The 1,153,433-nt window shown below is 45.9% G+C and overlaps 6 protein-coding genes, 1 long non-coding RNA gene and 5 other non-coding genes across 16 annotated transcripts; 8 read left to right on the plus strand and 4 right to left on the minus strand.

Annotated features, from left to right (window-relative positions):
* Positions 1–2,904: 2,904 nt before the first annotated feature.
* On the minus strand, positions 2,905–7,552 carry LOC136165079 (uncharacterized). Its single transcript, XR_010662450.1, has 3 exons — positions 7,033–7,552; positions 6,804–6,887; positions 2,905–6,247 (listed from the first exon to the last, which is right to left on the minus strand). It is a non-coding gene; the product is annotated as an uncharacterized lncRNA (long non-coding RNA).
* Positions 7,553–7,757: 205 nt separating this feature from the next.
* Positions 7,758–20,718, plus strand: MPC1 (mitochondrial pyruvate carrier 1). 2 transcript variants are annotated; one of them, XM_065931003.1, is made up of 5 exons: positions 7,758–7,945; positions 9,400–9,403; positions 19,049–19,145; positions 19,696–19,828; positions 20,187–20,718. In XM_065931003.1, the coding sequence occupies exons 1-5, from the start codon at positions 7,875–7,877 to the stop codon at positions 20,209–20,211; spliced, it is 330 nt and encodes a 109-aa protein (XP_065787075.1). In that variant the 5' UTR covers positions 7,758–7,874; the 3' UTR covers positions 20,212–20,718. The 2 variants fall into 2 exon arrangements, with proteins under 2 accessions (XP_065787075.1, XP_065787074.1); XM_065931002.1 differs by lacking the exons at positions 7,758–7,945; positions 9,400–9,403 and adding an exon at positions 16,848–16,870.
* TRNAG-CCC (transfer RNA glycine (anticodon CCC)) lies at positions 14,644–14,716 on the minus strand. The gene has a single exon. It is a non-coding gene; the product is annotated as a tRNA-Gly (tRNA).
* A 26,664-nt stretch (positions 20,719–47,382) lies between the features above and the next one.
* SFT2D1 (SFT2 domain containing 1) lies at positions 47,383–63,141 on the plus strand. Its single transcript, XM_065931004.1, has 8 exons — positions 47,383–47,513; positions 54,283–54,369; positions 54,896–54,978; positions 57,059–57,140; positions 58,060–58,095; positions 59,570–59,628; positions 61,244–61,273; positions 62,603–63,141. Exons 1-8 carry the CDS (start codon positions 47,451–47,453, stop codon positions 62,640–62,642), a joined length of 480 nt encoding a protein of 159 aa, XP_065787076.1. The 5' UTR covers positions 47,383–47,450; the 3' UTR covers positions 62,643–63,141.
* Positions 63,142–68,558: 5,417 nt separating this feature from the next.
* PRR18 (proline rich 18) lies at positions 68,559–71,850 on the plus strand. The gene is made up of 2 exons (XM_065927727.1): positions 68,559–68,802; positions 68,898–71,850. The coding sequence occupies exon 2, from the start codon at positions 68,911–68,913 to the stop codon at positions 69,685–69,687; it is 777 nt and encodes a 258-aa protein (XP_065783799.1). The 5' UTR covers positions 68,559–68,802; positions 68,898–68,910; the 3' UTR covers positions 69,688–71,850.
* A 36,711-nt stretch (positions 71,851–108,561) lies between these two features.
* TRNAC-ACA (transfer RNA cysteine (anticodon ACA)) lies at positions 108,562–108,633 on the plus strand. Its single transcript has one exon. It is a non-coding gene; the product is annotated as a tRNA-Cys (tRNA).
* A 49,320-nt stretch (positions 108,634–157,953) lies between these two features.
* LOC136165739 (U6 spliceosomal RNA) lies at positions 157,954–158,055 on the minus strand. Its single transcript, XR_010662731.1, has one exon. It is a non-coding gene; the product is annotated as a U6 spliceosomal RNA (small nuclear RNA).
* Positions 158,056–186,353: 28,298 nt separating this feature from the next.
* On the plus strand, positions 186,354–195,566 carry TBXT (T-box transcription factor T). 3 transcript variants are annotated; one of them, XM_065927728.1, is made up of 8 exons: positions 186,354–186,559; positions 187,176–187,440; positions 188,384–188,518; positions 189,539–189,600; positions 189,717–189,778; positions 191,784–191,960; positions 192,967–193,096; positions 195,293–195,566. In XM_065927728.1, the coding sequence occupies exons 1-8, from the start codon at positions 186,354–186,356 to the stop codon at positions 195,564–195,566; spliced, it is 1,311 nt and encodes a 436-aa protein (XP_065783800.1). The 3 variants fall into 3 exon arrangements, with proteins under 3 accessions (XP_065783800.1, XP_065783801.1, XP_065783802.1); XM_065927729.1 differs by having other exon boundaries at positions 191,787–191,960; XM_065927730.1 differs by lacking the exon at positions 191,784–191,960.
* Positions 195,567–294,755: 99,189 nt separating this feature from the next.
* Positions 294,756–846,836, plus strand: PDE10A (phosphodiesterase 10A). 2 transcript variants are annotated; one of them, XM_065931006.1, is made up of 23 exons: positions 294,756–295,307; positions 543,788–543,922; positions 704,373–704,501; positions 743,412–743,440; positions 761,575–761,695; positions 762,196–762,245; positions 772,727–772,867; positions 775,074–775,229; positions 777,094–777,144; positions 778,505–778,563; positions 780,431–780,482; positions 790,496–790,638; positions 793,241–793,333; positions 796,486–796,672; positions 811,815–811,957; positions 814,191–814,274; positions 815,762–815,912; positions 817,141–817,296; positions 824,806–824,978; positions 832,931–833,042; positions 836,103–836,183; positions 837,733–837,821; positions 840,120–846,836. In XM_065931006.1, exons 2-23 carry the CDS (start codon positions 543,874–543,876, stop codon positions 840,235–840,237), a joined length of 2,367 nt encoding a protein of 788 aa, XP_065787078.1. In that variant the 5' UTR covers positions 294,756–295,307; positions 543,788–543,873; the 3' UTR covers positions 840,238–846,836. The 2 variants fall into 2 exon arrangements, with proteins under 2 accessions (XP_065787078.1, XP_065787077.1); XM_065931005.1 differs by lacking the exons at positions 294,756–295,307; positions 543,788–543,922 and adding an exon at positions 588,994–589,870.
* LOC136165753 (U6 spliceosomal RNA) lies at positions 537,600–537,703 on the plus strand. The gene has a single exon (XR_010662735.1). It is a non-coding gene; the product is annotated as a U6 spliceosomal RNA (small nuclear RNA).
* A 15,592-nt stretch (positions 846,837–862,428) lies between the features above and the next one.
* On the plus strand, positions 862,429–881,939 carry C3H6orf118 (chromosome 3 C6orf118 homolog). Its single transcript, XM_065927731.1, has 10 exons — positions 862,429–862,453; positions 867,538–868,208; positions 869,160–869,282; positions 870,581–870,640; positions 872,050–872,174; positions 873,108–873,166; positions 876,814–876,995; positions 879,465–879,518; positions 880,050–880,111; positions 881,882–881,939. Exons 1-10 carry the CDS (start codon positions 862,429–862,431, stop codon positions 881,937–881,939), a joined length of 1,419 nt encoding a protein of 472 aa, XP_065783803.1.
* A 72,846-nt stretch (positions 881,940–954,785) lies between these two features.
* Positions 954,786–954,892, minus strand: LOC136165668 (U6 spliceosomal RNA). The gene has a single exon (XR_010662672.1). It is a non-coding gene; the product is annotated as a U6 spliceosomal RNA (small nuclear RNA).
* Between the last annotated feature and the right edge of the window lie 198,541 nt (positions 954,893–1,153,433).

Raw genomic sequence — 1,153,433 nt, forward strand, 5'->3', positions numbered from 1 at the left:
TCTCCAGGCCAGAATACTGGAATGGGTAGCCTTTCCCTCCTCCAGGGGATCTTCCCAACCCAGGGATTGAACCCAGGTCTCCCGCATTGCAGGTGGATTCTTTACCAGCTGAGCCACCAGGGAAGCCCAAAAATACTGGAGTGTGTAGCATATCCCTGCTCCAGGGAATCTTCCCAACCCAGGAATCGAGCCAGGCTCTCCTGTATTACAGGCGGATTCTTTACCAACTGAGCGAACAGGGAAGCCCAGAATCAAGGACGTCGTGTCTGGCTTCTTGTACTTCATCAGTGTTTGCAAGAACCGGCCATGTAGTGGCACGTCTCGAATATTTCATATTTACCAACTCTCAGTTGATCCGACATTTGCGTTGTTCTCACTTTTTCGCTATTGTTTATAACGCTGCTATGAGCATTCCTGGCCAAGTTTTTCTGAGGACGTATGTCTTCACTTCTCTCGGGTGTGTGCTGAGGCGTGGAACTGCTGGGTCACAAGGCACCTCTGTTTAATCCTTCGAAGAATTGCTAGACTGTTTGCCAAAGCAGAGGCACCATTCCCCTTTCCCTCCAGCTGTGCACAAGGGTTCCTGTTGCTCTGTACCCTAACACCTGCTGTTTTCCATTCTGTTTGATTGTAGCTATTTTGGAGAGTGTGAAGAGGTATCTAATTATGAATCTGATTACCACTTCCCTGATGGCTAATGCTGCTGAGCATTTTGCATACGTTTATTAGCCATTTGTGCCTCTTCTTTGGAGAAACATCTACTTGATCTTTTTTTGTTTTTTTGGCCACACCTCACGGCGTGAAGGATCTCCAACTAGGAATTGAACCCAAACCCCCTGCACAGAGTCCTAACAACTGGACCACCAGGGAAGTCCTTCTTTGCTCATTATCTAACGGGGCTATGTGGGGTCGTTTGTCTTTGTATTATTGAGTTGCAGAAGTTCTTTAAATATTTTAGATACAAGTCCCTTACGGATATTTGATTTATAAAAATAGCCCATTCTGTGGACGTTCTACCTTTCTGTTTTCCCTTGAGGATCATGAATTCACAGAATTGCTCCCACATTTCCATTGTCTAGAGTCAGTACTTTCGATCCTCAGACCGTCCTGTGTTTAGCCAGAGGGAGCCCCTCCAAGCATGGTTTCCTGTTCCATCTGCATCCTCACAAAGGTAGAATTTCAGGTCAGTGTCAGCAGGAAACAAGAGAGGACTCTCCAGGCTCCAGACGACCCCCGAGCCCGCCTCCCCGACTGGGACCACTCTGCCCGCAGCACACAGGGGTCTGAGCAGGTGGGCGGCCCCCACCCCCCATTATGTCTGTGTGGGAGGAGGGAGCTACCGTTTCTGCAGGTCTGGTTTCCCCCCAGCCTGGTTTTCAGCACACACAGAGCTGAATGAGCGTGCAGGAGAGGCAGAGATGTGGACCCAGCCAGTTCCAACACCTCCGACCTCCTCCAAGGACACAGATGCACACAGACACCCTCTCTCCCTGGCGGGCTGCAGTCTGTGGGGTCGCAAAGAGTCGGAGCGACTGAGTGACTAAACAACCTCTTGACCATTGTCCTTCTGGAGAGTAGATAAAACTCAGAGGATTAAAAGGTGGTGCGAGGTACCACCTCTCTTGAAAAAGAAAAATCAAACAAGCAACCCAAGAGCAAAAGACGGGTGGGCGGGCAAGATCCCAGGCCCAAACTGTCTGAAGGGGGACGCAAGAAAGAAGTGGACCTGATGTCCTAAGGGGATGCGGGGGAGCAGAATCGACTGGAGGCAGTGTCGGTCTTCCCACAGACATCACTGCTTTTCATTCTCACAAAAACTCTGCAACATGCATGATGTGATGTTTGCTTCTACTTTATAGGTTAAAGAATTGAGGCCTGAGGGGTTCGAGGGACTTGCCACACATAGGCAGCTAAAGAGCTGGTGGGAGGTCGGCCTGAATGAAAGGCCTGAGTTCCTCCCGCGCCCTGGCTGAAGGGCTGGAGGCAGGAACCGGGTCCCTGACCCCCCCGGCCCCGCCCGAGAGGGACAGTCTGTAAGAGCGCCTTTCCAAAGGGCTCCGTGGGGAAGGAATTTGGGGACTGCTATGTAGAATAAGTGTCTTTAATGATCCCATCATTCCCAAGAATTTTGTAAAGACTCAGAAGAGCTACATTAGAGAATAACCTTGTCTGATTCAAGTTTTCGAATACATTTGACCTAGAAAACTGCCCTCACCATTTTCCCCCTGAAACTCTGGACGACACAGGGCTGGGGAGGCTGCCTGTGCTCAGGTTGTGTGAAGCCTGCTTCTCCCGTGACCAGCAGCCGCCACTCTGGGTGACGGCCAGGCACCCCGGGGGGACTCAGCCCCTCTCACCTTTCAGGGGCCAGGCTACACCCCTTGATGCTGGAGCCTGAAATGGCGCACATTTCAACCGGAAAGGCCAGACAGTGACGGTTCTCTTTTATTTCTTTGCCGTTGATTCACTAGCAAATTACTGAACTGCTAGGCAGGGTGAAGACCCCTTGCTGTGAAAGACTCCGGGAGTTCTCTGTGCTGAGTAGTACCGAGTAACCTAGGAAGAACAGCCGGAACCTGGGAAGAATCCGAAAGGCTTCCCCAAGCCCCGGGGGCAGTGCTGCAGATTCATCACAGGTGGGAGGGCAGGGGCTGGCTCGGCTAAGATATTTTGCCTTCGGATTCGAAAACATACTTTGGCTTTTGAATTTAAGTGTCAGGGCCCTCTGAACTCCAGGATTCTCTGGTTTACTCATTTACCACCTTCTTTAAATTATTATACTAAGCTAACCAAACTGACCTGTGCCTGCCTGACCGGAACCAAAGAAAGGCATATTTAACTTGGCCAAAGTGAAAAATGGGCAACAGGACAAAAACACTTTAAAAATTTTTTATTTTACTGAAGGATAGTTGATTTACAATGTCAATTTCCACCGTACAGCAAAGTGACTTAGTTATACGTATATCCACATGCTTTTTCATATTCTTTTCCATTCTGGTTTATCACAGAATATTGAAGAGCTCCCTGGGCTATATGATGGGACTCTGTTGTTTATTATTTATAACACTTTTATCATCCACTAAGTACTTCAGAAGTTGCCTCTTTCATCATAACAACCGAAGAACAGATGATAAGATTACTAACCTGCGGAGTTCAGTGTGTTAGCTTGTAATTAGATCTACTGTTTGCTTTTTTTTTCTTTCTGTTTTGATAGTTAGGTAAGAAACTGCAGCCTGTTTATCTCACATGGAAGCTCTTCTACTATATAAAGCACCTCAGAGCCACATGCCTTGAAACCCTCCAGTGGGACAGGCAGACAGGGTGACTCTGCACATGGTATGTGTAAAGAAGCGGGCACAGCGCTGGCAAGCTCGGGCTTCAGCACTCTCGGGCCTCGGCGGTGACTGCCTGTCCTGGACCCGGGGCGCGGTGGGGGAGGGGGAGTGGTGCCAGATTCCCACGAGCTGAGAGGGCTTTGCAGTCGCTTCTGCAAACCTAAGCTCCAGTGATGTTAGCATCTTCACTTCACACCTGCAGTCCATGCAGGGACCTCGGGGGTCGGCCTTTCTGAAGCTTTAGGAAATAGTGTAGCTGGGTTTCTTATCAACTGCTAGGATCTCTTATACATCAGACCAGAGTGCCAGCTCCATATTTAAAGTAGCAAAGATACTCTTAACATGAAAGAAGTCCTTCTCTTTGTCCCAACATTTGAAATAGTGGACAAAGTATGATGCTCAGAGTTAAAGAACTGGGTTCAGATCGCAGGTGAGCTACTTACCAGGACATTTATATATTCCTTTATCCAGCATGGTTTTTCCAGTGGTCATGTACGGATGTGAAAGTTGGACTATAAAGAAAGCTGAGCGCCGAAGAATTGATGCTTTTGAACTCTGGTGCTGGAGAAGACTCTTGAGAGTCCCTTGGACTGCAAGGAGATCCAACTAGTCCATCCTAAAGGAGATCAGTCCTGGGTGTTCATTGGAGGGACTAATGCTGAAGCTCCAATACTTTGGCCACCTGATGTGAAGAGCTGACTTATTTGAAAAGACCCTGATGCTGGGAAAGACTGAAGGCAGGAGGACAAGGGGCCAACAGAGGATGAGATGGTTGGATGGCATCACCGACTCGATGGACATGGGTTTGGGGGACTCCGGGCTTTGGTGATGGACAGGGAGGCCTGGCGTGCTGCGGTCCACGGGGTCGCAAAGAGTTGGACACGACTGAGTGACTGGACTCAACTGACCCAGCATGTTCCTTTGCTTGAGTACCCCAGCTCACCCACCTCCACACAACGGGAAGCCAAAGGAAGAAGCTCAAAGGCCCACCTGAGGCCCTAATGGGAAGGCGAATTGTCCGAGGCCGACCAAGGGGCACAGCGGTGACTGGGCAGCCACCCTCGGCAGCGTTTCTGCAAGCATTCTCACCGACCGACGAAGCTCTCAGGGCTGCTCTCTGGACCTCCTGAGGCTTTGAGGCTGCGGCTGCAGGTTCCTCTAGCAGCTCCGTTCAGAACCACTGCTCACGAGGGAAAGAAAAACCTTAGGGAATAGGACTGGACCACTGAGATCGGGGAGCCCAGACGCAGTTTGATTTTATTTAGAAAGGGCTTCCCAGGTGGCGTTAGTGGTAAAGAACCCCCTGCCAATAGAGGAGTTACAGAAGACACAGCTTCGATCCCTGGGTCGGGAAGATCCCCTGGAGGAAATGGCAAACCCCCTCCAGTATTCTTGCCTGGGAAATCCCACGGATGGGGAGCCTGGTGGGGTTGCAAAAGAGTCGGACACAACTGAAGTGACAGCAGCAGCAGCTGAAAGCCATTCCAATTCCTTACACTCACCTTCTGAGTTAATGAGAGGAGGAGGAGGAAATTATGTTTGAAAAGTGCTTCCTGGTCAACAAATGGTTGCCCTTAATAATGATATTATGAACAATCAAGACTCTTTTGCTTCTTTCAGGTCATAGTTCCTACTACTACCATGAAGCACCAGTGGAATCTAACAACTTTCTTGGTGTTATTATATGATTGTGATATTGTATAAAAAGGTATACTTCCACAGAAGATCAAGGTTAGTGTAACTTGTAGACACCCTTAGCTCAGTCACTCAGTCTGTCCGACTCTTTGAAACCCCATCACCTAGGCCTCCCTGTCCATCACCAACTCCCAGAGTTTACCCAAACTCATGTCCATTGAGTCAGTGATGCCATCCAACCATCTCATCTCATCTCATCCATCTTTTCCTGCCTTCAATCTTTCCCAGCGTCAGGGTCTTTTCCAATGAGTCATTTCTTTGCATCAGGTGGCCAAAGTATTGGAATTCCAGCTTCAACATCAGTCTTCCAATGAACACCCAGGACTGATCTCCCTTAGAATGGATTGGTTGGATCTCCTTGCAGTCCAAGGGACTCTCAAGAGTCTTCTCCAACACCACAGTTCAAAAGCATCAATTCTTTGGTGCCCAGCTGTCTTTATGGTCCAACTTTCATATCCATGCAGGACTACTGGAAAAACCATAGCCTTGACTAGACGGACCTTTGTGGACAAAGTAATGTCTCTGCTTTTTAATATGCTCTCTAGCTTGGTCATAACTTTTCTTCCAAGGAGCAAGTGCCTTTTAATTTCATGGCTGCAGTCATCATCTGCAGTGATTTTGGTGCCAAAAAATAAAAGTCTGTCACTGTTTCCATTGTTTCCCAATCTATTTGCCATGAAATGATGGGACTGGATGCCATGATCTTAGCTTTCTGAATGTTGAGTTCTAAGACAACTTTTTCACTCTCCTCTTTCACTTTCATCAAGAGACGCTTCAGTTCCTCTTTTCTTTCTGCCATAAGGGTGGTGTCCTTTGCATATCTGATGTTATTGATAGTTCTCCTGGCAATATTGATTCCAGCTTGTGCTTCATCCAGCCCAGCATTTCTCATGATGTACTCTGCATATAAGTTAAATAAGCAGGGTGACAATATACAGCTTTGACATACTCCTTTCCCAACTTGGAACCAGTCTGTTGTTCCATGTCCAGTTCTAACTGTTGCTTCTTGACCTGCATATGGATTTCTTAGGAGGCAGGTGGTCTAGTATTCCCATCTCTTGAAGAATTTTCCACACTTTGTTGTAATCCACACAGTCAAAGGTTTTAGCACAGTCAATAAAGCAGAAGTAGTGTTTTTGTGGAACTCTCGTGCTTTTCCGATGATCCAACGAATGTTGGCAATTTGATCTCTGGTTCCTCTGCCTTTTCTAGACACCCTAACAGAAAATAAGTCTGATTCAATGAAATGATTGCTATTTCAATTCTCAAAGGCATTTCTTTTCTTCTTTAATATTTATTTTGAATAGATAGCATATGTTCGTTGTACAAGTTTCAAAAGGAACAAAGGGTACACAGAAAATAGTTACCCCCCAACCTTCACCCCCTTAACATCCTTAGTGGCAGCCATTGCCAACATTTGTCTTGATCTATGGAAACACAAATTTATATACTTTCTTTGTCTCTATGCACAAATGACTAGCATACTACACACATGATTCTGCACCTTAATTTTTTCCCTCTATATCTTAAAGATCTTTCTGTTAGCACAAGTTCCTGTGCCCCACACACTGAGGCCAAACAAACAGAAACACTGGCGTTTGGAGGAGAGAAAGGTTTACTGCAGGGCCAGGCAAGGAGTTAGGTGGCTAATGCCTTAAAAAAATAAAAAACCCCGAACTTCCTGAAGGGTTTTGGCAAAGCACGTTGAAAAGCCAGGTGAGACAGGGGAATAGCAAGGGACAGTGACCACCTGGGTGGTATCACAGGGATTACCTTTATCAGTCCTTTGGCTGCATGCAGCCTGGGGCTATATGCTCACAGTAGTTAAATCTTCCTTGTGGTGGGGTGTTTTCATATCTATAAAGCAACCCCGGAAATGTGCATCAGATACTATTATCTGGTAAAGCAGAGAATGGGGGAGGGGGGAGGAAGGCCGATCCCCAGGAGGCCCCACAGGGTCCTGCGGGCTGTATTTTCACACCAGAAGGCACAGTTCCCTTACCTTTTAGGCATTTCGTGGAAAGGACGCAGGCAGATTTCTTTGACTCGCTCCCTTTGGTAGCTGTGGAAATCGTTTCCCATCCTCCCATATTAAAAAATAAATAAATAATAATGGTATTTACGTTCCAATTGATGTTTTTGCCAGAGATGCCCCAGGACCTCTGGCCCGCAGCCCCTCCCTGCTCTCTCCCCACCAAAGGCCTTTTAACTGACTCATTCCTCTACAGTTTGGGCCAGTGTAAAACATACACAATAAAAACAAAAAACCCAGGACAGCCGGGCCCTCCCACGTCTCCCTCTCCCCGCGGCTCGCCCCGCACGTGGCTCTCCGGTTCCAGCGTCGGTCCTGAGCTTGTGACCGGCTCCCCTGCCCGTGCAGAGGGCGGCTTCTCGGGACGCCGATTGTCCGGAGTCTGCGGCCGCTGCAAAAACCCACGAGAGGCGGGTAGAGCTCCCCTGCGGGTGGTGGGAGCAGACTCGCACGCCAGGAAGCTGTCACTTGCCGCCCGGCGCGCGCCCGCTCGGCTGCCTAGCAACCGCCAGCCAATCGCCGCCGGGCCCCAGCCGTTTTACGGCAGCGGCCCTCCCCCTTCCCCCCGCGCACCGCCTACGAGGGGCGGGGCGGAGGTGTGCAGCGAGCGCCAGCCAATCGGCGCCGCCGTCTCGCGCTCAGCGCCCTCCCGTAGGCCGAGAGCCGGGCGGCGGCCGTAAGGCGGGGCCGAGCTGTCGTGACGCGCGCGGGCGGTAGGGTGCGGTGTCCGCGCTGTCCGCTTCACCGGGTGTCATTGGGCTCCGAGGAGCTGCGGCGAGGGCACCGCGGGCGGCTAGCTGTCCGGCACGGCCATGGCAGGAGCGCTGGTGCGGAAGGCGGCGGACTATGTCCGGAGCAAGGACTTCCGGGACTACCTCATGAGGTGACGAGTCCCCCCGGGGTCGGACCCTAGACGCGCAGAGGACTCCGGGCTCCAGAGCGGATGGCGCGCGTGACGAGAGGCGCCGCGGGCAGCGGGGCGGGCGGGAGTCCGGTCGCTCCTGAGGTGACGAGTCCTCCGGGACCGGACGCTGGGCGAGTCCCCGCGGTCGGACCCTGGACCCTCAGAGGACTCCGGGCTCCGGAGCGATGCCGCGCGTGGCGAGGGGCTCGGGGCGGGCGGGATTGCAGTCACTCCTGGTGACGAGTCCCCCGGGGCCGGACCCTGGGCGCGCAGAGGACTCCGGGCTTCGGAGCCGATAGCGCGCGTGACGAGGGGCTCGGGGCGAGCGGGATTCCAGTCAGTCCTGAGATGACGAGTCCCCCCGGCCGGACCCTGGACCCTCAGAGGGCTCCGGGCTCCGGAGCCGATAGCGCGCGTGACGAGGGGCTCGGGGCGAGCGGGATTCCAGTCACTCCTGAGGTGACGAGTCCCCGCGGCCGGACCCTGGACCCTCAGAGGGCTCGGGGCTCCGGAGCCGATGCCGCGCGTGGCGAGGGGCGCGGGCAGCGGGGCGGGAGTCCAGTCAGCCGAGCAGGGTCCCGGGGTAGCGTGCCGGCGGCTGGGGCGCCGCGGCGCAGGGGCCTCCGGACAGTGGGGCGCAGGTGGAGCCCCAGTGCAGACGAGCGCTGACAGCCGGCCGGGTCCGGCGCGTGAGCCCGGGGCTCCGCCTCCCGGCACCTGCCCGGCAGGTGTGCAGCGGGCGGGCGCTGGGAGGGAGCGCCCTGGCGTCGCGCGGGGCAAGCGGAGCGGCGGGGGCCAGGGCTGCTTCTCCGCCACAAGGGCACCGAGCCCGCCGGGTCGACCCGTCCTTCGTGTTTCTCAGCTTCAGGAGGTCAGGCGTGGGTGGGAAGGAGTCACATCCAACACGATTTTACAGATGAATATTCTGCCAACCAAGCGCACGCTTTTTTACACGGTGTTTTCCATTGACTCTTGCCAGGTAGAAAGGGCATTGGCGGAATGAAAGGCCTGAAGACACTTTCTGTATTTTATTTCTATCTCTAGCCTTGAGACCCCTGCTTTGTATTTCAAAATGTTTAATAAAACTTTAAAGCCGTTTTATATAGTTTATTTGGGGGCTTCCCAGGTGGCGCTAGTGGTGAAGAACCTGCATGCAAAACGTAGTAAAGAGGTAATGACAGCTAAGAATTGTAACCATCCATAGGGTACAGTATGAAGGCAGCTTCATTTACCAGTAGAAATATATATATATAATTTTTTAAAATTCTGAATCTTATTGCAAATACTGTTTACTTCTAATTTTAAAGATCAGTAGGGTAAGAAAAATAATTTTCTGACATAAATTTGGGATCAAGAATTTCACTCTTGAGTTTTCTAAAAAAAAAAAACTTTCTGTACGTATAGGACTGTGGTTAATTAAGATAGATGTTTAGTACTGTGGAGCACAATGTTTATCAGGTTAATGTGCTGGAAAGTCTGAGCAAAGTAGTCATGTGAGGCTGTGTGCTTAGTCCTTGCAGTAAGTTTCCCTACGGCTTCAGATACTACCTTAGGTTTTACTGATTTTTTTCCTGTGTATGAGCCTTTCTAATAGTTAAGGACAGCTAAGGATAAAGCCGTATGGTATAATTAAGAATAAAATCTTATCCACATTAGAAATATGCTGATGATCACCTAGAAAGAGTTTGTAGAATATGTGTATTTTCAAGGAAGAGAGTTAGCCCCACTTTTCTAAATTTATATTTTTTCTACTAGATAGGTATCTGAGAGCCAGGCATTTCAGTTGAATGCTTTGATGTGTGGTCTAGCCTTTTTTTCAGAGGTTAAGTTCATGTAGCTTTAATGTTTATATACCTTTTCTAGCATTGCTTTAGTTGTATTAAGCTCTGACTAAATGAGGAAGAAGATTGCAGTGTCCAGGAAAGTGCTGCCAGGTTTGGCACCCACCTAGGACTCCGAAGAATGACTTCAGGCCAAGGGATCCCCAGCAGTCAATCCCAGTGGACTTTAGTTACCCCATCTATGAAATGGGCTTAATCACAACGTTCTGTCTCACTGGGTTGTTGAGAACACTAAACCATGTGAAGGGTGTGAAAACAGTTGGAAACCCCAAATCACTATCTATTTCTATTATATCTTGCTGTCTTTGTAGCAGAAACATTTTTTAAAGTTTCCTGTTATTGGAAAAGTTAAAATCATAAATGTGGATTTTACTGAACAGAGCTTGAGTCTGTGCACCCGATACACAGCAAATCCAATCTCCTGACCCCACATAGTGGGGAAGGAAAGTGCCGTGTTTATTGCAGGGTCCCGGCAAACCAAGAAGGGGCGGATCATGTTCAAAAGACCCAGATTCCCAGATGACTCTCAAGAAAGGATTCTTAAAGACATGAAAGAGCCAGAGTTGCAGGGTGTGTGATCAGCTTGTGGACTTCTGACTGGTGGGTGGTGATGTAACCAGGTGATTTGGGGAATCTTAATGACAACATCTCACACGCTAGTAAAGTAATGCTCAAAATTCTCCAGCCAGGCTTCAGCAATACGTGAACTGCGAACTTTCAGATGTTCAAGCTGGTTTTAGAAAAGGCAGAGGAACCAGAGATCAAATTACCAACATCCACTGGATCATAGAAAAAGCAAGAGCGTTCCAGAAAAACACCTATTTCTGCTTTATTGACTATGCCAAAGCTATTGACTGTGTGGATCACAATAAACTGTGGAAAATTCTGAAAGAGATGGGAATACCAGACCATCTGACCTGTCTCTTGAGAAACCTGTATGCAGGTCAGGAAGCAACAGTTAGAACTAGACTTGGAATAGCACACTGGTTCCAAATAGGAAAAGGAGTACATTAAGGCTGTATATTGTCACCCTGCTTATTTAACTTATAAGCAGAGTACATCATGAGAAACGCTGGGCTGGATGAAGCACAAGCTGGAATCAGGGTTGCCCGGAGCAATATCAGTAACCTCAGATATGCAGACGACACCACCCTTATGGCAGAAAGTGAAGAGGAACTAAAAAGTCTCTTGATGAAAGTGAAGGAAGAAATTGAAAAAGTTGGCTTAAAGGTCAACATTCAGAAAACTAAGATCATGTCATCTGGCCCCATCACTTCACGGGAAATAGATGGGGAAACAGTGTCAGACTTTATTTTTGGGGGCTCCAAAATCACTGCAGATGGTGATTGCAGCCATGAGATTAAAAGACGCTTACTCCTTGGAAGGAAAGTTATGACCAACCTAGATGGCATATTTAAAAGCAAGGACATTACTTTGCCAACAAAGGTCTGTCTAGTCAAGGCTATGGTTTTTCCCGTAGTCATGTATGGATGTGAGAGTTGGACAGTGAAGAAAGCTGAGTGCCGAAGAATTGATACTTTTGAACTGTGGTGTTGGAGAAGACCCTTGGACTGCAAGGAGATCCAGCCAGTCCATCCTAAAGGAGATCAGTCCTGGGTGTTCATTGGAAGGATTGATGTTGAAGCTGAAACTCCAGTACTTTGGCCACCTCATGCGAAGAGTTCACTCATTGGAAAAGACCCTGATGCTGGGAGGGATTGGGGGCAGGAAGAGAAGGGGATGACAGAGGATGAGATGGTTGGATGGCATCACCAACTCGATGGACATGGGTATGGGTAGGCTCTGGGAATTGGTGATGGACAGGGAGGCCTGGCGTACTGCGATTCGTGGGGTCACAAAGAGTCGGACACAACTGAGCGACTGAACTGAATGACAACTTTCTAGTTCCAACTTCTTGTGGTAGAAATGTAGTCACCACCCCCACCATTGGTGGAGTCTTTGTTCCTGCAGAACAACTCAAAGGTCTGTGTTAGCCTGGTGTGTGTATCCCTTTAGAAGGAGCTAAGACTCTATTTTGTCGATGAACTATTGTTTATGCTTTCATTACTTTTCTTGCTTACATTTCCTTCTTTCTGTGTTTCCTCACTTTCCCAATTAGTAACTTCCTGAATCTGCCATTGGGAACTTCAGGAAGGCCTTGGAGACTAAAGCCCTTTTCTGTAACAAGAAACAGGGGCATGGAGGGGCTTTTGTACCCAGGAAGGCCCTACAGGGTCCCACTCACTTTCACGAGGTGTGAAGCTGTGTATTTTGACCTAGAAATACTTTTGTGGACTGAACGGAGGAAGTGAGTGTCCTACTGGGCTTGTTTTCTCTGCTGTTCTTGGCAGCAGTGGAATCTCATGTCAGCCTGCCAGGCGGTGATTGAGGACAGGTTTGAGGACTGGTATCAAAACTCTCATCAGAAGCTCTTTTATAGCCTTTTCCCCTAGAAAGAAAGACCTCTCTCCAGAACTTATTAGAGGGATGTTTCCCCTGTTTGTTCTTCCAGTCTTCCTTACAGCCCCTGCTTTGCTTCTGCAAAGGTAAATGAAGAAATAAGAATACAATTTCATATTCTCATCCAATCAGAAATGGGGTTTTGTGCCTGCTCATCTCATCAGTTCTACATTCTTTGCAATCCTGGACTACTCAAGAGCTCCAGCCCTCTTCTTACAACCTGCCAAAGGGGTATAGAGGTTTTCCAAACTAAAAGTTTTCAAACAACTCTACAACAACGTAGAGTTTTAAAGTCATCTTATTAATGACAGAGTTGACGTCTGCAGCAAAAATTTAAATCATGTTTCACATAGATTATAAACTGCTGTCAGTTACATTTTCTGAGTAAGATTGAAATGCCTTTCTTACTGAAGTGAATATTCAAATGTATTTTAAAATGTTATTTTTTCTTTTTTTTTTTTTTTTGGTTGAGAAACCTGAGTTGAAAGAGCAGGTTCTAACCAAAGGCAGTGTGTGGATTTTGTTTGGATCTGGTATGGATGAAAACAGCTCTAAAAGCCATTACTCGGACAACTGGGACATTAAAATAGGGTCTCAGTATTAAAACATTAAGTAATTGGCATTAGTTGTGTTGTGTGTGACGGCAGTATTATTACACCTGGTATTGAATTTGAGTGACAGGTTTGCATCTGAGCCCTGCTGCTTTCCAGCTGTGCAGTCTCGGACAAAGTTCTTAGTTTTTGTGCTTCGGTAGCTGTTTGATGATACAGCCTCGTGCTGTGTATATTTACCAAAGGAAATGTTCTATTTATTTGTATTTTTATGAATGTTCTGTGCTTAGTTGCTGGGTTCCTGGTACTCTCCTTTTGGTGCCTTTCAGCTTTCCTTTCCCTGATTTCTTCTTCTTACCTTAGGAAAATCTTGAGTCAAGAACTTTCTGGATCTCTATTCTGATCTGGATCTCTTTTTAAAGAAGAATAAATTATTTCCTCACATACCTTATCAGAGGAAAGCAAAAGAAGATAGCTTTTTTTTTTTTTGGTCCTCTTCTCCTCTTATTCTCCCTCCTGAATTAAGAAAAATAAATTAGAAGGAGCAGCTAAGCTTGGAGATAGGACATGTGTTTTGTGGTCTGTCAAGGTCTGTGCATGTTTATACTAGAGATTTATTCCCCTTCCTAGAGGAGTGAATGGATGTGTATGTGCACATATGTGTAGCAGAGGTCTTCTTAAGTAAGCCTAGATCATGAGTATTAGAAAATCAGTTTATCAGTCAGCATGCTCTTATAAACCCCATGTAAGTTGGGTGTTTGCAGTGAGTATTCTCCAGTTAGTAAGGTTTTCTATTTTGTTAATTTTAACTTATAAGCTTCCAGGAGAGGTTTAAAAATTTATACTTAATACCCAAGAGAGAAGTTGCAGGGGAAAACAGAAATCTTTCCAAATAGAATAGAATGTTAGAGCTGAATGGTCCTTCAACATCAGATGGTCCAGCGCTTCACTGGCCATATGGGAAAACTAAGATCCAAACCATGCAGAAAAGTTAAGATGCTGAGATTCTCTGGACGCCAAGCTTGTGAAGCCAAAACAGGAATGTCTATTTAAGATTTGAAGGGAAATATTTATGCACAAAAATGGTTTTGAAAAGAAGGTTTCAGTACTTTCTTTGGACCTCCTTTTCTTGTGTATGTCTCCCTTCTCTGCCACAAGCTTCCATATCCTGCCCTTGGCTTTACTTCCCTGTCATGTAAATGACCTTCAAACACTTTCTGAGGCTGAGTGTTAAAGCAGAACTGGCCACAAGAGCCTCTTTTCTGCCTTCCAGTTTAGTTTTGACCAGTTGAATATCACACATTCTGATTTTTAAAAACTCCCTGATTTTAACTTGAAGTAGAAAATCAGGTAGAAGTTGGTGAGAATAAGTGAAATGGTAGTCACCATTTTTAGCCTCTAAGAGAATTGCGATCTAGAATATCTCAGAATCTTACTCTACTCTCAGGAGCGATATAGACAGACTGTGCTTGGATCCTTTTAGTACTGTATAAGCAAGTTATAAATTACTTAAATTACCCAGAGCACTTGCAGAGAAAGCTAACAATTACTGTCAATAATTTTAGGAAAAGAAGAAACAAATTGGCAGTGCCCAGGAGACTTTGTGGAAATAAAAATGGGCACGGAAGAAACCTGGAACCAAACAAACAGTATTCCAAACTAAGGAGAAAAAGAAGATAAAAGTTAATTCAGGGGGGTCCTGGTCTTCTTCCTCTATCACCTCCATCATCATTCTTCTTTTTTTTTTTAAATTACTTATTTATTTTGCTGTGCCAGATCTTTAGTTGGGGCAGGTGGAATCTTAGCTGGGGCAGATGAGGTTTCATTCCCTGACCAGGGATCAAACCTGGGACCCCTGCATTGGGAGTGCAGAGTCTTAGCCACTGGACCCCCAGGGAAGTCCCACCATCAACAGTCTTACCTGGTTTCTCCTTCATGAAAATTCAAGGTCAAGTTGAACTAAGAAAGCCTGTATCTGTTTCAAGGTTTTTTCACCTTCACCAAAGTAAAGCAGCATCCCTAGTGGAGAGAGCGCCGAGGGTGTTCTCCACACGGTTTTACGTTCCTGTCCCCAGGTGCAGTTTCTGTTGCTTTTAGGTTCATCTTGCTTTAGAGCAGGTGCTCATACATACCAGGAAACTTCTCCTTCTAGTTTGGCCCTGTGCCAATGTGCTTTTTAGATTTTTTTGACTGAAGTTGACTCACGTTTTAGACAACGCTGACACAGAATTAAGAGACGCCGAGTTGTGGATTTTTGTATTTCCCGGGGATGTTAGAACAGTTTTATTCTCAAGGTCCTTTTATAATCATTAAACCACTATTAAAGTGATATGAGCAACATTATTTTTTGATCGGTTTCACGTAGGATTTTTGTCCTGAGCAGGGAACGGTGGCAGAAATTAATTCCTCCTTCACGTTCCTCTATAATCTGCCCTAAGGTCACCTGCTGTAAATTAGGGTAGAGTTTGAACTATTGTACAATCCAAGGTTAGAGTTCTGAATTGAAAACTAAATTATCAAGTTGACATTTTGGATTTTAAGAACTATATCTTGAAATATTTTTGAAATAATTTGTAGGAAACAAACAAAACAACTACTGGTCATTGATCAGTGAATAAAAGGCCCGCGTTCAGACCCTGAACAGAGAGCAACCCCAGGAGTGCCTGCAGCCTGTAAACTGCGGGCCCCTGCCCTGAGCGGGTCAGGCGCTGCCCCCTGTAAAGCCCTGTGCACAGCTGGGCCCAGCTTCTTCCACAGTGGAAACGTCATCTGTCAGAACAGCTCACTTACCTTTGAGAGACGGGCTCTTTCCAGGCTGGTTGTGTTTCATAATGGGATCTATTTGAAGTGTATTATTAGCACCTTTAGCAAGTACTTTCATGCTGGAAATTAGAACCTCCTTGAGCCCTAACTCGAAGCAACTAGAGGAAGGACTTCCCTGGTGATTCAGTGGTTGAGACCCTGCTTCCAGTGCAGGGTGCAGGGTGCAGGTTTAATTCCTGGCTGGGGGGAATCATGCGACATGACCAAAAATAAAAGAACACGATGAGTTCTTTGGACGTGACTGTGTGTATAAAGATTTTTATCGTTTTATTCCAGTCATTCTTTCAGTAGCTGTGTTTTAATAAGTTTGCCTTAACAGAACTATTCAGCTATATCCTGAAAAGAAGAACTGCCATTTCAGCAATAAAAGTAACTCAACGTATTTCTGAATAGCATTAGTTTTAACATTCAGGAAAACAGTTCACTTAACATTAAAAGATTTTTCTCTTCATTCAGCAAACATTGTTTGAATGCCTTGTGAATGCTGGACATCACTTGGACCAGAGTTTCAGTCATGAACGAAATATAGAATTACACACCTATTTTTAGGGGCTTATGTTCTGGTGATAGTCTGTTAGTCAGTAAGAATGGAAAGTTCGTTGCGGATAAAATTCTGCAGCACTGTGCTTCTGTCCAGCTAGTTGTTTTCAAAGAAATGCTCCCTTGAAGCCCATGCTGTCCAGTCTGAGAGCCCCCAGCCCCAAATGGCCACAGAGCTCGTGGAGGGTGGCCAGTCCAGGCTGAGGTGTTCCGGGAGTGTTAGCGCCCACTGGATCTCAGAGACAGAGCCGAAAAAGAATGTAAAATGCCTCATTGTGCGGTTGTTCTTGATTACATGTCCAAATTAAAATATATTGAAACATTAGAATAAATAAATAAGGTTAACTCCTGTTTTTCATTTTTGTTAACATAGCTTCTAGAAATCTTTAACTTCCTTGTGTGGCTTCTGTGTGTGACTTGCATTGTATTCCTATTGAATAGCCTGGCTTTAAGGATTAAGTTTGTTTTTGATAAAATTAAGGTTCACTTTCATTAGGTCAAGGTTATTGTTAGAAATATCACTAAATCATCTTTTTTAAAAATGTGCTGCTTGTGTTATGATTCTGTTACTGGGATGTGGACATGTGTGGCTTTAAAGAAACTGAAATGTTTCAAAGCATCTGATCTGTTTTTTTCCTTCCCTATGTCTCTCCTGTCCGAACCTCGGCGGCTCCTCATGAAATAGTACGGTAAGAGCCTATCTTTCCTTCGCTTGAGGCTTCTGCAGACTGTGCAGTAGCAGAGTTATGCACAGGAAATAGCGCATCCTGCCTCCGTCCTGCGGGCCTCGGGTCCTCAGGGTCCCCTCTGGACGCTGACTTCCCTGGAGGACCAGCGCACTGACCAGCAGCTATCTGACAGCACAGGCCAGACGTTATTCCAGACAGGGAGGTGACAGCTGGAACCTCTCACTGGATAGAAAAGATGTATTCTGCGGTTAGATGATTTCGTAACTAGTGTTGAAATTATATTTACCCTTTATGTTCTTGTTAAGAAATGTATCTTAAGTATATCTCAGAGCTTATAACCACAAGTGTATATATAGCCCTTGACTTGCAGAACCCTGTGTCATATAACCCTACACTCAGGCCAGTGAGACTGTGAGCCCTGTCATGTGACCAGAAGTCCCCGGCCTGCCCAAGGCTTCAGATTCACGCCAAGGCCTCCGCTATCTGCCACAGCTGTGGTGTAGACGCCTGGTATGGCCAAGCCCCACAGGGAGCCGCGTGCGTGATGTGTAGATCCAGAGGCCGCTGAGCAGAGCAGAGTGATAGGAAACAGTTAAACAGCAGGTGATGGGAATAGACTGACGTGCTGAAAAAAGGCAGAGAAGAAGATGATGTGGGATAAAGTGAGGGGCCACAAGGGAAGGACAGGTCCCTTCCTGAAGTAAGCAGGTGAGGAGGGGGAGACACTGTGTCACCGGAGGTCTGGAGGGTGAGGAAGAAGGGAAACGGCCAGCCCTCATCTCAGAACCAGCAAAGTTTCAGCCGTGTGTGTCTCAGACAGAATCCAGTCTGAAAGCAGGGCTCATGAGCCACCCCAGCACCTCAGAGGTTCTGCGCACCCGCTGTGCCTAAGTTGCAGGGTCCATAACTCAGACGTGGACGCCGCGGGTCTCAGCATGCTGGCCTCAGGACAGCTGTGATGCTGGATAGCTTCTCGAGGCGCAGCCTCCTGCTTGCATTAAGCACATCGTGCAAACATTTCAAAATATTAGATCATGACAAAGGTAATTCTCATCTATTTTTTTTTTTTTTGCATTTTCCTTTCTCATTATTAGGAGGTTTTGGATTTTAATGACTCTTGGTCAGTATTAAAAATGCAGATACAGAAATGTATTCTGCAGTCTAAACTTATCTTAAAGGCTCTGATAGGCAGAAATAAAGCACTGCTTAATGTTCTGATAACCAAAAAGGATCTTTAGCCAATGATGTGTGGTTTCCTTTATATTTTACTTTGATTTTTTTTGGCTCTGCCACGTAGCTTATGGGAATCTTAGTTCCCCAGCCAGGGGTCAGACCCGGGCCTCGGCAGTGAGCGTACTGAGTCCTAACCGCTGGTGCCAGGGACTCCCGCCTTCATACTTTCAAGTATTATTTGCAAGTTGTGCATAAATAAAACAAGTTTTAATTTAATAGGAAAAGTCCCTGGACTTATTTCAGCCTCAGAAATTAAATTAAATTGGCTGTCACTGCTGTTCAACATGGACAACTAAGTTTTGGTGTCCTGTGATGGCTGTGGTTGTAGGTAAGAAACAGTTGGTCCATTTTCTAAATATAGGTGCTACTATTATTTTAAAAGTATTTTTCAATCTTTATTTCATACTATCTGAGGTTCCAAGTATAGATTTTTTGGTTCTTTGATCTGAATATGATCATATGAACTGAAAGCAGTTTCTTCTCTTTCTTCGTTATTTTCTTCACAAAAAATATCCAGTTTAGGGTCTGTATTTTAAGAGATCCTGACACATATCTTAATGAAAACTTGAAAAAAGAAGTTCTGATAGATTTAAACATTGCAGAGAATAGTTCTAACAAGGTTTAAGTTAAGTTGTGGCAAGATTGAATTATGCAAGAAGTTAATCCATTTGAAAATTCCCTAAATGAGGTAGTCAGAGATTACTTAACTGTCATCTGGACGTTAGCAGGGACCTTGGTGAAGTGCCTGCTCCCTTCGGTTTGGGGTCTCACCTGTGAGAACTGCTGATTCACAGGCCAGCACTTGCACAACCCAGCACCTGCCTGCCTGGTGACCTTCCAGTGGTGACCCGCACAGTTCACGTTACCATCTAAGGTAGTAGAAGTTGCAGCTGTTCATGGCTCCATCTTCACTTTTCCTCTTCTTTCTCCCCTCATTTTTTATAGCACTTTTGGGGCCCAGTAGCCAACTGGGGTCTTCCCATCGCCGCCATCAATGACATGAAGAAGTCCCCAGAGATTATCAGTGGGCGGATGACATTTGGTAAGGATGCAGATGTGAATAACTGGGAGGGTTTTTATGTATAATTATAGCATGATACGGCCCCTGCGTACATTTCACATTTGTCGCCCCAGAAACTGCGGTCACCGTTAGAAAGTGCCACAGAGAGCCTGCTGGCATCGAGAGACCGCACGTCGCACAGCAAGGGAGAAACTGGGCTAGTGGGTTTAAATGCTCGTTGGGGTGCTGTGTGTCTTTCAGATTTAGTGCCCCCAGCTAAGGAGCGTGTCCTCTTGGGTATTATTCAGAACAAGTATCTTTAAGTTTACTTGAAACTCTAATATTTGACCGTAAAAGATGTTGAGGGGATTAAAGGGCAGTTCTTTCAGATAATGAACTATGAACAACTCTAGGGGAAAGAAAAGGAGGTCAGAACTGATGTCTGTGCACTGACTTTCATGAATAGTAGAGTCCCCAGCAACAGGGCCCCGTTTGCAGAAGCGTGTAAAGGCTGTAGCAGGAGAGGCAGTTGGCCCAGCGGCCCTTGATCTTGGCGGCTGTCAGTCACTGTCTGTCTTGCGTGTCCTGACAGCCCTCTGCTGTTACTCCCTCACGTTCATGAGATTCGCCTACAAGGTGCAGCCTCGGAACTGGCTCCTGTTTGCCTGCCACGCCACCAACGAAGTAGCACAGCTCATCCAGGGAGGACGGCTGATCCGGCACGAGTGAGCAGACCCCTCCCACCCTTTGTGTTTGGAGGAGCTGGGCGGAGTGGAGCAGAAACCTCTAGGGTGTGGGTGTGGACAGAAGTGCTTCTGTCATGTCAGCTGGGGAGACTTGATTCAGAGCAAAAATATGCCGAGAATTTGAAACAGTGATTGGGCAGCTAATACAGCACAGTGAAAAGTCACTGATTAAAACAGGAACATTGGCATGAAGTAGGAGATCACTGTTTCTGTCAAATCCTGACTTGAAATAAGTGTTATATCAAGCTCTCCATGACCTTTCTTAAAGCCCTCCTGACCTTTGAGGCTGGTGGAGAGGTCATTTCCTCACCGGGTTTTGCCTTGTTCTTCTTCCCAGGATGTCTAAAAAGGCGTCAGCCTAACAATAGGAGATGAAGAACCGGCCTTTGAAGGGACTGCATCGCCAGCTGCCGTTGCCGTGTCATGGATTCCACCATCATGAATAGTCTTGCTGAGGAAAATACGCGGAATGCTATTTTTACTAATCAGACTATTTTTCTAGACATAGCAGAGTCCGTAAACCAACTCTCTGCTGCCTTACGAGTACTGAATATTTTCCTTCTCTTCAGAAAGAGTAGCACAAATATGCAATCAAGTTAATAATTCTCAATGAAGGTTTTATCTGCAGTAATATGTGTATTATCTATTAGAATATACTTAGTGAAAAACTGAAGAGAACAAAATTTGTAACCATTAGCATTTAAGTACTCCAAAGTCGTGTCCTTTAATGACCATGACCCAGCCGACAGCTGGCCGCATACCCAGAGCACATTGCCAGTGTTTGGAAAGCTGTTTGTACTTCCGTGCAGTGTGTATATTGAAATGCTGTAAATTAATGGCAATAAATGATTTAAATATTTGTCAAATAAGTATGATTAAATACCTTGCTGTGTTTGTTGAGAAACTGAAGAACTGTATCCCAGAAAGGACACTCACAGGTGAAAACTGGATCCCTGAAAGTGGGTGAGCCGGCCGGGGCAGCGACAGGCCGGGCCCCGTTTCTGGAGGGCGCCCCCCGTCCCCGCTGCTCGTACTGCCCTCTGCCTGTGGGCAGGCGACGGGAAGTGAGTGCCCCCGGGCCTGCCCCTGGACCCCGCCGAGGTGCCCCGGGCTCGGGTGCCCCCTCCCCAGGCCGGCCACCTCACACCTGTGCGTTTGCGGGGACGCTGCGGGGACCGCAGCCCCCGGCACGCGTGGCCAGCGTGGCCAGCGCCGTGCGGGGCACCGGGAGGGGCGGCTGACCCCGGGCAGGGCCGGCCCCGAGGAGCCTGTCCTGACTCCTCGGTCAGCAGAAGTGTTCCTGGGGCTTCTAACGCTCCCCAGGGGGCGGGAGTGGGTTCTCTGTGCTCTGGCGGGAATGGACGAGGGAGGCAGACGGTCAGAGGGGTCTGCAGGCTCTGTGTCCTCTCTCCTCAGCCCACCTGTCCCCGTTGAACCATTTCTGTGCCTTACTTCCCTTCGAAGGTGCCGAACAGTTGACAAGGCATGCTCACGTAGGTTCTCACCTGAGCAACGCCCAGCGGACAGGATGGGGCGAGGGGGCAGCGGGCCTGTGTGACTGGGGCCTCCTGCCTCAAGGCTGCATCCGCCAGAGGCGGGGGAGGACCGGGGACAAGCCCTTCCTCCTCCGTCAGGTTCCTGCCTCCACGGCTGCCTGCAGGTGAGGGTGGTTGAAAGGAACTTTCGATCAGAGCCTAGATGGAATTCATTAAAACAGTGCCTTCTGCCTGACCAGTCCCACAAGTAACAGGACTTGTAGGCAACGCAAACCACCCAGGTGCATATACAAGAGCCCACAGCCTGTCCCGTGCGGAGCCACCACTGTTAGCCTGTGGCTTTGGGTCCTCCCCTCCCCCTTGCACCTTGGAGGACCCGTCCTACCCGTCTCTAGTGCCAGCGAGGAGCCCGCGAAGCTCTAAGGTGTCAGTCGGGAGACGGACACCATCTGCCAGCCGTGGCTTCCCTGAGCCACTGTCACGCCTGGGGCGCTTGGTGAGGAAGTGCGGGCACGCCGGCAGGGCCGCTTGCGCCCTGAGGGGATGCGGACGAGCAGGGTGCGTGCACGGCGCAGGGCTGGGGAGGCGCCCACGTCAGAGCGGGTGCTGAGGGGCCCCGGAGGCCAGCTTCCCGATGGGGTCTCCCGCCGCCCTCAGCTCCCCCTTCTCTGCACAGCGTCCCGGCGAGGACACAGGCCAGGACCCCAGAGGAACCAGAAGAGGTGCGGGTACCGCGTTCCTGGCTGGAATCTGGCTCCTAAGTCCCTTCAGCGCCAGCACCAGCAGGATGGCTGTGTCCCAGGACCAGAGTTATTCTCTTAAAGGTTCTCGGTTCCTTTAAAATGACCGGTGAATCATTAGCAGAAAGGACACAGAACAAGCGGGCATTCCGACTGTAAGCGGAAGTCTCACCAAAGAGACTGGTATCAAATGGTTCCCTTCTCCCAGCGGGCTGGACAGGAACCCTCCTGGGAGCATGGACCCTCCGGCTCTGTGCTCCTCCCATGAGCCTAGGGGCGACAGGAGAAGTGAGTTACCCCAGAACGTGGTGGCTATGTGACCTGCCCTCCGGGCGCGGTGCCAGCTTCCTGCAGCTGTCCTCAGGGCACCGCACCTGGGTATTGGGCAGAGTCAGCAGAGAGCACCAAGCCAACATAAATATGTACATACGTTATCCATGTGCATATATATGGTTACATACACAGTAATAACAACGGCTGCTGCTGCTAAGTCACTTCAGTTGTGTCCGACTCTGTGCAACCCCATAGACGGCAGCCCACCAGGCTCCCCCGTCCCTGGGATTCTCCAGGCAAGAACACTGGACTGGGTTGCCATTTCCTTCTCCAATGTGTGAAAGTGAAAAGTGAACGTGAAGTTGCTCAGTTGTGTCCGACTCTTGCAACCCCATGGACTGCAGCCCACCAGGCTCCTCCATTCATGGGATTTTCCAGGCAGGAGTACTGGAGTGGGGTGCCATTGCCTTCTCCAATAACAATGGCAGTAACAACTAAAACAGGAAAACACAGGGATCGGTTTGGTGCAAATGTGATTACTCTAAAAGCCCAATCGAGCAGGACCGGATGGGCCTTTGGGGGGGACCCCTCCCCCAGGTCCTCCACTGAGCCCCCCTCTGAAGCCCCCAGATGACAAGTCTGGTGCTCATTCCTGAGCTGTCTCACGGATGCGAAACCCCCAAAAGGAAGAAGTCAACTACTTGATGACTGAGAGGACATGGTCCCCAGACATATTGGCGCCTGAGGATTGATCGTGTGAACACCTGATCCCTTCCTGTGACCCCACCGTCAACCAAGCAGAGAGCTGATCACACTCCCTGGGACCCCCTTCCTCACCTGGCCTGGAAACACGCTTTGCTGAAACCACAGGGAGCTGGGCTGTGTGGGGCACCAGCTGTCCAGACTCCTTGCTCCGGCGCCTGCAGTAAGCACCGCCCTTTCCTTCCCCACAGCCCAGGGGCAGTGCGTTGGCTTTACTGAGTGGGCAAGGAGACCCAAGTTTGGGTTGGTAGTGTCAACTACAAATTGGCACTTACCAAGAGCATCGCCAATGACTGAACACCAAAGGCATTTGCCATCTGCGTCTACGGAGGCTGAGCCCCGTGCTGCTATAGCTGTTGACCTTCACCGCCCCCTGAGGGAGTTCAGGGTGGAGTGAGGCCCTCTGTGCTCCAGGGGACCCGGTGGGACAGGTCTTTAGATAGCTGGATGTTTCTAGGAACAGGTTTTATGACCTTAATCCTTGCATCGCCTCATACCTAGAGAGGCACTAAATCCCTTCATGGTGACATCAGACCCTCATGACTAACAAAACACCTTTGGTAAAATGAGTGCTTCGTGGTACTGAACTCCCCCTTCACCAAAACCTTGTATATTGACTTTCCCCACTGCCGCTTTGGAGCAGTCTCTCAGAGCTCTCTGAGATGCTGCCTCCCAGGCTCATTTTGCCCCAAATAAAACGTAACTCACAACTCTTAAGTTGTACATCTTTTTTTAGTTGACAGTAGAACACATTTTCAATTTTTTAAACTACCACGTGTAACGGTCTATCTAAAAATAATATTGAAAGTGAAAAGTGAAGTCGTGTCCGACTCTCTGCGACCCCATGGACAGTAGTCCACCAGGCTCCTCCGTCCAAGGGGTTTTCCAGGCAAGAATACTGGAGTGGGTTGCCATTTCCTCCTCCAGGGGATCTTCCTGACCCAGGGATCAAACCCAGGTCTGCTTCATTGCAGGCAAACGCTTTATTCTCTGAGCCACCAGGGAAATACTACTCCAGGGCTCAAAATGTTTTCCATTTCAAATAATAAAATGCGGGGTTCAAAGCCGGCGCTGTGACACTTCCGTGATGAATGACGCCGACTGTCATGTGTCAGAGGGCCACGGCGGCTTCAGCCACAGGACACGTCCTTCCCCTGACAGGTCACGGGGCAGAGGTGGCTGCCGTGACGAGTGTCCTGCACTGCCCCGGGCTGGACCCGCACGTCCCTGGGCACAGACGTGGCGGCTGGGAAATGCACAGGCCCCTTCGGTGACCTTCCTCCTGCCTCGCCGGCCGCGCCCCACACCTCCTGCAAAGGCTGCTCCCACCCGCCACGGGGCCACTCGGGACCTCCAGCCGGGCTCAGGGACTGTGCCTTCCTAGGTGTTCGTCCGGGACGTCTCAGCCATCTTCTCAGATGTGTTTGTGCGGGGGGATTGGCTGAGGGTACCCAAAACACGAGCTGTCACACGATCTGAGGTCCCGACACTGGACGCTACATTGGAGCGCTTCCGCGGCGGGTCCTTGTCTCAGAAGAACTCGGTTTTCAGGCCCAGGAGAGAGCGGACGGAGCAGAGTCACACGAGGCGTCTGTTGCCGAGGCAGGGCCGTGGCCTTGGAGCTGTGGGGCGCGAGGAGGGCGGAGGCTGGCCTGGGGGCGAGGTGGCACCAGCCCCAGGGGTTGGCCAGGGGGCTCCCGGGATCGCGGTGGTCTGCTGGTGGGGGTAACAGAAACCTCAGAAAAGCCGCGTGAGCACGAGCCGTTCCCTGACAGCCCTCCTAGGGAAGATGCCCTCAAACCCAGGATCACCTCGCCAACAGGCGCCCCGCGCTGGCATTCCTTCGGTGACCTGGCTGTGTTCCTGACGGAGCTGGCCCTGAGCCCCCTCAGCTGCTCTCAAGGTCCGCCGAGGCCGACCCAGGCAGTATTTTAGCCCCGACCGGTAGCTCGTACCGAGACAGTCACAAGGGCAGCTGGACAGTGACTTTCTCTGTCTCGTTATCAGAGCTTTACTCTAAGGTAGAGCTTTATTCCATTAACCAAACTCTTCACTTACACCTGGACATGGGCCCCAATGAAGAGGCAGGATAAATTCTCAACTCTTTCCTTTTGTGCCAATTTTTCAAGTATAATTGGTTCAAGAGCTATTTCAGTTGTAACACATTATTTTGAAATATTTTTTCTGTTTTCCCTTTTGAGCAGAGCGGACTCAGGAACTGTCACAAACTGAATGTTTTTGTCAATGATGTTCACTGTTTTCGGTTCAAAGGTCATCACTTTGGCCTCTGCGAGCCCCTGTGTGGGTCTCTCTGCTTTGATCTCACTGGGCCCAGCACGAGAGCCCCCGGCTGCCCGGCCCCACCGTGAAGACCCTGCTCCTCCGGTGGGGAGTGTCAGTACCCCACACGCCAGCCCGGCTCCCTCCTGCGGCCCAAGGCGCAGGGCGTCTTGGCCAGTTCAGCCCACAGCACTCAAAAGGACTTTAAAAAAATCATGCACTCACACTGATATTTTCCTGTCAATTCTTGTAGAGTTCAGTTCAGTTCAGTTCAGTCGCTCAGTCGTGTCCGACTCTTTGCAACCCCATGGACTGCAGCACACCAGGCCTCCCTGTCCATCACCAGCTCCAGGAGTTTACTCAAGCTCAAGTCCATTGAGTTGGTGATGCCATCCGACCAGCTCATCCTCTGTTGTCCCCTTCTCCTCCTGCCTTCAGTCTTTCCCAGCACAGGGTCTTTTCCAATGAGTCAGCTCTTCACATCAAATGGCCAAAGTATTGTAGTTTCAGATTCAACATCAGTCCATCCAATGAACATTTAGGACTGATTTCCTTTAGGATGGACGAGTTGGATCTCCTTGCAGTCCAAGGGACTTTCAAGAGTCTTCTCCAACATCACAGTTCAAAAGCATCAATTCTTTGGTGCTCGGCCTTCTTTATGGTCCAACTCTCACATCCATACATGATCACTGGAAAAACCATAGCCTTGACTAGAGGGACCTTTGTTGGCAATGTTATGTCTCTGCTTTTTAATATGCTGTCTAGGTTGGTCATAACTTTTCTTCCAAGGAGTAGCATCTTTTTATTTCATGGCTGCAGTCACCATCTGCAGTGATTTTGGAGCCCCCAAAATAAAGTCTGTCACTGTTTCCACTGTTTCCCCATCTTTTTGCCATGAAGGGATGGGACTGGGTGATATGATCTTTGTTTTCTGAATGTTGAGCTTTAAGCCAACATTTTCACTCTCCTCTTTCACCTTCATCAAGAGGCTTTCTGCCATAAGGGTGGTGTCCTCTGCATAGCTGAGGTTATTGATACTTCTCCCAGCAATCTTGATTCCAGCTTGTGCTTCCTCCAGCCCAGCGTTTCTCACGATGCTCTGCATATAAGCTAAATAAGAACGGTTACAATATACAGCCTTTTCCTATTTGGAACCAGTGTGTTGTTCCATGCCCAGTTCTAACTGGTGCTTCCTGACCTGCATACAGGTTTCTCCAGAGGCAGGTCAGGTCAGTACTTGCAGAGTACTTCTACTTAATTTCTTTCATTTTTGTAATCGAATCGTTTATACTGAATTGTATTATTTCTTACACAAGCATTTCATTCCTTACTTGCTTTACCCAACAATATAAAAATAGTTTCTCAATCCTTCCATTGTTACAGCAAACAGTGAAACTACTGAATGAAAGCTTGGCAATTACCCTTGTTCTTTGTCCTTGGAACGCACGTCCTCAATATGTAGGTTCCAAGTAAGAGTTCTAAATTCACTGGAGACAGTCTTTTCTCTCCACTGCGTGAACACTTAGCCAATGTAGAGTTCAGCACAGGTGTTTGCATTCATTTTCAGTGCAAAGGCTTTTGCATTCCGGTAGCTGGTAGTTCTTAGAAGGGGAAGCTCTAGGCTCGTGTTCCCAGTACAGGAAACTGGAAATCAGGCCAAGAATCACACGACCGTCCAGGCACTTCAGTATCTATGATCTCGTCAATTCTTCAGTGTAGACGGTGAGGTCTGTCTACACTCATGGGTTCTGGCTGAACAAATCAACTCTCACTTTTGGTATTTAGCTTCTAGTAATATTACAACCTAGAGAGTTTATTTAACTTTTTTTTTTGGCAAAGAGCGGGCTTCTCATTGCCATGGTTTCTCTGGCTGCGGTGCACTTTCTTGCTCCGTGGCATATGGACTCTTTTTGGATTAAGGATCAAATCTACATCCCCCACACCGGCTGGTGGATTCTTAACCGCTGGACCACCAGAGAAGCCCAGTTTAATTTTTTAATTTTGTTCTGATAGGCAAGATTTATCTTGTACTCTTTTTGAGTTATCACCGTTCTATTTAAATAAAAATAATAGAATTGACTCATTGGAAAAGACCCTGTTGCTGGGAAAGATTGAAGGCGGGAGGAGAAGGGGATGACAGAGGATGAGATGGCTGGATGGCATCATCGACTCCATGGACAAGAGTCTGAGTAAGCTCCGGGAGTTGGTGATTGACAGGAGGCCTGGCATGCTGCAGTCCATGGGGTCGCAAAGAGTCAGACACGACTGAACGACTGAACTGAACTGAACCAAATTTTCTGCGTACTAGGCTCTGTATTTTCACACCAAGGTTTACGTTGCACACACTCACATCATTGTCAGTTAATATCCTGTAGACCTTGTGCAGCCCATTTACTTTTCTTGTAGGCAGAGTTTGAGGAGATAGATGGTCTCAAGATTCCGTAGGATAGGGACTTATCTGGTGGTCCAGGGACTAAGATTGTGCTGCCAATGCAGGGGGCCTGGGTTTGCTCCCTGGTCGGGGAACTGGATCCCACACGCCACAGCTGAGTCCGCATGCTGCAACTAAGACCTGCTGCAGCCAAGCAAATGATATATTTTTTTATTAAAAAGATTCCACAGGATAAGCAAAAACAACACATGTAAAAGAAAGTTCTCGCACACGCGCGCTCTCTCTCTCTCTCTCTCTCTCTCTCTCTCGGATCTGAAATCCTCTGTTCATTCAGAAGTCAAAGTACAAGTTTTGCTTCCTGTGTATATTTTCCGGGCTTACCTCGTGGCTCATTGGGTTAAGAATCCACCTGCAATGCAGGAGACGCAAGAGACACGGGCTCAATCCCTGGGTCAGGAAGATTCCCTGGAGTAGAAGAAAATGGCAACCCACTCCAGTATTCTTGCCTGGAAAATTCCATGGACAGAGGAGCCTGGCAGGCTATGGTCCTTGGGGTCACAAAGAGTCAGACACAACTGAAGCAACTGAGCTTGCATACACCCATATGTAATAATCAAGCATAATAATCTAGCATAATCAAATAGCCCCAAGTAGTTCACCCACCTCAAACCTTATAGTGACTGTAGTTAGGTACTTAGAAATACAAACAAAACCCCAAGAGTTCTCTGACCACATTTGCTTAATTTGTAACTGTAGCACCACTCTTGGCACAGTTTTTGCCAAGAGTCAGTATAAAGGTCAGAATGAGACGGATGGAAGGCCAACGCGTGCTGCAGTGAATTTCACTGAATTTCATTTCAGTGTCTTTGCTTCTGGCCAAGACTGAGAGCAGAGCACGGGGTGAAGCTGTTAAATCAGGCTCCCGACACCAGCCCTGGGCCTGCCAACGTCCGTCCTAGGTGTTTGGAAACCAGTGCTGGAGATGCAACACGACGGTGTAGATGAAAACAACAGTCTACAGTGCGTGGATCCAGTCTTTCCAGTTTTGCTTCATTTAAGCACAACCACATTCCCCTTTCTTCTGAAAGCCTTTCTAATTAAGAATTACATGACCTCTTAGTTGTTTATTACAGTTTTTAGAAGTTGCTACTTAGAGCAAAGAGTAAGTCTTTCGACACAATTTGGGCACCTAAGCCTCCTGAGCGGGCAGTGAATCTTAGCAGTTGCTCTTCGTAAACGGATGCTCTGAAAGCTCCCCTGATCAATGAGGCCACGTCTCCATGGAACTGGTAGGCTTACAGAGTGTTTAAAATAATCTGAAGACTTCTTGAACATGTGAGAGACAACTCTGCAAATTTAATTTAAAAGGCTTCCTTCTCCCGCAGACGGGAGAATTAGGCAAGGGCGTGCAGAAATGTGAACATGTTCCTAGTTGGTGAACATGTTCCCGGTTACACCCACGTTAGGTTGGAGGTAACATCTGGGGTCCATTCCCGTCCTCCTGGGGGCAGTTCTGGGAAGTTCGCTGGTTGGTTTCTAGGTTCCTGGGGGCTCCTGGAGAATGTCTCCTGTAACCAGAGCCGATAACAATTCAAGCAGCCTTAGTGGATTTTAGGAAGTTCCAAACTTCCCGTTTCCTCATAGGCCTCCCGGGCAGCAGGCAGGCAGGGGTGAGGCTGGGGCTCCCTCTGCCCCGCCCAGGCCTCCCATGTGTGTGCCCCGGAAGCAGGGTCCCCACAGAACATCCACTGCACAGGCAGCTTCATCGCTGAGAAGACGGGCCAGTTCTGGTAGCAGAGGCCCCGCCGCTGATCAGGGGAACCACTTTCTCACCTGCCCACGCCCATCACACCGCCCATGTGTTGGTCCTGGAAACACAGTCTTAAAACGCCCTCCCATTCTGCATGATTCTCTGACGGATCTTGTATCATTTACTAAATCCCTTTTCTGTTTAGACTGGTCCGAGGAGATTCTGCTGTTTGTGGTCAGGGGCTCTAGCCATCCTGAGACAAGGAAAGTGGAGTCTGAGATTTCATGTCCACAGTTCCTGGAGAGACAGCGGCAGCGCCACGGGCATCTGGAAATACCTTTTCCGATCATGAAGGTAAATACCTTTTAGGAAGGCCGAGGGGTGGGGCTCCTGACTCCCCAGGCCCAGAGTGCCTACAGCTGCAGAAGCACTTGAAAATTAAGATGTGCTGGAGACAGGGGAATAAAACAAAACAGCTTTTTTAAAATTTGCAATAATAAATTCATTTCACTTGGACCGAAACGGCTGGATGAGTAGCTCTACGTTTGACTACAGTAAAGAGTCCGGGAGAGAGGCTACAGCAGGAGTCACTGCGACACTGACTGAAGGAAGGAAGGGAGGCAGGGAGAGAGAGAAGGAGGTGGGGGGCAGGGAGGGATGGAGGAAGGGGGGCCACACGGAACGAATTCATGGAAGGGGGAACAACAGCCAATCCACACAAGAAGTGCTAAAACAAAACCCAAGAACATCAAATGCAAGGAGAAAATTCTAAAGGCTTCCAGAGAGAGAGAATTAAGCATCTGTAAGCAGGGTGATAAATAACCTGCCCGTAAGCGGAGCGTGTGTCTCCATCTGGGGCTTCCCTGGTGGCTGAGCTGGTAAAGAATCCGCCTGCAATGCGGGAGACCTGGGTTCGATCCCTGGGTTGGGAAGATCCCCTGGAGAAGGGTGTCTCTGTTTACGCGGGGCCCTTCTAGTTTACATCTGCAGCCCAAGTTTCATTACTAGAAGGGCCCCTTCACTCGCAGAAGTTTTGTGGTTGAATTTTATCTTCACTCTACCTGCAAAGGAGTTGGAGACAGCTTGGTAGGAAAACAGTACGAGAGGATACTGGTGTAATGTGTTTGGTTTTTTTAAATAATTGTATTTATTTCCGGCTGTGCTGGGTCTTCCCTGCTGTGCCCGGGTTTTCTAGCTGCAGAGAGAAAGGGGGGCGACTCTAGTCGCGGTGTGTGGCCCCGTCTCCTCTGGTTTGCGAGCACGGGCTCTGGGGTGCATGCGCTTCAGCAGCTGGTCTCGGGCTCTAGAACGGAGGCTCAGCAGCTGCGGCACACGGACTTGGCTGCTCCACGGCATGAGGAATTTTCCGGGACCAGGGATCAAACCCGTGTCCTTCATTGGCAGGTGGATGCTTGTCCACTGTGCCCCCAGGCAAGTCCCTTAATGGTTTTAAACTAGGAAAAGAAAAAGACTTTGAATGCTAGCTTATTAAAATCTGAATTGTCACTCAGGTGTGAGAATATAAACATTCTCACTCATACAAGCCCCCAAAACATGGCCATCCACTGCGAAAGGCTCTTGGAGGAAGGATCAGACATGAAAAGAGACAAACCCGGGGGGGCTGCTATAAGAGGCGTGGGGTTAAGGGTGATGAAACACGGAGGGAAAGTCTGCTATCGGAACCAAGTGGGGGCAGCCTGCGTCCACAGCAGCCCAGAACTGAAATATCAGCTCCATGGAGGCCGAAGGAAGAGGGAGACCAAAACCATGAGCAAAATGTCCTGAATTGTCAGATACAGTGAGATATTGCCAAGTTTACTGCAACTGGTAAATATGCATAATTATAGGTTATAAATTGAGGTTAGCCGCAGTAAGAACAAAAATATAATCTTTAACCTTTTAAACTGGCAGAAAACTCAAAAATGACCAAGAGAAAGCAGGAAAAGAGAATAAAAAGAACAACAACAACAAAAAAAAGGTCAATTAAAGCAAAGTGTAAGATCACAAAAGCAAAATCCTAACATGGTCACTATAATAATTATAAATAGATAAAACTTACCAAATATAGAAGATAAAGACACATTGTATATAGAAAAATATATGCAATAATATGATGTCTAGAAGAGGCATGATTAAAGCAGAAAGATACTGAAAGATTGAGTATAAAGGATGACAAAAATACAAACAAAATGTTAGCAAGTAGAAGTCAATACCACATTAAGAAAATAATTTGGCATGACTAAGTGTGAGTTATTCCAGGAAAGCAAAGTGGATTCAGTATCTGAAAATCCATTAATATTATACACATTTTTACAGATCCAGGAAGGCATCTTATAATTATCCCCACAGAAGCAGTAAAAGTCTTGGGCAAAATCCAGAACCTTTTCTGATAAAAATTACTTATTAGATTTGAAAGATACTTTCTTAATATAATAATAATAATAATAACATAGATCTTCCTTGGTCCTAAAGCCAGCATCTTATTTAATGAAGAAACATTAGAGGCATTTTTACTAACATAAAGAACAAGGTAAAGGTATGTTAGTTGCTCAGTTGTATCTGACTTTTTTCGACCCCACGGACTGTAGCTCGCTAGGCTCCTCTTTCCATGGGATTCTCCAGGCAAGAATACTGGAGTGGGTAGCCATGCCATCCTCCAGGGGATGTTTCCAACTCAGGGCTCAAGCCCGGGTCTCCAGCATTGCAGGGGACTCTTTACCATCTGAACCACCAGGAAGGTCAAAGTAAGTATTTTCTGTATTTTCTCAACTATTCAACACAGTGCACGCTCAGCAATGCAATTAGATAAAAAGTATTCACCTGCAGGTATAACAATTGGCAAAGAAGAAGTAAAAACTCTCTCTTTACATATGATGTGAAAGTATGCAGCATTTCAATGTTGTTTTATTTTGATTTCATTATGAATGACTGTGAGCATGTTTTTCATTGAAACACTGTTTTTTCACTGGTCAGGTTGGTAAAAATAGGAATGTCCAGTGGTACACCCCTCTGTCCAAGCTGTGGGCAAACACACTCTCACACGTGACTGTGGGGACGCAAATCTGTGTGATGCACCTGTTGGCGCGTGTATGTGTGCACACACACACTCACACTCACACTCTGACCCAGGAATTCTCTTCTGAGAACGTGCCCTGGAGATACACTCTGCGACAGGCAGGCTCTGGACGGTCCCCAGGCGTCCACGTCCTGGAACTCGTGCTCCACGCTCCTTGCTCCCTTGAGTGTTACCTGGACCTGCTGAAAGTGTCAGTCGCTCAGTCGTGTCCGACTCTTGGCGACCTCCTGGACTGCAGCCCGCCAGGCTCCTCTGGCCGTGGGATTCTCCAGGCAAGAATACTGGAGTGGGTTGCCATCCCTTCCTCCAGGGGATCTTCCCGACCCAGGGAACAAACCCGGGTCTCCCACACTGCAGGCAGATTCTTTCCCATCTGAGTTACTGGGGGTGACGCACCTCTAATTAACAGAATGCAATGAAAGGGCTAGCAGGTAACATCTGAGATTAGGTTGCAAAAAGACTGTGACTTAGGTCTTGCTCTGTCTTGCTCTCTCGCAGGGATGGAAGACATACTCGAAGCCGTGAGCCACTGCAGACAACCCAGGAACTCAGGGCAGCCTCCAGCCAGGCAGGAACTGGGGTCTCAGCCCAGCACTGCAGAGGGCTCACATCCACACACAGCCGCCTGGCGAGCCTGCACGCGGGTCCTCCTTCAGGTGAGACCACCGCCTGCTGCTACCTCGACCCCGAGCCAGGTGACCTGGCTGAGTTGTGTGTGGATTCCTGATCCCCAGATTCTGTAAAGTGATAAACATCTGCTTTTTAAGATACTATATTTGGAAGTGACTTGGCATACAGTAGTAGCTAACTCATAACTCCAGATAGACATCTGTATGCACGTGTTTATGTGTACGTGTGGCTGGGTGCTCACTTGCTCAGTTGTGTCTGACTCTTTGCGACCCCGTGGACTGCAGCCCACCAGGCTCCTCTGTCCGTGGGATTCTCCAGGCAAGAATGCTGGAGTGGGTTGCCATTTCCTTCTTCAAGGGATCTTCCCCACCCAGGGATCGAACCTGCATCTCTTAAGTCTTCTGCATTGGCAGGTGCATTCTTTATCGCTGAGACACCAGATGTATATGTGTACATATAATCAAAATGTGTATGTGTGTGTAAGTACATGTATGTATGTATGTGTGAGTATATATGTGAATGTATGTATATGTATATACATTGTTATACGCTGTAGCATTATTTGTTGTTGAAAAATGTGGGAGGAACCTAAGTAGTCATCGAGAAAACTGATGAATATAAAGCAGCATTATTCAGCTCTTAGGAAAACATGAGAAGGACCTCTAAGAACTGCTGTGGGTATTCCAGGATATACTGCTAAGTGAAAAATGCGAAATACCAGAGTATTTAGTATCCTGTCCTCCTGTAAGAGAGAAGGGAGATGGGGGGAAAGAACACATCTGCTCTTTGTGCAAGAGAAATGCAGACGCATAAACCAGACAGGAGATTAGTCACCATTGTGGGAAGGGTGGGAAGGGGTGGGGGGAGTGAGGGCGAGGGGAGCGAGACACCGCTGTGAGTCTGGACCGACTCCCCCAGATAAGCACTTAGAATCAGCCAGGATGTGGGGCACCCGGCTGGGACCGGTTGCAAATGAACCGATCACTAACCTGCTACATTTGGCAAACAGTTTATTGACCACACTGTGCAGCTCGGGACAGAGTGATCCACACTCAGATACTTGACTGTCGTTAGGAGCTGTGTTTCCCGCAGGGTAAGGGCGAGACACTCTGAAGCGCAGTGCGGTTAATCTAGGATTGAGCAACTATGTAAACACACCGCGGGGATGAAAACCAGGTTTCTCACCGTCAGGAGACGACGGTATGATTCAGGCAAAGAGGAGGAGGGAATGATGGGAGCTGAGGGAACAAATTCACGGGGTCCGCATATCGCCCCAGCTCTGTCCGCTTGGGGGGCCTAGATGGCAAGGACACCCCCGGACAGGGGGCACACCCGGAGGCCAGATACTTGTTTCTGAGTCTCCAGTAAAGAAGCAGGACTCCTTGGGAAACGGTTGACTCAGCGTGGAGTTGGGAAAACACACCATGAGCCTGGAACATGCTTTGGTGTCAGAAGTTAAGAAGGTGCTCAAAAAATGATGAGGGCATGTGAACAGAACACAGGAGCCCCAGAGGCCAAATATAGGACAATCTGAGCAACAAAATAAACAGTGACAGTAATTACTAATCCATAGCGTAAAATCAATACCCATAAGTCCATAGTCGTATCAATGGGGAATGAATGAATGATTGAATACATTACACATGCATGCATACAGTGGAGAAGGGACAGTTCTTCCTTATAACAGAATTATACAGTTGATGGAAATAGAAAATTTACCTTAGGCTGACACCACAGTGATTACGTCTGTAAGCCAGAACCACCTACAGTTGCTAAACACGGCAGGTGTCAGCATGATGAGAAATCCCAGTCGAGTCTCAGTACGTCTCCTCTAAGTGTGTGCACGTCTTAGTCACTCAGTCGTGTCAGACTCTTTGTGACCCCAGGCTCCTCTGTCCATGGAATTCTCCAGGCCAGAATACTGGAGTGGGTTGCCATTCCCTTCTGCTGGGGATCTTCCTGACCCAGGGAATCCAGAGGATCTTCCCGACCAAGGGATAGGACCCGGGTCTCCCGCATGGCAGGCAGATTCTTTCACCGTCTGAGCCCCCAGGGAAGCCTGGAGGTGTGTTTCAGTGATGAAGGTAAACAGCGGCTCTGCACTGAGGAAACACCACTGCCACCACCCGGACCACCGACATTAACAGAACAACTGCTCTGATCGGTTCTAATGGGTTCCAGGACTGTCCCTAATAAAACGTCAATGTTATGTAAACAGTTGTAAGTATGATGTAAACACTATGTAAATTGCATTGGCACTAGAAACTCAAGGTTTGCTTTTTTGCAACTTTCCAGGAAAAAAAAAAATTTTTTTTTTAATGTTTTCGTTCAACCTCCATTGGTGGAATCCACCAGATTTGAAACCCCTGGTTGCAGAGGAAGACGCTCGACACGCTGTCATTCTCACTAGGATGCAGCGATTCTGCTGGATTCTTGCCCCAAACACATCAGCTCAATATAACTGTGAGGAAATATCAGATTATCCCAAAGCAAAAGACATTCCACGGAATCGCTGGCCAGAGCTCTCCCACGTGCTCAGGTTGTGAAAGACGCGGGGAGACTGCAGGCACCCCTGCACCCCACCTCCCGGGGCTGGGGCTGCCGGTCACAGCGGGACCGGGTCCCGACCCAAAGGAGCGTGTTAGTGAGACAGTTGGAGCGACATGGAAAAAACCTCCAGCTTAGTGACTCGATTGCATCCACATGAATTTCCTGGTTTTGATCCCTGTGGTCTGGTGATGCAAGATGTTAAGAGTGGGAGAAATTAGGTGATGGGTATGAGCAGAATCTGTGTTTGCAACATTTTAAAGTTATTTTGAAAGGAGACATCCTGAAGGACAAAGATGAGCTGCTATAAAGATTGCGACATTATTGCAAGTGTGTAGCAAGGACTGAAGACGCTCCTACATGCCACTGTGCTCCCCCTTCCTTGGAGAGAGACTAGACACACAGGGGATAAATAGCTTGTCTGAGATCGACGTCAGAGCCAAGGGGCTCGGGGTTTGAACCCAGGTCTTCAGGACCAGAACCCCCCACCCAAGCACCAAGCGACTTGGTCAGTCTCCATTCCCTGGAATTGTGGAGCGCTCACCTAAGACGACAAGTTCATTTTCTTTCTTTAACTTTTCATTTATATTGGGGCATAGCCGACTGACGGTGTTATGGTAGTTGCAGGTGGAGAGCACAGAAACTCAGCCACACATACCCATGTATCCATTCTCCCCCGACCTCCTCCAGTTCAGTCGGCCATATGACATTAGGCAGAGTTCCCCGAGCTGTGCGGCAGGCTCTTGTTGGTTATCCATTTTAAAACAGTATGGTGGCTGAGATGGTAAAGAATCTGCCTGCAGTGTGGGAGACCTGGGTTCCATCCCTGGGTTGGGAAGATCCCCTCGAGAAGGGAAGGGTAACCCACTCCAGTATTCTTGCCTGGAGAAGCCCGTGGCCAGAGGAGCCTGGCGGGCCACAGTCCATGGGGCTGCAAACAGTCAGACACAATTGAGTGACCAACACTGTCTTGGAGTACCAAGAGGGCCGGCTGCCAAGAGAGACCCCACCCGTGCGCACACGTCGATCCCAAACGGTCTATCCGTGTCCCCCTCCTCCCCACCCCTGGCAGCCATAAGTTTAAGACAAGTTCTGACGTGTTAGATGCCGGTGGTCACAGCAGATAACACATGTGTCTTACCTGATCTCAGCTCACGTTCCCACAGGCAGGATGTACAGGCATCTACATCCCGCTAGAGTCTTCCTAACCGGAACTCAGATGACACACAGCAGTCAGAGAGCAGAAACTTCATTCCGTGGACGCAACACAACCAGACAAGTCCTTCCGGAAAGCCCGGGGCACACACCTGCCTTCCCAGGAGGACCCTCTGGACTTTCTCCCATTTACACTGGCATCTGTGACCTGGTCCCCAGGCAGAACTGCAAGGTCAAGGCCAAAAGAAGTAAAGGGGAGGCTCCTGAATAAAGAGGTTGGCGGGAGGGGGGTGGATGGAGGGAAGGAAGGAGGGAGGGAGGAGCAGCCAGTTCAATATTTGGGATTTTCAATGAAACACGCAAATCACTGAGCTCCCCTAGGCCATCGGCCTGTCTGCAGGGAGGACGGTGCTCCTCCTGCTCTAAGTCATGATCCCCCAGCGGCACAGCCACCAGGCTGGGCTAGAAGGACTCTGTCCCCAAGGGAGAGCCTGGAGTTCGCACACACCTGACTCTCCCAGAAGCAGGGATAGCCCAGAGCGGCTTGGCCCTCCGAGGCTCGCCCCAGACTTGAGGCTCTTTTGTGGCAAAATTACGCCATCTCGTGGCCTCACAAGATTCGAAAGCTGAGGTCGTAAATTGGGATGCATTCAGGGTTCTGAGGATAGGAGGATAAACACAGCTGAGGCTCACGATGGATGTCCAATCTGCTATCTGAAGTTCAAGTGTGCATTATTCTGGAGCAAACACAGCTTGCAGCTCAGTCCGCCTGGGTAGTGGAGTACCAAGAAAGAGTGCTGGTTGTCAAGAGAGACCCCAGCTCATGCGTCTTGGAGGTTAATATCCTTTGTAGCAGCACAAAACAGTTCTTTCCTTTTACCTTTTGACTGTGTGTGTGCTAAGTCACTTCAGTCATGTCTGATTCTGTGCGACCCTAGCCTGCCAGGCTCCTCTGCCCATTGAATTTCCTAGGCAAGAAGACTGCAGTGGGTTGCCATGCCCTCCTCCAGGGGATCTTCCTGACCCAGGGGATCAAACCTATATCTCTTCAGTCTCCTGCATTGGTCAGGGGGTGCTTTACTATTAGCGCCACCTGGGAAGCCCCATCTGAACACAAATTTTAAATTCATTTTCTTATTCAGGGAATAGAACTTCCAAAAGCTGCAACCAACCAGAAGTGCATGAAATAACATTATTTCTATGTAGAAACATGAAGAATTTAAAATAAACAGCAGAAAACCTGAACAAGTTCATAGCAACTAAGAGATCAGGCTGAGAAACAACCATTGGTTTATCTAAATAAATGATGCTAATATCCATCAGTCATGGAATAAGCACTCAACACGTAGCAGGCACAGTCCTAGATCTCTACTTGCATAATCTCATTTAACACTTCCAACATCCCCATCGTGTCGGCACTGTTATGAGTCCCGGTTTTCAGCGAAGATAAAGGAGGCAGAGGCAAACACGAAGTGAACACCTCATTTGAAACGCCAGGGTTCATACGCAGGCCCAACGTTGGTATAAGCGGTGCCCTGACCTGTCTGCAAGCTGACTTCCTCTGCTTCAGCCAAGCCAGTCAAACCGGGGGGTGTGGGTCTAACTTATCACTCTTTGACCCTACTGTGGTCAAGAAACCCTTCTGGACACAGCAGCTGCACCGCACACCCCGCCTACAGCTGGCCGTGGCCACGGCTGGCCTGGGCTTGGTCCCGACACTCATCTTGCAGGTGGCTCCACAGAGGTGCCCACCTTTCCACGGTCCCCAGGCTGACTGCCCCTTTCTGCATAACCTCGGTTAAGCCACGCTGGTGTTGACCGGGTCCCTCTGCAGGAACGGCCACCTCGCACCAGGTCACACCTGTGCCCAGGGCCAGCCCCCACCTGATGACAGGAGGATGCAGAAGAGGAGGCCTGGACCTCTCCCCTCCACATGGGCCTGGACCTCTCCCCTCCACATGATGCCCGCCCCCAGGATGGGCCTGAAGCCCCTGCCGGGACTCTATTCATGGTCTGAGTGCACATAGGCTTCTATTACCCCCGACCCGGGCTGGTCCTCTGCAGACACCTGCTGCTCCGTCTCCATGGCGACCCAGTCGGGGCAGGTGGTAAGGACCTGGTGTGTGTCAGGGAGCCCCACGCGGGTGCGGAAGCTGAGGGGCTGTCTCCTGCGTCTCTCTGGTCAGCAGGTTAAGAGTCAAAGCCAGAGCAGAGAGGCAGGAATGCCCACCACGAGGGCACAAGGTTCGGGCTGTGCAAGAGAGAGTTGAGATGGAGAACGAAGAATGGAATCAATATAGACCTGGGAACTAAAGTCTCTGGAGTTTGGCAGCAAATCCTTGTTTTTGTGCAAGTGTCCCTCCAAACCAGCCCTCTGAATAGAGCTCCCCTGGGCTCGCCCTGTCTGTCCAGTGGGGGTCAGTACATGCACACTCACCGTGTATGTCTGTCCTTCCAGGGGCCCACTATCCGGAAGGTTTCACTCCAGGGCCCGAGACTCTGTGTCCCCGACAAGCTCCCAGGTGCTGCCTTCAGGGACTTCTAACATCCAAAGTTAAAATTCACCATGCACTGTTTTGTTTTTGTTCATTTCTGATTAAATATCATTTTAAAAATTCTTCATGGGTGAGATAGTATCTTTTTCTTTTCTGAGCAAAGTACCAAGTAGAAAATAAATGCACTTTAAAAAAAAATAATAAATGCACTTTTATCCGCTAATCCGTTAAAGGGAAGATTATGTTATTTTTAATTGGACCATAAGTTAATGGCACTAATACACACTCGTTTTCTGCGGGTTGCATCCTGGTTGCCATGGGAACATATTTTAGCCATTTGTGTCATCCTGCAGCCGTGCTTCCATCAATTAATAGGGATGTAGCAAACAGAGCAGGAGAAACAGATCATCAAAATGCTGAATTTCCTTTTGCTTTAAAAAAAATTTCAAAGGGAAGATATTGCTTCACGCGGTTGTGTTGGTTTCTACCTCCTTTTGCTTTTAAGGTGGCAACATCCAAAACTCGTTTATAGCTGGTTCATTAATTCAAAGCCGTGAGAGGTCCTCTTGCTTTCAGAGGCCAGCAAAGGGGTTTCCTGCCGGTCTCAGACGGACATGAAGAGGGCGACCGGAAACCCCGTTCACAGCAGGGCTGAGGCCGCGGTGGCGGCTTGATGCTGACGACACCACCTGTCAACAGAAGGGTGGAGAAAGAGCAGAGTCCTGTCCTCACCGGCCAGGCCCTTTCTGCTCTCGGAAGACAGGATTCAGGGATGGCATTTTCGCTCATCAAGAGGTTCAAGGTGTAAAACCTCTCCTGGAAGGCCTAAAGCCCAACAGATCATCAGAAAAAGAATCACCTTTGTGTCCTTCTTTGGAAAACCACATGAGAGTAAAACGGAGAAGCAGGACAGTTTCCAACAGAGCAGACCCCTGGGGAACACAGTCCTCCCCTTCTCCCTCGGGGGCTCGCGTGGCTCAGCGCCGGGGCAGGGACCCGGGTCAGGGCACGCTGGGCACCGCTTAGCTGGCGCACAGGTTCCAGACCTTCTCCTGAGTCGTGGAGGGCGGGCCGGTGGGCACCCGGGTGGAAGAAATGCCTGGCTCGCGTCAGCCGTCTGAACACCCAGCTTACCTTTCTAGACCTCACCAGTCCTCCGAGGGGGGAGCTACACCCGGGATGGGCTCTGCACCCTTCATAGACTGACAACTAGACCAGCTTTCTCCCCACAGCTGACTTTAGGTGCCAGATGGAGGCACCTTATGTCTCAGACTCTTTAAATATGCTCTAGTTATATTACTCATGAGAGTCCCCTGGACTGCAAGGAGATCAAATCAGTCCATCCTAAAGGAGATCAGTCCTGGGTGTTCATCGGAAGGACTCATGCTGAAGCTGAAGCTCCAATACTTTGTCCACCTGATGCGAAGAACTGACTCCTTGGAAAAGACCCTGATGCTGGGAAAGATTGAAGGCAGGAGGAGAAGGGGACAACAGAGGATGAGATGGTTGGATGGCATCACCGACTCAACGCACATAAGCTTGAGCAAACTCTAGGAGATAGTGAAGGACAGGGAAGCCTGGTGTGCTGCAGTCCATGGGGTTGCAAAGAGTCAGACACAATTTAGCGACTGAAGAAAAATTGTTACTAATTCATTCATTCTGAAAATATCTTCTGAGCCTCTATCACAGGGTGGGGTCTGGACATAAGGCTGCCCTCAGCCAGGCAAACCCAGGGAGAGACTGGGGACCCTGCTTAGGGACGAAGACAGCAACATGGAAAGCTCCGGGCACGGGACGCTGGCCACGTTGTAGGAGGCCCAGGAGGGCTGCCCAGAGGAGGAGACCGAGGGGATCCAGCGGGAGCTGGCCCAGAAAGGAAGTCTGGAGGAGCGCGGGGCGGGTGGGGCACACGGGAGCAAGATTTCAGGCAATGAGAACAGAGTAGAAAGGCCTGTTGGCGGGACTGTGGCTTCTGCAGACTGAGCAGGGAGACCTGGCTGAGCTGTGGGTCTGCGTGGGTCTACAGCGTGTGTGCGTGCGTGTGTGTGTGTGTGTGTGTGTGTGTGTGTGTGTGTGCATGCGCACACGGAAAGGCAGTTGTGGTGACGTGTAAAGCCGCAGAGAAGAGCTGGGCTGGGTCATGACCAGCTCTGCAAGATACCTGGTTTATCGGGTCTCTTGTTACCTCGATAAGTCCTTCACTCTGAGGATGGAGGGGAGTTGTTGGAGGTTCTTCAGCAGAGGTGTGAGATGAACAGACTTAAAATGACCTCCATGCCATGTGTGGATGACGGCCGGAGCGGGACCAGTCTGGGCGGATCAGCCGGAGCTGACATCGGCCACTTCCACACTGTGTGCCTCCCGGGATGGTGGTGTTGCCACATGTCATTCACTGGCCCCCACATCTGCCTGCCCCGGGGGGGGTGGGCGGTCTGGCGATCATCTCAGGGTCCCCGCTGACCCAGAAGGCCGCGTGGCGATGGCGCCAGGCTCCTGTTGCAGAGGGACCCTCGGAGCAGCTGTTTGCAGGGGTGTCGTCGGGGATGGCACAAATGAATCGGGCTCTCTCTGGGGCCACAGGGAGCAGCATTAGAGCTAAGGCTGTTTTCCTAAAGGTTTACCTCTTCTCTGCCCATTTCACCCACGTCCTTCTAGGCGTGCATGCGTGCGTGTGTGCTAAGTCGGTGTAGTATACACTGTGGAAGTGTTAGTCGCTCAGTCGTGTCCAAGTCTTTGCAACCCTATGGACCGTAGCCCGCCAGGCTCCTCTGTCCACGGGATTCCCCAGGCCAGAACACTGCAGTGGTTGCCATGCCCTCCTCCAGGGGATCTTCCCAACCCAGGGATGGCACTCTCATCTAAGAGAGGCTCCTGCGCTGGCAGGCAGGCTTTTTACCACGAGCGCCACCTGGGAAGCCCATCTTTTGAGGCAAGCGGCCCCGGTCCCTTTTCTTCCACCCACACCTTGGCAGACGGTCTTGACCCTCTGCCTGGGAGCAGCCTCACAGCCTTCATGGGAAACTGGCTTTATTCATTCATCAGCCCTCAGGGAGGAAAAGCTTGGTGTTACATTTAGTCCCAAGGTTTTCTGTCATGTCCTGAGAAGCAATTAAGACGAGCTAATAAGACAGAGTAAATGGCCAGTTATGAACTGTTATCAGCTCTATCCCGAGTTCTGCACTCTTTCTAAGCCACTTCTAGCTGCACAGGGACTCAGATTTGAGTGTAATTTCCTAGCTGAATTGTCACTGGAGAGTGTCTGATACAACTTTCTGCCAAGTACTGTATGAAACCTAAAAAATGAGAATAGGAAATTTGAGATGCTTTATATTATCTTTGTTTCAAGATGCTTAAAATGCTGTCGTGGGGTTGGGTTCTTGCACACCTCTATCAGGCATCGCCTCTCCCCAGGCCCCTCTGGGAAGCCAGCCCCTGTCACTACCATCGACTGGTGGAGGGGTGGTGGTTTATGCATGGGCTTCTTGGGGGCAGGGGTCCTGAGGTGGGGTTGAGAGGCCTCCGAGGGCTGCTCTGGGCCCAGGCCTGTCTGCAGAAGGGACCACATGTTCCCCGGTGGGGACCTCCTCCTTCCTGACTGGGGGCTCTGCCCCTGGGACCCGTGTTTACCTTTGACACCCCCGCTCCCTTGTGGTCAGCTTATCTCAGGGCCCAGAAAAGACGTTCTCAAGACTCGCGTCTCCCCTCTTGGAACTTTCTTGTCCTGCTCACTTGTGTGTGAAAAGGCCATTGGCTCTGGAGAGCTAGCTCTGCGTCTGAGAGGCAGGACGAGGAAGGAAGGAGGCAGCTCCTGGCTTTTGTTCTAGGATTATGGGCGAGAGGTTGGTTTCCTTACAGACTGTTCACCAGGATGGGTCCGCCAAAACATGTCACACGGGAGCCTGCAAACAGGGAGAGTTTATTTGGGGCCTTAAGAAGGGCAATTTGGAGACATGGATTCAGGGTAACCCCAAAGGAGAAAGGATCAGGGGCTTCTAAAGACACAAAGCCAGGGGAAAAAGGAAAAGAAAGAAGAAAACGAGGCAGGAAGATACAAGAAGTTACCTGGATAGAACTGTGACTGACGGATGCTGAGTCGGAAACAATCTGTCCTTAAGGACTCCTTTGTCCTTTAGAACAAACATTTGTCCTAAAATCATGTTTTAGGGCTGGCGTCCAACAAGCAGATAGACGGCCCCAAGTCATTTTAGGGTAAGTGTCCCGGTATTTTGGGGCTTCCCAGGGGGCGCAGTAGTAAAGAACCCGCCTGCCAATGCAGGAGCCACAGGAGACGCGGGTTTGATCCCTGAGTTGGGACGATCCCCTGGAAGAGGAACTGGAAGCCCACTCCAATATTCCTGCCTGGAGAGTTCCACTGACAGAGGAGCCTGGGCAGGTTCCAGTCTGTGGGGTCGCAGAGACTCGGACGCGACGGAGCCCAGCCGCCTGCAGGCACATCTGCCTGCAGGTCTGACATCTGCCTTTCCAGCAGGTATTCTGGACGACTTCATCAGGTCAAGAGGTCAGGCCCCCCTCCAGGCAGAGGCGAGCATGTCGTCTTCCTCTGTGGCCTCCTGGCTCCGATTCACAGAGGTCGCTGAGCAATACCGACTCCGTTGAGATTTTCCTTCCACACATGGGAAGGGAGACAGGGAACCCGAGCAGGAATTACACATGATGAAACAACAGTAATGATTACAATCATGAAAGTCAACATGGATTCAGCACTTGGTGTCTACACCTACAGTCAGTTCTTGTTATCTGCATGCTATGTTTGACAAAGTTGCCGCAAACACTGGTTTACTAAGATTGAGGCACTGCTCCTAGGAGGGACATAGGCCAGGTTCCTGCGAGCTCCTGAGAGCACTTTCCTCAAATGATCAACCTACAACCCTGCGTGATGTACTTCTGATTAAAAACATCTTCGCACACATTATTGATTCATTCACGTGGAACTCACAGCCATCAGCATAGAACTCAGCCTGAATGAAGCTTCTCTAAGACACATTTTTCCTTCATAAGCTTTCTTGTGCTAAGAACTTTAGACAGCACTTCAGCATGAGGCTTGGGGTCTATTTTAAACCGTGAGATCACCAACAACAGGCACAAATGTGTGAAAAATGTGGTGGTAAGCAGACCATGAGAGTGACGCTTGCTTGCAGTGTGAGCGGAAGTGAGAAGGCACAGCACGGTCTCACTCCACCCCAGCCAGACCGTGAGTGTTGGGTGACCAACTTTTCACGGCTCTGCACACGCCCCCAGTGGCTGCGAACGGGCATGCAAGTGTTAACTTTGGGTTACAGATAAACTTTGGCCAGTGGGGGTGAATTTGCAATATAGAACCCCTGAATAAAGAGGGTCAGGTGATGTATTATTTTTATTTCATCCTCATAACAACCCTGCAAGATAGGAACCACGATCACCTTGATTTTCTCATGACAGTGAAACAGGAGTGGAGGTTGGTCTGCCCCCAACATCACAGTTACAGAACAGGGGCATCAGGACTCTAGCCCAGGCCATCGGACTCCAGAGCCTAGCCTCGACCATCGCGTCCCGTGGGTTATGCCTTCAGTGCATTTTATGCAGTAATTTTTTAGGAGACAAGAGAGGTGAGAAAGTCCAGACCACACTCTTAAATCTCCAGTGTTATATTCTAAGTAAAATTTCTTAAACCCAGGTACAGGTTGAAAGATGTGAAATTGCCCTTTTCAGGTTAAACAGAGTCAGACATTGGCAATTTCACATGGTTCAGCCTCACATATCCTTGGAAAGCTTTCTCCCCACTAGCAGAGGTAGTTAATTTCATCATTTTGCATACATAAAACTCAAGTTACTATACTTCAAAAGGAAAAATTTAAACAGCAGGATAGATGTACTCTTTTTGTTAAAAAGAAGCACAGAGGTTTACCATTTTACAGCAGATGTGTTCATCTATTTTCTGATCTTTTTAAGTTAAGGAAAAAAGGGGACAATCTCACACTTTAGTATAAATAGGCCAACTATAAGTATTTTCCACCTAAAAGATGCAGAGCATTGGACTGCTTTATCAGAGCAACTGCATCGTGTTTTTCTAGGGGTCTTATGTTTTCTATCTCACTGAGATTATATAAAATTCTACTGAAGACAGTAATGATGGACAATAAAAATTTGGGGGACTTCAGCTTTTAAATGTGAGATTTTAGGGAAGGAATAAAGTAGGTGATTTAATAAGCAAAACAGTCGGCAGGCATCTTCATCACGATCACACCAAACTGTAAGGCAAAACGCATCACTTGGTGATCCTGGAAGGAGCTCCAAGGGCTTTCCTGGCGGCTCAGCGGTAAAGAACCTGCCTGCCAGTGCAGGAGATGCGGGAGACCTGGGTTCGGTCCCTGCGTCAGGAAGATCCCCTGGAGAAGGAAATGGCAACCCACTCCAGTATTCTTGCCTGGGAAATCCCATGGGCAGAGGAGCCTGGTGGGCGACAGTCCATGGGGTCACGACTCAGAGTCAGGCACGACTGAGTACACACCCAAGATTCTGTGGAATTCACACTGCACAGGCAGCCCTAGTTTCTCCTCTCTCCTTAGCATGGTAGAAAATGAGAAAAAAAAGTCACAACCTCATTGCGAGTGTCCACCCACGCAGTGCAGGCGAGAACTGTGCTTACACTGTTCAGAGGTTTGCAGTCTTTATGCACAACTGGAAAGGTGGGTTGGATTAGCTATTCCTTAGATATAGCTAAGGAAACAGGTAGGGTTTCACTCTTACAAACTTACACACCTCTCACAAGGAAAAAGGAAGAAGGCAGCAGCCTCATGCTTTTTGAGACAGTTTGAAGTACAGTTGACCCTTAAACAAAACAGGTTTGAAATACACAGGTCCACTTAAACATGGGCTTTTTTCAAAGTACATACTACAGCATTATCGGGTCCTCGGTTGGTTGAGACCACCATGCAGAACCATGGACACAAAGGAACCGAAGACAGAGACGATTCACACATACGACAGCCCGGCAGTAAGCTATACAACAATTTTAGACTAGTTTGGGCTGGCGCACCTAACCCCCACATTGTTCAAGAAACAACAAGGCTTTAAGACTGAAACCTTGTCCCTGTTTGCACATTGTACTAAGTTGCTCAGTGGTGTCTGACTCTTTGCGACCCTATGGACAGTAGCCCACCAGGCTACTCTGTCCGTGGGATTCTCCAGGCAAGAATACTGGAGTGGGTTACCATGCCCTTCTCCAGGGGATCTTCCCGACCCAGGGATCGAACCCGCGTGTCTTACATCTCCTGCACTGGCAGGCGGGTTTTTACCACTAGCGCCACCTAGGAAGCCCATTCTGATACTAGCTCCTGGCATTCTTCCGTCAGGCCTGGACGGGGGTCTACGGCACGGGGCCTCGGGTCTGCAGCGCTGGACAGGAGTCTGCAGAATCAGACTCTGGTGCAGACACTGGACGTGCTGGACACTGGACGTCCACTGGGCGCTGGACCTCTGGCCTGCAGTACTGGACGGGGGCCTGCAGTAATGCATGTCCGGTCTGCAGAGCTAGACTTCTGGTCCGGGCACTGGACCCCCGGGTCTGCAGGCCTGGACCTGGGTCCGAGGCACCCGGCATCCAGGACACCAGTGAGGATCCACGTTCGGGGGCCTATTCATCCAACCCAGCGGCCGGGCGCTTGCCGGGTCCCGACTCCAGGGGGTGGGGGGTAGACAGCGACGGCTGAACCCGAGCGCAGCTGACTCCCACTCTTCGCGTTGCAAAGTAGCCGCCTCGTCTCCGGGCGTGATGGGGGCGGGTGGCGAACGCAGCACCGACACCCCGCCCCCCGCAACCGCAGGGACCCAGACCCACGAGCGGCCGAGCCCGGCACGCATGCGCACGCCGCTAGGTCGTCCGCCGGGGGCGGAGCCGGAGCGCCGGAAGCTGGAGGCCGGGACTTCCGGCAGGCCGGAAGAGTCTCGACTTCCGGGTTTTCTCAGTGGGCGAGAGAGGGGCGGGCAGGGCGCCGCGGCCGCGGCCATGGAGAAGCTGCGGCGGGTCCTGAGCGGCCAGGACGACGAGGAGCAGGGCCTGACCGCGCAGGTAGCGAGCCGGCGCCGGGGGCGCGCCCGTGCCGGGGCGGGCGCGCGGAGCTGGGCCATGGGCAGGCGCCCGGCGCCTCCCGGGAGAATCTGGGGAGCCATCCAGGTGGGCGTGGCGTCCCTGTGGAGTCTGCGGGTGCTCGTGTCGAGGCGCCTCTCCCCCGCTGTGGCCTTGAGACCCTCAGGAACCCGTTTCGCTGCCCGTCACCCTCCCCCAGAGAGCCCGCCCGACCCCGCGCCGCCGTCCCCCAGCCTCGCCGGGTGCTCCGCGCCCGCTGTGGACTCTGAACCCGGCTGGCGGCGCGGTAGGCGTGCGGGTGCCCGTGCTGCAGAAGCGGGAACCGTGACGCTCCGCCGCCTCTGTTAGCCCCTGTAGTTAAGGGAGGTGTGAGTGTGTCTAGTCTTGTGGAAGGAGGGAGACTGGAGGGAGAAAAAAAAAACCCAGATCATTGAGAAGTGAAATAATACGGAATCTAAAGCTGTCTGTTGAACTCCATTAAGAGATTTAACAAAAAACAAAAAAACCCTTGTCTCTGTGGCTTACCCACGAGACTCGATCAGGGTTACTTCCTCTAGTTAGAGGGTTAAAAATAGTTCAGCAGGAACTGTTCTGTAAGTATCTGTGTTACTTGACTGCAGACAAATTCATTCTTGCCTGTCACCGAAGTGGAACATTTAAAAGGATGAGGTATTACAGAAGGACCTTTTATTTGTCCCCTCTCCTGTCCTAACTTCCTTCCTTGTGGTCATAATTGTTTTGCACCTCTAGTGAACAGGATTCTGGACTATTCTGTGAGGGTTCAGAGACTAAAAGCAAAGCATCTGCTCTAAGTGAACTCTGTAACCAGTTTGGCATATCATAACCTTAACATAAGAACCGGTCAATGGTGATATGAGAAACGTCCATTAGGCAGCAGTGGCTTGCCCAGCTCATTTATTGAATTACTATTTTCTTCCCTTTTTGCTCCAGATCTTTTTGCCATACAAACAGCAGCCCTAGCAACATGCAGCTATTTCAATTATTTGATTATTCAATTTAATTTTTTTCAATTCAATTACTTAAATTAATTAGAATTAAATAAAATTTAAAATTACTTGCAGCCACACCAGCCACCTTTCAGGTGCCGGCTAAGCATGGAAGTTAGTGGCTGTTGCATAGGACGTTGCAGGTTTGGGACATGCCACTCAGAAAGTCCTGTTGAGCTGCTCTAAACCTTGGGGACAGGAGGGTGAGGGTGCCTCTCCTCTTGAGCCCGCTCTCTAGAGGGGAGAAAGATTACGTAGAGAAGTCGTTGATGGAAAATGGGAGTGACTGACTGGAAGGGACACGTGCTGTGAGTTCAGAGGAAGTGGTCGTTTATTCATTCAACAAATATTTTGGTACCTACATGTGTTTGGTTCGGCTTTCGCCACATGGAATTTATATTTTAATTGGGGAAAGCCGTTAATAAACAAGTAAATATAAAAATGTGTCAGCCAGTGGTAAGTGCCATGGAAGAAGATTAAGCAGGTTGAGGAGGTTGGGATTGCCTGATTGTGTTGGACAGTCATCCAGGGCATGTCTGTCAGGGTGACATTACAGCATCCCTCCAAAGAGTCCCCAGGGTACCTGGGCAGCTCATGCAAAGGTAGATCCTGAGAACAGTGCTCAGCTTGTGGAAGGCCAGTAAAGAGGCCGGAGTGTCTGGAAGGCAGGGAGAGCGCAGTGCGGCTCCGGATTAGGGACCCAGTGAGGGTTTTATCTTTTACTCTCAGTACGCTGAGGAGCCATGGGCAGAGCGGGGATGTGGCTGACTTGGATTTTGAAGGATCATGCTGGCAGGCCCCTGGAGAACAGACTGGAGGCTGGTCAGAGGACTCGGGGAGTGGTCCTGGGGAGAGCCCACTGGCCAGATCAGGGAGATGAGGGTGACGGTGGTTTAAAGTGAGAGTAGCCAGGCTCTGTAAATGGCTTGAGTGTAGAGCTGGTGGGATCAGTGGTTGATGGGTAGGATGTGTGAGTGCTCAAGGAGCCAAGGACGCCTCTGGTTTTGACCTGAGCAGCTGGAGAGAGGGAGTCTCCCTTAGCTGGGCCTGGAAGGTGCAGGTGATGGGGCGGGGAGTGGGGAGAGTCTGGGTGTTGAGTCTGAGATGCCAGCTGCTGAGTGGAGAGGCAGGAAGGCTGCCGGGTGTGAGATGCTGGAGGAAGTACTTGCGATAACCAAGGGATTGTGGGTAAGCAGACAAAAGATAAGGCTCGGGTTTGACCTCTGGGCCTTTCCAGTGTGAGGAGCTCAGGAGAGAGGGGGCAGCCAGGGAAGAAGGGGGAACCTGGAGAGGGCGAGGGCGGGACAGAGACCAGTTGATCAGTTCATGTGAGAGCCAAAACTGAAGGGGCTCACTCAGCCGTCAGTCACTTTGGCCTCTGGCTAAAGCCGGAGGACACGCCAGCTGCCTTGGGCTCCGTCTTCCCCTAACAGTGGGTGTTGATCAGGGATCTGGTAGGGCAGCGAAGGCCAGGGGTCAGGCAGATTTATGGCCTCCGAGGTCAGGGGAGAAGGGCAGGGACTGAGGGGTGAGTCCAGGGGGCCCCTCCCCTGCTGCCCAGCTCTCCTGAGGGCCTCGGGGCTGGGAGTGCAGGAGGGTGGAAGGACAGGCCGGCTGCCCATCCCTGACCGCAGGCAGGGGCTGTGCACCAGGCATGCACTTTCTCCCAGCTCCTTTTAACCAAGAGCCAGACACCTCGCCTGGCACTTAACACAGGTCCCCAGGAGCCCCCAGGTATTTGTTGAGTGAGTCAGGGAATGAAGGAGCAGAGGCTGGAGGGTGAAGTCATGCTTTCTGTCTGTTTAAGATGGAAGAGGCTTAAGCCTATTCTGTCCTTGATGGGAGAGGGAGGGAGCGGTGTCTCCGAGGCCACACGGCTCTCTGTTGGCCTTGGGGAGAGAAGCCGACTGGGTCAGGTTCCTGGGAGGTCAGAGGGCGTGGCATCTGAAGCCCTGGTGGCCAGGTTGACCTCTGCCCTCTGTGGTGGTGGGGACAGGAAGAGGTGAGGGTCCCAGGCAGCATGGTGGTGGGCAGGCGTCCGTTCTCTGCAGGAGATGGAGGAAGCCCAGGGAGGAAACCCTGGCGCCAGCAGAGGCGCCGGCGGAACTGGAGGTGGAAGTGGCAGTGGGGCAGAGTGGTCAGCGGTGGTGGAGTGGGAAGGCCGGGTGCCGTGGACGGCCATGTGCAGGGGAGGCCCAGCAGGCCGGGGCCAGGGCCCTTGAAGTGCAGACGCCTTGGTTTGATGCCCTGTCGTGCATGACTCTGCCCAGAGGACGAGGAAGGAAGGCTTGAGTCATGAGGGGGTGTTGCCAGGTGGATGGAGAGAAGGGGTACCTTTGCTGTCTTATTGAAGCGAGGCACCCTGCCATTTGTTCTGGAAAGGGGGGATAGCGGAGCGGTGAGGTGGGAGCCCAGGGGCACATCACGGCTGGAGAACAGTGGCCGGGGCTTGGACGTGGGCTCATTTCAGGGTGTGAGAGACCCTGGGCCCCCGAGAGGCGAGGAGCAGAAAGGCTGGGCTGTCAGAGGATGCAGCAATCAGCCCAGGCTCTGCCAGGAGGGGCAGGACCCCCACCAGGTGCGGTCCTGGTGAGAGAGGGTGACCCAAAGAACAGGAGAGGACCGACCCGGGAGAGGGATCCCGAGGGGCTCGGGGCGCGAACCCGGAGGGAGGGTGTGCATGCCTGCTTCCCCTGCCATTGTCCCGGCGGCTCTGTGTCCTCACCGTCTCTGCAGGCGCGGCTCCTGGGAGCCCAGTGCTGTTCAGTGCCCTTGACGTGGGTCGTGGCCCAGGAGGTGGGCTCCGGCTTCCGCTGTTGCCTCATGCAGGCGCCCGCCTCCTGGCTCCTCCATCCCTGTGGTCCGTTCCTTCACCTGCAGTACTGGTGCTGCCGGGAAGATGTTCTCCTCCATTGTTTCCAACTCATTTTTTTCTTTTTAATGAAGTTCTAGTTGCAGGTGTTGTTGATTTCTTGCAGCATAAAGGGGACACCAGAGAACAGGAGGGTCGCTCCCGCTTCATGAGATTTACTCTTTGCTTCCTCTCCCTTTGATAACAAGTGAGATGACTGGTGGCAATTTCAGTGTGTGTTTCTCTTCTAAGACTCAGTGTATGAGGTGGAAGCACTTGCTGCTTTTGCTGGGCCCCTTCCTGATCCAGGTTGGACCGCACGTCGCATCTCCCCGCTCATGCCCACGCCGTCTGTCTGCGGGCTCAGGACTCCCTTTGTCTCTCGTGTGGACAGGGCAGGGCCTGGTTTTTGGCACTGTGGATGGACATTGTAGCGTTTTCCCAGCGTTACAATGGGAGATAAGGACCCTGTGATATGTTTCTGTGTCCTGGACCATCTGCACGGCTTGCGACAAGTCATTTGCTTGTGGATCGAATATTCCAAATTTGCAAATGGAAAGAATTTGTCTGGCAGATGACAATAAGAGGAAAAATATTTGCTGTTATACAAAGAACAGAGCTCAAAACCAAGTCAAACAAAGACAGCAGGGTGATTGAAACTTGAAAAAGAAAGTGAGAACAGAGGCTGAGTCCGCTCACTCCCTGCTGATTCCCCACCGCCCCCCCATCACCATGTGTCTGCCCTGACCACTGAGACACCCTGCCCCGGGACACCGTTTCTAACCTTTCCCAGACCAGCAGATCGTTTCCTGTGCATGTGCCGTCTTCAGGGCTCATTCTCTCCCATGTGGTTAAAATGTGCTTGATGTGTATTCTTCCTGATCAGAAAAAAAAGAAATTTTAGATGTTGTTACAGGCAAGTCCATCCTTTGTTTACAGTGGTTAGTTTTCATATAAACAGATGACGTTGCTACAAACAAGATTGTAAAGCAGATTTTTAAAAAACATTTAAAACGTGTTTAAAAAAAAGTGATGGATGTTACGTTGGCGGAATCTTGATTTAGTTGTTTTTATCTACTTTTCATGCTACATAAGGATTCACAGACTAATATGTTGAGGTAAGGAATGTAGACAAAAGTATTTTCAGCTTTTGCATACAAAACTTTCTATTTTTGCTTCCTTATTCTTGAAAATATGTTATAAGCATGTGGTCTTTTAAGTATATGGTGATAACACGTTAGAAATTTAAATTTTGGAATATAAATCCTTATTGTATATTTCTAGTTTTTTGTGAAACAGTCAGTGTTGATACTTTTTCAGCCTTATTGGGAAATAAATTTTAATAGTGTATTTAGTAATGTAAATATGTATTTACCATTCGCAACCATGTAGATGAACCTAGAGAGTGCTGAACTTAATGAAGAGAAAGACAAATACTATGTTACAGTAGTCCTGATTCCACTTGATTCTGACATTCTTGATTCTTTCACATGATTCTGAATCATTCCACCTGATTCTGTCCTGATTCCACTTATACTTGGAATCTTAAAAAGTATGGCATATAACCATATGTTATATGCCAAACAGGTACTGACCAAACAGAAACAGACTCACAGGTATAGAAAACAAACCAGTGGTCACCCGTGGAGAGGGTACGTGAGGGCACGAGAGAGGGTCGAGGTAAGAGATGCAAACCGCTGTTTGTAAAATAGATGAGCAACCGAGACACATTGTATAGCACAGGGAAATTTGGCCACTGTCCCAGTAACTTCAGAGGGAATATAATTTATAAAAATAGTGGATCACTGTGCTCTACACCTGAAGCTAATAAAATGTTACAAACCGACTGTACTTCCTGTGAAGAAAGTGTAATCAGTACTGTATGCAGACTGTTGTATGAGATATGTGGGGTACGCGTTTCCCATATGATTTGGTTAGAATGTACATGACATCCTAGAATGTTTTTGCTCCAGAGTGAGTTATCATTTCAAAGAACGTTTTTTTTTTAATAATTTAGGTCTAGGAAATGCAGGCTTTTGTGAGTTGGTTTCAAACGATCTTTTTGTAACTGAAGTTGTCGGGGTACCCCATGGCAGAGCCTGATGGCGGCACCCCAGGTCCTGGCTGCTGGGCGGATGTACCCGCTGCCCTTCAGCTCACAGTTGTCCCCTTGGGCTCACTCTGGAGGTTCTGAGGCACCCTGGGCCCTCCTTGCAACCCGCGCACCCCCCCCACACACACACACCCTGCAGCCAGAGCAGCTGATGGGAGGTGGGTTCCAAAAGGGCAGCGGGCCTCACGGCTGGACGGACAGTGAGGTGCGGTGCGGTTTTCACCGAGCGCAGCTGAGGTCACGGCCCCGCCCAGTCCCTCCCCTTCTCTGCCCAGCCTCCCTGGGTCCTCAGGGCTTCCCCTGGGAGTGGCTCCTGCAGGACCGTCCGTCAGGCTCTGCGTGTAGGAATGTGGCCCAGACGGCCTCAGACACACAGACAGAAGGTGTGTGTCCCAACCACCTCAGCTCTTGTCAGCTGCTTGCCCGTCTTGTTTCCTCTTTCCCTGGTTTTTAACCAGCGAGCAGTTTATAATGTGTCTCATCGCGTGTGTCGTTTCGTCCGCAGCAGTGCTCCCCCGTCCCTAACAGTAAGAGTTTTCCAGACACAGTGCTGTCATCTCACATGCAGAGGTGACAGTGTCTCCAGGACGGCCCGATCCCCAGACTGTTTGCATGCCCCTTCACAGCCGCGGAGTCCTCACATTCTTAAGCCACACTACTGTGTGCAAAGTAGAACAGTTCATCATCTGTGTTAGAGTGGAGATTTGCCTTGATGTCATGTAAAGCATCAGGCTGGCCGCATGGTGATGAGAAAACATGTTCTGATTCCCCTTCCTTAAGGTCCTCGATGCCTCGACGCTTAGCTTCAACACCAGGCTGAAGTGGTTTGCCATATGCTTCGTCAGCGGCATCTTCTTCTCCATCCTTGTGAGTTAGAGCTTTATGTTGCTTGATAATTTCTGCTTCGGGTGAGACTAAGCATCCCATTTACCTGGACTGTTTCGACGGACTCAGTCACTGAAATAAAGGGGTAGAGGTCAATAAAGAGATGTAGAGACTAGATGTTTAGGGGGTTTATGGACTTAAAATAATGTCACTGAAGAAAAACCACTGTGTGTGAGGAGAGTTGCAGTCAGTGATTTAGAAGACTTTTTACACTTTGTAACTTGTCATTTATAAAAAGAATACTTAAGTAGAATGAGATTTATTTAGATATATAAAGAAGATTATGTAATAGCTCATTTACATAGACATATGCAAATAGGCATAAGGTTCAAATTAGCAAATAACATTGAAAATTAACTACTTTTTAAGGAACTATAATTAGAGACCATATGTTAACACATTTATACTTAAACTTATTATATACTATTAATATTATAGTAGCAGATTTATGTTTTAATCTGTTACAATGGTAAAATTATTTTTAAATAACTGTAACATCTTAACTCAGGGAACTGGATTGCTGTGGCTCCCTGGAGGCATAAAGCTTTTTGCCGTGTTTTATACCTTTGGAAATATTGCTGCATTAGCCAGGTATGTGTGGAAGTTTGGCTTCTCAGAATGTTTTGTTTGCTCTCATTATCAAAATTCTCTTTTCTAACAGGATATATTTCTGTCGGTGTATCCGTATCGTGGTAGCTTAGTGGACTGCCCTGGTGGCGCAGACGGTAAAGTGTCTGCTTACAATGCGGGAGACCCGGGTTCTATCCCTGGGTTGCGAAGGTCCTCTGGAGAAGGAAATGGCAACCCACTCCAGTACCCCTGGCTGGAAAATCCCATGGACGGAAGAGCCTGGTGGGCTACAGTCCATGGGATTGCAAAGAGTCGGACACGACTGAGCGACTTCACTTCACATACGTGTCATGAGTTCAGAAGTCACACTCAGTAAACACTTAGGCTCCTGCTGTGTGCCAGCTGCCATCACAGTGTCGATGGGGAAAAGAGCCAGCATCTGGAGGTGCTGCCTGTGTGCCAGGCACTGTCTGTCACCCCTCCATTATACAGCCCGGTGTAGGAACACGAGAGAGGAGGCGGGCAGTCCCTGGGGAAGTGCCTAGTGAGGTGACCAGGCTGGGGTCCCCCCCGACAGCCCTCCGGAGTCCTGGCTCACAGCTGCCTTGTGATGGGGACGGTCAGATGCCCGGCCGCCCAGCAGGTGCAGATCCGGGGTGGCAGCGGGGTCGGGTGGGGCCGTGTGGGGCAGTGACTCCGAGGACTGGGCACTGAGCATCAGGGGGTCCTCTCTGAGGGCCTCGGGCGCATCTCAGGGGTACTGATGTAGCTGTCACATCTGTCAGCTCTCAGCATTCAGAGGTGAGCCCCGTCTCCTCGGGGACGTTCCAGATCAGAGGTGGTGGCGAGGGGACAGGCGTCAAGGGGGGGACTTGAGGGGGAACTTGAGGAGGATATCGAGGGGACTGAGCTCCGTCAGTCTCGGGGCTCATCCGGCTCCTCAGACCACAGTCTGGAGGAGCCTCGGGGAGCGATGTCACACTGTTTTGCTATTAGAAGCTCTACACTGGCAGTGCTCCTGGAGTTGATTCCACTGTTCATATGTGTCATGTGCGTCGAGATAAGGAGACAGTCACTGAATTGGCCCGTGCTGAAAACACGCTGCCTTGTCCTCCTGGGCCGGCCTCAGTGGTCGTGCTGCCCCAGAGCTGAGAAGTGACGCTGTGAACGACTGTGAGAGCCATTCCTGTGTCATGGAATACACAAAAGATTAAAGTTTCCCTCTAATTCTTGTTATTCAGTCGCTCAGTCGTGCCCACCTGTTTGTGACCCCATGGACTACAGCACGCCAGGCTTCCCTGTCCCTCACAATCTCCCAGAGTCTACCCAAACTCAAGTCCATTGAGTCAGTGATGCCATCCAACCATCTCATCCTCTGTTGTCCCCTTTTCCTCCTGCCCTCAATTTTTCCCAGCATCAGGGTCTCTTCCAATGAGTCAGCGCCTCACATCAGGTGGCCAAAGTATTGGTATTTTAGCTTCAACATCACTCCTTCCAATGAATATTCAGGACTGATTTCCTTTAGGATTGACTGGTTGGATCTCCTTGCAGTCCAAGGGACTCTCAGGAGTCTTCTCCAACACCACAGCTCAAAGGCATCAGTTCTTCTACGCTCAGCTTTCTTTACAGTCCAACTCTCACATCCATACGTGACTACTGGAAAAACCATAGCTTTGACTAGACATACCTTTGCTGACAAAGTGATGTCTCTGCTTTTTAAAACCTCTGTCTAGGTTTGTCATTGCTTTTCTTCCAGTGAGCAAGCGTCTTTTAATTTTGTGGCTGCAATCACTATCTGCAGTGATTTTGGAGCCCAAGAAAATAAAAGTCTGTCAGTTTCCATTGTTTCCCCCTCTATTTGCCATGAAGTGATGGGACCCCAATGCCATGATCTTTGTTTTTTGAATGTTGAGTTTTAAGCCAGCTTTTTCACTTTCTTCTTTCACCTTCGTCAAGAGGCTCTTTAATTCATCACTTTCTGCCATAAAACAGATTTAGTGAGATTGTTTAATTAAGCTGACAGGGTTTGTTTTCTTAAAAGCACTTATTTTTACATGGACCAATTAATAGATCTGTCTCTCATTTCTTTTGTTTCAAATAGTACATGCTTTTTAATGGGACCTGTGAAACAACTGAAGAAAATGTTTGAAACAACGAGATTGCTTGCAACAATTATTATGCTTGTAAGTAAATACTGATCATTTAAAAAAAACTTTCATAGGAGGGTTTTTTTTTTTGGCATTATTTATGAGTTATCACCTACTTGTGTACAGAGGAACTCATGTTATACTTCCTTTGCTGAATGTAATAGTCGCATTCTTCAGGCTATGTGTTTGAAGAGTTTGGATTATGCCGCATTACCTGAATGATTGGCGGGGGGAGTCCTGGTTTCTTCGGCGTTCTCTAAAGCGTAGCGCCGGGTGTTTCAGGTGGGAAGCAGGGCTGCACGTGTTTCATTCTCCAGCCCTGTACGCCTTTCTTACTGGACCACTGTACGGACGTTTTGGAGGGTGGGGCTGGAAGGTCGGGTCCCCTCTGCGTCCACCTGCGTCTTCTCTGGGAGAGTCCCTGGGCTCTCGTCCCTCCCCTGTTGGACTGTGGGACAGACCCCCGTTCTCCATCTTCCGCCTGTGCCCCTGCTGTCTCCTGCTTGTGCTTTTCACTGCTTTGGGGACGGGGTGTGGCATGACAGTGCTCTCTCTGTAGGAGATAATTGCAGTAGGCTCCTTATGTAAAGCTAAGTAGACTAGGACTCACCATCCATTAACACTTGTACCAAATACGGTGTCGGTGGTTTGAGTTACTGAACGTGAACATAAGCATCACACATCCCTGGGAACAGCTATTGTCACTCACACATTCGTGAAGCAGTCTCTGTTGGCTGAGTCAGCAGATGACTCCTTACGTGTTTCCAGTTTGCCAGGGAAGACTGCAGTCACAGACTTTAAAATAACACTCAGGGAATCCATAAGGACAGTTAGAGTAAGCCGCGTCACTAATTTTGCCGTGTGGTGTGTTATGCACATGAATGCAGAATGGTGTGCGCGTTTTTGTCGGCTTTTGAAAAGACTCACACTCGGCCCTTTTCCTTCCCCTCCCTAGCTGTGTTTCGTGCTCACCCTGTGCGCTGCTCTTTGGGTAAGTGACCTCGGCCGTGTCTGTTTTCTGCTGTGTGGACCCTCACCAGGTAAAGTGTCGTCACACCGCCATCTCAGAGGAGCTCCAAGGCTGATTTCTTAGAACCCACCGAAGGCTGGTGCCCTTCAAGTCATGTGTGTGGCATCCAGTCAGTGGCCAGACTGGCAGGGGAGCCTGCCACCTGAACGGATGGAGGCGAGGTCCTGCCTGCTTCCAGGTCAGGGCGGCCCCGGCATCAGGGCGCCTGAGGGGCCCTCGCTGAGGGTCTGCCGCGCTGTGGCGCTCAGGCAGGGAGGGCATCGAGGGCTTAAGGGGCCCCAGCAATGAGAGAGGGCCAGAAGGCAGGCCAGACAGAACAGCGCCAGGGACAAAAGGACGCACTCTTGCCCACTTACAGCTCTTCAATAGCCTCTAGAGAAGCTGCTTTTTACAGCTGCTTACTTCCTGATGCTCCTGATCCTTCACTGTATGTACATATTGTTCCTGATCTACTTCCAAAGGGGACTGAGGTGGTTCTTGAGCTCCCAAGAACACAGCGCATTTCAAAGATGATGGGGTGGTATATAATACACTTCAGAAATGTTCCACCAGAAGTGTTCTGAGTTTAATTTTAATGATATAAGGATCAGGCTTTAGTTACACAAGAATTCACTAATACCTCATTTCCCAATTGTAACTTAAAAGAATTTTGTTAAGCAATTTTTGCATATCCCTGTGGGAAATTGATTTCTGATGTGGAATGGTCCAGCAGTCTGTTTATAAGCAGTAGATTAAAAATAAGTGAAGAAGTAAATGTAAAGATGGATACATTCTAAAAATGGATCATTTTAAAACAGCAATGGAAACTGTTTATATTATTCCAGAAAGATCACAATAAAGTACAGTTTTACTTCAAAAAGTAACTCAAGGAAAGAAAGAAGTGCCGATGAGTAAGATACATAAATTCCACATAGGATACAGATCTGCTAACCAAGTGGGCTTTTCAATGCCGATTTTATTACTTATTTTAAAATATTTGGCTGTGGCGGGTCTCAGTTGTGGCACAGGAGATCCTAGTTCCCTGACCAGAGGACCAGGGATTGAAACCCAGGCCCCCTGCATTGGGAGCAGGGAGTCTTAGGCACTGAACTGCCGGGGCAGTCCCTTGATTTTGACTTTAGGAAAGTTTGCCTTCACTTAAAAGGCCTAACATCAAAGAGGTTTAATACTTTAAGCCTGTGCACAGTTATTTCATTAACATTTAATGCCATATATTTAGCAGCATTTGAGTAAATGGAATCAGAATTCTAGAAAGAAAGTACAATTTGTGGATATTTAATTTTCAGATTTACTGAATCTTAAATTTGTCATACTAAAACTTAATGAAATGAATGGAGGTATCAGTTACGTCGTTTGAAAGGAAGGAATTAAACTAGGCTGTGAAAAATATTTTAAAATGCTTAACTGGTTATGTCTTTGTCTTTGCTGTTGTCAGTGGCATAAGAAGGGGCTGGCCGTATTATTCTGCATATTGCAGTTCCTGTCGATGACCTGGTAAGTCTATACTCATTGTAAAGGTGGTTTCCTTAGCAGTGTTAAGCATTTAGTTCCGAGCCTGTGAGCCTAGGGAGGTCATTGGTGAGGTTCTCCCTGCCCCGGGGGAAAGGGCCTCCTGAAGGGTCAGGCGCCTGAGGTCTGTGGTGTGTCCGGGGTTGCGGTGATGGGATGGGCGGAGGCTCAACATAGGAGAGCTGCAGAGAGGCGGGGCCGCGCTGACCTCACACGGGGAGGCGGGGCCGTGCTGACCTGCCACAAGGCACTGTGGGGCCACGTTGACGTGTTACACAGGAGACGGGTTCGCGCTGAGATCAGGGCCATGGGGCCGCTCTGACGTCACACGAGGAGTCGGGGCCGTGCTGACATGTCACACGGGGCTGTGGGGCCGCACTGGCGTCACGCAGGGAGGCGGGGCCGTGCTTACACGTCACAGGGAGGTGGGGCCATAGGGCCACTCTGACGTCACACGAGGAGGCGGGGCCATGTTGACGTCACACGCGGCTGTGGGGCCGCACTGATGTCACGCAGGGAGGCAGGGGCGTGCTGACATCAGACACTGCTGCACGCTCTTCCATGCTTTGTGAGCGAGAAAAGGCCAGCAATGCAAGGGGTGCTACCCGCATGTGTGAACGCAGGCCAGCCACAGGCTGAGCCCGGGGGAGGGCGGGGACCCCTCGCTTTGTGCGGTGTTGCCGAGCACCTGCAGAGCGAGTTCGTCCCTGTGCCGCCTCTGGCCCTGAGCACTCGCTGCGGCCCTGTCTCCCCGTCTCCCTGCGGCTTCCGCCCCTCCGCCCGAGTGCCCGGTCCCTGTTGATGGGCTGTCCCCTTCGCGCAGCCGCGGTCAGGTCTGGGCGGCACCGAGGGCCGGGTGAGTATGTGATTGATAGAACGTGTCCCCCTCGCATGCTTCCGGGTCAGACCAGAAAAGGGCTTCTCACTGACAGAAGGCCTTTCAGAGTGTTCTTCCTTTCTTTAGAGCTGGCTCGTTTGCGTCCTCTAAGAGTCAGTAAACCCCTTCCTGGCTTCGCTGTTTGACATCTTGATGTCGGCCAGTCTGGGATCAGGGTGTGTGTTGGTGCTATTCCTACGTTTCCGCTGAGACAGAATCAGCACGTGTTGAAGGCACTTCTCTGCTTGTCGCGACAGAGCTTTGAGATGCCTTCCTCTTTTTCAGTGACATGGAAAATTTTAAATCTCTGTTGCTTTCTATTAATACGTTGCTTTTTATTGCTGATATGTACTTAACGATTATTTTATCCTTGAAGGAGAGTGTAGTTTGTTATTTTATAGTTTTTTTAATAACTTAAAAGGAGTAACCTATTACAACAAGTTCAGACTTCAGCAGGCATCAGAAAACTTAAGAGTTAGTTAAAAACACAGATTGCTTATTAAAAACAACAGTTTTTCATTAAAGAGGTGTGGGGGTGGGCCCTGATAATTTACCTTTTTAGCAAGTTCCCCAGTGATGCTGTATGCTGTCTGGCTCATGCTCTGAGAATCACTGTGTAATATTCTGCTCCTTCCTTTTTTTATGCTGTTAGAATATGGCCATTTGGCATAAAGAAAAATGTCATTTAGATTAAATTTCAACATTCTTGAATTTTTCTTCCAGGTATAGTCTGTCATACATCCCATATGCAAGGTGAGCTTGTTTGAATTTCATCCTGTTTCTGCTTCTCTCATTCTTTTTACAAAGATGCGTGAATTTTAGTAATTTTCATATTAAAATATGATTTACAGGGCTGTTTTTTTTATTGACTTTGAGCCTGTTCCCAAAAGGAAATGAGTTTTTAAGTGAGCTCAATAGAAGCTTGCCACATAGAGTAAAACGCATGTGAACACGGGCCACGGGCTGGGCGCTGACTGCAGATGTGGCACCTGAACAGCTGCAGGTCGGGGGTGTTGGCGAGGGGTCCTGGATCCTTCCACGACTAAACCCCCAGTAGACAGGAAGCGAGGCTGACGCATAGATGTTTGTGTTAAGCCAGGAGAAACATGTATTCTGTATGTTGAGGTAACTGCCATTTTTTAATTTTTTTTTTTTTCCAGAAGAATGTGTTTAATGTAATTGTGGAGGGAAAAGCAAAACTAACTGCAGGCTTAAGTGTAACAGGTTCAGAAGCATATTCTGTTGAGGCACAGCTTCTTCATGAAATCTGGAAACGTAGGTTGTATGTGAAAACAGCAAAACTGTATGCCTAATAGAACAGTGAAGGAAGTTGGTAGAAATTCTGTTTTTATTCAAACGGGTGAGTCTTTCTGACGAACACTTAAAAGGAGAAAAAGCAAACCAGGGTGACCTAGAACAAGAGCCAGCCCTGGGGACCTTAGCTGGGAGGGCTCCTGCTGTCCCTCAACAAGGCGGAGAGGCGCCCTGGAAACTGTCCACTCCGCTGCAGCCGGAGCGCACAGCCAGCGCAAGGCTCACAGCCAGGGCGAGGCGTCGCTCCCCAGACGTGTCGGACCTACGCCTCCGGCTTGTGCTCGCCCTGAACAGTTTTTATAACAGTGATCGCGTTGAGACTGTCCTGCAAGGTGAATGAGGTCTAACACGTTAATTTTTTTTTTTTTTTTTGGAGTTCTTAGAATGTAGTTATAAACATTTTTGTTTTATTTAATTTTTTTTTAACATTTTTGTTTTAAAATCCTGTTCATTATTTCTTTTAAAAAATTTGTTTTTTGGGATTTTTTTTTTTCCCCACAAGAAAATTAGCAATAAGTGCTGGTTAAGATTTCTGAGTAAATAAATACCATTTCAGCAACTAATAAGTTATTTCCGTGTCTCAGTTCTTGATTTCAAGTGACACTCAAGAAAGTTTTAGTTAATCAGGAAATGCGCTGGGGGTGTTCCACTGAGTTCTGATGGAAGAAGGTGATGGTGCCTTTGTCTCTTGGCAGGAATCTTTTTGCAAGTTCACTCTGGAGGCAATATTATGTTGTTTCTCCTCTTTTCTTTTTTCTTTTTCACCAGGGATGCAGTAATTAAATGCTGTTCTTCTCTCCTGAGCTGAAAGCTGTTTGCAAAGAAGGAAACTGTTTGCAAAGACCTTTTGGAAGTTGGTGTTCTGTTTTTGGTGCAGTGTCCTTTTCCTGATACAGTGATCACTCCAGAACAACTGCACTGACCATCTAAGATCGTTTTGTATACTGATAAAACTATATACCCATTAAACTGTTAAATGCTTGTGACAGTAAATTCATTATGTGCCATTAATACATTCTGACGAGGAGATTTTAATCATTGCCAAGTGTAAATGATTTTTAGCCAGTTTTTAAATCCTTTTTCTAAACAGCATTTGAGATGTGAATATTTAAGGATAAACCTACGCTTCAAGATATATTCAGCTTTTTTGGTGGTTTTTAAGGGTCTACATTTTTAAAATATCCTTTTAAAATAAAAACTTTAAATGTGAAGCTTTTACTTTAAGCTAAACCGCTTTATTGTATGTAATAAAAAATAATATATAAATCTTCATAATTTTGAAATAAACCTACACTTGGAAAAAATAACATTTTCTTGATCAAGTTTGTGATTTTTTTTTCAAGTTTTTGTTTTAAGTGGGTGGTCCGTTGATTCAGTTGAATAAAATGTAGTTTGGACACTTGTGCAATCTTTCTGCAGTAAAACGAGTAAGATCGGATCTCTGTCCTGATAACGGCACTGAGGACAGAGTGGTGAAGGATGGGAAGACCGAGTGACAGAGAAAGCATCTGTTCAGTGTGTTGTGCAGGGCAGGCCTGACAACAGGCGGCCCGGCCAGGTCAGGCGGAGCGGAGGTGCAGGGAAAGCGGACCGCTGGGTCCGGGTGGGGGACCGCCCGGCACGGCGAGGCGCGGACGGAGGAGCCGGCCCACCGGGGACGGAGCGCTGCGAGGCGGGGCTGGATCCGAGAAGTCGAGACAGGCAGATGTTGCCAGCTCCCCTCGCCTGTCAGCTCCCCCCGTGTCCCTGGCCCGTCGCTGACCCGGTGCGTCAGCAGAGCCAGGGCCCGCTCAGGAGGGTGGCCTTCCCGGCCTTGGTGACTGAGCCGGGATCCGAGGGGCTCCCGGGAGGCGTGGGGAGGACTGCTGAGTTGAGGGATCTGCGCAGAGCCAGCACGAGGCCGGGCTGCTGAGCGCAGAGGGGACGCGTCCAGTCCTGGGTGGGTCCTGGCTTCAGCCGAGGCCACGGTCGGAGCCTCGCCTTAGGCATATCCACGAGTCTCCAGAACCGGCCAGAAGCCGGGGGCTGTGCAGAGGACCCCTGGACGGGGCCCGGGGCGGCTGCGGGGGAAGCCGTGCGCCTGGAGGCGGAGCGCGGCCGGGAGACCGACCGATCCCTGAGACAGGCCACAGCCCCGTGGAGTTCTCCGTGCGCACGGGACCCCCTGTCCAGCCAGGCGGCAGCGGTGCAGACGCTCCGGCGAGCCACGCCAGGTCCTACCGGGGAGGAGGGGCCCCACGAGGGACCTCAGAGCCTGGGGGCTGAGTGGGACTCGGGGGACGCGTGTCCCCAGCAGGGAGGGGCGGTGTGAGAGCCCTGCCCAGGCCCGCTGGGCCCTGCCCTAGTGTGAGAGTGACAGACCGTCTGTTGTTAACCACAGACTTCCTCGTCCAACCTTCCCGCATGCTTCTTCAGGGTGGGGTCCCCTTTGGGAGCCAGCGTTTCGTGGTCGGAGGTTCGAATCCTCAGCAGGATCTCCCCCAGGCAAGGTCCTACGGGTGTTCGTTCGCTCCCTAGGCCAGCGGCCTTCGAGCGGGTCCCTGCGCCACCTGGCAGGCAGTAACAGCAACGCTCAGTGTGGCCCGGGTGAGGGACCCTTCCAGCGTCCGCTGGGTAATAGCCCCGACGCTGCACTGTGTACCGCTAGAGAAGGCAATGGCAAACCACGTCAGGATTCTTGCCTTGAGAACCCCATAACAGAATGAAAAGTACCTGATGCGAAGAGCTGACTCATCTGAAAAAACCCTGATCTGGGAAAGGCTGAAGGCGGGAAGAGAAGGGGACGACAGAGGATGAGATGGTTGGATGGCATCACCAACTCAGTGGACATGAGTTTTAGTAAACTCCAGAGGTTGGTGAAGGACAGGGATGCCTGGCGTGCTGCAGTCCGTGGGGTCGCAAAGAGTCAGACACGACTGAGCGACTGAACTGAACTCCGTGTACCGCGAGCTCACAGCGGAGCCCTGGGGTTGCAGACAGGTGATCGCACAAGGATGGAGTGCAGAGCAGCCACTCACTTCTGACCTGTTTGCTGTAGAAAATATCATTCTCACTACGTTTTACTAACTGTTCTTAAAGTCTCGGTTTAAATGCTGAGTAATGACATCAGTAGACTGAGGCCACAGAACAGAAGCTATGTGGGTCCTGAGAGGGTCCAGGGCTCTCGAGACTCACCGGCGCTGAGCACAGACTGTCCAGGGCTCACGCTCCCCGGAGAGAGCCCACCCCGGTCATGTGTGGGCTGCCGGGGCAAAGCTTGGCCTCTTCAGCTGGAAAATGCAAGTATTACTGGTTCTCTGCACACTCTCAACGGGTTTCAATGACGCCATCTAGATAAAGTGGCTTACCACCTTAATGATGGGAAAAGAGAAAGTGTTAGTCGCTCAGTCAGGAAAAGAGAAAGTGTTAGTCGCTCAGTCGCGTCTGACTCTTTGCAACCCCCATCATCTGTAGCCCGCCAGGCTCCTTTGTCCATGGGATTCTCCAGGAAAGAATCCTAGAGTGGGTTAACATTCCCTTCTCCAGGGGGTCTTCCCAACGCAGGGATCAAATCCAGGTCTCCCGCATTGCAGGCGGATTCTTTACACCTGAGCCACCAGGGAAGCCCTAAATGTCTTTCTACTCTCAAAGCCTTTCATCCAATCAGATCAGTGTTAGAAGAAGGTGGTTTTTGTTGATGTTGTTGTTACTGACCAAGTTCTCTATTTCTTATTAATAAAATAGGACTTTTAAAATCCATTAAGAAAAAATCCTTTCTGTTAGGCTGTGCGGGGTCTTTGTTGCTGCCCGGGCTTTTCTCTGGCTGCAGCGAGTGGGGGCTGCTCCCTGGCTGTGTTACTCTGGCTTCTCTCGGGGAGCATGCACTCCAGGGCGAGCAGGCTTCAGGAGCTGCTGCACGTGGGCCCAGCAGTCGAGGCTCACAGGCTTAGCTGCTCCGAGACATCTGGAATCTTCCCAAATCAGGGACTGAACCCACATCTCCTGCATCGGCAGGTAGATTCTTTACCACTGAGCCACCAGAGAAGCCCTAAAATGGGATTTAAAAAAAAAAAAAAAACTAGAGTTAGCTTTCCATGTTTTAAAATTCAGATTTAGTTTTAGTTCTAGATGTTTGAGTACTTTTCACTCTATCAAGTAAAAGCTTTGAATCAAAAGTCAGAAATGAAGTTGAGCCTATGGGAAGAGGGTGTAATTGGAAAGACAGTATTGTTTCCTTTTTGAATTTTTCCTGAACACTGAAGTACATGCCTTAGTAGAACCAAGAACTTGAAAAAAAATTAATGAGGAAAATGAAAGATTTCTTGAAATTATGGCTAGTTTTCTGATACTAATGTGATCACTGGCTGTAATTTAATCCACTGGTAACTCCAAGGTGAGGACCAGCTGAGCAGTGTGTCTGTCTGATAAACAGCACTTGTCCACTGTGGACGTGTCCGTGGGGTCCAGGCGTGAAGAGGCAGCATGTCTGTGGCCCTTCTTTGTGGGGTGTGGTCATCATTCCACAGCCTCTATCATTTTCAGTTCAGTTTCAAACCCGTGGTACTGTAATTTTACTCAAGCGTGGATATACTCTTGGTACTTTATTTTAGTGATTGAAATATTTTCTGCATTTATTTTACTCATCCTGAAAATTTTTTAAAGGGTTGTTGTGATGAAAAGGGGGCTTCCCTGGTTGGCTCAGAGGTTAAAGCGTCTGCCTGCAATGCAGGAGACCTGGGTTCGATCCCTGGGTCGGGAAAATCCCCTGGAGAAGGAAATGGCACCCCACTCCAGGACTCTTGCCTGGAAAATCCCATGGATGGAGGAGCCTGGTAGGCTGCAGTCCATGGGGTCGCGAAGAGTCAGACATGACTGTAGCCACGGCTGGGCTGAGGCTCATCTCCTCCTCCCCCGGGGCCGTGTGCAGTTGGGAGGTGTTTCCACCTGGGAGCCCTGGTTTTCTAGGAGGCTGGAGACAGTCAGAGGGGCAGGGCAGCACGTGCCACACAGCGCATGCATCGCGTGTGTGGATGTACACGGCTGTCCTGACCGTGAGATCCCAACCCACGCTCACCTCCCACCCTCACCCTTCAAGGGTCACTTCCAAAGCATCCTAAGAATTAGGAAATGGGGCTTCCCTGGTGGCTCAGAGGGTAACGCATCTGCCTGCAATGCGGGAGGCCTAGGTTCAATCCCTGGGTCGGGAAGATCCCCTGGAGAAGGAAATGGTAACCCACTCCAGTATTCTGTCCATATTCTCCATAAAATACACAATCCCCGCTTCCAGACAGGGCTCCCTGCTGTCCTCTCTCCTTGACCTTCTCCCTGTCCCTGCCAGTGTCTCAAGGCATCCTGTCTCCTCCCAAGGCTCAGGGGAAACACCCTGGAGACAGTTTAGGTCGTAAAACACCTTTGGCGCTGCTGAAATCACCCACGCATTTTAATCCCAGCTCTTCAGGGTGGTTTGAGGGTGATGGTGGAGATGACAGGGCCTAACCGACCCCTCCATCCCTGGCCATCAGGAGAATGTTTCCAGCCACCCAACACGTTCCTTCTTGCCGCGCCATGAGCAGGGGAGCACATGGGAAGGGGGCCCTGATGGCAGGGAGGTGCTGGTGGGAAGCAGGAGAGCCTGGAGAGCGGGTCAGGGCCCTGGGCAGGGGGAACAGGCCACAGCTGAGGGCTCTCCGTAACCCAGGCCGTAACCCACACCATCTAGCTGTGTTCCTGGTTAGCCCAGAAAGGGCTCCCCTGGTGACTCGGATGGTAAAGAATGCACCTGCAGTGCGGAAGACCCAGGTTCGATCCTTGGGTCAGGAAGAAAGGAATTCCCTGCAGAATTCCTGGGAGTTACTGGAGAATTCCCTGGAGAATTCCTGAGAATTTCTTCCATTCCCTGGAGAAAGGAATGGCAACCCACTCTAGTATACCATATCCAGTAATATGCCTGGAGAATCCCATGGACAGAGGAGTCTGGCAGGCTACAGTCCATGGGGTTGCAAACAGTCAGACGTAATTGAGTGACTAACGCTTTCCCTGGCCCAGAAAAGCATATCCCATGCATAGGGAAAAACAATTTTTTTTTGAGCTCTCAACAATAGATGATTCCATAAGTAATTCTCCATAAGTATTCTCCATAAGTAAGGCAGGGAGTCCTCATTTGGAATTTTGACTTTGGGATGCACTGCTCTGCAATTATTCAATGAATCATTTCATTTATTTAACACACACTGGAAAACTGAAGGAGTGTTTTCAGGTCTCCACCACTAGACTCTAAGTTGCCAGTGAAGCTGTCTCGTCCCTCTGAACCTCTGTTAGAGCAGTAAATGCTTTCCGTGTGCTCACAGGAGTCTCTTGAAATGAACTGAAGGTCTGGTAGTTCCTATATCACGATTTAACCGAAACGGGCCTTTCTTTCTTTCTTTTTTTTTTTTGCCTCTTCAAGGAATACGAGGTTTTTCATTTTAAAATGACTGTCTTTCAACATGATCCAAAAACAAAACCAGAAGGATGCCCTGACAGGTCTGTGCCCGCCTCTGAGCTCCGGCCGGCTTCCTCCCGCGACTCCGGGATGCGGGGCCGCGCGCGGGGCCCGCGGTCCCCCCGCCGCCGGCGGCCTGCGCACCATCTTAGAGGCGCCGAGAGGTGGCAGACGACTTTCTGGCCCACGTGCGAGGACCCCGCCTCGGGCGGAGGACACGCCCGGTCTTCCCCGCCTCTGATGGATTAGCCCCCGAGGCGGAAGGCCGCCCGGGGAGCCTCGGCCGCCCAGTCGCGGCGCCGGGCGTGCGGGCGTAGCGGCTCCTCCTCCCGCGGGCGCGCCCGGCTCCGCGTGGACCGGCCGCCGCTGTCCCCGGAGGAGAGCCGGCAGAGCCCCTGGCCCCGGAAGGAGGGCAGGACGGAGGAAGGCAGCGGGGTGCCCGGGCGCCAGGCCCTGGGTGTGGACGCGGGGGGCGTGTGCGCGCCGGAGATGCCGCGGCCCAGCCCAGGTGGGTGCGGAGGGCGGGCGGGGGGCGGACCGCGGCCCCCCGGGGAGGGCGCCGGGCTCGGCGCGCCCTCACGGTAGCCGCCCCTCTCCTTCCAGGGTGCTGATCACCATGCCGTTCCCGCCCGCGCCGCCGCCGCCGCCCACCCCGGCCCCGGGGGTCCCCGCCGCGCGCCCGCCGCCCCGGAAGCCCGGCGCCCCGCGCAAGGCGGCAGCGCCCGCCTGCGCCCCGCCCGGACCCTCGCCGCCCGCCGCGGCCGCCGAGAAGAAGCGGCGGCCACCCGAGCGGCCCCCGGGGCCGCTGTCCAGCTCCTGGCCCTCCGCCACCCTGAAGCGGCCTCCGGCGCGCCGCGCCCCCGGCCCGGCCTCCCCGCGCGCCCCGGCCCCGTGCGCGCCCCGGCCGGCCGGCTCCGGCGACGGCCCCGCGGGGACCGCGGCCTCGGGGGCGCGGACAGCCGCCCCGGGCGCCGGGCCCGACGCCGCCCTGCGCTTCTCGCTGAGCCTCACGCCCGAGGCCGTGCTAGTCATCCAGCGGCGCCACCTGGAGAGGCAGCTGCTGGCGCGGCCCCGGCGGGCGCCCCCCGCCGACGCCGGGCGCCCGGGCGCCCCCTGCCCCCGGGCCGCGGGCCTCGGCCGCCGCCCCGCCCCGCCGCCGCCGCCGCCGCCCGCCCCCGGCCCGCGGCCCGCCGACCTGCGCTCGCTGCTCAAGGTGTCGCTGCTCAACGAGCGGCACAAGTACGACGACGTGGAGTACGAGGAGGAGGCGGCGGCCGCCGACGAGGGCCTGGTGCGCAAGTGCACCGAGTGGCTGCGTGGCGTGGAGTCGGCGGCCGCCGCGCGCGACCGGCCGGGGCCGCTGGACGCGCTGCCGCACCTGAGCTCGCTGTGACCGCGCCCGCGGCCCCCCAGGCCCCGGAGAGTCGGCCCCGCGGCCACCAGCTGCAGGGAAGAGGCCAGACGGCCGCGACCCCGCCCGCACCCTGCTCGGGCTCCCCGCGGCCACCACCTGCCGAGGAAGGGGGAGACGGCCGCGACCCCGCCCTGCCGCCGGCCCGGCCTGCACCCGGCCGGTCTGCCTCTGCCCCTGTTGGCCTCCGCACCCACGCATGTCCTCGGGGCTCGTGGGCGGGGGGTGAGCCGCGGTGCCCATGCCTCTCACCCCCACCTCTAAGGGTCCCCTGGGGCTCCCACCCTCTGCGGGGGAAGGCCCGTCGGTGGGTGTGGCTTTGCAGGTGCGGGGGGCCGGGTGACCCCCAGGTGCTAGGGGCCGGGAGGGCGGCGGTCAGGTGCGGAGCTGGGCGCGGTGCTGCGTGGACGGTTTTGCCTGTCCTGAGTGGGAAACATGCCCTGGGGCCTGGAAAACCGGCGACGCAGGTGCACCCAACTTCCCGACGGCCAGGGGGAGGGTGCTGACCACCCGCAGGTCGGCCTGGCCAGTGGGCGCTGTGATGGGCGCAGTGCTCTGTGGGCACCACGCAGGCTCCTGGGGGCCGGGAGCCCGCGTGCGCAGTCCCACACACACAGGTACGTTCCTGCACGCCGAGACATGCTTACCTTCACACACTCAGCTCTCACGCTCACATACTTGTGCTCTCCTGCACACGTATCCATACTCACACTCATGCTCGTTCATGCACACGTGCTCACACCGGTGCACATACATGTTCTTGCCCAGCGTGCTCTCTCTGCACACACACACGCACACACACGGGCAAGCACAGATGTGGGGACTTCAGCGTCGGGGGTGACGGGGCAGAGGCCCCGCTTCTGGAGAAAGCACCCTCTGTATCTGAGTGCCGCTCACAAGCGTCTTTTGTGCTACAGAAAGAAGGGGGGGGTGGCGTGCGGAGAGCTGGACCCACATGCAGGACGCGGTGTGCGGGCCAGAGACCGCTTCTGGAGGGACAGTGGGAGTGCGGGGCAGAGGGGTGTTTCCAGTGCTTTTCGTCCCTGTGTGAGAATCAGTGACGTGGTGGCTTTGTACAGGTGTATACAGTGATTTGGAAAAGGGAAGTTTCTATTTATTATTTGAATACAGGGTAAGACTCCCCTGCCTCTTAGAGGTCATACTCTGCTCCACTAACTCCAGGCTGATTTCTAGATATTCCTTCCATGCATCTGAGTATATTTAACGCCAAGGTTGAGAAGGGGGAGATGGTTATACTCAGATAAAGCTGGTTATATGAGAGTGTAATGTATTACCTCAATTTTTGACTTATTTTATAACACTTAATAACTAGTTTAATGTTTATCTCATTAGACTTTAAAGTGTCAAGTCTTGCTTGTATTGTACATTGAAGCCTTACGTTTTTAAAAACCAATTTTGTACTTTTCTTGCGGAGGTCTCTGCTCTTGTCTCTCTCCCGTGCTAGGCACACATCTAGGCAGACACGAAGCATCTAATTTTGTGGCAGCTGGATCAGCCGCCAGATGAGATGCAGGACCAAGGACCTCCACCTGCTGAATAGCTTGCCTCCTGTATGAATGCCCAGAGCTGGAATGTGTTTTATTTTAAATGTGTGTCTTAATACCAGAGTGGCAAAGGCAGCAATCGTGCGGAGGTGACTTTAAGACACGTGTCTCTGTGAATGCTGCGGCCACCCCTGTGGAGTCTGCCGGGAGGAACGCTGCTCTGGACGTCAACCCGCTGAGCGTCAACTGTGAGGTCAAGGAGGGCAGCGGCGTGCCTTGGCCTTACGCGCACTTGGCACAAACAGCCGTGATTAACAGGCCCAGGCTCCTGCCCATCGTGACAGTAAGGACAATGTAAAGACTTTCCTAAAGGAATCGATGTTTGCGGAGCGCCCTTCTGCATCTGTGCGTCCGTCCCGGCGCTGCACGCGTGATGTCTGTCTGCATCTTGTCCTCTGTCTGTCTCCCTCTCCTCGCCTCCCCGCTCCGCCAGGCCCGCAGCCCCGTCTGCCCGTAACTGGCCACGGACACCACGCACTTTTGCTCCTTTGCGACGTCGGATGGACTTGTGTGCCTTGCTCTTCATTTTAAAAGCAGATGGGTCAAATGTTCGTGTTGCTCTGGTGGATGACCCTCAATAAAAAACAACAAAAAAATGTTCTACACATGATGTGCGTTCATGTTGTAACTGATGTTTTGAGGATGTTTTCCAAGTCACTGACCTGCAGTTTCTTCATGTTTAAGTAAAAGAGAAACTTGATGCCTGTATTTCTTTTTAGGATGGTATTAAACACTGGCCAGGAAGAGAAGCGATCACCAAGGTATCCCGAGAGGATTCCTGATGGCCCAGTGGTTAGGACTGTCTGCTTTCATTGCCCAGGGCACGGACGTGTTCAGTCCCTGGTCAGGGAACTAAGATCCCACACGCCACCCCAAACAGAGTTCTTCTGAGATGGCCTCTCCCTAGTACTGCCCTGGCTGAGGCTTTGGAATTTCCGGGGGCTGGCAAAGGGTCATGCCTGCCTGCTAAGTCGTTGTGACCCCGTGAACTGTAGCCTGCCAGGCTCCTCTGTCCATGGGATTTCCCAGACAGCAATACTGGAGTGGATTGCCATTTCCTCCTTCAGGGGATCTTCCAGACCCAGAGATCAAACCAGAGTCTTAAGTGTCCTGCATTAGAAGGCATTGCTGCCAGCAATGACCGGGATTTTAAGAAATCTATTGCTAATCAAATCGTGTCATAATAAAATGACCTGGCCTTCCCTGGTGGCTCAGACCGTAAGAATCTGCCTACCATGTGGGAGACCTGTGTTCGATTCTTGGGTTGGGAAGATCCCCTGGAGAAGGGAACGACTACCCACTCCAGCTTTCTTGCCTGGAGCAGTCCCTGGACAGAGGAGCCTGGCGGGCTACAGTCCACAGGGTCACACAGAGTTGGACACGATTGAGTGACTTTGACAAGGCTGCTTGCCAGCAGTACCTAACCTCTTGTGGGGTCCCAACTCCCATGAGAGCTAATTCCAGAAATACTCCTAAGAATATGTTCCTGCTAACAACAAAATTTGCATATGTTTTAGGGAGCTCATGACCCCAGATTAAGAGTTCCATCTACATATGCTCACTATTACAATTTTTTTTTTTTGCTGAAAGTAATTTCAGTCTGGTGGGTCATTCCAATCAGAAGAGTCAGTTTGAATGATGGTGAGAACTAGAGATTACTCAGAGCATGAGGTCTGCCTTTGAAATCTTTGGGTCCGTGGAGAAAGAGTGAGAAACGATGTCCATGGAAGGAAGAAGGGGGAACCCCGCATTCTCTGGGTAACTGGTGACGTTTGGGCCTAATCCTCCCATCGCTGCTGCGCCCGTAGCTGGCCTGGGAGCACACCCTGCAGGCCGGGCCTCTGAGTATAGTGAGTGAACATGGGAGGTCTCTATTGAAGGGCAGGGCACGTGTGACTTAATTCCACATATCTAGGGGACACCCTGGCACTTTAAGAGAGGTTTTATGTCTATCTGTTCTATTCCCAGAAAAAGCAGATGCCAGAAATCAGAAACTTCAGTTTTGTGGTTTCCCAACAAATGGCACAGTTCCAGGGACGGTGGCGATCTATGGGATCTGGTCAGATTAAACTGACTCTGAAACTGTAATTTTGTACCCTGGAATCCAGATTGATAGGAGAAACATCAGAAACCTCAGATATGCAGATGATACCACTCTAGTGGTAGAAAGTGAAGAGGAATGGGAGCCTCTTGATGAGGTGAAAGAGGAGAATGAAAAAGCTGGTTTTAAATTCAGCATTAAAAAAAAAAAAAGCAAACAAAGATCATGGCATCTGGTTCCATAATTTCCTGGCAAATAGAAGGGGAAAGAGTGGAAACAGTGACAGATTTTGCTTTCCTGGGCTCCAAAATCACCATGGATGGTGATTGCAGCCATGAAATTAAAAGACCCTTCTCCTTGGAAGGAAAGCTATGTCAAACCTAGACAGCGTGCTAAAAAGCAGAGACATCAGTTTGCCGACAAAAGGTCGGTCTAGTCAAAACTATGGTTTTTCCAGTAGTCATGTATGGATGTGAGAGTTGGACTATAAAGAAAGCTGAGCACTGAAGAATTGATGCTTTTGAACTGTGGTGTTAGAGAAGACTCTTGAGAGTCCCTTGGACAGCAAGGAGATCCAACCAGTCCATCCTAAAGGAGATCAGTCCTGGGTGTTCATTGGAAGGACTGATGCTGAAGCTGAATCTCCAATACTTTGGTCAACTCATGCAAAAGACTCCCTCTGCCTGAAGTGCCCACAGTCGTTCCTACATGGAGGAAGCCCTCAGGAGTATCAGAGCCGGGGCCTGGGCATCTCCGGAAGTTGGGGGGGTGCCCCCAGGGTGTGTCCACATGTAGGGGGCCCACTCGGGATGCAGTGCTGCCTGCGAGGGCACAGCAACCTTCCCTCTATTTGCAGGTGTGGACAGTGAGTCCTAAGGGGAGAGCCCCTCATCGCCAGGCCCCCGGGATCAAGTTCTTAACCTTCACATGAAGGATCTAGTGAGCAAGGAGGCGTGCACGGGTGACCAAGTGGGGAGGACACTCGCCAGGGGCCACGTCCAGGTACCTCCCTCAGTGGGTTTTAGAACTGACTTTTCCATAGAGTATACATTTAAAACCTTTTATGGATAAAGATCACACTGAGCTAGTGAGTGAAAGTCTCTCAGTCATGTTCGACTCTGTGACCCCATGGACTGTATAGTCCATGGAATTCTCTAGGCCAGAATACTGGAGTGGGTAGCCCATCCCTTCTCCAGCAGATCTTCCCAACCCAGGGAATCAAACTGGGGTCTCCTGCACTACAGGCGGATTCTTTACCAACTGAGCTATCAGGGAAGTCCCATGCTAGAAATCAACAAAATAGGACACTAACAATACAGAAAACTCACAAAGTCTTAAGTTGCTTCTTTTTAAAGATTAGTTGGGCCTCCCAGGTCCCCCTAGAGCTAAAAAGAGCCTATCCACCAACGTAGGAGACATAAGAGATGTTGGTTCGATCCCTGGGTCTGGAAGATCCCCTGGAGAAGGAAATGGCAACCCACTCCAGTATTCGTGCCTGGAGGATCCCACGGACAGAGGAGCTTGATGGGCTAAAGTCCATGGGGTTGCAAAGAGCTGGACACGACTGAGCAACTTAGCACATGAAGATTAGTTAAAATGAGCAGTGCCTCTTGTGACTGATCATGAAAAAAGAAAGAAAGAAAAAAAATCACAAACTGCCAAGATCAGGAATAAGGGGGAATTTAACTGCAATCCTACAGATCTTGAAAGGGCAATCAGTCAAACCAGGGACAGGCAGAATCGAAGTAACAGCTTTCCCACCCACTGCCAACAGTGCTGGTCGGAACAGGCACCAAGTGAGGTTTTCTCTGTGTTATTTCAGAAACATTTCCTTCCCGAGGTCAATATCTAGTTTGCCAAACAGAACAGCTGATATTTGCATGTGTGAGGCATAAATGTTTTTTTATTTTGCATTGCGATTCATTTGGACGCAAGGAGGATTTTGCCTGTTTCCTTAAGCAAAGGATAAACAGTAAACGTCCAACACACAGTCACAAATGCGTTGGGAAAACTGGCTTCCCTTTTACTGGGAGAGCCTGGTTTGCAAGGCCACATCACCCCTCGTCCCTGGGAGTCCCAGGCTCACTCCTCCCCCACAACAGGCTGAGGTCGCTGTAGAGTCCAGGGTTTAGTCTCTGCCCTGGTCCCTGCTCTCTGCCCTTTTTACTGTGTTGATAACGAGTGTGTGTGCACATGATCAGTCAGTCCGAATCTTTGCGACCATGTAGATTGTAGGCCCCCAGGCTCCTCTGACCATGGGATTCTCCAGGCAAGAATACTGGAGTGGGTTGCCATTTCCTCCTCCAGGGGATCTTCCCGACCCAGGGATTGAACCAGCATCTCCTGTGTCTCCTGCATTGGGAGGCGGATCCTTTACCACTGTGCCACGGGGGAAGCCCCATTAATAACAAGACTAGCCTTCATTCCAGAGCACTTACATTCACCATCGATTTGGATGAAGCTCTTTGATCAGTTTTATAGACAGAAGGGAGACCCGTAATGTGTCCCAAGCACTCAGGTGTGAGTGGCAGCAACCGAACTGTGGCCAGTGCCCAGGGGATCCAGGCTCCACGGTGCTGGGGTGGTGGAGGGAGGGGAGCCCACACCCCGCCCCACCCCCCGACACTATGTCCCATATCCACGGGGCAGCATCCTGGGAAGTCTCCCCAGACACCTCCCGACAGGGACTCGTCACTGTCACTTCATGGGTGGAGGGGCCAGCGCCCTCCTAGTCACGATGCTCCTGAGGGTTACAGAGTCACCTGAGACTCGCCGATGTGTTACCCAGGGCTGGGATAGGGTGACGGGGTCTGCAGGACGGAAGCTTTATCCCAGGGACTTGCTGAGAAGGTGCTCTTAGGGAAACTAAGTTTCTGGGTAAAGGAGAAAGCAGAGAGACACTGAAGGAGACCGGGTGACCCCCAGGGGCACTAGTGGGGTCCAGCGGTCGCACGATGATGCAGGTGGGCTGGCAGTGCCGGAGCCCAGGGCCTGGCCCACCCCAGCTCCCCACGTTCACAGTGACCTCATCGGTCACTGTCTGCCCCACGTCCCGCTCTGAACCTGGGCAACGGGAGCTCAGGGTGGGGGAGCCAGCCTGGCATGTGGTGACGTGGTGTTTGTACTCACAGGGCTCAGGCCCCTGAACATGACCCCACTGATCCTGGTGCTGCACCGGCTGAGAGGACCGAGCCAGAGAGTTCTGAAACAATCTCTCAGTGGTGGGGATGGGACCTCCAACAATGGGCCCATTCACGACCAAGCACAGCCAGTACCCACTGCTGTGCCGTCCCGGGGCCTGCAGAGAAACACTGCGGGTGATGGGAGGGCCAGTGACAGACAAAGATGACTTCATGCTTGTTATAAAGCACAGCTGTCCCGCGAGACTGGCTGGTGGGCACCAGGGCCCCGCAGTCGAAGCCGAATGGCAGAGATTGTTCCGCTTTCGTTCCTCACTTTCCATCTGCTCAGAAGGCCTGTCTGAAAGTCAGGGGCACCTTCTCAAGGATGCCTGTCTGCGCTCAGAGTCTGGCAGCTCCTGGCAGAGAGTACAGGACTCTTCCTCTAACCATGGAATATTTGACCATAGTTTAGAAAAATGTCCTCAAAATGTTAGACATGCAAGCACAAAGGGAGGGGACCCCGACCAGTGGAAAACAAGATGAGCAGACATCCGGGCCAAATCAGGGCTGTGATCACATGAGTGGTGCCTTGAAGTCCAGCTGCACTGGCTTTCGTTCTAGAATCACCAGGAGATCCTCATTAGGGAAGCAAATGAGGCAAACGACCCTGGTGGTCCAGTGGCTAATACTCTAGCTTATGATGCAGGGGACGTGAGTTCCATCCCTGGTCTGGGAACTAAGATCCCACATCTCAGGGAGCAACCGAGCCCACATGCCACAACTAGAGAGTCCATGCACCGCCAGGAACGATCCCGCCTGCCGCAACAAAGACCCAATGCAGCCAAACATTCAACAAATATTTTAAAAGAAAGTAAACGAGACGGGAAGGGCTGCAGTCAGCCTGTTGCTAGACGCCCTGCTGCTGCCCATCAACAAGTCCTTTGTTCACACTACTGTCCGTGTCATGAAGACTCTAGCTCTGCCCTGAGATGCAGGTAACTCTTCACCCAGCTGTGTAACCAGAGGTGGCCAATTTGCTCCAGAACAAATGTGTTTTCTCCCGGCACAGGGAGAGTGAGAAGCATCAGGGGAGGTGGGGGTGGGGGGACTGCAGGACCTGGAGAAATGGGATAGGAGGATTGGTCAGCTGTGCCCACTGGAGATGTCGAGTCTGCCAGCCCTGGGAAGAGGCAGGAGAAAACTGGTGAGCAGAGAAGGGGATGAAGCCACTGGGGGTGAACTTTGTAACGTGCCCAAGGTCCTCTTGGCCCACCCTCCTGGGCGGTATACAGACAAGCCACTTCCAAAACCCACCTTGTCCTCGTCTTCTGAGTGTGAGCAAACTCGCTGAAGTTTCAGAGAGTTCTGGTACCTCTCTATGGAAAACACCCTCAGAGTCTGTTTTTAAGGAAACAAACCCAAATCAGTATCTCATGATGTCACTGTTAAAACATACATTTGAGGGTAAGACCACTTCCCTGGTGGTTCAGATGGTAAAGAATCCACCTGAAACGTGGGAGACCTGGGTTCCATCCCTGGGTTGGGAAGATCCCCTGGAGAAGGAAATGGCAACCCACTCCAGCATTCTCGCTTGGAGAATCCCATGGACAGAGGAGCCTGGTGGACTGCAGTCCATGAGGTCACAAAGCGTCTGGCACAACTGAGTGACTACGTGTGCACACACACGTTTGGAACCCAGTTGACAGTCTTGAGCAGCCCTGTCCATCTCCACAACAGCACAGTCAGGCCGGCTGCACCTGAGATCCCTGACTCCTTAACTGTGAAGGATCACTAACACCCCACCCTGAGCTGCAGAGAATACAGGGCTTGCTCGCTCAGCTGGGGCCGCGGCCGCCACTGCTGCAGAACTTGACTGTCGACTCCGATTGGTATTACTGGTTCCTTCACGAGATCAGGGGCCCCAGTACTCGGTGCCGGGGATGTCCACCCAGGACACATGATGTGCTGGTGCTGTGGGGGGACACGCCCGGGGGTCTTTCAGGAACCTCGCACAGGTCCACACAGAAGACTTACTGTTCGACATCATTGAGCTGTGAGGAGGGTGCTCTAGCGGGCTGCGCTGAGCTGGTCTGGAAGGACCTGGAAGCTGCCCCGTGTCCTTTCTGCAGTCCGGGATATGGTATGTGATATAGCCAGGAGTTCCCCTGCATCAACTGAACATCAGGCATCGCGCAGGAGGAAGACTCAGTCACAACGTTCCTTAATCAGATTTTTTAAAATTACTAAATTACCCAAGCTCATTGTGACCAAAGGTACCAGAGTTTTAAAGAAGTTAGGAGTCTGTGTCCCCAGGATGAACCCTAACTTTGTTCCTCCAGCCTTCTGCAGACGACCTCTGGTTTGCTCTTATCTTTCTGCTGGGGGAGTACTATAATTTTGTGAAATTAAAAAAAAAAAAACTGAAGCTAAATGAAAAAAATATTTAAAGCTTATTAAAAACATTCATCTGAAAAGAGACTCCCTCATTTACCTACTGAAAGATTTTGATGGTTACGGGTGTGACTCAAAGGGCGCCCGGCCCCAGCCACGTGGGGCAACCGTGCCGGTGGCCACTGGGAGCCATTGCCCTTTGTCTCCTGAAGGCAAAGCGCCAGAGAGCGGGCTGTTTGAGCAGCGGCCCTGGCCGTGCTTTCCTGGGGGCCTCCCCACGTCTGCTCCCCCGGGGAAGAGCCAGCATCACCATCATCCCATTCTGGGTTGGAGGGAGATGCACAGTCACAGCGTCGCCACACCCACCATCCCGCGCTTTCCAGGGACGTGCGGGTTCACTGAGCTACTTCCCCCACGTCGGCTTTACTTCCGGCTCACTGAGAGTCTTCTCCGCCCACGTTGGCTTTACTTCCGGCTCACTGAGCGTCTTCCCCCACCTTGGCTTTACTTCCAGTTCACTGAGAGTCTTCTCCCCCCACGTTGGCTTTACTTCCGGCTCACTGAGCGTCTTCCCCCACCTTGGCTTTACTTCCAGCTCACTGAGATTCTTCCCCCACCTTGGCTTTACTTCCAGCTCACTGAGATTCTTCCCCCACCTTGGCTTTACTTCCAGCTCACTGAGATTCTTCCCCCACGTTGGCTTTACTTCCGGCTCACTGAAAGTCTTCTTCCCCCACGTTGGCTTTACTTCCGACTCACTGAGAGTCTTCCCCCTCATGCTGGCTTTACTTCCGGCTCACTGAGCGTCTTCTCCCCCCACGTTGGCTTTACTTCCGGCTCACTGAGAGTCTTCCCCCACCTCGGTTTTACTTCCGGCTCACTGAGAGTCTTCCCGTCCCAAGTTGGCTTTACTGACTTTACTTCCGTCAGGAGAACTGAGGGCCATGCCCCGTTCAGGCAGCTTCCATTCTCTGCCTCCTCCCCTCAGGACTGCCGGCTGGAAGGATCTGAGAGGCTCTCTTCTAGCTCGTTTGCACCAAATAAGGGCCCCTTTGGTGCACGATAAACCCAAATCAAGGAAGTGATCACGTTCGTTCAGAATTCGCTCTGTGTCTTGGTCAAATAATGAATCTTGAAATAGCAAGGCCACAATAAAGGGCGAGTCCTGGGCAGAGTACACACCTGAGTGCGTGGATTAAAGTCACCGTGGAGACCATCCATGAGCACGGTCTTCACAAACCCCAGCTTCTCTGGAAACCTATTTTATATCTGTATCAACTAATTTGACTCCAGGATCCTATTTATTTGGCTTTTCCTTTATCAAAAAACTTAGTATCCGTCATGAAAGTTTACAGTCAAGTACAAATTTTGTAATTTGCAGTAAATAGAGATACTTGATTTCCCCTCCTAGTTTGCAATATTAAAAAAAAAAAAAAAAAGGGTCAGATAAGAGCAGAGGAGAAAAGCAGTCACCTGATGGTCACGGGATCTTGGTCAGAAAGATCCATGCTCTCTTGTCTTCCCTCTTCTTGTTTTCCTGAAGCAGACAAAGAAGAGTTAAACGAAAGTATTTCATGTACTGGGTTTCCCTGATGGCTCACACGGTAAAGAGTCCGCCTGCAATTCTGGAGACCTGGGTTCCATCCCTGGGTCAGGAAGATCCTCTGGATGACGGCATGGCAACCCACTCCAGTATTCTTGCCTGGAGAACCCCACAGAGAGAGGAAAATGACGGGCTACAGTCCATGGGATCGGAAAGAGCTGGACACGACTGAGTGACTAAGCATAGCACAGCATTTTGGAATTATGTGCTTGGAATTAAATGTCAGTGCAGGTGTGAACACTGCGGCTGCCCTGCATCAGTACCATGGTTCATCAATACCATCTTTCTAGGTTCCATATGTAGGCATTAATATCCTGTATTTTTCTGTTTCTCACTTCCTTAACTCTATATAACAGGCTCTAGGTTCATCTACTTTATCAGAACTGATTCAAGTGTGTTCCTTTTTATGACCAAGTAATATTCCATTGTATATATGTACCACAGCTTCTTTTTCCATTCATCTATTGATGGACATCTAGGTTTGGAAAGTAGATTCTTAATCACACAGACCACCAGGGAAATCCCATTTTTCAATAATCTTTTACATCCACCTTTACATAAACTATTCCTGGAGAAGAAAATGGCAGCCCACTCCAGTATTCTTGCCTGGAGAATCCCATGGACAGAGGAGCCTGGTGGGCTACAGTCCATACGGTCGCAAAGAGTCGGACACGACTAAGCCACTTCACTTCACTTACATAAACTATTAAGTAGCCTAATAAGGTTGTGACCTGATGATTTTTCAACAGGGTAGCAGGAAAGAATTTGATGTCCTCCTTGCTAACAGGACTGTGCTATGAGTGAGGCACTGGGAAGGACAGGGGAATTTGGACATGATTTCTTTGTTATCAGATCCTGCTAGAATGAACACTTGAATTTCTGTTTCACAGCTTCCACTAGGGGTGATCCGCAGCTCATCACCGGGCAGCTTCTGCACTCTGAAGTGTGGGGCTGCCGTGTGAACTTCCAGCTCTCCCACATGACTAGTCCAGGTTTCTTTGGGCGGTAACTAGATACTCAGTTCAGTTATTAAATAAAAGCAAACAACTTTTAAAGTTTGGTTTTCACAATCCATGAGGGCATCTCAATAAGGAAATAGAGAAAGCAAAATCTGTTTTTAGGGTTCTTTGGTTTCTAAAATAAAAGCTAACTCTGCCTCAACTTGAGCAAAAAGAGAGTTCTGAGAAGGTTAAGGGATCTGAAAAAAACAAAAGTAAGGGAGAATGGCATCAGTGAGGGAGACCGAGAGGCACAAACCTCCAGCTTTAAAATACATGAGTCGGTTGATGAATGTAGTCATTAACATTGGAACAACTCTGAGTGACAACAGAGGGTAACTAGACTTACCTGGTGATCATTTCCTAATGTGTAAAAATACAAAGTTACTATGTTGTACACCTTCAAGTAGTACATACAATATTGTAGGCGTGAAAGTTAGTTATGGGCTTCCTAGCTGGTGGTAAAGAATCTGCCTGCCGATGCAGGAGATATAAGAGATGCAGGTTCGATCCCTGGGTCAGGAAGATCCCCTGGAGGAGGGAATGGCAGCCCACTCCAGTATTCTTGCCTGGAGAATCCCCTGGACAGAGGAGCCTGACTGGCTACAGTTTGTGGGGTCGCAAAGACTCGGACAGGCCTGAAGCAACTTAGCATGCATGCAAGTGAATTAGACTTCAAATTTTAAAACATGGAAAGAATGGGAGGAAAAGCTGAGGAAGTGGGCTTTGGTGAGGGGGGACCCAGGCTGCAGGCGGTAATGGCGGGGGTTCGCCTTGGATGAGCCTGTGTCAGTCCCTTCAGGGTGCAGATTTGGGGGTTTGCTCTCATGTCGTGGGGGTGGGGAAGTGAGGATGTTTGCCCAAAGAGGGATGGGCTGGATGCCACTGGCCACTGCAGGTCAGGGATGTGGAGCGCCGCCCGGCACCGGGCTCCTATGAGCTTGTCCCGCGTGGTGACCATGGGCATCCACCTATCGAATCCAAATACGCCGCCCCTGGTCTGAGAGCTTGGGGTGCATCACGTCCTTGTGAGGCTTATATGCTGGTGGTGGGAGACGCTAAATACTGGGGGCGAGCCCTCAGGTAGGAGGATCAGTGGGACTGAGCCCCAGGGGAGTCCGAGTGGTGAGTGGGCAGTGGTCCTGCAGGGAGGCGAGGGGATTGGGCTGGGACCGCGTGAGTAGGCGGTAGGTAAGGGAGGTGCTTGCCCCGGTCTCCACAGCAGCTCAGCGGCCGATGGGCGCTTCCGCTAAGGAGTTCCATGCTTCTGTGGGTGGCCTTTGCTTCCCATCTCCAGGGAGGACCTGGCGTTCTGTGAGCATCAGCCCACCTCCGGGATCACCTCCATCTCTGCAAAGCACTCTGGGGAAGGATGAAACATGGTTCACTTGTCAGCTAAGTTGATACTTTTTCAGTAGTACATTATGGAAATTTGAAACGTGCTTTAAAGGGTAATTAAATACCAAAAATAGCAGAAGTTCACTTTTTGCAAGGAGAAATTCTATGGCTTGATCTCACATCGGTCACATTTTATCATTCTCGTGCAGAGAAGTAATTAAAGATGCTAAGCGTAGCTGAGCAAAGCCAGGCTGTGACTAGGCTGGCCCTGTCCTCAGTGCCACACCAGGTATCTAAACAGAATGGGAACTCTTCCTGTTAATCCTGAGGGTGTCCTATGTTTTGGTTACTGAGCAACAGTATCCAAAGCATTTTCATATGTTTTGTCTCATTGTTCTATTAACAAAAATATCAGATTAGATAGAGGGAATGCTTATTTCTTTCTTAGGAGATGAGGTATTTGACAACGGTAACATACAAACACAGGAAACAACATGATTTTGAGAAATTTTCTGAGGTTTTTGGTAACCATGAAGGAATTAGTAATTTAAAGTGATTGTTTCTTCTAAACATCAAAGTCAAATAATGAGCTTTTGTTCTTTTTTAATAACTAGGTTTTTCTTGCTTATAAAAACCTGGGGGAATACTGAGAGATAAAAATTAGAAAATAAAAACCACTCATAATTCTGCTATCCACATGTCATCTCTTTGATCATCTTTGTGCTTCTCCCTTTTAGCATCTATGCAAATGTGAAGAGCACTACTGAAAATTAACATGAGAATTCTCTCACATTATTAAATATTTTTCTACCACACGATATTATTGACTGTGTAGTTTTCCCCTATTACCATGATTTTTAAAACAAATTCCCTAGACAAGTATTCAGTTTGCCCTCCATTTGGGGGAGGTGTTTTGAGACACCACTACAGTGAGTAGCTGTGTCCGCTAGTACTTATGCATTTATGTAAGTCACTTATTTATGTAAGTCATTATTTTGGGGGGGCTCCAAAATCACTGCAGATGGTGACTACAGCCATGAAATTAAAAGATGTTTGCTCCTTGGAAGAAGAGCTATGACCAACCTAGACAGCATATTAAAAAGCAGAGACATTACTTTGTCAACACAGGTCCGTTAGTCAAAGCTTTGGTTTTTCATGTATGGATGTCAGAGTTGGACTATAAAGAAAGCTGAGCACCGAAGAACTGATGCTTTTGAACTGTGGTATTGGAGAAGACTCTTGAGGGTCCCTTGGACTGTAAGGAGATCCAACCAGTCCATCCTAAAGGAAATCAGTCCTGAATGTTCATTGGAAGGACTGATGCTGAAGCTGAAGCTCCAACCCTTTGGCCACCTGATGCGAAGAACTGACTCATTTGAAAAGACCCTGATGCTGGGGAAGATTGAAGGTGGGAGGAAAAGGTGACGACAGAGGATGAGATGGTTGGATGGCATCACCGACTTGATGGACATGAGTTTGAACAAGCTCCAGGAGTTGGTGATGGATAGGGAGGTCTGGCGTGCTGCAGTCCATGGGGTTGCAAAGTGTTGGACATGACTGAGTGACTGAATTGAACTGAACTGATGTAAGTCACACTTTAGTGAACAGGGATATTTATGCATCTTTATATGCATCTCTGATTTTTCTTGGAATAAACTTCTGGAACCAAGAGTCTGAACATATTGAGTCTTTTAAAAATAGCTTTTCTCACTTTAAAACTGGATGATTATTTATTTATTTGGCTGCTCTGGATCTTAGTTGTCTCAAGCAGGATTTTTTTTTCAGCCGCAGTAAGCAGGATCTTTAGTTGTACCATGCAAACTCTTAGTTGTGCCGTGTGGGATCTAGTTCCCTGACCAGGGATTCAACTTGGGCCCACTGCTTTGGGAGCAGTAAGTCTTAGCCACTGGACCACCAGGGAAGTCCTTACAGCTTTTCTTTGAGAAAGTCCGTGATAATAGACCCTTCAAAGTGGTATCTGTGAATGTCCTTTCCGTTGACCCCTGCAAACACGTGGTAGGATCACTTAAAGAAATGTTAATTTGATAGGAAAAAAAGGACAGCTTGCGGGATTTCTTTGATTAATAGTGAAGCTGAACTTTTTATTTTCATGTTATAACTATTGTCTTTCTTCTTGGATAAATTGTTTACCTTGGCTGTTTTTTGAAAGTATTCTATTTAGCATATGAAAGGTGACAGTAATTACTCATATTTGCAAAACTTTTAGTGTCTCCTAGACATCTCCAATTGCAAACTCTGCTTGGCCAAACAGAAGAGGGGTTCCTGGAGCCCTTTCCCCTGGACCTCCTCCTTGAGGCCTGTCCTGGGCCTGCCTCGTCCACGCGTAGGATGGGGGGCAGCAGGGATCCTGCTAAGTAGGAGCAGAGATTCCGCTCCTCGATTGGTCACCCTGGCCTGCCCTCAGCAAGAACCCTCACCCTTGATGTGAACCAACAATTTCACTGGAAAAAGTGATCATATTTGGACTTCCGTGAAATACTATAAACACAACCATTATTTGCCAGCACTCTGCTCCCCTTAGAGCCGAGCGTATGAAGTCTGTGTCGGGGAGCAGGATGTTTCTGTCCGCCGCGAGAGTAGCTGCCGACTTCCCAGGGGAGTAAAAGTAAGTGCCGAAGGGCGGACCTTCAGCTGTCTCTCTGCGCCTCCATGAGCAGGGTCCACTTGCAGACGCCCAGATCCCAAATCTGCCCTGGCCACACGTCTCACCCTCCTGCTGCCAGGACGCAGGAAAGCACCTGGAAGGATGAAATGATGGGATTGACTGAAGAACAAACAGATAATGACGTCTACTTCCATGGTTACTTAGTCTCATGAGGTATCATCAGGCTGTGACTCGAACGTTTGTGCTCAGTCGTGTCCAACTCTGCTCGACCCCCTGGACTGTAGCCCACCAGGCTTCTCTGTCCATGGGATTTTCCAGGCAAGAGCACTGGAATGGATTGGTTTAGTTTAATTCTCCATGTCATGAGTGCCTGCAGCTTTTAAAAATGCAAACACACGTGGTGTTCCCAAGCACTTACTGATTTCCAGGCAAGAGCAAAGATCCTAATGTTCAAGGAACTTTCTTGGGGGAAAGAATCTAAAAAGAGCAAGAAAGTTATGGGGTGAGGGCAAACGAGCAATAAATTCCGACGTGAAGGGCAGCTGTTGTTAGGATGGTAAAACAGAACTGGCGATGCTGGCGAGGGGCCTGTGAGCACCCGTTGGTCTCCAGGCACTGCTGGGATGTTGTGACAACCAGCTATGGAGACTCAGGCCCGAATGAGTCCCCGGCCTGAACTGGGGGTGCACACAGCAGAGCCGAGGGCCAGCTGGAGCTGCTCCCGAGCACACACCCAGAGAACAGCAGGATGGGGGGGTCCGCTAGATCAGGGTTGGGGTGTGCAAGGCAGCAGAGGAGAGGAGAGGGTAGGAGAAGGGGATGGGCGCGCTGACCTCTCTGGCACCTTCCTCCCCAGGAGGCCACCTGGGCACCCTCCATCTTGGCCCAGGAAAGACCGTCGGCCTGGTTGTTTCTCTAGGGAATTAAGAGGCAATTAAAACCACGCCTGAAAATGCTGCAGCGGGCCTGTTTAAAGCCTCTTTATTTAAAAACAAACGTCCCATTGTTTGGTAGCTTTGGGGTTTGTTTCGCAAAATTAAACCTGGCAGTGGAGATCAAATTTTTGTATCACTTCACTTTCATGAAAAAGACTCAAGGCAAAAAAGAAATGTATTATATTCTTAAATGGGCTTCCTTGGTAGTTCAGACAGTAAAGGATCTGCCTGCAATGCGGGAGACCTGGGTTCTATTCCTGGTCTGGAAATTCCCTTGGAGAAGGGAATGGCAACCCACTCCAGTATTCTTGCCTGTAGAATTCCATGGACAGAGGAGCCTGGCCGGCTACAGTTCATGGGGTCGCAAAGAATCGGACACAACTGAGCGACTAACACACACATATTCTTAAATACTCTAGGAAATCATGTGGAGGGTTGTTTTTTTTTTTGAGTCATCAAAATGAATTTTAAGTGGCAGCACCATTAAACGATCTTTTTCCCTCCAGCTGAGTTAACAGCTATTCTGTGTCATGGCTGAGTGACCTATGTTCAACTCCGGCGGCCCCTGGATAGTTAGAAACAAAACATGAGACGCTGCTGCCTAGTGATTCAGAACCGCGGGTGGCCTGGGAGCTAGACTGAAACTTCCCGGTGATCGTAAGGTGTGGCCAGAGTTGGGAAGCTCTGTCTAAAACGTAACTACCCACACTCTGCATGCCCAGCTCCCCGAGGAGTTATTTAAGCACATCGCACACACCAGCAACTTAAAACCCACGAGTGTTTCGTTTCCCTCTCACCAGCATTTGTAGAGGAGAAACCTTGGGAGCGCAGGCCGCAGAGGAGCACCACCTTCACGGTGTAACGGAGCGAATAGAAGGAGCTGCCGAGGGTTTCAGTTCCCAGCATGGAAACCGGAGGAAGCGGTATTCCGGCTTTCAGCAATGCAGCGATGTTGAAACGTGTCCAAGACAATAAACCCGCATTGCCCTAAACCAGAGCCCTGTCGCCTCCAGCTGGTTTGGGCTATGGACAGGGTGAGCCCTCAGAGTTTGTAGCCACAGGATCCCAAGATATTAAGAGGATGTCCCGGCATCAGGCAGGTGAGGTCCTTCCAGTCCCATTTACAAATTAGGTCACAGAATTTAGAGGGAGGCCCAGCAGTCCCTAACAGGCCAGAGGGTTAGACACGTCGGGGTCGGGGTCAGACGCACATGGGCGGTTTCCTCTCCTTCCACAACTCAGCCACGTGAGCTTGGAGTTATGGGCCCAAGTCAGACCTACCGGCAGACTCTGGACACCAACCCCACGGCTCCAACTTGTAGGGCCCTTTCACCCTTTCAGGGGCCCCTCGCCCCGAGGTGGCTCACTGCCTCTGAGTGGTCTCACTGTCTCTGAGACCCCCCCACCCCGGTCCCCGACCCCACCATAGTTCTCATTCCATCCAGTTCTACCACCATCAACTCAGAACAGGCACACTTGCGTTCTCCTTTCTGGGTGCTGACGCTGGGTCTGGGCCGTGTGCTGTGACGTCCCGGGCTGTGCTTCACTGATATCCACTGCTGAGTCCCCGAAGGTGACGCCCTGCAGACCCGCCCTCACACAGTGTGACCACAGGCATGGCCACCCCCCTGCCTCCCCCTGCGGAGAGAAGCCTCGGTCCTCCGCGCAGCACAGAGCAGCTCAGATGATCACAACATCGCTGCCTTTTTGCACGCCACCCCGGATTCACCCCAGTTCAGCATGAGCACATTTGCAAAAAAGGTTTCCTCCTGTGGTCAGTGTCTGCTGGGAGGGGTCGTGCTGGGGGACCGCCCGCAGCTTGCTGGTATCCGGGTCAAGTCAGCTGCAGGCCAGGCTGCCCCCTCCTCAGGGTCTCCCCGCCAGGGGCCTGTAGCTGGCAGAGAACAGGGCAGAGGAAACAACGGAGGTGCAACTTGGCGACGGCCCTGCAGGGCACACCGGCTGCATCCCAGTGCCCCCGACATGGGGCTGGCTGGGAGCAGGCCCCCAGGGCAGGCCCGGGAGGGACAGATGTGAAATGTGTGAACAAAGGAGCCCGTCTGTGGGTCTCTTCCCTCCTGGCCTCTCCTCCATAAGCAGAATACATGCCTGCCTCCCCACCTCCAGGCTCGTTGGCCAGGACTGAGGATTGGAGATAGCAGGGGCCAGTGCTGGCGGGCGGTGGGCTGGGGGTGTTCCTTGAGTAGCTCCTGCCGCCTCTCCCATGGAAGGCGGTCCCAGGCTGTGGTGTTCTGGCTTGTGTCTCAGCCTTCTGGAAGGATCTCCGTTTCCCTGGTAGGGAAGCTCCCCAGGGGCCGGGGGTGGGGGGAGCTCCAAACAGCGTGTTGATGCCAACATCCAGAGCTTTGCCCCATCTCAGCTCCTTCCCTGAAGACTGTGCTGTTAGAAGTGAAATACTCGCCTGACTGATTTGCACAGACTTACTTCCATAGATCAACACATTGTGCGTGCTAAGTTGCTTCATCGTGTCCGACTCTTTGTGACTCCCGGACAGTAGCCCACCAGGCTCCTCTGTCCATGGGATCCTCCAGGCAAGGATACTGGAGTGGGTAGCCATTCCTTTCTTCAGGGGATCTCCCCGGCCCAGGGATTGAACCCAGGTCTCCTGCACTGACGGGTGGGTTCTTCACCTTTAGTACCACCTGCAAAGCCCCAGATCAACCCATTAGTTTAGACATTTTCTTTGCTTCTCAAGTTATCTGCAGTGAAGAATCAAGTTTTTTTCCTATCTTCCATTTCAATGACATTTTAAAAAGACCCGCAAAGTACACGGCACATTTTCCTATTATCAGTGTAACAGATGTGAGGTCCTCTGACCTGCGTTGTAGCCCAGGTGGCACCTGTGGTGAAGAGCCTGCCCACCAGTGCCGGAGACGCAGGAGACTCAGGAGACGCGGGCTCCATTCCCGGGTCAGGAAGATCCCCTGGATGAGGAAATGGCAACCCACCTCAGTATTCTTGCCTGGAGAATCCCATGCACAGAGGAGCCTGGCGGGCTAGGCTATGGGGTCACGAAGAGTCAGACACGACCGAGTGACTGAGCACCCACAAAGATTTCTACTTTCCGTTTTCTAAGCAGTTTTTGATTCCTTCCTACCGGTTTCTGTACTCATCTCCCAACGACCACCTTTGAACATCTCGGTTCTGAAAGACCTTTGCCTCCTTGTGTGTCTGCGCAGTGCGTCGCGTTTAGAACCTTCTAGATGTGACTTTGTCTGTGATTCAGGGCCTGAACTCAGCTCCTGACAAGCTGACGGAGAGAATTTATCCAGACTAGGAAGCTAGCACGGCACACGTTTTATTGGACCTTTGCTTTCGGCGTCCCTGTGTCTCTACCCTTAAGCTGCAGTCCATTTAATCTTCTCGATTGTTTTCGGGGAAATGGTTAGCTGGACCCGTGCCCAGTCATCCTTCCTGCTGTGTTATGTTTCAGGTGGACAAGTGTGGGCTTGTCGGATGCAACCCCAGTCACCCTCCCTTCGCAGGGCTCTCTTCCTTTTCTCTGACTCTGCTCTGGAGAGTGCTTTCTCAGCTTCGGGAAGAGGCTGTAATCTGACTCATCGTCTGTTCGCTCGGAAAGCTAGCGTGGACGTGCAGAGGCCGACAGTGTCGCCATCAGGAACCGTCCTGCCGGCCCGCGAAGCCAGCCCTGCCTCTGAAGGGGTGAGTGCCGCCCGGCTGGTGGACGCAGGTCGGCCTTCCCTGGCTTTCCGTCAGCGTGCGTCCTCCCTCCTCTCCTCTCCGCGGTGACAGGCGTCGAGCATGTGTATCGAGCACCTTCTGGTTCCAGACACACTGCATGACACAGATGTGTCAGTGAGACACTGGGTCGCAAACGCAGGAACGACTTCGGAATAACTCTGCAAAAGAGAAAGGGAACGGACTGGAGGGATGGTCAGCAGCTCACAGAGCTGACCAAGGGTCTAGAGAGCGGCGGAGGGAAAGCGGGCAGGATGGAGGAGACCAGGGGGCAAGCCACAGGCGGGACGGTCTCCAGGGCCCGCATGCCCCTGCTCCGCAGGCCGCGGTGTCCCATTGCGTCCACCCTCAGGATCCGAACACGAGCTCTCCTGTGGGCAAACGCAGGTCCCATGCTTGGCTGACGCTGCCAGGGCCTGGCATTTGGGTAGAAGGTGGCGGGGCTCCCACGAGCAGGTGAGTGTGGACAGTGACCAACTGTGGGTCTTGGCGAGCGTCTCCCCGGGACTGCACTCTGGCGAGTCAGGGGAGCTGTGTGTCCTGCAAAGAGAAAGGGCGGCCTGATCTCCAGGCCAGGGCGGCCTGATCTCCACGACGCTGATGGTTTAGGGTGGGCTGTTCTCGGTGGGGCCGGGTGGGCGGGCTGCCTGTGCATGGGGGACGAGGAGCACCGCCGGCCTCTATTCCCTGAGCGCACGAGCCGCCCCCTCCTCAGGAATGACGACCCGCAGGCAACGGTATCCGCCCCTGCTGACCGCGGCCCCCAATCCCATCAGAGGTTTTGTTAAAGTTCTGCAGCCCACGTCAGAGCCCCTGGAGCAGAAACCCGGGAACTTGAGGTCCCAGCCTGCTTTTTAAAGTCTTCCCAGATGGTTTTATGCACGTTAGAGCTTGAGTGCCCTGGAAATGGGCGTTTGGTAAGTGGGGGCAGAGGAGGATGGTTGCATTTCCCTTCTAGAAAGGTCCCTGTGCAGGCGGAGGAGTTTAGAAAGGCCAGGATACAGAGGATGAAACCTGAGATGAAGGCGGAGGTGGATGCGGAGCAGAGAGACCGGATGTGAACTCTCGGCGGTGGGCCTCACAGGACGCACGGTGGGTGCGGGGACACGTGTCGGAGCACCGCTGGATTCCTGATTTGGAGGACGGTGTGATGGTGCCCGAGACTGGGAAAGTCAGGGTGACTCCCAGGAGAAGAGGAGCTCAGAGTAGGACCCGTGGGGCTCCCGGGGCTGACGGGGCCCCCGATGGAGGCCAGCGTGGAGTCGGGGTGTGGCGCCGTCAGCAGCCCGGGGGTCACCGCAGAAGGACCGAGAAGGCAGAACAGAGCCCTGACAAGCCAGCGGCGCGTGGGCAAGGGGAGGGCCTGGGCGAGACGGAGCGGAGAGGCCAGGGAGACGGCAGGAGGAGCCAGGGGAGGATCTTGGAGAGACGGAGGGGCGTGGCCAGGGAGACGGGAGGAGGAGCCAGGGGAGGACCCGAGAGAGACAGAGGGGCGTGGCTAGGGAGACGGGAGGAGGAGCCAGGGGAGGATCTGGGCGAGACGGAGGAGGCGGCTAGGGAGACAGGAGGAGGAGCAAGGGCCCTGCACCTGAGGGAGACCACAGGAGTGGACCCCCGGCCGGGTGCCAGGACGACGTGATGGAGAAGGGACAGGGCTCTCACACTCTGCGGATACGAAGTGGCCTTTGCAGGAGTGATTTCAGTAGAGTCGTGAGAGTAGAAATCAGATCACAGGAGTGATGAGTAAGCGGTGAGATGGTGAAGGGAGTGAATGCCATATTTAGAGGGAACAAGACGGCTGACAGCAGTCTCCGGGGGCTGAGAGGCAAAGGAGGGCTTCTGTTTGTTCTTAAAGCTTTTTGTCATGTCACGGACACACAGTGTACCGCACGTACATAAACCCATATACTTTGGGTGGTCTTGATATATGTCTGCACCTGTGAAACCATCGCCACAATCAAAACAGTAGATGTGACCTCAGCCTCAAATCTCTGGTTTCTCCTAGGAAGTCCTCCCCCTAGTCTTCCCCCACCCTCCCCTCATCATCGCAAAGCAACCACTGATGGGCTTTGCATCATGATCGATTAGTTTGCATTTTCCAGAATTCTATCCGAGGGGAATCCAAGCTGTTGGCTGTGACGTATAAGGTTCCTATAAACACACACATGCACAGACGTTCCTACACTTTCTTCTGAGTAAATACCTAGGCTTGGAAAGGGATTCAAGTGGTAAACGTATGTTTAACTTTTTAAGAATCCAACGTGGTGGCAGATTTTACATTGTCCCCAGTCAAAGCCCGAGTTCCGCGCCCCCGCCCACACTTGGTGTGGCCCCTTTTTCAAGTTTAGCTGTTCTCTTGGGCCTTTGGTAACATCTCATCCTGATTTTGACTTGAGCAACATCTTTGTTTAGCAACTCTGGATCTTCTCTGCTGGGGTGTCTATTCACATCTTTTGCCCATTTAAAAATGTTGCTTCTGGTGATTTTCCTCATTCTAATCTTAAAGGGTCCCTGCACTCACTCTGCGTGTGTGTGTGTGCATGTGTGTTTGCAACCTCTCCAGGCAAGAATACTGGCAATATTCTCCAGGCAATACTCCAGGCAAAATTCTCCAGGCAAGAATACTGGAGTGGATTACCATGCCCTCCTCCAGGGCATCTTCCCGAGGGCTCAAACCCCTGTCTCCTGGGTATCCTGCATTGTCAGGCGGGTTCTTTACCATTAGCACCACCTGGGAAGGCCGCCTCACTCAGTGGAAAGGGATCAAATATTGAATGAGAAGTTATAAAAGGTTTAGAAACGCTAGGCTTACACAGACACGGTCATGAATGTGGTTTTCTTAAACAATTTCCTTTGTCTTTGGTGTTTTTGCCCTTGTGGATGTGTCTTTCTCTTCAATGACTGAAAGATCAAAATGCAGATACCACATCGAGAAGAAGAAGCAGGATCCGAATAGAAATCCTGCATCCACGTCTGGAGGAAGCCGCGTTACAGCGCCGGGTCCCCTGGGTGCCTTTGTGGCCTTTCTCTGCTTTCATCTTGTTTCATAACCAGCGAGGGGGCAGCCCAGCCCCCAGTCCGCGGTCCAATCCCGAGCCAGAGGTTCAGGCTGTCTCCAAGGGAACCGGGACCGTCTTTCTGTTGCTTCCACCGCCCCCTCCGAGTCCTGTAAGCGCATCTCTCATGTAACAGGAAAAAACGCAAGAGGGGAGCTTTGCCTGCTGATGAGAAGGAATCACTCGGCCCGGGAGGTCTGCGGCATCGGCGTGAGCCTGGGGGCTTCCCATCGGGCTCCCTCCTCCCCCCGCTGCTGGGGGCGTCAGGGGCCCGCGGTGCACGGAGCGCCCCCAGACAGCAGGTTCACAGGCGCAGCAGTTGAGAGTGACAGGACGCTGCAACGTGGAGGTGGTGGGCGCTGGTTGCCATGACAACACAGGTGAAGGTCGGCACAGGGCCAGCCTGGTTTCTGCCTGCTTGTGGGTGGAGCGTCCTCTTCTGGTTGGAGGGTCGTGGGAGCCTCTCCCAACTCCCCACCCTCACCGTGACCTGCAGAGGAAAGGAGCTTCACACTGGGGTTGTGTGTGTCCGAAACAGAAACGTGTGATGACACGGTGCTCGCCTTTAGTATGTGAAATGCAGTCTCTTCTCGTCTATCACATTTGTAGTATACAGGCTATGTTGCATTATTTTCTCTTCTGTTACATAAAAAATGATGGCTGGATCCACTAAAATGAATGCATGACCCTAGCGGTTGCAGACTTGAGGTTTGGGGAACTGCCAAGATTAATGGATAAACTTTCAGGTGCATTCCTAAATGTGGTCAGAAGCTCACTTGCTTTCTTTCCTCTTTGAGGCAGAAAGAAACTGAGGCACAGATTCACAGACATTCCTCCTGGGGTCCCAGCCAAGGGGCAGGGTCTGGGCAGCCAGGCCAGGGTCCTCCCCGATGTCCACTGCCTCCCAGTGCAGGAGGGAAGGGGTGTCTCTAGTTGCAAAGGAGAAGTTTGTTTTTTAGCCAGTTTTAGCTGAGAAAGACTGAGGACAGGAGGAGAACAGGGCGACAGAGGATGAGATGGTTGGATGGCATCACCGATTCAATGGACATGAGTTTGAGCAAGCTCCGCGAGTTGGTGATGGACAGGAAGGTCTGGTGGGCTGCAGTCCATGGGGTCGCAGAGTCAGACATGACTGAGCGACTGAACAGCAAACAGCCCTGAAATACAGTGGCCATTACTCGAGGTCTCTAACTGGTATACAAAGGAACTAGAATACCACTTCTCCCTTTTCTTTAAAAAATTATTTTCAGGGATAAAAGTCCATATTCTTGGTATTTCCAAATCTCCCAAAGCAACTCATCTCAAGTTTAGAATATTTTCTGAAAAGGTGTCCTCTGATTTGTAAAGTCCACATACACTGTCAACACATTTTCCTCTAGAAATCCATTTCAATTTGTCTTTCTTTTAGTTTTCAACACTGAGTTCATTCAATTTAAATTTCTCTTTTTAGAATTTATTCTACATGCTTCTAAGTTGTAGTTATTTGATGCCATAGTAAATCAGGAGGGCCCCAGAGTCATTAATATAATTACTGAAAAAATAAGACTGTTGCGAAGCACAAAAGTAGGAGAATTCTCAGAGGAGTGTAATATTTATTTCAAATCGCACAAAGCTGGTTCTGTGCTTTCCTCTATTTTTTCTAGCGTGCCGTTCTTTTCTTTCCTTCCGTCTTTCCTTGCCTCACTTAATCTCTCTTTCCCTCATTTATCCTTGAGGCTGTGTGTGAGTTTTGAAATGTCAGCAATCTTTCTCTTTAGTCCCTTACACTCTGGGCAAGTTAAATATCCAAGCCATTCACTTTTCTGTCTGTTCCATCCTCACCCTCGTCACCTTCACAGCGACGAGGTCTAAGCTGCCCAGAGAACGTGGGCTGACTCGGCACAGGCAGGAATTCTGATGAAATATGAGGAGACAGACAGCATCATTTACAAAGCTTCCCTGCAAAGTGAAAACATAACAGTTCCTGGGGACTAGCAAGGGCATGCTGGGTTTGGATGTGACAAATGATGGATAATAATGCCATCTTTCTTCAGGAAAACAAGGCTTCCTGACCGTGTGGGGAGCAGCTGCAGTGGGTGATGATCTCACTTCTGGGGGAGGCGGGTTGAACAGGGACAAGAGAGACGACCAGCTCCCGGGCAACCCACCAGCCTAGCTTCCCAGCTACCGAGCCGCACTGAGCACCATCGGGAAGGTGCGATAGCACCGGCTTAAAACAGAGAAATCCCACCACGAGTCATCACTTTTAACGCAGAATCTACAGACCTGCCGTGAAAGTGAAAGTTGCTCAGTCGTGTCTGACTCTGTGACCCCCAAGGACTGTACAGTCCATGGAATTCTCCAGGCCAGAATACTGGAGTGTGGAGCCTTTCCCTTCTCTAGGGGATCATCCTAACCCAGGTCTCCCACATTGCAGGAGGATTACCAGCTGAGCCACAAGGGAAGCCCAAGAATACTGGAGTGGGTAGCCTTTCCCTTCTCCAGGGGATCATCCCAACAAAGGAGTTGAACTGGGGTCTCCAGCGTTGCAGGTGGATTCTTTGCCAGCGGAGCCATCCCATGGTGTAATGGTGAGCACTCTGGACCCTGAATCCAGCCTTGAAAGGCCAGCTCATAATAGTCCTTCAGAAGCAGAGACCGAGGTACCCAAGTTCAGATTGCTTGGGTGCAAGAGCCTAGGAGCCGTTCGGAGCCCCTCTCCACACGGGACTCAAAGTCCCCCCGCCCTGTCCTCTTTCACAAACAGCTGCTCCCTCCCTCCCCTAGTTTCAAGAGCAGGTTGTGGGGAGAAGCTGGACCTGCGCTCTGGGGTGACACCCTGACCTTCACGGCACGAAGTTACCTTGGCCGCACGGTCCCCTCGGGGGGAGCACCACGTCCCCATGGTGTCCCCATGGTGGAAACTGGCTTTGCAAATGTTTTGGAAACTGGAATACTGGCATTTAAAGTTGCATAAACTCTCTTTCAAAGGCATAGTTCAACCTGTCAAACTCTCGTCAGACACGAAACTGGATCTTGGAGCTCTGAACTTGTGCTACCATGGAAACCTCCAGAAATTTCAAGCTGGTGGCATCTCATTGTCTCAGAATCAGTATCTGATGCTGAAGAGAAGAAAAGCAATATGAGAGCTGAAATACCCGTGGGTTGCGACTTTCAAGAGTCACCAATGTATTTGTGCATGTTATGTAATCACTATTGTTAAAGAAAACCGTATTATTCCAGGAAATTAGCTCCAGCTCCTTAAAATTTACAAATTACACACTCAAATTTTTTCAAAATAGTTAATTACAGAAGAAAAGTATTTAATACTCTGTCATACAGGAATCGGCATAATACATTATAGTGCTTTTAATAGCCAAGACTTCAGCAAAGAATATTTTCTGTTGTGAAATACAGTTGGGATGAAAACCTGAACGTTAGTTGGTAGGGGACGAAGCAGAAATGTTGAAAAGTTGAAACCTGGTTTGCTAGCAGTGAAGTGAAGTTGCTGAAATCCGAGGGACCCGGACCCTGAGGGCCGTGTGAGAGGCGCCAGCTGGGGGCACGGTCTGCTGTCTGCATTGGTCCTTGCTGTGTAGTCTGCGCTGCGGTGACATCCGTGGGTCAGGACGGGAGCCTCGCCTGCAGGGAAGGGACGGGCTGGGGCCTGGTGGAAACACACCTCCAGCACCACGGACGGGGGACACGCTCTTCCCTGGACATGAAGCTGACCGGGGCCAGGGGGCAGGTCAGGAGCTGGGGTGGGGTGGAGGGTGTGGATGGCGATAAAGGGTTAAAGAGGAGGGCGAGGCCGAAGCCAGGGGCCAACCACTCCTTTCCTCAGGCTTCTGCAGGGCATCGGGTTGTCATCATGGGATGAAAGCAAGACCAGGGAAGGGTCTGACCACACGGTGGCCAGGGCACATGTGCGCGTGCACGCACACACATACACACACACACACACACACGCGCGCGCACACACACACACACACACAGACACACACACACACCATCATCATCCTCAAGGACGGAAACTCGGCAGTATAAGCCAGGCTGTGAGGTCCAGAAGGAGACCTTCCTCCGGCATGAGACAGCGGGTCAGGTTGTTCAGAACTGCCTGAGAGCGGCACTGGGGCCGGAGCTGGTCCCCTCTAGGCTGGGCCCTTGTTGACCTTTTGAACTGTGGTGTTGGAGAAGACTCCTGAGAGTCCCTTGAACTGCAAGGAGATTCAACCAGTCCATCCTAAAGGAGATCAGTCCTGGGTGTTCATTGGAAGGACTGATGCTGAAGCTGAAACTCCAATACTTTGGCCACCTGATGTGAAGAACTTGCTCATTGGAAAAGACCCTGACGCTGGGAAGGATTGAGGGCAGGAGAATGGAATGACAGAGGATGAGATGGTTGGATGGCATCACCGACTTGATGGACAAAAGTTTGGGTAAACTCCGGGAGTTGGTGATGGACAGGGAGGCCTGGCGTGCTGCGGTCCATGGGGTTGCAAAGAGTTGGACACGACTGAGTGACTGGATGGAACTGAACTTGGTGACCTTTCAGGAAATCCTTGGGTTGGTCAGCCTCACACGAGAAGCGTATCTACCGCTGTGAGGGCATCTGCAACATAGAAGGGGGCCAAGGCCACAAGGCCGCACACAGCTGGACGAGGTTGCTGGGGGGGGCGGGTGTAAAATGAGGGACGCGCAGCTCCTCCGTCACTGCCTGAAGTGGCTGGAAGACGTGCTTCCGAAAGGTGCTGGCCGCCGGGCGTGGAGACCGCAGCGCAGCCGCGAGCCCGGGCCGCTCCGGCACCTCCAGCACCCCACTCCCTGGACGGTCACTCCCGAGTGGAGGCTGCTCTGCCAATTTGCACAGTTGTGCAAACGCACCAGGGGGGTGCCCAGAGCTGGATGACAAGCACAGCTCCGGTGCTGTTAACCGGGCCGGCAGGTACCGGGCACTCCTGGCGAGGCTGGGCTGCGGGCCGTGGCCGGTCCCGAATGCTGGAGCTGGGGGCCTTTCCCGCGGTGGCCGCCACGCCTGTCTGGCCTTCCAGGTGTCTGGGCTCCAAGGGGACAGAGGGGCCACACTGATGGGACTGCACTTTCCTTCATTTGTGACCTTAGTGTTATTATTAGTTTTTTCCTCAGAATTTAGCAGTTTGAGTTTCTCCTTTCTTCAACTAACTGCATTCATAGCACCAACTCTCAGGTCAAAAGTTGACACAGAATATTTTATGCTTTTAAAAATAGTTTTTCCCCCAGTGAAATAGGTAACATACCTGAATGTCAGATGTGGGTAATGTATTAGTCTGCTGTAACAAAGCGGCATAGAGTGGGTGTCTTAAACACCAGAACTTCATTGTCTTGTACTTCTGGAGGTCAGAGATCTGTGGTTAAGGCTTGAGTAGGGCTGGTTCCTGCCTTGGCCCTGCCCCCGGCCCCCAGCGATGGGCGTGATTCTTGGGGCTCCTGGGCTGTAGGTACGTCTCCCCGCGTCTGCCTTCACCTTCACAGCGTTCTCTGTGTGTGCGTCTGTGGCTGAGATTCTGCTGTTTATGCAGACACTAATCATGTGTGATCTGGGGCCCTCCCTGCTCCAGTACGACCTTGTCTCAACTATTTATGTCTCTAACCACCCTCTTTCCAAGTGAAGTGACATTCCAGGCGCTGGGGCTTAAGACATCAACCCGGAAATTTTTAGTGAAGGCGACTCAACCCACCAGAGTTGCAGTCAAATTATAGTTGCCATTTTCCCTTCTTAAACTTGAGCCTGTTTTTAACATAGTGTATACCCAGAACTCAGATTTTCAAAGGTTGATTCTGTTGTCAGCAGCGGGCTCTGCGAAAGTTGTGAAGATAAAGAAGTAAATTTCACAACACCATGCTCATGCGGCCTTTAGTTCTCTTTTGGCCAGATCACCATGTTCTGATGCAATACCAGGAAGTAACATTTGGGGTCAACGTGGTGGTGGTTTCTTTCTGTCAGCCCCTATGAGCTCATTCGGAGCTTTGGTGCTTGTGAAATAGAGGGTCTGAGTCTATCTCTGCTTTAATCTCGTGTGACACTTCCTGAAAGAAGTGGGAGTCACTCAGTCGTGTCCGACTCTTTGTGATCCCACAGACGGTACCCCGCCAGACTCCTCTGTCCACGGGATTTCCCAGGTAAGAACACTGCAGTAGACACTGCCACTTCCTTGTCCAGGGGATCTTCCCGACCCAGGGATCAAAACTGTGTCTCCTATATCTCCTGAATTGCAGGTGGACTCTTTACTACTGAACCACCAGGGCAATCACTTGTTAATATAAATCAGGTAAAATCACGCACAAGTAAATTACATACATAAGAAGTTTGCCATGATGTGATGAGCAGAGTGGAGGAAAATGAATCAGGGACGCGGATGCGCAGCAGGGGTAAGGGAGCCCAGCAAGACGTGCGCTGGGAGGCCGGGGGGAGGGGCCGTGGTGCAGACGTGGGCGCAGACCTGCCTGGACGGAGCTCCCAGGGCAGCGGGTGCCAGGCTCCCGGGCCTGGGCGTGAGCTGCGGCCCTGAGGCAGAGGTCACGCAGACGGAGAAACTTCCATGGCAACAAGCCTCGGGGAGAGGAGAGGTGTCAGAGCCGCGTTCTTGAAGGGCAACCAGGGGGAAGCCTGGGGGCCTGCACGGTGGGAGCGGGCTCTCAAAGCCCCTCTGGAGCGACCAGCCCAGAAGCTACCTGCTATTTGCAGCCTTGTGTAGGCAATGTGGGCAAGGGGACAACAAAGTCACTGTGACCAGGAGAGGGTCTTGTCCCATGGGAGGAGGATACACACATGTGTGCACAATCCCCCTCATGCACACACATGCACACATGTACACACGTGCACACACCACACGCACATATATACACATCACATGCATGTGTACACACATGCACACACATCACATGTATGCACATACACATATACACACATCACATGCACATGTGTGCACACATCACACGCACACACATACACACATCACACACATGCACACACATCACATGCACACATATATACACATCACATGCACACATGCACATGTGTGCACACACACACATCACACACACACCCATGCACACACATCACATGCACGCACATGCACACACATACACACATCACACGCACACATGCACACGTGTACACCCATTACATGCACACGTGTACACAAGGCACATGTACACGGTCAACATTGCCAACTTGGATGAGCTACAGAGCCATTATGTGAGATCTGATAATGGGTCACTCAACCGGCAATTACATTTCTCATGTTTGTGAAAAGTACACACAGCGGAGGGTGAGGCACAGAGAAAGAAACCACGTTACGTTTTCCATTCTTGACATAACATCCCAACCCCAACAAGCTGTCGCTCCACAGTCACTCGAGCGGCTGTAATTAAAAAAGACAGACCGTAACGAGGATGTGGAGAAACCCAAGCCCTATACGTACGGTGACAATGGAAAATGGTGCAGCCACTTTGGAAAGTAGTTTACGGTTTCTTAAAAAGTTCAACCTCGAATCACTACATGACCCAGAAATTCCACTTCTACACATGTATCTTAGACAATAGAAAATTTATATTCACACAAAAACTTGTACTTGATTTTCGTAACAGCATTATTCATAAGAGTTAAGCAGTGAGAACAACCCTAGTGTCCATCAAGTGATAAATGGACATCAAAATGTGGTCTGTCCATACCATGAAATACCAGTTAGCCATAAAAGGTAATTACATTCTTATACATCTGGTGCAGCACGGATGAAACTTGAAAATATTACACTTAGTGAAATGATCCAGACGTAAAAGACTACATGTTGCATGGTACTATTGTTTGAAATGATTCTATTTGTGTGAAATATCCAGACCAGAGGTCTGCTGGGGTCCGAATCAGTCCGCTGGGGCTGCCCTAACAGAAGACCACAGATGGGGTGGGCGCTGAGACGTTCATTCCCACACAGCTCTGGAGGCTGGCTCTGCGAGGTCAGGGTGCCTGCAGGCGTGGTTCCTCCTGAGGCCTCTCTCCTGGGCTTGCAGACAGGCGCCCCTGAGTGTCCTCACGGGACTTTCTCTGTGTACCTGCCCTCCTGGGTCTCTCTGAATCCCCTCTCCTTATACGGGCAGCCATCAGGTTGGACCGTCTCACTTTAATGATGACCTCATAAAGCCTCCATCTCCACATACAGTCACACTCTGAGGGGTGAGGTCAGGATTCCAACACAAGGCACCTCTGTCCCCGGGATTCTCCAGGCGAGAACACTGGAGTGGGTTGCCGTGCCCTCCGCCAGGGGATCTTCCCGACCCAGGGATCAAACCTCCGTCTATTATGTCTCCTGCATTGGCAAGCAGGTTCCTTGCCTCCAGAGCCACTTGGGAAGCTAATGGGCAGAGTCTTCCTTTGGGGCAATGAAAACGGTCTGGCACGGATTCTGGTGACGGGCGCATAGCCTTGCCAGTACATTAAGACACTGAATTGAATTCTTTAAAGGTGTGAGTTTCATGACCTGTGAATTATATGCCTCAGTTAAAAAACAATTTTCTGCTAACCTCCGAAAGAGGTTAATGCAAGTGCCCAGTGGAAGAAAGACATGAGAAATGAGGACAACACGTGAAGGAAGTGTTTCCTGCAGCTTGCAGGACCGTGCGGGCTGGTTTCCCAGTGCCTTTGAGCAGCCACCTGCTAAAGACGCCTCGCTGTTGCCAGGCTCTGAATTCCAGGAAGGAGAAAAAGCCGAGACGTAAAACAAAGGCTCGTGGTGGCTGAATTCCCTGGGCTGAGCCCTGGTGACACACGGCATCTGTGGGTGGAGCAGGTCTGGAGCTGGCGCGGTTGTGCTGAGAAGACAGTCCCTCTGCAGTGTCCCCCCGCCTGGCCCTCCGCGCCTCCGGCGTCCACAGCTGCCTTGTGCAGAAGCCATCATCCCTACTCCACACCCCCGCCCGCCGGGAGCCTGGGCGGGGCCTTTGGGGAGCCCCTTTCTGCTTGCTGGAGCCCCGAGCCTCGGGGACGCAGGGCCACCCACGGCAGCTGCCGGCTGTCTCTGCCATCTGCCTGCTCATCCTTCCGGCTGTGCATTTGTACAAACGGAATACCACAGCCTTCTCGCAGCATCGTAGGGAACCACGTCCTGTGAAGTGTAAGAAAAAACACAGGGTGAAAGCTGCCTTAGGATAAAAGTGATCTTCATCCACAGTTTGATACGATTCTTCTCACGTGCGCCTTAATAGCTCATGAATCTTGAAAGATCATGAGAAACGGCAAATGGAAAGAGCCTCAGCAACAGACATTTTCATCCCGCTGAAGACAAAGGAAACATTACGTCCTGCCGGAGGAGGCAGTAACCATTTACATCACAAGCTGAATTTGTGGCCTTTACCATCTCTCTACGTAACGCCCTCAGTTCCTATGCGATAACACGGCCCGGCCACTCTTAGTGGCAGAAAACATCCCTATTGTGTGGATGCTAAAAGCCTATATTCTGGCAAAAGTAAAACTTTTAAGTGTGTGAATTTGCAATTTCTAACAAGCCTTTCAGAAAAAGGTCACTTTACCTGAGCGCGTGTGAAAAATTCACACAGCTCGTGGTCACCCACAGTCACAAAAGAGAAAACATGAATTGAAATCAGCCAATAATGTGGAAAATCCAAGGACCTCGCGTATTCTGAATTCTTTCCGTGCCAAGACTGGCTCCAGCTCCTTGGCCCCTGACGCCCTCTGCAGGAGGAAAGGGGAAGTGACGCGGATCGGCAGGACGTCTGGATGGAGCGCGTGAGCAGGTGTGCGGACGGAACCAGCTGGGAGCGCACCTGCGGCCTGGGTAGCATCCGCGCGCCTGATTTAAGGCTTGAGGAACTTCAGGTTGAGAGGCCTTCGACCAGAGAAGACACACAACATTCTTTATAGGAAGACTTACCGACATAAAGAGGCCAGCTCTCCCTGATTTTCAAAATAGTTGTTTGGTTGCTAAGTCATGCCCGTCTCTGCGATCGCATGGCCTGCAGCACGCCAGGCTCCTCTGTCCTCCACTATCTCCCCGAGCTTGCTCAAATTGATGTCCATTGAATCAGTTGTGCCATCCCACCATCTCATCCTCTGTCGTCCCCTTCTCCTCCTGCCTTCAATCTTTCCCAGCATCAGGCTCTTTTCCAGTGAGTCAGTTCTTCGCATCAGGCGGCCAAAGTGTTGGAGCTTCAGCTTCAGCATCAGTCCTTCCAGTGAATATTCAGGATTTATTTCCTGTAGGATGGATTGGTTTGATCTCCTTGCTATCCAAGGGACTCTTAAAGAGTCCTGTCCAGCACTGCAATTCAAAAGCATCGATTCTTTAGCATTCAGCCTTCTTTATGGTCCAATTCTCACATCCATACATGACTACTGGAAAAACCATAGCTCTGACTATATGGATCTTTGTCAGCAAAGAGATGTCTCTGCTTTTTAATATGCTGTCTAGGTTTGTCATAACTTTCCTTCCAAGGCACAAGTGTCTTTTAATTTCATGACTGCAGTCACCATCTGCAGTGATGTTGGAGCCCAGGAAAATAAAATTTTTCACTGCTTCCACTTTTTCCTTGTCTATTTGCAAGGAGAAGATTGGACTGGATGCTATGATCTTAGTTTTTTGAATGTCAGGTTTTAAGCCAGCTTTTTCCCTCTCCTCTTTCACTTTCATCAAGAGGCTCTTCAGTTCCTCTTCACTTTCTGCCGTAAGTGTGGTGTCATCTGCAAATTTTAGGTTGCTATTTCTCCCAGAATCTTGGTTCTGGCTGTGATTCATCCAGTCCAGTATTTCTCATGATGTACTCTATGTACAACTTAAATAAGCAGGGTGAAAATATACAGCCTTGACATACTCCTTTCCCAATTTGGAAACAGTCTTTTGTTCCGTGTCCAGTTCTAATTCTCGCTTCCTGACCTGCATGCAGATTTCTCAAAAGGCAGATCAGGTGGTCTGGTATTCCTATCTCTTTAAGAATTTTCTACAGTTTGTTGTGATTCACATAGCCAAAGGCTTTGCGTAGTCAGCGAAGCAGTTCAGTTCAGTTCAATCGCTCAGTCGTGTCCGACTCTGCGACTATATTGAGTGAAACAGAAGTAGATGCTTTTCTGGAACTCTCTTGCTTTTTCTATGAGTGAACACATGTTGGCAATTTGATCTGTTTCTTCTGCCTTTTCTAAATCCAGCTTGAACCTCTGGAAGTTCATGGTTCATGTACTGTTGAAGCCTAGCTTGAAGGATTTTGAGCATTACCTTGCTAGCATGTGAAATGAGTGCAACTGTACAGTAGTTTGAACATTTTTGGCTTTCTTTGGGGTTGGAGTAAAATCTGACCTTTTCCAGTCCTGTGGCCACTGCTGTGTTTTCCAAATTTGCTGGCATATTGAATGCAGCACTTTAACAGCATCATCTTTTAGGGTTTGAAATAGCTCAACTGAAACTCCATCACCTCCACTAGCTTCGTTTGTAGTGATGCTTTCTAAGGCCCACTTGACTTCTCATTTCAGGATGTCTGGCTCTAGGTGAGTGATCACACCATCATGGTTTCTGGATCATGAAGATCTTTTTGTATAGTTCTTCTGTATATTCTTGCTATTTCTTCTGAATATCTTCTGCTCTTGTTAGGTCCATACCATTTCTGTCCTTTATCGAGCCCATCTTTGCATGAAATATTCCCTTGGTATCTCTAATTTTCTTGACAAGATCTCTAGTCTTTCCCAATCTATTGTTCCCAAATAAAAGTTATCAACTTTCCCCCTGGAGGTAGATAAATTGATTATAAAGCTTATATGAAAAATAAATAAGTAAGAATCAATAAGAAAATCTTGACAAAGAGGAATTTAGGTTGGGGGAAGGGGCTAGCCCTTCTAGGCATGAAAACACGTGATAAAGTGTCTATAATTACAGCAAGGTAGTATTAGCACATCACTGGAACAGAACAGAAAATCAAGGAGTCAGCCCAAGAGCATGTGGAAATTTAGGGTGATATGTGCATCCTCTTAGACCTTACTGGGAGAAACGATGGGCTTTTTACTGAATGATGTGGAGACACATGGACTGCCTCTGGGAAAATGTAAACTAGATCCATACCCTGGGCTGTGCCCGGGTTCCTCCCAGTGCTTCAGAGATCTGTGAGTGAAAAGTGAAGCCACCGGTGTCTGAAGAGGTGGTTGGTGGTGGAAGCCACGTTATCCTGGACCTCCACGTGTGAGGTGCTGGGTTCTGGGGCTGTTCCTACCAGGAACCCACGTGCTGTTCCCACCACCAAGAGCTATGGGTCTGATCGTCGGACGCAGGCGTCACCTGCGTGGACTCAGCACATTTCCGTTTCCTGGTGCCCAGGCTGTGAGGGTTCGCATGGTGGGTCACGGCGCTGGGCATCCGGCATGCTAACTCTTCAGAGAGGAGGAGCCTTCACTGAGGTGAACTTCCTCAAACGTGAAAGGATTAAACAGGACATATATGCTGAAAACTACAGTTCTAAAAGACACCTGCACCCCGGTGTTCATCACAGCCCTATTTACAATAGCCAGAACATGGAAGCAACCTAGATGTCCATCAACAGATGAATGGATAAAGCTGTGGTACATATATGCAACGGAATACTACTCAACCATAAAGAAGAACAAATTTGAGTTAGTTCTAATGAGGTGGATGAATCTGGAGCCTATTATACAGAGTGAAGTAAGTCAGAAAGAGACAGAGTATATGAATGCGTATGCATGGAATTAAAAGACGTTTGCTCCTTGGAAGAAAAGCTATGACCAACCTAGACAGCATATTAAAAAGCAGAGACATTACTTTGCCAACAAAGGTCCATCTAGTCAAAGCTATGGTTTTTCCAGTCATCATGTATGGACGTGAGAGTTGGACTATAAAGAAAGCTGAGCACTGAAGAATTGATGCTTTTGAGCTGTGATGTTGTAGAAGACTCTTGAGAGTCCCTTGGACTGCAAGGAGACCCAACCAGTCCATCCTAAAGGAGATCAGTCCTGGGTGTTCATTGGAAGGATTGAGGTTGAAGCTGAAACTCCAGTACTTTGGCCACCTGATGCGGAGAGCTGACTCATTGGAAAAGACCCTGATGCTGGGAAACACTGAAGGTGGGAGAAGAAGGGGACGACAGAAGATGAGATGGTTGGATGGCATCACTGACTCGATGCACATGAGTTTGAGTAATCTCTGGGAGCTGGTGACGGACAAGAAGCCTGGCGAGCTGCAGTCCATGGGGTCGCAGAGAGTCTGACACGACTTAGAGACTGAACTGTAACTGTATGGGATTTAGGAAAATGGTTCGGATGAGCCTATTTAGGGAAGGAGCGGAGACGCAGATGTAGAGAACGCCCTGGGGACACAGCGGGGGAGGGAGAGAGTGGGGTGAGTGGAGACAGCAGCGTCCGCACACACGCACCGCGCTGCGTCAGATAGGTCGCTGATGACCAGCTGCTGCATGTTAATAAGGCCAGGAGCCAAGCCTGGCACTCTGTGATGACCGAGAGGGATGGGGAGGGGAGGGAGGCTCACGATTGAGGGGACGTGTGTGTAATGACGGCTGAGTCACGTTGCCGTATGGAAGGAACCAACACAACACTGGAAAAATTAAAGACCCAAAGAGGTGAAAGCAGCAAGAATTTAAAGCACAGTTACACCCAGACTTAGATAACAGTGATGCTCAAGACAGGCGAAGTCTCGTGTGAGGCAGCCCTACCCTTCCGGCAGGAGCGCTCCGGAGCGCGGTGGACGACAGTCCCCGACCACAGGGAGACCTGTCTCCACGTTGGAAAGGGGGCGTCTCCTCCGGTCCTGCCGCCTATTTGCCCTGAGTGAGAGCAGTGGGTGATGGAGCCGCCTGTCCGCCTGCTGCTTTCCTCCCGTCTGCTCCCGGGTCCCACACGTGTCCTTTTTCAAGGTTAGGTCGGGGGAATACATGTGCTTCTCAAAGAGGACCCTAAATTACTCATGGCAGTAGGTTATGTCCAGTATTATATGCTTCTTTTTTGGACTATTTGATTATAAAATAGTAAGACTGATGTTTATGCCCGCTTATGGGTATCAGCCCTATTTCTTTGTACTTAAAGCTTGTCATGTAGAACTTTTATGGACAAGAATCATCTATGGTGTAAACTAAAAGGATAAGGATGTACTTTATTTTTTAAAAAAAATCATAAAGTAACCAACTTTACTGATGTGTAATTTGCACACAACAAAAGTCCACCCATCTCAGATGTGCCCGTGGATGACTGTTGATGAACATGTGACTCTGTGAGCCTTCATCCCAACAGGATATAGAATACTCTGTCCCCAGTGAGTCCCCGGTGCTGTGGGCCTTGTTTGAATGATCAGGTCCTCATTCTGTATCGGGATGTTTCTTTCAGCACGACCTTGAGCTCCACAAGGACAAGTGCAGACCAAGGGATGCTCTCTGGGTGAAGATGCTCCAAGAGAAAATGAAGACACAGCAGAGGCAGAGAAAGACCCCCGGCCTCGGCTCTCAGCGGGACCCGGAGGGTCAGCAGACAGAGGTATCTGTGATCTGTCGTCGTGTTTTCAGGACGAATCCGCATGCTGTGGCTATCGCGCTTGCGGAAGCGCCCGTCAGGCTTCAGGTTCTTAGCAGGTGCCTGGTCCGCCTTTACCTCCTCTCGCAAGCCCTTCCCATCGGGTCTTATCCGGACTGTTTCCCAGGGGAGAGGTTGGCTGGGAAAGGTCAGAGAGCTGCCCCCAGGCGCAGCCAGGCAGCGGCAGAGCTGGGGTGTCTCCCAGGCCGCTGGCTACTCCTCACTGCCGTCGGCAAGACGCGCTCTCACCAGCTGCCTCCACCCACGACCCCTGCCGCCCCTGTTGCCTCCTCCCCTGCAGTCCAGGCCCAGAGTCCAGGCCCAGAGTCCAGGCCCAGAAACCGGGCACAGAGACCAGTCCCAGAGCCCGGGCCCAGAGAACAGGCCTAGAGTCCAGTCCCAGAGCCCGGGCCCAGAGTCCAGTCCCAGAGGCCGGGCCCACAGTCTAGGTCCAGAGCCCAGGCCCACAGTCTAGGCCCAGAGTCCAGTCCAAGAGGCCGGGCCCACAGTCTAGGTCCAGAGCCCAGGCCCGTTCTGAGCGGAGCTTTCCCAGGACTGGCTCCTCCCTGTCTCCGTCTCTGAATTCCTCCTCTGCCTGAGTTGCCGTCTCAGGCCTCCCCAAAGAGGCTGCGTGAACACCTCAGACCTGTTCATATTCCTTCCCAACTCCAGTGTGCCTGCCCCCCGGGTTCTCTTCTTTTGCCCGAAGCCCCGGCCACCCCTCACGCGCCAGGTCACTTGGCGTGTCTCCCCGCTGGTTCCATGGAAGGGAAGCATTTGTCTACGTGCTCCCTCTTGTTCCCCAGGAAAAAAAAGCCGCAAACAGTGTCTGCCGCGGAGGGGGCATTTAAACCATGTCTTTGGAGGAACTGAGCATCTGCACGCAAAGAAAGCGCTTAGTGTTTCTCTGAGGGCTTCCCTGGTGGCTCAGACGGTAAAGCGTCTGCCTACAATGCGGGAGACCCAGGTTCGATCCCTGGGTTGGGAAGATCCTCTGGATAGGGAAATGGCAACCCACTCCAGTATTCTTGCCTAGAAAATCCCATGGATGGAGGAGCCTGGTGGGCTACAGTCCATGGGGTCATAAAGAGTCAGACACGACTGAGCGACACATTGGCTGAAGTTGAACCGCTTCTCTGTATCTACCAGTAAGCAGTCTGCGTAAAGACAAGGGCTCGACCTGGAAATCGTGGGTCTCCTCCACCTCTGGCCCCTACCCCACCCCCACCTCATCCCAGAGGCTTCACCCTGTGGAGCTTTCTAGGCGTCCCTCTGGCCCCTGCAAGGAGATTCAACGAATCCATCGTAAAGGAAATCAGTCCTGGATATTCACTGGAAGGACTGATGCTGGAGCTGAAGCTCCAATACTTTGGCCACCTGATGCAAAGAGCTGACTCATTGGAAAAGATCCTGATGCTGGCAAGGATTGGGGGCAGGAGGAGAAGGGGACGACAGAGGATGAGATAGCTGGATGGCATCACAGACTCAATGGACATGAGTTTGGATAAGCTCTGGGAGTTGGTGATGGACAGGGAGGCCTGGCGTGCTGCAGTCCATGGGGTCGCAAAGACTCGGACACGACTGAGCGACTGAACTGGACTGAACTGGCCCTGAACGAGCATAAGAAGGTTCTAGTCCCACTGCAGAGGAGACTCCAGGTTGCGTCCCCCTTTTCACCTGAGAATCAAATGGATGCTGAGAGCAGTGAGTCTCCGAGCGTGGGCCCCAGGGGAAGCACCCTGGGGAAGCAGAGCCCAAGTCGCCCCCAGCCCTTCAGAGTCATAGCCTGGAGGCCGGGGTGCTGGGGGCCGAAGCTCCAGGTGACTCTGGGGGGCCCTCACTGCCTGTGAGCAGAGCTGAGTAAACAGTGGCACCTGAGGACTTTGAAGAGAATGCTCACAGCTCCGGAGAGGGCCTTGAAGTGGAGACAGAAAAAGCGCTTTGCTCTCCGCCCAACTGGAGGTCAGACCCGGATCCATTCCCAAGCACCGGGGTCCCCCACCTTCCCCAGCACCGCCCCCCGACTGCGACAGGGCACCTTGATGGGACTAAAAAAACACACCCAAGCCCTTTCTGTTGACAATACTTCGTGTCAAATACCACTGTCCTCGCGGGGGGCTCATTTGCATTCTATTAATATGTGCATAAAATGTTGTCTGGTCTGAGCCCAAATACACAGACTGGGGAATCAAAGGGAACCTCTTCCCACCTTTTGCCGGCTTCCTCCCGAACAGTTATTTGTTCTAAAACAACTTCCTCAGTGAATTTCCTTTCTAAAGGAAACTCCTCTCCATTTTAAAGGAAAATTACCCCTTATTCCCCGCTCCTTAGCCGATTTCTGACAGGGGGCCCTAATGAGGGTGGGAGATTGCAGCTGGCATTTTTTCTGCCCTCCTTTTTAAAGCTGTGGGTGAGGCGCTGGAGAAAATATTCCGAGGAAATTTAGTGACTACAAAGGACTTGCCTTCTGTGTGGAATTTATACGAACACCTAACTAATGCTTTTATTTTGGGGCGGGGCAAACAATTACTGAGGTGCCGTAGACTTTGAACCAGGTCCTGTGAGGGAATTATAAAAAGAGCTCTAGTTTATAGACATTAAAGAATAGGTTTCCTGCTCAAAATAGCATGCCATCGCTAAAGTAGATTAAAAATGGTACGGAGAGTAAAAATAGGAAAAAAAAAAACAGTTTTTAATGAAAAGTTTAAAAGTATTCAATAATGTTCAGCAAACATTCTTGGTAAAATTTGCATGTTTCCAAGTAGTTAAAATAGGCTTTTTTGGGGGGGTGGCAAAAACTTTCTGTCTCTGAGACTAATTCATTGAAGATCTTAAAGGCTTTAGTGCACTTATTTAGTTATCTCATTTTTCTCATAACCAAGGATGTGAAACTCTTGAAGTTGGTACAGTTGCAGAGTTAAAGGGAGCTTGGAAATCCTCTGGTCCAGTGCTTCACTCTCCTGGTGGGAGAGGCCCGGCGGGCCAGGGCAGCCTCCCGCCCCAGACTCTGTCCTCTCGGCTGTCTGACCCAGGTGCTTCAGAAGTCCTTCTGTTTTTGTTACTATATTTAACCAATTTTAGTCAGCTCTTCTGGTTTCCCTTGTAACTCAGCTGGTAAAGAATCTGCCTGCAATGTGGGAGACCTGGGTTTGATCCCAGGGTTGGGAAGATCCCCTGGAGAAGGGAACATCTCCCCACTCCAGTATTCTGGCCTGGAGAATTGCATGGAGTGTATAGTCCATGGGGTCGGAGTCAGACACGACTGAGCGACTTTCACTTCCACTTTTCTGGTTAGAAGAGAACGTGGTGCACATTTGTTGTACCTGCAGATCCCAGCTTGAGAGACATGGGACTGCCCAGCTTGGCATCAGTTGCAGGAAGGCTCTGCCCCATGAGAGTGCCTGCATTTACTCAGGAAACTGTCCCTTGGACTCTAGAAGTCTGTGTTAGCTGGACTCTGGAGAGCGGATCTGAACGGCAGTATCCCGAGTTCCAGGCTTTTGGTCCTGACTCCTGCTTTGTAAGTGGGACGTGCAGGGACAGGCCTGGAGGGGGGGGCCGGATGGTGGCTGGGCTCACTCTCCCCGCTTTCAGACACTCTCTTCTCGTGGGTTGTGACCTGTTAGCACGATTTTCCTTAGGCCACATCATGCTCCCCAGGTTTTCATGGACTTTCCTCAGGCCCAGGAGCTAAGAACTTCAGTCTGTGAAGGGCAAAGAGTCTGCTCTAAGACACATTTTTATAACTGACTTTTGAGAGATTGGACAGATTTCACACAGTTCTGTTTACAAGAAACATGGAGTGAGCTTCCAACTTAAAAAACGACTCCCCGTGGCCTTGTGTGTGCATTTAAGATACGATTTCCATCTTATCTCAAATGTCCATCCTGTAGATCCTTGGTACAAGGACTCACATCTGCAACACAAAGCTATTTGAGAGGAATGCATGTCATCTGGCCTTCCCAGGCGGCTCAGCCGGTAAAGAACTTGCCTGCAACGCAGGAGGTGGAAGAGTCGTGGGTTCGATTCCTGACCAAGGATTGAACCTGCTCCCCGTGCACTGGAAGACAAGGTCTTAACCACGGGACCACCAGGGAAGTCCCCTAAATGGCTAAATCTGAATTTACTTTTCCATGGTTTCCATTTTTCCCTTCATTGGAAGGATCTAGACTTCCACATTCAACTGAATTAACAGATGCTAACCTCAGGCAGACTGCTGAAGTAGAATCAGCAGAAACCAGGCTGCAGCTAACCGTCACGACCTCCCCACCCTCCCCCTGCACCCTGACGTGCAGGTTCTCTTTCCACGTTTCAGCAGGAGTCTGCAGAGGGGTTTCCTGGGCGCCACCATCTTTGCTGGGGAAATTCAGTGCCCACTTTTTTCTTTTATGTAGCTGTGAGCACGGGTGCCGCTGGTTTGTCGTAAGCACAGCGAACAGCGGTGGCATTTGTTGTGGAGTACGGCCTGGAGCAAAGAGCTGGACAAATGCAGGGCAAGATACCTTAGGGAGAGCTGGCCATAGGCACCAGTCCACCGGTCACTCCACACCCAGTGTGGTGTGGCCAGGGCTTTGAAGCCCCATTTACCCCACATGGGGTAGAAAATCCTATCTAATTGTTCAAATGAAAGTACTCATGATTTGGGGGCTTCCCTGATGGCTTAGTAAAGTATCTGCCTGCAGTGCAGGAGATGTGGGTTCTATCCCTAGGTTAGGAAGATCCTCTGGAGAGAGAAATGGCAACCCACTCCAGTATTCTTGCCTGGGAAATCCCATGGACAGAGGAGCCTGGAGGGCGACAGTTCATGGGGTCACAAAGGGTCAGACACGACTGAGCCAGCAAGCATACACACGTGCATTCATGATTTGGACTGACAGATTTGTCATTCACATGTAATAGACGAAACTCAAAGAATGGCTGACCCGAAAAACGGACACTTGGTATTTATGAAAATGAAATATTTTAAAACCAGTGCATATACTGGCTATTTATTTATAAATTAATAGATACTTGTGTAATATCTTTTAAAACATTGAACTTTAATTTTAATTTCCCTCCTTAAAAAAAAAGATACCGGGTTTCCCCGGTGCCTCAGCAGTAAAGAATCTGCAGAGCAGAGCGAGGCAGGAGGCGCAGGAGACCTGGGTTCGATCCCTGGGTCAGGAAGATCCCCTGGAGGAGGGCATGGCAACCCACTCCAGTATTCTTGCCTGGACAATCCCATGGACAGAGGAGCCTGGTGGGCTGCAGTCCACGGGGTCACAAAGAGTCGGACATGACCGAAGTGACTGGGATATGCATACATGCCCCAGCCCAGCCCACAGAAGAGGAAGTTTCCCGGCCCCAACTCCCAGAAAAGAACGTGCTCTAAACTTGCCCTCCCAGAGGATCAGTGCTTCCCAAGATAAAATTGTTCACTTAAATAATTTTAATATAATAAACGTGAATAATTTAGTAGGAACTGAGATTTATGGGAAAGTGCTAGCATTTGGCAGATTCTGATGGGTTAGAAAGATTGCATTCAGTATTTTCAGCAGTGTTCAGGTGGGCATTGTTCTATTAATTGTACCTGAAGACATTAATAGAAAAAGAAAATCAATAAAAATATACATATCAGTAATGGAAAAAAAAGTATTATATTATTTATGGTAGCGAAATAATTGAATGGTTTTCAAAATAGCAGAAAATTCTGTTTCTTTTGCTACTTTGCATACAGTAGGTGCATACAATTGTTGGTTTTACACAACACTGAAATAATTGATTTTTAAATTCATAATGATGCTTTTGTGTCAGGGAATCTAGCACACAATTTCTTGTGACCTTGAACTCAGCGAAAACCATACCATGACAAACTACATTATACCCCAGAAAGAGAGTAATCAGAATTAAATTTAGACAATTCATTTCAATACATTAACATTATTATTTTCACTGCTCTCAGCAGAATGTTTTCTGTTAGTCTTAATGACATTCAATCTGCCTTTATTATTTAGCACAAATGAATGCCTGAGATGTGTACGGTGTATGTATGTGTGTGAATACATGTGTGTGTCTTTTAAAATCAATCTGTTGACACAAAGACAGGTCAGGATCAACCCTCTCTACATCATCACTAATGCATTCTTGCGACTCTGTGATCTCTTTCCCACACAGGATTAACTATTCAGCACCCTGAGCCTTTCTGAACCTTACTGATTACAGGAAATAAGCTACATGACCTTAAAAAATCAAAATCCATGCCACAGACTCCGTGCACTATGTAAATTGATCTTGACAAAATTGGTAAACATACAGTAGCAGCAAGCAGTTCCAGAGGCCAGCCTACCTTAAGTGCTTTGAATGTATCAACTAACTTGATCCTTACAAAAACCATGTCAGCTGGACACTGTTTATTTTCAAATCCATTTTGCAGATGAGGAAAACTGAGGTACAATGAAATGAAGTCATTTGTTAAAGTGCCATAGTTTTTCAGTGGCAGAACAGGGATTTGAACCCAAGTAGGGTGCTCTAGTGGAGAAGGCAATGGCACCCCACTCCAGTACTCTTGCCTGGAAAATCCCATGGACAGAGGAGCCTGGTAGGCTGCAGTTCATAGGGTTGCAAGAGTCGGACACGACTGAGCAACTTCAGTTTCACTTTTCACTTTCATGCATTGGAGAAGGAAATGGCAACCCAGTCCAGTGTTCTTGCCTGGAGAATCCCAGGGATGGGGGAGCCTGGTGGGCTGCCGTCTATGGGGTCGCACAGAGTCGGACACGACTGAAGTGACTTAGCAGCAGCAGCAGGGTGCTCTAGATTTTAAGCACTGTTTTAGTTGACCACCCAGCCTCTCAAACAGCCTTTTGTACAAAGGCATTCATGGAAGCTCATGCGTTTTCTTGGTAGTTGTTCAGTTTCTAAGTTGTGTCTGACTCTTTGTGGCCCCATGGACGGCAGCACGCCAGGCTTCCCTGATTTCACCATCTCCCCAAGCTTGCTCAAACTCATGTCCATCGAGTCGGTGATGCCATCCAACCATTTCATCCTCTGCCGCCCCCTTCTCCCCCTGCCCTCAGTCTCTGCCAGCATCAGGGTCTTTTCCAAGGAGTCAGCTGTTTGCATCAGGTGGCCAAAGTATTGGAGCTTCAGCTTCAGTAAAAAATCAAAACACCAAACTGCACATACCAGTTCCTCTCTGTAAACTCCAGGTTTCCTTGGTTATCACAGGAGACGCGGGGCACAGCCCAGAAGGACCAGCTGGGGCTGGGGTCACCAAGAGACCTGCTTCTAGGTCAGTCTTCCCACTTGTGAAGAAATGACCACTTTGCAAGGTTGCCGTGGGTTCAAGTGTGTTAAGTGGACCCAGAGCACAGATCAGAGCCTGACTTTTTAGAGTAGATGGGTTCAAAACACAGCTGTGAAATTAGGTAGCAAAAGCGGAAGCCACCAAATTGCCTGGGGCTTGGAAGGTACTCAGGACGAGAAGTCACTTTGATTATTCTTAGAAACCCAAGAGACGCAGAACATGTGAAGAGCTTCTGATTTCATCGTATGTGTTTATTTTTGTAAAATTAACTATAATAATGCACAGTGGGGGAAAAAAACCCAGGAAAGTAGCTGATGCTTTTTTTTTTTTTTAATGAACATAACATTTTAAACTTTATTTTAAAATCCTATTACCTATGCAATCTGACAGTCCAGCTTGTCTCAATTCCCTAAGTTTCTGGATGGCTGAAGTTTTACTACTTTGATTTCTGGAGTAGCAAAGGGGCTGATCAATGGTTGTTTTTAATTTATACCTATTGACTGAAGGCAATGTGGGTTATACCCACACAGCCATCCCCGGGAGAGGCCCTGTTGTAAGCACGGATCAGCTCAATTGTCTTCACGACGGTGTGGGTGTGGGCTTCCCCTGTCTCTCCCCATCTTTAGATGAGAAGAGGGGGCGCACATATGTGTCCCAGAAACCCAGCTAGAAAGCGCAGAGCCAGGAGTTGGGCTCTGGCAGTCCGGGGAGAGAGCCCACGGTCCAGATCTCAGTAACTTCCCAGGAATTCAGCCCAGGAGGCCCAGAGGTCCATGAGCAGGCGGGGCCCTCAACCAAAGACGTGCAAACGAGCTTTGGGCGGACTGAAGACCCCACAAGACCAGCCGTTGATGGAGCTCCAGGCACATTGCTCTCCGACTGATGCAGAACAGCATTTAAGAACCGTTCGGGAGGAGGCATCTGCACGGGTTCTTTGGTTCAGCAAATTAGCTCCCTGGGGCCATGGAAGGAGAGACCACAAAGCGGGTGGTGGACACAGGAGTTCGGTCCCTTGCAGTTCTGGGGTGCGGAAGTCTGAACGCACGGCGTCAGCCTCTCCTGAGGACTGACGTGCTAAAGTTAAGACGTGATGATTGGGAGAAAAAGCCGAGGATGTGGCTACAGTGTTTGGAGGGGGCCTCAGAAAGACACTGAAGTCAGGGACTCCAGTCACACTAGGACCTTTTCAAGGGGCTCAGGGCGAACCTCAGAGCCAATCAGCCAATCTGGGGCCTCTGAGGAGCTTCAGGGCCTCGACCCGGGGTCATCTCAGCAGAATCCAGACAGAAGTCATCTCAGAAACATCTACGAGCGAGGTCTTCTTTTCATGGAGTGAGTCTCACTGAAGTCCATGGGAGACACACAGCATTTCTGAGCAAACTACTCTGCAAAACACTGCCCACTTGGGCAGAAAGGAATGGAGAGAGTACCACCCCCAAATTCCACTCTCAGGAGGCAGGCGGAGCAGACCACGCAGCTGCAAACAAGCGCTATACCTCTCAGTTCAGAGCAAAGACTCAGAAGGTGGCGCCAACAGCTGATGGTGAAGCCGTGAGGATTATGCCCAGCGAGCTGCGCGTCAGCTCAGTCGCTCAGCCGTGTCTGACTCTGTGCGACCCTGTAGACTGTGGCCCACAGGCTCCTCCGTCCAAGGGACCCAGGCAAGAACACTGGAGTGGGCTGCCATGCCCGCCTCCAGGGGATCTTCCCGACCCAGGGCTCGGACCCGAGCCTCTCACATTTCCTGCACTGGCAGGCAGCTTCTTTACCACTAGCACCGCCTGGGAAGGCCCAGTTTTCCCCAGACCTGAAGCCTGACTGAGGAACTTCCAAGCTCAGCGAGTGGCTTCAGGATTCCTACAGCACAGAGGCTCCTCTCCACCTGCCTTTCCCTCCTCTTGGGAAATGAGCGGTCCGTAGCCCTTACCTGCTGCCTGACCGCCGTGGTTTGTTGGCTGGGCTGGGGACAGGTGACCTTTCTCTCTGGCTCCTCAGGCCCCTCATAGCTCAGCTGGTAAAGAATCCACCTGCAATGCGGGAGACCTGGGTTCTATCCCTGCGTTGGGAAGATCCCCTGGAGAAGGGAAAGGCTACCCACTCCAGTATCCTGGCCTGGAGAATTCCACAGACTGTATAGTCTGTGGGGTCGCAAAGAGTCAAACACGACTGAGCAACCTTCACTTGGATGGGCAGAAACTGAACTTGACTATACCCAGGAGCCTCCTCTGACCTTTTACTAATTCCAGTGAGGAGCTGATGAACGTTGAGTTTGCACCATGAGAGATAAGAATCTTGGGAGCCCCCAGGAGCGGCTGAATGTGTTTGAATAATAAAAGCCAGAGGGTGGATGGTGGCAGACAGACCCACGGAGGCCCGGGGCCTGGTGCTGGCGCCTTTGTGGAATCCCCTCCCTGCCTCCCAGAGCAGGACCGGTGACGTGCTTCTAACCCACAGCTGACGGCAATGGTGACAAACACCACTCTCCTGACCTTGGTACAGTCTGCAAGACTCCATCTTGCTAGTAAACTCACTTTCTCTCCTTTTGCTGATGCTGAAGATGCTAGTGACCATGAGTCCTGTGACCGAAGGAAACAGTACTGTGTCCTTGTGAGCAGGGCACACACGCTTCAGCAATCAGACCTCCAGGTGAGAAGAAGCCTGGCCAACAGCTTGTGAGGCCCTGGGCAGAAGACCATGCCGCCCCATCCCCGGTCTCAGACTCAGGGAAGCTGGGAGATCACAACTCTGCACTGTTTTAAGTTGTTACAGCCGTGGTAATTTGTTACACAGTCACAGAGAATTAACACATGCAATTTATTCCTTTAACATGAGTAAAGGGTGTGATGCCAATATATAGTAAAAATTTTAATGGATATATGATTATGGGTTTGCTTCACTATTGTCATTAACCTGAGTCCTTAGAATATTTATAGCCCAGTTAATTTATGAAATAAGCATTAGCATTTTAAGACAATTTTGCACAGAGTAGTAATTTCTCTATGTTTTTTAGCCCTCAAATTTTAATTGATACAGTTTACTAGATCCAACTTGGATTTATGGGGTGCAAAAGGATTGTTAATTGTGCTTTGATCTCCCCCTGTTTATCAGATAGTTCTAGGCACTTACCAGACATGATCATATTCTCAAAAAAAAAAAAAAAAAAAGGGAGGATGGTGGAGGGGTGGAAAGGAGGTCCAGGCTCTGTACATGCATACACAGAGCTGATTCAGTTCCTTGTATGCAGAAGCTAACACAATTGTAAGGCAGCTATACCCCAACTAAAAAAAAATATTTTAGATGGTTATAGTCGTAAAACAGACAAACAAAAATCCTGAGAGAAAGATATTAGCACTGAGTCTAGTTTGCAACTGGAAAAACTGAGGGTTGAAGATGTTAAATGACTTGCCTGTAAGGCCAGAGCTTGGATTTGAGCCCAAGTTAGATGTACCCCCAAACTCACATTCTCTATGTACATTATGCTGGTTACTTTTAACTTTTTAAAAGTTACAGAGGTAGAAGAGTCTTTTCCCTCAGTGCTATTCATCTGTTTACTTTATTTATTTATTCATTTTTTTAGGTTTTGTTTTGTTTTGCATCTGTTTACTTTAACCAACACATTTTTTTAGAGTGATAATCTTTAAGTATTTTAAAATTTTCATCATTATGTTGAACACATGAGTAGTGGAAATGCAAACACTTTCCTTTATTATTTCAGCAACTCTTCCAAATTCACTTTATGAAGCCAGCATTATTTTGATAATAATAAACCAAATAATAAACCAGCATTATTGCAATAATAATAAACCAAAGCCAGACAAGGATGCCACAGGAAAGAAAATTACAGGTCAACATACATGCAAAAGTCCTCAACAAAATACTAGCATGGAGGGAGTTCCTTGGTGGCCTAGTGGTTAGGATTCTGGGCTTTCACCAACGTGGCCTGTGTTCATTCTCCAGTTGGGAAGCTGAGATCCAGCAAGCCACACGATACGGCCAAAACATAAAAACAGTGGACTTCACTGGTGGTTCAGTGCTTAAGACTCTGCCTTTTGATGCAAGGGGTGTGGGTTCGATTCCAGGTCAGGGAACCAAGGTCCCACATGCCACCAACTGTGGCCAAATTAAAAAAAAAATCCTAGCAAGGGAGAACATGTTTGCAAATCATGTATTTGATAAAGGACAAATATCCAAAATCTATAAAGGATTCATACAATTCCACAACAGGAATCCCAAACAATCCAGTTTCAAAATAGGCAGAAGATCTGAATAAACATTTTCCCAAAGAAGACATACAGATGGCCAGTGGGTACAGGAATGGATGCTCAGCATTATTAACCACCATGGAAACGTACATCGCAGCCACAACAAGATATCACCTCACACCTATTAGGATGATTAATATAAAGAAGACAAGAAATAACAAGTGTTGGTAAAGATGTGGAGGAAAGGGGTCCCTTGTGCACTATTGGTGGGAATGTGTTTCTGTATATAATCACGCACTCACGCATGTGTGAGCGCAAGCTTCGTCGTATCTGACTCTTTGCGACCCCCCGGACTGTAGCCCACCAGGCTCCTCTGTCCATGGGATTCTCCAGGCAAAGATACTGGAGTGGGCTGCCGTTTTCTCCTCCAGAGGATCTTCCTGACTCAGAGATCAACCTGTGTCTCCTGGGTCCCCAGCACTGGCAGGTGGGTTCTTTACCCCTGAGCCGCCTGGGACGCCCCCGTCTGTCAGTGCAGTCACTGAAAAACAGTATAAAGATTCCTCAAAAAAATTGAAAATAAAACTACCATATGATCCAGCATTTCCACTTCTGGGTATTTATTCAAAGAAAACAGAAATTCTAACTTGACAAGATATATGCACCCACATGTTCATTTAGCATTATTTAAAGTAGCCAAGGTATGGAAACAACCTGTTTTCACTGATGGATGAATGCATAAAGGAGATGTGCTCTAGATGTGCAAAGGAATGTTATTTAACCGTCCAAAGAATGAACAGTTGCCATTTGCAACCTGAATGGACCTTGAGGCGGGCATCATACTAAGTGAAATAAGTGAGACACAGAGGGATACTGTACAACCTCTCCTGTATGTGGGATCTGCAAACAGATTAGAATAGAATCTAAAAAGTAAAACAAACCTCCCAAACCAAAGCTCACAGACAGAACAGATGGGAGGGGAGTTGGAAGGTGGGAGAAATGGGTGAACAAAAAAAGGCACATGTATCAAAGATTTGATTCAACTAATTACTTAATAAGGTGATGAGATGCTATGATTGATTCAAAAGAGAATCTCAGGGATGAAGATTTATGTAGTGGCTGGTAAACCGTGTTTTTCACTGAAAAAAACTGACTGCAATGTAAATGCGCGCGCGCACACACAGAAGACAGTAGAATCGCCTTAGTGGGAAGATAACCCTGCTATATATACTGGAATTCCTTTTAGGGTTATTTCGTTAAAGTGATTTGTGGTTATCTCTCCTCACATTTTATCAGTTTTTGTATCTTCATAGGTATGTATAGATTTCTGATTTTATAATTCTTTCCCCCCTGTGATGTATGATTAAATATATTCTTTCTTCCTTGTGATAAATGGAATGTATCACGTATAAATAAACCACAAAGAAGTAATTCTCAAGTCCTAGGCGACGCGGAGTGACTCCTTGGCTGCCCAAGCTCTAACGCAGACCAAACCACGTTACCAGTTTCTTTAAAAATGCCTAAGATAAACAGGCTTAAGAGGCAGGTTCTGTGGGCAGCGCCTTTGCATAGCGCTCTAAGTTCCTAAGCCTGTCTCCGTGTGTGGTCTGCGGGCTGAACCCGGGGAGGTGGACCCTGTGGGTTCCCAGGACCCGCCCTGGGGCCGCGGTGGACGCCGCGGGGGTGTCACCGGGACGCGCCGGGCTGACCGCGGGGTGTCGCTGCAGCAGAGGCCAGGCCTGGACCCCGCGGAGTCCCCGCGGGCCGCGCCCACCTGCCCCGGCGCATCTCCCCGAGTCCCGGGAAGCGACCGTCGCTCCCTAGATCAAAGCGAGCTGTAAGGCGTCTTAAATAAGAGCTCAGACAGAAGCGTTCAACGGAGACCCTCAGTCCCTACTGGACAAGCCACTACCCCCTGAGACGAAGTCTTAAAGAACGGCTGAAGGGCAAACAAAGGAACATTAGGCTATTCAAAAGGGTTGACTTTTTTTACGAGAAACTTCCAAAAGACTCCCCGGAAAGGGGGTTGGCGCTGACATCTCCCTGTCCCTGCACCTGGGGGGGCACCCCCCCACCCCCCGCCCCTGGGCTGAGCCCTCCACTGGCGCCCGGGAAGACGGGTTAACGTGCGAGATCCAGGCATCCCGGTCTCCTTCCCTCTGGTCCCCCCGGGGCCTCTTTTGGGGGCGACAGGAACTGAGGCTTCGAACGGCTCGCCTCGAAAGGCCAGGGGAGCGCGGCAGGTGGACGGCGGCCGGTGGGGCTTCGGGAGGCGTGGGGGCCGCGGCCGCCCCCTCGGCGGGAGGCGGGTCCCCGCTGCGCGCTCATTAGCGCGCACTCTGCCTAATGGCTTCCTGGGGCTGGCTGTTTATTTGTCATTTGTTTTCGCCTCTGTTGCCCAGCTACCGCGCCGCACGCTGACCGCCACTTTTCTTGGCTTCTCTGCAGCGCGCGGCGGGAGATGCTGGACATGCGCCCCCGCGCACGGCCTCGGCGCGCCCAGCCCCGCGCAGGCGGGCCCCCCGCGCCCCGGCGGGCCCCCGGCTGGGCGCGCGGCCGAGCACCGGGACCCGCGTTCCCGGTCCGGCCTCGAGTGCGCTCCGTCGTCAGAATGGCTCGGGAATGGCGGGGGTGGAGCGGGGTCCCTGCCTCCCCCCGCAAGCCTCCCTGGGCGAGCCGCTGCTCTTGGAGTCGCTCTGCCCAGAGCTACGCTGGCCCCGTCGGCCTCTCGGGGACGCGTGAAATGCCGGGGGCTCACAGTAGGGGAGCCCCGAGACCCGGGGCCTTCACACCCTTTAGCTCCCGGGGTCTGCCTCTGGCCAGAGCAGGGAATATCGGTGAATCTCATTCCAGACCGCACTGCATTTTGAGCTGGGGCCTGAGAACAGGCCCCGGGGAACGAAAGCCCTTCCCTCTGGAGGGGGAAGGGACCTACCTATCTGGGGGTGGGGGACACCGCCCTGGGTATCTGAGGGAGTCCGGGTGCCGCGGGAAACGACCTCCTAAATGAGGAATCGCTGTAGAGGAATCCGACTGAAAAGACGGGTCAGTTCAGTGCCGGTCCGGGTTGCACTGGCAGCGTCCCTAAAACCTCTCCCCATCGTCCTCGGGCCCTGGGCTTCCTCCTGGTCGCCTTGAACTGAATGGAAGATTCCACCCCAAGCTATTGATATAAATCCGGGGAGATTAGAGGGGTCTTCTGGGGAGCTACTGTTTTAAAGACGCTATTTCATGTATCTGGTTGTACCTCCTAAAACAGGCCTTATCGGTTAGGTGTGTCTCCAGTTTCTAAGGGATGAAATGATATTTAAAAGCGCTGAGACTGCTGGTGCCTGTTTTCTGTGAACCTGGGAGATGCCTCACTTATCACAAGCAGCATATTCCTCTGTGACAACTGCTTTACAGTGTAGGGTAATCCTGGAGTCACCATGTCAAGGCGATAAAACTAGAAATTGAATTTAGGAGAAAGTTACCTTTATCTGCTTCCTCTCATTGTCCTCAAACTTACCCACCTCTTTCTCCCTTCCTTTCCCTAAGCCCTCCTCTCTCCACCACCTCTGGGAAGAATTCTCCTTTTATTAACTCCTACTTACCACCATCTAGGATGAAAAAGAAAAAGAAGAAAGAAAGGAAAACAGTTTACTTCCCTTGGAATTGTTTCCTTTAGTTTTTAAATATAAATAACCCCTAGAATTAAGGGACAGAGACTTTTAAAGGTGTTATATTTCTGGTTGAAAATAATCCTTTCCTAACTGGATAGCTGCAAGATATCCAGGTGTTTTCCTTTGATGCTTAGAAATGGGATTTTAAATTTCTGATTACCCACGACTTATTGTTTGCCATTAAAATGTCACTTGGCGATGTATGCATGTGTATGTGTATATATATATATTATATGCCCACACACATATATACTGTTCTTTTTGAACATAAGATTGTAGGGCTGCAAAATGAACTGACCAAATGTGGAATCTTGAAGAACAGGAGTGGCAATGAGGATTTTTGGAAGCTGATCCAGGAGGAAGCTTGTGGAACAGAAATCAAACAAAAACTCCAGAATATAAAATTTAAAAGTTTGTACTTATCCTTTTTTTATCTTCTGAAATTAATCTTTTCCCACTTTTTAGCAATTAATTCTGGGAAGTAGTGATGTAATCTGCCTTCCAATTAAGTTGACATTACATAACATTTTTAAGTATTTTAAAACTATATTGATTGTAATATAATTTCTTCAGTTAAAGAAAAGCACTGTAAAATAGTGCTTCTGTGTTTGGTATTTTCCTTTAGTGCTCGGACGTCAGTGATAGCAATAATCATCGAAAGCTACAGTTGAGAGGCGGAACAGAAGTACATGTTTTTTCCCCCCTCTGGGCAACACTTGAGCTTCTCAGAAGAGAAGAAACCCATTTCAATAAAGTGGAGCACTTACTTTCTACTTCGAACTGTGCACAAATACAGATGCAAGTAGCCTAAGGGTTGAGAAACCAGTGTTCCCAAAACTTGTTTGAAACTTTCAAGTAGGGCTGCAGGAAATTCTGTAAGCTAGCTTTTCTTTATTGAGTCACGTAACACTAATAACATAGCAGAGTGGTGTCATCCCGAAAGCATCACTTATGGTAACAGAAGCATGATTTTTCAGCAGGTAGGAGATAGCAGCAATCTGAAAGTGAATTAGCCAACAGCTCTGAGTGGCTTGTGGTGCATTTGGGTAAATTTTGGTTGGTGCACGTGATCTTCATGAGAATCTCATAGAATTTGGTGGGTGACTGCCACCTTCCCTGAAATCTGATGTGTTCTTGATAATGAAACCCTCTGGAATTCTTGCCTAAATATTTATTAAATGCTCACCATGCCAGAACTGGTCCAAGTTGGTACAGGGGGAACATTACTGGCCAATAATCGCAGATAGTTTTCCTATAGACACATTGCTGAGGCAAAGCATTTTTAGGTGTTCAGTTCAGTTCAGTGGCTCAGTCGTGTCCGACTCTGCGACCCCATGAACTGCAGCACGCCAGGCCTCCCTGTCCATCACCAACTCCCAGAGTTCAGGTGAGCATCACCTTTTATTAATGCATTCATATTAATGGGGCTTCCCTGGTGGCTCAGAAGGTGAAGAATCTGCCTGCAATGTGGGAGACCTGGGCCTGCTGTCTGGGTCAGGAAGATCCCCTGGAGAAGGGAATGGCTACCCACTCCAGTATTCTTGCCTAGAGAATTCCATGGATAGAGGAGCCTGGCAGGCTAGAATCCATGGGGTCAAAAAAGAGCTGGGCATGACTGAGCAACTGATGCAAATACTTCACATTAATGTCCTGCATGAAGATTCCAGTCTCTCTTCTCTAATGTGTACTCCGGATTTTATAGGCAATGTTATCTTTCACATTACTCTATATATTGTTGTGTACTATTTCCATAAAATGTCTAAAGAAATTTTGCTCAAACTAGCAAATTTCTTAAGCAATTTGTGCATTTAATGCACTTAACGTGGCATTTCCAGAGAAAATTAAAAGCGTTGTTAGTAGAGTGACTTGTTTTTTTTAGAATGGAGGAGTCAAGGGCAGGTTGTGGAGTGGTGTGTGGAGCTATGCAGCCCTGGTGAAGGCAGGTGATAACGCGCCAGGTTCTGGGAAGCTCCTCTGAGTGGGGCTGTGGAGAGGAGCCAGTGGGCTGGTCCAGACTGGAAGGAGGGATACGGGACCCTGCTGGAGCTGGTCTGTGTTAAACGCAGGCTTAAGCGTGTTCGCCCTGAACTGCCCATTTCTCTGTCTGCAGGACTTAATTCTGGTGACTCAGGTGGACCTTTTAGAGTGGACACAGAACGCTGACTACTTGAACAAGGGTTTTAAATTAGAGCTAGAAGGTCGAGCAGAAACACCTTCCTCACTACTGAGACCCTGTGTGTGTGAAGGTGAAAGCTGTTGTCCCATATAACAGGCTGGTGTGAAGGGTCCTCATCACCGCTGGGAATCTCAGTTGTCATGGCGATCAAGGATGTCTCAGCTGTGAGATGAGGCTCAGTGTCTGACACAAGGGAGTCTGGACACCAGGCTGGCAGCGGGCTCGTAGATCCCCTCGAAAGAAAAGTAGTACTGTTTTCTGGAAAGTACAGGACTCTGATCTAAATAAGTGTCTAACGATGTTGCTTGTGATAGTTTCGGAATTTCAGAAAAAGTTTTCATTGACGTCTAGTTGATTTATAATGTCCTGTTAGTTTCAGATGTTTAGCAAAGTGATTCGGTTACACACACACACACACACACACACACGTGTGTGTGTGTGCATATATATATATATATTCTTTTTCAGATTCTTTTCCCTTGTAGGTTAATACAAAATGCTGAGTAAAGTTCCTTAGGCTATATACAATAGATCCTTAATGTTGGAACATTTAAATGGGATATATAAAATGCATTTCTTGTCTCTACCAAGATAAGTTAAGTTTCTCTGAGAATTTTAAGAATTAAAACATTGATAATTTTTTACTTGTATACAATGATAAATTAAAAAAAGTTTACCAGTAGTTATGTTTATAAATAATAGTATCAAATACTGAAATACCAGAGTAAATCTGGCAGAGTTGAAAGAACTGTAGATTTCCAGTTTTAAACTAAAAGGAAGAATTTATTGTTCAAATGTTAAACTTGGCCTTAAATATATACATATTTAAGGATGTTTAGATATATTTATGTATTTGTTGTTTTTTTAAACTTTCTATTTTGTATTGTAGTATAATCAGTTAACAAGCAATGTTGTGATTGTTTCAGGTGAATGGTGAAGGGACTCAGCCGTACATTTACATGTATCCATTCTCCCGCAAACCCCACTCCCATCCAGGCTTTGGCCTTAAATATTAAGCAGTATATATCAATGTGAGTTCATATTCTTTTCTATTTATAAGGTAATGAAAGTGTGTAACATCAAATACTGCAATACACTACTCCATGAGCAAACAGGGCCTTCTAATTAAATATTCTTTTCAGTGTCTCCTCCTAGGAGAATAGCAGCCAGGCTACTCATCAACACTGAACAGAGGAAAGAGGTGAGATTTCTCACATTGATGAAAAATGTGTTTTCTAATACTATATTCATTTCCATTGGGGATATTTTTGCATGTCTACTGTGTTCCATGGTTTTTAATTACTTAGAATTCAAATTTTCATTTCAGTGAAGTGGTTAGTGTAATGAACATTTGAAAATCTTATTGTATGTAAAATAACGTTTCACATCATCCAAATAGTTTCATTTAGATGACATCAAAGAAGGAAGTCATGATCTCTGCCTGCAAAGAGAATATAATGTGTCTGGGAGGAAAAGCATTCAGTAAATGTGATTCAAGGAGAATAAGGAACTCACCAGATAGAAACAGGGTTGGAGAGGAAGAAAATAAATTATCCCGGGGAATTCCCTGGTGGTCCTCTGATGAGAACTCCATGCTTCCAATTCTGGGGGCCCTGGTTCCATCCCTGGTGAGGGAACGAAGATAAGAACCCACAAGCTGCATGGTACCAGAAAAATAAATAAATAAATTTTCTTAAAAAAAATAAAATAAATTATCCTTATCCTTTGTTATATAAAATCAAGGTGAAAATGAACAGGAGGTTTCCTGTAGATGACAGGTTTTGGTGTAGTCTTAAAGGTTTTGCTTTTCCAGGAAGGAGAGGGCTTGCCCCCCGTGTGTCTCCCGTGAGTTTTAGCTGGGTTTGTCTCCTAAGCTCCCGGCTCCACTACTATGGGGCCTGGGAATGCTTTTCTCCTGATAGGATGTGTGTTTTCCATCTTTCTTCCTTTGCTGTCCCATGCATTGCCCTTCCCTCCTGAGGGAGCTCTGCTATTCCAGAGCCCACGAAACATCTTTGGCAAGCTCGCAAGGCACGATTTGGAAATAAAAAGGCAAGAGGATCTGGGATAGAACGTGAAATATGATGAACTGTATTTTAATACCTGCATGTCATCAGTTGGATTTAACAACGATGAGAACTTTTTTGCCTTTGTTCCTAGTGGTGGGTTTTTGTTTGTGTACTCAGACTTAGCAGCAGGATAAAGGTAAGACGACCTGGATCTGACTCCTTGTTTGGCTCCTCCCGGGCCTTCTGAGCAGGTCCTCAGACTCCTGAGTGCCTCTAGGAAATGGGGAAGGTCATGCTTATTTCATGAGGCTATCATGAGAAGACCTTATGTGCAAGTGTGTGGCACAAATTCATTTGAAGACAAAAGTGAAGAGTGTGTGCTGTTTAAAATAGGTTTTATTTTGTTATGTATTATTTTAATCAAATTATTTTGCCGGACAACTTGGTAGGCTGTGTGCTGAACGGTCTCATCATTAGAAACTGGTGTGAGTGCAGGTGGGACCCAAAGCCCCTGGCAGAGGGCAGGTGCTTCCGTCTGTCTCTCGTCCCTGAGGTGCCCGGCCCTTCCGGCTGAGCTGGGAGGCCCGGGCCTTCGCACCTGGGTGTCAGGACCACAGCCGTTCTCCGCTGTCAGACGGGGCAGCGTTGCTGGGGATGGAGATGGCTGGAAGCTTAATTCGTAGCAAACTTTTGACTTCTGTTCTGCATTCTCTGGAGAGAAGACAAAATGCCCTCATGACAGTAGACTATCTGCTTAACACTTTTAAAGCAGGATAAATCTTACATATTAATCTCAGGTGTTTTTCTCAAATAATATTAGAAATGTGGAGCTTTTGAAAACAGTCATGATCCACTTGAAATAAGGCCTTATAGTCTGCAGAAATGGAAGAAATTAAAAGTATTTTTAATGTTAATTGTTTCTAATGACCCCTCTGAATTCAAAGAGGAACTGAAAGCAGTTTCCTCTTCCACACGTACATGCAGGTATATAGAAGCATTTACGCTGGCAAGAGTGAGAAAGGCTTTGTAAGATTTCATGGACGTTTCGAGACAAGGATAAAAATGTTGTCTTTTTTTCTAAAACTGTATATTAGTCTGCCAACTTCAATACTAACATTAATTAATAAAATGATGTAAAGATATTACAAGAAAAGACCGCTACAGATCAATATCTTTCATGACACAGATGTAAAAATTCTCAACAACAGTCAGCCATCAAATTCAAGAAAGCAGAAAAAGAATGAGAAGTCAAGTCATGAGACTAGGAGAACATACTTGCAAAAGCCAACACCTAATAAAGGAGTATTATACAAAAAATACAAAGAACTCCTAAAGCTCAACAATAAGAAACAGCTGCATTAAAAAAAAAAAAAAAATGGGCTAGAGACTTCCCTGTGATCCAGGGGTTAAGAATCCACCTTTCATGCAGGGGGTGTGGGTCTGATCCCTGGTCAGGGAACTGAAGTCCCCCATGCCAAAGGACAGCTAAGCCCACACGCCACAACTAGAGAGAAGCCCGCATGCATGTACGAAGAGCCTGTGCACCGCAGTGAAGATCCAGCCCCCAAATTTCTTAGAAACAAATAAAGAATGGGCTAAAGGTCATGATAGACTCCGCACCAAAGAAGATATACAGGTGGCAAATAAGCATGCGAAAAAATGCTCCATTTCATATGCCATCAAGGAATTGCAAATGAAGACCATGATGAGGTATCACTACACGCCTATTAGAACAGCAATAAAAAAGAGAAACAGCTGAAGTCTGGAACGCCGACAACACCGAATGGTGGTGAGCCTTTGGAGCAACAGGAATTCTTTTCATTGCTGGTGGGAGTGCAAACTGGTACAGCCACTTTGGAAGATGGTTTGGCGGGTTCTTATAAAGCTCTGCATACTCTTTCCTTACAACCCAGTGATCACACTCCTTTCTATTTACCCAAAGGACTTGAAAACTATGTCCACACAAAAATCTGCACGTGGATGTTTGTAGCAGCTTTATTCATAATTGCCAAAATGGGGAAGCATGTCCTTTGGTAGGTGATGAATAAATAAGCTGTGGTACATCCAGACAATGGAATATTAATCACCACCCCCAAAGGAGCTGTCACGTCATGAAAAGACCTAGAGGAAACTTAGAGGCATATTACTGAGTGAAGAAGCCAGTCTGTAAGTACACATACAGTATGATTCCAGCTACGTGGCATTTTGGAAAAGGCAAAGCTACAGAGACGGTGCAGAGATCAGTGGTTGCCGCGGGTTAGGGGTGGGGAGGGGTGAATAGGCTGAGCACAGAGATGTTTAAGGCAGTGCAGGCGCTGTGTGTGATGTTATAATGTTGCATGTATGCTGTCATTCCTTTATTCAAACCCATAAACCGCCAAGAGTGAACCCTAACGTAAGCTTCAGAGTCTGTGTCAAAGTAGGTTCATCCCTGGTCACAAATGCACATCCTGGAGAGTGAAGTTGATAAACAGGGAGGTTGTGCCAAGCCTGTACCTTCCTCTCAATTATGCTGTGGAGCTAAAACTGCTCTGAAAGTAAAGCCTTTATCAGACAAGAGAGTGAGTGCTCAGTCATGTCCACTTCTTTGCGACCCCGTGGAGCCAGGCTCCTCTGTCCATGGGATTCTCCAGGCCAGAATACTGGAATGGGGAGCTGTTCCCTCCTCCAGGAGATCTTCCCAACCCAGGGATGGAACCTGGGTCTCCTGCAGGGCAGGCAGATTCTTTACTCTCTGAGCCACCAGCTTCTTTCTAAATATCCCAGTTTTAAAAGATGACATAACGTGACTCTCAAGCCTGAAAGTCCCTTTCTGATCATGGCTTTTGACTCCAGGTAGGTATTTCTGAAGCCTTTCTATGCGAGGACCCTGCAGGTGAGCTTGGAGCGTGGTGGGTGCAGCTCACACCCAGCTGTGAGAAAGCTTTCGGCCTTTCATCTGGCCCGTGGGTTTCTGCCGGCCCCGGGGCGCCTGTTTGGTTTACCTGCACTGAGGCCAGCGTATCTCTGACTCAATATTGTTACTCCAGAGCTGACCTAGGAGGAGATTGTTCACAGAAGGGCGAGAAAAAAAAAAAAAACTGCAAGACCCTTTCCAACATGAAAAGGAGAAGTGCCACTTGAAATTAAATCCAAAATGAGTTTACTTTACGGAGGCCGCTGTAAAGGTGTGTCAACAGAGGGGATCAGTGAGAGTGGACAAGCCGGCCTTCAGGAGAGCGACAGGCAGGAAATTAAAGGAACAGGAGAGAGGAACGTGGCCGGCCCGCCCTGGCCTCACGCGCGAATCTGGCCTTCCGTGTGAGCAGCTGTACCGTCTCCCCTGTGTCGTTTCTTGGTTTCCTCCTGAGACCGCGTGATGCTGGGGTGCGGTTTCTATGGGCGACGTGGTCCAGGTGGACACGTGATCACGATTGCTGGTGTGAGGAGCTGGGTAGGGTTTAACCAGGAAGCCTCGCAGAAATCCCAGAAAGGACGCCCTTGAGACACGAAACCAGGTCATGGGGGTGGTGAGCAGCTCGGCCTGTGTGGTTGTAGGTCCCCTTTGAGAGGCTGTGGTCACCCTTGGGAGACCCAGACCCCGGACAGTCCCAGTGGCCTTCTCAGCAGAGAACGGGGGCTCCCTTGCCCGCAGCGAGGAGTGTCTGTCCCGGGTGGGAACGGCCTTCCTCTGCCACTTTCAAAGTCAGACTTTGGGCAGTTGGCTGGGTCACAGCGGGTGGGCACTTTAGTGAAAGCAGTGTTAGTCGCTTAGTCGTGCCCGACTCTTTGTGACCTCATGGACTGTAACCTACCAGGCTCCTCCTTCCATGGGATTCTCCAGGCAAGAAGACAGGAGTGGGTGGCCATTTCCTTCTCCAGGGGACCTTTCCAACCCAGGGATCGAACCCAGGTCTCCCCCACGGCAGGCAGACTCTCCATCTTCTGAGCCACCAGGGAAGTGCCAGCAGTGGGCCCTGTGGGTGGATCCTAAGTGCTTTATGTGACCACGTGACTGTGTATGTCACATTAACCGCACACACGGGCCTTGCTCTTCACAGACAGACGGTCGTACCTCTGCTGTCTGGGGGCCTCTGAGGGCCGAGCGTGAGGTCGCCTGTCATTTTGCTGTAAATCGGGCCCTTCGGTCAGCTGCGTGCCGCCTGCATCCTGAACCCGGCCCTTGACCACAGGGTGGACTGGCTTGGCGGGGCTTGATGCAGGTGTGCACAGATGCGGGCGTGTTAGCAAACTGGCCTTTCTTGTATGTGCCGGGATGGATTCTTCACCATCACCAGACAACAGCACGCCCGGCCCCGTACCCACACGGCATCAGTGGTTCCTGGCAGTGGCCCTGACCGGAACCTCCCCAGGAGACTCCTTAGAAACGCCCGTTCTCGGGACCTCCCTGGTGACCCAGCGCCCACTGAGCCCCCAATGCGGGGGACCTGGGTTTGGTCCCTCGTCGGAGAACTAGATCCCACATGCTGCAAAGAAGACCCGGAGCAGCCAAATACATAAAACTAAATTACAAATAAAGCAAGAAATGCACACTCAGGCTGCCAGCACACCTCCTGACTCAGGAAGCCGGGCCTGGCCCAGCATTCTGGTTTAGCAGCCCACCCTGGTGATCCTCATCCTTGAGGCTAGAGTGTGAGAACCAGGCTCCCGCCTTCACCCCGCTCGGGGACTGGACTGTCCCACCTGATGGCAGGGCCGTCGAGTCTGCATCTGGATCTGCAGCGGGCGGCCGCCTGCCTTTAAGCAGTGAGCGCCAGGGCCTGTCTCTGAAGGGCGTGCTGTAGCCCCGGGGGTGGGGGATGCTCCGGGCCTCTCCCCGCCGCCCCTGCCCCGAGCTGCACCCCAGTCAGTCAGGGGACCGGGCTCTGAGTGCTTCCTCACGGGGCAGGTGTGGGCTTGCCCGTCCAGGCACCTGGCCCGCACTGGGGCATACCTGTCAGAGATCCACCGGGGGTTAGGCTGTGGCCCCCGTGCTGACGCTGAGCCTGATACACTCGCCTGGGGGCCGCAGTGGGGGGCCTGTGGGGTGTCTGCTGCTGTGGTCGGGGGCAAGAGGAGGAGGAGGCATCTGTCTGCGTTGTGAACACGTGTGTGCATGAACCCCATGCGGCATTTCCTAGAATATAGACCCCGGGCCCTCCGAGCACAGGGCAACGACCGAAACTGGTTCCCAGAGGCGTTTCAGCGTGCTCCCGGGCTCGGGGACTGCACACGCCCTGAGCCCTCGCGGGCCTTCGGCTTCAGCCTCAGATCCTGCTGTCACTCGTGGCAGCCGCCGAGGTCTGCGGAGCCCTCACGCAGTCTGCAGGAGCCCACGAGCTGTGAGGACGCGTGGTCGGCTTCCCGCCGCTCCTCTGTCCAGCGGGCTGAAGTCCGTGGTTTGACCTCCGCAGCTCAAGCCGTAGAACTGGTGACGCTCAGGCTCTGACTAAACACTGTCCCGGGAGGTGGGGCAAGACCTGGGAGGGGAGAGCAGGGGAGGGGAGGGGAGGGAAGAGGATGACGTGGGAAACGAAGAACGTTTTCATCTTCTCGTAAACCACTTAGAGAAGAGATTTCTTAGAAGGGAGCTTGAGGGGCTGTGGGATGGACATAACCTGTCAGTGATTTCACAAACTGTTAGCCTTCCAGGAGCCAGGTCTGAACTTTGCTTTTTCCAACTCTTGGGGCTTCCCTGATAGCTCAGCTGGTAATTCTGGAGACCCTGGTTCGATCCCTGGGTCGGGAAGATCCCCTGGAGAAGGAAAGGCTACCCACTCCAGTATTGTTGGGCTTCCCTGATGGCTCAGCTGGTAAAGAATCCGCCTGCAATATGGGAGACCTGGGTTTGATCCCTGGATTGGGAAGATCCCCTGCCCACTCCAGTATTCTGGCCTGGAGAATTCCATGGTCTGTATAGTCTGCAGGAGGAGGGTCTGCACCACAGCCAGGACCCCGGGGGCCGAGTCGCCCCTTCCTTCTGACCACCCTCGGCAGACAGCAGCAGACGGGCTGAGGTGCCCGTCGCGGGAGAAGTGAACTTGGGCTTTGACGGCCCTCCACAGGCCACGTCCCGTTGAGGCAGTTCTAATGAGGTGGTGGATGAACCTGGAGCCTGTTGTACAGAGTGAAGTCAGGCAGAAAGAAAAACAGGTATCGTACATTAACACGTACAGACAGAATTCTGTACTGATGATTCTGCATGCAGGGCAGCAAAGGAGACACAGACGTAAAGAACAGACTTTTGGACTCAGGAGAAGGACGGGTGGGATGATTTGAGAGGATAGCATCGCACCATTTATATCACATGTTAAATAGATGGCCAGTGTGAGTCTGATGTGTGACGCGGGGGACCCAAAGCCAGTGCTCTGTGACCACCTGGAAGGATGGGGTGGGGACAGAGGGGGGCTCAGGATGGGGGGGACACGTGTCTGTCTACAGCCGATTCATACTGATACAGGGCAAAACCCATCACAATACTGTAAAGTAGCTATCCTTCTGTTAAAATTAATTAATTTTTAAAACAAGATTGGGTCCCAGAGGACACTGTCCTCCTGGGTTCTCCCTGACAGCGCCTCACCTTTCAGTACTGTGTCCCCTCTGTGAGCAAATAAAGAGAACTTGCTTCTTGAGAAGGAAACCGCGATCGGGTTCATCCCCAAGAAGCCGCTGGGTGACTCCGGTGGGGTCTTAAGCAGTCCGCCTTCCCGGCTGCCCTCCGTGGGGCTCGGCGCCTGTGCCTGGGCCTGGGAGGAATTCCTGGTTCCCCGGTGCTCCCAGTGGCAGGCGCCTCCCGCCGGCTCCGCTCACCCCAATCCTGCAGCTCTGCAGCCAGGGACCTCCCCCAGGCGCCCTGGGGAACAGCCGGCCTGCAGCTGCGGCTGAGCGCCTGCTAATGGAGCGTTTGGATCGAGTCTGCGCTGCTGCCCCGTCGGCTGGTGAAGCCGCACGGCCCACACCGCGTGTCAGCAGTCGTGGTGGCCCCTTTGACGTCCAGAGGAGGCCACAGGCTCGTTCTGCCTGCCCTCCAACCCTCTATCAACAGAGCCCTACCGCAAGGCCTCTCTCTCCAGAACCTGAGCACGGGTCACCGTGCCTATGAATTGACGGCGACCCACGTCCAGGCCGGCCAGCCTCTTGTCCCGTTCGCCGCCTTTGCTCCCCTGGACGCCACCACACCCCGTAGTCTTAACAAAGGGCTGGGGCAATGCTTGTCTGCATGTCAGTGATCTCTGCCCCGTGACAAAAGGCCCCCGAGCCCAGCGGCTTCAAACAGACTGGATTGCTTCTAAGCGTTGTTTGGAGGATTCCTTTATTGGTTTCCATCACCTGGCTGCATTTAGCTGGGAGCTAACTGGCTTTTGACACCTTTCTCTCTCTGTCTCTTCTGTCTCTCTTTTTGTGTCTTTCTCTCTCCCTCTGTTTCTGCCTGTCTCCCTCTGCCTTTCTCCTTGTGTTTCTCTGCCCACCCCTCTTTCTCTCTGCTGGGGCATCTGTGCTTCCTAAAGGGAGCCTGTCTTCTAAGAAAGAGGCACCAGGAGCTGCCTGTGCTCTTCAGACCTGGCTTTGGAAGTCGCAGGATTCCACTCTGTCACACTCTGTGAGTCAGGAGGTCACAGGGATGGCCCGGGGAACCTGTCCCACCTCTGGACGGAAGCGGTCACTTGTCCCTGCGGAGACGGAGGCGCCGGGGTGCCTTCTGAGGCCGACCCTGTGAAAAGCCTCCGGCGGCGCCCCGTGTCGTAAAGGCCGAGGTAAAGGCTGAGCTGCCTGAGAGCTGACTTGTTTATTCATTCCTCGTCGGCGCGAGGCTATCCTCACCTGGACACAAGCTCCCCGCGAGCCAGCATTTCCGTCCTGTGGTCCTCCAAGCCGAGAGGGGTGCAGACCACGTAGGAGGAGCTCAACAAACATTTGTGGAATGAGTAGAGGGAAAATTGTGCACGTTCTGGTAAAGCAGACATAGGTTTCTGTCTGATTATAAGCATACCCTGAAGGATGCTGGGTAAGGCAGCGCCTGTGACTGCAAGTTCTTGTGACGCATGTGAACATACCCTCCTGGGTCTGAGTTGAGGTTTTGAAGCAAAAGTGTAATGGAGCTGAGAACCCAGCATGACTGGAGGGGGTCCACTCACCCCAGCAGCCAGTCTGCTCCGATCAGCGGGGTCGCATCTGTGCCGTTGGCCGCAGCAAACAAGAGGACAGCGTGCAGGCCCGTGGGTGCCAGAAGACAGGACCACATGGGACCAGGCTGGGCTGATCCGTCCTGAGACTTAGCAGAGAAGCTCCTCTTCCTGTTAAACCTTATTTAGCCTTAGAGGGATGACCACCACCTTCCCTGCTGGCCTGTTAATGTGTGAATTTTTATCAAGTGAGTCTTTTTTTTTTCCTTTTTCTGATTAGTTAAAAAAAAAGTACCAGTTTTAGGATTAAAATACATTAAAATGATATGTTGTTATTCAGTCGATAAGTCACGTCCAGTTCTTTGTGACCCCATGGACTGCAGCCCGACAGGCTCCTCTGTCCATGGGATTCTCCAGGCAAGAACACTGGAGGGGGTTGCCACTTTCCTCCTCCAGGGGATCTTCCCGACTCAGGGATCAAACCTGCGTCTCTTGTGTCTCCTGCATTGCAGGCAGATAGTCACACAAGGAATTTAAACAATCAGAGATAATGTTCCTCTAAAAATGATACCGAATAAATAATAATAAAAATGATGGAAAATAATAGTACATTTGGGGCATCTTATTATGTGCAACAAAACTTTTGTTGTATGTGGAGAATCTAAGCAGATATAAAGGCTGTATTTATTTGAGGTGACGAGAAATTATCTCCATTACCAAATTCCAAGTAGACGTGCCAGAATATGTTTATAATCACAGAAGTGTTGAAAAACACATCTCCAAATAAGAAGCGCTTTATTTCCGTGAAATGCTTTTGTGCAATGAGGCGTCCGTTCATCAGAGCTGAGCTGTCTTTGGAACTGAGCACTTATTGTTCTTTACAGACCCGGATGTCTTCCCCAGCATCCACCCAGGAGGTACCTCAGAAGCCCCCTCCCCGAGTAAGTGACAGAGGACTCTTCAGCGTGGCCTTGAAATCTTAAGATTATTGATCAGCTTGATGACCAAACCAGGACTGAGTGTGGTGAAGGTCGTCTTCGCTCCCAAGACGTTCACTACAGAATCTCTAAGTCTGGGGCTGTGACGTTATACTGCCCATGCGGCAGCCTGTTCTCCGTGAAGATGAAGCTGGTGGTGCGTTCCTTCTGTCCCTCCTATCGGAAGGGGATATTGTTCTAAATGTGAGGGTGTGTGTCTAAAACTCACGTTTACTTCTGAACATAATCAAAATCACTCACCCATTTATTTAAAAAAATACTCTATTGCAAAAAAACCTTGAATGTGCTCCAAAATAGATTCTGTGATTGACAAAGAGATGAACCAACTCCTAGAATGACCAGCATTTTGCTAAATTTTTGGTATCAATTCTTGTACTGTAACGTGATTTGGGTTTTAGAATAAGTGGTAGAGTCAATTTTAACTGTGATGACGTATGTACAATTTGACTTGGCTGTTTTTTTTTTTAATACTTCCAGCATGAGAAAGGTTCTAAAGGGACCAGAAATAGCAAGCAATGAGAAAATAGCCATGAAAGTACACGCTTTCTCCCTTACTTTCTACCTGATCGACTACGAGCAACTCAGGGTTTCAATCCGTCCTTCATTTTATCAGCATCCTTCAACCTGTACTTAATATTCATGTAAACAGTCGTCATCAAATGCGGGCAGAATGCTTTAGAATGATTTTTGCAGATGTTCCTAAGAGATACAACTACAGAGCCCTTCTGCAGCTCCTGTAATTGGACTTGTAAAGAATCGCAGGCCCAGGGCCCCTCAGGGTGTAATACCCACTAGAATAGACAGCGGAGGGTGTGATGGTTTGTTTGAGATTTCCCCCTGTTGTTCTTGCAATTTCAGCAGGTGAATCATCCTGCTGACGCCAAGCGTCTCCTCCCTCTTCTCCTTGTCAGATAGCAGGTGGAGCGACTCTGGCTTTTATCAGACAGGCTGTGTCCGCAGGAAAACGAAAGTTCCCTAAGCAGAGGCGGCCAGGTGTCCCTTCCAGGCCACGGTGTGGGCGCTGAGGGGCTTGCCGGGGCTGGAGGGACAGAGCCTTGGGCCCTTGGGCCATAAACAGCCTTCAGGGCACTTAAAAAAAATCCGCATTTTGTGGGTGTCGGCTGAACGCACTGGCTTTCTCTCCGCCATCTGTCCTTTGTGTCTGAGCCTCCCTTTGAACATTCGCCTTGGCTTGTAAACACCGCCATTTACTTCACTTCTGGTTTCAAGGCGATACCATTTTGTCAAATGCACTTGTGGTCTGTTCTTAAAAAGTCTTCGCTGTTTTGGTTAACCAGATGCAGCCTTTCTTGCTGGTTTTAGGGAGTGTCGTTCCCCCTCCTCTCTGGCCCCCTTGCCTGGGGCCTGATACTTCTCCTGGGGAGGAGGGCGAGGCTGGGGGCCCTTGAGATCCGTGAAGGTGTGTTTAGCAGTGGACGTGGTCCAAACTAGTGTTCAAGGCCGACTGTCATCTGCTCTCAGCTCCCTGGGGAGGGGCCCCTAGTCTCCAGGCTTCCCTGTTTTGGCCTGGTGCCCCCTTCCACCCTTCCAGACTTCATCCTGGCCAAGCTCATGCCTCGCCTCCCCGCCCACCCTTCCGGGCGGATCCCACTCGTGACCCCCACTCTCCTCTCCAGTTTAGTCCGCAGAGCAGATTGTCGGTGCCGGGATGGGGTGGCGAGTCCTGCTCCAGCCCCTCTGCAGGGCTGGCCCTGTGCAGCACTGGGGCCCACTCGGCCTGGCAGCCGGGACCCCCCTGCCAGGGAGCACCCAGGGGAGGTTCCCCGGGCACCCACACCTCGTCCGGTCAGGCCACACTGCTTTATCCTCTGCCTCCTCCGTCCAGCCGCAAGTGTGCACGTCACATCAACAGCCTCAACATTTAAACCTCTTAAATTTAAACATTTTAGCCCCCAGGTTTAAACCTCTCAGGGACAGAGGGTCCTTCACCCGGGGTCCCCCTCCCACGGCGTGTCACCCTCTCACCGGGTTTGAGATGGGGTGGTTGAGGCTGTCACCTCTGGCTCCATCCTGCATGGTCGATCCGCCCCACGAGGGAGAACGCTTCCTCCCGGCCCAGCCCGCTCCTCTCGGTCACCTGGCAGAGGGTCCTGAGCTGGACTCGGACAGACTGAGACTGGGCGGCCCCCGCAGCCCCAGAAAGAGTCAGGCCCAGCCTCTAATCCCCGGGAAACACTTGGCACCGCGGACAAGGGTGTTGGTGAGGAGGCTCACAGCTCCAGGACAGTTTGTGAAACCACCTTCCTTTTCTGAAAACTCTTTCTTTTGGTGCAAAATTCCATTTCAGGAGATCTCTTCTCCCTTTGGTATAAAGAACACATTTGAGGCAAATGATGCGCCTTTATGCTCTTTCATAAGCAAGAGCAGATCCTCTATGAGACCGAAGGGCAGGCTTTTAAAATGGAAGGAACACGGCTCCCCTGGTGGGCAGTGGCTGGGACTTCGCACTTCCAGGGCAGCGGGCTCAGGTGTTTTCGGGTTTTTATTTTGGTCGTGCTGGGTCTTAGTTACTGAGATGGGCTCTAGAGCCCTGGCTTCAGTATTTGCGGCACAAGAGTTTAGTCCCTCCAAGGCCAGGTCAGGGATGGAATCCATGCTCCCTGCCTTGACAGGGGGATTCTTTACCACCAGACAAACCAGGGAAGTCCCAGGGGGCTCAGGTTTGATCCCTGGTCAGAGAACTAGGATCCCACATAGTGCACAGCTTGCCATTAAAAAAAAAAAAGGAAAGAATAAGGAATATATACAATGAAGAGAAAAATAGCGATATCATGTCCCATCACTGCTGACCTGTTTTTAAAGTGCTTTATTTTTCTTTGAGGCTTCCCTGATGGCTCAGCAGTAAAGAATCCGCTTCCCAATGCAGGAGACGCAGGAGATTCTGGTTCAATCCCTGGGTCAGAAAGATCCCCTGGAGAAGGAAGTGGCAACCCACTCCAGTATCCTTGCCTGGAGAATCTCCATGGACAGAGGAGCCTGGGGGGCTACAGTCCAGGGGGTCGCAAAGAGTCAGACACGACTGCGCACACTTGCATGCGTGTTTTCCTTTGAAAATACTAATTATTATTAGTTTGTGTGGATTCAGTTTGGAGTGTTTTCACTCATCTTATTTCCTCTTTCAATCTGTCTGTGACTGTGAGTGTTTTGGGCCAAACTAGATCTTTTTTTTTAAATTGCTATGTATCTAAGTTCTAATACAGTTGCAGGCACAGAATGAGTGGGACATAATAAATATTAAAAGACGATGAATGAATGAATGTATGAGCGAATGAATGAGTCCTAACCCGACATACTGGGTTATGAGGATGACCTGTGATAGAATGTGTGGGACTGTCTTACACGTTGTCAGCAGTTTTGATGACATCGTGGGGTCCTACCGTGGGACCTGCAGATTCGTGGCTTCATTTCAGGGTGAGGCTAGACTGAAAGTGAAAGTGAAAGTCGCTCGGCCATGTCCGACTCTTTGCGAATTCTCCAGGAGAGAATACTGGAGTGGGTAGCCTTTCCTGCTCCAGGGGATCTTCCCAACCCAGGGATTGAACCCAGGTCTCCCGTGTTGCAGGCGGATCCTTTACCAGCTCAGCCACAAGGGAAGCCTCTAGGGACACAATTCCCACTCTTGGGAACCATCAAATCACTGATTCTATTCAATCAGAAAAATATCTTCTTTAAAAGCTTCTTTACTACCTACACCGGAGAAGGCAATGGCAACCCACTCCAGTACTCTTGCCTGGAAGATCCCAGGGACGGAGGAGGCTGGTAGGCTTCAGTCCACGGGGTCTCGAAGAGTCAGACACGACTGAGCGACTTCACTTTCATTTTTCACTTTCATGCATTGGAGAAGGAAATGGCAACCCACTCCAGTGTTTTTGCCTGGAGAATCCCAGGGATGGGAGCCTGGTGGGCTGCCGTCTATGGGGTCGCACAGAGTCGGACACGACTGAGCGACTTCACTTTCATTTTTTACTTTCATGCATTGGAGAAGGAAATGGCAACCCACTCCAGTGTTTTTGCCTGGAGAATCCCAGGGACAGGGGAGCCTGGTGGGCTGCCGTCTATGGGGTCGCACAGAGTCGGACACGACTGAAGCGACTTAGCAGCAGCAGCAGTACTACCTACACATAAGATTTCCTCTGTAATGCCTCAGAGCACTTTAGTTTTTTAGCTTTGTTGGAAACTTTGTAAGCTGTGACACGCACTATTGTTAAGTTGTTATGAGTCAGCCAGACGTGGGTTTTGAGCCCGGTTCTTCCAACTGCCTGTTGCAGGCGCTCAACCTTCTCTTTGCCCTGGCTCAGCGTTCCTCTTTAAAATAGGAACAGGAATTCCTACCCCCTTCGGTAATTAAAGAGTTCAATCAAGCAAATTAAATCATCCAAAGTTCCTCTCACAAACTTACTACTCAGGGAATGTATGTTCTTCTTTTCATTTCTCCAACTGAGTTCAATTTAAAAAATAACCCTGATTGAAATGGGAAGTAAAGAATTGAAAATCGTGGAGAGGGAACATTACACTCTGCAAAGAAAGTCAAAGTGTTAGTTGCCCAGTCATGTCCGACTTTGCAGCCCCCTGGACTGTAGCCCACCAGGCTTCTCCGTCCGTGGGATTCTCCAGGCAAGAACACTGGAGTGGGTTGCCATTTCTTCTACAGGGGATCTTCCCAACCCAGGGATCAAAAACAGGTCTCCTGCATTGCAGGTAGATTCTTTACCATCTGAACCACCAAGGAAGTTTCTCTGCTTAGTTCGTCATTATTCAGAATAAATTCAGTTTTCAGGTCATGCCACAGCCACTTTCTGTAATTGTTTCATAGATTTAAGAAATGGTTCTATATCACATGGACCCAATACACAGTTTTACTCTTTTCCATGGAGATCTGGAATGAAAAGGTTTGGTTGATGAGCTGTAGATGGGTGCTGTCAGTCAAACGTGATGCCGGATTTCAGGGTCCCCACGCTGTTCTCCTTCCATGGAGGGGTGTCTTGTTCCCTGCTGAGGGGAGTTAGCCGCTTGCTAATCAGATATACACAGCATCTGCTCACTTATGTGGTTTTGCTCAATAAGAGTTATTGATACATTCATGCTTCTCTATATTTCTTTTCCCCAGTTTTCTGGAACATTTAAAGGAGTCTGTCACCCTCTTCTGTCCTCAAATCGACTCCAATAATCTTTGGTAAATAATTATTTGTGTCTACTGTGTAGCATTTCTCCCCCAAACTTCCAAATTGGTAGAATTCTCTGGACCACAGAAAAATGTGTCTGATTGCATTCTGTTCAAAGAGACTGAGCAATAAAATCTAGGAAGGTGGATAGCTGTACCTGGTGGGATGCCTTGCCTTAATGCAAATTTCAAAACAACTTCTTGTGGTCCTTAGTTTATGGCTTCAGCTGGGAATTTTACACGCAGTTGCCTGATTGTGGCAGGCAACGCGAACTTAATCAGGCCCCCGTGTCCCCAGGTAGGTTGTCATCTATAACTCGGGGCTTGTCCCTGTTGGGTTCGGCCAGCTGTGAAATGTGGCTGCAGCTCTGGGTGGTACAAATGGCATTAATGATCTCAAATGGGCATCAGCCAAATGGAGCCATTGGGTTTAGGAATGAACCACATCCTCCACTTAGATCAAGGATCAAACTTTATTCTGCCTACTTCCAGGAAAACATGTTTTGCTGTTTGTATTGAGCAAATGTGTCTTCCATAAAATGAGGCAAATCCCAAATAGATGTTCTTTTCATTTGGTGTGCTTTTCTTCTGTAGATACTCTACATATGCATAAATAAATACAGGCTGATGTGTTTTGCCTTAATTTCTCGAAATGTATAAATTCCCATTCACTCCCAAGTATACGTGAAGGTAATATAAAATTCTAACATAAAAATTCTAAACATCCCGACTTCATCATATGAGTGGTTTACCAACTCAAATAAAGGGACAAGGGCAGCACAGAAATGTGTCCGTGAAAATCTAAACGGCCTCATTGTTTACTCCTTGGGGAAACCGGCATAGTCTGAAATTTTGCTTAAACCATGTATTTTAATTGAGAGCAGGGACATAACTTGGTGATTAAACGAAGATTTGTCTTCAATTATATGTAAAAAGTAGTTTGTCCCCAGATGAAACAATCTTTGTGGCTTAAGTGCAATGAGATAGAAATTATGGTTCTTAAAAATGCAGATTACCCAATATATGTGTTTATTTTAAGCAGGTAAAATGCCTGGGTTATAAGAGGTGCTGTGGTGAAGTGGCCAGAAAGACCATTCAGGGATCAACAGTGTTTGAATATTGCAAAAATGTTTAGCATAGTGAGAGAGGCTCAAGAGGGAGGAGACAGAAGTATGCCTGTGGCTGAGTCGTGTTGGTTTATGGCGGAAACTAACACGATATTTTAAGGCGATTATCCTCCAAAGAAAAAAAAATTAACATGCTGATACCGTCAATAAGTAAAATGCGACATAGTCAGTGCTAAACCAGAAATTCAGATAAATTTAGAATTAATCTAAATTAGTTCTCAAGTATCTGAGGCCCTGAGAACTCTAAGAACAGGAAGATGAAAAGCTGGAGAAGCAAGGCCATCCTCTTTATGTTCTCATGAGTGAAGATACCATCTTCTAGAAAGGGGGAGATGGCAGTCATCTTAGACTTCGCAGGCCACCTTCGTCTCTGTGGCATATTCTTTCTTTCCTTCTTTTCTTTCTCATTTTCTTTCTTTCAAAAACCCTTTAAAGACCTGGAAACCACAAACTTGGCCCACAGGCTGTAGTTGGCAGATGTCTCATCTAGGACGTTAACTTACTATTCTCCTTTCTGAGCTTAAATTATAGAAAAATGAACTGAAATATGTCCTGCATCTTTTGGAATCTGTAAGTACCAAAGTTGCCTTCTTTATAATCTTACGTTCCTCTCTTTAAACCACAAACTCTATTATGTTTGTGGTTTATCTTATCTTCTATGCTAAGATCCTAACCCAATGCCTGATATACAGTAGGTTTTTAGGAAATACTTACCATACAATAACATTCTTATTTTCATCAAAACCTATAGTATTGAAAAGATGACTTCAATTCTGAGAGATGAATTTTTTACCATCAGCCTTAATTGGAATATTTCCTTATGTCACCCCATCCCAACCCTCCCAGTTTTCTGTAGAATTTACAGCATGGAAACCAACAGAAACAATTTATCAGAACTATTACCTCTATGAGCAATGTTTACGTATAGTGCAAGCATACTACTGGAGAATGAAAATAATTTAAAGGTATAAGATAAATTCTCGACCGCTGTTTTTAATATGTGTCTAAGTTTATTTTGCGTTTATTTGTTGGGTCTCCTTGATTATAAAGCAGTGTCCTTGAGGGCAAAACCAGGACTCTTTCTCTCTCATATTTCTTTCATGCTTCTTTCCCTTTCATCCCTCCCCTGGCCCCCTCCCCTCAAGGTGATGAAGTGCTCACTACTCAACACCCAGTGGGAGCTCAATAAATGCTAAGGCTCCTGTGCTTGCCTCCAAGATGGTCCTTCCCCTTTCCATTTTTTTTTTCTCTTCTTGCAAAAATGCTGCAACCACGTTTCCATTTGTTTAGAAAAGCATGCATTTCTCAATCTGCCAGATAAAGACAATATGAATAATTTAAAGTGGCTTTAAATAAATTGATTTTCTGTTCCTCCCCCTTTTCCCCCCAAAATATTGGCACTAAGCTATAAGACATATAAGCTAGTGGTTTGCAAAGTTAGATTACAATTGACTAATATGTCGTCTGCAATGATTCATTTCCCATCACTAAAAGAAGGGAAAGAGGGCAGCTACTACAGCCTTACTATTGAAGTCCTGACACCTCCAAAAACACGTGCGGTGTTGATTCATCTCTCCCAGTTTGAAGAAGAAGCGGAGCCTGGTTTTGTGGATTTCAGAAGCATTTGTGATGGTACCTGATGCTGTTTAAGACATTTTTTAACGTGGGTTATGAACGTTGGCGTTGATCCGACTTCTGTCTGCTCCCGCCCATCAGCGGCCTGTTGTCGCTGAGTCGTGTCCGACTCCAGCCCCATGGACTGCGGCCGGCCAGGCCTCCCCGTCCTTCACCAGCTCCCCGAGTGGCCTGGGCTTTGGTGAATGTGAGCTGCACTAGACCTTTCTGCTGGGCAGGCGTAGGGACACGCGGATCTAGAAAAGGAGGATCTGAGACCAGTTTCCCGCACACCCCCCGCACACGGAGCACGGAAATCTGGGGGTTCATTCCGAGGAGCTGCAAGCCTGGCTGGGGTGAGCTGAGAGGCGGGTCTCCGCGCACAGCAGGCGGCGCGAGGGGAATCGCGAGGGCGTCCTGGCCCCTGCCTCCCACACCTGCGGCCAGGTCCCCTGCTGCAGTTTTATGGGCGTGAGGAGGCAGGTTTGACGCCAGGGGACACAGTCCCTGCCAACAGCTGCAGACAGTCAGCTCACCAGACAGTAAAATGTAAAGAGGGGGGAGGGAGAGAGAACCTTTGAAGTTTACAAAAAAGCCTGACTTTGACCACTTCCTTTTTCCTTTTTGAATTGGTGTCCCAGGTATGCTGAGAGCCACCATCGGCTGACTTTACAAGGGCAGATCCGCTTCCTCCCCACACTGCAGGGCCGTGCGGTTCTCGGCCTCTTCATTCCAGAGCCCAGGGGCCTTCGTTTCAGAGACAGCATCTGTAGGGAGCAGATGAGAAGTGTGGATTTTGGCTGAAGGTGTGTAGTAAGGGGTGATGCCCTGCCAACACACACCCACAAGTGTGCAGAGCGCTCTCTGGATTCAAGTTGAAGGGTAAAGGGTACAAGCCATCACCCCACTCCTCATTTTGTCCCCTGGGCTTACTCAGGCTGTTGTCCTTGGAGGAAAAACGTAAAGAAACTGAACAGGAATTTTGGCACTGGGTTTTCCTCTTATTTTCACGTCTCACTTTTAACTTCCATTAAATGCTTTTCCTTTCCACTTTGTTTTCAGGATTTCTCTCTTTGTTTAAGAAAAGGATTTCAGGATTTTAGGTGTTCTGTCACTTTTATACAATTTTGCATGAGATGTCCTGGAGAGTGTGTGTGCTTCTGTGTGTGTGTGTGTGTGTGTGTGTGTGTGTGAATCCCATAAAGCGGATCTTCAGGAGACCTTGCTGGATTGTGGGCTTTGAGTCTGAAGTTTGAACCATGCACATCAGAAAAGTATAAAGGATTCTTTTCAAATTACATAACAGACCTCATATTTGGCAGTTCCGTGATTTCCAGATGTGACTTCGTTCGTTGCGTCATTTAACAACGTGAAATGATGTTAACATCATTTGTTAACACCTTTTAACAATTTGACAATGATCTTAACTCTCTGTTTAAAGAAAGGTAGGCAAAATGGATCAGATTTAAACTCTTTGATGTTCAATTCTAAAATAAGAATTAGGGCCATTTTTATAATGACTGTTTCCAGGCCAGCATTATATTTAAAGAAAACAAAGAATCTCACAGTTCTGTTACTTTTTCCTCAAAACTATTAAAAGGAACATAAATACTTACACCCTTTTTGTAGGGTGGAAGTTAACCTAGAAACCAACCCACGGATCCTTCCATTTCCATCACTGAAGGGCTCGGGGTCTGCCTCAGTGGTCGTAAGACTTTCAGTCCAATCCCTGAATTCCCTGGGACTCCATTTCCACTTCTGGGAAAAATAAGTCTCAGCCTTTTCTGTCCAATACTGTAGCCACTAGTCACCTGTGACTGTTTAAATTTAAATTAAATACAATTGTTGATGTCTAGTCAGCAGTCGCTAAGTCATGTCTGATTCTTTTGTGACCCATGGACTGCAGCACGTCAGGCTTCCCTGTCCCTCACCATCTCCCGGAGCTTGCTCAAATTCATATCTGTTGGATTGGTGATGCCATCCAACCATCTCATCCTCTGTCACCCCTTCTCCTGCCTTCAGTCTTTCCCAGCATCAGGGTGTTCTCCAATGAGTCGGTTCTTCTCATTAGGTGGCTCAAGGATTGGAGCTCCAGCAACAGTAAAAATTTAACCCCGCCGTTGAGCAGCCACATCTCAAGTGCTCACCAGTCCCAGGTGGCTGGTGGCTACTATACTGTTTGCTCCTCTGATCCAAACCTCTGTCTGTAAGACACTTTGGGCAGTTTGTTACTCGCTTTCCTTCATTAATTTTCTTGGTTTGTCCACCTTCCTCTTTGTCTTTTTTGTGTCCTATTATAAGGCTTCCCTGAGAGCTCAGTTGGTAAAGAATCCACACACAATGCAGGAGACCCTGGTTTGATTCCTGGGTCGGGAAGATCCCCTGGAGAAGGGATAGGCTACCCACTCCAGGATTCTTGGGTTTCCCTGGTGGCTCAGCTGGTAAAGAATCCGCCCACAATGCAGGAGACCTGGGTTCAATCCCTGGGTTGGGAAGATCCCCTGGAGAAGGGAAAGGCTACCCACTCCAGTATTCTGGCCTGGAGAATTCCATGGACTATACAGTCCATGGCAAAGAGACGGACATGACTGAGCGACTTTCATTTTTGCTTCACTTTTTATTAAGCAGTTTTATTTTTGGTCTCCTTAATCTTTATTTTGACAGCAGTTAATTAATGTTAATCTCTTGGAAGCTTGTATTTTCTGTATAAATACACTTATAATTAACATTAAAAAAGCTAAGATCATGGCATCTAATCCCATCACTTCATGGCAAACAGATGGTGAAACAATGGAAACAGGGACAGACTTCATTTTCTTGGGCTCCAAAATCACTGCAGATGGTGACTGCAGCCATTTAAAAGATACTTGCTTTTTGGAAGAAAAGCTGACAAACCTAGACAGCATACTAAAAAGCAGAGACATTACTTTGCTGACAAAGATCCGCATAGTCAAACTATGGTTTTTCCAGTGGTCATGTGTGGATGAGAGAGTTGGACCATAAAGAAGGCTGAGCACCAAAGAATTGATGCTTTTGAACTGTGGTGTTGGAGAAGACTCTTGAGAGTCCCTTGGACTGCAAGGAGTTCCAACCAGTCCATCCGAAAGGAAATCAGTCCTGGGTGTTCATTGGAAGGACTGATGTTGAAGCTGAAACTCCACTACTTTGAAGCTGAAACTCCACCTGATGCGAAGAGTCGACTCATTGGAAAAGACCCTGATGGTGGGAAAGATTGAAGGCAGGAGGAGAAGGGGATGACAGAGGATGAGATGACTGACTCAATGGACATGAGTTTGAACAAGCTTCAGGAGAAGGTGAATGACAAGGAAGCCTGGTGTGTTGCCGTCCGTGGGATCACAAAGAGTCGGACAAGACTGAGCAACTGAACAACAACATACTTGTAATTATTTTCATTTTGCAATCATAGAGTCAAGCTTCCTTTTTATTTACCATAAATCGTTAAAGCTATTTGTGCTTCCAAGCAAAGGACAGGGGACAGGGAAGGCTCTGCGGGTCAGCACTGGACCGTACGTCTGTGTCACCCTGTGGGACCGCAGAAGCAGCACCCAGGACGCCGAAGGCAGCTGGGCTCTGCTCACAGCCTTCCCACTCACCCCTTCCGTGGACAGCTGGTTGGATCACGATTATATTATTTATCACGACAGTCCTGCAGTCTTTGATTCATTAGATATGTGATGAGCACTTGCTGAAAGCCAGGAATCGTGCCCGAGGCTGGAGACATAAAGACAAAATCCATCGTGGCTATGTGCTAGATGCCTACTGTCTCCAGGAGGACACCAGGAAACAGAGTCCCAAATGCAGAAGCGACGGGGACAGTGTGCAGAGGCGTCTGGGCATCCTGCCAGGGGTGCCCCCGAAAGGGGCGCTGAGCCTCGGAAGCCAACACGGAAGCATTTCAGTTAAAAAATGCATTTGATCAATATTTCAAATAACAAAGGTTAGTTTTGCATTTCTTTTATTCCTGGTGAAATAGAACCCACTTCCATTTCTTTGTTGACATATTCTGTTTATCGCTTTCATCATCAGCCATTTCTGTGTTGGAGGAGATGTGTATACACACATGTGTGTTGATGATTTGATTTCTTTTTGAGTTCTACGACCTCTTCATTGGAATATTCATCTTGTGCCAGTCATACAGCTGCAAAAAATTCAAGTTTGTCAATTCCCTTTTTTAAAAAATTATCTTTTTTTCCTCATCTAGCATCTAACAGAGGCTGGCATGCAGTAAGCACTTGATACAGGTTTTGAGGGAATGAGTGATGGCAAGCACTTAAGAGGGTGACTAATGTCCAATTTACTTTAACATGTTTTCCTTTTTCTATCCAGACAAATGTTCAATACACATTATACATCAGTTCAGTTCAGTTCCGCTACTCAGTCGTGTCCGACTATTTGCGACCCCATGGACTGCAGCACGCCAGGCCTCCCTGTCCATCACCAACTCCTGGAGTTCAGTCAAACTCATGTCCATTGGTTTGGTGATGCCATTCCACCATCTCACCCTCTGTTGTCCCCTTCTCCTCCTGCCTTCAATCTTTCCCAGCATGAGGGTCTTTTCAAATGAGTTAGTTCTTTGCATCAGTATTATACATGCAGTGTGACAATTCCCTTTTAATGTGTATATATTTTTAAAAAATCAGTTACTTTAGATATTTGACTGCTCCAGGTCATAGTCGCGGCATGCAGCATCTTTAGTTACGGCGTGTGGAAACTAGTTCTCTGGATCAAACCCGGCCCCTGCACTGAAGGTGCGGAGCCTTAGCCACTGAACCCCCAGAGAAGTCCCAGATGCTTATATATTTTAAAATCTGTGGAAGCAAAGACAGTTTTCATTATTAAGTAATTTAAAAATTCCAGTCTTTTCCTTTGTTGTGGTACGTCTTCCCAAAGCAAATCTTATGTAAATACTGACCTGTGTTGTGGTTCTGTACATTGGCGGAAGGGTGGAGACCTCTGGGGAGCTTGGAGACAAACAGGTGCCGGGGGCCACCTTCCTCCCCACGGAGTGCTGCCGTGTGCACCCTGGAAAGCCACGATACGCCGTGATTCAGCGTGTGTGGTGCCTTTATGAGTCCATGCTCTGTGTTTATCTGATTGAAGCAGAGACCTGACATCATATTTACAAAATATTTAGCCATTTGCCTTTTCACACTGTTCACTTCATGGTAAATAGATGGGGAAACAGTGGCTGACTTTATTTTTTGGGGCTCCAAAATCACTGCAGATGGTGATTACAGCGATGAAATTAAAAGATGCTTACTCCTTGGAAGGAAAATTATGACTAACCTAGAGGGCATATTAAAAAGCAGAGATGTTACTTTGCCAACAAAGGTCCATCTAGTCAAAGCTATGGTTTTCCAGTAGTCATGTATGGATATGAGAGTTGGACTATAAAGAAAGCTGAGCGCCAAAGAATTGGTGCTTCTGAACTGTGGTGTTGGAGAAGACTCTTGAGAGTCCCTTGGACTGCAAGGAGATCCAACCAGTCCATCCTAAAGGAGATCAGTCCTGGGTGTTCATTGGAAGGACTGATGTTGAATCTGAAACTCCAATCCTTTTGCCACCTGATTCGAAGAGCTGACTCATTTGAAAAGACTCTGATGCTGGAAAAGATTATAGGCAGGAGGAGAAGGGGACAACAGAGGAGGAGATGGTTGGATGGCATCACCGACTCGATGGACATGAGTTTGGGTAAACTCCGGGACTTGGTGATGGACAGGGATGCCTGGCGTGCTGCAGTCCATGGGTCGCAAAGAGTCGGACACGACCGAGCGACTGAACTGAACTGAACTAGCCATTTGCCTTAAATCCATCTGTTATAATCCATTGGTTATTTAATCCATTCTCTCCCAACTTGTTTGGAACGCCATCTTTTTCACAGGCTCCACTTTCTAGGACATTTGGACTTTGCACTTTCTATTTTGTCTGATCGGTTCCTATGATGGCACTGTACAGAAGCCCGTAGATTGAATTATCCCTGGTTACTTCTTCTAGACGTGGAGCTCACATTTTAAAAGGCACTCATCAATTTTAGGTTTCCCTCATAGCTCAGCCAGTAAAAATCTGCCTGCAATGCAGGAGACCCAGCTTTGATTCCAGGCTCAAGAAGATCCCCTGGAGAAGGAAATGGCTACCCCCTCCAGTATTTTTGCCTGGGAAATCCCAGAGACAGAGGAACCTGACAGGATATAGACCATGGGGTCACAAGAGTCGGACACGACTTAGCGGCTAAAGCACCACCAACTTTGGCTGATTAAGTAGAGGGGCACTAGAGAGTCATGGTGTGAATATAATAACTGATAGAACCATCTGGATTGGTTGGTAGTGAGTTAAGATTGAAAGCTGGTTTATTCTTGACTCATTTAATGTAAATACATTTAAAGTGAAAGATACAATCATAGATTCATTCAACAACTTTTTGATGGGGTCAAGACTTTTCCATTGAAGTTGGGTTTGCCAATTATTTTCCTGTAGCTTTCCTTGCATCACCAGCAACTTGAATGTACTATTCACGTTTTAGATTTCTGGTTACATGATTAGTTAAACACCCCTGGCACCAGACCTAAATGCAGAATCCTTTTCAGACCCTTTTCGTTTTCTCGCTTGACACAATCCGTTGGTGGTCTTTTAGGTGACTTACCTGTATCGTGTCTTCCCAAAGCAGCCAGCATGGTGGTTCCACTCCTTCCAGTTATACTTTTCCAGAGTATGTAAATAGTTCATTAAATTATGTAACTCTAATTATAACTGTACTTGGCGTTGGAAGGGAACTAACACTGCTGACGCGCGATGCCCGTCACTTTGGTGATGGATGGAGCCACGCGGTCACACAAGAAGGTCCTGCCCTCCGGCTTAACCGGCGTTGGTGCCTGTGGGCGTATTTCAAGGAGCGTCCAGGGCTAGTCTGGTGGGTGGGTCAGGGGGTCTCAGGGAGGTTCTGGGTTGGGGAAGTGCCGCACCTCTTGGGAGCAGCAGAAGCTACATTCTCGGTCACTCACGTGACCACAGGATGAATCACAAGGGCCCCTGAGGGTTCAGTGTGGCAATACCCAGGGACGGTTTAGTGGCCAGAACCCTGGGGACTGTCCCCCCAACACTCTCGTTCTTCCCCCACCAGATCCCCAACCCCTGTGACTAATGCCCCAGGCTCCAGGTGGCCGAGGTCCAGGCCTTCTACCCATCCCTGCATCCTCCCACGCTGGGCCTGGCCACCGTCGTCTGCACCTGGACCGACAACCTCTCTGTGTCCACTATGCTTTTTGTTACATCCATGCTCATTAGCATAGTGACTTCAAAGGGACCCCTAGGATCCTGTTAGCCTTCTCTTCAAAATACTTCAGTGTTGACCCAGTGCTCTTAAGATAAAGATGAAAGCCCCAGTCTTGAGGGACACTGTGTCCTCAACTCCCATCTCACTGGCCTTTGGGTCCCGAAGCGGAGGAAGGGGGTCTTCACCCGGGCCTCCTACACGCTTTTCCCTCCTTCCCTTCTGCTCCCTCCTCCCTGGCCCTCCTCCCTTCCCTGGTACCCCATCCTCCTTCTCTCGAGGTTCTCAGCTTTGGGGTCCGCATCCTCAGGAGCCCTCACCCACCTGCAGTTTCGGGTGTGTTTCTGTGGCTCTTTGATTAATGACATCTGTGTCCCCTGAGGAACTCAGACCTCTTGCGGACAGGAATCCCATCCGTGACGCCCTCCAATGGGCCCACCATAGCTGGCACAGGTCTCAGCAAACACTCCATACATCGTTTATGGAATATTCATTGGAGCAGATGATAATTACAATAATGCCTCTAACAGAGTCTGACATGTAAGATGTCCTTGTACACACATATATGTTTCCTTTTCCCTGTCCTTTTAGTTAATCAATAGGACCACGTTACCTATTCAGTGAGATATTTCATATTGGGCTGCATGTGATGTGGGAGAGAAATGAAATGGCATTTACCTTCAAAATGATTTCTAGACCATTTGAAACAAGCAGGTCTGAGACCACATCTTGACAGATGCAAAGACTGGAAATTTTCCATAGAAAAGTTGCAGCAATATCCTCAATTGGCTTGTAGTAAACTGAAGATCCCTTGGAGGAAGAAATGGCTATCTGCTCCAGAGTCCTGCCTGGAGAGTCTCATGGACGGAGGAGCCTCGCCGGCTGCAGCCCGTGGGGTCCCAAAGCCTGGACATGACTGAGCACAGCGCGTACAAACTGGTCTCCACAAACCTTCACCTCCGAAACCAACTGTCACAGCTGCCGCCGATACCAAATTGCAGCTTATTTTTAATGATATTAGACTCTTCCCTCCCCCGCGGAGAGCGCGGGGATGGGCAGGCAGCCTTTGATCGCGCCTAGGTGTGTTAACACCGGAACAGCAGGAAGCCCCGGGCGATCGCCTCCCAGCGCAGCCCACCCCCACCGCTCACCCCCGGCTCTCTGCTCGGCCTGATGCGGGAAACTTGAAAGGGCCCAGGCCCGGGCTCCTAGCCGCGCCAGCCGCGTCTACTGGGGAAAAAACGGTTTAAGGAAGAAAGTGTGAGAGTCACCGGTTAATCTGAGTCAACAATGCGCATGAGGCTTGGGACTTCTAGTTCACATTTGGTGGCTTCTGCAAACCTGCCTGCGAAGCGCCGGGGGTGGGCAGGCAGGGCGCGTCTCACTCTGCTTTTCCCGGGCTCTGAGCCCCGCCGGCCGTCCTCGCTGGGGGCGCTGCGGACCCCAGCTCACCCCTCGTCCCCCCACCCCGGGTCCCTTCCACAGCCAGCACTCCCACCTCCCCAGCAAGTGGTTCCAGGGGCCGCGCTCCTGCTCCGGGTCCGCCCCCTGCCTGCTGGACAGGGGGGCCCCTGGAGGGCATCCTGGACCACCCTGTCCTCTCGGGAGTCAGCTGACCTCCATCCGCGGAGGGCTCCCGCCGCCCGCTAACTCCCGCGTTTGTGTCAGGACCGGAGGGTTTTCGCGATCTCCAGGGGCCTCGGCCGGCAGGTCTGGAGCGGGGCTTGGCTCCCCAGCCAGAGACGGAAGCCGGGGTCTCCGCAGTCAGAGCCCCAGATGCGAGCGCTAGACCAGAGGTCGGTGACAAGGCCCTGGCCCTTCGGCTTTGCAGAAAAGACAGAAAACAGTGAAACAAGAATTCATTAAAAGGAAAAAAGTACAGTAGGCGTGGATAGACACACGGGCAGACTCAGGGAAAAGACAGAGTTGCTGAGTCGTGCCCTCGTGTCAGTTTGAATTACTTTCATGGAGTATTTCTCCCAGGTTTCTTTGGCCAGTTGTTTTAACTTCGCTGGTTTGCAGTCCATATTTGGTTTATCTCAGGATCCTCCCAATGGGCGCACGCATCTCTTAGCTAAGATAGATTTTACTGAGCAGGGTCTGAACCCACATCTCCTGCATTGGCAGGTGAATTCTTCACTGAACCATCAGGGAAGTCTGTCTGCGCAATACCACGTTTAAAACATTTTTTAATATCATCCATGGTATATGCAATAAAGGCATATTCTTAAAGAGTCAATAACTTTAAAAGTATGGAAGATCAGTGGAAATGCAATTGCTGTTGTAGTGACCGCTTTGGCAGGAATTAAGGAGGATGAACCTGGGGCAAAGTTATAGACCCAGAATCGTGTGTGTGTGTGTGTGTGTGTGTGTGTACTCAGTCGTGTCCAACTTTTTGCTGCCCCTTGGACTGTAGACTGACAGGCTCCTCTGTCCATGGGATTTCCCAGGCAAGAATATTGGAGTGGGTTGCCATTTCTTTCTACAGGGGATCTTCCCAACCCGGGGATCAAACTCGAATCTCCTGCATCGCAGGCAATTTCTTTACCACTGAGCTACCTGGGAAACCCAGATACAGTATCATATGTGAAATTAATTCTTTGAATCATCCTAGGTGAACTCAGGCAAAATGAGTGGAATCCAGAAGTGGGCAAAAATATGAAGGACATTGTTAATCTGATTAATTTAATAAAAAATAAAATGTAAACTGTGTGAGGATTGTTATAATGACAGGTGTCATGACATGGGCCGTGGCCACGCACTCTTGTACCACACAGAAGTTACTGGTCCATTCTGAATGAGACACTTGGAAGGTTTTAGTGTGCGATGAATGCAAAGAAAAAGTTCCAAATTTGCTGACCTTGTCAGAGATAACAAACAATTACTAGATCGCTACCTGGCAAAGTTGAAAAGTCCAGCCAAGACCCTTCAAGGTAAAGAAAAAATTACCACATTTTATTACCTCTAGTCCACAGTTTGCATTGGGGTTTCCTCTTAGTGGTGTACATTCTATAAATTTTGACAAAGGTGTAATGCCATGTATCTACCACTTTAGTATCTTACACGGTAGTTTTACTGCCCTAAAAATCCTATGCTCAGCCTATTCATTTCCCCTACTCCTCAGCCCCTGGCAACGATGACCATTTTATTGTCTTCTTGGTTTTTACTTTTTCCAAATGTTGTATAGTTGCAATCATACAGTATGTAGCCTTTTCAGAACGACTTCATTCACTTAGGAATATGCATGTAAGACTCCTCCATGTCTTTTCAGGTTTGACATCTCATTTCTTTTTCGTGCTGAACCATATTCCATGATCTATTTATCCATCACCTACTGCAGAGCATCTTGCTTGCTTCCAAATTTTGGTGATTATGAATAAAGCCGCTATAAACATCTGCTTTGTGTGGACATAAATATTCCCCTCTTTTGAATAAATACTAAGGAGCACGATGGCTGAATCTTGTGGTCAGTGTATGTTCAGTGCTATTAGAAGATGCCAAACTATCTTCCAAAGTGCCTGTACCGTTCTGCGTTCCTGTCAGCAGTGAGTGGATCCTGATCAGCATTTGGAATTGTCAGTGTTCCAGACCAGGCAATGGCCATTCTTTTCTTCTTTTAAAACTTTTTATTTTGTATTGGAGTGTAGCCAATTAACAGTCAATCCTAAAGGAAACCAGTCCTGAATATTCGTTGGAAAGACTGATGCTGAAGCTGAAGCTCCAATACCTTGGCCACTTGATGCAAAGAACTGACTCATTGGAAAAGACACCGAATGCTGGGAAAGATTGAAGGCAGGAGGAGAAGGGGACGACAGATTGTGAGATGGTTGGATGGCATCACTGACTCGATAGTCATGAGTTTGAGCAAGCTCTGGGAGTTGGTGATGGACAGGGAAGCCTGGCGTGCTGCAGTCCACGGGGTCGCAGAGAGTCGGAGATGACTGAGCGACTGGACAGATAGCTGCTTAACAGTGTTGTGAAAGTTTCAGGCGGACTCAGCCATCCGCGTTCAGGTGTCCGTCCTCCCCAAACCCCCTCCCACCCGCCACATAGCATTGAGTCCAGTAGGTCCCCGTGGGTTAGACACCGGCCGTTCTAGCAGATGCGTGGTGGTGTCTGGCTTTAACTTGCATTTCCCTGATGTCACATGATGTGGAACATCTTCAGACACTTCTTTTTATGTCTTCCTCGGTCAGTAGTCTTTTAAGATCTTTGGCCCATGTTTTCATTGTACAGTTTTCTGATTGTTGAGTTTCAAGTATCTTTTGTATATTTTCAAAACAAACCCTCAGATATTCTTTAATGATTTGATTTGCATTTTGCTTATTATTATGATTGGCTGCAGCTTGTGGGATCTTAGTTCCCTGACCAGGGATCAAACCCAGGGCCTCCTGCAGTGGACACTCAGAGCCTTGAACCCTGGACCGCCGGGAAGTCCCCCTTCAGATATGTTTTTGCAGATGTTTCCTCCCAGCCTCTGACTTGTCTCTTCAGGGTTTTAACAGTGTCTCCCTCAGAGCCCACGTTTTTCATTTTAATGAAGTCCAGCGCATCAGTTTTTCTTTTCATGGACTGCTTTTAGTGTGGTAGCTAAAAAACTCCTTGCCAAAGTGAGGCCACCTAGCTTTCCTCCTGTGTTCCCTTTTAGAAGTTCTATAGGCTTGCCTTTCACTTTGGGAGGCTGCCAAGGTGGTGGAGTGGTGAAGAATCTGGAGACACTGTTAAAAGACTGAGGAGACAAATCAGAAACAGGGAGGAAGTATTTGCAAAAACAAATCTGAGGGGGGGCTTCCCAAGAACCCCCGCAGGCCTCGAATCAGATGATTACACTGTGGCTCTTGGATATGAGTTTAATATACGATGATCGACGTTCCAATATACCAACACTGAATGACTGGAATTTAAAGTTAAAACACAGGCATCCTTGCATCACTTCCGGTCCTAAAGGAGAAGAAGTCAGTCTTCAACCTGTAATTGTGATATTGGCTCTGGGGTTTTGCAAATGCTCTTCATGAGGAAGAGGAAGTGCCTCTCCATTCCCAGTTTGCTGAGAGATTTTATGTCACTGGTACAGAACTTGTTCAAATCATTTGTCTGTGCCAGCGGATTTCTTAGCCTGTTAATACGGTGGTTTACACTTACTGACTTTTGACTATTGATTTAGCTTTGCATATTTGGAAATTCTACTTGGTCATGGTGTTTTATTTCTTTTTATACATGGCTGGATTGGGTTTGCTAATATTTTGTTGAGAATTTTTGAGTATATGTTCATGAGAGAGATTATCCTGTACATTTTTTTTTTTTTTTTTAAGGGAGAACATATTTTGGTCTTTGCTGTCAGGGTGATACTGCTAGCCTCATAAAATGAGTTGGCAAATATTTCTTCCTCATCTATTTTCTTGGAGAGATTGTATAAAATTTTGTGCTAATTCTTACTTCGAAAGAAAAGAAAGAAAGTGAAGTCACTCAGTCGTGTCCGACTTTTTGCAACCCCATGAACTGTAGCCCGCCAGATTCCCCCGACCATGGAATTTTCCAGGCAAGAATACTGGAGTGGGTTGACATTTCCTTCTCCAGGGGATCTTCCCGACCCAGGGATTGAACCTGGGTCTCCTACATTGTAGACAGATGCTTTACCATCTGAGCCACCAGGGAAATCCAATTCTTACTTAAATGTTAGATAAAATTACCTTGTGAAATCATCTGGGACTGGGTATTTCTAAATTCAATTTCTTTCCTGGTTTTAAGACTTCTGAGGTTAAGAAGGTTATCTTTCTCACCTTAGCTGAGTCTTGGTACTTTGTGGGTTTGAGAAATGACTCCATTGTGATTAGAGAACAAATTCTGTATAATTTCAGTTTTAAACAATTTGCTTACATTTCAATTTTTGTTTTGCTTTTTCTGTTTCTCATTCCTCTATTTTTCTTTTCTTGACTTCCTTTTGATTATCTCAGCATATTTTAAAATACCATTTTTATTTATTTATAACATTTTTGATCATCTCATTCTATGTAGTTTTCTTAGTGGCTGTTCTAGATATTAAGATATATTTAAGTTACTTAGTGTGGCCTCCTTAACATCTTAGCACTTTGAGTGAAATATTGAATGTTTACTCCCATTTAGGTCCTTTAATTCCTACTGCTTTTAAAATAAAATTGTCTTACGTATTTCCTCTGCACACATGGAACACTACATCAGATAGTGTTATAATGTTTGCTTCAGCCATCGAATCTAATTTAAGAATCTCATGAGAAGGATAGTCTACTATTTTTACCCAATGAATTACTCTGCTACAGCTGCCATAACAAAACCCCACAGGTCGGGCAGCTTAAAGAACAGAAGTTCATTTCTCACGGTTCCGGAGGCTGGAGGCCAAGATCAAAGCCCCAGCAGCCTGGGGTCCTGGTGAGAGATCTCTTCCTGGAGTGCAGAGAGCTGTCCTCACGTGGCCCTTCCTTGGTGTGAGAGCAGCCTGGTGTCCCTTCCACTTCCCAAGGAACACTAGTCTTCTTGGACTAGGGCCCCATCCTTAGGTAACCTTACTTACTTTTTAAAAGGCTCTGTCTCCAGACATGTCACATAGACAGTTAAGGCTTCAACACAAGGATCTGGGGGGAACATAACTCAGTCCATGACACTTAACCGCTTTATTTCCTTTCTGGAAAGAATACTGAACACCTCGTGAATTTATGCATCATCTTGTGCAGGAGCCATGCTGACCTTCTCTGCATTGTTCCAGTTTTAATACCTGTGTTGCCAGAGCGATTCTTCCAGTGCTTTCTTGAATCCTTAGACAATTCTTGTTGATTGAGTCTGTCTCTCACCATAGAATCTGTTTCTCACGTAGATTTTTTCCCCTTTATGATACAGATCACTTTTGAAAGCAAGTTATTAGTACTAATAACATCTCTTTGTCTTAGCTGACTGAATCTCAACATGTCCTTAAAACATTACAACTATACCACTCTAGAGAAACCAGCTGGTAATATGTAGGCTGAAAATCAGATAACAGCATGACAGCAATATTCAGTTCCTAAATCTGGTCATTTTACTGAGGCTGTATAAGAGAATGACCTTTTTACTGGGAAATATATGATAAAATATTTACGAATAAAGGGCCATTATGTCTGTAACTTTCTCTCAAATGGTGAATAATAATATTAGCATAATTATATGTATACATATAAAAACGTGTAAAAAGAGAGAAAGGGAGACATAAAACATGCATTTAATGTGACACAATGTGAAATATGTTTGCAATCGCTACAAGTAGCTAAAGGACTTACGGGAGTTCATTGTATAATTCCTGTAAGTTTGTATAAATTTGACATTCTTTCAAATTAAGTAGTTAGAAAAACCTTAGGGAACTTCCCTGGTGGTGCAGTGGATAAAAATTCACCTGGCAATGGAGGGGACATGGGTTCAAACTCTGGTTCAGGAAGATTCCACAGGCCACAGAGCAACTAAGTCCATGCACCACAGCTACTGAAGCCTGCATGTTCCAGCCCCCGAGAGCTGCAACTCCTGAAGCTGCAACTCCTAGAGCCTGTGCTCCGAAGCAGCTACTGCAATGAAGACTGGTCCCCTCTCGTTGCAACCAGAGAAAGCCCACACAGAATGAAGACCCAGCGCAGCCAAAAAAAGAAAAAATGAGAAATCTTAGAGTTAAAAAGAAAATTTTCTCCCAACTTTACCTCCTGGGAGTATCATAGATTTCAAGATAGCGTTACTTTTATTTTTCTTTCAGTATATTAGCCTGGCTAGTAAAGATAGAACGAAAGCAAAATTACAGTGCTAACTTCAACTATAATCAATTATCAGTGTGCGTTTCCAAGTACAGAAAATAGATAAACAGAAATTGGCATTTTATTGATTCTCAAGGATGATCCAGTGATACTGTGTAAGATGTGTAGAACCCATGGGAAGTGTCCCTTCATCAGCTGGTTGACAGCTGGTTATGAATTAGAAAAGTCTGAGACACAAACTGCAGACAGACCAATCTTCTGCAGTTGAAGATCGGAAGAAATCCAACAGGTTCTCATGCAGATATGGCGGTTGAATGGTGCTCTGATTAAAGTGGATAATGGCATGAAACACTTGTAAACAAGGACAACTGTTCAGAAATGCAGGCGATCGATTTGATCACTTCAGTTCATTTCAGTTCAGTACAGTCACTCAGTTGTGTCCGACCCTCTGCAACCCCATGGACTGCAACACGCCAGACCTCCCTGTCCATCACCAACTCCCAGAGTTTACTCAAACTCATGACCATTGAGTCAGTGATGCCATCCAACCATCCCATCCTCTGTCGTCCCCTTCTCCTCCTGCCTTCTATCTTTCCCAGCGTCAGAGTCTTTTCAAATGAGTCCGTTCTTGGCATCAGGTGGCCAAAGTATTGGAGCTTCAACTTCGTCAGTCCTTCCAATGAACATTCAGGACTGATTTCCTTTAGGATGGACTGGTTGGATCTCCTTGCTGTCGAAGGGACTCTCAAGAGTCTTCTCCAGCACCACAGTTCAAAAGCATCAATTCTTCGGTGCTCAGCTTTCTTTATAGTCCAACTCTCATATCAATACATGACTACTGGAAAATCAATAGCCTTGACTAGATGGACCTTTGTTGGCAAAGTAATGTCTCTGCTTTTTAATATGCTGTCCAGGTTGGTCATAGCTCTTCTTCCAAGGAGCAAACGTCTTTTAATTTCATGGCTGCAATCACCATCTGCAGTGATTTTGGAGCCCAAGAAAATAAACTCTGTCACTGTTTCCACTGTCTACCCATCTATTTGCCATGAAGTGATGGGACCAGATGCCATGATCTTAGTTTTCTGAATATTGAATCTTAAACCAATTTTTTCACTCTCCTCTTTCATTTTCATCAAGAGGTTCTTTAATTCTTCTTTGCTTTCTGCCCTAAGACTGGTGTCATCTGTGTATCTGAGGTTATTGATATTTCTCCTGACAATCTTGATTCTAGGCTGTGCTTCCTCCACATCCAGCTTGACCACTTCAGGGCAGCATAACTTCCAAAATGAACAGAGAAAATGAATACAGGTTATAAAGGGATGGTGTGTCAGTGACCTCAGATCTAGACTGCAATATCTAGACGTATTTGAGAATGCTTATAAACTCTGAGATGCAAAAAAAATCTGACAAAAACAAGGACATAAAATATTTGAAAACCTTTGAATCTGTTTTGCCTGGAGAACTGGAAGGGTAGGCCTGCTGGAGTGGGAGAGACCAGACGCTTTCTGGCAAAGACCCTTGTCTCGAAAAGACAGGGCACCCGTCTGGCTCCAGCACTTCGGGCCAGCGTGAGAGGAGCCGGACCGACAGGCCGGGGCGGGCTGACCTGGTCCCGCGTCCTGGGAACCTTGATTGGTACCCGAGCATCCAAGCTCACCCAGGTCCCCCTGGGCATCCTGAGTGCCACGAAGCCTCCTTCACCCGCGTGCCTTGGGCCCCAGTGCAAAGCTGGGGCCCTGTGAGTAAGGAGGAAAATGGACCACCAGTGGGCCCCGCCCCCGGGAGAGTCCCCGCCCCCCGGCTGGCGCGGCAGCGACGTCACACAGACGTCACACTGACGTCACGAGACGTCACACTGGCGCCGGGCAGACGGCCGTGGAGGCCCCGCCCCTGGTGCTCGGAAAGCTTACAGAACCAGCAGTGGGAGGAACCGAAGTCAGTATGGAGGAGTCGTTCAGTACTGTCCTGTGTCTGACGCATCCCATTCCTCCCGAACCGGAGAATAGGAGACCCAGCGCCATCGCCGGCGCTCTGCGTGAGACAGAGCCGTCCTCACACGGAACCACGGACCCAGAGGCGCTGTGCACGCACGTCTCACACCGGGCGAAGCATCGCCGAGACGGGCCTCTGCCTCACTGCGCTGCGCTCGTGCGTTTGGGACCCTAGCCTTAAATACCAGGGCACCCTGCCCCACCCCCACCCCTCCCGGGTAGAAAATGCTGAGGCGAAATCCCCACTTTGCGAGCTGTGGTGGAAATCGGAGGGCCACGCGCGGCTGCCAGGGGCGGTGAGCTGTGACATGGGGGATATTCATTAAAAGATATCTCTCATCCCTCCTCAGGGCCTTCTCTCTCGGCTTGCGGAATGGAGGGAACAGCGTGAACAACGAGAAACTGCAGCCCGGCGACCCCGAGGCCTGGAGCAGGTGAGCTGGGGGTGTGTGCGTCCTTCCTCCCTGCTGGACCGCCCACCTCCATCCCTGCGCCTCCCCGCCACCCCCTACCCTACCTCCTCCCACCCTGGGCGCCTTGTGTATTCCACCCGATCAGCCTGAGAGAAGGCCCGAGGTGTCAGGGGTTCAAAGTGAAATTCAGAGGAACCAGTGGTGTCGAAGAAGAAAAGAAAAGCCACAGACAAATGCTTTTCTTTACCATGAGAATAGCCACAAACCCCGGCTGAGGTCTGAGCAAACGTTCCCTTCCGTAAGACAAAGGGGTTATCTTTACTATCTGAAGCGCCAGCCTCAAAGCCAGATGCACTGGCCCAGTCTCCCAAAAGCTTGTCAAGGCAGCATCAGGATAACCTGAGCCATGTGTGAGCTTCTTAGGGTGAGAGTGAATTCTTGAAACTCCCGGAATTTTGCTGCACAAACTTTCCCCTAAAGGTTTACTGTCGTTGGTTATGAAAGCTAGCATCGGACTCTGTTTAATTCATTTACAGGCTAAAGTTTAAGGGAGTGAGCCCCAGAATTCTCTTAGGCTCAGAAAAGGGTCAAAGACCCACACCTGCAGTGCGGTCCTTCTGTGCTCACAAAAGTGGAAACGTGCACGCACACAGGGGCTTCTCCTGTTAGTCAAGTCAGGGACTTTGAGAAGATGATCTTCTTAGCAACGCGTTCAGACGGTAAAATTCCATGAATATGCACGTGTAGAAATCTAGGGACCAGATTACAGCTACCACCCCAACAAGACAAACTGGACACACACACTAATGCCTTTCACTTGTAAAACAAACCTCGTCCTGTAACTAATATGGAAGTGAAAGTGTCAGTCACCCAGCCGTGTCCGACCCTTGGCGACTCCATGGACTGTAGCCTCACCAGTCTCCTCGGTCCGTGGGATTCTCCAGGCAAGAACACTGGAGTGGGTAGCCATTCCTTTCTCCAGGGGATCTTCCCAGCCCAGGGATCCAACCTGGGTCTCCTGTATTGCAGGCAGATGCTTCACTGTCTGAGCCCGCAGGGAAACCCATAACTAATGTAGTCTATCTTGAAATCTGATTCTTTAAGCAAAGGGGTAAGTGGTATGCGATAGGACTGTCTGAAAGATTGGCCCTTCTGTTATTTCCGGCTTCTCTTCCTGGGTCATCCTCAGCTGTGTGACCCTCCCCAGACGTGTTGGGTCACAGCGGTCACCTGGGGCACCTGTGAAACGTGCAGACTCGGATTGAGTGGGTCTTCACAGGGACCCAGGAACCTGTGCTGTTATCACACTCCTCAGCGAATCCTGGTGATCCTGAGGATTAGACAAACACTGGATATTATCAGAGCACCTGCCCGTGACCACTGGTGCCGGCTCGGTCTGGTTGACGTGAAGTTAAGGGATGGCTCATGGGCTCAGCTCCTTCCTTGGCACCCTGAATGAGAATGGGCTCCAAGTGAGCCGTGCATGTCCACACCAAGGCCTAGGGGTCTGAAAACTCAACCCCGCAGCGCTGATTTCTCAGTCCTTCCCTTCCTCCACCTTTCTGGTCCTACTTGTTCCTTGGTTTCATCTTTTTGGAATTTTCTCTAACCTAATATTCTATCTCTTGGCATTCAGTTGGTTTTATTGGTTGGTCAAAAAGTTCATTTGGGTTTTTCTATAACATCTTAGAGACAAACCTAAATAAACTTTTTGGCCAACCCAGGACTTTAGCTTTCTGGCTATTTCTATATATATATATATTTTAAATTTCTCCTCTTCTACACTTAGGGTGATATAATTTACATCACTATTTTTGGATTTTTAAAATGTTGTCTCAAATGCTGTACTTAATACTACCCTTAATTACCCTGTGCTAAATAACGTGCTTTGGTCTGTACAAGTTTTAGCCTGGGAGTCCACTGTCTGTGAGATGTTTCTGCAGTCCAGTGGCATTAATGTTATCTTGTCAACTAGTTTACACCGGAAGGCCAAGGCAGGGAAGTCTAAGTATTAATATTTATAGCATACCCAGAATATTTTGACATGGATCCAAAAGCATTATAAATATAAAATTCGGAGAGTAACTGCTAGGTTTACGCAACATAGTGAACGATACTGAGTCCACGCTCGTACAGGACGGGCCAGTAAATTGGGAGATGAGTTGTAGGGGCAAGGAAAGGCGCCAAACCGAGAAGATGGTAGACTCGGGTCCCCAAGAACCATCCTGCTTGAGTTAGAAGTCAGGCTTCTTTTACACTAAAACGGGAGGGAGGAAAGTCAAACGTTTGGTGGTTCCAGGCAGCCTCCTGAGGGGATGTGTTATTTCTTCCTGCAGCCATTCACATATGGGCTTGGTCATCATGCTTCTCGTGAAGACATTTTAGCTTAACGCTCCTAACCTTCAAGACAAGGTTCCCAAAGATGGGCCGCGATGTATAATCTAAACTTACATTCAACGCCTCTTTGGAGATTAACTTGTAATAGATTGCAAAGGTTCTTCCTTATTTCAGCAGCACAGTGCACACTGACTGTGTGTAATACATGCATCCCTGTGTTAGAAATATAAAGGGGAATAAAGACCCATCTTTAACAGCCTTAAATTCTAGCTTCAGAGGTAAGACATAAAAAATAAAAATAAAACATTTCTTTCAGGACAAGATTATCTGTCAATCAGATAAGAAGGATTCTCAAAGTAAAAGATACCTTAGTCGCTTACATCAGATGCATTCCACTTCCCTCGCTAACATGGAGTTCTCCAGGAGGTAAGTCTCTCTCTAACATATACATGGATGCTTATTTTAGATACCTTTTGCACAATCACATCCATGGTGTTTTCACAGAGGTGTGAAAAAACTGTCACTGCACAATATGGTACCACCACTATGTCCCATCATAAAATATAATCAATGAGAATTTGTGGTTGTTGTTTAGTCATTAAGTTATGTCTGATTCTTGCAGCCCCATGGACAGTAGCCCTCCAGGCTTCTCTGTCCATGGGATTTCCCAGGCAAGAATACTGGAGTGGAGTAACTAGCATAATGTAAGTCTAGAAAGTAAACAAAAGTAACTCCTGTCCTTTGGGGTCGTCCGGACTGTAAGAGGTGGAGGTAGAGAGGAGAGAAAGGGATGGTTATATCAGAAGATTACATAACCGCTCCCTCGAGACTTTAACAATTTAAAGTTAAAGCCTCTTACTCATAGAGATTTAGATTCAGCATTGCTCCTACCAAACAGGCCGATTCAGGCACAATGGAGCCGAGTCCAGTCACGCACCAGGAGTGAGAGAGTGCGGCGCTTGAAGAGCCAGGCGCCCCAGCTGGGCGCCGGGTGGGTGCAGGGCCCACACGTGCACAAGCGTGGGATTGGTGGATGTGTGTGCTCAGTCGCTTAGCCGTGTCCAGCTCTTTGTGACCCTAAGGACTGAGGCCTGCCACACTCCTCTGTCAGCAGTCTTCTCCAGGCAAGAATACTGGAGCCGGTAGCCATGCCCTCCTTCAGGGGATCTTCCTAATCCAGGGATCAAACCCAAGCCTCCTGAGTCTCCTACATTGGCACTTTACCAATGTGCCCCCTGGAAAGCCCGATGGGTGGATAAGGGCTACACAAAAGCAAATATTAAAAAGATACATAGTTTTTTTTTTTTTCAATCAGCTCTTCAATCACTCATTTTAGTCACATAGAAAATACGGTCCATGCTGTGTTGACAGTTTGATGCTAATATGTTTAAACATCAAAGTAGGAGGTTAAAAATGACAAGTTATGCGGTGAAGTATGTGAAAAGGTGTTTGTTTACACTGACATATAATATCTAGGTTGATTTATGGCTAAACAATAGCTGTTATAAATCTAAGAGCAGGCCACGAGGCCGTGGGCCCGGCAGCTCAGTGCGTCCGAGGGGCCCTGGTCCCACGTGTAGGAAGATGCTGCCGCTGATCAGACGCTGGTCAGGCGTGCACGGGGGCTGCTTCTGCGCCCCTTCTCTAGGGGCGGGCTGCCTGCGCTCATACCTCTCAGCCCTACCTCAAACTTTAGTTTTCCAGATTTTTGTATTCGTATAAGTGTCTGATGCCCAGTCAACCATTTTGTTTTCAAACATGGGACGTCCCTGGAAATCCTGTGGTTAAGACTCCAAGCTTCCAACGCAGAGGACATGGGTTGGATCCCTGGTGGGGGAACTTGGATCCCACAGGCCACAGGGCAATTAAGCCCACACGCTGTAGACAGAGAGGCCCGCACACTGCAGCGAAGAGCAGCACAACCCAAACTCACTTTTAAAAAGTAAATAAATAAAACACGTTTTCCTGATTTAAGCCCTCCCAACCCTGCAAAAACAGACCCATACTGTGATCACGGCAGAGAGAGGCTGAGAAGGTTTCAAAGCCTCTCCATGAGGCGAGACTTTGGAATTCTTTGTTGGAAAAGGCTGCAGGTCGAGAGTTGGCTGCTGTCGTCCTAATTCATCCTGATTCTGAGGTGGCCTTCCTTCCACTGTGCTCCCCACAGCCTCTTCCCCCGTCCCAGTCCTCCCACCAGCATCCTGCACCCCCGCACTCTGCTTGCGGGGAAGGGGGTCAGCTGGAGACGGGCAGCCTTGGGGCCAGAGGATCCCAGTTCAAGCCCTGCCGCTCAGGGCGTGGCCTGGGGCCCGGTGCTGTGCTGTGTGTTCCTTGCACCCTGAGTCCTTGGGGGGACGGTCTCGGGGAGAGAAGACCCGGGTCTGCCTCCTCAGGCGGGAGCAGATGTGTGCCCTGTGGGGCCCGCCGGCACCCCGCACCAGCCTCGCCCTGACCGCTCAGCTGGCATCCGGGGGCGCCCTTCCGTGAACGGCCCCTCCTGTGACGCCCAACGATGCGCCCGGAGGTGTGGACACCAGCGCCGTGCCCGGAGTCACACCAGATCTTGTCACTTCTTCCCGGATGTGTAACGGAGAGAAGATGAGCTTTGTTCAAACTGGAGGCCCTCTTCTCTTCTCCAGGGACGGGCTCCTGGAGCTGGCCGCGCCGGACACCGTTTCCCATGAAGCGACTTCACAGATTTCACAGCCGTCTGACTGGGCGGGTCCCGCAGGTTCTTGGGGCAAAGGAGTGGCCTTGTGGTCATTTGCAGGGAAAAGCGTCTCCCTCGCTTAGTGGCCAATTCAGGCCCTGTGATTAGCATTTGAATCAGGCCGCCCTGCTGTTTTGATTGAAAAGAGAAACCCAGCCTTTGTTGTTGCAATTTAGGGGCGTAAGTGATTTTCTCCCCTCCTTTAATCAGGTCAGAGAGTTGGGGGAAATGGCGATATATACGGGAAAGGTGTGGTCTGGCCTCGGAAATGCAAACGCAGCTCCTGTCCCAAAGCTCTGGTGCAGCAAGTAACACTCAGCTTGGGAGACATCCGCTCCCATTAGCCGGCTATCTGTCCTGTCCATCAGAGGCTGGCTGGATATCTTCAAAATATTATTCTCTTTGTTTGTGTTAAACCAGTCCCAATAATTACGGTTTCCCAGGCGGCACTAGTGGTAAAGAAGCCGCCTGCCAATCAGGAGACATGGGTTTGATCCTTGGGTCGAGAAGATCCCATGGAGGAGGAGATGGCAACCCGCTCCAGTGTCCTTGCCTGAGAATCCCGTGGACAGAGGAGCCTGGTGGGCTGCAGTCCACGGGGTCACAGAGTCGGACACGACTGAGCAACTTAGCATGCACAGCAGCACGCACGAGGCTGAGGTGGGCGTCCGAGGTCTCCTCACTGTTGGCGGATCCGCGACCAGCGCAGGAGCCGGGAAGCGGCAGCTCCGTGGCAGGTCCACAGGCGACACCAGCACCGCCCGGAAGCCAAGGTCTGGTTCCAGGGAGCAGCTCGCTTTTAATTTGTGTGCATAGGAGACACTGTTCACCTTCCTAGCGAAGAAAAGCTGCAAAGTTTTAAATTGAAGAAGATGCCAGACTAAGTTCTCAGAACCCCTCACTTGCCTCGTTGCTTTATCTTGCTCACATTTTCTCATATTATGCAGACGCAGACCTAACAACTTTGGATTCTTAGAAACACAGATGACTAAGGACCACCCATCTGGTGGGAAAAAGGTCTTTGCTAAGTTGACGAGTTTGTGGCCAAGCTCAGAGCCGAGGTCAGCAGGATGGCTCACTTCTGCGCCCTGACACCCAGGCCGGAGCCGACACCCTCCGGAAGCTCTTGGCTGCTCTTCAGGGCCTCCCGCTCCTGGGCTGCGAGGGTGACAGGCTTGGCGACATCCCCACGGAGGGTCTGGAAAGCGAGACTGTAAAACCCTAGGAGTTGCGTGAGCCTGCGTGCCCGGCCCAGGGGAGGGGTCCTGGACCCCTGGTCTCAACTCCAGCTGGGGGGAGCCGAGGCTGCCCTGCTCTGCCCCAGGACCAGGCTCAGCGCACGAAGTTGCTCCCCCCTCACGCTGGATCCGCAGAGGGTATCCGAGCACCCCAAGCAGCGTTTGCCGTGCGTCCGGCTAAAACACTGGCCAGCTTCCTTTCCCACCTACTGCGGACATCAGGAGAATTCCCCTCTCTGAGACGGGGTCGACCCGTCCCCTTCACCTCCCCTTCTTGTCCACAAATCACCACTTCCAGGAAGCCCTCCAGGGTGCCTCGCCTCCACTCCCGGGTCCCTGCCTAAGCCAGGGCTGAAACCACCCTTCCGCCAGTTGCATTCTTCAGCTCTGTGAGCTCTGTAAGGGCCTCAAAGGCAGGCACCGTGTCTTCTAATTATCCTGTGTCCTCCCACAGGCCTGAGCACTTTCTCGAGGAAAGCAATTTGTCAAGCAGCTGCTCCCCAGGAGGGAGAAAGGCTGTGTTTGTTTCTTCCTGGGTGTTTGCGGTGTTGTGTGTACAGAAGACAAACGGCAGGCCGGGCTTTCAGACACCTGTCCCGTCCCAGCATGCGGGCACCGGTGCCAGGGAGCCCCTCTTGCACCCCGCCGCTGGCGCCCACCCCCTGGAGCTCGCCCTTGGGGCAGGGGGTCGCCTGTACTTTGCTTCAGCTGTTCTGACCTCTCCTGGGAAGGGAGGATGCTAAGCCCTGGGGGTCTAGGACTGCTGTTGGGAGCGGTGACCCTGGGCAGTTCTCCCACAGGCTAGAGTCTCTTTCCTCAGAAATCCAGTGACGACCCCCATCACTCCATGTCCTGGAGGAGCTGTTGTGAGAACAGGGGAGAGGGCATGGCGGGGCTGTCGACAGCCACTGAGATGGGACACGTCCTTGTCACCATCCCCGTGGAGTCCAAAACGGGCCTCAAGCATAACCCTCTGGTCCCAGCACCCTGAAGCGAATTCCCCACGAGACCACGGTCTCCTGGCCTCTGGCCCCATCTTCCCAGGCCCTCCAGGATGCAGATGAGAGGCAGACGGGACACGGCCTGGTGACAAAGGCTGCTCCTGTCAGCATCGGCAGAGAGGCAGCAGCTGGTGGGGCCAGCGGGGGTCTGGACACTGGCCACGTGGGTCCCTTGTCCCTCGCAGGCCTCTGAGTCATCAGGTTTGCAGGTCAGAGAGCAGGCTCGGGGGGCACAGCAGCGGGCCTTCCACCCGGGCTGGGGGGACAGGTCGGGGAACCACATCCTCACCCGCATCAGGGAGGCCGCCTCCAGCCACACGCTCTCCTACAGCCCCTAACTTTCTGCATTCAGGCGCAGTTTGTGCCAGGTTTTATTACTGACGCTCTGGAGGAGGAGGAGGAAAATGGGCTGTAATGATGGCGGATTCAATATGCTTCACACAGAATCCGTGTGGACGGTTGACACGTGGACGCACGCTGCACGGGGTCGGGGACGCCGTCTCCCCCCTGGTTTACTGTTGCTTTTTCCACGAGGAGCGCGCGCTCGGCTTCCAGCCAGGAAAGGCCTCGAGGCGTCCTGACAACGGGCGCTGTGTGCTCAAGGCGAGGAGGCTGACAGCTCCTTCTGTGTTTGCTTTTCCCTGTTTGGTGTGACCCCGAGCAGCCTGCTGGAGGCCAGCCGCCGGTGTGCAGACATGGGCGTGGACGGCAGAGCCGGCGGTCTGGTCAGTGTCGGCTCGGTCTGGGAGGCGGGCAGGGAGGCTCTGTCCCCGATCTGGGTGGGGTGGGTGGGCAGTACACCCCCGCCCCACCCACTGCTGCAGGTCGGCAGACTGTGCGGTGCAAGTCCTGACGCATCCGGGGGGCTGCCTGGAAGCAGCGGCCACCGTTTACACCCTAGGATGAAGGCACGTCCATCTGCATTCTGGGTCTTGATGTGACCAGAGGACAGAGGCGTTAGTTCTGGTTTTAGAGACACAGCTCTAACCTTGACTCTAATTTAGAACCGATGCAGAGCCAGAACTCCACCTGCCTTTCTGTGCTCTTGAGTTTTCTGCCTCTCTTCTCCATCCACTCTCATGACCCAGCAAAGCTCCCCACCCCTCGGCAGGCGATCACAGACAAGATGAACTCGGGGACTTCAGTGGTATTTATAACCATTATTTATTAATAACAATAAGGTATTATCTTCCAAAATATCAAATAGCGTATAATGAAGATCTGAATACACATTTTATTGCTAGTCCAACTGTACCAAGATCTATTTTAAAAGTTATTTGTCACATTTTGAATGAAATGAAAACCATAACCACAAAAATGACACTTGCTTCCCGAAGTGGGACCCCACGTTCCCCAGTGGACACGGGCAGCTCCGGGTGCGGTCCCTGGAGAGGCGGCCGGAGGGTGCCCGCCAGGTCGCTGGTCGTCAGCACGAAGCCCGGCCTTCTCTCGTCTTCCTGGGACGCGACAGCCTGGCCAGCAGGAAGGAAGATTCCAGTGAGAAGGCAAGAAGACACGCGGCAGTGCTGGGTGGCTTGTGAGTAGTCTAGAAAAACGCCAGAAATGAGAAATACTCAAAACAAAGGAAAAAAAATAAACAGAAAAACCCCTGCTATTTTAAAAAAAACAAACCTTTTATTTTGCGTTGGAGTATAGCTGATTAACCATGTCATCATAGTTTCAGGTCAATAGCAAAAGGATCCATCCATACATCTATTATACATGTATCCGTTCTCCCCTAACCCCCCCTGCCATCAAGGCCGCCAGTAACATTGAACAGAGTTCCCTGTGCTGGACAGGAGATCCTTGTTGGTTATCCGTTATAAACATAGCAGTGTGTACATGTCCATCCCAAACTCACTGCCTCTTCCCCCATCCTTCCCCCTGGCAACTCTTCTTCATTCTCTTAAGTCTGTGAGCCTGCTTCTGTTTTGTAAATGAGTTCATTTATGTCATTTCCTTTTAGGTTCAGCGTATAAGGGATGTCACACGATATTCCTCCTCTGTCTGACTAACTTCACTCAGTGTGACAGTTTCCAAACCCATCCGTGTTGTTGCGAATGGCATTATTTCATTCTTTTTAGTGGTTGAGTAATATTCCATTCTCTGTATGTGCCACATCTTTATCCATTCTTCAAAATCTCTGCTGTTTTTGAGAAGAATTTGGCAGGGGGAGAGGAAAGAGACTTGAAAGATTGCAGACTGTGGCTCCACTTTAGATCCCAACCCAAACATCACCTCCTCCAGGAAGCCTTCTAGGATGCCGGTAGTGGGGAGCAGGGCCGGCACTGGGCCCCTTCCTCCCCCATCCTTCCCATCTGGTGTTTTCCTCCTTTCATCACCGTGGAGGGAGGGATGATGGCATATGATCTACGCCCTCCTCTCTCCCCCCACCCTCCCCCCATGTGGGCAAGAGCTGTCGTGGTCACGGCAGAGTCTCCCACTCCAGGGACAGTGACTGGCCCGCAGAGGGGATCTGTGACTTGTCATGAATGAATGAATAGGTGAGCTCCTCCCCTGTCAGCTTTCCACCTCTAAAGTCAGTGCAATGCCCGGGCCCCCACTTCTCACTCGGAGGCGGGGCATGCCCGGCTCCGGTCCTGCCTGACCCCGTCTCCCCACGTGGCCTCCGGGAGGCCCGCCCGTGATGTCCTCGTTCTGTGCTGCAGGTACAAGGGGACCTGCTCCAGGGTTGCTGTGAGATGGACTCGGCAGTGCAGGGAAGGTGCGTGCGTAGCGCCTGCTCGTGGTGCAAGCTCCTGACTGTCCAGGACTTTGTACCCGTGGGTTGCGTCCATTGAGATGGTGATGCATGTCTAGTGGACGATGGAGTGTGTCCCTCTGTGCCAGGTATGACCTTTCCCAAAGTGAAAGTGAACGTCGCTCAGTCGTGTCCCCCTCTGGGACCCCATGGACTATACAGTCCATGGAACTCTCCAGGCCAGAATACTGGAGGGGGTAGCCTTTCCCTTCTCCAGGGGATCTTCCCAACCCGGGGATTGAACCCAGGTCTCCTGCCCTGCAGGTGGATTCTTTACCCGCTGAGTGATGAGGACAGCCTCATAAATAGTGAAGGGGAAGTCTGGGTTTCCAGCTGGAGCCGCATTGGTGAGGTGGCCTCTGATGAGGAGAAGCTCAGCTGCAGCCTGTCTGCTGGTCTTGTCTGATTGTGTCTGCGAGAAAAATGCTTTTGGCATGAGCCCAGCTTCACGCAGCAGACACGGGAAAGCCAAGACAAGACACTGGGCTTCTCACTACTTTGCTAGCAGGTCAACTCCTCTTGTCTTTTTGGAGAGAAATGGACAGAGTTCTTGTTTTTGTTAAGGCCCCTTGCTCTGAAAGAAGCCACCATAATTCGGAGCTGGGCCTTATGGAGAGATTGGGAAAGTCAGGATTCTGGGAGCAGGGCCTGGGAATTCCTGAGATAAGGCTTGCATTGAATCTAGATGACTTTTGGTAACATTGACATTTTAATAATATTCTTTCAGTCCATGGACATGGGATAGCTTTGCATTTATTTGTATTTTCTTAGCTTTCTTTCATCAAAGTCTTACATTTTCAGAGTAGATAGCTTTCATCTTTTTGGTCAAAGTTGTTCCCAAGTATTTAATTGTCTTTGATGTTATTGTAAATGGGATTGATTTCTTTTTCAGAAGATTCACTGTTGGTAAACACAATCTCTTTCCTCCAGGAGTAACCTTCCAGAACAAGCGAGGCATAAGCCTGCCTCTCCAGGCATGACCACAGCACCGCTGACCCTGGAACAAGCAAGTCAGATGTCCCGTGTTCTGGTTGGCTCCTGTCTTCTCTCTGCCCGGAAAGCTAGCGGGTGTAGTTTCCAGGAGACAGAAGAAAAAGTTAAAGTGGGAGTGAAAGCAGGAGATGCCCGAGGTGGGAGGTGGGGGTCAGAGCAGGATGCTGGGCTGAAGATTAGACTCAGAGCGGCTCCGGGCGGTGCCTGAAGGCAGGAGCATGAGCCCACCCTCGTGGAGTGGGGGTGAAGGTCACTGTGGTGTCAGGGAGTGAGACGGGTGAGCAGCCGGAGGATATGGAGTGGGGGTGAAGGTCACTGCGGTGTCAGGAGTGAGACGGGTGAAGTCCCGGACGATATGGAGTGGGGTGAAGGTCACTGCGGTCTTAGGGAGTTAGACGGGTGAGCAGCCAGAAGATATGGAGTGGGGGTGAGGGTCACTGCGGTGTCAGGAGTGAGATGGGTGAGCAGCCAGAAGATATGGACGTTCCCACGAAGACGGCAGGAGGAGGGTGAAGGAGCATGAACTTCCCCCCAGTTCCTTGGTGAAGAAGAGCAAATAGCCAAGAACTGCAGTTATGGTAGAGGCGAGGGCACAGCCCCACGGCTCTTTGCCTTCGGAGTTTATATGTAGTTTTTTCCTTTTTTGATTCTAGGAGGCCAAGACAGCCAGTCGATACTGGACTAACTTTGTGGATTGAGAATGCGAATGTAGTGTCCTACCTGCAAGAAAAGAATGAAGAAATGTTGGGACTCCCAAAGAAATAATTAAATGGCAGATTTCTTTTTCTTCAAAGTTATAACAAGAAATTATGGCATTATCTAGTAAATAATAATATAAACCCAGAAACATGAGTAAGAATCAGTAGAAATAAGAATCAGCTGAAATAGATTTTTTTCACCAAAAAATCAAGATAATGGAAATTATTACGTGTGGAAAATACAATGAATGTGATTGATATAGTTAAATAAAATTTTACAAACAAATTTTAAATCATGAGTATAAAGTATGGCACTATGAAAATGAATCAAACTTGTTTGAAAAAGAAATTTTTAGAGTGGAAAATATAACAAGTAAAAATAACAAGTGGATTAAAGAGTATATTATGCAAATGTGAAGATAGAATTGGTGAACTATATAGATCAACAGAGGGCTTCCCTGGTATCTCAGCTGGTAAAGAATCCACCTGCAATGCGGGAGACCCCGGTTCAATTCCTGGGTCAGGAAGATCTGCTGAAGGGATAGGCTACCCACTCCAGTATTCTTGGGCTTCCATTGTGGCTCAGATGGTAAAGAATCCGCCTGCAATGTTGGAGACCTGGGTTTGATCCCGGGGTTGGGAAGATCCCTTGGAGGAGGGCAAACCCACTCCAGTATTCTTGCCTGGAGAATCCCCATGGACAGAGGAGCCTGGCGGGCCACAGTCCACAGGTCTGCAAAGAGTTGGACGCAACTGAGCACAGAAGACGGATCACCAGAAATGACCCACGATAGAGCGCAGAGTAGCAAAGGGCAGGATACGCAGCAGAGAGGCTACGGACATGCAGGCCAGAGTAAGAGAGTCCAACAGCTTCCATCACATTTCTAGTAGAAATCCTCAGGATGAGGAAGAAGCAATGTCTGAACATTTTTTTTTCAATTTCAGAATTGATAAAAGACACAAATCCTCAGATTTAACAATTTCAAAGAACCACAAGAGCAATAGATTAAAAAAAAAAAACAAAAAACACCAAATGTAAAGTGAAGTTCTTAAAAGAAGCCAGAGAGAAAAGACAGATCACTCACAAAGAAATAACAATTAGAAATGCAGATGACATCTCAATAGCAACAGTGGACAAGTTACTTTAGTAAGGAGAAATAGATAATCCAAGTAGTCCTATAATTACTAAATAAATTGAATCCATAATTTAAAAACCTTACCACAAAAAAAAAACTGTAGGCTCATGTGATTTCATGGGTGAATTTCATCCAACTATTTAAGGGAAATTAATGTGATCTTTTTTAGGTAAACTCTTTCAGAAAATGGAAAAAGAACGCAAGTCCTCCACCTCTTTTTGTGGTACCTGCATAACCTAGAAGGGAAAAAAAAATGGTTAATTTCACTCAAGAATGCAGCTGCAAAAATTTTAAACAAAACATTAATAAATTGAGCCCGGTAACTATTGTTTATTTCAGTAATTTCTGCTCATAGTGAAAATGATAGCAAAGTATAAATAAGAGGGAAACTTCTTAATTGGTTATTATAGTTTTAAAAATATTTGTAAATAAACAATGTGAAATAAATTAATGGTGAAATACTGAAACCTTTCCTTTTGAATTTTGGAATGATAGAAGGAAGTCTATTTTTTCCTTTTTCTATTCAAGCTTGCATTGGAAGTTTGACCAGTATAAAGAGGAATAAAGAAATAAAAAACATAAGGTTCATAAAAGATATAAAATATCTTTTTTTAATAGAAAAATTCCAGCACATAAAAACAAAAGAATAATAATTATAATTTTCTGGAAAATGTTTAAAGGGGAGGTAAGGGCTTGTGATTAGGAAGGGAACCTATGGTTGCTGAGAATGGAGTGGGGATTACTAATGCTTATTTCATAATGAGTCATTATATGACATCTTGTAACGAGATAAAAGTGCTTACAAATATTATTAAGGGCTTCCCTGGTGGCTCAGTGGTCAAGAATGCACCTGCAATGCAGGAGATGTGGGTTTGATCCCTGGGTCAGGAAGATCCTCTGGAGAAGGAAATGACAACCCACTCCATTATCCTTGCCTGGAGAATCTCATGGACAGAGGAGCCTGGCGGGTTACAGTCTATGGGGTCACAAAGAGTCGGACACGACTTAGCAACTAAAGAACAAAACAAAATATTATTTTTGTTCAGTTGCTCAGTCACCCTGTCATGGTTATCTGGGTCGTGATGATCTTTTTTGTACAGTTCTTCTGTGTATTCTTGCCACCTCTTCTTAATATCTTCTGCTTCTGTTAGGTCCACACAATTTCTGTCCTTTATTGTGCCCATCTTTGCATGAAATGTTCCCTTGGTATCTCTAATCTTCTTGAAGAGATCTCTAGATTTTCCATTCTATTGTTTTCCTCTATTTCTTTGCACTGATCACTAAGGAAGGCTTTCTTGTCTCTCCTTGCTATTCTTTGGAACTCTGCATTCAAATGGTACATCCTTCCTTTTCTCCTTTGCCTTTCGATTCTCTTCTTTTCACAGCTATTTGTAAGGCCTCCTCAGATAACCATTTTGCCTTTTTGCAATTCTTTTTCTTGGGGATGGTCTTGATCCCTGCCTCCTGTACGACATCATGAACCTCCGTCCATAGTTCTTCAGGCACTCACTCAGTCTACCAGATCTAATCTCTTGAATCTACTTGTCACTTCCACTGTATAATCATAAAGGATTTGATTTAGACCATACCTGAGTGGTCTAGTGGTTTTCCCCTACTTTCTTCAATTTAAGTCTGAATCTGGCAATAAGAGTTTATGATCTGAGCCACAGTCAGCTCCCTGTCTTGTTTTTGCTGACTGTATAGAGTTTCTCCATGTTCAGCTGCAAGAATATAATCAATCTGATTTCAGTATTGACCCTTTTATATAGGTCTTTTTAAATATCTCTCAATAATGTTTTAAAATTTTGCTCAATTTCAGAAATGAAATTCTGTTTCTCCACTGTTTCATCCCTTAGACCTTTCTGCATGTGTTGTGTAGCCTGTGAGATGTCTTTCCCACACCACTCTGTCAGTTTAATTTTATTTTATTTCAGTTTGTCAGTATGCTGTCACAGTGCTGCGCTCAATATGCCAGCAAATGTGGAAAACTCAGCAGTGGCCACAGGACTGGAAAAGGTCAGTTTTCATTCCAGTCCCAAAGAAAGGCAATGCCAAAGAATGTTCAAACTGCCACACAATTGCATTCCTCTCACACGCTAGCAAAGTAATGCCTAAAGTTTGCTAAGCCAGGCTTCAACAGTACGTGAACCGTGAACTTCCAGATGTTCAAGCTGTATTTAGAAAGGGCGGAGGAACAAGAGATCCAGTTGCCAACATCCGTTGGATCATCAAAAAAGCAAGAGAGTTCCAGAAAAACATCTACTTCTGCTTTATTGACTGTGCCAAAGCCTTTGACTGTGTGGATCACAAGAAACTGCAGGAAATTGTTCAAGTGATGGGAATACCAGACCACCTAACCTGCCCCCTGAGAAACCTGTATGCAGGTCAAGAAGCAAGAGTTAGAACTGGACATGGAACAACAGACTGGTTCCAAACTGGGAAAGGAGTATGTCAAGGCTGTATATTGTCACCCTGCTTATTTAACTTATATGCAGAGTACATTATGCAAAATGCCAGGCTGGATGAAGCACAGGCTGGAATCAAGATTACCAGGAGAAAGATCGATAACCTCAGATACGCAGATGACACCACTTTTATGGCAGAAAGCGAAGAAGAACTAAAAAGCTTCTTGATGAAAGTGAAAGGGGAGAGTGAAAAAGTTGGCTTAACACTCAGTATTTAGAAAACCAAGATCATAGCACGCAGTCCCATCACTTCATGGCAAATAGATGGGGAAACAGTGGAAATTGTGAGACTTTATTTTGGGGGGCTCCAAAATCACTGCAGTTGGTGACTGCAGCCATGAAATCAAAAGATGTGAAAAGCTAAGACAGACCTAGATAGCATATTAAAAAGCAGAGACATTACTTTGCCGACAAAGGTCCATCTAGTGAAGGCTATGGTTTTTCCAGTAGTCATGTATGGATGTGAGAGTTGGACCATAAAGAAAGCTGAGCGCTGAAGAATTGATGCTTTAGAACTGTGGTATTGGAGAAGACTCTTGAGAGTCCCTTGGACTGCAAGGAGATCCAACCAGTCCATCCTAAAGGAAATCAACCTTGAATATTCATTGGAAGGACTGATGCTGAAGCTGACACTCTAATACTCTGGACACCTAACGGGAAGAGTCAGCTCATTAGAAAAGACCCTGATGTTGGGAAAGACTGAAGGCAGGAGGAGAAGGAGAGGATGAGATTGTTGGATGGCATGACCGACTCAATGTACATGAGTTTGAATAGGCTCCAGCAGTTGGTGATGGACAGGGAGGCCCAGCATGCTGCAGTCCATGGGACTCCAAAGAGTTGTACACGACTAAGCGACTAAACTGAACTGATGGAAGAGGGATGTCATCCTCATGGAGAGAAATACTGTACATTTCCAAGATGTCAGTTCTCCCCAGTCTGATCTTTAGTTTTAAGCAGTTTCAGTAATTTTTCATGGAAGATGACAAGCTTATGTCTATATAGAATAACAACCAGCTGTAACAGACAAGACCTACCGGAAACAGAAAATAGTAAGGCGTAGGGCTTGTCCTATTGTCAGGCCCTGATTTAAAGCCTTAGAACAATTAAAATAGTGCTTCACTGGCACGAGCACAGATAAAACCATCCGTCGGTGAATTAGAATAGAGAGCCCAGGCTCGGAGCCCAAACTCAGGTGCAGAATGAAGACTGCTGATGGCAGATTTATTGCTGATTTTTAGTGAAATAATGGATGAGTTAATAAACAGTGCTTGACAATCGGTTTTCCACTCTGAAAGTGGACCTCTTTCTCATCTTATGTGCAGAAGTCAATTCTGCACGGTTTAAAGTCCTAAATGTAAAAAGGCAGAGCTATACAACTTTAAAAATCCGAGTGACTATCTCGGGAGACAGCTCTCTTAAACTAAGACACAAAAAGCATAAAGTGGAAAGGAAAAATGTGAGACCTTTGACCTTATTGAAATTGAGAATTTCTGTTTTGGCAAAAAGACATCATCGAGGGCATGAAAGACTAGTCATGAAGAGGGAAGATAAAATCAACAAATGCTTAGTATCAGCATTAAAGAAAACGCCTGTAATTGAATTTTTAAAAAAGATTCAATGGACAAATTCCATATATTTCTCATATGCTATCTAAAATATGACACAGCTGAACTTATTTACAAAACAAAAAGAGACTCATAGAAGCCCAACTTATGGTGACTGACCACGGCGGACAGGGATGTGGAGAAGGATTGGAGGTTAACAGATGCACACTACTACAAGGAGAATAAACAGAAGGTCCTCCTGGGTAGCACAGGGAACTACGTGCAACGTCCTGCAATAAACCACAGTGTGAAAGACACGAAAAAGTTATATAAATACAATAAATGGAATCTTTCCTGTGAAGCGGAAACTAACGCAACGTTGTGGATCAGCTGCACTTCAACTAAAAGAAAAGAAAAAGACTCAAAATCCTCAGTGCTCCAGGAAACGCCATCTAAAACCAGGACATTCTTTTTTGTCCCATTCAGATTGGAAAAATTGTAAAATCTGACAGTGTCAGGCGCTGGCTGGGATGCAAAGAGAGAGGAGGGTACGTCACCCCAGGGGGCATATAAACCTGCTACAACCTCTTCTGGAGAACAATTCAGCAAATACTATAAATACCGAAGGTGGACGTTACCCAGAAATTCCCTTTCTAGTCTTATAACTCACACATGAACACTCTCACACATGGACGTCACAAGATTCATAACCTGTATTCAGACCTCAGCAGATAACTGTCCAAGTTCCCACACTGTTTCACACCTTCAGTCTCACCAACCCCTCTAGCACCCAAAGGAGTAGCTACAATAGCAGATTTTTTTTTTCAAACCAAGAAGGTAGCTACAATAGATTTTTTTGTTTTGTTTTTAAAAACCAAGGAGGTAGCTACAATAGCAGTTGTTGTTTTTTTTTAAAGCCAGCCTCTGAGGTTTCTGATGTTGTTTGAAAGTTATACAAGTTGACAGAAATGAATTAAACAAAGACCAAGGAACACAATTTGAGCCTTCCTACTTCTGTTCCGGAATGACACTAGCTCCCTAGCGTAACTTGGAGTTCCACACGAACTGTGTGACCTTGGGAGACTTCTTACCTCTCGGATCCACATTTTATTATGAAGATTTTTAAAAGAAAGGGGATAACTATACTGACCTGCATAGGTTGCTTCAGAAACACAGGGATGATGTATTCAGGCCAAAGCATTATTTGGCTTTTGCTTTTCTCTCGAATCACTAGCATCTCTGTTGGATTGTAAATTGTACAAGGGAGTGGTTGTCCAGCTCCTATTACATTGTTATCCTTTGCATAATGAAACATTTTTCAGATTTTGAAAGTATATAAACCAGCCAGTTTCCCCTCCGCAAACACACACACACACCAGATTCCATTTATAAGTACTTTTATGAGTGTGGTGGGTGGGAAAGAGAAAAATACCTGTTTCCACTTGCTGTATATATTTAACCTAGTTTAAGTTAGTGAAAACGAGATGGGTTTTAAAGTAAGACAAATCAGAAGTCCAGCTGGTCCCCATTTTCCCCTCTCTCTGGAGTCCTAGTTGTGGTTTCGTGACCCCCTGGACTGTAGCCCGCCAGGCTCCTCTGTCCGTGGGTTTCCCAGGCAGAGTGCTGGAGTGGGCTGCCACTTCTTTCTCCAGGGGCTCTTCCCTATCTGGTGTCTCCTGGGTCCCCCGCATTGGCCGGCGGGTTCTTTACCCTTGAGACATCAGGGAAGCCCCTGAGGAGCCATCAGGAGCCTTCGTTACCTGAATATAAAAGAGTTTCAGGGCCTTGCAGAGCAGACGCCTGCTGATAGCACATGCAGGACTCCTTGCATATAATAGACCGCGGTGAATGCTACTTCCTCTTCCTTGGGTTCTGGGCTGGGGCGGCTGGGACTCTGGAAGCTGTGTGGGTTTAGGTGGCAGAATGTGCTAATTCTCATTTCCAAATGGGTTTCCCTCCTCTGAGGCTTCTTTTCAGCTGGCCAAGTCCCTGCGGTGGGAACCGCTGACTGGGGCTCCTTTCTCACAGACATGCTAACCCTCCCCTTTGTCCCGTCTTGCTTTTACTGTCAGTCTGGTACTTGATATGGAAGGAGGATGCATCTTAACCCCGCCCCCAGCGCTCCCCCGGGCGCTCCCCAGGGCGTCCCTCCCGCTTCCTGCGCCCACCTCCCGGCCAGTCCTTCCGCAGGTATCTGCTCAGGGCTGCCCGTCTCCCTCCTCTCCCAGCCCAGCTGAGCCCTCCTCAAATGTCCCAACACTTGGGCCACTCTTCAGTCTTCTCCCTTGTGTTCATCTCTGTCTACAGGATTTATGGGAATTTCTACAGGAAGCCTCTGAACGTGCCCCAGAGTGTCTACAAGAGGATACGGTGCAGACCTTTCTAGAGTTCCTTCTATTAGTCCCTGAAGATCCCAGAAACCCACCCAGCATCCCAGCCCCAAGCCTGGGGGCTCATCTCTGACCTCCCGTCTCCTCTTCCCTAACCACCTCGCACACCTGCCTCACCACGAACTCTCCTCGACTCAGCCCTCCTGTCCCACTGGTTCTTACTAACTCGGTGACTGTGTCCTTGGAGCCTCCACGGTCATGAAAAGTCCACTCTTAGTTGTCCTCATTTTTTTAATGTTAATTTTTAAAACTTTTGTATTAGCTATCTATTTTATACATGTTGTTGTCTAGTCGCTCAGTCGTGTCTGACTCTTGCTGCCCCATGGACTGCAGCCCACCAGGCTCCTCTGTCCATGGGATTCTCCAGGCAAGAACACTGGAGTGCGCTGCCATGCCCTCCTCCACTGGGCCACATGTTGCCAGAATTCTCCGCTGTGGCCCACCTGGGGGGCCCTGCGCGGCATGGCTCATAGCTTCATTGAGTTAGGCAGGCCCTTTGCCATAAGGCGGCTGCGATTCATGAAGGGGAAGCCCCGCGCGCTGCAGTCCGAGGGGTGACAGAGTCGGACACGATTTAGTGACTCAGCAGTAACAGCAACAGCCGGTTACATCTACCTGCATTTATTTCCAGCATTCTTTGCTGGAAGGGCATTGGTTTGGGACTTCAGCTATAATTTGTGCCAAAACAGGATCCTCCAAGCTAAGGTACATAGAGAGGAGCGTGGTGTGAGCAGTATTATATACAGTCACAGAATAGATGACGGGGTAGAGTCCCCAGGCGTGACTTCTTCAGCACTTTTAAGCCTAAAATCCTACCTCTTCTCCCTGATCCCGTCTCTTGAAAGAGTTCGTTTCTTTTCATTCTTAGGTCTCCTTTTATACACAACGCCCACAAGGGGTCCATCCTTTACGGTCTTCCCAACAACAGGCGATTTGGGTCCATGGTTAATGGCTGAAGAAAGGCCACTGGATTCTGTGGCTCCCGTTGTGGTGACAGTTAAGGGTTAATGTTTCGTCTACACTGCTGTTAAAATGCTCCCTGGCAGGTCGGGGTGGGGGTGGGGGGTTGGAGCTCCAGCATCTCCCTAGATGCCCTTGTGGGCTGCTTCCCGATTTTGCCAACCCAGTCACTCCACAGGGACCCCTTGGGTCCCCACGGGGGTCAAGTGCTGGTTTGAGTGAGTAAACAGACCCTGCAGGGCGGCCAGGAGGGGTCCTCAGGGCGGAGGGCAGGTTGGGGAGACCGACTGAGGGATGAGGAGAATGGGGGCGGGAGAAAGTAGCAGGGAGCGAGGTGTTCAGGGCTGGGAGCATCGGGGTGAGTCCTGGAACCCAGAGGTGAAACAGCCGCTGGAAATAATCAGTGAGGGGAAGCAGAAGAGAAAATCAGAAAACGGATTGCCTTCGTTTCCTGTCAGACACAAAAACCAGGGCCTCTAGAAAAAGCAGCCGCCGGGAGGGAATCCAGGGTGGTCAGAAAACTTGCCCCGGAGGCGATAAAAACCAAACGTGACAGAGAAAAGCAAACTGTCAGAGGGGAGTGGGGAAACATCTCAGGCTGCACGGCTCACGCAGAAAGGCCTAAGGGATGACACGGCGGAGAAACGGGACAGGCAGGAGACACGACGTGGAAGCGCAGATACGCCTCGAGGTAGCAACAGGACTGAAGTGGGGACCCCACGCAGGGCAGAGCTGAGACTCCCAGCCTTCCGAGCAAAACCAGGAAACAGACTCTTCCCTCAGACAGCTGCGAACTCCGAGGGGCGAGGGGCGAAGACTCAAGAGCCCAGGACGGGCGACCCGCCGCGGAAGGGGCCACAGGGCGGCCTCCTCGGCTGAGTCCGGAGGGGCTGGATGTGTACAGAGCAGGCTCGCCGGCCGAGCGTCAGCCTCCCCAGGCCTGTTTGTTTTCAGCGTGTGAACTCCCGTCAGGGAACCGCGCACTGTCACCCACGGCAAGCTCTGCGTGTATAGCCAGGGTGGGTTTGGTCTTGAAGCACTTCCTCGGGCTAATAAGGCTGCTCCTCGCGGCAAAGGCCACCCCCTCCTGTGCAGTTTCTGGGAGAGACCTCCCCAAGCTCAAAAAAAGTAGCCCCGCAGCCTGTTCCTGGGGCTGCAGGGCTGGGTCAGCCAGGTCCAGGGCTGAGACTCTGTGCTGAGAAAAGACTGGAAATCAAGTCTGGCTCTTTCCCACAAACCAGAGATGTCCCTGACCAACCCAGTGGGCTTGGAAAACTTTCCATGTGGGGGAGTCTAAAGAATTGAATGGTACGACTTTAAAAGCCATAACAAAATTCATCAGGCTTCTTTCAGTGGGATAGACATACACCGTTGGTGACGGATAAGATAGACTATCCAGTGCCTCTAATATTCGGTCTGAAATTTAGGATGCAGATGCTATTGTTACGTCTGCTTAACCAGATGTAACAGAGGTAACCAGACATAAGGAGAATGGAAGAAGAGCTCAGCAGAAGAACAAAATGGGGGAAAAAAAGGTGAAGAAAACACATAGGCACAGTGGTTACTGGTTGAGGTTTGTGTCTTCGCATAAACACACACACGAGGGCACATGTGATGTATATGCAGACAGGTACATACATAGATGTGTACCGCATATTCTGCAATGAGCACATGTTATATAATCAAAAGTAAATTTATTTTCTCTCTGAAGAAGGAAGCTGGAGGGCATGCTGGGGGTCCCACCAGGGCAGTCCCTGCTCCATCTGACCATCCTCCAGCCTATTAGGGCACCATTGATACCCGCTTCCACAAGACAAATGGTTTTGTGGCTTGAGAGGGGGTAGGTCTGGGGGAAACCTGCCTCTCTGGGAACTGAGGAGGGTGTGTGTGTGTGTGATTTCTTGTAAAATGCTTCCTAAGTTATTTGTTTGTGAGGGTGACGTCCAGTTGCATCCTGGGGCCCAGCAGTAAGGCCTTTACTTATTTTTCTGGAAAGAAGAGAAAGACCTTTGGAAAGACGCGCCCGGGGAGCCTTGGCCCCCCTCCCCCCAAGGAAGCACCTTGTTATTAACTTGGAACTCTTTATAGCTGGCCCGGAGGAAGTTTTTGGCTGTAAACTGTCATGCACGGCAGCCTTCGTTGAAAGGACCCAGAGAGCGGAGACGCTTGTCCTGAGAACCAAGGAACGAAGATCCAGAAACCCACGCCCAGAAACGAAAGGGAAAAACCTAGGCGCTGACCGGCGGGGGGACCTCCGCAGTTAAGCGCAGCCCTGCACCCCAGCCTCTCGGCCAGCCGCGCGCGGAGCCTTGGGCGGGGATCCCGAAAACCGGCCGTGTCTGCTGGAGGGAAGAAACGTCCCCGCGCACGTTAGAGAGCTAACATTCCCTTCTGCCGGGCTTTTTCCTCTTATTCGGCCGTGCCACGTTTGTACAGCCGAACTGAAATCGGAACTACAGTTGGCGGGAGGGACCCGGGAAACCCGGGGGTCCTCACCAGCGCTTCCAGACTTTGGGAAAATCGACCCCCAAGCGTCAGCGCCAAGAGAGACCCCGCCTTGGGGGGTCAGGGAGCGACCTAAGCTTTGCTCTCGAGCGGAGGTTTTGGAGAGGCCCCCTGAGTGCTGGCATTCACGCTTCTTCCCCGCACCACCTCACACCCACCCCCGTGTTCTGAGTGCTCAGGTTCCAGCCGTCCCAGGCAGCAGAGATAACCTTCTTAATTTCTCCAGAAAGACACGCAAAGCCCCCCAAAGCCCGTGGCCCGAGAAGCCCGATGACGGTGACTCAGCAGGGTCCGGGGCCGCGAGCACACGAGGTCGTTTCAGTGTCTCCTTCCAGAAGGAAACTGTCCCCCTCGGGTAGCCCCTGGGCACTTCCTTGTTCCTAGACAACAAAGAAACAGAAACGCGACGGAGTCGGGGCGCGCGGGCCTGCCCGGCTCCCGGCCCGAGCTGGAGGCGCGCGGGTCGCCGGGGTCTTTCCGGCGGTGGCCCCCGCGGTTCTCCACGGCGGAGCGAGTCTGGCCCCGCGCCGGGCGAGGAAGGGTTTGCGCGGGGCTTAGATCCCACGGCCTTCCCGCAGAGCCCCCTTGGCAAGGCGCGGGGTTGTTCTGAATGGGGCGCCCCACCGACGCGTGGCTCCTTCCAGAAAGCCTGAAGGTGGGGTGCGCGCGGAGCAGACGCGGGGGACCGAGGCTGCGGCCACGTTGGCTTCTTTCGAGCCGCGGGCGAGTGAGTCCGAGGCGCGCAGTCCGCGTCCCCACGAGGAGCGTCTGCTTCCTTCTTTGCTGGGTTCCCGCTTTAGGAGGAATGTTATTGTCTGAAGAGGCCCCACTGAACTATTTCCTGCCCATTGTCACCTTTCCTGCGCTCTCCTCCCGGTCCTCGCGGAAGGTAATAAACCGCCGGGACCCCGCCACCCCACCCCGCCAGGCGCTCAGGCGCGGCCGCGCGAGGAGATGCGCCCCGAAGCCCGCTCGCCGGGAAACCCTGGCCCGTCCCCTCCAGCTCCCACCTTCCGCGAAAGCAAAGACCAAAACCCACAGAGGTCGTGCGAACTCTCGGGCTACACCCAGTGCACGCACAGACCTCGCCATCAAAGTCCTACTTTTATAGCGGGGAAGCGAGAAAACATCCAGAAGGCGGGAGGGGGGGTGTTTTATTGATTTCAGTCTATTTCCCTCTCCGGGCGCGAGGTGGACTGTGGGCAGAGGCCCGGAGCGCGCGATTTCCCTTTCCAGACCCTTGAGGGCTGCGGAGAACAGGGGGCGCCCGGTGGGCTGGTCCGTGGTCGAGGGTGTCGGCGGGATCACCTGAAGCGCCGCGGGCCGAGGAACAGGACCGGACCGGGCTCGGTGGCAGCTGAGCCTTCGGAGAAGCGCGGAGACCAGCCCGACTCGGGCCAGGCCCTGGGCGCGACCTGAGGCCGGGCCGCGCGCGGTGGTCGCGGGCTCCGGCGCACGCGGGAGCCGCGGCGGGACTGGCATACCTGCGGGGTCCGGGATGCGCTTGGAGAGAGAGGAGGGGACCGCGCGTGCGCGGGAATGGGGCAGCCTCGCGGGCCGCCGAGCAGCCCCTCGGCGAGGTGCGGGCCGGGGCGAGCTCGCGCGCCGGCCCGTCGGTCCCCAGCGCGTCCCCCACCTCCTCCCGGCCTTCGGGGGCCCGCCCAGCCGCTTTGATAGAGGTGCAAACATTTGGGGGAGGGCGGAGGTGTAGGGGCTGGGCCGGGGCTTGCAGGGTCCGGCTCCGGATTCACAAAAAGCCGGCGCGGGAGCCCATTGATGGCCCCCCGCCTCCGCGGCCCGCCCGGCGGGGTCTGATATGGCCGCGCGTGGCCAATCGGCGGCGGCCCCGGCGCTTCAAAGGGCTCGCGGCCCAATCCGCCGCGCCCCCCTGCGCCATGCTGCGGGCTCTATTTATGCCGAGGGGCGATTTTCCTTCCCAGGAGACCTACTCTAGTCCCTCCTTGCGGGAGTTCAAGTGGAATAACCTCCCCCCCCTCCTCCGCCCCCTCCTCTCCAGACAGTCGCCCTCCACGCAGGTCGGCGCTGGGTCTGTGCCATCGCGGGTCTGGGCACTTCTTGGGTCTTCTTGGAAGAGCGGCCGTCTGCGGCGGCGAAGGTGGCGCTCGCGTAGCCAGTCGGGACTTGGGGGGGCGTCGGGGCGCGGATCGGCGGGAGGATGACCTCCCCGGGCACCGACAGCCCGGGGAAGAACCTGCAGTACCGCGTGGACCATCTGCTGAGCGCCGTGGAGAGCGAGTTGCAGGCGGGCAGCGAGAAGGGCGACCCCACGGAGCGCGAGCTGCGCGTGGGCCTGGAGGAGAGCGAGCTGTGGCTGCGCTTCAAGGAGCTCACCAACGAGATGATCGTCACCAAGAACGGCAGGTGGGCGCGCCGGCTCCCCGCTCATTTCCGCTCGGACTGGGAACAGACTCGTGTGGCTTCTCCCTCTCCCTCTGGGCCTTCTTCGCAGAATTGTCACTTTCCTGGGGAGGACCGGGTGGCTTCCCTGGGGGCTCAGATAGTAGAGAAGCTGCCTGCTATGCCGGAGACCCCGGTTCCCATTCCCGGTTCGGGAAGATTCCCTGGAGAAGGAAATGGCAACCCACTCCAGTATCCTTGCCTGGAGAGTTCCGTGGACAGAGGAACCTGGTGGGCTACAGTCCATGGTGTCACAGAGTCGGACCGGCTGAGCAACGAACAGCCCTGGGGAGGGGGGACTCCCCGGGGACTCGGAGGATGGGGCCTGCTGGCTTTTGCCCGTAGGGCCTGACCCGTGTGCTGCAGCCTCGGCCAGGCCCTGTCTCACCTGCCTCCAGAGGCGGAGGGATGAGGGATGGTGGGGTGGGCGCCTGCAGATCTAGGAGAGTCCTGGGCAGGAGGACTGTGCGTGTCCCCTTTTAAGTTCCCAGGGGGAGCTTTCAGCCCCAAGCGACAGCAGCCCCTGGCTTTGGCCTCACCATCCCATCCGGGGTCCTCCAGCTGCGCCCTTTCTTTTCAGGAGGATGTTCCCCGTGCTGAAGGTGAACGTGTCCGGCCTGGACCCCAACGCCATGTACTCCTTCTTGCTGGACTTCGTGGCGGCCGACAACCACCGCTGGAAGTACGTGAACGGGGAGTGGGTGCCGGGGGGCAAGCCGGAGCCGCAGGCGCCCAGCTGCGTCTACATCCACCCCGACTCGCCCAACTTCGGGGCGCACTGGATGAAGGCGCCCGTCTCCTTCAGCAAAGTCAAGCTCACCAACAAGCTCAATGGAGGGGGCCAGGTAGGTGTGATGGGTGGGGGGCGGGGGGCAGCTCCAGGAGGGGCCTGTGACTCGGCACCTTCTTGTGGCAGAGAGCTGGAAGGGCGCTGCTGGCCTAGAGGTGAAGTCTGCCCTCAATTAAGCCCTCAGTGTTGTTTATAGTAAGCTGACGACAGTAACACCCGGGCTGGAGAGCCAGGGGGAGAAGGCGCGAACAGGCAGGCGGGCCTCAAGCTTTGGGGAACTTCTGCATGCTAGCCTTCAACTTCCCTGGGGTAGAGAAAATAGCCGTGTTGAGGGTAAGCGCTCACTTCAGAGCTGAATGTGCCTGCGTACTTACTGCGTGGAGTCTGAGCAGACTTGCAAAGCTGTCCTTTCCTACAGATAGTCTTTCCTTGGGGAGTGTTACTGGGAGACCCGGTGTTCCCGAAAGCAGCAGCGGTGCTCAGGCATTTCAAGCTGTCTGCAGCTGCCCTGGAAGCTATAGAAGTCCGTTCTACCAGGCCAAGCACATCCTGAAGGGCAGGCATCGCCTCTGATCGTCTGCAGCGTCTCTCATTCCTTTTCCGACCTAGTCGTGGGAGCGGCACCTGATGGGCAACCTGCCACCTTCAACTTGCTCAGTTGCTCAGTCGTGTCCAACTCTTTGTGACCCCATGGTCTGTAGCCCGCCAGGCTCCTCTGTCCATGGGATTTCCCAGGCAGGGATACAGGAGTGGGCTGCCATTTCCTCCTCTAGGGTGTCTTCCCAACCCAGGTATCCCTCCTGTGTCTCCTGCATCTCCTGCATTGCAGGCGATTCTTTATGCCCCAAATCACCAGGGAAGCCCCCAGCATCAGCAGTAAAGACATTTTCCTGTGAGCTGCAGCAGTTTCTGCGTTTATGTCAGGACAAATGGAAGTTGTGTTGTCTTTAACGGTGGGACCTTGAGGATCGCAGTTCCTGTGTTCATGTCTCTCCCAGATCATGTTGAACTCCTTACATAAGTATGAGCCTCGAATCCACATCGTCAGAGTTGGGGGTCCACAGCGTATGATCACCAGCCACTGCTTCCCGGAGACCCAGTTCATCGCGGTGACCGCTTACCAAAACGAGGAGGTGAGGGGCGCGGGGACTGAGCGGTCTCGTGTGTGATGAGTGTCCTTTAGAGTCTGAAGTTTAGACGGATAATTAATGCCTTTTCAAATAATTTCCCATAATGGTAAATACCAAACGGGACAGAAGGAGAAAAGTTTTAAAATAAGTACTTATTCAAGCACTTTCTCCTTTAGTTTTCCCTAAAAGTGTCTAAATCTAGAAGCATCCACTAAATGCGCAAAATGAAAAGATAAAACATTCAGGTTCAGGACTGTAAGATTTCTTGAGAACAAGACTTCAGAGAGAGAGAGAGAGAGAGGTGTCTCCTTACTCTGAAAACCTTCCGGAAAGGTCAGGAGCACCCCTCCAAGTCTGTGCTGTGTGAAGGGTCCACTAGATACAGCATGCAGTTTAGTGCCTATGAATCCATGTCTACGCCTGACCCCAAAGGACAGACAGTAGGTGATTAGCTGGTCAGGCTGTGAGTGTTGACCGCCAGCCAGAATTAGAAGTCACTCTCCATAAGCGGATCTGGGTTATGTTTTGAGCCGTGTTTGCTTGACTGATGCACACAGAATATTGTCAGCAGTGAAGACGTGAAGGGAAAATCACTCAGTCGTGTCTGACTCTTTGGGACCCCATGGACTACACCGTCCAGGCCCGAATACTGGAGGGGGTGGCCTTACCCTTCTCCAGGGGAATCTTCCCAACTCAGGGATCAAATCCAGGTCCCCTCGCATGGCGGGCAGATTCTTTACCAGCTGAGCCACACGGGAAGCCCTTGTGAGCAGTAGGTTAAATTTATTGTGAATTCCACTGAGGAAATCAGCATTTAAAAACTTTTCATAAATGTGCTGTTCTTTATGAAATATTGTAATTACTCAGCTACTTTGGATTCAAATAGGAAAATATACCTGGAATGAAGTCTGATTATATTTGAGTATTTAAAGGGGATATTGGTGGTGCCTGATTTCTTGGTGCCTAATTAAGTCCTCTGACTAATGAGCCATATACTAATAAATGCACCTTCTTGCTTTTCAGATCACAGCTCTTAAAATTAAATACAATCCATTTGCAAAAGCTTTCCTCGATGCAAAAGAAAGGTGAGAGAATTCTAACGGTACCCCTGGGGCGAAGAAGTGTGCAGAGTGGTGAGCTATTGCTGCAGATACTGTTTCCTGAATGCTCTCCTTGACATTTCAATACACTTTTTTGACAGAAGCGATCACAAAGATATGATGGAAGAAACAGGAGACAGCCAGCAGTCTGGGTACAACCAATGTACGGTTTGTTGCACTCGGCCCAGATGTACCTTGTCTCAGGGAGCAGCCTGCCTGGGGCCGGGGGCTGGGGATGGGGCAGACAGAATTTCTGGGTGCCCTTGGGCAGCACACTGCTCTTCGCTGTGCAAGGCGGTGGCCTTGCATGTTGACGCTGTTCCTACTGGTCATCGAACTGCTGGCTCTCAGCCTCCACTCCATCGGGGCTTGCAGATGCCGCCCCCCCCAAAGCCCACAGGATTCCTGACAGAGGAGCCTGGGTTCTTTTGCTTTCAGGCCACTCCAGGGGCTTCCTAGGTGGCATGATGGTAAAGACTGCCTGCAATGCAGGAGACAAAGGAGACACGAGTTCCATCCTTGGGTGGGGAAGATCCCCTGGCGGAGGAAATGGCAACCCACTCCAGTGTTCTTGCCTGGGGAATCCCATGAACAGAGAAGCCTAGTGGGCTAGAGTCCATGGGGTCACAGAGTCCATGGACACGACTGAGGCGCTGAGCACACACGAAGCGGCTCCAGCCACGACTAGGATGGATCGCTGAGGCCCTGACGGGTGTTCAGACTCTGCTGTTTGGGCAGGAGGAGAGCTTGGCTCTCATGCACTCTGAGATGGTCTGTCTTTTTGTTAATGGCTGAGAACGGAAGGACCATCTTTGGGACGGTGCTTCTGATCACGTGTAGCTCTCCCCCGGCTTGCTTCGGGGCTGGGAATGGCCTGCGGGTCGTGCTGGAGACAGCGGCTCGCAGGATGGGCAAGTCCACTTTCAGCCCAGCCTCCTTTGGGAGTTAGTGGAGTGGTCAGCGGGGTGATGCGGGTCTACAGCAGAGTCTATCGGGGGGAAAAGCCTGCGTCTACCCATCCAGGCAGGTGGGGACTCAGATGAGAAACTGGCAACCCTTGGGAGAGAAAAGTTATTGCTGGCTGCTCACGTCTAGGTTCGGGCGGAACCAGAGCAGCGGCTTCCTCAACCACCGATTCCCTTTCTTTCTCTGTCTTTCTTTTCTCTCTTTCTCCTTCCCTCCCTCCTTTGTCCTTCACGAACTGCTTTAACAAACAGCTCCCCTCAGTGGCTCACGGCTGCCGCGTCTCAGCAGTGTATGAACCGCTGCTCTGGCCAGCGATGGGCCCGAGCTTTGTGGCCACGTCTGGACCCTCCTCTCGTTGTAATGCTGTCTGCAGTTTGAGTTCAGGAATTGGAGCATGAGTAGTTGTCCTAGTGGTTGCTTTTCTGAATTTAAAAAAAAAAAGGAAAATAAAGGGAATAGAGAAGAAACGGGAACTTTAAAGGAGGGCTGGGCAGTGTTGGAAAGATTCTCTGATGAAAGGTGGGAAAGGGTGAGCCGAACGCAAGAACAGCGAGGAGAACGTGGGTGCCCCTCCGGCCCCTCCAGCCCCTTCAGCCCCTCCAGCCCCTCCGGGCAGGACGAGGCTCCTCAGCGTGACGGCGTGGTCTGCAGCGGGGAGGGGAGAGGGGAGAGGGGCTAAGCGAGGGCTCTCCCTGTGTGTCCTGAGTCTGGATTTTGTCTGTTTTTACCTTTATTCATGCTCGGCAGTTTGACCTTGACAGCTGACCTGCCTGGAGGGACAGAACATCCCTGGGGATATTCTGGGAGGATTCTGGGAGGGGGGGGATCTTTTGAGGAAGCCGCAGGGCTGGCCGAGGTTGGGGTGAGTCTCCCAGGTTCTCGGGTGCCCTGCAGGTCTGGGCACCCTGGCCCTTCTCTGGCCGCACGGGTGACACCCACGACCCCTGAAGCCTGGGCCAGGCCCTCGGTGTCCACGGGCCCTGAGGAGGAGGCCCACCGCTCCCTGGCCTCTGCCCCGCTGTCCTTTAACTTTGTTTCTGGCCACGGGGCTCCTGGGGTTTGAGTTCCCCGACCAGGGCCTGGACAGGGCCTCCGCCGTGAGAGCGCGGAGTCCTGAGCCCTGGACCGCAGGGAAGCCCCGTCCTGCCCGTTTGGTGACGGAAGGGAGGCAAAGCGGGGTCCGCAGCGTGCTTCTCTCACAGCAGGGGGCTGGCTGATCCCCGGAACCAGCACCCTGTGTCCACCCGCCACCCCCCACCCGCAGTTCGGAGGCCCCCTCTCGCTCCCCTCCACGCACGGCTGCGAAAGGTACCCGGCCCTGAGGAGCCACCGGCCAGGCCCCTATCCCAGTCCGTACGCGCATCGGAACAGCTCTCCAAGTGAGTCCCCAGCGGGAGGCGGCGGGGCTGGGGGTGCCGGGAAGACCTCCGGGAAGGGAGAGGCAGTCAGTGAGCATCCAGGGGCCAGGCTCTTGACTTGCTCAAGAGAGACCTTCTTTCGAGTCCACGTCGCTGCTGGCTGGACCCCAGAGACCTCCAGGCCAGGGGCTTCAGGGCTGAGTGTGACTGATACCGCTTCAGCTCCTTTACTTTGGGACTCTGGGCCCAGGTTTGCATATTTTGTGAACCCTGTAAGGTGGTGATGCCGGGCCAGCCAGGCACGAGGATTACTAGCTTGATGAGACGCAAGTGTGTTTCTCCAAGTATGAGGCAGGGTCAATGGCTCCAGCATCATCTGGAAACTCCCAGACCCACAGAATCAGAAGCTCTGGTGGTCCAGCTCTTTGTGGTTTCACACGCCCCTAGGGGACCCTGGTGCAGGCTTGACTGGTATGAACACTGGGCCAGACCATGAAGATCCCAGGACCTAATTCCCTCTAACACCACGGATGCCCAGACTTCATTTTGTCTGGCTCTGAAAGGAGGAGAAAAGCAAATGAACGCCATAAAACAATTAAGCAGTTAAAGCTGATTTGAAACGAAAGAAACTTATTTGGGAAGGAAATAGCAGTCCAGCTAGAGGCTAGATCATATTTTAAATTTTGCCTTGAGTAAATGCTTCTCAAAGCCCTTTTAATTCTTAAGTGATAATCCTTTACAGAAGAGACAGGTAAAAATTGCATTGATTTTTCAGTATAATTAGTTCTTAATCATGTGACTGTAGGGGTCCATTTCTACAGGATAGCTATTAATCTAATGATAAAAAAAGCCTGGGTGCTGGAATGTATTCCAGTATGTATATTGGACAATGAGCATGGGCCTTTGATGACCGGTTAAGAGGGTGGTGATCTCAGTGTTGGGTAGCTCCAGCTGCTGGTAGCATTTCAGGGTGTTTTGTGACCCTTGGAAGCCCCCATCAGTAATGACACTTTTCTTACACCTGTAGCCTATTCCGACAGTTCATCCGCGTGTCTGTCCATGCTCCAGCCCCATGACAACTGGTCCAGCCTTGGAATGCCTGCCCACACCAGCATGCTGCCCATGGGTCCGAACGCCGGCCCTCCTGCGGGCTCCAGGTAACGTCTGTCTGGGGAGTGATGCAAGTGTCCTGGGAACGTGAGTGCCTGTGATGTCATCCCATTCCATCCATTAGCTTGTATGCTGCTCTTCACTTACGGGTGATGGGTTTTTATTGATAACTTGACCGCTAGCCAGCTATGTCCGGGACCCCGGGTTACACGACTGCTGTGAGTTCCTGCTTCCGCCTGTCCTCTGGGAATTCAATGGTGTCTTCAGGGTAGATGGAGCCGGGCTGTCGAGGAAGGGAGCAGGCACCTCTCCTGGCTCTGCTGTTGACTGGTTCATGTGATGGACAAGCCTCCTGAACCGCGCGTCTTCAAGAAAAGGCCACCAAATAACCCCAGCTTCAACCCATCTTTACAGGATTGTGGGTGAACAGGATTGTGGGGTCAGTAGGTGAATCTTGAAGGCAAGTTTCCAGAACCTCCTTTGACAGGCGCTATCAAATTAAAGAAATACATTTGTTGGATTTCTGTGGATATAGGATCAGTGTTTCTTCACATATATGCTAGGTAACTTGAAAAGAATGATGACTTTTATTATTAGCTTGAAAATTATATAAAGGAAGGTTGGCTTCAAAAAGTCAAGCCGGTCGGTCCATGTGTTACATTTCTTCATAGGATTATTATAATAAAAACTAAAATGACAAAGCTAGAGCCCAGTCCATGTTTTCTAAGGAGGAAGTGAGTCAACAGTATTAATGATTGAACAAGTTGGCTCACAGCAGACAAGGCACCTTGACCTCAGAAGCAGTGCCGTTCCTGTGTGGATGCTCGCTCAGTTGTGTCCGACTCTGCAACCCCGCGGACTGTGCAGAACATCAGAATTTGCCTAAGATCTTAATTCTTTATGTTTAGGAAGCAATTCCTTTAAAGTTGGAATCTAATATCTACTCTTAAAAACAGAGCAACCAATACATAACCAGGAAGCCTTTCCAGGGCTCCAAGGTCACCGAGAAGACGTCTGTGAGTCGGATGACCTGCAGGTTACAGTGGGGTCCCCCCTGAGGACTTGAGTGCATCTCAGAGCCTGTGTCTTTTCATCTGTAAAACGGGGAGGGTCCCCTGCCTCACTCCATCAGGCCTGTTTGCAAGTCCAAGTGCATCTGAAGGGCAGGACAGGGCCTGGTCCACCGCATAGCCCACCACAGCCTGAGGCCTCCCTGTTCATTTATGGAAGGATTGATTCTGCTAGAGGAGAGGGACGTTTTCCAGAAGCAAAACTTCGCCTGGTGTAGGGTTGGTCAGGCCTGTGTTTTCAGACAGGGGAGGGCTAACGTCCGTTTCCAGTTGCTTCCTGCAGGGACTGGGAAGCAGAACCCGGAAGGCGGGCTCGGGGCAAGGCTCTCCCGACGAAGTGGGTTAACGGGTGTTCACTTCTGGGTCTGAGTCCTGGGGCTCTTCCCTCTCCGGGGCGTCACGCTGACACCTGCTGACACGCGGTGCCCGCAGGGATCACCGGGGGATGCCCTGACCATCCGTGTTTGTCTCCCTCATGGGAATGGCTAGCTTGTCGTTGTTTTTTTTTAAGATTTGTTTGTTTCCTAGCTTTTTGGGCCGTGGTGAGTCTTTGTCGCTACACGGACTTTCTCTAGTTGTGGCGAGTGGGGGCGACTCTCCATCGCGATGCCCCGGCTTCTCATTGCAGTGCCTGCTTTTGCGGCCGAGCGCGGGCTCTAGGGTGTGTGGGCTTCGGTAGCCGCGGCTCACGGGCTCTCGGGAGCAGAGGCTCAGTAGTTGCGGCTTGTGGGCTGATTGCTCCGGGGCACGTGGGGTCTTCCCAGACCAGAGGTTAAACCCGTGTCCCCTGCACTGGCGCGTGGATTCTTAACCAGGGCCACCAGAGAAAGCCAGGAATTACTAGTTAACACAGGTGCTTACGCACATCCTCTGAAACATCGGACTCAGTGCATCTGAGAATTTGGATTCTCAGCTCGAGCACAAAGCCGGAGTCTTTGGAGCGGAAGCTAACAGCGCAGGTCGAGGCCTTTTTAGGCGGCTCCTAATGATTTTGTTTCTTGTGGGCACATGAGACGTGACCTCTCTCCTTGTCCGAGTGTGATTTAATCACACAGAGGCAATGAGTCATTTATACCCCGGCCGTCTGGGGTGGGGTTGGCGGGGGTCTCCTTCCCCCTCCTGGAGCGCCTCCCAGGTCTCTGACCCGCCTGTCTCCCCACCTTTTCGTTTCAGCCAGTACCCCAGCCTGTGGTCCGTGAGCAGCGGCAGCGTCGCCCCAGGCGCCCAGGCGGCGGGCGTGCCCGGCGGGCTGGGAGCCCAGTTCTTTCGAGGCTCCTCCGCCCACTCTGCCCCCCTCTCCCACCCGGCCTCGGCGTCCTCCTCGTCGGGGTCCCCGCTGTACGAGGGGGCCGCCACGGCCACAGACGTTGCCGACAGCCAGTACGACGCCTCGGCCCAGGCCCGCCTCCTGGCCTCGTGGACGGCCGTGCCGCCCCCGTCCATGTGAGCCGGAGCCCGTGCCGAAGGGAGGCCGGGGCTGCGAGTGTCCGAGCGGCAGTCTCGCGGGGCGCGGGAATGGGGCCAGGCCTGCCGACCGCCCTTCAAAGGAAAGAGGAGGAAGGTTCATGTTCTGTTACGGATCAGGGGTCCCACCGCCACCGCCGGGCTCTGTCCTCCGTGGTGGCGGTGCGTCCTGGGTCCGATCTGTGCTGCGGGTGAATGCAGGCGTGGAAGCGAGGCAGGGGGCCGCCCTCGCCAGCATCCGCAGTGACGATGACCGGGTAGCATTCAGAAGCCATGTTTCTCTTAACAGCCTGGAGATGTCTCCGGCACATCAGGCTTTGTAACTTCTCCGGTCATCCTCTGGGAAGATAAAAAGCGCGCTTCCAGGTCTCCTCCCTGCTGCTTTCCAGTAGCTTCCAGGTCCTTTTTGGGACCCCTGTGGCCGGGGTCCTAGTCAGAGCCCAGCTGAGACAGAACTGAACCCCTCTTGGGGGACAGCAGATGGTCGTTGAAACAACAGTGTCCAGCCTTGCCTGCTAGAATGTTTACCTTTGAGCATACGTAGCTGATCTCGTGTACTGTTAAACCTACAACTGTTTATGTTTTCCTTTTGACAAACTAGCCAAAGACAATCAGCAGAAAGTATTTTCTGCAAAATAAAGGCAATGTGCAAAATTCGGTTGGTCTGGTTATTATTTAAACCCCTCTTCTTTTGGAATGAGACTTCGCTTGTGCTCACGACTGTCCTGGAGGAGCTTTCCAATCTGTGGTGGACTTTAACATTTTATCCAATCAGTGGCAGGACTGGAGGTGAAATGTTCATGTATTTATTTACTCAGTAGATAGACTACATTGCCACAAAAATGCAAATGATGTTATTTGATTTTCAAGAGACTCAGCACTGAGGGGTGAATGTGGATAGTGACAGAATGTAGAACATAATGATGCCGTGAAGATTAAGTGGGATGTTTGGCTCAGAGGTTAAAGCGTCTGCCTGCAATGCAGGAGACCCGGGTTCGGTCCCTGGGTCAGGAAGATCCCCTGGAGAAGGAAATGGCAACCCACTCCAGTATTCTTGCCTGGAGAATCCTGTGGACGGAGCAGCATGGTAGTCTACACGGGGTCACAAAGAGTCGGACCCGACTGAGTGACTTCACTTTCACTTTTCTTTACTCAATTCAAGCAAAAATACGTAGGGTGAACTGGCGAAAGGTCACAGTTTGCAGGGGTCAGGTGTAGCCACCACAGTCATTTGAACAGTACGGCATTTGTTAACATCTTCCCTGCCGGTGAGGTTTCCCCGGAGTGAGTCGGAACCACACCTGCGCTAGATCGGGGCAGTTTCTCCACCTAGTGGCCGAACCCTTCCTTTAATCCTAGTTGTTCAAGCTCGATACTCTGAACCTCTGGCATCTGTAGGAGTGTAAGCCTAGAACTGAAGTGTAAAGGGCTGCACCCTTGATGTATCTGTGCCTGCTTTCCAGTCGGGCCAGGCTTCTTGCAAACTATTTGCCACTTGAAAGTTTTTCTTGGTTTTATTCCTGTGTGTGTGTGTTAGTTGCTTGGTTATGTCCAACTCTTTGTAACCCCACGGACAGCCTGCCGGGCTCCTCTATTCATGGGATTCTCCAGGCAAGAATACTGGCGTGGGTTGCCACTCCCTTCTTCAGGGGATCTTTCTGACCCAGGGTTTGAACCCAGGTCTCCCGCATTGCAGGCAGATTCTTTACCATCTGAGCCAGCAGGGAAGCCCAGGTTTTAATGCAACTCCTGTAGAAATATCCCAGATGAGAAGCTTTGATATTATATAAAGATATAAACGGGTTCCCCCGGTAGATCAGCTGGTAAAGAATCTGCCTGCAGCAGAGGAGACCTGGGGTCAATTCTTGGGTCGGGAAGATCCCCTGGAGAAAGAAATAGCAACCTACTCAGCATATTCCTGCCTGGAAAATCTCATGGACAGAGGAGTCTGGCGGGCTACAGTCCATGGCATCACAAGAGCCGGACACGACCTAGTGACTAAACCACCAAAGATATAGAAGTACTGGAAGGATATTTTAAAATAAACCACTGCCCAGGTAGGACTGGGAAGTCAACTGGCCCTAGGCGTGAGGTCTGCAGGAGAAGGGTGAGGCGGGGAAGGAGGTGGGTGGGGTTTGTGATGGGGTTTCCCAGAACCCATCATCTGACTGCTGTCCGAAGGCTGGGGCAGTCCCCAGCACCTGCCCCTTCCCAGGCCTTCAGGAGCGTTGGTGAGCGATGACCGACCTGCAGGCCAAGAGGAGCACGGGTCCAGTGAGACTCAGATGCCCCGGGTCGCTGGGGAGCACCTCCAGGAACGGGGCCCTGCCCCCGCTGAGGGCTGCAGGGAGACGGGGCTTCCACTCTGGGCTTTGACATGCTGGAGTTTCTGAAGGTGGCCCAGAGAACAAATTCAAGGAGTTAGTATTGTAATAAATCCAGCGTCATTTTGGCTGCGGGGCAGCGGCAGCCGAAAAGAGCAAGGAGCGGGCAGTTTTGGTACAAAGACCTGAATAGGAGTGTTCTTTCTCGTCCCTTGCTGTGGGAACCTCAGGAAAGTTAGCTACAGCTCTAGAAGCTGAAGTTCCTTATCTGTCCAGATGGAGAAAGGCAAGACCTGGGCGCTGTCAAAAGGGATCTGTGGATCTCCCTGCCCGTTCCAGTGGCTAAGTGCTTTCACTGCAGGGGACGTGGGTTCAATCCCTGGTCCAGGAACTAACATCCCAAAGGCACAAGAACGTAGAAATAAAGCCAAATGGATCTGTTTTACCCAGAACACACACTTTTTGGGAACACAGTCTGTCCCATCGGCCAATTGAAAAATGCTATGGACTCTATCAGGAGGAAGACATCTAACCTAAAAGACATCAGGAAATTTCATCAATAGATAACAAGAGAAAGCCCTGCGTCACACAGGAGGAAGGAAGAGGCCCCCAGGAAAGGAGACGGAAGAGCCTGTGAAGAGGGCTTGGCTCTGCTGGGAGGGGAGCTGCTTCTGAGCCGGGCTGGGCTGAGACAGCAGAAGGCGGTCACAGACGGGCAGAGGACAGCTCACCCCGCTTTCATCCTGCCCTGCTTTGGAACCTGTAATTACTGTCCGCCTCTGATGGACAGAGGACCTCTGTTAGCAAACACTCCTCTTCTTAAAAGTTGGCTCTAAAACCAAGAGGGAGAAAGCAGTGCAACCACAAAGATATTAATGTGAATAGAAAAGTGAAGTCGCTCAGTCGTGTCTGACTCTTTGCGACCCCCATAAGCCCACCAGACTCTCCCGTCCATGGGATTTTCCAGGCACGAGTACTGGAGTGGGTTGTCATTTCCTCCCTGAGAACACCGTAAATACTGCTAAAGCCAAACAAAACCTGCAGCAGGACCTGTCCCCGTGGGAAGACGAGCTGTCCCGCGGTGAGTGGGTGCAGGGGGCGGGACACGGGGGGCCCCCGGGCAGAGGGACTGCAGAGGCCTGTGTGTGGCCGTGTTCACGGCAGAGCCTCCTGCCCGGGGGAAAGCCGGAGTGGACCGCTGTTTCCTGATCCTGACTCCCGTCTTTCCTCGCTCCTAAAGCCGGTCTGCTTGAGAAGGGTCTTGCGCGGAGTCCCCTTCCCAACCCCATCACTGCTGCCCTTTTTCCACTTGAAAGAAAGGTTTACTGCTGACTCTCCCGGCTCTTCATTGACTCAGGTGTAAAAACCTCCGGACATCAAACGGAAAGACAATTGTTCCACCCTAAGGCCTCATAAAGGCCCCCAGACTCTCCTCCCCAACGGACCCCGTTAAGAATCCGCATGGTAGAGGTGCTGGCTTCCCACACCCAGACGCACATCACCTAGTTCCAGCCAGCCTGGGGGAAGCTCGCCCATCTGACTCGCAGTTTTATAAACTAAAAAATTTACTATTACTTTTTATTCTGGCTGGGCCTTGTGGCATGCCGATCTTAGTTCCCCAACAGGGATCAAGCCTGCGCCCGCTGCAGTGGAAAGGATGGCCGTAACCACCAGGGAAGCCTCCTGACTCCCAGTTTTAAATTCTCCGGAGACGATAACTGTACAGTTTGGGGTGCTTAGTATGTGCCTCTCACTGTTCTCAGAGGCTTTCCTCATAGTTCAGTTGGTAAAAGAATCTGCCTGCAATGCAGGAGACCCAGATTTGATTCCTGAATCAGGAAGATCCTCTGGAGAAGTCATTTAATCATGTCAGACTCTTTGCGACCCCATGGACTGTAGCCCACCAGATTCCTGTCTCCATGGAATTCTCCAGGCAGGAATACTGGAGGGGGTTGTCATTTCCTTCTCCAAGAGTCAGACACGATTTATCGACGAAGCCTCCACCACCACTGTTCTAAGTACGTTGTACGTGACTCTGACCTCCTAGGAAACCTCTCCTCATTTCATAGAAAAGCAGGTGGAGAACAGACCTGGAATGCCTTGTCCCGGGTCACACAGCCGGTGGGCGGAGGGGTGGAAGATGCAGCCAGGGGATCTGAGTGCAGAGCCTTGCTTGCAAGCCGTGTGCTTGGCCGATGAAACAAGTCAGGCAGCTCTGCTGGTGCCGCCACGGGGGAGGTGGCAGGAGGCACAGGGCGCCCGCGGTGGTTCCAGGAGGAGCTCTGTTGGGCTGGCTGGATGCTGGGGGCGAGGGGGGGGCTTGAGGAAGGGGTGGGAAGTGGTGAGCAGGGCGTCGTGAACAAGATGCTGAGGTGTGAACACACCACCAAAGAGTGGGAGCCGCAGGTGGGCCCTGCAGAGTCCGTGGGTCACCCTGGGGCCCTGCAGAGTCCGTGGGTCACCCTGGGGCCCTGCAGAGCGTCCAGTGAGAGTCTATAGGTCACCCCGGACCCAGGCCCTGCAGGGCACCCACTGGGAGTCTGCGGGTCACCCTGGGGCCCTGCAGAGCTTCCACTGGGAGTCCGCGGGTCACCCCAGACCTCCATCCGCTACTATCCGCACGCCTCCCTCCTGCCTCCCTCCCTCTTACAAGTGAGCACTGAATACACACCATGGCCAGGCCTGGGGAAGGGTACTGGGCATGGTGAGGGGTTAGTTACTTAACCCCTAATTGTGAGGATGTTCTCTGTTTCTAGAATCTGTGCGCTTTTGTTTTATGTTTAGCTTTGTGTTGTGCCATGTATATATATATAGGTTTTTTTATTTTTCCTGACTGTGGAGTCGAGTGGGAGGTTTCTTTTCTTTTCTTTTTTCCCCATGGAGACATCTAGTTGTTCCACCCACAGTTGTCAAGAATATGTTGCTTTCTACATTGGTTTCAAACTAACTGGCCGTACAAGTATGGGTCTATTCCTGACTATTCTGCGCCATTGAGCTGTCTTCCTATCTTTATTTCAGTCTTGCTTTATAATACTGCTTGGATTTAAGGAATGAAAGCTCTCCAACTTTATTCTTCTTGATCGCTTTAAGTATACGTTGCTGCTGTTGTTTATAACCAAGTTGTGTCTGACTCTTTGCGACCCCCTGGACCGTGGCCCACTAGGATTTCCTGCCCATGGGATTTGCAGGCAAGAATACTGGAGTGGGCTGCCGTTTCCTCCTCCGAGGGATCTCCCCGACCCAGGGATCGAACCCAAGTCTCCTGTGTCTCCTGAGTTGCAGGCAGATTCTTTACCCTGGGCCACCTGCGAAGCCCTCACCGTAAATACACAGTGAGAGCTAACACCTTGTCCCTGGGTCAGGCCCATCACCTCTGGCTCTTCAGCCATCGTAGAAATCAGCCTCTAAGGCTCTTTGGTTACATGGGTGCAGGTATGTGTGCATGCAAGCCAGGTGCAGCTTAGCATCTCAGCCCCGAGCCCTGCAGCACCATTGCTCTGAGATCTGTGCAAGCAGTCTGCAGGTAGGGAGAATGTCGATATGCCCGTCACTCTAGATTCTTCCAGGCAGCCCATCAACACTCTCAGTCCACGTGGCTTAGGGGATATTTCTACTTGATTTAATATATAAGGGATCTGAAGCTCTGATTTGAATTTATTTGTATTCAAAAGTGGTATGAGTTTTGCAAAAACCGCATAGCTCTAATAGACCTGGGTAAAGCTGGATCTTCTCAGCATCACATAATGAGAAGTTGGAGAGGAAATCCAGGATTTACAGTGAGGCTTCATGTTGCTCACAGGAACCCAGATTCTTTTCTCTGTTCTACGATCTCTGCCACCTTGAACTTGACCCTCTGTTTATACCTATCTGGGGGGCTGCTACATTTCCAGGCCTCCAGCATGTTTCAAGCAGGAAGAAAGAGAGAAGGAAAAGCATCCGTTACCCACTATCTGGGTTTCATTCCCAGAACCATGTCCTGAGGCTGCTGCTTCTCAGGAGGCTGAGGAAAGCTCCACAGATCGCTTCTATAACCTCTGTAGTCGTGGCAGACAAGGTAAGGAGGGCTGAGTTGTGAGCAAATGTGCAGAAAACTCAAGTTTCTCCAGGAAATGGAGCTTCTAATGAGGCGTGAGTGACGGTGGTGGCCGAGGGGGTATTTCTCAGGGTCCTCGTGAGCAACACCGTCATCAGTGTGATGTTTGTCCGTGCGCCTGCTCAGATGGAACCATGTATTATAGCTTCATTCTCATCCTTTCTCGTGGCTTTGAACTTATCCCTAATTTTCTGGAAGCAAGAATCCTGACTTATTTTCTACTTAGTAATGTTGCGTAGTAACATGTTAGAAGACAGACAAAAAAATGGTTTGAAAAATTACATGAGGTGCAGAACAGATTTCTTTTATGACCTTGCTCTTCAGAAAATTTCCTCCAGCCCAGAAAGGGCTTCCAGGGTATTTCTGACCAAGTCATGGTCTTTTAGCAACTTCCCATAATCCATGGGGTCGCAGAGTTGGACACGACTTAGTGACTGAACTCAGAATGTGGATGTACCGTTTCTGTGGCGATATTTGGACATGCCACTTTCTTGTCAAAGGTCAAGATTTTGTTAAAATCATTTCTGTGGATCTACTAGACAGAGATGAGCGAGCGCTCCGCGGACCCAGCGCCCTGAGCTCTCTCTGGTGGAGTCGGGCTGCCTGAGGCCGCACACTCAGGATCCCGGCCCTGTGGTCTTGCTCTCAGCTGCCGGCAGCATCTCCACCCAGGCATTTTGTGTGAGCTCTGTTCTTAGCAGCCCAGTGTGGAAACGAGCGCCATTCCTCACCTATGTAGGAGAATTTTCTCATCAGGAAAAACACACAGTTCAGACGGCGTTGAGGAAAATTCCTCTGTTCCCAGTGACTGATGGGCGGTGGGCTGGAAACCAGCAGGCAGTGTGTGTTCCGACTCAGCGGTACGCGTTTTGGAAGAAAGTGTTTCAGAGGTTATAAAACCTCATTTTTGGACACAGATAATTAGCTGTAGTTGAACCATGACTGACGTTTGACTTTTATAAAGTGTCCCTTATAAAAACAATTGGCATTCATGAAACTTGTTTTAACACTTACTTTCATTTTAGGGAAAATATTTTGAGGAAATTGCATACCCTTCAAAACATCTCCAAAGAACAATGTTTTGTGAACTAAAGATGTTTCTGAGATGTTTTTTATAAATAATTGCTAGTCAATATATTGAAGGGAAATTAAAGAAAGAGCACATTTAAATTATTTTAGAATTAGAAATAACCTAGTTTTGTCATTTTCAAAAGAATGTCATCTTGAGAGTATTTAAAAGCATAAATTAATTGCATTTTAAAAATCTTGTGTTAGAAACATTGCAGGCACTCACGAAATAGGAGTTTTTTGTTGCAGTTTTTAGTTTACCGCACTATCAGAAATAAACTATTTTGGTCCATTACTTAATTCTGTGCTTCGATTTTGGGTTTAGGAAATGTGTCCACTGTGTCTGTGTAAATTTTGCAAAGAAATATATTAGCATAATGGCCTTAGCTAGTGTTAGTTGCTCAGTCCTGTCTGACTCTTTGTGACCCCATGGAGTGTAACCCACCAGGCTCCTCTGCCCATGGGATTCTCCAGGCAAGGACACTGGAGTGGGTTGCCATGCCCTCTGCGGAATCTCCCCAACCCAGGGATAGAACCCAGGTCTCCTGCATTGCAGGCAGATTCTTTACTGTCTGAGCCACCGGGGAAGCCCCGTAATGGTCTTAGCTGTAACTAACAGTCTCCGGTAGAATAACACCAAATATAGGAGGATAAACTCTATTTTTTAGTAGTTACGCCCCTGATGTCTTCCATCTTGATCAGAGTTTGTTTCCTTCCATCATGTGGATAGTCGTCCCTTCTGTGCTTCCATTTCTACGTTTTCACTTCCTGTTACTTTCATAGCATCTCTTCCACACCTTCATTTTCTGTTTCTTTCGTAGATAACGACCCTTCAGAAAATCGGATGGGACCTTGAGAGAACGTGGTCCTCATAGCTCACGTCCACAGACTCGCTTACTCTGAGCAGGGATTATACCCAACAGCATGTGCTCCGTTTGCCTCCACGCCAGCCTGCTGGGGGAGCCCCGTTCCTACATGCAGTCTAACCGCAGAAGCATGGGACCTCTACAATGCAGCCCGATCTCCAGTTCCAGATGTGAACTTCAGAAAATCAGAGGAGGCAGAGGAAATCCACAGGCCAGTTCTAGACTGGACAGAGAAGAGCCCTCCCGTCACGATCTGTCACCGTGACACTGATGAGGCAGGGGTACATAGCCCTGCGTTTCTAATCTGAGCACATCTTGGAGTTTTCAGACACTTGTCCAAGGTGCCGTAACTGATGGAATGCTGGGAGTGACACCCAGGTCTGTGTCGGTCTCCAAAGCCTGTGATCCTTCCATGACTTCGTGCCTGGGATGTTTGCAGGGACAAGATAGCTCCCATGTGATGTGGTCCCTCTTACCTAGGGTGACTAAATTAAAACTAGGTTATTAGATTAGTCATTTTAAAAGTCCTCCTACTGGGCAGCACAGGGAACTCTGCTCAATGTTATGTGGCAGCCTGGGTGGGAGGGGAGCTTGGGGCAGAGTGGATACGTGTGCGTATGGCTGAGTCCCCTTGCTGCCCACCTGAAACTATTACAACACTGCTAATTTGGCTTACTCCAGCATAAAATAAAAAGATTTTTTAAAAGTCATTCTGCCTTATTTTTAAATAGCATAACCCTTTAAAGTATGGCAGTGTATGCTTCAGACAGGATGACACAGCTCAACTGCTCAAAAAATATCTTATGTGTCTAAGTTTAAAGTATTATTCTGGAAATTGTTTGGCTTATTTCTTCATCATGCTGACTTAAGGCCATGGATAATGCATCTGAAGACAGTTTCCAATGGACAACATCGAACTTCATGGAAAAGAGTTTAAATCTCCTGAAGATGTGGTGGAGCCATATGCACTGAGATGGGTTTCCAGCTTCCTGGAGGTGGGACCACAGGGATTATACACACACGTGATTATACCCATCCTGGCGGGGTGATCAGCACAGCACCCCAAGTTATCCTCTGTGGATGGCCGGGTGGCCGGGCACCTAATGGTTGCTTTCTCATCGAAACTTGGGTGGGTCTGGAATTCTCCCAGGACCAATCTGGCACCGGTGTGCATATCTTGCTTCATGTCCTGGTGACAACTCATGAAAAGTTTCTGATGGAATTTTTAGGAAAAAAATGTGTTGAGTTAGAATTCTTCAGAATGAGTTTTTCGTTTGTTTCCAAAACACCTCCTGGGTCCTGGAACTTGTAATTAGATGTGACTGGCAGTGTGGAGTCTTCTTTTTGGGTGTGCGTGGGTGGCCGCGGATCAAAAGTGTCAAAGGGAGCAGGGTGATATATGACTCGGCTTATTGCGGTCCTGGCTGTGAGAACATTCCCTCCAGAGGAGACAAACAGAACCTGTGTGTGCTCTTGAACGCTTGGTCTTCACGAGGGTAAACAGATCTGGCAGCAGGGCTCCTAAGACAAATAGCTGATTTAGCAACTGGCAAAGGCAACTGTGCCCAGGCGCGCGGGGCCCTCGTTCACGATGCTTTATCTGGTTAAAGGCAAGTCTTGCAGCTGGAAATCTACAAAAAGTGAAGACGGAGACACAGAGGGAGGGGCATGAGCTGGGCCCCTGGGAGGGAGAATGCCGGACAGCCTCCCCAGGGCTGAGGCTTGCACTTCGCCCGACGTTTGGTCCTAAGGATAAACGTCGCATTCTGTGACACCACTCTCAATATTTCATAGATTTTAATGTATTTGGGAGAAGCCAGAAAGCATAGCTGTTGTGGACGTGGGTGGCTGTAACTGGTCGGGATTGAGTCCATGCTCATCTGACTCCAAAGCTGATGATTTTCTCTGACTCCAGGCAGTCTCTCTTTTGAGTATAGAGCACAGTGGCGGATAAAGAAGTAACAGTATGAAGCTCTCCGTGTAATGGGATGGGTACCGGGTGACCTTCAGTGACTACAATGCTAAGATGCGCAGCCCACTGCCCTCCGCACAGCCCACCCCTGCTGACCTTCCTGGTCCTGTCGGATCTCCCACAACCACTCCCCGCCCCCACCCCAGACTGTCTCCTTCAGAACTTTCTCCCACCCAACCCATCACCGCAACCGGAATTTGACTTCCTCACTTTACCTCCTATGTTAACACTTCCTTTTCCTTTAAGTAAAAATACTAGAATCAGAAACTCTTGACCTATGTATCCACTTGCAGAAATATTTCATTTGGTCACCCAGTTTTAAAAATAATTTGAATTTAAATTCCTTTTCCAGATAGGTCCCATCAATACCTGTTGTTCAGTTCTTGTTTAACTAACTGATGGTTCTTGAAAACACTAAATCAAGACCCTTTTATATAGAGTGTCATCCATGGAAAAGAAAATCATTGTCTCACAGCAGACAGTGGTCCTATTTCTCAGGCAAAGTCGTTACCAGCTTCTCACTCAGGTGATCTTTGTTTTAGGTGGTCTTATTTTTTAGTCTTTTCTATATTTCATGTTAGGCTTCCCTTTTGATCTCATTTGAGAGCCTGTGTTTTTAAAATGAGATTAGCTCAATTGCATTGATTGTTATGGAGGATGAAAGTATTTTGTCATGATTTTAATGTTCCAAGCTGGATGAAGCACAAGCTAGAATCAAGGTTGTCTGGAGAAATATCAATGACTTTAGATATGCAGATGATACTACCCTAACGGCATAAATGGAAGAGGAACTGAAGAGCCTCTTGATGAAGGTGAAAGAGGAGAGTGAAAAAGCTAGCTTAAAACTCAACATTCAGAAAACTAAGATCATGGTGTCCATCTATGGCAAATAGACAGGGAAAAAATGGAAACAGTGTCGGATTTTATTTTCTTGGGCTCCAAAATCACTGTGACTGCAGTGTGACAGTGACTGCAGCCATGAAATTAAAAGATACTCGCTCTTTGGAAGAAAAGTTATGACCAACTTAGACAGTATATTAAAAAGCAGAGACATTACTTTGCCAACAAAGGTCTGTTGAGTCAAAGCTATGGTTTTTCTAGTAGTTGTGTACATGGTGAGAATTGGACCATAAGGAAGGTTGAGTGCCAAAAATTTAATGATTTCCCATTGTGGTGTTAGAGAAGACTCCCGAGAGTCCCTTGAACTGCAAGGAGATCAAACCAGTCCATCCTAAAGGAAATCAACCCTGAATATTCATCGGAAGGACTGCTGCTGAAGTTGAAGCTCCAATACTTCAACCACCTGATGAGAAGAGGCAACTCACTGGAAAAGGCCCTGATGCTGGGAAAGGTTGAGGGCAGGAGGAGAGGGGGCGACAGAGGATGAGATGGCTGGATGGCATCAGCCACTCAATGGACATGAGCTTGAGCAAACTGCAGACAGTGAACAGGGAAGCCTGGTGTGCTGCAGTCCATGCAGGCACAAAGGATCAGACAGGACTTAGTGATTGAACAACAACAAATGAGAGCATTTTTATTGCTTATTTAAAACATGTTTTCCACTAAACTGATCTGTGTTTGGTTTTGTGGTTCTTTTGTCTCATGTGTATCCTTCTAGTAAGCTGGATGTTTGTATCAATCTTTTGTTCTAGCAGTTATTTTATACTTCCCATTGTATCTTTTTATATTTAAATGATACTTTGGCTTGGGTGGAGAAGGAAAGGACAACCCACTCCAGTATTCTTGCCTGGAGAATCCCATGGACAGAGGAACCTGGTGGGCTACAGTCCATGGGGGTCACAAAGAGTCAGCCACGACTGAATGACTAACACTCCTGATTGGTAGAAAATTCATCAGTCACATTCTTTCCTTGAAAATCTGTAGATATTTCTCCATGAATGGATGGAATGTTTCTCGGAGTTATTTTGGAATCAGTCCGATACTTCGATTTTATAGCCTTAAGTCTTTTTTGTCTGGATGTTTAAAAGTTTCGTCTTTACTTCGCTTTTCAGTAACTTGTGTCTTGTTCTTTTCAGTAAATTGTGAATTGCTCTTCAATGGCTGTTGTGAGCTTTTCAATCTACAGAGCATATTTCAAAAATTTCTTATAACTTCTTGCATATTTCTGCATAACGTGTAATTTGACATTAGTTCTGTTGCTTTTGTTCCCCATTTGGGGATATGTTATACATTTATTAGGCATTACATGCATGTCATTTGAATTCATCACTTCCACTTTTGTTTGCATTATTATCCACGTCCACTCTATTTCTCTTGCTTCTGATTTTCTCCTAAACTTCTCTACTGTGTCTTAGCAGGTTTGCTCCCAGCACCATCCTCATCTGAGTGTCTGTGTGTGTTACAGACACACGGGCAGTGGTTCCGGCTGTCTCTTCAATCCCAGATGGAAGCCTTGTGATCAGACAGACAAGGAAGAAATACAGAAGGACCTGGAGATAAGATTGATGGAGAAGAAATACAGAAGGACCTGGAGATAAGATTGACAGGGAAGAAATATAGAAGGACCTGGGTCTCTAGGACATCATGGTCCTTCCATACAAACCTTGAAATAACTCCTTCAAGATTTATACATTAGAGAAAATTAAACTCCATTCTTTAGAAAGATGGTAACACCGACCTTATACTTAAAACAGCAAAAGAGACACAGATGTAAAGAGCAGACTTCTGGACTCTAGGAGAAGGCATGGGTGGGATGATTTGAGAGAATAGCTTTGAAACATGTATATTACCATATGTGAACTAGATCGCCAGTCCAGGTTCGATGCATGAGACAGGATGCTCAGGGCTGGTGCACTGGGATGACCCTGAGGGATGGGCTGGGGAGGGAGGTGGGAGGGGGGTTCAGGATGGGGAACACATGTACACCCATGGTGGATTCAAGTCAATGTATGGCAAAACGACCATAATATTTTAAAGTAATTAGCTTCCAATTAGAATAAATTAATTTAAAAAATCCCCATTCTTTATAATCTACTGTAATTTGAGTTTTCTATCTTGTCTAGTAATACTTGTCTCTTACTGATATAACAAGGATGCATCACAAAATTACCTAATTATGGACCTTTATCTTATCTGTAATATCTTGCTGCAAAGCATTGCTGAGAAAACAAAGATCTAGATAAATGGAGAGATATACTATGTTCACAGATTGATGACAATGTTGTAAAGATGCTGGTTCTCATTATATTGATCTATAGATTCAAGGCAATTTCAGTTAAGTCCCAGCAGGCCTTTTTGTTAGATGTTGAAAAGCTAACTGTAAATTTTAAATGGAAATGACCTAATATGGTCAAAGTGACATTGAAAAAAGACAAAATCCTAAATAATTTCAAGACATATTATCAATTCAGTTCAGTCACTTTTCTGGGACAATTGGTAGCTACTTAAAAGCAAAAATATAAACCCCTTGTGCATATAAGGCTTTGTTTGGGCCCTCCGAGCATCTCTGGTGGGTATGGGGTTTGAGTCTAAATGCAATTTGCCCCTCCTACTGTATTGCTGGAGCTTCTCCTTTGCCCTTGGATGCGGGGTATCTTTTTTTGGTGGGATCCAACTTTCTGCTGTCGATGGTTATTCAACAGCGAGTTGTAATTTTGGAGTTCTCTCAGGAGAAGATGAGCATACTACACCATCTTGGGTGATCTCGGGACATGCTATAAAACTACATTAATCAAAGCTGTGTGGTATTGGCATAAAGATAGAAAAAGATAATTAAATAGAAACCGTAAAAATAGATCCATGTAGCTATAGTCAGTTGACAAAAGTGCAATGGGAATTCAAAGCTATCTCCTCAACAAACGGTTCAGGGACAATTGGTAGCCACATAAAAACAAAAGCAAAAATATAAACTCCTTCCTCACACCATTTGAAGCATCAATTTGAAACAAGTCCTAGACCCAAGTGTAACAGATAAAACTATGTAACTTCTAGAAGCAAACAGAGGAAACAGCCTTAGTAACCTTGAGTCCAGAGAAGGCAATGGCACCCCACTCCAGTACTCTTGCCTGGAAAATCCCGTGGACGGAGGAGCCTGGTGGGCTGCAGTCCATGGGGTCGTAAAGAGTCAGACACGACTGAGCGACTTGACTTTCACTTTTCACTTTCATGCATTGGAGAAGGAAATGGCAACCCACTCCAGTGTTCTTGTCTGGAGAATCCCAGGGACGGGGGAGCCTGGTGGGCTGCCGTCTATGGGGTTGCACAGAGTCGGACACGACTGAAGCGCCTTAGCAGCAGCAGCAGCAACCTTGAATTTGGCAAAAATTTCTTTAAAAAGACTCAAACACCATGTAATATAAAAGACAAGAAAAAGTAGCATTTTTCTTTTAGCTTCACCCTTGCCAAAATAAAGCTTTTTGGTTGGGTAAAGATATATATGTGTGTGAATGTATTTCCCAATCAAAAGTTTAATTTCGGCAAGAGTGAAGTTAAAAGGGAAATAAAGATCAGGGTCCTTTCTTTAACCTCGAGTAGGGAACACAAGTGCCCAAAGGGTAAAATGTTTCCTGTCATTTAGAAAGTTCATGCATTAGGAAAACCCAGTTAGGAGAAGCTTAATCGTTGCATTTTTAGTCTTTATTCCAATTTATGAAGTGGTTCTTATCCTCATTCTGCCAGTGAAGAAAACGCGTTTCACAGGTAGTAGGTAATTCGTGCAATAAAACCGATAATTAATATTAATTAGTTAATAATTAATGCACACAGTCCAGACCACTCCCTTCCCCAAGTCCCGGACTCTCCTTGGGAAACTTTCGCCCCCAGTGATCCCGCAAGCCTGGCCGCAGGCACTTGGTTCTGATCCTAGCCCACCGGCCTGGCTCGGCCTGTGAGGCCACGGGGGCTCCCGCCCAGGAGGACCCTTCCTGGGGGCCTAGCCCCCATCCTGCTCCCTGACACCTGTGCCTCAGTCAGCCCGGCGCCCCCGCTGCAGACTTTGCATCAGTCACCCAGGCCTTGCTCCGACCTCTGACTCAGCTTCTGTACGTGCCTCAGGGCGCCCCCGGGAATCTGGGGGTGCCACCTTGCCAGCTGGGCAGCTGCTCAGACGGATGGGACGCGGAGCCCGTGTGTCTGAGGAGCGGTGGTGGAGACCGAACACAAACAAACCTTCTGGCACCTGCCGGCCCTGCGGTGATGGGTGGTGAGGTCACTGTGGCAGGAAGGTGCTGGTTTTCACACCGCCGTTACTTCAGCAACTGGAAAATCGAGGCGTCGCTTTCTCGGTATTTCCCAGGCGTGGCCTCGAGGCGGCAGGGATCCAGGCGTGCCCAGGGACAGCTCCCACCTGCTGCAGGGATCTGGGGTCCTCCCGGACCCCCTGCCACGTCCTCAGCCCCAGCACGTCCCCCACCCCAGCCCCAGGCGGTCATCACCCATCACTCCCAGCCGGGACTGAGTTGCTGTCGCCATGGTGATAGCATCCCGCCCTCCTCCAGAAAGTGATGCTGGTGGAAATGTACCCGCCGCCCCTGAATTCTATGTCCTGTCAGGAGGAATGCTGCCTTCCTGGGCCCCAAGGCGCCTGCACTCCAGCTGAGAGGGAGGTTTCTAGGGAAGGGTGAACCAGATTTGATGGAGCGGAGGGGCCAGGCACGGGGCGGTGGGGCTGAGTGTCCTGGAACCAGGTCCGTTTGCCCAGTGTACGCGGAGATGCTGAGGCTGCTGCAGAAAAAGGGGTTTAAATTCAAGGCAGCCCCACGGGAGATCGGAGAACAAATCTCACATCACCTTTCTCCAGGCTCCGCACACCTAAGACCACCCTTTTTTTTCCTGTAAATACCCTGAGCCTTTCGCTTTTTTTTTTTCCTGTAAATATCTTAAGCCTTTCAAACTCAGGAGGTGGATCTAAGAGCTACACAGAGGTCACTGAGCCACAGGCTTCTTCACTGGAAGCCTCCTCAGAAAATGGCAAGTGAGCCTGCTGTGAGAGTGGAGTTCTTGGCTCTCTGACCTCAAAGGGTCTCTAACCTGATGCTTGCACATGCCCAGTGGAGGGCCAGGGGTCCCAGTCAGTCTTAACCAGCTTGACCTGGAATTGGACATGGCTGACTCCACGTGCCAGAAGAACTCAGGCAAACATCTTATTGTTTAGGCCACGGGATACTTGGAGGAAGTGCAAATTTTTATAAAAACAATTAAATTGAGCTCATCAGTGAAGGCGGGTTCCGGTTGATTATTTATTAAGCAAGCTGCAGTTTAACGGTGACTCAGTGGTAAAGAACCCACCTGCCAATGCTGGAGATGCAAGAGATGTGGGTTTAATCTCTGGGTGGGGAAGATCCCCTGGAGAAGGAAATGGCAACGAACTCCAGTATTCATGCCTGGAGAATCCTGTGGACAGAGGAGCCTGGAGGGCTACAGTCTTTGGGGTAAAAAGAGTTGGACACGAATGAGGACTCATGCACGTGCACAGTTTAATGGGTCTAACTGATGACTGCCCTCAGTTTCAAGAGTGACACGCAGGTCTGTTATGATCAAGAGGGGAGACGGTGGCAGGATTCTTAGAGCTGGTGAACGTGGGGGAGACACGTCAGGTGGGGAACAGACGAGTGCAGGCACGTTGTTGGATGTCACTGTGAGATTCACACGTGGATTTTGTCCAACAGCTGTTTAAAGAAGCCTGAACTGGGTATGTAAGGCTAGGAGTTGGCTCTGGGTGGGTCATGAAGTCAAAGAATGGATGAGATTGCTCACTGGACTTTGAGGGGAGACCCAGGAGAGGGTGTAGGAATCAGAGGGACTGTCGTTGCATGTTTGGGCTGCACCCTGAGTTTTGTGGGCTCTTAGTTCTCTGACCAGGTATTGAACCTGGGTCATAGCAGTGAAAGCGCTGAGTCCTAACCACTGGACCACCAAGGAAGACCCCCGAGGACTGTCATTCATCGATCAGAAAGGCAAGAAGCTGGCACAGCCACAGGGTGACCGCACCAGTGGACTGACAGTGAGGACGGAGAATTTCGGCGTGACTAAGTCCTGCCCGGGATGATGAGGTCAGAAACCTGGAAGCAGCTCCACCAGGTGACCAGGCTTAGAAGAAAAATTGTTAGAAAAACAGCACAATTTTCCTCCTTTTTTTTTTTTGAAGATTCTTTTTTATGTGGATCATTTGTAAAGTCTTTATTGAGTTTATTACAGTGTTGCTTCTGTTTTATGTCTTTTGGGCCTCGAGACATCTTAGATCCCCGACGAGGGATCAGACCAGGACCCCCTGTTGGACATCTTAGGTCCCTGATGAGGGATCAAACCAGGACCCCCTGCTGGACATCTTAGACCCCCGACCAGGGATCAAACCAGGACCCCCTGCAGTGGAAGGCAACGTCACAACCACTGGGCCACCAGGGAAGTCCCTTCTTCTGTTTTTTCTTATCTGCCTGCACATCAGCCTTTCCTGTTCACCTTGCTCCTGCGGTATTTTCCTGGATGTTTGATGCCAGCATCTGGAATCAGGAGGCCTCTGAACTTGGTGTGACTGGTCTGAGGTCCATCCCAACCCTGGAGACAAAGAAGCATTTAGTAACACCAAGAGGAAGCTGAGACGACTCCTGCTGGTTGTCTTTTAGGGCCGAAGGAAACCTGAAAGCCGTCTGACGGTTTGAGGAACTGGGGTCTAGAACTGTTTCTTTCCTCTTGTGGCTCAGTCCACATCCACTCCCGCCTATAAGACGGCAGAAAAGCTGTGAAGATTTTGCTGCATCTCACACAAAGATTAAAGCAAGAAGACAGTAACATCTCCACAGGGATCTAGAGAACCAGGAAAGGTCGGGAAATGATGCCTGATTGCTCGGGACTGGCTACTGTTCTCTGTTGGCGCTGTAAGTCATCAATACGGAAAAAACAGTTCATTCCAGCTGGGGAGCCGGCCGGGGCATCTTCTGCCTGAATGGGCAGGTGGTATCCCTGTGAGTCAGCTCGAGTCAGCTCGAGGTTTGGACACAACAGCTGTTGAAGGGCCATCCCTCCTTCTCCATTCAAATCCCTGCGAGGAGATCCAATCAGTCCATCCTAAAGGAAATCAGTCCTTAATATTCATTGAAAGGACTGATGTTGAAGCTGAAACTCCAATCCTTTGGCCATATAATGTGAAGAGCTGACTCATTTGAAAAGACCCTGATGCTGGGAAAGATTGAGGGCAGGAGGAGAAGGGAACGACAGAGGATGGGATGGTTGGATGGCATCACCGACTCGATGGACAAGAGTTTGAGAAAGCTCCGGGAGTTGGTGATGGACAGGGAGGCTTGGCGTGCTGCAGGCCCTGTGGTCGCAAAGAGTCACACACCACTGAACGACTGAACTGAGCTGATTTATCTATTTGGCTGCCCTGGATCTTTGCTGTAGGATCTTTTAGCTGCCGCATGTGGGATCTAGTTCCCTGATCAAGGATCAAACCTGGGCCCCCTACATTGGGAATGCTGACTTTAGTCACTGGACGACCAGGGAAGTCCCCTGTTCGTGTTTTTAGATCTGAGGCGAGTCTCTATTAGGCAGCATATAGATGGGTTTTATTTTTTAATCCATTCAGCCACTCTGTGTCTTTCGATTGGAGTATTTAGTCCATTTACATTGAAAGTAACTACTGATAGGCATGTATCGATGGCCATTCTGTTAACTGCTCTCTGGTTGTTTTGCGGCTCTTTCACGTTCCGTTCTTTTTTTGCTCCCTTCCTGTATTATTTGATGACTGTCTTTAGTGCTGTGTCTGGATACCTTCCTCTTTTTAGTGTGTGTCTATTACAGGTTTTTGATTTGTGGTTACCATGAAGGACACATACAGTAACTTGAATATACTCATCATTATTTTAAGCTAAACGATCTCTTAATTTCAACTTCATTTTAACAACCCTGCATCTTTATCCTTTCCACTACATCTGAGGCTTTTGATGTCATATTTTATCTATTTTTGTTCTGTGTATCCTTTACCTACTTACTGCACTTCCCTGGTGCCTCAGATGGTAAAGAATCTGCCAGCATTGCGGGAGACCCAGGTTCGATGCTTGGGTAGGAAGATCCCCTGGAGAAGGGAATGGCCAACTAGTCCAGTATTCTTGCCTGAAGAATTTCATGGACAGGGAAGTCCGGCAGGTCACAGTCCGTGGGGTCTCGAAGAGTCGGCCACAGCTGAGCGACTCACACTTTCACGACCTGCTTACTGAGATTGTAGATGGTTTTGCTCCTCTTGTCATTTAACCTTCCTGCCAGTTTTCTGAGTGGTTAACCTACTCTCTGTGCTGTGTTCACTCTTACCAATGAGATTTTTCTTTTTGTAGCTTTCACAATCTGTATGTGGCTTGTCTTATCTACTTAGAGAAGTCCCTTTAACATTTCCTTTAAAGCCAGTTTAGTGGTGCTGGAGTCTCAGCTTTTACTCATCTGTAACTCTTTATGTCTCCTTCAGATCTGAATGATAGCTTTGCAGGGGTTATTAGAGGGTCCAACAGGTATGCCATTCTTCTACATGTCACTTGAAGGGCAACAATACAGCTCTATGTCAAGTGTGAAAAATTAGGTATATATTTTAATCCATATAACAGCCACTATAAATGCACAAAAGACACAGATGAAAAACCCATAGATAGATTAAAATAAAATACAAAAAATTCAGATTCTCCAAAAGAAGGGAGGCTCAGAGGAACAAAACCAGAAAATAATAATAAAATGTAAGACCAGGTTCCCACTATGTCAACACCTGCATTAAATGTTGATAATCTAAATATGGTAAGGGATTGTAAGACCAAGATATATGCTGGCTACAGGAGACATACTTTAAATATAAAGACAAAGATAGGTTTAAAGAATTGAAACAAAAAGCATATGTTGTGAGCAAGAAAAAGGATACCAAAAAATTGAGTGGTTATTGTCATATGAGAATATAGCCAGAGGCATTTCATCATCATAATCATGAAAAGTAACAATTCATCAGGAACACTTAGCAATTAAATATGCAAGTATGCTTAATATCAGAGCCTCAGACACATAAAGCAAAGATGGACAGACCTGGGAAGTACAGGCAATGCTGCAGTTATGGCTGAGAGTTACTGTGCCTCTTTCTGCAGCTGGGAGAACGAATGGGCACAGAAGCAGTGAAGGGAGAGGACGGAACAATGTTACCTACTACCTTTATCCAGCGATGCCTATGTGCTTAGTCACCCAGTCATGCCCAGCTCTTTGTTACCCCATGAACTGCCAGGCTCCTCTGTCCTTGGGATTCTCAGGCAAGAATACTGGAGTGGGTTGCCAAGCCCTCCTTCAGGGGACCTTCCCGACCCAGGGATCAAAGCCAGATCTCCCACACTGCAGGCAGATTCGTTACCCACTGAGCCCCCAGGGAAGCTGTCAGGAATTGATGCTTATAGAATACTGCATTGAACAAATGCAGAACACAAAGTATTTTCCAGTGCACGTAGTATATTCGCCAAGACAGGTGATGTGTTGGCACATAAGTCAAGTCTCAACAAATTTAAAAGGATTAAAATCTTGGGTTTCCCCAGTAGCTCAGTGGTGATGCATCTGCCTGCCAGCGTGGGAGACAAGGGTTCGATCCCTGGTCTGGGAAGTTTCCACATGACGCAGAGCAGCTAAGTGGGTGCCCCACAACTGCTGAGTCTGCGCCCTGGAGCCCGGGAGCCACAGCCAAGTCTGTGAGAGGCAGCTGGCACCGTATTCACCTGTGAAGCTTGAACGAGTCTGGGCTGGGGAGTCTGAGGTCTCTGGGTGGGAGGAGGAATTAGGGGTCGTTAGCACGCAGGTGTCATGGGCCGACACAAACTTCCCAGGGAGGAGGGCAGAGGCCACACAGGACCCCAGGGAACACCAACTCCGAGGCACGTGGACACAGACCGAGCTGGGAGGGAAGCCGGGAGCCTGCGAGGCCTGACTGTGTGTGTCTGAGTCACGCAGTCGTGCCCGACTCTTTGTGATCCCACGGACTGCAGCCCTCCAGGGGCCTCTGTCCACGGGATTCTCCAGGTCAGAACACTGGACGGGATTGCCATCCCTCCTCCAGGGAGCTCTGATCAGCCTCTATCCCTCCTCCAGGGAGCTCTGATCAGCCTCTGCCTTCGTTCCAGCTGCCGGTGGGGCCAACGCAGGAATCCTCATCCGGAAAAGAGCTGAGAAAACGCAATGCCCTGACCGGCCACACGATGGCGCAGCAGCCTCGGCCTTGCGTCCCCGGCCGATGTCCGAGGGCCGCGTGGTGAGCGCCCCTCTTCTGCCTACACTCGTCCCATTACCAAGTCACTTACTGTTCCGGCAACTATTTATGGAGTTGTTGCCGTGTCAGGCACAGGCCCTACTGCTGCGAACAAGACAGTCTGCTCCCCACGTATGGGACTGGGGTGCAGAAAAAAAAAAAGAAAGTAAATAAGTCAAAGTGGGCTTCCCTGCTGGCTCAGATGGCAAAGAATCCGCCTGCCGATGCAGGACGCTCAGGTTCGACCCTGGGCCGGGAAGATGCCCTGGAGGAGAGCCTGGCAGCCCGCCCCAGTGTTCTCGCCTGGAGAATCCCGTGGACAGAGGGGCCTGACAGGCTATAGTTCATGGAGTCACAAAGAGTCAGACATGACTGAGCGACCAAACAGCAACAAAGTCAGGAAGGATAACTCCCGGGAGCAGCGAAGGTCCGAGGGCGATGGAGCCGAGTCTCTGGTGAGCAAGCAGAGCGCAGCTGAGCCGCGGCTCTCCCCGTGGTCAGGACCACACGCAGTTCAGGCACTGACTCACAGCTGTCCAGGCTCAAGCATCATGCACGCATCCGACCTGCTAGGCCCTAGTTGTGGTTTGACTTTCCTCTGACGCACAAATCCAGTTTACCTACCTACATATCTGTCCATTTATTTATTTATGTCTGTCTTCTATCCATCTGTCCAGCCCTGTCTGACCATCCACCCATCCATCCACCCACCCATCCACTCATCCATCCACCCACCCATCCACCCATTCAACCACCCACCCATCCACCTATTCAACCACCCACCCATCCACCTATTCAACCACCCATCCACCCATCCATCCATCCAGCCACCCATCCATCCACCCACCCTTCCACCCATCCATCCACCCATCCATCCACCCATCCATCCACCCACCCATCCACCCACCCATCCACCTATCCATCCATCCACCCACCCATCCATCCACCCACCCACCCACCCACCCACTCATCCACCTATTCAACCACCCATCCATCCATCCATCCATCCACCCACCCATCCATCCACCCACCCATCCACCCATCCATCCACCCATCCATCCACCCACCCATCCACCTATCCATCCATCCACCCACCCATCCATCCACCCACCCATCCACCCATCTACCCATCCATTCACCCATCCACCTATTCAACCACCCATCCACCCATCCATCCACCCACCCACCCATCCACCCACTCACCCATCCATCCTTCCACCCATCCACCTATTCAACCACCCATCCATCCACCCACACATCCACCCACCCATCCACCCACCCATCCACCAACCCATCCATCCACCACCCACCCATCTTTCTACACACCCACGCATCCACCTATTCATCCATCCACCCATCCACCTACCCTTCCACCCATCCACCCACCCATCCACCCATCCATATACCCATCCACCCACCCATCCACCCATCTACCCACCCATCCATCCACCACCCATCCACCCATCCACCCATCCACCCATCCACTCATCCATCCACCACCCACCCACCCATCCATCCACCCACCCACCCACCCATCCATGTAGGGCCTCATTCCAGCCGGGAACTGACCCTCCCACTTGCATCTTCATGGAGAGCACCACTCTGCCTGCTGGACGGATCCTCTCAGACAAGCAGAATCCACAGTTCAAGCCCATGTAAACTGGGACTTGCCCAGCGGCAGGAGAGTGGAGAGTAAGAAGTCATATCTCAGGCTGTTATCTGGAGAGAAGAAACCTCAGAGCTCTGGGGTGAAGTCAGGGCAGGTGGGAGGCTTCCGTGCCTGGAGCGCTGGTGTGAAGGTCAGGGAGGAGGTCTACTGTGCTGACCTCAAGGGGGGAAGTGAACGTGGCTGTCAGAGCCAATCTCAACGTGATAAATGACAGGTCTTTCCACGGGGTTTGCTAGGCGGAGGGGCAATGCCCTTCACATGGGCATTTAAAGAGGGACATGGAGAGGGGAGAGGTCAGACAGTAGATGGCGGTTGATCCAGGTAACTTTTGAGATGATTTGTACTCCTGAAATTATCTGATTTTTAAGAGAAATTGAAGAAGTCAGGAGTAAGCAGAGAGCAGAGTCCAGAGAAGAAGCCAGACACATTGGCAAAGTTGGAGTAAAGCAAGAAAGTACAAACGGGGTCAGGAAGCCCAGGGGAGGGGCTCCTGCGTTTCTGCCCCAGTCGTGAGAGTGCAGGGGTCAAAGAGGGGAGGCGAGCAGCAGGCGGCTTGTAAACGTGTGTGTGCCCCGCGGGGCAGGGGGGCCTGGAGCTGAAGGGGAGGCGGGGGGAGAAAGGGACTGTCGTCTCTTGGTATTATCGTTTGTTTGTTTGAGGGTTTTGTCAGCCGAGAGGTTTACCAGCAGAGAAGTTTGACAGGGAGCCACTGAAGGTGTGAGCGATCACGGAAATAGTGGGCTTGTCACAGGAGAGACCGCCACTGTCATGGGGTTCTCTGTCCACACCCCTTCTTGGCGAATGCCAGTGGTGTCTGTGATGTCGCTGCAGCAAGATGGTGCCAGAGAGGCGGCCGCGAAGCCCGTGGAGAGAGAGGGCTGGTGACTGAAGACATCCAAGCCTGGACCTAGTGAAGGACCAGGAAGCCCGGCGTGCTGCAGTCCCTGGGGCTGCAAACACTCAGGCTCGACTCAGCGAATGAACAGCAACAGAAGCCTGGGTTTGAATCCTAGCTCAGCCTCTTAAAATTGTCAGCATCTTGGGCAAGTCATGTACGCAGAGGACTCTTGGGTTCCCATCAAGTAATAGTCAAACGATTGCTACAATTTGTTGTTTACTGAGACCCAGTGCTTCCCAGGTGGCCCTAGTGGGAAAGAACCCGCCTGCCAAGCAGGAGACATGAGAGATGATGGTTCAATCCCTGGGTCAGGAAGAGGCCCTGGAGGAGGGCATGGCAAGCCACTCCAGTACTCTTGCCTGGAGAATCCCATGGACAGAGGAGCCTGGCGGGCTATAGTCCGCGGGGTAACACAGAACTGGACATGACTGAAGCGACTTAGCACATACGCAAGACCCAGCACTATGCCAAGTGAGGCTCCCGGGGTCAGATCATGGAATTCTGAACCCTGCGTGCATCAGGTTAAATGGCCTCCCAAGGTCGCGAAGCTGATCCCTGCCTTTTCCTCTAGATATAGAGCCCCGCCCCCAGCTGTCCGCCTCACACAGTTCTAAATGCTAAAAAATCAGGAATATTCAAAGCAGTTGTGAATTATCATGGTGGGATAAATGTGCTTTATTAAGAGTGCCCAGGGTTGCTAGTAACTGAGTGAGCAAATGAGTAATTAAGCTCTGGGGGAATCTGCGTGATTTGGAAAATCAGCAAGCAGGTTTACGGTAATGCATTGAAGGAGAGAGAAAGAAATTCCTCGTTTTCAGCATGTGTGATGCTGGCTCACAGGTGAAGGAAGCCGCCGGGCAAACTGCCCTCAGTTGAAGAAGCGTCACTGCTGGCCCTGCGCTCACCTCCCACTCCTTTAACACTAAGGAATTTCCGTCCTGTTTTCTTGTAGTCTGGGGGCAGGGTAGCCTCCTCCCTGCAAGGCCCCTCCCTGAGTCGTGACCACTGGCCAGAGAGCCAACAGCACTTCAGCCCTGAGCCGTCTCCTCCCCGGCACGCAGGGCAGGGATTACATGTCTCGTTGACTTGTTTCTGGAAGCCTCTGTGCTTCTGAGCAGCGCACCGATTCTCTCAGATCCCGGAGCCCGGATATGGGGCCGTTTCTGGGTCTCTAACTCCCTCTTGTGGCTTTTCTGTCGCATCTCTTTGGACGACCTTGAGAAGACACTGATGCTTGTGGCAGTTTACCAGCTTGAGCCGCGCTGACTTGGTCTGCGCGCAAGCATTGTGCACCAGGCCTGGGAAAAACGGGGTCTCCGGCTTCTAGATCTAGGGGCTGGGAGGTTTTGTTTTTTTCTCACAGTGAGGCATTCTCTACAGTTCTGGTGTTTCCTCCAGTCTTTGTAGTTAATCTTAGAGGGATGGCAGTAACTAGTGTTAGTGTTAATAGCTCAGCCAGGTCCGACTCTCCGTGACCCACCAGGCTGCTCTGTCCATGGGATTCTCCAGGCAAGAACACTGGAGTGGATTGCCATTCCTTTCTACGGGGTACCTTCCCATCCCAGGGATCGAACCTGCGGGGCCTCCCACATTGCAGGCAGATCCTTTACCATCTGAGCCATAGACACGGTGATTGTCAAGAAAAACAGTGAGTCGTTTATTGCTTTAAAATATGCAACCACGCAAAGAGTGCAAAATGCAACGTTAAGGTGGAGAGGAAATGTGCGTTTCACAACCTGGCAAGAGCTACAGTGATTTAAAAGTTATGCTACAGCGTTTTCATTCTCTTTTTCAAACATGCTAAGTTGGCCAAAAATATCTTTCCCCTTTCATAACCAACGTTTGTTTTCTAAGTCTGTGAGTGTGTTTCTGTTCTGTAAATAAGTTCATCTGTATTTTGTTTTAGATCCCACACGTAAGTGATGTCATATGAAACTCATCTTTCTCTGTCTGCCTCACTTCACTTGGATGTTTGGTTTCTGACTTATAGACAACATTCCATCTGGGGAGGGAAAATGTGCTTTCTGTTTATCATCTTAACATCTCCTGAGGAGGTGAGCTCAGACTTCGAGGTCCCCCTAACTCACTGTCTGTGGCGTTTTTTGAAGTTAGTTGATAATAGGAGTCACACAAAACTTCCCAGGTCCCTAGAGGAGGAAATGGTTAACCCCCTCAGGTACTCTTACTCGGGAAATCCCATGGACAGAGGAACCTGGCGGGTTATAGTCCACGGAGTCACTAAAGATGGTACACGCCTTATCAACTAAACAACAACAGTAGGATGCCATAAGAATCTACATTTATCTTTTAAGGAAGAGTAAACACACTCTTTTAAAATAGGAGCAAGGCTGGTATATCTGTAGAAAACATAATAAAGATGTGTTTTACTTTGAATAAAGCAATTCTAAGTTTAAAAATAAAGGCCTCCCAGGTTTGGGACTCTTTAGGTTTTTTTTTAAACATGTATTTAAAACCTTGCATATAGTAAAAATCACTTTTTTTGGTGTACCGTCCTGTGGGCTTTCACACGTACCGATTTTTCTAACCACTGCACAAACAGGACACAAAGCAGTTCTCACACCTGTGGACCCCGCGCCGTGGTCCCTGATTGCAGCGATGTCTGACTTGCTCTCTGACCTTAGAGTCCTGCCTTCTCCCAAGTGTTGTGCACACGCTATGGTGAAGGGGTGTGTGTGTGTGTGACACGGCCCCTTGCGTCTCAGCAGAACGCACCTGGGGCTGACCCAAGGTGTCTCTTGTACCAACAGCTCGTCATTTCTGCCAGGGAGTGGTGTCCTTGGTGTGGACAGGCCAGTTTGTTCACCCATTTACCTGCTGAAAGCCGTCCATCTCTGTTGCTTCCAGATTTTGGTGATTATGAATATTGTTGCTCTAATTATTCACGTGTAAGTGTTTGTGTAAAGAGGAGGTCTTCTTTTCTCCAGGAGGGACGCATAGGGCTGGGCCACGTGCAAGCTGGCCCTGGGGTCACCATGGGCCCCGGTCCATGGGTGATGGGCCGTTCTGGATGCTGTCCCTTCGGCATCTGTGCCTTTCTCGGCGACTCACTCATGCTGTCTCCACACGAGCAGGCGCAGGTCACGTCTCCATCATCTGAAAAGCTGCTCTGACTATTCCATTGTCTTATTAATGTCTCTTCTTGGCCACTCAAACGTGGCCCATCTGCAGTGGAACTCGCCCATCCTCTCCCACACTGTGTTCTTCCCCCCTGAGTAAACGGCCCTGCCCTCCACCCAGCTCCCCAAGCCAGGAGGTCACCCCGGACGCCCCGTCCACTCTGCTTCGTCCTCCTCACCCGCTGGTCCTGCTGGGTGGACCTTCACGGTATCTCTCAGAACCACCCACGTGTCCCCAGCATCCTGCGCACACCACCGTCGTCAGGAGCTGCATTTCCCAATGGCTTCCTGATAATGGCTTCCATTCTTGCTTTGCTCGCCAACCCAGGCTCCAAAGAATGGCCAGAGTGAGATTTTAAAGGTATAAATGAACCCCACGATGAGATGCCCTGGCTCAAAGCCCCGGACGGCCTCCAGTGCAACCCTGGGTCCCGCCTGCCTGTCCGGCTGCAGCTCTCATGCATCTCCACCCCCACCCTGAACCCCGGGGTCCCGGTCCTGGCAGGTTCTAGAACCTCTGTGCTCCCACAACAGGAGGTGGGGTGGCGTGGGGCACCCCCTTCTCATTGCACGGGTTGCCTTACTGGCCCTTCAGGAGTCACCCTGATTCCACTCCCAGCAACGATCCCCCTGCCTTGCCCTGTCCGAACCTGTATGTTTACTTCTTAGGATGAAACGCAATCTGTCATCACTCATTTCTGTTCGTTTCTCTTTGTTCGAATCACCAGGCTTTGTGTTCTTGTGTGTGCATTTACTTCTGAGGGTATGCAGTCCTACTATAAAAGAAGGAAATGCTTGTGAACTATAGGTGAAAACTTTTAAGAGAGTTTAAGAGGAAGAGGAGCTAGTTAAGTTTGTAAAAATGGGCAGAGTTCATAGGTTGTGCTAAGTGGAGATTGGTGGTTAGTAGCGTGTGTTATTTAACACAAATGTGTGCACATGTGTGCTCAGACATGTCCGATTCTTTGTGACTCCATGGACAATAGTCCACCAGGCTCCTCTCTCCATGGGATTTTCCAGGCAAGAATATTGGAGTGGGTTGCCATTTCCTACTCCAGGAGATCTTCACAACTCAGGGACTGAAACTGTGTCTCCAGCATCTCCTGCATTGGCAGGCAAATTCTTTATCATTAGTGCCACCTATTTCAAATCCTAAAAGATGATGCTGTTAAAGTGCTGCACTCAATATGCCAGCAAATTTGGAAAATTCAGCAGAGGTCACAGGACTGGAAAAGGTGTTTTCATTCCAATCCCAAAGAAAGGCTATGCCAAAGAATGTTCAAACTACCACACAATTGCACTCATTTCACACGCTAACAAAGTAATGCTTAAAATTCCCCAAGCCAGGCTTCAATAGTATGTGAACTGTGAACTTCCAGATGTTCAAGCTGGATTTAGAAAGGGCAGAGGAACCAGAGATCAAATCGCCAACATCCACTGGGTCATCAAAAAACCAAGAGAGTTCCAGAAAAACATCTACTTCTGCTTTATTGACTATGCCAAAGCCTTTGACTGTGTGGATCACAATAAACTATGGAAAATTCTTAAAGAGGTGGGAATACCAGGCCACCTGACCTGCCTCCTGAGAACTCTGTATGCAGGTTAAGAAACAACAGTTAGAACTGTACATGGAACAACAGACTGGTTCCAAATTGGGAAAGGAGTACATCAAGGCTGTATATTGTCACCCTGCTTATTTAACTTATATGCAGATTATATCATGCGAAATGCCGGGTTGGATGAAGCACAAGCTGGAATCACGATTGCCAGGAAAAATATCAATAACCTCAGGTATGCAGATGACACCACCCTTATAGCAGAAAGTGAAGAAGAACTAAAGAGCCTCTTGATGAAAGTGAAAGAAGAGAGTGAAAAAGTTGGCTTAAAACTCAACATTGAGAAAACTAAGATCATGGCATCCGGTCCCATCACTTCTTGGCAGATAGATGGAGAAACAATGGAAACAGTGAGAGATTTTATTATTTGGGGCTGCAAAATCACTATAGATGGTGACTGCAGCCATGATATTAAAAGACACTTGCTTCTTGGAAGAAAAGCTATGACCAACTTAGACAGCATATTAAAAAGCAGAGACATTACTTTACCAACAAAGGTCTGTTTAGTCAAAGCTATGATTTTTCAGTAGTTATGTATGGATGTGAGAGTTGGGCCATAAAGAAAGCTGAGTGCTGAAGAATTGATGCTTTTGAACTGTGGTGTTGGAAAAGACTCTTGAGAGTCCCTTGGACTGCAAGGAGATCCAACCAGTCCATCCTAAAGGAGATCAGTCCTGGGTATTCATTGGAAGGACTGATGCTGAAGCTGAAATGCCAATACTTTGGCCACCTCATGCGAACACCTGACTCACTGGAAAAGACCCTGATGCTGGGAAAGATTGAGGGCAGGAGGAGAAGGGGACGACAGAGGATGACATGGTTGGATGGCATCACTGATGCGATGGACATGAGTTTAAGCAAACTCAGGGAGATAGTGGAGGACAGGGAAGCCTGGTGTGCTGCAGTCTGTGGGGTTGCAAAGAGTCAGACACGAATGAGCGACTGAACAACAGCAGGTAATTTGGACTCATATTCAATTTAATGTTTTTTCGCTTTGTCCCACCACATTCCACAACGTGGTGGCATCTGGTCACCCATTTTATGAACTAAGAAACTGAAGCACTGAGAAAATGTGCTTCTTCCCAAGAGCAAGACCTCATTCCTGGAATCAAAGGGGTTTTTTCAAGAATCTCTTGTTAAGAAAACACAGCTGCTGCTTTATTAGATTGTAAGGTAGACATAGATTTAAACCACCCCTCACCTTGTATTCAAATGTCAGAGTGATGGACAGACTATGTAAGACTGACATTCAAGCCCAAGCGAACTGCAGGTGCCAAAGGCCTTTGGTTTTTATTCTGAACCTCACTTTGCTGCCTTTTCCCTGACTGTCTGTGGCTCCCACCCACCGGGAGCCTGGAACAAGCTGAGCCCTGCTTCTTGGCACAAGAGCACTCGAGAGCCTGGAAACTGCAAAGCTGGCTGTTGACAACCTGAAAGGTGGCCCCCGTCACCGCCCCCGCCTGCCACGCTGCCTGTTCAGTGGCCGCAGGTGCCCACGCTTCCCAGGAGCTGGACCGGGAGCAGGCTACCACTGACCACCTGTGCTGGGGACGGAAATGTCTTTTCCCTGCCTCAACACCCCTGGAAAGAGAAGGTGATCAAGTGATTCAAACCATATGGGCTATCCTCCTCTGCCACGGCCCTGAAAAGGGATTTGGAGGCTGTGCAATGACCAGTCCTGTGCCAGGACTGGCGTGGGGGAAGTTGGGTTGTTTAGTTTTCCAAGTGGAGGTTCTACCCACGTTTATGGAAAAACCCAAAGCCGTGTCTCTTAAAACATACGGCCTTCTTGCTTTCACAAATAAGGTGTGAGTCAGCACTTTACCAGCCGTCACAGTTGCAAGCACGTTTTCAAAGTTTCAGAGAGGCAGTCGATTTTGTAACATTGATTCCAAAACTCTGATTTTTTTCCCCTAAGCTCTTTCAATAGTCAATAAAATTGGTCAGAGGAGCCTGCTAGCAGTAATAAAAGATATTTAAGGGTTTTATCTTCTGTTAAGAAAAACAGATGCAGAAGAGAAATAAAAAGGGGAAAGAGCGAGACTTGGAGAAGGTATATCATTTGAGGTTCTCGTATTTAGGAGCGCCTCTAAGAGAAGACCTTGGGTAATAGAAGCTCCGTAACAAACATGACATCACATGTACTGTTACTTCTTTCCAGAACTAGCATTTATAATAATATGCATGTGCGTATATCTTCTAAAAACGCAGAAATTGTCCTCACAGTTTACTGTACTCCTGCAAGTTTGCCTGTCTAATCCATAAGCAATAAAGCCTGGGGAAGAATTTATGTTAAAAGTGTGTGGTTTGAAAGATCTCTCACTGTCCCCAATATGTCTAAAAATGTAAGGGCAGAATACCTTGTATGTTTATTTGCATTTAAATTTTTAAATACTTGATATAGATAAAAGCTCTACTCCAGGGGTTCTTGCCAACCCAGGGATCAAACCGGGGTCTTCTGCATCTCAGGCAGATTCTCCACCATCTGAGCCACCAAGGAAGACCCCTCTCCCTTTTTTTAAATAGATAAAAACTCAAAGGTCCGTCTAGTCAAGACTATGCTTTTTCCAGTGGTCATGTATGGATGTGAGAGTTGGACTATAAAGAAAGTTGAGCACCAAAGAATTGATGCTTTTGAACTGTGGGGTTGAAGAATACTCTTGAGAGTCCCTTGGACTGCAAGGAGATCCAGCCAGTTTATCCTAGAGGAAATCAGTCCTGAATATTCATTGTAAGGACTGATGCTGAAGCTGAAACTCCTATACTTTGGCCACCTGATGTGAAAAGCTGACTCATTTGAAAAGACCGTGATCCTGGGAAAGATTGAGGGCAGGAGGAGAAGGGGTTGACAGAGGCTGAGATGGTTGGGGGTATCACCGACTCAATGGACATGGGTTTGGGTGGACTCCGGGAGTTGGTGATGGACAGGGAGGCCTGGCGTGCTGCGGTTCATGGAGTCACAAAGAGTCAGACACGACTGAGCGACTGAACTGAACTGAACAGCACCCCTTACTTAAAAAAGAAGAAGAATCAGATGGGTGTGTTACTCTATTGATACTCAGCAGTATTAATTCAAATTTTCCCTTTTGTTAAAGAGAATATGGTTCTATTCAAAATAAAATTCTCTTTTTTTTCCTGTTGAAAGTCTGAGGGTAAATCTTTAGGATATGAAACAGCAAGTCAAGAATTTTTGTGTGGATGTAGACAGAAGGGATCTCTGCCCTGTGAAAGCTACCAAAATCTAAAATCTTTGGGTTCATCTTTATTATTTTGGAGATTAATTTATTCACAATTTAAAATGTGATTTTCAGCAGGAGATATAGTGACTTGGTAAAGAATTCCAAACATAAGAAACCTGTCTGGCATATTTGCCAAGGCTTCATCTTTCAGATGTCATCAGGGACACTGTTCAGTACATCACAGAAAATCGTCACATGTCAGGGCTCAGTTAAATTAACTTGCACATCTCTAGAACAACTAATTTTTAAAAATTTTGTTTGTGCTGTCAATTAGGCAGATGATTGTATTTTCCTCTTTTCATTGACTGGCTGGCAAAACAGAACCAAATTTCTAGGTGTTTAGCAACTAATGGTACAGTTTTTGTGTACTGACCCAGCTTCACATTTATTTTGTGTCTCCTCTCCTGTTGTCCGGAGAAGGCAATGGCACCCCACTCCAGTACTCTTGCCTGGAAAATCCCATGAACGGAGGAGCCTGGTAGGCTGCAGTCCAAGGGGTCACGAAGAGTCCGACATGTCTGAGCGAGTTCACTTTCACTTTTCACTTTCACGCATTGGAGAAGGAAATGGCAGCCCACTCCAGTGTTCTTGCCCGGAGAATCCCAGGGATGGGGGAGCCTGGTGGGCTGCCGTCTATGGGGTCGCGCAGAGTCGGACACGACTGAAGCGACTCAGCAACTCCTTTTGTCTCATGCCCCCCAATTCCTATTAGTTATTTCTGGTTATATGTATACTATTCTTTATCTTTTTATTCTTGATGATGCATGCACTGTTCTTTATCTTTTTATTCTCAATTATACATATACTGTTCTTTATCTTTTTATTCTCATGACTTCTGGTATGGTTTCTTGGGCGTGGGAACTGCCTTATGATACATGTTCATCACCTCTTTTCTGTTGTCCTCTTAGCTGCCTAAAAAATTTCTACTTTCCAAGTTTCAGTTCAATGATGGTAGATAATCTTTGTGAAGTTTTCACAACTCTCTTGGGAAGCATTAGGTACTCCTTTTCTTTTGCACCATGTATTTCATCCCTTACTTTCCAGGCTGAAGGTCTGACCAGTTTGTTACTGCATCACAAATACTGTCGAGTGGCTGATGGCATGATGATAGATTTTGTTGGATATAGTTCATGCATGATCTGCTTCTCACATATCTGAGGAGCATAAGGGTTCTTTTTTTCAGGGACGGCAGCTGTGGACCCTCCTTCCTCCCATTGGCCACACCAAGATGGTATCGGAAAAATTCCAGACTATGTCCACATCTAGATTAACACACTTTGCCAACAAAGGTCCGTGTAGTCAAAGCTATGGTTTTTCTAGTAGTCATATATGGATGTGAGAGTCAGACTATAAAGAAGCCTGAGCATGGAAGAATTGATGCTCTCCAACTGGTGGTGCTGGAGAAGACTCTTGAGAGTTCTCTGGACAGCAAGGAGATCAAACCAGCCCATCCTAAAGGAAATCAACCCTGAGTATTCATTGAAAAGACTGAAGCTTAAGCTGAAGCTCCAATACTTTGGCAACCTGATTCGGAGAGCCGATTCATTGGAAAAGACCCTGATGCTGGGAAAGACTGATGACAGGAGCTGAAGGGGACAACAGAGGATGAGATGGTTGGATGGCATCACTGACTCGATGGACATGAGTCTTAGCAAGCTCCAGGAGTTGGTGATGGAAAGGGAAGCCTGGCGTGCTGCAGTCCATGGGGTCGCAAAGAGTCGGACACGACAGAGTGACTGAACAACAATATCAGTACATGACAGAACAATAATATCAGTACATGACAAGCAGGACCCAGAGTGCCTTTAAGAAGCCAGTTACAGTCTGTGCTGCTTGCCCCTAAAACTTTGAGCCAAATTCAAAGTGTATCCATTGTAACAGGAAGTAATTTTACTTCCTAAATGCTTTACTAAAGCGCTTTTAATAAAATGTGCGTAGATTTCTGGTTCAACAAGTTGCTCTGGGCTGCGTGGAGGCTTTCAGTGCAGTAACAATTTGATAGCCTTGAGTTCCTGAGAGCGTCAACAGTTGGTTCTTTATCCCTCCACATGTGGAATGCCGAAACTGTAGAATGTGTGATATTTTTAAGCTTGCTATTTCTACGTGCTACTGAAATATATTGGAGCTGGGCTACAGGCTGTGAGCTGAGACCATTCACACCTCCCACATTTAGCATTTTCTTGTGTTCTCGTAAAGAACTGGTTTTCAAATACAGGAGGAAGAGAAATCCATGAAATTGGAAATATTTACAAAATTCAGAGGTACATGTGATTCTGGTTATTTTAACTACAGAAGTTTTGTTCAGAAAAAATCTGTGGAAAAAAATTTGGGTGGTTGAAATCTTTAGCTTGCACAAGTTTATGCATTCATGATTTTAAGAAATAACCTCAGTTTCACAATACTTCATAGAGTCATATGGATACTTATTAGAAATTGCTTTAGTGTATGTTTTCTGAGATAATTTTCTAGAAAAAAAGGGAAAAACCCAAAGAAATGACTTTTTAAAATATTTATTTTTATTTATTTGGCTGCATGGGGTCTTAGTTGCAGCTTGTGGGATCTTAGTTCCCTGACCAGCTTTTGAACCTTGGTCCCTTGCTTTAGGAGCTTGAAGTCCCAGCTACGGAACCACCAGGGAAGTCCCTTATTTTTTGAATAGTAGCAATTGTCAAAATGTTGAGTTTGTGTCAAAATGTTGAAAGTTTTGCGCTTTTTTTTAATCAGCTCTAGAAGAATTCAAAACAACTGTGCAGGTAGCCACCGTTTTATCATGAATAAAGTGGGGAGATTGCAGAGGAGTTTTATTATTTGGTAGGAAGAGGACTGGGTGGGCAGTTGGAGACATGAGTGTGGCCACTGCCCTCTGAGATGAGATAGAATGGGCTCCAGACCCGCCCTTCTGTGACGATCGTCGATTCCATCCGCAGAGGCGACTCCGTGTGTTCCCTTTTATTTTTTAAATTTAATTTTTTTTTCATGTGTTCCCTTTTAATTTAGAGAACTGACTGGACATTTCCTCAGCTTTGCGTGCTGGTGCCTATGGCTCTTGCTTAACACAGGACGGTGCAGATAGAGGAGAGACAGCCACTGGGTCTGTGGGCATCTCCACCTGCGGCTCCCGCCACTCCGACCCTTCGGGTCAAGGGGTCATGGAGACATGCTCCCAGAATGACCTTCCAGGACCGGTGACCTTGCGTCTGCTAGAGCCAGGCATCAGATACCAGTTTGATAAGTCAACCCCCACCTGAATGCAAGAAAACCACACCAGTGTGTGTTGAAATGTGTTCTGGGATTAAACTGTCACCCGTAGATAATTTTCAATTTCTAGACCAAGACAAGGAAAAAGAAGAAAATTCAAAAAGCCTCTGACTGGAAGATATTTGGTCAAATTCTTTTCCAGGAACTTACTTAGAAGCCTTGTAATTGATGGTTTTGTTCCCCTTCGTATTGGGAATAAAATGGAAATTTAAAACTATGTCCATTAAGGCTGTTTGGCCAAGATCTGAGTGTTCTCCCTGAGAAATAACTCACACACAACTCAACAAGGGAAGAAAATGCGTTACTGGCCAAATTCTAGGGAGAAGCCTGCCTTTGTCCAGAAGGTGGGTTTGCTTGCTGACCGTGTTTCAGCCGGACGGGGTGGGGGGCTCCCCCCGGCTCAGTGTCTGACCATCACCCCAGCCCACCGCGTCCACCTCGGGGGCCAGAGCCCAGCCCTCTGCAGAGCCCTGTGGCCTCTCGAGGGGCTGACTGTGTCCAGGAGCCACTGTCTCCCTGGAGAGAGCCTGTGGGTGCAGCTGCGTGTGGGGGGGTTGCTTCGGTAAAGTTGCACATGGAGGGAGTCCCCAGTCGGGGAGGGGCAGACTCCAACCCCAAGGAGGGCAGGATCGGGAGAGCAGTGGTGGGGCGGACCCCAGGGTGGCGGGCGAGATGGCCAGGCGGTGGGGTTGACTACGGAGAGCCACGTGCAGGAAGCCAGCCAGCCTGGAGCAGAGGGCGCGCGTCAGAGCAAATCCCACCTGGATCAGAGCCGCCACGCGAGGAAGAGCCGCCACGCGAGGAAAAGCCGCGGATGCAGGCAGGATCACCGTGTCTCACGCCAGGCAGTGATAGCCAGCAGGCACGCTAGCTAACGAGGTGCCCCAAAGCCCAGGCAAACAGACGGCTCGTTATTTTATCCAGAGCCGGGCAAGTGTGGACCATGATACATGCCCTTTGGGGACTCCACGAGCGGGCTGTATCCTATTCTACAACAGTGGTTTTCTTAGGCCTTGATTACCGCTGACACCCGCCCCACAGTTCCATTCTACATAAAATAATTGGTGTGTATGCACTCAAGCACGAAGCTCTTTTCATCCCTTAAACTGACAGCCTTCTGTTTTGATCAATGGCAACTATGAATGAGGTGAGGGGGAAAACCGATGCTCAGAAAATATACCCTTTTTTTCAGGACTGACACACTTATTCAGATTTTTTATGTTTTTAAGTCACTAAATTGTTTTGATCTCAAGGTTTAATGATACACAAATAAACACAAATTAAAATCTTTTATATATTCCTTAATTAGATTTTGCTTTTAATTTTTTTTTTCCTGTCTTCCTGTCAATTATAGGGCATTCTGTGTCTTTCAATAGGGCTAAGTTATTCTAACAAAATTGATACTGAGTAAATTCTCCTTCAACCCAAGCATCTTGTTAAAAAAAAAGTCTCTTGAAAATTTGTACAGGCCATACATTCTTTAAAAAAAAAATCAAGGTCATGAAAGACGAAGAAAGACTAGAGCAATGTTCCAGATTACAGGAGGCTCAACAGAGCACCGAGAAACCGATGCTTCTGAACTGTGGTGTTGGAGAAGGCTCCTGAGAGTCCCTTGGGCTGCAAGGAGATCCAACCAGTCCATCTTAAAGGAGATCAGTCCTGGGTGTTCATTGGAAGGACGGATGCTGAAGCTGAAACTCCGGTACTTTGGCCACCTGATGTGAAGAGCCAGTTCATTTGAAAAGACCCTGATGCTGGAAAAGATTGAGGGCAGGAGGAGAAGGGGACGATAGAGGATGAGATGGTTGGATGGCATCAACCCCTCAATGGGCATGAATTTGAGCAAACTCCGGGAGATGGTGCAGGAGCGGGAAGCCTGGAATGCTGCAGTCCATGGGTTTGCAAAGAGTCAGAGACGGCTTAGCAACTGAAAAACAGCGAGAGTACTAGCGTGTCTTTATCCACGTTCAAATATCATGTTTATGCCTTTGTTGTATCACACACTGCCTTTTATTATGAAAAGTTCTGTAGGAAGCTGTCTGTTCTACTGGATTTTGAGCCCTTTGCAGAAGTGGATGGGGTTGGGGTGGGGTCAGGGGGAAGGTGTGCACCATTTTTATCACCCAAAATACCTTTGGGACAGGGGCAGCCCTTACAGGTTTGCAGAGCTTCTTGTCAAGTTCTCCCATCTCTCCTCCCCTCTAAACTTTAGCATTTAAAACTGTCTCCTCCGGCCTTCCTGGTGGTCCAGTGGCTAAGACTCCACACTCCCGATGCAAGAAGCCTGGGTTCCGTCCTTGGTCAGGGAACTAGATGCCACGTGCAGCAGCGGAGAGTCCACGTGCTTCAACTAAAGATCCCGTGTACCCCACATCGAAAAATAAAAAAGGATCTCATAGGCCTCAGCAAAGATCAAAGACCCTGCGTGACTCAAGTAAGACCGGCACAGACAAATAAATAAACATTGAAAACAAAACAACTCTCCCCTCTGCTTGCCTCGTATTTTACCCAGATGAAGCAGAGCTGTGAGGGTCCTGAGCAGAGTTCTAATTAGGCCAGGCTCTGCCTCAACACAGAAATAGCTTCTTGAAAGGAGTGTTGATGTATTTGAAGACTGAGACAGGTCTGCTGGGACCGTTTCATTGGGCCACAAGCAGATCAGTGTCGTTCTTACTTCCAAGTGAGTGTCTGTAGGTTTTTTAATTTTTATTTTTTTAACATTGGAAACATTTTGTTTTGGGGTATGGCTGATTAACAGTGTTCTGGTAGTTTCTGGTGAGCAGCAAAGCGACTCAGCCACATATATACATGTTAGTGTCTGCAGGTTTAAAACGTATCCTAACAACAGGTTTCTTCATGCTTTTGGCCTCTGGACCAGCAGTGGTCCACGTGCCCCTACCCCCAGCCGCAGCTCTGGGGAGCCAGGCCGCCCCTCCGGTGCCTGGGTCATGACTGAGCCTCGCCTCTGCTGGCCGCCTCCCCGCCGTCCCCCAACGCTCTCCACCTCTGGGCGCCGTCTCACGGTCCCCGCTGACCGCTCTCTCCCTGCCCTGCGTCTCTGCTTCTGCCCACTGATGCTCTACGTCTCAGGTTTATTTTCCCCGAGGAAAGACCTCCCTTCAGTTCAGACACCAGTCCCTGGTCTGCGGGATTGCGTGATATTAACACAAAGCAGGTTTAGCAAACAGCTTCCACATTTTTTAGGAGTTCTGCTAATCGCTGGACGGGCCGCCTTCTCTGCAACCTGACACTGGGTGGGCTGTTGTAACTCGAGAAGTTAGGATCAGTTCTGCCTCGCACGCCTTTATTAACAGACAGACCTCAAAGCAAATGCACAGCTGGATTCCTAGTGGAATCCCTTCTACAAGGCCTCAGGCTCAGGTGGTGAGCCCAGCAGTACCCAAGTCAGAGCCAGTCTCCGTGGGGCGGGGGTGGACAGCTATCGTCCTTAGACCTTGTTAGAGGTAGCAGTAGTGTTAATCACTCAGTCGTGTCCGACTCTTTGGGACCCCGTGGACTGTAGCCCACCAGGCTCCTCCGTCAATGGAATTCTCCAGGCAAGGATACTGGAGCAGGCAGTCATTCCCTTCTTCAGGGGATCTTCCTGACCCAGGGATCAAACCCAGATCTCCCGCATTGCAGGCGGATTCTTTACCATCTGAACCACCAGGGAAGCCCTATCCCTTGTTCAGTTCAGTTCAGTCGCTCAATCATGTCTGACTCTTTGCGACCCCATAAACTGCAGCACGCCAGGCCTCCCTGTCCATCACCAACTCCCAGAGTCCACCCAAACCCATGTCCATTGTGTTAGTGAGGCCATCCAACCATCTCATCCTCTGTTGTCCCCTTCTCCCTCCTTCAATCTTTCCCAGCATCAGGGTCTTTTCAAATGAGTCCGCATCAGATGGCCAAAGTATTGGAGTTTCAGCTTCAGCATCAGTTCTTCCAATGAACACCCAGGACTAATCTTTAGGATGGACAGGCTAGATCTCCCTGCAGTCCAAGGGACTCTCAAGAGTCTTCTCCAACATCACAGTTCAAAAGCATCCATTCTTCAGTGCTTAGATTTCTTTATAGTCCAACTCTCACATCCATACATGACCACTGGAAAAACCATAGCCTTGACTAGACAGACCTTTGTTGGCAAAGTAATGTCTCTGCTTTTTAATATGCTGTCTAGGTTGGTCATAACTTTCCTTCCAAGGAGCAAGCGTCTTTTAATTTCATGGCTGCAGTCACCATCTGCAGTGATTTTGGAGCCCAGAAAAATAAAGTCTGACACTGTTTCCACTGTTTCCCCAAGTTAGATGGAGAATTTCAGACCTAGAGCACTACTCCACAAGTACTGGGTGACTAGGTTTACAGATTTTTATAACTTGTTCATTCAAGGGCAGTGGAATCTGTAAAACTTTCCTATTCAATTACATTTTAAAATTTCATTTAGTTTACCAAGGAAAAATGGCTAACTAAAGAGATTTGTATGGAAGATTTATGTAACAATGCCTCAAAAACTCACTATCAGCTACCTCTGAAGTGTAGATTTCTGATTAGTTAACTACTTCCTAAGTACCACTAGGCATTAGGTAAAAATTAACTTTTATGCACATCCATTGACCACTTTCTTTATTCTGAAGTAGTTGAAGATTTGTTATGAATGGTGATCTGATATTGGCTGAATGGTCTTTAGCTGCTTCCAACATCCTTAAGAAAATTGGGGTCAGTAGGCACTTTAAGAATTTCCATTATATACAGTCCCATCCAAAAAGGAAATGAAATTAGCAAGATGTGGTTTCTCACTGACCTCAAAGTGGTGCAATATTAATGACACAGCAGGGAATGGCCTCGGTCAAGTCATTCATAATCCTAGCTTCTACTTTGTCCATTTTCAAAATGAAAATCCGATTTACACATCCCTCCCACCCCCCACCAGTTTCAAAGTTTCTAAGGCATGACAGTTTTCCATCCACCTCACTTATAAGTTTGTATTCTCTGAGTCCTTTTCCCATCCTGATTTTGCCTCATTTTACCTCTCCTTTCTTTTTTTTAACCCAAAGATAATGGGCGTCACTGGTGGCTCAGACAGTAAAGAATCTGCCTGCAATGCAGAAGACCCAGGTTTAGTCCCTGAATTGGGAAGATCGCCTGGAGAAGGGACTGGCAATCCATTCCAGTATTCTTGCCTGGAGAATTCTTTGGACAGAGGAACCTGGCGGGCTACAGTCCATGGAGTCACAGAGTCCAACACAACCGAGCAACTAACACTTTTACTTTTCAAAGATAATTCTGGTAGAGATTTTTTCCCCCACTTCATCCATTTATTCATCAGACATTTACTGAGTATCTAGGTAGAGCAGTTTTGTTGCCCATTGATTTAGCAGTCTGTGACCCCAGGAGAGAAGAAGGCGAGAGAAGAAGGCACACGGGCTTGGGTGGTGGGCACAGCTCTGGGCTTAGCCCCAGGGTTTTGCTGTTGCTTCGTCACTAAGTTGTATCTGGCTCTTTGTGACCCCATGAACCGTATTCCACCAGGCTCATCTGTCCATGCCATTCTCCAGGCAAGAATACTGGAGCGGGCTGCCGTTACCTTCTCCGGGGGATCTTGCCAACCCAGGGATTGAACTTGCGTCTCCTGCGTTGTAGGTGGGTTCTTCACCACTGGGCCACTGAAGACACCCAAGGTTTAGCCTCTGGGTTTTCTGTCTCCCTCGTCCTGCTTCCTGTTTGGCTGGTACCTGATGAGCACACCCAGCTCACAACCAGCAGAAACAGGAACCTCTGACCAAATGTCAGACGTAGAGACCGAGAGGCAGGATCACAGAGCCAGATGCTCTGCTTGAAAGATTGTCTTGTTTCGGCTGCTACAGCAAAACGCCACAGACTGGGTGGCTGATAAACCACAGAAATTTATTTCTCAGTCTGGAGGCTGGAAGTTCGAGATCAGGGTCCCCACCCGGTTGAGTTCTGGTGAGCATCCGCTCTGGGAGTCACAGGCTGCAAAGTTCTCATCGTTCTCGCACAACTGGAAGGGGCGAGGGAGCTCTTTGGGGTCCCTTTTATAAGGTCACTGACCCCACTCACAAGGGGACCACTCGTGCTCATCACTGCCAAGGCGCCATCTCCTAATACCATCATCGTGGAGGTCAGGGTTTCAATGGCTGGATTTGGAGAGACACAAACACTCAGGCCACAACAAAGATTAAATGATTCTGGTGTGAGAGTGGACAATACAGAGGGCTGAGAAATGACCCACAGGGAGACAAATACTTGAGAGGAGCCGGGTTCTCCCCTTAAGGGATGCTCTCTTCCCAACGACAAGGAAGTGGTCCAGCTTCCCTGGAGTGACCGCTGCCCAGTCACACGTCGCCTGGGGCCTCTGTGCCCTCCCATACGTCAGGACACATGTAGGCGAGGCCCTGAACAGAGCCTGGGTGCTTGTCCATCTAATGGTGATCCTGGAGCCGGAAGGTAAATTCCGTCCCCTGGCCAGGGTGGAACCGAGCGAATCCCACTGGGAACGTTCGTACAGACCAGGCCAATGGTGGATCCACTTCTATTGTTTCAGTTGGTTATTTCTAACACATGGAGTTTAGGGTGCTGTAATGCAGTTTGTTTTAGATCGGAAGAAAGGTAACTATTTAGAGTAAGAGAAGGCAGATAGATTTCACTGGGACTTTTGTCCAGAAAAGAGGCAACCGCTGATGAGAGGCACCTAAGTTTGATGAGTTCAGTTCAAGCTCTGGACCAGGCAGTGCGACTCACATGGAAATATAAGGAGGGTGGATTGGAAGGGGAAGGCTGGAGCCTACAGACAGATTGTACCTGGGGTAAGAGCACCAGGGTCTACCTTAACCAGGGCCTTTGAAACTGTTTTAATCATGCTTCCATTCAGCACACAATTCACACATTTAAATATAATATTAAAAAAATCTTTCTCCTCATCAAACTCTAAGGCCCAGATGGTTTTATTGATATTAAATAAGTCTATTACACCTTCAATGAACCCTTAATTCTTACCTCATAATAAGTTATTTTCCCCCAAATATAAAAAGACAAAAAAATTGTGCTTTTCATTCTATAGCTAGCTAGGGGCAATTCAAGAGAAGCAAATTATAAGCATAGTTTATTTTGAACACAGTTGTAAATATCTTAAATAAGATATAGCTAAGAAAATCCAACAATATGTTTTTAGAAAGGAACAATAATTAAACGACTTTTTCATGAATGGAGGATGGTTCACCATTGGGGAACGTGTCAGTGGAACTCATCACATTAGCTGTTAGCTAACATTCACGTGTAAAACACATGGTTATCCGAGGTGACGCAGAAAATGCTCTTGATAAGTTTGACACACATTTGTTAGCAAACTAGAAATAGAAGCTTCTTCAGTTGTTAAAGTTACATACCTTGAAAGTCACAACATACTTTATCCTTCTGAAGGTCATTTTAATATTTCCTCTAAACTTGTGAGCAAGGCAAAGATGTCCATCACTACTCCTACTATTTAACATTTGTACTTAAGTTCCTGACCAATGCTCTAAGGGAAGAAAAAAAGAAATAAGGACTGGAAAGAACAGATAAAATTGTTATTAGAAGATGATGTGATCATTTATCCCCCCCAAATCCAACTATTAGAACTAATGAAAGAATCCGCCAGCGCTTTCAGATACAAGACTTGTGAGGGGACTTTGTTGGTGATTCAGCGGCTAAGAATCTGCCTGCCAATGCAGGGGACGCAGGTTCAATCTCGGGTCTGGGAAGATCCCCCATGCCGTCAGGCAGCTAAGCTTGCGTGCCACGGCCACTAAAGCCCATGCTCTAGCCTGCACGCCACAGCAAGAGAAACCACTGCAGTGAGGCGTCCACAGACCACAGCTGCAGAAAGCCTGCGTGCAGCAAGGAGACCCAGAGCAGCCAAAAATAACACAAATAAAAGAAAAAATTTCAGAAGGACTTGTGAAATCTTACCATACCTCTACAATGACAATACTAGCTGGAAAATACAATAAAAACATTATTCCAAGTAGCAGTCAAAACTCCAGAGCACACAGGAATTAATCATTAATGCATAGAAACTTCATAGAAAACATTTTAAATTTAGTGAATGTCAATGGAGAAATGGAGACACAATCCATCCTCTTGGACAAGACATATCGTAAAGAATGCTAGTTTTCTCCAAGCTGAGGAATCACAAGCTGGAATCAAGATTTCCAGGAGAAATATCAGTAACCTCAGATATGTAGATGATACCACTCTAATGGCAGAAAGTGAAGAGGAACTAAAGAGTCTCTTGATGAGGGTGAAAAAGGAGAGTGAAAAAGCTGGTTTAAAACTCAGCATTCAAAAAACTAAGATCGTGGCATCTGGTCCCATCACTTCACGGCAAATAGATGGGAAAACAGTGGAAACAATGGCATCTTTTATTTTCTTGGGCTCCAAAATCACTGCAGATGGTGACTGCAGCCATGAAATTAAAAGACACTTGCTCCTAGGAAGAAAAGTTATGATAAACCTAGACAGCATATTAAAAAACAGAGACATCATTTTGCTGACAATTTTCCATATAGTCAAAGATATGGTTTTACCAGTAGTCATGGACAGATGTGAGTTGGACCATAAAGAAAGCTGAGCATTGAAGAACTGATGTTTTTAAACTGTGATGCTGAAAAGACTCTTGAGAGTCCCTTGGACTGCAAGGAGATCCAACCAGTCAGTCCTAAAGGAAATCAACCCTGTATATTCATTGGAAGGACTGATACTGAAGTTGAAACTTCAATACTTTGGCCACCTGATGTGAAGAACCCATTCATTGTAAAAGACCCTGATGCTGGGAAAGATTGAGGGTAGGAGGAGAAGGGGATGATAGAGGATGGGTGGTTGGATGGCATCACCAACTCAATGCACATGAGTCTGAGCAAACTGCAGGAGACAATGAAGGACAGGAGAGCCTGGGGTGCTACAGTCCATGGGGTTGCAGAGAGTCAGACTCTCTTTAGTGACTGAACAGCAATACCCCACATTATCCATAATGATCTCCTTTATTTCAAGTCAACTGACTGTAAATGTTAGGCACATCAACTACATACCTTCACAACAACACTGTGATCAGTGCTTGACCCAATAACTGGGTATTAAAGCCTAGCCAAGTTGACCTATAAAACTGACTGTCACACTGAGTAACCCACATTTATGCTATTGAATAATTGTACTGCCTTACTGACTATGGAATTTACCAACCAATATGGAAATACCTCAGAAAGTTCCTATCAGTTCTGGCTAGACATCAAACACATGTCAAATTGCTGAGCAGGGAAGTGGTATGAGGAATGGAGATGAAAGGGAATAAATCAATAAATTCATAAATAAGTAAATAAATGAAAGAAGAAAAGGGCTTTGCATGAGTAGTGATGACACTGTGTCAAGAACTTAGGAATGTAACCCTACCCTTTATGCTTGATGCTAAAAACTGAATTTTTTTTTTAATTGCTGGCCATGATTCCTAGATACTTAACTAAGAGAAATGCCAACCTACCTTTACACACAGAGACTTTACAGAAATGCTTATGAGACCTTTACCTAAAATAGCCCAAACCTAGGAAAACATCCCAAACATTTATCAATAAGTGAAAGGATAAAAATTTGTGGTTTCTGTACAACAGAAATCTACTTTACTGATACATGCAACGGCATGGATGAATTTCATAAAAAAACTTAACCTAATCAAAAGCTAGACCTGAGACTAAAGTGGATGAGTCCGTTTAGATGCAGATCTGGAGAGGGCGGTCTCACCCAGGATGGCCGAAAGCACAGCCATGGCTGCAGGTGATGACGACCACATGGTGACGCCACTGCTGTCACATTTGGGAGACGAAGATGTTCATCGCAGTGGCACCTTCACGAGTGTATACACCAAATTCCATCGAAGGCAGATTAGAAATAGTCCTCGGTCACCTGCCATAATCCAGCAGGCAGATCCTGGGACAGTGGGAAATGAGAAGGTGTGGAAAGGAATGCAGCCTGTCAGTCTCCCAGGTTGATCTCTGAATTAGTAATATTTTAAAGTGTTAATTGAGTTGAATAATGCAGGTATGAGGCGGGAAAAACTCCTCGGGTCTTGGACGTCTCCAGTGGGGAAACGTGTTTGCTTGTTGGTGGTGGATGTGCCAACGGGGCAGCATCTTCCAGGACACTGATCACCAGAGGGTGTTTGTCGGACGGCACTGACGTTGGTGACAAAAGAAAACTTTTTTTTTTTCATTTTTCATTTATTTATTTGGCTAGCTGTGGCATGTGGGATTTAGTTCCTCAACTAGGGATGGAACCGTGCACCCTGCATTGGAAGCCTGGAATCTTAACCACTGGACCACGGGGAAGTCCCAAAGTCTACTTTTTAATGCATTGAAATCTTTACATATATGAGGATGGCTGTGATTTCTTTTTAAGCCAAACATCACCCATGACTTACCCATTACTTGAGCCTTGCCCAAGAAACAATGATTTTGGTATTCCCTGTGGCACAATGGTAAAGAATCTGCCTGCCAAGCAGAAGATGGGGTTCAGTCCCTGGGCTGGGAAGATCCCCTGGAGGAGGAAATGGCAACCCACGCAGTGTTCTTGCCTGGAGAATCCCATGGACAGAGGGGCCTGGCGGGCCACAGTTCATGGGGTCCCGCAGTGTCGGATGTGACCGAGCAACTAACACTTTCACTTTTCAAAGACAATTCTGGTAGAGATTTTTTTTTTTCACTTCATCCATTTATTCATCAAACAGGCTACCCTCACCCCAGGACTCAGGCTGCTTATAGCGGGGTTTGTACAACTTTGCTGACGTCCCTTGAGAAGGTGCCTGCAGACCCCACTGCAGCCCTGGGTGGAATACCACAGCAGAGTTAACATCTCCTCTCTCCTCAACAAGGCTTTTAATGTAGCCCAAGAGCATAGCCGAAGTGGGTTTCTGGTCAGTGGATTATGCCAAAGCTGCCCATGGAATCTTAGAGTTTCTAACTCCCCAAATCTCTTAATTATAAACTGCTGTTAGCTTGTACTATCTCGGGGCAGAATTCAAATGCAAGACTTGATGCGATACGTATCACATTTCATCGTTTGGGATTTAGACCAACATGTCAGACTGCGAAGGCTTTTACTTTTTGTTTTACTTGGTTTTGAATCCAACCTTCACATTCACTATCCATGGGAGCATTCCATAAATGCTACGCACAGGTCGTTTTCTTCCCAGACTGGTTTCTAAGGCTGTAGACCGTATTAAAAGCTTTGTGGCATTCCACCGGAAACCTCTTTCCATGTGGCTGTGGGTGCTCAGTCGTGTCTGACTCTTTGCAACCCCGTGGACTGTAGCCCACCAGGCTCCTCTGTCCGTGGGATTCTCCAGGCAAGAATACTAGAGTGGGTTGCCATTTCCTACTCCAGGGGATCTTTCTGACACAGGGATCAAACCCAAGTCTCTTGCATCTTTGCATAGGCAGGCAGATTCTTTACCACCAAGCCACCTGGAAGTCAATTTCCATAAGGCACTGTACCGTTAACCATGTACCAAACTTGCTATGGATCTACTAATTTTTACTGTTAGTCAACCTGTACAGGGGTGGTTTTCCTTAATAAATAAGGACAATGAATTTAAAAATATCAAATGCACCGAGAGGGGAATTTCATGATTGTTAATGTGATTTTTATCATACTTGAAAGTAATTTTCTTTCTATAGGAGAGTATGTCTGAAATCATAGTGAAAATTAATGAGAAAATGTGACTCTGCGTGTCTTTCACAGACAGACACTTTCTGGAAAAGTCACATGAAGATGGATGGACAAGATGTAGATGGGTAGGAGCTGATGGGCACCGAATCGTTGTTTCTGCAGGAAGATTTAAAGGAAAGTCAGACTCACGGAGCCCAAGAGTGAGCTCGAGGGACTAGAAACAGGAGGGACGTTCGGGCAGGTTTGAAATGAGTATAGGGAAGCTGGTTTACCACTATGAACCTGTTCATCCTGAGAAACACTGTTCCAATTAATGTTCTAGGTGGGGATGAAGAACTTTGAGAGAAATGATGTTGGTACCTTACTTAAAGCAAAGAACAAGGAGGAACAAGAAGGGCTGGTTAATGTCAGAGATTTTAAAGAAGTGAAGACTTGGGATGAGTGTCCTCAGAAGTTGAGGACAAAATGGGCTGAAACCTTGAGAGGTGAGACCGAGGATGGGCTTACAAATGCACAGAGAAGAGAAGGCGATGGAGGAAATCAGAGGGCGTGTGCTAAGTCCCTTCCGCCGTGTCTGACTCTTTGCAACCCCATGGACTGACTATAGCCCTCCAGGCTCCTGGATTCCTGCCCATGGGAATCCTGTCCATGGGATTCTCCAGGTAAGAATACTGGAGTGGGTTGCCATTTCCTCCTCCAGGGTATCTTCCTGACCCAGGAATCAGACACGGGTCTCATGTCTCCTGCATTGGCAGGCAGGTTCTTTACCACTAGCGTCATCTGGAAAGCCAGAGAAGATTGCAGTTGTACTTCCAGGACACAGGTGGAAGCTTCCCAGAAGAGGGTGAGTGAGAGGACTGAGGAAAATGGAGGGAGAATCGCATGCTGTCGAGTTGCCACTGAAAACTCGGGGGGGAGGTCCCCAGGGAGGAGTACCCGGCTCCTGCTGTGAGCAGGGACACTGAGCATCCAGGGCCCTGGGCCTGCCAGCCCGCAGTGCGGCTTTCCACGGGACCCCTTCACCCTTCTTGTTTCCGTCTCTGGTTTTGGACACTTGGGCCCTCAAGTCCTGTAGTTAAACTAAATAATTAAAGCAAATGCTAGATAAATTAGATTTTTTTAAGAAACCGTTTCCTTTTCATGTTATGAATTGTGCTGGTTTGGGATGTCTTTCCCCACCCACTGAAACACCAAACTACCGCAGGTTTCACTATGTGATTTTTCTACTTGGTTTATTTGCACATTTCAGTGACAAAGAGGTGTTACTGTTTTTTTTTTTTGTTTTGTTTTTAGAAGTCACTGGTGTTCAAAGTTTAATTACCCAGACATCAGAAGTACAAGATTACATGCTTTTTTTTTTTTTTTTTCCCCATCCCGATCCCCCCTCCCACCTCCCTCTCCACCCGACTCCTCTGGGTCCTCCCAGTGCACCAGGCCCGAGCACTCGTCTCATGCATCCCACCTGGGCTAGTGATCTGATTCACCATAGATAATATACATGCTGTTCTTCCGAAACATCCCACCCTCACCTTCTCCCACGGAGTTCAAAAGTCTGTTCTGTACTTAGGTGTTACTGTTTAATAAACCTGACCAGGGACACTCTTGGTCTTCACACACAAAGTGAGAAAAGATAAATTCACAGACCTTAGCAAGCGAGTAGAACCGACACATCAGTGGTCATCATCTTCTGCTTCACGCTGTTTCATAGCTCCTCTCTGCAAAACTTTTCATCCTCCTTTCAGATAGAAAATGTAAAACCATAAAAGAGTGGATTCAGATATTTAAGAAAAAAATTAATATTAATACCTTGAGAAATAAATAAGTAAAAGTGTCATGAAGTGTTAACCCTTCACACTCAATGTTAGACAATCAGTCATGTCCGACTCTTTGCAGCCTCTATGCACTAGAGCCCGCCAGGCCCCTCTGCCCATGGGGTTCTCCAGGCGAGAATGCTGGAGTGCGTTGCCATGCCCTCCTCCAGGGGAATCTTCCCGACCCAGGGATAGAACCCAGGTCTCCTGCACTGCAGGCAGATTCCGTACGGTGAGAGTCATCAGGGAAACCCATTCACACTTAATTCCTATGTTCCTTTTTTTTTACTGCCCTATTCACAGGTTAAGAATAAGACTGAAGATTCTAGAAAGGTCATGAGTTTCCAGGTTGAGAAGACGGTGGAAGATGCATCTGAGTACAGAGGCGCAGAAGTGAGCTCACAGGACTGGGCGGAAAGAGGAGGCTGTGGGAGGCGGGCTGAGCTCTGCCAATTGACGTCAGCCGCTGCCAGCCGCCCCCAGACTCTCCGGGACCAGCTGGGGCGCCCACCTGTGCAGGCCGTGGGCTTGGCGTGAAGACAGTGGGATGCGGCCGCGCGGAGAGAACAGACTCTTAGAATCCCAGGCTGCTTTGAGCAGAAGCCCCGCAGAGACGATTTCTTGGGAAAAGGATATTCTCTCGAATGCCTTTTCAGTTACATCAACCAAACAGTTCTTCATTTCCAACCAGATTTGAACGGAGGAATACAATCTAGGAGTGGAAACCTTTTGAAAACAAAATCATTTTGTTAAGTTCACATTTTAGGGCTCAATTACGGTGACCTTCCATTATGTGCATGAGAATGTTTTAAAAACCTGGGTCACGTTTGGACAGATGACTAGTCAAGGGGTCCCCAGGTCAGCCGCTGCCGGAGCGAAGCATGATTATGGACAGGAACTGTGGAGCAGGCGCCCAGGGCGCACCCGGGAGCAAAACGGCCAGACCTGCCCTCCTGGGGTGCGAAGTCTAGTGGAGCAGACAGAAAAAAACGTGGCATCCTAAGGGAACCGCTTCCTACGCTCTGAGACAGAAACGCGGTGGAGACTCGGAGCGGAGTCAGGGCTTCGGAAGAAGCGTGGGGGAGCCGCGGTTCCTAACAGAAGGGCGGCGCGTGGGCCTCGCGGGCGGACGGCTGGTTATCTGGGCCCCTGAAGAGGGTGTCCCGGGGAAGGCGTGCCAGGTGCAGGCGCCGAGGTCGGACCGCGTGCGGTCGCGGCTGGAGCTGTGTCCACAGCGGGGTCGAGGGCCCTAAGGGACTGGCGGTTGTCAAGGCTCAGCCTTGGACTCGGACTGGAGTGGAGAGCGCCACGGTGGGTTCTGAGCAAAGGAGAGCGAGTGATAGCATCTCCTCTACATCTTCAAAGCGCCCCTTTGGTGGAAGTCTGGGCGTCTGCCAGGGCGGCAGCCGCGGAAGGGGAGGAGGTGTGCGGATTCTGGATGCTCTGCCTTTGGGAGCCGGAGCCAACCGGATGAGGTGGAGGGGCGGGGGTGGGAAGCGAGAAGAAAGGATGACTCAAGCGAATGCGCCGCCAGTTTGGGGCCGCAGCTCCTGGAGAGAAGGCGTTTCCGTCGGCCCAGCTGGAATTCAGGGTGATCGGTCAAGCGCGAGGCGTCATCCGCGGTGCTAGGTGCCAGCTGAAGCAGGAGCTGGGTCAGTATTTTTCCATCCCAGGGAGGATGACCAGGGAGGTCGTTGTGACTGGGTGATTTTCAACTAGCATTTAAATATTCAGAACGAATGCTGTTGTACGTGCCCTGGGGCCCCACAGCATACTTGGGGAGCTGAGAACTTCAGCTGCAGTGGCTCAGAGCCCGCTCCCCCAGAGGATGACGCCTGTGACCTCAGGGACCAGCAAGTCCAAGGAGAGGCCTGTGGTTGGGGTCTGACTGATGGGCGCGGAGTGCGAGCTCTTGACTTGAGTGGGTGAGCAGGAGGGCTCTGCCGAGGCCCTGGGGTAGAAGAGCTCCGTTTTCTCTTCTGGAAACCAGACAGACATCTTGGTCAAATCCCACTGAAGTCCAGTTGAGGGTACGTGGGCTCCCAGGAGGACAGAGGGAGTGTGGTTGGATGGGGGGTGGGGGAAGGCGTAGGATCCAGATCTCTGCTGACGGTCCGGAGTTGCCTGCAGAGCCCCGAGGGGTCTGGAACCTCTGGGGCTGTCACTTCCACAGGACACAGAGGATGCTGACCTGGGCAGTAGTCTTGAGGTCCCCAAGCAAAGTGCCAGTCACCCCATGCAGCAGGGCGGGCTGGAGGCTGTGAAATGTCTTCATTTTACGCCCAGAGAGTTGCATGGCCGATGTAACATCTTCCAGGGAACAGTGTGCGGTAAACCCTCAGAGTTTAGCTTTGTTGACTGTAGGTTTACACACCGGTGGGAGGGGAAGGGGAGGGTGGGGTGAATTGGGCGGTTGGGATTGACGTGTATTCGCCACCCCAGGCGCAACAGGAAGCTGGTCTGTAGCGCAGGCAGTTCAGTTCAGTGCCCCGTGATGACCTGGAGCAGTGGGACGGGTGGGGGTGGAAGGGAAGCCCAGGAGGGCAGAGACACGTGTATACAGATGGCCGGGTGACTTCTACATTTAGTAGAAACCAGTACAACTGGGTCAAGCAGTTATACTCCAATAAGATGTTTAAACATTCAATAGTCAAGGACTCTTCTAGAAAATGCCACTTGTCATGAGGTCTACCTACCAGCATGTTCAAAAAGCGATCAGACAAGGCCACTTACCTTTTTCCTTTTCTTCAAATGTCTCCCCGCTACCTGCCTACTCTCCCTGAAGTGCTTTCCAGGGACATAACTTCCTAGCAAGATGGTGCAAACATACAACTAGGCCGACCTGGAATTTTGGAAAAGTGGTGGATTTTTCCATTAAGGGAAGCAGGAATGCCAGAACTGCCATGGTAGGTGGTGGCGGGAGGGATCTTAGATAAATGGTCATGAGTGGCTTCACAAGTGAAGTCCAGACATCCACAAGCAGAACATGTTTTGTGCGATGTCCAGACGATACCCGTTCACTGCGTGAATACAGGACATGTGGGGAGCTTCCAGTTCGGATGCAGTAATAGGAACTGGATTTACCCTCTTAACTAAAACAACTGTAAAACCAGATAAACCATAAAACAAGGTTTACAGACATCCCACTAGGCTCTGCTGCTGCTGCTGCTGCTGCTGCTAAGTCGCTTCAGTCGTGTCCGACTCTGTGCGACCCCATAGACGGCAGCCCACCAGGCTCCCCCGTCCCTGGGATTCTCCAGGCAAGAACACTGGAGTGGGTTGCCGTTTCCTTCTCCAATGCATACATGCATGCTAAGTCGCTCAGTCATGTCCGACTCTGTGCGACCCCATGGACTGTAGCCAACCAGGCTCCTCCATCCATGGGATTTTCCAGGCAAGAGTACTGGGGTGGGGTGCCATTGCCTTCTCCCCAGGCAGTGCAGGAGGAAACAAACAAGGTTGCTGAGGGAGCTGATCTCCCGGCCTTTCCCATCTTCTAAAGCTAGATCATCTGCGTTGCTTGACTCATGGCACCCTCCTACATCTTTAAGACCAGCACTGTCGCTTCTTCAAATCAACCTCTGCCTCCCGCTCACAAGGGTTCTTGTGATTACATCTAAGTCCCAGGCAGATAACCCAGGCTGATTACTTCATCTCAAGACCCTTAACTCAATCCCATATGCAAAGTCCCCATTACCATATATTGCAACGTGCACAGGTTGCGGGGCTTGGACTTACTCGGGGGCCCTTATCTAGCTTATGGTCTTCCCAGGTGGAGCTAGTGGTAAAGAATCTGCCTGCCAGTGCAGGAGATGTACGAGAGTTCTGTCTCTGGGTTTAGAAGGTCCCCTGGAGGAGGAAACGGCACCTCACGCCAGTGTTCTTGGACAGAGGAGCCTGGCGGGCTACGGTCCGTGGGGTCACAGAGTCAGACATGACTGAGTGCCTGAGCGCTCATGCATTCAGCTTACAACTACCATCCAACTTGATATCTTGACTTTTGTATCAGACTCCATCCATCAGCAACAGAATACACATTTTTTTTCTAGGACAAATAGCATTTATCAAGACAGACTATATTCTGAGCCATAAAGCAAGTCTAAGTAGATTTAAGGGAACTGAGAGCATAAAAGCATATTCTCCTTTCATGACTACAAAATATCAGAAATTAACAACAGAAATTACATTGAAAATATCCAAATATTTGAAATCAGAGCAAAACATTCTAAGTAACCAGGGGTAAAAGAAGAAATCATAAAGAAAATTTGAAAACATGCTAAATAGTATAAAAATGAAAGCCCAATATGCCAACATTTGTGGCAATCAGATAAAGCTGTGCCTAGAGAGTAATTTTTTAGCATTAAATGCTTATATTATCAAAGAAAAAAGGTCTTGGATCAATCTTAAGCTTCAACTCTAAGAAATTAGGAAAAAAGACAAGTTAATCCTAAGCAAGAAGAATGAAAAAAATGTTAAAGAGAATAGATCAGTGAAATAGAAAACAGAAAACCAGTAAAGAAAACCAGTGAAATCAGAACTATGTTATTTGAAAAAGTCAGTAAAATTGCTAAACTATAAGCAGAAATATTAGAATGAAACAAAGAAGACAAAGTCTGCCAACTACCAAAGTCACTTAAGAAGAAATCAGTAGCCTGAATAGCTCTATATCTATAAAGGAGCTAAATTCTACTTTAAAATATTTCCAACAAAATACCCAAACAAGCAAAACCCTCCAGGCCAGGTAGCTTCACTGGCAATTCTGTTAATATCATATACGAAAGGAGAGAGCAGTACCAGTGTTACACAAATCCTTCACGGACATGGTAAGGAGTTGAAACGCTTCCTAACTCCATTTAGGAGGCCAATATGATCCTGACTCCAAAAGCAGATCAATATATCTTATGATCAGAGATGGAAATAACCTCAGTAAATATTAACAAAATGAATGCTGCCTAGTGTTAAGAAATATATACATCAAAAATGGGTGAGTATCATTTCATGAAAGTAAAGTTGATTTAATGTTTGAAAACTTATTAGTATAATTCAGCATATCAGTGGGTTAAAAAATCATATGATCATCTTAGTAAATTCAAAAAAGATGTTTATAAAACTTAATATTCATTTTTAGTAAATAAAATTCATCAACATAATAAAGCACAGCAATAAAGAAAACCTACAGTAGCCAACCTTGTATGTGAAAGTGGAAGACTGAATGCTTTGCCCCTAGGGCCTGAAATAAGGCAAGAAGACTCACTCTCATCACTTGGTTTGGGAGGTCCCACTCAACGCCATAAGGTAAGGGAAGGAAAATGAGTATGTAGCTTGGAAAGGAGAAATTAAAGGTGACTTTCTTCACAGACTGCATGATTGTCCACACAGAAAAATCCCCAAGAAACTGTTGAAAAGCTACTAAAAAAAAACTATTTTAGCAAGGTTGCAGATTATATGAGCAATACACATAAATTAACTATATTTCTGTATATCAGCAGTAATTGACTAAAAACTGCAATTTGAGTATGATCACTTAAAAGAGCATCAAAAAGTGAAATACACAGGGATAGATTTAACAAAATATGCTAAATAACAGCACAGAGAGTTTGGCATTCTATACTGTAAACTCAAACAAAAAAAATATAGAAAACTGTTGAAAAAAATTAAGGACCAAATAAGTGTAGAGAGATTCCACTTTCATATCACCGAGGAATCAATATTATTGGGATGTTTTCTTTCCCCTAACTGACCTGTTTTCAATGCAATCCCAGTCAAAACCCAACAGGCATTTTGGTAGAAGCCCATGAGCTGATGCTAAACTTTATTTGCAAATGCAAAGGTCCTGAAAAATCCAAGATAGTTTTTAAAAATGATGACCAAGTTGGAGGACTTACACTACTGACTTTGGGATTCTAATAAACAAATTGTGGTGTATGTGTGTAGTAGGATTCCATTAGTCAGAACAAAGGCACACTCACTCAAACAGCCCATCACGGCTGAATCCCAAAAGCATGACATCAAGCCAAGGAAAGCAAACACAGAAGACCACAGACCGTTTGAATCATTTCTATGAAATGCTAGCAAAAGCTAGATGGTGGTGACAGAGACCACATTGGTGGTGTGGGAGAGTGAGTACAAAGCAAAGGAGTACGGGGAAATATTTGAGGTAATAGAAATTCTAATCCCAAGAAAAACACATGAATTCTATACCTGAAACTCTTGCATTTCACGGGATGTCAATTCACCTCAACGGAGTTGATTTAAAGAATAAGGAATGCCCTGGAAAGAGGCGCCCCAGAGCTACTAAGAAAGTCTGCACCCCGAGCAGTGACCTTTCTGGGGGGCTGTGTCCCCAGCAGCCCTGCCCTGGGGGGCTGGGGACAGGGCGGGGGGGGGGGGTCCGGCCACCCTCCTTCTTGACCCTCTGAGACAGCCTGCTCTCCCAGTAGGAGGAGTCTGCAACGTCCTAGCGGTCCTGGCTCCCAGAGGCAGACACCTCCATCCGGGCACACATGAGAGTCCTGTTAAAATCCTAGTGGTGGCTGCCACCCAGCGTCTCAGGGCCCCGGTGCCCACGGAGCAGCGGGCAAGGCTGGCCTGGGAACCGGCGGGTCTTCCTGGAGAGCGAGGCTGTGGCTTCATGTGGGGAGGGCAGGAGTGTATTTGTTGTTCAGCGGAGCTGCTCACGCTCCCAAGCTCAGCTCCTTTTTGAAGATATAACTGACTTATTTATTGTGTCTTCAAGTCTCTCTTGTTGCACAGGCTTCGTCCTAGCCGCGGTGGTCTCTCTTGTCGCGGGGCTCGGGCTGTAGGTCGTTCCGGCTTCAGAAGTTTCAGCACCCTGGGTCAGGAGTGCTGGCTCATGGGCTTATTTGCTCTGCAGCTGGTGGGACCTCCCTGGATCGGAGATCGAACCTGTGTCTCCAGCCCTGGCAGGCCGATTCTTTACCACTCAGACACCAGGGAAGCCCGTCAGCTTTTAAATGTAAAAAAAATTAAGTGATCTCAAATTTGTAAATATTTGCAATCCAGAAAGTACGCAGCCTGCATTTTTTTTCACCTGCATTTTTGAAAGTGATTGGCCAAATCGATGCTCTGTCACCCACTAATATCTTACTGTGTGTTTCCTACATACAGTAATAAAGATATTTTCCTACATACCCACAATAAAGATATTTTCCTACATACCCACAATCAGTTCAGTTCAGTCGCTCAGTCGTGTCTGACTCTTTGCGATCCCGTGAATTGCAGCACTCCAGGCCTCCCTGTCCATCACAAACTCCTGGAGTTTATTCAAACTCATGCCCATCGAGTCGGTGATGCCATCCAGCCATCTCATCTTCTGTCATCCCCTTCTCCTCCTGCCCCCAATCCCTCCCAGCATCAGGGTCTTTTCCAGTGAGTCAACTCTTCGCATGAGGTGGCCAAAGTACTGGAGTTTCAGCTTCAGCATCAGTCCTTCCAATGAACACCCAGGACTGATCTCCTTTAGGATGGACTGGTTGGATCTCCTTGCAGTCCAAGGGACTCTCAAGAGTCTTCTCCAACACCACAGTTCAAAAGCATCAATTCTTCGGTGCTCAGCTTTCTTCACAGTCCAACTCTCACATCCATACATGACTACTGGAAAAACCATAGCCTTGACTAGATGGACCTTTGTTGACAAAGTAATGTCTCTGCTTTTTAATATGCTGTCTAAGTTGGTCATAACTTTCCTTCCAAAGAGTATGCGTCTTTTAATTTCATGGCTAGGGTATGGCAAACCACTCCAGTATTCTTGCATGGAGAATCCCATGGATGGGGGGAGCCTAGCCGGCTGTAGTCCCTGGGGTTGCAGGGAGCTGGACACAACTGAATAACTAAACAACAACAAAATACAGCCATTTTTTTTAAATTGAAGTACACAGCTGATGTGGGCTTCGCTGGTGGCTCAGCTGGTAAAGAATCCGCCTGCAATGTGAGAGACCTGGGTTCCATCCCTGGGTTGGGAAGATCCCCTGGAGAAGGGAAAGGCTACCCACTCCAGTATTCTGGTCTGGAGAATTCCATGGACTGTATAGTCCATGGGGTCGAAAAAAGTCGGACACGACTGAGGGACTTTCACTTTCACATGACTGATTTACAATGCTGTGTTAATTTCTGCTGAACAGCAAAGTCATTCCGTGATGTGTGCACGTATGTTCTTTTTCATAGTCTTTCCCATTTTATTGAGCAAGTTCCCTGTGCTATACAATAGGTTCTTGGGGCTTACCTGTTTTATATATTGCAGTGTGTACCTGCTGATCCCAAACTCTTAACTGCTTCCTCTCCTCTTTCCCTCTGGTCACTATAAGCTTGTTTTCTATGTCTGTGGGTCTGTTTCTGATTTGTAAATAAAAACAATGACGTGACCTCAGCCAAGTTCCACCGAGGCAGCGGTGCAGCTGTGTGCGTACCGTTGGTGACAGTTACAGCCCCCGGGAGGGGGCATCTTAGCGGCAGACGCAGAGCCAAGTGGGGACCCCAGCCCAGGGCCGCTAGCACCCTCGAGATCAATCTGGTCGTTGTTGATCCTCCTCCCTCCCCTCCCTGTCCCTCTCTCAGCGTTTCCAACGCTGTAGAACTAAATTCCTCCAGGCTTGAAATACTTGCAGTAGTTTCTGCTTTCTTGCATGGATCCTGGCTGATACCCAGATTTAAAGGAGCGAAGAGTAAAGGTTTGGCTGCAAAACTTGGTGGTGCTCCTGAGACCCTACGAAGCCCAGGGCTACGCTTGCCCCGTGGTTTTCTCTAGGTTTCCCTGTGAAGATCTCAGTTCTCTGCCCTCATCCAGGCACTTTCCCACGCACTCTGAAGTTGGCGGTGACCCCGTCACTTGCTCTGATGAGAGCCACGTGTCACTTGAAGGACGAAGCCTGAAGAGTCGGTGCGTATCCGCCACCACGGCCCTTCTCCTCGCATGTGCCAAGGTCCATCCCTGCTGAGCTCGTTCCTAAGTGACCGCAGGGAGTGAAGACCGGCCACCTACACACAGTGAGCGTGCGCGTGAGCAGGAAGCACATACTGCTGTCCCCACCACTTAGAAACGGAGGCCGTTTGTTCCCGAAGCTTAACCAAGCCCAGCGGGACGCGGACAGTAGACGGTTCCTGCCTGGAGCACCAGCACGCTTGGACGGAGCTGCGGGAAGCGGCAGAGGGTCTGGTGATGTTTCCTTGATTGAAGGGTGGGCTTCCCACCTCCCAGAACGCTGTCTCCTTCTCTGCATCTCTGGTTTCCACCCAGACTTCAGGACCACTGAGGACCACCCCTGGGGGGGACGGAGCTCCCTGAGGCCGGAGCGACCTTCCTCAGCTCTTTGCAGGCTTGTAGCCTTTTGGAAACCATTGAAGAACTTTCGTCACTTATTTTGAGTTTAAATTTTAAATAAAGAGTTCAAAATTCAAGAATGCATCATGACATGAAATGATCAATAACCAGTCACTCAGATCTTCTCGTGCATTTAATGGTTACACATGTTTACTCTGGCCTTGGGGAAACGAGAGTTTGGCAGACTCTGGTTTAGACTGTCTTTGAAGAGACACAGGAGCTTGTGATATTGTCGGCAAGTCAAGCTCTTTGCAACCCCAGGGGTTCCTGGATCCTGAAACACCTGCGACATCGTGTCCCCCATTCCTCCTGCCACTGACCCCCCACTCAGATAAAAGCTCCTGTCGCAGACAACTTTAACAAACCCGCATTCAACTTTAAATTCCCCTATGGTATTTTTTCTTCTTAATCGCAACGAAGCGGCCCTTGTTTATTTCATCTCAAGCTTACCTGTTTAATGTCTATACCCCCACTAGGTCATAAACACCAAGAAGACAGGGACCACCATAGTAGAAAGTAACTGGCTCACCGCAGTATTTGTATCACCTGGAACTCTTCCTGGCTCAGAGTAATTGCTCAACCTGTATTCTGTTTTATAAGCTCACAGATTAGCGAAAAGGCAGGACAGACTCCCTTGGGCCTGTGTTCATCACTCAGTATTCCAATACAACTTAGTAGTGTGTGGCTTTCGATGGACTACATAACTTCCCTGACCTGGGTTTCCTCCTCTGTAAGACGGTATAATAGTGATGTGATAAGTCACTTCAGTCATGTCCGACTCTTTGTGACCCCGTGGACTGGAGCACGCCAGGCTCCGATGTCCATAGGATTTCCCAGGCAAGCGTGTTGGAGTGGGCTGCCATGCCCTCCTCCAGGGGATGCTCCTGACTCAAGGATCAAACCCACATCTCCTCCGGCTCCTGCATTGCAGGGAGATTCTTTACCACTGAGCTGTTGGGGAAGCCTGGGAATAATACAACCTACCGCTAGTTGGATATTTTTTTTACTTCCCAAGATATGAGCACACATTCTTTTGGATACTAATGGTTTGTATTATGAGTCTTGGTGGAGGTGACCCACCTCTCCCCCGGAAAAGCCCACAACCCTGGCAGCTAAGATGTGAACATGTGACTTTAGCCAACCAATCAGATGCTCTCAGCCAAGCTGCTGCACCCCGAGGGAGGCTCACAGCACGGAGGGCGGGAGGAGAGGAGGGCAGTGGCGTCTTCAGCGGACTGTCTCTTGGACGTGACCTTTGCCCGCATCCCTTAACCTCACTTGGTTTCTGCTCTCTGAGCCTCTTTCCCAATCTTCTTAAAGGCTTCATAGGATACATCATATGTACCTAAAATACTCCTTTTCTATAGATGGTGCTCAGTGGCTGTCGTGTCCGACTCTTTGTGACCCCGTGGACTGTAGCCCTCCAGGCTCCTCTGTCCGTGGGATTCTCCAGGCAAGAATAACTGGAGTGGGTTGCCATTTCCTCCTCCAGGGGATCTTCCTGACTCGGGAATCGAACCCACATCTCTTATGTCTCCTGCATCGGCAGATAGATTCTTTACCACTAGCACCGCCTGGGAAGCTCTTTCTGTACATTAGGCACTTAATTTTTGTGAGTAGCTGTCAGGAACCCTGACCATACAAGAGACATGTGAGGATTAAACTCCAGGATCATGTCAGGAGTACTGTGACTTGGTGTCTGACATATACTCAGCACTTGTGTCTGTGTTACTCTCAGGCTGTTCTGCTTAGAGATCCCCCCCCGGATACCAAGCCAGCAAAGAGGATAGCATTGCATGAATCTTCTCACTTGTAATCACATCAGTGGGGCAAAATGGCATGGCTGAGACCGTTTGCCTTCAGAGCCACTGTAGACATTCCATGTTCCGTGTGTCCATTTAGTAAGAACAGTTACTTAGGAAATATTTACAGACGCCTTCTATGCAGGACACCCCACACTAGTCCTGAGCAGACAAACAGTCAATGGGAAGCAGAGCCAAGAAGAGAGGACACAAGAAGAGAGGGAAAGAAAGACAAAGACACGAGACATGTCTGGGTGAGGTCTGTACCACCCGAGTGGAAGCTGGGGACGTCCACCTGGGCAGCGGTCTCATCAGCTGATGCCGTCTGGTCTGGGAGACAAAGCCCTGGCCCGGCATCACCTCTGGAGGAACACCGTGCCCCCCACCCCCGGCCGGCTTGTCCACATGGCGAGGGGTACTACTCCCTGGCTTCGCACAGCTGCGGAAAGCAGGAATCCAGCCCATTTCCTCCTGGAGGCTCAGTGAGGAGGAGTAAGATCATAAATAGATAGTTGCTTAAAAGGTCTCAAGTGGAAGTTTTTCTAGGTTGGATGTGATTCTCGTTGTTACTAATATGAAAAATAAGGATATACATGGATGATGTAAAGTTTGGCATTTTGTTCTAACCTCAAATTACTCTTTCCTAACTCTCAGCTGACGGTGAAGGACACATTCCTTTCCTCTCTAAACAAAATTCAATGGACACAAAAAAGTGCCTTGCGGCAGATCTTTCAAAGACAGTTTTATTTAAAGCCCTTTTCTTTGGGGAAATTGAGGATGAAGTATGTTATAGGCTATTTTCTCTCTTCAGAAAAAGATCTTCAAAGGTAGCTTCCTGTTTGCATGTCACCATTTAATTCAATTCCAGTGGGAATTATTCCAGCAGGAATTATGGGGCTTCCCAGGTGGTGCTGGTGGTTAAGAACCTGCCTACCAATGAAGGAGACGTAAGAGACTCAGGTTCAATCCCTGGGTCAGGAAGATCCCCTGGAGAAGACCTTGGCAACCCACTCCAGTATTCTTGACTGGAGAATCCCATAGACAGAGGAGCCTGGAAGGCTACAGTTCACGGGGTCACCAAGAATCGGACATGACTGAAGTGACTTAGCAGGCATGCACGCCAGTGGAAATATACCTAATATCACTCTGGGTGTCACCAGCCAGGACTTGGCCCAGCATCTGAGACCTGATTCCCAGAATGAAACAATGTGGGCTTGTTTTCACTTAATCTAAAACAAGGAAGAAATGCAATCTTAAAAGAGGGAAGCATATTAAATATGATGTGGTTCAGCTGCTTGACTTTGCAGATCTTTGTGTTAAGTCACCTTAGTCATGTCCAACTCTTTTCGGCCCTGTGGACTGTAGCCCGCCAGGCTCCTCTGTCCATGGGATTCTCCAGCAAGAATACTGCAGTGGGCCACCATTTCCTCCTCCAGGTCTTTACAGATGGTGAAAACAAAGCCCAAGGGGAGCAAGCCTCCCCGCCCTCCTCTCCCGAGTGGCGGCGGAGGCCTCCTCCTCCGCTCCTGCCTCCACAGCCCTGCCAGACCCCTTCTCCTCCGTTCGCATCTCCTCCTCCTCGGGCAGGGCCAACTGCACCAGAGGAAACATCCTACGGAAGACATGCGTGGGTCTGGGGTGTCCCAGGGGGTGTCCCAGGGAGTGTCCTGGGGGGTACCCCAGGGGGTGTCCAGGGTGCCCCTTTCCCAGCCGCTGGCCTTGGTCTTGCTGTAACGCTGCGTCCTAAACCAGTCTCCTCATTTATCAGACTCGCTTGCCTGGCCCCTCTCTCTGAATGCACCGAGGCAAGGGCTGGAGCAGAGAGTCGCTGGCTGGTCCCCGGGTGGCCTCTCCATAACACGCTGACCTGGGCCGGCGGAAGGCCGCTGGCCCCTGGTCCATCACGCGTTAGACAAAAACCGTGACGGCTGGAGCCCATTGCTTGGTTTCCACCCACTCCTTCCTTTTTGATAACTTTTATTTACTTACTTACGGCTGCCTTGGGTCTGCACTGCTGTGTGGGGTCTTCTCTAGCTGCGGCCAGCGAGGGCTACTCTCTAGGTGCGGTGCGCCAGCCTCTCACTGCGGGGGGTTCTCTTCTTGCTCAAAGGCACCTGTGCGCCCCCAGCAGCTCGGGGCAGGGCCCCCCTTTCTGATGCTGACAGGCAGGAGGGGTGAGCAGCAGGGGCAGACGGGGAGACGCACAGCTCTGGGGACTCCCCGGATCCTCTTCTCTTAAAGGCTCAAGTCCCAGGAAGAGAATCAACAAACTCTGTCACCTCAAGGACAATCTGGGAAAAAACAGTATCAGATCCATACCTCATACCATGAGCAAAAATCCAGTCCAGATGCATGAAGAACTTAAACGTCAACAGTAAAACTTTAAAACTGTCCTGTCTTTTGCCTGCTTTTTTTCAGATCAGTTCCCTCCTCCTTCCATGTTCTTTTTTGTTCTTCAACACAAACTGACACAAGCTCGAAAAGAAAAAAACGAGACAATCTTTATTCCATGATGTTGCACTTATGGACTTTTACTTACCCAACTGAGGTCTTAAAAAAAGTGAAAGTGAGCTAAAAACTGGGAGAATATGTTTGTAAAGTGTAACCAATTGAGAATTGATATAAAGAGTGCTTAATACCTCATATTAATCAATAAGAAAAATGCAAAAATTCAGCAGGGTAATGGGCAAAAGTCCATGAACAGACTTTTCCAGAAGCAGAAACACAGGGCTAATAGTTATGTGAAGAGCGAAATGCAAATCGAAGTCACAGTGAGAGACCCTCTGTATCCACTTGAATCAGCCAGGTGACCCGTCCAGGAGGCTCTCTTATATCTTGCTCATGAGAAACCGCCTTTGGAAGACAATTTGCCTACCCCAGCAATTTCACATGTGTTTTCTAATTGCCAGGAATTTCTTATTTCATTTTCCCCTGGGGATAAATCTGGCATATGCACTGAAAATTCCCTAAAATTTACGTCTCTACTCATTTAGTATAATTCAGAAAATATACACCTTCTGAGCCTGCAGTGGTCTGATTTCCCGTGGAAAATTCAAAATAATGATAATAACAAACTTGAAGTAAGATTCAACATTGTGTGACACTTTACTTGGGGAAAGCAAGTTCCTATTGCAAGGTATAACTGTTGTTAGTTTAGTTATTATCATTGTTATTTTCTAAAGTGTTGTGAGATTTCATCCTTTGGGAATCCTGCAAGATTTCAAAGCTTTTGGAACAATCTTAAAGGTCAGAGTTTGACAAAATTGCTTTGGTTGCTTGAAGAGAAGGAAGACAGATATTTTAGACACTGATAGAGAATTCTGAGAAGTCTTACATGTCACGAATGGGCGCTTGTCACCAGACAAGGAGGCTGGTGGCTGGGGGTGGCCCACACACCCTGTAGCCTGGTTAGAAGGTAAACTTAAGCCCAGGTCCATGCACTTGAACCAGGGACTGGCAGGTCACAGCAGCCGATGGGCTTCCCCGAATAAGGCAATGACGTGATTAGTTGTTAGTTCAGTTGCTCAGTCGTGTCCAAACTCTTTGCGATCCCATGCACTGCAGCACGCCAGGCCTCCTTGTCCATCACCAACTCCTGGAGTTTACTCAAATTCATGCCCATTGAGTCGGCGATGCCATTCAACCATCTCATCCTTTGTCATCCCCTTCTCCTCCTGCCTTCAATCTTTCCCACCATCAGGGTCTTTTCCAGTGAGTCAGTTTTCCATATCAGCTGGCCAAAGTACTGGAGTTTCAACCTCAGCATCAGTCCTTCCAATGAATATCCAGGACTGATTTCCTTTAGGATGGACTGGTTGGGTCTCCTTGCAGTCCAATGGGCTCTCAAGAGTCTTCTCCAATACCACTGTTCAAAAGCAACAATTCTTTGGCACTCAGCTTTCTTTATACTCCAACTCTCACATCCATATCTAACTATTGGAAAAATATAGCTTTGACTAGATGAACCTATGTCAACAAAGTAATGTTTCTACTTTTCAATATGCTGTCTAAGTTTACCATAGCTTTTCTTCCAAGGAGCAAGCCTCTTTTAATTTCCTGGCTGCAGTCACCATCTGCAGTGATTTTGCAGCCCAAGAAAATAAAATCTGCCACTGTTTCCCCATTCTGTTGTCCACTGTTTCCCCATCTATCTGCCATGAAGTGATGGGACTGGATGCCATGATCTTAGTTTTCTGAATGTTGAGTTTTAAGCCAGTTTTTTCATTCTCCTCTTTTACTTTCATCAAGAGCCTCTTTAGTTCTTCACTTTCTGCCATAAAGGTGGTGTCATCTGCATATTTGAGATTATTGATATTTCTCCAGGCAATCTTGATTCCAGCTTGTGCTTCATTCAGCCTGGCATTTCGAATGATGTACTCTGCATGTAAGTTAAATAAGCAGGGTGATAGTATACAGCTTTGACATACTCCTTTCCCAATTTGGAAACAGGCTATTTTTCCATGTCTGGTTCTAACTGTTGCTTCTTGACCTGCATACAGATTTCTCAGGAGGCAGTCAGGTGGTCTGGTATTCCCATCACTTAAGAATTTTCCAGTTTGTTGTGATCCACACAGTCAAAGGCTTTGGCATAGTCAATAAAGCAGAAATAGATGTTTTTCTGGAACTCTCTTGGTTTTTCGATGATCCAGCAGATGTTGGCAATTTGATCTCTGGTTCCCCTGCCTTTTCTAAATCCAGCTTGAACATCTGGAAGTTCACGGTTCATGTACTATTGAAACCTGACTTGGAGAATTTTGAACATTACTTTGCTAGCATGTGAGATGAGTGCAATTGTGTGGTAGTTTGAACATGCTTTGGCATTGCCTTTCTTTGGGGTTGGGATGAAAACTGACCTTTTCTAGTCTTGTGGCCACTGCTGAGTTTTCCAAATCTGTTGGCATATTGAGTGCAACACTTTCATAGCATCACCTTTCAGCATTTGTAATAGCTCAACTGGACTTCCATCACCTCCACTAGCTTTGTTCGTAGTGATGCTTCCTAAGGCCCACTTCTTTTGGTTGGTGTTTTAATAAAACATGTTTTTCCAATATTTTACTATTAGCATTATCAGGATCATATAAATACACATCTCCATATTGTTGCCTTTTGATTGAAGTATTTAGACAAGATGACAGTGAACTATGGACCCTGCACCAAACCCCATCATCTAGTTTTGTAAATAAAGTTTATTGGATCACAATCACCCCCATTCATTTGTGGAAAGCTGATGACTGATTTCTTGCTACAGCAGCAGAGTTAATGTATTTGCAGCAGAGATTGTATTGCATGCAAAACTATAAAATGTTTACTATCTGGCCCTTGGCAGAAATCCCTGGTTTAGACCATTTACATGTACTATGATTATCAGTATGTTTGGGTTTAAGTCTATTATTTTGCTTTTGATTTATTCCACCTATTATTTGTTTATTTGCCTCTTCTCCTGTTTTCTTCTGCATTGACAGTTTTTTTCAATATATGCATGTTTTATTTCTCAAACAAGGCTACCACATGGCATAATGTATTTAATTTCTTAACAATTCAATTTTATCATCATAATTGGATTATTAGTTGTACTTCCTTTGTGTGTATATGGTTGCCCTAGAGTCTACTCTGCATCTTAAAAATTTCAAATATACCTCTGATAACATTTGCACTACTCTTCATAAAATATTGTGTGTATAGAAAAGAACTCATGACTGTTTACTTCCTTTTCCCAGTCCTCATCTTCCTTGCTACTGTTCTGACATATTTTACTTCTTCATGAATTCTTCACCCAAGAATATATTTTTATTATTTTTACTTTAAACAATTAATATTTTTAGAATTCAGTTAAGAACTGAGAATTATGTTTCATTTAAGTTTTTAAATTTCTGGGTTGAAGGGTAATCTCATCTTTTCTCCCTATTGTGCTCTTTGACAAATCTTGATGACATGTCAAATTCAAAATCCACAGATGAAAACTGAGGATCTGTAACATTTGGCACTGTCTGGGTATTTCCACATGTGATGTCTCATTCAATCCTCCTGTGAGGATCACACCATTATTCATATTTTATAAGTGAGGAGATGAAGGATCGAAGATTTAAGCAACTTATAACATCATTCTCAGAAGGGCGCTGATATTTGAAAACTTACCAGGAAGAAGGAACCTATTAATCATCATGACTGCCAGTTTTAGTGATCCCTAGAGGAACGCTGTGCAAATTCAACCTTCAGTTAAGAAATGCGAGGGGTCTGAGCCTTTCCCTGCCTATGAGCTAACATGTCACCCTGCACAGACCATGTGTGTTCATGGGGATGAAGATGGTTTATCTCTTTCAACTTCAACTGCCACCAGTAGCTCTGACCACCCCCAAACCCCAACTCCCATAGGCAACTCAAAAGGGACTTTCACTTTGCAATTGTCGGTAGTCCAGGAGAACTCTGACTTAGGGAACGTAAAGGGTGTATCACGGGCAAGTGTGCCCTTCACCAGGAGGAGGACGTTATCTTTTTCCCACTGGATGCTGAGCATGCCTGAGTGTTGCTGAGGAGGAAGATTCCAGCTCTGTCTCACAAGGCTGGTCACATACAAACGTCCTTGAAAAGCTGCCCAGAACAAACACGGTCGGTGCCTCTGGTGCAAGTCATTCAGAACCACAAAAGACCCACAGAGAAGTGTCTCCCAACATCTAGCTCTTTAAAAATTTCAGGTATCTCTGGCATTACAATCTGTCTCATTATTCTAGCTTCACGGCCATTTTCTATGTGTAAATGCTGAATTGTTTACATATCATAGGCATCCATCTTACAGTCCAAATGGCTAAGAAAAGCAACCAGATGGGTTGGGCAGTATGTTGAATTTCTAGATGTGTTACAGTTACTTTCTTCTATAACACTCTGTCTTTTTCAGTTGAGATTTATTTTGAACTGGCCTTCAGTAAACCACATTCTCAAGACAAGAATGCCACGGGACTTCAGGACGTGGACTTACAGTTTGCCTGGATTTAAACTTCAACAATGATGTGGTGATGTCTCAGACGGTAAAGAATCTACCTGAAATGCAGGAGACCTGGGTTTGACCCCTGGATCAGGAAGATCCCCTGGAGAAGGAGATGGCAACCCACTCCAGTATTCTTGCCTGAAGAATTCCAGGGACACAGGAACCTGCCGGGCTATAGTCCATGGGGTCCCAAAGAGTTGGACATGACTGAGCGACTAACACCTTCTGTTTTTCAAACTTCAACAATGATGTGATTACAAGGATACACACAGTTGTGAGTGACAGAGGTGAGAAGGAATCCCAGACCCGCAAGTCACCCAACTCTCTTTTCCTTGCATTCCCCCACCTCCCAGACGTGCCAACGGAAGATACTTTGTGTAGTCTGACAGTAGCAGTCACTGGACTCTTTATCTCAACCACAGTGTTAGTGGTCATCATATATCAGATTAGTCAAGACAGTTATGCCAAAAAAATGTCGAGATTTCTCTAACTTGAAACACACAATTTGATGCCCACATTGATGAGATTAATATGATACGAGGTGAATCTTCACATTTTATCCTCTTATTCAGACATGCTTATGTTATCTGTAAAAAACAGACCTGCGTTTTGAGCTACTATATATGAAATAATTGGGGTTTCCTAGGTGGCACTAGTGGTAAAGCACCCCCCTGCCAATGCAGGAGACTAAGAAATGAAGCTCGATCCCTGGGTTGAGAAGATCCTCTGGAGGGGGGCATGGCAACCCACTCCTGTATTCTTGCCTGGATAAATTTCATGGACAGAGGAGCCTGGTGGGCTACAATCCACAGGGTCACAAAAAGTCAGACATGACTGAAGCAACTTAGCACGCATACTTGCATATGAAATAGTTATTTCATATGCATTTTATCATGATTTGGAAAATGCATGAAACCAACACCCTCTTTGCTTTTCTTGGTCTTTCTCTGAGCGTGTCTGGAAAAACCACATAAAGCCTACAGATATTTGGCAGTTTGACGGACAAATGGTTTCTGTTCCACAAAACTATTCATTTTAGGTGATAATTGTCAACTAGAATATTCTAACAGCTCATTAGAAGTTCTGAGGTTTTCATATACTATGACTTTTGTCACTAATGGAGCAGGCTAACTATAGAAGAAAATGTTTAAGAGATCTCCTATTATATTTTCCTTCACATGCAGGGAAATTTAGGATGAGGTCATTCATGAAACTTGACTCATATACACCTGGATACAGACATAAAAAAATGCTGAACACCCACCTTTTTTCAACTTAGCCTTTGTGATTAGAAGCTAAGCCTGTCATGTGCTCAGGGTCTGCATGGTAGGCAGTCTGATGGGTGCAGAGGAGTGTACAGTGAAAAGGCCACAGGCATGTAACACACACACACAGTCTTCTTACCCTAAAGCGCTCAGGATCTACCCTGGATGTGTTAAATGAATTAACTGTTCTTTCTGGCGAAAAGCATGACAGGGAGAAAGAGGCAAGGACTTAGACCAGAGACAGTGATAGAACCAGAGACAATGATAGAATCAGATAGGCTGTCCCATTGCTGGCTTGAGCAGTTCCTCTGGCAGCAGAACTGGTCTAAAGGCTGCCAGGGGTTTCCCTGCAGGAAAGCCCAAGGAGTCTCTTCAGAAAGATGGCCCCGGTCTTCAGTCCTTACCAGCCACAGGAGGTATGGGACCAGCGGAGATCCTGACAACATTATCGCCGGGATAAATACAGTCCACTTCCCCCACCACCAGGATGTCATCCGCCCGTAGGCTGGGGATGATGGAAAAACCAAAAAAAGATGTTTCACTGAAAACTCTGTGCGACATAGTATCAGCCAGAGCTCTGCTTTGCGAAGTGTGAATCAGAAGGGAGAGAGGGTCTCCGGTCCACCGAGGCCCCAGGCTCAGCTCTGGGGCTGTGGTTTCCAGTGCTGGTGGCTCTGAACAAGGGCTTGGAGGAGGCAGGGGGCACCTGAGATGCCCTTGAAAAGAGGGTGCTATAAACAGGCCACAGATGCCTGTCACCAGGGAGAGTTAAAGCCAGAGACGTTCCAGTTAAAATTCAGTGCAACCCAAATTTGTCTGCAGTTGGGATCCCTGGGACGTTTCTGCAATGATCTCTGTCTTGGGGGTGGATCCTGGAGCTCCACGGTGGTGGGAAGACCCCCATTGCTGACGCATTGGGCACCAGAGTTCTGTGCCCGGCATGCCCCCTAGACCTGCAGCCCCTCTCCAGGGCCCTGCCACTGTGAACGTCCCCTGAGAGTGGCCACAAGTATCCCCTCCTGAGGGCTGTCCTGGGAGGTTGGGGAGCTCTCTGCCTGCCTGTGAGGGCAGTGAGATGCTCGCTCCTTAAATGAAACGGAAACTTTAAAGAAAAAATAGCCCAACCAGGGAGTCAGAAACAGCTTTGTGAAGGGAAAAACTTTAACATGTTAGGCTTCGTGGGCACAGAGGCCTGCTCTACTAGAGATTTTGAACTTTTTAAGAATGACGGTGGGGGGCAGGAATTGGCTGCCATTGGTGGGTGGGGAAAACACGGAAAATCTGAAATAATGAATGTGTAACTAAATGTCCAAAAAAAGTATACCAACTAGTTTCCTGCAGTTTAGCTAAACCCATACATATTTAGTATGGGCTGCGGTGAATTTTTCACGTGTTTGCTCTGCAGTGGCTTGGGGCCCCTACACTGAAGAATGCCCGAAGCTATGAAAAATGAAAATGGCTCTGAAAAGAGGGGCCGCGCACAGCTCCCCTTTTGGGGCAGTGGGCTGACCCCACTCTTCCCCCAGCCCGAGGATCGCCCACCTCCCGCTGCCCCAGGCTCGTGTTCCAGGACGTGGGGGCTGGGCTGAGGGAGGGGCTGAAAGGGGCCCCAGAGGAGGTGGGCACTGGGGGGGTCCCTGCCTCGCCCTTGTCTTCTGACCTCCGCGGAGCCCACGTACGGTGGAAAACTGGGAGAAGGACGGGATAGGGAGCAGGGTTCTCTGTGCCTGGAGCCTGGCTTTGGCTGGTGCTTTCAGCGCACCACGCACTGAACAGTGTCTCCTTTCCGTTAAATGGGAATTCTCACCTAATAAGAGTTAGGGATGGTTTCTACAGAGCTCCCCATCCTCCTCCCCAGCTCACCCTGGTGGGCGGAAGGACCCTTATGGCCACTGGGGGGCCACTTGACATGGTTTTTAGAGCTGGGTTTGGTGTCTTGAGCTTTGGAGTTTCACATTTCTTCTCTCTTAGGACTCAGTTCATTAAGTCAACTTTAACTTTGTTAAAGAATGATTTTCACACACTGAAACACACCCCATTTAAGTGTGCAGTTTGATTAGTTTTGGCAAATGTGTACAAAAGTACAGTTGTATATATACCAACTGGATTATGGTATATATAAATACAGTCCACTTCTCCTACCACCAGGATGTTATCCACCCATAGGCTGGGGATGATGGAAAACCTCCCCAAAAAAGATGTTTCACTGAAAACTCTGTGCAACATAGTATCACCAAAAGCTCTACTTTGCGAAGTGTGAGTCAGAAGGGAGAGAGGTTCTCCTGTCCACCGAGGTCCCAGGCTCAGCTCTGGGGCTGTAGTTTCCGGTACTGGCGGCTCTGAGCAAGGGCTTGGAGGAGGGAGGGGGCACCTGAGATGCCCACGAGAAGAGGGCATATAAATACATACAAATACCATATATACCATAATCTAGTTCAAGAATGTTTCCATCACACCCAAGAGTTCTCTCTGCTGTCAACCAACCCTCCATGTCCAGGCAAGCCCTGATCCGCTTGCAGTAGTTAAACCTCTCTAAAATTTCAGACAAATGAACAAAAGTCCCCGCTTAGTGGATAAACAGGTATGGGGATGCAATACATAATATGATAACTCACGGTAACATCGCTGCGTGATATATAAGAGAGTTGTTAAGAGAGTAAATCCTGAGTTCTTATCACAACCAAAAAAGCAGTTTTCCTCCTGCTTTTGTAATTATAAGACACAGTGGATATTATCAAAAATCAATTCACAATATACGTTAAGTCGGGTCACTATGCCGCACACCTTAAACTTTTACAGTGATATGTGTCAACATAACTGGAAAAAAACAAATGGACAAAAACCAATTCCAGGACATGCTGAAAAGCAGCGGTGAGAGGGGACTTCTCTGGCTTATTTCTAACCTTCTAGGAGAGCTTTGAGTTTCTCACCAGTAAACATGAGTTTAGTCATACATTTTGTGTTATTTAAATTTGTTTATTACTACTACTAGTGCCCTAGTAATAGTAAATCCAGTGAGCATGATGAAAGTTTTTGTAAAGAAATTAAGGCTGAAAGTCTCACTGGTTTTCCTCAGAAGTGTGATCCTGGGTCTGCTGTTGGTTGGATCTGCAGTCACAGACAGTGAGGATGTGCTAAAACCAGAGAAGAGTATTTGCAGAGGTGAATTGGCTAATAAGGATGGCATCACCGACTCAATGGACATGAGTTTGAGTAAACTCCAGGAGTTGGTGATGGACAGGGGGGCCTGGTGTGCTGCAGTCCATGGGGTCGCAAAGAGTCGGACACAACTGAGCGACTAAACTGAGCTGAACTGGCTAATAAAGCAATGAAGCTATTAAAATTCTAGTGGCATTTACAAGCAAAAGCATAAGGAAATAAGTTTTTAATACACCAATAGAACTCCCTGAAGGACAGACTACTGAAATAAAAAAAGAGAGAGAGAGACATAGAAGTTCAGTATTTCACAAGTGGACTTGGGACACTGGGGAAAGGGAAAGGGAAAGTGAAGTCGCTCAGTCGTGTCTAACTATTTATGACCCCATGGACTATATAGCCTACTACGTTTCTCCATCCATGGGATTTTCCAGGCAAGAATACCGGAGTGGGTTGCCATTTCCTTCTCCAGGGATCTTCCCGACCCAGGGGAGAACCTGGGTCTCCCTCATTGCAGGCAGACGCTTTACTCTCTGAGCCACCAGAAAGCCCTGGTACACTGGGGAACTCCTTATAAAGAAGGACTTCAGACTGATAAGACTAAAACACCACATACGGTGACTGAGACTCCGGTTTAAGACAATGTCACAGATTAAAGTGAAAATCAAAGTGTTAGTCACTCAGCTGTGTCCGATTCTTTAGAACCCCAGGCACTGCAGCCCACCAGGCTCCTCTGTCCATGGGATTCTCCAGGTGAGAATACTGGAGTGGGTACCAATGCCTCTCTCCAGGGGATCTTCCTAACCCAGAGATTGAACTCTCGTCTCCCACATTGCAAGCTGGTCCGTTACCATCTGAGCCACTAGGGAAGACCTAATATTACAGATGTTTGCCTGCAAATAGTGGGTGTATTTGTGCCAAACAAGGTAACTTATGTCCCATCCATCCAGGAGCTGATAGTGATGCAGAAATCCAACTGCAGAAAAAATAAGTCTAGACAAAGTGATTTTTTCTTACAACTGGATGACTGCTTTTGCAATACCAACGTGATGAATTTTCAGTTCATTGAGATTTTGAACATGATGCAATGTGAATGAATTCACCTCTTGGTTTTCTATCCAGCAGACATGACCAGCCCTGAAATGTATGTCATGAGGAAGGATAAAGCCAGCAACACTGCGAATTGCAGTTTTAATGCTGTGTAGCTTGGCACAGCCACAAAGACAACACACAATGGGTGAGTAGTTAAGAGATTAGGAATACATCTCTCCTAAAGTCAGCCGGCTCTTCTCTGTGGTTCCAGCCAGCTTTACCTGGGGGGTGGTTGCCACAACCTCACCTCCCTAAGGGCTCTTGTCAGTACTGTGGCCAGAGACCTTTATTTATTTAATTGGAGGAAAATTACTTTTCAATGTTGCAATGGCCTTGGCCATGCCTCAGCATCAATCAGCTGTAGGCTTACACATGAACCCCCTCCCGCCTCCTCCCTACCCCACCCCTCCAGGCTGTCTCAGAGCACCAGCTTTGGGTTCCCTGTGTCATATATCAAACACCCACCAGCTATCCATTCTACATATGGTAAACAATGGTGTACATTTCAAGGCTCTTCTCTCAAATCATCCCACCCTCTCTCTCTTTCTCCCACAATGTCCAAAAGTCTTTATGCAGAGAGAATTTTTTAAAAATGGAAATCAGATCACTCCTCTGACCCACACACTCCTTGAGCTGGCTCTTCTCTGAAGACACGGAGGCAGAAACCAAAGCCCTGATGAAGGCTGGCAGGCTCTCCGTGGTTCTCATAGAGTTCTCTGCTCTCCCATCTCCGCGTCTCTCTTTCTCCATGTGTTCATACGCACTTCCACCCTATCATGCTTTGGTGGGAAACCCACATCCTCAGCCTCATTTCCCTCCAATGTTCTGTCCAGCTGAAGGGAGTACTTGGTTCTTTTTCCAATCTGGGGTACTACTCTTATATTCACCTTCAACTCCAACTGTTCAAGCTGAGGTTTTATTTCTTTAGAGTCACCCTTGATGCCTCTCTGACATCCCACAGGAAATTCTGTCAGCTCCATCTTCAAAATGTATTCAGAACATGAGAGCATCTTCCTATCTCACCACGACTGCTTCACTCTGAATGGCATCACTTCTTGCTTGATTTCTGCAGTGTCTCCTCTCCCCATTCCAGTCTCAGCCCTGAGCCGAGAGGTTCTTCTGTGATGCTTGTAGGACCCTGTCATTCATCTGAACAACAGAGCAATGCCTGACCCTCCTTACTTGGTAAAACCTGAAGTCCTTGCAGGGTTTCCGAATTGCTCCATGTCTTTGTCTTCAGTTCTTCCTTCTAATCAGAACTGTTGCACGGATCCCAGGTTACTAACTACTTCACCAGCCCAGCTCTGGTCCAATGCCATCCTCTTGGCGAATTCTACTCTTAACTACCCTACTATTCCCCTGTACTGCTGTGTTTCCCACCCCCCCCCCCCAAGGCATAGATTGCATGTTTTGTCACTCAGTCGTGTCCAACTCTTTGTGACCCCAAGGACTGTGACCTGCCAATTCATGATCCACAATCCGTGGTCCATGGCCTAGATTACCTTCTATCATAACATCTGCATTTCTTATGTCTTATCCTTCATTATCCCTCATCCAATAGGATGATGATTCCACAAGTGCAGGGGATATAACTTATTTTGCTCATGGGTGTATCTTATGCACCTAGAATAATGCTTGAAACACAGGTGCCCTACACATTTGTCCTACCAATAAAGGCATTAACTAGTTAGTTAACCTGTTCAGCTCTTTGAGCTTCACAAACTGCATGTATACTGTGGGTGCCAGAGAACTCATGACAGTGAAGTGGCTGTTTTGAACCCTTAGCTGGGAGACCCAGGCCCCTCCCCTTCATGCCTGGAGTGTTCCTTGGGGTACCTCTTGCCAACACTAGGATTCAGTGGAAGACAGATGGAAATCACTGACTTGGCTGACCCTCACATGTGAGTTATTTTCATAGACTAACACGCATCGTAGTCACCCGTGAGTTTCTACACAAAGAGGCAAACATCAGGATAAAATAGAAGCTCCAGCCAATCACCTGGTCCACTTGTGCTCAGAGTATGCAGGGTCATCCCTGCCTCCCCAGACCTCACCAACCAGAGAAGGGGAGAAAGAGAGGGCAGGGCCAGGGGCAGCCGTGGGTGCTAAGCCTGCATCCGGAGCCCCCTCTATTCCTCCCTTGCCCTGGCGTGGGCTCTGCCATCCCCTCGTTCTCCCAGGTGCCTGAGGAGCCAGCCTCCCTGCCGGCAGGTCTGCCCCCGCATCACGTCATCAGTACCCCCCACCCCTCCAATCAGGGTATCCCTGTAGCCGCTGCTGCTGACCTGGGTCTTGTCCAGGCCGTTAACACCATCAGGCTTTAAAACCTGTAACGACAGACAGGGCGAAAGCTCCAGACTTGACTCCCTCTGTTGCTCTTAGTTGCCTGTTGGGAGCAACTCAGGACAAGTTCCTCATGGGGTGAGTTAGAGGCCATCCAAATGGTGCAACCCCCAAAATGCCAGCTGTGGGTTGAATCGTGTCGTCTGAAGAGTTAGGCTGAAGTTCTCAGTGCGTACTTGTGACTGTGACCTCGTGGGGAAATAAGGTCTTGGCGCGCTTAAGATGAAGTCATCTGGGCAAGTCCCAACCAGGAGGACTGGGGTCCTTAGAAGAACAGCAGAGGACAGGCGGAAGCAGGCCGTGGGACCCCCGAGGCAGGGCTAAGAGTCACGTGGTGTGGTCAGGGCACCCCTAGCATCAACAGCACCTCCAGAAGCTGACAGAGGCCAGCCAGGGTCTAGCAGGCTCGGAGGGGACACCTCCATCTCACACGTCCAGCCTCCAGCACTCTGAGATGCTGCCCTTGCTTCTTCCTAGTTGGCGCCCTTTCTCAGGGCAGCCCCGGGCAGCTGATCAGTGCTCATTCACGGCCACCTTTCTCAAGACAGACCCCGAGCGCCTGGACCGTCTCTCTGCAGAGTGACTTCCTCTCCTTCCGGTTTCCACCTCCGGAAACCTTGAGGATCCAGGAAACATCTGCTACCTGTACTTACTTGAGAGCGTTAATCCTGTTGTACCCAGGCCCAGAGACGGGTTCTCAGAGCAGGAGGCGTGATTCTTCCAGATCCCCTGTGTCCCCGCGCTGAGATGCCTAGCAGTTTGCCTAACAGCACCCCCACCGCTGTTACCCTACAACCTACAGGAACTTTGCAAGTATTAACTATGCTTCATCTGTGACCATTTGTGCTTAAGCCATAAGCTTAATTCAATTAAAAATATGCCTAATTCATCTCTCACATTTCCTTTACACAATGAGATAAATACATTGAAAGCTAACGTAATCACACAAACTTACGTGGTGAAACTGGTAAAATTAATTGAGAAGCATAACATATAAGGTGGAGAAGGAAATGGCAACCCACTCCACTGTTCCTGCCTGGAGAATCCCAGGGACGGGGGAGCCTGGTTGGCTGCCGTCTATGGGGTCGCACAGAGCCGGACGTGACTGAAGCGACTTAGCAGCAGCAGCAGCAGCAACATATAAGGATTGGGAACGCATGAAAAACATTTCCCGTATAGTTTTAAACATGGATACACAAAGAGAAGAGAAACAGCCACAACTAGAGGTTCATTTCTTCTAGGGAGGAGAGACTGACATAACTATCGAATTCAGTGTCACTCCCCATCTAGTAAGAACATTTTTAGCAATGAAATGTGCCTCTAATCTCACCATGCCAACCTTTCACACGGGAACAAGCATTTTTTTAAAACACAATCCTACAGTCCTTTAATATTTCTTTTGCTTTTTTCTCCTCCTTTTAATTAATAAAATCAAAACGGCAGGAGTACACGGCAAACTAAGCCAGTACATGGCAAGAGTACACGGCCAACTAAGTCAGTAAGATAACTAAGCTTATTAAAAAGCAGAGACATTACTTTGCCAACAAAGGTCCATCTAGTCAAGGTTATGGTTTTTCCAGTGGTCATATATGGATATGAGAGTTGGACTATAAAGTAAGCTGAGCGCCGGAACAATTGATGCCTTTGAACTGTGGTGCTGGAGAAAATTCTCAAGAGTCCCTTGGACTGCAAGGAGATCAAACCGGTTCATCCTAAAGGAAATCAGTCCTGAATATTTATTGGAAGGACTGATGCTGAAGCTGAAACTCCAATACTTTGACCACCCGAGGCGAAGAACTGACTCCTTGGAAAAGACCCTGATGCTGGGAAAGATTGAAGGCAGGAGGAGAAGGGGACGACAGAGGATGAGATGGCTGGATGGCATCACCGACTCAACGGGCATGAGTTTGAGTAGGCTCCGGGAGTTGGTGATGGACAGGGAGGCCTGGCGTGCTGCAGCCCATGGGGTCGCAGAGCCGGACACGACTGAGCGACTGAAGGAGCGACTCACGGGGAGGTGGGCTTAGCCAGCGGCGCATGCGTCTTAACCGCAGTGGGCGGGACGCCGCAGTCAGGTTGATTGATGGCCGCGGAACAAAGCGCGGGGCCCGACGTCAGCGGAGTTCAGCTGACTCCCTCAAACACAAATTACATCTTGGTGCGCACACGGAGGAGTATGATAAAAATGAGGATGTGGAGGGTGCACTGAAGTATCTGTAGGATTCATATGCGTTTAAGGCGGTTAAGTTGCAGGCGGTACGTGTTTTCCTGACTCTATCCTCACGCGGGACTACTGTATGCTTTTGTGAGTGTGCGCGCAAAGGACGTGCTTACAGGCTCCTGCGCGCGCTCGGGCTCACCCGCACACACTGTGAGGTCCTCCAGGAGGGACAGGATAGGCGATGGCGTGTTCCCCTTCTCGCCGTAGAACGCAGAGAGCACAGTCCTTGTTCTGGCTGTCCCTCCCCCGGGGATGGTGCTGCAAAGGATGCTGTTTACTGCGCGCCCCCGATGCCGCCGGCGCGCCCCCAGTTTCTCAGTCTTAGCTACAGCGTGAGGCGGCCGTGCAAGTGGCACCGACGTGGTGGGTCTCTCTATCGGGTGGACGCATCTCCCGGCTGCTCAGCGCAGCGTGTGTCCGCGTCTCCCTGGCCGAGATCCAAGGTGCCCGTCCTCTCCGGAGTCACAGGGGCGGAGCCAGCGGCTAGCGGGTGCCCACCCCATCACCGCGTCCTTGGTGAATGTCAGCGGCAGGACCCACTCCTCTGCCTGCCCTTCCAGACTTGTTTACTCCCCTTAGAACAGATCCTATTCCCCTCCGCCTCACACACCCCCCCCCCCCGCACTGACGTCTACTGACATCTGTATCTTTACATATTTGCAGAATGTGTCATTTCTCACCTTTGATGCACAAAGTAAGCGAATAACTAGTGGCATTTGTTACATCTGCTGCTGAAACTGTGTATCGAATCGTTTTGCAACAGAACCAGATTTAACTTATTTTGTGCAGAATGCAAACTGCCTATTAGGATCTTCCACTGAAGTCCTTCAGTCCAGATGTTAAGATGTGAAAGTCGCTCAGTCGTGTCCGACTCTTTGCGACCCCATGGATTATACAGTACATGGAATTCTCCAGGCCAGAATACTGGAGTGGGTAGTCTTGCCCTTCTCCAGGGGATCTTCCCAAACTCGGAATCGAACCGGGGTCTCCTGCATTGCAGGCGGATTCTTTACCAACTGAGCTATCAGGGCAGCCCATTAAGATAGGTTTTATATTTCTTGCACCAACCCACTTTTGCAGGGTATAACGATCACTCATAGCAGAACCTGTGCTTAGACACTGAAACGACAGAGCTTATATTTGAAACAGTGTCCCGAAGACTATAATTGTCCTCCTGCCAACTTATTTTGCTGTTGGTGTTCATCCCAAATTGCTGTGTACCACAGTCAAGATAAAAGATGTCGTCCTGGACGTCTGTGGGCTACATCCAAACAGCCAAACGAAGTTGCAAGTATTCGTTTTTCTTTTCCACGTGTCCCTCCTTCAGCTGCTCACGAGTCCTCTCCAGATGGCTCTCCTCCGTGTTTCCTTCTCTTTCTCTCTCTCTTGCTGGAGAGAAAGAATGTGGGGAATTGGGCTGTGGGTATGATCACTCTAAAAACCCACCTCCCCTAGCTGGCGATGGTTGACTTATTAACTCCTGAAGGAAGTTCACACACATGCAGAGAGCCTGTCCTGCTCTCTGAAGGAGAAGGCCTGACTGAAGCTGCCCCGGACGCCTGGACACAGCAGTGACCGGAGGCAAGCAGACAAGCGTCTGCCTTGTGGCCATGTGCAGGCTGGGTCTCCAGCCTGGGACCTCTGCAGTTTTAAGACCAGGAGAGTCTGGAGCTGGAAAGAGCAGAGACAACCACTCTGCTCCTGGTTTTATTTATGGCCATTGAAAGAACTGGAAGAAGGGAGGCCACAGGTTGGGGGAAAAAAGAGTTAAAATTATTATGTGCGCTTAGTTGCTTGGTCGTGTCCAACTCTGTGTGACCCCATGGATGGCAGCCCACCAGGCTCCTCTGTCCATGGAGATTCTCCAGGCGAGAATACTGGAGTGGGTTGCCATGCCCTCCTCCAGGGGATCTTCCCAGCCCAGGAACTGAACTCTGGTCTCCCAGATTGCGAGCCAATTCTTTACCACCTGAGCCTCCAGGGAAGTCCAAAATTATTATGAATTTGGAACAAATCAGGCCACAGTCTTTACAGTTACTTTATTCCAAGGCTGTGTGCTCTGGATGCTCACTTTTAGCTGAAAGTTCTGAGCAGGTTCTGAGGGTTCTGCTCTTGGTTCTGAGCCAATAGAAGATCTGGGAGACAGAGCGGTTCTCTCAGGGAAGCTCTGGGAGACCTGGTTTCTTAGGGCCCAGATGACCCGTTTGCAGAACTTGTGGGTTCCGTGTGGATAAGAGGCCTGAACATACGGAGTGCTTCTAAGGGTAGGTTCCAGAGCCGGAGCTCCGTTCTGCATCCGGGCCAGGTCTGTAAGCAGGAACACCCCCTCCCCACAGGTCCCTGCCACAGTCGCTGGGCCTCCCTGTGACGCCACCAGGCTGCGGCCTGTGCTGGAACCAACGATGGAAATGACGAGGGGTTCGTGGGGCTCCCCTGGTGGTTCAGACGGTAAAGAAACTGCCTGCAATACAGGAGATCCAAGTCTGATCCCTGGGTCTGGAAGATCCCCTGGAGGAGGGCATGGCTACCCACTCCAGTGTTCTTGCCTGGAGAATCCCACGGACAGAGGAGCCTGGTGGGCTGCCATCCCTGGGGTCGCAAAGAGTTGGACACATCTGAATGACTAACACTTCCTGGGACTACCCCTTGAGGATTAACCTGGGCGGTCACCTCCCAGCTCTTGCAGGGGCTCCCCCGCTGCCTTGTTCAAGGCCTCGCGGAGACACAGGAGGACCTGTTTGTCTTGCTGGCCATCTGCGAGCGTCGGGCATTAGCATGCAGAAGCATGCCGGGTTCCTGCCTGCCGCGGCTGCTGACGTCTTTGCTGCCCGATCTGCATTCAAGGCTGGTGTTCTATTTCGTGTCAATAACACCCCCACACAGAAGCAGCTGCCTGCTCCGCACCAACAGCGCCCACCCATGGGACGTTAGCCGGGCCGGGGGGCCTGTGCACCCTGCTCGCGGGCAGATCGCTCGTCCCCCCTGTTTCTGGGTGCGCGCGCGCGCGGGGTGCACAGTGGCCAGGGTCTGCTCCGCCGACGTCCCGGCCCCCGGCGCAGAGCTGCGCTCCTCACCGCGCAGAGGGGAACTATTTCAAGTTTTTCCTCTAAAGGAGGCCAGGCGGCTCAGCCCGGCTTAGTGCGGGGGCGAGGGAGGGAGAGCTGGACGCGTGCCAGGTCTGATGGCTCCAGCCGCTTGATTTATGAGTCTGATAATAAAAATCCCATTAGGCTCCTCTCATTGAGAAAAAGGAGGAAAAAAAAACCAGGCTGTGTGTGTCACCAAGCGGCATTGACGCAGGCAGCTCTGACGACAGCAGCCGCGGGCAGGGGACGCGGGGATGGGGGCGCAGGGCGCCCGCGAGGGGCGCGCGAGGGCCGGCTGCCAGGGTGCTGCAGCCCGGCTGCCTTGGGTCCTCTGCCGAACCCCCCTGCCGCGCCCCCCAGCAGACCTGCCTCTCTTCCCCGACCCCCTCCCTCCGCGCCCCCGCAGGCCTCTGCTACACCAGCCCCCGCAGATACAGCTCCTCAACCGCCCCATCCCTGCACCTGCTCCGCAGTCCCCCAAACCTCCCACCCCTGGGCCCCCCTGCCTGGGAGGTGGGAGGAGAGGCCGGTGCTGGACCCAGAGAGAGGGGGGCACAGACTTGGAGGTCGCGGGTGGCAGCCCCCAGGGGAAGGGGGCTCAGGCTGGAGGCAGGGAGGCACCGCGTTTCCCACGGATCACTTCGTGATGGCCAGGCCCCGGAGGGAGTTGCCATCGCCAGAAACCCTGCAGACTCCTCTCCAGCAAGTCCATTGTGCACGGTCTGAAACCTACTAGAGTCAGAGTTATTTTTAAGTTAAAAAAAAAAAAAAAGCTTTCAGGTTAACAAACAAGATGAGCGAGGCTGTGCTCTGAGGGTGCGTGTTGGATCTGGGCCTGGCCAGCATCCCTCCGTGTTGCTCAGGCAAAGCTCTGGGATCAGCTGGGCTCTGCTGGAGAAGCCGGGGAGGGAGGTACAGTCCAGTGCCAAAGCCCCCTGGGGTCAGCCCCAGGAAGGGGGCAGATGCGGCTGTGCTGGCCTAAAGCTAAACCCTGCTTCTCTATCAGAACAAGCAAAGGTCTGACTACATGTAAACATCTAAGTTTCCCAGTCACTCTCCATGATAGCTGGAGGTTTTCAGACACTCTCCACATCAGAAGAGCTGGTCAGATTCACTCTTTTCTCAACGTGCTGGAAAATCCCTTATATAATATTGACCTCCACAACTAGTTTAGTCTCAGCCTTCCATTCTGACATCCCTCCTTTGAATGCCCTTGGTGCAGTGGATACATCACTCCTGGTGTCCCGGCGACATAGACCCTTCCAGCTCAACTGTAGTAGGCAGCAGCCTCACCCATGGAGAGAGGTTTTTGAGAAGACCTCTTGATACAACTTCCTTCTCATTTCCGGCAAATCCTAATTTTATCTTTGAATCGAACACACATGTCTGATACTCGTACGCTGATATTCAAAGCTGCGTGACTCACCACAGAAAAGAGGCAGAAATCACTCACACATTGGTCTGGTGTTGAATGGAAAGACAGTGTGGCCTGCCTGTGCAACGGAATATCATTCAGCTGTAAAAAGGAACAGACTTTCAACACATGCTACAGCGTGGATGAAACTGGAGGACCACGATAAGTGACACAAACCAGTCATAAACAGAGAAACACTGTATGTGTTCTCTTCTATGAGGTCCCTAGAGGAACCATATTCATGGAGGCAGAAAAATACATTGAAGAGTGGTTGCCAGGCCTGGGAAGAGGTGGGGATGGGGACTTAGTGTTTAGTGGGTGCAGAGTTCCTGTTTAGCACGATGAAAGAGTTGGAAGATAAAGGTGATGGTTCTGCAACATCGTGACTGGACCAGTGTCCCTGAATTGTGCAGTTAGAGGCAGCTCTGTTATGTTTCATGTTAGTCGTTAAGTCGTGTCTGACTCTTTTCCACCCCATGGACTGTAGCCCGACAGACTCCTCTGTCCATGGAATTTTCCAGGCAAGAATACTGGAGTGGGTTGCCATTCCCTTCTCCAGGAGATCTTCCTGACCCAGGGATTGAACCTGGGTCTTCTACACTGAACGCAGATTCTTCACCATCTGAGCCACCGGGAAGTCCTGTGTAATGTCTGCATTTCACCAGAAGAAACGCACATGAATGTATTCAGGTCTCCTCTTCAAGCCGCCCATTCTGAGGACCGCATCCCTCAGGTGGGGCCCCTGAGTTGTGGACACCCAACTTTAAATGTACCTTCTGCTGTCTTAGAACACAAATGGGTGCATATGTGATAAGTCGCTTAAGTTGTGTCTGACTCTTTGCAACCCCATGGACTGTAGCCTGTCAGACTCCTGTGTCCATGGGACTCTCTAGGCAAGAATACTAGAGTGGGTTGCCGTGCCCTCCTCCAGGGCATCTTTCCGACCCAGGGATGGAACTCCTGTCTCTTATGTCTCCTGCACTGGCACGTGGGTTTTTTACCATTATCACCACCTGGGAAGTGCAGAACCCAAATGGGATGAGATACTAAAAGTCACTAAGGGCTTTCTTATCCCTTTATACCAATTTGAGAGTATTCCAGAGTGGACTGAATCCTCATCCTCTCTGCATCTTTCCTTTGCTAATGTCCCACCCCTACAACAGACACACATTCATAGAATGGATTTCAGTTCAGTTCACTTCAGTCGCTTAGTCGTGTCCGACTCTTTGTGACCCCATGGACTGCAGCACGCCAGGCCTCCCTGTCCATCACCAACTCCTGGAGTTTACCCAAACTCATGTCCGTTGAATCAGTGATGCCATCCAATCATCTCATCCTCTGTCATCCCCTTCTCCTCCCACCTTCAATCTTTCCCAGCATCAGGGTCTTTTCAAATAAGTCAGCTCTTCGCATGAGGTGGCCAAAGTACTGGAGCTTCAGCTTCAACATCAGTCCATCCAATGAACACCCAGGACTGATCTCCTTTAGGATGGACTGGTTGGATCTCCTTGCAGTCCAAGGGACTCTCAAGAGTTTTCTCCAACATCACAGTTCAAAAGCATCAATTCTTCAGCTCTCAGCTTTCTTTATCGTCCAACTCTCACATCCATACATGACTACTGGAAAAACCATAGCCTTGACTAGATGGACCTTTGTTGGCAAAGTAATGTCTCTGCTTTTTAATATGCTGTCTAGGTTGGCCATAACTTTCCTTCCAAGGAGTAAGAATGGATTTGGGGAGAGAAAATCATTTCAATGTGTTCACTTACTGCCAACCTAAGTGTATTAGTTTCATATGGTTACTGTAAAGATGACCTCCAATTTAGTGGCTTAAAACAACACAAATGCCTCATCTTCTGGTTCAGGAGGTCAGAAATTCAAGATGGTCTCACTGAGCTGAAGTCAAGGTGTGGGCAGGGCTGTGTTTCTCCCGGGAAACACAGATTAAGCGGAGCTGGGCCTGCTGGACGCTCCCTTATCCTCCCATCTCGAGGTCCACGCTTCAGTCTCACGGCAGCGTCCCCCTTGCCATGCCAGGCGCCACCGTCACAGTTCTGGGGGCTGCGGGAGGCGTGGGCATCTTCAGGGCGGTGATTTTGCCCACCGCCCCGCTGCCCCGGTTAGGGTTCCTGCTTCTGTGATCGGGAGCACTGCTCTTGGTGAGCTCGGCAGCACCAAGCAGCTTGCTCACATCTCGGTCAACACTCAGGTGAGAAGTCAGCTGAGGTTGTCTGTGTGGCTGCTGTTCCCCTGACTTCGTGCCTGTTTAAAAGCCCTGCAAGTCGTCCTGGCCCAGGGGTCCTGCTCCTGGAATGAGTGGTGGGTATTGACGGGGAGCTCGTCTTTGCAACTGAGACCCCAGGGAACAGTCACCCGCCCCATGTGCAGCCTGCTGGGGGGTGGGGCAGACACAGTACCTTCCCCTCCTCCACCAGGCATGGACCCCATGGGGACAGAGGATGGAGGCCAGACGCCTGTGCCGGCAGCCCCGGGGGTCCTGCGTCGGTGAGGCTCCGGCTTGGTTATTACAGGTGCGTCACCTTCTGAAGATGCTTAATAATTTTGAACAAGTTCTCGAATTTTCATTTTGCACTGAGCCCAGCAAATTGCATGGCCGGTGGTGGGTGGACGGGACATGCTGCCCGGCTGGGAGTCACATAGCTGGTCCTTCTCCCCGAGCCCGGCTTACCACCCCGAGCCCTGCCCTGTGCTTTCTGCCCTGGGCACAGTTGTGGAGGTGGACGTGGCTGCATGTTCAAGTTTCCTGCCACAGGCGTGGCGTGGGGGCCAGGAGGACACACGACTGATGCCCTTCAGCCTTTATTAGTCAGACAGAGACCCTCTGCTGCAGTCACATGGGACCCGGCCGTGAAGCTGCTCGAGGCTGGGACGGGGGACGGGGCTGAGGCTGGCAGCTCGTGGCCTCCAAGGCCGTGCCCACACTCGAGCCGCAAGGAAAGGAGAGCGCAGAGCAGATGCTCCCGCCTGGTCTCTCCGGGGCCTCGGCCTGGGGGGGCAGACCTCAGCTCCTGCGCCAGCCACTCGGGGGAAGTCACCCACGGGGGCCACGTCCACGGGTAGATGCAGTCTGCGGAGCACGTTGCCCATGCTGGGCTGTGTCGTTCTCTTCCTGGGGCAGAAGGGGATGCTGGAATGGTGGGTGGTCCTAGCCTTGCCCTCTGCTTCCCTGTTGGTCCCGCCTCCTGCTCTGGGCCTGCCCTTCTGGACTGCCCCCCATGGGCACGGTCTGTCCTGCCCCTGTCTCCATCTCACCTGATGGCTGTGCCTCTGTCTCTAAGTACGGGAGTGCGTGCCAAGTCCCTCAGTCGTGTCCGACTCTTTGCGACCCCATGGACTGTAGTCTGCCGGGCCCCTCTGTCCATGGGATTCTCCAGACAAGAATACTGCGGTGGGTTGCCATGCCCTCCTCCAGGGGATCTTCTTGGCCCAGGAATCGAACCCACATCTCATGTCTCCTGCATTGGCAGGCGGGTTCTTTACCACAAAGAACACCTGGGAAGCCCACTTCTGATCATTAGACTATCTTTCAAAAACATTCATTTTTTAGGATTTGTTGCAAGTCAGGCAGACTCACTGCTTTCTAAAAACTTGCAGACATCACCGTGGGCTGGGTCCATGGCTAAGAGGGAGGGAAACGGCCGAACCTCAGAGAAAAGGAAGACCATGAGTCTGTCACCGTCCTGAAGACTCTTAGCTGCCCGCATGTTGCTCTGGGGTAAGCTGATCTTGAGTGCCGATTCCCAGGCCCCCACGGGCAGGGAATCTTTCCCTGTCCTCACTCCTAGCACGCTTCTCCCTGGCCGGCCCACCACTCCCCTGTGTCTAGAAGGCTCCTTCTGTCCTGAGCAGCTCACAGGCCCCCCTCCCCCGCCTTCTCTCCTCCTCCTCTTCTGGTGAAGGCCTGCTCTGTTTTGAGATCCTGTGAGAAATATCACTTCAAAGACATCTTCTACTGCTTTCCATCCCGATCCCAAACGCATAGCATCAAGGGGACCTCTGCTTGCTCGGGGTCATTTTCCCTCATAGCGTGAATTATAACTCATGGCTACACATTGACTCATATGTTCCCATCTCATCATCTGTCTCACTAGCGCTGAGACGGTCAGCTCCACCAGACACGGAGCCCAGAGCCCGCCAGACACAGAGCCCACCGTTCATGTATAGCCTGTGCCGTGGCGTGTCTGCTCCACACACATCTTCTGGGACCAAATAAATGAAAGGACAAGATCATAAGCAACTGGGGTGAGCTGAAATCCAGGTCATAGAGTGCTTGCTTGTGCAGCTGACGTTTAAGTTCAAACTCTTTGTTAACAGCAACGGTTGCTTCGAACTTGGGGATCATGAGAAGGATGGATCTTACGTCCCTGTTTCTGTGAGCAAATAGAAAAGTCTCCAGTCATAGTTCTGATTTTATTTTTCTTTATTTTTCTTCCTACTTGCAGTATGTTTCCCAATTTCTGCCATCTATGACCTCTGATGATTGTATTGTTTCCTTTTGTAATTATTTGCAGGTGAAATATTTTATTAGCTGTTTTTAGCATGCATTTAACATAAATGTGTCTCAAGATATAAAAGCCAATTGGCATAGGAAAATTTTTGAGGAGACCTGAAGATATTTTAAATAAAGATATTTATTACAATCTGTACTCAACATGCATAGAATTTTCATAGATAATGTGGTTGTGTTAAATTTTCCATTTTGATCTTTGTTTGAGTTGAACTTGTGCGTGCACATACCACAATAATCCTTTTACCACACTTACTGTATACATTTATGTCTCAGCATTGCCATGGTTACCAAAATAATTAATTGAAAAAAAAAACTTTTCCCCAAAGATCCAATTTTAAATGGGTTACATGCTGTGACAGTGCGTCCTTTGATTTGTACATTAGTGAAATTCTTAGCATTTCTCAGTGGAACATTCCAGATTTGCAAGAGAATCTCCAATGGTTCAGACCTTGGTGAGTATGTTGAGAACTATCTCAAGCCTGAGAGAGGCATTGTCACAAGTGTCAGTGATATATTTATTTATTCTTTGTCAGTCGCTCAGTTGTGTCCGACTCTTGGTGACCCCATAGACTGTATGTAGCCCCACCAGGCTGCTCTGTCCGTGGGATTCTCCGGGCAAGAATACTGGAGTGGATTGCCATCCTCTTCTCCAGGGGATCTTCCGGACCCAGGGATTGAACCCCAGTCTCCTGCATTGGCAGGTGGGTTCTTTACCGTTGAGCTGCCAGGGAAGCCGATGGCTTCTGGAGAAGGTTTCATTTTTTCCTGAAAAGAGCAGGTGCCAGCCACTGTCGTTTTTCTGCTCTCATCTTCATCCCTTCAACAGGAAATGGCGCCTGGCTCCAAGCAGCCATTCTTGCCATGAAGGTACCAGCAGGGAGAAAAGTCCAAGAGGTTCCTGGGGGCATTGGGCATCCTTGAACCACTGGCCAGCTAAGGAGGGAGCATCCAGACTCGCTGTTCTGGGAGGGCAGGATGGTGGCGTTTCTGCAGCTCCTGAAGCCTGACGGTGCCGGAGCCCTGGGATGAAGGGGTCTCTGACGGGTCCCTCTGGGTGCCGTCCAAGGATGGAGCGGCGTGTCCTCCAGGGAGGAGGGGAGAGAGTGGGAGAGCTTCCCGGGGCAGGTGGCCGTGAGCGGAGCGCTGACAGTGGTCCCAGGCAGGGTGTCCTGGCCGAGGGAATGGCCTCGGTCTTGCAAGGCGGCCTGTGCAGCCTCTGGTCCTCAGTGCAGCCAGTGAGTGAGGAGCCGGAGCCGGAGGAGGTGAGGCTGCAGACGCGGCGGGCCCGTGCGGGCGCTGTCCTTTGGGGAGGGTTGCACAAGGCTGAGCCAGAATGCATCCTGTGTGCATCTTTTCCGGAAACTCCCCTGGGTGTGGGAAGGGGACTGTCCACGACGCCAGTAGCTTCCAGGCCGGGGAGAGGGTTGAGAAGAACAGAGGGATTTTTCTAAGAGCCGCTGGGAGAAGGAAACAGGATCCAGCAGGGACACCCAGCGGGTCCACTCAGGCCTGTCTGGGTTGGGGTTATGAACCAGACCTGACCCACGGGGCCGTGAGCACCATCCACGCATGAAGTGGCTCCTTCTGGAATCCTGGTCTGACAGAGGTGGAATCAGCGCATGAGGATGTTTGATGCAGGTGGATTAAGAAATCAGTCAGGGCTCAGGAATACCACCCCTCCACTTCGCGGCTTCTCTCTCTTCTCTTCCCACCGGGTGAAGAAATGCTTTTATTTCTTGGTCCCCTGATTCGAGCCCTGAGTGACGATGGCAGGATTTTTTTTTTAATCTTCTTTTGTGAGCCACCTAAGCTCAAAATAATTATCCTAGGTCTTTGGGGAAAAAACCTAAGTGCTTTCCTCTGGATCAGAGGTAGCTAGTGCCTTCCCTGGTGGATGGAAAAATGACCTTAGACTTTGAGGAACTGTATCGGCCTCTTTGTTGAAGTTCCATTTTCAAATCACCTATTTCTTGGCGAAGATCTTTAAGAGTGGACATGGTGTCCCTCTCGGATCTGCTGGCCTCTCACTGCGGGCCTCACAGAGGCTCTGTGAAGAAGCAGAACGCTTGGGGACAAGGCAGGATCTCACAGATGAAGGAGTTCAGCCCTTTTATAGTATAAAGATGGAAGATAAGATCCAGAGAGATGAAAGAACACTGTCGAATGGTGTGTTAACTGTGGTGAGGATGCAAATGAACCAAAAAATGCAGATTTTCAACATTTCAGTTAAATGTTCCTTTCCCTCCCTTTCTTAGAAGTAAGATGTTTCAAAGACTGTGGACAAATTGGAGAATCGGAAACAACTGATAGACCCATAGATATATAGATAGCATCCAGTCATTTCTGAGTATAAATGGCATACACATTTGCTCCTTAAACCAATCTATTAGGGAGTCGGGGAACGTATTATTTTTATCTCCATCTTACAGATGAGGAGAGGAGTCTTGGTGACATCAAATGACTTCCCCAAACTCACAGAGCAAGAACGTGACAGAATTGAGAACAGAAATGAGGCCTGGTTCCAACTGACTTCTTCCCAGGACATTTATTTCGTAATATAGCGGAATACGAAGTTCAGAATGTACGTGCTCAGCTTAGCAGACAAGAGTGATAGAGGCGTGTGTTTATACTATGTTCTGGAAAGGTCTTCTCACCCCAAGGCGCCCGAGGACGAAGCAGACCCTGGACCCTAACCTTACCAGTTCAGTGAACCAAATTACTTCTTTAAAACTTTTCTTTTTCCATGAATGCAGATTTGTTTACATTTGAGGAATTTTGTTTTTCTTATGAAAAGAAAATGATTGGTGAATTGTAAACTGATGGAAACCCTTTGAAGAATTTGATAATATCTAACAAGAATGTGTTTATATTTACATGGCAGCCCAGCTCGAGGTTGGGAAAGGAGTACGTCAAAGATGTATATTGTCACCCTGCTTACTTAACCTCTATGCAAAATATATCATGTGAAATGCCCAGCTGTATGCAACACAAGCTGGAGTCAAGATTGCTGGGAGAAATATCAACAATCTCAGATATGCAGATGACATCACTCTAATGGCAGAGAGTGAAGAGGAACTAAAGAGTCTCTTGATGAAGGTGAAAGAGGAGCATGAAAAAACTGGCTTGAAACTCAACATTAAAGAAAACTAAGATCATGGTATCTGGTCCCATCACTTTGTGGCAAATAGAGAAAAGTAGAAGCAGCGACAGATTTATTTTCTTGGGCTCCAAGATCACTGTAGATGGTGACTGCAGCCATGAAATTAAAAGACACTTGCTCCTTAAAAGAAAAACTCTGACAAACCTAGACAGTGTACTGAAAAGCAGAGATATTACTTTGCCAACAAAGGTCCATATAGTCAAAGCTATGGTTTTTCCAGTAATCATGTACAGATGTGAGAGTGGACCATAAAGAAGGCTGAAGTGCTAAAGAATAGATGCTTTTGAATTGTGGTGCGGCAAGAAGGCTCTTAAGACACCCTTGGACAGCAAGGAAATCAAACCAGTCCATCCTAAAGGAAATCAACCCTGAATATTCACTGGAAGGACTGATGCTGAAGCTGAAGCTGCAGTCCTTTGGCCACCTGATGTGAAGAGCTGACTCACTGGAAAAGACCCTGATGCTGGGAAAGATTGAAGGCAGAAGGAGAAGCGGGAGACGGAGGATAAGTGGCCGAATGGCATTATCAACTCAATGGACACGAGTTTGATCAAACTCTGGGAGATAGTGAAGGACAGAGGAGCCTGGCGTGCTGCAGTCCCTGGGATCCCAAAGAGTTAGACAGGATTAGTGACTGAACAACAACCAGCAAGTCCATGCCTAGGAATTTACTCTGAAGTTATACCATCCACAGTATGAAAATATAAATGCACAAGGCAATGTTTTGCACTTATTTGTAATTGTAAAGTATTAGCAATTGCCTTAATGTCCAAGCAGAGGACATGCATACAATAGCCTTGCTTTTAAAACCTGAGGAAGAGGAAAGTCCCTGGCAGCTCAGGGGTTAAGGCTTCCTCTGATGCAGGGTGCACGACTCAATCCCTGATCCGGGAAATAAGGTGCCAATGCTTTGGAGTGCGGCCAAAAGTTAAAAGAAAAAAAACACCAAGAGAGAGATTGAAAACAGCAAGGAGTGATTTCCAGGAGATGTTACTAATGACAAACAGCAAATTGTAAAAGAGCATATAAAGTATAAGTTTTGTGTAGGAAAAAAAAAGAGAAAATAAGAAAACAAACATATCCACTCACCTCTACAGAAGGAAAGGTTTGAGATAAACCAGAAAACAGGGAAGTTGGTTTCTAACCAGGCTTGGGGGCAGAGATAGAGTAGAAGGAATTTAGACAGAGGACCCTCTCTCTGTGCATGTAGAGTCTTGACTTTCAGGAGCATATTCAAAAATACATGCTCAGAGAATAAAATTAAATCAACGTGCACGGGAAAGGGAAACCCCTGAACCTGAATGGACACAGAAACAAAGGAATCCTGTCATCCTTCATTCAAAGGCGAGGAAATGGAAGGGAAATACATAAGGCAGGACGAACCAGCACCTTCTGAACACAGGGCTGGCAGAAGTCCTCTGGGTACCGTGTCCCAGGGAGAGGTGCTGGGAGAGGGGGCGGCCTGGCCTCCTTGAGCTTTGCTTGTTGAAGTGCAAACAACATGGATGGTGAAGCCACCAGGCAGCTTTCAGACACACTGTGGAGCTGAGCAACTGACCAAACACCCTGATGTGGTTGGCACACGGCCAGGGCCAGGGGGACAGCTCGCTGATAAAGGGACATGTACAGATGACGTGGGAAATGCAGGAAAGACCCTGACATATGTGCACATGTATGTCTGCTTATGTTCGTGTGTATGTACATAGTGTGTGTGCTTACGAACTGCCCAGACCTGTCAGCTGCAAGGGCCAAGAAGAAAGGACAGCCTCAGTAGCAGGGAGCAACCCTGGTACCCAGATCTTGGTCTCTAATCCCACTCAAGGACCAGCGTCCCTTGGAGGAATTGGCTGATTTCAGGCTGAGGCAATGATGCGTCAAGGGGAGCCCGTACCATCTTGCTGTGCCAACCGTCAGGAAGAGTTCAGCAAGTGGTGATGCATGATCTGTGTGCAGGAGCCAATTTACAGGGACCCTCACAGACCTTTTTCTGGACCAGACATGAGCAAAAGAACCGCATACAGAGATGAATCACAAGGCTTCCCTGGAGGTCCAGGCAGCGCAGTGGTGAAGAATCCTCCTGTCCATGCAACAGACGCAGGAGATGCTGGCTTGACTCCTGGGTGGGGAAGATCCCCTGGAGAAGGGAAAGGCTACCCAGTCCAGTATTCTTGCCTGGGAAATCTCATGGACAGAGGAGTCTGGCGGGCTGCAGTCCATGGGGTCGCAAAGAGTTGGCAATGACTGAGCATGCATGGAACAAATATCCTGGTTAAGAGTCTTCCTGCCAATGCCAGGGACATGGGTTCAGTCCCTGGCCCAGGAAGATCCCATATGATGCAAAGCAGCTAAGCCTGCACACCACAACTACTGAACCTGCACTCTAGAGCCCGGGGCTGCAGCTCCTGGGGCCCGGGTGCCTAGAGCCCACGCTCCGCAGCAGGAGAGGCCACCACCGAGAGAGCCCCGGGCGCCACGATCAGAGACAACTCAGCACAACTAGAGAACGCCCCTGTGCAGCCATGAAGACCCAGTGCGGCCAAAAATAAATAAATACACAAAATACACCTTCAGAAAGAAATGAATTACGAACCATGAGAACCGGGAATCTGTGGGTCCCTAAGACTTCAATACTCACAACATCACAAATACACAGATACATGTGTGTGTGAATCAGGGAGAAGGGACGCTCTCGCCTGCTGCAGGGCTAATGAGTGAACGTGGAGGATGTGCTGAGTTCACAAGCCGTCCAGGCAGGAGCGGACCGAGTCAGAACCCTCAGATTCAGGGCAGATTTCAACGACCCCATGAGCATGAGATCAAATGCGTGATGACACAGTGGAGGTGTCAGCCAAGAGCCAGGCCAGGATTCAGACCCGTAGGGAGAACTGAGTGGTCATCAGGGCCTCTGGAGGCGATAGTCTGGTAAAGAACAGCCTCCTCTCGGCAGCGTTCCAGCTGAGATCACCCAAATCCAGTCCTGCGGAAACACCTAACCGACTCATGCCAGGCAACAGCTTACTGTAAAATGAGGGGAGGGGATGTCCATAGTCCTCCCAAATGTCTGTGTCATAAAAGACAAAGAAGGGTTCTGGAAATGTCCCAGATTGAAAGAATTTAAGACTGGGACAGTTCAATGAAATCCTTATCGCTAGACTTTCAAATTGTGGGGCTGGAGGAGACCTCTGAGAGTCCCTTGAACTGCAAGGAGATCAAACCAGTCAATCCCCAAAGGAAATCAGTCCTGAATACTCATTGGAAGGACTGATGCTGAAGCTGAAGCTCCAGTCCTTTGGCCTCGGGAGGTGAAGAGCTGACTCATTGGAAAAGACCCTGATGTTGGGCAAGATTGAAGGTGGGAGGAGAAGGGGGCAATGGAGGATGAGATGGTTGGATGGCATCACCGACTTGATGCACATGAGTTTGAGCAAACTCTGGGAGATAGTGAAGGACAGGGAAGCCTGGCTTGCTACAGTCCATGGGGTCACAGAGTAGAACAAAGCTTAGTGACTTAACAAGAACAACAGGCTGCATTCCGCTTTGGAGGGGAGAGTGAGTCTAAAAGACCTTGGATCTGGTGTCACCATGAAGGAATAAGTGTTCAACTGCATCAACTCCCCCTTTGCCAAAATCACATACACTGACCTCCCCCTTCCCCACTGGCCCCTGCTCCCCGCCAGCTGCTTGGAGCAGTTTCTCAGAGCTACCTCAGATGCTGTATGCCGGGCTGCCGCCCTCATTTTGCCTCAAATAAAACTTACCTTGCAAAATAAATAAAATAAAAGAGATTGGATCAATGGATAAAACTGGAATATGGATAGAGGTGAGATGAAAGTATTTTATCAGGGATGTTTATTTATTGAGGTTAACTACAGTACTGTGCTTATATAAAGAAATATCCTTATTCTTAGGAAATGCACACAGAAGTGTTTCAGGGGTAAAAGGCCAAGAGATAGCGCTCATATCACTGATGCGAAAAGTAGAGACCATGCATATGACTAACATTTCACCAGAGGAGGGCCTGGATATCAGAAAGGTCCTTGTACTATTTTTATTCTGGCCAGTTTTCTGGTATTTGAAATTATTTCCAAACAGAAGACTAAAAAATGTGAGTGATGACTTCTAAATAGATGAGATATTTAAGATAACTAAACCACATTACTTATGGAACAGACATGAGGTAATAAAATTTCTGCATCTATATGATCAGTTCAAAACTCTGAACACAGTCCACAGTATGCTGTCCTTCCTTTAAAAAGAAAACAAGCCACGGAAAGCCCACTGCCGTTTGGCGGTGTTACATTATTTGCCCCCATTTTCCTCATTCACAGCCCAGCACTTGGGACTGGGGGACTAGTCTCATTACTTAATTGAATGTTCCTTCCACTCTGCGAATCAGTGATTAGACTCTATTTAACCCATTCACATTGTTAAATAAGCTGCTTTCAAACTTTCTGTGTCTACAATTCCCATTTGAAAAATCACTTCCCACGACTTAGAAGTTCTTCCAGGAGCAGAAATGCTTGTGCTCTGTGATCAGTACAGAGTCCTCACCCCTGCTTTCCAAGCAGTCCACTTGGTCGAAAGCCTGCTCTGATTTCGCTTGTTTCCCCCAGACTGTTCTTGGATTGGTGAGAATTAACACCCCATTATCCAAAGATCTCACTTCTTCTTGGAACCAGAAGAACCTGGAAATGCTCTTCCAAGAACCAGGGGAATGAATGAACTGTCCCCGAGGGAGGCAGCCTCCGCCCTCTCAAGCTGAGCTTGCAGGTGTCGGGACAAGTCCCAGCCTGCCTGCCTGCCCCCCGCCTCAATCCCACCACCCACCCCGAGGCTTTTATTCTAGCTGGAGCTGGGGAAGGCCAGGTCACAGCCAGGATGTCCTGACTGTAGTCGGGGAGTTGCCCTCAGAGCCCATGGCCTTTGCTAGCTCGCATCGCTGGTCCATTTCCCCTTTTGGCAGTTTCAATGAAAGGGCCTCATCCACATCACGTCCTGTCACCTGATGCGTTGGGGGAAGTGGTGGCCAGCATGCAGAAAACTCAGGCTCCCCTTCCAGGGTGATTGAGGTGGTCTGCCCCGAGTCCTCTCCTGAGCCCCGCCCCCTCACCTGCTCAGACCAGCAGGTAACAGGGGGACACAGGGTTTCCGGATGTGCAGAGTGGGTGACCGGTCTCAGCCTGCTCTTGCTTGTGGCATCCAGTGGTGCCAGCCTGTCTGCTCCTTGACGTCAGCCTCCTTGGAATCCTCAGCTCAGCTGGGCTGAGTTTTCAGATGCTACTTCATAAGATGGGCCGTCACATGAGCACCCAGAACTATTTCCAGCGTCCTCACCTCCTCCCTCCTCTCACCCACGCGGCCAGCCTGGTTCCCTCCTTCAACTCGGGATCCGTGAAACAGTCTCTGGGCTGCCCACTCGCCCTGCCTCTGGTCCCGCTTCCTTCCCACCACTCCCCAGCTGTCTCCCTCGCGCACAGAGGACTCCATCTCACCTCTTTCTGGAAGCTCACCTGTCAGGGCCGTCAGGATACAGCTTCACCTCCGCAGCCTGACCCTGTAGCCTGGGCCTCCCAAACAATCTGCCGCCTCTGGCCCGGGGCACCTCCTAGGTGGGGCACCAGAGAGCACCTGCAGCCGGCATGCCCACCCCCAGGGCCTCTCCTGTGCCCCTGCCTTCCCCTCGGCCCAGGGGATCGCTGCAAAGATCGGGGCCTCCGAGCTTTCCCCCAAGCTTGGTGGTTGCTGAATGAATAAAATGTTGGGCGCACAAGGGGGCCTTCTGAAGTTTCAGGAACTGGGTATTTACTTGCTGGATGAAAAGGGTGGGAACTCAGTAATAAAGGGCTCAAGGGAAGGAGTGTGGTCTCTGAGGACCCAGGCCAGCTGGGGCCCATTTCACCTCCGTGTGGACCAAAGCAGGCTTAAGGCTTGGCAGGAAAGAAAAACCCAACAGGGAGGTAAAAAGAGAAAGAGGCAAGGGAAGCAGAAAGTGAGCGAGCAGAGAACCGAGTCACCCAGAGGCTTGACTGGTCTCGGGCAGGGGCTCCCACCCTCCCAGATGGATATTTGATCTGGGGACCGCCTGCCAGCCTCCAAGCCCACCTTCTACTATTTGTCACCAAACAAACCCAGCATCTCCGGAATGTATGGTGAGGTGAGGAAGTTCCCTGAGGCCAAGCCTACTTTTTGATGCAATTATAACCAAAGGCAAAACCCCCCTGTCCTTGAGAAGCTAGCAATTGAGGGTGAGACAGAATAAACAAGGCAAATGAGTAAGGCAGAAGGAGCGGCCAGAAGTGCCATTCCCGAGCGAGGATGGGGGCCGGGAGTGAGGGCAAGTTTTAGGCGAGGTGCCTCCAGGGCTTCTCGGAGGAGGCCCCGAGTAGAGGTGAGAAGAAAGAGAGGTCATCCTGAGGGTCTTCAGTAGGAGCGTCTGGAGGGGATCCGCAGGTGCAGAGGTCTGAGAGTGTTCTCAAAGAGTTCTGAGTGGGCTCTAGGAAAGTTCTGAGTGAATTCTAGAAGAGTTCTGAGTGGGTTCTAGAAGAGTTCTGAGTGGGTTCTAAAAGAGTTCTGAGTGGGTTCCAGAAGGGTTCAAGAGTTCTGAGTGAGTTCAAGAGTTCTGAGAGGGTTCTAGAAGAGTTCTGAATGGGTTCTAGGAGAGTTCTGAGTGAATTCTAAAAGAGTTCTGAGTGGGTTCCAGAAGGGTTCAAGAGTTCTGAGTGAGTTCAAGAGTTCTGAGAGGGTTCTAGAAGAGTTCTGAATGGGTTCTAGGAGAGTTCTGAGTGAATTCTAAAAGAGTTCTGAGTGGGTTCAAGAGTTCTGAGTGAGTTCAAGAGTTCTGAGAGGGTTCTAGAAGAGTTCTGAATGGGTTCTAGGAGAGTTCTGAGTGAATTCTAAAAGAGTTCTGAGTGGGTTCAAGAGTTCTGAGTGGGTTCCAGAAGGGTTCAAGAGTTCTGAGTGAGTTCAAGAGTTCTGAGAGGGTTCTAGAAGAGTTCTGAATGGGTTCTAGGAGAGTTCTGAGTGAATTCTAGAAGAGTTCTGAGTGGGTTCTATAATAGTTCTGAGTGAGCTCTAGGAAAGTTCTGAGTGGGTTCTAAAAGAGCTCTGAGTGGGTTCTAGAAGAGTTCTGAGTGAATTCTAAAAGAGTTCTGAGTGGGTTCAAGAGTTCTGAGTGAGTTCAAGAGTTCTGAGAGGGTTCTAGAAGAGTTCTGAATGGGTTCTAGGAGAGTTCTGAGTGAATTCTAAAAGAGTTCTGAGTGGGTTCAAGAGTTCTGAGTGGGTTCCAGAAGGGTTCAAGAGTTCTGAGTGAGTTCTAGGAAAGTTCTGAGTGGGTTCTACGGAAGTTCTGAGTGGGTTCTGGAAGAGTTCTGAGAGGGTTTTAGAAGAGTTCTGAGTGGGTTCTGGAAGAGTTCTGAGTGGATTCTAGGAAAGTTCTGAATGGGTTCTAGGGAAGTTCTGAGTGGGTTCTGGAAGAGTTCTGAGTGAGTTCCAGGACAGGTCAGTGGCACTGGGGACCAGGGGGTAGGCCAGAGAGGGATGCCAGCCACTGTGGGGACCCGGCATCACTCTGGGGGAGAAGGCAGAGACCCGGTCTTGCATCCTGACGGCCGTGTGACGGGCACACGGGCAGGGCAGGGGCACGAACCGCAGCGCGGGCAGGGGCCGTGGCGCTGGGCTGTGCGTGGGGGCCGTGGGGCCGGTCCAGGTCTAAAGGTAGAGGGGACAGCAATTGCTGACAGCTAGCATGTGGGAGGTGAAAAAAGAGGAGTCAGCTGTACCCCAATATTTTGGCCCAAGGGCAACAGCAAGAATAAAACATCCTTTTACAGAGGTGGGAAGAACTGTGGGCAGAGCAGGTTTGGGGTGAGGGTGAAATCTGGGACCCAGTGGGTCCTGATGAGTTTCCGGCGCTTTTTAGACACCCGCGTAGAGGTGCTAGTGAGACAGGCACTCCCAGCACTTTGGGGAGAGCTCTGAGCTGAGGATATGAATGCTGACTCTTCAGGGTTGAGATAGGACCTAAGACCAGGAGGCTGAGTAAGACCACAAGGAGGCGGATGACGAGAGAGGGTAAGGGAGCCGTGGGCAAGTCCAGCATCAAGAGAATGGGGAGACGCAGATTCAACCCAGGGGGCCCAGAGGTGCGGGAAGGCAGGATGGAAACGAGCCGAGGGACGGTGTGTCCACAGGAGGGAAGGGGACCCGAGACTCCGGCCAACATGGTGCACAAGTCAGTTGAGTCCTAAGAACTGACCTTTGCCTTAAGCACTCAGGGTGACCTCTGACCTGGGGCAGACCTGATTTTGCTAAGTCCCTGAATTAGACCTCCTCGGACCATCCTGTAGGCCTGGATCCAAGAGCCAGTGAGAGGAGAGACACCAGAGGCAGTGTGGTCAAGGGGAGAAAAACTGGGTGGACGGATGCAGGACGTGTGTCAAGACTTGTTTTATCCCCCTGGGAGATGGGGCAGCATGTTTGGGGTGGCACCGACCCAGCAGAGGACTTAGGAGGTGACAGGCCCCCCGGAGCGGGCAGCTTCTCCCAACAGGCTGGGCCAAACCGGGCTCAAAAGGGTCAGTGGGTCAGTCTCCCTGCTGCTGGGCTTCTGCTGCAGAGACGCCCGGGACCCCTCGGCCACCCAGCTCTGATTCCCGTGGCAGCTTTTGTGAGCGTCCATCAAGCGCCCGCGCCTGAGAACTCCATCCTGTGGGATCTCGGGCGAGAAGTGGGATGAGGGCGGGTGGGCGCACGCAGGCGGGGGCGCCGCGTTGCACTCCCGGCCGGCGCGGGCCTCGCCAGCACTCCGTTCCCCGCAGCAGCGCGCAGCGGACGCGAGCCAACCGGTCCCCCTCGAGCTGGGCTGGGTGGGTGGGAACCCACCGCTCTGCGGTCCTCCGCAGCCCGCACCCCTGCGCCCTGGGGTTCTGGAGCCGAGAGGGCGCCGCCTTGTGCCGCCCAGGGTGCGCAGAGGGAGGTGATAACCGTGGCCTCGACCACTGCCCCGCGCCTCCTGGCCGCTCCCCTCGCTGTGGCTACTATCTCGGCCGCCGCGGACTGGCCCGGGTTGTGTGCGCGTACCGGCTCTCCGCGGCGCGAGGGCTGAGCGCAGCTCGCTCGGTGTTTGGCCTTTCAGCCCCGCAGGGGCAGTGACAAGAACCCCAGGGTGGGAGGGGCAAGGGAGGCCAGGCTCTTGGTCCCTCCAAGGTGGCCGTTGGGGGGTTCACCCACCCGCATCTAGGACAGGCGGCGCGGGTTCCGCGCGGGAGGAGCGCCCCCCGCGAGGGCGGCATCCCGCGCGCCCAGTGGTCCCCGCGCGCGGACACGCTTTCATTCACTGCGGCTCGCGGAGCAGAGCGGCCGCCCCAAGACTCAAACCGAATCTATGAATGGGGAAGAGGGAAGCGAAGCAGCGTCTGTTTCCACTCCCCGCTTCCCCGCCCCTCCCCTCCTCCCTCCCGGCCGCGCGAGGCGGGCAGGGGCGGGGGAGCTGCGGGGTGCGCGGCGGGGAGGTGGAGGGGCGCGTTGCGAGTCTGGCCGGAGACAGCCCTATTTATAAACTCCAGGGCTCCAGGACAAAGGAGGCAGATCGGAGTTCCCCCCACTCCTCGCAGCCCCAGCGGCTCCCCGGGCCCCTCCCTAGAGACTTTGATTTCTCCCATCCCCTCCCACCCCCCCGCCCGGGCGGGCTGGCAGGTGCGGGGGTGGGAGCCGTCTCCGCCGGAGCCGCTTTGCCAAAGGTCCGGCTGCTGACGTCTGAGCGCCCGCTCCTGTCAATGAACGGCAGCGGCAGCCTGGGGACTGGCTGGCAACGAGGCTACAGACGTCATCGCCTCCTGTTGGACGCGGGGGGGTGTCCGAGCCGCAGCTCCGGCTTAAAGGAAAACTCTCCAAGTTCCAGGCAGCCGGGGAGCGCCGTTCCCGACAAGCACACGCACCCACAGCCCGGTGCGCGCGGGCACATGGGCGGGCACACTCGCGCACTCGCAGACACGCACACTCAGACACGCACGCACCCTCGCACCCGTGTTCCCTGTAGGTGCGCGGTCCAAAGTTGCGGCCGCAAGGAGGGTGAGCTGAGATGGACCGGTCTTGCCTGGCGCCTGGGGCGCGCTCGGCGAGGCTTTCCTGGAGACCCCCCAGAAGGACAAGAGGGCAAGAGGAAAGACCCCCTCCGCTTAGAGTTGTCTCCCCCCTTTTCCGAGATGACCAGCGCGAAATGCGGACTGCCCCAAGCCTTTGGGACGTGCCTGCGGAGCGGAGCCGGAGCGAGTGTTCTTGGCGAGGTCGTGAACTTGGGTCACCCGGGCTCACGGGCAACTTGCTCTGCGCAGTTCTCAATGGAGCCCCGGACCCATCCAGCTCCTGGCTCGCCTGCTTCCCGCCCCCCCCTTCTTTGCTTCTCCTCGCTCTTTTAAATGTGTGAAGTTGAAGTGGAAAGCAGATAGGTGCTTCGCATACTTTGGCGGGTAAGTGGACTCTTGCTTTTACCTATTACTTAACCCTTGGGAGTCTGGAAAAACTCAAATCCAGCCTTTTCCCTACGTCAAAAAAAGTTATCATCATTTCCCTCATCTCTTTAGGCAATAAGGAAGTGCATGTGTGTGTGTGTGTGTGTGTTGTCTGGGGACATGACTCTCTTGAGGAAGGGATGTTGAGGGGAAGTGAGTTTAAAAAAAAGAAAAAAAGAGAGAGACCCGAGTGGGTAAAACCAGAAGCCTGGAGGGGTGGCAGAGGAGGTGAGGGACTCTGCAGCCAACTCCAGTGCCTCCAGCCTCAGTTGGCTGGCGCTCCCAGCTCCAAGTCCCGGCGAAGGCTGCCCTCCAGCTGCAAAGGGCCGCGCTGCGAGCCTGAACCCCAGAGGGCCTCAGGAGTCGGCCCGCCCTCCTGGCTCCCAGGTTCTGAAGGGGGACAAGACCCCCTCCCCTCTCTGCCTCTGGGCTCTGCTGCAGCTCTCCCGGACCCACCAGCCACCTTCCCACTTCCCCCAGCCCCTTTTGCAAAAGCCCAGATGATGTCACGGCCGAGGAGGGGGTCTGCGCCCCTAGCACCCGAAGGCGTCACTTTTTTGGCATCCTACAGCCTCTTCCTTCCTTCATTCCCCCCAGTTCTCCTAGCCGTCCTCTGCAAATACTTCCTCCCCAACGCCACAGACACCCCCACCCCACCACCTCTCCCCAGGACCCCAGTCCTTCCCAGGCAGGGCCAGGAGTCGGGGTGCAGGGCCCCCACCCACTCACCCCTTTCTACAGCAGAAAGAAACCGGCTGAGGGGCTAGGAGCCTTCTCTCCCTGATTTTTCTGGGTCTCTTTTTCCTCTGGGCTTACCCTTCCAGGGGAAGGAAAGAGAGGAAGGAGAGAGGGAGAGGGGAAGCGAGAGAGAGAGGCAGGGAGAGAGAGACGGAGAGAGAGAGCACACAGCCCCCTAGACGTAGGTCTGCAGGAACGGTCGTAGGCTCTCAGTGCCCGCCCGCCTGCCGGGTCCCTGCCTCTGGCTGCCTTCCTGCTCCTCCAAAGTGCCTTCCCTCCCCGGCAGCCATCCCCCCAGCCCTCTCCCCGGCTCCCTCCCCTCCAGCTAACCCCACCTTCACTCTCCTCTCCGAGGTGGGGGGGGGGGGAGGCTGGGGGTGGGGAAAGAGCACCCCAGAGCCCCAGCCCCGGCAGAGATGTCGAAGAAACGCAAAGCCCTGGAGGGTGGAGGCGAGCCCCGGCTCCCAGAGGAGGAACCCACGGCCTGGTTTGAGGGCGGCAGCGAGGAGCAAGGTAGGGGGAGGGGGGGGAGGCAAGGGAAGGAGCCGGCCGGGAGGTTTGGGAGTTGAGAACCTCTGCAGGAATGCTCCAGCCTTCCTCCATGGCAGCTCCCCCCGTGTCGGGGCAACTTGAGTCCACTTTCCCCCCACCCCCCACCCCACAGATGGGATTTTGCATGTGTCTCCAGGAAACTGGGGGTGGGCTGGGATGGAGCTAATGAGGCCCACACTGAGGACCCATGTTTGGGTGAACTTGGAAACTCTGTGGGGAGGGTGGGGGTGGGATGGGGGCGGGAGGAGTTTGGGCACCGAGGTTGCTGGCCGTTCCCCCCACCCCACCCCAGTCCTTTGCCTGCCTGTCTGTCACGGCAGTGGGGGTGACGAGCTGGCCCATGGGTGTGTGGCCTGCACTGAGGTCTGGGTGCCGGACACCTGAGTCTGCAGGGCGGGGTGCCGGGGTAGCTGGGGGCCACCGAGGGCCCTGGGGAGGGCTGCTGCTTTCTCCCAGGCAGCTCTGGTCTGAGGATGCGTCATGCTGAATCCCCAGCCCCTGCTCAGCCAGACCTCCCTGTGCAACCTCCCCAAGTTGGAGGGAAGGTCTGAGGCCGATCTAGTGCTGGGCTGTGATCTCAAGGGGAGATGCTGGAGGTGCCAGGAGCCGGGGGCTCCTCTGCCTGGAATCAGACCCGTGAAAAAGTGAACGTGGGGAATTTCCTAGGGAAGCCAAAGTAGTCCTTGGATATCGGACTGCCACATGAAAGGAACCCAAACAGACACCTTTTATTCCTCTGAAAGCAGTCTGGATCTGGTTAAAGGTAGGCCCAAATGAGCCAGGCAAGCTCTTTTCTGGGCTGTAGGCTAAAATACAAGGGAAATAGGAGCCAGAGGCAGGTGTCTGGCTGTGGACGGGGAGCTGAGAGGGTGTGTGGGCAATGCGAGAGGGCTCCTGGGCGGTGCTGCTGGGCGCCAGGCAAGGCCGGGCACCCGGGGCTGGGCGTGAGTCTCAAGATGGAGCCCATGGCTCTTCTCCTTTGACGTCATGAGAGACACAGAGTCACCCAAGTCCAGGCTGCTTGCAGAGCACGGATGTGTGTGTCCACTCGGCACCGTGCGTGGTTCGTGTGCGTTCTGACGCCAAGGTTCAGACCCGGCTCTCCCCGAGCAGTGGGATTTAGGGGAAGCAGGTGTGAGCAAAGCTGGCCCTCACCCCAGAAGAGGTTGTATCTCCGTGTCTGCCCGTGTTTTGACTTTCTTGGCTCAGTTCCCATCTTAGAGCAGAAGTCAGTACCTCTCTTCCATTCATCTTGCTGCAAGCATGGCATTTGGTAAGACATGCAGCTATTGCAATGACTGGTTGGTATTTTTCCATCTTTGGGGAGCACGACTCTGTATCACCACGGGTGTCTGACAGACTCATCAGTTCCATACTCAGCATTCAGTTTTGGCCTGAGGTTGCTCTCAAGGTACATACCATGTTCCCTTGCTTTAGCAACTGGCGAAGCCTATGGGAACTGACGTGATCACCCTGGTAAATAACAACCTGTTTACATTTTTAAGCCATTTTTTTAAATAACTAGTGAATGCCTGGCTGCCAGTTATGAAAAGCAATAAGAATACTATTTTAACAAACACTTATCATCCTTTTGGTGAAGTTGTGTGGTACTAGAATTTAAAAGCTATGAGCTGGAGGTCTTGCACCAACAATAAGAAAAATCCCACATACCCAAGTGTGGAAGGACCCGGCCGAGAATATTCTGCAAGCCACAATGGGCAGTAGCAAGTACCTGTATTTGTGGTATTCAGAGGTAATCATAATTTTGAGGTGACTTGCCATATAGACTGGCTTTGTTCAAACTTGGAAATATCTAATGTTTTTACTGTATCATTTGCATTAGCATGTAAAATTGGTATTGGATAATTACCTATGGATACGTAGCTGTAGAAACCATGAAGTGTGTGATTACTCAACTGTCATAGGAGGGTGAATGCATTTCCTTGGGAAGTGGTACCCATGGCCCTCACCGAATGTGGTGGCAACCATTCCTACTTCTATGGCAGGCAGTACAGCTGTGGGTACCTGGACCATAGGAGACGGGAGGCCGGGTGGAGCCCGGGGCTTGAGTGACAGGTATCTCTGCACCTGCGCTGAAATGTACAAGGACTGTTACACGTGGTTGAGGATCGGGGTCTTACCACCTCTGCAGCTCAAGGTTGTTGTTTTCCCTCTGAGTCTTTCAGCCAAACTTGACAGCCTGCACACCAAACAGCAGAGAAAGGTGCTTGCACCGGTCCTGCTGACCTGGAATATCAGGAGGGGTGTCTTCTGAGTTCCAACAGCTTGGAAGGCTGACGCGCTTGTTCATTTCAGCCACTGGAAGTACATTATGGCATGTATTAGATTAAGGCAATTGGAAATTAAGTTTCAGAGGGAGCCATTGATTTTAAGACCGTCTGTCAGCAGGTTGGCTCGGTTTAAAGTTTTAAACAGCTGATAAGCAGGCAGGCTGCCTGGAGAGAGTGGAGGGGGAACTTTGAACAGAAGGACAGAAAACCGTTGCTCCTTTCCACGTCCTCCCAGTCTGCACCGCGTCAGGAGGGTGGGTCTCCACTCAGGCCCCAGGCAGGGATTTCCTGTGATAGCCCCTGCCTTGTTCCTAGTTTCTCTTCTAGAGATTCCTTATGGGATGAATGAGGATGGTGAATGGGTCGTTGTGAACACACATGGATGGTTCCCTTTTTCTCTCTGACCTATTTGCTCATCTGGAGCGAGTGGCAAGTGAAGCGCCCCGTGCTAGCTGGGCTGAGCATCTCTTTGGATGTCCACTGAAGTCATCTGGGGTGTGTGTGTGTGTGTGTGTGTGTGTGTGTGTAAAATCACGATGATAATCAGAATATGGTCCTCTTGTGGCCCCAGTTTCTCTGACCAAAATGTTCAGACTCTATTGATGGGAGGTATTTGCATAAAATGTTAAACATGTAAAGGTTTTGCCTTTACAACTTAGAGGAGTTTGGTGTGTGAGTCTACACTGCCAGCCACGATTTTTGTTTTGTTTCTACTATCCTTTGTGGCTTTGAACGTAGACATGAGCATGTGTTAGAGTTTCAGGTGGCCTTGAAGATGATGGGGGATATACATCAAAGACCGTATGGGACGAGGCTATGGTGGAAACACCGAATAATTATATTTATTGATCTTATCTCTTAAGAAGATACTTTTTTTTTTCATTCTCTTTAGATGGTCCCTTTTCAAGGAGTTCTTATCTACATAGAAACTTTGATTGAATCACACAATATTGCATTAATTGGGCTTCCCAGGTGGCTCAGTGGTAAAGAAACTGCCTGTCAGCACAGGAGCCGCAGGAGACGTGGGTTTGATCCCTGGGTTGGGAAGATCCCCTGGAGAAGGAAATGACAACCCTCTCCAGTATTCTTGCCTGGAGAATCCCATGGACAGAGGAGCCTGGTGGGCTGCAGTCCATGGGGTCACAAAGAGTCGGACACAACTGAAAGACAGCATTCACAAAACCAGTTAAAGCTGAACATCTGGGGTTAACCGACTACATCTACATGACCCCCTACAGTCAGCTGAAGTGATTTTTTTTCTAACAGATTAATGGATTACTGTTTTTTTTAAAGAACAATTGATTAGATTTTTATTATTATGAAAAATCTCTTAAAGAGCAGTTTACAGTCATTAATGAGAGAGTAGGCATGAGCCCTGGAAGAAACTGATGCTAAAGAAAATCTCACAAGCACACATACTGCAGAAGCAGAGTTATCGTCCAGGTTCTTGACTTTTTGATTCTCACCTTAGTTTCTCTGGCTCCCATCAGAAAGGCCACGTTGCCCTGCAATGTGGCAAAGATGGTGGCGGGACGAGGGGAACTTGGGGGGAAAGAAGGACAAGGATACGGGTGGAGCCTTCGCACGTGGACCAGAAATGGAGTCCCATGTGTCTAAGGAGACTCGCCTGTCACCTGTTTCTGCGTCTGTAGCCTCAGAAGGTTGAACCAGCTGACCTGGGGGGCCCAGTTTCCAAGACTTTGAATAGGATTGCATGAAGAAGCAAGTGGGTTAAACCATAACCGGCCTCCAAGTTTAGAGGCTAGCTCTAAAGGAAGTAGATGAACAGCAGTCCTTACTGACCCGGAAGGCTGGGGAAGGGAAGTCATTTAAAATCTGCACAGTTTGGGCAGGCTGATGGCTGGCACAATGCTTTCTTTCCGTTCTTTCCAGAACCACCAGGCACTCTGGTGGGGTGTGAACACGATTTTGTAGCAGCTCTTCACAGTGTAAGCAGTTCCATCTATGCTCTGGTTTTCCAGCCCCTCCCATTCCCCACACGCCCCCTCCACCTTCCCACCAGTGCAGACACAGGACTGCAGATAAATGGAGGTGAGAGCCACGTGAAGATGCTTCCACGACAGGCCTTAACCCTGCAAGTGGGACCCGGAGTGATCTTCACCTTGTAGGCGGGAGGAGAGCTGCTCAACTACGATGTGAGATGGTTGTTAAGAGCTCCTCACCTTTCTCATTTCTTCCTTGATGAACACGGCATAGCAGTCACAGCTGTCATCCTCATCATATTATATACATATATGCACACAGACACACACATCTACATATATGTATACACACATGCACGTGGTAAGAACAGTAAATATCACAAGAGGATATACAGAAAAAGATGCAAAATGTGTCGATCCTCTCCTAACCCCATTCGCCTTTCCCAAGGGTCGCCAGTGTGACAAGGGTGTTATGTTGCCGACCAGAAGTATTCTGGGTGTATTCAGCCGTCCTTTAATATCCTCGAGGTATCGGTTCCAGGACGCACCGCGGGTACCGAAACCCAGGAACGCTCAAGTCCCATCTTTGGTTCAGCAAGTGCAGATCCACCAACTGTGGGTCATGTGACACTGTTCGTATTCACTGGGAAAAACCTGTGTAGACGTGAACTCGTGCTGTTGCTCAGGGGTCAGCTGTACCGGGGTGCCTACTTGATACGCTTCCTTAGACAAACACCAGCATTCGGTGTTTACTCTTCTCCAGCCTTTCTTTGTTCACTTACCTTCGTATTGGAAATCTACCGCCATACATAGATCTACTTGGTTTTCATTGTCTGTATGGTATTCCACAGCACAGTGTAACGGGCATTTCTGCAGCCATGCTCAGCATCCAACTCTTTGTGACCTCATGGACTGCAGCCCGCCAGGTTCCTCTGTCCAGGGGATTTTCCAGGCAAGAATACTCGAGTGGGTTGCCATTCCTTTCTCCAGGGGATCTTCCCACTGTGGGATCAAACCCGAGGAACCTAAACCAGGGTCTCCCACATTGTCGGTAAGAAAAGATGAAAGTGTTAGTCACTCAGTCGTGTCTGACCCTTTGTGACCCCATGAACTGTAGCCCATCAGACTCCTCTGTCCATGGAATTTTCCAGGCAAGAACACTGGAGTGGGTTGCCATTTCCTACTCCAGGGGATCTTCCCCACCAAGCGACGTAACCTGTATCTCTTGCATCTCCTACATCGGCAAGTGGATTCTTTATCACTGAGCCATTGATTGAATTCTTGTGGGATTACTAGTCTTTTATTTTTATAAAGAATGCTATAACAACCAACCACAATATATTTTTTGAGCAAAGTGTAAATGAATCTTGGGGCCTCCCAGGGAAAGAATATCAGTGGTAAAGAATCTGCCTGTCAAGGCAGGAGACGCAAGAGATGCAGGTTAGGTCGCTTGGTGGGGAAGATCCCCTGGAGTTGGAAATGGCAATGCACTCCAGTATTCTTGCCTGGAAAATTCCATGGACAGAGGAGCCTGGTAGCTATAGTCCATGGGGTCACAAAGAGTAGGGCATGACTAAGCATGCATGCACACACGCACACACACATGAATGTATCTGTTGGTAAGTTTTCAGATACAGAAGTGGGATCAAAGAGGTGATGACCACCAAAACTCCACCAAAGGCCTGTTTGCCCGCAGCTGCCCCCGTTTTCTTGTGCAGCCTGATCGGCTCTCACTGTGGACATTCTACTTCAAGGACCCGAAACTGGAGTGATTAGCAAATATAAGCACGCTCCTCGAATCAACCAGTGGGATAGAGTATTTGAGGTCCAAGTAGTACTAGGTGTGGGGAGATTGTAACTATGATGAATTTTAGGATTTATGGGCCAGTGTTTCTTCTCCAGCTTCCTGCTTAGAGCAAATGTGAATATGGTATCCTGTTCTGTCCATGTCAGCTACTATACATAGGCACAGGTTTTTTATTTTGCTGTAAATTTGTGTAAGAACAGAGAAAGAGTTGTGTCATTTAGAGTGTATATTATTACAAAATAGGATATGAATACACTTTCTGGGGGGATCCATGAAAATTATGATTGGTGTAAGTTTCTTTAACTCTCATGAAGTGCAATGGTATGTCTGGGTTTCATGACTTTTATGCATTTTGTATATTTTGAGATTCTTAAATATTGACAGAATGTAAACTCACAAAGGGCAGGGGCAGTGTCTTAGCTGGTGTGTTTACGGAAGGCTTCATCTAGAACTGATAATTCCTGTCTTGTTCAGTGTTTTACTCCTGCCCTTGATACAGTACATGCTACACCGTAGGCACTGATTTCTTCTTAAGTGAAGTGACCAATGTGTCTGTACCTCAGGCAACTTAAAGCATTGAGTATTCTATTTAATAGTGACCATGATAATTCTACTTGTAAATGGCTAGAGATAAGGAGGAATATTTATACTGAGCTGTGAAATCTTTCATTTGTGAAAGAACATTGGCTTTGAGATTAAGCACGCACAGATGATTAAAAGAGCGTTGCATATTTATAAACATAGTTGTCCTTACAACTGCGTGAATTTTAAGGCATTAATGCCTGAGACTAATGAGAGGGAAGTAGGAACAGCTTCTCTTCTCCCACTTTCTATTTTGAAAAGTGCTCCACTGACAGAAAAACTACAGGATCCATGCAGTGCCGGAGAGGTCCTCATCACCTCTTCACCCGTGTCAGCAGTGTGACAATGTGATAGAGCGTTTGACTCCATTTCTGATGTTTCACTGCAGACAGCTTTCAGACACCACCACCCAGCTTCCCGTCTGCTTCGAACCCAGGCAAGCTGATCCCACAGCCCATGTGGTCCATCCCTTGGTGCCGGTGGGATCTCAGTCCACATAAGCCACCAACCCTGCACGAGAAATCCCAGCACCGCCTGTAACCGCAGTGACACCCACTCCTGCTGGCTCCCGAGCCACTGTCAGACACATTTGCAGGAGTCTGCCCCGCTCCCCTAGCAAAGCCTCATTATGGGAGCAGCAGACTTTTCCACACTCTCTTGACGCTTGTGTGAGATCACCCGTCCGGACTTCCAAACCAAATTTCTGATGAGGGGGGGTTCATCTCGCTCCCAAGGGACTGGGACAAACTTTGGCTATGCTGTCGTCTCCTCTTTCCCCTCCTCTTCTTCTTTCTCATGCAAGGATTATTATTTTTGGCTGAACCACTTGAGAGTTATTTGCAGACATTGTGATGACTTAAGAGACTTCAGATTTATTTTCTAAGAGCAAGGCAGTCTTCTAAATGACCACAATCCAGCAACCACACTGAGGACGCTTGAGCATTGATATAATATCATCTAGTGGGAGCACATGGTCAAATCTCCCCAGTAATAGTCTGTGTTTTTCTACATTTAAATGTGGAATCTAGGATTCTATCAAGAATCACGTGTGGCATTTACTTGTCACATTGTCTTTAATCTGGAGATGCTCCATGACGTTGACATTTTTGAAGAGTCCAGGTAAGTTATCTTTTAGGAATTCCCAGTTTGGTCTCATCTGATGTCCCCTGATGATCAGAGTCAGGTTAAACATCCTGGACAAGGATCCTGACTGTACATGTCACATAAGAGGGTACATGACCCTATCAACTGGCCCTGTCACTAGTGAGGCTGAGCTTGATCTCTTGGTTACGGTTGTACCAGACTTCTTTCTATATTGTAAAGAGAAGCAGAATCATATTCTGCTAATTCACTACTTATGCCACGGCAAAAATCTCTGCCTAAAAGTATAAAATGTTGAACTCTCAGATCTGCGTGCGTGCGTGCATGCTTAATCACTCAGCCATGTCTGACTCTTTGCGACCCCATGGACTGTAGCCCACCAGGCTCCTCCATCCATGGGATTCTCCAGGCAAGTACACTGGAGTGGGTTGCCATGCCCTCCTCCAGGGGGTCTTCGCAACCCAGGGGTCGAACCCGCATCTCAGATCTGCAGTACAAGTCAATTCCTAACTGTACAAATTTGGATTTTGCTTTCATACCAGTATTTTTCTTTTTAATTGAACTGTAACATTTTCAGAAAGTTCACATTCTTAGGTGAACAGCTCGATTAATGTTAATGTATATACAACACCCAGGCCTGAGGACACAGGACATTTCCTGCATTCTAGAAAGCTCCTTTTGTTCTGACCCAATAAAATCCTATTCACCATTCTGAACTCTGTTGCCATGAATTCAGTGTTCACTGCTTTGGGACTCATATACGTGGAATCAAATAGCACACAGCCTCGTGTCTGGATTATTTTCTTAACATTATGTCTGTAGGATTCACCTATGTTTGTCATTTGTTCTTGTTGAGTGCTAAGCAATGCTGTATTAATATTCTACAATTTACTTGCCCTTTGTACTACTGGTGGATATTTGGGTTATTTCATTATAGGAGTCTTTACAAATAAAACTAATAGGAAACAACTCATGTACTTGCTTTCTGGAGGACATAAAACTCTTTTATTTTGAATATATACCCTACACATCCATTCTTGTAATCATTTGTAGAATGTTCTTTATCAGTCATTGGAGCCCATCAATGAAGGTGTATGGCTTTCTCTAACTGTGTCTGAATGTTATAAACCTCGCATCCATGAGAGAAATCCTCATGTGTTCCATACAGTGTAACATGACAATATTTGCAATCCAGATGTAGGATCTTGATAAACGGACTAGATCTTATTCTTCACAGTAAAAGTCTATACATAATTTTGATTCACAGAAATAGTTATTCCTCCCTACCATGGGTGTTGAATTGATTCTTATTCATTTAAATCAGATATTGCGCTTGCCTTGCTGACTCTCAAGGAGGAGGTGTTGAGAAGGAAGATGAAATATCCCCTGGGTATAAAGTCTTGAGTGAAGTTGCTTACAAGGAAGATCCTATTACTGCTGTTTGGGGAAGGATTGCCCGACAGGAATCTCTGCCTAGGAAGGTCCATAACTTCACTTTAAGAAGAGAAGGATAACCAAGAGGGCCTTGTTTTTTTTTTTTCCCCCGGACTAACCTTGAACTGTCATGATTTTGATTTCTGACTCTGCATTTTTCTACATCAAGACCATCATTTGCCTGCTTTATCTGGGGCTTGCCTGGGCTAACTGAAATAAAAGGAGAAAGGGACAAATGTGACTTTAGGTCACCCCCTTCCCTGCAATAATAAAGCCGTATTTAAATAACAGGTGCTGTATCTGGTGGACAGCTTTCAATCATCTTAACATTGAGCTACAGAACATCTCTCAGGAAGGGAGTGATTTTGGTTTGGAAAAATACTCTGATGCACAGCAAAAGAAAGAGGTGAGACCCTGGGGCCTTGGGGGCAAAACAGTTTTGGCTGCTCCAGCAAAAGGGAGAGTCCCTGAGGGTGAAGAAAAGAGAACGTGAGAGGGAGCAGAAAACAAGAGAAAACGACTCAGAGCAGGACCCCTGCTACCGGGGCAGGTGACGAGGACTCAGAACCCAGGCGTCGCTGATGGCTGTTGCTTGGGTGGCTGCTGGAAGCTGGGCTCCTCTGTGTGTCCTCAATTCTTTGGTAAGTCTACTGATTTCTTCAACATCTCACTCGTAAGTGGGAGCCAGTGAAGGGCCTGAGTCTCTCGTCTGGGCCGACGTGGAGCAGACCTGAGGTGTGGAAATAGCAGCCAGACCCAGGTAAGCCCGTGAGGTCTTAAGTTCGAGGCTATTTTTGGGACTGTTGAGTATCTCTAGGTGGTGATTGTTGAGTCGCTAAGTCGTGTCCGACTCTTTGCGATCCCATGGACTGCAGCACACCAGGCTTCCCTGTCCTTCACTATGCCTGGAGTTTGCTCAAATTCATGTCCATTGTGCCAGTGATGCCATTCAACCATCTCATCCTCTATTGCCCTCTTCTCCTTCTGCCTTCAGTCTTTCCCAGCATCAGTGTCTTTTGCAACGAGTCAGCTCTTTGAATCAGTTGGCCAAAATATTGGAGCTTCAGCATCAGTCCTTCCAATGAATATTCAGAGTTGATTTCCATTAAGATTGACTGGTTTGACCTCCATGCTGTCCGAGGGATTCCCGAGTCTTGTCCAGCACCACAATTCAAAAGCATCAATTCTTCAGTGCTCAGCCTTCCTTATGGACCAACTCTCACATCTGTACATGACTACTGGAAAAATCAGTTTTGACTATATAAACCTTTGTCAGTGAAGTGATGTCGCTGCTTTTTAATATGCTGTCTAGGCTTGTCATAGCTTTCTTTATGGTCCAACTTTCAAATCTGTGCCTGACTACTGGAAAAATCATAGTTTTGACTATACAAACCTTTGTCAGCCAAGTGATGTCTCCGCTCGTTAACATGCTGTCTGGGTTGGTCATAGCTTTCCTTCCAAGGAGCAAGCATCTTTTAATTTCATGGTTGCAGTGCTATCCAGGGCAAATCTCTCAATTCCAAACCCTGACCTCAAGTTGTCTTTGGCCACATCACATGTTCCCCCTAACTTGAAGTTCATTGGAGCATTTAGGTTGAGGTCACAGCTGAGTCTCCTGTCATGAGTATGGTGTGACACCATACTCTGGCATGACGTTTAGTAAAAGATTCCATGGCATTGTTGCAACCCTGGTTTCACTCAGACCCACTGGGTTTCAATGACCCAGTTTGAAATGACAGGCATTGGGTCCAAACCAGCTGCCTATCTTAAACGATGAAGGTGATAATTATTATGTATAAACAGCAGTAACTTACAGAGCAGGAGGAGTTTAACTTCATTAGGAATGTCTGAAGATTACAGGGAAAAGTAATTTGTCATAACATATAAGAAAAATTACTCACCGATGGATAGCGTGCTAATTTAATCTGTCCCCCTCTCTGCTTAATATGAAGCTCTTTTCCTGCCCATTCTTGCTGTGTTGTTCAGTCTCGATGGTCAGACCTGAGGTCATTGTCATCTGATGGTCTCAAGGCCACAAGAATCGCAAACTGAAATGTTGCAGGGACAGGATTTCGTGAGGTTCATGAGAGTGATGTTGGGAATAGCTCCATTTACGTGCTAAGTGATTACCCACGAGCTAGAGAAAGGACACCAGCGAGCATCGCCCAGGTCCCCACCATGATGCGCTTCTATCCCCCCCTAGTCTGTCAGACGTCTGAGTCACCGCTGGGCCTGTGCTCGGGGCTGGCCACCCAGGGTCCGAGAGCCTGGGGCCACTGTGGGAGAGGCATGTATTGCACAGGATGAAGTGTTATCCGAGACTTTCTTAGAGTGCTTACTTTTTAATAGTCTGTTTTCTCCCCATGAGAATATCTTCTTGATAAAGACAGAAGCCTCTTTGGTCTTTTTTTTTTTTTTTTTTTTTCCAGTGTACCTCTCTCAGTTAGAGTAAAACCTGGCAGATACTGAGTCTTCCTTAAACACTTGTTGAGTAGATGCATGAAGGAACGACGGAAGGCCCTCTTGAGGAGAACATTTCTGTGGACTTAGGATGCCCAGGATGTAGGCAGGAGAAGGCTGTGGTGGGCTTTTGCTGGAGTGCCCTAGCTGGACCCCGTGCCCCCAGCTCTCTTGCTTCAGCCCCTCCTTGCTGTGAGTCCCTCTCAGTTAAGAGTGGTGAAATCCAAAGAGGACTTCAGTGGGAGGGGGTTTGCAGGCAGTCCCTGGGAGTGGATCGCAGATGGAGCAGAGGGGGCCTCCAGCCTTGGATGTGGCCCCTTTGCCTGCCTCCGCCTCCCCCCATTGATGAGGCGAACTGCAGCTCCGGGTCAGATCTTAGGACCAGAGCAGAGAGGAAGGAAGGCCTCGATACTGCTGGCCTGTCCTCCACATCCCAAAGACAGAACTTCTCATGTGACGGAGGGGGCAGGGTCTACTTCGTGAAGGAAGTACATACATCAAACACGCCGGCCGCCTCGGGCTCCCTCCCCTGCAAGCGCGGGCAGCCCGTCACTGTCTCTCCTCCTGCAGGAAGGTCGCCGCCCCCTCTCCTGGGGCGGAGGGTCTGCTGCACTGTGGTCCTGGAGAGGTTTCAGTGAGATGATGGACGCGCCACGTGTGGTCAACTAAAAGTAGCGACGCAGAGCGAGAGGCTTACTGTCTTTGGTGTTCCTCCCATCCTGCCCCTTACCGCACCCTCCCACTGAGCTAAACTGATACCTTCTAGGAGAACTTATCCAGACATGAGTTGGAGTAAGCTTCGGGAGCTGGTGATGGACAGGGAGGCCTGGCGTGCTGTGGTCCATGGGGTTGCAAAGAGTCGGACACGACTGAGCGACTGAATGGAACTGAGGAGTACTTACCAAGTTTCTTCTTCCCAGAACTCCTGTTCTCCACTCAGTCTCTCTTTCTGGAAGCCTGCATCCTTGGAGGTCCCTCTGAATGTCTACCTCCTCCATGAAGCCGTGGCCATCTCCACAAGTGGAGGGGGGTAATTTTTCCTCCCAAATCTAGTATCTAGAGTTCTTGGTGGCCTTAAGCACTCACTACATTCTGCATGGCCTGAGGGCCATTTCAATAGTTTTGGCATCCTGGTGTCCTCTCCTTGGCCTCAAAGATTCTAGAGAAGAGGGAATCTCTCATATGAAACCTTGAAACCATTAGACTAATCAGTTACCATACTAAGCATAAAAGTGGAGGAAAGATGAAGGAAAAAACCCATACATATTTGCATTGATAAGAAGCTGTGTATTAATTCCTAGTGACATTCTATATATGGTACGGAAAGCAATTCTAAAATTGCTATAAACTTTTGTAGCTTTATTTAAGAATTACTTATAATGTAGTAGACTGATTCAAGCGGTATTTGGTAGATAGTAGAAAGTATAAGGGTAAAACATTTTCACTTCAATGTCTGGTTTACAGGGTGGCTAACTCACAAGCAAAACTGCTTAAGTTTTGCTAAGAAACTCTGTGATGTTATTGAAGAAGAAAATTGCCCAGATATCCAAGAGAATGAACTGTGACAAGAATTAAAAACAGTCACCTGGAAATCGTTACTGTATTTCTAGACTAACACGGGTAATGCCCAGACATTGCACTTTTATTTGGACACTTCCATAAAGGTGCTGTCTTCACCAGTCCTTGGATGGGGTGTGTGCTAAGTCGCTTCAGGCTCCTCTGTCCATAGGATTCTCCAGGCAGGAATACTGGGGTGGGTTGCTATTTCCTCCTCCAGGGGACCTTCCTGACCCAGGGATCAAACCCATGTCTCTTACATCTCCTGCACTGGCAGGCGTGTTCTTCACCACTAGCACCACTGGGAAGCCCGTGGTGGTCTTTAGTTACTGATGTCGCTAGCCTGTCTTCATCTTTCGGGGAAACCCTGCTGTTATCATGGATATCTATAGACTGCCAGGGACTGTTGGATGTTTCTTCAAAATGTTTATTTCTTAAAAAGATTTCAAGCTTTTGTTCATATAATACCCTCCTTTGCCAACTTCAGTGAACCCCAATAAATCCTCCATGTGTCTCTCCCTCACAAAACATATGCGGGCATCCTCAGAGCCTCAGCTCCATCACATTTTGTCAACCAGCGCTTTTTCAGATTGTGGGTCGCAGTCTATTTGTGAGTCATGGAATCTATTTTTAGTAAACTCAAATCATATTTCTCAAAACTGAATGGAATGGGGGGAAGGGAGGGGAGGGCGGGGGAGGACCGGGAGGAGGGGAAGGAGGGGAGGGGAGCGTGACGGTGGGTCCAGCAGGGGGCAGGTACTATTCAGTGGTGTGCATGTGCCCGCATCTGGTTCTATTTTAAAAGGAAACATGTATATTATCAAGGGTGAAACAGACCACCAGCCCAGGTTGGATGCATGAGGCAAGTGCTCGGGGCTGGTGCACTGGGAAGACCCAGAGGGATGGAATGGGGAGGGAGGCGGGAGGGGGAATCGGGATGGGGAAAACATGTAAATCCATGGCTGATTCATATCAATGTATGGCAAAACCACTACAATATTGTAAAGTAATTAGCCTCCAACCAATATAAATAAATGAAAAAATAAAAAAAATTAAACTCCAAAATAAATAAATAAATAAATAAAACGAACTTCTTACTGTGAGTTGAAAAGGTCATAAAACCCTGGTCTAGACCACATTTTATAGATATCTTCATGACAGCAGATAGCCCACAGTACCAGAGTTGTTATGGTCCTTGGCCAGGGGTAAAGAATCCACCTGTGATGCCGGAGACCCAGGTTCTATCCCTGGGTCAGGAAGAGCCCCTGGAGAAGGAAATGGCAACCCTCTCCAGTATTCTTGCCTTGAGAATCCCCATGGACAGAGGAGCCAGGCAGGCTACAGCCCATGGGGTCACACACAGATAAAAGTGGGCATGCATGCAAAGCCAGTGATTATCTTGGTGAAAAATTACATAAATAAATCATTTAAGTGAACTAATGCAAATCTCTCTGGATTCAGGACCACCTCTAAGAGGGCTCTAGACTGCCTGTGTTGACTGGAAGTGAAATTCAGTAACACAGTGGTATCTGCGGGGCTCAGTCCAGTTAACACTCCCGTGAGAGCCTTAGTTCCCCAGCGAGACTGGAAGCATTTTCAGGGCGTGATCAAGTCTTCATTCCTGTGGTTCTTCCGGTAATGAGCATGGAGTAGCCGTTCAACAAATGCTTTTATGTGAGTGACCGAGAACCTGGAACAGCCTGAGCGGTGGGTCCCCACGCAGAGGCGGAAGGTGAGAGGGAAGGCGGCCAGGAGGCCGGGGAGAAGCTCACGTCTGGGTGCTCCCGTCGGGGCAGCGGAGAAGGCAGTGCAGGGAGCCTGGGGCCCCTCTGGGCCTTGGCCTTGCCCGGGGGCGGCCCCACCAGTGACCTCAATCCTGTTTCCCAGTCGCTCCACCTGGTGAGTAGACAGAATGTGCTCCGCTTTCCACCACAGAATGACAGGCACACTCTCCGTCCTAAAGTCATGTTTATGTTCTTGAAAACTTTTCACGCCTCATTTGCGATCTCAACGCGCTTGTGCTCTGTGCATGCTAAGCCACTTCAGTCGTGTCCGACTCTGCGACCCCGTGGACTGGAGCCTGCCAGGCTCCCCTGTCCATGGGATTCTCCAGGCAAGAGTCCTGGAATGGGTCGCCATGCCCTCCTCCAGGGCATCTTCCTGACCCAGGGACTGAACCTGTGTCTCTCAGGTCTCCTGTACTGGCCGGCGGGCTCTTTACCTGGGAATGCCTTATGTGCTTGGGGAGTAATTAAGTGTGTATGTTTCTTTAAGTGACATTTTTGTCGGCTTCTTTGTTATAGACTACCTTTTCTGCTCACCCCCTCACACTCCAGGAGGATGGACTTAGCCTCTGATGTTTATGCCTTGATTGCTACTTTGTCAAGTATCACTTGTTATTTTATATCACTTCAAAATGTTTAAATTAGAGTCACGTGATGGGTACATATAGTTCTTTAATTTTTCTCCATCCAGTGTGAAATCTTACTTATCACAATGTGATAAGTAAAGAGGTAAATAATGAGATAAATAAATAAAAGCTTTGTGGCTGCCTGCATGCCAGTTTGCAAAAATCAATGCCAAATTGTCTCTGGAAATGTCTGGAACAGCTGTGGTTGTCGGTATTACTTCAACCCCCAGGTCTGACGATTTAAGCTTTTCCATTTTTTCTTTTTAAAAATTAGAGGCGACACATGACTATTGTTTTACTCCCTTTCCCTCCATTGTCAGAAGAAAAAAATTATGTGTATATAGAACTTGGTTCTTAATTGGTGAGACTCGATTCATAATTCAGGTCTGAGTTTGGATCGAGGGAGAAGAAAAGAAAATGAGAGCTTGACAATCACGTGTTCACTACGTGTAAAGCAGTGGAGAATTGTCACGAGTGATGGGCCAGAGTCCATCTTCTCAGCCCTTAAGGAGTTTTCAGCCTTTATGGAAGAGAAGTCTGTGTTATGTGAGACACTAAGTGAGTGACTTCATGGAAGTCATCCAAAGAGTTACAGAAGTTTCTGGGAGGGAGCCATGCTTTTCTCCCAGCCTTGGGAGGGTTGAATCACGGATGGTCTGGGTGTGGGTAGTGAGGAACTATTCCTCGTGTTTAAGTACACTGGATCTTACAATCAGAGTCCATTGCTGTGCATTTTTCTTTCTTTATTTAAAAGAAACTTCTTCATAATAACTTTTAGTAGATTCAATGCATCTTCTGATAGTGTTTTCCTCAATGCATTGTCTTTGGTAAAATTCCAGTTATTCTTTTTTTTTAGTGTTTACTTCACCTCTTTATGTTTTTTCAACTTTTTAATCTTATATTGGAACATAGTTGATTGACAACATTGTGAGTGCTTCGGGTGTACAACAGAGTCTTCCATGAAGAATAAACGCATTGGTGAAAATTCAAAAGATACAAAAACTATGTAACGAAAATGCCTTCTTTGTGTTATTTTTTTATTTGGTTTTTTTTTTTCATTCATTTTTATTAGTTGGAGGCTAATTACTTTACAATATTGTAGGGTTTTTGCCATACATTGACATGAATCAGCCATGGATTTACATGTGTTCCCCATCCCGATTCCCCCTCCCGCCTCCCTCTCCATCCCATCCCTTTGGGTCTTCCCAGAAGAGCTAACACCTCTCTTACTCAAACTCTTCCAGAAAATTGCAGAAGAAGGCAAACTTCGAAACTCATTCTATGAGGCCACCATCACCCTAATACCAAAACCAGACAAAGATGCCACAAAAAAAAGAAAACTACAGGCCAATATCACTGATGAACATAGATGCAAAAATCCTTAACAAAATTCTAGCAAACAGAATCCAACAACATATTAAAAGATCATACATCATGACCAAGTTGGCTTTATCCCAGGAATGCAAGGATTCTTTAATATCCACAAATCAATCAATGTAATACACGTTAACAAATTGAAAGATAAAAACCATATGATTATCTCAATAGATGCAGAAAAAGCCTTTGACAAAATTCAGCATCCATTTATGATTAAAACTCTCCAGAAAGCAGGAGTAGAAGGAACATACCTCAACATAATAAAAGCTATATATGACAAACCCACAGCAGGCATTATCCTCAATGGTGAAAAATTGAAAGCATTTCCCCTGAAATCAGGAACAAGACAAGGGTGCCCACTCTCACCACTACTATTCAACATAGTTTTGGAAGTTTTGGCCACAGCAATCAGAGCAGAAAAAGAAATAAAAGGAATCCAGATAGGAAAAGAAGAAGTGAAACTATCACTGTTTGCAGACAACATGATCCTCTACATAGAAAACCCTAAAGACTCTACCAGAAAATTACTAGAGCTAACCAATGAATATAGTAAAGTTGCAGGATATAAAATGAACACACAGAAATCCCTTGCATTTCTATACACTAACAATGATTAGAAAACAGAAAGAGATATTAAGGAAACAATACCATTCACCATTAAAACAAAAAGAATAAAATACTTAGGAGTATATCTACCTAAAGAAACGAAAGATTTTTGTGTTATTTAGTATTGTTTCAAAGATTTCTTCATGTACATGTTGCCTAATTTCTCTAAGTTCATTCTTAGGTGTGTTTATCCTTTTTAAAAAATTGCCTTTATAAATGTAAACATTTCTTACACTAAATAGTTTGGAGTAGTTTCTTATATATGGTGAATGCTATGAATATTTTTATAAATTGATTTTTAAGTTTTGAAATAAACTTACAGAAAAGTTGCAAGCATTATACAGTGGTTCCCCTGAACCGCTACCCTGAATATTTTATTGTGAAGTTTCTACAAACTAGGACATCCTCTTAGATGACTAAAATGACAACCCATCAAAATTGGAACTGAATGTTGATGCATCTCTACCATCTAGCCCTCTGGTCCATTCGTGTTTCTTCCAGTTGTTCTAATAGCATCCTTAATAACAAAAGGGTCAGGCTCAGAGCTTCTCAGGGCATTTGTTTCTCTAGGCCCCTTCAGTCTGGAGCAGTTTCTCATCTTTCATGGGTTTTCACCACCTTCGTAGTTTTGAAGAGGAGTAAGTACTTTTGTAGCGTATGTCTCAGTTTGAGTTTGTAGACGTAGGCTACGCCCTGTAAGGAGGACTGTCGCTGAAATGATGCTCTTTTCTTCATATTCGCCATGACAGCTGGCCCATGAATCGAATTTGTCCCATTAGTGAAGATCTCCACTTTGACCCCTTAGTCGATTAAGGGAGCGTCCTCCAATTGTTTCCATTGTAAGTTATACTTTTCCCCCTTGTGAGTAGTAAGGAATCTGTGGGAGGGTAAACTTTAATGCATGCAAGTATTCTTTTCCTTTTCAAATATTTGATTATTAACTTGCTGATTTACATGAGTTTGTTTTTTTATTAGTAAGTTTTATGAGCTGTTTGTGTAGTTTGGAAATTAAGCTCTTGTTGGTTGCATCATTTGCGAATGTTTTGTCACAGTCTGTAGCTTGTCTTTTCGTTATGTTGATGGTCTCCTTTGCTATTCGAAAACTTATAAGTTTGATTAGGTCCCAGTTGTTTATTTTTGCTTTTATTTCTAGTCCTTTGGGAAACTGACCTAGGAAAACATTGCTAAGATTTGTGGACTTCCATGAGTTTGGACACTTGTTTTCCTGTTTTAGTCAGTGGGTTACCATACCTTACTGCTACTGTTTATTTCAAAGCTCAGAGTCCCAGGTGTGGCTGGTGGGAGCCCCTTTGAGGTGGCTTCTGTATTTTTTGACATGTCTATCTCTACCTCAGTCTTGATCTCTGTATCTGTGTAGAGCGACCAAGATGCTCACACATACAAACACATCCACATCTGGATCTTTTCTATATTTCCATAATCCTAAATGTGGAGGTCATGCCAACATCTTCATTCCAATCCAGCATCACAAGGTTCATTCTAAGTTTGCGGCTTTTCCATATTTGTAACTCTCTTCTCCCGTAGTGAGGAGCCTATCTACATTTACACCTATTGTTGTCTGATCAGTTTTTCTCCGTGTAGTCATGCCCCATAACTGCTGTGACCCACTCCCCTGTGTATATGCTCTCCTCCCCCATCCAGGCTCTGACCCCCAGATCTCAGCGTCACAGCTTCCTCCATGCTTGGCCTTGGCCATGCAGCCGGTCTTGTCCACCCCCAGCTCACAGCTTTGGGACTTAACTGCTCGGGAACGGAATGGGAAGAGGAGGCGGAAGAGGAAGAGGAGGAGGGGCAGAGAGATTTCAGTGCTTTTACTCGTCCACCTTATGTAAGAATCACCTTAGGTCATTTATATTTGTCCTTCAGATCATTTTCCCAAGTATGTCAGGTTGTTACTGATTAGTTGCTAAGTCGAGTCTGACTCTTTGTGACCTCATGGACTACAGTGCGCTAGGCTCCTCTGTCCTCCACTAACTCGCAGACTGTGTTCAGACTCATGTCCTTTGAGTCAGTGATGTTATCTAACCTTCTAGTCCAGTCAGTTACAAATAATGATAATTTTACCACCCCTTTTCAAATTTTATACCTTCTTTCTTCTCATCTGATTTTACTGCTTAACCCTTCCAGGATGTCTTTAAGCTTTAGCAACAATAAAGACTTTATGGGAACGCTTCTTTCATTTTCCCACTTATCATAGAACTTTCAGGATTTTGGGTAGACTCTGGTAAATTTCATCAGAGTGATCCTTCTTAAATGCAAACCTGATCACATCACACTCTTGTATCAAATGTTTAGACTCACTAACAGGTGAATAAAGAAAATATATTCCACACAGTGGAATATTACTCATTCATAAAAAGAATGAAATAATGCCATTTGTGGCAAGTGGACAGACCAAGAGGTTATCATACCAAGTGAAGTAAGTCAGACACGGAAAGACAAATGTCACGTGACATCTCTTATACATGGAATTTAAAAAATGCTACAAATGAGCGGATTTACAAAACAGAAGTAGAGTCACAGTTGTAAAATATTTAGGGTTACAGAGGGGAAAATGGGGGAGATAAATTGGGAGATTGGGTTTGACATATACACACCAACTATATATAAAATAGATAACGGACAAGGACCTGCTGTAGCACAGGGAACTTGACTCAAAATTCTGTAATGGCCTAAGTGGGAAAAGAATCTAAAAAAGAGTGGGAATATGTATATGTGCAGCTGATTCACTTTGCCCTACAGCAGAAACCAACACGACACTATAAATCATCTATACGCCAGTAAAAATCGGAAAAAATAAAAGAGAAAGACAAGTATCATATGGTATGCCATGTATGTGGAATCAAAAAGATGATACGGGGTTTCCCTGGTGGCTCGGTGGTAAAGAATCCACCTGCCGATGCAGGAGACACCGGGGGATCCCACACACACGCCGCAGAGCCTCTAAGCCTGGGGGCCACAGCTGCGGAGCGTACACACCCCGGCTGAGGCCCGCGTGCCCGGAGGTCTGCTCCGCAGCAAGGAAACGCTCCGAGCCCCCGCTCGCCACAACTGGAGCAGAGTCCGCGCAGCAGCAAAGACCAGCACAGCCAAAAGTATACGCAGAGGTAATTTTAAAGATAAAAATGATGCAGATGAACTCGTCTGCCAAACCAAAATAACCTCACACCCTTCGCGAGCAAGCTCACGCTCCCTGGCCCCGGGCGTCTCTGCGCTTTGCGGCTCCTCTGCGTGGTGACGTCTCTGCGGCTCCTCTGCGTGGTGACGTCTCTCTGGCTCCTCTGCGTGGTATCGTCTCTGCGCCTCCTCTGCGTGGTGACGTCTCTGCGGCGCCTCTGCGTGGTGACGTCTCTCCGTAGCAACCACGATGGCGTCTGCTCCTTTGAGAAGCGGGCCTTGGTTTCCTCAAGCAGAGAGCCTCTCCTCTTTCACGGTCCTCACTGCACCTGATCTCTCTTCGAATGATGGCCTGAGTACATCTGTGCGCTCAGAACAGAATACTGGTTGAAGAAATGTTGTTTTGGTTACTGCACCCACACAGCCACCTAGTCATTACTTGTTTCTGTGGCCGTCCCTTCAAGTCTGAGCCCTGCTCGGTGACAGGGTGTGCGTGCCTGCGTGTTGAGTCCCTTCAGTCGCGTCCGAATCTCCGCGACCCCCATGGACTGTAGCCCACAGGCTCCTCTGTCCATGGATTCTCCAGGCCATGAATACTGGAGCGGGTTGCTCTTTCTTCCGCCAAGCGATCTTCCCAACCCAGGGATCGAACCCGGGTCTCTTGAGGTCTCCTGCACTGACCGGCAGGCTCTTTACCACCGTCACCCCCAGAGAAGCCCCCGGTGGTCGGGACCAAGCCTTAAAAACGTTTCTGTCGTCGCCAGTGCTTTCCCCATTCAGCGTATCGCTGTCTTTACTCGCATATTCACGTTACCTGCATTGTTAAAGTTTTAAGGCAAATCGAAAAAAGCACCATTCTCAATCTTAACAGAAAGTTTAAACAAAACAGAAAAAAAAAAGGAAGAAGAAAATTAAAATCACCTGCTTTCCTAGCCCCCAGAGATCATATTAGAATTCGAATGTGAATGTATTTCCTCCCAGTCACTTTTCTAGGCAGATGGCTGTGTTTACAGGGTGTGTCTTTCTCTGTCTTGGTTTTTCTGTTATTCCTTTTTATTTTATTGGTGTGTAGCCGCCCCACAATGTTATGTTATTTTTCTGCTGTGAAGCAAAGCCGTCTCTGTGCATTCCTGATGGTGATGAGAGAGGATTCATAAATCGTCCATGGTGAGTTGCACTAGCGTCACTCAAGTGGAATCGGTTGGGTATGTTTTAAAATTAAGAATATTTCAGGGATTTTATGCCCAGACTTCCTCTACCTTTTAAAAAGGGAAAGTGGTAAACTGGTAATGATTAAAAAAAAAAAAAAAAGAATAGCTATAAAAGTGACGAGTGTAGAGAAGTATGGTCCATGAGAAGCGGGTGCATTAGCTCAGCCGTGCGTTCCTGGGCTGCTGGATCTCCCCTGCCTCTCCGGAGTGGGGTGCCATCTCTGGTCTTGCCCCGGCCCGACGGACCCTGACTCTTTGGGAGGATGGCGGCACGGGCGTGACTGTGGGCGAATGAGGGCGGACCGCTCCCCGCTGCTGCAGGCTGGCTAACGAGGAGGTGACTTCTGCTTCCGGGGAGGGTCATAGACGAAATGAAGCTCTGCTTGGCGATACCGCAGAGAAAGGAACGGGCAGCTTTGCCCGTGGACTTCACGGAGGTCACCGCCTTGGGATGCCTGGGTTTCCACCTGCCGGGAAACCAGGTGACTGCGGTGTGGCCGACACCTTGCCCGCCCTTCCGGCTCGGTGACCTGCTGCCCCCCAGGGGCTCAGATGGGAGTTAAACGCGTGCCCACAGGGCCCCCCTGAGAGCGCAGAGGGTGGGGGGCCCTTCCCGTGGGCCCGGTGGCGGTCGGTGGTCGCGGAGGCGGGCTGGGCCAGTGAGGAGGTGAGGGGGAGGGACGTCCAGGCTGAGAGGCAAGCGCGGAGGCGGGGTGGGGATGGGGTGCCCACCGGCCGGCCGAGGTGCACATCTATCCGGGCGCGGTCACCGGTCACCCAGGCCTCCCGCTCCGTCCCTGACGCTCCCGGGGCCGCTTTCCTTCCTGGGAAAACCACTTGTCCATTTTCACACCAGAAACTTCCACTAAGACTTTCGCCACAGTCCCTGTGGTTGCCTTTAATCCTCCCCCTTTTAAACTTGGAAATTAGGACCAGAGATGGGAAACCTCTTGGGAGAGGTCAAGCCACAAGAAGGAAGGAGAGCCAGGCTTCGATCCCGGAATCTTTGACTCTTGCTATTTTTTTTTTGAAAGCTGTGAAGCACTTTTCACATGCAAGGTCTGAGTAAATGAGACAGATTTACTTTATGGCTAGAGAGTCTGAGCTGCCCTGAGTTAGTATTAAGAATACGTTCCCTCTTTCCGTGTGTGTGTGTGTGTGTGCATATTTGAGAGGGGGCCGGAGAAGAAGCCACATAAGTCTTGATTACTTCAGAAGTTTCATTTCAAGGGTGGAAAGCTTGGTTGCATTCCTGCCAGCATCTGAAAACTGTCTCTTCCTGGCACATTGCTGTGTTTCTAAGATCAGGTAGCTAGAACAGTAATTACAGCTCAGTCGTCTCTCTGTGTGTGTGTGTGTGTGTGTGTGTGTGTCCACGTGCTTGTTTTATATTTCAACTCACGAAAGGCTCAGGTTCAATGGACAGACCCAGCATCCCTGTGGGCACAGTGGACCGGTGGTTCTCTGGGCACACGTGTGCATCTTCTGCATGTATGAAGGCCTGGCTGCCCACAGGTGGGTTTTGTGCATGCCAGGAGTGTGGGCCTGGTGTTGACCCTCGGTGACTGGGTGGGCACCTTCCTGGTCTTGTGGACCCGAATCCATACAGGTGATAGTGAAGGAGAGCCAACCAGTCCATCCTAAAGGAGATCAGCCCTGGGTGTTCATTGGAGGGACTGATGTTGAAGCTGAAACTCCAATAGTTTGGCCACCTGTTGCGAAGAGCTGACTCATTGGAAATGCTGGCAAAGATTGAAGGCAGGAGGAGAAGGGGATGGCAGAGGATGAGATGGTGGGATGAGATCACCGACTCAGTGGACATGGGTTTGGGTGGACTTCAGGAGTTGGTGATGGACAGGGAGGCCTGGTGTGCTGCAGTCCATGGGGCCGCAGAGTTGGACAGGACTGAGCTACTGAACTGAACTGAACTAAACAGTGAAGACAGTGAGCCTGTCTCCTCTCCGCGTCCCCCTTCTCCCTGCTCTCAAGGCTCCACTGTCGTCTGCACACACCTCTGCCTTCCCAGGAACCTGGGGCCCCCGGTTGCTCCTCCCATGGATCTTCATTTCCTCCTCATCGACTGACGCACCCCCACCCCACCCACAAACCACTCTGCTGGATCGCTGCCTGGTTCTGAGCAGCTTCGATGGATTTCCAGCCACTCCCCACCTCCCCTTTCTTGCCAACCAGCTTCTCTCGGTCCTTAATGTTCTGAAAGTGAGTGACGGCATGTCTCCAGGTGGGCTTAACATTTTATCCTGCATGGTGTTGGGTGGAAAACAACCTTTCCATGAGGGGGCTTGTCTCTCCCAGCTCGGGACGATGTCTTGCTCTCTGTCTGGATGCTGCGTCTCTTCCTGTCTCAGTTCGTGCCTCCTGGAACTCCTGCGGGTCCTCCTCAACCTCACCTGTTTTTATGTTTTCCGTTTCTTCACGGTGTGTTCTTTGGAAACTTGCTGCGGTGTCCTGGGAGAATGACTTTGCCATCATTCTCGCCACAGTGATGTGAACTTTGTATGTTCTTCAGCCTTCATTCATTTTTTTTAAAGACTTCTACTTTCCTTTCCCTTGGCCTTCCTGGACTTTTGGTTCTCTCACCTGTCCTTGTTTGATGACCCCTTCCATGGTTTTCCACCTGCAGCCCTTGCCCTGTAAAGCGCACTGTCCCTACTCACAGAGCAGCCGGCTTTTCACGTTGGGAGGTGCTAACTCTGCCCCGTGTGTTGGGCTTGTTGCCGCTCCCTCGTCTCAGGGCTGTGATTCCTTCTAGACTGTTCCTTCCTTTCGGACATGCTGGCTGACGCTGGGGAGAGGAGCGGGGAGGCAGGAGCCGTGACCTCGAGGCCAGGTGCCGTGACCTCGAGGCCAGGTGCCCTTGCCGATTGCAGGGGCCAGGCTGCCTTGCGGGGACGCCGGCCACTGAGCTCTCAGGGACACTGCTTCTGGCTATCTGCTTGGTCGTCCAGCCCTGGGCCTGGCCTGTCTGCCAGGAGGCCAGCACCTGGGGCGGGATGGTGGGGGGAAGGGGTTGTGCCAGCCCCAGCCCGGGGCCCCCAGAACAGCACAGGAACTTTCAGGGAGCCCTCCTATGGCTTTCGTGACCCTCTTTGTCTTCTTCTCTCCAAAAAAACAGAGGATCTGGATGAAATAACACCCAGGGAATCAACTTTCTAGGCTGATTGCCACAAAGCGTGCAAAGATAGCCAGTGTCTCAATGTGAATGCAGAAGCTAGACATAAATCATCGTGTTTCTTTGGTCTGATCCATGTGGGATGGTACGTAATATTGCTCATAGGGAGGGCAGTGGATAAAGGGCTCATGATATTTTTATGGCAAAGCACTGTGCTTTTTCGTATGCCTTCCCAGGATCGTGAGAGACGGAGGGAAAGCCCTGAACTCTGGGACGGGCCCCAGGCCCCCTCCCTCCCCGCCTCCCTTCCCCACCCCACCCTGCTCTCGAGAAGACCGTGTCTTGCCCCGAAGTATGGAAACCATCGGCTGGAGGCACATTTTTTATGAATCTCCTCACCTTGGCTCCCCACCCCACTGAGCGTATTGCAGACTGTTCCCTCGGTTCTCACTGGGCGATCCTGCCAGGAACAGCCCCGAGCGAGGAGCTGAGCCTGGAGCTCGGTGCTGCCTTCAGAAACAACTGTGACCTGTCTCTGCTCTGCACATAGCCGTGGTCCTTGGGCCCTAGAGGCTGTGTTTCCAGCTTTTCCTTTCATCCACCCGTGGATGCTCTCGCCTCTCATTTCTCCAGTAAAAGTGATGTGAGAAGCATCAGGAAACAAACCCCTCCTGATACATGTTGGGAGATGAACCTCTTTTTCAATCACAGGTCACTGGAGGGGTGTGTGTGTGTGTTCTCAGTCGTGTCCGACTCTTTGCGACCCTATGGACTGTAGTCCGCCAGGCTCCTGTGTCCTTGGGATTCTCCAGGCGAGAATACTGGAGTGGGTTGCCATGCCCTCCTTCAGGGGATCTTCCCGACTCAGGGATGGAACCAGCATCTCCTGCATCTCCTGCATTGGTAGGTGGGTTCTTTACCACTAGCGCCACCTGGGAAGCCCGGAGCCGATCTTTGTAATTACTTCTTTCTGTAGAACAGGCGTTCCTTGGCCTTTCCTGTTCATCCTGGGCCGCTGTGTCCTTCGCTCCTGCGCGCACACACGTCCAGGCCCCTGCTCCTGGCGCCCCTTCTGTCCTTGGTGACGAGAGGCGGAGGGACGAGGACGCTGGGAGATCTCTGCTTGAAGGTCCCGGAGGCTCCCGGTCTCCGTTCACTAAACCAGCGAGTCCTCCTTTTTGCTTCTCTTGCGAGTGAGAAGCTCTCTGTGTGAGTTCTGATCTGGGAAGGATCAGAAATGCCAGCTTCATGCTTTTCTGCTGAGCTGCCCTGAGGCTGGCGCTGGGCTGCCAGGCGCGGAGTCAGGCATGAACACTGCGGGACCCTCACCCCTTGGCCTCGGCCGCCCACCCCCCAGCCTTGAGCACTGCAGAGTCTCCAGGTGGCATGCGCCCAATTTGGACTCCCTCAAACCAAGATAGAACACATCTATTTTCAAGATGGTTGCTGCTTTTGTATTATTATTCGTCTCTGAACATGTTTGCCTCTTTCCAAAGCGTCTAATTTCCTTTAAGATTGGCTGGTTTCCTACAGGAAATCCACCCTTAATATTCATTGGAAGGACTGATGCTGAAGCTCTGATACTTTGGCCACCTGATGTGAAGAGCCGATTCATTGGAAAAGACCCCGATGCTGGGAAATATTGAGGGTGGGAGGAGAAGAGAGTGGCAGAGGATGGGATGGTTGGATGGCATCACTGACTCAATGGATATGAGTCTGAGCAAATGCTGGGAGACGGTGAAGGAGAGGGAAGTCGGGTGGGCTACAGTCCACGGGGTTGCAGAGACGTAGACATGACTGAGAGACTTGCACCCGCCCCTCCTGGGAGGAGCTGTTGGCCTGGCTCCTGGCCCTGCTGCATATGGCTGGTGGCGACATCGTCAACCTCCAGGCCGCCCGTCACTACATCAGATGCTCCCTGAGGGTGGACTTATGCAGCTCACCACTCTTTAGGAAAAGATATATTTGAGAATATATACACACCACCCTGTGTATATAGCAGACTCTTAAGACCCCACTCCCCCTTTGATTCCATGACCTGGTTGAATTCTGAACCACAGCAGACATGCCTTCTCGAGTGCCCAGTGGACAGAGAAAATCCTATAGCCCACTCCTTCCTGTTTGTGTAGTTATGTTTTTGTAATTAAGTGAGAACCATGGGAAGAGGTAGAATCTGGCGGACTGGGCCGCAGTTTAAATATAAAGTGTTAAAGCGTTCCTGCCATGTGGACGAAGGATTAGTTACTTTGCTCACCAGATGCAAGAAAGATTCTACAAGTGACTATCTTAGGAGTTGCGATCCTAAATATGCTGAAATTTCACAAGAATTGCTTTTCTTGTGCAACTTTCATCATTCTGGTTAGGTTTCTAGCGACACTAGTAAAATTTGGGGCTGGGCAGAACCACTTCAAAGAATTAAACCACAAGAAACCACAGAGTTGAGTCACTTGAACAGAGGTTTTAGAAAAGGATTAAGTGAGAGGGAGAGAAATTGCCAGGGGTATTGAGTCCTTCTCTTGAACTCCTAAAACTTTGGAGAAAGAGCAACAGCTTAGGTGTTTCTCCTGATAATGCATGGTGGCCCCCTCCAGAGTCTAGCCTTGCATATGTATTTGTCCTGTGCTTACATGAGTTAAAGAGAGACTGCTAAAAAGAAGAGACTGCTGTTATGAAATTATGTAATCATTTTTGAGACTGTTTTGCTTTTAAATAGCTAATAGGATTGAACATTTTAATGTTGAAAAGACCCCTAACAGTTTTTTAGTTTCTCTCCCTATCTTCTGTACAGTTTATCAATATGTCCATTTTACAGATGTGACAGTTGAGGTTCAAAAGATTAAGGAATATGTTCACAAATTATAACAAGAAAGTATTAACTGTTTGCACTTCCTTATGTAACTTTAAAATTTTTCATGTGAATTCAGTACATATTGTCACGTACCATAACCTATCAACATATGACTGCAGGAATCAGCATTTTTTATTTGCTGCCCTGCTCCATTCCTCCCATTTTTATTTGTTATGGTGTCTTGTTTGCGCTACAGGTTATTATGCTACCAGGTTATAGAATTCTTTTAAGGACATAGATTCTTTAAATTCTTTGGTTTTGTGTAATTTTTTCAGTGTCAATGTTTTAAAATACACCTATACTTTTCTATGCTTTGTGCATTGAAATCCCGAATTTTTATGAGCAGAAGGAGAGGGCAGTCCAGGCAGAGGGAACAGCGGGAATGAGCAGAGGCTCAGAGGCAGGGGCGGAGCCAGATTGGGAATGGAGAGATGGAGCCGGATATGGAGTTGCCGGATGACAGGCCAGGGCGTCAGGGCTGCATGTGGCAGGAGGCGGGCAGGCATGACAGGCGTGTGAGCACCTGAGCTTCCGGAGGCTTGGCTCAAAATGCTGGGGGAAATGAATTGGATGTGAGGGGACCAGCAGAGGGAGACAGTTCTGAAGTCATCGCCAAGATCTAAGTGAAAGACATGCATGCGTGCATGCTGAGTCGCTTTAGCCGTGTCCAACTCTTTGTGACCTCACGGACTGTAGCCCACCAGGCTTCTCTGTCCATGGGGATTCTCCAGACAAGAATACTGGAGTGGGTTGCCATGCTCTCCTCCAGGGGATCTTCTCCACCCCGGGATCAAAGCCATGTCTCTGACACCTCCTGCATTGGCAGGCAGGTTCTTTACCACCAGTGCCACTTGGGAAGCACCAGTGAGAGATAATGAGACCTAAATCCAAGCCACGGAAGTGGAAAACGGATGGGGAGTGCCGTGACAATGAACCTTCTGCCTCTGCTATACTCTCTGCTTCCAACCCTCCATTCAGAGCCTGACCTTCAACATTGGCAGGTGGGGAGACTTGGGTCTTATACATGCCAGGCCTCCAGTCAAGCAGGAAGCTGGTGTGCCCAGACATGTTCAGTGAGCGCGTTGTTGAGCTGAGATGGACAACAGGACTGTGGTGGCCCCTGGGAGACCTCGCAGAACACGCCATCCCATCTGAGCATCTCTGTCCAACCAGGTCTTCCCAAGAGTACCAGGAAGACCCTCGCAGGCTGCAGGGTGCTCAGACCAAGCCCAGCTGCAGTGATGTTGAGTCTGTCATTGTTGTGGCTGTTTATCCATCTGAGGGTTTAGCCAATCTGACAACAGTTCCCAATGTCCTTCCCCATGGTCTCCTCCCCCACAGCGCTGTGAAGAGCAGCTGCTGGCCTCGGAGCCTCCCTCGGGTGTGGAGGTGGCCGTGGGACACTGCGTGGCCCGCGAGACACAAACCCAAGAAGCTCATGCAGAAGTGACAGGGAAACCTCGTGCTTCCCTGCGGAGGCCACGCTGCTGCTGCCCTTGCAGCTCTCCTGGCTTGAGGCCACCCACCCCCGGACACACACACGTGGCAGCTATGAGAGGCAGGACGGCGATGCTGGAGGTGGTGTCCGCGCCGACTGTGGAAAGAAGGGAAGTCGGGGGTGTGAGGACCACACTGGCCTCCGCGTCCTTCTGCGCCTCTTGTCTCAGAGAAACCAAGTCCTGTGCTGCAGCATCTGGAGCTGGGCTTTCTGTAGCTCAAGTGTTTTCCTGCCTGATACACAGTGGCTTTTCTCCTTCCTTAGGAGCCGAGGGTTTCCTCACAGGTCGAGGCTAAGCCCTGACTATCTAGAAACAAACCTAGCATCTCTGTGGTCACATCAGCACTGCTTTTACCTCTGGGTTTGGTAACATAATCTTGATAACATCAGTATTCATAACAGTAGTAATGTCAGAAGTGACGTCGACAGTAATAGTTTTATCCTGTAAAATTCAACTCAATATTTCCCTCTCTCCATACAAAACCCTCATATGCATGTTTTTAGTGGTTTTATTCCTAGTGGCCAAAAACACAATGGAAGCAACCCAGATGTCCTTCAATAGGCAAGTGGATGGATAAACTGTGGCTTTCCAGACAATGAAATCTTATTCGTCTCTAAAAGTAAATGAGCCATCAAATCAGGAAAAGATGTGGAGGAAAGTTACACGCATATTCGTAAGTGAGAGAAGTCAGTCTGGAAAGACTGCCTACTGTATGAAATCGACCATAGGACGTTGTGAAACAGGCAGAACTGGGAAGGCCAGCACAAAAATCAGTGGTTGCCTGGGGTTAAGAAGGAGGGAGGGGGCTTACCTGGAGGTTAAGAATGTGCCTGCCAAGGCAGGAGGCATGGGTTCAATCCCTGGTCCAGGAAGACCCCACGTGCTGCGGAGCCGCTAAGCTGGTGTGCTACAGTTCGTGAGCCATGCTCCATGGCAGGAGAAGCCACTGCAATAAGGCCAAGCGCCAGGACTAGAGAGGAGTCCCTGCTTGCTGCGGCTAAAGCAAAGCCCATACGTAGCAACAGAGACCCAGCACAGCCAAAAGTAAAAGAAAATTAAATAAATAAATAAAATCTTTCAAAAAGAGGGAGGGAGGTGTGAACAGAGGGAGCATAGGGTTTTGAAGGCTGTAAACCCACGATATGTGATGCTATAATGGTGAATACAGGTATTTGGCAAAACCCATAGAATGTGCTATGTTGGGAGTGACCGCTCAAGGTAAACTGTGGACCGAAGTTAGTAATAATGGATTAATATTGTTTCATCAGTTGTAACACGTCCACTATGTCAATGCCAGGTATCAGTGATAGGGAACCAGAGTCTGGGGCAGGAGGGGATTGTGGGAACTCTCTCTGCTTTCTGCTCAATTTTCTGTAACCCTAAGACCATAGTGAAGTAGTAGTAGTGAAGTCGCTCAGTCGTGTCCGACTCTCTGCGACCCCGTGGACTGTAGCCCACCAGGCTCCTCTGTCCGTGGGATTCTCCAGGCAAGGGTGCTGGAGTGGGTTGCCATCTCCTTCTCCAGGGGATCTTCCCGACCCAGGGATCAAACCCAGGTCTTCAGCATTGCAGACAGACGCTTTACCGTCTGAGCCACCAGGGAAGCCCAAACCTAAGACTGCTCAAAGAAAAAAGTGCACTAATTTTTAAAAGGCACAGTGGTAAGCGATCTGCCTGCAGTGCAGGAAACTCGGGTTCGGTCCCAGGTCAGGACGATCCCCTGGAGGAGGGAGAGGCAACGCACCCCAGTGTCCTCGCCTGGAGAGTCCTCTGGACAGAGGAGCCTGGTGGGCTGCAGCCCACGGGGTCGCAGAGAGTCAGACGCGACCGAGTGACTGAGCCCACGGTTTTAAAAAGTGATAAACTGCTAACAGCCACATTTCCCTCTCTTACCTCTTGAAGGAGTATTTTAGAAATTAATATTTCATCCTTGAATGTTGTAAGGTGTAAGTAGGAAGTGCTATTAGGTAAATGGTTTTAAAGCACTTCCCTGATAGCTTCCCTGATAGCTCAGCTGGTAAAGAATCTGCCTGCAATGCAGGAGACCTGGGATCGACCTCTGGGTTGGGAAGATCCCCTGGAGAAGGGAAAGGCTACCCACTCCAGTATTCTGGCCTGGAGAATTCCATGGACTGTATAGTCCGTGGGGTCACAAAGAGTCGGACATGACTGAGCGACTTTCACTTAAAAGCACTTCTGTAAGAACGGAGAAGATAAAGGCTTGGAGTCACAGACATGCCAGGGAGTCAAGCCTAGTGTATGAAGTTCGGTTAGAAAGTTCCAATAAATGCCAAAACACTAGCTCAGCAGCAAGCTCAAAACCGCCCCCCCAAAAACCAGATTCTTTACTTTTCATGTCTCCCTTGTTTCCGTTCGTAATTCCTCCTGATGCTGGATTTAAAATGTCACCTCGGGGCAGCCGGGAGAGAGGCTGCTCAGCCATTTCACAGTTAGGAGCGGTCAGAAAACCCACAGCCCTGAACAGGAATGCACTGTGGTCACGTTTTCCTCTTAACAAAAATAAAAAGTGACTGAGCAAACACACGGAAAAGGTTTCCTTCGAGAGCGACCGGGGCAGAGTGGGAAGAACCATTGAGCGTGTTTGAGCCTCGCGGACTCGGGGGACGAGGTGAGGTGCGTCCAGACAGCCGCAGACCCAGTCCTCCGGGCTGACCTGCTGAGTTGAGGAGTGCGGCTTCCGGCCCCTCCCAAAGTTCCCAGGCTTCTGGAGACTTTCCCCTATTTCTTTAAGAAGACTGAATGAACACCTCATGGGAAAAACGTCACAGATTCTACTGCAATAATAATACTGAAGAACTTCCATTCAATAATACTGAAGTCGAGTTTCAGGGGAGGTTGGAAGTGCGTGTAAAATTGAGGTGCTTTTCGTGTGTTTTCTGCACATGCTAGATAACAGGACCAGTCCAGGGCACGTGCTTATTACCATGACTCCCTCCTCGAATTCTGGCAAAATCTCACCATGATGGGTGAAGACGGTTGCCCTAGAAGCTGTGCTGTGACGCTCAGTGAGAGGTCTGGGACCTAAGTTGAGGACACAGGATACACACAGGTAAAAACTGAAAATGGGAATGAATTGTGGCAGAGGTCGTGACGACCACGTGGTGAGAATGAAGCCGTGCAGGAGGCGATGGGCGGTCTGGAGCCAGGGAGCAGACTTTGAATCCTGGCCAGGGAAGTCATCCAATTTCTCGTGCCTCACTGCTTCATATGAGAAATTGAGGGTACCAGTCCCCACTTCAGGGGGTTACTGGGAATAGGAAATAGGACATGTCAGCAAGTACTTAACCCATATCCTGGAGCAGTACATTGTTGATCAGTGTTAACTAATTATTATAAATTATTACAGCGACTGTGTGATAAAGGGCTTCCTCGAAGCCTAGTGGGTAAAGAATTCACCTGCAATGCAGGAGACACAGGAGACGTGAGTTCGATTTCTGGGTTGGGAAGATCCCCTGGAGAAGGAAATGGCAACCCACTCCAGTATCCTGGCCTGGAAAATTGCACGGACAGAGGAGCCTGGTGGGCTACAGACCAAAGGGTCATGAAAAGCAGTGGACAACTGAGCCTCTGAGCACACACGATATGCTGTTGATCAGTGTTAACCATTTATTACAATTTCCTACAGCAGCTGTGTGATGAAATGCCAGCTGGGGAGTTTGGACTCTGTAGCTAGAACAGTGCTTGGCACTTTGTAGGTCTTCGATAAAAGTTTGTTGAATGGATAAATGGAGGCAGTGCATCCTTCATTAGAGGAAAGCAAGATCACCACTCATACAGAGAGGGCAAAGACTCAACCTGGACCTGGAGGATTCAGTGGGAAGAAGAGTTGGAAAATTAAACCAGAAGAAAAGGCAGGTGGTGCTGAAGGGTGGTGATCAGACCCCTGTCAATGGAAGAAGGGGAGTTTGGAGGCAACCTAACTAGGATGGAGGATGGAGGCCTTTGGAGAGGCCCTCGAACATGAGGGTCAAGAGTTGGAATTTCCCATCATGCACCTGAGGGTAAGGTTCCCAGAGGAGGAGTAATCCAGCATTGCTCATGAGGTCCACTGGAACGGCAGCCAACCACGGTGGGGACCCAGGCAAGGGAGGTGCTCAGCAGTGGGACCTGAAGATGTGGACCCAGGAAGTAGCCGGTCCTGGGTCTGGGATGTCCCGAGGAGCTCAGAGGATGTCCCGAGTAAGATAGGGCCAAGTTTGATCTAACATTTCAGCCTTAATTGAAGTTCTGCAAAGCTTAGCGGGGAAAGAGTGCACAGGTAATACCCTACTAGGAGACATCATGAATTTAGAACCAGAGTTGGCATAGTGACATCTGTTCTGTTGCCTGTGACCTAACTGGTTACTTTACAGAGCTGGTGAGTAGAGTGTGATTTTGTGTCGGTTCAGAAGTGGTTTTTCAGATCTTCCCCCAGTCAACGAGACACCACGAAGTAGTGGGTGTTGTTTATATCAGCCTCGAAAAAGGTCTCTAGGACTTTAGTCCGTCCCTAACCCTGACCTTTAGAGCCTGAAGGCACATATCAAGATGTGATACGTTTGAGTCAAAGATAACTCACCTTTCTGCATCAGTCAAACTTACATGAGAAAAAGATGTGCAAAGAAACCAGTAACTTTCCAAAAAGGGCACAAATGCTTTATTAAATCTGGATAAGAGACAAGATCTTCCACCTTTTACCCTAGTTTCACGTGGTTTCATTGAGTTTTTGCCGTCGGTTTTGTTCACTGTGTAGTCTGCTTCACATCCGAGGGCTTAACGAGATCAGGCTGGTAATCAGCCTTTAACTCAGATTTTACTTTCTTCAGTGCTTCAGACTGCTGAGGTTCAGTTGGAGACTGAACCTAAGTCACTAAGTACTAAGTCACTTCAGTTGTGTCCGACTCTTTGCAGTTACATGGACTATAGCCCACCAGGCTCCTCTGTCCATGGGGTTTCCCGGGAAAGAATACTGGAGTGGGTTGCCATTTCTTTCTCCAGGGACAAACCATGTTACCATGAGTTAATATGTGGGATTAAATACTTCACATCAAACCGTATAAGCCTGTTAAACATTTAGCAAAGACTGTACTTTTCTGTGTATAAGAATAACTTTTAGAACTTTCTCTGGGTTTTCCTACTCAGATCATAAAGAATGTTTTAAATTCTGGAAACTAACCATATTTTCCAAGTCAGTCTCACTTCACCTTTTAAGGGAAATAGTATAACAATAAGGAAGTCTAGTTTAACAAGGATAAAGGAAAAACAAGAGACGGTACTAGATTTATACAAAATAATAATTTTTAAAAGAAGTCTCTTACATCAACATCTTTGTTTTTATATTTTAGCCCTTATTATTATAATTATATAATAGTTTACATTTTTATTTTCCCATTTTCCCCCCTAAGTTGTTTTTGCTTCCTGTCAACAGTAAAACAGCCAGCCTGCCCCCGCGGGGAGTGCACCAGATGAGGCTCGCTGTGTCTTCCCCAATCCCTCCCCCGTGGTGACTACAGGAGGGGGGCGAGGGGCTCCTGATTCCTGCAGAGGAGAGGCACACGCAGGTCTGACCCTCAGGCTTGGTTCTCAGTTCACACCAGCACCGCAGCATCTCCCGGGAATGACAAGCACGTGGATTCTGGAGTCCCAGCCCCAACACACGCCCCCTGTGGTGGGTTCTGGTGACCCCTGTGATGTCACTAATGCTGAGTTGGGGAACCAGTGTGCCCACAACCAGCTCTTCCTAGAGAGCCGGAAGGGGAATGGGCAGGTCCTTCTATCACGTGATGTCTGCTTTCCTAAAATCCAACGCATTTGCAAAATTGTGCATTAAAAACCACAGGACTTACAGGGAAATGCAAGGAGGGCCACAACACTCAAAAACTTTATTAGTAACACAGAATGAAAGGGCAGCAACTCAATGAACATGGCAGCACGTTTGTCCATGTTGACTGGTTAAGAAAGAAGGATATTGTGTGGGTATTGCAATGAATGCATCACTTTGTAAGGTCACCTTGAAAAAGTCTGAAGTTTGCTTATGGAAGTGAAGGCCCATGAAACCCTCATGGGCAAGCCGAACAATGCTCAAGTCGTTCCCTTATGTGTCGGTCATGCTGGAACAGATCCGCACGCACCCGAGCAGGACTGGCTGCATTTACACCAGGACACTGTTAATCCTCCAAGTCAGAGCTGTGTCCCCCGCCCGCTGCAACCCGCACACCTGTTAGATACTTCCCAGCACACTGCTGATTGTAAAACACTGAATTTTTATTTACCAAGTGCCTAATAAATGGTCAGAATTAATGCAGTTTCCCCGGGCCAAAGTCAAGCAGGATTCATGGAACACACTGGAACTAGAAGTGGACAGGGCGAAGCAGATGCCCCAGAATAGAAACAGGGTGGCCAGCACAGCTGAGCAGATGTCCCCACTGCTGACAGAGAGGACGCTAGTGACTCCCAGAACACACCTGCTCCACCATCCCCTGCAGGTGCAAAGAGACACTGAAGATAAGGTGTCACAAATTCTTAGCATCTTTTGTAATTATTTTCAAGGTGGGAACAAAACAGGGAATGACAGCAAGCTTCAGTGAGACTTTAATTATTTTGTGAAGATACTTTAAACTGACACTTTTAACTCTCCTGCCAAATCCTACTGCATATATGGTTTACTACATTTAATGTTGACAAGACTGGATGAGAGATTTAATAAATGAGGTGGTAGCAGACATTTATCGAACAAAGTTTTATGAGGAAAACAAAAATGTGACTGTTTTTAGGGTCCTTGCCATCAAGCGTGAAGAGTAAGATCTGACTCGTAAATCATCATGCAAACAGCACAGCAAAATGAAGCCTCCATGGACGCAGGAGACAGCAAAGACTGTGTGGGTCCAAAGAGACCCCTCTCCTGGAAGGGCAGCGTGTAGGATTTGGGATTTCAGTCTGGCTTGGAGAAGAGGGGAAATGGCAAGGTGAACACAGGCTCCGTGTGGTTGGGCAGCAAAGCCTGGAGTATTTTCAAAGGGCCAGAGGAAGTTGGGTTAGGCAGACAGGTTCAGTTCAGTTCAGTCACTCAGTCATGTCCGACTCTTTGCAACACCATGAACCACAGCACGCCAGGCCTCCCTGTCCATCACAAACTCCCAGAGTTCACCCAAACACATGTTGAATCCGTGATACCATCCAACCATCTCATCCTCTATCGTCCTCTTCTCTTCCTGCCCTCAATCTTTCCCAGCATCAGGTTAAGAAGGGATAATCTGTGTACCTCTTTTAAGACGGTACCTTAACGGCTGTAGAAATAGGGAAACTTCGGTTGGTTTCAGGCAGATTTGTGTCAGTTTCTTTATTATAGGTTTGTTATTGTTGTTCAACTGCTAAGGTTGAGTCTGACTCTTGGCAACCCCATGGACTGCAACACGCCAGGCTCCTCTGTCCTTCACCACCTCCCGGAGTTTGCTCAAGGTCATGTCCATGGAGTTGGTGATGCCATCCAACCATCTCATCTTCTTAGTGAATTATTAATAGCCCTTATCTGCTGATCATCATTCTAAGTGATCACTTAATACTTACAACAACCGTATGAAAGAGGTAATATTACTATCCCTCTTTTATATGAGGAAACTGAGGCAGGAAGATTTTAAGTGACTTGCTGGAAATCACACAACTACTGAGTTTCAGGTTTGGGTGCAAGCCCAGCCAGGGTTCCTAACCTTCTCACCCTGCTTCCTGTTTGAGCTACACCAGGAGGTTTTGGAACATCCTAAAGGCAATTGGGGATGGTGTTTCTTGAAGAAACAATATGAAGTTCTGTGTTTTTCTTAGGAAAAAATGGGCTATTATTGCATCAAAATTTGGAGAAAGTTAGCTTTATTCCTGTGTGTCCTCAATGACAAATGTCACTGAATTGTGCGTATCATTAGTTCATTCCCAATAACCAACTAATCATATTTCACTTTATTCAAGACATTTTATAAAATGGCAGCTACGGGTTGAGGACGGAATGGCTCTGAGCTCTAGGGAGAATTCACAGGGAGGCATGGACAGGTAAGGGTCCTCAAGAAAGAGAGAAGGGCCTGGAAAGGACTGCTCTGTGGGGTGTGTCGGCAGAGTGATGGAGAGAATCCTAGAACGGTACCCCCAAGGGTCTCAGTGCTGGAGTGACAGTGGGAGTGCCAGTCCCGTAAATTCATCATGACGGAAAATTGCACCAAAGCCTCTCATGGACTTCCCAAGAGCAAATGTGTAAGAGGCGGGACTGCTGTTTCCAGCGGGTCCACCTTCCAATAGGAAATGGATCACACTTCATCCTTGGCCTAGTTGTGGACGAGTAGCTGCCAGCACGTCTGTGTGTTCTCGGATTCATTTCCACTGCATGTGTGTTAATACAATCTTCCTTTTTCCACACTGACTCAGACCAATTCTATCTACAAAGACTCAGTCTAGTCAGTTTGCATCTGGGTGCCACAGACTGGAAATGTGCTGAAGACGCCGCAGCATATGGCTGAAAGAGCCTTTATACTGAGTGTGAAAGAGGCACGTGGTAAATCTTCTTGACTAGAAAAACAGCTGGTGCCCATGTGTTCAGCTTTGGGCTTTTCCAACTTAAAGGTGGGTCGTCCTCATGTGAGGTTTACCAGTTGCCTCCACTGTATAGCTGTGGGATTGCCAAGAACTGAGAATCCTGTGACCCCCTGGCTCCCTGGACCTCAATCCCAGGGCCCAAGAACAGGGGATAGGTGGCACTTGGAGTCATCAAAGTGCTCAAAGTGCAAATCCATTTGGAGAAAACTTTCATTGTATTTCATACCTTCTTGCGGTTGTTCAGTCTCTAGGTCCTGTCCAGCTCTATTTGACCCCACGGACTGTAGCATGCCAGGCTTCCCTACCTTTTCACTCTCTCCTGGGGTTTATATTTCATATACAGTATGCTTAAATGCACATAGTTCTATTGGGCAGATGAATCATTTATGTTGTAAATATTTCCAAGATTTATATGTTGCAACCATTCTGTTTTTGATTCATGGAATCTTGTCACACTAGCTTTTCAAACCTGCACACGTAATTGAGAATGAATTTTATTCTTGTAATTTTTATTTTATATTGGAATATTGTTGATTAACAGCTGTGTTGGTTTCAAGTTTACAGCGAAGTGATTTAATTATACAAATACATACATCTATTATTTTCCCACTTAGGTTATTATAGAATATAGAGAATGAAGTTTCTTTACATATAATATGGAATTTGCCCTTTTTCCTGAAGGGCAACTAATGTGAAACGGACAGAACTTCAGAAATAAATAAATAAAGCAAAACAAAAAGTGTTCAGCAACAAAGGATGTCTCTGTTGGAGACGATTCTGTTGATTCTCTATGGTGGTTTTACAGCTCCTATGGAGAGGAGAGAGGATTTGGGGGTCAGGCAGACTCGGGCTGCCAATCCAGTCCCGTGCGACCTGAGTTATGTAAGCTTAAGCTTACGTGGGCTTCATGAGTGTCTCAGTGATAAAGAATCCAACTGCAATGCAGCAGACGTGGATTTGATCCCTGGGTCAGGGAGATTGCCTGACTGAAGAAGAAATAGCAACCCACTCCAGTATTTTTGCCTAGAAAACCCCATAGACAGAGGAGCCTGGTAGGTTACAGGCCATGGGGTTGCAAAGACTCAAACACTATACTGAGCATACCCCCCCCCCCCCGCCCATTACTGCAATAAATTCTGTACTACAATTTTATGCAATGGTATTAGCGTTTGGTCACATCATCCGGCTGTTCTGGTTTTTAGCTGGCTTCCTCTGGATCTTTAGCCTCGAGTTACTGGTGTGTTCAGAGCTGTGCTTCAAAGGTGTCAAAGCTCTTGGCTCAATTTGCAAATCTTCTCGACTTGTTGGGAAGGGGAAAATGCAATATATTGAAACTTTTGATATTTATAGACCAGTTTTTGACTTCTACAGTCTTTAAGGAGAGAGACTAAGAGGGAAAGAATGACTTATGATCCATCTATGGCATGAGGTCTGTGCATGTGTCTGGCTCTTTAAACACATTATCTGACTTCATAGATAGTTTATAGGGTTCTGAATCTAAGACTTGACAGGCAAGAATCTCTGAAATTGGCAAGACTATTTTTATTAGCACTTATGAAAAGGCCAGTTTGGCTTCGAACAAGTAAATTCTTGGTTATATCCTGTTTAGACAACTTGGATAATTTTTTAAAATGGTGAATTGCTGCTCTTGACAACAAGCTTTGTGTAACTGACAACAGCTCATTCTCAGCTGGTTTTATCTGTTTGCCAAAATGACTGTTCACTATTCTTTCACCGAATAATTACTGCTGACTCTTCTCTCATTTAACAAATATTTATTGGGTCCTACTATGTGCCAAGTGCTGTAGGACCTGTAACAATGTCTGGACATGTTCTGTGCCAACTCTTCTTAAAAATATTTCTTTCATAAGTTGTAAAGAATATTATGCACAGACATTAAATACTTTTAAGTACGTAAGTTTATTTTGGGTTCAATATGAGAATGAATTCCAATGCAAAGTTGTTGTAAGATGAAGAGGGTACTTTCTCGTATAGGCAAAGAAAACCAGACACCCCTTACTGTACAGAAGAATTTTGTCCCGGTGTCAAGTAAGTGATGTTCTGAGAGTGTGTACAGACTATTCCCCATCAATATAGTCTGTGCATACCTGCTGAATCACTTCAGTCATATCTGACTCTGCAACCCTATGGACTGTATCCTGCCAGGCTCCTCTGTCCATGGGGTTTCCCAGGCAAGATTACTGGAGTGGGTTCCCATGCCCTTCTCCAGGGGATCTTCCTGACCGAGAGATTGAACCTGCGTCTCTTACATCGCCTGCATTGGCAGACAGGTTCTTTACCACTAGCGCCACTCGGGAAGCCCCACAGTCTATAGTTATTCCCACCAATCCATCTCTCAGATCATGGAAGGAGTCTTACTGCCCCCCTTGACCCCTCTTCAGTTCCAGCAGGAAGGAACTACCCTCGCAGAGTAGAGATGCTGATGAGCTGAAAAGACAGGATCTTGGGGACCAGTGAACGGTCAGAACCTTGCTCCTCAGTCTCCACCCCTTCTCCATTGCTGCTGGCTGCGTCTCCTCCGTTTGCCAACATGGATAAACTTGGCTCCTCCTGGGAGAAGCTTGTTCTTCCTGGGCTGCATCTGTCTCCCTTCTTTCACAGCCACGAGTCTCTTCACCTTTGGCTATCTGGACTCACGCCCACCCTCCCGGGCTGTGGACTCAGCCAACTTCCGGTGCAGATCTGCTTGTCCGACCGTGTGAGTGGTGTCAGTCCTCATGACCATCTCTCCTTCCTTCTTCTTCCTTCTCCGGTGTCCTTCACGTGCACACACCTTCAGCTCTTTGAGGTCTGTGGACCTTTGCCCACACTTTCTCTTTCTTTGGAACCACTTCCTCCATCCTTCCTCTCTGCCCTGTTCTACACATATAACAACATATAATTTTTTATTATGTATTATTTTTAATTTATTTTGATTGGAGGCTAATTACTCTACAATATTGTAGTGGTTTTTGCCATACATAGACATGAATCAGCCACGGGTGTCCGTGTGTTCCTCATCCTGAACCCCCTCCCTTCTCCCTCTCCATCCCATCCCCCAGGGTCATCCCAGTGCACCAGCCCTGAGCACCCCGTCTCATGCATCGAACCTGGACTGGCGATCTGTTTCATATATGATCATATGCATGTTTCAATGCCATTCTCCCAAATCATCCCACCCTTGCCCTCTCCCACAGAGTCCAAAAGACTGTTCTTTACATCTGTGTCTCTTTTGCTGTCTCGCATATAGGGTCATCATTACCATCTTTCTGAATTCCACATATATGTGTTAATATACTGTATTGGTGTTTTTCTTTCTGCTTACTTCGCTCTGTACAATAGGCTCCAGTTTCATCCACTTCATTAGAACTGATTCAAATGCATTCTTTTTAATGGCTGAGTAATATTCCATGGTGTATACGTACCACAGCTTCCTTATCCATTCATCTGCTGATGGGCATCTAGGTTGCTTTCATGTCCTGGCTATTATAAACAGTGCTGCGATGAACATGGGGGTGCACGTGTTTCTTTCAGATCTGGTTTCCTCAGTGTGTATGCCCAGGAGTGGGATTACTGAGTCATGTGGCAGTTCTATTTCCAGTTTTTTAAGAAATCTCCACACTGTTTTCCATAGTGGCTGTACTAGTTTGCATTCCCACCAACAGTGTAAGAGGGTTCCCTTTTCTCCACACCCTCTCCAGCATTTATTGCTTGTAGACTTTTGGATAGCAGCCATCCTGACTGGCGTGTAATGGTACCTCATTGTGGTTTTGATTTGCATTTCTCTGATAATGAGTGACGTTGAGCATCTTTTCATGTGTTTGTTAGCCATCTGTATGTCTTCTTTGGAGAAATGTCTGTTTAGTTCTTTGGCCCATTTTTTGATTGGGTTGCTTTCTTTTTTTATTTTTCTAGAATTGAGCTGCAGGAGTTGCTTGTATATTTTTGAGATTAATTCTTTGTCAGTTGCTTCATTTGTTATTATTTTCTCCCATTCTGAAGGTTGTCTTTTCACCTTGCTTATATTTTCTTTGTTGTGCAAAAGCTTTTAAGTTTAATTAGGTCCCATTTGTTTATTTTTGCTTTTATTTCCAATATTCTGAGAGGTGGGTCATAGAGGATCCTGCTGTGATTTATGTCAAAGAGTGTTCTGCCTATGTTTTCCTCTAGGAGTTTTATAGTTTCTGGTCTTACATTTAGATCTTTAATTCATTTTGAGTTTATTTTTGTGTATGGTGTTAGAAAGTGTTCTGGTTTCATTCTTTTACAAGTGGTTGACCAGTTTTCCCAACACCACTTAACAAGATATAATTAATAAAAACATATAGTCCTCAATAATATGAATGAAATAAAAATGAAAAAAAAATACAGACATAAGTAAGAAAATACAAGGACTCTTGAATTCCACCCACAGACCAACACCTAGAATAACTGTATATTCTTCAAACCTTCTTATACATTTGTATTTTTTAAAGAAATAATGTTTTGGTTACTGTTTATAAACTGCCTTTAAAAACTTACTATATTATGATCATCTTTCCATGTTAGTAACATACTTTGGGGCTTCCCTGGTGGCTCAGACAGTAAAGAGTCTGCCTGCAATGCCGGAGACCCAGGTCCAGTCCCGGGGTCGGGAAGATCCCCTGGAGAAGGAAATGGCAGCCCACTCCAGTATTTTTGCCTGGAGAATCCCAGGGACACAGGAGCCTGGAGGGCTACAGCCCATGGGGTGGCAAAGAGTCTGACCCAACAGAGCCACTAACACTTTCACTTTCAGCATACTTTTATGTTGTCATTTCGATACATACACGTAAATAACTTATTTAGTCAGTCTATTGTTGTTGGCTTTTAGGCTATTTGTAACAAAAACCCTAGCAGCCCAATCTTTTTTTTTTTTTTTTTTCATTTATTTTTATTAGTTGGAGGCTAATTACTTTACAATATTGTAGTGGTTTTTGCCGTACATTGACATGAATCAGCCATGGATTTACATGTGTTCCCCATCCCGATCCCCCCTCCCGCCTCCCTCCCCATCCCATCCCTCTGGGTCTTCCCAGTGCACCAGCCCTGAGCACTTGTCTCATGCATCCAGCCTGGGCTGGTGATCTGTTTCACCCTTGATAGTATACTTGTTTCAATGCTGTTCTCTCAGAACATCCCACCCTCGCCTTCTCCCACAGAGTCCAAAAGTCTCTTCTGTACATCTGTGTCTCTTCTTCTGTTTTGCATATGGGGTTATCGTTTTCTTCTTTTCAAATTCCATGTATATGCGTTAGTATGCTGTATTGGTCTTTATCTTTCTCGCTTATGTCACTCTGTATAATGCAGCCCAATCTTTAACTGCATCCTTACTTCCTTTCTTGGGCTGAATTCTCGGTGGTTTAAGCGCTGAAGGATATTACTATCATCCTTCCAATAAGTTTGTCCTAGAGCTAGTAGGTATAGAGGGAAATCCAGCTGCCTTCCTCCTGCCTAAGCAAGCCTTTGTGTAACTGCAAATACTGTAGAAATGCAGCCTATTTCTATCATAAAATTAAATCCCTTCTGATGTGAAGTAGAATATCCTCATTGGGAAACAATTATTCGCAGTAGCTCTGGGGTTTACAGATTTGGCAGTGACCTGCGAAGTCATTTGAGGATAAGGAGAGCCGAGTCTGTCTGAAGGTCCTGGATCTGCAGCGCCGGGCGGGGTGATGTGTAATGTCTGGTCCTCCTGGGTGGGGTGCTGTGTGTGCTCTGATCACCCAGGGATCAAATCCGGCTCGTGTTCTCCCTCCTGTCGTTCAATACACAGACCTGCAGGGGGAGTGTGAGCACATGTGCATCCAATCTCACAGCCAGGCTCTCCCAGTTAACTGCAAACTCTGGGTTTTTTAAACTGAATTTTTGTTTGACTTTTCCGTATGAAAGTGAAACTGTTAGTTACTCAGTCACATCCAACTCTTTGTGACCCCACGGTCCGTAGCCCGCCAGGCTCCTCTGTCCATGGAATTCTCCAGACAAGAATATGGGAGTGGGTAGCCATTCCCTTCTCTGGAGGGTCTTCCCAACCCAGGGATCAAATCTGGGTCTCCTGCATGGTAGGCAGATTCTTTACCCTCTGAGCCACCAGGGAAGCTTGACTTTTCCATAAGAATGGGACAGTTTCCTTTAAGAATTTAGACATTGATACAAACACTGTGGAAGAAATCAAAATAGCAATGCTTTCTCAATACTAAAGGACATAAGCACATTTAATTCTAGATGAATGTGGTTAAAAGGTGTCTTTTGCTAAGTACAAAGGGGTGAATTTTGCACCAAGCAAGAGCTAGGTGAGTTCTGCATATAACTGGCCCCGCCAGTCAAAACCTCTGATCTCGCCTTGGCTTTCAGCCTCCCCTGCAGATGAAGCTGAAGACGGCGTCTCATCAAGCATCGGTGAGACCTCACTCCCCTCACTCTGCCCCGGGGGGCTTCAGGTGGAAACCTCAGCAGAACGCGTGTGGGAAGCTGGTGTCCTGGGATCAGCTCCGCACACCGACCAAGACATAAAGCTCTTAAAAACCTTTTACTTGGAGGTAAATGTGGATTTTAAAGCACTTGTGAAAAATACTTCAGGGTGGCTCTGTGACAATGTAAAGGGGTGGGATGGGGTGGGAGGAGAGAGGCAGGTTTAAGAGGGAGGGGACATATATATATATATACACACCTGAGGCTGATTCATGTTGACGTACGGCAGAAACCAACCCAGTATTGTAAAGCACTTATCCTCCAATTAAGCATAAATAAGTTAGAACTAGCAACAGTAATACAGGGAGCCCCCTGTACCCCTTACTCCAATGGTAGCAGCGTGCATGACTAGGGAACAGTATCACAATAGGAAGCTGACAATATAGTGAGTTAATCCATCTCATTCAGCTTTAGTTAGTTCCGTGCGCCTGTATCGCCCGCGCAGAGCTCCTTGGCACCGTCACGATCCGTACCAGCAGCGCTGTCACAGGGATCGCCCCCTTTGGCAGCGGACGGCTCCCCGCTTCTCACCCCCTGTCCTCTGACACCTGCTCATCTGTTCTCCTTCCACACGGTGCTGCCGTTTCGAGAGCCTTACGTAAATGCAATCTTCCCCAGCAGTCTCCTGAAATTGGCTCTCTTCACTCAGCACAACCTCTGGGGGCTCCTCCACGCGTGTCTGTGACTGAGCAGTGTCCGTGCTGGGGGTGGACCCAGTTTGTTTCACCCACTGGAGGACGTCTGGGTTCCTCCCAGAGTTTTTACGGGACATTTGAGCAGAGGGGTTTTTGCGTGAACGTTTTCGTTTTGAGGGAATAAATATTTAGGAATACCATTGCTGGGTCATATGGTAAATGAATGCTTTGGGTTTTGTGGTTTTAATGTTTTTTTTTTTTAAACTGTGGTAAAAGTCACATAATATAAAACATACAGTTTTAACCATATCTAAGTGCCCAGTTCAGTGGTACTGAGCACGTTCACATCGTCATGTAACTCTCACCATCGACCATCTCCCGAAGTTTTCACTTTCCTAGATTGAAACTCTATCCCCGTTAAACACTAGGGCCCCCGTTCCTTCTCCCCAGCCCCCGACATCTGCTTTCTGACTCTGTGAATTTGACTCTTCTAGGTGCCTCGTGTAAGTGGAATCAAACATCATTTGCCTGTTTGTATATCAGAGATATATATATCTAATATATATCAGAGAATATATATGTATATATAATGTATATATGTATGTATATACATACCTAATGTATATCGGAGAATCCCATGGATGGAGGAGCCTGGTAGGCTACAGTCCACGGGGTCGCAAAGAGTCAGACACGACTGAGCGACTTCACTTCACTTCACTTCTTCTTCAATGTATATCAGAATGCACTTTTAAGGTTAACTCAATATCCTACAAACAGATGGTGCTCTCTTTCTCCTGCGCTATTCTCTACATTCTCATTCGTTATTTATTATACACATCAGTTCAGTTCAGTTCAGTTGCTCAGTCATGTCCGACTCTTTGCGACCCCGTGAACTGCAGCACGCTAGGCCTCCCTGTCCATCACCAACTCCCGGAGTCCACCCAAACCCATGTCCGTTGAGTCGGTGATGTCATTCAGCCATCTCATCCTCTGTCGTCCCCTTCTCCTCCTGCCTTCAATCTTTCCCAGCTTCTGGGTCTTTTCCAATGAGTCAGCTCTTTGCATGAGGTGGCCAAAGTATTGGAGCTTCAGCTTCAGCCTCAGTCCTTCCAATGAACACCCAGGACTGGTCTCCTTTAGGATGGACAGGCTGGACTATTATATACATAGTAGAGTGTGTGTATCAATCCCAATCTCCCAATTTTCCCCCCACCTTCCTCCCCCCTTAGTGTCTGCATGTTTGTTCTCTATGTCTGTGTCTGTTTCTGTTTGCAAACAGGTTAGTCTGTACTGTTTTCTAAATTCCACATGTATGCGTTACTATGTGAAATTTTATTTTCTCTTTCTGACTCACTTCTCTGTATGACAGTCTCTAGGTCGATCCGGGTCTCTGCAAATGGCACGATTTCATTCTTTTTATGGCTGAGTAATATTCCCATATGTATATGTACCACATCTTCTTTATCTATTCCTCTGTTGATGAACAACCTAATGAATATTTAGCTTTGAAAGAAACTGTCCACCTATCATCTAGACTGGCGGGGCCATTTCTAATTCCTACCAGCAATATAACAATGGTTTAGTCTGTTTGCATGCTTTCTCTGCACCAAGCATCTGATGTGGTCACCATTTTCTGAAATCTCCCCATCTGATAGGTATGTAATGATGGCTTGTGGTAGGTTTTGGGGTTTTTTTTTTGTTTGTTTTATTTTATTTTTAATTGGAAGATAATTACTTTACAATATTGTGATGGCTTCTGCCATCAACATGAATCAGCCATAGGTGTACATATGTCCCCTCCCTCTTAAACCTCCCTTCCACCTCCCACCCCATCCCACCCCTCTAGGTTAGCCCAGAGCACTGACTTTGGGTTCCTTGCGTCATAGAACAAACTCCCACTGGCTATCTATTTTTACATGGAGTAACGTCGTGGTGATTTTAACTTGCCTTTCCCTCATGGTTACTGAGGTTGACCATCTTTTCATGAGATTAAAAAGTCCCTATCTGTATGTGTCACACTTTTGCGTAAAGCTTCTTTCCTAGCAATAGAAGAAAAGCAGATAATCTGTGGCTTTGTAATTACAATAGGCGCAGTTTTTGCTTGTGTAATTCATGTCTGCTCCCACGTTACCAAAGTGTAACAACCGGGTTCCTTTCTCCTCCTTGGGGAGATTTTTCCTGTTTTGATGGGTTCGGATATTTTCACGTTTTGCTCCCTGAGAGTTGTCTGCTTTACCTGTGTAGACACGAGGGCTTGTGCATCAAGCCCAGTCCTGGAGTTTGGACTACAGGCCTCTGGGATCCTGGTTTCACTGTCCAGGAACAGAAGGTGTGACTTGTGGGGGAGGGGAGGCCGGTTCTGGTGTCCTCTGGGCGACGGTCTCAGAGCTCTTGGCACAGAACCAGTGACTGATCGTTTATTATCCACTCACAAGCCTTGACCAAAGGTTTCCAAGATGGAGACCCTATGCCTTGGTGATGCCACATCAGCCCCTTTATCTTCCTGACTCGGGGTCAGTTCTGGGCTCCTGGGAGGGGTCTGAGTTGCTTCACCTTGACGCTCACCTTTTCATGACCTCTCCTGTGCTTTTTCACAAGACCACCCTAGGGGGTTTGGCTATTCTTGAAAACTGGGGTCACTGCTTGACCAGTTGGAAAGCACGTGTATTGTCCTGAAAGTGAAAGTGTTACTCAGTCATGTCCGCCTCTTTGCAAGCCTGTGAATTGTAGCCTGCCAGGCTCCCTTTTCCATGGGATTCTTCAAGCAAGAATGCTGGAGTGGGTTGCCATGCCCTTCTCCAGGGCATCTGACCCATCCAGAGATGGAACTTGGGTCTCCAGCATTGCAGGCAGATTCTTTACTGCTGAGCCACAAGGTTGAGCCATACTTCAGAAAAAAAAAAAGAAGAAAAGAAAAATAGTTCCCTCCCAGTATGAATATCTAACTATCAAATATGAAGACCTCTTTCCTTTATTGTTCCAGTTTATAATTTCACGCCATGCAAACTCAGCTGAACACCATGTGCTGTGGCCCTTCCCCGCCACCCCCCAAGTGATGTATTTGCACCACTTGGTTTAAGAGCAGCTGATGGCACAAGAAGATCTGACCGCTCATCAGGTGGTTATTCGTGTTATTCCTGCCTCCTTAGAATCAAGATGGAACTCCCTAACAGTAGAGGGTCTTTTCTTGTGTGTGACAACACTGATTCCATCCTCCATCTTTGTATTTTCCGGCTTGCCCTCCCAAGGGTGGGATTAGGACACACTGTTTCCTTTCACCGTTACGACTGTGATGTCACAGAAACCTGAGAAATGATGGTTTCATTACCTGTATCTTCAGGGGTTCCTGCATTCCAAGGGCAGAAGGTTAGCACATCATTGATATTTTTCTGTGTAGATGATGTGACAGTCATCTCCAAACACATCGACGGTTAAAACACTCCGAGGTTTAATTCTTCTTTCTATACACACAAATATACAAGAGGAAAATAGCATAGTTGCTCTAACATTGTGGCCAAATCTCTCCAGAACCACTCTGGTCTGCAGGTTATTCTGTGAGCAGACACAGATTCTTTCTCCAAGCAGACTTAAATCACAACAGCAGCTGGAGAAGATGTGATGATGTCTTGAAAACGTGTTTAACTAATATTGGTTAAGTGCTGACTGGCTCAGGCATTCTCCAGGTGATGAGGGTGCAGTGATGTAAGACCAAACTCCTGACCCTTGGAATGGAACATTCTAGTGGGTTGTGCCGTGTGAAACAAGTAGATTGAGAAACACAAATAATAACCTTTTAGATAATGATAGAAACAGGGAGGTGAGGGAATACCGATGGGTTGTGGGCATGGGGTGGAAACATCACAACCAATTTTTAATTGATTTCAAGATATAACAAAGGCTGATCATGCTCACTGCTGACTTTGATTTTTGTCCTGGGGTTTATAATAAGCAGGTGTATGAGTGAGTGAGTGTATGTGTGTGTATGTGAGAGAGAGAGAGAGAGAGAGAGAAAGCACCTAAGCTTTAAAGGAAAACATTGGATATAATTATACAGGGTTGGAAGACCAGTGACCTCATTCTTAAAGAGGAGAGTCCTCGTACTATAACATATCTCCCCCTCCACATCAACAGAGTGCCATATGTGCAGATTGTCAGTAAGAATTTTTTAAATTGCTTTTTATTGGCGTAGAGTTGTTTTACAATGCTGTGTCAGTTTCTATTGAACAGCAACATGAATCAGCTGCACACACACATGCATCCCCTCTTCCTTGGATTTCCTTCCCATTCAGGTCCCTACAGAGCACTGAGCAGGGCTCCCTGAGCCATGGAGTAGGTTGCCATTAGTTACCTACTTTATGCACAGTATCAACATGCGTCATAGTGTGTATATGTCATCATAGTGTCATCAATACGCATATCAATAGTGTACATATGTCAGTAAGGATTTTGAAGGAAGGAATGAGTGCAAGAATGCATGGGGGCAGGTAGGTAGCAAAGTAGATAAATGAGTGAGCTTGATCGTGCTTTAGATCAGGGACCAGGAAAGTTCCTCTGCACAGGGCCAGCAGTAGATGTCTTCGGTTTTGTGGGCCAGTGGTCTCCAATGCAACTAGTCACCTCTGCTGGCTTAGCATGAAAGCTGAGGCAGACGCCGCGTGACCAGTGAGTGTGGTTACACTGTTGCACAACTGTTCACCTCAGACGCAACTCAAGCAGCAGTGTGTTTAGATCACATCATTTTCTGGGGTGATTGAAGAGTATCCAATGGCGGGTGATATTAGAAGCCAGATCTATAAAGACTCAGAGACTCGAATGTGTGTACAGAACGGGCTCAGGGAAGTATCCTTGTCCCCACGAGGCTTCTGGAAGTTGTCAGCAGTGGGATTTCTGCCTTCAGACTTTGATTGGAATATCAGGTCCACTTTCATCTGCACAATGAAGTCCAGGGAATGTTGGAAAGATCGGGTTGAAGAGCCACTAAGTGATTATAGTCCTAAAAATAGGATTGTAAAGATAGCTTTGGATGGTCGACCTGGCCCAGCAGACTGCAGACGGAAGTCTGTCAACCCAGCCAGTGGTCTGTTTCAGTAGAACCCACAAAATAAGGATGGCTTCTACCTCCTCGAAGGGTCATAAATAGGAGGAGAAGGGGTGGGGGAGGAGGGAAGGAAAAGAGTGGGAGGAGGGGGAGAGGAGGAGACAAGGGAAGCAGGGCGAGGCGAGCACTGAGGGTGAGAGAGCCTCTGTGTCCCCGGAAGCCCAACTTGCTACTGAATATGTGGCCCTTACAGAGGAAGCTGGCTGCCCTCTGACTAGAGTGGGGAGACTGTATTGACGGTGGAAGGGCCCAGCTCCGTCTGGTAGCAGGAAGTGCCGGCGGGTGCCTGGGTGGGCGGCTCACCCCATCCGAGCACGTGCCACGGAGGACCCTGCACCCCCCTCCCCGGGGTGTAGGCCCCGCGTGGCTGCCGGCCGCCCTGCCCAAGGGAAGGTGCCTGCTCACATCTGCGGGGCAGACGTCACTGCCGGAATGGGAACGGCGGGTGCGGGGACGAGGCTCTCTCTGAATTCCTCCCCAAAGAACCCGGTCCATCAGAGAAGAAAACATTTTCATCATCAAGATGGGCTGTTCGGGAAGGAAGTCCCTTATCTCCCCATGTTTATTCAACAACAGTCAGGTTTTTAAACCTGACAATGTGCGGCGTCTGTGGGTACAAAGCGCTTCCCAGAAGACTGTGATTTCCATCCATGCTTCCGCCGTTTGGTAGGAGCAGATTCTCTGTCATCTGTCACTGAAAACAGCTCCCTGAAGCTTATCACAAGCTTGCAAACACATCCACAGAGAGACTGTGAGTCTGTGGCACTTGTGTTGTGACCTCCCAGGTGCCCGGACGGCCACCCCTGGGGGAGCGGCGTGGGACAGCCTGGGAGGAGACGTGGGCTGGCTCACGCATGCCTCTAGGAAGCGACAGCAGAACCAGCTCGGTTTAAAAATGTAAACTGGGACTTCCCTGGTGGTCCAGCGGTTAAGACTTCCCCTTCCGATGTAGGAAGTGTGGGTCCACCCCTGGTGGGGGAACCAAGACTCCACATGCTTTGAGGCCAACGAACTGAAACATAAAACAGAAGCAATACTGTAACAGATTCAACAGAGACTTTAAAAATGGCCCACATCACAAACAAAATGAAAACTAACATGCTTCATGCTTTACTGTGGGTACATATATACAAGGGCTTCCCTGGTGGCTTAGTGATAAAAAAAGTCTGCCGGCAGTGCAGAAGACTCGGGTTCAGTCCCTGAGTTGGGAAGATTCCCTCGAAAAGAAACTAGCAACCCATTCGAGTATTCTTGCCTAGAGAATCCCATGGACAGAGGAGCCTGGCGGGCTGCAATTCCCAGGGTCGCAAAGAGTCAGCCACGACTGAAGTGATTAAGCAGCATCAGAGCACACATATATATATATATATGGAATATTTAAATGTATTTTTAGATGCAAGTAGTTTAAGTGTAAAAATCAGTTTGTCATTCAAGCAATTCTACGAAAAAAATTGTAAATCTCAGTTAAACTTTTGGGAAGTAAAATAATTCTTGTTTGGGAAGGAGAATTTCTGTTATTCTTCCTGGAGGCAGATAATGATTATTAACAATCATTTAAGTATCAATGACATTAATTCCAGCTCTCTTAATACAGAAATTGACAGTGGTTTGAGGTATGTTCTGAAAGAAAATAAGCCAACACATTTTATTGTTTTAAACCTGGAAATGTAAATCACATTTTCATTATCCATATTCGCAAATTGACTGGTAACTTAACAATATACAGTCCATGCGCAGGGGTAGGGCTTATGTGGAAACTGTACTTTCTGCTCAAATGTTTTGTGAACTTAAATCTCTCTTTTAAAAAAGTTTATAGAAGAGAAACTGCTTCCATGTTTGATGCCGCCTTTCATAGAATTCTATACATGATGAGACCCTCATGGTTCAACATTCCTCCAGCCTCTAATACATGGAATTTAAGCTAACTTTGTTCAGTCAGTTTTTTTCCACCACCTTGGGATTGTTGGATTCCAGGGTTATTTTCCTTTCAAGAGCATTAAGTGAATTAATTCCAATGGACTTCCTGTATTCACCCAGCATCAGCTGGGGGATGAGGAGAGTGAGGCGCAACCCCTAGGGGAATCGGAAGCCAGGTCCCTCCCTCGGGAGCAGATGGCTGGGGACCTCAGTGAGAAAATGCAGGTTTGAAGGGAGAACCTGTTAAGCTACAGATGACAGACTTTAGAGCATTTCCCCTTCAGTTAGCACAACGGATATTCAATAGTGGAGGCCAACGTCTTCTTCCTTAATTTGCCCCCATTCTGCCTTAGAACTAAGCATTAGAGTTCACCATCTCCTGGCTACAGAGATTGTCCAGGGTGTGTAGCAGACACTCTTCACAGCCATTCTGTCTCTCTGCTTCGTTGCCGCTGGCAGAATCTCACTTTGTCCCTGAGTGTCCTGGGACCGTGGGCTCCTGCTAGTCCAGGGGGAATCCTAACTGGCCTAAGACAACCATGGTAATTCAGTTCTCCCTGTTAGTGATGGCTCCGTATGGGCCAGGTAGCCCAATTCCAGCCTCTGTAGCAGGAGAGGGCTGCTGGGAAACCCATTTTTTTTTTTTTTTTTTACCAAAATGAAACAGAGCTTGGGTTGGGAGCCAGGACTCCCCTTCCCTGAGCTGGGTGCAATGCTGGCAGTTTCTGCTGCCACCCTGCTGCCGTGGAAGGAAAGCCAAACGAGTTTCAGCGAAGGCTTGACTCTGAGCTGCTGAGGTAGCCAGTCTTTGAACCACCCAACCCTGAGGCTTCTGATATGGGACTCTAAGTTGCAACCATTTAAACTATTTTTTCATGGAATGTTCTGCTGCCTGTAACTGAGGATATCCTGTCAACACCGAACCTGGACAAGAGAGATGACTCTTTGAAGATGCCCATATGGTAAAGACAGAAGTGGCAACATCGGTTAACAGAGGACATTGTTTTAATTTATCGTGATGACAAGATGGTTGGGCCACTGCCCGCAGGGCAAGTTAATATGGAATTTGTTTGACAGCCACGCAGAAGAGACAGAATTGTTAGTAATCAGTGAAGGCCAAAAGGAATCCATTTTCTGTTTTGTTTTCCTGTTTCTACCATCTTTTAACCCAGAGACGCACAATATCACGCTCAATATAGATGAGTTTAGCGCGCATACGGATCTGGAGCAAAGCAGGAGAAAGAGGCAGCAGAAGGGAGGCACTGGTGTGTCTTGTTTTCTTTTCTCTTCGTCATTCGCTTTGGCTGCTGTGTTGTCCTGTAAGATGAAACCAACAAGAAGGCTTGGCCTTAAATTATGGATTCGCATCTGCACACTTACTGACCCAGTTATAGCAAAAAGGACACGTAGAAATCAAACTTGGAATTAGGTCATGGAGTCTCATGACGCTTGACAGACATTTTACCTTTCTGTTACTGGCAGATTTTGCAGAAACATGTTTGGATCAACAGATTGCAAATTAGAAACTGGCGCTAGTTCCCACAATTGCTGACAACGTTTTTGTTTTTGTTTTTTTTTTAAGAATATTTAAAGCAGAATCATTGTACATGCCCAAGTGAATGTTCCCATAGCAATGCCACCTTGTGTGAAAGTAATTACACGTTGTTTGCTATTGTCTTCATTTAAAAACGTAGTGTTCAGACCTCAGGGCATGGCTGGACTAAGCATTTTTCGGATTTCACACCAAGATCTTTTTCTGGTGGACTCATACGTATTAATTCCAAGATCGTCTCAGACTTTGGATTGTTTCAGAAGTACAGTCAGAAGAGGGAGCTAAAACCTGTGATCATCTGTATGGCCGATCCTGTTCATGCGGTGCGCACTGTTTGCTGAACCCGTGGTGGACCAGGGGCAGGCGGGGAAGCTGGAAGAAAACGCCGGGAGCCACAGGAGCTGCGGACGCTGTCTTCTCTCCGGGCTGGCACCGCAGCCGCGGCGGTGGACACGGTGTATCCTCTCCTCTTGTGGCAGACCCAGCGGGCACAGCCGCGGCAGCGAGGCCGCCGCCTCTTAGGTGGAGCCCACGTGTCCGTACAGCGCGAAGTAGCCGGTGATCCAGCGAGTCAAGGACCCCCTGACAGCATGCGCAGTGCTGGGAATGAGCTCCGCTGTTACAGTCATTATTGGCAAAACGTGGGGCGAGAGAGCCTGGACGCAGCAACATCTTGGCTAATTTGCTTTCTCATCAGAATGTCAGAGGGGCTCCTGTCTTTGAACCCCAGTGTCTGAGCAGACTGAGTGATGTATTGAAGAAACAAGGAAGCTAGAGAAACTAGGAAGCGTGTGCTTGGCCACGACCTAGGCTTGTAGCAATAATCTTGGCTTTTAGAGGAACAAAAGCAGAACGCATTGGACTCTAGGATGGACCCCGATGACGCAGCACTGTGCCGTCTGACTTTTTTTTTTAATGTCTATTCAGGTCCTGTGGCCATTTTTTTATTTTATAGTTTATTTATTATTTTGACAGTGCTGGGGCTTCATTGCGGCATATGGACTTCTCTTGTTGCAGGACAGGGCCCCAGCAGTTACAGGCCCCGTTGCCCCGTGGCATGTAGCATCTTAGTTCCTTGACCAGGACTCAAACTTGCATCCCCTACGTTGGGAGGGGGATTCTTAACCACTGGACCACCAAGGAAGTCCCCGCCATCTGATTTTATGAGCAGTGCCCTGGGGGGTTCACCAGGCAGGAAAGTTTTAGGGCTGGCCAGGTCACTGAGAACCGATGGCGGAAGAGACAGCAGTGCTCTGTGCTCGGCGGGGGAGGGCCTGACGCCCTCCTGGTTCTGTGGTGTTGCCGCTTCTCTGCTCCAGAGGAGACCTGACCTCAGCTCTGACAGGTTCGGTGGGTGTGGGAAAGCCTACGCTCCTTTAGTCCACTGGGCTTCGTAACTCTTCATTCTAGCCCTCACATGGAATATACGGTCTATATCAGATTTTAGGATTTATTTATATTATCTTATTCTCAAGTTATTTCTCATTCTATTTTAAAATTTCCTGAAAATTCACTGGTCTTTCCCCCCCCCTGCCCCCAATCACTCCAGTTTGAGAGAAGAGACCTCAGCCTCACACTTGTCCAACCTAATATCTGTCCAGGCCTCAACCTCTAAGACTAATTCTTACACTTTCGGTTGGATGCAAGCAATTAGAGTGAACACTTTCCTTTTGCAGAAGAAAATTGCCTTTGGACACATTCTGCAATTATACATTTTCAACTTAGAGCTCCATGCTGTTTGTTAAAAGCTCTTTTGGGGGGAATTATAAAGTGCCTAAACTTTATTTTATGATTTTGGAAAAAATATGGAACAGGATAGTTTTTCCGTGCCTTGAAAAAAAACTGCATCCCCATTCTCTGAACTTCACTTTTTCTCTAGAAGCATCCTGACCACGTGTGTGTCATTCAACCAAACCAGTTGTGAGATGAATTGGAAGAGAGCATGGAATCCTTTTCCGAGTCTAGGTTTTTGGTCTTAAATATACTTTAAACTACTCCCCGCTTGTATAACTTATCTTTTCCACACGTGTGAGATTACACACTCACGGAAATATTAATAGAATGAAACCAAGATGGGCGTTTCTTCCTGCATTTTGGCTCTCACTTGGTCTGAGAAAGGAGAAACTGGCCCCGGATGGTTCACACATCTCATCAGCTTTTTCCAGAGTGGCTCCTGCTGCCTGAGTTGGTGACAGCCTCCCTGGACACGATCCATCCCCCCCTCCCTCATCCCTTTGTGCAGCTGCTGCGTTTTCCTCCAAGATGCCGTGTCTGCATTCCGGCATCTGCTCTGCAGCTGGGAGAAATCGCCACAGGACAACGCGAAGGGCCACTTGGTTAGTGTTGCAAACCCCTGGAAGGTGAGGATGCTTTAACAGGTCAGGTCCTGGGATCACCTTTATGAAGTGCACCCGTAACGTCATGAAGCTGCACTTGCTACGTCTCCTTTCCAAGGCCCAGAGGCGACTCCAAGATGTGGGGACGCTCAGGAGGCCACGTCCATTTGTTTTCCAAGTTTGTTTAGCTCACTGGTGACATCATAAGATCACTGTCACCTAGGCAATGGAGCCTGTTGCTATGGGAACCTCAAAGCCGATAACACTGCTTTAAAATGTTGACAGTTGGAAAAGCCTCCTTTTTTTCCCCTATGCTCACACCAATAGAGATGTGTGTATTGGGGGGGGGGGGGTGTTTGGTTTAACATATTAACATTTAAAGTTTGATAATTTCAACTACTTGGAGACAAATAATTTGTGACCCTTAAAATATTTAGAATACTGAAAATATAGGGAAAGCGTTGCCATCGAAATGCATGAAAAGAAGCACTTGTGTGCTGGAACTCTCACAGGCCTGGTGAAGTCAGAGTTGTGATAAGGAAGACAAGAAGTCTCCCTGCAAAGCCGGGAGGAGCACTCACGTGACACATTTCTCTCACGTCCTGTCCCGGATTCAGGCCGCAGAGGAATGATTCATGCAGACTCAGTGCACTTCCTTTCTGCTTTACTTCCCATCTCCTGAGGTCTCCTGGTTTATTGGTTTATGTAATTTATTGAATCATGACAGCCGCCTTTCATGAAACCATGACCCAGGCTACAAGCCACATCTTCCCACACATGTTTATGTCATCACACGTACATGCACATATGCATATCTATTAATATGCATGAGTGTGTGTATACATACACGAAAGTGAAAGTGTTAGTCGCTCAGTCGTGTCTGACTCTTTGTGACCTCCTGGACTGTAGCCCACCAGGCTCCTCTGTCTGTGGAATCCTCCCAGCAGGAATACTGGAGTGGGTTGCCATGCCCTTCTCCAGGGGATGTTCCCAACCCAGGAATCAAACCTGGGTCTCCCACGTGGCAGGCAAATTTTTTGCCATCTGAGCCACCAGGAAAGTCTTTTTTGTATATGTGCATACATACAGTCAGTTCTTGTCATGGTAGTTCTGTTCTGTGGTCACCACAAACACAGAAGCAGTCAACACCGAACCACTGCTCCCAAGGGAAATATAGGGTTAGGTTCCTGCCAGCCTCTGGTCATGTTTTTGTTCACTGATAAGTGAAAACCCTTATGTTCTGTGTTTCTGTTTAAAGACTTTATTTAATCTACACTGTGGTTTCACTGACAGTGAACTCAGAGCCAAGTGCACTGTGACTCATGCCTGAACCAGGCTTATCTAACAAATGTCCTTTCCCCATAAAGCCCTAAACAGCACTTCAGCCCTGGACTTGGGGGCCATTTTATACAGTGAAATCACACACGCACATATACGAAACACAAAATGTGGGAAATGTGGCACTTAATGGACCACAAGAGGGGTACTTATTTACAGTAGTACAAGCTGAAACAAGAAGGCAGTGTCACCTTGTTCAGCTTCAGCAGGGGACACATGCCTCCATTAGAAGACTAAAATTTTTCTCCTCTCTTTGTGCATCTGACGGGCTTCCCAAGTGGTGCTGGTAGTAAAGAACCCACCTGCCAATGCAGGAGACAAGAGATGCTGGTTGGATTCCTGGGTTGAGAAGATTGCCTGAAGTAGGAAATTCTCCAGTATTCTTGCCAGGAGAACTCCACGGACAGAGGGGCATGGCGGGCAATGGTCCATAGGGTCACAAAGAGTCGGGCACAACTAAAGCGACTTAGCACACACACATATGTGTGTCTGATAGCAAAATCACCACGAGCGCTGGCTTGGGGGGATGAATACATTTTAGCGCGTAGGGGAATCCCGATATGGAATCCATGACTGATGAGGACTGAGTGCTCAATCAAGTCTTCACACCGCTGGAAGACCCAGCAGTGAGCCCTGAGGAGGTGAGGGCAGACCTTTTCCAGAGCAAAGACCCCACCCGCTCCGGTCCTCTAAGAGCGCCTCTCCCCCGCTGGAAACACACTCCCTCCGCCCGGCTCTTCAAGCCCTGGCTTCCACTCTCCTTCTATGTGAACGTGCACGTGGTGTGATGGCTTCACCAGGCGTGTGACCTGCCATCCCTTCGAGGCTGTGCAGGTGTCGGGGGTGAGCCCGGGTCCATGTCCAGCGCATCTCTCTGCTACTGGTGGGTGAGCCGCACATAAAGAATGTTACAATACAGAAACACTGGTGTCAGGGACCAGAGGTGGACCGGGCCTCATTTGAAATGATTTTCTAGGCCGGGGCTCTCCTTCCCACGGTTCACTCATCTGCTTTACTGGCCAGCCCAGTCACAGTGCAGGCGGCAGTCATGACTCAGCAGTCTGCCGACTGTGCTAGGTCTTGCCTGTACAACCAGATGGGAGCTGGTCTTCAAGTCCTTGTCTGTAGAATAAAATCATTTTATTTTTAGGGAAATTCTATGGTTCTAAAGTCCTTTTTGGTTAAAAAAAAATTATGTAATTCTGAGAAACTCAGAATTATGTAACAAGGTCTTTGCATGCCATTTTAGGAGCCCTGTAGTTTATGAAAGTGTTCAGGAAATAATGGAATATGTACACTGTTACCTTCTCCTTTAAAAAGTTGACATTTGAATAAAAAGCACTGTTTTGGGAGAAGGATTTGCTGATGGCTTTTGTTCATGGTTGGGGGTTTTAGAGTTATGAGAATTTTCTAGTTGTGATCACATCACAATTGTTAAAAATCCCTTACTAACATCAAGATTAGATAGGCTGTTTTATTTTTTGGTAATTGGCTGTTAGCGCCACCCTGGAGTATGTGCTATATGCAGGGCACTCTGCTAGTTGCTGTGATCACACAGGTTCTGGTCCTTACAGTAGCTCTGCAAGGTGCATATCAGGATTCCCATTTTTCAGGTGATGAAACTGAGGCTGAGAATAGCTAAGATGTCTGATAAGCAATTCAGATCCAAGCTTCCTGATCCCCAAATCTACATTCTTTTTCTTTGGCTTTGCAAAATGTAATACTCTTGATACTTGTTAGGTTGTATTTGCAAAATTTGGAACTTTTTTTTTTTTTTGCAATTTTTGACTCCAGTGTAGTTATAGGATCTTCTAGTATATGGGAATAAAGAAATTGAGGAAGTAAATTCATTTTTACTAGGAACTAAATCTTCATCTCTTTTGAAGAACCAAATTAGACTTTAAAAAAAATCCTAAGATGTTATTAAAAGAAAATTTCAAATATAGATTTAATTCTGGCAGTATTGCTTTTAAGCTGGTAGACAGTGTATATGTTAGTTGCTTTGTGAATCTTCCAAGCAGAAAGCACTGTACTTAACGAATTTGTCAGCAATTTATTTAGATGTCGTTTGACTATCTGATGAGCAATCAAAACATTCCCATCTGTTCGTTGGGGAGAGTCTGAATGTAAACATATCGTTCCCCCCGTTCAGCTCTGGGGCACCATCTCTGACTTCCTGAGTCTTCTGCCCAAGTAGATTACCTCCTCACCAACATCCTATTCCTTGAAGGTTCAGCATGTCCTTGAGTCTGCCCACCCCTGGTCACCTTTGTCTCTCATCTTCCAACCCAGGATGGGGTTGTCTATCACAACACAACATGTCATGTCCAGTCATTTCACATCACATCACATCTTTCACCCAACATGTGTTTATGGAGCATCTAGCTCATGCCAAACACTATTTCAGGCACTAGGGACACAGAAAGAGAACACTAGAGTAAAATCCCTGCCCAGGCTTACATTCTAGTGGAGAAAAGAGAAAGTAAACAAGACAGGTGCATTTTTAAAACAACAATCAATACCAAAAAAAAAAAAAATGAAACAGGGAAAGGAGGTAGGAAGTGTGTGTGTTTGGAGGGGGGGCGACAAACGTTCAAAACTGTGTCTAGTGGGAGAAGCCGTGTGGACCAGTAGCCAAGGAACCCTTCGAAGAGGAGGCAGTGAGGGGAGAGTCGTCAGAGATGAACTCGGGGCCCCTGGAAGACTGAGCCCCCCACTTTGGAGCTGGGCCTCCATCAGAGCCGCAGCGGGCATGGTGAGGGGGTGGTGGTCTGGCTCTGGACACGCGGTGGTGTGCAGGGGACTGGTGAGGTGTGGGGGGCAGGGCGGGTCAGGAGGACTCCGGGATTGAAGTCCTGGGCAACTAGGAGCAAGGATCCCCTTTTTACGAAATGGGAAGCCTGGAGAAAGGGGTGCCGGGGGGTGCAGGTGTGAGCACAGCTGGGCTTGCAGTGGGACCTCTGCCCGGGGGTTCTGGCTGAAAATTAAGCGTGGAGTCACTGGCACTGGTGCTCTTTGAAGCCACGGGGCAGGGCGGGGTGGAGACAGCAAAGCGAAGCGGCTTTTGAGCTCTGGTGTTGGGGAGGCAGCAGGAAGGAGACCGGGGCAGGGGTGACCGCAGTGGAGGAGGCATGACAGGAGCGCGTGCGGTCTGGAGCAGGGGGTCCCGGGAGAAGGGAGAGCAAGGCCCTCCACTGGGGTCCGTTGAGCGGTGCCCACCACGCGACACGGGCCAGGTGGGCGGGGCTATAGAGGGGGCGGGGCTTTGGGGCGGGGCTGCTCCGCCCAGGTCCACCGCGCAGCCTCTCTGCGCACCGCCAGCCGCCATCTTGGACCTTGGCATCCTGGGCTGGGCGTGAGGCCTGTTCGCACGCTGAAGGGAAGCAAGGCTGAGCGCAAAGGAGGAAGAAAACGATTAGACTTTATTGTATAACCCAGATCCCGGGTTTATGTCCTGGGAATTATTAATGCGCTTCACTGGTGGTGGCTGGGCTGCTGAGGAGAGGAATGAGACCGAGATGGCAGAGGCGTCCCCGTGTGGGGGAGCCGCAGGGCAGGGGGTGGCCCCCGACACAGTGAGGTGGGGAGGATGGTGGGGCGGTGGCGGGTGGTGAGCCGTATGAGGAGAAGAGACCGGCTGAGGAGCCGCCGTGAGAGAACCCCTCACACAGCACGGGCGTCCGGACGGCTGGTGTTGGCAGGGGGAAGTCCTTCAGGAAGGGGGGCTGCCTGGGGGTCATTAAGATGGACCCAGTAGAGGACAGGGAACTCAGTATCTTGCAAGAACCTGGAATGGAAAAGAATCTGAAAAAAGGATAAATGTGTGTCTGTGTATAACTGAAGCGCTCTGCTCTACACCGGAAAGTAACACAACGCTGTGAATCAGCTGGACTTCCGCTTGAAAAAGTTGCCCGGGAGAGGACAGGAGCAGAGTTACAGTGACATTTACCGCTGCTGTGACCGTGGCCGACTTCCGGCCACCTGTGGGTGGGCTCCCAGCACAGTCATGAATAATCTGCCCACCCCCCGGCCCCCGAGCTGTGGATGCTACAACCGGCAGGTTAGAGAGGCTGGGGCTCTTTTAGGGGGTGCCCAGGGTCTCAGCCCTGGGGTACCAAGAGCAGTCACAGGGGGACAGACTCTTACAAAAGTCCTGGGGTGAGAGGAGCTGGGAAGCCGCCTGTCCTGACTCCCGCAGGGGCTGGCTGGAACCCCAGGAGGATGCTGGGGGCCCCCAAGTGGGCGTTTCACCCCAGCGTCCAGCAGCAGAGAGTGGGGGAGGGGGTGTCACAGGGAGGCCTCTCAGAGGCGGGACTGGGGGTCCTGCTAGCAGAAGGGCGCTCTCTACCCCGACAACGGCCACCTCCACATACTTGCACTTCCTGGAGCAGGTGGAGCATCCCCCGAAAATGCTGGGTGGGACAAGACATCAGGATCCCTCCTTTGGCCTCTTCACCTGTTAATCCCTCGAGGTTTATGGGCCTCGTTGTGGCCAGTTGTGGGATTGGCTGGCCTTCTCAGGCTGGGTCTTCGGGTATCAGGAAAGTCCCTCCTGGGTGGATTTCATCCTTCAGGATGGAGTCCCGGCCTTGGGAGCCTCCTGCAGGCCCAGAGGAGCAAACTGGTGGCCTTCCCCAGTCCGTTTGCACCATCTTCCTCCAGGAACCAAGTAGGTGGCCGGTTACAAATGCCTTTTTAACATTGCTCTTGACACCTCTGTACACCTCTGTAAAGTATCAGACCACTGCTTTGGTTAATTTTATCCTGAAGCTGTTTTCTATTTTATTTCCTATTTGCCTGAAGGGATGGTGCCCTTGCCAAGCAGATAGCAGCTGATCAGGTGAGCGATTGTAAAAATGTATTACAACTTCGGAAAATTTCTCATCCAGCTGCCTCCTATCATCAGGTCAGGACCTATTCATGGAATAATTAAAATCCTGTCATGACTGAAAAACATATTTCCTCCTCTCCTTTCTCCCTCATTGGCTGGTCCTGACCAGGGAGCCCTAGTAGGAGTACCTTGTGATAAAGTCAGGGTCTTCTTCAGAACCTGCAACAAAATTCGTTTTCTCTGGAACAGATGGGGATCCTTCAACTCTTTCCAAACTGGGTTGAGCCAGCTCTGAGACTTCTGTGTTCCATTTTCTTGACACTCCAGTGAATTATCAAGATAAAGCTTTGTATCAAGATAGAGAAGCAGCTTTTTCCAGACCCATATTTCTCCCTGGGAAGTTCAGTTCAGTCCCTCAGTCATGTCTGACTGTTTACAACCCCATGGACTGCAGCATGCCAGGCCTCCCTGTCCATCACCAACTCTCAGAGTTTACTCAGACCCATGTCCATTGAGTCGGTGATGCCATCCAACCATCTCATCCTCTGTCCTACCCTTCTCCTCCTACCTTCAATCTTTCCCAGTATCAGGGTCTTTTCAGATGAGTCAGTTCTTCCCATCAGATGGCCAAAGTATTAGACTTTCAGCTTCAGCATCAGTCCTTCCAATGAATATACAGGACTGATTTCCTTTAGGATTGACTGGTTGGATCTCCTTGCAGTCCAAGGGACTCTCAAGAGCCTTCTCCAACACCACAGTTCAAAAGCATCAATTCTTTGGTGCTGAGCTTTCTTTATAGTCCAACTCTCACATCCATACATGACCACTGGAAAAACCATAGCCTTGACTAGACAGACCTTTGTTGGCAAAGTAATGTCTCTACTTTTTAATATGCTGTCTAGGTTGGTCATAACTTTTCTTCCAAGGAGCAAGCATCTTTTAATTTCATGGCTGCAGTCACCATCTGTGGTGATTTTGGAGCCCCCCAAAATAAAGTCAGCCACTGTTTCCACTGTTTCCCCATCTATTTGCCATGAAGTGATGGGACCAGATGCCATGATCTTAGTTTTCTGAATGTTGAGTTTTAAGCCAACTTTTTCACTCTCCTCTTTCACTTTAATCAAGAGGCTCTTTATTTCTTCTTTGCTTTTCACCATAAGGGTGGTGTCTTCTACATATCTGAGGTTGATATTTCTCCCAGCAATCTTGATTCCAGCTTGTGCTTCATCCAGTCCAGCGTTTCACATGATGAACTCTGCATATAAGTTAAATAAGCAGGGTGACTGCCTGGGAAGCACAACCCTAAATCCCCACTCCCTGTACTTGGTCAGCTTACAGCTGTTTTCCTAAGGAAGTGCAGTTTGCAGGACCTGGTACCTTTTCTGCAGTTTATGCCTGCTCTGTTGTCACCAGTTATGGATTACGGCAGATGATATGTGTGTGTATGTATGTATGTGTGTATGTACAGGAAGGTGATAGAGAACCAGAAGAGAGAAGAGAGTAGCACTGTGGTTCAGCTCCTCCAGTGAGAGTGTTATTCTCCCAGTTGTGTCTGACTCTCTGCAACCCTGTGGACGGTAGCCCGCCAGGCTCCTCTGTGTGGAATTCTCTGGGCAAAAGTACTGAAGTGGGTGGTCATTCCCTTTGCCAGGGGGTCTTTCTGACTCAGAGTTCAAACTCAGATGGCCTGCATTACAGGCAGATTTTTTTAATCATCTGAGCCACCTCAGCTCCTCCAAGTTGATGTTAGAAGCATACAATTTATCAAATTCTACTGGGCTTTCAAATTCAAAGCCATTTGAATTGATGGCTCAATTCCAAGCCTACTCCTGTCAACGGACTATGATGCCAGAGTTCCCATGTCCTCAGATAGCATCTTCTGCCCACCTTTAGGCAGAGTGCGTTTCATGACATCTAACACCCCACTGTCAACTAACAAGTGTGTAACTTGCATTGGCGGCACCTCCAGGTTTCACTGGAATTTTCTGTCCATTTATCATGTGCAGGCTGTGTGTCAGTACTTCCTAATTCCCCTTGCTTGTTCTTAAGGGTTCCTGCACCTCAGCTGGCAATGGAATCCACGTTTGTAATAAGCTACTCCCAAGCAAAATTAAATACTCTGCTCTCCTTATGATCATTGCTCTTTTCCTGGCTGCTGTCTTTGACGTCTGCTCAGAAAGCAGTACCTCCTGGTTTCTTCATCTGCTGCAGGTGGAGAATCTACCTTTTCCCCTCCCATTTTTTAGCCCAAGCTGTGGAGCTGTTGCTAACAGTCACTTGTTAGTCTATGCTCTCTGGGGTTCAGGGAGAGCCTTGTAGATCCTGTCAAATGCTCCACCTGAGAAAGACCAAGCCAAACACCACAGCTTTACCCAGGTTTTCAAGTCTGCTGCAGAACAGCCTCCACACAAACAGAACCTCCCGTTAACAGCTACAGCCCACTCCCCCTGTCATGTCCCCCAAACTTGCTTGTAGATTGTGGGGGGCTGCAAAGCTCGTCTTAGCTTTCACCTGGTTTTTGTTCCCCCTCTTCCAGGTATTTGTTGAAATAAGAGGCTTCCTCCTCTTGTTAAAATGAAACTTGTGGGAAAGTTGACCTTCTGCGGGTACCTTCTGTTGTCCCAAAGCCTAACAGGTACTTCTGTTAGTGGCTCTGTTGTGTCCAACTCTGCGACCCCACGGACTGTAGCCCGCCAGGCTCCTCTGTCCATGGAATTCTCCAGACAAGCGTACTGGAGTGGGTTGCCAGTTTCTTCTCCAGGGGAGCTTCATGATTCAGGGATCAAACCCGAGTCTCCCAAATTGCAGGCGGCTTCTTTACTGTCTGAGCCACTTGTTAGTTTCACACCGCTGACCACCGCTTCTTCCGTGACGTGTGCTCGTCTCTCGGCTCCTGTGACGTCTCTCCTCCTATTTCCTGGTCGCTGTCCTCTGTCTTCTCTCTTTGCTAAGTGTTGGAGCACCGAGCCCTTTTCTGTATATACACTTTTTCCCCAAATGATCTTATCCGAAATGATGGTTTTAAATATTAATCTTTATGAAAGTAATGTCCAGAATTTTACCTCCACTTTTCATCTTTTCAGTGAGCACCAGACTCTGACATGCAAAGTTTTCTGGGCCTCTCCATGTGGATGTCTGATTGAAATCTCACACTTAACATGTCCAAGGGAGAATTCTTGCTTTACACTTGGGTTTCTTTTTTTCTCTTCCCCGCTTTTGCATCTCAGGAAATGGTGTGAACCTCCAACCAAAGGTAGCAGTCACCTTTGATCTCCCTCTTTCCTTTACATATGACCGTCAAACCTTAAGGAAATCTCAGAATCAGTCTTAAACCCATCTGCTTCTCTCCGTTTCCACTATTCGAAGCCTTGTCCAGCTTCTGTCTGAAGTAGCCTTCCATCTGGTTTCTATCCTCTTCTCTTGGCCTGCTGCACTGTAGGCAGAGCAGTCAGAGACATTTTTTAGAAATGGGAACCACCTAGAAACTCTATTGATTAACATTCTCCAATGGGATCCCAATGCACAAGAATGAATATTCAAACCTCTACCTTCCTAGTTATAAAATTCTATAAAAACTGGACCCCTCCTAAGTCATTAACAGCCTATGACTCTCCTTCACCCTATCTCAGTTTTACTTGGGAAGTAAAACAGCAGGACTTGGTAATGAATTGAACATAGGGCATGGGGAACAGTGCCAAAATGACCTATGTTTCTGCCTTCCTCAATTCCATAGGGTCCTAGTGAGCTTGATGCTGTAAGAAGCCACCAGAAAGGCTCAAACACAGTAGAGCTTTACTTCTGGCTCATAGCACAGTGGCTTCCTCACCCAGGCAGGTTCCCCAGCGAGAGATTCAGGGACCCAGGCCCCTTTCATCCCAGCCTGCTCCGCAGGGACACGTGTGTCTGCACTCAGACCGTGGAAGGAGAAAGCGTGGAGAAGGCACACTTGTACGTTTGTACGGTTTGGTCCGGAAGGACACCTGGTGCTCCCGCCGACGTCCCACTGGCCGGGGCCTGCTGGGAGGCCGCCTTGGGATGCCAAGCAAGGCCGGAAAGTGTCATCCCTCGTGGGAAGCTTTGTAGAACTCTCTTCTGTGGACGGAGATCACAAATTCAAGTGGTTTTGTAGTCAGCTCGCTCACAAGTAACCGTGTCTGACGGAACATGGGCCACTGCAGAAAGCCAGGTCTGTGAGGGCGCAATGTGAGTCCATGACATCAAGCAAAGTGCAAGGAAAAGAACCTACTTTGGGGTGGAATGATCCATGCATATGATGCCAAACCCCTCCAGTCAGTCTGGATTGATAAAAGTCAATTAGTTAACTGGTGCTTTGAGACTTGGAAGCCAGAAGCACAGATCAAGGAAAATGATTCATTTCTCAGGAGCTGTTTTACTTCTTACCTATGTCAGCATCATATACATTCAGCCACCGAAGCCCATGTTCAAATCCTGCCGTGTATCTTGTGGCTCTCTGAGAAAGAAGTCAGGGCGCAGTCAGAGAAGTCAGGGCGCATCTCGTGATGAGATGAGGTGGGCTTCCGTGAACAGAGATCTGGAAGGACCATGAGCTTATGGGACAGAAGTTGTAACCTGCATATGCAGCCAGTGCTGCTATTGGAAAAAAAAAAAAAGACTTGTTTTTGTTTTATTCAATCTGAAAAGAAATATTGATCACTGTATCCTACATCTCACACAAATTGTGTAAGAAGAAAAGGGATCGAATGTTAATAACAGACAGAGTGTTGGTAAAGGAACTTTAACAACAGAATGTATGCAAATCCCCCGATACTCAGACTTCAGCAGTGAACATCAGATCAGCTAATACCTTTGTACAATTTTATGTGACAGGACTGTGTTTGGTCGTGGGAACAAATGAAAGAGAAAAACATGTCCACTTGGGAATCACACCGTGTGACCGAGAAGTAGCAAGAGCAGTTGGTTATCTGAATGCCGTCTGATCATTTCTCAGGCTGAGTAGAAGGCCTGAGCACGCCCCAGGGGCAGAAAGGGGAGGCCCCACCAGAGGTGGTTTCTAGATGGAGTCTTAAAGGAACAGTTGAGACAGTCAGGAGGCCGTTCCAAGCACAGGAAAGAGGAGCTGAAATCAAGACACAGCTGCACAGATGAGTGTGGGAGTGCTGGGCCGTTCTGTGTCGAGGAGGTTGAGGCAGCGTTGAGGCGAGGGCAGGGCTGCTGCGGGCGGAGGTTGGCCGTGCAGCCCACAGCTCTGCTGAGGACCTTGGACTTCACTCTGTGTGCCCGCGAGCCACTGGTGTCTCAAAACAGGAGAATGACGTCATTAGTTATATTTCAGACGACTTGCTCTGCAAAGTGAATTGGAAGAGACTGCTGGTGTGGAGTCAGGGATAACAGGAAATAAAGCCCGTCCTTCGCTGCTTGGTGTGGCAGTCCATTTGTCTGTGCAACAGTTCATCCGGCTAGTGGAGGGCATCAGCGTCATGCTGGGTACCTGGCTGGGTGCTGGAGATGCGACCAAAAATGAAAGTAGGGCCCCATCCCTATAGAGAAGGTGCTTCCAACTGGGTGGACATTTTCCTTGTGAATCACCAAAACCTGCCCGTCGACAGTTAGGCTGACAGTTCAGTACATGTGCAGGCGTGGGCCACGCTGGGCCTTAACACTCTAGATCTCACACACCCTGGGCTTCCCACTCGGTCATCAACCACGTCCAATGACAGTGACCCGAGACATAATCTCTCTACCAAGCGAGTGTGGCCCCAGGCCTGGCTTTAGTCATTGGCTTGTTCAGAACTTCAATCAGATCCCATTGCCAGTATTCCGGTTAGTCAGGGTGATAGCAAATGCTTAATCCATGTGATGTTCATTGTGCTGTGTGTGAAAACTGCTGCAGACAGGTGAAACACTGCAGTTACACTTTGCAGATCAACGATTGAGTTTGGCCTTGAGAATGGAGTTTGGAAGGAGGATTCAACTGTGTCCCCGGTTTGTCCCGTCCTCTTTTTCTGTTACTGATCAATACTCAGTGGGCTTGGAAGGTCTTCCGCTTCCATCTCTCATCCTTTCCTGATAGGTGTGTGTGTGCATGCAGGAGAGAGAAGTGACTCCATGCCCACTCATTTGATGTCTTTACTCATGAGGATTAACAGGAAAGACCCCCACGTGTCTCTGAAAACCTCCCCATGGTTCCTTGCAGCCTGAGGCTGGGGTGGTGAAGCCCCAGAATCGGCCCAAGAGGTCGGCATCGGCCAGGCCTTAGGAGTCCTGCCCCTTCCCTCATAGCATCACATCCCCCTCACTCTGGCCAGCATGACTTATCAGATTGTTCTGGCCAATCAGCCCTCCCACACTAATTACCCAAAGGGCCAATGAAAAATTAGTGTACTAGGAGATTCAGAAAGAAATAGGAAAAAACCAGGTTGCTGAGCAACCTGACTCCGTCAGCAGAGGGAGATGCTATTTTTACACCACGGAGGTGGCTGCAGTTGATTCTGTCACAAAGTCCTAAACTCAGCCAGTGGAGTGACCTCCCGGAGACTTCGGAGTGAGCCACACGGGCCGTCAGACGTGCAGTGGCACCCTCTTCTAGGTCCCCAGTGAAGCGGCGCGTCTTAGGGAAGGACTCGGTGTTAATCATGTCCCTCAGCGTGCCCTGTACTTTTTCTGCATGTTGGGTTCAGATGCTCAGTCATGACCGATGCTTTGTGACCCCCGTGGATTGCAGCATGCCAGGCTTCCCTGTCTGTCCCTCACTATCTCCTGGAGCATGCTCAAGCTCATGTCCATCGAGTTGGTGATGCTATCCAACCATCTCTGTCATCCCCGCCTACTCCTGCCTTCAATCTTTCCCACCATCAGGGTCTTTTCTAATGATTTGCTCTTCGTATCAGGTGGCCAAAATACTGGAGCTTCAGCTTCAGCATCCAATGAATATTCAGGATTGATTTCCTTTAGAATGGAATAGTTTGATCTCTTTGCAGTCCAAATGACTCTTAAGAGCCTTCTCCAACACCACAGTTTAAAAACATCAATTCTTTGACGCTCAGCTTTCTTTATGGTCCAACTCTCACATCCATACGTGACTATTGGAAAAACCATAGCTTTGACTAGAGGGACCTTTGTCAGCAAAGTAATGTCTCTGCTTTTTAATACACTGTCCAGGTTTGTGGTATCTTTTCTTCCAAGGAGCAAGAATCTTTTAATTTTGTGGCTACAGTCACCATCGGCAGTGATTTTGGAGCCCAACTAAGGTAATAAAGTCTGTAACTGTTTCCATTGTTTCCCCATCTATCTGCCAAAAAGTGATGGGACTGGATGCCATGATCTTAGTTTTCTGAATGTTGATTTTTAAGTCAGCTTTTTCACTCTCCTCTTTCACCCTCATCAAGAGACTCTTTAGTTCCTCTTTGATTTCTGTCACGAGGATGGTGTCATCTGTGTATGAGATTATTGATATTTCTTCCTGCAATCTTGATTCCAGCTTGTGCTTCATCTAGCCTGGCATATCACATGATGTACTCGGCATATAAGTTAAATAAACAGGGTGACAACATACAGCCTTGACGTACTCCTTTCCTAATTTGGAACCAGTCCTTGTTCCATGTCTGGTTCTAACTGTTGCTGCTTGACCTGCATACAGGTTTCCCAGGAGGCAGGTCAGGTGGTCTGGTATTCCCATCTCTTGAAGAATTTTCCACAGTTTGTTGTGATCCACACAGTCAAAGGCTTTAGCATGGTCAGTAAAGCAGAAGTAGATGGTTTTTTGGGAAATCTCTTTTTCTGTGATCCAATGAATGTTGGCAATTGATCTCTGGTTCCTCTGCCCTTTCTAAATCCAACTTGTACATCTGGAAGTTCTCGATTCACGTACTGTTAAAGCCTGGCATGGAGAATTTTGAGCAGTACTTTGCTAGCATGTGAAATGACTGCAGTTGTGTGGTAGTTTGGACATTCTTTGGCATTTTCTGCATTGCACATGTCAAATTTTGTAACTAAAGAGGTATTTTTATAAATGTTTCTCTATGCACTGGACTGGAAGCTGGTGGAGGGCAGGCATGGGACCTGTTTCTGTTCACTACTGTTTATCCCCAGCACATATTACATCTGCTGGTTCACAGTAGGTCTCAATCTTTGTAGAATGAGTTAATAAAGAAGTGAGAATTAGGCTGGTATTAGTTTATTGGGTCTGATCATCATTAAATGTCATCTCTAGTCAAAATGTGGGAGAGGATCATGACCTGAAAGGTTTTTCAAGTTACTCTCGAAAGTATTTCTCAGCAGTTGTTTAGTTGCTATGGTGTGTCTGACTCCTCATGACCTCAGGGACTGTAGCCCGCCAGGCTCCTCTGTCCATGGAATTTCCCAGGCAGGAATACTGGAGTGGGTTGCCATTCCCTTCTCCAGGGGATCTTTCTGACCCAGGGTCTGAACCCGCAACTCCTGCATTGCAGGCAGGTTCTTTACCACCGAGCCACCTAAATCCCAGTAGCTGAGAGCTAGCTCCAAAGTTAGCCAGCACGCCTGCACTCTAGGCACAGATTGGTCTGGTGCTGGAGTGTGTGATCTGGGAGGCATGCATGAGTATGCCGCTGGCAGCCTGCACAGACCAGCGGAGCAGTGATGGGCGGGGGCTGCCCACCGCTGGGGGGCAGAGGCAGTGGGGGCCGGGGAAGCTCTGGGTCGGATGACTCGGAGAGGAGCCCTCAGAAGGGAGGGCGTGCTGGGTGCAGCCCTCCCAGCCGACCGCGCTCCCCTCCTGGCCTCCTCCTCCACCAGCTCCTCAGCTTTCCCGCCCCCGGGGCTGGTCGGCCCTGTCCTCGTGGCTCATCTCTCTCCTCTTGTCTGCACGGACCTGTCTCCCTAATGGCTTCACCCAGGCTCAAGTCCTGTTGATACTCAGATGTCTCCCAAAGTATGTTACGTTCTGGAGCTGTCCTCAGAACTTCAGCTTTTAAATCCAGCTGCCAGAAGCCCTGCCCGAACAGCAACTGCCTTTGCCTCAAACTTCCAAACCTGAGGGTCCGTCCTTTCTCTCGGCAGTTTGTTTGACTCTTGGACACTGTGAGATGTGAGGAGATTCCTTTTGCTTCTCCTAGTTCCTTTTGCTTCTGGAACCACACACACACACAAAAATGCCCATATTGTTGTTGGTGCCTTCTAAGTCACTTCAGTTATGTCCAGCTCTTTGCGACCCTATGGACTATAGCCCACCGGTCTCCTCGTCCAGGGGATTCTCCAGGCAAGAATACTGGAATGAGTGAAAGTCACTTAGTCGTGTCCAACTGTTTGCGACCCTGTATACTGTAGCTTGCCGGCCTCCTCCGTTCATGGAATTCTCCAGTTAAGAATACTGGAGGGGGTTGCCACTTCCTCCTCTAGTGGATCTTCCTGACCCAGGGATCGAACTCGTGTCTCTTATGTCTTCTGGACTGGCGGAAGTGTTCCTTACCACTGGCAGCGCCTGAAAAGCCCCACACCGCTGTCCACTGATGGTTAAACATCTCGAGGGAGCTGTTAGGTGACTTTTCGGTGTCTTCTCTAAACACATCCTCATGTGCTTCTGGGCTTCTCATAGATATTTGCTGTGTGTGTGTTACATGGAAATCATGGTGCTGGGTGCTTTGGTTACTGAAACGACAGCCACAGAGGCCGTCCTCTGCATCTCACGGCTCGGTGGGAACGACAGGGATGGTCCTGTGTCAGCTGGGACATGGCACGCACGCTGCAGCAGAGACCCCATATGCCAGATGAGGTGCTGCTGCGGGGGTCTGGCCAGCGGTGTCTGTGTGGTTTCCTGGAAGAAGCGCATGGGAGCAGAGTGTGGAGGGTCACTTAGGACTCAGCCACGTGGGGTGGGGTGGCTGAGAGCCCTTGTGGGCAGCGGCAGGCAGGGCTGGCAGGACACGTGCAGGGCCCGGGGGGAGTTTGCTGTCGGGCAGTGAGGCCCCTGTGAAGGGTGTCTCAGTTCCCCGGGCCGCTATAATGACGTGCCACGAGCTGGGCAACTTGAATAACAGAAATTTACTGTCTCACCGCCTGGAGGCCAGAGGCCTGAAGGTGAGGTTGGGCAGAGCCCTGCCCCTCGCTCTCGCAGTGGCTCCGGCGCTCCGGGCCCGCGGCAGCCTCGTGCTCCCCGCCTCCGTCTTCACGGGGCCGCCTCCCCTCTGTGTCTCTGTGTCTCCATCTTCTCCTGCTCCAAGGATGCCCACCGTGTCGCACTGGGCCGGCCCCAGGGGAGTATGACCTCATTTTAACATGCTCACCTCTGCAGAGACTGCATTTCCAGATGAAGCCACGTTCATCCACGGGAACTGGGGGGTAGGACTGCACCATGAGTTCTGCGGGGCCACAGTTCAATGCACAACAAGTGGAGAGTGGAAATTCGGTGGGAGGGTGCTCTCGAGGTGAACCTCCACTCCTCTGAAACCCAAGCTGAGAAATTCAGACTATTCCTTAGGCCAGTGGCTTGAAGTCCTGACTGTTTATCAGAAACTCCTGGAGATCTTTGAAAAACTCAGATGTCACGGTTCTACACAAACCTGTATCCGATTCCCCTGAAAGCTCCCCTGGTATTTCTGATACTCAGCCAGGCCTAGAACCACTCATCTGGCTGACGAGGACCTGCTGAAGGGCTTCTCCATCTTACGATGTTGGTTCTAGGACACCTCAGGGTCTGGAACAGCCACATACAAGTGTTTTCTAGTGTTTCCATCTGAAAATGCGGCCCTCCAGATTGCCTGTCATCTTCCCAACATTGCATGGCCAGCCCAAGCCGGGGGGCCATTACCTGCTTCCTTCTGTTAATGCTTCCTCTGTGGATGTGATTCAGGGGGTCCCTTTCACAGTAGCCAGGTCTGCTCTTGGCTCCAAGTCGAGTCTGTGGTCGGTTGAAACTCTTCCTGCGTCTTTTCCACACAAATGGCTATAAATCCAGGTTTTCCCCATCCAGTACTTGTGCAATTGATTTTTGGCTCCTAAATGCAGGCCTTGACACACATCTCTCTTTAATTTCATCCTGTGGTTTTAGTCAAGTGTTCTAGCCTGTCGGGGCCTCTGTAGTTCAAGTCTGTCGTTTATCTTGTTAGCTACATCTCATAAGTCTGTCATCCGCAGATTGGATAAGCGTGTCTTTTCTGGCTTCACCCAAATTGCTGTAAAACAGGTTGAATGTGTCCCAGAGAGAGAGATATGATATTCCTCCAGAGACAGATCTCCAGTGGCAAGCATGGTCGGTACGCAGTTCGTAAATCAGCTGCTGCATCAAACCACTTCTTAGTCCAGCCATATTTTATTCTCAGAGAATTCTTTGAAACTTCTGTACTGAGGAGGTGCTGCAGACCTACAGTTAGTCCCTGAAGTACAAGTCAAGAAGACCAAAGAGTGGCCGCAAGGCTGACTGGGGCCGTGCATACATCAGTTGGGCTGCTCCAAGGAAACTCAGGCCACAAACAAAGGATCTTTATTGTCAACTTTGAACCAAAACCAGTCAGTGAGTCAATGAAGGACCAGATGACTGTGCTGAGCAACAGGTTCAGAGTCCACTTAAGCACAGTTTTTGAAGTTAGAAGCTCGAGCATGGTATCAAGTTTGCTACAATTCCAAACTCTATTTTAAAAAGAATACCAGGAAGGTTCAGCTGCACTCAGAGACCCTTTATGAAGTCCTGCTCTATGTTTGTCATGGTCTTGCGTGCCCTGCAGTGTATTCACGTGTTACCTCCTGAGGCAAGAGAAGGACTCGAAGGCAGGCAGGATGGGGTGGTTAGAGGGTAGGATGGAGATCCAGCCACCCAGCTGTGTGGATGCATAAGGTGAGGAGTTCAGGCTCCTGAGAAGCGCATATCTGCTTCAAACATTAGCACTGCAGTTGATTGCTGTGTGACCTCTAAATGTATTAACTTCTCTGAGCCTCATCCTGGCCATCAGTCAAGTGTTGACCTGAACAGAAGCCAAATTAATGAGATTGTGAAGATGAGATGAGATGTGTGAAAAGAGTCTGACTTAGGAGCGGGCGCAGCACACAGTCTCTTCTATGAAGGTTTGACAAATAAAGGTAATAGAAAGTGACTCTTGCTAGTCAAAGCTATGGTTTTTCCAGTAGTCATGTATGGAGCCATGAAATTAAAAAGACGCTTGCTCCTTGGAAGGAAAGTTATGACCAACCTAGACAGCATGTTAAAAAGCAGAGACATTACTTTGCCAACAAAGGTCCATCTAGTCAAGGCTATGGTTTTTCCAGTCGTCATGTATGGATGTGAGAGTTGGACTGTGAAGAAAGCTGAGCACTGAAGAATTGATGCTTTTGAATTGTGGTGTTGGAGAAGACTCTTGAGAGTCCCTTGGACTGCAGGGAGATCCAACCAGTCCATTCTAAAGGAGATCAGTCCTGGGTGTTCATTGGAAGGACTGATGCTGAAGCTGAAACTCCAATACTTTGGCCACCTCACGTGAAGAGTTGACTCATTAGAAAATACCCTGATGCTGGGAGGGACTGGGGGCAGGAGGAGAAGGGGACAACAGAGGATGAGATGGTTGGATGGCATCACCGACTCGATGGACATGAGTTTGAGTAAGCTCCGGGAGTTGGTGATAGACAGGGAGGCCTGGCGGGCTGCAGTCCATGGGGTCACAGAGTCTGACACAACTGAGCGACTGAACTCAACTGAACTGAAATGACTCTGAGCCAGAAATAAAGGACATTAGTAGGAGAACTGACAGATTTTTTTTTTATTAGTTGCTAATTAGAGGCTAATTACTTCACAACATTTCAGTGGGTTTTGTCATACATTGACATGAATCAGCCATAGAGTTACACGTATTCCCCATCCTGATCCCCCCTCCCACCTCCCTCTCCACCCGACTCCTCTGGATCTTCCCAGTGCACCAGGCCCGAGCACCTGTCTCATGCATCCCACCTGGGCCGGTGATCTGTTTCACCATAGATAATATACTTGCTGTTCTCTTGAAACATCCCACCCTCGCCTTCTCCCACAGAATCCAAAAGTCTGTTCTGTACATCTGTGTCTCTTTTTCTGTTTTGCATATAGGGTTATCATTACCATCTTTCTAAATTCCATATATATGTGTTAATATGCTGTAATGTTTTTTATCTTTCTGGCTTATTTCACTCTGTATAATGGGCTCCAGTTTCATCCATCTCATGAGAACTGATTCAAATGAATTCTTTTTAACGGCTGAGTAATATTCCATGGTGTATATGTACCACAGCTTCCTTATCCATTCATCTGCTGATGGGCATCTAGGTTGCTTCCATGTCCTGGCTATTATAAACAGTGCTGCGATGAACATTGGGGTGCACGTGTCTCTTTCAGATCTGGTTTCCTCGGTGTGTATGCCCAGAAGTGGTATTGCTGGGTCATGTGGCAGTTCTATTTCCAGTTTTTTAAGAAATCTCCACACTGTTCTTCATAGTGGCTGTACTAGTTTGCATTCCCACCAACAGTGTAAGAGGGTTCCCTTTTCTCCACGCCCTCTTCAGCATTTATTGCTTGTAGACTTGGATAGCAGCCATCCTGACTGGTGTGTAATGGTACCTCATTGTGGTTTTGATTTGCATTTCTCTGATAATGAGTGACGTTGAGCATCTTTTCATGTGTTTGTTAGCCATCTGTATGTCTTCTTTGGAGAAATGTCTGTTTAGTTCTTTGGCCCATTTTTTGATTGGGTCATTTCTTTTTCTGGAATTGAGCTGCAGGAGTTGCTTGTATATTTTTGAGATTAATCCTTTGTTGCTTCATTTGCTATTATTTTCTCCCAATCTGAGGGCTATCTTTTCACCTTACTTATAGTTTCCTTTGTTGTGCAAAAGCTTTTAAGTTTCATTAGGTCCCATTTGTTTATTTTTGCTTTTATTTCCAATATTCTGAGAGGTGGGTCATAGAGGATCCTGCTGTGATTTATGTCGGAGAGAGTTTTGCCTATGGAGAACTGACAGATTTTTAACCGTGCTCTTAAGGACTTAAGGAAGTTGTGTTGACATTGATTTCCTGATCGTGGTCATTGTGCTGCGGCTGTGTAGCATTTGGGAGGCTGAAGGACTTTATATTCTTTCTGCAGCCCTTGTGTAAGCGTGTGATTATTTCAAACTGAAGTTAAGGAAGTATAAACATCAACTCTTTAACATGCATGTCTACTCCACTCTGTAAGCATCTCCTACCTAAGGAGAGAGACAGGTATAAACTGAGACCATTAGAGAACAACACATGGCTGTTACAGGTGGCCCAGTGGCGGCGAAGAAGAGAGCACGGCTCAGCAGCAAGAGCCCCGTGCCGTGTGCCTGGGGATTCTTCCCAGCCTCCTAGTCAGCCTTCCCCCGGACAGAGTCCTCGCCCTGCCGTGGGGACGGGTCTTCAGTTTGGACATGATGGAGCCGGCAGGGCATTTCCTGGATTCTCTCCAAGAAGGGTGAAGCCGCACCCTCACGAAACGATACCCTGAGAGCGGCCAGAGGTGCTGGGGGTTGCAGAGACTGCTGCCTGGAGGGGCGGAGGACACACAAGCTCCAAACCTTACAGAAGGAACCGGGGCCTGAGTCCACATGAGCGCAAGCCTGGGGGAGGAGCTGGCACGGCCGGTTGCCAACTGTGCCAGGTCTTCTCCCAACCAGGGCAGCCGGAGGCTCTCAGGGTCGTCTGGGCTCTTGGCCGGGGCCTCCTCCACCCCTCGGGTGGGGAAGCTGCCCTTGTGAGGTTTTCTGCAGGAGGCCATGGCCCTACCCTCGTGACGCAATCACCTCTCAGAGGTGACTGACGGCATCATGCGAACCCAGAGCTGAGTGACATAGGCCCCGGTACCCTCCGACAGCTGAGTCCCACCCACCCTCGCTGGAAGCTCTGACGTGACCATGTCATCCACATGAGCCAGGACATCTCACAAGAGGTACGAAGACAGGACACAAAGACAAAAACGCTCTAAGTGTCGAACCGCCATACGTAAGTGAAAGTGAAGTCGCTCTGTCGTGGCTGACTCTTTGCGACCCCATAGACTGTAGCCTACCAGGTTTCTCTGTCCATGGGATTTTCCAGGCAAGGATACTGGAGTGGGTTGCCATTTCTTTCTCCAGAAGATCTTCCCAACCCAGGGATCGAACCCAGGTCTCCCACTTTGCAGGCAGACGCTTTACCATCTGAGCCAAGTTACTCTTATATTGTTTGCTGGAGTCCTTCCCAACATGCTTAAAAAGAGGAAATCAAAAGCCTTTACGGAACACAATGGAGGATGCATTTTCAGAACATTGAAAGTGAAGTTGCTCAGTCGTATCTGACTCTTTGTGAGCCTGTGGACTGTAGCCTACCAGGGCACTCCATCCATGGGATTCTCCAGGCAAGAGTACTGGAGTGGGTTGCCATTTCCTTCTCCAGGGGGTCTTCCCAGCCCAGGGATCGAACCCGGGTCTCCCGCATTGCAGGCAGACGCTTTACCGTCTGAGCCACCAGGGAAAGCTTGGGAACGTTAGGAGGGGCCACAAATGCTCCCCAGGGTTGTCGGCCCCTCATCATACAGCGTGTTCGAGGCCTACTACTTAAGAAAATCAACCAGACAGAAAATGGTGGAGGGGAGGAGTTTGTTTCCTAGAATTTGAAAGGGCATCCAATAGTCTGGGAACCAGGGATGGTGAAGAAAACTGAAACACTCTTTAGACCTGCCCAAGTGGTTCCCGCTAGAGATGTCTTCAGAAATCCCCACACCGGGTCCCTGTTTCTGTCTCAGTTTGAAAGTGACCCCAGCTCTGCAGCTGGAGATGGAGCCGTGTCTGCAGTAACAGGGATCTGATGTCACTGTGTGGTGACTCACAGCCCGTTCATCCTCTTAGCGGTCTCCTGGGGAGCGGGAGGGTGGCCCACCCTTGCCTCTCTAGCGTTGCTTCTCAGACTGCAGCAGGAAGCTTCCCTTTATGCCCAGGGGCCCCCGGAGAAGGTGAGAGTACACACAGCGGAAAAGAAAGAACCTGTGACTGTATTTGTTCTCAGAGCAGCGAACCAACGTGTTTGTGAGAGCAGTTTTATGTTCACAGCAACGTTGAGCTGAAGGTACAGAGTTTCCATTGAACCCACCCACACACCGCCTCCCCCACCATCTGGTATACTCATTACAGTCAGTGAACCTGCCTGACACGTCATCAATGGTGGTTTTAAATGTTTTTGCATAAGGAGAATGAAGCAGAGTGGTTCTGGACAAAACTCACTAACTCCTCATGAGATCTAAACATAGTAGAGTCAAAAACTGGAAATTATGTGTACTGGAAAAGACACAATTTAAAGGACCATCTGCAACCTGGGTGGAAGGAGCTGTAGCAGGTACTCTTAACTAGCTCAAACATGGTGAAATGGAAAGGAAACTGACTCTTGGGTTAATTCCCACTTCCCAAGGTCCCTACATGGGACTGGTCTATGGAGGGTGCTCACACCAGGATGAGGAGGAGACAACGTCAGAAGTAGACATCTTGCCAGGATGCTGGACCTGACGCGTACGATCATTTATAATGCTTTCTTGACTTCTTGGGCCTTAGCATATAAAGCAGATGCTTTCTGTCACGGACACGATTCTATGCATGTTTTTAGAACTCAGTCCAGTTGTTGGATGTGTGGCCACTTACCTGTATCTAGTAAAGATAAGGATTGGTCCAGAACAGATGCAGTCAAATAACCTGGGATATACTGGGCGATGCCTGATGGAAGTTTTTGGCTTAAATTCTTGCTTATGATTTTGCTAATCTCCTAGATATATTATATATATATATAGCCTATTTCTCCCCCCCCCAAAAAAAAAAGAAAATTGAGAATTTAGAACATGACTTGAATAGCTGAGCTCATCGTCCCGAGGCCATTGATCTCCTATTGGTCATCTCTTGTTCCCTCCCCCATCTGTCTCTTTACAGTTTTCTTGCCTAAAAAGCAAGTGCCATCAACAACCAACCAGCGCCCTTTTGTCGCCTTTCTGGAGAGTCCTGTTTCCAGGGTTTCCTGCTCTCCACTGGAAAGCAGGAAACAGCAGTCTCTGCACTCCTCTGGATTGCATGAGATGATTTTTTTTTGTTTTATAAAGTAACACAGAGCCCCTCTAGTTTCTGTGTAAATGATTCCTTAAATTACATTTAGCTAAGGTCACTGGGAGGCCGTGGTTCAACCTTGCCCTCTGAAGGCGTCATCCCCCTGCGTTGTGCCTGCTGCCACCGCTTGGGGTGTCCGTGGACGGCCAGCACCCGGTTATCTCAGAGGGAGAGCGCTGAGCGGTCCTAAAGAGAGATCTTAGTTCCCTGCCCAGGAGTTGGATCTGAGTAACTGAATGAAAACCCAGACACCTTCCCACTAGACCACCAGGGGCTAGAAGCTAGAGGCAGCGGTTCCCTGACTCTTGCCCAGTTTGAAAGTAGGAATGTTTCAAGGAGGCAAATCCTGTAAAAGCAGGTTCAAAGTCTGCCACTAGAGACACAGCACATCCGTGGGAGAGTACACGGAGAAGCCGTTCGTGTCTTTAAGTCGGAAGCAGGGCAGAGACACGCACCCAGAGAGACAGGGCATGAGCGTCCTCTCTGATGAGGAGGGACGCAGTAAAGAGATGATTTCAGTGTTTATACAGGACAGTCCTTCTGGGTCTTGTTTACCTTCGGACAATCATCTTGTTGCTTGCTTCACTCCTGACCAGTCCTAGGACCCTTCCCAAGATGCCTGCGCAGCTCTCTGCTACGATGGATCCCACTGCAGAGGCCCACGGGTGCCCATCCACACTTATTATGGGGCGGCGCCCCTCCCTTCTTGACCCCCAAGAGGCCCCCTGTGCATGTGCAGGCAGGGAAGTCTTCCTTGACCTCTTCTTGACCACCTTGTCTCTCTACTTCAGCAGAGCTCAGCCTCTGCCATGAGCTCTGTCCTCGGAGTGACGGGGTGAGAACAGGGCTTCAACTGGACTCCGCCTGACAAACACCAGCTGTCCAGCCCAGGGGTGCGTCCACCTCCTGCCTCGCTGGCACAGAGCAGGCACTCAGGAAATGCTCGTGGGGGACCATCTCTTAGGGTATCCGTGCACCCGGAGCGCCCAGCACAGAGCAAGTGCCCTGGAAATGTGGGGGAGGGAGGGAAGGATTCAGTGAGTCAAAGAAACAAGTCGCTTGGGTCCTTTGTGAGGAAAAGCTCCTGGATCTTTGGCCTAGGGGTTCCTTGGAGTTTCTCGATACCTGATATGGTTCTGATTGGAGGGCCCTGGATGGGGAAAGGACATGAATCTCTGAAATTTTCTGTGTTGAGAGCAGGAGAAGCCCAGGGAAGTGCAGGTTTTATCCAGATCTCCCAATGTGTGTCTTGACGGGTTCGGGTTCGCAGCTCAGAAGGTACCTCGTGAACCATGGCCCCACCCCCGAGACTTGGTGCTCCCCACCGACAGAGGCAAACCAAGGCATCCAGGATGGTTTTTCCTTCTGTGGCAACCAGTGAATTTCACCAAGGAATGTCCCTGCTCGGGGATGTGCTCCGCTCGGCTGAACCTGTCAGGAGACGACTGCCTAGAGCGCGCTTTTGGATAAATTGCAGATCATGCAAACAGTCCTCTGGGACTTCTGCATGGTCCCCGTAATCCGTCCTTCTCGGAGGCAGTGGGGCTCAGTGACGTGGATCGTGGATCCTGCCTTCTGTGCAGGGGTGATGTTGACCCCGAGGTCTGAGAGCTGCTAGTCATCACCATGGCTTGCGGACCTCGACCCTGCAGCATCTCACTCCTCAGAGTTCACCTCTTGTGGGTTTTCCTGGGTACCACAGAGGCAGCCCTAACCCTGAATTCATGGAAGGTACACAAGACGTATACCTTCCCTCATAGCTCAGTTGGTAAACAATCTGCCTGCAGTGCAGGAGACCCCGGTTCGATTCCTGGGTCGAGAAGATCCCCCAAAGAAAGGATAGGCTACCCACTCCAGTATTCTTGGGCTTCCCTGGTGGCTCAGCTGAAGCATCCGCCTGCAATGTGGGAGACCTGGGTTCAATCCCTGGGTTGGGAAGATCCCCTGGAGAAGGGAAAGGCTACCCACTCCAGTATTCTGCCCTGGAGAATTCCATGGAATGTTTAGTCCATGGGGTTGCAAAGAGTCGGACATGACTGAGGGACTTTCACTTTCACACAAGACATATGGAAAGATCAGGGCTCCAAAACCGTGGTAAGCACGTGTCTGTGATGGGACGACTTGCTTTCCTGCTTGATGTCTGCCTTGCTCGTAAGTGTGGATGCCGTAACTATTCACATATTCTCCCTGAGGTTTCTTACAGTTCCTCACCCGGAGGGTTGACGCCTCTCCAGTACTCCACTAGTTTGTCTTTAAATAGTGCTCCCCTCCTTCGGGAACTCCGATTAGAAGTATGTTAGAGCTCTCCCTCTATCTTCCGCAACTTCTCCCCCATTCTGCGGTCCCTTTAGTTACCTCATCTATCGTGGAATTCATAGGTGGCTGGGCAGAGATCAAGGCCCTTTCGGAGAGAAGGAGACAGCTTCATGGGAAACTTCCTCTTTGGAACCGGACCAGGACTCCATCAAAGTCTTGTGATAATTTCATGTAAATCCTGTAATTTCACAGCTGCATCTTTTAACCTGTATGTACCTTTATGAACACACTCCATTTCAAAGACACCAAAGGCTGGTCTAATTTGTGTCACAGAATTATGATCATCACCCAGCGCATCACACTCTTTTCAAATAGAAGCTCTCGATAAAGGCCTTCGCAGAGTTCTCTCATAGTGCTCTCCACAGGGCTGTGATTGGGAAACACCACGTTCTCGAGTTAAAACCTGGGTTCTTGCAGTCAGATCCTGCCACAGACATCTAGATTTGCAAACTGCCTTTGGCGGGGCCTGGCGGTCCTGTAGCGTCTGGGGTTGCCCCGTTACGGGCATTGGTAATCACAACAAATCACCGTTTGTACCCACCATGTGCTCCTTGCAGAGCCGCCTTTGTTTAAGCAAACAAAGCAGTTTTACAAGTTTTGATTCATAAATACTCCTGTTCATCTCATGGTTCCTGCCCAGCCGTGGGCTTTGCTATTAGCAGTCACTCACTCGCTAGCGTGACTGCGTTTGGTGCCGTAAGAAGAGGGGAACTGTGGCGAGCGGGGAGAGAGCTGGTTCAGCCGCGGAGGAGACACACGGGTCAGTCCGGGAGCGCTGCAGACGCCGCTCTTCCTCCTCCTGGTTTGGAGGGCGGGCGGGCCGAGAGCCCGGGACTGCTACCTGATGTGCGGGTGTCGGGGCGGCTGTGACGAAGCCCCGCAGACTCGGCGGCTTAACGGATCGGACACTGATGCTTCTCACAGCCCTGCAGCCTGGAGTCCACAGTCAGGGCGTCCTGGGCCACGGTGCCTCGAGGGCCTCCGGCAGGGTCCTTCCTGCCTCCTCCAGCTCCTGCCGGCCCCGGGCGTGCCCTCAGCCTCCGTCCCCACACGGCCTCTGCCCAGTGTCTGAGACTCGGACGCAGCCTCCGTGACTTCTGACTTGCCTTGTGATGGTCTTCTTTTGCTATTTCCGGGGTGCTCCCGATCCGACAATGCTTTAAACGCTTGGCAACCGTTGCCTTGTTCGCCCTGTGCGGAAGCGTCCATTTGGACCCCAGCCCAGGCCAGCCCGGGACTGCGGTCTCATTAGAGGCACATTTTCACATTTCCCCTCGAGGGACCAAGGCGGCCGTGCGGTGCTTCCGGCCGTGTCCTTCCGTGGGTCTGCTTTGCCTGTTCGCGGGCCGCGGGGCGTCTCCCGGGCTCGGCCGTCCTCGCTGGGCGCTGGCGCCCCAAGCCCGTCTCCGGGTTCCCGCCGGTGGCTGAAGCGTCAGGCCGCGCGTGGCGATAGGCTCTCCACTGCAGGGACGGACGGGCCCGTCACTCGGACCTCACTTGTGTGCGCAGCCGTGCGTGTACGAGGACTTCAAAAGCATTTTATCTAGCCTTTTGGGTTCGTATTGTGGCAAGAGTGTTTTCAGGCTCTCTACGCTACGGATATTAACAACTGTGATTTCATTTATCTTTACAGTTTCCTTGGCATCCTGAGGCATTCGATAAATGTTCAAGGAGATGAATAAATACACATAAACCTGTAGTTAAACTTCGTCATCTCTGTCATTCCTCTGTATAGACACAGTGGTGTCTTGTATCCGTGGGTTCACTTTTTAAGGTGCCGGTTACCCACAGCCAACCTTGATGCAGACACAGTAAATGGAAAAGTCCAGAAGTAAGTGATTCACACGCTTTGAATGGTCCCTTCTGCGCAGCGAGGCGGAATCTGTTCTCTCCATCCCACTCTGGACGTGATCATCCCCTTGTCCGGCATGTCAGCCCAGTAGGCACTTGGTAACCAGCAGGTGTCAGATGGATGGTTGAGGCGTCACAGGGCTGGTGTTGGAGTGACTGACACACTTGCTCATGGCCCCAAACTGCCAGAGGACTGATGCTGGCCACTGTTCTGCCACAGAGAAGCCGGAAAGTGCATCCTCTGAGTGAAAAGATGAAAGTTCTTCATAAGGAAAGAAAAAATACATGCTGGGGTTGCTAAGATCTACTGTTAAGAATGAAGCTTCTATCTGCAATGTTTCAAAGAAGGAAAAAGAACGCTGTACTATTTTTGCTGTTGCATCAAAAGCTTTTAACATTATGGCCACAGGCCATGATAAGTGCTTAGTTAAGATGGAAAAAGACATTAAATTTGTAAAGCAAGATATTTTGAGAGACCACATTCACATAACTTTTATTATAGCACACTATAATAATTGTTCTATTTTATTATTAGTTGTTAATCTCTTACTGTACCTGATTTATAAATTAAATAGGTATGTACATACAAGAAAAGGGCCGCCCAGGTGGCGCTAGTGGTAAAGAACCCACTTGCCAATGCAGGAGACATGAGACTCAGGTTCGATCCCAGGGTCGGGAAGATCCCCTGGAGGAGGGCATGGCAACCCACTCCAGTATTCTTGCCTGGAGATTTCTGTGGACAGAGGAGCCTGGCCCATAGGGTCACAACAAGTTGGACGTGACTGAAGCGACTTAGCTTGCATGTGCAAGAAAAAGTATATATTGGGATCGGGTACTACGGTGGGTTTCAGGGGTCTACTGGGGTCTTGGAATGTATCACCCTGTGAACAAGGAGGGACAACTGTAGTGATGTAGAAACATACAAGATCAGAGGATGTTCTGAGTTAGCTCATTTAGTCCTTTGTCCTCCCCCTCAGCACGTACACGCATCTGTGTATCTGCATATACAGCGCAGGCCAGGTCTAAGAGCGCAACAGAACACATCGCTCACCTCGCCCTGCCCCCGCTGCAAGCCACAGGGGGAGAGGCGGGTGCCTTGGAACAGCCCAGGAAGCCTTGTACAACTGTGACCGTTACCAGCCACCCCGTCCTACCCACAGATTCTGCCTCCATAGTCTGAGCTAGTCTCTAGCCCCTCCCAGGGCTTCCAGGAGATTTTGAAAGGTCCCCCTTCCACCAAACCCCACCATTGAAATCAGCGCGCGCGCGCGCGCGCGCACACACACACGCACAGGTAGGTACTTGTTCATTTTTGGACCCCGATGCTTAACAACCAGGCTCTGATCTTGACCTTTCTTTGCTGATCCTGACCTTGTGTTCACCTGTGCTTCCAGTGGATTCTTAAAAGAGATTGACATACAATTTGGAATCTTAGTGAAAGTATGGGAAATTACGACATACACACCTAAAACAAGCAGGCCTGTGTCTGGTTAAGTTCTTTATTTGGTGTACACTGCCATCTAGTGGTGAGCTGCTGCATAGACATGCAGTTTATACCCCGCGCTGTGGAAGTTCCACAGAATTGTGTAATTATACCCCACGCCACAGTATAGATAAACCTGGTAATTAGGATGCCACTGTCTTCCCTCCCTCTGTGTCTGTAGCCTTCCCCTGTGTTCTTTGCTGTGTTCTTCCCAATTAATCCTGGAGCCCCCACCGCTGAACATGTTTGCAGTAATTTTCTTAAACAAAGCCTGGCACATTGTCTTGTTCAATTAATCTGATCCGCTGTTGTTGTTCAGTCACTAAGTTGTGTCTGACTCTTTGCAACCCCGTGGACTGCAGCTCAGCAGGCTTCTGTGATCTTCACTATCTCCCAGAGCTTGCTCAAACTCATGTCCATCGAGTCAGTAATGCCATCCAATCATCTCATCCTCTGTCGTCCCCTTCTCCTCCTGCCCTCAATCTTTCCCAGCGTCAGCATCTTTTCCAGTCAGTTGACTTTTCACATCAGGTGGCCAAAATATTGGAGCTTAAGCTTCAGTGTCAGTCCTTCCAATGAATGTTCAGGGTTGATTTTCTTTAGGATTGACTGGTTGGATCTCCTTGCTTTCCAAGGGACTCTCAAGAGTCTTCTCCAGCACCACGATTTGAAAGCATCAAGCTTTCAGCACTCCGCTTTCTTTATGGTCCACTTCTCACATCCATAGATGACTACTGGAAAAACCATAGCCTTGACTATATGAATATTTGTCAGCAAAGTGATGTCTCTGCTTTTTAATATGCTATCTAGGTTTGGGATAGCTTTTCTTCCAAAAAGCAAGCATCTTTGAATTTCATGACTGAAGTCACCATCCACAGTGGTTTTGCAGCCCAAGAAAATAAAGTCTGTCATTGTTTCCATTTTTTCCCCATCTATTTGCTATGAAGTGATGGGACTGGATGCCATGATCTTAGTTTTCTGAATGTTGAGCTTTAAGCCAACTTTTTCACTCTCCTCTTTCACTTTCATCAAGAGGCTCTTTAGTTCTTCTTTACTTTCTGCCATAAGGGTGGTGTCCTCTGCATATCTGAGGTTTTGATATTTCTCCCCGCAGTTGTGATTCTATCTTGTGGTTGATCCAGCCCAGCATTTCACACGATGCACTCTGCATAGAAGTTAAATAAGCAGGGCGACAGTATACAGCCGTGATGCACTCCTTTCCCAGTTTTGAACCAGATTTGTTATTGTGGTTGTTATCAGGAGATCAGTTACACTTGATGTGGGTTAATTCCTGTGTTCCTCTTAACTGTGTGAAAGGGCCTTTTACATAAATCACTCCAGTAACATTAAGACTAAGTTCATACCACCTGCCGCTTTCTTTGTGAGAATTCAAACAAACCAAAGTGATTCAAATTGATTAAAATTAGGTGCATAGTATGTTTTCACAGCAGAGTATAGTTGAAGATTTCAGAGGGGAGATGTCACGTGAGGGTGGGAACTCAAGGGCGCCCGGCTCTCGGCAGGGACCCTGCCGCCCGCCAGCTCCGCGCTGGGTGAACGACTCAGACTCCGTGCCTCCCAAAGGGGCTGTGACCGAGTGGCCTTCAGACCCCTGACCCCCTCGCTCCTCTGGTCCCCCGAGCGGCGGCTGCCTGGGAGTCAAGTTGAGGAGCCAAAAGTGGATGAAGGAGGCTTTTTTCAATCCAAGTTTATGACATTTTTTAAAAATTTGTCTTTAATTGGAAGGTAATTGCTTCACAGCATTGTGTTGGTTTCAAGTCCTAGGACATTTTGAGACAGAAACACGGCTTTTAAACGCACACGCCCAGGTCTCTGTCCCCCAGCGCCCGAGGCCCCAGCAGACAGAGGCCCTGGTGATGCACACTCGGTTGTCGGTTCCGGGGAGGGGCTGTCTCTGGGTGAGCACCCCCAGTCCCCGGCAGCCTCCCCGCGGTGGCCAGGTCAGCGGTCTGCGTGTGGACGCTGCCCTCCTCGCATCCTCCCCGCGGGCAGGACCGCCGTGTTTGGGGAAGGGGGAATGCCTTCGGGCACACAGACGCTCTGGGTCCTTGATGCCTTTCTCCGCGTGGTTCTGGCTTATTGTGCGGCCTCCTCTCGGGACGAACAAATCTGGGGGAGGCCCGGGGTTGGAGCTGATCCAACAGCGCAGTGCGTGTGACCTCGTCTTGAGGCCTGGACCTTTGCAGCCCAAGTCACCCCTCCCTCCTCTCCCGGCCACCTCTGGGCGAGGGACGTGGGGCCCCCAGGGGTGTCCTCCCGGTCGCTCGGCCACTGCTTCCTGCAAACCTGGCCAGACCCACGGGTGGAGTCAGCAGTGACGCTTGTTACCTTCCAAACCCAAGGCTGGGGCACGTCAAGTGCCCGTCCCAGCCTCGGCGCTCTTAACTTACCCACTGTGGTAACCAGCTCGATGCTCGGCTCTGCAGTTCGCCTGCCATTCATGACTGATGATGTGGGTTCCTTCCTCAGACTCACCCTGAGCTATTACGGGCTGGACATTGTGAGCGCCCCGGGTTGGAGTGGTGGTCCCTGAGGACCCCACAGTCTAGTGGCTGAATCAGGTCCATCAGAAAACAGGTTTCAGAACACTGGAGACGTTCCGTGAAGACCTGTCAGGGGACCATTAGTATCAAGGACTCCTCCTCTGAGGCGGTCAGCGATGGCAGGGGTAGACGTCGGCCGCGTGTCCCAGTTTATTCCGTGCGGGAATCTTGTCACCAAGAGGATGTTTTGGCCGAAGAACTGGTTCCTGCCTGAGGGGCCTCAGGACTCTGGAGGTGAGGTGGAGCCGAAAGGCGGGTGTGAGCGCGGGTACTGGGTGGGCGAGGGGCTGCCAGGGGGGCCACGGCCCGACTCCAGATGCACGGCGAGCTGCGAGGGACCCGCCACCCGGGAGCTGGGTTCTGCATGTCATGCAAATAGCAGCCCGGGCGGCGTCTTCCCACAAGACGTCTGTGTTTGCAACAGTGAGGAAGAAGGTGAGGGCGTGTGACCGGGTGGGGGCCGGTTGAACAGGCAGGGAGAGAAAAACAGAGTAATTCAGTCACGGCCTCCTGCACGGCGTGTTTCACCCAAATGCATCTCCCCAACCTGGAAGTTGCGTGCTGCTCCGACCTCAGCTAGGAAACTATTTCTAAAAGATATGATTTGTTTGCAGTTAGAGATTTGTTTGCATTTAGAGAGTGTTTTACTGCCATGCTGGATGGAGTTAGATGTTATTTATTTAAACTTTTCTGGTTTTGAAGGATTGACTTTCCTTTGAAATTGGTTGCGATTCTCCATTCCCATCAGTCAGAGCCTTGCCTAACATTTGGTTCCGTAAGGAAGGTCAAGTGCCCTGGATAAGCCTACAGCCATCCGGCTTCTTGCGTTTTCTGAGTGTATAACTGACCCTCAGTCTTTTCAAACTCTAGCTTTATTTACTCTTTTTTCTTTTTTGTTAAAAAAAAATGTGGCTTTTTCATGGTTTAAAGAACAAAAAGAAAGGCTTGTGAAACCATACAGAAGGCTTCTTGAACATCAAAAGCTCTTACGAAATGACAAAACGATGAGTTAAGTGTGAATGACTGAGAAACACACGGATTAAATTTCCCTTGAAATGCACATGGACTTAAAAATTAGGGGGAAAAAAGCACTTGGCACAAAGTGCGTGGCCCAGAAAGCTTGATACATGGCTCGTAGGACTCTGCTGCACCCACCCGGCCGCCAGCTGAGCCTGTTCCCAGCGAAAGGTCGTCACGTGGCGTGATCTTAGGACTGGAAGCTGAAACGCTGACTGCCGGGGAGGACGGCACCCTGGCACAGCCGCAGGCCTCGGCACAGCTCGGGCAGGAGCAGAGGGGCCTGTGAGGACCCCGAGCTCCAGGGAGTGTCCGAGGGCTCGACAGGAGGCGACCTGTGTGGTCGGGAACGGAACCTCCCGCCAGGAACCTCACTGAAGTGGGGGTGTCCAGGACCAGTGGAGAAGACAGGTCTCTGCGTCCAGCGGGGGCCCCGTGCCTTCTCGTTTTGAATTGGGAGAACAGATACATCCCACTAGGAACAGGGAAATACTTTTGTTTTTTTTAGCTTGTTATTATTTTTATTAAACTTGTTCTTTGTACTGGGGTGTAGCTGATTAACAATCTGGTGATCGTTTCAGGCGGACAGTGAAGGGACTCGCCACACGTACACACGTACCAGTCTCCCCCGAACTCCCCTCCCAGCCAGGCTGCCACCTGACATTGAGCAGAGCTTCCCCTGCGGGACAGTAGGTCCTTGTTGGTTGTCCATTTTAAATATAGCAGTGTGTAAGTGTCCACCCCAAACGCCCTGACTGTCCCTCCCCTTCATCCTTCCCCTCGGCAACCATAAATTTGTTCTAAGTCTGTGAATCTCTCTCTGTTTTGTAAATAAGTTTATTTGTATCCTGTCTCGTTAGATTCTGCATCTAAGGGATATCATACAATGGTTCTGCTTCTCTGTCTGATTCACTTCACTCAGTATGACAACCTCTAGGTCTATCCATGTTGCTGCAAATGGCATGACTTCATTATTTTTTATGGCTGAGTGATATTCCGTCGCACACATGCACCACATCTTCTTCGTCCAGCCCTCTACAGATGGACGCTTAGGTTGCCTCCATGTCTTGGGTGTTGTCAGCAGTGCTTCAGTGAACACTGGGGCATGTGCATCCTTCTGAGGCCGTGCGTTTCTGCAGACACACGCCCAGGGGTGGGAACGCGGGGTCACATGGTAGCTCTGCTTTTAGTTTCCTAAGGAGCCTCCATGCTGTTCTCCGTAGTGGCTGCACTATTTACATTCCCACCAACAGGGTGGGAGGGGTCCCGTCTCTCCAGCATTTATTTGTGTAGCCCGAACTCCACTTCTGGTGCCCACTCTGCGTCCGTCTGGGTCCTTGCAGGCAAGAGAAACCACACAACAAATAGAACAGGGGAGTTTTAGGCCAAAGCAACTCTTCCAGAGATCTGATTCAGTTCACTGTTGGGCTGGAACAGTGAAGGAAATGGACTGTCTTGACTCCACTCATATTTTCAAAGAAGGATTCCCAGGGGTCGAGTGGCCTAGGGATGCCACATGACATGGTGCTTCAGGGCTGACCCCAGAGTCATCACCCTGGGTTCCCAGACCAGTCACTAGAATAAGCCTTTGAGTGTTACCCTCCGCTGCCTGAGTATGAAATGGGACTAATGATCGTGCCCACCTTCCTGCTTATTTGAAGGGCTCAAAATAGTGCCAGCTACCATAAGTGCTTAGGACATGTTGCGACTACATTTTCTATCGTGTTCCTGACTCAGTCAGAAACATACCTCACGGGGACGGGAGCAGTCGGGGCTGACTTCCTCTGCAGACTGAGTCCCTGCTCCGCCTAGTATTGCCTGAGATGCTAGAACTCAGCAGTGTTTTCCCCACTCTCCTGCCCACCATTAAAGCTTCTTATTATTTCTAAATATTACATTTTCCAGCTATGTCTTTCAGAGACTGAAACAAAAAATATTTTTAAATGGAAATGATTTTATTCTTTAAAATGTAAATAAAATCCACACACCCTTCTGGGGAGCACAGCTTGACTGACTGTCCCACACGTATTCCTTGGTGTGGACTGTTTTGTTTGGAAAGCTTTCCACTGTTTTGTGAAGCAAACCCTTGGGCTCAGACAGTCTGTGGTCGTGGAGGAGGGGGTTCCATAAACAGGTATGGAGGATCCGCGTGGAGAGTTATATTAATTGACAATGTTGTTGAGGATGCACTCTAGGAAAGCCACTCAAAAGATAACATTGTCCTGCTCTTCGAGTAGGGAAGGCAGACGACCTCAGCGTTTTACTTTGTTTCTGAAATAATATCATTGGGAAAGGTTAAGAATTTCAGAGAAACAGCACCATTGTCATTTTCAAAAGGACAATTGGAAAAAAACCAAACCAAAACAAAGTCATCCGCAGCAGAGGAGGTGGCCTGGGTTTCGTCCTCAGCGCCCACTCCTGTGGGTGTGGATCTGAATGAACCCATGCGGTGCCCAAGCTGAGCTCCTAAGGGCCCGGAGGAGACCTCACCCCAGACTCCAAACCCGAAGCAGCCTCAGATTTGAACATTGAGCCTGGTTTGAGAAATCCCTGATTAAGGCAGATTTCCTGCAGACGGGGACACGTTTACATAACACATGGAATTTCTTTGCCTGAGGATTTGGGGGTTTTAAACAATTCTGCCCATCTATGTAGGATTCATCACGTGTAACTCAGGTGTTACTTAGATTTCTCTGCCTCTTGAGTTCAGCACCCAAGTGAAGCTCCTGACCTGCCCTCAGGTTCAGTCCACGTGCCAACGCCCCCCGCCCCCCATGATCAAGCCCCTGTTCTTGGGCGTTTGCACAAACGGGGCTGTGAAGGCTGTGGCCACGGGCACACCGGGCTCTCACCCGCCGCTTTCTGTAGAGTTGCAGCCACACGTGTGAATCTCCGAACAGGCCACCTTGCTCCTGCTGGGAAGGCGTCCACAGCCCCGTGCAGACAGCCCCTCGGGGGGGAGAGCCAGCCCCCTTCCCTCCTTGGTGCCAAGCAGGCCCACCCCCAGCGAGGCTGCATGCTGGAACCCTCATCAGCCAAACTGTCTTCACCTCATACACACATAACCCTCTACTAGCTGTAGTATCAGATCACATCGACTGAAGCCAACCAAGGGCGAGCAGTGCAGGGAATTTTCTCAAACATGATTTCCGGGCTTCCCAGGCGGCTCAGCGGTAAAGAAGCCGCCTGCCAATGCAGGAGATGCAGGTTCGATCCTGGGTCTGGGAAGACCTCACATGCGGCGGAGCCAAGACGCCCAGGCAGCAGTGATGAGCTTGTGCCCGGGAGCCCGAGCACTCCAGAGCCTGTCCTCGCAGAGAGAAGCCACACGCCGCAGATAGAGAGGAGCCCCTGCTCGCTGCGACTAGGGAAAAGTCCCCTCGGCGACAAGGGCGGGCACAGCCAAAAATGAAGGGATAAAACTGTGAAAAACACCACGATTCCTTCCCAGCCTTTCCCCCAGAGAAGTGAGAAGGAAAGCAGGCAGTGTCACATGACCTGGGGACATTTATTCGGACTCGGGCTCCACCACATGCCGTCGCTAAGCCTGAGCCTGGGTGACTGAAGCCTCAGTTACTTATCTGACCTTAAATGTCCTCATCTGTAAATGCGGGACGTGTTTTTACCTAATAAGCTTATTGTTAGGATTAAACAATATGCTATGCATTGTTTATGTAGTTAGCACATGAAAGACAGCGGGTAATAACAGAAATAGCAGTATCCTCTCGGCCCGAGGGATTTCTGCAAAGGTGACTCCTGATGCAGCTGTTTCTAGTAAAGGTCTGGTCCTCCCTCCCTGGGGTCAGGCCTCCCAGGAGCCCACGGTGCGTGCCCAGAGCTGCCCGGGCCGAGCCCCCGCCAGCGCGCTGGGCAGGGCTGGGGTCTCTCTGTCCTCAGGGATGGCTCTGAGGCTGCTCTGGGCCCCCTCAGCCCTGTCGAGGCCCCTGGGAGAGTCGGGGAGGCTTCCCTGACGTTTCAGACACACCCGCTACCTCCAGCTGGGGGCCCAGGGCCTGCCACGCGGCTGCCTGCTGGAGTGTCCAACAGCTGCTCCTCACAGCCCTGACCGTCCTGGTTCTCCCCTGGCAGGCACTGCCAGCCTCCAGAGTGTGGGGAACACTGGTCCACGTGTCCCACACTTGCCAGAACCGAGGGCCATGCAGAAGCTCGCTCTCTCCCCCCGATCTGGAAGCCTGAAATCAAAGCGTGAGCAGGGCCGCTCTCCCTCTGCAGGCCCCGGGGAGACTGACCTTGTTCCTCTGCCTCCTGGGGTTTGTCGGCAGCCCTGAGCTGGCATCGCCCCAACATCTGCCTCTGTCTTCATGTGGCCATTCAGCTGTTAATATGTGGGATTTAGGGCTCGCCCTAATTCAGTATGGATTAAGATGGAGATTAAGAAGAGGTGACAAGAATACACAGAAGAGCTATGCCAAAAAGGTCTTGATGACCCAGATAACCACGACGGTGTGTTCAGTCACCTACAGTGAGATATTCTGCACTGTGAAGTCAAGTAGACCTTAGGAAATGTGACTACAAATGAAGCTAGTTAAGGTGATAGAATTTCAGAGACTTTTTAAAATTCTAAAAGATGATGCTGTTAAAGTTCTGTACTGTCAGCAAATTTGGAAAACTCAGCAGAGGCCACAGGACTGGAAAAGATCAGTTTTCATTCCAATCCCAAAGAAGGGCAGCCCCAAACAACCAAATAATTGCATTCATTTCCCACACTAGCGAGGTATTGCTCAAAATCCTTCAAACTAGACTTCAGCAGTATGTGTACTGAGAAGTTCCAGATGTACAAGCAGGATTTACAAAAGGCAGAGGAATCCGAGATCAAATCGCCAACATTCAATGGCTCATAGAGAAAGCAAAGGTATTCCAGAAAAAAAATCTGCTTCTGTTTCATTGACTACGATAAAGCCTTTGGCTGTGTGTAGATCATAACAAACTGAAAAATGCTTAACGAGATGGGAATACCAGACCATCATACCTGTCTTCCTAAGAAATCTGTATGTAGGTCAAGAAGAAACAGTTAGAATCAGATATGGAACAATGGACTAGTTCACAGTTGGAAAAGGAGTACGTCAAGGTTCCTCATCACCCTGCTTATTTAAATTATATGCAGAGTATATCATCTGAAATGCCAGGCTGAATGAATCACACGCTGGAATCAAGATTGCCTGGAGAAATATCAATAACCTCAGATATACAGATGATACCACTCTAACGGAGAAAGCAAAGAGGAACTAAAAAGCCTCTTGATGGGGGTGAAAGAAGAGCGTGGAAAAGTTGGCTTAAAACTCCACATTCAAAAAACTAAGATCATGGTATCCAGTCCCATCACTTCATGGCAAATAGAAGGAGAAAAAGTGGAAACAGTGACAGAGCTTATTTTTTGGGGCTTCTAAATCACTGCAGACAGTGACTCAGCTATGAAATTAAAAGACAATTGTTTCTTGGAAGGAAAGCTATGAGCAACCTAGACAGCATATTAAAATACAGAGACATCACTTTGCCTACAAATGGCCATCTAGTCAAAGCTATGATTTTCCCAGTAGTTGTGTATGGATGTGAGAGTTGGACTATAAAGAAGGCTGAGCGCCAAACAGTTGATGCTTTCCAACTGTGGTGTTGGAGAATACTCTTGAGAGTTCCTTGGACTTCAAGGAGATTCAGCCAGTCCATAAGTCCATACTAAAGGAGATCAGTCCTTGGTCTTAACTGGAAGGACTGATGCTGAAGCTGAAACTCCAGTACTTTGGCCACCTCATTTGAAGAGCTGACTCATTGGAAAAGACCCTGATGGTGGGAAAGATGGAAGGCAGGAGGAGAAGGGGACGACAGAGGATGAGATGGTTAGATGGCATCACTGACTCAATGGACATGAGTTTGAGCAAGCTCCGGGAGTTGGTGATGGACAGGGAAGCCTGGCATGCTGCAGTCCACGGGGTCACGAAGAGTTGGACACAACTGAGCAAATGAACAACAAGAACAATCCAATATGACCTCATCTTAATTTAATTATATGTGCAAAGTCTTTATTTACAAATAAGGTCCGATACACAGGTTCCAGGTGAATGTGAATTTTGAGTGGACACTGTCCAACTCGGTCCAGTTGGGAAGTACATCAGATCAAGATTATCTCTGTTATGATCCCTGAAGCTCATAAGTATCAAGAGATGGAGAAGGCGATGGGAAACAGTACTACTGTAAGATCCAACCACCCCACTTCTGGGCTTTTATCCTAAAGAGTTGAAATCAGAATCTCCAAGAGATACCTGCACCCCTCTGCTCATTGCAGCCTCATCCACCACAGTGCGGGAAAGATCCCAAGTGTCCACTGACTGATGGATGGATGAAGAGAGCGTGGTACATACGTGTGGGGGAATATTGTTCAGCCTGACAGAAGAAGGGGATTCTGCAACAGCATGGTGAGCCCGCGGACACTGCGTGAAGTGAATAAGCACAGGGTGAAGCCCATCACTGATGGACAGATGCTGCCCGACTCCACTTACACACAGTCAAACTCACAGCAGCAGGGAGGAGAAGGGTGGGCGCCAGCGGCCGGGGGGGGGGGGGGCGTGGATCTGGAAAGTTATTTTCCAGTGGGTGCACGTTTCACTTACGCCAGATTTTCTAGAGATCCGCTAGGCAGCAAAGTGCCTGTAGTTGAAGTTGCTGTGCTGTGCGTACCCCTCAGACCCATGGAAGGGGGTAGGTCTGCGCCGTGTACCTACACACACACCCCAACAGTAACAACAGACACGAGAGAACTCTGGGGGATGCTGGCTCTACTACCTTGATTCTAGGGATGGCATCACGGGTGTTTGTCCAAACTGTACATTATAAAAAGGTGCCGTTGTGGTGTTTCAGCACTTCAATAAAGCTTCCCAGGTGGCGCGAGTGGTAAAGAACCTGCCTGCTGATGCAGGAGACGCGAGAGATGCTGGTCAGATCCAAAATCCCCCGGAGAAGGGAATGGCAACCCACTCCAGTATTCTTAACCTGGGAAGTCCCTTGGACAGAGGAGCCTGGCAGACTATAGTCCATGTAGTTGCAAAGAGTCAGACATGGATGAGCACACATGCTATGCCAGTTACTATTTTTTTTTTTTTTAAGAAAGAAAAGCTCCAGAATTAGGAATGATTTCTAGAAGTTTCCGTGGGAGCATCTCCTTCCGGTTCCTAGTGGCAGGACGGCAGCCCAGGACTTGTGCTGCTGGGAGTGCCGTGACCCTTCAGGTGTGGGTTCTGTGAGCCTTGTGGGACCCCAAACACCTCCAGTGGATCAACAGCTATGACTCAGGGATGTATGAACCTCAAGTTCTGCTAATGCTTGAAAACCTTTTAGACCTTCCACCTAAAAATCCCATTCATAAGTAAAAATGAATTGCTTCACCTCAGTAATGGCGAGGTTCATCTCCCAGTCTCCAGCTCATCAGGTGATCTAACAAAGCTGCACAGAGATGGTTCCTAAAGTTAACAAGAGCATCAGGATGAAGGCCGGATGAACAGCCTCACCCTGTTATTTAGTTCCAAGCCTTCCCAGCTGAGCAGACCCTCACCCACTTAGACGACCCTTGGTCTCTGAAGCTGGGCTGTGGGTCCATCCCAGCGGATGGACCATCCCTGAGCATCTCGGCCAGAGCTGACCAGGGCCAGAACCCCATAAGGGCCCGCACTCCTTACAGTAAATGTAACCTCTCAGCCACCTCCCCCCAGCCAGCATTTCATTTCAGCTTTCTCTTCTTCCCACAATATTCAGACTCTCCTAAGGGTCGGGGAGAAGATACCACTTGGGAGGCCCTTCCCTCCTGCATTCTTTGATTCCACGCTTTTCCCCCCAGCACAAGCCAAGTGCAGAGGAATGTGAATCCATTTCTAGTAACTGGCCTCTGTTGAGAAAGCTGCAGCCCTGGAGGCTGCGGAGGGAACCTCAGGGGAGGGGAAGTGGTCAGAGGGCCACTGAGGACAAGGATCTCTGAGAGGAATTTGCTTCTTTGCAGTCCAGTCCTTGCCCTGTGCAATGCGGTTTCAGTAGCTGTGTGTGTGTGTGTGTGTGTGTGTGTGTGAAGAATGATCGCGACTCCCAGGGCAGCAGAGCCAGATTAGGACGCGCTGCTCTGCGGACCTCTTGCCGAGTTGCAGAAGGTCCCCCTCTGTCACTGGCGGGGGGTCAGGGGTGCCGCCTGCTGGACGAGTGTAGGGCAGGGTTGTAATTGGAGGGAGGGGGCCGCAGGCAGCCCCGTAGCTTCCATGGAGGCTGCTCTTTTCAGCTATACTTCTGCACACACACGTATCTGTACTGTTTTTTGGGAACCAGGATGGAGAAAGAGAATTGAATGAGTCATCTTTGACTGAAGCATCTTGCTCAGTAGTTTTAAAATGGCTGTGAACCCTGTCGTTTAGTTGTAGGTGCTATGGCTTTGGAATTAATAAGGCATGTCGCAGCCTTCTCACGCTCAGGATTCTAGACTTGGGGGCCTTGAAACACTGCAGTACATTATGCATAATGCAAACTGACCGTTAGGGGCACTCACGTCGTTGTGCAGCCAACACCACCATCTGCCTCCCGCCCTGGGTTGGGCCTGGACCTTGATGATAGAGCCTCCAGGAACGGGAACCCCAAGTGCATTCTCTATAGACGGGTGTTCCATAGACAGAGCAGAAGTCACACACAAAAGGACTGAACGGGAAGCAGTTGGAGGCAGTTGCTTCCTTCCACCTGCAGTTCCTGCCCTTCTCAGCGGAGGCCACTCTTTCGCTCTCCAGGAGGCTCCTGCAGTCTGCAGAGAGGTCTCTAGGCCTGTGGGACCCTGTCTCCTGGTGGCGGCCACTGTGCCAAGGGCAGAAGTCTGCTGATTACCCTCTGTTCCAACCCTTGAGTCCCCACGAAAGGAGGCATTTGTGGTAAAAAAAAAGATCAAGAGGATTCCCAAATAAAGGTGCTTTTTTTTTTAAATATTATTTTATTAGTTGGAGGCCAATCACTTTACAACATTTCAGTGGGTTTTGTCATACATTGACATGAATCAGCCATATAGTTACATGTAAAGGTGCTTTCTTATAAGCTTAGATAAGCTTCCCTGATGGCTCAGATGGTAAAGAATCCACCTGCAATGCGGGAGACCTGGGTCTAATCCCTGGGCCTGGAAGATTCACCTGGAGAAAGGGGTCCAGTATTCTTGCCTGGAGAATTCCATGGACAGAGGAGTCTGGTGGGCTACAGTTCATGGGGACACAAAGAGTCAGACACAACTGAGCAACTAATCACACGTAAGCTTAGATGGATGACTTCATATCATTAAAAGATTGCCTGCAGCACTTAAAATAATCCCTCGGTTTCCCTCCACTCACCTGTGAGTGAGTTATCAGTGGTTTAAACAGCTCCAACTCACAGGCAGCATAAACCATGGATGCCCTGGAGATGCCGACTCAAGGCGGGGAGAGGGAGGTTTCAGCACCTTGGGGAGGGTGGGTCTCCCTGGCGTTGCAGCCCCGGTGAAGACGGGCTCACAGCGGAGGAGACGGGACACCCCTGTGCGTTGCCAAGTAACCCCGGACAGTCACCCAACCACCCGCAACAAACCAAAGGAGGACAGTGACGTTTAAGCCAATTTATAATGAGGAAGCCAAGAAGCCGGTGACCAAGACTCTGCTGTACTCAGGACCGGCCCAGAGCCTCCTGCCAGAGCATCAGCGGGCGCGCTCCCGTGCCGCAGGGCGCTGCCACCAGAATCCCGAATCGGAACCTCAGCGGGCTCGTCACACTCACTCACCTTTAGCTCGCAAATCCCACACCTTCATGACCCTTTCTGCAACGGTCTGTGAAATGCCTTTTGTTGCGGTTGTTTAGTCGCTAAGTCCCATGCTTTGAAATGTCCTCTATGCCTAGGACTGTCCAGGCAAGCATGCTAGAGTGGGTAGCCAGCTCCTTCTCCAGGAGGTCTTCCTGAGCCAGGGATCACGTCTGCGTCTCCTGCTCTGGCAGGCGGGCTCCTCACCACTGAGCCGCCTGAGCAGCGTGCAAACGGAGCCCATGAGTCGTGTGCTGGGGGAGCTCCAGGTCAGACTGAGGGCGGGAGCATGGGGGTCCCTTCCAGAGGGGCTGCAGGCCTCACTTTGGGGACACTTCCTCCGGGGTCTGCACTTGCCTTTTGGTTTTTGATGCTGTAACTTTAATCAAGGGACTGCACTCAAGCTCACCCTGAGTTTGCTCGCGGTGGTGGAGCAAACACGCTTCATTGCGCTAGACTAATGGCTCAGTGAGGTCCAAGTGACAATTTACTTTTGGGGCAGAATGCTAGAAAACAGGCATTAGGTCCTTGGAAAGAAGGGGTGTTGAGTCTCCTCGGACAATAGAGACCAGATAACTGCCTCCATCTACCTGTTAACATTGGCAGGAAGCTCACAGCCTAATCGCAGGTGAAACAGACCAGCTGCCCAACGTGCAGAATTCAGCACTTCTGTTTCTTTCCTCTCCTTGTCGTGGCTTTGTCTTATTTATAGTTCCCCTGCTGCCGACATTCACATTTTTATTTATATTCCACAATTACTTCATCCAATGGGAGTTAGTCATAAATCACCTACCGCCATCAATAAACAAACCAAATGAACACATATATACCACAGTAGCTCTTAAAACAAAATACAGATACGTGCTACCAATATGCAGGCATTTAGGGCAGGCACTTCCAGAATCCAGAAGGAAAGAAAACCTTTGTTACTGAACGCAGTTACTGAAGATGTGCTCTAAGCGTGAATGAAGAGACGGCCCAAGGATCCCCAACCAAGAGGTCAGAACAGGAGCAGGCAGGACAGAGGGCCAGCCTCAGGGATGCTGTCTGTGTCACAGGAGGTATGGCCCCCGGGAGGCTGGGCTGTGGGCGTGCGCAGGGCTGGGTGCCCGCTCTGTTGCCCCTGAGTGGCCTCTCGCCATGGGCCCCCATCACTGTCGTCAAATCTCCAAATCTTCCCCTGCTCAGCAGTGTGAGCCACCCTTTGCAGAAGAGAGCCTCATCTTGAGCATTTGCTTAAAGACCTCAGAGACTTTTTCTTGCCCTTAAAGTCTGTCATCAGAATTTGTGAAAGACTTCAGCAGAATCACATGCTATTGTACAACAAGAAATCTTCAACAAAATTAAAAGGTGAAGAACCGACCGGGGAAGTATGTAAAAAGCTCCTACACTACCATCTCTCAGCCCCCTTCCCACTGGAACGGACAAAGGCCAGAAACTGAGCCAGGAGGCAAAATATTGATCGAAACAACCGATCAAAGGTCAACGTCATCAGTCAAGCACTGATTCAGACTGGGCTATGAACTCTCTGACACTGCTCAGATTTCTGGCAAGTATTGAAAGCCTCAGGGATATTTATTCATTTCAATTCATCAATTCTGCTTCCAGAAATCTAGCCAAAAAATAGAAATGTGGACAAATGTCAAAGTATAAAATTGTTCATGCCATATTATTTTATAATAGCAAAAAAGTAAATGTCCAAAAATGGGAAATGAAGTATGACAGAATATAATGTGACCATAAAATATCAAATGAAGGTGTTTCAGTCACATAGAAAAATGTTCGTAAGAGAGTGTTTCATGAAAGAAAAAAAGTCAGCATGCGTCACTATCTGTAGTACAGTATGGTCCCAGTAAGCTGAACCATTCATGGAGATCATCTAGCAGTTTTGACCTATATTCATCACTTGCCTTTTCAACTATTTCTTAGTATATTCTTAGTGTTCTTTAACATTTGTACTTTTTAAATTAGGACAAAAATCAATAAAAGCAACAGATGTCCCGAACATGGAGGGACGCTGCGGGGCATGTGGGCCCTGAGTGGGGCTGTCGAGGCAGACCTGACCTCATCTGGACACGTGAACACGGGGAGATGAGAGGGTCGGGGTCAGCTGGAGAGAAACTCAAGTTCCTCCCGTGGCTGACGGGGTGACGCCAACAACCCAGAGAAACAGTTCAGCAGAGGTCGAGGGGCCCGCGTAGAGTAAGATCAGTTTGGGAACTCGCAGCCCCGCAGCTGTTGGCTGGAAGGGAATGCAGAGTCAAGGAGTGACGGGGACCCTGGGCTGCAGCCCCAGAGAAAGCTGCCGGGAGGGAGGGGGGTTGGATCCCAGGTGCAGGCTCGAGAAAGGGGGGCTTTCCAGGAGGATGAGGGATGTAGTCAGAGGTGGAGATCTAGGCGTTTCCAACAGAATGTCAAGGTTAGAGAGCAGAGAATCTGGAAAAATCCACCTGGGCCAAGATTCCAGAGGGCTTGAAAATCAGAAGTGACACTCCTTGGGGCTCGCCAGGGACTCAGTTCAGGGTCGGGCCCTCCCGCCCTCGCAGAGACCCAGCGGAGGGCGGCCACAGAGGGGGCAATGTGATGCTTCACGACATGACAGCGTCCATGCGTGCTCCTGCTTGGGTTGTTTTGCCCGTTTGTGAATCTTACTACATCTGTCACACGTACATTTGTAATAGTCTATTTTCATTCATGTTAAATGAAAGTGAAAATGTTAGTCTCCCAGTCTGTATCTGACTCTTTGCGACCCCAAGGACTGTAGCCCGCCAGGCTCCTCTGTGCATGGAGTCTCCAGGCAGGAAGACTGGAGTGGGCCGCCATGCCCTCCTCCAGGGGACCTTCCCGACCCAGGGATCGGAGCCTGGTCTCCGGCATCACAGGCAGGTTCTTTACTATCTGAGTCACCAGGGAAAAGCCATTTATGTTTAACAAGTGAAAGCAAATAAAGCATCTTTTTTCTTTTCTTTTTTTTTTTTTTCTTTTATTAGTTGGAGGCCAATTACTTCACAACATTTCAGTGGGTTTTGTCATACATTGACATGAATCAGCCATAGAGTTACACGTATTCCCCATCCCAACCCCCGTCCCACCTCGCTCTCCACCCGACTCCTCTGGGTCTTCCCAGCCCACCAGGCCCGAGCACTCGTCTCATGCATCTCACCCGGGCTAGTGATCTGTTTAACCATAGATAACATACATGCTGCTCTTTCGAAACATCCCACCCTCACCTTCTCCCACAGAGTTCAAAAGTCTGTTCTGTACTTCTGTGTCTCTTCTTCTGTTTTGCATATAGGGTTATCGTTACCATCTTTCTAAATTCCGTATATATGTGTTAGTATGCTGTAATGGTCTTTATCTTTCTGGCTTACTTCACTCTGTATAATGGGCTCCAGTTTCATCCATCTCATTAGAACTGATTCAAATGAATTCTTTTTAACGGCTGAGTAATATTCCATGGTGTATATGTACCACAGCTTCCTCATCCATTCGTCTGCTGATGGGCATCTAGGCTTAAAGCATCTATTTTTAAAGAGTAGTTAGTAGAACACCTCCTGAGGAGTCCTGCTTTCATTACAGTCGCAGCAAGGAGACCCTTGGGTTTGTGTGCGGGAAGGCTGTGGGCCCGGATCGCTCATCGCCGGCGCTCAGCGCCCACGGATCCCAATCGTGCAGAGGCGCGCCGCCTGCCTCTTCCGGGGACCCCCGCCCCCCAGACTGCGGCTGAGGCTGCTTCCCTTCCCGTCCCTCCGGGAGGCCGCCCCGCCCCGACCTAAAGCCCACCAGTGGCCTCGTTTCCGGACCTCAGGGGTTGGCTGGGGGGGGGGGGGGGGGGGCTCCGGGGAGTCACGAGATGGGAGGCGGCAGCGAGGGTCCGTGTTCTCCCGCAGGCCCGCGGGGTGCTCAGGGTGACCTGGGCAACCTCGCAGCCCGGAGAGCAAGGGATTCCGGGCCTGCGCAGGGTCGGCAGCGGCCTCAGTGGGACGGAGGCTGTCCTCAGACCACCGCGAGGGCCCGGGGACCCTCAGCCCCGCGGCTCACAGAGCGGGGACCAGGCCGTCTCATGCAGATGATTCAAGAGCCGAGAGCCCCCTCCCCCCCTCCCTCGCCCCGCCCCGCCACCCCCTCCCCCGCCCCCGCCACCGCCACCGCCCAGGGGCTCGGCCGCCTGAGGAGGAATTGTGTTTGCTGGGGAAATGCCCAGGGGAGGAAGCCGATGAGGCCAAATCCTGCTCAGTGGTAAAAAGGGAGGTTTTCCCACCATCGCGGGGGTCCTGCCTGAGGGGGAAGCAGAGACATGGGGAGCGGGGTGGCCTCAAGGGATGCCCACCCGGGTCTCTGCTTCCAGAACCAGGCTTCAGTTTGAATTGCAAACTGAAATTCTTTAGATAGGGGGCTTTACACAGCATGTTAAAAAGCAGAGACATTACTTTGCCAACAACGGTCCATCTAGTCAAGGCTATGGTATTTCCAGTGGTCATGTATGGATGTGAGAGCTGGACTATAAAGAAAGCTGAGCGCCAAAGAACTGATGCTTTTGAACTGTGGTGTTGGAAAAGACTGTTGAGAGTCCCTTGAACTGCAAGGAGATCCAACCAGTCCATCCTAAAGGAGATCAGTCCTGGGTGTTCACTGGAAGGACTGATCCTGAAGCTGAAACTCCAGTACTTTGGCCACCTGATGTGAAGAGCTGACTCATTGGGAAAGATCCTGATGCTGGGAAAGATTGAAGGTGGGAGGAGAAGGGGATGACAGAGGAAGAGATGGTTGGATGGCATTACTGACTCAATGGACATGAGTTTGGGTGAACTTTGGGAGTTGGTGATGGACAAGGAGGCCTGGCGTGCTGCGGTTCATGGGGTCACAAAGAGTTGGACACGACTGAGCGACTGAACTGAATCTTCTGAAGACAGGGGGAGGGATGGCCTTCCTGGTGGGAAGGGATGGGAGCCTCAGCCACAATGGGCGGGTGGGAAAGGAGGGGTCCCGTCTAGCCGGGCGGGGGTCACACAGGAGAGGCTGGCAGGCGGCCGGTCAGCCCCCACCACACGCTCAGTGAACCACGGGGCTCAGGGAAGGTTACCTCAAAATACTCTCCTTTGCTTAAGTCACTTCAACCACCACTTCTTTGAACTCCTTAAATGGTGAGTTCTCAAGACATCCCCAAACAGGGAAAACGCGACTGGAGTGTTTCTGGGAACGAGAACAAAGCTCTGACGGCAGCGAGGGGGTCGCGTCCGCTTGGTTTCTGGCTCCCAGGGTGACTTGCCCCCTGGGCTAAGGCCAGTTCAGCCCCTCTCTGTTCTTCCAAACATCTGCGAAATGGTGAGAATGCATCACCTCACATCATACATTCAGAGCTTGAAGGGCACTAGTTTCCCTAAATTCAACCCTCTCCTCAGGAGAGAGCAAACATCTGCTGATCTCATTTTTAAAACAGACCTGTTTTAACAGCTAGCATTTACTTTAGCTTTTTTTTTTTCTCAATGCTTTCCTTAACTTAGAAAATAAAACACACTAATTTGGGATTAAACTAACAAAAATTCTTGCTATCATAATATAATCTTGATAACATGTATGTTTAGAGGAGACGTGAAAAACGTGCTTTAAAACTTAGATGCTAAAAAAAATCGTCCTCCTTAACTTGGATGATGAAAATAAGGAGAAACACATGCTATGAAGGGAAAGGATAGATAACTAAAATAAACTGTGCTTTCACTACCGGATTTTTCTTTTAAAATATGATCATTTAAGAATTCAAAGTGTGTGTCTGTTTTAAGACTCTGGTAAGAATTATGATGAAAATTCTGCTTCTTCCATAAATGGAAAACCTAATACAAATATAGGTTCCCATTACTACCAGCCTTCCCCCTAGGGACCAGGGCTGAAGCTTTGTTCTCTGAGCTGCAGCAAGCAGCGTTTTGTGAGAACATGAAGCATAAACGGTGTCACTGTAACTGCAAACTGGTCAGAAACTAAAAATAGCCAGAGCTGCCCTCTGGGCAAGGAGAAGGTTACTGGCAGACTGGTTAAAATTGCAGCAGTGATCGCACCTCACAGAGAAGGCTTCAGATGTTCATCCCTCACATGGCATTACACTCTCTCGTTTTATCTTCATCCCAACCCTGGGTTACGACTGCAGAGAATGAGATTCAAAGTTGGGAGCTCTAGATAATGAACCTACTTGCTTCTGGGGAAAACGCACACTCTTTCCTTGGTAGCGGATTTACCCACAGGGTGAACAACTTGTTTTGCATTAGAAAAAAATTCAGCCTAGGTGAGCAGGTTGCTTCACCGTGGTTCTCAGAACTGAGGCTCAATTCCTGAGACACTAATTACGGCGTGAATTTGTCCTGTGAATTCATGTCTTCTTTTGCGCAAGATAAGAGAAGTGTTATTACTAGGTTTGTTCAAATGAATATTATCAGAAAAGATCATTCGAGGACTACAAAATAATTTTAAAATCAATATACTTTGCTGAATGTTTAAAAGTATGTTCTCTCAATTTTTTTTTTTGCAAATGTCTACAGAGTACACAGTATTTGCAACTGAAATTAGGAAGCAGAGGGAAAATTCAAAACTTATCTCCAATCCACTAAAAAATTCCATCAAATTCTCAGTGGTATATCTGAGAGTCAGTGTGACGCACTTCGTCCCCACTGGGATGTTCAAACTTCCTCCCAGGAGCAGACCCCAGATTTCCAAAGGCAACTTATAACCCTGTTTGCTTCCTCATCTCCCTAGGGTGCAAAAGTAGATAAGTAATTTAACCCAAGAAAGGACATTTCTCAGGGTCAGTAGGGACACTGGTTATTATTAAACTGGTAATCAGTTTCCTAGAGAGAAACAGGAAGCAGAAAAAAATGTATTTAAAACAAAGAAATGAGCATAGTTTTATGAGTAAGACAAAAAGGTAAGTGATGCAATCATTAAGAAGTACTTCGGAGACCGATGGTGGTGTAGGTTGGGATCGGCTGTCATGGGTCCAGACCTCACACTGTATTGAGTAAATGAATTGGCTCTCAATATTAGGAGGTAACGTTAGGAGAGGAGTTGCCCCATGTCTTTTCTTGCTGAGTCAAAGGCCGAGTTACAGCTGGACTACGGTACAACCCACGTGGCTCAGGGGTGAAGAATCTGCCTGCCAATGCAGGAGACAAGGTTTCAGTCCCTGGGTTGGGAAGATCCCGTGGAGAAGGAGATGGCCACCCACTGCAGGATTCTTGCCTGGAGAATTCCATGGATAGAGGAGCCCGGTGGGCTACAGTCCATGGGGTCGCAAAGAGTTGGACACGACTGAGCGTCTAAACAACAGTATGGTCAACTCAGTTGTTTAACCCCTGGGTAACTGTGATGAAGCACCACAAAAATTCACAGAAATACCACACTGGTTACATCTCTATCATCTGTCATGACCAGCGCAGTCAGACTGGAGACTTCTGCTCAGCTTCACGCAGGGATATCTGAGAGCTGTCAGGGGGTGATTTAAGTCCTTCACAGGGCGTCACCTTACTACCCTCCAAAGAATTAAAATGGCAAATGCCTATTGATCAACCCGGGATGAAGCTATTAATGACAGACATTTTTACTGAGGAAAACACTCAAGTCCTAGAAGCTGGCACAAACCCTAATTTTTAGTCCTTTCCAAGAACACACATTTCGTTCTTCCTCTGTCATCACTAAAACCCAGATAATTCACTGTGATTTGGCAGGGGGTTGATTTCTGATCTGTTTTCTTTTGTTTTAACCCAGAGATATTTAATCCGACCAAATGCTTCATAACTGCTCAGACTGCTTCCTTTATTGGCTTTTAAGAGTAGGGTTTGGACTGTGGAGAAGTGCAATGACTCGTTTACGGTCAAATAGCTGTAAAGGGCAGGGCGGGAACTAGAACAGGATACTCCAGCTTAGCAGCCCAAGACTCTTTCTGCAACAGCATGCTTGCATAAAACGGCTTTTCAGAGGAGCTTTTATGAATAACAAGTAATGGGTCTTCGGGTTTGGCAGTAATGATCAGAATTTTAGATGATTCTCATATATTTGAAAGTTGTTGAGGAACTCTTGAAGTGATTAATACCACAAACATTTATGCTGAGCACCAGGAGATGTGCTGGGACCTCTAGACAAATTAAACACAGATCCCCTCCCCAGCAGGGTCAGGAGACCAGCAGGCGGGCCAGGAGGGGGTGTCTACTCAGACATAAGTACATAAGTACAGTAATAAAGCAAACACAGCCTGTGATGAGCCCGAAGGAGGAAAGAAAGGAACATCTAAACATTACTTATTTCAGATGCTGGCTTATTTAAAGTAAGGGAGCGTGTGACTCTCACTTGAATGAGGATAGTTCATCTCTAATGATTCAAAGAAAACCTAACGTAACGAATTAAATACTTAAGCTAAAACTTCAAAAGAGCCAGCTCTTAGGAACTTGAGAAAACAAACAAAAACGGGGAAAAGATACTTTGGAATGTCTTTTCTTTCTGACTAATCCTATGTGAAAACTGAAAAACACAGAAATCAGGGTAGCAGAGTAAATGAAGACATGGTTGGCATGTATTTCCTATTAGATTCGTTCTCTCCCCGAAGTTAGAAGCCACCGCTGTCCTGCTTATCTGGGATCCTCAATGGTTAAGAAGCAGCAGCCTCCCGGTCCTGGGAGTGGCTGCCAAACCTTCGTGCGTCATGGAGCAGAAAGGCTGCGAGCGATCATACCATCCCAGGGAGAAGAGGTCGGAGACTCAGAGCTGCAGTCTCCCTGCCGGCCCTTCGGACATCAGATGGAGCATTTGCATTGCTGTGAGGCTGGACTGCGGTCCCAGGCCAGGAAAAGGGCCAAGGGGGCCGCAGCTGTAAGCAAGAAGATTCTGAGAGTCCCCACCCACGCCATCTCTGACCCGTGCCCGCGGAACGTCAGCTTGGTGTATCTAATCTAATCCCACCGATCTGACAGTCAGATCAGAAGAACCTGCATGTAGAACGAGGGTGCCCTGGCTTCTGTAGCAAACGCACCTGATGTTTTCAGTTCAAGGAAAATAATCTTTAAATGATTACTTTTGTTTCTCCCTAAGGGCTTCCCTTGTAACTCAGTTGGTAAAGAATCCGCCTGCAATGCAAGAGACCCGGGTTCAGTTCCTGGGTTGGGAAGATTCCCCTGGAGAAGGGAATGGCAACCCACTCCAGTATTCTTGCCTGGGAAATCCTCGTGGACAGAAGATCCTGGCAAGCTACTCTCCACGGGGTCGCAAGAGTCGGACATGACTCAGCACCGTCTGCTTTCAAAATGAATGACTGTTCTGACTGACGTGTGGCTCTCAGAATTGAGGGCTTGTTGACGAGCCCCATCATTTAGCCTGCCTTCAGAAATGGTGCATTTCTCCCTGACCTCCCTTTGTCCTCATGAATTTCAGAGTTCGCTCACCGAGGGCGTGCCAGCCTTTCCTCGCTCCCCAGTCCCCCCAAGAGCTATTATCTTCAGATATGTTCCCAGCTGGCCGCCTCCAGGTCTTTGCAACCACATCCTACTCGTGCACTTGCTCTTTGCAGGTTAGTGACCCCAGGTCAGAGGGCGCTTGGCCCATCCGTTGCCCCTAAAGTCCTCATCTCACCTCTAGATATCCTAATGTGATTCTTTAAAAAAAACCACTTCTGGAATTAGAATCCTTTTAATGGAAGCACTGACAATTCTATCTACCCTGCTTCTTCACATTAGTATTAGTAAGTGAAAGTGAAGTCGCTCAGTCGTGTCCGACTCTTTGAGACCCCATGGATTGTAGCCCAGAGAATTTTCCAGGCAAGAGTAATGGAGTGGGTTGCCATTTCCTTCTCCAGGGGATCTTCCTGACCCAGGGATCAAACCCAGGTCTTCCGCATTGCAGGCAGAGGCTTTACCTCTGAGCCACGAGGGAAACACGACAATATTTCACACAACACTGCAGATCAGCCACACAATGAAAGAAATACTCCACTTTCTCTGAGAGCCTCCTGTTGGAGCCCAGCTTAAAGTGCGGAGCTAAATGCTTCAGGCAGGATGCCCTTCAGTTTTCACGCAGGAACCTTCCGAAGAAGCTGGGGTTACTGTCCCTATTTCACGGGAGCAGGACGACAGAAGCTCAGAGAAACGAAGCCGTCTGCCTGAAAGCACGCACTTAGTAAGTGGTCAGGCTGGGAGTCAGACTTCTTCCCCCAGGACTTCCCCCGCGGGCCGGTGGTTAAGACTCCGCACTTCCACTGTCAGGGAGGTGGTCACGGGTCTCATCGCTGCTCGGGAACTGAGTTCCCACGAGCCATGCGGTGCAGCCCAAACAACAGCAACAAAACAAGCAGACACACCAGAGTTCTTCCCATTCGTGAGGTTCTGCTGCCCCTCGTCTTACACAGAAAAGTGCCAGTCGCTCAGTCGTGTCCGACTCTTTGCGACCCCATGGACTGTAGCCCACCAGGCTCCTCTGTCCATGGGATTCTCCAGGCAAGAACACTGGAGTGGGTTGCCATTTCCTTCTCCAGGGGATCTTCCTGACCCAGGGATCTAACCCGGGTCTCCCACATTGCAGGCAGATTATTTACCAGCTGAGCCATCAGGGAAACACAAGAATACTGGAGTGGGTTGCCATTTCCTTCCCCAGGGGATCTTCCTGAACCAGGGATTGAACTCGGGTCTCCCTCATTGCAGGCAGGTTCTTCACTGTCTCAGCCATGGGGCTCCCCTGCATAGAGGGACCCTGGCTGATAGCTGGAAGATCCTGTGAGGCACCATTGCCCTGATCACTGCATGGTAAGTCTGCTAAAGGGTTCAGAGTGAGCGCAGACACCAAACCAGAGATGCCCACATCTGATGTGCAAGAATCCACAGCCTAACGTCTGTCTCTGCTGAGAGTTTCCCGCTGCGGTCACTGGACTTCAGGAGTCATCGGTGGTCATCAGTTTAACCCAGCCACATGCAAAGGAAGAGTCAGATGGTCAAATCACCGGAAAGCAAGCTATCGCCAAGGGGCTTGGGAGAAACTGCTCTCTGTAGGGTCGGAGAACACGGAAAGCCAGTTTGGAAGCACAGGCCACTTCCTGCGACCCTGCTGGTCATCCCCATTGCTCAGGGGGACATTCCTGAAACACTGCAGACACTTCCAGGGCAGGGATAAGGAGCACAGGTGCAACTTGCTCTGAAGTCTTGAATAAGTTGTGAGACTTGTGTTCTCCTAGTTTAGGAAGCAGCTGTGGTAGACATCGTGTCCGTCCCAGGGACAGCCCCTCCCAGATTCCCCACCCCGACCTGGCACTCTCCACGGCACCAGGAGCTTGCAGACAGAGCAACGGGCTTCCGGGGGCATCCGCTCCTGGATCGCCACCCTGTCGCTCTCCATGGCAGCAGCGACTAGCAGGCATGGTCCTGGACCACCCCTGTGGGCCCGGGGTAACCACAGGGCGCCTGGTGAGATGGAGGCGGGAGGGTCAGAGAAGGCAGGGCGATGCCGGAGACAGAAGATGGAGGGATGTGCTTTGAAGATGGATGGCAGGGCCGTGGGCCAAGGAATGCGGGCGTCTCTGGAAGGTGGAAAAGGCCCAGAAACAGATCCTCCCCCGGACATTCCAGAGAGAGGACAGACCGGCCCACACCTAGATGTTAGCCCCACGAGGCACATTCTGGACTTTTGACCTCCAGAACTATTACGATAATAAATTCGTGTTGTTTTAAGCTACTAGTAATTTGTTACCGACCCAGTGGACATGAGCTTGCGCAAACTCCAGGAGACGGTGAAGGACAGGGAAGCCTGGCGTGCTGCAGTCCACGGGGTTGGAAAGATCAGACGGGACTTAGCGGCTGAACAACAACAGTTTGTTACAACAGCAGTAGGAAACTAATAGGATTCTGCTTGGAATCCAGGGGTGAAATTGACCTGGGCGCCATGCCTCTCTGTCATGAACAGGCCTGGAGTCATCTGGGTAATTAGGAACATAAATTGTATACAATTTGACTCAGCTGCGTGCTTATCATGCTAGGTACTTAAAGGTAGTATCTATTCATCCAAGATTACAGATGTATCCATTTAATTTTATCTTTAAAATGGTGAATTTTTTGAAAATTGCTAATGGAGAGTAAGCCACTGAACTTCTAAAATCTTAGCTCTGCTATAGTTTGAGCAGCTTCTGTGGATCGGCACATCACTTGGCGGCAGAGGAAGCCGGCAACCCCAGGAAAGAGTTCGAGGGCGCCAGCTGGCTGCCCACTGAGGCCAGTACGAGTCCCAGGCGAGTCCTGGGTGTGCCGGGGGTCCCCCGAGTCTGATTCAGCGTCTGGGGCTCCCCGTGGCCCGGCTGGTTCTAAGCTCACCTCGGTGTCTCTGTTGGCTTGGCTTTCACTGAATGCAGGGGAGATTCAGGGCCATAAACGTGCCTGCCGCCCACCACGATCTTGCCTCCCCTTCAAGGCCCGGACGATGGTGCCACCTCACGAACCCTTTCCTGACCCTCCGGTGAGCCGTGGACCCCGGGGGCGTCTCCACAGAAGCACTCTGTCTCCAGGTCCAGCTGTTTATGTGTCTGGCTTGGCCCTCCCGCCAGCGGCTGAGCCCTGGAGGCCAGAGGGCCTGTCCCCGGCCTTCTGTTCGCCCCCCACGCCCGGGCCGCCCGGCAGACGCTGCAGGGGGTGTTAATGGGGGGCTGGCGGGAGCAGAGGGTCCGCGGCCCAGCGGGCAGGCAGCACAGGACACGTGCCATCCAGTGAGATGCCCGCAGCCATGCCCTGCCCTTGCCGCAAGCAAGCCCGCCGTCCTGACAGCTGGCCTGGCCACGAGCCCAAGCCCCTGGAAACCTGCCCGAGGGTGGGGGACCAGCACGGGGTGGCCCAGGGGGGCTTCTTGGGGGCCCTAAGTGGCCAGCTCGGACGCTCCTGTCAGCTGAGCCCAGCCTGAGACAGTTCGGTCATTCGGGGGCCAGTCCTCCCCATGACTGACTTCAGCTTTACCTCCAGCCTGGGGACAGCATCTTGCGACCCTGCCTCGCTCCCTGCACCCCGCCACGCACTCAGGCTGGACCCCCGTCCCCAGGCCTGGGGGGCCTGGGGGGAGGACCCGCAGCTGTGGGGTCGTCTGCTCTGTCTCTCCTGTCTCTCTCCTCATTCATGGCTTCTGCTCCCTCAGCCTTGAGACCTAGAACCGCCTGGGGCCCCAGCTTGTCCTGAGAGCGTGTTTCCAAATTAATGCTTCCCGAGTGTGGTCAGTGAGTCATCTGTGGCCTCTGGCTTTCTTCCAAGCGGCTGGCTGCTTTCAGAAAGCAGGTAGGAAAGTGCTGAGGGTCCAGAGGGTTTCACAATTTGAAATGTAGGATTGGTAGTCTCATTCACAGGAATCCAGGGATGTTCTAAATTACTGTTGCATTCCTGAAAGTTGTAGGAGTGCAGTCAGAATGACCTTCATTGGTTCTGTAAAACATGGTTGACAAACGGAAAATTTTTACATCATTCTTTTCTTTACGTCCTATTAAAAAAGGCTTATTATGTAGTTGACTTATTATATAGCGCTTATTCACAGAAGAATGAAGTATGGAACAAACGATTTCTTGCAATGTGAAAGCAGTGTTAAGAATATCTGTAAGAATAGTGAGGCTCCAAATAAATTTCTGAATGGAAATAATGCAGCGAGAATAACTCCAATGTAAAAAAATGAGCAGAATCCACACATAGAATGGTTTTAGGCAAGTAGGTAAAAACAGCTGTGTTTGGACAGAGACTATAATAATAAATTTTCAATACTTCGGCTTTCTCCATGACCCATGAATTCTTAGTCCTTCATTCAGTTCAGTTCAGCTGCTCAGTCGTGTCTGACTCTTTGTGACCCCGTGGACCGCAGCACACCAGGCCTCCCTGTCCATCACCAACTCCCGGAGCTTGCTCAAACTCATGTCCATCGAGTCAGTGATGCCATCCAACCATCTCATCCTCCGTCGCCCCCTTCTCCTCCCGCCCTCAGTCTTTCCCAGCATCAGCTGGGCCTCGGTCATACACGTTCCCCAGGTTACATCATAGCTCCCGGCCCAGGAACTGGCTTCAGGACCCCTTTTCTGGGACGCAGGCACGCGGTCACAGAAGAATAGGGGTGTGGCACACGTCGCCCGTGGGTGTGAGCTGGCTTGCTCTCTGCACGTCAGTGACTTCACCAGACGCCCGTGACGGCCGCTCCCATTTCGCTTTCCCTGCCCTGGATGTTGTGAGGGACCCGCGGGCCGTCTGAGAAGCACTCCTCAGCGGCTCCACCGGCTTCTTCTCTGAATGCAGCGCTGTCACCGCGGCGGCCGCTGGTACAGACTTGTCCGCAACGCTGACACCCGGAGCTCCTGCCGAGAGTGACTGAGTGACACCTCGGTAGTTTTAGCAACTCACTTTCCTGTAGCGCAAAAACAGTCATCTCAGAGTGAAAAGCACCGTTCTCCAACTGTTCGTTTGCTCTATCTGAAGAGGCACCATGTTTGGATGAAAGGGTTTGAGGGTAACACAGAGCTGATAAAATTTCATAATAAAATATACTAAGGACATGGAACAACAGACTGGTTCCAAATAGGGAAAGGAGTGTGTCAAGGCTGTATATGGTCACCCTGCTTATTTAGCTTATATGCAGAGTACATCATGAGAAATGCTGGGCTGGAGGAAGCACAAGCTGGAGTCAAGATTGCTGGGAGAAATATCAATAACCTCAGATATGCAGATGACACCACCCTTATGGCAGAAAGTGAAGAAGAACTAAAGAGCCTCTTGATGAAAGTGAAAGAGGAGAGTGAAAAAGTTGGCTTAAAGCTCAACATTCAGAAAACTAAGATCATGGCATCTGGTCCCACCACTTCATGGCAAATAGGTGGGGAAACAGTGGAAACAGTGGCTGACTTTATTTTGGTAGGCTCCAAAGTCACTGCAGATGGTGACTATAGCCATGAAATTAAAAGACACTTATTCCTTGGAAGAAAAATTATAACCAACCTAGACAGCATATTAAAAAGCAGAGACATTACTTTGTCAACAAAGGTCTGTCTACTCAAGACTATGGTTTTTCCAGTGGTCATGTATGAATCTGAGAGTTGGACCATAAAGAAAGCTGAGTGCTTAAGAATTGATGCTTTTGAACTGTGGTGTTGGATAAGACTCTTGAGAGTCCCTTGGACTGCAAGGAGATCAAGCAAGTCCATCCTAAAGGAGATCAGTCCAGGGTGTTCATTGGAAGGACTGATGCTGAAGCTGAAGCTCCAATACTTTGGCCACCTGGTGCAAAGAACTGACTCATTGGAAAAGACCCTGATGCTGGGAAAGATTGAGGGCAGGAGAAGGGGATGACAGAGGATGAGATGGTTGGATGGCATCACTAACTCAATGGACACGAGTTTGAGCAGGCTCTGGGAGTTGGTGATGGACAGGGAAGCCTGGCATGCTGCTTTCCATGGGATTGCAGAGTCTGACATGACTGAGCAACTGAACTGAACTGAATCTTTGACCTTGCCCCTAGCCTGGCACAATGCCCAGCGCAGAGGAAGTGCTCAGTTAACCCTTGACCTGCCCCTGTGCAAGAGTCCCTGGTGGGTGACTGAGGAGGAATGGCCAGCCTGCCTTTCTGAAGTGGGCAGAACCACTGAGGGACATTCAAAACCATTCAAAACAGGCTGATTTCTGACAGAACCAAGCTGTTTCTTGCTGAACACAAAAGAGTCCAATTGCTTTTTTTCTATTTTTGTTAGAGATTGTCCATGTAAATTTATCCAAAACCTGAATATCTCTTAGGGGAGCTTTCAGAGTAACAAGGCAGGATCAATCCCTCCTCGGATGTGTGGTGAAGATAATTACTAGGATAGAGGTAGAGGTCAAAAGTTGTCTCTTAGGTTTAGTAGAAAGTTTTCTTTCTGTATTCTGTTTTCTGTTACTTGAATCTACCGGCTCACTTTCTTTGCTCCCCTTTACACACACACACACACACACACACACACACACACGCACACGCGCGCGCGCGCACACCCCTCCCCAGGGCAGCAGCTGACTGATTAAGATGCTTGCTTAATACAGATATCAGTAGCTCATGAAGATAAACAAGGAGACAACTTTGGTTTCTGTTTTAAGTTACCAAATGAGATGCCCGGACAAGCTACAGACAAGCTACCAAATATTTTTATGGCCATGAGATGGTTGGACGGCGTCACCGACTCGATGGACATGCGTTTGAGCAAGCTCCAGGAGCTGGTCACAGACAGGGAAGCCTGGCGTGCTGCAGTCCTTGGGGTCGCAGAGAGTCAGGCACGACTGAGCGACTGAACTGAACTGAAGTATTTTTACAGAACAGAGAGAAAAGGCGCTCAGTTGTGTCCGACTTTTTGCGACCCCATGGACTGTAGCCTACCAGGCTCCTTAGTCCATGGGATTTTCCAGGCAAGAGTACTGGAGTGCGGTGCCATTTCCTTCTCCAGGGGATCTTCCAGACCCAGGGATTGAACCTGGGTCTCCCACATTGTAGGCAGACACCTTACCGTCTGAACCACCAGGGAAACCGTGTTGAATTCTGATGCAATATCTTGACTTTCCAAAACATTTTAATTATCGAAAAGTAAATTATTGAAAGTAAATAAAGTATGTAGTGGATACTTGAATACCTTAATCTGCTTCTTAATTGGATACTGGACGGAAGGAGCTGATCACTGGAGAGCCGTGCGGTCAGCCATGTCCCAGGCTGACCAGCAGAGGGCGCCCACCACCAGGCACCCGCGCTTCAGTTGCCACCAAACCTGATGAGGAACGGAGCTGATTGAGTCAATTTTGAAAACATATCGTATTTTTAAGAAGGATCATATAGCTGAAGTTGAGATTTCACTCTGCTTTTAGAAGAAACTGAATAATACCTGGGGGATAAGAGGCGTATCTTGCTCAGGGGATGTGGCCCATGGACCCTGGCGTCCTAACCCACTTTCAGGGGATTGGGAGACCAAAGTCTTCTAGAAAGCTGTGAAGTCGCTCAAGTCGCCTCCGACTCTTTGAGACCCCATGGACTATAGCCCACCAGGCTCCTCTGTCTGGAAGGAGGCTCCTCTGTCTGGAAGAAAATCCTCTGGATTTTCCAGGCAAAAGTACTGGAGTGGGTTGCCATTTCCTTCTCCAGGAGATCTTCCCACCCCAGGAATTGAGCCCGGGTCTCCCGCATTGTAGACAGATGCTTTACCGTCTGAGCCACCAGGGGGGTCCTCGGAATGCTGAGACATGTTTGGCCTTTCAGTAGGCTGACGTTTGCCCTGTAGGTGGATGGAGTTACGGGAGCCCCAGTGTGGACGGGGGTCTTCACCACTCTGCTCTCACTGCAGAGGAAGCAAACCCAACACTTCACTTAAGAGGGCCCTGGAAGAAGCAGCAGGGATAGTCAGTTTTCCTTAACTTTGTTGCTTACCGAGGACTCCAAAGAGCTTCTGTTTGTGTGGCTTTTCTCTACTGATACTAACTTATACCCATATTTAAAGTTAACGCTGTGAAAACCACTTATGAACTCATTTAAAAGAACAGTGATAAGCCCATTTTAAGTAATGCAAACAACATACTGCCATGAAAATCAACTACGTTTTCCGAAACAAAAAAGTTAAGAGTGGCACTGATTTACATTTTGCAAGTCTCTTTAATGTCCATCTTGATAGACGACAGTGGATCTCCAAAACTGCCTGTGTGCTCAGCCTCCTGAGATCTGATGCTTGAGGCGTGAGGTGTGAGTGGAAGGTGTCCTGAGACCTGAGGGCGTGAGAAAAGGGATGAGGGGGCGGGGGGACAGTGAGGGGCAAGGGGGACGCCGTGACGGGGGCACGGGGGCGGAAGCAGAGCACCCCCGCTCCATCTGAAGACACAGAGAAGGTGTGAGATTGTTGCAGGTCGTTGGCACCAACGGGAGTGGATGGGAATCATGAGTCAGACCTGCAACAAGTGATGGGAATGCAGACTCTAGACCCCACCACAGCCAGGGGAAGAATAAAGCGGGCAAGGAGGGGCCACGGGCCAGCCAGGAACAGGGACGCCGAGTCTGCGGTGGTTTGTGGGGTCCTGACGAAACACCACAGACAGGGCTTAGACGGCGGGAATTCCCTGTCCCGCAGCTGGAGGCTGGAAGTCAGAGATCGGCCCAGGTGGCTCCTCCTGAGGCCCTGAGAGGCTCTCCCAGCTTCTGGTTCGGTTCACTTCAGTCGCTCAGTCGTGTCTGATTCTGCGACCGCATGGACTGCAGCACGCCAGGCCTCCCTGTCCATCACCAACTCCCGGAGCTTACTCAAACTCATGTCCACTGAGTCAGTGATGCCATCTAACCATCTCATCCTCTGTCGTCCCCTTCTCTTCCTGCCCTCAATCTTTCCCAGCATCAGGGTCTTTTCCAATGAGTCAGCTCTTCTCATCAGGTGGCCAAAGTATTGGAGTTTCAGCTTCAGCATCAGTCCTTCCAATGAACACCCAGGCCTGATCTCCAGCTTCTAGCGGCTGCCGGCAACCTGGGTGTGGTCCGAGCACAGAAGCATCCGCTCCAGCTCTGCGCTTATCTTCGTGGGCTGTAGTGTCTGTGTCTGTGCCTGCTGGCCCGAGTTCCCCTTTCTACAAGGAGAGCGGTGACATCGGTCCAACCCACCTTAGGCCGGACCTCATCTTAGCTAATTCCAGCTGCACTGACCCAGTTTCCGAACGAGGCCATTCTAGGGAGCGGGGTGGGGACGTCAGTAGGCAGGTCTGAGGACGCAGCTTGCCAGGAGGAGGCCTGCGGGAATCTCCGGCCCGCGGTGTTGCCTGAGGCCGTGTGCTAGGCCACCAGGGCGGACGTGAGGATTGGATGGACAGGCTGACCTGGAGCAAACCCGAGGCAGGCCCGCTTCCGAGGCCCCCACCCGGCACGGGCAGAGGCGTCTCACCCCATCTCACTGCCTCCCGCTGTCCCGGACCATCTACGACCTCCCCCGGACGGGCGGTCGGCGGGGGTGAGCCCGGGACTCAGCTGCCCCTGGAGCGGGGAACCCCGTGGCTGCAGACGGAACCGCCGCTGATTTTCCTTCCACGTCGGAGGAAAGTCCTGCTGCCAAAGTGGTGGTCAGTGATGTTCCCCGCGGATCACGGGCCACAGCTGCGCAACCTGGCCGGGTCGCTGTGCCCTGAGCGGTCAAAACACAGTCGACTCCTGAACAGGGAGGGGTTGGGGCGCTCGCCTTCCTCGCAACTGGAAACCTAACTTATGGCCCCCAACTCCCACCCCGGTATTCATGGACCCCAACCTCAGAGTCAGCACCGCTGGCCCATGGAGGACTGTAGCATTTACACTGGAAGCCACGTAAAGGTGGACGGGAGAAGTTCAAGGGTCGCCTGTATTTCAATTAGCTGTCAATGGCTATAAACCAGGAAGTTCTACGTACCTAGACGTCCAGGGAAGGATCGGGAGCTCTGGCCCCTCCAGCCTGACTCCCCCGGGCGCTGGGGGCCCCGGTGCTCACAGCCCCTTTCTCTTGGTTCTCTGACTCTGGGATCACGTGAACTGGCTTCTCTGGGATGTGGGGGATGTCGGGGTTGGGTTGGGCCGGCAGGGGTGGACGGGGGCCGTGTTTTCACTGAAATTGGAAAAGGCTGGGCGGGGGCACAGGTTCAAGGGCAGGGAGGGTGCAGTCCCGTGAGGGGCGTTATTCCCGGGTGGTCCTCACCTGCCCCCTCCTCCTCATCGCTGGCCGGGATCCTGGTTCCAGTCACCTCGAAGGAGAGTCAGGCGATGCCGCGGGGACAGAGAAAGGAGGCCTTAAAACCTGCAGCGCAGGGCCCCCCCGAGCGCGTCCCGGGTTCCCCAAACACTGTTCTGCTGCTCTCAGGCGTGAGGTCCTACTTCCCGAGTGTTTGCCGACCTCCTGTGTCTCTACGACAGAAGCGGTCAGCCTCCAGGTGGTAGTGCCATTGCTAGGCGCCAGGGAGCAATGCCCACGAGAGCATAGAATCAGATGACACAGATGATGGCTTTGAAAGTAAAATCAGAAAGCTCTTTCGTGGCTTGTGACACAGTGCTTTGGTAACTGGAATGGATAAAGGTGATGGTACTTGGGTTAATTTCCTATCACTGATGTGACAAATGATATAGTGGCTTAAACACACTCGTTATCTTGCAATGCTGACATCAGTTGTCCAAGATGCTCTCCCTGGACTGAAATCAAGAGCGACTTCCTTCTGGAGGCTCCAGGGATAGTCTGTCTCCTGGGCTTTTTCAGCTTCCAGGGGCTCCTGCCCTCCTCACCCTTGGCCCCTTCCTCCATCCTGCACAGGGGCTGGCTGCATCCCTCTTCCTTCACAGACACTCTTGTGCCTCCCTCTCCCATATGTGTAAGGAACCCTGGGGTTGTACCGCCCCGCCCCCCCGTCCCAGACAGAGCAGGCTACTCATATCTCAAGGTCAGCTGATCAGCAACCATTCGCCACCCCCCCACCCCGACCCCGCTACCTGCTGACCTGGTTCCTTCTTGCCAGGTCAGGTGACACATCCCAGGTGCTGTGCTGAGCATGTGGACATACCCAGGGGCCCTTCTTCTGCCAACCTCGGTGCCTTATTGGTTTGGTTCAGGATTTAAGTAGTCACGTATGGATGTGAGAGTTGGACCATAAAGAAGGCTGAGCACCGAAGGATTGATGCTTTTGAACTGTGGTGTTGGAGAAGACTCTTGAGAGCCCCTAGGACTGCAAGGAGATCCAACCAGTCCATCCTAAAGGAAATCAGTCCTGGGTGTTCATTGGAAGGACTGATGCTAAAGATGAAGCTCCAATTCTTTGGTCACCTGATGTGAAGAGCCGACTCATTGGAAAAGACCCTGATGCTGGGAAAGACTGAGGGCGGGACGACAGAGGATGAGATGGTTGGATGGCATCACCGACTCAGTGGAGATGAGCTTGAACAAACTCCGGGAGTTGGTGATGGACAGGGAGGCCTGGCATGGTGCAGTCCGTGGGGTCTCGAAGAGTCGGATGTGACTGAGTGACTGAACATCAGCCATAGGGAAGCGATGCCCAGGAGTCCTGGCGGGTGTTGGCAGTGATCCCTGCCCCCATCCCAGTGAGGCCTCCTGCTGGGTTTCTGCAGCTCTGCTCCCGCCTCCGAGGGTGCGGAATGAGCTCCCAGGAAGGGCTGGAGGATGACTCTCAGGGTTGTGTTTCAGATTCTCAGGATAAACTTACGGGGTGCTTACAAAGTACAATTGTAGATAACAGCACGCAGTAGCAATGATGGGGCATTTACTGAGCCGACAGAAGTCAAGCACTTTATTAGTACCATCTCACACAGTTGTCCCAAGGAAGCTGTGGGGGGCGTCGTCATCGACCCCTGGTGCAGAAGACGGAGAGGGGCTCGAGGAAGTTAAGCACCAGCCTGTGGGCCCATCGACCTTGACCTGACGGTCCCGTCGACCTTGAGGCAATGGTCCTGTCGACCTTGACCCGATGGGCTCACATTCTATTCTCAGTGCGCCTCCAGATATGAGCTGGGCTGGGAGACACCTCTGCTCAAAATCCATCTCAGCCAAAGGAAAGGCCAAGGTCCTCCAGAAGCCGAGGAGGTGGACCCCACCCCACGCCCCCTCTGTGCTCACCTCCTGTCCCCAGCACCCGGCCCGCGGGCGGTCCGGGGCACACCGCCCACCCACCCGCCTGCCACCCTGCCACAGAGCCTGTCCTCGGGCTGTGTCCACAGTCACCTTCTCGGAAAGACAAGTGGCCCAATCTCATCCTGCCCCCAGTCCCCAAACAGTCTCGATGTCCCCTGGGACGCACCCTCCACGTGACCCCACGTGAAAGCCGCCTGGGGACAGGGCGGTCGTGGCTCAAAGCGGGGACGGCTCCCGGCAGGGAGCGGGTGCTCGGTGAACCAGTCCTCATCCAATGGCCGAGCAGGGGGGAGCTGTCCTTTCTGTTGGCGGTGCTCCCATGTCCCAAGCCCGAACTTGAGAAGAAAGGAGCAAAATGTCGTGTGCACATTCAACCCGCAGTTCTGGATGAAACAGCACAGGCAGTAGGCCGTTGATTGGAGCAATAAACAAAACTAAAGAGAAATGGGGCGCTAACTTGGGCTGCCTCGCTTCCGAAAGGTCCACGGGACTTCAGCAAACCAGACCGGCACCTCTGAGAAAGAAATTTGGGTTGAATAGAATAACCCGTCACCAAAAAACCCAGTAAAATGAAATCAAGGTTGAGAGTCAGGCACGTTTGTTCAGGTTCAAAGAAATACGGCAGTTCACACGTTAATGTTTCAGGTTTAAGTTAGCTTTGTTCTGCTGATAAATAAAAAATAATAGTCTTTGTTTTTCTTAACTACTGCCCATAAAAAGCCCCCAAAACAAGCAACCGAAACCCGCTGGTTCACAGTATGGGGAGCTGGCTTGCTTCAAAGCAAAGCCTTTACTGTCAGGAGTGATGGCCGGGCAGGTCTGTATTTCTGAAGAAGTCAACTAACTTGCACGTGAGTGTTTTCCAGAGATTACAATGACTGCCCCCTTGTTTGATCACAAATGTCTTTATTTTCCTCCTTGTTTTTCACATGCCTTCCTAACCTGTTCACGGTCTCCCATCAGACTGTTTTATGTAAGGCAGGAGCTTTGGCCCACTCGTGTGTATCCTAAGTGCTGTTTGTATGGTGTGTTATAACAATGCCAGAGAAAAGTTAACGAATATAAAAATGTAGCCAATATACCAGATGCCATCGACCTCTAATAATTTATGGCCCCTTGCGTTAGCTTCATTACAGCTCCTGTATCAGCATAAAGAACAGCTCCGCTCTCAGTGGTCCTGAGAACCGATCGCCGAGGTGCGGAGGCTTCGGCAGCGGCACACGATGCCTCTGGACTTCCTTGTCTGGCCTTGCTGTTGTTTGTGTAAATCCTAAAGTGCAGGAAGGGACGGTTAACGTGTCTGGCTTTTCCTGCGGTGAGTAGGTTTACATGGGAGAACGAGAAAGCAACTGCTTATCGGGGAAGATGCAGGCACTCTCCCATCTTTTGAAAACCAGTGGCCCCGAACGTGAGGTGATCACCGTGTTCCTAAGGCCAGGGGCTTTCCACCCTGCCCCTGACTGAGTGGGGCTCACTGGGGGGAGCAGCACCCTCCCCGCTCCGCGGACTGGGCAGCCGGCAGCCCCGCTCTCAGCCCGAGGGCTGCTTTGGAACAGGACAGAGTGTCCAGGCTGCAGGGCCTGCTTCCCAGGGAAAGGAAGGAATGCGCACTCTTGCTACACTCCCACAGGGCTTGTGGCGTTCGTTTCTCATCCCTTTTTGCTTTTATTTGGTTTCCAAATGGTTCATCACGATTGCTCATGTTTCCTCCTTCCACAAAGGGCTTAAAGGAGAAAGCATGCTCTTTTTTTGGAGAAAAAAAAAAAAACTCAGGGAACTGTCTGTCCCCGGGGCTTGAATTGAAATGAGGCTCAGCTGATGGACTGACAGTGATGGCGAGAGGCGCGGAGCAGGGCGCGGGGAAGGATGAGCCCCTGGTGCCGAAGGAACAGAGCGGCTCCCGACCCGGCTGCCGCTCGGACCGGGACCAGCTTGCCCCTGCCCTGGCGCCAGGTGATGGGGTGTCAAAGCCTTTGGGAACAGGGATGCGCCCGGGAGCACTGTAACCTCCCCACTCCTGAGTGCTCCTGAGGGAGGGGCTGGAATGAGAACCCCGGGCGTCTCGCAGAACTTGGCTGCGCTTCCTAACCCGCAAAGCGAGGGGGGTGGCCCCGGACCCCGGCCTCGCAGAGCTCAGCTTCCCCTGAGCGTCTGAAGGAACGACAGCATCTACTCCCGCAAGTCGGATCTGCTCAGGGGAGCCGGAGCTCTTGGCCGGAGAGGCACCATAGCCCATTCTGTCAGATGCCCCCCGCCCTGCCAGAAGCGGCCCAAGATTGAGTAGGAGCTGCTGTGTGTATTCTGGAAACCGCTCTTAAGAATCAACCCTCCTCCCAGTTCCCCAGTCCAGACCCCTTTTTCTATTTCTTCACTCACTGTTAGCATCTACAGGAGGGATTTGGGTTTTTGTTTTTTTTTTTTTTCGCATTGAGACGTTCCTGTTTAATTAATGAAGGTTTGGCATGCTCGTACCTAATCATCAGTCAAATTTACTGTCTCCTTACTAAACACACCAAAGAGAATGTCACAAATCATTTACATAGTTAGCAGATGCTGGCAGATTTATGTGTCATAGGAAGTTGTACATCAAACGACATGATTTAATGCTTGTTTCGTATGTTCAGTTGATTCCAGAGAGCTTTAATATTTTCCTTATGAGGTTTAACAGCACATAAATAATGTCCACCAGCAAGCAGCCTTTACGTTTAAGAGAGAGACACACCCTTTGTTGAACTGAGCACGGTTATCTGAACCTGTTGGTTGGATCCTGACCATTCTGATCAGCTCGAGTGTTATTTTTTCAAATAAGTGGGTTAAATGGCTCGCCCCTGCAATGATGTGCAGGACCCTGAAGAGATGCCTCGTTTGTGATGTGTTTCTCATCTCTCATTACGGGCGTGATCATCCACGCGGGTGTGGGTGGAATGGTTTTCACGCCTGGTGTCAAACACAGACCTCTCCCTTTTCAGTGGCCTTGTTTTTCTAGTATCCTGACTTTATTTCTTCTTAATCTTTTCTCATATTCACTCAAATTTAATCTTTTTTTTTCCCCCTGAGAATGTGGTTTGTGAAGGTCCCTCCTATGGGGTACTCTCATTTAGAAATCCCGTTAACAGAGCCACTTTACCCTTGATTGTTGTGATTTTTGTGTATATGGTAGAAAAACATAAAATGCTATTTTTTCTTTTCTTTCTTTCAGTTTAGATTGGATTGCCTTCTGTGATAAATTTTGAATATAAAATCAATGTTGCTAAGTTCACATCATGTCAGGTATTCAAGTTTACACCTCCCACTTCTGTGTCTCTGGTTCATTTTGCCCTGTAACTTTGACCCTATAATATTTAAACTATTTCTCATCTCATTCTGTCTCAGAAAAGAGGTTTCTTTACAGCATCACACAGTGCCTCTCAAAGAGACAGCACAGCCTGCCAAGTAAATTACAAGAATGTTTAAATCGGCAGAAGTTGTTAGGTTCAGAATTATATTATCTTTCCACCATGCATTATTAACTCTTAGTACTTCCATAAATGGAAAGTTAAGAAATTAAAGCAGTGTGTCAAAAAAAGTACATCCAGGGTGAACTGACGAGAATCACCTCTTGTTTTTTTTTTCCAAAGAGACGTGTTGGCCACAATCCAGCACACTCCCAATCCATGAGTCCTTGTTTTAACAAGATCCCAGGCATGTTTTTATACTGACGTTTCAGGCTCCCTACTTACCCAATGTTGCTGGCCTTTTCACAGTGTTATTTCTTCAGTAGAATTCCTTCAACCTCCATAAATTATGATTAAAGTGTTAAAAAACAAGAATTGAGGAGAGTCCTAAAAGATAGAATGAAATTTGCTAGGTCAAATGAACAAGGTTTAAAAGCTATCCTGCCTTATGGTTTTAAAACATATTGAACTTTCAAGTTAACTTTCATCTAAGCAACTTCAAATTCTAGCCTTATGAATCTCATAAGACATTTCCAAGCGCAGGTTCGATCCGAGGGTGTTCGGTATCACATGCTCGTTTTGGAAATGGATAGCGGGGTGGCGTGGAGCACCTCAGTTGCTCCCCTTTCCATCTCGCTGGTGAGCAACTTGCGTGTTGCATCACCCACCACTCCCGAAGTCCTCACCACGAGGACTCATGAGAGGCGGGCGCAGAGCTGCTCAGCCTGGACCCGGGACAGGTCCCCGCACCCTCTCCTCAGCTCACTCAGCTTTCTGTGTCCTGAGGCCCTGTGACCTCAACCCTGACCTTGGTATGAATGACCTTCAACTCCACGGGCTCAGACTCGGCCCCTTCTGCGTCCCAGGCTGGTGCCGATGGCCTGTTGGCTTCTTCTGCAAGAAGGAGCTCCCTGGAGAAAATCCGAGTCTCACTAAGGCGAAGGGCCGCTCTCCTGCCCACCTGCGCTGTGACCACACCAGGCTTCTCTCTGCTGCTCGTGTAGCACTCCTGTTTCAGGACCTTCTCGACAGCATGCCCTGGGGCCCGGGGACATCCCCTGTGGCGGATTTCAGAGCCGCCTGTGACTCCGGTGGGGTGGGGGCTGGAGAGGGACAGGCCCCCACTTCATTCTCTTTTTGGCGTCTCTTTAATAACTTAGCTGGACTTCCCTGAAGACTCAGACGGTTAAGAGTCCGCTTGCAGTGAGGGAGACCCAGGTTCCATCCATCCCTGGGTCAGGAAGATCCCCTGAATGAGGGCATGGCAATCCACTCAAGTATTCTTGACCGGGGAATCCTGTGGACAGAGGAGCCTGGCGGGCTACAGTCCATGGGGTCCCAGAGAGTCAGACCCAACTGAGTGACTGATGCTCTTGCTTTAACACTCACTGATTTAGCTCCATCCCTCCAGGACAGGCCTCTTTAGACACCAGTTTGACTGTCCACTCTCCTGCTAAGGCCATCAGGGACCATCCCGCCCTGCAGGAATGAAGCTCAGGTGTTTATTCTTTCCCCGGCCACGTCCCCTGTTCCTGGAGAGAAGTCCTCTCCTTCTCCTGGTGCGCCGCTTTGCCTTCTCTGGTTTCAGTCCTGGCTTCTGACACTTCGGTCTGACATGCCCTGGGCTGGGTGTCTATCCCATCTCAGATCCTTCCCATCTTCAGGGGGCCGCCTCCCGTGCACACGGTGGTCTCATTCTGCCTGGAATTCCTTCAGCTTGTCCTGTCTGTTCCCACCTCCTTAAGCATAGGGGTTTTTATGAAGCCTGTGTGGGACCCTGTCTTTTCACCTTAATTCAAGGGGGTTCTCCTAGCCAGTGGGCCCTGACCCATCTTGTCAGGTGTGGCGGGGACCTGTGTATGTGTGTATATGAGCCACACCTTACCCAATGCCACATGCCCACACCTTATAGGACTAACCCACAGTGGGGTGCTGGGTCTGCACTTTCAATGGTTTCAGCAGCCCTTCAGGAAGACCAGGCTTCCCTAAGGAAGCGATCCAGCTCCAGAGACATGGAATGAACTGGAGGAGGTTAGGCGCTGGCCCGTAAATGTCACAGTGAGCACCAGAGAAGGCGGACGTTCTACCTGCATATCATCGTGCCTGACCTTGCAGGCTGGAATCCTGTCTCTCCTATTGCTGGCTTGCTGCGTGACCCTGGGCAAGTCACTTCACCTCTCAGTGCTACATGAGATGGTGATGAGGATAAAAAGATCCTGCAGGGTGTTCTGTGCAATCCTTGGCGCACAGGACATGCTGGATACAGTTGAGTTAACCTCACTAAAGGTAAAATCAGAAACATCGACTGTCCCGTATCACCCACCAGGAGAAGGTCTTCATGAATTTCTGAAGTTAACTTGCTTTCACCCTGTTACTCGTTTTAACTGACTTGGAGAATTAAAGTAGGTGGACAATTCCAAAGCTGCGTGCAAGGGAGTTGGATTAAGATACAAATGCCTACGTTTCTTTAGCATAGGCACAGATTTAAGCACCAGCTCCTCATAGCAGTAATTACAGAGCCGTGGAGGGATCCTATCGGGTACACTTGTGGCACTAAGTGGCTTATTTAATGGAAGTCACGCGGTTACATCACCAAGTGGGGTGAAAATAGACAGATGAACATTGTCATCTCTGCTCTGAATTCCCCAGCTTTTGTCTGATTGATTGATTCTGACAATCTTAACATTTTTTAAAAGGTGCAACATTATCTTTCAAGTTTTTAATATGTCAAAGGCAACCACACTGAGACTTTGGTTAGATTAAGTTATCCTTCTCTTGCTCCTCCTTTCCCTCCTCCTCTCCACCCTCACCTTCATCGTCCTCCCCCTCCTCCTCCCCATCCTCTCCCTCCTCCTCTCCCTCCTCCTCTTCATTCTCACCTTCACCATCCTCTCCCTCCTCCTCTCCATCCTCCTCTCCCTCCTTCTCTCCATCCTCCTCTCCCTCCTCCTGTCCATCCTCACCTTCATCGTCCTCTCCCTCCTCCTCTCCCTCCTCCTCTCCCTCCTTCAAGAGGAACAGGACCATGGTTATGCTATATTAATATAAGTTTACTTTTTAAAGCACATCTAGAAAATCTTTTCCCAATTGTTCATGTATGTTCCCTGTCTTTTCCCATCCCACCATCGTTTTCTAATGTAACTACAGGATAGTGAGAAAACTGTGAACCTGGAGATGGAGAGGATGATGAAGGTGAGGATGGAAAGGAGGATGGAGAGGAGGAGGGAGAAGATGAGGAAGGGGAGAATGAAGAGGAGGAGGGAGAGGATGGAGAGGAGGATGAGGAGGACGATGAAGGTGAGGGTGGAGAGGAGGAGGGAGAGGAGGAGGGAGAAGATGAGGAAGGGGAGAATGAAGAGGAGGAGGGAGAGGATGGAGAGGAGGATGGGGAGGACGATGAAGGTGAGGGTGGAGAGGAGGAGGGAGAGGAGGAACAAGAGAAGAAGGGAGAGGAGGAGGGGGAGGGCAATGAAGGTGAGGATGGAGAGGAGGAGGGGAGGAGGGAGAGGAGGAGGGAGAGGACAATGAAGGTGAGGATGGAGAGGAGGAGGGGAGGAGGGAGAGGAGGAGGGAGAGGACGATGAAGGTGAGGATGGACAGGAGGAGGGAGAGGAGGATGGAGAGGAGGAGGGAGAGGATGGAGAGGAGGAGGGAGAGGACGATGAAGGTGAAGATGGAGAGGAGGAGGGAGAGGAGGAGGGAGAGGATGGATAGGAGGAGGGAGAGGACCATGAAGGTGAGGGTGGAGAGGAGGATGTAGAGGAGGAGGGAGAGGACAATGAAGGTGAGGGGGGATAGGAGGAGGGAGGGATGGAGGGAGAAGCCGCAGAAGCAGAGGCCGAGAGCCCATTAGGATCGACACTGTGGACTTAGCAGAGAGGCCCTGTCAACTTTGCAGAATGGCTCACCCCAGGACTTGGACTCTGGAAGGACCCCAGAGTCACAGAGATCTTGAGTCGTTAGTCAACCTATTTAGAACAGGGTTGGAACAAAAGAAATCTAATTTATGTTTTTATGTAACTTTTTCTCTTTTTTGTAGTTTCATGTACTCAGAAAGTCTTGGCCATTTCTTGAAGGGAAAATTTGCAATTGTAGTCAATTTCTCATTAAAAGTTTGAGAAAAATATGATAGTTCTTAAAGAACCTCTTTATAATTTATTGCACAGCTGTAGTGATTATAATTCTTTGAGATCCTCTGCTGAAAGGCACTATTTAAAGCACAAAGTACTTTTGAATATTAACTCATTAATCCTAACGACACCCTTGTGGGGAAGGTAGGTGGCAAAATGACTCATTCAAGGCCACATTAGGAAGTCAGCGGTAGAGTTTGGCACTTGGGAGAAGAGTTTCTAGACTTTTTAGAAGTGCTTTTCTCACTGAATTAGTCCTGTCAGCTAGGAAGGGACCGGCAGGGAGTCCGTGGTCAGCCTTGGAAGTCACATATTTTCACTCATTCAACGTACCATTCAGAGTTCTTGTCTGCAAACAACACAGATCAGCTCAGAATCTGGGGAGGAACTTACTGGAAGGACAACCTCTTGCTCAGAGTATCGTGAGGTGTCTCAGGAACCAGGCCCAGGTAACGGGCAGAGGCAGGGCGAGTCTGAACCTTGGGTACCAGGGATGGTGTGGAGTAAGCCCTAGACCCTGCATTTCGGCATCCGTCATCCACAGCCTCAGAAGAAACATCCAGTTGACTTGAGTTCATGTAATACTGGGTTCCGTGTAACAAAAAGGAAAACGACGGAAGACATTTGGAAAGGTTCAACCATCTCCCGTGTGCTGGGCTCTGAGTAACAGGTGTGCTACAGGGAGGAAGATGAAGGCTTCCCCTGGAGCTCGGATGTGAAGGAGGCTGCCTGGGGCAAGAGCAGAGCCCGTCACTGCCATTGCTCAGTCGTGTCCGATTCTTTGTGACCCCACGGACTGCAGCACGCCAGCCTCCTCTGTCCTCCATTATCTTCTGGAGTTTGCTCAAACTCATGTCTGTTGAGTCAGAGATGTTACGCAACCATCTCATCCTCTGCCGTCCCCTTCTGTTTTTGCCTGTGGCTACAGGGGCCATAACAGGAGTGAGAGAGAGAATGCTGGGTTGGGAGGGGTCAAGGTGGGCTTCCTAGAGGAGGTGAGCTCTTACATAGATCTGGAAAGACAAGTGGCCATTTGTGCTAAGTTGCTTCAATGGTGTCCAACTCTTTGCGACCCCATGGACTGTAGCCCACCAGGACTGTAGCCCACGGGATTCTGCAGGCAGGAATACTGGAGTGGATTACCATGCCTTCCTCCATGGGATCTTCCCCATCCAGGGATCTAAGCCACATCTCTTACGTCTCCTGAACGGTCAGGCAGGTTCTTCACCAATAATGCCACCTAAGAAGCTCAATTTACCACGCAGGAAAGCAGAGGGGAACTGAAGCAATTCCTTCAGGCCTAAGAAACGACAAGGTCAATGGCACAGACATAAAGGAGAACAGGTGGACTTTGCATTGTGACTGATTCGTGATTCACAGAATAGGCGGCAGGAGAAGGCAGAGGAAGTGAGCTGTGCTGGAAACCGGACTTTTCCTGGGAATCAGAGGAATACAGCCAGGAGAATTCAACAGTGTCTCTTAAGGTTCCTGCAGGACCCCGTGGGGGCCTGGGCTACTGGTCGACCGCTGTGTCTTCAATTCCATGATGCTCAGGCTGGGCTTTGAGGCTTCGCTTGTGCTGTCCCTTCCTGCTGAGACACCTTTCCCTCACCGACTCTGGCTGCTCCACGTCGGCGCTGCAAGACGGGAGGAGATGGAGCATTCTTAGGGCTGGGCGTCAAGCCCTGAGGGTGGAAGCTAATTATGGGCAGAAATACACATTTTCTTTCTGCCCCATATAACGCTGAGCTATTAGCACAAACTTAACGAATGTTCTTCAACAGAAAGAATGAATATTATCACAATATGAAGTTTAAAAAAAAAAAGAAAAAAGAGGAGAGCCAACATTTCAAGAACAAATTCACCATCTCTTCCTCAGCTCAATAAACTGAATTTTGAGTATCCTGGGCTCTTACCTTAACCCTGACTTGAGCAAAATTTCAGTGTTAAATCTCAGGTGGCTTGCACTGCAGCGACTTACATTTGCTGTTCTCACTGCTTTGGGCGCATGCGTGCTGGGTGTGTGCTAAGCTGCTTCAGTTGTGTCCAGTTCTTTGCGACGCCATAGACTGTATGTAGCCCACAGGCTCCTCTGTCCATGGGATTCTCCAGGCAAGAATACTGGAGTGGGTTGCCATGCCCTCCTCCAGAGGATCTTCCCAACCCAGGGATGGAACCCATGTCTCTTACGTCTTCTGTATTGGCGGGGCTTTTTCTTTACCACTAGCGCCACCTGGGAAGTGAGATTACTGGTTCCCGTGGTAATTCTACGTTTAACTTTCTTAAGAAACCACCACACTATTTTCCATCATGGCTGCATCTTTCTACATTCCTGCCAGGCATGCACAGAGGTTCCAATTGCTCCACGTCCTCACCAACAATCTTTCTTTTCCTTTTTTTTTTTAAATAACAGCCCTCCTAAGCAGTGTGAAGTGGGTATCTCATTGTGTTGTTTTACCTCCTAAATACTCCTCAGCTCCACACCCTGTCTCCATTGTACCCCATGGGATCCGGTTCACTGGGATTGTTGCAACTGTTCCCCGCAGGATACTGGCTTGTGGGTTTATGCCCGCCCAGGGCTGACAGCTGCGCAGGCATGGGGGTGTGCACACACGGTGGGGATCACGCGTGGGGGGCGTGCACACATGGCGGGGAGTACGTGCGGGGGGCGTGCACACATGGCGGGGAGCACACGCAGGGGGCGTGCACGCACGGCGGGGAGCAGGCACTGGCCCTGGGGGTGGGGTCGGGGTGCACACGGCCTGCAGGCATCTGCTGTCCTGCCCCCCTCACTGCAGCCCTGCGCCTCTTTCTCAAATTCGAGCCCTTGTTTTAACTTCTAGGGCTCTGTGTCGGAGCTGCCCACAGCTCAGGACCACCGGGAACCTAACATGACGAAGTCACGTTCTTAGGATCTCTAGTCAGTATCTGATGGGTCACAGAGGTGTCAGGTCCTCGGAGGCAATAAATGCGTGTCTTCACCTTTCTATCCCCAGATGCTCACACAGGCTCGGGTACTAAGCAAATGCCTCACAGGTGTTTTTGATTCACTGAGAGGAAGAAAAAGTCCCCTGTGCCTCCTCATTCCAGGAAGCTTGTTCCTCTCATCTGCTGGCCCCCTGTGGCCAGTTTCTCTTCTCTCATCCTTATCGGGCTAAACCCTTTGGCTTCCTGTTCAAGCTGCACTTCTCCACAAAGCCTAGCCTTCTCCTCTGTTCTACTAACTTATCTCTGAAGCGCTAATACTTTGGCCACCTGATGTGAAGAGCCTACTCATTGGAAAAGACCCTGATTCGAGAAAAGGCTGAGGGCAGGAGAAGGGGGCGACAGAGGATGAGATGGTTGGGTGCCATCACCGACTCAATGGACGTGAGTTTTAGTAAACTCCAGGAGGTGGTGAAGGACAGGGAAGCCTGGTATGCTGCAGTCCATGGGGCTGCAAAAAGTTGGACATGACTTATCGACTAAACAAGAATTCTCTGCTCTAAATTCACCTTTTCCTCGTTTAGAGAGCATTGAATCCACTCTGCACTTCATACAGGAGAGAGCAGAGGCCAGAAAGGGCCAGATTCACTCGCTGGTGGGATTTGGTCTGGAGCCAAGACTTCCAGCCCAGAGCTGGTGCTCAGCCCTGGCTCCACCCCCCTCATGGGACCTTCACCATCTGGAGCTCGTGACCTGGGTCTAGCACTGTTCTCATCAGGGCGGGACAGAGGCCTTTGTCATATGCTAATGGCCCAGCCCCAGTCTGGTACTTTGGTACCTCTGATAGAGCTACACAACATTTATTTAGCAGAGTTAGGGAGATGTTGATTCGACTCTATAAGTAAATAATACAGTCTACAAACGATAGAGTGTATCTCTTTATTCAGATCAGATCTTGAACTTTGCTCCATTCACTGAATGTGGCAAAACGTGTCACTTGGAACCATCTTTCACGAACCTATATCTGTCACTCATGACGGGACAGTATTGATCACTTACAGTCATTTCCTTATTCCTTGGACAGACCCTGGTGGAGCCCTTCTGTGCTACATCCCATGTGGGAGCTGGGATTCCTCTATGAGGAATCACAAAGCAATCACAGTACCTGCCATCAAAGTGGAGGAGAGTACAAATAAATCTGTCACCAGTGAGTGTGCAAAGGGGGGAGCGAGAGTGCAGTCAGGGAGGCCTCCCTGAGAGGGGCGTCCAGGTGAGACCCGGCTGGTGGAAGTTGGGGGGGAGTGGCCTCACGTCAGAGCCAACAGGACAATGGTGGCCAGAACACAGGCGTCAGGCCTGAGGGACAAGATCTTGGGCTTCATGCTGGGCATTGAGGCCACACTTAGGATGTGAAATTCTGAGCAGAAAAACAAAGGGGAGCCTTGGAAGGCATTTCCAGCCAGGGTGGTCCTGACAGTGTCGACTTAAAAATTAATCACAGCCTAAAAGTTGAGAGCTATGTTTAATTCGGTGGGAATTTTTAGGACTTCAAACTTGGGGGGACACCATCTCAAGTGACTCTGAGAGAACTGCTCTGAGGCGAGGAGAGGAGCCAGGTTATACAGAAGCTTTACAACAAAGGGCAGGCTGTCTGAACATCAGAAGGTTATTGTCAATGAAAGGAAACTCCATATCCCAAGTTGTGGAATTCAGAGCTTTTCTATGTGTGGGAGGATGCAAGAGTCTGGGCTTGCTGGAATCATCCCTTTCACATGCATCTCAGCCCTCCTGGCCCAGCATTCTGTGTTTTCACATCCCGAGCTGCCATGGGGCTCACCGTCGGGAGTGGCTGCAGCCTGAAGGCTGGCATTCTTCTCCTTCCCGAGTGCCCTCGGGGCTCACGTTGGAGGGCTGGGATCCCCATGACTGTGACATCTTCATTTACGACATGGCAGGAACTAGTTCACTTCTCAACAGGATCGGGTTTCCATTCCAGCTGCAGCTTAGAGAGTAGATTGGAATAAGTGGCCCTGGAGAAGTCTGGAAAAGAAGTGGCAGTGATTAAACCAGTCTGGCACCCAGGGGTCAGAAGGGTTTGAGACACACAGGGAATGGGATCAATGGAAATCAGTGTGAGGGCTGGGGTGACGCAGAGAAGGTCCAGCTTGTCCAAACGGATAATGGGAACACTGTCCTCCTTGAACCTGAGGCGCCTTTGAGACGTCCCAGGGGAGACACCAGGGGTATACGGATGAGTGGTGTTGTTTAGAGGAAGGATCTGGACTCGAGTGACAACTGAGTTTGGGAGGGGCTGGGTCCAAGTGCAGAGGTGGACTGGGCAGACCAGGGAGGCGGGCAGGGGGCATGTGACCCAGCAGCAGTGGGAGAGAGTGTCCAGGAGGCGGGGGTCACCTGAGAGCCCGGAGAGGGGGACACGTAGTGTCCATTACATTCAGGACCCATTCCCGTGGGTTCACAGGAGGAGAGGACAGGGCCAGACTCTTGGGGGTCAAATTGTGCAGGGAAGTGGGGGAGCGGCCTGCAGCTGGGGCACATCTCTGTGGACTCGGGGTGATGGGGAGGAGGGCACCGGGGGCAGTCTGGAGGCCATGCAGGTCCGGGAGTCTCCTGCGTGCGTGTGTGAATGAGCAGGAGCAAACATAGCTCTCTGTAGGAAGAGCTGGTGCCGAGGAGCTGCCCGGCAGCTCAGGGCAGGCTGGCTTCCGGGGCTGGTTTCAGGGCTAGCAGAAAGCAGGCGGGCCATGCCATGGGAATTCGCCTGGAATAAGAAAAACTCTCTGTCCTCTGATTGAATAGAAGGGAGGGAGATGGATGCGGGCAGACGTGGGAGGCAGCATCACCTGGCAGAGAGGGGGCCGGGGAGATGTGAGAGCATGCGGAAAGTTGGATGCACAGACAGCGAACCAGCAGAGCAGAAAGTGCCGCTGAGTGCCAGGTATGCAGGCCTGTTTTGGGTCCTGATGGTGAAAGTGAAGGCTGGCTCCAGGGTCCCATTGTGTGTCTTTACATGGCCCCTCCCAGCCCCTCCCATGCTGATCCAGGGCAAGAAGATATTGGGCTTTTTTTTTTTTTTTTTTTTTTTTGAGTAGAGGTTTTGCCAGATGATGTGCAAAAATGTGGAGGGGTGGAATTGAAGGTCCCCGTCATGGATCCAAGCTGAGTAAGAAGGAAATCGAGGAAGAGACAGGAGGGTCTGTGGAGCAGGACGGAATGAGAAAAGAGGCCAGCTTCCGTCCTGGGGAGACGACACTGGGGTGGGTGTTGGGCTCAGCGTCTTAGCTGAGAGCCCTGATTACAGAGCTGGAGACCGCTACTCCTAAGCCACGTCATCTCTTCCCGAGCAGGTGTGTCCTGGGCTCTGCTGCCAGAACGGCTGCAGAAGCGCCAGCCATTACAGCCACAGGCACAGAGCTGGGGGGAAGAGCGGACCTGCCCATCCTCAAACCACGTCCAGAGCCCGGGGTGCAGCCACACTCCTCCTCCTAACCCAGGCCGCCCACAGGAAGCAGCCCCCAACCGCGGCCCCTGATCACACAGCCTTGTGGGGTCCTGTCTCCCAGGAGGTGCCCCCCCGGAGGACGGGGCATGCTGTGACTTTCAGGGGTGCCGAGTACCTACCGTGCTGTGTGGGCTTTGGCACAAACGTCTTTGTCTGGTCGTCCGAACACCCTATTTAACTGGCACTGTGGTCCCCGATGGGCAGAGTCAGACCTGCTTGGCCTCACGCAGGAAGCAGAAACATCTCTGAAATCAGGACGCAGCTCTTCGAACTTCACTGAGCGCCCACTCATGGTGCCATTGTCATCAAAGCAGCTGTAGATTCCTGAGAAATGCTGAATTAAACCAACTGCTTGGGCTGGATGGGGGCTTCCCAGGTTGCACTAGTTGTAAAGAACTTGCCTGCCAATGCAGGAGACATTAAGAACGCAGGTTCAATTCCTGGGTCAGGAAGATCCTTTGGAGAAGGAAATGGCAACCCACTCCAGTACTCTTGCCTGAGAAATCCCATGGAAAGAGGAGCCTGGTAGGCTGCAGTCCATAGGGTCGCAAGGGTCAGACATGACTGAAGAGACTAAAGCATGCACACGTGCCAAGGGCTGAGGAGGGGAGGAACTGGGGGGTGACTGCAGCTGGGCGTGGGGTTTCTTCGGAGCCAGAGGAAGCGTGCTGCAATCAGAGAGTGGGGTCAGGAGCAGAATCTCATGGATATTCTAAGACTACAGAATTGTACTCTTTAAAATGATGAATTTCTTGTGTGTGAATATATTAATGTCACAATAAAAAGGGGAAAAATACTATGTCAAAAATTGTCATAAATAAAGATTGTTGTTAGTTAGTTGCTCAGTTGTATCTGACTCTTGTGACCCAATGGACTGACTGCAGCTTGCCAGACTCCTCTGTCCATGGCATTCTCCCAGCAAGAGTGCTGGGGCGGGTTGCCATGCCCTCCCGCAGGGAATCGTCCCAACCCAGGGATCAAACCCGCAGCTTCTGCTCGGCAGGCAGTTTCTTTACCTCTGAGACCCCTGGGAAGCGCCATATAAAGAACACCAAAGGTCAAAAAATATCTTAGAAAACCTTTTTTTTATATCCATCATTCTGTGGCTTACTTCCCCTTCAGCCAAAAGGCCTTCCATTAATGTGGGCTTTTTAGTAACTATAGGAAATAATAAATGGGATGGTATGATTTTAAAGTTATTCTCCCAAAGGATTTCAGGAGTCACAAATCGTGGGAGGGGAACAGAATCGTCCTGCGGTGCTACTCGGACGCCACGAGGACAGCAGGTTGAGGTCGTCCTCGGGCCCCCGACGTCCTTGGGTATGGGAAGGCACCCCGTGCTCAGCTTCTGCCTGAGCCCCTGACTCTGATCAGCTTTGGAAAATGAAGATGCCCAAATCAGTAGATTTCTTAGAAGAACCTCAGGACTCCTCAAGCCAAACATTATTCACCACTAGTGAGGTAACTGGGCTGATCTATTTTCTAAAATAACCCCTGGCAGCAAACGTTGACTTAAATTTTCAAAGGAAAAGCTTGGGCAAAAGATGAAGCGTGTAAGCCACATAGTTTATGATGCAGCCAGTGCAGGAATGTTTGAAAGCAGAGGCGGTAGGAAAAATAATAAATAAAACGGGAAAAGATTACAAAGGAAGAAAGTTACCACGTTGACTCTGTGGCCATACATGGCTACCCAAGCCAGGGCCTCTCGGAACGGCAGCGGGGAGCGCGCCCGCTGTATTCTTAGCAAGCAGTGTCTCCTGCATCCTCCCAGTATTCCATTTCTCCAGGCCTTCAGTCTCCTTATTTGGGGCTCTCATCACTCTGAAGCTCTGGGAGGATTTTAAGACCCTCCAAGGAGGATGGGTTTCCACCCTCCCCTCCTACCCACGCCCGCCCCCACCCAGGCGCTCCCGGGAGGCAGTGAGTTCCTGAGGCTCTCGCAACTCAGGAAACCCCACTTCTCGTCCTGGGCCTGGGATACGGATGACCTAGACAGTCACCGCCCTGTGGCATGAATCTCTCGATGGCCCATCTGGAAAGTCACCTGGTCCGCAGGGCGTGTCTACACGGGATCCGTTTCAGAGGGACACAAAGAGGATCCAGCGGCAGAAAGACACGGAGGCTAAGAAGGCGACAGTCTAGCTTGAGTCTTTACCCAGTCGAAGGTCGAAGGGTTGATCATGTTCCCAGCAGCAACGGAAGACCTCGGGGGCAATAAACCACCCTCACGACTGGTCTCAACTTTACAAAAATGAATGTAGTAGGTGCAAGATACTTGACATTTGGAAAACAGGACCGTAAAACGCCTTGGAAACCAATGGGACCTAGAGAGGGGATAAGCCCCAGTAGGATCCTGGGTAATCCGCTGTAGTCTGACCTCCGGCCCAGAAAGGGAAGGCCTTGGACAGACAGCAGGGAGGGAACACTGAGACGGGGCGGATGGCTTGAGCATCGCCGCAGAACCGATGCTTCCCACATAGGGGCAGTTCACGTTTCAGAAGAGAAACGTTCTGGCGGGACAGTCACTTGTGCAGACCTTGGGGATGGCGCTGCCTTAGGCTGAACTGCGTGGAATCCCTAACATTGGACTGGTTTTTGACCTACAAACATGGCAATTTCATATTCACTTCAACTGAATCAGCCAAAGAATTGGGTTTCATTGGTAGCTTGTTTGTTTGCTTCCTTTGGGGGAGCTACTGAAGGTTTTCCTTCTTTGGCGGCATCAGTCATTGTCCTTGGGAAGTTACTTTAGGAGAAATTCTCTCTACCAGAAGATCCCCTGGAGGAGGGCATGGCAACCCACTCCAGTATTCTTGCCTGGAGGATTCCATGCATCCAGGAGCCATGCTGGGTCCAAGAGTCGGAGAGGACTTTGGACTTAGCGGCATGCACCCTCCCTCTTCCTGCTCCTTCCTGCGGAAACGCTCCTCCTCCTTCTTGTCCTCCGCCGCCCCCTCCTGTCCACACCTGCCGGCTGCCCCTCCTGGTGGCCGTCTCCCCAGGCGCCCTCTGCTCCAGGTACACGGGCTGATACAAGCAGGGGGCTGCAGCCTTGCAGAGGCCTCTCACACGGGTTCAGTAAGCCTGGAGCAGGAAGCCCTCACTGGAAGGGCGGCGGGAAGCCAGACCCAGATGCCATACTTCGTAAGGCTTCTCCAGGGCTCTGCGGTGTCCAGACACTTAGACCGGGTGGTGGAAGGGAAGGAGCCCCACCTCAGCGGAGCCCCAGCTGCTCCGTCCTGGCCTTTGATGCACAACGTCTTAGAGAGAAAGGAGATCAGGGAAATTGCAGAGTGAAATTGCTGCATGGGGACCAGTGGAGTGGAGATCAGGGCATCCTAGATTAGTCACATCTGCAAAGCTCTGCTCTTATAAAGGAATGTCCTGGGGGTACCTGGGGGAGGGCGTGTAGAGAAAAAATGACGTTAAAAAGTAACTGCAGTCTCATAATTGCTCAAATACAGCTTGAGGTCTCAGGATGGTGGTAGGGGGGGACGCTACCGCCATGTGACACTGACATGACCTGCCTGACTGCTGACACCTCCCAGAGTCTCTGAGGCCAAGGTCACTGCTCCCCGACCCCTGGGCTCACCCCCATTTCCACCTCCGCTCCCCCGCCCCCCGGGAATTCTGTCTGCAGCCCCACGTGTGACTCTGATATGGACTTGTCAGCATCGGTCGGCCTCTTGGCCTGTGTGTTCTGAGTCCTGGATCCACTGTCGTAGCTCTGAGATTGCACGTGGGCTTAGAAGGGACTGAAGTCCCACTGCCTCCTGCATCCCCGGCGCTGGGGGGTCAGGGTCACCCTTCCCTGCCGTGACCCCTGACCCCACCACACACCCCCACTTCCACACACACGAATCCTGAGAGGCAACGCTGGACCTCGCGGCCCTGCAGCCTCGAGGGCAGACCCCAGGCCCGGGCACAGGGTGCCCAGGGAGGCAGTGAGGGGGGCCCGGCCGCCCCCTCGGGCATGGTTTGGAGGCTGAGGAAGGGCAAGCCGCTTGCCCACGGTGGTGCCTTTGTGAAAAGGAGGGGAACTGGGCTTGGCATGTGTGAACAGGTGTCCCCCTGCTCCCTCTGTGCCTTCTCAGCGTCCGCGCCCTGAATGGTCAGCAGGGCTCTGCCCCCAGCCCGGCCCCATCCAGACCCCACCACCGGGCCGCGCTGGGCCGTCTGCAGCTCCTGGGGGGCCGTCTTTCCTCCCTGTGGCTGCTGTGCGGGAAGGGGATGGACCCCGGGCGAGGAAGTCGGGGTTCGTCCCTGGGGACCAGCCAAGAGCTGCTCCCACTTAACCTGCCCCAGGGCCTAGGTTTCACCCGCACACGTGACCCAGGCTGCAGCTTGGTGGGTCAGGCGCCCCGTGGACTTACCGGGGGCAGACAGGCGCCTCCAGGCCCCTGAGAAGTGGGCCCGCCTGCACCCTGGGCTGTGTGTCCGTCTGACCGTGCAGTCACTTCCAGGGTTTAAACTGCCCACTCTGGTCCCTCTCAGACTGGACCCCCGGGGCCCACAGGACTTGTGTCTTTGTGGGTCATCTGCCCTGGAGGCCCCACTGAACAACCTCATGTTGGCAGGACAACCTCGGGACCCGAGGTCCAGCTTAAGCCCTCGGGCTGAGGGCACACCCGTCTGTGTCCCTCCCTCGAGGGATCCTCGGCTCCCAGTGGGGGGCCCACCCTTGTCTCTTCTTCGTCTTTCCTGGGATAACGGACGGTTAGCTTGGCTCCCTGCGTTCTGACACCCATTCTTCACCGGCTCTTACCTGGAGTGGACATCAGAGCCTTCAGAGGGCTGGGCTTTTTGTCCATCGTGCCAGCTGATACCTGTGTGATGCAACCTGTGTGATGCAACCTGTGTGATGACACCTGTGTGACGATACCTGTGTGATGAAATCTGTGTGGTGAAACAGGATGAAGGGTGCTTCTGGGGCTCTGGCCGGCCCAGGTGAGCTGGCAGAGGAGTGGTTTGCTCGGCACCTCTGTCTCCCACATGCCAGGAGATGGGGTGGACGCACAGGGGTGGGGGGCTGCCTCTCCTCTAGTCTGCGGGTCCCAGGAGTTGGGCAGCCCTGCCTGTCTTGGGCGGACCTCTTCTGGGGGCAGCTCCCAGGCCCCAGTAGGAATGGCAGTGAAGCAGCTCAGGGCCTTCTTGCAGCCCCTCCTCCTGACCCGCCGACTCCCCTCCGCTCTGTCCAACGGGAAGAACGTGTGGTTGTCTGTGATAGAAGCCAAGGATTTCCCACTGGGTTTAGGATACTCATGTGTATCTCTTTTAAGACAAATTCTTACACTCTCCTAATTAAAGTTGCTTCAGTCGTTCAGTCGTGTCCGGCTCTGTGCGACCCCATAGACGGCAGCCCACCAGGCTCCCCGGTCCCTGGGATTCTCCAGGCAAGAACACTGGAGTGGGTTGCCATTTCCTTCTCCAATGCATGGAAGTGAAAAGTGAAAGTGAAGTCGCTCAGTCGTGTCCAACTCTTAGCGACCCCATGGACTGCAGCCTACGAGGCTCCTCTGTCCATGGGATTTTCCACACAAGAGTAATTCAAGTTAAAGGTCCTTAAAAACACCCTTCACTTTCTTAAAGTTCCATAATTTTCCATCATAAAACGAAACCAACGTGATTCTGCGACGTGTCTTCAGACATCCCCTTGGCCGGCATTAGATATCTTTGTGTGTTTTTAATTGGTTTGCTAGCTTTTGTCTTTAAGCAAAAGACAGAACAAAACACTATGGTGTCTTCACAGGCGGAGGAGAGGGAGATTTGTGAGGTACAAAAGCAGTGCGGAGTACCAAGTATATTAGAAAAGAGGGGAAAAAAAGCTTTTCAGTAAAAAAGTAATTCCTGCAATTTTTAAATACACAGTAACCTATAACATAGTAAAGGTAAACTGAAGTTTGATTTCCTATCCTGGGTCATTGCATCTTACCAGAGGGGCTTCCCAGGTAGCTCGGTGGTAAAGAATCCGCCGGCTAGTGCAGAAGACTGGGTTCGATCCCTGGGTCAGGAAGATCCCCTGGAGAAGGAAATGGCAGCCCACTCCAGGATTCCTGCTGGGAGCCCCCAGGGACAGGGCAGCCTGGTGGGCCACAGTCCATGGGGTTGCAGAGAGTTGGAAGGGACTTAGCATTTGTTTGAGAGGTGGGAATCTGTTTTTAAAGAGTCCCAAGGCTATTTATGCAGACATAACAACACCGGTTAGGATCAGTGCCTGGAGGTTTCCAGAGGAAAGGGAAGGTGCGTTTCCATGGCTCCTTCTCAAAGTTTAGAGCTGGTTATTCAGGTTTGGATAGAACAACCGCTGTGCGGCATCTGACAGCTTCAACCTGCGAAGCATGAATGCTCAGAAATCAGCGTCTGGATTTCCTGAGAATCATCCATCTGAATCAGTTTGACCCTGGAGGAATGTTATTGGCATAAGGAACGGAGAACTGACGTTCGACCAGCTCGTCATTATTTGCTTTTAACCGTCTCAGCTGCTCAGACCGTGCTTCACAGAAGAGACTGGATGTCTCTTTCTACCATCTGTGGGGAAAGACAGGTCATGAGAGGCGACCAGGGTGCTGGTCCGACTCCCTCAGACACTGAGATCTACTGTCACACGCACAATTCATGGGGTGCACAGCGGGAGGCCCCCCGCTTCTGAGCACGCGGAGAAGCCGTGAGCGATGGTTACATGGCTTACCATGGCTTCCTAACCTGGTGTGTGGAGGCATCCACACTGACGTCCATCTGAATTATTTTTGGAAAGGACCGAAAAGCTGGCTCCTGAATGTATTCAAATGTGTTCTAGAGAAGACATTACTCATTGTTTACTGCGGAGGGCTGTTGCTATTTTTGCTCCTGTCTTCAGTGTTTAGGTAGCAGGGCTCAGGCTCCAGGCAGGGGTGGAGGGGGGGATGTCAGGGGGAGGTTGGAGACCAATTTAGAGCTGGAGGAGTCTTCCCGGCAGAGTCCCCAAAGCATTTCCTCCCAAAAACAGTACAAGCAAGAGGACAAAGCGATGATTCTGTTTCCATTATAACTTGTCAATAAATTTGACTTCTACGCCTCTGGTTCGAAAAAGCATTTCTGACCCACAAAATGCTCGCCAGTTTTCCAGTTATATGCAAGATTCTGAAGCTCCATGTCTCATCAACTTATGCTTTAAAAACGTTGTCCAGAATATTTGCCAGGAGGTGGGCCTGGGGTTTTAGCGTACCACCACCACAGGGAGGCAGACCCTACGTTTAAACTTTCGTGTTTCCCTTTGCGTGTGCAGAATTCCTTCCACGAGTGTGTGCTCAGCTGCTCAGACATGTCCAGCTCTTTCTGGCCCCATACACTGTAACTCACCAGCCTCCCCTGCCCATGGGATTTCCCAGGCAAGAACACTGGGGTGGGTTTCCATTTCCTACTCCCGGGGCTCCTTCTGACCCAGGGATACACTAGCACCACCTGGGAAGCCCCTTCGTGAGTACTCAGTTCAGTCGCTCAGGCGTGTCTGACTCTTTGCGACCCCATGGACTACAGCACACCAGGCCTCCCTGTCCATCACCAACTCCGGGAGTTTACTGTCCTTTGAGTCAGTGATGCCAATCAGCCATCTCATCCTCTGTCGCCCACTTCTTCTCCCGCCCTCAATCTTTCCCAGCATCAGGGTCTTTTCCAGTGAGTCAGTTCTTTGCATCAGGTGGCCAAAGTATTGGAGTTTCAGCTTTAGCCTCAGTCCTTCCAATGAATATTCAGGACTGATCTCCTTCAGGATTGACTGGTTGGATCTCCTTGCAGTCCAAGGGACTCTCAGGAGTCTTCTCCAACATCACAGTTCAAAGCATCAGTTCACGAGTATAGTTACCTGCTAGTGGAGCAAGGATGGCCTTTGTGTGTGTGTGCTGTGGCTCTGAGCCCCAGAATGAAGAGTGGGAGTTTCTGCTCACCCTGGCTGAGAAAAGTGCCTAAATTGTGCTCTCAGACCGTGAGCAAGCCGGGCTGTTGTGAGTTCTGCATCTGATTGCAGGTATGGAATTTCAGGTATGTTTCTGGCAGTGAACACACGCCCCCTCCCCTGGGACAGTAGGACTGTGTGTTAGGAGACCTTCACAGGAGAAGCCTGGGAGTGTTTCAAGCAGGAAGGACATGCCTGAAGCCACGGATGGAACCAATCAATGCTGACTTGAGAATACCATCTCACTTAGACAGCAAGCACAAACGATCAATTCTTAGCTTTGTATGCTGGAGCAGAGTACTTGGCTTTAAGCAGAACTGCCGGTCTGACAAAATCACCAGGCTCTCCAAAGGGGCCGGACTGGGAGAGTAGTGACCTCAGAGAGCCCGTGTGCCCTGGGAGCCAGCTCTTGACAGCCCCACCGCGCCTCCATGATCCTGTCCCAGCCACGAGGATGCCAGGCAGGCTGCAGCAGCCTGGATGACCTGCCCTTCAAACCTCGTCCTGTCTACCTTTCTCTTTCCTGCTTTTCCTCTTCAGGTGGGGACCTTGCCCCTTCCCTCCCTTCCTCATCCTTCGTCACCATCGCCACCCTGACCAGCACTAACCCAGTGAAAATCCTGCAGAGGCAGGATCTCCAGTATCTGTTGTTTTTGCAGTACCTCCTAGATTGGCTAACTTGAACTCATTAACATTGATGTGTTACTTTAAATAAGCCTTTGTCTTCTTGCAGAGCAAAAGCTTCTTCTTTGTTCAAGAAATGTCAGGCATTAGTTAGTAAGGAGAAGCTTGTGAGAGGGAGCTGGACTCCTTATCCCGCTTCCAGCCCTGAATAGGAAACTGACCCAGACTTAGGGCTGCGGGCCCCCCACCCTGCCCCCCACCTCCTCCTTCTCTCGGGAGACTGGTTACAGCTGCTGAAGGGTTAGGTCCAGCTTTGACAAGTCTGGTTATGTGCTTGTAGCTCTAAGGAGCAGACTGCACTCAGGGTCTCACGTTGCAGTTTCCGGCTGTGCAATCGTTCGCCTTTTACCTCAGAACTTCGTCCTCTTTATAAAATGGGAATATTAACATTATGCATAAGTGTAATTATACAACTGAAATTATGTACAATGATAAATGAGTGCATATGCTTATAAATGTTTTATACATATATGTTTATAATAACACATATGTTATGTTTATATATAACATATATAAATGTTTTATATATATATGTATGTATAGTTGATGTTTATTGTTATGTAATCACTTCAGTCATGTCCATTTCTTTTATGACCCCATGGACTATAGCCCACCAGGCTCCTCTGTCCACGAAATTTTCCAGCAAGAATACTGGAGTGGGTTGCCATGCCCTTCTCCAGGGGATCTTCCTGACCCAGGGATCGAACCCACATCTCCTGAATTGCAGGTGGATTCTTTACCGCTGAGCCACATGGGAAGCCTCTCTCTCTCATTCTCTACATATATATATATGAGTTTCACACTTTCCCCCAGATAGCATACTTATTTTTTAGACCCAACTTGCTCTCAGGTTGGTGTGGAATGATTTTCATGCCCTAGATGCTGGAACTCTTCCCAGCAAGGAGTTTACCTGTTTATTTTCCATATCTTCTGCAGAGTCCAGCCCATAATAATAGGCATTCAATAAATTAAAGAATGATGCTGCTTCTAATTACATTTCTAAGGAAGGAGTATGCCTTAGAACAAGCCTTTTCTCTAGACAGAAGTGTTTCTTTCTCATTAGGGTTCCACTTCTTGAGCCTAAATTTGATCTTTTCTCTTCTTGGGTCCACAGCTGAGAGTGATGGGGTGTGGGGGGGGGCGGTGTTTCTGGCCCTGAAATCAGACCTGCATCTTCCAGTGCTGGTCTGGACCCGATTCCTTACTGCTGGGAGTTAAGGGACAATCAATTCTTCTGATTCATCTTTAAAATGCATTAGAAACATAGACTTAAAGCCATGTATCAAAGTGAGTACTGTGTGCTTAATAATACCATCAGCTCAAGTTTTAGTGCCTGACTCTTTGTGACCCCATGGACTGTAGCCCACCAGCCTCCTCTCTCCATGGGATTCTCCAGGAAAGAATTTTGGAACGGGTAACCGTTCCCTTCTCCAGGGTAATCTTCCTGACCCAGGGATCGAACCCCGGTCTCCCACATTGCAGGCAGATTGTTTGTCGTCTGAGCCACCAGGTACTCCTTTTAGCAACCCCTGAAACTACTATACTTGGATCCACTTAGAGGTTGAAAACTCCGTTCCTAAATCTACATTTTCCTCCGGGTGACTGGGATGGGTGGTCGCTGTGGCACGGCGGGTTAGAGGGAGATGCTAGCGTGGAACCTGGGGTGCGGACCCCCATCACTAGCAAAGCCCCCGCTGCACTGTGGTTTGGCGGGTGTGTTGCGTGCGGGCCCAATAGCGGAGGTACCTCTTGCTATCATTCCTGCGCTTCTCCTGTAGGGTCTGTCCTGGGGCAGAGGCACGGGGGCCATGGTGCTCAGCCGGCCCTGCGCCTGCGGCACGTGCTGGTCCCACCTGGAGGCACAAGGTCTGGCCCTGCTCTCTCGGGCTGGGCTGGTCCCGTCTCCACCCTGGACATGCCTCGCCTCTTCTCTACCCTGGACACGCCTCGCCCCGCGCGTCGGGCCACCTCCTGGGCAGCCAGGTGGCATCGCCCCAGGCCCCAGGACGACCGCAGCCCCTCGGAGTGCTCCTGACCTTCCTGACCTCATCCCACTCACCCCGCTTCCCCAGGGGGAGGTCAGATGTGCAGGGACCTCACCTGCGGTCAGCCCGCGGGTCGCTGTTGCACCTGTGTGCTGTTCTGGGCTCAGTGGCTGGGGCCTACCTACGTGACTTGCTCTGTTTTGGAGGAGGGGAGGACATTTTATCTGCTCTGTGAAAAAAGAAACTGAATTTGGAGAAGGACATAGAGAGCAAAACATGAAATGTCAAGTTCAGCTCAGTTCAGTTCAGTGGCTCAGTTGTGTCTCTTTGCAACCCCATGGACTGCAGCACGCCAGGCCTCCCTGTCCATCACCAACTCCCAGAGTTTACTCAAACTCATGTCCATTGATGGACATTGGTGATGCCTTCCAACCATCTCATCCTCTGTCATCCCCTTCTCCTCCAGCCCTCAATCTTTCCCAGCATCAGGGTCTTTTCCAATGAGTCAGCCCTTCACATCAGGTGGCCAAAGTATTGGAGTTTCAGCTTTGACATCAGTCCTTCCAATAAACACTCAGGACTAATCTTTAGGATGGACTGGTTGGATCTCCTTGCAGTTAAAGGAACTCTCAAGAGTCTTCTCCAACACCACAGTTCAAAAACTTCAATTCTTCTGCACTCAGCTTTCTTTATAGTCCGACTCTCACATCCATACATGACCACTGGAAAAACCATAGCCTTGGCTAGATGGACCTTTGTTGGCAAAGTACTGTCTCTGCTTTATAAAATGCCATCTAGGTTGGTCATAACTTGCCTTCCAAGGAAATGAAATGTCAGAGGCTGACACAAAGGAAAACCATCCTTTTGTAATTTTGTGATATAACAGGGAGCTGGAACTGAGGAGTGTGGGGTTCAGTTTTAAGAAGCTTGAGAATTCTTCTTTTGAAACTGTATCTTGATCAAAATTATGACTATGACATTTTAGCATTTCTGAGAAAGAAAAGGAGTTTCTTGATGTTAATCTTTAAGGCCTGGTCCCCAGAGAAAACTGCAGACAGACGAGGAGCCATAAAAGGAGGGTTGGCGGCAGCTGATGCCCTGTCACTCTGGGCTTGAGATGTAACTTGGGTCTGGGTGATTGGAAGACTTCCCGGTTGGCAACAGAGGTAAAGAACCCGATGGAGACTAAGAAAGAACCCTGCAGGAGATGTAAGAGACTCGGGTTTGATCCCTGGGTCAGGAAGATCCCCTGGAGGAGGGCACAGCAACCCACTCCAGTATTCTTGCCTGGAGAATCCCATGGATGGAGGAGCCCTGGAGTCGCAAAGAGTCAGACAGGACTGATTGCATGCGTGCAGGGGTGATGGAGGGGAGTCTTCGAGTCTTCAGCTGCTTTGTGTAGAGCTCGCCCCCCACCCCACCATCAACCCTGGACTTAGGGGCAGCCACTCCTGCAGGGACCCCTGAAATCAGGGCACAGGGGCCACAGGTCAGAGGTGCTACGTGGAGGGCAGTCGCCCAGCAGGAGGCCAGCCGGCGGGAGGGAGACCAGGGCAGGCCGCCACCTGCCTCCCGTCTTGCGCTTCCCCTGTGGGCCTGGGCCCACCGGCTTTGCGGACGTCTGTGTCCGCTTCTCTTGACTCTGTGGCCGCCCAGATGGCCCGAGGAAGCCGGCTGGAATCCCCGCTAGGGTCCGCGGCTTCAGGTCTCCCTTCCCCAGGCGTCAGGGAGCCGCGTGCGGCTGGACCGCTCTCAGCGGATCTGAACTGGGCTCTGGGGCGCCCACAGCTGGAGACCCCCTCCCATGGGCTGCGACCCAGGCCCTCGGATGTCTCATCCTCGTGCGGCCGAGAACCGCGTCCCCCGGGGAAAGGGGCGAGGGCGCTGGTCACCTGGACTGTGTCCCCGCGCGGGCTGTCCCCGCTGGCCAGGGAAGTGCTGGGGTCTCGGCCCACACGCTTGGCGAGCGGTGGCAGTCCCTCCCGGGCAGGCAGGCAGGTTCCTGCCGCCTGGCGGGGCCCCTTCGGGCCGGTGGCCCCGCAGGCGACCCCAGGCTCCAGGCGGACTAGCAGGTGTCTGATGCCCGCAGGCGCCGCTCACAGGAGGCCGTGCCCGCCTCCCTCACCGGCAGCCCGGCCCCCGGGCACTGGGGCATCGGGACTCCACCCCGCTCCCTGCCTGGGGGCCCCTGGGACCGCGGGGGCGCCGGGGCTGCTCTGCGTCTGCTGCCCGCAAGCGGGCCTGGCCCCCGGTGGGGCGGGGGTGACCCCGAGCTCCGAGGACCCCCGGAGCAGGAGTGACAGGCGGCCGTGGAGGTCTGCGCTGCCGCCCCTGCAGCACCGCCGCGCCAGCCCGGCGGGAGGGGCGCGGCTCCATCCGGCCCACGTCCCTCCCCAGGGGTCGGGGCTTGGGGAGAGGCGTCTGCTCCCACTGCCCGACTCTGGCACCCACACGGGCCGGAGCCCTGCTCTGTGGACACGTGGGGTTTAGGGGGCAGCGGCCAGCCCGCGAGCCAGGACCCCTGCCCTCCAGAGCTGACGGTGAGGGGGGCAGCGGCAGAGCCCAGAGCGAGTAAGGACACGTGCGGTCACTGGAGCCAGGACAGAAACCGGGGGAGGGAGGGGGTGAGTGTGCGGTTGTGTGTGTGTGTGGCTGTGTGTGTGTGGTTGTGTGTGGTTATGTGTTTATGTGTGTGTGTGTGGTTGTATGTGTGTCATTGTGTGTGTGGTTGGTGTGTGTATGTGTGTGTGGTTGTGTGTGTGTGGTTGTATATGTGTGGTTGTGTGTCTATGTGTGTGTGGTTGTGTGTGTGGTTGTGTGTATGTGTGTGGTTGTGTGTGTGGTTGTGTATGTGTGGTTGTGTGTGTGTGGTTGTGTGTGTATGTGTGTGTGGTTGTGTGTGTGGTTGTGTATGTGTGGTTGTGTATGTGTGGTTGTGTGTGTGTGGTTGTGTGTGTGTGGTTGTGTGTGTGTGGTTGTGTGTGTGTGTGGTTGTGTGTGTGTGGTTGTGTGTGTGGTTGTGTATGTGTGGTTGTGTGTGTATGTGTGTGTGGTTGGTGTGTATGTGGTTGTGTGTGTGTGTGTGTGTGGTTGGTGTGTGTGTGGTTGTGTGTATGTGTGTGTGGTTGTGTGTGTGGTTGTGTGTGTGGTTGTGTCTGTGTGGTTGTGTGTGTATGTGTGTGTGGTTGTGTGTGTATGTGTGTGTGGTTGTGTGTGTGTGTGTATGTGTGTGTGGTTGGTGTGTGTGGTTGTGTGTGTGTGGTTGTGTGTGTTGTGGTTGTGTGTGTGGTTGTTGGTGTGTGTGTGGTTGTGTGTGTGTGGTTTGTGTGTGTGTGGTTGTGTGTGGGGGGTTGTGGGGGGTTGTGTGTGTGTGTGTGTGTGGTTTTCTCTGTGTGGTTGTTTGTGTGTGTGTAGGTTTGTGTGTGAGTGTGTGTGTGTGTGTGGTTGCTGGTGTAGCGGGTTTTCTGTAGGTGACCCTGAAGCAGAGTCACGCGCTCATGTAACCACCTGCAGGAAGACTGTCCGAGCAGAAGGACCAGCAAACACAAACGCTCCGAGCCGGAAGCGAGGAGGCCCCGTTTCCGGGTCGCAGGGTCAGGAGGGCAGGGCCTGGGGCGGGGCGGGGCGGAGGCCGCAGGGGTCGGGCGGGAGGAGACCCCCGGCCGGCTGGTGGCTGCAGGGGAGCTGCTCAGACCCGAGCCCTGGTTTTCAAGTGGTTCGTTGCCACCGGAAGTGTGAGCACCTAGACTCCGCCTCCAGGCGTCGCCTGCGCCCTGCGGCAGCGGCGTGAGCAGCTGAGAGCCCGGCTGATATTACTTCCTCTCCTAGGGAGTGGGGGTGCCGCATGAGAAGTGCTCGGCCCGGGTCCCCGTGGTTTCCCTCCTTGCTCAGGGCTCTCTCCCTTCCGTGGGCCTGACAGGTCAGCCCGCGAGTGGCGTTGTCCTGGGACCGAAGAAGGGGCCAATTTAAAGGCCTGTCTGAATAATGCAGTCAACAACTCCATGGTGCAGTAGATTTAAGATAGATCATTTAAGATAAACGAGTGTAACTGTTCAAAAATTCAGTGAGTGAGAATGATATGGAAATCAATTTTTTGCAAGAAATAAAAGATAATAGACTTTCCTGAAAAAAATGAAAATCAAGACACAAGCTGCTGAAAAACTCTTTCCAAGAGACATCAAGAAGGCTTGACGTGCTGTGAAGGCCTGATGATCACCAAGTCCTTGGTGATGTCGATCTGCTAAAACCATGCCTTTGAGCCACCTTAGCATCTGCAAATACAACAATAGCGTGATACCTTCTTTGTTCTGAGGTGAGGGTTGGGGTAAAGTGACTAGCCCAAGGTCAGGATCCTGAGTGTTTTGTTAATAAGATGATGAAACCCTTAGAAGACTATGATGAGATAAACATAGATTTTGAGGAAAGTGCATTTTCAGTGGTTATGCATATGAATTATACAACAATTATGCAATTTTGCCCAAAGCAAAAGCTTCTCAAATCCATACTACTCCCATCAAAAGCTCATTAATAATTTGGTCTTGCTATCTAATATTTTTGAGATTGATTTTTTTTTAATTTTTGCAAGCATTTTTTTTTCTTTTGGTTTTATCTGTCACCCCCTGGTGAAAGACTCAGACTGTGAAAACTGAGTAACTTTCAAAATTCAATTTTACTGAAAATACTTAGTCATAGGAGAAGATGGCTATTCTTTCCAAACACCCCTCTGCATCAGGCACTCTGTCTTCTCACGCAGCCCCCAACTATCCTATAAGGAAGCATTTCAGTCACCAGGAGATTCAATAACTTTCTAAGGATCACAAGGCACTTAAAACATAGAAATATAGATTTAACTCAGGCATGTCTAAATTCAAAACCCATGGGACTTTTAAACAGCAAAGAACTCTCAGGCAGCAGTTGAAAGGATGGCCATAGGTGAGTCAGGGCATACTGTAACACATATATGTCATTTAAGCACAAATATTTAAGTTGGAGGGTGTGAGATTAAAAGGGAAAGCTTTCGCCAAGTTCAGACACTGCAAGCTCAGAGCACTGTGGGGCTTGCTGAGGCTTAGAGTTGACCTTACTGAGGTCATCTCGTGGTGTGACAAGTGACCACACCTCACCTGCCAGGCTTCACGGCCAGAATCACTTCTAATCACGAGGCGAAGAGACGACCAACAACTCACTCAAGTTAGGTAGCTGACTCCAATCTTTGTTCTCTGTCAAAAAAAAAATTATAGACAAGCTAGAACATATTAGCATAATTTAAACTTGTCTTCTACATTTAAATAATGTCATCTTCTCTGTTCTCCTGCAGTATCATAATTATCAGTAATTAAAACGTTAAATGCCTCATCACTGAAGTGGTTTCCATTTTTTTCTCCAGGCTGTCAAGATAATGATTTTTCACTTTTGTTCTGCAAAGGGGCGCAGTGAAGGAAAGGGCTTGTTGAGGAGATGCAGATAGGGAAATCGAAGGTGAGGGCGTGACCCAGAGAAGCTAGTTCAGCATCACTGAAGCACTGGTAGCCCGGGTCAGGAATCCACTCAGGATCTGAGGTGAGAATCTAAGGTTTATGAGTCTAAAATTAGTTGCTCTGCTCTGGTGTCGTTCCTTTCAGTTCTGGGAGCTGATGGAGCAGGGAGCGGACACTCAATCTTTTATTTGCTCTGTGTGCGGTGTCGCCTCAGTCGTATCCGACTCTTTAGGACCCTATGGACTCTTCTGTCCATGGGATGCTCCAGGCAGGAATACCCGAGTGGGTCGCCACGCCTTCCTCCAGGGGATCTTCCAGACCCAGGGGTGGAACCTGCGTCTCTTATGTCTCCTGCATTGGCAGGCGCGTTCTTTCTACTAGCGCCAACTAGGAAGTGTTAACTCTGAGTGACTGCCTGCCCCATCACAGCTGACTCCAGACTGTTCCATTTCTTCTATCCACTGTAATTTACATTTTTGAGGAAGAGAGGATAGGGAAACTTGTTATGAGTTTGGAAGGCAGATCATAAATCAAGCTGTCTCAGTCCACACTCACCACTCACTCCTTCACCAAGTACTTACTGAGTGCTCACTATCTGCCAGGCTCCCCTCTAGGTCTTTTCTCTGAGCTTACGGCAGTTTGTACCAGCTAAATACTGCACTTAGAATGTGTAAGACTGAACTCCTGATCTATTTTTTTGGAAGGTGAATTGGGAAAACAGCCTTCCCCAGGGTTTCCATTTTGTTTTCCATTTCAGCACTGGGAAAGGAGTGCTAATTCCAGGTATACATCTGCTTCTCTATCAGAACAGACTTAATGCAAACTTATTTAAAAACGCCTGCTCTGTAGTGGTTGAGAGAAAGTCGACGAACAAAAAGTTACTCTGGATAGTGTACATACTTCACTCAGTTGGTGAAGGCTGAAGGAGACATCGGATCTTTTAAAAGACGTTTCCATTGTTACATTCATCTATTCAGCGGTTTATGGAGCATCCACTCTGTGTTGCAGTTTGCACATTTTTCCTGCTATGCTGTAAAATAGCGTAGCAGACCCTTGAGCAGGGCAAATAGAAAACAGGCACTCAACTGGAGGAAGAATATGACCAGGCCTCCCTGGTACCTTCTTGGTTACTAATTAAAGTTCGATTCAGTTCAGTTCAGTTCAGTCGCTCAGTCGTGTCCGACTCTTTGCGACCCCATGAACTGCAGCATGCCAGACCTCCCTGTCCATCACCAACTCTCGGAGTCCACCCAAACCCATGTCCATTGAGTAGGTGATGCCATCCAACCATCTCATCCTCTGTCATCCCCTTCTCCTCCTGCCCTCAATCTTTCCCAGCATCAGGGTTTTTTCAAATGAATTAAACTTCAATAGGATCAGCATAACAAGAAATTCCTTTACAAATGATCTCACTGCAGTTTTGTTACAGGTGGCCAAATACTTGTGTTTCATATGAGTGTGTTTACAGTCATTTGGGGGCAGCTAACTTTATTGCAGAAATTAATCATTTCTTTTTTTTTTTGGCCATGCCACCAAACCAGGGATTGAAGCTGTGCCTCCTGCATTGGAAGCACAAAGTCTTAACCACTAGACCACCAGGAAAGTTCCCAGAAATTAATAATTTAGTAAGTCTCCTGAAAGTTGGGTGAAAGTTTTAGGAATTACTGTAAGACAGTTTATTTTCTGGGTGTTGAATATGCATAGTTATAAATTAGAATTTTCTCTTCAACAACTAAAGTGTTCTTTTCCCTTTAAAAAACTGATTCTAAGATTCTGTTCTGTACCAAATCCACTTATACACTATTTTCTTGAGCTACAAGTTTTCCACATAATGCTATCTGGAGGCATTATATAGTCTTAGCTATTTTTCAATTATCAAAAGCATGAATAGATTTATCGTGCCACATGTGATAAATATTTGGTTTTAATTGGTTGAGTTGATTAGCACTTAACAAATAGCTTATACCCATCATTGAACAGTCTCTGAGGCTAAAATGTTGACAGTGTCATTAATTTGATTCAAGTCCAATGGAGTAATATTATAATGTGTATTGATTCCCAATTATGGAATAGCCTGTGAAATTTATTTTGTCCACTCACCAAATCATATTATATTCCCCAGTTTTAAAGCCAGCAAATGTTACTGCAATGAAAATGAATAGTATGAATAGTAAAGAGATTGATTTCGACAAAATGCAGCTCAGATATGAAAGAATGTTTTCAGGAGGAGTTCCTTTGAAAATGTGACTGATTAGTGAAAGAACTGAGGTTCGTTAATGTATCATTTTGCCCCCTTTATGTTAAATAGCAGTTTATGCTTCACGTTTACTGAAGTAACCCTGTGCAAATGCAACACTCCATAAAGATCAGTGTCCAGGAGGGCGGTGTCCTGGGAGCCCTGAGGCCCTGCTGGAGCCTCAGCAGGGCGGTGTCTTCTCTGCAGGATGCTGTGAGTCACTCATTTAATCAACTAGAAGTCAAGACTTAGAGTTAATTATGGCGCTGAGAGGTCTTCCCCATGACTGAGCCGTGAAGAATCCACCTGCAATGCAGGAACCACAGGAGACACAGGTTTGATCCCCTGGAGGAGGGCATGGCAACCCACGCCAGCATTCTTGCCTGGAGAATCCCATGGAGAGAGGAGCCGGGTGGGCAGCAGTCCATGGGGTCACAAGAGTCAGACGTGACTGATGCGACTTGGCAAGCGTGCACGCCCGCATAGAGCTGGTAACACCGGCTTGTAGGCAGCACGAAGACGGACGTAGACCTCAGAGAGCACAGGGAGAGAGGAAAAGAAATGTGATTATTTATGATGAACTTGGGAAGCAGTCCTGGGGATTCGGGGCAAAAGCTTACAGAAGATTTCTATTGTACGTTTGTATAAAAATTAATATGCACTATAGGAGATTTTTGATATAAAAATAAGTAAAACTTAAAAATTCTTAATCCTACATCAGTAATGATAATCCTATTCGAGCATTTTGCTATAGATTTTTGTGCTATAAATACATATACATTGGAGTAGGAAATGGCAACCCACTCCACTGTTCCTGCCTGGAAAATTTCATGGAGAGAGGAGCCTTGCTGGCTACAGTCCATGGGGTCATAGGGTTGGACACGACTGAGCAGATACATGTGTACACACATAAAACAACATATTTTTAATGGTTGCATTTGTAATAATTAAAGAGCTACTTTATTTTAAAAATTATTGAATTTTATCCTACTAGCTTGTGTTTGAGGAGTTACAAAAAAGATTTTTTTCAAATAGTGCCGTGGGTTACTTTTGAAAAAAGTATTAATCGAATAGGTCAAATAACATGTAGACAACCTAATAAATGTCTCTGAAATTATTCCAACCTATTGTCTGTCCATCTATTCACTTAAAGACATCTTTCTTTCTTTAAAAAACGTAAAGCTTTATGTTGTTGGTGTCTTTGGAGTGCACAACAAAGTAATTCAGATAGATACAGATATCTATCTGAACTATATATATGTGTGTGTATATATTCATATATATGTGCAGATATATAATCTTTTTTAGATTCTTTTCCACTATAGGCTATTACAAGATATGGAATATAGTTCCCCTGTGTGATAAGTAGGTCCTTGTTGTTCATCTATTATATACATGGTAGTATGCACATGTTTATCTCAAACTCTTAATTTGCCCTCCTCCCCACCTTTCCATCTTTGGTAATGATGTTTGTTTTCTATGTCTGTGAGTCAATTTCTGCTTTGTAAATAGGTTCATTTTTATCACTTTGTCGGATTCACATACAAGTGACATCATGTGACGCGTGTCTGATGTACTCCACTCAGTGAGATCATCTCCAGGTCCACAGTGTTGTTGCAGATGGCCTTATGTCACCCTTCTGTGACTTAGTACTCCATTGTGTATATGCATCGCATCTTTATCCATCCCTCTGTCAATGGACACTTAGGTAACTTCCACGTTTTGTCTATTGTAAATAGTGTTGCTATGCATATTTGGGTCTGTGTAGCTTTTTTAAATTAGAATTTTCATCTTTTCTGAATATATGCCCAGGAGTGAGATTGCTGAGTCGATCATATGATAACTCTATTTTTAGCTTTTTAAGGAACTTCCATGCTGTTTTTCATGGTGTCTGAACCAATTTACATCCCTACCAACAGTGTAGAAAGTTTTCCTTTTCTTTCACACCCTCTCCAGCATTTATTATTTGTAGACTTTTTGATGATGACAATTCTAATTGACGTGAGATGATATCTCATTATTGTTTTGATGTGCATTTCTCTAAAAACTAAAGCATCTTTTCATAAGCCTGTTGGCCATCTCTTTGCCTTCTTTGGAGAGATGTTTGTTTAGGTCTTCAACCCATGTTTTGACTGTTCTGAAATATATATATATCCCAGCTTTATATATATATATTTGTGTGTGTGTATATATATATATATATATATATATATATATATATATATATATATATACACAAACAGCTTACACAACTCTCTATTTATATAGATAGATAGATCTGCTTTATATATTTATATATACTTTATATATACATATATAGCTTTATATGTACATGTATATATACATGTGTGTGTGTGTGTTTGTGTGTGTGTGTATATAATAATATGTGTGGAAACTGTTTGTATATTTTGGAAATTAATTCCTTAGTATCATTTACAAATATTTTCTCCCATCCCATATGTTTCCTTCCTGTTTTGTTTACAATTTCATTTGCTGTGCAAAAGCTTTTGAGTTTAATTAGATCCCATTTATTTTTGTTTTTATTTCAATTCTCTAGGAGACACATCCAAAAAAATGTTACATGATTTATGTCAAAGTGTGTTCTGCCTATGTTTTCCTGTAGGAGTTTTGTAGTATCCAGGTTTACATTTAGGTCTTAATCCATTTTGAATTTATTTTTGCATGTAGTCTTAGAGAATGTTCTGATTTCATTCTGTTACATGTAGCAGTCCAGTTTTCCCAGCATCACTTATTGAAGAGACTGTATTTTCTCCATTGCATATTCTATCCTCCTTTGCTGTAGATTGACTTACAATAAATGGGTGGATTTGTTTCTGGGTTCTCTACCCTGATCCCTTGATATACATATCTGTTTCATGTGTGTACCATACTGTTTTGATTACTATAGCTTTGTAGTATAGTCTAGAGTCAGGGAGCATGATTCCTTCAGCTCCATTCTTCTTTCTCAAGACTGTTTTGGCTATTCAGGGTCTTTTGTGTTTCCATACGAATTTTAAAACTACTTTTTCTAGTTTTGTGAAAAACATCATTAGTAATTTGATAGGGATTTCATTGAATTTGAGGGCTGCCTTGGGTAGTATAGTCATTTAACAATATTTATTCTCTCAACCTAAGAACATGGTATATTTTTTTTAAAAAGCGAACCTGTGCAGTTAGAAGAGGACAAAAATCACAGCAAGATGTGCTGGTGCAGTGCACACATGGTGACAAGGAGTACAGGTTGAGGGACCAAGTTTAGAAGAAAAGATGAACTTGTTTTTGGAAATGTTGAGTTTGAGATGTGTCTCACAGCTAGTGTAAAGGCAGAACTCAAGTTGAGATGGAAGTTTCATAAATGTACATTGGAAAATGCACATACTTCCCAGCTACACAGTATTTTGTTCAACCTCTTGCATTTTGTATACTTAATTGACATTTTAAAACCTAAATGTAAGCAAATTATGAAAAGTTTGAGGAGTTTAGATTGATTTGAAACTCAGCATCTGCTAAACATAAATTAATAGTGTCCAACAGAGCTGAAGTGAAAATAGGATTTTGCCTTCTATTTATCACTTTGAAAGAAGTTTTCATCACTTGCTATAGATGTGCTCCAAATAAATGTTTGAGAACATTTGGCAACCATCTTTGAAAGCCCTTCAGATGTTATTGCCCATTATTAAGAGAATGGGTTCATATGAAATCTGCCCTGAGTGTGAAATAATCATTCATAAAATAATGATTCTTACTTTAAAGTCTTTGAATCTCATTTTCACATTTCCCATAGGCAAACTGATTGGATAGGGCTACCTCCCACCTCTGAGCTAATGACTAGCCACAGTTTATATATTTGTATACTTTTCTTCATAAATTTTGGCTTCCCAGGTGGCACAGTAGTAAAGAATCTGCCTGCCAATGCAGGAGACACAGGAGACCTGAGTTGGATCCTTGGGTTGGGAAGATCCCTGGAGGAGGTCTTGACAACCCACTCCCGTATTCTTGACTGGAAAATCCCATGGACAGAGGAGCGTGCCCGGCTGCAGCCCATAAGGTGGCAGAGTCGACTAACACTTTCACTTTATTTGTCTTCTTTTTCTGTAATAGTGGCTTATGCTGTGTTCCTACCATTTGCAACCAGAACTATCTTAACCACTCCAGCATCATTTCTCTCCAGCTTCTGACCACTCTGTAGTCCCTCACATCCATCATTCCCTCTTAGGGGCTTCCTCCTATCCCCACTCTGCTTCCTACACCCCACGCCCAACACATCACCACCAGGAGTGAAGCTCACAGTCCTCTTTCCTCTGTGAGTCCTTCCCCGGGGCTGTACTTCCCTCTCTCCTTCTACTTGCCGAGCATCCTCAGTACTCTGCCATGGCTCTGTGCTGACTTACTCAGTTCAGTCGCTCAGTCGTGTCTGACTCTTTGTGACACCATGGACTTCAGTATACCAAGCTTCGCTGTCCATCACCAACCCCCAGAGTTTACTCAAACTCATGTCCATTGAGTTGATGATACCATTCAACCATCTCATCCTCTGGCATCCCCTTTTCCTCCCGCCTTCAATCATTCCCAGCATCAAGGTCTTTTCAAATGAGTCAGGTCTTTGCATCAGGTGGCCAAAGTACTGGAATTTCAGCTTCAGCATCAGTCCTTCCAATGAATATCCAGAACTGATTTCCTTTAGGATGGACTGGCTGGATCTCCTTGCAGTCCAAGGGACTCTCAAGAGTCTTTTCCAACACCACAGTTCAAAAGCATCAATTCTTCAGCACTCAGCTTTCTTTATAGTCCAACTCTCACATCCATACATGACCACTGGAAAAACCATAGCCTTGACTAGACGGACCTTTGTTGGCAAAGTAATGTCTCTGATTTTTAATATGCTATCTAAGTTGGTCATAACTTTCCTTCCAAGGAGTAAACATCTTTTAATTTAATGGCTGCCATCACCATCTGCAGTGATTTTGGAGCCCCCAAAAATAAAGTCTGACACTGTTTCCACTGTTTCCCCATCTACTTCCCATGAAGTGATGGGACCGGATGCCATGACCTTAGTTTTCTGAATGTTGAGCTTTAAGCCAACTTTTTCACTCTCCTCTTTCACTTTCATCAAGAGGCTTTTTAGTTGCTCTTCACTTTCTGCCATTGGGGTGGTGTCATCTGCGTATGAGGTTATTGATACTTCTCCCGGCAATCTTGATTCCAGCTTGTGCTTACACTTACATGGTGCCTAATACTTACCAGGCAATGTTCTAAGAACTTTAAAACACTTAATCCACTTAACGATCATAACAGGCCTACTACTTTGCCTGTTGTACAGAGAAGAAAACTGAAGCAGAGCCCAAGTTCCCAAGGCCCGTACATTGAGGTCATGTGTTTCAAACCCAAGCAGGTTGACTCCAAAGTACATGCTCTTAGCTACTGCTCTCTCTCAATAGCTGGGAGACTTCATGAGCTTGGCGACTGTATCAGGTCCTTTAATAAAAGCCCTGATGTGAACTAGCAGAGGGAGGATGTAATAAATGATTGATCAATAAGTATTATACTGAAGGCTTCCTCATGTTTCTTTATCAGGGGCTGAATCTCCCCTGGGATCAGGCAGCTTTGGGAGGGGCTGAACTTGGAGGGACGAGGCAGGGAGGTGACTGTGAGGTAATGAGACGAGGCAGCTGATTGAGCCACGCAGAGGCCCCTGCTGAACCACCTTTCACACCTCGTGGACCAGAGCTACCCACCAAGCCCAGTGTGAAAGGGAACAGAAGGGACTAAGAGGAAATATGTGTGCGTGGCCAGTCACTACGTCGTGTCCGACTCTTTTGAGATCCACGGACTATCGCCCACCAGGCTCCTCTGTCCATGGGATTTCCCAGGCAAGAACACTGGAGTGGGTTGCCATGCCCTCCTCCAGGAGATCTTCCCGACGCAGGGATCGAACTTGCTTCTCCTGCACTGGCAGACAGATTCTTTACCACTGAACCACCAGGGAAACTCACTAGGAAATATACACATATATTTAAGAACAATGCTTCAATCATTCTGTGAGCAAAGGAAATGAAACTTGAAGTTGGAAAGTCAAATAGAGTCCTCAAAGAGGACCAGTCTCTAGATGACATCACACAGGATCTCAGCACCTTCTCGGAGCTTTGCCCTTCTGGAACCTGGAACCACCCCCCACCCCCCAGGCACATCTGCCTCTTCACTCAAGTTCAGCAGCATCAGTCATCACCTCCATGCCCCAAGCCTGTGGAGGTGACTCTGCTCCTCCTGTCTCCCTCCCATCCATCCTCCCCCATCAGACATAACTGATCTCGTATTCTCTCCTCTCTGGGCGACTTCCCTAACAGCAGTGTCACTGATGAGTTAACTGATTGCAAAACTGTTCTCCTCGACCTCTGCCAAATGGGAGGTCTAGATTTTCTTTGGAGAAGGCAATGGCACCCCACTCCAGTACTCTTGCCTGGAAAATCCCATGGATGGAGGAGCCTGGTAGGCTGTAGTCCATGGGGTCGCGAAGAGTCAGACATGACTGAGCGACATCACTTTCATTTTTCACTTTTATGCATTGGAGAAGGAAATGGCACCCCACCCCAGTGTTCTTGCCTGGAGAATCCCAGGGATGGGGTCGCACAAAGTCGGACACCACTGAAGTGACTTAGCAGTAGCAGTAGTAGATTTTCTTAGGGCTTCCCAGGTGGCGCTAGTGGTAAAGACCCCACCTGCCATTGCAGGAGACACGAGACTCAGGTTCAACTCCTAGGTCAGAAACTTCCCGTGGAGAAGGGAATGGCAACCCACTCCAGTGTTCTTGCCTGGAGAATCCTGTGGACAGAGGAGCCTAAATGAAAGTGAACGTCATGTTCGGCTTTTTGTGATCCCATGGACTGAGATCTGCCAGGCTCCTCTGTCCATGGGGATTCTCCAGGGAAGAATACTGAAGTAGGCTCCCATTTCCTTCTCCAGAGGATCTTCCCGACCCAGGGATCAAACCCTGGTCTCCCACATTGCAGGTAGATTTTTCATCATCTGAGTCATCAGGGAAGTAGATACTTCTAACAAGAGTTCAAAACCCAGCTAACATGCCTACCTCCTTAAGAATAAAGACACTCTGAAAGTGAAAGTCACTCAGTCATGTGTGACTCTTTGAGACCCCATGGACTATACAGTCCATGGAATTCTCCAGGCCAGGACACTGGAGTGGGTAACTTTTCCCTTCTCCAGGGGATCTTCCCAACCCAGGGATCAATCCCAGGTCTCCCGCACTGCAGGCAGATTCTTTACCAGCTGAGCCACTGGGGAAGCCCAAGAATACTGGAGTGGGTAGCCTATCCCTTCTCCAGAGGATCTTCCTGACTCAGCAAGTGAACTGGGGTCTCCTGCATTGCAGGCGGATTCTTTACCACCTGAGCTATCAGGGGATCCTGCCTTCCACGATTTGGGTCAGAAATGCAGGGAGGAGATTCTTCTGTTGTCAATTGACGAATTCCCTGAGCCACTGATGTTTATGGAGAATGCTCAGTGTTGAAGAAGCTGTGCTCTGGAGGGTACAGTGACGAGAAAGATTCATTCCCTGCTTGTTTCATCTGCTTCTGCATGTAACATTGACCCTGACTGTTCAGACTTTGTCTGAACAGGCAACTGGAGATAAAAATCATGTGCATTTTTTAAAACTCTCAGTCTTCTTTCAGAATCATAGATGCACAGAGTCCATTTTCATCATGGAAGCCTTTCATCTTTCTGGTGCCAAAGATGACCTGCAGAAATAGCCCAGTGAGTCTCAATCTTTGGTTTGTCATCTGTCCTCTAAGACTTATTGGACGCAGCAGAGGAGCAGAATGAGTGCCCAGCTAGCCTGCTGGGTTAGCTAGGAATTCAGGATCTTTGTCCACTTCCTGCTAGTCAGGGGCTGGCTTATTGTTTATATAGCTATGGTCACTCCCATAGCTGTGATCTCACTTTACATAGTTATGATCAAACGTGGGTTTGGCTCTTTTCTGAGGGTGTTTTTGTTTTTTCAGTTATAGCAAAATAACACCAAGCTGAGGAATAGGCCTATATAAGCAGTTTCCTACAAACTGTGGATTTTGATTTCTACTGTTTTATATCCCTATGTAATAAGGAAATAGAAATTTTTAAATCATACGAAGTGAATCAGAATTTAAAGACTATGGAAATCATGAGAGAAATGGTTGTAGGATGATTTTGTTGCTATGCAGTCACTAAGTCATGTCTGACTCTTTGTGACCCCGTGAACTACAGCATGCCGGGCTTCTTATCCTTCACTATCTCCCAGAATTTGCTCAAACCCACATCAATTGAGTCAGTGATGCTATCCAACCATCTCATCCTCTGCCACCGCCTTCTAGAATGATTTATCAGAGATAAAGAGGACTCCCAGTAATTCCCCATTGGTCTGGTAGCTCAGACTGAGCTCCCAATGCAGGTGGCCTGGGTTCCATCTCTGGTCAGGGAACAAGAGCCCACATGCTGCAACTAAGACCCAGCCATTCCTTGTCGGCTTTTTCTCCCTTTCAACCAGAAAAATACTAAAGAAAGAAAATATCTTAGATTAACCTTGCAGTAGTTCCAAGGTGGTGTTAGTAAAGGCACTGGGGCAGAAAGCCTGACTGTGGTCCGACAGAGAGGAGCCGAGCTGAGAGTGGAGGCATCTCAGAGGAAAGACATCGTGCGCAGAAACTCATGGGGCAGAAGAAGCCAGAAAGAGGAGGGGCACGCCGCAGCCTGTACTTCTGCCAAACAGGAGTCCGAGGAAGGGAAAGTTTTGTTTTAAAGAAGCTGACTTTGAAAGAATGGTGGTCAGCTGTCCAGGAGAATCCTGGAGGCAGAACGCAGATGTTCAGGGCCGTGGACCGTGACGGATCGTGTAGTTTAGGAATTAACCAGGTGGAAATGGTATTTGGTCAGTGAGAATTCATCATTCCCAGGAAGCGATTCCTAAGTCAATAAAAGGGCAGACACAAGACTCTGGGGCATGTGTAGCAATGGAGACCACCGGGGCAGACACCTGCCCGGGAAGGAGAAAGCCTCGTTACCGTGTCCCCGGTAAAAAGAAAGGCAGTGTTCGTAAAATACGCAACGTGGGCTTCCCTGGTGGCTCAGCTGGTAAAGAATCTGCCTGCAGCGTGGGAGACCTGGGTTCCATCCCTGAGTTGGGAAGATCCCCTGGAGAAGGGAATGGCAGCCCACTCCAGTGTTCTTGCCTGGAGAGTCCCACGGTCAGAGGAGCCTGGCGGGCTACAGTCCACGGAGTCGCAGAGTCGGACACGACTGAGCACATAAACTCTAACTCCTCACACCTCAAAGTACTTAGTCGGATCTGAATAAACTTCAGGCATGTTTCTGGTACAAAGCTGAGAGAAGGAACGTCTGGACAACCAGATGCTGGTTCCAGAGCGAGCCTGCGCTCTCTGCGGGTCTGTCAGAATTTCATGTTTTCGAAACAGATGGGTCAGGAGCGAGTAATCACAGTTCACCTCTCCTGAACCACCAGCGCGTGTGGGTGTGGAAATCCTCGGGGCGCAGGTGCTGGCCGTGCTCCTGGCCTAGAGTGAGACCCCCGGAGCCAGGAGGAAGGCCCGCCTGCCCAGTCTCTTCCAGGCCCAGCCCGCCGACCCCATCACGTTGCACAGAGAGTGAATTTATCATCTGGGGAAAAAAATCCAGTCTGATTTTTTTGTTGTTGTCAGGGAGGGCAGGTATCTTTGTGCTTTTGGCTGACTTGGGGGGTTCATTCCACAGGTCGCTTCAGTAGTTCTCTCTAGGGAGCCCCTGATCCCGGCCAGCACCCCGTTAGAGTCTTGATACTGGTGCATGTCGGACTTCCCAGAGTCCTGATCCTGGTGCATGCCCGGCTTCGCCTGCTGGCAGAGCCCTGTGAAACTAAGTGGCTCAGCCTTGTTTCCTACAAATATGAAAAAGTGGACCCGAGGCAGCGCTTTTTTAAAAGATTGATTGATTGATTTGCCGGCTATGGCGGGTTTCATTGCCCCGCAGGCCTTTCTCTAGTTGCGGCACTCAGGGGCTCATTTAGGCTGTGATGGCTTCTCACTGCGGTGGCATCTCTTGTTGCAGAGCTCAAGCTCTAGGAGTTGTGGTCCGTGGACTGAGCTGCTCCAAGGCACGTGGGATCTTCCCCACCCAGGGATCGAACCCACGTCTCCCGCACTGGCAGGCGAATTCTTTACCACTGGACCACCAGGGACGTCCGAGGCATCGTTTTTTGCTAGGTCTGCCCATTAAACACCCAACAGGCTCGCGGGGAGTCAGACGTGGTGTGGGGTCTGCACAGGTCCATCAGCAAACCTGGGTGCCCTTGGTCGGTGGAGATGTTCCCGGAGCTTCTGCCATGTGAGTGTGAGGGAGCTTTGGGGAGGCGCATGTGCGCCATCCCAGGGCCTTCGGGAGAAGCCCCACGGGGCTGCAGAGAAGTGGCTGGAGGCAGGGAGTTGGCCTGGAGAGGCTCCTGCTGGGGGCACAGCAGCACCCGGAGCTCAGGGGCCTGGGCTGGGCCGTGAGCACGAGGAGAGGGTCCAACGCCAGCGAAGGTGGACCCTTGTGTCTTAAAGAAGGCAGTTGAACTTGAACCTGAAAGCAACAGGGATTTGTGAAACGGCTTCGCGAGGGGGCAGCAAGTTGGGTGGTTGGACAGGGTGAGGCCGGGGCACAGCAGAGACCTTTAGGACTGGCCCACGAGCCCAGGGCTGCCGCTGACAAGGAGCCCCTGACGTTCCAGCTCGCCTCTTGGGGAAAGTGCAGAGCTTCATTTTCCCAATGGAAAGGCTGATTTCAGAGCCACCCGGTTCAGAGCACATGGGTCTCTGCAGCATGAACTGTGTACACTTAGGTTTTAGTCCCACAGCAAATAATGTTGCTGTTTAGTCGCCCAGTCGTGTGACTCTTTGTGACCACGTGGACTGTAGCCGGCCAGGCTCCTCTGTCCATGGATTTCCCAGGCAAGAATCCTGGAGTGGGTTGCCATTTCCTTCTCCAGGCTGTCATCCCAACTCAAGGATTGAATCTGTGTCTCCTGCATTGGCAAGTGGGTTCTTTACCACTGAGCCGCCTGGGTAAGTGTTAGTAAGTAAGTGTTAGTCGCTCAGTCATGCCTGACTCTTCGCAACCCCACGGACTGCAGCTCACTAGGCTCCTCTGTCCATGAGATTTTCCAGGCAAGGATACTGCAGTGGGTTGCCATTCCCTTCTCCAGGGGATCTTCCCAACCCAGGGATCGAACCCAGGTCTCCTGCACTGCAGGCAGATTCTTGACCGACTGAGTCACCTGAGAAGCCCCAGCAAATAATACTCAGGGTGAAATAATTTGTTTCAAAACTCTGAAGTGCGCTAAGAAGGAGGATGATTTGCTGACAGGAGTGATTTACCTTCCTAACTGTGCCCAGTGTTGGCAAAAGGTCTGATGTAGCATGCTCTAATTATATTTAATGTCCACTTTGCCAGTATTATGTCAAAGAATATTAGCAAACAAGGATGCCTTTTACTTCACATGAAAGAAAATTGCACCCTGTCATTTTAATACACAGCCTCTATCATTTTAAATAGACAAGAATGCTTTCAACACAACTGGATTTAAAGGACACTTTGCACGTTGACCCGTGCAAAGGCCACAGAATAAGTCAATTGACATAAGTGATGGCTGCATGTTTTGATTGCTCTCATTGAGTAAATATGAGCAGGATCTCTGCTTGGCCAGGAAACGTGAACACCTGTATTTCTCTAGTGTTTTAGTCACTCAGCCTGTCTGACTCTTTGCAACTCCATGGATTATAGCCAGCCAGGCTCCTCTGTCCATGGAGTTCTCCAGGCAAGAATACTGGAGTGGGTTACCATTCCCTTTTGCAGGGGATCTTCCCCACTCATCGGTCGAACCTGGGTCTCCCTCATTGCAGGCAGATTCTTTACAGTCTGAGCCACCTGGGAAGACCCTGGTATTTCTCTCTAGACCTGCACATACCAGCAAGAACAGCAAAGGAGGTGAGCTGTGAGCAGTAGCAGAGGTCATCACTCCCTGGCAGTGAGCTGGGAAGGGAATCTGGGACCACTGGGCAACAGAACCGCAAAGCAAGCGGCAAGAAAGAAAATGAAGGCCATGAAAAGGAGGCGGTGGAAATTTGGCGTGCACGGAGCAACGCTCTCTCTTCCTTGAAAGGCTTTCGAAATATGCATCCATTTCTTTGTGTCGTGACCTTCCTCTCTCCACCCTGCAGAATTCCTCAGTTCTCCACATACTGGTGCATTGGCATCGGTGGCAGGAAAAACTGTGACCGTGGCTTTACAGACACGTATGGAAACCAGCCCTCGGCACGCCTAAGTCCAGAATCAATGAACTCAGGCCAAACCGAGAACGAACCGAGAACGTGATCACCACTAACTCCCACGGCCCAAAGAGGGACACCACCCGTGCCATGAACCACTCGCTTGGCACACAATCGCTTCTGTATCTTCAGCTTGAATCTGAATTTCTCAGAGGATTTGGGGGAGTAAAAGCATGCTCTTTTCAAATTTTTTAAAGCCCTGACTAACTAGCAGTTGACGTTGAGCTTGCCCTTTCTTTCTTTCCAATGGATGGTCGACGTTTCCGTGACCGCAGCACTCACCTGACCCCACGCCATCCCAGCCTTCAGGCCTGGCCCCGCGGCTGTGCTCCAAACGTCCCCTTCCACTGCACACCGGATCCGATTTGTCACAGCTCTTCTGTTCAGGTTGTAATCCAGGCCTGCTGTGCGCGGGGCAGAAGGGCAGCCAGTGGGAACAAAATACAGAGTCGTGTAGACCACGAGTGGGTATCAGGGACTTCACACCACCTTGTGCAGACGGGGGAGGCTCAGGTAGAGACAGAAAGCTCTTTCCTGGTGACTGAGTGAAGATCCCAAGGATGATTCAACTTCCAGCACTGTCTCACACATCCTGTGCGTGCATGCTAAGTCACTTCAGTCGTGTCCAACTCTTTGTGATCCCGTGGGCTGCAGCCCACCAGGCTCCTCTGTCCGTGGGAGTGGGTTTGCTGTGCCCTCCTCCAGGGGATCTTCCTGACCCAGGGGTCCAACACCTGTCCCTTACATCTCCTGCATTGGCAGCGGGTTCTTTACCTCTAACACCACCTGGGAAGCCCTATACGCATCCTGTTAATTATCAAAAGAGGGTAATATGGTAGCACAGTGGTAAAGAACCCCATGCAGGAGACATAAGAGAGGTGGGTTCAATCCCTGGGTCAGGAAGATGCCCTGGAGAAGGGCATGGCAATCCACTTCAGTATTCTCACCTGGAGAATCCCATGGACAGAGGAGCCTGGTGGGCTACCGTCCACAGGTTGGCAAGAGTCAGACACGACTAAAGCAACTTAGAATGCATGCATACACACATATGTACACTTACTTTATGGATGCCAGGGAATCTTTTTCTTTTTTAGAGAGAGAGATTGAAATGGACATGTTTAAAAAATTAATAGCCGACTGAAGAGCTGTCTTTTCCATTCCTCATCTCAAGTTTTCTCTTACCTTTGGTCAGGGATCCAACTTCAACTGCAAGATAGGTTGGTCTGAAAGAACTCGCTGTGACTGAAGGACTGGAATTTAGCAAAATACGTTGGAAAACGGTGGTATATGGTAGACATGTGGGTGTACTTATTAAGTGCAAAGAAATACGAGTATAAGGGGACAGTTTAAGGACTTTAATTGTCGGGATTCCTATTGTTTAATAACCAACATGCCTTTTAAATTTACTAAATAAAACCCAGTATGTAAAGCAATTGACTCTGGTTTTGAAAGTGCATTTGCATCAGTGTAAGAGGTCCTTGCAGGTGGGGGTTCGTGGCGTCTAAGGGAAGGCCCCGTGGCCAGGGAGCCCCACCGAGGAGAATCCCGTGGAGTCCCGGGAAGGTCCTGGGAACTCAGTAAGCCACACGCCACGCCCACCAAGGGGACGAAGAAATGTTAGCAGCAGAGTCTGGGCGGAGTCAGGGAGCACCCAGGAGAGGAATTTCAGGGCGGAGGCTCTCAGGGTGGAGGCTCTCAGGGAGGAGTCAAGTCCGTAAACAGGAAACGAGCCACTGGGTGAGTGAAGCCCCCCCTGAGCTGCAGAAAGGCCTGGAGCAGACTGGGCGGCAGAGTGTGGGTGCTGAGACCCCCATTCACCGACAGGAAGGGCGGGCCCTCAGACACGGGTGCTCCGTTAGTATAAAGGGACACCCAGATCCCCATCCACGCAGGCATCCCTCATCCTTTGTGGTTTTGGAACCCCTCATCCTTTGTGGTTTTGCTATAGTTATGCACCCAAGACTAGAAGCTCACCTCACACAAAAGAACACATGCACTGCTCCCCACCCCAGTAGACAGGGGGGTATCTATGAGGGGCTTCCCAGTGGCTCAGTCGTAAAGACTCCACCTGCAATGCAGGATCTGCAGGAGACACGGGTTCAATCCCCGGGTTGGGACGATCCTCTGGAGGAGGGAAGGGCAACCCACTCCAGTTTACTAGCCTGGGAAATTCCTTGGACAGAGGAGCCTGGCGGGCTGTGGGGTCACAAAGAGACAGACATGAATGAAGCAATTTAGCACACACAGCACACACACCCATCTATGAGGTCGTTTAAAGAATCGCCAGTTGAAACTCTGGCGCCGGAATACATAGATAGAAGGCGAGCCCAGACTCATTCATTTGATCCTTTTTTAGAAGACCAAGCAGTTACATCATCATTTTGACAAGCATTTAATTTTTTAACAGGGGATCAAGAAAGTGCTCAAAACATTACATTTCAATACAACAGTGGCTGAATCAAATGCAGTCTGTTTAGTATTCAATTTGGGAGGAAAGTCAGCCTCAATCAGAGCACCTCAGCTGCGTTTCAGGAGAAAAATTACTTCCTGGGGTCAGTTTTAGTCACCGAAAAATCTGTTTTATTCTGGAAATGCGATTTGCTTTTCATGAAAATATCCTTGATGCTATTTTTATTATTTTTATCTGACCTGTTGTTTTCTGACTCTCTGTGCTCAGTTGCCCAGATTTTGCCAGTCTTGGAGCATTTCGAGAAGTAACCCCTGGGGGCGGCCATCTGCAGATGAAGCATAAAATCCGTAATCTGGCAGAAAACACCTAATTAATTAGGCCCACACTGACGCTTATGTTCTGAAACCAAAAGTGGTTATTTTAGCAATGTTTGCTGACCATTGAAGAGATGTGAAGATCTAAAAAAAAAAAAAAAATCCTAAAATTTATTTTCAGATTTAGAGACTGAGGACAAATATGCTGCCCGAAATTCCAAGTTAAATGAGCATGGTTCCCAGATCCAGAGGCTCTGGATGAGACAGGTCACTAGGCCGCTGGGCTGACGGAGGGCGGGCTGACATCAGTACGTGCTAATCTCCCAGCTTGTGAGCACGGTGAAAGGTGACGTCCTCGACTAGCGTGGGCGCGGAGCAGCAGCAGAGGCTCCGTGTGGGCGTCAGCAAGAGCAGGTGTCAAGGGAGATGACCCGCCTCTCTGCTTATCCGTTGCTGTCCCCTATGTCCCTGTGACCCTAGGAAGGGGTCAGACCACCCCAGGGGGCAAGGACAGACCGGCTTGTCCTTGCATAGACGTTGGGGTGGGTTAATGCAGCATCCCCATCAGATGAACAAAACCAAAAATGAGCAGAGAGGACTCAGGGTTTCCCTGCCAGACAGACTAAAGCAGTCAGGGCTTCGCTCCGGAGAGGGGACCAGCAGATGGGGGAACAGCAGCATTGCAAAGCGACTGAGACTCCCAGAGAGGACTGCGGGTTTTCTTCTTCCTCACATCCCCACATTCTCCAAGTGGGCTGACACCTGTTGAGTCGGAAACAATCTCATTCATTTTTCGGAGGCTACATGTCTGGGGCCAGGTGCTGGATGGATTCCAGGAGGAGTCAAGGAGTGCGGATGCTTGAGATTTCTTGCCGTTTAAGGGGCTCTTGAAAACCGTGATCCATCTTTGTCACTCTGTCAACCAGGGCCCCGCAGAAGGCCTTGGGGCTGGAGGGAAGAGCTAACACTACTGATGAGAACATGCATTAGATTCCGTAGTAACCAGTGGAAGCATGCCTTTTCACTGGAAGCCTAGGCTGTACAAGATTGCTATCTTTTTGGATAAGGGACTAGGCTGAGAGACATTAAATCATGCAAGCCGTCTCTGCAGACCTCCGGAACTGGGTTCTGACCCACTGGGGTGACTGTGAGCCCAACCTCTCCTCTGACGGATCCCTACAGAAAACCAGGTCCCAGTGCCTCACTTCTGTGAGTTGCTTCAGAGACTCTCCCAAGTTTCATTCGATTCTGTAAACGTGTAAGTAGGATAAAGATGGCATGCTCCAAAAAGGACAACATTAACTTTGCCAGATAACACCCAGCTCAGGAGGAACAATAGGAAGACACGCAGTTTACCCGCCGGGAGAATTCACCTGGATGAACCAAGAATGAGAAGTCGAGGGGACAGCCAGGAGGTGAGGCCCTGATGCAGTCCGTTTAGGGCCTTTTAGGACCCCTTCTCTTCCCTCCTGTCACCTTAAAAAAAAAAGTATTTAAACAGATTTGCAAACAGAATTAAAAGAGACAGAGCTGGGGAGAGAAAGACTGGGGAGGAAGGGGCGGGTTTGGAATTTTTTCCCGGGAGGGGTGGTGCAGGGGCCAAGGATGGAGGCTCCCCCTGCAGCCATCCGTGGAGGGGGGCGCGTGCCTCTGTCACCTCTCACTGGGGGGTTTGCTGCTTTCAAACATTCGTTGACTTTCATCTGTCTTTTCTCCCTGCACTTTGACCCTCTCCACCTCTGGGCGCCTGCGGTGGGGAGCAGAGGCAAGCCTGCTAAAGCTCCCGAGGGGCCGGGGAGGTGACCGCGGGGCAGCGGGCTTGGGCTTGTCCCCTGGACGCCTGTGGACCCCAGTTCCCCTGCACCAGGCCCTTGCAGCCGCCATGCCACACGCTTCCCTTGCAACTTTCTGCTCAGGACAGATAGGTCCTCTTCGCCCTGGGTGCACTGGAGATGCTGTGCGGTTCAAAGCTCCCTCCTCGTTTTAAAGGCAGGAAGGGTACCCCCCCTCCCCCCCGCCCCAGACTGGCTGAGAGTCTGGGGGATGCGCGCGTCCATTCGCATCGCGCGGGGCTGTCCATCTACCGCTGCCGAGCTCCCACCGCTTGGTTGTCTGGAAAAGTTCCTTCGGTGAGCTCTCCTCAGTGCATCCGGCTCCCTCCTCACTCACTCTCCTGCCCCTCCCTAGCCGCCCCACCTGCCAGTACCCCGCCCCATGCCTCCGTCTGTGCACCCCGAGTTCTCAATCGCTTCTTTGCCATTCAGAGGAAATTGACCTTGACCACATGGCCAAGAGTGCCATCCTCCCGGGCAAGCTTCCGGTACCCAGCCGCCTCATTTGATTCCCTTTTTCTGGAGGGCGCATCCACCACCATCCAGCCTTTGATAAAACAACGTGAACATCCCTGTCTTTTTTGTCAGCCTAGGGACCAAAAGCCAAAATAAAATAACCAAAAGCAAAGGAATGATTGAGAGCGAGAAAATTATAATATCAGGATGGAACTTGAAGCACATTCCTGGAACAGCTGTCAACGTGTTAGCCTGGATTTGGAAGAAAATGTTAGTGTGAGGGCCTCAGAGTACAGGATGAGTCATTGTTTTGATAAAATATTTCCTACTGAACCTTCCCTATAGATCTGCCCCATCCACCCACCATCCAAAACATCTATTTGCTGTTTTTTTTTTTTTTTTTTTTTTTTAGCATTTATCTTTGTAAACTCATGTTTTTACTCATTGAGTAAAATTCAGTTGAAGAATACTTCAATTGGTTAAACACAGGCTTGCTGCCATCCTTCATCTGTGTTTCTGTTGAAGTGTAGCGGATGTACTGGAGTTCCGTTCAGTTCAGTCACTCAGTCACGTCCAGCTCTTTGTGACCCCAGGTGACTGTCACAAAGAGTACTGGGGTGGGAAATAACAAAACACTCCAGTATTCTTACCTGGAAAATTCCATGGACAGAAGAGCCTGGTGGGCTGCAGTCCGTGGGCTCACAAAGAGTCAGACACGACGGGCAGCTGAGCACACACACAGTTGGTGGACAATGTCGTGTTAATTTCAGGTGTACGGCAAAGTGATTCCGTTTCACGTGTGTGTGCATATATATGTATAGAAATGTAGCTATTCTTTTTCACTCTTTTTCCTTATGGGTTATCACGAAATATTGCATGTAGTTCCCTGTGCTGTAAGTAGGTCCTTATTGGTTACCTATTTTATATAAAGCAGTGTGTATATGTTAACCCCACATATAATTTATCCCTCCCCCTACAACCTTTCCCCGTTTGGAACCATAAGTTTGTTCCCTGTTTCATTTCTTAAGTTCCTTTTTTGAAAGTTATTTACTTTTCCATTCTTGTTGTCAAAAAAAAAATAGTTCTTTCATAGAAAAGGAGAGGAGAGTTGGCCTTAAGGTGTCACGTGTGAGGCAGGCGGGCTGCGCTGGGACACCCAGCTCGTTACTGGGCCAGAGTAGAGGGATGGGGGAGACACCATCAGGTATGCGTCTCCCTGCCTAGACCAGGTAGGAAGGTGAACCCACTCAGCTGAGCGTCTGCACACACGGAGCAGTAGTGCAGCGGCAGGAAGACGATAAACATCCTGCCTAAAGGCGTCTTGTGGATGGAGCAGGTAGAGCATACAGTCCAGGAAAATGTTTCATGAACATTTTGTATACAATGTCCACTTTTAGCGATTCACTGCAAGACGTATATCATTTTTCTTGTGCCTTATTTATTAAATTCCTACTTGATTTCAGCTTAGGGTAGGTGCTGAGGATTTAAAGGTGAATTCGATTCATTTCTGCCTTCACGGGGTTTCTTGTCTAGTATAGGAACGTAGGCATGCAAATGGTTTTGAATGTACTTTAAGTTCTTTTCTTTTCCACAGCTGCCCTCCTATATGTGGCTGTAGATGCAATTAGTACAGGTTCTGTAAGGACACAGGTCTTCCTGGTGGCTCAGTGATAAAGAACCTGCCTGCCGATGCAGGAGACGTGAGTTTGATCCCTGGTTTGGGAAGATCTCGTGGAGAAGGGCATGGCAATCCACTCCAGTATTTTTGCCTGGGAAACCCCATGGACAGAGGTGCTTGATTGGCTATAGTCCATGGTGTTTCAGAGCTGGACACAGCTGAGCTGAACAACTTAGCAAGCAAGTAAGCAAGTTGTAGGTACACAGGAAGTTAGATATATGATGTTGGAGCTGGGTCAGAAAGATTTGTTTGAAGGTCCCTGCACATAAGAAAGAAAAAGTTGAAATCATGGGAGGAATCAAGATGATGCAGGAAGAATATGTATCATGACAGGAGAACAGAGCAAGTGTGTAAGTTCAGAGATTTTAAGTGTCTGAAAGACAAATTCTGGGATGATAGCAGTTTATATTCAGAGGTGATTCATCTGATAAAATGGGCCACACTATAAAAAATATACCCCGTGGTGCCACTAAACATTGGTTTCAAAAGGTGGAATAATCAAGTTCAATCATTTCTTCCATCTATGACTCAAGCAGGTTGTAAGCATACATCACATCTTCAATATTATGCCAGACATCATGGTTATCTATACCATAAAACAAAGCCCTGCCTTCTTGAGACTTAGAATTTATTTGTCAAAATAAATCTAACCTGAGACAACTGAAAAACTCTATGAAATGTCCTAATAAGGATCGCTATAAGCAGTAGGATATTAAATACACTGAACAGAGTTAAGTGGAAAGCATGCAATCTGGAATGTCTTTATGGAGAAACTGGGACGAATGTGGTCAGGTAATGTAGGTAGAATTTGGACATGTAGAGGGGATTCTTGGAGAAGGAAATGGCAACCCACTCCAGTATTCTTTCCTGGAGAATCCTGTGGACAGAGGAGCCTGGTGGGCTGCCGTCTATGGGGTCGCACAGAATTGGACATGAGTGAAACAACTTAGCAGCAGCAGCAGAGGGGATTCCAGGTAGAACATACTGGATCAAACGCTTTTTAAAATTTTTTGAGGTGACATTGATTTATACCATTATAGAAGTGTCATATGTATGACACTCGATTTCCACTTCTGTATACAACACAGCCTGGTCACTACCGGAAGTTTCCGTCATCACCGTACAGTTAATCTCTATCCATTTCACCCTGCCCTCCACTTTGTCTCTCTGGTAAACACTGCTCTATTATCTCTATCTACGTGTCTGTTTGGTCTGTTCATTTTATTTTGTTTCTGTTTGTTGATTGGTTTTTATATTCCAAATTCAAGTGAACTCATATCTGTCTTTCTCAATCTGACTCAAATAACTTAGTGCAATATCCTCAAGGTCCATCCGTGTTTCACAAATGGCAAGATTTTATCTTCATGGTGTTTACATGCACCACATCTTCTTTATCCGTCCATGTGTTGATGGACACTTAGGTTCCTTCCATACATTGGTTGTAAATAATGCCTCAGTGAGCACGGGGGATGCAGATATCTTCTCGGATTAGTATTTTTGTATTCTAAAGAGGCAGACATGACTTATCAACTGAACAACAACAACTTCTTTCAGTAAATACCCAAAAGTAAGGTACTTGGATCATATGGTAGCTCTGTTCTTCATTTTTTGAGGAATCTCCATAGTGTGGACTGAACTCTCTTGAGTCAAAGCAGGAGGATGGTGGTGGATGGTAAGGACACCTGCCTTGCAGCTTCACACACATGAAACAGACCTGAAAGAAGGTGTCTCTGAGGCTAAGCTTTAGGGCATACGCCTCATCCACACAGGCCCCTTCTAAGGCTCAGTACCTAATTTTAGAGTCAAATTCTGTAACGTTTTTCCTAAAAGTGAGAGTGAAAGTGAAATCGCTCAGTGGTGTCTGACTCTTTGTGACCCCGTGGACTGTAGCCCACCAGGATCCTCCATCCATGGGATTTTCCAGACAAGAGTACTGGAGTGGGTTGCCATTTCCTTCTCCAGAGGATCCTCCCGACCCAGGGATCAAACGCGGGTCTCCCGCATCATAGGCAGATGCTTTACCGTCTGAGTCACCAGGGCAGTCCTAGAGGTGAGTCCCATAATTTTGTAAAAGCTCCAGGCCCCACCAACCTAGACCAGTCGTCCCACCGTGATGGCCCTTCCCAGGCTGAATTGCCCTCCTTGTGTGTGCACACCTGCCTCTCCCAATGGGAAAGGCTTTCTCTTCGTCATCTGACTATCACTGTCCGTGCCTGGTTGAGAGTTCAGCTCACAGCTGTTTCATCTGCATGACCCTAGAGCCAGGCCCAAGCTGTGAAGTGTTGAAAATGATGACGGCTATACCAGACTGCCTTCGGGTGGAGAAGCAGATCTGATGGAGGAGGCAGATGGGTGTGGAGGGGAAGTGGTGTGAGAAGAAAGCGTGCCCCACGGCAGCATGCAGATGGCTCGAGGAGAGAAGTGCGAGGCAGGGCGATGAGTGGAGAGGCCTTGAGATCATCGGGGGCGGAGGGAGGGGAGACACAACCCCAGTGCAGGCAGTGATGATCACTTTCGGCCTCTGGCAGTACAGATCGCTTTGTTCAGCATAGTTATCTGTGACCCTAAGAATCACCTTCATCCATCTCTTCTCCGCATGCCTTCTCCATCGTTGGTACCATGACCAATTACTGTACTACTGATTGAGTCACCCATCTTATCCGAGACCCTAAGAAACCATTGGTAGAATGCCAGAACAAATACTAACTGTCTTTAGTGAAGTGAAAGTCACTCAGTTGTGTCCCACTCTTTGCAACCCCATGGACTAGTCCATGGGATTCTCCAGGCCAGAATCCTGGAGTGGGTAACCGTTCCCTTCTCCAGGGGATCTTCCCAACCCAGGGATAAAACCCAGGTCTTCTACATCGCAGGCAGATTCTTTAGCAGCTGAGTCACCAGGAAAGCCCAGCTGTCTTTAAGGCAAGCTTTTTTTTTTTTTTTTTTAATCTTTCATGGGAGAAACATGAAAAGCTCAAAGATCCAGCCCTACAAACATTTGTCTGCGTACCTCCGTAACAAAATACATATCAAGAATTCACTAGAAGAGGGTTTCCCTGGTGGCTCAGTAGTAAAGAATCTGCCAGCCAACGCAGGGGACATGGGTTCCATCCCTGGTCCATCCCACAAGCCACAGGACAACTAGGCCCGTGTGCCACGACTCCTGAGCCCATGCACCTACAGCCCATGCTCCACGGCAAGAAACCACCGTGATGAGAAGTCCACACGCAGCAATGAAGACCCAGTGTGGCCATAATTAAATAAATGCTTTTTAAAGAAAAGAATTCACTAGTAGAAACACAGTGTTGATTTGGCTTGAAAATGAGTTTAAACTTGTGGCTGCTTGCATCTTTGAATCAGGATAGTGAATATGTCCTAGTAATTTAGCAATTTCTGTATGTCAAAACAAAATACCACTTTAGAGTTCCTTAGCCAAGTTGAAGTGAAAGAGTCAATGTAAAAAGAAGGGAGACTTTTGAAAGGTCTTTCATTCTGATGCTGCTGCCTGCTCAGAACTCTGCTCTGGATCCCTGTGTGAGGAAGGTCTCCGCAGAGAGAGCGCGCAGGCTTTAAGGAATCCAGAGGACAGTTCAGGCCGCAGTGACGATGCAGGGATCCAAGCAGAGCACTGAGTGTCTAGCAGTCAGGCCGTACAGTGGGCCTCTGACCTGGCGTGGGGGCTGCAGTTCTAGACCAGGATCCAGGAGACGGAGACCCATCCCGGTTCTGTCCTGAGAGCCGTTTCACTTCTCAGCGGCCGGTACCCTCATCGTCATCGGGGCCGCAGTGACTCCTTCCCTGCGTCCTCTCAGGCTGGACACTGCTGTGCAGGTGGGTTTATGATGGAGATGCGACCTACAGGTGTGGAGCATCACTCCACTGCCGGGGCCCCCAGACAGGGCAGGCGTTCCAGCGGTACCTTGACCACTAATGGGCAGTTTGGCTGTGGGCAAGTCCCTTCTCTTCCCTGAATCCCGCCAAGCTAGCAACGTGGTTTGAAGACCATAAACCCGAACCTTGAGTAGCAGGTGGCGCTGCAGTAAGTCCATGGGTCACCCCACTGCCCCTGGATTCTGGAAAGGCTCGGAGGCTCTGCTGGCCAGTGTGGGGTTTCCTTTGAGGCCAGAATCCCGCAGGTCCTGTAGATGCCCTCAGATCTGGCCCCCACTTGTCTGGGTCCACCTGCCGTGGCAAGGGTTCCAACCTGCCAGGCACCATTTCCCAGTTCCCTTCCACCTTTCCAGCAGGCTGTCTGTAGGCTCCTGAGACAATACAGTCCATTTTTAGAAGATGGAGCCTGGCTTATGCCACCCTCAGCCCCTGAAAAGGAGCAGAAAAGATAAGCTAAGCTTTCTGTCTTCTGCTCTTGTTCAGCGGCTCCCAGGACGATACCATCCTGCTTTGGGAATCGTGTGAGTAACTTGCTTTTAAAAACATTACTTAGCCTAGTTTTACTGAACTATTAATCCTGAATTCTGAGCATATCTGCTCAGAAAGGACACCCTGGGGATCTCACTTGCAAACCTGCATCTTTGTCTTTTGGATGAGCTCACAGGAGGGTCCCCACAGACAGCCGGGGGACTGCCAGCCAACCAACCGGTGTCCTGGTTAAAGACGTGAGGAGTGGGCTGCAGGCCAGGAGCCATTGACGGGTTCAGTGCCAACATCACCTCCCCACCACCCCCAGCCCACTTAGGATCTGTGTAGTCAGGACAGTGTTACCTGCGAAAGAGGGGAAGAGGCATCCAGGTGAGGTCAGTGCTAATCTCATCGGGTGCAAGTCAGTCTAAAGATGACTTAGAGTGTGGGAAGGTGCTCATAGATGAAGCGGGAAGTCTCCCAGTTGAGAGGACTGCAGGGGAAAATTGCAATCTGGTGTGAACTGTGCACACAGATGCTCAGGGCACACTCGCCGAAGGGAGGGACTCCTTAACAGGGGGGAGAGATGCTGCTCAGCAGGCTCAGATCCAAACCAGAAACGCTTGCCCAAGCCACTCCAAGGAAGTTCCTCAGCAGCGAAAGGACGTAACTGCTGCCTGCCTTCCTGGAGAGAAGGGGAAAGTGGGGTGAAGTAAGCTGTCACCAGGAGGCACGGCAAGCTTTTTTAAAAGCCTCAAAGTAAAGGGCAGGGGGAAGATAAATTAGGAGTTCAGGATTATCAGATTCACACTGTGCGATCCCACAGACTGCAGCCCACCAGGCTCCTCTGTCCATGCGATTCTCCAGGCAAGGACGCTGGAGTGGGTTGCCTGCCCTCCTCCAGGGGGTCTTCCCAACCCAGAGACTGAAGCAGGTCTCCCACGTTGCAGGCGGATTCTCTGCTGTCTGAGCCAGCAGGGAAGCCCCACATATACACACTACTATACATAAAATAGATAACCGATGAGGACCTAATGTATAGCACAAGGAACTACGTTCAGTATCTTGTAATAACCTATAATAAAGATTCATATAAAACTCTTTTAAAACCGAATCAGGGCCTTCCCCAGCGGTCCAGAGGCTGGGACTCTGTGCTTCCACTGCAGGAAAGGGAGGTGGTCGGGGAACTAATATCCCACATGCCAGGTGGCGAGGCCAAAAATATCTGACTCACTTTGTTTTACATCAGAAACGAACATAACGTTGTAAATGAACAATTTTTCAAAAATAGTTAAAAAGTTTTAGAAAGGAACAGTTACCTCTCGAAATTCTACCCAGGTCGCCCTTAGTTTTGTGAGATTTTAAACCAGCCCCCAAAACAAGCACAGAGGCCTGGCACCTGGCAGAAGGCGGGTGGCTCAGGCGGGAGCACAGATTTCCCCTCTTTCTCTGGTTTCCTGTTCACGGCAGCTTTGCTCTCACGGATTTTCATTCACTGCCAAAGCTCGAGAGTGATAGTCACTCAGTCGTGTCCAGCTCTTTGTGACCCCGTGGACTGTAGCCCACCAGGCTCCTCTATCCATGGATTCTCCAAGCAAGATTCTGGCTTGGGTAGCCATTCCCTGCTCCAGGGGATCTTCTCCACCCGGGTGTCGAACCCGTGTCTCCTGCATTGTCGGCAGACTCTTGCCTCCAGGGCAGCCCATACAGAAGCTAGAAATGAGCTCTAAATCAGAGACAGGCTTTGCAGGCTGCCAAGGAAATTCCAGCTTTAGAGTCTTTGTTTTTTGTGACCAAAATTTAAATTGGAGCCATTAATGTTCCCACGGAGTCTGTTGTTACTAATTTTTATCGTTAATAATCATATCCTCACTGAACTTAATTAAGCATCTCTTAAATGCTACTGGTTTAAATTTAACTTCGATGATTAATATCATTCAAATATTTTATTTCCATGTGAAGAGTTTCAGCTTTTTGCATTAATGATGAAGCAGCTTCACATTTGGTGTGGACCCCAGGTTCTTCTTTCTCTCCCAACCACAAGTCCTTCCTCACCGCTTAAGGAAATGAGCACTGTTTCATAACCTGGACAGTGGTGTGGGCTTTGCAGCACGAGTGGAGTCTGTCTTCTTGCGAGGTCTGAAAGTGACCAAAATGGCCAAGTTCTGACACATGCGGGACAGAAGAACAACTCCGGGGCCCCCTGGGTCAAACATCAAACATCCGAAAGCTCTCCTGACAGTGCGCCTTGTTTCCCCATAATTTCCCCGTTATAGTTTTTATCCTGATTTTTCTGTTACAAGGACTTGATTTCACAAATTCCACCATATTCACTTTTCACTAACAGGTAGGCAGAACACAACCGGGAACTTTACTGAGTGTGTGTAACTGGTCATGAAGGTGATATTTTCGAGAGATATGATATCAACAAAATCTTAAACTTTAACGTTACCTGCTTTTCCAGCTAAGCATGGACATTTTACAATCACATACATTCTAGTATGTATGAAGGGCTAGTGTGATGCCTCCCCCACCGCTTCAAGAACTATTTCTTCAAAAGGATGGAAGCAAAAGGCAAAATTACTAAATCAATAAGACTTTAACTCCGGGCTTTTCCCAAGAATAGAATGTGACCTGAATTTACTAACACTTTCACCTACCTAGTCTGCTGTGTTTTCACTATCACACAAATTAGGGAAAGCAAAACGCAGGAAAACTGTAATGAATGAGCAGATCGCTCCGCCCTGCTTGAAACAAGAAGTATTTGGTGTGTAAATGTTGCGCTTTTCTTTCATTGTTTTAAGATCAAAGATTTAAAATATCCTCCAAATATATGTATTTTCATTTTAAAAATGACTGCTATGTTTTGGTCACTTGCTAAATCTTCAGACTGTAGTTCTCGTAAACTTATGATCATGTTAAAAATTTGCTTACCACAAAAAAGAATAATTACTATAAATGATTGTAAAATATTGAATAAATAAAATATCTTCAAGCAATGGTAATCCTTAAAGAAACACAGAAAAGACACTACTCCTTCCATGGAGGGAGGGAGGACCTAATCCCTTAGGTCCTCGTTCTGAACGTTGTAAAGCAAAGGGAAGGAATTTATCCTTTCTTTCTTGGAGAGACTGTAGTTTACCCTGGATAATGAGGAAAAGCTCTCCGTTATGAAAAATGCAAGCTCTGATAAGTGTAGGACAAATGATAGATTTAGGAAACAATCATTTTTCAACTCCCAAAGAAATAACAGATTTGACAAGAATCACCCATGGGTTCAAAACAATTCAATGAAAGCTGCTGATGAATAGGATATTCTCTAGAGACCCCACAAAATAATCATGCCACAAGTGACTTATTAATGGCAAATCGTAAAACCAAATCCATACAGTGGGGATCCCATGATTACTACTTAACCAAGTCTTGAGACTGAGCATGCTGACAATGTGAAGTAGACAGACGCACCCAGGAGGTGTCCTCGCCTGAATCATTCACCCAAACTCCAGCAAGCCTGCGGACCAAGGTCATCACTCACCTGTTTGCACCTATTTCCTAGTTCCTGCCTGGTATCCAGGTGTAGTTATGAATAAGGGCCCTTTTTTACTCTCATAAATATTCCAGTTTGGACAATAAATTATATGGTTACCTCGTTTAAATCTAACTTCTAATAATCAGGATATAGAAGTTATAGAAGAAGCAGGAAACAATGAGGAAATAGTAAAATATAGAAAATAGAATATTCTACCAAAAAATTTGGTCTGGTTTCTTCACAGCTTCAGTGTTGTGAAAATGGAAATGGTGGGAAGGCAGGAAACCAGGGCATGAAGTTTTTGATGAAAGGAACGCAAGTCACATGACAAGCAAAAGGCAATGCCTGAACCTGGATTGGAGGTTGGTTCGGAATAAGAAAAATGAAAGTTGTTATAGAAGACACTAAGGAGTAATTGGGAAGACTTGGTTCTAGATATTAGAGAATAAATTCTATTATTTGCGGAATTTATGTGAAAGGGAGAGACCATTGACTAAAGATTTGGAAACTTGGGCTTCCCTAATAGCTTGGTTGGTCACCTGCAGTGCAGGAGATCCCAGTTCAATTCCTGGATTGGGAAGATCCACTGGAGAAGGGATAGGTTACGCACTCCAGTCTTCTTGGGCTTTCCTTGTGGCTCAGCTGGTAAAGAATCTGCCTGCAATGCCGGAGACCTGAGTTCGATCCCTGGGTTGGGAAGATCCCCTGGAGAAGGGAAAGGTTACGCACTCCAGTATTCTGTCCTGGAGAATTCCATGGATGTATAGTCCACGGGGGTCACAAAGAGTCAGACATGACTGAGCCAGTTTCACTTCACTTTTGGAAACTCACTCAATTCTCATGCACAACCATTGCTGTTATTCAGTGGCTCAGTCGTGGCCGACTCTGCGACCCCATGGATGGCAGCACGCCAGGCTTCCCAGTCCTTCACTATCTCCTGGAGTTTGCTCAAACTCATGTTCACTGAGTCGATGATGCCATCTAACCATCTCATCCTCTGTCACCCCCTCCTCCTCCGGCCCTCAGTCTTTCCTAGACTCATGGTCATTTCCAATGAGTCGGCTCTTCCAATCAGGTGACCAAAGTGTTAGAGCTTCAGCTTTAGCATCAGTCCTTTCAATGAATATTCAGGACTGATGTCCTTTAGGATGGACTGGTTTGATCTCCTTGCTGTCCAAGGGACTCTTAAGAGTCTTGTCCAGCACCGCAAGTCAAAAGCATCAATTCTTCGGCGCTCAGCCTTCTTTATGGTCCAGCTCTCACATCTGTACATGACTCCTGTGTGTAATCATAAGGATCTATATCTGTCACCCAGACATTACCCAGCCTGAGCAGGACCACTGGACATACTACTACTTGGCTCTACCGTGTGGGGAGGAGCCCCATTGGCCCAGATGGCTAACGAGACTGATGAAATCTGTTCTCCAATTCTTGGATGAGTTGAGAGGTGTTTAAATGCAATCTAGTTGTAGAATCCTCCTGGTCAAGGTTCTTTTTTGACTGTGTTGAATTCAGCAACTTTTTTACAAACAGAGACTTCAGATGAATATTGAGAAAATAAAAGCTAAAAAACGTCAACCCCCGCCCCCCGCCAAGCCCCAATGCATAATGTAGCTGTCGAGTTAATCCAAAGGACAAGCTGAGTGAGTGTGGAGGTGGAGGACCACAAGACAATATGCCTTCTGACCTCACTTGTGTACCCAGGTCTCCGTCAGTAAGGACGTTTTCAGGGCAGGAGAGGGTGAAGGTCAGAGATACAGCTGCTCAACTCAGCCAAGGGCATTGGTCCATTTTTACCCCAGAAGCCTCCGCCCTACGTGATGTTCCATAAAGACCCCAGTGGCCAGCACAGCCCACACTGGACACCACAGTATGGCAGCCAGTAAGGGTCAGGAGCAGTAAAATCACTGCTGGAAATGCATTTATTCAGACAACTTGATGGCTGGGTACTGCACAAAGGACAGGAGAGGCGTTAGAGCATTTCCAGAAGAAAGAGCAAGAGGAAAGTAAAGAGGAGCAATCAGAGAGACGAAGGCGTTGGCAGCCACCCTCCAGAGGGGGTGCCTTGCATCAGGCTGTTCAGAACCACCCCCAGGAAAGTCAGTTCAGGTGCCGCGAGATGACAGGAACAATAGCTGGGAGAGTGGGGGTACAGAGATGCAGGAAAATTAACTCCTTTTCTGACATTGAAATGACAGTTCTGTTTTGACAGAGCTCTAAAATAAGCCCATGTCGCATAAGGTTTTCTTTTATGATAGAGTATCTATATAATTTTAATCTGTTCTATTGTAGGATTGTGTGCAGCTCAAAAACAATAGGCACATTCATGTTTATTCATTAATAATTCTGGAGATCGCTTTCATCAGCACTTTAAGTTCCTCATTCCAGAAAGTTTCACTTACTCCGAATGATTTGTGCAATTCCGTGTTAAAATCATTACTTCACTTGATGCCCTTTAAAGAGCCACGATGGCTGGCAGAGATCAGTTCTCAGAGGATCTAATTGTTCCAGTGTTAAGCTGCCTTTCTGTTATATGAGGAATTCATTCCTGTGAGTTTCAAGTGTATGAGTGTGCACGAGTCTGTGTGTGCATGTGAGTGTGTGAAAGTGAGGGTGAGTTGAGGGTGTGAGTGTGTGTGCAAGTGTAAATGCATGGGTGTGTAAGTGAGTGTGCAGAGTGGAATTGCATTATAGACATGACACCAGGATGTGGAGGCAGCTTTTCCTAGCTCTCTGCCTCTTACTAGCTTTGAGTCGTTGGGCAGGTTTAAATTTTTGTGACTCTACAAAACAAAAATTATACCTATTTTACACTACTTTTTGAAAGTAAAATGAGATGATGTAAGGTGTCAGTTCCGATACCTGACCCATAATAAACACAATAAATTAAAATTACTGTTATTTTATGAATGTTTCTTTTTCATTACATATATTTTGATGTGGAAATCTATTAAACAGATATTTATTCCCTTTTAACATTAGAGAGCTATCTACAGATGTTAAAACGCAAAATGCTAGCCTTTGAGCTACGTATCTAAACACCTATCCTTAGCCCACTTTGCATGTTGGTGGAGCCACTGGCTAGTTCAGAAGTAGCCGCCCACTTTCTTACAATCATGGGTAACGGGGTGTGTGCCCCTGATGAGTCAGAATGGGCAGGGACCACCCAGGAGGAGCTCCCCGAGCCGGCCCGCTGAGAGCAGCCTCCGCTGGGTACCAAAGGTCTGCAGCTGCTTGGGCAGCGGAGGGGCGCAGGCTCCTCTGGAGAAGTGTCAGGAGGAAGGTCGGGGAGCCACGAGGGAGGTCGGGGAGCCACGCAGCCGATGCAGAGCGGTGCCAGCTGCCGCGATTTGCCAAAGCCGAGACGGAAAGCTGTCCTCTTGTCAAAAGACCTTGAGTCACATTTTTATTTCTGATGACGGGATTTTTGAAACTGTGAAATAGAGTTTTTTCTTCTTCATAGTGAATCATTCCTTTTCTTATAAGGCCTGTGCCTTCTTACAATTAAGACAGAAAAAAAAAAGACTGAGAATGGGTAGAGGGAAGTGACATGATCGTTCTCAATCATTAAACTGCTATAGAAAAGCGATACTGATATTTTGAAGCATCAGCCATGAGTGTCCAATCTTAAAATTGATTATTCTTGTCAGTGCTCCTATGTGTTTGGACAGATTTTGTTTTTTAGAGCAATTATAGGCTTACAGAAAAGTTGAGCAGAAAGAACAGTGTTCCTTATATTCCTTTTTCATCTTCCCTTCACATCGCTTCCTGCAACAGTTTCCCTTATTATCTACGTTATGTCTGTGCCTCGCATGTGTTACAACTTATGAACCAATATAGATACATTATTACTAACTGAAGTCTGTAGTTTATCCTAGGGGGTCACTCTTGGTGTTGTACATTCTATGGGTTTTGCCAAATACAAGTGGTAGGTAATGTCACGTATCTACCATTATAATATCACAGGGAACAAGTTAACTGCCCTAAAAATCTTCTGTGGTCCATGTACTCACCCCTTCCTCATCCCAACCCTTGGGGACCATGATCTTTGCATGATCTCCACAGTTTTCCCTTTTCTAGAGCGTCTTAGAGTTGGAATTACACAGCATGTAGCCCTTTCAGCTTCTCTCACTGAGTAACATGCATTTAAATCTCCTCCCTGTTGTTTTGTGGTTGACAGCTCATTTCTTTTTCGGGCTGAGCATACTAGTTTACATCTTGGTTGATTCCAAGTTTTAGCAATTAGTTATAAAGCTGCTGCAATATCTATGTATATGTATTTGTGTGAACATAAGCTTTCAACTCACTTCAATTTAAATTTTTTTTTAGAAAAGAGCTACATAAAGTTTTATTACACCTCAGTTTTGTTTTGTTTTCCCTTCCCTGAAGAGCTTAAAAACTTTCTTTCGTTTTCTGGAGGTGGTAAATAAGAGGTATTTATTTGAAATGAAAAAAAAAAACTTGGACTACTGCATTTAATCATGTATTGTAATTGTGTTACTCCACCTTTTTACACTGGAGACAGATATACAAAGAACATTCAGTTATAACAGACTGCACACTAAGGTAGTAATTCTTTAGGCCTTTTACATGATGACCAAACACCAGAGATTAGATTCCACATAATCGAGTCTTAGCCAGAATCTTTAATTTACTTCTGTTGCTGTACATGTGATCGGCCATTACGAGGGCTCACAAGTTAATAACAGGACAAAGAAATGTGCAATGTGCTGACGCAAAAAGTCAGCTGTGTTAATAGGCCTGCAACACGTGACCAAACTTGCTGAAATTAAAAATACTTTCTGAAAACAGTGGTAACAGCCTAAATGTTTTATACACAGTTCATTTACCAAAACAAAATGCAATTGAATAATACAAAGCAACAGTAAGTGTCTACCAACTTTGTACACAAGAAAGTACAAAATAACTTTAGAGTATTTTGCTATTAATATTATCCAGGCAGATGGGTGCTTTGGGCAGTTATTTGCCTCTTTAAAAGCTTGACATCACAGTGCCATGAATGTTAGAAGACATGGATGAATGGATGGATGGAGGGCTGGATGGACAAACTACTACAAAGACCAAGCAGAAACCTGGGAGGGGCCCTCATTTGGTAAATGCTAGAGAGTTGGATTGCTGGGACATCTAGTAGGATTATGCTTTTGTTTTGTTTTTAATATCTATTCATTTGACTGCAGGTCAATCAGGTCTTAGTTGCAGCCTGAGGGATCTCTTGTTGTCACATGTGAACCCCTTGTTGCGGTGTGTGGGATCTAGTTCCCTAAGCAGGGATTGAACCCAGGCCCCCTCATTGGGAAGGCAGAGCCTTAGTTGCTGGACCACCGGGGAAGTCCCCCGAGATTCTGTCTAACTTTGCCGGAAACTGTCAAGCTGTCTACAAAAGCGGCTGTGCCACGATGGGTTCCCATCCGCGGTGAATGAGAATTCCTGTGGCTCCACATTCTTTTCTGAGGTTCAAGAGCAACATTTTCTCCAGGTCTTCCCACAGGTAACAATCCGCCAGGAACTGAACCCTCCATGGGACTGAAAAGTCCCAGCCCCAGCTCTTCCTGGCCTTATTTGAGCGTCTTCAAATGGGACTCAAGCAGTTCTATCCCAGCGGTCACCCTTCCTTGTCTTGACCCCAGCTCAGCCATGCAGTTTGCCCCTGAATCCTGCTTGCAGCCATCACCTCACAAAGTCAGTCTATCTTGTCCCCTCCAGTATCCGTCTCGTTCCCACCCTCTGAGCAGCTAACTTGGTCTATGTGGAAAACAAATAAAAACAAAATTATTGGGGACATTTGAATGCATTTTGAGGTTGAGAAGTGGATGGTGCTTTTCAAGTGCACATTAATTTTTTTTTCAAGCTTTAAACTTTTTATTTTGTATTGGGGTATAGCTGATTAATGAATGGGCTTTTCTGGTAGCTCAGCAGTAAGGAATCTGTCTGCAATACAGGAGCCTCAGGAGACACAGGTTCAATCCCTAGGTGGGGAAGATCCCCTGGAGGAGGGCAAGGCAACCCACTCCCCACAGAGGAGCCTGGAGGGCTCCCATCCACAGGGTCACGAAGAGTTGAACACAGACTGAAACAGCCTAGCACACACCCACACATAGCTGATTGACAGTGGTGTGCTGGTTTCAGGAGGACAGCAAAGGGATTCAGTCACACATATACATGTGTCCACAATCCCCCAAACTCCCCTCCCATCCAGGCTGGCACATAACATGGAGCAGAGTTCCGTGTTCTATACAGTAGGTTCTTGCTGATTATCCATTTTAAATATAGCAGTGTGTACATGACCTTCCCAAACTCCCTAACTATCCCTTCTCCCCAGCAAACATAACATCATTTTCTAAGTCTGTGAGTCTCTTTCTGTTTTGTAAGTAAGTTCATTTGTATCGTTTTCAAGGGCACATTCAAATACCTGATTTGGCATCACTTGCTACTTTTTACATCTAGCTCCTATTGAAGTTAGTAACAATACCTCTTGTGTATTATTCTATATTCTACCATATCAGAAGCTTGAAGTTTGAATTATTTAATTGTATCCAATTGTATTAATTTCCTTACCTTTGTAAAAAAAAAAAAGGTCTAAAAACTAGAAAGATGAGAAAGGATTTAGTTGTCAGAACTAGTTGAGTAAGCACACAGCAGGAAGTTAAGGTGGAAAAGTAGAGAGGAGAAGGTAAAGGAGAAGGTGGGTTGTTTGATCAACAGCCCTGAGGGCCAGGGAAGTGAGTATCACACAGCTCTGGGGTGTGCTGTTACTGGTCACACAAATTAAAGACACATTTCCCCACCTCCACTGCCTTCTCTGTTTCTCCAGACACCAGATCATTCATTTCACATCATCAACCTGGGTTGCTCCCGGCTTTCAAGTTAACTAGTAATTGAAACTTGACAAGTTGCCAAACTGTTCTGTTCTGATTTCCTCTTTCTCTAAAATGAAGGTGGTTGAATTAGATGGACTCCTTCATCACTCCTGGTTCTCAAAGAGTGTTTTCTCAGAGTCTTTAAACCGGCCCATCAACAGTCAGCTCAAGGTTTATAGAGCACTGAGCCCACGATACTCAGCTCTGCATGTGAGGTTTCTCTAAACCAACAGTCTCACTGTGCCCCAGGGCTCTCCTTGTGCTTCTGGGAAAGAAATCTTCCTTCCTGAGAAGAATCTTCTCTTCTATGATCAATGCCCATCACTGCCTTAGAAACCAGGCTTTAAGTAGAATTATCATACTACTCAAAAACCTTGGTATGGAGAGATGACCTCTTTTTTAATGCACACACAGCTGTTTCTTAACGTTACTCGTTCATTCTGTAGAAATGGTATGAATGAGTAAAACTGGGCCACATTGCATGCTCGGGTAGAGGATAAAAATCTAAACCATCTGTTCCTGACCTTCAAAGAGAATATATCCTCCTAGGACTGATAGGATGCACATTAAAAACCGCGAGTAAAGTCACGGCTGTGACGGTAACTCACGTTATGTTCTGTAACAGCCCCTGGGGTCTGTGCAGCTGGACGGTCATGATAGGATCTTCTATCTCTAGGAAAGCAGCGACTCACCGAGCCCTTGCTAACGGAATACACTATTTCGGATTGCCAGGTAGCGAAACGTGGTCACTGCCTTCAAGGACTGCATGATTTCATAGAGCATGTAGGTTATTTACTCGTTAGCTTATGAGCAAGAAAGTGGGTGTGGAACATCGGAGTATGATAAAGTGCTAAAAAACTGAGTAGTAGGAAACCAGCACACTAAAATCTGTGCTTACGTAGGTCATTTTGTTCTCCTGTCTTCATTCCACGGCATTTTAAAACTGTACATAATTCGCATAAAAAATTGAACTTGGCTTTTGAAATCTGGCTGCATGATACCCTGCTCCACACGAGGAGCATTAGTGGGGCTGAGAGGCATCCGCAGAAGCCGATGCACTGGAGCAGTAAGTACGTCACTGGGCAAGCAATAAGCCGTGGTTCTTGACGTCCTGAATAACGTCCGAGTCTCAGAATTAGTTTATGATGGATGCTGCGTTATGTGCGGACGCACGGGAAGCAGGGTGAATTGAGTTAGCAGAGTTCCAAGTTCCACAGGAAATATTCGGGGAGGGCTGGGTAATTGAGTCCAGCGTTCCTCTCTGAAGGTCAAGTGAAAAACAATGAAATCGTATTGATCTTTAACCCTGAGTGTGACGCTCGTACACATCTGAACTGCCTTAGGGATCAGTAGGGCCCAATCTATTTTTAGGCAGTTTGTAACATGCTGGATCAGACTTCCCACACCTTGGCCCCACTCTGGACCCTCTGACTAGGTTACAGAGTGATTTTCAATTAGGATGATCAAATAAATTTCCCTGCACTGAAGTAAGGGGGTGTGTCTGTGGCAAGGCCTGTAAGTCAGGCTTAAATTAGCAATATAATTTTTCTGAAGCAATAAATCAAATTCATGAGGAGGCTGACAGGAAAATCCCAGAGGACAATTAACTTGTCAGTGATTCACATGACTTAGTCCTTTTACAGAGCTATATGCTAACTTCGTGATTAAATTTTGAATTATTAAGAAACTTTTGATTTAAGAGTTCAAGGTGAACATACTTTAATTAGAACTTTCAGATTACACTTAGCTTAGACAGCAAATTAACCACCTTAATTCCCATATTCTTAAGTATTTCTCCCTTCTATGGACTTCTTTTTGCCCTTGATTTGGGGCATTGTGTTATTTTCTATGGCTGGTGTAACAAATAACCAGAAATGTAGTGGACTAAGATGGCATAAAAGCATTATCTTGCAGCTTTATGATTACATGTTCAGCACAGGTCCCACTGTGTTGGGTAAATCAAGGTGTTAGCAGAAGGCATTTGTTTTGGAGCCTTTTCCTTCTTGGATTTTTTGGTTTCTACAGATTGTCCACGTTTGTTGGCTTGTGACCTCTTCGTCCATCTTCAAAGCCAGCAGCATCTGTCCAAGTCTTTCTCGTGTAATATTGCCTCCTCTTCTACAGTCAAATCTCTCTCTGCTTCTCCTTTTATTTTTGCCTCCCGCTTTTAAGGTCCCCTGTGATTACATTAGAGCTTCCCTGGTGGCTTAGTGGCAAAGAATCTGCCTGCCAATGCAGGAGATGTGGGATCAATTCCTGGGTTGGGAAGATCCCCTGGAGAAGGAAATGGTAACCGACCCCAGGAGTCTTCGCTGGGAAATCCCATGGACAGAGGAGCCTGGCAGGCTACAGTCCATGGGGTCACAAAGAGTCAGACACAACTCAGTAACTAAATAGCAACAGTGATTTATCAACAGTGATTTATCAAGTGGCCTCACTTGATAAATTCAGGATGATATCCCCATCTTAAGATCTGCAAGTTAATTACATCTTCATAGACCCATTTGCACATAAGGTAATATTCTCAGTTTCCAAAAATTAGGACTTGAACATCTTTTGGGAGATTCTGCTGACCACAGGCTCTCACCAAAATGTGATGGTTATTGTGTGTGTATTTCATGTTCTCCAACACACAAACTCCTGAAAGGATAATATTATTATTGTCTTTGCATCTCTCTTAATTCTTTTTGGCTCCTTTTGCACTGACACCCAGTCTTGGGGCTGAATGCTCATGCACCAGATAAGAAATAGCAGGACATCGGGCAGAGTTGAACCTTCCTATGGTCAGACACCAAACACATACAGGAAGTTAAAACAACAAGTGGATGCTGAGACATAGTCAGTGTCAGACATTATATTAAATATGGCAGAAGAACTGAACATCAGATACCTCTGTCAAGGTCCAACCGACAAGCAGCCGACCCCGGTGCAGGAAGGTGAAGCTCGGGGCTGTGCCCCATGCACACAGTCTCAGCAGTTATTTATCGTGAGGATTTGGTGACTACAGAGAGCACAGAGATGGTCCCATAAAGTCTCATAGACGGTGCTTTCCTCTTGCGTGGACTTTGTTAACACCAGGGACCTGACTTTCCGAGCCTGTCACTTTGCTCTCCATCTTCCTGAGGAGCCGGTGTTGGACAGCGTGTGTTAGGCACCTGGAGGACTGTGCTGCTTTACTTCACCATTTTCCATCTATAACTTTCACAGGCATTCTTTCCCCGCCGCCCGCCCCCCGCCGTAACACAGGCTCTAATGTATTATCTGGAAAACACAGCGGTTCAAACTAATCACCTGAGGGGGTTATTAACTCTTCTCTTATGATATATTCATTTCGGTTTGGTGCAAAGATAATTGTTACAAACTCATTTTTGTCACTTTACTAGATTCAACATCTCTATTAATTACTTTCCATACTGGGATTCATTAGGCATGAAAATTTCAATTACATTTTGAAAGAAAATGACTGGTCTTTCTGAATGTTAAAGACTATTCTACTTTATTGCACTTTCATACTGAACGCTTAGGGAAAAATATGACTAGGAATTATTATTTTTCTTATTTGTTAAATTTCAGAGTCTTTAGACAAACTCAAGACCCTTTACAATTGGATTCATACCTGTACCACTTAAAGATATAAATGTGAATAATCTGAGAAGGGAGAAAATGGAATATATGGGAGGGCATGGCAACCCACTCCAGTATTCCTGCCTGGAATCCTGTGAACTGAGGAGTCTAGAGTCACAACGAGTCGGTCATGACAGAAGCGACTTAGCATGCAGCAGAGGATGTAAAAGGCAATAAGATATTCAGACTCGAGGCAAAAACAGGCATCTGTCCTCAGAAAGAGAACTTATTCCAAGTAGTATGGAGTGTCTCATACAAGGTAAATATAAAACTCCAAATCCGTTCTGTGTAATAGCTGTTTTGATGTATCTGAATAGCAACGCCTCTGTCATCTTTGCTTTGGCCTTGGTTTATCGTCTTTCCCCACGCAAGTGGGGATTTTCCCGGTTTTTGAGTGCCGAGCTATTTTGGATTGGGTCCCACTCCCATGTCTTGCTCCAAGCAAGGGGAAGACAGGAAGAGAAGATGTGGCAGGGGCCGCACTCTCAGATCCCAGTTCCGTGGTGGGTAGGGCTGGTGAGCACTCTCGGATCCCAGTTCCGTGGTGGGTAGGGCTGGTGAGCACCTGTTGAGGACCTTCCCCTAAGCTGATGGCAGGGCTGAGGGAGCATCACTTAGAACAGGGGAGACCTGGACAAATCTTCTGGATGGGAAAGAATGAGCCAGAGGAAGACAGCCATTGACACAGGAGGGAGAGGATTATGCAAGGAGCCGTGTCAGGGGAGGTGGTAGAGAAGTTCTGCAATAATTTGAAGTTCCCTACAGTCACCACGACATGCTTCTCTGCTTTCCTTTGCTTGTGTTTTACCTTCTCTAGGGAATAGATGCTTCCCCTCTGCTCTGCCAGATCCCACTCACCTCCAGGAAATTGTCACTGAACACCTCCTCCTCCGGCTCTGAAAAAGCTAGGTGTCCGTCCCAGGTGTGCCCTTTAAAAGAGTGTTTCTCTACCTTCAAACTCACCAGAGCCACTTATAGCTCTCTGTCTGTGTTCTTACCTATGAGCCCTCTGTGGGCAAGAATCCTGTCCTATTCCGTTCCCTGTCAGCATCACTATACGTTAATGTATATGCAGGCACATTTAGTAGTTCAGTTGTGTCCAACTCTGTGACTCCATGGCGAGTATAGCCCATCAGGCTTCTCGGTCCGTGGGATTTTTCAGGCAAGAATACTGGAATACTCTTCCTTCTCCAGCAGCTCGAACCTGCATCTCCTGCATTGGCAGGCAGCTTCTTTACTGATGAGTCATGTATATAATACGTGTTTGTAGACTGAATGCAAGAGGAAATTTGGTAGGGTGAGATTGTACCAAGTAGCAGGTGAGATGGTTGTGCTGAACTGGGAACGTGCTGAGTTCTGAATGCTGGAGCTGATGTTTCCTCACGTGCTTGTAAGGTCTTCCAATGCACTAGACTTCGCAGATCGAGATGAAGGTCATGTGAGTTCTTAAAAATCATTTATTCAAAGTTAGAACATTTGATGACTCATTACTGGGTAAGTGAAATGATGCTGAGGGCCAGAAAGAAGTCAGCAAAAAGGGTGGGGTGGAACACTTCGAGGAGGGCCCTGACCTCATCCTGGAGGGAGGTGGGAGCAGGGCAGGACATCGTAGGGACTGTCACAGGTGACGAAGAGGATGGAAGAAGTGTGGTGAGAATGAAGGGTCATAATTCTACACGGGCGCTTACATGGAGTGAGGGTGGTGGAAATGGCCTTGTGAGGTTTTGCACACCTCAGGAGACCAGCAGGGCATGACGTGCGCTCTGTGACCATGTGTGGGCCGTGCCAGGCATGGGCAGCCCTGAATTCAGTTCAGTCGCTCAGCCGTGTCGAACTCTTTGTGACCCCAGGGACCGCAGCACGCCAGGCCTCCCTGCCCATCACCAGCTCCCGGAGTTCACCCAAACCCATGTCCATTGAGTCAGTGATGCCATCCAGCCATCTCACCCTCTGTCGTCCCCTTCTCCTCCTGCCCTCAATCTTTCCCAGCATCAGGGTCTTTTCAAATGAGTCAGTTCTTCACGTCAGGTGGCCAAAGTATTGGAGCTTCAGCTTCAGCAGTGGATTGGAGGGTAGCTAATGGTCCTCTCTAGGCAAGTCAGAGCTGTGTCCGTGTGGGAAGGTGGGAGGTGAAAGAAACCCGCAGGACAGGAACCCACACCGCATCGCGACAGTGGAAGGTGAGCTCAGATCCGCCGGGGTCCAGGGATGTGCATGGCTTTGGAGACAACCCAGAAATCCGGCAACAGGAGGATGGAGGAATAAAAATTGTTTATTCACCAAATGGAACATTAGGCAGAAGTGAAAATGGCTATGTCATCTACATGCTACCCAAAGGGTGAATTTAGAAACAAAATGCTAAGTGAAAGCTGGCATATTGTAAACATGGTAACATGGTTTGCTGAAATCCCAAACCAAGCAAAGCTAGAAAAATAGACACGAGAAATACATATGTGATAAAAAACTGTTTTTTTTTTTTTTAAAGAAGATAATAATCAGCCCAAATTTCAGAAACCGAGGCCCTCTGGGGAGAAGATGGAAACAGGGAGGGAAGAGAGCAGGCCAGAGCTGCCAGGCCGGTGGAGGCCTTGTTCCCATACGGTGTTTGACAACTGACTCACAGCGGTCAGTTTATCCTCAAGCTGCATAACTTACCACTGCGCTTTACACAGATAGTCTTTTGTAAGCATTAACTATTAAACAACAATAAATGAAAATGCCCTGGGGGAAAGAACCTTCTCTGTCTTAATCCATCTTTCAAGTCCTTCTGCACAGCCGGCCATTTCCCTAGGCTAGAGCTTGATCATAACAGGAGAGCACCCACCTGTTCTTCACAGAAAGTTCACCAGATTTGTCTTCTTGCTTAAGATAATTCAGAGTCATCCATCATCCTTCCTAGAGGCAGGGTCCCGTTGGTAGCAAAGATGAGGCTCTGGCCGTCTTCTCATGGGTTAAATGATCAGTGTCCTGTCTTAACCATTTCTAAGAAAATAGTCATTTGTGAAAACTGCAACAATACAGAGAGAAAGCAATCAACTCATTCCTCGGGAGGAAAACCAGTCCCCTGCCTCCCTTGAAACCGTGTAATCTTTGTCTGTCCTTGCTCTCTGCCCCTGCAGATACATGCACGCTATAGGAAAGCCACTTTCTTGCTACTCGAATGCCCCGTCCTCCACCCCACCGCCACACGTCACTCCCGTGGAGGGAAGTGAGTCCTGGGCCCAGCACTGCTCTTCAGGAAACTGCAGAACACCAGTCAGTGACTCGCGCTTTGAAGATGAAGGGCAAACAGGACCCAGATCCTCCTTCCCCTGCCTCCCTGCTTCATACCCACTGCTCCTTATTTTTAAAATGCAGAGAATGGGAAGAACAAACCCACACATACACATGGTTCACTTTGTTACGTGCATCTGTACACGTAGAGAAAAATCTTAGTTGGGAGAAACATCCAGGAGACTTAGGACTTGGTGCTGATTTGCTCAAACCCTGGGTGCTTTTTCACCCTCTGTGAGCCTCAGTTTCCATGTCTTAAAACAAAAGGATCTCTGGCCTGCTCTCCAGCTCTCCACTTTGCTGACTTGCCTGGGAGTTTCTCGGGCATCAGTCACGTGGCCTCCTCAAAGCTTTCAGAGCTGAATACAAGGCCCGTGGATGGAAAGGAGGGAGGGAGGGTGAAAAGGGAGGGGTAGAGACGGAGGTCGGAGGAGGGAAGAGGGAAGTTTAACCAGAGACCGTGGAGGAAAGCAGTGCATGCAAAGGCTTTGGGAACTCCAGAGAGATCACAAAAGTTAAAGTGAGTAATGCCCCTGTAAAGGGCAGCCACTAGTAATAATTACTATATGTACATAAAGAATAACTCGCTGTTTTGTAAGGAGTTAGAGTGAAAGCAATTATTTTATATTTATGAAACATTCATTCACCTTGTAGATTTTACTGCAGTAGTTTCAATTCATAGAAATGAGCAAAAACAGCAAATGACTGTACCAACTTCTGAACTTGTTGGACATATCTGGACATCACTGTGACTCACCAGGAGAAAGTGGAAGCAGAGAAGCTTCATAGAGACGTCCTCAAATTTTCTTACATCTTAGCCTTTTTATACTTTAGAAATATTTAAATATGTGCTACACATGTGCATAATTAGTTAAAAAAAAAAAAAACTAAATAACTAATTGGTTTATAAAATTAAGAAGAATCATTCAAAAAATAAGCTTATTCTAATTAGTGTGAATCTCACAGATACTTCTACTCAATGCTATATTAGAGGTTCTAGCCAGAGCAAGTAAAAGAAGCCATAAAACTTTGAGAAACAGTTTGAGTATTTTCTTCTCATCAAGTCGGGTATTTTGAAAATAATTAATAAATGAAAGCACCTTAATACTATTGGCAAATTTCTCTGATTTCTTCTCAAACACACCCGGTTGGTAAAATTATTTGAAGACACTGTCAATGTAGAAACTGATTAAATTTGTTATTCAAATGAATTTTATAAGAATATGAAACCATGCTTTTCTAGAAGTAATATAAACATTGGCCACTTTTTCTTTCCTGTTGAAAATTAAGTTCAAGTCTTAATAATACTAGTTAAAATTTGAAAGTCAATAAATTTTGTATTTTTGCTAACAATGAGCTTCACAGGCTTACTTAATTTTTTTACACTATGACCAAGTAGAATTTATTCCTGGAATTTGAGGATCGGTCAACAGACAAAAATGAATCAATGTGATAAATTACCTTAATAGAATGAAGGGAAAAAAATAATTTCAGTTGATGCAACATACGAATTTGATTCCACATCCTTTCATGACAAAAACACTTAATTAACTAGAAATAGAAGAAATTTACTATGAAAAAAGTCCATATATGAAAAACCCGTGGCTAACAACATATTCAGCGGTGAAAGACGAAAGCTTTCCCCCTAGAATTAGGAAAAATGCCCACTTTTGCCACTTCTAATCAATATCACATTAGATGTTCTTCAAGAAAAAGGCATTCAATTAGAAAGGAAGAAATAACATTATCTCTATTCACAAACAACATGATCTTTTATCTAGAAAATGCTAGAGATTATACACATGAAGTTAGACCTAATAAATGAATTCAGCAAAGTCCCAAAATACAAAATCAACACACAAAAATCAGTGGCATTTCTATACTAGCAATGAACAACCCCAAAAGATAATTAAGAAAATAATTCCATTTATAGGCTCACTTTGTTGTTCAGTTTCAAGTCACATCCAACTCTCTGTGACCCCAGGGACTGCAGCATGCCAGGCCTCCCTGTCCTCCACTACCTCCTGGAGCTTGCTCAAACTCATGTTCTTGGAGTCTGTGATGCCATCCAACCGTCTCCTCCTCTGTCACCCCTGTCTCCTCCTGCCCTCCGTCTTTCCCAGCATCAGGGTCTTTTCCAATGAGTTGGCTTTTCATATCAGGTGGCCAAATTACTGGAGTTTCAGCTTTGGCACCGGATCTTCCAATGAACATTCCTGTAGGACTGACTTGTTTGGTCTCCTTGATTCCAAGAGACTCTCAAAAGTCTTCTCCAGCACCACAGTTCAAAAGCATCAATTCTTCAGTGCTCAGCCTTCTTTATGATCCAACTCTCACATCCCTACATGACTACTGGAAAAACCATAGCTTTGACTAAACGGACCTTTGTTGGCAAAGTGATGTCTCTGCTTTAATACGTTGTCTAGTTTCGCCAGAACTTTCCTTCCAAGGAGCAAGCGTCTTTTAATTTCATGGCTGTGGTCACCATCTGCAGTGATTTCGGAGCCCCAAAAAATAAAGTTTCTCACTGTTTCCAATTTTTCCCCTTCTATTTGCCATGAAGTGATGGGACCAAATGCTGTGATCTTAGTTCTCTGAATGTTGAGTTTTAAACCAGCTTCTTCACTCTTCTCTTTCACCCTCATTAAGAGTCTCTTTAGTTCTTCTTCACTTTCTGCCATTAAGAGTGGTATCATCTGCACATCGAAAGTTGTTGACAGTTCTCCTGGCAATTTTTAATAGGCTTTAATAAGCCTATTAAAGGCTTACTTTAATAACTGACTTTAAAAGATAAAACAAAATGCTTAAAACTGTTTCAACAAAATGATTCATTTTTGATCATTTTCATTTTTTCTATTAATCAGTAGCAGTTAATAAAATGTGGGCATCAGCATTAGGATTTTTTTTCTAATGTACCCAAAATAAGACTTTATTTTCCCATTAAAGGTGCAAAAAGTACGTTATTTTTTCCTCAACAAATTAGGCTTTACGTCTGCAGGGTGTTTTGTACATTTCATGAATGGGGAGGGGCTGAGTCACAGGAAGCGGGTTTGTTTTCATCTGATGAACTTTGAAAGTTCATGAACAGCAAATATTCTTCCTGTCGCCAAAATAATGGATGATTTCAAAGTCAGGGTGTTAAATGGTTGCTAAGGAAGTGTTACGGTGGAAGGTATTGTGCTGCCCAAGTGGTTGTTATGGCCACTCCACGCGTCAGGAAGACGTCAGCTCTTCTGCAGGGGTTGGAATTCTACCTGGTATCCGCTCCGCACCAGTGATTACCATTCTTGTTGTAGCAACACGCCAGTCCTGAAAATGGCTTTCAATGCTTTGCTTTTGTTTCCCATTAACTATATTCTCGATAATACTGTTGAGATAAACTAGAAAAAAGTTTCCACTTGGTCAGCTGGAAGCATTCACATTTGTATTTAGTGGAATCTGGATTGTTTCCAGACACAGGTAGGTCACTCAGCCTGACAGTTTCACAGGCTGCTGGTGGTTTTCTTAATTTTTCTCTTCTAAATAATGAGATGGAAAGAAGGCAGAAGTCACGTTCCTAGCCTCTCACTGTCCTCAGAATCATGGCCAGGCTGGGTCGTGCCCAAAGTGAGAAGTATTCAGTTCAGTTCAGTTCAGTTGCTCAGCTGTGTCCGACTCTTTGTGACCTCATGGACTGCAGCACTCCAGGCCTCCCTATCCATCACCAACTCCCAGAGTTCACCCAAACCCATGTCCATTGAGTCGGTGATGCCATCCCACTATCTCATCCTCTGTCATCCTCTTCTCCTCCCACCCTCAATCTTTCCCACCATTTATTTCTGTATGTCCTTGCAATTCGCTTTCTCTCCTCAACATTCTCTTAAAAGATAGATAATTCTAATTTCTATGGTTGCAAATCTATTCCTAAGACGCTTGCTATTTAATAGTTATTTTTAGAGTGAAATTGAGATGAAAAGAGAGCACAAAATTTAAAGATAATCGCATCCATGTCACATCCATCTACCTTCGCCCTTGTTGAAGTTCTTTTGCTTTACATTGACTTTTTACTTTACTTTTTCCTTTGCATCTGACTTTCAGAGGAAGAGAAGGTTAAATTTAAAAGCTGTCCATTTATTGGAGGTTTGTGAAGAGATTGGTTCCTTGAAAGTGACTTTCCCAGACAATTGAAATGCCAGATCTTCTTTGGATGATAGTCTTTCTGAAATAATGTCTTAAACACATCTCAGCCTTAAAAATACAAACAGAAAGCAAACAACCCCCGTAATCATGTTGAATGTGCTTGCTGAATCATATGATTTAAGATTTTCCAAGGTTGAGGGTTGTTTGTCCATGTTGCACTAATAGTCCCAGGTTATTATTTTTTTTCTTGTATCTAGATTTTATGGTATTTCTGTCTATTTATTTAGTGTCACATTGACAAAGACATTTTTGCTCTCATCCTCGGTTAAGATTCTGGAAACCCTCTCCTTCCTATTCTTAATAAACCATTACTTTGAAAATTTAACCATAAATTAATAAACCCAAACCAGCCTTCTATTTGTGGGGAACTCATTAAGAGCATAAATTTGTGTTGGGGGCCTCTTTCTTATTTTTGGTTCTTGACTGTGTCCTGGTCAAAAAAATAAAGTTGAAGGTTTGAAAGTTGAAGATGTGAACTTTTCTTTGTGGGAAGAAAAAAGAAATATTTTAAGATGAGAAATGTTTTCTGTTTTTTTAAGTTAATGCTTTTATTTGAGAATATGAAAAAAGTGATGAAGCGATAGGGAACAAGTTGTCATCACAAAATATAAGGACAGCATTTTAAATACTGCCACTCATAGCAACACAAGGCAAACTTTCTGCTGAACATTACTTCAGATGTGGAAGCTTCTGAGAGGACCCACAACGTCAACATTCATTTCTCAAATTAAAAAAAAGAAATATTTTCAAGAAGAAAAAATGATTATTTCTTCTGCCAATGATGGAAGAGACCAGTTATGCATGTGCATATTTTAATATAATGATTTGTGCTGTTTTAGAAATAAGTAAAAGTTCACTAATTTGAATCTGAAGTAATAAAAAATGAAAATTCAGAGAGATACGTGCTTTCACAGATCATTTTGTCTATTAAAAAATGATTTGGCCCGGGGAAATGACAGAGATGAGTTTGCTGAAAGATGCGTTTTCTAAGGATGAAGAACTCACTTAACTTATTTCCATGAAGATGATGGACTGGCACAGGCTGGTCCAGGAGCGTGTGTGCTTCGCTGGGCTGGGGGCCAAGGTCCAGGTCACATGGTGAGTTGCGGAACATCCCAGAATTGCTGACTCATTTTTTTAAATACATAATTTTATTATTTTTTTAAAATTTTTAATTGAAGGATAATTGCTTTACAAAATTTTGTGGTTCTTTGAATAGTCTGTCCTTCAGACTTTTCACTCTGTCCAAGTCTTTGTTCCCCGTCAAAATCAACCAGCACCATCTTTCTTCCCTTATTAAATGAAAAAAGGAGTCAGAGCCCTGGCATCCTCTCCTCCTCCGCCCCTGTTTTTTTTCCCAGCTAGATTCATTTGGAAAGTAAAGTGCTAATTAAAATACACAACAAAAAAAATGGTCATAATCGTTAGATCATAAAGTTAGAAAGGGACCCTAGAGGTCACCCAGCCGACCATATTTAGATGAGGCAAGGAGCCCCCTGATGAAGGAGAACCACCCTGGGAGGTCCTACTGCTCCCCCAAAAGCGAGCCCCCCACCACAGGAAGGACCAGGGCTTCAAAAGGAGCGAGTGGAAACAGGCAGAGGAGGGGATCCAACGCCAGATCCAACGCCGGACGTGACGCGATGTTAAAACAGACACCCGGAAAGCAGCGGGGTTTTGAAAGAGGAGTTAAAGGTTAAAGGGTTGGGTTTCTTCCCGCTCTTTGTTAGGGCTTTACTGTAGGCAGAAGATGGATATGAAAATGTTGAAGACCATTAAAGGCACGTTTAGCCAAATTATGTTGCACAATAACTAAAGTGCATCCTATTTGAACACGAAAAAAAAAAATCCCTGTAAAATAGTAGTTTCCTCGTCAAACTTTTTTTCAAACCGCACAATGCTTTATTCTTTATTCTTGCCAATGGGACTAAAAGCAGTTTGTATTATTTAAAAAAGATATTATAGGATTAAACATCATTCAAGTTTCACAGAAATATGAGTATTTAAGGTCGATGTTTTAAAGAGGTATTTTCAAACACAGCTAAATACATACACTGGTGTGAATGTTCAGCTTCAGGAGAAGCATCAAGGGAACTTCTGAGGGCAAACCCAGCAGTGCTACATGACTTCGGCTCAGAACCCACCAGCTAGAGGTCCTCCAGCCCAGCCCCGCGGCCGGTCACATGGACACACAGCCCTGCAGGCACTGGAATCGACCAGCTGTGGCTGTGGTTAGACCCTTCCTGCTGTCCTGGTGCAGGCAGAGGTTGCACAGTCCACGAACGTCCCAGAACGGCCACCAGCTCGCAACCTAGAGCCTAATGAGGTAGGAGGGATAAGCAGGGCTTCTGAGTTGTTTAGTTTGCTTCTTAAAAAAAAACAAAACTGGAAATTTGATAGCAGTGAGATCAGGATCTTAAAATTACATGACTTGTCATTGTCACAAATGCATCATTTGTTTTATATGGAGCATTGTTGAGGAACATAAGCTTTGAGGGAGGAAGTTTCATTCCCTGTTTATTTCATGGGAGCAAATGGAGCTCTCCTGCAGGTCACTTCACATGTGTGAGAACCTACTTGTTGGCCCTGTGGAATCAGGGTTGTGCAGATAAAACTAGAGACATTCACAGTGCAGGTTGTACTGGACTCGCTGATAAGTCTGTGGGGCTAACAGGGGAACGGGGCTGGGGGCTGTGAGAGGCTTCACACGAGGTCTAGCAGTCCTGTCCTGTGTGATGAGATGCCACCCAGCCATAACTGGTTCCAGGGGCTCTGCAGACACAACAGAATGAAGTCAGTGCAGCTTCCATGAATGTTTATATTCATATTCCATAGTGCCCACTATAGACCCTCTGGGTCTCCTCACTGCTTAATCAATACAGATATTTGGGGCTTCCCTGGTGACTCAGATGGTAAAGAATCTGCCTGCAACATGGGAGACCCACGTTTGGTCACTGGGTTGAGAAGATCCCCTAGAGGAGGGCATGGCAACCCACTCCAGTATTCTTGCCTGGAGAATCCCATGGACAGAGGAGCCTGGAGGGCTATAGCCCATGGGGCGGCAAAGAGTCGGACAAGACTCAGCAACGAACACATTCAGCCACAGATTGTATTGGGCAGGACAGGTAAAGATACTCACAAAACAGGAGCCCTGCCCTGGGAACCTCAATCAAATTCCACCGACTGATTCCACCAACTGTGGTGAGGCTCCCTAGGAGTGAGCGTGGTCTTTGGGCAGAGAGTGCGGGTGTCCTAGCAGGGAATGGTGACCATCAGCAGGATGTCTGGGGAGGAAATTCTAGACAGAGGCATGGACTGGGCAGGTTGGCAGCAGTGATGGGTGCGCCTGGGGAAGGGGCAGCAGGGTCCCAGTGCTCTGCTCCTGGACTTTACATTTTCTCCTGTAGGTGATGTCATGACGTCACATGGTTACAGGAGCCTGGGCTGAGTACTGTGTGAACAGGAGGGGAAGTGAGAATCCAAAGGGACTCCATCGTTTCTAAGGTGGAAATCCAGAGCTCGTCTTCAGGCTCATGAAACTTACATGATTTTTTGAAGTGAAAGACTGCCTGTTGGGTGTGAATATCTGCACAGACAACATTTTGGAAGGATGCAGGGGAAATGTTGCTTTATCCAGGCAGTGGATGTGCAGATTGGGGATTGGTGGGGAGACCGGAATTTCCCAGTGGGCACCTTTCTGCAAGTTTGCTTTCTACATGGCAGAGCATGCTGTTTGACAATTCCTATTCCCTGAGCACCGCCAGCGGGCCCTCACAGGACCCCGTTCTAGCCCAAGGAGAAAGGATCTACCTTTTTTTCTTAATCACACCTCTGCTAACAGCTAGATTTTGTTTGGTTTCATTTGGTAATATTTCTATTGCAATGTTTCTCCTCTGTGTGTTATTCAGGAATAGATATGGAGAGTAGGATCTTGTCAAGACTCCCCTTTAAAAAAATTAACATATTATTGACATACAATAGCTTCACATGTACAACATAACATAATGGCTCAATAGCCAGGACTCCTTTTTGAGTAAAAAAGGGAGTTTCTTTAGAAAATATCAGTATCTGTTGATATTTTCTGGAATTACATTAAAAGAAAAAATAAAAATCATATAGTAGACTAAGGATGATCTTTTTATCTACAAGGAATTTGTGTCTATAGAGTTTCTTCCAATTCCCAAGATAGCATGTTGCATAAATAATTTATTATATTTGTATTATACATACAAACTCTTGAAGACTAAAACATTAAGTGAGCAAGATAGTTTTTTAAACATAGCACTGAGGCTGGCTTCTCATCACTGGTCCATGTTATAAAATGCTGTATATTCTTTATTGAGATATGAGACACTATACTGTGTCTTTGCTCACAGACAAGCTTGTTAATGTTTTACGTTTCCATATGAATGTGATTTCTCTGATTATGTGCTTTCCAGGATTTTCATAGCATGTAAAAAAAGCAAAATTATTAGCAATTAAACTTTTGCTTAATTTTAGTTACATACTTGGCAGAGTCTAAGATATATTCAGCCAGAAGTCTGCATATATTCTTTTCTTTGGCAGAGAGGGAGGAAGTGAGTCTCAATATATACATCACTGTTTAAATTAACCAATACAGATTGCCACAGGAGCTATATCTCAACTCCCTCCCCCCCCCCCCCGCCGTTTTTGAAATAGGTTAGTTTCAGCAAACAGTCTCATCTATTCTAAAATTAATATATTTTAAAGCTTTGTTGTTGCTCAGTCACTAAGTCATGTCCAACTCTTTGCAACTCCGTGGACTGCAGCATGCCAGCCTCCTTTGTCCTCCACTGTCTCCAGAAGTTTGCTTAAATTCATGTCCACTGAGTCAGTGATGCCATCCAACTATCTCATCCTCTGTTACCCCCTTCTCCTCCTACCTTCAATTTTCCCCAGCATCAGTGTCTTTTCCAATGAGTAGATTCTTCACGTCAGGTGGCCAAAGTGTTGTAGCTTCAGCATCAGTCCTTCCAATGATATTCAGGGATGATTTCCTGTAGGATTGACTCATTTGCTCTCCTTGCAGTCTAAGTCTCAAAAGTCTTCTCCAGCACTGCAGTTCGAAAGCATCAGTTCTTCAGTGCTAAGCCTTCTTTATGGTCCACCTCTCACATCCATACATGACTGCTGGAAAGACCATAGCTTTGACTATATGGACTTTTATCAGCAAAGTGATGTCTTGTCTTTTTTTTTTTAACATGCTGTCTAGTTTTGTCATAGCTTTTCTTCCAAGGAGCAAGCGTCTTTTAATTCCATTGCTGCAGTCACCTTTTGCAGTGATTTTGGAGCCAAGACAATAAAGTCTGTCACTGCTTCCACTAGATGATAAAGGTGTGGCATCAGAACGGTAGCCACCTGCAGTTATTTCGACTCACTTACCGTAGACAATGTTAAGCACTGAACTCCTCAGCCAGCCTGGCCAAACTTCACGCACTGAAGCGCCACCGGTTGTTACGGCCCTGTACGGGACAGCACAGATACAGGATATTCCATCATCTCAGAAAGTTCCATTGGATGGCACTCGTCTAGAATGAACATACCTCATAAGCAGAGTCCAAGTGGAAAACTTGCTGTAATAATCTGTGAAGGGTAGTGAAGGCAAAGGTGCAGCTCCACGTGTACTTTTTACAGCCCAGAACATCAGGCCCGCATCGGTGCCCCAGTTCACCCTGTTGTGTTTGCACGTGGCATGTGACACGCTTGAGCCTGTGGAGCTCCGCGCTCGCTGTGTCCTGTTTGCTTCTTTAGACAAAGGGGGGGAAGTGTGAGAACGGTAACGTGGACGATGGTCTCAGCATGCCTCTGGTTTAATACGGCAAGAGCTGACTCAAGTCTGGACACAGCGTGCTGGTTTGGGCGGAGGGGTAAAGAATCCCATGGACAGAGGAGCCTGGCAGCCTGCAGTCCATAGGGTCACAGAGTCGGACTCGACTGAAGTGACTTAGCACAGACCACCTGACATTTACTGCCGCTCACCGATCTCTGTGGGAAAATGATTTAAAAGGCCAATCTTGATTTCTTATCTTTTCTTCCTAGTATTCTTTGGATTTCTAAACCTAGATTATCATACTTTATATATATATACATATGTATGTATGTATATATACAAAATATATATATATGAATGAAATATATGTATAAAAATATTTTATAGATACATATATATAAAATATGCATATATACACATATAAAATATATATATATTTGATCCTTTTGAATAACACAAGTTTGAACTGGGCAGTTCTGTTTATGTGTGAATTTTTTGCAGTATCCACAAATTTCTTGCAATCACTGTGTGATATGAAGTTGGTTGAATCCACGGATGCAGAACCCTGCATCCAGAGGAACCACATATTGGGAGGGGCAACTACAGAAGATGAGATGGTTAGATAGCATCACTGACTCAATGGACATGAGTTTGTGTAAACTCCGGGAGTTGGTGATGGGCAGGGAAGCCTGGCGTGCTGCGGTCCATGGGGTCGTAGAGAGTCGGACACTACTGAGCAACTGAACTGAACTGACTATAAGTTACGCTCAAATTGTCAACTATGCAGTAGGTCAGTACCCCTAATACCAGCATTGTTCTGGAGTTAACTTTCTCTCTATATATATATGATATATTGTATTATGGGATTCTTTATATAGGTGTTCTAATATGATCAGTGATGTTGGATAATTTTCTGTTTTCCTTTAGATGTGGAAAAGTTTGAGAGCTAAGTGAAGGACATTTGAAATAAATCACTACCTTACACCATGTGGGCTTTCCTGTTAGCTCAGTTAGTAAAGAATCCACCTGCAATTCAGGAGATGCGGTTCAATTCCTGGGTCAGAAAGATCTGCTGGAGAAGGGATAGGCTACCCGCTCTAGTATTCTTGGACTTTCCTGTGGCTCAGTTGATGAAGAGTCCAATGCGTCCATTGTAGTCCAAAGTTCTGCAATGCGGGAGACCTGGGTTCAATCCCTGGATTGAGAAGTTCCCCTGGGGAAGGGAAAGGCTACCTACACCAGTATTCTGACCTGGAGAAATTCATGAACTATAGTCCATGGGGTCACAAAGAGTCGGGCACAACTGAGACACTTTCACCTTACGCCGTATAGAAAAATTAACTCAAAATAGATCAAAAGCCAAAATGTAAAAGTTAAAACTATGAAACTCTTAGAAGAAAGTGAAAGTGTTAGTCGCTCATTTGTGTCCAACTCATTGAGATCCCATGGACTGTAGCCCGCCAGGCTCCTGTGTCCATGGGATTCTCCAGGCATGAATACTGTAGTGATTAGTCATTCCCTTTTCCAGGGGATCTTCCCAACCCAGGAATTGAGCTTGTGTCTCCCACACTGGGGTGGATTCTTTACCATCTGAGCCACCAGGGAAGCCCCAAAAGGCAGTTGTTGCTTATATGTGATAACTTAAAGCACAAGCAACAAAAGAAAAAAAAAATGTACTTCATCAAAAAGAAAAACTTTTGTTCTTCAAAGAACACTATCAGTAAAGTAAAAAGACCAACCTACAGGATGGGAGAACATATTTGCAAATTGTATCTGATAAGGATCTAGTAGCTAAAGAACTTTTGCAATTCAACAATAAAGGCACAAGCAATCCAATTTTAAAAAGAGTGAAGGATTTAAGTAGCTCTGTCTCTAAAGAAGATATGTATTACACTGTTCAGTTGCTAAGTCTTATCAGACTGTCCAGGACCCCATGAACTGCAGCATGCCAGCCTCCTCTGTCCTCCATCTCCTGGAGTTTGCTCAGGTTCATGTCCATTGAGTCAGTCCAAAGAAGATATACAAATGGTCAACTAGCCATGAAAATACTCTCAACATAATTAGTGACTAGGGAAATGCAAATCAAAGTAACAGTGAGATACCCCTTCACACCCACTTTGTTGTTGTTTAGTCGCTCAGTTGTGTCTGACTCTTTGCGACCCCAAGGACTGCAGCTCACCAGGCTTCCTTGTCCTTCACCACCTCCTGGAGCTTGCTCAAACTCATGTGATGGAATTCCACCAACTAGGATGGCTAAAATTAAAAAAAAACATCAAGTGTTGACAAAATCTTGTGGAATTAAAACCCTGTACCTTGCAGTGGGAATGTTAAAATGGTGCAGCCATGGTGGAACAGAATTTGCCAGCTCCTCAAGGAGTGAAACATAGAGATACCATGAGACTCAGCAATTCCACTACTAAATATATACCCAAGATAACCGGAAGTATGTAGTCACACGAAAACTTGAATTTGAATGTTCATAGGAATAAAATAGTAATAACCCCAAAGTGGAAACAATTCAAATGTCCATCAGTTGATGGATAGAAAAACAAAATAAGGCCTATCTCTACCACAGAATAGCATTCAGCCATAAAAATCATGAAGTACTAACAGATGCTAAAATGTCTAAGCATCATTCATCTATGGATGAATTTTGAAAACATGCTAAGTGAAGGAAGCCAGTCATAGGGGATCACATGTTGTAAGATTCTGTGTATATGAAACAGACTAAGCAAATGCACAGAGACGGAAATGAAGCTAGTGGTTGCTAGGAGCTGGGGGATGGAAGGAATGGGGGTGAACTCTGATGGGGATGGTGTTTCCCTTGGGGATTAGGAAATGTTCTGGTGAGGGTTGTGCAGCCTTGTGAATATTCTACAATCAAACTGTGCACTTTTATTAAAGGATGAAGTTTATGGTATATTATCATATCACAATAAAATATTTTAAAATAAATAGATAATTCTTGGTTTTTCTTTTTAACACTTTATCTAATAATATGTTAAGTTTCTTAGTGTTGGCTGATCTAATGTTTTAGGGAACCTGAGGGGGAAAAAACTCAATAAGAGCAAGTGTCAGAGTGAAATGATAACCGCAAAATCAAGTCCCTCTATTCATGTAGAAACGTAAGAAAGCAGCTCTTTTCACTTTAGCTAAAAGTATAAACTATAAGCGGAGTGTGTTATTTGAGAGCCAGAAAATTCAATTATAAAACAATGAAAAGTTTGAAAGATTCAAGTAGTAAGCATCTTTTTTTCTAAGTCAAAACTGCATGTTCTATAATCTTTTAATGGCTATATAAAAAGAGCTCTGAACCACACAGGATGTTCACATGTCTCTAAAGTTTTAAGTAAATGGAATGACTCTGAGTGCACTGGCAAACTACTAAGCACATTTATTTCCACGTATTTGTCGCTCTCTTTGCATTTGTATTTAAATCTCTGAAGTGCCTTGGCAGAATCATCGCAGAGCTGCAGGTCTGCTGGCTTCATCTGCTGGGCTGTGAAAAAAATCCAGCCTGGACAAGTTGCCTGCAGGAAGTGTTTGCCACATGACAAGTGAACAATAAAAGTGTGGGTATAATTTTTTTTTTAATTCAGCTAGTTTGCAGAACCAAACAATTGCATGGTGATTTGATCTTAATTTGCAAAAGCCTTCAGACTGTCTGCTAGGGTTTCCAGTTCATTGTCTAAACTTTATACAGAGCTTTTCAACTGGGCACTCAACCATAGTCTCCATGCCAAATTGAATGGGAACAAGATAAATCAAACTTTAAAATAAAATTCTTGCTAAGGCCTTATAATTGTTGTGCTAGAGAAGACTTCTAAGAGTCCCTTGGACAGCAAGGAGAGCAGACTAGTCAGTCCTAAAGGAAATCAACCTTGAATATTCATTGGAAGGATGGATACTGTAGCTGAAGCTCCAATACTTTGGCCACCTGATGTGAAGAGCCAACTGATCTGAAGAGACCCTTGAGGCTGGAAAAGATTGAGGGCAGGAGGAGAAGCGGGTGACAGAAGATGAGAGGGTTGGATGGCATCACCGACTCCATGGACATGAGTTTGAGCAAGCTCTGGGAGATGGTGGAGGACAGGTAAGCCTGGAGTACTGTGGTCCATGGGGTCGCAGAGTTGGGCACGACTGAGTGAATGAACGACAACAACAATATATTTTAATTATTTGCATCAAAACACTTAAGTGTTTTGTATTTATAATAATTGAAACTACTCTTTTAATCTGCTTTTTTAAGCATCTGCTGGTGATCTGATGTCTTAACTTTATGTAAAACATTTTAAAATTAAAGTCATGCCTGTATATTAAACAAAACTGAAGGGAATGGGGTTGGTGGTGGGAGGGAGGTGCATGGGGGAGAGAACATAGGTATACCTAGACTGATTCATGTTGACGCATGGCAGAAACCAACATAGTATTGTAGAACAATTTTCCTTCAATTAAACATAAATGAATTTAAAAAAAACAAACTGAGGGGAAATGTAAAGGGTCTTGGCAAAATTGTGATGGACCCAGAAGAGATATTACAGATGACCAGCTGATAGAGCTTTCAAAAGACACTGAGATGTAAATTATAAAATAAATGTTTTGAAGTATATTCTCTTGTGTGGATAAAACTACCTTCTACAGTAAGAAGTAACTGAAAGCCAGTAACTGATCCTCTCTTTGGTTATCTTTAATAGAAATCCACTGAATGGTCTCTTTAAGTAATCCCCTTTTCAAGGTTGTCTACAACTCACTCTGTCAGTGGTCACCAGGTCTTCACATTTTAGAAACATTTAAAAAATACAGAAAGTTAAGTGAGAGGTGATCCTTAACTAAACATCAGCGAAGCCACCTTCATTTCCCAAGGTCCGCACCCGATTTATTTCATGCATGAGAACCTCTGTGGCGTTTATGTGTCCTATCAATAGTAGGAAAGGTGCTTTCATTTCATACTGCCTTCTTGCATGTCCATCATCTCCACCAGCGCGAGAGTAAACTCTTTAGGGGGCTGAGCAGGAGGAGGCTCTGGAGTCAACTCCAGCTGTGTTAACCGAAACCCGTACCTCAAACTGGGGCTTCCCTGCCAATTACCAGCTATGGGGCCTGGGACTAGTTGGTAAATCTGTATGAACTCAATGGTCTCACCTTTGCAATGACAGTGATCATGCTTCCATTAGAAGACTGCATAAGATGACACCTGTGAAACATCAAGTGGGACATGGGAGTGTAAGTTTCAGCCAGCAGCCTTCCTCGCTCTAGGAGGTAGGGTCTCACTCCTTTATCCTTCTGGAGGCACCCAGTGGAATACTTAGCACACGTACTGCATGCGTTCAGTCAACAAATATTTATTAAAAGCCTACTAGCTGACATAATGGAAAAAGCATGGGGGAGGAAATCAGCAAATCTGGTCCAAGTCACTGAATAGCCAGCCATGTGACCGGGGAAATCCCAAGAGCTTGCCCAGACTTCAGTCTTCTCATCTGTAAAGTGGGTTATTAGAAACAAATAATGTTTGTTTGAAGAGGAGGGGAGGGATGCAGAAAGGGAATAAGATAGAGGAGAACGGAAGAAAACAGTGCCAAGATTGAAATAACTGCTTTGAACTCTGAGTCCAGAAAAGACAACAACCACAAGATCTTCTTATCTACTATGTGACCATAAGGAGTAAAAGCGATCATCCATATAAAACTGCATTTCTAAGTTAAGTTTCGCCTTTGGAAAAGAAGGGAAAGAAAAATGAGAGTTCATCTTTTCTGAAGGGAGTGGCAGAACAGAGCCAACAAGTGCCCTTGGGTATTCCAGGGTCAGCATCCAGGACAAGAGAAAAGGATGGATGCAGCTGAGCACGCTCATCTCAGGCCTTGGCTTGGAGAAGCACCTGGCATAGAGCAAGTGCTCACAAATGCCAATTGGGAAGGAAGTAGTGATAATTAGGTATCAGTTATCATTAGTATAATTAGTTCCTGCACGCTGGCTGGGGTACACAAACACTATTATTCTGCTGTTAAGTAAATATACACAGAGAAGTGGGACATACACTGTCCTGTACGTTTCCCCCTTATGGAGGCAATAAGGCTCCTCCTGCAAGTGAAGTTTGATTTAGAAGAAGCTTAGAACTTGACAGCAAAGAACTGGATGAAAGATGGTTACCAAAACACAAAGAAATAAGTTACAATTTTGTAAAGTGAGTAGCAGATCTAGTGAAGTAATCAGAAGCAGAAGAATGATGATAAACATCTGGGGCGAAAACATAATAATCAAGTTTTTTTTTTTTTCTTTAATGTTCTAGTTAGCTGAGCAGGCAATTTCATGTTTAGGAAAAAAAAGCTGGAAATGAGTTGTCAGTAATCCCCGATGCGTGGAGATGCATTGCTGTTCAGCCGCTCAGTCGTATCCAACTCTTTGCAAGCCCCTGGGCTGTAGTCTATCGGGCTCCTCTGCCCATGGGATTTCACAGGCAAGAATCCTGCAGTGGGGTGCCATGGAGACGCATGTGTGGAGTGTTTTAGCGGCTACAGTGAGTGGCCCAGGGACCTGGTGGGGGATTGGCCAGCCTTCAGATTAATCTTAACTCTAGGCTTTGAGACAGTGTAGGAAGATGAAATTAAATCCCAGTTTCACTCCAATCACATGAAAGATGAAAAACCTCTGCAACAGGGCTCTCCTGCTGTACTAACTGTACATGGGAAGAGAAGATTGTGAGATACCTTACATATCTTCACTCTTTAGAAAAAGAATCGTTTCCGAGAAGTATCATGGGATTAAACTCGGTACATTTTATTCTAGAATCAGATTATTCTAGGATTTGCACTTTATGTGCAAAATTATAGCTGTAATGTTCAGTACATTGCTTTTAACCAATATATGCAATTAAGTACAAAATAATTCTACAAGGATGAAGTAGCCATGAAACAAAAATAATACCACTTATGAGACAATTTTAGAACTCACTTTTCAGCCCATTGCAAGTATAGTTTAATCTGACTCTTTGCGACCCCATGGACTGTAGCCCGCCAGGTTTCTCTCTCTTGCATTCTCCAGGCAAGAATACTGTATCGGGTAGTCATTCCCTCCTCCAGGAGATCTTCCCAACCCAAGGGTCTAAGCCGGGTCTCCTGCATTGCAGGTGGATTCTTTCTGTCTGAGCCACCAGGGAAGCCCATAGTTGAGTCAAAGTGAGCAACTATAGAGGAGGGAAAAGGAAGGTGCCACAGGGAGGCTTGAGGGGCTGGATGATCTGGCGGCTCTGTAATCCACTTTGCATCGGATTTTTCATGTTTTCAATGAGAAGACAGGACTTGCTGATCTTTAGGAAAAGGCCTGTTGGGTGTTGTATTTCATGACCTATCCTATAAGTAAAGAGGAGATTATCATTAGTTGGAAATTGCGCTCAGAAACCTATAAACAAGGTTATTCATGTGGCCTGCTCTCCGTATTCTTTCCTTCACATTGTTTGTGTGGAGCAAATTTCTTCGGTGGAAGGAGACAAGCTAGGGGAGAGAGGGTCCATCCTTTCCCGGAGCCTTGAGAGGAAAGCAGAGCTCCACGTCCTGGGGGACACAGAGTGGGATTTGGCTCCCAGAGCGGGCAGGTCCCGGCTTTCCCATCCGTCCCGTGACGGGGGCTCCTCAGACCCTGGGAAAACCAGCCTCCTGTGTCCCCGTGGAGAGGGGAAGCTGCAGAAGGATCGCTGTTGGAAACGTGCCCCAGGCATGTGGGTGCCCCCCCAGGTTTCTGCTGCTTCCCTGGGCGTGGTCAGATCCGCTGAAGCCGAGTCCTGAGTCCTGTGCTGGGGGGTGGGGGGGGTGATGGCTGGACTGGCCGTGACCCCAGGGCGTGGGTCGTGCCCCTGGGCCAGGGCTGAGGGCTGTCCTCCTGCCTCTTCCATGCTCTGTGTCCCCTCTCTCCCGTCTCTTCTTCCACAAACCCCCTCCACCCGGTTCCTTCCCCTTACTGCCTTTCGAAACATGAAACCCTATCGTTCCCTGGTTTAAATCACTGTTTATCAGCCATTCTTCCAAATTACTAGGTGAAGAACAGCTCTGAAGCTTATTTGATAATGAAGACTAGACACACTGCTTTTTGTGCTGCATTTTAAGGAAAAGAGTGATTCTAATAGCAGTGTTTCTGAGTGACGGTAGAATGACATTTAGAGAGAGAAGTCTGCTGACAAAGGCTTGTTTAAACACAGGGAGCTTTTTCTTCAGATGCCCAGCTATGGGATCATTTCAAAGACCTTATTTCCCCGGGGCGACTGTTTATTTTATGAGTCTTATAAGTAAGTGTAATTAAGTACTTTAAAGTTGATAACTTGTAATTATTATTTTATAATATGGTCAGAGTCAGGACCCTATTAGCATGAACTAATAATTGCTACTAAGTGATCTCATTAAGAGTGCTGTTTTTCATGAGGATGCTGGCCACTTTTAGCGCAGCCCAGAAAGATTCAGACTTGACTTTCCTGCTATCCCCAGATCCGTGTCAGGTCAACGCCTCCTGATTTCCTGTGAACAGAGGACACAAGTACCTCTTCAGAGAAGTTCAATAGAAAAAGAAAAATATTTTTAGGAGTTCATTTCTGCTTTGCCCTATCCTCAATGGAGTCACCTCCAGAAGGGAGGGTGGGGGAGGTGGGGAGGGGCTGTCTATCTCTGCTTGTTGTTTAATATCTAAGATAGACGCAGAACATTTCCAAGACATGGATTTGGACTTTTTTCCTAACACTCCTAACTTATGGATAAACAGTAAAACTGAAACCACACTAGTATTTGCAAGGAGATTTTTTCTTTCCCACAGAGGGATATTTATTTTTTAATTTTAGCTTTGAAAAGAGTGAAAGTGTTAGTTGCTCGGTAGTGTCTTGACTCTCTGTGTCCGCATGGACTGTAGCCCGCCAGGTTCCTCTGTCCATGGGATTTCCCAAGCAAGAATACTGGAGCGGGTTGCCACTTTCTCCTCCAGGGGCTCTTCCTAACCCAGGGATGGAACCCCAGTCTCTCCCACTGCAGGCACGTTCTCTACTGTCTGAGCCACCAGCGAAGCCCCAATTTAAACTTTATTGCAATATAATTAACAGGTAAATTTGTAAAATATTTCTAGTATACATCATGATGACTTCATATTAAAATTATCTGTAAGAAAACAAAGGGAATTATTTTAAAGCTTCCTGACCATGGATACATACTGTTTTATTGAAAAAACACAGCACAGCTCCAGCATCCTTTACTGACTTAGAAACAGAAATACCAACACTGATTATCATATGCCCACTGCTCTCAGAGACCAAAGGCGCTGGCAGCCATGGCTCTCTGCCACAGTGCAGTTGTGTGTATAATTGACGTCACTTTCAAACTTTTTTTTCCCCCTCTTAAAGCTGATTCTCATTAATAATGGCGCTAAAGAAACAAGCCTTCTAAGATGGCTGTGAACGGCAGTTGCCTCTTGTACTCATCACAAATTGCCCAATACTTTTGTTTGAACACAGTTAGCCTTTATAGGACTTCAGATACTGTTCAAATAGTCAAAGAACTAAGCATGTCTGTCTATATAAACTCTATTTTACTGCTTGGGGTTTTTGTTCAATTTTAAACACAAACATTATTGAAATAAAAACCTACTTTTTGTAATATTTCTAGATCACATTCAAGATACAGGCCCCTTGTGAGAAGCTTATTTATTGTGTCCCAGAAATTCTAATTCTAGATTGATTAAATGATTTGCAGTAAGGTAGGTGTTCAGATGGGAGTGACATATTTCTTTTCTTGACTCCAAAAGGGTGACCAGCTAAGTGTTTTACATGTTTTATCTAATTAATTCCTAAAACAACACAATGAATAAGATCTCCTTGTTACTGCCATTCTGAAGGTGAGGAAACTGAAGCTTTAGGAGGTTAAGGGACTTGTCCAAGTTCACACTGTAAGTGAAATGGAGTTGCAGCTTTCTGAATCTAAAATCCATGTGCTTAGCCACCAAAAATAATAATAAAAAGATACACACACATATGTATATAAAATATATTTTGGTTTTCCATACCTATAAGAACTGTTATGTTAAAATTTAAACATATATACTTAAAAAAACTACCCTTAAAGTAGCTTTCTCCAACAGCACATGGGTTAGTATTAGCATCAGGAGTAGTAGGTCTTCATTGCTCTGTATGAGGATTTGTTCTAGTTCGTTCTCTGGGGAGATGTTTCCAATCTGTGCTTCAAAAACATTGGAGGTTCAGTTCTGCCATCACTTATGCTGTCTTCCTGGCAGTAGGTTACAATGTGATCAAGATCTAGTGCCTTCGGCAGCCTTGGTATGTACATTAAATTATGTATCTCACTAGTTGCACATGTTTGGGCTGTGCTAAATCATGAAAATGAAGCAAACGATTGTAGAAGAATTATTGTCTGTGTTTTCTTATTTCTAGTCAATTGTAGCTATGCTTATATCAATATGGAAAGCATGTATAGTCATTAGTATTTCTGCTCTTCTAAGTACAGCAGCATTGTAAACTCTCAGGAATACTTTACTATTGTGAATTAGATGAGATTATGTCACTGAAAGGAAGTTATCCAAAACTTTAATAAGTTCTTAATTAATTATTGAAATTCATTTAAATTTAAGCAAATTAGCATCATATGTGCATGATCACTTGTGTCTGACTCTCTGAGACCCTATGGACTGTAACCCACCAGGTTCCTCTGTCCATGGGAGGGGCTTGCCATTTCCTTCTCCAAATTAGCATCTATGGTGGGGCAAAAAAGAAAACTAAACACTAAGATTAAAATTGTGATTATCCTTTAAGAAATAAAACCTGTGAGTTCTTACATTTTTATTTAAAACAAAAACAAAAGTGTATACTTGGTTTAGGTAAAGGAAAGCTGTTCATGGGAGTCTTCCATGTGTGAAATAAAGTTCCTCCTTTAGAATTTGTCTGATGAGACACCATTAGGTGCCCTTTCTATCGAGAGTTTGGTCCGCCCACCTTGTAGAGGTTAAGCTGCCTGAATAGAGTCCAAAGGTAGACCCTGCCAGTTTACCTACCCAAGACCGTGTGAAGTGCATTCCTTCAACCTAACCTACAAACTCCCTGGGAATGAATGTCTTAAGTACATTATTTGACTTGTTAAAGATGCAATGGGCTTCCCTGGTGATTCAGTGATAATGAATTCACCTACAAAGCAGGAGATGTGGGTTTGATCCCTGGGTCAGGAAGATCCCCTTGAGAAGGAAATGGCAACCTACTCTAGTATTCTTGCCTGGATAATCCCATAGACAGAGGAGTCTGTCTGACTACAATCCATGGGGTCACAAAAAGAGTCAAACATAACTTAGCAACTAAACAATAAAGATGCAAGACAACATAACATTGATACTAGATATGTTTCTAACAACTCTGACTTGTCTTTTTAGTTTTTCCTTTTTTAAAAATTTTGTTTTTAAAATTCAAGTAATATAGTCTCATATATTGTTCACAGAAACATTTCATTGATAATCAGCTTAAAGACTATTCATATTTCTCTCAAATTATAACAATAGGTCTTTTTTTAGTAAAATGATTTACATATTAAGAGTTGTTACACGTGGATACATACATACATTTAATATATATAAGAAGTGAATGGAAATTCCTAAATTGATACAATTTTGGTAACTTTCCCACAAAAATAAAAGAAAATCATCAGAGGATATATAACTCTAGGTAATGTAGTTCATATTTCAAGTAGCATCTCTTCCAAGGTTATTTCCTTACAGATACCGGCAGCAGAAATGATATGCTCGGAGTCCCTTAGTGTTCTAACCTGAAGGAATGAGCACTTGAGAATTTTTAGTACTCCTGACAAGTTGATGTATTAAGACTCTTTGAAGGTACAGATGACAGAACCAGTTATCTTGATTACCCATGGCTGTGTAACAAAAGACCCCACATCCTGGCACTTTAAAGGGGCACACACTTCCTGTCTCTGGGTTCCTGTGGGTGAGGCGTTGGGGCGCAGCTCTGCAGGGTCCTCTCACAATCTCTCCTGCCCTTCCTTCACTCCCTGGGAACACTGCCAGGCTGGCCTCTCCACCCCTTCTGCTGCATTCCATCCATCAGAGCAAGTCACTCTTGAGGGGAAGGGGCAACACAGGTGTGACCCTCCCCGCAGGAGGCAGGAGCCACTGGAGTCGCCATGAAAGCACTTGCCACACTGACTCTGGAAAGCATAAAAGCAGGAAAGGTGAATGTGTTAAGGAGACTCAGGGCCCCTCATGAAACGTGGGCTTGAATACATCACTGCCATCCCCGGGTGAACAGTCGACGAAGAGTGGTCTCCTGTGAGCGAGCACCCAGGGCTCTGTGCACAGAAATGGCACCCAGAAATCACGGCTGCGCATCTGCCCGCTTCCCCCAGGGAGGCGCTCTCGGCTGTGTGACACTCGAAAGAAGTCAGCCCTGAGCCTCGGCGACAACTGTGAACTAAAGCTCAAATTTGCGCCTCAGACAGGAAGCGAAAGATGGCGTCTGAAAAGGAACCAAAGGCAGCCGGAAGCTGTAACCCGAAACTTTCCAGGGCCAACTGGAAGCTGAAGGCTAAGTGCTTCCGGTCCATCCCTTCTGTCCGCCGTGGCCCAGGGGTGTACGTCGACGTGGGGCCTCCCAAGGCCACCCCCAACCCCTCGGAGCTCCCCGCACCGTCTCCGCCAGCCTTGTTTCCCTCAACTGCAGTCTTCCGAATCCTTGAAAATTCCTCAGGACTCCAGTCCTTTCTTGCTTTTCACTTGCCCGTTTTGACCACTTCAATTTCAGGACGTAAATTTGGATGATTCCTCCTAATCATTCCAGTGCGCTTGCGGTCTCTACACGAACTGCAGCTCTCATCCTCCACCGCCTCAGTCAGCGTCTCCCTTCACGGAAAAAAAGCCTGTTTCCGCGGCTTCCAATTCTGCACAGTGCCCACACGCCTCCCGCCCACCCGGGCCTTCCTTCTGTCAAGTCGACTCCCTCTTCAGATGGCTCCCGCAGAAGCCTGTCAGGCAGGGAGGACCAGGAAGCCAGACTCAGCAACCCCACGTCTCACATACTCCCCCTAAACACCATCGAGAAAACTTCAGGAAATGTGAGTAGCTGATGAATGCTAAGGAAAGAGTAAGTCTCAGTGTTTGAGCTGAAAATGTGAGGCATTTCTCAATCAACAGGTGGTGTTTCTCTTTGCCCATTTAGTGTCAGAGAAGGTAAATACTACAAAGCATTCATTTGAAGGGGAAATGTTTCTCATATACCAATAAAATTGCAAAGAAACTAGATTTGAGAGGGGGTCAGAATTAGTTTGTAAGTGTGCCAGTAGGAAAGTAAATTAAAAAATGCCTTCAACTGGGAATATTTGAGGTCCGTTTAATATTTTAGGAGCTTTTAGTTGCCTCTTTTGGATTTATTCTTTCTTAACGACTTTATAATTTAATAATTTCTTCACTGAAAGAAATAGCCCATGGATGATGATGATGGTGATATGGTTAAAGATTATGGTGATGAGGATCATGGTAGGTGGTGGTGAGGTGATATGATAATGATGAGGTGGTGGTGGTAATAATGGTGATGAGGGTGGTGGTGTTTGATGATGGTAACAATGATAGCTATGTCTTAACTGAGCACTTTGTATGTGCCACATTTAGTTGTCATGTGTATTACCTCTAATGTGCATTAACTCACTTGATTCTCATAGCAGCTTTACCAGAGTGGTACTATTATTATCCTCACTTTACCTAGGAGGAAACTGGGGGAGAGGGGGCTAGTCTCTTGCTCAAAGCACACAGTGATAAGGGCACACAGTAGAAGTCCTAACCTGCAGGCTTTGCATTGAGCTACACTCCGTTGCTGGCTCTAGTGGTAAAGAACCTGCCTGCCAATGTGGGAGATGTGTGAGAGAGATGCTGGTTTGATCCCTGGATGGAGAAGATCCCCTGGAGTAGGAAATAGAAACCCACTCCTGTATTTTTGCCTGGAGAATCCCATGAACAGAGGAGCCTGGTGGGCTACAGTCCATGGGGTCTCAAAGAGTTGGACGCGACTGAGCGACTGAGCGCTCACACACTTCTGCCTCTCCAGCTGGTCCCTCAGGATAATGTGATTCTATTTCCCAATTATGGTGCCTCTTCACAGGCGGGTCAAACCACACACACATACACCCTTCCCGAAAGTGAAGTGGGCACTCAGATTTCAACATTGAAACTCTGTGCACTGTGTACTCCTCTACATCTCTTTTCTGCTGTGAGATTTGCTCCTTTCCAGATAACTGCCCCTCATCTCTGCCTTTGTAGAACTGTTGGTAGTAGTTACTGTGAACAGTCTGCTACTACAACCCACGTATTTAACTACTTCCTTTGGCACAGACAAGAAAACATAAGTATTTCTATCATGTCCTTGACTTTGAAACAACAGTGGTGGTGTTAGCAGAACCAGAGACTCTGAAGTTCATTGGAAGAAAAATATTTGAAAGGGGAAAAAAAACACAACCCTTAGAGTTCCAGAGTACACATTCATGCTACGATCTTAGAAACCACACGGCAAAGTAGGCGTACAGAACCCAAGCCACTTTCCTCAAGTCTTAGGTAGTTTAGCACTTAATATTTTCCAATGGTTTGTGTATCCATTTTCAGGGCAAGAGCCATCTCAACACTTCTGTGTTCCAAGTACCTAACCAGTGTAAATAATACAAGTAGAACTGACAATTAAATGCTAGTGGGCCTTTTTGGAGCAAAAGATTCATATTTAAGAAGGAGGGCCTCGAGTATTTTCTGGGGGTGTCTGGCATTTCTTTTGCTCATTTTCTATTGGGTTTTTTATGTGTTCCATAACAGATTTGCAGTTTTTTAGTATTCGGGGTATTTGTTCTTTCCTATTTATATTCATAAGTATCTTCTTGCTGTTGTGAGTTGTTTCATTTGAATTATTTATTATTCCTTTTGATGAACAGAATTTTTTAATTTTAAAGTTCTCACTTCTGTAACCATTGTTTTTATGATTTGTTCTTACAGATCCTAAAGGTATACTCTCCCAAATTTTCTTCTAAGCATTTTAAAGTTGTCTTTTTATGTTAAGGGCTTTTCCTTATCTGAACTGATTTTTGTATGTGGCATAAGTCAGGGGGGCTAATTTTATTAATTGTGAAAGGTCAGTGGTACACGCACTTAAAAGGACCTTCATGTCATATTTCTGATATTAAAGGAAATGGCAGGAAAGGACATAGGGAAAAATTGTAAACAAGTCTCTCCTATGAATACATAAGCAATAATTCTTTAAAGAATAACTTGTTGGACTGACGGAATTAAAAAAAAATTAAAACCAAGTTGCATGGACATTTGTACATGGTTCAGCTGACAAATGTTGATGTAATCTACCATATTCTCTAGTGAAGGAGAAAAACCCGGTGATCATCATAATGGATATGAGAAAGTATTCAGTAAATTTTATTTATTGTTTATTGAAAAAACTTTGAAAAGTGTAATTTTTAACAACCACTTCAAGCAGTCATGATCATACCTTAGTTCTTATGCATAGTTATTTTCAACATATTAACTATTTTAAATACTGTCCTAAAATCAAGTTGAAAGATCAGAAATGTGGCTTTCTGGCCCTGTGTGACTTTGTTTCCTGTATGGATTGCACTCTTGAACTGTGTGATTGCTTTGCTTTGAGAGGATGCTTGTTATCCTGTGTGCTTTAGGGATGTTACTGAGTGTAAGTTTGAGTTTTGAACATAACTGTCCAGGCCTATCAATTTTCTTCTAGCACATGGTCTTTTTTCAATCACGTGCACACTGTGAGCTTACATTTTCCTCATGACTTCACTTGCCTGGGAGCTCAAACATATTTGATCCTATAGCCACTTTCTTTGAAAGTAAAGCAGAGCAGATAATTTGATGTTGTGGGCCCCAACTTTAATTTAATGGTCTTGAATTTACTTCCTAAAGTCTCAGTTTCTCTTCTATTAACTTATCGTGGCCTGTTTTACTGGGTCTGCTTTAAAACTCATGTTTATAAAACAGCATTCAGAGAATAAATCTGAGGCGAGTCACCTAACTAGTATCCTCACCCTGTTCTTGTCCTTCTCTCAACCAGACATTGAATATCTAGATTATTTCTTTTTTTGCTTCCCTGGTGGCTCAGTCAGTAAAGAATCTGCCTGTAATGGGGGAGACCTGGATTTGATCCCTGGATTGGGAAGATCCCCTGGAGATTCCTTTTGTGCTTATGATTTTCTGCCTTGATTTTCGGTGTTTCCTGGCCTTCTAAACAAACTGAAAAATACTTGAGTGCAAGGATCAGTTCTGATATGTCTTTCTTACTCCTTGGAGCTGAGAGGCATGTACCAGTCACTAAGTTAGCACTGTTTGAGTGCATGCCCCTAATCTTATGCTGGACTGTGTTGAAACAGTTGCAAAGAAATTTTCATGTAATAAACAATAACCTCAAAGTTGTAAAAATGTTTATAAAGAACTAAAAAAAAGTAAAGATCAATGTTGTTTTAACCAATAAGACAAGCCTGAGTTTTAACATTATTTGACTGAATTCTGTATTGTGAATTAAACTCATTTATGGGGAAATAGTGGTTTACTGGAAATGAAGTAAATTTTCTAATCATATCTATATCAGGCATTTATTAAGTCAAGAAAAGTATAAAAATGTTATTAGTTTTAAAAGGATATGAGTTAGCTATTCAAAACTGACAGTTTTATACTAAAGGAAGCATTTTAAGGAATTACAAATTAAAAGTGCAAAGACCTGAATTTTGTACAGTGAAAATCAATACAACTAAAGTACAACTAGAGGTGAAAAAATAATCATGGAAAAACATCTGTGATAAATGTGATGGTCAAGGGTCAATATATACAGTACATTATACAAGTAATTAAAAATAAAGAATGTGTGTAAAGAAAATTCAAAGACACTTTACGTAAAGAAACCATAACATGAACTTTCCCACAACTCTAAGTGCCTCTGGGGTCAAGAGATTATTCTTATTGAGCTCATCATTTGGGAAAAATTATTAAATTGATAATTAAAGTTGATATAAATTGATATAAAAGATAATTAAAATGCCGATGAACTACTATTTGCATCCTGTAAAACTAGCAAAAGCTATTCTAAAATGAAACTGAATCCAGAGGAGTTTGCAAGGGAATAGTTATCCTGAAGAATTCCCAATAAATCAGAATAATACTTTTAAATAAAAACATTTATATCCTTTAGGTCAGGAATCTCACTACTAGGAACTTACCAAAAATAAGTGACTCAAAGTACCAAAAAGAGAATACTGATCCACATCCCCTTGTCCAAACTCTGGGCAGAACGTGCTTCAGAATTTAGACTTTTTTTTTTTTTTTAAAGATGTTATATGCATCTGCTGTATGTCGTGTAACACCCCAAGGATATGAAGTGACATCTTATATTGAAATACATTGATATCTGTCTGTGGAACATGTCAGCCAGATAATGACTCACAATGAATTTTGAGTATAAACTTAAGGGGAAAAAAATAGATTTTGCTTTCAAGCTTGTGAAAAAAACCTTAGGTTTGTGCTTTTTTTTATTTCATAAATAAGTGTAAGACCTCATATCAAAAGGATATAATTAATATCAGAACTCTTTCTGACACAGATAGCATAAACTATGAAACCATTTAAAGTGAGATATCACCGAAAAATTGATAGAGTAACTTGGTGAAATACTAAGAAGACTAAAATGAAGATTAAGGAAACTATGTACCAATATGCAAAATTGCTTTTAAAATGTTTAAAAATTGGCTCAGTCTTTACTATGAGATCTTTAATTATAGTTGATGTGAAAATGCAAGCTTGCCTGCCTCATCTGTTCCAATGAGTTTGCTCTATAAGAATTGGATGAATTTGGGATGCTTTTTTCTGTAGACATTACTATTTATAAACATGGATTATGTCAGAAATTTGCAGTGAATCTAGAGTCTTATATTATTTCTGCCATTTTCCTGAGAGACTGTGAAACCATTTTTTGAAAATACCCGTTTCAAATAGATTACCCTGATCTGTCCATTTTACCCTATAGACAATATTGCATGCAAGCGTGCTGAATTGTTTCTGTCGTATCCAACTCTTCGTCACCTTATGGACTGTAACCCGCCAGGCTCCTCTGTCCATGGGATTCTCCAGGCAAGAATGTTGGAGTGGGTTGCCATATCTTCCTCCAGGGGATCTTCCCAACCTGGTGATGGAACCTGCATCTCTTAAGTCTCCTGCCTTGGCAGATAGATTCTTTATCACCAGCGCCACCTGCAAGTATTCAGTTCAGTTCAGTCTTTCAGTCGTGTCCCACTCTTTGTCATCCCATAGCCTGCAGCACACCAGGTCTCCCTGTCCATTACCAGCTCCCGGAGCTTGTTCAAACTCATGTCCATTGAGTCGGTGATACCATCCAACCATCTCATCCTCTGTTGTCCCCTTCTCCTCCTGCTTTCAGTCTTTCCCAGCATCAGGGTCTTTTCCAGTGAGTCAGTTCTTCACATCAGGTGGCCAAAGTATTGGAGTTTCAGCTTCAACATCAGTCCTTCCAATGACTATTCAGGACTGATTTCCTTTAGGATGGACTTGTTGGATAGGAGTTGTTGTCCAGGTGACTCTCAAGAGTCTTCTCCAACACCACAGTTCAAAAGCATCAATTCTTCGGCGCTCAGCTTTCCTTATGGTCCAACTCTCACATCCATATACGACTACTGGAAAAACCATAGCTTTGATTAGACAGACCTTTGTTGATAAAGAAATGTCTCTGCTTTTTAGTATGCTGTCTAGCTTTGTCATAGCTTTTCTTTCAAGCAGCAGTGTCTTTTAATTTCATTGCTACAGTCACCATCTGTAGTGATTTTGGAGCCCAAGAAAATAAAGTCTTTGTCACTCTTTCCATTGTTTTCCCATCTATTTGCCATGAAGTGATGGGAGCAGATGCCATGATCTTAGCTTTTGAATGTTAAGTTTTAAGCCAGCTTTTTCACTCTCCTCTTTCACCTTTATCAAGAGGCTCTTCAGTTCCTCTTTGTTTTCTGCCATGAGGTGTCATCTGCACATCTGAGGTTATTGATATTTCTCCCAGCAGTCTTGATTCCAGCTTGTGCTTCATCCAGCCCGGAATTTCACATGATGTACTCTGCATACAAGTTAAATAAGCAGAGTGACAATATACAGACTTGATGTACTCCTTTCCCAATTTGAAACCAATCCATTGTTCCATGTCTGGTTCTTTCTATTGCTTTTTGAACTACATACAGATTTCTCAGAAAATTTTTCCCATCTCTTGAAGAAATTTCCACAGTTTGTTGTGATCCACACAGTCAAAGGTTTTGGCGTAGTCAATAAAACAGAAGTAGATGTTTTTCTGGAGCTCTCTTACTTCTTCTATGATCTACGGGATGTTGGCAGTTTGATCTCTGGTTCCTCTGCTTTTTCTAAATACCACTTGAACCTCTGGAAGTTCTCAGTTCACATACTGGTGAAGCCTAGCTTGGAGAACTTTGAGCATTACTTTGCTAGAGTGTGAGATGAGTGCAATTGTGTGGTAGTTTGAACATTCTTTGGTATTGCCTTTCTTTGGTATTGGGATGAAAACTGACCTCTTCCAGTCCTTTGAACACTGCTGAGTTAGGGAACCTGGAGGTATAGGGAAGTGATAAATCACCATCTGAAAGTCACAGTCAACTCTTTGGTTACATAAGTTCATCTCCATTTGCTTGTGTGTGCATAAATGTAGGTAATACTGCCTCTGCAATTTGTCCATGTCCTAGATGGAATGTTCATTAGAATAAAAATAAAGTTGGCCTAATCACATGGAACCTCTATTTTCTCATCTATAAATGAAGATAATGAGTAATGTTCTTGTTGAAGATAAACTAGGGAGTCAGAGCATCTCCATTTGAATCCCAGCTATTTGCTTACTTAGCTCTGCGATTGATGCTAATTTAGTAAGTGGCCTATGCTGTGTTGTTTGTTGTGTTAAAACAATATAATAACCTAGAGAGCCTTCCATGTGACAGTGTCTACACTACCTGCAAGAGCCCATTGATCCCACTCATGAGATCAGAAATTGAGGCTCATGCACACAGACTGATGTGATAACTTGGATCTCTTCTAGCTGTCCCCACTTGCCACTGCAGGCAGAGGGTTGACGTGGAGAGAGCCTTGGGTGAAAATCAAAGACGAGCAAGAGAGCTGCTTTCAGAACAGTCCTCAAAGTAGAAGGTGAGAGATGTGGTCTGGTTAGTAGTTTGGTACCAGTGCCAACCTCTTTACGAAGTTATGGAGTGTTAGCAGTAGAGCAGACAGGTGACAGTGCCTGGGGAGCCTGGCACCTTATTTCTGTCATTCTGTGCAACTGAAAAGACTGCAGAATAGAAGCATTTTAAAAGTGACATATCTAGGAACATTTCCAAAACAGGTCCCCTAGAATATCATGGACGTTATTCCTAGTGCCCAGGGTAGAAATTAGCACTTTATCGGTACCCAGTTACTAGTAAATGAATGAATGATTCACTCACCTCAGTAATAATGAAAGACATCTAGGACACAGGCTCATCACTGGGTTCCAAAATAGCTGACTAGCAACTGTTTTCCTCTGTAAAAAAGTAAGGTGACATCAGAGCAGGCGTTAATTGAACACACCTTGGCAAGTGTTGGACACTCAGGGTACGTTATCTGATTTATTCTCAGTTAATCCAGGCAGGCAGTGCTGAGTCTCGGTTTTCTGCCTGTGGACTAGGATGGGAAGCCTCACTTCCGCCCTGCTTCATGGTGTGTGTGTTGGGATCTGGGATGGCACAGAGAGGAGAGACAAAGCGTTGCTGGAAGCAGGATGTGTAGGAGCCAGCTGTCCACACAGGGGGCCCTGTTCAGGGAACCGTCTCGTTGAACTGATTGCAGGCCAGTGGCCAGAGATCTAAGTCTAATCTGCCTTGGTCATCATTGTGAGATACACACGCTGATCCATTTGCTCGTAAGCTTGTCTTAAAATACATAGTCAGAAACTAGAGGCCAGGTGCAGTGGTCTCGTGCCTGTGTGGGGACTGCTTGATTTAGCCTGATGGACATAGTTCTGGAGTCAGATGGGTTGGGTTTGGGTCAAGGTGCATCTCACGGGCAGGTTGCTTCATTTTGCACTTCGTTCTTTTCCAGTGAAAGGGGGTTACTACCAGTGCCCCCTTTGAGTGATTGCCATCATAATGATGAATTTGGAGATGGAAAGGACTGGAATGAAGTCCTTAGGCATCAATAGGCGTCAGTTATCCTGATCTACACCAAACACATGCGGCTTTGTTTAAATCCCACTGCTCTTTCATACCTCGCTGCCAACATTTCTTCGCAGTATGCATTTTACAGTCTCAATATGTCATCTTTGCAAATGAAGTATCAGAAAAATGGAAATAAAGTCTCTAGAGAAAACCTTTTTGCCTATAATTTGTGGCGTTGTAAATTTAGAAGTCATATTCTGCAGATTTTTTTAAAAAAGTAAATCATAAAAGATATAAATAGGTCTTCCTGTGTCCCCATAATCAATCCCACTTCCTTCCTGCCCACACCATAAGAATCCACTCACCTAAATTTAGCAGCTTTTGTTCACATTCACATTTTAAAATTTCTATTGTATGTATATATATTTTTCTGTATAATACAGAGCATTGTTATGCTTTTAAATGTTATAAGATGATATCCTTTTTTTAAAAAAAAATCATTGTTCATGAAGTAAAGTTGCTAGGTAGTAAGGTACACCTATATATTCCACATTACTACTGTCAAATCCCTCTTGAATTGTGTTAACATCAAACTTCCATTAACAGTTTTGGATGATGTAGATCTTTGTCAACATTTTAGTTGTTACCCATCTAGTAAATTCCTGTAAAAGGGCATGACAACCCACTCCAGCATTCTTGCCTGGAGAATTCCATGGACAGAGGAGACTGGCAGACTCTCCAGTCCATGGGGTTGCAAAAAGTCAGACACGACTGACCAACTAACAGCACATCTAGTAAATGTAGAGTGGTTTTGTTTTAACCACCATCACCAATAATAATACCAATGACAACAGTGAAGCTGGAGGAACACTTATGTTCCAGTGATTCTCTCTCAGAAGTACCCGTGTGTGTGCCGCCGCCTTCGACTTGCTCATGCTTTGGCTACTGTTACTCTGGCGACTACTTCTTTCTGAATGCAGCTTCCATCTCCTGAGAAACATTCTGAACTGAGAGTCGAAAAGTCTCTTAGTCCTAGAGTTCCTATAATAGTCTTTATTTTTCCCCATACTCTTGTATAATAGGTTGAGTAAAAAGAATTTCTGTTAACAGTTATTTTACCTCAACACTTTGAAGATACTATAAATATTTTCTGACCAGTGAAGAAGTTCCTCTAGGCCCATTTTGTTCCTTCTCAGATCAAATGTCTTCCTTCTCTGGTTATTTAACATTTTTCTTTTGTCTTTTGGTGTTCTGTAATCTCACTTAAAGTCTGTGACGGTTAGTTTCATTGTTATGTGTTGACTGGACCGTTTGGTAGAAGATTATCCCGGGTGTTTCTGTGAGGGTGTTTTGGATGGGATTCGTCTGTAAGCTGGCAGACTGAGGCAGTCAGATTGCCCTTCATGGGCTTCCCTGGTGGCTCAGCTGGTAAAGAATCCGCCTGCAATGCAGGAGACCCTGGTTTGATCCCTGGGTCAGGAAGATCCCCTGGAGAAGAGAAAGACTACCCCACTCCAGTATTCTGGCCTGGAGAATTCCATGGACTGTGTAGTCCATGGGGTCGCAAAGAGTCGGAGACGACTGAGCGACTTTCACTTTGAGGGTGTGGCTGGGGCTCATCATCTGATTGGCTGAAGGCCTGATGGGAAGGAAGGACTGACCCTCCCTCAACGAGTCCTGCCCACTGCCTCGGCTGGAGCATCAGCTCTTCCTGTGTCTGCAGCAGCCTCCAGTCCTCACCCCCAAACTGGGACAGACAACGATTACATGAGGCACTTCTTTATAAGAATCCTCTTTATATTTATATTATTGATTCTGTTTCTCTGGAGCCCCCTGACGAGTGCAGAATTAGTTAAATATCAAGTGTGTGGATATTTATCCTGCCGGGAACTGGTGCGCTCCCCCGATGTGAGAAGTCGTGACGTTCAACAGTCCTGAGCAGCCTCTGCCGTCGCGTCCGTCATCCGTGCTCTTTACCCCCTCCTCTGGTGCTCAGACCGGGCACGTGCTGGTGGCCCATCTGCACGCCTTGTTCCTTAACAGTTCCTTCCCGTGTCCCGACTCTTCAGTTCAGTTGTGTTCTAGGTAATCGTCCATTCCACCTGCTGGTTTGCCAGTTCTCTCTCGTTTCTGTCATCCAATATGCTGCTTGTTTCTTTTTCTATGTTCAGTGACTGTATGTCCGTTTCCAGAAGCCATGATTTGGTTCTTTTTCACATCTGCCTGCCTCTTTCTTCATAATGTTTTTGCTTTGTGGTTCTCAGTCCTTTCCTCTTGAAGAATTTCAGGTAGACCTGTCATTTTTTTCTCTTGTCCTAGTGTTTGAAGTGGGGGGAGTGCTAGTCTTTGGTTTGCTGCATGTACAAAGCCTCTGTGTGTATTTGCCCCCCATTTTGTCATTTTTCACGTTGTTACCTTTTCACTGGGAAGCACATGTGGCTTAGATGGTGTCCACGTTCCTCCAGATGGGTGTTATTTTGCTTTTGGCAGGTGGCCCAGGAGCAGCACCTCCCTGTGAACCATCCTTGGGCTATTTTTGCCCCAGCGGTGGGCTCCCACACTGCTGAGACACAGTGTTAAGTTAGATCCCAATCCGTGCAGTCATCACGTTTTACTCCTCAGAGAGCTTCCTTTTCACCGAGAGGCCAGGGAGGCGCCTGCTGCCTGCAGTCTCTCTCTCCAGTGAGTAGACCCTTCTAGCTTCCTTTTCCATTGGCACTCAGGCCCTGCAGAGTCCCAGGCCTAAGCTGGTGTCTCAGCTCCATTTCCCCAACTTGCATGGACCCACAGCCTCGTGCCGTATCCACGAACAAGAGGTGAACATGCTTGGGCGCTGGGGTGCTGCATTTGGGTCCTTCAGGCAACCCATGACTATAGGTGCTATTTTTGGCAAAAGGGCATTGTTTCTTTCCCCTCGTGATCAGATTGTCATTCTGTGGTGCATCTGTACAGCAGTTTTTCATATATTGAGCTTTCTTGGCTTCTCTGAAAGCTTGGTGCAGGAAGAAGAGACTGAGGTACAGTCAGTAATGAGAAAGTGGCATTACATCTTTTGAGACAGGAGAACAGTTTAATTTTCTCCTGTCAAACAGCTGGGTGTTTTAATAATCTTAGCCTTTTAAAGTCTCAGACTTTCAAGTTTCCTTACATCTTTGACATGATTTCTCTTTGCACATTCCACCCACACTTTATGAGCATAATGTCGTGATAATGCTCTATTCTTCTACTGTGCTTTTTATTCAGAGAATTCTAAGCACTTTGTAGACCTTGCCGTTTATCCTGACAACACCTTTGCACACTGTGGAAGCTGGTTGGTTAGCAGGAGAGTCTGTTTAACGGGACACGAGGACCAGGGAGCCCAACACTGAAAACAGAATATCAGATTGTCCCGTGAATAAGTTCACACAAGAGCAACCAGAAACATAGGGAGAGTCTTTCCCCCTTCGCCCAGCTCAACGAATGGGCTTCAACCTAAAACAATAGAGAACAAAGTAAGTCGCCATCCTGCATGGTCTTCAGAGAAGAGACTTAATAGGCCAGCTTCCTGCTCGCTTTTGCTTTTTATCTCTGACTTTATGGGGCATGGCGGTGACATTTTCAGCGAGACGAGAACAGAGCTTACTAGGATAACTGCAGCAGGAAAGAAAGCATGTCTGTGGCCCTGATGGACAATGTCGGAAGTGGAGGGCGTGCCGTGTCTGGGGCAGCGCAGCCTTCCTTGGCTCTGAGAACCTGTGGCTCGGGAGCAGGTAGTGGGCAGGCAGCCAGACAGGAGACGGGCATCCCAGAGGACTGTCGCTGGGAGCCAGGGACCTGAGGGCGAAAATGCCAACAGGCTCCTGTAAGAGAGCTGTGAAAAGGTTGCCAGGACATCGTGTGGAGTTGGCTTTAAACCCGGAACCCCGGGTGGTAAAGCCGGGAGAGGAGGAGCGTGAAATAACGGAGGGCAAGGCCGTTACCGGCAGAAAGCTGGCCGAGGTGCTCCAGATGAGGACACACTTCCCTTCGTGGTTCCTGACAGCTAGAGCAAAACAGACAACAGGGTGAATTAATTCAAAATGAGAGGCTTCTCACTGTGTGGTCCATCCCATGCTAGGACTGGTGCAGCTGTAACTTTCTCATAAAAGAACACTTATTTCCCTGTGATAACTAAATCCAAAAAAGTTCATTTTGTGAGTTTCACATAAAGGGATCTGAAAACCATGGGCATGTCTTCAGTAGCAGTTTTACCAAAAATGTAGAGAGATACCTTTATTGTCTCCTTCTTACCTTGACCCTTGATACCAGGTGAAAAGAAAATACTGAGTTTCCTGCAGGTCTAGCTTATCATAAAGACGATAACTCTTTCTGGGCACTTACTGCATCCTAGGCACAGTGCCAAGTGCCCTAATGCCTGAATCCGTACAGTCCTCAGAGTAGCACGATGCAGTGTGTCCATCCTGCGGATAAGGAAACTGAGGCCCTGGAAGGTTAGATGACTCGCTGTTGCTACACTATTGAGAGTGGCAGTGTTAGGGTTCAGACTGAAGTCTTGGCTTTGGAGGGTAGGCGTTTTACTGCTCTGCATCGATAGCAGATGAATAGCGCTTGGATAGGGCTTGGAGAATTATCCTTGAGACGCACTCAGACTTTGATCCCACATGACATTTTTATTGGCTTGCTGTTACTGTGTTAAAGTAACTACTAGGTTTTCTCTTTAGAAAATTAGTACTTATTGATAGCAGCAGTTCATTTTTCCGCTCTTCCAGTAACTAATGCAGAACCCTGGAGTCACCCCTCGCTGGCTCGCCTCCAGCCACACAGGCGCACTCTGTACCTGTACTTGATGTTGTTGTCAGCCGCTCAGGTGCGTCTGGCTCTTTGCGACCACGTGGCCTGCAGCGCTTGGTGCTTCTGCCCTGAAGCCTCTTCCCCAGATAGTCCCCAGGTTCGCTTCTGCAGGCCCTTCCTGTCTCTGCTCAAATGCCCACTTGGCACAGCCCCCTCTCCTGACACCACAGCCCCTTCCCTATGTGACTCCTCCACGGCACTCACCACGTGCCTGCCTGTTGACGCTGCACTGCTCTCCTGTCTCCTGTCTCTCCCAGGGGCTGGCTTTGCCTGTCACGTTCTCTATTACGTCTCCGGAACCCACAGGATGATGGTTCCCCCTGGAGGTGTGGGGTGTAAGGGGGGGACCCCAGAGCTTCTGGTGTGGGGTGGTATTCTGTCGCTGGCCTGGGTACCTGAATCCTGAACTGCTGGCTCACATTTTTGTGTGCGTGCTGTAGAGAGGATAGTGCAGAAAGTCCCCTGGGATCAGAGGGAGTGATGTGTTTGACCAGGGGACCTCAAGTAGAGAAAGACTGCAGAGCAAATGCGGCATTTGGCTTTAGCTGTATAGAATAAGTGGAACATGTCGGTAGAAACAGAGGAGGGGTGTGGAAATGCTGGGAGGAGTGATTTTCCTTCAGCTTTACCTTTGCTTGCCCTCAGGGTCCCCTACTTTTGTTTTTTTAATGCAGCCTTGAGTTTTGAGTGGGCTTGGTTTTTTTTTTTTTCCCTTGTCTTTTAATTGGAGTGCAACTTCTAGTAATTTTTTCAGAAAATATATACAGGTGGCATATTTATTATTTTTTATATATATGTATTATCTTATATATATATAATGGAAGTCTACCAGCTGCCTTCAAAACACGGCTTGACTGCTCAGGTCATTCGATCACAAACAGCAGAAATTGCTTCACTGTCTCCAGCTTGTGGTGGTACCTAGAAGCCTGAAGCTCATCTGGTTTGCCCTTAAAATAACCTGCCTAATAATCCACGGCAGGCATGGTTATCTGAGAACAAATATGAACACTTTCAATATTTGCTCTCCCCTTTGCAGTTTAAAAAAAAAAAGAATGCTCACCCCTGAAGTTATCACCCCTGTAGACCTCGTCAAGTTAATGGTTTTAACCTACTTAAGTCAGAGGTTTACTAAGACTGATCCCATTAGTACAGTGACCCCCACGAACTTTGGATCCATGTGGCTGGACCCCAAGGTTACCCACTGAGCACCCCACTTAGGTGAGGATTGGGTTACTGCCGCCCAGCGGTAGGAGCAAGTGGTGATTATTTATTCTTGGGCTTCCCTGGTGGCTCAGCTGGTAAAGAATCTGCCTTTAATGCAGGAGACGTGGATTTGATCCCTGGGTCGGGAAGATCCCTTGGAGAAGGGAATGGCAATCCACTCCACTATTCTTGCCTGAAGAATTCCTTGGACAAAGGAGCCTGGCAGGCTATAGTCCGGGGGTGGTCAGACATGACTGAGCGACTAACACTTCCACTTTCACTTGTGTCTCTTCACGCAATCTTTTTTTTTAAAAAAAGGTTTCCAACTCTCCATGTTTGAAACAATTGCTTTAAGTAATTTATCCAAATATTCTGATGTTTTACTTTATCTCTTTCTGTCTATAAGTTCAAAAATGAAATCAGGATTAAAAAACTCTATTGTATATTGAGTGTTTTGCTTCTGAAGAAAACTGATACTCAATTTCACTGAAATTGTATTTTCACCAGAAAGTTTTAAATACACACATTTTCCCTGATCTCTCTTTAATTCACGTCATTCAAATGACAGTTCGTCTTCTATGAAAAATGTTTATAATTATGCCATAATATAAGTCAGTCAACACAGAAAGCAGAGTCCCAAAAACTAAGGACGTGGAGATCAACTTGGGCCCTAAAGATCAGAGCTGTTTGGCCCAGGAAGTGGTTTAAGCTTCACTGGGGATGTGAGTGTCTTTGGATGTAGCACAGTCTCTCCCAGGCTGTTCTCTGTTCCTATTCCAACGTGTTTTACATTTTATGTATTTTACATGTTCATGCATCTTCAGTTCAGTTTAGTCGCTCAGTTGTGTCCGACTCTTTGTGACCCCATGGACTACAGCACGCCAGGCTTCCCTGTCCATCACCAACTCCCGAAGCCTGCTCATGTATTTTACCTACACTTTAGATGGCTTAAGAATGCATTTTGCGTAAATATGTTATCATTGCAATATCCTTGTTCTTTTTTCTTTTTTTACTGTTCCAACTCTTCCAGTATTCTCGTAGTCATTATCATATTGGCATCTCGGTGGGGGGAGGCAGTTTTTTTGCATGGTGAAAACTGGCATGTTGGAATTGTAAATGGATTCTTTGTCTTCAGACATTTCTCAAAACGTGTATTGTTTCGGACAAACTCCGCGTGGAAGCAGGAGAGCTAATCTTTGTGCTGGGTCGATGCCAGCACCCACGTCACTCCTAAAGGAGGGGTGAAGCCAGCTCTGAGCTGGTTGACGTTTGTGTCCTCCTCTGCTGGCACCCATGAGTTTCTTCCTGTGACCCAGAAGCTGCTCCGTAGGCGCTTAGAAGAGTAGCTGGGCAAAATGAGAGCAACTGTGTTGACTCTGAGACTCCATAAAAAAGTGTCAGCTGCTCTGATGGGCTTTCAGAGATTCTGCCAGTAGATAACTTTTACTTCTGGGTGCAGGGCCTCGGAAGAAATCCCACACAAGCAGAGTTCCTGCAAACTGCCGTAAATCTCACTGTCTTTATCTTCTGAAAAGTGTGTGTGTGTGTGTTGGGGGTGTGTGGGATTCCTTGAATGGTTGGATTTTTGCCTAGTTTTCTGCTAAAGACTAAGGCCCAGTTGTCTGAGAAGAAAACAATTTAAATCCCTTTTGCTTCTCCCCCCCGCCCCTCATCTCATTTTTGCAAACATACAAAGCAGCTTTGAATTTTGGTCTTTTCAGCAGCATAAGATGAAAAGCAGCTGGACAAAATAAAATGTCTTCATTTTTCTTTGGAAACTTGGGTTATTGAACTTATGTTTCATTAAATAAACAAACAGGCTAAGATTTTTCCTTGCAGTGAATCAAGTGATTGGACAAGAAAGCAAATGATTTATTCATTTCTTTTATAGTTTTTGATCTCCTGGCCCTCTTCCTCCTATCTGTTCCCTCCAAATTTCCATAAACATTTTCAATTCTTAAGTAGACCACTGTGGCCTTAGGAAAATAACCAATGAGCCGGCCCAGGAGACACAGGCCATCTGACAATTTGGGGCTGGCTTTCTTGCAGTAATTCCTTCCCGGACCCTGAACTCTTTTCAGGGAAAGGAAGGAAGAGGAAGAGACACCTAGAATTAACTTTGTAAAAATCCCCGGTCTCCTGGAAAGGCTCCTTGGCTTCAGCAGGCATGAGTTCCTCCCGATTCACCGGAGGGCAGTTCGGTTTCTCTGACAAGCTCTACATGCTGACCTCTGACGTAAGCTCCTGAGCAAGAATCATGACACAAAGTTAAGTAAAATTTGGCTGCAACGTTGGTGTGTGATTCTGAAGAGGAAACGGGTGTCGGTTCTCAAGAACTCTCCTCTGTATTAGTCATGGAGCTCCTGCGGCCAGCGCTTCTGTGTGAAGTCAGCCCTCAGCTCATCCGGGGGGGCCCAGTGTGCGGTCATCACAGCTGGGAAACCGTGTCCTGCCCGCGCTGGGCCCACAGCACGGATCCGGCCCGGAGGCAGGGTGGCTGGCAGGGCAGCAGAGATGCCTCAGCGTGCGCTCCCCTCCGGGGCCGCAGAAGGATCCGTTCCCTTGGACTGTCTGTTGACACGACGGCACACTCACATTTTCTTCTCCATAGACTTGCCCATCTGCCCTTGGGGTTGCTTTCTGTTTTGTTGGTTTGGAGCACATTTGGGCTTCTCTGTAATCTCCAGTTGAGTCACAAATGAGGTGGAGGGCTTTTCCCAGAGGGGAATTTCGGCTTGTTTTTCTTGAGTAGGCATCTGTTCTTCTAAAATACTTTGCTGTGTGTTCAACTCAGCAAGGGATGTCCTGTGTGATTCTGTGCCCTGATGTCAGGAGGGATGGGTCTGCCCAGAGAAGCTGCTTCTCAGGCTGGGTGGGATCCACCGGGCACCCCCACCCCGCCTCTTACAAACAAGCCAGCAAGGATGACTAGTCCAGTAGCTTTCTGACTTGCACTCACTGAGCTTTTGCATGCCTCCTCCCACCAGCTTTCTCCTCAGTTTTTTTAGCCCTGTGGTCATCTCTTCAGGTTTTTGCTGACATTACTTGAATTTTATCATCTGGGTAGTCATTTATTTTGCTTACTTATAAGACTGACTATGGTAAAGTTTTGAAGATTTTCATCTAACTGTTGAGGATAATTCTTTTCCCCAGGAGAAAAACAAATTTTTTTGATGTTTCCTCATTATATTTTTCTCAACATGATAATGTTTTCCACTTCTGTAGAATGTTCTCAGTTTATATATCTGATTGCTTCAGAGAATACAGGACTGCTGGAGTTCCGGTATTCTTCCTCCCTCGCTTCCTTCAAGAGCTGGAGCACTGCAGGACATGTACGTTCTTCTGGGATGGTTGTCTTCGCTCTGTGAAACCCTGGAAGTTTATCCTGTAAACCATGTGACTCCTTGGTTCTTCCTCCCGCTGCCTTGCACATGCACAGTAGCACAGTATATTATATGCTTGTCTGTTAAATCAAGTAGAAATGGAGCTGTTATTTCTAAGACCATATTCTCAACAGTGGGTGTGAGCCTCTGAAGAACAGGCGGCGCTGATTTCACTCGACTTCTGTCGCTTGTACAGGTGAACAGGGGCCTTCCAAACCCCTGCACTCACAGCCGTCTCATTCACCAGGCAGGTGGGCAAGCTGCCACGTCAGATTTTGTAGATGATGGCATGGAGCTGCAGGTCCAGCTGGACACGTGGTGATGGTCGATAGTGGCAGAGAGAGTATGTCTTTTTGGGAAGCAACAGAGGAAGAACCTGGAGGCAAAAAGGTGGTGGCAGGGGAGGCCTTCAGTCAGACTCTAAGGAGAGATAAGTAAAAACGGCTGACCTTCCCTGTAAGTATCACAAAGCCGTGAAGGGCATCTTTAGGAAGAGGGAGTGACGAAGCGGCCACGAGCCTTTAGCAGTCACCGTAACCAGGTCCTCGAGCCTGACTGCACAAGTCTCGTGGATTCTCGTGGATTCGGAACAGGAAAAGACCTGAAATGAACAACCTGCAGTGTCTCGGTCTTCTGCGTCCCTGGAGAGGGAGCCTGCCTCTGCGGCAGTGAGAAGGACGACCCTGGAACCCGAAGTCGTCTCCACGGATGCTCAGCCGTCTCCAGCTTTCGAGCGTTTAACCTGCTTGACTGCACCCTGTGGATTTCTCTCTGCATTTCCTTCTACCCAGTTATTGGTAATAGAAACAAACCTCGTTTGATTAGAGCCATTTCCCAGTAAATGTGGAAATTTGAACAAACTTCCATTAATTACACTTGTAAGTATAGCTTAGAGGAGTTACAAGGACCTGGTAGGCGTGATAAAAGAAACTTTGAAATTACACTTGGCGTAGTCAAAGGCTAAGTGCCTAGATGGATCTCATGAAGATATATATACATATATATATACAAATTACTGTTAATATTTCCGGTTAGTAAAGACACGTTACAAGCCTCGATTTTAGGTAGTCTTTTCCTACCCGTCCAGCAGCCTGCCTGATGCTCTGTCAGATGATATCATGGCAAAATAATAACTTAATTCTGCATCTGCGCAGCTCTTCTGATGTTCTTACCACATTTTCACATCTGTAACACTCTTGGTTTCAAAATGGCCCTGAGAAGAACAGTAAAGAATTTAAAACCTCATTTTATAGATGAAAAACCTATAGAGAGGGAGATTAGACTTCTAGCGTCTTTTCCAAATCCATCATCACCATGCTATGAATTTAAATAAAATCTCCAGTTTTGCATAATGTGTATATGGCAAAGTCTCCCAGCATTAAATCTTCCTCTCGTGACCCTATGTATGCACACAGATTAAGGCCATTTTATATGGAGTATATTGCTGACTAATCTTCAGACTTTTAATTTTGATGAACTGCATGCTACAAACGTTAAACTTGTAGCATACACCAAAAGCCTGATTAGTCTTGATAGCTTCTATAATTAATGGCATGCATTTCTCAGTGAAATAAAGTTCTATTTTTTCAGTTTCTCTCAGAGGAATTTTATTATTTGAATGAAGTTCACAGACTGACCTTCAAGGGAAAATTAAAAAAAAAATCAAACTCTTACTTTATTCCTCATTTGTTCATACATCTTCAGAATTGGCTTGAAAATGAAAGTGTTACTGGTCAGTCATGTGTGACTCTTGTGACCCCATGGACTGTAGCCCACCAGGCTCCTCTGTCCATGGAATTCTGCAGACAAGAATACTGGAGCAGGTTGCCATTTCCTTCTCCAGGGGATCTTCCCGACCCAGGGATCGAACCCAGGTCTCCTGCATTCCAGGCAGATTCTTTACCATCTGAGCCACCGGGGCAGCCCTATGTGTTTTGGTCACTGGGAGACTCAGAATCCGCATGGCGCGCTGGGGACTTGGGAGCGTGACAGACGTAGCCTGGATTTCCAGCTGCACCGCTCCCTGCCTGTGCCCTGGTGAGCACGCCCCTCTGCTGAGTGTGAGCAAGTGAAATTTCGTGTGAAAGAGGACCATGAAGGCTTACTGTTTTCACCGGATATTTCACATTGTCAGCAGAAGGACTCAGACGTCATTGTATACTAGAGAGAAAGCGCTCACCCCCACCTCCTGAGAAAGTGAGGAAGAGAGAACGCAGGTGGAGAAGTGGACAAAGGAGAAACTGAGACGTGTCTGGAGTGACTCTCAAGACTTGTCACTGCCGTCCAGGTGAGAGGTCCACTGCGTCCCCCGCTGGGCACTCTGAACTGCCACGCTGGTGTGACTGCCTCTGGCCAGGTCCGCTTTGGGGTCACAGCTGTGTGTCTATCTCCTCGGCTGGACTGTACGTAACCAGAGAGAGGGGGGTGAGGGCCTGATCATTCACCTCGTTGTCTAAAGCAGAAGGTGAGGTGCCTGAGTTCATGTTTTGTTTATATCAAATCAAGAGGAGTTATTATATATTAATTCAAGCAAAAAGACTGTCCAAACTAAGCTTCTGGGTGCAAAACATAGATTTATTTATTTTGGAACAACTTTTATGAAAGGGTTCATAAGATCAATGGGCTTTGTTGTTTCACCTGCAAATGTGTGACATAATGTTAACTGATTTATCAGCATGCTCAGCAGGAGGAAAGGCCCTGAACTTTGTTATATACCAGACTTTGCAAGAGTCTTGCCTTACCTGGTGGTGTTCTGTCATGAATATGAATAAAAATGAACGCTTTAACACTTGTGTCATTGTTATAAACCACTTGTGCAGAATTAGGTCAAAGGAATCCACCTTCCGTTTTTCACAGATAATGGTAAATGTAGCAGGAAATCCATCATATTTGCTTTTATCACAGTACGGGGCATATATGGAAATAGATTTCCATAAAGTTCATCCAACCTCAAGATGAGGTTAATCTAGTAGAATTATCTGATATAACCCTGTAATTGATTCTTTATCACTCAAACAATTGGAGGGAAATATATTTGATTAAATTTATAAATTTGTGCTCTAACACCCACATAAGAAATCACCTTGGAATCCCTAGGTTTAGAGAAGAGTGTGATGCCCTGAGAACTGTAATTTCAGTGCCAACAATCAGTTGCTCAATGTGACAAGATTGCAATCCACAGTCCTCAGAGGAAATTTTTAACAGTTTCATTAGAGCCTCAGCTTCTCTTAATTTGTATATCAGTATCTTTTTGTCTAGACTGTACTCACTTTATGTTATTTAACATTACAGTAAGTGAATTAAAAGAAGTGCAAAAATGTGTAAGATGGGTGATATTTGTGGGCCAGTGAGTTTACAGATGGGGCTGGTGTGCCCACCGGATGTGAAGGTCCAGAGCTCCTGCTCCTCAATGACTGAGTGTGGTAGGGAGGGCAGTGGATGTCCTTCCTTTCTGTTTACTACAAAGAAACTGTTTACCACAAAGAAACTGTTTACCAGAAAAAACATCCGGATTCTAGTGCTTTTTAATTCGCTGTAGATCATGGATGGAGTCTGGAACCACTTACGATGTAAGTGGCATTCCAGTATGGACAGGAAATAAGGGTGACAGAAAAGCCTCCCCAGAGTTGAGAGGTTCACATTCAACATCCCTCCTGGAAAATTCTCTTGGGTCTGAATTCACACCCCAAAGTGTCATTTACCTTGAAGCAATTAAAAAGTAACACAGTGTTTTCAAGTTAAGAAGTCATGAATTGGATTGGGGATGACATCGTTTCTTACCAAACACTTAAATATTTTTGAAGCGTACTTTCCTAGCTCAAGGTTCAGAGGAAGTGATGGAAAGCATGAAGTCATCAGCCCTTCATACTAGAGGTCGGTCTCAGCCAGGGCGAGAAAGCCCTTGTTTCCTTGTCCTCCTGTCCTGCCCAACAGGGCCCCAGTTCTAGTCCCAGCAGTGCAAGGCAACACATTTTGTTTTTGAATAGCTCAATAAAAAGTTCTTTATAATGAGTCAGTCTCTCTCTCCATATAATTCTTTTAGTCTTCTGCATTAAAAAATGTCTAATGGCTGGTTTGTATGACATTCTTAATTTCTCAGACTACAGATGTTGTGCTTAGTTGCTGAGTCGTGTCCGACTCTTTGTGAGCCTGTGGGCTGTAGCCCACCAAGCTCCTCTGTCCATGGGATTCTCCAGGCAAGAGTACTGGAGTGGGTTGCCATGCCCTCCTCCAGGGGACCTTCCCAACCAAGGGATTGAACCCAGGTCTCCCGCATTGCAAGCGGATTCTTTATCATCTGAGCCACCCCAGAAGCCCACGACTACATATTGTCCCCCATTTATCATGGTTTGGCTTTCGATTTTCAGCTTTACAATCGTGTGGAAGTGATACGTGTCCAGTAGAAACGGTTCTCCGAATTTTGAATCTTGATCTTTTCCAGGCAAGGGACGTGTGGTTTGCTCCCCTCCCCTGATGCCAGGCAGTGGCAGTGAGCTATAGCTCCCAGTTAGTCCCGAGATCACAAGGCTAAAAGGCCAATACACTTCCAACTGTTCTGTTTTTCACTTTCAGTACTGTATTAAATAAATTTCATGAACTAGTCAACACATCATAAAATAGGCTCTGTGTTAGATGATTACGCCCAATTGTAGGCTAACGTATGTGTTCTGAGCATGTTTAAAGCCGGCTAGGCTAAGCTGTGGTGTTCAGTAGACTAGGTGTATTTTAGACTTAATAGTGTTGTCCACTGATGATGGGCTTATGGGGAAAGCCCCGTTGTAAGTTGAGGAAGAACTGTAGTCCCAGGAAACAGTACGTGCTCCCCCTGTGATTGCTCTTTGCCAACTTCAAGACCCTGCATGAACAGAGCCAGTGGCCTCCTTAGACCTTGGGACTGAGAACAGCAGTGCGTAAGTGGCCAGGCCAGGGCAGGGGATTGGTTGGTGTGGTCGTCCATTTCTGGAGACTGGACTTGCATTCATTCATCCTAGAGTTGTATCACAACTCCCTACCTCTTACCAGTCACATCAGGTCACCTGCTGAAATTCAGTGATGGAACCAAGGACTGCCTCTCCTGAGGCCACTCACTTCCACCATATACTCTTGTGAGCTCAGTGTGTTGTGATCTCAATTGTTGGTTAAGGCGATGGCATTTGCATTATTTGGTCCATGTAAATATTCCTCATATCTGAGCTACATAGAACTCCATATTTTGATCTTGTGTAACTTATTTTCCCTGTGCTTTGAATTAACCTTGTTTTTTGTGTGCTTTATTTTTTAGCTATATCTTAGTTTGAATATTTTCCCCAAATGCGCTAACAGATTTGTCACAGCTAACAAGCCAGTTTCCAAATTTACTCCAAACGTGTTTAGAGCGCTCACCAGCTCCGTGGTCTGTTCCCTTGGAGCGCTCTCCCAGCACCTTCCGCTCCGGCTCGCTGGAAGGGCCACATCTGGTGCACACTGCGGTCCTAGGAGCTGCCTCCATCAGCAGCCGGGGCCGTGCCTGGGAGCCCCCTCTATCTGGTGCTTCTCTTCTTGTTGGTTTGCGCCCTCACTGTGCTAGAACGCATCATCTAGTACCTTTCTGACAAAGGGTACCTGGGAGTAAACAGTTTGAGACTGTGTGTGTCTGAAGATTCTTTCTACCTCCCTCCGAATTTCCAATGGATGCAGAATTCCAGGTTGGAAGCCCTTTTTCGTCTGAGCTCTGGACACTTTGCTCCACCTTCTTCTAGTGTCCAGTGCAGTTCTTGAGAAAGAGAACACCGTTCTTCCTCCCTTCCCCTTGTCTGCGGCCTCTCCTTCCCTGGGAGCTCTTGGACGCTGTTCTGGATCTCCGCTGATGACAGACTTAACCATGTCACCCTTATTTCTTGTCCATACTGTAATGCCACTTACACACTTACATTGTAAGTGCTTCCAGACTCCATCCAAAAAAGCAATAGGATTGCTTTTTAATTCACTGTAGACCATGGATGGAGTCTGGAACTCTGGGGAGGATTTTTTGGACTCTTTCTCTTGTCCCAGGCATGTGATACGTCAGACAGTCCAGAGACTTACTGGAGAAGGAAATGGAAACCCGCTCCAGTGTTCTTGCCTGGAGAATCCCATGGACAGAGGAGGCTGGTGGGCTGCAGTCCATGGGGTCACACAGAGTTGGACCCAGCTGAGCAACTGAACAACAATAGCAGAGATGTACATGCTTCAGTCCTGGGTTATTTTCCTTATTATTTCTTTCTTCTGTTGTTTTTATTTTTCTGTGTTGACTTAATCCTTATTTTTTAATCTTTTCTCTTCTCTTGCTATTTTTGTATTTTTGTTCCACTTTCGAGAGTTTTTCAATTTTTTCCCTGAAATTCTCCACTGATTTTTACACTTTCTAATATTCTATTTTTCCAAGAACTCTTTGCTGTTCTCCAGTTGTTCATTTTATAACATTCCTTTTACCATGTATATAATATATTTTCTTCTCTCTCTGAGAATATTACAGTGTTAAGAACTTTTTTTTCCTTCTCGTGGTCTCTTTCCAAGGTTCTTTTAACTGCTCGTGATTTTAGCCTCAGTCTTCCATGTTGGAGACTTTCCTTGACTATTACATTATCCTTCACCATCCTTTCCTCCTTAAGGATGATGCCTGGAAAGCAAATTGGCAGCTCCGGTACGTGGGAGGGGTGTCAGAGGTCGTGGCCTGGTGAGCTCGCTGTCGAGTGACTGCGTGGGGCGACCTCGCGTGTCGGTGGCCGCAGGCCTTGTCTTCGGCGCAGTCCGTTCTGGGGAAGCGCCCTCCTGTCTCCTGTCAGGGCAGGGTGGGCGCAGGTGCAGGCGCTTGGACGCGCGCATTCCAGCAGCCGCATAGGAACAGGCAGCTGGGGCGGTGGCGGGGCGCCTTCCATGCAGAAATGCCGATTCTCCCTGTGCTCCAGCCGGTCGGGAGCCTCGGCTCTGCCCTCCTCTCTGTGCAGCCTTCTCGGTCCTCTCCCCAGTCAGCCTGTCTGACTGCAGACTCTCTGCCTCCGTCTGTCCCAAGAATAAATCCTTTGCTTCTTCTAGGGATGGGGGAAAGTGTCTGTGGGTCTGGACTCTCAATGTAAGGCTTTCACACGAACCCCCTTGTTTAAATCAATATCTAATTTCCTTGAAATACGTCTTCATCCCAGCTTCCATCTGTAAATTATGGAAAATTGGTAAGAGGACCTAAAAATCTTGCTGTGTCCCTGTTGGTTTGTCATGAGAGTGGGAAAGACATTGGCATAAGCCTGGAGAATAATTATAGAATGTGTGCGAGTCAGGGTCATAACCGTAAGGAAACGCTTCACTGCGAGTGCCGGAGGCAAAGCCAGGCTTAAATAGTGACAGTTAAAGCATCTGGTGGAGCCAGGATAAACACGTGGAATCCTCAAGTTAGACAGTGAGAGCGTTTATTACTGTAAGTGTATCATAAACAGTCTTATTTTCATATACTTATGTTAATGCATTTCTTCCAAGGATTTTGTTTCAGTGCTTGGTTTGGCAGAATGTGTACTAAAATTGAAACTTAGGGAAGAATAGCATGGCTTATGTGCAAGGATGACAAGAAAATTTCTGCTATATTTTACATTTTCAAAAAATTAACTCAAAATTTACCAAAGGCCTAACCATATAAGTTAAAACTATAAAACTCTTAGGAGAAAATAAAGAGAAAACTTTATGATCTTGTATTTACAATAAAATTGCCTGGATATGATACAAAAAGCATAGATGACAATGAAAAAGGGATAATTGGACTTCATCAAAATTTGAAAGTTTTAATTTTAATTTTGGGCACAATAAACAGAGTAAAAAGGCAGCCCACAGAATGGGACAGAATGTTTACAAATCATGTATCTGATGATGGATTGCTATACAGACTGTGTAAAGTACTCCTGCAACTCAACAACAGCAAAAATCAATCTGATTAAAAAACGGACAAAAGACTTGAATAAACATTTCCCTGAGGAAGGCACACGAATGTTCAGTAAGCACGTGAAAAGATGCTTAGCATTAGGAAGCATTAGAGGAACACAAGTCAAGACCACAGTGAGACACCACTTCACATCCCTCAAGGTGACTGTTATTTTTTTATATATAAAAGGGAAAATAAGAAAAGACCAAGAGCTGCTGAGGATATAGAAATATTGGGCCCTTATGCAGTGTGGATGGGAATGTGAAAATTATCCAGCAGCAGTGGAAAATAGTGTGATGACTCTTCAAAAAATGAAACATAGGATCATTATATGATCCAACAATTTCACTTCTGGAGTATACCCAAGAGACGTGAAGGCAGAGTTCAAAGAGGTGGTTGCACATGCCTATTTATGGTAGCATTGTTCACAGTTGCCAAAAGGTAGACGCAACCTAAGTGTCCATCAAGGGATGAATGGGTGAAAGAATGTGGCTATATCCACTGAGTGCAATGTTCTTCACCTTAGAGAGGCAGAGAATTCTGACACATACAACAACATAGATGAAGCTTGGGCTGTATGTTAAGTGAGATAAACTCAGGTTGCAAAAGGACAGATACTGCACGATTCCACTTACAGCTCCTGGAGTAGTCAGACCGACGGAGGTGGAAAGTAGAATGGTGGTTTCCAGGGCTTGGAGCGGAAAGACCAGGGAGGCGGCTCTCAGTGGGCCCAGAGCTTCAGTTGAGGAAGATGGAAAGACTTTTGGAGACAGACTGTGGTCGTGTCTGTATAGCAAGGTGAGTGTACTTAATGCCACAGAACCAAACACCTTAAAAAGGTAAAAATGGTAAAGTTTTATGGTAAAATCGTAAAAGTTTCTGTGTGTATGCACCGAGATTTAAAAAAATTTCCAGTCAGGAATAGCCATTAAAAAGAAAACATTTGCGTTCCCAGGTATTTCATCTTGCTCAGATGTTCAAAACCACCTTGAGTGCCTCCTCTCTGTTAGTTTTCTTCATGACAGAATTCTTTCTGTCTTCACCCATCGCTTCCTTTTCCTAAATGCACGGAGACCTGTCTTCCCTCCTTCCCTGAGGCATAGCATCTTCCTCCTTCATCTAGTTCCCTCACACAGCGACCAGGCTCTGCAACCTGACTGCTTGTCCATAAATGCGAGTCCCTGTCATCACCAGCTTCTTCCCTTATTAAAGCCGAGCTCCAGGCTCCATCAGCCTAAGGCAGATCTCTTCCAGCATGTTCTCCACGCAGGCCCCATCCTGCCCCCTCTGCTTTGCATCTCCGAGTGTCCGCTCTCCTCAGAATGCCTCCCACCTCACCTCCAAGCCCTGCCCTGAGTGCTCCTGAAACTGCCTCCTCAGGCCTGGCCCTCTGAAACGTTGACGGCCAGTGACAGTGCTGCCTCCATGGTCCTCACTGGGTACCAGGTCGTGCACACCGGGACCTGCCTCTCAGGGTGCCCGCAGCTCGTGTTCCATCCTGAAACACCCCCTCTCTTGCCTTGCCCTGCCGGGTGCCTGAGCTCATCCAGAAGATCAAGGAAAACAGAGGATCTGCTTTTGTAAAGCAGCCGTGCTGTGAATTTCATAAACCGAATCGATTGTAAATAAACTGTGCACTTTACAGTGGTGGAAATTTACCACCCTGGCCTCGGTGCCCCGTTGTCGGAAGGACTCCCTGGCTGTTGGTGGGTGCAGAGTGCAGGCCTGGCCCCTGGGCACCTGGACGAGAGCACGCTCCGTGGTCTTCCTGCTAGGACTCTGCTCTTCCGCGGGTGGCCTGCCATGGTCAAGGAGCCTGCATTTCATCAACCCCCAGGAATGGTGTAGAGAAGGAAGAGAAACCTGAGTGCCCTGGTGGAAGAGGATAAGGCTGTTGTGCTAGTCACTCAGTTGTGTCCGACTTTGCGACCCCATGGACTGTAGCCCGCCAGGTTCCCCTGTCCATGGGATTCTCCAGGCAAGACTACTGGAGTGGGTTGCCATGCCCTTCTCCAGGATAAGGCTGGGTAGGAAGCAATTTGCAAGAGTAAGCTGAGTGAGTCCAGAGAGGAGGACACAGGTGCTGGGAACTCAGACTGGATTCCCACAGTTTCAGACGAGATCGGGCACGTTCAGGGTGGTATGGCCGTAGACTCCCACAGTTTCAAAATGCAGAGAGCGGCTGCCCTGGGAGGAAGCCCCACTGTCTTAGAGCCCTTGGACCATCCCTGCTTTCTGTCAGGCAGCTTTATCCTGTCTCCTTTCCTGGGCCCTGACCCATCTGGCTGGCCTTCCATACGGCCAAGCCCTCTGTCTCTGAAAGAGGCTTAGTGTGTTTACGTGTGTGTGCATGTGTGTGCATGTGTGTGCATGTGTGAATGCGTGCCTGTGTGTGTCCCTTCTTGTCACGTCTCCGCCGCCTTCTCCTCTTGCAATCTGTCACCCCTCTGCAGGCCTCTTCTCCTTCAGGAAAACGGTCTTTTCGGTGGCTCCAAAACACAGCCTTCCTGGAATCCGCTGAATGGTTTATTTGGAGGGAAATGCCTAAATTCGAGATTGGCTTAAATTTAGACGATCTTTGTCGACGCACATGCGGCTTCTGCTGGCTGATTATCCCGTCTGTGTGCAGCATGTTGTCTAGGACTAATGTTTTTCATCTTATGTGAAAAAACTTTAAATGCTGGTTTTCATCTGTATGAAAATGGGGCTGCTTATCTCAGAAATGTTTGCCGTCTGCGTGTCCCTCAGCCTCTCCAGGTTTGAGTACTCTGGTGCCCTTTCACACCCTCTCAGTCTCTCTGCTGCCCCCTGTGCTCAGGGCCACCAGCCTCTGCCGCTTCGAGCCCGTCCCCACCCCCGCCCCGTGCCCACAGCCCACGTGTGGGCCTGGGCTCCTGCCAAGGGCAGCTCACCCTGCTGGTGTGGCCCCAGGGCTCCCAGTCTCTGCTCGTCCGAGCTTTGCGGGGCAGAGCAGTCGCCCCTGGGTGCTCTGCTGACCTGCCTGCTGGGCTGGGCCGTCACTGGAGCCTAGCGCAGCACCCTCTGTGTTCCACACACACACCTTCTTGGGTGCCCGTCGCTTCGGTGCGGAACAGTAACTCTCTGCAGCCCCCGGCCCTGGGCTGGATCCGGATGGCCACAGCAGACTCCTGAACATGCGAATCAGTGGATTGCTCTCAAGGGCTCCAAAGGTCCCCTCTGTTTCCCCGGGTCTGACAAGCAGCTTGTCTGTGCCTAGAGCGCAGTCCTGGAGGCTGTCCCGGTTGCAGGCAGGGAGAGGCCCGGTCAGGGCAGGGAGGTGCCGCCCGCCCCCACCCCCCCCACCTCCCGTCTCAGCTTTCCAGGAGAAGGGCACCTCCTGCTGACCTGTGACGCCCTGCACCCACAGCCTTCATGGCTGGGTCTTAGTCCCTGTCTGTTCCTCTTATTTTAGAAAGAAACTCTGGCTCTGGTCTCTTAGACACAGATATCATTAGAATGTCCTGAAATTTTAAAGAAACATATGTGATCTATTATGGGCTTCCCAGGTGCTGCTTACCAATACAAGAGGCATAAGAGACGTGGGTCAGGAAGATCCCCCTGAAGGAGGGCATGGCAACCCAATCCAGGATTCTTGGTAAAGAATCTGCTTGCAGTGTAGGAGACTCAGGAGATGTGGGTTCAATTCCTGGGTTGGGAAGATCCCCCTGAAGGAGGGCATGGCAACCCACTCCAGGATTCTTGTCTGGAGGATCTCATGGACAGAGGAGCCTGGTGGGCTACAGCCCATGGGGTCGCAGAGAGTCGAACACGACTGAAGTGACTTAGCACGCACGCACCCGTGATCTGTTACACCACACAGGCCTGGAGACTGGAGGGGTCGGGAGAGTCAGCGCTGGGGAGGCCCCTCGCCCAGCCCCACCCTGCCAGGTAGATCATGATGCTCCCGCCCAGCGGGCTCTTGGCAGTTGGGGGTCCCATGAGGTAGGCAGTACTCACGACCCTGCATCGAGCCCGCAGCGTGACTCTGGTGTGAGGTGTGTGATGTGACGTGTCTGTGCTGTGTGGGAATTACTGACGCTCAGACTAGGACACTAGTCGTTCGACTCCAGCATTTGCTCCAGTCTGTGTTTTCATTTCCACACAGCTCTAATTACTCAAAATGTTATGCTGGTGGTTTCACGGGTGCGTACATCTATCCCGATTTATCCAAGTGCTGTGTTTAAATATGGGCAGTTTAGGTGTCAGTTATGCCTTCGTGAAGCTGCCTTAAAATAATTCATATGTATAAATGTCTATTACATATCAGAAGTCCTCCTTTCACCAGTAAAACATTCTAGAATCTGTCCGTGGGACTTAGAAATTCCTTACAGTCGAGTGTTATATGATTTTTCACTTCAGACATCTGTGACCTTGGCTTTCTTGTTAGTTATTTATATGTGAAAGATAAGAATAGCAAGCCAGAGACCCACAAACGCTACGCTCCCACACTCTTAACACCTGAAGCCCTAGCTCTGCCCAGCTCCCCTCCCGCTGTGAGTGGCGTGGAGAGGGCCGGGCTGACCGCTGAAGAGGACCGGGGTTCTGAGTGCTTCCGGGCTTGTTCGTTCCGACGCCTCTTTGTCTTCAGCCGCCGTTGCTCCTCTCCTCGGCCCTTGCTCTTTCCCAGCACGCAGCGCCCAGGGCTTCTGCCCTGCTGCCCAGTGGTCCAGCTCCTTCGTGGTTTTCCCGCAGCCCTGGGCCCCTGAGGCTTGCTTCTAGAAAAGTGCTTTCCAGCCTCATTAACTATGACGGCGGTCACCGGCTCCGCTCTGGCCTGTGGAAATGCCAGGGCTGTGGGCAGCTCCCACTGGGTAACTGGACCTCTGTCCCATCCCTACCTCTCTAGAAAGCCATTTGGATCGCAAGTGAGAGATGAATCTACCTCTTCTAATTTATTTTCAAGAAAAGGCCAAACCTTTATTATTAAAAATCGTATTTACTGTAACAAGTTACCTTCAACAGCAGAAAAGCTGAAGTTGCCAACTCCCCCAAGCTACTTTAGTATTTTTGAAAGCCAGCAGGTTCTTAATAGAGGATGCCATTGGGACCCAGTAGTTAGAGGTGGGCAAAGGGTGAAGGGAAAGTGAAAGTGTTAGTCACTCAGCCTTGTCCGACTCTTTGTGACTCCATGGACTGTAGTCCATCAGGCTCCTCTGTCCATAGAATTCTCCGGGCAAGAATGCTGGAATGGATAGCCATGCCCTTCTCCAGGGGATCTTCCCAACCGAGGGACTGAACCCACATCTCCTGCGTTGCAGGCGATTCTTTACTGTCTGAGCCACCAGAGAGTGAAAGGTACAGGGCACCTCTCCTGTCCCCCCTTCCCCAGGCACCTGATAGATGAAGTGATTGCGAGGCCAAATCCTGCAGCTGAGACAGACCTTTGTCAGGGAGTGGGCACAGAGACAGTCATCTGCCTGTGGCTGGAGGCTTTCCGGGTGTGGTGGTGTGTTTCACGTGTGTGAGTGTGCATGCGCCTGCCTGCTCAGTCCCTCAGCTGCGGTTGACTCTTTGCGACCCCCTGGACCGTAGCCACAGGCCCCTCTGTCCATGGACTTTTCCAGGCAAGAATACTGGAGCAGCTGCCACGCCCTCCCGCAGGGGCTCTTCCCCACCCAGGGACGGAACCCGCGTCTCTGGCGTCTCCTGCACCGGCAGGCAGGCTGTTCACCACTGCACACCTGGGAAGTCCCAGGCCTCGCTGGTCGTCGACATTAATACCGTCTCCTCTCGTTCTCTCCAGCCAGCTGCCTCCCCTTCACACTTAAGGGCGGGAGCAGAGGACCCGCTTTGCTGACCCTGAGGAGCAGGACAGACCCCCAGGAGCAGATGAGCCATGAGCCAGCGGAAGGCAGCCTGGATGCCTGTGATGCCTCAGGTACAAAGGAAGGCCTGCTGTGACGAGACCCCTCCCCTCAGCCCGTCTCCCCCTTCTCTGAGAACCCCTCTTTGTCTGAGCGGGGGCTTTGTGGACCGTGACCCAAAAACTGTGCATGATTGGGAGAGACAGGGTCGATGCTCACGTGGTTCCCAGGAATGCAGGCAGCCGACAGGAGCCTTCTAGAACACCTGCGTGGCTTTGGCTCTTCCACTTATTTTTCCGTGTCTGAGGGTGTCTGACCTATGTGCTTGCTCATTATCTCTTTGATCTTTAAGGTTAGGTCAGGCATGCTCTGACCGAGTAGACGGCGCTGGTCCTGGTGCTGCGGGGACTGACAGGTCGTGAGAAGCTGTGCGGTGGGCGAGCTTCTCCTAGGGACGTGCTGGGTCCCAGTGAGGAGTGAGCCCTGCAGCCTCTGAATCACGGGAAGTGGAGTTGCGCCTGCGGAGGCTACGGGGCGGGAGGCCAGGCAGGCGGTGGCCAGAGGCCGGGAGGAGGGAGCCTTTCAAGGAGAAAGCGAGTGGCTGACAGAGAGCCTGGGCAGCGTGGGCCCCGCATGGGCCTGGGGGAGAGCTGTTCCATGCGGGGCCGGACTGGGGGCTGACAGGGGTGGGCCGGGGCAGAACAGGGGGACGGGAGGCAGCAGGCGTGGAGAACTCTTGCCGCGGGGTTTGCATCATTGAACAAGGAGGTAGGATGATAAACTGTCAGGGAGGTGGGGGTCAGAAGGGTTTGTTTACTCTGTTTGTTTATTTATTTTAATATGGGGCAAGGCAGAGTGACTGAACCCTCTCAGTAGCAAACCCGGTCATCCTCCAGCCAGGTAGAGACTGTGTCCGATCTGTAGAAGTCTCCAGAGTAAGATCAGTACTTCCCCTTCAGCCTTAATCATAGGAGAAAGGCTGCCTATCCCGCCAGTCAAGATGCCTCGAAGAAAAGGCAGTGCCAGCAAGCTGCAGACAGTTAGACACACACATACACACACACGTGTGCAAATTCAACTCTAATGTCAAATTCGAGTCCAGTGTGGAAACCAGTAACAGCATCTGTACATTATTGGGTAGCCACTTGCCCTCTGTGGCTACTGTAATTTAAATTCATCAGAGATCAATGAAATTAAAAATTCAGTTTCTCAGTCACACCACCGCATTCCCAGTGCTCAGTGGCCGCATGTGGTGAGTGGCTGCTTAGAGAAGAGCGCAGAAGCAAACTGTTCCCACAGCACATTCTGGTGGCCAGGCTGCCCTGAGTCCTCCCGCAAAGCCCTGAGTGAAGCAGTGGGAGTGTTAGTCCCTCGGTCATAGCCCACTCTCTGTGACCCCAGGGGCTGCAGCCCACCAGGCTGCTCTGTCCATGGAATTCTCCAGGTAAGAACACTGGAGTGGGCAGCCATTCCCTTCTCCAGGGGTTCTTCCCGACCCAGGGATCGAACCCAGGTCTCCTGCATTGCAGGCGGATTCTTTACCGTCTGAGCCACCAGGGAAGCCTAAAGAAAAATTAGCCTGGAAGAAGAGGAAATATTCATTGGAAAAGGGAGCAAAGCAAGCTGAGAAGGGATTTGTCAATCCTGAATGAGATATATAGGGAAAGCCATACCATACACTGGAAGATTTAGGAGATAGGAAATCTTAGATTGCCCATGTGAACTGAAGAGGTGAACCTCAAATCAACAGCTATTAATACTAACCAGTTTATTGTAAGAGAAGAAAATTGACCACAAAAAAATCAGTAAAAATAGAGTAAACTCCAACAGTAATCCTTCCGCTTTTTACTTGTAATTCACTTATTCAAAAATCAGTACAGGATTCCTTAGAAACTGACACTGTTTGATGATCCACAGAGGAGCTTCCTGCCCCCACCCCGGGGCATCCTGAAGCGCCAGGCTCATTAGCACATTGCCTGGGACCCCGGAGGCTCAGAGAGGCTAGCTTCCTCAAAGGACATGTGGAATGGGGACCTCTGAGTCCGGGCTCAGTGCTGTCTCTGGGACGTTGGTGGGCAGGGGCCCTGACACTTGGTTCTGAGCAGCGAGGAGGAGTCTGTGCAGCCCCGTTTTGGAGCAGAGGCAGCAGGACTGGGGAGCCAGTGTGCGGCCTGGAGCAGCCCCGCTCAGGGGCCAGCGACCCAGCCGGTGTTTGCTCGTGACATCTGTGAGCACCGTTGCAGCTACGCTTGGGGTCAAGTAGGATTTCCTGGGCTTCTGCCCCAGGAATTCCCATAATTTTAAGGCTGCTGTTTCCATGGCGAAATATTTAGTGTTTTAAACAATTGACTTGAAATAAACTTTTGAATTTCAGCTTTTATGTCTTAGCAATCCTAGTTAGGATTACAGTGTTAGCATTTGTCAAGGGCTTAAGCAAATTCTGAACTACTTACTCTGATAGGGATAGCCCTGGGGTTAAGTCTAAGAATAGTGTCTCAAGTTTTTAAAAGTCTTTTGAAAAATCTGCTTTCCTTGAATGAAATCATGTAAAATTGTCATGCATGAGTCTTTTTCCCTCTAAAGTCTACATGGTGAATGAAAATAGGATTTTAATATTGTTTCCAAGGAATCCTTTTATCAGGTAATGAGAACTAATTCTCTAGCGAAGTTTCTCTCCTTTTTTTTGTCATGGCTGCCAGGAAGCTTCTAGAAGCATGGATTGATTTAATCATAGTATTTGAAGTTTTAAGGGGAGGGAGGTTTAACGCTGAGGCTAAAGAGAGTTTTGGGGATCAAGTGAGAGAACAGGATGGAGGTTGGTGGAGGCAGGGCCTCTGGGTCTGACTCTGGTTCAAACCTTGTTCTCAGCCAAGAAGGATGAGACACTGCACTTTGTCAGTTACCCGACATAAATAAGTATTCAGTTCATTCGCTCAGTTGTGTCTCCTGAAACTGTCAACGTTTAAATGAAGGGTTCCTCATTAGCAAATGATTTTTAGTTATCATCTTAGTAATCCATAGGCAGTTGTGATATTCTTAAAGTTACAGAAGTTACAGGACATTAAAAAAAAAAAAACGCGCATCCCATATTTTACCTTTTATCAAGATTGTCTAGTACCTAAATTTTAATAGCCATCTTTTATATCAAAAGATCAAAAACCAAAAGCTGTGTATGAATGTTCTCCAGCTGAAGGTCTAACTGTCAGTCGTGTCTGACCTCTGAATGAGTCCTTGAGTTCACAGACTCTGCCTCACCACCCCACGAAGCATTTTTAGAAGACTTCTCTGCTTTTGGCCTCATGCGAGGTGCTCCAGGAACATGGTGAAGCCTAAAGCGATCTCTGTACTCCGAAAGGTTTTCTGTTAGAAATGTTGCAAGAATTCCCGGGTCCTGTCCTCCTGGCTCTGTCAGGAGCTGTGGGGTGCTCCCTGGCTGGCATCTGGGTGGGGACAGGCAGGGCGGGGGCTGATGAGAACCGGAGTGCTGGGCGCCAGTGACGCAGGAAAAGTCACCTGCTGTAGCGTCAGGTTTGCACTTCCCATGAGGCCAGCAGGGTCCACAGTGAGAAGGCGACGGTCGCTGAAAGGAGATGATCTGAAAGGCAGAGACAGAAACGAGGAGGAGAGGAAAGCCCGGATGTACGCTGTAATTGTATACTTGGTTGTGGGCTGCTATCACCCGATGATGGAACTAATTTGTTCTATTCTTCTACAGTATGACTTTTTTCCCCTTGACCAAAAATATAAGAGGGCTTCCCTAGTAGCTCAGCTGGTAAAGAATCCGCCTGCAGTGCAGGAGACTCCAGTTCAATTCCTGGGTCAGGAAGGTCCGCTGGAGAAGGGAAAGGCTACCCACTCCGGTATTCTTGGGCTTCCCTGGTGTCTCAACTGGTAAAGAATCTGCCTGCAATGCAGGAGACCTGGGTTCGATTCCTGGGTTGGGAAGATCCCCTGGAGAGGGAAAGGGCACCCACTCCAGTATTCTGGCTTGGAGAAGTCCATGAACTATACAGTCCATAGAGTTGAAAAGAGTCGGACATGACTGGGTGACTTTCACTCAGTCACTCAAAAACATAAGATGGTCAGGTGTATTATGTTCTTTGTTCAGTCACTCAGTCATGTCCGAGTCTTTGCAACCCCATGGACGGCAGCACGCCAGGCTTCCCTGTCCATCACTATCTCCTGGAGTTTGCTCAAACTCATGTCCATTGAGTCAGTGATGCTATCTAACCATCTCATCCTCTGTTGCCCTCTTCTCCTCTTGTCCTCAATCTTTCCCAGCATCAGGGTCTTTTTGAATGAGTCAGCTCTTTGCATCAGATGGCCAAAGTATTGGAGCTTCAGCTTCAGTGTCAGTCCTTCCAATGAATATTCAGGGTTGCACTTCATGGCAAACAGATGGGGAAAAAGTGGAAACAGTGACAAATTTTATTTTCTTGGGCTCCAAAAATTATTGCAGACCATGACTGCAGCATGAAATTAAAAGATGCTGCTCCTTGACTGAACATCTGTGACAAAACTAGACAGCATATTAAAAAGCAGAGATGTTACTTTGCCAATAAAGGTCCGTCTAGTCAAAGCTATGGTTTTTCCAATAGTCATGTACGGATGTGGGAGTTGGACCATAAAGATGATCAGATGTATGACAGGAATGATATTTTGTCTGTTTGGGTTTGTATCTTTTTTTGTGTTTATGTTATTAATCTCTCACTCTTCTCCAGATCTATGAGAAGGGACATTTCCTGTTCCATGAAATCTCTTCACAAAACCTAATTGTCAGGAATTTTTGCTGTTGATCAAATCTCACTGATTTCTGTTGCTTAATGGTCGGCACACTGGTGATTTTGGAGGTGTGATGGTAAGGACAGAAGCGCCTCTGAGGGGTGTGGGTGGTGACAGACAGGATAACATATGTCACCTCTGTGTGAACTCGTCTGGGAGGGAGCACTGGACAGGGAAGCTTGCGTCCCGAGCCCTCCTGCGGCCAGCTGTCCCTGGAGCGCTCTCAGGCAGGCCTCCCCAGCAGGCAGGCAGTGGGGCTGCTGGCTGACTCATAGTGTCCGTGGATTCTCCCGCATCCTTCCACCCTCCCTTTCCTGACCCCCACGCTACTCCCCCTTTCTTTTAAAGGAGCACGTGTGGGTCCCTCCAAAGCTGCTGGCATTGTGTGCCTCTGTTCATCTGGCAGTGGGTATCGCTCAAGGACCACAGCCAACAACGCCCACACGTTTGCTGGCCCAGAGCCTGAGAACTTGAGCCCGTTCCCAAACGCATACAGAATTTCTCTGTTAGGGACAACTCACCGTCGTGTGTGACGCTGCCGCAGCTGGGTTTACTACTTCCTCCTTGGTGAATGCGTGTGAATACGTTTGGGTGTGTGTGCAGCTGCCTGGGAAAATGTGTGGGGAAAGGAAATACTTAGAAGCTGTGTTCTCCATGGCTTGACGACTCCAGTAACTGACTGTTGCTTCCATTCTTCCTGGCGAGCTGACTTTGTGACTTGTGAAGTCATATCCTTACTGCTGAGGGACGGGCCACCTCCACTTCTTCTCAGAGAATCTCAGGGGGTGTGAAAACAAGCAGAGACAGGCTGGCTGTCCCTGGTCAGCTTCTCAGCCTCACGCCATCCCATGGCCTTTGGCGAGGGCCGCTGTTGGGAAGGACTGATGGTTAGGAGGTGCTGAAGAGGCAGGATGGAGGTGGGAGGTGGGAGGCCCCAGAGAAGGTCAGGTCACATTTTCTCGCCTCTGGCCTAAGACCAAGATTTACAGAATGAACAGCAAGGTACAGCATGGTCTTTGGAGTAATTCAGCAAATTGGACAGAGTTTCTGAGCTCTCAAATGAGTAATATTTCTTATTGCTGTTTTTGGAAGATAGCCCCAGATCCATCTCCATGTTCCTTAACTTCAGATCTACGACTTTTGAACTTACTTTTCAAGGCCCTGAGCTGGTGGACAGTCTCTGCTATGTGTTGTTTCCTTGGAACTCATGGCAGGGGTGGAGAGTTAACAGGGAGTGAGCACAGAAGGAACCCAGCTGTGTCTTCATCTTTGTGTGGTGTTGCCCACAAAACCTCTTACAGCTCCAAAACCTGGCAAAGTGACACCATGTTTTTGCCCCCTTCACCATCCCTGGCGGAGGCTAACGTGACCGTTGCATTAGCCTCCCCTCCTGACTGCAGAGCACCAGCGCCACAGCCCTTCTCAGGAAAGGCTGGACCATTCACTGGTGTGACACGGTGTGAGACTGTGTGTGAGAGATGGTGTGACACAGTGTGTGTGAGATGGTGTGACACAGTGTGAGACAGTGTGAGATGGTGTGACACTGTGTGAGATGGCGTGACACAGTGTGAGACAGCGTGAGATGGTGTGACATTGTGTGAGATGGCGTGACACAGTGAGACAGCGTGAGATGGTGTGACACAGTGTGTGTGAGATGGCGTGACACAGTGTGAGACTGTGAGATGGTGTGACACTGTGTGTGTGAGATGGCATGACACAGTGTGTGTGAGATGGTGTGACACTGTGTGAGATGGTGTGACACAGTGTGAGATGGTGTGACACAGTGTGAGACAGTGTGAGATGGTGTGACATAGTGTATGTGAGATGGTGTGACAAAGTGTGAGACAGTGTGAGATGGTGTGACATAGTGTGTGTGAGATGGTGTGACACAGTGTGAGACAGTGTGAGATGATGTGACACTGTGTGTGTGAGATGGCGTAACACAGTGTGAGTGTGAGATGGTGTGACACTGTGTGTGAGACAGTGTGACACTGTGTGAGATGGCGTGACACAGTGTGAGACAGTGTGAGATGGTGTGACACTGTGTGTGTGAGACAGTGTGACACTGTGTGAGATGGTGTGACACAGTGTGAGACAGTATGAGATGGTGTGACACTGTGTGTGAGAGATGGTGTGACACTGTGTGTGAGATGGTGTGACAGTGTGAGACAGTGTGAGATGGTGTGACACAGTTTGAGACAGTGTGAGATGGTGTGACACTGTGTGTGTGAGATGGTGTGACACAGTGTGAGATGGTGTGACACTGTGTGAGACAGTGTGAGATGGTGTGACACTGTGTGAGATGGTGTGACACTGTGTGAGACAGTGTGAGATGGTGTGACACTGTGTGAGACAGTGTGAGATGGTGTGACACTGTGTGTGTGAGATGGCGTGACACAGTGTGAGATGGTGTGACACTGTGTGAGACAGGTGAGATGGTGTGACACTGTGTGAGACAGGTGAGATGGTGTGACACAGTGTGAGATGGCGTGACACAGTGTGAGATGGTGTGACACAGTGTGTGTGAGATGGTGTGACACAGTGATCCCAGAGTCTGCACTAATGGAACGGGAGTGGGGAGTGGCTGCAGTCCTGCCTTTCTAAAATAATTATCTGCAGGTTTATAAAGCAGCTCCGGACCGAGGTGTGCAACACGACACATCTTTCCCTCCCCCACAGCGAGCTGTTCCTGCGTGAGTGACGTGTGCGCCCTTTGCCTGTTCAGATTGTTGAGGGTTGGTGGGCAAGGTGAAGAGCCGCGGGCCTCCGCAGCCTTCCCGATGCCGTGGCTTCTCCCGGCCTGCTCCTCTTCAGCAGTGACCTTCCCCAGGGCAGATCCTGCTTCTGCGCGCCGGCGTCTTGTGTAATACGAGTATCAGAGCCCCTGTGTTCCTCTGGTTCTAGCAGATTAGATAGAGAGCGCGAGTGGCTGCAAGGAGCCGAGCTCGCTGCTCGGATGACGTGGGCGGCCGGCGGGCTGACCGGCCTCAGCCGCCGCCAGCTTCCTGCGCGCACAGCGGCCGCCTTTGTCCAGCCCCGCGGCCCGCGCCCCGCCCCGTGAATCCGGCCCAGCTTCTCCGCCCAGCACGCTGCCACTCCCGCCTGGGGCTCGCTGATCCCGACGGCCTGCTCCGTGGCGCTCAGGTGTCCGCCGCGCTGCCGAGCGTCCCCGTGCGGGGCCGTCGTGCGCGCGTCTCCCACGGCGGTGCGCCCCCAGCTGTCGCGGTGGAAGGATGCTGCCGGCCGTGCCCGAGATTAGAATCAAGCCCTTCGGGGCGGCTCTGAGCTCCTTCCTCAGGCAGAAAGCCCATTGACGTCAGCCACCAGGGAGCATAGTCTGGCCTCATTGTCAGTTACAAGTGCTCACTTTCAGAAGGAGATAGAGAAAGGGCCTGGTGTTTTTAGAAAATTCAGTTTAACAAGTGCACCTGTTCTCCGCCTTGCGTGTTTTTCCCTCCGCCCTTTATCGCCCGCGGAGTTTACCCTTAAGGAGACTCTGTGTCTCAGGGCCTGTCCTGACTCTCGCCCTGAGGTAGCTCCATCCTTCAGGGGCTCAGACAGTGTTCACCTCCTGAAGGAAGGATAGATGCTTTCCAGCAGGTGCTCCTGCCTCCTGCAGGCCCTCCCCTCTTACCCTGAGGCTGCAGCACCCAGGGGCACAGGGCCCGGGGTCCCCGGGCATCCCCTTTGTGGCACGTGAGGGTCCCTCTGCTGCTGTTTATCCTTAGTCCCTCCTTAGTTTATCAAGCAAGTCATTCTTTCAAGACACATCTCAAGCCTATATAGTCTTCCCCACCTTGTAGCTCAGTTGGTAAAGAATCTGCCTGCAGTGCAGGAGACTTGGGTTTGATCCCTGGGTCGGGAAGATCCCCTGGAGAAGAAAATGGCAACCCACTCCAGTATCCTTGCCTGGAAAATATCGTGAACAGAGGAGCCTGGTGGGCTGCAGTCCATGGGGTTGCAAAGAGTCGGGCACAACAGAGCAACTAGCATTTACTTAATGCTTACACTCCACTCCAAACACACGCTTTCTCCAGGAAGAATTGATCGTCCTCCCTTCCAGGTACAAACACATCCTGTTCTCTCACCTCTTGGTTTTCTGAGACTACTTACATCTGCCTACTCTCCAGACCAACTCTCTTGAGGGCAGAAGCCGCCTTATTTACTTGCACACTCCAGCGTTCTTGCCTGGAGAATTCCACTGACAGAGGAGCCTTGCAGGTTACAGTCCATGGGGTCGCAAGAGTCGGACATCACTGAGTGACTGAACCACCACCGCCGTGTCGGAACATGTTAGGAAGTCAACAGAACAGTTTTTGTGGAATTGCGGAAGGTGGCATGCTCTCAGCTGGGACAGGAGCAGAGCTGCCAGGGTCAGTGTTCCCAGAGCCCAGCGGGAGTGGCCCGCTGTGCGGCTGGGGTTCTGGTTCTGCACACAGGCTGAGGACAGAGGACGCTCGTTCGTGGATGGTACCGAGCCCCCCGAGGCCCAGCGGGCGGTGTGCCTCAGCAGAGCTGAGGGGGGCCCTTCTGCAGGCCCTCCGCTTTTCTCAGGAATTGGCGCCCAGGCGTCTGAAGCCAGGGCCTTTTGTGCCAACAAAATATCATCTTTCGGTCTATGTATAGAGCTGGAGCATGCTTCGTAACTGATGTTTATTGTGTATGTACAAGGCATTTAACTGAGGTACTGTTACGTGTGAGGTGCAAGAGAATCTGGTATTACAAATAGGACCTCTGACTTTGTCCTCCCAGTTGTAGTACTGACAGAATGCAGATACCAGACGTTGAATATCCTACAGTTTTCCCAACCAGTGCTGCCAACGACCATGCATAGATAAACCCTTCAAATGTCTCACTTTCTCTCATTGGTACTACCTATAAAATCATGTGCATGATAAATCTCTCTTCTGTTTAAGAGAAAATAAATCACCTAAACATTAAATTGTATCTTTTTCCTTAGAGTTTGCCCTAAGGGGACAAGAAACCTAGTAAGTTGCGGAATGTATGTGTTGCTCTGACACCAGAGGTAAACTGACGCTGAAATACTTCCATCGGTGACACATTTGGCAAAAACTCTTAAGTCTGGCACTTGGAAGATGAAATTTCATTCCAATCACAATAAACCCTCAGCATTATCTTTAAAAAAGTAGGTATGAAGCTGCATAGGATGAACTATGTAATCTGCAGCAAAAGTTACTTTAAATTTAAATCTGACTTTCCAAATTCTCTTCTGTCCCCAATTTACACAATATAATGAATAGCATTTTAGTCCCCACCCAGTTCTCTAATATTCTGAACGATGTTACCTGCAAAAGGCAAATAAGGACACACTGTGTATGTGCTCATGTTGGGGGACACTGAGAGAAGTGATATTTAAAACAAAGCAAAACACAACAGCAGCTTTCCTGAGGTATCATTTGCTCATTGGAAGCATGCAATTAGATGGTTTGGGGTGTATTCATAGATCCGTGCAGCCGTCACCGCAGTCAGTTTTGGAACATCTTCATTACTTCAAACGGAACTGCGTGCCGTTTAGCTCCCGTCCCCTAACCGTGGCTCCGTCGCCCTCGCGTGTCCCTGAGCAGCCCCAGCTGTCTGTCCCTCCCGTTCTGACTTCTGTAGGATGAGATCGCATGGGGCGTGGTCGTTCGTGGCTGGCTTCTTTCACTCAGCGTAATGTCTTTAAGGTTTGTCCATGTTGCAGCACGTGCAGAAAGTGCTTCACTCCTTTCTGTGGGGAAATACTATTCCATTTGATGGATATACCACATTTTGTCTCTCCACTCTCCAGCTGATGGACATTTGGATTATTTTCACCTTTTGGCTATTGCCAGTAATGCTGTTATAAACAATTGTGCTTGGTTGATTTTCTCTGTTGTTTTTCTGTCCTTAGTTTCATTCATTTCCACTCTTATGATCTTTATAACTTCCTTCCTTCTGCTTGCTTTATGTTTAGTTTGCAGTGTCTTTTCCAGTGTCGTGAAGTGGAAGGGTAGGTTATTGATTTGTGATCTTTCTGCTTTATAATGCAGGCCTTTGCAGCTATACATTTCCACCTAAGCACTGCTTTAACTGCATTCTATGAGTTTTGTTATGCTGTCTTCATTTTCGTTCATCTAAAAGTATTTTCTGATGCCCTTTTCAGTTCTTCTTTGACCCATGGGTTGTTTGAGTATTGTTTAATTTTCATTTATTTGTGAATTTTCCAAATCTCCTTGTTGTTGATTTTTTATTTTATTCCATTGTGACCAGAAAACATACTTCCTGTTATTTTTATCTTTGTTAATTTGTTAAGGTTTTGTGGTCTAGCACCTGGTCTCTCCTGGAGAATGTTCTGTGTGCTCTCCAGAAGAATGTGTCCTGCGTTGTTAGGTGGGGCGTCCTGTAGATGCAGGGATCTGTAGTGTTTTGCATGTCTTCTCACTCCTTCTTGATCTTCCGCCTCATTGTAAATTGGGGTATTGAAATCTCTCTTATTGTTGAATTGTCCTTTTCCCTCTTAAATTATGTCAGTTTTTTCGTGTTTTGGTGCTATGATGTTAAGTGCATGTGTCTTTGTTTTATCTTCCAGATGGAGTCACCTTTTTATCATTATGAAATGTCCCTGTTTATCTCTAGTAACATATTTTTTGTTGTAAACTCTGTTTTGCCTGATACTAGAGTGGTCCCTCCAGCTTTCCTGTGGGCTCTAGTTTCCTGATAATGTCGTTTTCATCTTTTTACTTTAAACCTATTTATATCTTTGAATTTAAAGTACATCTTCAGGAGATAATAAAGAATGTTTAATCCAGTCTGACAAATTCTGCCTTTTAGTTGGATTGTTTAACCTATTTACATTTAATGTTATTAATATAGCTGAATTTTTAAAATTTTAATTTTATATTGGATTATAGTTGATTAACAGTGTTGTGTTAGTTACAGTTGGATTTAAGTCTGCTATTTTACTTTTGTCCCTGTGCATCTCATCTAGAGATAAATCTCATTTTTGTTTCTCTGTTTTTCCTTGACTGCTTTCTTTGGCATTGCATAATATTTTCTAAGATAACATTTTAATTTCATGGTAACATTTCAATCTCATTAATGATTTTTTTCATTCTATGTTTTTCTTTCTGATTTCAAACCGCTCACACCTTCTATTATATCAGGTCACTTCCTACATTTGTGATTATAGATAGTTTTCTCTCCATATGGCCCCAGTTCAGATTACTTTCTTTTTCCATAGGTGGTAGCCATTATTAGGGTTATTCATCCCAGTTTTCATGTTTTTATAACACGGGGGAATGGACTAGAATTTACGGCTTAACCTAAATGTTCCAGTGGAGACAGAAGAGATTTCTAGCTGAGCCAAGGAGTCCCCTGCTTTACCTGCCTGTTCAACTAGAGGTTCCTTGAGCAACTAGTTTTATTGCTGAATAATCTCCCTGGTGTTCATTCGTAGCACTCAAAATTCAGTTGGGAAGAATTCTCTGGCAGTCTTGTTTTTAGGATTCTGTGCTTCCACTGCAGGGGACACAAGTTTGATCTTTGATGGCAAACTCAGATCCCACAAGCCAAAAAAAAAGTTGTAGTTAAGCACTAAGGAATTATGTTTCTGTTTGTTTGTTTTATTTAATAGAAAGTTGGGATGTTGAAGGAAAAGAAAGGATTCACTTCATGAGGTTAATTCTACAAAGCCAAGCCTGAGGCATAAAATAATTCTGAGGTGCTTATAATTAGGACGATTGATGGGAACCAGTACTCACTACTCCAAGCAGGAATGGTGATTAAGTAAGACTGGAAAATTTTCATCTTTACCCTGTAGTCACAATTAATTTTTTTATTATGGGTAAAATACCCGTAGCATAAAAGTTACCATTTAAATCATTTTAAATAGTATTCTGTTGTATGAATATACCACAATTTGTTGATCCATTCATCTACCAGCAAACACTTGGGTTGTTTCCACCTTTTGTCCATTGTGAATAAAGTTGCTAAGAATATCAGAGCACAAGTATGTTTCAGTTGCTGCTTTCACTTCTTTTGGGTATAAACACAGAGGTAGAACTGCTTAAAGTCTGAGAAGTTGCCCTATCACTTTTTCATAATGGCTGCATCATTTTACATTTCCATCAGCCACTAAGAAAGGTTCCAATCTCTCCACATCCTTGTTATTTTCTTTTGTTGTTGTTTTTTATTTTGGTTTTTGAGTGTGAATTGGCCACTGTATTTTTGAGTTATTTTTTAGTGGTTGCTCTAGGGCTGCCATAAATATCTTAATACACTAGAGGCAGCTTCACGTTTATACTGGCCAAGTCCGGTGCTGGGGTCTTTGCTGTTGTTCAGTCGAGCAGTCGTGTCTGCCTCCTTCACCACCCCATGGACTGTAGCCCACCAGGTTTCTCTGTCCATGGAATCTCCAGGCAGGAATACTGGAGTGGGTTGCCATTCCCTTCGCCAGAGGATCTTCACAACCCAGAGATTCATCTCCTGCTTGGCAGGCAAATTCTTTACCACTGAGCTGTGTGGACGAAGGTCCATATAGTCAAAGCTATGGTTTTTCCAGTAGTCACATCCGATGTGAGAGTTGGTTTGTAATGAAGGCTGAGCACCGAAGAATTGATGCTTGCAAACTGTGGTGCTGGAGAAGACTCTTGAGAATCCCTTGAACTGCAAGGAGATCCAATCAGGTAATTCTAAAAGGAATCAACCCTGAACATTCATTAGAAGGACTGATGCTGAAACTCCAGTACTTTGGCCACCTGATCTGATGAGCCGACTCATTGGAAAAGACCCTGATGCTAGGAAAGATTGAAGGCGAGAGGAGAAAGGTGTGACAGAGGATGAGACGGTTGGATGGTTTGGTATCACTGACTCAGTGGGCCTGAGTTTGAGCAAACTCCGGGAGATAGTGGAGGACAGAGGAGACTGGTATGCTACAGTCCATGGGGTCTCAAAGAGTCAGACACGCCTGAGCAACTCAACCAATCCGGTGAGATATAGAAATGGTACTAGTATTACTATACAGCCCTATTCCTTTCCCCCCTTTTGATGGTATTATTGTTATACATATTATATTTATTATAATACAATCCAACAATATATTTTCTTACAATATATTTTTGTAATTATTACTTTACCATCTGTCACCATTTCTGTAGCAATTACAGCTTTGTCCCCACCCACTTCCTTTGTGCTGTTATTGGCAGGTACATTATTGTTCTGTCACATTTTGTATGTTATAGGACCAAAAAATATAATATAGCCATTACTTTATATAATTATTTTTATATAGTGGCTTTTTAAGTGAGTTATGAATCAGAAAAAATATGCACTTATAGTGTCTTTTATAACTATTTCTACTAGTGGTCTTTACTCATGTGTTTTAGAATTATAATCTTTAAGCTAAAAAATTCCATTAATATTTTTTATAAAACAGGTTTTCTAGCAACAAGTTATTTCAGTTTTTGCTTTGGGAAAGTTCTTTATTTCCCCTTCATTTTTGAAGTATGTCTTTGCTGTCTATAAACTTCTTTGTTGACAGAGTTTTTTCCCTTTGACCACTTCGAATGTGTTTTTTTGGCTGCCTTCTGGACTCCGTTGTTAATCCTGATAAGTGAGCTTTTAACTTTGTGGTGGCTCTCTGATGCACATTCGTTTTCTCTTGCTTTTTTCAAGGTTTTCTCCTGTCTTCGCCATTCAGTATTTTTACAATGATGTGTCTATTCGTAGGTCTTTTGAATTGATCATGTTTGAAGTTCATTCAGCTTCCTAGGTGTGTAGGCTATCGGTTATAATTTTTCAGTAAATTGGAGAAGTTTGAGGTGTTATTTATTTGAAGACTTCTTTTCTCTCTGTCCTTTTGGTATTTATATTATGTGTAGGTTAGTATGCTTAATGGTACTCCACTTTTCTGTAAAGTTCTGTTCCTTTTTTTTTCCTCTCTGTTCAAGCTCTATCAAACTTTCTTCAAGTCTGCTAATTCTTTCTCTGCCAGTCTGCATCTACTGTTGAGCTCCCCGAGTTTTTTGCTTGTTTGTTTTTGGCTGGGCCACGCAGCACGTCTTAGTTCCCTGGCCAGGGATGGAACCCACGTCCCCTGTGTTGGAAGCACAGTGTCTTAGTCACTGGGCTGCCAGGGAAGTACCTAGTTAATTTTTCACTGTGCTTTTGAACTCCACAATTTCCATCTGGTTCTTTTTTTATGCATTTCTCTCTCTTTTCTGATGTTGTCTATTAGATGTGACTCTGCCATTATGCCTTCCTTTACTTCTTTAATCATGGTTTCTTTTAGTCCTGTGGACATCTTTGTAATGGCTAATGTCTCCTATTAAGTCTGGCATCTGGGCGCTCTCGTGGTCAGCTTCTGTTTAGTGTTTGCTTTTCACTTTCCCTCCCTCTCCCAGCCTTTCCCGGTGTCTGGGTCACACTTCGCAGTTTATTTACATGTGCCATAATTTTTTAGGAAACTGGACATTTCAGATGATGTATTGTAGCCACTCTGGGTTCTGGTCCTCCTTCTCACCAGGGCTTGTTGTTGTACTTGCTTGTTTATTTGTTTAGTTATTGCTGGATTATTTTAGTGTGAGCACGGGTGTGTGCACACACACACAGTACACACAGCATAAGCTTCTGACTGCAAGGAGGTCACACCAGTCCCTCCTGAAGGAAGTCAGTGCTGAATATTCATTGCAAGGACTGATGCTGAAGCTGAAGCTCCAATACTCTGGCCACCTGATGCGAAGAACTGACTTATTGGAAAAGACCCTGATGCTGGGAAAGACTGAAGGCAGGAGGAGAAGGGGACGACAGAGGATGAGGTGGTTGGATGGCATCACTGACTCAATGGATGTGAGTTGGAGTAAGCTCCGGAAGTTGGTGATGGACAGCGAAGCCTGGAGTGCTGCAGTCCCTGGGGTCGCAGAGAGGTGGACACGACTGAGCGACTGAACTGAACTGAACTGAAACTTCTGATGTTGCTCCTCAGGGAGGCACAGCTTCAAGTGTGCCCACAGTCACCCTGGGGTGACAGGGTGCTGCTGGGGCTCCCTCCTAGCTTTCCTTGACTGAACAGAGTTGTTTAACTTCACTTCAGCCTTACTGGCTGATTATTTGATTACTTTCAACAATGCCCTGGGGATAAATTGATTGACAAATGAATCCAATCAAATTCTGGCTCCTTTGAAGGAAAGGTTTCTTAGGTCATGTTTGATATTTTAACCCAAAGAGGGCGCCCCCTGAGGGTGATTTTATTCTTGGTTCTCTCCAGCAAGCTAGCCGAGACTGTCATTTCCTTAAAACCATCAATCTCTTCCCAGTTGCCTTTCATCTTAACCTCCGTTGTTCTTGATATTGCCCTCAGACTTAAACTTCTCCGGAAGTGAAGTCAGTTCCTTCCTCTTCCTAAGAGATAGACCATAAAGAAATCTACGCACTGAACAATTGATGCTTTTGACCTGTGGTGTTGGAGAAGACTCTTGAGAGTCCCTTGGACAGCAAGGAGATCCAACGAGTCCATCATAAAGGAAATCAGTCCTGAACATTCATTGGAAGGAACTGGTGCTGAAAGTGAAGCTCCAGTACTTTGGCCGCCTGATGGGAAGAACGACGTCATTGGAGAAGACCCTGATGCTGGGAAAGACTGAAGGCAGGAGGAGAAGGGGACGACAGAGGATGAGATGGTTGGATGGCATCACTGACTCGATGGGCATGAGTCTGAGCAAGCTCTGGGTGTTGGTGATGGACAGGGAAGCCTGGCGTGCTGTAGTCCATGGGGTCGCAAAGAGTCAGACATGACTGAGCGACTGAACGACAACCACAAGGAGATCGGAGCTCCCTGTTTTACAGTGCCGCTTTGCCCGGGCGGAGATGCTGAGCCGGGGCTCTGCAGCGGGAGCTGGGGACAGTGGCCGGCTTCCTTCTGAGTGACACTTCTGCTCTGGGGGCTGAGTGCTTGTGGGAGTGGAGAGGTAGACAGCAGTCTGGGGTCCCCTTAGCTCTCCTCTCCTGGCATGGAACCACCGCCTTGCAGCTGGAGGAGGGGAGACGGGGGCATAGTCTTCTGAACATGCCATAGCCACGGTAGAGCCTCCACTCCGTGAATGGAGTCTGAGTGGAGAAGGAAGCTCTCCACTGTGCTCACCCGGGACTCGCCTTAGCCCCGGGGAGCTGGGGCCGGGTAAGAAGGCCTGCAGCCACCCGCTTCTCCTCTCTGGGGCCTGGCGCCCGGGGAGAGAGCCCTGCCGTCTTGGCTGAGGCTGTCTGAGGTGGAGCTGGCCGGAGGAAGGGAAGATGCCATCTCCGTTCAATTATCAGACTGTCTCATTAACAAATGAATGTAGATGGTCTTGAATGAATGTTTCTCCATTTGTTGTGTGCTGTTGCGATCACTTCAGAGGCTTCAAGTATATGGGTTTTTCCCCATAGTTTTCACTAGTTTCATTGGTAAGGAGCCCACAGAGCTCTTCACATTGCAGTGGAAAATTGATCTCTAAATGATAGTACTCTGATTATTAGGCATTAGAGAAAAGAACATTCATTTATATCTCTTATAGAAGCATTGTTCACTTCAGGGGATAATGTGTTACGGGAATGAGGCTGAGAAACAAACATGGCTTCCCATTGCCTTCAGTTTCAAGAAGAGAGATGTATTCCTGGGAGGAAAGGTCCCGTGACTGATTGCATGGAAGGCCATGGTGAATACAGGGGAAGCTGCTGACTGGTTAAAGCTGTGTTTTCAGGGCTCCGGAGCTCTCTACGCAAAGGCTTTTCATTTAGGAGCCAGGTTTTGTTCTGATTTTGTGTCTTGTCTTAAAGACACACTGTCAGTGTTCCCTTCTCATCCACCCTGTGTCCCAGGTAGTTAAAAACAAACAGAACAAGGCCTTACTGGGTGATGCTTTTACCCAGAGAAGCTTCTAGCTGAGCAGGCATTTAGAGAGCTTGGACTGCACTCTTCTCTTTTTTTGTAAGTGAGGGAATGCAGTCCCGGGGGGTATGAGGCTTCTCACTGTCATCAGCCCCATGTGGCAAAGCCCTGATCTCCTAGCCCCACTGTGGCTCCACGCTCCAGCTGCTGCTGTTACGGGACACGTTGGGGGTGGAGCTGAACAGCCCAGCCTCTAGCACCAGGAGACGCAGCAGTGTAGCGTATAGACCCGACTCCCACTCCATGCGATGGCAGGTCATGCATGGCTTCCTACGGCCGCTCCAAAGCCTTGGTGCCCAGCGTGCTGAAGAGGGGGCTCTGTATCGTGGCCTATAGCTACTAGTGAAACGTGGTGCACACTGTCCTTAAAGGCTGAGGGTCATGTCAGAAACCAGAGAGCGACGATGGTGTGATCACTCACCGAGAGCCAGGCATCTTGGAGTGTGAAGTCAAGTGTGCATTAGGAAGCTTCACTATGAACAAAGCTAGTGGAGGTGATGGAATTCCAGTTGAGCTATTTCAAATCCTAAAAGATGATGCTGTGAATGTGCTACACTCAGTATGCCAGCAAATTTGGAAAACTCAGCAGTGGCCACAGGACTGGAAAAGGTCAGTTTCCATTCCAATCCCAAAGAAGGACAGTGCCAAACAATGTTCAAACTACCACACAATTGCACTTATTTCACAGGCTGCAAAGTGATGCACAGGATTCTCCAGGCCAGGCTTCAACAGTGCGTGAACCAGGAACTTCCAGATGTTCAAGCTGGATTTAGAAAAGGCAGAGGAACCAGAGATCAAATTGCCAACATCTGTTCGATCATAGAAAAAGCAAGAGAATTCCAGAAAAACATCTGCTTCATTGTCTATGCTGAAGCCTTTGACTATTTGGATAACAACAAACTGTGGAAGATTCTTAAGGAGATGGGAATACCAGACCACCTTACCTGCTTCTGAGAAATCTGTATGCAGGTCAAGAAGCAACAGTTAGAACTGGACATGGAACAACAGATTTGTTTCATATTGGAAAAGGAGTACATCAAGGCTGGATATTGTTACTTTGCTTATTTAACTTATATGCAGAGTACATCATGTGAAATGCCGAGTTGAATGAAGCACAAGCTGGAATCAAGACTGCCAGGAGAAATACCAATAACCTCAGATATGCAGATGACACTACCCATACGGCAGAAATGGAAGAGGAACTGAAGACCTTCTTGATGAAAGTAAAAGAGGAGAGTGAACAAGCTGGTTTAAAATTCAGCATTCAAAGAACTAAGGTCATGGCATCCAGTCCCATCACTTCATGGCAAATAGACGGATAAACAATGGAAACAGTGAAAGATTATTTTTGGGGGCTCCCAAACCACTGCAGATGGTTGACTGCAGCCATGAAATTAAAAGATGCTTGCTCATTGGAAGAAAAGCTGTGACAAACCTAGAAAGTGTATTAAAAAGCAGAGACGTTACTTTACTGACAAAGGTCCGTATAGTCATAGCTATGTTTTTCCAGTAGCCATGTATGGATGTGAGAGTTGGAACATAAAGAAGGCTGAGCACCGAAGAATTGATGCTTTTGAACTGTGGTGTTGGAGAAGACTCTTGAAAGTCCCTTGGACTGCAAGGAGATCAGACCAGTCAATTCTACAGTTCAGTCGCTCAGTCATGTCCGACTCTTTGGGACCCTGGGGACTGCAGCTTGCCAGGTTTCTCTGTCCATCGCCAAGTCCCGGAGCTTGCTCAAACTCATGTCCATCGAGTCGGTGATGCCATCCAACCATCTCATCCTCTGTCGTCCCCTTCTCCTGCCCTCAATCTTTCCCAGCATCAAGGTCTTTTCCAGTGAGTCAGTTCTTCATATTAGGTGGCCAAAGTACTGGAGTTTCAGTTTCAACATCAGTTCCTTCCAATGAGTTTTCAGGACTGATTTCCTGATTCTGAATGAGGAGCCACCTTTCCTTTTGGTTTATGTTACATTCAGAGGGCCTGGAATTATGTACACATTATCTAACAGTGGAGAAGGAAGTGGCAACACCCTCCAGTATTCTTGCCTGGAAAGTCCCGTTGGCAGAGAAGCCTGGTGGGTTACGGTCTGTGGGGTGGCTAGGAGTCAGGCGCGACTGAGCGCCGTGCTCCATTCACCAGCGTGCTCCCATGTTGTGTGGTTTTGTGCGATGCTTCAACCTGTCTCCACTAAATATTTCTTTCAAACTGGATTCATGAAATTCAGAATACATTTCAGAAAAACAGTAAGTTGATTCATATAACTATATTGCCTAGTGGAAAAGCAATCTTTTTTTGAAACTTTTATGAGTATATGGAAAGAGCTGTCATTATCTGAAATCTGAAAATTACTTAACAACGCTCTATGAATGAATTATTTTGCCTTCTTGCCTGAAGTTAATTGGCCCCACAAAAGAATTAATTCCTGAGATGAATTTGGTTGGTGCCAAGATCGGGGAATACAAGGTTGTCCTTTTAGGTTGGTGAAAATTATTCAGACAGATCAGGTCCTTAAGATCATCATTGTGTGACTTGGAGTACTTACAGGTTTTAAAATAATAGTAAAAAGAGAAGCCATGATGGTGAGGTGGAGTATTGTACTTGACTGATATTCATATTCTAAAACAGTCACTGCAGTTTTAAATGTTTCACTTCACTCATGATTTCATGCAGTATTCTCCCGAATGAGAATCTGAACTGACCATTGTCTAGATATCCGGTGTAAAACTCAAATCACTCAAGCAAGTGTTTCTAAATCCCTCCCTCAGAGAGTCACCACTCAACACAAATTAGAAGACATAATGATTTTTTATAATTAAAATGTGACACCTAGAACAGATGCATCTTTCAGGCTGTTGATGGTTACCTAGACCTATTCTGTCTTTTCTGTTGCGTGAACAAAATAAGAGGGGACCCCATTTCCTGCACCCCAGAAATGCACTGCAGACACGTCTCTGCAGCACAGCCACTGTGGGTTTAGTTGGAACTTAGAAATAAAATGTAGCACTCCATTTCTCTGGTTGTATGCGGCAGTACTTTTTATTCTGTTAGAAAGGTTGCGAATATATAATCAAAAATGCTCTGGTGATTTCTAAATATGAATTTTCTCCTAAACACAAAATCTGTTTAGAATTTACAGGGCTGGTGTGTGCTGTTCATGTTACTGCCAAGAAAATGCTTTCCAGACTAAGGGCTTAAAGAGAAATTCTTCTCCACATAAGCTTAACTCTGGGACGTTTTAGCCAAAAGGCAGATGGAAGGACAAACAGAAGAGAGAGGGCTGTGGGGTCCTGTTGATAGGGGCCAGGAAGTGTGCCCAGTGGGGACAGACAGGATTCCTGGGCCAGTAAACAAGAAGCCCTAGCTCATCACTGCCCGTGGGAGCAGAAGTCTTTGTAATGCCCAGTTACCACCAAAGGTTCAGTTCAGTTGCTCAGTCATGTCCGACTCTTTTCGACCCCATGGACTGCAGCACACCAGGTTTCCCTGTCCATTGCCAGTTCCTGGAGTTTAATCAAACTTGTGTCCATTGAGTCAGTGATGTCATCCAACCATCTCATCCTCTGTCTCCTTCAATCTTTCCCAGCATCAGGGTCTTTTCCAATGAGTCAGTTCTTCGTATCAGGTGGCCAAAGTATTGGAGTTTCAGCTTCAACATCATTCCTTCCAATGAATATTCAGGACTGATCTCCTTTAGGATGGACTGGTTGGATCTCCTTGCAGTCCAAGGGACTCTCAAGAGTCTCCTTCAACACCACAGTTCAAACGCATCAGTTCTTCAGTGCTCGGCTTTCTTATAGTCCAACTCTCACATCCATACATGACCACTGGAAAAACCATAGCTTTGACTAGACAGACCTTTGTTGTCAAAGTAATGTCTCTGCTTTTTAATATGTCTGCCGTCAAAGAGGGCATGCCAAAGGCCTAAACACACTCCTGCCCTCTTTCGCAGATGCCCCAAAGAGGTGAGAGTGCCTTCACCTCTTCACAGCACAGCAGTCTGCTATGAAGTTATACCCTGAAATACAAGCCAAACCCTTCGCCACACCTCTTTCACCAGAACTGTGGATCTGAATATCAGGAGAGCTTGGCAAGTGCCCCCCCAGTCTCAGGCGCCTTCACAGTCTCACAGAACTCTGTGAGGCCAGGCTTTATGGCCTTCGCTCTGGAGAGGCAGGCAGATACAGGGCTGGAGCTGGACATGACCCTCCACCTTCCTGCACTGACACCCACATCGCTGTCGCAGCGCGTCACCTTCCTGCCTGCGTGCATTAGTGGAGTCTAGTGAACAGAGCACAGCACTGATCCAGACTATACTGTTCCATGTTTGAGAGTTAGTCCTGCCACTAATTAGATACTTTTTAGAATTATGTCTTTTAATGTAAAATTACTGACGGAAGGGGACCTGTTCCAGGGATGACTCATTGTGTGGACTAAAAGGGATGCCTGCTTATCAGTTTCCTTTGATGTACATTCAGTACGTGTAAAAGGTAGAATGAAAACCCACTAATTCAGTGAGTACTTAGCACGTGCTTGTTTTAAAAGTGTAAGATGCATGATAAACAGGACCAGCTTAGAGTTTATAGCCCACGGAGGCAGACTGAGTAGCTGGGAGCTCTGGGGCTCCTTGGGAAGCTCAGGTAGGAAAGGCACCCCTGCTGGAGCTCCGGATGGACACTTGGAGGCTCGAGAGAGGCTCCTGATGGCACCTCGGGAGTTGCTCGGGTAGGAATGGGGGTGAAGGAGAGGAGGAAACGAGGAGGAACTTGTGCTCAGCCCAGGAGGCGAGGCAGGTGGGCACCCGGGGAGCCTGAGGCTGTGCTGTAGCTTCAGGCGTCTGTAGGTGGTGGGAGATACGGCTGGAACACCCCCATGAAGACCTTACAAGGTTCACCAACAAGCTCGGACTTGTCCCTGGGAACCAAGAGGGTGGCCAGATCAGATTCTGTGTTTCTGGAGCTCTCTCTGGCTTTGTAAGGAAACGGATAGAGGAGGGCACAGCCAGGGAGACCAGAAAGCAGGCGGACTGAAACGGTGGCATCTGTACCAATGTTGGGCGTGAGGACTTGTGGAGAAAGGTGCCAGGAGAACAGCGCCCGGCAGCCAGAGACTGTTTGTTTCCGTTGGGAGGACACCACGTACCAGATCGGAAACTGTCGACCGCAGAAAACACGCAACCTGAAAGCTGAGAACTATGTGCTATTTGGCAAACAAAACTGAGGCCCTAAGCCTGGAAGACAGCCTGTCGGATATGTCTGAGGGACTGCTCCGAAGAGGCAAGGGAGGAGCCAGGATACACAGGGATTCTGCAACAAAAACCAGGTAGTCGGAACATTGAAAGAGAACTGTTAAAGAAAATCGGACATCTCAAGTTAATGACTTTGGACTTCCTGGGTGGCTCAGTGATAGAGTCTGCCTGTCAAGCAGGAGAAAAGGTTCGATGCCTGGGTCAGGAAGAGCCCCTGGAGAAGGAAACGCAACCCACTCCAGGATTCTTGCCTGGAGAATCCCCTGGACGGAGGAGCCTGGCGGGCGACCGTCCGTGGAGTTGCAGAGTCAGACACGACTGAAGTGACTGAGCACGCACACGTGCTTCCAGAGCCTTGGGTAAACCACGCCAACTGGCTACATTTGTGGGGCCCACCCGCTGGCCTGGGGTGGTGCCCGAGGGCAGGGGCTTTGGAGTCCGGCCAGTCTCAGCTCAGATCTCAGCTCTGCCACTTATCAGCTGTGACCACAGCGGGCTCCTTGCCTCTGTCCCCCTCAGCCTCCTAATTCTCACACCCTGAGGCTATTGGGTTATTAAAGGAGTGAATATTTGGGAAACAATGTCTGGCAAAGAGTGAACCCCGCATAGTATTTATTTAAAAAATAATGAGGTTCCTCTCTGGGAACCTCAGCCTCTGTGTCTCAGACTGCCTGTCTAGAATGTGGAGCCAGTAACAATATTTCATGGAAGTGCTGGGAGATAAAGTATAAAGAAATGACTTAGACAGACAAAGCCTGATAGGTGATACAAATGTTGGTGGGTCTCTGCAGTTTATACTTGGAGAAAGGGTCATTTTAAAGTTGGCCCCTCACCACTACCAAACCAATGAACATCTCTGAAAAACTGCATCCTGCTAATGGAACTAGTGGAAAAGTTAAGCTGGTCGATGATAGTTAAGGTTGTCCCACTCGATGGAATATTTTCCTTATGAACTTCTTGATTTTACAGTTCTTCTGCTCTTGTTGCTGTTTGGTCGCTAAGTCGTGTCTAACTCTGGCCCCATACTCTGCAGCACGCCAGGCTTTCCTGTCCTTCACTACCCCTGGAGTTTGCTCAAATTCATGTCCACTGAGAGTTAAATACAAGGTAGTGATGCTCAAGTTTATGCTAAAGAACCACCTCAGATTCCCTCTGCTTGGCGATTCTGTAGTTAAGGCATCTTCATGAGTGGTTGATCAATGTGGAAATACAGCCTCCCCACAGAAAGCATGCTTGACTCGGGCAGCAGCCTGCCCGTGGGCATCGACTGGGAGCTGGCAGGGCGGGCGGGTGCCTTAAAGCGGCTGGAGGATGGGTGTGGGCGTTCGTGGGGGTGGACCGAAAGGAAGGTGGGGATGGGGAACAGCCCTACTCTGAATTGTTTTTTGCTAGAACTTTGAATAGACAGAAATTTAGAAGTGATTTAAAGAGCTATTGTTTCTGTTCGAGTGTTATTCCTGTCACTCTCCTTAACATCAGACTATTGTGCAGTTTCCAAAGCCTTCCCGAGGCACATCTAATAGCATCTAATGGAGAAGGTGGTTCTCCAGAGCATTTAGGCAGGAGCTCATGTCCTGTTCTGTGAGCAGGCTCAGGCCCACGAGAACCACCAAACGAGGTGACGACCCTTATGCTTGTATTTGTGCCCATGTCTGAAAGGCCAGAGTCCACGGCATCTCTAAGGGCTTTCTAAAAAGCACTTACCAAAACATGTCGGAAACAAAAGAACAGATACAAATACAACTTATGATTTGATTGGAAGAGAGGCTATTTTTCTTGCTACTACGAACGTATATTAGAGACCTTTGTTTTAGACGTTGTTGTAGTCTGTCTTCTTTATGTGTTATTTTATTTATTTTTTACAAAAAGCATTATTTATTTATTTGGCTGCACCTGGTCTTAGTTGCAGCATATGGGATTCCAGTTCCCCGACCAGGGGTCGAACCTGGGCCCCCTGCCCTGGGAGCCCAGAGTCCTCGCCACTGGGCCACAGGGAAGTCCCTATGTGTTATTTTAAATGCTGACACTGCAGGAATTCCATTCTCACTCTGATGTTTAAAACAGAACCACTCAGCCTGACGCTGGGAGTGTGGCCATGGGTCCTCCCCAAGCAACGCAAGTGGTCACCCAGAGATGAAAGGTCTCCTGAAGCCAGCATGGTGGCAAAGACAGGGGGCGGCAGCCTTTCCAGGAGAGTCAGACTCCTGGGAGTGTCTCCTGTCCTCACTCATGAGGCATGGTGCCCGACAGGAGACCCAAGGGTCTTGCAGGCTGCGACTCCAAACACACATCATCTCAGGACCCGCAGGGCTCCTCACGGGATGATAGGAGTGTGCCTCGTCAGACAAGTGTGTCTGCAGAGCTGCTTCAGAAGGGTCTTAGTGGGTGATGCCATGTTGAGATCAGTTTGTCTGCTTTCACAGATTGGTGGAAAATCAGCAAGTTGAAAACTAGATCAGGGACAACTTAGAGCCAGTTTATGGTGGCCATGGGAAATAGATTTTCCAGAACGAAACCCGCTGTTCTCTGATTGTACACTCTTTGAATGACGATAAGTGCTTTCAGAAAAGTGAGACTCCTTATCATTAACACAGTGGAGGTATCACCAAGCTGGTTTAAGATGTTGATGCACTTCTCTAAGCTTCTCACTTGCTCTAGGGGCTTTGTTAGGGCAAAGCAAGCGCGGTGGCCAGCGCCCTTGGGAAACTGGACCATTCGGCTTGGTCGCCGCGACTCTGTGAGGACCATGCCATTCTATAAGGTGATTCAGCTCAGAGCCGATTCTGGGTAAACAGCATGTGAATTTCAAAACACTGATATATGGTGACTATCTCCTGTCTACAGTTTGTTCTTTTTAGAGGAAAGAGAGAAGGATCTGAAATAACCATAGGCTCCTCTATCGTTTTAAGGAAGTAGTAGTCTTGTACTGGCCCAGCTGGGGACTTACTAGAAATGCATGTGATCAGCCCAGGCTGGGTCTGAACCAGGAGCTCTGGGGCGAGCAGACTGCTCCTCAGAGATCCTCCATTCAACCACCACTTTATGGGAAAACATACACACAGACACAGACACACACACACACACACACACAGAGACGTGAACACACATACATGCACACATGCCTGAGCACACACATGCACACACATACACAGGTGCACACAGGCATACACACATATGCACACGCACACACATATATACACATGCACGCATACACACACACGTGCTACATCCAGCCCGGCATTTTGCATAATGTATTCTGCATATAAGTTAAATAAACAGAGTGATAACATACAGTCTTGATGTACTCCTTTCCCAGTTTGGAAACAGTCTGTTGTCCTATGTCTGGTTCCAACTGTTGCTTCTTGACAAGTTTCTCAGGAGGCAGGTAAGGTCGTCTGGTATTCCCATCTCTTTAAGAATTTTCCACAGTTTGTTGTGATTCACATAGTCAAAGGCTTTAGCAGAGTCAATGAAGCAGAAGTAGATGTTTTTCTGGAATTTTCTTGCTTTTTCTCTGATCCAACAGATGTTGGCAATTTGATCTCTGGTTCCTCTGCTTTTTCTAAATCCAACTTGTACATTTGGAAGTTCTCAGTTCACACACTGTTGAAGCCTAGCATGGAGAATTTTGAGCATTACTTTGCTAGCATGTGCAATGAGTGCAATTGTGTGGTAGTTTGAACATTATTTGGCACTGTTCTTCTTTGGGATAGTAATGGGAACTGACCTTTTCCAGTCCTGTGGCCACTGCTGAGTTTCCCAAATTTGCTGGCATACTGAGTGCAGCGCTTTCACAGCATCATCTTTTAGGATTTGAAATAGCTCAACTGGAATTCCATCACCTCCACTAGCTTTGTTCGTAGTGATGCTTTCTAAGGCCCATTTGACTTCACACTCCAAGATGTCTGACTCTAGGTGAGTGATCACACTGTCATGGTTATCTGGGTCATTAAGATCTTTTTTGAATAGTTCTTCTATGTATTCTTGCCACCTCTTCTTAATATCTTCTGCTTCTCTTAGGTCCATACCATTTCTGTCCTTTATTGTGCCCATCTTTGCATGAAGTATTCCCTTGGTATCTCTGATTTTCTTGAAGAGATCTCTAGTCTTGCCCATTCTATCGTTTTCCTCAATTTCTTTGCATTGTTCACTCAGGAAGGCTTTGTTGTCTCTCTTTGCTATTCTTTGACATTCTGCATTCAGATGGGTGTGTGTTTCCTTTTCTCCTTTGCCTTTTGCTTCTCTTCTTTTCTCAGCTATTTGTAAGGCCTCCTCAGACAGCCATTTTGCCTTTTTGCATTTCTTTTTCTTGGGGATGGTCTTGATTACTGCCTCCTGTACAATGTCACGAACCTTCGTCCATACTTCTTTAGGCATTCTGTTTTTCAGATCTAATCCCTTGAATCTATGTCACTTCCACTGTATGATCGTAAGAAATTTGATTTAGGTCATACCCAAACAATCTAGTGGTTTTCCGTACTTTCATCAATTTAAGTCTGAATTTGGCAATAAGGAGTTCATGATCTGAGCCATAGTCAGCTCCCGGTCTTGTTTTTACTGACTGTATAGAGCTTCTCCATCTTTGGCTACAAAGAATATAATCAATCTGATTTTGGTTTGGGCCATCTGGTGATGTCCATTTGTAGAGTCGTCTTGTGTTGTTGGAAGAGGGTGTTTGCTATGACCAGTGTATTCCCTTGACAAAACTCTATTAGCCTCTGCCCTGCTTCATTTTGTACTCAAGGCCAAACTTGCCTGTTACTCCAGGTATCTCTTGACTTCCTACTTTTGCATTCCAGTCCCTGATGATGAAAAGGACATCTTTTTCGGTGTTAGTTCTAGAAGGTCTTCTAGGTCTTCACAGAACCCGTCAACTTCAGCTTTTTTGGTGTTAGTTGTTGGGGCGTAGACTTGGATTACTGTGATGTTGAATGGTTTGCCTTGGAAGTGAACAGAGATCATTCTGTTGTTTTTGAGATGGCACCCAAGTACTGCATTGCAGACTTTTTTGTTGACTGTGAGTGCAACTGCATTTCTTCTAAGGGATTCTTGCCCATAGTAGTAGATGTAATAGTCATCTGAATTAATGTATTACCCCCTATACCTTAGGGAAGAAATTTCATGGTAGAGTTTTTTCATTTCTCCCAGTCAGGTGTTATACTCCTTAGGAGAAAAACCAAAGAACAAGATCCAAGATTATTTGTTTCCATCCCACCACCCAGTGGGGTGCGTAACACCCAACACTGCCTGCAGTAGGCACCCAGCAGTAACTTAACGGTGTCCATGGGGACTGTAAGACGAAGACCATTCCAGAAGTGCCACTTCCCAAGCTTTTCTCTCTGTATCTCTAAATTAGACTCGAGAAATTCTGTTACCTTGTGTCTTTAAAGTGAAAGAGGGTTGACCTCAACCATGTAAAATGCTATTTCTACAGGGCAAAACCAGTTGAGTACCAGCAATTTCATAGGTCCAACTACATTACATATATCTGTCCAAAGTGAAACAGAATAGCCTTATACCTAAGGAGACTGTGAAGTGTTTCCTTGGCACTCTTGTACTGGGACAGCTTCGGGAGCCTAGCTTCACACTGACAGCATCTCTGGAGGGTTTTTGTCAGAAGGAGGAGGAGGCAGCCCCTCAAGCCTGGGAGAGGTAAGAGCTGCATCAAAATCCAGACTTCCGCTGCCAAGCAGCCTTCCTGACCCCGTACCCATCTCTAGGTTTGTTAGGAAGACTCGGGGAGGTTCTTCACATATTTTCCTTATCAACTTTGAAGCTTCCTCCTTCCCTCCCCCCCTTTTTTTTTAAAGATCAGGTTATTTGGGCTGAGATTTATCTGCCTCAATTAGTTTTTAAATAGAGCTACATTATCTCACCCACTTCTCTTTTCTTATCCCTTCACATTTTGTTCTTCCTACCTGATGAGGTTGTTCAGAGTACAGCTGAACTGACTGATACAGGGTGCTGTATCTGAACACCCCAGGCCTGTTACCTGAAGTGACCACATGCTCCATAATTAAAATGTTTTTCATACAGAATGTTATCAAAATACACTTGGAAAGATTCAGAAGTTCCAAACAGATCATTTCAATGGGATTTGTTTCCCTGAACAACCTTTCATCCACTTTTCTCTCCTAATGAACTCCTTAACATAAAAGAATCTGGAAAAGTCTGTCTAACTGTTTTAAATCTCCTTCTAGAAGAAAACAGACCCGATCCTTGTGGATGACAGTTAATTTGGTGGCTGTTGCTAGGATAGAATTTCCACCACGTGTGAATAGGAATGTGCATGCTAATTTATCATTCAAAGAGAATTTTTAAATTTTTTTTATTTTTTGGTAAGAGCTAATGTGCAAAACCTGTTAGCACAAAGGGAGAAAGAAAGAGGGAGAAGCTGAGTGTGGGTGGGTGAGGGCTGTGATCCAGCACAGCGGAGAGAGGATTTGAGACGCATTCCGCGAGGGACGTGGTCGGGACTGGGGCCTGGCGTAGAGTGAGCAGGATAAGACAGACTGCTTCTGCGAGGCGAGCAGAATAGGGGGTGGAGACCATTTTTACTAGCTGTGTTGTGGAATACAAGGAAAATTGCTGTGAGGATTTGCGCTCTCACCCTTACAGTTTGAATTAAAAAAAAAAAAAAAAAGAAAGAAATCCCAAAAGGTTATCTCGTAGTATCTCTTAGTGAGAGATAACACAGATACATGCTCTGGAAATACCAAAGAGCAAGGTCTAAATAGAAGGTTTAACAACAAGGAAAGGATCCTGGGGAAGTGTTCTCCATAGAAGCAGAACCAAAAGCGTTGGGGTTACTTGAGGGGGAGAAAGACAGAGAGGAGCATCAGTGTCTGTGAGGTCAGTGTTCATCTCGTCTAAAGGATGCCTTTCTTGCACCATGCGGACCACACGTGGGCACTGTGGGGAGGCAGACGGATGTACAGCGTGAACCACCGCAGGAAGGAAGACTGCGGATAACTTAAGAAAGATCTTGTAATTTTCTTTTGGAAGTTGTTATCGGAACAGTTCCATTTCTTGGGAATAAGTTAGTAACCTGTCCTGTGGAAGGAGATGGCTCTTGAGGCCCCTCCCCCATTCACCTTCAGGGCTCTTTGAAGGTCAGCTTCCACCCACTCAGCTGGTAAAGAATCCGCCTGCAATGCAGGAGACCCCGGTTCGATCCCTGGGTCAGGAAGATCCTCTGGAGAAGGGATAGGCTACCCACTCCAGTATTCTCAGCCTTCCTTGGTGGCTCAGCTGGTAAAGAATCTGTCTGCGGTGCAGGAGACCTGGTTCAATCCCTGGGTTAGGAAGATCCCCTGGAGAAGGGAAAGTCTACCCACTCTACCCCAGTATTCTGGCCTGGAGAATTCCGTGGACTACAGTCCCTGGGGCCACAAAGAGTCAGACACGACTGAGTGACCTTCACTTTCACGTTCACTTTTCCATCCACTCCTGAGCTTGCGGACCTGTCCTGACACACGGGAAAGGGGGCACAGCTGTGGATCACCACTTTGCCAGGCTCCTGGCGCCTCCATCCTTCCAGAGCAATTCAGGAGAAAAAATATACATGAAATGCAGATAATATTTTTTAAAAACAAAAGTCAGATCATGTGAGCCCACCAAAGTTTCCCCATTTCATGAAGAAGGAAGACCAAGGTCAATGGCCTAAACAGCTTGCAGGACCTGGTGGCCGTTCCCTTGCTGCCTCCCGCCGCTGCCTGCCTCGAGTCTTCTCCTGGCACTTTGACCGCCTGGCTCCCTTGGAGAAGCCGCACGCACTGTCTTTCCCCCGGATGTTCTCCTCCCCACACCCACAGGCTCACCCTCACCTCCGCCAAGTCCTGACTCACATCTCAGCTCAGTGAGCCCCGCCCAGCTGCTGCTGAAAGTCACCAGCGCCGGCCCCTCGTTCCCACCGCAGCTGCCACTGTCCAGTCTACTTATTTGTGACATTTATCGCTTTTTATTCTCCATCCTGGAGTATGTGCTTCGTGAGGGCAGGGGGTTTTATCTGCTTGGTTCACTCAGGTGTCCCAAGTGTCTCGAATAATGCCTGGTGGGTGGCAGACACCCTATTAGTGTTTGTTGACTGAGCACATGAGGGATATCCCAGTGTGGCACCAGAGCTGGTGGTCAGCTGCCCCCAAATCCCTCACCCAGCGTTTCCGGGTTTCCTTCTTGGCCTGACTGAGGCCACCCGGGAAGAGATGGCAGTTCTCTTCCTTGCACACCTCCTCTGGGGCATCCGCACACATGAGCACCCTGAGCGTATTCGTTCATTTGATTTTAGAAATGATCTTATTTTAACTAAATATAGAATGTAAATCATTCAAGAAAAAATTTGAACTAAAAAATACCGAAAGATTTCTTTCCCTTTCTCAATACGCAGAAAATACTCACAGAATAATATACTTTAGTCTTATCAAATAAAAACAAACCCTGACTTTAGACCCAGGCATGGATAGCACTGCTAATGACTAGCCAGCATGTAGTCTAATTTTATTTATGCTTTACTGTGATGAGATGTGAAGTTCTGTGGTTTGGTCCTTTTGCTTAATACATGTCTTTCCAAACAGAAGCAAGCAAACAAAGCAGATGCTTAAGTCGTAGGGTTTCAAAAGCATGTGAAAAGAGTTGCCCATTTGCAGAATAGCAAATTCATGTTAAAAATATAGCCATAGTTTTGGGGCGGACAGAGAAGGACAGAAAACCGGTGATTTTTCTAATATCCAATTCTCTTGATATCTTCACCTCTCTTCTTATCACCAAGATGACTTACTCTAAAAGCTCAGGCTTGACAGTTTTGCTCAGTTTTCCCAGAAGAAAAGGCCCTGGGTGCGGTGGGCTGGTGTGGGCTGTGGGCACCTGGGCAGAGAATACCAAGGCTCACGGAGGAGGCTGAGAGCTGAGGGGATAAGAAAGAGACAGAATGGAACCACACATCTCTGAGCTTTGAGAACGGGCCTGAGAGATGCCCATAAAACACATGAAAAATCCCCTAACTGGCGCTGGAAGTTAGTGTGACAAGTGTTGACAGAGCAGCTGCACTTTTCTCCGTGGTCTTGTTTAGAGGAGCTGTCTCAGGGCACTTTGAGGCCTAGTGGCTTTTGTCCTTTTGTGACAAGATCACTGGTTTTCTTTGGCCTGGGAAGGCCAGATCACCAGTTAGGCTCAGAGCTCGTTAGCTAAAAAGGCGGTTCATCCTGAGTTGTCTCATTTTATGACTGTAAGAAAAATAGCAGGTCCCTGTCGTGGGGCGCTGGCCCTGTGCCAGGCACACATTTTCTCTCTGAATCCTCACAGTTAATCCTCACAGTTACGTCTTAAGATGACTTGGAAGCACTGCCAGGGTGTGGCAGATCCAGGCTTCAAATTGGGGCTCTGCTGACTTGAGACCAGTTTCTTTCTTTTCCTTTTTTCTCAACAGTATTCCTGTCTGTTGCACGCATATGACTTGCCAGGCACCATGTGAGACATTTTACACACAGAGTCCTCCATAATTCTCACTGTAACGTTAGGATGTGAATACTATTGTTCCCACTTTGACGATGGAAAATGAAGCTCAGAGAAGTTCTGTATTTTGTTCAGAGACACACACTTGGAAGGAGGTGTAAGCAGTTTGAACTTGGCCAGTTCGTCTCTCCAACAAAGACACAAGTCTGCCCAGTTGAGATTCCTCTTCCCCACCATATCTTTATAGAAGTTGAGCATATACATGGATGCAAAGAACACTTTAAATGTAAAATCAGAGATTTTACTATATCACTATCACTATTTACTATATCACTATATTTACTATATCACTATATAGTGATACTATATCACTATCACATTCCTTTACTATAGTCAAAAAAATTAAAAAATGATAATAATGTGGCTGAAAATATTCTTTGCTACTTGGAAATGGACAAGCACACTTCTGTATAACCTGTCTATCAAAGAGGGTGTTAAAACTGAAATTAGAAATCTAGAAACATGTGAAAAGGGGATTATTTTATTTTGAAGACCATGGGATCCCTGAAAGCGCAACTCAGGGAAAATGCATGGAAGGAAATGACTTCAACATGAGAGAAGAAAGACTGAAAACAAAGGAGCTGAGTACACATCACAAAAAAACTAGACAATAAGTGCAATTGCAAGGAGATAATTCAGAAAAGCTGAAACTAATAGCATATACAATAAGAAAAACTACAGTATTGAAACTGATTCTTTGAAACAGGAAGTGACTGAAGAGGCTTGAGTTGTGGGTGGGATCTCAGGACCTCTGGGGGGGTCCTCTTGCCGCCACAGTATAGTAACTCCTACCCTTTGAGGACCTGGGTGCTAGCCATCATCTTTCAAACTTGAGAAAGAAGCTATTCAATATGTTGGTCTAGGGAAGCCAAACCTGCTATGGTATGGAAAGAGAGCAATGAAAAATGTTTAACTGCTTTGCGTTTCTTATTTTGGAATAGTGTGTTTCAAAGTAGGGTTGTAGGTTCGACTTTTGTAAACTGAATTCCCTGTAAGTGCGCTCTGGGGAGTCTGCCCACAGTATGGAGTCTTGAGTTACATTCGCCTGTGATGGTGCACGTACTAGTCCCTTCCTTCATCTCCTTCATCTACTGGTAAAGTTATATTTTCGTCAGAGCTGCGCTGTGCCTGGTGACTACTTATTCAACAGATAGACCATGATTTTTAGACCCTCTTTAAATTCTTTGGCACTCAGAACTCATGCATCGCCACTGATTTGGGTTTTTTAGAGGCAGGATTTTGGATTTTTCTATTATTACAGAACTTTCCATCTGTATTTTGTGATTGTGAATCTACACTTTTACTTTCCAGTTAAGGTTTGCCCTACCAAGCAGATTCCACAAATCATGCCCGTCTGGCCTGAACTAGCCCAGCAGTGCCCTCACAGTGCCAAGGAATTGTGATGGTAATTCTTCTACCCTTTAATGTTTTAGAGTGAAATGTGATTTTATAAGCCAAATGAAAGATCTGAAAAATTAATTTCTTTCCCCCACTAATTATAGTTTCTTCAGAGTTATACTGTGCTCAGTAACTGTATCCTAGATGAATCCACCTAGAAATGACAGTTCTGGGACACGCTAAGTGTTTAGTTCCAAGTTTAACTGCCTTGATCAGCGTGAGCCCACCACTCTTACCTTATTTTAATCCTCTGTGAAGGGAAGGGGAAAGGAGGCTCTCGTATTCAGTACAGACTAGAGACTCCAGTGGCCACAGTGAATTGCTGGAGTTTTGTTAAAAGGCTTTGGTCAAGCTAAAGGCCCTTGCTTTGGACAGTGATCCAGGAGATATAGATGGGTAATGGATACCTTTATGCAATTAATGATTTTCTGATAAACTTTGTGGAAATCTTCTTTTTTATAATTTGAATCAGGTTCTAAATGCAGGATTCAAAGGGATATTCTAGGGAATTCTCTGGCAGTCAAGTAGTTAGGACAGTTTCATTGCCCAGGGCCAGGTGTGATCCCGAGTCAGGGACTATGATTCCAGAAGCCGAGGTCCGGCCAAAACCAGACAAGCAAGCAGATCAATAAAGGGATATTTTTAGTTAGATTATAGATCTAACCCCAGCCCTAACCCTAACCTCCTTGCACTGGTCTCCTGAAAACTTATTTACACTGAACTTCTTTAAATCAGAGTTCAAAACATTAAATCAGACTTCACCTGTATTTTATGATTACTTAAGAAATAAGATTTGACTGAAAACAAATGGATAGATTTTCATAGCATGTATACTTAAAAACCCAGCTATAGAAAATTAGGCTATTTTATGCTTAAGCTTGCTTTTATATCAGAGGAGCATATTAACTGAGCCCTCTTTAAAATGATCTAACTATAATAAACACAAAAACTTGGAAATACTGAATGCAGATATCCTGCTTTGGAGAATAAAGCACACATTATATATCTAAAAGGGAAATCAAAGGCCCTAATTTGCCTTCTGTAGCTGCCTTTCATCAGGTTTATAATCCACGTGCAAAATCTACAAAATGGGCCTAATTCCTAGCCCATAAAAGTCACCTTGGAGAGCTGTTATGAGCAGTTATGGGGGTAAATTAACCGAGTGTTTGAGAGCAGCCGTAGTAACACATTCATGGAGAGACACAGGAAGTGGTCCACACGAAGGGGGCAGAAGCAGCCATCTGCACTCTGCGCCTGGCCTGACGCGGCTCTTGGGGGCTGTGTGAATGGCGCACGCCAGTCCTCGGGTTCGGGGGGCACCAGCAGCTGTCACCAGTCTCTGCTCCTCGGGGGTTCCGTGTCCTCTGTGGTCACCCCGGGGTGTCAGGCTCATCGGATCCTGAAAACATAGCACCACCAAACCTACCAGTCTCGGGAAAAGAAGGTTAGGGAAATTTAATCAAACTAGTTTAAAAAGATCAGAAGAGTGTTTCTCTGTAGCCTATCATGGGCCGATACTCAGAAAAACAGAGAGACCCTGGGAATTGGTAAGCAAAGACCATTTACTTCTTACTCTCATCTTTGATTGCTGTGGGTCTTCGCTGCTGTGCACGGGCTTTCTCTAGTTGCAGACAGCATGGACTTTCTCTAGTTGCAAGAGGCTCCTCACTGCGGTGGCTTCTCTTGTTGCCGAGCCTGGGCTCTTGGCGCATGGGCTTTGGAAGTTGCGGCCCCGGGCTCTGCAGCGTGGGTGCAGTAGTTGTGGCACATAGGCTTTCTTGCTTTAAGGCATGTGGGATCTTCCCGGACAGGGAGTGGATCCCATGTCCCCTGCTTTGGCAGGTTGGGTTCTCACCCACTGTGCCACCAGGGGAGTCCTCATTTACTTTTCGATCTTCAAAAACAGAGATCTTCTTCTTCAGGATGATTTAACAGTGATAACATTGAAAACCTATGAAATCCATCTCTTTACCAGAGTTGGATAATGTGAAAGTGACAGATTTTCTTTTGTTGAGCTCCAAAATCACTGCCAATGCTGACTGCAGTCATGAAATTAAAAGACGCTTGTTCCTTGAACGAAAAGCTGTGGCAAGCCTAAACAACATATTAAAAAGCAGAGACATCACTTTGCCAAGAAAGATCCATGTAGTCAGAGCTGTGGTTTTTCCAGTGTCATGTATGTTGGACCATAAAGAAGACTGAGCACCGGAGGACTGATGCTTTCGAACTGTGGTGCTGGAGAAGACTCTTGGAGAATCCCCTGGACTGCAGAGAGATCCAACCTGTTAAGCCTAGAGGAAATCAACCCTGAATATTCATTGGAAGGACTGATACTGATGCTGAAGCTCCAATACTTTGGCCACCTGATGCAAAGAGGCGACTCATCAGAATAGACCCTGATGCTGGGAAAGATTGAAGACAGGAGGCGAAGAGGGTGACAGAAGATGAGATGGTTGGATGGCATCACTGACTCAATGGACCTAAGTCTGAGCAAACTCTGGGAGATAGTGAAGGACAGGGAAGCCTGGCCTGCTGCAGCCCCTGGGGTCGCAAAGAGTCGGACACGACTTAGCGACCGAACAACAACAGTGCGAAAGGCAGGCTATGGGTGTACAGTGTCCACGTGTTAAGGCTCCAGCAGTTAGCAGGAAGGTAGAGGAACACGGTCAGCAGACACCGGGAAGCTATAATGTGATCGAGGCCTCTTTCATCCAGTGCGACCCTACCACGGTTCAACTAGTGCGGCCCCGCCAGACTGTAACTTCTCAGTTTTACATTTATCCCATTCTTGTTCCTCACCTAAAGCATGTGTAGTGCTGGAGGTTTGGGGTATTCTAAGAGCCCAGGGATTGTACGTCCTCTCTACCAGCTCTGACCTTGGCAGCTTCCCTGAAAACATTGCCACTGCTTCTAGTTAACTCCAGAACCGAGGTACAAGGTGCCCATGGGAACACACGGGTTTTAATTAAGGTGACTATATCTGCCTTACTTGCAATTATGTGAGATTATCAGATAAAAGTCATAGCCATTTTAAACTTGGTTTTAGCGTTCAATTCCACCTTTTCAAACCAAGTAGGAGAACTTTTCAGAACGCACGTTAACATTTCTAAACTTCTGTTGTCAATGGGTTGGATCTGAGTTATCGATGTTCTGTTATTTCCTCAGTGCCCATGTGGTGAGGACTCTATGCTGTGGATGGAAAGAGCAACCGAGTGGTGACTGTGATGTCACTGCCTTGAGGCCATCCTATGTTTCCTGTATCTCACTCACATGCACTTCCTGGTGACTCGCGTTAAGAAGTGTGTTAGGTCTGGATGCCACATATGTCCACCTCTACTCCATCTTCGGATCAAGAGGCCCACATCGGGATCAGAGGCCCACTCGCACTCCCTCTGGGAGGAGGGGATGGGAAGAGTTGACACAGAGACTGCTGGGACTTGCCCATCCGAAGCTGTCTGTGGCTGAGGCCCCACGAGCCACCCCAGCCACCCTGCGTGGCAGAGCGGTTTCCCGGCCCCATGGCGGGTGGCGCGGCTGAAACGGATGCTCCCTGCCTGCCCCGTCAGTGACAGGTGCACCGTCTCGGGCTTGGGCCAGCTGGGCCCCTAGAAGGGACCAGTATGACGTGGAAAGCAAAGCCACCAGGTTCCTTCGGGCCACTGAGCCTTGGTGTGATCTTCTGCAAAGATGGCAGTTGCCTGATTGGCCAGAGGTATGTCCCTCAGCCAGAAACTCTCAGGGCACAGCAAGCTAGAGAAAAGAAAAATGGAGATCTATTATGGGGAATTCCAGTTAGGGACATATGTGGCTTTTTTGTTTATTTTTTCAGTTAGGCTTGATGTGCTACATAGTTGGATCATAGTGATGCATCATAGTGATGATGGATTATTTGAACGGGACACACATTCTTATGTAGGATTACTGTGAACACCAGTATGCAGAGTGTGGGGCTTCCCTGGTAGCTCAGCTGGTAAAGAATCCCCCTGCAATGCAGGAGCTCCTGGTTGGATTCCTGGCTCAGGGAGATCCCCTGGAGAACGGATAGGCAACCCCTCCAGAGTTCTTGCCTGGAGAATCCCCTGGACAGACGAGGCTGGCGGGCCACAGTCCATGGGTCTCAGAGAGTCGGACACGACTGAGCACCTGAGCAGAGCATAGTGCACAGGCAGCGTGTGGAATCCTGCGCCAGGAGCTCAGGACTCCTGCGTGCAGATTTCTGGAAACTTCCTGTGAAAATCTCTGCCGGAATGGAGTCCTAGAGGGAGAAGGAGAAAGGAATTTTCACATACACCGTACATGCGTGCTAAGTCAGTTCAGTCATGTCCAACTCTTTGCAACCCCGTGGGCTGTAGCCTGCCAGGCCCCTCTGTCCATGGGATTAGTACTGCGGTGGGTTGCCACATCCCTCTCCAGGGGATCGTCCCGACCCAGGGACTGAACCTGCATCTCTCGCAGCTCCTGCACTGCACGTGAATTCGTCACCCCTGAGCCACTGGGGAAGCCCTTCACACACAGCAGCAGATGGCAACAATCTAACTAGGCGCCTAGGGTCGCAAAGGGACAGATTTGAACTTGGGGCCTCCAGACTCTGGCCCGTAGTATTTTCCTCCCCTCTGTTTGAAACAAGGGTCCTGCCAAAGAGCTCCGTGGGGAGGAAAGGGCACTCTGCCGTTGCTTTTGTTGATGACTACAGTGTGAGTTAGTACAGAAGATGAAGCAAAGCTGTTAAACCCCTGCATCTCAACCAGCCAAAGTGCAAGTGTCCAGAGGTTACGGAAGACGCATTGTCTCAGCTTTCTCTTCCTTCAAGCACGGGTCTCTGGCTCCCCGTCAGGTCACACAGACAACTGTGGCTGAAAAAACAAGGTTGCTTACTTTCTGGCTTCTATGAGTCCTTTTTTTTTGTGATAAGGGTCCTTTCAAAACATTTAATATGCAAAGTCGGTGGCTCAGACAGTAAAGCATCTGCCTACCATGCGGGAGACCTGGATTCAGTCCCTAGGTGGGGAAGATCCCCTGGAGGAGAAAATGGTAGCCCACTCCAGTCCTCTTGCCTGGAGAATCCCATGGACGGAGAAACCTGGTGGGCTACAGTCCATGGGGTCGCAAAGAGTTGGACACGGCTGAGCGACTCCACTCCACTCCACGTCAGCGATAGTTCACAGCGTGTAGCTTTTCCAGACACAGGGTGGCGTGTGAGTGAGGAGGGCTGCGATCGGCCGGACAAGGGCCGTCTGTATCCTGACACCCGGGCCGGGGAGACCTGTCTGTGTGTCTGAGGTGCGCAGCGCCCTTGGTGGCTGCACCAGCCCCTGTCTCCGTCTCCTTTTCCCTTTGGGACTTTCCTGAGAGGAGCTCAGGAGAAACCAGTCTTGGTCAGTCACGGCCCGAGCTGCTCGCCCGTGGGAACGGCCACGGCCTCTGCTGCCCACCCTCGAAGGTCTGCCAGTCCTGCTCCAGATCCGGGCGTGTGTGCCCCAGGCCAGGAGCCATGGGTTTTGGGTTTTGCTGGGTTTTTGTTTTGAGATGGACAGAAAGGACTGCATTCTCTGGATTGAATGAGGCATTTTGATTCTTGCTTTCGAGACAAATCTCGGAATCAACCGTTTTGCTTTTTTCCTCTTAACTGCGCCGCGTCCCCCTGTATAAAGGCCAAGTCTCACTGTAAAGTGTGGCCATGAAAATAATGCTTGCAAGGAAAGGGTTCCCAAGCCACAGAGGAAGCCCTGCTTGTTTCAAATGACCTTAACAACACACAGTTCAAATATCACAACAATCACTTGTGCCTCCCCTGGGGGAACACACTTATTAGGAATTTTGACAACCTTCTGTGAAACTCTCTGCTTGTCTGTATGTAAGGTGGTCGTAGGGGTCAGGAGATTTAAGCCGTTCCCTAGCTTTCTTACTTATCCGCAGTTGCCACCACAGTCACTTTCTGCTTAAATGCTTTAAATTGACCTTGGCGCTCTTTGAGAAGTGTTCTTTTTGTTTAGGTCTTTTACTTATATAATTATATATAAATGTATATGATTCTCTTATTCAGTTTTCTGTTTGACTCTTAAGACAGCCTCAGAGGAAACTGATACATCTGACCTGTGAAAGTTCAGCGAAAGTGTTGATCGTTTAACCAGAACTCAGGGTTGTATCATAATTCGGGTGCTTTTGCGAAGTGAAGACTGCCTCAGCATTCTGTGAATCTCAGTGGGCTTCTGAAGTGACTCAATATTTTCAAAATGGCGGTATCTTCAAAGTGTAGTTATCCTCATAGGATTATCATAAAAACTTAGTATTGATTGTTTAACCTCAGCAGGCCTCTTACCACCAGTCTCCTAGGGGCTAGGTGAACGCAGTGAAAGTGAAGTCGCTCAGTCGTGTCCAACTCTTTGTGACCCCGTGAACTGTAGCCCACCAGGCTCCTCTGTCCATGGGATTCTCCAGGCAAGAACACTGGAGTGGGGTGCTGTGCCCTCCTCCAGGAGATCTTCCCGACCCAGGGATCGAACCCAGATCTCTCCAATTGCAGGCAGATTCTTTACTGCCTGAGCCAGCAGGGAAGCCCCAGGGGCTGGATACTCAGAGCCCTCAAGCAGAGCTTATTTTCATGAGGAATTAGTGTTTTGCTTTTGATTGATGAAAATTTCTGCTTGGATCTTATTATTCACCAAGAAATATGCTGAATCCCCCTTTCAGAAGGTTTGGATGGATACTTAAGGAGATTTATTTGGAATATTAATGTTTTAACAATTGACCGGTTCTCAAAAACATTCCCTAATTGAAAATTAAGCACCATTTTGGCATTGTTTTAGTGAAGAATAGCAACTAGTTTTTAGTTGTTTTATAACACAAAGCAATACTAAAATGTAATTTGTTTTATAGTTAATTTGTTTGAGTTCATAAAATAATTTAATCAAAACTGCAGTTTTAGGAATATTAGGGCTGAAGGAGTTGGTTTTATCAACTCCAGTCTATCTTCAAGGCTGTCCCATTCAGTGTATTGACTTTGTAATAAAATTGTTCTTGCTGAAATTGTAATGCCCTTTTAAGAAATAGGCCTGACTACAATCGTACTATAAGAATGGATGCTTCTCTTTAGTCAAGATTTGTTAACATCAGTGCTAGCAGAAGTTTGTAATCAGGTGGCATGAGGTGACAGGTAGGGGAGCAAACATTGAGTGCCTCTTGTGTGCTGGCCTCTGCTAGAGATTATAAGTAGTAAGAGAAGCATAACTTCAGATATCAGACTGTTTAAAGTAGAATTGTCAATGCAAATTTTATGTGCATTACATTTTTTAAGAGGTTTAGTGTAACACATTCATACACGCAGGTAAAATACATTAGTTCCAGGAGACAACAAAGCTATGATGGATTGGAGATGAGAAAAATGAAAGGAGGCTTTGAGAAAGAAATGCTTAAAACTCTAGTGAGAGATTTGGTGGGCTTGGGAGGGCATGAATTAGTGCCTGGCAGCTGGACTCCAGTTTTAACATGCCAGACAAGGAATAAATTATCTTCTTAGAGTCCAGAGAGCTTGTGTGATATGATACATGTTGATAATTTAGTAACAATTAAATGGAAAAGTCTGACATGTAAAACCCACATGTTTCTACTACGTTTGGGAGCAATAGACACTTGCTTGTAAATTATTTTGCTCAGATAACTATTTTAAATGTCAGAAAAATTAAAAAGAAGAATGTCCTTTTATAGACTATCTGTATAAATAGACAAGTTTAATATTTTGTCAACCTGTGTCTTATATCTTTATAAAGAAAGGTTACTAGCATTTGAAAAGAAAAAAAACAGAGTACTCAAGAATTAGCACTGTGAATTTTTATAGCTCTAAGCACTAATATTAAAAGTTGTAAAATAAAATCAGTTGAGATACAGGCCCACATGTTGATCACAGCATTCATAAAATAGTAATCATACTTATTGTACCTAACTATTAAGCTCTTTTATAAAAGAGGTGCATGGTTAATTTATAAAGAAATTTTATAATTTTATGAGAAAACCCAACATTTTACCATTTCTACATTTTACCATTTCTTAGTCACTTCCTTGAGCCATGCTTTAAAATGTTTTTATGAACATCTTTCAAATTAGATAATAATCAGGCAGATATTCTTTCCTCTATATATGAATTATTATGCATAAAATACTAAAATTAATATATAACTAATCTACTTTTAAAATAACATAGAAGAATTCTTAGAGAATTTAAGTATGCTTGTGGTTGCACCGGTCCACTAATATTAGGCTTCATTATCAATATAAATTTCTTTCTTGATGATTTTCCTTCATAAAGAGCAGAGGGGAGTGTTTTATATTCTAAAATGCTGAACTACTAGTAATGAGCATCATGATCTTGGCACCCTTCCTGGTGTTAGCTGCCCTCCTAACACTCTTTCAGTTTTCATTCTTTGCAGTGTGGACTGGCATATCTTCACCTGAGAAGGAAGGAAACTGTTCATTTCTTCGAGAGTACGTGGTAGTGGGGTGAATTTTGGCAGTGGTTCTTCTTCTGCTCTTGGAATTACAGCCCCTCATTTCAGTTGTGCTTAAATTGTATTGTGATCTGATAACATTTTGACATGTAACTAAGTTTCAGGTTTTATGAGGGCTATCAGAATGGAGAGCTCACTTAATAGAGCCAACCTGTTTATTCCTGAAAGATTTGGGGTGACGAGTGTTCAGTCCCACTCTTCTCCTGAGACATCACTAAGGAGACTCAAAGCGAAGGAAAAGAGTCTGCAAGAAACGGCATTCTGCAGGTGTCGCAACACCTGAACGCAGGGGTGAGTGACAGCGGCTGTTAAGGTTGTGTGTTTGTGATTTAAATCTTTGAGTAAATATTTCATGAAGAAGAAGCAGTGGCTGGGCGCCTATTGGATTTACATTAACAGAAGTGCCCTCCAGTATTAAGTAAGGAGGACACTTAACAGATATAATCAATAATCAGTAAGCTCCTCCTCAACCTGCTCCTTTTCCGTTGTCAGGCTCTGGCATTTTTCATTGGTACGGGAAGTGTGTGCTTTCCAGCCATTCGCTGGAGTCTTGAAGGAAGAAAAGTTGAAAGAAGTTGATTTCAGAAGAGGGCTAGTGAACACCCTAAAGTTTGTGTCTTGATTTAACGAAGACCCAGAGAACAGATATCTGATGTTTTCCTGCCCGCCCTGTGCCCGGCGCTCCGATAGATAGCTTCTTTTCAAACTGAAGACGCATTTTCTTGTAACAGGAAAGTCACTTTAATGACTCCAAAAAGGCAACCGAAGAAGCCTAAAGGACACGCAGAAGCATTTTGCCTATAGAAGAAAGAACAGTGAACCCTTCCAGGAGAAACGCGTCCTCCCCAAACCGCCGGGCAGCTAGGGAGACCCTTCCCGCGGGGCCGAGGGCGCCGCGCGCGCGGGTCCCCGACTGCCGGGAGCTAACAGGTGATACGAAGCCAGCCGCGTCGGCCTGGAGGCTGCGGGACACCCGGCTGCGCGGCACGGCCATTTCGGTTCTTTCTAAGCCCCCCCCAAAGCCCCACTCAAATAGGGCAGGCAAATTCCACTCCCCTCCACCCCCAGCTAAGGTAAGAGCCACCGGAATCTTTTGCTGGTTCCGCAAAGTGAAGAATTCCGATCCAGCGAGTGCCAGGGCTGGCGCGCGCTAGGAGCGACTCTGAGTCCACCGGGCAGTCGCGGAAAGGCCCGGGGACCTTGCTGGGGGCCGGAGCCGCGCCGCCGTCCGGGCGCCCCGCCTGCCCAGTCTGGTGCTAATACACACATGCCCCTTTCCACTGTGGGCGTTTGGATGCGAGTGAGGAAAAGCAGACTAGGGAAGAAATTACGTTTCAAGATAAAAAGCCCTTCCGAACTGGACAGAGAGGGGGGAAAAAAAAAAAAAAGCGGAGGGCTAGAAGAGACCCCGGGGCCAGGCACACACTGGGGTCCCCCGGCCCAGAGGCCACAGAGCGGCTGCACCGCCGCGCACGCCTCTCGCTCAGGTGAGCGCCTGGACTTTCGCGGAAGCTGGGCTTCGGCACGCCGGCCCCAGTCCTGGGAAGGTGACCTAGGCCAGGGAGTCTGGACAGCCCGTCCCGCCATGGGGCAGCCGGCTCGCCGCCCCAGCCCCGACCCGCAGCGCTGCGGTGACCGCGCTGCACGCGACGGGCGGGCACCGACACCTGCGCACCGGGCGGGCGCTCGGCTCTCCAACTTGGCAAACTTCTGGCGGCCGCTCAGTGCTCAGAGCGCCCGTTGGGCGACACAGTTCCCTTCTGTAGCAACTGTCTGGATTGGGGCTGGGAGCCGAGGGAGGGGGGCATGGTCTGAGGAAGCCGAGGGTGAGGACTCAAGTCTCAGAACTTGTTTGCTTTTTCTATTCTCTGTCCTCACTGGGCAAACTGGGTTGTGCACACAAAGTTCGTTGTAAAGTGAGTATCAGAAAGGGAGTGCTGGGGAAGAGCTGGCTTGCTAAACCCTGGTTTACTGGAAACAGCAAACCTTGATAGAAATTCCAACCCAACGTCTGAGTTGGCACTCTTCTGGGAGTTGTGAGCACAGTTCGGTTGGAGCTGCGGGCCGGCCGGCGGGAGGGTGCCCGGGCTCGGGCAGGGGACTGGCCGGCAGGGCTCGCCCGGCGGTGCACAGCTGGAGCAGCTGCAGGGTGGCGGGTTTCACGAATCTGTAACACCAGGCCCAGATGTGAGGATGCCTCGCAGAGACCCAGGCGTGGCTTGGTCCTCCCGCTCGGGCCTGGGGCGCACCCTGGACGCCGGGAGTCGCCGGGGCGTGGGACCTGAAGCCGGGGGGCCAAGTAGCTGCGGGGCGCGCTGTGGGGGCGCGGGCGGCTGCGGCGTGGGGCGCCTTGGCTCCGCCAGTGGGCGTCTTCTGCAGCCGCCGCCGCCGCCTCCACGGGCAGCGGCACTGCGGCGCTTTTCTCCGCTGCTTTCGAGCAGTCGCTGAGGCTCAGCCACCACCGGAGCGCGCACAGACCACGCCACGCTTTCAGGCAGCGTCTCCGCCGCCCCTCGCCCGCCGGGAGCACGCCGATTGTGCGCGCCGGCCGGCAGCCAGGCGCCGCCGCGGGGGACTCGCCCTCCGGGCCCCGGGTCCTCCCGCCCCCCATGCGGAATACGTTGTGAAGACTGGGCCGAGCGGGCGCGGAAGACCGGAGAGGAGGACTAGACTGACGATCGGGCCGATCGGCCCGGGAGGGCTGGCCCTGTGGGGGCGGAGCCCGCAGAGTCCCGGCCCGTCGCGCGCCCCTCCCGCCCGCGGCCAGCCCCCACCCGCAGCCCCAGGAGGAGGAGGGGGGCCATGGCCAGCCCCGAAGAGCCACTCGCTCCCCGCCCCCAGGCCCCCCTGCCCGCGGCGGGGGACGAGCCCGGCTCCGGCAAACTCCACCCGGAGCCCAGGCGCAGCGCCGCCGGCGGGAGGAGCGCAGCGGGCCCGGGCCCGGCCCCCGAGCCGCCTGGCCGCGGCCCGGCCGAGCGCGCCTGGTCCCCGCGCCCGCCCCCCTCTTCCGCTGGCCGCGCCAGCCCCCCGGGGGGCCCCGGCGCCCTGTCTGCGCGCGGCGGCGGGGGCGGCTGGGTCGCAGCGCGCGCTCCCTTCGCGCTCGCCTTCTCCTCCCCGGTCCGCGCCTCCGCTCCATCTTCCTTTTACTTCTGGCCGCCGCCCCCCCAACCCCCGCCTTCTCTTCTCCCCTCCTCATCTGCCTTCCACCTCCCCGCGCGTCTCCCAGGAAGGGAGGGCGCAGCGGCGGCGGCGGCCCGAGGAGGCGGCGGCGATGCTGGCGGCGGCAGAGGACAAGAGGCGGCTCCCCTGAGCGTCCCCCCCAGCAGGAGTCACCGCGGCGGCGGCGGGCGGCGGCGGCTCTTCCTCTCCCCCGCGCTCCGGGGCTTGCTGCTCTCGGCCCGTGCAGGGCCCCGGCCGCCGCCGCCGCCGCCCCGGCTCCCGTTCGGCCCGGCCGCCCCCCGCGCGGGCTCCCGCGGCTTCCCGGGCGCCGGCGGGGGCTGCCCCGCTCACGGTCCCGGTCCCAACCCGGGCGGCGGCGGCCGAACGGCGCGGCGGCCCCGAGGCCCCGGCGCCGCGCTCGCCGCCGCGTTCCCGCTGCTCTTCGGCTCCGACATGGAAGATGGACCTTCTAATAATGCGAGCTGCTTCCGAAGGCTGACGGAGTGTTTCCTGAGCCCCAGTAAGTGCCAGGCTCCGCGTTCCCCGCGGCGGGCGGCGGGCCGGGTGTGTGTGGCCGGCCTGGGGGCGTTGGGCGGCTGGCCGGCGGTGGGCTTCTCTGGAGGGGCGGGGGACTCGGCCAGCCCGGAACCGCGGGCTTCCCCTGGCTCCTCGTGTTGCGGGGAAGGGTGAGCCGGGAGGGCGGCAGGAGCCGCGCGCTTGGGACGGGACCTGCTGCCCGCCTCGGGCCCCCGGGGCTGTTTCTGGCCACGCTTGCCCTGCACGTCTGCTATCAACTCCCGCACCACGGACGCCGGCTCCTCTCTCTTTAGCTTGGGGCCACTTGGCTGGATCAGAGGCGCTTCCTTCCTCCGGGGGGTCTCGCCCGCTGCGGCCACCGGCTGGAGGAGGACAGGCCAGGGCCCCGGGACCCCGCGCTCCCCAAGGTGGAGGCACTGGCGGTTCCCTGGGCTCGGTGTCGCGGTCCGGCCTGGCTACCCCAGGCCCCACTGCGACCCTGTTCCAGAGCGTGAACTGACCACATGGAGATGGGCGCGCCTCCGCCCAGAGTCCACTTTCTGTAGGGTCTAGATCCTGGGGCTTACCGGTGCTCGGGTTGGTAAGGGGCAGGACAATGGGGTGTCAGGGCGAGGGAGAACGGCGCCGCCGGTCCGGACCCCTGGGGCCGCGCCCCACCCGGGACCTCGGGCACTCCCCGCGAGTGGGACTCGGAGCGCGCCGGAGCAGGGGTGGCGGAAGGCGTGTCACGGGGGAGGGGGGCAAAACCGAGCAGAAGCATCGAGGCAGATAATTGCTAGGAGGCAGGAGGCAGGAGATGTTCAGGGAAGAGGCGCCGGGTGCGCGGAGGAGGGGGTCGCCGTTGTCTTGGATGGAGGGCGAGCGAGGTGAGGACCGGAGACCGGGGCGGGGCGGGAGGTCGCGCCCGCGGGAACCCCGGGCGACTCCGGCGCCAGCCGGGTCGGGCGCGGCTCCTCGCGGCCCTCGGCGCGGGTTCCGGCGCCACCGTCCACCGCGTGCGCACCCGAGCCTTTGTCTGCCTCTCGCCGGGGACCCGCGTTTCCGCGGCGCCTTCTCCCAGCCGGCGGTTCCAGGGTGGCCGTTTTCGGCTTCCCGCTCCCGTCTGCCGCTCACTCCGCAACCCCGGCCGACCTGCACCTCCCGGGCACCCGGGGTGCGACCCCTCCTCGCGGCCGGAACCCGTTTGAGCTCGCCGCCCGCCCGGGAGCCTCTGGGGGTGCCGTTCCCGGGCGTGTGAGCGTGTCTGGTGGGGCCCGGCTGCCGCCCCCCATCCCGCCACGAGCTCCCGCCTCCCTGGCGGGGTTCAGCCCGCGCGGGCCGCGGGGCCCAGCGGCCTCGCGAACGCTTGTTGGCGGTCTGGAGCCGCTGGCGGCGGTCTCTGCTCGTGTTTGCCATTGACCTGAAAGGACAGCGGGGCGTGGGCCCTGGACTCCCAGCGGACACCCCCAGCCCGCAGCCTCCCCCAGTCCGACCTGCAGGGCAGCCCTCAGGTGTCTGCCTCCTTCGGGCCCCCACCTGCGGGTGCTGCTTGATTCCCAGATGCTGCGGTTCAGGAAGGACCCGGTCTGGGGGCGCGGCCTCCCCTGCTGCCCATAGGCGTGTTAGGCGTGGACATCTGTGCTCGCTGAAACGGACCCCGCCTGGCCGAGAACTGAAGGAAGGTTGGTGGAGAGCGTGGAGCTCCTAACTCACTCACTGACTTGAGTTGGGTTAGTCCGGTGCCTAGGACTGGGGTTCCCGTCTGCCCCCTTCCTCCTGCACTAGGGGTTTCTTTCACTAAAAAATAAAACAGCTACTTTTCACAATTTGCACCTGGTTGAAGGGAGGGAGAGAGAGGTGGAGGCTCCCATACCTTGCACATGAAAGTTTTGGGAGGAAAGTTGTGCTAGGGAGCCTGGGTGTGTAGGGATTTCCCTAAAGTGATGAAGTTTGTTTCTGTTGTTACTGCTGGTTGTCTGGGGTGGGGCAGGTTGGGAGGGATGTTGGGGAGGAGAATGAAGATGAACAGCTCAGGTAGGATGGAGGTGTCCTGGGAGAGTCCTTAGCAAACTTTCCTTTTGGAAAGACAGGAGAGGGCCATCCACCCGCTTCCCACCCCCCAGCTCTGCAGGGAGAGGCCCAGTGAAAATAGATTCAAGAGTTGTTGAGGGTTTTTGTTTGTTTCTTGTTGTTTTTTTTTCCCCCCTTAACCAAGTCAGTGAGAATTAGCTTGGGGCTTGAATAGGAACCATTGCATATAGAAATCTTTGGGACATTGCTAAGATAGTGAATACTAAAGTTCCCTGGGTTGGGAAGATCCCCTGGAGAAGGGAACGGCTACCACTCCAGTATTCTGGCCTGGAGAATTCCATGGACTGTACAGTCCATGGGGTTCAAGGAGTCGGACATGACTGAGTGACTTACACACACACACACACACACACACAAACACACTTTTGAGAAAAATCTATTCTTGGACCCACCTCACTGCAAAAATGGCAAGAGGCTCGATGGTGGCTTTAAGGACGGCAGCCAGTCTCTGCTCTGACACTGTGTCCTTCATGTTGGGGACGCTCTTTCTGTCTCTTGCTGCGTGACGAGCCACATTTATGAGAACTGCTGAAGTACCTGAAGCTTGGCAGACTTGTTTGATACTTGTCAATGAAAACGAGTCTTTTTGAGGAAAATTTGGGCTTCTGTAAGAATGCAAAAGTGCCCACATGTGTCATAGCTGGTGCACGTTTATTCCCTTTTTTCCATTCTGTTAGACCTCTTCTGGGTCTCACAAGCAAGTTGTCATGTAAAGCTGCTGTGTCTGATTGTTGTTTGTAGGAATGCCTGTTTTATCATCATCAGAAGCAAATCGTGTTTTGAGAGTATAATGTCCTGTTTCCACTCCTGTCCATTTTGGCTCTCATTTTGGTTCGCACAGATTCACTGATTGGCTCGGTAATGCACGGAGCAAACACTTGTTAAGAGTTCCTGCCACTTGCCAGGTGCTGCCCTAGCAGGCGGTGGCCCAAGAGTTCACCAACCAGGAGAAGAGAGCCTCCGAGAAGCAAGCGCAGCACTGTCGCCCAGCGCCGGGAGGTCGGCGGGCGCTCTCCGACCCTGGCAGGTGCCGACTGCACTTCATCAGTCATCTGCCTTTCATCGCTGACCTCCGAGCTTGTCCTCCGGCGCTGGGTCTGGGACTTCACTGCTCGGAGAGGTGTTGCTGTGAAGTCCACTTTGCAGTGGTGTGTGTATGTGTGTGTGTCTGTGTGTGTGCATGCACACAGACAGGAAAGGAAAGCCAAGAGGTCACGCTTTGACAGGCCACGAGGAGCTGCACTGTCTTCTGGAGGAAACAGCTCACCGTGTCGACACGTGGGGCGTGGCAGGGCGTGCAGGGGCTGTGTACACCAGTGGGGCAAGGACTTTTGGAGCTGAGCTGGGAATCCTGGCCTCAGGATGCACAAAAGTTAAAGGAAGGTCCTTGTCTCTCTCTTCCTCTCACAAATGCTCCTGCCTCTCTCCTCATGGGTGTTGCCCCCGCAGGCTGCTGTGAATAAGGCACAGAGCTGTAGAAAAGAAAAATACTGCTCAGAGAGCGCAGAGCCAGCGAGGACAGTGAGACAGGACAGAGAGTGAGACAGGATGAGAAAGTGTGTGTTGGTGCTGGCGGCAGACACGTCTTCATGCTACAATTTGTTGTGTATTTCTAAAATATTCTCAACAGAAAATGTGTATGTGTCTAGGAAAGGTGGATTTTTAATACAGTCTACACCCCTGGCTAACCACTCTTTGCTCTGTTTCTTGAGACTTAAGATACTGTTTGGCTAACACTTGAGCAAGCTGGGATAAATATGATCCCTTTTTAGAGCCAGTGCGTGTAACACACAGACGCTACACTAGACTTCACACTGAACTTCTTCCTGTGGACCTGATGATCCTGGGATTGCAGTGGGATGCTAGGCTGACCACACAGCAGCGAAACCGGGTGTAAATCACTTGCCAGCAACTGACAGAGAGGTGCCAACGCGGAAACTAGTCCTTCGAAGGAGCTGCAGTGCCCATAGGACACCCACCAAGATAACCGGCAAAGGAGCGCTGTGAGGACTTGCTGCCAGGCCCGGGTGAGATCAGGAAGGAGCCCAGGAAAGTGGGGGTGCCTGTGTCGTCCTGACTAGTGGCATCAGGGTTTAATCCAAAGGAGAAGCGGTTGGAACCAGGTGGAATTATTCAGTTTCGTCAATTTTTAGTTTCACAAAATTCTTCTTTTGATTTCAAGAAACTTCCACGAACAAAGATAACCCCTAAACATTTGAATGAGAAAGAGTGGAAACAGTAGAAGATGGTGTCTTCTGCAACGTCAGCCTGACACATTAGCTTTAGGTAATTTTGCATCTAAAACTTTCTATCCCATTAACAAAAATAAGTGAGGTCCAATAAATAAATGATGGGGATGTAGCATGGTGACTGTAATTATTAATACTGTATTGCCTATTTGAAAGTTACTAAGGGAGTAGATCTTAAAAGTACTTATCACACACACACACAAATGCAGTGTACGAGGTAATAGATTTGTTTACTGTACAGAAGGTTAAGCTTGATGTGGTGAACATTTTACCAGTTAATACACTGTTAACTGTTGTTTGTTAAAATCAGCTCACGAATTCTGAGAAGGAAAGAAAACATAATTTTAATGAAAAAGGAATATTTCCCTCTTAAAAGGAGAACTCTTAGTTTTAATTTGAAACATTTTAATTTCCTTTTAAAATGTAAATTGAGTTCCTCCAGCTGATCTAAATCTATCTAAGGGGAAACTCCACTAAGTTGTTATATAGTCTCCCACTCTTGTCCCACTGTTTTTTTTGTGACGCTGTGGACTGCAGCATGCCAGGCTTCCCTGTCCTTCACTGTCTTCCAGAGTTTGCTCAAACTCATGTGCATTGAGTCAGTGACGCTATCCAACTTTTTCTGCCTCTGTCTTCCTCCCCTTCTCTTTTGCTTTCAGTCTTTCCCAGCATCAGGGTCTTTTCCGATGAGTTGACTCTTCACATCAGGTGGTCAAAGTATTGGAGTTTCAGCTTCAGCATCAGTCCTTCCGATGAATATTCAGGACTGATCTCCTTTAGGATGGACTGGTTGGATCTCCTTGCAGTCCAAGAGACTCTCAAGAGTCTTCTCCAACACCACAGTTCAAAAGCATTAATTTTTCGGTGCTCAGCTTTCTTCACAGTCCAACTCTCACATCCATACATGACGACTGGAAAAATGATAGCTTTGACTCTACAGACTTTTGTTGGTAAAGTGATGTCTCTGCTTTTTAATATGCGATCCAGGTTTGTCATAGCTTTTCTTCCAAGGAGCAAATGTCTTTTAATTTTATGACTTCAGTCACCATCTGCAGTGATTTTGGAGGACAAGAAAAGAAAATCTGTCACTAGTTTCACCTTTTCACCCATCTATTTGACATGAAGTGATGGAACTGGATGCCATGATCCTAGTTTTTTAATGTTGGGTTTTAAACCAGATTTTTCTCTCCTCTTTCACCTTCATCAAGAGGCTCTTTAGTTTCTCTTTGCTTTCTGCCATTAGAGGCCTGCATATCTGAGGTTACTGATATTTCTCCTGGAAATCTTGATTTCAGCTTGTGCTTCATCCAGCCCAGCATTTCCCATGATGTACTCTGCATACAAGTTAAATAAGCAGGATGACAATATACAGCCTTGATGTACTCCTTTCCCAGTTTTGAACCAGTCCATTGTTCTGAGTCCATTTATTAACTGTTCCTTCTTGATCTGAATACAGGCTTTTCAGGTGACAGGTAAGGTGGTCTGGTTTTCCCATCTCTTTAAGAATTTTCCACCCCCACAGTCAGATTTGAAGTCATGTACAGATGTGAAAGTTGGACCGTAAAGAAGGTTGAGCGCCCCCAAAATGATGCTTTCAAACTGTGGTGCTGGAGAAGACTCTTGAGAGTCCCTTGAATAGCAAGGAAATCCAGCCAGTTCATCCTAAAGGAAATCAACCCTGAATATTCATTGGAAAGACTAATGTGGAAACTGAAGGTCCAGTACTTTGACCACCTGATGGGAAGAGCTGACTCACTGGAAAAGACCCTGATGCTGGGAAAGACTGAGGGCAGGAGAAGAGGGTGACAGAGGATGAGATGGTTGGATGGCGTCACCGACTCAATGGACACGAGTTTGAACAAACTCCTGGAGATAGTGAAGGACAGGGAAGGCTGGTGTGCTGCAGTCCATGGGATCTCAAAGGGTTGGACATGACTTAGTGACTGAACAACACAGTCAAAGGCTTTAGCTAGTCAGTCAAACAGAAGAAGATGTTTTTTCTGGAATTCCCTTGCTTTCTCTATAATCCAACAAATGTTGGTAATTTGATCTCTGGTTTCTCTGCTTTTTCTAAATCCAGCTTGAACATCTGGAAGATTTTGGTTCACATACTGCTGAAGCCTAGCTTGAAGGATTTTGACCATTCCTTGTTAGCCTGTGAAATGAGCGCAACTGTATGGTAGTTTGAGCATTCTTTGGCATTGCCTTTCTTAGGGATTGGAATGAAAACTGACCTTTTGCAGTCCTGTGGCCACTGCTGAGTTTTCCAAATTTGCTGACATATTGAGTGCAACACTTTCACAGCATCATCTTTTAGGATTAGAAATTGCTTAGCTGGAATTCCATCACCTCTATTAACTTCATTAGTAGTGACAGTTCCTAAGGCCCACTTGACTTCACAGTCTAGGATGTCTGGCTCTGTGTGAGTGACCACACCATCCTGGTTATCCAGGTCATTAAGACCTTTTTTGTATGGTTCTTCTTTGTATTCTTACCACATCTTTTTAATCTCTTCTCCTTCTATTAGGTCCTTGCTGTTTCTGTGCTTTATTGGGCCCATCTTTGCATGAAATGTTCCCTTGGTATCTCCAGTTTTCTTGAAGAGATCTCTAGTCTTTCACATTCTATTGTTTTCCTCAATTTTTTTACATTGTTCACTTATGGAGGCTTTCTTATCTCTTCTTTCTATTCTCTGGAACTCTGCATTCAGTTGGGTTTATCTTTCTCCCTGCCTTTGACATCTCTTCTTTCCTCAGCTATGTGTAAGACCTTCTCAGACTATCACTTTGCCTTCTGGCAATTCTTTTTCTTTGGGATGGTTCTGGTCACCGCCTCCTATAAAATGTAAGAACCACTGTCCATAGTTCTTCAGGCACTCTGTCTACCAGATCTAATCCCCTAATCTATTCATCACGCCCACTGTATAATCATAAGGGATTTGATTTAGGTCATACCTGAATGAACGAAAGTGAAAGTGAAGTTACTCTCTCGTGTCCGACTCTTTGCGACCCCATGGACTGTAGCCTGCTAGGATTCTCCAGGCAAGAATACTGGAGTGGGTTGCCAGGTCCTTCTCCAAAGTGTGGTTTCCCTCCTTTCTTCAATTTGAGCCTGAATTCTGCAATAAGGAGCTGATGATTGGCGCCGCAGTCAGCTCAGCGGTGGACCTGCTCAGATCTTACGAAGGAAATAGAGGTGCCTAGCACTCTGGTTTTCCTCGCTGCACTCTGCACCTCTGCAGTTCCCACGCTCAGTAACTGGCTCACTTGCTCCTGCCTGCTCCCTGTGCGGAAGGCGAGCCTGGTGGGAGTCTGAGGGCAGGGGCTCGTCTTCCTGGGTTACAGTCCTGAGCCTGGTGAGATGGCGATACATCCATGGGAGGAGCTCAGATCCTTGTGTTGAAAATTCAGAGGCCAAAGGAAGCCGAACAACAACATGATGTCTGCCTTCTAGGAGCTTAGGAGCCGAGGGCCACTCATCAGAAGCGTCCTTGGCCTCGGCCCTTGTGCTGCGGAGCTGGGAGAGAGTCCACCGTGTGTCAGGGAGCACAGAGACAGGCCGGCGGACAGCAGGTTCCTCGGCAAAGCCGGTGCAGCGGCTCCGGGGCCCGAGCTGAGGCCCTGTCCTCAGGGGGCCCAGAAAATGTTCCAGAGCAGCTGGGCTGGGTCTTGGGGTGGAGGATTCTTCCAGCCAGGGCCGGGGAAAGAGGGCCAAGGAAGGCCTTGCTGGCCGGGGAAGGGCACATCAGAGCCTACTGTCTGTGTTCCTGAGTCCAGGCGTGGTCTGCTCCCTGCTGGACAAGCCAGTAATCGGAAGATGAGGTGTGGATGCTAGGAGCAGCAAGTTTATTCCAAAGTCTGGCATCCAGGACGATGGCAGACTAGCGTCCAGGAGTACCTTCTATGGGAGTCTGGAGGCTGGGTCTTTTATAGAACAACGAGGGCGAGGACCTGAGGGAGTCAAGTAAGAGGCCGGCCCCAGGGAGGGGATGTGTTAGTTTCTTGGTTCCTGCCCATTAACCCAGGGCAGGGTCAGGGTGTTCCCCTGAGCTGAACAAAGGCTCTTTAGTTTCACATTCTGACTGTGGGGCAGGTTCTCCAAGGCAGACCATTAAGGATGTGAAGTCGCTCAGTCTTTGCGATCCCATGGACTGTAGCCTACCAGACTCCTCCATCCGTGGAATTTTCCAGGCAAGAGTACTGGAGTGGGTGGGTTGCCATTTCCTTCTCCAGGGGATCTTCCTGACCCGGGGATCGAACCCAGGTCTCCCACATTGCGGGCAGATGCTTTACCCTCTGAGCCACCAGGGAAGCCTATAGATGGCATCCTTTTAGTGACTGTAGTGACAGAGGCAGTGGAAAGCAGAGGCTGATGGGGAAGACGGAGACCCGCAGGCAGCCAGAGCTGGTGCTCCCCTGTTCCATCCGGAGGTGGCTGAGGGGCGTCCTGGGGAGGGGGCTGTGAGACTGGCCGAGCTTCCCGGGGCCGCTGCCGAGGGTCTCACGGCTGGCCTTTGAAGGGCTGTACAGAGAGAGAAGGGGGTGAGAAGACCACCTTCCGTGGTGGAGCTGGGCTTCTGGGAGGTGGAGGCGGAGGCGGGGGGCTCCTCTGTGGCAGGCCTCCTCCCAGATTCGGGGAGGCCGGACCTGGGCCGAGACGGGCTGGGTGACCGCGTGAGGTCAGGGACTGAGGGGTGCATGTGGGCGGTGGGGTCATGGTCCTGTGTCCCGAGAAAAGAAAGATCCGCATGGAAAGACGCTGCGCTCGCTCTGTGGCGAGCACTCCCGGCGGCGCCTACCCGCTCAGGTGCAGGCCCTGAGCCGTCAGACTCGTGGACCCCAAATATCAGAAGTGTCAAGCATCTTCAGAATTTGCAGTGAGTGGAACTTCAGGGTTGGCTGCTGCAGTCTGGGTGGCCCCTGAGAGTCTCTCCAGGAAGAGGAAGTTACACTGGAATGTCAGCTACCGAGGGCTGCCAGCTGGGTGGGTATGAGGAAGAGGTCACCCCAGACAGAGGTCGCTCCGAGGAGCAGAGTGAGGCCTGACCCTCAGGGAGCAGCCCCCTGCGGTGCCCATGGCGGTCAGGCCCTGTCGAGTTTGCATTTTGCTCCCGGGTGGGGGACGGTTTCGGAAGGCTCTAGGCAGGTGTGTGATGGGTGATCCGTGAGCTCACCCCATTCTGCCTGCCGTCGGGCCAGAGAGTCTGAGGGGCTGCGGTGGATACGGTGACCCGAAGGCCACCTTGGTGTTGTCGTTACCAGAGACAGTGGTCGTTTGGATCAGGGTTGGTGATGATGGCAATGGAAGCCGTCGAATTCCTTGGCTTCGGGGCTGTGTTTGGGGATAGAAGACATGAGACGTGCAAGTGGATCAGCAGTGTGGAGTGAGGGGGGCGAGGCGTCCAGAACAGGGCCCAGCGTTTGACTGGAGCGCTGGCCACCAAGTGAAACTGCTGTGACGGGAGGGACTCGGACGTCCTGCGTGGCCACGCCAAGTCTGTGATGCCCGCGGCGCGGTTCAGTGGAGCTGATGAGAAGGCAGATGGATACGTTAAGTCTGGAAATCGGAGGGGTCGATGGACCGAGACTGGAGGATTTAGATAATTGTGATGTTTAAAGCCGTGGGGTTGTGAGTCCCCCGCCGTGAGTGTGCGGGTGCTTCACGTGAAGCCGAGGGCCTTGGTGGGGTCACTCAGTAAACAGCCGTGTTGCTGTGGAGTGGGGCTCCCCCCGGCTCTGATGAGTGACAGGGGGGCTCTGGACCCCACTGCAGGGACATGAGATCTGTGACTCCCCAGGGAGCAGGTGGGGCCACGTCCCAAATGGGAACCGGAAACAGCCGTGGGGGTGGGCAGGGCCAGAGGCAAGGCCAGCGGGAGGGAACGGGCTGTGGAGGCCCTGAGGAGGGGCTGTCTGAGAGCCAGGAGGCAAAGCAGAGCAGAACACGCATGTCGCGGAGTCTGGAAGAAGGACCTGGAGGCGAGGCGGCCAGCGCCCCGGGTTTCCCAAATCAGTGGGGCCAGGGAGCTGCCGTAGGCCTCCGCGGGTTTCCTGGGAGTGGCGGAGGCGGAGCCGTCTGCAGGGACTGAAGGGCGGCGGAGACAAGACTGTTCAGTCCTCGCAGAAGGAAAGGGAGTCATCCTGAGGCCCAGGGGTCGCCCCATGGCCCAGGGGTCGCCCCATGGCCCAGCGGCCGCCCCGAGACCCAGGGTTCGCCCCATGGCCTTGCGGCCGCCCCGAGACCCAGGGGTCGCCCCATGAACCGGGGAGGGATGTGCTGGCTTTTCCCCACCTAGGACTGAGTGGAGTTTTTCGTTGAGGAAAAGTAGTTTGAGGACTAAGCAAAAGCGAGGAGGACAGGACCTCGGAGCCGCCAGGGGAGCGGCATGTGGGGGGCTGGGAAGGCCGGGCCAGCGGGGGGACCCTGTCCTAGGAGAGGGCGGCGGGCCGAGCAGGCGGGGTGCCGACGGGCTGGGGGTGGGGGGTCCTGACAGCCCCTCGCGGGCCCTCCTGCCCGGCTCCCTGACTGAGCAGCGCCCTGGGCTCAGAGGGATGGGAGTGGGAGGGTGGGAGGGCGAGTCCCCCAAGCCGAGCTGCCCGGGGCCACGCAAGAGTCAGGGGCGCGATCGGAAGGTCCTGCCCTGGTCAGAGGGGGTGGACGAGAGGCCGGACAGTTAGCAGAGTGACGGGAGGAGTGGAGAGCCTTGCAGGAGGGAAGGTGTACGGTGAAAGGAGCGTGGAGGGCTCACCCTTCACCGTGCGTCGGCGGGCGTGGGTGAGTGTGAGCTGTCGTGGAGCTGGCCGGCACACTCGTCTGTGCTGAACCAGGAAGCGTGGACACTTGTGAGCTGCCAGGACACATCTTGGTGAAAATCGTCTGGCGGGGTGAGGCTTGAGAAGTGTCTCGAGGGGGAAGAGTGTTAGGTGTGTGGAGCTGAGGCTGGAGGGAGACCCTGCCGTCAGAATCCGGGACATAGAAGTGGGGTGATCTGGTGGGTGCTTCCCACAGAGGAGCTGGTGGGAGGGAGCCAGGAGAGACTGCCAGGTCCAGCCCCCCCACCCGGCCCCCACCCTGAGGTCATCCAGCGTCTGGGTGGGGGGGGGCGTCATCAGATGATGTAACGAGACCTCGTCTGCTGAGCACCAGCTGCCTTTGTCCCCACTGCTCATGAGCCGGTCCGGACCCATCCTTGCCTTCACCGAGCCGCTGCATGATGAGGGATACAGACAAGGTGAAAGGCGGTCACTGGCGACTGGTGGAGGGGTTCGCAGTGAGAAGCATGTGCTTTAATGGCGTCCACTGCCCCCAGGAAGGCCTCTGCATCCCCCTCCGACTGCCTTTAAAGCTCTCCGTGTAGCAACCCCCAACACCTCCCGCCCCGCCTCCCCTCCAGTGCCCACAGTGCCAACCGCTTGCGACCCCGGGCTTCTGGCTGGGTCAGGAGGTCTCCTCCTACCCCCAGCCCTTTCCCACCCACCAAGGCAGCTTTGGGCCCTCTGGAGTCCAGCCCTGCTCCCAGCCTGCTCACGGACCCATCTGTGTCTCCCTTGTGCCTGGAGCTTGTACTGGTCCACACTCGTGTGCTCCTTGAGGGCAGGAAGCATCTTTTATTCCTTTTCTTAACCTCGGTGCCGAGCACAAATGCCAATGACAGAAGTCTAAGGAATAAATAAAAAGGTGTAAAAGTGGGAGAAAATGAGCAAGACGGTCCTGTAAAAACGTTGAGTTTCCACAAAGGAACAAGGAGATAAGTAACGTGGCCGATAAATTCTGATCGTGTAAGCCGAAACTTCCTTTGATTCTTTTTTCTTTTCCTCGGGATCTGAGTACGCTCTTTGGCCCCAGTGACCAGGGCCTCAGAGTCGCTGAGAGCGTGGCATCTTCCTGTGTCTGAGCCGTGGGCTCCGAGAGTTCGAGGGCTGATGGCGGAGGGGCGATCAGCGTTAAGAGCATTCTGGCCGCCTCAGCTTTAGCTCCCGAGGCGATGATAAAAAGCTTTTTACTTTGACGAAAACATTTTCTAGACTAGGAAAGAGAAAGCGTTGCTTATGAAGTGCTGAAACAGTGCCATGTGTTTGGACGTGATGAATTATTTATAAGCATGCAAGTGTATCTGAACTTTTAGAAGTTGGTGAGTGCTGTGGAAGAGGCAGTTTTGCAGGAAGAACGCGTCACTGCTGGAGCGGAGCACCCTGAGTGGGGGGCAGTCAGACTGCGCCTCTCTGTCCACGCCCTGAGTGTGCCCTCCCATCCTGCGGTTCCAGCAGCTTCTGAAATAAACCTCTGCAGTGATACCCAGAGGAGCCTGATCACCATGGTGCTTCTCTGTCCACGCCCTGAATGTGCCCTCCTACCCCAGCGTTCTAGCAGCTTCTCAAATAAACCTCTGCAGTGATACCCACAGGAGCTTGATCACTGTGCTGCCTCCATTTGGGTCATTATACATTTTATCTTTCCTATTAAGACTGCATGCTTTTTTCCAAATTTTCTTTTGTCCCAGGACCAGAAGTTTACTTTGGAAACATTCTCATGTCCTCAGTCATGGTGCCTTTTTAGGATAATGTTCTTTGTATCTCATGATTAATTATCTTCAGTTCAGTTCAGTTCAGTTCAGTCGCTCACCCGTGTCCGACTCTTTGCCACCCCATGAATCGCAGCCCGCCAGGCCTCTCTGTCCATCATCAACTCCCGGAGTTTACTCAAACTCATGCCTATCGAGTCGGTGATGCCATCCAGGCATCTCATCATCTGTCGTCCCCTTCTCCTGCCCCCAGTCCCTCCCAGCATCAGGGTCTTTTCCAATGAGTCACCTCTTCACATGAGGTGGCCAAAGTACTGGAGTTTCAGCTTCAGCATCAGTCCTTCCAGTGAACACCCAGGATTGATCTCCTTTAGGATGGACTGGTTGGATCTCCTTGCAATCCAAGGGACTCTTAAGAGTCTTCTCCAACACCACAGTTTAAAAGCATCAATTTTTCTGCACCCAGCTTTCTTCATAGTCCAACTCTCACATCCATACATGACCACTGGAAAAACCAAAGCCTTGACCAGACAGACCTTTGTTGGCAAAGTAATGTCTCTGCTTTTTAATATGCCGTCTAGGTTGGTCATAACTTTCCTTCCAAGGAGTAAGTGTCTTTTAATCTTTAAGGCAGGTTAAATACCTACATACAAAACTGCAGAGATTCACACAGTGTGGTACTGGCATGTGAATAGATAAACCAATACAACAGAACAGAAAGGCCTTAGTAGAGTCCGACACGTAGAGGAATTTAGTGTACTTCAAAAGTGTCATCTCATATAGGAGAAGTAGAGATGGACTATTGAGTAAATGATTTGGGGACAACTGCGTACTCATCTGGAAACAAAATTAGAGCATATCTTTTACTCCAGGATAAATTCCATATGGATCATATGTTTAAACATACATTTAAAAAAGATACCATAGAAGGAAATTCCTTTCTAGCCTTGGAGTTCAGTTCAGTTCAGTTGTGTCCCGTTTTGCCTTGGAGAAGGGAGAGCCATTAAATGTGACTCAAAATCTGGAATTAACCAAAGAAACGATTGAGAAGTTAGTCTGCATTTGCAAAAGTGCCTTTTGATAGTCCTAAATAACATCGAATCACAATTTATTCTGTGATGCCCTCTGCCTTCCTGCACTGGCTCTGTCCTGCCTCCAACAGGGCCATCAGGCTCTTCTTTACCGTCAGCCTTGTAAGAAATCTCTAACAGTCCATATCACAGCAGAGCTCTGCCTACCAGAATGATGAAGAAAAAGAACAACCCAATAAAAATAGTCAAAGGATATGAACAAAGAGATGCTCAGCCTCTTTCACAATAAGACAAATGCCATTTAAAAGCACCAAGGCACCCTTTTCTCCTGTCGGATTTGCAAAACTCAGTAGATTGTTTAACACAGCATAGGTAATTTTATGAGGAAGCAGGCATTGGTGTGCGTCCCTGGCGGGAACAGCCCAGGAAGAGAGGAGTATGGCGGTGTCCATCATATTAACAGTGCATGTACCCGTTGAGTCAGTTGGGCTCCCCTGGTGGTCCAGACGGTAAAGAATCTGCCTGCAGTGCGGAAGACCCGGGTTTGATCCCTCGGTTGGGAAGATTCCCTGTAGAAGGAAATGGCAACCCACTCCATTCTCTGGTCTGGAGAATTCCATGGACAGAGGAACCTGGCGGGCTACAGTCCGTGGGGTGGCAGCGTCAGACATGACTGAGTGACCTTCACTTCACATTGAGTCAGTTGTTTTACTTCTGGGAGTTTATCATTCAGATGTACCCACACACAGGCAAGATGACTTCACCCGGTGTTAATATGCATGCTAAGTCGCTTCAGTCGTGTCTGACTCTTTGCGACCCTGTGGACTGTAGCCCACCGGGCTCCTCTGTCCATGGGGACTCTCCAGGCAAGAATCTTGGAGTGGGTTGTCCTGCCCTCCTCCAGGGGATCTTCCTGATCCAGGGATCGGACCCACATCTCCTGTGTCTCTGGTGTTGGCAGGTGGGTTCTTTACCGCTAGTGCCACCTGGGAGGCCCGGTATTAATTGACTGCGGCCCTGGTGGAAGAGAACAGTTGAAGAAATGACCTGAAGTTGGCCTGCAGGGACCTGGCTGAAGGAAGCCTGTAGTAGTGAAGTCAGTGCACTGGAGTTCTTCGTGTACATCGTCATGTGGAAAAAGCAAGATGTAAAGCCAAGCACACACCCACACTTTTGTGTTAGAAAGGACAATGAAAGTGTATGCCTGCGTGTGTCTGTGCTGCATAAACATGGCAGAAACTCAGAAAGCGCGCCCAGTGCTTCACTGGCAGTTCGGTGGGGATGGGAGCAGTGGATACCCAGGGGCAGGGGCAACAGGAGATGTAGGCAGATGTCACTCCATAGTTTTTTATAATTTTTTTGATTTCTGAATAACATCATTTATTACCTATTCAAAATTAAATTGAAAAGGAAGTAAGACTTTACTGAAATGCCATTTAACTAACTGGTGGTTGTGTTCAGTCGCTCAGTCGTGTCCGACTCTTTGCGACCCCATGGACTGCAGCACGCCAGGCTTCCCTGTCCATCACCATCTCCCAGAGCTTGCTCAAACTCACATCCATTGAGTTGGTGATGCCATCCAACCATCTCATCCTCTGTCATCCCCTTCTCCACCTGCCCTCAGTCTTTCCCAGCCTCAGGGTCTTTTCCAGTGAGTTGGCTCTTCACTTTAGGTGGCCAAAGTATAGTTGCCCTAGTTAGTGGTTGATGTAATCTTTTCTTTTTTTTTTTTTTTTATTGTCCTCCTGTTGAGATCATAGTTGATTTTTCAGCCCCTGAAGGTTTGTTCACTTGATTATGCCTTCCTCTAGCCTCCCACTTACTTCTCCTACACAAGATCTCGAAATGTCAAACCATGCATATTAAAAAAACAAAAAACAAAAAAATGCATGCATCAATTACCTCTCATACTTATCAGCTCCTTTCTACGTCATGCGCAGATTTGAAAATGGAAACAAAGCCACTTCTATTTTAATGTAGTTTCTGACTCCGATAGAGTCTACGGTTTCACATTTAAGAGATGAACTATTGTTTACACTGTTGGAGAGCTGCCCAGCCGGCTTCATCTGGTGGAAATCACTACATTTTGGCAAGAAACTGAGTGTCTTCCCTGTGAAAATGTGGGCTTTACGTTCTAGAGCTTCTTAAGGGAGTGCAAATGTGACCTTGAGTGGTCTTGCCCCTGAATGATGCCCCTCGGCAGGAGCCGGTGCAGTTGATCGTAATTTATTCCCTCGCTGCGGTGATCGGGGTTTTTCCTTTCAAGCCGGGAAGGTGTGGGCTCATGCATTCATTCATCCTTCTTGGCCGCTGTGGGCGCCGTCTGGGCAGACCCGGTGGAAAGCTGCCCTGACCTCAGAGACCTCACTGTCCACCAAGGACAGTCTGGCTGTGCTTTGTGGTGGAACCAAATTCTTTAGATCCTCACATTTCTGGTCCTTCTCTGGTTTTATTTTAGGTTTACAGTTGCTCTTCCCTGTTCCTCTGAGCGTCTGAGTGGGTTTCTTTCCTATCCCCTTAGTTTGAACTTCACCCCTGCTGATTTTTCCTGTGTTCTGCTTATACCGTTGACGTTTTTCTTTGTCTTATCACTTAATATTATTTCCTCCTAGTCCACCCATTGGTTTTATTTTAGCTGCTGCTTCCTTCCTAGTTACTGGATTTTGTGCAAACCCTTTCCTAACCTTAAGCATCAGCCTGGCACTACCTTCACCAATTTCTTTGACCCGTGTCTCCTTGCTTCTGGGATCTTCACACAGTTAATCCTTGTTGCACACCCTAGCCTTGGGGATGAGACGTTGTCAGCTTGCACGTACTTGGGCCTCTTGCTTGAAGGCACCATTTCCCTAGAGCAGCCAGGGTTTCAGGGACAGCCCTGATGATCCCTGTTCTTCTTCCCTGGATGGGACGTGTGGATCCGGGGAGGGGGTTGGTATCCGTCCTTCCACTCTGTTGAGCACTGCAGATGCTTTCAAGGCTTTTCAGGTCACTGGGAATGCCTTCATGTTAAAGGTTATTCTTTATTAATGTTAGTGCTCTCATTGAATTGCATGTCTCCTGAGATCCTGTCACAGCTGGGGCGTTCTAGCACCTTCTGTGTTTTGTAACCTTTTTTTTTTTTTCTTTTGTCAATGGGCCATCATTAGGAAATCTGTCACTTTTTTTTCCTAAGTGGTTTTTCAACTCTATTTGTTTTGTATTGGTACATTTTTTGAAATGTATCCTGGGCAGATTCTTGAGATGCAAAATTATTATGACTTGTGGGTTTCAGTCTGGTGAAAAGTATCCCAGACTATTATGACAGCAAGTTTTTGGGTACCAGGTTTCAGGTGGGATGACCCGATCTTTTTGCAAATGTGATGATGAGACGTGAACAGACAGACCCCCCTGGGGAGGGGGTGTGTGTGGAGAGAGATGCTAACAGCTCATACTCTTGTTCGTCTTTTCTTTCTCTGTTGATACACTGCCGACCCTGGCCAGTGTTCCCTAGTGCTTTGGGGGCTGGTGACTTCTCAGGAAGGAAAAGCAGGTAGTCCGAGGCCCTGAAACGTGAGTCTGTGTCCCTCATCTGTTAAGTGGATGCTGAGGATGTGGCCTAAGGTGGTGCTTGGGGGTTAGGCAAGTCCACATTGGAGCGAAGATGAAATGAAATGATGTGTATCCAGTGTTGGCAATGATGCCTTGAATAGAGGAAGTGCCAGAGCACGTTGCGTCCATGCATCCCTGGGCCCTGTGGGGCCCCGAGGGACCATCTTCTGGGAGGGAGGCAGGGCAGCCCCACGAGGGCATCGGGGGCAGGAGATGGTCGGGGGCAGAGGGAAGCGAGGGAAAGGCTGCCCAGCGCATCCACTGGGCAGGGAAGGTGTTTTCTTTGTAGTTACAGGAAGCGCAGCTTCTGGAAACACTGATAGCAGGAAATGGCTGGAGTCTTAGAGCGATTCCACTTTCTTGGCAAGGAGTTAAAGGAAAATGTGTTGAAAATAAAAGGAAAGGATTTTTGGAAAGAGAAAAGAACTGAAGGAAAAAAAAAGTGCCAATTATGAGCATTCTTCCATTTAGGGGATCTATTTTTTAAATGGCTGTCCTTTTCCCCATTTTGGGGCCTCTGTGCCTCCCGGGTCTTTGACCTCTGTTTTCTTGTGTCTCTGAATCACTCGTGTTCACTTGGCCTGACGCAGGAGGGACTTTTCTGGTTTCTGCGGGGCCTCCCCGCCCTCAGTTCGGGTGGGGAAGCTCGCGGCCTCCCTGCTCTCAGGTGGGGTGGGGAAGCTCCGCAGCTGGCTGTGCTGGGCGCTGGGCGGTCTCAGGCGGGCTGGGCACCGGCCCGGGGCGTCACTCCCCTCTGGCCTCCGTCCGGAGGGCAGCACGGGTTAGATTTGTTTCCTAGGTATGATATTTTCTTTGCAACTGGCTCTTTATTGACGTCAGAATTTTGTAGATTGTTGGTCTACATTCTGAATTAGCTTTGTGAATGGTCTGGGTCCTATATATATGTGTTACACTTTTCTTTTGTGATTTAATGAACTCTTACTTGGAGAGAGGTGAGAATGTGCCCCTGAACAGTTAACCTCCTTAAGTATGAATTTCGAGGCTACACTTTCAACCATTAAAAAAAATAAATAATGCTCTGTATCTGGTTTGCATTTATCTGGAACAAAGCTATCAATGACTTATACTATTTTCATTAAAAACTTGACAAATAATTTGAGGAATTGTGCTTTTATCTTTTATGATCTTTTGAAATTCTTTCATACTGTATAGTGGACATGTGTTTTTTTGAAAAAAAATACTGAATTGCTTCCATTTTTCAGTAGTGTGGGGCTTTCTTGGTGACTCAGACAGTAAAGAATCTTCTGCAGTGCAGGAGACATGGATTCCATCCCTGGGTTGGGAAGATCCCCTAGAGAAGGGAATGGCACCCGACTCCAGGATTCTTGCCTGGGGAATCCCATGGACAGAGGAGTCTGGCGGGCTGCAGTCCACGGGGTCACAGAGAGACAGACATGACTGAGCAACTATCAGTCTCTCACTTTCAATGGGGAATCGTTCATAAAAACTAAAAGCGGTTCCAGGGGCATTCACTCAGCTGTGCTGCCCTGGCCACTGCTTCCTGCCCACCCCTCTGCTTTTTGTATGGAGACCTGAGCTGCGTGGTTAGTCTGTCATGATGCCGAAACTGCTCACTGTTCCTCTGTTTCTCCTTAACTGTGGGGTCGAGGTGGGCTCTCTCTGGATCTCAGATCACCCGCAGAGTCTTCAGCAGGAATCACTCACGAAGTGTGCAGCAGATGAAGGCTTCCCAAGAGCAACACTGGAAACGTGTTTTGGGAAAAGATGTGTGTTCACGCCTCAGCTCTGCTTGATTTCTGAGCTAAGCTCTGCTTACCTGTAAAACAGGTGCTCAATATATGTTAGCTTCCCCAAAGAAGAAATAACAGATCTGAGTCACAGCACTTTGGACTTCATTGAATTGTAACAACTTTAGATCTGTGAGGTTTTCATTCTGATTTTATGTTATGTATGAGAGGCTCAGCTGATTTTTTTTTTTAATATTAAAGTTCAGTTTAGTTCAGTTGCTCAGTCGTGTCCACCTCTTTGCGACCCCATGGACTGCAGCACACCAGGCCTCCCTGTCCATCACCAACTCCCACAGATTGCTCAAACTCAAGTCCATTGAGTCAGTGATGCCATCCAACCATCTCATCCTCTGTTGTCCCCTTCTTCTCCTGCCCTCAATCTTTCCCAGCATCAGGGTCTTTTCAGATGAGTCAGTTCTTCACATCAGGTGGCCAAAGTATTGGAGCTTTAGCTTAAACATCAGTCCTTCCAATGAACACCCAGGACTGATTTCCTTTAGGATGGACTAGTTGGATCTCCTTGCAGTTCAAGGGACTCTCAAGAGTCTTCTCCAACACCACAGTTCAAAAGCATCAATTCTTCAGCGCTCAGCTTACTTTATACTCCAACTCTCACATCCATACATGACTACTAGAAAAACCATACTCAAAGAAAATGCACAACAGTTTTCAGAAATCCTTAAAATACTGCCTCTGATTTTTAGAAGGACCTTTGCCTTCCCGGAGGGTTCTGTAATGGAGCGTGGCTGGGGAAGTTGCAGGCCCTCCCACTGCAGAGCTGGTGCTGGCAGCCTGGGTGACCCATCTTCCTGGCTCTGGTGTTAGGGGCTGACCTGCTGCGTGCGTCGCCTGCTGGCTATCATTGCCTCGTTTGTCCTGCTCTCGGAGGAGCCCGTCCTCAAGTGCAGGAGTCTGTGAACCATCTGCGAGTGGCATAGTAGCTGCTCCCGGTGGTGTCGAATGCCCGGCTGAAGCCGGTGAGAGGTTGGGGAGATCTCAGCTGAGCGCTCCTGCAAGTCCCCTGGAGCTGAGTGTGGACGCGTGTCTGTGAAGTCACCCTGGGCTCACACCTCTGGCTCCAGCAGTTCTCTTAATACTCAGTTTCCCTTGAGGAAAGATTTCAAGGAACTCTATAGTTTCTTAGTCCGACTTTCCCTGAAAATAGAGGTGGTTGACTTGGGAGGTGAATCCAGGGGATGGAATCCCCTCATAGCTCAGTTGGTAAAGAATCTGCCTGCATTGTAGGAGACCCCAGTTCAATCCCTGGGTCGGGAAGATATACTGGAGAAGGGATAGGCTACCCACTCCAGTATTCTTGGGCTTCCCTGGTAGCTCAGCTGGTAAAGAATCTGCCTGCAATGTGGGAGACCTGGGTTCGATCCCTGGGTTGGGAAGATCCCCTGGAGAAGGGAAAGGCTACCCACTCCAGTATTCTGGCCTGGAGAATTCCATGGACTGTATAGTCCATTGGGTCACAAAGAGTCAGACACGACTGAGCGACCTTCACTTTCATGCTCTGCTGGCGATTCCTCCCCACCCCCACCCCCCCCCGGAGCAGAGGGGTGTCTCTCCACAAGGGTTGCCCCCCCCCCGCCCCCACAAGCCTCAGGGTGGGAGCCAGCCACAGCGGTCACCCGCCTCCGCGCTGGGGACCATTCTTCTTGGTGCTCCCCTGCACTTCCAGGCTCCCCTGCACTTGCCGGAGGGCCTTGTCTCTCCTTATGGGCTCAGGGTGTGCACCCACATAGGATGCAGACCACCCTGGGTCCCGGGGGGGTGGTCTCCCCTTGTTAGGAACAGGTCCCCATTGCCGGGCCAGAAATCAGAAGTTTCAGATGTCTGTTCTTAGTCCTCAGCTTTTACAAGTGATTCTTCTGGATAATATATTAAAACTGCAGAGGGAATGTAGCTTTATTTATAAATTTGGCACAGATGGAATTTAGGTTAGCAAGTCAATTCCAGAGGAAATCAACCTTGAATATTCATTGGAAGGGCTGATGCTGAAGCTGAAGCTCATATACTTTGGCCACCTGATGGGAAGAGCCAACTCATTGGAAAAGACCCTGATACTGGGAAAGATTGAGGGCAGGAGACGGGGGCGACAGAGGATGAGATGGTTTGACAGCATCACTGACGCCGTGGCTAGGAATCTGAGCGAACTCTGGGAGGAGCCTGGTACACTGCAGTCCACAGGGTCCCAAAGAATGAGACACGCCTTAGTGACAGAGCAACAGCAGAAGGTACCTTTCCTGTCAGATGTTTCCGAATCAGAAGATTGTTTTATAAAGTAATCGATTCAGTCAATACGGTGGTTACCTAAGACTAGTGAGAAACAGACTATTTCAAAGTAAATGCTAAAACTGTATGAAACCATCGACACGGAATTTGTTGTCTGAGAACAGGGTTGGACTGTTTCTGCAAAGGGCTTGATCGTTCCTGTTTTAGACTTGGAGGGACACAGCTTCTGTCATCACGGTTCAGCTCTGCTGCTGTGGCGGGAAGACACGGGCAGTGCAGGGATGAATGACCTTATTTACAAAACCTGGCACGGGTTGGAGTTTGCTGACCCCTCATGTTAGAAGAATATAGTATTTTGATGAACACAGATTCCTCCCTTCGGGCGTTTGGAAAGCACTAAGCCCTCTTTCAATGGAAAGAGTATCTGAGGTCATGTTCCTCGTGTGGGCCTGCGGACGCCCACCCCGCAGCAGTGTGGCTGGCTGGCTCTCTGCTCCAGTGGCCCAGTTTGTTTAAGGCAGGGCGCCTGCTCCAGTAATTCAGCTTCTGTGGGGAGTCGAAAGGGCAGTGGTTTCATAAAACAGGAGCTGTTGGGTGCTCCACGTAGAATTGGTATCACTGATTTTTTTTTTTTTTTTCCCTTTAAGCATCTTGTAGTTCTAAATCACTTCTCAGAGAGGAAGACAGAAATCAGGAGACACATGTATAAATATGCACTTATCTCTGGGAACCATATGATGCATGTGTTATTTCTCTTGGCAGAATGCTTTGAATTTTTTTTGTACAGTTGAATTTGCCTGGAAGGATGTTACTGCCGTACCCTTTTCTGTGGGTAACCAGTTTGATGCACACAGACGTCAATGACTTAGTGCCCAGAATGGCCAGTTTGTCAAGGAATCCGTTATCATATACAAATGTGTGTATCTTTCTTTCTTAACACATTGGTTACTGATCCTGGGGAAGATCTGAGTAATGCAGCCTGGACTTATTATTAGATGTAATAGGAACATTTTATCACAGTCTGCATACTGAATGTATGCTGAGTGTGTCATGTGTAATAATGTATACAGTAGATATGCTCACGGGCCATTATTATTACAATGCATGTGTAATAGTAATGAGTGAATAATGGAACGGCCACATTAAACGGGAAGCCCGAGGGAAACTGCTGGGCCTGTCTTCCTCCCTGTGGTGCCCGGGGTGAAGGGAAGGAGATGCCCCCGCTCAGCGGAGATGACAGGCGGACCCCAGGGCTCTCCTGAGATGGTGAAAGTGAAAGCTGCTCAGTCGTGTCCGACTCTCTGCCACCCCATGGACTATATAGTCCATTGAGTTCTCCAGGCCAGAATACTGGAGTAGACAGCCTTTCCCTTCTCCAGGGAATCTTCGCAACTCAGGGATGGAACCCAGGTCTCCCGCATTGCAGGCAGATTCTTTACCAGCTGACTCAGGAAGGAAGCCCAAGAATACTGGAGTGGGTAGCCTATCCCTTCTCCAGCAGATCTTCCTGACCCAGGAATTGAACCGGGGTCTCCTGCCTTGCAAGCAGATTGTTTACCAACTGAGCTATCAGGGAAGCCCTACAAGCCTTGAAATGGCGGGAATTCCTTATCCACTGTCTTCAAACCGTGTTTCCACTTTCAGCGTGCCTGCTTGCCTGCTCCGTCGCTTCAGTCGTGTCCAGCCCTCTGCTGTCCTGTGGACTGTAGCCCGCCGGGCTGCTCTGTCCATGGGATTTTCCAGGAATGCTGAGTAGGTTGCCATGCCTTCCTCCAGGAGATTTTCCTGACTCAGGGATCGAGTCCGCGTCTCTTATGTCGGCAGGCGGGTTCTTTACCACTGGTGCCGCCTGGGAAGCCCCCTTTCAAGAAGGGGACTTGGCAAAGATTTTAAGAAACGGATATAAAGAAATCAATTTCTGTGTCCTCACTGTTCGGATAGACTCTGGAAGAAATGAGTTTGCGTCCCTTTCGCGACTGCTCCTCCCCACAGCCGAAGAAGGGCTCACCGGCTCCTCCGCAGGCTCAGCGCCGCTTGCTGGCCCGGAGTGTAGAGGGGGGCGCTGACTGGGACGCCCCTGAGGAGACCCTGCTCCGACAGAGGGTCTGGGGGCGAGGCCCGCGGAGCTGCTGCGGACGCCCAGCCTCTGCTGCTCAAGCTCGCGGCTCCGCCTGCCCCGGTCTTCAGATTCTCAGGCAGAAGTGAGGCGCAGCTCAGGATGTGTCTGCCCCATAAAGTAACCTTTTCACACAGGAATCGGGCCTTAGTCACTCAAGGCCGTGGAAGACTGGCTCTCCAGTCAGGCACCTCACAGGACAGACTCCATAGCTTAATGAACGACTCCTCTGTGCTAAGGTTTTGAAGGAAACATGCGTAAGACATATCTGCTGTAAAAAAAACGTGTGGAAACGTGCATCTACTTAAACTTGTGACAGAACTTCTCTGCCAACCTCAGAACGTGTGAGAGGGTTCGCTTCTTCCGGAAGTGGGGGTGTCCGCGAAGAGGGAGCGGTGCGCAGGCGGCCGCTGCCCGAGCTGACGCGCTGCGTGTGGCTGTCACCCGGCCACGGCGCCCGCAGCTAAGAGGACGGAAAGCCCCGAGCGTGGGGGAGAGCCGCGGGGGCCAAGGGTACAGACGGGGCAGCGCCCGAGGTTTGGCTGGCCAGTGCCTTCCACGAGGCCGAGAGGACCCGGATCGCCGACCTGCTGTCCACCGGGTCTCCCTCCCCCTGACGGCAGGCCGCGGGGACTGCTGCGGACCGCGCAGCCTCCGTGTGAGGGCTCCGCGGTGGGCAGACGGCAGAGAGCCCGCCTGCAATGCAGGAGAGCCGAGTTCGAGCCCTGAGTCAGGCGGATCCCCGGAGGAGGGCATGGCCGCGCACTCGGTATTCCGGCCTGGAGACTCCCACGGACAGAGGAGCCTGGCGGGCTGCAGGCCGTGGGATCACAGAGTCGGACTCGCCTGCAGGGACTGAGCACGCTCACGCCTCTTCGTGGGGCGGAGCGCGCCCCCGGGTGTCTCTGTGGTGGACTATGTTTATTTAATTTTTTAAATTAGTCAGTTGTTTCTTGGCGGTGCGGGGTCTCTCCCTTGCTGCACGCGGGCTTCTCCCTGCGGCGGCTTCTCCCGATGCAGAGCCGGGGCTCTCGGGCTCAGGAGCTCGGCGCGCGTGGTGCCGGGGCTTGGTAGGTCGGAGGCCTGCGGGAGCTTCCTAAGCCAGGGGTTGCACCCATGCATTGGCAGGCGGGCCCTTGGCCACTGCACCACCAGGGAAATCCCTGTTGGAGGATTTCACATGTCATGTGTGTGCACGTTAACCCAGGGAGTGTTTTTTTAGGCCCCCGTGGCGTTGGTACAGAGGTGAACACAGCTGGGAGTGTCCACAGCTCTGAGGCCTGCGTCGGGCCGTCCAGGCAGACCTCAGCCCGCTGGAGCGAGGGAGGGCCGGGCGGCCGGGAGATGTCCTGTGGGAGGAGCGGGGGAGCGCCAGGGCAGCCGGCAGGTGCTCTGGGAGGAGCGAGGGGAGCACGGAGCGGACGGGAGGTGTCCTGTGGGAGGAGCAGAGGGGAGCACCGGGCGGCCGGGAGGTGCTCTGGGAGGAGCAGAGGGGAGCACCGGGCGGCCGGGAGGTGCTCTGGGAGGAGCAGAGGGGAGCACGGAGCGGCCGGGAGGTGTCCTGTGGGAGGAGCAGAGGGGAGCACCGGGCGGCCGGGAGGTGCTCTGGGAGGAGTGAGGGGAGCGCTGGGCTGACAGGTGTCCTGGGAGGGGCGGCGGCCTCGAAGGGGTGCCTCTCTCCCAGCTGCGCGTGTCGGGTCTGGTGCCTCGTCAGGGTCCCAGCGGCACGCTGCCCTCCCCGCAAGGCGGGCCGATTGATCGCAGGCGAGCACCTCCCTGACGGATGACGGAGGAGACCGGATTCCCACGCGGGCGCGCCCTTCACGTGGGGTTGCCCTCCCGCCGCTGGTGCCGCCGTGGCGGCCGGCGGAGACACCCAGCGACCCGGGCAGTAACCTGAATGACAGCTCTCTGCAGACCTGGGAAGGTTTTGAGTCTGTAAACTGTTTTATCGTCATGATTGCCCATGGTTCCTTTTTATTGAAGTATAAGTGACTTACGGTATTACTGGAGTTTCAGGTGTAACAGTGATTCAGTAGTTTTAGACATTATGACATGATCAGCTCAGTAAGTCCAGTTACCATCTGTCACCACACCAAGTTAATACAGCATTAGTGACTGTATTTCCTACGCTCTACCTTTCATCCCAGACTTTGTAACTGGAAGTGTGCTCCTGTGGTTCTTAAAAACAGTGCAGAGAGGACAGATTGTAAGCAACGAGAGCCCCGAGATGCAGACCTGGGCCCAGGGCTGTGGACACCGCGAGCCTCGGTCCAGGCCGCTGCGGTCCAGAGGAATCTGTGCAGTGGCCTCCTGCAGCGTCGCCCTGGGACGGACCTCTTTTGCCCCTGTGGTCCAGACTGTCTGGGAGGGAAACCTTTCCCAGATTACTGAAGTGTAACTTAAGCATCTACTTTTCAAAATATATGTTCTTTTAAAGAAATTATTTATTTTTAGTTGGAGGATAATTCCCTTAGAATATGGTGTTGGTTTCTGCCATACATCAACATGGATCAGCCATGGGCGTACATGTGTCCCCTCCCTCTTGAACCTCCTTCCCATCTCCCAACCCCTCCCGCCCCGCTAGGTTGTCCCAGAGCACCAGGTTTTAGCTTCCTGCCTCATACAGTGGGCTTCCCTAGTGGCTCAGAGTCTACCTGCACTGCAGGAGACCTGGGTTCGACTCCTGGGTCAGGAGGATACCCTGGAGAGGGGAAGGACAGCCCACTCCAGTATTCTTGCCCGGAAAAGTCCACGTACAGAGAAACCTGGTGGGCTACAGTCCATGGGATGGGAAAGAGTTGAACACGGCTGAACGACTAACACTTAAACTTGGTCATACAGCCAGTTCCCACTGGCTGTCTATTTCACATATGATAATGTGTATGTTTCCATGCTATTCTCTCAGTTCGCCCCATCCTCCCCTTCCCCAGATGTGTCCACAAGTCTGTTCACCATGTCTGTGCAAAGGATCTGCTTTTAATAAGTTATTTTACATAGAAACCTTCCAAAAATGTGTGATGCCGTTCTTATCCTATTATATGTACATTATGAATATAATTATTTTTCTTTTTTATCCTTATAAACATCAGTTATTATTCTTTTATAAAATAGAAATGCCTTAAAGAACTTTTAAGGTTTATGGTTCTAGAAACTGCTATAATTAATAACCTCGGACAGTTGTGCATTCTTATTTCTTTCTTCAAACTGTTTTCTTTAGAGAAGTGCAAACATTCTGTTGGTAGATTTATTTTTAAGAAAATACTTCTCTATTTGGCTGTGCTGGGTCTTAGTTGTAGCACATGGGATCTTCTGTCTTCTTTGCATGATGCAGGCCCTTCTAGCTGCGGCATTCGGGATTTAATTCCCTGACCAGGGATGGAACTGGGGCTCCCTACATTGGGATCACAGAGTCTTAGCCATTGGACCCCTAGGGAGTCCGTGTTGCAATTTTTAAGGTTGTTCCCCCCGCCCCCCTTTTTCCCTCTGCGGGTCCATGGGCATCAGCCACAGAGGCTTGCCCGTCCTCCCTTCCCTCCCCAGGCAGCTTGCTGCTTCCGTCTTCCCCTCAGCAGAGGCAGACGCACATCTGTGGTAGGTCAGTAGCCGTGATCATGGGAACTGCAGGTCTGCCCGTGGATGGAGCACACCCACTGTGTTGGTGACTTCCCTCCTGACCCCAGGGAGAGCGGTTCCTGGGGTGGTGACCTTGGATGAGTGATAATGACTCCGTGTGTGCATTTTCAGTCTTTCCCGATAAGGTGTTGGGCAAAGCAAGGATCAGTCAAGTTGTTGTACTTACCAGGTGAAGTATATTATTCTCTGCCAAGCTTATAAACTATTTCTAGTAAGTACTTTTTGTTCCAAATGGGTAGACTATTATTTACACAATACAGATTTGATCTAAATTTGTTATCTTATATCAACAACATCACATCGTTCACCAAAACTTTATTTTATACATCTGACCTCCAGGTGAGCGTCGGGTGTGTTTTCACCTTGTAACAGGAAGGTTGGAAGGAGAGGAAGCGGACGAGCATCCCAGCAGTTACTGATAGTTCACAGTGACTTGCAGGTTATTACATGAAGGTGCTCCTAAAGTTTTCATATTCTTTAGCTTTTCTTTGTGCTAAAATAACTAACTGCTTCTCTTGCCATTTTGGAGTCACATGAGTAAGCCTGTGTAAATTTCACAATGCAATCTGTTGATAGAGCAAATTTTTACTTTGAAACCTTTACAGACCAAGAATAGTGTAGTTGTACTTGTTTAATATGTGGTTACTGAGTAAATGATGTATTGTGGTCGGAGACTGGAAAATGGTGTAAAATCTTAATATTGCATTTAAAATAATACAGAAACAGAAAGGCATGCGATTTAAGATTTAAAAGATAATTGTTAAAGAAAAGCCATCAGAACTTTTATGATTTGAAAACCTTATAGCAATTTAAAAGCATTTTCGACATCTAAAAATTTCACATTGTCTGCATTTCTTATATCCTAATGGAAAAGAGTGACATGCGTGCAATTTAAAGACCTTTGCTGCATTTGATGTTACATAGGTTATTTTTTTATGTCTGCCTTCAGTTTTTATCCTTTATCAATTGCAGTTGAGAATTATCATGGATATGACTTCCTCTAGAAATCGGATTAGCGTCTGAATTTTCAGCTGTATAAATTAAGGCGATGAAGGAAAAGTCATAATAGCAGCAAGTCGATAAAATATAGGTGTCAGAGGGTAGTGGAGAGACTGTTAAGCCTTGGATCTGCTGGTCATGGGTGCCTGGACACGTCGCTGCGTCTCTGTTTTCCCTAGTCTGTAACATGGTGGCATCTCACTCTCTGCCCTTCCCCCCTCTCCTCTCTCCCTTTATGGTCTGGATAAACACGAAACAGTGAATGTGAACGTGCTCTGTAACCTGCAAAATTCAGTGCAAGTGTGATGTTTCCCGAGGGCATTTTATAAAGTGCGGGGGACAGGGAGCATAAATAATGGTTTCCTTGTTGCGCGGTGTCTGAGTGGCAGCTCTGTGCTCCAGGCTCTCAGAGCCTGGCTCCCCCTCAGAAGTTCGTCTGCCGTTGTCGTTCACAGGCTGTATTTTAGAGTGCTCGGTGGGCAGCCAAGTACATAGCTTATTATCCAGTGTGGGTGTCTTAACCTTGGGACGATGAACTTAACTTTCACCAAGTTGACTAGTGTACATTTACATGATCGAGCTTTCAGATTTTATAGTACACGCTTTGTAAACATTTTATTTTCTTTGCCTGGATCTGTGTAGTTACGTCGACAGCATAGCCTATACGATGTGAGTGTTCTGTTCCAAACAACAGGGCCGGTGAGCTGACCTGAGTGGAGGAAGGAAGAGGATGCAACGCATCCTTTCAGAATGAACACAGTGGTGCAGTAATTGGCATAAGAAAATTACGTTTTTTTTTTTTAATGACGGATTTTCTTTGATATAAAAATATCTGAGCCCTCCCTCCTTCTGCTTCCTTCCTTATTAAAATTTCTTTGCATTTACTTTTGACTACTACTGTGCTTTAAGTAATCTGAATTGTAAAGCGGAAATAAAAGGGAAGGGTAGATGTGCTGCATATTAGAATCATTTTCAAATGGAAGAGGTTAAGACCGTTTCCTTCCTTCTTTCTTGCTTTCTTTTGGCAGAAAGCAGGAGGCTTCACTCTGAGGCACTTCACAAAAGGCATAATCTTACAGTCTGATTAGATACCCCTTTTGAGTCGGACCTTTTCTCGAAGCATGAAAAGACATCCTGACTCCTTTTTAGAAGAGACGTTATTGACAGCATTTACTCACAGCAAGTAGTGGATGGAGGAGATGAGGGGAGATGGGATCTGGAATAAAAACTGATGGGAAAATAGGAATATGGAGAATAATTGCTAAAAAGCATTTTCTTACTTCCAAGAGTTAGACGAGACACCTTTGAGAAAACATTTTTTGGCTGGAGGGAAGCTCTGACCAGATTTTTCCTTCTGCTGAGGCACCGCCTTTATTGGAAATATCATCGTCCAGGGAATTCAGTGGGAACTCCGGAAGGGCTTTACTGCCAACCTGGGAGGCTCTCCCGCCCACCCCCACCCGACGCCGGGAACCACATGCTCGGGTCTGGGTGGGGGCAGGTGGCCTGGTCCTTGCTCTTCTTTTTGTCCTGTTTGGATGGCACTGGGATAGAGCCTTGTACCCACCATTAAAAAGAAGGCCCTTGTCTTTGGGATCCTTTGATGTCGCCCGACACACAGCCAGTGCTCCCAAGAGTATTTACTGAGTGGGTTGCCATGTCCTCCTCCCAGGGGGTCCTCCCAACCCAGGGGTCCAGCCCAGGTCTCCCGCATTTCAGGCGGAGTCTTTACTGTCTGAGCCACGAGGGAAGCCCATTGGCTGGATGTAGTATCTGCTTTCTCAGGGCAGATGTGAGTCATTTTCCAAAACCTGTGTGTGTGTGTGTGTGTGTGTTCACCGTGTATGTATGTGTCCACCGTGTGTGTGTGTGTGTGTGTGTGTGTGTGTCTGTGAGACCACCGTCCACCATACAGCTCAGTTCTGGGGACGAAGCAGATCGCAGCCAGCCTTTCATGGTCGGGTGCAGGCAGTGCATGTCACAGGTAGGTTGATCCGGTCATAAACACACCTCTGGGCCCAGGCAGGCCAGGGTGGGTGGGAGATGCGGGCAGGGACTAGAGGGACGGCAGCCTGGGAAGGCCCGTGATGGGTCTGTGTCGGCTGCGTTGCTGCATCTGGTTCAGGTGGGGAAGAGCCTCAGCTCACTGTCTCTGAGCAGTTAGTGGTGTGACTGCTTTTTGCCTCAGTTATCTCATCTATGCCAACAAAGGTCCGTCTAGTCAAGGCTATGGTTTTTCCAGTGGTCATGTATGGATGTGAGAGTTGGACTATAAAGAAAACTGAGTGCCGAAGAATTGATGCTTTTGAACTGTGGTGTTGGAGAAGACTCTTGAGAGTCCCTTGGACTGCAAGGAGATCCAACCAGTCCATCCTAAAGGAGATCAGTCCTGAATGTTCATTGGAAGGGCTGATTTTGAAGCTGAAGCTCTAATATTGTGGCCACCTGATGTGAAGAACTGACTCATTTGAAAAGACCCTGATGCTGGGAAAGATTGAAGGTGGGAGGAGAAGGGGATGACAGAGAATGAGATGGTTGGATGGCATCACCAACTCAATGGACATGAGTTTGAGCAAGCTTCAGGAGTTGGTGATGGACAGGGAGGCCTGACGTGCTGCAGTCCTTGGGGTCGCAAAGAGTCGGACACGACTGAGTGAACTGAACTGAACTGTACTAATCTCATCTGTAAAATAGAATGAAAGGAATGGTACCTTGTTCATAGATTGAACTAGTTAAATGATGGGTGTGAGGGCAATGAACTGAACACATTTCAGCTCTTGTTTCCTTTACTGAGGATTTTCAAGTTAGTCATCTCAGGTGTGGTCACAGCCTCTTGCTAGGGAGGCAGACAGGCTGTTGTTGTGCAGATTATAATATTGGTTTTGAGGCATCCAGTGACTTAGGGCTTCCCTGATTGTCTCAGATGGTAAAGAATCTGCCTGCTATGCGCGAGACCCAGTTTAGATCCCTGGGTTGGGAAGATCCCCTGGAGAAGGGCATGGCAACCCACTCCAGTACTCTTGCCTGAAGAATCTCATGGACAGAGGAACCTGGCGGGCTACCGTCCATGGGATCGCAAAGAGTTGGATACGATGGAGCGACTGACACGTTCACTTCACTTTTCAGTGACTTGGTGACAGTCACTCAGCCCAAGAGCGGAGGTTCTGACTTGTCCGCACCCCCAGAGCCTGCCCTGGCCGGGGGTGGAGGGTGTCTGGCTCGGGAGTCGGGCGTTTGTACCGCGCACGGAGTCTCGCTGGCTTGAAGCAGCGGGCGCGTGGACAGGAGGCTCGCTGCTGCGCCTCCAGCTGGTCGTTCACGCCTGTCTCCATGTGGGTGTGCAAACAGCCTGCCTAGTTTCTGCAGCATGGCTGCTTGTGTAGTGATTCCTCCGCTGGAACAGTGAGCACAGTTGCGTTTGCTGTGGGAATGACTGGACAGACGGCCGCTGTTCCTGGATTCTCCTGGGCCCCGGAACATCTGGAATGTGAGGTTTCCTCTCGGGGCCGCCTTAGCCTTCGCTCTTCCTGTGAAGATTCTCCAAAAAGCTGTAAATTGCAATCAGATCAGGGTGCTCCTTCTTGACAATTGATGTTTAGTCCTCAAAGTTCTGTATCAGTGGAAAGTTGATATCAAGTTATGTTTCCATATTTTCACCCTCAGTTTTACTCCTCAGAAGAATCGTTAAGACTTTGTTTCGAGGGATGTGTGTGTGGTGTGTGTGTGTGTGTTCTACGTCAGAATCAAGCCAGTGCACTGATTTGTTTGTTTGCTGATATGATGAAGTGCAGGGGGTAAGCGTGTGGGATACATTTCCCACGATTTATTTATTTGTTATTTATTCTACCCAAGGGTAGAAATATGAGATTCTCTTGATAATATGCATCACATATTATCCCAGGTGAGCGAGAGATTTTTGAATTTACCACATGAACGCAAGTGTCTACCTACAGATGGAATATAGAGAGATTTGTGTCTCTGAAATTTGTAGAAAAAGTAAAGAACAAACACTGAGGGTCTTCTAGAGGTCATGGGAACGGCCCGACTTATGCTGAGATGCTTACAATGACGATAACCCTAAACCTGAGATATTTGCAGTTGTTTTGAATGTTACTGTTTGAAACACTGCCTCCAGGCAGATTACTGTATTTATGTGGCATTTAATATCTTTCTGTTAAGAAAGTAGAATCTTTGGTTTTTATTAAATTAAAAAAATAATATTCCTGTCTCTTGGTTTTTTGTTCACGATTACTCCTCAGGTGGTTATTAAAGGTATCTTCTTTATTGAATGCCTCAAATTATGTATCTCAGCAAAGACTATGGTCTTCAATATTTTTTATTTAAAAAAACCTGTTCATTTATTTGAGTGTAATTTAAACTGTTCTAAGAAGCAGTTCCAAATTTCTGAGAAAGTTTTACCAAGTGCATAGCTAGGAAAATGTTTAGACTTGTCACAAATCCCTTTTAAAGTAAAGTAAAATGGATATAAATACACTCTTAACTAGCGTATCCACTTGCTCTAACGTATAGCGTCATTCCAAGTCTGGTATGTTGCTTGCCATGCTCAGAGGCTTCCTAAGTTAATTGTCTACAAATACAGACCTGAGAGGTTTTGCAAGTTTCCTTCCTCACTCACTGATTTAATGGGCTGACCGCAACTGTACATTCGGAAAGAAGTTGTACGTGACTGAACTCCCCCTGCCTCCCAGAGACACTGAACACATACGCACACGCACACACCTATGTACACACACACAGACCCTGTTTGACTGCACCCCGAAGCCAAATTCCATCTGTGATGGGGTGCTTATGCCAAGACTAAATCGGTGCCTCCATTCAGTCTGGTAACGTGATAAGCAATAACCACAGCACCTTACGAGTGATAACAAGTAAGATCCCTCTGCAGAGACCACCTGTTCTGCTGCTTTTTAAAACCCCATCCCTGTGCTGGGCACGCGCCCACGGCACTCGCTCCCTTTGGGGTCTGACTTGCCTGTTCATCTCTGTCAGAGTGAAACCCAAAGCTTTCTCCGGGGAGAGCTCCAGCCCCCAACCAGCGGAGTCCACAGCCCAGTACCTGTGAGGGGGTGGTCTCTGCCGGGAGGGTGATGTGGCTGCTCCACTGTAGTGAAAATGCAGCCCCCTCTCGCAAATGAGTCCTTGTCTAACTGGCAACCTGGAGGAACGGCTCTTCAGGAAGTCCAGCGGCTCTTCAGGAAGTCTCCTAGGTCAGTGATCACCCCCCGGAAGGTAGAAGCTAGAGTTAGGACGGGCCGGAGACCTGGACTGCCCCTGTCACTGTGCATGGAGATCATACGGGGGACGTTGGAATGAGGCTGTGTCTACAGAAAGCCTGCTGTGGAAGTCCAGCGGTGTATGTCACCCGTCGGACGGGTTCTGTCTTATCCACGTCTCTGCTATTTTATCTTCCTATTTTTTGTTTTCTTTTTAATTTTGTTTGATTTTATATATATATATATATATATTTTTTTTTCATTGTGCTTGATATATACTTGCAATACATACTCTCTGGAACAAGGCAGGATGAATGATCTTCATATATTCATTATTTAGTACGATCCTGAGACAGTAGAGTGTATTATCTTTGTTTTACCTGAAAGGAACCAGTGACTTTTATGGTCATGGGGCTACTAACTTGAGTGGGAGGATCCAGTGCAGCTGTTAAGTCATGTTCCTGGAAAACCCAAGCTCATTCCACTAACTGTGGCATCTCCTCCTTGAGGAAGACCAACCACTAGGATGTAGCAACTTGTGGCACTCCGCCAACACAAATGGACTTCGCTGGGGGAGCTGCAAACGCAGCCGTTATTCTTATTGTTTCGTTGCTGAGTTGTGTCCTACTGTTTTGCGACCCCATGGACTGTAGCCCGCCAGGCTCCTCCGTCCATGGGCTTTCCCAGGCAAGAACACTGGAGCGGGTTGCCATTTCCTTCTCCAGGGATCTTCCCGACCCAGGGCTTGAGCCGTGTCTCCTGCATCGCAGGCAGATTCTTTACCACTGAGTCCCCTGGAAGGCCCCGGACACAGCCATGCCACAAGCCAGGCACACGCATCCAGAGTGTCAGAGCTGACCCCACAGGGTTCTCAAGGTGCCTCAGCCCCTCCCCACGCCTCCTGCAACCAGAACTCAGAGCACCAGCTGATGTGCTCTTCACTTTGAGAACCCCTCAGAGATTTTTTTGTCTCTCTCTCTTTTTTTTCTAAGAAGAAAATAGTTGTTTCACAGATAGGATTTCCTTAAATAACAGAAGCTTCATGTGTGTGCACATTTGAATTCAATTTTTAAGGATTCGATTTTTAGACATTGCTTCTATAAAATATCTATCGTGGGAAAAGAGGAATTTTTAGAAATAAAAATGGATCTGGACTGTCCCTACTCTCCAGATCCTCCAAACTGCCTGTCCCTATTTCCTTTGGAGAAATAAAGGCAGGGTTTTTAAAATGTTTGCTTAGTTTCTTTTCTTAGTTATTCCAACTTTCCTTTCTTCCAAGGGGAGTTCAAATCCTGTCTTCATTTTTTCCCCTTTTTTGATGTACAGAATCCAACCTGTGACTCTGTAACTGTGAAGATAAAGTTAGCCTGTCAGTGAAGAGTGTATAGTATCTTCATTTAGGAAATCCCACTGGAGTGGGTAGCCTTTCCCTTCTTCAGAGGATCTTCCCAACCCAGGGGTCAAACCCAGGTCTCCTGCATTGCAGGGGGACTCTTTACCAGCTGAGCCACAAGGGAAGCCCAAGAAGACTGGAGTGGGTAGCCTATTCCTTCTGCACCAGACCTTCCCGACCTAGGAAGTGAACCAGGGTCTCCCGCATTGCAGGCAGATTCTCTACCAACTGAGCTATCAGAGAAGCTGGAAGATTGTATAGTGTCTTCATTAAGGCAGTCTCAGCTGCTGAAGACGTCGGGGTGAACCGTGTGCCCTCAGTCCTTCAGTTGCAGGGCTGACTGGCCGCAGTCCCCGATCTTGTGGGCTCCTTCCTGCCCTGCCCGGGGGACCCCACAGCTTTAATCTTACGCTTAACTCTGACCCTCCTCTGCACAGAGGAGACCTGGCCCCATGTTCCTGAAGCGTCTGCTCCTCTCTGAGCTCCCGGTCCCCTCCGTGTGCAGAGGCCCTTCTGAGCTGGATTTCAGGGCCGTGAAGTTAATGGAGGGTGCCTTCCTAATCACTGTTACGCTCCTTAGCATTCATTTCTCCCTGCGCTGTGTTTGGAGATAGAAGAGTAAGCCTGTGTGCTTAGTCACTCAGCCATGTCTGACTCTTCTCCAGCCCTCTAGTGTAGCCCGCCAGGCTCCTCTCTCCGTGGGATTCTCCAGGCATGAATGCTGGAGTGGCGTGCCATGCCCCGGGGTCTTCCCGACCCAGGGATCGAACGCGGGTCTCCCGCATTGCAGGCAGATTCTTTACCGTCTCAGCCACCAGGGAAACCCTAGAAGAGCAAGCCTACATCTCACAAATGGATAAACCACAGACATTGATTTCACTGTGCAGTGTTCACATCAGAGAAAGACAAAAGATTGTCTTTTTTCTACATAGTGACTTTGTTCTCAGAAATGAGTATGGTACGCTCTTCACAGAAATTGTGAAATAATCTCTTCCGACTGATTGAAAAATACCCAAGGTGATGGCGATGTTTTGTCGTGAAACCTTGGGTCTCAGGTTTCCTGAGAAGGAAGCCCTGTGCCTTCAGGCCAGAGCTAGGATCCCACTGATTCCTGGACTGTTCCAGAAGCTCGTTAGTCGGGGTGTCCTGGAGCTGGAGTCCTGTGAACCTCCAGTTCTCTTTCCAGCTGGAGTTTAGGTGCTGGAAGGAGCCCTCGACCCCGCGCTTGTGACTAGAATTGCTGCACACAGCAGCCTGTTTGGCTCGGGTGTGTCTGACACGTGCAAGGACAGCCTTCCACGGCCACGTCATCCCCCAGGGCTGTAGCATCTGGACAGAGGTTCTCCTGCGGAGACGTACCGAGGTCCTGGGACCCATGTCACTGGAAAGTGCATCTTTTTTGTTCTGAATTTGAAATCCCAAGGTACTGTGGTTGTGATGAGCTCTCATCTCACACCTTCTTGGAAGCTGCTGAGATTGAGCACAGAGTTCAATTTTCCTCAAAACAGTGCATTTCCTGATGGTTCCCTAAAGTGATAGAAGTTTGTTAAAATTGCAGTGTGAAGGAATTTCTCAGGAGAGAGAGCCAGCCCACTGTTCTCTCTCCTCAAGAACTTTCTGTGTAGCTGTTATTTGACATTTGCCATCATGGTCTCCTACCTGAGCTTTCTTATGAGCTTTAAACTCAAATTGGAATTCCATTTCCTTTGATTCTAAAGCAGCATAGCTTCTGTGGCTTCCTGCTTAGAGAGGAATGGCATTCACCTCCTCCAATCTCTGTAATCTCAGCCTCTTAGTACTCCCCCATTTTTTCTTTAATCTTCTTTTATGTCACTGCCCCGCTGAGTATCTGCCTACAGTGCGGGGACCCAGCTTTGATCCCTGGGTGGGAAAGATCCCCTGGAGAAGGAAATGGCAACCCACTCCAGTATTCTTGCCTGGAGAATCCCATGGACAGAGGAGCCTGGTGGGCTACAGTCCAGGGGGTCGCAAAGAGTCGGACATGACTGAGCGACTGACACTTTCGCTTCACTTTCCTCTTGAGTATTCGGCACCATCTTTTGGTGATGTCTGCTTATAGTCTAAGTGTATAAGAATATTTTTGTTAAATTTAGGTTTTATAAAGACATAATACCTGATAGACATTTGTAAGACAGTTGTAACCTCTGTAGGCTGTACACACTGCTTCAGGGGGCTGGCGCTTCTTTATCCCCTCTGCACTCGTGGGAATTACTAACAGTTCTTCCTTATAGGTGTAATGTTTTGTTTATTAGTGGTTTTGTAACAGTAAATTTTTGTAATAAAAATATAGAAAAGTTTTAATTCAGACACATAACTAACGGTGTCCTGTAATTAATAAATGTGATACAGATAACACAGCCTTCATTTTTGGAAGGGACTCGTTGATGATAGTTTACTTTTGTCCAAATTGTCTCAAGCAGTCCTAAAGGAATTGATTTTTTCCCCACCCTTACTCCCAGGTGAATGCTGGGGTTGATGTGTACGTGGACGACGTGTCAGATGGCTGAGCTGGCACTGAACCTTCCTGGCATCAGTCAGAAGACAGCAGTTAGGTGGCCTCATGCAAGTGCAGAGGAAAACAGTAATTCCAGTTATTTTATACTCGTGTTTTATTTTATCATTAAAATTTGTTTCCCTGGGCCATTTGCGGGAGAGCTAGACAGAGCTTTGCACTTGGAGCAGCGAGAGCTCCACGCAGCTGGTTGTGGAGGAACTGACCCTTGGGTTCTGTCTCTCCAAGATTTCCTTTATTCTTCACATTTTCTGCTGAGAAGACTTAATGTGTGTAGAGTCTCAGATCATTTTTTAGGCTGTCAGCATCATAGCTTTTGTGAGATTGTGTCATCCTTTCTCTATCTGTATCTAAAACATCAGTATTGTCAAGGGTACATTTCTCTAATAATTTACAGTAGAAATATTTTTTCATGTCCAAACATGCTCTGTAAATGTATCCTACCAGTGTTAGCTATGGTGGGCAGAATACAGATGTTCTAAGTGTGTAATGCACAATAAGAAACAGAACAAAGAATGAAAAAGGAAAAGTTTCCTTCAGAAAGAGTCTGTATGGGAAGCGGATTCTAGATGTGACACCAAAAGCACAACATAATAAAAAACAGATAAATTGGACTTCATAGGAATTAAAAACTTTGGGGTATCAAGGGACACTGTCAAGAAAGTGAAAAGCAGTGTGTGGAGTGAGAGAGAATATTTGGAAATCATATATTTGATAGGGGTTTAATACCCAGAATCTGTGAAGAACTCCTACAACTCAAGGGAAAAAAGACAATTAAACATGGTCTGAGGACTCAAATGACATTTCTCCAGAGAACATATACAGGTGGCCAATAAACATATGAAAAGATGCTCAGCATCGTTAACCATTAGGGAAATGAAATAAAAACCAGAATGAGATACCAACTCATGCCTAAAACAATAGCAATAATTAGAAAAAAACACGTAAAGTTATTGTTGGTGAGGGTGCTGAGAAATTTGGACCCTGCTGCGCTGCTGAAGGGAATGTGAAATGGTGCAGCCGTAAGGGGAAATGGTCCAGTGTGGTTCCTTAAAAACCGAAACATAGAATTACCAAGGGACCCAGCAGGTCCCCTCTTAGGTGTAGGTCCAAAGGAACTGTAATCAGGGACACAAACTAATGCTTGTACGATAATGTTTATTGCAGCGTTATTCACAACAGCCAAAGGGTGGGAACGTTCCAAATGTCCACTGACAGATGAACGGGTGCACAAAATGTGGTCCATCCGTACTATGCGATATCATTCAGTCTTAAAAAGAAAGGAGAGTCTGACACGTGCTGCAGCGTGGTTAAATCTTGACGACGTGTCAGATGGAAAAGGATAAAGACCGTGTAGCTCCACTCACACGAACTATCCAGCAGAGGCCAATTTTTAGAGACAGAAAGTTAAATGGAGGTTACTCGGGGCTCCGGGAGCAGAGAACGGGGATAGGCTGCTTAATGGTTACAGAGTATCTGTCCGGGCGATTAAGAAGTTTTGGAGCTAGTGAATGGTGTTGGTTGTATAACATTGTGAATGAGATTACTGCCATTGAATTGTATACTTAAAAAAGGTTACGATATAAGGTCATAATTCCTTCACATCACTATACATGGAATTCTATGGAATTATGATCCATTTTCCACATAATCAAAGTCTTTACGTACATTTAAATCAGTGTTGTAATAGCTATGCTTGGATTCTCTGATTTTGTATTGAAGTTATGAAGCTTTCAAGGAACTTGAAGTATTGTTTCTGATGATGAGTGCTTCGCATTTGAGTTTTACTAATTGTGGATAAGTTCTTTATATTGACAATGGTGTTTAGTTGGAACCAAAATGAAACCAGTACAGTAAAAATGGTTTAATGTGATCATAACAATTTGTTCTTGTTCACTTTTACATTGAAAGCAATTGCTAATCCCGAGCTGGTTAAAATTCTCTAGTGCACTTTTAATTAAAAAAAAGTCTCATAATTCAAACTAGGCCAATTGAAAGTAATTTTTGCTATTAAAATATATACACTACTATATATAAAGTAGATAATTTACAAGGACTTACTGTATAGCACAGGGAACTAATACTCAATATTTTGTAATAATCTATAAGAGAATAGAACTTGAAAGAATATATATGTATAACTGAATCACTTTCTCCTACACCTGGAACTAATGCAACAGTGTAAACCAACTCAACCTCAATAAAAAAAAAATGATTCATGTTTACTTGGAAAGTTTGTAAGCTAATTTATATCTTCGCATTGTTGTTGTTTAGTCTGTAAGTTGTGTCCAACTCTTTGTGACCCCACGAACCGCAGGTTTCCAGACTTCTCTGTTCTTCACTGTCTCCCAGAGTTTGCTCAGATTCATGTCCATTGAGTTGGTGGACCAACCATCTCAACCTCTCCTACCTTTTTCTCCTTTTTGTACCTACTTAAGGAAATAAAAAGTTTGGATTTTAAAATGTCATTCAAATGATGCGTTGTTTGACTTCGTGAATCTGGTATTGTGATATTTTAAAGCTCCAGGTCAGGGGAGACTGTTTTCTGTGGACCCTTAGCTGTGTGCTGTTAGGATCATACCTCCTTCTAGTGCACGGCCTGCTGGAATCCTCCTTTCTGTGCTGTGGTCCTCAGGAGCCTGAGGAGCATGTAGAGCGCACTCTGTCATTGCTTTCTCCGGAGTCCGGTGGACGGGCCGCTCTACCTTTGAGTCCGCAGCTGCCTCTGACTCCATCTTGTCTGCTCACATGCTCACTGCAGAGCTTAACTTCTGCGACTCCCAGGAACCCTTCAAAAGTTGTTCATCACTTAGTCATCACATCCTCCCACACCATCTGCCCACTTACACATCAAAAATACTGAAATTGTGTCAAGTCATTTATCTCTGTGTTAAAAAAAAAAAAAGAAAAACAACCAACACCATGAACATCCTGAAATCAGGGATGCTGACAACTCTGACAAAAGTCTGGGCCTTTGAAACTCATAGGTCAGCTGCCCTCAGGTAAGCCAGGGCTCATTTCATGATCTAGATATTTTTTTCAATCCTGCACATCGATTATTCAGATCATCACAGTGCTTTTTACTGTGACAAAAGATGCAGTAGTGAATCCAGTTATTTATCATTCTTGAGGTTTAGACCAGCTTAGTGAATTAATCAGTTTCAACCACCCCTGGAAGCAATCACACTTGAAAAACTTACCATTTTGGATGGAAATCTTCTCAGTTTTGCTTTAAAGTTATGTGCAAACTAATATCACTTCGTCTTTTCTGGATAGAAATAACGAAAATCCGTGCAGCCTCACCCTACGTCAGGCCCCATGCTTAGCGTCTTGCCTGGATTGTTTCATGTGAGCCTCAGTCTGACCTGTGAGGTAGTGGAGAGTTTCTTCATTGAATATATATTAGGAAAATAAACGTCAGAGGGATTAGATAACTTGGCCTGTGAGCACAGAGAGTTCCAAAACCCAGGCAAGCTGATCTCAGAGTGGTACTATTTTATTTTCTGATGCTTAAAGATTGTCACAGCAATCTTAAATTGTCACTAGTCTCTTAAATTCTGACGGTTTTAAGATTTTTATCACTTAACAGCTATTTTTGTTTGTTCTGCTGTTACACCATGGTACTGGTTTATAATCCAGATAAGCAAGGTATAAGATTATGTATAAAGCAAGAATAAACCACTTTCAAATAAAATATTGAGAGGAAACCTCATTGAAATCTGGAGAGCTTGTCTTCTGGGACATATTCCCAAATTACCATTCCTTTTTCATTTAAGTAAGTTTAAGGTTTGGTAATAATTTTGTACCCTTAGAAAGTTTCTGTTTCAAAGGTGCTTCCCTTGATGACATTTCTGGCAACTGCTCTTTGAGAGTGTTGCGGTTTCTCTGGTTTCTTTTCTCTCCCTTTCCCCGCTTCCTTCCCTCCCCCTGGGTCTCTCTGCAATTCTTGTGTCACAAGTTAAAAGGCATAGGATGTGACCGAGTGCCTTGGCATCTAGGTTGATTGTTGAATGTGCTCTGAGGTGGGTCTGGTTCTCAGGATGATACCCTGGGTCATCACACTGCACGTCCTTCCCACGCCGGCCGGGGCACGGGCCCACTGCCAGGCCACCTGCTTAGGGCTCTCTGGTTACCTGCCGACACTGCTTTTTTTTCTTTTTCAATGCTCACCCAACACTGTTCCTCTTTCACATCTCATCGGAGCATTTGCGCTTTTCACTGTGAACTGTGAGGTGAACAAGTTTATTACAGGAGGAGGGGGGACCGATACAGCCCATCAGGGCCTGGCCCAGGAGGGTCTGGCCCAGGAGGGCCTGGCTAGTGGCTGAGGGGTGGAGCTGACACCGTTGTATTTCTGCACAGATTGTCCTGGCTGGAGACGTGGACAATACTGGCGGGGGGTGGGGGTCCTGAGCCCCCTCCTCGTGAGTCTCCGTGGGCAGAAGGACCGTGCCATTCTCGGATTCTCAGGCTCAGATGACTGTTACTCCCTCCGTGTCTTTGGTCCTTTCTTTCACATAGCCCCCTTTCTCCTCCAGGAGATGGGCGACACGCGTGTGAATCATAGCTGGTTCCGTGCTGGATGCTGAGATGTGCCCACAGTGGTGTGAGGAGACTCGGGCCGACACAGATGCCCAGTACAGGCCGCCTCTGGATAGTCCTCATGTTGCCTTTCCTGTGTTTGCAAAATGGGTGGATTTCACACCATCTAAAGCAGCGTCCAGGCTTTAGACCCAGGAATTGCTCTCAAAGCAAATTCTGCTCCCCGTGTCTCTTTCACCTGGCTAACCTGCAGGTTGAAGTTTTGTTACACTAACATAATGTGAAAATCCAAATTACTAGCTGATTTTCTTAGTCCAAGTGATTTTTTTATGCACCACCCGTGCCAATGTAGCCAACACACATTTAACCAATACATATTATATATTTATACACCTATGTCTATATACAAGTTATTTTTGCTATCAAAAAAGTAGGGTCACTGTATTCTTCTCTGAATATTTCATTGGTCACTTTTCAAAAAAGTCGTCACAGCCTAAAAGTTGAGTTATGTTTTATTTGGTGGGAATTTTCAGGACTTCAAGCCTGGGAGACAGCATCTCAAGGGAACTTTGTGAGAACTGCTCTGAGGAAGGGAGGGGAGGAGCCAGGTTACATAGACGTTTTACAACAAAGGGCAGGTAGTCAGAACATCAGAAGATTACTTTTAATTAGAAGAAACCAGATATCCGATAAGAAGAGCCGACTCATTGGAAAAGACCCTGATGCTGGGAAAAATTGAAGACGGGGGAAGACAGAGGAGCAGATGGTTGGATGGCATCACTGACTCATTGGACATGAGTTTAAGCAAACTCCAGGAGAGAGTGAAAGAGACGGAATCCTGGTGTGCTGCAGTCCAAGGGGTCAGACATGGCTGAGTGACAGAACAACAGCAAAGATATCCTGAGTTAAGGAATTCAGAGCTTTTCCATGTGTGGGAAGATGCAAGGGTCCGGGCTCCCTGGAATCATTCCTTTCACACGCATCACGGCTCTGCTGGTTCAGTGTCTTGTATTTTCACATCCTGAGCTGCCTTCGGGCTCACCGTCGGGAGTGGCTGCAGCCTGATGCCCAGTATTCTTCTCCTTCCCGAGTGCCCTCAGGGCTCACATTGGAGGGCTGGGCTCCCCGATGACTGTGACATCCTTGTTCACTGATAAGGCAGGAAACACTCTATGATAAGGCAGGAAACATTCCATTTCTCACCATGTAGTTTGTTTTAGAGAAAAAGCAGTCTTTGTTGCTGTGGGATTTTTCCGCTGTTGATGTTGTGGTCCACTACCCAGAGTTGTGTGAATAAGCGTGGATCCTTGAGGCTGAAGCCCAGAGGGGTTTATTCTGCTCATAAGGTTGATTCTGTGCTTGGTTGACCTTTATTTTGGCTAAATCGCATGCGGCAGTCACATCTGTAGGGTAGGCTGACCTCCTGACTGGTCCTGGGTGGCTGGGACTTTCCTGACTTCAGGACAGAATGTCTCATGTCCTGGGGAGCCCCTCAGTCCCTCTCAGGCAAGCCAAGAGCGCTCTTACCCTGGAGCCAGAGTTTTCACGGGGCTCACCGCTGTAAGGTCCTAGCCACCACCTGCCCCCACTACCGCACTGGCAGTTGCCGGCAGATCAGCTGAAACAGCTCGTTTGAAGCTGTCCATGCAGAGTTGAGAGGTGTGGTCCTGCAGCAGGTACCAAAGCCCTAAAGCTGACCCCATCCTGATTCCGGGCACTGCTTCCTCGGGTAGTTTGTTGTTGCAGGAGGTCGGCTTGCCTGACGGGGTCAGAGGACAGGGCCGACCTCTGCCCTCTCTAGAGGGCTTTTAGGCTTGCTCGGCTTGTTGCCCCAGAGCTTCTCCTGGCTTTTCAGGACCTAAGGATGTAAGCATAACCACGCTCAAGAAAGCAGCTTGCACTTGAGAAAACATCAGTCTCTCTTCATTGCAAATATCTCTTCTACAAACAAGTATTTTCTTGAAGTTGTGCCCTTAGTTTTGATTCTAGGCATCAGATGTACAGAAATAGCATTGCCTAATTCTGCAGAGATTCAAGAGATGCCTGCCAGTATAACCGAAGATATTTATCTAAATTGTATTGAAAAAGTGATCTGTTCCATGTCTATATTGCTTTCAGTGTTTTGCAATGAATGCTGGTGGTGTGTCTTTTCCTCTGTGGTTGAGAAATCCACTCTTTTATTTGCATAGGAAACTGCAGTGCACTGTCGCTGGCTGGGTTTAGGAGAAACTGTGAAAAGTTGTCTATTAACAAAATACTTCACTGGGCGAGAAGGCAGCTCGTCTTCGAAATTCAGCGGCTGTGTAATAATTTGCTAGTCGAATATTAATTTGACATCCAAGCCAAATGTGTGTAGTAGCAGTGCTCTTGGCTTTATCTGTACAAGGTGGGTGCGTGTGCAAAGTCGCTTCAGCCGTGTCTGACTCTTGTGACCCCGTGGGCTCCTCTGTCCATGGGATTCTCCAGGCAAGAATACTGGAGTGAGTTGCCATGCCCTCCTCCAGGGGGTCTTCCTGACTCATGTCTCCTGCATTTACAGGCGGGTTCTTTCTTTACCCCTATGCCACCTGGGGAGCCCTTTTGTCTTGTTACAATAGCTTATTGTGGATTTTGTTTTATGTACTTATATATATGTATGTATATTCGCATGATGATAATATCACAAAGAAACTTTAGAAAAGGCCACAAAAGAGCTGTCCCCTTTAGGCTGTCTGCCTAAAGAAAATGTTCCTCAAAGGGCATGAAGGCTACTTGAGGAAAAACTGGAATGATGTTTTTTCAAGTGTTTACTGTGGCTACCAAGGAACTGTTATCTCATGAACTCACTCCCGGCATCTTGTACTGTCTCCTTGCTAAATACACTTCCGGCCGTTTAAAACTCGGCTCTGTGCTCGAGCGAGCGCTGATTTTCAGAGTAGTTTTACAAATTGGTTCCTGCGAGTTTCCTGCGCCAGGAAAGTGGAGGAGACGGCAGTCGCTGCCCGCTGAGCTCTGCTCCCTGGCGTCCCTGCCTCGGGGGCAGAGCCGCGCGGGGACTGAACCACGGCCCACCCGGAGGGTGCCTTCTGTTCCCTGGGAAGAGCAGCAGAGGAAACGAAGTTCAGGCAACTTCCTGGAAAGCCAGTGTTTTCCAACTGCAAATCAGGAGTAAAACTAAAGGGGGAAAACTCCGGTTTGTGGGCAGAAGTCAGGGTTCTGGGTTATGGCGTGTGAATCAATGAAAATTGATGTTGCTCTGCTTCCTCCGTTTGGGGGCTTTGGGTGCTCTCCCCGCCGTGCTGCAAACACAAGGACGCAGCGTTAGGTCACAGGAGCCAGCAGATGAGAGTGACCGTGAATGGGTCCTGCTGGGGGTGCCGAGAGGAAGCGACACAAGCGTGAAAAGACCTTTGAACCTTAGTAAGAGAAGCTGAGTAGTAGCCCCATAAAATGAGTCTAAGCTGAGCCAGTAAACCTTATTATGCAAACAGTATTTCTTTGCAAAAAAGTGTTTTAAGATAAAATTTTCTTGAAACATTTTGGTACCCATCATACTTAAAAGAACCTCAGACTCACACATCTAATATTTTGATCATTGTTTTAAATGTTTCTTTAAAAAAAGAAAAAGTGATCATGTCTCATGGCTTTCATCGTCACCTAAAGAGCATCTTTGCCTCTTGCTTCTGTTTGTTACTCATGGAAGCAATCCAGGCTCATCTTCATCACTTTGCTATCCGTAGCATTCCACAGTTTGTTGAGAGTATCTGAATAAAAAACTTTTTTGGAAGACTGACATTTAAAATGATTGGTTTTACATAGTTATTATGACTTAATTAGCTACCTTACCAAATTTGTTTTATCTTAGTATAATGAGTGGGATTTAATTATTTTGTATGTATCTGTGTAAACTGGGTCCAGTGAGTCTACCATTTTGCTCACGGACTCTTATTTTATCACACGCCTTACAGCGAGCTGGCCCCTGGCCCAGCCCTTACTTCCGTATGACCAGGAGATGCTCTGGGCCTGCACAGGGAGTATTTTCTCAATTTTCATGCACTTCATTAGTTATTTGGATGTTTCCTGGATGCCTCCAGTGTGCCAGGAACTCTGCTAACTGCTGAAATATATCAGTGAACAAGATAAAAAGTAGTCCCTCTTCTGAAAAAGGTCCCGGGGGGAACAGCCAGGGCGGGCTCGGTGCACTGGGGTCAGGCGGATCCACGGGAGGCTGGGGAGACACCTGAGCCTTGGGGGCGGTTGGTGGGGGTGCTGTGGGGATGGGGGGTAGGCTCCAGGGAGGGGTAGAGGTGGGGTGGGAGGCAGGGAGGGAGGGCAGCCAGGAAGAGGATTCAGAAGCCTACGTGTGTGTGGCCAGGCCAGAGGTAGGCCTGTGTGGTCTATCCCAGTACCCAGGGGCTGGTCACTGTCCTTGCACTTAGAGTCAGGAGGTGTTGAGCCGGGGAAGGAAGGCAGAGCGGTGGCTTGGGGTGGGATGTTGGGAGGCTTTCTGAGTAGCATCCACAGTTTTGATGTTAGCTTTAAGGGTAGCGAGGACCAGCTGAAAACTCTTAAGGAAAGGATAAGGGGTAAGGTTGAATGGACACTGATGAAGGAGACTTTAGCATTTTTGGAGGCTGGTTTGGGGGAGTTTGAATAAAAGCAGTGGAATGTTTAGAACCCAGTCCCTGACAAAAGGGGTGAAAAAGGAATCTCTGAGAGATGTCTGCAGGACATCATTAGCACAGCTTGGGGCTGTGGGGTCCTAGAGAGGAGGGCAGGGAGGACGGATGGACAGAAGGACACAAGGGGGAAGGATGTGGGCCCAGGAGGAGGGCCCGCCTCGGAGCAGAGGAAGAACTTGGTTTGGGCCAGCTGGGTCTGATGCACGGCCTGGCGAGTCCAGACCGCGGGCTGATAGTCACAGGTCCTGGGGGGGACCTGAGTCTGGAGAGACTGTCAGGGCTGGCATCTAGTTGTTGACTGAAGTATCACAGCGTCTTTACTGTTTCCGTTGCCATTGGAAGCGGAGCTCTGCAGCGCGTTGACTCCGGTGATTTCACACTTCGTTGTGACTAGTGATGTTTGATTGCCTCTACTTTCTATGGGCTTCCTCAGTGTCCACAAATTCGCAATTTCTCGACTGTAATCAAGTGTTTGGTTCATTGTCTGCTGGGTTGTGGGGTGAAGTATGTTAAAGGAAATACATCCAAACACATGCAAAGAAGGTGTTTTATTACTCTTCAAAAGACAGCATCTGTTGGGGAAGTAATATTACCTTCTACGATACCGTGTGATACAAGGAACAGGAGCAAAACGAGACATTTGTTTTTCAATTTAAAGTATGAATATGTGAAAGAAAACCAGTGAATGTAAGAGAGGAACTATTGCCTAAATAAAAATACTCTTTCCTGTTGGAGTTTTAGAACATTTTATGTGTCAGATTTGAATGAATTTTCATCTTTGAACACTGCTTCCGATTACAGATGTAATAAAGGATTTTGCTGGTAGTTATGTCATTCTGTTTGAATTTATGCCCTGTTGATTAAAATGGTAAGGTTTTGGTTTTTGCTGTGTGGAAGCTGAGATGTTTTTATAGTTATTCGTGAAAGAAGTGCAGCGAGGTGAGAGTCTTTCGCTAGAGAAGATGTTTCAGTACCGTTTCTTATGGTGTGCTTCAGTTCACATTCTTGGCATGAAGTGAACCAAAGAGGTTTGTTTCTCACCTCATTTTCTGATGTGAAGACTTCTTCAAAAGTGTGTGTGGATGCGGAGAGTGTTCCTGCCTGCAACTGCTGGGTTTTAGACAGGAGTGAGAAGACCCTCCCCCTAGGGTTGCTGTAGTTGGGAGGAATACGAGAATAAAAACATACTCCCATCAGAAAACTTTCTGTTCTCTGAGCAGTAGACATCTCATTTGGTCTACTTTTCGATTTATAATGGGTAATTTAGCTTGGATATTTCTGCATAGATTGTTTTTTTCCTAATTATGTTGTTCAGTACGTGGTGATGTCTGAAACCCCGCACGAGATGAGCTGTCTTCTGCACGTGGACAGTGCAGAAGACTGGGCTAAGTGTGAATTGGGATTTTTGTCTCTTTCAGTTGAAAGGGTCTTTTGAGAAACATGCTGGGACTTGATTCGGTGGAAAGGAACACCACCGTAGGAGAGAGATAGAGGCGGCCCCAGTGTTTTCAGTCCCTGGGAGACGATACCACGGGGCTGTGTAAGACATAGGGGAAGGGGTGTCCCGTCTCTGTTGCCAGCTGAAGTTGTCTGCGGTAGTTTCTCACGACCGTGTGACTTTCAGCTGGAACTTGGCAAGTCCTCATAGGCTGGGAAAGAGAGCTGATTTTTTTGAATGAAGGAGCTGAAATAACATAAACAGTACATGATCTTTGTTTCACTTACGGTTGTATAAAACAAACACAGCTCGTTTAATCCAAACATTGTGGCAGGTTTTCTTAGAGAAAATCGTATTAATATTTATGGAGAATTTTCTGCATGTTGCTTTCAAGAGAAGGAAAACATGTTATGGTCAGTACCCCACTAATGTGACAGGCTAGCAGGTAATTGTGCAGAGATTAGGTTAGCTTTGGGCTTCCCTTGTGGCTCAGCTGGGAGAGAATCCACCTGCAAGGCGGGAGACCTGGGTTCGATCCCTGGTTTGGGAAGATGCCCTGGAGAAGGGAAAGGCTACCCCGCCAGTATTCCGGCCTGGAGAACTCCGTGGACTGTAGAGTCCGTGGCGTCCCGAAGAGTCAGACAGGACTGAGGGACTTTGACCAGCTTAGTTTTAGAGAGAATTCCGTGGACAGTGATCCTTGCGCCCCATCTGTCAGCCCCTGGTCACAGGCCCTGCATGCCGTGGCACGAGAGGGCATGTGGCTCGGGCTGGACCCCACAGCGTCCATCGTCGGGGCAGGGGCTGGCCACGGCTCATCGGGGCCCTGCGCAGGGCTGGGAGGGGACTCCGCGGAGGGGGTCCCCTCGCTTTGCGGAGGTTGGCAGCAGGGCTGGCGTGCGCCTTGTCTGTTGTGCGCGGGAAGCCTGTGCCGCAGTCAGGCCGGGCCGTGGCGCGTGACGGCGGCCCGCAGCGTCCGGCTCCGCGGGGCAGTCCCGTCCTCTCTCCCGCGCAGCTCGCCGCAGGGCCCGGTGAGGGCGTCGTGCGCCGCGCTTCTCGCTTGCTTGTCTGTTTGCTGGGCCAGGTGTGGACTGGGACGTTTGTCTCTTGCAGTTGAGAGGGTCTTCTGAGAAACTTGCTGGGACTTGACTCGGTGGAAAGGAACGCCGCCGTAGGAGAGAGAGAGGCGCCCTGGGGCCAGGCGGCCTCAGGGTTTACGGTAACATGGATCTGGGCTCTCGCTGCTTCCAGGGCAAGACTCTCAAGTTAAAACTTAGTCACATGAGTCGTTTCCCTTACTTTAGGAACAGAAAGCTGAGGTGACGAGTGGCCTGAACCTTTTGTTAAAGGTCAAGTAAGAATTTAAGGATCAGGACTCAAGCCAGGAAGGGCCTTCCTGACTCTACACGCAGGGATTTTTTTCAGGGTTTTCCAACCTCTTTCTCTCTCACACAGTGAAGGTAGAAGAGTTTTCAGGGCTGGACTCAAATTGTCAAAAGAAAAGGCAGATGGATATGAGGTAGCAGACATAGTGGGCGCTTTACCCACGAGGTGGGAATTGATTGGAAAATCCTGTAAGGTATCGTTTATGGCAGCAGAAGCACCACTTGAATCAGAGCTCCTCTGCATCAGTCAGCGGAAGGTGGCTGTTTGTGGGGACGGGCGTTTAGACCCAATCTCATGACACGGCGGTGGTGTTAAGGGGCCTGCCCTTGCCGCCCTGTGAACTCAGCTGACGCCAGAGACCGGGCTCTCGTGTGGAGACAGTGCACGTGCCTGAAGCTGTCTTCACTGGGCACCTGCCCGCTTCCATCGGCGCTGGTCCTTGGATAATGATCTCAGAGCGCCATCGGCCACACCTGAGGACTGGGCCTTGCAGTGAAGACGTGGCCTCGTCCTTCCAGAGGAGAAGCTGCCCCTTGTAAGAGATGAGTGCGCACTTGAGCTCTTCCAGCTTCTACGGTTAATGCATTTCCAAAAGTTAACTTTTCTCTCCATCTGAGTGGGAAAAAAATTTTCAAAAATATCAGTCTGCTATTTCTAAGCTGATGAAGCGAGGAAGTAGAGAAACATGGGTTTTTCTTTGACAAGTTTTTACCTAGTCTTATTTATGACAAGGTAGCAATAGAATAAACATACTTCCCTTTAGAATATAAAGAGCCTTAGGTTGATGGTCTTCAACTGTAAGTATCACCACCCCCGTCTCCTGGGTCGCCAACACCCGTGTGACCGCTTACATCGCCTCAAAGCCCTTAGCAACCTGACTCAACCCCCTTCCCCAGCCCAGGCTCGCACACGACCTCCACACACTCTGTGTTGCAGCCACACCACGCTGCAGGAGCTTCTCCTCCCACCTGACTTGCTGTTTGCTCTCTGCCGACGTCTGCACATTCTTCCCTGAGCCTCCTTTGAGCCTTTCTCCCACTTGCTGTTCCCGGGACACCTGCTGCTCTAAGAAATTCTCTCCTGTTCCCACTGTAATCACTGGTGACACTTCTGGTTTTCTCTCCTGGGTGTGAGGTTAGATCGTATCTCTCCGTCCCCTTCAAGCTTATAATCACGAGACTTGCTTTGGCCAATAAATGTAGGAGGAGGTCAGGTGTGTTACTTCGCAGGGGGCTTCTTCCACGGTCAGTGTGCAGTTTACCAGGTTGCCTTCCCCCAGGCTAAGCAGTGATGTTCTGGACTGTCACTTTGAGTGGCGAAGTGAGAGCAAAGTGAAGGTGTGTCCCGAGAACGTCAGCAGGCAGGTTTAGTGAGTGAGAAGAAATCTTTGACGTTTTAAGTCACTAAGATTTTGGAAGAGTTTGTTGCTGTTGTTTTTCAGTTGCTAACTCATGTCCGATTCTTTGCAACCCCATGGACTGCAGCACGCCAGACTTCCCTGACCTTCACCATCTCCCGGAGTTTACCCAAACTCATGTCCATTGAGTCGGTGATGCCATCCAACCATCTCATCCTCTGTCGTTCCCTTCTCCTCCCACCTTCAATCCTTCCCAGCATCAGGATCTTTTCCAGTGAGTTATCTCTTCACATTAGGTGGCTAAAGTATTGGAGCTTCAGCTTCAGCATTAGTCATCCCAATGAATATTCAGGGTTAATTTCCTTTAGGATTCTCCAACACCACAGTTCGAAAGCATTAATTCTTTGGTGCTCAGCCTTCTTTATGGTCCACCTCTCACACCATATATGACTACTGGAGAAACCATAGCTTTGACTATGTAGACCTTTGTTAGCAAAGTGATGTCTCTGCTTTTTAATACACTGTCTAGATTTGTCATAGCTTTTCTTCCAAGGAATGAGCATCTTTTAATTTCATGTTTGCAGTCACTGTCTGCAGTGATTTTGGAGCCGAAGAAAATAAAATCTGTCACTGTTTCCATTGTTTCCCTATCTATTTGCCATGAAGTGATAGGACTGGATGCCATGATCTTCATTTTTTTGAATGTTCAGTTTTAGCTGCTTTTTCAATTCTTCTCTTTCACTTTCATCAAGAAGCTCTTTAGTTCCTCTTCACTTCCTGCCATAAAGGTGGTATCATCTGTATATCTGAGGTTATTTCTCCTGGCAATCTTTATCTTCATCAAGATTGATGATGAAGCTTGAGCTTCATCCAGCCTGCCTTTTTGCATGATGTACTCTACATATAAGTTAAATAAGCAGGGTGACAATGTACAGCCTTGACGTACTCCTTTCCCAACTTGGAACCAGTCTGTTGCTCCATGTCCAGTTCTAACTGTTGCTTCCTGACCTGCATACAGGTTTCTCAGCAGGCAGGTCAGGTGGTCTGGTATTCCCATCTCTTTAAGAATTTTCCAGTTTTTTTGTGATCCACACAAAGACTTTAGTGTAGTCAATGGATCAGAAGTAGAATGTTTTTCTGGAATTCTTTGTTTTTTTCTAAGATCCAATGAATGTTGGTAATTTGATCTCTGGTTCCTGTGCCTTTGCTAAACCAGCTTATACATCTGGAAGTTCTTGGTTCAGGTTCTTCATGTAAAAATGTCAGGGGTAGGACATCCAGAGACTAGGACATTTTGAAAGCAGTTTCTCTTGTGAAGTGAATTTGAAGGACAGGGAAGCTGGTTCTAAGTCCTGGAGTGTATCAACTTGTGTGTGGCAGCGTCTTCATCTTGACCTCCTGGGGCAGTGGTAAACATGATAGCTGTAGTGCTCCATGTGCATGTGTGTGTGCGTGCGTGTGTGCGTGTATGCGTGTGTGTGCATGTGTATGCATGTGTATGTGTGCATATGCACGTGTATGTGTGTATATATGTGCGTGTATGTGTGTGCATATGTGTTTATGTGTGTGTGTATGCATGTGTATGTGTGCATATGTATGTGTGTATGCGTGTGTATGCATGTGTATGCATGTGTGTGTATGTGTGTATATGTGTGTGCTGTGTGTATGTGTATATGTGTGTGCATGCGTATGTGTGTGTGCGTGCGTGTGTGTATGTGTATGTGTGTATATGCGTGTATGCATGTGCATGTGTATGCGTGTGTATGCGTGTGTGTATGCATATGTGTGTATATGTGTGTGTATGCGTGCGTGTATGTGTGTATGCATGTGTGTATGTGTGCATGTGTATGTGTATATGTGTGTATATGCGCGTGTATGTGTATGTGTGTGTGCGTATGTGTGCATGTGTATGTGTGTGTATGTGTGTTGTGTGTATGTGTATGTGTGTGTATGTGTGTTGTGTATGTGTGTGTATGTGTGTGTGTTTGTGTGTGTATATGTGTGTGTGGTATGTGTGTGTATGTGTATGTGTGTGTGTACGTGTGTGTTTGTGTGTGTGTGCGTGTGTGTATGTGTGTATGCGTGTGTGTTTGTGTGTGTGTATGTGTATGTGTGTGTATGTGTGTACGTGTGTGTGCATGTGTGTGTGTGTGAGTGCGTGTGTGTGTGTGTGTGTGTGTGTGTGTGTGTGTGTGTGTATGCACACTCAGTCTTGGCGACCTCATGAACCGTAGCCCACCAGGCTCCTCTGTCCATGGGATTTTCCAGGCAAGAACACTGGTGTGGGTTGCCATTTCTGCCTCCAGGGGATCTTCCCGACCCAGGGGTGGAACCTGTGTCTCCTGCATCTTCTTGCACTGGCAGGCAGATTCTTTACCTCTGAGCCCCCTGGGAAGCCCAGTAATGCTACTAAGTCACAAGAAACATTGCATAGTACATAGTACCCACTCAACAAATGTTACCAAGTCATGTGTAATAAATGATGTGTGATAAGAACTCTTTGGAAAACAGAGTGCTAGGGGAGGGATAACTGGGGAGACTGGAACTGACGTATACACAGTAGTGTATATAGAGTAGATAACTAATGAAGACCCGCCGTGCAGCGCAGGGCACTCGACCTCCCACTCTGTAGTGGCCTGTATGGGAGAAAGCATCTCAGACGTGGATATATGTGGGTAAGTGATTCACAATTCAACAGAACATAGGAAATCAGCTATATTCCAATGAAAATAGAAAAAAAGAAACCAAAATGCTAACATCGTTGAATTTGAGTAGCTAAAGAAAAAATATTGAAATCATAGTTAATCTAAATGTTTGGGTACTGGATTTGGCTAATACTGCTTTCAGCAGCAAGTATGTTTTAAGAATTAATCCCTTTTCTGAGAGGCACGGTGAAGGGGATCGAGCGGGAGCAGTATTGGAAAATACCAAGTTGTGACTGCACTGGGTGTAACCCTGGCAGAGACGGTAAAGGCAGCTGAGTGGGCCCTGCAGGTACCTCTGTGGGCAAATACTTTTCTGTGTCCTTGATTAAACAGCTTCAAGACCTTGATGGCGCGCACGGTGTGGGAGAGAAAGGTTTGATGAGGAAATATATGGGTATAAATCTGCCAGCAGGAAGGGGAGCGGGAGGTGGAAGAATCCAGTGATGAAGTTCATGCAACGGGAGGGCATCGGCTATGCTGGAGTGCGGGAGAGGGTAGTGGGAGGGGCCCGGCTCTGTGATGGGGGGCCGGGGTCTGTGATGTGGGTGGGGCTCTGTGATGGGGCCCAGCTCTGTGATGGGCCCGGCTCTGTGATGGGGGCGGGGCTCTGTGATGGGGGCGGGGCTCTGTGATGGGGCGGGGCTCTGTCATGGGGGCCTGGGTCTGTGATGGGGCCTGGGTCTGTGATGGGGCCTGGGTCTGTGATGGGGCCGGGGCTCTGTGATGGGGCCCGGCTCTGTGATGGGGGCGGGGCTCTGTGATGGGGCGGGGCTCTGTGATGGGGGCCTGGGTCTGTGATGGGGCCTGGGTCTGTGATGGGGTGGGGCTCTGTGATGGGGCCTGGGTCTGTGATGGGGGCCTGGGTCTGTGATGGGGCCTGGGTCTGTGATGGGGGCGGGGCTCTGTGATGGGGGCCAGGAAGATGCACTTGCTACGCTGTCCACTGAAGGGCACATGTGAGCAGTTACATGTACCTATGTGTGTCCAGACACATGCGTGCACGCGTACACACACATGAATACAATTTGATTGTTTCAGTGGAAACACAGACCCTCAAAAGGCAACCAATCTACTTTCTCATTGGCTTAAGTGTTTACCCTGATCTTAAAACTGTCAACGACCAGGGTTCTTGGCCTCCTTGATCAACAGGAATTGAGCAGAGGGCAGACATCAAATTTAGGCAAGGCTTAATTGGGGTCCCAGCTACACCAGGGGGAGCGAGGAGAACAGTAGGTTCCCTTGCCCACTCGCTTGCTGGGGGAGGGGGCGAGCTGGTTCTTTAGATGGGGTGAGGGCAGGGGGTGTGCCTGGGGACAGGCTGGCAGCATGGCTTAGGGGGTCCGTCTCCCCTTTGGTGGTGCTGTGTGCAGGGGCATGCCCAGTACCCTGTTTTGCTCCGGACCCCCTGCTTTTGTTTTCTGCTCTTCAGAAAGGCCGTCGGGCTTTTTTGTTCTCTTTGTATCTCATTTGTAATTTGCCCCAACTGTACACCTGCTTTCCAGGTGATTCTAGTGGTAAAAAACCCACCTGCCAATGCAAGAGACATAAGAGACTCGGGTTTGATCCCTGGGTCAGGAAGATCCCCTGGAGGAGGGCATGGCAACCCACTCCAGCATTCTGGAGAATCCCATGGACAGAGGAGCCTGGCAGGCTGCAGTTCATGGGTCACAAAGAGTCAAACACAACTGAAGCAACTTAGCAGGCACCAGCCACATCCACACCGTTATTTTTCGGCCCTTACGGTTTCTTTGTGTTCAGTCGTTGGAGATGTTTGTCCGGGGGCAGGCACTGCAGCAGGTCCAGGTGCCAGCCTGTCTCACGCCCACACTTTTCAGAGAACTCGCTCCCTGCCATTGCCTAGCAAGTGAGCTTTAGAACCATGGGCTGCCTTCCCTCACTCTCTCTACCGTGGGGTGAGCGTCTTGGGAAGGCTCAGCCCTCTTGGCCATCGGCCCCCAGCCCGGAGCCCTGAAAACGCAGTGTGGCTTCCCTGGAACCCGGGGGAGTGAGGGACAGGGACTCCGCAGTGCACCTTCCCACGGAGCTGGGGCGTGCTGGCGGACAGAGACTCAGGCCTCTGGCCGGGGAGAGGCGAGGGAGGTGCGGGGACGTGAAGGTTCCAGGCTTGGACTGTGATGTCAGCGGCCCCGGAGCGCAGGAGCTTGTCCCCAGGCCACGGCAGTTGGAATCTGTTGGAGGGCGGTTGGTCAGCCCGCGGCCTGAGGGAGCTGGGCAGCAGGAGACTCCGCCGCTGTGTCTGCTTGGACCCCGGGTGGAGAGGAGGCCGTCTGAGGACTCGCGAGCAAGTCCCTGGGCCCAGGACAGCCCGCAGGCCGGATGCCAACCCCGGGGGTCAGGCTGCTCGAGAGGCCGGGCCGGCCGGAGGGGCTAGCTTAGCAGCGCTGTGCTGTAGACCGGAGAAGCCCTCCTGCTTCCTTCTGCCCGTGATCCCTGGCAGCTAATGACTTCCTGTGGGATGGCAAGATGGTATGGTGAGGAGGGGGCTTGTTCCAGTGGTACAGCCTCAGATGCCTATCAGCCCTTACTGGGTCCTAGGATGCCCAGCCTGTTTAAAGACCCCTGGGTTCTCTAAGTCATTGTTTTATGGTACCATCATGTAACGGGGATGCCTGGGATTTTCCTCACTGATGTCAGTTAAGGGATAGAAGCCGTGGCTTCCAGGGTTCCTCTGCCTCTTCATTCTTCTCAAAGGGTAGGAGAGAGCCTGATGAGAAAACTAAAACAAAGATTGATTGTAATGCAACTTATCAGAGAGAAGCTGGGAAAGAGGTAGAGAAAAAAAAGAACTGTAGAGGCACTGTGCCTTTATGGAACAGAGAAAACTTCATCCCCATCTCAAGGGGGTGCGTGAAACTGAGCTGGGGCCGCCCGTGACCGTGTTTTCCTTACGAAGATGAGGTTGTAACTTTGCTATTGCTTCCTTTCCTTGGCTTGTTTTCATATGCTTTTGTTTCCAGCAGAGTATTTATTACTCACCAGAAATGCCAGCAGTCACTGTAAGGGGGGAGCTGGTGTATACAGTTCATCATGATAGCTTGCATTCTTTACATTTCACCCATAATCATACTGTGGCAGTTCTAAGGTTACTAGAATGAAATAGATATGAGAATGTCTGGATTAGAGTTCAGGCTAATCTAGAAGTACCTTGTGGTGGGACTTTGCTTGCCTCTGTGAAGGACTGGAGAGACACATCTGGGTAGGGTGGAAAATAGGATGGAGAACATGCCCTAAGAGACAGCTAGAGCTCTCTTCCAGAGACAGTGGATGAAGTGATGGGAAGGTTATCAGGATGCATGGATCTGGCCATGTAATTTTACATAAATTCAAGTCCAAAGCTATGCTCCTCGCTGACAGCAAAAGCGAATTTCTAACTCTTGGCCTAGAGTAAGTAAAGTTTTCTAATTTATGTGGAAAAGGACAGGGAGAAGGATTTTTTTTTTCTTCCTTTGAAAATTAATCTGTGATTCTACCCATTGCCCCTGGAGAAGGAAATGGCAAACCACTCCAGTATCCTTGCCTGGAAAATTCCATGGGCAAAGGAGCCTAGTGGACTGCGGTCCATGGGATTGCAAAAAGTTGGGCATGACTGAGTGACTAACACTACTCATTGTATATGCTTAATAGAAAATAGAAGAACCTCAGGAACTGTTTATTGAGCAGTTAGGTGTTCTAGATGGCATGTTGAGGATTTTACCTGCATTATCTTTATTAGTCTTCACAGAAATTCTTACAAGACTGGTACTATTACTACCACTATTTTACAGATCTGATAGCATAAGTCCATTGCCCAGGTCACACAGTAGGGACCATACTATTTGTTCAATTACAAATGAAGGGAAGAACTGCCTTTTATGTGAAGATGTGGAACAACTTCTGTACCAATGACTGAAGTGTGGAGAATTTTAAACAGTTTTGCTGAGAAGTATTTTTTTTCATTTGTTTTACTTGCTTCAAAAGGTGATTTGACAGGGCTGCCACTGCATTTGCATGTAACTCTTAGAAGTGATATTTTTAAGGTTGCTCTCATCTGTTAGTCTTTGGGGGCTCTCTCCAAGTTCTGGAAATAGAAGAATAGAAATTAAATATGAGCAGTAGAGTTTGCTTTCAAACTTCTACGACAATAAGTTTTATCATTCTCAGATGCAATTAGATATTTGCTAAAATGTATGTTGGTATTTTAAGATCTAACCAGCAAATTGACAGGTTTGGGGATTTTCCTCCACAAAAATTAAGTGGGGAAAAAGTCTTTTTATATTAAGACTATAAGTAGTTTGGTGGTCTGATTTATGGCCTTGAGTCAGTCAGGAGGCCACGGGCCAAAATGTTACTTATTTTGGTGAAGTTCTTGTTGTCATAGTGTTTGGTTCACAGCAGACATCTATTTCACTCTTCCATTTCTTTCCCATTATATTAGGCTTGCAGTCTTCTCTCTAATTAGCTTCTAATTACATTCCATGATATATAAAAATAAGATTTAAAGGCATGTGAAGGACACAACCAGAACTGTAAGTAAATTAGCATCCTTCCTGGTTTCCCTCGTCTGGAGCTTCCTCGGGGGCTGAGTGGTAAAGAATCCCCCTGACGATGCAGGAGACAGGGAGTTCAGTCCCTGGTCTGGGAAGATCCTTTGGAGAAGGAAGTGGCCACCCACTCCAGTGTTCTTCCTGGAGAAACCTCATGGACAGAGGAGCCTGGCGGGCTACAGCGCATAGGGTCGAGAGGAGTCGGACACGACTGAGCAGATTTCTCTTGTCTACTTTAGTTTGACATTGCTAAGATCTGTCCACAGTTTCTAAGCTATCCGGAAAAGAATTAACTGGAACATGTAATAGAGACAATCTGTTTCTGAAGTGGATTTGTTTCTGTCCTATTTCCCAAGTCTTTGTTTACGTGCCACGTTTGGACTAGAGGGACTTCTTCCTATTAATAGTAGTCACATTTAATGTCACACACAAGTTACCTTAACACGAGTTTGTAGTCAACACAGATTACTTAAAGGGAGAAAACATTTTTGTGGCTAAAACTTGAGTTCTGTGAAGGAGAATGCTTGGGTACAGCTACAGCTGAAAGCTCCCTGACTTTTCTACGCACAGTTTAAGGACTGAGACAGCGTGTGACTAGTTCAGCATTAAAACCTGAGTTAGAAGAAAGCAGTTTAAAAAAAACACAACCCACAAGGATAATCTTCTTAATCCCTGATTATATCTATAGGTGTGTCATGCATTTATCCATTTGATGCTCATATGTTTTTGTTACTGTTCCGTCAGTAAGTCGTGCCTGACTCTCTGCACCCCCGTGGACTGCAGCACACCAGGCTGCTCGGTCCTCACCTGTCTCCCGGAGCTTGTTCAAATTCATGCCCATTGAGTCAGTGGTGCCGCCCAGCCATCTCATCCTCTGTCATCCCTTCTCCTTTTGCCTTCAATCTTTCCTGGCCTCAGGGTCTTTTCCAAGGAGCTGGCTCTTTGCATCAGGTGGCCAAAGAATTGGAGTTTCATCACATATTCATTTACATGACAGATATTCGGTACCTACTATTTTAGGAAGTGGGAATGTAACAGTGAACAGATAAAACAAAAAACCGCTGTCCTCCTGGATACTACCTCCGTGACCCGGAAGGAAGACAGAAACAAACAAGTGAAATGTAAGAGTGTCAGGCTGGGGATAAGTGGTATGGAGAAAAATAGAGCAGTGAGGCGGGGGGCAGAGAGTGTAGTTATAATTTTAGTTGATATACGCAGGATAGGCTACATTAAGAAGGCAAAAATCTCAGCAAAAACTCTAAGCAGGTGAGCCGGGCCGACCTCTGGTGACAACGCTTCAAGCAGAGGGAACAAGCAGCAAGTGCAAACACCGGGTCCGAGAGCACCGCTGGCGTGTCTGAAAGCATTGCCGCGAGACCAGTGCAAGTAGAGGAGAAAAGCAAAACCTGTAGAAACCCTCCAATGAGGGTTAAGTCCCTTCTCTGTGTAAGACAGGGAGCCATAAAGGATTTAAGGAGAGGAGTGATTTATCTGACTTAGTAACAATGCCCTGACTGCTGCTTTGAGAACAGATCATAAGGAGAAGGGTGGAAATAGGAAGACAGGACAGATAGGAAGCCAATGGCTAATCCAGGCAAAGGATGATGGTGGCCAGTCCACAGCAGAGGCAGTAGATTCGATGAAAAATGGTGGGTTGTGGATATACTTTAAAGATACAGCTGACAGGATTGAGTTCCAGTGGATTTGGACGTGGAGTGGGAGAGAAAGACATGAATGATGGTGTCAAAGTTTTGGCCAAGTTTCCTGGCCAGAGTTTTGGAAAAATGAAGGATCAGCTTGGTGAGAAAATCAGGTGTGTGTTTGGTTTTGGATATGTTAACTAGAGCTACCGAGTAGGCTTTTGGTGAAGTTAGAAGTCTGGGTGTTAAAACTTGATTAAAACAGGCATCAATTTTCATTTGTAATAAATTGCAGGCAAGCATTTCATGGCTATGTCTCATGGTTGATTTTACTTAGTCATTTAAATTGACTAGAATGATGAAATAGTAATAATCTTTTAATTTCGGTTGTACTATGAGCTCATGTTTATTGACTTTGCAGCCATCCTTCCTTATGATAACTGGGTCATTTTTCTTGACTATAATAGAGCCAAAGACATCTAGGTATCGTCACTTAATGGTGCTGTGTCAGTGCTTTGGTGGCAGCGGGGAATTCCAGTTTGAATTTCATAAGAACTGATGCAAAGACGAGGAGGTTGGGAACGGGGAGGACTAAGGCTGAGGCAGATAGGCTTCAAGGCTGGCTGGAGGACCTGGCCAGTGTTGAAGGGAGCAAGCTACACCTAGACTTTAGAACCAGTGGGGGTTTAGGTTACCTGGCTCACATGGTCAGATAAATCTGTGTTTTAGAATCAGGTGGGCTTGGTTTAAATTTCAACTTTGGTTGAAATTGGTTTAAATTTCAAGTATCTCAAGATACTTGACTTTGAGAAAGTTCTCTAACTTAGCCAAATTTCAGTTTCTTCATCAGTAGGTCAGAGATTACCTGACCTCATGGATCTTGTTTACCATACCAGCTTTATCACCTACCTCCTCTGTGTGTGTTCTCTCTCATATTATGCAGGAGAGTATATGGTTCTCTGGCTTAGTGCAAATTCTTACTGCATCCCATAATGTCAGTTCTATTTCTGGTGCTGCTAAATTTGCTCACTAGGTTCAGATGGTGTCCGCCAGATGTCTGTACTGTAAAGGTATCTTTCCCCCTTTGTAATGAGTAGTCTTTGGAATGATACTTTGAGGTGGTGTGAATATCATGCTTCTAATACCCTTTCATTCAGTGGTTTTAGCATTCACTGATTATCTTTGCCTGAGTTATTGTTTTGAGGTTTTTACAGAATGATGACATTTGAAAATTCTATTTGTTGTATGTTTGAACCTTGACTTATCCCGCAAGGGGCTCTCCTCGCGGCCCCCTCCTGACCTGACTCCTCCTGCTTCCAACCCCACTGCCTTCACTTTTTGTGGTTTGCCTTGTTTTGCATAGTATTATGGATTCACGGATTCCTTTTATATTCAATACTATAATAATACATTAAAATATGTGTTCTTTTTTATTGTATGTTTAATGTCACAGTCTATTGCTGTTTTTATTATTTAACTGCCCCATATTTGGCCAGCATCAATTTTTTTCAAAATATTTCCTTGCTCCATTTCACGTCTCCATGACCTTGTACAAAATTTTCCTTATTTACTTTATACTTTCCTATCTCAGACCTGGAATCAACCATTTCTCCAAGGAGTCCTGGTCCTGTTTAATGGGCAACAGTATTTGGTAGCCAAGACCTGAGAACTAAGGGTGTTCACTGCAACTTGTGTGTTATTCCTTCTAGCCCCTTTTAGTGGCTAGAGCTAGGACTCTATCTAATCTATCTATCTATCTATCATGCTAGTTCCAATTCAGTTCAATACTACAGGGTTTTCCTTACCAGGAAAGGCAATTGAAAATGATTATACAAAGTAATGGGCATAGAAAGCAATTATTAGGAAGCTGATGTGTTACAGGCTAGCATGCTTCAGTAAGAATCTTATGGTACAACTATTAATATTAGTGATTTAGGTCACTTAGAATAATTTCTTTTGTGGCCTATGATACAACAAGAAATCTGAGGAAAATTTTTGTCTTTGGAATCTCCATTTGATATTGTTTGCATCCTTAACTTCTTCAGGGTGATTTTACATGATTAATAGTATTAGTGTCTTTACAAGTTGAATAGGAGTACATTTATTATTTTAACATGTCTTAAGTTTTAATAAAAATATCCTTATTAAAACATAAATATTTACTAATAAGACTTTGAAGGAATTGACTAATGTCTTAATATTGGCTGCAGATGTTGCTGATGTGATAGACAACATATGAATTTTGATTTTTAAATTTTTGTATCCCATATTTGTCCTGGTTTTGCCCAGTTTAGGATATAGAATCATATCAACTCCCCTAATTAGAATATTTTGAAATATTAATTCTAAAAAAATGGAGGTATCTTTGGTTTTAACATTAGATGTTTCACATGTGCGACATTATATTTGTATTCCCATATACCCTACAGTGTGCCTACCACCACAAGTTTCGTTTTCATCCATCACCATGCAATTGACCCCCTTTATCCTTTTCTCTCCCCACCCTCTTCTTCCCCTCTGGCAACCACTATTCTCTGTGTATTTGTGTTTGTTTTTGTGTGATTTGTTCATTTATTTTGTTCATTTTTTCATATTCCACATGTGAGTAAAATCATACAATATTTGTCTTTCTCCATCTAACTTATTTCACTTAGCATAATGCCCTCGAGATCCATCCATGTTGTTGCACATGGCAAGATTTCATCTTTTTTATGGCTGACTATGTACGTAGATCACAACTTTTTTATCCATTTATTCATCGATGGGCACTTTGTTTCCATATCTTGGCCATTGTAAATAATGCTGAGATGAACATAGGCATGTGTATATCTTTTTGAATTAGTATTTTCATATTTGTTGGATAAATACCCAGAAGTGGGATAGCTGGATCATACGGTAGTTTTGTTACTAATATGATTATTTTTTAAGGAGTCTGCATGGTGTTTTCCATTGTGACTGTACCAAATTATATTCCCATCAATACCATATGAGGTGTCCCTTATCTCCAAATTCTTGCCAACACTTGTTATTTCTTGCCTTTTTAATAATAGCCATTCTAACAGTTGTGAAGTACAGTTTCATTATGGCTTTGATTTGCATTTTCTTAATAATTAGTGGCGTTGAATATTTTTTCATGTGCCTGTTGGCCATCTGTTAATGTCTTCTTTGGAAAAATGTCTATTCAGCTTCTCTGCCCATTTTATTTTATTAAGAAATTTTTGTTTATTATTCTAACATTTTATTTTTAAAAAACTTGGAATATAGTTGATTTACAATGTTGTGTTAGTTTCAGGCATACAGTAAAGTGATTCAGTTATTTATAACACACACACACATTAATGTGTGTATATATACTTTTTTTTTATGTTTTCTTCCATTAAAGGTTATTACAGGACATTGGATATAGTTCCCTGTGCTATACAATAGGTCCCTTTCTGTTATCTTTTTTACATACAGTAGTTTGTATATTTTAATCCCAAACTCTTAGTCTATCCCCCCCCCAAATGTATGGTAACCATACATTTGTTTTATATGTGAGTCTGTTTCATTTTGTAAGTACAATGCTTTTGTCTCGTTTTTTGATTCCACATATAAACAATATCATGTGATATTTGTCCTTCTCTTTCTGGCTTACTTAGCATGATAATCTCTAAGTTCATCCATGTTGCCGTAAATGGCATTATTTCCTTCTTCTTTATGGCTGAGTGATATTCCATAGTGTGTGTGTGTGTGAATGAATCTTTAGTCAGTCATCTGTTGATGGACACTTAGATTTCTCCCATGTCTTAGCTATTGTAAACAATTGTGCTCTGAACATTGGAGTGCATGTATCTTTTCCAGTTATATGCTCAGAGGTGGGAATGCAGGATCATGGTAACTCTAGTTTTAGCTCTTTAAGGAACCTCCACACTGTTCTCCATAGTTGTTGTTCAGTCAGTAAGTTCTGTCTGACTCTTTGCAACCCCATGGACTGCAGCACCCCAGAGGTCTCTGTCCATCACTATCTCTGTGAGCTTGCTCAAACTCATGTCCATTGAGTCAGTGATGCCATCCAACCATCTCATCCTTTGTCACCCCCTTCTCCTCTTGCCCTCAGTTTTCCCCAGCATCAGGGTCTTTTCCAGTGAGTCAGCTCTTCGTGTCAGGTGGGCAAAGTACTGAAGCTTCAGCTTCAGCATCAGTCCTTCCAATGAATATTCAGGACTAATTTCCTTTAGGATGGACTGGTTGGATCTCCTTGCAGTCCAAGGGACTCTCAAGAGTTTTCTCCAACACCATAGTTCCAAAGCATCAGTTCTTTGGTGATCAGCCTTCTTTATGGTCCAACTCTCACATCCACACATGACTACTGGGAAAACCATAGTTTGACTAGACGGACCTTTGTTGGCAAAATGATGTCTCTGCTTTTTAAAACATGGTCTAGGTTTGACATAGCTGTTCTTCCAAGGAGCAAGTGTTCTTTAATTTTGTGGCTGCAGTCACCATCTGCATTGATTTTAGAGCCCAAGGAAATGAAATCTGACAGTGTTTCCACATTTCCCCCATCTATTTGCCATGAAGTGATAGGGCTGAATGCCATGATCTCAGTTTTTTGAATGTTGAGTTTTAAGCCAAATTTTTCACTCTCCTCTTTCACTTTTATGAACAGACTCTTTAGTTCTTCTTTGCTTTCTGCCATAAGGGTGGTGTCATCTGCATATTTTAGGCTATTTATATTTCCCCCAGCAATCTTGCTTCCAGTTTGTGATTCATCCAGCCTGGCGTTTTGCATGATGTACTCTGCACAGAAATTGAATAAGCAGGATGACAATATATAGCCTTGATGTACTCCTTTCTCAGTTTAGAACCAGTCCATTGTTCCTTCTCCTGTTTTATCTGTTGCTTCTTGTCCTGTGTATGTGTTTCTCAGGAGGCAGGTAAGGTGGTCTGGTATTCCCATTTCTTTAAGAATTTTCCATAGTCTGTTGTAATCCACACAAAAAGTCAAAGGCTTTTAGCATAGTCAATGAAGTAGAAGTAGATGTTTCTCTCCTTAGTCTCACCATAACAGAAATAACATTTATTTTCATCACTATTTTTTAACTTAGTGTAATAAAAATGATCTGGGACTCTTCATTCTCATTCGCCACTGACCTACCAATCATTCAGCCAATTAATAAATCCTGCTGATTACCTCTCTTAAATGTATCTCAGATGCTTTCCTACTCCCTGTAGAAACATTGCTGTTTTTTCCTTGAAGTTAATATTCTTCACTAAAGTAAGGTGGATGCTTCAAAAATGCATGGTAGACTTGAGTTGGAAGATAAGGCATTCTGTAATCTGGCCTCAAATACACAAGCATCAGCTTCATTTCTGCCTTCCTGACTTTTATTTATTCTCCATCAACATCAGAGTACTTGTAGTTGTATACATGCCCCACGCACTTCTAGTATCTATATCTTCTCATGCTGTGAGCCTTGTCTGGAAAATTCCAAAACCACCACCTTGCTCTAAAATTCCTTCCCACTAAGACTCAGTTCAGGCATTGTTTCCAGAAGACATACCTGACCCATTCCTTCCCATGGGTTCATTTGTTCAAATATTTATGATTTAAGTATTTATTGAGCATCTATTATGGGGCAGGCATGTTTCTAGATGTTTGAGATACTTCTGTGAGCAATAACAATAAAAAAGATTCTTGCTCTTGTCGCTCATATAATGCAGTAGGGGAGATGGCCAAAAAGGTCAATTAGAAATAAATTGCATGATATTAGAGAGTGGTAGAGTGCCATGGGGAAATGTATAAATAGAGCAGAGTGAGGACAGAGATTGGGTCAGTGGGCACTGAAAGACAGCAGTTTCCAACACAGTGGTGAACTGTGGCCCAAAAGGAAATGGTGACATTTTAAAATGGCTTTAAGTCAGTTTAAAGGAGGTGAACTTTAAGGTGAACCACTATTCTACATAGATACCTGAGAAATGAGCATTATTATAGACAGAGGCAATAACCAGGGCAAAGGTCCCATGTGCAGGTGTATCCTGTTTGTTCTAGAAGCTTAGAGGGCTCCTGCGGGTCAGATCGTGTACGACCTTGTAAATCCCTCTAAGGACTCTGGCTTTTAATCTGTGTGAGCTTGGGAGATATTGGCAGGTTCTGAGCAGAGGATAGATATGGTCTCACATTTTGACAGTTGCTATATTGAGACCAGAGGATAGACAGATGCAGGTTGACCAGTTAGGAAGCTATTATTGTCCTATCCAGATGAAAGAGATGAAGCTTGAACAAGAGTGCTGACTGTTAGGGGCATGAAACGGGGTCAGATTTCAAATGTATTTTGAAGTGTTGGACAACAAGATTGCCTAATAGTTTGGATGTGAGACATGAGAGAAAAAGCGTCAAGAATGAGTGGAATTATCACTGTCCTCTTTCACAACATGCCTCTAACTGGTCATGTAGTTTAGTCAGTCCTACCACTTAATTATCATCCTTTTTTCCCCCTTGCTGTTTGTCAACTGCACTGCTGCAGTGGTTTATTAATAGGCATTTCTGGATTTGGTTAATCATCCCTGTGGAAATAAAGATTATTCTGAAATGCAAATCTTGAGTATATCATTCTTGAGGTTATATTCTCAGGTGTCTCCAGTCACCTGCGCATAGTGTCTCAAGTCCTTAAGCATGGCATGGAAGAGCCTCTGCTTGCTTTGAGAGCATCTCCCATTTCCCCATGAGATTCATCTAGTTTCCAAGCTCCCTAGGACGTTGGTCCTTCACACTTCCCTGCCAGTGTCTGTGCTCCTGTCTGGGATACCCTTCCATCTTGTCTGCTCAGGAAGCGACAAGGCCAGCTTGCGTGTCCTCCACCTGGGAGCGGCTTTTCTGACCTTGCAGAGCACTAGTGGGGTGCCTTGCGCCAGCTGTTTACCGCCCCGCTCTTGGCGGTCTCCGACACCACCAGCGCTCTCGGACGGGAGTGGTACCACATCCAGTGTAGTCCAACATATCCATGGCTGACTTTTAGGCGTTTAGAGCTTCAAGGCAGAAAGGGCGACAGTGAGTTAAATTAGGCCTGAAAGAACCTAAGTAGAAAAAAGCCTGATGGCCAAGAAAGGTCAAGACATTTTGTAAGAGAGCTTTGAGGTTCTCTCTCCTGGAGACTTTTCTTCAGCCAGGGTGAGTGGAGAGGCCAGAAAAGGTAGGAGGAGGCCGGCCAGGCGCACCAAGCCGTGGGAGTTGCATGTTTAAATACCCCTTCCAGGGTTCTTGGCGCATTCTCTAGCTGTGGGTTCTGGATTTGAGGTCGTAGCGCCTCCTCGGGGTGAAGGAAGACTCCGGTCTGCTCATGCTGGCGGAAACGGAAGGGCCTGAGCAGGCAGCTAGACTGCATTTCCGGTGTACACGGTGATGTCACCGGAAGTGCTCCCTCTGTCTCACCCTTGAGTGCAACCACCTGTAGGGGACTGGGGGAGCGTAGGGCAGTGTGACTGGTTCTCTGGCCGTCTGGGGAAAGCTTGGGCTGGGGAGACCCGAGTGAGGGATCCCTGGCTGATTCTGGCCTCAAGGTGACCCCTCAGGTTGGCTCACCCTGCTCTCAGAGCAGGGGAGAAAAAGCCTGTGGGTAGGCCTGTTGGCTCCACCCGAGATACCAGGGACAGGTTGGTCTGTGGAGGTGTGGGGTTTTCATAGGCCTTTCAGGGGCAGGATGGTCAAGGGTGGTGACAGCTACAGCCTTAGGACTTGCCCAGGTGCGTCTTGTCTCCCTGAGGTCCTCAGTCCCTGGAACAGTTCCTGAATTACTGGAGTGTGGAGTGTGGTGTGGAGGGCCTCCCCTGGAATGTGGGGTCTGTCCCTCGAGCTGTGCAGTCACGGACATTTGGGGCTGAGGATTTTTCACCTTCCAGAAAAGTAGTTCTCAGACTGGTATGGGAAGAGATTAGCCTGGAGGCCTGAAAACAGGAGGAGGCTGTTTCACTGGTTAGTAGGACTGTTAAGTTGGTGTGCCTTTGAGCTGCAATTTGTAATAGAAGCTCAACTCCAAATTGCTTAAATGGTTGGGAAACCTATGTCATAAAACAAGCAGCCCTGAGGTAGAGCAGCTCCAGGATTGATTAATTCAGTGCCTCCCTGAGGTTCAGTTTTTATTCTTCCAGGATACTGTTTTTATTCTTCTAGTTCTGTTAATTACTTTTGTTCTGATAGTGACAAGATAGGTGCTTTAGCCACAAACCTGATGTGAAGTTGAAAGGAGAGGCTTTTCCCATGTGATGACTCTACAGGGGATGAATTTTTTTTTTTTTGTATTTCAGAGGAATGAAGTTATTTTCATGCTTATTTTATCTGTTCACTATAGTTGCCTTCCCAGACATAAAGAAAATATTGACTGACAGTGTCCTGAACAAAGGAAGGACCATTGAGAAAAGAAAAAGCTAAAAGGATGAGAAATATTATGGAGCTAGCATGCACGGGACTCAGCAATTATGGGTATTTGAGAACTGATGGAGAGAGTGATTTAGAAGATATTTAGTTTAGGTGATTGGGTGGAAGAGAATCCCTGCCCTACAGAATTAAAGAGAGGGCTACAGAGAAGAGAGGAGTAAAGTTTCAAGAAAGAAAAATGTCAACTATCTTATGTGATTTTTTCTTTTCTTTTTTTTTTTTTTTTTTTTTTTGGTTTGTTGGTTTAGAAGCTAAAGGTGAAGATATAGAAGTCATTCACAGAGATGTTGTGGTTTAAGACTTGGGGGTTGAGAAGACTTTAGAGAACTATGTAGAATGAGAATAGAAAAGAGGAAATGTCAACATTTTAACAGGTGAGTAGAGTCTCTAAGTCAGCAAAGAAACTTGGAAGGGCCATTTAGATAGCAAACTAGTACTTTGTAGCTAACTCCCAAGTTTTAAAATGTGCCAGTTTATGAGAACTGTCAGTCACCTAAAACTTGTTTCATTCACATGTTGAGTTTTTTGATATCAGCTCTCATTGAGTCCCCCACAGCATCGTTGGCTAGGGTTTATTGTGTAAAAAGCTTGCAGCGTTTTACACCAGATGGTTTAGTTTTAACAGCTTTTTTCCTATGAAATTGACTGTTTTTCATTTTACTTTTCTTAGAGTGGTTCATCTATTTAATAATATATTTGCTTTAGAAAAATTGGTTGTTGGCTGATGGACCTTCTTTGCTGTGTCATATAGGAACAATTCTCAGGACAAAAAGGAATTGGTTAACAATATCTGATATTGCTGAGACTGAGGAAGAAGACTGAGATAATCGTAATAAACTGTTCAGAGAAGTTTGGTTTCATTGTAGTGCTAAGAGGTGATCTCATAGTGTGGTGATTAAAGCATGAATCAGAACTGAGGACATCAAGTAAGCACTGGACTGCTAATTTGACTTTGATGGTGAAAAAAAGAAAAATAGATGGTGTGTTGAATTTATTGGGCTTGAAGGAAATTTTTGTTGTTGTTTCAGGGTGAGTGGAGACTTGAGCTTATTAGAAATCTGATAGAAGGGGATAAAAAGAGTTTGAAGACTTGAGATGTAGAGGGAGATATTTGAGTGAGCAAGGCACAGGTTTAATGAAGAACCAAGAGAAAGCACTAGCTCAGTTGTAGGAGAAGGTAGAAAGAGAAATGCTGAACAGGAAAATTGAAGGATGGGGGGGCGGGGGAGGGAAGTCAAGTCACATGTCAGGGAGACAATTTTGTGTCTGCATGTTAAGAACAACGCAACAGTCCTGGTTCAGCTACTTTGGGACCAAGATAGGAAGTCATCCAGGGAGAAATAAGAAGTATTGGCATGATTGCATTTTTCCTTTTTAAACAGTCAGAAATACCAATGAAGGGAATTGGATAGTCGGTTTATCTAGTGTTGGGGATATGCACGGCATTCCGTGATGCTAGCTAAGCCATCCTTGCAGTAATTGGCAAAGGTTTTCAGGCTCAGTAATAAAACAAAATTAATTCTAATCGTGGGGAAACCAGGTGAACAGAGGCCAAAGTGTACACTTGGGGGCAGAGACCAGGCCCACCAAGAATGAAAGAACAGGGTGTAAGGATAGAAGGCGTTTCCGTCCCTAGGCTTGCTGTGACAGATTGCTAATGACTGTGTGGCTTAAGGCACAGACACTTAGTGCTCGCTCTTCTGAAGTCTGGGGAGCCCACGATTCAGGTGTTGGCTAGGTCGCTTCCTGATGAGGGCTCTTTTCCTGGCTTGCACATGGTCCTTTTCTTCCTGGGTGCTCAGGGGCAGAGAGACAGGCAGACATCTCTTAAGGGAGCTAATACCATCAGGAGGGATCCGCTCCCATGACCTAATTACCTCTCAAAGACCCCATCTCCAAATACCATCACACTGGGGGTTTGAGCTTCAATGTAGAATTTTGTGGGGACACATTTCAGTCCATAACAGAAAGTGTGGTCAAACAGCGGAATTTTGTCCTGGGAGACAGAGAACGATTTTGCAATCCGTGATTTATGACCTCCAAACCCTATAGAAGGGTGCTGTGCTTCGTCGCTCAGTCCTGTCCGACCCTGTGTGACCCCATGTACTGTAGCCCGCCAGGCTCCTCTGTCCATGGGATTCTCCAGGCAAGAAGACTGGAGTAGGTTGCCATGCCCTCCTCCTTCCCAGCCCGGGTCTTCTGCATTGCAGGGGGATTCTTCACTGTCTGAGCCGCCAGGGAAACCCACATAGAGAGCTGTTTGGGTGCAAATTAATTACATTTATTCTAATTTAACAGGCAGCCTTGAAGGAATAATAAGCAGTGGGTTTGGTGTAATTTTGTGTCTGTAGTTTTATTAGACGTATAACCCAGATGATACTGTAGTTTGTGGTGTATAGTATTTTGAGACATATCATGTTTTAATAGAGAACCACTTAACGCACAAGCCAAGTGGCAGGCTTTCCTGGTGGCACAGTGGTAAAGAACCTGCTTGCCAGTGCAAGAGATGGAAGAGGCCTGGGTTCAATCCCTGGGCCAGGAAGAGCCCCTAGAGGAGGGCATGCAAACCGCTCCGGTGTTTCTTCCCATGGACAAAGGAGCCTGGTGGGCTACAGTCCCCGGGGTCACAAAGAGTTGGACACTACTGAAGCAACTTAGCATGCAGAAGTTGAGAATAGTAAATAAAAACTAGTTTTGGATATTTAAAACAGAAGTGTTTATTACATTTACAATGACTTTGGAATACAGCTATTTTAAAAAAAGATAATTTTTAGGTAGTTTTTATGAGACGAGTTTTCTCTGCAGGAAACTTAATCCTGGTTTGAGTGACGTGACTGAGGGTTAAGGGTACCTCTCCCTGCCTCTCTGATCTTGTGTTTAGAGTCGTGAACATTGGCGGACTCTCGAAAGCAGTTTGTCTCATTCCCAGCCCCCAGACACCTGTTTTAATAGAGCTAATGTAAGCGTTACATGGACATTTTAACCAAATTCCTTTTTAACACTCTCCTGAATGGAATATAACAACCTTTCTCCTGGAACTGTAACTTTGACATACATTTGTGTAAGTAGGAGGAGAAGTAGTCATCATATAGTTTAGAAAGCCTTTAAAAACAAAAACAAAAAACTCTTTCGCTTAAGATTGGGTTTGAGGGCAGAAACTTTGGTTATAATTAACGTAACACACTGGACTGTTTTCCTTTCTGGTTGTTAATAAGGGGCGAAAGTCTGCTGAGCTCCCAACTGTAACCCCCGCCCCCCCAGTCCCGCACCTCGCTCCCTCGCGGGCTGGGGTGAGGTGCGCGGTAATCCGTTAAGATCAGCGCCCTGAGCCGGGCCCGCTGGGCTGGCTGACGCACGCGGCGCTCCCCTGATGTCAGCCAGCTGATAAGTAGCGCCCCGGCTCCTTTCCTGCGTTTTGTGCCAGAGCGAGAAAAGGCTCTTTGTCTGAAAAATCAGCTCCATTGAAGTATTTTTTTTTAAACATAGTATTGCTTTGCTTGACTGAAGGCCAGATTCCCGTCTGTTTAAACCATTTAGTATTATTTCTGTATTGTTCGTCAGAAATGTTGGTCAGCAAAAATATGTTTAACTCATTATGCATGATTTCTGTGATATCTTTGTTACCACTTCCAAGGCCCAACATTTGTTTTTGTGCTTTTGTGTGAAAAAAATAAGGGTGGCAAATTTGAGGATACCTGTGTATCATCCCTTTCTTAATAAACCTATGAGGAGGAGGAAAAAAGTATGGACTGGAATCAGTTCAGTACCACTTAACATCTGACAGGCTATTTATTTCAGAAATACTTATTGGCATTTATACTGAAACATGGACGAATATTAGTTTCATGGGATTGAACCGTTCAAACCGGTGATAATCTACTGGTATAAATGCCAAATATGTTCTCTCTGCTGATTAAAAAAAAAGATATCAGATCATACTCTAGAGCCAAATTATCTTTGCATTGATAAAGTCTGAGCATTTTATCACCTGGTGAAATGTCTGCTTTAACCATATGAATGGCTCATTATGAAATCTTTGAGAATAAAGAGAACTTCAAACCTGTAATTTTATGACTTTTGTTAAAAAGGGAAGCTCAGGTTTCCTGTAGCAAACTGAACAAACTGTCTGAAAAACTAAACATCCCAGCATATTATATATCAAAATTGTTGTTTTTATTCAATCCCTCAGTTGTGTCTGACACTTTGTCATCCCAGGGACTGCAGCTTTCCAGGCTTCCCTCTCCTTCACCATCTCCCGGAGGAGTTTGCTCAAACTCATTGTCCATTGAATTGGTGATGCCATCGAACCATCTCATCCTGTCATCCCCTCCTCCTCCTGCCCTCAGTCTTTCCCAGCATCAGGGTCTTTTCCAATAAGTCAGCTCTTCCCATCAGGCCAAAGTATTGGAGCTTCAGCTTCAGCATCTGTCCTTCCAATGAATATTCAGGGTTGATTTCCTTTAAGATTCTTCAAGCCCCAAAGAAAGCATCAATTCTTCAGTGCTCAGCCTTCTTTATGGTCCAACTCTCACAACCGTACAAGACCACTGGAAAAGCCATAGCCTTGACTACACAGACCTTTGTTGGCAAAGTGGTGTCTCTGCTTTTTAATATACTGTCTAGGTTTGTCATAGCTTTTCTTCCAAGGAGTAAGCATCTTTTAATATCACGGCTGCAGTCATTGTCTGCAGTGATTTTGGAGCTGAAGAAAATAAAATCTGTCACTGTTTGTTTTTTTTCCCATCTGTTTGCCATGAAATGATGGAACTGGATGCCGTGACCTTTGGTTCTTGAATGTTGAGATTTAAGCCAACTTTTTCACTCTCCTCTTTCACCTTTATCAAGAGGCTCTTTAGTTCCTTTTCTCTTTCTGATATAAAGGTGGTGTCATCTGCATATCTGAGGTTATTGATATTTCTCCCTGCAGTCTTGCCAGCTTGAGCTTCATCCAGCCCAGCATTTCGCATGATATACTTTGTATATAAGTTAAATAAGCATACAGCCTTAATGTACTCCTTTTCCTATTTGGAACCAGTCTGTTGTTCCATGTCCCGTTCTAACTGTTGCTTCCTGACCTACACACAGGTTTCTCAGAAGCTAGATAAGGTGGTCTGGTATTCCTGTTTCTTTAAGAATTTCCCACAGTTTGGATTTCCTGGTAGCTCATATAGTAAAGAGTCTGCCTGCTATGCAAGAGACCTGGGTTCAATCCCTGGGTTGGGAAGATTCTCTGGAGAAGGAAATGGCAATCCACTCCAGTATTCTTGCCTAGAAAATCCAGTGGATGGAGGAGCCTGATGTGCTACAGTCCATGGGGTTGCAAAAATTATTAATTATTAATTCAGAGTTCAACTCAGGTTAATGAATTTCAGGTTTTTCATTATCATCTAGATTTTCTATTTCAAAATACTTTTGAATAAAGTTGGCAATGGGAACTCTAGATTACAGTAATAAGTGTGTAAATCCAGTTAGAAAAATGAATGGTAAAGTATGTTGAAAATGAAAACCTGCAGAGAATAACTAATGTTCACATTTTTTTCAGGAAGCTGAAAAGTGTTTTGGGAATTTATAAATGCCATTGAATTCCCAAAGTTTCATTTTTAAGCTGTAGTGTTCTACTTAGGCCTCGTTTCTGACAACGTGTTGTGTCTTTTGTTAATGAATACGTTGACTTGTGTCTCATATGTATGTGCTAGCAGTAGCTGGCAATTACTGAGCACAATTTTAAGCAATTTTCATCTAATGTCTCACTTAATTCTTAAAACAATCCTATAAGGTATAAATACTGTTTTTGTCTCTGTTTCACAGATGAGGAAATTGAGGTTCAAAAAGTCTGAATAACTTGCTCCGTAACTCAGCTAGTGGTAGAGCTCAGAGAAGGACCCTGGCAGTCTTTCTCTAACCAATAGATTAAATGGTGTCAGAGTGACCAGAAAAATAGCAGAACTTTTCTTTGGTTGGCAACTTAGCTATCATCTTTAGTGATTAAATACTGAGGAAGGGAACTGGAGCTTTAGAGCTACTAGGTGACTTTTATGAAACTTTGAAGAAAACAGACATGTTTATATTTAAATTTTTCTCTAATATAAATGAACACAGTTCTTCTGTGCAGGAAGTTTAAATTAGTGTGTAGTGTAGGTGCTTATATTCTTAATTGTGGCATTTCTTAGTCACTACGGACAAAATGGGTCCTTAATTATTATTATTATTTTTTAATTTCTCAGTTCATTTTGTACCAGTTTATCTATTGAAATAAGTTAATTTACAGTGTTGTGTTAGTTTTAGCTGTATAGCAAAGTGAGTTATATATATTATATAATGGAATATATATATATATATATATATATATATATACACACATATACATATATATTCTTTTTCAGATTCTTTTCCACTATAGGTTATTACAAGATATTGAGTATAGTTCCCTGTGATATACAGTAGGTCTTTGTTGTTTATCTGTTTTATATATAACAGTGTGTATATGTCAATCCCCAACTCCTACTTTATCTTTTCCCCACCCCTCGATCCCCTTTGTTAACCACGTTTGTGTTCTGTGAGTCTGTTTATTTTGTAAATATATTCATTTGTATCATATTTTTAAGATTCTGTGTGAGTGACATCGTATGGTGTTTGTCTCTTTGTGTCTGACTGACTTCACCCAGAATGGCAGCCTCTTGGTCCGACCATGTAGCTGCAAGCGGCACTATTTCATTCTTTCTATGGCTGAGCAGTGCTCCATTGTGCATGTATGTGCCACGTCTTCCTTACCTGTTCATCTGGCAGCAGGCACTGAGGTTCCCTCCGCGTCTTTGCTGTTGTGAGCAGCCCTTCTGGGACTTTGGGATGCATGTGTCTTTTCACGTTAAATTGTCTTCAGATGTATGCCGAGCCGTGGGATCACAGGATCATATGGTAGCTCTATTTCTAGTTTCTTAAGGAATCTCCGTACTGTTCTCCACAGTGGCTGCAGCAGTTTACATTCCCATCAACTGTGTATGAATATTCATTTTTTGCCACACCTTCTTCGGCATTTATTGTGTGTAGACTTTTTAGTAATGGTCGTTCTTTCTGGTGTGAGGTGACCTTATTGTACTTTTGATTTGTATTTCTTCAGTAATTAGCAATATTGAGCATCTTTCCATGTGCCTGTTGGCCATCTGTTTGTCTTCTTTGGAAAAATGTCTGTTTAGATCTGCCCATTTTTGATTGGGTTTATTTATTTATTTATCTTTTAGATATTAAGCTATATGAGCTATTTGCTTATTTTGGAAGTTAATCCCTTGTCAGTGGCATCATTTACAAATATTTTCTCCCAGTCCATAGATTATCTTTTCATTTTGTTGATGGTTTCCCTTGCTGTATGAAACTGTGTTTAATAGGCCACACTTAAATTTTTTTTTTTAATTTTCATTACTTTAGGAGGCAAATAAAAAAAATATTGCTGTGATTTATGTAAAAGAGTGTTCTGCCTCTTTTCCTCTAGGAGTTTTATAGCATCTGGTCTTACACTTAGATTTATATTTTGATCCTTTTTGAATTAACTTTTGTATGTGGTGTTAGAAAATGCTCTGATTACATTCTTCTACATGTAGCTATCCAGTTTTCCTAGCACCGCTTGTTGAAGAGACATTTTTTCTCCATTGTATATTCTTGCCTCCTTTGTCTTGAATTAATTGACCATAGGTGTGTGGGTTTATCTTTGGGCAGTCTATCTTATTCCACTGATGTATATGTTTTTATGCCAGCACCAGACTGTTTTGATTACTGCAGCTTTGTTGTATAGTCTGAAATCAGGGAGCACGATTCCCTCAGCTTCATTCTGACCTTATACCCCTCTGAGATAACTATACACGGCAGTGATACTGGCTCTTAAACATATGAAGTTTTTAATATCTCAGTGCCAATTGTAAATGGTGTGTAATTTCTTGTTCCAGCCTGTTGTTAGGACTTGACTCCTTAGGTTTCCCAATATAATTTCATTGCATGTGCTGTTTCATTATATTTATATTTATCAGTCAAAAAAGCTAGTAGGATAAACAAGATAGGCAAGTCAGAAGGCTTATTCCCCACAGACTCAGGTTGTTTGTTTGACCGCTAGCAAGCAGTTTGGTAGATTCAGTGTCATATGGATGTGTCTTAAATGGGATCAAAATAATGAAATTACTGGAAGGTAGAGGAACGTCTCATTATGATAGTAATTTCTTTCATTTATTCATTCAGTTCTAAGACATCAAATGACTGCTATGTGAAAATGAGTCCAGTCTCATTATTTGTGGATTCTGCATTTGCAGGTTTGTCTGCTCACTAAAATTTTTCTGTAACTCCAGAATCAGCACTCACAGTGGTTTCATGTTATTCGTGGGCATGTGTGTACAGAGAGCAGTGGACAACATGAGTCATCTACACACACATTCCCAGCTGAGGTCAAACGATGCCACACGCTACCTTATTTTTTCAGTTCTTGTACTGTAAACACAACTCCTTTTTGTGGTATATTTAGTGTCACATTTTGCTCATTTTTGTGCTTGTTATTGGTAACTTTGCTGTTGAAAATGGCTTCCAAGTGTAGTGTGCAAATGCTGTTTAGGCACAACCAGGCTGTGATGTGCCTTGTTATGGGGAAAATGCACGTATCAGATAAGCTTCATTCAAGAATGAGTTACAGGGCTGTGAGCCAAGAGTTCAATGTTAACAAATCAACAATATTTGCTAAATTAGGTATGTTTATTATATATTTAATGCTTCCCTGGTGGCTCAGATGGTAAAGAATCTGCCTGCAATGCAGGAAAGCTGGGTTTGACCCCTGGGTTGGGGAGAGCGCCTGGAGAAGGGAATGGCTACCCACTCCAGTATTCTTGCCTGGAGGTTTCCATGGACTTAGGAACATGGCAGGCTACAGTCCATGGGGGTGCAAAGAGCCAGACACGACTGAGCAACTAACACACATTATATATTTAAGGTACCTTTAAATAGAAACACACATAAAGCAAGGCTATATATTGATCTGTTGGTGAAATGTTGTGACACAAGTTTATGGGAACCTAACCCTGTATTTTGGTCTTCCCTGATGGCTCAAATGGTAAAGAATCGGCCTCCAATGCAAGAAACCTGTGTTCTATCGCTGTTGGGAAGATCCCCTGGAGAAGGAAATGGCAGCCCAGTCCAGTATTCTTTCCTGGAGAAATCCCATGGACAGAAGAGCCTGGTGGGCTGTAGATTGCAAAGAGATGGACACAACTGACCAACTAACACTTTGACAGTTTCACCCTGTATTTATTTTCCCATGAGCAGTGTTTCAGTATTCACTATTTCATGTTTGGTTTGTCTTTGTAGAACATGACTACTGCTGCTAACACAAATCAGCAGTAATTACAGGCACTGGGAATAAGAAGATAAATAAGATACAGTTCTGTCTTTAAAGATCATGCCAGTGGTGGAGACAGTTTTAAGTCAAAGTTTAGAAAGTTGATACACTGAAGATCCTATATAGCACAGGTCTTTTCAGCAAAGACTTTGAAGTCTTTTGGGGAATGAGATAGCAGTTTATTAACTTTGTTAAAGAAAATTGAGTTATTCCTGTTTTAAAATTAAGTACGACTTGAGAATATTGGTTTTGATTTAGAAAACATTTGTCTTAAAATATACTGTTTTTTATATTAATATGGTAAAACAATGAATTTTTGTAACTTCAAATATGCATTTTTTAGGTGTATGGTAAATCATATTACTATATGCATTGCTTTAATTCTTAGTCACAGCTCCTCCATTTATCTTGATTGTTCTCCTGGTGAGTGCAACTAAATCTAAGCATTAGGAACACTGTAGTTATACATTTCCATGTCTCAGATATCAGATCAGATTAATAGTCTCTTTTTGCATGCTTACTGTTGGATGCAATTAATATTTATACATTTATTAAAAAGATTCATTCTGCCTTTTAAAACAATTTTAGAAATAAGATTGTCTGAAAGGAGAATGTATTGGTTTTCAAGGACTGCCATAAGGCCATCAGTCACATTGGATTATACGTCCTTTTACATTTTGTTACTTTCCATTGCTTTTCAGCATGTAAAATGCAGTTCTGAGTTAGTGAGTGTCCATTTTATTTCTGGTGCCCAACTTCCTCTGAGAATGTGCCTTCCTGATGGGACTTCTCTCTGCTCTATTTAACGTTGATTCTGTAAGGAAATGTGGGCCAACAGATATGTTAAGACAGATAGCATCTCCAAGGACTAGTCAGCATCAGCAGTAGAGATCACGCAATAGCAATGAGCGTGGTATATTCCAGTTGTTTTTTTTTTTTCTTAAAATAATTATATATATTTATTTATGACTGTGTTGGGCTTTCATGCTGTGTGGGTTTTTCTCTAGCTGTGGAGAGCTGGGGGCTACTGTCCAGCCTTGGTGCATGGGCTTCTCATTGCAATGGCTTCTCTTGTTGGGGAGCACTTGCTCTAGGGCTCACGGGCTTCAGTAGTTGCAGTGTCTGGGCCTGGTAGCACAGGGTCCACAGTCGTGGTGCACGGGTTTAGTTGCTCTTCGGTGTGCGGGATCTTCCCTGATCAGGCACTAAACCTGTGTCTCTTGCCTTGGCAGGGGGATTCTTTACCACTGAGCCACCAGGGAAGCCCCTGCTGGTGATAAGTCAGTTTTCTGTTCTTGGGCAGATTACTTAGCCTTGGTTTGGGTTTTTCATCATAAAAGGTGGGGAGAACAAGCGGCCTTCACTCCCTCAAGGCTGTTGGTATGGTCACATGAGACCATGTACTAGGTGAGCTGTAAAGGTTTAAAGGTTTATACACATCAATTTATATAAATCAGAAGTGTTATTTGTTTCACATATTTATCACTTAAAATAGTTAAGTCCAAATCAGTGTTTAAGTAGGTTGAGAAAGTTGGAGTGTGTCTCGTCACTCTGACGAGAGAAGGAAACATATTAAGTTTACCTCTCGACGTGGAACCCAGGACTCAGGATGGCAGCGGAGTGGCTGTGCGTTGGTTTATGCTGTGTGCCGTAACAGCCTTGATTAAGGGACAGAGGTCTGGCATAAGCAGGAAAACATAGGACTCGGAGCAGTGCCTGTCCAACACAAAACGCAGCGCCAACCACATATAGACGTTACTAAACGTTTCCTGGTAGACACTAAAAGAGTAAACAGCTAAAACTAACTGTAATAACACATCAGATTTGCTCCAGTAAGGAATCGGTTTATTTAATCTGACACCCTCATGTTCATACTGTTGTCTTTGAAATCCACGTGCATTTCATACTTAAAGCGCCTCTCCCTTTGAAGCAGCAGCTTTTCAAGTGCTGAGTCACCACACGTGGTTAATCGCTACCGTGTTGAACAAGCACAGCCTTATAGACTTTGTGACAGTGTGTTTCTAGTTCTTTGCTAGAAAATGTTGCTTCTGTGGTTCCAGGAGGCACTTGGTAAATGTTTGTTGAGAGATTTGATAAGCCTTGTCTAACTTAATGAAACTATGAGCCATGCCGTGTAGGGCCACCCAAGACAGACGGGTCACAGTCAAGAATTCTGACAAAACGTGGTCCACTAGAAAAGGGAATGGCAGACCGCTTCAGTATTCTTGTCTTGAGATCCCCATGAACAGCATGAAAAGACAAAAATATGACACTGAAAGATGAACTCTGCAAGTGGGGTGGTGCCCAATATGCTACTGGAGAAGAGTGGAGAAATAATTCCAGAAAGAACGAAGGGACGGAGCCAAAGCAAAAACAGTGCCCAGTTGTGGATGTGACTGGTGATGGAAGTGAAGTCTGATGTTGTAAAGAATAATATTGCATAGGAACCTGAAATGTTACAGCCACGAATCAAGGTAAATTGGAAGTGGTCAAGCAGGAGATGGCAAGAGTGAACATTGACATTTTAAAAACCAGTGAACTAAAATAAAGTGGAACGGTCAATTTTAATTTCAGATGACCGTTGTATCTACTACTGCCGGCAGGAATCCCTTAGAAGAAATGGAGTAGCCCTCATAGTCAACAAAAGAGTCCAAAATGCAGTACTTGGATGCAATCTCAAAAATGACAGCATATCTCTGTTCATTTCCAAAGCCAGCCATTCAATATCAAAGTAATCCAAGAGTATGCCCCACCACTAATGCGAAAGAAGCTGAAATTGAACAGCTCTATGAAGACCTACAAGACCTTCTACAACTAACACTCAAAAAAGATGTCCTTTTCATCATAGGGGACTAGAATACAAAAGTAAGTTCAAGAGATATCTGGAGGTACAGGAAAATTTGGCCTTGGGGTACAAAATGAAGTAGGGCAAAGGCTAACGGTTTTGCCAAGAGAACGAATTGATCACAGCAAACACCCTCTTCCAGCAATACAAGAGAAGACTCTACACATGGACATTACCAGATGGCCAACACTGAAATCAGATTGATTATATTCATTGCAGCCAAAGATGGAGAAATTCTATACAATCAGCAAAAACAAGACCGGGAGCTGTCTGTGGCTCAGATCATGAACTCCTTATTGCCAGATGCAGACTGAAATTGAAGAAAGTGGGGAGAACCACTAGACCATTCAGGTATGACCTAAATCAAATCCCTAACAATTATACAGTGGAAGTGAGAACTAGATTTAAGGGGCTAGATCTGATAGACAGAGTGCCTGAAGAACTATGGATGGAGGTTCATGACATTGCACAGGAGGCTGTGATCCAAACCATCCCCAAGAAAAAGAAATGCAAAAAGTCAAAATGGTTGTCTGAGGAGGCCTTACAAATAGCTGAGAAAAGGAGAGATGTGAAAGGCAAAGGAAAAAAGAAAAGATACACCCATCTGAATGCAGAGTTCCAAAGAATAGCAAGGAGAGATAAGAAAGTCTTCCTAAGTGAAGAATACAAAGAAATACAGGAAAGCAATAGAATAAGGAAGACTAGAGATCGCTTGAAGAAAATTAGAGATCCCAAGGGAACATTTTATGCAAAGATGGGCACAATAAAGGACAGAAATGGTATGGACCTAACAGAAGCAGAAGATATTAAGATGAGGTGGCAAGAATACACTGAGGAACTATACAAAAAAGATCTTAACGACCCAGGTAACCATGATGGTGTGACCACTCACCTAGAATCAGATATCCTAAAATGCAGAGTCAAGGGGGCCTTGGGAAGCATTACTAAGAACAAAGCTAGTGGAGGTGACGGAATTCCAGTGGAGCTATTTCAAATCCTAAAAGATGATGCTGTTGTTAAGTGCTGCACTTAATATACCACCGAATTTGGAAAACTCGGCAGTGGCCACAGAACTGGAAAAGGTCAGTTTTCATTCCAGTCTCAAAGAAAAGGCAATGCCAAAGAATGTTCAAACTACCACACAATTGCACTCATCTCACATGCTAGCAAAGTGATGCTCAAAATCTTTCAAGCTAAGCTTCAACAGTATGTGAAGTGAGAACTTCCAGATGTTCAAGCTGGATTTAGAAAAGGCAGAGGAACGAGAGATCAAATTGCCAACGTCCGTTGGATCATCAGAAAAGCAAGAGAGTTCCAGAAAAACACTTACTTCTGCTTTATTGATTACACTAAAGCCTTTGACGGTGTGGATCACAACAAACTGTGAAACATTCTTAAAGAGATGGAAATACCAGACCACCTTACCGGCTTCCTGAGAAATCTGTATGTAGGTCAAGAAACAATGATTAGAACCAGACATGGGTCAGCAGACTGGTTCCAAATAGGGAAAGGAGTGAGTCAAAGCTGTATATTGTCACCCTGCTTATTTAACTTAAATGCAGAGTACATCATGCAAAATGCCACGCTGGATGAAACTCAAGCTGGAATGAAGAATGCCAGGAGACAATATTGATAACTTCAGATATGCAGATGACACCACCCTTATGACAGAAATCGAAGAAGAACTAAAGAGCCTCATGATGAAAGTGAAAGAGGAGAGTGAAAAAGGTGGCTTAAAAGTCAACATTCAAAAAACGAAAATCATGGCATCCAGTCATATCACTTCATGGCAAACATATGGGGAATCAATGGAAACAGTGATAGGCTTTATTTTCTTGGACCCCCAAATCACTGCAGATGGTGACTGCAGCCATGATATGAAAAGATGCTTGCCCCTTGGAAGAAAAGCTATGGCCAACTAGACAGCATATTAAAAAGCAGAGACATTACTTTGCCAACAAAAGTCCATCTAGTCAAAGCTATGACTTTTCCAGTCGTCATGTATGGATATGAGAAAGTGAAAGTGAAAGTTGCTCAGCCGTGTCCGACTCTTTGCAGACTCATGGACTGTATAGTCCATGGAATTCTCCAGGCCAGAATACTGGAGTGCATAGCCTTTTCCTTCTCCAGGGGAATCTTCCCAACCCAGGGATCAGACCCAGGTCTCCTGCATTGCAGGTGGATTCTTTACCAGCTGAGCCACAAGGGAAGTCCAAGAAGACTGGAGTGGGTAGCCTATCCCTTCTCCAGCAGATCTTCCTGACCCAGGAATTGAACCAGGGTCTCCTGCATTGCAGGTGGATTCTTTACCAACTGAGCTATCAAGGAAGCCATGGATATGGATATGAGAGTTGGACCATAAAGAATACTGAGCGCTGAAGAATTGATACTTTTGAACTGTGGCGTTGGAGAAGACTCTTGAGAGTCCTTTGGACAGCTAGGAGATCAAACCAGTCCATCCTAAAGAAAGTCAGTCCTGAATATTCATTGGAAGGAGTGATGCTGAAGCTGAATCTCCAATACTTTGGCTACTTGATATGAAGAACTGACTAATTGGAAAAAACCCTGATGCTGGGAAAGATTGAAGGCAGGAGGAGAAGGGGATGACAGAGGATGAGATGGTTGGATGGCATCACAGACTTGATGGACATGAGTTTGAGCAAGCTCTGGGAGTTGGTGATGGACAGGGAAGCCTGGCGTTCTGCAGTCTATGGAGTCACAAAGAGATGTGACTGAGTGACTGAATGAAAGATTTAGAAGCATGAAGGGATTTCTTTTTTTTAAATCAAAAAAGCAGAGACTTTAGAGTTCTTTGCTAAATGTTGTACTAGTAAGATGTGGGTCATCCAGCACACCTGCTTGGTCTGTTAGCTTGACCTGGGCTTTGATTTGATGATCTCCCAAATTCCTTCTGGTTCTAAGACTTCAGTTTTATATTTCATATTGATTCTTAGCAATGATATTTTTAAGTGTTGTTGAGGAGTGAAATTATGCTGATAAAATATTCTCAATTATATATATATAATGTATATCGTGCTTCTTAAAAATTGGAAATAGGATTGATTCAATAAAATTCTTTTCATTAAAGATTTTTGTCTATATTCTTGTATGTCTTTAGTATGTGTTTTGCATAATTCTACTGGTATGTTGTTATAAATTTTATTTCTTGAAGGAAATCCCTGTCTTCTTAATGTATATATCAATGTAAACTCCCCTCCTGTTTTAATATGCCATGATGATAATGTCATAGTTTTTTACATACTTTGTGAAAATTTTTGTTGCAATCTTAACTGCAGCTGTTTCTACTCTATGTTTTCTTTTACTTTTTAAGTTAAGGCTGTGGGAGAGGAATGGTTAATTTTTCTGTCCCATGAAGAAGCCTTGACTTATGTATCAAATTTCTATTTGATAAGTGGAGGACGCAGTGTTTACATTAAAGTAAGATATATTAGGTGTCAAATATGCTGGTACTAGGTCAGTTGCTTAATAGTTACTGATGAGTATATGAGTGTATATCAGAAAATGAGAGAGACTCTGTAAGATACTTAATCTTACGTTCATTAAAATAAAATACGAAATGACCACCTGACAAATATGAAGCACAGTACACCGTGAGGGTGAAGGGTAGAATGCTCTGGGTGGGGGCCGTGTCTTACTGCACAGAGTTCCTGGACGCAGTGCCAACTTGGTGTGTGTGTGTGTGTGTGTGTGTGTGTGTGCGCGCGCGCACGTGCGCGCATGTGCATGTGTGTGCATGTGTGTATGCACGTGTGTGTGCATGTGCGTGTGTGTGCATGTGCGCGTGTGTGTGTGCATGTGTGTGTAGGCTTCCCCACATCAACAAGCTGTGAGTTCCCTGACACCAAGTGTGTGTCTGAGACTTCAGCTCGATTTTGACACTTACCTACTCGGAAGTAGGGTCAGATTCCACAGGTAAAGGGGCCCAGTGCCCCCAAGACCCCTCCCCACTTCACACACCAGTTGCAAGCCCAGGTTGTTACCTGTGCTTTGACTGCCCAGGTGCACACTAGGGGTTCCAAGGTCTGTCTCCAGCTCAGAGTGACAGTCACAAAGTCCAGGTTGTTACCTGTCTTGCGGACCAACTGACTATAAATCGGAGAGTCCCAGAGCCCCTTCCTCAGGTTTGATAATTTGCTAGGAGGGCTCAGAGAACCCAGGAAGACCATTTGCTGCCTAGATTGCTGATTTATCATATTAATAAAAGCATACAGATCAGTAGCCAGATGGAGACACACGGGCAAGGATTTGGACCAAGGAGCTATGTCCTTGCAGCGTGGGGCCCTGGCAAGGCGACCCAGGGAAGGACATTCACCACCACTGGGCTCGGAAGCAGGAGAGCAGTCGTCCCTTTTGGGTTTTCAATGGAGGCTTTGTCCCGTGACTAATCATTGGCCACTGATTCAGCCTCCAGTTCCTCTCCCTTCCCTGAAAGCCCAAGGGGGACTGAGAGTTCCCGCCCTCGTATCACAGGCTGGTTCTCCTGGCCGCCAGCCCTCACCCGTGGATGGCACCCAGGGCCCCGTGTCCTGAAGGGCCTCAGAGACTGAGGACCAGGGGCTGAACCTTATCCCATGGTTCTTATCGCTCAGGCAATTCCATGGGTTCGGGAGCTGTGAGCCAGGAACTGTGAATGAAGACCAAACATGTACATATATTTTTTCCCATAAATTGAGGTATCGTATCACCAATTTGTTGGACTAGGCAAGGAGAAAAATGTGGCTACAGCAGGTATTTCTAGCTCCCGTGCACGTGGAATGCCAGGGCAGGTGGCCATGGGGACACTTTCAGGGCTTACCTCTGAATTAGTTCGAGGAAAGATTTTTAGAATTTATTTCTGAGTAATCTCTGTTTTCTCAGGAAGATGCTCCCAGTCAGCACATTTTGCTGTTGTCTCGTCAGGAGTGCCGAGGGGTCCTGTGAGTGTGGGTTGCAGTCTTGCATGCCCGTGGGCTCACGTGTGAGGGGGAGGACCGGGCGCCTGGCCCGGCCAGCTGCACCCCACTGCCCGCCCTCCATGTGCTCAGGCATGGACTGTGGCTCCCCCCAACAGCCCGGCTCTGCAGAGCAGCCCCCGACTTCTCGGGAAACCCTGGCTTCAAAACCCACTCTGTGACCATCTGCACTGGAAACGCTTGTTCCGAAGGGTCAGGGGCTGTGAGTTGAAGATTTTTGTTCCAGGGTTTTGGGGGAGGAAAAAATCTCAGACCGAGGGTTCTGTGGCTGAGATTTTGAAATTTCTTTTGCAAAAATCACAAAGGATAGTCCCTTCCCTTTGAATGCTGTGGATTTCCAGGAGAGAGAGAGAGGGCCGGCCTGTGTGACTGAGGAGGGTGAGGGCCAGGGAGTGGTCTATATGATATCCGCCTTCCTCTGTCTCGCCTCCATTGCTGCCATTTCTTGGGCCAAGCTTTATATCTTTTACGTGTATATATATATATGCAAGCATGTTAAGTCGTGTCCGACTCTGAGTGACCCCACGGACTGTAGCCCTTCCAGGCTCCTCTGTCCATGGGATTTTTTCAGGGAAGAATACTGTAGTGGGTTGCCATTTCCTCTTCCGGGGGATCTTCCCGACCCAGGAGTCGAACCCCATGTCTCCTCTTCCCCACTCCCCAAAGTAAGGCATGTTACTCTTTGTAAGAACCAGTGTCATAGTTTTACTGATGTGTTTCACTTATTGGCCATTAACTGTGTTTTTAGGATTATATGTCTTATAATAATGGATTTGCCCTTATCTGTAAACAATAGCATTTATTTGCAAGGTGGCTTTCAAGTTTAGAATATCTCCTGGGTTAGATTGAAGATAAACTGGCCACCTAGGTAAGACACTTTGATCCGTTGTACGGTGGTACAGCTGAGAATGGGAACTCCATAATAATAATGCAGTTTACTCAAGACATAGAGGAACAGTGGAGGAACATTCATTGTTTTATTATTATGTCTTTAATGCAGTCTGAATTGTTGTGTGTCTCTTACAAGCTCTCCTGACATCAGAGGATAGGTAAATGCACACCTCCCTGGGTTCCGTGTCTGTGGCTGGGTTAATGCTTTGCTTCCCCAACTCCCAGCCCAAATAGATGTGGGCACTCTGAATTCCTTGTCTTCCCCTTTTGCCTTCTGTATCCCCAGCCAGAACATCTTGTTGTGCTCCCCGGAGAGTCTTGTGTCCTATTTTGAGAATCACGGACTTCTCCAGTTTCTAAACGTGAACCAAAATCAATTTGCCTGTTAAAGATTGGGTTGGATTCTTTAGTCTTAAGGCTGTTCTTTATTATGAGCTACAAGCAGTGAAGTATCATCAGTTTGTAAGGTATTTGAGCTGAAACATGGGAAAGTTCATTCATTCAGAAAATATTTGACCACCTCTTTCATAAACCACACACCATCCCAGGTGTTTTATAGAAGTGAGTCAAACCCACAGAATGTCTGTTCCCCCGAAGCGTGGGTTGCAGTTGGGTTTGACAGAAAGCAGATCGTCATATAAATAATTCAGACACTTTCCAGTAGTGTCAAGGGCTATAAAGGATGTAAAACCAGCCAGAGGATTGAGAATGACTGTAGCATGTGGCAGGACCTGCGTCAGTGGTCGGCAAGTTAGACAGCTCTGGGAAGCCACCCTTGAGCTGAGCCCTGAGAAATGGAAAAAGGAGGTTGTTAAATCTGGAGCAGGAGTGCAGGAGGGAAAGAGAGCAGGCGGTTCCCAGGCACTTAGGGGGAACTCCCTCTGAGTGCTCGGGACCCGAAGAGCAGGGCAAGCTGACCAACTTAGTAGAGCTGGTATGAACACACCAGAATGAATGGGCAATAAAAACACTTTCTTATGCACTTTCTAGCCTCTTCACACTTTAAAGGAAACATTCAGTTCAGTTCAGTTCAGTCGCTTAGTTGTGTCCGACTCTTTGCAACCCCATGGACCACAGCACGCCAGGCCTCCCTGTCCATCACTATCTCCTGGAGTTTGCTCAAACTCATGTCCATTGAGTCGGTGATGCCATCCAACCATCTCATCCTCTGTCGTCCCCTTCTCTTCCCGCCTTCAATCTTTCCCAGCATCAGGGTCTTTTCAAATGAGTCAGCTCTTCGCATCAGGTGGCCAAAGGATTGGAGTTTCAGCTTCAGCATCAGTCCTTCCAGTGAATATTCAGGACTGATTTGTTTTAGGATGGATTGGTTGAATCTCCTTGCAGTCCAAGGGACTCTCAAGAGTCTTCTCCAACACCACAGTTCAAAAGCATCAATTCTCTGGCACTCAGCTTTCTTTATAGTCCAACTCTCACATTCATACATGACCACTGGAAAACCATAGCTTTGACTAGATGGACCTTTGTTGGCAAAGTAATGTCTCTGCTTTTTAATATGCTGTTTAGGTTGCTCATAACTTTTCTTCCAAGGAGCAAGTGTCTTTACAAGACGCTGGTGGAGACTTCTGACGAAGCATGGCCCACTGGAGAAGGGAATGGCAAACCACTTCAATATGCTTGCCTTGAGAACCCAATGAACAGTATGAAAAGGCAAAACGATAGGACACTGAAAGGTGAACTCCCCAGGTCGGGAGGTGCCCAATACGCTACTGGAGATGGGTGGAGAAATAACTCCAGAAAGAATGAAGGGTCGGAGCCAAAGCAAAAACAACACCAGGTTTTGGATGTGACTGGTGATGGAAGTGAAGTCGATGCTATAAAGAGCAATATGGCATAGGAATCTGGAATGCTAGGCCCATGAATCAGGGTAAATTTAAAGTGGTCAAGCAGGAGATGGCAAAAGCGAACATGGACATTTTAGGAATCGGCAAACTGAAATGGGCTGGAATGGGTGAATTTAACTCAGATGACCATTTTATCTACTACTGTGGGCAAGAATCCCTCAGAAGAAAGGAAATGTTAGGTGATCGCAAATAAAGGTTGTAATCTAAAAGCAGTCTGGATAGTAAGAATTTGTACATGAGTATATTATTGGTTCTTTGGTACACAGGTCCTGATTAATAATTCCCCTCTCCCCAAGAGAGTTCTGCATACAGTAGCTACTGTACCTTTAATTAATTATGATATTTGGAGTGAAAAATACACATTTTCCTATAGAAGCTATTTTTTTTTAGGTTCCTACACAATACACAAAGATCTGTAGTATTATAGTGTAGTGACAGCGCTGAACGCTGGCATCGGGGTAAATCACCTAGTAGCTATGTGACTTAGCCTGCCTCTGCTTCAGCTTTCCCACCCGTAGAATGGGAATAGGTAGAAGTAGTTATGTGTGCAATGGCTGCATGAAACGCAGAGTACCCTGCCCGCCGCCTTGGAACAGTCAGTGAAAGTTTGTGATTATAATTTTACTGGGCGCTACAGTTGACCCTGAAATATTTTACACCTGGTCTGCGAGTTGTCTTGCTTACTCGTCTCTCCGGCTGTTTAGATTTTTATCCTGCTCCTTATTTATCTCCGTTTTCATTTTGTTTCGTTCTGCCCCTCTTCTTCCTTTTTGGTTAAAACTTCACTTTGGATTAAACTAGCTGCGCTCAGTGTTGATTAATTTAGCGTCCTGGAAATTCACGTGTGCCTGTAACTCAGGTCACCGTCTCCTGGTCCGCCGGGCACCCTGGGTTGGAGCTGGGGTGGCAAGGGCACACTTGCTCTCACTCTTCTTCTCTTTGTCTCCGGTGCGTGGCCGGGCCCTTCTCCTTTGGAGGAGGGCGGCCCCTCTGGGGCGAGCCGATGCTCCAGGGGGACGTGGGGGTTTTGTTGAGGAGGAACAGGTCCTGCCGTGTCCGCAGCCGGCGTTTACTGTTGGGAGACGAGAGTGCATGTCTGCGCGTGCGTCCTCATTGATGCTGACATGGGTGCTCTTCTGGTGCCTTTGTTCCCTGACAGACTTGGGGGTGCTTAGGTTTATTTACCTACGAGGCTGCCGGAAATCAGCATCTCATCTCTGTACTAAATACACGTATATCTTACGAATAAATTTCCCTTATGTTTTGTTTGGGGATAGCTAATTTCTGTATCTTGTGCTTTTATAATGAATACTGAAATTATTCAGACTGGAGTATTTTATACACTTGTGTTGCGTGCGTGTGTGCTCAGTCACTTCAGACGTCTCTGACTCTTTGTGACCCCATGGACTGTAGCCCGCCAGGCTCCTCTGTCCATGGAATCCTCCAGGCAAGGATACTGGAGTGGGTTGCCACGCCCTCCTCTAGGGAATCTTCCCAACCCAGGGATCGAACTGGTGTCTTCTGTGTCTCCTGCGCTGCAGAAGGATTCTTTACCCAGTGAGCCCCCTGGCAAGCCCTATGCACTTGTCTTACTAAAGTCTGAATTACATGAGAAGAAACGCTGTATTTTGATGAATTCAAAGTCAAGTCTTAGATTTCTGAAATGTACTTTAACACGCATTTCAAATTTACTTTTTTCCCCCCATGTGTGGTTTACAGATGTAGAGAGATGGAGATAACATCATGCAATGAAGAAAACAGGCATCTTTCAAAAAGCTTTCAGCTAATTACATGTTCAAATGTTTAAAAAATTAAAAAGACAGCTCAGTCTTCTGTGAGAATGTGCTTTAATTGACTTTTTCTGGTTTGGTGACCACATTGCACCGAAAATGGTTTCCTGGTTAGTCTCAAAAATCCCCGCTCTATGGAGCAACCAAATCTGGTGCAGGGATTTCAGGACATTATTGAAGCAGAAGGATGAGATTCTAGTTTAGTTGATGGGACCACAGAAAGCCTTGAGAATCTGATGAGAGCATGTTGACCTTTTCTAGGAAATTGCACAGATGCTGAGGAATGCAAGATGCCACAGGTGCTTCTGGGGTTTCTGGACACCCTGGACCCCAGGTGTGGGGTGTTGACGGACCCCTGGTTGAGAAGCTTATCCAGGTGCTGGGAGAGGTCTGGGAGCATCTCTCAATCTAGACCACTTCTGTGACTCTGTTTCCTTTTAAATATAAAATTACCAACAGTAGTTTGTCTACCTGAAGTGGAAAATTATAATTCGAACCGGGATGGTTCATATTTCTGTTTTAGACAAGTATTCATGAGTTCCTTACCAGCTCATTAAAGATATTAGTTGAACAACAGATAAGTCAGGATTTGACTTGGCAAGCCATTTTACATTCACTGCTTTGAGAAAGAAGCATGTCCACGGCTGAGGCCATGACGTTCAAGAGGACCGTTAGAGGTAAACCCCTGGACTGATCAGCCTGAGTGAAGATTGCTGTCTTGAGGCCTTTCTTTGGGCTCCAAAATCACTGCAGATGGTGACTGCAACCATGAAATTAAAAGACTCTTACTCCTTGGAAGGGAAGTTATGACCAACCTAGACAGCATATTAAAAAGCAGAGACATTACTTTGTCAACACAGGTCCGTCTAGTCAAGGCTATGGTTTTTCTAGTGGTCATGTATGGATGTGAGAGTTGGACTATAAAGAAAGCTGAGGGCGAGAAGGGGGTGGAACCATCAGAGAATCTAGACGCTAAATTAAATCAGCAGCTTTTTCACACATGCATTGAAGAAGCCTTCAGTTCAGTTCAGTCGCTGGGTTGTGTCCGACTCTGCGACCCCATGGACTGCAGCACGCCAGGCTTCCCTTCCATCACCAACTCCCAGAACTTGCTCGAACTCATGTCCTTCAAGTCGGTGATGCCATCCAACCATCTCATCCTCTGTCATCCCCTTTTCCTCCTGCCCTCAATCTTTCCCAGCATCAGCGTCTTTTCCAATGAGTCAGTTCTTCCCATCAGGTGAACAGAGTATTGGAGTTTCAGCTTCAACATCAGTCCTTCCAATGAACGCCCAGGACTGATCTCCTTTAGGATGGACTGGTTGGATCTCCTTGCAGTCCAAGGGACTCTCAAGAATCTTCTGCAACACCACAGCTCAAAAGCATCAGTTCTTCGGTGCTCAGCTTTTTTTTATAGTCCAACTCTCACATCCATACATGACTACTGGAAAAACCATAGCTTTGACTAGACGAACTTTTGTTGGCTGGAAGAAATGTTAGCTGTCTTTCTTAATGGTTAGACATTTTCTTTGGTATTCTCTAGGTTTTTTTCATCTTTGTCTTAAATTATAGTTTAAAAAATGTTTATCTGAAAGCTATTTTGAAGAAGAGTTAATGCCAGTGCTCTTATGTTTTAGTGTAAGGTATCAATAGTTGGATTAAGGTCTTAAAATTAAGACCTTTCATTGATGTAAGAAGATCAGATTCATTCTTTTTCTTCATGGGTATAATTTAATAACTGACTATATTTTATTTCTTCCTGATACTACACCTTACGTTTTAATGTAAATGTACATTTGGTTTCTATCTTTTGAAATATTTTAAGCTTTGTAATTGTTTTTATTATTAAATAAGGAGCAGCTATAGTGCGTGACTCTGATGCTGGGAAAGATCAGAGGCAGGAGCATAAGGGGACGGCAGAGGTTGAGATGGTTGGATGGCGTCACTGACTTGATGGACATGAGTTTGAGCAAGCTCCGGGAGTGGTGATGGACAAGGAGGCCTGGCGGTGCTGCAGTCTGTGGGGTTGCAAAGAGTTGGACATGACTGAGTGACTGAACTCAACTGACAGTGCATGTCGTAAAATAATGAGTGCTGTGCTGACCCAGTCATTTCTATGGGCAAGGAACAGCTTTGAGAGAGAACAGTTGCTTTTCCTGACAGTCTTAAAGAGGGAAATCATGTCACTGTCGGTTTTTTGTATTTTTAAGTGCAGTTTCACTAGGAAATAGATTTTCATTTTGGAAATCTTTTGATATTATTAAATTTCATTATAATATTTAAATCATTTAAATTTATAATGGGATTTTGAAACAAAACACAGTGACACTAAAATGTAACAAAAATGACTTCATACATGTTTCATGAAAACTAATTTTCATGCTTCATAAAACTTTGTATGTTGGGGAAGGGACTCTCTGGGCTTACAAATAGAATTGAAGTTAATACGATTCATCTTTTATGCGTTCATGTTGGTGATTATTGGCCTAATTTCCTTTATCATGGTCAGCGTAATGTTTTAGAGGAATTAAGATCTTAATATTCATAGGTATTAAAAGCTCAGCACTGCAAGTCAGGCATTTTGACCTTAATTGCCCTAAAGGGACCTCCTGATTTTTGTTTTGATTTTGTATTGAATTTGCAGATACAGTGTTAGAGCTCACAGGCTGCTTACTCTGTTCTTGCAAACGGGGAAGGTATTGAAATGTACGAGTTTCCTACGGAGCAGGGCGGAGGAGCATGGTGTCACTCGTGTTTGTAAGATGCAGGCTCAAACGTTTGTGTTTAGATAAAGTCTTATTGAGCAACAAAGACATAGGATAAAGAAATAATCTTTTCAAAACTCAAGCCTTAGGTGACTCCTTTGATATATGATATCTTTTATGTTTTTAAAAAATGAGCCTTCTGGAAGACAAATTCAGAGAACTTATATTTCTTACAGTTTTTTTTTCTTTTAACTTCCTGAAAGAATACTTGTGATTTCTCCTTCCATGAAGGATGTAAACCTTTTTCTCTGTCACCCTATTTTAAGACATACTATAAAGACCATATTGTACAGCAAGATTAAGTGTATTTTTAGTATTTCTTTTCTCCAAATGCATTTCTCTAATTTGTCAAAGAGAAGTCAACTTTGTAAGATTTCCTATTTATTGCCAGAAATATTCATTGTTTTGAGGTCAAATTTATTTCTCAAATAAGAATTCAGTGACTTTAAAAATGCTTCATTATTTATAAAATTTGGCAAATAACGGTTATAATTTGGCAATTATAAAAATATAGTGCTAAAATTCTATGACTCCATAGTTCTTTAGATTATGTAAAAATATGTATTCTCTTATGAATAAAATAAGTTAAATGGATTTTTGACAGTCTGCAGCAAATGCAGTTATTTCAATTTGTACATAAAGGTTTGTGTCGTAATTCACAGAGATTTACGTCTGAAACGCCGGAAACAATTTGTTATGTCTGAAAAAAAATGTAGCACTTCTCTTTGACAGTAATAAGTGGTATGCTTTTGTTATTTCCTTTTTCAGATGTTTTCTTTCAGAGTCTTCTATCCAAATTCCAGAGTCTTGTGTGATTTTAAACCAAGGCCTATTTTGAACTATCTACTTATTTATTTAAAAGTCAGCTTATTATTATTTTTTTTAATTAGGAGTTGTTGAAAGACAAACACTCATCTTTCAACAGATAATCTGTTGGGTATTTATTATATGTCAGGCACTATTCTAGGCTAAGAATAAAGTAGTGAAGAAAAGAAAACTGGTATATTGACTATTGGCACCAAAGGAAGAAATAAAGTAGAGAAGAGACTTGTTGTGTGTGTATTTTGAGTGGCAGAATTGACAGTTTCAGCAAAGGTGCCAGGGCGACCTCCCTGAGAATGCGAACATGTGTGAATTAAAATCTGAGGGAAATGAGGGAGTGGCCCCTTGGAGCGGCTGGGTTAAGGGCTTCCCAGGCGGGGCCAGCAGCGTGCCGCTGATGAGGCAGCATCCTCCATGTGTCTGACCACACGCCCGGAGTGACGTGGGCAAGGTGGAACCTAGACAAGTGAGGGGCCAGGGGTTTATCTGGGGAAGGGGCCACTGCTCTGACGATTCGGGAAGGTGTTTGAGGCCAGTGACGGGGGCGTGTCTGACTCACTTTTTCGCAGCATCCGTCTGTTGCTGTGTAGACTAGAATGAAGGCAGGCAGGGGTAGCAGCAGGGAATCACTCATGGACCATCTGCTGAGATGTGCAGGTGCCGCAGGCTGTGTCTAGAGCCTGGACGATAGGAGTAAAGGTACCGAGTGGGTGGACTCCAGGCTTAGGGCCGACTGCACCATCCTAATGGAGATCAGTCCTGGGTGTTCACTGGAAGGACTGATGCTGAGGCTGAAACTCTAATACTTTGGCCACCTCATGCCAAGAGTTGACTCCTTGGAAAAGACCCTGATGCTGGGAGGGATTGGGGGTAGGTGGAGAAGGGGACGACAGAGGATGAGATGGTTGGATGGCATCACCGACTCGATGGGCATGAGTTTGGGTAGACTCCGGGAGTTGGTGATGGACAAGGAGGCCTGGTGTGCTGCGATTCATGGGGTCGCAAACAGTCGGACACGGCTGAGCGACTGAACTGACTCTGACTGACCCTTAGTGACTGAGGAGGAGTTTAGGCTGACTAGAGAGATTTGGGCCTGAGAAGTAAGAGAATGGCGTTTCACATACAGAGATGATGGAAACCGTTAAGGAGAATGTTTGGAAAAGTCTTATTTTGGAAATGCATGGATTAAACAATTTTAGGTAGAAAGTCATCACATGAGTGTACTAATTAATTTATTTGCTTGTAAGATACACTGCTTTATTGTCAGTGTCAAACTCAGGTTTGTAAGTCTTCTCTTTTATCATTTTCAAGATTGTTCTTGATGTGTGTTCTCAAGACTCTCAAGATTGTTCTCAAGACTCTAGGTCTTGAGTGCGTATAAATTTTTGTATTAGTTTAGTGATTTCTTATAAAAAAGCTATGAATCAGTTTGGAGAGAATAAATGCCTTAATTGTACTGGGTCTTCTCACCCATGTGTACATCATATAATCCTGTACTTATTTGTTGTGGTAGTTTTGTGTAGGTTCTTTAGGATTTTTTACCTACAAGGTTATGTATGTTTGTGAAAAAAGACAGCTTGACATCTTTCTGTCTAATCTGTTTGCTTTTACTTTTTTTCTTGCATTATTGCACTTTTCTTTGTTTTGCATTATTATATGGACTAGAACCTTCAGTACAATTTTGAACAAAAGTGGTGAGAGCAGACATCTTTGTCTTGTTCTGTGTCTTAGAAAACAATTCAGTTTTTCACCATGAACTATGGGTTTTTTTGCTGTCGATTTTTTTATAGATGCCTTTTATCTGGTTGAGGACGTTTCCTTCTGTTTCTGCTTCATTGAGAGTTTATATCATGAGTGGTGGTTGTATTTTGTCATATAATTTTATCTGTATCGATTTAGGTAATTATGGGTTTTTTTGTACTTTATTTACTTGGCGTATTATGTTAATTTATTTTTGGATGTTATACAAACCTTACATTCCTAGGATAAGGCCCTGTTGATTGTGATGCATATTACCTTTTGCATGCTGTTGGATGTAATTTATTGATATTCCATTAAGGATTTTTGCTCTGTGCTCATGAGGCATGTTTTTGTCTGGCATCGGGGTAAAATGCCTTATAACATGGCTGGTAAATCTTCCCTCTTGACTTCGTGTGGCATTGGTATTATTTTCTTCTTAAATATTTTAGATAATTCGCTAGTGAAGCCATGAGCTTTTTTCCCAGTAATGTTGCTGACTGTCTAATGGTTCACAGGCTCTTCCTCCCTTAGGCGCTTCCCTACCTACCCGCTGTGTCTGCTAATTGAGCTTTGTAACCACTTATCCTCACTCAATGAGGTATTTAACGCTCTTTCAGAGTTAAATTTATGATATTGGCCCACTTTTTTATGTTCATTGTTATATTAAAATTTGAGTAAATTTAAAATACTTTTTGGATATTATTATCCTATCAAGTGAAGGGATTTAAGATATTTGGATTGGGACTCTCTGCTGCTGTGGACTGAATTATGTTTCCCCCAAATCCATATGTTGAAATGCTAATCGTGAATGTGACTGTATTTGGAGTAAGAATGTAGTTAAGGTTACATGAGTTTATAGAGTGGGCTCCTAATCCCATGGGATTGGCGTCCTGTAAGAGGGGATGCCAGGGGACTGGCGCTCTCTCTCCAGCGCGTGGGGACAGCTGGAAGGGAGGCCTCTCCAGGAACCAAACCCTGAGAGGACCTTGACCTTGGGTTGCCCAGTCTCCAGAGCTGTGGGCAAATAAAATCTTGTTACTTAAGGTGCCCAGTCTATGGTGTTGATATTTTGTTATAACAGCCCGAGCTGACTAATACATCCCCTTTATGCTACTGCTTTTGGAACGTGCCTTCCTGATTGTGGTGCCGTGTAACTGAATGGCTAATAGAGCCTTCTGTGTCGGCTCTTCAGGGAATCCTGGGTTGGATGCCTGTAATGGTCTGCTGGGAGAGCTACAGTAGCTAGGAAAATGGATCCAAGCTTTCACCAACTGTGGCCTCTCAGGAATGTCCCACTACCAGATGGTGTGTTTCCTCAGAAGCATGCACATATTCCCCAGAAGCATGCACATATTCCCCAGAACTGTTAGTGTCTTTTGGAGTTAATATGAGCTTGGGAAAGTAGTGATATACTTTTCTGAGTTTGTACTTCTGTTAAACAAACAAAAAATTACAACTTTAACAACAGTTGACAGGGATGCTTTTTGTTAAGCTGGTTATGGGTCACATAATTTGGGAACTCTTATACTTCTCTGGGGTTCCCTGGTGGCTCAGATGGTAAAGTGTCTGCCTGCAATGCAGGAGACCGGGGTTTGATCCCTGGGTCAGGAAGATCCCCTGGAGAAGCAAATGGCAACCCACTCCAGTACTCTTGCCTGGAAAATCCCATGGACAGAGGAGGCTGGTAGATTACAGTCCATGGGGTGGCAAAGAGTTGGACACAACTGAGCGGCTTCACTGTACTCCTCTACTTTTAAGGAGATTAATGTGAAAAATAATCCAACCTTTGAAGGTGAATTTACTATTTTTGCATAACAAATTGCCTCAAATTTAATGATTTAAAACGATGCCCATTTACCGGCTCACAGTGCTGTGGACCGTTAGTCTGGTGTTGGATGACTCTTTTTTTTTTTTTTTTTGGCTCAAGGTGTCACCAGGCTAAAATTCAGGTGCTCACCATGCTGAGTTCTCACCTGAAAGCTCTGGGAAGAGCTCAGCTTCCAAACTCGGTCTCATCATTGGCAGAATTCAGCTCCCTTTGGTGGTGGGACGAGGCACCCATTCCCTCGCTGGTTGTCAGCTCAGCCCCCAGAGTTTGACTCATTCCTGCACACGTGGCTCTCCATCTTCAAGCCAGCAGTTGAGTTGGGTCTTTCTTGTCTTTGAATCCTGGACTTCCTCTTCCGCCACCAGCAGAGAAAATTATTTGCTCTTCAAAGGTTCATGTCATTAGGTCAGACTCAACTGGGTACTTGTCCTATTTTAAGGTCAATCTACAATGTAACATTTGAATGCAGAGTTCCAAAGAACCACAAGCAGATAAGAAAACCTTCCTCAGTGATCAATGCAAAGAAATAGAGGAAAACAGTAGGATGGGAAAGACTAGAGATCTCTTCAAGAAAATTAGAGATACCAAGGGAACATTTCATGCAAAGAGGGCTCAATAAAGGACAGAAATGGTATGGACCTAACAGAAGCAGAAGATATTAGGAAGAGGTGGCAAAAATACCCAGAAGAACTACACAAAAGAAGATCTTTACCACTCAGGTAGTCATGATGGTGTGATTATTCACCTAGAGCCAGACATTCTGGAATGCAAAGTCAAATGGGCCTTAGGAAGCATCACTATGAACAAAACTAGTGGAGGTGATGGAATTCCAGTTGAGCGATTTCAAATCCTAAAAGATGATGCTGTGAAAGTACTGCACTCAATATGCTAGCAAATTTGGAAAACTCAGCAGTGGCTACAGGACTGGAAAAGGTCAGTTTTCATTCCAATCCCAAAGAAAAGGCAATGCCAAAGAATGTTCAAACTACCCCACAATTTGCACTCAGCTCACACACTAGCAAAGTAATGCTCAAAATTCTCCAAGCCAGGCTTCAACAGTACATGAACTGTGAACTTCCAGATGTTCAAGCTGGATTTTAAAAAGGCAGAGGAACCAGAGATCAAATTGCCAATATCCACTGGAACATCAAAAAAGTGAGAGAGTTCCAGAAAAACATCTACTTCTGCTTTATTGACTATGCCAAAGCCTTTGACTGTGTGGATCACAAGAAACTGTAGAAAATTCTTCAAGAGATGCGAATACCAGACCACCTGACCTGCCACCTGAGAAATCTGTATGCAGGTCAAGAAGCAATAGTTAGAATTAAACATGGAACAACAGACTGGTTCCAAATACAGAAAGGAGTGAGTCAAGGCTGTGTATTGTCACCCTGCTTGTTTAACTTAAATGCAGAGTACATCATGAGAAATGTTGGACTGGATGAAGTACAAGCTGGAATCAAGATTGCCGGGAGAAATATCAATAGTCTCAGATATGCAGATGACACCACTCTTAAGGCAGAAAATGAAGAACTAAAGCACCTCTTGGTGAAAGAGGAGAGTGAAAAAGTTGGCATAAAGCTCAACATACAGAAAACTAAGATCATGGCATCTGGTCCCATTACTTTATGGCAAATAGATGGGAAAACAATGGAAACAGTGACAGACTTTATTTACTTGGGCTACAAAATCACTGCAGATGGTGACTTCAGCCATGAAATTTAAAAACCCTTGCTCCTTGGAAGAAAAGTTATGACCAACCTAGACCACATATTAAAAAGCAGAGACATTACTTTGTGAACAAAGATCCATCTAGTCAAACCTGTGGTTTTTCTAGTGGTCATGTATGGATGTGAGAGTTGGACTATAAGGAAAGCTGAGCACTGAATAATTGATGCTTTTGAACTGTGGTGTTGGAGAAGACTCTTGAGAGTGCCTTGGACTGCAAGGAGGTCCACCCAGTCGTCCTAAAGGAGATCAGTCATGAACATTCATTGAAAGGACTGATGCTGAAGCTGAAGCTCCAATACTTTGACCACCTGTTGCGAAGAACTGTCTCATTTGAAAAGATGCTGGGAATGATTGAAGGTGGGAGGAGAAGGGGACAACAGAGGATGAAATGGTTGGGTGGCATCACCAACTCAATGAACATGACTTTGAGTAAACTCCAGGAGTTGGTGATGGACAGGGAAGTCCGTGGGGTTGGAAAGAGTTGGACTCGACTAAGTGACTGAACTGAACTGAACTATGTAACATAACTTAATCAAGAGCATAAAAATCCATTGTATTCACTGTCTGCAAACTATGCAGGGTGTGTACACCAGAGAAAGTCTTGGGGGCATCTTCAAGTTATGCCTGTCACTTAAGTGAATATGTCTCTGGTTTTGAATCTTGATATAAAGAAGGGTTGATCCAAGTATTTAATATGTAGTCCAGTTGACAGAAACCTATACATACATGTTTTACATTTTTCTAGAATGACTCCGTCTTTCTAATGAGACAGTGTATAATACAGTTTCCTTCCATGATTTAAAAAATAGTATAGGCATGGGAATGAGCATTTCTGATGAAACGCAGTATTCCTGGAAACTCTTGTCCATTTGTATATCTGTTAGCAGTATGAATGACTTCCAAGTGTCCACCTCTTAGCTTCTACAGAACTTCCTTCTTCTGAGCTTCAGATTGATATTTCCTGCTTTTTCCTGGAAATCATCATGTAAATACTCTGATAGGCAGCTGCAATTTAGCAGACCCGAAACCATTTTCTTTTCCACAAATCTTTCACTAACTTCTGTATTTCATATGAATGTCCATTACCTAAGCCAGAAATAGTGGAGTCACCTTTGACATATCCTACTGCTTCACTGTTTTTTAAATGTTACTAGTTTCTGTTGACTGACGATTACCCGACATTAAGAAGAATTTTAAAACTCCATAAGGTTAAGGAAATTGTTTATTGTGTGTATCAACCACATATATATGCCTGGTTCATAATAGTCACTCAATAAACATTTATTGAGTGAATAAATGAATCTCAGTGTTTAGAATTCATGTGAGCCAAACTCTGTGTTCAGTTAATGAACCGCCTCAACATGAAGCATGGTTACCTGTCTGACTAAGCATCTTTCTACTTGTTTTTGAATTTCCAGATTCACCCTAAAACACAATAAAATGCCTGACACAGTAAGACTTTAATAATATTTTTAAATGAGTTACATTGGATAGAGGTGTATAAATAGTGATTTACTTTATAGAGAACATGTAGAAAATACCATTTCTGGATCGAGTTGTTATTAAAAAAATTAAGAAGCTTAAGTTTTTTTAGGAAAGGAAGGAAAAATATGTTTTTAAGTTATTTTAAGAAAGATTTTATATTCTTGGATTTTTTGTTTCAAATATGTAGGTGAATACTTGATTTTAAAAAAATCTCCTTTGACAAGTAGAAAGGTATGGTTTCTAGAAATCCCTAAGAGGTGGGCTTCTGTATACTTTCACTTTTATAACATGATTGTTTTAAACTGAGATAAATGAAAGTGCTGATGTGAATCCTTAAAAATGTATTTCACCAGGGTTTTAAGTGACCATAGGAAATTGCAGTTGTTACTCCGCTAGTCTTATATAAATCCCCGTTTTAAAAGAGTGAACAGTGAAGTTATTAATTAAAAGTCTACCTGTATATTTCTTATATCAGTCTCTTTTTTGTATTTCTCTTTTCTCCTTTATTATTTTTTATTACACCAGATTAAATTGCATTGCAAGAAATCTATTTTCATTCCTTTCCATATATTTTAAAAGTTTTTTTTAAACATTGTATACTACTACTAATATAAGGTTTATTTCTGTGGGAGCATTTATTAGTTTTATAGCATTTTTAATCAAATACTTTACTGAAAATCTCAGTATGTAGTGGTAAGTTTTGCTTTTTCCTTGTTATTGTTGCTTTAGATGTGTGGGTTTTACTCGCCCTTTGGCAGCTGCAGTGTTTGTCCAGTCGTCGTATGTATTGTGGGAAAGAGCTGAATGTGTTTATTTAGTATTAGGTTTTTCTCTTGCCTGACATTTGAGAAGCCACTTTCCCTTCCAGATGACAGGATTTGATCTTGGTCATTTGGTTAGTGCTGCTGAGGCCTTGGGGGCCATACTAAGGACATGCTGATTCTCCCTGCCACTCCCCACGTCGTGACCGCTCCGGCCTTGCGCCTTTAGTCCAGACTAGCTTCCCCAGGTCCCGGGCCGTGTGAGCTGTGTCACCGTCATTCAGAGGCAGAGCTGTGCCTCTGGAGCTGTCTTCAAGGCCAAGGCAGCGAACTCTCTTGGGTTACTTCTGTTTTTATCTCTAGGCTGCTTACTCCTTTCCTATTTTTTTTTGCCCACTCTCTGGTTCATCGACCACTTCCTTCAAGCCAGCTCTCGAGCTCACGCACAGATGTGCCTTCAGCTGACTTTTTACCCTCTGCGCCCTGTTCCGTCTCCTGCATACCTGCCCATGGCCTCCCTGTTCTCATGACTCTCCACTGGTTAATTGGCGCCGTCCAGCCTCTGTTAGCCATTCCTATGTGATCCCGCCTGGACGCTCTTGGATTAGACCTGTTTGGTTCCTTTGAGGTCAGTGTTCAAATACACATTCTAGTTAACACGGTGGTAGCTAGACATTTTATCGATTTGAAAGAACTCATGGATAGGTGTAAAACATGTTACTATTTTAAAACACACCTAGATGAAATGTTCCTTAAATATAGGTAAATACAGATTTTGTGAAGTTGAATTACATTTAAACAGCATAATTAGACATCCGTAAAAATCTTAAATCTCATAATGTTTCTTGATGTAAAGGTGCCCACTGTTTTGATGACAGTGGATGTCACTAGATAATTTTCCATTAGTAACATACCGTATGTGCAGATTTTTCCATGTGTCGTATCCCCGTGGAGTAGGAAGAGGCGTTATTGCCACCATCTTTGTTAGTGAGGACAGTGAGGCCTAAGAGTTGCAGTGACTTGCTTAAGGAACATAAGCCTGTGCTTGAGCTTATGGTGACTCAAAACCTGGAGGACCAAGATGTCCCACCAGGTTACTCTGAATTTATGGCTGAACTTGAGTTAAAGAGGTGAGAGTCTTAAACCTTCTACACTGCATAGCCTGTGGCTGAGGGTCTGCTTCCATGTTAGGCTTCGCTTTGGTGGTCTTCTTTTCTGAGTCATTGAGAAGGGCAAAGGTTTGCATTGTGAAGCTTACTTGTGTAATTCTACTCCAGAATCATTGTTTTCATCTTATTCTTATCACTTTGAGCAACTTAGTAAAAATTTGGCTTTCTCAATTCAAGAAAATCTTATAAAATGACCCTATCAAAAAATGGGCCAAAGAACTAAACAGACATTTCTCCAAAGAAGACATACAGATGGCTGACAAACACGTGAAAAGATGCTCAACATCACTCATTATCAGAGAAATGCAAATCAAAACCACAATGAGGTACCATTACACGCCAGTCAGGATGGCTGCTATCCAAAAGTCTACAAGCAATAAATGCTGGAGAGGGTGTGGAGAAAAGGGAACCCTCTTACACTGTTGGTGGGAATGCAAACTAGTACAGCCACTATGGAGAACAGTGTGGAGATTCCTTAAAAAACTGAAAATAGAACTGCCATATGACCCAGCAATCCCACTCCTGGGCATACACACCAAGGAAACCAGATCTGAAAGAGACACGTGCACCCCAGTGTTCATCGCAGCACTGTTTATAATAGCCAGGACATGGAAGCAACCTAGATGCCCATCAGCAGACGAATGGATAAGGAAGCTGTGGTACATATACACCATGGAATATTACTCAGCCATTAAAAATAATCCATTTGAATCAGTTCTAATGAGATAGATGAAACTGGAGCCCATTATACAGAGTGAAGTAAGCCAGAAAGATAAAGAACAATACAATATACTAACACATATATATGGAATTTAGAAAGATGGTACCGATAACCCTATATGCAAAACAGAAAAAGAGACACAGATGTACAGAACAGACTTTTGGACTCTGTGGGAGAAGGCGAGGGTGGGGTATTTCGAGAGAACAGCATCGAAACATGTATATTATCTAGGGTGAAACAGATCACCAGCCCAGGTTGGATGCATGAGTCAAGTGCTTGGGCCTGGTGCACTGGGAAGACCCAGAGGGATCGGGTGGAGAGGGAGGTGGGAGGGGGAATCGGGATGGGGAACACATGTAAATCCATGGCTGATTCATGTCAATGTATGACAAAACCCACTACAATATTGTAAAGTAATTAGCCTCCAACTAATAAAAATAAATGGGGGAAAAAAAAAAAGAAAATCTTATAGATAACCCTCAGTAAGGGAAAACATGTAATTTCACTTTGGTTTAGAAATACAACAGTGTGGGATTTGCCTTCTGATAAATGCAAATTACAAACGATGGAAACAATGTCTTCCTTGCAGCCAAGTCACCCTCCCCAGGCTGTGAATTCACTTGGAATGAGTAATCAGTTATGTAGGTCAAAATCCTAGTGGTATATTCAATTAAGTTTCATTAAATGGCTCCTTTTTAGGTCACAGGCAAATCTTCTTTCAGTAAGAATGTACTTGGGTGGAAGAAATTATTTAGGTTATACAAATAGATAATTAGAATGCAAGGATAATTATTATAAGACATTTAAAACTTTCCTCAGCTTTGTGTAAGTATTATAGTTGTATATGTATCCTTAAAGTATACAACATGATGACTTCAGATACTTATATATTGAGAAAATATGACCACAATCAGGTTAGTTAACATCTCTATCCCCTCACTTAATTACCTTTGTGTGTGTGTGTGTTGATAACTTTTAAGATCTACTCTCAACAACTTTTAAGTATATAGTACAGTACTGTTAATTACAGTCACAACACTGTATAATAGGTCCCCAGGATTTATCACTATTTCATCTTATAGTTGGAAGTTTGTAGCCATTGACCAGCAGGCTTCCCTGGTGTCTCAGATGGTAAAGAATCTGCCTGCAGTGCTGGAGACCCAGGTTCAATCCCCAGGTCAGGAAGATCCCCTGGAGCAGGGACTAGCGACCCACTCCAGTATTCTTGCCTGGAGAATCCCATGGAAAGAAGAGCCTGGCAGGCTATAGTTCATGGGGTTGCAAAGAGTCCAACACGACTGAGTGACTAACACACACACAACCATTGACCAACATCTCCCGTATCCCCCAGCCACGAGCCCCTGGCGACCACCAGTACTTTCTCTTTGAGTCTGATTTATGTAGATTCCATATACAAATGAAATCATATAGTATTAGTCTTTCTCTGTCTTACTTATTTAATGCAGCATAATGCCTTCAAATTCCATCCACGTTCTCACAAGGACAGGCTCTCTTTCCTTTTTAAGGCTCAATAATATTCCATTGTGTGTGTGTGTGCATGTTTATGTGTGTGTGTGTGTGATCTTTTTTATCCATTCATCTGAGATGGACCCTAAGGTTGTTTCTGTGATTTGGTAATTACGAATAGTGCTGCAGAGAAGACGATGAACTAGGAATAAATTTGTTTGACCCAGCCATCCCGTTGCGGGCATATCCCTTGAGGAAACCATAGTTCCAAACGATACAAGTGCTCCAGTGTTCAGTGTTGCACTGTTTACAGCAGTCAGGATACATAGAGAGCCTAGATGCCCATCGATAGATGAGTGGTTAAGGAAGTTGTGGTACATGTATGCCATGAAATACTACTCAGCCATAAAAGAAGTGGATTTGAGTCAGTTCTAGTGAGGTATGGATGAACCTAGAGCTTATTATACAGTGAAATAAGAAAGAAAGAAAGAGAAAGCAAATATCATGCATTAATGCATATAGCAGAGAGGCAATGGCACCCCACTCCAGTACTCTGGCCTGGAAAATCCCACGGCTGGAGGAGCCTGGTGGGCTGCAGTCCATGGGGTCGCGAAGAGTCAGACACGACTGAGTGACTTCACTTTCACTTTTCACTGTCCTGCATTGGAGAAGGAAATGGCAGCCCACTCCAGTGTTCTTGCCTGGAGAATCCCAGGGACGGGAGCCTGGTGGGCTGCTGTCTATGGGGTCGCACAGAGTCGGACACGACCGATGCGACTTAGCAGCAGCAGCAGCAGCAGTGCATATACATGGAGTCTAGAAAAGTGGTACTGACGAACCTGTTTGCTGGGGGGGAATAGAGCACAGACATAGAGCACAGACTTGTGCACACAGAGGGGGAAGAAGGGAGCGGGATGAATTTAGAGAATGGCCTTGAAACAGATACATCACCACATGTGAAACAGGCAGCTGGCAGGAAGTCGCTATATAGCATAGGAAATTCAGCTGGTCCCCTGTGACGGCTTAGAGGTGTGGGATAGGGTGGGTTGGGACGTAGGCTCAAAAGCGGGGGGGACGCGTGTATACTCATAGCTGATTCACACTGTCGTATGGTAGAAACCAATACAACATTGTAAAGCAATTATCCTGCAATTAAAAATAATAAAAAAATAAATTGTTCTAATGAATCTGTGTGAAAAAAGGCAGTACAGATATGTCTCTTCTTCCTTTTTATGTCAATACCCTGTGGCTTTCGGGATATTAGTTCCCTGACCTGAGATCCAGCCTGTGCCCCTGGATAGAAGGGGGTGTCCTAGCCACTGGACTGCCAGGGAGCGCCCCAGATACGTCTCCTAAAGACAGCAATTTTATCTCCTTCAGATACATACCCAGGAGTAGGACTGCTAGATCGCATGGGTTCTATTTTTAACTTTTGCAGAACCTTCATACTGTTTTCCATGCTGGCTGTACCAATTTGTATTCCTACCAGCAGTGCACAGGTATAATCACGTTACCGCTTGTCATTTTGATGATAGCCAAACTAACAGGTGTGAGGTGAAGCCTCACTGTAGATTTCATTTTCATTTACCTGATTATTAGTGATGTTTGATACCTTTGTATATACTCACCTATTCATCCTTTCTTTGTCTGCTTTGGAAAAATGTCTATTCAAGTCCTATGCTCATTTTTCAATTGGATTTTTTTTTGCCACTGAGGTGGATGAATTACTCATATGTTGTAAATATCAACCATTTATCAGATGGATGTTTTTCTCCATTTCTGTAGGTTGCCTTTTTGTCTGGCTGATTGTTTCCGATGTGCAGAAGCTTCCTAGGTGGGTGCAGTCCCCCTTTTTTATTTCTGCTCTTGTCACTCATGTCATCCAGAACAACTTTGCCGACATCACATCAAGGAGCTTGTACCTAGGAGTTTTATTCTTTCGCATCTCCTGTTTCAGTCTTAACTCCAGTCTTGAGTTGATTCACGAGTGGGGTGAGATAGGGGCTCCCTTCGGTTCTCATGCATGTGCTCATCCAGCTTTCCCAACACTGTTCATCTCAGAGACTGTCTTTGCCCAATGAGGCTTTCTTGACTCTCCCCTTGACTCTCTCATCAGATATTAGTTGACTCTGTATTTGAAGGTTTACATCTGGGCTCTTGATTCTGTCTCATTGGTCTGTTAATCTGTTTGTCAGTGAGTGAGTGTTCAGTCATGTCTGACTCTTTGCAACACCGTGGACTGTAGACCCCCAGGCTGCTCTGTCCATGGGATTTTCCAGGCAAGAATACTGGAGTGGGTTGCCACTTCCTCCTCCAGAGGATCTTCCTGACCCAGGGGTCAGACCTGCATCTCCTGCATTGCAGGTGGATACTTTACTGCTGAGCTCCCAGGAAGCCTTTTATGTCAGCACCATACTGTTTTTATTACTGTAGCTTTGTAATAGCATTTGAAATCAGGGACTGTGGTGTCTCCAGCTCTATTGTTCTCCCTCAACTTTGCTTGGGCTCGTTGGGAATGGGTCCCATGAATTTTAGGGTTTTCTGTGAAAAATGACATGGCATTTGTCTTCACTCTGCTCTCTGTTTTTCCTCTCTGGTTAAAAAGAATGGTATCATTTGCTATGGGGTTTGACAGAAATAAAAAAAACCATCTCATCTGTTCATTTTTGTTACAATTTTAGGGTCATTTTAATGATACTGAAAACCAATTACCTCTCTTATGGGATAACCTCTGTGCATTGAGTATAAGGGATTCTGCCTTTTTAAATAAAGAAGCCCAAAGGAAATGAATGTTAGAGCCCGCTGCCCCCTTCCCTTATTAGATAAATGGAAGAAGGAACTGCTCTGAATCCTTATGTTTATAAGCTCTTGTTCACCAGTACATTGTGGGGAAGAGCTTTGACTTAAAAGGTTCATATATACAGGGATCTATTTCCAGAATTGGAGCTTCATTAGAGGTGGATTGAAGGGTGTCTAAATTAGAAAAGCATGTTTGGAAAAAAAAAAAATTCTCGTTTTCCAGAAAACAGTATATTTAAACTGTTTCAGTGGGAAAAGAAACATGAAAGTAGTGTGAAAGAAAGAAACGAATCTCATCCGGTGTCAGGGAGGAGGAGTCGGGGGCGTGGGCTGCTGAGAGGTGGGCCCCTCGCTGGGACGTTTGCTTTCCGACCTGGGTGCCTCGGTGATCTCGCAGGACTGGGCACAGTTTGCAGATGCACGGCTGCACATCTGCGAAGTCAGCGTAAGACAAACGATGTCTGTGGATTCGTTCGTTATTGTTGATGGTCCCTGTGCTGGGGATTCCCAAGACTGCTCCTAAGCTCAGTGATTTGCTGGGGCTCCGGGCCACGTAGTCATGCTTACGGTCAGGACTTCTTATGGCTGAACCAGCCAAGGGGACGGTGCGCAGGGTGAGGACCGGGGCATCTGGCAGGAGTCCTCCCGCAGAGTCACACAGGACTCGTCTGATCGCCCCAGCAGCGCTGTGACTGCGCGCGTGCAATGCTGCTGACTCGGGAGACCCACAGAGACTCAGCACCGGTGTTCTTGCTGGGGACTCCTCACATGGGCACGCTCTGCCTGCGCTGTCCAGAATACAGACGTCCAGAATGAAAGCAGGTGCTTGGCATAAATCACACTGTTTGCACAAGCAGTCCGGGCCCAGCAGCCACTGGCAACACGCTCCAAGCCAAGTTCTCCAGTGCCAGCCGAGGACCGAGCCTGCAGGCAGGCCCTCAGAACCGTCTCAGGCGGGCGTGTCCAGCTTGTCCTGCTCGGAGCCAGGGACCGTGCTCTGTGGACGGTGGAGTGACAAAGGCCGGCTGCTGCCCTCGTGGAGCTCCTTGTCTCCCCGCGGAGGCTGGGGCCCAGTAAGAAAACAATAAGGAAACAGAATTCAACTTGGGATGGATGACGTGGAGTGAGAGAACTGTTGAGCAGTGGAGTGAGTGTAGAGCGTGTGGTCAGGGAAGTGATCTCTGAGGATACTGCTCTTCCATCAGCTAAATGTCTCACTGAGACCAGTGGCGAAGCATGGAGAAGAGTCAGGACAGACTCCAGAGGAGACGGCGGATGGGAAAGGACTGGGCACGTCTGAGGAAATGAAGCGTGGGGGGAAATGGGGTCTCACATTAGACTTACTTGCAGGTCTAACGGGTGGTTCCAGGTGGTTTCTGCTCCAGAGACTGCTTCCTGCCTTCTTGTCAAAGTCCAGGCTTTAGCAGTCAGGTTTCTCTGTCTATAATCTGAAGTGAAATGTGTCACGTAGTTCCGATTTGAGAGAGAGCAGTGGTCAGTAGCAATCCCACTGAAGCATAATAAGCTCAGGGCAAGTGTCAAGAACAAGAGGCCGCTGGGCTTTAGGAGGTGAGCTCGTGGGCTTGTAGTTTTGTTCCAGCTTTAATGATTGCTTCCGCGGCGCTCGTTTTCTGTGTCCATGCTGCTCTGTGATTGTTTTCCTTTCTTATAGTTTCAGGACCAGGATTCATTTATTCCACCTGTGTTCGCTGAGTGTTTACCCTCTGCCAGACACATGACACCCTGGATTATTAGTCCTCAGTTCGGTCGCTCAGTCATGTCCAACTCTTTGCAACCCCATAGACTGCAGCATGCCAGGTCTCCCTGTCCATCACCAACTCCTGGAGTTTACTCAAACTCATGTCCGTTGAGTCAGTGGTGTCACCCAACCATCTCATCCTCTGTCGTCCCTTTTTCCTCCTGCCTTCAATCTGTCCCAGCATCAGGGTCTTTTCAAATGAGTCAGTTCTTCCCATCAGGTGGCCAAAGTATTGGAGTTTCAGCTTCACCATCAGTCCTTCCAATGAACACTCAGAACTGATTTCCTTTAGGATGGACTGGTTGGATCTCTTTGCAGTCCAAGGGACTCTCAAGAGTCTTCTCCAACACCACAGTTGAAAAGCATCACTTCTTTGGTGCTCAGTTTTCTTTATAGTCCAACTCTCACATCCATACATGACCACTGGAAAAACCATAGGTTTGACTAGATGGACCTTTGTCGGTAAAGTAACATCTCTGCTTTCATATGCTGTCTAGGTAGGTTATAACTTTCCTTCCAAGAAGCAGGTGTCTTTTAATTTCATGGCTGCAGTCACCATCTGCAGTGATTTTGGAGCCCAAAAAAGTAAAATCTGCCACTGTTTCCATTGTCTCCCCATGTATTTGCCATGAAGTGATGGGCCAGATGCCATGATCTTAGTTTGCTGATTGTTGAGTTTTAAGCCAACTTTTATAATACACATCACCCGGTAACCTGGAATCATATAGTGAGAAGTGTTGTGGGGAGGGGCCGACAGTGACCAACTGATGCTCTAGCTGTTGTATCCTTCTGTTAAGGGAGGAGATCACGTGGTTGGAGTAGAGATGGGAGAGAGAAAGACAGACAGAAAGAGACTCAGGAGGAGGAAGGTGTACAAAGCTGAGAGCCGGATTCAGAAGGCACGTTTGCCCGACTTTAAGCTCATTCCCCTGCTACTCTGTGCTTGATTTTGGCTAAGTAAAGAAGGTTGTGCACAGGAACACATATGTGCAGCCCAGGAGAATGACCACCTGCAACTGGTGCGAACACACACACGCCCGCTCAGCTCTTAGCAAAGCCTTGCCGTTGAGCAGCGTGGCCGCCCACCGCTGCTTAGCATGACATGAGCCACCGTGTTTTCTTTTAACCTGACAGACGTTGTTCCCAGACACTTAGAAAGTTTGCTTCTTAAAACATATGTTTTCAATGGTCTTTTGTCTGGCTGTGGTCGGTCCTAGCGGGGCGCGGACTCTCTCGTTGGGGCGCGGGCCCCGCCGCGCGGCCGGGTAGTTGGGCCCGTGGGCTCGGTTGCTCTGCGGCCGCAGCGTCTTCTCAGACCCGGATCACCCCGAGTCCTGTGCGCTGCAAGCTGCACCCTCAGCCACCGGACCGCCGGGGAAGCCCGCGCATCCTCTGCTGGAGCAGATCAGGCGTCTGTTGACAGGAGACTGTCTGGCCCTCTCTCCCGGGCAGTGTGCGAGTGCGGTGACCTCTTAGACTGCCGGGGAGTCCCCCGGAGTCCCTCTCCCAAATGCCCACACCCAGTCCCTGGGCTTTTTCTTCCCTAAAAATTTCTACCTGAAGTTGCAGTACAATTTGGCTTCCTAAAATGTTGATTCTAGTTTGGTCACCTGGAAAAAAAGAAAACAGAAAAAAAGAAGCCAATGCAAAATTCTTTGCCTTTTTTGCTTGACATCGTTCAGATTAAGCGTTAATAATAATGTCCACATGAGAACTGTGTTCTTTCAGCCAGTCATTTGTCCTCCTTTGCAGACTCCTCATGGTGATGTACGTTTCAGCCCCCTCTCAGCTCAGGTTGTTCTTTGACAATTGAACGATTACAGTGCAATGTTTGGAGAAGGCAATGGCACCCCACTCCAGTACTCTCACCTGGAAAATCCTATGGACAGAGGAGCCTGGTGGGCTGCAGTCCATGGAGTTGAGAAGAGTTGGATTAAGTGCCTTCACTTTCACGCACTGGAGAGGGCAATGGCAACCCACTCCAGTGTTCTTGCCTGGAGAGTCCCAGGGACGGGGGAGCCTGGTGGGCTGCCGTCTGTGGGGTCGCACAGAGTCGGACACGACTTGAATGACTTAGCAGCAGCAATGCAATGTTTAGTAGCATGAGAAGTTTTTTCTTTTTTTTTGCCTGGTTGGTTGTTTTAATCCAAAACTGTCTAACAGTTGAATGAAGACTTTAAGAAGCTGAAAATTATTTACTTACTCTTCACACCTGGAGTAAGCATATGGGAAAATACGAGATTGAGACAATTATTGTGATGAGTCAGAGAAAAGATTATTAGTAATGTGTACTTTAGAATTTTGAAATATATGATTTCTTCTATCCAGTTGAGAGTAGCTACTCAACTAACTCTATTGAGTTGGATAATGGGGCAGGAGAAGACTTGATGGTAAAGCACCTTCCCTCAGGAAAGAATCCTTTTAAGAGAGAGAAGACCTGAGTTAGGGTAAGATAAGGGCACTGTGGAATGGGAGCTCAGGACCCACAGCTCAGGAACAGGGGTGGGTGGTGGGCGGGTGCTGGGCTCCTGCCATATGGTTTTCACTGCTTTTGCAAAAAGAATGTAGACATATAACAGAAAGTTTATCTGCAAATTAAGATAGCAGAGTTAATACTTGAAAAATTGTGGGGTTTTTTTTCCTATTTCTAACAATAGATCCTTCAGTACTTGTAATTAATTTAAAAGTGTCCCTCTGGGAAAAGCAATAGTCCTTCAGTCTCTGATTTGAAGGTGATTTTCTAATTTTAATGAATCTTAAAGTGGCAAGATTCTAGAATTAAAAAACTCTTCAGCATGTAAATACCCATTTTTAGAATAACAGTTTGTCATAAAGACACGTTTACAGATACATCTGAAGTGAACCTAAATGTGTATTGAGTCAGTGATATAATCAGAGAAGAACATTCCACGTGACTCTAGAATGCAGTAGCCTGTACGTTTCTAGTGAGATATCTGGGCTTCCCTGGTGGCTCAGTGGCAAAGCATACACCTGCAAAGCAGGAGACACAAGAGACGTGGGTTCCATCCCTGGGCTGGGAAGATCCCCTGGAGGAGGGCATGGCAACCCCCTCCAGTATTCCTGCCTGGAAATCTCATGGACAGAGGAGCCTAGTGGGCAACAGTCCATGGGGTCGCAAAGAGTCGATCGGACACGACTGATGACTGAGCGCGCATGCATGGGTTCACAGCAGTAAAGTTTTTAGTTCTCCACCTCCAGGAGAATGCTGCTGAACCAGCTCATTGTAAAAACTGGTCAGTAAGGGGGAAAATTAAGCATTCATCCTGTCTCATGGCAATGAACTAACCAAGTAGTAAATGAGGTGAAGTTTCTTTCTGTATTATTTGCATTAGTCAGTTTTTTGGTTTGTAACCATTCTGTTAGGTAGTGGAATCTGACTTTTGTTTAACTCACTAGTGACAAATGATCGTCTTTTCATATTCTTATATGCCATATCTGTATCTGCTTTTGGCAAAGTGTCAGCTCTTTGACTCGTTTATAATTGTGTTTTTTTTCCTTGTTGAGTTTTAAACTTTCTTTGTATATCTCAGATAGAGTTCCTTTATCTGATATGTAATTTGGCAAATAGGACTTGTACATATAATATGCACTAAGATGAAATGAGGTGACAGTGAGTCAATTAGACTTTACGTTTTCAACCTGGGTTTCTGGAAGAATGGAGACTAGTAGTAACAGGGAAAAGAGTTAAACCCACTTTGGGAATAAGTGGGAAGGAGATGACTCATATAGCTTTGAGTCAAGATGGAGCTTGAGGTGATAAAAGAATTTCCAAACTAGAGATCAAAAATATACTAAGATTCTTGATTTTGCTGTCATCATCATAGATTATTGTAGAGAAAGCAGAGGTGAAGAGCAAATAGAAAGTTAGGATAGGAACCATATTATGTCACAAAAGTGATACAAGGAAGCTTTAAGAAGGAATCAAATGTTGAACTTGTTCCACTATTATAGGCATAATCAGAGGGTGAACATTACTTTGTTTTCTTGAGGTCAGATCAGCTCTCAGCTTACTTGTATTCTGTGCCTTTGTATCTGGAGACTCTAACTTGCTTTGTCAAGAGAGCACTCTCTTACTTTAACGAGTCTCATGTCTTTCAGTACCTTACAGAATTTCTCAAATTGGATTTTACATCCCTGAGGCTCTTTGCAGGGCTAACATGAACTGGGTCTTGTTTCTTTATTAATCTAATTCAGCTACGTAATTATATATGAGATCTATATCATTTAAATTGAGTGCTTAACTAATAATTGAATTGAATTCATTGAAATAAATCATTTGCTTTCTCAGTGATACCATTCTGTTGTGGAATCCTGCGGCTGTGACTTTAGTCCCCAGCAGAACTAATCGATATGTGCGAGTTCTGTGCCTTGTCTGCTGCTGCAGGCATGCAGCCTGTTCTCTGAAGTCACAACGATATGCTTCGTGTTTTCTTTTCTGCATCTAATAGTACGAATTTCCATCGCCTTTCCCACCTAACCGTCCCTAAGGATGGTGATTTATTGAATAATTCACAGAGTATTCAGTAGTACTCTGAATAATTATTTTAAATAATTAAAATCACTGAGTAATAACTACTGATAGCCTGTGATTTTGAGTGCTTTAGTGAAATGGCATACCAACCTGAAGCAAAAGTTTGACAATGTGTGATTTTATATTTTTTAAGTGAAGATCTGCAAAAGTTCTTTGAAAATTCTGTGTCTATTCAACAGTTATTATTAGACTTTGAAGATTATTTTTGTGAAATGGGCTATACATATTGAATATCAATGAAAAAATGTTGAGATTATTTTGGATTGAACATCAGTTGTATCACTGGATTTAGTGGCCCTGAGAAAAAGGAGAATTTCTGTTATAAACAGTAAAAGATAAGAGTTTATTCATTAAACATGTTTTTAGCACCCAAAATCTATTAGTACTTTACTCTCCTGTTTGATCCTCTTACTAGAGTTTTCACTTTTGTTGTGTTAAATGCATGATAATTACTTACCTAAAGTAGAAGTACTTTGTAAGGCTTAACCGCACAACACTAGAATACAGCATTGATTCAAATATAACACTGAAATTTATTGTTGGAAAACAGCTGTGTAACATGATGAAATATCTATAGTTTAAAATTTCTGAAGCTCTAGTTTTTTTTCTACTTTTTCAAAGAGGTGAAACGTAAATAACCCAGAACTTGCCATTTTGAGCATATCAAGTATATAACCAGTGGCGTTAATGATAATCACAGTGTGCGCAACCATCGCGCCTGTCTGCTCCCAGCCAGAAACTCTGCTCCCACAAAGCAGATAACGCCTCATTCTCCTTTCCTCAGCTCCTGGAAGCCTCTGCTTTGCTTTGTCTCTCTGAATTTACCCGGTTCAGAGGTTTCCCTTAAGTGGAATCATATAGTATTTGCCCTTTGTGTCTAGTTGATTCTATTTACCATACTGCTCTTAAGGTTTCTCCATGTTGTAATTGAACTTCATTCCTACCTATGGTTGAATCATAGTCCATTGTATGTATGTATATTGTTAAAGATATTTATGTGCTAAATCTATCTGCATAATGCGTCATTTTTCCATATCTTTGATGTAAACAAAGATGTCACATTGGTTAATTTTATTCTGTTCAATTCTTTTACAGATTTGACAGATGAAAAAGTGAAGGCCTATCTTTCTCTCCACCCTCAGGTATTAGATGAATTTGTGTCTGAAAGCGTTAGTGCAGAGACTGTAGAAAAATGGCTGAAGCGGAAAAACAAGAAATCAGAAGGTAAGGCCTCGTTCAGATTGCGTGTTGGATTTTTTTCTATTTCATAGTGACAAAAAGGTGTTTGTCACTTACCAAAAAATGCTAAAAGTAAAAAGAGACAAATATTAGTACATTAATTCTGTAAAAAATTGTATTCTATTTAAAAAGATAAAAAATAAGTTAGAATGAGAGGAAATAAATACAAAAGAATGATCTTTAAAAAAAATGATCTTTCGTCAAAAAATTGAAAGTTTGTTTAGATATGACCACATTGAAAAATCTGGAAGTTAGTATTAGACTTGATTTTATGTAATTATTATTATGGGTTATAAAAAATTCCAAATATATTTATATTATTACATTGTTACATTTTGCAAAATAAATTATTCAAACAATTTTTATATGTGCACAGTAGGAAAATTGAGTTGCATTAGATGTTTTGCTTATACTTATAAACTTAAGATATGGTTATATTTATGAAAAATGGAAGGTGGACTCAAAAAAATCATGTGAAGTCAAATGAATTTTCCCGAGTTGAATCTATATTAATATATTGACTTTGGATACTGTAGTGTTTTAATTTTGGAGTTAGATGAATTTATATTTGGCTGATTATGACTTCTCATTTCTATGAATGTTGTTGTTATAGTAGAAATTAAAATTTGTATATAATTTTAATTTATGGAGAGCTTTTATATAAGCAAACGTGTATACTGCTTTTCTGAAAGTTTTTTAGTGTGACAAAAATGCTACACTTAACGTCCAGAAATGACCATTAGTAAAATATCACGCTGTCAGAACCATGCTGCTGAGCACTATGCTTGAGGCCAAGTTTCCTTGCTCTACATGAGGAAGTTTCTGTAGCTTTCTGACATAATTTTTACAAGAAGAAGAGGTTAATTTTTTAAAAGAGAGAGCTTTGGATATTGAAGCACAAAATGGTCTTTAAAGCACATGTCCACAGGTATGTATGAATGTGTGTGCATGGATGTGTGGATTGAAAGGGAGGGGAAAAAGGAGAAAGAGAGAGAAATATACATATATCAGAGACAGGCATATTTTTTTCAAAAGGTTCATAGCACTAATAGTAAGAATAAAGCTTGACATGGCATATTTCACTTATTATACACCTTAGACATTTGAAAATAATTTGAGATGTTTGAAACTTTTAAGTGTGACTGAGTTGTGCTTAAGGCAAGATGCAAATTTCAACTTGCTGTATAATGATGGGTGATAACATGATGCCAAGTTACATGATGTCAACATTGTTAACCAATTATACTCCAGTATAAAATAAAAAGTTAAAAAACATATATGATGTCTGTTAAATACAAAATTGAGCATAGTTAGAAAATGAAAGGAATTGCAGACTGTTTTAGTGGTGACTCAGCTGGTAAAGAATCCACCTGCAATGCGGGAGTCCTGGGTTCAATCCCTGGGTTGGGAAGATTCCCTGGAGAAGGGAATAGCTACCCACTCCAGTATTCTGGCCTGGAGAATTCCATGGATACAGTCCATGGGGTCGCAAAGACTCGGACACAACTGAGCTACTTTACACTTTCACTCTGGCATGATAGGGATAGTTTTCTTTTAAATTTTATAAATATTTGAATGCATCGCTTCATATCTCCCGAATCTGTTCTCTATACTAGTTAACCAAATAATCCCTTAAAGTACTTGATACATATACTCAGGAGTTAAGTGATTATTAAGAATAGCAATGTGTGATTGAAACAGTACTCAGTTATGCTGGAAGAAAACCTTGTTCTCATAGGAAGATGATTCTGAAAGTGACCCTGTGCAGGGCTAGACTGCTGCTGCCACCGAGAATGTGAATGAAACGTCCCCTCGGGGCTCTCCGTCCAGTGGCGGGAGCAGGCCAAGAAGTGACCGCTTCGCAGGCTGCCTCAGTAGTGAACAAGGATGCAGGCAGTTGGCAGTGAAAGCGCCGTGCAAAGAACCCTTAATTCTGCCGCCAGGGGCTGGGGCCTGGTGAGACCCTTTCTACCTCCTTTTCCAGAGAGTTCATCGCAAGAATGTATCTGATTACGCCCCCTTCACATTCAGTGAGATTCTGTAGCCTGGCCCCTGCAGACTGTTTAAAGGCAGAGTGTCGTGCTGAGCTTGCGGGGTGGCATGAGAAAGCACCGCCCACTCTGCTCTGAGATGTAGAAAGCCAGTTGGATATCTTGATTTCATTTATGTGGTTACAGATTAAAGCAGTGGTGGTTCTCTGAAACATCCTGTGTCTTTTCCCTCACTGTCTTCTTATTACTTAAAAAAAAAATTCTGTGTTTTTCTCAACTAGACTTTATTCTGCTTCCAACTCCTTTCACTGAAAATGTCTTGAGGAAGACAGTTTTTGTGGGGAGGATTTTTTAGGGAGTGTTTGCATTTCCATGTGTGAACCCAGAAACAGGAAGTGTGATAGCTAGAAGGATCTTAGAGAACAGTTTGTTGAAAGTGAGACGAGCCTGCCCAATTACTTCACTTTGTGTCAGTTTAGTAAAAGAAAATGAAGTCAAGGAAAGTGGTGCTATAATAAATAATTTGCACAATACCTTGTACATTGTAAATACTCAGTAAATATTTTTTTTAAACACTGAAAAACCAGCCTCGTATGGAAATGATCTACCTTAGATCATTGTGTAAAGAAATTTGTGTACACATTGCATGTGTACATCGTGTACACATGTAAAGAAATTGTCTACACAGAAAATTGTGTAAAGGCATATTCTGCGTAGAGAAAGATATACGAAAATGCAGACTTTTAAACAAATAAAGGGTTATTTAAATTACAGAATCATACCTGCCTTTGGCCAGCTTTTGCCCTGCTCCCCTGTGTTTATTTTTTTTAATGCTGATTCTGCGCTATTAGAGAAGCTAGTTTTTGTCTCATTTAGTATTTATTTACTGTTTGCTTGCGCTTAGAAGGCAAAGTGCTTAAAAAAATAGAGACTGCATGACACATTTTATTTAAACTGTGATCATATTTATGATGCATTAATATCACGACCACAGAGCAGCTCTAATTTTCAGGGCACTTCGCGTACATTCACCCTTTACATCTGGTTAAATTAATGGGGATTAAACTTAGGTTCGTTTGGTAGGTGTTGAAGCTGTGCCAGGAGAGGCTGAGGGATCACTGAAGGTTCATGTCAAGGTCTGATGGAATTACTGGGCAGTGACTCCACGAGCAGGTTGGGGGCGCAGACCAAGTGTGTTGTGGTTATTTTGATTTTTCTCACCTAACAGCGCTCTTGGTGCATGCTAGGTGATTCTGTAAACACCACTGTGGGTGGTTTTTATTTAATAAATGATTACATCAGGGAAGGTTGCATTCTCATCCTCCAAGTGATCCACTCTGACCCTTTCACTACACTTGGTGATCATGTTACCCTGACACCAGAACTATTTTTGTGTTCTTCTTATCTCCCCCATAGTCATTTAAAAGCTGGTTGAAGAAAGGAGTTGCATAATATATGTTTATAAATCCCCTGAGAGACCTTGGCTTTCTATTTACTCAGCGAACTGTGTGAAGCCCTTTGTAGGTCCTGGAATTGTCAGGTTTCTGAGGAATTCCCAGTCCCTCGAATAGAAGACGACAGAGAAGTTTCTGCTTTGTTCTAGTGAGTCTGACAGCCAGCCAGAGTGGTCCTGTGAGGGGACCAGGACACTTGGTCTTGTGAAGTAGACAGCGGGTCACTGTCTGCGCTAGGTGGAAGAGAAGAGGGTTTGGGGAAGATGAACCTCCACATGGCCGCAGAGATTTAAACTTCAGAAGTCTTCACTCTTACTGTTTCCAGTTTAATTTCATTGCTGTCATACTGTTTTCATTTTAAATTCATCAAGTTCTATCTGTACTTTGGAGGCCAATTGTCTTTTGAAGGTTGACCTCTGATCCTAAATCCTAAACAGTTGATTTTCAGCAATGTTTGGAAATTGGAGATAGCATTTATTTCCCTGATAAGCTCTTGTACTCTTTTAGAGAATATATAAACATTTCCTCAGAAAGCACTGAGGCCTGTACACTCTCACAGCTCTACTTCCATTTGGGAAAAACTTAGGTAAAAAAGAAAATTGTCCAACTCATGAATTGTTTCACTAACTGTTATATTTTATGCTGATTTTTATGCAAAGTAAATTTGACGGGCCCAGCTGGTACTCATCAAGACTCAGCCTGCTGAACTATTCAGCATCTACACAAATCTGAAAGTATAAATATAAAATTAGTAAATAAACATTAGGATATGATGCAGATCCAACTAGTTGCATATTTTGAAAGAGCAGTCTGCGATAGAACACAGTTCATATACTGGTGCTGTTTGAGGATTTCAGCTGGCAAGGGTGGGACTGTTACCTCCACTGTGGTCCTTTACTCACAATTATTAGTTGATAGTATTGGTGCTATTAGAAGGGGTGTGTGAAGAAGTCAGCATGACTCTATTTGGAATCTTCTGGTAGTAGAATAAAGCTTAAAATATGTGGATTTTGCTTAAAACCCCCCAGATGTAACTATGATAATTCATTTTGTAGAGGGAAACTGTGTTTTCAAGAGAGTGATTGACTGAACCCAAATTATTTAAGAATTATAAGTAGCAGTGCCATCTTTTCTGGCTGACATTTTCTATCATTATTATATTTCTATACCTAAAATGTAGTAACAGACCACCTCACTATCATATGTATCTGTAAATGTCAGGTACTTTAGAATGAAAACATTGGTGCTGTTAGCTGCCTTCAATATTTACATGAATGGTTTCTTTTTTTTACTTAAAGAATGTAGTTACTATATTTTTTTCACCTCACCATGATTCTTAAGATGAAATTTAGTTTTCATTCAAATAAAACTGTTAGATATTTCATACTTAGAACTAGTGAGATTTATATTGTGTCCCCTAAACCTACTCTATCCAACCTAAAATGTGGATTAGGTAGCATCAGCCCTGCTTGGTATATGACATACAGTTTCTATGCTAGTATATGTAATGTAGCAGGATCTTAAGTTAACAAAGCATGAATTACAGTGTTAAAAGACTTCAGTAAGTAAGACACTGATCAGTGATGTATTAAGACGTGTCTGTGTTAGTTGCTCAGTTTTGTCCGACTCTTTGTGACCCCATGGACGGTAGCCCGCAGGCTCCTCTGTCCATGGGATTTCCCAGGCAAGAATACTGGAGTGGTTGCCATCCCCTTCTCCAGGAGATCTTCTTGACCCAGGGATCAAACTTGGGTCTCCTGCATTGCAGGCAGATTCTTTACCATTTGAGCCACTAGGGTGGACCCCTTAAGACATACCATGAATAAGAATAAACATAATTGAAATGGCTTACTGGGAACTTCACTTTGGGCACTTTATCTCTTTTCCTTGAAATTACTCTCTCAAAAATTGAAGTTACATTTTCACATAGAACTTTCATATTTTTTTCATAATGGAAAACAGAAAATGTGTTGAATGTTGCATGCCTTGATCTGAGTTATAAATAAACATGAGTTCACCATCTGGTAACTGGAAGGGGGATAAAGTTTATATTAATTCATTTGTAAAGGGTTATTTGATATATTTCATTAATTCTGTTAATTTTAAGTATTGCTGTTAAAAATGTATCTTTCATATATTCTTTTTAGAGAGTGTTTGAGCTCCTCAGCAATCCAGTCAAGTTGATGGGGATTTTGATCATTTCAAAGATTAAATCAGATCATCACAAATATTGTTAGTGATTATGAAATTAATTCAAATAAATTTAATAGCTTTGTTACAGACTAGATTGAAGCAGCTTTTATATATTATCTGTAAAATTCCTATTGGTGCCAGCTAATGTCTGTGCATTCAACATTATTACTACATTTCCTAAGTAAAACTTTGTTTGCAAGGGATTCTCACTAATGAAAATATTATGAGCTGATGGAGTGTTGAAAAGACCTTGTTTTGGTCAGTGCTTCTCTTTTAGTACATATAGAGAAAGTATGTAATAGAAATCATTGCATCTATTTAATAGACTTTTTTCAGCATTTAAAATTTTGTTTCATATAACAGATTTTTAAAAATAAAAAACCTGTGAAAGATAAGCAATATAACTGCTTCTGTGTGTGTGTGTGTGTGTGTGTGTGTGTGTGAATCTATTCCTTAAAAGCTTCCTGATCTGGATGATTTGACCAAAGGTTGAATAATCTTTTCTAGAAGCGTTGATTTCAGCGGTGAGTTGTAGCTGAACTGTGGCCAGAGAAACGACTCGTTTCTCTAGCTGTTTATTCAGCTTGAGTACATATTACGGAAGTGTAGTTGGAGAACAAAGAATATAAGCTTGATTCCCTCATGGTCACTTTCTGATAGAGGAAGACAGATAATAAACACATAATCTAAGAATTAAACTTATTTTAGTATTTGTTGACATTGTGTATTTGAAAACATCTAACTTAATGTCTTGGAGAAGGAAATGGCAACCCACTCCAGAATTCTTGCCTGGAGAATCCCAGGGACGGAGGGGCCCGGTGGGCTGCCGTCTATGGGGTCTCGCAGAGTTAGACACGACAGAAGCGACTTAGCAGCAACATAATGTCTGCTGCTGCTTCAGCCGCTCAGTCATGTCTGACCCTTGCGACCCCATGGGCTGTAGCCCGCCAGGCTCCTCTGTCCATGGGATTCTCCAGGCAAGAATACTGGAGTGGGCTGCCATGCCCTCCTCCAGGGGATCTTCCTGACCCAGGGATGGGACCCAGGTCTTCCTGCAGTACAGGTGGTCTCTTGCATTGCAGGCAGATCCTTTACCGACTGAGCCCCCAGGGAAGCCTAACCTAGCATGATGTCTAACAAATAGAGCATTTTAGTACAATTAAATTTGCTTAAGATTTTAAAATTCACATTGTTTGCTTATGAACTCAGAGCCCATATATTGTATTAAGCATGTCTACCTATCTGACTGCCCATCCTGGGGTGATTGTAAGTCACAAGGGCACTGTGTCTTGTGTTTACTGCCCTTGAGGGACTCAGTCTTGTGGTGTGAAAAGAAGACGTGAAACCAGGAGAATAGAGCTACGAGGGCGTATAGCATAAGCGTGTTAAGTTGTGTGGTGTAGTTTATCAAGACAACACTTGTGAGAACTGAGTCACTGTGAGAACTGAGGTCACTTATGAAAACTGAGAAGGCTTTTTGCAGGAGTTGGTGCTGGGTTGACTGCTGGTGCCTCAGAGCAGCATCACCATCCCTTGGGAACTAGTTAGAAATGCCACAGGTTGAAACTCACCCTAGACCTCCTGAATCAGAAGCGCCTGTGGTTGGACCAGCAGTCCGTGTTCTGAAAAGCCGCCGTTCCCCCGTAATTCTAATGCACGCTAACATCTGAGAAGCCCAGTCTTGGCCATGGAGGAGCCCACGGACGAGGAAGTGTGGTCCCGCTGTTGGCCGGGGGAGCGGCAGGGGCAGAGGCAGGGTTTCAGGACTGGTTGTGCTTTACTTCTGGAAGACGCTGGAGAGCGGGGCGCAGCCCAGGAAGTTCTGGGTAGAAGCAATTTGACAGGAAGCAGGAGGGTGCTCAGAGGCAGGTTGGCTCACGCAACAGTTGAGGTAGAAGTTAAAAATGAACGCGTTCAGTCACTCTTCATTTTTGAAAGGTTTCCATTTCTTTCGTTTGCTTTTGTAGTGCTGGAAGTTTTCATATGCTGTGAAGTCACTTTGCTATAGATTATACAGCATAAATATTTTTTTCTTATTTTAAGAACAAGAGAAGATGCTGTTTAAATTTTGGTCTTTCTACTCTAATTTTATTTTAGCTATTTTTTCATGTTCTTCATTGGCTATAATAGGAAATGTGGAAACAGTGTAAAAATTCAAAATAGATGTTTAATTGATAGCTTTGCTAGAGTTTGGTGAGTTGTAAAACCATGCATATTATCACGGTGTGCAAGACGGTGATCACATAAAAATACACAGGTCGAAAAAAAGAAAGAAACGCAGGCAAAGCTAGTCAAGTGTACATCATTGTGGTGGTTTTTGGATTTTGAGGATATATAGGTGTGTTTATAGTCTTCTTATATGTGTTGCTTTTAAAATAAGAAATAAATAGTAGACATATTAACAGAAAGTTTTTAGAGTTTTCTTGTATGGAAGGTTTTGCCCCAACTTTCAGTGATTCTAATTTAGTTTAAGCCAGTAATCCTCTGCTTGTGTGGCTGCTTTTCTGTTGCAGGGAGTAATAGACATTTATTGTATTTTCACATTTATTGTATCCCCTTTATTATTGGCTTTTCCTCCCCCTCCCCCAGTATATTATCTTTGGTCCCATAGATTATCACATAAGAAGTTGGCAGCTGAAATGGGGTCTAGCAAAGCACACAGCTGTTTTTTCACAGAGTCATCATTTTAGGTTTGCCAATTATTTTACTCAGATTTACCAATTATCTTTTATATGCTTGGTTTTGCTAATAATCATGGAATATGAATTCACTTGTAATGGAATTTGCTGTCTAAAGGGGTTAAAAATAGTAGTTTGGCCATAATTATTTAAATCAATTGCATAAATTTTTTTCTTGTGATGAGAACTGTTAGGACTTACTGTCTTAGCAACTTTCAAAATACCACATGTAGCAGTATTAACTACGGTCCTCATGCAGTACACTGAATCCTCAGCATTTACTTAACTTATAACTTGACATTTGTACCTTTTGACCACTTTCACTCAATCTCCTCATCCCAGATCAATTTACAAAGTGTTAAGGTTGAAAGTTTTCTCTCTAAGGTCAGGAACAAGACAAGCTTGCCAACTCTCACCACTTCTGTTCAACATGGCACTGGGAAGTCCTAGACAAAACAAGCAACAAAAAGCATCAGAATTGAAAAGGAAGATGTAAAACTGTCTCTGCAGATGACATGATTTTATATAGAGAAAAGTACTAAAGACACACCAGAAAATTGTTAGATCTAATCAGTTAATTCAGGAAAATTGAAGAATATGATAGAGTATTGCTGAAAAATCAGTAGTATTTCTATATACTAACAATGTACTAGTTGAAAAATAAGCAAAACAATTCCATTTACAACAGCGTCAAAAGCAATAGAATTCTTAGGAATAACTTTAACCAAGGAGGTGAAATACCTCTACTCTGAAAACTACAAAACAATGATGAAAGAAATCGAAGAAGACACAAATAAATTGAAAGGTATACTGTGTTCATGGACTGGAAGAATTAATATTGTTGTGATGTCTATACTACCCCAAACCATCTATAGATTTAACACAGTCCCTATTAAGCTTCCAGTGACAGTTTTGTGTTTTTTTAATAGAAGTAGAAAAAAGTATTATAACTTATATGAAACCAAAAGATATCTGAAAGGCCAAAGCAATCCTGAGAAAGAAGAAAGTGTTAAGTGTCCCACTTTCTGATTTCAAGCTACAGTACCTAAAACAGTATGGTACTGGCATGAAAAAAGACAAATGGATTAATGCAACAGAATCAAGAACTCAGAAATAAGCCCAAACATATGTCAACTGATATTTGACAACAGAGTCAAGAATACTAAAAGGACAATGGAGAGTCTTCAACAAATGATGCTGGCTAGACTGAACTTTTACATGTGAAAGAATGAAACTTAGATCCCTTTCTACAAGGATTAACTTGAATGAATTAAAGACTTAATGTAAGACCTGAGACCATAAGACTCAGGAGAAAGCAAAGGAAAAGTAGCTCCTTGGCACTGGCACTGTCAGTGATGTTTTAGATGTGATACCTCCAAGCACCAGCGCCAAAAACAAAAATAAACAAGTGAGACTGCATCAAGCTAAACGCTTCTGCCCAGCAAAAAGAAACAGTGAACGAAATGAAAAGACAAGGAGCAGAATGGGGGAAAGTATTTGCAAACCACCTATCTGATAAGGGATCAGTACATCAAAATATGTAAGGAGCTCATGCAATTCAATAGCAACGACAGTAAAACAGAAAGCAAGTCTTTTAATTTAAAAATGGGCAAAGGACCCGCATAGATATTTTTCCAAAAGAGATATGGGAATAGCCAATAGGTACATGAAAAGATGTTCAACCTCCAGAATCATTAGGAAAATGCACATTGAAACCACCTGTAGAATGGCCGTCTACAAAACGACTAGAGATAACAAATGCTGGCAAGGATGTGGAGAAAAAGAGTATCCTTGTGTACTATGGGTGAAAAATCTAAATTGATACAGTCACTGTAGAAAACAGTACGGAAGTTCCTCAGAAAAATGAAAATACAGTTTTCATGTGATTCAGCAGTTTCACTCCTGGGAGTGAATATACCCAAAGGAAATGGAAACAGCGTATCAGAGGTAATGCAGCCTGACGTTCACTGCAGCACTAGTCACTGCAGCCGAGGCTTGGGAGCACCGAAATCTCCACTGATGAACAAATAGGTAGAGAAATTGTGGTATGTGTGTACACAGTGAGATATTATTCAGTTATTAAAGAAAGAGGAAATCCTGCCACTTGTTACAACCCAGATGGACTCTGAGGGCATTTCGCTAAGTCAGAGAAAGACAGATGCTGTATGACTTCACTCTCATGTGAAATAAGACAGTTGTAGAAGAGACCAGATTTGTGGTCGCCAGTCATCAGGGGTGTGTGACAGCAGAGTGGGTGAACGTGGTCAGAAGGCACAAACTTCCAGTTATCAGTTCAGTTCAGTCGCTCAGTCGTGTCCGAGTCTTTGCGACCCCATAGACTGCAGCACACCAGGCCTCCCTGTCCATCACCAACTCCCGGAGTTTACTCAAACTCATGTCCATTGGGTCAGTGATGCCATCCAATCATCTCATCCTCTGTCATCCCCTTCTCCTCCCATCTTCAGTCTTTCCCAGCATCAGGGTCTTTTCAAATGAGTCTGTTCTCCCCATCAGGTGGCCAAAGTATTGGAGCTTCAGCTTCAGCATCAGTCCTTCAAATGAATATTCAGGACTGATTTCTTTTAGAATGGACTGGTTGGATCTCCTTGCAGTCCAAGGGACTCTCAAGAGTGTTCTCCAACGCCACAGTTCAAAAGCATCAATTCTTCAGCACTCAGCTTTCTTTATGGTCCAACTCTCATATTCATACATTACTACTGGAACAATCATAGCTTTGACTAGGCTGACCTTTGTTGGCAAGGTAATGTTTCTGCCTTTTAATATGCTGTCTAGGTTGGTCATAACTTTCCTTCCAAGGAGCAAGCATCTTTCAATTTCATGGCTGCAGTCACCACTATCTGCAGTGATTTTGGAGCCCAAAAAGATACAGTCTGTCACTGTCTCCATTGTTTCCCCATCTATTTGCCATGAAGTGATGGGACCAGATGCCATGATATTAGTTTTCTGAATGTTGAGTTTTAAGCCAACTTTTTCACTCTCCTCTTTCACTTTCATCAAGAGGCTCTAGGAATGTAATGTAGAGCATGACGACTGTAGTTAACTCTGCTGTGTGCTCATGTTGTTAAGAGAGTAGACGGTAAGAGTTCTCATCACAGGAAATTTTTTTTCCCTTTGTTAGAATTCACATCTATATAAGACAAGTGGTATTCACTAAACTTACTGTTAATTGTTTCACAATATACATAACTCAAATCTTTGTGCTGTACTCCCTAATCTTATGTAGTGCTGGATGTCAATTATATCCCAATAAAACTAGAAAAAATTTTTTTTAAAGTATTACAAAGGAAGGTTTGTGTTTAAGCTCAGGCCTGAAGGATGAGTTTGCTAGAGAGCAGAGAGAGAAAAGGCTGGAGGAGGACTGGAAAGGTGGAAGGGGCTTTGTTGGAGCTTCACGGGGGGTGTGGATGTGAGCTGAGGAGGTGGCCCAAGGCCTTTCAGGGCTTTGCTTTGACCTTTGCTTTGTCAGTGTCAAATGATAACTTACTTGTAATTGTCTTAATGCAATAGCTCAATATTTTGAAATATAAGCAAAAAGGGTATATTTCTCTAGTATCGAGGAATTAGATAATTATGAAATATCTAGGAATAATGTTTGCTGGAAACTTTATTTTCAAGCTGGGTAAATAAGCATTCATCCTGCTTTGGGCACAATTTAAAACCTAATGGTTAGACGCTGAATGTATTCGAGGAAAAGGGAACATCCAGTGAAGAAGATTCAGGAAGAGAGAAAGCACTTGTTTCTTTAATTGCGTAAATCATGAAACATTATCAAGAATGACTCATAAAGCATAGAACACTGACTAGAGACACAACAAAACAAGGATGGTTCTCCAACTTCCAAAACAATTGAACAGGAAATGATAAAAATGATAAAGGGAATGGTTTACCTTGAAATAATTATAAACATAAAATATTTAAAATCAACAAAGCAGCCATTAATTCTAGGGATGTTTTAGAAATTAACCTCAGTCTAAGAATTTCAAAAGTCAAGGGTCCTTAGATCAATCATAGTTGAAACTCCTTATTTTGGAATTTATATGTTTTTCACTTAAGAGTTTATCTAAAATATATAGAAACAGTTGTCTTTATTTTACTAATTATATATGTATGAGAATTATTTGAGATGGACTTATTAATAGTTTCTTTCAGCCTTGAACATTTTTTTTCATATATCAGTGGAGGCACTCAGATTTCAGTTTGACCTATAATTATCCTCATACCGTAGCGTCTATTCAGCTTTCTATACATTCATTTACTGTGGGGTTGAGAAAATTAATTTCTAGACTAAGTCCTATTAGAGTTTTCTACATAAATTGTTTATATGAAAGTATAATACAAAGAAGAAAACTTAAAATATGTTAAATCACTGGCAGTTTCTAAAATATGCACTTCAGTTCTTTTTTGTGTTTGATACTCTTAAGAAGGAAATTAGAAAAATAAGTGATTTTTAGAAGCAAAATATTTTTTCTTATATTTTTCACATGAGACTTATATGTTTCCCATATACATTTAAACTATTAAAATTATTTTTGTTTTAAGAATTGAAGCTCCATATCCTAGAACAGTATCCTGTTATACAGAATTCTTGTTCTAAATATTCATTGAATGAATATACTGAAGTTAAATATGGACATGTAAAGTTCCAGTAAAGCTGGGGATTGTTAATACAAATCAGTCAAAACTTTATGAAATGAAATTAATGCCTGACTAGTAAACATTTATAAAAAGAATGAATGACTCCATACAGTGAAGCCTATAAGATTGCAGAAAATCCCTACATTGTTTTGTAAAACAAAAAAAAATTTTGAAAACTGATTTTTATACTATTAAGAAAAAGCAAAATCAATAATGTATTGGGAAAGAGCAAGTATACAAAATGCTTCTGTGTATAAAAAATATATATATATTAATTTAAATAGTGAAAAAGAAGCAAAGATCTCAATAAAGATTTATACACTTGAGTAAAAGATTAACTTTTTCAAGTAATAATAGCAAATAATAATGTTGTACTTATTTGCCAACTACTGTTTTTTTTGTTTTTTTTTTCCTGCTGGGGATGGAACCCTTGACCTGACAGTGGAAGTCCCAATTCCTAACCACTAAACCACCAGGGAATTCCCTCAGCTACTATTTTAAGTGCTTTATGCATATTAATCCAGCTAATCCTTACAGTGATATTGTGAGAAGGGTATTATCATCATCCCCAGTTTACAGATGAGCAAACTGAAATAGCGTTCTTAAGTATCAGAGCTCGGATACGGGCCCACGTGTTGAAAGCAGGCACTGGAAGACACCTTTATACACACCCGTGTGGTCATGACGTTACTTGCGGTGGTAAAGTGGCGGAAGCAACCCAAGCATCCACTGATGGATGGATGGATAAGCCAAACGCAGTAGGGACCTTCAATGATAGTATGGTCTTCAGCCATAAAAAGGAAGGGAATGCTGACACATGCTACGATATGGATGAACCTCAAAGACGTTATCCCATCACAAAAGGACAAATACTGTGTGTTCCAACTAATGCGGGCTACCTAGAACAGGTCCCTGTCTCTAAGAAAGAAAGGGCGGATGCTGGGCTGGAGGGGAGGAAGGGGGAGCTAGGGGTTTAATGGGTGCAAAGTTTCAGCTTTGCAAGATGGAAAAGGTCTGGAGAGTGAGTGCAGGATACTGTGAATATGCTAAACACCGCTGGAATGTACACTTAGAATCAGTTAAAATGGCCTGTTTTACATTGTGCGTTCTATCAAAATTTTTAACTAAAATACTGTTTTAGATGACCCGGTGCTTCCCACAGCACTCGGCTTGCTTTCATGGCGCTGGAACACTTGGGTGTAGGAGGAGGTCCGTGGCTTGTGAGGCTTAAGAGGGACCTTTTTGAAGTGAATTGGGTGTAAAAGTGCATTTTTAAAAAATTTTTATTTTATTGGAGTGTAAGTGATTTACAATGTTGTGTTAGTTTCAGGTGTACATCAAAGTTCTGCGTTTTACATCTTTTTCTCATAGAATACGGAGTAGAGTTCCCTTCGCTATATAGCGGGTCCTTGTTGGCTGTATCTTATAAATAGTGGTGTGTGTATGTTCATCTCAAGCTCCTAACCTATCCACCTCCCTCCATGTTTCCTCTTTGCTAACCATAAGTTTGCTTTTGAAATCTCCAAGTCTGTTTCTGTTTTGTAAATAAGTTCATTTTCGTCATTTTTTAAAAAGAAATTTCAGATACAACTGATAGATGATATTTGCCTTTATCTTATTTCAAGTATAATAATCTCTATGTCTGTCCAAAAGTGAATATTCCTTTGGATTGGGAAAATAAGTGACCTTAATTAAGAATTTTTAAAAGCTGAGAAACCTGCAAACTTCACAGAAATCTAGAAAAGTAACATAATCCTGTATTGACTAGCTTTCTGAGACATCCCTGTGCTACTGAGTTTTGTGTGTATTTTGGCCCTACACTCCTGCATCTGTGTCATGGCTTTATATTATCATTTTCCATAGAGAGGACAAAACAATAATTCAGCCTTCAGCCAGTATGATTGAGAGAATTTTTTTAATTTTGGAAATTTAGACAGTTTTCTTTTAGCTTTAAAATTCATTATTGGTTAGGGTTAGGGTTTTAGGACTGTTGCCAAATCTGGGAAAACCCTCCTCAACTTGTTTCATATGTCAGCTATAGTATTTTAGAGATCTTCAAAATTTCTTTTTTTTTTTTTCTTCTTTGGAATTGGCAACATGCTAACTGATTTGTCACCGACACCCCCTGTTCCTACACTAGGTGAGTTGGTGCAGGGTATGTCAGAGGTATTCTGGGTTTATCTGTCCGTGGAAGAGACTGGGAAACTCGTAAACATATCCTGATAAATCTGGATTAAATCTGTCTCCAGGTCGACTTCCCCTGTTTTTTTTGTGCCCTAAAAATACCACGGCCTTGCCAACGCTGCTCGAAGTGACACGAAGTGTGACCGAGGGGAGGTCACAGTGAGGTGAGAAGCGGTGTTTATCAGCTGCGGTTACAACGCCTGGCTCTTTCAGATTTGTAAACACTTCCCCACAAACACACAGGACTCGCTCGAGAGGCTGTGGCGTCCGCTCCCTTGCCCCCGGACGCCCCTCTGCTGACGCCGCGTGAGCCCCCGTCCACCTCCCGGGGCCGCGGCCTCGGGCCAGAGCCTGTACCCCGGACGCCCTCGTTCCTGCTGCCTAGCCCTTCAGTAAACGCTTGTTAAACGAGGACTTCAGAAGAACAACCCCAGTTTTAAACCTTGATTCTACCACCTAACATTTAGCCGAAAGACCCCGTTTAATTTCTGTACTTTAACCTTATGAAGTCTGTTTCCTCATATCTAACATGGGGATTTAAAAAAAAGTGCTGTAATTATGTGTGGTGATGGATGTTAATTAGCTGTATTATGTCGATCATTTTGCAGTATAAACAAACACTGAATCATCATGTTGTACATCTGAAGCTAATGTTACGTGTATGTCAATTATTCCCCAATAAAAATAAAGTGAGTAACTAAATAAAATGGGGATAAAACCTACTTCACAGGGCTCAGGTAGAGCTTAGCTCCTGATCCATGCAAATTACTGACAAAATGATAGCTATATACATTAATGCTTTTAAAGAAGAGTGTGCAGTTTCTGAGTGTACAGTTCTGAGTTTTAAAACTTGTATACATTCATGTAACCAGTATCATTGAGAACAGTTCCATCAATCTGAAACACTTTCTCTGTGCTCTCATAATCAGACCCTCTGTCAACTCAGTCCCTTGCAGAAAGTTCTCTGTTCTTCATCAGTACAGTTTTGTCTTTTCCAGAGTGTCTGTAAATGAAATCTTGTGATGTCTTTTATCACTCGATATAATGCCTTGAGACTCATCTGAGCTGTTGCCTGTATCACTTGTCCGTCCCTTCTCATTGCTGAATGATATTCTGTTGTGTGGATTTACCACCATCTGTTTATTCATTTGTCTGCTAAAGCCCATTTAGTTATTTCCAGCTTTGTGGAATTGTGAGTAATATTAGTGCAGTTTTAAATAACTCCTTAGAGTTTAAATTGCTCCCTAGAGCAATTTCATGGGAGATTCTGGTTCATGTTGCTTTTCCAGAGTGTTTTTATGTATCAACTTATGTTTTGGTCTTTTCCATGAGATTTTATTTTTACCTCTTTGATAGGGATCTTTGAGTCTTCTGAGTCCACTTAAGACATCATATGATGTGTTTAGATGTGTGGGAAATGCCATCTGTTTAATGTTTATCCTACTTATGTTCAATTTCTTAGCGATTTAAAAACAGTTGTTTGGCTGCACCATGCAGCTTGCGGGATCTTACTCCCCTGACCAGGGCTTAACCCTGGCCTCAGCAGTGAGAGCCCAAAGTTCTCACCGCTGAACAGCCAGGAAATTTCCCATCTTAGAGATTTACTATATTTACTAATTTTCAAATTGTAAGAAGGAATCATTTGATGACAAAGTCCTCCATGCATTGGCTAAGCCTCTAATCTCTTATGCAATATTTGACATATGGGCTATATTAAATGTTCACTTAATGAATAAAAGATTGAAAAGTGAATGAATAATTCAAAAGCACTCTAATGTATATAATGAAGTTGGTTTTGATTTATGGAATGACAGTGACACTGATAGCTTATTGTGAACGGTGTGGGATTTGTGATCTCTGAAGAAGAGAATTTAGTCTTTGGGACTAGAGATGAGGTTTCACCACTCAGAGCTTCAGGTGGCAGAAGTTTTATTATAGTGCAAAAGAAATAGAGAAAGCTTCTGACATAAACATCACAGGAGGGCAAAGTGTGACTAATTTAGGTGGGGCTTTATATACTTTTTCCATTGGTTACTGAGAGTAGATTAAAAGAATATCTCAAGGTTGAAAGGTCTTACCAGACCCACTCCCACAAAGTATGTCTTAAGATAACAGGATTGGTCAGAAGGTTCCTATTAAGAAGGAAAAACCTGTCCTCCAACACGATCCATTGTTGTTATATAATCATTAGTACAGATTTTAAGGAAAAACATAACCTTGAGCAAAATGAGTTGTTTTGTTGGGTAATCATTAGCTCCGGGCTTAAAGAAAGTCTTAGAAGAAATAGATTATTGCCATAACAACTCAGAGCTTAAGGGAAAAAAGTCTTATTCAACTAAGATGAAGGAATGTAGACAAAAAATGTCTGTCCGTTTCTCCTCACCGGGCCCTGGACTCCTTATCAACCTACCTAAGAATTAACTCTCTGATACAAGGTTGTCATCTTAATTCATTATGTTAAAAAGATAGCTCTTTATGTTAATTGGCGACTGGAACTTTTAATTTATATGTTGCTCACAGCAGATTTGTCATCTGTTAGCGCCCAAGGACAGCTATTTAAAGGCAGCTGTTATTTTATTCTATGATGGCCTGGTAGTTGTTGAGCGTGGTAAAGGGAATTATTATATGTGTAATTCAAAGTGAAATATGATATTTATGATTGTCTAAAATTTTTTTCAGTTGCTAGACTTTTCCTCTAATGATTTTATATGGATAAATGACAGAGGAGAAGCACATGACCCATTTATTCTATAGATAGCCCCAGAAGCTCTCATAGTTCTCATGTTAACCTCATTCTTCCATCCATTCATGAAAAATCACTTTTGGAAGTATTAAAGTTGCTTGTAACTTGTCCTTGCATTAAACTTTTATTATTGTTGTTGTTATTTTAGTTTTGGCTGTGCGACACAGCTTATGGGATTTCAGTTCCCTGACCAGAGATTGAACTCGGGACCTCGGCAGTGAGCGTGCCAAGTCCTAAGCCCTGGAAGGCCAGGGAATGCCCTGTTCTTGCATTCTTCACATGTGAAGCGGTGTCAGACTACCAAGCGCTTTTATGTTGTCATCAGAAGTAGAGCCCTCGAGTAAGGTTTCACGTGTCATGGTAGGAGAGGGTTTTTTATAATCTAGACCTATAAGAAGCGTGGGAGAGAGCCTCTTTTTGACATGTATAGATCTTTGGGAATAATGTAACTCGAAACCAAGCCATTTTTTAAAAATTTATTTATTTTTTAATTGAAGGATAATTGCTTTACAGAATTTTGCTGTTTTCTGTCAAACCTCAGCATGAAGCAGCCGTAGGTATACATATGTCCTCTCCCTCCCCATCCCACCCCACCCCCGGTTTGGGACAGAGCCCCCGTGTGTGTTCCCTGAGACATGCAGTACATTCCCGTTGGCCCTCTATGTTACATGTGGCAATGGAAGTTTCCATGTTACTCTCCATACATCTCAGCCTTTCTTCCCCTCTCTCGGTGTCCATAAGTCTGTTTTCTATGTCTGTTTCTCCACTGCTGCCCTGCAAATTAATTCTTTGGTACCATCTTTCTAGATTCCATATGTATGCCTTAGTATATGATATTTTTCTTTCTGTTTCTGACTTACTTCACTCTCTATAATAGGGTCTGGATGCATCCACCTCATTAGAACTGAGTCGAATGTGTTCCTTTTATGGCTGAGTAATATTCCATTGCTCATCGTGAGAGAAGTGCAAATCAAAACTACAGTGAGAGATCACCTCACACCAGTCAGAATGGCCATCGTCAAAATGTTCACAAACAATAAATGCTGGAGAGGGTGTGGAGAAAAGGGAACGCTCTTGCACTGTTGGTGGGAATGTAAATTCCAGCCGCTATGGAAGATGGTATGGAGATTCCTTCAAAAACGAGGAATAAAACCAGCATGTGACCAGCAATCCCACTCCTAGATATATACCCAGAGGAAGCCAAATTGAAAAAGCCACATGTATTCCGATGTTCATTGCGGCACTATTTACAATAGCTAGAACGTGGAAGCAAACCTAGATGTCCACCTATAGCTGAATGGATAAAGAAGCTGTGGTACATATACACAGTGGAATATTACTCAGCCAAGCAATTATTAGTTTGACAGTTTAGAAGTTTTATATAATATATTTGAATATCAGGGTTAGCATAGGGAAGCAGTATGGTGGTTATAGGTAATTACAGTCAGAGAATATAGTTAAAATTGCAGTATTCGGACAGTTGGCTATAATTCTGCTGTTTTTCTGGACTGTTTATAACATTGGAATGATCATATATTTACCGTCTTGGGGCTTCCCTGGTGGCTTAGCAGTTAAAAATCTGCCTGCCAGTGCAGTAGCCACGGGGTTCAGTCCCTGAGTTGGGAAGATCCCACGGAGAAGGAAATGGCAACCCTCTCCAGTATTCTTCCTAAGTGATCCCATGGACAGAGGAGCCTGGTGGGCTGCAGTCCATGGGGTCATGAAAGAATCGGACAGGACTTAGCAACTAACAACAGCAAAATTAACTTTGCCCAAGAACAATTCCAATTTCTACTACTAGATAATTTTTTTCTTAATGTTAGCAGAATAGTTTTCATAAATTTAGAAGTGATGTTGAAGATTCCCATTTCCGCACATTTCATTTATGCACACAAGTACTTCTCAACTTAAGGGACATGTAATTACCTCATAGCAAACTTAATGAACATGCAATTACTTTATAGCAACAGATACATTAGGTCTATTTTAATAGCAATTTTTAACTTGAAAGCATCTCTTTAACCCTGATTTTAGAAATATAGAGAAATTTGAAGATGAGAAAATTATTCTTAGAGCACAGTTCTTTGGGGGAGTAATGGATATCAGGAGTTCAGTCATAGACATGTTAAGTTTGAGACATTTTTTGGACGTGGAAATGTAGTCAGATGTGCAACTGGATATTTGAGTCTGAAATTCAGAGTATGCTTAGGGCTGGAGAAATGAATTTGGAAATTGTGAGCATAAGGATGGTATTCAGAGCTGCGAGGCTGTGTGTGAGTGTACACAGAGGCTCCAGGACCACGCACAGTTTCAGCATAGGGCACTGGGGAAAAGGATCTGGCCGCAGAAACAGAAAGGAAGTGTCCAGTGAGTTGGGAAGATAACCAAAAGTGCATGGTGTCCCAGGAGCCCAGGGCAGGAGACCTATGGGACAGCGTGGCCAATCGGGTCAGATGCCACTGGCGAATGAAGTGAGGTGAGGATGAAGAACTGGTCATCTACTCTGGCAGTGTGGAAGGGTTAGTGCTTTTGCTAAGCATGGTTTTGGTGGAGTGGTACAGTTGATTGGGATGGGATTAAGAGAGTAGGGGGAGAGGGCCTGGAGATGAAGTGTAATATGAGTCTTAATGTTTTCTTGCGAAGGAGAAGGATAGGACATGTTATCTGGAGGGTGATAGCTTATGTGTGTTTTTTTTTTAACACGTGTGCATGGGTTTTTGGTACCAAGAGTATTCACAGGGGCACTTAGTTCATTACTCAGTAAATTTGGATGATTCATCACAGCATCAAACACACAAAGTCCAAAAAAATCAGAATGGTTCAGAATTCACATTTCAACCAAACTTTAAGAGACTGTTACATGGCAAGTGGTAGTTTACTTCAAAGAAGAATTATATGCGGTTTTTAATACCTGAAAAGTCTATGAAGACTTCCTCCATTCCCTAACTACATATCTTATGAGATCAGATTTTCTTTGTATGCTTCAACCATAATAACTTGGCACAAAAAAATGAAGTGCATTAGCTATTTAAAAAATAATCTAGATTTTTAAATTAGCTAGACTTTACGAAGATTTATAAAAATGTAAAAATAAGTCTGTCTTCCCAGTAATTATTATTATTATTTTTTTTTGGAAAATACTAGTTTTTCGTAAAAATATGTATGTGTGTTATATATAATAGGTTTATAATTATTATTTTAAAATATAAATGCACATTTTAATCACCTCAGTTTTTATTTCTATTAAAGCAAAAAGTAGTAATTATAACAGGCACAAATCAAAAGCATGGGCTCCTCGTTAATTTTTAAGAATGTAAAAGAAGTATGACAGTAAAAACTTTGAATCTAAGAATAACCCAGATTTCTATTGCCTGGCTTTTAGTGAAAGACTAAACTGTTTTAAGAAATTATGGTCTAAAAAGAGAATTCTAAAAACTCGATGGAAGTAAGTATTGTACTTTATGCAATAGAGTTGTTCATAATGTATACATTCATTAAATTTCAATTCTATAATATATTAGCATTTTCTGATATTGTTGAGCACATAAAATATGATGATGTTTGTCTCACTAATAGGCAGGGCTTTTTGTTAATTAAAAGCCAATTCAATGCATCATGACATTTTTTTATTTGCTCAAGTTCATTAAATTCCCATCTTAACTAAAGTGTTTAGATTTGACATATTATTAATAGAAGCAAACCTAAAGAGAGTGTGAGTAAGGGAAGTGAGCAGGGACTTTTGAGACAAGCATCGTACTTCAAAAAGGCATGTAAATTCTAGCACTTGTTGTCATAAAACATGAAAAATTCACTATGAGCCACTATGCAACTAGTATCAATTGTGTGACTGGAAGTGTTGTATACGTGCTACCTTTTCATGAAAATATTCTACTTAATGTGCTTCTTAAAAGTCTTGCTCAAGTGTGTGACCTGCCTCTCATGTAATCATTTTTATTTTCCAGTATTTAGAATAGTGGTAAAATACACATAAAATTTGCCATTGGAACCATTTCTAGGTATATGTATCTTTGATATGTTTTGCTACCATCACCACCATCCATCTCCATAACTCTTTTCTATACCCATTAAACAATAATTTCCATCCCCCCTTCTCCATTGCTTTTAGAAATCACCGTTCTACTTTCTGCTATTTTGACTATGTATCTCACATTCACTTTCACTTTCATTTCATATAAGTGGAATCATAGAGTATTCTCATTATGACTGGCTTATTTAATTTAGCATAATCTTCTGAAGGTTCATCCATGTTTTGACACATGTCAAATCTCCCTTTTTAAGGCTGAGAACTGTTCCATTGTATGTATATACCACGTTTTGCTTATCCGTTTATCTGCTGAGCTTCCATGTTTAGCTGTTTTGAATAAGGAGGCGATGAACGTGGTTATAGAGATTTCTCTTCAAGTCTCTGCCTTCATTTCTTTTGGGAATATACTCAAAAGTGGAATTTCTGGATAGCAAGTCTATTTTTAATTGAGGAGCTGCTATATAGTTTTCCACAGCAAAACTCCATTTAATATTTTCACCAACAGTGCCCAAGGGTGCCAGTTTTTCTGCAACCTCACTAACACTCGTTTTCTATTTTTTTGATAATAGTTATTCTAGTGGGTGTGAGGTGGTACCTTGTAATTCTGATTTGCATTTCCCTATTGATTAGTAATGCTGAGCTGTTTTTATGTGCTCAGTTACCAGTTTCCTATCTCCTTTGGTGATGTGTCTAGTCAGGTCCTTTGCTCATTTTTAATTTGGGTTGCTTATTTGTTTTTTAGTTCTAGAAGTTCTTTGTATATTCTGGATGTTAATCCCTTATCAGATATATTATTTAAAAATATTTTCTCCAGTTCTGTGGGTTGCCTTTATAATTTGTTGATAGTATCTTTTGATGCCCAGATTTTTATGCAGCCCAATTATTCAGTTTTTTCTTTTACTATGTATGCCTTTGGTGTTGTGTCCAAGAAATCACTGATAAATCTATTATCATAAAGATTTTCCCCATTATTTTAAGTTTCATAGTTTTAGGTCTTTGATCCATTTTGAGACAGTTTTTCTATATGATGAAAAAACGCCATCTTCACTATTTTGCATGTGGATATTCAGTTTTCCCCAGCACTGTTTGTCAAGAAGATTTTCCTTTCATCAAGGGTGTCCTTATCACCCTTGTCAAATTATGTGACTATATATGTGAAAGTTTATTTCTGAATTCTCTATTTTATTCCACTGACCTACATGTCTGTCTTTATGCCAGTACCACACTGATTTGATTACTGTATTTTTAAAATCAGAAAACGTGAGTCCTCCAGCTTTGTGGTTTTTTTTTTTTTTTTTAATTGTTTTGGATTTTTAGGGCCCCTTGAGGTTTTATGTGAACTTTAGGATAGGTTTTCCTACTTGTTCATGAGTCATCTTTGGGATTTTGGATTGCATTGAATCCATAGACTGCTTTGCACAGTCCTGACATGGCAGCAATATTAAGTCTTCCCGTCATGAACATGGAATGTGTTTCTGTTTATGTTTGTTATGGTTTACCAGTGTTTTGTAGCTTTTACTGTGTAAATCTTCCCTTGGTTAAATTATCAATACTCCCTGAGTGTTTTATTCTTTCTGATACTCGTGTAAATGGGGTTATTCTCTTAGTTTCGTGTTTGCATTATTCATTGTTAATTTATTGAGATACAACTGATTTTTGTGTGTTGACTTTGTAACCTGCTACTTTGCATTTATTAATTTGAATTGTATGTGTGTGTGTGTGTGTGTGTGTGTGTGTGTGTAATCTTTAGAGTTTGTTACATGTGAGGTCATGCACAAACAGAGGTCTTTTTGCTACTTCTTTCCAAGTTGGATGCCTTTTATTTTTCTCGCCTATTTATATAGTCTAGAACTTCCTGTATTATGTTGAATAAAAGCGTTGAAAGTGGGCATTCTTGGCTTATTCCTGATATTAAGGGAAAGGCTTCTCTTATATTGAGCGTGATATTTGCTATGGGTTTTTCATATATGCCCTTTCATTTTGTTGACATAGCTTCTATTCTAGCTTGTTGAGCATTTTATCATGAAAGGGTGGTGTTGGAAAAGACTCTTGAGAGTCCCTTGGGCAGCAAAGAGATCCAACCAGTCCATCCTAAAGGAAATCAGTCCTGAATATTCATTGGGAGGACTGATACTGAAGCTGAAACTCCAAAATTTTGGTCACTTGATGCAATAAGCCAGTTCATTGGAAAAGACCCTGATGCTGGGAAAGATTGAAGGCAGGAGGAGAAGAGGAAGACAGACAATGAGATGGTTGGATGGCATCACTGACTCGATAGACATGAGTTTGAGTAAACTCTGGGAGATGGTGAAGGACAGGGAGGCCTGGCATGCTGCAGTCCATGGGGTTGCAAAGAACCAGACATGGTTTAGCAACTGAACGACAAACAGCAAAATGTTTGGTAGAATTTACTAGTGAAGCCATCAGGCCCAGGGCTCTTCTTGGTCAAGTTTTTTTTTTTTTTAATTCAATCTCCTACTAGTTATGGGTCTCTTCAGATTTCTTTTTCTTCACTATTTAATCTTGGTTTATATTTTATAATTTTTAGGAATTTGTCCTAAATTCCTTTATATTTCTAGGAATTTGACCATTTCATCCAGTTAATTCAGTTTGTTGATGTACAGTTGTTCCTAGCACTCTCTTATAATCCTTTTTATTTCTGTGGAATCAGTAGTAATACCTCCACTTTTATTTTTATTTTAGTAATTAGAGTCTTTTTTCTTAATCCATGTATCAAGATTTTATCAAATTTTTGACCCTTTCAAAGAATCAACTTTTGGTTTCACTGATTTTCTGTTTTGTTTTTCTGTTTGTTTCATTTATCTCTGCTCTAATCTTTTTTATATTCTGCCTTCTGCTGGTTTGGGACTTATTTTTTTCCAGTTGCTTTTGTTGTAAAGTTAGGTTGTGGTTTTGAGATCTTTCTTATTTTTTAATGTAAGCATTTATAGTTATAAATTTTCTTCTTAACACTACTTTTACTGTGTCCCCTATGTAAGTTTTGGTACTTTGTCAGTTTTTCTTTCGTGTTTTACATCTTTGTGTGTTTTATAATTTCTATTGTGATTTCTTTTTTGAGCCACTGGTTGTTTAAGAATGTGTTGTTTATTTTCACAAATTTGTGAATTGCCCAACTTTTCTTTTGCTATTGATTCCTAACTTCATCCCATTGTGGTTAAAGAAGATGCTTTGCATCTATCTTTTTAGGTATACTGAGACTTAATTTACGGGCTTAACATGTGGTCTGTCCTGTGACGTATCCTATGTGCATTTGGGAAGAAAGTATATGTTGTTATTGTTGGGTAGAGTAATCTGTATATATATCTGTTTGATTTACCTGGTTTATTATGCTGTTCAGATCCTATATTCCCTTGCTTATCTTCTGTCTGATTGGTGTGTCCATTACTGGGACTAGGGTATTAAAGTTTTGAACTATTATTGTGGAACTGACTTTCTATTTTCATTCTGTTCATTTGTGCTTCATGGATTTTCCTGGCCTTTTATCAGGTGTATAAATGTTTATAACTTTTTAACTTGTTGCTATATTGAGCATTTTATTAACATGCAGTGTCCTTTGTTTATTGTAACTTTTTTAGGTTAAAAAAATGTGGAGCTACACAATTACAGTAATATCAGTACTGACTTCTAAACAAGCTTTTAAAAAATGTATTAGCCTTAAATCATGTAGAAAACAAAAGTTTTGAACAGGTGTTAAAGTGATTTTTGTTGTTGTTTAGCTGCTCAGTTGTGTCTGGCCGTTTTGCAACCCCATGGACTGTGTGTGGCCCGCCAGGCTCCTTTGTCCATTGGATTTCCCGGCAAGAATACTGGAGTGGGTTGCCATTTCCTTCTCCGGGGGATCTTGCTGACCCAGTGACTGAGCCCAGGTCTCCTACACTGCAGGCAGATTCTTTCCCATTGAGCCCCATGGTAATACCAGCTTTAATCGTTCCACACCTGTTTGCTTTTAGTGAGACATTCATTTTTTTCATGTGACTTTGAGTTACTATCTGATGTCTTTTTATTTCAACTTGCAGAACTCCATCTGGCATTTCTTGTAAACCAGGACTAAAGGTTATAAACTCTTTTTTGTACCTGAGAATGACTTACTTTTTCTTTTGCATGTGAAAGATAGTTTTACTGATATAGGATACTTAGTTGGTAAACTTTTTTTCTTTCAGGACTTCAAATATGTTGGCCCACTGCCTTCTGGCCTCCAAATTTTCTGATGAGAAATCTGTGGATAATCTTATTGAAGGTCTTTGTGTGTGAAGAATCACTTTCTCTTTTTCTACTTTCAAATCTCTATCTCTCTCTATATTTTTTAAAGTTTGATTATAATATATCTTATATAGGTCTCTCTGAGTGCAACTTACTCACAATTGAACCTTCTTGGATGTTTATATTCAGGTCTTTCATTAAATTTGGGAAGCTTTCAGAGATTTATTTCAATGTTCTCTACACCTTGTTTTCCTCTCCTGAGACTCCCACAGCGCTCGTGTCTGTTCACTTGGTGGTATTCCACGAGTCCTTCATGCTCTGTTCACTTCGAGCATGGTTAAGATCTTTTAAAATCTTTGTCTGCTGACCCGCCACTCGTTCTCCTTTAGGGACAGTCTGTGTTGATCTGATTTTTCCTTTGACTCTGCCATACTGTACTGTTTCTTTGTGTCACTTGATTTTTTTTTTAAATTGTGTATTTGCGTGTAACACATCACTCTTGAAGCCAGATTCTTTCCTTTCTCCAGGATTTGTAATTTTTTCATTTGTTTGTTTTTCCATCGCTGTAGGCTGTGTGCAGAGGATCGGCTTAAAGTGTAAGCTCCAAATATTCTTAGGTCTTTTCTAAGCTTGTGTCTCGACCTGAACATACATGGCATATGCAGATGCGTTTGAATCTCTTTAATGCCTGGCTCCCAGAGGGGAAAAGAGAAAAATGGAGGATGGGGAAAAAGAGGACTCGCCTTTTAAATCCCTTGACAGTCTCTTTGGCCAGAAGAGAGGGCCGGTCGAGGGAAGTGCAGCAACAATGGAGACCCACCCCCGTGTCTGCACCTCTGAAATCAGAAACAGCAGTCAGTGACCGGATCGCAGGCTCTTGATATTTGGAGGTCAAGGTCCCTTCCACCCACCTTGACTCCCACACGCTGTGTGGCGGCTGCTGCAGGAGCACGCACAGCTGCCTGCCCTGGAGTGGGGAGCGGAGAGCTGGCACTGTGCTAGGAGCTGAAACCGACGGAGATTAACTGTACTGTGCCATCCAGGCTTTCCCTGGAAGTTGCAATCCTTCAGTAGGCTCCAGACTTTCAAATAATTACATCCAACAGATTCTGCCAGTGAAATTGTTGTCTGGTGGAAGTGAAAGTAGCTCAGTCGTGTCTGACTCTTTGTGACCCCTTGGACTATACAGTCCATGGAATTCTCCAGGCCAGAGTACTGGAGTGGGTAGCCTGTCCCTTCCCCAGGGGATCTTCCCAACCCAGGGATCGAACCCAGGTCTCCCGCACTGCAGGCGGATTCTTTACCAGCTGAGCCACCAGGAATGCTGGAGTGGGTAGCCTATCCCTTCTCCAGGGGACCTTCCCGACCCAGGAATCGAACCGGGGTCTCCTGCATCGCAGGTGGATTTTAACCAGCTGAGCCACCAGGGAAGCCCTTTGTTGTCTAGAGGGGAGACTAATTTTCAAAATTCTCTTTCCCCCCTCAGGCGATTTGATAATGTATTTTCTCTATTAGTTTGTATTTCTTTATTTTACAATATATAATTTTTTACTCAAACTCTTTATTCATTAAACATCCTTTGATATAATAAACTGAAGTAGCATCAGTTGTATATTCTAAATTTCAAGATTTTATCCATAGCGCTAATTTTTATCGCTTTGAGATGCAGCAAAACCAGATCTTTACTATTTTGCTCCCTCCTCTGCTTTTATACCAGTGGTGCTTCCTTTCCTTTAGGTGAGTGTCACCCTCATCTAAAGTTCTGATGGTTTGACCCTCACAGACCGCACCGCCGCTTCCCAAACCTTGTCAGAGTACATCTGTGAAGCAGATCTTTTAAAAATAATTGTGAAGTGCTTCATACATGTAACTTTAGGTCCGTACGAATTGCTTAAATAACTTATTGAGCTTGCATGTAATGTGTTGAAAAGTCAAAGTTTTACCTGACAACAAAATGAATGACAGATATAAAGGAAGGAAGCAGCAGTGTGGGTGAGCGGCTTATGTTGGCTCAGCCAGTTGATAAACTTTCCGGAATGTTATGATCCAGTTGATGTCAAAGTTGGTAGCTTGAAATCAGCCATGGGTTAAGTATTTACACCACAGAAACCAGCAAATGCTACAAATGGAAGTTTTACTTATCTTCCTTCAGTAGAGCTGATCGACATTTACTTAGGGAGCACTGAATTCCTCCCATTATGGCCCACATCAGACTACCAATGTGAGGTCACCGAGCATGGAATTAAGAGGAGACAAACAGTCGCACACCATCACACAGTATCTCTGTCACACAGATGCAGTAGACAGAGCCTCAAGGGGACAGAGAATAGTAAAATGTTGTAAAATACTTAGACAATGATGAGTTTTCAGTATTTATTACCTTTAAAATATTTTCTGTTTGTTTACATAATTAAGTTTTTAATAATGGCTATTTTAACAACCAGCTCACAAAATTCTTGAAAATTTAATAATTGGTTCTTTCAAGCCTGTACAAGCTGATTTTAGCATATCATGGGAATATTTATACCACAGAGACTGGAAAATGCTGCAAATTAGAGCATACTTTCCCACAGGAGTCATTTGCTAAACATTCACCAACTTACCACTGGAGATAAACCCTGCAGTGATTCCGAGGTCCTCCGAAAATCAGTGAAAATTTTAGAGGTTCAGTCATCCTGGGTCATTGCCTGCAAAGTAATATGAAAATCACTACCTCATGCACCTCCCACCACAAAAGAGTGAGCATACAGCTGGTGGTCTGTTCAGGTCTGGAAGAAGCGTGTTCCACTCCTCAGAATGTTCTCTGCCCAGTGGACTGGACCATACAAGCGGCTGGGCCTCGACTGGACCCAGAAGAAGCACAGTCTGCCTGTAGCGGACCCAGGCCGTGAGGCAGGTGACGTCGCTTCTGGTGCCATATGACCCGGCACACCCTGTGATGAAGGTGTATCAGTGATGAGAAAGACAGAGTTACCCGAGGGAGTGGGGAGGACATGCCGGGCCCTGGGTCTCTCATCTGGGTGTCTGCTGGTGACCTTTGCTTTCTGCTGATGCTAAATAGGCGAGTTTCACGGCCGTGGCCTGCTACATTAAGGGCATCCTTAAACTAAAGTGATTTTTTTTTTCTATGAGTCTGTGAGAGCTTTAAAAATGTTATTCAACACTTAGAATATTTCATTACCATTTGTGCTTGTTACCTAATATTACACAAAAATATTTATATTTTTTGCTAGTGTATGGCACACAAAGAAATGACAGTGACTACTAGTGCAGGTTGGAGTCATTGCTTTGACCTGGGCCGGCCACGGGCAGTTTTACGAAAACAAGTGTCAATCCAGTCGTTCCCAATAAAAGATGATACTTTGAAAACGTTATTCAACTCTTGGAACAGTTCAGCATCCCTCACATTTGTTATCCCATATTCATATGAAAGGTCTTTGATGATTCTTATGTGTTGATTTCAGAAAAATATCACGAAAATAATGACATCAGCCACATCTATAGGTTGATTCACTGTAAAGCAGAATTACAGTTTTGAAGATGTCTGCGACTGTCTTTAATGGGTTACTTTATCCCTGCAGACGTGACAGCACTCTGAGTCCTCGGGCTGACTTCTCACGCAACAGGCGTCCGGCAGCTCGCTGAACACTCACTCACTCTCTGAGCCAGTGTGGGTGCTTCCCTAGTCAATACGATAACATTAACTCACCCTCAAGTAAGCGGCTGTGACATTTCTAGTTTGAAAAGCTATTATAAGCACTTTTGGGCTTTTAAAGAGTGCACCATGTCTACATTTAAAATATTCAATTCTTTTCTCTTTATACACTGAATGATTGGTCTCAAGATAATCTTATAACTTAACTGGTACCACAGTACCATTGGCAAATGTTCTGTCAACTAAGGCAGGATAAGATAAATTATTAAAACCAAAAGAGTGATCTTTTATCCTATTTTTTTTCTTATTTGCAGTTCCGCCCTGTCCCTTTGGAGTAGACCCCTCCCTTCCCTGAGTCAGAGAATCTTCTCCTAAGTCAGTCTCATTATTTTCAGGTCTTTAGCCATAAACAGTGCAGCTGTAGGTTGAGAAAATGAGCTCCCTCTTTAAAGGCTAATGGTCTATCCTTAAATACAGGGAAATGTACTATGTATGAATTTTGTTTTTAGGATAAAATAATTAAAATATTAAATTCTAGATAATAACAGTTTGGGGTGAAGTGTACATTTTTCTGTGTCTATGTAGGTGCAAAGAACTTGGGGATTCAAAGCAGCTATTGATCAGATGTTATTGAAGTTGCAGAGGCTGGAGCAGGGGTGACCAAAGGTGGTAAATGCAAGTGGTGCAGAAGCACCGAGAACATGACTAGCCTCTGAAAGCTCGCATACTGATATCTTAAAGCAGTGACCTTAAAACATTTTAGAAAATATTAGGATACAGTGGATGCATTGCATGAACTGTAGGAGCATTATGTAGCCTCTGAAAAATACATTGTATACTTGTAAAAAAATGAGAAATAGGTGAGTTGGAGTTTAGTGTTATTATGAAAACAGTCTACTTGTGAGCCCTCTGAATGGTCTCTGGCATGCCAGAGGCCTCTGGACCACATGTTGATAATTGCTGTTACTCAAATAAAAATGATGATTTTGAATGCAAAGCTCGACTTCCACCTATGACTGAATGAAGAAGGTAGCAAAGTCTTTCCCCAAGAAGCAGTTATCAATTGGGCAGTAATGGACAAAACCAGCCACTTTAGTCTCCGAATGTCAACCAAAGGCATACACAGCAATTCGAGAGACATTCACAATTTGAAAGCTGGGGCCTTCAGTTTTCAAATAAATTCAGGTAAGAACCGTGGCTGTTTATCATGTTACAGCCTGGAGCTTCTCCCATTGCTCCCCGTCCCCGTGGTTGGAGCAGAGGTTCTGACAGCTTCTCTACAAGTTAAAAGGGTTCACTCAACTTGGAGGCTCCCCCATCTTTGGCGCTTTGGAGGCCAGTGAGTGGGGGAGGGCTGGCAAATCTCGGGCTGTGCCAGCCGGAGATCGCGGTGAGACTGAGGCAGACGCGCTCCCGACTGAGGACGCGCACATGTTCCTAGAGCAGCTCCCGCTGGTCCCCCTTGGAGAGGGCCCAGACAACACAGAACACGAGTGGGCCTGAAGAAGGCTTGGATTGTGGGTGTTGGCCCCTTCTGATGGACAGATCCATCAGCAGTTGATGGAGAATGCAAAACTTCATGTTAGGAATTAGACATCTTGAATAAAGCAGACTCCTGGAAAGATCAAATCACCAAAACTGACGTGACAAGAAATAGAAAATCTAAACAGGTCTTAGTAATTAAACATATTTCCACAACCCAGAGCTTGTTCCCCCACAGCTGTACTGATGAATCATATCAGGTATTGTAAATGGAATTACTACCAATCTTTCTCCAACTCTTTTCGGAAAGAGAGGAGGGAGAAAAATTTCCCAGGTCCTCCTTTGAGTCACGTATTAACCTGATAAGAAAATCAGACTAAAATATCACAAGACAAGTCTCTCTTGAACATACATGCAATAACCCCTAAATAAAATCAGGAAAACAAATTTAGTAACATATTAAATATATGATATGGTATGACCCTGTATGAATACCAGTTGGTTCAATATCAGTAAATCAATTATTCAAATTAGAGTTAAATGCAATTATCTTAATGCAGGAAAAGTTTTTGACAGAATTCAATATCCATTCATGATGAAAACTGTCAGAGAAGTAGGAGAAGTGAGCTGTTAACTTGAACAGTAAGAAACAGAATGTATCCAGGTTTAAGTGGAAGAACTAAATTCTTTTCCCACAGATACATGATCCTGGATGTGGAAAATTTCAAATATTTCACAAAAAGCTCCTAAAACTAATGAATGCATAAGCAAGGTCTCAGGATACAAGGACCAATATAGGGGGCAAAAAAATCAAGACTCAAAAATCAATCCCATTTCTATCTACTAGAGAGGAGCAGTCAGAAATTAAGAAAATACTTTTATTCATAATAAGCTAAAAACATTAAAAAGCTTAGGAATAAATTCAGCAAAGAAACACAGATTTCATACACTGAAATCTATAAATCTTGCTGAGAGGAAGGAAGGAAAAGTCTAAATAAATGGAGACAGATGTCATGTTCATGGGTTGGGAGAATCAGTATTGCCAGGATGACCGTTCTCCCCAGATTAACCTATATATTCAATGCAATACCTCTCAGAATCCAGGAGGGATTTTTTATACAAATTGAGAGGCCGATTGTAAAATGTTAAGGACCTAAAAGAGCCATAATAATTATGAAAGTAAAGTTCAGTTTTGAGGAGTTACATTACTTGATTTCAGAACTTAGCGTACTAATGGTATTTCAGCCCTGTTGTACTGCCTTACAGATAGGTCAGTGCCGCAGAATTCAAAGTCCAGGCAAAACCCTCACATGGTCAAATGATTTTCAACAAAGATGTTGAAACAATTCCTTGGGAAGAAGCATAGTTGTTACAGAACAATTGGATATCCAGATGCAATATTTAAAAATACCCTTTCCTCACATTATAAACTAAAATTAATTTAATATAGATCATATATCTAATTGTAAGAGCTAAAATTTTGAAATTCCTAGACAAAATTAGGGAAAAAAAAATCATGATCTTGGGTGGGCCTAAGAGTTATTTTATACAATACCTAAAGCAGGATCTGTAAAATAAAAAAATTTCTTTTGGAAAAATAGACTTCATTAAAAACATATCTAGAATATATAAAGATTTGTTTAACTCAATAAGAAGATAGACAACCCAATGTATAAATAGACAACAGATTTGGATATGCATTATCCCAGAGAAGTAAGCAAATGGCAAGTAAGTCTTCTCAACATCATTAACTAGTAGGGGAATGCAGCAAGATGATGCATACTCACCAAGTATGAAAAAAAAATGACAGACACTGTTCAGTATTGATGATGATGGAGATAAGCTGGTATCTGTGCAATTCACTTTTGGAAAAGTAAAATGGTAATGGTGCTTTGGAAAACAATTGATCAGTTTCTAAGAAGGTTAAACTTACTTTATTAATACTCATCAAATCTACTCCTAAGTGTCTTATCCAAGAGAAGGGGAAGTGTGTCCATACAAAAGATATGTATCTAGTAGTTCCTAGGGGGCATTGTTCAAAATAGCTCCAAATCAAAAACAATTAAAATGTCTATTAGCTGGTAAATGGCTAAAAATAAATGTGATATACCTATATAATAGGAATACTATTTAATAACAAGAAATATTGATACATGTTCTAACATGGATGAACCTCAAAATATTGTGCTATGTGGAAGAAGCCAGACACAACTAGTTCTGTATTGTGTGATTACACTATTTGAAATGCCCAGAAAAGGTGAGTCTGTGAGAACAGAGGGACATTCCTGATGTGATGGGCTGTGTGACAGGGATTAAATGTGAGGGGGCATAAGGGGATTTGGCGGGTGGAGTGTCTAAATTGGCTTGGTGAGAGGCCGTCACACCTCTGTAAATCGACTGGAATCACTGAGTTGTATACTTATCATGGGTTAATTTTATGGCATGTAAATTAGGCTTTAGTAAAGCTGCTAATTAAAAATCAGTTATCACTGCATATGTCTTAGAGTAGCTACATTTAAACACACTGACCATATTTTTACAAATATTTCTTAGAAAAAATGTGAGCTAAATTTTTTCAGAGATCTACATTTTAAGATGTAGATTTACAGATGATCACTAGGTCTGTTGAGGGGAAGGTGAGGTTTCTTTCATTAAAAGCATTGTTTAGTCTACTGATCTATAATTAGTTTCTCCTTATTTGCCTAAAGATTTAATGATGGAAGATGGCTAGAAGATTTAGAGAAATGATTGTCCTGCTAGCCATTCATTCACTCATGGAGGATAACAATGGAATAAAAAAGAATAGTAATCTAACAGGAAATAAATTCTTTTCGTTTCCTCATAAAATACTGGGGAGATATTTTTTTTATATATTTCATGTACTTGTCTACAAATATCAGGATTTAATATTTTATCATCTCACAGTATTAAAATAAAACCAGCTATCAAAATCTTTTGTCATTTTTTCTTCTTCCTATAACATTAGCAAACATTACATTTTCCTTCTAAGTTGATAAGAAAATTATCATATTAGTTGCCATTTTGGCTTCAAACCTCCAAGTTATATTTATATTAATATCTGTGTTTCCATTTCTACAGCCTTAAATGTATGGTTGTGAGGGTTTATATTTTGAAGTGTTCATTTGATTTGTTTACTCATTTTTAACTAGTATCAGCATTTTATGAAAAGATTTTCTGGTAGATTAGAAGAGCTCATTATGTCACATATGGGTTGATTCTTTGACCTATATTAGACAGTTGTTTAAATTTTATATTCAGTGTAACTGTGGCTTCAAGTCTGTTATACAAGATACTGATTTCATTTGTTCTGCACTTTTGGTGCTACTGTTGTTCAGTTGCTAAGTCGCATCCGACTCTCTGCGACCCCACGGGGTCCCTGTCCTCCTCTCTCTCCCGGCGTTCACCCAAACTCATGTCCATTGAGTCAGCGGTGCCATCCAGCCATCTCATCCTCTGTCGTCCCCTTCTCGTCCTGCCCTCAATCAGCATCTGGGTCTTTTCCAATGAGTACTTAACTCAAAAATAAGTCCTCACTGGAAGGTGTACTTACTGGGATATTTTCCAGGCAATTTTTTGCTGCGTGGGCTATTTTTCCTAAGGTTCTAAGAAATCGTTAAAATGATATTCAGATTGAAGATGGTTTCTTCTTTTCTTTAAAAAAAAAATTTCTCTTTAACAAGCGTCAATATTCCCTTTCTGAAATTGCTTAAATTTTTTCCTTGTTTATTCATCCCATGAGAATTTAAGCTCCTTAAGAAGAAGGGTAAATGCCCGGCACATAATGGATCCGCAGTGCACATTTGTTGAGTAAACAAGTGTTTGCAGAACCCCAGTGCCACATAAAAATGAAGTGTCTGCTGCTGGGAACCTTCTGGTTGCTCACTTGATGGTCACGAAGGGCTCAGCGTCTGGCCTCCACGTCCAGTTCCTTCTTTTCCGTGACTCCTGAAGCGTTCACGTATAAGTGAGCGTCTTCCCGAGCCGAGTGAAACGCGGCCCTGACCGCTCTGCAGGAGGGTGTGCCGGGAGCGCAGAGGGCCGCCCGGAGCTGCGGGCCGCGGGGCGTCTAGGTCGGGGTCCCGGGCACCTCGCTGGCCGGCGGCCTGCGCGGACCTGGGCGCGAGCGGGAGGTGAGTGGAGGGCGGAGAGCGAAGCTTCGCCCGCCTTCCCCGGCTCCCAGTGGCCTGGCCCGCCGTCCCTCCCTCCCCGCGCAGGAAGGACGGACGCCTGGGGCCGCTGCCTCTGCTCCTGTTTACTTTAGTGGGTTGGCGGCGCTGCGCCTTCGCTGTGGGTCTCCATCCCCAGCCAGGGGCCGGCGGCAGCCGCCAGCGCCCGCCAGGGAAGTCCGCACGTCGGGGCCTCTGTGACTTTGCAGCTCTTCTTGTGGATAGAAACCATTCTTCAGTGTCCGATTACGTGGACAGCACGTTGCTTCCCTCCAGACTTAGGGGCCGCCAAAGGCATTCAGACGTCTTGCCCCGAGTCACGGCAGCAGGTGAGCGGCCGCCGGCTCCCGAGCCCCGCGCGCAGCCTCCGCCCGAGCCGCCTCTGCGGCGCCGCCTCCGGCCGCTCCCCGCGCAGCAGCACCGCGTCAGGGCCTTCGGGGTGCCGGCCTTCCCTGGGCGAGAGCGCCGTGGGGCTCCGGCACACAGGAAGCAGGGGGCCGGCTCCCCGTATCCTCGCCGGGCTCATCAGTCCCCCAGCTGAGTTGCTGGATTCCCTCAGCGTAATGGACTTGACATTCACTTGGCAGAAATTGTTTGGCTTCCGAGCCGGAAGAAGGGGTAGAAGACACAGCCCTAAATCTGTACGAAGAACAGGTGAAAAGCCAGATGTTAAGCTATAGACAGCATTTTTCTTTCAAAGACTTTAAACTGCCCATCAAACCAAAAGAGGAGTTGGCTTGCATAAGCACTTATCAGCAGAGTATCCTCAACGCCCGAGTTGGAGAAGCACTCTGCAAAACTGAAGGAAAAGGCGAAGCGGTCGTTTATATACAGACGTCTGGACATTCGAGCTCTTCTTCCCTGGAACTAACGTTGGAGTCGCGGGGATGATTGGACAGTGGACAGTCCTGGAGGGTCGCAGCCTGGACGCTCTGCTTAGGGCTGCAATCAGCTTGTTCTCACGGCGGCTGCCTGCAGTTGCCCGTGCGTTAATCAGCCTTCACTTTTCAACCCCCGCTTACTGAACTTCTTCAATAAAAATCTAAAAGAGTTAGAAATGTATCGGTCTCTGCAGCTTTATAACCTGTTAATAAATTTGTTGTGATGATTGAATCAAATAGTTCCATCTTCAGAGAAGTTTAGAAAAGAATATGAGGTTAGGAGTTAAGGAATAAATGATATTTTTATCAAGTGACTTCAGTATATAAGATAAAGTCCATGTTTTTCCTATAACATAGTTACATTCTAAGGGAAATCAGATGCAATATTTGAATCATTATGGAACAAATATCAGAAAAATAAATATGTGTTAACATAGTAATACAAAGAATAGGTACTGTTTACCGAGCATCTACTATCTGATAGTTCCAAGCTTGCTAATTTTGAAAAAGTCCCCAGGTAAAGGCAACATGCAACAAGTTTTGAAGTCTGGGTGCATGCTAAGTCACTTCAGTTGTGTCTGACTCTTTGCGACCCTATGAACTGTAGCCTGCCAGGCTCTTCTGTTCATGGGATTCTCCAGGCAAGAATACTAGAATGGGTTGCCATGCCCTCCTCCAGGGAATCTTCTCAACCCAGGGATCTCACCTGAGTGTCTCATGTCTCATGTCTCTTGCATTAGCAGGTGGGTTCTTTACCACTAGTGCCACCTGGGAAGCCCTTTGATGTCTAATTTACTATAAATCCTGAAGCATCCAAGGGGCATGATCAGTTCAGTTCAGTTCAGTCGCTCAGTCATGTCTGACTCTTTGCGGTCCCATGGAATGCAGCACACCAGGCCTCCCTGTCCATCACCAGCTCCTGGGGCTTTCTCAAACTCATGTCGATTGAGTCAGTGATGACATCCAACCATCTCATCCTCTGTCGTCCCCTTCTCCTCCCACCTTCAATCTTTCCCAGCATCAGGGTCTTTTCCAATGAGTCAGTTCTTTGCATCAGGTGGTCAAAGTATTGGAGCTTCAGCTTCAGCCTCAGTCCTTCCAATGAATATTCAGGGCTGATTTTAGGATGGACTGGTTCGGTCTCCTTGCTGTCCAAGGGTCTCTCAAGAGTCTTCTCCAACACCAGAGTTCAAAAGCATCAATTCTTCGGCACTCAGCTTTCTTTATAGTCCAACTCTCAGATCCATACCTGACTTCTGGAATGATAGATAGTGATAGATGGAATATTTTTTGAAAGATAAACTGGGTGGGTGAGTGTGTGTGTGAGTGTGTGTGTGTGTGTACATGATTGCCAGGCCAGATACTGAATTCAGGGATCAGCTTAGAGGCTACTGGTTGATAATGTGCTTTGGGACTAGACTTAATATTATTTGTGGAAATGGGTGGTAAGCTGTAAATCTGAAAAAGATTAGAAGAAAAGAGGAAACGCCAGGACTCAGTGGTTTAGTTAATAAGAATGTCGAAGGAGAAAGAGGAATCAGTGCCCTGCCTGGACCCGGGGGACACGCCTTTGTCGGTGTCAGGGTGGCTGAGGCTGTGACTGGTGTAACAGAGAACACGCGGGAAACTCGGTGTGGTGAGTGTGTGCTGATGGCGGTAGTGAGACAGGGTGTCCTCGCTCAATAAGGCACGAGAAGGCAGCAGCCTTAAATTAAAGGCTGCCTCCCAGTGAGGGGTGTGGGGAGGGGTCTCCAGACCCCCGGCCTCTGGAAGGGCCACATGAACACATTTTTCTGGCTCAGAACCAGGTCCCAGCACGGGCTGCTCACGGCCGGCAGCCCTGACGTGGCGTCTTGGCCGGTTTGTGGCTCATGCCCTGCTGGTTACACAGGCGTAGTCTTGCCATGTAGCCGGCCTCGCGGGGAGGCCCGTCACAGGGCCTCGCCTGCACCAGGGCAACCCGCCAGCCCTGACTGGCCAGAAAGCGGTGCTGCCGTGCGGTGGAGACACGCCCGCCGCCTGCCGGCCCGGGGTGCGGAGCAGCCGGTTAGTGGGAGAGGTCCGGGCCTTCGCCAGGCCACGCAGGCACAGGTCTCATTTCAGCAAACGTGAAATGCTGGCCCCAGCCCTGACAGCACGAGTGTTAATGGCCTTTTGAGACATTCGTGTGGATTGTGTCATTTAGAATATTGCAAAAATTACAGTCCCTTTTCTAGGTGTATGTATTGGATAAAATACCGTGTAGCCATATTTTCAGGCACTAATATTTGAGAACCTCTAAAAAGGTAATCTTGAAAATGACTGGCAAGCTGTTGTGTTATTTCATTTCCCTCCAAAATTAACACATACATCTAGCTCTAAATATACTATGTTTTTTACCTTACAGTTTTATTTCTTAGATATCACAAGAGGAAACATTGCAAATAGCCTGGTTTACAGAGTGAGTGATATGCTCTATATTTTTCAGAAACTACCCAGAGCTTCTAACATTATTTTTTTTTCTCCTTCCCTTCTTCATCCCCCAGATGAATCAGCTCCTAAGGAAGTCAGCAGGGTAAGTAATGTAAATATAATTTTTTTTTACTACAATACAGAAAGTACGTTCTTTTTGCATATTTTGTCAGTGCTCTAACATGTTAAAGTGTTGGAAAAATAATTAGAAAAACTGAGTGCCCTCTCCCGAAGTGTCACTCGTGAGTGTGGGGTGAAGCCAGCGAGGAGAGAGGTGTAAAAGCAGACAGCTCAAACAGATCACAGCAAGCAGATGCGCTCCGTGAGGCCTGCACGTGCTCGAGGAGTTTTCTGCTGCTGACATTCAGAGACAGAGAGAGTGCATGTGAAGACTGGATTTCTGGCTCCTCCTGAAACACTGTAAGATGAGGCAGCACCTCCGCGGAGTTCCCAGGTTGTGTCAGTTGCTCAGGCCGCTCCCCCGTGGCCCCCTGCTAACTGGCTTCCTGCTGCCTGGCTGACCCTGCCTACGAGTTCATGCACCTTCGTTCTGGGAGAGCAGAAGGTGACTCCGCCTGGATCGAGGACGTGACTTTCTTCAGTACTTTCAGAAATGTTAAATACACCGTTTTCACACCTACGAGAAATGCTTTAAGAGATTTAGCAAATTTAAGAGCTTATGGGGTGTGGTATCAAGAGCTGTTACAAAATGATAATTCTGTGATTACACACAAAATGGATCTCAATTGTATATCCTGTTGACAGATAAAGATCTTAAAATGTGGAATCAGTGTTGAAAATAATTAGTCGGAATTATACCTGATGCAGCTTTGTGTAAGCGATCATGCTATCATATGATAGAAACTGAAGTACTGTTTATCAGAATCACATATTCAGATATATTCGTTTCTTTTGCATTATCTGAAGAAACGAATCTTTAAAATGACCAGGGCTATTGCTGGAGATTGGACAGGGTTCCCTGTGCCTGTAGCAACCTAACAGACTTAAGAGTATGGAAGTCTCAGGGTTTTCCTGGGTGTGTGCACTATTAGCTTCACGTTTTCTGGGCTCGCAGTTGGAGCGTCCCCAAGTCTGAGTGCTTCAGCGTGTATCAGGGGCAGAGAGATCGGACTGTAATTTTTACAGCTACTGAGAGCAGCAGAAACGGCTGAAAGCAATGTGTGAGGATAACAGGGGATCCTCACAAGTGGGCCCGGACTGTCATGAGATATTGAGGTGTTGATATTGGTAAAGCCACTATCTCAGAGCTCCGAGGTAGTACCACCCGTTTATACATCAAGGACAGCGGGGAAAAAGCTGCAATACACTTACCCATCACATTCTTGTTTCAGAATTCCTTTCATTCATAGTGACTCCCTAACCTCAATTTAGTCTTTAGAGGCCTGGAAATATTTTAGATACCGTCGTTGTTTGAAGGGAAGTGGGAAGAGACCCCCAGTTAGGTGATTCCAGCCCGCCCGTATGTCTTCCCTCCTGTTCTGTCGCGGCAGAGTGGCCGGCGGTCCTCCTGATGCCCTGCTGATGTCGCTGCACTAACTCCGCTCACCCGTTTAGTGGGGTACCTTCCGTCGCCTCCAGTGTCCCCCAGTTTAAAGCTTTTGTACCACAGCGTCTGTCATCAATGAATTTGTTACTGCAGTCCACGCTTTCAGTTATTCTTGCCAGGCTCTATTTGGGGAAAATAGCTGTGTGAACAAAGAAGAGTCCTTTTGATTGAATGCATCTTTGCATAGTTTAATTTTGCAAAATACCGCCACCAGGCATTGTGGATGCAGATGGCTGCATATGTCTTATAACCGTGCCTTCTGTCGGGTGAGCAGAGAGGAGATGCAGACAACGTCGCATGCTGTCTTTAAGGCCGTTAGAAGTGATGGTCGACTATGCATAGTGCTTTTTTCCTTTGCTATTATTTTATAAGATGCTATTATTTTATAAGATTCTCTTATTTTATGCCAGATTTAGAGAAATGCATCTCCAGCTGAGAAGTGCTAAATACATGAGCTGATGATCTAGAATATCAGTTACCAGGATCTTTAAGTTTTTTTTTTTTCCCCTGAATGTACTCCAGATCTCGGTCAGTTCTGATATTCAGAATTTGCTTTATAAAATGGCTTACCAATGTTTTAACTTAAAGTGAAACTTAGAAATACCTAGTGCAATCTTGGAGATCAAACTAGTCAATCAATCCTAAAGAAAATCAGTCCTGAATATCCATTGAAAGGACTGATGCTGAAGCTGAAGCTTTGGCCACCTGATGCGAAGAAGTGACTGACCAGAAAAGACCCTGATGCTGGGAAAGACTGAAGGCAGGAGGAGAAGGAGAGGACAGAGGATGAGATGGTTGGATGGCATCATTGACTCAATGGACATGAGTTTGAGCAGACTCTGGGAGATAGTGAAAAACAGGGAAGCCTGGCATGCTGCAGTCCATGGGGTCACAGAGAGTTGGACATCACTTAGGGACTGAGCAGTGAACAACAAAATGTCTGGTAGAATTCACTAGTGAACGCATCAGGTCCAGGGCTCTTCTTGGTCAAGTTATTTTTCTTTTGATTCAGTCTCCTACTAGTTATGAGTCTCTTCAGATTTTCTTTTTTTTCACTATTTAATCTTGGTGCGCTTTGTATTTCTCAGTTCAGTTCAGTCGCTCAGTCATGTCTGACTCTTTGTGACCCCATGGACTGCAGCACGCCAGGCTTCCCTGTCCATCACCAACTCCCAGAGCTTGCTCAAACTCATGTCCATCAAATCGATGATGCCATCCAACCAATATCAAAACTAACCAAGTTCTGGAGTATATTTAGAACAGAAGCAACTTAAAGATTCTGGCAACTGATACTCTTCTAGGTCATCAGCTCATGTATTTAGCACTTCTCAACTTACATCTCTAGGAGATAGTGAAGGACAGGAAAGGCTGGAGTGCTGCAGTCCATGGGGTTGCAAGAGTCAGACACGACTTAGCGACTGAACAACAAGTGCAACCTTTAGGTAGGTGGTGACTGGTCACAGGCACATCCATGGTTGAGAGCTTGCTCTTCAGGGAGGCAGATTCTTACCCTCCAGGCAGTTCTGATTGTTGTGACATACTTTTTTACTGGGAGCCAAATAGCCTCTCCTTAACTGCTGTCTGCTAGCATTGTTTGACTGTTGTAGCAACTCAAAAAAGGCTGTGTATGTACTGGCTGCTCCACATGAGAACTCCTCAAATAGAGGGACTGCGTTCTGTCTTTCCAAGGGAGACACACTCACTCAAGTTTTCCCCATACGTCTCCTTAGGGTCTGGGTTGACGTTCTGACAAAGCCTACTGAATTGTCAATATATTTTTAGAAGGTGGCAGCTCTGGCACGACATCGTGGACCAACTGTGGCTTGACTCCAGTAAGACAGGGTAGGCCAGGTAGCTCTTGTCAGTTCCACGTCGGTAATAGGATTTAGGGAGAATTCAGCTTTTCAAAGAAACTCCAGGGCATTTATGGTTATCGATCTTTTGGTACACTAAGATATTTTTGACATGAAGTAAAGTCAGATCAGTAAGACTTCTGTCCTTTCCCCTCCTCTTTCTTCCTCTCTTGCTCCTTCCCTCCCCGCCTCCATCCTCCCGACTTCTGTTCCGTAGACAAACACTCAGTGACCATTTGTGTGCCAGGCATTGCTCTAGGTTCTAGGAATATAGTGCAAAATGGCATCGCAGTTCTCATAGTATGGGAGAGGGTGGTGGAGACAGTTGAAAAAACTTTTAAATGATAAATACATAGAATAAATAAATACGTAGAAAGCAGAATGAGCCAGTAGAGGGTGTGGTGGGTTAGGAATGACCCTACCATAGAGACAAGGCCAGGGAGGAAGACGTGGGGCCGGGGGTGTGAGGGTTCAGCCAGCGATGCCGTCCAGTAACTGGGAAGACGCTACGGGGGTGGAGGAAGCGGCATGCTGAGAGCTGGGGGACGTGCCCTGTGGCAGAAGACGCAGCAAGCGCAGAGGCCCTGGGGCAGGGCGGCCACGCCGTAGAGTGCAGTCCCGCGGGCCAGGACTGAAAGAGGAGGGGAGAGCCCTGCTCACAGCCGTCGGGGCGGGGGCCTCCAGGGCCGAGTGTCAGTCAGAGCCTCTAGTCGGTACAGTTAGTCTTTTCTTTTACTATTATTGTTCTTGATGTAAAGCTCCAGCTTATAAATCAAAAAGATTTCTGACAAGAAAAGGGAGAGAAAACATCAAGAGTATTTGGGTGCTAAGTGCTAGAATATAACAAATTTAACCAGCTCTCGAATTCTTGGGGACTTTGCTGGTGGCTCAGTGGTAAAGAATCCGCCTGCAGTGCAAGAGATGCAAGCTCAATCCTGGGTCGGCAAGACCCCCTGGAGGAGGAAATGGCAACCCACTCGAGTGTTCTTGCCTGGAGAATCCCATGGACAGAGGAGAATGCTTGGGTACTGTCTTTGCCCCTCAGAATGTTATCAATATGTTTCAGTATAGTCTAATTTTCATTTTGCAGTGTTAGTCTTATGAAATATGTCCTGAAGAAGAATGCTAAGATCTGAGATTACTTGGTGAAAAGACATACATATTTTATAACACATACTACAAGTTCCTAAGTTGGTTTATCAAATTCTTGTTCCAGTTAAGATTTCATTTTAACCCAGTTTAATTAGTGGTCATATCTCTTCTCATGTGTTAATGGCATGCCATTGATTTACTATTTTTATTTAAAGCAAATAAGCATATTGCTACTTGTTAACATTGTTTTCCTTTTGTGTGAATTGCATCTATGTTTTATGTGTGTTTTATTCAAAAGAACTTCTCTGGTACAGTGTAAGTCACACTGATCTAAGTTTGTTCTTTGCCAGTCTTTATCTGGGTGACCTTTTAAAATAGCCTTTAAAAACCTCAAATGTAAAATGGGAATAAAATCTACCAAACCTAAGGTGTGCAGTCAAAAGAGGACGAAAATGCATAGTCCTTTATTCAGTGTTGGAATACCAAAAACAAAATTTTTAAAAGCAGAGGGAATTAATGAGAAGAAATTAATGGCCCACAATTTAAAATATAGGCTTGATTAATAATGCAAAAGATATTTTCTTAAACAGATCAATAAAGTAGATGGCTTTGGCAATCTATTCACGAAATAAGAAAATAGCAAACAGTAAGGAATGAGAGAAGATAACTATAGGCAAAAAGGAGATTGTTAATAATTTAATAGGGAATCATATTAATATATACTCATGCATTTGAAAATTTAGATTTAATGGCCAATATTAAGGAAATTATGAATTATTAAGGTTTATTGAAGAAGAGTTAAGAAAACTAAGTACCTTGTTAACCAGTGAAAAAAACTGAAAAGTTGGTAAAAGTCCCCTTAAAATGCATGATGCCTGAAAGTTTTTACTGGGTGATTCCTCCAAAAATGAAAAAGGAGAAAATTGCTACATTATATAAAGTATGTATTTCAATAGCTAAGAAGATAATTTATCTCAAGAGGGAAGTTTATTCCTTAAAGAAAAACTAAAGCATTATACAAGATAGAAAACATATTGACCAGTGTTACTACTGCAAACATAAGTGCGGGAATCTTAGGTAAATAAGTATAGCAGCACTCCCAGTGCCAAGGGTGGTGACAAGTGGGAGGGTAGTGCAGTGACCCTGGGAAGAGATGAAGGTGGTGACGATGGAGGTGGGGAAATCTGGTAGATTGAATTCTGCGCACATTTGGAAGGGAGAGTGAACAAGAAGTGCTGATTAATTGGATGCTGCTTGGTATAGGAAAAAAGACAGAGAAGATCAATGGTAGCGTTGGGTTTTTGCCTGAGCAGACGGAACGTCGAGGTCGCATCATCAGACGGGAGTGTTTGCCGGAGCGGGGAGCCGGGTCCCGTCTGGGTGTTAATCTTGGGCGTGCTGAGTCTGAGACCCTTAGTAGATTTGTAAGCCGAGATGTTCAGCGGTTAGCTGACTATTGAGTCTGGACTTTAGGGGAATGACCTGAGTTAGAGATATACATTTGAGAAGCCTTAGTGATAATGTGGATGATTAAGAAGGCCAGCATATAGGATGGTATGTGAAGTGCTGAGACTACGTGAGATCACCTAGGAGGAGAGTGTGGTTTGAGAAGAGAGGACCAAAGCCGCAGACCAGCCCTGGCGCAGAGCATTTGCGAGCCTTCCGTGGGAGAAATCCCTGTGAAGACTGACCCGAGGAGTCCGCGGGCAGGAGGCGAACCCGGGGCCTGTGCCTCCTGGAGTGAAGGAGAAATTTTCCAGAAAGAGAGCAGCCACTGGTGTGTTAAATGCTGCCAGCATTTCAAGGGAAATGGAACCTGAGAGCTGTCATTGGGATCTGACGGCGTGGAGGCCATGGGTAGCTTCAATTAGAGCTGTTCCACTGAGCAATTAGAGTTGGGGGGGAAGAGGAGAAATGGTAGGCGGCAAATAGACAGTTGTTTTATGGAATTTTGCCTTAAAAGAGAGAGAGAAAGCATGTGGTGGCTAGATAGGGAGTCAGGTGTAATTGACATGTAACCTTCATTAGTTTCAGGTGCACGACAGACTGATTGACTATGCGTGCACGCTGTGAAATGATCGTCACAATAGGCCTAGTGAACATCCGTCACTGCACGGTTGTCAGCTTCTTCTTCCTGGTGGTGAGAACGTTAAGACCTACTCCTTCAGCGACTTTCAAATATCCAGTACAGTCTTATTAATTATAGTCACTGTGCTGTTTCTTATAGCCAGGAGACTTACTTATTTTGTAACTGAAAGTTTGTATCTTTTGACCACCTTCACCCATTTTGTTCACTCCCCACCCCTGAGATATTATTTTGTTTTAAAAATGTTTCATTTTTCTTTAAAAAAAAAAAGTGGAATAAACCACAACCATTGCATACAAATGGAAATAATCCAGTGGAGAGAACGTGTGATGATTTGGGTCAGAGGGGCCAGTTGGCTGTGGCCACAGAGGGCCTCCGCCACCTCCTGCAGCCTCTCTAGGAGACTTCAGTCTTTTCCTTCACAAAAGGCTCACATTTATTCACTTTCAGTTTCTTTTCACAGCGTATCACTTTTTAAAAGAATTTTTAATTGGTTATAAGAAAAATATAACCAAAGAAACAAATAGAGGAAGACGCAGAGAAATAAAAATTGGGATCATCAGTACTTTTCTATGAATAAGCAGACTAGCTGGGTGTTAAACTTTCAGTTATGTGAACCTGAACCTGAATCGGTCTTCACTTATGTAAAGTTGACCTTAGAAATAAGACAGTTGTTTTACCAGCAAAGTCCTTTTTTTTTTTTTCCCCCCAGGAATTACAGAGATTTGCAATTTGGGATAAGCATGCTATAGCAGAAACTATAAGCAAGCCTAGACAAAGAAGAAGAATACTCTTTTATAAAGGAAAAAGGGGAAGCTTGGAGGGGCTGTTGATAAGCACAGAGTCCGTTGGAGGAAACTGGGAGTGGGGAGTGCAGTGGCCTTTCATTGGCTGAGCTGTTGCTGGGTGGGGAGAAGCCCTTCCGTCCTTCCCTGGGTGAGTCAGGTGGCAAGGAGCCTTCTTCCCGTGGGAGTTGCTCGGTAGTCTCTTCCTGTTTGGGGTCTGCGTGAGTGCTCCCTCTTCTGGTCTTGCCCACCCATTTAATAAGGTATCCTAAAAATAAATAAATAATAAGGTATCCTTTATTCATTTCTACGTATCTTAGGGATGGGTGCCTGTCAGTTTTTATTATTGTTATGAAATTTCATGAAAATGCAAGCCTACTTATCTGATTTTACATCCGTCTTTAGGAAGCTGCAAAGACATCCTGTTAAAATGTGGCTCCGTGTTCAGTGCGTGAAGGTGACAACACAGGTACCTAGCGCAGGCTGTGAAGCAGTGAAGGCCGCCCTGTCCTGCCTGCCTCCTCGCGACCCCGTGGACTGTCCAGTCCATGGGATTCTCAGGCCAGAATACTGGAGTGGGAAGCCGTTCCCTTTTCCAGGGGATCTTCCCAACCCAGGGATTGGACCCAGGTCTCCCACATTGAAGGCAGATTCCTTACCAGCTTAGTCACAAGGGAAGTCCAAGAATATCGCGGTGGGTGGTCTATCCCTTCTCCAGCGGATCTTCCCAACCCAGGAGTCAAACCAGGGTCTCCTGCATTGCAGGCGGATTCTTTACCAACTGAGCTATTAGGGAAGCCCAAGAAAAGGCAGATTCTGGTAGAAATATCTGGAATAGGTTTTCATGTTACCTATGCCCTCCCTCCAGTTGACAATCATGGGACTCGGGTGCTGTGACCCAATGGAGAAGCAGACAGAAAGCGTGTCCTCTAAAATCTCCCTAAACAGAGTTCCTTTAATCAGGCTTTGGCTAAGAGGGCCTTTGGACACCTATATGTGATACTTGCAAACAAGGGCCTGGAGGACAGGCAGGTCACCGCCCCCTTGGTTATCAACTTGTCTGTAGGACTGGGAAGCCAGAGTAACAGGCAGAGATGTCACGTTCCCATCAAGTAAAGTGAAATTCTGGCATTTTGAATTTGAAATATCAAACAGCCTAACAAGGATTTAGCCCTGATGCTGGGAAAGATTGAGAGCAGGAGGATACAGGGACGACAGAGGATGAGATGGTTGGATGGCATCACTGACTCAATGGACATGGGTTTGGGTGGACTCTGGGAGTTGGTGACGGACAGGGAGGCCTGGCGTGCTGCGGTCATGGGGTCGCAAAGAGTCGGACACGACTGAGCGGCTGAACTGAACAAGGATTTCCCACCCCGATGGAAGAATCACCCACTTTCCCAAGGAATACTGGCTGGCAGCCTGCCAGCAGAGGCTGTGTTTTCCATATGACACAGGGCAAAATAGCTTCAGGCAGTCCAACTTGAGTTTTGTGACACTCAGAGCAAAATTTCTTCTAAAGCACAGTATGGTTCGTTTTGGATACGTTTCATTCCGCAGCTTTCGCGGCTCGTTACTAACTATAGCCACAGAAACCTCGGAAGCCTGTGTGGAGGCTCAGTTCTCAGCACCTCGGCTTCCGCAGACCGAGCGGCAGAATATCTCCCCGTGTAGCTGAATGCGTCAGTCTGCTGTAAGAACGCTTCGTGCTGTTTACATACTGGGAAATGGTGGCCGAAGACAGTGACTTTTGTTTGCTTGTGTTAGGGATGAAACCCGTCATCGTAACGATACTCACACAAACCGTCGGTCTATTACAGTTTGTTCTTGATCAGTGATAATAAAATGGTATCAGTGATATATAGAAGAATACAGATCCTATTAATCATGATGATAGTGATTAAACACACTATCAAGCCATTATGATATTTTTTAAATGGGAACTGGACACCTACCTTCTTCTTTCACAAGGTTCTAAATTGTTACCTGTTTTTTAAAGACCATTCGTGGCAACCACAGCTCTGTTTTAGAGAGTATAGGTGTTGGGAAATATTAACAGTGGAGAAACGGTATTAAGGTGTTGATCTGAGTATAGTTTGTTCTTGGCAACAGAAGGGAAGGAAGGGAAGGAGCGCTGAGTCGCTCAGTCGTGTCTGACTCTTTGCGACCCCATGGGCTATAACCCGCCAGGCTCCTCTGTCCATGGGATTCTCCAGGCAAGAACACTGGTGGGGGGTGCCATTCCCTTCTCCACGGGGATCTTCCTGACCCAGGGATTGAACCTGCGTCTCTTTAGTCTCCTGCACTGGCGGGCAGATTCTTCACTCCTGGGAAGCCTGGTCACAGAATCAGAGGCTAATTAAAGTCCATTGTTTGGGGCACATTTCTTTGTTGTATGAAACAAGAATATAGTAATGATCTAGTCAAAGAGCAAGTGTGCATAAAATCCAGTTTCTCTTAGATCGTAGTTTATTACATTGAAGATGGCAACGGAATCATAGTATGTTTAATTTGGGCTTCCCAGGGGGTTTTCTCTAGTGACTCAGATGGAAGAGAATCTGCCTGCAATGCAGGAGACTTGTGTTCCATCTCTGGGTTGGAAAGAGCCTCTGGAGAAGGGTATGGCAATCTACTCTAGTATTCTTGACTGGAGAATTCCATGGACAGGGGAGCCTGGCAGGGCTACAGTCCATGGGGTCACACAGGGTCAGACATGACTGAGCACATATTTTTGCCACAGACATTATCACTGTTTCCTTGTATATTGCTTTCTCCCCACTGGGATTTCAATTCCATGAGTGATTGAGCCTTATCTGATACTTATATAGCAGTAGTGTTTGACACATTGCTGAGGAAATATTTGTTTTAAAAGACTTATTTATGTATTGACATTCAGAAATACATCTACTTGGGTAAAGCACTTAGATACATCTTTTGTTTCTTTAGCCTTCTCTTTATTGATCTGCTCTTGATTGCTTAATTTTTTTATGTTAACAGTCTTAGACATATCAGAAATGTTTACTGCATGAGTGATTTGAAAATGTCTTATCTCATGGACTCATTTTCCTAAATTAATTTATTATCATGAAAAGCCCTTTCATCTCTTGGACTTTTTTGCCTGAAATTATTGTTTCTTTAGCCTTCTCTTTATTGATCTGCTCTTGATTGCTTAATTTTTTTATGTTAACAGTCTTAGACATATCAGAAATGTTTACTGCATGAGTGATTTGAAAATGTCTTATCTCATGGACTCATTTTCCTAAATTAATTTATTATCATGAAAAGCCCTTTCATCTCTTGGACTTTTTTGCCTGAAATTAAATTAGTTGAAACAGTCCTTTGAAAACCTAAGTATTCTTCAGGAAAGTTAGTTTTTAATAGGTCCTTCTAGTCAAGGCTATGGTTTTTCCATTAGTCATGTAAGAATGTGAGAGTTGGACTATAAAGAAAGCTGAGTTCTGAAGAATTGATGCTTTCAAGTATGGTTTGGAGAAGACTCTTGAGAGTCCCTTGGACTGCAAGGAGATCCAACCAGTCCATCCTAAAGGAGATCAGTCCTGAAAATTCATTGGAAGGACTGATGTTGAAGCTGAAACTCCAATACTTTGGCCACCTGATGTGAGGAACTGACTCATTTTAAAAAACGCCCCTGATGCTGGGAAAGATTGAAGACGGGAGGAGAAGGGGATGACAGAGGATGAGGTGGTTGGATGGCATCACTAACTCGATGGACATGAGTTTGAGTAAGCTCTGGGAGTTGGTGATGGACAGGGAGACCTGGTGTGCTGCTGTCCATGGTGTCGCAGAGAGTCGGACACGACTAAACGACTGAACTGAACTGAACTGAACTGTCCTTGTGTTGAGCTGGTGATGTGTTTTCAACAGAACGCCTCCCTCATTTGTAGCGTGCTTGCTTTCACCACTTTTAACATGAATTTCCTGCCTTGCCCGAGTGTAGCCTGCGCTCTTTCTGTCCTCTTGTCCTGGTTGTTGCTTTTCGGCCTCCATCCAGGTTTCTCCAGCCCTTGTAGCTTTTTGTAAGATGCTTCCTCTGAACTCCTGCAGTCTGCTGCGGACGACTCTGAACCAGCCTCACACGCGGCCTTGCCCGTGCACTCAGTTAAGTGTAGGACAAGCGAGGCAGCTTCCCCTTGGTGTCAGGATGGATGTCTGCGGATCCCTTGCTTGCTGTTACGGATTTTCAAACTTTACACTGAGCATTTGCAAAGAGTCAGTGGCGCCTTCTTTCCTAGCTCTTTTTCTCCTCCAGTGCCTCTGAGGCCCACAGGTTTCCTTAACTCTGCATTGTGATTGCTCATGCTTAGTTAGAATTCCCCTGCCTGTGGTGTTTGTGTGAAATAAATGGCCTTTATTTTATTTATAACTTATTTTCCTCTGAAATACCCAAATCATTTTGATAACTTTATTCTTAATATGTAACACTGAAAAAGGTTTGCCACTTTCTCGTGAAGTTAAACATACAAGTCCTTTTGACCCAGGAATGACCCTCTTAAGTATTTGCCTAATATAATTTTGTTTCTATATTTTTCTGAGTACTATGTTTTAATTTTTAAAATCTTATTTTTTAATGAAGTATATTTGCTAATTAATATAAGTTATAGGTTAGTGATTAACAGTTACTAACTGTTAGTGATTAAAAGTTTTTAAAGGGGGAGAAGGCAATGACAACCCACTCCAGTACTCTTGCCTGGAAAATCCCATGGATGGAGGAGCCTGGTAGGCTGCCGTCTGTGGGGTCGCACAGAGTCGGACACGACTGAAGCGACTTAGCAGCAGCAGCAGCAGGTTTTAAAGGGGATACTCCACGCAGAGTTATTACAGAACGCTGGCTGTATTCTCCACGTTGCACAGCGTGTTCTTGCAGCTCGCTGCGTATGTAACGGTCTGTATCTCTTCATCCTCTGCCCCAGTGCCGCCCTTTCTTGCTTCCCTCTCCCGACTGGTGACGCTAGTTTCTTCTCTGTGCTTGTGAGTCCGCTTCTCTTTTGCTTTATTCACTCGTATGTTGTAGTTTTCGAGTCCACACTTGAGTGATGTCATGCACTGTGTGTCTTTCTGACTTATCTCACTTAGCGTCACGTCCTCCTTGTCAAGTCTGTCTCTGTTGCTGCAGATGGCCGTTATCCCTCCTTTGTGGGTGAGCAGTACCCCATTATATCTCGCGTCTGTAACCATCCATCTGTTGCTGGGCACTTAGGTTGCTTCCATATCTTGGCAAGTGTAAATAAAGCTGCTGTGAACTTTGGGGTGCACGTGTCTGTTTTAATTAGTGTTTTGGGATTTTTTGGATATATACTCAGGAACGGAATTGCTTGGTCCTAACATAGTTCTATTTTCAGGTTGTTTTTTTGTTTTTTGTTTTTGACAAACCTCTCATTTTTCACAGTGGCTGTACCAATTTACATCCCACCAACAGTGCATATAAGTTCCCTTTTCACCAACATTTATTATTTGTGTTCTTTTTGATGGTCGCCATTCTGACAAGTATGAGGAGATATCTCATCGTGGTTCTGATTTGCATTTCCCTAATGATCAGTGATGTTGAGTATTGTTGGAGAAATGTCTACTCAGTTCTCCTGCCCATTGTTAAATCAGTTTCTTTGTTTTCTTGATGTTGAATTGTTGAGCTGTTTATATATGTTGGATATTAACTCCTTGTCAATCATTATTTGCAACTATCTTTTCCATTCAGTAGGTTGTCTTTTCATTTTGTTAATGATTTCCTTTGATGTGCAAAAGCTTTTAAGTTTAATTAGGTCCTTAAAAAAATTTTTTTTTGCACTTATTTCCTTTGCTCTAGGAGACAGATCCAAAAAATATCGCTGCAGTTTGCGTAAGAGTGCTCTCCCGGTGTTTTTCTCTAGGAGGTTTATGGTATCTGGTCTTACATTTAGGTCTGTCATCCATTTTGAGTTTACTTTTGCATACGGTGCTAGACCGTGTTCTGATTTCACCTTTTTACATGTAGCTGTCCAGTTTCCACAGCACCATTTATTGGAGAGACTGTCTTTTCTCTATTGGATTTTCTTGCCTCCTTTGTCATAGATTAATTGCCCGTGTAACTGTAATATAATACATATATTTACATGAGGCCCTCTCATATATGTATATAGTATGTACATATAGTATATATGTATTATATTTGTGTTGATGAGAAGCTTAGAGTCAGTGACAGTCGTGGGCACATATAGCTCCAGCTCTTGGGTTTTAAATATCATTTGCCACTGAAAGAAACTAGGGCTTCTTTGAGAAGCAGAACTGGCTGGATCAAGGGCCAGCAAGATGTTTGATAAGTAAGAAAGTATTGAAATAATCAAGAAGATTTGTTGAAAGAGCATATGAGCTATTTTGAGAGGATTTCCATTGGTCAGATTTGGGACAATTTGAATATTAAAATGTGTGTGTAACAAAATTATTATTAATTAGTTACACATGTTGAATAAAATAAGCATCTGTGAGTCCATATACATGTAAATGAATGAATGAGGGAAAACAGAAAGTTCTTCACCCCAGTAGAATGCCAAATAGCAAATACAGGACAGACGATGGTGTTCCCAAGTGGTGTTCCAGATGCCCTCAGGCACCACAGCAAACTCACAGGGATGATTTAGGACCTGGTGTAGTTTCATGGGAAGCAACACCATCCGTCAGAGCTTGATGGAGTTCCCAATTTCAATGCTTCCCTGAGATAGTTTCCAGTTTTAATGTTGGATCACTACAGACCTGTCAGTGGAGTCATATCTCTGCACATCCTTTGTGTGTGTGTGTGTGTGTGTGTGTGTGTGTGGTTTCTCTAATGAAAAGCAAGTACTGCTTGAAAATCAACATAGAACAGAAAATGAGGGTGACTGTGTCCAGGTTGATTCTGAGGTTTCCACCGCCCAACTCTTTGAATCTTCGATTTCTGACTCCTCTTGATTGAGAAATGTCTGTGATATTCAGTGCATACTTTATATGGGTTCTTTTAATAAAGGCAGTGGTGAAAGGACTTTGCAAAGTTGAAATGCTGTGCAAATACAAGGTCTTAACAACCTCACTTATATACGGTTGTAATTTCCTGTTAGGCAAGACGTAGAACTGAAAGTTTATTTGACTGAGTTGAATTGATCCCTAGGTAAACGTTCTTCATCATGTTGTTTCCGTAAGAGAAGTGCCTTAGCTAACTTTCATCTCCACTTGTTCCCTCTGCCTTTCCTCTCATAATAGTACTCATGAGCAGCAAAACGGTCATAAGGCTGAGGCCAAATAATTGTTATTATTATTCATATTTATATATAATTTAACATTTTCAGTTTATTGTGATTTGAATGATCCACTAAGTGTGAAGGTGTGTGTATTAGTCGTTCAATCATGTCCAGCTCTTTGCGACCCCATGGACTGTAACCCACCAGGCTCCTCTGGCCATGGGATTCTCCAGGCAAGAATACTGCAGTGGGTTGCCATTCCCTTCCCCAGGGGGTCTTCCCGAACCAGGGATTGAACCCAGGTCTCCTGCATTGCGGGCAGATTCTTTACCATCTGAACGTTTAATATTTGAGAGGTAATATTATGTTAGCATAACTTAGTAGTCATAGTTAAATATTTTGCTTTTATGGTATTTATGCAATTATTGCTAATCAAAGGAAACAGGGTCTACTAAAAGTAACCCATCTATTATTTTCAAGATTAGAATTTGAAGTTTAATATAAACAGCAACAAAATTTGAGGTCATAGATTGCCACAGAAGGTTACTGTTGAAAGATATCTTAAATACAGTCTATTTTAATGTTCTTATTACGCAAATGACAAAAATGAAAGCTCAGAGACTTGAAAGGAAACCTCATGATAAAGTGTCCATAACCCCAAGTGTCTGCTCGTTCTCGCTTGTGTGTGACGACCCATTTCCTGCCCAAAGAGATGGAGAGCAGCTGGTCACTGATCTCAGCTCTGCATTCCGGTCACACTGAAGGGCCTGTTCTCAGAATTGCATCGTCAGGGAAAAGTCAGTCTGCTATCATCTTTACAGGGACTCCTCTACTGAGTCGGAGAAGGCAATGGCACCCCACTCCAGTATTCTCGCCTGGAAAATCCCACGGACGGAGGAGCCTGATAGGCTGCAGTCCATGGGGCCGCGAAGAGTCAGACACGACTGAGCAACTTCACTTTCACTTTTCAGTCTCATGCATTGGAGAAGGAAATGGCAGCCCACTCCAGTGTTCTTGCCTGGAGAATCCTGGGGACGGGGGAGCCTGGTGGGCTGCTGTCTATGGAATCACACAGAGTTGGACACGACTGAAGCGACTTAGCAGCAGCAGCAACCTCTACTGAGTGACTGTAAACCCACCTTTAACAGGAGGTCGCCCCGTCTGTTTCAGTTGCAGGGACACTGTGGTCAGGTGCTTGATGCGGTTTGAAGACCTCCCCTGGCCAGGTCATTCTGACTGTAGCTTCAGTTCTGCCCACCGTGCTAACAGCACCCACCTTGTCTCTGGTTAGCATGCGTGGCCTCCTATTCCCTACAACGCCAGGATCCCCTTTGCTCAGTGAATCAGGAAAACCGGTTGAACGGCAGTGGTTCCCAGAGTCCCCCGTGGCCCACTCCCCCGAGCTCTGCACACAGGCCGATGGGGCCTGGGGAACGTACTTGTCGTGGCCTCGAGGAAGGGGGCATCCATCGGATATAGCTAAGGGGCGGCTCACTGGGGCTGATAGGAAGAGTTCATGCTAGCCTTCCAGTCTCGCCAAGATTAGAATATATACTGGGGAAGTTCTGATTTTCAGCTGCATTAAATGTCAGAATACCGCAACCCACTCCAGTATTCTTACCTAGAGAACCCTGGGGACAGAGGAGCCTGGTGGGCTGCCGTCTATGGGGTCACACAGAGTCGGACACAACTGAAGCGATTTAGCACGCATGCATGCATGCTTTGGAGAAGGAAATGGCAACCCACTCCAGTGTTCTTGCCTGGAGAATCCCAGGGACAAGGAAGCCTGGTGGGCTGCCGTCTGTGGGGTCGCACAGAGTCAGACACGACTGAAGCGACTTAGCAGCAGCAGCAGCAAATGTCAGTCATTTGGCGGGGGCTGCAGATTTCAGCTGTCCCAAGTGCAATCCCACTGAACCCAGTATTTCTGCTTACTGCACCCCTCCTTCATCTGCCTGAATCAACATTATCTTTATTTTACCCGACCCCAGCCCCCGTGAGGTTCATCCTCATTTGTTTCCCAGGTTTCTACGTGTGTGTGAAATTGCTCAGACGTGTCTTACTCTTTGCGACTCCATGGGCTGTAGCCTACCAGGCTCCTCCGTCCATAGGATTCCCCAGTCAAGAATACTGGGGTGTTAGCCATTTCCTTCTCCAGGGGGTCTTCCCGCCCCAGGGATCGAACCCGGGTCTCCTGCATTGCAGGCATATGCTTTACCCTCTGAGCCACCAAGGAAGCCCGGGTTTGTATAGGTTGGCTGAATCTCATCCTTTGCATCTCTTGACAGTTTATCCTTGATACTTCATTTTCTGGGGCCTGCCTGGACTTGCGTCTGTTAGTAGGTCAGCAGCAGAGGTAGGTGGTGGACCACCAGCATCCTTCTACGAAGCAGCCGGGGGCGCTAGGCAGACCCGCCCCTCACCGGAGCCTATCCGTGTCTCTGTGTCCCTGGGTTCTTGCATCCCCGACCATCCCGTTTAAAAAGCCGTCCTTTCCTCCAAACCCACTTACCGTCAGCCTTGCCGGCTGTCCCGTCTGCGCCGTGCCCATCACCTTCCATCACACTGTGTAGCTTGCTTATTCTCTTCCAGCTGGGGAGTAAGTTCCTTGGGGACTGGGATTTTATTCTGCTCAGGCTCGAGCCTTTCTCGCGTCGGGGAGAGTGCCTGTGTGTGGCCGTGGATCTGGGCGCGTGTTTGTGGAATGACTGACTGATCGGCTCACCCATTCTTCTGTGTATGCGCCCCACGGAGGGACGAGTGCAGGCCCGGCAGTGACAGCGAGTGGCAGGGCTTTCGGAGCGAACGATGGCTGGGTGGTCTAGTGAGCGAGTGAGAGAGACGGCCTGAGATGGTTTCCCAAGCAGACGATCACCACATTTTGCAGGGTTCAGAGGCCACCCCGGGAGAAGCCTTTAGTCTAAGTGCGCTGGGAAGCCTCAGAGTGAGAGAAGTTTTTATTTCTAAAGTTCACCATGTCCGTGGTTTGGAGAGGAGGCTTGGGAAGGCGCGCTCGGTGGCAGGGAAGCTCACCAGAAGACGGACTTCCAGTCCTTTGAAGAAGACCCAGTGTCGGCGCAGCCTCCGCCGTCCTCCCGGGCCTCTGTCCGCGGCTCCCGCCCGGCGCCCAGGGCGGCCAGCGCCACGGGCTTGCCGTGGGGCCCCTGCTGGCGCTGGGGCGGCTCCAGTGAGGCCCCCCACTCCTGCTCTAGTGGCAGAGTCAAGAGCAGGCTCACACGGGGCCAGGGGTCACTCCATGGGCCCCAGTGAGTGGAGAGTCATAAGCAAGCTTCGTTTTACCCAGTGCAGTGCCTCTTAGGACGTTTCAGTCACTTAACAGATTTCCAAACTGTCTTTGCTGATCAAGCTTTCTTGATCCCACTGTATTTAAAACTTCAGAAACAAACTTGTAACATTCTATATTTTAATATAAATATTCATTCATGGTGTCTATAGATATCCTAAGTTGTAGCAATTTTAACTTTCAATCTATTTTTATGGTCCATCATAATAATTAAATCATGCTCTATAAAAACATCATCAACAGCTAATATATAATATAAAGCCATGTATATTCATTGAGTATGTGACAAACTAAGGAATTTTTATTTTTTTATATTTAATTATGCTTCTTTTTTTTTATTCAAAGTATCAAGATACAAATATGCAAGGAGTTGTGTATGAACTAAACAGCTATATAGAACAACGGCTGGATACAGGAGGTGACAACCAGCTACTCCTCTATGAATTGAGTAGCATCATCAAAATTGGTAAGAAACGTTCTATGTTCCTCCTAGTAGAAAGATTATACCAAACTAAATTAAATTATGTTCTGTTCACTGATGACATGTAGGCATAGACATCATTCTTTTTTGGTTGATGTCTATATTATATTGGTTATTCAGTATTATAAATGCCATTTGTCTATTTTGAAATGCTTTAAAATTAAATATGTCTCAAATTTTAAAAATATTTTCTAATAACTCTGATATTTAAACTTTGACCAGTATATTATTACATAGTACATTGCTGTGTGCCTTTGAAAATGTCACATCTTAAAAACAGAAATAGCTAATGAAAGGAAATGAAAATATTCTACGTATGTAATTCAGTAAAACCGTAAATTATTTAGTTCACTTTACTGTATGAAAATTAATTATACTAACAAATCCATTCGAAAGACTCATATTTGAAGCCTCACCTTAGAGAATTCATGCATGTTCTATTCTTCCATTGAGATTAGTTTCTTCCTTTTCTATTACTTTGGCAGCCACAAAAGCTGATGGATTTGCACTGTATTTCCTTGGAGAGTGCAATAACGTAAGTATCTAAATTTAGATTTAGGTGTTCTAGATAAGAGAATGTTATAAGCTTTAAAATTATGTTACAAACAACAAATGTATCATAATTAAGTACTTTACCCAGCATTTTCTATTTTGTTTCTGTATGTGGTGATTACCAGTTGAGTATTTTACCAACATGGTGAGGTTTAGTCATTAAAATCTTAACATTTTTTTATTGTTTTGGCTTGGTTTGCGGTGTGCTATTTCATGAGTGGCGTTTCTAGACTCACTGTTCTGTACAGAAGTTGTTTCATCACTGTGGGCTGGGGTGTGGGGCAGTCTATGCCCTTTTCTGCACGCAATCTGCGGTAGAAGCAAATGAGAGCGGGGGTTTTCTGTGAGTTTTGTAGACTCTGTGAAGCTCACTCTGAGAAGCGCTGGGATGGAGTTGCTGCGTCTGGATTCCTAAGCTGTGGGCGGTGACTCGGGCTGCCCTGTGGCTGGAGCCGCTAAGGGGTGCCTGGTCCACCCGTCGGCAGAACAGCTGGATGCTGTGTTTCTGGACTGACTCACTCACAGCGCCGTCTGCTGTCGAGTGCAGCTCTCTTAGGCACTTTCAAAAAGGATTTCAGGACACTCAGTTACTGGCATTTGATTTTTTCTTGTGGTGTTAACACACATGTAACATTTTAGAAAAATACTCTGAGCCAGCAACACTTAGCTTCATAGGTTAAGTGAATAAAACTCAGTTATAACATTATTTTTGCAAACTTTTACTCTGTATTTCCTGTGTGTTGGGCCTTGTTCTTTGAGATTTGGTATGCATTTTTGCAATGTGATACTTGTTTTGTGAGTAAGCAAAATGCATGCTATTTATATTCTATAAAATGTTAATAGGAATAGAGGCATAGTATTCTGATATTTTTAGCAGTGTTCATGAATAGTAGAGTAGTCCAAACCAAGAAAGCCATTGCACAAAAAGTCCTTATTGGCTGGATGACCCTACTCCTAAATGACCTCTTCATTTGCACACCCCTTCCTCCCCTTGTGTAATGATGATCTGTGTTGCAAGATTAAAAGCTCTTTAGGATAAGGACCTCACTGCTTCTTATTCATTTCTGTATTCACCTTTATTCTCTCTTATTTTCTTTCACATAAGCAGTCAGCAAGAGGGTTTATTAAATAGAATTATTCAGATATTACTCCTACCTGTAAATGCTTTCTGCTTTACATACTGGTAGTATTTTAAAAATGATGAAGCTACTGAAATAACGAATAGATTTCTGTCCTAGTCATTCTAAAATTTTTTTTCTAAAATTTAAAATTTTTGTTTAAAAACCAAGACTTCCTTTTAAAAAATTAGTATATGATTTACAATGTATTTTTTAACATTTTTTAATTGAAGGATAATTGCTTTAGAGAATTTTGTGGGTTTCTGTCATATCGACAGGAGTCAGCCATAGGTGCATGCCTGCCCCCTCCCTCCCAGGCCTCCCTCCATCTCCCTCCCCTCCTCACCCTTCAGCCTGTCGCAGAGCCTCTGTTTGAGTTTCCTGGGTCACATAGCAGATTCCCGCTGACTGTTACACATGGTCTTGTGAATTTCTGTTTCTCTCTCCACACGTGCCCCCTTCTCCCTCCTCTCCTCCCCCCACGTCCATAGGTCTGTCCTCTATGTCTGTTTCTCCATTGCTGCCCTGAGAATAAATCCAGCAGTGCCATCTGTCCAGATCCCACATGTACGTGTCAGTGTACGATATTCCTCTTTCTCTTCTGACTTACTTCACTCTGCATAATGGGCCCTAGTTTTGTCCACCTCGTTAGGACAGATTCAAATGTGCTCCTTTTTACGACTGACTAGTATTCCATTGTGTGTATGTACCCCAGTTTCTTTATCCGTCCGTCGATGGACATCTAGGTTGTGAATATAGATGTGAGTGTAGCTGTAGTTGTAAATGTAGATGTAAAAAATAATTTACAGTAATTTTCATGATCTCTGGTATGCATATCATCGTGTAACTAACCACAGCAGTCCACGTCTTATCACTCCTCCCCTGACGTCTCCACACAATCCGCAGGGATGGTCCACAGCAGCTGTGTTTGTATCGTGACCCTTGAGCTTCAGTCACAGCTGTTTGTGACCCAGGCTGGGACCAGTAGATTCCCTGCCGACCCCCGGGTTGTGGACTCAGCGTTCTGGCTGTCTGCCTGGAAAGAAATGATAGGAACCCTCGGCCGAGGCGCGGCTGCCCCGGGGGCTGGCCCTCTTCTGCTCGGTGTGGAGGAGGTTGGGAAGGAGGGCAGAGCTGGTCTGCGGAGGTGGGAAGGGCAGATGGCTGGGAGCCTGGTCCCCTGTGCAGGAGCCTCTAACGGGGCCTGGCTTGGAGCCGGGGTTTAGGTTCCCAGGCCGCCTGCTCTTAATCACTTGGCTGTACTTCTCTACCCTGTCGTTGCAGACTTCTGCCTGATTGTCATTTAGAAAAAGCTTTTGTAGCTCGAATATCCCAAATGTAATTCTGTTGTGGTTTAGTTGCTAAGCTGTGCCCGACTCTTTGCAACCCCATGGACTGTAGCCCACCAGGCTCCTCCGTCCACGGGGTTCTCCAGGCAAAAGTGCTGGAGTGGGTTGCCATTTCTTTCTCCAGGGGATCTTCCCGACCCAGGAATGGACCCCGGGTCTCCTGTGCTGGGAGCCATCTGCACTGCTGACTGAGCCGCCAGAGAAACCCCTAAAATGTAATTCTGCATGTATCTAATCCTTTCACTTTTACTTAACATTCACTTTGTAACTTAATTGAGGGATTGGTAATGTCTTCTCCGACTTTAGTTGGCGCCTCATTCTAAACCCCAAGGTCAATTGATTTACTCTACTTGGTTCTCTCCAGGCTGATGGAGTCTTTACTCCTTTCTCCCCGACATCTCAGGGACCAAGTGTATCCTGTTAGTTAGCATAGCCCTAGGAGGAGCAGGGTACAGAGCAAAATGGTAGCCTTTCCTCACCTTCCTAAGTCAGCTTCCATTCTGCTATGCTTTCTTAATGTCAGATCCTTCTTCATAGAATTGAGCTGAACCTGTAATTAGGTGTTTATCTGTGCCTTGTTTGATTATTTGCTTATCCAGTTTTCTGTCCAGCATATAAACGTCACAAAGGCAGAGACCTTTCTCCCTGGGAGGATAATTTTAGGGGATAATGACTGTGTTCTACTCCCGTAAGTCATATTATTCCTTTGGCCCCTTTCAATGGATATTCTTGAGGCTGTTGCTTTCCCGTTCTATTTCTAGAGATCAGATACGTACTTGTTTTTGCCATTCACCAAAGGTTCCACCACTTGAAGTCTATTTTGATTAACTCGTATGGCTGAGATTTTCTCCCCGACCACTGAATGGTGTAGATTCAAGCCTCACATCCACACGATGTGCAGTTATTACTTCTCAGATGAGATTTTTATTTTCTCTGCAGCAATAAATTCAGGGTATTCTGGTTCCCTTCACCCCCTTGCAGCTGTAAGTGTCTTCACTCTTCAGACTGAGATGAGCCCATAGCCCTGGGCTGGTCCTGACCCCGCGGGGGTCTCCTATTAGACTTGCCAGCAGTGGGGTCTCATGCTTTACCTCTGGTTCCCTGTTAGCCATGCGGCTCTGCTGAGGTCGGTACAGTACCCTCGAACAAATCCACGTGTCACTTTGCTGCCAGCCCTCAGAATCCACAAGTCCACATCTGCACATTCAGTCGGTCGTGGGTGTACAGTGCTGCTGTGGCATTTATTGAACGAGATCTGCATGTAATTGGATCCACACAGATCCATTGAAGAACACAGACCCATGTTCTTCAAGGGTCAACTCTGTATCTAGGCTTTAGTTGATGCTCTCAAGAAAAAAAAAGAAAATTGAAATTTGTTCACCTCCCAGAGTCCCTTTGTCTACTCCCTTTTAGATTTCTTTGGATCCTTCCAATCTTCTCAGTCCAGCAATGCCTTATAAAATATTTGTGAAATGTTCTTTATCCAGCCTTTAAACAGTTTTACAATGTTTTTTTCAGGAGTGTCAAATTATCTAATCTGCCATATTGCTTGCAACAGATGTTGACATACTTCTAAAATGTAAACTAACTGAATGAAATAAAGTAAAACATTTTGCACAGATGAGGAGATACATGTATATTTTCTTATATTTCTTCCTTTGTACATGAAAGACAACATATTATAGATATTTATCAATGTTTTTAAAACTTGTCTCTGGATTTCGAGTCATAGTTCGAAAGTATTTCTTAGTGACTCACTTTCAAAACAAAATGTATATTCTTTAGTGACAAAATTATAATAATGCAACCCAAATAGACTGCAATAAAAATTTTAGTCTTGATATCAATAAATATTAGTACAAGGATTAAGACAGACATGGCATGGACTAAATCATTCTTATAAGAGTATTGATTTCTTTTTTCACCAATGAGAATCAGTAGAAATAATTTAATTTTTGAAATTGATGCATTGAAAAATATAGCTTAAATAATATTTAAATACACCAGAAGTTATACTGGTAGAATTTAAAACCAACATTCATATTACCAGAGAGATAAAAAATTAAAACACAGAAAGTATAGGAGATGGTAGAAAACAACTTAAATGGTATGAAAACACTAAAAATAAAACATTAAATGTGATTATTGAACTCATATCGAAGCTAATTTAAGAGACAATAAAACAATAGAGTGGAAAATAGCAAATTATGAGAGCATACTTACAAACGTGAAAATGTAGGTAAAATGGACTGTTTTTGAGGAAAATATAAATTGTTCCATTTAATCCAAGTGATGATAGAAAAGCAATAGACCAGTAAGCGGGATTGAACGCAGTGTTGGAATGATGCTGGTTTTTTTTTTAAGCCAGTCGGACACTGGTGATGGTTTTGAGTACCGGAATTGCTCGGGCCGTCCTTCGCTCTGGGACACGGGGGTGATGCAGCAGAGCTCGCGCTCGGCTGGAGACAGCCCTCCAGAAGAGGGAATGCCTGCCTGCCCACACCGTTCCAGGGCTTGGGAGAGAAGGGAAGCGCCCCAGTTAGTTGTTCAGTTTTCCAGAGAGTTTTGATTCTGGAGTTGGATTGTGTGAGTTCCAATTCGCTACTTTGGGATTTTGACAATATTCTCAATCCTTCTAAATCTTAGTTTGGCCTCCATTGGTTAAGCATTAGGTCACGCATGCCATTTAACAAGGCATTTTAGACGCCAGCCATATACCAAAAGCTGTGTTGAATTTACTGAGCCTACAAATAAATAAAAGTCATCCCTGTCCCCAAAGAATGTACAGTCAGTAGGAGAAATGAAGAAATCCACAGTTCATTTTACCGCATGATGACATGCGAGCAGAGAGGAAGCAGAGCGCTCCGGGACCCCACCTTTGATTGGCAGGTGGGGTCTGGGGTTGGTAGCGTTGAAATGAGCTTGGATGGCCAGCTCTGTTGGAACAGAGCTTAGGAGACCTCTCCCTTAGTAGATAAGAAGGGAAAAGGAAGGAGGAAGCAGTTTGGGAGAAATCTAGAAAACGAACCTTTTTTGTGTTCTGACCAATGCCAGTGTCTGGCGCATAGCATATACAGGGTGGTCTTGAAATACTTTTTGGGCAAAACTGATTTTTCCACGATTAAGATTTTTTGCTTAATACCTAGTCACATACTTCAGTTACTATGTAACATACTTTATAATGTTCTAATATAGGTTTTTAAAATATTATCTGTAAGAGTAGTTTGTGAAAGCTGAAAAAACTTGTGATCTCTAATTATTTGTCAAACTTTATAATTCATAATGTAAGTTCATAGATAGCTTTTTATGGATTAGTTTAGAGTAGCAGTGTGACTTAGTCAATGCACAGTGAACTTTTTTTTTCCATTTATTTTTATTACTTGGAGGCTAATTACTTTACAGTATTGTAGTGGTTTTTGCCATACATTGACATGAATCAGCCATGGATTTACATGTGTTCCCCATCCTGATCCCCCCTCCCGCCTCCCTCTCCATCCCATCCCCCTTTAGGAAGAATTATGCAAACAAAGTTAGGGATCTGGCTCAAGTTCCAGGGAAGTTGGGGCTAGTAGCTCCTGCCCTCTGCACGGAGCGAAATTCTTTTACTCTCCAGCGCCATCTAGTGTCTCCAAGAAAAATAACTATTGATGGTAAGCCAAAGTGTTTCCAAACTTCACCTGTTGTGAGTTGAAGCCTTAACGTAAAAGTGAAGTTTCTGTGAATACACTGAACTTTGAATTGTGTATGGGAAAGATGAGAGCAGATGTTTGCCACGTAAAGCAGACATCTCTTTAGTTGATGTCAATGAATCAGTTTCCCAACCTGTTTTTTAATAATGTGCAGTAGTCTAGTGTATGTTTCTTTCTCCACTGAACCTATTTCTAAAAATTTGATTTTTTTAAATAACTTGAATGCTTTTTTATTTGTTCACTGAGTCAGCTTAGTCATTATGACTACTGTTACCAATCTCCTTTAGTTTAAATGGCTTCACTTTAGAAATATTTTTGGAAATGTACTGTTACCACAAAAATATTGAATAGTTCATCATGAGTTTCTTTGAAATAATGAAAAAACTAGCTTATGCCCTGCCACTGCGTGGCGTCAGGACTGATATCCAGCCCTGTGGCCAATCTCCCGGCTGGCATTGGGAGGTGAAGAGCCTCGTCCAGGCCCCCGGCAGAGCTGTCAGCTGCAGGGACCAGCAGGTCGGGGGCCAGGTGCACGCCCTGATGCATGAAGCTCTTTTTGAAAGGGTAGGGTTGACTGAGATTCGAAGCTTTGAACCTTTTCTTTGTTTTTGATTTTCATGCAGTTTTTCATCTCTAGCCTCTAAAAAAGTTGTGCTAATAAAAGTTTTCATAGATTTACACAACATTAAAGCAGAAATTAATTTTAGAGACTCAACATGGGATGTTATCGATTATGAATGTATGCACAATCGCCTTAATATATTTAATATGTTATGCAGTGATATTTGATGCAAGTTATCATTCATCTTCCTGTGAAAATAAATAATGAGTATAATCTTTTTTCATCTTATTAATTTGAACATCACAGTCAAATTCTTATGTCAAAATTTGTAAGAACTGACATGGGGGCGTGGGAGGTACAAACAAATTATTGCAAACAAAATATTGCAAATTATGATTATTTTGCAACATGAAGAACCAAAGCAAGACTTGACTTACCAGATCACAGCGTGTACTATAAATAACAGTCATTAAAACAGTGTGGTAGAAAAATAAACCAAGTGGTACAGAATTAAGAGTTCAGAAACAGACCTAAATGTACTTGAGGATTTATGTGATGAAAGTGGCGGTTCAGCCAGTAGGAAAAAGAAGGCTCTTCAACCTGTAACTATCTTTTTGATTATTTCTGTGGAGTGAGTTAAGGTAGATTTAACAAACTTTTCTCTACTCCTGAATACCTTTAATATTCAGCCTCTAGCTTGGAGGTTTGTTTTTGACATTTTGTGTTTGCAGTAATAACTGCCCGCTAGCCCGATCAACCTCAGAGATCATGTACAACATGCCATTACCAAACACACACTCCAGGTGAATCCGAAAATGATGGTTTAATCAGGAATGATGCCAGGAAGGGAGCTGTTGCAGAGGGGAACCGTGTGGAGTTAAAAAAATGCCTCCAGAAAGAGGAGGAAGCTTCTAGTTCAGAGGAGAGACACTGAGGCTGTGAAAGCGCCACCAGTGTCTGACTCGGTCAGCCCTCACTTGCCCCCATACGACGGGAGCTTTCGGCCTCCACAGGACAACTGACTTTTTTGTTAGCACTTGCCCTCAGTTCTCATTTGTAAGCATTTCTATTTGATAAATGTGAACAAAAATCATAATCAAATTAGTAAAGCAAGTACAAAGTCCCCACGGTAAAGAATAATATAATTTTTGATAATTATTTTCCACGAGAAGTTTTCCACATTGTCAGGTAATTGAAGGATTTCTAAATCATTTGTTTTCAACAAGTCTAGTATGTGGAGAAGGCAATGGCACCCCACTCCAGCACTCTCGCCTGGAAAATCCCATGGATGGAGGAGCCTTGTGGGCTGCAGTCCATGGGTTTGCGAAGAGTCGGACACGGCTGAGTGACTTCACCTTCACTTTTCACTTTCACACATTGGAGAAGGAAATGGCAGCCCACTCCAGTGTTCTTGCCTGGAGAATCCCAGGGACGGGGGAGCCTGGGGGGCTGCCGTCTATGGGGTTGCACAGAGTCGGACACGACTGAAGCGACTCAGCAGCAGCGGTATGGAAAGTAGCCTGCGGTATTCCCACGGTGCGTTATTTGCTTGCCTGTTTCTTGTACATCGTCTAGAAAGTCTACATAGAGGCAGTCAATGTTTATATTAAATAGATGATCTAATGATACAGGACCATATAAGCTATTTCATTGTTACTGCATTATGAAGCTAAACATAACTTGAAGATATTATTAAATTCAGCCTTAACGGTCTTATAGAAGTCAACTGAAAGAAGTGTCTGTGGTATATCTTCAAACAACAAACACATAGAGTCAACAGCCATTAAAAAATATCCAGGGCTTCTGTTGGGAGCTTGCTTTAGCATTTATTTTCTGTTGGTGTCATGGGAACTTCTTTAAAAGTTATCTAAGTGACTTGGGTCAATTTAAGTTCATTTCCTGCAGTTCTGACTTTGAGAAGAGAAACATTACTCAGCATCCTTGTAATTAACTTTCTCATAGTTTGAAAAAAATCATTGTCAATTCTCACTTTTATTCAGCCTACATATGCTGTATTTTTTATGTTTTTATTGTAGTCATCTCTCTTCCTGTTCTTGGATCATTTTGCTACTTTGCTGTCAATCTTAAGAAAGGGTAACACACTGAATGATATTTTGCAAGATAGATACTAAATCTAATGAAATTCTTATTTCTGTGTCACATGTGTGTTGGTGCATAATAGATTACAGTAACTATTGTAAGAACAGTGACTGATTTCTAGCCACTTTAAAAATGCGTATGGTCCAGTTGTCAATTATCATCACATATGTAGTTAAATTAAAAAAAATCTTTTTAAAGTGTGTAACTTGTATTTAAACATTTTAAGCTTAATACTTTTTAAAAGAAGCAAATTTAAAACTGTTTTTCACAGACATTATACTTAATAGCAAATTACTGCTTACAGCCAATCCTGGCTAATGTAGATATACTAATGAATAAAGCTATTTTGAACTTGTAATCTTTAGATAATGGGATGAGCCAAGGCTCTATTTTCCTCCTCTCTGCTCCCAGTGATTGAAGTAGCTCAGGTTTATAGGGCTCAATCCCTTGTAAGATTTTATTGGAAAAAAGAGTTCTTTGACATTGTGTGTGTGTGTCTGTGTGTGTGTGTGTGTGTGCTCGCATGCAGGCTTAGTCGTGTTTGACTCTTTTGTGACTCTATGGACTTAGCTCCTCTGTCCGTGGGATTTCCCAGGTAAGAATACTGGAGTGGGTTGCCATTTCCTCCTCCAGGGGATCTTCCCAATCTGGGGACCGAACCCTCGTCTTCTGCATCTTCGACATTCCAAAGCTGGAAAACCACATTATCTGAAAAGCAACACATCAGAGGATTGCCTAATACTTACTAGTTCAAAAGGCCATCATCCTTAAGTTACAGCAGTCCTATTTAAGATAAAAGTAAAGTGTTGGGAGAATTTACCAGAACTTTAATATTTTTTAAATCAAGTAGATAATCACCATGCAGTTCTGTCAAGATATTGCTCCTCCTGCCTAGGTGATCTGATGAGGGTCTCTCGTTTAGTGGAAGTTTATTTTAAAATGTGGTTGGGTTTAGTCAGAATAATTGATCATGTTTAAAAAAATAAATTTAAGACACTATCAAATGTTCTCCACCTGCCTCATCTTTTGAGGGGTAGAGATACACCCAGGCTTGTCCAGTTATTTATTTATTTATTTTTGGTGTGTATGTGCAGAGAAGAGCAAAGATTTTACCAAGAGTATTCTAAATTTGTAATATTATGGGCAGGCCAGTTTCAGGAATGGAGTGGTCGATTATTTAAAAAAAGAAAAAAAGAATAAAGAAGTAACATTCTGAGAAAGATTTTTAATGAACATGAGAAAGTACAGCCAGCTCACATCGACTTTGTAGTTACAGATCCATGTGCCTCGTCTGTAGGAAGCGGGGCTCATCCTGTCTGCTTCTTGATCCTGTAGTTTCTAGAGCCCAAGGACAGCTTACGTTTCTGTCTTCATGTTAGTATTTTCTGTGGATAAAAATTGGAGGCTGTTGAGCATTTTTCCCACGTGTGGACATTCGTGTGAGTCCTGCATCTAGCGTGTGTCTTGTGTTCGTGGGAATCCCACCTCACATGCTTCATCGCAAAGCACCTGCCTCATTTTGGGTCTTGTCTTTCCCTTGGCTCACAGGTTTCTTGTGATTGTTAAGTGATGTCTAGGAGTCTTTGTATTCCATGCCAAAAAGCGTAGGACAGTTTCTAGAACGTGTTCTGTCCCTCTCTTCGCAGAGCCTTTGTGTGTTTATCCCTCCTGGAATCAAGGAAGGAAAACCCAAGCTCATCCCCGCGGGTCCCATCGCACAGGGCACCACCACCTCCGCCTACGTGGCCAAGTCCAGAAAAACGTTGCTGGTGGAAGACATCCTCGGGGTGAGTGGCTTTTCACCCTTTGTGACATTTGTAACCCCGAGGTATTTAATTAAAGAGAACATATACGCTTGATGTTATAACTTAAGCCATGTTGTAGCAGCATAAAAGCAAGATACCGATCAATAAATGCATTTGTATGTAAGTGAATTCTTTGTACTCCAAGAAATACATCTGATAACCTCCTAAGAGCTAGGTTTGAGCAGTTCTTCTTTCAACATTTGCCTGTGTGCTTATATACATATGAGCTGAAAGATTACTGTTTGCTGTTTCGTATCCCAGTAGGATAGATTTGAGAGAGTTAGCTATGTGACTGACTGCCCCAGATTTTAGTGGTGTCCTGCAACAACCACTCACTGCCCCTGGATCGGCCGTTCTGCTGATCGGAGCTTTCTCACACGTCTGAGGCCGTCTGGGCATCCCTTGGGAGCTGGCTTCTGCTATCTGTGTGTGTCCCCACCCCCTCCACTGAGGCTAGCCCGGCATCTTATGGTGGTGGCAGGGGTCAGAGAGAAGTGCACACATGCAGGTGAGTTTTCAGGCCTCTGCTTCCATCAGATTCACGACCTCAGTTTAGCCATCCAAGTCACATGGTGGGCCGGACGCAGTGTAGCCTGACCAAGGCCAGGAGTAGAGAGAGCAGGACCAGATGGGGCCCTGGGACGGTCTCCCCCAGTATACGTGCGTGTCGTGATGAAATGTCGCTGCCTGAGCCCAGACTTTGAAACTGACAGGCATACAAGCAAGGGCGTATGTGTCAGGAATTTGCTCTGAAAAAGTGCTAAACTGGAGCCGCATAATCTAGATTTTCATTTTATTTTTGCCACTAATTATCTGTGTGACCTTGAACAAATCCGATTGCTAGTTACTGTTCTCAAAAAGAAAAAAAGAGTGCTTAAAAAGAGTGTCCGAACGTAGCAGATCAGCTCGCTGTGTGCCTCAGACCCCCACGATGGTGTACACCGAGTCTATCTCATTTTTAGGAAGTAAATGTTAAAAGTAGATATGGTATAAATTATCACTTAAAATGTTGTGTTGTATGTATATACAAGCTTTCCAAAGATCTGTCAGTTACAAAGGACAGATCCGTGCTAGTCTTGATTCATGAAAAGCTTCCCATAGGCTGCAGAAAGTGAGTAAATAGAATCGATGTTTTGATATTAATTCATTCAATTTTCTTGTATTCCTTTGACTGGTTTTGCTAAGTTAGGAAATGAAGTGGAAGAACCAGTTTCATTTCTTATGATAGGTAATGGGTGATGATTGGTTGACCTGAGTACCTAATATGGGTCTTCGGGGTTCACTTACAGTGACTCTCATTAACCTGTGTTTCTGTGTTATTCTGATCTTAAAAATAAGAGAAAAAATATATAAATATAATTTCCTGTGGCACTTGGAGTAATCTTCACGTGTGACTTTATGCCTCTAAAGCTGTTAATTTTAACACTAGAAGGTGGAATAAAGAAGTGTTGCTCACAGCTGCTTCTGTGCTCAGTCATGTCCGACTCTTCGCAACCCCATGGACTGTAGCCCGCCAGGCCCCTCTGTCCATGGATTTCCCAGGCAAGAGCACTGGAGTGGGCTGCCGTTTGCTCCTCCAGGGGATCTTTTGGACTCAGAGATCGAACCCTTGTCTCCTGTGGCTCCAGCATTAGCCGGTGGATGCCTCACCACTTGGGCCACCTGGGAAGCCATCATAATTACTTTTAATATTGCATGAAGCTATGTATATTCATTAATTGAATTCTCCTGTATAATGATAAAGAAACATTAAGCACCATCTGGGTTTCAGTCCCATGTTGCTGAAGTTATCTTAAACAGCTCAATGGGTAAATAATCCACCTGCAGTGCTGGAGTCAGAGGAGACGAGGGTTTGATCCCTGGGCCGGGAAGATCCCTTGGAAGAGGAAATGGAAACCCACTCCAGTATTCTTGTCTGGGAAATTCATGGACAGAGGAGCCTGGTGGTCTACTGTCCAAAGGATCGCCAAGAGTCAGACACGACTGAATGACTGAGCCCAGCACAGGCACAGCCCGTGTTGTCCATATCTTCTTCAACAAGGTTCACAGGGACCATCATCGCTGGGCTTTCCTTTGCAAAGGACAGCTGATTATGGCTTACAAGTTTTAGGGAATTTCTGATAGAATCATAAATTAATGATTGCATTTCTTTCGAAGAACTTATGTCGTTCCCCCCCTACTTTTGCAGGATGAACGGTTTCCAAGAGGTACTGGGCTGGAGTCGGGGACGCGAATCCAGTCCGTGCTGTGCCTGCCAATCGTGACCGCGATCGGGGACCTGATCGGCATCCTGGAGCTCTACCGGCACTGGGGCAAGGAAGCCTTCCGCCTGAGCCACCAGGAGGTGAGCCCGGGCGCCGCCCGCGGGGTCTTAGCTGCGCCCGGCTCGCCGGCGGCGCTCGTGGATAGTGCCCAGTTAGTGACTGGACACCTAGTGAGTGAGCATTTAAAACCGGAGCTTGTTTAAAAATATCTTGACATCGATGCTAATGATTTTTAAAAACTTTTTTTCATTTTACGGTGATAGTGGTGTTGAAATATAGTAATTTATTGCAGTCAGGATCCATTTGGACCATAAATGTAAAATACCATGTTGTTAATCAAATTAAGCCATCATGTGGCTTTGGAGGGTTTTCACATTCTGGTTGACTTTGCGTCCCCTTGGAGAGTTCCTCTTCCTAGAACGTGTCCTGAATCAATGCTCCAGCGTTAGAAACATTTGGGAGACATCCCTAGTGGCTCAGGGATAAAGAACGTGCCTGCTAGGGCAGGAGATGCGGGTTCGATCCCTGGATGGGGAAGATCCCCTGGAGAAGGAAATGGCAGCCCACTCCAGTGCTCTTGGCTGGGAAATCCCATGGACAGAGGAGCCTGGCGGGCTGCGGCTCCATAGGGTTGCGAAGAGTCGGACACGGCCTAGCAACCACCAACGTCTGTTCACTGTTCCTCGAATGGAAACGGCTCGGTGACGCTAAACTGAAGACTGCCGTGACCTCTCTGTCACCCGCAGCGCTCACCCAGGCCTGGGGTGGCCGGCGCCCTGTCCACTCACCCAGATGACCGTCGGCCGCTCCAGCCCCCTGGCTCCCCGCCGCCGGCCGGCCGGCTCCTCTCCGGCAGATCCCGCACCTCGGTTCCCCCTCTGCTCAGGCTTCTCTGTCCCCCCCGGGCCGCCTCCTCCGGGAGCGCACTCTGATGCCACCTGCCCAGGATGGCACCTTCCCCGGGCCCTGCCCGTAGGTGCGAGTGGGCATCTGTTCTCTGAGAACAGTGCTGGGCCCCAGCAGGCACCCAGGAATACTCATTAGATGAGCAGGGGAAAAAAAAAAAAAAGGATAGCTAGCAGTTTAAGGGCTTGTCAGCAAAGTTTGGGGAACATGCCCTCATTTTTAAAGTGGTCACAAGGAGCTCATTTGAGTCAGTCCTAATGAGGTGGATGAACCTGGAGCCTATTATACAGAGTGAAGTCAGCCAGAAAGAGGAAGACAGATACTGTGTAGTAACACATGTTTGTGGAATTTAGAAAGATGGTCACGTCGAGCCAGCATGCCGGGCAGCGCGGGAGACACAGATGTAGAGAACAGACGTCTGGGCTCAGTGGGAGGAGGCGAGGGGGGATGACTTGAGAGAATGGCATTCAAACAGGTACCTGTGTGATGTAGATGACCAATGCAAGTTCAGTGCAGGAGTCTGAGCACCCAGAGGTGCTCTGGGACAACCCAGAGGGGTGGGGTTCGGAGGCAGGTGGGAGGGGGGAGCAGGATGTACACGTGTACTCCTGTGGCTGATTCATGTCGTGGTCTGGCAGAAGCCATCACAAAACTGTAAAGTAATTTTCCTCCAATTAAAATAAATTAATTAAAAAAAGAAGGAAAGAAAATGGTCACTAGAAGGAAGCCTTTTTAATAGTGATTTTGTTGACACAAAAAATAATTATTTTATGATAAGTTAATTGGATGACAGGGCTCTTAATCAATGTATCTTCCTTTTTATCCCAAATTAAGAGCAACAAGAGAACATTACACTCAACCATAAAGAAGTGAGAAATAGAAAAGAGAAATTTTGTATGTATTTGACAATTTGGTTTTTCAGAACATTCAAAGATGTGATGACCTCACAAAACTTAAGCTAGTGGCCTTTGTTGGGATGTCTGCATGTGGCTGATGAAAACTCGCTTCATACTTTCTTTCTTTTTCTTTTTTTTTCAGGTTGCAACAGCAAATCTTGCCTGGGCTTCAGTAGCAATACATCAGGTGCAGGTGCGTCCTTGGGGTGTTTTCACAGGGCTTCCTGAGAGAAGGGGCGTTTGGAGCACATCACCAGGAGACAGAGTGGGGGCTAGCAAGTCACCCAGGGCTTTCTTTGTGGATATTAAATGTTTTCCTGTTTCTAAAATGTCTGATCTGGTCACTTATATTTACCTACTCCCTGCCTTAAATGTCTTCCAACTAATTCTTTTGTATTTTTAAATAGGATGTTAAATTATTTGCATTCCATATTGTGGTTTTTGTTTCCCACTGAAAGCCCAGCAATGATATCCTACTGGCAGTAACATGGATATCTTTATGATCCATTTCCTAAATTAAAACATCCACTAAACTTAGTGGTATATGAAAACATTAAGCTTAAATTTAAATTCCTTGATTCTCTTGAAAGTGTGATCTAATTTAAAAGATCACAAACTGCACAGAGTTTCCATGATAACTAGACTCTTAAGTTCAGGAGCATGGCAGCAATAGAATTCTGTTTTGTTATCTTCCACTGCTTCTTGTTTTGTTTAAGTCCATTTCAGCAAACTCAGATTGGTGAGGAACTGTCTGATAGGGAGAAAATATGTGTGTGTGTGTGTGTGTGTGTGTATACATTAGTTCAGTTGCTCAGTCGTGTCCGACCCTTTGAGACCCCATGGACTGCAGCGCGCCAGGCCTCCCTGTCCTTCACCAACTCCCGGAGTTCACCCAAACTCATGTCCATTGAGTTGGTGATGCCATCCAGCCATCTCATGCTCTGTCATCCCCTTCTCCTCCCACCTTCAATCCTTCCCAGCATCCAGGTCTTTTTCAGAGAGTCAGTTCTTCAACTCAGGTGGCCAAAGTATTGGAGTTTCAGCTTCAGTATCAGTCCTTCCAATGAACACACAGGACTGATTTCCTTCAGGATGGACTGGTTGGATCTCCTTGCAGTCCAAGGGACTCTCAAGAGTCTTCTCCAACACCACAGTTCAAAAACATCAACTCTCTGTGCTCAGCTTTCTTCACAGTCCAACTCTCACATCCATACATGACCACTGGGAAGGCCATAGCTTTGACTAGATGGACCTTTGTTAGCAAAGTAATGTCTCTGTGCTACATATATATATACACACACACACACAGCAAATAAAATATATAAAACATATATATATATATTTTAAGATAATGGTACGAGAAGCAAGGACTTCCTGGATCTGACAGTACTGTACGTAGGTGGGATATATGCTCAAGTACAATTTTTAAAAACTTTGAAGTAGTGATTGTGTTATGGCTTTTTAAATAATAAAGTAAATAGTATTCTGCAATTTTCATTCCTAAAATAAACAAAAATCCCCTCAAAATTAATAGCCGCTGTTTTGTATGGCAGGTATGCAGAGGTCTTGCCAAACAGACTGAACTGAATGACTTTCTACTCGACGTATCAAAGTAAGTGTTCATTTCTAGGGATGTGGTAGCTCTAACTGGCCAGCAGTTCAGGTCAGGCGCCGGCCTTGGTCGTGACAGGCCGCCGTCCACTGCAGTCAGTAGCAGAAGATGTGTCTTTATCAGGCGCGTGATCTGGTAAGTGTGGTCCATCAGGTTTGGGATTAGAGAGTTTCATTCTCATCCACATTCAGTTCACAAGTGAAGGATCAATGATGTACACGTGATCATCTTAGTTTGCAATTCAGCATACTTGTAAATGACTCACTCGAAGGTATTAGAAACTATACAGAGAGATATATGTTTCTGTTTCCGTAGCAGAGAATTGGCAGCAATAGCAGGAGGGGAAATGTTGTAGTTTATCATTTTCCCGAAGTCCTCTCTGGCCTTTTCTGTGAACATAGGTAAATTAAAACATACTATTAACATAATTGTTTCAATTTTCCCACATGTAGCAGCTCAGATGCCATTCTCAAGAAAATGCTACATTTCCCCGGAGTTTAACCTAGGCAAACTCTCTTAGGCTGGCAGTGGAAGCAAGTACAAATGTTTATTAAATGTCAGATCCACACCAGATTTGCTTGCTACAGGGAAGGTCAGGTATTAACATCTGACCGTCTGCTCAGCGGCTGAGATCTGAGAACGCCCCAGGCTGTGGTAGCTTCAGGGCCCCGCCCCACGACAGGGAATTAACTCCAGGAGCAGCTCTGACGCTGTTCCCGCTTACGTGTCCCTAGCTTACTCATCACCAAGTCCTGGAGTCCCCTCACTCTAGATTCTGAAGTTGAGTCTTTGTGTTTTGAAATACTAAATTAGGGAAGTTTGGGTCGGAGGGCGTGCTCTTTTGATCCCCTCGGCCAACGATCAATATCTTTCCTGAGACAGAATGAAACAGTGTGTCTGGACCCCAGATGCGACTGCTTCAGACACGCCTGGGAAGGGAAGCTGTGCTCAGCCTCTCGCTAGCCCATCTGGACACTTGCGAGCCTCCCAAAGCCCCGTTAAAACCCTCATGTGATGCGTTAAATCTCTTCCCTAGTGGGAAACCCGTTTTCTTCACCCTGTTCCTTGCAGGATATTCCTCAGTGGATGTTGTAACTAAGCATATTAACAGCTTCAAGTCAGATGATTTCTCTTCTTGAAAAAGGCAGTTTATTGCTCTAAGTTACCTTAACCTGAATACACTGCTGAATTCTCACAAACCCACACTGAGAGTGCTACCTTGCCAATGGTCTGTGTGAAGAGTATTTGCTACATATTCCCTGTAACACGTGTCTGCTGATTTATCTGTTTCTCTGGTCTACGTTTTAGTGTATGTGCCATATGCCCCACAAATATTTACTTGCAGTTCATAATGATGAATCTTTATTTACTTGGGTAGAGTTGTCAGGTCCTATCATTACTTGTATTCTGATATTTCTTCCCAAATGAATTTCCCTGCTGTTTTCTAATATAGTTAAACTACATTCTAGCTTTTGGGACTTTCAGTGATTATTTATATTTTTATCTTATTAATGAGATTTAGCAAATTTCAATATTTTTATTTTATATCTGTACCAATTTTATTTCTTCATTGTTTTAGTTAAATGCTACAAACTTTTTCTCTGCCTTGAATACTTGCTGATAAAGTAATTACTGAAGGTGATCCCTGGAATTAGAACCCTTATACTAAAGCCAATGATAGACTTCCATTTATCTCTTTAAAATAATACTATTGGTTGTTTCCACAAAAGGACAATAGTCAAACAACATATACCTTTCTGTTTTTTTTTTATTTAAATATAGACAAAATTGGGAAATGTATTCAAAGTTTAATATGTTCTGTGTTCTAATAACATTACTTAAAGATTTTACCTTTCTTTTTTTTCAGAACGTATTTTGATAACATAGTTGCAATAGATTCTCTACTTGAACACATAATGGTAGGTTGCCTTCTGTTTTAAAAATGATTTTGTTTAACCCTTAGTCATGTCCTGTTAGGGGCTCCCCTGGTGCTCAGATGGTAAGGAATCTGCCTGAAGTGCAGAAGACCCAGGTTCTGTCCCTGGGCTGGGAAGATCCCCTGGAGAAAGAAATGGCTACCCACTCCAGTATTGTTGTCTGGAGGATCCGGTGGACAGAGGAGCCTGGCGGGCTGCAGTCCACAGAGTCGCAAAGAGTCGGACACGACTGAGTGGCTAACACTGCTCCTATCACGTGTCTTAATATATGATGGAGCATTTTAATGTACAAGACATACGTGCTGTTTTAAATATGATAAAAGGGATCTGGAGGCATCTCCTTGATTGATCTGTCACTTCTGTTAATTTCGGAGGGGTTTTGAATAATGTTTTGAAAAATACCACAGAATTTTCCATTATTTAGTGGAGAGCTAACTTGAACAATCATTTAATTTCTTTTTCTTTCTTGAGAATACCTTTTGCATGTAGGTTTTGTTAGGGATTTCCGATGGGTTCTCTCTAACCCTGAGTCTTAGTCTTAATCACTTCTCTCTTCCGGAGGACTCACAGCCTGGGGCTGAGGCTCCAGGAGGTAGGGTTTGGTTTCCCCGCACCTGATGTTGCCGCGCTGGTGCTCAGGAGAGGGTCCGCCGCGGGAGGGGCCCAGGGCGGTGCAGGCGGTGTGTGTGTGGGCCCTGCGTGCCAGGCAGGCTTGCTTGGGGCCATTCATGCCTTCTTGTGTATTTGATAAGTGTTCTTTCTCCTTCCCATTCTCCTGCTCTTTCTCAAGACATAGTAATCCTGTGCAACAAGGATTCTTTTCATCTCCAGGCTTAGTGGGGTGCGCTGATCTGTTTCTCGATGTCATGGCAGATCAGGCATGGAGTGTGCCATCTCAGAGTCTTGTAGAAACAGAACGCTTCCTGAGGGTAATGCAGGGGTCATTGCTCTCAGCACATTCTCTCTGTGAGTAGTTACGCTGATGGTTTTACCGTTGACCCTTGAGATGCAGGAGTTTGAACAGGCCCACTGACACATGGACGTTTTTCAGTTGTAAATGCTGCAGTGGACACGACCCACGGTGGAGTCTGTAGATGTGGGACTGTGAATACGGAGGAGCCACACATGTGGAGGGTGATAGAGGTTATATGTGGATGTTTTATTGTGTGGGCTGTGTTCAAGGGTCAGCTTTGTTTGGACAGAAAAAGAAAGTAACTGATTGCACAGTAAAAAGAAAAATAGCCTCTTTGGTTATGACAAAATTTAAGGAATTTATAAAGCAATGAAAAGTATTTAAGAAGACATAAAAATATATAATATGGACTGACTTGTACCAGGAGTACAAGAAATGCCATTGACCAGTTCTTCTATTCTTAATGTTATATTAGAAAACAGTTTTACTGAGATACAGTTCATGTAGAATGCAGTTAATCCATTTAGAGTGTTTCATTCAGCGCTCTTTAGCATATTCTCAGATAGCCGCAGCCATCGCCAGGCAATGTTAGAACGTTTTCGTTACTTCAGAAAGAAACTTCCTAGCGTTTTACCTGTCACCTGTTTGTGACCCCATCCCCTCAACCCCAGCCCTCAGCAGCTACGGATTTCCTTTCTCTTCTGTGGATTTCACCTAAATCCCACATAAAAGGAATCATGTCATATGTGGCCTTTTGTGTCTGGCTTCTTTCACTTAGCGTAATGTTTTCAAAGTTCATACGTGTTGTAGTATATTTCATTACCTCATTCCTTTCTGTAGGCAACTAATATTTGGTTGTATGAATATGCATACCACAGTTTTGTAATCCATTCATCAGCTGGTAGACATTTGAATTTGTTTCCACATTTTGGCTAATGCAAATGGTACTGTTTTGAACATTTGGGTACATTTTTTGTTTGTTTGTTTTAACCCCTGTTTTCAGTCGTTTTAGGTTAAGAGTGGAACTGCTAAGTGCTCTGATTACCCTGTGCTTAACTTTCTGAGGAACAGTCAAACTGTTCCGTGGCACTTAACACGATTTTACCTTCCTACCAGCAGTGCACATGGGTTCCCATTTCTCCACACTCTCACCAACACTGGTCATTATCTTAATTTTAGATTATTGCCACTGTAGTAGATGTGAAGTACTATCTCAGGGTGACTCTGATTAGCATTTCCCTGGTGACTAATGATATTGAATATCCATCCATGTGATGAAAGATTCAGCTCCACGGGCGGCTTTTTACTTTAGTTTTCAGTGTTGAGTTCTAAGACTTCTTGCATTTTATATACCACTCCCTTATTTGATGTATAGTTGGAAAATATTTTTCCCATCTGTGTATTATTAATATCTTTTCACTTTCCTGACAGCGTGAAGTACTAGAGTTTTTAATTTTCGTGAAGTCTAATTTAGCTTCTTCTGTTGCTCATACTTGTGTCATATCTAAGAATCCATTACCAAATCAGATACCATGAAAGCTTACTCCAATCTTTTCTTCTAAGAGTTTTGTAGCATTAGCTTTTATGTTTAGTTAGGGTATTCACTTATGTTAGTTCATTTTTGTTCATGGTGTAAGGGTCCAATTTCATTCTTTTGCATGTCATTACCAGCAGCATTTGTTGCAAAGACTCTCCTTTCGCCTTTAAACGTGGTTTTCCTGGAATCGGTTGAGCGTGAACACATTGTTATCTTCGTGTGGTCTCAGTTCTATTCAGTTGACCTATGTGTCCAGCTTAATGATAGTACCATCTTGATTACTGTTGCTTTACAGCAAGTTTTGAAATCAGCAAGTGTGAATCCTCCAAATGTGTTCTTCATATTCATTTCTCTTTGGGCTAGTTTGAGTCCCTTGCAATTCCATATAAATTTTAGAAACCAGCTTGTCAATTTCTACCAGTAGTTCATATGGGTTTCTCATAGGGATTTTGTTGACTGTAGATCAATTTGGGGAATATTGCCTTCTTAATAATATGAAGTCTTCCAATATAGCAACATCAGCATTTTCCATTTATTTAAATTTTCTTAATTTGTTCAACACTATTCTGTGATTTTCAAAGTATAAGCATTGCCTTTATTTTGGTTAACTTATTCCTAGATATTTTATCTTTTAATGCTCTTATGCAGGAGACCTGGGTTCAATCCCTGGGTCGGGAAGATCCCCTGGAGAAGGGAATGGCTACCCACTCCTGTATGCTTGCCTGGAGAATCCCAGGTAGAGAGTAACCTATTGGGCTACAGTCCATGGGGTCACAAAGAATCAGACATGACTGAGTAGCTAACACTTTCACATAAAGTTATTCCTAGATGTTTTATCTTTTAATGCTATTTAATGCTGTTATTAATGTGTTCTTAATTTTATTTTCCAATGTTTCATTGAAAATTTATAGAAGTAAACTTGCTTTTTATATCTTGATCCTCCGTCCTACAGTCTTGATGAACTCATTATTTCTGGTGGTTTCCTGGTGGGTTCTTTAGTCCCTTCATCCTAATCTGTATAGCTCCGTCTGTTACATAATTGTCCTCGCTAGGTCCCCCAGGGCCGGAGAAGGCAACGGCACCCCTCTCCAGTACTCTCGCCTGGAAAATCCCATGGACGGAGGAGCTGGTAGGCTGCAGTCCATGGGGTCGCTAAGAGTCGGACACGACTGAGCGACTTCCCTTTCACTTTTCACTTTCACGCATTGGAGAAGGAAATGGCAACCCACTCCAGGGTTCTTGCCTGGAGAATCCCAGGGACGGGGGAGCCTGGGGGCTGCCGTCTATGGGGTCGCACAGAGTCGGACACGACTGAAGCGACTTAGCAGCAGCAGCAGTTCCCCCAGGGCAATACTGAATTAGGGGATGGTGAGTGTGAATTTTCTGCATCCATTCTGCAGTCTTTCACAGTTAAGTATATGGGTTAGTTGTGGACTTTTCATAGGTAGTCTTTATCAGGGTGAGGACATCCCCTTCTAGTCCTAGTTTCTTTTAATGTTTTAAAACATGATTGGTTGTTGGATATTGTCCTCATTTATTTTCTCTGCATTTATTAAGATGACCATGTGTTTATTTAAATTTTTGTCTTATTGATCTATGGTGTATTATACAGAGTGGTTTTTGGATGTTATATGAACCTAGCATTCCTATGATATATCCTACTTCGTCATGGAGTGTGATTTACATTGGAATTACCTTGAATTTTATAAAACCTTAGTAGAGTTGATGTGTTTAGCATACGGAGTCTTCTTGTACAACAGCATTGTCTTATTTTCAATTAAAAAAATCTCTCTTGGTTGAACGTACTGACTTTGATCCCCCATATTTGGTAAGTTGCTTTTTCAGTTTACAATCTCAGATTTTCAAGAAAGATAATTTATAGTGACAAGTGAGAGCAGTGGTTCTTCTTTCCCAGTGTTTACGCTGTGTCCTTTTTCTTTTTTAATGTGTTTGCTAGGACCTAAGAATACTGTGGAATGGAGCAGGGAGAGTGAATATATTATAGTTTCTTTAATGTGCACGCTTCTCATGTTTCCTTGCTTTGTATAATTGTTGAAGGTCCCCCAGTAGATATTGTCTATTAATTTAAAAATGTTTCCTTCTGTCCCTTTCTTTGAGTTTATACCAGATTGGGTGTCAGACATTATCAAACTTTGTAAGTCATTATTAAAATTATGTTGTTTTTCTTTTTTTTTTAAATTATGTAGTTTTTCTTCCTTTAATCAATAATAGGGAATTATATTAATTTATCACTTAATGTTAAATGACTCTGGCATTCCTGGGATAATCGACCCCTATGTAGTTGGGGTTTACCTGGTGGCTTGGATGATAAAGCGTCTGCCTGCAATGTGGCAGACCCGGGTTCGATTCCTGGGTCGGGAAGATCCCTTGGAGAAGGAAATGGCACCCCACTCCAGTACTCTTGCCTGGGAAATCCCATGGACAGAGGAGCCTGGTAGGCTACAGTCCATGGGGTCTCAAAGAGACAGACACGACTGAGCGACTTCACTTTCACTTTTCATGTAGTTGTAGTCTTTACTCCTGAATTGGTTGCTATTATTTCTTGACTTTTTCATCTGCATACATAAGTAAGATTGCTTAATGGCTATCTTTTTTTGCCTGTACTTAAGTTCCCTTCCTCATGTGTAATTCAGTTAATGGAGATTTTCTCCTGCTTCCCGCTCTCTCATATCAGACTTGCCTTGAGCTTGTTTGTCAGTCTGGACTCTTTGGTCTAAGGCAAAAGACGTCACTACCTAATTCACATTAGCCTGAGAGAATCAAGGGGAAATTTCTTAGCTGTATCACACTGGAAAGACTTGAAGGTTCAGAATCCTATCATTGCTGGACCTGGGGGCTCAAATTACATCTTCAGGAATAATCGTTCTGTGTCTGCGCAGCTCACCGCAGTATGGTCCTTGTCCTCTGGAGACTTCACTAGCGATAAAAACAGCAAACTTCTACTCCTTCCTCTTTGGCCTTCTAATCTTATATACTTTTTTTTGGACACAACCGGATATTTTCAGTCTTTTTAATTAACTTTTATGTATGACAGCTGCAATTTCATAGATATCATTTACTAATGAAATTTACAGGATACCTTTAGTAGTTTATTTGCTCATCAATTTTGCTTACACTCCAGGTCGTCCTATTCTTTCTTGAATTTATCTATTTATTTTTTCTTGAGCTCATCTTCTTTTCCAAAATAGTTCAAGAGTAGTGATTTTCTGAGTACTTTGTACTTTTGCAATATCTTTTATTTTGCCTCGTGTCTGAATGTTAGTTTGATCAGGTAAAGAATTTTAAGTTTAAAATGTTTTCCTCAGAAATTTAAGATACATTTCCACCGAATTTGAAATCCTCTGTTGCTGTCAAGAATTATTTCTGCTTCTAAGTAAACCTGTGTTTCTATGTAGGAGAGAGAGGTGTGTAGGAGACAGGTTGGCTTTTATAACGACCTTGTGGCTCAGTTGGTAAAGAATCCGCCTGCAATGGCGGAGACCTGGGTTTGCTCCCTGGGTTGGGAAGATCCCCTGGAGAAGGGAAAGGCTGCCCACTCCGGTATTCTGGCCTGGAGAATTCCATGGACTGCAGAGTCCTTGGGGTCTCAAAGAGTTGGATACAACTGAGCGACTTTCACTTTTCACTTTCTGAGGCTTGGAGTTCATAACTGTTACCAAAATATGCCTCAGTTCAGTTCAGTCACTCAGTGGCGTCCGACTCTTTGCGACCCCATGAACCACAGCACACCAGGCCTCCCTGTCCATCACCAACTCCCAGAGTCCACCCAAACTCATGTCCATTGAGTCAGTGATGCCATCCAGCCATCTCATCCTCTGCCGTCCCCTTCTCCTCTTGCCCCAAATCCCTCCCAGCATCAGGATCTTTTCCAGTGAGTCAACTCTTCACATGAGGTGGCCAAAGTTTTGGAGTTTCAGCTTCAATATCAGTCCTTCCAATGAACACCCAGGACTGATCTCCTTTAGGATGGACTGGTTGGATCTCCTTGCAGTCCAAGGGACTTTCAAGAGTTCTCTCCAACACCACAGTTCAAAAGCATCAATTTTTCGGCGCTCAGCTTTCTTCACAGTCCAACTCTCACATCCCTACATGACCACGGGAAAAACCATAGCCTTGACTAGATGAACCTTTGTTGGCAAAGCAATATCTCTGCTTTTTAATATGCTATCTAGGTTGGTCATAACTTTCCTTCCAAGGAGTAAGTGTCGTTTAATTTCGTGGCTGCAATCACCATCTGCAGTGATTTTGGAGCCCAAAAAAATAAAGTCTAACACTGTTTCCGCTGTTTCCCCATCTATTTCCCATGAAGTGATGGGACCAGATGCCATGATCTTAGTTTTCTTAATGTTGAGCTTTAAGCTAACTTTTTCACTCTCCTCTTTCACTTTCATCAAGAGGGTTTTTAGTTCCTCTTCACTTTCTGCCATAAGGGTGCTGTCATCTACATATCTGAGGTTATTGATATTTCTCCCAGCTATCTTGATTCCAGCTTGTGCTTCTTCCAGCCCAGCGTTTCTCGTGATGTACTCTGCATATAAGTTAAATATGCCTAGGATTTCTTTTCTAATTCTTTTCCAGCCTCTGAGTATCGTTTCAAACTGAAAGTTTAATATTCAGGGAGAATTGAAAAAATAAATGTATATTTAGAGTTACTTATCTTAAAGCAGAAGTTTTTTCTACTACTTATAATTGTTTTCAGTTGATTTTCTTGATTTTTTGACATATTCAATAACATTATCACCTAACATTAGAACTATTGTCTTTTACCTGCTGGTGGTTTAGTGGCTAAGTTGTGTCTGATTCTTGAGACCCCATGGACTATAGTCCACCAGGCTCTTCTGTCCATGGAATTCTCCAGGCAAGAATACTGGAGTGGGGTGCCATTTCCTTTTTCAGTCTTTTACCTAATTGTGTATTAATATTTATGATAACATATCTTTGTCTTGTTCTTAACTTTAATGTCTTAACTTTAATAGGATGATTCTGATATTTTGTCATTTTGTATGATGTAGACTGTAATTTTCACATATTATTAGGATGTCTGTGTATACTGATATATATATATGCATACATACATATTTTCTTCTATTTTGCAAAAGTTTTATCATAAATAATTTTGTTACATATATTTTTTTACATATATTTTTGTTACATATATTTTTTAACAGCCATGATGAAAGTCATGTGATTTTTCCCTTTTCTATTGTTTATGAGCTATAATAATAGACTTTCCAATACTGGAAGTTGTGAGTAAAGTGTAATTTTAAAATATCAAATTTAAAAATATTATTCTCGTTTGACTTGCTGATATTTTTGTTATAATTTTTCTTCTCTTTCCAAGGTTAACTTGGTTTATGATTTTCTTTTTTTATAGTATCTTAGTCAATTTTCAGTATCAGTGACATAGCAGGGGTTGTAAAAGGAACTGGAGTTTTGTTCTGTCTGAACTTGTGTGTGTGTTAGTTGCTTAGTCATGTCTGACTCTTTGCTAACCCATGGACTGTAGCCCTCCAGGCTCCTCCATCCATGGGATTTCCCAGGCAAGAATACTGGAGTGGGTTGCCATTTCCTTCTCCAGAGGATCTTCCTGATCCAGGCATCTGTCTGAACTTACACTAAATTTAAAGTTTAAATTAAATGAGACTTTATTTTTGAAGATTCTTAAATAATTTGTATTTGAAATTATTTGGGCCTGATGCCTTTTATGGGGATAATTTTTTTTTTTTTACCATATTTCAGTTGTCTGTTTATTCTGATTTCATTCAGATATTTCTCTCCCAAATTCATTTTCTTTTTCTATAAAATTGTCCATTTCATCCAGATTTTTACAACTATTGACATAAATATGTGCCAGAGCATTAGGCAACTGACATGACCACTAAGGAGGCAGATTTCACCGTATGTGATTTAACGGTTCAGGGTCATTATTATTATTTAATAGTTCAAGATCGCCCGAGTTTGCCAACAGTGCAGTCCCAGCACTTCCCTCCTTCCTATATGTTGTCCCTCCTCCTCAAGTGCTTACTGAGAGTTGTCAGGTGTTAGAGGTACCTGGTGTGTTCTAACCTGAGGGCTGGCAAGCTTATTCTGAAGGGCCGATAGTAGAGCCACAGTCTCCTACACTCATTCAGGGCTGCTACTGTAGCAGAACCACTCAGAAAGCGTGGTTCCTTCCCAGTGAAACTCTGTTTACAAGCACAGGCAAGCGGGGTGGGTTTACATGGCCTGTGGACCTTAGCTGACCTTTCTCTAAGCCTGGTTCTGGGCGTTTGGGATACCGTGGAGGAAAGGAAGCAGTTTCTACTGCCCTGGAACTCATGAGTCAGCCAGTGGAGGAGACAGGTCACCTGGGAGTGGACACTCTCGATGCCCAGGGTACGGTTCACGGTGCCCAGGGTACGATTCACGGTGCAGAAGGCGCATCCAGTGTTTTTTGGGTGAGTTAGTACAGCTCTAACAGCAGGGAAGGCAGAGGCAAAAGATGAGGGGGAACAGGTCCCTAAACCACTCTGATTTCTTTCTGTGAAATCTCTAAGGTATTTCTACAGGGGATTATATGTTTTCCCTCTGGCCACAAGGTGGCCTAGGAACCTTTCGCATAGACTTTGTGATGGTTCTCTGAGCAGGCATTTCATGTCTGTCATCTAAAGGGTTGAAGTTGCCAGAATTCTGAATACATATAAATCCAACTTTTGTGACATAGCTATAATCCCAGCCCATTGGGGACAGTGAGAAATGTTAGGCATTAGAGAAATACGTGTTGAAGGGAATTGATGAACAAATGAATGGCTATATTAATACATAGTTTTCCATTCAGAAAGAGTAAAGTGTACTTGTTACAATAACTTAGGTCATGGAAGCAGCTTGTGTGAGTTCAAATATCAGATCCACCATCTACTAGCCGTGTGATAGTAGACAAGTTACCTCTCTGTGCCTCAGGTCTTCTAACGTGCAAAATGTTCTTGTGAGGGTTAAGTGAATCAGTGCACATAAGTACCGAAAAACTGGCACACAGTAAATGGTTACTAATTGTTGCACATTGTTGTTAGTGTAATAAATAAAGTGCAGCTCATGTAAATAAGAACACTTGGAGTCTCATTAGAGGTTATATTTCATATTTTTTACTACTGGTGTTCCATAAACACCCACCATCGGAATAGATGCTGGCCTTGGAGCTGGCCTTCGAGCTGACTGAGCCTCGGACCAGGGCGCCAGGGAGGCCTGGGAGGTTCCGGAAGAGGAGCCGAGATGCCAGGTTCTCGGGGAGTGAGCCCCCCGGGGTGCTGTGCTGCTCCCGCCCCGGCACCGCAGCGAGGATGCAGAGCAGCTGCTGGTGGCCGCGCATGGCCAGGGACGTAGAATTAGTTTCGCCCTTGTGTGCCTGTATTTATCTAGTCATGATGCTCATTTCCCACCCTGTTCCAGGCTCGAACAGCCGCGATACATATTTATTTCTGATAACGTTTACCTGCAGCCTCTCTGCACCTCTCACCGGCTGACTCTCGTTTTCTCGTTTGTCTGTAGATATATGCAAAAAACCTGGTGAATGCCGACCGTTGTGCCCTTTTCCAGGTAGACCATAAGAACCAGGAGTTATATTCAGACCTCTTTGATATTGGAGAGGAAAAGGAGGGGAAGCCCGTCTTCAAGAAGACCAAGGAGATCAGGTACAGCGCGCAGGAGCGCGGCGTTGCTGCCGCAGCCGGCAGCTGCTCTCACCCACTCGCCTGTACCCACTCGCAGGTGTGCTGACCGCACTTGTCATTCTGTGATATCATTCCCACCAGGACCCGCCTCCTGAAGGTAGTGCTTCTGGGAATGACATTGCAGTGCCAGCGAAACCGCGCCTAGGAAGCTTTAGCGTCACTCCTGGAAATGCCGTCTTCCGGAGGCGGTCCTTTTGGAAATCATGTTGGAAAAACTTACTAGTGCTCCCAGGTAGGTAAAGGTGCGCCCCACCTGGAGTGTGCAGGGCCTCCTGCGTCTAGGAGCAGGTGAACTCAGACAGCTTTGTCCCCTCCCCCTGCAAGTCCGGACCGCAGTGCAGACCGACCCGGTGTACTTCCTAACTTCAACACATTATCCTGCAACCCAACAGCTGGCTTAACCCATCACAGAGCACTCTTGTGCTGCCGCTTGAAGCTAAAGAGCTCTTGCATCTGTCGGTGGCCGCTGTTGTCACTTACGTGAGCAGGACGGCATTTGGCTGCTGGCTCAGTCCTGCCACCATCGGAGCACCTGTAGCGGCACCGTCACAGAACTAGCGCGCATCAAGCAGCGCACTCAGGCGCTGTCTTTCTTAGACATTCGCATTTCTTCGGTTTTATGTATATATGTTGTTTAACTAAGTTTCCACAAGGTACTCTAAAGTACCGTGGTAGTTGCAACATTCTAAGTGAGATGCTGTCCCTCATTAATAGGACTCGCTCCTCGTCTGGGCCGTCTGTCTGCACTCAGGAAGCCTGGAATGTGCCCAGACTGCCGCCCGCCACGGGGCGCCTCCCCTCCTATGGTCCTGGGATGATGGTATGCCATCCTCGCTGACTGCAGAACTCTTGACTGCAGGTGCTATTTTTGAAGTTAAGTCGCTCAGTCGTATCTGACTCTTTGCGACCTCGTGGACTGTAGCCCACCAGGCTCCTCCATCCATGGGATTCTCCAGGCAAGAATCCATCCAGTTCATCAATCCAATGATGATGATCCAATCCATCCAAGAATATATCCAATCCATCTAATCCAGCTAAGAATATATCCAATTCTCCAGGCAAGAAGGTTGCCAATTCCTTCTCCAGGGGATCTTCCCGACCCAGGGATCGAACCAGGCCTCCCGCATTGCAGGCAGACACTTTAACCTCTGAGCCATCAGGGAAGCAGGCACTATTTAGGTTTCTGTTAAAAAAAAAAAAAAAATTTTTTTTTTTCATTTGTTTGCTTAGAGCTCAGTAGATTCATCTGGATGTAGTCACTTAGGTAAAGTCACTTCTCCTGCTGAAGGTTTGAGAGCTTCTCAGCAGGGCCGGCGTTGGTCTCATTTTGAGGGCATTAACTTGGAGCCTGCACTTAGAAGCGCAGACAAAACAGGGAGCAGGGTGTGGCTGGCTGTAACTCTCTGGGCTGACCAGTCAGGGCCAGCCATTTACAGGGCGCGCCCCTCGGTTTTGTTTCCAGTGGTGGGAGATAGCAGACCACACTGGGCTACCCTCAGACCGAGGAAATCAAGATAAACCATGAAACGGTTTCTGGTCCTCTGCTCAAGGCCGTCTGATTTGTCGTGTTCATGTTGCTCAAAGCGCAAGAAAGCGGGGGGCAAAGGCAACCTCGCGTTTTACGTAGGACAACGCCGGGCTCACTTGTTGATGTTTTAAGAACTGTTAATTCTCTTTGGTGCCAATTCTCTTTTGAATTTTCCTTAGGGAAATCCACAGGGTGGAGCTTTATGTCAAGAATGATGATTTTCTATAATGTTGAAAATGTAATATTGTGAAAGCTCATTTTCAGCTACTGAAATATGCAGCGATTGTGATCACAGATATCTTAACTATGTTTTGAATGAGAGCTTGTATTATTATAATATTGTAATGAGAAAACTATTTATAAACATGAGAATATATTTATGTATAAAAGAAAATACTGATTTTTAGATATCAAAATATATCCAAGTGTAATCAGATAATGCCTGTATTTTGGCTGTTTTTAAATTTAACAGAATTAGAGAAGTGAAAATACCAGAAGTTGTAAAGTGTGTTATTTTGGTATAGTAGTTACATTGCAGACGCCTTAAAATCGAGGTCCTCTATCTCACGATCATATAGCCTGTGGGTTTGGTTATATGTGTGGTGGAAAGTGTACTGGTGCTAACCGGCATTCTTGTTTTTGTTGTGCCACTCATATTTTAAGTATATTGGCAAGTTACTGAACCCATATGGGTCTCAGCTCACAGGAAGAATTATTTAAAAAAACTCATGTTGAAGCATCTTGTAAATTATAAGGTATTTTGAAATTCTAAAGAATTATTATTGGTCAGTGCAGGAGAAGGCTAGTTAATTTTTCAATTTCAGTTTCTGATTCAGCATAATTTAATACATTATGAATTATGTCTTATAAAGTCTTCAAGTGATTACCATGCAGTATTTTTCTGCTTTACCTTTATACATTTTATAATAATACAAGCATTTAAAGTAGAAGTCATTTTTATTCAGTATTTGGTGGCAGTGAAGTGTCTCAAGTTATTCTACAACATCTGCATGCTCCTGTCTTCTGTATGTACAGGTTTTCAATCGAGAAGGGAATCGCTGGCCAAGTAGCAAGAACCGGGGAAGTTCTGAACATTCCAGATGCCTACGCAGACCCGCGCTTTAACAGGTGAGACGGGCTCCTGTCCTCCATCACCGCCTCCTTTCCTGTCCAGCTCAGCTGAAGCCTCTGCGGTAGGGCCCCGGCTCTCCACGTCCCAGCTCAGTCAGCTTATTCCTCTTTGGTGCTATTATACTTTCTTTGAACCAACTGATTATCAGTAGTCAGTGTTTTCAGATCTTTATAAGAAATGATGGATTCTAAGCCATTGATTGTCTCCAGCTGTGCATAGGTGCGTGCAAAGTCGCTTCACTCGTGTCCGACTTTGTGACGCCATGGACTGTAGCCCGCCAGGCTCCTCTGTCCATGGTATTCTCCAGACAAGAATACTGGAGTGGGCTGCCATGCCCTCCTCCAGGAGAACTTCCCGATGCAGGGATCAATCTGGCATCTCCTGCATTGGCAGACGGATTCTTTACCACTAGCGCCACCTGGGGGGCCCCTGTCTCCAGCTACAGGAGTTTAAAATGTTTTAAGGAAAACTAAAAAGCAAGAGTTTAAATTTATAATTTTTTTTTCATTATAATGTGATCATTTTGTCCTAAGCATATTCTTTAGCAAACCGTATCTTCAAAGGCTGTAACACGTAGTGATAAAAGTACCTATTTTGAACCCTGGCTCTGTCCTCTGTTACCTTTAGGAATGACCCGAAGTGAGGGACGTAATCTGTCGCAGCCTCAGTTGTTTTCTCATCTTTAAAATGGGCACATAATACCTGTTTTGTAGGGGTTTTTTTTTTATTTTACAATTAGAGAAAATATTCAGAAAAGGCCTGGCAACTTGACGTGACACAAAGTAGGAGCTCAGTAAGTGGCGGACTTTGTTGGATATCAGGGTTGCTAATAAATTTTTGTTTGTTTTGAGTTACTTTGGAGAACTAGAAACCGATTTATGTAATTTGATTAAAAAAACTTTCGAAGTTGAAAGTCTCAAGGCTGGTGCCCTGACTGTTGAAGGTAATGGTTCATGTATTTTGACAGCAGTGTTCTGTGCATTCAAAATCGGGTTTCCTTTAGGGGATCAGCATAAGCAATGGGAAGTTTTTCAGGTGTTTGATTAATGTCATATATGCATAACTTTTATATAAACAGAGCTGTATCCCGGTAACATATTTTTTTCAATAAATTGAGTGTGCTGAAAAATCTCAATTTTTGTCTTAAAAAAAGCCAACTTGTCGTTTTCATACTTAAATATTGAAAATACTTTTATATCATTATATAAAAGCTATGTAAATAGCATGAAAAGGCAAGCAACAGATTGTGAGAAATATTTGCAAAATATATATCTGACAAAATATTTGTATCTAGCATATATATATTAAAGAAAACTTCCAAGATAACCCAATTTAATAAATAGGACACAAGATTTTTTTTTCATTTATTTTTATTAGTTGGAGGCTAATTACAATATTGTAGTGGTTTTTGCCATACATTGACATAAATCAGCCATGGATTTACATGTGTTCCCCATCCCGATCCCCCCTCCCGCCCCCCTCCCCATCCCATCCCTCTGGGTCTTCCCAGTGCACCAGGCCCGAGCACTTGTCTCATGCATCCAACCTGGGCTGGTGATCTGTTTCACCCTTGATGGTATACATGTTTCAATGCTGTTCTCTCAGAACATCCCACCCTCGCCTTCTCCCACAGAGTCCCAAAGTCTGTTCTGTACATCTGAGGACACAAGATTTTAACAGATGCTTCACAAAATAATATCAATGAATGGCCATTAAATAGATGAAATATATTTGATCTAAGGAAAATGTAAATTTAGGTGACTTTGAAATCCTGTTACATACAAGCTTGAATGGCTAAAATTTTTAAAAATTGATACTAGCAAGCGTTGGCAAGAATATGGAGAAAGGTGGATGCTCATACCTTGCCAGTGGGAGTGTATGTTTGCACAACCACCTTGGAGAATAGATTCACAGTGTCTTATAAAGTTCGGCACACAATTATAGCCCTCGCTCAGCTTCTCTCCTGGGTAACACTCCAGGAAAAACGGCATCTGTCCACACCAAGATTTGTAGACAAATCTTGAAGGCCGCATTATTCATAATTGCCCCAAACTGGCAATTAACAAATAATTGTTCATTAACTGGTGAAAAGATAAATAAAATGTGATGTATCCATACCAGAAGCTTCTGCAGTGGCTCAGTGGTAAAGAATCTGCCTGCCAATGCAGGAGACGAAGGTTCGATCCTTGGGTTGGAAAGATTCCCTGGAGAAGTGAATGGGTATCCACTCCAGTATTCTTGTCTGGGAAATCCCATGAACAGAGGAGCCTGGAGGGTTATAATCCATGAGGTCACAAAGAGTCGGATATGGCTGAGCAACTGAACGTGCACACAGGTATCCACACCGTAGAATATACTCAGCAAACCAAAGGGCTGAACTGCTGGTACATGCAACATGCGTGAATCTCAGGATCATCGCCCTAAGTGAAAGACACTGGTCGAAGAAGGTAACCATCTAACTCATCGCCTTTAGTTGTACAGTTGCTCCTATGGAATGGCTCCTATTTTCAAAAACTGTTTCGAAACTGTTTCCCCTAAATCAGGAGTCAGCAAATCTCTTCTTTGAAGGACCAGACAATAAATATTTTTGGCTCTGTCGGCCACAGCATCTGTGTCAGCTCTGCTGTGGGGCAGTGGGAATCCGTCAGGCAACGGTGTGGTTGTGTCCCGTTTATATTGTTTACAAAACTGGAGGGCGCTGGTTTGTACACAGTCTAGACGGCTGACCCCTGCTCCAAATTGTTACGGTGAGAAGTCCCATCTAAGTTTGTTCAGCAAGTTTATGGCTCTCATAAACCTGGCCAAGTGCAAACAGACAGGTCCTTTTACCAAACGTATCAGACTTTTCCTCTAAGTCCGCAGCTTGTGTGTACTTTGTGATGTGGGATGCTTTAGAACCAAATGAGAAGCTGTACATCTCCTGGAGACCATTCTGAAAAACTCTCTTGAGAGCAGAACTGGGTTAGAACATTTTCAGAAAGGTTTTTTTAAAAACCACTTGCGTGTCTTTGAGTTTAGACGCTAACAGTTCCATTGCAGTTAACTGTGGGAGGAGCGGGCCTGGGCTGAGTGTGTGACGGCGCGCGCTTTCCTCTCTCCTGCCTGTGCGGACTCTCGTGCTGCCGTCCTGCCCCCGCCACGGCCGCAGAGAGGTGGACCTGTACACGGGCTACACGACGCGGAACATCCTGTGCATGCCGATCGTCAGCCGGGGCAGTGTCATCGGCGTGGTGCAGATGGTCAACAAGCTCAGCGGCAGCGCCTTCTCCAAGACGGACGAGAACAACTTCAAGATGTTTGCTGTCTTCTGTGCTTTAGCCTTACACTGTGCCAATGTAAGTCACAGCGTTTTTACTACTCAATATTAAATTCTATAACCTTTGAAAGTTTTTTTTCCCCCCTCCATTTCCTTTATAAAGCCAAAAGAGTGATTCCTGGTTATGAGTATCTTAGGAAATACCTTAAAATTCCTTGAAAGGAAAAAAGGAAAAAAAAAAAAACAGCCTGATTTTTGCATTTATTTCAAGGTGTAAATTTGATAAAGAGAAAAAGGAGGTGAATAACTACCGATGTGATTATAGATATCTATAATCTATGTAATCAACCCACTCCTCCTCCTGGTGTAGGAGGTTATCCAAACCCTTAGAAGTTGTCATTCGTACTGCACTTGAGACTCTTGCGCCAAAAAGAAGAGAGAGTAATAACTCGAGTCTTAACACCCACAGGGAAGTTTCCTCTGCGAGGAAAAGGGAGGCAGCTGCTCATCATGTCGGCAGGTGCTGTGTGCAGGCGTGCTAAGTCGCTTCAGTCGTGTCTGACTCTTTGCGACCCCTTGGACTGCAACCCACCAGGCTCCTCTGTCCATGGGATTCTCCAGGCATGCTGGAGTGGGTTGCCATGCCCTCCTCCAGGGGATCTTCTCTGCCCAGGATTCGAACCTGTATCTCCTGCACTGACAGGCAGATTCTTTGTCAATGAGCCGCCTGATGCCGTGTATTCATTTAATCTTCACAACAGCCCGGCTGTGTATACAGAACAGTAAGATGAGGTTCCATTTGTTTTATGAAGTCTCACTTTAAAAGGGCTGAATGTATAATCTTTCTTTTACATTTTAAATGAGTTAAACGTTCAGTATTCTATGAACTCTAGTAGTCCTTTAGTGACATTCCTGGAATTCTGAACTTGGAGAAAATTTTATTAACCTTTTATAAAGCCAAATCAACATGCATGGGAAGTGTCACCTTAGTAATTCAGAGAAATGTGTCTTTTGGGAAATTCATAGGATCAACCATGTAAGTGATGAAAAGAGCAGAGAAGACTCGGAACAAAATGGCAAAAAATAATAGTCCGGTGATGAGGGGTGACTGTGTGCAGTGCAGTTAGTCCTTCCTGCATGCTGTGCCCTCTCTCGGGGACTGTACTGTTGCCTGGCCCATCGGAGACAGACTGGCGCGCTGTCAAATACTTCTAACTTCAGACATTTTTTATACCAGTGTATCTCCTCATCAGTAAAGATATTGACAGAATACAGCTGTTTAGTTTAAAAGTTGCAGGAAATATAATTTCCACTATATTCTAAATATTGACTTTTATAATTTTTAAATATATTCAATGGAGTCTAGGTATTAGAATAATTTGACATCTATTAATAGTCCACTTCCCTGGAAGAGGGCATGGCAACCCACTCCAGTGTTCTTGCCTGGAGAATCCCATGCACAGAAGAGCCTTGGAGGCTACAGTCCATGGGATCGCAAAGAGGTGTTCCCAGCTGAAGCAACTTAGCACAGTCCACTTACAAATAGAATCAGAAGCTCTTTCAGTTCAGTTCAGTTGCTCAGTCATGTCCGACTCTTTGCGACCCCGTGAACCGCAGCACGCCAGGCCTCCCTGTCCATCACCAACTCCCGGAGTCCACCCAAACCCATGTCCATTGAGTCGGTGATGCCATCCAACCATCTCACCCTCTGTCGTCCCCTTCTCCTGCCCTCAGTCTTTCCCAGCATCAGGTACCTTACCACTGAAAAACTTGGTATCATTCTTTTCTCTCTTTGAACATGTGTTTCTGTTACCCCACAAAAGTTTATTCTAATATGTGTTATACTTAAATTTTTTTTAAATTATAATAGTCTAAACCAAACATATGTGAGGAGTGTTAAAAATTAATTTTGACCTGTAATGTTATGTCATGGACCTCCCAGGTGGCACAGTAGCAAAGCACTCACCTGCCCATGCAGGAGATGCAAGAGACGAAGGTTTGATTGCTGGGTGGGGAAGATCCTCTGGAGTAGGAAGTAGCAACCTGCTCCAGTATTCTTGCCTGAAAAGTTTCATGGACAGAGGAGCCTGGAGGGCTACAGTCCGTGGGGTTGCAGCGTCAGACACAACTGAGCAACTGGGTACACACATTCAGCTCAGGTCAGTTCAGTCGCTCAGTCGTGTCCGACTCTTGGTGACCCCATGGACTGAAGCATGCAGGTCTCCCCGTCCATCACCAACTCCCGGAACTTGCTTAAACTCATGTCCATCGAGTCAGTGATGCCATCCAACCATCTCATCCTCTGTCGTCTCCTCCTCCTCCTGCCTTCAATCTTTCCCGGCACCAGGGTCTTTTCCGATGAGTCAGTTTGTGACAAATACCACCGACTGGGTGACTTAAACAACAGAAGATTATGTTTCTGTGGTTCTGATAGCTGGAATTTAAAGATCCAAGTCCTGGCAGTTTGGTTTCTTCAGAGGCCTCTCTTCTAGGCCTGTGGCCTCCTGCCTTCTTGCGTCTCCAGTGGTCTTTTCTCCATGATCTTCTGTTCTAATCTCGTCTTCTTATAAGAGCATAACTCATTGGATTAGGGCCACCCTAGTGAAGTCTGTAGACCTCTTTCCTTTCCTTCCTTGGGGCTTCCCCAGGGGCTCTGTTGGTAAAGAATCTGCTTGCATTGCAGGAGACCCAGGTTCAAGCCCTGGGTAGGGAAGATTCTCTGGAGAAAGAAATGGCCACCCACTCTAATATTGTGTCTGGAGAATTCCATGGACAGAGGAGCCAGGCAGGCTACACTCCATGGTATCGCAAAGAGTCAGACACAACTGAGTGATTAACATTTTTTTTTTTAGCATTCAACCTAGAATCATTCTTTATTCTGTGTCCTAGGCATTTTGAAGTGTATAGTGAAAGTGAAAGTTGCTTAGTCATGTCTGACTCTTTGCAACACCAAGAACTATACAGTCTGTGGAATTATCCAGGCCAGAATACTGGAGTGGGTGGCCTTTCCCTTCTCCAGGGGATCTTCCTAACCTAGGGGTTGAACCCAGGTCTCCTGTATTGCAAGCAGATTCTTTACCAGCTGAGCCACCAGGGAAACCCAAGAATACTGGAGTGGGTAGCCTATGCCTTTTCCAGCAGATCTTCCCAACCCAGGAATCGAACCGGGGTCTCCTGCATTGCAGATGGATTCTTTACCAGCTGAGCTGTCAGGGAAGCCCCTTTGAAGTGTATGGACGGGTTGTCTTGTAGGGCGTTTCTATTTTGATTTTGTCTGGTGTTTCCTCATGGCTCTGTCGAGGTCACATTTCAGCAGGAACATCTCAGCATGCTGTGTGTTCACGGTGCCCGCTGCGGGCAGGCTCTGGGAAGGAGGTGTCCGCCTGGTTTCTCCACTGAAACACCCTTTCTCCCTGTTGTCACTATTTCAGAAGAGAGTTTACACATAAGCCTGGATTTTCTTTGCTTTCTCTCTCTGTGTCTCTCTCTGCATATCAGAACTTCCTCCTAACTCCACAGAATTCCCTCCAGCTATTTCATCTCCATCTTTGGGATATTGCTCTCTGAGAATGTGTCTCCCCCTATTTCAGCATCAAGTTTGTTTGTACTTATCATCTTTACTTTTGGGGAAGTCATAAGAGTTGCTTTCATCTTGAGTTGAGGGGAACGGGAGGAGTTTTATTAGAGTAATTGCTCTTAATCTGAACTCCACATGAGCCAAGAGGCCAAAGAGCATGACAATCCTGTCATCAAAGATTGTTTTTAATGATCTATCAGCTGCAAATTTATTTCGGTCCACCTTCAGTACCTTATGAAAGCTTTAGAAACCACTTTTAGACCTTATTGACACCAGGATTTAAGAGATTTTCATACTAGTGATACTTGAGAAAGGCGTGATTTGAAATGAGAGGTAGGAAAAGATCATTTTTATGTAAGAGTCCATGTGAAAATTAAGGCGGTGTGACTTGATTTTCTTAAAATCCATCCATGTTTCTGTGCATCCCTTGAGGAATTACTGTGTCCGTCCCAGGGTGGGCACTGTGAAGCCGATTCAGCTGTGCTGTTGAGAAGCTTGCCCAGGGCGTTTTCAAAGCTCTTCTTAACACTGATTGTTGCATCAGAAACACGGACTCAGCCACGATCAAACAATTATATCAACCAGAATGCTAAAGTGAAACAACAAAAATGACACTCCTTCTGAAAAACCATGAATAAGTTGACATGCATTCTATTTTAATGTTGAAGCAAAGTTAGTGGAGTTCGTTTATAAACACTTTGAAACTCACCAGAACGATTTCTGCTCTCCTGCCATGACATATAGTGTATGCGCCACAGTTTCATAGAAAGTCAGCTCCTGGTGGCGGGCTCTGGGAGAAAACTGCTCTTAAATCAAGCAGACCCAGGCCTGGTTGTTACCCGAAGGTGCGCGTTGAAATCCAGGCGGTGCAGCCTGGATTTTTTAACTCTCTGTGTGGAGTTAATTGCCACTTTTTTTTTCTCCTGTCTTTTTTTTTTTTTTCATTTATTTTTATTAGTTGGAGGCTAATTACTTTACAATATTGTAGTGGTTTTTGCCATACATTGACATGAATCAGTCATGGATTTACATGTGTTCCCCATCCTGAACCCCCCTCCCACCTCCCAATTACCACTTTTTAAACTGCAGTGCATCTTCTCCCCATGAGAGCTTATAAACAGTGCATTGTTTGGGACAGTGCCTCCAAACTCAGAAAGCATGACAGCCTCTGGCCCCGCAGCTCAGGCGCACCCCCCACCCCCGCCCCGCTCTCTCCACGCGCCTTCCCGTCTGGGGAGCAGCTGGTCCTGGAGTTGTTTCTGCTCCAGTGCAGAGGGGAGACCAACTGTACTGCCCTTCTCTACAGTAACACTGGCTTTGTTGAGGCAAGCATCCTCCTAAAGAGAAAAGAAAACGCAGAGAGCGCCCACTGTGTATCTGTGTCTGTAAGCCAGCAATTGGTTTCTTTGCAAGAGTTTCCTGTCAGAGCCTTCTTCAGGGAGAATGTCAGATCATAGACCTCTAGATCTGGATCCCGGTTCCTTCGTTAGTCCTACAACAATCCCGAGTGAGGCTGTGATTAGCTCCACTTGATGTGAGTGAGAGAGAACAGATACGTGGGTGCAGTAACGGGGAAGGTCCCGCAGTGTGTGTGTGGCCGGCCGGCCGGCTTTGGACGTGGCCCCGGAGTCCTCGGAGCACTGCCCTCACCCGCCTGCAAGAAAGACAGCGTTGTGAACACTTCCGTCTCAGAGTCAGTCAAGGGAGAAGGCATCATTTCTCTGCATCTTGGAACCGTGGTCTCCATAAACTGGAATAGCCGTGCAGGCAGAGGAAGCCATGCGTCAGATGCTGTATTTTTTCGACGGTGTATTTTTAGCCGCTCGATTCTTTTTTATCAGCTCGGTTCTTAGTGGGGACGTCAGTCTGTTGATTTTTCCCCGTGTTGGTCTCTTCTCTCCTGGATGTCTTCTCTCCTCCGTTCCTTCACTTACTTGAGTTTTGCTTACTCTCTCAGATCCGTCTGGAATTGCTTCCCCTGGGGGAGCCCCAGGTAACCTTGTCTCTCTGCAGGGTCCTCAGCCCAGGAACTCCTCCCTGCGGCCACAGCCGGGCCCTGGTCCCGCGCAGAGCACGGGGCGCAGCCTCCGCTGGGCCTGGCGTTGCCCTCGCCCCGTAGCCCTGGTTCATGCCACTGCCTGCCGAGCACAAGGCTTCCTGTCCACACCGTGTGGACCGTGTCTTTCATGTTAGGTTTATTTAGGGGCTAGATTAACTTCAGGAATGACATCGTTTAATGCTATTGACAGACATCACACTGAAGTCTGTACTCAAGCAGATATTTCGTCAGTCAGGTTGGGCATGTGAATTGAACAAAGGAGGAAGTGCATCTGGTTTGTAACAGCAGGAGTGGAGCCGCTTGCACCTACGGATTGCCTGCAGCCAGCGCTGAGCTGGTAAAGCCAGCTCTCTAACCAAGCAGGGGCCTACGCGTAGCGCTTCCCGGTGCCTGTGGAGTCCAGGCTCCCGCTCCGACGGGCGCGCCCGAGGAGCATCCTGAGGGCCGAGCCCGGAGCCAGCGCCCGTCCTCAGCAGGTGGGACACACACACAGCCCTGAAACTAGAGTTCTTCAGCAGGCTGAGCCCTCGGGGTCCAGCGGCGGGCCGCCGTGCTGGAGGAGTTGGTCATCGCCGACAGCCCTGAGCGCCTGCCGGCCCCTTGCCCGGGTGAGACCCCCGGGAGCCTCGCGTCCTTCCTGACTCGGGTGCTGCGCTGTCCAGTCTGCACCTGGGAGGCCTGGGGCGCAGAGAACTCAAGTCACTTGCCTAAAGGTGCACAGCTGGTCAACACAGGAGAGGAGGCTCGGCCCAGGGAGATGAGCTGGAGTCTGGTTCTTAGCTGGGGTACCTTTAAGTGAGTCCAGGCCTCCTGTGAATGTGAATAACGGCGGGGCATCCTCCGCAGCCCCATGTCTGTGCAGAGAGTCAGTAAGTAGGGGTGCCGTTTCATAAGATTTTGCGTGGTCGTATTCTTCCCACGTGGTAGACACAAGCTAGGTTATATTTCTGTTTGCAGGTCGTCATTCTTCTGCCTTTTGTGCCGTCTCCATATCCTCGTGTCTTAGATTAATACCCCATCCAAATCAATGGCAGCCTCCTCTCCTAGCTGTCTCTTCTGTCTAGACAGTGAGCCCAAATTAATTACTCAGCTGTCACAGGCAAATAATTTGTACAAAATCAACACACAACATGGTGTTCTATCTTCATTAACAGAGTGCAGTGGGGTGAATAAAGTGGAATCATTTATTAATAATATATTATTTTCTACTCTTCATATTGAAGGTCATTTAGAAAACAGGGACTCAAGTAGCTATAAAATTTGCCAAAACTAATTCTTTTTTTGCTGTAAAGTTAAAGTTTTACTTCCTTACATTGATTACAAAATTAAAACATAAATTAAAATTAATAGATTAGATGTTTACAAGCAATATAAACTTATTAAAATTATACATAATGATAAATAAAAACATAACTTATTTTCAGCAGAGGTCATAAGCTTATAAATGATGAAAATTAGAGTATTTTGTGAGGATGACAAAAGGAGTGTATACAGAGCACTCACCAGGCTGCTTGCCGCCTAGCACGTGCTCACTGGTGTCAATGGCGGTGGTGGCAATTTTGTTTTGCTGCCTCATATAGTTCCTTTTTAGCACCGTCCGCACGGGACTGCACTGAATAGGCAGGCGGTGCTGACTCACAGTAGCTCCAGGTAAACCCCGTTGATCGTTCGCCCTCCTGCCAGAACCTACAGTATCATCTCGAGCGGAAGGGATGTGACGGTCCTCTGAGGGTTGGGAGGAGAACGTGAGACCTTCTTTCAGGGAGTGCTGTTAGGGAAAGTCCATTTTCTTGATTGTGCATGCAAGGATGGAGCTTTCCCCCGGTTCATCCGTCAGGCGGCTGTGTCTGGTCCAGGGTGTGGTCTCCTGTGATGGGCCTTCTATCCTACAAGGAAGAAGAGCAGACAGTGGTGTCCAGCCTGAACTTTTAAGCCTGATCCAGCTTTTCCTCAGCCACGTCAGGAGGACAGCTTTGCAGCGTCCACTCATTTCCCTTGTGCTACGAAGGCTTTGCTACTTGCGGCAAAGCACTTGGAATGGTTGTTGAATTCGTTGTTTATTTACACATATTTCTTTCACAAAAAGATAGAAATTCCAAATTGCTGGTCTTTTTCTGATGACAAATTGACAGTGTTTTGTTACTTATAAGACATATTCAAAGAAATAAACATTTAATCTGAACTTTCAAATTGCAAGAAACATTAAGGCCGAATAAGAAGATAATTGCTTTTCCAGATAAACTCATACCACGAAGAGAGTGCTGTGAAAACAGTTATCATCATCATGTGACTTTTTGCTGAAGTTTATGTGTCACATACACAAATTACCACGTACCTTTACAAAGACTAGGAGCAAGCATTTTTAAAAAAGAAGTTTACTGAGGCTTATAAATACACGATGAACTGCATGTGTTTAGAGCGTGCAGTCTGACAAGTGTACACACACACACACACTCCCCTGATGACTGGTGTGTCCATCACCCCCAGGGGTCTCTGTGACCCCTCCCACGCAGTCCTCCCCATTTTCGTCACCCCGTTTCAGGCATCCACTATTGTACTTTCTATAACTTACTTTGGATTTTCTGGAACTTCTTTTCCTTACACAGTTATTTTGAGATTCATCCATGACACTGCATGTGTAAAGAGTTCATTCTCTATTACTGAGTATTCCGTTGTATGGATACATTATGAGCTGTTTGTTTAGTTACCTGTTGATAAAATTTGAGTTATTTCACTTTCGACTGTTGCAAATAAAGCTGTCCAAGTCTGTGTGTGGGCACGTGCTTCCATTTCTCCTGAGTAAATGCCTAGACTGGTGGGGTTTTGTGGTGGGGGGGATGTTTAAGAAACTGCCAAACCAACCGACTTCCAATATTCCCAGCATCTCTGGGAGTGTTCCAGTCTCTACACATTTGCATCTCTGTGTCTTCTTTGGTGAAGTGTCTGCTCAAATCATTTGCCTATTGTTTGTGATTTCTGGTTTTTATTACTGAGTTTTGACAGTTCTTTTATATATTCTAGACGCAAGTCATCTGTCAGATTACTTATTTGCAAATATTTGCTCCCAGTGTTTGGCTTGTCTTTCTCTCAACATTTTTTCCTTAAGAACAGTTTTTTTTTCTTTTGTAAATTATTTATTTTAATTGGAAACTGATTACAATATTGTGGTGGTTTTTGCCATACATTGACACAAATCAGCCATGGGTTTCCATGTGTTCCCCATCCTGAACCTCCTCCCACCTCCCTCCCCATCCCATCCTCTGGGTCATCCCAGGGCACCAGACCTGAGCACCCTGTCTCATGCATCGAACATAGACTGGTGATCTGTTTCACATATAATAATATACATGTTTCAATGCTATTCTCTCAAATCATCCCACCCTTGCCTTCTCCCACAGAGTCCAAAAGACTGTTCTATACATCTGTGTCTCTTTCACTGTCTCGCATATAGGGTCATTGTTACCATCTTTCTAAATTCCATATATATGTGTTAGTATACTGTATTGGTGTTTTTCTTTCTGACTTACTTCACTTTGTATGATAGGCTCCAGTTTCATCCACTTCATTAGAACTGACTCAAATGCATTCTTTTGATAGCTGAGTAATATTCCACGATGTATATGTACCACAGCTTCCTTATCCATTCATCTGCTGATGGGCATCTAGGCTGCTTCCATGTCCTGGCTATTATAAACAGTGCTGCGATGAACATTGGGGTGCACGTGTCTCTTTCAGATCTGGTTTCCTCGGTGTGTATGCCCAGGAGTGGGATTGCTGGGTCATATGGCAGTTCTATTTCCAGTTTTTTAAGGAATCTCCACACTGTTCTCCATAGCGGCTGTTCTAGTTTGCATTCCCACCAACAGTGTAAGAGGGTTCTCTTTCCTCCACACCCTCTCCAGCGTTTATTGCTTATAGACTTTTGGATAGCAGCCATCCTGACTGGCGTGTAATGGTACCTCATTGTGGTTTTGATTTGCATTTCTCTGATAATGAGTGATGTTGAGCATCTTTTCATGTGTTTGTTAGCCATGTGTGTGTCTTCTTTGGAGAAATGTCTGTTTAGTTCTTTGGCTCATTTTTTGATTGGGTCATTTATTTTTCTGGAATTGAGCTGCAGGAGCTGCTTGTATATTTTTGAGATTAATATTTATCTAACCTAAGGTGACAATGATTTTCTCCTGTGTTGTCTTCTAGAAGTTTTACAGGTTTTACATTTAAGTCTGTGGTTGATTTGAGTAAGTTGTTGCATATGGTATAAGATGAGGATCAACATTTACTTGTTTGTTTTGCATCCAAGTGCCCAGTTGGTCAGCTCCCTGAGTGGTGTAGACTCTTCTCTCTCTGATGTCTTGCCTTGTACTTTTGTTGAAAACCAACTGACCATATGTATTCATTCTCCTGATGGCCCAACCCCTTTATCACTGAAATGATCTCCTTGGTAATAATCTTTACTCTGAAATCTACTTTATTAGGTATCTGGAATTTAGAGCGTTCCCATTTTCTCTAGGCTGGTATTAAATGTTAAATAACTTTTCCAATCTTTTGTTATTGTTGTTCAGTCCCTAAGTCATGTCCAACTCTTCACGATCCCATGGACTGCAGCTTGCCAGGCTTCCCTGTCCTTTACTATCTCCCGGAATTTGCCCAGACTCATGTCCATTGAGTCAGTGATGCCATCCAACCATCCCATCCTCTGTTACCCTCTTCTCCTCTTGCCCTCAATCTTTCCAAGCATCAGAGTCTTTTCCAGTGAGTCAGCTCTTTGCATCAGGTGGCCAAAATATTGAAGCTTCAGCTTAAGCCTCAGTCCTTTCAATGAATATTCAGGGTTGATTTACTTTAAGATTGACTGCTTTGATATCACTGCTGTCCAAAGGACTCTCAAAAGTTTTCTCCAGCACCACATTTTGAAAGCATCAATTCTTTGGTGTTCACCCATCTTTGTGGTCCAACTCTTACATCCATACATGACTGTTAGGAAAACCATAGCTTTGACTATACAGACCTTTGTCAGCAAAGTAATGTCTCTGCTTTGTAATATGCTGCCTAGGTTTGTCATGGCTTTTCTTCTAAGGAGCAATCGTCTTTTAATTTCATGGCCGCAGTCACTGTTCACAGTGACTTTTGGAGCCCAAGAAAAATAAAGTCTGTCACTATTTCCACTTTTCCCCCATCCATTTGCCATGAAGTGATGGGACCAGATGCCATGATCTTTGTTTTTTGAATGCTGAGTTTTAATCCAGCTTTTTCACTGTCCTCTTTCACCTTCATCAAGAAGCTCTTTAGTTCCACTTCACTTTCTGCCATTAAAGTGGTGTTATCTGCATATATGAGGTTGTTGATATTTCTCTCCATGATCTTGATTCCAGCTTGTGATTCATCCAGCCCAGCATTTTGCATGATGTACTCTGCATATAAGTTAAATAAACAAGGTGACAATATAGAGCCTTGACATACTCCTTTCCCAATTTGGAGCCAGTCCATTGTTCCATGTCCAGTTCTAACTGTTGTTTCTTGTCCTGCATACAAGTTTTTCAGGAGACAAGTCAGGTGGTCTGGTATTCTCATCTTTTTAAAAATTTTCCAGTTGTTGTTATCTACACAGTCAAAGTATTTAGGGTAGTTAATGAACCAGAATATGAAGTCAAGTGGGCCTTAGGAAGCATCACTATGAACAAAGCTACTGGAGGTGATGGAATTCCAGCTGAGCTATTTCAAATCCTGAAAGATGATGCTGTGAAAGTGCTGCACTCAATATGCCAGCAAATTTGGAAAACTCAGCAGTGGCCACAGGACTGGAAAAGGCCAGTTTTCACTGCAATCCCAAAGAAAGGCTCAAACTACTGCACAATTGCACTCATCTCACACGCTAGTATAGTAATCTTCAAAATTCTCTAAGCCCGGCTTCAACAGTACGTGAATCAAGAACTTTCAGATGCTCAAGCTGGACTTAGAAAAGGCAGAGGAACTAGAGATCAAATTGCCAACATCCGTTGGATCTTCAAAAAAGCGAGAGAGTTCCAGAAAAACATCTACTTCTGCTTTCTTGACTATGCCAAAGCCTTTGACTGAGTGGATCACAATAGACTGTGGAAAATTCTTCAGGAGATGGGAATACCAGACCACCTGATCTGCCTCTTGAGAAATCTGTATGCAGGTCAGGAAGCAAGAGTTAGAACTGGACATGGAACAACAGACTGGTTCCAAATAGGAAAAGGAGTGCGTCAAGGCTGTATATTGTCACCCTGCTTATTTAACGTATATGCAGAGTACATCATGAGAAACGCTGGGCTGGAAGAAGGACAAGCTGGAATCAAGATTGCCGGGAGACATATCAATAACCTCCGATGTGCAGATGACACCACCCTTATGGCAAAAAGCAAAGAACTAAAGAACCTGTTGATGAAAGTGAAAGAGGAGAGTGAAAAAGTTGATTTAAAGCTAACATTCAGGAAAATAAGATCATGGCATCCAGTTTCATTACTTTATGGCAAATAGATGGGGAAACAGTGAAAATAGTGGCAGACTTTATTTTTGGGGGGCTCCAAAATCACTGCAGTTGGTGACTGCAGCCATGAAATTAAAAGATGCTTACTCATTGGAAGAAAAGCTATGATCAACCTAGATAGCATATTAAAAAGCAGAGATATTACTTTGCCAATACAAGTCTGTCTAGTCAAAGCTATGGTTTTTCCAGTAGTCATGTATGGATGTGAGAGTTGGACTATAAAGAAAGCCAAGCGCCAAAGAATTGATGCTTTTGAACTGTGGTGTTGGAGAAGACTCTTGAGAGTCCCTTGGACTGCAAGGAGATCCAACCAGTCTATCCTAAAGGAAATCAGTCCTGAATATTCATTGGAGGGACTGACGTTGAAGCTGAAACTCCAATAGTTTGACCACCTGATGTGAAGAACTGACTCATTTGAAAAGACCCTGATACTGGGAAAGATTGAAGGCAGGAAGAGAGGGGGACGACAAAGGATGAGATGGTTGAATGGCATCACCGACTCGATGGACATGAGTTTGAGTAAACTCCAGGAGTTGGTGATGGACAAGGAGGCCTGGTGTGCTGCAGTCCATGGGGTCACAAAGAGTCGGACACGACTGAGCGACTGAACTGAACTGAACTGAATGAACCAGAAGTAGATGTTTCTGGAACTCTCTTGCTTTTTCTATGATCCAATGGATGTTGGCAATTTGATCTCTGGTTCCTCTGCCTTTTATAAATTTAGCTTGAACATCTGGAAGTTCTCATTTCATGTACTGCTGAAGTCTAGTTTGAAGGATTTTAAGCATAATCTTGCTAGCATGTGAAATTAGAGCAATTATACAGTAATTTGAACATTCTTTGGCATTTTGGAATTGGGATGAAAACTGACCTTTTCCAGTCCTGTGGCCATTGCTGAGTTTTACAAATTTCCAGCCTTTTACTTTTACCCTGTGAAGTGTGAAATTTGCTCAGTCGTGTCCGACTCTTTGAAACCCCATGAACTATACAGTCCATGGAATTCTCTAGGCCAGAATACTGGAGTGGGTAGCCTTTTCCTTCTCTAGGGGATCTTCCCAGCCCAGAGATCGAACTCAGGTCTCCTGCATTGCAGGCGGATTCTTTACCAGCTGAGCCACAAGGGAAGCCCCTATCTGAGTCTTTGTTTTATTTAAAGTAGAATTCTTTCTTGTAGACAGTGTGAGTTGGGGTTTTGCTTCCTGCTCAGTCAGATAACCTTTTCTTTTAATGAGGTTATTTAGACCAGGCATGTCTTGTGTTTAGGTATACATCCATAATCTTGTTATTTGTTTTGTTTGCTCAATCTGTTTTGTAATTCCTTTTCCCTCTGTGTCTACAAAAGTTGAATTTTTTAAAAAATTTATTTTGTCACACAGCTTTTAACTTATTAAAATCTGCTGTATGATGAATTTCACTGATTGTTGCTGGTTTTGAACCTGATTGACAATATATAAAGATGCAGCTGCTTAATTTGCAAAAATAACTGATTTACATCAGGGGAAATGGAAATTCATCTGAATTTCAGTTAAAGATATTAGTGATCAGTGAGCATAACTATGAGTGTAATGTATAAGAACAGACAATACTACCTTTATTCTGTTTGACTCCACATACTTTTTGGCATCACCAACTCAACGGACACGAGCTTGAACAAGCTCTGGGAGTTGGTGATGGATGGGGAAGCCCGGCGTGCTGCCATGGGGTCACAGAGAGTCAGACAGGACTGAGCGACTGAACTGAACTTTTTGGCATATTTTTCTCCAGTAGGTGGTGCTACTGGTAAGGAACCTGCCTGCCAAGGCAGGAAATGGAAGGGAAGTGGGTTCAATTCCGGGGTAGGGACGATCCCCTACAGCGGGGCATGGCAGCCCACTCCAGTATCCTGCCTGGAGAATAGCATGGACAGAGGGACCTGGAGGGCGACAGTCCACAGTGTCGCAAAGAGTCAGACACGACTGAGCAACTTAGCAGAGCACGCACTCGCGCACTTTTTGGCATATTTACTCCACCAGTACCACTGTTTCTGTGTTATATTAAACATCACCATCTCACCAAGTAGTAAGGAGAAAACCTTGACAATTGGTAACATGCAGTTATAGTGCTTCATTTTAAAATAAAGAATTGTTTAGTGTGAGCAAAAGTCATGCTAAGTAAATAAAATTAAATATTTTAAAAATATGTACTTTTTATCTTTAAAAATTTTGATTATATTTTCATTTATAATACAAACAATATATTAGCACAGTGTGTAATTTCTGAAGGGCATACATTTATTACATGTGCATCTATAAACTTATTTTACCAAGAAAGAACTTTACAGTCAAAATATTTTCATACTCCCTGGACTAGAGGACTTTGAGATCACCAAGAGTTAAGCTAAATACTTTTAAAAGGAGACACGGAAAAAAAGTCAACTGATGTCTCAAGTTTATTTGTTTGAGTCTTAGTCTGTTTGTGCTGCTATAACAAAATACCGTGGACTTAGGGGGCTTATGAACATCAGACGTTTATTTCCCACCAAGGCTGGGCGTCCAAGAAGAAGGTACCAGGTAATCTCTCCACCTAGATACAATGTCTGGCCATCTGACCAAAAAAAAAAAAAAAACTTCTTAAAAAATTTAAGAAGTCTTTTAAAATGGAGATATAACTTCTTTAAAAAATATTTGTATCTTCAGAGTCATATGTGTGGGTTTCTTCGGTGTATATGGAAATATATAGCAATGGTGGGAAAGATTGAAGGCAGGAGAAGGGGAGGACAGAGGATGAGATGGCTGGATGGCATCACCGACTCGATGGACAAGAGTTTGAGCAAGTTCTGGGAGTTGGTGATGGACAGGGAGGCCTGGTGTGCTGCAGTCCATGGAGTCACAGAGTCGGACACGACTGAGCAACTGAACGGAACTGAACTGATAGAGGTGGTAGTTAACGGATAGTAATATGCAGTAATGGTAGGTAAAGACGAGTAATAGTGAGTCCAGGTGCAGCTGTGATTTTTTTTTATAGCAGACTCTGCGCTGTAATGACGAACCACGCAGGCTTTAGTTTACGTTTTCTGTGTTGGCCCCGCCTTCCAGATGTACCACAGGATCCGGCACTCGGAATGCATCTACCGGGTCACCATGGAGAAGCTCTCCTACCACAGCATCTGCACCGCGGAGGAGTGGCAAGGCCTCATGCACTTCAGCCTGCCCGGCCGGCTGTGCAAAGAGATCGAGCTGTGAGCATCCTGCCCGTCGGCTTCCTCGGCCACAGTTCCCGCCCGATTGAGCTGGGAGTGAAAGGGCTTCCAGAGCTAGAGTCATCAATATTGCGTTCCACCTGTGGTCTCTGGCCTTACCATTTCCCCCTTCAAAGCGAGGAAGGGCCGGTTCTCTTTATCTTTAGAAAAAGTAGTCTGAACGCCAGTTTGAAATGAGCCAACCTAAATGTTAGCTTTCCATGTTTACATACTTTATGAAATATTTGCTCTTCAAAATGGCATTTAATCTCAGGTAACTGAAAGGTTTCATTTCCATATAGTTTTAAGTTTGTCAGTTAAATTTGAGACTTTAGTAATACACGGTTTATTATCCACGCTTCGCTTCTAATCCTACGCTAATACATTTGTTACTGGTGGTGGGACTGCCCATCAAAAGCGTAAGCCAATGCTGTATGTTAATAACATAAAAAAATCTCCAAAAGTGATCCAGAGCTGACAGTTGTTTAAAATAAGACAAATCGTGTTGTTCATTAAACGAGGAGGTAGTTAGATCACTGTGCATTTATTGTCCTGCCAGCCTAGTAAACAAATGGGAATCTAAGCCTGTAAATGCCTCAGGGTCAGGAGATGGAAATGCTAAGACACCAGTTCTGAACAGCCAGCTAGGCTTTAGCTGGAGCCAATCAGATGATTTCTTTTCTTGGCACCGTCTGTATAGAGGTGTTTCCATGACTTCTGTCAGCAAAGCACTCCTGACCACTTTAAGTTGGTGCTGCCCTGTTTAAATGGGGTTTTGCTAAAATAATATGCCTCAGTTTATCTTTTAACAGTGTATGTGTTACATAGTGTGCCTATATATATATATAGAGAGAGAGAGAGATAGAGAGAGAGAGAGAGTATATGTTGTCACATGCAGGACAGAGGAGCCTGGTGGGCTGCAGTCCATGGGGTCTCAAAGGGTCAGACACGACTGCACGGCTAATACATGCATATATTGTGATAGAATAAGAGACACATGACTGTGGTCTTTGTAGCTAGTTCCTGGCACAGAGCTCCTCTGACCCTTAAAATTTCCTGAGTGATTTGGGTGAGAGAGGTGTCTCTTGTTATTCATATTAAGAGGGCTGGCTCGTTGCCTGTGACTGGAGGGCTGGAAGCTCAGCCCCGCCCGTGGACTCCTTTCCCGGGAGAGAGACTAGGGGGCAGGCTACCAGTGAGCAAGGATTTCATCACCTGTACCCGCGTGCTGGAAGCTCCAGAAAACCCCCACTGAGGGGTCCCGAGAGTTTCTAGACTGCGGAGCACGTCAGGTGCTGGCAAGGGGGTGCCCCCAGAGAGGCCGGAGCTGCACGGCCCGCCCCACTGCCTTGCCCTGGGCACCTCTTCCTCTTGGCCGTTCTCGAGTTGTGTCCCAAGGATAAGCCAGAAATCTAGCTGAAGCGTTCCTCTGAGTTCTGGAGCTGTTCTAGCACATTATCTCCCCCGAGGAGGGGCTTGTGGGAACGGCCGACAGATGAGAAGGGCGGGTGGCCTTGACTTATGATGGGCGTGTGAGGTGGAGGCAGTCTGTGGGCCCCAGCCCCTGAGCTGAGGTCTGCCCCAACTCCAGTGTTAGAATGGGGCTGAATTCTAGGAAATCAGTGGGTATCTGCAGAGAACTGGAGAACTGCTTGGTGTGGAAAACTCACACGTTTGGTGTCAGAAGTGTTGCACCTAAAGGAAAATGGTTTAATACTTGAGCATTCTGCTTGTTTGGGTTAAATATCCACAACTAAATTAGCATGTGAAAATAGGTAATAGCTTTGAATGTTAATATTTATAGAAGCTTTTTCTGGATTAAAATGGGAAATAGATGGATTTTCAGCTCTAAAAGAATTTCAGATAAGATGTCCCCCATCTATGAATTGTGTAGTGCACGTGTAGTGTATGTGTAGCATGTATAGTGTTAATGAGTGTGTGGTATTAAGAGCATCATTAGGTTGTCCTTTTCATTGCTCTGATAATCACGACAGTATTCCTTTGTAGCAGAGACTTAAGCAGTGGCTTAAATCTTGGACTAAGTTCCTGAGGGGGTGGGTGGAATGTCCTCCTGGAAACATTTGATTATGACAGAGAAGCGGAGAAGGCAGGGGGCCGAACTCCCAGTATTACTTTTTAGTTTCTTCATAGACATATAAGTTGCTTGCTTTATTTGTATCTTTGTCCTAGTTTGCTGCATTTCCTCATGAGCTGTGCTTTCTGTTTATTCCAGGTTCCACTTTGACGTCGGCCCCTTTGAAAACATGTGGCCTGGAATTTTCGTGTACATGATCCACCGATCCTGTGGGACAGCCTGGTACGCGAGACCACCTCGATGCCTTGCCGCGTTCTTGGTTGATAATTAAAACATGCCACAAATTGTTTTCTCTAAACACTTAAATTTTAAAAGAAGGCTAAGATCATTAGAGAGCGTGCAGCCTTCTTAGATTCCCTTGGTTCATGACCAGTTCTGACCAGGTGATGATGCGAATGGAGGTGTAGCTGAGATAAGTAATTGCATATTGATTCTGTGGGTGTCTTGGAACAAACACATACATTTAGCATCGCCTTTCACCTTTAACCCTTAGTATGCCAGTTAAAGCAAGCGTGAAGGAACCAGGGCTCCTACTTCAGAGTGGCGTCCTTTGTTTGGAGTGAAGTTCCACTGCCCTTTCCTTCTACATTGCCCTTCTTTTGAGCCCTGTCCTAGCGGAACTGCATGACCTTATATTTGTCTGTTTCTTTGTTTGTTTTAATATAGCTTAAACACATAGTTAAAATGCAAAAAATAATTTTCTTTTTCTTTTTTTCACTAGTCATTGAGTGGCTTATAGAGGCTCTTAGCTTCTCTAGAGCTAAATTATCTCTCCTTTCCATTGAATTTTGTTTTCTCTGATTTCCATCAGCAACTTTTATAAATTATTGTTCCAAAAGAATGAGCACAAGATACCTAACTTATTTCTTAGATAGCAGTTGAGAGTTTGACCAGTTGAAACTCTCATAATGACATATCTTATACTTCAGGGACTATCTGGAAATTTTCAGTAGAGAAACATAAAGGTCATGCGTATTAATATTCAGAGGTTTTCTGAACTTTCATCTCTGGTATTTCCGGAGCCCTGTTTCATATTGATACGCCTTTGTCTTAAGCTGCCTCATATCCATTGAAAGAGTTGGTGGGGCTCTAAAGAAGTCTAAGTACATTAAAAAAAAAAAAATACAAAATCTATTACCACACTGTAGAATAAGAGCATGCGTCATAGTCTTTCATGTACTGTTAAGTATTTGAATGTGATCATTTGCCACAGCCAGTTAATAATTTGAGTGTACCACAGTAATTTGGATTCCTTTTCAAAGGATAACCACTCATCTAGAAAATTCTTATGGTGTGCATGTTTGCAGTTTGTGAATGTGAATGTGCTTTTTTGGAAAAAAAAAACTATCTCAAAACACCCTTGAGCAGGGTGATGGTATGTTGCTGTCTGTTGACCCTGTGGGATGCAGGAGATGCTTGACCGTTCGGGAAGCGGTGATGGGAGCTGACGGTAGGGAAGGCAAGCAGGTTCTGGGGTCTGCTCGCTGGCGGGCCCGTTACAGTGTCCAAGAGGAAGCCGGTAAGGAGTCCTCCTTCCTCGCCGGCTGGAGGACTGTCAGGCAGCTGGTGAACGAGGCTCTCTCAGCACCTCGGACATCTCCCGGGTCAGGTGTGCTCCAGCACAGACCTGTGTGTCCAAGCCGGCGCTGTCTCCGGGAACGCGCTGTTTCTTTACCAGCTTCTGTTCTGACAATGTCTCCTCCACACAGCTTCGAGCTGGAGAAGTTGTGTCGTTTCATCATGTCCGTGAAGAAGAACTACCGCCGGGTCCCTTACCACAACTGGAAGCACGCGGTGACGGTGGCGCACTGCATGTACGCCATTCTGCAAAACAACCACGGGCTGTTCACCGACCTCGAGGTGCGTGTGCGCGCCCTCCCTCCGCCCCGCCTTCAGATAGCCGGAGTGGATTTCAGCTCCGTGTCTGCCGCCCATTCGTGACATGCTTAGGTGCCATGTTATTCCAGGATGAGCTTTGGTTCCGTAAATTGATGAGAAGCACAGTTTTAAATCACAATATCCAAGCATTTCTCCCTATTATTTTGCATAAGGAATATAGAAACGGAAGTTCCAGGGTCACCAAAATGCCCCTCAACGAAGCACTGCGTTTGTGGTCTCTCTTCCCTGGTAAAGCCGACTCTTCTGAAAGGATGTGTGCTCAGTCGCTCAGTCATGTCCGGCTCTTTGTGACCCCACGGACTGTAGCCCACCAGGCTCCTCTGTCCATGGGATTTTCCCAGGCAAGAATACTGGAGTGGGTAGCCATTTCCTGCTCCTCTGAAAGGATGTAGATAAGGCGAATTGTTCTCTTTGCTCTCATGCCCTAGATAATGGAGAGTTATCCTATCCCCCTAAGAGCCCAGAACATTAAATGCAGTTAAAACATAAACACTCATCCGACCTTCTCCCGCACAAGAGGACAGGGACGTTGTGATGTTCCCCTAATTTGCAGCCTCTACAGACTTGGAGCTGATGACACACGCAGGGAGGACATGGGGACCCCTGTCCGTTCATGCCCTGCTGTCCAGCCCTTCCTTGGCCAGCCAGCCCCGAGCTCGGGGACCGGAGCGCCCAGCCGTGCCGCACCCAGGCAGACCTTGGTCACGCTGTCCTCTCTCCACGGGCCCCAGTGGCCGCTGTGAAAGCTCCAACTCAACCCCCTTCTCTCCTCCTGCTCCAGGACACGTGACCCTGCAGAGAAAGGGAGCTGCCTGTCCCATGCTTTATTTCCTTGTTACAGTCCTCATTCACGATAATCATACCATTGCTAGAATTTAGTGTTGAATAGATTTTTGGATGAAGAACGGAAACTGCCCTCTGCTTTTGCAGATTTGCTTTATCTGTCCTTCTTTGGATCCCTTGCTTTCATTTGCCCCCACTCAAACACTGTGTCCCAGAGCTCAGCAGGAAACCTCAGTAGTAATTTGGCTGTCAGAGTCAGCCGCAGAAAACAAAGTGGTTAAAAAGGAGGCTTGGCTATCTGGCATTTCCGATGTTGGTGAGGATGTGGGCTGCGTCAGTGACAGAAGTCAGCCTGAGAGTCCCGTTGCTCTGTTTTGAACGTCTGTGTGCTGTGTCGTTTCTTAAGCGCAAAGGCCTGCTCATCGCGTGTCTGTGCCATGACCTGGACCACCGTGGCTTCAGCAACAGCTACCTGCAGAAGTTCGACCACCCGCTGGCCGCGCTCTACTCCACGTCCACCATGGAGCAACACCACTTCTCCCAGACCGTGTCCATCCTGCAGGTGAGCCGCCGGGGCCCCGCCGTCTTCCGAGAGAGACTCCTGGCTCAGGGCCTTGTGGCCTTCTTTCAAAACAGCCGCATTCTACTGTAGAACCATTCCTTAGAGTCATGCTCAGGATAATTCTGTTTTTGTTTTTATTTTTAAGAAAAACTTCTGTTTGAAGATTAATATATACATATATATATGTGTATATATATATATATATATATATATATGTTTTGAAACCACATTCAATTTTTAAGTATCTTATACCCTGAGGCAAATGAACTATTTCACATAGTTCATTTAATCTATGTGGATTGTCATATTCTAGAACCAGAACCTGTTGACCAATGAATCTCGAAAGTTAGGCAAATGAGATTTTAAGTGCATTGAAGTTCTTTTTTTACCTTTTGTGTGTTTTTAGTTCTGTTGCTTTTAAGATGTTCCTAGTGACTGCTTTGGACTCTGACAGTTCTCACATCACAGTGAGATGCATTTGCTTCTTCACTTAAAGGTTGTCCTCAAACTCATCTTATATAAGTAGCTATTACCTCGTAGTGGTTTGCTTTCCATCACAATTTTTAAAGTATGCTCTGTGTTTGGCTTCAGAATAGCGGACCCCATTTCTTCCTCTCAATGTTAGCACCTCGAAGGATGAAGAGACATCTCATTAGGTCCCCTGATTATGGGTCTGATTACCGGGAGGATTCTGAATTTGCAAGAATGTGAGGCAGCCCCCGGCAGGACCTCAGCAGCGAACGCTGTGGCCACCTGCGAAGCAGAGGCTGTTTATGGCTCGGGCGGCCTTCCTCCCGGAGGCAGCCTTCCTCCCCGGGGCGGCCTTCCTCCCCGGAGCAGCCCAGCCCCCACCCGCCCAGGGCTGATGTCTTCCCCGCAGCTCCTCCAGGAGGCTCCTCACTGTCCCCGCTGGCCCCGTGCCTGGCGGTACCGCACACCGGATCTTCCCGAGCCCAGCAGACTGAACCTGTCCACGCCCCTTCTCCTTGGGGCTGCGAAGGTGAACGTGAGCTTGCTGGGGTGCAGGTGCGGTTCTGACTACCTGCCGGGGTCCGGGAGAGGTCTGCCCGAGCCGGAGCCGCGTCCGGCAGGGGGCCAGACGTCCCCCCGTCCCCAGGCCGGTTCTGTTCCTGAAAGCAACAGGGAGTTACCAATCCTCATGGTCCCTGTCCTTCCTTTTGTTAAGTGATGTATGGATGGATGGATGGATGGACCGTTTGGATGGATAGGTAGATAGATCCATATATACCTGGAAATTTAAGCAAGGTGAAAGATGTGTATGGATATGTGTGAGTGTGTATGTGTTTGCATATGTGCATATATGTGTGTGTATAATAAATGTGTGTTATACATACACACACGTATATATTAAAACACACACACACTAAAATGAGCTTTCTGTAAGCAGACATTATAAACTTTATGACAGTTGTACCTACTTCGCCCTCACACATCCTGTGAGACTATTTACCTCTGCGGGAAGAAAGGCAAATGCCAGAGATGACGTCAGCATGCCTTCGCTTAGAGATATTTAGGCCTCCCTCAACCCCGTGTGCTTCCTATGTCCTAAGTGAATGCATGCATTCGGCTGTGATGACATCTCTGCTATTTACTCTGCAAGTGAATTTTGATAGCCTTCATAAAGTTTCTTCGGAAAGCCTTTTCTAAACATAATAGAATTAGCTTCTAAAAAGGCCAGGGTGGCCGAGTCCATTGCTGCCGGATGGACTGAAACCTGAGCTGGGTGATAACAGCAGTGATACCAGCCAGGCGGGTGGGGAGGGTCTGACCCAGGCAAGGAAGACTTCCTCTGTTTTCTGCCACTGACGGTTAAGGCGGTGTAAACGGTCTCATTTTCAGCAAATCCTCAGCGATGTGGGAACAGCATATTACATAATGCAGTGTCCCCAGAATGGTCAGAACACGGTCACTAAAACTCAAGGCAAAGTTCAGTCAAGCTGTTGACATCCACAGAATTGTTGGGGGGCCCTTAGATTCCAAGTATCAGAGAAGGGGTTCCGTCACTGGTGAAGTACGTTTGTACATTTGGTCTTGTGTCTCTAGAGAAGGTGTGGTCCTCAGCAGAGGACTGGGGTCCCTGGCGAGAGGACCCAGGCGTGGCCACAGGCTCAGGCGTATCCTGGACTGACCAGCACCTCCCCTGCAGCTGTGACGGGAACGGCCGGGAATGGACTCATGGCCCCACCCCCATGGGCAGGAGTATTTCGGAGGATTTTCCTTCGTGTTCTGGAGATGTACCCTGCTGATTTTGCATGCTCCTGAGTTTTCCTTCTCAGATCCATCCAACTGCCTCTGAGAATTCCTGCCAACAGCAGACGTGCTTCTTGGCACAGGATTTAGGCCTGGCACAGGATTTAGGCCCGGGGTACCATGAGAAGGCACCAGCCCTGCCCCAGCAGCCCGCGAGGGAGGCAGGTCCCCCGCCCTCTGCCCACCCTGCCGCCCTCCCAGGCTGTGCCTCTCGCCCCTGCATGTCCGCCCGGAACGCACCAAGGATCTGCCTCCAGACGCTCGACTCGGCAGCCGCCCGGCGCTGTTTATTCTGCAGCTCCCAAGGTGGCGCCTTGCTCACCCATCGCGGCGCAGTGACCCAGCCAGGGTCGCCCTCCTCTCACCGCCTCCAGTCACCACATCCCCCCGCGTGTGAGTGTGGTCAGGACCCCTTTCAGGCTAAACAGTTAAGGTGACATCCTCGGGTAATGGTGAAAATGCCGCCATCCGCTCACTGAACCATCAGACGGTGCTTCGCTACGTGACACGGACCGCGCTGGGAGCGCTGTCCGCCAGCGAGCCCTGTAAGGAGGGGCTCTCCCGCGGCCGCCCGAGCGCTGCGCGCGCTTCTTCCCATCACCGCGCAGACCGCTGCGGTCCTGGGACGGCGCGGCCTTCGGCCACGTGGTCAGAGAGAAAGCGTTCACGCTGACGGATAGGGGGAGCGGCCCACAGGCCTTCTCCAAGCCGCGTGTGTGCGCGTGTGTCTGCATCAGTCGTGCTCACCCCAAGGCTGACTTTCAGTGGGTTGCCGCACTTCCTTAGCGGACAGTCTGCACAACGCGGGGACCACGGGGAAGAGGACCCCCATGTGACCGCAGCGGCGCGGATGCAGTGAGACCGAGCCCGTGGCCTTGACGGCTGGCCTCCGTCCAACACACACACCCGGCGCTATTCGCAGGCGGGTGTCCGTCACGGTGCGGGGCGCGCGGGTGTCTGTAGTGACATAGGGGCGGGCCGGTGTCTGCCCACAGTGCGGGGCCGGCGGGTGTCTGTAGTGACATAGGGGCGGGCCGGTGTCTGCCCACAGTGCGGGGCCGGCGGGTGTCTGTAGTGACATGGGGGCGGGCGGGCGTCTGCCCACAGTACGGGGCCGGCGGGTGCCTGTCCGTCCCGTCCCCCTGGCCCGCACATTCCTCCAGTGACGGGGATGCAGGGACGTTCCCTCCCCGCCGGGCAGCGGGAGGAGAACACGTCAGGAATGGAGGAGGAAGTCTCAGCGCATCAGGAGAGAAGACAGGCTCGCGCTCTCAGCGGGGCTGAGCCGCGCTGTCTCAGCCGCCCCGGGCTGCCCTCCCGTGACGGGAGCCGGGGCCGTGTGCGGGCCGCGGCCGGCTGGACAGAAGCGCCCGCTGGCTTCCACGGTGGACGCCGCACGGGCCCCTCTGGGCAGCGCAGCCTCCGGCCTGTCCGGCAGGGACCTTCCCGGGGATGTCCCAGAGTCTGCCTTCATTAGAGGCTGTCGGCCTGACTGCCTTTTTCCCCTGGTGACCGCCCTTTCCCCGGGCTTGTGGGTCTCAGGTCTGCCTTCCACGTATAGGTCTGAACGTGTTATTCTCCTGTTTCAAAGGTGACCAGTGGGTGCCACGGCGTCAAGAATGAAGTTCCTTTCTTAACTGATGCGCAGTCCTCGAGGAAGGGCCCCTGCCTGTATCTAGGGCGCCTCTGTGGCCCCAGACTCTTCCTGACTCTGCCCTGTGCAGTTCCCACTTTCTTTCTGTGAGCATCTCCTTGTCTTCAAGGCTCAGCTCAGGCATCTTCTCCTCCAGCGAAATTATTGTACGATGTCTCCACACAAGCGGGGCGCAGGTGTGCCCCTTCACCCGGCCCTGAGCCCCTCAGACGCCCAGACTTCTCAGGTGCTCCCGGAGTCTTCTGTCCGTGAGTTTAGTGCTCCTCTCTGAATGGGAAGCCCTGTTCCTCTCTGCCGCTGGAGGCCTCTGCCGCGTCTGCTGACACGGGCGGTGTGGGCAGCGTGAAGACTGTGGCCTCGGAGTCAGGGAGGGCAGAGCAGTGTGGGCACAGTTTGGGGGCTGGAAACTGCCAGCTGTTATTTAAGGGGAAGCGAGTAGACGCGTGTCCTCAGGACAGAGCGTGCAGGCGGCTCTGTCGTGGAGTCAAGTGGAACGACCTCAGGTACAGAGACTAGTCTGTGTGGGCAGTGACTGAACAAGCTCTGTTCCCTTATCTAAGACGTACCCGTGTATTTCAGTGTTAGAACACTAAATCCATTTTAATATTCATTTAATATTCCTTTATTTAATATCCATGATAATGTTCATTTTAATATTAAAAATGTATTTCATAAGAAGATGTTAATGATTGTCTGGAATACTGAAGCTGCCCTTTTTCTGTCTTTTGCCTTCTGTGAATACCTCATGGTAGGTACCCAAAAGCCAACATTTTAGAAACCAGACCAATTAGGAATGATTATTCTCGTTACTAAGAAAACTGTCTGACTATTCCATTAATCTTAAATTGCCTAGAGCTTTTGAAACATGTTTAGGCTTTTAAAACGTCATCTTTATCCCAACATTGTGATGTTTTCATGAGTTTTTCTAGCAGTAGCATTTCTGTGACACAGTCCATCTGCAGTAGGTAGAATTTACTGTTGTCTGTTGCAACTGTAGCAAAATTCTTGTACTTATGCTCAACACTGTCCCTGCTTACAAGCTAAAATGTGTTAGCATGTTACAGAGGTTAGCTGAAATCCATCCTTTTCTACAGATGTGTCCTAAATAGATAGGAAGGGTCTCTGGCCATCCCGTCTGCTTCTGGACATATAGGTCTGTTTGCTTGTTTTGCCTTCTCTCTGTCCCTGAAGTCCGCCTGCAGAAGTTGCACTGCCAGATTCTATCGTCATCGCTGTCATCATAGTCACTGTTTCATCATTTTTGTGCTGTGCCTAGTTGCTCAGTCGTGTCCAATTCTTTGTGACTCCCTGGATTGTAGCCCGCCAGGCTCCTCTGTCCACGGGATTCTCCAGGCAAGAGGACTGGAGTGGGCTGCCATGCCCTCCTCCAGGAGATCTTTCCAACCCAGGAGTCAGACCCAGGTCTGTCCCACACTGCAGGCAGATTCTCTACCATCTGAGCCACCAGGGAAGCCCTCATCATTTTTAGGTACTTCCAATAAACTAGAATTTTGCAGTTATCAATACATTTGATTTTTGTGGAATCCAGAGAGACAGGTATTATTATTCATGTCCATTTTACAAACAAAAGTAATGTACGTCAAAGAGGTTAGGTTACTTGTTCATTGTCACACAGCTTGTAAGGGGCAGAAGGATATTAAAAACCAGAGTTGTTTGACTCCAAAATCTGTGTTCTTAATTACAGTGCTCTCATGTTTCCTAGTATATGGTTTGATGCAATTGGCAATTAAACATCAAAATGAATATTGTATATTTTTCAAGGCATCATTGTTTTGAATGCTTGATGCAATTAGTTGCATCATTGGCTTTTTTCCTTCCAAAGCCCCAGAATGCGTCAGCCTCTGCCTGTTGCTCCCACGATAGTGATTCATAATGGGGGTGGGGGTGATGGCAGGACTGCTGGGGAGTGAGGAATGGACTGGTTTTCTTTAGTCAAATAAAAATGTCATTAATGTTTCAGCAAACACTTCATTTTAGCTACATATCAAAGATTTATTTAAATTTTATTGTTTTAAAGTGAAATCATGAGTTTGAAAGGGATTTATAATCTTAGACCATTCTACAGATATCACTGTCAGAACAAGAACCAATTATAAGTAACTCCATTGTTGCGTTTATCATAGGATAATTTAAATATAAATATAATATCTTAACAGTAAATAATTCAGAAAGATTCTGATAATTGAAAATAAATGGAGAACACATAGCCTTATTTCAGAGTAATAGGAAGCAGATGATGTCTTACTGAGGTATCTGATTTTGTAAAGAAATGTACTTTAACAATTTCAAGTTTGCAATGTATTTTATCAGTCAGTAAATATAGCTTAAGACAACTGGAAACAAAAGTCAAGTTATGGTACAATTATGAAAGTGATAATTGCTCAGTCATGTCCAACTCTTTGACTCCCCCGTGGACTATACAGTCCATGGAATTCTCCAGGCTAGAATACTGGACAGGGTAGCTGTTCCCGTCTCCAGGGGATCTTCCCAACCCAGAGATCAAACCCAGGTCTCCCACACTGCAGGTGGATTCTTTACCAACTCAGTATTAGCTCAGTACAATTATGTTGGCTAATAAATCATTTAAAAAAAAACTGATGAATCCAGAAGTTGAATCTCAACCTTCTTTGTTTGAACAGAAATACCACATTTTAGTCTCAATTACAAACCAAACTTAAAATTCTGAGGGAAATTATTGGAAAAAGGTTTAAGAGATTCACAGAAGAATAATTCTGAGAAAATAGAATCCACATGACAGGTGTTTGGTCTTGTTTAGGGTGATGATCTGCTGTGTCCAGGTACCATGAGGACAAAAAAGAGGATGGCCTTACAGTTTTTGTACCTCAGGGATGTGTGTTTTATGTAAAAGTATTCTTGCCTGTAGGGAGAGTTTTTAATATGCCTATGAATTTTCCAGTAGTGGGACATTTTCTTCTATGGTATAGAATAATCAGGTTAGTATTCACTAGGCTTACAGAAATGGACAAGGGTGTACATGATTTTTTAAGCCCATTAATTTCTACTATAATATGAAAATTACCAAAATTTCTAACTAGTTTAAAAGGAAAATTCACTTAAATATTTTACATATTCCAATTCTTTAACTACTTACTGGAAATATCCCCAAACTAGGTATATGTTTAAATTGCTGGGATTCTGTGGTGGGAAATGTTATGTGGTTTAAATAGTTCATTTACGTGGTAGCTTCATTGTTGTATCATAGGGAGAAACCAAAAGACTGATTTCATTAGTGATTTCAAACTATCCTTTTGTTCCCCCAAAATGTGTCCTGAAAGCCTTAGTCACTCAGTTGTTTCTGACTCTTTGTGACCCCATGGACTGTAGCCCACCAGGCTTCTCTGTTCGTGGAATTCTCACAGGGAAGTTTACTGGAGTGAGTTGCCATTTCCTTCTCCAGGGGATCAAACCCGGGTCTCCTGCATTGCAGGCAGATTCTGACTGTTGTTTCCCGTCACCAACTGTGTCGTGAAGTGGGAGCGGTGCCTCCTGTCGGCTCACGGGTGTGTGTTTGTGCTCACGGGTGTGTGTTTGTGTCTCCCCAGTTGGAAGGACACAACATCTTCTCCACCCTGAGCTCCAGCGAATACGAGCAGGTACTTGAGATCATCCGCAAAGCCATCATCGCCACAGACCTTGCTCTGTACTTCGGGAACCGGAAGCAGCTGGAGGAGATGTACCAGACCGGATCGCTGAACCTTAATAACCAATCACATAGGTAAAAAGCGTTTCTGAAGGTTCAGTAGCCCAGGCAGTGGTATTTGGAATAAATGTGTATTTTAAAACAAAAGCGTAATTTCAAACTTATATTTGGAGAAAGAAATATAAAGAGAATTTATGTGTTTTTTTTGTTTTATGTGCACTTTATATTTACTTTGGATATTTCATTACTTGACAAGATTGCTGACAGTGTATTGTGAAGATAACTAAAATACGGATTGGAATTTGCACTGGTTGCATAAGAATGGGTACTGTCAAAGGGAAGTCATTTTGCTAGATGCCTCTCCTCGCATTTATCCCAGTCCAGCATTTGGTCATTGACCTCTCAGACTCAGAAGCAAATAGAAATGGATTCATCAGAATCCGAATCTTATTTGCCAAGCCAGTGTGACTGATGTGTAAGACTTGCATTCCGTGTTATTAATCCACAAACGTGTATTCTAGCTGCACACGTCAGAATATTGGCACTCAGCGTGGTCACAGTTTTAGGAAACTGAGTGGCCATCCAGAGTCTGTTTGAACATGGGATCAGAACAGAGACAATGAGGATCCTTAAATGTTCCAGTGGCATTAGGCTGAGGTGACTTGATTCCTTTCTTTCGGAGAGGGTGTGACTTGTCTGTTAGATTCAGGAATGCATCAGGTGTTTTCCTTGTGAGCCTGTCCACCCATCTGTCCGTTAGATCTCAGCCCATGGGCTAAAACACCTCTTGCCCCGGCCAGTGTGTAGGTGGCTACCACCAGCTTCTCTTTCTAGGACGTTGCTCTTGCAGGGTCCATATCTGACCAGGTCCATCTTAAGTGATGCATCTTTAGACCTGGGAATACTTGCTTATTGGTTCATTCTAGTCTGTCTGAACTTGAATCCACTCTTTATTCAGGTGCTTTGTGTTCCCTACCCTGTGATCCATTAAGATACTGGTCTTAATGTTTCTTTCCACAGGAATCTACTTTTAGTTTTTAGAAACAATTTGCCCAGGGGTCCCAAACACAAAACTTTATGTTTACAAATAACTACAGACAGATGCATAATAAACTTAATCTCCTCAAGAATATGATCATCAAATGTTCTACAGGAAACTTTGAGGAAAAGAAATGCATCTTAATTTCACAGAGTTGTCTGGGCACGTTGTCGGGAGCCTCCCAGGATGGCGGGAGCGTCCCTGTCATGCAGACACCCGCTCCTCCGCCTGCAGCCCAAGGGGTGCAGAGCGATTTGCAGTCTTCATGTGTCTCTGCGTCTGGCAGATTTCACGTGTAGTTCTTGTGCCAAGACCTGTAGGAACAGGTGTTTGTTCACAGTTCTCTTTCTCATGGCAATTATAAGATTGGAGAAATACGCCCGACATTACGGCATCCTTCGGGTTGCTGAAAACTCTGTCTCCCTTGTCTTTAGGTTACAAAGAAGAGCCGTGTAAGTAGGATCAAGTTTCTTGCATATGTTTTTAGCAAAATGATTATGATAATGATATCATTATTATAAAATAGAAAATTTTTAAAATCTCATTGTAAATGATATTAATACTTGGTGCGTCATGCATATGTACGTGTTAGTGGTGTATACTGTATAGTGATGATGATTGAATAATTTTGGGGCGATTAGTAATTTTAAAGGTAATGCATATTTGCTTTAACAGTTTAAAGAATGCAGCCATATACTAGAAAAGCAGTAATAGAGTCTTCCATCAGTGTCGGTGGGGGAGGCCTTCGTTCCCGGACCCCTGCAGATACCAGAACACTGCTGCTCCAGCCCCTCATGTAGCATGGCCCCGTGGAATTGACACCGTTACTGCCCCGTCTTCACGGCATGGCTGAGAAGCCCGAGGGTCCCTGCTTCTGTTCTGTGCTCCAGGACTGGTAGCATGCTGGGTGTGGTATCATCCCATGCATTCCCCTGTGTTTATTCACAGCTGTGTGTTTGTGCATGAACCTATACTTTTAAACAAAAACGTGATCACAGAGCTTCCTCAGTATCTGGGGTTGGCTCATTAAACCTTCCTCCTATTAATGAAATATTTCTAGCATTTTGCACTATTATTAATTCTGTAATCAATTCTTTTATCTCCCGTCCTTTAAAAATATATATCATATCGCATATGGTGTTAGAAAATTAGACACGTGTTAAATTTTCTAAAAGAACTGTAGAAATTCACACTTCTAACATAAGGTAAAAACTGTCTCTCTTTAAATACACCATTCTTTGATAGATGCCTGCATTCAAGATCTTTTCATGTTTGTTGACTATTGTTCCTACTTCTATTTGTTCACAATTTGTGTATTTTCTTTGTTGGATTCTTTACATTTTTTCACAAATCAGTTCACATTCTAATTTTTGTTAAGGATATTAAGATTTTCTTTGTCATATGTTACATTTTCTTTTAAGTGTCTTTCAAAATTTTTATTCATATTTTAACTGAAAAGAAATTAAATTTCTTGAGTCCAAATCTGTCATTTGTTTTTATCAAATCTAGTTTCCCGTCTTGCTTACGAAGGCCTCCTCTATCCTCAAAGGAGTGTAAATTATACTTAAATTTTTCTTTGCATATTTTCGTAATTAGATCTTAATGCTGCAGTCCATGGGATTGCTGAGTTGGACACGACTGAGCGACTTCACTTTCACTTTTCACTTTCATGCATTGGAGAAGGAAATGACAACCCACTCCAGTGTTCTTGCCTGGAGAATCCCAGGGACAGAGGAGCCTGGTGGGCTGCTGTCTATGGGGTCACACAGAGTCGGACACGACTGAAGCAACTTAGCAGCAGCAGCAGCTTCTGGAAGTACATTTTTATGAACATAACTTTATTTCTTCCTGATGGGCTGAATCAATAGCATCCAATTAACAATCTGTTTTTTTTCCATTGAATTAAAGTTTTCATATAGACTAGAATACTTCTTTTGACTCCTTAAGCCATTTAAATGTTAATTACCTAATTCTCAATTGTGGTCATACTATTTTGACTATTGTAACTATGTTAAAGTTTATCATACATACCTGGCAAGATAATTTTCATCTTTCATTTGCTTTCCAAAAATTTCATGGAAATTTAGTACTTAATAAATGTATTTTTATATTTTTATAAGAAAAACTTCAAACTTAAGAAAAGTAGAAATTATGCTGAAATATATACTAATATCCACATGCAAGAATTATTAACATTTTAAAATATTTTTTGCCTATTTTTCACTGTGCCACTTTCGTATAAATACACACATAATGACCCTTTTTATCCTCTTCATAGTGAATTCAGTTCAGTTCAGTTCAGTCGCTCAGTCGTGTCTGACTCTGTGCGACCCTGTGGTTTCATGGGGTTCTCAAGGCAGGAATACTGAAGTGGCTTGCCATTCCCTTGTCCAGGGGACCACGTTTGGTCAGAACTCTCCACCGTGACCTGTCCGTCGCGGGTGGCCCTGCACGGCATGGCTCAGGGCTTCATTGAGTGAGACAAGCTGTGGCCCGTGTGATCAGAAGCGTTAGTCTCCTGTGACTGTGGTCACTTATTGGCGTGTAACATTTTTTTTCCAACCCTTTACTGTCACACTGTCTGCATCTTTGTGTTTAAAGTGTGTCTTGTCATCAGCAGGAGTTGAGACTTTCAATCGCTTCTTCCTTTAAGACTCTCAGTTCCTTGGTTTTTAAAAAAAGTTAAAAAAAAATATTGGCATGTAGTTGGTTTAAAATGTGTTAGCTTCTGCTGTACTGTTGGTGGAAATGTAAATCACTACAGCCATGATAGACAGCAGTATAGTTTCCTTAAAATTGGAGTAGGAAATGGCAACCCACCGCAGTATTCTTGCCTGGAAGATTCCTTGGACAGAGGTCTGGCGGCTGCAGTCCGTGGGGTCACAGAGAGTCGGACACGACTGAACACTCAGGCACTGCCTCGAACATTCCTCCTGCTTTCTTTGTCTCCACTTGTTGTTCAGTCGCTAAGTCGTGTCCAACCCCATGGACTGCAGCACGCCAGGCTTCCCTGTCCTTCACCTTCTCCCCGAGCTTGCTCAAACTCATGTCCATCAAGTCAGTGATGCCATCCCACCATCTCATCCTTTGTCGTCCCCTTCTCCTCCCGCCTTCAGTCTTCCCAGCATCAGGGTCTTTTGCAATACGTTGGCTCTTCCCATCAGGTGGCCAAAGTGTTGGAGCTTCAGCTTCAGCATCCGTCCTTCTGGTGAACATTCAGGTTGATGTCCTCTAGGATGGACTGGTTGGATCTCTGCAGTCCAGGGGCCTCTGCTGTCCCCTCAATTCAAACTGCTCTGCTGGCACCTCTAGACGGCCGGTGTTGTCCCACAGGACTTCTCAGCAGCCTGCCGGCCCTCACAGTTTTTCAGTCCACCCTCCCCTGAGCACACCTGGGGGATCTCTTTAAAAGCATATCATGTCGCTCTTGTACCCACAGCCTCCAGTTGCTTGCCATCAGACTGTTCCCGTCTGTCTCCAGACTCAGCAACAAGCCGCCCACACCCCACCTCACTGCTGCGTTTCTGCCAGACTGGCTTTCCTGCTGTTCCGCAAACACTCGGCGCTTATTCCTGAGTTAGGACTTGCACACTCCATTGGATTCTCTCACTCATCTGCATATGTGTGCCTCCTTCAAAGTATTTTTCTATAGACTCATTGAATGAAAATTTTCTCCTTACTTTCTACTTCTCCCCGCTAGAACATTACTCCTACAAGTTCAGTTCAGTTCAGTTCAGTCGCTCAGTCGTGTCCGACTCTTTGCAACCCCATGAACCGCAGCACACCAGGGCTCCTTGTCCATCACCAACTCCCAGAGTTTACCCAAACCCATGTCCATTTAGTCGATGATGCCATCCAACCATCTCATCCTCTGTCATCCCCTTCTCCTGCCCTCAGTCTTTCCCAACATCAGGGTCTTTTCAAATGAGTCAACTCTTTGCATCAGGTAGCCAAAATATTGGAGTTTCAGCTTCAACATCAGTCCAATGAACACCCAGGACTGATCTCCTTTAGGATGGACTGGTCGGATCTCCTTGCAGTCCAAGGGACTCTCGAGAGTCTTCTCCAACACCACAGTTCAAAAGCATCAATTCTTCTGAGCAGGGCTTATTTTACTCATTTCTAGAACTGTGTCTGACACATACAGGCCTTCAGAACTTTTTGGAATAAATGAATATAGTGAACTGCCCCCCGCTCTGAAGTTACCCTCCTAAGGACCATCAGCAGTAGAGGCGTCATGTACCGGGGTCTCACTGCAGTGTTCTCAGTGAGGAGAACAGGCAAGGTCATGCCAAGAGCACAGTTGGCATAAACTCCATCCCTTTCAGAGCTGGCTATCGGAATGCAGTATCAATTAGGTCTCCATACCACAGTCCATGAGGTCACAAAGAGTCAGACATGACTGAGCGACTGAAGTGACTGAGTCACCCGTTAGGCCTATATTCCATTCATAGAAAGAGATGACACAATACCAGTTCAGCTTAATATTTCTAGGAAACCATGACTATCCAACTAATTTGTCATTAACAGTAAAAAAAAAAAAAGTAATTTTTAAAGGCATTTAATACAGATCTTATCTGTCTTATTTTTATTTGTTTGCTTAACAGTAAAATATGGTAAATTGTTTTTTTCTAAGTAATTTTTGACAGTGAAATCTAAATGATAAGCAAGTTATTATCCTTTCAACCCTGATAGTAAGGATGCTGCCTATGGAGTCATATCCAGGGAGAGGATTGGTTCACACGCTTTCTAGTGCCTATTTATATTAACATATTTTCCTTAGATTTATGAGATAAGAAATCTTTCTTGAGATAAAGCTTATTTCAATATTTATCAAAAAGAAATAAACACTGATTCTTTTGTGTGACTGTAGATGGAATGAGACTGGATTATTTTAGTCTCATGAAATAATTATTTGTTAACAAAATAATAGTATTTTTCATGTTCTGTTCCTGTTTACATGAATTGGCCTGTTAAGCAAACAGAAAATATACTCGTTGCTTTAGAAGCCCAAATCCAGAAATAAATATTCTTCTTTTAAACCGCAAAGTGCTTAGGAAACTACCTCAGCAAGAAAACGTGGGCTTTCCGATCACTTTAGGGGATTTATATCTTCACATGGCATCTGTTTTGGGGTCGCAGGATGGGTACACGTTTTAAGTCTCAGGGGCGTTTTTAGAGTGATCTTGGCCGCCTGTTAGACACACGATGCCCACGTGTCCTTGTGAAACGTAAGGATGAGGAAGAGGTGACTGACGCTGTGCGCGGTCACACAGTCGTATCCGACTCTTTGCGACCCTCTGGACTGCAGCCCATACAGGCTCCGCTGTCCGTGGGATTCCCAGGCAAGAATACTGGAGTGGGCTGCCATTTCCTTCTCCAGAGATCTTCCCGACCCAGGATCGAACCCAGGTCTCTTGTGGCTCCTGTGCTGGCAGGTGGATTCGTTCCCACTGAGCCAGCTGGCTAATGGGCTGAAAGAAATTGGCTGATGGGAAGTATTAACACAAGACCTCACAAGTGATCGGCACCAAAGACATGGACAATAGACAAAGCAGGGTCTCCCGGCCATCCAGGAATCTTTGCTTGAGGGAGCACTGCTTCGTCAGAAGCTGCAGCCAAGCCTCTTATCTGCTGCGAGCCCTGGGGACAGGCTCAGGCCCCCGGCAGCCCGTGCCCGCAGGCGGGGTCTGTCTGCGCCCCCCAGGAAGCTCTGCGTCCTGGAGCAGCAGCGGAGTCCTCAGGCTCTGGAGCTTAGGTGGGAGGGGCAATGGCGACATCTTCTCACTTGTTACTGGGTTTTGTCTTTCTCGATAATTTGCCTTCTATCATGATGTAATTTGCTTTGTAAAAGTTTAACTCAGTATATTAAAAGCTCTCAATAGCTAGCGTTTAGTGCCATGCTTAAGTGTAGACTTCATTTAGGGTGACCCCATGTCATTAGTGGAGAAGGCAATGGCACCCCACTCCAGTACTCTTGCCTGGAAAATCCCACGGATGGAGGAGCCTGGTGGGCTGCAGTCCATGGGGTTGGGAAGAGTCGGACACGACTGAGCGACTTCACTTTCACTTCTCACTTTCATGCACTGGAGAAGGAAATGGCAACCCACTCCAGTGTTCTTGCCTGGAGAATCCCAGGGACGGGGGCGCCTGGTGGGCTTCTGTCTATGGGGTCGCACAGAGTCAGACACGACTGAAGCGACTTAGCAGCAGCAGCATGTCATTAGACCGAATCCATTAAAATTATATAGGGGATGTGTCTGTTTGAATACTTATAGGCAATTTTTACTTGTCCTCTAAAGGAAAGACTGAATAAAACATTTAGGGGGAAAAAAAATAAGACCCAGGACACATAGTGGTGAGTGCAAAGCAACTGAGGAAAAAAACAACCTCCTTTCCATGGGGATGTTAGAGTTTGCACAGTGGTCAGCGACCCTGCCCTTCTCTGCGGGTGAGGCGGTGAGAGAGCCGTCTGGAAATCTGAGTCCTCTGGCTGGTCCTGGACTATTGACACCTCGAGGACTCATTTCACTCGTTTGTATCTCCCATTCTCCTTCTATAGAGTGAAAGGATTGGACCCTGTTCCCCCCCACCCAAGGGTTCTTTCCACTCTGAAGTTTCACAATTCCATGAAGTTCAAACTCTGGTCCGTGGCAGTCAGGGGCAGCGGGGACAGAAGGGGTCGGGGCCAGGCCGGCGTGGCGTCGTGTCTCAGCAGAAAGCCGCAGGGAGCAGGCACAGGGCGCGCGGTCTGCGTGGACCAGGAGGGCCGTGACGGCTGTTCTCACGGTGAAAGCGACACCGCCCCGTAATTGTGTCCCGTCTCTCCTCTCAGTTGCACCTGCTCTGAAGCGCTGTCTTTCCTCCCCGCCACACGCAGCAGCGCCAGCCTGAAGCCGCGCTCGGCCCTGAAACCGCGGCAGTCTTCCTGGCTGTCCTCATGCCGTGCAAACGCCGCGGTGACCAGTCTTGTCTCGTTGTGTTCTAGAGACCGCGTCATCGGTTTGATGATGACCGCCTGTGATCTTTGTTCTGTGACAAAGCTGTGGCCAGTGACGAGACTGACGGCCAACGACATATACGCAGAATTCTGGGCGGAGGTACGTCCTGGGGTTTCATGTGAGCGCAGACGATGGCAAGAAATGAAAAACTGAGGGGATGTTAAATGCAGGGATATTGTAGTAACAGTATCTTAGCTGCTCATGTTGCTAGTAGTTCCTTAAAAAGCGCTATTGTTTAGCATTCATACAGGTATAAAGTCAGAGCGTCCGACTTGGACATGTGTGTAAATTCCCTGATCTCCACTGAAACAGTTCAGGAACCGATTCCCTGAACAGCCGTGCAGCAATTTTCTTTATTTAATAGCCAGTCTTTTGTCATGCATTCAATAAATATCGATGGTCATCCCTTTTATGGCCATGAGAGAAAGTATTAAGAGGGGCCCACAACATCACAGGCTGTATTTGCCTGCAGCTGAAAATTTGAGAGATTAATGATGTGCCATAGAAACCTGAGGTTAAATTGTGAATATGCCAAACAGTCCGTTAAGCTGCAAATTACGAGCTCCACAGGAATTAATTCATGAATTCATGAATTCCCGACATATGAAACAACCACGTAAATTGCTTTCATGAATACCTTTTCTTGACTGAATTATCTAAATTATCAGAAATGTGCATTTGCTCCTCAATTTGCTCTCTTAGTTGGTCATGAATAAGTAGAATATGATTCTCTTGTTCAAATGAATCCACAGATACTTAGATTCCTGCATATTAAAAATAAGTTTATTAAAAAAAAAGCTATAAAATGTTTGTACACCTCATTTGGGTAGAAGTCAAAGTAAATTTGGAGCACAAAGGGTTTGGTAATACCATAAATCTCATACCTTAAATCTCAGCCAAATAGAAGAACGGATATAAAAAGTAAAAAACAAAACAAAACAGTAAACCGTTCAGGTAATGATTAATAGAAATGGTCTCTGATGTTGGTTTTGTCTCAGTAGTAGCACCAAAGAGGTTTGTATTGGGTGAGGACCACAGGCCTTGCGCTGATCATGCTAAAGATGTCATTTCTACACGAGCTTCCCCGGTATACCCCATTCCCTTCCAGTGTGTAGCTCAGCTGTGTGCATTGTATATGCATCCTCTTGAACATTTTTGTTTCTTTCTTTATTTTATTGTGTGTGTGTCAAAATCTAGTTACTCTCAGACTCCAGAAGACTGTCTTTAAATGTACATGTCTGAGCTCTAATATTTGACTTTGCTGTCACAGTCAGCTTCATATGCATGTATGTCTAAACTAGTAACATAGTTAATGCTATAAATACCACGCAAGAAAACCTGTCTGAAGCTTGCTTACTGTTTTGCAGACACTTTTATTTGTTTAGCAGTGATATACTTCCTACCTTAACATGTATTTGTATTCTAAAACATGAAGCCAAAGGGGGCAAACGTGTAGATTTTTTTCCCTTTCTGTTCCTTGTTGGTTAAGCGGTGCAGTGGTTAAGTGCGGCGTTGGTTAAACGGTCCACAGAGATTGACTGAGCTCCCAGTGGGCTCACAGATGCCATCTGCAAGGACCTCACCGTCCCAGAGAGGAAGCAGAGCTGTCGTCCCCAAGTCTTGCCGTCGCTTCGTAGATGTTCATGAAGTCCACGCTGCCCTCCTCCCCACCCCACCCTCTCCGCTCCGTCAGACCCTCGCAGGCTCTCACCTGGATTACCGCAGCATGTGGCTGGACTCCTTGCCTGTCTTCTGGAATCAGTGTAGCAGCAGCTAAGGGTGTGGGCCCTCTGGTGTCACGCTGTCCGAGATGGACATCCCGCCTTAGCGCCGAGACCGGCACCTCGGGCCAGCTTTCTGACCCGTCTCAGCCTCGGCTGCTGCACTTGCTGCTTCGGGGCAAGTTGAGTTCTGTTTCCCTCCAGCCGCCTGTCCCTCCTCGCTGTGGTCAAGACAGAAACCGCGAGCTTGATGCGTCAGGCCCACGGCCCCTCTGCCGCTGGGTCCCTGACGGTGCTGTGCAGTTTCATCCGCCTGGGGCCCCCCGCCCTGCACCCCGCAGACCCCCGCCCGCAGCCCCGACTCCCCAGACCACGCGCACACACGGGCCGTCCGCCGCTCGGGTTCTCCTGTCGGCATCAGCACTCGTTTCTAGGTGCCTGTTCGAATCACTGCTTATTTAAAATCTTTTTATATATTGGGGCTTGTGAAATCCTTGAGGGGGCCTGGTTATCTTCATTCACCTAGGGCAGAGAAGAAGAAAGTGTGAGAACTACCGCGGTTCATTTTATTTAAACCAGTAACTTCAGAGCAGACTGCTTCCAGCGCCTTTACGTAGCCAAGACAGTGTTTTAGCCTTGTGCTCATGCATCCTTCACCAGGGTTGTAGTCATTAGTCCCATGACCCTATCTTAGCAAATTCAGGATGCTTTCTGCTTCAGATTTCTGAAAACAAGCATAATAAAATAATCAAAAATAATAATAATTAAGAAATGCGAAAGAATTAGTCATCTTTAACCTTGAAAAAGAAATAAAAGGAGTAAGATAATTTTTAAATCTGTAAAATGGGGATAATAATATCTAACTCACAGTATTTCATGAAGAGTAAGTGACGTAATATTTACAGTGGCCTAGCCCAGAGGCTCTGATATTATACATCTTTGGTAAGCGTCTATAATTTTAATCTTTATGCTGATCTCTAGCCAGTTATATTGTGTCTCTACTGACATGTTTTAGCAGACTGCTCTTTATTCTTGACGTGTCAATATTCCTCTTTAAATTCTAGCTTCATCTATCTCGGTGTGTGTGAAAAATCATCTGAAAAAGTGAGATAAAGGCCGTGAGCTTATTTCACCTTTGTTCTTGTGTTCCTCCTCACACACACGTGTCCTTCTGTTATAACTTTCACTAACTTCTACAAAATGAAACGGAAGAGATGGCTAGGTTTTTGGTAATTCAGGACAGGAGAGGAACATGAGGATAAAAACCTACAACAGGACATTACAGTTTTTTTAATTCTGACATCTGTGTGGGTCATTAGCCAGAAATATCATTCATTCTGAAGAAAATGAATGCATAAAGGGAACACCACATTAATGCCGACATTTTACAGTGGTGCCTGAAATTGAGAGAGCCTGGTTTCCCCCCCGTTCCCCCCAGGGCGATGAAATGAAGAAGCTGGGGATACAGCCCATTCCCATGATGGACAGAGACAAGAAGGACGAGGTCCCGCAAGGCCAGGTATGGGCTGTGTGGTCAAGCGGTCGTTCACGGTGGTGGTGAGAACGGCTAGGAGTAGGAAGCACAGGCCGTATGCCGGGAGCTGGGATCTGCTGAAGTCTTCTCTGTTCAGATGCCCCTCGATTGGGAAATCTAGCCAGACTTAAAGACTTCATAACTAGCCTTGTCATCGCCTCTTTCTACAGATAAAATTGCAGTGAATCACAGGCTTTCTTTTCTTAACTTGAAATAGAGGGGTTGGATGAAGTTGAAGTGTTAATATTTTTTAGCAAGCAAAAAAATATTTTGTCATCGAATGTACAAAGATATTTTTTGGAGAATAACATAGATTTTGGTTAGGTTCACGTTTCCTAACAAATAATGCACGCTGTTTTACTATATTTTGAGTTTTGTCTTACGGTAAACTGGCACTCATTATTCTCTTTGCAGGTCTTGCAGCATATTTTGTGTTAATTTTTGATGCTTTGAAGGCTCTAGTACCTTCTCAGTTTTGCACGTATGCGTGTGTGGTGTGATATATTCCTTTGATGACGGTCTTTTTAAAGTATCAATCTTCTAACGTCATGATAAGGATGTTGATTACGATGTTGATTACGCCTCTTGGCGAGCCCCAGCCCATCAGGGGACGGTGTGATTTTCTCACCCTTGTCCCTAAGGGGCAGTTTTATCGAATCCGTAGCCAGCTCCTCCACAGGAGGCTCACTTCCCTTCCCCGTCTGACTTGCACTGACACGCGTGCCTTGCATGTTGCCTGTGTATTTTGCAGTTTAGTTCTGTTTTGACATTGTTTGGGGATCCTTTCCATATTTGTAATCACAGTGTTTTTTACTTTTCATGTCACATTGGAAGCATCCTGTCCCACGCTGAGAGAATATATTTACCTACATTTTCTTCAGCTTCTTTTTTATTTCATCATTTTATATTTGATGTGTTCAATTTTGGGAATTCATCTTGTAATGTAGTTAAGGAAGCTGAGGGTATTAGCTTTTCCTTGTAGGCAGTTGAGCAGTGATTCTAGTGGGAATCTTGATAAGAGAACTGAAAATGCCATCAAAAAGTGGACTTTGTTCTTGCACGATTCCATTAAGAGCAGTATGGTTTTTTTGGCCAAAATTCCAGATCTCTTTATAGTATTAGTGAATTTTAAATAAGCGATTTCTGCGATCAGCTAGTGTTTTACCAAATATATTGCTTCTGATTTGTGATTATTGTGAAATTATACTTTGCCATATAATAAAAGACTCCTAAGAATGGGTCATGAACTACAACTGATCTATAATAAGAATCCCACTGAATACTGTACTTGGGTTTTAGAGTAACTTCTTTTTATGATTTAAATTTTTTATGTTTTAGATCGTGAGTGTATTTTAATGAATTTTAAACGGTAATCTGCAGGAGTGTTCACTGAGGCAGATGTTGCTTAGCAAAACCAGAGTGCTTAGATGTTCAGGTAGGCTTGAGAAGTAGAAAACTGACTTGATGAACCCAGTGCTACTAGAATTGCTAATGTGCAATCGTGTTTCTTGTCTGCGTTTCTGTGCTGGGCCAGCTGGGGTTCTACAATGCCGTGGCCATTCCCTGCTACACCACCCTCACCCAGATCTTCCCCGCCACGGAACCGCTCCTGAAGGCATGCAGGTATGTACAGCCGCTTCACCTCGATGCGTTTCCTTCAAAACTAAGATCCGTGCAGCAGTTGTTTGCTCCATCTAGGCATAAGTGTCTTCACTGCAGTTTACAGTAACAGGGCTGTGTGTGTGCCTGTGTAACAAGTGTAAGTCAAGAGTATTTATTCACAAACTTGTTCATTCACCAAAAAGGAGCAGGATGTGTTGTTTTTATGACTCACAGACCCCTGGCTGATGCTGTTCTTAAAAAGACAACAATGTCGCTTCTAGGCTGCTGGTTTGGAAAGGGGCTCGGTTTAAATCACACAGTTTACTGTCTGAAGGGTAGAGACGGAATCTTGAATGCGATCTTCTTTAAGTTTCATTTTCTTCCCGAAAGAAAGGCAGGCCTCCAGCTGACCTGTTCTAGTTGAGATTTTTCTGGGTGCTCTCATTATCTTTTTTAAGGATTAAACTCAGCTCAGAACGTTGGGAATTTTCTAAGATTTCATTATACTTGGAAAGGAAATCCCCCCTGGGGAGGGTGAAAGGCAATGAGCAGACAGCCGTGTGTTGGTTTTCTGCAGAAGAATGGGTGTGGGGACTGTGTTTGTAACCGCTCGGCCAGAACCGCACTGGGGGCTGGAGTGGGTCCACCACTGAGGGGCAAGCAGGCCTGTGGCTGGAAGGTTGCAGACACAATCAGAGGCTTTAGGGCTCTCCTGTCCTCTGCTGTTGAAACTCATGAGCTGATTTTTTTTTAAGGAAAACAAAACTAACATGCAAGAAGATTAAAAAAAGAAACTGCTTTCTCCTATTTAAGTGATCCTCTTTCTTCTCTGCTCCTGTGGCCATGGACAGAAGATCCCAGCATGTTCAGTTGAGCCAAGGAAACACAGCACAGTTAGCTTGTGTCTTTTTTCCAATATATCAAGAAGTCTCTTTAGGTTTGGGGGAAATGACCCCTGATGATATGGTACAGAAGCTAAAGCGTTACATTTTTCAGGTTATATTTTAGGGGTTTCTCTGTACAAAGATGTCTTAGCATTCTGTGCTTGCCGACAGTTAGGTTCCCTTCTGATTTTGACTTCCCGTCAAGGCGGCAGTGTGGATGGGGTCTCTGCCGGGGTTGGACGGGGCAGGCGAGGGGCGGTCAGGCAGCGGGAGTGTTCCACCGTCGGAGGAGACCAAGATGCCCTCACGTTTGAGCTGCAGATCCTGAGAGAGACTGGGGGCGGGGGAGCCGAGGGTGCGTTTGAGAGCAGAGGCCAGGGGAGCACAAGTCAACCACCCAACAGGGAAGTTCCAAGGTCCGCAGCAGGCGGGACTCGCGGTGCCTTTTGAACACCCGACGTGGCGTGCAGCATGCGGTGTGTGGTGGCCGGGACGGAACTGCACAGGGGCACACACTTCCGCCCCGCCGGGCGCGAAGGCCGGGCTGGGGGTCGTCATGGATGTCCACCTTCATTTCCCTCCACCCGAGTGTGACCGCATGGCCCAGACCCCCTCCCAGTGAATCCTGACCGAGTCAGGAATCCTGAGCGCGGGCTGCCTGTTCGCCTCCGCAGCCCGAAGCTGGTGGGACGGGGACCCCGGCTGCAGCGGGTGAGGCTCCTCTGAGGACCCTGAGCTGCAGTGCAGGGTCAAGGGGACAGTCGTTAGCAGTCAGTCAGTCAGTTCAGTCGCTCAGTCATGTCCGACTCTTTGCGACCCCATGGACTGAAGCACGCCAGGCCTCCCTGTCCATCACCAACTCCTGGAGTTCACCCAAACTCATGTCCATTGAGTCAGTGATGCCATCCAACCAGCTCATCCTCTGTCGTCCCCTTCTCCTCCTGCCCTCAATCCCTCCCAGCATCAGGGTCTTTTCCAATGAGTCAGCTCTTTGCATCAGGTGGCCAAAGTATTGGAGTTTCAGCTTCAGCATCAATCCTTCCAATGAACACCCAGGACTGATTTCCTTTAGGATGGACTGGTTGGATCTCCTTGCAGTTCAAGGGACTCTCAAGAGTCTTCTCCAACACCACAGTTCAAAAGCATCAGTTCTTCAGCACTCAGCTTTCTTCACAGTCCAACTCTCACATCCATACATGACCACTGGAAAAACCATAGCCTTGACTAGACGGGTGTTTGTTGGCAAAGTAATGTCTGCTTTTTAATATGCTGTCTAAAATATATTACAGTGTTTTAAATGAATATTATATATGATCAGGGTGACACCCAAAAGCCAGCAGGCTGAGTTATGCCTGAGTTACGCTGTGGGTGGTATGGGGACAGAGTCCAGGAGTCCTTTCTGAAATGGCCCCCGTCTCTGCCTTCCTCGTTCCAGGAATAACCTGAGCCAGTGGGAGAAGGTGATCCGGGGCGAGGAGAGCGCCCTGGGGATCCTGGACACGCCAGAGGCCCAGGAGTCCTCGGAGAAGCTGCCCGTGAAGACCGATGACTGATGGCCCCCAGCAGGCCGTCCCACCTGGAGATGCTCATCCTGCTTCTTTGACTTTTCTTCCTTTTATTTTCGGGGGGAACCTACACCTGTTAACTGGGATGCAGACCTCTTCAAGAAGGACCACCAAGTGAACACGTCCAGCAGATGGCTCCCTGCCGCGTCCTCGACGGTGATCGGCCAGGCCTGGAGACGCGCTACCCAGAGACGCCTCTTGACTTGTTACCTGGCCTTTTCTGATGGGCTGCTAGGCAGAGGCCTTAATGGAGACGGAGCTTAGAAGGGGGTACTTTTTCCGCTGTATCTTTCTAGTGAGGGTTGAAGCGGTACTATGATGACACTACACTTTGGCTTCCACACCAGTGTTCCTTTCATGTTGTTGGCTATAAATAGGAGCTTTGACACGTTGCGCTTGTGGACGTTCATGTGTGACCTGGTAGTCGTTAGCGTGGATCGTGGCAGACAGCCTCAGCCCATGGCATCGAGCTGACAGAGCAAGACGCGTCTTTCTGCAATCATTGATGGAAAATAGTCAGACTTGGGTTCAGAGCCTCGTGAATTAAAAGTTAGGTGGACTAAAGCGTACTCTTCAAATTTATATAAAGGGCTTAGATGCATAAATTTAACACTAAAGGAAGTAGATTTTCTATCCTCTGGAGAAGAGATGCAGATATACATCATAATAAATCTAAGAACTCCAATATCAATTCTAAAGATGTTAAGAGAATTTTTTTTTCCTTTATTGTAGTCTTGGCAAATTTCCTAAACCCTTTACACAAAGAACAAAATAAAAGCAAGGCATACAAATGTTTTTCAGCGGACAAGTCTCATGGATGTAAAGTGTGAATTTTTAATTATGATGCTTTTATGTTTTCACTTGATGTCATTGCAAAATCTTAAACTCACATTCAAAAATGAAAGATTCATTCTACAGATTAATTAAGAGACCATACATTTATCTTAAAACCAATTAAACCATAAAATCTCAGCCTTCTGGAATCTTCTCTCCGACCTGCTGCGTTCCTCTCCCACGTCCTGCCCTTTTCTGCCCGATGATCTTTCAGAAGCTCTCTGCCTGCGGCAGGGTGGCCAGAGGACTCACCGTATCCGGGCCCATCTCTGCCCTTCCTGCTCTGCTCAAGGTCGGACATCCACAGGAAAGCGTGTGTCTGCAGAGTTGCTTCTGTATCAGTTTGGTAAGCTCATATTACTCTACAGTGTAAATGTTCTGAAAGAAGTCTACAGACTTTATAGTCAGCCCCTTCCTGCAGGGATGAGAAGGCAGTCACTTCTGCCGCCTATTAACGCTTCACCTCGGAAGCTGCTGGTCCTGACCTGAAGGAATTAGAGTCTCAGAAGTACTGAGCTGTCCCTGACAAGTGGCTTATCCACCATCCTCGTAGCAGGAAACTGATATATTACTCTTCATGAAATAAATTTTTTAAGAGATTATTTCACATATCCAATACTGTATACATTGTTGTTCATATGAGCTTGGTTTTTGCAAAAATTATTAAATCAGATGTTTCTAAGATATGGTTGGTTTGTAGCAGAGTTAGCTATACATAAACATCACTCTTATTTTAAAATTAACACTGTGTTCAGTTTCCTTACAGGCTTCTAACAGTGGCCATCTTCCTTACTTGGAGCTGCATTTGCCATTATAATTGTACAATATGAGATAAAATGAAATGACGGAGAGGATGCCACTGTGACTAGTGTCACACACACACACAGGGACGTGTGCAGCTGTGCACACGTGTACATGCATGTAGACACACACACGGGACAGAGAGGCAAACACATCTTTGAAAAGTCAAAATCAGCCCCATTCTTCAAAAACAGTGATTTTTTTCATGTGGAAAAATGTATATTGTTTAATATAAAGCTGACTATAAAAAGCCCTCTTTCACGTTAGTGTGTTGATAGAATTGAATTCTAAAATGTTGCATACGTCCAAACTTTCTGCATCCGAATGTTTGAAACTGGACCCACAAGACTTAATCAGGAGAGGGTCTTCGGTCATCTAACTGAACCTGGAGGCTGCATTGCAAGGGGGGAGGGAATATTATTTAAGGCTGCTGTGTTATTAATGAGATTTTAAAAGAATGTGTGAATTCTGCTTCTGGAAACAGAAAGCAGTCCTGCGGAGGGAAGCCTCTGGCTATTTTTGCATTTAAGGTTGCTGTTCTGACCCGATTAGTACAGAAAAGTCTCTTATTTCGACATAGCCAAGTGTGTTACATGATGTGACCTGTGCTTTGGACAGTAGTTTCCCAAAGAAGTGTTTGTGGATTTATTGGTTGGTTAATTTCCTGTGAATCATCATAATAGAAGCAAAGTTTGAACAGAGGACTTGTATTCTAGGTCAAGGACTGTATTCTAAGGTAGACTGTTAATACTGCTTCCATCAAGTGTAAGATCGACTTGGGTATCACAGATTCACCCAAGATGAAAGGTGCCTCGGACGCAGGGATGTTTAGTTAACAATCTGTTGTGGAAAACACACAGTTGGGAGTATTTTGTATTTCAGCAGATTTATTTAGCAGACACGCTTTTGAGTTCTGTCTTGTCTTTTCCCCAGATCTTTTCTTTGAAGGACAGATGGTTGTCATTGCGAAGTGCTTTGATGAGTTTCTCGTTAAGGTGGTATTTTATATTGGGCCAAAGTTCCCTGTTCAGTATAAATTTGGTAACCAGTTGTGTGTATATGTTGGATATTTAATTTTCAAAAATTTAATTGGTTTTCCTTTATAATAGAGAACAGTTTTATCATCAAATGCAATTGTTCCATCATCTTTCCAGAGATAGTGAATATATTTTTTACCTAGAAATTTTCTTGGAAATGCATGCTAACGATGACTTGAAATACTGAACCTGGACAGTGGAATAAAATTATAAAAAATGCAAGTATCTGGTTAATTAGTAGTTGGCTGTGATTTAATTACATGGAGAGTCTTAAATGCGGTTAACGTGGAAAGGAATCCTCAAATACAGCCCTTTTACTAGGGCAGGAATTGTGTGATCCATTTCCCAGCTTTAGTTTTTTCCAAGAAGCAGGTGAGACACCAGCCTTGGAGGAGAGACCGAGTTTTGAACGATTCACACACACTTGTCCTTCGTCCCGACTCTTCTCTCAGCGGAAAAGCATCTGGACAGACGGCCCCAGAGCTGCTGACTTGTTACCACAGAGACCAAAGCAGAGCTACTTCAGAACTGGGATTGTTCACTGTAGGTTTCCTCTACTTAGCATGCTTTTCAGATATTATGTTTATTTTATAGAGTCGACCTCTGTGAATTTTGCTTTCTCGGTATATTCAAGCACACTAGCTTATGCTTGTTCAAACACATGTAGACGCATAAATCCTCAGCTTCTCGGATTACTTGATAGATTTAGTTTCTAGTATCATGTTGCTGGTCTTTTAACCCAAAGAAAGGGTTGAGTCTTAGTAAGACTAAATGATTCCCCATGCCTTGGTCTGTGCCTTTGTTTTTAATACTGCGATTTTACTTCTTCTTTCATATATTCGTTGTTTTGCTTTTTTGCTTGACTGTACTTAAAAGCATTTCAAGGGATACGTCCACGGTTAATTTTATCAAGTTGAATTAATTAAGATCATTCTCTCCTTATGAGACTTCTATACGTTATTTCATTTTATTCAGTTCTCCTCCTCACCGTAACCAATGAATTGTTCAGACTCAGATTTTTTTGTTTGTTTGTTTTTTTAACAAGAATTTCCAAGAACTGTGACACCGATTGTGATGTGATTTTATTGGGTTTTTCAGGTACATACGCATGATTTAGATTTTGAAACTCACTTCTATCTTTATGTATTTCAACTGTGTTTGCTTTCTACACTTCACAGGTTTTATTCAGGGTTTCATTCTTTAAAAACGTACTCATTTAGTCGCTTTCAAGTATCCCTTCAATTGCCAGTGTTAATATGACTTAAAATCACTGTTAAATGTAAATTAACCAAGTATGCTGTGAGTGGTGGTTTCCCCAGGCTTGCCTGTGGCGCATGGCTGGCGTATTTTTACCTTTGCATAAGTATTTACTCTGATACACATTTTGCCAATTTCTTTAAACACTTAAGTTTAGACTGTGATACTCAGTGCACTGCTTACTCCTTTTTCTCTTTTTTCACTGGGTATTTTGATGGAAGCATTAGATACATTTATGCAATGATAAAAATAACAAAAAAAAAAAAAAAAGAGGGAGAAAGCAGCTTCGATGCTGCTCTCGTTCTAAATTTAAAAGATGGGACAAAGTGAAAGATGTCCATGTTTTCCAAGGAACACGTTTGAAACCCAAAGAAGCATCCCTGCCTTCACCTAAACTCCCAGCGTTTCCCTCCTCCGACCACCCTGGGAGCATGCAGACCCTCACGCGTCTGCCGGGCAAGGGTCAGTGTCACCCCAGGACCCAGCCGGAGACGTCCAGCCAGTCCAGGCCCCCAAGTAGAGCAGTCGGTCTGCACACGTCAAGTTGCGGCCAGTATTACTGAGGAACTGTCCGTTTTCTGAAGCTTAAGTGGAAAGCTGTCATTCCTGTTGCAAGCTAAGTTTTGAACGTGTGTGATCTCGTACCCTAGCCCACCTACAGCATCATCCTCTCTTGGGTGTTGCAGCTTTTGTTTTCTCTTTGGCGCCCAGTCCTGGGTCGTGTCTCAAATGTCCTAGGCAAATGACGCATGGGAACGTTCTCTTCCATATGATCCGCTGTATGGTGTATATTCTGTTATATTCACGTAGCGTGCACATTGAGCATAGACTTCATCACAGAAGGAGTTTCCACACAATGCCCCCACATTTTACCACGCCCACCCCAGTGACCCCCTGGAAAAAATGCGTATGCCCAAAACACTGTGAAACAGTGACCAAAATTTACAGAAATTCAGTATCCTGACTCTGAAAAGGTGACTTTTCTTTTTTTACAAGTCCTTATGAACAAAAGATCCTCTATCCCTGCTTCGTGAAGGCATCTGTAATCTCCTTGCTGACAGGAAGCTGCTGGAGTGACATGTGGTTTACATCGTATCAAACATACAAGGAATGCTCGCAATAATGCTGATTTTTAGATTCAATGGATCTGTATCCACAGTTTTAGTGGGCTCTCTTTTGGAAGGAGAAAGAATTTTGAGTTAACAATATCCAATTTCATTACAGTTAATGAGTTATAAATTTACAAATATTTTATACATCTGACATATGAAAACTTTGTAAAATGCACAAGTGCAATAACTTAAAGAGATCTTAACTTTGCATTTATAAATTATAAATATTGTACATGTGTGTAATTTTTTCATGTATTCATTTGCAGTCTTTGTATTTAAAAGAAATCTTTTCTGTTATGTTTGTATAATATAACAATAATCATTTATGATAAACTAGGCAAGTTGTAAATAAATTCATAATTCAAACAGCCAGTGTATATGCATATACAGGTGTTACATTGCAAAATCTTTGTTTTACCTACAAGCTTAGAGCGGCTAGAAACCTTTGTCGATATGTAACTATACATTTAAAGTATATATATATATATGTATGATACATGAAATATATGTAGAGATGTTCATAATTTTAATGGCTCTCCTTCGTTGTGAATAATTGAATACAGAATTTTTAAAATATTACCTTTCACGTTTATTGTTTGTTCTCATGTATGGGGAAGGTCAGAGACATTTTGTGCATTGAGGATGAAGTGCAAGGCTTCCTAAAGTTCATATGCAAACACCCCAGGCCTTGTTTGCAGAGGAGACATCAAGTTCACATTGGAGCAACTTGGTGCATTTGCTTCAACCATTTTCTAGCAGCAAGGATGAGGCAACATAAAATGTTACATTTTTACAAGACGATTTATTAACCCCATTGTACAATCTTAAATGTTGGAAGACAGACTGGGGAAAGTAGTCTTTCAGAAAGACAGTTTCAGATTACAGAACTCCTGACCCTGAGTGCCCGGTGCCACGGCTGGCTCCTGAATCAGACCCCTGCCGGCGGAGTTCCCAGGAGCAGTCCAAGGTCACGTGGCTAAGAGCGGGAAGGACTCCATGGGGCGGGCATGTTTACGAGTAAGTGGTGGGATTCTTTCTGCTAGTAAAGAAAATGTTCTTGGCTAAATTCTCATCATCTGTAAACCCCGATGAGTATCCTCCTGGCTTCGTCTTTAAACTCTGCTTAAAGAAATTGTGTTTATTTGGCTCTTTCTGCTTGCCATCAGGTGAGCAGGCAAATGATAAATACTTAAGACCAGAAAGTTGGAGTTGAATTGTATCCCAAGACCCTCTTTAACTAAAAGTATACTTACTAATATACTAACTAAAGGCATACCTTTGGGAGTAAATGAAATAAATGTTTCGTGGAATAAAGACCTGTTGCTTTGTTGAACGTGTGTGTCCACAGCCTTGTTAATGAGAGGACCACAGAAGGCCCGCCAACGCGCCGAGCCCTCTGCACACCAGACTCCTGCGGACGCCGTGCTGTCTGCGTGCACGGCGCCGTGCATGTTGTAGACAGGGTTTTTGTTCAATATCTGTTTCCTGTGAAATTGTATCAGATGTTTGCTGTGTGAAAAATAAATCTCGTGTGCTAATACGTCCATCAACTCATCTAGCGACTGAGCTTGCTGATTCGTTCTCTGTGAAACTGGTCTGAATGTGAGTCCGTATCTTCCTTACGCAGGTTTGACTTTGCCATCAACCTTACTCTTACCAAGAGCTATTTCCTAACACCAGAGGAACCCTGAGAAAGCAACGCCATCACACACGGATTCAGCAAGTGGGATTGGGCACCTGATCTGCGGTGGGGAGGGGGCGGGGGGTGCCGCATTGGGGCCAGGGCAGGGAAGGGGGCTGAGAGCCGGCTGCACCCGCGTCATCCCACCCTAAGGCCTCTGCCACCTTGAGCAAACTCTGCGCCCTTGTTCCTTCTGGTGGGGACTGTCCTCAGAGGCCCAGTTCTGGGAGAGACAAAAGGGAAATTATTTATTGACCTGAGAATCTCACGTATTAACAAGACACTTAATTTTCTTTCTTTTACTAAGTTTTATGGGAGTTTAGTTGCTTTACAACGTTGCATTAGTTTGTCTTACAGCAGTGAGTCCGTTATCCATGTAGGTACAGCCTCTCTGTTTTAGATTCTTTTCCCATGTAGGTCACTGCAGAGCATTGAGCAGAGTTCCCTGCGCTGTGTTATCACTAGTCATCTCTTTTGTGTATAATATCAACAATGTTTGTACGTCAATCGCAGATTCCCCATCCGCCCCACCTCCTCCTCGACATCCGTGTCTCTGTTTCTGTTTTGCAAATGAGATCATCTATACCGTGTTTCTAGATTCCACACACGAGTTAACACACGATACTTGTATTTCTCAGTCTGACTTTCTTCACTCTGTATGACAGTCTCTAGATGCATTCATGTCTCTGTAAAGGACTGTCACGTTTCTGGTTATGGCTGAGTAATAAGACAGTTTCTTAAAATCTTCCAAATAATATACAATGAGCTGCTTCTCCCACGAGGACACCGAGCCTGATGGAACTGAAGCTGACAGAAGCCTGTTCCTGCATCCATCCCCCCTCCAGCCCCTCAACCATCATCACAAAATTGGGAGCCCCCCACCCACTGCACCTCGGGTTGAGATTTTTCCTTGATGCTGGGGAGAAAAGGGAAAGTGACTAGGAAATAAAAGCAGGCATTGATTTGAAACATCAACTTCCAAATGCTTATTTGGTAATTGTACACATTCAGATAATACCATTTCAGTCATGCCATTTCAGTCATGTCCAACTCTTTGCAACCCTACAGACTGTAGCCCACCAGGCTCCTCTGTCCATGGGATTCTCCAGGCAAAAATACTAGAATGGATTACCATTTCATTCTCCAGAGGATCTTCCCAACCCAGGGATTGAACCCAGGTCTCCCGCATTGCATGCAGATTCTTTACCAGCTGAGCCACAAGGGAAGCCCTCCTTGTTGACATCTGTGTTATTAAATAGGTAGAATTCTTGCTCAGAATGATATTTATAGAACATAGTAAATGCTAAGTTATCAAAAACAAGTCAAACATTTTAACATACAGAATGGCCAAGATGCATGAATATATTAGTATATATTAAGAAAATAGCATTTACCTGATTAACATTGCATTAACTAGAGGCCAAGCCTCAAAACACCTGTTTCCTAAGTCTTCCTGGTAACTGAATTTTGTGTGTGTGACACCATGACTGTTGAAGTTTGGCCTTAAGGGTCATTGGTTCGACATTCCATAGCAACTCAACAGCACTGGCTTGCCATGTCTGAAAGATAGTCATCCAAGTTCGCATCGCTCCAGGAAAGAGGGCATGTTCCCATGACACAAACCAGACCACTGACTGACTGCTCCGATGGCCAGAGAGTTTTATCTAAAGTTGTCCTGGAAACCGTAACTTTTTATTAATAGTTTCTATTTCAAGAAACTATTTCTGTAGTTGCGGCCACAGGGATAAACCCACTTCCTCTTTTATTGGACCACCTTTCAATTATTTGAAGAAAGCTACCCCGCTTCCTTGGGCTTCTCAGGTGGTGTTAGTGCTAAAGAACTCATCTGCCAATGCAAGAGATGTAAGAGATGTGGGCTTGATCCCTGGGTCAGGAAGATCCCCTGGAGGAGGGCACGTCACCCCACTCCAGTATTCTTGCCTGGAGAATCCCATGGGCAGATAGCCTGGTGGGCTGCAGTCCATACAGTCGCAAAGAGGGGACAGAACTGAAGCGATTTAGGTGCACACCTCTTGCCTCTTCATGCTTAACCTAGTCTGATGTTTTTGAAAAATATAGCTTGGCTTAGGAGCCCATGCAGTTCTCAACATCTCGGTAGATGTTTGCCAGCGGCCTCCTGCTTTCCAGAGAATAAATTGTCGGGTTCATGAGTTGGCTCTCTGGGCGCATCTCCTACACCTCCCGTCTCCGTAGCTCAGTCACGTGGGACACACACCTGTTCTAGGAGACCCTCCCCACGTACTTTTTCTCTAGGGAACAACCTTCTTCTGTCTCATGCTTAGCGCGTCCTTAGAGGCTCCAAAGTTCCCTCCTCTGTTCAAGAATCTCTATTCCTCCCGCCCGGGGACCGCCCCCGCCCGGTCCCCCACCCCGCCCCGCCTAGGGACACGCCCCTCTCGGTCCTCCCTCCCGGGACCCGCCCCCTCCTGACTGTGCTCCCTCAAGACAGGAATTCACACCGCGCCAAGACAGAAGTAACAGAGGTTGACATATGTTGGGTGCTTACTATCTGCCTGGCCCTCCAGATACTACTTGTATTAACTCAACCCTTGACAATTCTATAAATTATTCATGTTATTGTACCCTATTTAAAGATGGGGAAAATGAAACCCAAAGAAGTTGAAACAGCTAGTCAGAGAGAAAGCAGCTGGTCAAGTCAAGGTGCAGAGACCCCCACAGAGGCACCTGATGCTCTGGGTGCGCCTGGCTTCACTGCCTGCGGGTGAAGGGCGCCTCGTGATTAATACAGACGCATGGAACCTTCCAGACGTCAGGGACGGCCCAGCCCCTGAGCATGTGGTGCTTCTTACGTGACCTCCCTTCCTACCTTTTCCTGGCGAGGGCTGGAAACCAGGATTCAAGGGAGGAAACAGCACACAGCTGTTCAGTTTCACAATCACGTTTGGAATTTCTGATGAGAGAAAGGCTTTTACCGGTGTTTATAAGCTGACAATCTGACTGCAGTGAGATGCTTTCAGATTGTTCTGCCCCGGTCCTGAGGGTCGCCTGGACAGAGGAGGAAGGACTGTGGAGAAGAAAGCAACCTGGGTGTCAGCCTGCTGTCTCCAAGCAGGTCCCGACCTCCCCTCCGCCAAGTGAGGACCCGCGGGTGGGAGCCATGCCAGATCGGTTCTGTGCAACCTAATCAACAGGACCCTGGGGCCCACTTTTCTCCTCGAGGTCGGAGAGTGTGGTGCGTGATACCGTCAAAGCCTTGGACCAGGCTGCGGGGAGGGGAGGTGGGGCGCTGGCTGCCTGAGTGGTGGGGTGCACGCAGCCCCCGGCCCCGCTTTTAACATGCATGGTCCATCTGAGTCACCCCGGGCACCTTAGTCAGGGTTCCCCAGAGAAACAGAACCCATGGGACATACACGTACGCAGTACATATACATGCGTGTATGTACGCATGTGTTATGAATATATCCCACTGGCTCTGTTTCTGCGTAGAACCTTAACACATGCACAGACACACACACACACACACACACAAAGCATTTATTACAAGGAATTGGCTCATGCGATTCAGGAGGCTAAGTCTCACCATCCACAGGGGAAGCCAGGAAAGCTGGTGGTTTCACTTCTAAATTCTAGCCTGAGTCCTACGACCCCAGAACCAGGAGCAGCGACAGTGTCAGCCTCAGCCCAGGGCCAGGAGAAGACGAGCGTCCCAGCCCACAGTCGGGCAGAGACAGCAAGCCCCCTCCTCTCCTGCCTTCTGTCCAGGGCACCTGCTGCAGCTTGCAGGGGGCCATCTCCACCCGGAGGGGCATCCACTTGGCTCTGCTCTGGTTCAAAGGCTCATCTGACCAAGCAACAGGTGCCCAGATGAGAGCCAAGGCTACAGCCGGGCCAGACATCGGGGCCCCGCAGCTCGGTCATTGACACAGAACACAGACGTCACGGCAAGACAGGCTTTCTTCTATCAGAGCGCTCCTGTTCTCCAGCTAACCGAGTCCTCCGGGGAGCTCTGCTCTTTGTGGGCGTGCCGTCTTTCAGTTCGGCTCTCTCGCGAGCCTCCAGCAGGCTCTGCAGGATCCAGCCAGCCAGCGCCCCTGCTGCAGAGGCTCTGGTCAGCGGTGCTGACGCTCGGGCACGGGGCCAGCTTCTCTGTCACTTCTTCGGCTGCGGCGAATGCCGACCACGAGTCTGGCTCCGCTCCAGGCACTGGGCGTCCAGCCGTGAATGGAAGCGAGAGAAACACTGCTTTCCAGGCGCGTACTGTATATCCAAGTGTGGGAAGAAAGCCTGTCAGGACCTGACCTGTCAGCTGGGAATAGCAGTGATGGAGACGAACAGGGTGGGGGTTGAGGAAGGGGGTGTAATCTCTAACGGGACGGCCTTTAAGCAGATCTCTGATTCCTGGTGGCTCAGACGGTAAAGAGCCTGCCTGCAAAGTGGGAGATTCAGGTTCGATCCCTGGGTTGGGAAGATGCCCTGGAGAAGGAAATAGCAACCCACTCCAGTGACTTAGCAGCAGCAGCCAGTGTTCTTGCCTGGACAGTTCCATGGGTGGAGGAGCCTGGTGGGCTATGGTCCATGGGGACCCAGAGAGTTGGACATGACTGAGCAACTAACGCTTTTAACTGATCAAATGGCCCAGGGGTAGGGAACGGCTTCTTAGATATGACACAAAAGCTTTTGGTGACAAAAACAGATAAATCAAACTTCACTAACACCACAAATATTTGTGCTTCAAAGGACGTTGTTAAGAAACTGAAAGAAAAAAAAATCCCCCAAAATAGATGACAATGGTTGCAAATCATAGATGTGATAAGGGACTTGTGTCCAAAATATAGAAAGAACTCTTTTAACAACAAAATGACAACCCGATTTTAAAATGGACAAAATGGCCATCTATGAATGGCCCTTTCTCCAAAGAAGACGCCCCAGTGGCCAATAAGCATGTGTGGAGGTGTTCCACTTCATTCGTTATCAGGGAAATACAAGCCACAACCACAACAGCACCCAGCGTCATCCCCACTGCCAGAGCTGAAATTAAAGAGATGGACAGTGAAAAGTAGTTTTTGGCAGAGGCGGTGGAAAACTGCATCCCTCACACGCTGCTTCTGGAATGTAAATCGGTGTCGCCACTTCGGAGAACAGTTTGGTCATTTCTCAAGATATTAGAGTTTCCATGTAACTCAGCTATTCCTCCCCTAGCTACGTATTCAGGAAGAATAAACACATATTCATGCAATACCTAATTCACAGCTGTTCACAGCAACATTGTTCAAAAAGTGGAAACAAACCCAAGGTCTGTTGACTGGTGAGTGGATACTCAGTGGGGGTTCACCCACATCACGGAATGTCATTCAATCAGGAAAGGGAATGCAGTGCTGAAGCCTGCTACAGAGTGGGTGAAACCCTGAAAACATAATGCTCAGTGAAAGGACCCAGTCACAAAGGGCCACACACAATATGATTCCATTCATATAAAATGTTCAGAGGAGGCGGATTCTTAGAGACAGAAAAACAGATCAGTGGTTGCCAGAGGCTGGGGATGATGAAGATGGAGAATGATGCTAGAAAAGCAGGGGGTTCCTTCCAGTGATGACGAAAACTGTCCTCAGAGCAGACAATGGTGATGTCCGCGCCATTCTGGGAAACTAAACCACCAGACTGTGAGTATCCATAGACACTTGAAGGGAGGAAATCTTAGGGCATGTTAATTGTATTTCAGTAAGACTTATGGAAAAGAATGCATGCTGATTATATTACATTGGATAAAGAAAAATCCTTGAGTCCACAGTGATCCTCAAAACAAAAAGAAGGAATAAATCCACTAGGCAGTTTTGGAGGTGACTACCATCTCAAGTCCTTTCTTCAAGAGAGTCCATTAGAGCTAAGGAATAAAGTGTTTACTCTTAGGAGATCAGATTCCAGCTTAGGGCTTCCCAGGCAAGCTAGTGGTAAAGAACCTGCCTGCCAATGCAGGAAACACAAGAGACATGGGTTTGACCCTCGGGTCGGAGAGATCCTCTGGAGTGGTAAAAGGCACCCCACTGCAGTATTCTGGCCTGGAGCATCCCACGGACAGAGGAGTCTGGCGGGCTGCAGTCCGTGGGCTCGCAAAGAGTCGGACACGCCTGAGCGACTGAGCAGAGGGCACACATCCCAGTTTGATGAGCGAAGGCCCTGACTTTCAGAACAATAGCAGACCACTGTGGATGACACGACGGTAGAAATAACCACCCCCGCCCCCGAGCTAATTGATTCAGGCAGGAGCATCCCTGGAGGAGAAGGATTCATAGAAACAGGGCAGCTTCATGACTTCTAAGTACCACTTTGAAGCATCCTTGCTGGTCATAAAAGGGAGAGAGACCACTATAGTGACAAGATATTGTGGCCACCCCTCCATGGAGAGATCAGGTTTCACCTTACCAACAGTGGGAAGGAGTGGTCAGCACCCGTGAAGGAGCCTTGTCAAGCTGTTTGACTTAAATATACTCAGGCCTTAGATCATCTCCAAAGGCCTCAGGCTTCCCTGGTGGTTCAGAGGGTAAAGAGTCTGCCTGCAATGCAGACCTGGGTTCGATCCCTGGGTCGGAAAGATCCCCTGGAAAAGGAAATGGAAACCCACTCCAGTATTCTTGCCTGCAGAATCCCCATGGACAGAGGAGCCTGGCGGGCTATAGTCCATGAGTCGCAAAGAGTCAGACATGACTGCGTGACTTCACTTTCACATTTTTTGTAGATGTGAGACAGACAGGCCGGGACCACCGCAGCACAAAAGAAATAACCGGGCAAGACCTCAAAGCAGACGGTGCGTGAGACAGCTGGCCTGGCCTCAAAATGTCACTGTCACTAAAAAATGGAAAGGTGTGACTATTTCAGTGAAAAACACACAACTCCGTGACTAAACTGGAAACCATCAAATTGCACATGTCATATGGGTGAATAGCACGCTATGAAAATTGTATATCAAAGCTTTTTAGAGAAAGGGGTAGCAGATAAAAGTATGGATTCTTGTTTGAAAATACTCCTATGGATGAAATTTCGTGGATGATTACGAAAAACTGAACATTGGGCTAGGTATCAGCAGGTGGTTAAGAAGGACTGACTTTTCTTTGGTGTAAGAGTGGTCTGGGTTACGGGCGAGAGTCTCCTTCATAATAATCAGGAGACTCAAGCCCAGGTATTCAGAGCTAAAGACTCCTGATGCCTAATACCGATTCTCAAAAGTGTCCGCAAAAAGGGTGGAGAGACAAAATGAGTGAGTCAAAATGTTAATACTTGAATCTGGGTAGTTGCTCATTCTACTGTTCTTTTGTTGTTTTTATTTAAAGAAGTAGTACATGGTACATTTAGGGGGCCTGAGTTTACCCAACAGTACAGGTGTATAAAAATGATAATTTTCAAAACTCAGGTCTGACTTATCACTCCTCCTGCCAACTGGTGGGCGCTTCGCCCCATTTATCACGGTGACCTCCTCAAGGTCACGTGAGAGCCCCCGGGTCCAGGTGCGGGGCGGCCTCTCTCTGGGCCCCACCCCGGGTCCTGAGGCTGTGACCTTGTCCAGGGCAGCTCGAGTGAGCCACGTCCTGAGATGGGGTCCACCCTGGACATCTGGGGGTCCGCCCTGATGGCTGATCTCTGGACGCTATGAGAGCCGAGGTGCCCCTGGAGGAATCCCACCCAAGTCTGTCCAAGCTCTGGACCCTCTTTCTCTTCCTGTTCTACTCACCCCCTACCCCCCAAAAGCTCTTTGCTTTTCTTCTCCCCTGAGCACACTTCCTCCAATGTAATGAGGTTTCCAAAACAAACAAGAAAGGAGAGTGACTCCAAACAAGGTAGCTCTCCGCCCACATCACGAACCTCCCCCAGAACTGCAGAACGCAGAGCACAGATTCTAGACTGTAAATCACCCTGCAATACCCCCCACCCCCAGCCCCCAAAACAGAGAAACAGCTGTGGGTGCCAGGCCACTTAATGACAGAGACACTTGACAAAAGAAGTTCATTCAGCATTTCTCAAAGCATGCTGCATAGTCAGAGTGGTGCCTCAAGGTAAAGAAAGTCTGTGATGAACTAACTTTGCTGGAAGGAAAGAATGGGTGGAGACACCCCTGCTCCTCCAGGCATGGAGCCTCGATTCTCTTCAGCATCGTCTCAGACCGTCATCTGCATCTTGCGCAGGGCGGAGAAGGCGGCGGACAGGGGCGGGGCGGTCCAGGGCCCACTGCGACCGGGAGCCCAGGGCTCTGCACCCTCCAGGCAGGCGGGTGACAACCTGGGTCCCTGGATGCACGGGCGCACCTGGAACCAGGGCCCACTGCGGCCGCGAGCCCAGGGCTCTGCACCCTCCAGGCAGGCGGGTGACAACCTGGGTCCTGACTCCGTCTCATCTTTAAAGCATCACTTGGACATGTTTCTTCTTCTATTGCCGTAAGCTCTGGCTTGATTTCTTATGAGATTAGCAGTGTCCCCCCAGCTTCCTCTGCCACTTTGCTGGGAAAATGCCCACTGGAGAGACAGAAGGCAGAGCTGACCCTTCTGCACAGATGCCTGATCGCCTTGCTGAGTGGGAGGCCTTCCCGCTCGGAAACACGGAGGAGACCCTGCAGGTTCACAAGCTCATCAAACAGGCAAGAGCTGCCGGTTCCCAGAGGGGCCATCACCACGCGCTCTGGGTTTGTGTTCGGCGACCCTCAGGCTGCCCATGACTGTTTTTCAAGGTGGGCGACTCTTTACCCCAGAGAAACACCAGCGATGCAAAGGGTGGGTGAGAAACGGGCTGTGTAGGGAGACGGCCGATGGCGTGCTTTCTGCAGCGACAGGGACTGTCTATCCCTGGTCCGCCTGTGTCCCTTCGGAGGGTCCGTGGACCTCTCAGACGTGTACAGTATCGTGGAATCAAATGACCCCCAAGCAGTAGGTTTCCAAGCTTCCCTTCTCCTCGGGCTGTTCCTTAACCGCGCTCCCATCTCTCGCATCCTACAAGCCGTCACACCCAGAGCAGCAACCCTCTACAGCCCTGCTCTGACTCCCTCCTTAGTGCCGGATTCGGGCTCCTCGTCTGCCTGGAAGGAGCCTCATCCCTCCCCCAACCCGTTCTGCTCCTGAAGCCAGAAGCCTCTTCCTCTGGCTCTGGGGGCCACACATGGGGTCTCAGGCCGAGCGTCACCTCCCTCTGGGGCAGATTCCCAGGAAGTGAGGCCACGAGTGGAAGGAAGCTGCTGGGCCGCTGACCTTAGCAGGATGGCGTGGTCTGTGCCCGCCGGGATCACTCACTTCTAAAAATAAATTTCTTTCAGTTATACTGGGATATGATGGACATTTAGCACCGTGTACGTTTAAGGTGGGAGAAGGCAATGGCATCCCACTCCAGCACTCTTGCCTGGAAAATCCCATGGACATGGGAGCCTGGTGGGCTGCAGTCCATGGGGTCACAGAGAGTCGGGCACGACTGAGTGACTTCACTTTCACTTTTCACTTTCACGCATTGGAGAAGGAAATGGCAACCCACTCCAGTGTTCTTGCCTGGAGAATCCCAGGGACAGGGGAGCCAGGTGGGCTGACATTTATGGGATCACACAGAGTCCGACACGACTGAAGTGACTTAGCAGCAGCAGCAGGTTTAAGGTGGCCAAAGTATTGGAGTTTCAGCTTCAGCATCAGTCCTTCCAATGAACACCCAGGACTGATCTCCTTTAGGATGGACTGGTTTGATCTCTTTGCAGTCCAAGGGACTCTCCCGAGTCTTCTTCCAACACCACAGTTCAAAAGCATCAATTTTTCAGCGCTCAGCTTTCCTTATAGTCCAACTCTCACATCCATACATGAATACTGGAAAAACCATAGCCTTGACTGGACGGACCTTTGTTGGCAAAGTAATGTCTCTGCTTCTTAATGTGCTATCCTGATGCGTAAAGCTGACTCATTTGAAAAGACCCTGATGCTGGGAAAGATTGAAGGCAGGAGAAGTAGGGGATGACAGAGGATGAGATGGTTGGATGGCATCACCGACTCAATGGACATGAGTTTGGGTAAACTCTGGGAGTTGGAGATGGACAGATGGAGGCCTGGCGTGCTGCAGTCCATGGGGTCACAAAGAGTTGGACACGACTGAGTGACTGAACTGAACTGAGGTTTAAGGTGCACAGCACATCCATTTTCCAACGTTTTGGGGTCTTGTAGTCACTTTGTCCTCAAGTATCGCTTAAAAATAAAGTGATACTGCAGAAACGCACCCCTAGGGCAGAGACGGTGCTGCATGTGAGAAGTGTGAGAAGGCGTTGATCATGCAGACAGGACTGGGCCTCAGCCCCTGGTTACAGGAGACCTCGGTGGGAACCCTGAGGTTCCCACATTAGCCCACCCTGGGCAGGGGGTCCTCTGTCCCACACCCAGCGATGCTCTCTGCCCAAAATCTGTTCCCTTAATAGATGTGGGGTGCCTTTGCCTCAGAGAGGTGCAGAGTCACAGCAAAAGTTTGCTTTAATATACTTTTAAGACTGGAAAAACAAGAGTACATGTATTTTCCTATAGAAATATTCCATGAGATGGGGGAGGGGAGGAGGGTGAAGAAGAGAGCGGTGGGGGTGGAGGGGAAGACCCACCAGAGGGGTGGGGTGGGCACCCCAGAAAGGCGGGGTCTTGATTGAATTCATGAATGTTTAAAAGAACACATTCAAAAGCGCATACGAAATATGCTTATGGAACTCAGTTCACTGGAATATGTCAATATTAGATTCAACACAGGCTGAAAGAAAAATCCTTATCGTGTGATACATTAATTGCATGGTGAAAAACATTAAAAATAAGCCTATTTTTAAAAGCCCTTTTGTGTTAGTATTTAGCCAGAATGTTATTTGAGAGTGTGCAATGTCTTATTCGGGTTTCCCCTGTGGCTCAGCCGGTATAGAGAAAGCTGAGCTCCCAAGAACTGATGTTTTTGAGCTGTGGTGTTGGAGAAGACTCTTGAGAGTCCCTTCGGACTGTTAGGAGATCCAACCAGTCCATCCTAAAGGAAATCAGTCCTGAATATTCATTGGAAGGACTGATGCTGAAGCTGAAGCTCCAATACTTTGGCCACCTGATGCAAAGAACTGACTCATTGGAAAAGACCCTGATGCTGGGAAAGATTGAAGGCAGGAGGAGAAGGGGACGACAGAGGATGAGATGGTTGGATGGCATCACCGACTCGATGGACATGAGTTTGAGCAAGCTCCAGGAGTTGGTGATGGACGGGGAAGCCAGGCGTGTTGCAGTCCATGGGGTCGCAAAGAGTCCGACACGACTGAGGGACTGAAGTGACTGAACTAACAATCTCTTATTCAAGGCCGCCGGGCGCGCAGCGCAGCGCAGGGCCAGGCGCTCTGAGCACTCGGTGGGGGAAGCCGTCCTGCCCCGAGTCAGGAGCGGGTGGCCCCGGGGTGAGAGCCCGTCCCCCTTTCAGTGAGTGGGCTGGAGGGGCCCGTCCTGACTCGTACTCTGCCGGGTCGCTGTCCCCAACGCGGCAGCCGGGCTGTCCTCCTCCAACGGGACCCCGCGATCGCCTGCGAACCCTTCCTACAGCCCCTGCGGGCTGAAGGGCCGAAGCAAACGCCGGCGCGACGCGCCCCGCGCTGCCGGAGCTCCCGGCACGCTCACGTGTCGGCATCTCCCCTCCGGCTGGCGGGTAATTTCCGTTTACTTACCCCAGGCTCCCAAACGCATCTCTGTTTCTCGCCTGCAGAGTGGCGAGGCCCCGAAGATGTTTAAAAAGTCGGCTCACCTTTGTCCATCTTTGCGCCATCGAGTCTAACAGCTGCAAACGCGGTCACGGAAAGGGTTTCCTTCCGCGCGGTTTCCCTTCCCCGGCCCTTCCGTCCCTGACCGCCCGAGGCTCTGCGCCCGCGCCCCGCCCCGCGACGCCGGCCCCGGCAGCCGCAGGCATCTCGGCCTGGGGTCCCCCGGCCCCGCGCTCCTCGCCGCTTCCCCTCCGATCTCCGCGCCCGACACGCCGTTGTCTGACCCCTCTGCTCGCAGCACTTCCGTGCGGGGACGTCGCGTGTCACTGCGGTCCCGGCAAAGGGACAGGGGCGGACGGCGCGCTTTCGGGCGCGGGGTCGCTGGAGGATGCGCGGACGGAGCCGGGATAACGGGGTCCCAGGTCGGTGGGCGCGCAGTAGGCTGTGCCGCGGCGCCACCTAGCGGCGAAACGCAGAACAGCGCCCCGCTGGGGCCGCCGGCGGCGCGGTTTCAGCTCAGCCGCTCAGCCGTGTCCGACGCTTCGCGACCCCACGGACAGCCGCACGCCGGGCCTCCCTGTCCATCACCAACCCCCGGAGCTTGCCCAAACTCGTGTCCATCGAGTCGGTGATGCCGTCCAACCATCTCGTCCTCTGCCATCCCCTTCTCCTCCTGCCTTCAGTCTTTCCCAGCATCAGGGGCTTTTCCCATGAGTAGGTTCTCCGCATCAGCTGGCCCAAAGTATTGGAGTTTCACCTTCATCATCACGTCCTTCCAGCGAATATTAAGGGTTGATTTCCTTTAGGGTGGACTGATTGGATCTCCTTGCAGTTCAAGGGACTCTCACGGGTCTTCTCCAATTCCACAGTTCAAAAGCTCAATTCTTCCGCGCCCAGCTTTCTTTATATGTAGTCCAACTCTCACATGACTATTGGAAAAACCATATCTTTCACTATGCAGACCCTTGTTGGCAAAGTAACGTCTCTGCTTTTCAATATGCTGGCAAGGTTACCACGGAGTGATTACAGAGGGCTGGCCTCGGGAGAAACCCCTGTGGTTTCAGAGGATTCACTGACTGCGCTCATACCTATACTTAAACACGTTTCTGCCTCAGATGCTTTGTTGAAACATTTAGCAATCAGAGAGCCATAAGTGGTTTTTAAGGCTTGATATTGATTCGATCAGTGACTTCCTGTTCTTCACTGTGTAAGTGAAGTGAGGACGCTCAGTCATGTCTGACATTTTGTGACCCCCATGGACTGTAGCCCTCCAGGCTCCTCTGTCCGCAGCATTATCCAGGTAAGAATACTGGAGTGGGTAGCCTTCCCCTTCTCCAGAGGATCTCCCCAACCCAGGAATCGAGCTCGGGTCTCCCACATTGCAGGCAGATTATTTACCAACTGAGTCACTACGAAAGCCCTTACTATGTAAGGGGCGGGTTAATTCATTGTATAAATGTCCACAGAACTAACCTGGGAGAAGCTGAGGTCTTGGGAACAAATGCATTCTTTCTTTCGGATCTACAGCAAGACTGTGCGTTTCCATGAAGAATAAGCCCAAACCACCCTTGTGTGAGGGTGGCCCTGACTGAACCCTGGAGGCCACAGATCCCCACCCCAACCCCCAGCTGACCCCTCCAGGCTATGGGTGGCCTTGGAGCCCTGTCCCTTCAACCTGCCTGTGGGCGACAGGGGATCCTCTGTCACCAGTCTGCCTGCCTGCAGTGGTAGAAACAATGGGATATTCTGTCTATAAAAGGAATCAGCCGTTTTACTAAACCACTAAGCAATTCTGAGCAGAAGGGATCATTCTTACATCTCCAATAGTTGGCAATAAAGCACCTGGATCTCTTAATCTTATGAGATTAAGTTTGCTCTTAATCTATAATTAACTGGTGGCAGGGCCTTCCTCTCCCGGGTCAATACTTAGCTGTCTGCGTGGGACGTGGGTGTTTCCTGCCAGCACTTCTCATTACGGTCAGAGCCTAAAGGCTGTGAATGCTGGAGAGAGAAGATCAGTAAACAATTTCGATGATCTGTCTCCAAGTTAAAATTCAAACACACCTGACGAGGGAGTCCTCAGAGCCTGCACTGATCAAGACTCTCCACATTTTCTGAAAGGGTCACATTTTAACTGTCTGGTCAGCAACCGTGGAAAGAAAAGGAAAATAGGGTGTGTCCTGGAAGGGTTAATTTTGAATTCACACAGGATCGGCACTGTGATCCTTAACCCTTATCTTGCCGCTTTCATTATTTTGTTGTCCTTACATAATGGCTTGCCTCAGGGAGATAAGCTGAGCCCGCCTGTGGAGGGCTGTGGCATTTCTTGAATTCTTTGTGTGGCAAATGGCCCAGCGCCCACCTTGTGTCTGCTGCTTACCTGCATGGCCCAGAAATGCGCATCTGGGGGGGCCAGAGTCAGACAGATGGGGCATCTGTTTGTTGACATGGCAGGAGATGTTCCCTTTCACAGCACCCATGAAATGTCTCTAAGGAAGTGAAGCTAACACATCCCCTTGCCTGAGGCTTGCCATTCTAGGGCACATTTGCAAGGGCTGAAGTGAAGTGAAGTCGCTCAGATGTGTCCGACTCTTTGTGACCCTGTGGACTGTAGCCCACCAGGCTCCTCCGTCCGTGGAATTCTCCAGGCCAGAATACTGGAGTGGGTTGCCATTTCCTTCTCCAGGAGATCTCGACCCAGGGATTGAACCCGGGTCTCCCACACTGTGGGCAGACGCTTTACCGTCTGAGCCACTAGCGAAGTCTTGGCAAGGGTTGAATAGTCTTTTTACTTTGTTTCCTCACCTCCTCCCATTTCTAATCCGTTGAAGAACCTGGCATCCAGGCCCCAGCAAGATGGTTATTTTGAGGCTCCCGATTGCAGTCTTCTTAGTCAACTGGTTCCCGAATAAAGTCCCTTCCCCATCTTCTCACCTCGTCTTGGATTCATTGACCTAGCTTGCTGGGAGCAGAGTGAGTTTGGACTCAGTAACACCAGGGCCTGAGTCTTTCACAGGCACTGACTTCATCCTCACTTCATCCTGTGAGTCAGTATTGTCACCTTTCTCATCTGGAGCCTGAGAGAAGTGAGGTCTGCTCAGTAGCTCCCCAGAGCCAGAAAGCTAGTATTCTGTGGCACTGAATTCTCTCTGGTGCAAGACATTAAAATACAACACAGTTTTCAAAGATACAACCTTAATGGGTTTTAGCTTTTCCTCCCTTGCCTATGGGATAGCCCGAGGAAAAAGCGCAGAAACTTGAATTTACAGGCTTCTCCTCGTGCTCCTGTTCTCTGGCAGTTCACTTTACCTCTCCCGATCTCAATTCCCCACGAGGAACTTTGTGGATAAAACAGTAAAATGACTAAATGATCGTTTAGACACTGGCATCTACTCTGCACTAGAACTCAAGCACAGTCAAGTGGGTCGTGCACTAAACCATCTGTGCATCTCCGTCAAAGATGCCCAACCCAAGACCACTTAGCTTTGGCTCCCTTGGCTTTGGAAAGGAATTAGAGCGTGCAAAGGTATTTTGAATTTTTCAAATCACATAAAGGGTTTTCTTTTAAAAGAGAAACAGGGAAGTTAATCTAGTACTCCCTGTTCAAGAAGGCCAGAGGCATAAAAGAGGTTCAGAGGAGAGATCCCTTGGCTGGGACTGGGCCCCGGTTGCCTGGCAACAGAGGAGCCCCCGAGGAGGGGCTTGGAATGTTTGTCTGTTTCCAGAGCAACTCCCAGCCTCAGCAGCCGCAGGTGGAAGGGGGCGATGGCTGAGGACCCGGAGCCTGAATGTAAGTAGATGCTGAGCGTTTTGTGTTTGGTGTTTGATGTTTGTTGAATGTTTGATTGCCTAGGAACCAACTTCTCTAACCCAGTGTGGAAAATGAAAACCTTTCTGGCAGTGCAACTCAGCTCCCGGGGTCAGCGGGATTTAGGACTGGATTTGGGAATCAGAGCCTTTTCAGAAAATCCAGTAATAAAAGGCAGAAAACGAGGTCGGACGTGTGTGTGTGTGTGTGTGTGTGTGTGTGTCCCCTCTGGGAGGAGGAGACATAGGAGGAAATTTCTAGACACTGCTTCTGTGTTCTTTAAAAAAAAAAAAAAGACACATTTAGAGACATTTCCTTTGGCACACGGCCCTTCTATAGTCCTCAATAAACAGCCACACACCACAGAACATGCACACCGCTGCGTACAGTGCTTCGCCGTCTCTGATTTAGTCTCACATCTCTGGAGGCTGGGTTACTGTGATTTTGCAGATGGGGCAGGAGGGGCTCACCCGGGTCTGAACTCTGAAGCTCTTGCTTTCTCACCACACAGAGCGCATGGAAGCATTGATGACTCAGATGAACTGGGGGCAGAGAGAAAACTCTGGTTGAAATATTTGTTAGTTTATATCTAGTCCAAAAAGCCTATTGCTGTGTCTTCCTTATCAACATCTATTCAGAAGTTGGTTTGGTTTTACTTAAAGCAAATTTATTCTTTGGTCATTTTGTAAAGGGCTGCATATTCCATGAATCCTTTCAGCTTTCTTTTTTTCTTTTCCTGCTTGTCAGGTTGACATGGCAGGGTATGCAAATCACAGTGTTTACAGTTTAAAATTCTTCAAAGTTTTTCATGGCTTACTTGGGACCCCTGGTCCTTATCACTGGATCTTGGCAGAGAGAAATGGAATCTGGATTCTCCAGGTCTAGTGAAACAAGTCTTTTCTGCAAATTAAGGAAAACAAATTTTAAGTCTGGAATTACTTGCTAATTAATTTGCTGGTGACTCCAAATCCTTTTTTGGAATAGAATAAACAAAGAAAAACACAACAGCTAAGTCACCTCCTCTCATTTTCCAAAGAGGGTTGGTCTAATGCATGTGATGGTGAATTTTATGTGTCAATTTATGTGGGCTACTGGGTTGTATATTTGGCCGAGCTTTCTGGATGTTCCTGTTGAGGTGTATTTGGATGAGATGAACATTTAAATAAGAAGCCCTTGAGTAAGACAGATTCCCCTCCATAGTGTGGGTGGGTCACATCTAATCAGTTGAAGATCTTAAAAGAAAAAGACTGACCTCCCACTAGCCAGAGAAAATCCTCCAGTAGAAGGCATTTGGATGAACTTCGTCTTCAGCCTGCTACCCATCTTGCAGATTTTGGACTCTCCTTTTTTTGCATAACTGTGTGAGTCAATTCCTTATAATAAACCTCTGTCCTAGATGACTTTACCTGCCTTCTTAGAAATCTGTATGCAGGTCAAGAAGCAACAGTTAGAATTGGACATGGAACAACTGACTGGTTCCAAATTGGGAGAGGAGTACGTCAAGGCTGCATATTGTCACCTTGTTTATTTAACTTACATGCAAAGTACATCATGTGAATTGCCTGGCTGGATGAATGACAAGCCGGAATCAAGAGTGCTGGGAGAACAACCTATATCAACAACCTCAGATATACAGATGGTATCACTCTAATGATAGAAAGTGAAGAGGAACTAAACAGTTTCTTGATGAAGGTGAAAGAGGAGAGTGAAAAGCTGGCTTGAAACATTCAAAGAACAAAGATCATGGCATCTGGTCCTGTCACTTCATGGCAAATAGATGGGGAAAAAGTGGAAACTGTGACAAACTTTATTTTCTTGGGCTCCAAAATCACTGCAGATAGTGATTACAGCCATGAAATTAAAAGATGCTTGCTCCTTGGAAGGAAACCTATGACAAACCTAGACTGCATATTAAAAAGCAAGAGACATTATTTTGCTGACAAAGGTCTGTACAATCAAAGTGATGGTTTTTCCATAGTCATATATGGACGTGAGAGTTGGACCATAAAGAAGAAATGATTCTTTGAATTGTTATGTTGGAGCAGACTCTTGAGAGTGCCTTGGACTGCAAGGAGATCCAACCAGTCAATCCTAAAGGAAATCAACCTTGAATATTCATTGGAAGGACTGATGCTGAAGTTGGAACTCCAATACTTTGGCCACCTGATGTGAAAAGCCGACTCATTGGAAAAGACCCTGATGCTTGGGGGGATTGAAGATAGGAGGAGAAGGGGACGACAGAGGGTGAGATGGTTGGATGGCATCACCGACTCAGTGGATAGGAGTTTGAGCAAATCGTGGGAGACACTGGAGGACTGGAGGCCTGGCGTGCTGCGGTCCGTGAGATTGCAGTGAGTTGGACACAACTGAGTGACTGAACAACAGCGTGTTCATTCTTCTGGGTCTGTTTCCCTGGAGAAGCCCAACTAATGTGATGCTTTTTAGTGTTTTCTCTATGTGTTGGTGCCGTTGATGAATTAGAATGATTATCAATTAAGATAGATCTTAATTGAAAACTTGTCTTGAAAACTTGTTTAATTAATATTTTAACATTTCTTAACTGCTTTCTTTGAAGTGCTAATCTATTTGATAGGGAAACTCTCCGCCATCCCATTGCTCCAAGATCCAGCTACCCAGGAGGGACAGGCTGATTCCCTTCCTCCCCGGGCCCTACCCCCTCCTGCCCCCTGCCCAGCACGAACCCCGGGATGGAACTCGAGGCGAGCACTCCATGGCTGCACTGTGTGTGATGTCACTGGTGACTCAGGGCCGGGAGAGCGTCAGGTGGGCCTGGCCTAACCACGTGAAGTCAGGGACGGGGCAGGGTCAGAGGTCAAGGGCACGGGAAATATGTGGAGTGCCCTTGCTGGCTCAGGGATGGAGGCCATGTGACTGGGAAGGTGGGAGGCCCCAGGAGTCAGGAACGAAGCCCACCAGCAGCCACCAAGGGGGTGGGGACCTGTGTCCTAGAACTGCAAAGAGCTGGGTCCCGTCCCAGCAGGACGGAGCCCAGGACGGATTTCCCCAAGGCGTCCAGGAGCCAGCCAGGCCCGACCCTGATGTGTGCGCCGTGATCCCAGCGTGGAGCCCGGCCTGCAGCCTGAGGTGCCACCACGGGGCGGGGGCCTCTGGACGCAGGGCTTCTCAGACCGCGTGAGTCGCTGTCACCCCGCACCCCCTCGCGCCCTCAGCCCTTCCCTCCAAGGACAACGTGGGAGTCGGGAGCACGGCCTGAACTCGGTCTCGGCCAGAGGAGGGGGCTCGTCGTGGATTCCCGGAGGCCCTGCCCTGCCCCCTTGGCTCAGGCCGAGCGAAGAGCCACAGGGGGAGTGGAAAAGCCGAATTCAGAGGTCACGCTGGCACTCGGCAGGTGTGGGGACCCGCGCTGGTCACCCCGCTGCCCTCGGCCTCCCTGGAGCAGAAGGGGCCTCCTTCCAGACGGGACAGCCGTGCGGACGTGGGCAAAGCCTCGGCCTCCGGGAGCTCAGGATGGAGTCCAGATGGGCCTGGTCCGATGCCCTGCGGCGGGGCCCCTCCAGCTCGGGGGACAAGGCAGGGCGCAGACAGCGGGGCGTCTGCTGGTGGGCGCCCGCAGGCGTCTCCGGGCAGGCCGTGCGGCGGGTCAGCGCCGCCGGGAGGAAGCCCCTGCCAACCCTCTGCGGCGCTGGGCGCTCACGTCCTCCCGGAAGCCCTCAGACGGTGCTCCCCGGACTGCAGTCCATTGTTGACGTAGGCAGCATTTCTGGGATTTCCCCTCCTCGCCAGGTGCTTCTTTGCCAAAAGCGATTCTGTTTGGTTGTCAACTAGCCTTACTGAGTGGGACGAGTCTCCTAATTTTGCTGAAAAAACGGCTTCAGAGAGATGACGTAAGATCTCTGAGTTCACATCGTAGGAAAAGGTCTCAAAAAGCTGGCTTTTCCCATCATCTTCTGTCCTGGGTCAAACGTCCAAACGGACCCTTACTTCTGGGGCCCTTTGTGGAGGGAGCTGGGGTCCCCGGGTTCCACTCTGTGGGTCATTGTCTTCCTCGGAGTGGGGAAGGGTGGGGGCCGAGTGACTGACTCACCCACCTCGCACAGGCTTGCTCAGGACTCCTGACATGTGAAGTTTTAAGCGAGGAAGAATAACAGCTCTACTTATTCCCTAGCATAGCTGTCTTTAGCCGTCACCTTTGAGAATTATGATTAGACCTTTACAATTTCTTCCAGAGCCTTTGCTAACAGAGTAAGAATTTCCCTGTTGGAAGGAGAGGGTGAGATGGAAGGAGAGAGTAGCGTGGGAAACATATACACTGACATGCAAATAGATAGCCAGCGGGAATTTGCTGAATGACTCAGGGAGCTCAAACCGGGGCTCTGGGACAAGCCAGAGGGGCGTGGGATCACACCTGTGGCCGATCCATGTCGATATATGGTAGAAACCAACAATATTGTAATCATCCTTCAACTAAAAATGATTTTTTTTTGTTTACTATGCAATAAAACCTTTATCAACATTTTGCACAGGTTCAGCTATTACTGAAAATGGTCATTTCTAAACATCAATTGGGGTAAATGGCTAGAGTGCAGAACGATGCCATCACTGGGCATTATGAATAGAAGACATTATGAATAGAATGAACAGCCGCCCCGCAGATGGAGGACAAGGTGCGGGGATGCTGTAATCAGAAAGAGTGTAGCCGTCTTGCCGGCAAAGATGAGCCTCTGCTGGTCAGGGGGAATGCCTTCCTTATCCAGGATCTTGACAGAAAACCACAGAATTCTGTAAAGCAATTATCCTTCGATTAAAAAAATAAATTAATTAAAATTAAAAATAGATTCCTTGTGGGAGCCAAGTCCCCACTTCCTCCTCCTCGGCTCTGCGGGTCCTGGCTTGCTGATGGGATTGCCCGTCACCTGCCCCGACCCCAGCCCTCCTCTGCAGCCGGGCTGGCCTGCCCTGCTTCCTCTCCGCGGGCTCCTGCTCTGGGAATGGACGTCTCCAGCTCAGCAGGTGCACCGGCCCGTTTATGGCCTCGGTCGGGAACTAGAGTGGGACTTACGGGTCTTCTTGTCTTTCCTGACCAGTTTACCTGAGGTGGAAGCACTGTGAGACGCCAGGCGTTAAGACCCTGTGCAATCTGAGGACGCTGCTGAACCAGCTCCAGAAAGCCCACAGAGATGACGTCTACCTGTACATGTCTGGGCACCTGAACCCCAAGAAGCTCTACAGGCCCCCGGAGACCATCCTGCGCCACTGGCCCAATGCCAACAGGCCCCGGGCGGCAACAGTCTTCGGGGCGGAAAGGCTATCTGATGAGGTTAAGAAGATGAAAGATGCTTTGGCTCGTTTTACCATCAGCACAGCGGTGGGCCCGAGTGATGCTGAGAACACACCACTCTTCAGGTATCTGAACCCTCCCGCTCAGGCCTCCCACGCTTCGCAGGAGGACGTGAGTCCTAAGGTGGGGTTGAGAGAGGAGGGCTCTCCTGAGCGGCCAAAGAGAGGGGAGCTGAGACTGCCCGACATGAAGGTTCTGAAGTACAAGGAGGTGAGGTCCAGCCGCGAGTGCGTGACGTCCCAGCCGGGCAGGGACGAGTTCCAGTACGTCAGCTCGCACTTGGCCGGCATAACGAAAGCGGACAGGTACCGGCAGTTCTTGAGCTTCCAGAAGCAAGTGCTGGCAAAGCAAGACCTCCTGGTGAGGGGCTTCACTGGGAGCCAGGCAGCGAGGTGCCACGAGGAGAAGCTGGAGCAGGTACGGAGCATCTGTGATGCTGTGGGTGCCCCGCCGGGCCCAGGAGCCCAAGACTGGGCAGAGACTCGCCCTCCGAGGCCACACTGACACTCCCAGGTGGAGCAGAAAAGGGCTGCCAGCTGCTGAGAATGTCCCACGTGATGCAGATGATGACAGTTGTTGTCTGGTCACTGAGTCCCGCCTGACTCTTTCAACCTTGGGGACTATAGCCCACCCGGCTCCTCTGTCCATGGGATTCTCCAGGCCAGGAGGCTGGAGTGGGTTGCCATTTCTTTCTCCAGGGGGTCTTCCCAACTCAGGGATCAAGCCCCAGTCTCCTGAATCGCAGGATTCTTTAATGCTGAGCTACCAGGGAAACCCAGATGGTAACACTTAGGGTGCAAGAAAGGCCGTTTGGAAACTGGTGCCTTGGGAGTGCTTTCATAATGGAAAGCAGTGGCCGCGGCACTGAAGCAGATGCCCCCGGGGCTGCAGAAACAGCGGCGACAAGGTTTGCCTGAGTCGTTAGGAAAGAATCGAAGGGAGGCCGAGGGGAGAGTTGAGGGTGCAGGTAAAGTCTGTGTAGGAGTCTCTCCATCTGTAGAAGGTTAGGCGTCATGGGATGCGCTACTGCGAACCGACAGTTGTACTTAGTGATGGGGGACCTGGTGTTGGAAGGGTGAGGATGCAGGAAAGAGTCAACATGTGAAATAACCAAACCTTGATGAGAGCTTTGGCTGGGAGGACTGGTGGAAAGAGAAGGACCTTGGAAACACTATGGAGGCAGAGAGGCATTCTTTATTCCCTTGACTCACAGGATGCAAGGGAATAAATGAAGTCAGGTGATCATAGAGCCTCAGCACCGAGTGGTTTGCTACCCAGACCTGCCCGAGAACTAATGCCCTGCCCGGGAAACTAATCAGAAAAGAAAATGAAGTCAGCCTGAAGCAGGGTGGTTCTCTTTTCCTCCAGGAGCTCCAGAAAATATGTGTCTGTGACCCTGAAGAGTTCAACAGACTCCAGGTCTTTGGAGAAGTCTTCGAAGATATTTGCAATAGTTCTCTGATATTTGGTGATATCTTGAAAGAAATTAAGGTAACAGACACACGCATTTCCCAGGTAACAGTTGAGAGCCAGGCATGAGTTTTTGCACACATGAGCTCAGGCCATGCGGAAATTCTGCCGCGTTTCATGGTGTCCATTCTGCACAAGAGGAGAATCATTCATGGAGAGTCAGGGGAACGTGTGCAGCCACATGAGTCATAAGTGGGCCATGTGAGAAAAACACCCAGCTAGCTCACTTCTGAAGCCCATATTTTTCTACTAAAGCTTCCTAATTATAATATAAACTCTTATCAACTGCACATAAATGTTCACAGAAACTTCTAAAGCTATCCATATGTAATTTTAAATGCATCTTCATGGAGTTTTAAGTTTTTTTGTCATTTCCTGCTGAAAGTGACCATCATATCAGAGCTGAGTTGGAATCAGATTGCTTGATGGGTCTGTTATTGTCCATTCCCAAATATAAGTAAGGCTTAAAAGCAGGATGCGGTGACCAGTCTCCATCCCTGGAGCGTTCATCCCTGTTGTTCTTGTTCAGTTGCTCAGTTGTGTCTGATTCTTTGCGACCCCATGGACTCCATGCCAGGCTTCCCGTCCTTCACCAGCTCCTGGAGCTTGCTCAAACCCATGTCCATCGAGTCGGTGATGCCATCCAGCCATCTCATCCTCTGTCGTCCCCTTCTCCTCCTGCCCCCAATCCCTCCCAGCATCAGGGTCTTTTCCAGTGAGTCAACTCTTTGCATGAGGTGGCCAAAGTATTGGAGTTTCAGCTTCGGCGTCAGTCCTTCCACTGAACACCCAGGACTGATCCCCTTTAGGATGGACTGGTTGGATCTCCTTGCAGTCCAAGGGACTCTCAAGAGCCTTCTCCAACACCACAGTTCAACAGCATTGGTTCTGTGGCACTCAGCTTTCTCGCAGGTTAGGAAGACCCAGATCCACATCGCCCCCTAGTGGCAGGAGGTCATGTATGCACGTGTGTCCAGGATTTTTGTGAGTCTATCCTGAGGTGATCAATAATAGTCAACACTCAACTGTGCTTTAAAAATAGTGAGATTTTGCACATTTCTGTGTGTATGTTATTTAATATATTGCAGGAGCCTTGTTATATTTTTAAAACTAATCTGAACTGACATTCTTTAGCCTCTTTACGTATGCAAAGAAAGTTACATTATACTGTAATCTCATAACACATTTCCAATGGATCTTTTTTCCTTTCTTTTTCTACCTTCTTTTTCTTTCTTTCTCCCTCCCTCCCACTTTCCTTTCTTCCTCATTTCTTTTCTTTCTTTCTTTCTTTTTTCTCTTCTCTCTTTTTTTTTCTACAGGAAGAATATGAACTCTATATGCTATTACTTCTGAAGAACCATCCCACAGAGCAGTATAAGGTAACAATCAGACATGTGGGTCTTAAATAGAGCCTGTTTCTTCATATTTCCCGAGCACGGGGAAACAGCCTGGATCTCGGAAGCCCCGTTTGCGCCTGCATGATTTATGATTTAGAACAGCAGGTCCTTTTAACAGGCGTGGGCCTTGTGCTCGTGAGGACCCCGTGATGGACTGGCCCTCTGCTCCTGGCGGCCGGGGAGGCACGCACGATTCTGGATTTGGCCGCGACCTCTGGCCAGCTCTCGGTGACCTGCACAGGCTTGTCCTCTGCGACCCGCTCTCACGCTTGCTTTGCTCAGACGTGACTCTGCCTCTCTGCTCGTTGAGGGAGGTCCCCCCACTGATGGCGCCCCGCTTTGTAGGTGGCACCCAGGTCTTTCTAGCGAGTTCCAGATTACAGCATATCCAGCCAGCGTCCCTCTGCATGCTGACACTTCGGTGTCTGAGCAGGCAGGTTACTGACCTTAGAAGGGGTGTGACCTTGGATTCTCTGTGACACCTTCCGGGGCTTCTCTCCGGGCTTAAGTCGCACGTGTGGCTGCTCCGGAAGGAAAATGGACTGCAGCAATGACATTATCACGCACACAGCTCAGAGAATACGGCACTGTGGCTAAGGTGACCTCTGACATTTTCAGTAAAGTTTAAAAATCCTGTGTCTGGGGCAGGAGAGTGCCTCACTTTGTCTATGAAACAGGCAGATAAAGATCATGGCCTGACAAGGAGGGCAGTTCTGATCAAGAATCACACATGTGCATTGTTTTCTTTGCCTTGAGCTATTTATGCTTTGGGAAAAAGCTTCTGTTCGGCAGGAATAAGCAGAGGCTCCAGTTGGGGTCTACCTTGCTCTCTGCTTTCTGAGGTTGAGTCATTACGGACCACATCTGCCCACATCCCCATCAAACGCCAGAATGAGAACGCCCCCAGGCCAGCGGGGCTCTAGATCCTTCTTCCTGGAGACTTGGCAGCCCGTCACGCAATGAGCCAGAGATTTTTGTTTCACCACGTTTGAGAAGCGTGACTTTGTAACCATAAATGGCCATTGGGTTAATATTGTTTTTAATACATTTTAGAAAAATAATCATGGTGCTGATAATAATACTCAAGAAGTATTTTAGTCAGCATTTTCTTCCCCCACACAAACCAGCAATGATATCCCCCACCACTTTTTAAAATTTCTTAGGAAAATAAAGACTCAAAATTTAAATTTTATATATACATATACCTTATCCAAACCTTCACTTGACAACTTACCCCTTCTCCAATATGCCTCCCTCATGTCCATCCTTGCTGTTTACCTATTTTACTTAGCATTTGACCCCGGATATCTTAAACACACTGTATTAACAGAAAAGGAAACTTCTCACCTAGTTTTTTGTTTGTCTCACCCATTCTGGCCTTGTCCCCCCAGTCTTTGCTGGCTGAGGTCCAGAGTCTGCAGAAGGGGAAGGTGAAGACAGCGGATGTCCAGCAGGCCAGGGAGGAACTGAGAGCGCTCGTGACGGCCATCAAAGCGGCCCTGGACCACAACGACAGGTGGGGAGGGCAATCGGGGTTGGTCTGTGCTGGGTTTACGCTATTATTATTGGCCTCATTGTTTCATTATTGGTCTCAGAGTGCAAAATGCTCCTTGGAAGGAAAGTGATGACTAACCTAGACAGCATATTAAAAAGCAGAGACATCACTTTGCCAACAAGGGTCTGTCTAGTCAAGGCTATGGTTTTTGCAGTAGTCATGTATGGATGTGAGAGTTGGACTATAAAGAAAGCTGAGCGTCAAAGGTTTTGAACTGTGGTGTTGGAGAAGACTCTTCAGAGTCCCTTGGACTGCAAGGAGATCCAACCAGTCCATCCTGAAGGAGATCAGTCCTGAATATTCATTGGAAGGACTGATGTTGAAACTGAAACTCCAATACTTTGGCCACCTGATGCGAAGAGCTGACTCATTGGAAAAGTTCCTGATGCTGGGAAAGATTGAAGGCGGGAGGAGAAGGGGACGACAGAAAATGAGATGGTTGGATGACATCACCGACTCAGTGGGCATGGGCATGAGTTTGAGTAAACTCCAGGAGTTGGTGATGGACAAGGAGGCCTGGCGTGCTGCAGTCCACGGGATCACAAAGAGTCAGACATGGCTGAGCGACTGAACTGAACTGAGCGTAAAATGGCTAGTTTCTTTTCATCCTTACTTCTTAAAAATTCAAGTCACAAAGGAACATCAATAGACACTAAAAGACCAGCTCCTTTAACTAGTGGCTTAGGTGCTCTTGATAAGAAAGTATACTTTAGTTTATTGAACTTGACTAATTCAGTCTCATTCTATCTATATCTTCAAGTCATCTTTTTATTGTTAGAAACTAAGAGGATCAGATCTTATTTCTCAGTTTTTAAGTCTGTGATGTAAGAGAGAAAAGGAGGAGGGTATGAACAGGGTGCTAATGAATCATGATGTTTTATTACCGAACCGTAGGCTCAGAAATGAACTGGAGCAGGAGCGTGTACTGCTGGAGGCTGCGAGGAACAGGGCAGGCAAGTAACCCTGTGATTGATCTTCCGACGTGAGGTTTGCCGTGACCTCCGCGTGAGGAATCGTCCAGACTGGTTCCCTGTTCATGGCTCCTGCTGCCAGTTGTTTGAAAAGGTTTTTCAGAGAGGTTATAATCTCCCCCCGCCCCCATGAAGTTCTTTAGAAATTCAGTAAGTTTACCTTTTTATCTGAAGTGGTTTAAAGTACTCTAAAGACACAGGGAAGTAGTTGATCTCTTGGAGAGATTCGTCTGGGTGAAGATACTCATCCCAGCTTCTGTTGCTTCGGGCGTGTTTGGTTGTCGAGTTGCTCTGTAATCAGCTCGTGTGTGTTTCATTTTCCTGTAAGATCTTCGTGGGTTTTGGTGAAACTTTGAATGAATTCAGGACCTGATGCTGGGAGAATGACCAAGATACTTGAAATAGATTTTAAGGACCTTGACGCAGTGATGTAGATACGAGAATCAACTCCGCTGAGGAAGTGTTGAAGAACTAAAAGTGTTTATTTTAGAGAAAGTGTCTTGAAATACGTAGTGGATTTTAGAGGGACGCTGTGAATACTTCAGGGCATCCCTGGGGGGTGGAAATAGAGGAAGTGTTGCCGTGGCCTGTGGTTTCTGGGGTAACAGCAAGGACGATGGTCCAGTCTGGTTTTCAGACACTTTGCATCTTTATCCTTGGATCAGAGGAGTCAGCGTTTCTGGACAACAACGCGATTCTGTCCGGGTGTGGGGCACCCTCTCTTGCAAATGGGCCTCAACCTGCGCATCTCGGCATCCCACTCCTCCGGCTGTTTTGTGAACCGTTTTCGTGATACTGCTGCTTGTTCAGGGGAGGCAAGGACAGCGCTTCCCTCGTCGTTAAGAGGAGCCGATAAGATGCAGGAACCAGCGCCTGGCGCAACGGAGTCACCCTGCCCGTGGGCTCCTCCTCATGTCATTATTGCTCATGAAGCGGGACCCACGGTTCGTGGGAAATTAATGACATTTTGTGAATATTTATGCACTCAGTGAACTAATAAAAATGATCTCAAAATTGGGTACACCACTCACAGCTTGATTAAATAACCCACATAGGTTCAGTGAATGTGTCTCTCCCTGACCTTTATGGGTCACCCTGTGGCTCAGTCAAGCGCCGCTCCCACTCCAGGGCTTGTAACAAGTTAGGGCTTGTTACGCCCTAACTCACACGGAATCGCGTTTTCGTCTCAGCATCTCTGAGGATGTCCTCACAAGTCTCATGGTCTTGAGTGCTTCGGCAAACTTGGCCTCAAAGGTTCTGACCCCAGAGGATTTCGTTTTCCTTCCTCTGGTTCTTGCCCTCCCGTGAGCCAGGCCTCTGTGGTTTGCCTGATGGGCATCTTTCAAGGGTTTCTTGTGGCCTGAGTCTCTGGGCGGCCTGGTCTTGTGATTCTTCCAGAGCTCAGACGTTGGTGGATTCCTTTTCTATCTGCAGTCCTGCTCACTCTTTTTAAATCTTTTTAAAAAATATATTGAAATATAGTTGATTATACATTTATATATATATATATATATATATATATATATACACACACACATAATATATATATATATTTCTGGGTAGCTCAGTGGTAAAGAATCCACCTGCAATGCAGGAGATGCAGCTTTGACCCCTGGGTTGGGTAGATCCCCTGGAGGAGGGCATGGCAACCCGCTCCAGTATTCTTGCCTGGAGAACACCATGGACAGAGGAGCCTGGTGGGCTACAGCCCCTGGGGTTGCAAAGAGTCGGACACGGCTGAAATGACTTAGCGCTCACGCGTGCAATATTCTCTTGCATGCACAGCATCTTCTTCATCTGTGCTGATGCACACTGAGGTTGCCGCATGTCTTCTGTTGTGAACGTCTGCAAGGGACGCGTGCTGGTTCCTCTCCAGACAGGTCACAAGATGAGACTGGATCACCCTGGTCTTCTGTCTCTTGCTGTTTCTTAAAACTGGCCACCATTTTAAAAAATTTAATACTTTATTGCTCAACGCTAACAGAATAACATGACAGAGGCTCATAAAAATCATAAGCAAAAAGAAGCTACCGATTTTCTAGGCCTGTAGTAATCTTTTCTTAATATTTGATCCTAGCTGTTTCTGATATGCGTTGAAACAGTTTTAAAGAAACCCGGTATCCTGCGTGCATCCTCCTGTATTCTGTTTCTGAAGATTTCTCATTCCTGAGCCTTCTCCAGCCAAACACCTTTTCTGTGGACTTCCTGTTTTTGATAACATAGTCTTCCTCTTTAGTTAGAAAAGCAAGGGACAGTTGGGTCAGTTGAGTGGCTTTATATGCCCTTTGTCTTCTTTGCTGCCAGTTACTTATTTTGGGTGAAAGCTTGGATCGAGATGGGAATCAAAGACATTTTCGTTGGATCTCAGAACTCACGTAAGAAGCTTAAGTATGACTACCTCTGCTCCGGCAAGTTCACTTGTCCTGTATCTGCTTAACGAATTCACCCAAATTTCAGAACTCAGCTTCACGCTTTTCCCTGCCTCCAAATGTGGCAGGTTTGACCGGCGGCAGTGACGGCATGTATCAGTAGGTAAGATCACTCTTGCTAATGGCATTTTTCCATTTAAAAAAAAGCAGCTGTTCTTTCTCAAAGAATTAAGCCTTCCCACTCATCAGAACCTACCTGTGCTGCTGAGAACAGAGCATCCTTACCGCTGAGTTATTTTCTGTCTCCATCTCCCTGCTCCTTAAATACCAATCTTTGTTGGAGCTCAGCATGTTTTTGGTTCAATGCACACGTCTTTGATTCTAGATCTCTTTCCTGCTAAAACAGTTTTTTCAGGCTTATGATCTGAATATGCCACTGCCTACGGCACATGGCACCTGAGTGTCAACTCAGCAAGCCCAAGGTTAAGCTTTCCTGCCTCTGAATTTACCTGTCCTCGGAAGTTTCAGTGAATGGCATCTCCAGACACATGGAGCTTAAGTCGGGGTACGAGCGGCAGTGCCTTCACTCCCTGCCCCTCAGCCACAGCACGGCTGGCAGTCAGTGGCCAGGCTGGCTTCAGACCTGTTCAGCCATCTTTGACTGGCTCTTTCCCGTGGGCTAGAAGACCTTTTCCGATCTGCCGCCTGCTCCTTGCCAGGGTGATGATTTCCGGTTTCTCCCCTGGCCTCAGCGCCCCCAACGTACCGTGTCAAGTCCCTTTCCTGGAAGGTGTCAGCTCCTTCCCCCTGCCTGCTCCCCACGCCCTCCGCTCACCGGACTCCTGTCCGTCCTCCTGGTCTCTCCCTCATCCCACGTCCGCAGCGGAGTCATCCTCGCACCTTCCCCATGCTGCGCTAGGCATTCAGTAAAGACTCGTCAAGTATATAAACGGATTAAAGGACGGGCGCCCCATTCTTGGGTCCCATCATTTTTTTCCCTATTATTTCAGTTGCTATCCTTGCCTTTGTTGTTTATATTTTTAATAAGAAAAGATAGAAATATATATATTTATATACACTAAGGCAGTGGAACATATATACCTAATTTGGCTCTCATAATCTTTATTGACGGGCTTGAAGTTTGAATTACATTATATTTTATAATTATATACAACATACATAATACTGTTAATACATAATGATACTAAGGAGAATTAAGGCATTAAACACAGAATATGTTGCTTTTAAAAAATATTCCAGAATCACCTGAGAGAAAGGTCGTGAAGGAGGAGAACCTTACTCTTCTTGAGAAGGTTGGAAAAAAGAGGTGTGAAGTACTTCATAAATGGGATGAGATTCAAGCTCTGGAGAGAGTAATGAAAACAGCCTTTGTTCATACTGGGATTTTGCAAATCACCGAAAGTAAAATCAAAAGCTTAGAGGTACGCAAATCGTTTATTTCAGCATCTGCATTGTCATCTTGCTGGAAGACCTTGGCAAACAGACCCAGTGATTTGACTGTCAATAGAGGCAAAATATAACATTTGGTCCAAACATATTTTCATTTCAACCACTTTGCAGCAAATGGTTAGAATAATTAAGAGATGTAGCTAAACTAGGTCTTCCCAGGCGGCACTAGAGAACCCGCCTGCCAGTGCGGGAGACATAAGAGACACAGGTTTGATCCTTGGGTCCACAAGATCCCCGGGAGGAGGGCATGGCAACCCCCTCCAGTGTTCTCGCCTGGAGAATCCCAAGGACAGAGGAGCCTGGCAGGCTACAGCCCATGGGGTTGCAGAGAGTCAGACACGACTGAGCGACTTAGCCTGTGTGTATGCATAGCTAAAACAACAAAAGGGAAGGTGATGAAAATTCTGTAGAGCTGTATTAAGGGCCAGACTGAATCTCTTTCAGCCCAGTTGACATCTCTTAGAAATTTAGCCATTTTATATGGAAAATGCTGCGTAAAGATAACGACCGGCATTGTTTAGGGCCCAATATTTGCTGTGCAGTTTAATCTGAAGCCTAGAGAGGCTACGTGACCCACCCAATGTGACAGAAGACAGAGGTGGCAAAGCTGGGATTCAGCTTAATTCTTCTGGGCCCCAAGGTCCTTATCATTTCTGTTGAGCCACGTCGACCCCGTGGTTAGATGTATAATTAGTGGCACATTATGCTGGAAGATAGGATTAGTTACTGCCACTGAGGACCTACTGTATTAGACTTGAACAGCTGTTGCTAACCATTTTCTTGATAAACAATAAAATTATGATCTTGATATGATATGATCTTGATACACATAAATTATGATCTAATGTTTTGAAATGCTATTTTTCAACCTATTTGAAAAGTAGGTTATAACCTATTTTTAACTGTGCAAAATCTTACTCAATATAACTTCTACTTATAGAGTTTGTAAGTCATATGTGATTATCCTTTTTTCTCCTGGTTATAGAGTTGCATATATTTTCCCAACCTTACTTTATTTTTAAAGCCCAATTATAGGAAGGTGGTGGTGGTCCAAACTTGCTTTGGATTCTCTTGTCTCTTTTTTAAAATAATCTGGTCAGATTTCTTCCTGTGTTTCCACTTAGAGTCTGCCCACATTTTTAAAACTTAATGATGTCCTAAAAAGAAACACTATTTTATAATTGAATATTTAAACAGTGAAAGCCAGTCACAACTTTATGTATTCTGAACATGCTATAATGCAAAATAATGTAAACTTTGCTTTCAAAATTGAAATCTCTTTTAAATCTGGGAAATAGAAGATTCTATATAATGATTCCATATCAACAATTTATATTACTTTAAATATTTTTTATTTATATTTGGCTCATTAATTCAAATACTGGAGGATATAATAGAACTGCATTTATTATCCTATTAAGTAACTGATTTCTGGTCTGGATTTGAAATATTATTTTTAACCAGAAGAAAAAATAACTAAATGTATCACAGGTTTATGATGCACAGATATTTCTATAAATAGTACAAAAATACTATTTCATTTAATTCCAAACAACCCAAAAAGATAGATGTGTAACCCCCTTTTTCATATGGGGAAATCAAGGCATACACATGCTCAGTAACTTGATCAAGCTCGCAGTGAGCAAGTGGTCGAATTAGGATGTAAAGTCAGCCCAGTTCCCTAACTGTATATTATACAGCCTCACAATATACTGATAATCGCGAATGATTTCCATTATGGTGCATTTCTGGAAGAGCAAACCTTTTCATCCTTTCTTCATCATCATTTTGTTCACAATTATCTTGAATATTCTCATTTACAGTATTAACTAATTTTTCAGTTTCAGTAGTAAATACTCTTAGTTTTTCTATTGTGTTTCTAATGAATTTATAGATTCGTTTGGGGAGAAACAACAACTTTACAATATTAACGCTCCATCTAGGATCATTTTATATTTACTTTAAGGCATTGGTCTTAAAGAATTTTTGTCACTTTTGTTTTGTGACTGTTTGGTATCTGTTGCTATTGTGAATAGAAACTCAAAAAAATTTTTTTCTTAACTTTACAGTTTATAATCAGTGATGCCTATATATGCATGACTTATTGATATTTGTATTTTTATATTGTATCCATCCATCTTAAAAAATTCCATTATTAGTTCCAAAAATATGTGGAATGCGACTACTCTGGAACTTCCCTAATATTCTCTAGCTTTTGCAACATCAACCTCCACCTCCTCTGCTTTCTGACCCAGAGGGCCAGGATTATTCTCTCTTATTGCACAGCCTCCAAGTCATTGTTTTTAAGTGGTGTGCTATTGAATACTTTTGAAACTAAAATAATAGCCTTCACAGATTAGTTTTTGTTCTACAAATGGTGAAAAATACCTAACAAACATTGTTAACCACTTGTCTTTCTTTTAAAACCATTTTTCCTTTAGACCGAAACTATAAAGTTGGAAACAGCAAATAAAATTTTAATGAAGAAAATTCAAGTAAGTGTTTAGAGTCTGCTTTTCAATAGAAATATTTCTGCTAGTGCCTTCTTGCGCTGTGTGATCAGTCAAATATGGAGTGTCTGCATACTCTTTCTAAACGATGATGTTGTAATGCCAGGAATATCTCGCTATGCTGACATTAGCTTAAAACTGGACAGGTGCAAGCTAATATAGTAATGAAAATGTTCTTCTTTTGATAGTTGAATGTGCCTGTCAGAATTGACCATTTCTCTAACCCTTCCGCTCATAACAGTGAATTATCATGAGTTTGTGAATGCCATGGCTCCCTCAATGACTCCTCACAGTAGCCCTCCAAAATGCATGGCAACAATTTGCTGCTTAATAGGTTGCAGTGCAACCTTGGTTACCTGTGGGTACCCCTCTGCCTTATATTTGGCATGAATTAGCACGCTATGCCTGATTCTCTAGGTGGTAATGTACTGGGATGCAATTGGCAACATTACTGATGTTACTCACGACCAGTACCATGCCGCTGTATGTGACCATGTGGTTTTTAATTCTCGGTAGTTTATTGTGAACTACGTGAAGCAGATCATGGGGAAGAACAAGCTGAGAGAGGGGGAGCGCCAGTGAGTATCGAAGCTCTGATGGAGCAACTGCCATAACCTGACGCTGGTGCCATTAAAACCATCCATTTACAAGTAGATGCCCTGGACAATGCTTCTGAAGTCTTTGGGTTCCTGAGTGTTAACTTCATGTATATTATATATGCTACACCTTTTCCTTTGCTTAAGAATGGTTGGTCCAAGGTTTAAATCTCCATCGTATGTATTATTTAGCAACATAGAAATACATTTTTTGGGAGAAAAAACTGAAGAGTTGAAGGTGATTCCTCAAGGAGAAGGATCAGGAAAGTGGGGAGGTGTGTGGCTGTGGGTGGCTTCTTTTTTCTCAAATTGCATGCCTTTAGTGATACTAAATACATGATAAATTTTCATGTATCTGGTTGTGATACATGAAAAAACCAATGCATGCATTATTCTGAAAGATTTAATTTAAAAATCAAATGCTGACTATTATTATCTCTTACATAAGTTTAGATTTTACTGAGTTAACTTTCTTTGAGTTGGTACTATCGCTCAACCCTGAGGATTTGAGAAGGCTGGGAAAACCACTGATAGCTTAAATATGGAAAAAGCGTATCACATCAACAAGTAAAACGACATTTAGTTGGTGGTGGTACAGCTTCAATGGAACCAAGGAGCCGGGGCTCTTTCCCTTCCCTGCTGCCCTTGGATGATTTTCCTCCTCAGGGCGGCTGTGTGACTGTCTTTAAGCCCTGGGTCCATGTCCCAGAGGGCGGAAGGGGGAAACCAGAGGACAGGTGGCATCCCATGGTGAGTCTGTCCTGTCGGATTTAGGCAGGAAAGCCCGCCCCAGGGACTTCCACTGTATCTCATTGGTCACCACGGCAACCCTTAGCTGCAAAAGAGTCGGAAAATGGACCATCAGACTTGCCAGCTTACGTGTTAGAGAAAGGAGAAAAGGTGTTAGGCTGGGTGCTGGCTGAACCACGCAGGGAGATCCAGGTTCTGTGAGGCCGTGTATTACGTCGGGTGTCCTCAATGGAAAAGAACACGGAAATGCAAACACAACAATTGGAAGAGTCCTCCAGAGCCTTGATAATGAGAATGAACTTACCTGATATGGCTCAGACGGTAACGGATCCACCTGCAACGCGGGAGACCTGGATTCGATCCCTGGGTTGGGAAGGTCATGTGGAGGAGGGCATGGCAACCCACTCCAGTGTTCTTGCCTGGAGAATCCCATGGACAGAGGAGCCTGGAGGGCTACAGTCCACGGGGTCGCAAAAAGTGGGACACGACTGAGAGGCTAAGCACAGCACACAAACATGATTAACGCAAGGGCTTCCTGGGTGGCTCAGCTGGTAGACTCCGCCCGCAGTGCAGGAGACCCTGGTTCGATCCCTGGGTCGGGAAGATCCCCTGGAGAAGGGAAAGGCTACCCACTCCAGTATTCTGGCCTGGAGAGTCCCATGGATAGAGGAGCCTGGTGGGCTACACTCCATTGGGTCACAAAGAGTCGGGACACGACAGAGTAGCTAAGCACAGCAGCGTCATTAACGTAAACCCACCTCTGCGGCACAAACTACTTGGCCTGGGAAGTGTTGCAGAGGCCCGTGACCATATGCAGAGAAACTTTGCCACATCCAAGGCTGAACATCTACAATTACCCTTTAAAATGGAAGTGGAGGGTTGCAGCTCTTACTATGAGTGTTTGAGTAAATTTGTTTTAATAGATGTTTATTTTGAAATTTTCTTTTATGATTCGTGTCCTTTTTTTCTAACCCATTGTACTCATCTGTTTTATATTTTAAGGAACCTTTGGGGATATATTAAAGAATTTGCAAAATTGAAAGAGACAGATATCTCTTAAGTGACGGGAAGAATGGCCTATAAAAGTTCACAGCCACCATGTACAAGCAATGTGGATGTTTGTGGAGGTGTACATTAAAGAAGATACATTTCACTTTGTCAGTTTTAATCTCCAATAATGTGAATGTGGTCTTTGTATTCTTCTCAAGATATTGAATTAAATGCATGCATTCATGTGATTCATTTTACTTTGTATACGTGTTCATAACAATAGTAGTTCCTCGAGTAATTTCTGCTTTCATTCAATAACTTTCTTCAGGAAAAAAGAAATACTTTCAATTATTTGATAGGAATAGGAAATTTAGTACTGCTACAACATAGATTAAACTTATTTCTTACTTGCCAATGCACGTTTAAGTATAAACATTTAACAAAATGCAGTAGTTGCATAATAAATCTCCATTTAATTAAATCATCTTTACCGATTGTGAATGATACAGTGTTTCACCAGTGTTACAAAATGGGCCTGGTTCTTCACACTGCAACTCTCACCTGGTTTTGACCCTCATGACAACTGTGTGAGTTGGAATTTGTTTTCATCCTTGCTTTCCTGTAATATGGTCTGAGCGCTTAGAGTCAATGCAAGTCCAGTTTCTTTGTTCTTGGGCTGTTGTGAAGGTCAAAGATAAGCGATGAGTATAAACACGAGGGTTTTAGTCTTAACTCAGAGGTACCGGGTGACATAGCTTTGTTTACATAAACCTTTAATGTCTAAGTCCCACGTATTAAGCTAGAGGAAGCACAGAGGTTGCCCCAAGTTCAAGGTCTCCCGGGGCCAGTTGATGCCAGGAGGGTCCATCAGAGATGCTTCGGGAATGCTGAGCTTTGAGAGAGAACGAGACTCAGAGAGAAGCTGAACTCCTAACACGGAGGATACACTCAGCGCACGTTCTAGGCGAGAGAGGAGCCGGTGAATCCACTGTTTTCTGAAAGTGGCCACTGGGTCCAGGAGCGGATGGCGGGTAGCGACGGGGTGAGCCAGGTGTGCTGGTGATCGTGAATAGAGACAGTGGTCACACTCTGCTTTCCACACACGGAAACCACGGGCCCCAGGCCCCTCTCGCCTACAGGTCACCCAGCAGTTACGCTCCAAGTGCCTGCGCGTGGCTATAGAAAGAGCATCTCAGCCTGTCACATGCCCACGTGTTCCTGGGAGCAGGAGGAGGCGTCTCACACGTGTCCCTGAGCGGGTTCCCTCCTGGCGGGCGCTTTGCCAGGCGCGTGTCTCCCGAGCTTGCCTGTCCTCCACGGCCCGCTGGCCGCAGTCCTCAGGAACGTGTGTGTGTGCGTGGCCGGGGGCAGCTGGGGGGGCATCTCCACAGCACTTCATGCCCTGTGCCGCAGAAGCGTCCACTCTGGGTGACTTCCATGGTTTCACCATGCGAAGTGGTAAAACCTTGCAGGCAGAATGTACTCACTATTTATACTTCCGTGTAAGGCAATATTCTAGACCGCTGTCTGCACATGGGTCTACCTTGCATGTTGGAAGTGACCAGAATCTCGGTTTTGTCTGGGTCATTTTAAACCTTTATCTTGACTATAAATATTTATGTGGTACGTGCTATCATCCCAAGAAAATCTATCTCCCAAAGATACTCATGACACTGACTCAAGGGATGGCCTTCTGGAGGTCTTTCTATGTTTCTTGTGTTTGATGCATATGCACGTCCATCCATGTAACAAGCTTGTGCAGGAGACCCAGGCTGGATCCCTGGGTCAGAAAGATCCCCTGGAGAAGGGAATGACTGCCCACTCCAGTATTCTTGCCTGGGAAATCCCACCGACAGAGAAGCTTGGTGGGCTACAGTCCAAAGTATCGTCAAGAGTGGGATACAACCTAGTGACTAAACAACAGTGTTTGTGCACTTGTATTACTAATTAATGATAAATTATAACTATAAATTAATAGGTGCCTATATAGTTTAACTGGGAGAAGGAAATTGCAACCCACTCCAGTGTTCTTGCCTGGAGAATCCCAGGGACAGAGGAGCCTAGTGGGCTGCTGTCTCTGTGGCTGAACAGAGTCGGACACGACTAAAGTGACTTAGCAGCAGCAGCAGCATATAGTTTAACTAAATTAGATCAACTTATAATAGCTTTGAAACTTGTTATTATTTGACATTATATTAGAATCATCGTTTTAAGTAAGAACGTGAAAATCAGCTTTAGTTTTGAATGGCTACATCATATTCTATGGTGTGGCTATATCGTAATTGATATAGCTATTTCCTTGTGGATTATTGACTACTTAGCTTGTTCTCAAAATTTTATTTGCAATGAAATGGACATTTGCAACTTCAATGAACAAACTTTGAGACTGTAATTTCTAAAACTATTCAAAGTCAATTTCTGTGTAAGTAGATTTCTGTGTAAAATGGCACTTGCATTAATTTTCTTCTAGATTTGTCCAAATGTCCAGATTGTGAAATTGTACTGTGGCTGTAACAAATTAAACTCTCATCAGCCATAGACAAGGACACCCATTTCATCTCTTTGTAACTAGCCCATTACTGGAGTTATTATTGTTGATTCATTCATTGCTCACATTTGTTGAAGACATACTGCTTGCTGGGCGTGGTCGTCAGCAGTGGAGACACAGCTGTAGGCGCCAAATGCCAGGTCCCTGGAGTCCTGGAGCTTGCATTGCAGAGGGGGCAGGCAAACCAACCAGCAGATTGGCGACCGTGTCAGATGGCGCTTACTGCTGTGAGTGAAAGTAACGCCGGGGAAGGAGAGGGTGTGCAGGGCGGTGAGGAGGATGCCATTTCACAGCTGGCGAGGGGAGTTCTGCCTCCTAACATGCTGGAGAGATGCCCGAAAGAAGAGGGGGCATCATATCCGTGTCTGGAGGAACTTACAGACAGCAGGAGGGCATGTGCAAGGGCCCTGGGCGCAGAAGGCTGCGGGACTTCAGGGTTCAGTGGGATGTGCACCCAGTGCTGCTCGTGGTACCGTTCTGAGAACAGGCACATTGAGGACGAGAACGCGGCAGAAAGGAGGGGACAGGCAGAGATGCTGGGGTCAGGGCAGCGCTTCTCCTCAGAGGGCAAGGGGCAGTCGCTGGGTGGGTGAGAGCGGAGGAGAGAGGACCAGTCTGCCTCCTGTGTAAGGGGCTTGGATGGTGAGTTTTATGGGCCAGTCTAGTTGAGACAGGGTGCCCAGGGACTCAATCAAATACCGCCGAGGTGTTGGTGTAAAGGTGTGAGGTAGGCGGGGTTAGCACCTACACTTGGTTGCTGCTATTCAGTCACGAAGTCGTGTCTGACTCTTTGCAGCCCCATGGACCGCAGCACTCCAGGCTCCCCTGTCCACCTCTGTCTCCCTGAGTTTTCTTGAATTAAAGTCCATTGAGTCGGTGATGCCATCCAACCGTCTCATCCTCTGTCATCCCCTTCTCCTCCTGCCCTTAATCTTTCCCAGCATCAGCGTCTTTTCCGAAGAGTCGGCTCTTCGCATCAGGTGGCGAAAGTATTGGAGCTGCAGCTTCAGTATCAGTCCTTCCAATGAAAGTCTGGCTTGATTTCCTTTGGGATGGACTGGTCTGATCTCTCTGAAGCCGAAGGGACTTTCAAGAGTCTTCAGTTAGTTGACTTTAATGAATGGTGATCATCTTCCCTAACGTGGGTGGGCCTCGTCCAATCAGTTGAAGGCCTGAAGAGCAAAACCTGAGGTTTCCCTGCAAACAGGTTCCGCCTCTAGATGGCAGGATCTCCTCCTTCTGGCCTGCTAGCCGGTCCTAGAGGTTTCAAGCTTGCCAGCCCCCGCATCACACGAGCCAATCCCTTTGAAGATTTATTTTAACCTGCATATCCTACTGGTGCTTCCCCCTGGAGAATGGTGACTGATACAGGCGCCAGGGCAGAAAACTCCCACGCAGAGAGCCCAGGAAGAGCGTTTTCCAGGAACATGGGCAGGAGGTGATGCTGAGCCATCCAAGAACCTTGGGGATGGTGAGATGTGCTCAGAGGGGCTAGAAACGGGGGTAGAGAAAAGCAGATTCAAAGCAGATTTGGAGTGGAAATGGCCGGATTGCTGATAGTTAGGATGGGAGGCTGGAGGGCGGGCAGGAAACCAAAGGTAACTTGAAGGCTTTCTGTCTGAGCACAAACAGGAGCTGCCTGGGGAGGCTCTGGTTGGAGGACAGTGGGGTGGGAAGGAATTACAAGTTTTTAATTTAAAAGATTCTTACTTGGGCTTCAAAATGCATTTTATCTCACCATTTAAATGTCTTCTTATTAACAAGATGAAGCCTCTTAAAATATGTGTGTTAGCTATATTTCTCTTTTCCCTTCTGTGTATTTTCTGGCACGTAGCTGATACTCAATAACTATTTAATTGCTCATTGGCCACCCATTTATGTCATGCCCATTTGTTTTGTGGGCTTTTCATCTGAATTCTGTGTAACTTGGCACATGGCATCTTGGGTAGTATTCACCAAGTACAAAGCATTGGTTTCTGTTTGGAATAAACAGTTTAGACAACTGGGCTACAGTTTTTAAATAATCATGAATCTATTCACCTGTCAATGGCATACAAAATGTATACTATTAGTACTACTTTAAATAGTAAGAAAGTTGAATTTATAAGGCGTGTGCCTGCCTGAGTGGGTTATGAGTTGTGTGGATATGTGTTGGTACCGTAAGGGATCAGGCTGGTTGTCCCACATGGTTGGTTGGAGCATAATCAGCTCCATCTGAAATTTTGGAGAATCAGCTTGTAAACAGGTGCCAACATCCTGAAGGCAGAGGGGGCGATGCGCAAACTTCTCATGGTTTTCAGAGTCGATTAGAACCTTTCAAAAGCCCTTCTTGCTTTTTGTAGAAAGCAAGAAATCATAGAAACGCTATAATTTCTTCCCACTTTACAGATGAGAATACCAAGTCTCAGCTGTAGGTGGCTGGGGACCCAGGCATTAAGGTCCATCTAGGTGAATCCACATCCTTAGCTGCTTGTGGAATCAGGTCACCGGCATCACTGTGAAGATCCACGCTGTGCCTTTTGTAGACAGCGGACCTTGGCTTGGGTTGGTAACTCAGAGACTTCCCCTTGTCACTCCCTGCAGAGCATCTCTGTAGCCCACACTTCCCCCCTGTGGCCTCACTTTCTGCCCCGACCTTCATTCTCCCTTGGCAGAAGACAATGTAATTGTAAAAAGTGATACAAATGAACTTGTTTACCAAAACAGAAAGTGACTCATGGGTTTCGAACCAAAAGGGAAATGTTGGGGCAGGGATAAACAGGAGGTTGGGTTCAACACACACACATTACTGTTTATAAAATAGATGACCCACAAGGGCCTGCCGCATAGCACAGGGAAGTCTACTCAATGTTCCATAATAACCTATATGGGAAAGAAGCGGAAAAAGGATAGATGCATATGTATAAATGGGCTTCCCTGGTGGCTCAGCGGTAAAGAATCCGCCTGCCAATGCAGGAGACGTAAGAGACCCAAGTTCCATCCCTGGGCTGGGTAGATCCCCTGGAGAGGGGAATGGCAACCCACTAGTATTCCTGCCTGGGAAACCCCATGGACAGAGGAGCCTGGAGAGCTACAGTCCATGTGTCACAAAGAGGTGGACATGACTGAAGCGACTTAGCACGCACGCCAGGGAGAAGTGTTGTCCCAAGTCATACTTTACAGGATCAAGAAAATCAATTAGAGACGGGCCTGCACTTGGCAGAAACCCTGAACAATAAGCCACGAGAGGGAACGCAGAGAACGTCTCCCTGAGCTTGGGCAGCAAAGACATCTTTTTAGTCTGAGGGCACAGAAAGCATGAAGAAATAGTAAAAATCAACACGGAATTCTAGGTTGGATCCTAGAACAAGACAAGGAGAGTGGTGGAAACCCTGGTGGAGCCCAATCAGAGCCGGTGGTTTAGACACCAGCGGGATACAGAGTTATTTCATGGTTTTCGCAGATGCACCATCATCACAAAGGATACTAACATTGGGGGAATCTGGGTGAGGTCCTAACCCTCAGGAGCTCTCTGCACATCCCTTACAACTTTTAAGTGAACCTGAAGTCATTCCAAAATAAAAAGTCAATAAGCACCAATGAATAGATTATTTCAAATGTCAGGAAGCCCAGAGGCAGGCAGTTTGGGTCTGATCCAGTGGCTTTACAATGTCCTCGGGTGTCCAAATGCTGTCCATGGTTCTGTCGTTCCAGTGTTTTGGCTTAATATTTAGATTTCTTCTCTCATGGTAAATTGGCCAAAGAAGAGAGGCATTTCATGTTATGCCTTGCTGGCTTTTGCATCAGGGTGAAAAATCTTTCCCAAGAGCTTACAGCAGACTTCCCACCAGAAATCACAGGATGGAATTGAGTGGATGCTCAAACTCTGGTTGCAGGAGAGCCTGAGGCTACAGGAGGGAGGCCAGGGCAGAACAGGATAAGCTGGGAACAGAGGTGCTGGGATTGGGGACCCAAAAGGCTGGCACAGTCACCCCGGGCTGGCACTTTAAAGGTGTTAGCACCCTGGGCCAAAGAGATGAGGGGAGTGGGCCGTCACTGCTCCCCCAAAGGAGGGCATCTGGTAGGGAGACCACCATGAAAGGAGCTCAAGGTGACCTCCAAGGAAAGGATTTGGCACGTCCGGCCAGGATCGAGGGGCCGGGGGAGTCTCATCGAGCCCTGGGCTCTTCAGGCGGTCGGCAGGGGTGACCACGCTTCCCAACATGGCCAGAACCAGCGGCTGCGCATCTCAGAGTCTCTCCATCTGTGAAACGGCAGCAGTGACAATTCTTCCTCCGTATCATTGTTTGGGGATGATGTGGGGAAATAAAGGTTGAGCACTAACATGCTGCTTGCACTAAAGTAAATAAATGCTTAGTAAGCGTTAGTATCAGCCTGTATTTATGCAGAACCAAAGCCCTTTCTCCTCTCAGCCTGCAGGGCAGACCCGACGCAGGCACTGAGCTGATGCAAGAAGTGACTGTGCCTCCACTCGAGATCTTGGTTCCACTGACACTTTACTTGGATTTTATGAGAATTTGTGTTTGTGAGAATAATCAGTTAGGACTCTGGAAAAAATAGAACTATTTTCAAGGGGTAGCAGACAATATAAGTTAGTATCACAAAATAAGAGGATCTTTTATTCAGTTCAGTTCAATCACTCAGTCGTGCCTGACTCTGCGACCCCACGGACCACAGCACGCCAGGCTTCCCTGTCCACCACCAGCTCCCAGAGCTTGCTCAAACTCATGTCCATTGAGTCGGTGATGCCATCCAACCATCTCAACCTCTGTTGTCCCCTTCTGCTCCCACCTTCAATCTTTCCCAGCATCAGGGTCTTTTCCAATGAGTTAGTTCTTCACATCAGGTGGCCAAAGTATTGGAGCTTCAGCTTTAGCATCAGTCCTTCCAAAGAAGATTCAGGACTAATTTCTTATAGGATGGACTGGTTGGATCTCCTTGCAGTCCAAGGGACTCTCAAGAGTCTTCTCCAACACCACAGTTCAAAAGCATCAATTTTTTGGTGCTCAGTTTTCCTTATAGTCCAACTCTCACATCCGTACATGACCACTGGAAAAGCCATAGCTTTGATTAAATGGAACTTTGTTGGCAAAGTAATGTGTCTGCTTTTTAACATGCTGCCTAGGTTTGTCAGTTTATCTTTCAAGGGGCAAGCATCTTTTAATTCCGTGACTGCAGTCACCATCTGCAGTGATTTTGGAGCCCAGAAAAATAAAGTCAGCCACTGTTTCCATTGTTTCCCCATCTATTTGCATAAAGTGATGGGACCGGATGCCATGATCTTAGTTTTTGGAATGTTGGCTTATAAGCCAGGTTTGTCACTCTCCTCTTTCACTTTCATCAGTCATCACTGATGTAAGCGCAAGTCGCTCAGTCATGTCTAACTCTTTGCGACCTCATAGACTGTACAGTTCATGGAATTCTCCAGGCCAGAATACTGGAGTGGGTAGCCTTTCCCTTCTCCAGGGGATCTTCCCCACCCAGGGATTGAACCCAGGTCTCTGGCATCCAGGTGAATTCTTCACCAGCTGAGCCACAAGGGAAGCCCTTTCATCACAAGGTTCTTTAGTTCCTATTAACTTTCTGCCATGAGGGCTGTGTCATCTGCATATCTGAGGTTTTTGATATTTTTTCCTGAAATCTTGATTGAAATTTGTGCTTCATCCAGTTCAGCATTTTGCATGATGTGCTCTGCATATAAGTTAAATAAGCCAGGTGACAAAATATAGCCTTGACGTACTCCTTTCCTAATTTGGAACCAGCCCGTTCCATGTCTGGTTCTAACTATTGCTTCTTGACCTGAATACAGGTTTTTCAGGAGGCAGGTAAGGTGGTCTGGTATTCCCATCTCTTGAAGAATTTTCCAGTTTGTTGTGATCCACACAGTCAAAGGCTTTAGCGTAGTCAATGAAACAGAAGTAGATGTTCTTCTGAAATTCTCTTTTTCTATGATCCAACAAATGTTGGCAACTTGATCTCTGGTTCCTCCATCTTTTCTAAAGACAGCTTAAACATCTGGAAGTTCTCAGCTTATTTTTTAAAAAAAAAGCAAGTCCGGGGCTTTCCAAGTGGCACTAGAGGTGAAGAACCTGCCTGCCAAAGCTGGAGATATAAGAGACGTGGGTTTGATTCCTGGGTTGGGAAGATCCCCTGGAGAAGGAAATGGCAACCTCCTCCAGTATTCTTGCCTGGAGAATCCTGCCATGGCCAGAGGAGCCTGGCAGACTGCAGTCCATGGGGTCCTAGAGAGGTGGACTCAATGGAGGCGACTTAGCGCAAGGCACCTCTGCCAGTCCAGGCGTGTTTGGCCTCGGGCTGGTGGCGGAGCGGTGGTGAGGGCCGGGTGGGACCCAAGGGCTCCCGCAGTGTTCTGGCTGTAGGTCCTCAAGGTTATTCTCCAGGCTCCTCTGTCTCCATGGTATTTCCTGCAGTGATTTAGGGACTTTCCTGGTGGCCCAGTGGTTAAGAATTTAGGGGACGTGGGTTCAATCCCCGGTGGGGGATCAGGGCAGTCACAGGTAAGACCTGATGCGGCCAAAAACCAAAAATAAATTAGATAAAAACACACAAAAACCAATTATTTAAAATCCCAAGGGCAAGGATGTTTTACCTGTATTTATAAATGCAGTTATGTTGAAAAGTGAAATAACTGAAAAGTTCACTGGAGGGGCTTAACAGTACATTTGAGCTTCCAGAAGAAGAAGACAGTAAACTTAAAAATAAGTCAGTTAACATTGTCCAATCTGGGCTCAAACAATCTGCCTGCAACGTGGGAGACCCGGGTTTGATCCCTGGATCAGGAAGATCCCCTGGAGAAAGGCATGGCCACCCACTTCAGTATTCTTTTTTTTTTTTTTTTATTTTTTATTTTTCAGTGGGTTTTGTCATACATTGATATGAATCAGCCATAGAGTTACACGTATTCCCCATCCCGGTCCCCCATCCCACCTCCCTCTCCACCCGATTCCCCTGGGTCTTCCCAGCGCACCAGGCCCGAGCACTTGTCTCATGCATCCCACCTGGGCTGGTGGTCTGTTTCACCATAGATAATATACATGCTGTTCTTTCGAAACATCCCACCCTCACCTTCTCCCACAGAGTCCAAAAGTCTGTTCTGTACATCTGTGTCTCTTTTTCTGCTTTGCATATAGGGTTATCGTTACCATCTTTCTAAATTCCATATATATGTGTTAGTATACTGTATTGGTCTTTATCTTTCTGGCTTACTTCACTCTGTATGATGGGCTCCAGTTTCATCCATCTCATTAGAACTGATTCAAATGAATTCTTTTTAATGGCTGAGTAATATTCCATGGTGTATATGTACCACAGCTTCCTTATCCATTCATCTGCTGATGGGCATCTAGGTTGCTTCCATGTCCTGGCTATTATATACAGTGCTGCGATGAACATTGGGGTGCACGTGTCTCTTTCAGATCTGGTTTCCTCGGTGTGTATGCCCAGAAGTGGGATTGCTGGGTCATATGGCAGTTCTATTTCCAGTTTTTAAGAAATCTCCACACTGTTTTCCATAGCAGCTGTACTAGTTTGCATTCCCACCAACAGTGTAAGAGGGTTCCCTTTTCTCCACACCCTCTCCAGCATTTATAGCTTGTAGACTTTTGGATAGCAGCCATCCTGACTGGCATGTAATGGTACCTCATTGTGGTTTTGATTTGCATTTCTCTGATAATGAGTGATGTTGAGCATCTTTTCATGTGTTTGTTAGCCATCTGTATGTCTTCTTTGGAGAAATGTCTGTTTAGTTCTTTGGCCCATTTTTTGATTGGGTCATTTATTTTTCTGGAATTGAGCTTCAGGAGTTGCTTGTATATTTTTGAGATTAATCCTTTGTCTGTTTCTTCATTTGCTATTATTTTCTCCCAATCGGAGGGCTGTCTTTTCACCTTACTTATAGTTTCCTTTGTTGTGCAAAAGCTTTTAATTTTCATTAGGTCCCATTTGTTTATTTCACTTCAGTATTCTTGCCTGAAGAATTCCAGGGACAGAGGAGTCCGCGGGGTCGCAAAGAGTCGGACACGCCTGAGTGGCTAAGCAGAGCGCATAAACGTAGGTACTCAGCTTTTCAGTAGCGTTTGTTTCCTAGAGCAGTTTTAGGTTCACAGCAAGATTGAGCAGATGGTCCAGAGTGTCCCGGATGGCCCCGCCCCAACACACGCACGTCCTCCTGCATTATCAACATCCCCCACCAGAGGGATACATTCCTAGTGGTAAAATCGATGGACCGATGCTGACACGTCATCACCCAGAGTTCAAAGCTTACATCAGGGGTTCACTCTCGGTGTTGTTCATTTCATGGGTGTAATGAGTTGCATCCACCATTATAGTATCAGACAAAACGGTTTCAGTCACTGTCCCTCAAATTTTCTGGGTTCTGCCTGCTCATTCTCTTCATTCATTCCCTAACCCCTGGCAACCACTGATCTTTAAAATGCTTCCATGGCTTTGCCTTCTCCAGAAGGTCCTTTAGCTGGACCCATACAGCATGTTGGAGAAGGGAATGGCAATCCACTCCAGTGTTCTTGCCTGGAGAATTCCACGGACAGAGAGGCCTGCCAGACTACAGTCCATGGGGTCTCAAACAGTCAGACATGACTGAGCAACTAACACACACACACACAGACATACACACACAGACACAAAGAAACAGACACACACACACAGAGACACACAGACACACAGACACACACAGACACAGACATACACAGACACACACAGACACACAGAAACAGACACACACACACAGACACCACAGACACACAGACAGACATACACAGAGACACACAGACACACACACAGACACACAGACACACGCAGACACACACAAAGACACACACACAGACACACACAGACAGACACAGACATAGACACACACAAACACACAGACACACACAGACACACACAGATACACAGACAGACACAGACAGACACACACAGACACACAGACACAGACACACACAGACACACACACAGACAGACACACAGAGACACACAGACACACACAGACACAGACACACAGACACACACAGACAGACACAGACACATACAGACACACAGACACAGACACACACAGACACACAGACACACACACACACAGACACACACAGACACACACAGACACACAGACATACAGACACAGACACAGACAGACACACAGACACACAAAGACACACACACACGGACACACACACACAGACACAGGCACACAGACACACAGACACACACAGACACAGACACAGACAGACACACAGACAAACAGACACACACAGACACACACAGACACACACAGACACAGACACAGACAGACACACAGACACACAGACACACACAGACACACAGACATACACAGACACAGACACACATAGACACACAGACACACAGACACACACAGACACAGACAGACACATACAGACACACTTGCACACAGACACACACAGACACAGACACACACAGACACACAGACACAGAGACACAGAGACACAGAGACACACACACACAGAGACACAGACACAGACACAGACACAGACAGACACACAGACACAAAGACACACACAGACACAGACACACAGACACACACAGACACACAGACACACACAGACACACACAGACAGGCACACAGACACACACACAGACACACAGACACACAGACACACACAGACACACACAGACATACAGACACAGACACACAGACACACAGACACAGACACACAGACACACACACACACACAGACACAGACACAGACACAGACAGACGCACAGACACAAAGACACACACAGACACAGACACACAGACACACACAGACACACAGACACACACAGACACACACAGACAGGCACACAGACACACACAGACACACAGACACACACAGACACACACAGACATACAGACACAGACACACAGACACACAGACACAGACACACAGACACACACAGAGACACAGACACACACACATACACACACACAGCATGCAGCCTCTTCAGACTGGCTCCTTTCACGTAGGAAGATGCACTCACGATTCCTCCGTCTCTTTTCACGGCTTGTTGCCTCATTTCTGTTTCGTGCTGAATGTTGCTGTTCTTCAGTCGCTCAGTCGTGTCCGACTCTGTGACCCCGTGGACTGCAGCACGCCAGACTTCCCTGTCCTTCACCATCTCCTGGAGCTTGCTCAAACTCATGAGTCGGTGATGCCATCCAACCATCTCATCCTCTGTCGTCCCCTTCTCCTCCTGTCTTCAATCTTTCCCAGCATCAGGGCCTTTTCCAATGCGTTAGTTCTTCGCATCAGGTGGCCAAAGTATTGGAGCTTCAGCTTCAACAGCAGTCCTTCCAATGAATATTCGGGACTGATTTCCTTTAGAGTTGACTGGTTGGATCTCCTTGCAGTCCAAGGGACTCTCAAGAGTCTTCTCCAACACCACAGTTCAAAAGCATCAATTCTTCAGCGCTCAACCTTCTTTATGGCCCAACTCTCACATCCATACATGACTACTGGGAAAACCATAGGCTTGACTAGATAGATGGACCTTTGTTGGCAAAGTAATGTCTCTGCTTTTTAATATGTTGTCTAGTTTGGTCATAACTTTTCTTCCAAGGAGCAAGCATCTTTTAATTTCACAGCTGCAGTCACTGTCCGTAGTGATTTGGAGCCCAAGAAAATAAAATCTGTCATTGTTTACATTGTTTCCCCACCTATTTGCCATGAAGTGATGGGACTGCATGTCATGATCTTAGTTTTTTGAATGTTGAGTTTTAAGCCAGCTTTTTCACTCTCCTCTTTCACCTTCATTAAGAGGCTTTTTAGTTCCTCTTCACTTTCTGCCATAAGGGTGGTGTCATCTGCATGTCTGAGGTTATTGATATTTCTCTCAGCAATCAATAATATCCATTATCTGGAGGTATCACAGATTATTTATCCATCACCTCCTGAAGGACTTCTTGCTTGCTTCCAACTTTTTGGCAATTGTGAATGAAGTTTTCATAAACATTCATATGCACACTTAGATCATTTGGGAAGAATATATTTAGTTTTGTAAGAAGCTGCAAAGCTCCCTCCAAAATTCTCACACAATTTTGCATTCCCTCCCACCAGCAAGAAATGAGAGTTTCTGCCCTTCACTCTCCCACCTGCATTTGGTGTTGTCAGAGTCCTGGATTTTGGGCATTCCCATAGGTGTGTGGTGGGACCCCATTATTGTCTGAGTTGACATTTCCCTGATGACCAATGACATGCAGCATCTGTTCACAGGCTGTCTTCCACCTGTGTCCCTTCTCTGATGAGTTGTCTGTTCAGATTTTTGCCCATGCTTAGTCTGGATTATTTATTTTCTTATTGTTGAGTTTTTAAAGTTCTTTGCATATAACAGTCCTTCAACAGATGTGTTTTTTGCAAGTATTTACTCTTAATTTGTGGCTTGTCTTCTCATTCTATTGACAATAATTCACCTTTAACATAAAATTAAAACATCTTGAAAATCTTTGAAAATGCATTAGGCAATTAAAAATTCCACAACTTTACCTACTTTTACAATCCCCTACTTTGGAAATTAGTATACTGAAGTTTTCTGAGACAAAAAGATAAACCTCAGAATACATATTTTATTTTCTGAGAATGCTCTCGAGAGTTTCATTATTATACAAGTCATACTCCTCTTAAAAATTTTGGAAAATACTTGACAATATAAAAAAGCAGGAAAATGTCCATCATTATGCACACTCAGTGGCAATCAGTGTTCATATTGTGGCAGGTTTGCTTAATCCTGTCAATCTTTTTTCTCCTAATTTTTAAGACATTCTTTTATAGAAATAAATCATCTGTCCCCTTTCCTGTAAATTACTTAATGTGTTTTCCCATGTTGCCTCTTTTCAATAATAAGCAATAAATTAGCACCATTTATTGGATAATCTTTTCATAAGAGTGAAAAGGTAACTGTTCACAACATTACACGCACACGCACACACACAAAATAGAAATACTGTTTGCTTAGACCAGTTGACTGTACATGTCTATTCCATTCTACACATCTGTGGATTCTATATCAAGGCCTTCAATTTAAAGATCAAGAACAAGAAAGCAATTAATTAGATGAAGGGATTTGTCCAAGATTCCACAGAAAATCTAGGGGATAACTAGGACTAAGACTGAGACTGTCTATGCTTTCAGACTGTTCCATCAGCACTCTGCCAATTGCTGAGAAGGAGGTGGTACAGGCGGGAGTTTCCAAAAATAGCTCACTTACTTCTTTGAGCATCTGCTGGGACTTGTGCAAATACAGACACAGTGAAGCCTTGACCTGAATCCTGCAGCGTCCCCTCCTGCCTCTGCGACGTGGGAAACAGAATAAGAACAGAAAAATGAGACAGGAGAACAAACTGGGGAAATGTTCAAGGAAAAGGCATTAAAGGAAACAGAACAGAAGTGTTGTAGCACCAGTGTATTTCTAGATGATGTTTAAAGTTGCATGGAATCTGAGAAGATTACAGTGCACTTAATAATGTTTTATCACAAATGATAATTCACTACTAGGTCAAATATACTTATTCATTATTTGAAATATATTCATGGACGTATATGCATATATATGTATACTCTCATACTTAATATGAATGAAAAACGTTGACCAATATAGCAGAAATAGTTATAACTTTAATCAAACACTAAGGTCTCTTTTTGCAACTATTTTTGTGCATGCATGCATGCCAAGTTGCTTTGGTCTTTGCGACCCCACCGACCATAGCCCACCGGGCTCCTCTGTCCATGGGATTCTCCAGGCAAGAATACTGGAGTGGGCTGCCACGCCTTCCTCCAGGGGATCTTCCGACCCAGGGATCAAACCTGTGTCTCTTCTGTGTCTCTTATATCTCCTGCATTGGCAGGCGAGTTCTTTACACTAGTGTTTCCTGGGAAGCCCAACTATTTTTATAAACTTAATTAATTTGAACTTGCAGTTAGTGAACTCATTTAAACTTATTTACAATAAGTCATTTTCTTTAGAATTCTCAACAAAGCATTCTACTCAGAATGCTGACCATCTTAAATTGAACTTGGCCTCTTATTCTGATTTGCTCTAGCTCCACACTTAAATATAAAAGTAAACTGTAAACAGGAATATTTTTGCAAGAATAAAATATGATTTTTCAGTCTCAATTGACTGTTATTGTGGAGAGTTGATCTAAAATTATTACTTGTTATCATCTGAGTTTCCTTAGCTTTGACTGTCAGCTTAGCCTTCTAGTTATCATATTTAAATGGATACTATGTCTTATGTTCAAACATAAACAAAATCCCTTGGATCTATTCACTCAAAGTTTATTACACCAAGAACTAATTTGGTCCATGGATGTTCCATGTTTTCTTCTTGTATCATTTAACAGAAGTTTAATTCCAAGATGAGTTGTTAAATTCTGCCTATAGTGTGTGCTGTGGATTTTTCTTGTACCTTCGTTGTCTGGAATAGTAGGAGACAGGGCACTCTGAAGGGTTCTCCTACATCTAAGGATGAAAAGGGGCTTCACCCGTGGCTCAGTTCAATTCAGTTGCTCCGTTGTATCTGACTCTTTGAACCTCATGGACTACAGTTCAGTGGTAAAGAATCCCCCTGCAGTGCAGGAGACAAGGGAGATGCAGGTTCCATCCCTGGGTCAGGAAGATCCGCTGGAGCAGGAAATGGCAACCCACCCCAGTATTCTTGCCTGGAGAATCCCATGGACAGAGGAGCCGGGTGGGCTACATACCGTCTATGGGTCACAAAGAGTCGAACACAACTGACTGACTGAGCCTTGTGGATGCAAAATTGTTCTGAGCTGGAAACAGAGGGAAAGAGGGGAGGAAATAATTGCTGATTTTATGGGTATCTTCATAGAAAACCCTGTAAGAGTCATGGCCTCTTTCCTTAGAGCTTCCAGGTGCTAAGCAGCGGCTCTTCCTGGATGTCTGAGTCCACTTTATCTGTAAGGAGCTCAGTGTGTGTTCACAGTGCTTCTAAGAGCATTTAACTTGTGTGCATTCCAAGCCTCTGGGGGTACCCGTCACTGACTCCTCCACAACATTGCCCTGTCAATCAGACTCTCTATCTTTAGTTGCTCTTTTCCTGGGTCTTTCCCCTTAACTGGTAAATGCACCCAAGTTATCCTTGTTGCAAACAAATATACAACAAGGAAAAGTACCAAACTTTCCTTGATTTCAGTTGCTGTAGTGTGGGCTGTCTACCTAGCCTCCATTACCCACTTCTGCCTTACTAAAGGAATCTGTTTTACTATTGTTTTACATTATTAATTTTTTTCACAGTACCCACATTGCCTCTACTGCAGCCCTTGTAACATGGCAGACCTGACCTTCCTTCTACACCTAAGAGTGGGTCCCAGATTCCACCAAGTCAAGGGATGTCAATTTTATCTGCACATTAGACTCATCTGAGGGAAATTAAAAAAAAAAAAAAAGATGCCTGAGCTTCCACCTGGACTAATTAAATTGAGAGATTGATGAGATGTGGGCATCAGAAATTTTTATAAGTTCCCCTGGCTAGGGATTTTGACTTCATCGCTCCCCAGTATTTGGTCAGGAACTCAGGCTGCAGCCGGGTACAAGTGACTCTTACTGTCCATGGATGGGAACAGGACCTACGCTGACCCAGCCAGGTGAAGGGAAGGATGCTCCTCTGTGGTTGGGAGTGGTCCTCTGGCCCCTGCAGGTCACCAAGGGGGCAGGTTGCCTAGGTAACTGTCGGTGTTGGTTACTGTCTGTGATGACGAGCAAGGACGTGGAGAGAGCGGTGTGGACTCACAGAGATGGGCACTAGGAGGAGGGCGCGAGCCTATGACCCGACCTGACTACACGCTCCCGGAGGCCCCCGCCTCAGTCCTGTCTGTGAGTTCTGATCTGAGCCAAGCTGAGTCAGGCTGTACTGTTTGGAGCATCCATCACCTCCCTCTTCTCCTCTCCACAGTGTTCAGGCCACGGTCTTCTGACCACCTCACGTCCAGTTGAAGGGCTGCCATCTGGTGTCTGCCCGGGACGCTGGGCACTGTTCTTGCTAACGTGGGTAACTGTGTCCTTCTCCTTGGTCCCTGTTCATCCGGCTTCACTCCCTCCATCACAAGTACCTGCTCAAGGACCTAAGTAGAGATGCCATGCATCTCTACTTTGACTTCACAGGGGACAGTTCTCAGCCTAGAGCAGCTGGCCCTTCCTTCCTGCCCCCTTAAAGTAGAGTCCATCCTTCAGAATTAGATATTCACTTCATCCAGGAAGCTGTCCTCCACTCTCGCAGGGTGAGCATGAAGCTCCTACTGTGTGCACGTTGTTGCAGATGTGATGTCTTTCTGTTAACAGATGCGATGTCTGTCTGGGGCCAGTGACCCCAGTGAACAGGGTTGAGCCATAAGTCACATCACACCTGTCTCTCAACGTCTTCATGATGCATGACGCGTTGTTGTGACTCTTGTGGTCTGAACGCTGTCCTGCCAAAAGATGTCGAATTCCTAACCTCCCTTGTCCTCCAGGATGGGGCCTTGTTTGGAACGAGGGTCTTCGCAGGTTACTGAGTTTGGATGAAGTCACTAGGGTTGGCCCTGCTCCAATATGTCTATGCCCTCATGGAAAGGAGTTTTGGACACAGACGTGCCCACGGGGAGAACACTGGGTGAAGATCCACCTTGCTTTGGCTTCTGGACTGCAGAATGCTGAGGGCCTGCATTTCTGTCATCTCAGCCACGTACACAGTGTCAGAGTCTGTGGTGCTCTGTGAGAGCAGCCTCGGGAAGCAGACAGAGAGGAACCCCTGCATGGTTACCGGAGGGCTGAGCGAAGAAGTGAGCAAAGGGGCTGAGCTTGACCCCAGGAACAAAGCCCCAGCCCCAATACAGGTAGTTCAGTTCAGTTCAGTTCAGTCGCTCAGTCGTGTCTGACTCTTTGTGACCCCATGACCACAGCATGCCAGGCCTCCCTGTCCATCACCAACTCCTGGAGTCCACCCAAACCCATAACCATTGAGTCGGGGATGCCATCCAACCATCTCATCCTCTGTTGTCCCCTCCTCCTCACCACTGGAAAAACCATAGTCTTGACTAGATGATAAAGTAATGTCTCTGCTTTTTAATACGCTGTCTAGATTGGTCATAACTTTCCTTCTAAGGAGTGTCTTTTCGTTTCATGGCTACAGTCACCATCTGCAGGTCGCGCTGTTATGGAGTGCAAGCTCACATGCCCGACCCGCAGTGAGGTCAGTCAGCAACAAGACGGACTTAGGAGCAGAGAGAGGTTCACTGCAGGGCTGCACAAGGAGAGCTGGGGGCTGATGCCTCCCCCACATCCTGAGCTCTTCAAAGAATTTCAGCAAAATAGTTTTTTTTTTTTTTTTTTTTTCCTTTTTGCCTGTGCCACGAGGCTTGCTGGATCCTAGTTCCCCAACCAGGGACTGAACCTGGCTGGCGGCAGTGAAAAAGCTTGGAGTCCCAGTTAGTGACCGTGGGGGACTTCCCTCAGCAAAGCAGTTTTTAAAGACATGGTGAGGTCAGAGCGTGGCAGCTTGTTGTAAACTTCTTGGTGTAGGAATCTTTTCTTCTTGCAGGTCAGGTCACACGTTCCTGTAAATTTTTAACAAGACAAATGCTGTCCTCTGCTCTGCAACTTTTTATCTCTATATGAATGAGATACTAACCTTAAAGGTGAGATCTTTGAGAATTGGCTCTCCTGTATATTTCAGGCTACAGGAGACAATTTTATTTTTTAATATCTGTTTTGTTTGTTTGTTTCTGGCCAATTGTACAGTCATGTGGGGTCTTAGTTCCCCAACCAGGGATCAAACCTGTGCCTCTTGGTTTGGGAGCATGGAGCCTTAACTACCGGACGCCAGGGAAGTCCCTAACATTCTTAAAGCAAAGCAAAAGCAAAAGAATACAAAGGCTAAAGTAGAAGACAAATCTCACGTGGAAGCAGATTTGTTCTTCCCTATTGCAGAGCCAAAGGGTGGGGAAGGCATTTTTACTGCAGGGCTGAGTCCTGGGGCTCAAACCTAGACCACTCTGCTCAAAATGGTATAAACAGTGGATGTGACTTTTAGCTTGTGAATTCACACCCTCCATTTTTAGCTAAGAAAATTATTTTTTAACCTAAGTTTTATCTAGATTTCTTTCTCCCTGCTCTGTTAAGAATTTATGTTAGACTTTTCTGAAATTCAAACACTCAAATAAGCAATTGCATATTTAAAATCTATTTCAAGGTAATTATCTGCTTCACTATATTCTTCATTTCAAATCCTCTTGGTTCATTGAAAGTAATTCAGGTTTTCCCTCTCTCCAGACAACGCTTTGCTAGACATTTTCCTACACTTTCAAAACATACTGAACTCAGAGCTCTTGGCAGAAATGAGAAAATAGTGGTGACATTCTTTTCAGGTAGTAAAGTGAAACTGACCTATTTAATTTTTCAAATCTCAAGGAATTTACACACAAATAAAATTGGTTCATACCCCTGTAAAATGGCTGGACATTTATTTTCTAATTGTTTCAGAAATGTAACCATTAGCTTATTCTTTCTGAGAAGGTTGCCCTTAGCATTGGAAATATGCCTATTTGGCTACTGTCTTTCCTTCTGACCTGTAAAGTGTGGGGCACGATTTTTCACTTCCCCTTGCCTGAATCAGATACTCTTAAGTTTCCTTGGCTCGTTCAGAAGGTGACTTCCGGAGCTCAGTTAACTTTCTCTGGGCAGGTTATCCAGAGTATTACAAAGGGGAGCCCCGAGGACTTGATGGCACCCTCCCACCCCAGAAGAGCGGCCACTGCGGGTAACGCTCCACCTCTGCGCTGGCGAGGCCAGGGAGGCCAAGTGGAAGGATGTCCTGAGTCAGCGTCTTCCAGGCCCCCTCTTTCCGTACGGGAGGTGATAATAATAACTCAGATAGCTGCTGCGAAGGTCAGGTCCCAGCAGACAGTGGCCTTGGGGGTCTCAGTAGTAACAGTGGCGTCCCCCTTTGGAGGGAATCCCACGCTCGCCCCGTGAGTGGGGGCAGGGCGCTGGGCAGCGGCCCGCAGCCTCACCGGCTGGACGGCTGAGCCTCAGCACTGCCCGCTGAGAGCACCCTGCCCGCTGCTGGGGCGGGCGCGACGCTCCGGGAGCGTGCCCAGCCCTGGACGGGCTCACCCGGGAGGGCAGACGCTGGCGCGGTTGCTACCAGCCCCCGTCTCGCTCGGTCCAGGCTTGGTTGCTGCCGGGGCGGGGTGGGGGCTCACACTCCTGGTGCCCCCGCAGGCGCCTGCTGACCTCTGGGGCTGGCGAGGGGTCTCGCGACGGAGGCTCGGCCAGGGCGTGGGACCCCCCTGCCGCACAGCAGGTGACCTCCAGGGTGGGGCGAGGGCCTCTAGGAGGACAGGGACGGCACGTGCCGCCCCAGGGAAGAGAGAAAGGCCCGGAGAAGCCGACCGGGAGCGCAGGTGTGCGCCTGCAGACGGCTGAGCTGAGGCGTGCCGGGGCCCCGGGGCTGAGCATCACTTCCTGCCTCCTCCATGGACGCCGGCCGTGTGTCTCAGTTCTTCTGGCCAGTAGCGTTCTGCTAGTGGCTTAAAGATTAATTCTCACAGGGAAGGAGTCCTCTCATCTTGGGCCTTTTCTGTACCAGTAAACCATCCCCGCTCTCAGGCTGCAGCGGAGCCCGTGGCATTTTCTGCTCCGTCTTTTTGGGGACAGCCAGCCGCAGGGTGTGACCTCCTCTGGCGTCTCTGGCTCCCAGACATGCAGGCCTTGGGGAATTTTTTACAATATTTTGCTCAGTTCTTGGTGTCCACTGTTTCCTCCTGCTCTGCTGCAGGTGATCCAGGGTCCATCGCTTCTTTCCTTGGATGGTTCTGTCTTTGTCTGGATTTAAGGTTATTTATTTGCTCTGTGCTCCCCTGGAAGCTCAGCTGGTAAAGAATATGCTGCAATGCAGGAGACCCCAGTTTGATTTTGGGGTCGGGAAGTTCCCCTGGAGAAGGGATAGGAGTCTATCCACTCCAGTATTCTTGGGCACCCCTGGTGGCTCAGACCGTAAAGAATCCGCCTGAAATGCAGGAGACCTGGGTTGAGACGATCCCCTGGAGGAGGCCTTGGCAACCCACTCCAGTATACTTGCCTGGAAAATCCCCATGGACAGAGGAGCCTGGCGGGCTACAGTCCATGGGGTCGTAAAGTGTCAGACACGACTGAGCAACTAAGCCTCAGCACACATTTGCTCTGTGGCCTGGGGCTTCCCTGCTGGCTCAGATGGTAAAGAATCTGCCTGCAATACAGGAGACCTGGGTTTGATCCCGGGTCAGTACCTTAGCTCTCTCTTGGGATTCAGTTACCATGGCTTTGAAATTATCTAGCTTTTTCTTGTGACTGGAGTAGGAGAGAGGTTCCTTCTGGCTTTCTGCCTCCCAAGCACAAGAGAACACCTCCCTTCAGTCATGTTTCCAGCTGTAAATCTCTGCTAATAGCTTCTGACGTACTCTGTCAATAGGGTAATTCGTTTTTACAAACATAATCCTCAGGTGTTGGGAAATCTTGGCAGGTCTCTTGATACAAGTGCTATTTAGCACTGCTTTGTAATTTCGTTTAGGTAAAGAATCTTCATGGAATGTGGGAGACCCGGGTTCAATCCCTAGGCTGGGAAAACTCCCTGGAGAAGGGAATACCCACTTCAGCATCATCGGGGCTTCCTTGGTGGCGCAGATGGTAAAGAATTTGCCTACAATGCGGGAGGCCCAGGTTTGATCCTTGGGTCAGGAAGAGCCCCTGGAGAAGGAAATGGCAGCTCATTCCAGTGTTCTTGCCTGGAGAAATCCATGGACAGAGGAGCCTGGTGAGCTACATCCGTGGGGTCGCAGACAGTCGGACATGACTGAGCGACTCTCACGTTTACTTTCAGCACTGCTTTCAATTTCCGTTTACGTAGAGATCTGATTTGCTGGAACTCGGTTGTACTTGCAAGGCGCAGCCTCAGTGAATATCAAGCTTCCGGACCCACTTGTCAGCTTTGTGTAACAGCCCCCTGGGAGTTGAAAGGCAGGGGAGATGCTACGGCGGAAAGAGTCAAGCAAGTGAAGTGAAGTGAAAGCCACTCAGTCGTGTCCGACTCTTTGCGACCCCATGGACTGTAGTTCATGGAATTCTTCAGGCCAGAATACTGAAGTGGGTAGTCCTTCCCTTCTCCAGGGGATCTTCCCCCCCCACCCCCCGCCCCAGGGATTGAACCGGGGTCTGCAGGCGGATTCTTTACCAACTGAGCCACCAGGGAAGCCCAAGAATACAGGAGTGGGTAGCCTGTCCCTTCTCTAGTAGATCTTCCGGACCCAGGAATCAAACCGGGGTCTCCTGCATTGCAGGCAGATTCTTTATCAACTGAGTTAGCAGAGAAGTCAGGCAAGGACCCCAGGTAATAGTCTGGACCTATCTGCTCCTGAAAATCATTGCTGTTGAGAACTATAGCTTGGAGGGAATGGCTTTCCTGGGCTCCTTCCTCTGTGATCATCATCACACCCACCCCACCCTCACTCTGCCCCCTGCCGCCTGACCCCTGCTGCCAGTCTGATGTTTTAATTCTCATTTAAAACCGCTAAAAGTGTTCTCCATTTTGCATTCCATTTACACTTATCATTTTTACCCAAGACTTTCTAAGGAGACACCCGAAGACATAGAGAAATCTTTACAGTGAAAGGGTGAAATATTCATTTCATATTTCGCTTCCTCTTCAGGACTGTACAGGGTACATTTGTGATTACTGACAGGCATGCCACCTACGGAATGAATGGGTAACAGAAGGAACCATGAAGGATGGGATAGAATAGAGGATTTCTAAAAAATTGAGTATCTAGAGGTGTTATTGAAACGTTTTTGAGTTATATGAAATATTTTATCCAAGTTTTCCCTGAAGTAATTGCTTACTTTTGAAAAGCAATGATATTTTATTTAAATTGACTTGAGTCTCATGGGCAAACGAAATCTAGTGTGTAGACACATGAAGGAATAAGGAAATTTATTGCTATTTAACTTTTTCAGATTAAGAGTTAGAGAATTCAGCAGAAAGAAATAATAAATTTCACTCAGCAATTCATTTCAAAATTTATGGGGTTTTTTTACATTATTTATTTTGTAATAATAATAAAACACTTTTATTAAAAGCTCAAGATCTTTCTATTCTATTCCAGAAAATCATAAGTCTATTCCTATGGAGTTATTCGAATATTTATTCAGCCCCTTCTATTTGCTGCCCACTGTGATGAATAAAGCTTAGCCCTTGTCACCAAGTAGCTTATATTTCTAATGTAGCTGACAAGGGTCCAAGCTCAATTTTCCACATATTTTTCATTTCCTTCAATGGATAAAAGAAAGAGCTCTTATGGCATTGCATAGGAAGTCCTATAACATAAATGTCTTTGTGTTTTTGTAATATTTTGCCTGTTCAAATGGAAACGTTATGAGTCACTACGGGTTTTCTTCTAACCAGTTTGACTTTTGAATTCATTTGAGTTGATTGAATTGACTGGTAGCTTTTCCCTGAGAACACAGGCAAAAATCATTTTCCAGCTGATCTTTAGCTAAAAATGTCAGTCATGCAAACTTTCATGTAGTTATTATTCTCTAGCCTTTTAAAATATCATTAAAGACCACTTAAATTTTTCCCCCTATTTCCAGTTGATCCATGGGATATTGAAATGGTTTCAAGTTTCAAGTTACTGAATTAAGTATATTGTGCATTTCATTTATGTCCTCTTTTTAAGCCATTAGGAAAAAAATATGAAAGGGTTTGCTGTGAAATTTTGAGCTGGGCATGTTTGGGGCCAATTTTAGAATTTCATCAGTAGGGAAGGTACGACCATGTTCATCTTTAGGGAAAACTTTTAGCCTAAAAATGGAAATTTACGTTAGGAGAGTCCAAGAGAACTTTGATTCCAGGGCTTCCTTATTCCCTGGTGAATTCACAGTTTCAGAGAACCTCAGATGTTATCAGTGACTTTCCACTATGATTAGCTTGCTAGAGATCAAGTTTTAGAGAAGAAGAGGATCCATCTTACAAAAACATCTGGTGACAATTTTGTAAGGATCCTGGCTGTTTGAGTCTAACAAATGTAGCAGAAACTCGGAGAACTGGAGCAGAGATTCCAGGGTTAGTCCACTGTCCACTCTGACACTGCGTCTTGCTTTTGGCTTATGGATGTTCGTGTGTATTTTATGACTCGGGTGAGGGCCCTTGGAATGCCCTTTCTCAGTGTGGTCCACGGGTTGCCTGAATCAGAACCATCTTGGATTTTGGAAAATTCAAATTCCCTGCTGGTAGGCTACCTCAGAATCTGGGGATCTATATATGTCATCATTTTCCTGAGTGGAGACGTGTCATTCAGTTTTCATTTTTGTTCATTGCTGAGTTGTGTTTGACTCTTTGTGACCTCATGGATTGCAGCACACTGGGCTTCCCTGTCCTTCACTACCTCCTAGAGTTTTCTCAAACTCATGCCCATTGTGTCGGTGATGCCATCCAACCATCTCATCCTCTGTCATCCCCTTCTCCTCCTGCCTTCCATCTTTCCCAGCATCAGGGTCTTTTCCACTGAGTCAGTTCTTTGCATCAGGAGGCCAAAGTATTGGAGCTTCAGCTTCAGCATCAGTCCTTCCAATGAATATTCAGGACTGATTTCCTTTAGGATGGACTGGTTTGATCTCCTTGCTGCCAAGGGACTCTCAAGAATCTTCTCTAGCACCACAGTTGAGTAAGTGAGTGAAGTCGCTCAGTCATGTCTGACTCTTTGTGACCCCATGGACTATAGCCCACCAGGCTCCTCCCTCCATGGGATTCTCCAGGCAAGAACACTGGAGTGGGTTGCCATTTCCTTCTCCAGGGGATCTTCCTGACTCAGGGATCGAACCCGGGTCTCTTGCATTACAGGCAGATACTTTAACCTCTGAGCCACCAGGAAGCCCCCAGCACCACAGTTAGAAAGCATCAATTCTTCAGCACTCAGCCTCCTTCATTTTTTTTTTTTTTTTGGAGGAGGGGGAAGGGGGTTCCAATTTCCACAGTTTTAAATCAGAGGATTAGACCGGAATTTGGTTTTCAAGGCTTTCTCCATGGGATGCAGGTACAAGTGCGGGGAGTGCTGGCACCCCCCCGAAGCTGGGAGGGAAAAGAAAGGATTTTCTCCTGGGGCCTCTGGGGAATTAGCCCTACCAATTCCTCGGCTCCCAGAACTGTGAGAGGAGCGCTTCCCGTCCTTTGAAACCACAAGTCGTGGCAACTTGTCACAGCAGCCGCAGGGCGGTGATAGGCCATGGTTTTCACTGAACACCGAAGACGCACTGGGAAGTTTTACTTTTATCTCTTGGTGGATTATCTGGGAATAGGTTTGCCTTCCACTCTCAAAAACTAGAAAACTGGGCAAAACGATGAAAGAACTGCTTTCAGACCTTGGACAGCAGGTGGCGTAGTTTGTGTTCCCCGAGAGAGGAGAGGCCGGCCTTAGAGCAGGAGGAAGGGCACCCGGCGCGCTGGTGGGAGACGCCCAGGGGCTGGAATGTGCGGGACAGAGGCGGAGAGAGTCAGGAGCGCGCAGGGAACGCGCTCCGGAAGTCTGCTTAAGAGCCCCTTCGAGTCTCTGCTGGGTCTTTATCTCTACATCTGCACCTGCCCATGTGGCCCGGACTTCCGTAGCACGTCATCCAAAATTAATCAGTTGACTAAGAAAGAATCGGAAAACTTTATTCAAGCCGAATTTGAGAATTGTAACCTGGGAAGAGTTTCTCCATTCTGCCTGTTAGAAGTCAAGACACGAGTTTATATGGTTTTTTTTTTTTTTTTTTTTGAGACAGAGCGCTGTGCATCAAATGATGTATTATTGACAGTTTACACAATCCAGACCTAAGCGCCTTTGTGATGGGTCATGGAACCCCTTACGAGATCAAGAAAGGATGCTATGTTCCAAGGAGTTGTCTTGTTGATGCTGGGAGAATGTTGCTCTCTGTGTCTGAGCAGGTATTTCTGCTGACGGTGGGAGGTCTGGTCTATGCAAAGTGCAGATAAGCAATGCACGGTGCAGGGAGAGAGGAGGTCAAAAGGGAGAGAAGAATTTTATGCTAAAATTCTTCTTGTCTTGAAACATGAAAATTTTTCATGTTCAAATTTTATTTATTGAAAAATGAAATATGAACTTTATTTCATAGGAGTGATGTTTATCATCAGTAACCAGGACAACACGCCATTGAAGCCTAGTAAGACATCCAGCTCACCTGCTCCATCAGCTAAAATGAGACGCCTGTGGTTTGCGTGGATGGCCCTGGCTCAGGAAGGTTCCCTGGAGAAGGAAATGACAACCCACTCCAGTATTCTTGCCTGGAGAATCCCATAGATGGAGAAGCCCATCAGGCTATAGTCCATAGGGTTGCAGAGTCAGACAGGGCTGAAGTGACTCAGCATGCATGCATGGCGCAACAGGAGTGGTCATACCTTGTGGGCTGGGGTATAAAATGATATTAATCACCTGGAGCAAGACTAGGCAGCTTCTCATATTTTATATACTCATAATAATATAACCCCTTGAATTTACTCCTAGGCGTTTCAAGAGAAGCGAAAAACTTATATTCACACAAAGACTTGTATACAAATGTTAAGACCAACATATTTATAACTTCCCCAAACTGACACTGCTTAGACATCCACCAGGTTAAGAATGAATGAACATAATGTGGTATATCCATACAGTGGAACACTAATCAGCAAGGAAAGCGATCAAGCTGCTGGTACATGCAAACTGGGTAAATCTCAAAACCATGATGATGAGAGAAAGAAGTCAGAAGGCAAAGCATATACTGCATGATTCAGTTTATCAAAAATTCTAGACCTGGCAAAATAGGAAAGAAAGTGGATCTCTGGATAGGGCTAGTATGAGGGGTGGTTTGGCAAAGAGGCGTGAGGGAAATTTTGGGGGTAGGAGAAAATTTTATTTGTGGTAGTGGCAGTGGTAGATCTGTTTGCATCTGTCAAAACCCATTGAACTGTACACTCAAAATGTGTGAATTAATAAATTTGATTAGTGAAACATTTCTCATGAATTTTAATTGAGAGTTCCAGTGTTTGGCAGTACCACGGGGATGGCTGAAGTGGTGGTGGAAGTTTAGTCGTTCAGTCGTGTCTGACTCTTGCGACCCCATGGACTGTAGCCCGCCAGGCTCCTCTGTCCGTGGGATTCTCCAGGCAAGAATACTGGAGTGGGTTGCCATTCCCTCCTCCAGGGCATCTTACTGACCCAGGGATTGAACCCGGGTCTCCTGCACGGCAGGCAGATTCTTTATGACTGAACTACGAGGGAGCTAGGATCAAGACCCCTGCCCCCCTCTTAGTTCAGTTCTCTGAAACATTCCACTTCAGGTTTGGATACCATCCTCTCAAACCATACAGACCAACTTTCCCGCGCGTGCGGAACAGGAGGCTTTCTTTGCATCCACCACTAGATGGCAGGGCAGCCTTCCCTACGGGATTTTAGCCCGCTCCATCCGAGTCCCCTCTGTTCAGGGGGTTTTCAGGATCCTGACTAGGGGTCCTGGGATGGCAAACGCCCCTCGGAGGCTGCAGGCTACGGGAGAGGCTGTGTTTCACCCCGAGACTCCCAGCCACGCCCGGCCCATCGGGAGAGCTGTGCACGGTCCCTTTCCACGTCCACGCCCCCCAGATGCTCAGGGCGCGTCAGTGTGGACGCGGGCAGAGCCGAGCAGACGCTTCTGCCTGTTTCATAAAGTCAGGAGCTCTGAGCCGCACGTGGGAACAGTGTGACTCAAGGCACGCTGTGATGGCGAGGTCCTCAGCAGCCGGGCCAGGAGGCTGCATCAGAATGGAAACCCTAGGCTGGGAGACTCGGGTCGCTGGCTTGCTGTTCCGGGAGCGCTTCCTTTCGCACCTGCTGTCCCCGGGGAGGAGGGGAGGAAGGGTGGAGAAGCGGGATGACCCCAGGAGCATCGGGCGCTGGAACAGAGCCTTCTTCTTGGTTTTAAAAGTTTCAGTGAAGTTCAGTTAGTTTACAAGGTTGTGTCAATTTCTGCTCTGCAGCGAAGTGATCCGGTGATACCTATACACCTATTCTTTTTCAAATTCTTCTCCATTATGGTTTGTCAAGGCTGCTGAATACAGTTCCCTATGCTGTATGGTAAGGACCCTGTTGGGAATCCGTCCCACATGTAAGTTTTCATCCGCCCACCCCACACTCACTTCTGTCCCGCTTGGCAACCGCAAGCCTGTTCTCTACGTCCACGCAGACTCTGCCTTCTCTTCTGTCCGCTCCTGTGGCCCCTAGTAGGTCAGTCACCTCCGAAATGAATGTAAGAAGGAGTGAAAGGTTTAAAGAGAAAGCAACAGCGAGAACTATGATCACACAGCGAGGAACACACAAAAAGTAACTGCAGCTCCCGCAGCCGGGAAGCAGGTGTCTGATGGTGTGTGGCTTTAGGCGGCAACCAGTGAGAAAACTGCAATTTTCAACTAAGAAGTTATTCTCCATGTCACCTTGAGCCTAAGAGGTTAAAAAAACAGCGACACAATAAAAACATTTTCCAAAAGAGCACCGCAGTGATGTGTAGAAATAACTCTTCAGGTGTGTTTTCTGTAGAGATCTTCGTAGTCCTTTTAATTCCCAGGTGGTGCAGGGATAAAGAATCGTTCTGCAATGCAGGAGACACAAGAGTTGCAGTTCCATCCCTGGGTTGGGAAGATCCCCTGGAGAAGGAAATGACAACCCACGCCTGTACTCTTGCTACGGACAGAGGAGCCTGGCGGGCTACAGTCCATGGGGTCACAAAAGAGTTGGACACGATTGATTGAGCACATACAAATAATGTGCCATAATTTACACATTTTTTGAATAACTAGTGGGGAGCAAATTTGCTAAAATAATAGAAAATAGAAATAGTTACATTTGTATCTGAAGGATTAAGTTTGAATACTGCCTGTATTCAAGGGGGGGCTTTTCCAAAAGTTCAATTTGTATTTTTCTCTTCTTTATTGCAACAACATTATGCAGCCTGGATGCAAACAGCTGTAAATTGCAAGGGCAGAATTTTCTTAGAAGGGAAGTAGTTTTGACTGTCTGTGAAAAGGTGTGCAGCCAAATACTTTGCTTTTTGAGGATTTCAAAGAAAAAAGTTCTATCTCTTGGGGGAGGGTATCTGGAGAGGAAATGCAAGCTGGCTTTGACCCTGGGGTGGTGGGCATTCAGTCCTGATGCAGTCTCCTCAGGGCTGGCTTTCACCCTGAGAATTTCTCTGTGTGTTTCCAGAGAGACTTGAGCCCAGAGCCATGATCTTGGGCTCAGCTGGTGAAATCTTAGTGTCAGAGTCTCTAGGGATGGGGCATTCATCCTTGAGAAACTGCATGGCCAGACTTCCCCGACCTGAGCATCTTGTGGATCATGCCAGATCTGACTTCAGGCGTCTGAGCCTTGTGTGAGAAGAATCTGTACCTCCCTTCTCCATGCACCCTCTCCACAGCCTCTTGGACCAAAGAAGCTCCTGGGGCCCTGGGCAATTTAGAGACATGCAACTGACGAAGCTTCCAAACTTCCTGCAAGCAGGAAAGACAGGAGTCCTGAGAAACACAGTGAAAAAATTAAGAGAGACGTTCCTGTATGCATACTCCACATCGCAGTGACTCATGTTGATCACACAGTGATCGGACACTTTCTAGAATTATATTCCCGCCAGCAAAATAAAGTCGCTCGCCACCGACTGGTGTGAACCAGCAAAGGGCATGGCCCAGCATTAGAAGCCTGTGTGTGTGTGTGTGTGTGTGTGGTCAGTCGCTCAGTCGTGTCCGACTCTTTTCCACCGCGTGGACCGCAGCCCGCAGGCTCCTCTGTCCATGGGATTCTGCAGGCAGGAATACTCGAGTGGGTTGTCATTTCCTTCTCTGTGGGATCATAGCGGTTGGGAAACCAGACGATGGTGCAGAACCAGAAACATCAACCACAAAGAGAACCTGGATTGTAATTCTCAGGATGTCTGAGTTATAGTTTTCCTTTTTAATTCCGGCAGGAAAAAAAAATCAGTGGCTAATATCAGAATATTTGTCTGGATGCATCATAATGGAGTCCTTAGGAATGCGTGTGTACTGATCTTATGAATGAATGAATCAGTAGATACATATATGAGTATAATACATGTGATACAGTAACACATGTATATTTATGTGCAAATAGTAGAGTCTATCTCTCTGTCTCTCTACCAGGAGAGAGGGGTAGTTGCTACGGGCAAACACAGGTAGCTGCGGTGACAGGAGCCAGGTCAGCGGAGTGTTGTCACTTAAACAAGCACATCTGAAGCGGGAAGCTCCTACCATGGAGGCCGGGTCCACAGGGGCGCCGTGGCAGAAGGCCCGGAATCACAGGGAAGTCCAGGTTTTCAGGTGGATGAGAGGTGACGCATTGGGGGGAAGTGCTCAGAGGCAAAGCGAAGGCAGCTTAAGTCATGCTCCCCAGGAGGAGGGACGCCAGCTTGCGTTAGAAGTCCGGGAGGAGAACCACGTCCCGGTGCAGGGGGTCGGGGGGGGGGGGGGGGAGCGCCTAGTTCTGTCTGGAACACCGACGCCTATCCTATGGGCGTGGCTGGCTGGTGACCGGCCTTGAGAGGGGTTTTGTAGGCGAGTCAAACTTCTGTGCTTCAGCAAAAATGTCTCCCTTAGTGCAGGAGTGGGGTGGTGAGTTTGCATCTTGTGTGCATTTGCCATCCCAAGGCTGGATATAAATACGTTTAGCTTCGAGAGGCAGAAGATATATATACATTCATGCATATATATATATATATATATATATATATATATATCAAACTAGTAAGATGCAGAAAGAGAGCATGCCCCAATGTTGCTGGTAACCATGTAAATTAGTACAGATATTCCGGAGAGCAATTTGCAATGCATATCAAAGCTTAAACAGTGTACAATATTTGACTCTGAAAGTTTGCTTCTAGGAATTTCTCTTATGAAAGTGATCAGAGGTGGGAATACTTAGATCGTAAGGATAATCTTCAAAAAACCATGTATGTTTTTCAAAAAGAGATGTATCAAATAAACTTTGTTTTTATACAATAGAATCTGAGAAGCAATTAAAAGTCATGTTTCAGAAGGATATGCAATGATTGGAAATGTAAGACTCATCTCTGGATGATGGCTTATCCGTGGCTTATCCTTTCTGATAGCATAGCAATTATCATGTTTCCGCACACGCAACGGGTCCACAGTTAGAACCTGGGAGGAAGCACTTTGGCATCTTTTCTGTAGAACTAAAAACAATTGGGAATTCCCTGGTGGTCCAGGAGTTGGGACTCCTTGCTTTCACTACCAAGAGCCCTGGCCTGGGAACTAAAACCCCACAAGCTGTTTGTCGAGGCACCAATATAAGAGTTGTTCCAGTCTTTTTCCAAATGATTTCAAACTCATGATTGTTGTATTCAGATGGACCTTAAATGAGAAAATACATTTGTTAAGTGAAAGTACATTTTTTTCCCTGACAAATCAATATGTATGGAATGTTTATTTCTCAAATAGATTTGAATATAAAACTCTAAAATTTTTATCTTGTCTCATGTTTACCTAGAAGAGTTGCCTTGCAGTTGATTGACTATTGATGTCATGCTGTGTAAATAATAATAGAGATCAGAATAAAACTATACCTTGGGCATTTATGTAAAATAAATGACAAATTATGATAGCAGAGCCAAAAGGTTACTAGTGGTTGACTATGAGATCGACCAACAAAATAGGTCAATGAAACTATAGGAAGTAATCACATGAAGAGACGTTTAATCCTGCTAGAGTTCAGGTATTGAATACTTAGTATGCTTAGTAATCCAGTATATTGCTAAATTTCAAATCACCATGCAACATACCTTATAAAAACACCTTACATTTTAAAGAATGACTCTGCAAGCGTTGACAATGCTGTAGAGGGCCTGAAGCTCTCACACACTTCTATTGTGATTGTAAGACGGTACAACTGTTTTGGAAAAGGGTTTGGATGTTTCTCAGAAACTTGAACGTGCACCTTCCACATGACCCAGGCATCAACTCCTGGGTATTTACTCTAGAAAAACAAAAGCACACTTCCATGCAAATATTTGTACACATGTTCATAGCAGCTTCATTTGCAAGAGCCCCAGACTAACAAAGAAAAGGAGGAAAACCGAAACGTCTGGGACTCACTTGGTGGTCCGGTGGTTAAGAATCTACCTTGCGATGCAAGGGACATTCAATCCTGGTTTATCCCTGGTTGGGAAACTAAGATCCCATAAGCTTTGGAGCAACTAAGCCTGTTTGACTCAACTACTAAGCCTGCTTGCCACAACTAGAGAATCCTCGTGCTGTGAGAAAAGATGCTTCATGATGCAATTAAGATCCATCCATAGGGTCACAAAGAGTTGGACACGACTGAAGTGACTTAGCACACACGCATGGACTATAGCCTGCTAGACTCCTCTGACCATGGGATTCTCCAGGCAAGAATACTAGATGTTCATCAGCAGACAAATGGATAAGGAAGCTGTGGTACACATACACCATGGAATATTACTCAGCCATTAAAAAGAATTCATTTGAATCAGTTCTAATGAGATGGATGAAACTGGAGCCCATTATACAGAGTGAAGTAAGCCAGAAAGACAAAGACCAATACAGTATACTAACACATATATATGGAATTTAGAAAGATGGTAACGATAGCCCTATATGTAAAGCAGAAAAAGAGACACAGATGTACAGAACAGACTTTTGGACTCTGTGGGAGAAGGTGAGGGTGGGATGATCTGAGAGAATAGCATTGAAACAAGTATACCATCAAGGGTGAAACAGACCACCAGCCCAGGTTGGATGCATGTGACAAGTGCTCGGGGCTGGTGCACTGGGAAGACCCAGAGGGATGGGATGGGGAGGGAGGCGAGAGGGGGGATCGGGATGGGGAACACATGTAAATCCATGGCTGATTCATGTCAATGTATGGCAAAAACCACTACAATATTGTAAAGTAATTAGCCTCCAACTAATAAAAATAAATGGGAAAAAAACAAGAAAAAACCCCACAAAACTTAAACTTTGGTTGCTGTGTTCACATCATAGTGTACAAGCATCATTTATAGTTTGGCTTTGAGAATTACTCTGGAGTTAAGTTTATAGAAAAATGTATCAAACAAACTGAAGTTTTGGTTATATTTTTAAAATTCTAAACTTAAAGTTTGATTAAAATGGTCACTGCTCAAAGAAAAAAAAAAGAATACTGGAGTGGGTTGCCATTTCCTCCTCCAGGGGATCCTCCCCACCCAGGGATCGAACCTGCATCTCCTGTGTCTGCTGCACTGTAGGTGGATTCTTTACCCACTGAGACATCCAGGAAGTGCACAGCGGAATATTACTCGGCCATGAAAAAGAATGAAATATTGCCATTTGTAGCAACATGGATGGACCTAGAGATTATCATACTAAATGAAGTGAATTGGAAAGAGAAAGGCAAATATATGACTCAGTTATGTATGTTGTATGCTGTTTCTGTTGCTAAGTCACTTCAGTTATGTCCGACTCTGTGCGACCCCATAGACCACAGCCCACCAGGCTCCTCCATCCCTGGGATTCTCCAGGCAAGAATACTGGAGTGGGCTGCCATTTCCTTCTCCAACACATGCATGCACGCTAAGTCGCTTCAGTCTTGTCCGACTGTGTGACCCTGTGGACGGCAGCCCACCACGCTCCTCTGTCCACAGGATTCTCTAGACAAGAATACGGAGTGGGTTGCCATTTCCTACTCCAATATATGTTGTATTATATAAAGTTATATATGTATAACTGAATCAATTTGCTGTATGCCTGAAACACAACATTGTAATTCAACATATAGTTGATTAAAAAATATTAGTTATCTCAAAAATAAATAGTAAATCTCAAAAATAAAAACAGTCCTTGCCCTATGACCAGGCAGTCATCATGGGAGGCAGCGCTTGGCGCTGTGTCCCTCTTAGGGGGCGCTGGGAGGGGCCCTGTCTCCCCGGTAAGCCCCCTGCAGCAGGCCTATTGGGGACCCGTGTCTGGGTCTGTGCCCCGCTGCTCCGAGAAGCCTCGGGGATGGAGTGTGCCGCTGGCATCTGTCGGGTGTCCCTCCACTCGTCTCCTCCCACTCCCAACCCGCTCTAACTCCAGGGCGGGGGCTGCCTGGGGTTCAGCATCCTTGAGGGACCCCCTGCCTCCTGATGCTGCTTGTAGGGGGCGGCGGCCCGGCGATGCCCGAGGCAGCCCTGGAGCCTCTGCCAGCGGCCTGCGCCCCGGGTGGGGTGAAATTGCGGGGGAACGCAGGCCACCATCCCGGAAGCGCAGGCGTCTCCCCGCTCTACCTGGGGCGGCCCGGTGAGCCTGCCAGCCCGGCTGCCCGCCCACCCAGAGCCAGGCGTCCCAGAGGCTTAGGGGCCCGGTCTGCAGTGCTGGGGGCGACATCTGGGCGGAGGAAGCACACCTCTGTCCTCTCGGGAGTTAAAACGAAACAGCCAAGCCTGTCCTGTTACGCTTGCTGGCTTCTGTTCAGATTCTATATGCAGACACCAGCGCTGGATTTGCCTGGGTGGCTGCTGGCTGGACCCGCGAGGGGGTCAGCCCGGCTCTGCCATGGACAGAGCGAACACCTTCAGGCTCCCGAAGGGCAGAGCCCGCGGGAGAGGCTGCCCCGGGCCCTCCAGCGGCCTCCCGGGGGCGGGGGGCCGGGGCTGGACGGAAGCTGCCCGTGGCCCGGCTGGGAGGCCAGCTGACCTCTCCCGTGGGCAGGGGGAGGCCGGCTCTTCCAAAGCCGGGTTCAGAAAAAGGCAGGAGAGGCAGAAAGGTCTGAAGGCCAGGGGGAGCAAAGGGCATACGGGCTTCGTTCTGCTTTTAAAGCCGGATCTCAGTGTCACAGACTCTTCGGTGACGCGCAATGCGATCCTTGGATATTCAGCGCTGCCCTCTTAGGTGCCCGGAGGGAGGCGGGCTGGGGTCCCCTGGACGGCGGGTGTGGTGGGCAATTCTGCAGCAGCTTGGCGGGACTGAGATGCTGACTGTTACATGACGTACCATCCAGACGTGGCTCGGAGTTACCTGTAGATGTGATGGACATTCACCATCACTCTGCACCACGTGAAACGTCTGACCCTCACTATGCGGGTGGGCCTCATCCGATCCGTGGAAGGCCTGAAGCCTGCAACTCAGGTTTCCCGGAGAAGAAGGACTTTGGCCTCAGGGCTGCAAGCTCAGCTCCTGCCTGTCCTGCCCATGTCCAGCCGACCCCGCTGTGGATTCGGGACGCCCACGCTGCTCCCCAAACCCCGCTTCATGAGCCAGTTCATTAAAATAAGTCTCTTTCTCTGCATCTCCTGTTGATTCTGCTTCTCCAGAGAAACCTGGCTGGTACAACATGGGTGGAAAAGTCTTGACAGGTAAAAGAGGATGCTTTCACAATTTTCTGGTAGAAGACGGGCTTTTTGAGCAGCTGAGGCCCTTGTGTCCTTTCCTCTGGCTCCAAGCGCAGAGGCTGAGGCCTGTGCTGGGTCTCTACAGCCCCTCTTGTGGGTCTCCCGGCTTTCTGGGACCCGTGGACTCAGCTGCCCTGCTCCGGAGGCTGGTGAAAAGTGTCACCTAATTCTGCAACACGTGTGTCTTAGGGGCACATTCTCCCTGGATTTCAAGCGCTGTCTTCACAATCCTTGGGATTAGAACCGGCAGGAACCCCAGCTCTCCTGGCAGGAGTGGATTTGCATCTTCAGGGAAACACCCCACTCCCTCAGTGGGGTGGGTCTGTTCCAGGCGTTTGCTTTGGAGGAGTGTGTGCTGCAGCTCATCTCTAAAGCATCCTACGTCATCCTCACCCTTGCTGAAGGCAGGGCATGGCACCAAAGGGACCCTCCTTCTGATTCCACATTAAACACAGACTCGTTTCTATTTCCTTGCCACCTGGGAAGCGCTGACTCCTGGTGGTCCCGAAGCCTTCAGAAGTGGTGGAGTTTAGCCATGCTGGGTCAATATTCCCCAAGCTTTGATCTTTCCCGTTTCAATGTGAATTTTACATCTTTCTTTCCAGCAGACTTTGTTTTTCTCACAAAAGGCTAGGATTCAGCCTTTGATAAATTCTCATTTGCAGAAGGGATGGTAAAAGGAGAAAGAAAAGCATTTGGGCTCTTATAATAAAAAATAATAAGGTTTTACCCTGACACTTCACCGTGCGATCGTTTTGAAGTCTGAAGGGTAACACACACACACACACACACATACACACCACTCTTCGAGCATGAAAAGAATCAGAATTAAATCAGGCACCACGCAAGGGGATGGAGCTCAGAGGAGAGAGATGCTGCAAAGGCCCTGACAAGCCTTCTCTTTATTCTCTTGAGCTAATTGTGTCACTTGACACACCAGTATCAGGAATAGTGAGGCTCTGACAGGCTAATTTGAGCTTGTGGTTCCAATGAAATGTACATAAGGCACTTGTTATATTTAGTGACAATCAGTGTCATTTTCTGTTTAAAAGCAATCCATTTATTTGCTTGCCTGTGAGTGCAGGGAGCCCTTTGGAGGGAGTTAGAGGTTTAGACACGGTCGGAGGATGGGGAGATAGAGACCAGAGGGCTTAGGGGGCGTCCTGGCTGTTGGCTGCCTGGGGTCACCCTGAGGGCAGGCCCTGAAAAACTCGCTTGCCTTTGATACTGAAAACCAGCTCACGCTTTGCCTGGGTGATCTCAGTCCCTATTTGGCAAGACCTTACAGATTTCTACTAGCAGAGATTCAGATGGTGATTTTATTTGGTTCCAACTCCTACTGGTGGCTTTCAGTAGAAGGTTGAAAGCAAATTACATGTGGATTCCAGGAAATGCCTATAAGGTGTTCCAACGGGGGGGGGGTGGTGGTGGGGGGAAATCTGTAAAATGAGAAGGGGAGCGGAATATCTTTTGCCAGTAGGTGGCAGTGTCGAGCCAGGCAGAGCGGGGCTTCCTGGAGCTGGAGGAACAGGGCGTTAGAGTTGTATAAAATTTCCCGCTGGCACAGAAGGTGAAGTCAAGGGTTGCAATAAAGACCACTTTGAGCCTTTGAAAATGCCTCGTGTCAGCAGCAACCAAGACTGACCCTTTGGGAAATAAATAAATAAAGCTCAGGACCCAGGCAGCTGCAGACAGTGCTGAAACAAGGTCTGAAATTGTTGCAATGATGTCTGACGGCATGGGTGAGGGTAGACCTCGCTGTTTATTCTGGTCATAAAGTGGCCACATTTCCTAGGCAGGCGGCTGGAAGTTTCATCTCATGGTGAAAGAGAGAGTCACATTACATTTTTTATACAGCTTATTTATCTCAGAGAGATAACGAAGATATCCTTTTTTTTTTTTTAACTAAGATACTCTAAATAACACCTATCTCCTAAACCTGTGTGCTTCCCACCCCGAGGAAGCTTAGTCCTGGAACAGCAAGGTCAAGGGAGTATGTGATTGCTGTGCCAGATGGGAATCTATTTCTGCCAACGAGGATTCTAATTGCATCCTTTCCTCTATCTGGTACTAAATTGACTCTGCTTAATAGAACCACATGCCACCAAAACCACTGCTCCCTGAGCGATCTGATTTGTGCCTAGCTTGTAATATTTCAGAAAAGCCACCTTTCTGGATTGAATGGGCATGAAATAGCAATGCTATAAGAGCAACTAAGTTCCAAAGAGGCTGCGGAAGATTCAAGCACAGTATAAACTAGGCTGAGACGGTTCTGCGATCCTTAAAGCCTGACCTGGGGGATGGGCGCTGAGGCCCCAAGCTGCTGTCATCCTAAGTCGCTATTTCCTTAATATTGAGCTTGAACTGTCCCATCAAGATTTTTTTGTTGTTGCTGTTCAAAATTATTTTTTGAGCCAATTTATTTCCCCCTTCCTGAGAGTGATCATCAGCTAAAGCTGTAGTAAGGCCCCCCCTCCCCCCAAATTGCTGTAGTTTCTAGGCGATGAAAGGTAATCAAGTCGGAGGTGTGTTATCTTCTCAGACAGGGGTCCTGCCCTGAGGATCTGGGGACCTGGCTTCCTTCCAGAAAGATGCATTAGTCCCCTTTTTGTTAGGGGACAGCGGAGTTGCAGACAGAAGTATAGGAAATGGGGCTTCACAAATTGTTGAGGGAGAGAGGTCTGAAGATTCTAAGTGTGGTCAAGACAGTTCTGCACTCGGCAGTCCGATTTGGGGAGCCCCTTATTTCATTTGGCTTCTTTTTTTTTCTTGCCAGAGTGACCTGCTCTGAATACCAACCAAGTCAGAGTGCTGTAGAGGCAATTATGGCAATTTTCCAGAGGGAATCCAGGCTTGGTCAATTTTGTAAACTTCAGGAGATAAATTCTTCATTTATTACCCATTTGGCTTTTCAAGTCGATGCTTGTTGTTGCTGTTGTTCAATCGACCATCCGTGTCCAAATTTCATGACCCCATGGACTGTAGCACGCCAGGCCTCCCTGCCCCTCACCATCTCCTGGAGTTTGCCCAAGTTCATATCCATTGCATCAGTTATGCCATCCAGCCATCTCAACTTCTGATGCCCTCTTATCCTTCTGCCTTCAATCTTTCCCAGCATCAGGGTCTTTTCCAATGAATCAGCTGTTTGCATCAGGTGACCAAAATACTGGAGCTTCAGCTTCAGCATCAGTCCTTCCAATGAGTATTCGGGATTGACTTCCTTTAGGGTGGACTGGCTTTATCTCCTAAGTTAATGCTGCTGCTGCTGCTGAGTCGCTTCAGTCGTGTCCGACTCTGTGCGACCCCATAGATGGCAGCCCACCAGGCTCCCTCATCCCTGGGATTCTCCAGGCAAGAACACTGGAGTGGGTTGCCATATTCTTCTCCAATGCAGGAAAGTGAAAAGTGAAAGTGAAGTTGCTCAGTTGTGTCTGACTCTTGGCGACCCCATGAACTGCAGCCTACCAGGCTCCTCCATCCATGGGATTTTCCAGGCAAGAGTACTGGAGTCGGGTGCCATTGCCTACTTTACTGCAAATCTCCAAGTTCACTGCATCCCAATGCACACAAGTACTGCTCTGGGCAAAACCTCTTGCCCTCACGTTCTCTGTGAAGAGTGCGGGTTTGGAGTGAGAAGCTCTGATTTGTCTCAGGCCTCTGCTTGCTCATGCTGGGCTCCGCTCCTCACCCAGGCCCGGCAGGGCGCGCTGACCCGCTTCTGGAGCATCGTTTCCACGTTTCCAGGGGCACCAGGAGGGAGAGGGGTTGTCAGGCTTTCTGCTCCCCTCGGTGCTTCTTGAGGGTTTTCCGACCACGATTCCTCAACAACGCCTTCCCTTCTTGATCATCACCACCTGATCACATCGCCCTCTTCAAGTGCCTGGCCCTGGTTCACTGGCTGCTAGCCTATCGGACACCTTCTTCAGAGGAAGAAGGGAGTCTCTCCACCATGTCACGGGGCCGTCAAGCATCAGAGGGAAGATGGGCGGGTGTCCCACAGCATGGCAGCCGTGACTTTCTGCTTCTGGATGCACCACGGACTCACGCTTTCCCTGCTCAGCCATCTATCCACCTTCCTTCCCCACCGTCTCAGAGGGAGAAGGATCCTCACTGTCAAGGCTGACCCTTCCAGTTGGCATCTGTGTCCTTCAGGATTGCATTCTTTCAATTTTCCCTTCTGTCCTGCTCTTCCTTCAACATTCTCCCTTCCCACTGCCCCTCCTTTGCCCTTATGCATATTTCCCAAAAGAATAAAAATGGGCAAACCTTTCCTAGGGCTTCTCAGGTGGCTGGTGGTAAACAACCTGCCTGCCAACCAATACAGGAGACTTAAGAGAGGTGGATTTGATCCCTGGATTGGGAAGATCCCCTGGAGGAGGGTACAGCAATCCACTCCGGTCTTCTTGCCTGGAGAATCCGATGGACAGAGGAGCCTGGTGGGCTACAGTCCGTGGGGTCACAAAGAGTCAGATAGGACTGAAATGGCTGAGCACGCATGCATGCAGACCTTTCCATGGAGTGTTGCCAGAGATCGCCTCTAATATCAGAATGATGGCCCTCTCTTTCCCTGGAAACCAGCTTCAAACGTGCACATCCTTCATCTCGATTCTGGCCATAGTCATGTAGTAGGTTTCTTAATTTCCATCTATATCCCCTGCTTTCTGTTCCCCAGACATCAGCATTAGTGATTCCCTATAAACATAAAGTCATTGTGCCAATTTCTAGCTTAAAATACTCCAATGTGTTCCAGTTACTCTGAATAAAAACGAAACTCCTTACCACGTTGCGCTGGACCCGTTTCCCATGGAAGGTCTGGGCTGCGCTGAGGGCTGCAAGCTCACTCTGTGCTGCTTCCGTCTTGTTTGTTCCCCCTGGGGTCACCCCAGTCTGCTGTTACCGTCACAACACCCTGAGCTCTTCACACTGCAGAGGCCTCTTCATCAAAGTCTTCTTGGGGTGCCTCCCCCCAGTCTTGTAGAAACCTGCTTCTTTCTTTTATGCTTCACATAATATGTGGTTAGTACAGTTGTTTAGCTTCTGTTTCTTCTAGTAAAATGTAAGCTCTGTGAGAGCAGGAATTATTTTTTGGTTTATTCTTATATTCGGCTTTACTTGGTGGCTCAGTGGTAAAGAATCCGTCTGCCAATGCAGGAGACACAGGTTCGATCCCTCAGGGGTCAGGAAGATCCCCTGGAGAGGAAATGACAAGCCACTCTGCTATTCTTGCCTGGAGAATCCCGTGGACAGAGGAGCCTGGCAGGCTACAGTGCATGGGGTCACAAAAGAGTCGGACCCAACTGAACAAATACACAACAAGTCTTGCGTCCCCTGCACCTGCTCAGCAGGGTCTCTGGTACATTAAACACTTTCCTTGGATCCTGCATCGGGGCGGTCTCAGCCAGCCATGCCAATGGCTAAGAACGAGAGAGATTATTCTACAAGGCGAGTCTCCTCGTACCAAGCTGTTCTCTGTGATATTAGCTGAGAGTCCTACAGTTTTACTCAACTCTGACACTACCTGCCTAGACAGAGCATCAGGTCCCCCGGGTTAAGGGTTCAGGCCCACAAAACTGCCCTTTGCAACCCTAGGTTATCACCTGTGCTCCTGACAACTGACTGTAGGTCAGAGCTTCTGATGAGTCCCCTCCCTGGGTTTGTTAATTTGCTAGAACAGCTCATAGAGTAGAGCTCAGGGAAGCACTATGGACATTTATCCATTTGTTACAGGACGCAGTGCCATGCGATGCTCAGTCACATCAGTCACGTCCAACTCTCTGGGACCCCATGGACTGTAGTCCACCAGGCTCCTCAATCCCTGGGCTTTTCCAGGCAAGAGTTCTGGCGTGGGTTGCATTTCCTTCTCCAGGGTATCTTCCTGACCCAGGGGTCGAACCTGTGTCTCCTGAATCGCAGGTGGGTTCTTCACGGCAGAGCCACTAGGGAAGCCCAGGGATGTAACAGAGGATGCAAATGAACAGCAAGATGAAGCGAGCTGCTGGGTGAGGTCTGGATGGGCTCCCGGCACCGGAACCTCTGTCCTCATGGAATGCAGAGCGTCACCCCCTCCACGCGTGGGTGTGTTTGCCAGCCTGGAGGCTCACCCACGCCCATACTCTTGGGTTCCTTTGCAAGCTTTCTCGTGTAGGCATGATCGGTTATTAACCTCATTTCCAGGCCCTTCTCCTTCTGTGGAGGGTGGGAGAGGGTTTAGAGCTGAGAATTCCAAGCTTCTAATCCTGGCTTGGTCTTTCTGCCCATCTAGGAGCCCACCCAGAGTTACTCCATTAGTACAAATGATGCCCCTATTTCTCTTATCATTTAGGAACGTACAAGGATTTTATAAACCCTGTGTCAGAGACTGGGGGGCAGAGGCTAAGAAGTCTATTTTCAGGTCTCATGACCTGAAACATGGGATTTCCCTGGGTGTTGAGAATGCTGGTCCCTGAACTAGAACTACGTCATCAGAATTCCCAGGAACTTCCTAGTGATAAGCTTTTCATGGTTCACTTGACTATTTAGCATTATCTGATGCAACTGACAACTCTTCCCCACCCGCACCGCGTGAGAGATTCTCAGTTGGTGGTGATCTTTGTCCCCCAGTTGTTAGCCGGTAATGTCTAGAGATACTAGAGATACTTGTGTTTTCCTAAATAGGGAGGTATCACTGGAATCTGTTGAGTAGTGATCAGAGACTCCCCCACAACAGAGAATTATCCAGGCTGGCTTGTCTGTGTGGCGTGCCAAGGTGCTGAGTTTAGCTTTTACTTGTGACTGCTGGCGTGCTGTGCTTCATGGGGTCGCAAAGACTTGGACACGACTGAGCGACTGAACTGACCGACTGATGGTTTAAGAGGGTGCTCTTGTGTCATCTGCTATCTCATCATCTTCCAAGTAACCACTAAATATTAGATTTTTACAAGATTTGGTCCTGTACTTCATTCTTTATTTATATTCTCTCCATTGGCAATCAAATACACTTCCTTGTTTTAAAATACCATTAATATGATGATTGTTGTAGCTTTAAACACCTGATGGCCTCTGGACTCTTGAATCTAACTGCTTACCTGACTTTGACATTTGAATAAATAATGGGATCACAAGCTTCGTATGCGCAAAACATAATTTAAATTGCTTCAAACCTGCTTTTTGCACCAAACCAACTTTGAATTGCACCAAACCTGTTTCTTCTTGACTTTTTCACGTCTCCATAAAGAATCCCATAATGTACTCAGTACATAAAACTCTAGCTACCATACTTGCTTCCTCTCATTCCACAGCCCCCTACAGTTTATACATTAGCAAGTCATATCAGCTTTAATTATATTTCCTGATTTAATTGAACTTTTTCTGGCTTCCCAGCTGCTCATATAAGACAGCATTAAATACTGCTTCTCTTTCTATCTCATTAAATGTTATGTCTAAACAATCACTCTGCTTCTGCTTTTTGCAACCTATAACCTATGTAGAATCTCTAAGGATTATTTAAAAAACAAGTCACATTAGTGTACAGTGACTTATTCTGCTTTTAGTAAAAAGACTCCATCTCTTTACCCTGGCACATATATCCGGAATCACGGGACTACTGCCCATCCCTCTCACGGCATTCACTGCATTGGTAATTGTTGGACAGATGGCAAGAATAGCTCCAAATATTACCCTCCCCAATTTATGACTCTTTTGCAAAGTGACTTTGAAGCTTCTTCCATTGAAAAATGAAGTCTATTTCTCTCCCTCATGAATCTGTGTTTGATTAAAATGAAAGTGATGGTGCATCTCCAGTCCAGGTACCAGGAGGCCTACGGTGCTTCTGCTAGCGTCTCGAGTCACTGTCCAGACCCCACGAGAGCCGCCTGCTGGAGGACGAGAGAGCCTGTGGAGCAGAGACCTGCTATCGCAGTTGAGGCAGTCCAGTATCAAGAAGCCCCCAGCAGATTCAGCGGTAGAGCACCGATGCATTTGTGCATCCAGTTGAGGCTAGAAATAAAGTCCATCTCATGGATGAAACTGGAGCCCATTATACAGAGTGAAGTAAGCCAGAAAGATAAAGAACAATACAGCATACTAATGCATATATATGGAATTTAGAAAGATGGTAACGATAACCCTATATGCAAAACAGAAAAAGAGACACAGAAGTACAGAACAGACTTTTGGACTCTGTGGGAGAAGGTGAGGGTGGGATGTTTCGAGAGAACAGCATGTATATTATCTAGGGTGAAACAGATCACCAGCCCAGGCTGGATGCATGAGACAAGTGCTCGGCCCTGGTGCACTGGGAGGACCCAGAGGGATGGGATGGGGAGGGAGGTGGGAGGGGGGATTGGGATGGGGAATACATGTAAATCCATGGCTGATTCATGTCAATGTATGACAAAACCCACTGAAATGTTGTGAAGTAATTAGCCTCCAACTAATAAAAATAAATGAAAAAAAAAATTCTAACAACAACAAAAAAATAAAGCCCATCTCAACTTGCCAAAGTTGCTGACTCATTAATAGTGAGCCATGTTAATAGTTACAGGTTTAAAGGATTAAAATTTTGAGGTGGCTTGATATACAGTGACACCAGCTTTCTTTCTGTTCTTCTAACAGGCAAAACTGGCTCCCCCATTTGGATGGTTGTCCTTGCTGTTTCCTTTGCTTGGAATCTTTGTTAAATGAAAAAAACGTGTAAGTGAATGCATGAGGCAAATGTGTGGCAGAAATACAAGAGTAACAACCTTCTTTTAAGAGACTGTCCTAGGGGAAAAAATGTTTCCTAAGAATTTTTCCAAACTTTCATCTTTAGCATTTAAACATAAAAGGAGGGGAAATATATTAAGGAAACATTGGATTTTAATAACCATGTATGCTTAGTCATTCAGTCACGTCCGACTCTTTGTGACCTCATGGACTGTAGCCCGCCAGGCCCCTCTGTCCATGGGGATTCTCCAGACAAGAATATTGGAGTGGGTTGCCATGCCCTTCTCCAGAGACGCTTTCCAACACAGGGATCAAACCCAGGTCTCCCGCACTGCAGGCAGATTCTTTACCATCTGAGCCATCAGGGACGCCCTTAATAATCATAGCAAGTTTATTGACTGATCTGAGCTCTGAGGAGTGAATAAGGAAGAAACCTTTTCTCTTTTTTTTTTTTTTCTGGCTGTGCCCATGGCTTGCAGGTTCTCAGGGGTTGAGTCTGGGCCACAGAAGTGAAAGCCTGGAATCCCAACCACTAGGTAGCCAAGGAACTCCCCAGACGCAACTTTTTCTGATTTATGACGAACGATCCTCCCCCTAAGAATGAAGACTCTGGCCAACACTCAGTCAGTTTCAGAGACTGATAGAATTTCATGCACAGAAAAGATGTGGGGTCTAAATCAAAACTTCAGTTTCTCATTCAATATTTTAATTTTATTTATCTTTCAAATTAATTTTTCTTGGAGTATAATTGCGTTCCAGTGTTGTGTTACACTCAATTGCACAGCCAAGTGTATCAGCTGTGTGAACATGCATCCCCTCTTTTCTGGGTCTTCTTCCTATTGTGATCACCAAATTGCATTAAGTAGAGTCCCCTATGCAGTAGCTTCTTATTGGTTATCCATTTACCTACTAGTGTGTCCATGTCAATCCCAATCTCCCAGTTCTTCCCAATCCCTCTCCCCCCCACCTTGGTGTCCACATTTTTGTTCTCTGCATCTGTGTGTCTATTTCTGCTTTGCGGATAGGTTCATCTGTATCATTTTTGCAGTTTCCACAGGTATGCTTATATGATACTTGTTTTTCTCTTTCTGACTTCCCGACAGGCTAACTCTCTTTGCCACAGGTTTTGCAGCCTGACCCCAAAGCCTATGTGAGGAAGAAGGTGTGGTTTGCTTTCTCCTCTTTGGTCCTTTTCTTTTACCCCTGGTACTTCTGGCATCTCCAGGGTGAGCAGAGAGAAGAGCTGCAGGAATGTGAAGGTCTTGCTTGACAGATGTCTTTGCAACTGGTACTAATGTTTCTGTTGTGAAAATGCAGACACTTGGGCTTCCCTCATGGCTCAGTTGGTAAAGAATCCACCTACAAGGCAGAAGACCTGGGTTCAATCCCTGGGTTGGAAGATCCCCTGGAGAAGGGATAGGCTACTCACTCCAGTATTCTGGCCGGGAGAATTCCATGGACCATAGAGTCCATGGGGTTGCAAAGAGTCGGACGTGACAGAGTGACTTTCACTTTCACTTTTTACTTTCAGTCTGGGGGTAAACCTCACGCAGCCTCTTTCCATTGATGTCACGCCCCCCTGATGAGCTGTTTCTTGGGATGGGCTACTTTTCCTTGGTGAACACTTTGGCCCGTGGAGAGCGCTTGGCAGCCCACTCTCAATGCGGCTACCATTTCTCACTCATCTATCACAGATAACTGCAGCCAGGCTCTTGCCTTTGAACTTTTTCTTTGATAAAACTCAGTTACTGCGTCTCTGTGTCTCTGGCCCATTGGGCTCCTCCTCCATGGAATTCTCCAGACAAGAATCCTGGAGTGGATTGCCTTTCCTTTCTCCAGGGGATCTTCCCAACTCAGGGATCAAACTTACGCCTCCTGCATTGCAGGCGGATTCTTTACCGTCTGAGCTACCAGGGAAACCCTAAATGTTAGGCTTCCCTTTACCTGGCTTGAATTAGGGGAGATATACCTTTACCTGGTTGGGGGCAGAGGGCACACAGTACATTTGAAAACACTTTCCAAGAAAATCCTCACGGCCCCTCTTCTTCCTTGCTGATCAGTCTCCTCGACGTACCTGGGGCAGAGCCTCAAGGAGCTTTTATAGCTTTGTGCGTGGTTGGTTTGTATCCACTGGTGTATCTCTTTAGAACATGGAGATCATTGACTCAGCAGAAACTCTGACTGGAAAAGCCTAATTTAACATGTCCAATAATTTAATTCCTTAAAAGGTAGCTTAGATTTGATCACTGAGCAAATCAGTGTTTGGAGAGTGGGCAGAGCGACCAGAACGTGGCTGACTCCGCCAGGGTCCTAAGGTGAAGTTCCCAGAATGTGGGAAAGAGGCCATCTGCTGGTGCGGTCAAGGCTAAGAACGCTTATAACAGGGTACCGCGTGTGTGCCGAGTAAATATCGCCAGCCTAGCTTTCGCAGCAATGATCTGTGATGCTCTTGTTCTCGTTTTATAGATGAAGAGACTTACATTTGTTATATCACTTTTACTGTTTTCTAGGCAAAACAGAGGACAAATATTTAGGTTGGTAACTGATGAAAATATTATCACCTAGTTAACAGGTGTTTTATTTTCTGTGTTCAATTTGATAGATAATTTAAATTCCACTGCTTTGTTCATATCTGCATGCTAATGAGTAAAACGGTACTTAACTTTAAGGCCCATGCTACTTAAACTTTCATGTTTAGTTTCGCATTGAATTCTCATTCTCACCTACCAGGTGACAGATAAATTTTTTCAGTATTGATAGGAATTGACCATGCTGGTTGATTTCCATCTTGATGTCATTAAAATTTTACTCGCCTGGGTCATTCAAAATAAGAATTCACGGGACTCTCCCAGTTCGTTCTCTGTGTCTCCCAAACCTCAGCCAGATTCTTCTAGAATGACCCCACTCTTGTCAAATCCACAGTCTTCTGTGCTCATCTATTTCTACAATATTAATATGTGATATCGAGACTCTGTGAACGAATATTCATTCTGAAGGAGGCAAAACCACTCTGTGTGAGATTCCAGGGGGGAAAAAACCAGCCACGCACTCTTTATCTGCATGCATACAGAGAATGTAAGAATAGTTGTCAAGTACTTTTTTGTCTATGTAAGAGATAAGACACTTTTTTCTCACCCTCCAATTTGTCACTGCCCATTGGAATGTTTATCCAGTGTCAGGGAAACAACCCGGGCATCTATTTTCTGCTTTAATAGCCTGCCAGACACCGGTGCCCGATAGCTTTTGTTCTGAAAGATGTCCCCACGTTTCTTACCTTTACTGTTTGTTGATCATACATTACTCGACATAATAAACTTGACTGGGTTCTTAAAATATATGACACGACACGATAAGGGTTTAGGTTTCAGATAATTTTGACTGAATGGCATTGGATTCTGGCACTGCTGAACCAGATTGCAGCTTTTCCTGATGGGAGAAACGTGAATACATTAGAGTCACGCGATCAGCCTTTCGTATCCAAGCTAATGGGATGCAGAATTTAGACAGAAAATAATCACAGCAGCCCTGTCAGCGTTCCTATCAGAGACGCAGCTGTGCTAACATGCTGCTGCCCCTCTCTCCCCAAACCTGTCTACATGTAAAGTGTCAAAGGGTCACGTTTGCTTACAGCTGTGATTTCCTGAGATCCTTCATCAGGATAACCAGCTTCTGGGTGATGCCATCTGTCTTCATTTATCTCTGCAGAATGTCCAGTTCAGAAAAATGAAACGTCTGTTTGAGTTAAGGTCTTAGAATCCTCGAAGCCAAGCTGAAATCTCTATCAATTAGTAAATTTTTTTCCCATACCATTGTCTCATCTGCTGTAATACATTAAACATTAAATGCACACAAATACAGCAACACTGGCAGATAAAGGCACTGGACACTTTTGAGGTTGAGGAATAAGACAGAAATGAATTTTTATGGGCCAATTATTACTATTTCTCACGTGTGTGTGCATGCTCAGCCGCTGAGTTGTGTCCGACTCTTTGTGACCCTTTGGACTGTAGCCCGACAGGTTCCTCTGTCCATGGGATTTTTCAAGCAAAAACACTGGAGGAGGCTGCTGTTTCCTCCTGCAGGGGATCTTCCCAACTCAGGGTTTCAGTCCAGTGCCTTCTCTGCCTCTTGCATTGCGAGCGGATTCTTTACTCTTGAGCCATCCAGGAAGCCCATTTCGCATGTGTACAATGTGCAAGAAAAAAACCAAAAAGCAGCGAATGCATCTTGACTAAACCATCATCCTTTGTCAGCTGTAGATGCAAAGGTCAGGATGTCAAGATAAGGAGTGAGAGCCAGCTGGTGTCACCTGCGTGACACAGCTGTCAAGATTATTCCTCAAGGCGAAGATGCCGAGGGTGAACGCTAAAACTGAAATGGCATCAAGAATATCAGGTCCCCGAAATAGAACTACTTGAACTGAAAAGTGACCCGGTCACAGAACAAATGCTCCCTCTCTTGCGGGTGTTTCAGGTGACCTCTAAAAGAATTTTCTATTGCCTGCCCTGACTCAAGCCGCTGCAACGCTCGCTGGCTGCAAAGCCTTCCTCACCCTGAACTGTTGTCATCGCACGTAATAGTTTTGACTCAATGTTATCATATCCTATTTGCTTAACCCCACAGTCTCCATTGTTTTCAAGAGCACATTTAGGATTGAATTTCCCCACATTTTGTTCCAGACAAAGTTAGGTCAGCTGGGGAGATCTCTGAACGATGTGATTTTACGTATTTCCTCTTGTTGCTGTCCAGTCCCTCAGTCGTGTCCGACTCTTTGTGACCCAATGGACGGCTGCACGCCAGGCTCCTCTGTCCTCCCAGCGTTTGCTCAAACTCATATCCACGGAGTTGATGATGCCATTCAACTCTCTTGTTCTCTGTTGCCCCTTTCTCCTCCTGCCTTCAGTCTTTCCCAGCATCAGGTTCTTTTCCAATGAGCTGGCTCTTCCCATCAGGTGGCCAAAGTATTGGAGCTTCAGCTTCAGTATTGGTTCTTTCAATGAATAATCAGGGTTGATTTCCTTTAGGATTGACTGGTTAAGATCTCCTTGCAGTCCAAAGGACTCTTAAAAGTCTTCTCCAACACCACAGTTCAAAAGCATCATTTCTTCAGTGCTCACTCTTCTTTAAGGTCCAGCTCTCACACGCATACATGACCACTGGAAAAACTATGGCTTTGACTAGACAGACTTTTGTCAGCAAAGTAATGGCTCTGCTTTTTAATATGCTGTCTTTGCTGGTCATAGCTTTTCCAAGGAGCAAGCGTCTTTAACTTTCATGACAGCAGTCACTGTCCTCAGTGATTTTGGAGCCCAAGAAAATAAAGTCTGTCACTGCATTTCTTCACCCTCTGGGTGAAATCTCTGTACAACTGCTCTTGAGCTGGGCAAGCACATGGCCCGGCTTCTCTGAAACACCCTGCATCACACACGTGGGGCTGGGCTGGGCTCAGAGCAAAGGGAGCCCTGATTCTCTCTGTCTGCCGGGCGTGAGGCAGAGCCTCTGCCCTGTGAGTGAGGGCCGGGTAGAGAGGAGAGTCCCAGGTCCTTCTGCTGCCACTGTCTAGAAACAGTCCTCCACAACAGACCTGGGGCTTTGGTGAAGAAACGCTGGTGGCTGTCCCCTCCTGGGGGACACCTTAGCCATCCCCCGGGAGCTGGTGGGGATTGGGAGGCAGGGGGTTGGAAGTCTTTTCTGTTCCCAAATTCTGTCGCTATGGGGGAAGGAAGGAGCAGGGGAGAGTGCATCATGGTTCAAATGCTAACGACTGTTTTTATCCTTATTTAGATTTCATAGATTTTTTTTTTTTTTGATCGAATATGTGTTTGCTATATAGACTGAGGACAATTTATAGAGATTTAAAGTTGTTTATTTTTAAAGAAAAATTTCACTGCTTATGTTCGTTTCACAGGAGAGTGGGTCCTTGTGTACGCTACCAAGTTATCCTCAGGTAGAGCTTATATTTTACTTTTTAAAAATGATTTTTTCAAGTCATTACTGAAATTGAATTCAATTAGTCATTATTGAATATTGTTACTATATTGCTTCTGTTGTTTATGTTCTAGATTTTGGGCGTGAGGCATCCGGGATCTCAGCTTCCGATCAAGGATCAAACCCACATTCTGCATCGGAAGGTGAATGGGCTGTCAGGGAAGTCCTCTCAGGTACGACTTTAAAATGCTCCTTATCAACGCACAATTTTCTTACAATAAAAATGCCTATTTTCCGTGCACCATTGGATGGCTTTGACAAGTCGGTACCCCTGCATATCTACCAATACCATCAATATATAAAGCATTTCTGTCTCCAAAAAAGATTCCCTGCTCTCTTCCCCGGCAGCTCTCTAGCCTTCATCTGGTTCCTGCCATGACAGTTTTCTTTTCTAGAGTTTTCGGTATACAGTTATACAATATACACACTTTTACGTCTGGATTCTTTTATTCATCACTGTAAGTTTGAGATTTATTCACTATATACCTTGCATTAATAGTTCCTTCCTTTTTATTGCTAAAGTGTTTTCCATTGTATCAATACACCACAACTTGTTTACCCATTCACTTGATGGACATTTGAGTTGTTTTGAGTCTTGGTGAGTTTGAATAAAGATATTGTAAGCATTCTTTGTGCCAACACATGTTTCCATGTCTCCTAGGTAAATGCTAAGAGTGGCTTTGCCTCCCAAAGTGACTGCACCAAATTGCACTTTTGGAAGAAATGGATCCATTTTCCTATCGCTCTGTATCCTCAGGAACACTGGGCATTGTTTACAGATCTGAGTCATTCTTGCAGGTCTACAGCAGTATTAAAGTGGAGTTTTCAGTTAGATTTGTATAATAGTTGATGATGCTGAGCGTCTTTTCTTGTGCTTATCTGCCCTCTTTACATATCAATAGCTCTTCTTTGGTGAAGTGACCTAGATGGGAAGGAAATCCAAAAAAGAGAGAATGTATGTATATGTATAACTGATTCACTTTTCTGTACAGAAGAAATTAACACAACATTGTAAAGTAACTCTACTCCAATAAAGTGAAGCAAAGTCTGAAGGTGTTAGTCACTCAGTCGTGTCTGGCTCTTGGTGACCCTGTAGACTATAGTCTGCCAAGCTCTTCTGTCCATGGAATTCTCCAGGCAAGAACACTGGAGTAGGTTGCATTCCCATTTCCAGAGTTCTTCTGGACCCAGGGGTTAAACTTGAGTCTCCTGCATTGCAGGCAGATTCTTTACCATCTGAGCCACCATGGAAGTCACTCCAATAGAGATTAATTAAAAAAAAAAAAAATGGAACTGCTCTAGGGTTAAAGTCAGGTGAGAATTCAGAGAGTCTAATAATTAGGCTTCCCTGGTGTCTCAGTGGTAAACAATCTGTCTGCCAATGCAGGAAATGCAGATTTGATCCCTGGGTTGGGAAGATCCCTTGGAGGAGGACATGGCAACCCACTCCAGTACTCTTGCCTGGAGAATCCCATGGGCAGAGGAGCCTGGCAGGCTATGGTCCATGAGGTGGCAAAGAGTCAGACATGACTGAACGAATAAACCACCACCAATACAGAATGACACTCTGTGCAGTGCAACAGACAAAGTCCGCAGTGCGATCTTTACAGGAGTCACTGTTGTTACAAGGGGATGCTCTTCTCCCTCTGGTGCTCCACGTGGAGGGCGCTTCACCATAGAAACACTGCCTCGCTCCATCCTCTCCTTCCCTCTGGGAGGTGCTGCCAAGCGAACCTGCCCCGAAGAGCACAGCCGCTGCTCCCTCTCCTCCAGATGCAGACTTCTCTTCACTCAGAGTTATGGCCTGTCACAGGGGAAGCCCTGCCGCAGTCAGAGATAATGGGAAATGATGCCCGCTATGATGCCCACCATACCTGTGGCTGCTTCTGTGATTAAGTCCAAGAAATCCTACTGCCTGAAAACTCTTTAATAATTGTTGATTAGTCAAGAAATAGTATGCTGAATTTCCACCTTATTTGCTATTTCTTAATTGACTCAGCTCTCCCACAGGGAAGAGATGTTTGTTTACTTACTGAAACCCCTAGAAATGCAATAATTTTCACAGTTATTTATTTTAAAGATAATCAATGTAAGCTGACATAAAAAAGTACAACTTAGTAAGTGGTTCTATAGTGTGTCAATTTGATGTTGTTACCATATTTTGCTGGATGTTCTAGATCTAGAAATGTATTTTAGAATATCTAGAAAAGAGTAGATGGTTTGCACGACCTTGAGTTTGCTTTGTTTGCTGGAAAATAGTCAACAGAGCTGCTTGTTTGGGAATGAGGATGTCATTTTTGCAGTTTTACTTCTGCTTCTTGATTATGATTTTGGCAAGTCCAATAAAATCTTGGGAACTCATGCCTCTGAGTCTCAAAGGTTCTGATTCCCAAACCTGCAGCCCATCACACTTACTCAAGAGCTTGTCCTGTGTCACGACCCCAAGCTTCTGGGCCAGAGAGTCCTGTGTGCACCACTTGAGTCTGGGTTTGGTCAGCAGCTCGGGAAGTGAAGATCTTTTCCACTCTGAGAGCCCATGACTCTCTGGACTTTGCAACGGCTGGGTGACATTCTCTGTCTCATCCTTAGCGCATCACCAGTCACACCATTCCCAGCATCACAGTCTTGTGTATATTTTTATGTAAAATATCTTCTTGGTTAAGTGGTGATACAGTGCCTGTCGCAGGCTGCATGCAGTGGAGTGTGCCATCGCCTCTCATCATCACCTGAGTTCCAAGACTCCAGAGGCAGTAGAGCCGGCAGACTGGTCCCTTTTACATAGCGCTGGAGGCGACACGCAGCCCAGAGTTTCAGCAGCTAGTTGACAGGGCTGGGCTGCTGTGAGCATGGCCCCGCTCGACTCACTTCAGGCCAGTTGTTACTCATCTGTGCCTGGTGCTTCATGAAGGAACAAAAGCCGCCCTCAGCTCGGAGCCTGGGGCCAGCCGGTGAAGCTCCGACAAGGCGCCTTGTCAGCCGGGTGCTGGTAGACATGAATGAGGAATCTTTTAGACAAAGTATCTTGTCAATCTGAAGGTCTCAAATTTGCATAAATAGGATTTTTGATGTGATGCCTTGGAGCAGCCCCACACTTGCCTCGTCAGTGCGCCTTGCTAATCCGCAGAGAACGCTCAGGATATTAATAATGTCGCAGTGGGCCAAGCTTATTTCTAAACCAATGAGGCAGAGCTTATGGAAATGGCATGGTACGAGGCGGGGAATATGGAAAAGAGAGAAGAAAAGGGATTCACTGCTTTTTTTTTTTTTTTTTGGTCCATAAAAGGACCAAAGATTGATTATTAATCATTTGTTGTGTTGTCAGCTTCCAGACCCATGCACAAGGTAAGGTTATGGTTTGAACCACACATGATTTAGAGGGAAAATGGACCGGGAAGTTTATCCAGTCAAATCTCTTCACTGCAAAAATGAGGAGTGTGCTCTTCAGAGATGTGAAGTGATTTTTCCAAAATAACACAGCTAGCAGATAATAGATCCAAAAATACAGGATCATTTACATCGTGAAAATAGTAACAGGATATATTTCTCCTGTCAATTTCCAACTCTCTCTGTGAAAGGACTACTTTTTTCCATTTCTCAGCTGTCACAAGTGTATATTATCTGATGGTTTTCTAATTTAAGCATCAAAGGCATTACCTTCTTGTAAATCATTTCCTCGGCAACTTATCAGAACTGATACTTATGCCAGTGACTCAGTGGGTTTCTGAGACAGAGCAAAGATTGGTGTCATGAAACTGCAAGCGACTCAAAGACAATGAAAGTTGTGATATGAAGGAGAAGCGCAAAGTTCTTCCAAATATGCAGTTCTGGAAGGATACTGGGATTATCCATTGTTAAACAGGGAACATCAGAAGAAAGAGACTCTGTGCAATGCTAAGTTTGAACTCTGGAACACTCACTTTGTGCAATAAACTGCACAATCTTTAGTTGGTTTAAAATAGGTAATCAGTTCAGTTCAGTCGCTCAGTCGTGTCCGACTCTTTGCGACCCCATGAACCACAGCATGCCAGGCTTCCCTGTCCATCACCAACTCCTGGAGTTTAATACATGCTGAGATTTCAACATATTATAGTGCATGCACGCTCAGTTGCTAAGTGGTGGCTGACTCTGTGACCCCATGGACTGTACTCTGTCAGGCCCCTCGGTCCATGGTATTTCCCAGGCAAGAATACTGGAGGGGGTTGCCATTTCCTCCTTCCTGGTCCAGGGGTCAAACACACGTCTCCTGCATCTTCGGCATTGGCAGGCAGATTCTTTATCACTGAGCTGCCTAGGAAGCCCTCCAACCTATTATATAGACACTGCTAATTAAAGATAGATTCTCTGGAGACCAGATTAGTCATTACAGAAAATAGCAGGGCTCAGAGATACATGTTCTTGTTGCCTGCTTTTTGTTTTGTTTTGTTTTTCTCTTAAAGAGGTTGAAAGGGTTGAAACAGGCTGCACTGAAACAGATCATGTTGCTATCTTGCGATCACATTTTAGGGGTTATCAGTCAGAGAAGAAGAAACAGTATTGAGTGTGGGAGAGAATCTGAATAAAGCTTGTGACCCTCAAGCATTCAGTGTTAGCTCTCCGTTACAAGTCGGTGGGGACGGGCATGTTCACGGAGCATGCTGCTAGAACAGGCGCACCTTGGTGCTGCCTCCAGGATGAAGCAGGACGGTTACCTCTCCAGGTGGCGAGTGGGATGACGCCCCTTTTGTGTCATTTTTGAAGGGAGAGTATATCTTCCTTCACAAACTCTTTGCCCTGACCTGTTGAGTCCTGTGTTAGATCATCAGTTTTATGGTAGTCTTGAGAGTAACAGGGCATGACTTCAACAAGGAAAAGATTTCATAATCCTCAAATGCATGGGCTCATTCACTCACTCATCATGTGTCCCCGTGTACTAAAAGGTGAAGACATCACTTTGATGTCAAAGATCCATATAGTCACAGCTATGGTTTTTCCAGTAGTCTTATAAGGATGTGAGAGTTGGATCACAAAGAAGGCTGAATGCTGAAGAATTGATGTTTTTGAATTGTGGTACTGGAGAAGACTCTAGAGTGTCCCTCCGACTCCAAGGAGATCAAACCAGTCAATCCTGAAGGAAATCAGTCCTGAATATTCATTGGAAGGACTGATGCTGAAGCTAAAGCTCCAATACTTTGGCCACCTAATGTGAACAGCCGACTCATTGGAAAAGACCCTGATGCTGGGAAAGATTGAAGGCAGGAGGAGAAGGGGATGACAGAGGATTAAGAGTTGGATGGCATCACCGATTCAATAGCCATGAACTTGGGTGAACTCCAGGAGACAGTGAGGGACAGGGAGGCCTGGCGTGCTGCAGTCCATGGGGTCACAAAGAGTCAGACACGACTTATCGACTGAACAACAACAACAGCACATGTTCCTTGCACACCCGCTATTGAAAGAGCTCTGTCAGGAACCGCAGGGAAGCGGAAATGAATGAGGTATGCAGGGGCTCTATACTCAAGAATAGAGTAATAGGTGGTCTGAAAATGTAAAATATGGATCTTCTGTTACTTTCTTTACTCCATGTATTTAAACATTTTGATAATGTCAGAATATGTAAGAGGTATTTTCTTCCATCACACCGTGGGGTTCACCTCGTAGGGTATTGCTCGTCAAACTGAACAGCTCCAGAACTTGAAAAATGGTACCCCCCCCACCCCCAGCATCCCCACTCCAAACGGGACACTCCTATATGCTGTGTCCTGAATGTGATCCTGATGCAGCTCTCACACTTGGAGAAGAAGACCTTGTCATAGAACGATGTGTTAACTCTTGTTCCTGGTCTAGCAACAAGACAATCATGTGGTCAAAATATGAGCTCCATGTAAAGCACCATCTCTGCTATACCTTTTGGTATCTTAGATTTCATACATTCATCATGTTGCTAATAAAAGGCTGGTGAAATCCTGTGTCTGTAAACATCAGTGCTGAACTGAGAACTCTCTAAAAAATCTTACAGCTTTGGCAAAAAATAAGCCTTGTCGCATTAATCTGGTCTCTGTTCTGTGACAGAATGAGCATTCTGGTGAACCAGGAGGGCAGGAACTTTAATGCACATGGACCTAGAGAGGCTCTGTAATTGGAATGCTCCCGTGGACGCTCTGGCAACAACCACAGTCCGCAGAAGGGTGAGCAAGCTCCGAGGGGCGGTCCTACATCTATTCCACCATGGCCGTGCTAGCCACTCTCCGAGTTTACCTTATCTTAAGCATTTTGGCAACATTTCACATTTTTAAAAGAGGAAACGAGAGTTGCTTCTTGACCGAAGACTTAAGCTAGTTTGAGTTCATCCCCAAGCCTCAGCTCTCTGATACCAGTTTAGTTTTTGGAAAGGAGAATAAAACAAAGGTATGATTAAGCTTAGAAATGGTAATTTGCGACTGATTCAAATCCAACAAAGGTGTGTATAGTCAAAGATATAGTTTTTTCAGTAGTCAGGTATGGATGTGAGAGTTGGACTGTAAAGAAGGCTGAGCGCCAAAGAACTGATGCTTTTGAACTGTGGTGTTGGAGAAGACTCTTGAGAGTCCCTTGGACTCGAAGGAGATCAAACCAATCAATCCTAAAGGAAATCAATCCTGAATATTCATTGGAAGGATTAATGCTGAAACTTAAGCTCCAGTACTTTGGCCACCTGATGCAAAGAACCAACTCATATGAAAAGACCCCGATGTTGGAAAGATTGAAGGCAAGAGGAGAAAGGTACCACAGAGGACGAAATGGTTGGATGGCATCATCAGCTTAACGGACATGACTTTGAGTAAGCTTCAGGAGATGGTGAAGGACAGGGAGACCTGGTATGCTGCAGTCCATGGGGTCTCAAAGAGTCGAATATGACCTAGTGACTGAATAACAACAACAAATCCATAGGGAATACCCTTGACTAGTATTTTCTGTAGAAGAGGAATAATCTAGAATGAAATCCAGTAGTCCCCACTTGTGTCTAGTTCCATATCATGAATAATCTAAGAATTCATATTACTTGGAGTTTCATTTGAGTGGCAAAATTCTATTATCACTGATTTTGTTCTGATGTATTTAATTAAATTTTGCTCCAATGTGGGTTATTTTGAAAAGCAAAATATCCTATCCAGAGAAACATATAAATTTACAATTTCTTTATTAGAGCATTTTAATATGACATTTCAGTTCATTTTGTGCGGTAACCTCAGGCATCTGGAGAACATGAATTTGTAGCATCTCTTATGCTTCAGCCCCAGAATTCCTGGATGTGGGCAGAAGACTGAGGGATAAAGGCTGGCAAAGGCAACCAAGGCGTGTGGTAGGCTGATGGCCTTCTCTCCCCCTCCCCTGCCCCTACCCCTGCCCCTGGTAGCCTGGAGTATCAGATACATGTTACTACTTAACAAATCCGGCTTCCCACGTGGTGCAAGGGGTCAAGCATCTGCCTGCCAACGCAGGAGACACAGGAGACCGGGTTCAATCCCTGAGATGGAAAGATCCCTTGGAGGAGGAAATGGCAACTCATTCTAGTCTTCTTGTCTGGAAAATCCTATGGACAGAGGGACCTGGCAGGCTACAGTGCATGGAATCACAAAGAGTCAGACACGAATGAGCTGATTTTCACCTTATTTAACAAGTTACTCCAAATCCCAGCGGCTGAAGATGACAAGTATCTACTACCTCACCCACGTTCTGAGGGTCAGGGCTCTGGGAATGGCTTAGCGGGGCCCTTCCGGCTCAAAGTTTCTTGTGAGGTTGCGGCCAGGCTCCGGTCGTCTGAAGACCTGAGCAAGGCTGGAACATCTCTCAGCCGGCTGCTGGCCGGAGGGCTCGGTGTTACCGTGTGGGCCTCTTCGTGGGCTGCTCAGGACTCGGCAACTGGCTTCCCACGGAGCGATGATGGGAGCGGCAGAGAGAGAGGAAGCGTGAGCCAGAAGTGCAGTGTCTTTTCCACCATCACCACGTGACCCGGTAATACTTCTGCCGTTCCCGTTGGTCGCGTGGGCCAACCCCAGTACAGCGGGGGATGTGGGGTCCCTGGGGCCATCTCAGCACTACCACAACCGGGAAGGATTGAGGGCAAAAGGAGAAGAGGGTGACAGAGGATGCGGTGGTTGGATGGCATCACGGATTCAGTGGGCACAGACTTGGGCAGACTCCGGGAGACAGTGAGGGACAGGGAGACCTGGCCTTCTGCAGTTCATGGGGTCGCAAAGAGCAGGGCATGACTTACTGACCGGACCGCAGAAACAGATGGGAATGGACTGAGTGACACTGAAGAGCCTTCCAGCGCTCTGCCTATTTGATCTATGGATTTATTTAGGAAATGAGAGCCATTCCTATGTGGCCCTATTAAATGAAATAAGAAAAGTTCTAATATGCATCTGCTTTCTAATAAATAGTGAAGTGAAAGTCGCTCAGTCGTGTCTGACTCTTTGTGACTGTGTAGTCCATGGAACTCTCCAGGCCAGAACACTGGAGTGGGTAGCCTCTCCCTTCTCCAGGGGATCTTCCTAACCCAGAGATCGAACCCAGTTCTCCCGCAATGCAGGCGGATTCTTTACCAGCTGAGCCACAAGGGAAGCCCAAAAATATTGGAGTGGGTAGCCTATCCCTTCTCTAGCAGCTCTTCCCGACCCAGGAATCGAACCAGGATCTCCTGCACTGCAGGCGGATTCTTTACCAACTGAGTTATGAGGGAAACCGTCTTCTAATAAATGTTGGATGCCAAAAATGCCTTGTATTATTAATACTCATGATGAAATAGAACATACTTTTATAGACCGTGCTCTCTTTGTCTATGGCGGTGATAGCCCACTGAATATGCTGGAGCTCTGGCAGAACTAGAGTGGGATTCCTCTGAGCTGGAGGCGAGGACCAGAACACCCATGCAGAGATGTGGGACACAGACTCCTCAGCTGAGCAGACAACAGTAGCTGTACAGTGTCAAGTCCTGGACAGAACAGACAGTGGGGCAGAGCAAGTGGGAAGTCCGACAGCTGTGCATAGAAGGAATCTTGGACAGAGAAATCTAGAGGATTTGCAAATGGGTCAGGGAACAGGGGGGTCCAAATTACGCTCCTGAGGAAACAGACTTGGACTTGTGTGCTGAATCTGGATGAGAGTCATGGGAGTCAATCTTTCTGTTGGTCTCTCCGAGCACCTTTCCATCCTGTTCAAATAATTCCAGCCCGGTTGGCATCCCAGCACGATGCAAGATTCTCCCGTGTCACCAATATAGGGCAATTGCATCTAATGAGATGGAGGCCCATTGTAGAATAAGATTAGTGATTATGTAAGATTATATCCCATCCTCAGGCTGTAAGAAGCTTACGCAGTGGTGGAGATCTGTGTAAATGGTATTAACTTCGACTAATTAGGACCCCTCTGAAATGAGAAATCTGGATTCCGGAAGCAGAGATGAGAACACTTGGACCAGTTTACTGAATTACAAAGCGGCTTACATTTGCCTGTGGCCAGTGCCTGTTTAAATCCGCAAGTAGGAAAGGCTTTAGCTGGGGATACTCCGTCTAGCCTGAACAGAGCAGCTGTTGACAAAAACCTTGGATTTGTCCACTGGGGTTGGTAGGATTTTGATTGTTGGGCCATAGCTGTTCAGATGCAGGCCTCCCCACCCAGACCACTTAAAAAAGGCAAGAAGGCCCACTTTCTCTTAGAACATTGAAGGAAGAAGAACATATATTAAACATGATGCAGCCAGTCATCTGAATTAAGGATGGCAGAAGTGTTTCTTTCTGGATGTTAAAAGTGTTAGTCGCTCAGTCGTGCCTGACTCTTTGTGAACCCATGGGATGTAGCCCGCCAGGCTCCTCTGTCCATGGGATTCTCCAGGCAAGAATACTGGAGTGGGTTGCCATTTCATTCACCAGGGGATCTTCCTGACCCAGGGATTAAACTGGGTCTCCTGCATCGCAGGTGAATTCTTCACTGTCTGAGCCACCAAAAAAGCTAGATAGAGTCTCTGTCAGTTAGATGTTAGATTTGCCTAAATCCCCAGCTCCTGATAACACGGTGGTGGGGGGTGGGCCTGCTTTTCTTCAGGCTGTACCCCGCTTTGAGGGTGATGCTCTCCTAGCATCGAGCTGTCATTTCCTCTCATCAAGCTCTGTCACTTTCAGGCTCTGCTGAGCTTTCCCCCATCCATTGGTTTCCCCGATGAGCTGAAGGGCTGCATTTCAGGCTTGCAGAACGTCCTCAGCCTCTGCTGAGGGACATATTCAAAATCCCTCTGTTGTGCATGCTTCGTCACTGGCTCGGGTCTCTGTGTGATGGAATGCGTTTTGGAAAGGAGAGCTGTGCTGTGTCAGCCCAGAGACAGCCCCGTGGGCATGGAAGGCCCCGCCCTACCCTGCGTTCTCGGCCTTAGGCGACTGGGGTGCAGACAGGGCTCTTGGCCTGATTGGGCTTGTGAACTGAGAACCGGCCTCTGCTCTGAAGCGCTGTAATGCTGCCTAGGTAACCACGTTAAATCCTTCCCACCAGAAATCCTGCTTCGCCTCCAGCTAGTGCAGGCAAATGTGTCTACTGTGAGCACACGCACTATGGACTCGCGTTAGTGACACGCACACGGATGTGTCATCAGCTCGCTTGCTTAGAAGTCTAGACTCGTGGTCCAGAACTCCAGCCCGGGGTCACGTTCCTTGTGTCTGAAGCTTGAAGCTCCTCAGTGTTTGACCTGGAGTGAGTCACTAACCCCTCTGAATTTTCCCTATCTTCGGCTATCTATGTGTCTGTTTATGTATCTAGCTACCTAATCTACCCTCTGACTTCCATCTTTCTCTGTGTCTCTGGCATCTCTCTGGGTTCCTACTGCCCATCTATCATCTACGTCTGTCAGTCTTTTCTCTCTCTCTCTCTCATTTCTATGTATCTGTCATGTCTACCCATCACCAGTCTATGTATACCTCACAGGTTGTCATCACGATTAAGCAAGTCATTTTATGCAAAGTGATTCGAACAGTGCCTGGACCATAGGGGATATTTAAGAAAGGTTAGCTTTTAAAATTATCCAGCAACACCCTTAGAGTCCCCCTTCTCGTAACGGTCAGGGTTGCTCTGCTCCATATTCTTCCCTGCATATATACCCTGCTGCATCCCTTTCATCTTTCACTGCTGGGTGTGGGTTGGTTCATCCATCTTGTACTGAAGGGCAAGGCAGGAAGTTGGAAATTTGTTACTTTTGACTGATAAATAGATCTATATATTTAGCAAATTTCCAGCCAAAATCTTAAAAGCTTTTTCTTTTAGAACTAGGATAGACTTTTACTGAAGTTCCTCCTAAAGAGGTGCGTGACAATAAAGACATGTTTATAATTTAATGAGGTCACTTGCCATCCAAGTGAGACGTTGCGTTAATGACCCAGGGTGGGTAATGGGAAGGACTCTCGGACTCCCTGGGGTACACAGGACGCAGAAATGAAGACAAATGATGCAGCAAAGCAGGAGTGACCGCTCAAGGTCACGCTCACAGAGGCTTTCAGGGGCAGCGCTTCCCTCCTGCTCCTGGTCCCTTCTTACCTTCACGGGATGTGCTTTATGAACCACTGAGAAACATAACTCAATGCAGGGGAGATCAATGAGGAAGGATAAATAAGTCAGCGCACTATAACAGTGTGTTCTAGGTATCTGTTGTTTTTCTGGAGCAATCATTTCTGTTTTATGATACGAGTGACCTTCAATTTTACTTTCCGGTAGCCCAGACACTATTTCTGATGGTAACAATGCAGTTAGTTACCAAGAACACAAATTTCAGGGAAAACAGATTCTGGTTCTCTGCCAAATTTTGAAAACTGCACTGTCCTTCATGACTCTAGTGGCAGAAATGTTGGAGAAGTAGGACCAAAAGAAAAAAGAGAGAGAGAGAGAGAGACCATATTTTATATTTTACCCTAATTTGTACTGAAAGTCCATGATATTTACTAAAGGATCTCTTTTTATTTGATTTTTAGATATTTTCTATTTTAATACAAGGCAGACATCTGTCTAATTATGAACTTTAACACCAGTATTTCTTCCAGTTTCTTTTTTAACACAGCAATGTTTTGAGAGGTATGCTTAAAAAAATGTCCTTTAGAGATATGCTTTTAAATGTATGAATGTATGGAAATGTATCATCTTCAAATTGTTTGTTACTTATTGTTTGTGCTTGTTGAGTAAGGCACTCAGTTTTGTCTTACAAGCCTTTTTCTGGGACAGCCTTATGCTGGAGACCAAGCATAGATATGCTGGTCATTGGAAAATTGTCTATTTTCTTTGATTATAAACTAATATAGTGACATTCTGTGTTGCAATCTGCTGATTTGGCCTCTGCAATCCCAGGTTCATTTAATCAGCTCCTTAGAGCTTTAGTTAAATGCTCTTCATCCTCCAGAATTGAGAATAAAAAGAATATTTCACAGCAGATGTCAAAGACAAGATCCCACTATGCAATGACTCTGGGATCCTGCGTGCGAAGGTTGCAGCGAACAGCTTTTCACTTCCTTGCTCAGAAAACCCTAAGATTCCACAGTCACTTTGTTTCTGATGCCATCATTATATTATGATATTTAGCATTAGGCTATCTGTTAGTTTTATTCTAATAACTAATTCTCAGCCAAACACACTTATATATTTTAATAGTCAAGATGCAATTTGCAAGAAAAAGAGATACATTTGCAACAGAAAAAGTGTTTTTGTGTGTGTGTGTGGATAAAGGCAAATGAGGACTGGAAAAGATTTCGTCAGCACAAATGCACTCTCTTTCTGCTCTTTATGAATTAGAAAGCTTCGTCAGTGATTGCTTTAAATTATAGCCTCCTAATCTTGCCACCTAGCAGGCGCATAATTACCAAGTCCTTATCTGCTGCCCACTAATTTTCCATTTGTAATGTCTCCTTTTGGAATGAGAGAAGAACTGCAAGAGATTCTAAAATAAGAAGGATGATGATAAAAACTTCAAACGTTCTGCCTAGCAAGAATAAAGTCACTCTCATTTCATTTCCACTTCATCTCCTTGTCTGCACCACAGTCTGTTCTGAAGACTCCCGTAGCAGCTGGGGTGTTTATTAACACAAACCGAGGCTGATGTTTCAAAGTCAAGTACAAGTTTGGCAGCAACACTGGACTTGATATAATAAAATAAAAGAAAGAAGATATTCAGTCTTAAATGTTAGTGGAAAGGTATACTGACGTCCTTCTTTCTTTGATGCTAATTATAAGAGTAAACTCTTTAATTTTGCATGTATGTGTAAAGTATTATTAATGTATATTTCATTACATGAATCGAGCATTTATAGATGTTTTCTGTGTTAATTTCACAAAGCGAAACAGGATAAGTGAAGAATGAAATCATGTGATACTTAAATACACCAAATATGGAAAAATCACTTTCGAATATTGAGATTTCAAGATGAGTTTGTGTTCTAAGCCAGCCCAATCAGAGGTAATGTAGGGCAACGGAAAAACACTGGGAAAAAATGCAGTTGACTTTGGCTTCTTGCAAATTTCGGACAATTTTTAAACTGTCTCATTTTCTGCATTGGGAAAATGACTGTGCTGGGTTAATAGGCCTGATGATGTCCAAATCTCAGGGTTCAAGCATTCAAACATTACCTGATATTTGCATGTCCTTTGCTGTCACTAAAGTGTAGGGATTTTAAAAGCTGGATGAACCTGAGTTGAAGAATCACAGAGAACAATTGTTTAATTATGTCTGATGCCATACTTTGGATAAAATCATAGTCTGCTTAGGAAACGTGCTAGGCACATTCATTAGTTATTCTGTTAAAATAATTCTCCACTTAACAACTGAAGGAACTAACAGAATTTAATTGAGTTTGTGAAGGTCACACCAGCAGTGAAGGGCAGAGCTGGAAAATAACCTGAACTGCAGTCTCCCTAATCTCTGACTTTGCATAATATTTATATCTAGATTATGACAGCATCAATTAATGCTGTACCATTGCTGGTTATGGGCTTTCTTGGTGGCTCAGCTGGCAAAGGATCCTCCTGCAATACCGGAGACCTGGCTTCAGTTCCTGGGTTGGGAAGATCCCCTGGAGAAGGGAATACCTACCCACTCCAGTGTTCTGGCCTGGAGAATTCCATGGACTGTGTAGTCCACGGGGTCGCAAAGAGTCGGACATGACTGAGTGACTTTCACACTGATGCTTTTTACACATAAATAGAAAGTAATATGTGGTACAATTTGAAGAAATGCAGATGGAACAGCTAGTGATAGTGATACTAGAGATTATCTTTTATAGAATAATTATTTTGGAAGCAAATATTTGAATCTAAGTCTGCCTGCCTTATTAGCTTCTCACAATACATCAGTATAATGGATCAGTTCAGTTCAGTTCAGTCGTTCAGTCGTCTCCAACTATTTGCGACCTCATGGACTATAGCATGGCAGGCCTCCCTGTCCATCACTAACTCCCAGAGTCCACTCAAACTCATGTCCATTGAATCAGTGATGTAATCCCACCATCTCATCCTCTGTCGTCCCCTTGTCCTCCTGCCTTCAATTTTTCCCAGCATCAGGGTCTTTTCAAAAGAGTCAGCTCTTCGCATCAGGTGGACAAAGTATTGGAGTTTCAGCTTCAACATCAGTCCTTCCAATGAATATTCAGAACTGATTTCCTTTAGGATGGACTGGTCGGATCTCCTTGCAGTCCAAGGGACTCTCAAGAGTCTTCTCCAACAGCATAGTTCAAAACATCAATTCTTTGGCGTTCAACTTTCTTTATCGTCCAACTCTCACATTCATACATGACTACTGGAAAAACCATAGCCTTGACTAGATGGACGTTTGTTGGCAAAGTAATGTCTTTGCTTTTTAATATGCTGTCTAGGTTGGTCATAACTTTCCTTCCCAGGAATAAGCATCTTTTAATTTCATGGCTGCAATCACCATCTGCAGTGATTTTGGAGCCCAAAATAATAAAGTCTGCCACTGTTTCCACTGTTTCTCCATCTATTTGCCATGAAGTGATGAGACCAGATGCCACGATCTTAGTTTTCTGAATGCTGAGCTTTAGGCCAACTTTTCACTCTCCTCTTTCACTTTCATCTAGAGGTTCTTTAGTTCTTCTTCACTTTCTGCTATTTCTCCCAGCAATCTTGGTTCCAGCTTGTGTTCCTTCCAGCCCAGTAATTCTCATGACATACTCTGCATATAAGACAAATAAACAGGGTGACAATATACAGCTTCAATGTACACCTTTTCCTAAATTGTAACCAGTCTGTTGTTCCATGTTCAGTTCTAACTGTTGTTTCCTGACCTGCATATAGATTTCTCAAGAGGCAGGTCAGGTGGTCTAGTATTCACATCTCTTGAAGAATTTTCCACAGTTTATTGTGATCCACACAGTCTAAGACTTTGGCATAGTCGATAAAGCAGAAATAGATATTTTTCTGGAACTCTCTTGCTTTTTCGATGATTCAGCTGATGTTGGGAATTTGATCTCTGGTTCCTCTGCCTTTTCTAAAACCAGCTTGAACATTTGGAAGTTTATATATTGTTGAAGCCTGACTTGGAGAATTTTGAGCATTACTTTACTAGCGTGTGAGATGAGTGCAATTGTGCGGTAGTTTGAGCATTCTTTGGGATTGCCTTTCTTTGGGATTGAAATGAAAACTGACCTTTTCCAGTCCTGTGGCCACTGCTGAGTTTTCCAAATTTGCTGGCATATTGAATGCAGTACTTTCATAGCATCATCTTTCAGGATTTGAAATAGCTCAACGGGAATTCCATTACCTCCACTAGCTTTGTTCATAGTGATGCTTCCTAAGGCCCACTTGAATTCACATTCCAGGATGTCTGGCTCTAGGTGAGTGATCACACCATCGTGATTATCTGGGTCATGAAGATCTTTTTTGTACAGTTCTGTGTATTCTTGCCACCTCTTCTTATTATCTTCTGCTTCTGTTAGGTCTATACCGTTTCTGTCCTTTATTGAGCCCATCTTTGCATGAAATGTTCCCTTGGTGTCTCCTATTTTCTTAAAGAAGACTCTAGTCTTTCCCATTCTATTATTTTCCTCTATTTCTTTGCACTGATCACTGAGGAAGGCTTTCTTATCTCTCCTTGCTATTCTTTGGAACTCTGCATTCAAATGGGTGTATTGTTCCTTTTCTCCTTTGCTTTTCTGTTCTTTTCACAGCTATTTGTAAGGCCTCCTCAGACAGTTATTTTGCATTTTTGCATTTCTTTTTCTTGCGGATGGTCTTGATCCCTGTCTCCTGTACAATGTCACAAGTGGACATTTATCAGTATAATGGATAAAAGAAATAAAATGGTTTACCAAGTTCTACACTCATCAGTCAGTATTTACAGACATGGCCAAGATCCCAGTATAATTAACAGATGGGTTCAGAGATGAGCGACAGGTGTAAAAATGATAAATGGAAGTTTTATAAGGGAAGCTTGAATAGGGATATCTTCCCATCCACTGATTACTGATACAGTGGGTTTCTGTGACAAAATAAATATTGTGGTTTTAAAGTGAAAAAATAAGAGGGTTTTATTACTAGCAAGAAAGAAAAATAGTCATTGGGGTAGAAATTGAAGTTCCACTCTATACCAAGTAAGGTTCCAGAAGGAGATAATAAAGTCATGGGAAAGGGATTTTTCTGGACTTGAAAAAGAAGACATGAAACTTCAGTTAGCAAAAGCACAGTCTCAATAGTCAAGAATAAAAACAAGTTTATTCATAGGCACAGTATAGAAAAATTGTGGACCATCAAATCTGAAAATAAATACCTAAACAGCTAACAAAGATAAAAGACAGAATGTCTACCACAAATGACCATTGAAAAGCCTACTCTTCTGGAGAAATGAGCCTCATAGGAGGATGGATTGGGTAGGCTACTGTTTTAGGGGGATCATGGTTATGACCTGCACAAAAATCAGGAAAATATGAAAAAAAGTGAAAACATGTCAGAAGTGGAAAAAAACCCCAAAACACTGGGTGGCTTAGAGTGGATCAAATGAAATAAAACAAGAAACTTTGAAAAAAGAAAAGTGATGAAGAATATGAGAATGAAATAAAAGTAAAAGTTTCAAAGGGAAAGTGGCTGTCATGGAAGGCAGGAAAAAGGGCCCCAAATAGATATAGAGTTGTTGAAGAAGGAGAACTAAATAAAGGAAGAGAAGCAACATTTAAAATAACAATCTAGGTAAACTTGCTGGAAAAGTGAGGAAAGCCTTAAGTTTGTTTACTGAAAGGGGCCATTGTTTTCCCTGGCAAATTTACCTGAAATGGTTAAACCTGAAGGTAGCCTATTAAAAGTATTCATTGAACCTTCTGCAAAAAAGAAAAGGATTGCTTATATGGTTCAATGCATCAGGTAAGCTTGAGACCAACTAGTTCTCCAAGTATAGGCTTTAGGAGCTGAAGGGGTGGGGCTCAAGGCAGCGGGTGCACACGTGGGCTGTGACACATGGCCGAGCGGATTGTCACCATCAAGTGAGGAGCCTTAGCAAAAAAAAGAAAGAAAGAAAGAAAAGAAGAAAATCCACTGGCCAATTCCCCCAAGAAAAAATGGGAGAAAGCACAAATACACAAGACTTCTATTGATAGGAATTTGAAAGAAGATAAAACATTTTTTACACTTCTATGGAAATTTTGGAAAAACTTCAGCGAAATGAACAATTTCTTAGGAAAACAAAATGTGTCCAAGTTAATCCCAGTACAAATAAAAAGCTTCTATCCATTTCCATAGAAGAAATAGGAAAGTTATCTGGACTGTAGGAGTACTAGGCCCAGAGGCTGTCACAGGAGAATTTCAGTGAATCATTAGATGACCAGATAACCTCAAAGCTAAAAAAAATATTGTAGAAAAGGAATGAAAATTTCTAAAACCAGTTTATGACTCAAGATTAACATTGACACAAATATGCCAAAAATAAAATCTAGATCGCTGTTGCTTATGAATATTGTGCAAATACTAATTATAATATTAGTAAGCAGGTTGAAACTGCCTTAAAAATAAATACACCATGACTAAGTGGAATGTGTACTGTGAAGGCAAATCAGACATAGCAGGAAGTCTATTAATGTAACTCCTCATCCTAATGAGTCCAAGAAGAAAAATCATATAATTATCTCCAACTGTGGTTTAAAATTGTTTGGCAAAATTCAACATTTGCTTTTAAAAATGTTTAAGAAAAAAGGTATAGGTAGATATTTTCTTAACATCGTAATATGTCGGGTTGGACAAAAAGTTCATTTGGTTTTTCTGTAAGATGTTATGGACAAAACCAAAAAAACATTTTGGCTAGCCCAATATAATAACTCAGTCTTAATATCAGACTGTTAATGGGGAGACAAGAGATTTTCCCTTCATGGTCAGAAGCAAGGCAAGAATATTAAGCAATTTATGTGAAGCCAGTGCAATTAAGAAAGAACAATTAGGGACACAAGACTTGGAAGAACAGCAAAACCATTATTAACAGCTGATATGAAAGCTTGCTTGGAAAGCCCTAGAGAAACAATAATAAAACTAACTCAAATCATAAAAGAATTCATCAGGGTAGTAGAATATAAACTTTGCACACAAAAATCAATAGCCTTCATACACAGGAAAAAAAATTAGAATATAATGGAGGAGAAAACCCCATTTATTTACAGCAACAAAAAGATAGGAATAAACTTAATAATTTAAATGGATGAAATTAATCTATTAAAAGACAAATATTCTCAGAACGGATTAAAGAAAGTCTAGCTACATGCTGTTTATGAGTTATCTATGTACCTAAAATGCAAGGCTATAGAAGGATCGAAATGTAGAAAGGGAAAAAGATAAAACAGGAAGTTATTACCTTAAAGAAGGCTAGATTAACTATATCTGAAAAAATTATAGAGAAAAGCATTAAGAAGAACAAAGAAGGAGACTGCTTAATAATAAAAGCAGCATTTCCTCAAGAAGATTTAAAAATCATGTCCCTTATTCGCCTAACTCCATGGCTTCAAAATGCTTAAATCAATAGTAAAGGGATAGATTATAATACTCACTGACAAACTTACTTTCACCGCAGAGATTTTAATTTTAATAAACTGCGAGAAAAACATTGACAGATTGTTGCCTATTGTACATTATGTCTCATCTAGTCCTCATGATAATCCCATGAGTGCTACATTCTAAGTCCCTTCGGTCGTGTCTGACTCTTTGCGAACCTGTGGACTGTAGCCCACCAGGCTCCTCTGTCCACGGGATTCTCCAGGCAAGAGTACTGGAGTGGGTTGCTGTGCCCTCCTCCAGGGGATCTTCCCGACCCAGGGATCGAGCCTGCATCTCTTACGTCTCCTGTATTGGCAAGTGGGTTCTTTACCACTGAGCCACCTGGGAAACCCGATAATCCTATGTGTGTGTGCATGTGTGCACGCGTGCTAAGTCGCTTCAGTTGTGTCCGACTCTGTGGACCCTATGGACTGTAGCCCACCAGGCTCTTCTGCCCATGGGGATTCTATGAGGTGGATACAATTATCATTCACAGTGGAGGAAACTGGGAGCACAGAATGGCCGAGTAACTTGCTCAGGGGTACACAGCAGGTCTGATAGACCCAGGAATCAATATTTGGCCACCTGGCCCCAGAACCTGTGGATTTATGCCCTGAAGACAGAAAGGGAGACCTCATGAATTAACCTGTTACCTTACTTGCATTACTGTTACTTAGGTTCTCAGTTTACCACCTGTAAAATAAAGGAATGGTTCATGCTGTTGCTTAATCACTGTCATATCCTACCCTTTGCGACCCCATGGACTGTAGCCAGCCAGGTTCCGCTGTCCACAGGATTTCCCAGGCAAGAATACTGGAGTGGGTTGCCATTTCCTCCTCCAGGGTATCTTCCTGACCAAGGGATTGAACTCAGGGATGGAACCCAGGTCTATTCCATCTCCTACATTGTCAGGGAGGTTCTTTACCCCTGAGCCTCCAGGGAAGCCCGCCTGTTATTAACACTTAGCAGTTTCAATAAATGGTAGCTTTTGGAGGTTTCAGCCTCTCTCACTGCCAGGTATTATAATTTCACTTTCCCTTCTGAAGATGCTGCTGAAAAAGGGGCTGCCTCTTCACTCATGGCTTATTTCTTTCATGTCATTCTAACATGTCTGCATCAACTTTAGAAGGATTCACTGGAAAACCTCAAGAACCAGTGGACAGGCACACGGAACTCTCAAGAAGAACTACAGCTGACTAGTAAACATTTGATAAAAGTAAAGGTCACACTCACTAATATAAAAAAAAAAATGGAAAATTCAAACAACATTCTCAAATAACAGGTTGGAAGCCATCGAACAGTGGTGAATACTCAGTGTTGGCCAGGTTGTATGAGAAGCTGATTCTTGCCCCTGCTGTTGGAATTTTACTACGTGCAGTCTCTCTTAAAAGTATACATCAATCGTATTTTAAAAGTTCATATGGCTATGACTATAATTCTACTTCAACTACTTATATGATGGTCATACCAAACATTTATTGAGCTCTTGGGATGTGCCACCTGGAAAAGCTAAGCAGGGAACTCTTTGGGGATGCATAGGCACTGAATCCTTTCCCAAGGACTGTGTGGGGTCTCCTCTTCAGATATGCCAGCATGTGAATCAACAGTGCAATAGATTTTCTGAAGAGTCTCTAGACCATGAGACCGTTGAGGGCATAATCTGCTCTACAGACTCAGCAGTCTTCACCCCAAGGACAGTGGTTGGCTTATTTGATGGCTTATTTACTGAATTAATAAATAGATTTCAAGTTGATTTGGAAACTTGTGATCGAAACCCCTGGGTTATGAATTAATGAGATGAATTTCATAGAAGATCTACTTGCTTTTAAATACAGTTTTGAAATATATTGGATTGGATTCCACAGGACCCTAACTGCTATACAGTCTCCCTTCTCAGGACACCTGTCACAGCCGAGGCCAACCAGTTCCAGGAACAAATGCTCTGGACTCAGGAGTCAGTTATCTGCCAGTTAGAGAGCAAAACTCCCTCCTAAATAAAAAAGCAAAGTCTGCAAAGGCTGGTTTGGGTGGGAAATCGGAGGAAGGAAATGGATGAGGAACCGGAACGTCCTGGGTAGGAGGGCAGGAGTGCTCAGTGCTGTGGGGAAGAGGAGTCCAGAGCTGTCCGCCTGCCTGGTGACCTGTCTTGCCCAGGGCCTCTCTGTGTCGAATGCACCAGGAGTAAGGACCATATTCAGGCACAGGAGGGTGAGGCCAGAAGTCAAGTGAGGGTGAGGCCGGAAGTCAAGTGAGGGTGAGGCCGGAAGTCAAGTGCGGGTGAGGCCGGAAGTCAAGTGCGGGTGAGGAAACCGCGAGCCCTTCTCTGGAGCTGTGTGGGCGACCTGCAGAGGAGCCTCGGTGTCTGAGCAAGCCCCCTCCAGGGCTTTGCTCCTCAGAGTTGCTTTGTGAGTTTTCTGCTGCAAAACAAGGGGTGAATGAGTGAACTGGTAATGTTTCTTGTGGCTGTATCAAATGTAAAGTGTGTAATATTTCCCGGAAAAAGGCATTAGGTGGATTACAAATACGGACCTTTCTAATCTATAGTCCGAATCTAGTCCCTTGGTTTCTGGCTCTGGTGAAAATGTACTTTTCTGGAAAAAAATGTAACAAGGAAACTGGATCAAGCCTTTCTGATTTCACTCTTCTCGAGTGTCTGAGACACATTCCTGCCAGACTGTATGTGACTCCCTCGTGGGCTGATCTAAAGGTAACATCTTACTGTGTGAGACACAGGAAATACTCTCTGAAAGGGGGTGAATCTCCGAGAGACCTAATGAAACCACTTCCAGTGCCCATCACGGCCAGAGTATCTTCCATCAACTATTGTTTGGGGAAGAAGCGTAGCCAGACCAAAGAAGACCAAACTCACACTCCTTCTATTGGTCGGAACTTCTTTTGAAAAGCACTTAAAAACTCGGAATCAGTATCTTCCTCTGATTACAGGATGATAAGTAGGGTACCTATCTTTCTCCCTGTTTCTTTCTCCTTTCCTTTCTCTAACATCATGGAATTGACTGCTGACTTTTTTTTTATTAAATTAAAAAAATTATATTTCATTGGAGTATGGTTGCTTTACAGTGTTATGTTGGTTTCTGGTGTATAGCAAATGAATCAGCTTTATGCACACGTATATCTCCTCTTTGCTAGACCAAATGTGGAGTGAAGTTCCCTGAACTATGGAGTAGGTTCTCATTAGATCTACTTTATATATAGGAAAAATATGGAATGCTTCATGAATTTTCATGTCATCCTTGTGAAGGGGCCGTGCTAATCTTCTCTGTATCCTTCCAATTTTAGTATCTGTGCTGACGAAGCGAACACATTGACATTTTAAACTTAGATGGTGATGGATTGAAATTCCTTACAATGGAAGGAACAAATATGCCTTAATGGGATTTTGATGGCAAAACTGTGTCTAATTGAATATTTGCTTTCAATACTTATAGCTTTAGAATCTAAAATAATTCAGTAATAATTTATTCAACACATATTCAGTCGGCACTTATCAAACTTTGGGGGAGGTCTCCTCTGTCTTGCCCTGGGATTAACAAGATGATCAGGAATCTGCCCCTTTTCTCTAAAATCTTACCATTTGGTCAGGGAGCCAGGTACATCTGTAAATGATTTTATTCCAATGCAGATGTACAGTAAGTAAGGCACACTATAATACTGAGGCTAAAGGAAGGGAGAAGCCAGTTTTATCTGTGAATACTTCAAGAAAAAATTCTGTGGAATAGTTTCTTAAAGAATCTACAACTGGAGAGATAATTTAAAACATGCCTGAAATTCTGAAGGACAGTTCATGCAGAAGAAACAACTTGAATAAAGACAAAGGACAGACTATATGAGTAGGGGTAGAACTTCATCAGTCCGGGGCTTTTAAATACCAGAGTGAAAAATTTGAAATAGAAGCTACTGACTATAACAGAGGAGTGGCATTTTTTCTCTGAATTTATGGAAGCAAGCCTGATGCTGGTGGCTGGAAATAGCACAGATTTGGAAGAAGCAAGATGGTAGGAGGAGGGCCATCAGTTCCAGCTATGAACTTGGGCAATGGCAGCAATAAGATATGGGTGGATGCAAGGAAGTGAATTTAATGATTGTTCACAGTGGCACTAGAGGGGCATTGATGATGTATCGGAATGGGAGTAGTTTGCCATGTGCCTGTGGGGATTATGTAGAAAATCCTGTTTAGAAAATGTTGCTTCCAAGGTGTGGGAATCCTGCATCAAGACGTTAACCAGGCAAATCAAAATGTGGTTTGGAGCTCAGAAGACAGATCAAAGTTGCAGGTGGGAGTTTGTATTCCATGAGTTTCGAATTGAGAGTGGAAACCACCAGAGTAGATCCTATTGCCAAGGAGAATCTGAGAAGCAAAAAGGAAAGGCAGTGAATATTAAGGTTGATAACAGCTGTGACAATGATGACAGCGACTAAACCCCAATGTCAGCGGCTGTAGCAGTGACCTTCCCAGAGGGTCCTCACTGGTTCTCAGCTGTCATGTCTATTATGTCTATTATGGTCCAATAGTGTCTCCACACCACCCCTCCCCAGCCCCATCATGTCTACCTAGAATCTCAGAATGCAACTACTTCTTTTTTTTCTTGGAAATAAAGTTTTTTGCAGATGTAATCAAGTTAAGGCTAGGTCATACGGGGTTGGGTGGGTCTGCAAATCCAATGACTGTTGTCCCTATAAGAAGAGAGAACTTTCTTAAAACTTATTTTTCTAATTGGAGGAAAATTGCTTTACGATGTTGTGATGGTTTCTGCCATACAACAGTGCAAATCAGTCATAATTCTACAAGAAACAGGGAGATTTGTAGACACAGAAGTAGAGTGTAGGACCCCATGGGAGGCTGGAGGCAGAGCCTGGGTGATGCATCTTCAAACCAATGATGGCCAAGGATTGCCAGCAACCTCTGAGAGTGGCAAGGAAGAGAGTCTCCCTTCCAGAAGGAAGCAGCCCTGATGACCCCTGGATTTTGGACTTCTGCCTGCAGAGCTGTGGTAGGATGCCATCTGAAGCCACTTGATTTGTGGTGCTTTATTAGTCACACTAAGAACTAATACAAGTCCTGTGCCATCCTCTCTCGCATTGGATGGGGCTGGGCTGCCTGACCAACGGGGTGCTGCTGGAATGACACGTGAGGCTTCCACCTTGCTCTGTCTTGGAGTGCCCTCTGTGGGGGGAGCTGGTGGTTGTGTTTAAGGACCCAGAGGCAGCCCACTGGCCAGGCCCTGGGGTGAGGAACCACAGCCTCTGCCAACCACCAGCACTGACTCGCTGGGTCTGAGGTCGAGCCTCACCAGGAGCAGATATCCCAGCCCCAGATGAGCCTTCAGACTATCACAGCCCCAGACAGCACCTTGTCCGAAGCCTCCCAAGAGAGCCTGAGTCAGACCATCTGGCTGAGCTGACTCCAAATTCTTAACCCCCAGAAACGGTGTGAGCTTACAAGTATTTGTTTTTTGAGTGGCTCATTTTGGAGGTTGATTTTTACGCAATGAAACAAAATGAATTCTCATTTGGAAGGGTTTTCTTTTCCCTTCTGCACGGCCACCCCTGAGGCAGATTACAGGGAGTATGCCCTCCTTAATCACTGAGGACTTGCAGTTTGCTTTGACTTGTGCAAATTTTATCCTCTGAAGGATTTTTCAAGTCTCATGTAACAATCACAGGATTTTTTCAGGTCAGAATCATGGTTTCCTGGGTGACACCCTCCCATCATGCTTCTGACTTATCTATTTCTGGTCAGTTGCATGGGGGAGAACCACACCCAGTTTCATTCTTGGACAGTCTTTTCTTCTTCCTCCCATGCTTCTTAAATAAAAGGCATCTTAAGTAAAAGGCTTAAGGGTGGAGTCTGGTATTTAAGTAGCTCCAGCTCACTCTATTCAATTGAAGAGTTTTATTAACCTTTGTTGCTCAAAGCTCTAATTGGTCTTATTCTCTTCTATTTGAAGCCAGAAGCACTTGGCTTTTCTTTATTTTTACATGTTCTGTCTTTTCTTTCATTTCTGCTTGAAAACCACTGATGTTTTGTCTCACCAGGCCAGAATACTAGAGTGGGTAGCCCTTCCCCCGGGGGATTTTCCCAACCCAGGGATCGAACCTAGGTCGCCTGCATTGCAGGAGGATTCTTTACCAGCTGAGCCACCACGGAAGCCCCCAAATACTGGAGTGGGTAGCCTATCCCTTCTCCAGCAGATCTTCCCGACCCAGGAATTGAACCGGGGTCTCCTGCATTGCAGGCGGATTCTTTACCAGGGAAGCTCCCGATTGTCACTAAGCTTAGCCTACATGCTTGAGAGCAAGGTTGCTTCAGTTGTGTTCGACTGTGTGATGCCCGCCAGGCTGCTCTGTCCATGGGGTTCTCCAGGCAAAAATACTGAAGTGGGCTGCCTTGCCCTCCTCTGGGGGATCTTCCCAAGCCAGGGATCGAACCCGTGCTGCTTCCATCTCCTGCACAGGCAGGCAGACTCTTTACCACTCGACCCCCAGGAAACCTGCTAAGCTCAGCCTAAAGCAGCCCAAACACGCAATGCTTCAACTCTGCATCTGACCAGGCTACTCTGCTGGCCACATTAGCCCTGGAGGCAGTTTCGCCAAGTAGCTCAGCACAGGCGGCAACACTCTGGTGTTCCTGGACCCCTGCTGCCTGCCTGCTACAACAATGCACACATTTTAGGGTTTCATTAGGGCAGCACCCCACTTCAAAACACCAGTTTCTATATTGGTTTACTGTAGGCCTAATTGATACAGAAAATAAATGTGCAAGTTGCATTGCTGTAACAGAGAAAATTTATTTCCTGCTCATCTAACCAGAGCACATGGGTCCACATCAGAGTTTCTCGATGTAGAAGATTCTGTTCCTAATATTTTATTCAGGGACTCAGGCTGTCCAAGCGTTACCATCTTCACGTTGCTGGCCAGTGTTCAGCCACGACACCTGTAAAGAATGTGGGGGGTTATGCCCAGAATATTTTTTATGGTTCTGACTTGGAACATATATAAGTCATTCCCACTGGCTGTATATGAAGCTAGGGAACAGCCTGACCATGGCCTAAATGCAAGGAAATAGGATTGATGATCAGCATGCAGTCTCTGACACAGAATTTGAATCTTGAGACATACTCTTACTTATGGAATAATTGGGCTTCCTAGATGGCTCAGCAGTAAAGAATCTGCCTGCAATGCAGTAGGCACAGGTTCCATCCCTGGGTCAGGGAAGATCCCCTGGAGGAGGGCATGGCAGTCCACTCCAGTGTTCTTGCCTGGAGGATCCCATGGACAGAGGAGCCTGGCAGACTACAATCTATAGGGTTGCAGAGTCAGACATGACTGAAGCGACTTAGCATGCACACAAAAAATAATTATCAGAAGAAAGAATGGAATTGAAAAAGAAGCTATTAGAGTGGGATAAGACCAAGCAGAACCAGTGACAAATAGGTAAATGGAACAAAACTTTTCTTTCTTTTTTTTTTTATTAGTTGGAGGCTAATTACTTCATAACATTTCAGTGGGTTTTGTCATACATTACGAAACAAGGAGACTGATAGTTCTAAGGACCCAGGGACAGGTTTTGTGTTTTAGGTCTGTAAATCTCTCCTGTCACCACTCATATCTTCAGAGAAATATACTATTCACATCACATATGTGTGTGCAGTTATATTTAGAAGTGGGTTGAGTTTAAATGTTGGGTTTAGGCAGTAAACTAGAGATCTGGTCACTGTTTACACATACCTAGAGCATCTTTAATCTTAAAACAACACTGGGAATATAGGGTGGACCAAAGCATATGAATATTAAAATTGTGTCTATACTGGTTTCAAAACGAGTTGTTCACTTAAACTGCCCAGGCAATGGGTGATTGTAGCTGCAGCATAACCTCCAGGGGGTTACAAAACTTCCCATCTTCCTTCACCCTTAAGGAAGAGGCATGAAAAGGAATATAGTGGAAAATTTAGCCCTACTATGACTGGACTTTTAAACTTTTATAACTAAAGTAAATGGAGCTTTTGGATGGAAAATCCATGTGGTTAGAAGAGATATTTTTCCAGATTTTTTTTGATTTTTCTACCATTTAGAATTTCATCTTTTATTTTATTGCTCTTCCTTGGGGTAGTGATGAAATGTGGTCCAGGATTCCCTCCAACCTGGGAGGAAATACTTGTAAATAATTCTTTCTACTAACTCTGAGTTATAAAGCCAGGTCGTTGCAACCTGCTGGGACCAGGAGATAATAAGCACAGGGAAGATCCCTCTCATGGGTTTTCCAGCTGGCTTAGTGGTGAAGAATTCTCCTGCCAATGCAGGAGACACAGGAACCATGGATTTAACCCTTGGGTCAGAAAGATCCCCTGGAGGAGGAAATGGCAACCCACTCCAGTATCCTTGCCTAGAGAATTCCATGGACAGGGGAGTGTGGAGAGCTACAGTCCATGGGGTCACAAAAGAGTTGGGCAAGACTGATCATGCAGGTCTCTCTTAAACTCATGCTTTGTCTGGGCTTCAGACTGGAGGGAAAGCCAAGATTTCTTGATCTGACTCATGTTATCACACTAGGAATGTCTATAGAGATATGAGGCTGGATTTCTAGTAATCCAATAATGTGCTAATTTTTGTGGAGTGCCTTTTGTGATATATGTGATATATGCCCATAGAAGACCAGTGGAGAATGAAAATTCAAAAATTCTGATTCTTGGTTCTCTTTACAGAAGAGAGAAAATAATAGTGATAAGTGAACAAATGTAATAAGTAAATAAGTCTTCCACCTTGAACTGTGTTTTGTTCCTTTGCTTGTGTTATTCTAAAAATGTCTACATCCTATAAGTCTGTCTATCTCTGTCATCATCATCTACTCACCAACTATGTATCATTTATTTTAGTGATTGTTGGGAAACATTAATCATTTCTCATCCACACACTGGAGACTTCTCGATGAAGTACTTCTTTCAGTACTATAATGGTTCCAGAGTCTTCTGTAAGTTTATCTGTATCACATTGAGTACAGTTTGCTCATGGCAGTTTCTAAATATGATTTTCTCTTGGAGTAAAGTGATTGCTGTATCCCTTTATCATTATTTGTGTTGCCCTTATGTTAATGGAGTAACATGGTTATGCCTAACTCTGTGCTACACACTTAATAATGTTTTGAAGTTTAAGTGATAAATAAAAGTGAGACCCAAAACACCAATTTTGTATTAACTCATTAGTTACTTTCTTGGTAATAAAATATTTTTATGATGCTAATTGTTTCTATGCCAATTTTAAAAGAAGTTTGTTCTCAGTAGAGTCTAATAGGAACAGAAAAAATAAGGAAAATTTACATTGTTACATAAAACAATCAATACATATTATATATTTCTAATTGTTTTCTCCCACATTTACATTCTCCCACATTTACATTGCTCTCCACATTTACATTTGTGGAGAGCAAAACTGGAGTAACTCTGTGCATGACATACTGTGTAAAACAGGGTTATGAATTCTTTTTGACTTAGCATGACATAGTGAGCCTTCTTACATGTTATTAAATAATTAAAAAACACATTTTCTAAAAGAACTGCCGTTTAGATTTCCATTTTCAATATTTCCTGTTATTGGTGCTTTGGTTTTCTCATGGATAGTGCTGTGAATGATATTTATTTTTGTAGTTTCTTTAGATAAATGATAGAAAGTAGTGTTACAGATTTAAAGGGTGCAATTTTTTTTAAAAAAGTACACTGACTTTGACTCTCAGCAATACATATTCACAAAGTTATTATTACTCTAAATCTTTACTAAGATTGGAGATGAACATAATGCATCAATGTTTCAAGTTGTATATCAGTAATTACCAATAAGATGGAATTTCCCCCATATTTTTATCAAACTTTTGTGTTTCTTTCACGGATTTTCTTTCCTTTCTTGGCCTTAGCCCACTGCATGTTGTAGATCTCAGAGAGACTCGATTAAAAGCATCAGGAAAACAACACGATTCACCATTTTCATGTGTTGATTACTGATGCAATCAGAGCATCCTTTCTCTCTTCCTTATTGTGTTTTCATCCCTACGATATATTTTGAAAAAATCACACTCAGAGAAAACAATAGTAGAAAGTAGGAGTGAAGGGGGGACTGCTGGGAGAATGCTGGCCACAAGTCGGGGGCCCCAGAGTTGGGGGGTGGGAGCGCTCTGGAGCAGCGCAAGCTGGGCCTTGTTTCTCATTGATTGGGAGTATTGGGAGGTTCACTTTGGTCCGACAGAACCCACCTGGATGAACATCTTCTGAAGATGAGGACAGAGGAAAAAAAGTTATGTCCATCAACTTATTCAGCTCCTGAATATTGAAGAGGAATTTTGATTATCGTTCAAATGGATGAAGAATGAGTTAAAAGCAATCCACATGCCCTCAGTTCAGTTCAGTCACTCAGTCCTGTCCAACTCTTTGCAACCCCATGGACCTCAGCGTGCCAGGCCTTCCTGTCCATTACCAACTCCCGGAGATTACTCAAACTCATGTCTATTGAGTCGGTGATGCCATCCAACCACCTCATCCTCTGTCATCCCTTCTCCTCCTGCCCTCAATCTTTCCTGCAAAGGATCTTTTCAAATAAGTCAACTCTTCGCATCAGGTGGCCAAAGGATTGGAGCTTCAGCTTCAGTATCAGTCCTTCCAATGAACATTCAGGACTGATTTCCTTTAGGATGGACTAGTTGGATCTCCTTGCAGTTCAAAGGACTCTCAAGAGTCTTCTCCAACACCACAGTTCAAAAGCATCAATTCTTCTGCAGTCAACTTTCTTTATGGTCCATCTCTCACATCTGTACATGACTACTGGAAAAACCATAGCCTTGACTAGACAGACCTTTGACAGCAAAGTGACACATCTGCTTTTTAATATGCTGTCCAGGTTGGTCATAGCTTGTCTTCCAAGGAGCAAGCGTCTTTTAATTTCATGGCTGCAATCACCATTTGCAGTGATTTTGGAGCCCCCAAAATAAAGTCTGCCACTGTTTCCATTGTTTCCCCATCTATTTGCCATGAAGTGATGGGACCAGATGCCATGATCTTAGTTTTCTGAATGTTGAGTTTTAAGCCAACTTTTTCACTCTCCTCTTTCACTTTCATCAAGAGGCTCTTTAGCTCTTCACTTTTTGCCATAATGGTGGTGTCATCTGTATACCTGAGGTTATTGATATTTCTCCCAGCAATCTTGATTCCAGCTTGTACTTCATCCAGCCCAGAGTTTCTCATGATGTACTCTGCATATGAGTTAAGTAAGCAAGGTGACAATATACAGCCTTGATGTACTCCTTTTCCTATTTGGAACCAGTCTGTGTTCCCTGTCCAGTTCTAACTGTTGCTTCCTGACCTGCATACAGGTTTCTCAGGAGTCAGGTCAGGTGGTCTGGTATTCCCATCTCTTTAAGAATTTTACACAGTTTATTGTGATCTACACAGTCAAAGGCTTGGCATAGTCAATGAAGCAGACATAAATGTTTCCCTGGAATTCTCTTGCTTTTTCTATTATCCAACAGATGTTGGCAATTTGATCTCTGGTTCCTCTGCCTTTTCTAAATCCAGCTTGAACACCTGGAAATTCACGTTTCATGTATTGTTGAAGCCTGGCTTGGTGAACTTTGAGCATTACTTTGCTAGCATGTGAAATGAGTGCTGTTGTGAGGTAGTTTAAACATTCTTTGACGTTGTCTTTCTTTGGGATTGAAATGAAAACTGACCTTCTCCAGTCCTGTGGCCACTGCTGAATTTTCCAAATTTGCTGGCATATTGAGTGCAGCACTTTAACAGCATCATCTTTTAGGATTTGAAATATCTCAGCTGGAATTCCATCACCTCCACTAGCTTTGTTTGTAGTGATGCCTCCTAAGTAAGGCCCACTTGACTTCACATTCCAGGATGTCTGGCTCTAGGTGAGTGATTACACGATCATGATTATCTGGGTCATTAAGATCTTTTTTGTATAGTTCTTCTATGTATTCTTGCCACCTCTTCTTAGTATCTTCTGCTTCTGTTAGGTCCATACATTGCATATTTTTAATTTAGAAAATATAAATGAGCCAATTATTAGTGGATATTATATTTTTTATAAGTTGTCATCTGTTCCTCTTCTATCTATAACCTGTGCATACAGCAATGCTACCATTCTAACTATATTTAAACATGCATTCCTAGCAAAAATTCTGGGAGAAAATGCAAGAAAATATTAGAAGTAATTATCTCTTTAAAGCCCTAGAGGCATTCTTTCTTTATTTTTGGCCTTAATTTCTTTATTTCTGTGTGTTTTCACATTCACTTAATTTTTGTGAATTTTTAATTTGTAAAAAAACAAATATTTTATTTATATAATAAAAGTCATAAAAAGCATTTTTGCAATGGCTTGCATGCTTAAAAGAAAAGAACTGATAATCTGAACTTGTGATGCAAGATTTTGAGCAAGATATAGATTCAAATGTATCATAGAGAACATAAGTTTGCACAAAATTTCTGTCTACTTTTTAATAGTAAAAAAATAGACAAATATTTTGAGTAAATACTTTTAAAAATTATAAGTTTAATGTGTGGTACTTTACATATTTGCCATATTTTTAAATTAAAAATAAACAAAATTTAGTTTGAAATGTAGATTAATGTCTTAAAAATCAAATTTGGGAAGTTTTCAGACTTTTAGAAATGATTCTATCTGCCCCTTTCTTTCTCTCTTCTCTTTCTGGCACTCATCATGTGAATGTATGTACGTATGATAATCCCGTAAGTCTCTGAGAGCCTTTTCACTTATCTTATTTATCTTTAATTTCTTTGATTTGGATTGTGTTAGTTTCTTAATCCTGTCTGACTCTTTGAGATCCCATGGCTCCTCTGTCCATGGGATTCTCTAGACAAGAATACTGGAGTGGGTTGGCATTTCCTTCTCTAGGGAATCTTCCCAACTCGGGGATTGAAGCCCAGTCTCCCACATTGCAGGTGGCTTCTTTACTGTCTGAACCAAGATTGGACAATATTAACTGACTTGTTTTAAAGCTTATTGTCCTTTTCTTCTGGTAGCTCAAATGTACTGTTAAGCCCCTCCAGTGAACTTTCCAGTTATTTCACTTTTCAACTCCTGTTTCTATTTGATAACTTTTTCTAATTTGTATATTTTTTGATATTTTCTATTTGTTTTAGTGTTTTTCCTCTAATTTCTGTTGGCTCAGTTGGTAAAGCATCTGCCTGTCAATGCAGGAGACCCAGGTTCCATCCCTGGGTTGGGAAGATCCCCTGGAAAGGGAAATGGCAAGCCACCCCAGTATTCTTGCCTGGGAAATCCCATGGACCAAGGCAGAACCTGGTGGGCTACAGTCCACGGGGTTTCAAGAGTCAGACCTGACTGAGCGACTGAACACCACGAAATCCTTAGACATGGTTCCTTTCATTATTTTTTAAACATATTTTTAATAGTTCATTTAACATCTTTGTCTCATAAGTCCTCCAGAGCTCTCAGACAGAGTTTCTGTTGACTTATTTATTCCTGCACAGGGGCCATACCTTACTGCTTCTTTAAATGTCTTGTAATATTTTGTTGAACACTGGAATTTTAAATAACACAGTATGGAAATCAGATTCTCCACCTGCCCCTTTTCGGAGCTGGTGATTGTTGATTTTCTTTTAGTTTTTGTTGTTTTTTGCTTTAATTGCTTTCCTGAACTAATTCTATAAAATGTGTACTTTTTCTCATGTGGAGCCACTGAAACGTCTGTCTTGTTGTCTTAGGGGTCAGGTAATGTTTGTACAGAGATTTATTTAAATGTCTTGACACAGGAAGTCTCCAGTGCTTGCTAATGAGCTCTGTGTTCATCTTGGGGATCTGTCTTCCGTGTGTCTAGAGTATACAACTCTGCCTCAGTCTTCACTTTGCACTTGCATAGACTTTCAAGGTTCCCCGAAGTCAGTGTTTAGGACGTTTTGAATGCATACAGCTTTGCATGTGCATGTTGACTTCTAGAGTTCCCAGGAATATGTTGGGTTTTTCTCATTGCTTCTATGGATATTTCATCCCTGGGATTTTTTAAAAGAAAGCTTTTATTTTTGGTGAGCTTTGTGTTTCGTCCAGATAGTACTCCCTCCTCAGGCAGCTGTGATATTAAACAGTTGCCACTGATTACTTTCAAAGTATGTGTGGAAGAAAACTGCTCAGAGCCTGCGACTTCTCAGTGAGGTCCAATAAGGAACAGCCTTGGCAGTGAGGGTTTCCAGGGAGCTTCAGACAGGCTGGAGGGTGCCAGTTCCCCAAGGGGGAAGCTTTGGGAGCTTTCACCCCGTTTTTCCCCATCCAGACGCGTCTGGGCTGCTGCTCCTCGGGTCTCCTGTCGTCCTGAGGCTGTTGGTTCTCGGGGTCCCACAGAGATGGTGTGAGGAAGGAGGCACCTGGGCAAGTTAAAGCACCAGGGGCATCACTGTTTTTACTGAAGCTCGGTCTTTGTCCTTGAATAAACTGGGATTGTTGCCAGCCTTTGTTTAATTTCCAGAGTCCTGCCAAGGTCGACTTGCCATTTTTGCTGGTGTTGCCACTGATATTGTAGAGGAACATGTTTTCACGAAGTGGTCCTGGCTGTCTTGAAGGTCCTGACTCCATTATGCTGGCGTAATTGCATCACTGCCTCCTCACTCTTCTCATCAGGAACATGGAAGATGTGTCTAGGGTGAACAGGATCTTGTTACTATGAACACAACAGCCCCACAGTAAGGATAGTAGAGCAGGACGATAAATGAAGCCTAAATCTTCCATATTGTCAGATCATTGTCTGAATCCAGCTCTGGCATTCCATTTATGGAAGAGAAAAATTCCCTTACTTTATTTTTTTAATTAATTAATTTTAATTGGAGGCTAATTACTTTACAATATTGTGGTGGTTTTTGCCATACATTGACATGAATCAGCCACGGGTGTACATGTCCCCCATCCTGAACCCCCTCCCACCTCCCCCCCATCTCATCCCTCTGGGTTGCCCCAGTGCGCCGGCTTTGAGAAATGCCCTGTTTCATGCATCAAACTTTGACTGGTCATCTATTTCACATATGGCCATACACATTCTTCAAAGCTATTCTCTCAAATCATCCCACCCTCGCCTTCTCCAACAGAGCCCAAATCACTGACTTCTGCAGTTTTTGTTGCCATTACTTTAACTGAATACAAGTGTAGCCTGGTGTATGGCATAGAACGCTTGCTGAATAAATCATTTTTGAAAAGCGCTAGCTGATTGATAGTCTCTATTTCATGTGACTGACTACAGATTCACAAGGGACCGCTTCCTTTATGACACTTTATGGTAATTTATTGAATAGATTCATTAGAGATAAATCTGTTGGAGATGTTCCTAGAAGGAATTCAATGAGCAGAGCAGAGCTGGAGGAGAAAAGTGTCAAAGCAGGACACGAAGAATGGCAGAGAGGCAGGAAAGTGCCGGATACAAAGGGGGATGTTGAGGAACTGAGGTTCCCTGGTGGGAGTGGAACTGATAAAGTTAGGCTGAAGTCAGTCATCAGAGGACCTTCAGTGGTATGTTAAGGAGTTTTGGCCCTTCTAACATATGCAAATTGGTGGTGGAGTCTGTCTTTTCCCAGACGTTAAGAAACATTTCCTTACAGATATCTTCAGTCTTTGCTTCAAAAGAGTGAGAACTGCACACCACAGTTTTTCCAGCCTGCCAGCTCTCAGCTGGCATGGAGAGATAGGACCGGTCCAATTTCAACCTCACTATCTCTTCTGCAAACACATTAGAGCGTGACCAGCAATAAAAATGGAAAACTCATCCCACAGCTTGATAAATACCTCTTCAGAAATGCCAGTCTTCCTAGAGGCAGCTTCATCTCACAAAGGATGGGCAGCCCTGTGATAAGGACCACTCCACATGTGTGGGTTGATGGGAACTAAAATGCATAAAATATTTACTTTCAATTCTTCCCAGCATCATGTTATTGTTTCACAGAATGTCTCCACAATAACAATCTTAGAAGTCACTTTAAAGTATAAAAACTGAATTAAAACTGTTCAGAAATTTTTAGTAAAAGTTTTAACATGGAAACAGAAAATATGGGTGTGGCTAGTCTTTTTATCATGAAAACTCTGGGAAAAAGATCTTATGGAAAAATAACAATAACATGAAAATATCATTGCATATTAAGTTTGCTTATGCTACATATGGTAGTACATGTTAGAAGCTCCTCAAAGAGAGATTACTATTACTTACCTAAGCCTGATTTTTATGTTTAACCCATGGAAGGTCCTTATAAAATATTATTTTCATTCTATTAACATCCATATTCATAGACTTAATGATATCGGGAATCAGTCAAGACACATTCTTACTGATGGGAACATATTGAATCTCTCAGATATTTAAAAAAAGAAAAAAATGAGAAGAATTCATTTTTTGTCTGTGTGGACAGTAAAGGTTTGAGATTCCTTCAAAACTTGCTTTTACATCAGCTTTCACATGTCTCCTTAAATATTTAATCAGCTCACAACTTCACAGACCTTTATTTACAAGCTCTAGTTGGATTGCACGACAGAAATAGTTATTTCCCATGAAAATCTGCCTGTGTTCCAACCAAGAACCTTCCAAAATAACCACTTCTTTCACATACACACACAAAATAAAATACTGAAAGCTCTAAGTTTCTGTCACCTAGCCACCATACATGCTACTTCTAAGTACTTCTATTTCTTCTACTTCTGAAAGAGGTCTGAAAAGAAGGGAGAGTTATCTTTTTTCCATTTAAATCTGAAAAAAAAGTGTTTTTCTCGAAAGTAATTTTAGATAATGATGTCCAACAGAACTTTCTGCAGTGCCCACTCACTGAACAACTGACCCATGGCTACTGCAACTGAGGGACTTTTACTTTATTTTTTAGTATTAAATAATTGAAGTTTAAGTAGACAACAGGAAGGCAGAGTTTCCGTGCCTGCCCGCTTGCATCTCTCACATGTCCTGTATTAATAAATCTATTTCTTTTCTATCAAATAAATAAATAAACAGACCCAAGAAGTAGTGACGATTGTCCTGGGGAGTGTGTACTAGATAAACTCAGCTTGCAGGTCAAATCACAATAACTACTCTTTAGCATGCTAAGAAAGGCATCATTTAATCTATGTTTGGATAGGGTTGCTTTCTGAGCTTCAGGTAAAGATCTCCAGGAAGATGTCTAGGCACATAGCTTGCAGATCACGGAGTTGACATTGTGTGTGTGTGTGTGTGTGTGTGTGTGTGTGTGTGTGTTTTGTTTTTTAAACTAAGCTTTAGTGAGGTCTGATTTATGTATAATAAAATGTACTAATTTTTAGTTACAATTCAGTGAGTTATGATTATTTACAACTGTGAACCACCCCCACTACAATCACAACCTGGAACGTTTCTAGCAATCCAAGACTTCTCACGGTACACCTGATTTCCTGTCACTGCGCCTCCACTGTTCTTTCCTGTCTGACCACATCTCATGGTAATATTTTGAGATTTGTCGGTGGTGTCTGTCTCAGTAATTTATTCCGTTTTATTGTGAATGACACTCTGTTATATGGATTTGCCACACTTTTTTTTCTGTCCTTTCACCTGTTGATGTTCATTTTGATGATTTACATTTTTTTTTTGGATGCTATGAATACATCTTGTGTGAAAATAATTTTAAAAATTTATTTTCTGTGGGTTAGAGGGAAATGGTTGGGTTGTATGGCAAATGCATGTTTAATATTTTAAGAAATGGCCAACTTTTACATAGTGGTGGTGCCATTTTGCATTCCCACTGGCAGTGTGTGAGCTTCCTGACTATTCGAAATCTTAATCAATGTGCGGCATGGTCAATTAAAAAAAAATTTAGAGTGTATGTGAGACAGGGCTTCCCTGATAGCTCAGTCAGTAAAGAATCCATCTGCAATGCAGGATACCCCAGTTTGATTCCCGGGTCGGGAAGATCCCCTGGAGAAGGGAGAGGCTACCCACTCCAGTGTTCTGGCCTAGAGAATCCCATGGACTGGATAGCGCACGGGGTCGCAGAGAGTCGGACACGACTGAAGCAGATAATGTGGTGTGTGGTGCCTCTGAGAGGTCTTTCCAGGTGGCTCACATGATAACCCGCCTGCCGATGCAGGAGCCACAGGAGACGTGGTTCAGTCCCCGGGTCCGGAAGGTCCCCTGGAGGAGTAAACGGTAACCCACCGCAGCATTCTTGCTGGGAAATCCCATGGACGGGGGGCCTGCTGGGCTGCACTCCATGGGTCACAAAGGGTCAGACGCGACTGAACCGGCCGAGTACGCACACAGGTGCGTGTGAAGCAGTACCTCACTGCGGTTTTATTCTGCATTTACCTGAAAACTGCTGATGTGGAGTAAGTATCTTTTTTTGAGCTTATGAGCCACTGATATTTCTTCTTTGACACTATGTCTGTTTGAGTATTTTCCCCATTTTTTTTTTCAGTTAGGGTTTTGACTTCTCATCATTAAGTCATAAGAGTTTTTTTTTAAAATATATTCTGGATGTTTTTAAAATTAAAAAAAAATTTTAATTAAAAATTTAAAATTGGGTATACTTTAAAATATTTATCTCTAGTATATTGTTTGACTTGTGAATTTTTAAGTGCCTCTTACATTAAAAAAACTAATTTTGAGGAAGCTCAATTTTTAATTTTTGTTTTACAGTGCATGAATTTTGTGTGCTATCTTAGAAATCTATTTTTAACCCACAGTAATAAATTTTCTTTTCTTTTTTTTTTTTTTTTTAATTTTTCAGTGGGTTTTGTCATACATTGATGTGAATCAGCCATAGAGTTACACGAATTCCCCATCCCGGTCTCCCATCCCACCTCCCTCTCCACCCGATCCCTCTGGGTCTTCCCAGCCCAACAGGCCCAAGCACTTGACTCATGCCTCCCACCTGGGCTGGTGGTCTGTTTCACCACAGATAATATACATGCTGTTCTTTTGAAACATCCCACCCTCCCCTTCTCCCACAGAGTTCAAAAGTCTGTTCTGTTCTTCTGCGTCTCTTCTTCTGCCCTGCATATAGGGCCATCGTTACCATCTTTCTAAATTCCGTATATATGTGTTAGTATACTGTGATGTTCTTTATCTTTCTGGCTCACCTCACTCTGTGTAATGGGCTCCAGTTTCATCCATCTCATTAGAACTGATTGAAATGAAATCTTTTTAACAGCTGAGTAATATTCCATGGTGTATATGTACCACAGCTTCCTTATCCATTCGTCTGCTGATGGGCATCTAGGTTGCTTCCATGTCCTGGCTATTATAAACAGTGCTGCGATGAACATTGGGGTGCACGTGTCTCTTTCAGATCTGATTTCCTCAGTGTGTATGCCCAGAAGTGGGACTGCTGGGTCATATGGTAGTTCTATTTCCCATTTTTTAAGAAATCTCCACACTGTTTTCCACAGTGGCTGTACTAGTTTGCATTCCCACCAATAGTGTAAGAGGGTTCCCTTTTCTCCACACCCTCTCCAGCATTTATTGCTTGTAGACTTTTGGATAGCAGCCATCCTGACTGGCGTGTAATGGTACCTCATTGTGGTTTTGATTTGCATTTCTCTGATAATGAGCGATGTGGAGCATCTTTTCATGTGTCTATTAGCCATCTGTATGTCTTCTTTGGAGAAATGTCTGTTTAGTTCTTTGGCCCATTTTTTGATTGGGTCATTTATTTTTCTGGAATTGAGCTTCAGGAGTTGCTTATATATTTTTGAGATTAATCCTTTGTCTGTTTCCTCATTTGCTATTATTTTCTCCATTCTGAGGGCTGTCTTTTCACCTTACTTATAGTTTCCTTTGTTGTGCAAAAGCTTTTAAGTTTCATTAGGTCCCATTTGTTTATCTTTGCTTTTATTTCCAATATTCTGGGAGGTGTAACCCACAGTAATAAATTTTCATGTTTTCTTCTCAGAATGTTAGAGATTTAGCTTTGACATTTAGTTCTATGCTCTGTTTGAATTTTGCTTTTGTTTATAGTATAAAGTGAGAGTGGAATTTGTTTATTCCTTCCTTCCCCTTTTCCTTTTTCTGTTTTGCATCTATGTAGCCAGATGTTTCAACACCGATTGTTGACGTGTTCTTCTTTTGCCCATTGAGTTAGTTTGGCAACATTGTAAAAATACTTATTCAATGTATGTGTTAGCATCTGTTTCTGGACTCCCTGTTCTGTGTTCTTTGGGAGACGCCAGTTTGATCCCTGGGTGGGGAAGATCCATTGGAGAAGGGAATGACAACCCACTCCAGTATTCTTGCCTGAAAAATTTCATGGACAGAAGAGCCTGACAGGCTACCGTCCACGGGGTCACAAAGAGTGGGACACGACTGAGCGCTGACCACACACCTGTCCTCTTCTGTGCTGTTAGCCTGCATGGTCCCCTCGGAATCTTCTGAAAGCTAAGATCAGCTCGGTGAATTACATGGTATGCAACGAGGAATGATGACTAGAAGGTACACTTTCCATCCAACTTAATTATAAAATGTTGTTCTGAAAAGAGTATTCATTCTGGTTTTCTGGAAAGTCTGTACATGACTCTGGAGATATTAGAGATGCTAGGTGATAAAGCTAGCTTTAGGAAAGGAATTTTCTTAGCTTCCGAGATCAGACGAGATCGGGCGCGTTCAGGGTGGTATGGCCGTAGACAAGAGGAGAGGAATTTTCTTATTGCCACACTATGTGGCTTCAGAGTTGCCTTTTCAGCTACAAGCCAGTCTTTGCACTGTCCTCAGTCAAGTGGCTTACTTCCCTGATGAGCGGTCCTTCTCTAAGTCATTATTCAGTTCTGCCAAATGTGAGAGATGAGATACCCTCTTACGAATCAGAGGAAATGGGGTGTCTGTCCTCCCCAGTGGCTTTGAAATCCCGAAGCTAGTTAAACCCACGTAAAAGCTTGGGGAAAAAAAAAAATCTTTAGGTTTTTTTCCCACATCTTTAATCACATTTTTATTTTAGGAAAAATTCAGCAATTCTTTTGTGAGAGGTGACATTTTAGGCTAAAGTCAACTAGTTAAAAACAGGTAGGAAATTATGATTTTTTTTTTTTTTTTTTTTGCAGAGGACATATACCTCAGACAGCTCTTAATTCCTTCTTTGTTGTCAGAAAACACTATGAAACACCTATCTCTTAGTTTCTCCATTAGGTTGCTCCATATTTCATTTCTTACTCAAATGATTCAAACCCTGCACCCCCTCTTCTCACTTTAATGTTTTGTAATACTTAGTAATTTTGGTGTCGGTTTTGGGTAGAATTTACTACCTGGGATTTACTTTATCCTTTGACTGCCTTTTACTCAAGGATACACAATGTACATTTACCTACCATATCCATCCCATTAATGTTTGAACATTCATGAATGAAGAGAAAGGGGTGAGCTTGTCTTAACTTAGATACGGATGTAGGCACATATTCTGCAACTGATTTCCTTCCCATCTTGCATTCATTTTACAACCACATCAATCTTATCTTTCCAGCTAAAGCAAAACTATTAACAGGTCAGGCCCTGGCTGTTAATCCGTTTATCTCTCTCTCTCTCTCTCTTTTTTTTTTTATTACCATTTAAGCATGGTTTTGATCTTTCACTTGGCACTGAGTAAATGTTGATGGGGTGATAAGTGGAAGACAGTGATGATTGCTGTGGACATTTATGGAGAGTTGGAAGCTCATGTTCCGAGAAATGATGGAAATGGATTTGACTGGGAAAGACTGAGGCAGTGAGGGTCTGTGACCCCCACAGTGGGGTGGGGCCAACCCCTGCCCCTGTCAAATTTGCAGGGAGGACCAAGTACTGAGGGACCGAGGTGATTTTTATTACAATGAGGACTAACTGGGGGTTGATGAAGCTGCTAATGGAATTGTACTCCAAGGGAGGGTGGAGGAATCTAACATGATGAGGCTAAATCCTCCAGCAGATTGCCATGTTAGTGATGTGTTTGGTCCTCTCACTGTGCTCCCTCAGAAGGCCCATGGGCTGTGATGTTAGCTCAGGGGGTCCAAGGTACCTGTTTTCTCTACACCTCAGTATCATCTCAGCTGCAGTTTCCTCACTTCTAAAGCCAGGTGGAAGGTCACAGCAGTACCGACATCATGACTATTCTGAGGATTAAAAGGGTGATTCATGCTGTGTTTAGTCCGTTGTCTGGTACCAGGTTAAGCATGCAAAGTAATTTCACAATTTTCCTTTCTTGTAATGGTATCTAAACAGCTTCCATACTACTTATGAACTAAAAGCACTGAAACTGTGCTTGTTTAGAAAGCATGCAGGGCTTCCCAGGTAGCACTAGTGGTAAGGAACCCGCCTGCCACTGCAGGAGACGTAAGAGACCCTGGTTCTATCCCTGGATAGAGAAGATCCCCTGGAGGAGGGCATGGCACCCCACCCCAGTGTTCCTGCCTAGAGAATCCCATGGACAGAGGAGCCTTGTGGCTACGGTCCCTGGAGTCCCAAAGAGCTGGACCTGATTGAGCACATACGCACATGTTTTGCAGAACAAATGGAATAGCTACTTGCATTTCACAACTTATAGAACTGATTTCCTACTTGGTCATATTTTATGTTCTGTCATATTTTAGTAAATGCTTAAGCTGAGTTCTCTAGAAGCAACCCCCAACCTGTGTGTGTGTTAAGTTGGTTCTGTAGTGTTCAGCCTTTTGCGACCCCACGGATGATAACCTGACAAACTCCTCTGTCCATGGGATTCTCCAGGCAAGAATACTGGAGTGGGTTGCCATTTCGTCCTCCAGGGGATCTTCCCGACCCAGGGATGGAACCCACGTCTCCTAGGTCTTGTACATTGGCAGGTGGGTTTTTTACCACTAGCACCACCTGGGAAGCCCTAGGTGTTTAGCAAGTGTAATTTATTGAGTGAATGCTCCTTGGGAAAAAGCTGTAGATTATGAAGCACGACAGTGCAGAGATTGATCTCCTTTAGGATGGACTGATTGGATCTCCTTGCAGTCCAAGGGACTCTCAAGAGTCTTCTCCAACACCACAGTTCAAAAGCATCAATTCTTCAGCTCTCAGCTTTCCTTATAGCCCAACTCTCACATCCATACATGACAACTGGAAAATGAACAATGTTAAGTATATTCTTTAAGTTTCATTAAAATGTTAATTAAAAATAAGCTGCAAATTGTTCATTCAGATTGTTTCATGAAACAGCCCTATTCTTTTTCTTTGTTTTGCACTATTGGACCCTCTATCATGTCTGCCCCTAGCCTTTCTAGCCCTGAATTTAAATGTTCTTCAGACTGTTTCAAGAAAGTTCTGTGTTGTTTTATTAAGACTTTTCCGATGTGGACAGTTTTAAAAGTCTTTAGTGAATTTATTACAATATTGCTTCTGTTTCATGTTTTGGGTTTTTGGCTGCCAGGTCCGTGGTATCTTAGCTCCTTGACCAGGTATCTAACCTACAGCAGTGGAAGGCTAAGAAAGTTTCAACCGCTGGACCACCAGGGAAGTACCCCCAGACTCTGTGCTTCTTTCTTTTTTTTTTTTTTTTTAAATCATTCCTTCTGAATACTCTAGCAAACTCTATCATTATGAAGAGTTGTGATCTCCATGCGGGTAGGTGGCCAGTATAGGGAGTGCTCATAAGTATTTGCAGGCTGAATTAACACCTATTCAAGGCCTGCACTTTAGAAAAGGTTTTCCCCCGCCGACGCTGTAGGGAAGAAATTTCTTACAGACAGAAAGTCAGTGGAGTGTCTAGGTCTTTCAGTGTCTCTATCTCTCTATCTCTGTGGCTCCGCTCTGTATTTAAATGTAGTCACAGGCTTGGAAAGGTCGGGGGCAGATGGAGGCAACTGTCACTCAAGTGTTGGCATGGTAGTCTGGCTCTAAATTCAGAAATGTTCTTTTCATCGCCCTCACCTGCCAGATGACCACAAACTGCTCTGCCCACACACATGCAGCCTATGGTGAGAGGCTCAGAGCCATCCCCACTGAGTTTAGCGATGAGAATCTCACCGGTTTAGGGGCAGGATGCATCGTCCTCCGTAGCTCATCCCCGCGCCTCCGCTCAGAGCAAGCCTGAGGCTGAAGTGCCTTGGAGTTCGGGTTTCTTCCCCTGCAGACTTGTTTTCTCTCTGATTCCAGAATCCCTCTGTTGGCCACCTGGATGTTGCTGAGCTCGTTGAGAAAATTCAGTTGTAAAACTGAGTCCTAGCTGCAAATCGGAGCCTTTGGCTTCGGGTGATTCCTTGTGATGCGTGTGTTCTTCTTTTCACAGATTCTGCACTTACTCTGCTTTCTTGACTCCGGCTATATGTTTTTGGTGGTAGCTGGAAAGTCTAGCTTGACTCAGAAGTGTCAAGTTCTAGAAATATTAATTCATAAAATAGCTACTGGAATCTAAAAACTCTTTAGTAAAGAAAGAATCTGGAGGACTGTTTCTGAAGTTTCAATTTTGGAGCCCAGGATTTATATCAATGTGCTCTTTTTCTTGTTATTTCAACCATTATTTCAAAAAAAAAAAAAAAAAGAAAAAGAAAAACAACAGTAATATCAGCTGGGGAAAAGGGCTGATAAATATATCATCACATAAAACAAATTTCCAATTACCTTTAACTTACATTTCCCTTTTTGTCCCTATTTCCCTTTTTAGATTTTTTATTTACTTTTAATTAGAGGATAATTTCTTTACACTGTTGCATTGTTTTCTGTCATACATCAACATGGATCAGCCACAGGTATACACATGCCCCCTCCCTCTTAAACCTCCCTCCCCCCTCCCTATCTCACCCCTCAAGGTTGTCAAAGAGAACTGGCTTTGGGTTTCCTGTGTCATTATATATGGTAATATACATTGCCATGTGTAAAATTGATAGCCAGTGGGAATTTGCTGTTTGCCCCCATTTTCTATTTGGACCCAGCTTACTCCTTGGAAGGAAAGTTATGACCAACCTAGACAGCATATTAGAAAGCAGAGACATTACTTTGTCAACAACGGTCCATCTAGTCAAGGCTATGGTTTTTCCAGTGGTCATGTATGGACATGAGTGTTGGACTATAAAGAAAGCTGAGTGCTGAAGAATTGATGCTTTTGAACTGTGGTGTTGGAAAAGACTCTTGAGAGTCCCTTGGACTGCAAGGAGATCCAACCAGTCCATCCTAAGGGAGATCAGTCCTGGGTGTTCATTGGAAGGACTGATGCTGAAGCTGAAACTCCAATACTTTGACCACCTTATGCGAAAAGTTGACTGATTGGAAAAGACCCTGATGCTGGGAAAGATTGGGGGCAGGAGAAGAAGGGGAAAACAGAGGATGAGATGGCTAGATGGCATCACCGACTCGATGGACATGGGTTTGGGTGGACTCCAGGAGTTGGTGATGGACAAGGAGGCCTGGCGTGCTGTGATTCATGGGGTTGCAAGGAGTCGGACACGACTGAGCGACTGAACTGAAGTGATACTAAAATGGCAATAAGACAAAGAAAACGAAACAAAGCCCTCTCACTATTTCCCGTGCGGGGATGGGACACTAGGACACTTGGGATGCTAGGACGCACCCAAGCCTTCTGGACCCCACACTAGAACTCTGATATGCGATGTATGGCAGGGCATTCAGTCTTATCTACAGAAGATTAAGCAGTCGGAGGAGTGATTTCATGTGGATGGGTGACCGGTATTCAAAGCATGGAGAGCTGAAATAATAATTCAGCAAAGAGGCACGCTATATTCAGGTGCAATTTTTCTTTCCTTTTATGACTTCACCAGTATGAAAATTCACAGAAGTAAAGACCCAGAAAGAGCTGGACACAGCTGAGTGACTGAACTGAACTGAAAGATACAAGCAGAGAAGAAAAGCAAAAAATATTAAGTTTCTGTTGAAAGTGGTGAGCAAGCAGCCATGGATCAGTGAGTCAGAGAAATCACGATTCTGCTGTCTTCTTCAGAAAATGCCACCACAAACATCCTACTCTTCTTGGGACTTCCCTGGTGGTCCAGAAGTTAAGACTCCACCGTCCAATGCAGAGGCCATGGATTTGATCCCTGCTGGGGGAACTAAGAGTCCGTTAGACAGAAAGGGGGTCCAACCAGTCCATCCTAAAGGAGATCAGTCCTGAGTGTTCATTGGAAGGACTGACACTGAAGCTGAAGCTCTAATACTTTGGCCACCTGATGTGAAGAGCTGACTCATTGGAAAAGACCCTGATGCTGGGAAAGATTGAAGGCAGGAGGAGAAGGGGATGACAGAGGATGAGTTGGTTGGATGGCATCACCGACTCGATGGACATGAGTTTGAGCAAACTCCGGGAGTTGGTGATGGACAGGGAGGCCTGATGTGCTGCAGTCCATGGGGTCGCAAAGAGTCGGACATGACTGAGCAACTGAACTCACTGAACTAATTGGGGGAGCTAAGATCCCACAAGCTGCATGGTGCTCTCCCCCCCCCCCCAAAAAAAGAACAAACAAAAAAAGTGATAAAAAAGTCCTACATTTCTTCTCTTTGTTTCCAAAGATAGAACAAAGTATTAGTATTAAGAATATTAAATATATATACTTGCATACAGCTTGTTTTTTTTTTCCAGATTAAAAGAGGAAAGATTCGTCTTCTCTTCTTCTAAAATATAATTAAGTGCATACACACATAACAGCAGAGACATGCACAAACAGGCTCACACATTCCCATGAGCACACACACGTATGCACACATGTGCACACACACAGATCACCACACCAACAGTAGTCATGACAGCTCTCACGTGGCATTAATGGATTGTAGCAGATGGCACAGTGTGGGAATAGTTCTGCCAGTGAGGGATTTCTGTGGTTTTTTTTTTTTTTTTTTTCTGTTTCAGAAACTAGAAAGCATATCAAGCAGAATGTAATTTGTTTCTATAAGACGAATGGGTAACTTTTGTAAGGTCACTGATGTGTGACCAAAATTGCCGTACTTCATTAGACTAGCTTGTCATACACTGTTTAGTGGAAATACCTTTTCAGCTTTTTTGTCAGCTATCCTGACAGACCAGAGAGTCCTCAAGTTCCCAGAAAACACTCCATTTTATAATGGACGGGGGAGCTGTAAGGGCAGAGGGAATGAGACATACACACGTGTGGAAAACGTAAGTCTGCACAAGTTTCATTGGAGGATATTTCAAAACACCACAAAATGAAATTTATGGCAATGTTTCCAGGAATATCATAATTCAGAAAACCCTCAAGTCTGTGGATTCTTCATGAAGGCTCCTCTGACCCGCTGATGTTAGAACAATATTATTGTTATCTAACTCACTCTATTACCTGATGCTTGGTAGTTTATTGAGGGTTACAGCAGGGTATGTTGTGTATTAGCTAGTGTGTTAGCCTTTCCTATCACATTTTTATTTTGTTGTTTTTGTATTTTAACTCTGGCATAGATAAGAGTGGCCATATCCCCTGGAATTAAAATGTCAACATCTATTTTTATGCAAATTTTCTCATCTAAGAGAAATTTCCCCTTGACAATGCTGGCTCATTATATATGTTACTAATAAATAGCAATTTATGCTTGGCATTATGGAAGGGAAGTCACAGAAAGGTCTTTGATCTCTGTGGACCAAAGTAGATAAAACAAGATGCTGCAATTAGCCACTAATGTAAGCCCTGGAGAGGCATAAAGAATGAAAAGAGGTCTACGCATTTTTCTTCTGGAAGGATTTTAAGAGAACTAAAGTGAAGAAGGATATTAAAGCGGTGAGATAATGGTTTCTTTTATGTGTCTACCAGGATAACAGTGTCCATTGTTATCTGTGTAAGGAAGCGTTCATTAAGCATCTAATGACACACAAATGGATAATAATACTAATTCAATATTTTATCCCAGAACTTTTACAGGAGTTGCTAGTACCATAAAATCACCTTGGAAAATTTGACTCCATCAATATTTGCTTGAACAAGAATTCCATTCCTTTAAAGCAGTGCATCCCACTGTTCAAGACATGAAATTCAAATTCTTTGTGGAATTCTGTGATAGTCTCATTGTCTCTTAAAACTATAATATTGTATATTTTTTGAATTTCAAAGAAATTAACATAATTTAATTTTGAGGATCTTTGAAATACCCTAACATGCTCTTGAAATAACTGGCAAGAGTGGCAATGTCATAAGATATTATAATAATAATATACATAATAAGAGTTAATGGGATAAATTTCTGACTATGAATTAATAGCAACAATGTTACAATTTTTCATTTCCAGGTAACCAACCCTCAAAATAGTGACTGATCACACACATACAGGATGTCTCATCACATGGGAACAAATCCAGATGTCCTCTGTCCAGGGCTTGAAATTAAACATTATTCATATCAGATCCCTTCATGCTGTGTGGAATCCCACTTCTTTCCTCCCCATTCAGATCACTTCAGTTGCTCAGTTGTGTCCACCTCTTTGCGACCCCATGGACTGCAGCACATCAGGCCTCCCTGTCCATCACCAAATCCCGGAGTTTACTCAAACTCATGTCCATTGAGTCGGTGATGTCATCCAACCATCTCATCCTCTGTCATCCCCTTATCTTCCTGCCTTCAATCTTCCCCAGCATCAAGGTCTTTTCAGATGAGTCAACTCTTCACATCAGGTGGCCAAAGTATTGGAGTTTTAGCTTCAGCGTCAGTCCTTCCAATGAATATTCAGGACTGATGTCCTTTAGGATGGACTGGTTGGATCTCCTTGCAGTCCAAGGGACTCTCAAGCGTCTTCTCCAACACCACAATTCAAAAGCATCAATTCTTCGGTGTTCAGCTTTCTTTGTAGTCCAACTCTCACATCCATACATGACCAGTGACAAAACCATAGCTCTGAGTATATGGACCTTTGTGGGCAAAGTAATGTCTCTGCTTTCTAATATGCTGTCTAGGTTGGTCATAGCTTTTCTTCCAAAGAGCAAGTATCTTTTAATTTCATGGCTGCAGTCACCATCTGCAGTGATTTTGGATCTCAAAATAATAACGTCTGCCACTGTTCCCACTGTTTCCCCATCTGTTTGCTATGAAGTGATGAGACTGGATGCCATGATTTTAGTTTTCTGAATGTTGAGCTTTAAGCCAACTTTTTCACTCTCCTCTTTTACTTTCATCAAGAAGCTCTTTAGTTCTTCTTCACTTTCTGCCATAAGGGTGATGTCATCTGCATATCTGAGGTTATTGATATTTCTCCCAGCAATCTTGATTCCAGCTTGTGTTTCATCCAGCCCAGCATTTCTCATGATGTACTCTGCATATAAGTTAAATAAGCAGAGTGAGAATATACAGCCTTGACATACTCCTTTCCCAATTTGGAACCAATCTGTTGTCCCTTGTCTGATTCTAACTGTTGCTTCTTGACCTGCATATAGATTTCTCAGGAAGCAGGTAAGTTGGTCTCATATTCCCATCTCTTTAAGAATCTTCCACAGTTTGTTGTGATTTACACAGTCAAAGGCTTGGCATAGTCAATAAAGCAGAAGCAGATATTTTTCTGGAACTCTCGCTTTTTCCATGATTCAACAGATGTTGGTAATTTGATATCTGGTTCCTCTGCTTTTTCTAAATCCAGCTTGAACATCTGGAATTTCATGGTTCTCGTACTGTTGAAACCTGGCTTGGAGAATTTTGAAATGCGAAAAGGCAAAATGGTTGTCTGAAGAGGCCTTCCTCTCCGTAGATAATCACAAATTGGACTTCTAACATGATGGGTTAATACTACTTGTTTTTAATCTAACACAAAATGAATCATATACATGTATTTTTTACATCTTACTTCTTTCTCTTATTATGATGCTTGTAAGTTTCACTCTGGTTGTTGTATGTCAAGGTAGTTTGCTCATTTTTATTGATTTGTAACACTGCATTGTATGCCACAATTTCTTACCACATATCACAATTTATTTATCATGAGAAAATACCACATAAACCCAATTTGAGGGACATTACACATGTCTTTTCTAAGACTTTTGGTGCACATCTACATGTGCTTGTGTTGGACATACCCATTAGAGTGGAAGAAAATATGAGAGAAAGCGCAAGTTACTAAAATTAGGAATAAAAGACAGGCCGTCACTACTGACCTCACAGATGTTAAAAGGATTTTAAAATTGCTATAAAGAAAGCATGACAACAAAGTCGGCAACTTAGATGAAATGCACAGATTCTGAGAAAGACACAGACTACAGAAACTGGCTCAGAATAAATAGATAAATGGAAAAGATTGATCACAAATATAGAGACTGAGTTACTAAATAAAAATCTACAACTAAGAAAACCCCAGCCTAGAGGCCTTCATTGGTGGTTTTGCCAAACATTTCAAGACTTAATATCAGTCTCACAAGCTTTACCAAAAAAAGTAGAAAAAGAGAACATTTCTCTTTTCATTCTGTGAGACTAGTATTATCCCAATGTCAAATCCAGACAGATAACACAATAAAAGAAAACATACCAATATCACTTATGAATAAAAATAACACAATTTCCTGAAAACACAGCATGTAACATGATTATTTGCAAACCAAATCAAGAAGCATATAAGATGATTATACACCCTTCGAGTCAAATCAAGCAATATATAAAATGATTATACACCATGACCAAGTGGGACTTGTCATTGGATAGGAATGTTGTTTCAACATCTGAAAAACAATGTAATATATCATATTATTAGAACTACGGACAAAACCACATGAACATGTCAATAGATACAATAAAATCATTTGACAAAAACCTAATATGCTTTTATGATAAAGCACTCAGCAAACTAGGAATAGAGGAGACTTTCTTAACCGGGTGAATGACATCTGGGGAAGCCCCACAGTTAGTATACTTAATGGGGAAAATCTGAATGCTTTCCCTCTAAGATAAAGAGCCAAACTAGTGTGTCTGCTCCCACCTCTTCTACTTAACACTGCATTGAAGGTTCTAGCCAAAGCAACTAAGCAAGAAAAAGAAACAGGAAGCTTTGAGTTTGAAAAGAAAGATGGGATGATGTGTGACTGTTTCTATTGGCTGATTATATAATCTTGTATTTATATATAAGGATAGTTCTAAGGCTACCACAGTAAAATTATTAGAACTAATGAGTTCAGCAATATGTAAAGCAGTTTAAAATGAGCAAATTACTTTAATAATTATTCCCTCAATGGAAATAGACAAATTATAACAGACAGATGAAAGTATCATTGGACTATATCATTAGCCATTAGAAGAATACGTGTTAAAATCACAATGGGATTTAAACACACCATAGGATGGCTACAACAAGAAAAGATAAACAGTAAAACCAGTTGGCTAGGATGGGAAGAAATTCCAGCCCTCATACTTTGCTGATGGGGATGAAAAATAGCTTTATTTTTCAAAAGGATACACAAAGAGTTACCATATGACTTTGAAATTCCACTTGTAGGTGTTGTGAAAGAATCCAGTCAAAAAACCCAACATATTGCATGATTTCACTTATGTGCAATGTCTGGAAAAGGCAAATACATAGAGAAAAATAAACTGGTGGTTTCTAGTGGCTGGGGAAGGGGGAGAGTTGTACAGTGACCAATAATAGGAGTAGAGATTTTTTAATGGATGAGAAGATGAAAATGCTCTAAAATTAGTTATGGTGGTGGTTGCAAAACTTTGTGAATGTACTGAAAACCCACTAAACACTATATTTTAAATGGGTGAATTATATGATATATAAACTGTATCTCAATAAACTTGCTAAAATTAAAGAAAGAATTATGTGTGTGGTCTTCCTTCATTTCTTGATAGCGCATACAGAGTGTAAGTGGGGCTTCCCAGGTGGCACTAGAAGTAAAGAACCTTCCTGGCAATGCAGGAGAGGTAAGAGAGATGCAGGTTCAATCCCTGGGTCAGGAAGATCCCCTGGAGGAGGACGTGGCAATCCACTTCAGTATTCTTTCCTGAAGAATCCCATGGACAGAGGAGCTTGGTATGCTACAGTTCATAGGGTTATATAGAGTCAGATATGATGAAAGGACTTAGCACACATGCACACATAGAGTGTAAGAAATGACTTAAAATCTGATGAGGACTGTTTTTAGCTTCATGTATTTCCATCTTGCTGGTTGATTTCAGTTTTGTCCTTATTCTGAGAAGGTGACCCTTCTGGTGTTTATTAGGACTTCTCTATCTTGGCCTGAACTCCAGCTGCTGAGAGCTGTCTGCTTACATTCTATTCCTGTATGTCAAAAATGGCAAATGTTTTCAGTAAAATGCTGGGGGAATGTGAAGCACCCTTTGTTGTGCTTCCTTTCTTAGAGGATCAGAGCATCTCAATTCTTGCCTGTGCTATCTACTCTTAAACATCTTTTAGTGTTTTCTGCAATTTCATGTTTCTCTTTTCCTGCAGGAGAGATAGTAATAAACGTATGCTCTATGATAAAAATCAAGTGCCCCTCTATTGTTGTTGTTGTTTGGTCCCTAAGTCATGTCCAACTCTTCTTGACCCTATGAACTGCAGCACGCCAGGCTTCCCTGTCCTTCACTGTCTCCTGGAATTTGCTCAACTCATGTTCATTGAATTAGTGATGCCATCCAACCGTCTCATCCTCTGTCTCCCACTTCTTCTTTTGCCCTCAAGCTTTCCCAGCATTTGGGTCTTCCAATGAGTTGACTCTTCGCATCCAAAGTTCATGTCCAAAGTTTTGGAGCTTTGGCTTCAGCATCAGCTCTTCCAATAAACATTCAAGTTTGATTTCCTTTAGGATTGACTGGTTTCATCTCCTTGCTAAATTGATGCTCTATGATAAGACCGAATATCCCCCTATTGTTGTTTCATTGCTCAGTTGTGTCCAACTCTTTTGTGACCTCATGGGCTGTAGCCCACAAGGCTCCTCTGTCCATGGGATTTCCCAGGCAAGAATACTGGAGTGGGTGGCCATTTCCTTCTGCAGAGGATCTTCCTGACCCAGGGATCGAACCGGCATCTCCTGCATTGCCAGGCAGATTCTTTACCCCTGAGTCGCCAGGAGACGTTTTTAACACAGAGAATTTCAAGACCCCCTATGGTAGTTGTCCTTCTTTAGACAGACCAACAGCACCGAGTTGCCTCCTTACAGAGGAATGTATGTTTCAGAAACTACTGGGACCTCCCCTCCAACCAGTCGACCTCAGAGGGAGCTGCCAATCAGAGCCCTCAGCTCCCCAGGCCAGGCAATCAGACTCTTCTTCCTGAGTTGGAAGCCCTGTAACTAGAGGGAAAACTGTTTTCCTCTTTGAGCAACTCTTTTAAAGTGTGAGTCCAGGAGGGAACAGTTGTAGCCTTTGGGGAAAGGAAACTTGTAAAAGAAAAAGATAGAATTGCTGCACAGTGAGAAGAAACCATGCCTGAGAGAGTCACGAAAAGCTCCGGTTCTTAATTTTCACTAGTTACACTCCTTCCTTTGTAGTTAAACCAATGCAATTATCTTATTGCTGAAACCAGTTCATTTTTTTTTTTTTTTTAATCCTAGGAAATGAGTCTTTTGATCTGTGGATCACATGGTGACTTCTGGTGCTTCTTTTACACATGTGTAATTTAGACATATAGGAACTTACATGTATGTTACTTTTCTCCTGACAGTTTGGGAGTCATCACTATAGGTATTAGGGAGAAATGGAATATTATTTATCCAGAGAAAACATGCCTGGGTTTATGTCTCAGAAAACTCATTTGATCACGGTGCTGTAGGTGAAATAGAGAAGAATCAAAAGTCAGAAAAAGGAATTGAACAGGTCAAGGTAAATTAAATGAATAACAAAGCACAGAAATCGTAAAAGGTATGAAAAATAAAATAAGACTGGCTAGTGAAATTTTTGTAAGGAGAGCTGAAAAGACATGGACATAGGTGAAAAAAGAAAGATGAAAGAAGAACTCAAAATTTTAGAAAATGCTAAGAGTTACAAAAGGAAGAATAAGATAAAGGAAAAAATCATCTGTATGTACTTTCTTGGGCATCAGTCACTGAAAATTTTGTGAAAATCACACTTCACTCCATTTATTAAAAGATCTAAACATGGACTTACAACATCAGAAAAATCAGAATTCATTTGTCCTTTTTGTTGTGAGAGTTGTCCAGTGCACTATTCGATGTTTTTCTTTTCTTTCTTTCTTCCTTTTTGCCACACGGTGGCATGTAGGATCTTAGTTCCCTGGCCAGGGATTGAACCCATGCCCTCTGCAATGAGTCTTAACTGCTGGACCACCAGGGACGTCCCCCATTTATTCCTTGCTCTCTCCCCTTTCTCATTTTTTCTATCAGTCTACTCTACTGCTTTAGCTCACTATAGGTTTTGAGATATGGGGGATGTTACAGCACCAAGCTTATCTGTAACTACAAAAATGTAACTTTGGAAGTGATACAGAGATTGCTAGCAAATTGCAAACACTTCTGCAAGAATACTATACATCATGAGGTGATTTTTCTTCCTCTATTTAGAACGAGGTAGCACCTCTTATATTTCTGCACATCTCAGAATGAATAAATTTCATTTTTCTAATCATGGCTTAGATGATAAAAGAAAGATCAATAACCTATACCAACAAACACATTAAATTCTTTCTTGAGTAGCTCAATGTTAAAACAATGACAGAGCTTTGACTGAAAAATAACCAGTGTCTTATCTGTAACAGTACCCAGCATGTTTTGATTCTGATTTTGTTGTTTCTTTGCCATCTTATCTATGTCCTAGGAAATTGTGTCCTCATGTTTTATTACAATGAGAAGAAATATTTCCAGGATGCAGAAAGCAGTGCTCTTGAACTAGTGACATTTAAAGGGCAATAGAATGCTAATGTGGCTAATAAAAAAGAAAAATGGCTTTATAACAGGTCCTGTGATGATCCTAGTTTCTCCTTAACTTATAAACTGTCTCATTTTGACAACTTAGCTTTTAAAGATTGAAATAAAGAAGCACAGTGGATTCAAGCTGAAATAACAGTAAAACAAAGACATTTATACATTTCTTACCCTTCAGTAAGTAGCCTGTCACGTTCTTCTCCTTTTTTGTAAGGAAAAATCTATTGGGGAAGAGTGTTTTTCTCTGAATGTGGTGGTCTGTAATGATTTTTGAATTACTCTGGAAGGCGAGAGGTTGCAATACAAAAATAATCCTTCTTTGGTAATTGATTCTGGTACTTCCTTTTGAACACACAAAATTGGATTCAGGGCTGGCATATTACGGTGTGCCAGTGAGCAAGACTATTGATAACTATGGTCCATGAACTCTGCAAGCAATCAATTGCTACTTTTGCCCTTGGTGCTTACATTTAGCATACTAAAACGGTCTCATCAGTTGTGATGTCTGTATCAGAGCTGAAAAATCAAGGCACTGGGTCTGACAAACGTCCGTATACTTACGTGGGAGCTTTGATTGAGACTATTTGGCATAAGGGTGCTTCAAAAGTCCTAGGACATGGAGTTACTTCAACTAAAGTCTATTTTAAGCAGGAAAAACCATATGTTCATTCATTTGCTTATTTATTGACTCAATAAGCATTTTATGCCATTTAATGGTCACCAAACACTAGAATGTTATGGTTTTTCCAGTAGTCATGTATGGATGGCAGAGTCAAATCATAAAGAAGCCTGAACATCAAAGAATTGATGCTTTCAAACTGTGGTGCCGGAGAACTCTTGAGAGTCCTTTGGACAGCAAGAAGATCAAACCATCAGTCCTAAAAGAAGTCAGCCCTGAATACTCACTGGAAGGACTGAAGCTAAAGCTCCAATACTTTGACCACTTGATGCTAACAGCCAACTTATTGGAAAAGATCCTGATGCTGGGAAAGACTGCGGGCAGGAGGAGAAGGGGGTGACAGAGGATGAGATGGTTGGATGGCATCACCGACTCGATGGACATGAGTTTGAGTAAGCTCCTGGAGATGGTGAAGGACAGGGAAGCCTGGTGTTCTTCAATCCACGGGGTTGCAAAGAGTCAGACATGACTTGGTGACTGAACAACGATAAAACACCAGAAAAAGGAGTTGTGGATGAAGCCGTGAGCAAGAACCAGTTGCTAACTCTAGAAGCTTACAGTGACTCGGAGCAAGGAGAACCAGGAGACCCTGCTGGTCTGGACCTTTTGTTCCCACTGGTTCTTCCATCCGAGGAGGGCGTCTGAGCATGGTTGTTAAGATACGGAGGCCAGGGTCTGTTGTGAGCGGTTATAAGTGAGTGCGGGAGCCTTCCAGCCTGGCAGAGCAGGGCGGGATGACTCGGAGTTTCACACACGGCTGTCCTGGCACGTGCCTGTGATTTCTGCTTGGTCCTGCCAAGCGCAGCCACTCCTTCTCTCTATGCTGCGTGAGCCTCAGGAGGCTGCGCTGTGCGGACGGAATCAATGCTGCCCTTGCTGGGCCCTCTGGCTCAAGAGCCTCACCAGGAGGAGACCGGAGCTCTGATCCCCGAGTCCACCCTGGGTAGCTGTGTCACGGTCTGTCTGGGCAGCTATGTCGTATGGCTGCACTGGCGTTCCCCAGGTTTTGATACCACTCCCTAGCTTCAGGTCCAGAGTATGATATGATATAATATAATATAATATAATATAGTATAGTATAATATAATATAATATAATATAACATAACATAAGGAAAGTGAAAGTCACTCAGTTGTGTCCCACTCTTTAAGATCTCATGGACCATATAGTTATGGAATTCTCCAGGCCAGAATACTGGTGATTCTGGTTCCGTTCTCCAGGGTATCTTCCCAACTCAGGGATTGAATACAGGTCTTGTACATTGTAGGCCGATTCTTTACCAGCTGAGCCATCAGGGAAGCCCAAGAATATTGGAGTGGGTAGCCTATCCCTTCTTCATTGGATCTTTCTGACCCAGGAATTGAACTGGGGTCTCCTGTATTGCAGGCCGATTCTTTACCAGCTGAGCTACATGGCAAGCTCATGTATATACTATACTATACTACGCTGCTGCTGCTAAGTCATGTCAGTCGTGTCCGACTCTGTGCGACCCCATAGACAGCAGCCCACCAGGCTCCCATCCCTGGGATTCTCCAGGCAAGAACACTGGAGTGGGTTGCCATTTCCTTCTCCAGTGCATGAAAATTAAAAGTGAAAGTGAAGTCACTCAGTTGTGTCCGACTCTTCGAGACCCCATGGACTGTAGCCTACCAGGCTCCTCCGTCCACGGGAATTTTCCAGGCAAGAGTACTGGGGTGGGGTGCCATTGCCTTCTCCGATACTATACTACACTACACTATACTATAAATCTTTTCTTTGATGAGATGTCTTTTCAAGTCCTTGGTTCATGTTTAAATTGAGTTGTTTATCTTTTTGTTCTTTAGTTTTAAGGATTCTTTGTATAATCTGGACACAAACCCTTGTCAAGCATAAGATTTGCAAATATTTTCTCCCATTCTTTAGGTTGTCTTTTGTTTTATTGATAATGTCCTTTGATGTATGAAAGTTTATAACTAATGAAGTTCTTTTTTCTTTTGCTGCTCATGCTCTTGGTATCATATCAAAGAATCCATTACTGATCCACTCCTATGCTTCTTTCTAATAGATTAATGGTTTCAGTTATTATATTTAGGTTGTTGATCCATTTAGTGCTAATTATTGTATATGGTATGAAGCGTCCAACTTCATTCTTTCGAATGTGGAAATTCAATTGTTCTGACATCATTTATTGAGAAGTCTATTCTTCTCTCACTGAATAGTCCTGGCACCTTGTGTAAAATCAATTGGTAGGGAAATTGCATATTTTTGATACACTCAGGGTATGACTGAAATCTATTTATCATTCCTATTAAAGCCAGGGGCCCTGAGCAAACAATATCTTAATTGTGAAGTCTGAGAAGACACCTAGTCTGTTATGAGAGGAGATTGAAACAAAAACACAGAAACCAGAGGTGTAACCTGTAACTCTGATGATTTCCGCTTCCAGTGTTTCCCCGAGGCGCAGCTCTGCTCCTGCAGTGGGCCTCCTCCTCACACCTCTATCTTACCATAAGTCCCACCTAACTTGCAGCTCGGGAGTTGGGAAAGGTTGAAGGCAAAGGAGAAGGGTTGGCAGAGGATGACATGGTTAGGCAGCATCACTGACTCATGGACATGAATCTGAGCAAACTCCGGGAGACTGAGCACAGAGGAGCCTGATATGGTGCCGTTCACGGGGCCCCGAAAGAGCCAGATATGACTGAACAGCAACCACAGCTCGCAATTAGCAAGATTTCCTTTTATGTAAAATTAGAGTCCAATCAAGAGGAATCAAATCTTTTATTACACCCAAGAATAATGAAAAGGTTAAAAGATACCTGTAGAGTTGGAATCACTCTATTTAATCCTACCTGGGAGAGGTATTTATATACAGTCACAAGAATGTGAGAACAGAAAAATGCCCAAAATGTGATATGCCAACAGTGTCAAGGCTAAAAGGGCTCCCGTGGGCCCAGGGAGATTTCCTCTGAGCAAACGGATTCGTGTGCCAACTCTCAGACAGGGGCTCCTAGACTCTCCCTGACAGTGAACTTGTCTTGGTCAGAGTTTGCACTCATCACACACACTGAATATGCACTTGCCAGAAATCCTTGATTCCCAGGCAAGCCTTCCACCTGCTGATTTTGTACGGAATTTTTATATCCCAGTTCTGTCCTATTGGTTATAAAGATTTTGCTGTTGACTGAAGAGTGGTCACTAAATAATGAGTCAGATGCATGAGTCAGCCTTATGCTGAAAGACTTAAAAAAATTATTCATATTATATAATCCTTCAAATTTTTACTCCACAAGAATCTCTCCTTTCTTTTTAGTTTTTCCAAAATGACACAATTTCCTCAAGTTTTAATAAAAACATTTTATTTTGTTATAAATTTGTCATTTCAAATAATCCAAAACCTACAGAAAATTTGTAAGAAGAGATAAATAAAACCTGTGTATTCTTTATCCTGCTTTACTAATTGCTTACATGTTCCGCATTTGCTTTAGTGTTCACTTTATCTCATTTGCAGAAGGGTAGAGGGAGAGAGAGAAATCATATATTATACATGAAAATAAATTAAATTACAACTAGGCAACATATTAAAGAGCAGAGACATTACTTTGACAACAAAAGTCCGTCTAGTCAAAGCTATGGTTTTTCAAGATTTAGACATATCTGTCTCTTCTTTTTCTTAGCCATTAGAGAGTAAATGACACACTTATTGCCCTTTTACCTATAAATATGTTTGAATCTATCTCTTAAGTAAAAGACATTCTCTTAAGAACCATGGTACAATGATCATAGTTGGGATAGATAATACTGATGCAATTCTGCTATATAATTCCTCAAGGAATAAAACTTGTAGACATTATTGGAACAACGGACAAAATTGCAATCTAGCCCATTAATTATGTAGTGTAATTGCATCAGTATTAAATATCCTTTGTAATAATTGTACTATGGCCTAAGCCATATTGTTAACCCTTATGCTCATGTCCATTTGCTTTAGTAAAAGCAGAGCATCTGCCCACCCCCACATCGGCCTCCCTGCTTCCAGCATCATTTCTTCCACACCACTGACAGAATGATTCTTCCCTCAATATGATTTACAGAGAACATTTTTTCAGGAGGACATTTATTCTCCCTGTTATGGTAAACAAGCCCTTGACCAAATTTCTGTGCTTGGCCAGCTTCACCTCCATCCACTGCCTCTGCTTTGAGTTTTGTGACCTCTGTGATCTGGGCCCTTGAATCTCTTATTATCTTATCTTCGAATGTCGTCTCTGCTACCTTGTCCAAATTTCTTTTCACACACATCATTACATATTATATTAATTTAAAAACATAATTGCAATTTGAGTAATTACATGCTTGCTATAATTTGCTGCTGCTTGCCAGTTGAATTTTTATTCAGAGATTAAGGATTTTTTTAAAGCTCAGATTACATTGAACCTGCTCTGGTTGTTATTAAAATAAATTAGATGGGGAATAATTGACACCAAGAGAAATGTGATCCCTGGTATGGCTAACTGAAGGGACCATTGTGGTCCATTCCACAATAAAGGGACGTAAATAAAAGAATCTGACAAGTGAAAATTCAGTCAAAAAGCTACTGTGGTTTTCTCTTGTGAGGTCGGGGGATGTCCTACTTGCAGGCAGTATGTGGCAGTGGGGATCTAAGGGGAATGATAAGTAGAAGTTTAGGTCGGGAGGCAGACGGCATAGCAAGGTATGTCCTCAAGCCCTGAAAGTCTGTCTCAGGGCAGGGGCCAGGGCCAGGGGGAGAGCAGGTGGATACAGGCAGAGCTGTGGGTGTAGATGCTCAAAGCAGGGTGGAATCCTCGCCCCAGAGGACCAAACGTACGGGGAGGCTGTCTTGAACAAGGATCTAGGTGTAAGAAGAAGGGCAGAGACGCAGGAAGCTAAACTACTACAAAGTCTCCGCAGGATTTAGAGGTGAGCATGATTTGGTGCTGACGCTGGACTGCTAAGCTCCTTACATTTCCCCGAGTCAGGGATGTGTAGAGACGTCACTGTCTTGGTCTTCCTACGTAGGGCCTGGAGTCAGACCGAGCAGGGCTCCGGCTGAACCTGAGAGCATCATGTGTTGGTAAGTGTCGATCTTTCAGGAAAGCACCTACTCCTTTTCCAGTGACGAGGTCCTTTGTTGTTTCCCGTTCCAATCTTAAAGGCCCACCTGTGCTCCGGTTGCTGTTGAAATAATAGCCTGTGACTCAGTTTACTAAATGTCTTTCAAATCAGATAACATCAGCATTAAAGCCGAGACATCACTTTGTCGACAAAGGTCCATACAGTCAAAGCTGTGATTTTTCCAAGAGTCATGTAGAGAAGTGAGAGTTGGACTACAAAGAAAGCTGAGCATGAGAGAACTGATGCTTTTGAATTGTGGTGCTACAGAAGGCTATTGAGATGCAAGGGCATCAGGGGGTTCAGGGTGGGGAACGCATGTACACCCATAGCTGATTCATGTCAATGTATGGCAAAACAACTGCAATACTGTAAAGTAATTAGCCTTCAATTAAAATAAAAAAAGAAAACTAAAGGGAATCAACCCTATATATTCATTGGAAGGACTGATGCTGAAGCTGAAGCTCCAGTATTTTGGTCAACTGATGCAAAGAGTTGACTCATTGGAAAAGACCCTGATGCTGGGAAAGATTGAAGGCAAGAGGAGAAGGGGATGACAGAGGATGAGATGGTTGGATGGCATCACCGACTCAATGGACATGAGTTTGGACAAACTCTGGGAGACAGTAGAGGACAGAAGAGCTTGGCGTGGTGCAGTCCATGAGGCTGCAAAGAGTCAGAAAGAACTTAGCGACCGAAAAACAACAACAAAATCAGTACCCTGCTGATTTGAAAATGAAGGTTCTCAAAATAATCTTTGAAGAGGATTTTAATTAAGCAAGTAGTAGAAAACTGCGAAGTGAAAAATCTAGTCTTTCAGCCAAATCTTACTGATGTTTGTTGTTAAAATGAGACATAAAGTAGTGCGTTTCACAGACCTTCAATTCTTTTGGTAGCTTTAATTATTCCTTTAAAAATACTGGGAAAAGAAGAAACATGTTCTGGAAAATCAGAAAATAATGAAGCCTTTGTAAAAATAGCTGCTGTTGAAATTCAGGTAAGAGCACACTTGGATAATTTAAACAAAATAAAATTAGTGGCTACAGATGTCATTGAAGGCAGTGCTGCAGCTGAATTAAGAAACATATTTAGCTACTAAAGAGTATTTTTAGAGCACAAAAAATAGAGACCAGGGGAAGGTATCAGAAGATTGGAAAATAGAAAGCAGGATAAAGCTTTTAAAAAGAAAAATAATGTGTGGTAATTATCTTAAATGTATAATTCTTGTTCATTTTATGGGAAATAGATAAAATAGCTCAGAAATCCAGAGTCTACGGATGCTATAAAAAATAAGATTCATCAGTTTGAAAGGCTGATGATAATTCTTCTAGAGGACGTTTTGTTCTTCTTTGTCCACATTACATTCCCTTCCTGCTCCCACCTCCTGTTTCACAATCTCTGTTCCTCTGACTCTTGGCTGCTCAGGGCTTCCCCCCTCTCTTCCTGACCTCTGTCTTGCTCCTCACTTGAGGTCCTTCACTGCCTCGCTGCAGGACAGCTGTCGGGGTGAGTGAGACGGGCTGTGGGGTAGCTGCCTTATGCCATCGTGCGTTTATGGTCCTTCCTCCCAGCGTCTTCCCTTCCCTCCCCAGCCTCACCGGCTACTTCTCCACGGTACTTCCTTCGTCTACTCACTACCCTCTGAATGTGAATCCCAGTTTCCTAGTTCAGTGAGCTCAATTAACTGAACACATTGGATCTTTGCCCTGCTGAGGACACCAGGACGCGATGTGATCGACCTGCCCTGCCGACTTCTACCCTTGCAGAGCCCATGGTCTCTGCCTGCAGCTCTCCACCCGCTCCGGATCCCAAACTTGGAAAGCCGCTTTTCCCTTTTCTCTGACCTTGCCGTCACTCTGCCTCCAGGGATCCTCCAGGCTCCTCATCACGGGGCCTTTCCTTCACCTTTAGCTCCAGAACGGTATTTCCCAAACATGGCCTGAGAAACACTACTTCTTTGGAAAGTTGACCTTTTTTTTCTTTTTCATTAAAACAGGGTTACCTGGTCAAACACCTTTGGGAGTTGCTGATTTAAATGAAGTTAATTGGGTTTCTTTGCTACAGGATTTCTCTGAGTCTTTAATATCTTGATCTGCATTTGGAATCCTCAAGTAGGGCTTACGATATTCAGAGTTGACTTTTGTGTTTGAGTACAAACTTGATTTCTTGGAAAGACAAATATGACTCATGCTTTACAAAACATACCTTGGAAAACCATCCTGAGGTACATATTGTGTCATCCATTTACCATGTACTTTGAAGTATTTGTGCTTGTTATGTTTACAAGTCTATTTCTTTCAATGAGAGCAGCAGTTTCTAATTTTTTGAAGACTGTACGTTATGCTTCTTTATACCTCACAAAATGTGGCTTGCCACTTTACACAAGGGACATTTCGAACAAAAGCAAACCACTGCTCATCAAGAATTTATCATCTGCCTGCTGGGCAGTGCTCCGTGGGAACTATAGAGCTGTGGGGCATCTTGCACTTTCGTCCGTTAATAATCAGCATTTTGCTTGTTTGACACTTTAGAACTCACCTTGTCCTTTGAAAGAAAGTGTTTCACTTGAGCTTTTCAATAATCCCATGAAGCTGGGCAAGTCCTCCTCCTCCCACGTAGCGAGTAAACTGAGCTCTGGAAAAATCTACCAAGCAGAATGATTCTTCATGAAGAACCACAGCCTCTCCAGGGGTCAGGGTCTCTGCTCCGCAGGCAGGAGGCCTCCACAGCAGCAGGGGGCCCCAGGAGTGTTCACTGTAGGGGATCAGGAAGTCACCCCAAACACGCGCAGCGCTGATAGCCACAATATCCGTGTTTTCTGGAGGGTAGATTATAGAGGGCAATGGGCTCGGAAAAAACTGCACATCACTTTGCACAACTAGCAACTGCAACGTGGTATGATGGTGGTCAGCTAGACAGACCCATGCCAACTGTAGGTTGTGTGATTTGGGGGCAAGTCGCCTTCTTTACTGGCACCTTTAAGCCTCAGGTAGAACCCAGGGCCCAGTATACAAATCAAGGTGTTTATTTCATTTCTGTTGCTGTGAAAACATGACCACACTTACCAGAATCACCACTTTCATTTTTTAAAGGCTCCCAAATAAGGTATGTCCCTTATTCTAAAGAAGAATCAAGCTTTCTGTCCTAGAAAGAAATCAGAAATGTTGATGAAACTATACACAGGTATTGGAGAGGAGTGAACTGAATGATGTGGATTGGTATTCGTGATTCGTGCTTGGAACATGAGGATAAAAATAGAGTAAAAATTAAATCCAGACAAATGGGAGGAGGTGGTAAAATTAATGTAGAAAACACTATAATTAAGTAGGAGTAGTACATAAATTGATGAACTAGAAAGGATTGTATTTGCCAATGGATTAAGGCTGTGAAATGAAAGTAACAGACTATGAAACATTTTGTATTTATTGAGGCAAGTATAGGTATTTTGAATTATAAAGTCTTAAAAACTTTAACAACTCACTCTCATCTACTCATATTTTGATTTAAAAGTTTTAGCAATATTACTTATAAAATAGTATTTTTAAATATTAGAGGAAAGATATGAAATTGTCTCTATTTTCAAAAAATTATTAGCTTTCTTCATTAGTAATGCAGAAATAGTGTAGTCTCCCTGTGTAAAAGAAATAGAAATGCTGGGCATTACTTGGGGCAGGGTCCGGGCCTGAGTGCCCTGAGGACAATCGGAGGGAGCTTTTGTGAGTTCCCAGCTTGAACTGTGGGAGAGCAAAAGAGAGAGAGAAAATTAACCGGCCCGAACACACTGCCAGCCGTTCGCAGAACAAAGGGACCGAGAAAGTCCTGAGAAGAGCTTGCAGGCTGTGGACCGGCCCAGCCCCGCCGGAGGCAGGAGGCAGGGGGGAGGGGAAGGGGGCAGGCTCGGCCCCAAGGACCGCATCCCCTGCCACACTGCAAACCGGCCTCCACCTTCTAATAAAAGACCTCCTGAGATTCTGGATGGTCGACATCCACCGGGAGGGTCGTGGCTAGACACAGTACACGCGCCCCGCTGATGCGGGCGGGGACTGGGGCTGGGGACGCGGAGGGCAGAGGGCGCACGCACCCGACTGGTGCGGCGGAAACTGAGGCTGGGATCGCACAGGAAAGAAGACGCGCCACACCCGGGGAGAGAGCGCCCGACGGGCGCCTGGCTGCCTGAGCCACTCGGCGACGTAGGGACAAAACGCAGGCGCAGCTTTGGGTTCCGCGCTTTTGTGGATCACCCGAGGGCTGGAACAGCGCGCAGCGTGGGGCGCGCTCCATGCAGAGCAGCCGGGAGCCTGAGCAGCGCAGACAGGAAAGCAGCGCCGGCCCCTCCCCCGGCGCCGGCCCCTCCCCCGGCGCCGGCCCCACCCTGGAGCGCCGGCCCCTCCCCTGGCGCCGGCCCCTCCCCGGAGGCCCCTCCCCGGAGCGCCGGCCCCTCCCAGGAGCACCGGCCCCTCCCAGGAGCGCCGGCCCCTCCCCCGGCGCCGGCCCCTCCCCGCGGCGCCCGCCCGCCCCTCCCCGCGGCGCCATCCCCTCCCCGCGGCGCCCGCCCACCCGCCCCTCCCCGCGGCACCGGCCCCTCCCCGCGGCGCCGGCCCCTCCCCGCAATGCGAGGGAACTAGCTACCTGATTAAGAGTCCACCTCCGCCCGCCTGTGTCAGGGCGGAAATTAGGCGCGGAAGAGACCGGCAACAGAAGCCAAATAAACAAAGGGAACCGCTTCAGAAGGGACCGGTGCAACAGATTAAAATCCCTGAAGAAAACACCGACTACACCGGAAGGGCCTGTAGATATCGAGAAGTGTAAGCTGGAACGAGGGGATATCTGAAACTGAGCCGAACCCACACTGACCGCAACAGCTCCAGAGAAATTCCTAGATATATTTTTTCTTTTCTTTTCTTTTTTTTTTTTAAAGTAAGAAAAAAAATTTTTTTTCTTTTTTCTCTTTTTTTTTTCCTTTAAATTCCCTATTACTCCCCCATTACTCCTTAACTTTCATTTTCATAGATGTTTACGATTTTTAAAATTAGGTAAAACAATTTTTTTCTCTTTTTTTTGCTTTTTCTTCTTTTTTTTCTTTTCTTTTTTCTTCTTCTCTTCTATTTTCTATTTTTCTTTTTCTCTTATTTCTTTTAAAGTCCTCTAGTACTACTCTTACTATTCCTTAATTTTCATTTTTAATACACTATAACCTTACAGGAAAAAAAAAAAAAAGAGAAGCCCTATTTTTAAACCAAACTTCATATATATTTCTAAAATTTTTTTTTGTATGTTTTGGTTTTTGTTTTTAATATAGTATTTTTAAGAGTCTAACCTCTACTCTAGATTTTTAATTTTTGTATTTCAGTATATAATATAAATTGTGAACATTTAAGAATCCAATATTCAGCTCCCATTTTTATTCAGGAGTGTGTTGATTATTCTCTCCCAATATTGACTCTCTGTTTTCTACCTCAGAACACCTCTATTTCCTCCTTTCCCCTTCTCTTCCCAATCAAATTCTGTGAATCTTTGTGGGTGTCTGGGCTACGGAGAACACTCTGGGATCAGACAACTTCGTAGATCTGTCTCTCTCCTCTTGAGTCCCCCTTTTTCTCCTCCTGCTCATCTCTATCTCCCTCCTCCCTCTCCTCTTCCTCATGTAACTCTGTGAACCTCTTTGGGTGTCCCTAACGGGGGAGAATCTTTTCACCATTAACCTAGAAGGTTTACTATCAGTGCTGTATGGTTGGAGAAGTCCTGAGACTACAGGAAGAATAAAACTGAAATCCAGAGGCAGGAGACTTAAGCCCAAAACCTGAGAACACCAGAAAACTCCTGACTACATGGATCTTTAAGTAATAAGTGACCATCCAAAAACCTCCATACCTACACTGAAACCAACCACCACCCAAGAGCCAATAAGTTTTAGAGCACGACATACCATGCAAATTCCCCAGCAATGCAGGAACATAGCCCTGAACGTCAACATACAGACTGCCCAAGGTCACACCTAACACATAGACCCATCTCAAAACTCATTACTGGGCACTCCATTGCTCTCCAAAGAGAAGAAATCGAGATTCACGCACCAGAACACTGACGCAAGCTTCGCTAACCAGGAAACCTTGACAAGCCAATCGTCTAACCCCACCCACTGGGTAAAACCTCCACAATAAAAAGGAACCACAGACCTCCAGAATACAGAAAGCCCACTCCAGACACAGCAATCTAAACAAGATGAAAAGGCACAGAAATACCCAACAGGTAAAGGAACATGAAAAAAGCCCACCAAGTCAAACAAAAGAGGAGATAGGGAATCTATCTGAAAAAGAATTTAGAATAATGATAATAAAAATGATCCAAAATCTTGAAAGCAAAGTGGAGTTACAGATAAATAGCCTGGAGGCAAAGATTGAAAAGATGCATGAAATGTTTAATAAAGACCTAGAAGAAATAAAAAAGAGTCAATTAAAAATGAATAATGCAATGAATGAGATCAAAAACACTCTGGAGGGAACCAAGAGTAGAATAACGGAGACAGAAGATAGGATAAGTGAGGTAGAAGATAGAATGGTGGAAATAAATGAAGCAGAGAGGAAAAAAGAAAAAAGGATCAAAAGAAATGAGGACAACCTCAGGGACCTCTGGGACAATGTGAAACGCCCCAATATTCGAATCATAGGAGTCCCAGAAGAAGAAGACAAAAAGAAAGGTCATGAGAAAATACTTGAGGAGATAATAGCTGAAAACTTCCCTAAAATGGGGAAGGAAATAGCCACCCAAGTCCAAGAAACCCAGAGAGTCCCAAACAGGGTAAACCCAAGGCGAAACATACCAAGACACATATTAATCAAATTAATAAAGATCAAACACAAAGAACAAATACTAAAAGCAGCAAGGGAGAAACAACAAATAACACACAAAGGGATTCCTATAAGGATAACAGCTGATCTATCAATAGAAACCCTCCAGGCCAGAAGGGAATGGCAGGACATACTGAAAATAATGAAAGAGAATAACCTACAACCTAGATTACTGTACCCAGCAAGGATCTCATTCAGATATGAAGGAGAATTCAAAAGCTTTACAAACAAGCAAAAGCTGAGAGAATTCAGCACCACCAAACGAGCTCTTCAACAAATGCTAAAGGATCTTCTCTAGACAGGAAATGCAGAAAGGTTGTATAAACGTGAACCCAAAACAACAAAGTAAATAGCAATGGGTCCACACCTATCAATAATTACCTTAAATGTAAATGGGTTGAATGCCCCAACCAAAAGACAAAGATTGGCTGAATGGATACAAAAACAAGACCCCTATATATGCTGTCTACAAGAGACCCACCTCAAAACCAGAGACACACCACAGACTAAAAGTGAAGGGCTGGAAAAAATATTTCATGCAAACGGAGACCAAAAGAAAGCAGGAGTCGCAATACTCATCAGATAAAATAGACTTTCAAATAAAGGATTTGAAAAGAGACAAAGAAGGACACTACATAATGATCAAAGGATCAATCCAAGAAGAAGATATAAACAATTATAAATATATATGCACCCAACATAGGAGCACCGCAATATGTATGGCAAACGCTAACGAGTATGAAAGAGGAAATTAATAGTAACACAATAATAGTGGGAGACTTTAATACCCCACTCACAACTATGGATAGATCAACTAAACAGAAAATTAACAAGGAAACACAAACCTTAAATGATACAATGGACCAGCTAGACCCAATTGATATCTATAGGACATTTCACCCCAAAACAATCAACTTCACCTTTTTCTCAAGTGCACATGGAACCTTCTCCAGAATAGAACACATCCTGGGCCATAAATCTGGTCTTGGAAAATTCAGAAAAGTTGAAATCATTCCAGTCATCTTTTCTGACCACAGTGCAGTAAGATTAGATCTCAATTACAGGAAAAAAATTGTTAAAAATTCCAGCATATAGAGGCTAAATAACACGCTTCTGAATAACCAACAAATCATAGAAGAAATCAAAAAAGAAATCAAAATATGTATAGAAATGAATGAAAATGAAAACACAACAACCCAAAACCTATGGGACACTTTAAAAGCAGTGTTAAGGGGAAGGTTCATAGCATTACAGGCTTACATCAAGAAACAAGAAAAAAGCCAAATAAATAACCTAACTCTACACCTAAAGCAATTAGAGAAGGAAGAAATGAAGAACCCCAGGGTTAGCAGAAGGAAAGAAATCTTAAAAATTAGGGCAGAAATAAATGCAAAAGAAACTAAAGAGACCATAGCAAAAATCAACAAAGCTAAAAGCTGGTTTTTTGAAAAAATAAACAAAATTGACAAACCATTGGCAAGACTCATTAAGAAACAAAGAGAGAAGAACCAAATTAACAAAATAAGAAATGAAAAGGGTGAGATCACAACAGACAACACTGAAATACAAAGGATCATAAGAGACTACTACCAGCAGCTCTATGCCAATAAAATGGACAACTTGGATGAAATGGACAAATTCTTAGAAAAGTATAACTTTCCAAAACTGAAGCAGGAAGAAATAGAAGATCTTAACAGAATCATCACAAGCAAGGAAATCGAAACTGTAATCAAAAATCTTCCAGGAAACAAAAGCCCAGGACCAGATGGCTTCACAGCTGAATTCTACCAAAAATTTAGAGAAGAGCTAACACCTATCTTACTCAAACTCTTCCAGAAAATTGCAGAAGAAGGTAAACTTCCAAACTCATTCTATGAGGCCACCATCACCCTAATTCCAAAACCAGACAAAGATGTCACAAAAAAAGAAAACTACAGGCCAATATCACTGATGAACATAGGTGCAAAAATCCTTAACAAAATTCTAGCAAACAGAATCCAACAACATATTAGAAAAATCATACACCATGACTAAGTGGGCTTTATCCCAGGAATGCAAGGATTCTTTAATATCCGGAAATCAATCAACGTAATACACCACATTAACAAATTGAAAGATAAAAACCATATGGTTATCTCAATAGATGCAGAGAAAGCCTTTGACAAAATTCAACACTCATTTATGATTAAAACTCTCCAGAAAGCAGGAATAGAAGGAACATACCTCAACATAATAAAAGTTATATATGACAAACCCACAGTAAGCATCACCCTCAATGGTGAAAAATTGAAAGCATTTCCTCTGAAATCAGGAACAAGACAAGGATGCCCACTCTCACCACTACTATTCAACATAGTGTTGGAAGTTTTGGCCACAGCACTCAGAGCAGAAAAAGACGTAAAAGGAATCCAGATAGGAAAAGAAGAAGTGAAACTCTCGCTGTTTGCAGATGACATGATCTTCTACATAGAAAACCCTAAAGACTCTTCCAGAAAATTACTAGAGCTAATCAATGAATATAGCAAAGTTGCAGGATATAAAATTAACACACAGAAATCCCTTGCATTCCTATATACTAACAATGAAAAAACAGAAAGAGAAATTAAGGAAACACTACCATTCACCATTGCAACAAAAAGAATAAAATACTTAGGAGTATATCTACCTAAAGAAACAAAAGACCTATACACAGAAAACTATAAAACATTGATGAAAGAAATCAAAGAGGACACAAACAGATGGAGAAACATACCGTGTTCATGGATTGGAAGAATCAATATTGTCAAAATGGCTATTCTACCCAAAGCAATCTATAGATTCAATGCAATCCCTATCAAGTTACCAACGGTATTTTTCACAGAACTAGAACAAATAATTTCACAATTTGTATGGAAATACAAAAAAACCTCGAATAGCCAAGGTAATCTTGAGAAAGAAGAATGGAACTGGAGGAATCAACCTGCCTGACTTCAAACTCTACTACAAAGCCACAGTCATCAAGACAGTATGGTACTGGCACAAAGACAGAAATATAGATCAATGGAACAGAATAGAAAGCCCAGAGATAAATCCACGAACCTATGGACAGCTTATCTTTGACAAAGGAGGCAAAGATATAGAATGGAAAAAAGACAACCTCTTTAACAAGTGGTGCTGGGAAAACTGGTCAACCACTTGTAAAAGAATGAAACTAGAACACTTTCTAACACCATACACAAAAATAAACTCAAAATGGATTAAAGATCTAAATGTAAGGCCAGAAACTATAAAGCTCCTAGAGGAGAACATAGGCAAAACACTCTCCAACATAAATCACAGCAAGATCTTCTATGACCCACCTCCCAGAATATTGGAAATAAAAGCAAAAATAAACAAATGGGACCTAATGAAAATTAAAAGCTTTTGCACAACAAAGGAAACTATAAGTAAGGTGAAAAGGCAGCCCTCAGATTGGGAGAAAATAATAGCAAATGAGGAAACAGACAAAGGATTAATCTCAAAAATATACAAGCAACTCCTGAAGCTCAATTCCAGAAAAATAAATGACCCAATCAAAAAATGGGCCAAAGAACTAAACAGACATTTTTCCAAAGAAGACATACAGATGGCTAACAAACACATGAAAAGATGCTCAACATCACTCATTATCAGAGAAATGCAAATCAAAACCACAATGAGGTACCATTACACACCAGTCAGGATGGCTGCTATCCAAAAGTCTACAAGCAATAAATGCTGGAGAGGGTGTGGAGAAAAGGGAACATTCTTACACTGTTGGTGGGAATGCAAACTAGTACAGCCACTATGGAAAACAGTGTGGAGATTTCTTAAAAATCTGGAAATAGAACTACCATATGAACCAGCAGTCCCACTTCTGGGCATACACACTGAGGAAATCAGATCTGAAAGAGACACGTGCACCCCAATGTTCATCGCAGCACTGTTTATAATAGCCAGGACATGGAAGCAACCTAGATGCCCATCAGCAGATGAATGGATAAGGAAGCTGTGGTACATATACACCATGGAATATTACTCAGCTGTTAAAAAGATTTCATTTCAATCAGTTCTAATGAGATGGATGAAACTGGAGCCCATTATACAGAGTGAAGTAAGCCAGAAAGATAAAGAACATTACAGTATACTAACACATATATACGGAATTTAGAAAGATGGTAACGATGGCCCTATATGCAGGGCAGAAGAAGAGACGCAGAAGTACATAACAGACTTTTGAACTCTGTGGGAGAAGGTGAAGGTGGGATGTTTCGAAAGAACAGCATGTATATTATCTGTGGTGAAACAGACCACCAGCCCAGGTGGGATGCATGAGTCAAGTGCTCGGGCCTGGTGTGCTGGGAAGACCCAGAGGAATTGGGTGGAGAGGGAGGTGGGATGGGGGACCGGGATGGGGAATACGTGTAACTCTATGGCTGATTCACATCAATGTATGACAAAACCCACTGAAAAATTAAAAAATAAATGAATAAAATTAAATTAAAAAAAAAAAAAAAGAGTAAGTGAGCCCGTCAGTGTGATGGCAACTAAAGAAGGAATGTAGGAAAAGCTTCTTCAAAGATGTGAATCACCTGGAGGCTGATGGTCACAGATGTTTGCAGAAGTGAGTTTTGGGGGATGAAGAGGACTTTTGCCAGGGATTAAGGGCTGAAGTTCCACCCAGTGAAATTGCTTAGATGGCATCACTCCTAGAGGTTTGGAATATCATTGTGCTGGTTGACTAGAGACAATGGCAGGTGGGTTGGCAGGAGTGGGGCCCAGGAAGCATGTCGGGGAGTCAGGAGGTGGAAGGTGGTCCGGGAAAGGGTTTATCTGGAGATGAAAGAGAGAGACGGGAGTGATCCGTGAGGAAGGGCCAGGCACGTAACAATCACGAAGACCTAGTTTGCCTGCCAGAGTTTTTCTGAAAGTCACTGAGGCCCTTTAGAGGGTTTGGGGCAGGGAAGAAATATTATTAGTTTTGTTATTCAGAAAGATGAGTCTTTTAGTAATGTGGAGAATGGGTTACATTGGAGACCAATAATCCTTTTATGAAGCAAAGGTTATAAGAACTTAATATAGGACATTGGTAATAACAGTAGAAGGGACAGCTTAAAAAGATATTAAAGTATCTTTGTGATCTGTTGGGTACAGAGTTTGAACGAGAGGTGAGCATCTGAGATAATGATTCTTGCCTTTTTTAGTTCATGAGTTTTTGAGAATCAGATTAAATATTGACTTGGCAAAAGTTATCGGCACACACATACATTTTTGCTGAGAGATTTGGGGGAGGATTTCAATGATCTGCATTCCTCTCGAGCACAGCCTTGCTCCATCCCTCAGGTTCATTTAAATTTAATCTCTGTTAAGAACCTCTGGTTTAGGAAAACTGCCTGATGTGAGCCTGGGGTAGATTGCTGCACAATGGAATCGTTACCTAACAGAGGGAACAGAACCAAAGGTGAAGTTTGGAGAGGAAAGATGATATCAGCTGAGGGCACGTTGAAACCTAATAGATACAACTTTTAGTGTAGCTAAAAGTGCAGGGTGTAAGTGAGGAGGACTACTTTGTCTGAAATAATCAGTTAATAGGTGGTATTTAAACATCAGAAATAAATAAGGTGTTTCAGGATGTGTGCTGAGATAAAAGAGAAGTGAATAAAGGGTAGGATCTTGAGGAACCTGAGTGTTCCTTACAATATACTGAGAAAATGAACAGACAATCAGTAATCCATGCTACTTAAAGAAAGATAACTTTGAAAGAATGAGATGATTATTTACACATGCCTCAGTGATGGGGCTTCCTGGGTGGTTCAGCGGTTAAGACTGTGCTTCGGAAGCAAAGTCTCTAGCTGAAGAACTAAGATTGCGCATGGCCAGGAAAAAAAGCAACTTTACAAAATGCCTCAGAGAGACCAAGAAGTTGAGAACTACACAGTGTCTTGGGTCTGGCGAGCAGAGGTCACGGGTGTGGGTTCATGACTAAAGCTGTGTCCCTGGTGTGGACAGAGCCGTGAGTTGAAGGGTGAGTGGCATGAGAATCGGGGAGAGTGGAGTGCAAGGCGGGTCTTTTCTCTTAAAGAACTCACTCGCGAGGGGAAGGCCACAGCACATGTGCATCAAGGGACGGGCAATCATTATAGATGCCTCACTAAGGTAAGTTAAGACATTCGAGGTTCATCCGCTGCTTCCTGCAACCAATCCTGCCTTCAGAAGGCACTTGTCCCCGCTTCCAGACAGACCAGGAGTCTGTTCAGAGTCTCAGGCTGACCCAGATGACAACAGCTGAGATCAAGACTCACACTGGATTGCATTTTGTGAGGTTTTCTAGTACTGAACATGTGCTGGCAAAACCAGACCTTCCTCTTAAATGGAATCCATGCTGTGAAATCCTGAAACAAGAGGGACATTGTTTACAACATTGTACAGCGTTCTTCATTCATTTTCTTCTCACAAACAACACATGAGTGTTTCAGCTATGTAGTCAAAATGGTGAAAATGCTCCCTGAGAGTGGAATAATCTTTGAAATTTTTTGTCTTACTCAGCATATCTAGAATGCAGACCAAACAGAAAAGAGGTAAGGTTATAAGGTGAGCGCTGAAGAGTTGATGCTTTCGAATTGTGCTGGAGAAGACTATTGAGAGTCCATTGGACGAAAAGGAGATCAAACCACTCACTCCTAAAGGAAGTCAACCCTGAATATTCATTAGAAAGACTGATGCTGAAGCTGAAACTCCACTACTTTGGCCATCTGATGCGAAGAGCCGACTCCTTAGAAAAGACCCTGATGCTAGGAAAGTTTGAAGGAGGGAGGAGAAGGGGATGACAGAGAATGAGATCGTTAGATAACGTCACTGACTCAATGGGCATGAATTTAAGCAAAGTGGCATGAAGAAATCCATGGACTACACAGTCCATGGGTCACAAAATGTCGAGCACAAATGAGCAAATTTCACTTCACTGGGAGATAGTATAGGGCTTCCCTGGTACCTCAGTTCAGTTCAGTTCAGTTGCTCAGTCATGTCCGACTCTTTGTGACCCCATGAACTGCAGCATGCCAGACCTCCCTGTCCATCATTAACTCCTGGAATTTACCCAAGCTTATGTCCATTGAATTGGTGATGCCATCCAACCACCTCATCTTCTGTCATCCCCTTCTCCTTCTGCCCTCAATCTTTCCCAGCATCAGGGTCTTTTTTCCAATGAATCAGTTATTCGCATTAGGTGACCATAGTATTGGAGTTTCAACTTCAGCATCAGTCCCTCCAATGAATATTCAGGACTGATTTCCTTTAGGATGGACTGGTTGGATCTCCTTGCAGTTCAAGGGACTCTCAAGAGTCTTCTCCAACACCACAGTTCAAAAGCATCAATTCATCGGGGATCGGCTTTCTTCATGGTACAACTCACATCCATGCATGACCACTGGAAAAACCACACCTTTGACTAGATGGACCTTTGTGGGCAAAGTAATGTCTCTGCTTTTTAATATGCTGTCTAGGTTGGTCATAGCTTTTCTTCCAAGAAGCAAGTGTTTTTTAATTTCATGGCTGCAGTCACCATCTGCAGTGATTTTGGAGCCCAAGAAAATAAAGTCAGCCACTGTTTCCACTGTTTCCCCATCTATTTCCCATGAAGTGATGGGACCAGATGCCATGATCTTCGTTTTCTGAATGTTGAGTTTTAAGCCAACTTTTTCACTCTCCTCTTTCACTTTCATCAAGAGTCTCTTCAGTTCCTCTTTACTTTCTGCCATAAGGGTGGTGTCATCTACATATCTGAAGTTATTGATATTTCTCCTGGCAATCTTGAGTCCAGCTTGTGCTTCATCCAGCCCGGCGTTTCACATGATGTACTCTGCATATAAGTTAAATAAGCAGAGTGACAATATACAGCCTTGATGTACTTCTTTCTATTTCCATATATGAAATATATATATATATATATATACACATATTCATTTTTATATTCTTTTCTACTGTGGTTTCTTACGGAATATTGCATATAGTTTTCTAGTCCAAGGTGTTTTGATGGTGTGTGGTGGGGAGGGTCTTTTCTAGTCTTGGAGGCTTAAAGAAAGCCTTCATGAAGAACCACACTGATGCTAGCACTTGAATGGAGAGCAGGGCTTGACCAAAGGGAAAAAAGTGATGGGAAATATTTTAGGTAGAGGCAGTGTTGGTTGTAGAGGACCTTGGCACACTTACGGGATGAAAGGAAGGCCAGCGAGTCAGAGACTTCAAAACATCATGGGTGAAATGAAGGTAAAGATCATCAGGGACCAGAACATTCAGGACTTTGATACAGATAAGACGGCAGGATGTCTGGGAATGATAACAGATTTGTCTTCAATGATCCCCCGGCTGCCAAGTGGAGAAGAGATTCTGTAGTCCAGGAGAGGCTGTGTAAAATAGTTTGGATACCATCTCAGGGATCCGAGTGAGATGGAAGAGAAGGATGTGAAAGCTGTGTGTGGGGATGATGAGAAGTTGACAGGGCAGGATAGGTTCGAGAGAAGTTTTGTTGGTCATGATGAGAGCTGGGGCGGTGGCGCTGGCTGCCTGGTTTCTGCAATAAGCATCTGGGTGGCCAGTGATTCCTCTGCTCAGATGAGGGACACTGAGGAAGCGGGGGTTGCAGGGTGCCTGAGCGGTGAGACGATGAGGGGAGAAGCAGTAATAATTTAAACCAATTTTGGTTTGTATCAGAAAACAACCATTTCCCTTAATTAACAGTATCACATAATTAACAGTGACAGTTGAGCCTGTGATGTCATTTCCTTGATGACATTTCAGATAGCTTCAGGCTAAGCAGGTGCTTCCAACTGTACCGCTTTTTTATTTTTTTTATTTTTTATTTTATTTTATTTTATTAGTTGGAGGCCAATTACTTCACAACATTTCAGTGGGTTTTGTCATACATTAACACGAATCAGCCATAGAGTTATACGTATTCCGCATCCCGATCACCCCTCCCACCCCCCCTCCACCCGACTCCTCTGGGTCCTCCCAGTGCACCAGGCCCGAGCACTCGTCTCATGCATCTCACCCGGGCTAGTGGTCTGTTTCACCATAGATAATATACATGCTGTTCTTTTGAAACATCCCCCCCTCACCTTCTCCCACAGAGTTCAAAAGTCTGTTCTGTACTTCTGTGTCTCTTTTTCTGTTTTGCATATTGGGTTATAATTACCATCTTTCTAAATCCCATATATATGTGTTAGTATGTTGTAATGTTCTTTATCTTTCTGGCTTACTTCACTCTGTATAATGGGCTCCAGTTTCATCCATCTCATTAGAACTGATTCAAATGAATTCTTTTTAACGGCTGAGTAATATTCCATGGTGTATATGTACCACTGCTTCCTCATCCATTCATCTGCTGATGGGCATCTAGGTTGCTTCCATGTCCTGGCTATTATAAACAGTGCTGCGATGAACATTGGGGTGCACATGTCTCTTTCAGATCTGGTTTCTTCGGTGTGTATGTCCAGAAGTGGTATTGCTGGGTCATATGGCAGTTCTATTTCCAGTTTTTTAAGAAATCTCCACACTGTTTTCCATAGTGGCTGTACTAGTTTGCATTCCCACCAACAGTGTGAGAGGGTTCCCTTTTCTCCACACCCTCTCCAGCATTTATTGCTTGTAGACTTTTGGATAGCAGTCATCCTGACTGGTGTGTAATGGTACCTCATTGTGGTTTTGATTTGCATTTCTCTAATAATGAGTGATGTTGAGCATCTTTTCATGTGTTTGTTAGCCATCTGTATGTCTTCTTTGGAAAAATGTCTGTTTAGTTCTTTGGCCCATTTTTTGATTGGGTCATTTATTTTTCTGGAATTGAGCTTCAGGAGTTGCTTGTATATTTTTGAGATTAATCCTTTGTCTGTTTCTTCATTTGCTATTATTTTCTCCCAATCTGAGGGCTGCCTTTTCACCTTACTTATAGTTTCCTTTGTAGTGCAGAAGCTTTTAATTTTCATTAGGTCCCATTTGTTTAGTTTTGCTTTTATTTCCAATATTCTGGGAGGTGGGTCATAGAGGACCCCACTGAGATTTATGTCGGAGAGTGTTTTGCCTATGTTCTCCTCTAGGAGTTTTATAGTTTCTGGTCTTACATTTAGATCTTTAATCCATTTTGAGTTTATTTTTGTGTATGGTGTTAGAAAGTGTTTTAGTTTCATTCTTTTACAAGTGGTTGACCAGTTTTCCCAGCACCACTTGTTAAAGAGGTTGTCTTTTTTCCATTGTATATCCTTGCCTCCTTTGTCAAAGATAAGGTGTCCATAGGTTCGTGGATTTATCTCTGGGCTTTCTATTCTGTTCCATTGATCTATATTTCTGTCTTTGTGCCAGTACCATACTGTCTTGATGACTGTGGCTTTGTAGTAGAGTTTGAAGTCAGGCAGGTTGATTCCTCCAGTTCCATTCTTCTTTCTCAAGATTACTTTGGCTATTCGTGGTTTTCTGTATTTCCATACAAATTGTGAAATTATTTGTTCTAGTTCTGTGAAAAATACCGTTGGTAGCTTGATAGGGATTGCATTGAATCTATAGATTGCTTTGGGTAGAATAGCCATTTTGACAATATTGATTCTTCCAATCCATGAACACGGTATGTTTCTCCATCTGTTTGTGTCCTCTTTGATTTCTTTCATCAGTGTTTTATAGTTTTCTATGTACAGGTCTTTTGTTTCTTTAAGTAGGTATACTCCTAAGTATTTTATTATTTTTGTTGCAATGGTGAATGGTATTGTTTCCTTAATTTCTCTTTCTGTTTTTTCATTGTTAGTATATAGGAATGCAAGGGATTTCTGTGTGTTAATTTTACATCCTGCAACTTTACTATATTCATTAATTAGCTCTAGTAATTTTCTGGAAGAGTCTTTAGGGTTTTCTATGTAGAGGATCATGTCATCTGCAAACAGCGAGAGTTTCACTTCTTCTTTTCCTATCTGGATTCCTTTTACGTCTTTTTCTGCTCTGAGTGCTGTGGCCAAAACTTCCAACACTATGTTGAATAGTAGTGGTGAGAGTGGGCACCCTTGTCTTGTTCCTGATTTCAGGGGAAATGCTTTCAATTTTTCACCATTGAGGGTGATGTTTGCTGTGGGTTTGTCATATATAGCTTTTATTATGTTGAGGTATGTTCCCTCTATTCCTGCTTTCTGGAGAGTTTTAATCATAAATGAGTGTTGAATTTTGTCAAAGGCTTTCTCTGCATCTATTGAGATAATCATATGGTTTTTATCTTTCAATTTGTTAATGTGGTGTATTACATTGATTGACTTGCGGATATTAAAGAATCCTTGCATTCCTGGGATAAAGCCCACTTAGTCATGGTGTATGATTTTTTTAATATGTTGTTGGATTCTGTTTGCTAGAATTTTGTTAAGGATTTTTGCACCTATGTTCATCAGTGATATTGGCCTGTAGTTTTCTTTTTTTGTGGCATCTTTGTCTGGTTTTGGAATTAGAGTGATGGTGGCCTCATAGAATGAGTTTGGAAGTTTACCTTCTTCTGCAATTTTCTGGAAGAGTTTGAGTAAGATAGGTGTTAGCTCTTCTCTAAATTTTTGGTAGAATTCAGCTGTGAAGCCATCTGGTCCTGGGCTTTTGTTTCCTGGAAGATTTTTGATTACAGTTTCGATTTCCTTGCTTGTGATGGTTCTGTTAAGATCTTCTATTTCTTCCTGCTTCAGTTTTGGAAAGTTATACTTTTCTAAGAATTTGTCCATTTCATCCAAGTTGTCCATTTTATTGGCATAGAGCTGCTGGTAGTAGTCTCTTATGATCCTTTGTATTTCAGTGTTGTCTGTTGTGATCTCACCCTTTTCATTTCTTATTTTGTTAATTTGGTTCTTCTCTCTTTGTTTCTTAATGAGTCTTGCTAATGGTTTGTCAATTTTGTTTATTTTTTCAAAAAACCAGCTTTTAGCTTTGCTGATTTTTGCTATGGTCTCTTTAGTTTCTTTTGCATTTATTTCTGCCCTAATTTTTAAGATTTCTTTTCTTCTGCTGACCTTGGGATTCTTCATTTCTTCCTTCTCTAATTGCTTTAGGTGTAGAGTTAGGTTATTTATTTGGCTTTTTTCTTGTTTCTTGATGTAAGCCTGTAATGCTATGAACCTTCCCCTTAACACTGCTTTTACAGTGTCCCATAAGTTTTGGGTTGTTGTGTTTTCATTTTCATTCATTTCTATACATATTTTGATTTCTTTTTTGATTTCTTCTATGATTTGTTGATTATTCAGAAGCGTGTTATTTAGCCTCCATATGTTTGAATTTTTAACAATTTTTTTTCCTGTAATTGAGATCTAATCTTACTGCACTGTGGTCAGAAAAGATGACTGGAATGATTTCAACTTTTCTGAATTTTCCAAGACCAGATTTATGGCCCAGGATGTGATCTATTCTGGAGAAGGTTCCGTGTGCACTTGAGAAAAAGGTGAAATTGATTGTTTTGGGGTGAAATGTCCTATAGATATCAATTAGGTCTAGCTGGTCCATTTCAGATAGCTTCAGGCTAAGCAGGTGCTTCCAACTGTACAGCTTTTTTAAAAGACACATTTGCCACAGGGGGTTTATTTTCTTTTTGTTTCTTTTTCCCTCTGTGATACGAGATGACTTGAAATGAGAGAATAAACAGATAAATTCAGCGATGATGTTCAAAGGACTGTCCGACCTGTGCCAGAGAAATGCTTTAAGGTTTTGCCTCGGCTCACTCCACAGCATCCATGGTGTCAGCTCTTCAAAAACTAGCTCGAAACCGTCCACCTGTTCCATGGATTTCTCAGCAGAGAACATCACAAAAAGGACATTACAGGGTTGGGATCATAATGAAAGGAGTTGGGAGTTTATAGAGAATGTAAACAGTAGTTCTATTCAAAACCAGGAAACAAGCTGAAAAAATAGGAGAATGTGTTTAAAAAGAAATCTTGGAAGAAATTTTCAGGGTTAGTGAAAATACAGTCAGGACCCGCAGGGCCTCTGAAGTGGCGATGCTGGGTTTTTAGGAATACCTAGGGTGTCCTGCGAGGGGCAGAAACATAGGCGGGGGCCCTGCATTCATTGCTTGGAGGCAATGTGGACCCATGGGAGTCATACTCAGCGCCTCCACTCCCTGCTCACAACTTGATGCAAGTTTTGGCAACTCCCATGGTTGTCAAAACTTGGGACCCCATGTTAGAGCATATTGGTTTATATTTTCACAATGTGGACATTTTAAACATGACTCTCAGTTGATTTAAATAACAAGAAAGTGCCATTTCTTGGATGTGGTGAGTGTGTGTGTGTGTATCTGCTCATTCACTCAGTTGTGTCTGACTCTTTGTGTAGCCCGCCAGGATCCTTTATTAGTGGGATTCTCCAGGCAAGAACACTGGAGTGCGTTGCCATGCCCTCCTCCAGGGGATCTTCCCCACCCAGGGATTGAACCTGCCTCTCATGCATCCTCTGCATTGGCAGGTGGGTTCTTTACCACTGAGCCACCTGGGAAGCCCTTCTCGTCACGTTGGGTGAACATTGCTCCTACCGTGAGGCTCCCCCACGTGAGAAAGTTTTGTTTCTGGATGTACAGCAGCTGGCTTTAATCAAATTAACAAAAGATATAGGAGATGTGGGCTGGTGAAGAAAAAATCGCTGCAATAGCTGCCAATTATTGTGTCTTTACTTCTTTTAAAATGGGGCACTGATTGCCAATTCTCAAGATAGGGCCATTAACCAGTTGTGTCTTTTCCTTAAACTAGTATATCTCATCCTCATCTTGTTTAGAAAATCCCTTTTCTTTTCTTTATCAGATCATTAATAATTAATACTATTATTATTCCTTTAAAGTTCTGAGAATGAAATATGCTCTCGAACGCTGCCTACCTGAAGCTACAGCTATTTCAAAATAATGTTTATTACCTTCCAGACGGCAAATATGTTGTTTCTGCTTGGCTGGTCCAGGGAGCTGCTTACACTGGGTTCTAAACTCTGTTTTCTCAGTTTCCCAGTAAAAAGAGATTTAACATAAACGTGACCCTGATGACCCTCTGTCACTGAAATCTGTGCTTATATACAAGGACTTTGCTTCCCAGGTGGGGCTAGTGGTAAAGAGCCCACCTGATAACGTAGGAGATGTAAGAGACGCAAGTTCGATCCTGGCAGGCTACCGTCCTTGGGGTCACAAAGAGTCTGACACGACTGAAGAGACCCAGCATGCGCGCACAAGGACTTTACATATTTTGAAGACTATGAAAGTTCACTAAGAAAAACAACAGTGGCTGTTTATCTCCTCCAGTGAAAACACTTTGTATGACTCAGTGAAGATTTCTAAGGTCTCTTAAAATCTTTAAAATTAGCATTTATAGCTACATCCTTCAGAAATTTATTTTAAGCCATTACTTATCGTCAAAAAGGGAATAGGTTCAGATGGCCCAGTATTTGTAACAATGAACATGCCAATTATAATAGGCAGCATATTGTGATATCAGGCATCCAACCATCCATCCATTTCTTATTTTACATATTCCACAAATATTTATTGAGAGTTTCCTAAGCACATTTTTCTTTCTTTTTTTTTTTTTTTCATTTCTGAGTGCAAAGAAAAATAAAATATACATTTTACTCATAGTATGGCAGAGGAGAAAACTTATAAACAGACAGTTATAAGGCAGTTTAATTCTAGAAAATTATAGGAAGTACCCAAGTTAACAACATGTGATCTTGAGATGACCTTACTCTCTCTCTAGTTCTTTCCAAAAAAGAGAAAAGAAAAAATGATTTTTTGCTCTCTTCCAGAAAATATTAATGATCTGTATTGTTGTTTAGTCACTTACGCCATGGACTATAGCCTGCCAGGCTCCTCTGTCCATGAGAATCTCCAGGCAAGAAGACTTGAGCAGGTTGCCATTTCCTTCTTCAGAGGATTGGGCTAGGACATACTCATTTCTGTGTTTATAGATCCAGGGGTTGGGGACATTTTGTGTACACAAAACATGAAGACCGAAGTGACTTGAGGGCTTCAAATCAAACTTGAGATCACCACTATTATAAATGAAAATAATAACAAAGTTGTAAAGCACTTTACGGATTTAGAAAGATTTAACATTTAGCCTTAGAAACTCAGACATTGTACAGATATCTGTTTATAATGGCTTATATATGGTAATTGGCATTTTCAGACAGTGGTTTAAATTGAAGATGCATGGTGTGGGGAAACAGAACTGTCAATCTCGCCATCATAAGAGAACAAGACTTTCAAACATAGGCTGTTAGAGAAGAAATTACATCCCCAAAGCAAGAACTTACAACTGTGAAATATGTTCAATATTAGAAAACACTATAAAGAAAGCAGCATCTTTCAAGCAGCATATTGTAACTGATGACTGTTAGAAGTGAAATGCACAGGAATTTTTTAAATTTTTTTTTGGATAAACATATGTTATTTTTCCAGGGCAAAGCATCCAATCTTTACCGCTTCATAGACGATTCTACCATTTCAGAGGCTTTCAGAAAGGATATCATAAAAATCGATTATAAAATGGCAGTTCCATTCTAAGCCTCAAGTCTTTGGTTTTTTACTATAAATATTTATGGTGAAGAGCAATTGATTATGCTTCATAAAGCTGTGATAGTTACCAACATAAAATTCAGTCTCTGTGATCTTGTTTAACCGCTGCTTGTACATAAGCATTGCCGGTCTATAGTAAGACTTTATAACGCTGGATACAAAAATTACCTAAATGCGTAACTACTGTAATAATTACATTCACCTAGAAAGTCATCTACAAGAATTATGTCTTAAGTTGACAATTCAGTTGTCACATGTGACTTCATGTAACACAAATGTCACATTTTCCCATCTGTTTCCACACCAGGTACACCACCCCGACCCAAGGAGAGAACTGCAGCTCATGCTTCCTTGTGTTTCCTACCACAGGAAAGCTTTAATTAGGCATAAATGAGTTTCATCAATGAATAATTAACTTCTATTAAAGCTTAAGGAGATTGCCTGACCTGGCCATTCTATTCTGAATTTAATCTGGAAGAGGCTGGATAATTAGTGTGAAAGGCATTGATGCCAGAGGCTGTCCTTCTCACTGCTCCCACTGCACTGAGACGAGTCAGCCAGAAAGTTCATTTTGGAGTCAATGTCTCGGGCTCCACAGACCACAGTGCACAATTTCCCCATGGAATATAACCCCGAAGAGGCTGATCATGCTGTTTGCACCGGGAGGCTACCAAACTGATGGAGTCGGGTTATCCTTTGCAGAGCCTGTCTATCTTAGTACCTGCTAGTCCCTGTCTCTTGGATCAATGATTTTACAGCACACGCTGAGTTTTGTTATCAACCATTCATGCGTTTGTTCACCGGTTTACTTACCTTTCATGTCATACCTACCATGGCTTGGTAATGTACTAGCTGCTGGAGATAAAAATTTAACCAAAGCCAGTCCCAGATCTTAGAGAACTCACAGTGAGAGAACCAGAAAGGTACATAAACAGCTGAAATGCTTTCTGAAAATGGACTGAGCAGGGCCCTGTGGGGCCTTCCAGGGACAGGCCCACCACCGTATCCTTTGCTTTAGCTCCTCTCTGAAGTACCTAAGTCATAGTATTTGATGCACATTTCCTGAGTTGTTTTGCAGATGTAGAGAAACCTCCCAGCATCCAGCAAATGGAAGATGTTAACTATTTGACATGAGTTTGAGTAAACTCCAGGAGTTGCTGATGGACAGGGAGGCCTGGCGGGCTGCGATTCACGGGGTCGCAAAGAGTCAGATACGACTGAGCGACTGAACTAAACTGAACTACTTGATGACATTGAGCACACAACCCCAGGCCTCCTGGAGCCTAAGGACTGATCATGTTAACCCCTGTGACACCACCAGCTACCTCAACACCAGCCAATCAGAGAATTGCGCAAAAGTTGGTTGCAGACCCTGAAATGCTCCCCACCCCAACCTGGGTTTTAAAACAGCATTGGCTAAATATATTATGGCTGATCCGAATCAGCCTGCAAGAGACTGACGTAAATTTGTATGTGCTGCTATGAAAGGTTTCCAGGATGCATTATGGGAAATGCTATGCAGAGTGTATTCATACTCGTGCTAAAATCTCCACTTCTAGAGATGGAACTCTTAATAGGTATCACTAGACTCAGTGGGGGTACTTTCATTTTACATTTATGCTTTCCTTTAGTAATCTGCTATCAAGTGTGGTTAGTTGCTCAGTCGTGTCTGACTCTCTGCAAACCCGTGGACTGTAGCCCGCCAGACTCCTTTGTCCATGGGATTTTCCAGCCAAGAACACTGGAGTGGGTTCCTTCTCCAGGGGATCTTCCTGACCCAGGGATCGAAACTGTGTCTCTTATGTTGCCGGCATTGGCAGGTGGGTTCTTTACCGCTAGAGTCACCTGGGAAACCAGGATATGTATTAAATTATGTTGAGAACTAAATACTTAAAGATGACAATCAGAGTTAGGAAGGAAAGAATGTATAATTTAGGACAAGGAGTAAGGCTGAAATGTAGTTATGCATGTAATTCCAAATCAACAAAGTTGATATTTTAATGATTCATTAGACATACTGGAATAGTATGATTTCTTATTTCAAAATAATTGACACCACTGTGCTGTTAGCGAGATCACTAATGTGGTTCTGTGGAAAAACTAAGATTTAGGAAGTCAAGAGCCCTGATCCCTGACCACAGTTTGGCTAGCCAGGGTGCCATTCACACATCAGGTCTTAGTTTAAAAGTGCTTGGGATGTGAGAGCATTAAAGCCTCAAAGTTTAAAACTGAGACCGATTGCAGAGCAATGAAGACGTCTCCGAAACTCTCTAGGAATCAGAGGCTTTCAGGCTTTCATGTAGATTGTTTTGTTTTGGGCGTTTGTTTTTTTGGCAGGGGTGGGGGTGGTTTAAGGTGGTTGGCAGGTTTAAGGATTTTTGGTCTTTTTGCTTTTTGTGTTAGTCCTACAGAGGGTAAAAAATGTCATGCTATACTTGAGAAAGTGTCAACCCTACTTCAGAAAGTCCCAGAAAACACTGGAGATTCTCGATGTTGTTTGATGCTGCATCCTCTTGTGTTAAAAGAAAAATTTCCACAAGGTACTGATCTAGTAGGCTTTTATCCAGTGATTAATCAACCGGGCAGCACCTAGTCTAACAGATAGAAAGTTGCCATGAAAGAGCTGCACAAAGAGAGATGTTTATAGACCAAGGGGAGCAAGAACAAGGAAGTTATACTGGGCATGGACTGATTGGTTAAAACCCTTTCTTCATGGAGCACAGGGAAGTCTTGGAGCTGGACAAGTGGTTGTGCTGAGCAGAGAAGCACTTATTTGATGTGTATGCTTAGCTGATTGATTGGGGCTTCCCAGGTAGCTCATCTGGTAAGGAATCCACCTGCAATGCAAGAGACCTCGGTTTGATTCCTGGGTTGGGAAGTTCTTCTGGAGAAGGGATAGGCTACTCACACCAGGATTCTTGGGCTTCTCTGGTCACTCAGATAGTAAAGAATCCGCCTGCAATGAGGGACACCTGGATTTGATCCCAGGGTCGGGAAGATCCCCTGGAAGAGGGCATGGCAACCCACTCCAGTATTCTTGCCTGGAGAATTCCCATGGACAGAGGAGCCTGGCGGGCTGCAGGCCATGGGGTCGCAGAGTCGGACACGACTGAGTAACTAACACACAGCACAGTTGACTGGTTGCCCTTGGTAGGCTGCTGACTTGTCACTCTTCCTTTCCTGGGATAGCAAGCATAGAAACTTGCTGATGTGAGGTTTAGCATGAATAACTCCGTCTCAGGCCTAATCCGGTTATTTTAAACTATGCGAGCCATGGAGTTTCCTGTCCGTGAGTTTCTACTCCTTGAGTTTTCAAACAATCCTTTCTCCATCTAAACTCAGACTTTCCAAGTATACACGTCAAGGATCACGTGTTCACATGCATTTGTGCAGTTTCTGTTTTGTTTCACCTTAAATGGTTTTGCTTATTCATTTCTTTGGTACTGGATTGATTTCAAATTTCACTTAAAAATAAGAACCAGGAAGTGACATTCCAATGGAATAGTGAAAGGTCATTTCCTGCCTGGGATGATCGTGGCAGATTCGCTGATGCTGTGGGAGGGCTCAGGTTGGCACATCCTGGACTTGAGACCAGACCTGCAAAGCTGGTTCTTGGAGAGGCACCAGGTCCTAGAGTTGGTATCTACCAAGAGCTGAGAGCCCTTCTGGTCTCTAAAATATAGCCAGCCTGGTCACTCATGGTCTTGAGAGGTCTAGCTTTACCAAAGGAAGGATGACCAGAGTATGTCCAGCCAACACTTGAAGGCTTTGCTGTTGTTCAGTCCAAAAGTCCCATCCGACTCTGTGACTCCATGGACTGCTGCGTGCCAGGCTGCCCTGTCCTTCACTGTCTCCTGCTAGAGTTTGCTCAGATTCATGTCCATTGAGTTGGCGATGCTGCTTGACCACCTCAAGGACTTACCAGCTCATAAATTCAAAGGGGAAATAGGATTTTATTTACCCAAACTTACATAAAAATGCTACATTTTTAGGATGTCATTTAGTACTTGAGAATGCATACTTATTGGTAAAATGCCAGTATAAACAACTTAGTCTCCACTAGTAGATTTCCCTCCTGCCTCAGGTGAAGGAAATGGCAACCCACTCCAGTATTCTTGCCTAGAGAATCCAGTGGACAGAGGAGCCTGGTGGGCTGCTGTCCATGGGGTTAAACAGAGTTGGGAAAAACTGAAGTGACTTAGCAGGCTTGCATGCATGCATTGGAGAAGGAAATGGCAGCCCACTCCAGTGTTCTTGCCTGGAAAATCCCAGGGACGGCGGAGCCTGGGGAGCTGCCGTCTTTGGAGTCGCACAGAGTCGGTCACGACTGAAGCGACTTAGGAGCAGCAGCAGCTCCTGCCTCAAGTATGTGCCTCTGTGATATAAACTTCAAGTATGACCAGGAACAAAAATATTTACATCCCCTATCCTAAACCTCATCTTTATAATCATCTGCTTTATATTTAATAGTTAAAAACTTTAAACACTGAACTTCATTTTCTAAATAAATTCTACTTCCTAAGAATCAGTGGTTTTCACAATTTCCTGTTTCAATTATTTTAACTACAAACATCAGTTGGATTCAAGTTTCTTTCTGTTAAAGAGCCATGACAACTTTTTAAGAGAAGACATTAAATATTAATTCCATATGGTCCCTAAGGTGCATGTTTAGGTCCCTAAAGTCCTATGGGGTGGTCATTTTTCCCTACATTTGGAAATGTAGGAAAAAGTAACATAAAGCTTTGCAAAACCTGGGAGGTCAGTAAAAAGTCAAAGAAAATTTATGAGAAAAGAATAGATGAAACTTTAGAACAATTCAGGCTGAATGACACATACAAATAGGAAATAAAGTTGAGATGGGGGAAAGTCACACTAAATAAACACTTTACCTGGGAGCAAAATAAATCACAGTGCATAGAGAATGATGGGGTAAAATAATATTAACACTAAGACCATGAAATCTAAGGACAGAGACTGTGTGACTTTGAAAACAGTATTGTTCTCCTATCCAGGTCCAACCCAAAGCCTACAAGAATGATGTGGAATGCCACAATGGGTAGGAATGTGTGAATTTCATTGAAGTTTTTCTACCAGTAATTTATATGTGGCTGCCACTAACTGCATGCATGGTTTCTCAGCTATGATTTTTATATTGCTTTTGGGAACAATATTATTTAGAATCACTCCTTGACCTTTCATCATCTTCAAGTTTATGTACTCACTATGCTTCATGTAATTTTGATAAATTGTTTTGTAATGTTCTGTCATTTCATGTCACAACTCCCTGAAAATAGCGAGTTCTTTGAGGTTAGAAACTTTGTCCTTTATTTTATTTTATTTTTTTGTATTTATGACCTATGCTTCCTTTTCCAAACATATTTTCTTCTTCTATTTCTCCCCAACATGTAAGGGCACACACACGCACACACACACACTGTACCTCGTGTGCAGAAAATGACTTCTCAAGACTTCATTACTGACCAAAAATTTTGGAAAAACTAATCGACAACTTTTCTTTGCATTGAATGGACTTAACATTTTATTTTTAAAACTTATGGTTAAAATGGGACTTTAGAATTATCAGCTGAAAAATGTCAACATTTTTTAATTGATGGAGTATTTATACTGCATTTGGAAGGAGCATTCTGTTGGAAGTTAGCCACATGGGTTTTAATTTTGAATGTGTCTGAAGCTGTGTGATGTAGGCAGTTTATGTAATCTTCCCTAAAGTCAGTTTTCTCATCTATAAAATGTGAAGTTCTGTTATATGATCTCTGAAATCTTCCAGTTTTTAAATCTATGATAAAAGCGGCTTGTTTTTAAAAGAAATTAACAGTGAATAGATAAATGGCAGATGGAAGGAAGGCAGTTGAAAGCTAACAATGGTGGCTAGAAAATGAAAACAAGAAAATGGAAAACTCTGAATACGTTTTAGTTCTCCATTCTCAGCCAGCTCTCAAGGGCTTTGTGAATTCACTCTCTGTCCTCCTTACTCCTGGTTCTTTGTTCTTACTTCTGTTGAACCAATAATCTCATCCCGTAGATTATCAACTCCTGTTTTTAAATGGGACCTTTTTATTTCCTGTCCCATTCAGCTCCTAGCTAGTTCATCACACATTAGAATATCCCACATTTGGTCATCCTGACTTTCTCCTTGTTTCTCTTTGTTCTCGCACTTTCTTTGATATGTTATTTTTCATTTGCATAGGGTATTACTAGCAGCCTCTCCACAGAAGGGAGGTTTACATTTTGAGAAGCAAGACATCAAAAAAGGGGTCACACCCTGCGCATCTCTGGGTACAGCCCCCGGCACAGCTCCGAGTCCTGAAAATCGAGCACTTACTTCATTTCAGGCTCGCTTACTTGTACTAGGGCGTGCGAGGAAGCCGGATCTGTTCAGACTTGAGCTGACTTCTCTCAGCATCTTGGACCTCCCTCTTCCCACCCTCACGAATGGACACAGACTGTGGGGACGATCGGAAGCCCTGCGGTCTGCGGATCCCGCCTTGCTGACGCCAGTGGTACCCTTGGTCCCCAGAGGAGCTCTCGACCATCTCCTGCATTTCTGCCCCTGTGCCTCCTGCTTCCTCAGTCCTTCCGCTTCCTGTTGCCCAGTTTCTCCGCAGATCATCATTTACCCACAAACAGCTCTAGCTACCTGCCGACCGTACTGTATCACTATATTTTCACTTGATTGTTTCCTTTAACTCCTGGCCTCAGTTGCTCCACGGTGACCCTGACACTTGGACAGCCGCTGCTCATGATTCCTCCCTCTTACCTCCGTCAAGTCCAGGAGGAGAGGCTGACATTGTTATCCACCTCAATTTCTATTCCCAGGCTATCACTCTTCAACCTTGTATTAGACAGAGAGATGAAAAGAAAGCAAAGTAAGGAAATCAAACAAAACCGTCACCAAAATACACACATTAAGAAAACCCAGGTTTTCTGGTGGTGTGCGGTATACTTTCTCTCCCGCCTCCTCATAGATCTCCAGCAATCCACACCCCATTCATTATTTGTGGCAGGTTTTGGAAGCAATCTCAAATACTTCTTCCCCACACAACTGTGGTCCATTCATCTTTAACCAAGGAGGCAAGAATATACACTGGAGAAAAGAGTCTCTTCAGCAAGTAGACAGCCTCATGTAAATCAGTAAAGTTAGAACACACCCTCACACCATACACATAAATAAGCTCAAAACGGCTTAAAGACCATAAAACTCCGAGACGACAACATAGGCAAAAGCATCCTCTGACATAAATTGTAGCAATGTTTTCTTAGGCCAGTCTTCCAAGGCAATAGAAATAAAAATAAAAATAACAAATGAGACATAATCAAACTTAGAAGCTTTTGCACAGCAAAAGAAATCATAAACAAAATGAAAAGGGAATCTACAGACTGGGAGAAGGTGTTTGCAAACCATGTGACCAACAAGGGCTTAATTTCCAAAATATACAAACAGCTCATACAGCTCAATAGCAGACTCAATAAAAAATGGGCAGAGGACTTAAACAGACATTTCTCCAAAGAAGACATGTCGGTGGCCGATAAGCACATGAAAAAGATGCTCAAAACTACAGTGAGGCACATCCTGACACCATCAGAATGTCCATCATTAAGAAAGTGAAAGAAACTGAAAGTGAACTTGCTCAGTCATGTCTGACTCTTTGCGACCCATGGACTGTAGCCTACCAGGCTCCTCCGTCCATGGGATTTTCCAGGCAAGGATACTGGAGTGGGTAGCCATTTCCTTCTGCAGGGGATCTTCCCAACCCAGGGATCAAACCCAGGTCTCCTGCATTGTAGACAGACACTTTACCATCTGAGCCACCAGGGAAGTCTGAAAATAATGAATGCTGGAGACGGTGTGGAGAAAAGGGAATCCTCCCACACTGTTGGTGGGAATGTAAATTGGTGCAGCCCATGGAGGCTGCTTAAAAAACTAAAAACAGAGTTGCTATATAATCCAGTGATCCCATTCCTGGGAATAGATCCAGGGAAAACTCTAATTAGAAAAGACACATGCATCCCAATGTTCATAGCAGCAGTAATCACAATAGCCAAGACACAGAGGCAACCTAAATATTTGTTCATTGACAGATGAACGGATGATAAAGATGTGGTGTATGTGCATAAACAGTAGAGTACTACCCAGTCATAAAAAGAGTTAAATAATGCCATTTGCAGCAACATGATGGTCCTAGAGAATATAATACTTGCTGAAGTAAGTCAGAAAGAGAAAGACAAATAAATACATATGATTTAATTTACATGTGGATTCTATGATATTATATAAATGAATGCATTTATAAGACAGCAACAGACTCACAGACATAGAAAACAAACTTATAGGTACCAAAGCGGATGGTGGGGGTGAAGGGATACATTAGGACCTCGGGATTAACAGATACACACTGCTACATGTAAATAGATAAACAACCAGAACCTGATGTGTAGCAAAGCGAGCTAAGAGAGTCAATTCCTAGTCAGGTTGATAAGAAGTCTGGGATCCCCGAGGAGGAGAAAAGGGTCTAGGGCTCTCAAGGAGGAGAAAAAGACAATCGGTTTGTTTTTGTTTTTGTTTTTTTTTCCTTTAAGCCCAGAGCTGATGATTGCAGAACAAAACAGCTAATCTTGCTCAAGGATATGTTTTCCCTTAAAGTCTGTACCAGTGACAGCAATGTATCCTGCTTGAAGATTGAGAACATGTTTCTCCTTGAGAACCTTCTGACTAATCCTGTCATCTTCAAAAGTATATTAAGGGAGTGGGTTTGGTAAGATCTTGCTATTGTTGCTTCTAATCCTGAAATCTTAAAATGTAAGTTATGGGAGTGGGTCTAGTAAGGTCTTTCCAACCTTGGGACAGTCTTTTGATTTATTGTAATAAACAGTTTAAAAAGTATCTAACTCCCTTGCTAAGATTAGTGAGGGGGGCACTTTCTGCCCCCCTTCTGATGTCTATGTCAGAAGCTTTCTGTCCTTTTTCACTTTAATCAAACTCTGCTACACAAAAGCTCTTGAGTGATCAAGCCTGGTCCCTGGTCCAGAAGCTAAATCTTCTTTGGAGATCATGAATCTGACACCCTTCACCGTAAGCTCTCAGAACTGTAGTCAATATCCTGTAAAAACATTATTGGCTACCCAAGTGGCACTGCTGGTAAAGAACCCGCCTGCCAACACAGGAGACATAAGAGATGAGGGTTTGGTCCCTGGGTTGGGAAGATCCCCTGGAGGAGGGCGTGGCAACCCACTCCAGGACTCTTGTCTGGAGAATCCCATGGACAGAGGAGCCTGGCAGGCTACAGTCCATAGGGTCGCAAAGTGTTGGACACAGCTGAAGTGACGTAGCATGCACACACACAGGAAACCTAAATGGAAACAAACAAACAAACCTTTATTTCCATCTGAGTCCCCCCGCCACCTGAGTGGCTCCACGTTCACACCAATGACCCAACAGTCAATTCTGCCTTCCGGGTTTCTGGCTCCTCACACGTGAGGTTTTCACATGATTTCCTCTCTCACATAGTCTCTCCCTGTAAAGTTGCTCATGGAAATTTTCAGGACCTCCACCTCCAGCCCCTCATTAGTTCTTCAGATCTGTTCATCTTACACTCACCTTCACTTCCTTTGCCAGATGGGACCTGAAACCCTGCACTGTGTTCAACCTTCCCCAGTGCTCTGACCCGTCTTGCTTGCCTTCATCTCTGATCTCCGCCTCACTTGATCTCCACTTTCAGCTGAGCACTGGACTGCCGCTTGTGTAGATTTTTGTCCAAGTACAGTTAAAATCTGGATCTCCATAGAGTGTATTTCAAAGTTTGTATACTCTCCTCAGACTTTTTCTCCACTTGCCTCACATCACCCAGGGAACATGCAACATAATCTACTAATACTATAAATTCTTTAGTTCGTTGCCTTCAAGCATTATAAATTCTTTAGCTTGTTGCTTTTATCTTTCCCCATTTTCCCCTTTCCCTTACGTTTTAATAGAAGATGCATTGCTGTTCCTGTCTGAAGACCACCTCCTATTGGTCCCTGGATCTGAACACCCACCTGCACCCACCCTCAGGGACACGGTCACTTGCTGCTTCTCACTCTTCTGTCTGTATTATCCAGTATCTTCCTAGACACGAATAGCTTTGACAGACCCCATTCTCCCTCCTCTATCCAGCTTCATGCAAACAACTGAAACAAAACAAAACAGTTTCTCTCATCCTACAGATTTTATCTCAAAAGAAATTTCCTCTGGGAGGTCTTTGCTGAGCTCCCTGATTAGGTCCAATGCTTCTACTCTGCAGATCATGGCACCTTTTTTATTTTAGCACCTGTATATGTGGAAACTCTTCATCTGTTTTTGAGATTGTTTGTTAACAATCTGTTTCCCCACTAGGCAGGAGACTACATAAGGGCAGAGACCTTACTTGTTTTTAAATTCATCTTTGTATGTCTTGGGTTCAGCGCAATCCCAGCCACTTAGGAGTATTTGCAGCTTGTTCACTTATGAAGGCTATCAAATGAGTTACTTAAATTCTTGCTGAAAAGAGGCTGTTCCAAACCATTTCCCGGCTACACAAACATCACCAGAAGTAGTCCAAGATATAAGATTCTCCCCCAGGTATATATCTCTGCAACGTGTATGAATATGTCTTGTGCCTATGGACACAAGCTGGTGTAGGCGGGCTCTCACCCGCAGACAGAGCCAGGTGGGATCCTGATGGCCCTGAGCGGTCCCTGGGGGCTGTGATCCTATGATTGTCGGGCGGCAGAATGATGAGGCCCGCCTGCCCTTCCTGATGCAGGAGGCCCCAGGCCAAAGCGCCGCACGGCACTCCAGGACGGTCGCCCTGACGTGACTGTCTCATAAGCCTTTTCATTTAAACCATAGGCCGCGTGGCCCCAGCTCATCGTCTCCCTGGAACACGCCTCCCTGGGGACAGATTCTGTCTAATTAGGCACTTTGGCATTGCAGCTGCCCTTTGATGACTTATCTCTCGCTCTTCCTGCCAGTTTATGACTCTGTCTTTCCCCCAATATAAAGCAGGTCATTTCCTGCATTTTACGAGTCTCAAGCATGGATTTTCCACTCACAATTAATTTGAGCACCATCCAAGCTCAGCGCTAATGCAATGATGCCCTCGAAGAAGCGGGGGTGGGGCGCTCCTCTCCTTTCAGTTGGACTTGGAGAATGAATGGATGATCCAGGATCATTTCTCAGATTCTTTCGCCGCATGTGACCCCTGGTGTCACATTATGCAGGAGAAACGGGGCTTCCTTGTGCTCCCCTCTCCTTCACGTCACCCCCTGGAGCTCCTGTTGACACCTGAAAAAATCAGTGGCATCTACTTGTCCTCTTTCAGTATGCCTTTCATCCTTCTACTTTTTCTGAAGTTGCTACCCAGGGAGAATAATTATTTATTTCCTATTTTCCTTTGACTCTGAGGAACATAAAAATCTATTTTTTCTTTCTTTCTCTGCCTTTCCTTCTGAGATGATGCGGCAATTGTATTACTGTTTCATTGAATACCATTTCTCTCTTCACTGGTCCCCTTTTCCAGACCTCTGTGATTAAGTCTTGTTCTGATCAAAGGCATGTCCCGAAGGGGATGGGTCTCAAATAGTTGCTTGTATTAATTTGAACTATTTTATATAAATTAATTATGTAAATATGTGCTAGCTTACATTCTATTTGTGGCGAGGCAAGTGAGATTCAAGGATCACAACCCATAAACAACCATGATTACACGGTCTAACCTGTGCCAGGGAGGAGGTTTTCACTCTATACTTGAAGGCTCATTGGGTAGCAATGTAGGCATTTGAGAAAGAGACAGATGGATCATATTTTAGTTTGAAAAGAATAAGAGGCACCATGGAGGCTGAAGGAGGAGAGAATTTTAAGGAAAAATAGATGTTGCTTGGATGTAAAAAATAAATATTTGCTGCATTTACAACCAATCAGTTGTGTAAGCAGTGCCTATCTGCTTATATGTAAATGTATCTTCTAGATATTTGAAACCTTTGTTTCTATTTTCGTCTAGAGAAGATTAGGTAGGAGATGACAATAGAAACTGGATTGTGATACTGGGAATAAAGTACATGGACACAGTTCAGTGGAAACTCAGAAAATGACCAATTAAGCCTATTAGAAGACATTGAGGAGCCCTCACAGGGCAGATAAAATTGAACTGAAATCAAAGGCGAGAAGCATGAAGGAGTCAGGCATTTAACAGTATAATGAGAAATTCAGAATACATACATTTGATGGTTTTTTAGTTAGGGTGCTTTCCGTGGCAAATGACAGAATTCAAAAGTTCAGATTAACTTATAAAAGATTGCGGCTCTGTATCAGAAATAGTCACATCTCTGGCTTCACAAATGTCATCAGGAGTCTGAATCTCCATGTCTTAGCTCCACGTACCTGTGCAGTAGCTTCAACGCCAGCCACCTTCTCGTCTCAACGTGAGGCAGTCCTTAAGAGCTCTCGGTTTATGTTTTATGACACCGTGGGGCCTGAGACAGAGGCACTTGCCCACAGCATCTATATCAGTCTGCAGGAAGGGATTACACGCTCCCATGCACCAGCCATTTGCCCAAGCGTTGGACTCTGCAATAGCTACCACCCATGAGATTCACCTGATGCTGACTCTCTCTACAACCAAACCTCTGTACAGGCGGAGGCGGACCGAGGCAGGTGGGTGGGTGAAGGGAGTGTTCCATCACGGTGGGGAGGGATACTGATTCCCGACACGCTTCGGATTACAGAGGTGACAATTCAAAGCAGAAGCTTTACAGCAGCGGCCCCCAACCTTTCTGGCACCAGGGACTGGTTTCATGGAAGACGGTTTTTCCACAGACCTGGATGGGGGATGACTTGGGGATGATTCAAGTGCATTACGTTTACTGTGCACTTTATTTCTATTATTATCACATCAGCTCCACCTCAGATCATCAAGTTAGAACCTGGAGGCTGGGGGTCCCTGCTTTATGGTTTGAACTTCTCTGTAGATAATGCACCCTCTGATTGTCCCTCTCGACTTGTACACAACCAAGTACTAGTCGATGTCTTTTTGTGTGTGTGTCTGTGATGACTTGACCATTTTGTTCCTTTGAGGGAGAAAGGTATGTCATCTTGATTTTCTAACTCTTAAGTAAATGACAGTTATTACAGAATATAAAGTTCTGAGAAAGGGCATAAAAATCAAATCTTCAAATGACCTGTAGTGTTAGAATCAAAATCATTCAGCAGAAAGAGATCCATTAAATGAGAGCGAGAATCATCTGCTTTTGAAGACAAGTGATATTTAGCAGAATGTGTCTTGTTATCTCTTATCAGCCTGCTGGGACCCTGAAGCTAAAGACCCAGCTAAACCATGCCCAGAATCCTGTACCACAGAAGCCACAAGATGATAAAGGTCTGTTGTTTTAAGCCAGTAATTTGTGGAAATATGTTATGCAGCATACACATGTTTGCCCTATGTTACAGTATGTTTATCTTTACTTTTGTATTTTATTTTTATTTTTTATTTTTTTCATTTATTTATGTTAGTTGGAGGCTAATTACTTTACAATATTGTAGTGGTTTTTGCCATACATTGACATGAATCAGCCATGGATTTACATGTGTTCCCCATCCTGAACCCCCCTCCCACCTCCCTCCCCATCCCATCCTTCTGGGTCATCCTACTGCATCAGCCCTGAGCACTTGTCTCATGCATCAAACCTGGACTGGTGATCTGCTTCACACTTGATAATATACATGTTTCAATGCTATTCTCTCAGATCATCCCACCCTCGCTTTCTCCCACAGAGTCCAAAAGTCTGTTCTATACATCTGTGTCTCGCATATAGGGTTATAGTTACCACCTTTCTAAATTACATATATATACGTTAATATACTGTGTTGGTGTTTTTCTTTCTGGCTTACTTCACTTTGTATAATGGGCTCCAGTTTCATCCACCTCATTAGAACTGATTCAAATGCATTCTTTTTAATGGCTGAGTAATATTCCATGGTGTATATGTACCACAGCTTCCTTATCCATTCATCTGCTGATGGGCATCTAGGTTGCTTCCATGTCCTGGCTATTATAAACAGTGCTGTGATGAACATTGGGGTGCATGTGTCTCTTTCAGATCTGGTTTCCTCGGTGTGTATGCCCAGGAGTGGGATTGCTGGGCCATATGGCAGTTCTATTTCCAGTTTTTTAAGGACTCTCCACACTGTTCTCCATAGCGGCTGTACTAGTTTGCTTTCCCACCAACAGTGTGAGAGGGTTCCCTTTTCTCCACACCCTCTCCAGCATTTAATGTGACTTAGGGTAGAACTGTACAGATATTCCTTATCCTTATTAAAATTCTTTTTTTCATCTTTAAAAATTTTTTTTAATTGGGTAAAATTGCTTTACAAGATTGTGTTAATTTCTGCTATACAATCATACAAATCAATTATGTGAATACACATACCCTTCCCTCTTGGCCCTCCCTCTCACCCCCACCCCGCCGCTCTAGGTCATCACAGAGCACCGAGCCTGGCTCCCTGTGCTATAGGGCAGCTTCCCATTACTACCTGTTTAACACATGGTAATGTATGCATGTCTGTCCGAACCTCCAGTTAATCACACTTAATTGAGACAGTTAATTCTGTTTAAATATTCCTTATCAGTATTAATTCTTTATCTCGTCCTATTCTCCATTACTGAGAGGGAGATATAGAAATATCCAACTATGGCTGTGGGTTTGTCTGCATCTTCCTAAACATCTGTCATAGTTTTCTTTGTGTATTTTGAAGTTCTACACCTAGTGTGATATTCTGTTATATACGTCAACTTAGCCAGCTGGTAGTCCCATTTATTTAACATTTACCTAGGTGTTGCCTTAAGTCCAGTTTGTCTAATGGTAATTGAAGCATTGCAGCTTCCTGATTTGCATAGAACCATAAATTCACTGCATACAAACAAGGTCTGTTCCAAGAGTGTGTTTGTAAATCCAATTTGTCCATAAGTCCAACAAAGTTAGCCTGCACTGCATTTGCTTAATCACTCATTCGTGTCCCACTCTTTGCGACCCCATGGACTGTGGCCCACCAGGCTCCTCTGACCATGGGATTTCCCAGGCAAGAATACTGGAGTGGGTTTCCATCCCTCCTCCAGGGGATCTTCCTAACTGAGGGATCGAACCCAGGTCTCCCACACTGCAAGCAGATTCTTTACCATCTGAGCTACCAGGGAAGCCCTAGGTACCAACTAACATGATCAGTTATATAATACTGTAGTATAATAGGCTTATAATACTTTTTACACAAACAATACATAAAAAACATGAAGAATAAAGAAAGCATTTTTAACCTTGTAGCATAGTACCCTGAAAAGTACAGTGGTAGGGCACCACAGCTGGCATACCGGGGCTGTCACTGAGTCACCAGCCAAGAAGAGTTACCGTCTGGAGGAGGGAGAGGAGCCGGAGATGCTAGAGCTGAAGGACCAGGAGCAACAGGAGAGGGACGGCAAGCTGCCGTTTCACTCATGCCTGACGTGGCGGAATGCACATTCGCATCTTTGAAAGTTGCAGCTTGAAGGTTCATATGTAGGGGATTTACTGAAGTTCCTGTGAATAAGCAAAGACAGCAAACACACATACACACTCATGCCTGATTACCCATCACTATATCATCTGTATATGTACATATCATGTGTATATCTGTATCTATGTCCGTCTGTCAAATTATGGGTTCCTACTGATAACTCCAATTCCAGTTCAATGCCAAAGGTTCATTATCACCTCTTTTTATACTTCACACTGAAAATTCTGGATTCATTTGTCTATAGTGTATTTACTTATTTGCTCAATACTAAAATTCATAGACAGCAGTATTAGAATAACTCAATCAAACTCACTGAAAAAGGCAAGAAATTCCTAATAACTAGAGTTTAATGTTTGCTTAAGCTTATTTTCTTATCCATCCTCATAGTAATTTATATATCCCTTGGTGTGACCTGTGTTGTTAAGTTCATTCTTTCAGTACATGTTGAAAAGGGTCAGAGGGTATTGGAACAGAAAAGAGCAGTGTGTTTCAAATAATAAGCAAGGGGCTAAAGCAAATTCTTACTCTGCCTCTTACTGGTATTGTGAGCTGAACAAGTTGTACAATTCCTAACCCTCAGCTCCTCACATATGAAGTGGAATAATAACCGTGTGTACTCTTGGTATTTACTACTTTCTAATAATATCTCCTCCAAACTGAGGTGTTATATATAAACACTTAATATATAGCAGTGACATATAAAGATAAATAACATTAAGGATGGCAATAAATATTTATTCCCATCAGTACTTTTATTCTATTATAACTCAAGCATTTTGTCTTTTGAAAAATCCCCATGTAGTTTAACATGCAGTCTCTGTGAGATGATCAGGGAGAAAGTACTCAGATCTATCATTTACAGATGTTCACTGAACCACTGTTAAAATAATCCCTTTTTATGCTTTCAGACATATCAAATCTACTTGGTGCTTAAAACATCTTAATTTGTTCTGCATTAAAAATTCAACTTTAGGCTTCAGTGCAAACATAACTCGGGAAGAAAAATCAATACTTACATGCTCAGTGTTAAGCAAAACCAGGTTTCATATCGCCAGGTAGATCAATTTAGTGCTAAGATCAGGAAATCCATGCCTATCAGCAATGCACTTTTAATTGATAATGGCCTCTGATGTTAATGACTCAGCTTTTCAAGTAAATATGCACCATTTTCCTGAGTAATTTCTTGATACATGTGGCATGGCTAGCGGAATTGCATGTATTGGGTTTGAGAGACAACATGATCCATAATTCATGAAGAACATAATTTTTTAAAAAAGAGACCATAATTATAAAAATATATTCCTGAGTCAGGCAAAGGGGTAATTATTCATGGGAAAGAATAAACATTTCCATTGAACACAGAATTTTTTGTGAACTCAAACTGACTTTTAATTCTTATACTCTTTTTATTTATTTCAGACTGCAGTTTCAACTAGCAATCTAGTAACTTCATGAAGATTATAGACTCTGTGCTTAATTAACATGATTTTTGATCTTGCTAATAGTTGCTTCATATCAGAGAAATACGCCAGATAGTTTTAGTGCCTTTAATTTTTGGGAAAAGTACCTAAGAGCCTATTATAATAGGCTAACTAAGTAAAACAAAGATTGTGGCCTGAAAATAAATTTGTAGATGACATGATTTTTATTGACTGTACGGGAGATACTTCAGCTGTAGCTCGCATTGAAAGCGTAGTCCGTCAGTCGTGTCTGACTCTTTTCGACCACGTGGACAGTAGCCCACCAGGCTCCTCTGTCCCTGGAATTCTCCAGGCAAGAATACTAGAGTGGGTTGCCATTTCCTTCTCCAGGGTATCTTCCCCACCCAGGGATCAAACCTGAGTCTCCTGCATTGCAGGCAGGTTCTTAACCATCTGAACCACTTTATCGCAGCTCACGTTATCAATCAATAAAATTGGCATTCTGATTTGTAAATCAATATCTTTCAGGAGTTTGATCCAAATAGATCATTTTGCCTGAACTTGATCAACTCTGACTAAAGAGGTAAAAAACACAGTTATAACCTTGTAATATTTCTGTGGTGGTGGTTTAGTTGCTAGACTGTGTCTGACTTGCATGACCTCAGGGACTGGAGCCCGCCCCCAGGCTCCTCTGTCCATGAGATTTTCCAGGCAAGAAAACTGGAGTGGGTTGCCATTTCTTTCTTCAGGGGATCTTCCCAACCCAAGGATCGAACCTGGGTATCCTGCATTGTGTCGGTCTCTTGCATTCCAGATTGATTCTTTACCATCTGAGCCACATCTCGACTAAAATGGTAAATAATTAGATCCTCTGCTGGATTTGCTGCTGCTGAGGTCCTGGTGGAGTTGCCCTCGCCATAGATCTGCAAGGTTTTTAGTAGCAGGAGAGAAACTCAAGAGAGTTGCTTTCAATAGAGACACCTCTGACTCTTGAGCATATTTCAGAATGTCCCTTGAAGGGCTTTATTTATATCAATAGTGTGTTAGTTTCCCAGTTGTGTCTGACTCTTTTAACCCCATGGATTGTAGCCCACCAGGCTCCTCTGTCGTGGAATTCTCCAGGCAAGATACTGGAGTGGTTGCCGTTTCCTTCTCCAGGAGATCTTCCCAACTCAGGGACCGAACAAGGATCTCTTGCATTGTAGACAGATTCTTTACCATCTGAGCCACCAGGGAAGCTATTTCAGTAAGAGTTAAATATTTTAAATTTTACCTGGAATAAGAGATTCAGGTTTAATACACTCAACCAAACACTCTTGAGAAAAAGACATATTATTTTGTTTTTCCTTATTTCTTTCACTGATATCTGGGATTTATTCCCCTTTAATTTCGTAAGCAATTCACTGTTTTCTAAATATACACATTGGCCTATAAAAGGTCTTTTGGAAATGATACACATATTTTAGGTTAATATGTTCATATCATGTCTGAAGTACATTATAGAAACAGAAGCATATATTTTTTAATTCCAAAACAGGAATTTTTGATGAAAATCTGTGTTGTCTGGGTGGAGCTGCTTGTGAAGTGGTAAGATGTAAACCTAATGAGGGTGACCTTGTGGAATTAAAAATACTTATTAATTAGTGTGTTCAATAATGAGCTTTCTAACTCAGGAATGGTTTGAACAGGTGTCCTCATGCTAATATTTAACACACCGTCCAGGTCTGAGGGAAGACTACTTAATGTCTGCCTTTTCTAGCAAGACAACCTGACATTTGCTCTATGTAACTGTTTTATTTATAGAGAAACCAGTGAACCTTGAAGAACAGCGCGGTCATAGAGCCATCCTACTAAGTGTGTGCGTGTTAAGTCTGAATTTTTCCGACCCCATGGACTGTAGCTCGCCAGGCTCCTCTGTCCATGGGATTCTCCAGGCAGGAATACTGGAGTGGGTATCCATGCCCTCCTCCAGGGGATCTTCCCCACCCAGGGATCGAACCCGCGTCTCTTATGTCTCCTGCACTGGCAGGCGAGTTCTTTACCACTACCACCACCTGGGAAGCCCACACTACTAGATGTTTAGGTCTAAATTTCCAGCTTAAATTTAAGGTTGATGGAATTATTTTCAACTTGCAGCAATGTTTCTAGACATGGCTGGATCTAGGCACAGCAAGACACAGACCTGTCACACCCGCGTTATATTCATTCAGTAATTGCTAACTGGATATCTGCTCTCACAAGAATGAATGGTGAATGGCTAAGACAGAAATTCCTGATTAGGGAGTTTATATTCCAGTGAAGAAGACAGTCAGGGAAGGGAGTGAAAGTGAGGTGAAGAGACACAAGCATGCTTCAGGGGTGGAGAGTTGCAGGGTCAGGTGGGTGGTTGGTCAGGAAAGAACTCTCCAAGCAGGCGGCCTTTAAGTAGAGAGAAACTTAAACCCTTAAGGACACACTTATTTAATGGCAAATTCCCATCTTTTATTTAGACAAAAGGGGGCCTCAGCATACAGTTTCTGCTTCTCTTCTAGACTTCATCAACGACTCCCAAGTTTTCAGATTTTATTTTACCTCTTCATAGAGCACTTTACAGAACCTATGTTTAGTACTAATAATTCTCTATTGTCATTTACTGGGGTGCCAGGCATTATTTTTTAAATTACCATCACTATGCTCATTCTCATCTGTAATCAAGATGCATTATGCAGATGGAGAAAATCACCTGGAAGCAGATTTTCACTCCCTTGAGAGTCTTTACCAGGCAAATGGAAATGTGTCTGTGCATGTATGTGTGTGTGCATGTGTGTGTGTGCATGTGTGTGTGTGTGCATGTGTGTGTGCACGCATGTGCAAGTGTGTTGGGATGGTGTCTGGGAGCTTAGTCCCCATCTCTTTCTAAATCTGAGAGAGGGTGAAAACAATGTTCAGAAGGAATTGAGGAGCAGTAAGAAAGAGCCTAAGATCACATGTTAGAATATTAAGAGCAGCTACAATAAGCTAAATGTGAATGAAAAAGGTCGCTTATCCTATCAGCAAACAAAAGATGTTGCAGCCATCAGTCACCACAGCCTGCCCCAAAGGTGAGCCCTGGGGAGACTCAGTTCAGTTCAGCTCAGTTCAGTCCCTCAGTAGTGTCCGACTCTTTGCGACTGCATGGGATGCAGAACGCTAGGCTTCCCTGTCCATCACCAACTCCCGGAGCTCACTCAAACTCATGTCCATTGAGTTAGTGATGTCATCCAACCATCTCATCCTCTGTCGTCCCCTTCTCCTCCCGCCTTCAATCTTTCCCAGCATTAGGATCTTTTCCAATGAGTCAGTTCTTTGTATCAGGTAGTCAAAGTATTGGAGTTTCAGCTTCAGCGTCAGTCCTTCCAATGAATATTCAGGACTGATTTCCTTTAGGATGGACTGGTTGGATTTTCTTGCAGTGCAGGGGATTCTCAAGTCTTCTCCAACGCCACAGTTCAAAAGCATCAATTCTTCTGCGCTCAGCTTTCTTTATAGTCCAACTCTCACATCCATACATGATCACTGGAAAAATCATAGCTTTGACTAGACAGATCTTTGTTGGAAAAGTAATGTCTCTGCTTTTTAATATGATGTCTAGCTTGGTCATAGCTTTTCTTCCAAGGAGCAAGCATCTTTTAATTTCATGGCTGTAGAATCTTTTAAAAGAGGAAACGTCTTTTAATTTCACGGGGGAACTCAGGGTGGAGACAAACTGTCTGCACTGCTAAGCCCTCAGTCAGGGAAGCCTCCTCCAAGGGTTCGCCTGTAGGGAACTCAGAATGGAAAGGAACTCATGCTGCTCCTAAATGGCTATGATTCATATCAAAGGGATGATTTCAATAAGCCCAGACTCTTGCATCTTCCCATGCACAGAGAAGCCCTTAAATCCATTAACTTGAGAAGTCTGGTTTTCTTTATTGAATGGTAGTCTTTTGATGTTCTGACTATTTGGTCTTTGTTGCAAAAAAAAGAGCTTCCTACCTTACCTCTTCAGATCAGTCCCTCAGAGCTAACTGGGCTTCCTTGTGACTCAGATGGTAAAAAATCCGCCTGGAATGCAGGAGAGGCAGGTGCAGTCCCTGGGTGGGGAAGATCCCCTGGAGGAAAATGGTAACCCACTGTAGCATTCTTGCCTGGAGAATCCCATGGACAGAGAAACCTGGTGGGCTACAGTCCATAGTAGCGTGGCAAAGAGTCGGTCATGACTGAGCAACTAAGACTTCATGCCTCAGTGCTATCTGAAAGGCTGAGTTCTGGGCTTAAATCCTCAGTGGTGTGTCTGCCACATAAAATATAATTCTCGATTTTCGGTTGTGCTTCTTTTTTTCCAGTCTACAGAACCCAGCCTTTCCAGTGGTTTAACACAATAGAAGTCTGTTGCTTGCTCATGTAAAACTCGGAAGCCAATGGTCCTGGTCAGACCACCACGATTCAGAGTGCGGGGCTCCTGAGATCTTACAGCTCACCCTCAGCCTCGCCTTGAGCACAACAGAAGGGAAAGACAGAATGAAGAACACACGTCCACAGTTTTCCTGACTTGACTCGTTAGTGACAGCTATCCTCAGTTCACATTCTGTTGGCAAGAACTCTTGCCCCCTCCGCACCCCCAGGAACATTTCTCTGTGACTGTTTTTTAAAAAAATGGTATTTATTTATAGTTCCAGGGCGCCGTCTTCTCAGTGTGGAGTCTTCTCTGGTCGTGGAGCACAGGCTCTAGCGGGCGCAGACTTCAGTAGTTGCAGTACTAGGACTTAGTAGCTGCAATACTCAGACTGAGTAGCTGCAGTACTCAGACTGAGTAGCTGCAGTACTCAGGCTGAGTAGTTTCAGTACTCAGACTGAGTAGTTGCAGCACTCGGACTTAGTAGCTGCAGTACTCAGACTTAGTAGCTGCAGTACTCAGACTGAGTAGCTGCAGTACTCAGGCTGAGTAGTTTCAGTACTCAGACTGAGTAGTTGCAGCACTCGGACTTAGTAGCTGCAGTACTCAGACTGAGTAGCTGCAGTACTCAGGCTGAGTAGTTTCAGTACTCAGACTGAGTAGTTGCAGCACTTGGACTTAGTTGCAGCACTCGGAGTGAGTAGTTGCAGCACCTGGGCTGAGTAGTTGCAGTACTCAGGCTGAGTAGCTGCAGTACTTGGGCTGAGTAGCTGCAGCTCTGGGCTCTAGAGTGCAGACTCGGTGGTTCTGGTGCTCTGGCTCAGTTGTCCTACAGTTTGTGGGATCCTCCTGCGTCAGGGATCAAATCCATGTCTCCTGCCTTAGCGGATGGATTCTCCGCTGAGAAGCCCTCTCTGAGGGCTGAGGGAAGCCCTGAGAGCCACAGGGAAGCCCTCTCTGCCACGTTTTTATGTTTCTTTATTTTTCCAAATTAAAAAAAAATTAAGGTATAATGTACACATGTAAAATTCAGCCTTTTAGTACAGGGTTCAGTGGGTTTTGACCAGCGTGTACATTTTACCTATCACCGCGGTAGAGATGCTGAACATCCTCCTGCAGACTTCCCTTCAGCGGACTGTAGTCAAACCTCCCCCCACTCACAGCCCCCTCCAGCTGCTCATCTGTTCTCCGTGACCATGCTTTTACTTTGCCAGAAGGTCATACGATGCAATAATACTGTGTGTGACTTGTGCATTTATCTGTTTTGCTTTTCAGTTTGCAAGTTTTTGATCAGTGTACACTTCAGTTTCAGGATCCACAAGGTTGGTGTGTCTCTAAAACAGACTTTATTAGAGCAGCTTTAAATTCACAGCAGGACTGAGTGGCGGGTACAGAGAATTCCCGTACATCCCTGCGTCCACATACGCAACCGCCTCACGTCGACATCCTCCGCTGGAGCGGTTCATACGTTACAATCAGTAAACCGACGCTGACACGCCATCACTAGTCACAGCCCGTGGCTCACACTGGGTTCGCTTCCGTTTTGTGGGTTTGCACAAATGTGTAATGATGTGTGTCCACCATAACCGTATCATGCAGAGTGGTTTCACTGCCCTGGAAGTCTGCCGGGCTCTGCCTAGCCATCCCTCTATCCCCGGACAGCGAGTATGTTTTCGTCTCCCAAGTTTTGCCTTTTTTAGAATTTCCTATAGCTGAAATCACAAGCAGTATCTAGCCTTTTCAGATTAGCCTTTCTTACTTAGTAATAGGCATTTAAATTTCTTCTATGTCTTTTCATGGCCTAGTGTTTAATAATATTCCATTCTCTGGATGTACTACAGTTTATGCATTTACCTACTGAAGGACATTTTGGTTGCTTCCGTTTCCGTGATTGTGAATAAAGCCACTATAAATATCCTTGTGCAGATTTTTGTATGATCCTAACTTTCAACTTCTTTGGATAGATACAAGAATCGTGATTTATATGGTAAGAGTATATTTAGTTTATTTTTGTTTTTTAAAGAAACTGGCAGGCTGTTTTCCGAAATGGTTGTACTATTTTGTATTCCCACTAACAGCGAATGAGAATTCTTGCTGCCCTACACCCTCACCAGCATGTGGTGTTGCTGGTGTTTTGGATTTCATTCATTCTAATTACTGTGCATTGGTATCTCACTGCTGTTTTAAACTCAAAATTCCTTAATGACGTATGACTTGTACATCATTTCCTATCCTTTTGTGCATCAACCTAGTATCCTGTAACTTTGTTATAATTGCTTATTCTAAATATTTTTTTAGTTGATTTTTTGGATTTCTATATGCATCATCATATCATCTCTGAGCAAAGACAATTTCATTTATTCCTTCTCAATCTCTCTAAAATTCAATTCCTGTTCTTGTCTTCTTGGTTTAGTTAGGACTTCCAGTATGATGAAAAATGGGCAAGAAGGGACATCATAGTGTTGTACCCTTAGTGGGAAATCGTCCAGTTCCTCAGCATTAAGTACAGTGCTAGCTATAGCATTTTTTAGGTAGATATTCTCTATCAGTCTGGGGAAGTTCCCCTATATTCCTAGTTTACTAAGGCTTTTTGTTGTTGTTGTTAATGAATGGGTGTTGGGTTTTGCCGAATATATCTTCTGCGTCTATAGATACGTCTGTGACTTTCTCCTTTGGCTTGCTGATGATACGGATGACACTGCATACATGTATGTGCGCTTAGTCACTCGGTCGTGGCTGATTCTCTGCGACCCCGTGAACTATAGTCCGCCAGGCTCCTCTGTCCCTGGCATATTTCATGTGAAAATACTGGAGTGGGTTGCTAGTTTGTCCTCCAGGGGACCTTCCTGACCCAGGGATCTACCTTTGTCTTCTGTGACTTCTGCTTTGCAAGGTAGATTCTTTACCTGCTGAGCTATCAGGGAAGCCCATGGATTGCAATAATAGATCTTTAAATGTTGAGCCAGCCTTGTGTTACTTGGACTAAATCCCATTTGGTTGTGGTGTAAAATTCTTTTTATTTTTTAGTTTATTTTTTCTTTCTTAATTAAATTATAGCTGACTTACAATTATAATTACAACTTACAATTATAGCTTAACTTACTTGTGTTAATTTCAGGAGTGCAGCAAAGTGATTCAGTTATCTATTTGTCTATCTACCTATCTACCTTCTTTTTCAGATTCTTTTCCCTTATAGGTTGTTACAAAATATTGAGTATAGTTCCCTGCACTGTACGCTAGGTACTTGTTAGTTATGTATTTTATATATAGTCATGTGTATATGTTAATCCCAACCTCCTGATTTATCCCAATGTCACTTTTCCCCTTTGGAAACCAACTTGTTAGATGTGACTTGCTAATATTTTGAAGATTTTGCTTCTATATTCATAAGAGATACTAATCTGTAGTTTTCTTTTCCAGTAATGTCTTTGTTTGGTTTTCGTATTAAGGTAATTCCAACCTTACAGAATGAGTTAGGAAGTGTTCCTTCTGTTTCTATCTCCTGGAAGAGATTGTAGAGAATTGGCATAATTTTTTCCTTAAATGTTCGGTAGAATACATCAGTGAACCCACATAGGCTTACTATTTCAATTTTTAAAATAGATATAAGCTTATGCAAGTAGTTTGTTTCTTTTTGTGTGGGTTTTGGCAGGATTTGTCTCAAGCAGTTGGTCTATTCCATCTAGGTTATCAAATTTGTGGACTTAGAGCTATTTATAACATCTCCTGACTCTCTTGTCAGTGTCAACGTGAGCTGCTTTGCTGGCTTATCTCTCATTTCTGACACTAGTAATTTATGTCTTTTCTTAGCTATCCTGGCTAGTGGCTAATCAGTTTTATTGATCTAGTTGCATGAGATGGAAGCTTTGATTTTTGATTTTAGATATTTCTTCTTTTCTAATGCATCCATTCAATAGCATATATTCCCCTCTAAGCTCTGTTTTTACTATATCCCACAAGTTCTGAGAAGCTGCATTTTCATTTATTAAAAAATCAATTTAATGTCTCTTGAGGCTTCTTCTTTGACCCATGGGTTATGTGGATCTGTCTTATTTAATCTTCAAGTATTTTAGGATTTTTCCCTTATTGATTTCTAGTTTAACTCTAATGTGGTCTGAGAGTAGCCATTGTGTGATTTATGTTCTTTTAATTTTTTTAAGGTAAGTTTTGTTGCCCAGAATATGGTCTACCCTGTGAATGTTCCATATGACCTTGAGCTGAAAAGGTACTGTGCAGTTGTTGGACGAAATAGTCTATAGGTATCAACTGTATCCAGTTGACTGATGGTTCTATTGAGATCAACTGTGTCCCTACTGATTTTCTGCCTACTGGATCTGTCCATTTCTGGTAGAAGGTGTTGCTATCTCACATACGATAGTGGGTTTATCTATTTTTCCTTGCAGTTCTATCAGTTTTTGCCTCACAGATTTTGATTCTGTGTGTATACACATTAAGGATTGTTATGTCATCTTGGAGAACTGACCCCTTATCATGATAAATGTCTCTCTTTATCTCAATAACTTTTCTTGCTCTGAGGTCTGCATTGTGTGGAATTAATACAGCTACACCTGCTTTCTTTCCATGGGTTTCAGCTTGTTTTATCTTTCTTCATTCATTTACTTTTAATCTATATGTATCCTTGTATTTTAAATGGATATCTTCTACACAGTATATGGTTGGGTCTTGCTTTTTGATCCACTCCATCACTTTTAACTGGTCCACTTGCCCTGAGAGGCTTCCTAGGTGGCACTGTGACCTGCTCATTTGCTCAGTTGGGTCTGACTCTTTGCAACCCCAGCAGGCTCCTCTGTTCATGGGATTCCAGGGCAAGAACACTAGAGTGGGTTTCCATGCCCTCCTCCAGGAGATCTTTCCAACCAAGGGATTGAGCTCAGGTTTCCTACATTGCAGGTGGATTCTTTACCATCTGAGTCACAAGGGAAGCCCATGAATACAGGAGTGCGTAGCCTATCTGTTCTTCAAGGGATCTTCCTGACCCAGGAATTGAACCAGGGTCTCCTGCGTGGCAGAGCAGATTCTTTACCAGCTGAGCTACCAGGGAAGCCCAGTGGTAAAGAACCCATCTGCCAATGCAGGAGACTTAAGAGATGTGGGTTTGACCTCTGTGTAGGAAAGATCTACTGGAGAAAGGAATGGCTACCTACTCCAATATTGTTGCCTGGAGAATCCCAAGGACAGAGGAACCTGCAGGGCTACAGTCCATAGGGTCAGACAGACTTGGACATGACTGAAGTGACTTAGCAGGTACGCACATACTTAAAGTATGCGATGCGATGCTATACTTGGTCACAAGCCACTAGTAAGTGTGAGTAGATGCCTATTGATATTTTACCTTGAATTTAACTGGAATGTTTTGATTTATGAAAAACTCTTAGTATTTTGTTTCCATTTATTTTCCTGATATTTTCTGAATATTCAGAGAGTTCAGGCAAATTTTACAGTGCTACAAATTGAGCTGAGATACTTTTCATTTTAGCATGGTTTCCTTCTCTTTGACTTCCTGGATTGAAATAGTAAGTGGGGTGCCCTTCAAAGAGACACCAGGTGCATGTTACCTCTGGGGCTTATGCCTTGTGGTATCTTGTGTGAGAAATAAAATCTGTGCATGTATTGAAGAGGTGTTCAATTAATTCTATCTTCCCCTGAACCACAGGCAGTACTATGAGGCTAAAAAGGAAGAGAAACTGCCAGAGAATCACTGTTGATTATGTTTCATTAGAGTGCACTAGGCTCCTACAAAAAGAATGCTTCACTAAATAAGTTTGGAGCTTGTCTTCAACATTTTACTTCTTTCCTTCATCTTTTTTCAGGCAATCCTCAGGAAGCTAAATGGTGTTGATTTAATTATTTTTCAAGCTACTCTAGATTATGCCAGTATGCATCCTTATTTCTGTGAGTGAATGACTGAACAGTTCTATTAATGAAACTATTAGATTTAGAGAGCTTATCGATTTCAAGTCTTGGAGCAAGAATGGTCAATACACTGGTTTGGTACTTCAGTTCATTTAGATTCAAAAATTCCTAGAGATAGTAGAAACTGAGGTTCTGCTTTAGAATTAAAAATTACAATGCCTGAGTAATTTAACAAGAAACCTGATCTTTCGCTTCTTTAAATTTTGGAGACAGTTTTGGAAGATCCATCTATGCATGTAATTACTAAACACACATAGAGAGACTTTACTGACATCAAGGTTATGACATGAGCATGTCTGCTGCTGCTGCTGAGTCGCTTCAGTCGTGTCCGACCCTGTGCGACCCCACAGACGGCAGCCCACCAGGCTCCCCCGTCCCTGGGATTCTCCAGGCAAGAACACTGGAGTGGGCTGCCATTTCCCTCTCCAGCATGAGTATGCGTATGTCTAGCTTGTTATAATTTGAGTCTTGAGAAACTGTGCCTTGTAAGATTTGACTCCTTCACTTGAATCATCACAATAATATTTTACTCAGCGTAACAAAATTGGCATATTCTCTAGTAATATTTGAGATTGATCTTCTGCTTATCATTAGTAGAACGAATTGATGATTTTTTAAAAAAAATCAATCAACATATATTGGATTTCTCTGAAAAGCAGGGAACTAGAGTTCGAGTAACCTAGCTTCACTGAGAAGTCAGGCTGTATTTACAAATGATTCTGAAAGATTTGAAGTAGAATTAAACTGGAATTGTTAATTTCCATACAAAATGGAAATGACCTCTGGCTTGGCAGTGCTGAACACTTGGCCCCTGCTTCTAGGACGCGCACCAAGTCAAACCAACTGGAGACGGGGTAGGACAAAACGCTGTGCTGGAGAAGGTCCAGACCGAGTGCGTGTTATCGGTCTTTAATATAAGGAACCCTGGTGGTGTGAATGCCTCTAAAGCCCTGGAAGAGAGTTTAGGGACTTTAGCACTGCCTACATGCCAGCAGGCTGCAGTGGCTCAGTTCACAGGCTCATTTAGATTTGTCGGTGCATAAACCTGCAGGACCACAACATCAGGGGCCCCTAGGAGCTAGTTAAGGATAAAAGTGCAGTGTACAGATACCCTGAGAGAGGCTTGGAGGGATCAAGTAGTGGTTCTATGCTGGGGTTGGTCATTTTCAGTCCTTGGGACACTCCTAAACATAAAAGGAGGGATTTGGGATTTTTATCAGAAACTTGAAACTCTCTCGGGAAGCACAATTACTTTGTTTGAAATTAGTGTCATTTTTTTTTTAAATGTAGACCATTTTTAAAGTCTTTACTGAATTTGTTACAATATTTCTTCTATTTTATGTGTTGGATTTTTGGCCCCAACCCACGTGGGGTCTTAGCTCCCCAGTCAGGGATGCAACCCGCACCCTTGGCATTGGAAGATGGACTCTTAACCACTGGACTGCCAGGTGAGCCCCATGAAATAAGTGTCCTTTGAGCTGATGCAAAAATGGATTTGCCTTACAAAAACTGTGATTTAGTCTAGGAAAGAAATAGATGCTTCAAGACGAAGACACAATTCCTGTACTTGTCATTGGCTTAGGCTTCATGGTTGATACAGTGACTTATTTCTGATCCCAAATGGGGATCAGATACCTTGGGGTATGCGTGGGTAAAGCCCACAGCAGGAGACAACATATGCATGCGAGGAAATGTTATTTCTTTGATGTGTTGTATAGCGAAACCCTGGAGATGTGAAAGAACTTTCGGGACAAAGGAAAAACACCTCACGGGAGGCTTAGGAAACCTTGGCTATAGTATCCACATCTTCTATTTTCTTGTTTCTTGGGCTGATTTAACAAGAGCCACATCACTTGATTTGCCCACTTTCTACTCCAGTTCACTCTTCAAGGCTGAGCTGACTGCTTTTAAGATGATCTGAAAATGTGATACTTTCTTAACGATGACATGAGATTTCTGGCAGAGAAAAACCAAGAGGAGGGAAACCCTTTGCTGACCTTGGGGCATTTGTTTTTCTTGTGGGAAAATTAGAGAAACACGTGCCTTGTGATAGAGCTGGAGAACAGTAATCTATCTGAATGTGAGGTGATGATATTATGATAGAATGTAAGTTTATCACTTAATCCACCTAAGTCAGCAGTTTGTTCATTTAACTGTTACCAATTGTCAGTTATTTTTGTTTACTGCCAGAGTGATATGGTATATCAATTCTCAAGCTAATACTTTTTAAGGAAAAAATGTATTTAAATAAAAATTGATATATTTAAGACCCCATATACTGTGGCATGAAATTCACTAATTTTGTATTTCTGAACAATTGGTTTCAGATTGAATAGATAATTATTTGTCAATATTTCTGATGCTGGGAAAGACTGAGGGCATGAGGAGAAGGGGGTAAAAGCGGATGAGATGGTTGGATGGCATCTCCGACTCGATGGACATGAGTTTGAGCAAGCTCTGGGAGGTGGTGATGGACAGGGAGGCCTGGCGTGCTGCAGTCCATGGGGTCACAAAGAGGTGGACATGACTGAGTGACTAGACAAAAACAACCACAAATTAGAATATATACATAAATATTTAGCATTAGTTCTGTCTTTCAATGTGAAATATAAGGAACTTGCCAGGTAATAGTTACATCCACGTGTTCATTTCTCTTTTTGTTGCATTCTCTTCTCTTTACGCTTTGGGGTTCCAGTTTTGCTTCTTTTATAGCAATTGAAAGATTCCAATGTACCAGAGGATGAGATGGTTAGATAGCATCACCAACTCAATGGACATGAATCTGAGCAAACTCCAGGAGACAATGAAGGCCAGGGAAGCCTGACACGCTACCCTCTGTGGGATCTCAAAGAGTTCAGACTTAGCGACTGGACAACAACATTGGCATCGAGATCTATGCTGGGACAGGCGTTTGGTGTGACTCTGAACGTGACTTGAAGAACTCCTGTGTCTTTTTAGTAGAATTCAGTGGTCTTCTATGCTAATGGTTATTATGCGTCCACACGCAAAGACGTGTGTATTGTTCAGTCACTAAGTCATATCTGACTCTGCAACACCCATGGACTGCAGCACGCCAGGCTTCCCTGTCCTTCACTGTCTCCCTGAGTTTGCTCAAACTCACATTCATTGAATCGGTGATGCCATCCAACCATCTCATCCTCTGTTGCCCACTGTTCATCTTGTCCTCAATCTTTCCCAGCATCAGGGTCTTTCCCAAAGAGTTGGCTGTTCACATCAGGTGGCCAAAGTATTGGAGCTTCAGTTTCAGCATCAGTCCTTCCAATGAATATTCAGGACTGATTTTCTTTAAGATGTACTGGTTGATCTCTTTGCAGTCCAAGTGATACTCAAGAGTCTTCTCGAGCACCATAATTCAAAAGAATCCTTTCTTACGTTCTCAGCCTTCTTTGTGATCCACCTCTCACATCGGTACATGACTACTGGAAAAACCATGTATGTGTGTACAATATGGACAAACTTATTTCCTAAAAAATACAATAAACCCCTATCTCTTGAGAAGAAAGGGCCTAAGTTTATGAAGCTCATAGTATGGTTTCATCAGGCATTGAGCAGGAGGGGTGCCATGGAAGGAGGAACTAGCTCCTCTTGCAACATTCCCAGTTCGTCAGGACCCCACAATGTGCTCTTGAGTCCCCTTTGTCCTATTGAAGTGCCCTGTGTATCGCTGACGCTACTTTCTGCTTGCCAATAATCCACAATGATTTTCCAGAATTTTATTCCTTTCTGCAAATAGCTAATGGATAAATTAGAGAGTCACATAATGGAAATCATGGCCCTACATCTCTCAATATTTCAACACGACACTAATACCTGCAGATCTCCTAGGGACGCAGTATTGCTTCTGTTTTTCTATTTTGGTCACTGGAGTTAACTCCCAGAGGCTTCTACTTGCTTTTCCTACCAGAACAGTCTACATTTCACAGTCAGGGACCCCAGGTGGGAATTCTTCCAGCTATTGAGTATATCTATTTCAGCTCTGCCTCAAGAATAGACATAAAATCACAGTGAGTCTGTGTACTCGTGGGGCCTACTGTGAGAAAACCTTGCGCCAAACTCAATTATTTTCTGATTTCCTTTTTAACTCCACACTGACAGATGAAATACAGTGATGTTTTGGATCACCAGGAACTTGGGTACCCTAGAGTCTGTCTAATCATCTTCAGGAGGTTTAGTTTTCCCCCTTCTCTTTTTACAAGGTTACTTCGCCCTGGGAAACGAGAAGCCGTGAAGAAAGACTTATGGTGCATCGTTGTGGTTTGGCAAGATTTTCCTTAAGGGAAGCTCATATTCTCTTTGTCAAGGGACATTGGGTTGAGAAGGATCCAAGAGGCTTTGATTCTTAATGCTGTACGCAAGTTAGATTTTGACTCCATAGTCTTAGAGTTTTTCTGATTGTATTGATTAAGATATTTTAATTTTATTATTTAAAAAAATGTTATTGGAGTATAGTTGCTTTACAATGTTGTGTTAAGATATGTTTTTAAATAAACAGTAACAGTATTTTTCATTACTCAGGATACAATGAGCAGTTTTCCACTGTCAAGGATCTCCAATCAAAACCTTCTGACTGTTTTACCAGTCCTAGTGTCTAATAAGACAAATGACCCATCTTGTTTCTGGCATTTAAGTGATACCAGTTGGCCTCTGTTCTTATGCAAGCTCATCATCGCCTTTAAAATCAGAGAACCCTTTACCTCCACATGTCAGGGTGATCTCAAAGGAATGTGAGAATTCCAAGTTTTCAGATTCACCCCAATGCATCAAATGCCCGTTTCCAGTTCTGAGACACTCATTCCATCCCAATCGAGACTCTAATTTGTATATAAGAATCTGGATAGTTTGTAAATCCAAATATCAGAATTCTTTCAATATTGAAGTTTGGTCATAATTTGAATGGACTTCCCAGGTGACGAAGTGGTAAAGAATCTCCCTTCAATGCAGGAAATGGAGATGTGGGCTCGATCTCTGGGTCAGGAAGGTCCCTGGAGGAGAAAGTGGCAAGCCTCTGCAGCAATCTTGCCAGGCACAACTCATCGACAAAGGAGCCTGGCTGTGGTCCTAGAGGTCGCCAAGAGTTGGACACGACAGAAGTGACTGAGCACACACACGCACTGAATGGATATGCATCTAACTGATAAGATATTATTTAGACTTCTCAGAGAATTTCTTTATTCTCTGACTACACCTTGATCTGAAAGTTTAAGGTGCCTATTGTGCTGGAACCTGGAACCTTCCCACCAAACATGGAGTGAGGGAGTTGGAACCCCAATATTCCCATCCATTGTGGGATGTTAGTGCTGAAACCAGAACCTTTCTACCCAAGGTAGGGGCGAGGGTGCTCGAACCCCAGCATTCCAGGGTGATGGTGTTAGAACCCAGGTATTTTCACTCAGTGTGAGAAAAAGGGCCAGAACTCTGACAGTGCCACCCAAAGTGGGGTGAAGGTGCTGGAACGCTGGCTTCCCCAATCTGATAAGGGGGGCAGGGTGCTAGGACCCCAAGAGTTGGGGGATGAGAGTGCTAAACCGTCACGTTCCCATTCACTGTGGGGTGAGGTGCTCAAACCCTAGCATCCCCACCAGACATCAGCTCCTCCAACAATCACGTTGCTCTGGGCTTTCCCTCTGCATCCTCAGGAAGCTCTCAATTTCAGTCTCTTCTTAACCATCCTTGCCTCCTCTCCCCTTGCAGTGAGACCTGCGCTCATTGACCCGAAGGTTGGCCTTGCCTATCTGGCCCCCTCTCCATTTCACTCAGCGTAGGCACTCCCCACCCACAGCTGATTCTCTCTTGATTTCTGGTTCCCAGAGAACCACCCTGACACTTGCTATGCAGCCTTATTAGGTCAGTTAGTAATAATTATCTGTGGTGTTGTGGAAGACTCTTGAGAATCTCTTGGAATGCCAGAGATCCAACCAGTCCATCCTAAAGGAGATCAGTCCTGAATATTCATTGGAAGGACTGATGCTGAAACTGAAGCTCCTATTTTTTGGCCCCCTGATGCGAAGAACCAACTCATTGGGAAAGACGGCGATGCTGGGAAAGATTGAAGGCAGGAGGAGAAGGGGATGACAGAATATGAGATGGTTGGATGGCATTACTGACTCAATGGACTTGAGTTTGAGTAAACTTCGGGAGTTGATGATGGACAGGGAGGCCTGGCGTGCTGCAGTCCATGGGGACACGACTGAGTGACTGAACTTAACTCAGTAACTATCTTCCTATCTTTCTGAAGGTCTGAGAAAAAAATGGTGGTTTAAAAATTCCATTTATGATGGTTTTTATTAGTTTTGGTGTCATCCTTTCTCTGTTCTTATTTTAGAGTAAGTCCCTAAAAAGCCCATTTAAAGCTTTGTGTGCAGAGCCGAGATTTGTTGAGGGGATGGCTCACATTTAGAGTAATCGAGTGGCAAAGCGGCTGTCTTGCTGTGGGTGGGGTGTGGAAAATGTACAGTTTGTGGGAGGGATTTTCTGTGGCTATTAAGTTCCTCCAGAGAGGGTCCTGCAATATCCCGTCTGTGGGCGACATGGAAGAGGCAGCCTGCCTTCTGGGCGTTTGTCAGGGGAGGGTGTCGATGTCTCCACAGTCCAATTACAGAATTTAATCTCCCTGTTTTCAACCTCTCACCTCAGCCCCGGCTCCCGCTGTATCTGGTTTCTCAAGTCCACGTCCCCCAGGTTGAGTTTTTACAGGAAATAAACCTCCGGTGCCATGGATTGAAGGGTGGTGGAGGAAGGGGCTAGGGTCCCTCCACGCCCCTCCCCTCCACGTGGACCCTCAGTCCTGCCCTGGGCTTCAGCACACGCCCGTCTCCCCCGCACCAGTGCCCGGCCAGCGTCCCGCCCTTCACCTGGTGACCCCTCGTGTGAGCCCAGTAACCACCCTGAGTCTCTGTGCTTGTTTTAGTTTTCTGTCGTTTGGGTTAACACCTCTTGAACTTCGCTACTACACTATTGGTAAAGCCTTGGAGGGAAAGGGGGCAAATATGCATGCTGCATGCATTATTTATTAAGCTGGAAGCCTAGTATTTAATTGCAATTCAGGCTTTTTCCCACTCCTCCTCCTCAGCATCACTACAGAAGCTGTTTCGTGCATCTACATCATGCAGTGCGTGGTCCTCTAGAAAGTTGCTTGTCTTATATACACCACTCATCTGGTCAGAATCTGGACAGATTCTGCAGTTTTAACTCTTCATAGAGTCTTCACTTAGCAGAGGAGCAATTAAAAATGTGGAAAGGAAGACAGTACCCAGGTTGGCTAACTCGGAGTATAGGTTGCAATTCTACTTAGGAAGCTACCATTCAAAGCAAGTGCTTCAGTTCCTGTGTGTTAATTTCATATGATATCCACGAGCATATACACTCAGTTGCATATAGATACAGCTACACACAGATATGTGTACGTGAATGTGTGTGTGTGTGTGTGTGTGCGTGCATGTGTGTGAGACAGAGGGAGAGAGGAAAAGAGATTGGGAAAAACAGAGAGACGGTAGTGAAAGTAATATTCCAGTGATATCCTGGTTTGTTCTGACTTAGTAAAATTCGGTGTGACTTTAAAGCCATGTGGTACTTAATGTAGATCATATGCTTGCATGACTTATTCTTGGATATTTGTATATGACTTCATCAGAGGTTTATAAAGGTTGAAGTTTAATTGAAGAGTTCTGGGAATGGGAGGGTTTTCTATGAATAACATTTCATGTTTTCAAATCTTAAATGGGCAATGGAACCTTTTTCATTGGACATAGATGATAAATTGCAACCTACTTTTCGTGAGAGGGTTTCTCCTCTTCCTCCCCCTAGGACAATGTCTGTAGAGTTCTACAGTTACAAATCTCTTACTAAATGACTCTTACTAAAGATAATCTAAATTTACCCTTTTTTTACAATCAATAGTAAGCACATATTATTTGATCAGTACAATAAAGCGCCGTTAGTGTATGCACAAATATCTCTCTGTGTTTCTCTTTATTTTCATCCAGTTTGACTTTTCAAGCTTCTTATGGTAGATTTATTGATAATCTGATCATATGCAACACCTACTTCTAAATTTGAAATGCCCTAAATATTATATGGAACTTAATATTCTTTACAAGACTAAAATTTCAGTTTCTAATATAACACTTGAGAAGGGTCCTGAATGCAGAAACTTTCAGCCTCTCTCTGATGCTTACGCTGTGAGACATTGTTCTGTAATCTCAATACCAGAGGTATAATTTAAACTTGCATAGAGGTTAATATTATAGGGCTCTTGGGCCATGGAATTGACAGCTTCTCACGCACTTGAATTCTGATTTTTCTTCGCCAGGACCCTACATTTTCATTAACTGCTGATGCATATTTTAAAGATGTAAGAGAGTTGCCTCGGGCCGTTTCAGAGAAAAATGGTTCTTTTCTGATTTCATTTTGTCTTCTTGTTCGTGTCTACAGCTTCCCCTTCAGTCTAAGCCTAATTCTGCTGCAGGCGCATGCAGCATGCAACGTGAGGTCCAACAGCTGAGTTCTTTCTCTAAGATGACATGGGCTGGTTAAAAGTTTTCAGAGAAAGGTTGTTCTCAGCTGAGTTATTTTATGAATTTATGGGGACAATAAAAAGTGCAATCAAACAATAACTGACACTAGTGGTAAATAAGTCGCCTGTCAGTGCAGGAAACCTAAGAGACATGGGTTTGATATCTGGGTGGGGAAGATCCCTTGGAGGAGGGTGCAGCATCCCACTCCATAACCTTGCCTGGAGAATCCCATGGACTATATATTTATATTTCCCCCCAGATTCTGACTTAAAGTATTTTTCCAGTCTCATTAAGAAATAATTGACATACTTTATGGAATAAATTTCCTTCATGGCTCCATGGTAAAGAATCTGCCTGCCAATGCAGGAGATGCAGGTTCTATCCCTGGGTCAGGAAGATCCCCTGGAGAAGGAGATGGCGACTCACTCCAGTACTCTTGCCTGGAAAATCCCATGACCAGAGGAGTCTGATGGGCTACCATCCACTGAGTTGCAAAAGAGTCTGATACAACTTAGCGACTAAACAACAAAAACTGTAAATGTCAGATGTACAGCAAGATTTATGTAGATTATGAAATGACTGCTAAAGTAGGTCCAGCCAGCATAATTCTCTTTAGATACAATACAAATAAAAGGAGTGAAAAGGAAGACAATTCTCCTTGTGATGACAACTCAGGATTTACTCCGTTTCCTGAAGATTGCAGAACGGTGCTAGCGATACTGTTGCCTCATGGTGTCTATACTTTACTAGCACTTATGACTGGAAGCTGGTACCTCTGACTACCCTTCTCCAGTTTCCCCTCGCCTCCCCTGTGCTCCTGGAAACCACAAGTCTGAGCGCTTTTCCTCTGAGTTTGTTGTGAAGGACTGGGAAGCTTGGCGTGTTGCGGTCCGTGGATAGCAAAGAGCCGGACAAGACTGAGCGACAGAACAGTGTTATTCATCTTTCTCTGACTTACTTCACTTATAATAACTTCAAGATCCGTCCATGTTGTCACAATGGTAAGACTTCCTCATTTTTTATGACTGAATAACTTTCCATTGGGTGTATGCTGCAGCTTCTTCATTCATCTATGGATGGACACAAATCGTTTCCACGTCTCGGCCACTGTAAATAATGCTGCTATGGATATGGAGGTGCAGATATCTTTTCAAGTTAATGTTTTTGTTTCCTTTGGGTATTTTCCCAGAAGTAGAACTTCTGGTAGTTCTCGTTTTAACTTTTTGAGGATCCTCCGTATTGTCTTCCATAATGGCTGTGCCAATTTATAATCTCACCAACACGTGGAAGGCTTCCTTTTTTCTCCACATTCAAGCCAACATTTGTTATCTCGTTTGAAAATGGACATACTAACAAGTGTGAGATGATATGTCATTTTGGTTTTAATTTGCATTTCCCTAATGAATAGTGATGTTGAGCATCATTTATAGTACCTTTTCGCCATTTCTCTACCTTTGGGGAAATGTCTATTCATATCCTTTTGCTCATGTTTAATTAGAATATTTAGAGCTTTTGTTTGTTTGCTTGCTATTGAATTGTGTAAGATTTTACAAGTACATTTTGGATATTAGTCTGTTATCAGACACATAGTTTGAAAACGTTTTATTTCCAACCTGTAGGTGCCTTTTCACTACATGATGATGGTTTCTTTTGTTGTGCAGAAGCTTTCCAGGTTAATGTGGTTCCACTTGCTTTTGCTGATTTTATTGCTTGTTCTTCAGGTGTTATATCCAAAACATTTATCAAGGCCCATATCTGGTAATTAATCTACTGAGAACGTGAGATTTATCAAAAAGTCACAGTTGAAATTTGACTGGGCAAGGAGTTCTGTATACATCAGAAGGGTATCAGAGTCTAGATTTGCAGAGACTTGTTGAGTGGTGTTATTAGGGCTGCCATTTTCAGAAAATAAAATATAGGACACCCAGGTAAATTTGGATTTCAGACAAACAAAAAAACAATCTTTCAGTTCAAGTCGTCTCATTTAGTACTTGGGATCCTTATACTAAGAATACTACTGCTGGGATTAACTTTTATATAAATTATATACCCTTATACTCATCCTTTTGGCTGTGACTGTTTCTTGTGATGTTTTTGATGACCTTAACAGTTTTGAATAGTAGTGGTCAAATCTATTGCAGGATGCCCTCCGGTGGGGCTTTCTCTCAAGTTTTTCTCATGATTAGACTTCAGTTGCATGTCTTTGGGAGGAAGACCACAGAGGTAAACCTCATTCTCATCACCATGTATCATCATGACATCACTAGTGGCACTGACCTTGATCATGAACTGAGGGAAATTTTCTTTTAAAATATAGAATCGATTTTGATCAGTTTTAAAATAAAAAAATTCCTGGAATCCTGCTTTACAAATTAATCAACATACAAATTGCATAATACTATTTACCTGTGGAGTTAGAGGCTAACGGATCCAGAGATGGGGCGGTACCTAAATGAATTTGCAAGATAAGTTCAGACAGACGGGAAGTCAGTCAAGAATTCAGACTGCTTTTTCACTTCTCTGAGGAAAACAAAGTACCTGCATAGGGGTCTTGGCTGCCAGGAATGAGGCAGGAAATGAAGGACATGACACAAGGATCAGAAGGTGATCCTTGCTTTTATAGATTACCAATCAATTGGATAGCTGCAGGGAGATGAGATCAAGGGACTGAAACAAGGAGTTTTTAACCAGTAATCTTTCCCCTCAGCTGCAGGGGTGAGTAACTATTTCTGCCTCTCTGTTTCCTAGGGTACAAGATGGTCCTCAAAGCTTGTACTTATCCAGCCCTACTCCATGAGATTGGGAACAGGCAAATGGAAACACTGGACAGACTCTTATAGCTACCAGTTTTATGAGTTGGTCCTCTTTCTAAATCTGAGGTCTTATATCAGGTGGGACCTTGGCTCTGTGTAAATAAGTTAATGACTAATGAAAAGAAGGGGAAGGGGTTAGTCAAGGGAATGGAGGCAACAGATGGATAATGGATAATGAAGAAGAAAAAAGAATATTTAACAGCAACCAGTACCCACTGAGAGTCTGACAGCAAAAGAATAGTATTATTGAGTAGCTGTATTACAGATACCAGCAAGAGAGAAGCTATTTGTCTGCAGAGTTTCTCCTTTGTTTGAAGATGAAAATAGATGAAGATGAAGATAGAGTCCAATACTTTTAGGGGTGTTTCTTCTAGATGTGCCTGGATGATGCCAGGATCACGTTGCAGATGAACACTTACTTGGTATAATTATAATTTTATAATTGTCTTTGGTTCCTTTTCTAAAGCTGCATCTCCTATAGAGGACCCCTCCCAGATTTAGCCATACCTGCTGACTTTCTGTCTCTCTCTCTCTCACACACATGCATTACTGAAATATTTTAAAGCAAATTTCCAGATTACTTGTGATTTTTACTGCTATACAATCAGCATGTTTCTCTTAAAAATATGAACATTTTCTTAATAAGACATAATGCTTTCATCACACTTATGAAAAGGAACAATAATTCCCGGTAACATTTAGTACTCATTTCCCACTCAAGTTTCTCTGATTATCTCAGAAACAGGATTTTACAATTGGTTTATTTGAAGCAGACTTCAGAAAGCTCATTCATTGCGTGCATTTGTTCAGTCTCTTAGGTCTTTTAAAATATAATACAGTCACCCCACCATTTTTGTTTTCATGCCATTGACTTAAAGTAAGTGGGTCAATTACCTTGTAGAAAGTAATAGTTTCTTGATTTATTGATGGCTTCATGTGGTCATTTAGCTTTCTCCTCCATCTTCTGGGTCACCTGTAAACTTAAAGCAAGCTCTAAGCGGCTGGTTAGATGAAAGGTCAGCTGATGAGGTCAGAGCCCTCCTGGTGATGCTGTGTGCTGTGACTGCATCACAACCTCCTGGTTCCCACTCCTGCTGATGCCAAGATGGACCATTCCATGTTGTGGAGGCAGCCTACACCTCCCACTGAAATTTTGCCTTCTTTGATCAAGTGATAATCTTTACCTGAACTCATCATTTTATTTAAATGTTGCAAAATGGTTGTTTCTTCTTTCTCTAGGTTTCTACAATTACTAGTTGGAATTGTTCTCTAAACGTACCTCTCGCGAGCTAGAATTCTTTGATTCCATTGAAGTACATTTCAGAAAAGGATGACAGAAATGTGTTTAATTCTTTTGCTTTTTCTGGCAACTTCAGAGTGAGGAGCTGTGGTCTCTGGGAGCACTGTGACTCCCTGTCCACATCCCCCGAGTTTGAGCATTTCAGCACAAGCTCCTCAAACCTCACACCAACAGAAACTCCAGCTCTGGTCCTGACAACTTTCTCTGGTGGTCAGACCCTCTTTGCTGGTAACCACAGCAGACCAGAGAGACAGGGAAATCAATGCCCTCGACCCCCTTTCTCCTTGCTCTAGCCAACACCGGCCAGGAACAGCTAGCTGAGAAGAGACCTGGGTTCTCCTCTCTCAGGCGCGATGCCTGAGAAGTCTTTGTTCTGCACTGGCTTCCTGAATCCTCCATGAGAATCGAGCCCCAGGACATCACCATGACCATTAGCTTAATAATGTTCACTCTACATGTTTTCTCAAGCTTTCCTCCTTTCTCCATAGTCGTGTCCTGACTATTTTGCTGGTGTTTCCAGGGGTTATTTTCCAAATATACTGCATGCACACAAATCCTTGGCCAGGGTGTCCTCTGTGTGAGACCCAAACTAGAAGGATGCCTTTCTTCCTGCCAATGGCAAGCAGCGCTTTGATGCTTCCTCCCCTAGTTTTTCCTGTTCCTTCTCTCTGGCTCTTTCTCTGTTACTCTCCCTTAAGGAATAACACTCATTTTATGAGTTTTATATATTCTGGCATCTCAGTTATTACGGTCATTTTGAAAACACTCAAATTGTCATATTTTTGATCACTGACATCCTTTCTCATGTTATGCCTTTAATCCTTCCCTTGCATTTCTTTTAAGATTTTATTTCTAGAGGAATTTTAGGTTCACAGCAAACTTGAGTGGGATGCAGAGAGTCCCAGGACACACACAGCTTCCCCTGCCATCCCCAAGTGGTACATTTGCTTCTTAAAGAAAGTCAGAAAAATGGATTCATTTCATGTCTGGTTTCTTTCACTCAAGGGTCTACATATGAATTTTATTTATTTTTGATGAGTAGTGGTAATCCATTTATTTTCATTGCAGCGTTTCGTTGTGCTAATGTAGCACACAGTATTTCCTATTTTTGTTGTTTTACATTTAGGTTGCTTCCAGGGTTATGAAACATTCATAATTTAATTATAAATAAAATTATGATGAATAATATTAGACAAAGCTTTGAGTGTATAAGTAAAATTTCCTAGTTAGATACTTAAGAGTGGTATTACTGATTGTATGGTAGGTATATTTTTAATTTCTCTGAAGTTGCTATGACATTTTAAAATTCCTGCTAGCAATGTATGAAAGTTTCTTGTCAACCATAGTATCATCAGTTTTTAAATTAAAAAAAAAAAAAACTTAGCCATTCTAGTGGTTTGGCATTATTCAAGGCATAGTTTTCATTTATTTTATTTTAAAGTTTTGTTTATTTTTATTTATTCATTTTTTTGGCTGCACTGGATCTTGGTTGCTACATGCAGGCCTTCTATGGTTGTGGCAAGTGGGGGCCACTCTCTAGTTTCGGAGGACACGCTTCTCCTCCGGTGGCTTCTCTTTTTGAGGCGCTCAGACCCCAGACTCTGGACTCAGTAGCCGTGACACACGGGCTTCGTTACCCTGCAGCATGCGGATCTTCCCAGGCCAGGGATCAAACCCGTGTCCTTGCCTTGGCTGGTGGATTCTTAACCACTGGAGCACCAGAGACGTCCTAGACATGGTTTTTATATGGTGGGCGTGATTTGTATTTCTTTGATCAGTAATGATGCTGTGCACTCTTTTATATGCTTACTGGCAACTCATATTTCTTCCGTTGTTAAGTATGTGTTCAACTCATTTGCCCATTTTTGAGATTTTTCCCTTTTTATTGTTGAGTGATAGATGTCTTTTACATTCTAGATGTAAGTCACTTGTCAGATACCTGTGATAAAAGTATTTTCTTCCAGTGTATGGCCTTCCTATTGTTTGCCTGTGGCTTTTATGGAGCAGAATCCGCTTTTTAAAACTGTCTTTAAAGTCCAATTTACAAATTTTGCTTTATGGCAATTTCTTTTTCTGTGTTTTCTAAGAAGTCTTTAACTAGCCCAAGTTACCTACCTACCTGCCTAAAGGAATTAACTAACTATATATATATATACACACACATATATATGTATATATATATATTGTAATGTACATGCTTATTTACACATTTATATATATTAATCTTTGTCACTGTATTGAATATTTTTGAGAACTCTGTTGGTGTACAATGCATGTACCACGTGTTTACTCATTTTAAGTGTTAAGGCTATTATTAGTAAAGTGATGGAACTGTGTATTCTTGACCACAATCCAGTCCTAGAACTTTCCACCACCCCAGGACCATCGCTCATGCCGTTTTTGTGGTCTTTCTCATTCCTACCTCCCGCCTGTGTAACTGCTAATCTGCTTTCTGTATCTGTGGACTTGCGTTGTTAGACACTCATAAAAATAGAATCATACAACACCGTAATGGGAGGAATTTAAAGCGCCCTCATGACTTCTCTCCTCGGTAGGATAATGGTGACCCCAGTAATTTATATGACAAAAGAGAAATGGAGGAGGTGCTAATTTGACCACAGCGCTTTAAAGGCAGGGAATCTGTATAATGGGCCCATTATACAGAGTGAAGTAAGCCAGAAAGATAAAGACCAATACAGCATACTAATGCATATATATGGAATTTAAAAAGATGTAACGATAACCCTATATGCAAAACAGAAAAAGAGACACAGATGTACAGAACAGACTTTTGGACTCTGTGGGGGAAGGCGAGGGTGGGATGTTCTGAGAGAACAGCACTGAAACAAGTATACTATCTAGGGTGAAACAGACCACCAGCCCAGGTTGGATGCATGAGACAAGTGCTCGGGGCTGGCGCACTGGGAAGACCCAGAGGGATGGGATGGGGAGGGAGGCAGGAGGGGGGATCGGGATGGGGAACACATGTAAATCCATGGCTGATTCATGTCAATGTATGGCAAAAGCCACTACAATATTGTAAGGTAATTAGCCTCCAACTAATAAAAATAAATGAAAAAAAAATAAAGGCAAGGAGTCTTCTCTGCTTAGGAGCAGAGGGGAAGTCAGAGAAGTGATTGGGAGCACTGAAAGAATCCTAGGCGCCTTTGCTGGCTTTGGAAAAGGAGGAGGCCCCTTGCGGGGAGAGGACAGCAGCCTCGGGAGGTGGCAGCCAGCCAGGAAGCGGGGAGCTCTGTCTTAACACTGCAAGGAGCTGCATTGTGTTGGCAGCTTGAGTGGGCTTGCAGGCAGATTCTTCCCCAGAGGCTCTAGGCTGGAGCTCAGCCTGGCTAACACCTTGAATTCCTTGTGGAAGACCCAGCTAGCTGTGTCCAGACCCCCAACCCACAAGCGAGACGCTGGATGAGTGTTGTGTCAGCAGCTGAGTGTGTGAGATGCTTAGGATACAGCAACAGAAAACAAATCACACCTACAGTCTTTTGTGTCTGGCTTCTTTAACTAAAATTGAGGTCCCTCAATGTAATATTAGGTATGTGCCTGCTAAGTCACTTCAGTCGAGTCCAACTCTTTGGAACCTCATGGACTGCACCCCATCAGGCTCCTCCATCCATGGGATTTTCCAGGCAAAAATACTGGAGAGGGTTGTCACTTCCTCCTCCAGGGGATCTTCCCCACCCAGGGATTGAACCTGGGTCTCCTGGATTGGCAGGCGTATTCTTTCCCACTGCACCACCTGGGAAGCCTTTTAGAAATATATATATGTGTATATATATATATACATATATATATATTACTTAAAAGACTTGAATCTAGTTGATTTAAATAATTTAATAGATTTATGTTGCATTTTACATCTTCATATTTTTATGTCCTTTTGATAGGAAATTTAGGTTGGTCTACAATTGTAGAGAATGAAATCTAATTATTTGTAAAAAAAGACTCAGTACTGCTCTTCATGTCATGTTTATCAAATTAGTTTCTGAGACTGTAAATGAAAGGATGTACAGTTTGCAGACAGAATGAGAAAATGTGTATGAAATCATTGTGAAAAAATACTGTAAGTGGCACACACACACACACACACAAAGGAATGTTGTTGACGTGTAAAATGGCAACCCGCTCCAGTACTCTTGCCTGGAATATCCCCTGGACAGAGGAATCTGATGGGGCCACATTCCTGGGGTCACAAAGAGCCGGACAAGACTTAGAGGCTAAACAACAGCAAGCAAGAGTGCTCTCTGTGATCACAACGCTTTGTCTCTTTCTGCAAATGTACTCACTTGAATTATTTACACCAAGAGAAATACAGCATAGATTAGAGTTTGAGGCATCGCCGCCAAACTTGGACATAAAGTTGTTTTGCCACCTTTTGTTGAAGAAATCTTTCTTTCCCTATTAATTGTTAGCTGTTTTTTATTGAAAATCAATTTTTCATTTAAAAGGTAGTATAGATATGGCTGTTGATTCTGCTTCATAATATATTGGTCTATCCTCGTTCGGGTCCCACAATATCTTGATATCTGTTGCTTTATAATGTTTTGAAATCAGTAGGTTGGAATTGCTCCCAATATTGACGTATGTCACCTATAATCATACTATACATGATAATTAGTAGTGTAGCGTTAGTCGCTCAGTCGTGTCTGACTCTTTGTGACCCCAAGGACAGTAGCCCGCCAGGCTCCTCTGTGCATGGGATTTCCCAGACAAGAATACCGGAATGGGTAGTCAGGCCCTTCTCCAGGGAATATGATAATTATATCATAATATATACATCATGTGTATATCATAATACATATCATGACGTAAATGCTTTAAGATTTCTTTAATTTTGCTCAATAAAGTTTTATAAGTATTTTGAAGAAATATTGAGTATCTTTTGATGTATTTATTCTTCATCATTTTCAGTATTTGATATTATTGCAAAGTATGTTGCTTTAAAATTTTATTATCCAGTTGTTCATTGATAACACATAAAATTATGTGACTTTTGTATATTGATCTTGTATCCTGTCACCTTGAAAATTCACATCTTCATGATCAAGATTATCCAAAAGTGGTGTATTTGTGTATTATGAATAGATTGCTATCAGGCTTGCCTGGAGTGGTTCCACCTCCACTTCGGAAACATCACACTTTTTTCCCTCACCCAGCAGCCCTTCCAGGTGAGAGCAGATATTTCAGTTTTCTCTGTGAATATCCTGTGGAAGGGAGAGATTCAGTAAAATGACCCAGTCACAGGACATTAAATTTCTGAGTTTGGATTTGGAGGTCTTTCTAATGTAAAATCATTTTGCTTTAGAACCATTACAAATATTGGATCTGTGATTTGTTTGATAGCTAGTTTTTATTGCCTGCACAACATGCATGGCTCAGCTGGTAAAGAATCTGCCTGCAATGTGGGAGACCTGGGTTCGATCCCTGGGTTGGGAAGATCCCCTGGAGAAGGGAAAGGCTGCCCACTCCAGTATTCTGGCCTGCAGAATTCCATGGACTGTACAGTCCACGGGGTCATAAAGAGTTGGACACGACTGAGCGACTTTCATGTTCACTTTCATATCACTGATAAAAGTTGAGAAAACAGAGAGACCTCCTATCGTAGAAACAAATGCATGATATTCAACCAGCTCTAAATCTGCAAACACACCCAAGCAAATATCAACACTCCTTTATGGGTTTCATAATTAAATATTCCTAGTAAAGTCCTCTGACGTGGTTGAATAATTAATGAAACAGGTCCTGTATATAAGTGCTAGATGGATTTTTAAGGTCCAGCTTACAGTGGGCAGATTACAGAGCAGTGATGTTCACATGAGTCTGATAGGCTGTTGCGTGATCTTTGTCCCCCAATTTTCTTTTTGATTTATGAAATGGCATTTATCAAATGTCCTTTGGGCATCCACTCAGCAGTGAGCATAAATTTAAAATACAATAAGTGCGTCTTCTCCATGACATTTTTTTCTAACACACTGAGAAAAGAAAATGCTACAGGGAAACAATTTAACAGAGGAAATCATATGAGCATCAGACAGAGTCATTAAAAGTTGTACACTGGGAAATATAACTGGGTTTCACTGAATATTTAATCAAAATTAATTAAAAAGGAATCTCTCACAGACTCCTATTGACTTTCTCTGTGTGCATCTAAATAGTGTTAGATGCTATGGCGAAATTTCATTGGTATCTATAAATAATGGATACCTCACTACTGATATTATATATTTTGTCTCCAAAATATGGGGTTGAATTGTATATGTGTATAAAATCGTAACTGATGATATAATCTGTGTTGTCATGAGATATGCAAATATGAAAATGTTCTTTGTGATTTTGTTTTTATATTTTTAAATTTCCATGGCAGGGACCTGTGAAGAGCTCTGTCCTTCTGAGATTGCCCTCGATGGAGGGGACTGGGGGATGCGGGGAAAAGGATAACGACAGCATCGCTGCACCACTGTGTGGACCATGGCCTGTGAGATGGGAAGTGAGAAGAGGTGTGTCAGGAGAGCTCTGGGTGTCAAGGGTGATGCGTGGTTTCATTTGTATCCAGGGTTTCCCTAAACGCCATTACTCAGCTATTAACAGGAATGCACTTGACTCGGTTCTATTAAGATGGATGAACCTAGAGACTATTACACAGAGCGAGGCAAATCAGAAAGAGAAAAACAGTATCCTATGTTAACACATATATATGGAATCTGGAAAGATGGGACCGGTGAATCTGTGTGCAGGCAGCAATGGAGATGCAGACGCAGAGGGCAGACTTGTGGACTCGGGGTTGGGGGTAAGTAGGAAGAAAAGGGTGGGGCGGATTGAGAGAGCGGCGTGGAACACATCCATTACCACGTGTAAAATGCGTAGCCCGTGGGAATTCGCTTATGACGCAGGGGGCTCAAACAGTGCTCTGTGATGATACAGAGGGGTGGGATGGGGAGGGAGGCGGGAGGGAGTTTCCAGGGGGAGGGAGGCGTGTGTATACCTATGGCTGGTTCATGTTGATATATGGCAGAAACCAACACAGTATTGTCAAGCAATTGTCCTCAAATCAAAAACAAGTAAATTTAAATAAAAATAGAATTAATTAATCTGATACAGTGAGATAAAGATAACTAATACTGTGGATTTTCTTTTACATCCTCCAGGATCATTGACTCATAAACATTGTTTTCAGTGACTCAAGTCCAGTGAGTATACTATAATTTACATTTGTGAATGAATTTCCTCAAATAATGTCAGACCTTCAACTGGAGACTCCTGATTATAGAAGAGGAATGAACTTTTTAAAGATTTACTGAGGGAACTGGATAATAATCATTTGTTGGTCAATTCCTAACAAAAATAAATCATGTTTAGAGGCAGTAGCTTATGGCCTCTGCCTTGGGAAAGTGTGTGGCAATTTATTGTTAGAGATCTACGTTTATTGAAAGCACTTGGATCTGGTTGATAAAACTTATTTTGTGTATTAAGTGTATGTTTTCATATCATTTGAGTAGAAAATTTAAGATTGCTCTAAGACTGTAGGCAATAACATTTAATTATCTACAAAGAAAAGACAGCACTGCTCTTTACTGTCATGTTTATCACTTTAGTCCCTTGAGGCTAAAAAATAAATATGGTTTGTAATAAAGAGAAAATAAGAAAATAATTATAAAATCATAATGAAAAAGTATTGGAAGTGGGGCAAAAAAATCTAATCTACATGTTTAGATTCATGTAAGAATTCTGTCTGTGGTCACAAAACAGTGTCTCTTTCTGAAAGTATATTTCAGTTACTTACACAGAGAGAAAAATAAAGGTACTTGAGAAAAAGGAGGTCTGAAAATAGCTTTTGGTTTTTATAAATAAAGGGGACTGCAACTGGCATGTGGGCTTCCCCGGTGCTCAGCATTAAAGAATTCACCTGCCAATGCAGCAGACGCAGGAGACATGGGTTCAGATCCTGAGTCAGGAAGATGCCCTGGAGAAGGAGATGGCAGCCCACTGCACTCTTCTTGTCTGGGAAATCCCACGGACAGTGGAGCCTGGCGGGCTACCGTCCATAGGGTCCCCAAAAAGTCAGACACGACTTAGTGACTAAGCAAAAATAACTACTGGTGTTTAGTGGATAGAGGCCCAGGGCACTGATAAAAACCTACAAGGAATAGCCCTGCACACAATTCCACTCTCACAGTGTCAGAAGAGCCGATGTGGGAAACCCTGAGCCAGAGGAACAGAAGTCTTTCCCTGATTTGCCTACACTTCCCTAAGGAGCAGCAATGGGCCTCCGGGTCTGGTACTGCTGACTTCATACGTGGAGCCTGAAGGACGTGCAGTGCATCTCTAACGATTTTTTAGCCGTGCGTCTGTACTTCGAGCATCCTCAGGTGCGTGGGCCCTTTGAGCATCTCCATGACAGGCAGTCACAGGGACAAAGGAGATGTTATTTAGGCCTCACATAGGTGAGTTCTCCTCCTCAGTGGTTCTTACTCAGATTGCTTTAAAATATTCGGACCACTGGCCCTTTACTGAGAAACAGGCAGCTGCAGAGCCCGGCCGCCTCTGGAAAGCTTCCTGTGGAGCCTAAACTCCCACCTGAAGAACACGAGTTGGCGTCTCTGTGTGAAAACAGAGCTCTCTCCTGAAAACAAGTTAGTGTGGGAATGGAAATGCTTCACCTTTTTGAGAGGGAAATGTTAGAAAATCAAGAAAATACACCAGACATTTCTTCAGTCCAGTTTATAAACTGAGGCTTGCCTGTTTCCCCGGTTGGAAGCTGAGTTGATGCCAAGATCACAGTGTGTCTAGAGACAGGAGGCTCATTTCCACAAGGATTCAGCAGCCGGGTGTGAGTGAGTGTGCGTGTGTGAGAGAGAGAGGGGGTGAGAGAGAGGGCACCTCGGGATGGATCCGTGTGTGCATACACGCATCAGTGTATGGAGTGTAAGAGTGTGTATCCATGTGTGTGTACGCAATGTGAGGGTGTGCAGATCCGTGCATGCACACACGTGTGTGCACACATGTGTAGTGCCATAGGCTTCTCCAGAGGGAGCAATCCTCGTGTACTAAAACTGAATGCTTTGTGAAAGCACCCGGAGAAAATGACAGTTCTCTGAAAATGACTTCCGTGTGAGGGGCACTCCTTCCTTTGACGCAACACTCTGGCATCTCTAGGGCCCATTGGAACAGACTGGGTCACTGTCAAAGCGGGCACATCGGCCTCTTTGATTATGAACACTGGTATCAGTCACACAACGCTGCCTTACTGATGGTCTTACATCCATGGACTGCAGCCCACCAGGCCCCTCTGTCCATGGGATTCTCCAGGCAAGAATACTGGAGTGGGCTGCCATGGCCTCCTCCAGGGGATCTTCTTGACCCAGGGATTGAACTCACGTCTCCTGCATTGCAGGTGGATTCTTTACCACTGAGCCACTGGGAAAGTCCCTCCTAATCCTAATTACCTCCTAAAAGCACTGCATGCGATACTACCACCGAGGAGTAGGGCTTCAACACATGAGTTTTAAAGGGACGCGATGCCCAGTCCGTAACCGTATCTATCTATCCTCTACCAATTTATCAATCATCTGTACATATTGGGCTGTTTCTGAGCTCGTTCTGTCAAAGCAGGGAACAATTTCAGATTTTTATACATAATAAGGAAGAATTATGTGAGCATGACTGTATTTTATAGAAGATGTTGCGGAGTGGTTTCAGAGGAGACGTTGGAAGGATGGAGATGCTCATTTAAAGCGCAGGAGATAATGCGGGTCTGAGCGGCAGAGCAGCAGCGATCTGGAGGGGAGAGTATGGGCTAGAGGAGAAAGCAGAGATAAGGCGAGAGAGTCCCTGATTCAGTGAGTGTGGAGTGTCGACAGAAATGGAAAAATCTTGGATATTTCTGGAAATTGTGACTGTGTAGCTGGTGACGTAACAACAAGACAGTGAACACAGAAGGGAATGAGTAATATTTACAGGTAGAAAAAGACAGCCATGGACATTACAGTGTGAAAATAGAGCTTGTAAAGGATCACGGGATTTGAAGTCAAGCACATTTAGGTGCAAACACACGCTTTCTCATTATTGGGTGCATCACTCACCTCTTCAGTTTTCTATAAAATTGAGATGATTGGGCCTTTTCTGACCTTGTTGTAAGAATTACAATATATAGCTTGTATTGTTTCTGAGTTATTTTCTTTGAAGGACTTGCAACTGTGCCTAGACATAATAAACGCATGATTGATGTTATCTGCTATTACATAACACTTTCCACCCATCTCAGTAAATACATTAATAAGTAACGGTGTGCTGCAGTCCATGGGGTTGCAGAGAGCTGGACACAGCGAGGCGACTGAACAACAGCATTGCTCTTGCTTTGTAAGAGGCATGTTCTCAGATCTTTCCAAATAGCAACGCATTGAGTTTTCAGCAGCATCCTCTGAATTGCTATTATTATTTTTATTTTAAAGATGAAAAGTGAGACAGAAAAATCTAGAAAATAAGCCAGAAGAGGGGAAATCACTAAGTGAGTGGTTTGCACTAAGGAGTGAAAGAGGAGAAAAGCATGTGGACGCAAAGGAGGAAACATCCAGAAAACATCTGTGTGTGCAGTGCCGCGGACAGGCGGAGAATGAAAGCAGAGAAGGTGGCAGGCTGTGTGCTGAGACAGGGGTTCCCACGGGGTTGGGGAAGGGAAGGCAGGCGGCAGTGGGACTGGAAGGCTGGTGGAAAGAAAAGACATGGAAGCAAACTGGGGGAAGAGCAGTTTAGGAGAGAAGTGATGATAAGGGAGAAGAGGGAGATGGAGACAGAGGATGCATATGGAGGAAATAACAAATTTCGATCTTTCTGTGTGATTTCTAAGGTGGTCCTGCAATGAATTCCCTTCAATATTATACATGAGAAAAATGAAAGAAATAAGAGACAGCATCTTGCTTAGGGCAACATTGCGAATCCACTTACGGTGGAGTTTCTATTCAAACACAGAACTTGAGATTTCTCAGGGTACCCCACTGAACTCCACACTTTACCACTCTGTCTTTAACTGAAATAAAAGAAGGAACGTCACCATTTAAGGCAATTATTTCTCATCTAATGTCTACAGAACCATTTTGTTTGTGAGGAATAGCACAGTATGTGTGCTTTGCATTCTAAGGCTACTGCTTTCAAAATATTTTCTGGATTACATGTCCAAACAAACTGCTCAGAGTTTCTTATGGATATGTCGATTATCTTATTCGCTATATATTTAAACGGAAGTACTGTAGAGTGATAAGACTTTAACCCACCATTCAATTAGGACCCTTTCTGTCTTGGTGTGTATGACGCCACCACCATGAAAAGGCCACGTGAGTTGATATACGGAATTTATTTTTTCTCTTTCTGACTTGCTTCACTCTGTATAGCAGGCTGTAGGGTCATCTGCCTCACTTAAAGCGATTCAAACTTGTTCTTTTTTATGGCTGAGTCATATTTGAGTGTGTATATGCACCACATCTTCTTTATCCACTCATCTGGCGATGGACATCGAGTTTGCTTCCGTGTCCTGGATGTCCCAAACAGAGCTACAATGAACACTGGGCTACATGGGTCTTTTAGAATTGTGGCTTTCTCAAGGTGCACTGCCATGTGTAAAACAGATAGCTGGTGAGAAGTTGCTACATTAGCACAGGGACCCCAACCTGGTGCTCGGGATGACCTAGAGGCATGGATTGGGGTTGGGGAGGGAGGCCCCAGCAGAGGGAAAATATGTATAATTATGGCTGATGCATGTTGTTGTATGGCAGAAACCAACACAGCGTAATTAAGCGATTTCTCTCCAATTAAAAAATGAAAATTGCAACGTGAGACCTGCCGGGTTTAGGTCTTAGTGAAGATGACAGATCCTCTCTCTACTCAAGACCCTCTGGGAGACTGACACGAATTTTCCCAGGACCGGCCCATTGCTCACCCCCAGCACACACATACATGGATCTGTTGGAGAGTTGGCGGTCAGCGTTTCCTTGAGCGAGTCGTCAATGTGCTGCTGGTTATTTCATTTTTACTTAAGAACTGGTATCTGATTCCTACCTGAAAAGATAGGAATGAGACCCCATGGGTGGCCAACTGTGGCGGGCAGGTCCAGTAAGGAGCGTGGCTCTGTGAGAGAGCTGCCCTTCCCCCAAAGATGCACATTTTTAAGAGCTTATGGATAGACCCCGTAGATAAATCCTGCTTGTTTATACCACGTGAGGGGCAAGAGGATGCAAATGTTGAAGCCAGGGACAGGAGAGTCTTAAGCTGGAAAGAGGCACTGCTGAAGATGCCAGAGGGGGTAGGCTCAGGTGAACCAATAAGGTTGACAATCGAGTTGCTCGGGTGCCCAGGGCATCAGCAGCAGATACTGTCTGCCCTGGATGAGGGGCGCTGTGCCTTCCCTCCAGGCCAGAGGACTGCCGGTCCTCAGGAGATCCACCGTGTGCATCTCCTCTCATCTCTGTGTTTGGTGATGCATTTGCCATCACGGGAGCCTTCCCACCCCTGAGATCAGCAAGCACAATGACTCGGGATGGGACTGTTTGGAGAACTGGTAGTTGAACATCAGTTTAACCTCCTCTCTCCTTCACCCTGACGAGGAAGGGGTCCAAGAAAACCACAAGCTTGTTGGAGAAAAGGTGGAGGGAAGAAGGGAAAAGAAGGGATTCCCCACACACAACTTGTAAGACCAAAGTAGACCCACGTTGAGGAAAGCAGAGAAAGTGACCAATGAATGGATGTGGGGTTACAGAATGATTGTTGGCTATTGAACTAGATGGAAAATACTTGATGAAAACTAGTGGGGATGCTGAAAGGGTGAAAAGAGGCCTGGCAGAATTTCTTCAGGAGAGGAAACTGGGTCAGGGAGTATTTAGTGAGTATAGTATGTGAAAAATAAGTATAGCTCACTTTTTTTCCCCTGTATATTAAATACATCATTTTAAACTGGTTATAACTTGAGACTTTCCCATGGCAATTGAGTCAGACTAGTGTGGTATTTGTGACTCAGAAATTACATGATTAAATATCACTTTATATATCAGAGGACTACTATTATCCTTGGTTACTGTGAAATAAATGCCCCCTATAGCTATGGTTTTTCCAGTGGTCATGTATGGATGTGAGAGTTGGACTGTGAAGAAAGCTGAGCACCGAAAAATTGATGCTTTTGAACTGTGGTGTTAGAGAAGACTCTTGAGAGTCCCTTGGACTGCAAGGAGACCCAACCAGTCCATCCTAAAGGAGATCAGCCCTGGGTGTTCACTGGAAGGACTGATGCTGAAGCTGAAACTCCAATACTTTGGCTGCCTCATTCAAAGAGTTGAGTCGTTGGAAAAGACCCTCATGCTGGGAAAGATTGGGGGCAGGAGGAGAAGGGGATGACAGAGGATGAGATGGCTGGATGGCATCACCTACTCAATGGACTTGAGTTTGAGTAATCTCCGGGAGTTGGTGATGGACAGGGAGGCCTGGCATGCTGTGATTCATGGGGTCACAAAGAGTCGGACATGACTGAGCGGCTGAACTGAACTGAACTGAACTGATAACTCTCCTTTGAAACCTGAAAACAATAATTTCTTTAGGAGTCTATGGTTTAAGAACCTTAAAATTAGATAAAACTTAAAGCAGTAAAATCACGTTTCACCATTGAAAATAGCTAAAATCAGGACAAAACAGATAAGGGGTGGTACTTCCACCCTGCATGTCAAAAGCTTCAATGGAATGCCACTTGAATCTTAACAATGAGAAAAAGTCAGAGAATCTACAAAAGATAACTCCTTGAACCCATCAGAGAGCAGCCACATGTTCTGAATGACAGAGGCTGCTGAGACCGTCCAAGGAGATTAAGGGCGTGTGGACTGCTTTGCCTTTAGGGGAGTGTGGGAGAAAGGGGCAGTCCTTGTGAAAGAGAGTAAGAAGAAAGCAGCTTAAATTTTAACAAATTCTTAAAAGACGAGAGTTGGCTCAATAGCAACTCAGAATAACAGGGAGCCGGGACGTGAGAGGAGCCTGTATATTCACACGCTTTCTCATGTATCCTCCAGGTGCATTGTCGGGAGGAGAGGGCAGGGACCTGGGGACACTCCTTCCTGGATAAAGCAGGCATCCCAGTGGTGCTTGGTTGCTGCTGGGGGCAGTTGAGAAACAGCACCATCTCCTCAGACCCTTCTCTATGTGAAGTCAAAGCCTGCGGTAAGACGGAATAACCTTCCAGCCTCCAGCCCACACAAAGACGACTGCTTCTGGAAGAGGCTTGTAAGCCAAAGGATCTGAGAAAGTTCAGTCCTACCTCTGAGCACATAGGGCTTGCCAAGACCGAGGGTGGGTCAGGGGGACTTCTGGAAGCTGATGATGGAGTGGAAACATGGAGAGAACCCCTCTGTCAGCTGAGGCCCAACACCCTGCAGGGTAGCAGCACTCCCCTGCTGCAGGGACTTGAAGGCTTGGAGCCCTGCTTTGGCGAGGAAGTGACCTCAAAACCGAGCTCTGGGCAACCAGCCAAACCGAGTCAATCCTCCCCGTGAACGGACTTAGAGAAGAGATGTGCCAGTTTGGGGGTATAAACAAAACTTACATCTGTCTCTACCCTTTTATTCTATACAATATCCTATATTAAATTAAAAGTGAGAGATACAATAAAAGCAAAGATAAAATTTAAGTGTTGAGTTAGAGAAATCAATGGAAGATTTAGAGAACTCCCAAATGTTGGTGTCATCCACAGGGACTTTGAAAAAACTATGTTTATTAGGTTAACAGACAGAGTGGAATATATATAGTTTAACATATATAATAGATAGGGAATTTCAGTGGAAATTTGGAACCTAAAAAAGTAATTAAATAGAAATACTAGAAATAAAAAAAGAGGTATCAAGAAGAACTTATTCCATGTACTCATCAACAGACTGGACACAAAAAAAGAATTAGTGAATTTGAATTAATAACTGAAATTTTCAAACTGGATTATAAGGGAAAAAAAAGAAAAAATAAAGCATTCAAAGGCTGTGAGACATCAACTTTTCTTACATAACTGGAACTGGAATTTTAGAAGAAGAGGAAGAGAGAGGAAAAGAGAAGGAAAAGACATGGTTGATGAAAGAATCGAAACCACAGATCAAAGAACCTCAGAAACATCCCCCATTCCATCCCCTCAAAAACCCTCCATGACTGGACAGGACAACTCCAGGAAACCAAAGATAAAAAGACATACCCCAGAGCAAGGCCACCTACAGAAGAACAAAGAAACCTTAGCGAAGTCTTCTAATTGGAGATGAGGTGTACCCAAGCAGACTTGCATTACAAGAAACATTGAAAAAATTCCTCAGAGAGAGCATCATGATAGTGGAGGCTAATTTGGGTCCAGACAATAATGAAAATCTCTAGAAACAGTAAAAATGAGGATAAACATAAAATGTGGTTTATGTTATTTTTAATAGCTTCAAAAGAAAATTGTTAAAGAAAAAGAGTAATGATGTATGGCAGAGTTCATGACATATGTAGAAAGGAAATGATTAAAGCAATAGCATAAAGCATGAGAGGAATATTACTCAGCATAAAATGGAACGCATTTGAGTCAGTTCTAATGAGGTGAATGAACCTAGAACCTATTATACAGATTGAAGTGAGTCTGAAAGAGAAAGATAAATACCGTATTCTAACACATATATACAGAATCTAGAAAAATGGTACTGAAGAATTTATTTGCAGGGCAACAGTGGAGAAACAGACATAGAGAATATTTATGAACCTAAGGAGAGGGGAGAAGAGGGTGAGATGGATGGAAAGAGTAACATGGAAACATACATGACCATGTGTTAAATAGATAGCCAACGGGAATCTGCTGCATGCCTCAGGAAACTCAAACTGGGGCTATGCATCAACCTACAGGGGTGAGGTGGGGAGGGAGATGGGAGGGAGGTTCAAAAGGGAGGGGACATATGTATACCTATGGCTGATTCATGTTGAGGTTTGACAGAAAACAACAAAATTCTGTAATGCAATTATCCTTCAACAAAAAATAAATAAATAAAAAAAAGCATGAGAGGAAACACGGAAGTAAAATGGTGTAAAGTTCTTAAGATTGTATGTGAAATGGTGAAATACTACTGAAGTTAGATCATGGCAAATTAAGAATTAAGTTTTAAACCCTACATCAGCCACCAGAGATGAAATAAACCGCAAATAATTTGTTAACTAAAAAGAAGATAAAGGGGGGATAAGTAACAAAGAATAGATGGGGAAATTAAAAATAACAAAATGGTGTTTTCAAGTTCAACCATATTAATGATTATGTTAGATTTAATGGATCCATCAGTTTTACTTCTAAGTATTTATCCCGGGAAATGTAGACATACCCTTACTCCAGCTTGTACATGAGTGTTCAGGGGGTGTTTGAGAAGTTCTATATCTTAATTATAATAGTTGTCACACAACTGTGTAAGTTTGTCGGTACATTTCAACTGTAACACTTCAAAGGGAAATAATTTTACCAGATATAAAATATACTGCATTAAGTCTCACTTAAAATCTAGAAGAGGTAAAAATATTATTTCGAAAGCTGTAACATGAAACATATCATTGTGCTCAGTTGCTTGAGTCACGTCCCACTCTTTGTGACCCGATGGACTGTAGCCCGCCAGGCTCCTCTGTCCGTGGGATCTCTTAGGCAAGAACACTGGAGTGGGTTGCCATACCCTCCTCCATGGTACCTTCCTCACCCAGGGATCGAACCTGAGTCTTCTGTGTCTCCTGCACAGAAGGTTCTTTACTGTTGAGCCACTGTGAAAGCCCAAAACATATCAAAATTACACCAAAAATGTAAAAGAGTGTTTTCGTCCATTAAAGTATAATTTTATTTTTGCTATCACTTATTCAAGATTTGTGTATACTTGTCTGTGTTTAGAGGTGTACATTTTTAAAAACACAATTTAATGATAACAGTACTATCACCTGAAAGTTATATATTCACCATTAAATGGTCAATGCTATTATTAGGATATATGCAAGAATAAAAGAAAATTGTGACAACATTATGACAGACTTAAAATGGTTTTCATGTTTTCTCGAATTTCACAATCAATTTTTCCTTTAAAATAAATGAAATGTAACTATGTACCTTACTCCTTCCCTCATAAAGCTAAAGCTATGATTAAATCAATACATTTTTCTAATTTATAGCATTTTAGAAATGAAGAAACTAGCTAGTAATTCAAGAGTAAAATGCTGCACATTAGACCAAGTGCACTTTGAATTAATTGACCACTCCAGGAAATGCAAAGCAACTTTAGAAACACACTGCTGTATCTATTGGGGTTTGGCCTTTTATGACCAATTCACTATGCAATGCATCTTATTCTTTGTCTCAGAACATTTATTTAGATTAATTTCCCCTCTCTTTCAATGCAATAAGCCCCTAAGACCTACAAATTAAGTTTACTTGTCTTAGCTTTTATTAAACATCTGTATCTCATTCTAAAAATGCAAGCAAGGAGTCTACTTTGCTGGGTCATGATCAGTCTCAGATCAGGTTAATATTGAGTTGTTCTGACAGTGTATATGGTTGTTACATTTCAGAAAATAAGCTATCATTGACTTCAGAAAGCTCAATGAAAAAGCTCTGGAAATAGAGAAGAGATAGTGTCAGTGATTTTGCTCCTGGAGATTGAAACTGACCTGGTATTTACCATTATTAGAGAGACCACATGTTCCTCCTTAGGACTGGAGAGTAATATCATGTTTCTTCTTTCAGGAAATCTCTCACAAAGGCAGTAAAACTCTTCAGACGCAAGAGTCTTGGTTTTCATTTAAAACATCTCCACAGATTTTATGTTGTATGTTGAAAAGGTAATCAGACATGAGAACCAGCTTTATTTGACTGATGAAATGAGGTACTTTATTCTTAACAGTAAAAACGACACTGATTTTAGAGGATGAGAGAGTGTGGGGAACATCTAACCCCAAACTGCAATTGTTCCTAGCATTTAGACTTTGAAAGTCCACCCTCAGGAGGTGAGCATAGCTCTTTACTCCTTAAAGCAGGCCATGCAGCGATCTCCTTCCCAAAAGGTAAGTGTGAAAAAGAGAGGAACCACCTTCCAGAGGAGCAGCCTGACACAAGTGACGTCAGTCCGGTGATCAAGGCCAATGTTGGCAGTGATGAGAGCAAGTGCTCTCGATGGGATGTGGTCAGCATAGCTGCTGTTTCCGTGATCCTCTCCTCCACACCCGTAACCCCTGGCTGGAGATGAGCGAAGCCATCAGAGAAATCCCTGTTGAAAGATAGCTAACTAGAACTCCTCAAAAGTGTCAAGAAAATCAAAGACAAGAAAGTCTGAGAAACTGGCATAACCAAGAGTAGCCTAAGGAAATATGTTGATGTTATGTGGTCTTTTGGATGGGATCCTGGAATAGGAAGAGGACATTAGATAAGAGGAAGGAAATCTGAATAAAGTATGGGTTTTAGTTCATACTAGTGTTTCAGTATTTGTTCATTAATTGTGACAAATATGCCACTTTAATGGTAGCTGTCAGTAATAGGGAACACTGAATGTAGGGTAGATGGAGAATCTCTACAAATTTTCATAATTTTCTGTAAATCTAACTGTTTTAAGATATGGGGTTTCCCAAGTAGTGCTAGTTGTAAAGAATCCACCCGCAATGCAGGAAACACAATGAGACGTGAGTTTGATCCTTGGGTCAGGAAGATCCCCTGGAGGAGGGCGTGGCAACTCACTCGAATATTCTTACCTGGGAAATCCATGGGCAGAGGAGCCTGGTGAGCTACAGTCTATACGGTTGCAAAGAGTCAGACACGACTGAAGTGACTTAGCACACACAGCATATTCTAAAATACAAATTTTATTTTAACACCTTGAGGGATGCGGTGATAAAATGTGTCAGTCCTTAGCTCTGTTCCAGTTAGTGTTGCTCTGTTTGAGCATGCAGTGATGCCATTTACTAAATGGAAAATTTTATGCATTTTAACCTGGTTTGATATTTTCCACCTTGTCCTATATTTTCTAGCAGACACCTGTTATTTCCCATTAGTTGTTGGCAGAAGTTGGACTCTCACCATTTGTTACATTTTGAGCATAACATTTAGCACGAGGTGTGAGTATCACAAATGTGTTTATTAGCCTATGTGACCTATTTAGACTCATAAACTGGGTCAAAATTAATCTTGATGAAGACTGAGTTAAGTTCCTTGCCACATCAAGTTGGTGACAGATCCAGAATTAGAAGCCTTGCTTGTTGAAATTTTGATTTATTGAACATCTCATTACAATCTAACTGACCAAGGAATAACCCCACTGCATCACATATAGCATTATGTAGTTTATAATTAATGCAATTATTTGGGATAACATCAATTTGCTTCCCTATCAATATTATCAGCTCATTTCTAAAATAGGATTCAATCTTCTTCAAGAAGGACCAGTAGCCACCAAAGGAATGTTGTTCTCAGTTTACTGAACACCATTGAGAATTTGTCATTGTCTGAGATTTCCTTTGCTTGTTCTTTTACTTTTTAATATGGACCATCTTTTACTAAAGGTTAAAACAATCTTGTTGTTCTTGTTCAGTCACTCAGTCATGTCCAAGAATTTGCGACCCCATGGACTGCAGCACACCAGGCTTCCCTGTCCTTCACCTTCTCCTGGAGCTTGCTCAAACTCATGTCCATTGAGTCAGTGATGCCATTCAACCATCTCACACTTGGTCATCCCCTTCTCCTGCTTTCAATCTTTCCCAGCATCAGGGTCTTTCCCAGTGAGTCAGTCCTTTGCATTAGTTGGCCAAAGTATTGGAGCTTTAACTTCAGCATCAGTCCTTCCAATGGATATTCAGGGTTGATTTCCTTGAGGATGGACTGGTTTGATCTTCTTGCAGTCCAAGGGGACTCTCAAGAGTCTTCTCCAACATCACAGTTTGAAATCATCCATTTTTTAGTGTTTAGTCTTCTTTATGGTCCAACTTTCGCATCCATACATGACTACTGGGAAAACCATAGCTTTGACTATATGGACCTTTGTCAGCAAAGTGATGTCTCTGCTTTTTGTATTTTGAAAAGTAATTTCAGTAATTATAAATTTGGTGCAAATTTGATTTTTTAAAATAATATTTGACATGCAGAAATTATTTAGAGCAGAAAACCACTGTCTTTTTCTTTTTGAGTGTCAAGAACCTCTTATTTCCTATTTGGGAATAAATTCCTTTGCCTCAGCTTTCAAGGTATCATTTGGTGAACTGGGGCATCATATCAACATACGGTGCTCAGATTTTTTGAATAAATAAGCTCAATACTAAAAAAAGAAAAAATTTTCTCTTTAAGTAGTGATAAGATTACAGTAGCAATTGTCTATTATAATTAGATAAAAGCAGTTTTAACAATAGCTTTTATCAAATGAGTGTTTATAATGTAGTTCTAAATACCATAAAATGGATCTTTGTTGAATCCATAGCTATAATTTGACATGAAACTGCAAATTAAAAAGTATATATATCCTCTTCTTTCTCTTTTGAATTAATTGTTTTTGAAAAGTGGGTTACACTTTGGCTTTAAGTAGAAAAAATTTAAAATAAAAATATTTTTTGACGTTTTGGTGGACTTGCTTTTGTTTTTTTTTTTTTTTCATGGAACAACTCTTTTATTATTTGCTTTCGAAACAGAGGGGATATGATTTATGAAGGATATAAGCTTATGTCATAGCCGCGCAGGTGCTACAGTGAAGCCGTGACCCTGGTCTAATCCCCGTAGTGACACTGGGCATTGACCACATTTGCTTTGCTGTTACCGAGCTCCTTTCCCAGAGGCCTTTAAGTTTCTGAACCCAGCTGCTGGGTAGCTGGCCAGCTCAGGCTTGGTGTAAGGACATTGTTTTTAAGTGCAACCTAAAGTTTATTTTATAATTCCTGTCTGCATTAAATGATTTTTGGTTTGTGATGTTGCCTCTGTGATTAATTCTAAAGTCTCATATTAATACTTTCTTTAAAAAAATGTTTAGTATTTTCTTATTAGTGTGTTTTCTTTCTTGTTATAATGCAGAAAATAATCATATTTATTTTGAAAAATAGTAAACAATTGTTTGATACTTATAGGATAAAATGTATTTTTATATTAACTTTTATGTCACTGGCCAATCTACTTATATAATTTATTTTTATTCTGAGAAGATAGTATTTTTTCCATAATGTTTTTTCAATATTTCCTTCATTTTTTACCTTTCCTCAAAGATTAATGGCTTAGTAAATATTTGAAACTCATCACAAAAAGTGATTTACAATTTCATTCCAACTTCCAGTATTTCCATGTATCAGGGTTTTCACATTTTTATTTATTTATTTATTTTTGATATTTCCTTCTTTTTTTTTTCTTTTTATTAGTTGGAGACTAATTACGTCACAACATTGCAGTGGGTTTTGTCATACATTGACATGAATCAGCCATGGAGTTACATGTATTCCCCATCCCGATCCCCCCTCCCACCTCCCTCTCCACCCGACCCCTCTGGGTCCTCCCAGTGCACCAGGCCCGAGCACTTGACTCATGCATCCCACCTGGGCTGGTGGTCTGTTTCACCACAGATAATATACATGCTGTTCTCTCGAAACATCCCACCCTCGCCTTCTCCCACAGAGTCCAAAAGTCTGTTCTGTACTTCTGTGTCTCTTTTTCTGTTTTGCATATAGGGTTATCGTTACCATCTTTCTAAATTCCATATATATGTGTTAGTATACTGTAATGTTCTTTATCTTTCTGGCTTACTTCACTCTGTATAATGGGCTCCAGTTTCAGCAGACGAATGGATAAGGAAGCTGTGGTACATATACACCATGGAATATTACTCAGCCATTAAAAAGAATTCATTTGAATCAGTTCTAATGAGATGGATGAAAAAGGTGGACTTGCTTTTGATATTGGCAAGTAAACGTTTGAAGTCTGGAACATGGCAGGAGGTTGGGTGATGTTTGCAGTGGAAAGCTCTTTTCTTTTGAGAGCATTGTTCTCACCCACACACTGGTGAAAATAACTGGATAACTGAAAATGAAAAGCTTCTCTTGAATTTATCAGAGGTCTGACATCCCAGGAAAAATAGCTAACTTCAAACCTGGAGAGAGACAAGAGCCTTCAGGGAAAAACAGACCACAAACTTTTGTTTATCTGGGCAGGATGTCACTGAAATAAGTTGGTCAGAAATTCTTCATGAATTTATTGAAGGAATAAATGTAATATAAAAAAGAAACAGTTTCCTTTTCACACATGATCTGACAATTTTTCATTATTATTAGATATAATAGTATCCAGCATTACTAGATACAATGATTAGCTATTTCCCACAGCTGACAGTGGGCTAGCCTGAGAATGGGAGGGTCTTGTGAATCATAGACACAGGGCTGGCTTCTCACTTTGGTGGGATTTTCCTCAGAAACCTCACCAGACACTCACAAGGAAAACCTCAAGCATCGTGAGAACACGTCCTGACTGTGCTGATGGTGAAGGGAACTGAAGCCAGCACGGGCGCATCCCCGTCTCTTCTCCAGGAACAGAGGCTTTGTCTGCAGAGGGAAAAGCCATGGGACTGTTGGCTGAGTGCACTGGGTGGACTGGGGGAAGCCCCACTGATGATGGAGACAGAAGAGGAAAACAAAGGCTCTACAGCTGGTGATGGGAGACGTATGCACAAGGCCCATCATGAACCCTGACTGAGCAGGAAGGCGCAAATGGCATGGAGGGCGAGCTTCCATCCAAATCAGTTCTTGACTGTGCACAGACCCCCCGCTTCTAAAAGCTGGACAGCGGGGTGTGCTCATGCCCAACAACTGGAAAAAAAAACCATTCAGTTTGTCCTGTACAACATACCCACCTCACAGCAAAATTTCATGAAGTATGATGGATGCTGAGAAAATACTCAGTCTGAAGGTAAACGACAGTCCTTGGATTATCAGCTCTGGTCTCAAACATCAAGTGAGGGACTTAAGATAACTATTATTAATATGTTACATAAGAAGAAATATAATTACTGTAAGAAATAATCTGTAAGAAATAATCATAAAACTGTAAGAAATAATCATACAGAAATGTTATAAATGAAAAAAAAAAAAAGAGAAGCAACAGAGATGAGCTCTTTTGTCAGGTTCAATGCAGAATACAGGTCTAAATATAAAGCCATGATCTTAAACATAAGTCAATAGAAATTACCCAAACTAAAACATACAGAGAAACAAAGAATGAAAGAACAGGGAGAGAGCTGGAAATTTTCAGGAGGCCTAATATATGTAATAGTTGGATTCCCAGAAGAATGAATAAGTGTAAACCAATACTTGAAAAAATGACAGACAAGGACTTTCAAAATCATTTACAGACACCAAACCACATAGCCAAGAATACCACCTGGAAAAATAGTTCATAAATAAGCAAAACAAAAGTGACAGAAAGCCAAACCAAAAACTAAATGAAATAAAACTAGACAAAGGAGACTGGTGGGCTACAGTCCATGGGGTTGCAAAGGGATTGGACATGCCTTAGCAACTAAACAACTAAGCTTGTGCTGGATGAAGCACAAGCTAGAGTAAAGATTGCTGGGAGAAATATCAATAACCTCAGATATGCAGATAACACCACCCTTATGACAGAAAGTGAAGAAGAACTAAAGAGCCTCTTGATGAAACTGAAAAAGGAGAGTGAAAAAGTTAGCTTAAGGCTCAACATTCAGAAAACTAAGATCATGGCATCTGGGCCCATCACTTCATGGCAAATAGATGGGGAAACAGTGACAGACTATTTTTCTGGGCTCCAAAATGACTGCAGATGGTGATTGAAGCCATGAAATTAAAAGACACTCCTTGGAAGGAAAGTTATGACCAACCTAGATAGCATATTAAAAAGCAGAGACATTACTTTGCCAACAAAGGTCCATCTTGTCAAGGCTATGGTTTTTCCAGTAGTCATGTATGGATGTGAGAGTTGGACTATCAAGAAAGCTGAGCACCGAAGAATTGATGCTTTTGAACTGTGGTGTTGGATAAGACTCTTGAGAATCCCTTGGACTGCAAGGAGATCCAACCAGTCCATCCTAAAGGAAATCAGTCCTGAATATTCATTGGAAAGACTGATGCTGAAGCTGAAACTCTAATACTTTGGCCACCTGATCCGAAGAACTAACTCATTTTAAAAGACTCTGATGCTGGGAAAGATTGGAGGCGGGAAGAGAAGGCGACGACAGAGGATGAGATGGTTGGATGGCATCACCGACTCGATGGGCATGGGTTTGGGTAAACTTCAGGAGCTGGTGATGGACAGGGAGGCCTGGTGTGCTGCAGTCCATGGGGTCAAAAAGAGTCGGACACGACTGAGCGACTGAACTGAACTGAATTAGCAATTAAACAAGAATATTAATTTCCAATGAAATTGTACAGAGAATGAGGAATATTACCAGGGGTAAAGACAGACATTTCATGATGATGAAGAATCCAGCTCTCCAGGAACCCATAAACAATTGTAAAACAAATACATCTATTGGTAATTTAGACTGAATTTTTATGTAATACTTTTATAGAACATGTGTTTGATGCACTTGACAATACCCAAACATTCTTTCCTCTCTGTCCCTCAATGTCTTGATCACCATCACCACCTTGTTGCTGCTAGTTACATCAAACTGTTAGGAAAATATTGATATTTTCAGCTTTACTAATTTATAAACTATAAATTTTATTTAGTTATTTATTCATGGTGAATTCCCATGTATCTCTTACATCTTCCATTTCTTCCTGAGGTATTTTGTTCATGAGTGTTTTAAGAGAGGGTGTTTTTTTTAATGCTAACATCTAAATTACTTTTTGCTATTGTTGTTTAGTGGGTCAGTCGTGTCTGACTCTTTGCAACCCTACGGACTATAGCCTGCCAGGCTCCTCTGCCCATGGGATTCTTCGGGCAAGAATATTGGAGTGGGTTGCCATTTCCTTCACCAGAGCATCTTCCTGACCCAGGTGTTGCACCCATGTCCCCTGCATTGGCAGCGGATTCTTTGCCACTGAGCCACCAGATATAAAATTCTAGTTTGTTTCACACAATATGTTCCCTTCATCTCTTTGAAAAGACCGTTTAATTGTCTTCCTTCAGCTACTACTTCTGTCAAGAAGCCTAACAAGTCTTCCTTTTCAGGTGTTCAATTTTGAAATCTTGAAAGTCTTGACACTCTCGTGCCTTTGATGTTTTAAAATTTCTTTCTAATATGTTTAGTGTGGATTTCTAAAATGCATATATTCTATACAGCTCTCTATGTCCTCCTGTACCTGTAGACTTCCATCTCTCTTCGTTGGGGTTTGATTTCTTATTTTCACTAGTTTCCCGTTGCTGCTGTGACACGTAACCAGAAACATAGTGTCTTAAGCACACACACACACACACACACACACACACACACATTTCTTCTCTTAGGGTTCTGGAGGTCAAGGTCTAAATGCAAGGTGCTGGAAGGACCGAGTTCCCTCTGGAGGCTTTGGGGCTTTCCAGCTTCATTCCTGGGCATGTGGTTCTTTCTCCACAGAACTCCAGCTTCTTGTTTTCATCATCACACCTCCTCCTCCATACCCAGACCTCCCCTGCCTCCCTCTTGTAAGGACTTACATGATTTCATTTAGGGTAGATTGGATAATCCAGGATCACAGCCCCATCTCAGGATCTTTAGTTTAATCACATCTGTGAGTCCTTTTTGCCATGGAGTATCCCATTCTCAGGTTCTGGGGATTTGGGCACGAACAGCTTTTGGGGGATGGTTATTCAGCCTCAAGATCATTACTTTGAATAGTTGCTCCTCGTCATTAAGTTTTTGTATGCCCCTTTCCTTCTACTTTTATAACATCTTTTGCCAACACCTCCTTTTATCCATATCTTTAACCCCAAAGTACTGCCATCCAAGAACTGCTAGAACTTACATCCTCCCTTCCTGGTCCCAGGAAAACCTCTTGTTTTCTCCTCTTGCTGCCTGCTAAAGAGTCTCAGAATTTGGGGATACACAGAATCATCTCTTTAGAGGACCTGGGCTTTACCAAAAGAAAAGAAAGGAAAAGAAAGAAGAAGGAAGGAAGGAACGATGCTAGGAAGGAAGGGAGGAAGGAAGTTTTGATTCCAAGTTTATTGTCTTCCCTGCCTGCCATAAATATTCCCTGAGACAAAGAAGCATATTGTCTGACCATCTGCTTGAAACGGGAGGCAAGGAAAACAGGGAGAAAAGATACAAACAACTCGTTGCGGTTGGAAGACGCAGAGCAAGTTTAAATCCAGGTCTGGAGCTTCATGTGTGAAGCAGAGATAGCAATGCTGCCTCACAAGCCTGCTGACAAATCATCAGTGAACTTGAAAGTGCCATGCAAATAGGAGTGTTCATTGTTTTATACGGTTAAGAATCAAGCAATGATTCACTTCCTCATTCATTCCTGCTGCCTTTTTCTTCCGGTTGCTTTTGACTTGTGATAAAGACAACTGTGGCTGAGTGAGTGGAAAATGTATTTTTTTCCTTTTAAAATTGAGGGAAACACGGTTCAAAAGCCATTTTTTAAAATTTTCATGAAATTGCAGTGGATTGACCTCCACTAGATTATCTCGCTGCAAAGCTATGTGAGACTAACCTCAATGAGGCAATTGATTTTTTCCTAGTTCCTTATGAAGCCCGTTAGGCAGGTTTCACTGTACAGTCCATTACTGCATGGAGAGCCACTGGCCCTTTTTATGACTGGCAATATAAAAGGTTCATTAGCTTCCCGCACCCACACCAGAGAGCCAGGGCTGAGGGGCCAAGGCAGCGCTGGGCAGAGGCTTTTTCCTTTCTGCTTATTAGCACCTTTTAATGGGCAGTAAATCACCACCTTCACTTGTCTGCCTTAGAATCCTTTTTCAAGGAACAAACACACACAGAGGACATTAGTGACCTGTTCTTTCCCTCCTTGGTGTGGATAGTAAAAGGTCGCGGGGACAAAGGCAAGAAAGAGATGTTTAGAGGGACATGGAGGTTTGCTGGGTTTGGATTTCATAGCTACTGTCTTCCCTCCTCCACTTCATGGACATATAGTGTGAACTGATTAGGGAAATTTTGCTCATTGATTTAGTGTAAATATTTTCCAACTTAAGTGTACATGTTTCTTATATTTTAAACTAGATTCTCCTAAATAAAAGATAACTGGGGAGATAAATATATATATGTATATATATATAAATTATATATATACAATCAATACACACACACACACACACACATATATATATATAGGCTTCCCCACTGACTCAGTGGTGAAGAATCTGCATGCAATTTGGAACACCTGGATTTGAACCCTGGGTTGGGAAGATCCCCTGAAGAGGGGCATGGCAACTCACTCCAGTATTCTTGCCTGGGAGATCCTGTGGACAGATGAACCTGGTGGGCTACATATAGTCCATGGGGTCACAAAGAGTCAGACATGACTGAAGCTACTATATATGTATGTGTGTGTATATATATATATGTATGTTTAAAAGTTAAGAGCTAAGAAGCTCCTTTTGCCTTAACTTGCCAGCCAAATATAATATTTAGGGGGAGTACAGTTAAAATTCACTGGTGACAGGAAACTCTGGTCTTCCTAAATAGTAGAGCTCACAAAATGCTCAGATAGATGTCAGATGGCCTGCAGAGTCCCCCAGGGACTCTGATTTCTTAACTCTTGCACTAAAATTCATCATTTGATTCACTTTTAAAATGATTAGTTTCTTTATTATAAAAGACATACATATTCTTTTGAAAAAATATAATATGCACGGTAATATGAAACTATAAAATTGTCTAAACTAAAGGAGAGAAGTCCTGGGTGTTCACTGGAAGGACTGATGCTGAAGCTGAAACTCCAGTACTTTGGCCACCTGATGAGAAGAGTTGACTCATTGGAAAAGAGCCTGATGCTGGGAGGGATTGGGGGCAGGAGGAGAAGGGGATGACAGAGGATGAGATGGCTGGATGGCATCACCAACTCGATGGACATGAGTTTGAGTAAGCTCCTGGAGTTGGTGATGGACAGGGAGGCCTGGCGTGCTGCGATTCACGGGGTCACAAAGAGTCGGACACGACTGAGCGACTGAACTGAACTGATACTGTATAGAATTCAAACATTTCTAAGTATATACTTACTTTACTAGGAACAGTGTTTCTGGTTAATGAATTTAATCTAATTATCATTTTTAATGTGCACTAGAAATGGCAGCCCACTCCAGTATTCTTGCCTGGAAAATCCCATGGACAGAGGAGCCTGGTTGGCTATAGTCCATGGGGTCACAAAGAGTTGGACATGACTGAGCAACTTCACTTTCACTTTATTATAAAAATAAATGAATTCACAAGAAATTTTAATAAATGTCCTGTTGTATTCAGCTTTCCTTTTACCACCTCCTCTTCTTTTTTCTCTTCTTTATTATTTTGCTACTTAAATATGAATATAATAAACAGTCGAAAGGATTGGAGAAGGACATGGCAACCCTCTCCAGTATTCTCGCCTGGGAAATCTCATGGGCAGAGGAGTCTGGTGGCCTATAGTCTGTGGGACCACAAAAGAGTCAGGCACGACTGAGCGACTAGCAACAACAAAGCTTGGCAAGGAGGGCGGTATGGTGAGTGTGCAGGCATACGATGTGTGTTGGCTGGGTTTCAGTCCCAGCTTCATTTGACTTCATTCTGAAGATAGCCATGAGAGCTTGGTGTGTGCGTGGGTGCTCAGTCACTCATTCCTGTCTGACTCTTCGAGACCCCATGGACTGTAGCCCACCAGGGTCTGTCCATAGCATCCCAGGCAAGAATACTGGAGGGGGTTGCCGTTTCCTACTCTAGGAAATCTTCCTGGTCTAGGGATCGAATCCCATCTCTTGTGTCTCCTGCATCGCGGGTGGATTCTTTACCACTGCACCCCCTGGTGCAGCCCCCTGAGAACGTGGGCATGTTTCACAACTACCCTGAGTCTTTAGTTTCTTCATGTGAAAATGGGGATAGTACTCATAGGGTTTTGAGATGATGAACTTAAATACCACTTGTGAGGTGTTTAGCACTATTCTTGGAGTGCAGTAAATACATTGTGAATGGTAGCCACTGTGCATCAATTCGGTGATGTAATTGTGTATTTGCCTCACTATATTTTTGGAATGAATTGCTGGAAGTAAAACTACTGCTTTCCTAATAGGAATTCTTTAGGAGACCACTGGATGGATGCATAGTTAAGTTGTCCGCCAGAAAGCCTGTGCTAATCTGCACCCTAAACAATGGGCTTGCACATAAATTTTCACTTATTCTCACGAATGCTAGGTATTCTCATGGATTAAAAAGTAGGAGAAGATTGCTCCATTATTAATTTCCAAATTTCTTTGGTTACTAGTAAGACTGCACTTTTTAACAACACTGAGGTATTTTCTCAGCATCTGTATTTCTTCTTTAGTGGTTTGTTCATTCATGAATCCAGCTGTTTTCCTATTGATAACATTTCCTCTAAGTAATAATAAAAGCTGTAACCCTTTTTGTGACACAAGCTGCAATGTTTTTCCAGATTTTCATTTACTTTTTATCCTTACTTATGTTTGTTTTTTCAAGACTGCAGAGGTTTTTCAATTACTTATGTTATTGAATCTATTAGTCTTTCTCTCTAAGATTTCTGACTTTGAGGGCCATAGCTGGAAAGTATTTCTTCATTCTCCTGTTGAAATCAGAAAGCACTCAGATTTGCTGGTTTGTTGTTTTGTCTTTATTTAGAATTGCCATGGAACACCTGCTTTCGTGAGAATATTCCAAAAATGTTATACACTTAAACCAACTGTGCTAAATAGTGATGTGCGCCATAAGATATTACAGTAATGTTAGGGGTCAAGAATTAGTGAGAACATGCCCAATTATAGGTGTGAAATATTGTGGCTGTAATTTTTACACAGAGGCCAACAACCTCCAGTATGGATTATGCTAACTCAAACATTTCTTAGTATCTGATTGCATATATTCTATGTTAGATTTTACCTAGATGTTAATAGAATAAAAGGAGTGGGAGCATTTCTTTAACCTCAAAATTATAGAAATACTAATTTATATTTCCTTCCAAAATGTTGCTTTTAGTATATAATTCAGTTTCTTTTTTTATTTTAAAAATTAAATTTTTTTTTTTTTTTTTTTTTTTTGCACAGGGTTCTCCTTGCAGCAGCTTCTCTTGCTGGGAGCACGGGCTTTAGGGCACAAGGGCTTCAGTGGTTGAGGTGTGTGGGCTTAAAAGTCACGGCACAAGGGCTTAGTCACTCTGTGGCATGTAGGATCTTCTCAGATCAGGGATTCAACATTTGCTGCCTGCGTTGACAGGTGGATTCTTATCCACTAGGCCACCAGGGAAATCTTACAATTCAATCTTTAACCATGTAAGTATTATCCAGAAAACTTAACAAAAATTTTGCAATTTTATATATTTTAGTTGGTTAATTGGCTCAAAATACATTTAAAAAGTATCAGCCGATGCCCATCAGCAGATGAATGGATAAGGAAGCTGTGGTACATATACACCATGGAATATTACTCAGCCATTAAAAAGAATTCATTTGAATCAGTTCTAATGAGATGGATGAAACTGGAGCCCATTATACAGAGTGAAGTAAACCAGAAAGATAAAGAACATTACAGCATACTAACACATATATATGGAATTTAGAAAGATGGTAACGATGGCCCTATATGCAAAACAGAAAAAGAGACACAGAAGTACAGAACAGACTTTTGGACTCTGTGGGAGAAGGTGAGGGTGGGATATTTCAAGAGAACAGCATTGAAACATCTATATTATCTATGGTGAAACAGATCCCCAACCCAGGTTGGATGCACGAGACAAGTGCTCGGGCCTGGTGCACTGGGAAGACCCAGAGGCATCGGGTGGAGAGGGAGGTGGGAGGGGGGATTGGGATGGGGAACACATGTAAATCCGTGGCTGATTCATGTCAATGTATGACAAAAACCACTACAATATTGTAAAGTAATTAGCCTCCAACTGATAAAAATAAATGAAAAAAAATAAATGAAAAAAAAAGTATCAGCCATTTATCACTGAGTTGAAATGGCACCTACTCTCACTTTTTTGAACATTAAATTTTACTTTGGAACTGGATTTGGTGTTAATAATTAGATATTATTCTAAATTAAGTGGTTTTTAAATAAAGGAAAATACAATATTTTCCTCTGGTCAATAGTTTCTAACTTAACCTCTTCAACACATTTCAATATTTTACTTTTCTCCTGCAAAATAGATGAAAGGATATCTTAAATTGTAAAACATTTCAACTTGTTAACTTTTAAACTCTTAGGCTATTGGAATTTGTTTATAAGACATTGCACATTTCATAGAAAAAAAGTTGTTTATTATATGAAGCTATGTATTTGCCAGCCTTGTGGCTTTAGGGGGGAAAGCTATTTTTTCTACTAAAGCAGCTTGCTGAGTAATGTTAAAACATTAGCACAAACAGCCAAAAGGCACACTAAATTGCAAAATTATTAATATGTTAGGAAAAGTGCATTCATCTCTCGAATTCTCTGCCTCACTCTCCCCTCTTCTCTCTTTATTAGCAACTGATGCAATTACAGTAGAGGATGCTGTGACTTCATATTCATAGCTATTGCCAGGCACAGTTCCTCAGGCTCTCTAATCGTATCGTTTTCATATCTGGGTGACCTGATCTATATTTATTGGATGAGTTTCACCTCTATTTCAAGGATTAACTTTAACCATGTGTGGCGAACATTTATTATATCCAGCTAAAAAGCATACACATTGCTTTGAGTGGCGCTCTGCCTATTTACCCAATTCTGAGAATTTTGTTTCTTCTTTCTTAACCTGACTTAGAAATTTTCCTGATCTCTAAGAGCTTCTGTGGTTTGGCTCTTCCTCATTCTAAGCAAATTCTTTCCTTTTTCCTACTACACTTCTCTCCACCCTAGACTAAGTTCTGTGCCAGAACCTACCCCGGCGTGAGATCCTCTGGCTAGACTTTCCTGATGTAATTGCTAGAATCATTGCTGCCTAACATTTGTCACCAAACATTTAATTATATTGGAATCTGTAACCAGCTCCCGTATCTATTTTCTTGGGCTCTTTGGATAGCTATTTTCATACTATGACCTAGTTCCTTTCTCTGCAAGGCGTGTTGTGCATCAATAGACATCTCTGGTCCTTTGTTCTTGTCCCTCCTAATCTTTCTCGTCCTACCACAGTTAGTGTTCTTCTGCCTGATTCTGCGTTATACTTGTCTATTTTAACACTGCATCTTTAAATCTAGTTTTCAGTTTTGTAGATGACTGATTTTATTTATCCCAGTAGAGACTAATATAATAAAGATCAAATTGCATTCCTATTGTCAGAAAAGCAAAATAGTCTAGGCAGTCTAGGTAGTTTTATGTAGTCTCAGAAAGTGAAGTTACATGATACTATGGTATATTTTCCTTTGTTATAGCATGATATATGAATTTATATGAATTTAGAATGGGCTACAATGCAGAGTAATGTTAGAGCTAATTTCTATATTAAAATGAGACTACCTAGAACTTTCTGTTTCATCTCTGACATGTAAAGAGCTTAAAAGTTGTCACTCCTGTCCTTATGAAATGAAAAACCTGGTCAAACTGAGGATCAAGTGCTTTTCTTGGATTCTTCAGAGAACTGAGGTCATGGGGCAAGCTACAATTCCCAAATCCAGAGAGACTGGAAAATTAAGAGAGTGACAGCTGAAATATCCTTATTTATCTGGAAGAGAGACCTCCAGAGACATGGACTGGTAGAATACTTGGTAGGGGATGGGAAGCAAGAAACACTCCTGAAGTTCACAGCCCAGAGACACAGACCCAGTGAGAAGCTGAGGTCTATGTTTAAAGTTATGAAATGCCTTGCCTCTCGCACACCCTGTCCCCAAACCAACGCAGCTCCAGGACAGTAACAGTGGGGGCAGCTGGATGAGCCTCGAGGTGCAGACTGTCTCTGCAGAGAAACATCCAGGGAGCCCCAGCCTAACAGGGAGGGGATACTAGGGGACTCTGAGGCTTTGGCCCTACATCTGCGGCAAAGATGATACAGTCAGACTCCCGACCAGAATACAGAGCTTCACACAAACGCCCACTTACATCACATCCTCTCATCTGGGACACTGTGTCTGAATTTCAGTGAAAACTTACAAGATGCAATAAAAGGTAAGGGAAAACACAGTCAGGAGGCCAAACAAACATCAGAACCACACACAAATGTTGGAACGATCAGATAAACATTTAAGATGACTGTGTTTGAGATGTTAAGGGTTCTAATGGAAAAAAAATAGACAATATTTAAGAATGAATGAGTAATATTAGCAGAAAGAAAGAAAATCTAAGGAAAAATAATCAGAAGCAAATGCTAAAAAGAAAAAGTAAAAGATGAGCTCATAAATTGATTGGTTATGGCTGAGAAAAGAATGAGTGAGTTTGAAGATAAGTTAAGAAAAATTATTCAAACAATAATGCAAATAGAAAAAATTTAAAAAAAAGAATGGAATCTTCCCAGAATTGCAGGGCAGCTTCAAACTGTACAGCATACATAACTGGTATAACAGAAGGAAGGAGAACAGAATAGAAAACACTGTTTGAGGTAATGATGGCCAAAACTTCTCCGAATTAATAACAGGAAATATACTATAGAGAAAATAACACACAGGATAAAAAAATAATAAATTACACCTAAGAGCCTCTTAGTGAAAGTGAAAGAGTGGAGTGAAAAAGCTGGCTTAAACATCAACCTTCAGAAAACTAAGATCATGGCATCTGGGCCCATCACTTCATGGCAAATAGATGGGGAAACAGTGGAAACAGTGACAGACTTTATTTTGGGGGGGCTCCAAAATCACTGCAGATGGTGACTGCAGCCATGAAATTAAAAGATGCTTGCTCCTTGGAAGAAAAGCTATGACCAACCTAGACAGCCTATTAAAAAGCATAGACATTACTTTACCAACAAAGGTCCATCTAGTCAAAGTTGTGGTTTTTCCAGTAGTCATGTATGGATGTGAGAGTTGAACTATAAAGAAAGCTGAGCACTGAAGAATTGATGCTTTTGAACTGTGGTGTTGGATAAGACTCTTGAGAGTCCCTTGGACTGCAAGAAGATCCAACCAGTCCATTCTTAAAAAAATCATTCCTGAATATTCATTGGAAGGACTGATGCTGAAGCTGAAACTTCAATACTTTGGCCACAGGATGCAAAGAACTGACTCATTTGAAAAGACCCTGAAGCTGGGAAAGATTGAAGGCAGGAGGAGAAGGGGGTGACAGAGGATGAGATGGTTGGATGGCATCACCGACACAATGGACATGAGTTTGAGCAAGCTCCGGGAGTTGGTGATGGACAGGGCAGCCTGGCATGCTACAGTCCATGGTGTCATAAAGAGTTGGACACAACTGAGTGACTGAACTAAACTGAGGCATGGCGTATTCAAATGTCAGAAAACCGGTAACAAAGAATCAATCTTGAAGAAGTCAGGGGCCATAAAATGCTTTAAATATAAAAGAAGAAAGAGCTGTCATCAGAAACCGTACCAACGAGAAGAGACTGGAAGTAACACCTCACACCCATTAGAATGGCTCCTGAAAAAACCAACAAATGGAAGTAACGACTATGGACAAGGATGTGCAGAAACTGGAACCCACTCCCTCGTGCACCATTGGTGGGATGTGAAATAGCACAGCCAGTAGGGAAACAGTATGGAGATTCCTCAAAACAGGAAAAACAGCCATCGCGTGACCCAACAATCTACTTCTGGGTATAATCCAAAATGGTTGAAACCAGGATCTTGAAAGATATTTTAACAAATATATTTATTGCCTTAGTATTTAAAATTGCCAAGAGGTGGGAGAAACCCAGATGTTCACTGATGGATGAATGAATACAGAACATGTGGTATATACACAGAATGGGCTATTATTCAACAATAAGGAAAGCCTGTCATAGCTACAAAATGAATGAAACTTGAGGACATTGTTAAGTACATAAGTTAGTCACAAAAGGATGAATACTACATGGTTACATTTACATCTGGTATCTAAAGTAGTCAAACTTTTAGAAACCAAAAGGAGAATGCTGGCTTAAAGGGGCAGGTGGAGAAGGAAAAGAGACAAAGAAATCGTTCAGAGTTCAGAATGGTTACAGAGTTTCAGTTTTGCAAGATAAAGAAAGTTCTAGAGGCTTGTTGCATAGCAGTGCACATATAGAACTGTGTTGTACACTTAAACATTGTTAAGATGGTAAATTTTATTTACAGGCTTTTAACAATAAAAGAAACTGCAAAAGAATTTATATTTGTTTACAGCTTTTTATTACACCAAGTTTGTTGTTATGGTAATCCTTTCTCTGTTGAAAGATTTTATCTTTGCAATAAAATATAATAGAATACATTTTTAATAAAGTATTGGGAAATTAAACTTCATTTTCTTTGATTGACGAAATGTGATATGTTCCAAACCCATTGTTTTAAAAAATACTGTGCTGCCTAGAAGAAACTCATTGTAGGAAAAATAATGCTTTTCAATTAGAAAATTAAGGAATGAAAAAGATGTAACAGGAAATAGTAAGAAAAAGAAAGTTATTACAGCAGTATTACTATTGCAGGGAATATTACTTAATTCAAAATTACCCTCAACAAGGATAGAGGTACTTCATACTGGTAAAAATAAATTTTCAACCCAAGTACAGATAACATCATGAAATTGCATACATTAGTCAAAAGAACTTTAAATACATAAGACAAACAATTGCATTTAAAAGACTTATAAGTAAGCGAGTTAGTAGCTTACTTATTAACTTTCTCTCAGTAACTCATGGCTTGAGTTTTCAAGTCAGCCTGAAGGAACAGAAGGTTTTGTAGCAGCAACTGTCCAGTGACAGAGGTGCCAGTAAAGTAGCCTCTGCCTTTTTCTTCATCTAGCCTTCTTGCACTTCCCTAGATTTGTAGGAATTACTCTCAATTTTGTTGTGCATGTGTGTGTATGTGTGTGTGTGTGTGTGTGTGTGTGTTAGTGTGGAAACCTATTGCTTACATCTAACAAGTGGACTCCTATTCAGATGAAATATTTTTGTGCATCAATTGATATTATTACCTGGAAACAATGCATTTGATTACAAACATTTATCACCTAACACATAAAGGTTTTACTGCGCACACATATAAACCATCAAGGCTTCCCTGGTGGCTCAGCTGGTAAAGAATCTGCCTGCCAGTGTGGGAGACCTGGGTTTCACTCCTGGGTTGGGAAGATCCCTGGAGAAGGAAAAGGCTACCCACTCCAGTATTCTGGCCTGGAGAATTCCATGGAATGTTTAGTCCATGGGGTCGCAGAGTCAGAAAGGACTTAGGGACTTTCACTTTCACTTTATAAACCACATAAAGGCAAACATCCTCTCTGGGAGGAAACACCACGAGTCCCTTTCCTCAAGGTCGCCGGATGGCGCCACTGCAGGAGTTACAACGTGGACCCACAGACGCGCCCACAAGAGAGGCACCTCGACGGGCGCTTTGTAAAGTCAGCTGTGGAAGCAACGGAGTAGCTACCCAGAGCTCGGGAAGCGGCACATTTTACAGTCTTCTCTTTTTCCTCCTCCTCCTGTGAGTCAATGAAGCTTTTCATCTGTGTTACGCACAACGTTATCATCCTTCGAGGTTACTGCTTTTTGTGAGATGGAAAGGTTGGATGGCGCCCCTTTTGACTCCACACTGGGATTTACTGGGCTTTTTCTCACATTGCCGTCATTTAGTATTTCCCATTCATTTCCTGGAATGGTAAGTCAGGCAAGACTCAGGTGCGGTGGGGCTGCAGATCAAGGCTACTATACGGGCTGGCAGATCGAAAAGACATAGGGCTGTCGTTTACAGATGAAATGCAGAATTCTGAGTTTATAAGTCCTCTGATACTTTTCTGATCAACAAAAACTTAGGAATTTTCACGGAAAGACTTATTTCCAAAAATCTCTAGCAAATAGCAAATATTGCCAAATCTCTACCAAATATTAGCAGTTTCCCTTTAAAACTTGAGAAAAGTGGATGATTTCCTTACTTCTCCAGTATCTTCAACATCCACTCTGAACATTTTAAGAAGCAATGGAAAGTAACATTAAAATAATGCTTTAGATTTTCATTCCTATTCTTCTTTCTCTGAATCCTGCGTGTGTATAAGAACATGTATAGAAAAAAAAAATAACAAAATGAACACCAAAATTTGAAATAATACACAAACTTATGTCATCCTCAAGCAGCTACTGCTGTTGCTAAGTCGCTTCAGTCGTGTCCGACTCTGCAACCCCATAGACGGCAGCCCACCAGGCTCCCGTCCCTGGGATTCTCCAGGCAAGAACACTGGAGTGGGTTGCCATTTCCTTCTCCAATGCATGAAAGGAAAAGTGAAAGTGAAGTCACTCAGTCGTGTCCAACTCTTAGCGACCCCACGGACTGCAGCCTACCAGGCTCCTCTGTCCATGGGATTTTCCAGGCAAGAGTACTGGAGTGGGGTGCCATTGCCTTCTCCAAGGACACAATAGCTTGTTTTAACAGTCTTACTATTGTAAACTATGATTTAAATAAATGAATATTCATATAACACACTACTCACTTAGAATTTATCAGTAGGATATGTTTCTTATAGAGTACAAGTATTGAAGAGTACCTGAAATGTGTATTTCAGTCGATGTTGCCAAATTGTGCTATTTAAAGTTTGTATAACTTAACACTTCTTCAATTTCTTACATATTTTGTTTCATTTTGGGTTTCTTGTATCTCTAGAAACAATTTTGATAGACTACTTTCCTCATAAATTATCTGCTTCATGGAGATTTTAAAGTAATTTTTAGATACATGAATCTGTTTTAGGGCTTCCCTGGTGGCTCAGACGGTAAAGAATCCGCCTGCAATGTGGAAGACTTGGGCTTGATCCCTGGGTCAGGAAGATCCCCCGGGGGAGAGCTTGGCGACCCACTCCAGTATTCCTGCCCGGAGAATCCCATGGACAGAGGAGCCTGGTGGGCTGCAGTCCACCGGGTCCCAAAGAGTCAGACCCGACTGACTGAGTAAGCACAGCACGTCTATTTTAAGATTTCCTTTGTAGCTGTGATTATAGTCTCTTTTACTCTTCTGAGTTTTTAGATTTGCGCTTTCTCCTTTTTAAAAATAACTATGTTCTGCTGGTAGCTAGCTCATAGATTCCTTTTGGGGGAGGCCTGTCTTATTTCTCTTGCCTTTTCGTGAGTCTGTGCCAAGTTGCTTCAATCACGTCCACCCTTAGTGACCCTACGGACCCTAGACTCTCAGGCTCCTCTGCCCATGAAATTCTCCAGGCAAGAATACTGAAATGGGTTTCCCTTCCCTTCTCTTTAAAAAATGCAACTTATGCAGTACATAAATCAATTAGTTACAAATATGCAATTAAAAACATGCAGTCTATGTGCTACAGAGCTTCCCACGTGGCCCTAGTGGTAAAGAACTCACCTGCCAACGCAGGAGACAAAAGAGACAGAAATACGAGGCCCGGGTCGGAAGGGTCCCCTGGAGGAGGGCGTGGCGACTCACTCCAGGATTCTTGCCTGCAGAGTCCCACGGACAGAGGGGCTTGATGAGCCACGCTCCATCATGTTGCAGAATCGGACATGACTTAAGCGACTTACCTCAGCACAGCACATGCGCTATGTGGTAAACGCAGTTTAAAAGCAATTTCTGCTATTTATTTGTGTAATAATTTAAGATTATGAATTTCCCTATGAATATAGTTTAGCCATACTCAAAAACCTTTGCTGTATAAATATTTTTTATTATCAAGTAATAATCATTTATGTACCTACTTCAGCCTAGGTGTTGTTTATTAGAGTTTTAAAACCTCCAGATAACTTTTTATTTTTCTTCTATTTTTATTATTATTTTTCTATTTTATTCCCCATGCTTAGAAAATACTGTCCATATTCTTTTTATATTTCAAAATTTATTTGGGTTCTCTTTACAATTTTATATATTCACAATTTTGACTAAATATATTTTACAATTTGAAGATATTTTGTTAGCAATACAGCTTTTACTATGTCTACTAAATTATTCTCTAAAAATGCTATTGTGAGTCCTTACACACTTTTTTTTAACTTTACTATCCTTGCTTTCCCAGTGGAAAAGGAATTGTAACTTGGTACAATTCCTGAAATGTCTAGTTTGTGAGTTAGATTGCTGCTCTTTGCTGTGTAAATGTTTGTCTGTGAAACATCGTTGAACATCGTGCCCCTTATTACTAAATGCTGCCTTCATCGATCTCATTTAGCACATTCTTCTTGTGGAAAGTCTACTCATTTTGTGCGTGTGTGTGTGTGTGAACATTTTTCCTGGAGATTTTCGAGTTCAACTTTTTGTGTTTGACATATAATAAAATTTCATTTCTAACTAAGTCTTTGAGTTACTTTACTTTAATAAAAGTATTTAGTCTATATTTATTTATTGATATTGAATGGATATTTATACTTAATTCTGAGATCCTGAATTTGCTGTGCTTTTCATTATCCTATATTTAATTAGATTTTTATCTTTAATAAGGCTCAACACACTCCACAAATGAACACTGCTTTTCCACCTAAGTTTCCATTGAGTTAGAAATATTAATGCTGGCATCTGGAAAACTGATTCTCCATTTGCCTGCATACAGACCCATGCAATGTGTCTAGTAAGCTTGGAAATTTAAGAAGTTGGTAATCCAACCCCTTAAAATATAGGTAGTATACCTTGCTTGATTAAATAAGTGTTGCTTGTGTTTACTATTAAGTTCAGTATTTGGGAAGAAAAGGAGGTCAGTTGAGTTGCTTGGCTTTTTTCCACATCAAAGCATGCTACTAGGCCTGTATTAAAAGTGGAAAATCAGTCTGAAATCAATTTCCTAGATTATTAATATTATATGCAACTAATCATCCAGCATAGGGCAAAGAAAAAATTATGAATAATGGCCAAATACTAGTTACTGAAGTTAGAACAGAAGTGAAAACAGTCTGATTATTCCATAAGTAATTTGTGGACTTTTGGCAATTGATAGAAGTTTCTTGTTATTAAACACTAATTAATTTGCCAGCGAGTTTACTTTATGGACTGGCTGGATGTTCTTTTTTTCTCATACATATTTTATTACTTTGGTTAAGTAATTAAAGTTTCTTAAATAGCTTGCGTTTCGCTCTGCAGCTTATCTATGAATTTCAATGAACTTGGTGTGAGTCTCTTTCGGAGAATCTAATATTTGTGGAAACCACAGGCTGCACTCGGAGATGGGTTATGCATTCAAAGCCTGGTGCACCTCCATCATCTCAAGCGCCTGCCTGTGAAGCTTGAAGCCCCAGACGTCGGGCTTCTGATGATGCAGCTGGAATGAGCGCCTGGGATATGCTGGGAGCAGCGCCTTGGAAACCGCGTACAGAGAAAGCTTTCTCAACGTTCCGGGCCTGGAGACAGACTTAGGGACGAGCCTGCGTTGCCAAGGAACCACACAGCGCATCCTCCCAGCACGTGACCCACGGCCCACGCCGAGTCCCCTCCATCCCTGCTTCTGATTAATCTCCCGTTTTCTTACTTAAATTTGGTGATTGCATTTGAGATTCTACAGTAAATATCACTGCTGGAACAGAGCACCGGAAAGAAAAAAAAAAAGATCTCATTTTGCTGAAAAGACACATTTAAGACAGAGCAGAAATGCTAGACTTGATGTGAGGGGCAAGGGCTTCTTGTTGGTTATCGTGCTGCTAACTGGAAAACACGCAGGGAAGAAGCTCGTAGAATAGTCGTCAGCGGGTGGCTGCAGCAGTCTCCACAGTGTTTCCCTACTTCTGGCTTCTCTGCTGGTCTACAAACAGAAGAACACTGTCTCCCATAATTTTTATGGTCATTCTGTCACTCCTCTGGCACTCATCTGCATGAAAGATTCTATTCATTGTCCACTGTTCTTCCTTCCCCCTCCTCTACTTGCTTCTCAACCGTAAAACCATCCTGCTGACTTGTTTCTAGAATAAGGCATTTTTCCTTTCATTTTGAAGTTTTATTTTCATTTTTGCATGTTACTTTTATTCATTCTTTTCATCTCTCAATATTTCTCTTCGTTTTGAAAATTTACAGCATTTACAATACTGTTATATATCATCCCTTATAACTCCAGCTGAAAATGTACGCAGGGTCAGTTCATTTGTAATTGAGTTACCAGAGTGGTGTTTTGCTATTGTTGTTATTTTAAATTTTCAATCAGAATAAAAACTCTGCATCTGATTTTCACACACAGCGCTCTACCGCATGCCATGCACTTGAATTTTATGCAGCAAGGGCATTTGAACAGTTTATTTTCATGCGTATCTCTGTTGAATGTTTTGTTTCAAGAAAGAGTGCTCAAGCTTTAAAGCTTTGTAGACATCAGGATTAGGTGAAACATGCTCTTCCCAGGGGCTCAGTGGTTGAGAATCTGCCTGCCCATGCAGGAAACGCAAGAGACGCAGGTTCAATTCCTGGATCGGGAAGATTCCCTAGAGTAGGAAATGGCAACCAACTCCACTATTCTTGCCTGGAGAATCCCATGGGCAAAGCAGCCTGGAGGGCTATAGTCCATGGGGTTGCACAGAGTTGGACATGCACAAACACAGACACACAAGCAATTTGATCTAACTGTAGCCTTCTTTGTGGAAAACCATGAGCATCACGGTGGGAGCAGATTCCCTAGCTGTGTCTCCCCTCCTGCAGATGGCTGCTTTATCACGTTAATGGCTGGGCTGTAGGACTCTCATGATCTCAGGCTGTATATATATATTATATATTGCATATATATAATATATATATACATATTGCCTGGGCAGCATTAGCATTGTACAGTCAGCTAAGAAAGGCAGTATGTTTCCCAAATGTTTATCTGGTTATGTCACTTCTGTATTATTCTTGAAAGGCTTTTTATGATGTATGAAGCTCATAATATTTATCTATAAATTAGACCAGTTGTATCACTGTTGTGGTGATGCCCATTTTTATTTGGAAAGAGTCAAGCATGCAGATGAAGCAAGACGTCTGGTTTATTGTGCTGTGCAGTCCTAGTTTTTGCTTTTATTCATGAAGCATTAGGATTTGCTTTCAATTTTATGGACCTTAGCGTTGAGCTTTGCCATGGTTGACAGAGAGTCTATATCATATATTGCAAATACTTATCCAATTCAGCACTGATGTAACACTGTATTTTATAAATGATAAAGGCTCTGCATGAAGGGGGAAAGTGGGCTTGGAGTGTCCCTTTCTGCTGCTGAGTCTTGTCATGCTGGTTTTTCCCTTTCCCTGGATCTATTTTCTTATCCTAAAATAATGGTATCTGAGTAGATGTCTTATCAGCTTCATTGTTAGTTGTCTGTGTCTTTCATTTTTATGAATAGAGTTGTCTAGTTACTAAGTCTTATATGACTGCAACCCCATGGACTGTAGCCCACCAGGCTCCTCTATCCATGGGACTCTCCAGGCAAGAATACTGGAGTGGGCGGCCCTTTCCTCCTCCAGGGGATCTTCCCAATGTGAATAGAGATCCATCTCAGTTTTTACATTAGACATCTAATAACAAACTTGAAATTATGAAATGCTAAGATATAGTTAATACCGCAATGACATTAAACATATTTTAAAACTTCTTTCAAAATTCAAAAAAGGTGGCACTCTAAGTGGTAAGAATCTGATAACTGAGGTCAGTCACCCTAAGGAAGATCATTCCTGGTACAAATTCACAAGTCTAATATGTGTATTAATAGAACTGACTGTTTATATACACTGATTTGTACTTTTATTGATGTATGAGAATATTTAAGTGAAAAAATGTTCCATATTTGGAAAGAGATTTTTGAAAATGTAACTGTTTTTAACCATAGCCAATCAGAAAATTCATTCCTGTGAATAATTGTAAATCTTGCTTATGTGCACGTGTTGCTGTTCAGTTATTCAGTTGTGTCTGACTCTTTGCAACCCCGTGGACTGCAGCACTCCAGGCATCCCTGTCCTTCACGATCCCCCAGAGTTTGCTCAAACTCATATTCATTGAGCTGATGATGCCATCCAACCATTTCATCATTTGTTTTCCAGTGATTCTTGTAAACATTCATAAAGTAAAATAATAAAGAGTAATTTTATCTTCCAGCTATGGAGTTTTGTCATAGCAATGGTTTTGGCATTTAACAAAATGTGAAAATTCCTTTAAAATACCAAAACTTCTAATCCAAAAAGAATGAATGAATTCTTAAATGAACATATATCCTTTTACCCCAGCTTATTAAAAAAAAGACAGATTTTTAAATAAACATGAGAAATTATTTGTTAAATAATTGCTGTTGTCTGCCTATGCAATCACTAATAATATATTGTTAGGTAAGGATGTTATCTGCATCCCCTAAACTAGCTGCCATTATTCAGGGCATATTAATAAGACCTCCAACACAGTTGTCTGAATATTTTAAAAGGTAGTAAACATTTTTGTCATGTGTTTATGTGTACATGTGTGTTAACTATCTATTGTTATCCAGAGCAGAAAAGTGCTTAGTGGTCAACCTGTGAAATACTATTGGGATTGGAAATGAGATGTGCTTATATGGTAATGAAATTTATTTCATCTGTGTCTTGTAAACTGTTTCTGAAGTCAATTCTCTGAGACACATAATAAAACCACTTGGAACAATAGCAGCTTCATTGTAACAAGTACATAATCTTTTATAATGAACAGTTTAAATGGAATTGTAAATGGCAGAACATCAGTTCAGGTTGGCTTAAATAAAAACAATCCATTCGCTTAAGTGATCAAAGGGACCGGCTGCAGGCATGGCTTGACCCAGGGATTCAAATGGTACCTGCTGTTGTGTCTGCTCCTCAGCCTACCTCAGTTATATTGACTTTGGTTTCTGACTTTGTTTAAGTCAGAAGTTCAACTTGGAAGAAGAAGAGTTATTCTCTTCCTGGCTGCTTTAGAGATTTCACTCTTTAGGATCCAGTTGGATACATGGGGATGGAATTGCACTAGTTAACATGTCCCGGTCTATGTATCTGGTCTTCTCTGATGGCTCACTGGGTAATGAATCTGCCTGCAACAGAGGAGAGGGGGATGCAGCTTTGATTCCTGACTCGGGAAGATCCCCTAGAGAAAGAAATGGCAACCCCCTCCAGTATTCTTACCTGGAAAATCCCATCGACAGAGGAACATGTTGGGCTACACTCCACAGGGTCGCAAGGATTCAGACACGACTGAGCTGAGCGACTGAGCTCTGTCTTTGTTCTACTGCTAAGTCAGTTGGACAAGAGGTGTTTATTGTGTTCCTGGCTAGGCTTGGGGCCCCTCAGGTTGTGCCAGAGGTAAAGAACCTGCTTGCCAATGCGGGAGACCTAAGAGACACGGGCTCAATCCCCGGGTCGGGAAGATCCCTTGGAGGAGATCATGGCAACCCACTCCAGTATTCTTTCCTGGAGAATCTCATGGCTAGACTTGGGCAACCTTTTCCATCCCTAGGCTGGTGTTGGAGCCCTAAACCAGTGCCTACAGTAGAACAGGAAACCTACTTGTTCCTTCTAAGCAAATCTCTGTTAACTTAATTAAGGAAGATAGATGTCAGCTTGGGTAGAACAAACAAATAGCTAACAAAGTGATGCGCTTGAAACCTAAAGTTTTGACTTATATTGCCGTTATCTTCCCATTACTGAATAGTTAACTAATAACTCAAGAATTTACATATGAAGGCCTATAAGAAAAAGCTAGATTTAAAATTAGTCATTAAAAGTATGAAGGAAATACATTAATTCAAGTCTGTGCTTATATTAAATTTTGTTATTTCTTCCCTATTCAGCATACCCTTATACAAATAAGGGCCTGGCCTTATTGATTTTTTTTCCCAGGAAAACTGTATCTACCTACTTATTCACAACTCAGTGTTTAGAGATTTTTTTCCCAGTATGGTTTGAAAAGTGAATTGTCAAATATCTTTTTTTTAAATCAATTAATTTATTTTAATTGGAGGCTAATTACTTTACAATATCTTTATTATTATTAATTTATTTAAAATATGTAGACTATCCATATATTTGCCTTGAAGTTTTCACTCTGTTGCACTTTACTTTCTCTTGTAATCAGTTTGTCTTTTTATCTGATAAAAGGTCGGTTAATACTTGGAGACTTTTTCTCTCTTGTGTAAGTGACAGCTTGGTGTCCATTTCCTTTCTCCATGCTGCACGTTTAGATCACTTCACAGAGCGTCCTTTGTCTGAAGGATAACAGATGACTCACTTCTCTCTTTCCATTACAGAGTATTATACTATTTATCTTCTCATTTCCTTTTTTACCACTACATTCACCCCGTTATCTCATGAAGATACCGTGAGAGGACACAGAGAAAGGAGCAGTGAAGATAAAAAGGGAAAACTTGGCCTTGTTACCAGGGAAGAAAGAGTACATTTGGAGGGGTGCAGAATGATTGAATTTTGTGTTATTGGCCCGTGTATTTTGCAGCATTGATACTGTTTTCTATGACCTAGACATATAACATTTAAGCAGATTGAAAATCAGTTTTAGAGGGGAAAGAATAGAGAAATGGATATACTTTCTAAAACTGAATTGAAGCTATGTCATTTGTTGCCGAATTTAGGATTCACAAAGATACTTATATCCTGAAAGTTGTCATATCGCTCCCCAAACCCAGCAAGTCTTCATTGTCTAAGACAAATTTACGTAGTGTTATCTTTGGTTACAGCACTTACCTCACAGCACTTAGTTATTGTCATACATGTGCCCTGTTTGACTCTGCACTCCGTGACAGCAGGCATTCGGTATCACTGGTTTTATAGTCTAGTTTCAACTTTTCATGGTAGCCATTCAAAGTGTATGGAATTTCTTATTCATGTGCTATTTCCCAGAATCACTGTTCTTCCTATGCTTACAGTGACCCACACATACTCCTGAAAAACACAGAGTAAGGAAGATACTTCATAAACCAGTGCAGTTAAAGTCAAGTTACCATTATGTTACACTAAGAGTTCTTTTACTCGGTTTTCAAAGGAATTAAGCCATCTACAGTGGGTCGGGAAGATCCCCTGGAGGAGGGCATGGCAACCCACTCCAGTATTCTTGCCTGAAGAATCCCATGGACAGAGGAGCTTGGTGGGCTACAGTCCATAGCGTCGCGAAGAGTTGGGCATGATTGACGCAACTTAGCATGCACACATGATGCTTATAATGATAAAAAATCACCAACACATGAAAACAGAGAAAGTTACCATATACTTATCACACAGCTTCAGAAACTATCAACTCATGATGAATCTTATCTACGCATAACAGCACACCCACCCACATTTTCTCCATCTCTAGGATTATTTTGAATCAAAGGCATGACATAAATTTATCCCATTCATAAATATTTCAGTGTGTACCTGTAAAAGACTCTGAAAAATATGACAAAATCATTATCTCACCTAAAACAAGAAAAATAAACTTTAATATTAATAACCATCTAATAGGTGTTCAGCTGCCTCATAATTGTAAAGTACATTTTTGGAATTGGCAGCAAAATAACAGTCACATGATTCTTAAGTCTCTTTTAATACACGCCCACACCTGACTCATTTTTTTCCCTGAAGTTTTATTTGTTGATGAAACTGGGTCCTTTGTCCACCAACTCTTGTGGGGAAATTGCTCATTGCATCCCTGTGATACCCTTTAATATGTTCATCTTTTCCTGAATTTCCTGTGATTTGGGTAGTGAGATCTGAAGGCTTAATCTGAAACCAAATTTTGGCAAGAATACATCTCATGCATCTTAGAGTGTGTTGTCTGCTTCCTTCCATCAGGAGACATGAATGGTTACCTTTCTTTTGTGATGAGAGATGTTCATAGTGGTATTTATAACCTTGGTCCATAGTTTCATCAGTTGTCATCAAGTGCCGATAATTTAATCATCATTCCTTTATTCTCTCTTCACTAATTAGCTTGGACGCTATCAAGAAAAAATACTCATGATATTTGGTTTTGCTGTGATAAAGTTCACAAAAGAAAGGCAAGGTGAAGGTTTGACTTTTTTTTCAGTTTTTTTAAAAACGAGTTTTTGAAATAGTGAATATGTTGTCTAGTATCCCGAAAAGGTAACCAGAAAACTTATTTATTCATTTATTTGAGTAATTTTAAGAAGGAAAAGATTCAAACACTGTTGTATTAAATCCACTGTTGTCTATTATACCTATTTTAAAGTCTTTAAAATATTGTTTCTGTTTTATGTTTCAGTTTTTTGGCCAAGAGGCATGTGGGATCTTAACTCCCTGACCAGGGATTGAACCCATACCTTCTGCTGTGGAAGGCAAAGCCTTAACAACTGGACCACCAGCGAAGTCCCTTATTATACTTACTGTTGTTCAGGAAGTAATCTGAACATAATCTGATGTTCAGATTTTGATCATTTTTCAGCCAGCAAGAACTTCTTCAATTTGGCTTCCAGGTCCTTTTATAAAATTTTATTTTATAGAAACATAAAATGCATATAAAAATATACCTATCATTCAGCATATAGCTCACTGAATTTTCACAAATTTAGAACACCCGATCAAAGACTAGAATATTACCAGCAAGTGCTAAATCCTAAGACTGTTGGAACAGTGACTGTAGATAATATTTCTACTCATTTTACAAAACCATTCCCCATCATCACAAAATGTGTGTGGGAGTTAGGGTATGCAAAAAGTCTCTTAGGAATAAACTGGTTAATTTTTACTTGGTAGAATTGGGAGTCTAGAATCTTCCTTCCACCAGAGCAGTCTGATATTGGAATGTGTTGACCAATTCCTAAAAGAATTCCAGGACCTGAAACAATTAATATTTGCAGATGATGAACATTTTTTACGGAGGAAGTTCTCTCATAACTTATTTTTTATTAGAAGAGTTTCGCCTTGCATAATCTATTCTTGACAAACCTTCCCTCTTGCCATATGGGTCATATCTCTGCATTCTAATCTGAATGTGATTTTCCAGTTGTATATTTCAGCAAATGAGTCTTTAATCACGTAATCAGCAAAGGATTTTTCAAACAGGAACACAAGTTGAGGTAAAAAGTGGGAAGCCAGTATTTATTAAATACTATCATGTGTCAGGTATTGTCCCTGATACTTTCTGTAAGTATCACAACCAATCTGTACCAGAAATTCCCAAGGAAGTAGGAGTCTCCATTTTATAAATAGAAGAACTGAGGTTTAAAAATTGTAAAGTCACTCATTCAAGGGCACATGATTCGTGAGTTGTTGATCCTAGAACTAAAAATCTTTTCTTCTATAACACATTTTTCTATCATAATAAACCTGTTTTCCACTTCCATCCCAGTCTTCAAGGAGAGATATTGTACTAATAACCTCTTTTTCTTTTTTTTTAACTTTGTACTAATTATCTCTTCAAGTGGATTGGAAACTTGCCCAAAAGTGTTTGATATATCTCATTGGTAAAAATCAAGGTGTCCACAAGCGTCAGTTCTATTAAATTTATAATGGCACATTTACTTTTTTGACACTAATTATGGCACTGAATTTACGCCACTCTATCCCAAGGCATCAGTGGTTGCCTGTATCAACACAGATTCCTGGAACCATAGGAGAGACCCTGAGAGATACCTGTATGGTGTTTACTCTACGCTTACTAGTGGTGGACAGGGAGGCCTTGCGTGCTGCGGTCCATGGGGTTGCAAAGAGTCGGACACGATTGAGTGACTGAACTGAACTGAACTCTGCCTAAAGAGTGATCGTCACAAAAGACTGCCAGGCTCAACTCATTAAACGTGAAGTCCCAGAACCAACGCCAAGAACGGTCTTCGAGGATGTGCCCATGTTGCCTGGAACATTGATCTCCTGGAAGGCTGCTTCTCCTGGGATTACTTGATAAAACACAGAACCATTGGAAACATTTTCTCTTGGATAATCTGGCTTTGCATTTTTATTACACACCTAGAGTTTCACTGAGGATTTATGGGGGAGTAAGGAACAATTCCCTTCTATTTTTGTTGTGGGGCCACCTGTCACTCCCACCCTCAACAGCACCCAGAGGCAATTCTGTCAGATAACAGTAAACTTATCAATGGATGATACACATTGGTGATGGAAGTCACTGTTAGAGAAGAAGAAAAGCATTTCGTGTGTTCCAAAGGCAACTGTGATGCTATGTCCTTTGCGGCATCCACTCATCCCTCTGATTTGCATCCCACTGTGATTTTGCCAGCCATGCTTTTCACATCAGTAAAGCAATGTCTGGTTGAGGATTTTTATCATCTGTGGATAATTTTACTGCTAACCAATAGGATATAATTTTCAATAATTAAGACTAAGAAGTTAGTCAGAAACAAAGTTTAAAATTGAGTGTCTGTTCTATGAGTTAATCCATGAGTTCTTATTTACCCAAGTCAAAAGGTAACAGAGAAGTCCTCTGAAGCAAGTGATGGAAATAGAGCATCTCTTCTAACAGTTGAAGAAAACATCTCTGGCACGCACACCAGCCTAATGTCAGTTCAGGCTCCAGCCACTGCCTAAGGGCAGTCAGAGCTGTGGCATCTCACTCTCCAAGGACAGAGAGCTAATCCCTCACTTACTCCTTCTCTTCTGTTGTAAGTCGGTAACTGAAATCAATTCATGCACAAGGAAATGGAATTGATGGAACATTATCTCTTAGATTCAAACGACTGTCTCACTTTCATCTTGGAAAGATAATCTCTGTCATCACTGCATATACTTGCAGAGTATGTTCACAGTAGGAGATGGTATCAGATAGTCTAGGCATTTTGAAATTGGATTATTATATGTTAACAGAGAATACGGTGCTACAGAAAAGTTTCACTGGCCTTGAATGCATTATACAAAGTCTGATGACTTTCGGTTCAGTTCAGTCACTCAGTCGTGTCCAACTCTTTGCGACCCCATGGACTGCAGCACGCCAGATCTCCCTGTCCACCACCAACTTATGGAGTTTACTCAAACTCATGTCCATCGAGTCGGTGATGCCATCCAACCATCTCATCCTCTGTCATCCCCTTCTCCTCCTGCCTTCAATTTTTCCCAGCTTCAGGGTCTTTTCTAATGAACCAGTTCTTCCCATTGGGTGGCCGAAGTATTGGAGTTTCAGCTTCAGCATATGTCCTTCCAATGAATATTCAGGACTGATTTCCTTTAGGATGAATTGATTTGATCTCCTTGCAGTCCAAGGGACTCTCGAGTCTTCTCCAATACCACAGTTCAAAAGCATCAATTCTTCAGCACTCAGTTTTCTTCATAGTCCAACTGTCACATCCATACATGACTAGAAAAACCATAGCCTTGTCTAGATGGACCTTTGTTGACAAAATAATGCCTCTGCTTTTTAATATGCTATCTAGTTTGGTCACAGCCTTTCTTCCAAATAGCAAGCGTCTTTTAATTTCATGGCAGCAGTCACCAACTGCAGTGATTTTGGAGCCCCCCAAAATAAAGTGTCTCACTGTTTCCATTGTTTCCCCGTCTATTTCCCATGAAGTGCTGGGACCGGATGCTATGGTCTTAGTTTTCTGAATGTTGAGGTTTAAGCCAACTTTCTCACTCTCCTCTTTCACTTTCATCAAGAGGCTCTTTAGTTCCTCTTCACTCTCTGCCATAAGGGTGGTGTCATCTGCATATGAGGTTATTGATATTTCTCCCTGCAATCTTGATTCTAGCTTTGCTTCATTCAGTCCAGCATTTCCCATGATGTACTCTGCACATAAGTTAAATAAGCAGGGTGACAATATACAGCCTTGACGTACTCCTTTCCTGATTTTGAACCAGTCTGTTGTTCCTTGTCCTATTCTAACTGTTGCTTCCTGACCTGCATACAGTTTCTCAGCAGGCAGGTCAGGTGGTTTGGTATTCCCATTTCTTTCAGAATTTTCCAGTTTGTTGTGATCCACACAGTCAAAGGCTTTAGCATAGTTGATAAAGCATAAGTAGATGTTTTCCTGAAACTCTCCTGCTTTTTTTGATGATACAACGATGTTTGCAATTTGATTTCTGGTTCTTCTGCCTTTTCTAAATACAGCTTGAACATCTGGAATTTCACGGTTCACATACTGTTGAAGCCTGGCTTGGAGAATTTTGAGCATTACTTTGCTAGCATATGAGATGAGCGCAATTGTGAGGTCGTTTGAACATTCTTTGGCATTGCCTTTCTTTGGGATTGGAATGAAAACTTACTTTTTCCAGTCCTGTGGTCACTGGAGAATTTTCCAAATTTACTGGCATACTGATAACTTTACTTCTCATTTATTCCCAGAGGAAGGCCGGAACTTGGGCATTTGAACAAGAGAGAGTCTATAAACCCACCACTGTTCTTTATGCCAGTGACTTTCAAAAAAATTAGAAAATGAATCATCTCCTCTCTTCACTCTGTACCAAAACTTGTCTCAAGAAAGAATTGCAGATTAATTAACGGGGAAGGATGAGTGACTGAAAATTCTATTACATTTTTCAAAATTGTTTTCCTTTTGGTAAGTAAAATAACTTTAATTTAAAAAACATTTCTTAAAGTACTTTAGGAAGAGCCTGTCCCGCCAAGGATATAATTCAGTAAGTAAATGGGTGTCTGTTTCGCCCCCTTAAATGAAAGATACATTTCTAACATATACTCATCCTGGTATTAGTCTATACAGGGTGAACTATCCAGGGGTTATAACATTTTTAATGAGTGACATTTATAGTATCTTGGGTCTCTAAAAATACTTAATAGGAATTCTAGTTCTAAAAAAATTACAGTTCCAGGTATGGGTCATTAATTTTGGTCACTCAGTAAAAAAATAAATAAATAAATCACATTGAATAATTATCTCAAATCAAAACACAAATGTTTGGTTCTTGGTTTTATATTTTACTATACTGCTAATTTGATGATTGGCATTGACTTACCGGTATTCGTTTAACAAGCTTAAGACTTAAATCATGGCATTGGGAACATGGCCTCCAAATGAGAAACTTGCTTCCTTGTGGTGTGTTGCACGCTCACTGGCTGTGGCAGGCAGTGTCTCCCTCTTTGTGGCCCACGGGCTCCAGGGCCCACGGGCTCAGTAGCTGTGCCAGCAGACTTAGCCGTGCCATGGCTTCTGGAATCTTAGTTCCCTGACCAGGGATCAAACCGAAGTCCCCTGCATTGCAAAGTGGATTCTTAACCACTGGACCACCAGGGAAGCCCTTTCCACAGCTTTTGGTTTTCCAAATTGTCATATAGCTGGAATCAAAGTTATGCAGCCTTTATTAGATATGTTTTTGCTAATATTTTCTCCTCATCTGTGGCTTGTCTTTTCATTCTCTTAGCAATATCTCTTGCAGGACAGAAGTTTTAAATTTTAATGAAGCCCAATTTATCAGTATTTCTTTTGCAGATCGTTCTTTGGATGTTGTATTTAAAAACTCATTGTCGAACTCAAATCCATAAAGAGTTTTCTGTGTTTTCTTCTAGGGGTTTCACACCTTTATATTTTGCATTTAGGTCTATGGTCCATTTTAAGCTAATTTTTGTGGAAAGTGTAGAGTCAGTGTCTAGATAAATTTTCTCGCCATGTGGAGGCCCTGTGTTTCAGCACTGTTTTTTGAAAGGCTATCCTTTTCCAGAGAATTTCTGTTGCTTTTCTTGTTAGAGATCAGTTGACTATTTTTGTGTGGAAGTTTTTATTGCCTCTATTCTGTTCCACTGTCCTCTTTGTCTATCACTTTCCAGTACCCCTCTGCATTGATTACTGAGCTTTGATGTTTGATAAGACTTGAAGTCGGATAATGTCAATTCTCTTTGTTTTTCTCCTTAATAGGTACTCAGCACTCTGGCCTTTTGCCTTTCTTTATAAACTTTAGGGCTGATTTGTTCATATTCACAGTATAACTTACAGAAGGCTGATTTGGATTTCATTGACTATTGATCCAGTTGGGCAGAACTGATAATTTAACAATAATAAGTTTTCCTATTCATGGACATAGAATATCTTTCCACTTATTTGGGTCTTATTTATTTAGACCTTGTTTATTATTTATAATTCTTTGTCTCTTTCTAAAATGGAAGCTTAGATAACTTAGTTAATACTGTTCTTTCTCTCTAATCTGTGCATCCAGTGCTATAAATTTCCCTCCCAGAACTGCTTTGGCTGCACCCCATAGATTTTGTTATGCTGTCCTCTCATTTTGGGGCTTCTCTGGTGGCTCAGTGGTAAAGAATCTGCTTGAAATGCAGGAGACCCAGGTTAGACCCCTTGGTCAGGAAGATTCCCTGGAGAAGGAAATGACAACACACTCAGGTGTTCTTGCCTGGCAAGCCCCACAGACAGAGGACCCTGGCGGGCTACAGTCTATGGGGCTGCAGAGTCAGACACAGCTCAGTGACTAAAGAATAGCAGCAGTGTTTTCATTTTCACTTAGTTCAAACTATTTTAGAATTATCTAGCATCTTTCTTCTATGAGTCGCTTGCGCTTTAGAAGTACATTGTCAAATCTCCAAATATATTGGATTTTCCAGCCATCTTTCTGTTACTGATTTCCACTTTAATTCCATTATTGTGTGAAAACACTTTGCATGATGTCTAATCTTTTAAATTTGTCAAGATGTGTTTTATTACCCAAGATGTCTTCTATATTGATGACTGTTCTCCGTGTGCTTGAGAAGAATGTATGTTCTATTGTTGGGTGAAGTAAACTATGTCAACTAGATCCAGTTGGCTGATGGTGCTGTTTAGTTCGATTATATTTTTACAGATTTTCTCCCTGCTGAATCTATTACTGAAACAAGGGTATTGAAATCGCCAACTGTCATAGTGGGTTCATATATTTTTTTTTTGCAATTTTGTCCTACATATTTTGATGATCTGTTGTCACGAGCATACATATTAGGGACTGTCATGTCCTCTAGGAGAATTGATTTTCTCACCATCAAGTAATGCTTTTGTTTATCTCTGTTAGTTTTTCTTGCTCTGAAGTTTGCTTTGTCTGAAATTAGTATAAAATTTCCATCTTTCTTTTGATTAGTGTTAGTTTGGTGTACTCTTCTCCATCTCTTTACTTTGAATCAATCTGTGCCTTTATATTTAAATTGTATTTCTTATAATCAACATATAGTTGGTTCTTGTTTTTGTACTATTCTGAAAGTTTTTGTGTTTTGATTGATATATTTATATCATTAACATTTAAGACTGATCATTTACATATTTAGATGAATATTTACTATATTTGTAGATGCTTTCTGTTCTCTGCCTTTTTTTCTTTGTTTTTTGACCTTTCCTCTTTTTCTGCCTTCTCTGATTTATACTGAGTATTTGATGTGATCTGGTTTACTTTATTCCATTAGCAAGTCAGTTACACCTCCTTTTTAACTTTTTTAGTGGTCATCTTAGTGTTTGCAATATACAGTTACAGCTAATCCAAGTCACTGTCAGATAACACTATACTGTTTCATGTTTAGCACAAGACCTTGTAACACAGAATTCGTAATTCCCTCCCCCGTCCCTAGCAACACTGCTGTGACTCATTTCACTTACCCATGTGCTACAAGGGGCTTCCCTAGTAGCTCAGCTGGTAAAGAGTCTGCCTGCACTGTGGGAGACCCGGGTTCAATCCCTGGGTCAGAAAGATCCCCTGCAGAAGGGATCAGCTACCCATTCCAGTATTCTGGCCTGGAGAATTCCATGGATTGTACAGTCCACGGGGTCCAAAGAATCGAACATGACTAAGCCACTTTCACTTCACTTCATATGCTACAATCACTGACACATTGTTGATATTATAATTAGAAAAAAAAAAGGTTATCTGCTTAATGAATTAAAAATAAGAAATAAAACATTTTATTTATCTTATTTATTCTTTATCTAATGCTCTTTCTTTTAAAATGTAGATCTGAATTTCAAACCTATAAAATTTTTTCTCTTTCAAAAACTTCTTTTCACTTTACTTATAAAGCAAGTTTGCTGGAAATAATGGAGAAGGCAATGGCAACCCACTGGAGTACTTTTGCCTGGAAAATCCCATGGATGGAGGAGCCTGGTAGGCTGCAGTCCATGGGGTCGCGAAGAGTCGTACATGACTGAGCGACTTCACTTTCACTTTTCACTTTCATGCATTGGAGAAGGAAATGGCAACCCACTCTAGTGTTCTTGCCTGGAGAATCCCAGGGATGGGGGAGCCTGGTGGGCTGCCGTCTATGGGGTCGCACAGAGTCGGACACGACTGAAGCGACTTAGGAGCAGCAGCAGCTGGAAATAAGTTCCCTCAATTTTTATTTTTCTGCAAAAATCTTCATTTCTCCTTCAGTTTTAAAATTATGATTTCCCTGGATATGCTGAAGGTTTTTTTTTTCCTCCAAATATTTAAAATATTACACCCAAATTCTTTCTTGCTTCCATGGTTTCTGAAGAGGAGTCCAGTGTATAGAGTATAGGGTTATTTTTTCCCTCTGCCTTCTTTCAAAAATTTTCTCCTTGTCTTAATTTTCTGAAGTTTGAATATCATATGCCTAGGTGTAGATTTTTGGTATTCATCTTGTTAGGTATTCTACGAGCTTCCTAGATCTGTAGCTTGATATCTGTCATTAATTTTCCAGAATTCTTAGCCATTATTTTTTCAAACACTTCCTCTTTTCCTTTCTTGCTTTCTTCTTCCAGTATTCTCATTGCGTGTGCCTTACATCTTGTGCAATTGGCCCACACTTCTTGGCTATTCTGTTCCATATTTCTCATTCCTTTATCCTTTTGCATTTCTGTTGTAGAGATCTCTATTCACATAACTTCAAGATTACTGGTTCTTTCTTTGGCCGTGTCTGGTCTATTGATAAGGCCATCAGAGGCAATCTTCATTTCTGTTACAGTGTTTTTGATTTATACCGTTCCTATTTGATTCTTTCCGAGTCTCCATCTTCTTCCTTGTGTTACTCATACTTTCTTGTACATTGTTAACTTTTCCACTGGAAGATCTAGCATATTCATCATAGTGGTTTTGAATTCCATGTCTGGTCATTCCCAAATCTTTGTGACATTTGAGTATGGTTCTAATTCCTGGTTTGTCTCTTCAATACTTTGTTTTTTACTTTTGGCATGCCTTCTGACTTTTTTGTTGAGGGAGGACATAATACATTAGGTAAAAGGAGCAAAAGAAGACAGTCCTTTGGTGTGAAGTTTTGTTTATCTGGCTGGAAGTTAGGCTATGTTTAATGTTTGCAGCAGTCACGGTGTATGTCTGAGGTTAAATTTTCCTGTAGTGTCCTTGCTTTTGTCTCCTCTGTTTCCTTTGGGTTTCCCTAGAGCCTCCTGAAGCAGGATCTGAGGCTTGTCGTTCTTTTAGCTGCAGTCTCCTGTTGTGATGTCAATGCCTTCTTGATGCAGAGGTAAGAGGTTGGCAGAGGGATCATTCTATGGTCCTGAGAGTAAGTCCTAGTGTCTTAGTGAGCTTGAGTTGGGTATTTCCCTTTCCCTAGTTCAGATAGCTTTCAGAAAAACCCTAATAAGCAAGTCTCTAGTAAAATCACCTCCCTTGAGGGCAGACCTGTTAAGAAAAACAGAGAGTTCTGAACTTTTCCCCAAATGCCACTTTTCCTCACCCTCTGTAGGAAGTTCTAGGAACTTCTTCTCAGATTGCATGGGAAGTTTCTGGAGGTAAATCTCAAGAATATGTGAGGCTCTTCAAGGCTGAGGCCTTTAACAATCAGGCTGCTTCACACAAAGGCACAAGCATTTCATCAACTACATTTTAAAGTGCTTAAAGCATTTTTATGCTGAAGTCATGAAATACAGATTGGAAATATTACTGCTTAATTTTCAATTACAGGTCTAATTTATGAATTAGGTTATATTTGTATAGGTATATGTAATATAGGCATATGCTATATTTCTATATATTAGTATTTGTTTATTTAATTTCATATATGTATTTATATAAACAATATTTAGCAACTTCTCTAAGAGCAAAAGGAATTTTAAGAACTTTAAGTCAACAAACCCATTAAATATATTGGATTGAACAAGACAAGTCTAAAGCTCAATTTCAGTCCATCAATCCAACATCTTCATTAGTTAATGACTGTTGTGTGAGTGGCCTAACTTGATGGATAGGAGCACAAGCTTTGGATTCAGACAAACTGGAAGGAAGTTTCACATTCACACCTGTGAGTTGAGCTTTGGACCTCCGTTCCTCATTTCTGTAATAGCAACATTAATAGCACTTACCATGTATGATTGCTTTGTTGTGAATAAATGCGCATGGGTAACCTGGAACCGAACATGTTCTGAATACATGTTTTTATTATTGATGTTTTCATCATCGGTGACATTACAGTGTTGTCTTGCACATTGTTTTTACTACTCTTTGCCACTTTCTATCATTTTTTGTTCAAACTTAAAAGTAATTAAAGAACACAGCTGAGCACATAACCTGGGTGTGCTTCCCAAAAGCTCCTGGCTTCAACTCTCTTCTGCTTCCCCCAAAACCCTAAGCTCAATATCTCTAGCCCAGAACTGTTTTCCAGGCTTTGGAACCATATTCCTGACTTTCCATTGTTTTTCTCTACCTAGGAGAATAAACAAACTCAGTAGCTCATTTTCCCCATAAATCATTTTTGGCAAGTTAAATTAGCAAAAAGTATACTGAACAATGAGCTAGTTCTATACATTGGTATGAGAGTTAAGATTTCATTACTAGAGTGTTTTGGTTATATGAAGTGAAATAATTTAGATATTTTTAACTTTTACGTCCATATTTCTACTACTGGGGATCCAGCCTAGAAAAATAATAAAAAATGTGGGAAATTATAGCTCTAAGTTTTAAATTATTTTACCTCTTTTTGTAATGAGAAAATTGGAATGAATCCATACATCCAATTATTAATGTTTATATGAATGTATGTTTTGGTAATAGAGGAATAGCTATACAAAGTTCAATGAAAAAATAGCATAATACATCTGTATTAAAGTTTCAAAATAAATGTCACACCCAACACACTCACGAGGAGGAAAAAGTGAGGTAAGAAATAAGTCGATTTCCTTGTCAGCTCCTCAGCTGGAATGTAGCTCAGTGTCAATCATGTCCATCAAGCGGTCCACACAGCATTGCCTTGGTGCGCTAGTCTGGCCATGTGGATCTCCTCCTCGTTTTCCCATCCTTGCTAATTGACCAGCAGTGCCCATGAGCCTTGTTACTCAGTAATTAGGTCTTATCCTTTTTCTCAGGTAGAAGACATATCGCCCATGTAACCTAATTTTCTGACATTCATTTGTTTTGCTATATTTTGTTGAATACATTTGATTAGAATGACAGGAAAGAATACACTTATGCTGCTCTAATATAAATATTCATTGACTGATAATCCAGGGAAATAACACACCAAGCTAGAGAAACAAAACGAGTGAGCCTGCTAAATACATTCCTGGAGAGATGCGTACCTGGCCAGGGGGAGGATGTACCTGCAGGTATTTATAAACTTTTAAACCATTATTTCCCAGAGGAGCCCTTACTGCCAGCTTCTCTTTTAGACAGAGAAAAGCAGAGTTGTATCCAGGAGCCCTTGGGGTGAGTTTTCTCCGCTCACCCCATTGGGGGGTATCACAACATTAAAACACCTCTGGGCTCCAATGAAAGGCCTCAGATATCTTCCCTTCCCCTCCCACCAGAGTTGTGAATGCAGCTCAGGAAGCTGTGGGAATTGCAGCTTCCCTGTGTTGTAATTAGTCGTCTGCATTTCCACCTCCTCGAGATTTCCCATGCTCCTGACAGACGCCTTATTTCCATTTCTCACGCAGTGAGGCCAAGCAACACACCGCCAAAGGGCTGTGACTCCAGTTCCCGGGGTCAGTTTCCGGGGGAATCCCACCAGCCCTCCTGCCCAAGTCAGTGAAATGGCTCAAGGCCGGGCTGATTAATTTCTCCCTGCTTATCCTGCACTCTCCTCTCAGGATCTGGTCTCGGAATTGACTTCCTGGTCTTGTACTTTTTCACAATCCAAATTAGCTTTAATGCACGGCAGAAATCACATCTCGACCTAGAAGTAACAGTCAGACTCTAGGGAGAAATCAAATACTTAGTCAATTTGAAAGAGGAAAAAAAAAAATTAGAAATACTGCATCAAATTTATTTTCAGCCCTGTTGAGATTGGAGAGGGAGAGAGAGAAGGCAGAGCTTCCCTGCGGGATTGGAGGTATGTGTGCAGCTCACAGAGTTACTGAATGCATTTCTCATATTTCAACCAAATTTTGGCAAAATGCAGTGTTCATGTATTGACTGCACGGGGGCAGAGGATATCCTAAAGTGATAACTTAATTCATAACCTCAAACTGATCTCCAGTTCTCTCTTTTAGGTCTGGCTTGCTCTCATGTGTATATTATTTAAATGTATTATTGGCTTCGATAAAGCCTTAGGGAATTTCACACTGAACACCTCGCCTACCCCATGGGTTCAGAACATGTTTCTGGACATAAGTCAGAATACGGAGAGAAGGCTAGTTGACAGGTCTCCTAGTCTAAAGGCGAGCGTGACCTCCAAGGAGAGCTGTTCTCAACGAGCAAACGACAGCCCAGCCGCCAGCAGGTGTCAGCAGAGCCCGGGCATCTGCCGGGCCCTGGGCTGGGACTGCTGTAAACACCCGCCTTCGCGTCCATTCATCTTCGCTTGTCAGATTCTTCCTTAAGTGCTTTCTGTAGACTGACCCTGAAACTGCATCATTTAATCCATAATCATATATTGCCAACATTTTTCCCTTTTACCGCTTATAAATGGCATTAATTCAGAGGAAACAGGGATCACTGATAGCTTTGGGCAGCCTTCTGCAAAAGGAAATATTCATTAAAGGCAGACGCACCCCGGAGACTGCCAACTTGCCTGAGATAAAGAAGTGGCTTGGAACGGAAATGGGGAAGCACGCTGGAAAAATAATAGACACTTTGTGCTTCCTCCTTTGCTTTTCTCTAACACGTTTTACTTGGCATTCAAAACAGATGCACTGCTCAAAGGTGCATTTGCTTAGGTGTCCAGTTGAATATTTTCCTACCTTTAATAAAACCCTATCTGATGTAATGCTTCAAAATATCTTTTCCCCAGGATGTTGTTTTTGTGGTTGTTTAGTTGCTCAGTCGTGTCCGACTCTTCTGCGACCTCATGGACTGTAGCCCACCAGGCTCCTCTGTCCATGGATTCTCCAGGCAAGAATATGGGAGTGGGTTGCCATTTTCTTCTCCAGGGATGGAACTTACCTCTCCCTCATTGCAGGAGGAGTCTCTACGGCTGAAGCACCAGGGAAACCCCATTTCTGCCTGGGACTGAGTTTCATGATTGAACAATAGGCCCTGAAATATTCTGGTCTGTCTCAGTGAGGTCCTCATGGTCTCCTAACTGCACTCAGAGATGTTTTTCAGAAAAGACAAGATGTTATCAAAGTGAAGGCACTGGTATACCACGGGTTTAAACAATCAGGGTTAAATTGAGGAGTGTAAGGAGGATAAAAAGGCATTCCCCCCCCCCCCCCCCCCCCACCAAACTAAATTTCCAGGACAGGAAGAGAATGTCTTGCTTATTAGAAAGACTGTCATGATCTCCCAAGGCTCTAGGTGGTGCTGCAGAATCAGCCTGTTCCGTAGTTTAGTGCAATCCATTTCTTCCACTTTTTGGGGGCGTCTGGGGCACTTACCTCAGAAAATATACTGTAAAGAGCACATAAAAAAAGAGGCCAAGTTGTAAAAGAAATCACTGAGAATTCCATAGCTTCGGTAGTGATGAACTAGATGTGCAGAGATGTATTTAATTCTAGGACCCATATTTAGAATAATTTTCAACTGACTGAAAAGGATCTAGAAGTACTTACTGGTGTTATAATGCAGCATTAATGAATTAGGCTAAATTGGAATGAGTTTTTCATGAAACCTACTAGCAAATAACAGGAGGCAGAGTCTGTGATGACGTCGGGGCCCTGCCTGCTTTTCTCTGTTTACCTTCTGAGAGGGTGTCGTGTGGGTGCCCGCCTGCAGTGCCCTGTGATTGCCTTCAGTGGAGAAGCGGTTCTTTGCTCCGGGCAACGCCTGTGGTTCAGGCACAGGCGTGCACACACGAGCCCGCACACTCGTGAGCCAGGTGTCCTCAGACACGCGGCGCCATATGCACTGTTTAGAAAGCTACGGGTGCCTTTCCAGAGAGCAAAGTAGTTAAAAAAACGTCTTTCCTCCTGTTGAGATATAGTGAGTCAAGGAAAAGGAAAGCAGGTACAAAACTAAAAAGAGTAAACAGTGACTATTTACGGAAAATTTCATGTGACTATTTACTGAGATATTCAGGCTGAAAGAGGTTCTTCCCCATCGATGTCACGGAAGTGGCCCCTAAGGATTCCCTTTCAATCCTGTATCTGCTGACAGGTAAGCTGTTGCGTTAACCTTTTTAGGGCTCCTGAGCAGAGCTTCGAGATATGCTTTTCCATGCTCTCAGTTTCATTATTTCTAACCTGCCTCCCTTCCACTTACCCTCTACCAACAGCAAATGTTACTGTCATTATTTCCAACACTTCCTTTAAATTGAAGTCCTCCCTTTCCTATCATGGAATAGTTCCTTTCTTTTCAAAACACACACACACAAACTGTCCTTGAACGTACACTGTGTACCAGATCCTGTCATGAAAACTCAGCATTCCATGACCTAATTTTAATCCATACACCATTCTTCCTCAGAGACATCACCCCTACTTTATCAATGAAAATATTGAGTCTCTGAAAGGCTGAGCGATTTGCCAATGGCTCCAAGCTGCAAATAACAGAGAGACTTTATAGACCCACCTGATTCAAAAGACTGTGCCCCTAATAATTATGTTATAAAGGCTGGTTATTTCCTATGAAAAAGAACAATATAAACACCTAACAAACTAGCAACTTTATCTTACCTCCTTCATCCACTTCCGCTAGCCCAATTGCTATCTGTAATTGCAATTGTTATCTGGACTTCCCCTGTGGCTCTGCTGGTAAAGAATCCGCCTGCAGTGAGGGAGACCTGGGTTCGATTTCTGGGTTGGGAAGATCCCCTGGAGAAGGGAAAGGCTACCCACTCCAGTATTCTGGCCTGGAGAATTCCATGGACTGTTTAGTCCATGGGGTCACAAAGAGTTGGACACAGCTGAGTGACTTCGAGTGACTCACTTTTCACTATTTGTAACTCATTAATCAAAATCTCGTTGATTGCCTACTGGCTTCTGTCACTGCTTTCCCAAACTCAGAGTTTTGGGAAAAAAGGCCCTGAAACCTGTGATCCAATATCCAGTGAGAGAGAGCAGGTGAAGAACCTCAGAACGTTCTTCACGGATGAGACTGTCCTGCATTTCCTGACCCAGCCAAGGACCATCTGCCTTCCTTTTCCCAACATTTTCCCGAAATTTACTTCTCAGAGAGCAATTACTTCCTAATGGTGAAACAAGAGAATCTGTGGTCAAATCCAAAGTCAAAAGCTGGCCCAGTTCGAAGACCAGGTACTCACAGTTTGGGTTGGGTTGGATGGGTGGTTGGGGGACAGACCCATGTGAAGACACGCTCCTCACTTTGCAGCCTATGTTTTCCAAACCCTGCTGACCTTGTTTTGAAATGTTCAGGGCTTGCATTGTGGTTGCCTGTGACCTCCTGCTTGAAACCAGTGTTGCAATCCTGGCTTTGGTGGGTCCTTCTTTTATCAAGAGTGCATTCATCGTTCTACGGATAATGCCTGAGTCCCAGCTTTCTCCAAAGTGTCAGGCTTGTTGTTCATTCTGCCTACAGGCTTACAGATGACAGCATTTGAGAGGACCCCTTTCTCTGGTATTTTGGGCAGAAGTCATTTGTACCACACCCAGATCAGTGCATCTAAACTAAGTTGAGATCAATGATGTGTCAGGAGTCCTCAGTTCCAGGCCTTGCCCCTCCCCAGTCGCTGGCTTAACTTAGAACCTGAGGGAATTGCTGATGGGATAGAACAGGAGATGAAGGACTTGGGTACGTCCCCATATTCCTCATCCCTACAACCAGCCAAATTCCCTTTTGAAGTAACAGAAAAGAGTGTCTACATGTTAAAGGGCTTCCCAAGTGGCTAAGTGGTAAAGAATCCACCTGCATTGCAGGAGACACAGATCTGATCCCTGGGTTGGGATGATCCCCTGGAGGAGGAAATGGCAAGCCACTGCAGTGTTTTTGCCTGGAGTATCCCATGGACATAGGAGCCTGGAGGGCTACAACCCATAGGGTCACAAAGAGTCGAATGAGAATGAATTGACTGAACAGGCACCCCGAGTTAATAAACAAGAAGATACTAATAGATTGTGATGAGTTGAGGGTACTTTGCTCTTGTCTATGAGAAAACACAGCCCTGTTAACTCAGCGCTCATATTTTTCCCACTGGCTGAGCAGAACAAGACTCTCTGTTTTCCTAAGGTAAACCAGTGTGGTGTCATTGCTTTAGGAACTTCCGGTGTGTCCCAGCTGTCGTGGCCAGCGTAACTCAAGGACACGAGAGAGGAGCTTGGGCTTCCCTTGGGGGTGGATGCTGTGGGCAGGATGGTGGGAGCAGAGACAGGCGCAGGATCCCTAAGGTGGAGTGTGTGCGAGCTCAGATTACAGAAGGTAACATTGGATTTAGAGGAGCAGAGTGAATATTGGGCAAAACCTTCAAGCTTCAGGTCAACTGTTGGCCCTTCTCTGAAACCTTCCCTGATTTTTGCATCGCTTCATACTGTAGCATGTGAGTGTGTGTGTGTGTCCTTGCACAAACGTGTAGAGCAGCTGAGTTTGCTAAGGTAACAGTAGCCCCCACGTCTCACTTCCTCCCCATAAAGAGCACTTCTCTCCTGCTCACGTGATAAGCGTGGCCACTGTGGGTCAGCTGCAAACAGAACCCTGCTCGACGCTGCTCCAAGTCCCTCATCCCGGGCCCTGTCTGGACGTCAAGGCCGCTGGTGGCTCTGTGGCTCTGCTCATATGCGGCGCATGTCCTGTGCACCCACGTCCCACTCACTGGCGGAATCCTGTGTTCCGCAGTCCCAACTGAGGAAGGGGGCTTCGGCAAGTGATGTGGAAACATGGGAGACTCGATCTTGCTGGGAGGGAGCGAATGATTGAGAACAGTAACACGACCTGCCGCGTGCATGCGACGGCTCTGCTCTGCGGTCTCTCACACGCGTCCACTTTTGCTCGATGCTCTCCGAGGCCGGCCATTGCCACTACATCAGGCAGAGTGATGCCTTGTTCCTAGGAAGCACGGAATGAGTGCTAATTTAATCCAATGGGACCGGGCCATATTTAATTAAGGAAAACATGTGATGAGAGAAGCCAGTCGCCACGAAGATGACCCGAAGACCCAGCTCGGTGCCTCCCCTTGGGAGTCCTGTTTGGTTTTGGGTGCTGCTTAACACACGCACCTCACTTTTCTTCTCTGGGAAAAGGAGGAGCACAGCCTGTCTTCCAGAGTTGCTACAAAGATGGAAGCAATGCCTGCACAGCCCTGAGTCCTGAAGAGGCCCTGGGCGCATTTTGCTAGACTATTACCTTCTGTCCATCGAGCAGGTCATGGGCGGTTGGGTGCAGCGTTGCTGCTTTGCAAATCCAAGTCTTCACCTCGGTGCCTGCATTGCTGTCATTGGCCCTAGAGTTAGGAAGCACGGATTTCAGTGTTTGGAATGTCACACATCAAAATGCCATGTATCAGATTATATAGCTGCAATGTATGTGCAGAATATGTATGAATCTGTATCAGAGAGCTTATAGAAACACATTTCCCAAATGGAGAAATGTTTATATTTCCTTTCATCATGCAGTAGAGCGTTAGTGAAATAACAAAGTAAACACAAGGCATTTTCTCATTTTTTTTATCCCCTAGAAGAGCTTGTACACATTGGGGTCAATTTTGTCTTAAATGTTTGTAACTTCTGTCAAACAGAAGTTGGTATGGGTTTGGTGTTTCATTTGTGAGAAGCATTTGAATTAATTAATTGAATTTGTTTAAGGGATATAGGACTCTTTGGATTTCTATATCTTCCTGAATCATTTTGGAAAGTTGCATGGCTACAGAAACTTGCTCCCTTCACCTAAGCTTTCAAATGCACTGATAGAAACTTGTTAATGATACGCTTCATTAGCATTTTAATGTCTTCAGCATGTACTGCATTGACCTCTTTTTATTGCTTAATGTTGCTTCTCTCTATCTCTCTTTTATGTCTTAGAGATATATTGGTTCAAACGCCAATATATAACCTTGTTGATCATTTCTACCTAATACTTATTTCTCTCTTATTAATTTCTCCTTTTATCCTTATTTTCTTCTTTTAATTTTTTATAAATTTGCTTCATCATTTACTTCTCATTCTGACTTCTTAAGCAGATTTTCAGTCATGACTGCTGCTAAGACAGTCATCTGAAGTAAATCTATAGCCTTGAGTATATATGTGTATATATTTATCTTAGTCTAATGTACATCTTTGATTTATGCATTATACAAATTGCTTATTGTTTGTTAGAAGTTTGTTTCATTCTCTAGCTAACTTCTTATATTTTGATCTATCTTAATTGTACTCAGGTTGAGGACTGGATTTTTCATATGTTATTCCTTAGAAATCAGTTGTCATTTGGCTTAAAGATATTTACATTGCTAATTTACTACAATTTTCAGTGTGATTTTAAAAAATATGGTTCTTGTTCTTAGTTCAAGTTTGTTCATTATTTAATCTTGTTTTTTCATCCTTACCTATTTTAGAGTAAGATGCTAAATTCTCTGATGCAATGGAGGACTTATCCTTTCCTCCTTGTTGTTCTGTTTATTTCTGCATTATTTATTCTGAGGCATATTAAGTACTGAATTCATGTTTAGAACTTTTTGCTTTCCCCGGTGAATTGACTATTTATATCATTATATAGTTACTCTTTCTTATAGAGCTGAATGTCATTCCTTAATATTTCTATTAAGTTTACGTCACGTTCTTGATCAATTGGGTCTCACCCTTTTACTTGAATGTTGTCTATTTCCCTATGTTTTAGATCTATCTCTTGCAAATAGCATAGAATTTTAGAAGTGTAAAATTTGATCACATAATTTCTGTCTCCTAACCGTGGTTCTCAGTCCCTTTTCTGCTATGTTTGGTCACTTAGTTGGATTTTCTCTACTATTTTGTTTGTGCTTTGTCTTCGCCGTGTGACTTTTTCCTCATGTGACGGCGGTTTGTGGAAGTGAGGCGCAGTGTGGCACCAGGTCACTCTCCCAGGAGCCCCGAGTTTTAGTAACGAGCATGGCTTCTCTGTGGCCAAGTTTCTTCATTTGCTAAATGTGTGACTATTTGTCTCATAGGGTGGTTACAAGTACCAAACAGAATACATTTTGGAAATTGACTCATAGAGTTCCAGTCACACAGCAGTTCAATTCAGTTCAGTTGCTCTGTCGTGTCCAAATATTTGTGACCCCATGGACTGCAACAGGCCAGGTTTCCCTGTCCATCACCAGCTCCTGGAGTTTACTGAAACTCATGTCCATTGAGTCAGTGATGCCATCAAACCATCTCGTCCTCTGTCGTCCCCTTCTCCTCCTGCCTTCAGTCTTTCCCAGCATCAGGGTCTTTTCAAATGAGTCAGTTCTTTGCATCAGGTGACCAAAGTATTGGAGTTTCAGCTTCAGCATCAGTCCTTCCAATGAATATTCCGGACTGATTACCATTAGGATGGACTGGTTGGATCTCCTTGCAGTCCAAGGGACTCTCAAGAGAGTCTTCTCCAACACCACAGTTCAAAAGTATCAATTCTTCGGCGCTCAGCTTTCTTTATGGTCCAACTCTCATATCCATACATGACTACTTTAAAAACCATAGCTTTGACTAGACAGACCTTTGTTGGCAAAGTAATTTCTCTGCTTTTTAATATGCTGTCTATGTTGGTCATAGCTTTTCTTCCAAGGAGTAAGCATCTTTTAATTTTATGGCTGCAGTTAGCATCTGAAGTGATTTTGGAGCCTAAGAAAATAAAATCTGTCACTGTTTCCATTGTTTCCCCATCTCTTTGCCGTGAAGTGAAGTGATGGGACCAGATCCATGAACTTAGTTTTCTGAATGTTGAGTTTTAAGTCAAACTTTTCATTCTCCTCTTTCACTTTCAAAAAGAGGCTCTTTAGTTCTTTGCTTTCTGCCATAAGGGTGGTGTCATCTGCATATCTGAGGTTACTGATATTTCTCCTGGCAATTTTGATTCACATGGCAGGTGTCCTCTAATGAAATTCACCTCTTCCACTCCATCCATGGTGACTTGGGAGGCATGTCACAGAGCAAATGATTAAACAATGTTGTGGCTGAGCAAACAATCCTGTTCTGCATAGACCCTACTCTTCCCAGTGATAACAATAATAGCGATGCACAGAAGTGTTAATTGAGAACTTAACATGGGACACTTGTGTACTTAATTCTTGCAGCAAGATCTTTTTATTTTTGCCTATACTTATTTTTGGTTATTTTTCCTATATAATTTTTAAAGTTGACATATTATTTTCATTTTTATTTAGTTGAAGAAATTTTCTTTTTCTTTTGGCTGTGCCGGTATGTGGGGTCTTACTTCCTCATCCATATATGTGCTCAGTCATGCAGTTGAGTCTGACTCTCTATGACCCCATGGACTCTAACCTCCCCCCCCACAGACCCCTCCTCCTAGCTCCTCTGTCCATGGGATTCTCCAGGCAAGAATACTGGAGAGAGTTGCCATTTCCTCCTCCAGGGGGTCTTCTCAACCCAGGGATCGAACCCACATCTTTTGAGTCTCCTGCATTGGCAGGCTTTTTTTTTTTTTTTTTTTTTTTTTTTTTTTACCAGCAGCGCCATCTGGGAAGTCCGCTTGGTTCCCCAACCAGAAATCACCCCGTGTACCCTGCAGTGGAAGCACAGAATCTCAATGACTCACCAGGGAAACTCACCAGGGAAAGTCGCCTATATTTCCTTTTTAAAAAATCTCTTCTGCTGAAACCTTGGGATCACGTGTTTTGTTTTGTCTGAAGTCCAAGCCCTTATGAAGATTTAGCACCTTCCTGTAACCAGATTACCCACGTCCAAAGTCACAGGGCGTCTGTGAGCAGGACTGCAGCTTTCCGGTCCTGGTGCGGCTCCTCGAAGCCGCGGATGTAATTCACATGCACTTGCCTAGCGAGTCGGTGATTATCCGCCAACGATGTTTTTCCTGCCGGGCCATCATAATGCTCCCCTGGGAGGTGAGGAGTCGGTCATGGTGCATTAGAACCGCTGTTTCTCCCTCCCAGTTACCGTTAATGCCTTTCTCCAGCCAGGGAACTGCTAAGTGGAGAGAGTACATCATTTCTGTTTTCAGATTTCAGACCAGCTAGAGCCCCTGATGTGTTTGGAAATGAAGGAGGCTATCATTTGACACCTCTAGGATGCATTGATCACCTGTCCTCCTGCTAGCCGAGCCAGCATGCTTTCCTGCTCTTGGCTAAAGGCATGAAATAGCATGTGAAGATTTGTACAAGTAATATAATTTGCTTGTAGTTGCTCTTCTGAGCAGTAATTTCCCCAATCAGATTTCCTTTCTGGGATTAAAAAATGAAATAAATATGAACCGATTTGTCTGATGCCAGCAAAGAAAATACAGAACCGGTAACTAGTCTGCAGATATGAGAGAGAAATCTCAACAGCCCAATAAATTCTGTGTTTCATTATTTGTTATTCATCACATGAAAAAAACACAAATGAAAAGACCTGACCTTTCCCAGGCAGTAGAACTGCTCTGACAATAGTCAATAGTTACAGCTAATGGTTGTGCAATTTAAGGTCTGCTGTATAATGATACATTTGTAAACACATTTTTTTTCCCCCTAGAGCCATGTGAAGAGCAATCTAGGGGCAGAAGATATAAAAATAAAATATCTCCTTCCTGCTGGTTGTTCTCCCTCTCCTATAATTAGAATTCATGGGAGAGTCATCCAGGGAGAGAAGAGGTCCAGGCTTGGTGAGGAGGGAGCAGGAAAGGGGATGCAGACCAGGCGTTTTGTGCTCTCTGACCCAGGCCTCTTGGCAACAGAAAGTGTGTGCTTCCAAAAACATCATGTTGACTCCTTGGCAGAGAGCAGTATCTGTGTTTGTGATGAAGGAGATGTAAAAATATACTCTATGTCAGGAGAAAGGACAGAGACGATGGGGATGCAGTGAGAAATCTGGTCTGTAGCTAGAATCACTTTCAAGTCAAAGACGCTATATCTCAGTTTATAATAACTACTTGTTATGTGTCCTACTTTTAAATGGTTCTTCACTGTCTCTTTGTAGATAGACACATGGGCTGAAAATCCTTGATAAGAACTAAAATACCAGCTTTTGTCATTTGAAAGGTGTGAGTTTTATCAGCTCACTAATTTCTCCCTGGATATAAACTGGCAGGCCCTATTCTGGTACCTGCACATCTGGTACTTCATCAGGAAACTTGCCAAAACCGTCAGAAATGCTTAGCACAGGGTTTAAGCCAAATGCAGGCTATCAATTCAGAGAGCAACACAGAAAAATAAAAGGAAGGAATGGTGCTAAACTGCATCAGGCATTTAATTATCCTCCTTCTGGACATCCGCGCGCGCGCGCGCACACACACACACACACACACACACACACACACACACACACCTCACTAGAAGCTTTAAGATCAAACAAAATCACTGCACTTCACTCCCGAACCCCATATTTCCCTACGCTTCCAAACACGCAGGGGCGAAGCAGGTGCCGGTGGGGCCGGGGCTGTGGATTGAGATGAATCTCCCCTGGACCTTCCCTGACAAGCAAGTAGAAAAGGATTCTAGCTCCTCAGGCAGGCAGCTCTAGGGTCTGTGAAATTTTACCTCCAGGACGAGGCGGCATGACAGATGAGGCGTCTGTGGAGCTGGGCCTTGTCTAAATTCTGCCAAAGCAGATGCCATTGTCTGAAGTGACTCACGGGCTTGGAGAAGCAGCCAGAACGGGTTAGGAAACCGGACCTCATCCACTGTGTCTGGGCTCCCACCACGGGATGTGGCAGCAGAGGGAAGCCGCAGGTGGATGCAGGCGCCTCCACGCCCCCACCTGATGCAGACACTTGTTCTTTAATTCACAGCGAAAGGCTTTCACTTACAGGGCTTTTTGGCTTTGTTTGAGTACCCTCCAGTTACTGACAATAGTGATGCATTGAAAATGCAAGGTTTATTGTTTCCCCCTTCTTCCCTTTGCCGCTCTCCTACTGACTTGATTGGGGCTATTTCCAAGACAAAGCATTTACCTTAAATGTTTATCCTAGTGTCTACCTTGGGGAACTTAATCTACAATGGTAAAGAAGGCAGTGAGAGAACCTCACAGGTAAATTTTAAAGAGAAGGAATCCTACAGACACAGCTGATGTTTGGCTTCATAAAGTCAAGTGGGGGGATTATGATGAAATCGAGGCTTCTGGTTTGGGCTGCTGGGGAAATGGCATTGCCTGACATCACGAATGGACCACAGGAAGAATGACAAGACTGAAAAGGAAAACTAGGCATTTAATTTGGGGTTGTGTGGAATCTGAGGAGCCCTGGAGATGTCCAAAGTTGATGTTCACAACTAGTCATAAAAAACCGAGACTTAAAGAACTGATGCTTTTGAATTGTGATGCTGGAGAAGAGAGTCCCTTGGACTTCAAGGAGATCAAACCAGTCAATCCTAAAGGAAATCAACCCTGAATATTCATTGGAAGGACTGATTCCTTCCAATTCATTGGAAGCTGAAGCTCCAATACTTTGGCCACCTGATGTGAAGAGCTGACTCATTTGAAAAGACCCTGATGTTGGAAAAGATTGAGGGCAGGAGGAGAAGGGAGCGACAGAGGATTAGATGGTTGGATGCCATCACCAACTCAATGGACATAAGTTTGAGCAAACTCTGGGAGGCAATGAAGGACAGGGAGGCCTGGTGTGCTGCAGTTCATGGGGTCGCAAAGAGCTGGACGCTACTTGGCGACTGAGTAACAACAGGCTGGATGCGAACAGGATGGACTGTTCGCCCCAAGATGTACAGACAAATACCGACAGTCATTGAGATCCACTTGAAAATTTTAGGTTCTCAAATTCTGTTGGGGCATTTAAAAAATTCACTTGTCCTGGAAAATGGACTGGGTTGCTCCTACACTCTTCTTCAAGAAAGGGTATTTGTGTCCTGAATAGAAGCCCTGGCATTTTTCCAGCTCACGGCCACATTTAGCAGCAATATTAATTTCATTTTCTTGCAGTTGCAGCTGTGAACAACTTAAAAAGGTCATTTTTCTATATTTAAAATATAGAACACATATTAATTTTCCAGTAGATTAACTTAGTGATCAAAACTGGAAAATAAAAGAAAACACTTTTTTTGGGAGTCAAGAAAGAAGACAGCCGTTCTCCTTACCCTGAATCTACTTATTTGACACAGTTTTCACCCTGAAGGCATTCTGTGGTCCTCACTTGATATCTATATTCAGACTTTGTATTTTACTCCCTGTCTGAGATGATTCAGAGTCACGTTGCAATTACAGGGCTGTAGGACACAGGGCCTGTGATGAGGGCAGAAACACTGGGTTCACAGAACATCTGAAAGTTTATACTATACACACAAATGTGTGTGTGTGAGTCGCTCAGTTATGTCCAACTCTTTGTGACCCCATGGGCTGTAGCCAGCCAGGCTCCTCCATCCACAGAATTCTCCTCTGTCCATGGAATTTAAGAATACTGGAGTGGGTAACCAATCCCTCTCCAGGAGATCTTCCCGACCCAAAGATTGAACCCAGGTATCCTGCATTGATGCTTTTGAACTATGGTGTTGGAGAACACTCTTGAGAGTCCCTTGGGCTGCAAGGAGATCCAACCAGTCCATCCTAAAGGAGATCAGTCCTGGGTGTTCATTGGAAAGACTGATGCTGAAGCTGAAACACCAGTACTTTGGCCACCTCATGCAAAGAGTTGACTCATGGAAAAGACCCTGATGCTGGGAGGAGAAGGGGACAACTGAGGATGAGATGGCTGGATGGCATCACCGACTTGATGGGCATGAGTTTGAGTAAACTCCAGGAGTTGGTGATGGACAGGGAGGCCTGGAGTGCTATGTTTCATGGGGTTGCAAACAGTCGGACACGACTGAGCGACTGAACTGAACCGAACTGAACTGATCCTGCATTGCAGTCAGAGTCTTTAACTTCTGAGCCACCTGGGGCATATATTATAGAGTATATTCATAAGCACGTCCCATATACACCCCAGGAGTGTATCCCTAAAGATATTGTAGTCTCTAGTATTTGTTGTCACCTTTGCCTCTAAATCTCTTGAGGCCTAAGCTTCTTGATCTTCATACCACAGTCTGGGCCCCTTGAACTATTCAATATTTGAAACGTGTTTGCTGACCTCTTGCACTTCAGTAATTCCTCCAATTATCCAGGATGTTCACAAAATAAATCCCATTCCCAGTCATGACTTTGAGAATGATTAAAGAATTATATAACCGTTTTGCTCAAATTCAACACAGAATATCCTCATTTAACTTAAGATGAATCCAATCAGTTGGCAAACCTGTTAGTCATTTGGTGAATTCAAAGTAAGTAAAAGTCACTCAATCATGTCCTATTCTTTGTGACCCCATGGACTCTAGTTCATGGAATTCTCCAGGCCATAATACTGGAGTGGGTAGCCTTTCCCTTCTTCAGGGAATCTTCCCAACCCAGGGATTGAACCCAGGTCTCCTACATTGCAGGCAGATTATTTTTTACCAACTGAACTACAAAGGAAGCCCTTGGGGAATTCAACACAACGATTGAAAGTATTTATTGACTACCTAGGTTATCTGAGCTCCTACAGATTGAAATAAACAGGTAAACTAGAAATGAAAAGATGGCATAAGTGTAGTGTATATAGACAGAGAATGGGATCTTTGAAGACAATGTTGAAAAGTTAGGCAAAAATAATAGCCACTTGGAAAGCCAAGATGCTCATATGCAGAAGGTCAGTAACTGTTGTCCTTTGAAAACCCTTTCTTGCCCCTGCATTCTGTTTGAACTACTTTTATCTTACTTATTTTAGGTTCCTTTGGACTTGTAACATGACTGGCACATGGTTGATAACATGAATATTTGCATTTAGTTGACTTGATTCTTTGTTAAGATCATAGACAAAATGGAAGAAAATAAAAAGACTTTGTATCCAAACCAAAAATTGAGAGTAGCCACTGGGTTCACCTATAGGTTCCCTTCTTCACGGACAGATATTTTATATTTGCTTTTCTTTTTGGCTTTCTAAATAGTTACTCTCCCCTTTCCCCAAAGGCTGACTTGACATTATGGAATTATTTTCTTCATTAATGTTGCCTCATTAATTACTGTACTTTACATACCACTCAACTTTTTGTGATTAAGATGTACATATTCCTTTCAGTTTACAAATGAACTCCACAGAGATAATAAACCAAGTGCTAAAATTGCATTCTTTGTGTTTACAGGTATACCAGCCTTTGTTAGTCTAAATTCTTTTATAATTCCTTTGTTTGTTTGTCCCTTTTGACAAAAAATTCCTATGGAAGTCTGACCGAGTTTATATTGATTCTGTTCATCATTTTTGGAAGAACTGACATCTTAACAAGAAGGAATCTTCCAAATCACAGACATGGAATATTTTATTTAGGTCTTTTAAAGATTTCTCTCAGCCAGGTTCTAAAGTTTCCAGTGTTTAGGCCTTTCATATTTTTTCATCAAAATTATTACTTAGTATTTTATATGTTCATATTATTCTATATATATAATATGATATTTTATTTATTGAAATTTCCATTTGAATATTGGTAGTCTATATAAATACATTGATTTTTATGTTAATTTTCTACTATTCAGCTTAGTAAACTCACTTATTAGATCCAGTTCTCTCTTTGTAGATTTTATTAGATTGCCCGTGTGGATGGTCTTGTCATCTATGAATACAGACTATTCTTCTTTTTAATGCAGTAGTAGTTTTAGTTGCTCAGTCATGTCTGACTCTTTGCAACCGCATGGACTGCAGTCTGCCAGGCTGCTCTGTCCATGGGATTCTCCAGGCAAGAATACTGGAATGGGTTGCCATTCCCTTCCCAGGGGATCTTCCCCACCCAGGGATCACACCCTGGTTTCCTGCATTGCAGGCAGATTCCTTATCATCTGAGCCACCTGGGAAGCCCTCTTTTTAATGTGAATGCCTTCTATCTCTTTTTCTTGCTTGATAGCAATGGCCAGAAACTCAGCGCAACATGGAATAGGAGTTGCCAGAGAAACCATCCAGCAGTGGGTGTCATTAGCTCAGGGTTTTTGGTGATGTTCTTCATCAAGTTGAGGAAGTGCCCTTGTATTACTATTTTGCTGAGAGTACCAACCAAGAAAGGATGCTGTATTTTTATCATAAACTTTTATAGTACCTACTGAGATCATTATGTAATTTCTCCTTTTTTTGTTTTTTAATACGTGGATTGTATTAATTGATTTCTGAATATTAAATCAACCCTGCATTCTTTGATGAACTATGACTTAGTCAAGATGTATTTTTCATTTTATATATCATTGGGTTAGTTTTACTAAAAATTTGTTAAGAATGTTTGTGTTTATGTTCTGAGGAGTATTTGTCAGCATTGTCTTGTTTTGATGTCTTTTGCTGGTTTGGGTATTAGGAATCTGGTTTTTGGTCTTAGAAGGATTTGGAGAGAATTTATTCTTTAATTTTCCTGAATAGTTCATGTGATATACATTCTCTAATTAGGTGCATAAATATTGAGGACTGTCATGTCTTTTTGAATAATTGACTCCCTTGTTACTATAAAATGACCTTCCACCTTCCTGGTAATCTTTAATCTGAAATACTCGTCTGCTATTAATATAGCCAGTCAGATTTCTTTTTGATTAGAGTTACCCTGATGTGTCTTTTCAATCCTTTCCTTTTAATTAATTTTTATTTATATTTAAATGCATTTATTGTAGGCAGCATATCATTGGGTCTTAACTTTTCATCCAATCTGGCTGTCTCTGCTTTGTACTTGGAATATTTATACCTTTGTGTTTTAAGTGACTATTGTATAGTTGTAGCTAACTCTGTCATTTTCTACTTTTATCCTTTCTTTTTTCATTTTCTTACTTCCTCTCTTCTTTTGGTTTAAGTATGTCTGTACAATTCTGTTTCATCTCCTTGTCAGTATATTAGCTGTAAGTGTTTTCTTATTTGCCTCATTGCTATAGTGTTTATAGTATGCTTGAAAACATCTTCATTTTCACCTAGGTTTCTCTAGTTTTCCGGGCTGACAGATGCCTCTTCCAATAGTTCAGAGGTGCTGCCTACTCTCCTCTCACTTGCGTTGTTTCCAGTGAGAAATTGCCTGTAATCTTTAGCTTTGTTACTCTCTCTGTGATATCTCCTTTAAGATTTCCTCTGTTTATGTTAGTCCTTTGCATGATCCTTCCCTTGCCGTGAGATGTGTATAGTTTAGTATCAATCAAGTATTTGAGGGGAACCCCTGGCAAAGCTCCAGGTGTTTTTCTCTCTCTTTGCCCCACTTCCTGATCTCTGAATAGCTCTGTTTTCTCTGTATCTGTCTGTCTCTTTCCTTCATGCTCTCTCTGCCTCTCTTAGGCTCCCATCTTTAATATTCAGTCCAGCCAGCTTGAACCCCAAAGCTTCTGCTCTGTCCTTCATCACGGAATCCACTGGATCCTGCTTGGGTTCCCTTCCCTGGGCTGCACTCTGCAAGCATTTGGAAGCGTGAGGCTGTGGTGTTTATAGGGTTCACCTCATTGTTTCCCCATGCGTTAGGGACATATAGCTCACTGGTAGCATCTGTGGTGAAAAAAATCTAATTCTATTCATTTGTAAAGTTTGCTTGTTTTATTTGCTAGATTATTGACACTTGTGCAGTTTAGAGGTACACCATGAAGACTCACCCTTGGCAGAATGTCAGCTCCATAAGAGCAAGAATGGTTCACAAAACAGCTCGCTGTTTAATGTGGTCTCTGGCACAGTGTGGTGGTCCGATGCATTTAGTTAAGTGAATGAATAGATACATATGAAAGAATTTATTGGTCTTTTTCACTGCCAAGGTACCTATTTAGGCAGTCCTTAGTGTCCACCTCACATTTTGTGATGGGCCCTTTAGTACAGTTCAGTCGCTCAATCGTGTCCGACTCTTTGTGACCCCATGAACCGCAGCACACCAGGCCTCCCTGTCCATCACCAACTCCTGGAGTTTACTCAAACCCATGTCCATTGAGTCAGTGATGCCATCCAGCCGTTTCATCCTCTGTTGTCCCCTTCTCCTCCTGCCCTCAATCCCTCCCAGCATCAGGTTCTTTTCCAGTGAGTCAGCTCTTCGCATCAGGTGGCCAAAGTATTGGAGTTTCAGCTTCAGCATCAGTCCTTCTATGAACACCCAGGACTGATCTCCTTTAGGATGGACTGGTTGGATCTCCTCACAGTCTAAGGGACTCTCAAGAGTCTTCTCCAACACCACAGTTCACAATCATCAATTCTTTGGTGCTCAGCTTTCTTTATAGTCCAAGTCTCACATCCATACATGACCACTGGAAAAACCACAGCCTTGACCAGACAGACCTTTGTGATGGGCCCCTGGTTATTGCAAATTGTGTTGCAAACAATAGTGTCAGTTTTATTTGCACAAGGCTGACACTGTCCTGTAGCCAAGACAACACACTAAAGTTTGTTAGGCATGAACGTTACGAAAATTATGATCTCCCATGAGAAATTGGGAAGGAAAAATGTTCAAAAATAATTTCTGTGTATATTCAACAAGCAAGATATTGATATCTTTAATATTTTAAACAAATTTCATAAGTCAATGAGAAAAATAAATACACACTGATAGAAGCAATTGCTTAAGGATATGAATAATCATTTCCCTATAGAAGAAATAGAAAAACTGTTGAACATATGCAAACACGGTTGATGTTCACTATAATTTAGATGACTAGTCAAATTGAGAACGATATAAATTATAATACAAATTATTGATAACAGTGAAGTGAAAAATGCAATGTTACAGACTTTCAGGGAGAGGGCAAATTGATGAAAACTTTCTGGAGAATAATGTGATAACATTTATTAATATTTTCTACCAAGTAACACTATTTATATAAAAACAACTTGAAGAAACAGTTGATATATTTTTAGATTTTGAAATTTATTTATTTTATCAGATAATTGAGATAACTTTAGCGTCTATTAGGAGGTATTTTAAAAAACAACAGCAGCATACTCACTCATGGCGTATTTTGTGGTGTGTTAAACTGTTGTAAAGTGGTATTTCAAAATCTGCACTTTTGCTAAATAAAAGATACATTGCAAAACACTGTACCCTGTAGGATTTCTTTCTGAAAAAAAAAAAAAGAAATCAAATGATACTAAATAATAAAATTGTAGAGGGCAAGTCTTGTTGATGAAGTTGTGGGTGGTTTTTATTTTCTTACTATTATCTTTCTGTAGATTCTCATTTACATGTGTGCAAATGAATTAATTCTGTATTGAGCAAATAATCATATGTGAAAACAAAAACTGGAACAGAATAGAGCTTGAGGCTATAATATCTTCTTTGATAGTGGTCTTCTCACCAAATGAACTAGCAGGAAAGCCATCTGGAGCTGTGATTTTGAAAACATATGCCCTAAAATCTTAAAAGCTTTTTCAAACTCTCTTCAGCTTCACTTGGATACTTTACTGCAATCTCAGTTCAGTAACTGAGTCACTTCTCCCCAGTTATAGGTTAAATAATTCGCCTGTTTCGATCAGGATGTAAATAATTGCCAATTAATGAACTCATTCACTCAGCATGTAGCTAATGATCATTGAGTCCTTTCTGCTGTATTAGGGACTGGGGACATTAGTGACAAATACAACTGAGGGCCTGCCCTCTGAATGCTTGGTATTTGCGTACCATCACAAGTCATTTTCATGCCTTTAAAGTGTTAATCCGTCAGTCATGTCTGACTCTTTGTGATCCTGCGGACTGTAGCCCGCCAGGCTCCTCTGCCCATGGAATTCTCCAGGCAAGGATACTGGAAGGGGTAGTCATTCCCTTCTCCAGGGGGATCTTCCTGACACAGAGATCAAACCTGGATCTCCCATATTACAGGCAGATTCTGTACTCTCTGAGCTGCCAGGGAAGCCCTTAGGTGTCTTGGCTAGCCTTAAAACCATATTTCAAATTGTGATTAATTTAGCAGATTAACCTCCAAATTGTCCTAATGATTAATTTCATTATTGCATTCAATGTACTGTTTCTTACCTTGGATAACATCTTTTTTAAGGTAGAGCTTCTAAAAGACTGTTGATGAATGGGTCTCCATGATACGTGTAATTAAACTATTATAGATCTTTCTACCTAATGAAGAGGAAACGTCACAAGACCCCTACACTATCCTTAATTCTTCCCTCTTAAATTCTGCTTGGAATGGTCTTCACAGTTTCCATGTTTAGAAACGGTAGAACCAGAGTATTTTTTCAAAAATCATAGAAAAAACCAATATTGACAAAATAAAATTGAAGTATTGTTTCTCGACAGAAGTGGTCACGTTATTAATACACAGATCTCGGGAAATATACTACATCCCGTGGGTGGCATGCAGGAGGGAAAAAGTACACAAGACCCTGATGGAAACACAGGAATTACATCATTAGCCAAACTCTTTCCCTGGTATGAAATATAAAGTTCCTCTAATATTCCTTGTTATCTTTTTGCAACTCCACAAGTCTCCTTCTGGCTTATCCAGGGAGGTGAAAATGTCCATAATACACCCAGAAGTCTGCTCAAGTATACGAGATCAAAGATTTCCTTTCCTGAGCCAAGAAATAAAATGAGAGGAATCTTTCTGAGTTTCCTGTTTAACCAAAGCAGCTGAGCAGTGATTATGGCCAAAGGCTGCCTTCCTCTCTTTTTATATTCAAAAGATTTAAGTCAGCATCTCTCTAATCATAGCATTGAGTACTGTAATAGACTTTTCTGAAAGAGGATAAAAAATTTCCCTTATCTTTTTTATGATAAAAATTCAGTGCAATATAGCACTAGAAATTGCTTTTCAAGCTTCCTGGAGAAGTTCATCCACTGCAAAAGGGGAGTAATTTGACATGGTAGTAACATGTTCTCTGGGTGGAGAATATGATTGAATCTTACTGTGCTCTGTACTGGAGGCAGACTGTGGATCTACTAGTTTTTTTTATAAAAATCTACTAGTTTTTTTTTTTCCCAGGTGGTGCTAGTGGTAAAGAACCTACCTGCCAGTGCAGGAGACATGAGACATGGGTTTGATCCCATGGGTCGGGAAGATCCCCTGGAGGAAGGCTTAAATGCAGTCCACCAAATACACTAATGGATGCTTGATGCCAATTTAACTATTAGAAACCCATTGTTTGACTTTGTATGATCACAGTTTCGGAACTGAATTTGAGACAAACCTAGCTAGCATTATTGTCTTTGGGGTATGAAGGAAAAACTTTACCACTCTGTGTTTGCCGGAAAGTTTGTTCAGATTTGGGAAGCAGATACTCTGGGTTTCTTAAAAGTAGAGTAAAATGAACAGGAGACGTCCTGCTTCTACTCCTCCGGTACAGTCTGTCCACGCCACTCAGTTGCCTCTGCTCCAAACTCTTTGTTAGGTTATTTCCTTGCTGACAAATGCACTCCGAAGGTGTCCGTTCATCAGCACGATGGTTTAATGTGGGCTGCCAGGACAAGATGCTTGACAGAAGAGTGATGTGATGTTGCAGACAGATTGGGCAGAAATGGAAGAAGCTGACTGCCAGATCAGGATGCAGGCGATTAGGAGTCCTTGTGCTTTGAAAGCTCTGAGAGTCAGTGCAAAGCAGGGCAATGAGTCAAAAGTGAGGCAGGCAACCAAGGGGTGATTAAACAGCGCAAGCCAGGGCGCCAAAGTCCAGACACGGTTCTCAAAATCGAAGGTTAGACAACGGTGGACGAGCACCAGAGAATTTCACTGACAATCCAAGATCAAAGAGTCCGAAAACGCCTGGGACAAAGCAGGCGGGGAAGTAATTCTATCATCACCATGGTCAGATGAATTGTGAAATTGGTGAGCAAAACTGTGTACCTATCATACCATCATAGCCTAATGTCATTTTCTTAAAGGAGAGATAAGAATGTCATTACACCAGGAATTCAGGGCAGTGTTATGTCCACTTTGATTCAGTAAAATGATTGTGATAATTATCATCAGGAGCCTAAGGAGAGGGAAGATCAGTTTTTCATGCTAATGGTATTCCACATCATATTCATTGGCCATGGGAAGGATATAAGATATTTGTATAAGTATTGTTTGCACTTTAAGCCTAAAGCCTTTTAATATATGAGATAAATATAGAAAGGCATATCAAATTAAAATGTTTGCATTTAAGCTAGGAGTCTTTTATGAGAGTCAAGGGAGAAATTTAAGAAACATAATTGGGTAATAATGCCTATACAGGCTGGGCATGGAGAGATAAGAGAAACATCTTTGCAGAGATGAGATCCATGCTATTTATTTTCCTTAAGAGATTTTCTTTTACTTTTCAACGAATAATTTTCCCACTTGTTATAGCTGCCAGTTTTGAGGGGACGAATACTGGTTTATAAAGAAACATGAGCATCACATGTTTCTGTTTGTAAAATTTTTTTCAAAGAGTATATATGGGTAAAACCTGTATATTAAGCTAAATACAATGTTTCTCTTCTACTGTAAATTGGTTTCATGTTAAACATTGTTTAACCTGACTGGATGTCGGAAATAATTTTGTCCTCCACAAAACGGTCTAATAGCAGTTCTTAAATTGTTGTTGTTCAGTTGCTAAGTTGTGTCCAATTCTTTGCGACTCCATGGACTGTAGCATACCAGGCTCTTCTGCCCTCCACTATCTCCTGGAGTTTGCTCAAGTTCATGTCCACTGAGATTAAATTGCTACTCTTAGCTTACTCTCCTAAGTAGCTTTTGTTTCAAGTGATGCAACAAATACGGTAGCTGAAGGGAATCCATGGTTCCTACCACCTCTTCTCCACTTTGCTTTTCGGAGCAGAGTTTCAGGTGCACATGGCAGAATTTATCATCACTGGCATCATGGTTAGTTGCATAGATTTCTGAAGCTTTCACCCAAGTCAATCTTTATAGCAATTGAATGTGATAAGATCCAGATGTGTTTCATAGGACCACCCATGATTCCGAACGCACAACTGGTTTCTTTTAGTGGTTGAGAAGTGTTTGCCTTTAAGGTACTCCAGTTTTGCTGTCAGGATCAGTGATGAAGATTAAAGGGAACCATGAATTTCTGAGTGAGAAGAGGAGAGGACTGATCTCTTTACACAGCAATTCAATCTTGCCTTGCTTCCTTGTAAATTCCCTTAAGCTGTGTTCACTGCGACTGAGATTTTAACCTCTTTATTTCTTTAGACAGCAAAGGCAGCAGCTCTACCCTTGTTGATCTTAGATTATAAACTTCTCAAGGCCTTGGCTCTGTTAGTTTAATTCACCTCAAATCAAGCGTAGCACCCACTCTCCATCCTTTCTATTGGTGACTTTTTGCCACTGCTATTTATTACACATCCATCCCTTTTCTTGTCTGAGCTTCAGATGGGGGTGATACCTCTTTTACTCCTTGCAATACCATACCAAGAGGGATGTTTCTCTAAGTGGCTATGTGTGTAACTGATTTGCCAACATGCATGCATGTGTGCTGATGACAAAGGCTTGTTCTAGTCAAAGCCATGGTTTTTCCAGTAGTCATGTGGGGATGCAAGTATTGGACTATAAAAAAAGCTGAGTGCCCAAGAATTGATGCTTTTGAACTGTGCTGTTGGAGACGACAGTAGAGAGTTCCTTGGACTGCAATGAGATCAAAACAGTCCATCCTAAAGGAAATCAGTTCTGAATATTTATTGAAATGAGTGATGCTGAAGCTGAAACTCCAATACTTTGGCCACCTGATGTGAAGAGCTGACTCATTGGAGAATACCCTGATGCTGGGAAAGATTGAAGGCAGGAGGAGAAGGGGATGGCAGAAGATGAGATGCTTGGATGGCATCATTGACTTCATGGACATGAGTTTCAGCAAGCTCCAGGTGTTGATGATGGACAAGGAAGCCTGATGTTTTGCAGCCCATGGGGTCGCAAAGAGTCAGACGTGTCTGAGAGACTGAACTGAACTGATGCATGCGTGCTAAGTCACTTCAGTTGTGTCCGACTTTTTGTGACCCGATGGAATGTAGCCCACCAGGTTCCTCTGTCCATGGGCTTCTCCAGACAAGAATACTAGAGTGGGTTCCCGGGCCTTCCTCCAAGGGGTCTTCCCGACCTAGGGATGGAACTCGCATCTCTTATGTCTCCTGCATTGGCAGGCAGGTTCTTTACTATTAGCACCACCTGGGAAGCCCAGTTAGAATGCTTTGTGGAAAACCTGTCTTCAGCATTAGAGAACTTTCTGAATCACAGGACTCTGTTAAGGGTGATTTTGTCCTGTAGCTACTTTGCTGCTACTTCTGTGTTTATCTAGCTATTAACACAGCATGATAGACAAGAAGCTTTATTCACTCAGTGGCTTCCCAAAACTACCAGTGTCCAAAGAGACCTAAGACATGAGTACCTGAACCCTAGTCTAGTGCTCTGACACCTCTATGCCCCGATGCTTAAATATAATGTGGTTTTGTTTTAAACTTTGGGGTAGGGTGTTAAAAAACTCTTATTCAAAATTAGTGTAAACACTATTAAAATGTCAGACAAATGTGCTGAGCATCGCGCACTGAGGTGATTTTATAATTACCTGAGCTCTTGGGAAAACAGGATGAAGGGTAGTGGATAACAACATTCTCTGGGTCTCCCCTTGTTTTACTCATGAATCATGCTTACCTATGTGAAATTTTTAAGACTTCCTGGGACTGAGTGAAAGTTCCCTGGTGTCTCAGACAGTAAAAAATCTGCCTGCAATGCAGGAGACCCACGTTTGATTCCTGGGTCAGAAAGATACCCTGGAGAAAGGAATGGCCTCCAACTGCAGTATTCTTGCTGGAGAACCCTATGGACACAGGAGCCTGGTAGGCTACAGTCTGTGGGGCCAGAAAGAGTCAGAAAATGACCGAGCGACTAACACTTACTCACTTACCCCTGTTATGTAAGAATGAAAATTGTTCATCCACTATTAACACTGTACACAATCTTCATTCAAACAATGGTTTTTCAGTGTCCCAACTACAGATTCCCAAAGGCGGCATTTTCAGGATTGTGTGTGCATGGAACAACGTATAATCACGTTGATCCCACCAGGGATGCACTTGTCATCTTTAGCTCATAATCATCACTAAGCAATCGTATGCAATTACCAAAATAAGCATTAAAGCATTGTCTGGCATGTGGACAAGTCTGTCCAGAAATCTGTCACATAGATTCATCTTTAACTTGCTTTGTTTGGAGTCTAGTTGGATAATCTGGTGATTTCTCTCCTTCCCAAAGATAGATAATCTAGTTTTCTATCTCTTATTTTTGAAGGGTTTGGCTTTATGCAAAGAGCTACCTGTGATACAGAGGTGTACGACATCTTTAGTATCATTTAATCCATGAGTGGGATCTCAAGCACTTTCTCACCAATCATCATGAACTTGGGGTTCTCAAAAGGCCATAAATCACTCATTGTTAGTGAGAATTGTCTCATATGTTCTGTGACACAATGATTATTTAACCACGGCTATTCCTGGGTGAATTTCTTCCCTACTGTTGGTTCTGCTGGTAGAACTTTACCTTGATGATAGCATTCTTCAGGCTTCCCAGAGGGCTCAGCAGGTGAAGAACATACCTGCAATGCAGGATACATAAAAGATGCAGGTTCAATCCCTGGGTCAGGAAGATCCCCTGGAGAAGGGCATGGCAACCCACCCCAGTATTCTTGCCTGGAGAATCCCATGGACAGAGGAGCCTGGAGGGCTATGGTCCATAGGGTCTCAAAGAGTCAGACACGACTGAAGTGACTGATCACACACACCAGCATTCCTCAGATGCTTGACATGTGCTCTGACATCTGGTTCTAGGTTTCCTGCTTCCTTGTGGGCATGGAAAACTGACAAGAACACTGTTTTACACAGTAACATTTTTTAAAACTCTGGGTACCTATGGTCTGCAGATACATACAGCTATATATATATCTAAATGAAGACTGGATTTTATTAACTGAACGGGGCGGGGGTGGGTGGGTGGGAAGCATTATTGTGTTTCAGGTACAGAGGAAACACTGCGAGTGACCGTCTGGGAAAACAAAGAGTTTTAGCACATTTAAGGATTCTGAAAAAGGACGTGTCCATCAGATATGAATTTCTGAAGTGGTGGTACTGCAGAATCAAGTTGAGAGAGAGAGACTCTGAGAAGCGTCCAATGACGTTGACCAGATTATATGGGCTTAGGTTACGTAAAGCCTTGTAGATTTTAGTTAGATTTCTGATTATATCCTGAGTGTGGTTTTAGGCTGAAGAAATTTTATATTGTGATTATATTTTGCACATCTCAGGGATCATTCTGACTGGTTTGCAGAGAATGGAGTGATTAGGAACAAAAATGCAATAGTGGGCCAGTTAAATGACTATTGCATCAGTCCATCAAGGACTTAATCCTGTATTGTTAGCTGTTATTAAGCTATGTGGACAAATTCCAGTTACATTTTTAGAGATAGGCATGAAAGATTTGCCTTGAGGAGGAGAGGGAGGGAAACAGAAGGTTTCTGCTAGAAGCACCATTAAAGGAGCAGATTTTCAGTTGATAAAGTGTGAGGATTTGTTTACTTTTTGCAATACTTGTTAGATCGCTGGAAACACCTACGAAAGCTGGTAGACTTGGAGGTGTGAGGTGGAGAGGCAGCTTCAGATCCATCAGGGCTTAAGATGGCAAGCCACATGCAAGATGAGGTCCACAACGGAGCTCAAATCAAGGAATCTAGAAATGAGCCAGAAGAAGAGGGGTGTTGAAAAGAGACCGAAAGTGAGCTAACACTAAAGACTGAAAAAAAGCGGTTACAGAGGAACAAGGAACGCCAGGGCTGCGGCATCCTGAGGGTCAGGAGAAAAGAGTGTTTCCAGAATGAAAGTACTTTCTAGTCAGCTAGGTACTGAAAAATGTCCTCAGGAATCATCCACACAAAGTCACCGGTGACCTTACTCAGACTATTTTCCAGTGGGTAAGCATCCACTGGAGTGGATCGAAAAGCTATTGGGCTTTGAAGAAGCAGAGACAGGATTTCCCACATGTCCTCTTCTTTATTATTAGTAACTTGGGCTATTGTGCATGAAATAATTGATGCTTTTGAACTGTGGTGTTGGAGAAGATTCTTTAGGGTCCCAGGGACTGCAAGGAGATCCAACCAGTCAATCCTAAAGGAGATCAGTGCTGAATATTCATTGGAAGGACTGATGCTGAAGCTGAAACTCCAATACTTTGGCCACCTGATGCAAAGAATTGACTCCCTGGAAAAAACCGGGATGCTGGGAAAGATTGAAGTTGGGAGGAAAAGGGGGCGATGGAGGATGAGATGGTTGGATGGCATCACTGACTCAATGGACATGAGTTTGAGCAAGCTCCGGGAGCTGGTGATGGCCAGGGAGGCCTGGTGTGCTGCAGTCCATGGAGTTGCAAAGACTCAGCCATGGCTGAGTGTCTGAACTAAACTGATTGTGCAACTTTTCAAGGCTCTAGTTGTTGAGGCAAATATAGGAATTTCCAGTTTCTTAGTTGAAAATGTAACCAGATGTTCTTTAAACCCTGGCATTTCTGGTGAAAATTTTAATGGCATTGGTAACATCATCAGAAAGGCGACAAGGTCTCTGCTGCAGCCTTGATGGACAGCATTTGTAGGCTGTTTCCATTAAAACCTCTCAGGGCTGTGGCTATTGGTCTCCTGACCCTGGTGTCTTGTGGAGCACACTTGCTCTTGGAAGCCCAGTATTGCTTTTGCTCACACAGAACACCAAAGTAAAAATTGACATTCCTTTCTTTTCTTCATTTAACTCTCAGTCGCAAACTTAAATGCAAATTATAGGTCTCTGCTTAATAACGCTGAGTTAATTATTGTCCAATTGGCATAATCATCATGTAAAATAATACACTTAATTTGCCTGGTACACAGTTGGTCTTTAATAAATAGAATAACTTAGTAATATTGCAATTTGAAATAAAGGAATCGATAAAATAAAGCTCTGATTTAATAATAAGCAAAACGAAGATGTTCGAGCTGGATTTAGAAAAGGCAGAGGAACCAGAGGTCAAATTGCCATCATCTGTTGGATCATAGAAAAAGCAAGAGAGTTCCAGAAAAACATCTATTTTGCTTTATTGACTACGCCAAAGCCTTTGACTGTGTGGATCACAACAAACTGTGGATAATTCTTAAATGGGAATACCAGACCTCCTTACTTGCCTCCTGAGAAACCCGTATGCAGGTCCAGAAGCAGCAGTTAAAACCAGACATGGAACAATGGACCAGTTCCAAATTGGGAACGGAGTACATCAAGGCTGTATATTGTCACCCTGCTTACTTAACTTATATATAGAGAGCATCATGTGAAATGTTGTCTTGAAAGAAGCACAAGCTGGAATCAAGATTGCTGGGAGAAATATCAATAACCTCAGATATGCAGATGACACCACCCTTATCGCAGAAAGCAAAGAGGAACTAATGAGCTTCTTAATGAAAGTGGAAGAGAGAGTGAAAATGTTGGCTTAAAACTCCACATTCAAAAAACTAAGATCATGGCATCTAGTCCCCTCACCTCATGGCAAATAGATGGGGAGACAGTGGAAACAGTGACAAACTTTATTTTTTGCACTCCAAAATTGCTGCAGATGGTGACTGCAGCCATGAAATTAAAAGATGCTTGCTCCTTGGGAGAAAAGCTATGACCAGCCTAGACAGCATATTAAAAAGCAGAGACATTATTTTTCTGACAAAGTTCCATTTAGTCAAAGCTATGGTTTTTCCAGTAGTCATGTATGGATGTGAGAATTGGATCATAAAGAAAGCTGAGCACTGAAGAATTGATGCTTTTGAACTGTGGTGTTGTAAAAGACTCTTAAGAGTCCCTTGGACTGCAAGGAAATCAAACCAGTCAATCCTAAAGGAAATAAATCCTGAATATTCACTTGAAGGACTGATGCTGAAGCTGAAACTCCAATACTTTGGCCATCTGATGCAAAGAACTGATTCCTTAGAAAAGACTATGATGCTGGGAAAGATTGAAGGCAGGAAGAGAAGGGGAAGACAGAGGATGAGATGGTTGGAGGGTATCACCGACTCAAGGGACTTGAGTTTAAGCAAACTCCAGGAGTTGGTGATGGACAGGGAAACCTGACGTGGGTCGCAGAGATTGAAAAAGACTGAGTGACTGAACTGAACTGAAAAGGAAGATGAACTTTTTTTGTTTCTTTTATTAGTTGTGTAAATTGTTGCTATTGTTCAGTCATATTTGGACTCAAGAACTCAGTATTTACAGAATTCAGAACATTTATTCCTTATTCTTTTTAAATATACTCAAAACAATTGTATTATTGTTAGTATGCCACATTTACCTTCTCAGCCACTAATCGAAGGCTTTAAGCTAATTTAGGAAACAGAACACATAGCAAATTAAATCAGCTAAATCAGTTTATCCTCTGATGCATTCTATAAGGAGAATTTTAAGCTCTCAAAAGGAATTTCATGTTAAATATGAAATGTGGGAATCCAAGTCAAATTTGGGAATCACAGCACATTTGTCAAAGGACAACATTTTAATTAATAATAGATACAGTAATTATATTTATTTGGTGCTTATTCCATGCATGACTTTTTATCAAGTGATAATATGTATTGTTGTATTTATTTTGTGTAACGATCCTATAAGGCAAAACCATTTATGTCCTATGCACTTATGAGAAAAAATAAAATGGAACGTGCCCACTTTCACGGAGGAAGTTAGTATGAGAACAAGAATTTGGAAATGTGTCGGTCTATTCCAGGGGTTACGCCCTGCCCCGTCGTTACATTGTCACTCAAATATTTATTCTTAACAGTTTTATATCCCATAATATTAACTTCTAACTATTAATACTGTGGAAATAATTATAGATGTAGTCCAACGGTTATATTTAGACAAGTTTGGTCTTGCTTTTGAAAGTAAGAGAATATTAAAAATTATCCAAGCATATAAAAATAGATAATTATTTAAATAAATAATAGAGAGCCATATAGTTTTATTTTATGGAGCCAATATAAAATAACTTATAAAATTCTGTCAAAAATCTTTCAATAAAAAGTCAAGTGAGAACATGAAGAATATAAACACTACTTACTGTATAAACTTATGCATTTTTGACATATCTGCACACAAAATGATATCAGCGCACTGTAAAATGTTAACACTGATTGCCATGAGATGGTGACAATTTTACATTTTGTCATTGCCTTCTTTCACTGTTTTTGTAGTTTCAAATTTTCTATAATGTATTCAAATTTTCTATTATATATTATTATTATTTCAAAAGTTCCATTATGTATTGCTTTTAAAATAGGACCATCTCTAAACTAAGGAATGAATATGATTTTTTTTAATATCTGTTGCTTAAAATTAATGAAAGAATCATTAGACAAGTTTTTCTTTAGGACAGAAATACAGTCACTCATTCAAACAGGGCTCCAAGATCCCTGGAGTTTTTCGGCCTGAGACTCCTTCCTGGGTTCGTCCGGGTCCAGTTTGACCCAACACGGCTCTGTGTTCTCAGGTCTCCTGGACCTCTGGGTTGCACTGTCTCTAGGGGCCAGTAAACTCACCTGGTCTGTGCTTGCACTTCCAGCTTCTTAATCCTGGCATCTGATTTCTTCTTCATTTTTAGCAAGTGCCATAGCAACTGAGCATTTCCATAGCATCTCTCAGGGTACAAGTCAAATCCAATAACTTTTAAGTTGGACAAAGCGAAGTGTTCTGTCAAACTCGACCACTGTGAACTTTCATAGACTCAACGCTAGCCAGCAAAGAGACTTATATTGATCATCTTCTCCATACTCCGGAGGCAATTGGTCTCTGTGAAGTAAAGGCAGGAAGGAACTAGCAAAAATTTAGCTGAAGTTCCCAGCCGGTATTGGATTCTCAGCAACTAATAGGTTCTTAGGGGACATCCCTTGCTCCCCTTCTCCCAAAGCATATTTGTCCCCATTTTAAGTGCTGTGAGCTGTGAGATGTCTTAGAGATGGTTTAATGCATCAATGTAAATATTGAGCCTTAGTTAATCAAACACAGAAATGATACGTATGGGAACCTGTGTAAAAGAGACTGGAGGAAGCTGACTTTGGGGAAAACTCAAAGAAAACCTACTAGTCAGGGACAAGAGCAGAAAACTTCACCTTCATTCTCCCAGAGGATTATAAATCAACTGCATCGATCTCTATTTATTATTTACCAAGCACAATGCCAGAAGCTGGAGGCACAAAGCGTGGGCTTCCAGGAGCCCTTCGACACTTCCTTCCCATGAGCTGGGACCTGGGAGCTATTATTGCAAAGTTTAAACTGTCAGACAGTCATCTAGAGTTGTGCCTTTCAAGGTGGTACGTACTTACAGGTAAACAGAATATACAGACACTGAGCATTTATCATCTGTAGCGATGCGGACAGTGCCGCTTTCTTGTTTGACTCCTTTTCTGTTTTTACCACCTCTATTCCCCTAGGACCTTATTCCAATCCTTTTTCCTCAAAAAAGAAAGAACAAAAGAAAAAGAGCCCATCTATTGAGTAACATCCTAATTACTCCCTTTCTCCAGTATGTTCTCTGTAAAAATGCCTCACCATCCTGTCAGATTTTTTACTAACACATCTGATCTTGATTATTCTTGCATGTAAAATAAGATGATTTCCCACTGTCCAGAGCATGGACAAATGCTGTCTTTCGTTAAGCACATGCATATAATTGTGTGTGTGCATGTGCATGCACATTCACATATGCACACTTGAATAGTGCTCATCTTCTATGTAAAGTTTTGATCACAATTTAAACTACTATATTGAATATTTCCCATGTAAGATTTTGGAACCAATGTGTGATATTCTATCTATAATTGTACTATGATATATTTATTCAATCTATTATCATTGGGCATTTTTTCAATTTTAAATAGTGTAAATAATGAGAAATAAATGTCATTATATTAAAACATAGAAGTAATATGGAAATCTTGTTTTAAATCCCTGGTCATTTACCAGGATAGCATCAATGGGACAGAGAGAATAATTATTTTGGATTAAATCTGAGCTTGTCAGGGTACCCCTTTTCTAAGTCAACATTGAATGATACATGTGTAACTCTTTTTCCTTGGAAGTTCTGATTCTGGAAATCAGCAGAGAAATAATCAGTTTCAAGTATAAAAGCACCTGCCTTTGGAGTTGGGTGGGGGAAGAATTGTACAGATTTTAGCATTTAGTACAAAATCGTGTGTGTGTGTGTGTGTGTGTGTGTGTGTGTGTGTGTGCGCGTGCGCATGCTCAGTTGTGTCTGACTCTTTGCAGCTGCATGGGCTGTATTCTGCCAGGCGCCTCTGTTCATGGGATTCTCCAGGCAAGAATTCTGGAATGGTTGCCATTTCCTTCCCCAGGGGATCTTCCTCACCCAGGAATTGAATCCTTTTCTCCCGCATTGGCAGGTGGATTCTTTACCACTGAGCCACATGGGAAACCCTAAATCTTGAGATAATATTAAGTGTTCATTTGTCTACCTGTAGTAGATAATGTGATAAATTCGCAAATGGCTTTTTTAAAGAGAAAGCACAGAATAAGAATTTTGAATATGTTATGTCCTCAAATTATTTCCTTTTAGGGAAATCAGAGAATAAGCATTTTGGTGCGGGTGGGGTCTTCATGATTAAAACACTTACCAGGAGAAGCAGAAGCGCTGGTGTCTCTCCTCTGCTACCTATGATAGCATGCTAACACTGCTGATAATGAAGATCAGCTATGTTAGCAAAAATTCAGACATCATGGTGAGGCATTGTTAAGGGGAACAAAACTGGAAAAAGGAGAGTAATTAGGACGTTACTTGGTAGGGTTGCAGGCACCCATTGAAATGGCTGTCCACTGAAGGAGCCAGTATGGTGTAGATCAAGGAACACAGGAAATAAATACTGAATTCTCATTTTCTCTATCCTTTCACTTTTTTCTTCCCCAGCCCACTAAGGAAAAGATTCAAAGAATTGTGTCTTTAGCATCTAGATTCTAGTCTAGTCTCTCTTTTAGATGAAAGACAAAAAATATATATAATAATAATAATAAGTGATGTCTTGAGAGGGAATTAATGATAAAAATTTATCTCTATCTATCTGTATGCATCAACTTGGCCTTTTATCTTCTACTTTAAAATGCAGCAACAGAAAATTCTTTGGTAGTTGCTACATGGTTGAAGACTCTGAGGCCAAGTCTAAGTTGTTTAATATAAGCTAATACTGGTCAAGTAAGTGAAACAGAGCACACTATTCTAAAGTATATTCTTACTGAGAAGTTAGTTGCCACCTGCCACCTGCTTGCTGATGAAAGTGGGAATTGCTCTGTGCCAAGTGGAGCATATTGAACAGGAGGGAGAAAAAGGACAGGTGTGCCGAGATGGAGCCATTGACACATGAATCCTTGGGAATGGAAAGCAAGCAAGTGCCCTGTGTGAATGGCTAAAATTAGTTACTTCTTTAGTTAGTTGCAAGAAATAAATGATATAAAAAAAGAAAGAATTGATAATATGCTTATTTTTGTGGGTTTCTAGATATTGGAAAATGTACATATTGCATTAAACTTATTTCATTAAGATTTTTGATTTAAAATTTAGCTTTAAATTTAGGAAAAATGTGTTCACTTCAGATCTTGTACATCTCTCTTGCTTTTGTAATTTATTTTAAGCATGTCATTTTGGGGGCTTTTTTTTTTTTTTTTTTTTGCTTTTTCATAAGAGTAAAACATTAAAAAAAAATGTCTCAAAACCTTTTCTGTTCTCTTGGAAGAAACATAAAAACAAACAACGAAGGCAAAGATTAGATTTTTACCCCATTTGTCCATGGAAAACAGAGACCATAAATGTGATAATTTTACAAATACCTGTGGCTTTTCTCCATGATATATTTGTTCTCCACAGTGTATGGACTCCTAGATAAGGGACTTCAAAAAATGATACACTTTTCTAAGTATGTTGTGTATACCCTTGACAGAAAATATTCATTTGCTTTTATTTTCTTACTGCATGTCATTTCACATGGATGTCTGCACATTAGCATATACATAAATATAGGTCTATATTCTAGCTCATAAAGATGAAATCATTACCTGGGATTGTGTTTACAACTCTATTGTCAATGAAGGCATCTGTTGCTAAATGGTAGTGCCTTTAATTATAGTCATTACTGCCTGTCAATGAGAATTCAGGTACTTAAATTTAACAAGGAAATAAATTACAGACTTTAGTAAATTTCCTAGCAGGGGGCTAAACTCAGTAAACACTTTTACAAGAATGGCAGCTCTGGAAAATATATGTGTTGCTAATAGCCTGTGAGCTGTGGGTGTGAGCAGTGGTCTTGGTCAGCAGTGGGGAGCAGAGTGTCTGCAGTCACAAACTTATCCCGGTTTGACCCCCTCAGTACTGCCCAGCAGGTTACCCCCTAGCTGGTCATGAGATGGCACTGACCTTATCTCCTCCTAGGACCCCAGCCCTGATCTTCTCCAGGCTGCCGTCTGGAAAGTCATCACACCTCATTCTTCACAAAGAAAGCAGAGGCAAGTGTTCTCAAACACCTCTTACTCAAATCTACCATCCTCGGTATATTTATTTGCTCTCAATCTCTGCCTTCACTCCTGTCACAAAGGAAAGAGTATGTTTATGTTCCTGTGAAGCAGTGTTTCTCATTTACTCAAGGAATCTTTTTAGACTAGTTTTCCTAATTCTAACACAATGTGCACACTGTCTATCTGCCCATAAACCGCAGACTCTATGCTTTAGGCATAAAAGAATAAGATATTTTGCTCCCTAGAAACCATCTTCTAGCAAATTGGTGATAACATTCATTGAACCTACTGACAATGCATGTCCAAAGACAACCATCTGTATGTGCTGTTAGGGGGGAATGCCTGTGTGTCTAAAGGGGGAGGCTTGGGTAATAGAACAACCAAAAAAAGTCACCTTGAATTGAAAAGAGAATTTACGGACCCACATCTCCAATAGTGCAAGTGAGAACAGCCTTGACGAAAGGCGTGACCTGAGCTCCTGCTCCATTTCTGCCTGATTCCCTTGAGTCCCTGCTCCTCCCTTAAATTCTCTAGCCTTGGTGGCCCCACCCTAGGATTGCTTCTTTTATGGCTGCAGCAGGGCTGTCTACAGTCCCATGGGCCACCCACTTCTCTGTTCACTTTCAAGGGTTGTGCCTCTCCCACAATCATCCAAACTTGACCCTTAGCTTTGGGCTGATTATGTGGGTCTTTAGTCAACAGATGTTATTAAAAAATGCCATGTGTTTAGGCCTGGCTCCCTGAAACAGTAACCATGAAAGTGGTCAATGGGCGTCTCCTGTGTAGCTTAGACCATGAAATTCCATCTTGAATCAGTGGGGTAAGGTCAACCCCAACCAAACTCCATCATTTCTCGACAATGGGTCAGGGGAAATCTTAATTTTGGAGAGATTATAAATGCCTGTTTCACTACTGCATGATGTCAGTTGGCTCAGGGTTTTACTATTGCAGTTATTTCTTCTGTCTGATAATCATCAATTCTTCCTCTCGAGTAAATCAATCAAATAATAATGCAAATAAATCTTTTGCATAAAATTTTATCCTACAGCCACAGTCCCATTCTCTCTCTTCCAGATGATAAAATTCAGTGAGAGTATTATTTCTGCTCACTGCCATCATCTCTATAATATATTTTCTCATTAATCCACTATAGTTGAGTACCTTTTTAAGTACAAAAATGATTATTGTCAGTGCTGTTCATGTTATCTATTGTGAATTTATATTTAAATCAGATAGAGTTATCAAACTTTGTTCTTCTTTTACAAAATTGGTGATTCCAATTTCTTCTTCTATCTGTATAAATTTTAGAATCTTTGGTAATTTCTATAAAAATTTACTAATATATGTTTGAAATTGAGTTCAATCTGTAATACAATTTTAAAGAATTGATACTGTTATGATACTGAGGCTTTTAATTAATTAATGTGTATATTTCTCCATTTATTTGGATCTTCTTTGATTTCTTTTATCAATCTTTTGTAAGTTTCAGTTTTTTCAGATACAGATCTTTCAAACAATTTGAAAGATTTTATACAAAATGATTTCATGATGTTTCAGTTCAGTTCAGTTCAGTCACTCAATCGTGTCATGATATTTAGTCTATTTTAAATGACAATTTAAAATTTTAATTTAAAATTGTTTGTTGCTACTATGATTTTTGAAAGTTTAACTTAGGATCTGTGTGATTCTAAACTCACTCCTCAGCTCCAGTAGTTTCTTTGTGAATACTGACAATCATTTTGGCTGCAAATAAAACATTTTTATTTCCCTCTTTCTAATCAACATGACTTTTGCTTCTTCTTTTTGCTTCACTGCACCAGCTAGCACCCCAATAATTTGTTGAATAGAATTTATAAGTGGACGACCATGGTTGTTTCACAGCTTGGGGCAAAGCATTCAGCCTTTCACCACTGTGCATAATGCTATCTGTAGGATTTGTATAGATCACTCTTATCAGATTGAGAAGGTCTCTTTCTAGACCTAGTTTGCTGAGGATTTTAATCGTTAATATAAGAGAGTAGAAGAACATGGCCAAGACGGCACTGAGGTTGTCCAACACCGAGAGGCGGGGGAAGAAGAGGCAACAAAGGCATCTCAGCAGGAGCAGCAATTGAAGTAAATGTTGTTAGTGAATCTCAAATACGCGTGTTCAAAGAGAGTGAGTGAGATGAAAAGTGAACCCGAATTTTGTAACAAGGAGGTGAGTTTTAACCTTGGCAAGAGCATTTTTAGTGGAGTGGTGGGAAGGATAGGAAGATTCAAGTGTTATAAGAGGGATGGAAGTTGTAAAGTAGGCAACTACAGGCTCTTTTCATTTTTTTTTTTTTTTTTTTACTGTGAAGAGGATAGAGCTGTGGGGAGATTTCTTGAGATAGAAGTGAAAATATAAGCAGATTTCTCATGTTAGTATACTCTGGTAGGCTTTTTGGCCAAAAGACACAATCTGAGAAAGAATATGAAGTCGATGATAAGAGAATAGTAAAAACTATAGATGCAAATTCATGAGTAAGACTACAGTGAATAGGGGTTCAGAGCAAAGTTAGGAGGACTTGGTCTTTAAAAAGAGCAGGGACAATTCTTCTGGTTCAATATATGTGACAAAGCATTGTTGTTTTTAACACAAGACAGAAAGAACTCACATAGGGAGAACAGATAATGAAACAGGAAGAATTATGAAAGCAAAGGCACATAATCTACAAAAGAAAAAAATAAATAGCAATCATTTTTATAAGCTTCAATCATAGTCATAACATGACAGTAGTAATGATAAATGACAAATTAAAATAGCTGCAGCGATGGGAGTTGGAGTAAATAAATACACACCTCCGTTAACTCTCACTGGTCTCCGCTACAACACTTTCACAGCATGCACATGTCAGTGTGGAGAATTTTGAACAGTATATACAGTCACGTGGATCAGAGCAGATATTTTCCTTTTTGTTTTCTCTTTGCGCATGTCTCAACCACTGGGCTGACCCAGGCAGAGGCAAGGGCAAGGAAGAGCTTCCAGGAAAAGATGCCAAGAACTAGCGAAAGTGTAAACTTCCAGCCAGATCCCTGGCTGACCACTATCCAGCACACAGCAGGATAAACTTTGAAAACATAGTTGGCACTTTAACTGCAGCCCACAAAAATGTCAATATTCTCCACAGAATAAGAAAAAAAGGAAGACCTAGGAGCTTATAATGTAAAATATCCAAGATACAAACCTTAGGTCTCTACTCACTTTGGCAAAGACAGTCAAATGAACACTAAAAGAAATAAAAAGTCAAGTGCTTTGTGTAATAACACATATATAATAATGGGTAAAGAATGTGCCTACAATGCAGGAGACACAGGAAATACAGATTTGAGCCATGTGTCACGAAGATCCCCTGGAGGAGGAAATGGCAATCCACTCCAATATTCTTGCCTGGAAAATTCCATGGACAGAGGAGCCTGGTGGGATACAGTCCATGGGGCTGCAAAGAGTCAGGGATGCCTGAGTGACTAACACATTATATCTTTATGTTATGTGTTTTTATATTGCATTTCAGAAAATATATATGTGGTTTTCCTGGGCTGGCTACTTGTATATTGCACAATTATTACATGATCCTCACGATAACTGTACCATGATAGTCACCATCATTTTTTCTACTCTGCAGATGAGTACGGGGGCAGATTTTTAAATAACATGCCCACAGTTTCATAGCTGATGAGCATATTCTGGATTTTAACTCAGACCATCTGGCACTTGATTCCTTCTTTTCAATCACTGTACGATGTTGCCTTTCAAAGAGGCCATGAAAAGCTAAGACTGAAAATGCTGGAAAGAGATGAAAAGAAAATAAAATGTGGAAGGCTTTCCACTGAAATATGAATGGGTTTTACTGACATTTTTAGTGCTCCAAAAGATTATTGTTTTGGTAGTGATTCACAGCAAACAGGGCATGGGAGGAGACAGGGTTCAGTACTTTGCACTTGTCCCCTGCCTTCGTGGGCTGCTCGTCTAGATGGAGGTTTACAGATCATTTTTAAAGGCAATAGAAATAAATAAAGCTCTTTAGATACATGGCCCCTGATGTGGTCTAAGTTGTGTCACTTAAGAATTCACACATTGAAATCCTCATCCCCAGTGACTCAGAACATGACCTTATTTGGAGAGAGTGTCTTTAAACAGGTAATTACAATAAAATAAAATAATTAGGGTGGACTCTAATGCAAGAAGGCTTCCCTGGTGGCTCAGGGGTAAAGAATCTGCCTGCCAATGCAGGAGAGGTGGGTTCAGTCCCTCAGTCAGGAAGATCTCCTGGAGAAGGAAAAGCAGTGTTCTTGCCTGGAACATCTCGTGGGCAGAGGAGACTGATGGGCTATAGTCCTTGTTGTCACCAAGAGTCAGGCAATGACTGAGCCACTAAACCACCACCACTGCTAATTCAGTATGGCGGATATTTTTACGCAAAGGGGAAACTTGGGTACAGACATGCACAGGGGGAAGATGCCCTGTCAAAACTGGAGCCGCTAGACAAGGGCCACCAGAAGTTCGGAGAGAACCTGGAGCCGATCCTTCCCTCAAGCTCTGAGCACCTCAATCCTTCATTTTCAGCCCAGAACCACGAGACAACCTTGGGGTGGTTTAAACCGCCCGGTCGATAGCACTTCCTATAGCAGGCTGAGCAAACCAGCACCCGCTTGGTGACAGATGAGAACCCAGGAAAGACTTCGTGATGTTGGTCTTGGAGGGAAATGTGCTAGAAACCATAAGGTAGACATACGTTTCCTTATTTCTCTCCCAATAAGTACCACAGGTCTTACACTTAAACGTAAGAGACCTGAAAGGTGCAGAGCAGGAAAGTGGGCTGGGGACCTCAGGATCCAAGAAACGACATAGTGGTGAGTTCTCTGTTTCCTTTTTCCCTCATATCCCTAAACCATGGAGCTACGAACGCAGAAATATCATGTCATGTGCACACACACAAAAAGTCCAAGAAACATCAGTGATTTTCTGCCCTGCCGTGGTGGAAGGGATGCCCAGAGTGGTCGTGGCAGCCACAGGAACCTCTCTGCACTGACTCAATGTCAAAGTTGATATTTCACCATGGGTTTGCAAGGTGCCACTGTCAGTGAAAACTAGGTAAAGTGCATGTAGGGTCTCTGGGTCTTATTTTTTTAAACTGCATGTAATTCTAAAGTTATCTCTAATTAAATAAAAAGTGTGTTTCCTTCATAGCTCAGTTGGTCAAGAATCCACGTGCAATGCGGGAGACTCTGGTTTGATTCCAGGGTTGGGAAGATCCACTGGAGAAGGGATTGGCTACCCACTCCAGTATTCTGGCCTGGAGAACTCCATGGATTGTATAGTTCATTGTGTCGCCGAGAGTCAGACACGGCTGAGCGACTTTCACTTTCATGAGAGAGAGAACTCAGTAGAGGAGAATAGTCAACGACTGTGTGAGAATTCATAAATGCACATTTAACCATTGGTACTTACAGTCTCTTGTTCACCTTAGGAAAATGTGGGCTTTTTACCAGCCCTCTCTGTATAGGACATGAAGATGGACTCTGGGACCAAACTGTGTGGGTCCAAGTCCTGACTTCAGGATTCACCAGGTGACTGACCTTGGGCAGGCTTCCCCAAACCTGAACACATCCCGAGCTCAGTCCTTTTCTCTACAAGGTAACAATTAAAGAAAGTTAAATGCTTGCTTCTTTCTTGGTAAGAATTAAGTTAGTTTATCTACTTGAATACCTCATGTCTCTGTTCTTCATGTTATGTGTAAATGACCGGTGAACTGGTTTTGATATTTTATTTTTCTTTCAATCAACTTTCTGAAAGCAAAGGCTTTATTTCCCAGTGCTATTACAAATACATCTTAGGAGCAAAAAAAGAAAAAAAAAAGTTTCATTAATATTAAAACTTGTTCTTAATTTCAAGTGGCCATATTTTTCAAAAATGAGTGATTTTCTATTTGTTCTTTATATAAAGTTCTAAAAGAATCTCTTCATTATTGTTGTTCAATCGCTCAGTTATGTCCAACTCTTTGTGACCCCATGGACTGCAGCAAGCCAGGCCTCCCAGTCCTTCACTATTTCCTAGAGTTTGCTCAAATTCATGTCCTTTGATTTGGTGATGCTATCTAACCAT

The sequence above is a fragment of the Muntiacus reevesi genome, chromosome 3, assembly GCF_963930625.1.
Source record: "Muntiacus reevesi chromosome 3, mMunRee1.1, whole genome shotgun sequence".
NCBI lineage: Eukaryota > Metazoa > Chordata > Mammalia > Artiodactyla > Cervidae > Muntiacus > Muntiacus reevesi.

What these genes read in the sequence shown, in the direction of transcription:
- MPC1 (XM_065931003.1), top strand. Translation starts at nt 7,875, where the DNA reads ATGGCAGGAGCGCTGGTGCGGAAGGCGGCGGACTATGTCCGGAGCAAG. An exon ending in CAGTGGGCGGATGACATTTG is followed by an intron (nt 19,146 to 19,695) that starts GTAAGGATGCAG and finishes GTGTCCTGACAG; the next exon opens with CCCTCTGCTGTTACTCCCTC. An exon ending in GGACGGCTGATCCGGCACGA is followed by an intron (nt 19,829 to 20,186) that starts GTGAGCAGACCC and finishes TCTTCTTCCCAG; the next exon opens with GATGTCTAAAAAGGCGTCAG.
- SFT2D1 (XM_065931004.1), top strand. Translation starts at nt 47,451, where the DNA reads ATGGAGAAGCTGCGGCGGGTCCTGAGCGGCCAGGACGACGAGGAGCAG. An exon ending in AGCAGGGCCTGACCGCGCAG is followed by an intron (nt 47,514 to 54,282) that starts GTAGCGAGCCGG and finishes CCCTTCCTTAAG; the next exon opens with GTCCTCGATGCCTCGACGCT. An exon ending in TTGCAACAATTATTATGCTT is followed by an intron (nt 57,141 to 58,059) that starts GTAAGTAAATAC and finishes TCCCCTCCCTAG; the next exon opens with CTGTGTTTCGTGCTCACCCT.
- PRR18 (XM_065927727.1), top strand. Translation starts at nt 68,911, where the DNA reads ATGCCGTTCCCGCCCGCGCCGCCGCCGCCGCCCACCCCGGCCCCGGGG.
- C3H6orf118 (XM_065927731.1), top strand. Translation starts at nt 862,429, where the DNA reads ATGGCTGAGGACCCGGAGCCTGAAT. An exon ending in ACGAGGAGAAGCTGGAGCAG is followed by an intron (nt 868,209 to 869,159) that starts GTACGGAGCATC and finishes CTTTTCCTCCAG; the next exon opens with GAGCTCCAGAAAATATGTGT. An exon ending in ATCCCACAGAGCAGTATAAG is followed by an intron (nt 870,641 to 872,049) that starts GTAACAATCAGA and finishes TTGTCCCCCCAG; the next exon opens with TCTTTGCTGGCTGAGGTCCA.
- PDE10A (XM_065931005.1), top strand. Translation starts at nt 588,994, where the DNA reads ATGGCCAGCCCCGAAGAGCCACTCGCTCCCCGCCCCCAGGCCCCCCTG. An exon ending in CTCTACTTGAACACATAATG is followed by an intron (nt 780,483 to 790,495) that starts GTAGGTTGCCTT and finishes GTTTGTCTGTAG; the next exon opens with ATATATGCAAAAAACCTGGT. An exon ending in CTTAATAACCAATCACATAG is followed by an intron (nt 824,979 to 832,930) that starts GTAAAAAGCGTT and finishes GTTGTGTTCTAG; the next exon opens with AGACCGCGTCATCGGTTTGA.
- TBXT (XM_065927728.1), top strand. Translation starts at nt 186,354, where the DNA reads ATGACCTCCCCGGGCACCGACAGCCCGGGGAAGAACCTGCAGTACCGC. An exon ending in CCGCTTACCAAAACGAGGAG is followed by an intron (nt 188,519 to 189,538) that starts GTGAGGGGCGCG and finishes CTTGCTTTTCAG; the next exon opens with ATCACAGCTCTTAAAATTAA. An exon ending in GCATCGGAACAGCTCTCCAA is followed by an intron (nt 191,961 to 192,966) that starts GTGAGTCCCCAG and finishes TTACACCTGTAG; the next exon opens with CCTATTCCGACAGTTCATCC.